Raw genomic sequence first — 1,153,433 nt, forward strand, 5'->3', positions numbered from 1 at the left:
TATCAGACACAGTTTCTGAGAACACTATAGCATTTGAATTCCGGCGAAGCGAATAACTTACCTCTGGTTTTGGCTAACAGCTTCGATCTAGATGGAAATTATATTCGGGTATAAGTGGAAATTTTTCTACTTTAACAAAAGAAAGCCAGAGTTAGTATTAATGTGAAGTGGATGTAGCAAGCGCATTTACGACATAACCTACGTTTCATTAACTTTCCATTTGTCCATAGTTTATGTGTACTGAGCTGATTCAGTCTACATAATGAAAGTTATTTGCTCTGACTCGATCGGTCGATCGTTCATGAGCATTAAACTCCTTGCCTGCATTTTACTCAAATCTGATTGTACTGTGCTCTGATATAAAAAGGTTGGACTGAAATTACTGTTGCGAGCGGCGTGTCTTAGTGCACACATTGACACAGAGACAAAACCAACTGGCGTTCACTGTGCAGGAAATTAAATCAAAACTCTTACTTAGAAAACGCTACCAAAATGAAACTGTGCGCTACCCAGAACAAATTGAAACACTGAAATAACGTAGCATGACAATGGAACACACACTCTTCATTGGCCCATTAAAAATCTGAACTACAAAGGAAATGATTAGAATTTGCGCAAAGGAAACGTGAGATGAGAAACGGAAGAACCAACAAAATACGAAAAGAATCTGACGTGAAAAAGTGCAGCATAACCAGCAGCAATAGCACAGCGCGAAGAAACCGCTTCAGTTAAAATATGCTGAAGTAAAACTAAAATACCGGGAGAAAGATTGGAATTATTTTCTCATACAAAAAACTTCCTACTCGAAAAAAAAGTATCAATTCGTTCATTATAATGACCATGTGGTATTTTAAACTCTTATTACACAAGAACGTTAACTCACAGAAAACTAAAAACTAAACTGAAATGATATAAACTGAGGTTGGGAGGTGGACTGTTATGTTGCAAGAATCGCTAGCAAAAATTATTACCTTAAAAACGTATCAATAATGCAAATCCATTCTCTGTGTTGCATAAATGCTGCATCTGTAAGTCCTTCCAGTTTACTCAACGTCCAACAATCGATTACTCTCCGCTCTGCAAATGAGCCAAAGATATATAAGTTCAAAGATACTACAGTTATGTTTAGGATCAAAGTCTTCATTTACCTTTCACAAATATTCGACGCACGAATAGCATCCTTACGATATTCATAACTGTAAAAACAACCACAATATTGTATGAGCGTGCATATAAAAGACATACCCTTGTGAAACTGGGTGGTTCTTTGGAAAATAGAAATTTTGAAGTCCTATGCGGCAGTCAACAATTACCATAATTTCCTGTCTTCATTATGTAGACGATATAGTCTTGTGAAGTCCCATAAATCGTTTCAGACACCCTGTATAAGGATGGACATTTATTTGATGATAGTCTCAGAATGAGTGGAAATTTCATGTTACGAGGGCAAAGCAGTCGCGTGTGACATCTGTGGAACTGTCGACTTACTGCAGCGACAGTAGTATCTTTGAACTTATGTATCTTTGGCTCATTTGCAGAGGATCAAAGTCTTCATTTACCTTTCACAAATATTCGACGCACGAATAGCATCCTTACGATATTCATTTTTGCAATCACTGTATTCAATGCTGCTTTTTGCGACGTCATAGTTTATCCAACTTGGTGTGGAGGCACATGGAGTCTTCCACAAACCTTTAGAAGATAAAAAAATCACATACCGTTGACTCATCTACATTTACATATATACTCCATATGGCGGAGGGCACTATTCGCGCCAAAGTCATATTCCCCCCTCCCTCTCCCCCCATCCCCCAAGATCACATTTAGGAATTTAGTGAGCAGCCCCTTCCGTTTAGCGCGTCGTCTATCTGCAAGTGTGTCCCACTTCAAGATTTCTATGAGATTTGTAACGCTCTCGCTTTGGCTAAGTGTACCAGTCACGAAACTTGCCGCTCTTCTTTGTACCTTCTCAATCTCTTGTAGCAGACCCAACCGGTAAGGGTCCCATACAGACGAACAATACTCTAAGACTGGACGAACTAAAGTAGTGTAAGCAATTTCCTTTGTTGAAAGACCGCATCGCTTCAGGATTCTACCAATAAACCGCAATCTAGAGTTTGCCTCACCCGTTACTTGTGCAATCTGATCGTTCCATTTGAGATCATTTCAAATAGTCACACCCAGATATTTGACGGATGTTATCGCTTCCCAAGACTGGAAATTTATTTTGTACTCGTACATTAATGGGGGTTTTCGCTTTGTTATGCGCAAGAGGTTACACTTACTAATATTAAGAGATAACTGCCAGTCATTAACCCACGCATTTATTTATTTTCTGCAAATCCTCTGCGAAAGAGGAAGATGGAGGACGGGGTACAATCAAGAGCTGTACGCTACGTACTGTACAAAGATACACCAATTAGAAGAACAGCGAAATCAGCCATTGGGGTCGGGGGAGGGGAGGGGTGGCAGTGGCACGGATGAGTGATAAAAAAAGTCCCTAAAATGATATTAAATGTGAATCCAAGTGATCAAAGAGAGATCGGGTTGGACAGAGAGCTAAATGGATAGTTGGAGCCATGGAGAACCTGCAGAAAATGTACTGTAGCGGATGGAAAGCTCTAGCGCTGGATCGTGACAACTAGCGAAGAAGAAAAAGAAGAAGTGAGGCCAAGCTCCCTTGGAGACCAGTGGTGCAATGCGACATTTGTGGCACTGAGGGAGGCTGCGCATTGGTGTACTCGCATTAGGGAGAACGACGATTCAAATAACTGTCCGGCCATCCAGATTTAGATTTTCAGTGATTTACCTAAATTGTTCCAGGCGAGTGCCAAGACGGTTTCTTTGACAGGACATGGCCGATTTCCTTCCCCGTCGTTGAAAATATTCCGAGCGTGTGCTCCATCTGTAATGTCCTCACCCGCATCTCGTGGTCGTGCGGTAGCGTTCTCGCTTCCCACGCGCGGGTTCCCGGGTTCGATTCCTGGCGGGGTCAGGGATTTTCTCTGCCTCGTGATGGCTGGGTGTTGTGTGCTGTCCTTAGGTTAGTTAGGTTTAAGTAGTTCTAAGTTCTAGGGGACTGATGACCATAGCTGTTAAGTCCCATAGTGCTCAGAGCCATTTTTTTGTAATGTCCTCGAAGTTGACGGACTTGACCGGAAACACGCACCACGCTTCTAGTGTACCTGCACCTGTTGAAACAGAGAAGTAGAAATGCGTTTGTATTTATCACCATCTCAACGATCAAGTGAACCAGCTGTACCACAGAGGCCCCTTACCAGCAAACAGGAGTTGAGCAAGGTTCGACTACAGCCTTCTGCATTGACCTATGACATCATATTGCGAGTAAAGAGGGTAGTTTACACGAGTTACTAAGAAAGCTACGCCAGCCGGAGTGGCCGAGCGGTTCTAGGCGCTACAGTCTGGAACCGCGTGACCGCTACGGTCGCAGGTTCGAAACCTGCCTCGGGCATGAATGTGTGTGCTGTCCTTAGGTTAGTTAGGTTTAAGTAGTTCTAAGTTCTAGGGGACTGATGAATTCAGTAGTTAAGTCCCATAGTGCTCAGAGCCATTTGAACCACTTTTAAGACAGCTACAGACAACATACAATAACAAGCCGATGACATTCTTCAATATGGCGACCATAAGATAGACGGTTACGATAAAAATAAAAAACAAAAAATTGTTTCAGTCAGCTAATAAAATAAAATTAACGGGACACCGACAGGAACGAGGGGCTTTCGGGGGCAACAAACTAGAAAAAAGTAAAAGCAACCGAAAAATTGTAAAATAACACATACAAATTCCTCTAGCGTAAACCGAACGAAAATACACTGAAAACACAAAACTGCAATAGAATAATTCGCTTGACCTCAAACGAAGACACCGATGCCAGACACACCACCACATAACAACGACATAATTGAAAAATAACGAGCCGCGCGGGGTGGCCAAGCGGTTAGAGGCACCTTGTCACTGATTGCGCGGCCCCTCCCGCCGGAGGTTCGGGTCCTCCCTCGGGCATGGGTGCGTGTGTTGTTCTTAGCGCAAGTTAGTTTCAGTAGTGTGTAAGTCTAGGGACCGATAACCTCAGCAGTTTGGTCCGATAGGAATTCACACATTTTTGAGAAATAACATACAAACATTCCTCCACAATAAACGAAAAGAAAATATACAAAATACTTAATTGGGATCGCAGCGTGCACAGGATATGTGTAGCCCAAACAGAGACAGATACACGACACACTCCTGAAAACAGTCACATAATCGATAAATGGAATATACGAATTCCTATAACATAAACAGAACAAACAAAAACACACAACAAAAGAATACATTGCCCGTTGTAGCCTGTTTTGTGCTTTATTAACATCTTGCGATTAGCTAGCTTCTGCTATGAGCCATTATCAAGCACATTTGCTATGTCATGTATTATATATCGTGCTCATCGAATTCTTTTATGTCACATACATAGAACCGGAAGCTGTACTCCACTGTAACATGCTGCAGCCTGCCAACTCACTCCCGAAATTAAATAATAGCAAGATTTTATTAAAGTACAATACAGCCAACAACAGACAATGTGTTCTAATATTAAACACTTGGAGACTGTGGATCCCCACAAAATCTTGACCTATATAGTTGACCTATATACCAAACACATCCCAACAAAATAACTATTTAATCGAAAAATAGCACTTACTTAATCCTCCAGAATAAACTAAGTAAACTGGATCGCACTACAAACAAAATTTAAAAGATCTAACACCGCAAAAATAAATAACCAATAAATACCAAAGACTTGATCTCATTCAACCAAATCTTTACTTCAAATCACAAAAAAAGAACATCCACCACAAGAATGAGCCACCGCTAAGAATAACGCGACCTCTGTAACAACATTTGGTTTCATATATGCGGCGTCTCAACAACATCACATTCGAAAATAGCAGTCAGATATTACAGTCTAACAATTAAAATTATAAGTGAAATTAATACTCCTTTCACTTACAACAATTTGAGTTCTGCACTTAGGTTGCCGGCTAACATCACCAACAACAAACTTGCTGCATTACAAAAACAGCCAAGTAACTGTAACAATCAACATGATACTTATATCACTAATCATTTCGCTCACAACAATTTCACTTGTGCTCCTTAGTTAATGGCTAACCCCAACCTCGAAATATATATATATATATATATATATATATATATATATATATAAATTTTTCACAAATATTCATGTTTCTTTATATATATGTATTCACAAATACACTCCTGGAAATTGAAATAAGAACACCGTGAATTCATTGTCCCAGGAAGGGGAAACTTTATTGGCACATTCCGGGGGTCAGATACATCACATGATCACACTGACAGAACCACAGGCACATAGACACAGGCTACAGAGCATGCACAATGTCGGCACTAGTACAGTGTATATCCACCTTTCGCAGCAATGCAGGCTGCTATTCTCCCATGGAGACGATCGTAGAGATGCTGGATGTAGTCCTGTGGAACGGCTTGCCATGCCATTTCCACCTGGCCCCTCAGTTGGACCAGCGTTCGTGCTGGACGTGCAGACCGCGTGAGACGACGCTTCATCCAGTCCCAAACATGCTCAATGGGGGACAGATCCGGAGATCTTGCTGACCAGGGTAGCTGACTTACACCTTCTAGAGCACGTTGGGTGGCACGGGATACATGCGGACGTGCATTGTCCTGTTGGATCAGCAAGTTCCCTTGCCGGTCTAGGAATGGTAGAACGATGGGTTCGATGACGGTTTGGATGTACCGTGCACTATTCAGTGTCCCCTCGACGATCACCAGTGGTGTACGGCCAGTGTAGGAGATCGCTCCCCACACCATGATGCCGGGTGTTGGCCCTGTGTGCCTCGGTCGTATGCAGTCCTGATTGTGGCGCTCACCTGCACGGCGCCAAACACGCATACGACCATCATTGGCACCAAGGCAGAAGCGACTCTCATCGCTGAAGACGACACGTCTCCATTCGTCCCTCCACTCACGCCTGTCGCGACACCACTGGAGGCGGGCTGCACGATGTTGGGGCGTGAGCGGAAGACGGCCTAACGGTGTGCGGGACCGTAGCCCAGCTTCATGGAGACGGTTGCGAATGGTCCTCGCCGATACCCCAGGAGCAACAGTGTCCCTAATTTGCTGGGAAGTGGCGGTGCGGTCCCCTACGGCACTGCGTAGGATCCTACGGTCTTGGCGTGCATCCGTGCGTCGCTGCGGTCCGGTCCCAGGTCGACGGGCACCTGCACCTTCCGCCGACCACTGGCGACAACATCGATGTACTGTGGAGACCTCACGCCCCACGTGTTGAGCAATTCGGCGGTACGTCCACCCGGCCTCCCGCATGCCCACTATACGCCCTCGCTCAAAGTCCGTCAACTGCACATACGGTTCACGTCCACGCTGTCGCGGCATGCTACCAGTGTTAAAGACTGCGATGGAGCTCCGTATGCCACGGCAAACTGGCTGACACTGACGGCGGCGGTGCACAAATGCTGCGCAGCTAGCGCCATTCGACCGCCAACACCGCGGTTCCTGGTGTGTCCGCTGTGCCGTGCGTGTGATCATTGCTTGTACAGCCCACTCGCAGTGTCCAGAGCAAGTATGGTGGGTCTGACACACCAGTGTCAATGTGTTCTTTTTTCTATTTCCAGGAGTGTATTTATCTGTTTCTTTCTTTTTTGGAACAAGGTTAGGATTAGGTGTTAACTGAGGAGCACAAGTGAAAGTGTTGTTAGCGAAATGATTAGTGATTATAATTATCATATTGATTGTTCCAATTATTTGGCTCTTTTTGTAACGTGGTAATATATATATATATATATATATCGCTACTAATTTCTCTATCGACAATTTAAGTGTGCACTTAGGTTTCACCCAAGCCATTATAGATTAGAATAGCAGCTAAAACAACCAAGATAACGTTTAATAAAAGACGCTTACAGTCTTCGCAACGTAAACTCAAGATATCATGTGTCAAAAGAGATGGTTGGAACTGGACCGTGCGCTTGACCGCAGCAAACGCATGAGCCCGCAACTTGCAACTGGCGCCAAGATAGACTCTCAGGTTCGGTGTGTAACTTACAACTCATCCCAAGTTTCTACGTTCATTCACTTAGAAAATTTAATCTTGTGAAATGGGATGAACTGTCTTGAAACACCCATCATCTCACCTGTTCAGCACAACACTAATCACAAATATGTAACGTTTAACTAGTTTGGGATGACACAACACTTACCCTAGCTTATAGGCACCGTTCCACTAAATGTTCCACACACACGGCGACATTTATATTCCCACAAGTAGATGTACTCAAATCTCTGCTACATTTAATGCATTTAGTGCATTATTGTTTGGTTAGCGATAGGCCTGTTCTGGCTGTAGCGTCATTTTCTGACAGCCTGTGAATAATATATAGCTTCATTAACCTTACTTCTATTCTTATGTAATACTGTTGACAACACTGGGTGATTATATAATTGTACTTATGGCTGGCTGCTTTTGAAGTCATTAAAACATCGGTTGATGCTATCACTGTACCATGATTTGATTGTTATATCTTATAGGCGCTGTGATTGTATCATTACGGCAGCTATACTGCCATATCTCGATCGTTAGCGTTGTAGGCGACAATTTTTGTTGGCACTGGCTTTTTGGTCTGTTTATCAGTTTTGTACTTTTGACAGTTTTGCTTGACAGAACATCAGCGATGTTATATGTTAACAACCTTCTTTTAATTTATTACTCTATAAGTTTGTACATGGGAAAATCCTGACATTATGACCACTGCCCACCGAGACGATGGATCTCTCCTGGTAGCGTTGCAAGCATGTAATGCGGTAATAAAAATATGTAAGGGTAGCAGGACGGGTCACCCAAGCGAAGTTGGAAAATCCATTGAGATAAACGACTTTGACAAAGGGCAGATTATTATTACGTACAGCTTGTGAACAAGTGTCTCGATAACGGCGAAGCTGGCCGAATATTGACGTGCTACTGTCGGAGCATCTTCAGAAAGACGTAGCAGGACAGTGAAACTACTACTAGGGTTAAATGGTTGGACGTCCACGACTCTTCACAGAACGTGGGGTTCGCAGGCTTGTATGATATGTAAAGTAGGACAGATGGTGATCTGTGGTATCTGTGCAGAAAGCGCACATGATGGTGCAAGCACCAGTGTTTCGGAGCGTACTGTCCATCGTACACTGTTGAACATGGAATTCTGCCGCAGACCACCCGCACGTGTTCACATGATGATCCAGTGACATCGTCTGTTACGATTGCAATGGGCACGGGACCATGGGGATTCGACCGTCGATCAATGGAAACGTGCCGCCTCTTCGGATAAGTCGCACTTTTGGTACACTAAGTAGCTGGTCGTCTCGACAAACGCCGTCAACGGCGGCTCGAAGCGTGCAGCGCGCCACAGACGAAGGCTGGTGGGAACAGTGTTGTGCTATGGGAGACATTCTCTTGCGTTTGCATGAGACCTGTGGTAGTAATCGAAGACACGGTGACTGCTGCGAACCACCTGCTTCCCTTTGAAACTTCTCCTTTGAACGTAAAGAATGACTGTGCTGATAAACTTCTACGTTATTTGATACTGAAACAGCTGAGCAAAACTAAACGTACTCAGACATTTCTCTCTTTACTTATTCTGATCGTCACTAAACTGACATACAATATTTTTAGGGCAACGCAGTCTGACTTTCAATAATCCCTTCAATAGAATGGCCCTGACTAACCACAACCTATACCTTTCATGAATCACTTACCTCACAATAATCTTCGTTACTCGAACTACTGCAATACAGCGAGCACCAATATTGCCAGCTAAATAAAACATTCTAACTACTGAATGTACTAACCACTGATAGGCCTAGTTAGCAAATGAAAGATTTTGATAGAGAACAAACAATGTATTTACCTTAGTAATGTTCAAAAGTCATCATATATCAGATCTTGACATCCAGTCTTACAAATTTCCTTTTTCTGTCGGACACACGTCCAGATCGTCCGCTCATAAAAACCTCTCGAAACTCTGGCATCTCTCTCCCCACGTCCACCACTGTTGGCGGCTCACCTGCAACTGCCCAACGCTAAGCGCTGTTCGCATCCAACTGCCCAACGCCACACTAGCGAATATTTCAACAATGAATCCAACCAGCCACAGATTGCACACAGCGCAGTCAGCGATTTTCATACAGAGCACTACGTGGCGTTACCAACATAAAAACCTAAACAGCCAACTTACACCTTCATGCTTTATGTCTTCCGCGACGGCAATGTCATCTTTCCACAGTATAATTATCCATATCTCGGAGCCGGAACCGCGCTACAGTGGTTTGAGGAACATTATAGTGAATTCACGTTGATGCGTCGGTGACCAAATTCTCCATATATAACTCTATGCAAACCATCTGGATCGATATCGGGCACCATCACCGCTTACGCAAATCAGCGGCCCGCTATTTACGCGAATTACATGACTTGGGCCTAGACATCTAATGCTACATACCTTCAGAAACCTACCAACAAAGTGTCAGATTTCGTTCCAAAGACGGACAAACAAGCTATTAAGGAGTGGTCGTAACTTTTTGGCTCATCAACGTATGTATGAGTGATTTGATCTTTACTTTTAATTTTATATTTGCTTGCAAAATCTGGTAAAATGCTGTCGCTTTGTATGTTTCTCCGTTATCTATATTTTGAGTTGACAACAAAATTTTCAATATAGAGTTTGTATTTGAGATCATCTTGTTCGTTTAGTATGCCATCTGTTTAGTTATATACGTGCATAGAAATTTCTATTTCTTCCAAAATATTCATTTTAGAACCTTCGGTATTTGTAATATTTACATTGCTCGTTCAGTCTGGTGTACTTGGTGGTTTTCTGTTTTCATGTGACTGAAGAAAGTGGATGGCTTCGTATTGCCAGTTTTGATGTGTTTTCGATATCTAATTCCCAAATTTCTTTCTGTTTGTTCTACATAAAATTTATCGCAAACTTGACACTTGATTTTATATATGCCTGAATTTGTGTCGACTGGTAATTTTGTTTTCTATGAGTGAATTTACGTTTCTGGATTATGTATGTTTCGAGAATTTAATCTTACTCTTGAACTTTTAAGTAAATCATTTAATGTGTTGTACATATTTCCTAAGTATGTTGCAGGTAAGCATAAGATTTCCTGTTTTACTGACGATTCCTTTAGTAGTTTTTGTATTTACTGATGTCGGTGTGTGCTGGTTGGTTGCGTATTTTATAGAGCTGAATGACTGTCAATAGTCATACACAAGAATAGAAACAAAGGTTGACGAAATTACATACTATTTACAGGAAGCTAGAAATTGGCGTTACAGCCGAAACAAATCTATTGCAAACCAAACAATAAATCACTAAATACTTTAAACACAGCAGCAATTTGGATTTCTCTACTTGTAGTGTCTCTGCAAGACATATAACACTTCGAGCCCTTAAGGACACAAATTATTTTATATTCCCGTTGATATACTTATAAGGCCATCAAGAAACTGTCATTGTTGCCAGCCGAAAAGTGTTAAAAAATAACGCCTATTAACTGACGTCTTGTCCAACAGGGAACGACAGTAAGCAGGTAACTAAATGGCTGCATTACTCCTAGATTTTGCTTTTATGAACCTACTGTGAAAACACACATGAAACCTCGGTTCCAGCACCGAATTCAGCTGCTTGGGACACGACTGTAAAGACGGAGTAATAGTATTCTTCCCAATAGAGACCAAACAATAAAGATGTCAGAAATAATTCGTCGGGATGCATATTTCAGTGGTAATGACTTCTTGAACTGACTAGTAGACAAAAAAGGCACATTTTTACAGACTTCCAAAGCTTCCCAGCAGTTAGGCGAGCCGGCTCCGACTGAGTCTGACAAATGACCGGTCCGGAAGTGTGGCGTGTCGAATGCAGATATATGAGACACGGGCCGATTTGTAGGTTGCTCGTCTGGCTCCCATCGGATGATTCATTTGTGTTCTAGCTGCCGTAAGAGCGGCGCGGCAGCCGCACGCACGCTGCCCGCTACTGTTGGCACATTCTCAGGCACCCAGTGCCGTTCCAGGGCATTAGTGAGGGGAACGGGAGATCTCTCGGTAGGCTATAGCGAAAAATCGTTGTTCACCCGGTAAAGCTCAGCACTTTTTCCCGTACTCTGGCTTGCTGACGAAAATAAAGCGATTAACGTGTTTGCGGATTGACTTTGCTGTTTCAGAAAATCCACTGGTACGTACCTTTCGTAGCAACAGCAAGAACGACGGCCGTGTTCGCCATTTATTTGCGAAATAAACTTCCGGCAGACACAGTCAGCAGAAACTGTTTGAAAAAAACAGATACTTCCTCTTCAGCTAGGACTGCTCTAGTGCTTTTCGCGCATTTTGATGAATGCGATTTCATGGTTTGTACTACCAACTCCTTTATATCTCAAAAAACACGTATGTCTAGATAAATTGCATAAGCCACCGTACGATGCTCCTGGAGATACCTTATAGCACTACTATAGTTCAGAGTCAAAAAAGATGGTGGTCAAGTTTAGGCTTGTACTAAGCATGTGTGTCATGCAGACAATGAGCGTTCAGTAGTGTTCTGAGCGCTCTCTTGCAATGTCGTAGAAAATGCGAGCACTGGAAAATGGAAATGAGCGTATGCCGTCAGTGGCCGGGAGTTCCCAGGCAGGAAGTTCGGACGCCAAGCGCAAGTCTTATTGTGTGCGACGCCACATTGGGCGACTTGCACGTCGACCATAGGGATGAAATGATGATGAGGACAGCAAAACACCCAGTCCCTGAGGGGAGAAAATCTACCACCCCATCCGGGAATCAAATCCGGGGCCCACATGCGTGGCAGTCCAACGCGCTGACCGTTCAGTTATTGGGGCGGACAACGTGAGCATTAAACGAGGTCGTAGCAAGTTATTTAGCACTATCCTGAATAGATGTGCATATTAAAATTTGGTTTCCAGGATTGCAGGCGCGCCGGCCCCGGACCGAATCCGCCCAATAAGTATCATTATGCTAGTCAACCCATGTGTGGTCTTTAGACGGTTTCACACATCCCACTAAGCGAATACCAGACTCATACGCAAGTCCCGCCTCACTTAAACGATTCGAGAACAAAAAAATGGTTCAAATGGCTCTGAGCACTATGGGACTTAACATCTATGGTCATCAGTCCCCTAGAACTTAGAACTACCTAACTAACCTAAGGACGTCACACAACACCCAGTCATCATGAGGCAGAGAAAATCCCTGACCCCGCCGGGAATCGAACCCGGGAACCCGGGCGTGGGAAGCGAGAACGCTAGATTCGCGAACACTTAGAAGACTTTTTCTCACGTTCACATGAATACCATTACATGCAGACTGTTGGTGTACACATATTCTTTCCCGGGTGACAACAGGGTGCCCATAGGAAAGGAATCCGACCATCCCTTGAACAGACCATGCCAAATCTGTTAATAACGGCGTTGTACCGAGGCTTAATGCCTGCAGTGTCAACAACCAATATCACATCAGCGCTTCAGAGATACTTATCGAACAGGGGGGAGTTTTCCAGAAGACAGACGGCCATGCTCTGGCCGTACACCAGGAGGCGAAGCAAGCCCTGCTTGAGGCCAGGGGTGCACAATTCTATTCTCTTCTACAAGACACGTGATAGAAAATAGTTCGGCTGCATCCTAGTCCTGAGTGATACTTAGGGCAGTGACAGAGCCAGAGCGAATTTCCCTGGACAGGCGCCAGTTCTGCAAATAATCCATCAACTAGCATTCCCATTCGAGAGCTGCTTTCATGGCGTTGCTGCCATTCTCGTCTCACTTCGCGACCTAGTAACTATCAGCTATCGCCTTCTTGCTGAAGAAGATAGGGACTCTATTGTCGCAGCAGACTTGCGGACTAGTAAGTTTATTCTTGTTTACTGTTTAACTTTAAAATGGCTACACTGTGGACTTAAACATTTTTGCTCCCTATGGGACTTAGACTTTTGTTAAGTGTGTGTTTAATGATCTTAGACTCAGTGACAATCTAATCGCCCTTCACCCACAAAAGTATTTTTGTTCTGTTTCAAGAAGTGACTTATTTTATGTTTTCTTTGAATCCACGTCAGAGTATACGTGCGAATAATCTTTGATAAATAAACTTGTTCAGTCATTGTTATCTGGATATTTTTTGCGCAAAAGCAGCAAGATATTTAGCGGATTTCGACTGTATTTGTTGTGCGTTGTAATCCCTGACGGATGTAGTAAGCGAGAAATCCTACATAATTTGCAGGCTACTCGCTTTCTTCATGTGCAAAAGACTTGTATGTGCATACCGCAATTGTCGCTTAGAAATGGCAACACTGAACTCGCCATCCGTCCCTCGACCTGCATGAGTTGCCATCACTTGTGAATCGGTCTACCGCCATTACCTTCCTGTTCCCCTCGAAAGTGGAGCGAGGGACTACCTGTATGTTTCCATACGAAGCCTAATTCATCTAAATTTGCCTTTGTGGTACTTACAGAAGATGTATGTTCGTGGGGGTACAATCAGTCGCATACATGCAGTTCAGAACTTGTAAGGGGTGTTCCAAGAGTATATGTCTAACATACGATGACAAGAAGATAGAAGAAGTGGACTGTTTAAATTCTTGGGATTACAGCTTGATAATAAATTCAACTGGGAGGAACACGCCAAAGAACTGCTGAAGCGTCTTAACAAATCTTTGTTTGCAATGCGAATTTTGTCAGACATAGGGGATATAAAAATGAAAAAGCTGGCATACTATGCTTACTTTCATTCCATAATGTCATATGGGATTATTTTTGGGGTAATTCATCAAGCCAAGCTAAAGTTTTCCGGGCACAAAAACGTGCCGTGAGAGTTATATGTGGTGTGAACTCAAGAACATCCTGCAGAAGCCTGTTTAGAAAACTAGGGATACTAACTACTGCTTCCCAATATATTTATTCCTTAATGAAATTTGTCATTAAAAATATATCACTTTTTCAAACCAACAGCTCAATTCATGGAATCAATACTAGAAATAAGAATAATCTTCACAAGGATTTAAAGTCACTTAGTCTTGTACAAAAAGGTGTGCATTATTCAGGAACACACATTTTCAATAACTTGCCAGCAGCCATAAAAAGCTTAACAACCAATGAAATTCAGTTTAAGAGAAGCCTAAAGGATTTATTGGTGGCCAACTCCTTCTACTCCACTGATAAATTTCTTAGTAAAACCAACTGATTTGTATATAAGTACAACATAACTTCTGCACAATTTCAGTGCAGTAATGTGTTCATTGAAAATTTGTGTGTCTGTGTGTGTGTGTGTGTATGTGTTAGTATAATCTAACTTCTGCACCATTTCAGTGCAGTAATGTGTTCATTGTAAATAAGTATTACAGTAGTTGTATTACCTTATAAATAAATAAAAAACTTTTTTATTTTAAATTCAGTGCATTAGTATTTGTAAAATGACTCTTAGTGTTCATTAAAAAATGACGATCATTCCAATTGGGACCTGTGGAATGGTACCTTAGCTTATTTGTTTTAGTTGTAAATATTTGTCATGTATTGTTGTTTTTCTGACATGTTCCACATCCTGGAGGACCTCTTCACTATGGATCAATTGGAATGAAAGTAAATCTAATCTAATCTAATCTAAACTATTTCAATACTGTTTCCCAAAATCACGTCTTTTTTCCTCCAGGGATTCGCACTTGAGCTGATGGAGCATTTGTTCACGGAGCATTTCCGAAGTGCTCCTGTGCTGATTGAACCTACCGGTTAAAAATGCAGCAACATCTCTCTGAATTGTTTCAATGTCTTTCTGTAATTCGATCTGGTGGGTATCTCAAACACTCGAACAGTATTGAAGAACGGGTTGCAGAAGTGATCTATACGCAGTCTCCTTTACTGATTAGCTAGTATCAAGAATTCTCCCAACAAACGAATGTCGACCATTCGGTGTCCCTACTACCATCCTTACGTGTTCGTGCCATTTCATATTGCCTTGCAGCGTTACACCTAGGTGCTCAATCGACGTGACTATGTCAAGCAGTACGCCACTAATATTGTATTCGACCGTTACAGGATTGACTTTCCTACCAATCTGAATTGAATTACATTTTTTATTTGCTAACCTTCTTCGCTAGGACTTTTCACTGAGAACGTCTATGTCCAGACATTATTTGTTAACCGAGAAAATACAGTGCGAAAACTATCATGTAAAAAATTCGGTGAAGTTAATTCAGCAATTAATATGGGATAACATTTAGATTCTATGCTATCGAGATTGTCCTTGCTATCAATAGTTGTGGTAAAAAACGAATGTGTCTCCTTCTTGAAGAATAAACTGAAACATCTAGTAAGTGATACAATTCTCTCTCTCTTTCCAAGCATTTATCCCGACTGGCAGGCGCTGCTGTTATGGTTAACTGGATTTGGCGTGTTAATTTTAACGGGTGGCAGGATGCCCTTCCTTTTTCCCCCACGTACTCCCACAGGACGGAATGTGTATGCCCCAACTGTCTGCGTCTACTGTAATCCATGGAAGAGAGCGAACATGCTTTAAATGTCTGCGAGTCGTGCAACTGAGGCGGAACATGGGGACCAGCCCGTTATTCACTCAGCGGGATGTGGAAAACCGCCTAGAAACTACATCCAGGCTGGCTGGAAAATTGGCCCTCGTCATTAGTCCGCTGGGCGGATTCGCTCTGGGGGCCGGCTCGTTTACCCAAGTCCAGGAAGCAGAACGATAGCTGGCGGGCTAGTAAGTGATACAATTAAAAGACTTAATTTTCATGAGAAGCGGAAAAAGGTCTACCCATATTAACTGCAAATTTTGAGCAACTCATCACTGAATACAATTTCACATACACTAAGCTTTCATATTTTGTTTGGAAAATATCAGGTCGGAATCGAATTAAAAAAAAAATAGTTCGTTTCATATAGTTTTGAGATGGTTTTAAGGAATTTTCTCTTGGCTGTAAAGCAATCTTGGAACTGCAAAAACCCACACACAAATATTCTCAACTGGGCACTCTCTACCGTCTCCGCAGCTAACTGGCTGTAAAGTCGCTGACCGTCCATATGTAGAGAAGAGCCTGCTCTACTTAAGAATGAAAAGTTATTACAACAAACATTATGTTGATATGTAACCCTTGAGGACCCAGCACAATTTCAAGGTGATTAGCAAATGATAACGTCCAAGACCACGCTTTAGAAACTTAATATCGAGATGCTAGAGCGATGTTGCGGATAACAACTATACATGAGACATTGAAAAAAGAAATATGTACACAACATTGAAATATACATTTTTTATTTATCATAGTCCATTTTCTTGATTACATCAATGGACCATTACATACAGGATTAAATTTGCGCGAATGCTCAAGATAAACTACTTACTTTCCTATTCCATTTTTTCTGGCCTGAACATGAATTAACATAGTCTATAATAATAATTTTCCTTATCATATTTCTATCTACTGCTATCACTCTAACATTTAGACTGTTACCTATCGCTATCTTATGCCATTTCTGTCTACCCTCAGTCGGATGTACATTTATTGCAACAGAAAGACAGCCATGGGTTTTGTTTCTTCATATTATCTTGACTAATTTACAGTTATCATTATACCTTCTGTTATTACTACAGATATAACACCTTATACAACACTTACAATAACAACAATATAGCTATTAGAATTGCAAAAAAACCATAGTCGCTAATGCTACTACAACTATCCACTTTTTGATTTAATTACTTATTCTTCCTTTTTCAGCAGAACACGCAAACAGATATTTTTTTTACTTGAATATTGGACAGTATTATTCTAGAAATTAATTAAAAATAATACCAATTCTCTGTTTTACCAAGGCTCTCAGGAGGTTTAATTTTGGTAAGGCAAATGCAGGAATTGGAAATCCCCTCCCATTACTCCCCAGTTGGGAGAGCCCACTGCCACGCTAGTAGCTTTCCTGTTATTTGGCTGCAAGGAACGTTGGTTCTAAAGTGAAACTGATCTCCGACATCCCACTCTACCGCTTGGGGCAGAGAACAAAAAATAAAATGATGGCCGTCGATGTCATCGAACCCTGCACGTGTCGAACAAGACGGTATTTGGAGGGCCTATTATTCCAGAATTAAATTAAAAATTGTTCTGCCCCTCCAATAGTTCTAGCCAAGGTTTTCGGGAGACTTGCCTTGATTTGTTGGAACTGAAAATCCTCTCGCAAAGATTTGCAGCTGGGACCCCCTCTGCACCACTGCAGCTCGCCTGGTATTCAGCTGAACGGGCCCTGACTGTACAGTGGATCAGAAATTGAACGGAGAACAGAGAATGCCAAGTATAGAAAAGAAGAAAGTATTACATTCACTTGTTTTTAATTTCTGCCTAGGGACCATAGGTAACATCGTCCCTGAAATAAATTAAGAATCTTGCCAACACTCCATGTCCACCCAACGCTTTATAGAGCTTTTCTAAGATTATCAGCTCTGTCCCAGAACTGGAAATCAGCTACCGTTTCCGTTTGGGAGACTACCATGTACTAATGAGTGCATACGGTAATAAAATATGCAAGAGCGCCTACTATACATACTCTGCTTCTAATCTACATTACTCTGCCTCTCACGCACACTGACAGACGCACATACACTAGTGAGCAAAACAATGCATCGTTGACGGACGTGATCGTTTTAGTGGTCCAGTTGCATGGGCGAACTGACTTCCGAATTTCTGAACACGGTCAACATGGCCGGCATGGAAGGACGTTACAGAGCATGCATTGTCGTCCGTGGTGACCGCACATCCTATCAAGAACCATCTCCTGTCTTTTTCAATGTCCAGAGGACCATAATGAACCACACTGACTCCACTGCAATTACTGTCTTTGTATAAAAGTGTCATTTCTGTATGTGTCAGTGCGTTGTTCTTTCGATTTCCTTCTGTTCTATATTGTAGCAATTCTTTCTATGTATTTTCCATGTTTCCTCGAGGTATGGTACCTAGCAGTAACACATATTGCGAAAGTTGCTTTCGTCCTTAAGATTTAAACACCACAGTGGTATATTTCATAGGCATTCGAATTCAATATTTCAAATATTCGAATATTTCAAAGGCCAGAAAAGATCAAACCTGGACATCATGTGGGTTGTTGTGGGTTTCCGTTGATTATAATGAAAATTCTGCGAATGAAAAATTCATCGTAAATGTGTATGCGTCGTTTGCACTTCGCTGTAAAATATTCACCTCCATAATCGGCTCGAATCTTCAACAAGGGATCAAAAGTAATAAGTTCAACACTAAATCATTTACAGTCGGTGCCTAATGGTTACAAAAATTCTGGTAGATAAACTTAACAGAAAAATAAATGCACATAAGACGTAGCAAGCAAACCAAAGCATGCCAAAACATACACAAAGCCCGCTGACAACTCAGATAAAAACTCTGGGACAAATAAAGCATGCACACCGTTGTGTATCTCGATCGATGCGAGAACCAGGACAACCTTAGCGAGGTGCGACAGCGTGCAGGTAAGCATATCTGGGTTCAACAATGAGTTTTACGGTATCTTATTCTTGAGTGCGCATCAGCGTCGAAGTCGCTAAAAAGGATTCTACAGTTACAGGCGGTTGTCAGAAGTCGGTTGCAGGAGGCAGTCCAATGGTAATAGAGTATTGCATTGAGTTTTACGATCGCGAGTCGGACGAAGTTTGATAATAATGCTAAGCAGTAATTCGCAAATAGAACTGTCATCCGAGAGTGAAGCATCCATGGAAGTTGTATTCGAATACTGGAGCACAATTTTGTTACTACAAGTTAATTAAATTTTTCCAAAGGATACAATAAACTAATAGCGACTTTCGGTCCATCCCCACATAACCAATCTTCAAAAGGTGGTAACTAACAAACAACCAGTAATCGACACGGAGGACAGTAATTGTCTCCGAACTAAGCCAGAAGGTAATTGCCGAGCGCAATCACAAGAAAACGGTGTACAGTGATCGACCACAACAGATTGACATGCAATACAGGTAAAACATTCAAAAAACAAGAGATAAACATCGCCTAAAGACTGAATGATTCAATAAAGATTCACATCCTAGAACTAAAACCATAACTCGACACACCAATGGTCTTGTAACTGCTAACTCAGTAACAGGAACTGGGACAAAAATCTGCATCTGGATGACTGTCGGGACGTTTGACACAAGATATAAAGAACATAACAGGGCATGCAAGTACAGTACAAACCACCCAACATTTGCGGGCTACTTTAAATGTGGAATATCATATGCCAGGCACCATAGAAAGAATCTGAGAATATTAAAACTCATTAAAACAGATGTATCTTCACTTTTCAAGAAAAGTACCTCATACACTAAGCAATAACACAGAAGAAGTTGTCATATCATGTAATTACTAATATACCCAAGAACTGCTATCTCAGACCATTATGGTCAAGTACTTGAAATATCCGGAATAATGTTAACTGTGAAAAAATTCGGCTAGAATTTTGACAGTTAAAACCAGAAACTGTGAACAGACTACAAACGTTACTAAAGGGGAAAATTGGAAGATAGCACACTCCATAAATAATGTTCAGGAGAGATGGAAGTATTTTTGCTCAACAGTGCGCCGCTAGATAAATATTGTTTCCCCCATTGTATTCACAAGTCTATTTATGGGAGTTACTAAGAAATGGATCACCTCAGACATTATAAAATGAACGGAAATATCTAAAAATGGTAGATGAAAAACGCTGGGTAAACAAAACTACGGCTAACATTGACACATATAAGGACAAGAAGAGAGCCTAAAGTGGAATTGTAAGAGAAACTAAATCCAAATTTTACCATAATGAAATTTCAACTTATAAATTTTTTCCAAGACTGCATGGTCAGACAAGTGATTTGTGAGGGAAGATAGCAATAACATAATTCTAGAGAAAGATGACATGGAATGTAAAGAACCAAATGATGTCAGCAATATTTTAATCCACATTTTTTTGAAGTAGCGGAAAAACTTATAAAGGATAGCAGCAGGTCCCAAAATTATAGTAATATGTATAACACATCCAATTTTACAGAATGTATTTTTCTGATGCCAACAAGTGAATCAGATATAGCTAAAACAATAAACATTCTACGGTTCCCAAACACGGAAGGTCTTAATGGGATACCTACCTCTGTAGTGAAGTACAGTTCTCAGTGGTTAGTGAGACCTCTGACTGATTTAATAAACTCAGCCATGGAAAATGAGATGTTTCCTAAATGTCTGAAAAAGAGTAAGATTGTGCCCATTAATAAAGGTGGTGACAAGAAAAATCCAGCAAACTATATGTCAGTTACTATCACGTCCGTCTTATTCGAAATTGTGGAAACAGTCTTGAAAGATAGAATGTTAAATTTTATAGAGAAAAATAATATACAAAATGAGGCGCAGTAATGCTTTACAAAACGTAGATTTACCATCTCAGTTACACCTAAGTTTCTAGTCGATGTTACAGGAGCATTACATCAACAAAGAAAAGTCTGTGGTATTTTCCTTAACCTCTCAATGGCATTTGAGTGTGTGTGTCACTGCAAACCAGTTCACAAGCTGAACTATTATGGTGTCATGGATAAGGAAGCTGACACCAAAAAAATCATTTGTGAAAAAAAGAGAGTAATATGTAGAAGTAAAACAAGTGGCGCTATTGTAAAGATACATTATAATTTTCAGGCAGGTAAATTTGGTACACCTCAGGGATCACTTCTGGGTTCCATTGTTTTCATTCTGTACTTAAATAATATGTAATCAGTAGTAGATGACGATGCAGCAATGTTTGCAGGTGACACTTCACTCACAATAAGAAGTGACTCAGCAAAAGAATTGGAATCAAGTGCTTCTGCAAATCTGAGTGAGGCTTACAAATATTTCAGTGAAAACAACATGTTTGTAAATGCGAATAAGTCAACATACAGTATATACAACTACAAGTAAATAAAACTGCAAAGACTGACATTATTTCCATTGAATTGGGTAATGCAGCTCTCATAGAAGTAAGGAATTGCAAATGATTGCGTCTCATCACTGATAAGAGTTTGACATGGGAGAACCAAACCAGAAAAGTATGTTATAAGCACCAACATACTGGAAGCACCAACATATTCTTAATGAGGAAGATATCTAGGACAGTAAACACAGATGCACTATTAACTATGTACTATAGTCTAGTCTATTCCCAATTATCATACTGCATTGTAATCTTGGGAAATGAATATCTATAGGTTAGTGAAGCTTCAGAAAAAAGGCTATTAGATGCGTTGCAGACCTGGAGCCAAGACAATTCAACAGAAATAAATTCAGGGAGCTGAATATCATGACAGTTCCTTCACTATATATATTTGAAACAATTATGCATGTTAAGGCAAGTAATAAAATCCAGCTGAATAGAGAGATACACAATTACAATACGAGAATGTCATCTATACAGGCAGTGGCTCAAGTTATCCGAAAAATATCCTGTAACTGCTAGGAGCATTTTACACAATGAATTTTCACCGAGGATAAAAACATTGAAAAGTCTTCTGTTTCCAGAAACAAATCAGAAGGTTGGTTAGTCTCCTCGGCCCTATATAGTTTAAATACATACCTAGAAGCTAAACAGGTGGACGATATTGTTCAAGGAGGCACGCTATCATAAAATGTGTATCCATAAATCAGTAAGCACAAATATAAAATACATGTACTGTCTTATTATATGAGAATGATTCTGCCACTGCCTGCCCTTTTTTGTTTGTTTCATGTGCCTACAAAGACGTGTTGTTACAAAATGAGGCTACCAGAGTATAAGATGGCAGAAATTACTCAGTGCATGGAGAACCCTACTGAAGTGCGATGGTGAAGTGTAATACTATGAAAATGTGAAGATGAGCATGTGGTTATCAGCTTATCATCAAACTGTTAATATTCATGTTCTCATCTCTTTACGTCACGTTAAAGACTCCCCCTTTTTTTAGTATTCAGATATTTATCACAGAGTAATAACTTACATTTTGGTAAATTATGTATGTCTGTCTCATTTGATCATTTCTCTCTGTCTCTGTCTCTTTCTATCTCTCTTCCATCTCTACCTGTTCGCTATCTTCTCCACCTCATTATCATGTCTCTATCCTTTCCCCTACTTTTAACTCAGGGTTTACTATCTTTCGTCATTTTTACCCCCCCCCCCATCTCCCCCTGTCACGTACACTCCATTTACATCTATTTCTCCATTTCACCTATATATTAAATAAATACATGTTAACGTAATTGAAATGATATACCATGTGATAAACGGCATCTGAAGTGAAAACTGTTAGATCAAGTAAAATTTAAAACAAGCAGTTGAGTTGACAACTATGCCTTTTCCTACCCTTATCCTGTGTCTTCACAGAGACGAAATGTTTATCTGGATTTGGCACTGTTAGTGGTAGAGGGTGGTCGAATGTACTTTCTGTCGCCTCACTCTGTTTACGTATGTAACTCATACATACTCATTAATTCACCTACATATTAAACAGATACATATCAACACAATTAAAATCACATTATAGCATATGGAATACGATAGCTGAAGAGAAAACTTTTAGATCATGTGAAAACCATAACTGAAGTTTAAGTTTACAACACTCCTTTTTCCTAGTCTTGTCCCATGTCTTCACAGATATGTTTCTCTGGATTTGGCAGTGTTAGTGCTAGAGGTTGACCGGATACGCTTTTTGTGACAACGTTTTTGAAATGTTTGCGAACAGATAATGTGAGGCGTTGTTAAGTCGCTCCCTCACCCCCTCCCTCGAAAGACAAAGGTCCAGAGTTCGAGTCTCGGACGGGCACACAGTTTTAAACTGCCAGGAAGTTTCATAAGCGCACCCTCCGCTGCAGAGTGAAAATCTCATTCTGGAAACATCCCCCAGGCTGTGGCTAAACCATGTCTCCGCAGTATCCTTTCTTTCAGGAGTGCTAGTTCTGCAAGGTTCGCAGGAGAGCTTCTGTAAAGTTTGGAAGATAGGAGACGAGATACTGGCAGAGGTAAAGCTGTGAGGACCAGGCCTGAGTCGTGTTTCGGTAGCTCAGATGGTTGCCGGCACGGTAGCTAAGCGTGTTCGGTCGGAGAGCTGGTTCGCCTCTGTAATAAAAAAACTGAGTGGAACGATCAACAAAAGAACTTGAACGGATATCGTGTGGCGTCCGCAACGACCAAACACAACGATAAAAAAAAAAAAATGGTAGAGCACTTGCCCGCGAAAGGCAAAGGTCCCGAGTCCGAGTCTCGGTCGGGCACACAGTTTTAATCTGCCAGGAAGTTTCATATCAGCGCACACTCCACTGCAGAGTGAAAATCTCGTTCTGAAGTACATTCGTGTCTATTAAAAAAAAAAAAGACCGTGAACAAATAGAGACAAGAAGTTCATATTCACAGTACGTGTATATCAGTAGCATGTATTGCAGAAATGATTAGCAATTCAATCACATCGGATCAGCTTGTGTCCTGTTGCCCGGTCCCTGATAACTTGTTCCGTGTTTGACGGCATCGACGCATATGATACGCGAATGGCGTTCTGAGGTATAGCCATGCATGCTGCATTCATTTGGTTCTAAAGCCCATCTGTGGTGGTTGGCATTGGGTCACAGCACGTCACCCGTCGTTTCACAATATCCCACACATTTTCTATTGGTAACAAGTCTGGTCATCTGGAGGGCCAGGGCAAAAGAATGACATCCTCTGATACGACGAAGGCACGTATTCGTGCAGCAACATGTGATAGTGCATTGTGTTGCTGAAGAATGGATTCTGGGGAGTTGTGCGGAAAGGATATTGCTGGGGGTCGGAGGATGTCATTCACATAAGTCACACTCGTGACAGTGCTCTGGAGATGCACCAACTGTGATATGTGGCTGTCCTGACCCGACTTGAGTCGGCGGTGTAAGTCTTGTGCGAATGCAATCACTGTGATGCCGCTCTCCCTGTCTGTAGCGAAACAAATTGCGGCCATCATTTTCAAACAAACACGACCTGGATTCGTCCGAAAACACTATCTGATGCTACTCCTGTCCCCAGTGACATCGTTTCTTACAGCATTGTCACCTACCATGTTTTTGCACGTTCTTGAAAGGTAGGCGGAGAAGTGGACGGCGTGCACCTAACCCACGTCGTAATAGACAGCAACAGACTGTCACTCCTGATAATGTAAGATGTGTTACATTGTTCCTCTGTTGCGCCAGAACCGAGGAGGACGTAGATCTGTCCTGAAGGGCCATACAGATGCGGTGTCGACTGTGTCGGGGGGTGGTCAGGGTGGTTCGACCTGACCCATCTCATCATATTCTACTGCCTTCCGCGAAGCATTCTGCACACAACCGTTGCACTGCCGAAACACTTCGTCCCACATGAGCGGCAGTTTCGCGGATGGATACTTCAAATTCTCTCACGCCAAATAATGCTCCCGCTTCCAAACTAATTGATTTGACGGTACGCTTCGCGCATACGTCTGCGAGACATCCTGCACGTCTGCTCAAGTCAGTGATCCATTACCTTCTGTTTATAGCGACAATGAGAACCGCAGGCACATTTTACCGGTATGTGGTGTTGCGCCGCGATTTGATGTTGACCTTGAACCCACTGGCCGACATGCCTCAAATACTAATCATTTCTGCAGAACATAATAATGTACACGTCCTGTGAATATGTACGTCCTTTCTCTAGTCGCTCAAAGTGTTCTGTCTTTTTTTCTGAAGTTGAATGCACTTTTTTGTAGTTCCACATACGGATTATAGGCACAGGATGTACCAAAGTCCTTGGAACAAACGCCTTGGGTTGACAAAACGCTTCATGGGGAACAATTTTTTTTAGAGACAACTGTTCGCTGACGCTTCCCGTCGACGCTCTTCGTCTTTTTAGAGAATTCTCAGCTCTCTTAGAAAGAGATTTTGTCAGATTGGCAGGGTCCTCTTTCAAATGTGCTGCATACTATAAAGGGCCATCAAAAAATTTCCATTCATAGGCTGTACGGTCCAGAATCGGTATGGCAGTCTGGCACAATCGCCGTGAGCGCTGAACAATCATCCAGTCGGAACACTATGTTGAAGATACGCATCTGGTAAAACACGGTGTCCTGCTGTGTGAAGAAGTCAGTAATTGCCTACTGCACAGCCTCGTCCGACAGGAATCTTCGACCTTTCAAAGCCTTTTGTAAGCGATCGAAGTCGTGGTAATCACATGGGGAGAGATCAAGACTATAGGGCGGGTGCTCGAGTGTCTCCCACATAACTTGGCCTAAATTCTGCTTTACGACATTTGCGATATGGATACGTACTTTATGTAGAAACATCAGCACTCCTTTTCGCACCATTCCAGAATGGTGGATTTCAACTGAAGTGCCTCCTATACATGTTCTTCATTTTCCAACGTATATCTACCAGCTTTTGTCCTTAGACAGCCAAGAAAGGAATAACACCCCGTTGGGCCTGTTTGATCCCGTTTGATAATAACGTCGACATAGTTCACGTTTTCGCATTATCGCACGCACGTCGTAAAAACAAGAATGTCAAAAAAAAAACAAAAAAAAGGTTAAAATGGCTCTGAGCACTACGGGACGTAACTTCTGAGGTCATCAGTCTCCTAGAACTTAGAACTACTTAAACCCAACTAACCTAAGGGCATCACACACATCCATGCCCGAGGCAGGATTCGAACCTGCTGCCGTAGCGGTCGTGCGGTTCCAGACTGTAGCGCTTAGAACCGCTCGGCCACTTCGGCCAGCACACGAATGTCACCTACTTTCTTGCCTACATGTCGGTGCTTACATACCCGCACCGAAGTCGCACTACATTGCATACACGCTGCAGCAACACCCTGTAATGAGAAGTTTCCGATCGTCTCTTGTAACTACCCAATTAAACTGACAGAGTGATTTTCGACAACGAAAACCTAGGGGTGAGTGTCTGTGAGCGGGGAAAGGCATTTTAGAAGTGAATCATGAAGTTTCATTTTGCTCGGTGTAACTCATATCACGTGCATCTGGTGACTGGATTACGGGCAAAACACACTGCCTTCGCACGCCACAGAGTGGCTACGCCCTGCCGTCCCTCAGGGGCATAACCAGTAATAAAAGACTCCTAGCTTCACCAGGAAGCATCAGCGAAAATTTGCTGTCTCACAAAAGTTGTTCCCCATGAGGTCCTCTATCGCTTCTACAAAATGTTCAAATGTGTGTGAAACCTTATGGGACTTAACTGCTAAGGTCATCAGTCCCTAAGCTTACACACTACTTAACCTAAATTATCCTAAGGACAAACACACACACCAATTCCCGAGGGAGGACTCGACCCTCCGCCGGGACCAGCGGCACAGTCCATGACTGCAGCGCCCTAGACCGCTCAGCTAATCCCGCGCGGCTATCGCTTTTACACTTCTGTTGCAAAGACTTTGAGACGCTGTTATATTTACGATGAAACGTCAAACAGTAAGTTATGCTTACTAATTATGGCAGGCCAAGTACCTTTTCTTGAATGATACACTACACTTCAAAGTCATACAGGTACATGACACTACTTTTCAATGTATTCACCAAGTCTCTCTGCAAAACGATCGGAACGTTCTGTAACCGTTCAATCAATCGCCGCTAAATATCCACTCTTTGGGTACGAAGCCAGTGCGTGATGGTACTAATGATTGGAAAAAATCTCTTTGCCCATCAGGCGCTCTACTGGGATATTGTTCTCTATTATGTAGATCGATGGCCGTGCTTTCCTATCACAAGCCCCCACAAGCGTCCGGCCTTGGTCAAACGGTATGCACTGTTTCACTACCGCTGGACGCGATATTGTATTTAGTCAGTATAGTGACAGGATTTCACTGAGAATCTGTGTCCAATTTAGACGTTTTGCTCACAAGTATCACAGTGTCACACATGCTTAACTTTCATTTCCAGTCATGGTGCCGTTTCACTCCCACACTGTGACACAACTATGATCGCTACCGCAGCAGAATTGCGTCTGCATAAAACCCACAACATGTACACTCTTCTGACAATGCACCACTCCCGTTGCGCAAGCGGTCTTAGCGTGGGGAGACACGTACAAATACCTACAAAATTTTAGATCGTTTAGAGGAGACAAAAAGAAACACTCTTTTATGCGACAAAAAGCTACAGATGCACTTTTTCCACTGTAGGGTTCCTCAAGGTTTTGACACTAGTGATGTGCAGAGACGGTGTCAAAAGTACCCTGGAGCAAAGAGTACAGTCTAAAAGCCTTATAGGACGTTTAGCGGAGAAACGGTGCTCCCGTGTCTGTGATACACATACACATTAAAATTTTATTATCGCTTCCAAACAGTCACGATAACGTGAGTAAATTCTGAACAACATTTGTGACCAGTAATAAGTCTGACGTTCACATTCTGAGAATTCAACTATGTCAAGAGTAGTATTGATTTCCAAATTCTTCCACAACACTATTACGTGCAAAATTTGTACAGAATTCGCTAATTGCTCAAATGGTATTAGGTTTTTCTTGGCGAAGGTACACGGAAATAAGAGTGTGACAGATTTTATCAAACGACTCGTATATAGATAGTGTAACGCCTGTAGCCAGAAGATGGCATGACAGATTGTTTGAAGTTGAGCAACACACAACAGTAGCGTATTGCAAAACGCAGTCACAGCAAAGTTATCAAGCAGCATACCGGCTCATACTTTGGCTCAAACGTGATAATACGCTATAAAGTGATTAAATGCTTACCAAAACGGACAATATTAAATATATGAGTGACTCAGTATGTTTAGCAGACATCTGAATAATCTTTTCCATTTCTTTCTTTTTCTTGCTTTCCTTTCCTTTCGTTATCGTAAATCACTATCCGTCACAGAACGGCCGCAGCTGGTAGCAGGGCAGTTTACACGCAAGATTAATAGTCTTTGCATAACGTGGTAACACACCCAATTAATCATGAGATCAGGATCAGCGCTAACGGAACAGGTACATGATGCCAGAGTTAATGGGAATTGCACGGTAACTTCATGATACTGAGTACACTATATTGTTTTAACTGTCATACATTTACGAAATGGTGGAAACTATCGACTGTCTCACAAACAACAAAATGTTTCAGAAGGACAGATGCGCTTTCGCGATAAATACAAGCAAATGGAGTCATACTGCACTGTTGTTTTTGAGACCCGCACTGATAATGAGTTCAAAAGTCTTATCAAAATAGGATTTTCTTATTTTCTGCCTCAGTGCTCAATTGCTCTTTTCCATACGGTGTGTGAAAACAGTATCTCAAGAGCATCTATGGAGTATAGGCCATAGTAATGTGTGTCTTTATAGCGCGCTGTCGAGTTTGTGTTTTGTGATAATGAGATGGTATAGCCGAGTACTGGAACGTAGCCTACTCCCCTTTAATAGCAGCAGTGGTACTGCCGAGTTTAAGGTCCCCAACCGACGGACGAACTACCATCAACAATATAAAATGTAATTGCTTCATGAGACATGGCGGAAATGTTTGGGCGTTATTACTTTGTTCACGGCCGTAAGCCAATTTGTAAACACACTCGGTGGCGTCCACTTCTTGCTGCCGAAGCCAGACTGCAGCTCAGTTTGTACTGTATTGTATTGTGTGGAACTGGGGACCTGGAAACGACTGAGAGGCTCCCTCGCCGCCAGAGCCCGCAGTGGTACACAATCCCACAACAGGCTACAGCAGTCCAGTCAACCCACCGCGGCCCCACACCGAACCCAGGGTTATTGTGCAGGTCGGCCCCCAGTGGACCCTCCTAACCTCATGTGGTAGAGTAATTATGGTGTACGCATACGTGGAGAAAGTGTTTGCGCAGCAATCGCCGACATAGTGTAACTGAAGCGGAATAAGGGGAACCAGCCCGCATTCGCTGAGGCAGATGGAAAACCGCCTTCAAAACCATCCACAGACTGGCAGGCACACCGGACCTCGACACTAATCCGCTAATCCGCCGGGCGGATTCGTGCCGGGGACCGGCATGTCTTCCCGCCCGGAAAGCAGTGCGTTAGCAGCTCACTTACTTGTCTTTCCTGCTAACACTCGTCCAGCGGCCGGACTCGTCTCCTGGATAGTGAACAGTTCAAAGAATCACCGCTGCTCAAGTGACCCTTGACACCACCATAAAATGATAATAAAATGTTAGTAATTTACCTCCCTTCGTTTATCCCTTTACATAGCAGAGTTGTCATTTTTATATATTTGCTTAAAGCTCGGTCCATGGTTTATTGTCTTTTGTTAATCATTTTCTGTGGTTTTATAAAGTTTAACGCACACCTCCGCTTTAACTGTCGCAGAATTTATTATATTTTGTATGTACACTAGCGCTCCAACGTTGTACATAGGCGTGGTCAGTGCCCTTCGTGTCATGAGTTTGGTGGCTAACGTTTCTCGTACATACTAGGTGCGATGTGAAATTTGACATTTAACTGTTCGTCACTCATTGCACGTATCATATACTTTCAGCGATCTCACTCAGTTGTACTGACTCTGTAGCAAAGGTGTGTTGTGGGTCTTAAGCTTAACTATCTCACATCTTTTTTAACAAACGTGCTTTATTTCTGCTGTTCAATCTTTGTACTTTGGTTTTAATATACTTGGCTCACATACGTATTTTTTGCCAATCCTTTCTAAGACACTACCGTCCGATTGTTATTTTGTAGTTGGGTTAGCAACGATTGTCCACCCCGATAGCTTAGTGGCCAGCGCGGTGATCTGTCACTGTAAGAGGCCCGTGTTCGATTCCTGACTGGGTCGGAGATTTTCTCCGCTCAGGGACTGGGCGTTGCGTTGTCCTCATTATCATTTCATCATCACCAGTCGAAGGCAACGGAAACCACAACTAGAATCACTTACCTAGACGCTCATGCGGTGGACTCTCTGACGAGGCTTCCCCCATGACAAGACCAGCCTTAAGGCAGAACACGAAGTTTTAGCAAATGATTTCAGCCTATTTCACTTCTAAAGATGACAGTTTAAACTGTCGAAGGCGGTAAAGTGAACCAGATAAAAGTTTTCTTGTGAAGATGACGACTGATTTATTTTTTTATTTTTTTGTTTGGACTTAATTTCAGGACGCTGTCCCAAAGTCTGGTGAACAGAAACTTCACGCCACCACCTCTCCTCCACTTGCAGTCCAAATATGGTGGTGAAAATATCTTTTTGCCACCATGATTAGCACCGGAGTCGTGTGCTACCGCACAAATATGTGTTAAGAACTTCAGCTGTAGAGCCGTGACACAAATACAAAAATGCGTAATAGCAAGACAGAAGTACAAAGATGGAAGTATATTTCCACAGCAGCATCAACAAATTGTGGTCTCGAGACGCTGTAGTCACCTTTGTACAATGCGATCTACATCGTGCAGAGAGTGTCGGACCAAACAGTCTTCCATTATGTGGATGGTGGTCTTTGCAGTGCCGTAATCATGTGTTAGGTATGACTCGAACAGAAGTAAGGCAGTCTCTCCTCTCCTGGGGCCTGTCTCGAAGTCATTGAGCCAAACTACAACTTCCTACATACTAAGGAACCTGATAGTCTACACAGTGGGTTTCCACCAGTAAGTAGGCTAATATCTCTTCAGCTGTCCGTAAAAGAGTTCTTTCACTTTTCCTTCAAGTATAAATTATTGAAAATCAGTTCTTCTGCCTCAAAATACAGTGGACATCTTGATTTCAGGCGACGTTTGGGCACTTCATGTAGAGATTAAGCCGACGGGAAGATTTGCGTTAACTTTGGTGGGCCTGTTTGACCTTCAGACAGCAATCATCCTGCGGTTTGATGCAGGTGTAATATTAATTGTCCTTAATAGAGCGAACAAAAAATGGTTCAAATGGCTCTGAGCACTATGGGACTTAACGTCTGAGGTCATCAGTTCCCTAGAACTTAGAACTACTTAAACCTAACTAACCTAAGGACAGCACACACATCCATGCCCGAGGCAGGATTCGAACCTGCGACCGTAGCGGTCGCGCGGTTCCAGACTGAAGCGCCTAGAACCGCTCGGCTACAACGGCCGGCAATAGAGGGAACAGCTGTGCATCGACCTCTGCACACGGGCACAATATTCTAAAATTGGGAACAAGAGGTCCAGAGTCACAGCAAACAACCCCAGCGTCTTCCAGCCAGCTTTTTCTTCGAGACTATTTTTTCACCCTTGAAGCATAGTGTATTTAGAACGTTAACGTTTACAATAACTGCAACGTAACTTTGATTTTAACTGAATTTAACGGAACTATTTGGAACCTGTAGCTAAAGGTCTAAGTAGAGTTTTCAATGGGAAACAAGGAACGTAGCAAGTGTAATTTTCAAGGTATTGATAAATTTGATTGAGTTTATCTGTTAGTCCTCTTTCGATATCTCAAACTGCGACTCAGCTAGCTAAGGGCCATATCATGAGCATACTGCAGCTTCCAACATTTAGTGATTGTTATATCGGAAATACACTCCTGGAAATTGAAATAAGAACACCGTGAATTCATTGTCCCAGGAAGGGGAAACTTTATTGACACATTCCTGGGGTCAGATACATCACATGATCACACTGACAGAACCACAGGCACATAGACACAGGCAACAGAGCATGCACAATGTCGGCACTAGTACAGTGTATATCCAGCTTTCGCAGCAATGCAGGCTGCTATTCTCCCATGGAGACGATCGTAGAGATGCTGGATGTAGTCCTGTGGAACGGCTTGCCATGCCATTTCCACCTGGCGCCTCAGTTGGACCAGCGTTCGTGCTGGACGTGCAGACCGCGTGAGACGACGCGTCATCCAGTCCCAAACATGCTCAATGGGGGACAGATCCGGAGATCTTGCTGGCCATGGTAGTTGACTTACACCTTCTAGAGCACGTTGGATGGTACGGGATACATGCGGACGTGCATTGTCCTGTTGGAACAGCAAGTTCCCTTGCCGGTCTAGGAATGGTAGAACGATGGGTTCGATGACGGTTTGGATGTACCGTGCACTATTCAGTGTCCCCTCGACGATCACCAGTGGTGTACGGCCAGTGTAGGAGATCGCTCCCCACACCATGATGCCGGGTGTTGGCCCTGTGTGCCTCGGTCGTATGCAGTCCTGATTGTGGCGCTCACCTGCACGGCGCCAAACACGCATACGACCATCATTGGCACCAAGGCAGAAGCGACTCTCATCGCTGAAGACGACACGTCTCCATTCGTCCCTCCATTCACGCCTGTCGCGACACCACTGGAGGCGGGCTGCACGATGTTGGGGCGTGAGCGGAAGACGGACTAACGGTGTGCGGGACCGTAGCCCAGCGTCATGGAGACGGTTGCGAATGGTCCTCGCCGATACCCCAGGAGCAACAGTGTCCCTAATTTGCTGGGAAGTGGCGGTGCGGTCCCCTACGGCACTGCGTAGGATCCTACGGTCTTGGCATGCATCCGTGCGTCGCTGCGGTCCGGTCCCAGGTCGACGGGCACGTGCACCTTCCGCCGACCACTGGCGACAACATCGATGTACTGTGGAGACCTCACGCCCCACGTGTTGAGCAATTCGGCGGTACGTCCACCCGGCCTCCCGCATGCCCACTATACGCCCTCGCTCAAAGTCCGTCAACTGCGCATACGATTCACGTCCACGCTGTCGCGGCATGCTACCAGTGTTAAAGACTGCGATGGAGCTCCAGATGCCACGGCAAACTGGCTGACACTGACGGCGGCGGTGCACAAATGCTGCGCAGCTAGCGCCATTCGACGGCCAACACCGCGGTTCCTGGTGTGTCCGCTGTGCCGTGCGTATGATCATTGCTTGTACAGCCCTCTCGCAGTGTCCGGAGCAAGTATGGTGGGTCTGACACACCGGTGTCAATGTGTTCTTTTTTCCATTTCCAGGAGTGTATTTAAATCAAAAAGATAATACAGTGGTACAGGTCAGTGAAGTACGCCATTTTCAGTGTTCTGCAATGGATTTTCTTGTCTTCAATATAAACTACGAATTTTTCGATTCAGGATCATTTTACTACGAGGCCTGTTTCGTCGTTGGAAAGGGATTGTCTCAAACAACATTAGAAGCAGACCTACCGATAGTCTTGTAGGAAAACATATACGTTGAGGTGACAAAAGTAATGGGACACCTCCTAATATCGAGTCGGACCTCCTTTTGAGCGGCTTAGTGCGGCAGCTAGACGTGCCATGTACTCAAAATGTCATTCGATGTCCCATGCAGAAACATTGAGCCATGCTTTCTCTATAACCATCTATAATTGCGAAAGTGTTGCCGGCGCAGGATTTTATGAACGAGCTGACCTCTCGATTATGTCCGATAAATGTTAGAGGGGATTCATGTCGGGTGATCTGCGTCGCCTAACCATTCTCTCGAATTGTTCAGAATGTTCTTCAGACCAACCACAAACAGCTGTGGCTGGTGACATAGCGTACTGGCATCCACAAAAATTCCACCATTGTTTGGGAACATGATGTCCCTGAATGGCTGCAAATGGCCTCGAAGTAAACGAAAATAACCATTTACAGTCAATGACCGCTTTAGCTGGACCAGAGTACCAGTCTATTCCGTGTAAATACTAGTACAGTCCACACCATTAAGGAGGCATCACCAGCTTGCACCATGCCTTCTTGACAACGTGGGTCCATGGCTTCATGGGGCCTGGACCACACTCGAACGCTACCATAAGCTCTTACCAACTGCATTCGGGAATCATCTGACGAAGCCGCGGTTTTCAATTCGTCTATAGTCCAATCGACACGGCCTCGCGCCCAAGAGGGGCGATGTCCTTTTTGCAAAGGCACTCGCGTAGGCCGGCTGCCGCCATAGCCCATTAACGCCAAATTTCGCCACACTGTCCTAACGGATACCTTCGCCGTACGTTCCACATTGATTACTGCGATTACTTAACGAAGTGTTGGTTGTCTATTAGCACTGACAACTTGACGCCAACACCGCCACTCTCGGTCGTTAAGTGAAGGCAGTCGGCCACTGCATTGTCCACGGTGAGAGGTAATGCCTGAAGTTTGGTATTCTCGGCACACTATTGACACTGCGGATCTCGGAATACTGAAATCCCTAACGATTTCCGAAGTGGAATGTCCCATTTGCCCGGCTCCAACATTTTTTAAAGAGTAAAGCCCCTGATCGCACATCTAAACACATATTCCTTCAACAAAACTACTATTACAATCCTTCTTCCTTAACACGTACCGGTACTTCTCATTCGTTTATTTTCAGACGAATTTGCTCCGTCAGAAGGTGGTGTTATTACAATGAAAGGTTAATGATGATACGGTTTTTCGTGTATTGGCTTTCCCAGTACCAGCTTCTTTATTAGCTTAACACGTCCATTTCTTTTCCACATTCTCCCACATATTTCTGACTTCTTGATTCCATAAGGATCTGTTGCAAGTCTGTTCGTAACTAGGAAAATGATATACGGAAATTACACAGTGAATAAGACGAACACCACTAGTCTTTAATACCAAGAAAACATAGAAGTTAATGCTGCTGCTCTTCATGTTACAGCTGCGAATCAGCTTTTCTACCAGCCTACAGGGCGTTTCAAACATTTTGTTTCAAATAGAAACAGGTAATAGAGGCTCCACAATAGATTATGTTGATACAGAGAACCAATGGCTGGAAATGCTTATTTATTGTGTGATGGAAGAAACAGCGTACACCGCATGACAACAACGTAACTCATTGTAATAGCTCAAAGTGACGAACGATAGTCTAAGTGCATGCATGGTTACGCCATATGAAGTTTTGACGCACTCTCCTCAGTCTCAAAGATCCCTGGTGTCTGTTGTGCCAGGAGATAGGCAGCTTGGATCATAGCAGGTAGGTCTTCATGAGTTTATCTGGGGGTTTCATACATTAAAGTCTTGACGTAACCCCAGAGGAAAATGTCCTCAGTTGCGAGATCCAGCGATCGCGCTGGCCACGGGACAGGACCTCCACTTCCAGTCCAACGATTAGGGTACGTGTTGCTCAGGCGCTCGCAGACGTTAACATCGAAATGGACCAATGCACTGTCGTGTTGTAACAACATATTTCGCGGATAGCAAGGGATACAATCTCTACGAACTGTGTCAGCACATTCCGCTAGAACACCAGATAACGTCGACCAGCGAAACGGTGAGGCAACAATGTCTCCCCATACGTTGACGGAGGATCATTGTTGGTGGCCACCGTGGGGATTATCCTCATTGTTAACATGCCAGTCATGGCTGTCGAAAACACCTTAAAGGGTGAATGAAACTTCATCTGCGAACAAAACAAACTATACGAAGTTCGGCACTAAATCACTGTGTTGGATAAGTCATTGACAGAAGGGAATGCTTGGTTCAAAACTTGTTGGTCCCAGTGCATGAACACGTTGTTCATGGTACTGCCATTGAGATACATGCACTGAGACTGTCGTTCGTCACTTTGAACAATTTCTATGAGCTATGTTGTTGTCATGCAGTGTACGCTGTGTATGTCCTTAACAAAACAGATATGCATTTCCGACCATTGGTTCCCTATCTCAGTATAATCGGTTGTGGACCCACTATACAACAGTTTGACCCAACAACTTCATCAGCAGACTTACTGACAAGTTACGATGATATTGTCATACCGCAAGGCCCAGTAACGTATTCTGTTGATATTTAAGTGAAATGAATTTACTACCTCATGCGCACTGGTACGTGATGATCTTCAAGTAACACAAAAAACAACGAAATAATAAAAAATTTCCTTCTAAGACTATCCTGCTATATTTGCATTCACTTACACACAACTCCTCTTATTTACTGCACGTACTGACAGACACGATAGAAATACTAAAGCAAGCCAATAAATGGCAACAGACTATCTACATACTTAACCTGCACTTTCATGGAGCTTTACGTTAACTGCCCAGTCCTGCGGAGCACCTAGGGCACGTCCTTCCTCTGAGATCACATCCAAGAGTGATATCTTGCGCAGGGGTTTATAATACTGGCGTTCATATTGCAATCTACCGTCCGATTTTCAATTGAGCCAATGGACGTCCTCCAGTTCCCCCACCACACATCAGACCACCCTCCCTTTGCGTACAAACACACAGTATATATATAGCATGGCGGGTTACATAAAATCCATTAGTAGGGGCAGTTGTGTTAGTGATTCATATTCTCTCTCTCACTATGTGCAAACTATCAACCAGTTAGTCCTACAGAAAAGAATTAACAGGACCTTTTTGTAGGAAACTTAATGACCTAAATTTTGTGCTAGGATACATTTTAGCTAGAGATCTCACTTTTCGAATTATTGAAGAAAAATGAACAAAAGTGACCTACAAACGTGTTTTTTTAATAACTCGAAAACCGTGGCCTCTAGAGAAAACGCATCCCAGAACAAAATTTAACTACATTAAATTTCCAAGAAGTAGGTGAGGTGTATTTTTTTTCTCAAGTGCTAATATTTTTCACGTAGTGAGAAAGACAGTATTAAAATTTCATATGTGGTTCTTGAAGGCATTGTGAGTTGCATAAAACCCATACGTAGGGCAGTTGAATAACTGTATATGGTATGACTGTTTTTTTAAACTTATTACTTCTCATAAAACTCACTGCGCTAGTAATTCGTAACTTAGAACGCACTGTTTTGCGCCGTAGCATCTTCCCCCAGCACCTTACAAAACGTACACGTATTCTTGCTCTTTACTCACTAATTCTATACTCAGCATGTCCATGTCCGCCCCCGATAGCTAAGTGGTCAGCGCGACACAATGTCAATCCTAAGTGCGAGGGTTCGATTCCCGGCTGGGTCGGAGATTTTCTCCGCTCAGGGACTGGGTGCTGTGTTGTCCTAATCATCATCATTTCATCCCCCTCGACGCGCAAGTCGCCGGAGTGGCGTCAAATCGAAAGAGTTGCACCTGGGGAACGGTCTACCCGACGGGAGGCCCTAGTTACAGGACACTTTCATTTAGCATATCGATAACTACAATATTACGCTAGATATGTTGGAGATACGAAATGAAACACAGTGAAGTGGAATTATTGAATACTTCAAGCAAGAAACACATTTTCTAGAACTGGCTAAACATAGCATAATTATCTGTATTTCTTTTGGACATTGAGAAAATTGCAATCGACAGTACGTCATAGAAACAATGCTGCTCTTACATTTGCCGAAATATAATCAAAGTTATCATGTGAGTAATTTACTTTACGCACGTATGTACATGGGCGAAAAGAAAAGTCAGTCTGCAGAATTCATGGTTGCTATGATAGAGAGGAATCGATTCCTTTCAATAAAATTATTGAATATATTTCGTTCACGTGATCTCACCAAGAAACATACATTTGAACAACGCAACAGAAAGCTAAAAAGAAGATTTAAAGAGGTACCGTGACGATAAGCTTATGGCTTTATAAAGTGCACTTTAATTGGTATGTTGGTATGGAATAAAAAAATAAAATTAAAAAAATACGATTTGGAAGTTGTCGTTGAATATGGGACACGATATTGTGCAATATTTCACAGTAATGATCCCTTATCAGAGATTATATGCACTGTACACCCTTCCACATTCTTGTAAACTTCTTGTGTACCCCATATGTAATATGGTACCGGATACTACACATAAAACTACAAATACATAATAGTAAAAGATACCAGAACAATTACAAATACAAAGATAGTGATTTAGTCGTTAAACGGATAGATTATAGAATTCAAATAATTTTTGTGTTGTTTTCTTTCTTGCAGGCGCGAGACGTAACGTGAGAAATTGTGTCGTACCATGTTTCTTTGTATCTGATTTACTGTGCGCTACTGAAAATTTTCGACGATTTGAATACTGCGCTCAAACAAACAATAGAAGAAATTTCGGCCGCTAGGCGCCTACAGTTGGGTATTTCAACTGGCAGCCGCAAGTGGGTCATTGTGTGTGCTTGGATGCGAACATTGTTGTTCATTTATTTACATCGTGTTCTACTGTTCCTATGAATTTCTCAACTGCTTACTTATGGAATGTGCATAAAGTTTTGATTTAAGCTGCACAAAAATGCATATGAAATGAAACGAATGCTAAGGGTGACTTCTGATGTGCAAGCCTTGGGCCAAGCAAGAACATCTGAGTGGTTTCAGCGATAGATAGATGGCGGGATACCTGTGAAGGATGCACCTGCACCAACCCCTATCATTCAGAACTGTGGAACGATCTCGAATCTGCGTGAAATGATGATGTTTATGAAATTCTTGGAATTTCACACGGGCGACGTCAACACACTGCAACTGATGAACTGAACTAGAGAGGAATTGCAGCGCAGTACTTTCCTCGACTTTTGAATTCCGACCAACGAGATCATCAGGTGTACATTAAACTTTTGACAGCAGTTCTAGAAGATCCAATTTCCTGTCCGGGGACTTAGCTACCGAAGAATCATAGATGTATGGTTATGACTCTGAAACAAAACAGCTCATTCTTCGCACTGGAAGACACCATCCCTCCGCGGCCCTGAAAAGCGCGCCAGGTTTGCTGCAACATCAAGACAGTGCTACCAACGTTTTGACATTTATGGGATTCCCCATAATGAATTTCTTCCACCTGGTCAGGAAATCGTAGGGAAGTTCGACTGCAGTTTTTTGCGGTGATTGAGGGTAAGTGCTGGACGCAAACGCTCCAAGACGTGGAAGAACCATTGCTCGATGTGCCATGAAAATGCACCTGCACGCATCTCGTTCATTGTGGGAAATTCCTGGCAAAAAACAACATTACTATGAAATGACAACCTCTAGCTGCTTACTGGCGTTGACATACGTCAACGGGGACCAGATGAAAATGTGTGCCCGCACCGGGACTCGAACCCGGGATCTCCCGCTTACATGGCAGACGCTCTATCCATCTGAGCCACCGAGGACACAGACCACAATGCGACTGCAGGGATTTATCTCTGGCACGCCTCCCGCGAGACCCACATTCTCAACTTACTGGCCCGCACTACATTCGTAGTGCCCCTGCCTATTATACTCATTACTCGCGGCCCGTTGCCGAATCCCGTAAGAGTTCGGGCACTGTTTTGTGCATCCGCACAGAAGAAGAAGATTGTCAAATTGCTGGTGAGCCTAAACTATATATATACGAAGATGGTACCTGTTCTTTCAGACATGCCCGAAAGAGCAGGTACCATCTTCGTATATAAAAAACAAGATGACAACTGTCCCCCCATTCGTCTGATCTAATCCCTTATAATTCCTTACTTTTCCAGAAACTGAAGCTGAAGTTGAAAGGTAGGCGTTTTGTCTCCATAAAAGACATTCAGCGGAATCATAACTTGTTTTTAACATGTTTCAGTTAGCCATACTTGCAGCACTGCTCCCAACAATGCGCAAATCGCTGGAAGGTTGTACAGAAGCACGAGCGGAGTACTATGAAGGTGGAGATGGAAATTAAGATGCAAGTAAGTTTTCTGATGTATATGGTGTTATTACCATAGATTGTGAGGAGCGCTTCGTATCTCTCGAGCGCCACGTCTGAACGTCCTTCAATGTATTTGCCGATGGTTAGATATCTGTAATATAAGTAGAAAAACTGAGAATAGTTCACAGATAAAAAAAATACGTTGAAATTAACGTAGGAGATAGCGCAGTGATATTTCTGGGCCTCGTGACCTGCAAGGCACTGTGACTTTGGCGTATGTGCCTTGGACTCCTCTTTTCGTCCGATGGCCATAATGTCAGGTTCTACTTTGCATAGCAGACATATGATTTAGAACGACGTATATTACGCAGCTGTACCGTAAAATTACAGAGCTGTCAACGGTGAAGTCAAAATGACTTCGGGAATGTCGAAAGCATATCGATAATGACAGGACGAAAGACGGGGTACCAACCGGCAGGCGAAGGTCTCCTAACGGTGAATTTCAGGTACCTTCTATTTTTCTGAGTACAGCGCGCCACACCATTATCACGTCAGGTGACTTTTCCGATCACAGCACGCTTTGTCGGCTCTGACGTATTGTCAGTACACTTTGAAAAGAAACATTCAATTTGTACCTTTTTCTCGTTTTCTTTACTACTAGCGGCAGGGATCTACAGTGCAGACAGAATACGACAATGTGAAATGACGAAAATAGAAGTGTATTTCACCGCGTATTTTGGCAGCTTATACCGCTTGATTCTTAAGTTTTAGTATTATCTTCGCATACATGTGCAACAGGAATTTCTTACGAGCGGTATTCCTTACATATTTAAGTGATGTTCAGTAATATTTCATGTTTACATCCGTTACTACGGTTTTTCCATCTCATACTTACTGCAATTTATCAATGCTTTTAGTGAGATGAGTTTCGGTGTTATTTGAAAAACATATTCAGTGGTCTTTCTGGAAATATGGTAGAGCAGAGAGGTGTACCTAGAGGATAGTGTACCTATCAACACATGACGTTTCTTGGTCGGTACTTCAGACTAATGACCTATTTTAGATTTACATAAAAGAATGCGTGCTAGAAACAGCCATAAGAAGTCTCCACCATTTTCCATAGACTTAATTGTGATAATGCACGAGATTTCGTTTTGTGCAGCGCTGAAAATATTTCGAGTTCTACATATTTAAATGCTACATAATATATTTGGAATATGTTGCTAATCCTTCAGCTATGGATTTATATGCTAAGTAAAGTTTTACGTATTTCTAAAACTAGTTAAGGCATGTAAATAAGTAACGGGTCAAGCGCCAAAAAATGAAAATTTGAGTTATTGGTGAAATTTTGATATAAACTCCAAGGTAAATAACGTAATACTGACGAAAGCAACAGAACAGTGGGAAACAGTGTTTACAGTTGTCACAAGATGGCACTCGTGTCTAACACCAACACTGATGTTCAGATAATGAGTCATGTGCCAACTCTCTGCTTCCTATTAGTGCCTTGATGCACACTTGCGTGAGTTGGTGACAGTGGAAGTGTACCTGTGGTTTGTTTGCAAGAAAAAGACACTGCTGAGTTGATTGTTACTGACACACAATACACAGCTTTGCAAAGTGGAAAGGGAAATTGCACCAAAAGGGACTAAGATAGGTGAATGTGGCCCTCAAAGTGAAAGAAAAAAACTCGCAGCGAAGGAAAGGAATATACTCCAGCTAAAGAGGGTCCCAAGAACGAGGTAGGACTTGGCTGTCGTTTTATTTATTATAATACTTGGAATCAATGTAACTAAGCATCAAGTATTTTAATGCGTTTAATTTATAATTCAAACAATTTCGTATCGACAGAATTCATCGTTCTGATTGTGAAGCTATAATTGTTTGCATGGAATCATTTACTTGGCTGCAAAGACCTAGATATGTTAGTTTTAAAATGTTGTTGCACTGAAGAGCCAAAGAAACTGGTACACCTGCCTAATATCGTGTAGGGCCATCGCGAGCACGCAGAAGTGCCACAATACGACGTAGCATGGACTCGTCTAGTGTCTGAAGAAGTGCTGGAGGGAGTTGGCACCATGCATCCTGTAGGGCTGTCCATAAACCCGTAAGAGTACGAAGTGGTGAAGATCCCTTCTAAACAGCACGTTGCAAGGCATCCCAGATGTGCTCGATAATGTTCATGTCTGGGGAATTTGGTGGCCAGCGGAAGTGTTTAAACGCAGAAGAGTGTTCCTCGAGATAATCTGGAGCAATTTTGGGTGTCGCATAGTCCTGCCGGAATTGCGTAAGTCCGTCGGGATACACAATGGACATGAATGGCTGCAGATAATCAGACAGGATGCTTACGTACGTGTCACCTGTCAGAGTCGTACCTAGACGTATCATGGGTCCCATATCGCTTCAACTGCATACACTCCACACTGTTATAGTCCCCAGCTGACATGCAGGTTTCATAGATTCATGAGGTTTTCTCCATACCCGTACACGTCCACCCGCTCGATACAATTTCAAACGAGACTCGTCTGACAAGGCAACATGTATGCAGTCATCAACAGTCCAGTGTCGGTGTTGACGGGCCCAGGCGAGACGTAAAGCTTTGGGCCGTGCAGTCATCAAGGGTACACGAGTGGCCTTCCACTCCGACAGCTCATATCAATGATGTTTCGTTGAATGGTTCGCACGCTCACACTTGTTGATGGCCCAGCACTGACATCTGCAGCAGTTTGCGGAAGGGTTGCACCTCTGTCACGTTGAACGATTCTCTTCAGTCGTCATTGGTTCCCTTCTTGCAGGATCTTTTTCCGGCCGCAGCGATGTCGGAGATCTGATGTTTTAGAGGATTCCTGATATTCACGGTGCACCCATGAAAAATGTTCGTACGTGGAAATCCCTACTTCATCGCTACCTCGGTGGTGCTGCGTGCCATCGCTCGTGTGCCGACTATAACACCACGTTCAAACTCACTTAAATATTGAAAACCTGCCATTGTAGCAGCAGTAACCGATCTAAGAACTGCGTCACACACTTGTTGTCTTACATAGTCGTTGCGACCGCAGCGCTGTATTCTGCCTGTTTAGATATCTCTGTATATGAATACGCATGCCTATACCAGTTTCCTTGGCGCTTCAGTGTATATTGTTTCACTCTTTCATGTTTCCTGTAAATGTCACTTAAAAAAAAAGGTTCAAATGGCTCTGAGTACTATGGGACTTAACTTCTGTGGTCATCAGGCCCCTAGAACTTAGAACTACTTAAACCTAACTAACCTAAGGACATCACACACATCCATGCCCGAGGCAGGATTCGAACCTACGACTGTAGCGGTCGCGCGGTTCCAGACTGTAGCGCCAAGAACCGCTTGGTCACTCCGGCCGGCATGTCACTTTAAATGCATGCAAGTTTCATATGATCAGAAACTGAAGTTGTATAGTGATTTCTACTCGGTAAAAGATACTGTTGAGCAAAATGCCTTTCCAATGTTTCGTGTACATGCTTGCAAAGTGAAGTGGCGAACATCAAAAGTAAGTAATGATAGTAACGAATTTGCTCAGCTGTCTACTAAGCAAGGTGCTGAACAACCTGTAATACCAAAGAAGAATGAAGTACTTATGTGCTACGTATTTCCCTATGGTACAGGAGGCGTAATAGGTGTATGTATTTCTGAAGGCCTCAGTTTGACCAACAGAACAGTGGATACACTAACACAGTTGAGGCAGAGTGGTGAGACTTTTTGTGAAGAAAAGCCAGAAAATAAGACAAGCACCGGAAATATATATAAGGGAACTGATATAACGGAACTGATTGAGTTGATTGTTGCTCATAATAACGCCATAGTAATGCAAGGATGCCATTATTCGAGGGGAAAAGTGAAGACCTGACTGTTTTTCGTTTATTCAAGGAATTTCAAAAGCTACGTGAAGACACTAAAATCACATACTGGTTCTATGCTAAAGTCTTTAAAAACAAATTCACCGAACTTAAATTTCGTCGTTTGTTATGTGACACGTACTCCGTATGTAATCTTCTTAAAACCAAATTGTGGTGTGATCCGTATAATTAAGGCAATAAACTGCAGATAGAAATCCATGACAGAAAAGCAAAGAATGCTATGGGTTCCATGGAAGCTGACATAAACCAGAGTTAAGGGCATAACTCGGAAGTATGTGCAGCTGTAATGGATTTACAAAAAGTGATTACACTTCCTCCGTTGAAGCACCGTTCTCAGATTACGGTTTTTGCCTTCATGTTAGCGATAACCAAACCGGTCACATGTTTCTCTGACATGAGGCCACATGTGGCAGGGATGGGGGTGAAACTGCTTCCTGTGTGCACAAAGCCTTTACATCCGAACTTACTTGTAAAAAGACACTAATAATGAGGAGTGACAACGGCTGTGGGCAGAAAAGAAATAAGATATGAAGTTTCTGAGGGTTTACCGAACAGCAAAGGGTTACTTTACGGCAATAGAACACAAGTTTTTGGTGACAAGACTCTTGTTTATGTCTTGCAATCGTGATTTTGTTCACCCTGAGAAATGAAAGATGCTAACTGTGTGAAGTTCGCCTCGTTACTGAAGCTACGCACACATCACCATTCAAAGTAACTGTTCTGAAAGAAACACATTTTTATGACTCAGTCAGCTGCTGAAAAATACATGAATTTCACAGATGTGCATATTTCAAAAGCACAGTGGATCAGACTTACTGCTGAACGGCTAGAAGTACTGCAAGTTCGATCTACTCTTAATGCAATTGAAGAGTTGAAGGAACATTACGTTTGCCCGCCCCGCCAGCCGAGCGGTCTAACGCGCTGCTTCCCGAACGGGAAGGCGTGCCGGTCCCGCAAGAATCCGCCCGGCGTAGTAGTGTCGAGGTTCGGTGTGCCAGCCAGACTGTGGATGGTTTTTATGGCTATTTCCATCTACCTCGGCGAATTCGGGCTGTTTCCTATTATTCCGCCTCAGCTACACTGTGTCGGCGATTCCTGTGCAATCACTGTCTCCACGCACGTGTACAAAATAGGTCTGAGCACTATGGGACTTAACTTCTAAGGTCATCAGTCCCCTAGAACTTAGAACTACTTAAACCTAACTAATCTAAGGACATCACACACATCCATGCCCGAGGCAGGATTCGAACCTGCAACCGCAGCGGTAGTGCGGTTCCAGACTGTAGCGCCTAGAACCGCTCGGCCACCCCGGCCGGCCGTACGCGTACACCGTAGTTACTCTACCACGCAAACATGTGGGGTACACTCATCTGGTATGAGACGTTCCCGGGGGAGGGGGGTGGGTTCACTGGGTGCCGAACCGCACAATAACCCTGGGTTCGCTGTGGGGCGGTGGTGAGGTGGGTGGACTGCTATGGCGGTTGTGCAGTTGTGTACCACTGAGGGCTACGGCGGGACGAAGCCTCTCCGTCCTTTCTAGGTCCGCACTTTAATACACAATACACAACATTTTGTTTTGAAGAGGAACGTGATGCCTTCTGATCATCATCAGGAAGAGCTGGAAACATTACACTACGCATCTATTTTGTCTGAAGAAAAGAGAAGGGATATAGCTAAAATTATTCCAGTTGTGAAAGAGGAGAGTAATTAGTTTTACGAGAATCTTGTGAAATGAGCAAAAATGGGTGTCTTGGCATTTGTATCGTTATTTATGTTAAAACCATTATGCACGAAACGTTTCATTCTCTTCAGATTTTGCACTATTTTTTTCTTAAACCTACTAACGTAGAACAAAAGTACATACATAAAATGAAACCTTTATAATTTTTGTATTTGTGTGGTGATCCCCAACATTTATACAGATTTTGTGTAAGTGCTCTACGTATTTCACTGATTACCTCTAAATCAATTTTTTGGTGCTTGACCCACTTCTTACTTACATGCCACAGTTATACTACGTGTGGACAGTTAAGCCTACTTCGTCGGTCGTGTACTATCTTCTACTTTAAAACAAAAGGAACTGTTTTACAATGGAACATGTGATATTACCAAATTAGATTAATTTTGTTAGTGTGTTAACAGTTTTACCTTTTTTTGAAAATTGAAATCTGTGTTAATTTCCAGTGCTTGCTAACACTTCTGTTAATCTGAGTTCACTTGCTGATTATTGGTGTGTTGTAGAGTACAACGTAGTAGACAAACGAGTAAATACTGCGCAGAAGAGTTTTTCTCTGCTGAAACACTTTTAAATTTCAATAGAATGTTTGTTCTTAGGTACATAACCATGTTGTAACTTGAAACATGTTTTCACATTTGAAATAAACCTTAATTTCCCGGAGTAATTTTTGTAATTTCAGAAAAAGACTGCAGGAAATAAAAAATGAATACCATCATTTAAAAATGATGTAGTAAATATATTACCCTTGTATTAAAGAGCTGGCTAGAGGCAAAATCTGGAAAGTGTTTTAAGATACAATACTCGTCCTTGTACAAAATATGTTTATACATCTTGCTTTTTGTAGACTACAAATTAATTTTGTTTATAAATTTTGCAGACGAATTACTTACGGTGGTTTACTTCCTCATGTTAACAGGTTCTGAACTACACTGCTTTCCTCCTTGTTGTTAGCGGAGCTTGAAGCCAAATAAAACTTAACCTGCGCGTTCAGTTTCCGCGACCATTTTTTGCTTTCATAAACCTGCTTTTCGTTTTTCTGGATTCACGTGTGTTTTTCACTTTAGTTATCTTTTGTAAACGTCAACGAAAGTTGTCTACATAGTAACACAACTGTACTTTTACCTTTTCCGCACTCAGAAAAGTGTTTTTGCTTGCTCATTTGGTTTCCAAGCAGGTAGTGAGTATTTCCAGCCATGTGAACACATTTTTCTGCAGTTTGGTGTTCATATATATATATATATATATATATATATATATATATATATATATATATATATATATATATATATATATATAAAGGAGAGGGAGAGACAGATAGAAAATTCAGGAGGACGTGGTAAAAGAGTATTATTGTGTGTGAGTGGAACAGTGTACGAGTATATTGCGAAAGATGTGTTAGCTGTACACCAGAGATGTGACTGGATCGGAGAGGCGAGGACCCGAGAGTATTCACAAGTTTGCCAATACAACAGGTGAAATAACAGTACAGTTTCTAATTTTTGCGAAGTTTACTGAAGTAAAGTCGAAAAATCGTGGAAGGTGAATGTACAGCCATGTTGTTTGAACTTACAGATCGGCTAGCAGTGAGAGAAAAATCAGTAGACCGCGGAACATGTAAACAAGAGGAAAAAAACAGCTTAAGTAAACTGTACGCCAAATTTATAAAGAAGAACTGTTTCTAATCTGTAAATGACATAGGCCTATGTAGAAATATGTAAGAGGCAGTCAAACGAAAACGAGGCATATGGAAAAACGGTAAGCTGTTAATTACTTCAGAAGTAATCGCCATAACTATGAACACATTAATTACCCTGTGAGACAAGACAGTCAGTGCCTTGACGGAAAAATATTTTGGTCGCCTAAGGAACCGCAATCGTCCCTAGCAAATCGACGCCTAGGTCTTCAAAAATACGGAATTCGCATGACGATACATCGAGACTGTATGGAAGATGTCTGAGGGCTCCACGGCAAAAATTCTTGAGCTAGCCCGAAACAACCTTGGCAACATGCGTAGTAAGCGTTGTGGAGTTTCTAGGTCGGCCTTATTCCCGCTGACAGTACCGGGAAGCGTTACACTGGCACTGCAGTTTTAATGGCCATCACTGTTGATACTATAATCCTTTATTCATTTTAATTGAAAATAGGGCGTTGCCATTGCAAACTGTGTGGTATAGTCGAAATCTTCCTTTATATGTTAAAAGAAGTCAGTGTCGATAGTAGCTGTTAGCACAAATACCGATCAAGAAAAACATGTGGCCGGACATTTGTTCTTCTGATAGCGCGGGTCTGAGGCGGAGAGGCTGCAGGCAATTCGAGACAACCCAGCTCCCTGTGTCCCTCTGTGCCTCCAGCGGGCGGACAGCTCAAAGGAAGTGCGGCGGTCCAGAGCAAAGATCTCGGTCGGACGTGCGCCGCCGGCCGCTTTGAGCACAGCTAGATACGCCTAGCCGCAGGCGGGCCGCCGGGGGATGGAGGCGCCGCTTGTACAATGTACAGGGCCGACTGCAGGACACAGCGCTCTGCCTTGGGAGGACAGGGCGCGTGTTGTTCCGAAGGAACCACGAACGCAACTTCACACACGAGACGTGTTTTAGTACAGAACAGTACCGAACATCAAACCTAACGTCAGAGGCATCAAAAATTCTCGTAAGGCTAATTTCGATTACAGTGGAAAAGAAGGTCGGTGATGTGCTGAGTGAGTGTTTCGTATTCAAGATGTCATGCAGCCATCATATAGTTCACGAAGAACATTTTTATTCGTACTCATAATGACAAGGCTGCTTTATATATAAGAAACGAATGGCACAAGAGACAAATAGTTTGAAAATTGTTCAAAAGGTGTCGTTGTGTGTGTCAGAATACGTAAATGAGAACACCTGTCATGCATACGACCCACTGAAGTTCGTATAAATACGCCGGCTACGCAGCTTTTCCTCACCCTTCAACGGTCCCAACGCACCCTCCAAACCCACATTGACTAGCTCACCACTTGGTGTAACCAGTGGTTCCTTCGTCTCAACCCCTCCAAAACCGAGGCAATCACCATAGGCCACACCACCCGCTCCTTCCGTTTCCATGATTTCTACCTCACCATTTATGGTCATCCCATCCAGCCCACCCCCACCTTGAGATACCTTGGCCTCACCCTCTACCGTCGCCTCACCTGGAACCCTCACCTCCTGACCATCTAGCAGAAAGCCCATTCCTGCCTCTGCCTCCTGAAACTCCTGTCTGGCCAGACATAGGGATTGCATCCTTCCACCATCCTCCACATCTAAAATCCCTCATCCGTCCTATCCTGTGCTATACCAGCGTTGCCTGGATCTCCACACCCACCTGCTTTTACAAGGCCCTCCAAATCCTTGAACACCATGCGCTCTGCCTTGCCTTCCATATCCACCTTCCTTCCCCCACATAGCTCCTCTATGACCTCATCCCCTTCCCCCACCTCCTCCTTTTCCTCATACATCTCCACATCCTTTACACTGTCTGCAGGCTTGATTCCCCCACCCCCTGGTTTTCTTCTTCCTATCCACCTCCCTCCTCTGTCGCTGTGTCCCTCCCATTTTCCACCCCTACACCTTCCATCTCCTTCATCAGGCCAATTTCAGCACCTCCCCCTCCCAGATGTTGAACTTCACTGTGACATCTACCCTTCCTTCCAACTGTAACCTGGCTTTGTTCCCCTCCCTCTGCAGGATCCCCATTTTCCTCTTCCCTCCTTCCCTACCTGAGTCCCTGTAGCCCCTCCTCGACTGCTTCCCTCCCACGTTCTTCACTCCCCGACCCTCTTCAGCGCACCCCCCGCCTGTCTCCCCCATCTCCTCCCCTCCCTCCCTTCTTCCCTTCTCCTCTCCTCTCTCCCCTCCCTTCATTCTTCCCTCCCCCATTTCCTCCTTTCCTTGTTCCCTCCTCCATCTGTATGCCCCTGGGAGATCCTCTCTGTTTGCTCATAGTAATCACTGTACTACATCACTATTGTTTTTGGTACTGTTCTCCTGTGCGTCAAGAGCTGTGGATTTTTTTGTGTTTTGGATTTGTACATAGTGTTATTATAAGGCATTTTTATGTGCTACGCCGTCCTTCGATACGTTTATGATCCAGTGTGTGGTTTTGTTTTGTGTGTGCCACTTTTCTACTGTTTTTATCTCAATTTTACAGTTGCCTCCATTTTCTTCTGTTGTGTTCCATGATGTCCCCCCCTTTTTTTGTATCGATGTATGCCATATTCTCTTCTTTATGTTATTTTAAATGTCTTCTAGTGCATGATTAAAGTCTTTCAGCTGGAGAGCAGCTCATATGCTGCTGCCAGCACGCCCCAGATGGGGCATTGAAATACAATAAAGGAAAAAAAGTCATTTTCCTCCTTTCGCGTCTGCAACGTTCGCCATGACTGTCTCAATGCAGCATCACGCTCTGCTTGAAAAGCTGTATTACAAGAACGATCACTGTGCACAAGTCGTTCTGCAGCAGTTCCGGACACTGCTCCAATGACTGTCGAGGCTCTGGAGAAAATGATTCGGAAATTCGAAAAGACGGGTTCTCTTTGTGTGCAACCTGGTAGAGCGAGGAAACGAATTGATTCGACGTCAGTGGAAGCAGTGGACACAGCAATGCAGGAGGAGACGAGTAGTGGTGTGCAAATGTGTAGTGCACGGAGAATTGCTCGACCATTGGACATACCCGTGAGCATGGTGCGTAAAATCCTACGAAACATCCTTCTTTGCTATCCATTCAAAATTATCCATGTGCCCGAGTTGTCTCCTGTTGACCTGCCAGCAAAAGAGACCTTTGATTTAGAATTTCTTGCTCGCATGGAAGTGGACAATGATTGGCTGTAGAAGATTTCCATCTGACAGGATATGTCAATACACAAAATTGCCGAATATGGGCAACAGAAAATCCACACACAAATCAACCAGTACCACTTCATCCTGAAAATGTCACTGTGTGGTGCGGCTTTACGGCATCATTTATCATAGGGCCATATTTTTTTTGAAGAGACGGGTGTTTCTAGTGCTGTTATCTGCGCCGTCACTGGTAAGCGCTATGTCTTTTGCGCAACCATGTCATTCGAGCCCGCCAACAGCGTGGTTGTGTGGAAGCGATCATTTTTATGCAAGATGACGCACCTCCGCACATTGCAAATCCAGCTGCTGAAGCGCCATTTTGAAAATGCTAGAATTATCAGCCGCCAATTCCCTACAGCCTGGCCGTCCCGATCATCTGATCTTAATCCATGTGATTTCTGGCTGTGGGACTATCTGAAAGATGTGTTCAGTGTTTCGATTGCAAACTTAGCTGCATTGAAGGCACGATTGCGCAACACATTCTGAACGTGATCCCAGAAATACTTCGATCAGTTGTGGAACATGCTGTTTCTCGATTTCAACTTTTTGCAGAAAACGGTGGACACCCTATTGAATTTTTTTTTTGTGCCAATCACACCGAAGTTAATAATCCGATTTTATTTTGATTCATGCTTTTTATGCAGTTTTTGGCCGAAGGACAATTAGAAACCGATTTTTCCTATCCGCTATGATATGACCTTCCCGTGGTGGGTTGGCTTACGTAAGTAACAGTATCACACCTGTACACCCATGAACACTGAGTAGTACAGATCGTTTAACGTGAAACGTACACCTTAGGCATTGTTGTATGATTCATTTGTCATTTGTAGTCGACCACTGTTAAATTATGAAGCTTATAGCGCCATCTATTGATACATTTTGAAATTACTTATTTTTCTTCTGCACTACGTTTCCCACCTTCTCCGATAATATTCCGTTGCAATCTGACGTCATTCTGACCTAATTTCTAAAGTGGTTTGGAAGTTTAATTATAATCACTCTGTATTTTCTTCCTGTTGGTTGTCTAAATAACCCAGTTAGTTCACTAAAATTAACATAAATCCGCGAAAAATATTTATCTTTTGACAGGACCTTATGTAATCCCCAAATTCGTAATAATTTATGTCATCCTTAATTTTTGTTTCAAAATGTGAAATACGTTTTGAGATAAAGAGCTTTGACACACTTTTTGTGAACCGGGCGGATACTCATTTCAATTCTTCCAACAAATTGTTTTTAATACACGTTATTGTTGCCGTATGGTCTACAATAGCTTAGAAGTATTTCATATTGTTGTAAGAACTGGTATAATAACGGCACCGTCAGTCTGATTTACTGTGCCAACATGGATAGACGTTTTCTAAGCGATGAACAATTAGGATTCCGAATGAGTCATATGAAGAAACAGTAGGTGATCCTGTCAATGATTCAGATTTTCAAGATTCTGTTGACAGTTCAAGTGATGATGATAATATATCAGCTGGAAGCGAGGAGAGTGGTTTTATTGAAGCAGATGAAGGAAACTAATGTAGTTGGGAATGTTTATAAGTCGCGTAATGGTACAGAGTGGTCTACAAATCCCCCAGCTCCGTCAAAGGCAAGGGGAGCATAATAAATATATTATATGTAACTGAATTTTACGAGTATATCACTATTATTATAGGTCTGCGTCGTAAGGAAGTGAAGGAAGTGTCTAACTCGGTAGATTATCAGCACTGTGGTCTTGGATTCGAAACTCGATTCGCCCAAACCTGATTTTTGTGGCAGGGAAGGGAAGGCTGATTGTCTACAAAGATGAAAACCTTGATCTTCCATAATCTCTTGGGTCTTCTATGCAATATATCTTTACTTTTTACTTAATTGCAGGTTTACTTTTCTTGTGTTTCTTTGCAGTTTATCTTACTGATTTGCGGTTAGTTCTCAGCTAGTTCATTTTTTTCCATTTCTTTATCGCTGGAAACATTATTCGTCCTGCTCCAGGACCTACCCGGTTTGCTCTTCAACGAATTAACGAAACGAAAGTATCCTCATTTTCACTGTTTATAACTGAAGAAATGTTGACATTGATTTTGAATTAAGCCAACAGAGAACTGACCAGAATATCCCAAGCCAACGATGAGACATTCACATCTATTACAAATTAGGAACTGAAGGCTTATTTGGGACTTTTTATATTGGCTGGTGTGTAAAGATCTGCTGGAGAATCTATTGAAGAGCTATGGGACAACGTGAATGGCTCTGAGCACTATGGGACTTAACTTCTGAGGTCATCAGTCCCTTAGAACTTAGAACTACTTAAACCTAACTAACCTAAGGACATCACACACATCTATGCCCGAGGCAGGATTCGAATCTGCGACCTTAGTGGTCGCGCGATTCCAGACTGTAGAGCCTAGAACCGCTCGGCCACCCCGGCCGTCACAACATGAATGGTCGACCAGTTTCTCGTGCAACGATGTCACTTAAGCATTTCCCTACAATCAGCAGATTTCTCAGATTTGACAACAAACATTACCGACCAGCCAGGCGACGCCATGATAAACCGGCTGCTAGCAGAACTGTCTTTGAAATGTTTGTGGAACAATTTCCTAAAATGTTCGTTCCTTACGAAAATGTCACAGTGGACGAGTAACTGATTCCATTCAGATGAAGATGACCCCCTTCCGTCAGCACATGCTTTCAAAACCGAGGGGAAAATATGGATTAAATTATGGTCGTTATCTGATGTGAAAACAGCATATGTCTGTGCAGCGGAAGTGTATACAGGAAAGCCGGAAAATGATCCACGAGAAACAAATCAAGGCAGAAATGTATTGAGGCTTGTGGAGAGTAGTGAGAAAACTGGGCAGAACATTACCACCGATGATTTCTTAACGGATTACACCCTGGCCAAAGAACTTCTAAAGGAAAATATAACGTTAGTTGAAACTCTCAGAAAGAACAAAGCCGAGATTCTGAAGGAAATGCTGGCAAACATTAGCATACCAGTGTCTTCAACCATCTTTGGAGTTCAGAGGGATATAATGCTGGTTTCGTACGTGCCAAAAAAGAATAAAGCAGTAGTATCACTCTCTACGATGCACCATGACGGTAGCTTGTCTTCAAAAGAGTGTAAGAAGTCTGAAGTAATTTACACTACAACAAAACCATAGGAGGAGTTGACACAACAGATAAACTTGCCAGCAATTATTCCTATAAAAGGTGTACTAAGAGGTGGGCTGTTTGATTGTTCTATAACATGCTAGACATTGGTGCAATAAATGCTTATGTGTCGCAGGTAAACACTTATCCTGGCTACAACCAAAACAAATTATACAAATTATACAAAAGACGGCTGTTTCTAAGAGAACTTTGATATGGGCTAATAAAACCAATTCGGGAGGAAAGAATGACTAAAAATATTCCTAACAAAATCAAAGTAAGTTTGGAAAATATTGCTGCAATAAGTTCAGGAGCACAGAAGAGGGGCCGGCGCAAAGAGTGTGGACCGAAGAGAGATCGAAATACTGACAAAAAGTGTGACAGTTGTCAATCACTCCTCTGCCAAGAGCATGCAAATTTGTACTGCAGTAATTGCGTAAGCTAATAACATACCCGTAGAAATTGAGTTAAATACAGTTCCTCAAAATCAAATACCACAATTAAATTTAAATTTTAAATTAATTATTATGTATAGTGACAGTTAAAATTTGAGTTATGACATGTGCTTGTATGCAAAAACCATGATACGCACACTATTTTCAAGTACTATGTAAGAACCTTTGTTTCTCAAACTAAAATCTTGTGAAGCATTTTTTGTACAAATATGTTCAATAAGTGTTAAGAAATTCAAATTTATTTTTTTCTATATAAAAAATTAAATACAAAATATATTTTGAAGAATCATCTAAGAATACATAATTTTTTTTAAAGTTGCGAGTCTAACAGACCCATTCACAATATGTGTGTTCCTGTTTGAAACACAATAGGAAGTATATACACTCCTGGAAATGGAAAAAAGAACACATTGACACCGGTGTGTCAGACCCACCATACTTGCTCCGGACACTGCGAGAGGGCTGTACAAGCAATGATCACACGCACGGCACAGCGGACACACCAGGAACCGCGGTGTTGGCCGTCGAATGGCGCTAGCTGCGCAGCATTTGTGCACCGCCGCCGTCAGTGTCAGCCAGTTTGCCGTGGCATACGGAGCTCCATCGCAGTCTTTAACACTGGTAGCATGCCGCGACAGCGTGGACGTGAACCGTATGTGCAGGTGACGGACTTTGAGCGAGGGCGTATAGCGGGCATGCGGGAGGCCGGCTGGACGTCCCGCCGAATTGCTCAACACGTGGGGCGTGAGGTCTCCACAGTACATCGATGTTGTCGCCAGTGGTCAGCGGAAGGTGCACGTGCCCGTCGACCTGGGACCGGACCGCAGCGACGCACGGATGCACGCCAAGACCGTAGGATCCTACGCAGTGCCGTAGGGGACCGCACCGCCACTTCCCAGAAAATTAGGGACACTGTTGCTCCTGGGATATCGGCGAGGACCATTCGCAACCGTCCCCATGAAGCTGGGCTACGGTCCCGCAAACCGTTAGGCAGTCTTCCGCTCACGCCCCAACATCGTGCAGCCCGCCTCCAGTGGTGTCGCGACAGGCGTGAATGGAGGGACGAATGTAGACGTGTCATCTTCAGCGATGAGAGTCGCTTCTGCCTTGGTGCCAATGATGGTCGTATGCGTGTTTGGCGCTGTGCAGGTGAGCGCCACAATCAGGACTGCATTCGACCGAGGCACACAGGGCCAACACCCGGCATCATGGTGTGGGGAGCGATCTCCTACACTGGCCGTACAGCACTGGCGATCGTCGAGGGGACACTGAATAGTGCACGGTACATCCAAACCGTCATCGAACCCATCGTTCTACCATTCCTAGACCGGCAAGGGAACGTGCTGTTCCAACAGGACAATGCACGCCCGCATGTATCCCGTGCCACCCAACGTGCTCTAGGAGGTGTAAGTCAACTACCCTGGCCAGCAAGATCTCCGGATCTGTCCCCCATTGAGCATGTTTGGGACTGGATGAAGCGTCGTCTCACGCGGTCTGCACGTCCAGCACGAACGCTGGTCCAACTGAGGCGCCAGGTGGAAATGGCATGGCAAGCCGTTCCACAGGACTACATCCAGCATCTCTACGATCGTCTCCATGGGAGAATAGCAGCCTGCATTGCTGCGAAAGGTGGATATACACTGTACTAGTGCCGACATTGTGCATGCTCTGTTGCCTGTGTCTATATGCCTGTGGTTCTGTCAGTGTGATCATGTGATGTATCTGACCCCAGGAATGTGTCAATAAAGTTTCCCCTTCCTGGGACAATGAATTCACGGTGTTCTTATTTCAATTTCCAGGAGTGTATATATTTTACACTGACGGAAATTACAAACGCAACACTAAGAAGGAGGTGTGCGGCACAAACGAAAGTTGATGGACATGTTTATACATGTGAAAGATGACGTCTGTTCAAATTTCACGCCATCACGTAAGACTGGCACTAGTAGCACCACTATGAGAATGCAAAGTAGGTTTGCTTTAAATACACGCTGTAACGATCGTGAGCATTAGGTACCTTTGAGACTGGACGTGGTGAGTTGATGTTAGTCAAGAATACCTTAAAGGCGACAAAGACACCATGATCAACACGTCACTGACTTTGGACGAGGTCGGGTAAGAGAACTACGAGAAAGGGTGGATGTTCCTTCTGCAAAGTTTAGCCACTGTACCCATAAATAATTGCTGTCAGCAGTGGTCACAAGATTATACGATCGCAAGAATACCAGGCTCCGGACGGCTAGGTGGCACAACAGAGGGGGAAGAGCATCGTGTTCAGCATATTGGCTCTGGAGCATCATACTGCATCTGCAGCAGAAATTTTAACATCAGTTCTTTGTTCAGTGTCGACATGTTGCCTCGGCCTGATCGATCACCAGATCTGTCTCGAGTCGAGCACAGAAGCACATTATCAGACGACAATTCCAGCATCATCCCAAACAGCATTAATCGTCCCTGTATCGACCAACCAGGTGCAACACACATGGAACTGCAGCCCACAAAACACAATGCATGCACGTTTGCATGCTTGCATTCAGGATTTTGGTGGTTATACTGTTAATTAATGCACCAGCATTTCACATTCACAACATCTTATCTTGAGCTTGCATTACCTGTTATGTTAAAATGTTAATCACTTAAATATGTTACCTAAACAAATCTATTCTCAAAATTTTATTACCCTACATTATTAATTATGTTTTGGTGTTGCGATTTTCTTTCCGTCAATGTACATTTCGTAATTTCACGGATCGTTGCCGATCACATCCTGATCATCAGCTGTTTTATATAAATATTTTATTTTAAGCTTTGATAGAAATTTTTTCATAATTCCAATTGAATTTATATACTTTCTAGCACCCTGTCAATAATTAAAAAATAAGACAAACAGTGCTTTCAAATGTCACAGATATTCTAAATAACAATCTGCCGAATTTGCAGTCATAAGAGAATGTATAGTTGGGCCTGCAGCGCGAATCACGTCGTAATATGACATTTTCAATTGAATCTTCCAATTTAGCTACAACAGTTTTATTATATTTCGTACCTGAAAATGGCAACACCGCCGAAATAAGCGTGTTGTACTAAATATAATAAAACTATTAGCAGTTAACTTGGAAAATTCAGTTTAAAATGTCATAATACGATATGTTTGAAAGTATATAAATTCAACGGAACATCTTATAAAGAACTACGAAGGCTTAAAAGTGAAATATAAGACTGCTAAAGATAAGATATACTCAATGTCCATCTGGTAAATTATAAAAAATATAAAAAACAAAAAGTCTTGTCATTATATATACAAATTAAATATATTTCATCAATATTGATTGGAGATCGGTTTAGATTCCGAAGGGGATTACAAACAAGTGTGGCCATTTTGAAAATGAGGATTCTTAACGAAATGCTTTTACAGAAAAATGAACCAACGCCTGTTCCCGTTGCAGACCTGGAAAAGGTATTCTGTAACATTGTCCGACAGGAAATGTTCAGAATGTTTTTAAACAAAGATGTATCATCCACCTCTGATGTGACAATATGAGGAACAGTGCAATGGGCTGTCATGTTTTGTACATGTTGACTAATAAGGAACAGTGTAAGCTAATCGACGCATGTATGCATTCCGCATGCAGCAAGCGATAATCATTACGTACTTGACGTCAAGCAACTTCCGTCAACATTATATAATGATATAAGTGTCCTGAAGATCGTAACTTGACCGAAACCACTTGTCGATAAATACACTGCCTTAGAAGAGATGAGAAGCACACAGAAGGAGCGAAGAAAACGAAATTATACTTCACCAGTTGAGAGGATATGTCACATTATTTCAATGATCACAAAATCAATTGTACTTAACAAAGAACTTGACATTATAAGACAACTTATTATTATTAAATGGCACCTATTCTGGCCTCGACGCAAGCACTAATTCCATTATAAGGGTGTTAAAAAGCCATTATATCATCTCTCAGGCAGGCTGACCCATCATTGTTGTTGCTGGTCCTTGGTATCCTGGAAACTGGCACTGGGACACAGTTGATGTTCGACATGATCCCATACAGTTCTATTGGAGACAGATCTTGGGATCTTGCTGACCGATGGAGATCCTCAACATCACGCAGTCGGTTCAAACAGTAGAGAGACATGTGAGGGTCAGCTTCGTCCTGTTGAAAAACGGCACCACGATTTTGACGCATGGTAGCTAACACTTGACGACACGGGTTGTCCGTAATGTACGACCGTGCTTCAGAGTTTCCTCACTCACCAGCGGCATGACCTTGCTGACCGATGAAGAACCTCAACGGAATCTAGTCAGTTCAAACAGATGCGTGTCATGTGAGGATTTCCTTCGTCCTGTTGAAAAAAGGCACCAGGATATTGACGCATGGGAGCTAACACTCGAGGACGCTGGATGTCTATAATATACCACTGTTCTTCAGAGTTCCCTCAATCACTACCAGCAGTGACCTGAAGTTAGATTCGCCAGCTTCACTCACCATGACGACAGATTTAACACCACTGAGCCTCTCCAAAATAATGGAACAATCGGACCTGGACCTCTACCCAGGTCGTCACTGTAGTCGCTGGCGATGCTCATCCGGGGTACTGCACAACTGCGGTTCATCACTGAACTCATTGCGAAGCCACTAGTCAGCAAGCCATGCTTTCCGGTCACCAACTCAAACGCAACCACTTGTGTTCTGATATTAATGGCAGCCTATGTCCGGGAGGATAATGCCCTACTCTGGCTGCTGCTAGACTCCAACCAGCTGTGAAAGATGATGCAGGATGTTGCAGGGAGTCTATTATTTGTACTCGGATGGCAGACGCAGATATGAGGGGCGACAGTGTGCTTGGTGTACAATACAGAGAGTATGCCCGACCTCATGTTCCCATGCATCCAACATCAGGACATTGTCATCCAGACTGCCCCACAAATCTGGATTTTTTACGATTTTACCAGTTAGCCAAATGGAGACCCCCAATAAAGTCGCTTTCGTACTGTGTCATGTGCTTATAACACTGTCCGCAACTACTAATAGGTATCTCCGTGTCCTTTTGACAATGTTGACTGGAATACTCTCTTTCAAATTCTGAAGGTGGCAGCGGTAAAATATAGAGAGCGAACGGCTATTTACAATTCGTATAGAAACCAAATGGCAGTTATAAGAGTTGAGGGGCATGAAAGGGAAGCAGTGGTTGGGAAGGGAGTGAGACAGGGTTGTAGCCTGTCCCGATGTTATTCAATATGTATATTGAGCAGGCAGTGAAGGAAACAAAACAAAAATTCGGAGTAGGTATTAAAATCCATGCAGAAGAAACAAAAATTTTGAAGTTCGCCGATGACATTGTAATTCTGTCAGAGACAGCAAAGGACTTGGAAGAGCAGTTGAACGGAATGGATGGTGTCTTGAAGGAAGGATATAAGATGAACATCAACAAAAGCAAAACGAGTATAATGGAATGTAGTCGAATTAAGTCGGGTGATGCTGAGGGTATTAGATTAGGAAATGAGACACTTAAAGTAGTAAAGGAGTTTTGCTATTTGGGGAGCAAAATAACTGATGATGGTAGAAGTAGAGAGGATATAAAATGTAGACTGGCAATGGGAAGGAAAGCTTTTCTGAAGAAGAGAAATTTGTTAACATCGAGTATAGATTTAAGTGTCAGGAAGTCGTTTCTGAAAGTATTTGTATGGAGTGTAGCCATGTATGGAAGTGAAACGTGGACGATAAATAGTTTAGACAAGAAGAGAATAGAAACTTTCGAAATGTAGTGCTACAGAATAATGTTGAAGATTAGATGGGTAGATCACATAACTAATGAGGAAGTGTAATAGGATTGAGGAGAAGAGAAGCTTGTGGCACAACTTGACTAGAAGAAGGGATCGGTTGGTAGGACATGTTCTGAGGCATCAAGGGATCACCAATTTAGTATTGGAGGGCAGCGTGGAGGGTAAAAATCGTAGAGGGAGACCAAGATATGAATACACCAAGCAGATTCAGAAGGATTTAGGTTGCAGTAGGTACTGGGAGATGAAGAAGCTAGCACAGGATAGAGTAGCATGGAGAGCTGCATCAAACCAGTCTCAGGACTGAAGACCACAACAACAACAACACTTTCCTTACGCAGTTAGTTGTTTTCTCTGTCACCAACATCTCCCCAACTACAAAAGAGTGCCCTCAATAATTTACAAAAATCCGAGCCGTTTTGAAGTCGGAATATAAAGAAGGTAGAAACATAAGGGTTGATCCTCCCGTAGACGACTAGATCATTGAAGGTAAAAACCTTTAGAGAGGGTCATACGTATAAATTATTAGTAAAGATATAACAAGGAGAGTAAGGTCTGACAACCGGAAAGAAACAAAAACCGGAACTATTTCCGAGGAACATAAGCGCGTGACTTCAGTGACCGTGATCTGTGTCCTTGCGCTGTGATCACTATCGGTCGATTAACTATCGCTGGACCAAATGTTTATTACAGACGTATTTTTGCGCCGTGTGCTTGCTAAACGTTTTCCTTAATGACTGTCAGAATCTCACATAATCTTACATTCGTTCTTTCCACTACTCTAATATTTCTTCTTATTCTTCATATTATGAAGGTTGAGGAGGAACCCCGCTGTTATTGCCTTTCAGTGGAGAGCAGTAATACGTGTACAATATAACCGACCAAACGCTGCCTCTGATCTGATCGATATTGGTTATATTTATCGCAATTTAATTTCTGGTATGGTCTAAGAGAGATGCTACCCAACAACTGTAACATTATGCTTACATTTTCCAAGTCCTGCTTCGAAATTAACTTGAATGGCTTCTGTTAATATAGTTTAAATTTGGTAAGTCATCTTATCGATAAGCATCTGACTATACGTAAGCATGTTTTGGCAGATACCAATGCATAACATAATTTAGTCACAGATACAGTTACTCAAAGAGCGACCGAATGCCGCACCACCTGAAAAGCAAAAAATACCGTAAGAGTTCGGTAGGCGCAGTTTCGTCGTTCGGCAGCGTGACTTACCTTAGTTTCTCAAAATTAACTAACATAAAACAGTTACTCCTCACAGACATCTTACTAAGGCAGAAATAAGTTAAAATCCGCTCTAGTATTAATCAAAAATTGTTTGTATATTATTACTTCAAGAGGCATGAGTTGGGAACATTGGTCTCACCAAAGTAAAGAAAATGGAAAGTTCTAATAAACTTATGATCTGTTAGAATACTTATTATAAAAGATCCTCGCATAGTGTAGCATCTGCTACACTTAATACAGTAACATTTGGCTCGATTCCTGAATCTGAAATATTAACGAAACACAGAAGTTTTTCACATGTGTTTAGTGAATCAAAACAGTGACTTACAAACTACCGATCGTGGTCTAAATGTGGGAAGCAAACGTAGTCGAAATGCTGTATACTGAGTTCAGCCTAATCGCCACTGTACTGCACGGTTCATCAGAAAACTTAATCAGTCACACTGCCTCTAGATACACACCAAGCCGTAAGAAAAGAGTAACACCGTAACTCGAATCGCTGAGCAACATGAAATGGAGAGGAGCGACATGTGCTTGTCAAAAGCAAATCAAATATGTTGCTCGCTCTCTCAGAATTAATAATACACCACTTCCAGTGCCAGTTCCTTCTGCTGAGTGGCAACAGTATTATCAGACCACAGCTTGTCTGATGTAAACAACTTTCAAATACCCTCTTCCGGTTCACCGTTGCTTCCCCGCATAAACTCGCAACGACATGCACATACGTTGTAAGGGGTTCACCACCCTGCTGGAGCAAATGTAATCTCGATTTGTTGCTCACGTGCTAGAACGACAATTCACAGGCGGTGCCTGAGACATAAAATATCTTTGCCGCTGTCAAAAGAGAGCTGCAGTAGAGTCGCAGGTCAGAGCAGTCTCTGCTGTACTTGCAGTCGCTCGCTGCTACGGAGTACTTGTAGTCTGTCACTGGTAATGCGCAGTTTACGCTTAGTAGTTGTTAAAGTCTCAGTGCAGAACCAATTGTAAAATTTTATCATGTGGAACTAAATGAGAATTGTGATCAGCTGCAGAGCTAAATGATATCATGGAATGAGATTATGACGGACAAATGAATAAGTGTTTAATATAATGAAAAATCAAGTGTAATTAAGTCAGCCATCTATTGTAAGGTAAATTTTATTATTTTTATTGGCATGCGCGTGGTTAGGTCACTTGTCTGGGATGTTAATATGAATTTGTTTTATCTTTTCTTTTGTGATTCGTCAGCACCAGTTGAGCCTAATTTGTAATATATTCAATTTTCCCATGTAATGGATTGTAGATCTTTATCAATAACGTGAAAAAATTTCAGAATATAATTGTTTTTACCAGTCAATTATAAAAGTATAAATTCCACTCAAGTCATTGCCAGTGCCGATCGCGTCATTTATCTAAATTAAAATATTCCAGAATTTTTGTCAGATCATAGTTATGTGTTCTTTAGTAATCAGACAACCAACTGTGCTGCTGTGTCACTAAGTAAAGTCAGCATTTCTAGTAATTCAAATCTCAGACAAATGTTATCCAGTATTAGTAGATAGGTCAGTATTGCACTAAGCTGTGCGATTTATGAGCAGGTATATAGACAGCGTTATCTGGCGACACCATCACGAGGTAACAATTTTTCAGTTTATTTCTAATGGACAGATTCAGATTGATTTCACAGGGCCATGGCGTAGCGATGCTTGAGTCCAAATTTATCAGTTTTCATGAGTTAAGATTTATCAGTTTTCATACGTCAGAATTTAATTATCCAAATTTATTTTTTTTTTATTTTCTGTTCAGGAAGGTTACACATCATTATTTTATATATCTTTTTATTTATACCGGAAGGTTACAACGTGAAACCACTCACTGCTGACTAACTCAAAATAACGTGCACTATACTACATGGCAAGCGCACTTAAGAATGTCGACGTCTGATCACTTCAGTACAACTCCCCACTCAGAACTGCCTCCTTATCACCGCATCGTCCTTGTTCATTCAAATTCAACTCCAAAGATGACAACTGAAAAACAACTACTTTCCATGTAGCAGAGCGATATTAGAGTCTACCAAAGTGTCATCAGAAAATATAGCAAAGAGCTCTCCTGTAACTGATACAAAAAAATTCGTTTTCGAAATGAAGGGTGGCTGAATCATCAGCCGCATTTCAAACTCGTACAGAAGACACATACATTGTGAGACATAACAATACTTTCATCTGCTTAACAGCATGCGTATCCACTTTTGGAATGCAATATAGCCGCGATTATGTGTGTAATGCATTCAACGAGTCCTTGAAAAACTTCGGCGATGTGTGGCTCCAGAGGTTTACACTCATGTCACAAGATTTCCGTAAATTACGAGCCAGTGATCTATGGACGCGGGGCAGACGCTTGATAGCATCCGTGGTGTATTCTGATCGGTTTAAATCAAGTGAATATGCTGTCCAGGCATCGCTGTCATGTTTCTCAACACACTGTAGCAAGATTTTGGCTTTCTGACAGGAACTGTTATGCTGCTGGGGATTCAATCGATGCAGGCTATTTTGTATGAGTGTTATGTGCTAATTCAAAAAATTTTCAAATGGGTGTGAAATCTTATGCGACTTAACTGCTAAGGTCATCAGTCCCTAACCTTACACACTACTTGACCTAAATTATCCTAAGGACAAATACACACACCCATGCCAGAGGGAGGACTCGAACTCCGCCAGGGCCAGCCGCACTGTCCATGACTGCAGCACCTTAGACCACTCCGCTAATGCCATGCTGCCTATGTGCTAATTACCTTCGAAGTGTAGTGTTGCGGAATAGTAAAGAGTTGGAAACGTGGAATATTGTCAAAGTTTCGCTGCCTATGCTGAGAGCCAGAGGCAGTAGGTTAGCCAAGAGGTAAGAGGGTTGCACATGTATCGGTATATGTCATCACACAAGGGCAGTGGCTTGGTTACACACAACAGGCGAGAGAGAATTGCTTAGCACGCGGGTTTGTGTTAGACGGAAACTTTCGTAGAGTGTAATACAGAGGTATAGCGCCAGCTATACTGCATTTCACAACTTCGCGTAAGTCTGCCGTAGCAACACATAACTCTGTCACAAGAACACCTAAGGGGCGAGTACGGCAGATGAATCAGCAGTATAAGTGGAACGAATGAGATAATTACAAACGAGCATGACGTCAGGACGTCGCTCGTGCTTCCTTTAAACACGCCAGCTTTGGTAGCAACAAGGCACTCGCAGTTAGATTTGCAGTTAGATGTGTACTGGGACGCTGTGTAGCGCTCAGCTCGGTGATCGACACGTCAATCTTTATTAAGGAGATGTTACAGTAAGGATGGCCCAAGTACACGTTTTCAGAAGTAGTTAATATTGTAGAAAACCATGTTACTGTTCCAATTAACAAAATACAAATTACATTGTTTTGGAGAAATAATATTTCTTTATGTACTTTAAGTGATAAGATTTTTTCAAATGTTGTAAAACATATTTAAATTATGCTAAGTGATTTTTCTTTATGGAAATTGTATAATTATCTTTTGAATGCAAAGGAAGTGTATTTTCAAGCATATGCACAACAATTTGATTCATATTATTTCAATGAAAAACAATCTTTAGATATAATTAAACATTTCTTAGAATATCAATTTGGTGGTGACTGGGATATTATTTACGACTTTATCTGTACATTGTATAATGTATTAAACTAAACAAATGGAAAACGAAATTGTATTCAGCTAATAGGGCCACCAAATAGTTTTAAATCTACATTTGCTCGTGTAATAACAAGTGCTATGATAAATACAGGATGGTGTAATAAAAATAATAAACATTTTACGTTTGGGTTGATGGAATGTGCTAATAAACGTTTAATATGTATGGATGATCCCAATTTTGATCCAGGATCATATGAACAATTAAAATGTATTTTTAGTGGTGATCCTACTAATATTCAAATAAAGTTTGAAGGAGATTTTACTCTTGATAAAACTCCTGTATTTGTATGTTCTAATATCGAATATTTCAAAGGGGATGTATGGGAACAAAGGATTTGTAAATATTATTGGACTACATGGGATATAAAATTAGAAAAACAATTAAATCCATTTTCTTTGTACAATTTGTTTATTGAATATAAACTGTTACAAAAATAATACATATTGTTTTATCGTAAATCCTCAACATCCTTTTCATCTAAAATAGGTGATCTACTATGATCACGATTCCTACCTTTTTTTCTTTATTTTTTGGTACATTTAAATTACTAGAAACACGTGCAGAAGATCAAGGTAATATATCAGTGCTATACATTGCATAAGAATCAAAACAAACACCTCTAAAATCATCTATAAATGATTTAGTAGAAAAAGTCATCCTCATTTCGTCAGTATGACTTAATGTACGTGTTTGAGAATGATATGTTTCATAATTAGTACCTATAGTAATTCTAGTTGTCATCTGAATTACCATTTTAGCATTTACAAATGAATTTCCTTCTGTAGGAGTATTATTTGGTACAGGATTAATACCTAAACTGAAACTAGGTATTTGAAGTGCTTGACGAATTTCATTTAATTTACCTATTTCCTGATCTTTTTCAATACACTGGTCATACATAAATAATGTTATATTATTAGATATTGGTTTTAATTTTTCATTTTCTTCTTACATTGCAAAACCAGATGGACTTACATTTTCCATTACAGTTGAAAAAGCAGGTCTATTCCTTGAACCTAACATATATGCATCATCTGCTAAACCAATACCATGAGCACACTGTGCTGTTTTGATTATACCTATTTGTGGCTTGTAATTCCATGAAAAAATTTCTGAATTATCAACTGCACGACTTGCTGTACCTTGTGAATATATTTTACTTAATAATACTGGTCCTCTTACTTCATTTTGTATACTCCACATATTCTTTTTTCCTGAACCATTATTATCAAATCATAATTAGGCCAATTACGTACTACTTTTGTACAAGAAGGATAATCGTTATATCCATCTCCCCACATAATTTTTGATACATCTTTATTTCCCTTAATACCACTAATTAACATTGTATTAATAGATGTGCTACTTATTTTAACTATTTCATGAGCAACAGCTAAATTTCCACCTTTATTATAAATAATAAATGGTACATGTGTTATAGATCCCAATCCACTTAATGTACTACTTGTGGAAAATGAAGCTTCTAATCCAACAGGAATTAAATCAATAGATATAGATTTAACATAACAATAATCAGGCAAACTATGAAATTGAGCTTTAGATAAAAATTGACTTAATTGATTAGAATGTCATTGAGCTGCAGATGTTACATAACGTTTACCATAAATATTACCTTGAGCATCTTTAATATCTTGCCAGCTATGTCCATAGCCCCATACTTGGAAGTATTAATAAAATGTATATCACCATTTTTAATAGCATCTACACTTTTCCCCTTAAAAAACTTTGATGACTGATCCACACTATAGTACCACCATCAGTACCACTGTCACTATTTAGAGAACGAATTTGTGCAGAATATTCTTCAGCCATTTCTATTTCGTTACCTAAAGTTTCTTCACGTGGTTGCTTATGTTCTGCTGAATCAGGCCAAAGAGCTTCTTCAGCTTTCCGTTTTATTTCAAAATGTTTATCTGTTTCCTCAATAGGTGGAGTGTTTAACTCGCTACTATCAGACCCTTCTTGAATATTCGTCGTTTAAATTAGAAAACAAATCAACAATGGCGCCAAGCACCTCATCCGTATGAGTAGCAGCACGTGTCGCAGATGTAGCTGCTCTTGAAGCATTAATTCTTCTTATTGCAGCCTACGGTAAAGAACGAGTTGCACCTCTCTTTTTGTCCTTCCATGTTTTCGACTTAGGCATTATGTTCCCATTGTCACTGCAATACAGCTGAACATCTGCCGTGTAATGCAGTCCTTTTATACCTATATCTGTTTGGATAGCCTTGACTGATCACTTGCCAACAGCAACCCACGACCCCCCCCACCTCCCCCCCCCCCCTGTGGTTTCTGACGTCAGCAAGTGCGCTTTGAGCGTTCTTCGAACACTTGCTGACGTCAGAAACCGCAGGGGAGGGGGGGGGGGGTGGCGGGTGCTACCAGTGTTATACAGTACACCCGTATCCAATTATGCACTTGGGAAGTGGATGCAAGTGCAGACTCAGGAAGTGTTGTTAGTGTCAAGACAGAGGAGTGCTCATGTGGTAATGTCTACAGAAGATTTGACAGACTGTTTCAGTGGAAGTGTTTTTATTTGTCCAGCTAAGGATGTGCCAACCCACAATCATTCGTGTGAGATCCAGTTGTTCTTCGGGAATATGGGAACCTTAGAATGCGAAAAGAAGGTGTTACTTCCGGGACCGAAATTTCAGAAAGTTGGGGAACATTGGATTTACACTGTGTTCGAACTAGAGCCCGTCGTTGCCACTTGTTACAGAAATGGTAGATTGACAGATATATCAAAGCTTGAATATCAAGGCAGTGGGTTATTGATTAATGGCACTGGATGTGAAATAGTGGGGAAGCATTTTCACCTACCAGCTACTTTCACAGGTACAACAATGATTAACGTGACACAGCCTATCTTGTATTATTTAGAGGAACCACCACACATATTGCCTCGCCAGAACCTAACGTTTATTAACGAGTCCTTGGATCCCACATTGCTAAAATCTTTAGATAGCCTGATTATCTCAGAAAAAGAGCAGATCTCAGTTAATAAACAACTGCAGCACGTGCAGCAATATCGGGAGAAACGTAAGCAAAGCACAATTATATTTGGTGTCAACGACAAGCATAATCTTAGTTCTAGTGTTTAATCTGCAACTTACTTTTGTAGACAGATAAAGATGTCTCGTTCTGAAATAACAACCGTACATCAAATACCTATGGGATGGATCAGGAATAGTGGAACATAATATAAATAGATAACCAATGATAAGATTGGAATCAGTATTAAGTGTAAATAGATTATTAGCAGATAAGAAAAGTTTGACAGTGTTGAAGGAGTAGTTGTAAGATACCTGTAGAGTATAAGGAAATATGGTGTGCACAACCAGTAAGTACAGAATTGTAAAATTCAGGACGAATTTTCTTAAAGGAGGGGGATGTGTAGTGTTGCGGAATAGTAAAGAGTTGGAAACGTGGAATATTGTCAAAGTTTCGCTGCCTATGCTGAGAGCCAGAGGCAGTAGGTTAGCCAAGAGGTAAGAGGGTTGCACATGTATCGGTATATGTCATCACACAAGGGCAGTGGCTTGGTTACACACAACAGGCGAGAGAGAATTGCTTAGCACGCGGGTTTGTGTTAGACGGAAACTTTCGTAGAGTGTAATACAGAGGTATAGCGCCAGCTATACTGCATTTCACAACTTCGCGTAAGTCTGCCATAACAACACTTAACTCTGTCACAAGAACACCTAAGGGGCGAGTACGACAGATAAATCAGCAGCATAAGTGGAACGAATGCCTTCATTACAAACGAGCATGACGTCAGGACGTCGCTCGTGCTTCCTTTAAATACGCCAGTTGTGACAGCAACAAGACACTCGCAGTTAGATGTGTACTGGGACGCTGTGTAGCGCTCAGCTCGGTGATCGACATGTTATCTTTATTAAGGAGATGTTGCAGTAAGGGCGGCCCATCCAGCAGCAGACGTGAGGGGACAGTACCAGTTCTGGTCCTCTCTGCTGCTGCTGTCAATCATCAACCCAGGATTAGCAGACATCGCGGCAGACTCGCTCGCTGCCAGTGCTGACCACATCAGTGATCCATCGTCGAGATCGTGCGGGGCCTAGGCCCTGTGCATCCGCCGACTCAACCGGGTGAGCCGACGACACTGGGGGACTGCAGCCCGTTCTGCCCGTCCACCGTGGGCGAGCCACCGGGAGGAGCAGGGAAGAAGATGGGATGGGATAGAGTACACTCCGCACTATGAGAACGCCTCTCATGCCGACAGCGCCGGGACTCCAACCCGGAGCCTCCTACGCGCAGCAGCCTGCTGTCCGCCACCAAGCCGGCCAGCCAACCGGGTGCCGTGAGCCATGCGATGCTGAAGTAAGGGCGTTCCACCGCTACGTCACAGCACGCGGCGCTGCGCTAGCAAGACTGATGCGGCCCAGAGCTGGTGTCATCACTCCGAGTCAGCGAGGACTTGGGGAAGGTCGCTGATATCACCAAGCTCAGCCAGCCTGTGTCACGTTGGTCACATTGTACTCAGCAGGAATAAAGGTGTCATGAATTAATAATGTTTCTTTGGCGTTTCTGACGCGTCCACAGTCATTTCCTAGCATCCTGACAACTGAAGAGGTCACCGCTTGGTTTCCAGTCCACCGTGGGCGACCGGGACCACAGTGGCGCCTACAGAAGAATGAAAGGATGCAAGTCGTTCTAAATGGTTCAGATGGCTCTGAGCACTATGGGACTTAACTTCTGAGGTCATCAGTCCCCTAGAACTTAGAACTACTTAAACCTAACTAACCTAAGGACATCACGCACATCATGCCTGAGGCAGGATTCGAACCTGCGACCGTAGCGGTCGTGTGGTTCCAGACTGTAGCGCCTAGAACCGCTCGGCCACTTCGGCTGGCGGATGCAAGTCGTCCGCAGTAATGAGCACTTAGCCCACAGCTGCCGATTACTATCACAGGATCCATGGAAGCCCAGTTGAATAACACTGCCTCAAACGGACAGTATTCATGGCCCAGGGCCTCACTCGAGGAGTCGTTCGCCTGGACGACAGCATATCCCGAGACAAACATCGACCCTTGTAGCAAGAAATGTCGTTCATCTAACCAGGCTGCAGGTTTCTTTTGATCCAAGGCCCAGTCTTGATATTTCCGTTTGCTACTGCATTTGCAGTAGACGATGTCGTGGGTTGAGTAGGGAAATTCGTAGAGGTCGTCTACTGCAGTCGCACGCTTTGGTAATGTGCGCTGGACGGTGTGCTCCGAAACGCTTGTGCCTGCTCCCGCATTGTAGCTGTCAGATCTGCCACAGATGCCGCCTATCCTGTTTTACGAGGTGGTCAAACCTCCGACCTCCACGTTCTACGATGAGGCGTGAAAGTCCATGTTGTCGCCTACTTGAGGTTTTACCGTACTTCAAGCATTTTCCATAGATACAGACGACTGTATAACGCGAACAGCCTACCAACTTCGCCGTTTCCGAGATGCTCGTTCCCAGGTGCCAGTCCATAACAATCTATCCTTTGTCAAAGTCACTTACGTCCATTTGTGATTATAATGATTTCTCATTCGTCTCTTCTCCGCTTACATGCTTTTCTTAGTTCTTTACGCGCCCACGTTGCCACCAGGCGGCATTAAGTCTCTCGGCGGACATTGATCATAATGGTTTGGTTCATCGCCTCCACGGGTATAGTGTCTTCGAACTTCTGAGTCGAGCTTCAGACTTAGTACAGTGTAGCCGGCCGGGATAATGTAGGTGTCTTTTGTATGAGTATTCTGTATCAGGTGCTTTTGAAGACATTGTGAGAAAGCTGAGAAACGCTTCCAGTCTTGTTCGCCTGCATACCGACAGCTGAATTGGCCAAATCTACAGTGAGTCGAAAGCTTGACTCCTATTACCTATACTCCACCAGAGAAAGTCTATAGACTCAGTATTGTCAAAATCGAAAAGAGGATACGTCAATAATTGGTACCAAAACACTTTTCCTGGTGGCCATGTTAACTGCATCAAAGGTGAAAAAAAAAACACCCTTTAATATGCCACCACAAATACTTGTCGTATATGTGAAGAGTATCTAGCGAAGTTATCTCGTCGCTTATAACATGTCTAGGTGAAATAGAGTTAATTGTTGGATGTTTTTACCGGCCACCCGATTCCGTTGTGACGGTTTCTGAGTCATTGACAGAAAATGTATTGTCAGGTTTAAGGGAACACCCATATCAAGCAATATTAGTTTTAGGCGATTTTAACCTACCGAGTACCGACTGCGACATCCATGAATTTATCACAAGGGATACAGAGAATCTTTCGAAGTTCTGTTGAACACCCCACGTAATGGAAATATTTTAGATCTTGTAGCTATAAACAGTTGTGACCTAATCGGCGACGTCAGAATGGAGACAGGGATTAGTGACCATGATGTCATCATAGCGAGTTAAGTTGGTAAAATTAAAAACCTGTCAAGAAGGCCAGGACAGTATTTTTGCTACAAAGAGCAGGTAGGCAGTGTTTAACGTCCCATTTGCACAACAAAATTGACATCATTAACTCAATATGATAAATAAACGTCGTGTGACTAGGGCCCCCTGTCGGGTAGACCGTTCGGTGGGTGCAAGTCTTTCGATTTCACGCCACCTCGGCGGCCTGCGCGTCGATGGGGATGAAATGAGGATGATTAGGATAACACAACACCCAGGCCCTGAGTGGAGAAAATCTTCGACTCAGGCGAGAATCGAACACGGGCCCTTAGGATCGACACACTGTCGAGCTGACCACTCGGCTACCGGAGGCGGACAGTTCAATACGATGAACATAGGCGAATTTTGGGCCAAGTGATTGCAAATCACACTCTGGGTAAGTAGGTGCCGAGTTACTTAGATTAAGAGCAGATAACTCCCATCGTGGTTAACAACAGAATTCAAAAACTGCTGAAAAAGCAAAGGTTGTTGTACTGCTGGATCAAAAGAGAACAAGAAAATGATGACAGGCAAAAGTCAGTAGAAATTCGTGCGTCTGTGGAAAGATCTAAGCGCCAAGTTTACAGCAACCACCACCGTCATACCTCAGCACTAGATCTTGCCGAGAAACCGAGAAAATTTAGGTCCTACGTAAAAATCGGTATGTAGGTCTGCGGCTTCAGAATGAGATTTTCGCTCTGCAGCGGAGTGTGTGCTGATACGAAACTTCCTGGCAGATTAAAATTGTGTGCCAGACCGAGACTCGAACTCGGGACCTTTGACTTTTCGCGGGCAAGTGCTTTACCGTCTTTTTTTTTTTTTTTTTTTTTCTCAGCCCTCTGACCGAACACGCTGAACTACCGTGCCGGCTAAATGTAGGAGACGAGGTACTGGCAGAAGTAAAGCTGTAAGGAGGAGGCGGGAGTCATGCTTGGGTAGCACCTCAAATGAGAGTGTCTGTACGTTTCAACATCGCAGGAATGACAGCTGCGTGCAGCAGGCTGGGTCACGGCAGATCTGACAGTCCTGAGCGATCTTGTTGCAGTAGTGACAGACGCCACGCTTTTGTACATTGCCAGATATCTGCAGACATTCTGCATGCATTATGAACATCTGCGATGCTCTGGTTTCCCGCCAAAAGAAACTCAATGACAGCTCCCTGAATCTAACGCTCCTCCGCTGCAGACGCCAGTTTGAGAGCTACTCAAAGCGCCGCCATCTATTGGAACTTCATGAAACTATAGGGGCTGAAGCGTGAATATTCCACCATGTCCCACAACAAATTACGTAGTTTTCCAGCCGAAACTAGACGAGAAAAAAATACGTGTGGAATTACTTACTGATCGCATCTAGTAATATATAAGGAAGCTATTCTTTATGCTATACGGAAAACATTGAGTTTTGAGAAAATTTCTGTTCCTTAACAACTATTAAAGTTATCGACTTAAAACTCGAGTTACGATCTAGTATTTTTATTTGACATCGTTGAATAAACATTGAATCCACGGCAACTCCAGCGACGCGTTCTGAGCCTGATTGCGGCAAAGAAGAGCCAGGATTGGCGCCAGACCTGTACGTGACTCAACACCACCCTCCCTACAAACTCCTCCAAGTTGTGGTCGTCCTTCCATCGTCTTACTGGTTCCCATTCCGCACCCTATTACCCCTTTCTCCGTAGCGACCGCCCCTTAACAATAACCTCAGTAACGCCAACCACTTTGCTTTCCACCTTTCTGAAGTCTTCTCCATCCCTGATGATCCCCACTTTGATTATCCCCTTTTCCCCATCATCATGGAACGTGCCGATGCCTCGGTCGCTTCACTCACTCCCAGTCTCCAGTACTTGGGGCAGTTACCACCCTCTGACAACAATATTCGAATCACAGCACATGTCACTAAACTTATCCTCCAGTCAAAATGCAACACCGTCCCTGGTCACGTCTGTGTGACTTACCACCACCTCGAAGAATGCTCCATCTCCTTCTTTACCGTCCTTGCTGCCTTGTACAACGTCATTCTCTCCACCAGCTTTTGCCCTGACGTATGGAAGACTTCCTGCGTCCTTCTGTTCCTCAAACCCAACAAACTCCCTTCCGCTGCCTCTTCCTATTGTCCCATCTGCCTCGCCTCCATCTTCAGTAAGGTCTTTCAATCCATCCTCTCCCATCGTATCCATCACAACCTTAATCAACACCACCTCCTCCTTACCCAGTGTGGCTTCCGACCCTCCTTCCCTGCTGAAGACCACCTCCTTCACCTCATCCACCTTCTCTCCCTCCAGCTTAACTCCTGTTGCTCCCTCATTTATGTTTCCCTTGACCTCCAGAATGCTTATGACCATGTATGGCATCCCAGTCTCCTCTTTTAACTTCAAACCTACGCCCTCACTATCAATTTTTTCCATCTGGTCGCTTCCTTTCTCTCACACCGTCCTTCCTATGTCACCCTTCACAATACCAACTACCATATCTTTTATCCCCCTGCCACTGTCCTCTCCACTCTCCTCTATCTCTTGTACACTGCCAGTATGCCCAAGGCACCCCCACCTGTACACCCCCTCCAGTATGCTGATGACACAGCCTTTGTGACTCTCTGTACTACCCTTCAACAGTCCCAACACATCCTCCAAACCCAGCTTGACCAGTTCACCACTTGGTGCAACCAGTGGTTCATTCATCTCAATCCCTCCAAGACCCAGGCAATCATCAAAGGTCGCACCACATACTCCTTCCATCTCCATGATTTCTACCTAACCATTTATGGTCGTTCCATCCAACTCACCTGCACCTTGCCCTCACCCTTGATCGCCACGTCACCTGGACCCCTCATCTCCTGACTATCCAGCAGAAAGCCCATAACCACCTATGCCTCCTGAAACTCCTGTCCAGCTGGACATGGGGATGATATCCTTCCACCATGCTCCACATCTACAACTCCCTCATATGTCCTGTCCTCTGTTATGGCAGCGTTGCCTGGATCTCTGCTCCTCCCCCCCCCCCCCACTTTTATAAGACCATCCAAATCCTTGAACGAACTCCACATGCTGTGCCTTGCCTTGCATATATCCGCCTTCCATCCCCCATATGGCTGCTATATGACCTCATCCCCTTTCCCCACCTCCTCCTTTCCCTCCAACATATCTGCATCCTTTACACTGTCTGCAGTCTTGATCCACCCACCCCACTGTGTCCTTCTTCCTCTCCACCCCTCCCCTCACCTGTTGCTGCACCTCTATCACTGTATCCCCCCCTCTCTCCACCTCCACACCCATCATCTTCTTCATCAGGGCAATTTAGAGCACCACAACCGCCCCCCCCCCTGGATGATGAACTTCACTGTGATGTCCACCCTTCCTACAAACTGTAGCCTGGCCTTGTCCCCCTCCCTTCCCAGGGCACACCCCGTTCCCCTCCCCTATTCACTTTCTTCCCCCCCCCCCCCCATTGAGTCTCTGGACTCCCACCTTGGCTGTTTTCGTCTCCTGTCCTCCCCTCCCCAGCTCCCTTTGACATGCCCCCACCTTGTCTCCCCTTCTCTCCCACCCTCTCTAGCACCAATCCTCCCCCCTTTCTTCCCTTCTCCCTCGCATCCCTACCCCTGCAGATGCTCCTAGTTTGTTTCTTCATCGTCAGTGTGCTATGTCAGTGTTCTGTTCAGTGCCAATCTACAGTGATGCCAAGTGCTGTGGTTTTAATCATGTGCTTGACTTTATACTCCATCCGTACTTTGCTGTGTGTGTTTTTTTGTGTAATATACTATTTCAGATTTTTATCTCCATTTTTAGTCACCCCTCTTAGTACGCCCTCTCCCATAATGTTCTTCCTCTTTTTATCAATGTTCCGCCATATTTTCTCCTTTATGTTGTTCTAAATATCTTCCTGTTATGTACTTACTGTCTCTTGGCTAAAGAGCGGCACCTATGCTACTACCAGCCCACCCTGAATGTGAAAATGAAATTCAATAAAGAAGAAAGAAAGAATAAACTTTGAATATAATCGGTGTGCTGAAACAGGCAGATGTTAAATGACGTTTTTTTGCATGATCAGCGATTCAATGTGCGCACACACAGATGCACGCCAGTTCGGGTATGTTTAGCAAAGGAACAGTTGCCTCAAGGACACCTGCAAAGCAACCACACGAGCATTTAATACTGGCTTTTAAAGAGTGATTACATTTTGCTATGCCACGCCTTCGCAACCTATGCCTATACCATCAGACTCAACACAGAGAGTAGTGTGTCATTCCTCACAACGCCTTTCTGTTATACCATCTAGCCGGCCGATGTGGCCCAGCGGTTCTAGGCGCTTCAGTAGGGAACCGCGCGATTGCTACGGTCGCAGGTTTGAATCCTCCCTCGGGCAAGGATGTGAGGGATGTTCTTAGTTTAGTTAGGTTTAAGTAGTTCTAAGTTCTAGGGGACTGATGACCTCTGATGTTAAGTCCCATTGTGCCCAGAGCCATTTTGTCTACTATCTCATGAAAAGTAACCGGCATCGTGTGTGTAATTGGGAGCTGACCGCTAGATGTCAGAAGAGGCGGACCCAACAGCAGGAAAAGAGGCGCAGACTATTTCTTTTCAGTAGGAAATCAGCAACAGCAGAGCGGATCGTCAGGAGAGCAACCACACTTCGAACGTGGGCTATTCATTGTATGTCACCTGAGAAACAGATCCATCAGAGACATGTCGACCATTTTGAACTTGGACATGCAACTATTGAGCAGAAAAGTTTGTGAATAACCACAGCTAAACCAAACCAGCAAGACCTCCCATACTGAAAGACAGAGACCGTCAAGCATTGTGGGGGATGGTAAAAGATCGTGTGAAAGCAGCGGAAGGAATCACTCATGAGTTTCAAAGAGCTATCAGCAGTCCATATGCCACAATGATCGTCCGCATAGAAAAAGAACGGAATACGATGATAGAGAAGCTCTTCATACGGTAGATAATCGACGCTTGAGATGTTACAAAGAGCGATGCCACTGGACTATCGGTGATTATAAACGAGTGATTTGAAGTAATGAATCACACTGTACCCTGTGGCAATCCACCGTCGGTAGGATTGCCCGCAGCTCGTGGCCTAGTGGCTAGCTTTGCTGCCTCTGGATCACAGAGACCCGGGTTCGATTCCCGGCCGGGTTGAGGATTTCCTCTGCCCAGGGACTGGGTGTCTGTGTTATCGTCATCATATCATTATCATCATTCGTGACAGTAGCTAGATTGGATTGAGTAAAAACTGGACTGTTAATAATTGGGACTTTGTACGGGCACTGACGACCACGCAGTTGAGCGCCCCACAAACCTAACATCATCATCATCGTCATCGTCGGAAGGATTTGAGTTTGGCGATGCCTGGAGTAAGTTACTTGCCATCATATGTAGTACCAACAATGAAGCACAGAGGATATGGTGTTACAGTAGGGTATATTTTTGTGTTTAGAGTGGGGTCCTCTTACTGTGCTTAAGGAAACCCTCAATGAGGAAGGATAACAATACATTTCAGCGAATTGTGTATTGCGTACAATACAGGAATAGTTCGGAGACTATTATTGTTTTTAGCACCATAACAGTGCACCCTGGCATGAAGCAGCATCTGTGAGGCAAATATTTGTGGACATTAACATCTTGAAACAGACTGGTCTGCCCAGAGTCCCGATATGAATCCAATGGAATACCTCTGGGATGAAAGACAACGTTCACTAAGATCCCGACCAGGCGCTCAACTTCACTACCGTCTCTAGTTTGTGCTATTGAAGAAGAATTGCCTGCCATTCCTCCACAGACATTTGATGCCTAATTGAAAATGTCCCCAGCATAGTTCAAGCCGCTCGTTGGTTGATTCAGGGAAGGGGACCAAACGGCGAGGTCATCGGTCCCATCCCATCATATTAAGGGAGGTTGGGGATGGAAGTCGGCCTTTCAGAGGAACCATCACTGCATTTGTCTCAAGTGATTTAGGGAAATCACGGGAAATCTGAATCAGAATTATCGAACGCGGATTTGAACCGTTGTCTTCCGGAATGTGAATCCAGTGTGCTAACCATTGCACCACCTCTCTCTGTGGTTCAAGCCGTCATAAAAGCGAAGGACTGACACATACCCTATTAATGTCCACTGACAGGTTTCCGGTACTTGTGATGAGATAAGCTATTTGTTTTGCTGTTGAGATTTTGTCATGTATTGAGTCAAACTGGGATAATAGGACAATATCTCTCAAAGCAACATTTGTGGCGCAACATGGAAAGCGAGAATAGCGACCCAACAGTTCCATAATCGTCACAATCACTCATTGCTGTAGCATTTTTAAGAGAGCTGGGCAAGAGCCGTAATGGTAATGGGCCAGCCCCCGACTAGTATTCAGGTGATTCACTATCCTCCGTTGCAAAATGTGTGGGGAGAGGTAGAATGCACCAAGACTTGCACTACAGTCGCTTTGATGTAACTACCAGGTATTGATCCTTCAGTGATGAAGCTGTATCTAGATCCCACGCACTTCTCCTTAGTGAAAATGGCTCTATAACTTAGCGCTACATCAGTAGAAAATGTACAGATTTACTAGCAGCGATTGAACGGGGACAGCCTGGAAGATGCCAGAAAACGTCTTCCAACGTGCATCGCACCATTAATCTGTACAGCTGTTAACGGGTCAGGTGCTACCTCAACGTAGCTGGATTGTGTCAGTTGGAAACCAAATGGCATTACAGCAAGTGTCAATGATAATTGTTCAACGAGTAAAACAATCCCCTTAGTAATTCTCGATGAACCTAGGGCTTCCTGCATGCATGTGCTACTACACGCAGGCACCTATGCACTAACACCTGCACCATGATGTGCGGTAAAGAGCAGCGGGCCGTTTCCTTCCTTCGGCGAAATAACTACAAGGAGATTACATTTTGACTTCACCATTTCACAAATAACACTACTGGCCATTAAAATTGCTACATCCGACAGGAAGAAGATGCTGTGATATGCAAATGATTAGCTTTTCAGAGCATTCACTCAAGGTTTGCGACGGTGGCGACACCTACAGCGTGCTGACATGAGGAAAGTTTCCAACTTATTTCTCATACACAAGCAGCAGTTGACTGGCGTTGCCTGGTGGAACGTTGTTGTGAAGACTCGTGTAAGGAGGAGAAATGCGTGCCACCACGTTTCCGACTTTCATATAAGTTGGATTGTAGCCTATCGCGATTGCGGTTTATCGTATCGCAAAACTATTGCTCGCGTTGGTCGACATCCAATGACTGTTAGCATAATATGGAATCGGTGGGTTCAGGAGGGTAATACGGAACACCGTGCTCGATCCCAACGGCCTCGTATCACTAGCAGTCGAGATGACAGGCATCTTATCCGCATGGCTGTAACGGATCGTGCAGCCACGTCTCAATCCCTGAGTCAACAGAAGGGGACGTTTGCAAGACAACAACCATGTGCACGAACAGTTCGACGACGTCTGCAGCAGCATGGACTATCAACTCGGAGGCCATGGCTGCGGTTACCCTTGACGCTGCATCACAGACAGGAGCGCCTGCGATGGTGTACTCAACGACGAACCTGGATGCACGAATGGCAAAATGTCATTTTTTCGGATGAATCCAGGTTCTGTTTACAGCATCATGATGGTCGCATCCGTGTTTGGCGACATCACAGTGAACGCACATTGGAAGCGTGTATTCGTCATCGTCGTACTGGCGTATCACCCGGCGTGATGGTTGGGGTGCCATTGTTTACACGTCTCGGTCACCTCTTGTTCGCATTGACGGCACTTTGAACAGTGGACGTTACATTTCAGATGTGTTATGATCCGTGGCCCTACCCTTCATTCGATCCCTGCGAAACCCTACCTTTTGGCAGGATAATGCACGAGCGCATGTTGCAGGTCCTGTACGGGCCTTTGTGGATACAAAAAATGTTCGACTGCTGCCCTGGCCAGCATATTCTCCAGATCTCTCACCAACTGAAAACGTCTAGTCAATGGTGGCCGAGCAACTGGCTCGTCACAATACGCCAGTCACTACTCTTGATGATCTGATGTATCGTGTTGAAGGTGCATGGGCAGCTGTACCTGTACACGCCATCCAAGCTCTGTTTTTCTCAATGCCCAGGCGTATCAAGGCCATTATTACGGCCAGAAGTGGTTGTTCTGGGTACTGATTTCTCATGATCTACGCACCCAATTTGAGTGAAAATGTAATCACATGTCAGTTCTAGTATAATATATTTGTCAAATGAATATCCGTTTCTCATCTGCATTTCTTCTTGGTGTAGCAATTTTAATGGCTAGTAGTGTATGAGGAATAAATCTATTAAGAGAAGCATAGATGCAAATATGCCTTCAACGTTTTTCACAAAGTTTAAGTACATTTATCAATTATATCATGTTCGTTCCAAAGATGTACTGTCGTAAAAAGAAGTATCCTAAAGAAGTTGGCCATTTTACCTGGACTGCTATAATGTGAAAACTACTGCTAGAGCCTATTAGGAAGCTTTTAAAACTGATTTCTATGCTTTCTCACCAAAGATGAATGCGTTCTTTCGTGAGTTCCTACTGTAATGTACATTTGTGGATACAGGCAGTAACTTCTTACCTGAACGCTCCCAGGCACCATAAACGTGTGTCGAAGTAACCAGTCTGTTCAGTAATTACCCTCCACAGGGGTCACAGTTTCATAGTCATAATTATACCAGTTCAATATTACTACTGCTGTTTCCAATAATAGCCACTAACTCCGTAGTCCATCATATATATATATCTGTCCGTAATTTATGCTGTTTCTATTTTAATGACTAGGTCGTCTGGAATGTCCACTAATTTAACTGTAAATACCTGTCAGGAGTATCGCTTACGTTACCTTCACTGTAAAACTGCTTGCCTCACCACAGTTGCAGATACCGTGGGAGAGTCAGGTGTACGACGACGACATAGCAACAAGTATAAAAGAGCTTTCGCAGGTGAAAGAGGAAGAAATATTTCTCTTAAACAACGCAGTAGTGTTTAATGGTATTTGAGACGAAGTGTGCTACACGGGAACGTTGAACATACAGTAAACAGAACGCTGTCACACAGCCCACAATGATTTGGGAAGCAGTCAGTGAAGGCGTCAAATAACCGCTCACTTCATTAATCTATTACAACGATATTGGTCTCTTTCTGTTCTGGCGTGAAGTCGAGTGCCGGCAAGCCAGTCGAAAACGTTAGAGCAGAGAGGACTGTGAAAGACGTCAGCCAATAGCACACTGACCGACCCTCTCTAGGACGATAACGCGACAACAGCGGCCTCTAGGCGAAGAGAGCATAAGTTCCGCTCCAGAGTGGTCGCGGCCAGTTGTACAGAAGCGTCAAAACCAGCGACATGGATGGAAGCACCCACAGATTTACTTCACTTGTACTGGAATCGTTATACTGAAAGACACTGATTATATTGGATGTCGCCCTTTGCTTGCGACACATCTGTATTCCTCAAAGTCAAGTACTGCCATTTATTTTCTGTAATAAAACGCTTTCATACGATTTGCTTGAATTTCTATCTAGCGATCCGAGAAGCAGATTTCCTAGACACCCCATATTCGACGAGTAGGCAGGATTCAATACTTTCCGTGGCAGTATCCGGGTTGCAGGTTAACTTGGGAGTGCGTAATAGTTCCTTTTGCTGGCAAAACCGTCAGGGAAATGTGACCGAATGGCCTCTCAACGAAGTGACAGAATTCCGAGCCACGCTAATTCTTTTCAAGGTGCCTAGGCTTTAATAATTTTAATCCTTCCACGTCATGCGAAAATGTCTATGGAGTCTTTCATGTGGAATGTTCTGTGAATTTGTGACATGTCGGAGAGTATATTTTCTTCTGAAATTGGGAATAATGAGTAGCACTTGGTCATTAGTGAGCAATCTAACGAGTCCTTTGGTTCACCAACTTATGTGAAACAAGGCCTAGAGAAGTGTATTGTCGACGATAAAAGGATGCTCTTTCAGAATGTGTAAGGACTTCTTGTTGCTTTCAGTGGACTCTGAACAATTTTCATTTAGTTAATTAAGGGAGAAAGAGCCCTGTTCATCGTTTAAATGCGTAGCTAGCACTTCAATTTGATGAGGCAACTGTTTATTCTTTGAGGGTACCTATTGAATGTTTCCACTGCAGTGGAGGATTTCATTCTAAACACGTTCTTATTGTGTAATTCGGGGGAATGAAAAATTTTGAGACATATGTTTCAGTATTAATCGTGACTCGTTGTGGCTGTGGATTTGGTTTAGCTGTCACTCACGTAATTTTCTGTTTACATTATTTGCATTGAATCTCAGAATATAAGTTTATTACGGAAACTTTATTTCGACTATGAGAAATCCCTTTGCCCCTGAGTTTTTGCTCAGGTGTGTGTCACATGTTTGCTGTAAACAGCTTTTCCAAAGTATGACCACTAACTAGAAAATATTATCCACCAGGTCTTTTCTTTCAGTCTAATGCTCCAGCAGAAGACACGCTAACAGCAGTATTTTAAGTAAGTGGAACATTATATTCTTCTTACTCATGAGTTTATAATGTTTCATAAATGGTGAGGTATGGAACAAACAAAAGCGAAAAGGGGGATAGTTTCAAGGAGTCAGACGTGTTATCCAGCATTTATTTTTGTTAAAGAATGGTGGAATATACTTCGTGGTTTTAGCCATAGTCGTTACTGGTGGGGCATGATCATCAGCTATTTCTTCTTTGAGCAGGACTGCACATTCCGTTGCGCTCATGTCTTTGTTGCATTATTGTTACGATTTCAGTTTATGTAGTGGATACTGTTTGTGTTCAGGTTGGAGATATTTTAGTCACACGCAACGCGAAACAATTATTTTCCACTATTAACATAAATTTTTCAATATATGTGATGATTATTTGATCCAGAATCAAGACATGACAGCGCCATAACGATTTTGGCTACGAAGATAACTGAAGAATAAGTACGATTACCACACCGTCTAGAAGGAGAGTCTTGAGTCAGGATGAAAGCGGGCATATCGACGCGGCAGCAAGTACCGGCGAGCTGCTCTTCAGAGGGCTGCTATGTACACGGACCTGAGAGTCACTTCTGGAGAACGAGTTGTTCACTCAGAGGTAACTCGCGCGTTCATACCTCAAGAGAACACACAATGACGCCCATTCTCAGACAGATGTTGAGTCGTATGTAGGCAAAGCGACTTCGAATACAGGCCTTTAGCCTTCTACTAACAAGTTTCGCGTAGAATTTTAACGCATATAAATTTGTTCAACTCAGCACGTATCAGGCGGCTACTCGCGACAGATAAGCAACGGGTTATTGAATACGGGGTAACACGTGACGCATTTACTCGCAACAGACAAGAAGCGGGTTGTTGATTCACATCTGACAAGTGAAGGGCAGCATGACGAGGAAAGAGTCACTTAATCACAGGCCGTAGCTGATAGAACATTCATTACAATACGGACGGGAATCGATTTTTGAGGACCTTAGAGAGTCATTAGAATGTTCACGTCACACTCACAGGTCGTGCATCATCTGACGTGTGCAGAATTGCATACCCGAATTAAAAGATAGGCGAATGATCTCAGTATCCATTACGGTCACGTGAATTATCCGTAGTTGGCAGAATAACTTTTAACAATGAAGCTGGGTTGGAGCCTATGGAATCAGGAAAGTTACGGACCATCTACAGACATCATTCTGTACGTAGCCACAACTGTTGTGGGTAACAATTATCCACTAGTGGGTATCAACAGAAGCCGGCCAGGGTGGCGGGCGGTTCTAGGCGGTACAGTCTGGAACTGCGCGGCCGCTACGGTCGCAGGTTCGAATCCTGCCTCGGGCATGGATGTGTGTTATGTCCTTAGGTTAGTTAGGTTTAAGTAGTTCTAAGTTCTAGGGGACTGATGACCTGAGAAGTTAAGTCCCATAGTGCTCAGAGCCATTTGAACCATTTCATCAATAGAACCGCCGAGATGTTGAGGTACGTTGGCTAGATTCCGGCTGAGATTCTATGCTATGTGCTACGCTTTGAAACCGTAAATAATGAATCCTGTATTATTTCGTACGATAGACATAACAGACTACAACTCCACGCATTTGTCTCCGGTAACTGATACTGATCACGGAAGTTGGACCCCCCTCTATAACCCAGTATGATTCTCTATGCAGTACATGTTGTTTATTGTCATACAATATCTGCTAACTGATCACAGAATTTGGCCCAAGTGCTCTTCCTTCTCCTTTCAGACTTTCTACTAATACGCCGGTTGTGATTACAGTATACCATTCCCTCTCACCTTCATCTTACATCCGACAACAAGATAGGAGTACGCTGCCTTCCAAGTCCCTAATGTTAATAGTGAGACGTGTCAACGTTCGTCCACTGGACGTAGGTCCAAGGCAGGTAAAACATTTAGTGCGATTACGAGCATAAAGTTTGCGGGATACGACAGTTCGCGGAGTTGGGTCAGTGTTTGGACTGCGTGAGTCGCTATGAACAGTTCACATGATGTACTTACTACTTTAAACAGTTTTAATTCTTATCGTTAGTAACTTTGTTTGTTTACTTCGTTGTTCCTGTTCTTCCAGGTAAATGTGTGGGGTGAAACCCCAACACATACACATGAAAGAACAGAAAAATGGAGTAAACAACGACAGGAAAACATGAGTAACGACAAGAACCAGAATTGTTTATAGCAGTATATAAATCACACTTACTAATCAGGATTATAGCAAACAGAACTGTAAGAGAGAAAAAGAAATTGTTGCAGTGACCACTGAAGATGCTTTAGAATAAAGCGAAACGTGTCTGATCTTAAGACTTTCATTACAGTTGAAAAAAAGGTAGTAATTAACCTATACTACTTCTGTATCTGCAAGTGCGAAAAAAGAGGCCGAAAAAGCAAGAAAGACAGCATGTAAGTTCTATACTGAACTGACGTTTCGAGTGACATCTCACGGCACTGATGGGGGCACATCGTGATGTAAGAGACATGTTTACAACCAGTGCAAATTTTGTATGCGACTCATGGGTGTATATGTGTCTGAGTGACTCAATATGTATCAGAGGCTGGCTGAAGTGGCACAAATAAAATAACGAATGATGTACATGTTTAGTTCGTGTTACAGCACTACTCCCCTGAAGCTTAGTACGCACTGTGATGCGTTATTGAGGCTCATTGCCCTAATGCTTTTCTGTGTACTCTTGATGGAAGACTTCTCCGTTGCGCCACCAAAAGAATCGTCTCCACATCTAGGTTTGATTCAAAAGAACGTCCTGTATGTAAACTGTTGTGTTGGCAGAAGAGCCAGCACCGTGTTATGAATGGAGGCCGACATGCACGCGTTTTAGCTCACGCAGGCTGGCGTGAAGAGGGAAGAACTGACGCGTGAGATGTGGAACATGACAAGGAATGAGAATTCAGAAAGCGGACGTAATTAGTTTGATACTTAACTTTAATCCATTAATGATGAACGTCGCTCTTGACGGTACATGATTCACAATAGTATTTGTTCAGAATACATTCTTGGAGAATATGGCCCTTGCTAGGTCGTAGAAAACGACGTAGCTGAAGGCTATGCTAAACTGTCGTCTCTGCAAATGAGAGCGTATGTAGACAGTGAACCATCGCCAGCAAAGTCGGCTGTACAACTGGGGCGAGTGCTAGGGAGTCTCTCTAGACTAGACCTGCCGTGTGGCGGCGCTCGGTCTGCAATCACTGATAGTGGCGACACGCGGGTCCGACGTATACCAACAGACCGCGGCCGATTTAAAGGCTACCACCTAGCAAGTGTGGTGTCTGGCGGTGACACCACATAAACTAAACATAGTTGCTGAAGTAGTTTTTGCCGAAAAAGTTTTACTTGTAGCTTAAGAAATAAAACACTGTGTATTTTGGATACAGGTGTTTTTTCGCTATGTAATTGCTCTCGAATGATTCCACCGATACAGTTCGTTAAAAATATTTGATTATTGGAAATTGGAAGTCTTACATGACAACTTGATGATGACGTGGTTATCTTTTCGTTATTTGTCATATTTATTACGATACTTTGAAGTTGAATAACTCACTGCACGTCGTTCGAAGAATTTGCAGTGAATTAACATTGCGAATTGCGGTTGTTAATCTCAGGGAAGCAGAAATTTACGTCATATTTCGAAATTCGTATCTCCACGTCACTTAGAGGTGAATGCTCGGTTAAAAGACAAAGTGAAAGAAAGTGACCCAGCTAGGAGTTGATCTCATACGTTTCGAATTCCTGCCATGCTTCGACTTCCTGCCACAAAACTATACCTCTGTTTTTTCTTTTTTTCACTAGGGCTATGTCTCATATTGTTTTGTTTTTGTGTTGTTATTACGTTACAATAGTGGAAAGAATGGAGACAGTCAGCTTCAGGCTGGGTGGTGACAAAATGGGCGGGGGTCAAACAATCCCAAGAGCTGGGTGCGATGTCTCCCTCTGCCCCCCTTCCCCGTCCCTTCCCCCCACCTGTCACTGTGTTGGTCCCTTAAATGGACATGTTACTAGGTTGGCTCTTATTTTATTTTTTATTTGTGGTACATTTTATTTTCTTCACTTTTTATTTTTTTATGAAAATAAAACTTGGGACATGGAAATTGCACAATTCCTGGACTAAAAAAAAAAAACAAAGTTTCTGTCTAGGGAGAACACGGTGAGACAAGGCTCCAGAAAAAGGGGAAAAACAAGTAAAGCTATTCTATGCCTTGACGGTTAAAGACAAGGTGCAACATACTCGTATTTGAAAATAAAGCTCGATAACGTGGAAACCTCTGCCACTTCCAATGAGCGTTCACCATATATTGGCGCAACACACGGGTATCGTGATCGATGTCACAGCCGACTATCTAGTGGGCGTAGTGCCCGAGAAATCTTACAATCTAACTAGTCCGGGCACACAAAAAGTTCAATCTAGAACGCAGCTTCAGGTAATCAGGTAAGGAAAGTCAGTTGTCGGCGAATCCAGTGCCAATGGTCTCGTCCGCAAGACACAAGCCCGTGTGGTAATGTATCAGGTCGATAACACGTGTCGCAGGTACCAGTCAGACTAAGTCTAATGCGACGTTGGTTGTTCGGCCTCAGATTGTAAATGACCCTATACCACAATGAGGCGACTGCCATCAGGGAGGGGGGATATAGGAAGACATACGTGAAAACACACGGTTTTGCAGGATAACAATTGCGCGGCCATTTCAGCGGGGGAGAGGGGTGGTTGCACTGCCGAACGAGAAAGTAAAAAACTGATGGTAAGATGTATCACTGATCAAATTTCGGCTCCCAGAAAACGTATTATTACATGAAATTCACATGCCGGAATTTAGAGTTGATCCGGCCAACATTCGCAGGGGAGTCAGACAGGCCGGTCGAAGACAAATAAGAGAGACGTAATGGAATGAGTAGCTCGAGTACATGTTAAAACGTAGGCTGTATAAACGATATTGAGGCCTTCACTTTGATAATGAGAAGTCCCAAACCTCTAGATCAAAAAACGAATATTCCAAAGGAAACGGCCGGATAGTTCCATCAATTTGCGCACCATCATCGTGGGGAACGGGAATCTTTGTGCAACATATTTCACTTTGTTGAAAATGCAAGAATCTAAGATCCGTACTTTGTGAAGATGGCTAAGGAAACGGCGTTCGTGTTCACGAAATGACCCTTGAATTCGATCTGTAACCTCCAGCCAGTTGAGTGCAGCCATTTTCATCGGGCAACGATCCACGGAAATCTCCAACGATTTAAAGGTAACGACCACCATTGTTCATGGAATGACAACTTGTTGATAACCCCACAGTGGTAACAGGGTACACTCCCGTTCACTAATTCAGGCCCCAGAGAGAAAATGAAAGGTATCCAGTATGTAGCTGGACAAAGATATCTCATCGATATGACGTAGCAATACCATAATATCATCCGCGTACACTAGAAATGAGAAGTTTTCTTCCATTACCTTCCAGCCACATAACTGAGCAGCATTACGGAGAATCAGCGGTTCAAGGGAATAGACAAAAAGCGACATGGAGAGCGGGCTGCTCTGCGTAAGCCCCATCGGGTGATAATCTGGGGTGTAAGTTGTTCGTTTAATACCAGTAAGAAGATTGATTGGTTAGTACCTGACACGCAGTAAGACTGAGAGCGGTCGCCTTGAGCAAGTGCATCAAGAAACTGTAATTGGCTTGAACAAATACCTTATTAAAATCAATAAAAAGTAAGGCTGCAGCAACAGAAGCCGCTGCAGCCACCGAGAGTATGTCCCGCTACTCGACTGCAGGTATCAGGATCGTACGTTCAGGCATACAGCTTTGTTGAACACAAAGAACTTTTTGTAGAAACGTCGATAAACAGCTATTAACTGCCCCAGATGTAATCGAAATTAAGTAGTGTGACTGGGCGGAATTTATCAATGTCTAGACGTCCGGTTGTCTTCAGAATTCGAAAGATTTTATCAGCCTTGAAAGCTTCAGGAAACACACCACCCCAGTGATTTAATGGTATATTCCATAAGAGGCAAAAAATGTACATCGAGTTTCTTAGAAATACCGTCCAGTCACGACGATTTTTGTGATAATAAACTAACAACTAGGCGAATCACCTCGAGTAAAGTCACTTAGAAATTCATCATTTAATGCAGGAATATCCACACAATCCAGGAGAGGAGTTAACGTACCATTGATAGTCGTGTCAGTAGCACGGACACCATAAAGGTCAGGAAATGTCACTTCGGGACGTCATTACGTGACCACTGGGTGTGAGTGAGGAACACGATACATGCTCTTTTTTCGAAACATCCACAAACGGTTAAGATGACATAAGGAGGTAAATTCATCCCGTAGTAGTAAACAGGATTTTGATAGCATCCCGAGTCCTTCCATATGGTGTCTCCCTAAGTGCAGAAGCTTAGCCTTGACAGGCAACTTTGAACAGCGAACGTTACATTTCAGAAGTGTTACGATACGTGGCTCTACCCTTCATTCGATCCCTGCGAAACCCTACATTTCAGCAGGATAATGCACGACCGCATGTTGCAGGTCCTGTAAGGGACTTTCTGGATACAGAAAATGTTCGACTGCTGCCCTGGCCAGCACATTCTCCAGATCTCTGGCCAATTGAAAACGTCTGGTCAATGGTGGCCGAGCAACTGGCTCGTCAGAATACGCCCGTCACTACTCTTGATGAACTGTGGTATCGTGTTGAAGCTGCATGGGCAGCTGTACCTGTACACGCCATCCAAGCTCAGGCGAATCAAGGCCATTATTACGGGAAGAGGTGGTTGTTCTGGGTAATGATTTCTCAGGATCTATGCACCCAAATTGCGTGAAAATGTAATCACATATCAGTTCTAGTATAATGTATTTGTCCAATGAATACCCGTTAATCACCTGCATTTCTTCTTGGTGTAGCAATTTTAATGGCCAGTAGTGTATAAAGCGCGCACGATCTGTGGAAGGGTCGGATCCTGAAGGAGCACAGAGAAGAAAGAAAAGTCACAAAAAGTACAGCCTGTCCCTTCGGCTATTATCAAGAACTTGAAAATATGTCAGTGGTGTTCCCCTCTGTAAAATAAGACAGTACCAGTAGATAGATATTTTCGGAGCCACATTAAAGAATGTGTAATAGCCAGGAATAGAAAAACGATCAAATAACACTTCTTTCAAAAATATCACGCCTGCACTTAATCGTAAATAAATTGTCGCAGCACCGAAAGTCTAACCTCGGAAGTAATTCTACTCACATCTAAGGTAAGGAAGGTACAGGCATTAGTTATTCAACTGATTACTTGCAAGTGACTTTGAAAGTCCACGGCAGAGTCAACGGATGAATCTGAATGTGAAGAATTGGATCCTTCTCTTTCATCCTCTTTCTGGTCTTTTTTTTTTCGCGATGCCTAACGCTCAGTTTGGAAACGCTGTTTGTTGATGATTTGTGAGAAGCTGACTGCCATATGGGGCAACTTGCGGGAATCCTGCGGAAATTCAGTATCAGGTGTAGAGGACACACACCACAAGTGGGCGGTGCGGCTCATGAGAATCAACGGAAACTAAAACTGACGGAAAGTCTTTTACCGTCACCATGTGTCCCACTGACACACTTGTGCCGATCTGGTTCTTATGAGGAACGCCGTGCAGCATACTTTCCCCATCCAGCGACTCAAAAGATTCAGGAATGCCCGGCTGCCAGTCGATATAGTACGTCTTAAGTAATAGAACCCAGTACGTTGTCCTCGGTGGTGAGTGTTCATCGGAGGTGAGGGTATCATCTGGAGTGCCGCAGGGAAGTGTGGTAGATCAGCTGTTGTTTTCTATCTACATAAATGATCTTTTGGATAGGGTGGATAGCAATGTGCGACTGTTTGCTGATGATGCTGTGGTGTAAGGGAAGGCGTCGTCGTTGAGTGACTGTAGGAGGATACAAGATGACTTGCTCAGGATTTGTGATTGGTGCAAAGAATGGCAGCTAATTCTAAATATAGATAAATGTAAATTAATGCAGATTAATAGGAAAAATAATCCTGTAATGTTTGAATACTCCATTAGTTGTGTAGCGCTTGACACAGTAACGTCGATTAAATATTTGGGCGTAACATTGCAGAGCGATATGAAGTGGGACAAGCATGTAATGACAGTTGTGGGGAAGGCGGATAGTCGTCTTCGGTTAATTGATATAATTTTGGGAAGATGTGGGTCATCTGTAAAGAAGACCGCTTATAAAACACTAATACGACCTATTATTGAGTACTTCTCGAGGGTTTGGGATCCCTATCAGGTCGGATTGAGGGAGGACATAGGAGCAATTCAGAGGCGGGCTGCTAGATTTGTTACTGGTAGGTTTGATCATCACGCGAGTGTTACGGAAATGCTTCAGGAACTCGGGTGGGTGTCTCTAGAGAAAAGGAGGCGTTCTTTTCGTGAATCGCTACTGAGTAAATTTAGAGAACCACCGTTTGAGGCTGACTGCAGTACAATTTTACTGCCGCCAACTTAAATTTCGCGTCAAGACCACAAAAATAAGATAAGAGAGATTAGGGCTCGTACAAAGGTAAATAGGCGGTCATTTTTCCCTCGTTCTGTTTGGGAGTGGAACAGGGAGAAAAGATGCTAGTTGTGGTACGAGGTACCCTCCGCCACACACCGTATGGTGGATTTCGGAGTATGTATGTAGATGTAGATGTAGAAGACGTCTATCCTCATTTGACTCCGAAGAGGCAGTTTCGTCTCGGAATACACGTCAGAGGAGGCACTGGGCGCTTTAGAATCTTGAACAGCAGCTGACACATTATCATCCGGTTTGAACTCGGAGCGGAAGAGGCCTCCTCCACTGGAATATTTTCAGCAGAGCGGAGAAGGGTTGAGGAATCATCTGACTCCTAATCATCTTGTGTCTGTCTACGCTTGTTTTGAAATGGAGGTGGCGGCGGCACGGAAGCTGCAGTGGCGAAGTTCTTATGCGAGGCTAACGGCGAAAGTGCACTAGGACCGTCAAGCAATGGGTCGCGTTGCCCCTCAGAAACTTGGTTAAGTACAATGCCTGCCACTTGGGGAACCATGACTGCTAAATTAGCCTTTAACGATGTTCCTAAGTGGATTACAAGACCGTGACACTAAGCTGGTTATTTGTGAGGAGGTGTCCGCTCTAGTTATATATCAAACAAGTCCCTTCTGGTCGTGTGTGAATTTTATGTACCCAGTAACCACACAACTCCAAATGAGAGGATATAATCGATTTGAGCACTAAGTCCATGGATCGAACACCACTCTAAACTTGTAAACGATGATGAGCGGACCAACATTTCCGTCGCATATTCCGTGTGTCCCCAGACGGAGCGCGTGCCGGAGTGGCCGAGCCGTTCTAGGCGCTACAGTCTGGAACCGCGCGACCGCTTCGGTCGCAGGTTCGAATGCTGCCTCGGGCATGTATGTGTGTGATGTCCTTAGGTTAGTTAGGTTTAAATAGTTCTAAGTTCTAGCGGACTGATGACCTCAGAAGTTAAGTCCCATATTGCTCAGAGCCATTTTAACCATTTGAACCCAGACGGAGCAGGACGATTTGAGTAAACTGTCATCAACTTCGGGCGGAAGGTTGAACACTCTAACATTCGTTAACATGCGTTCGTCAAAACAATCATAGTATTAGAACTATCACGATGTGTGAAGAGAATTTATTGTCCGCGCCACAAAAGAAGCCTGTCAACCTGAAGCGGATCTAGAAACTTAACATACTCGTAAAACACATACCATTCAGATTCGAAGTAAGATATGTGAACCTGTTCTGAAGTTTGTGTCTACAAGCCAATCATGATTATCCAACGAACTTAGCTGCGTGTGCCACGTGGACTTATCAAAACTAAAACTGATGGTACCTGTACGTGAAGTGTTCCTGGAAGCCATGGACGACATCACGGTGCAAGACAATGCTGCGTCAAAACTGAATCACAAACACGAAACGCCGAGAGATGAACCACTAGGCGACGCACACTAGGACTCACACGACACTAAAGACAAAAAACAAGGAAGCTCTCGCAGCAGTACGATAGAGACAGCAACGGACAAGACCAACTCGCCTGACGAGCGAAGATGGCGTGAAATAGACCATCACGCCACATAAGAATTTGGTCCCACTTGCTGCGTTTTCGAGGCACTGCTGCTCTCTCGAGTTACGGCGACAGTTCGCCAGATGGCAACGGCATCGTTTTCACTTCTTAACTTTAATTCATCATAACTCAGACAATCCGTAAAAAATGTTCATAGATTATATACAGAAACCTTCCTCGTGAATCAGTATACCCGTTAGTCAAAACGGAATCAGAGCCCTTACGGCAGTTTCTGAGACTAGGCTACATATACAGACGCACGCGAGCAAGCGACTTTTAGAAGACGCAAGCGTAATGTTAAATGACGTTGTGAACTGAGATTGTTCAACTACAAAAACCACCAAGAAACACAATGATTAGAAAACATACGAACAAACGGCTGTGAATACCTCATCTCTTTAGCTTCTCTTGTGACTTACATGTAGCTCACCACCATCTGTTTTTTGTTCATACTACTACCCAAGTGTTTTGAACTACCAGTAATTGTACTGTGCTGACATATTAGCATGTCGCAATAGACATCAAGCGAGGGAAAATTGTTGGTACATGCTAAGTTTGAAATGCTGTGATTTTTCGTTCGTAAGGTCACTCCAGCCTTCCTTCCTCAATCCCAAATGTAGTTGACATATGTTGAGCAACTGTACCAAGACTCATGACAGACTCATAAAGGTCACGGAAAATTTTGGATCGGTAAGTGCAAGAAGTCTAACATTCTGTGTGGTGTCTGTTTGTTCTAAGTCGTGTCTCCCTACCACTTTCGCGCAACGACCCTCTGACTAGTTTCAACCTGGGATCCGTTGCTGGTAAGGAGACGCCAGACCACACATGACATCTATAGTTCATGAGGCTAGCGATGATATAATCAAATACTTTATGATTTCAGCGTCAGCTCCACTGCACTCCCTGTAAAAGAATCTTAATACTAACTAAATTTAATGGAAGGGGTTCAAGGCTTTCCTATTTTTAGTTAGCTGGTAAAATAACGTCGAAAAAGCAGTTAAGGTTACCATTGGAATTTTTATTCTACTCACAAAACATTGTTTATAAATTGCGCTTTGATGAAAGAAAACATTTTAATACAAGATGATAAAAACCAACTGCGTTCAACAAAAATGTGAACGAATATTCCCTGAATGGGTTTCCAAGTTCTATAATTGATCGAAGGATGACCTATGCCATATCACATCTATAATCTAGGTTTAAAATAAGTTTCATAAAAGAGAAAACTATCAAAAATGGTCTACGGTGACCCTCAATTATCCTTAACTACTTGTTTAACTTGTCGAAAATTACAGTGGCTGATATGGCTACTCAATAATTATATAACAGAAAAATCATCGCGTTTGTGATTTTTACTTCAAGTAGCAAATGTGATTACCACGAAGTTTAATTGACGATCGACAATAGTATTACATAAAAAGGGGATGTAACAGATGAGACTTCTGCAGTTCTGAGTGAAGCCTCATGCGCTCTTATGCGGCATCGCATGTGTTCATTACCCTGTCGGTGGTTAGGCAGTGTCAGGTGCGGCTGGCGGCGCAGCTCCACACACCTCGCCATCTTGGTGGCAACTCTCTCGTACTTATCCTTACTACTGTTTACCAAAGTTGGTTTAAGAAAAAGGTATCTGGCTGACCAATCAGCGTCTCAATGTTAACCTTAAGCTCCACCTACAAAACTTCTGTCTATCCAATGAGAAATGTTATACTTTTCGTGGTGGGGCAATATTTATAATATTTGCTATGTAACAGAGACGCGTATAGTCTCACGCTAAAACTTGCAGCTGGTGTGGACCTTTTAGTGTTATCGTAAGATCTATACTGTTCTTCTGGAGGGCTCTATCATTTAACATGGGCTGGGGGATGGACCTCTTGGCGGTCGGCCGGCGATGCGGGTGTCCCATTGTCCCGCTATTATCGTAGGGCCTTCTAGCCTGCACGGCTCTGCTCTCGGCTTCTGTTCTCGTTTCTCCCCTCGAAACTGCGTCTGTTCCACGGTGGGAAGGTATGACATGCATTTAGACGTTCTTGTGTTAGTCTGTGGTATTCCATTTGCTCACTCGTTGATCGTATTACTTTGGTTAATTTAATGTCAGGATTTATTCGGAGCTATGTGACATATTGCCGGATTTGCTATCATGTCAGGGTTTTCATGGAAGGTGTTGGATTTTCCTGGCACCTTACAGAAGTTAAGTGTGACAACAGTGATTGATGTGTCAGTCTCTGATGGGCCAATCGTTCAATATGCGTCTACATAACACAGTGCAGAAATCAAAGGAAATGTTGAAGTGGTGCAAGGATTCCAACAACTTGACTGCAGACGTCGACTACTCACCTTGTCTACGGATCAACTGGAATGCATATTATCGACAGGCCTGTCGTGTTAGCGCTGTGACCTATCGTAGGATATGTTTAGGTCCGCATAACAACATGGAAAGCGTTCAATTCAGTCAGTCTTCATCAAACTGTGAACACTTATGGAAGTTTATAATGGAATTTGGCGTTAAATCGAGTTCCTATAACCATACTGAAAGAGAGGCAGCTGGAAAGGCGTATGGAAACAGTTCACTCAATAATACAGGCGTCATTCCTAACAGTTGGTTGCATTTTCCAAATTCATAACAATGCCATTCAGGCAGTTGGAATACTTTCCCATGTTAACAAGAGCAGACGAAACTTGTCTTCCAACGCCTTCAAATTTATGTTGGGAGAGAGAGAGCCACTTCGTCGGTATAAATAAATGAGGTGCAAGCCTTGTTAGGTGGTTGGTCGTTGGTGCTCAAATTGAACAGAGTGCGAGCAGGAACGCTTCCTCGAGGAAGAACAGTTTTTATTTTGCGACACTGATTTTTGGTGTTTTTGATACTAACATAGAATCTTCCGCTTATGGGTAGCTCTGCAGTGATCTTCAAGAGCCGTAATCTATGGTTGTGTTGTATACCTTTGGGAGACTTTTTGCGTTGTTTACCATCTTGTAGGGTGCACTCGGATCAACAAACGAAACATTGGTGACAAGATCTATCTCTAAACCGTCCTCGATATACTGAGTGAGATTCTGTACCTGCCCTGTGCAAGACCGCCAATGTTCGAAGCCCGCTTCTTCTCTAATGAGTTTATCTTCCATAAGTGGGGTGAGCCGGGCTATGAGAACTCGTCCAGATAGCATGAAAGGTTGGCAGATTATAGATATTGTCAGAAAATTTTTCGGGACGTCTGGTGATTTGCCGGGTTAGATCAGAACGACAACATGAGCTTGTCTCCAGAGCTTCGGAATGTTGGACGTTCCCAGGCTGTTGTTGAACATTTCATGGAGCCAGTTAGTACCTCTTTCGCAAAGGTGTTGTAGCAGTTCTATATGTCTATTCCAACAGCTTTGCCATCTTCCAGACGTCGGATACCTTTAGTGATTTCTTCCACTGTGATGAGGTGACTAATGCTGTCAGTTTACATCGCGTATTACGTAATTAATAGTCTTCAGACGCTTGCTGCTGCACTTCCCATTAAGTAAAAATTGATAGGTGATTTAATTTGCAGGACGTTGCAAAATCGTACAGGTTCGTGACGGTCGTCAGATACTTTCTTTATTGTGGACCAGGCCTTCTCTGCATTAGTGTCTCACCCAACTCCCCTGCTACGCCGGAGAGAGGATCTTCTTCAAAGGTACGACAATATTCGGGATATAGCTGTCAAATGGTTCAAATGGCTCTGAGCACTATGGGACTTAACATCTGAGTTCATCAGTCCCCTAGAACTTAGAACTACTTAAACCTAACTAACCTAAAGACATCACACACATCCATGTCCGAGGCAGGATTCGAACCTGCGACCGTAGCCGTCACGCGGTAGCAGACTGAAGCGCCTAGAACCGCTCGGCCTCACCGACCGGTCATATAGCTGTCCATCATCATCTTGTACCCCCCTTTTGTAGCTGGTTCAGCAGCTCTTTGGGATGCTCTGACACGCAACTTTAAGCAGGAGCTTGATGAATGCATCATAGTTCTTTGGATTGGCGTCTATTTCCGATACTTTGTCCTCATCCACTTCGCCTTTTTAAAGTTCAGTCTGCACCTAAACTGTGCGACTTGAGGATGTGAAACTTTTTGTATGGTACCGGTACACACAACTCTTCTGTGTTGTGAAGAGGGTATTGCCTGACGAGCCTGCTTCTTTATTACTTGACTGATGTCACAGCTGACAAAGAGGAGATCAGGGTTGTAACTCTTCATCCGTCGACAACAAGAGAAAGTCTCTGGCTGCTTTGGACCATGGATGAGTTTGAGTTGCTGTTACTCTGTCCAAAATTCAGCTTTAAGTCCATCGTTCTTACGCGCACTATAGCCCCAGTCAATTTGGTGGCTGTTGAAATCGCCGGCAAATGATTCTGTTTTTTCTGGTTGTGATGATTTCTTGGGGGTCGGACAACAAATTTAGCGGCAGGGGGTTTGTAGGCAAAAGTTGCAGTGTACGTGTCGAGTTCTACGGAAACTTTCGATGAAGCCACCATCTGTTAGAAAAATTGAAAGGGTAGAGTACCGCTCGACATTGAAAATAGGTACAACATTCTTCGTTATTCTTGACAGTACAACATATTTTTTCTAATAATAACTCAATTTCAGTTAATACGGCGAAGCCGGATACCAGTGTGGGAAAGAATGACAATTTATTTATTTAATTGATCACATGTGCACTCCCACAAAATAAATCCCTACATCCAGTTTGGTGAGATCTGTGAAATGAATGAATGTATGGTCGCCTGCTAACTGCAGATAGTGAATGTGAATATATGATCATCTTTGAGACGATCTTTTGGTCACCTTCGATGGAACCAAAGAGATGAAATTTACCTGAGCTTTGAGCGCCTGAAATGTGGCTGACCAATGGGTCGCATGGTCTTCCCCCACCTCGACAGAGGTGCGAGATGACCTGAAGAACGGTCATGTTTCAGCACTCTGCCGCTGTTGGTAAGACCTGTCTTAGGTGTGCTCCGTAAAGACAAAAGAGTAAAGACATGGTATGCATGTGAAATACTTAAGAGTAGTTTGGAATAATAATTTCTCTATTTCAGGAACTTTTGTGGGGAGAATTAAATGTCAGGCAGGTAATATTAAGGGGATCGTAGTAATCCTCGGAAGTGACCAACGGTCACAATGAAACCACGTGTAGCAATAAGTTGAAATATTTCCGAGTGCTTAAGTTAAGCTGAATTACTAGCGTGTGTACTATAAGTTGGAAATATTTAAGAAATGGCGTGTGCAGGACTTGAAATTAGAGACGATTACTTCCACGTGGTGAGTACTGTGTGAGTCTCACTCTGTGTATGAGACAAAGGTGGTTGAGGACTCGCGTGTGTGATGAATATGTTCTTAATATTACTTTTCGTGTTATGTTTCCGTGTGAAGCTTGATTCAAACTATAATACTCTCAGAGAGAAGCAAGGTGAGTCAGCCGTCTATCCAGCAACGCCACTTGGCTTGCATTGCACAGGAAGACGTGCATATATCTTCCAGAGTTCATAGTAGGAAAAAAAATTACGAAGTGGGGCAGTGTCGTGTGAAACTGGGATAAATACTAATTGAAGTGGGAAAGCTGAAAATGATGTGATTATAACGTTGTGACTATTCTTTGTATTGCATGTTGCCAGTGTGATGTACACTCCTGGAAATGGAAAAAAGAACACATTGACACCGGTGTGTCAGACCCACCATACTTGCTCCGGACACTCCGAGAGGGCTGTACAAGCAATGATCACACGCACGGCACAGCGGACTCACCAGGAACCGCGGTGTTGGCCGTCGAATGGCGCTAGCTGCGCAGCATTTGTGCACCGCCGCCGTCAGTGTCAGCCAGTTTGCCGTGGCATACGGAGCTCCATCGCAGTCTTTAACACTGGTAGCATGCCGCGACAGCGTGGACGTGAACCGTATGTGCAGTTGACGGACTTTGAACGAGGGCGTATAGTGGGCATGCGGGAGGCCGGGTGGACGTACCGCCGAATTGCTCAACACGTGGGGCGTGAGGTCTCCACAGTACATCGATGTTGTCGCCAGTGGTCGGCGGAAGGTGCACGTGCCCGTCGACCTGGGACCGGACCGCAGCGACGCACGGATGCACGCCAAGACCGTAGGATCCTACGCAGTGCCGTAGGGGACCGCACCGCCACTTCCCAGCAAATTAGGGACACTGTTGCTCCTGGGGTATCGGCGAGGACCATTCGCAACCGTCTCCATGAAGCTGGGCTACGGTCCCGCACACCGTTAGGCCGTCTTCCGCTCACGCCCCAACATCGTGCAGCCCGCCTCCAGTGGTGTCGCGACAGGCGTGAATGGAGGGACGAATGGAGACGTGTCGTCTTCAGCGATGAGAGTCGCTTCTGCCTTGGTGCCAATGATGGTCGTAAGCGTGTTTGGCGCCGTGCAGGTGAGCGCCACAATCAGGACTGCATACGACCGAGGCACACAGGGCCAACACCCGGCATCATGGTGTGGGGAGCGATCTCCTACACTGGCCGTACACCACTGGTGATCGTCGAGGGGACACTGAATAGTGCACGGTACATCCAAACCGTCATCGAACCCATCGTTCTACCATTCCTAGACCGGCAAGGGAACTTGCTGTTCCAACAGGACAATGCACGTCCGCATGTATCCCGTGCCACCCAACGTGCTCTAGAAGGTGATAGTCAACTACCCTGGCCAGCAAGATCTCCGGATCTGTCCCCCATTGAGCATGTTTGGGACTGGATGTAGCGTTGTCTCACGCGGTCTGCACGTCCAGCACGAACGCTGGTCCAACTGAGGCGCCAGGTGGAAATGGCATGGCAAGCCGTTCCACAGGACTACATCCAGCATCTCTACGATCGTCTCCATGGGAGAATAGCAGCCTGCATTGCTGCGAAAGGTGGATATACACTGTACTAGTGCCGACATTGTGCATGCTCTGTTGCCTGTGTCTATGTGCCTGTGGTTCTGTCAGTGTGATCATGTGATGTATCTGACCCCAGGAATGTGTCAATAAAGTTTCCCCTTCCTGGGACAATGAATTCACGGTGTTCTTATTTCAATTTCCAGAAGTGTATTTCATGAAATTTAAGTATGTGTGGTTGGCATGGGAGAGTAACAAGATAGTTTCAGAGGCAGTGGGTTATGCATGTTCCTTTTTGTACCGCTCGGTCTGGAGGAAATTTTAGTAATGATGGGTGTGAGAGTCGAAGTGTGAGATATAGAAAAAGATCCACCATCCTATCCAGAAAGTGCACTGTAGCGTTAAATAATTACGAGAGCATAAGATAGAGAGTCACCAATTTAAATCCTTGCCCACTGGGCGTAATTTCTCATGTGTTATTGTTGTGGGTTATAGAATTTGTGTGTTTAGGTTATAGAATTTATCGGAATAAATAAGAAAGTGAAAAGAAAAAGATTGGTGACCTTTTCCCTCGAATATTATGTTGTCATGATACCCAGAATTTATAATGTGTGCGCCATTCATATTCAGTGCGATGGCCACGTGTTGATCAAAGCCGTTAAATAAGAAAGAAAATGTGGTATTGCCAGTGCGTAGTGAACAGTCAGAGTTGTGTAAATTACTAATAGTCAGATGTGCGTTTCCGTTGCGTAATATTCAAAGAGGAGAATAACTTGTAACTTAATTGTGAGTACTAGAGTTCATGTTACTCGATAAATAAGAATGAGTCCACTCGCCTGGCAGACCACTCATCTTGCAGGCCTGACTGCTTGATGCCACAGTATGAGCAAGGCATGTGGGTGCCTCTCAAAATTACTAGGCTCGGTTTGCAGAACATTACACTTCCATACTTTGAGTTATGTCTCTCTATAACTAGTCTCATGCCATCAACTCTTGAGACGCAGTCGTTCGTACCACGGTTGGTTTTTCGCATGCAGAAAATATCACCATGATGTTTTTGACTTAGGTCAGGTAGTAAAACAGTTGGTTGTTGAGAGTTCTTCGATGTTAATCGACATTGATCTTTAAGGATGGCCTTGAAAAGGAACTATTACGTAAATCCTTAGTTGTCACTTTGGCGAAAGGTCTCACCAGAACAACGGCACTGTTACCTGGGACGTACGGTGATCTTGTCCCCCACTTCTTTTTTTTTTCATTGTAGCACTGGGACTAAATTCGACAAGCATCTGTACTTTCACATTCCAGTAGCGTAGTTTTCGTGCTTATAAAATGGTTGATACTGAGCGTTCTGGTATTACACATAGTTCAGTTATTTTCTTACATAAATAGTATTCACTTCGAATGTGTTCTAAAATTTTAGTCAACCACACCAGTTTTTTGACATTAGTATTTCAATGTAATTTTGTCCCACAACAATAAATTGCTCACCAATATACACCTATCATTAATAAAATCAGGAATGATGAACGTAGTAAACCTTGACCGCAAGTCATTTAGCAGGGTTACAGAAATAATAGCCAGTTATCTGCGGACTGAAAAAAGGCCCCATGCTGACTTGTAAGTTCACACGTTTGATGTCCTTACGCTACCATCCGGCTACTCCATCGACGACAACCATTGCCACGACCGCGCACTTGTTACGGTTTATTGTACTGCTTGGATTCTCGCTTTTTGTTCGCCGACGAAAACACCTGCACTTGGTTATGTGCAGTGGACTCGAAGTCAATGTCAAGCATTATTGCGCATAGTGTTCAATTAACGACACGTTGTATCATGTCTCCTCACCCGTCTCCTGGATATCGGAAAGTCAGTGTGGAGTCCACCATGGCGAACAGGATGAGCACAAAGGTGAGGCCAGGAAATAATTCGTTACAAGAAGTGTATATTAAGCCCTTGAAGAGAGAGAAAAATTTGTGTAGTATTTGTTGACTTCATATGCAGAAAGCAAGTGAAAAAAAAACTTAAGGAAAAACTAAGTTAAAACAACATATGTACAGAAATCGTAAGTGCAATACTGCAATGGAACAAAATAAGGATCTCAGATAATCTCTCACAATCAGGGCTGATACTCCAAAGAGACGGAGCACTTCAGGGAGACCCACTGATTGCTCTGTTATTTATCCTTGCAGCGGAAGAAATTATAAACATTCCTCAGAAGAAAGGTGTGATCTCAAATGTAAATGCAGACGACACTATAATAAGCTCAAAGGATATTGCAAAGCTATGAGAAACAAAAACCATATGGCCGATTGGCGCGTCGAACAAAATTTCGCAACAAATGTAGCAGAAACAGAAATGATGGTGCCCAGAAATTGAGGAAGAGCGGCTGCATCGGCTGAGATCTTCATATGGGAGAGAAAACTGAAAATCGTACCACACTTAAAGTACCTATGGGTCACAATACAAACAAGTGCAAAATGTTTTGCAGAACAAGTAACAGAGAAAGCAATGCAAGCAATAACGGATATTCATTAAATAGAACACATTATGTCCCTCAACCTAGGGACAGCAGTGTCAATATTCAGAACCAAAATATCTCCAATACTGACGCACGGCATAGAAAATTTCGGACCACATCCCACAGTGAAAAATCTAACAACACTAGAAAGTGTAAAGGCGACCTTCATAAAGAAAGCTATCGGATTGTCCAAAAAAACATGATGCAGGCCCGAAAACCTTCTTGCGAGGGAATCCTTTCTCACTGAAGTCCTACGGACAAACCTGATGCTATCCAACACCAGCGCTTCTGAATGCCTACTAAAAACATGGAAGAGAGAAAAGGGAAGACATTCCTCCAGAATTTGACAACACAGGATTGACCGAACATGGACAAAGGAAACCTTCGAGATGAGACACGTGATCACTAGAATAGCCGTCCATGGTTTCCACCACCTTACGTGCAACAACACGTCATATAATGAAAGAAACGCAATGTGTGAGTGTAAGCTGTGTCACTGAATATGTAAATGTTAGCACACAGAATTCCGTCTCGATAGCTGATTGGTCAGCGCGGCAGAATGCCATGCGAGGAACCCAGGTTCGATTGCCAGCTGGGTCGGAGACTTTCTCAGCTCGGAGACTGCGTTTTGTGTTGTCTTCATCAAATCATCGTCATCGAAACGGAAGCCGCCGACGTGGCTTTAACTAAAAAGAGCTGTACCAGCCGACCGGTCCACCAGACGGGAGACTCTAGCCACACGACATTTTATTTCATCATACGGAACTCTATAGCAAAAGGACGCGGTCAATAAGTGGCTGTCCTAATAGGTAAAATTTCTAACTTCATGTGTTATTGTAATTGTACACTTTTATTTTCTTTATTGTTATTTTAAACACCTTGTAAAAAGGTGGGCTGTCAGTAGCATAGTACGCTGCTCTTCAGCCGCGAGTGGTATAATATATGACATAAAGGAGGTACAGATAATACAATAAAAATGGCGGGCAAAAACAGTAGACACGAAAAACAATATACATGAAGCCGTTCACGCTGGACAAGAAAAAACACTAAAACCTGTTGACACGGCGCACAAAACACGGACGACTGCGACGGCACAGGTGAACAGTGGTGGCGTGACGACGAAAGAACACTAAACACAAAACGAAGGCACACACACGAGACACTGATGGCGATGATCTCCGGCGCGCGAATGTCCACTGAGCGTGTACGAGTCCGGGGACCTGCCAAGGGATGAGGAGGGAGATGGGAGAGGGAGAGGGGAGAGCAGAGATGCCAAGGGCAGGGGAGATAGGGGGCAGGAAGGAAGGGAGAAAGGGGGAGGGTAAGTCTGGGGGAAGAGGTCTGGAGGAGGGGGGGATGGGGGGAAAAGGAGAGAGAAGGGAGAAAGGGAGGGTGCCCAAAGGAAAAAACAAAAAATGGTTCAAATGGCTCTGAGCACTATGGGACTTAACTGCTGTGGTCATCAGTCCCCTAGAACTTAGAACTACTTAAACCTAACTAACCTAAGGACATCACAAACACCCATGCCCGAGGCAGGATTCGAACCTGCGACCGCAGTGGTCACACGGTTCCAGACTGTAGTGCCTAGAACCGCTCGGCCACTACGGCTGGCCAGGAAAAAACACAGGAAGTGGGAGGGGAGGATCAAAGTTGATAGGAGTGGTAGGTGGAGGGGAGGAGGGCATCATCAGGGAGGGGGAGATGGCGGAAGCCACCATGGGAGAGGGTAAGGAGGGTGGAGAGATGGAGACCGGGTGGGACGTGGGAATACAGGCGCGGCAGCGTGTGGGGGTGGGAGAGGATGGGTGAGACAAGCGGGTGAGGAGGATCGAGTTTATGGGAGGTGTAGAGGATCCGTATCCATCCGAGGAAAAGGAGGAGGTGTGGGAACGGACTTAGGTCGTACAGGATCCGCGTGGGGGAGGGGAGACAGATGCGATAGGCGAGGCAGAAAGCATGGCGTTCAAGGATCTGAAGGGATTTATAAAAGGCAGGGGGGGGGGGGGGCGGAGATCCAGAGATAGGGCGGATGAGGGATTTATAGGTGTGGAGTATGGTGGAGGGGTCCAGACCCCATGTACGGCCGGAAAGGAGCTTGAGGAGACGGAGCGTACCTTGGCTTGGATTGTCCAGAGATGGGGGGTCCAGGAGAGGTGACGGTCGAGGGTGACGCCAAGGTACTTACGGGCGGGGGTGAGGGCGATAGGACGGCTATAGATGGTTAGATAGAAATCGAGGAGGCGGAAGGAAGGGGTGGTTTTGCCTACAATGATCGCCTGTGTTTTGGCGGGATTGATCTTGAGCAACCACTGGTTGCAACAAGCGGTGAATCGATCAAGATGGGATTGGAGAAGGTGTTGGGAACGCTGCAGGATGCGGGCAAGGGCAAGGAAGGCGGTGTCATCGGCAAACTGGAGAAGGTGGACGGGGGGGTGACGGCGGCGGCACGTCCGCCGTATACAAAAGGTGCAGAAGGGGGGAGAGGACGGAGCCTTGGGGCACACCGGCGGAGGGAAAAAAGGTGTAGGAATCCGTGTTATGGTTGGTGACGTAGTAAGGACGGTGGGAGAGAAAGGAGCCGATCTGACGGACGTAGTAAATGGGAAGGGCGAATATAATTGTGCATCTGAGTAAATGCAATATATGAATTATTACAAGAAGATCCCCGTCAAGAATATCTCACAGACGTTTGTCTGCAGGAAGGAGTTGGGCGTGCGGTGAGCTCGGAACATGCAGCAGCCTGTGCCCTCCACATCTCCAGAAGTCGCGGTAACAGAGGCAGCCGGAAGTGACGTACAGCGCTGGTTGCGGCGCTCTCGTTACGCCTCGCGCCTGCAGCGGCCCGCCTCGGCGGCTCCCAGAATTATGAGCCCGCAGTAACGACCTGTCATCGCGTCGCCTGCGACGGTTGCGCCTTGACACTCGCAGTACCGCGCCGCGCCACGCCCCCTCGTTACCGCCTTTCGAGGGCCGTGCGTCGTCCTCAGAGTACGAAGAAATCGGACTTGCTGAACAACTCCCACCACCCGTATCTCAGCATAATGAGAAATGTTCATCAGGTCTCCGCGGCGCAAGTACGTGAGTCGCGGGCCCTTACTCGACCTTTCCAGGACTCCCATTCCTCTTCAGCACACTTCCCAGTGCCTGGTCACTCGGCTCTTAATTACTTCACTTTGAGCCCCGTCCCTTTTGATCATCGAAAACGTTTAACGTACGATTCACTTCCGTCGGTTTAGGTACATCCGCTACAGGAGAGGAAAAAATGATTCATTTACAACATTATAATTCGTTATAGTAATACTCTAAAAAAAAAAACCTGAATGAACTACACTACTGGCCATTAAAATTGCTACGCCAAGAAGAAATGTAGATGATTAACGGGTATTCATTGGACAAATATATTATACTAGAACTGACAAGCCTGGAACCGCGCGACTGCGACGGTCGCAGGTTCGAATCCTGCCTCGGGCATGGATGTGTGTGATGTCCTTAGGTTAGTTAGGTTTAAGTAGTTCTAAGTTCTAGGGGACTGATGACCTCAGATGTTAAGTCCCATAGTGCTCAGAGCCATTTGAACCATTTGAACCAAGAACTGACATGTGATTACATTTTCACGCAATTTGGGTGCATAGATCCTGAGAAATCAGTACCCAGAACAACCACCTCTGGCCGTAATAACGGCCTTGATACGCCTGGGCATTGAGTCAAATAGAGCTTGGATGGCGTGCACAGGTACAGCTGCCCATGCACCTTCAACACGATACCACAGTTCATCAAGAGTAGTGACTGGCGTATTGTGAAGAGCCAGTTGGTGAGAGATCTGGAGAATGTGCTGAGCAGAGCAGCAGTCGAACATTTTCGGTATCCAGAACGACCCGTACAGGACCTGCAACATGCGGGCGTGCATTATCCTGCTGATGAAGGGTAGAGCCACGGGTCGTAACATATCTGAAATCTAAAGTACACTGTTCAAAGTGCTGTTAATGTGAACAAGAGGTGACCGAGACGCGTAACCAGTGCCAGCCCATACCATCACGCGCAGTGATACGCCAGTGTGGCGATAACGAACACACGCTCCCAATGTGCGTTCACCGCGATGCGACCATCGTGATGCTGTAAACAGAACCTGGATTCATCCAAAAAATGACGTTTTGCCATTCGTGCACCCAGGTTCGTCGTTGAGTACACGATCTCAGGAGCTCCTGTCTGTGATGCAGCGTCAAGGGTAACCGCAGCAATGGTCTCCGAGCTGATAGTCCATGCTGCTGCAAACGTCGTCGAACTGTTCGTGCAGATGGTTTTTGTCTTGCAAACGTCCCCATCAGTTGACTCAGGGATCGAGACGTGGCTGCACGATCCGTTACAGCCATGCGGGTAAGATGCCTGTCATCTCGACTGCTAGTGATACGAGGCCGTTGGAAACCAGCACGGCGTTCCGTATTACCCTCCTGAACCCAGCTATTGCATTTTGTGCTGACAGTCATTGGATCTCGACCAACGTGAGCAGCAATGTCGCGATACGATAAACCGCAATCGATATAGGCTACAATCTATCAAAGTCAGAAACGTGATGGAAAGCATTTCTCCTCCTTACAAGAGGCATCACGCGTGGTGCGATCAAGACTGAATTTTAAAAAGAAAAAAATTTTAACACATGTTTTAAATCAGCATTTCACTATGTCAAAGGATAACATAAATATGCCTAGCCAGGCAAAGGGAGATCACAGAAGAAAATTGGCGATCTTGACCTAGGATTTTTATCCACACGTTTTAAAACAACAGATTGCGTATCTCCTGCTTAACCATGTCAAAAAATAATGTAAATATAGGATGAACATCAACAAAAGCAAAACGAGGATAACGGAATTAATTAAATCATGTGATGTTGAGGGAATTAGATTCGGAAACGAGTCACTTAAAGTAGTAGATGGCTTGAGCTATTTGGGGAGTAAAATAACTGATGGTGGTCGAAGTAGAACGGATATAAAATGTAAACTGGGAATGGCAAAGAAAGCGTTTTTGAAGAAGAGAAATTTGTAAACATCGAGTTTAGATTTAAGTGTCAGGAAGTCTTTTCTGAAAGTATCTTTATGGAGTGTAGTCTTGTATGGAAGTGAAACATGGGCGATAATTAGTTTAGACAAGAAGAGAATAGAAGCTTTTGAAATGTGGTGCTACAGAAGAATGCTAAAGATTAGGTGGGTAGATCACATAACTAATGAGGAGGTACTGAATAGAACTGGGGAGAAGAATTTGTGGCACAATTTGACTAGAAGAAGGGATCGGTTGTTAGGACATGTTCTGCGGCGTCAAAGGATCACCAATTTAGTATTGTAGGGCATCGTAGAGGGTAAAAATCGTTGAGGGAGACCAAGAGATGAATACACTAAGCAGATTCAAAAGGATTTAAGTTGCAATAGTGACTTGGAGATGAAGAAGCTTGCGCGGATAGGATAGCATGGAGGGCTGCATCAAATGGTTCAAATGGTTCTGAGCACTATGCGACTTAACTGCTGAGGTCATTAGTCGCCTAGAACTTAGAACTAATTAAACCTAACTAACCTAAGGACATCACACACATCCATGCCTGAGGCAGGATTCGAACCTGCGACCGTAGCGGTCATGCGGGTCCAGACTGAAGCGTCGAAACCGCAAGGCCACACCGGCCGGCAGGAGGGCTGCATCAAACCAGTCTCTGGACAGAAGACCACAACAGCATATCGAGAGAATGTTTCGTAAATATAGCTAGTTACGCGAAGGGAGATTATAAAGGAAAATTCCTACTAGCTGGACAGCTGGCAGCATTTAGAAAAGCAGAAGTGATTTCTTTTAGTTATTTCGTATGGGTTTTTCGCAACCACCCGCCACAGTTCTCGACTATCTCTATCCGTCAATACATGTGGTTTGCATGGACTTGCTTTATCTGTGGCTGTTTCTTTGTGTTTCCACTTTACAAACGCATCACCAGCAGTACACCTCGGCAGTCTCGGAAAAGCTGAAAACTGGTGAATTTATTAATGAGATGACTTCCAAATGACTAGTCCATATTCGAAGTCATTTAGATTTCCTGGCGCACCCATTATGCTGTTACTGCTGCTGTTGTGAAAACAAAATACTCCTCTCCTCCTTTTACACTGACTGGTCCGCCTGTCATGAAATGTAGTAGTCACTTCCACATTATATAGGGGCTTCCGGATACTTTTGTTCAGGTAGTGTGTACGTTTGTCTCTCTCTCTCTGTCTCTCTTGCCCTTCCTCCTTCCCTTCCTTTCCCCACCCCTTCCCTTTCTCACTCTTTCTCTCTCTCTCTCTCTCTCTCTCTCTCTCTCTCTCTCTGTGTGTGTGTGTGTGTGTGTGTGTGTGTGTGTGTGTGTAGCCGGCCGGAGTGGCAGATCGGTTCTAGGCGCTACAGTCTGGAGCCGCCCGACCGCTACGATCACAGGTTCGAATCCTGCCTCGGGCGTGGATGTGTGTGACGTCCTTAGGTTAGTTAGGTTTAAGTAGTCTAGTTTCTAGGGGACTGATGACCTCAGCAGTTAAGTCCCATAGTGCCCAGAGCCATTTTTGAGTGTATGTACGCCTGCCTACATGCATCTCACCGGCCGTTCTTCCTTTCTCCATCGACCTGCGCCCCGCAGCCCCTGCTGTAGCAGCTCTTGCAGCTAAATATGACCTCCTGCGGGAGTATGCACCACGCACACTATCCCCGAGTGAGAAGCCTATTGAACTACTTACATTTCCGTTAAATTTTATCTTTTTCGCACTTTTACCCTTTGACTGCCATCGGGACATGTGTGTGTCACGATAGGTTATCAGAGAACCAACTCGAATTTATTAAATGTTTTGCCACGTTTCAGTGTCCCACTGGTAAAGTGAGGTCCTTATGATAGTTGGTAGAATTCTTATAATTGCGGATTGCATCTGACGGTTGTGCTGTCCTCAAGTTTCAGTGTTAACCCTCGTCTCCGAAGTGTAACAACGCATTATTCGCACTTGCAGGTACGCAGCCCAATTACCAGCTGCGCAAAGCTAGCGGTCTTCGCGCCTTCCCGGACACACCGTGTCAACGACTTGCATCCACCAGTTTACACTTGCCACATCACATACGAAAAACATATTGATCACCTGAAGTGTGAATTACAAAGTTAGAGATCATCTGTCCACTTATGTGCGTCTGTTTTCAGTGTGTCATGTAGTTTTCTGCAGTCGTCTTCTGAAACGCCGAAGCTACTTATAAATAATCTGTATGTCCTACCCCATCACCCAACCCCCTTTGAAAGCGAAACTTAGAGAAATAGTCTTTTCATATTATTACTGCTGAGTAAGACAGTAATGAAAATAACCATACATTAATGTTTTTGAGATAAAACTGGTAGTCAGAGGATTGTCATTTGTCTATATTGTTGTGAGTTTTGTTCATTTATGAAAATTAAGCGTGTGCTGCAGAGGAGGAGTTAGAGAGGATCTTTGAAACATATTGGATTGTGGAAGTAGACGTGTCCTTTCAAAAGGACCATCACGACATTTGCTTGTGTCAGTTTACTGAAACCAGGGAAATCTGAATCAGAGCGTCTGGGTGTTGTTCTGAATCGTCTTCTTCCCGATGGCGAATCCAGTGCCGTACCGAGACGCTACCTCGCTCATTGTATAGTGTGTGTATGACATCAAAAAGTACATCTCTCTTGCTTGAACATTACGATGTAGTCTTGTTTATTCATAATGTTTATAAGCAGCCAGTGAGTAAATATGTATGTATTTACTGTTTCTAGCTGGCGGATGTAATAGCAAAAATATTCTGTTTGCAGGTGGAAGCATCTCAGCTAAATTCTAAGTAAAAGAATGAACAAACGAGGTATATTAAACTAGTAAGACTAACAGTGAGTCAGGAGACCAGTGACTATCTGACGGATATTTGGTAAACAAGTATTTGTAAAGATTGTCCTGTCATATGGCAAAAACACAGAAGTGTCTCTTACAAAATTCTATCAGTTTGCAAAACTTGCCGTTCTTTACTGCTTTTTGTCACGAATCAGCATTTTATAAGAGTTACACAGATGCAGAGACGCCTGTATCTGAAGAATAGATGAGAGGGTACGTTGCCACTAAGAAAGTAACGGAACTAGGAATACGAGGATCTGCTTTATTTTAGACCCATCAAAACGAGATCTCAGCTGTCAAGTCTTGCACGCCCTCTAACAACGGAGCGCCATTTTTTCTGAAATATCTTCAGGCACTGTGATTTAAAGCAGATGTATTAAAAGCCAGTGGTAAGTCGTTAATATCACGTGTACTACTTCCTCATCATGCGACATTTTCAGCTTGTTATAGTCTCAAGACGAGAAACTGTCTCACACTCAGCACACCCTTTGATACCCGCTATTTACTTTTTCAACCACCCTGCGACACCCTTAGAGAGGTGTACTTTAAATTTAATGTAGGCAATATAGAATCGCCGAAATTTTCGCAGTGAAATTGTCTTACAGCTATCATAAGAGCAAGTGTAGCTTAGAATATGACACTACGAATGAAGAGGAAAACAGCACTAACGAAATGGTACTTTCCAGAATATAACACGTTTGTATTCTTTAGGAGAAGCGTTGAAATTTCTTCTGGACGTCCTAGTTTAGATTTTCAGTGGTTTCCTTACACACTTGAGGTGAACGCTGCAGAGGTAGATTCGCAGTCCTCTCCTCTGAGTTAGTGCTATGTTTCAGGACAGCATAATGCCCTCATGGATACTCCGCAAGCTACCGTCACTGCATGGTGCGTGACAGAGGGTGTCTTACACAGCTATCAGTCACTTTCTTCCCTGTTCCACTCGCAAACAGAGCGAGAAATAACGACTTCCTATACGCCTGCATAAAAGCCCAATTTTCTTTTATCTCAACTTCTTGGTCCTAACGCGAAACGCACTTGGGCGGCAGCAGAATCGTTCTGCAGTCAGCTTCTAAAGTCGGTTCTCTAAATTTTGTCAATAGCGTTCCGCGAAAAGAACATCGCCTTCACTCCCGGGATTCCCACTGGCGTTTACGAAGCATCTCCGTAATACTCGCACGTTGATCGAAGTACCGGGATAAATCTAGCAGCCCGCTTCTGAATTACTTCGATGCCTCGCTTTAATCAGACGAGGTGAGGACCCCAAACATGCGAGTAGTACTCAAAAATTGGTCACACTAGTGTTCTACTTTGTTTTCTTTACTGGTCAACCACACGTTCCTTAAATTCTTCCAATAAACCGAAGTCGACCATTCGCCTTTTCTACTACCATCATTTGCTTGCTCGTTCCATTTCGTATTGCTTTGCAACCTTATGGCCAGATATATGATCGGTGTGACTATCAAGCAATACATTACTGACGCTGTATTCGAACATCACGGGATTGTTTTCCTATATGGAAGTCTGTATGACGATCAAAGGCCGGTATATTATACGATCCTCGTACGTGAATGATTTCTTAAATGGGAGATTTAAAACTTAACCCTATTAATTTCAACTGAACAGCCTCTCGATGAATTTCTTCCTATATCATTAAAAATTTTCCGGGATCTTCATTATTTCACATGCTCACTAGTGGTTTTTCGATTCGAATAAGTATCGACATGAATGTAATCCAAACAGTCTTTCGTCGTTGTAGGCTAATTACCCCGAGATATGAGGAATCCATACTATACTAATTCAGAATGGTTCAAACACAAATTTCTGTCCCTCTGCCAAATGTATGGGAGTAATAAGGAGAAGGAAGTCTAAACTCTGCTGGGAATCCATCCATAACTCAGTCCCCTACAAAAATTCGAAAAACTCTTCCTCATTGACCGAATAAAAACGTGTACAACGCTTGTACTTGTAGTTATTCATTACAGCGACGAAATCTTGCAAGGTCTTTTCCGAAATAGTTCACGATCTTAGGAACTGACGATGAAAGCTTGTGCACGATGTAGTGTTCAACAATTTGATCATATTTCGCCAACTGAGGCACAGTTATCGATGCTTCAAGCGGACACTCTCAGGTATTTCCACATAATGAGTCTCCTCTGTTTTACCATTATATACTCTCTCGCATTTCTCCTCTACATTACCACTCTTTCTGCACAAAACAGCAAAACACACTCGTTTCCATCAGGGAAAAGTCCATTCCGTCCCCCTCCATCGCTCAGCTGCCTTCCAATGTCTTCTGGAGTGATCTGCGCAACTGTATCAGTTAACTGAATAAGATCTCCACAAGCAAAGGCAGTTATTGGCATTCATGTACTAAGACAACAATAATAGCCGATATTATCTTTTACATAGCCAATACCCCATTACGACTAAGTATCGTCCTTTCCTCGCCAGACCATTTGCCACTTCCTACTCCTTCTGAGTCTGCTATGTGAGAATGTATCACTTTTGTACACCTATAAACACATTTCGCGTCTGCTAGAATCACTCTTGTTATTTTTTTATGGCAGCAGTAATAATAATACTGGTTACTATAACAGTAGGAATACAGATAATATTGACGCTATTAATTCATAGTCAGAACTGTTATTCACACTGTATATCTACATCTACATACATATTCCGCATGCTGCCATACGGTGCATTGAAGAGCGTACCTAGTACTATTACTGGTCTACATATACATCTATAATCCGCAAGACACCTTACGGTGTGTGGTGAAGGGTACTTTGTGTATAACTGTCACTTCCCCCCTCTTCTTGTTCCAGTGGCGTATGTTTCGCTGGATAAATGATTGCTGGTAAGCCTCCGCGTGGCCTTGAATCTCTCTGATTTCATCTTCATTGTCTTTTTGAGAGATGTATATAGGAGGAACCAATATACTGGTGACTCTTCTAGGAATGTATGCTCTCAGAACCTTCACAGCAGACCATAACGAGATGCAGGACACCTATTTTGCAGCGGCTGTCACTGAAATTGGCTAAGCATCTCCATGACACTTTCGCGTTCACTAAATGAACCTGTAACGAAACGTGCTGCTCTTCTTTGGATCTTCTCTGTTCTCTCTATCAGTTCTATCTGGTACGGATCCCATACTGACGAGCAATATTCAAGTTTTGGTCGAACGAGTATTTTGTGAGCTACTTCATTTATTATACAATTTTGACGTCGTCAGCGTGGGGTAGATCTCTTTATTACCCATGAAAACCATGAATTGCATGTTGTACCAGCGAGACCTTCAGAGGTGGAGGTCCAGGTATCTGTACACACCAGTACCTCTAATACCCAACAGCAAGTCCTCTTGCATTGACGCATGCCTGTATTCGTCGTGGTATACTATCCACATGTTCATCAAGGCACTGTTGGTCCAGATTGTCCTCAACGACGATTCGTCGTAGATCCCGCAGAGTATTTGGTGAGTCATGTCGTCCATATACAGTCCTTTTCAATTTATCCCAGGCATGTTCGATAGGTTTCATGTCAGGACAACATGCTGGCCACTCTAGTCAAGCGATGTCGATATCCCCAAGGTAGTCATTCACAAGATGTGCACGATAGGGGCGCGAATTGTCTTTCATGAAGACGAATGCCTCGCCAAAATGCTGCCGATATGATTGTGCTGTCGGTCGGAGAATGGCATTCACATATCGTACAGCTGTTACGGCGCCTTCCATGACTACCAGCAGCATACGTCTGCACCACTTAATGCCACCCCAAAACAGCAGGGAACCTCCACCTTGCTGCACTCGCTGGACAGTGTGTCTAAGACGTTCAGCCTGACCGGGTTGCTTCCAAACACGTTTCCGACGATTGCCTGGTTAAAGGCATACGCGACTCTCATCGGTAAAGAGAACGTGATGCCAATCCTGAGCGGTCCATTCGGCATGTTGTTGGGCCCATCTGCATGTTGTCGTGGGTGCAAAGATGGACCTCGCCTTGGACGTCGGAAGTGAAGTTTCGCATCATGCAGCCTATTGTGCACAGTTTGAGTCGTAACACGACGTCCTGTGGCTGCACCAAAAGCATTATTCAACATCGTGGTGTTGCTGTCGGGGTTCCTCCCAGCCATAATCCGTAGGTAGCGGTCATCCACTACAGTAGTAGCTCTTGGGCGGCTTGAGAGGGGCATGTCATCTACAGTTTCTGTCTGTCTGTATCTCCTCCCTGTCCGAACAACATCACTATGGTTCACTCCGAGACACCTGGACACTTTCCTTGTTGAGAGCCCTTCCTGGTACAGAGTAACAATGCGGATGCGATCGAACCGCGGTATTGACCGTCTAAGCATGGCTGAACTAGAGACAACACGAGCCGTGTACCTCCTTCGTGGTGGAATGACTGGAACTGATCGGCTGTCGGACCCCTTCCGTCTACTAGGTGCTGCTCATGTATGGTTGTTTACATCTGTGGGCGGGTTTAGTGACATCTCTGAACAGTTAAAGGGACCATGTCTGTGATACAATATCCACAGTCAATGTCTATCTTCTGGAGTTGCGGTAACCGGGGTGATGCAAAAGTTTTTTGATGTGTGTATACGTACCGGCTTCGGAAGTTCCCTGTTGTCGTCTTCGGATCTGGAAAAGATGGGAGCGAAAATACTAGGAAACGGCAACTAACATGACAGCATACATAATTACAATCAAGGTTTACAATACATGATAAAAAAGATATCGATGTTTACATCAATACACAATCTTCCTATTCAGTACACTAGTTGATGCTACACAGTGTATGTTCATTTTTGTATCGTGAAATGTAGTAGAAGACGCCGTGTGAGTTGTAAAATAACAGCTACGTACACACATGCACTCATTCATCACCACTTGACACCTGACAGATACCAGCATAAACATTCTTAATCACGCATAAGTATATCAGATGGCGCGGTGGTAGGAAGGATCGATACTATCATCTCACATTAGATTAAAGCATTGGATCTAGCATTCCATATAATTACAAATGTCTAAATTATTTTCATGACACATTGGCCAAATCATTATTCTACAGCTTTTTTTTTTTAAAAAAAAAGTCTGTAAAATCACGTGCATCATTCATAAAATGTAATTTGTTCATAAACCTTTTATACCATTTTAGATTTAAAACAAAAATACTTCATAAAAAGTATTAAAACTTCTTCACCGAATTTTTCTCTATTCCAAATCACAACCAAAACGACAACCTGTAAACACTTAGATGCTCTCTATGTTCATCTAATGGTATCATACGTAGACAGATTTTAATATATCCAGAAATAGCTCGATTTTTACAGGCACAAAGATGAGATTACAGTAATAATACAGTCAGAACGCATATCATTAATGGAGGTATTTAATGTTTGCGCTCTTGTTATCAATTACGATTTTTGCATGAGATTATCTACGACAACACGTGTCTGGATGTCTGGTTGAAACCTCGTCACTCACCGAACACCTATGTGCAATCTGATCACCTGACATCTGAGTGAACAATCTTCGAATGTTTAACGCAGCCAGTTACTGCGTAAAGGATTGCAGTCGCTCTTGAAATGAGCCCATTTTCTAGCACCATCAGCTCATTTCTACTTATACTTGCGATATAACAAATATATTCACGTGATACTCACCCACTGTAAAAAAATTGCACCATGTAACAGAATATGGCCAGTTTGCAGATCTTCATAATTTTAAAAACGTTTTTACGAGGAATTCTTACGGCAAATTTTCATACAGAATTATATTATACGCCAATTTTCATAAATAACTTTTTCCTAAAGTATTTCTAAAAAATTTCTGACAGTTTTTCATATTAAGTTACATACGACAAACCTAAAACTTTTCCCAAAAGATCCTATTATGTCTTACAATGCCAAATGTGTGTTAATTTTATTAGATCCATAAATACCCTAAATCAAAGTTGCAATTAATAACTTATGATATTTTTCATTTGAAAGTATAAAGTTCATCTATTTCAAATTGAGTTATTTTGCACGAGATTGTATGCTCATTACCCGATGACTACGCAATTTCGTCACCCGGTGACTAGATTAAATCTCTTCCACATTTGACATATGAGTGTACAATTAACGTACCACATGCGACTGCTATTTCTCCTAACTGAAACGGTGAACTATGTATTTAGAAAAACTTTCTCTTTTTATAAGATGTAATATATAAATGAACTTATTTGCAACCACACGTTGTACAGCCCCTAGATGCACTCACGTTATCCAACGTCTCAGTAAAAATTCGTCACCCGACGTCTATGTTAAATCTCTTGCATTATTTGCAATGGTCATTGTGCAATTATACCCCCCTTGGATTACAAATGCTCGTAAAATAACCTGTGCTCTAATGTTGCTAATCGTTCATAGATCCCTGTATGTAATACATCTACTATATTCATAGGTGTTCTCCTAGGTGACCAGTATCAATGTGCTATTGTGCGTATCTAATAATACGATCAGAATTAATTATATTCCATCCATAATTACTCGGAATTAGAGGCAAAAATTACACACATATGACAACGTGGTGCCATAAATAATATTTAAAAATTTTGTTAGCAAATATGCTGTTCTTGTACGAGCTTATTTACAATAAGTCATTCGACGTCCAGGTGAAATTTCATTACCCGACGTCTGCTTGTAATCTCGTCACCTGACGTACACGTGAATTCTCTCCCTTTGACGTGTAATGTACTATTCTATCATATGGAAGCGTTATAGCTCTTATTGAACACATGATCTGTCAAATATTTATTTGCTTTTTAAAAAAAAAAAAAAAAGACGGAAGACATAAACGTGCTGACTTCGGCCTATGACAATGCGTCGTACGATGTCTTGGTGAAATTTCGGCACCCGACATCCCTATACATACCTATACAACGTCGTCTCCCGATTTCTAAGAAGAATGCCTTCCATATATTTCATGAATTTTTCACATGATTTTACTGACGTTTTTCTTAAAATTGTAGGATACTGACTTGCCAAATACCTCATGACAATAATTTAGGTATATGTAATTATTTGGAGTAGTAGACCCGTGCCTTAATCTGATGTGAGATGATAATGTCGATTCGTACCACCACTGTGACATCTGATGTACTTGAATATCACTAAGAATGTTTATGCTGGGATCTGTCAGCTGTATGGTGTGTCATCTCTAAAGTGTTGTTGAATGAGAGCACTTGTCAGCGTCGCAATAACATGTGTGTACATGGGTGTTATTTTAAAACTGATATGACGACTTCTAGTATTGTTGTCGATGCCAACATGGACACACATTTTAGAGCACCACTTACTACACTGAAGGAGAAGATTCTGTAATGATGTAAAGACAGGTATGCCGTTATTCCACATATAGCAAATTTTGGATATATTTATGTATGCTGTTATGGTAATTACTGTATCCTAGCATTTTCAGCCTCATCTTTTGCAAATTCGAAATCGGCAACAGAGAACTGCCGAAACCGGTAATTATATGAATGAATGATTTTAGCGATCTTGGCAGCTGAAAATTTATTCAGTATTCAGCATAATTTATTCAGTATTCACTTTCCTTTAGATAGTCTACGTTTCCTTTCTCCCAATGAATCTCAGTCAGGTGCCTGCCTTACTCGTCATTAATTTTATTTTGTCGTTCCACTTCAAATCGCTCCGTATGCGTACTATAATCTTACCCTTACACACATCACTATTAAAATCCTATTCTTTTCACAAATTTTGATAGCTTCGAGAGGCGTAAGATATAGAAAAGAATAACTTTTTACTTGTCTGCATTATCTCGTTGTTGTTGCCGACGACTCAAAGTCAGATAGATTATATAATGGTAAGACAGAGATTTAGGAACCAGGTTTTAAATTGTAAGACATTACAGATGTGGACTCTGACCACAATCTATTGGTTATGACCTGTAGATTAAAATTGAAGAAATTGCAAAAAGGTGGGAATTTAAGGAGATGGGACCTGGATAAACTGAAAGAACCAGAGGTGGTACAGAGTTTCAGGGAGAGCATAAGGGAACAATTGACAGGAATGGGGGAAAGAAATACAGTAGAAGAAGAATGGGTAGCTTTGAGGGATGAAGTAGTGAAGGCAGCAGAGGATCAAGTAGGTAAAAACACGAGGGCTAGTAGAAATCCTTGGGTAACAGAAGAAATATTGAATTTAATTGATGAAAGGAGAAAATATAAAAATGCAGTAAATGAAGCAGGCAAAAAGGAATACAAACGTCTCAAAAATGAGATCGACAGGAAGTGCAGAATGGCTAAGCAGGGATGGCTAGAGGACAAATGTAAGGATGTAGAGGCTTATCTCACTAGGGGGAAGATAGATACTGCCTACAGGAAAATTAAAGAGACCTTTGGAGATAAGAGAACCACTTGTATGAACATCAAGAGCTCAGATGGAAACCCAGTTCTAAGCAAAGAAGGGAAAGCAGAAAGGTGGAAGGAGTATATAGAGGGTCTATACAAGGGCGATGTACTTGAGGACAATATTATGGAAATGGAAGAGGATGTAGATGAAGATGAAATGGGAGATACGATACTGCGTGAAGAGTTTGACAGAGCACTGAAAGACCTGAGTAGAAACAAGGCCCCCGGAGTAGACAAAATTCCAGTAGAACTACTGACGGCCTTGGGAGAGCCAGTCCTGACAAAACTCTACCATCTGGTGAGCAAGATGTATGAAACAGGCGAAATACCCTCAGACTTCAAGAAGAATATAATAATTCCAATCCCAAAGAAAGCAGGTGTTGACAGATGTGAAAATTACCGAACTATCAGTTTAATAAGCCACAGCTGCAAAATACTAACACGAATTCTTTACAGACGAATGGAAAAACTAGTAGAAGCCGACCTCGGGGAAGATCAGTTTGGATTCCGTAGAAATACTGGAACACGTGAGGCAATACTGACCTTACGACTTATCTTAGAAGAAAGATTAAGGAAAGGCAAACCTACGTTTCTAGCATTTGTAGACTTAGAGAAAGCTTTTGACAATGTTGACTGGAATACTCTCTTTCAAATTCTAAAGGTGGCAGGGGTAAAATACAGGGAGCGAAAGGCTATTTACAATTTGTACAGAAACCAGATGGCAGTTATAAGAGTCGAGGGACATGAAAGGGAAGCAGTGGTTGGGAAGGGAATAAGACAGGGTTGTAGCCTCTCCCCGATGTTATTCAATCTGTATATTGAGGAAGCAGTAAGGGAAACAAAAGAAAAATTTGGAGTAGGTATTAAAATCCATGGAGAAGAAATAAAAACTTTGTGGTTCGCCGATGACATTGTAATTCTGTCAGAGACAGCAAAGGACTTGAAAGAGCAGTTGAACGGAATGGATGGTGTCTTGAAGGGAGGATATAAGATGAACTTCAACAAAAGCAAAACGAGGATAATGGAATGTAGTCGAATTAAGTCGGCTGATGCTGAGGGAATCAGATTAGGAAATGAGTCACTTAAAGTAGTAAAGGAGTTTTGCTATTTGGGGAGCAAAATAACTGATGATGGTCGAAGTAGAGAGGATATAAAATGTAGACTGGCAATGGCAAGGAAAGCATTTCTGAAGAAGAGAAATTTGTTAACATCGAGTATAGATTTAAGTGTCAGGAAGTCATTTCTGAAAGTATTTGTATGGAGTGTAGCCATGTATGGAAGTGAAACATGGACGGTAAATAGTTTGGACAAGAAGAGAATAGAAGCTTTTGAAATGTGGTGCTACAGAAGAATGCTGAAGATTAGATGGGTAGATCAGATAACTAATGAGGAAGTATTGAATAGGATTGGGGAGAAGAGAAGTTTGTGGCACAACTTGACCAGAAGAAGAGATCGGTTGGTAGGACATGTTCTGAGGCATCAAGGGATCACCAATTTAGTATTGGAAGGCAGCGTGGAGGGTAAAAATCGTAGGGGGAGACCAAGAGATGAATACACCAGCAGATTCAGAAGGATGTAGGTTGCAGTAGGTACTGGGAGATGAAGAAGCTTGCACAGGATAGAGTAGCATGGAGAGCTGCATCAAACCAGTCTCAGGACTGAAGACAACAACAACAACAAGCATTAACTTACATTTTCCACCTTTTGTGGTAGCTGAACTCATCTCAACAAGTAGAAATTCTATCCATATCATCTTGTATTCTCCTACAATCAATCAACTAAGACACTTTTCCTTACATACGGCATCATGTGCAAAGAACTGTACATTTCTGTTCACTCTATGCCACGGATTCTTGATGTATGAAAATAATAAGAGCAGTACTATGAAAGTTTCGTAAATCACTCCTGACTGTGCCCTTGTCTCTGATAACAATGTCATTAGATACGTTCTAATCTTGCTGAAAATCACATTAATTCTATTACTATCATTATGTTACTGTTTATCATTCTATTACTATCATTATATTACTGTTTATCATATAAAAAGTACTATGATTTTAAGGAATTAAGCTGTAAAAAGTCCTGTTTGTGTAAAACGCTGGTCCGGTGTAAGGTAGGAACTACCAGGTAAGTGAAGTAAATGAAATACGTACTGTGCCAATATTGACAACGATTCTCAAACCAATTTCCTGCATATAAAAATAATTTAGTGGCCCTCGTCATGATTAGAACAAGCTGCGACTCAGTGGCAAAATGCAGAAACGGCTGATGGGATGGTGACATGACGAAGTAGAGTAAGTTGTAAACACCAGCGTATCTGTAACTTACATTCAGAGACAGAACAATTGGGGAGTGGCTGTGAAGCGTGTGACAGGAAAGGAGGGGTAGCGATGAAAATGACAGGAGGAAAGACAATGAAGTAATAAATAAAAGTAAGCCGCTAAGACGCGTGAGCGTTTCTTATTAAACGCTTTCATTGCAGAAGGCTGCATGCAAGGACAATGCAGCGTTGTACCATCATTTACGGTATTTGTCGAACCCTTTTTGTATCTGTCACATTAGTTTTAGAAACGTCTTCATAAGGATCAAGTCAGCCATGTTTCACAGGCTTAAGACGAACCTTAATGCTGTTCCCACAGGGAGGCACATCGGAACGCTACATTCCGTTGCAGGTGGCCTTGTCCGGAAGTAATTTGCTTACCCCAAGAAAGCCGTTGAGAGAATCACTTTGCTACCGAACGTTTTCGCCTGTTATGTGCTTCATGATGTGTATCATTAAATTCCGAGAAAGATGAGGAGTGGATAAAAGTTCTCAAAAGAATAAGGCGTGGGGATTATGTCTATTAACTAATAAAGAATGGGTGTTCGCACTTACCGCTTCTCAGGTCTGCAACAGGACGCAGAACCTCTCAGCATTATGTGTCCAAAGCCAAGATCAATTCATAATTTTCTCATTGGCACATTGAAAATTCGGTTTCATCAGAATTTCTGCCGAAATCGATATTCGGCTCTCCAATCTATTCAAGTGCGTGATTCCTCCGATTACTTTGTGTTCCCTTACCGGCGAGAAAACGAAGCCAACGTCCTTAGACTGAATGCTATCGATTTAAAATACGACGAAGAAAGTTAATGTGAACTTGCATTTTTTCTTATTCACCAAGGAGAAAGAAACGTAGAACAAAGGGAAAACGGTATTTACTGGATGTTATAACTTTCAGTACTAACACGTGACATGATAAAGTTGTTTTTCAGTCCATACGGATAGTTTTTCAGCTTTTCCGCCAACTCTGAAGATTGGAGTGCGCTCCTGTAACTATGAAGAGTAAATAAACTCGTTGTCTGTGGGTACAAATTAAAATCACTATATGGTGCATGAAGTGAAAGAAATCTTTTTGGTTTACAAAATTGTTAAGGCTTTCGTGGCCACTTGTTGACAAACTGCCTATTGGCTTCTGTCTCGGGTTCTTCGGCCGACGTTCATATAATGATTTTTCTGACGTTTCGCCAGCACGAGTGGCTGGCATTGTCAAAGCTTCACCCTCCACTGCCGGTGGTGAACTGGAGCCGAGCTCGCGTCCGCAGACTATATGTACCTGGCGCGCCAACGTCCGAGGGCTTCTCCGCTGTCATTTCCGGTGCGGTTCTCCTCTTGCTACCTGCGACGGTCGTTCGCTGCAGTACGGGAAGCCAGGATCCGTTTACCTTAAGGTTTTCCTCTTTCACGTGTTTTTGTATTTCTGCAGCTTTTCTGAACAAGCGCGTGTGATAGTGCTTCTCTACAGCCAGAACTTCCGTGTCGGCGAATTTTATTACGTGGTCGGTCTCATTCAGTGCGTGCCCTGCCACGGCCGATTTCTCCACCTGCCCCAACCTGCAATGTCGCTTATGCTCTTTGATCCTGGTGTTAATGGATCGTCCAGTCATTCCGACATAAACTTTTCCGCATGTGCATGGTATACGGTATATTCCCGACATTGCAAGTGGCTTTCTTTTCTCCTTCGCCGATCTAAGGCACTCTTTGATCTTCCTTGTCGGTTTGAAAATCGTCTTTACGCCATGTTTGCGCAATATACGGCCGATTCTGTCCGTCACTCTGGGAATGTATGGCAGAAACGCCGTACCCGACATTTCTTTTCCTGGTTCCTTCTTGTTAAACTTTTGTCTTTAATGAAAATCTAATAAAATTCACATCAGAAACCATTTACAAACAATTTCCTCGAAACATACCGTTTTTAAATTACAAAAAGTAAGCTATATATCATAGAATTGCACTGAACCAATAATACAACCATCATACAATATACTAAATTAAACAAAACTACTAAGAAATGTTTTAGAGAGGTTATGAGAAGAAACCCTGACAATTCTGTAAGAGAGACAAATAGAAAAAATGTAGCAGTGTTAAAGGAACAAAAAATAAACTTATCTTGTTTTGGAAAATGCATTTCATCATTTAAGCTGATTGATGGCATAGTAACTAACAATAAAGTGTAAATTGTCCAAGCGTTCGAAGATTTCTTTAAATGTTTGTGTAGTTCAAGACACGACTCTGCAACACAGATGATTAACTACGAAAATGGTGAAATTTCAGAAATGTAATATGATGTTTACAAATACATTCGAGGCATGATGAGCGGAGGGACTTCAGGAGATAAAAAAAAACTTGAAGATGACAATATTTCATTATTAATGGTTAAAATTTGAAGAAAAATTATACAAAATGCAATCTCAGAGTAGTTTACTGATTTTCTGTGGATGATGACTGTTTCCAAAAAGCGGAAAATTTCTGTAACTCTTTTCTTATAAAGAAGGGCAGACTTAAATAGCTGTATAACAATCACTTTACTGTCGTAAGAAACGAGGCATTCACTCAAACTATCACGAATCGCAAAGAAAGAAGCGTTACAATTTAATAAGGTCTATTATCAAGCTGGGCTAGTAGGTAGACATAGAAAACTAAACCATTTGTAAATCAAAATTATGAACGGAGCATTAAATATGTGTCCCTGATTCACAGGTTTTGGGAACCCTTTTGGCTCGATTTCAACCATATCTGTACAAACAGCCCTTGAGAAAAGAGGTATTAGTTCAACCCGAGCTGAAATACATACATCAGTACCACAGCTTACATCAGGCTTCGTCAAACTAATGTGAAATGCATAACTCGGGACCTTTGCCTTTCCGAGTTCGAGTCTCGGTCCGGCACACAGTTTTAATCTGCGAGAAAGTTTAATCTGTTCTGCTATCTGTTTGTGTCTCTTAAAACACTTCTGGACAATCAATATTTTTTTTAACTGTTCAGTTTCATTTTTACTTCCTCTAGTGTTGATGATAAAACATTTTTCTTTGTTTGTTGTCCGAATCTCCAGTCAATGTAATGTCATCTGCAAATCCTATTCTAGGGATTTCTTATATCTGATTTTGGTATTGTGAGGGCACATGTCGTTCTCTTTTGTCTATTGAATGGATATGGGTTCTTTGATTGGACAGTTCAATAAATCAATTTGGCCCTACAATATTCTATACAAGTAAATTATCAAACGTCAGATCATTGGTTAAGAAATGCATTTGACTACTAAATCAAACAATGATCACAATAAGCTCGGTTTATTATTTGCACGTAATCAACTTGCACGAGAGACGAATTTAACGAGAACTGAATCAATAAATTAATTACTTAGAGAACTTGGATGAAGAATCTCGAATGGTAATTTATAGTTAAGTTGTATCTGAACAAAACATAGACGTATGCGGTAGTCATATCATGATTACTGTACATTAGTACATAGAGATCGAAAATACTACATAATAATATGTCTATGGATCTATTGCTGGAGTTGAAAGCATGTTGAACTTCTAACTGAAAGTATGAAATGAAGATTTCAATTACTGAACATCGATACGGAGACTTCGCCTTTCCTTACGGTTCGCTTCACTGTTGCAGCTGTGTCTCACGGTACTTGGAATCTGCAAGTAGTGGCAGCAGTAGCTGCTTAATCAGTCAATGGCTCGGTACCAACAGCTCATCTGTCTCTGCCTGTACTGAAGATCAATCTCTTTTGGATGAGATCCTCTCGCCCTGGACGAGCTGAAGACTAGCTGGAGTCTTGAAGTGAAGAAGTGACTATCCGCAGCGCGCTTCTGACATGAAAATCTCTGAGGTCTATTTATGCATTATTTTGATTGGCGGAGTGAGTGCTGACCAGCGAGATTTTGTCTTACAAGTCATTGGGCTCCCTTCCCTACTCGGATTCGAAGTTGTTAACCCAGATAAAAAACTTGTTGTTTTTGGGACTCCAAAATGTATGATTAACGCAGAACCTCTGCCTTCCTTTGTGCATTCGCCAATATGGTTAGAGCTCTGGACTTTCTTCTCCGGCTCCTAGATTATTTGTACGAACCAGTATAAGCTTTGCTTACATTTCTTTAAACATTCATTCGGTTTGGTGTCCCCAGGTGCGAGGCCGTCAAACATTACCGTGGTAAACGTTATCGAAGGCTTTCTTACAGAACCTAAAGAAGATCTGATCAGGACAATCATTGGCGAAACAGCGACCGAAAATATGTGTAGCAAAGCAAAATGAGAAAGACACTACTCCGTTTTCAGATGTTTCTTTTCACAGGAAAATCTAGGGGTAAAAGTACCACTGACGCTGATACCGATGAGAAAAGCCTAGACTGAACAAAGCTCCATCGCTCGATGGAATCCGTATCAGATTCAATATAGAATTTGTGGTTGAATTAGCCTCTCTTTTAACCATGATTTACCATAGATCCTTCGAACAAAAAGAGTGCCGAGTAGTGGGAAGAAAACACAGGCCACACCCGTCTACAAGAAGTGATCCACAGCACTACCATCCAATATTTCCAATATCTTTCACGTCCATTTGTCGTAGAATTTCTGAATATATTCTGAGCTTAAACATTGTGAGATATTTCGAGCAGCATGACCTCTTCCATACCAACCAGCATGGATTCCGAAAACATCGATCATGTGAAATCCAACTCGCATTTTCCCACGTGACATACTAAAAGCTTTAGATCAAGGCAATCAGGTAGATGCAGTATTTCTCGATTTACCAAAAGCATTTCACTCAATATCACATCCACTCTCATTATTAAATGTACAGTCGCAAAGGGGGGCCAAGCCAAATTTGTGACTGGAATAAGAACTTCTTCGTAGGAAGGATGTCGCATATTATTTGGGACGGAGAGCCATCTACTGATAAAAGCAACTGTGAATATGCCCCAGGGAAGTGTAATGGGGCATTTTCTTTTCACGTTGAACATTTATAGTCTTCATACAATATTAATGGTAGCCTCAGGATTTATTCGGGTGACGCAATTATCTCTAATGAAGTGCTATCTGAAAAAAATCTGCTCAAATATTTAGCCGGATCTTGATAATACTTCAGAATGTTTCAAATATTGGAAACCTGCTGTAAGTGTTTAGAAATGTTAAACTGTGACTTTGCAAAACAAAAAAACTTAGTACCCTAAGACTACAGCATCAATGAATCACAACTGCAATCGGTAAACTCACACAAACATCTCGGTGTAGTTCTTTGTAAGGAGATGAAATTGAAAGATCACATAAGCTCAGTCGTAGAAAAAACTTGAGGCACACTTCAGTTAAGTTACAGGATACTAGGGAAATACAAGCAATCTATACTCCTGGAAATTGAAATAAGAACACCGTGAATTCATTGTCCCAGGAAGGGGAAACTTTATTGACACATTCTACATCTACATTTATACTCCGCAAGCCACCCAACGGTGTGTGGCGGAGGGCACTTTACGTGCCACTGTCATTACCTCCCTTTCCTGTTCCAGTCGCGTATGGTTCGCGGGAAGAACGACTGTCTGAAAGCCTCTGTGCGAGCTCTAATCTCTCTAATTTTACATTCGTGATCTCCTCGGGAGGTGTAAGTAGGGGGAAGCAATATATTCGATACCTCATCCAGAAACGCACCCTCTCGAAACCTGGCGAGCAAGCTACACCGCGATGCAGAGCGCCTCTCTTGCAGAGTCTGCCACTTGAGTTTCTTAAACATCTCCGTAACGCTATCACGGTTACCAAATAACCCTGTGACGAAACGCGCCGCTCTTCTTTGGATCTTCTCTATCTCCTCCGTCAACCCGATCTGGTACGGATCCCACACTGATGAGCAATACTCAAGTATAGGTCGAACGAGTGTTTTGTAAGCCACCTCCTTTGTTGATGGACTACATTTTCTAAGGACTCACCCAATGAATCTTAAGCTGGCACCCTCCTTACCAACAATTAATTTTATATGATCATTCCACTTCAAATCGTTCCGCACGCATACTCCCAGATATTTTACAGAAGTAACTGCTACCAGTGTTTGTTCCGCTATCATATAATCATACAATAAAGGATCCTTCTTTCTATGTATTCGCAATACATTACATTTGTCTATGTTAAGGGTCAGTTGCCACTCCCTGCACCAAGTGCCTATCCGCTGCATATCTTCCTGCATTTCGCTACAATTTTCTAATGCTGCAACTTCTCTGTATACTACAGCATCATCCGCGAAAAGCCGCATGGAACTTCCGACACTATCTACTAGGTCATTTGTATATATTTGGAAAAGCAATGGTCCCATAACACTCCCCTGTGGCACGCCAGAGGTTTCTTTAATGTCTGTAGACGTCTCTCCGTTGATAACAACATGCTGTGTTCTGTTTGCTAAAAACTCTTCAATCCAGCCACACAGCTGGTCTGATATTCCGTAGGCTCTTACTTTGTTTATCAGGCGACAGTGCCGAACTGTATCGAACGCCTTCCGGAAGTCAAGAAAAATAGCATCTACCTGGGAGCCTGTATCTAATATTTTCTGGGTTTCATGAACAAATAAAGCGAGTTGGATCTCTCACGATAGCTGTTTCCGGAATCCATGTTGATTCCTACATAGTAGATTCTGGGTTTCCAAAAACGACATGATACTCGAGCAAAAAACATGTTCTAAAATTCTACAACAGATCGACGTCAGAGATATAGGTCTATAGTTTTGGGCATCTGCTCGACGACCCTTCTTGAAGACTGGGACTACCTGCGCTCTTTTCCAATCATTTGGAACCTTCCGTTCCTCTAGAGACTTGCGGTACACGGCTGTTAGAAGGGGGGCAAGTTCTTTCGCGTCCTCTGTGTAGAATCGAATTGGTATCCCGTCAGGTCCAGTGGACTTTCCTCTGTTGAGTGATTCCAGTTGCTTTTCTATTCCTTGGACACTTATTTCGATGTCAGCCATTCTTTCGTTGGTGCGAGGATTTAGAGAAGGAACTGCAGTGCGGTCTTCCTCTGTGAAACAGCTTTGGAAAAAGGTGTTTAGTATTTCAGCTTTACGCTTGTCATCCTCTGTTTCAATGCCATCATCATCCCGGAGTGTCTGGACATGATGTTTCGAGCCACTTACTGATTTAACGTAAGACCACAACTTCCTAGGATTTTCTGTCAAGTCGGTACCTAGTCATTTACTTTCGAATTCACTGAACGCTTCACGCATAGCCCTCCTTACGCTAACTTTGACATCGTTTAGCTTCTGTTTGTCTGAGAGGTTTTGGCTGCGTTTAAACTTGGAGTGAAGCTCTCTTTGCTTTCGCAGTAGTTTCCTAACTTTGTTGTTGTACCACGGTGGGTTTTTCCCGTCCCTCACAGTTTTACTCGGCACGTACCTGTCTAAAACGCATTTTACGATTGCCTTGAACTTTTTCCATAAACACTCAACATTGTCAGTGTCGGAACAGAAATTTTCGTTTTGATCTGTTAGGTAGTCTGAAATCTGCCTTCTATTACTCTTGCTAAACAGATAAACCTTCCTCCCTTTTTTTATATTCCTATTAACTTCCATATTCAGGGATGCTGCAACGGCCTTATGATCACTGATTCCCTGTTCTGCACTTACAGAGTTGAAAGGTTCGGGTCTGTTTGTTATCAGTAGGTCCAAGATGTTATCTCCACGAGTCGGTTCTCTGTTTAATTGTTCGAGGTAATTTTCGGATAGTGCACTCAGTATAATGTCACTCGATGCTCTGTACCTACCACCCGTCCTAAACATCTGAGTGTCCCAGTCTATATCTGGTAAATTGAAATCTCCACCTAAGACTATAACATGCTGAGAAAATTTATGTGAAATGTATTCCAAATTTTCTCTCAGTTGTTCTGCCACTAATGCTGCTGAGTCGGGGGGTCGGTAAAAGGAGCCAATTATTAACCTAGCTCGGTTGTTGAGTGTAACCTCCACCCATAATAATTCACAGGAACTATCCACTTCTACTTCACTACAGGATAAACTACTACTAACAGCGACGAACACTCCACCACCGGTTGCATGCAATCTATCCTTTCTAAACACCGTCTGTGCCTTTGTAAAAATTTCGGCAGAATTTATCTCTGGCTTCAGCCAGCTTTCTGTACCTATAACGATTTCAGCTTCGGTGCTTTCTATCAGCGCTTGAAGTTCCGGTACTTTACCAACGCAGCTTCGACAGTTTACAATTACAATACCGATTGCTGCTTGGTCCCCGCATGTCCTGACTTTGCCCCGCACCCGTTGAGGCTGTTGCCCTTTCTGCACTTGCCCGAGGCCATCTAACCTAAAAAACCACCCAGCCCACGCCACACAACCCCTGCTACCCGTGTAGCCGCTTGTTGCGTGTAGTGGACTCCTGACCTATCCAGCGGAACCCGAAACCCCACCACCCTATGGCGCAAGTCGAGGAATCTGCAGCCCACACGGTCGCAGAACCGTCTCAGCCTCTGATTCAGACCCTCCACTCGGCTCTGTACCAAAGGTCCGCAGTCAGTCCTGTCGACGATGCTGCAGATGGTGAGCTCTGCTTTCATCCCGCTAGCGAGACTGGCAGTCTTCACCAAATCAGATAGCCGCCGGAAGCCAGAGAGGATTTCCTCCGATCCATAGCGACACACATCATTGGTGCCGACATGAGCGACCACCTGCAGATGGGTGCACCCTGTACCCTTCATGGCATCCGGAAGGACCCTTTCCACATCTGGAATGACTCTCCCCGGTATGCACGCGGAGTGCACTTTGGTTTTCTTCCCCTCTCTTGCTGCCATATCCCTAAGGGGCCCCATTACGCGCCTGACGTTGGAGCTCCCAATTACCAGTAAGCCCACCCTCTGCGACTGCCCGGATCTTGCAGACTGAGGGGCAACCTCTGGAACAGGACAAGCAGCCATGTCAGGCCGAAGATCAGTATCAGCCTGAGACAGAGTCTGAAACCGGTTCGTCAGACAAACTGGAGAGGCCTTCCGTTCAGCCCTCCGGAATGTCTTTCGCCCCCTGCCACACCTTGAAACGACCTCCCACTCTACCACAGGTGAGGGATCAGCCTCAATGCGGGCAGTATCCCGGGCAACCACAGTCGTAGCCCGATCGGGGGATGCGTGGAACGAGCTGGCCGTCCCCGACAAACCCCCATCCGGACCCCCACAGTGATGCCCATTGGCAACAGCCTCAAGCTGTGTGACCGAAGCCAACACTGCCTGAAGCTGGGAGCGAAGGGATGCCAACTCAGCCTGCATCCGAACACAGCAGTTGCAGTCCCTATCCATGCTAAAAACTGTTGTGCAAAGAACGTCTGAACTAATCTACAGAGAGCGCAAACAAAACGACACAAAATTGAAACGGTTATTAAAATACAAGATTGCCTGGTGTCAGATACATCACATGATCACACTGACAGAACCACAGGCACATAGACACAGGCAACAGAGCATGCACAATGTCGGCACTAGTATAGTGTATATCCACCTTTCGCAGCAATGCAGGCTGCTATTCTCCCATGGAGACGATCGTAGAGATGCTGGATGTAGTCCTGTGGAACGGCTTGCCATGCCATTTCCACCTGGCGCCTCAGTTGGACAAGCGTTCGTGCTGGACGTGCAGACCGCGTGAGACGACGCTTCATCCAGTCCCAAACATGCTCAATGGGGGACAGATCCGGAGATCTTGCTGGCAAGGGTAGTTGACTTACACCTTCTAGAGCACGTTGGGTGGCACGGGATACATGCGGACGTGCAGTGTCCTGTTGGAACAGCAAGTTCCCTTGCCGGTCTAGGAATGGTAGAACGATGGGTTCGATGACGGTTTGGATGTACCGTGCACTATTCAGTGTCCCCTCGACGATCACCAGTGGTGTACAGCCAGTGTAGGAGATTGCTCCCCACACCATGATGCCGGGTGTTAGCCCTGTGTGCCTCGGTCGTATGCAGTCCTGATTGTGGCGCTCACCTGCATGGCGCCAAACACGCATACGACCATCATTGGCACCAAGGCAGAAGCGACTCTCATCGCTGAAGACGACACGTCTCCATTCGTCCCTCCATTCACGCCTGTCGCGACACCACTGGAGGCGGGCTGCACGATGTTGGGGCGTGAGCGGAAGACGGCCTAACGGTGTGCGGACCGTAGCCCAGCTTCATGGAGACGGTTGCGAATGGTCCTCGCCGATACCCCAGGAGCAACAGTGTCCCTAATTTGCTGGGAAGTGGCGGTGCGGTCCCCTACGGCACTGCGTAGGATCCTACGGTCTTGGCGTGCATCCGTGCGTCGCTGCGGTCCGGTCCCAGGTCGACGGGCACGTGCACCTTCCGCCGACCACTGGCGACAACATCGATGTACTGTGGAGACCTCACGCCCCACGTGTTGAGCAATTCGGCGGTACGTCCACCCGGCCTCCCGCATGCCCACTATACGCCCTCGCTCAAAGTCCGTCAACTGCACATACGGTTCACGTCCACGCTGTCGCGGCATGCTACCAGTGTTAAAGACTGCGATGGAGCTCCGTATGCCACGGCAAACTGGCTGACACTGACGGCGGCGGTGCACAAATGCTGCGCAGCTAGCGCCATTCGACGGCCAACACCGCGGTTCCTGGTGTGTCCGCTGTGCCGTGCGTGTGATCATTGCTTGTACAGCCCTCTCGCAGTGTCCGGAGCAAGTATGGTGGGTCTGACACACCGGTGTCAATGTGTTCTTTTTTCCATTTCCAGGAGTGTATTAAGCGGGTTGTTACAACGCTTACGACACATTAGAACGACCCATCGTAGAATACTTCTCAAGTGTGTGGGACCCATACCAAATACGACTAATAAGGGATACTGAACATTTAAGGAGGAGGTCACCACGAACAGTCACAGGTTTGTCTAACATATGGGACAGAGTCACAGAGAAGCTGAAAAAAATAAACTGGCAAACACTTGAAAACAGACGAAAACTCTTTCGCGAAAGCTCACTTCTAAAGTTTCAGGAGCAACTTTAAATGATGAATCTAGGAATGTACTGTGATCCTTTATGTATTATTCTCGTAGCGATCGTGAGGGTAAGATTAGATTAACTACTCCTAGGTGACAAAAGTCGTCGGACACCTCCTAATATCGTGTGGGAGCTCCTTTTGCTTGACGTAGTGTGGCAACTCGAGGTGGCATGGTCTCAACAAGTCGTTGGAAGGCCCCTAAAGAAATATTAAGCCATGCTTCCACTATAGCCGACTGGAAGTGGGAAGTGTTGCCGGTGCAGCATTTTTGCACGAACTGACTTGTCAGTTGCGTCGCACAAAGGTTTGATGGGATTCATGTCGGGCGATCTGGGCTGCTGAAACATTGCCTCGAATTGTCCAGAATGTTCTCCAAACCAATCGCTAACAGTGGTGGACTCATGACATGGATTCCAAGTAGCCGAAAATATCCATTTCCAGTCAGTTATCGGTTCAGCTGGGCCAGAAGGCCTATTTCATTCCATGTAAATACAGCTCACACTATTATTGAGCCACCATCAGCTTGCACAAAGCCTTGTTGGCAACTTGGGTCCAAGTCTTGGTTGTGTCTGCGCCACACTCGAACCCTGCCATCAGCTCTTACCAACTGAAATTGTGTTCATCTGACTAGGCCAGGATTTTGCAGTCGGCTAGGGTCCAACCGATACGGTCAAGAGCTCAGTAGAGTTGTTGCAGTCGGTGTTTTACTAGCAAAGGCACTCGCGTCAGTTGTCTGCTGCCATAACCGATTAACGGCAGACATCGCCGCACTATTCTAACAGATACGTTCGTTGTTCGACCTATATAGATTTCTGTAGTTCTTTAACGCAGAGTTGCTTGTCTGTTAGCACTGACAGCTCTACGCAAACGTCGCTGCCTCCGGTCGTTAAATGAAGCCTTCGGCCACTGCGTTGTCCTCGGTGAGAGGCAATGACTGAAATTTGATATTCTCGGCACACTCTTGGCACTGTGGATCGTGGAATTTTGAATTCACTGACGATTTCCGAAATCGACTGCTCATGTGTCTTGTTCCAACAACCATTCCGCGTTCAAAGTGTGTATAATTCACGTCGTGCGCTCATAATCAAGCCGGGACCGTTTTCACATAAATCACCTGAGTACAAATGGCAGTTTCACCACAGCACTGCCCTTTCAGACCTTGTGTACACGATACCATCACCATCAGTGGGTTTGAGTGTCCCGATTCCATGATTCTTGTCACCTCAGTGCACCTCGTGCACATAAATTTTTAAACAGCCATTCTTCCCGTACTCCATTCTTGAATGCAACGGGAAGCAGCCCAAATAAATAGTAAAATGGGAAGTCACTTCCGACATGCACTTCACCGCGGTTTGCTGAGTATGGATGTAGATATAAATGTAGAAACGCGGTCAGCATTATTAAATTGCCCGGCATGGCTGTTATAAATCAAGAAATACCGTCTCGCAGCGAGTAGAAAAATGGCACTAGGAGTGTTATTGACCGGATCGTATGCTCGATAAATAATCCGAAAAACAGCGATCGCGACAGGCATTAGCAACGCTCTAACGCGCCCAGTCCGGCAATAGTCTCTTACCTGAATATTTCCGTGTGAAGTTTTTAAGTCATATTTCTCACTTTGATACATTTCAAACTAAATTCAGATAGCGCACGAAATGAAACCAAATGATAAATGGGCTCACCTAGAAATTTCACGGCACTGTGAGAGGCGTTTTGAGCGATTCTTGCAAACGCTTGTGCAATGAACCACATTTCCCCACATCTTGGTACCCAAGTAAAACCTAACTGTCCATATAAGAGTGGCAGACAATTCCGATACACGGACAAACCAGTGTTTGTATCTACGACACTCGCTTGAAACATAATGTTTTTGTTTAAACGGGTTCCACTTTTGTGTGAAGAACAACCATAACTGTACTGATAATTACAATACTTCAGCGTATTTAAATCAAATGTTCTGTTGAGTCGTAGTTTCGATCTAATTACTGGTATGTAATGTGAATTTTGCTTGACCTATTTCTAGGTTGGGTAATTTCATGGCTTGTCCATCACTCAGCAGGATTTCCATATCTGACAACTACTTGTACTTGCTTTTCCAGCTGTAGACCCTTAAATGTAACATTCTAAGCAAGAAAATCGAGGACCGTCTAAAATCTAAGCAAGCATATTACTACTCACGTGCCAGATTTGTGTAATTATTGATTGCAAGGTCATAGAATTTTTCCACTGCATTTTTTACTAATGTGTTCGTTGAAGCAGAGGACATACAAGTCAATTAATTCTAAGGAAGAGAATTTCATTAAGTGTAGAGCCTCTTATCTATTCTATTGTCCTTACAATTCACATTCTCACTAGATTTTAAATCAGTCTAATTCCACTGATTCACCCTGTGTTTGCAGATTTATGAAAGCTCCAAGTTTCCATTGGATAGTGGCCGTGAAGTTGCTGAAATCCTTCTCATTTGACAGAGGTTGGTCACGGTTTAGTTTGTCGACTAAGCCAACATTCATGGAACTCACAGTGCGAACTATAGGGACAGAAAATGGGAAGGACTATATGATTTCTCTCCGTAATTTGTCTAAAATTTTTATGAACAGATTCGTCCCAATGCGCCCAGCAGATTTCCGCTACATGACTACTTTCGCAAACGGTGTTACTGACCCATATACTAGAAAACACATGTCGTCAAAAAAACCTAAACAAAAACGATGATTTGATGTCTGGAATAAGATTTCAGATATATTCGACCATGTTCAGCACACAGCTTTATGGTACAACAGTTTTCACTACTATATACAGGGCCATTAAGGTGCTGAACATGGAATGTGCTGCAAACGCGGTTGTACATTTGCCTGTTCATTCTTTCGTAATTCTAAGAACAAACTGTAAACACATTTACAGAATATGCTCTAATTTTCTACTGTACATGATGCAGCAAAAGTTGCTCCACGGCCAACGGCTTCTAGAAACGTGACGTAGGCTGACTTCAAGTGTACCTCTCCTTGCAAACACAGCTGCACACGCGAAGCACAAAGCTAACATCCTACACTGCGTCGTTACATGGTTCTTGATGGAGCTGTTCTCTACTTCTTTAACTCTGACAATCATTAAAATGATACCTACCTTTCCCAATGTAACGAGATTAAATAACAGGCAATATGATTCGTTTTACAACCTTCTGCCATAGCACCCTCGGCGTACGTTGAAACGTTAAGACAAAAAGGTTGTGAGAAGCGGTTGACTCAAAATTCATCAGAGAAGTTTGATTCCACTGAGATCCAATGAACACACATAATCACAGAAGACATAAAAATAAGTGCAAAGCTAGAATCGCTTACTTGTAAGAAAATAAGGTAGTTATTAAAGCAACCTAAACGTGCTTCCATGGACCCAACACACCTAAAATTAAATTTTGTCGCTAAACAAACAGCTACCTCTTTTATACCTTTATAGCCCACTAAAGATGAATGTTACAGTTAAGTGAACCACGTATGTTTAAAAACTGTGATAAAAATTCAGTTTCAAGGGAGGGGTAATAGTTATTCCTATCTACAAAATAAACAGCAACAATTTACCGTGTTCATTATATCCTACAGTGTCATGTTTGGACTGAATGGAAAATGGAAATTTGTGGTAAGGACTATGGGACCAAACTGCTGAGATCATTTGTCCCTAGGCTTACGCACTACTTAATCTAACTGACTTACGCTAAGGAGAACACACTCCCATGCCCGAGGGAGAACTCGAACCTTCGACAGGGGAACGGGGGGGGGGGGGGGGAAGATTTGGGAAAAGTAAAATTACATGAAGCGAACTGTCACGTTGGAGCAGGCACTTTAATATTTACAGACACAATCCATTTTGTTTCCTCTTTAAAAATTCTTTCACCAAAACTTCAGTTTTTAGAGTCCAAAAGCCATTCATCAGTGTGGTTGCCGGTTGGTGGTACCTCTAGTGAGACTTTATGCATCCTGATGGTCAGACGACAAACAAAACCCTTAGGCAATTGGACGAGCCCAGAATCTCTTGAAAATATGTTCTGCGATCGTCGGAAATTTTTCCTGAAAGTCAAACTAACCCCTTTTTAGGAGGGAATGTACTGTTTAGTGTTTGTATTCTAAGACAGTAAATGTTTCTTACCTAAGACCAAAACGTTCTCTCGTGACCAAAATTTTAATTTCTTGGAATCTGCCTTTCAACAGATCATCAATGAAGTGGTTCTATTTGATGGTACTCCTGGTGGCCTGGTCATAGGAGAACAATGACGACAAAGAAAACCCTACGAATCTGATCAGGTCCAGAAACTCTAGAAAAAGTGTTTGCGTGTATAGAAAAACTTTTGCAAGCGTTAGACAGTAATCATCTTAGGAGAAAATATGGTCTGCTGTTGGTATTCTGGTTCTGCCTGTGAGTAAACTGGACTCCTGTAAAAAAAATCTGTTCGACACCTCCTGCTGGTCTCAATGCCCATTTATTAAACTGTTTGTCCACTTCCATGAGTAGATTCACTTTGATGAAATTTATCGCAGCATGAGGATACAGAATTTTTTTTTTGCCTCCGATACTATTCTCTTTCTTTTTTTCCACTCATCAGTCTCCTGACTGATATGACACCTCACGAATTCCTCTCCCACTTCATCCTCTACATTTCAGAGTAGCACTTGTACACTACGTCTTCAATTATTTGCTGTATGTATTCACATCTCTGTCTTCCCTACAGCTCAATACAGTACCATGCAAGTTATTTCCTGATGCCTTAACACGTATCCTATCAAGCTGCCACTTCTTCTTGTCAGTTTTTTTCCTTATGCTTCTTTCTTCGCCGATTCCACAGAGAACCTCCTAGTATTATCAGTCATCTTGATTTTCAGCATTCTTCTGTAGCACTACATCTCAGACGCTTTGATTATATTCTGTTCCGGTTTCCCACTGTCCATGATTCACTACAGTATCTTGCAATGCCGTGCTCCAGATGTACACACTCAGAAATTTCTTTCTCAAATTAAGGTCTATGTTTAATACCAACAGACTTATCTCGGTCAGGAATGTCCTCTGTGAGAGTGCTAGTCCTTATATCCTCCTCGCTTCAACTGTCATGGATTATTTTGCTTCATCTACTTAGTGACCGCAAATTTTAGTATTAAGGTTCTCGCTGTTCTCATTTCTACTGTTTCTAGTTACTTTTGTTTTTCTCCGGTTTACGATCAGTCCATATTCTCTACGCATTCTTCTTCTCTATTACTGAGGACAGCAATGTCATCAGCGAATCTTATCACTGTTATATTTCACCCTGAATTTAATCCCTCCCTCAACCTTTCTCTTATTTCCGCCATGGGTTCTTCGATTGTATGGATTGAATAATAGGGCGAAAGCCTGAATCCGTGCCTTACACACGTTTTACTCCGAGCACTTCGTTCTTGGTCTTCCAGTCTTATTGTTCCCTCTTGGTTCTTATACATATCGTGTAATTCCAGTCTTTTCCTGTAATTCGCCCCCATTCTTCTCAGAATTTCGGACATCTTGCACCATTTCACCCTGTTTAGCGCCTTTTCTAAATCGGCATATATCAAGAGCGTATCTTGGTTTTTTATTCAGTCTTGCTTCATAAGAACTGCCTCCCTGCTCCCTTTACCTTTCCTAAAGCCAAACTGATCGTCATCTAACAGAGCCTCAGTTTTTCTTTTCCATTCTTTCGTGTATTATTGTTCTCAGGAGACAGGGCACGTGAGATGTTAAGCTGAATGTGGGATGGTCTACGCACTTTCTGTCCTTGCTCTCTTCGGAATGTGTGGATAACATTTCTCTGAAAGTCTTACGGTGTGTCGCCAGTCTCAAAGATTCTACACACCATCCTGAATAGTCGTTTGGTTGCTGTTTCCTCCCCATGATTGTAGAAATTCCGATGGAATGCTACCTATCCCTTTTGCCTTATTAAATTTCAGGTTTTCCAGAGCCCTTTTAAATTCTGACTATAATTCTGGATATGTCTTCCTTGTCGACTGAAGTTTCTTCTTCTGTCAAGTCTTCAGACAAGTTCTCCCTCTCATAGATGCCTTCAATGTACTCTTTACAGCTGTCCGCTCTTTTCTCTGCGTTTAACGGCGCAATACCCACTGCTCCCCTTAATGTCAGTACCTTTGCTTTTAATTTCACGCAAAGTCATTTTGATTTTTCTACACGCTGAGGCAATCCTTCCGCACATTATTTCTTTATTGCTTTCCTCACTTTTTCCCTCAGTGATTTCGCCTCGGCTGCCCTGCATTTCCTATTATTTCATTCGTAAGTCATTTATATTGCAGTATCCCCGTCTTTCCCTGTACGTTACTCCACTTCCTCTTTCATCGACCAGCTGAAGTATTTATTCTGTTTCTTCGTAGTTATCTTTCTCGTGCCTATGTCTGACTATCCAACATTTGTAACTGACGTTTTTAGAGATGTCTACTCCTCTGCAACAGAAATGAGTGCTGTGATATTCCTTATCGGAGTACCCACGTCCTTAGCGAACTTCTAACGCGTATCGTTATTCCACAGTACATCAATATCCCACTTCCTTCCACACCTATTCTTCATTACGATTCTCTTAAGCTACAGTGTACTTTTAACTATTACTAAATTATCATCCGAATTCTTATCTATTCCTGGGTACGCCTTCCACTGTAATAACTCATCTCAGAATCTGTGCCTGACCATAATGTAATCTAACTGAAATCTCCCTATATCTCCCCGTCTTTCCATGTATACATCTCTTGTGATTCTTGAACAGACTATTCGCTGTCACCATCTGAAAATTATTACAGAACTGAATTAGTCTTTCTTCCTTCTCATTCGTAGCACCAAGCCCATATTCTCCTGTGGCCCTTTCTTCTACTCCTTCCCCTACAACTACATTCCAGTCCCCCATGACTAACAGACTTTCATCTCCGATTACGTACTGAATTATTCGTTCAACATCCTCATATACTTTCTACATCTCTTCATATTTAGCTAGCGGCGTCAGCATATATGCCTGAACTATAGTTATCGATGTTGTTTGTTGTCGATTCTGATGAGAAAAACCCTATCACTGAACTGTTCACAGTAACACACTCTCTGCCCGACCTTTCGATTCATAACGAATTCTACTTCCGCTACTCCATTTTCTGCTGCAGTTCACAATACCTTGTATTTGTTTTACCAGAAATTCTTACTTTCTTTCCATTTGTCTTCACTGAAACCCACTATATCTGAGCATTTAGATTCCCCTTCCCAAATTCTCTAGCTTTCTTATTTCGTTAAGACTTCTGATACTCAATTCATTGGTTATTCCACATTTTCGTCATAGTCACCTCACGCGCAGCAGCCCCTAATCCCATTACTGATTACATATACTAAAAACGAATAAGCATTTTGTATTGTTTCAAAGTGTACTTTGAATAGTAGATTCTCTATGCAGTGGGCTTGGTAAGTCAGTTAAAACGTCAGGGAAAGGCACCACCAATGGGACCGTGCCTAGTAAAACTGTTGCGTTCAAAAGTTCCTGAAATCCTTATCTTATTTACTATTTAGTTCGAAATCTACGTACACGGAATTTCTATGTTCGTGCATGTCTGTATGGCTCTGAGCACTATGGGACTTAACATCTGAGGTCATCAGTCCCCTAGAACTTAGAACTACTTAAACCTAACTAACCTAAGGACATCACACACATCCATGCCCGAGGCAGGATTCGAACCTGCGGCCGTAGCGGTCGCGCGGTTCCAGACTGAAGCGCTTAGAACCGCTCGGCCACTCCGGCCGGCTGCATGTGTGTATGTGTGTGTGTGTGTGTGTGTGTGTGAAAAACAGTGAGAGGGAAAGAGAGGAGGAAGCAAGGGTGAGACAGAGCGAGGAGATCCTAAGAGGTAAAGAAAGAAAAAGGAAGAGACACAACGAGGAGAGAGCTAGAACGAGAGGGAAGAAACTAGAATGATAGTAAGAGGGAAAGGAGGGAGGAGGTATGGTTAAGCACGAAGGAACACGAGAGGATGATACAGAAAGAGAGATTTTTTTCCAAAATGGGAGAAGCTTATGCTGACAGAGCAAGGATTTAATATCGTGGAGACGCTGAGTTAATTACGATATGCAAGGCCAGCTCTGACAGAACAAGGAAGAGAAACAAAACCGTCTGTGCTCTTAAAGGAATCCTCCCGGCGCTCAACGTGCTAAGCGAAAAGAGCGAAAAACTAAATGAGAATGTTCAGGCGAGGATTTCAACTCAGATCTCATTTCATGTGGATATAATGTCTTACTGACTCCGCTACTTCTCACTAAAGTCTGTATGATTCGAGGAAGGAATCGGAGTGCTCAATAGTTATTTTAAGTGATATACATCTAGAGAAGGATCCCTTACATGTCTCCTAATAGCTTCAGTACCTTCAGATGTGAAGTTTAGCGAAACCCAGTAATAATTCTTCATCTCTGCTGGTGTCCTTCATAAAACAGGTAGAAAATTAGAATATTTTCAGTTGCAAACACGCGATTTTGTTTACTCATTTTTCATTTGAATGGAATGAACGTAATCGACATTATAGTGGCGTTTACTTTGTGGGTAGCGTGAGAACAAAATCGTACAAAGCTGTCATTGTGCTATGCCCGGTTATTCGTTGCGGAAGCTTTGTGAAGCTTTACAAAAGCGAAAATTCATTTTTCTTAAAAGCGCGTATCCGTCCCTCGGACATGAAACTTGTCGTGTCGATCGCATCCAATTAATTGCAGCGTGGAGGGGTCCAGCGGCAAAACCTCATCTCGTTTTGAAACGGTGTCAGCTGGCGCCAGAAATCCGAGCCCAGTGGCCGGTCGAATACCTAGTTATAACGTGTCGCAAAGCGCGCTCTTCATTTCCGCTCTTCGGGCGACATATTTCCTGGCAGCAAATTCCGTGTGTTCCGCGGTGCGACACAGTGGCGCAGCGAAAACAGCGCGCCGGCAGCATTCGGACGCTTCTCTCCCATTACAATTCAGCCAGTACCGCTGGCTTTCTTTCCTATTTCAATCCGCATCGCATTCCGCCCCGGCCGCGCGGCCAGAGGGAAAGCAATCCGGTTGTAACTGCCCGTGCGCCAGCCGCCAGGAGTCGGTTAACGCGGTCTGTTTACTGGCGCCTGTCGCAGCACTGCGAGCGTTCGCTGCAGCTCTCTGCGGGCACGCCCGTGGCATACCGGGACCGCGCAAACGTAGGACTCCGCCGTGTAGCGCTGCAGATATTTCATCGGTTTGCTGCAAGTTAACTCTGTTTTATATTCGTAGAAACTATCAGCGATGTCTTCGTGCCATCTCACCATGCACGTGTCCCAGTGTTGTAGAGTTTTTAAAACTTATTTAATTTCATTTTACCTTTGCGTGACGCTGGTTAGCTATGACAATGAGTATTCACATTCTCTTAAGATCGTGTGCTTTACCCAGTTAATATATGGCCGAATATGCAAGTGGAATACTTTACTGCTTTCAATAATTTTGATACAGTTTTCTCGTTGACATAAATACGAATTGTTATTGTAATTAAAGTATATTTTAATACCTGAAGGAGATCTGTTGTTTGACCAAAGTGGTAGCTTTAATACGAGGGGTATGTTAGTAGTATTTCTGTGATCTTCATCCGAAACATTTCTTTGATGCAGCTCACCACGCTATCGTACTCTGTGCAACCCTCTTTATATCTGCATAGCCGCGCGGGCTAGCCGTGCGGTCTCCGGCGTCTCATCACGGTTCGCGCGACTGCCCCCGTCGGAGGTTCGAGTCCTCCATCGGGAATAGTTGTATGTGTTGTCCTTAGCGTAAGTTAGCCTGGGGACCGATGTCCTCAGCAGTTTGATCTCATAGTCCTTATCACAAATTGCCAATCTCTGCAGAACTACCGCAACCTGCACCCATGTGAAACTGTGCACTGTATTCAGGTACGCACCTGTATGCAAATACACACTTCCCTCCAATACCAAATCGACAACTCTTTGATACCTTTGGATGTGTCGTGCCAACCGAACCCTTCTTTTAATAAAATTGTACCATAAATCACTGCTTCGGCTGTTGTTCAGTGATATTTCCGGTGTCTCGTTACAGGGAAATTGGGAAATTGAAGAGTTTTTTTTCTTTTTATTATTACAAAAACAGCCCTTGACCATTGCCTGTAATTTTTCAGGAGAGTGTAAAGTCTTCCAGCGACTCACAGATTTCAGATACTTAAACTATCTTAGTTTCCATCTTAACAAAATCACCAAAGATATATTTTAACCTATGAATAGATTTATTCCTGTTTGGTTATGATAAAGATATAGTGTAGTAAACACGACTGATGAAGGACAGGGCAGATTGCGTAAGAGACACATGCAGCTTAAGTTCTTTTTCGACTGAGAAAACAAGAAATCATATTATTTAATATAATTTCTTCTTTTCTTAGTAAAAAAAGAAAGGAACTGTATTATTTAATATAATTTCTTCTTTTCTTAGTCAAAAATGAACTTTTGTTGCGGACGAAACAAGAAACATATGCCTTCAGAACTTCACTTTCCCCGGCTGTATACAAGACCAGTTCATATCAATGTTGGAAAAATGAATGTTTTGTGAAGTTTGTATCCTACTCCTTCCAAAGTCGTGTTCACTACAACATAGCAGGGCGGGATTAGCCGAGCGGTCTAGGGCGCTGTAGTCATGGACTGTGCGGCTGGTCCCGGTGGAGGTTCGAGCCCTCCCTCGGGCATGGGTGTGTGTGTGCTTGTCCTTAGGATAATTTAGTTTAAGTAGTGTGTAAGCTTAGGGACTGATGACCTTAGCAGTTAAGTCCCGTAAGATTTCACACACATTTGAACATTTGAAGAATATATCTTAGTTACTACAGTATATCTTACTTACTAGCTCTAGTTATGCTAAGTTTTAGTGTTACAACGTAAGTGATTTACGTAATAACTCTCTTTCTCTTAATCCTTAATGTTAAAACTGACTGAGCAATGCTAAAACAAGAAAATTTGCTCTCTTTCCCTTTTTTCCAGTCTTTAGTTCAAAATGGTTCAAATGGCTCTGAGCACTATGGGACTTAACAGCTGTGGTCATCAGTCCCCTAGAACTTAGAACTACTTAAACCTAACTAACCTAAGGACATCACACACATCCATGCCCGAGGCAGGATTCGAACCTGCGACCGTAGCAGTCGCGCGGTTCCGGACTGAGCGCCTGAACCGCTAGACCACCGCGGCCGGCCCAGTCTTTAGTTCATGACTCTTCACCACTGCTGTTATGTAACTCATAAGTGTGAACTTTGCCCACGTTACTTTTCCTAAAAGAGTTAAGAAAAGTTCGTCCCTTCTCCGTCAATTCAGGATACAACCTTCACAAATCATTCATTTTTCCAACATTGATATGAATTGGTCTTGTAAACAGCAGGGGAAAATGAGGTTCTGAAGGCATATGTTTCTTCTTTCGTGTGATGCATGGCTTTCATGATCCGGTAAAGTGTCTCGCACAGTCACGAATGGATGTTGCATTTCCACTCTGTACATTCTTAGCTTCTTCAGCTGAAGAAGTGGCTGCGGAGTTTCCAGAAAGTAAGGATCCACAGGTTCCTTTAGGTTGAAAATATTTTCTTGATCAAAATTTCAAACCTTAAATAGGCACGTTTTTTTTCGACATTACGACATTCCTCAGCTCTGGAGTTTTTTACTGTCCTCACCGTTTTCTTTTAGAGGTGAATGCGAACTCCTGATCATTGGGAAGGTAGATACAGGAACTTAATCATGACATAGTCCTTATTCTCGTCAGGACACACATCCGACATCAAAATGTTCAAATGTTCAAATGTGTGTGAGTTCCTAAGGGACCAAACTGCTTATGACATCGGTCCCTAGAATTACACACTACTTAAAATAACTTATGCTAAGAACAACACACACACCCTGACATCAAAACCAGAACCTCTCTCTTGTTTTCCATATTCCTAATTTAATGTAGAGAGATGCGCTGTCGTCTTGGAAATTGTGTGTACCTAAAACAAAATGCTATTGCTGTAGTGCGTAAGGTACCGGTATCTGGTTTGTGAGTAGATGTAGTATATATAAATGTTGCACACAATCAAACAAAATTACAGATAATTTTCCATTACGAGCGTGTTCTTTCAGTTTCCTTGCCTTTCCCGAAACACTTCGGCTTTTCCGGGTCCGGGGAGTCTTGCTCTCACTGGCTGCTTTGTCAACAGACGATGACTGAATTTGACCTTTAGAATGTCAAAAAGTGTACGTGCGTCAGACCTAGATATTCCGAATTTAATTTTAAACTTTTGATAAAAAACAATCCAACTGGACTTGTATGGAACATCTGTCTGATACATCTCAAGGAACACTGTATGTACTGTACTAATATTCAATGTTTCTGGTAAGTATTTGCGGTTTGGATTATCTCTGACTGAGTAATGAGACGTTTTTGGTGTAAATGACTTAGTATATTCAACAACCAAATTCTCTATCGTTTCAGGACACTTTCGTGGTCTGTTACCATATTTCTATATTGGATGTACCTCAAACGTGGGATTGCAATCCCACGAAAATCTAACAGGCATTTCGACGTGTGGGTACACCTGTGGCACTGTCATTTTCATTAGCCTGTAGAAGAATGGTGATAAGTCGCTGAATTTCCGTTTCCGTTTTCCTTCATTCCTCTCCTACGTTGTACAGAGAAATTCGTATTTAAATGGGATAAATAAGAGTCCTGGATATTTTTACTAAACAGCTTGTAGAACTCCATGAAAATGTAATGTAATAAAACCAACAATGGAAATGAATAACTCTTGAAATGCAAGCAGTCTTCTTACTTATAATGTTAGCCAACATCCCCCCCCCCCCTCCAAAAAAAAAGGAACAACCATGAACAAGGGACATTCTTGTAGAAAAAGAATGGAAAAGGGCTGTTTTTGAGGAAATTTGAATTATTTGGACACTTTTGTTTTGTAACTTGAGCTTGCTTTGCGAAACTTGTACCATAGGTAGGTAGGTCATGATTCCAACGATAGATGTCGATGTCTCAGTTTCTATAAATTTTGGACGGGGCTCTTTTTGCGGGGAACCCTTGTAAGTAGGCTGTTTAGGTTTTTTATATTGGTAACGCCACGTAGCGCTCTGATGAAAATCACTGGCTGTGCTGTGTGCAGTCAGTGGCTGGTTAGCATTGTTGTCTGCCATTGTAGTGTTGGGCAGCTGGATGTTAACGGCGCGTAGCGTTGCGCAGTTGGAGGTGAGACGCCAGCAGTAGTGGATGTGGGGAGAGAGATGGCGGAGTTTTGAAATTTGTAATACTGGATATTAGGAACTGCTATATATATTATGATTATTAAGGTAAATACATTGTTTGTTATCTATTAAAATCTTTCATTTGCTAACTATGCGTATCAGTAGTTAGTGCCTTCCATAGTTTGAATCTTTTATTTAGCTGGCAGTAGTGGCGCTCGCTGTATTGCAGTAGTTCGAGTAAGGAAGATTTTTGGGGAGGTAAGTGATTTGTGAAACGTATAGGTTAATGTTAGTCAGGGCCATTCTTTTGTAGGGATTTTTGAAAGTCAGATTGCGTTGCGCTAAAAATATTGTGTGTCAGTTTAAGCACAGTCATGTATAATTGTTCAAAGGCGACGTTTCACCCCCTAAATTGAATTTCTTACCCATATTTATCTTTGTATCTGTACTGCACCGAAAATATCACCACAGAACAGTAAATATGGACGATATGCGCTGGATGTTTGGAAACAGATTTAATAGATTCATTCACGTTATTGTCCCACTTTACTAATAGTTCAAAAGTTCAAATGTGTGTAAATACCCAAGGGACCAAATTGAGGTCATTGGCCCCTAGACTTAGACATTACTTGAACTTATTTGTGCTAAGAACAACACACACACACATGCCCGAGGGATGGCTCGAACATCCGGCAGGATGGTCCGCGCAATCAGTTACATGGCGAAGCAAACCACGCGGTCTATCCGCGCAGCTTGCTATTCGTCCTGAAGCTTGCATTCAATATATTCAGAAATGCGCGGTTGTGTCTCGCGTTTGTTTTTTGAAAGATTTTCATATGCGCGTTAACAGTGATGCACTGTCTCGCCAAATGTTCACGAAATGAAAATCAGAGAAACTGGATTTCGTACGTAGCTTTACCGACAATCATTCATGAATGGTACTGGGATGGAGGGTAAACAACAGTGGTAGGAGAAGTATTCTCAACCGCAAACCGTAACGTAGCTTGCGGAGTACAGATGTAGATGTACGAGTACAAAAAATGTGTGTGAAATCTTATAGGACTTAACTGCTAAGGTCGTCAGTCCCTAAGCTTACACACTACTGAAGCTAAATTATCCTAAGGGCAAACACACACACGCCCATGCCCGAGGGAGGACTCGAACCTCCGCTAGGACCAGCCGCTCAGTCCATGACTACAGCGCCCTAGACCGCTCGGCTAATCCCGAGTAGATAGATGTGTTTCGCGATGAAGAAATGGTCGGTTCAAATGGTTCAAATGGCTCTGAGCACTATGGGAATTGAGGTCATCAGTCCTCTAGAACTTAGAACTACTTAAAACTAAATAACCTAAGGACATCACACACATCCATGCCCTAGGCAGGATTCGAACCTGCGACCTTAGCAGTCGCGTGGTTCCAGACTGAAGCGCCTAGAACCGCTCGGCCGCAACAGCCGGCAAGAAATGGTCGTTATTCACCTCGAGTATGGGTTCGCTGATGACATTGCTATCCTGAGTGAAAGTAAGGAGCATTACATAATCTGCTGAAGGGAATGTACAATCTAATGAGTACAGAGTATGGATTGAGATAACTCGATAGAAGACGAAAGTAATGAGAAGTAGCAGAAATGAGAACAGCGAGAAACTTAACATCAGGACATATGGTCACGAAGTATATGAAGTTAAGGAATTCTGCTACCTAGGCAGCAAAATGACCAGAGAAGGAGGACATCAAAAGCAGACTAGCAGTGGCAAAAGGCTCATTTCTCACCAAGAGAAGTCTAGTAGTATCAAACAGAGGCCTAAATTTGAGGAAGAAATTTCTGAGACTGTACGTCTGGAGCACAGGATTGTATGGCAGTTAAACATAGACTGTGGGAAAACTGGAACAGAAGAGAATCGAAGCATTGAAGATGTAGTGCTACAGACGAATGTTGAAAATCAGGTGGACTGATAAGGCAAGGAATAAGGAGGTTGTATGCAGAATCGGAGAGGAAAGGAATATGTGGAAAACACTGACAAGGAGAAGGGACAGGATGATAGGACATTTATTAAGAGATCAGGGAATGACGTCTATGGTACTAGAGGGAGCTGTAGAGGGCAAAAGCTGTAGAGGTAGGCACAGGGACGGCAACCTCCTAATGGTATCTTAGCATACCAGGGTTGCAGCATTACTCTGTGTTCTGTGTTGTACGTTATGATGAACGGATATCATGGGCTTTTTCTACAATGTGGAGAGTACGTTTCACAAAAATGAAGGTAAATCGTGTAACGAACCGAATAAGACGTAATTGTACTGATAATCTATACCTAGTCACTGGAGGCCAAGGGTCCCTCACCAAAATACTCAGAAAATATCTGTGAACAACCTCCAAAAATTTGTCGGTGGATTTTCGGTCACTTTTTATTCACACGTAGGCCCACGGGGTGTCTCATTTATCTTGACGACATGAAATAACGTTTTGTCGAGAGGCAAAATAAAAAATTTACCAAACAAATTTTTCGAGAATGAAATTTTCACTCTGCATCAGTCTGTGCGCTGATATCAAACTATTCTGCCGTGGTTTTCAGTATATCCATTGTGGATTGATTAGCTAGGTATGTTCAACTTATGTGTAACTGTTAACCCATGTTAAAATTATGTTTCCACTATAAAAACACTCCTGGAGCTAGCAAAATTTACTGAAAAATAATATCTGTACTAGTAACATTTGTACTGTAATACAATATATCTCCTACCAAAGACTGTGACGTAGTAAAAGTCCCGAGTTGGAGTCTCATCCGCACACAGTTTTAATCTGCAGGTAGTTTAAAACAAGTGCTGTTTAGTTAACATCAACCAGAGCGATTTCCTTTCTTATAACATCGTTCGTTATGTCGATATGAACAGCAGTACGACCTTTTTAAGTAGCGCCGTGAATTTTTATTCACTAATCAACTTCCTCTTCTCAGCACCAGTTCAAAAACGTATCACAGAGTGTCATTCACGTAATCAAAGCTCTATTAAACACATAACACAATACTAATTTTGACTCTCCTGTACTCCTCTACTACACTAATGTATAGCCTTCAAAGTTAACATCTTACAATCTCCTTTACTAGGATACGCTTATAACCGGGCTAATGTAACGCCTGTACTTGCTGGAGTTGTCTGTAATCATAGTAATACACAAGGAAAATGCACAGCAGTTATTGCTGTTCTGCTAACTTACATTCTCCATAGATGAATAGAATCTCTGCCTTCCCTTCCTTAGTGCACACTGTAATTTCAAAACCTTCAAATGACGACGGTTGAGTGAATGACCAGTGTGTGTTGTCCATGTGTTTCCATTCGTTTCGTGTCGGCTCCAGCAAACGGACGCTTTACATTACACCGGGGAGCAGCATTGTATGCAGTAGCGGAGAGTCAATTTTGTGTCATGTTTTAAATGACGTCATGTTTACGTCGAAAAGTCTTGGGAAGAAGAGGCGAATTATTGGATAAAAATGTGTTGGGCTATTTAATAAACATGTAATGTTGGTTATATTTCGAAACGAATAACGTTAAAGTAAGGCAGTCAGGCGTTAAACCCCCCACCCCCCCACCCCTAAAATTCCACCGCCTACAAAATGGTAGCTAAGCAACATGTGCTTGATACACTTCTATTTAATTTTTCTTCTGGATAAAAGGTTATTTGGGATGGTCAAAAATAATGGGACAAAGCTTTCGATGGTGCTCAGTCAAAGTCATACAATATTTTTTGAAAGACCACGCTACCATTTGACTCAATATTTCTGTATTTTCCTTCCGTACAACCTAGACATCGGCTTTCATGCCATTATCGAGTACAATGTTCGTAGCACATTAACATCATTCTTATGTGTACTGTGTAAGATGACAAATACGCAGTTCAAAACATTTGCTTAACATTGGTGTAAGTGGTACAAAATTAATGTCTTTTGTGCTCGATAATTGCGTGAGAGCCGAAATGTAGATCGTCCAGAAGAAAATTCAGTAATACACAGTCAAATGGCGGTGTGGTCACTCATAAAGAAAAAAAGATTAATAACATTATCGCTGTTTGTGCCTTACGGATTATGCTACAAAGTAATTTCGGCTACAGTGAATCCATTAAACAGGTTCACAGTCGAGCGAAAAAAGCAGCGCGATAGCGAAACGTGTAGTGCAGATCTCGTTTGATAATAAGAAGTGACTGGTGCAGAACGCAAAGTGCCGGTTTAATGAAAAAGTGTATCGTGTTCTGGCATAACGATGATGAGGTCGGGCTGAAAATGATTGATAAATAAGTTGGTTGCTACGTAATTCGCGTGCTGGCGCGCAACGCCGTGATTGATCGGCGGCGGGAACACACAGACGCACACACACAGGCACGCAAGCACGCGGCCGCGGCGGCGGCGGCCCCGAGTCCGGAGTTCCCAGCGTCAGCAGTGAGCACCGCCTGTGAGGTCTGCATTCCTCTGGCAGGCGGCCTGGGCGGACGCGCGCTGGCGCGAGCCGCCGACCAACCAGATCCCGGCCCGGCGAGCCGCTGACCTTCGCCACCTGCTGCCGAGCCTGCTAGCAGCTGCCCGGCCGGAGATGCCAGCTCTCTGCTGCAATAGCGTCCGCGCCTGGACAGTCGGCGCCGCTAACGACGGGTCCCGAGCCGCGCCCGCACAGGTGCGCGCGCCTTCATCACGCTGGTACAAGAGATACCCGAACAGCTCAACAGCTCACCGACACTGAAGCAAGCACAGCCGAAGCCGTACTTCAGCTGGAGTAGCGGTTGTGCCCAGACGGAATTTCCATCTGCATCTACATGACTACTCTGCAATTCAGAATAACTGAGGCGTCAATAGTCATGGAATACAGATGTGCTCACATACAGATTTCGGTGGAACCGCGTACACAAGCTACAAAAGGGCAGAGCACGACGGAGCTGTCATTTGTACACGGGCGATTCATGTGTAAACCTTTCCTACGTGATTACAGGACTTAACAGACTTTCAACGCGAAATGCTAATTGCAGCTAAACGTACGGGACATTTAATTTCGGATATCGGTAGGGTAGATCACATAACTAATGAGGAGGTATTGAATAGAACTGGGGAGAAGAGGAGATTGTGGCACAACTTGACTAGAAGAAGGGATCGGTTGGTAGGACGTGTTGTGAGGCATCAAGGGATCACCAATTTAGTACTGGAGGGCAGCGTGGAGGGTAAAAATCGTAGAGGGAGACCGAGAGATGAATACACTTAGCAGATTCAGAAGGATGTAGGTTCCAGTAGATACTGGGAGATGAAGAAGCTTGCACGGGATGGAGTAGCATGGAGAGCTGCATCGAACCAGTCCCAGGACTAGAAGACCACAACAACAACATCGTTACGGAATTCAATATTCCAGCACCGACGGTGTCAACAGTGTGCTGAGAATACCAGATTTCGGGTATTATCTCACCATGGGCAACGCAATGGCCGACGGCCTTCACTTAACGACCGAGAGCAGTGGCGTACGTCTAAGGTAACAGAAAGGCAACACCGCGTGAAATAACCGCAGGAATCAATGTGGGAGGTACGACGAAAGTATACGGTAGCCGAGCGGTTCTAGGCGCTTCAGTCTGGAACCGCGCGACCGCTGCGGTCGCAGGTTCGAATCCTGCCTCGGGCATGGATGTGTGTGGTGTCTTTAGGTTAGTTTGGTTTAAGTAGTTCTAAGTTCTAGGGGACTGATGACCTCAGATGTTAAGTCCCATAGTGCTCAGAGCCATTTGAACCATTTTTTTGAAAGTATACGTTAGGACAGTGCGGCGAAAGCTGGCGTTAATGGGTTACAATAGCAAACGACCGATGCAAATGGCTTTGCTAACAGTACGACATCGCCTACAGCGCATCTCCTGTGCTCATGGCTATATCGGGTGGATCCTAGACAAATGGAGAACTGTGGCCTGGACAGCCGAATCCCAGCTTCAGATGCTAAGAGCTGGTGTTAGGTTTCGAATGTGTCGCGGGCCCCACGGGGCCATCGATCCAGATTGTCAACGAGGCACTATACAAGCTCCGTAATAGTGTGGGCTGTGTTTAAATGGAATTTACTAGGTCCTCTGGTCCAGTTAAACCGATCATTGATTGGAAGTGGTTATAGACGGTTACCTGGAGACCGTTTGCAGCGGTTCGACGATGGAAATTTTGTGGATTACAATTCACCATGTCTCTAGATCACAGTTGTTGGCGATTGATTTGAAGAACGTTCTGGACAATTCTAGCGGACGATTTGGCCACCGAGATCGATCGCCATGAATCCCATCGAACATTTCCGGGACGTAATAGAGAGGTCAGTTCGTGCACAAAATCCTGCACCAGCAACATATTCGCAATTATGCGCCGTTATAGAGGCAGCGTGACTCAGTATTTCTCCAGTGGATTTCTAACGACTTGTTGGTTCCACGTCACGTCGAGATGCTGCACTAGGCCGGGCAATAGGGTGTCCGACACGATATTAGGAAGTACCTCACGACTTTTGTCACCTCACGGTAAAGTCTCAGGCAGAGGGTTCATGGAACCATCTTCAAGCTATTGCTCTACCATTTCACTCTCGATCAGTGCGCTGGAAGAACGAACAGTTAACTCTTGCCGCGCAACCTGTGGTTTTTCTTATTTATTACGACGGTGTAATAATGTAGGAGGGCACCAAGAAAATAGGGCATCAAATAGTTGCCGTTCAAAATCCATACAGTCCGGAATAGGTACGCCAATCACAAAAAATTGCCGTGAGGGTTGGGTTAATCATCCGACCGTCGCACTAGTTTGAAGATACTAGTTTGGCAAAACACAGTATCCTGCTGAATCAAGACAGTCAGTAACTGCCTGCTCCACGCCCTCGTCCGGTAGGTGTCTTCCACACTTCAACGCCCTTTTTAATGGATTTAATGCTTAATAATAGCATGGGGAGAGATCAGTACTACAGGACAGATGCTCGAGCGTCTCCTGCTTGAGATAGCCATGAACCTGGCCTCCTAGATCGGTCGGAATCTCACGTCAAATCGCGATAAGCACCGAACGTGGTGTACCATTCTACAATTGTTGTTTTCGACAGACATACTGCCCCATACACACTCTTTATTGTCCGATGGATGTCTACCGGTTTGTCCTTCGGCAACCAAGAAAAGAATAATAGCACACTGGTCCTGTGGGGGAGGCGTTTGGCAATAACGTCGCCATAGTTCACGTTTCTGCATTTACTGCGCACATACTTCTGAAAGACACCAATGTCACACTAATCCTTGGCCTACATGCCGATCAGCATCAGAGTCGCAAAATGTTGCACACACGCTGCGGGAACGCCCTCAAACGGAAACTTTTGATTAGCCCTTATATTTTCACAGTCGGAGGAAAAAGTTTGTGATTGAAATTTCGTGAGAAGATCTCAAAAATAAATAAATAAATAAATTGATTGCCACACCAACTCACGTGTCATATCTGTGGCACTCTCTCCCCTAGTTCGCAATAATACAAAATATTTTGAACCTTCTTTGAAGTTTTTCGATGTCCTCCGTCAATCCTATCTGATACAGATCCCATTCCGCGCAACAATACTCCAGAAGAGGATCGATAACCTAGTGGAGGTAGTCCCTTCATTAGACCTGTTGTGTCAATGAAGCGCAATCTTTGGCTAGCTTTCTCCACCACTTAATCTCTGTGATCGTTCCGCTTTAAGTTGGACATAATTGTAATCCCTAACTATCTAGCTGAATTCACAGCCTTAGGAACTGTGATTTATCGCGCAACAGAAATTTAGCGGATTCCTTTTAGTATTCAGCTGAATTCACTGCCTTAAGAATTGTGTATTTTATTGCTTAACAGAAATTAAGCGAATTTCTTTCACTACTCATGTAGATGACTTCACATTTTCATTATTTAAGACTCAATTAACACTTTGCTCATCATATAGATATCTTGTCTAAATCACTTTGCAGTGGTTTTGATCTTGTCATGACTTTAAGAAACGGTACATTGCAGCGTCATCTGCGAACAATCTAAGAGGGCTGCGCAGACTGTCTCCTAAATCGTTCATAAAGATTGGGAATAGTATAGGGTCTATAACATTTGCTTATGGAAGGTCAGATATAACTTCTGTTTTCTCGAAGACTGTCGGTTACTACAAACTGTTAGGCTTCTGGCACGAAATTACGAATCCAGTTGTAACGCCGGAAATGCATACCCTCCTATTTCCATCTATTGTACTATAATTTTTTTTTTCCTTATTTTGTTACCTGAAGATATAACATTTCTGTGTCTTTATATATTGTAATTGTTTTACTATTTGTATATATATTTATGCATTTATGTCGATGTATAATTGGTTGTTTTGTAAATATTATTTGTATTTTTACGCTGGGTCTTGCCTAGGGAAAACTATGCTATCGAACGAATACATCGATAGGTCGTGTGGAGAACCAAAGTGTTTAGGATCTTTGGTAGTGTTAACTCTGTCGCGTGGAGCGCGGGCAGAGGGAGAGTCTGGCTTGGGTGGTGCAGTGGAGCAGGTGTGTTGTGTGAAGCTCCCGCGAGTTGCCGCGCTTTTGGGGTTGGGCAGCATGTAATTGCGCTCGACTTGCGATGATAGTTTCTGACATGGTGTCGCGGACGGGAAGCATTAGCTGGCGCACATCAAGAGCCCGTTTCGTCTGGTGACCGTGTCGAGAAGAAGGCGCGCCAACATCCAGCTTCTGCAACAGCAACGGCCGACAATGAGTGACTGTCGCCACCTCCTCTATCGACGGCTTCAAACCTTCAATCAACCAACAAGGAAGACTGGAAGCACGTAAAGTTTTAGAACTGTATGGCAGACCTCAGCTTTTCAAACTTTTAAAATTGTTGCATCACAAAATTACAGCCACTTAGCATGAACGTTTGTTGCTCATTGTCCCAATTGCATTACCAAGCAGGGTCCCTTCCTTTTCCGGAATGAACCCGAGCGTCGTTCAAATTCATTCGATTTCACTGCTTTAATTTCAAAGTTCAGTTAAGGTATTCATAGCTGGCTACAATATTTAGATTACACAAGCACAAATTAAGAGTGCGAGTTTTGTTACCGTATTTTAGCTTACCTGTGACTGCAGCTCAGCTTGGTATGTACTAAATTTTACTACTGTTAATTGTTCAGAATCATTTAATTCAGGTTCAAAGTTAAATCTCTTATTTCTAAATTGCGTAGATTCAAGTAGCTTTTGAAATGATTGTTGAGATAGTCCAAGACTAACCGTATTTTACTGAATTTCGATGTGTTTCATAAAGAACGCTCACTATTAACTTGAGTCACTAAATTAACATTCGATTTTCCGGTTTTATTAATTCTTTTGCTAAATTAAGTCAGAGTGTAGCGAAATTTATTACTTCTGACAAACTTTCAGTTTTCACACTACACGTGTCAACCTTCAGTTGCCACACTTCTAGTGCTAATTATATGTGTAATAACCTTTCTTTTTCAGTTACTATAGTAATAGTCCTTAGGACTGGCGACCGTAATTTCCCCCAAATCTCAAATATCTAATCGCCGCTAGTTAATTGTTAACGTAAGGGCCGCACATTTACTTTCTTTGTTAACTTTACCCCTTTTCAAAATTAATTTCCACCAGTTTCATTGGCATTTTTCCTTTCATTTAGATGTAACCCTTTCCTCCCTCTTTACGGATAAATTAACTTCGGTGACGATTGCTTTTCCCAAATTTCCATTAGGTACACACGGTTTAATTTTTCACTGTCATTAAGGTCGATAAGTGAGGGGGAGGTTACACGGTCAGACAGCTAGACGATACACCATAGCTGATTTGACGTCAGTTGTGAGGAACGGTCTCAAAAGCCTTCTGGAAATCTAGGAATATGGAATCAGTTTGAGATCTCCTATCGATAGCACTCATTACTTCGCGTGAATAGAGAATTACTTGCATATCACGAGGACGAAGTTCTCTGAATCCGTCCTGACTGTTGGTCAATATATTGATTTATTAGGATGATTTTGGATCGCGTAACCACAACGTTTCGGTTCCGGTGGTGAGCAGACAAGATAGTAACGTACACATTCCAAACACTGTTAGTGCGTATTACTATGAGAAGGACATGTGTATGTATTCACCTTCTAGAGCACTGAGGATGCCTGAGAAATTGGAGACAGTTCTTTCCCTTTGCAGATTTGTAAATATTAAGTATGTGCCACTTAAGACTTCATACATTAATGATCAAGGATCTGCTCTCTGAGAAATAACTGAACAGGAATGTTTTCTTTCTCTTGTTACGCCGTTATATTTAGTGGGTTTTCGATTTTTGTACTTATTACGCAGATGAATAGGCCTAAGTTGTTGTAGACTTTAATCTTCCTTTTTCCTACCTAAATTTCACCTCAGATTTATCATCTACTCGTAATTATCCTCATCGTGTAGGGTACCAAGTCACTAGTTCTTAATTAGATACATGCGATATTTCGTCGCTTTGTTTGCTGGCATTCGGTCGTCCACAACGGTTAGCTTTTGTCGTCCCTGCATACGTGTGGATAATACAAATTACTGTGTGCAATTCGTCCTTTGATTCAGTAGTTTAGCTAGTTAATTACGTTTGCCTTGTATCCATTGTCACTACTCAGTCATGTGAGACAATTCCGTTTGTTTTGTTCTGTTCCACTCATTTTGTAATTAGCCACCGCGCATGTCAGGGGAGTGGCTGTAATTGAAGTATGTAGCTGCTGACCTTCTGATCCATTTCACATATTCTAACGCGATGACCTCTGGCCCACGCGTCAGTTCAAGAGGTAAGGGTATCCCCCGCTGATAAACTCTCAGCTATCACATATGGCGTGCGGTGTTGCTTGCGCAGCGCCGGCGGTGTTTCTGCCTGCTGCTATCGCCCGAGAGCGATCCGGTTTCATCGGGCTCAGCGCCTTGAAGCGCTCTCAGTTGACGAAGCCGCTTACGCTGATGGTGGCAAAGTTAACGCCGTTTCAAACAGCCGGAGCCCCCAACAACGAAAGCTGCCGACGCCTGTCACGAGGACAACCGCTGACAGATAGAGCTATTTCTCAGCCGCAGGCTTATGCCAGCGTTTCTATTCTACGCTCACTGTCGGATAAGTAATATGGATCGCACGACACAGCTATAGCCCTAATATCATCCTTCTGGAGCTCTGACAGCGCGACGAAAGCGAGGAAAAGACATGAGAGAAAGGGCCTTGGTCCGATTTACATATTTTAGCCTGCGACTCACTGTGACGTGTACGGCAACAGGATGTTTTTATAATGTGATCTTCTACCGGGCTCGTCCCTCCCCTCCCTCTCCTAGACCAAGTGTATTCAAATTCCCAGGTTCCTTAATAATATCTCAAAATTATCTTTACTGGCATCAGCTAGTTATTGTACAATGTAATGCGGGACTTACTTAAAAATGGTATGCTATTTATAGTCTGTCACTATGAGTTCTCCTTCAGTTAGTGGGTTGGTGGGAGGGGGGAGGGCAGGGGGAATGAGACGTTGTACATTTACTGCTCACAATATTTGCCTGCTTCTCTGATTCTTTACTTACCCATGCCGTGGAGGCGAAAGAATAATTTTACCATTCATCCCAAGTGTTAGTTCCCCAAACTTTAACAACAGCAAGTATCACCTTTCCTCAAGTGATTCTAATGTAAGATCTTATCGTGAAAATCTAAAACATAATGAACAGAGAAAAGTCATCACGAAATAAATACAAAATTGAAATGGGATAACATTGCATACACTAGTTTTGTGGACTGCAATGACTAGAGATAAAAAAGGTAATTTCATAGTGGAAGGTAAGGAAAAAAAATGGGAACCACGCTTGGAGAATAATCTGTCAGAAATCATACTTGAAAATTCCAGGTGGTGTGCAAGCTGCAGTTATTTCATCGAACTCTCTCTTACTTCCTACCTCTCGATTTCGTAGACTACTTATTTACACGAATAAAGGAATACAAATTATTACAGAAAGTGCTCGCAGTCATCCTCATTTACATACTCGTGCTTAAAAATGTTTATATTTCCGACTTGAAAGGAGGAAAGCTTTCCAAACTCCGTAGTTTCCAATGAAACGAGTATTCTGTTTCTTGAAGGACGTCATCTTCACACCAGTGACTGTTATAAGTTTTTATTACACTGTTGCAATTTCGGCCTTAGGCCATTATCAAGTGCTGCTGGAAAATACAGAACGTTTAATAAATTACTTTACAGATTCATTATGTATCTCGACGTTGTGCCGATAACACAAGACATTTTAAACACGTAGCCATGTTACATATTATGGCTTTAAGCCATGTCAACGTAATGTAAGCTGACACATTTGTATGTCTTTTTTTTTCATTATTGAGTTTCGATTTCCCATCCGGGGCGGGCTGACAGCAGCATATGTGCTGCTCTTCAGCCTTTACAAAACGTAGGCCGGCAGCGGCCTATCCTCGCCGCTCTTCCGCCACAGAAAAAGGCATACAAGAAACATGAAGACATAAAAACAGATGTACATGTAGGATAACAACAGGAGACAGACAAATCAAAAAGAAATGAAGTCGTTCACGGAAGGCACTGGTCGCACAGGGAAGTTTAGGACCGTGCACAAACGTAGACAGACGGTTGAACACGTGAACGTAGGAGCACTGACGAAGAAACACCGTTGCACTAAGACGAAGAGAAACACTAATACAATGATGATGATCTTCGGCGCACTATAAACACACTGTTGCACGAAAAAAAAGAGGGGGCCTGCCACAGGGAAATACGGGAGGGTAGGGGGGGGAGGGATGCCCGATGGAGAGAAGATTAGAGAGAGTGGGTATGGGGGGTATGGGGGGGGGGGTTGTGGAAGCGCTGATAGGGGGGAGGAGAGGGAGAGAGGAGGGAGGAAGTGAGGAGGGAGAGAAGGGAAAGAGTTTGCCCTGGAGGAAAAACACAGTAAGAGGAAGGGGAGGATTAAATCTGGTAGGAGGGGTAGACGGAGGGGACGAGGGCATCATCCGGCAGGAGAAGTTGGCAAAAGCCACCTTGGGCAAGAGTATAGAGTGTGGTAAGATGGAGAGCAGGTGGAATGCAGGTGTATAGGCACAGCATCGGATGGGGGTGGGAAAGGAATGGAGAGACAAGCAGGTAAGGGGGATCAAGTTTATGGGAGGTGTGATGGATCCGTATCCATTCAAGGAAGAGGAGGAGGTGTGGGAAAGGAATCAAGTTGTAGAGGATCCGCGTGGGGGATGGGAGGCGGATCCAATAGGCGAGGCGGAGTGCATGGTGTTCTAGGATTTGAAGCGACCTGTAGAAGGTAGGAGGGAAGGGCATAACAGAGATGGGGCAAATGAGAGATTTATAGGTGTGAAGGATTATGGAGGGATCCAGAGCCCATGTGTGGCCAGAAAGGAGCTTAAGGAGGTGGAGTCGGGAGTGTACCTCGGCTTGGATCATCCATAGATGGGGTTCCAGTAGAGGTGACAGTGAAGGGTGATGCCAAGGTACTTGTGGCTGGGTGTGAGGTTGATAGGAGTAACTTTGACTCTGCATTATGGTATAATATGCAACCAGGCGCTTTTTGATTCTGATGCGATTCATCATATCACTAATTAGATTTTGAGCCACCGCAATCTGATGATCCGATGGAAGTATTATTAGAACACTGTATTCTGCAGCATGTGCAGCTAGAGGTTTGGGTCATAGCGACTGCACTGCCCCCTGGTATCCATGACAAATTCATTCTGATGATGTACATTTTGTCAGCTTACAGAAACACACACACATACACACCACGGCACTTACGTGCACTTGATTTCGCTGTTGCAGTTAGTCATCTAAAGTGGATATAATGAATTGTGTTATTTTGTTCAAACATAACACTACAGAAACCTTGAAGAGAGGCTACAGCCACCTGACTTATGAGGTAAGCATGTAACGACCTTTGCCGATATTACTAGATATGCGAACCAGAGGTGGTCGTGACATCTCATACCATCACGCCAGGTGCGAGCGCACATGTCGATGACAAAATTCAATCTGTCCAAGATTTTCGCTTCAGAAACTTCCCCCACAGATACGTCCACGGTCACTTAAGTATATGCTAGGTACGACGCGCAGATGTGCTGCGTTCGGTGGCGCCACCACTAACACATTCTCCTCACGGAACCTTACAGAACCTTGTAGACACACCTCGGACAGACTTCTAAACTCATTCACAGTTGTGAATACAACTGAGATATTTCGTATTATAGTGTTAATAACGTATTTATTAGTTAAACAAACAAATTAATTTGTCTTTATTTAAGGGAGACTCCACCCTAAAACTTCAATATTTTTCAATAAAATTTAAAATATTTGGTGTGTTTATCCTTAGTTCCAAAATCGATTTGGCTGTATTCAAATTACAAGTACGTCTAAGAAATACCGTCTTTGAAATATGGACTGCCTGAGGGGCCGTGGCACTCTGATTGCTGCCAAAGTGATCGAAGTAGCACCTGTCCATCAGAGACTTGCATCTGATGCAGTACTGACAATACGTACTAATGACAAGACATAACTTCCAAATGAAAGTGTGCGCAGTGTCATTTGGTCCAAGTGTCACCGCACCCTTCCAATAAAAACACACAAACAAACTTTTGGGTCTTGCAAAAGACTGAAGAATGCGGGAGACCCGACACTCCTTTATCTTTCTCCCAGAAGGATATCTGCTTATCTAGAAATCAACAACGAATCGAGCGGTCCACACGATGCTGCCTGGAGAAGGCTATCCTTATCTGGAAATTACCACAAGAAGAAGCCTTTCGGGAGCAGGAGGGGATAAAATATGGTGCTAGTGAATTTTAATTGGCATGTGTCATGTACATTCATTCATTTTTTAATAAAATTTTGAAAGCTATTTTCCCATAAGTTTGTTTTTCTAAGTTTAAAGCTAAGTTTTTATCCTAAATGTTAACCAGTCTCAATGAAACTTTCGCAGAAACGGTTTTGAGGTTCTTGCGTTGATCTACCCATTAATGTGATGGGATATGTAGTTTATTTTACTATCCTATTTCTGTGCCAACAGTTAAAGGAACTTTGAGTTTCAAGAATAAAAGAGAATGCTGAAAGTAAGTTAACAGTATTTCTCATTAAATCAACGCATTGAACTATTGAATAATGTCTTTTGAATGTGCCGAAAAATCTAGAATGTGAAAATTGGTGTCTGAATTCGAAAGTTGGTTTTCAAAACTACCATTAAAATCATATTAACAGTTCAAAAACCAGTTAAGTTCTGGTCTTCAAAAATTGGGTACTGTTACATCTTTTCGTGATAAATATTATTTTAAATTTCGGTTCAAATCGGCAAAGCAGAACAAGATTCAAAATTTGGGGTAGAGTACCCCTTAGAAGCATAAAGTTTAATGGGACATGCAACATAAAGGCGCAGTCTTTGCAGAACCTTCAGATGACTAGTCCCTCCAAAAACACTTGTTTTCTGATGGTCGGAAAGGAAGATTCTGCACTATTTGAAAATGATTTATTTACAGTAACTCAGCGTTGCAGCGCGAGGGACCATCGTCTTAATGTGCGCTCCTTTGCGGAAGTTCGTTTTTCATGATTTCAAACTGTTGACGCGCGCATTGTCGCTTGGACGGTATTGTTTGTTTTCACTGTTACTGTTTTCATATGTTGGTAACATGTCTACCTGAAGGACTTCTACTGCTTCTTTACTGTAACGTAGTTTCTGCGACCAAATTTTTCTCTCTTTATTAGTCTCATAACTACGGTACACCCAAATCAAATCGGGAAGTTCGAGTCTTCGAAGACTGAAGAGATTTCTCATCCCTTTTATAAACCGAATCAGTAAAGTGTATTGACGTCATAAGAGCATCAGCCATTAAAAATAAATCGGCGCGTTTACAAGTATTTATCCATTTTCGTTTCGCATCATTGTTCGTAGCAAATAAAATAAACTTCGTCCGTAACTTTTTCGTTGTGTGCAGTGGTTTGCACTACTCAGGATCGTGCAGCGAACAATTCAAAATATGCTCTCATAACCCCTCTAAAGAGCTGTAACGTCGTTTCTCCATACTCTTTAATTATTAGTGCGTAAATCCAGAACTGAATGGAGAAAGACGACGAAAAAAGGCCTCCTACATATTTTAGAACGAACTGTCTGTAGCCGCGAGTGGCGGAATAACGGGAGTGCATCTTCGTCTGATAAGATACCTTCCTGCTCCTTCAGTACACTCGTCGTCGATCCATACGGCATCCACTTGTTAAAACCTACCTGGCCTTATTTGGTATGCATTCATTCTGACTCTGGGGTGGCGTAGTTACTCCTGCCAAAAAACAACTCGGACAGACGTTTGTATATCACCAAATAAGTAACACACTATATTATCGTGATCCTGTGTCGCTCTATAACGCTAGTGTACAGTAGAAACAATACAAACACAAAGGTAAAAGCGCCACGCACCAGGATTCATGGAGGCTGTGCCGCAGCCACTAATACCTATTAACATTAATCTCTCGTAAATTCGCCTTTCTAGCGATCCCCATCTGATATTACAGATACCACGTAATAATACTGATTCCACAAGGGACTTATACGTGGAACACCTGGAAATTTGTGAACCTGATGGGCAGCGAAACAAGCTATATGCTCCAAGACTGTAAAATCTGACACCCACAATCACGTCCAGGAGGTCGTCAGGGGCTATTTAACACAACACTGATAATTCAGACACCTACCAATATGAAAGTTAGAGATGACGAAATACCGCAATCTGTCCTTTGTTCATATGACCCAATTATGTCTCAAACTGTAGTTGTTGTGACAGTCCATAAAATAATTTGTAAACGTTAATCAGAGTCACTTCCTACGTGACTGCACATATTTCCACTTTGTGAAATCAGATAAAGTACCAAAAACTTATTTCGCCACTGAGGTGGAGATGCGATCAGTTACGGGCCTGCCCTCAGTCAACACCTATCGCGTTCTGCCTAAAACAACGGTCTATGACCTCTGTTTATTGCTTTGTAGCCGATTGTGATGTCAGACTCTTCCATTTTCTTGATATACACAATTTTGATATTATTATGCTTCAGACTGGTTCCTCCAGCGCCAAACCTGTAGTATGATGGTTTGAAATTACGATAGTGCCGTTTCCTGCATGGTTTATTATAGCTTCTCCGTCCTTCCAGGCTTCAAATGAGCCCAAAAGACTATTGCTAATGGGTATCTGCCCACTAAAACTGCGTATTACTTATAGATCTTTTCGGTATTGTTCTTTCGCCAAGCCTTCAGTCTCTTCCAAACGCTTCACTTGTTCCCCACCATGGATGGCTTGTGTATTTTACCGGGTGCTCTGCGGCCCCAACACGGACACAGCCGTCGCGCACTCAGGTGAATCCGGATACAAATATCCGATTAAGACGCGGTTTGAATCAGTCCATTGTAAATTAAGCAGAGCACATACTGAGAAGGTGTCATCGCAAATTATTGTTTGCTGTACTTACTCGATTACATAACCTTAGTGTTAGGAAGTGCGCGTAAGCATATCACTGCCAAGTCTTACACCAATAACTGCCACTTAACTCTGCACTTACACGTCAATCACGGAAGATACTCTCATACACGATTTTCACAAACAGTCTGAAAAGCTAGTAACGGTGTTACAAGGTAGATTGTGCTGAGAAGAAACTGTTAAGAGAAAATTCGGTATTTAGCGCTGTTTCTGGGTTAATTAGCATTGACATTAGCTAATCAGGCCGTTGCGCGCACTAATTAAACCGGACCGCCAGAGACGGGTCGCCAAACGTGCTCTTTGTTTGGTTTCCTAAATCCGAACTAGAGAGCGATACAAAAATTGGAGATGTTACAGTAGTAAGGATCGAACCCGAACCAAAGGCCGAGCAATCTCGTGCGCTGTCATCCACGTTATGAGAAACACTGACACTAATTGTACCTTGAGGGCTACTTTAACTTGCGCGCAACGACCTGACTGGGTAACTTCAAAGATAATTAACTCGGAAACAGCATAATGCATCGAATATTTTTCTTAAAAGGACTCTCTCAGCACATACTATCCTAAAACATCCTCAAAAGCTTTCCAGACTGCATGTAGAGAAGTCGCAACGATAGAAAATTGTAGTGAAATGCAAAAAGACTTGCTAATGATCGAAGCTTGGTTCCTAGATTGACAGCTGTCCCCAAATGAAAGTAACGTATTGTACATAATTGCTGAACTGTTAGAGGCAGCATTCACACCCCTTAAACAACCTTATATTTACTCAACAATGCTATGACATCACAATAAAATAGGGCGACGGTGGTCTACTGAGCAGTGATAGAGTCGGCTGTGATCTCAGAGCCGTCACTTGCTACTACACGTAGATCCACGGTCCGTACTGTTTACTCTTGTAACCGTGGATTAGTCCACGTTGATGCCGTATACAGAACCCAGATCGCCTGGAAAGACGACTTGCTGCCACTCCTGTGTCCAACGTTGTAGACGGGTGCACATCCGTCGTTGCGTCGCTGTCTGCTGCCGCATCAAAGGAAACAACAACAGCAATCGACATACCGATAGTCTGTGGAACTGTAGATGTCATCGCGCTTTCCGTGTAGATATCTGCATTGTTTTCCTGATGCAATGTTTGTTGCATGTGGTGCCATAGTGCACCACCAAGCGAACAATAAGTATATTTTCTTGGGCGCTAGTCGTCGGGGTTACTGAAATCATGCGTGGCGCTGAGTACAGCCTATCTGAACCCACTGGCTTGGTGTTTTCCTGAAAGTAATGGAATTCGGAACAAGGCGAGCAGCAGTATCACCCAGTAATAAACTCGAGTCTCTATAGACCTCGATCCTGACGCTGTCGAATTCCGAGAAGTGCTGATAGATGTTTGACCTTTTTAGGCAAAGTACAACACTAGCTTCTCACAGACTGAAATTAAAATGCTGTTTCTGAATTACAAGGCCATTGCGCAGTCCTTCCTTCGGTATAGAATGTAGCTGGTGTTACTCCTGTGTGCTTTCTGTCTTTCCAGTGAAGCAGTGTTAATACTTACTTAAAAAACTGACGCACCACGAATGAATTATCAGAAAATTTGATTATTTATTCAAGAGAAAGAGCTTCACAAACCAAGCATGTCAATAAAACGCTGGTCCACCTCCAGTCCTTATGGAAGCAGTCATTCGTCTTGGTATTGACTGACAGAGTTGTTGTATGCATTCCAGAGAGACATTGTGCCAAATTCTGTCCAATTGGAGCCTTAGATCGTCAAAATCCTGAGAAGGGTAGAGAGCCCTGCCCATACCAAACGTTCTGTCTGGAATCTCATTGACTGGAGTAGAACTGTCTTCAGCGGTGCGTCCCTCTTCGAACAGATCCGCGATGACCAGCGAAGACGTGGTGGGAGAAGCCCCGAAGAGCGGTGGGAGATCAACCTGACTGTCGCTCGCCGTAAAGGCCGACAACAAGGTACGATATAGCACTGATGACATGCAGCCGCCTAGAACGGAATTATAATGATCCGAAAGAACAGACACCATATCCATATAAGTATATAGTTCTGGCAATACCGGCCAGGACCTTTCTTCTTCGGGGGGATGAACACATATTACCCGAACTCTTACGGGAATTGGTAAGAATGACTTCCACGAGTAATGAGTGTGTTGGGTAGGCACACTATGAATGTAGTGTGTGGACATACAAGGTGAGAATGTGGGTCTCGCTGGCGACGTGCGCGAGATAGTCCCTCCACTCGCACTATCTTCTGTATTCGTTTCGAATGGGGGTTGGCAAAGGACGTTTGGTATTTGGTGCGTCAGATATTGAATTTTCTCACACGCAAGACTCCCGACAGGATAACTACCCGATCACTTCTCTTCCCCGATGAGATGTATTTCCCAAGAGCAAAAAAGAACTCTGTGACGTGGATTAGCGGCCCCGCTGTTCACTACCTGTTCGGTAATGGCGAAAAAACGATACCAGATTTTTGGTATTACCTCAACGAACGACATTGTGCGATCGTCAAGAACCCTAAATACAGACAATATTTTTCTAATTTTCTTTGGAGCGCTTTCCATAATCCGCCTCGCAGCTGGATTATCGATGACATGAGAAGATAACCACCGCACCTCTTTCCAGTTTTTCTTTTTTGTGAGATTGAACAAACAACGGAAACTAAACAGCAACGAGACGACAGTCATCGAAAAATTCGCATCGGGCTATAGTATGGAGGGTCCTTACGTCGTAACGGGACGACTTTCTATTATTCTAGTTATGCATCCGATGAGGAACGGCTTTCCTTTACCCAATTGTAGAAAAAAATAAAATAAAAAAATAAAAATATAAAAAAAGAAATAAAACAAACCTTCCATACTCCTTTTTCATTTCTCCTCATTAAAAAAAGTGGTAATAGTGGTGAATTCTAAACTTACAGTCGCATGTTCGCGTCCAACTGTATTTTTCTTTTTTGTTACTTTTCGGCCCCCAAAAAAAGTAAAAAATAAAAATAAATGATAAAAAGAAGAAGAAAGAGATAAGAAACAAAGAAAAAAAGATGGGTAGAGTGTCTGCCACGTGAGCAGGAGATCCCGGGTTCGAGTCCCGGTCGGGGCACACATTTTTACCTGTCGCTTTGATATATATCAACGCTCCTTCTAACAAGGAGCGATGGTTCGGGGTGCAACTTAATTTCGTAGCTTTGGTTGTCATCTGCACCACCGCTACGAGAAAGAGCTGGCTCCACGATATTCAATGCCCCGTTTTGTTACCCTTCATGACAAGCATCCTAGGCTTACGTTTCACCGAGATAATGTCCGCCCGCACACGGTGAGAGTTTCTACTGCTTGTATCGATGCCTGCCAAACACTATCTTGGTCTGCAGGGTCACCGGATCTTTCCTTAATTCAAACTGTTTGGAGCACTATGTGCAGGGGCCTCCAACCAGTTAAGGATTTTGTCGATCTAACTCGCCATTTGGACAGAATTTGGCACGATATCTATAAGGAGGAACCTAACAACTCTATCAATCAATAGCAAGCGGAATATCTGTTTGCGCGATGGTCAGAGGTGAACCAACGCGTTATTGACGTGCTCAATTTGTGAAGCTCTTTGTCTAGAGCAAATCATTAATTTTTTCTTAAATTCCAATCATTTGTTTGACTGCACAGTTATATCACATATACCGATTTCCGCCCCATTCACATAATTCCTTAGCGGTGTGTCGTTTCTTTTCGTTTTCGTCTTCCGTTTTTTTTTTTTTTTTTTTAAGTGTATTCATTCCAGTAGAGTTTGTTGCATGTCGTCTTCACGGTGTTGCGGTTTTAATGATAAGTTTTAATGATAAGTGGAGTACACAGTAACTTATATATCGTTGGTTACTGATGCCATGAGGTACTTGTCTGCCACTGTGGTACGACTGGAGCGGCATCGTTACGTAACCGGGTCGGGATGAGCGGACCGCAGGTGTCCGCCCGGCGGCTGGCTTATTGCCGCTGTTCGTTATTACCCGTGAGCCCGCGCCGCCCCTCACGCTTAGGGGAGGCGGTGCCTTCTTTTCTTTTTCCTCTCCCGTGCCCTGTCGAGCGTCTGGCGGTGGCACCGCCTCCCAGCTGACGCTGCCTAACCTGCGCGTTAGAGCCAAAGGTCAGCGCCGGCTTACACGCTCCCTACGCCACATTTACATCTCTGTCCAGTAAATCACTATATTAGTTCGCGGCAACCGGAGCGTGTAATGCAGCCTGTCACCTTTGTCTCTAGTAGATGACTACATGCTGAGTAACAGTCCGGTCGTATTTACACTGCTCAGAGCGATTATGTTATCTAACGAAACGTCACGTACTAAAGATAGGAACCATATAAGAGAAAAATATATATAGAGGGGTCCAAAAAATCTAGCCACTGTTTAAAAGTCCATAACTGGCAAACTAATAGACGGAGTTGTCTCATTTCTGGTGAAAGTGTAGCTTAAAGTCCAACTTAAAGATATCACTGTAGGTGTTCGAAATGGTCACCATTAAAATCCACACACGATGCCGCCGAAATGCAGCACGAGCTATTGACTGCAGCGTGTTCAGTTGGGTATTTACACATGAATGTACGATGGATTCTTGAAGTTCATCCAGTGTTCGTAGCTTTTGTCGATAAACGACGTCCTTTAGTGTTCCACACGGGTAAAAGTCCAGAGGAGTTAGGGGTGGGGAACGTGGTGGATAGCCGGCCGGAGTGGCCGAGCGGTTAAAAGCGCTACAGTCTGGAACCGCACGACCACTACGGTCGCAGGTTCGAATCCTGCCTCGGACATGGATGTGTGTGATGTCCTTAGGTTAGTTAGGTTTAAGTAGTTCTCAGTTCTAGGGGACTTATGACCACAGCAGTTGAGTCCCATAGTGCTCAGAGCCATTTGAACCATTTGAACGTGGTGGATACTCCACAGCACCTCTACGGCCTATCCATCTTCCACCGGCACAGTTACCGTTGAGGTGTACCTTTAGAAACTCCAGACATGCATTTTACCTGCCATCCGAGACTTGTATGGAGGCGCAAGAGTTTACTTTCAACAATATGGTGCCCTAGCCCACTACCAAAATCGTTTTACGGCGTATCTGGACGAAAAACTACCAGGAAGATGGATAGGCCGTAGAGGTGCTGTGGAGTATCCACCACGTTCCCCAGACCTAGCTCCTCTGGACTTTTACCTGTGGGGAACACTAAAGGACGTCGTTTATCGACAAAAGCCACGCACATTGGACGAACTTCGAGAATCCATCGTACATTCACGTGCAAATATCCAACTGAACACGTTGCAGTCAGTAGTTCGTGCTTCACTTCGACGGCAACGTTTGTATGTGGATGTTAATGGTGACCATTTCGAACACCTACAGTGATATCCTTAAGTTGGACTTTAAGCTACACTTTCACCAAAAATGAGACAACTCCGTCTATTAGTTTGCAAGTTGACTTTTAAACAGTGGATAAATTTTTTTGGACCCCTGTGTATTACTGGTGCCTATTTCTTAGATTGAACAATGTATGTAACCGTTATCTCACTGAAAAAAATGCTGTTCCTGTACTCAATGAAATCCAATCACCAACAGGATTCTTCATTAGACCTACAGTTCACTGCAACGTGAAATGAGCTAGTTTCAGGGTACTGGAGACCCCACTGCCCAACACAACCTACTGAAATTTTTCGTGCACGCCAGTCACAATGTATTGATTCTACCCTTGGTGTTGGAAACATAATTCTCGACCTTTCAAGAGATATCCAATTCTATTCGAAGATGAGTACATTGTAGCCCGATTTACATAAGCTGAAATCTGACGTTTAACTTCTAAATATGCGTTTTTATTACCGCGGCGGTTACTGTCCGCAGGCAGCTCGATAACGCTCCACTTTTGACAGGGATAGAAAATCGCTTTAAAGTCTGTATCTTCCACAAATACCACGTAGATGTCTGAAGTTCAGAGACGTCCAATGTCTATAGCATTGCTCCACAGTTAGCTCTACAGCTATCGGTGAGCTGTAGAAGCGGGTGTGTACTGATTGACACCCTTGGATACTCACAAATGCGCTCCATATCGGTTCCACGAATGCTAAGAATACACAATTTAAAGAGACGCTGTTTCATATGAACTCTCAGAATAGATTGAGGACAATGGAGAGGCTTTTCTGTCATGGATCGCTACAGATGAAGAATCCTGGGTGCGTCACATTGAGCAGGAAATAAAAAGGCTGCCACAATCCCTAAAAAAGAACACTCTCAAGGCCGCTTCCTCTGCTGACAGCATCATAATGGCAAATCTTTTTGGATGGTACCATTCTCGTGGATATGTTGACAAAAAGGCTGATTTTTAATTCAGAGCCATACGTGATGAATGAAAGAATTATTCAAGCATCGCTTCCATCGTGTTAGGACTGACAAGATTCAGAAAAAATATCTTGCTCCACTGTAACAATACATGTCCCACACAAGCCTCAGAACTCGGGAACACTTCTCCCACCAACTGAGCTCGACATCACTGCTTTATCCATCAAATACCCCGGGCCCGTAACGATCGCTGTTCCATCTGTTTTTGCTATTTAAGGATTTTCTACGTGAAACAGACATTCAGGATGATAAGAGGTTAATTCATGAAGTGAAAACATAGCTACTAGCACAGGACAAAAGCTTTTACAAATAGAGAATGTATGATCTTACGTAAGGCCATAGAACGGGATGAAGACTATACAAAAAAACAGTGCATGTACAACAAATGTTGACTGATAGTATCACCAAAATCAAACTCTTAGGACTAAATATTTTCTGAGAAAAAAAGTTATGAGGCATTGTTTATCGTACTACCCTTGTGTTAGTATTCCCTTCATAGGTAACAATGCAGAATTACGACGAGAAAAAGATATCAGGCGTACCGATCATCGCTCTACTTACGAATTTTCGCGAGTATAAGAGGAAGAAGGCGTGCAGTCAAGACGGCGGAAAGGCATCATCGGTTTCTTTCGAAAGCATACAGGCGATTCTTTTCCCATCCTTCTCTGTTCGCCTCTAATAACCTCATAGATTTCAGTTAAATTACATCACCATCAGACAGAGATTACGAAATCAAATACTGCATTGGAAGGAGCAGATATAGACTGAGACCGCAATGTACGAGTAGTAGTAATGAAGGGTAGCCTGATGTTTAAGAAAGTATCCGGGTTAATTATCCGCAAAGATGTGTGATATGGAAGTGTTAAGGAGGGAAGAGAGCTCTCCTAAGCTATAGAAGCTGCGATAAGCAATAGCGATAAGCAGTAGGCATTTCACTTGAAGAGGATTGGACCTCCATAAAAAGATCAGCCACAGAAGCTGGAAAGAAAAATATAGATACAAAGAAGGTAAAACTGAAGAAACCATGGGCCACGTAAGAAATACTTCAGTTCATCGCTGAAAGAAGGAAATACAGAGATGTTCAGGGAAATACAATTCAGTTACGAGTGAAATAAATGGGAAGTGCAGGAAAGCTAAGGCAAAATGGTTACATGAAAAATCTGAAGAAATATAAAAATACATGATTGTCGGAAGGACTGACACAGCATATAGAAAAGTCAAAATAACTTTCGGAGGAATTAAAGTAGAGGTGGTAACGTTAAGAGTGCTGTACGAATTACACCGCTAATACAATGAAGGTCTTTATGAGGGGAAGACTTGTCTTGTGACGCGATAGAAGAAGAGGATTTCGATACAGAAGAGATAGGAGATCCAGTATTAGAATCAGAACTTAAAAGAGCTTAGGAAGACTCAAGAAGGAATAGATAATATTCCACTAGAGACGTGGCAACAAAAAAACTCTTCACGCTGGTGTGTAGAATTTATGAGTGCCTATATACAATCTGACGTTCGGAAAAACATCATCCACACAATTCCGAAGATTGTAAGAACCAACAAGTATAAGAATTATCGCACTATCAGCTTAACAGCTAATGCCTCCAAGTTTCTGACAAGAACATTGTACAGAAGAATGGAAAAGAAAATTGAGAATATATTACAGGACGATGAATTTGGATTCAGAGAAGGTAAAGGCGCCCGGGGTGACAGCGTGGTTTGAGGCGCCATGTCACGGATAGTGCGGCCCCTCCCGCCGGAGGTTCCAGTCCTTCCTCGGGCATAGGTGTGTGTGTTGTTCTTAGCATAAGTTACATTAAGTAGTGTGTAAGTATAGGGACCGATGACCTCATCAGTTTGTCCCTTAGGAATTCACACACATACACACATTTTGAAAGTAAAGGCACCAGAGAGTCAATTCTGGCGATAAGGTTTAGGATTTGTTGACTTGGAAACAGCGATCAACAATGTCAAATGTTGCAAGATGTTTGAAATTCTGAGAAAAATTGGGGTAAGCTGTAGGGAAAGACGAATAATATACGATATGTACAAGAGCCAAAAGGGAACAAAAAAAGAGAAGACCAAGAATGAAGTGCTTAGATTAAAATGGGTGTAAGACATGGATTTAGTCTTTCGCCCCCACTGTTCAGCCAATACACCAAAGAAGCATTCACGGAAAAGAAAGTGAGATTCGAGAGTGCGCTTAAAATACAAAGTGAATGGATATCAATGGTAAGATTGGCTGATGAAATTGCTATCCTCAGAGAAAATGAAGAATAATTACATGATCTGCTGAATGGAATGAACAGTCTAATGAATATAGAATATGGATTGAGAGTAAATCGAAGAAAGGCGGAAGTAATGGAAAGTAGCAGAAATGAGAATAGCGTGAAACTTAATATCAGGATTGGTGATCATGAAGCAGGTTAAGTTAAGGAACCGTACTAGTTTGGTATAAAAATAACCCATGACGGGTAGGGCGACATAAAACCAGTCTAGCACTGGCAAAAAGGGGATTTCTGGCCAATAGACTGTAATTTGAGGAAGAAATTTGTGAGAACGTACGTTTGGAGCACAGCATGGCAGGAATGTGAAACGGGGACTGTGAAAAAGCTGCAGCAGAGGTGAATCGAAGCATATGAGATGTGGTGCTACAGGAGAATGTTGAAAATTAAGTGGACTGATAAGGTGAGGAGTGATGAGATAATCCACAGAATCGGCGAGGAAAGGAATGTATGGAAAACACAAAAAGAAGGGACAGTATGGTATATCGTCTAAGACATCAGGGAACAACTTCCATCGCACTAGAGGAACGGTAAAGGGTAAAAGCTGTAAAGATAGAGAGACTGGATACATCAAGCAAATATCTGAGGACGTTGGTTGCATGTGCTACTCGGAGGTGAAGAGGTAAGACAGATGACCCTCAAGCCAAGCAATATCACTGCGTATTGAACACAGACGAAGCTGCTTATACCTTCCATTCCTTGATATCCGACCTTATATAGTACCCACTTACTACAGTACCATACAGTATTTAGTGAATGGTTTTGCTTAGTCATTATATCTAACCTCATGGTTACGACACGTTTTCGTGGGTATTCGTGTGACACCTCCACTCAAAAATGTAAAATGAATGTTGTACAATTGTCTGATGTCATGGTGTTTTTTCGGAACTGAAAAGAAGACGGAACCCAGTGCTTATACACACTTTAGCTCTCTCTAATACCATCGTGTTTCCCAAACTTAAGCTTACAATGTAGGGCGGGTCACTAACCATGACGACACATGCACTTAGTTGATGAGACACTGCAGTGTGAGCTTTAGAATTTAATTTTGCGCCTTAGAATTCGATGCTCAGGAAAAATCCTTGTACGCCACCATCTCTTCTCCTTACTCCCGCGAAGCATCTGTGTTACGACTGAATTGCAGCTCTGAGTGGCGCAACGGTTAAGACACCGGGTTTTGTTTCGGAGTACCGACGTTAAAAAAATGGTTCAAATGGCTCTGAGCACTATGGGACTTAATTTCTAAAGTCATCAGTCCCCTAGAACTTAGAACTACTTAAACCTAACTAACCGGAGGACATCACACACATCCATGTCCGAGGCAGGATTCGAACCTGCGACCGTAGCGGTCTCGCGGTTCGAGACTGTAGCGCCTAGAACCGCTCGACCACCCCGCCCGGCTACTGACGTTAAACATTGCATGTGACTATCCTCATTTCGATTTTCCGTGGTTTCTCTGAATTGAATTCGATTAGTGAGAGGATGGATCCTGTAAGAAGGACGCAGTTGGTTTCCTTCCCTGTCTTCCACCAGGCAGAACTCATGTTCTGTCACTAATGTCCTCGCCGTCAAAGTGACTAAAACCGCTCTCTATCACCATCCGGGTTACCAGCGTACTAACTCGCCTACGCATGTTAGTTAAGCGCCCTTAGTAAAGTAACTCCGCTGTCACAGCCATTGTCAGCTTTCCAGACTTTTGAGCCGCTACTTCTCCTTCAAGTGGCTCCTCAGTTGTTCTCATGAGGCTGAGGGAACACCGTTCCAGCCCTCGAATCAATGAAAATCCTTTCCATACCGGAAATCAAACCCGTGTCCTCTGCGTGACAGTTCTACACGTTGACCGCTCAGCTACGAAGGGAGATCGCTTGAGTCCAGTTGTTGTTGTTGTGGTCTTCAGTCCTAAGACTGGTTTGATGCAGCTCTCCATGCTACTCTATCCTGTGCAAGCTTCTTCATCTCCCAGTACTTAACTGCAACCTACAGCCTTTGCATCTGCTTAGTGTATTCATCTCTTGGTCTCCCTCTACGATTTTTACTCTCCACGCTGCCCTCCAATGCTAAATTTGTGATCACTTGATGCCTCAGAACATGCCCTACCAACCGCTCACTTCTTCTTGTCAAGTTGTGCCACAAACTCCACTTCTCCTCTATTCTATTCAATACCTCCTCATTAGTTACGTGATCTACCCATCTAATCTTCAGCATTCTTGTGTAGCACCACATTTCGAAAGCTTCTATTTTCTTTGTGTCCAAACTATTTATCGTCCATGTTTCACTTCCACACATGGCTACACTCCATACAAATACTTTCAGAAACGTCTTCCTGACACTTAAATCTATATTCGATGTTAACAAATTTCTCTTCTTCAGAAAGGCTTTCCTTGCCATTGTCAGTCTACATTTTATATCCTCTCTACTTCGACCATCATCAGTTATTTTGCTCCCCAAATAGCAAAACTCCTTTACTACTTTAAGTGTCTCATTTCCTAATCTAATTCCCTCAGCATCACCCGACTTAATTCGATTACATTCCCTGATCCTCGCTTTGCTTTTGTTGATGTTCATCTTATATCCTCGTTTCAAGACACTGTCCATTCCGAGTCCAGTACCCGAGGCATATTTCACCTATGTTTGTTGAATCAAAATTTTTGTGGAGTGCTATTAATAGTTGAATTCCTTTTACTACTGAAGACGCCAGGGGTATGGGTGGCTGGAGTGGGGGCTGTAGGGTGGGACACAGGGCAGCTGAAGGCTGCAGAAAGACACTGCTGCAATTTCTAAACATTTTATTTTCCTTTCCATCAGGCGGTAGAGGTGTCAGTCGTCCCGCTCACGTCGTATTTCGCTCACTCGGCCATTTGGTCGTTCAGCTTTCTGAGGATGCAGCCTCGTTACCCGTAGACCAGCCACGACGAGGCATGCAGTGGAGTCTTCGATGACGGCAGCGCGCTGACTTCCGTGACAATTAGCTCTTGGCCACATCGACCCGCTTCGTGCGATGACGGATGGACGGATGTCCTCTGCAGCAGCCGAGATGCGACCCTCTGCCTCCGTGCTGCTGGAAGGTCTGGCCCGGCACGGCCGACTGCCAGTTGCCTCCGAGTCTCTTGCGAACTCAGAGGGTCGAACCGTGGCCAAACCACAGAGTGGAACAATGGTTCTCCGTCGGAAGCTTCATGTGGCCACCCTTGTAGCGTAGCACGATTATCCAAGAGAGCTGTGGCACTAAAGACACAGGTATTACTTGAGGACCCCCTGTTTATACTTGGCAGTGCGCGTATGTTTTGTCAATGCGTCTCTTCGAGTCACGTACTGACATACATTAGGTTAGCGTCAGTGCGTTGGTTTCGATGGCGGTTTGCGACAATAGTTGCTCGCAAACCCACTGCACGTCGTTTCGGTATCTCTTACGCCCACGTCGGCCCGACATACTTTGCTACTTCACGATGCACAAAGTTATTACTAACGAGACTTTGGTGTACGGCTGCAATCCACGAACCGCCCGGGATTAGCCGATAGGTCTAAGGGTGCTACAGTCATGGACTGTGCGGCTGATCGCGGCGGAGGTTCGAGTCCTCCCTCGGGTATGGGTGTGCGTGTCTGTCCTTAGGATAATGTAGGTTAAGTAGTGTGTAAGCTTAGGGACTGATGACCTTAGCAGTTATGTCCCGTAAGATTTCACACACATTTGAACTTAACAATTCACTGCCGCTGCACTGCTGAATTTGGAAACACACTGCCTATCCTAATACTGCGTTCTGACCGTGCTTTGAGTAATGACTTATTAGGCACGAAAGACTCTCTGGAAAGAAAATGCGTTAGTGGTAAAACCAGTATGGACTCAAATGCCAAGAAGCAAATGATGCTAAATGGAAGGAAATTACATTCTTATTGACAGGGCACTGTAATCTTACCCTCCCACACATCACCATTAAAATTCTCTTAGTCTCTTCATTATTTTCAAAAGCTTAGAGAGCCGTAAGATATACAAAAGAAAAACTTTTTACTTATGTTCCTTACCTCGTTGTTGTTGGCTCCACTTTTTGTGTCTAGGGGTACATTCTTGCGGCTGAAATTTTGATTTAACGTTGTGGGTTGCTGATGACTAAATAACTGATGAAGATTAGCCTGTATATTTCTTGAACTTTTCTCTTTGTCGGATTATTAAATACCACACTGTTTTTACAATTTCAACTTCTATCGCACCGCAAATTACATTGTTATTATCAATCGCAAAAGGATGTCTGTTTCCATCAGAGGCTTGCCCACTACTACTTACATTCTGCGGAACTCACAATGTTCCAAAGATGGTTCAAATGGCTCTGAGCACTATGGGACTTAACATCTATGATCATCAGTCCCCTAGAACTTAGAACTACTTACACCTAACTAACCTAAGGACATCACACAACACCCAGTCATCACAAGGCAGAGAAAATCCCTGACCCCGCCAGGAATCGAACCCGGAAACCCGGGCGCGGGAAGCGAGAACGCTACCGCGCGACCACGAGCTGCGGACTATTCCAAATAGTTTACAAAGCAAAAGAGTTTACATATCTTCTTGACAAATGAAAAATCATCACCACAATATAACATTATTTTATAAATGAATCCAGAAACAAAATTTAATAATTCGCGTTAGATTGGGCAATTAGTAATATGAATTTTAAGTATGCCAGAAATTTCGTAAGTTCAGACATTTCTAAAACAAGAGTAATTTTAACCATAAGTACAAATCGATTGTAACAAACTATTATTTTTAATACATTTCAGCCTAAAACGTATAGTACATCGTACACAAAATCATATGAATTCTTTTAGTGAAACAGCTAATTTTAACCTATACAAGAATCGATAGTATAAGTGGTATCGGTTATTTGTATAAAAAAGGGTAGTGTTAGAGGAGGGTGTCCCGCTACAACACGCAGGAACAAATTAAGATCGTCAGCTAAACTTTCAGCTAATGATATTGGTTATTTTATGGTAACATATTGAAAACCTGTTTTAACATATGAACTTGATGTTAGACGCTACATTCCCCCAACAGTGCTTGGCACTGGGATCCCAGCTCCTGTTTTGCTAATGCTGACAAGGGTTGCCTAAATCTTGGATCAACATGTGATTCTATTCCTTGATAAAAGTTCCCTTCATAAATAAGGAATTTGCAGTTGAAATCCTATTGTTCGTATGGAGAAACAGTTTTACCAATGATGTGAATTACGTTTCTAAGGAAGTACGTGGACAAAGATTCATAAGCGTCGGATCAGTCCGCTCTCATGCCTAGGTGCAACGACATGCTTCTGAGGAGACGTTAAGCTTCAAACTCGACCAGTACCATTATTTTCGGGCAAAAGAAAAAGAACTGTCTTCAGTCGTTCAAAGAAACGCGGGACCATCTTTAAAAAGATGAAATTTAATGAGCCCCACGGTACCGTCTGTGAATGAATCTCGTTCGCAGAAAATCTCGGGCTTTAATTAGAACGAAAATTATTCGTCAGTCTGCTCTGAGATGCGTAAACTTAAAAATTCCTTCCATGTCTTTGAACTGACGCTTAAAGTGGTGGAGAGTAAGGAGGATACCCACTCTCTCTTCCAATCGTAGACTTTATTTGCACAAAAGTCGCCCTCGAAGGGATGCTCTTGATATTTTGCAGATGACAAGGATCGATTTTTCAACTCTAATAAACTGTTTTAAGGTAAAAAGACGTATCGTGGAGCGTAATTAAGCAGAGCCATTCTGGTGACCGCGTTGCAAGTAACTTCAATAAATTCTTAGAAGTATCTTGAGGAAATATTTTTAAAAATTAGAATTTAGTAGCTGTAAACTGCAAGATTCAACATAGAAGGGTGACGTGATTTACCGCGGGAGGAAATTTAGTGAGACTAACGCCGCGTCGCCAGTCTGAAGTAATTATCGAACAATGATGTGACTTTGCAACGAAATTGTTAAGGAGATGACGGGATATACAGGGTGGTCCTTTGATCGTGACCGGGCCAAATATCTCACGGAAGAAGCATCATACGAAAAAACTACAAAGAACGAAACTTGTCTACCTTGAAGGGGGAAACCAGATGGCGCTGTGGTTGGTCCGCTATATGGCGCGGCCATGGGTCAAACGGATATAAACTGACTTTTTTTTATTACATATTCGTGTAGTACGTAAATAAATATGAATGTTTTAGTTGGAACACTTTTTTCGCTTTTTGATAGATGACGCTGTAATAGTTACAAACATATGGCTCACAATTTTAGACGAACAGTTGGTAACAGGTAGGTTTTTTAAATTAAAATACAGATCGTAGGTACGTTTGAACATTTTATTTCGGTTGTTCCAATGTCATACATGTACCTTTGTGAACTTATCATTTCTGAGAACGTATGCTGTTGCAGCGTGATTACCTGTAAATACCACATTACTGCAATAAATGCTCAAAATGATGTCCGTCAACCTCAATGCATTTGGCAATACGTGTAACGACATTCCTCTCAACAGCGAGTTGTTCGCCTTCCCTAATGTTCGCACATGCATTGATTATGCGCTAACGCATGTTGTCAGGCGTTGTCGGTGGATCACGGTAGCAAATATCCTTCAACTTTCCAAACAGAAAGAAATCCGGGAACGTCATCTCCGGTGAAAGTGCGGGCCATGGTATGGTGCTTCGACGACCAATCAACCGGTCATGAAATATGCTATTCAATACCGCTTCAGCCGCACGCAAGCTATGTGCCGGACATCCATCATGTTGGAAGTACATCGCCATTCTGCCATGCAGTGAAACATCTTGGAGTAACATCGGTATAACCTTACGCAGGAAATCAGCAAACATTGCACCATTTAGATTGCCATAGATAAAATGGGGGACAATTATCGTTCCTCCCAGAATGCCACACCATACATTAACCCGCCAAGGTTATCGCAGCCATCGTGTATTTTCCGTTGCCCAATAGTGCATAGTATGCCGGTTTACGTTACCGCTGTTGGTGGATGACGCTTCGTCGCTAAATAGAACGCGTGCAAAAAATCTGTCATCGTCCCGTAATTTCTCTTGTGCCCAGTGTCAGAACTGTGCACGACATTCAGAGTCGTCGCCATGCAATTCCTGGTGCATAGTAATATGGTACTGGAGCGATCGATGTTGATGTAGCATTCTTAACACCGACGTTTTTGAGATTCCCGATACTCGCGCAATTTGTCTGCTACTGATGTGCGGATTAGCCGCGACAGCAGATAAAACACCTACTTGGCCATCATCATTTGTTGCAGGTCGTGGTTGACGTTTCACATGTGGCTGAACACTTCCTGTTTCCTTAAATAACTTTACTATCCGGCGAACGATCCGGATACCGAGCAGCATACATAGCACACGCCCGTTGGGTATTTTGATCACAATAGCCATACATAAATACGATATCGATCTTTTCCGCAATTGGTAAACGGTCCATTTTAACACGGGTAAAGTATCACGAAGCAAATACCGTCCGCACTGGCGAAATGTTGTGTGATACCACGTACTTATACGTTTGTGACTATTACAGCGCCATCTATCACAAAGCGAAAAAGTGGTTCCACTAAAACATTCATATTTCTTTACGTACTACACGAATATGTAATAAAAGAAACGGGGGTTCCTTTGAGAAAAACGCAGTTGATATCCGTTTCACCTATGGCAGCGCCATCTAGCGGGCTCAACCATAGCGTCATCTGGTTTCCCCCTTCAAGCGAGACAAGTTTCGTTCTTTGTAGTTTTTTCGTCTAATGCTTATTTCGTGAGATATTTGGCCCGGTCACTATCAATGGATCACCCTGTATGTAATAGTGTGGTTGTAATTAAGCTTTCGGTATCTGAGTGGACCTGGACCCCACGACAAACGATTGACCACAGAACAATGAAACTTTGTGGGAACGTTTGGCGAAGACATGCGCAAAAGAAATAACGAATGAACTATTGAAAGAAACAGATTTCAATTTCCACGGGAGAGGGTAACACGTGTTAACTGCTTACCGTGCTTAAGTTTCGGATTACAAACGTTGCTCTCTGTAACGACCACCTGCACTTATGACAGCCTGGAAGCGCAGTGGACATTGCTCTGCTGCTCTATGAAACAACGGTGCACCATGGAATGTTCAGCTCGGGCACTGCTTGAAGATCACAAGTTGCGTGCAGCATTCTCAACCAAGGCAACAGCAACTTCTACAAAAATTTGTGGCCACTCCAAGACACAGTTCCCAAATCGCTATTTAATTCAGACTTGGGAGTAATGTTCTTCAACCCTGGTGTGGAAAGAGGACGTCTCGCATTCGTTTAATGCGTCGACACTCACAAAGAGTCACAACACTATTGCTACTGTTTTGATAAAACAGCTTTACGCGTAAAGCCCTGCTCACCTTGTCCCGACTCATGCTGACTGTATTCAACTTTAATGAACACTGATGCTAGTGCATCAGTCCTAAGACGCTGGGATCGGTGCATAACGGTAAGTCATGCCATTAACGCTACTAACTATGCAAATCCTGCAACATACGGTCTAAGCACCATTCCTATAAATTTGGGTAATCATAAGGTAAAGAGTTCTCCGTCTACACTAGCTCAAGAAGCGAAAGCTTAATTACAGCAACCTTATACAAAAGAAAACTTCATACCCCACGCCCATCCGATAGAGCATCATGTAAAAATTTAAATTAAATAGCTTAAAAACTTTTCGAGATTCTTGGAAACCCTTCCGTCATTATCTGCTGAACCGAAGGTACTGTTTCATAAACGACGACATACTGTTTGTGGACTGTTGTCGAAATCTTTTACTTCAGGGTCGCCATGAGTGATATTCTCGCGTGATGATTCACCGTGAAGTGTGTCAATGTATATTCTTTACCGTAAGGAGAACGCTGCCATCGTGTCCAACCGTAGTCACATATTTATCGTCATAAGCATAATAAAGAGAATCCTCGTATAATCATTGGCTAGGAAACACTGATGATGCAGGCTTTCCAAGCACTGAAAGCAGAAGAATTATATCTAAGAAGTATGTACTACAGTACGTTGGTAGTGAGGTACAGGTGCAGCAAAAATTGTGATAATTTGTGCCCATATTGATGTGTACTGTGGTGACACAATTATTGTGCTGAACACTTCGCAACGCTACGTGCTGTAAGAAGGAAATGCGTCTCAGTCAGTATGACGTACAGGGAGTAGGAGGGTTGGGCTGAGCTGTGAGTGATCAATACTCTTCAAAATTTTCGTTTAATAACCTACCAGAAAAATAATTTTACAATCTGCACTATGTGGCAATATAAGATAAACATTCTGCAACAGACTAATAGATTCTCAATCAGGCCAACGTGTCAAGTAGGGAGAGTTTAACTATAGCCACCCGGTACACTAAATAACTAGCACGTCATACTCAGAAACAGGAGTAACTCTACATCAAAACTTACCATGGATGCAACAATCGTTACAGTCTCTAGCACTGACTACAAGCATGTATGTGCACAGAATTAACTCTCCTCTCACCTGTGAGCGTCCTGCCGATAGTATCGGTGAGATAGTTAACAACTTGCATCGAGAGTTTTGGGAAGCCTTCTATGACAAGGCACTCATGAAGCCCAAGACGCTGCCGCAAGGTGTGCCTTCCAGAAACCGACAAGACGCAGCTCCGTAGATAAAGGAGCCGGGCGTGGCGTAATTCCACTGCTCGACAAGCATACTCTTTTTACCGGCCGCCGAACATACAATGAAGTGACAGAAGTCATGAGATAGCGAAACGCACTCATACAGATCGCGGTAGTATCGCGTGCACTAGGTATAAATGGCCAGTGCATTGGCAGACTGTCATTTATACTCAGGTGATTCATGTGAAAAGATTTCCGACGTGATTTTGGCCGCACGACGGGATTTAATAGAGTCTGAATCCGGAATGGTAGCTGGAGCTAGACGCATGGAACATTCCATTTCAGAAATCGTTAGGGCATTCAATGTTGCGAGTTCCACAGTGTCAAGAGCTTGCCGAGATTACCAAATTTCAGGCATTACCAAGGACAACGGAGTGGCCGATGGTATTCACCTATCGACCGAGAGCGGAGGCGTTTGCATAGTGTAGCCTGTGCTAACAGACAAGCAATACTACGTGAAATAACCGCAGACATCAATGTGGGACGTACGACGAACGTATCTATTAGGACAGTGTGGCGAAATGTGGCGTTAATGGGCTGTGGCAGCAGACAACCGATGCGAAAGCCTTTGCTCACAACATGACATCGGCTGCAGCCCCTCTCCTGCGCTCGAGACCTCATCATTTGGCCCGTATATGACTGGAAAACCGTGGCCCAGTCATACGTGTCGCGGTTTCAGTTGGTAAGTGCTGGCGGAAGGGTCTGAGTATGGCGCAGACCACACTAAGCCATGGACTCAAGTTGTCAACAAGGCACTGTGAAAGCTGTTGGTGGCTCCATAATGGTGTGGGTTTTGTTTACAGGGAGTGGACTGGATCCTCTACTCCAACTGAACCGATCATTGGCTGTAAATGGTCATGTTCGGCTGTTTGAACACCATTTGTAGCCAATTGGCGATAGAATTTTTATGGATCACAGAGCGCCAGGTACTGGGCCACAATTCTTATCGGCTGGTTTGAAGAGCATTCTGGACAGTTCCAGCGAATAATCTGGCCACCCGGATCACCCGACATGAATGCCATCGAACATTTATGGAACTTAATTGAGTTCGTGCATAAAATCCTGCACCGGCGCCAATTATTTAGTTATTTGTTAGTTGCTTATTTAGCCTGCACACATTAAGGACCTCTTACATCTGACCGGGAACAACAGATACGAAAGATTTCGCAAAAAACTTCACAGTAATAATGGTTATAATAATATTAACAATGATAATACCAATAGTTGATAATAATAATAATAATAATAATAATAATAATAATAACAATAAAACGATAATAATGATAATGATAATAATAGTGAACTGCATAAGGAATTGTGTAAATTATCTTAGTACATTTGAGTTTGTGATTAGAGTTATCAGGAGTGAAAGGAACATATATGAATAAGAAGACTGTGATGACAGTGGCAGTAGAAGAGAGGAAACAATAAAATACAAGTAGAGGGCTGTGATCTCTAATGACAAGAGGAGGGTGGGGGGGGGGGGATAGTTACGTGGTGGAAGGGATTTGTGAAATTAAACTGTGGATCTGAGTACTGGATAGACGGCTATTGTGATAGGAGGTAGGCCATAGCTGTCTTTTAAAGCTAGGAAGGGATTTGGTTTCTCTGATATTTTGTGGAAGATTGTTCCAGTGTCGTGTTCCTGATACGGAGAACAATTTAGAGAATATGGCAGTGTTATGTGCTGGTACAAAGAGGAGTTTACTGTCTTGATATTGGGTATTCCAGCTGCGCTGTTCAGATAGTAGTGTAAAAGTTGACGATAAGTAAGAGGGAGTGCAGTGATTGAGAAGACGATAGAGCAAGCATAGTGTATGATAATCTCAACGCTTATTGGCACGTAACCATGATAACTGCTTGTAGGCAGGAGTGATATGATCGAAAAAGCGAATGTCACAAATGTATCGTGCACAAGCATTCATCGCCAGTTCCAATCTAAGTGAGTTTTCGTATGAAAGCCGCTGAAGAACAGTATCACCATAGCCAAGTATGGGGAGTATAAGTGACTCTTTTTAAGCTCGCAAGTAAAAACTTTTTTGTGAATCTTTAAGTTTTCGCGGCGCAAAGACTGCTCCATTAAGTTTCGGGAATGCAGCCGCATGAATTCTGCTTCTTCTTCTAATATTTCGGCTGTATACCTTTCAGCCATCTTCAGAGAGAGCCGTACGACTGACGCTCCAGCGCTCGCTCCATCCTTTTAAACTCGCGGACCGCGCCACTGCGCATGCGGCCACAGATAAACAAGGCGCCAGTGATGTTGATCGGCGGCAAAGACGTACAATATGCATGAGTTACGTCTGTGGCTGCGCAATCGATCCATGCTGGGAGGTCGATGTATTACTGGGAGCTGAACTGTAGCGACGTCTTTGTGAGTTCAATATTGAAAGTGCCGGATTCCATGATTTATCTAATGTGAAACCGCTGTCTCTATTAATTAGATTGTTCGTTAAGCGGATTTCAATGGCCTCTTTTACTACGGAGTCCCAGAAAGATGAAACAGAAGTCAGAATTTCGACATTTTCATATACCATAGAGTGACCAGAATCAATACAATGCTCTGCCACAGCCGATTTACTGGGTTGTAAGAGCCGAGTGTACCTGCGATGTTCCGTACACCTCTCTTGGACTGTACGATTCGTTTGTCCGATATATGAGAGGCCACATTCATATGGTATCTTATAAACTCCAGGTTTGCGGAGTAGTAAGTCATCTTTAACGGAACCCAGGAGTGCAGCCGTCTTCGCCGGTGGACGAAAAATCACTTTTACTTTATGTTTAGTGAGGATCCGTCCTATTTTGGATGAAAGGCTTCCCACATACGGCAGGAAAGCCATGGATTTAAATGTTTCCTCGTCATCTTCTTCCTTCTCCCAACTATGATTGTGCCAAACACCTGGCGTCACTATTGAGGCCGCTTGTGGGAAAATGTGATCATCATATAAGGAACTCTGCAGATTTCATTGGCAAATTAAAATCTTTGAAACTGAACACCTCCGATCTATTAGTTAGTTTTGATGTAGTGTCGCTATTTACTAAGGTACCTCTCTCTGAATCTTTAGATCTCATTGGAAAAAGTTTTGATAAGGAGATTTTAGCTTTGTTTCACCATGTGATGACCTCCACATACTTTTTATTTAATAACGACTTTTTTGAACAGACTGACGGTGTCGCCATGGGTAGTCCTTTGTCACCCTTGGTGGCCAATTTATTTATGGAGGACTTTGAGGAGAAGGCCCTGGAGTCTGCTAGTTTGAAGCCTACAGTTTTTTGGAGGTATGTTGATGATACCTTCGTAGTGTGGCCCCATGGCGAGGACAAATTGCAGGACTTTTTAAACCATCTGAATTCCATCCATGGACAAATCCAGTTTACAATGGAAGTGGAAAAGGAGGGATGTCTTCCATTTTTGGATGTCTTGGTTCGGCGTAAAGAAGATGGCACTTTGGGTCATGCAGTATATCGGAAACCGACCCATACGGACTTATATTTACATGCAAATAGTTGTCACCATCCTTCGCAGACGAGTAGTGTTCTAAGAACTTTGGTACACCGAGCACACGTCATATCTGATGAAAGTAGTTTAAAAGACGAACTTTTACATCTGAAGAGAGTTTTTGAGGACAACGGGTATTCTCCACAACAGATACGTAAGGCACTACAAATAAAACCTAAGGTGTCCGTAAGGAATGCAGAAGATGACGAGGAAACATTTAAATCCATGGCTTTCCTGCCGTATGTGGGAAGCCTTTCATCCAAAATAGGACGGATCCTCACTAAACATAAAGTAAAAGTGATTTTTCGTCCACCGGCGAAGACGGCTGCACTCCTGGGTTCCGTTAAAGATGACTTACTACTCCGCAAACCTGGAGTTTATAAGATACCATATGAATGTGGCCTCTCATATATCGGACAAACGAATCGTACAGTCCAAGAGAGGTGTACGGAACATCGCAGGTACACTCGGCTCTTACAACCCAGTAAATCGGCTGTGGCAGAGCATTGTATTGATTCTGGTCACTCTATGGTATATGAAAATGTCGAAATTCTGACTTCTGTTTCATCTTTCTGGGACTCCGTAGTAAAAGAGGCCATTGAAATCCGCTTAACGAACAATCTAATTAATAGAGACAGCGGTTTCACATTAGATAAATCATGGAATCCGGCACTTTCAATATTGAACTCACAAAGACGTCGCTACAGTTCAGCTCCCAGTAATACATCGACCTCCCAGCATGGATCGATTGCGCAGCCACAGACGTAACTCATGCATATTGTACGTCTTTGCCGCCGATCAACATCACTGGCGCCTTGTTTATCTGTGGCCGCATGCGCAGTGGCGCGGTCCGCGAGTTTAAAAGGATGGAGCGAGCGCTGGAGCGTCAGTCGTACGGCTCTCTCTGAAGATGGCTGAAAGGTATACAGCCGAAATATTAGAAGAAGAAGCAGAATTCATGCGGCTGCATTCCCGAAACTTAATGGAGCAAAAACTTTTTTATATTTCTGTAGTTAGTGATGTGACGCTGACACCTTCTTGCAGACTGCAATGGTGTTCATTTCAGTCTAGATGATGGTCCAGAAGTACTCCCAACTTCTTTTCAGAAGAAGAAACAGTCATTTCTGTGCCCTTTAGGATTAATAGCGGGAGAAATTCTCTGGTTTGAGGGATAATGAGTCTTTTATGAGCAACTAAGATTGCTTGTGTTTTTGATGGGGTAAGTTTCAAACTTAATTTCTGCGCCCAGTCTGACAAGGCAAGTAAATCACCAAACACATGCTGGATGGCTGTGCACAAGTTTGCATTTAGATATAACTGGAGATCATCAGCGTATAAGTGATATTTACAGTTGGAGAGAAGAGTTCAAATGGTTCAAATGGCTCTGAGCAATTTGGGACTTAACTGCTGTGGTCATCAGTCCCCTAGAACTTAGAACTACTTAAACCTAACTAACCTAAGGACATCACACACATCCATGCCCGAGGCAGGATTCGAACCTGCGACCGTAGCAGTCCCGCGGTTCCGGAGAGAACAGTTGGGACGTCATTAACATACAGGGTGTTACAAAAAGGTACGGCCAAACATTCAGGAAACATTCCTCACACACAAAGAAAGAAAATATGTTATGTGGACATGTGTCCGGAAACGCTTACTTTCCATGTTAGAGCTCATTTTATTATTTCTCTTCAAATGACATTAATCATGGAATGGAAACACACAGCAACAGAACGTACCAGCGTGACTTCAAACACTTTCTTACAGGAAATATTCAAAATGTCCTCCCTTAGCGAGGATACATGCATCCACCCTCCGTCGCACGAAATCCCTGATACGCTGATGCAGCCCTGGAGAATGGCGTATTGTATCACAGCCGTCCACAATACGAGCACGAAGAGTCTCTACATTTGGTACCGGGGTTGCGTAGACAAGAGCTTTCAAATGCCCCCATAAATGAAAGTCAAGAGGGTTGAGGTCAGGAGAGTGTGGAGGCCATGGAATTGGTCCGCCTCTACCAATCCATCGGTCACCGAATCTGTTGTTGAGAAGCGTACGAACACTTCGACTGAAATGTGCAGGAGCTCCATCGTGCATGAACCACATGTTGTGTCGTACTTGTAAAGGCACATGTTCTAGCAGCACAGGTAGAGTATCCCGTATGAAATCATGATAACGTGCTCCATTGAGCGTAGGTGGAAGAACATAGGGCTCAATCAAGATGTGCTTGATGCTAGTACTGTAGAGCAATGAGTCGGATGTCAACACAAGCACCGAAGTCAACATTACCTTCCTTCAATTGGGCCAACAGGCGGTGAATCGAGAAAGTACAGTACATACTGACGAAACTAAAATAAGCTGTAACATGGAAATTAAGCTTTTCCGGACGCATGTCCACAGAACATTTTTCTTTATTTGTGTGTGAGGAATGTTTCCTGAAAGTTTGGCCGTACCTTTTTGTAACACCCTGTATAATGAGAGTAGTAGCGGGCCCAGTACTGATCCTCAAGGGATTCCTAATACTAGATAACTCAGATATGACCTTTTAGTTCCAGTAATTACACAACGCTGGCGTGATGTAAGTTATGAACGGAACCATTGTACAGTTTTTAAAGAAAAATTTAGGCTTCTGAGTTTAGCAAGTAAAATGTCAAAGTCCACTGTGTCGAATGCTTTGGTGAAATCTAAACAGCACATAATAGTCGCCTGCTGTTTGTCCATGGCCAGTTTTAAATCGTCACTGACTTTTACAGTATACGGGTAGTCGTCATGCTGCAATTTTCCCGGAAACCAGATTGGTATTCTTCTAAGTTTGTGTGATGTTAAATAATTATGGATGGCTGTAGAAGGAGCATGGCTTAATATTTCTGTAGGGGACTTCCAGCGACTTGTTGAGTACATGTCACGTCGAGCTGCTGCACCATGCCGGGCAAAAGTAGGCCCGACGCGATGTTAGGAGATATCCCAAGACATTTTCACCTCAGTGTACAACAGCTACCCAGACTTCTGTCAAATCCATTCTGCTCGATGTTACTTCCCGCCTTCCTCTGATGTGCAGTCCTCTCCGGCCCTCAGCGCAGCCCCTGTCTTTGGCTCCACAGAGCGCTGTTGTACATTGCTGCACCAAGAAGAAATGCAGATGATAACACGGGTATTCATTGGACAAATATATTATAGTAGAACTTACAGGTGATTACATTTTCACTCAATTTGGGTGCATAGATCCTGAGAAATCAGTACCCAGAACAACCACCTCTGGCCGTAATAATGGCCTTGATACGCCTGGGCATTGAGTCAAGCAGAGCTTGGATGGCATGTACAGGTACAGCTGCCCATGCACCTTCAACACGATACCACAGTTCATCAAGAGTAGTGACGCGTATTGTGAACAGCCAGTTGCTCGGCCACCACTGACCAGACGTTTTCAGTTGGTGAGAGATATGGAGAATGTGCTGGCCAGAGCAGCAGTCGAACATTTTCTGTTCCAGAAAGGCCCGTACAGGACCTGCAATATGCGGTCGTGCATTATCCTGCTGAAATGTAGGGTTTCGTATGGATCGAATGAAGGGTAGATCCACGGGGCGTAACACATCTGAAATGTAACGTCCACTGTTCAAAGTGCCGTCAATGTGAACAAGAGGTAACCGAGACGTGTAACCAATGGCACCCCATACCATCACGCCGGGTGATACGCCAGTATGGCGATGACGAATACGCGCTTCCAAAGTGCGTTCACCGTGATGTCGCCAAACACGGATGCAACTATCATTATGCTGTAAACAGAACTTGGATTCATCCGAAAAAATGACGTTTTGACATTCGTGCACCCAGGTTCGTCGTTGGGTACACCATCGCGGGCGCTCCTGTCAGTGATGTAGCGTCAAGGGTAACCGCAGCCATGGTCTCCGAGCTCATAGCCCATGTTGCTCCAAACGTTGTCGAACTGTTCGTGCATATGGTTGTTGTCTTGCAAACGTCCCCATCTGTTGACTCAGGGATCGAGACGTGGCTGCACGATCCATTACAGCCATGCGGATAAGATGCCTGTCATCTCGACTGCTAGTGATACGACGCCGTTGGGATCCAGCACGGCGTTCCGTATTACCATCCTGAACCCACCGATTCCATATTCTGCTAACAGTCATTGAATCTCGACCAACGCGAGCAGCATGTCGCGATACGATAAACCGCAATCGCAATAGGCTACAATCCGACCTTTATCAAAGTCGGAAACGTGATAGTACGCATTTCTCCTCCTTACACGAGTTATCACAACAACGTTTCACCAGGCAACGCCGGTCAGCTGGTGTTTGTGTATGAGAAATCGGCTGGAAACTTTCCTCATGTCAGCACGTTGTAGGTGTCGCCACCGGCGCCAACCTAGTGTGAATGCTCTGAGAAGCTAATCATTTGCATATCACAGCGTCTTCTTCCTGTCGATTATGGTTCGCGTCTGTAGCACGTCATCTTCGTGGTGTAGCAATTTTAATGGCCAGTAGTGTATATCGCTCCCGCTGTCAGCCACCGCCGTCGCGTTGCAGTGCTGTCTCCACCATGGCTCGGGTCACGGCGTGGTGACAGCACGATAACTAATACACTCATATTTTCGAGAACGTGTCTCTCTGGAGGAGAGCGGTTTATTTATTACTTAAAAATGAACATGAATAGTCACAACAGCAATCAACTATTATTTTTTATACGATGTTGTCGGTTTCGGTTTGTTCTAGTGACTTGATGGTAGATCGTGTGTCTGAACGGAGCAGGCTATAAACCTCTAAGAACCCCAACTGGTCAGTTAGCGTTCGTAGAGGCGTGCCTGCTCCGTTCACAGCTACCAACTATACCATCATGCAACAATGTCTGCAGACGGTCTGAAACAGACCGAAAACGGTAACCTCATATAAAAAAAGTTTATTGCGGTTGTGGCTGTTCGTATTCAAAGTAATACACAGATGACACACGGGATCATTCGCGTTAACAGGATGCTGTGCTTTGGATGGATGAGCAAGTCCGCAAGGGCAGCGTAGTGCAAACAGTGGAACAGTGCAGGTTATGGAAATGAGAAACGAAGCGACATGCTGTTCGAATGCTGTCAAGCAAATAGCAGTGGCCGTGAGGAGACCTGCACCCATCGGAAACATTATCCAACATAGAGAAACAACGTAGTGGGACATTCAAAGAAATTTCGAGCTTACAGCCGATTGTCTTTCACAATACTGCACAATATTTCGACTGTGCATCTGCTAGTCACCCTCAGGTGCACTATCGAAGACTGATGAAGACTTCCCCAGTCTCGTAACTTATTAACATCAAGTATGTGTTCGGCTTGCTGACAAGAATAGTATACAGAAGAATGGAAAAGAAAATTGAGGATGTGTTAATGACGATCAGTTTGGCTTTAGGAAAGGCAAAGGCACCAGAGAGGCAGTTCTGACGTTGCGGATGATAATAGAACCGAGACTAAAGAAAAATCAAGACACGTTCATAGGATCTGTCCACCTGCAAAAGGCGTTCGACAATGTAAAATAGCGCAAGATCTTCGAAATACTGAGAAAAATAGGGGTAAGCTATAGCGAGAGACAAGTAATATACAATATGTACAAGAGACAAGAGGAAATATTAAGAGTGGACGACCAAGAACGAAGTGCTCGGATCAAAAAGGGTATAAGGCATGGACGCAGTCTTTCGCCCCCTAGTGTTCGATCTGTGCATCGAAGAGCAATGACGAAAATAAAAGAAAGATTCAGAAATGGAATTAAATTTCAAAGTGATAAGATTTGATGACGACATTATTATTCTGAGTGAAAGTGAAGAAGAATTACATGATATGCTGAATGGAGATATGACTGAGAGCAAATCGAAGAAAGACGAAACTAATGAAAGTAGCAGAAATGAGAACAGCGAGAAGCTTATCAGGATTGATGCTCGCGAAGTAGATGAAGTAAAGGAATTCTGCTACACAGGCAGTAAGATAACCAATGAAGGACGGAGCAAGGAGGACATCAAAAGCAGACTAACACTGGCAAGAAGCGTATTCCTGGCCAAGGGACGTCTGCTAGTATCAAACATACCCCTTAATTTGAGGAAGAAATTTCTGAGAATGTACGTCTAGCTACAGCATTATATGTCATTGAAAAATGGACTTAGGGAAAACTGGAACAGAAGATATCGAAGCATTTCACATGTGGTGCGACATACGAATGTTGACAATTAGGTGGACTGATAAGGTAAGGAATGAGGACGTTTTGCGCAGAATCGGAGAGGAAACGAGTATGTGGGAAACACTGACAAGGAGAACGGACAGGATGGTAGGACATATGTTAAGACATCAGGGCATCACATGCATGGTACCGGAGGGAGCTCCAGAGAGCAAAAGCTGTAGAGGAAGACAGAGATTGGAATACTGAGGACGTAGGTAGCAAGTGCTACTTTGAGATGAAGACTTTGCCAGAGGTAAGGAATTCGTGGCCGGCCGCATCAAAGCGTTAAAAAAAAATTTTCGGCAGATGTCGTAAGGTCATGCTGATGGTGAAATATCGTGCAGTGAAGTACAACCGGCCACAATATTTCTCTGAATATTAATTTCGCCGTGTAAATTTTAAAACTGACATTTTTTACGAAATTTACAGCTACCTTCCCGCGTTGACTGTTCCCTATATAAGAACACTATATGTGAAAGAATTTGTGTTACAACGCATTGATAAAGGTCCAGGTATGACTACATGACTCATCATTAGAAGTGAACCACAAAGTAGGATAAGCGTGTGAAAGCATATGGACAGTGTTTTGTCCAAAGGATCTATGTTGAGATTCACCTTATTTGAATTTGCAGAACAACGTGTGCCAAACGTACATCTTATAGTTCTGTGCATATAACTTATTTTTTCTAACTAAACTTTAAACATAATTAATTCACAACTAGTTTCGTTAAAATATGGAACCTACTGTTATCTTATATTGGTAACCTCGTGCTGAGAATCGTTTAAGTAAACCGAGTAGAAACTTTCATGTTTTTTTTATTAACCAGTTTCCATTATCCTTTGTGGCACGGCAGACACAAAGAATGAAGGGTCTCCATGACACATTTAGAGTCCTGGAGCCTTTTTCTCAAGTTTCTAGACGGAGGTGTAGTAGCTGTAAATGAAAATATTGCGTGCTTTATCTGACAGGACACCCTCAGGAAACGACGAGGTCACCGTTTGTCTCGAAATAGTTCCATCTCTCCTTATTAAGCCTTATTAAGATACAGACGTTAGGCAAAACGAAATCTTAGCCCTCCAAAGATTCCCCCCCCCCCCCCACCGCCCCCCCTAATAAAACACTTTATAAATAGTATTAAATATGCAGAAAAACAGACCACAAAAGAATGTGAACGTGACAAACGGCCAGGAAGGGATGTCGCCCTACAGATGTGCCGAGCACGGTTAACAGCTGCCACCTGGGCCAGCAGAGTACCTCATTACTAAAGGCTGAGAAACTGCTTGTACGCTCGTTTTCCGTACCGATCGTGTTATCCGCATTTTCGCAACGACCGACTGGCTAGGATCAAGGGTCTTGAATTGCGTGGGTATGTGGATGCATTCTTGTAAACGCCGCTCCTTCTTCTTTGATGTTTAACCCTCAGGTTGCTTTGGAGCCCTACGCCATTCTTCTGTCCTCCTCTTCATTTTCGTATGTGTAGAACACCATACACCACCCATGTTTCGTTGCATGTATGACATCTTCGACCTCCCTGTCGATTATAGTCGTCGTTGTTCAGAATTCAGCCGCGCTCAGACCCTGTACTGTGCCCTTTACACGCGGTATCAGGCAGAGTACGCTCAACTAAACTACGTCACACAGACGCGAGATTTCTATGCATTACGCTGTCGACTTGAGTAATCGCCGAGGAGATGCAACGAATAGCAGAGGGAATCATGTCAGGAGCAAATAAAAACAGCAACTCGAACGTCAGTTCGACGAGGTTATAATTCATTGTCTTCTTCCAACCTCTGAACTGACCTCCACAGCCATTTTTAGGGAGACTCGCAGTTTAACGTGGGCTCCTAACCGTCGTTCAGCATGGCATTTTTCACTGTAACAAGTATTGCCAAGTTACAGTGGAAAACCCTGCAAATGGCTGTTTTACAGGTTCAAATACCGGTCCGACCATCCTGGTTTGGGTGTTAAAGTAACACCACCAGGTATGAAAGCAAAGCGTAAAAGTACTTTCTTCCTCGTTGCTAGTGAATTCCTGACCTGTGACAGGCTGCAACAATCTGCCGTGCTTTCCGCACCTGCAGGTAGACGATGCGCATCCGTTATCCTTTTAGCCTCGCGACTGTGGAGCGGAAAGAACACTGTGTAACTGTAGTGTATCAGCTTCTCTGTATTGTATGCGAATATCACGAAGAGCTCCATTGTATCCAAATCTCTCTGACTGATGTCACTCTCTCTGTTGTGAGCGTATGTGCCAATGTCTTATTAAAGTGTTCTGTAAAGTTATTTGTGTATGCCATGAAGTTTTCTTTCTGTGGGCGATGAAATTACCTCTGATACTAGTATGGACTGGAAAACTTTTACACGATCAGAGATCATCACATAGTGCTCTGCGATCCAGAATGATCTCTTCTACAAGGAACTTCGCAGCTTCTGGAGATTCGACATTCGGCACAGCTTTGTTATCAAGATAGCAGGTTGAAATAGTCATGGCAGACTATTATCCATTGATTCGTATATGTTGACTTCGGGAACGTGCCTAAGAGATCGATTCCAATTCAGTGGAATAGAGCTGTTGTTATCTGGTTGGTACCAGATTCTCCAGGAGTAACTGCTGCACTTTGTTCTGTCGTTGGTATTCCGTACAATTGATAATATTCTTCTCGGGTACGCAGCCGGATCACAACGTCTCCATGACACAATATTCCCGCGGTCCAACTGGCCGCCATCTTCAGGTGAGAGTGCTGGTGCACGATCTCGCCGGAACTGACTTCCCAACGCAAGCGGCAGCCCCTATACAGGGTGTTAAAAAAAGGTACGGCCAAACTTTCAGGAAACATTCCTGACACACCAAGAAAGAAAATATGTTACGTGGACATGTGTCCGGAAACGCTTAGTTTCCATGTTAGAGCTCATTTTATTACGAGGGCAGTTCAATAAGTAATGCAACACATTTTTTTTCTGAAACAGGGATTGTTTTATTCAGCATTGAAATAAACCAGGTTATTCCCCAATCTTTTAGCTACACAACACTATTTTTCAACTTAATCTCCATTCAATGCTACGGCCTTGCGCCACCTTGAAATGAGGGCCTGTATGCCTGCACGGTTTCATTCCACTGGTCGATGTCGGAGCCAACGTCGTACTGCATCAATAACGTCTTCATTATCCGCGTAGTGCCTCCCACGGATTGCGTCCTTCATTGGGCCAAACATATGGAAATCCGACGGTGCGAGATCGGGGCTGTAGGGTGCATGAGGAAGAACAGTCCACTGAAGTTTTGTGAGCTCCTCTCGGGTGCGAAGACTTGTGTGAGGTCTTGCGTTGTCATGAAGAAGGAGAAGTTCGGGAACAAATCTTTGAATATCCCAACTGGTGAACAATTGTGACAGCACTACCAACAGAGATGTCAAGTTGAGCACTGAGTTGTTTGATGGTGATCCGTCGATTATCTCGAACGAGTGTGTTCGCACGCTCCGCCATTGCAGGAGTCACAGCTGTGCACGGCCGGCCCGCACGCGGGAGATCAGACAGTCTTGCTTGACCTTGCGGCGATGATGACACACACTTTGCCCAACGACTCGCCATGCTTTTGTCCACTGCCAGATCACCGTAGACATTCTGCAAGCGCCTATGAATATCTGAGATGCCCTGGGTTTCCGCCAAAAGAAACTCGATCACTGCTCGTTGTTTGCAACGCACATCCGTTACAGACGCCATTTTAACAGCTCCGTACAGCGCTGCCACCTGTCGGAAGTCAATGAAACTATACGAGACGAAGCGGGAATGTTTGAAAATATTCCACAAGAAATTACCGGTTTTTTCAACCAAAATTGGCCGAGAAAAAAAATGTGTTGCATTACTTATTGAACTGCCCTCGTACTTCTCTTCAAATCACATTAATCATGGAATGGAAACACACAGCAATAGAACGCACCAGCGTGACTTCAAAATGTCCTCCGTTAGCGAGGATACGTGCATCCACCCTCCGTCGCATGGAATCCCTGATGCGCTGATGCAGCCCTGGAGAATGGCGTATTGTATCACAGCCGTCCACAATTCGAGCACGAAGAGTCTCTACATTTGGTACCGGGGTTGCGTAGACAAGAGCTTTCAAATGCCCCCATAAATGAAATTCAAGAGGGTTGAGATCAGGAGAGCGTGGAGGCCATGGAATTGGTCCGCCTCTACCAATCCATCGGTCACCGAATCTATTGTTGAGAAGCGTACGAACACTTCGACTGAAATGTACAGGAGCTCCATCGTGCATGAACCACATGTTGTGTCGTACTTGAAAAAGCACATGTTCTAGCAGCACAGGTAGAGTATCCCGTATGAAATCATGCTAACGTGCTCCCTTGAGCGTAGGTGGAAGAACATGGGGCCCAATCAAGACATCACCAACAATGACTGCCCAATGAGTCGCATGTCAACACAAGCACCGAAGTCAACATTACCTTCCTTCAATTGGGCCAACTGGCGGTGAATCGAGGAAGTACAGTACATACTGACGAAAGTAAAATGAGCTCTAATATGGAAATTAAGCGTTTCCGGACACATGTCTACATAACACCTTTTCTTTATTTGTGTGTGGGGAATGTTTCCTGAAAGTTTGGCCGTACCTTTTTGTAACACCCTGTATAGGCCGCAGAAGACCCACAACGCGTGCGCGAGAAGGTGCCGTAACTGCCCTCTAGCGCAGTAGACATACCGCGCCGCCAGTGGTGGAAACAGGCGAAATCGAGATATCGCTGTCAAAAATTAAAAAAATTATATTCCGACGATTGAAACACAGACCGTTGTTTTTTAAGTCTTACTTAAAAGATAACCCTTGTCTCTATTAATAAGATTGTCAGATAAACGAATCTCTATGGATTCTTTTAAAACACAGTCCCAATAACGAGATGCAGGGGCAATCATTTGTGTCTCGTCATATAGCATTCTGTGTCCCTCTGTGAGACAGTGCTCCACCACTGCAGTTTTCTCAGGTTGAAGCAGCCGTGTGTGCCGCTGATGCTCAACACATCGGTCCTGAATGGTCCGGATTGTCTGACCAATATAAGCCTTCCCACAGTGACAAGGGATCTTGTACACAACGGGCTTCCTCAAACCCAAGTCATCCTTAACAGAGCCAAGGAGCGCTCTAATCTTGGCTGGCGGACGAAAAATACTTTTGATATGATATATTTTCAGAATCCTTCCTATCTTCGAGGAAATTCTCCCAGCAAAAGGCAGAAAAGCCACGGATTTGCAGGTATCTTCTGGTGGTTCAGGCGAAGGTCCAAACTGGAAAGCACGACGGATCTGTTTATCTGTATAACCATTCTGCTTGAACACAATTTTAAGATGGTCCAATTCTTGTGTCAAGCTTTCTCCATCTGAAATGGCATAAGCTCTTCTCGCCAACGTCCGCAGGACCCCCGTACGCTGGAACGATGGATGACAGCTAGAAGCATGTAGGTAACGGTCCGTGTGCGTAGGCTTTCGATAAACACTGTATCCCAGTGTCCCATCATCCTTTCTGTACACCAGAACATCCAAAAACGGAAGCTTTCCATCACTTTCCACCTCCATGGTAAACTTGATGCTAGGATGCAGGGAATTAAAATGATCTAGGACATGGCGCTGAAGAAGGCGTCCTTAAAACGAACCTGTTTCTGGAGGTACGTTGACGATACGTTTATGGTGTGGCCTCATGGGAGAGAAGCTCCTGACCGCCTCCTAGATCATCCGCCAGCCTAGATTAGAGCGCTCCTTGGCTCTGTTACGGATGACTTGGGTTTGAGGAAGCCCGGTGTGTACAAGATCCCTTGTCACTGTGGGAAGGCTTATATTGGTCAGACAATCCGGACCATTCAGGACCGATGTGTTGAGCATCAGCGGCACACACGGCTGCTTCAACCTGAGAAAACTGCAGTGGCGGAGCACTGTCTCACCCAGGGACACAGAATGCTATATGACGAGACACAAATGGTTGCCCCTGCATCTCGCTATTGGGACTGTGTTTTAAAATAATCCATAGAGATTCATTTATCTGACAATCTTATTAATAGAGACAAGGGTTATCTTTTAAGTAAGACTTGGGACCCGATGTTATCTGCCGGCCGCGGTTGTCTAGCGGTTCTGGCGCTGCAGTCCGGAACCGCGGGACTGCTACGGTCGCAGGTTCGAATCCTGCCTCGGGAATGGATGTGAGTGATGTCCTTAGGTTAGTTAGGTTTAATTAATTCTAAGTTGTAGGCGACTGATGACCTCAAAAGTTAAGTCGCATAGTGCTCAGAGTCATTTGAACCAAACCGCAAGGTCCATAATTCCATTCACCGCTAACTACCGGAAGAATTAATTCAATATAAATCTTAGAATTAAAAGAATCTAATGGAAATCCTCTACGTTCTATTGCGCATCCATTGGAAATAATCAGTTAATTAGACCTACCACATCTTGGAATCAAGTTTACTGAGTGAAAATAAATCAAAAATGAGGCTCTCTATACCCTGATGCGTTTTACTCCTCTTCAACACCCTCTATTACCTCCTGCCACTTGGGGCCGACGGTCATGGCAGCTATCTCTTGTATATTAGGTCAAACAATCCTGGCTGCAAAATATTCTGTACCTCTATGCGCACTACCTGACATACATTGTAGCGCCAAAGAAATTGCTACAAGCATGCGTAGTCAAATACAGAGAAGAATACTGCGCTGCTGTCCGCAACGCCTGCATAAGACAAGTGTCTGGCGCATTTTCGGTGACTACCACTGCAATGGCAAGTTATCATTGTTTAAGAGAGTTTGAACGTGGTATAATAGTCGCCGCACGAGCGATGGGACACAGAATCTCCGAGGTGGCGATGAAGTGGGGATTTTCCCGCACGACAATTTCACGAATGTACCGTGAATATCAGGTGTCGAGTAAAACATCAAATCTCCGACATCGTTGCGGCCGGAAAAAGATCCTGCAAGAACCGGACCAACGATGACTGAAGAGAATCGTTTAGCGTGACAGAAGTGCAACCCTTCCGAAAATAGATGCAGATTTCAATGCTGGACCATCAACAAGTGTCAGCGTGCGAACCATCAAAGAAACATAATCGATATGGGCTTTCGGAGCCGAAGGCCCACGCCTGTACCCTTGATGCCTGCACGGCACAAAGCTTTATGCCTAGGCTGGGCCCGTCAATACCGACATTTGACTGTTGATGACTGGAAACGTGTTACCTGGTCAGACGAGTCTCGTTTAAAATTGTATGGAGCGGATGGACGAGTACGGGTACGGAAAGCCTCATAAATCCTTGAGACCTGCATGTCAGCAAGGGACTGTTCAAGCTGGTGGAGGCTCTGTAATGATGGAGCGTATGCAGTTGGAGTGATATGGAACACCTGATACATCCAGATACGATTCAGACAGGTGACACGTACCCAAGCATCCTGTCTGATCACCTCCATCCATTCACATCCATTGTGCATTCCGACGGACTTGAGCGACTCCAGCAGGACAATAAGACACCCCACACATCCAGAATTGCTACAGATTGGCTCTGGTAACACTCCACTGAGTTTAAACACTTCCACTGGTCTCCACACTCCGCAGACGAGAGCATTATTTAGCATATCTGGATGCCTTGCAACGTCCTATTCAGAATAGATCTACAATCTACATCCATACTCTGCAAGCCACCTGACGGTGTGTGGCGGAGGGTACCTTGAGTATCTCTATCGGTTCTCCCTTCTATTCCAGTCTCGTATTGTTCGTGGAAAGAAGGATTGTCGGTATGCCTCTGTGTGGGCTCTAATCTCTCTGATTTTATCCTCATGGTCTCTTCGCGAGATATACGTAGGAGGGAGCAATATACTGCTTGACTCTTCGGTGAAGGTATGTTCTCGAAACTTTGACAAAAGCCCGTACCGAGCTGCTGAGCGTCTCTCCTGCAGAGTCTTCCACTGGAGTTTATCTATCATCTCCGTAACGCTTTCGCGATTACTAAATGATCCTGTAACGAAGCGCGCTGCTCTCCGTTGGATCTTCTCTATATCTTCTATCAACCCTATCTGGTACGGATCCCACACTGCTGAGCAGTATTCAAGCAGTGGGCGAACAAGCGTACTGTAACCTACTTCCTTTGTTTTCGAATTGCATTTCCTTAGGATTCTTCCAATGAATCTCAGTCTGGCATCTGCTTTACCGACGATCAACATTATATGATCATTCCATTTTAAATCACTCCTAATGCGTACTCCCAGATAATTTATGGTATTAACTGCTTCCAGTTGCTGACCTGCTATTTTGTAGCTAAATGATAAAGGATCTATCTTTCTGTGTATTCGCAGCACATTACACTTGTCTACATTGAGATTCAATTGCCATTCCCTGCACCATGCGTTAATTCGCTGCAGATCCTCCTGCATTTCAGTACAATTTTCCATTGTTAAAACTTCTCGATACACCATAGCATCATCTGCAAAAAGCCTCAGTGAACTTCCGATGTCATCCACCAGGTCATTTATGTATATTGTGAATAGCAACGGTCCTATGACACTCCCCTGCGGCACACCTGAAATCACTCTTACTTCGGAGGACTTCTCTCCATTGAGAATGACTTGTTGCGTCCTGTTATCTACGAACTCCTCAATCCAATCACACAATTGGTCTGATGGTCTCTAGCCCCTCATATTCTTACGGATTTATGGGCAGGCCTACAGGATTCACGGTGTCAGTTTCCTGCAGCACTACTTCAGACATTAGTTGAGTCCATGCCACGTCGTGTCACGGCACTTTTGCGGGTGCCCTACACGATAATAGGCAGGTGCACAAGTTTCTGTGGCTCTTCAGTGTATAAGACGCTTGAGTCTGTGGTTGTGGTATCATGTATCGATATCCCCCACGGTCTTCATAGCAAGGAATTGCAAGTTTCCTTGAGGTGCCGATAGCGGTGTTGTGGAATCTGGCGGACCCAATGGAGCATGCTTGCTGGGCCACGCTTCTGATGGCTCGGTACCTCGTGGGTCCTCTGCCGCCGCAGTGTAGGAGGGCTGGCGTCCGCCACTCAGCCCACTCACTCTTGGAGCACGTCACTACGCGGAACTATGCAGACACCGCCTGGTCAGGGCTCCATCTCCATCGTGTATGCTTCAGTACGGAGTAATTCTTCCTTGTGAACGCTCTGATAGTTGGACTCTGTTTCTTGCTGCTTAGTTGTAATGAGTCAGCTTACGTTTAGAGAAATGCAAGTTAAGCAAATATTCTGTTTATTGTGTTAATTTATCACTGATACTCCTGTCCAATTTTCCTTCACCGATAATTGCCAAACCACTCTTTAGCGCACCTACCCTTACTGTTGTGTACGAAGATGTACATAATAGTGGCGGTCAAATTGTATGGAGCGGATGGACGAGTACGGGTACGGAGACAGCCTCATGAATCCACGGGCCCTGTATCTCAGGAGGGGACTGTTCAAGCTGGTGGAGGCTCTGTAATGGTCTGCTGGCGTGTCGGTCATATTTTATTCAATCGATTATTTTTCCTGTTTCATTTCCTCGACGCAATGACACCCCTAGGTGGATTCCTTATTTGGGATATCCTTTGTCATAAGAGCATGTAACATGTCTTTTGCAACTCTTTTCATCAGGTGAGAAATTTTGTCACATTTGGATTCGCAATTCTTTTTGTAGGACTGTGTCGTTTCCCCATAAGGTTGAGTTCTTTTCTTCAATTGTTCTTCCACTAAGCTGACTTGCTGCTGGTTGTTGCGAAATTTTCTCATTTGCGGGTGGATATTATCCCAGCTATTGAGACTCTCCCGTTGTTGTCGAACCACTGCTGGGCTGTGCCATCCAAATAGATGTAAATATTTGCCAAAGACATCACGTCATCCCACCTGTTGTATTTGGCGACTCAGTCAAACCTTTCCAACCATTTTTTCTCATCCTGACCAGCATCTCTGTGGAACACTGATGCATGTGAGATATGCAGGTGACTTACTACTGGCTTGGAATGCAATAGTTTCCTGTGAGGACCTTTGGAACTATGTACTGCTAGTATTTCAGTTTTTGCTCGTGCAGGAAACGGCTGCATTACCTATTTGGGGCCAAGGTGACGTAAATGTTTTGACGTACCTGCGCCTAGACCAAACGATGTCACGTGGGAACCACACTCAAGTTTAGATCCGACATCGTGTTCGTTAATGATATTCAACAGTTGGTAGTGAAAACACATTCATCACGAACAACAGCGCACATTCAAAACACAACTGACCTCCTGCACAGAGTGTGCAGCTATTTATACAAATACTAGGAGCATAAGATGAATTAAGAGTCTTTGATACATGATAAACGCTAAAAAAATTCCTGATGAGCAGGTTTGAAATAGGAACCCGCAGAACCCCAACCAGCGACGCTACTTAGTATACTACAACGAATGCACTGCAGCTGGCTGCAATATTCCTGCAGGGTAGTGGAAAACCTTACAGTTCACACCACAAAATCCTCGAGAAATATTTGGATTTTTGACTGACTTGTACAGCCCCGTGATTGCTCAGCCACAGAGCCTGGTTGAGATGTCATTGGAGGACGTACAACAGTCTGTAGCTAACAATCTTCTGGACCGTTGCAATACGTAATATGGGCTGGCAATATTATATTTGGAGGCTATTTGCCTCCATGCCTCAAAGTATGACACATTTCTCGCTTATATTGTTGACGTGCACCAGTTCATAATGAAATAGAAGTTTAATCATTTAATACCCGTTACGTGATGAACACCTCCACAAAGGTTTACAAATATAGGAATGATTCATTACTGGGTAACACTTTCCATTTAGATCAGTGTACATATTTTCCTAATTTAGCACTAGAAGGCTCTTGCACAAACACGCAGGAAGTATTTATACACGAACTGATCTCCTGTTGTACAGCAACGCAAAATCCAGTTAGCATGAAACCAAGCTGGGCTGGTGCGTATCCGAATGCGTTTCGCGTGCTTCTCGCCATGTGCGTAGGCCCTGGGAACACTTGCCGCTGGCGCTCGGGTTTCCATTAGCAGATACGAATCTGGCACTTGTATCTACAGTGGCGTTAGTTACGACTCCGCATTATTAGCCCCGCGATATTAATGGATTCGTTTAGGCGTACGCTGGGCCGGACCTATCGGCAGTGGGCGCATCGCGGCGCTGAATAATTGGCGGGCTTGCCGCGTGATTACAAGCGGGCCTCCATCTCTCCCTGGGGCTACTATATTATTAAAAATAATAACGATGATCCCTGGGCGGCTGCCCGCGCCAATTCACGGCTGCAACGCGGGTATCCCCTGGTAATTTCAGAATCACGCCATAACCGTTAAGCTCCAAAGGAAACCGACTCTGGGTGCCGAAAGCATCATCCTTTTGTATGCGGCAATACTAAACGAAGTTGCCTGTCTACGCTAATAAACACAGTAATCTACACTCCTGGCCGTTAAAATTAAAATACCATGAAGAAAGGAAGCAAGAAATATCAAACTGGCGTCAAGTGTACTGCACGCTTGAATATGCAAAAGATTAGCATTTCAGCGCCAACGTACAAGGTGAATAAGTCCATCCACATTCTCTATATACGGAAAGATTACACAGTGGGTTTATATTCAAAAGTAGCTCTCCAAGGTTGTGTTGATTCTTTGTGGGAATATCGCGTTATGCCTCGTATTAGAAGGGTAAAATGGTTCAAATGGCTCTGAGCACTATGGGACTTAACATCTGAGGTCATCAGTCCCCTAGAACTTAGAACTACTGACACCTAACTAACCTAAGTACATCACACACATCCATGCCCAAGGCAGGATTCGAACCTGCGAACGTAGCGTCCATGCCCAAGGCAGGATTCGAACCTGCGAACGTAGCGGTCTCGCGGTTCCAGACTGAAGCGCCTAGAACCGCTCCGCCACACCGGCCGGCATTAGAAGGAAAGTTCTTAGCCAGCACATCTAGGATTTCGTCAGCTATAGGACTGTGCTCTGTCGGGACTATAATTCAAACTTTCATGATACTATAGCGTCGCCAATAATTTTTCGGCAGCACAGTCACGGCAGTTACGGAAGTCAAACCAAACTGACGGGTGCCAAGGAATTAGCATGGCAGCTGCCGAGAAGGAATTTTTAAGCATCGCGAGACTGACTAGACCAAGCGTCGCAATCCTGGTAGCGCAGCGGTACAATGGGGCTCTTGCAAGACGACCCAAGCAGTTTCATTATCGCCCTTACACAGAGTTGTTGTCCCGAGATTGCCACGAAAGAGCTCATCGGCTCAACAAGCGGGGCGCTAACCAATATAAGTAACGCCAATTTTAGCAGAGATATCAGCAGTCCGGCAGCACCAACCACGACAAGACAGCTATGCTAGGCGACGGAGCTATAAAGGTCACCAAGCAGTCAGTGCCGGTGTGGGCCTCTGACTTTACTGCAGCATCTTCTAGCACTAATTCCACCTTCGCAGAATTCGGTGCTTCGAACTTGTGGGCCACTCCAGGCGCACACCAGCAGCAAACCTAGGCAGGGGAGCCACTGACCTTCCTACGCTGGTACAGTGTTGGCACAACTCACGCGCAGGAGCTTGATCCACTAGAGGAGGCCATCATCCTCCTCTGCAAGTCTCCCGGAAATCGTCCTCTGGCGTCTCCTAAGACGAGGGACGCTGCGCTAGCTGTGGCATGCTTTGCTTAGTGGGCACCCATGTTCGGCATTCCAGGGAGCAAACGGTATAACCAGCCACTGGCTCCCAGCTGGCCACTTCAGCATATCGTTCGCTGGCCTCTACATGCGCTGAGAAGGGGCATGATCGCCTCGCCGAAACAGTACAATAGCTGGATGTTCTGAAAAACTACAGAAGATACACGTCTGGGACATGTTTTATTAGATTCACCAGATCAATAACAACAAAATAAATGGAAATCGCGCTTTACTTTAACCTCGTACAGTTTTGCCATGGCTTCATATTAGCGAAGTTGCTAAATTGCAGGTAAAATCTTTTATTAGCAGTAACAAAACCTTTTCGGACTCGTATTTTTTTATATTAAACTTTTTTCCTTTATTTTTGCTTGTAGAATAACATATTAAAATATTTTCGTATCTTCGTGAATCGCCCTGCGTATTTTCTATTAATGAAATCAAGGGTAAAGTGGCACTAAATATGCCAATATTCTTGTGCAGTTTGAAGCAGACGACGTGCTGTTATCTAAAACATCTATGTAACGAAAAATGTTAGCCAACTGAAGATGGGCATGGTAGCTCGAAACCAGTTACCGCAGTAAAATAAAACATTCAAAAATTATCTGTATCCGGTAGCGTCATTCATCAACTACAATTAAGATTGCCACGTTGCTACATATTTCTCATCCTTTTCTATGCAGCTGAGTCCTGGACTATAACCAAGACGACGGGCACGCGACTCGAGACATATGAGATGTGTCTGTACAGGAGAATGCTAAAAACGCCATTGGTAGATAAAATTAGTAACGGCGACCTTTTCCTCAAAATGAGGAAAGAAAAAATGCCCTGAACACAATAACATGCAAAAAACTACACTATTTCGCCTATGTAATGTGGAATGGAAAGAGGTATAAGTTGCTGCAGAAAATACTTCAAGGAAAGACGCCAGGTAAGAGAGGACTACGGACAAGAAGAATCTTTTGCCTCGGAAACAAAGACATGGACTCGAGCAAAGTTCTTTTTCGGACTAGCAGAAGTGCTATAGCTGTGAAAGTCACCAACTTCCGGAACGGATAGGCTGTAGAAGAAGAAAAGGTTGGAAGGCTTACGCGAAACGGGTCATGACACCCCTAAAAATTTGTCCATTTGGCCAAATCGGACCATCTGAAAATATTACTGTCCATCTATGTAGTTTTGAACAGTTAACCAGTTTTGTCTTTTTGGAGATTTCATCAGAGATTGGAAGGAACCGGCACGAGATTGTATAGTGACTGTTTGCGACTTACTTTTTCCAAAAAAAATGGTTCAAATGGCTCTGAGTACTATGGGACTCAACTTCTGAGGTCATTAGTCCCCTAGAACTTAGAACTAGTTAAACCTAACTAACCTAAGGACATCACAAACATCCATGCCTGAGGCAGGATTCGAACCTGCGACCGTAGCGGTCTTGCGGTTCCAGACTGCAGCGCCTTTAACCGCACGGCCACTTCGGCCGGCTTTACTTTTTCTAGTTCAGTGACCGGATCTCGCCATCATTCAGTATGCGACTGGTTTGTTAAAAGGTATTTATAATATTTGCTTGAACAGTGATAATTTCTGCTCTATCTCGCGAGTTCGAACGACACCGATGACCCTTATTAAGATATTTGCACAGATTTGTCAGTGCCTAAAATTGCCCCGCTCCCTGATAAACCAGCTTTTTTATACGTCGTACTATTATCGCTCAATAAGCACTGCTGGGAGAGAGTCGATACATTTAGCGAACCCGCGAGAGACTTCGCAAGAATTCGTGGCCGCGCCGAGAAGAACCAAAAGAACATTTCGTAGCGTTGCTAACGGTCCCGTCATGCTCTTTGGCAACGGATGAATACGTTGCACGAGTTCGTGCAGGGTAAGTGCCATTAATTCACATCGTCCGGGAAGCTCAAAGAAAAGATGGTCTGCGACCTCTTGTTCTTCAGGAGACAAAAAGGAGCTTCCCGCAAGTTCTGCCTGTACAGATATTTTCGAAAACAACCGTGGTTGAATTTCAACCTGGCTATTACAGGAGGCAGAATGTGCATAGTATTTTGTAGGTTGTGGAACTACTGAAGGAACTTTGCATAGTTTCAGCTGCCTTGGGGCCCATAGTCGAGACAAATTTTGTGAATAGTGACAGTTTGCTGCACTAGCTATCACTGATTAGGTTAACACCACTATTGCGAAGTTCCGGATATGTGACCATTTTCAATAGGTTGTGTAGTAAAAAACTATAAACCATTAAATACATTTACTTAGGTTACAGTCGAATTGTTCTTTGAGTCATACAGCAGTAAAACATATCAAGCTGCCCGGACAATTTCAGACATGAGGCTAGTGATAACTTCACTTTAAACTTAAACATAGGCAAAGTCTCACAGATAAACAAAAATGAAAGTAATCCAAAATTAGCGTAAGGAAGTTTATGTATGAAGTGTTCAACGAATACGTAAGTAAAATTCTAGCTACCAACTTGACAGAAATTATAAGAAGTTCGATCAGTAAACGGATCGAAGCCTTCCGTCCAGACACTATGTAACAACAATGGCTCTCAAACTGAAAATGACACAGAAAGGCCGAAATACTAAACGTCTTTCTCCGAAACTGTTTAACAGAGGAAAACCACGCTGTAGTCTCTTCTTTAAATCGTCGCACTAACGACAAAATAACAGACATCGAAACAAATATCTAAGGGATAGAAAAGCAACTGAAGTCTTTGAACAGAGGAAAGGCCAATGGACTTGATGGGATACCAATACAATTTTACACACAGTATGCGAATGGACTTGACCCTGTTCTAGCAGCAGTGTGTCGGAAAGTCTCTTGAATAACGACGTGTTGCTAATGATAGGAAAAAAAACACAGGCCACATGCGTTTTCAAGAAGGATCGTCGAGCGTACACGCAAAACTATAGGCCTATATCTCTGACGTCAGACTTTAGTAGACTTTTGGAATATATTTTCTGCTGGTGTATTATGACATTTCTCGAGACGGAAAATCACCTCTATAAGAATCAAAACGCGTTCCAAAAACAACGATCGTGTGAAAGCCAGCTCGCTCTGTTCGTCCAAGAGACTCAGGAAGGAGCAGATACAGGCACGAAGGTAGATATCGTGCTCCTTGACTTCTGAAAGGCGTTCGATACAGCTCCGCACTACCGCCAAATGAAAAAAAAAAAAGATCGTATGGAATATCAGACCAAATGTGAGACTGGATTGAAGAGTTTCTGCCGGCCGTTGTGGCCGAGCGGTTCTAGACGCTTCGGTACGGAACCGCGCTGCTGCTACGGTCGCAGATTCGAATCCTGCCTCAGGCATGGATGTGTGACATGTCCTTAGGTTAGTTAGGATTAAGTAGTTCTAACAAGGGAACCTCCCCATCGCACCCCCCTCAGATTTAGTTATAAGTTGGCACAGTGGATAGGCCTTGAAAAACTGAACACAGATCAATCGAGAAAACAGGAAGAAGTTGTGTGGAACTATGAAAAAATAAGCAAAATATACAAACTGAGTAGTCCAAAAGATAGGCAACATCAAGGATAATTTAAGTTCAGGGGCGCCGTGGTCCCGTGGTTAGCGTGGGCAACTGCGGAACGAGAGGTCCTCTGTTCAAGTCTCCCCTCCAGCGAAAAGTTTTTATTTATTTTGGCAAAGTTATGATCTGTCCATTCGTTCATTGACGTCTCTTTTCACTGTGATAAGTTTAGTGTCAGTGTTTTGCGAGCGCACCGCAAAACCGTGCGATTAGTAGACGAAAGGACGTGCCTCTCCAATGGGAACCGAAAACATTTGATCGCAAGGTCATAGGTCAACCGATTCCTCCACAGGAAAACACGTCTGATATATTCTATACGACACTGGTGACGGCATGTGCGTCACATGACAGGAATATGTTGTCGACCCACCTAACTTGTACACTTGGCGAATGGGTAAAAACATTCTTCTACGTTGCCCGATTTAGGTTTTCTTGTGGATGTGATAATTACTCCCAAAAAAGTGATGAAAACATAAGAATTTGTCACATAAACTGCAACAAATGAATCCAACAGTTTCGCAGTCGCTCACTTTTCCCTGTGCTCTGTCAAAACATATGTTTCAAATTTTTCCGTGTGTAGGCCGTCAAATCCTGCCTATGTCCAAGCAAATCCGAACATGTCCTGGAATTTTGGAGAGCGAAGTTGATTATGTGTGAGTGCCTGAACGTTGATAATTGTCTGAAAATAAAAAAATAAAGTTTTCGCTCGAAGGGAGACTTGAACCTAAGACCTCTCGTTCCGCAGCTGTTCGCGCTAACCACGGGACCACGGCGCTCCTGAGTTCAATTAATCGTTGATGTTGCATATCTTGCACATCTACTACTCGGTTTGTATATTTTGCTTATTTTTTCATAGTTCCACACAACTTCTTCCGGTTTTCTCGATTGATCTGTGTTCAGTTTTTCAAGACCTATCCACTGTGCCAACTTATAACTAAATCTGAGGGGGTTGCGATGGGGAGGTTCGCTTGTAAGTTCTAGGGGACTGATGACCTCAGATGATAGTGCTCAGAGCCATTTGAACCATTTGAAGAGTTTGTAGCAAACATAACATGTCATGCCAATCTAAACAGAAAGAAGTCTCCAGCGTAAAAATAACTTCGTGTGTGCCCCTAGGGAGGGTCGTAGGACCACATATTTCACAATATACAGGGTGAATCACCTAAAACTTGCACCGGAAACATTGCGGAAATGGAAAGTGCTATTGATGTGCAGTTTTTACAGAATGCATTGCTAGTCATGAGCTCGTATTGTTATTCAATAAACAGATTGTAATAAAACTTAGAAAGTGTTTTTTTTTTGCGAACACACCCTTTCAAAATGGAACAATGTCTATTAAAATTAACAGACTAAAAGTAGGGTAAACTATAGTGCTAGTGGTGTTCGTTTAGGACTCTAGTGTCCGTCATCAATCAGATATCATATTTTGACAAGTATCCACTCCGTCACTTGTACAATGCCTTTGGTAGCACACAATAACGAACAACACAAGTGCATTCACTAGTTATGTGGATTCAGACCAGTAACGAGAAAGCTGACCATCACACGATGTGTTCAAAATGAGCACCAGCATCGGCAATACACGCTTCCATTCAGGTATGTAACGACTGCTGCACATGTTCTAGCATTTCAGACGAGATGTCCTAGCAGGTTGCAAGAATACTCCGTTGCATATCAGACAATGAGCTTCCAGCCGAAAACGTGTCTGAAGATATCCCAGACAGCGGTGAAATATCAACCCGATTGTCGATGACCATACGACCCGACAATCAGGAGTGAAGGTTTGGGATGCCATTTTTTTTTAATACCAGGACTTCTTTTGTTGCCATTCACGGCACCCTCGAAGCACAGCGGCACCTCGACGATGTTCAAAGCCCCGTTTTGTTGCCCTTCAGGACAAAGCAATCTGGGCTTACATTTCAGCAAGATAATGCCCGCTCGCACACGGCGATAGTTTCTACTACTTTTCTTATGATTTGTCAGACCTTTCCTTGTCCAGCAAAGGTCGGCAGATCTCTCCGCAATTGAGGGCCCTCCAACCAGCTCGGGATTTTGACGATCTATAGCGCCAATTGGACAGAATTTAGCACGATATCCCTCACCAGGACATCCAACAACTCTGTCAATAAATATCAAGCCGAATAAATTCTTGCACAACGGCCAGAGGTGGACCACCGCGTTATTGGCTTTCTCAGTTTGTGAAGCTCTTATTCGTGAACGAATCATTCTATTTTTCTGAAACTGTAATCGTTTGTTTTTCTATAAATGTGCATCACATCAACAGGTTTCCGTCTCATGCGGATTATTCCTTCATGGTGAGTCTTTTTTCTGTCTTATCGTACGTGTAAATTACCTATCAGATAAAGTTGAAAGAAAGTTCCATGATGCTTTCCGAGGATGATACTGTCCTATGTAGAGAAGTCGCGACGCTAGGAAAGTGTGGCGAAATCCAGGAAGATCCGCATAGGTGCGACGCTTAGTGCTGGGTAACAAATAGGATATGGACAGAAAGACCCTTTATTGTATGATTACAAAATCACTGGAAGTAATTACTTGCATAAAATATCTAGAATTGAGGCTGCGGAGTGAAACGACCACATAAAATTGTGTATGCTACACATGCTGTGCTGTGCGACGATCGGTATGACTGCAAATGAACACACTTCGTAGGCCGCGATCGCAGTGTTGACACTTCTATTTACCCAAGATGACCGTTTTCAACAGTCTTATGCTGCCATTATCTCATCTGATGTTGGCCAGACGGAGAGAACATTTTTTTACCTGCTTCAGAGAACTACAATTCTATAGAACAGAACTGCCTTTGAGGACCATCTTCGCACATCTAAGCGTAGAGTAGTAGACATAGCCGAAGTATGATAAATCTTCATAAAAATGTAAAAAGCTTAATATTCTGCGAAACATACAAATTTTCAGAAATAAAAAGATATACCCAGATCCCCTTCTGAATGATCAGTAAGAGTCAGCTGACAATAATTTTTGAAGCATCTCTGATGTTGTCCTGTAAGGTTAGGTAGCCCAGAGGAAGAGATTGCAGGATACTAAGTTGGTTTGTTAATAAATAAAGTATGTATGTATTGACATGTATACCTTGTAGTAAAACAGCTTGTAGGTACTATGCCAGTACCCCAAACCTGATACGTAGCGTATTCCACATGTAATAGTCATACTGTATGAGGAATAGACACTTTGTGTCCAACACTGAGCGGGTATCTCATATGGCAGTGATTTTGTATTTCAGCATCTGCTGCATTAATTTTAAGTCTTGTGATTATATACCCTTAGGGGTTGCAGATATAGCATATTCCGTCTCATCCCTTAGCCATAATACTAACTGTGAGCCTCGGACTCAGCCCAGCTATTTGATTCTCGTAATTGCATACAGTTTCACATCACATCAGTATACCATCACCTTGACCTTTCAGGTAACATATCACCCTCAAATGCCAAGATGAATTTATCTTTTGGTCCCCTATACAGGGTGTTACAAAAAGGTACGGCCAAACTTTCAGGAAGCATTCCTCACACACAAATAAAGAAAATATGTTATGTGGACATGTGTCTGGAAACGCTTAATTTCCATGTTAGAGCTCATTTTAGTTTCGTCGTTCCAACGTGATCAAATTGTAAATTTTCACAATCAACATGTGTGGGCTGACGAGAATCCGCACGCAATTGTGCAATCACGTCATCAACACAGATTTTCTGTGAAAGTTTGGGCAGGCATTGTTGGTGATGTCTTGATTGGGCCCCATGTTCTTCCACCTACGCTCAATCGAGCACGTTATCACGATTTCATACGGGATACTCTAGCTGTGCTGCTAGAACATGTGCCTTTACAAGTACGACACAACATGTGGTTCATGCACGATGGAGCTCCTGCACATTTCAGCCGAAGTGTTCGTACGCTTCTCAACAACAGATTCGGTGACCGATGGGTTGGTAGAGGCGGACCAATTCCATGGCCTCCACGCTCTCCTGACCTCAACCCTCTTGACTTTCATTTATGGGGGCATTTGAAAGCTCTCGTCTACGCAACCCTGGTACCAAATGTAGAGACTCTTCATGCTCGTATTGTGGACGGCTGTGATACAATACGCTATTCTCCAGGGCTGCATCAGCGTATCAGGGATTCCATGCGACGGAGGGTGGATGCACGTATCCTCGCTAACGGGGGTCATTTTGAACATTTCCTGTAACAAAGAGTTTGAAGTCATGCTGGTACGTTCTGTTGCTGTGTGTTTCCATTCCATCATTAATGTGATTTCAAGAGAAGTAATAAAATGCGCTCTAACATGGAAAGTAAGCGTTTCCGGACACATGTCCACATAACATATTTTCTTTCTTTGTGTGTGAGGAATGTTTCCTGAAAGTTTGGCCGTACCTTTTTGTAACACCCTGTATATGCTCTGGGTGAAGAGAACATCCCGCCATTCTAAATTGGAGCGTAACTCGTCGTCGGACTGCAAGAGAAAGTCACAATGGAAAATAATATCCTGGACCATGTTGAGGCTCTTATGGGAAGTGACGGAAATGGAAATATCACCCGGCTTGTCACAGACGAGAAACGTCTGCGATTGGGCTGAGGATCCTGTCTGAATCAATACAGGCCCATTTTTCATTTTGGACGGCATAGTCTGTGACCTGGTACCAAGGAAGGCAGGATTGGGTTACGATTGTGAACGGGACCATAATCAAATGCTGTTGATTAGTTTATTTTTGAATCATGTACACTTTATTTGGAAGCAACAATAATAAAAGGTGACAATAAATTAAGAAGTGTTCCACGGTTGAAGGCCTTAATGACAACAAATTGAAAACTATTTCTCGACTAAAGGCCCCAATAGCGACATTTTAAAACTGTTTCACGGCTGAATGCCTGAATAGAAATCTTAAGAACAAGTTAAACTACTCCAACTTGAAGTTACAGTTATTAAAATATTGCCTGCCGTTGTGGCCGAGCGGTTCTAGGCGCTTCAGTCTGGAGCCGCGCGACCTCTACGGTCGCAGGTTCGAATCCTGCCTCGGGCATGGATGTGTGTGATGCCCTTAGGTTAGTTAGGTTTAAGTAGTTCTAAGTTTTAGGGGACTGATGATCTGAGATGTTAAGTTCCATAGTGCTCAGAGCCATTTGAACCATTTTTATTAAAATATTTTTAACGAACTATTATCACAAGGTCCCTGCTAGAATACAATTGTCTAGTTAAAATTTTTAAGACAAGTAACACCCACGGCTGAAGGACTTAATGACAACAAATTCAAACTATTTCTCGGGTGAAGGCCCCAATATTAATAATTTAGAAACTGTTCCACGGCTGAAGGCCTGAATAGCAATCTTTTAAGAACCAGTTAACTTCTTCAACTTGCAGTTACAGTTATCAAATACTTTTTAAAAGGACAATCAAAAAATTTCACTCCTAGAATACAACTGTGTAATTAAAATTTTAAGACAAGTAATACTCACGGCTGAAGGCCTGAACGACAAGTAACTGAAACCACTTATTGGCTGAAGGCTCCAGTAGTAATAATGTAGAAACTGTTTCATGGCTTAACGCCTAACTAGCAATTGTCTAAGAACCAGTTAAACATCTTCAAATTTGAAACTACAATTATTAACTTAAAAAAAAGAAAACAATCATCAAATCTCACCAAACCAAGGAGGGGGGGGGGGGGGGCGCAAACGTTGCTCCAAGGATCGACCTGGGAAGGTCCCTCGAAACTTAGCAAGCGATGACACATGAAAAACAATCATTTGCCGAATCTACCTAATGTCTGATGACCAATGCAACGATGGAATAACACACCCAAGTCGGAACCGGCGGTCAGCACTACGTCTTCAGACTCCAGTGTTTAGAGCATCCGGAAGCAGAAAGGAACCACTACTACCACAGTAGGAAAAAAAAGAAAAACCATACCACCCTGCCCACAAATCAAGGAAGCTGTCAAACTACATGCCTTACCGGACAGCAGTGGCAAGGTGAGGAAAAGTACACTGTCGTAACATACATTATGCTCCAGGGCAGGTAACTGGGGCGTTAGCGGTCACTAGGCAGGAAAAATACCACTGGTTGAACTTCACATATAATAGCATATAGAATGCAACAATTAGTAATAAGAAGTGGAGGAAAGCTAATTAGGTTCACCTTCCCCGAACGCTCCACTCGCTGCTCTTCGTCTCAGCGACACTGAGAGCAGCAACACGCAAGCAAATAGCGGGGTCTCACAATAGTGAAGGTTTCATTCTTGAATTAAGGTCCACTCAACTTAAACTTCCTGAGTCCGGTTGACAACGAGGTTGTACCCCTCGCAACTACAACCCCATCTGGCAGTGCATGCGTGCCTCCAGTGGTCCCTGGCTGCTCGTCTGTCCTCAACCGAACTGCCGACTCACACCACCTGGAAACACCACAAAGTTGCCCCAAAGATGGTACCACAGTTACTAGATATCAATAACCACCACTGCTGCCACTAGCGGACAGACAACGCTTGCAAACGGAGTTGCGCCAACGAACACAAGAAGAAGACGACAACCGTAACTAAACGATGCCAACCTAGCAACAGCACCAACGCGAGCCGCATCACGGCCCATAGTCATTTCCCCAAACTTGTCCTCCAGGTTTTCAACAAAAAATAGAGGTTTTGTTGCCAGAAAGGAGTCCCCATCTGTCCTGCTGCAGATTAAATACCTTGGGGTGTAAGGCTCATTCTTTTCCACAGTGCTACATACTTCGCATTGTGTAGCTAGGGAGCTGAACGATTTAGGGTCATATTTCTCAGCATTATAGCCAACCACGCTATTCTTAGACATTGCTGGCGTCATTCGGTCACCACCAAGAGATGACGTGATCCGCTTCATCGCGGATCCTCCGCCCTGATGCCACCCATTCCAATCAGGGCTCTGCCCATGGGCGCCACCCAGCCACAGGAAAGGCCACCTGGCACGATCACGATAGCCATTACCGGGAGTCCTGATCTACTCCTTGGCATATGTTGGGAGTTTGCAGCTCAGGCATCAGCAGTGTGATTCCTGTGTTGGGGCTACACCAAGTTGTTACACGACGGCCCCCCACAACAGATTGGCCACCAAGCTGGATATTGGATTCAGAGTAAGAGGACAGTGGACAATGGAAGAAACAGATGTACCCCAGAAGGTGTCCTCGCTGAAATAGCTCAACTGCAAGTGTAGTTGCACAGCCATAACAATAAGAATTTCAGAAGGTCTAATGGTAGTATGGATATATGGTGCACCATATAAGGCTTCCTTCCCAAATGGTTTGCACTTCTGTAGAATTTTGAAAGTAAGGGGTCAAACCCCTAGAAGGGGAGCATAACCTATCAGGCCGAAAAGTAAGGAGATTCCCTTTTTTCGCCTCGTGTGACAGGCAGGAATACCTCGGGCCTCTTCTAATCCCCAAACCCGCAGGGGCTAAGCAGTGAATAGCGGTGCACTGAAAGAAAGGAGGATTTTTCACAGTGCCAGATATAACAATTAGGGATGCAACCTAGCCATAGATATAAAATTACTACGGGCTTATATTCCGTGTAAAATATGTAGTAATTACATACTGGGTGCTTATTAACAGTGAGAAAACAACAGAAACAATAAAAAATTTTAATAATCCTGTATCTTTAATTAAGAAAATAACGTGACATAAAAAGAAAATCACACTGATGCGAGCATGAATACTAAACCGGCCAGATCTGAAGGGTTCGACGAAGTATCACGCATGGAAGTAGGGGAAAAAGTGCGCGAAAAGCACGCTGCGCTTAACTTAATTCAAAAGTCATCTAAACCAGATACGGATGCAAGCCTTACTGTGAGCGAGGTGTCTACTTCAGACTCAGTCGAAATTATATATACCATAAAATATGTTGTAGATGATTAGAACAAAATTAAAAGTATGAATGGCTCGTAAAGGTGCATACAGTGCGCAGAGGATGTCTGAAATCCACGCTGTGTAACTGCTGTAAATGGTGCCACCACTCCCGAACAGTTCTGTGTCTGCGAATGAGGTGGAGATTTTAGCATTCCCTGAGGAGCAAGGCCTCGCTGACGCCTCAGCTGCAATGGAAATGGATACAAATACTCAACCGGTGGCAGCAGGTGATTCTGAGGCATAAACTGTCTCCTTGTTCACTTCATGCCTTTCCAGACTTAAGAAAGCGTCACCCCCAGCGGAACTGCAGCGGTGTTTTTCCCCCTCCCCCCCCCCCTCCACACCTGGCTGGTTTATGACAACTTGTAAGCATTAGACCTGCCTTCAGGAAACTTGGTTACCAGCAATGCGGACACCTGGCCTCCATAGCTATTGGGGTATTCCAAAAATCATATTTACTGTACAGGATGTCAGGTTCAGTCTGTATGTATTTCCTTACCCTTGTATATAGCGCCCCTGTGCCCCTTCAAACACATTTAGAAGCCATGGCTGTCAGAGTGAGGAAAACGCAGGAAATTATCATCTGCAACTTCTACCTTCCTCCAGATGGTGAAATACCATGCCCTGTATTGGCTGCGCTAATTTCCCAACTCCCCCAATTTTTTTACTTCTTCGTGATTTTAAAACTCATAACCCTTTGTGCGGTGGAATCAACATTACTGGACTGGTAAAGATATCGAGAATCTATTAACTCGTCAAGTGGCCCCCCTCATTTCAGTGGGGTGCATGGCACCCACTCAGCCACACATATCTGCATCTACAGTCGTGGCGCTCTACCGCCCATCCACTGGAGAGCTCACGACGACTTGTGTAACAGTGACCACTTTCCGTTCTTCCTGTCCCTCCCTCAGCATCACTCACCTTGACTTGTGCCCAGATGGGGTCTTACCAAGGTTGACTGGGACACTTTCACCTCCACTACTACTGTTGAGTCTCCATTTGCATTGCAAAATTGATGAGGCGATCCAGACCATTGATGCCGCAGCTGAATTGGCAATTCCTTCTTCCTCAGGTTGCCTCAAGCAAAGGACAGTGCCTTGGTGGTCGCCAGAAATAACTGCAGCCATTAGAGACTGCAGGCGTGCCCTCCAACATCATAAGCAGCGCCCTTACCTGGAGCATCTCATTGCCTCCAACTGGCTCCATGCCTGGGTTCATCGACCCATCACATGACGGAAGCAAGAGTGTTGGAAACAATACATCTTCACCATTGGAACAAGAACCTCTCCTTCCCAGGTTTGCACCAAGCTCAGACGCTTTTATGCATATCAGACCCCTACAGGTATACCAGTAATTTCCACAAATGGAGCTGTATATACTGACCCAGACGTAATCACAGAGCGTCTTGACGACCATTATGCTCACATCTCTGCTTCTGTGAATTACTGCCCCGTCTTTCGTCTTTTAAAACAGTGGGTGGAACGACAACACCTATCTTTTTTTTCCACACCACACTGAGCTGTATAATGCTCCATTCAGTGAGTGAGGATTTCTCAGTGCCCTTGCCGATTGTCCTGACACATCCCATGGCCCAGACGACATCCGTCACCAGGTGACTAAATATCTGTCAGCGGATTACCAGCGTCACCTCCTTGCCACCTTAAAGTGCACGTGGAGCGACGGAGAATTACTGTCACCTTGGCGAGAAAGTGTAATTGTTCCAGAGCTAAAACGTGGTAAGAACCGGCTAGATGTGGATAGCTATCGTCCTATCAGCCTCACCAACGTTCTGTGCGACCAGCTTGAATGTATGGTTTTCCAGCGGTTGAGTTGGCTCCTTGAGTGTTGGAGCCTTCTGGCTCCGACCCAAGGCGGTTTTCGGCAAGGTCGCTCCACAATGGACAACTTAGTATACCTGTATACCTGGAGTGTGCCATAGGAACGGTCTTTTCCCGCAATCAACACCTTAATGCCGTCTTTTTTGACCTGAAGAAAGCCTACAATACCACTTGGAGACACCACATCCTTGCAAATCTGCATGAGTGGGATCTCCAGGGCCAACTCCTGATTTTTATATGGGACTTTCTGTCGAACCACATATTCATAGTTCGAATCAGTGCTTCGCACGGTTCGTCCCATATCCAAGAGAATGGGGTCCTGCAGGGCTCTGTACTGAGTATCGCACTCTTTTTAGCAGCAGCTCTGGGATCCTCAGTATCCTCCTTCCTATACGCTGACGATTTTTTTTATTTCCTTTGCTCCTCTTCTATTTAGATGGCTGAACTTTGACTGCAGGGAGCGATTCGAAAGGCGCAGTAATGGTTCCTTTACCCATGGCTTTCAGTTTTCAGCACTCAAGACTTGCGTCATGCACTTCTTTCGTCATCGTAATGTCCACTCGCATTCAGAGCTTTTACCTCAGTGGCCAACTGCTTAATTTAGTCGAGACTTATTATTTATTACGACTAGACTTCGACGCCCTCTTAACTTGGCTTCCCTGTATTCGTCAGGTTAAGGAAAAGTGCTGGTGGCATCTTAGTCATACTGACTGGGGTGCAGTTCATACTACACTGTTGCAGCTGCACAAAGCCCTTGTGCAGCCCCATATTGCCTATGGGAGCCTAGCATATCGTTCAGCAACGCCCTCAGAATTTTGTGTGCTTGCGACTGGGGCTTTCCAAATGAGCCCAGTCAACAGTCTCCTCATGGAAGTAGGGATTCCTCCACTGCAGATCAGGTGACAACAAGTGCTTGTAAATTATACAGCACACATTTACAGTTTGCCTCAACATCCCAATTACCTTCTCCTTTTCCTTAACATGTTGATCCATCTCCTGCAACAGCGGCCCAAATAGGGATTCCAGTTGCACTCCATGTCCAGTTCCTTCTCACTGAATTTGAGCCTTTCCCTCAACCATCTTTCCTGCTGGTCCACTCACGTACACCTCCATGGTCTATGCCTCGGCCACAGTATTCTCTAGACCTATTGCAAGACCCAAAAGGCTCAATTCCACTTGAGGTCCTCCACCGGCAATTTTCGGACAGTTCCAGGACCCATAAATAGTCTACAACGATGAATCAATGGTCAAGTTGGCTTCGCTTAGGCCCACTGTCGACATACTTATCAGCACTCCCTGCCAGATGGCTGCAGTGTTCGATTGCAGAGTTGGTAACCATCTCTCGCTCTCTTGGGCATATCTACTCCTGCATAGGTGAGTCCTTCGTCGTCTGTAGTGACTCCTTAAACAGCCTACAAGCTTCTGGCCAGGCAATGAGCTCGCTGACAGGCTGGCCAAACAGGCTACCAGTAAATCGACCCTAGAGATCGACACACCAGAGACTGATATCCATCAGAATTACGCCATGAAGTTTTTGGGATCTGGGACACTGAATGGCACACCCTCAGTACACCAAGTAAAATACGTGTTATCAAGGAGCCAACAAACGTGTGGAGGTCATCTATGCGAGCCACTCACAGGCATTCTGTTGTCCTTTGCCAGCTCCGCACGCTCCGCTGACTCACGGTCACCTCTCCTACATTGCGAGGACCCATCTCGGTGTCACTGTAGTTCCCACTTGACTGTCGCCCACATCTTGTTAGACTGCCTACTTTAGCCACCTTGAGGCGGACTGTAACCTTCCTGCCACACTGTCTATGGAGACAATGCCTCAACGGCTGATCTAGTTTTGCATTTTCTTCAAGAGGGAAGTTTTTATCAGTCTAAGGGTGGGCGTCTGGCCTTCTCTCCCACGCTCACACCTTCCCTCTTTTTTAACTCTTCCTCGTTACTGTTTGTCCTCCTTGATATTCGTCTTTTACCTTTTTGTGTTTCTCTAGCTTTGTGTTTTTCGGCTGGAGATTTTAGTTTGTTGCAGAGTGGCTGGATCATCCTTTTTTATTCTTGCGACTAGCCTGCTCAGACCGTTTGCTATATTATTTTACTATCTTTCACCGCTTATTTTCCTGTTAGTTCACGGTTTCCTCTTTTCGTTTGTTTCTTTCGTTGGATGAGGAAAAAGGGGACTGATGACCTTGTAGTTTACTTTCCAAACCAACAAACCTATTCATTGTTTGTAACCACAGCAAGTGATCATATAGCAAGTACTACACAAGCCATCCACCGGCGAGATGGGTTCCTTCGCAGCTGGTCTGCCGACTCTACAGTTAAAATTCCATCGGCAGCGTGGGGCTGTAAGGCAAGCTTGTGTGATTTATGTTTACCGCCACCATGCACGGGGAATACGAGGATTTTATCACCTGTGTGCATTTTATCATCTATGTGCATTTTACCAACTGGATTTTTATCAGGACATGTATATGTGCGGTGTACCTTGCATACATGGAACTTTGTACATTTCATATTATCCGTGATACGAATTGTAGTCTCCCTCCACCCCCCCCCCTATTATTGTCTTTATGTTTGCTCCTTAGATCAGATGATGACAACAGCATAAGGCTGTTGTAACTGGTACCTTGAAAAAATAAAAATGTCTACAATGCGATTGCGGCGTACATACTGCGTTCATTTTCTCATAAAATTAATCACGAGTAAGGCAGATGCCGGTTGGAGATTTATTTTTGAAGAGCCATCACGAAAACAGTCCACCAACAAAGAAGGTAGCTTACAAAACATTCGTTCGATCAGTACTTGAATATTGATCGTCAATATAGGATCCGTACCAGATAGAACTAATTGAGGAAATAGAGAAGATGGGAAAAGGAGCATCTCGTTTCGCTATAGGTTCACTCAGTAAGCGCGAAAGAGCCACAGAAGTGCTCAGTCAGCTCCAGTGGCAGTCGTTCCGCATCACGTTATGGTCCACTGCTAAATTTCTGAGAACGTACGTTCCGAGAAGAATCAATCAATATCTTGCTTCCTCCAACGTATATCTCATGAAAAGAGCATGAAGATAAAACTAGGTAGGTTTGAGTCCACACGAAGGCCTACCAGCAAACGTTCTTCCCGAGAACCATACGCGACTGGAACAGGAAAAGGGGTAAGTAATACCGATACCCAAACTAACTTTCGCCACACACCCTAAGGCGGCTTGCGGAGAGTAGATGTAGATTATGTGTAGCAACTCCTCGCGACCAGCCAAATGAAAACTGGTAGAGAGGTCAAAGTGCAAATTAGTGGTGCGTGCGAAGCACAACGATATTTTAGTCCAAGCAATTACGCTTAGTGTGGCAAATCATCATTCAGAAAAAATGTCGCATAGTTTATGGTACCCTCTAATACACTCCTGGAAATGGAAAAAAGAACACACTGACACCGGTGTGTCAGACCCACCATACTTGCTACGGACACTGCGAGAGGGCTGTACAAGCAATGATCACACGCACGGCACAGCGGACACACCAGGAACCGCGGTGTTGGCCGTCGAATGGCGCTAGCTGCGCAGCATTTGTTCACCGCCGCCGTCAGTGTCAGCCAGTTTGCCGTGGCATACGGAGCTCCATCGCAGTCTTTAACACTGGTAGCATGCCGCGACAGCGTGGACGTGAACCGTATGTGCAGTTGACGGACTTTGAGCGAGGGCGTATAGTGGGCATTCGGGAGGCCGGGTGGACGTACCGCCGAATTGCTCAACACGTGGGGCGTGAGGTCTCCACAGTACATCGATGTTGTCGCCAGTGGTCGGCGGAAGGTGCACGTGCCCGTCGACCTGGGACCGGACCGCAGCGACGCACGGATGCACGCCAAGACCGTAGGATCCTACGCAGTGCCGTAGGGGACCGCACCGCCACTTCCCAGCAAATTAGGGACACTGTTGCTCCTGGGGTATCGGCGAGGACCATTCGCAACCATCTCCATGAAGCTGGGCTACGGTCCCGCACACCTTTAGGCCGTCTTCCGCTCACGCCCCAACATCGTGCAGCCCGCCTCCAGTGGTGTCGCGACAGGCGTGAATGGAGGGACGAATGGAGACGTGTCGTCTTCAGCGATGAGAGTCGCTTCTGCCTTGGTGCCAATGATGGTCGTATGCGTGTTTGGCGCCGTGCAGGTGAGCGCCACAATCAGGACTGCATACTACCGAGGCACACAGGGCCAACACCCGGCATCATGGTGTGGGGAGCGATCTCCTACACTGGCCGTACACCACTGGTGATCGTCGAGGGGACACTGAATAGTGCACGGTACATCCAAACCGTCATCGAACCCATCGTTCTACCATTCCTAGACCGGCAAGGGAACTTGCTGTTCCAACAGGACAATGCACGTCCGCATGTATCCCGTGCCACCCAACGCGCTCTAGAAGGTGTAAGTCAACTACCCTGGCCAGCAAGATCTCCGGATCTGTCCCCCATTGAGCATGTTTGGGACTGGATGAAGCGTCGTCTCACGCGGTCTGCACGTCCAGCACGAACGCTGGTCCAACTGAGGCGCCAGGTGGAAATGGCATGGCAAGCCGTTCCACAGGACTACATCCAGCATCTCTACGATCGTCTCCATGGGAGAATAGCAGCCTGCATTGCTGCGAAAGGTGGATATACACTGTACTAGTGCCGACATTGTGCATGCTCTGTTGCCTATGTCTATGTGCCTGTGGTTCTGTCAGTGTGATCATGTGATGTATCTGACCCCAGGAATGTGTCAATAAAGTTTCCCCTTCCTGGGACAATGAATTCACGGTGTTCTTATTTCAATTTCCAGGAGTGTATGTTCCTAACTTCGTTGCCAGTCTTCTATGACGCCTCTAAATAGTACACGATTCGAACGGTACGTGGAATCTCAGAAATGAGGTTGGGTGGAAATGATTGGAAAGACAATAAATTGCGAAGCTTCTGTGATACTGAATTAGCAATTTCTGTTATCCAAGGACTGGAGGGCATGGTGGACGTTAGTAAGCGGTTATCCTGAAGCGCCAAAGGCCACTACCGTCTGGTCCGGTGGTTGGGTCAAGGGCCTGATAGAAACAAGGCCTAAAGTAATAGATAAATAACCTGTCCTGCGTATTAAAATGAGGTTGCGGGTCCTTATTATAACAGTTTGAGACAGACATTAAAGAAGCCAATACCGGTAATATGTTTTCTTTTTCATTGTTTCGTGTTTTGAAAATTTCGTGTTGTGTTTTAGCGTTTTGTATGTTGTACCGTACATATGTCAACAAAATTACAATATGTCCTTTCCAGCTTCATAGAAATTACAATTTGGTGTGGGTATTAAATTTATCAGCATGTCTCGCAGATCCCGTCTACGACAGCAGGGAACATTCTTCTTCTACTAAGAGGAAAATTAATCAACAACTGAAATTACTTTTCCTCTGGTGCATTTTCTTTTTTAATTTTAAGTGAGAAAATCGTAAACTAAACACAATATTAATTGGTACCTTCGACATAATATGCTTTATTAAGTGTTCTGTTTACAAACAGATCAAGGTAAAAACCGAGTGTGGATATTCTAGAGAAACTTAATACTTACTCTGCAACTTCTCTTCCATTGCCTTCTCTTCAGTCCTTGATCATAAAGAAGAAACAACAGCGCAAATTAGCTAATGATATAGGGAGACCAGTTCAGCTCTGCGATACAATGAAGTATCTAAAATGAAATGTCAGTCTGGACTCGAGGCATAGCCCCCCTAAAGTTATTTACTGCTTTAGCAACAGCCTCCATCAAATCTTCTATGTAAACTAATGAGAGATTAATAAAACATATTACTAGATGAATGTGGAGTCAGTTCGTACATAGAACAATTTTATAAACTTAATAGCTTAACACTTTCTTAGCATAAATATGAAGAATTTGAACACTGTCTCTCTTAAAATTAACCCCAAATTAAAAAAAAAAAAAAACATTCATATGACATGTCACATCAGGTAGGAATAAAAATGTATGTTAGCATTAAAGCTCCTCCAAACAGATTGAAACGTAATCAAGAATTTTGAGAATTTTGTGTGGTGTTTTAACTCTTTGTATGTTGTACCTTGCGTACGCAACTAAAGCTATGTTATATGCTCTTCAACTACACAGGAATCACAATCTCGTGTGGGTATTACTTCTACCAGTTGATTTTGTAGTTTGAAGGCATTAACGTATTATACCGTTCCGCTTGAGTCATAGAACAATGAGTGATGTACGAGCTGTTATACAGCCCAATGACAAGTGTCTTAACAAATAATTTCCTTGTGAAATAGCATTAGGAATTCTGTTGTCACACCATAGTAGTCACAGTGGCGAAAGGGAATCAAAGTGACTGTGAGCTGTCCATTTTTTTAAAAAGCTGTTTTATTCGTTCGTAGCTTCTTCCTGAAATTGTAACGCTATGCTGCCGCAACCGTATCGTTCTAGCCTCTCCTTCGTCACACTTTCAAAGCGGGACTACGTATCACACGTAACGATAGTACATGCTCATGATCGTTACTACGTTACGGAACAGTCAGTCAATGCCAAGTGAGAAGGATGATATTATTTTATTTCAGAAACACTGCACTGAACGTGCTTCTCCGAATTATCTGTCAAGATATGGTCATTGTACTACACACCATGTGCTTTTCGTTTCCCGCCTGGTAGTTTTCGATCACGTAAACTTCCATCAGACATGTATGCAGTATATTCTGGAGCGTCTCTTCTGTTTCTCTATTAATAGCTATACATTTAGTGTCGTTTCAGATGATACAGATTATGTGGCCAATTCAGTTAGTGTTGAATCTAATCTCAGGACTGAAAGTATAAAATATTTTTCATTTATGTCATGCCTGTAGTTATTATTTAAAATAACGATTTTAAAATTACCGGTAATTATTTTGCCCTCTGAACTTCTTCCATTCCATCTAGGTGTTCATTTTTTCACAATGACTGTATAAACTGACAGTTATAGCATTTTGTAGAAACGCTCAGATGGTACAAATAATTATTCTGCAATGAAATGACGTATGTAAATAGACTCCTGGAAATTGAAATAAGAACACCGTGAATTCATTGTCCCAGGAAGGGGAAACTTTATTGACACATTCCTGGGGTCAGATACATCACATGATCACACTGACAGAACCACAGGCACATAGACATAGGCAACAGAGCATGCACAATGTCGGCACTAGTACAGTGTATATCCACCTTTCGCAGCAATGCAGGCTGCTATTCTCCCATGGAGACGATCGTAGAGATGCTGGATGTAGTCCTGTGGAACGGCTTGCCATGCCATTTCCACCTGGCGCCTCAGTTGGACTAGCGTTCGTGCTGGACGTGCAGACCGCGTGAGACGACGCTTCATCCAGTCCCAAACATGCTCAATGGGGGACAGATCCGGAGATCTTGCTGGCCAGGGTAGTTGACTTACACCTTCTAGAGCACGTTGGGTGGCACGGGATACATGCGGACGTGCATTGTCCTGTTGGAACAGCAAGTTCCCTTGCCGGTCTAGGAATGGTAGAACGATGGGTTCGATGACGGTTTGGATGTACCGTGCACTATTCAGTGTCCCCTCGACGATCACCAGTGGTGTACGGCCAGTGTAGGAGATCGCTCCCCACACCATGATGCCGGGTGTTGGCCCTGTGTGCCTCGGTCGTATGCAGTCCTGATTGTGGCGCTCACCTGCACGGCGCCAAACACGCATACGACCATCATTGGCACCAAGGCAGAAGCGACTCTCATCGCTGAAGACGACACGTCTCCATTCGTCCCTCCATTCACGCCTGTCGCGACACCACTGGAGGCGGGCTGCACGATGTTGGGGCGTGAGCGGAAGACGGCCTACCGGTGTGCGGGACCGTATCCCAGCTTCATGGAGACGGTTGCGAATGGTCCTCGCCGATACCCCAGGAGCAACAGTGTCCCTAATTTGCTGGGAAGTGGCGGTGCGGTCCCCTACGGCACTGCGTAGGATCCTACGGTCTTGGCGTGCATCCGTGCGTCGCTGCGGTCCGGTCCCAGGTCGACGGGCACGTGCACCTTCCGCCGACCACTGGCGACAACATCGATGTACTGTGGAGACCTCACGCCCCACGTGCTGAGCAATTCGGCGGTACGTCCACCCGGCCTCCCGCATGCCCACTATACGCCCTCGCTCAAAGTCCGTCAACTGCACATACGGTTCACGTCCACGCTGTCGCGGCATGCTACCGGTGTTAAAGACTGCGATGGAGCTCCGTATGCCACGGCAAACTGGCTGACACTGACGGCGGCGGTGAACAAATGCTGCGCAGCTAGCGCCATTCGACGGCCAACACCGCGGTTCCTGGTGTGTCCGCTGTGCCGTGCGTGTGATCATTGCTTGTACAGCCCTCTCGCAGTGTCCGGAGCAAGTATGGTGGGTCTGACACACCGGTGTCAATGTGTTCTTTTTTCCATTTCCAGGAGTGTATATCAACATTTTATCCATTCGATATGGTACCTAGGTATCTGTGTCTAACGTTTAAGAACTACTTCTTTGGAATTTCTTTACGCGTTCAGGTTTTATTTCAGAGCGATACGTACAAGACAGGTATAGGTGATCAACATAAAGAAATAGGAATGGAGTTTTCTTTCGAAGCAATGTAGCTGAGAAAGGTAAAGATCAGCTACTTCTGACACTTACTGAATGTTAGACAAGTCTCTGCGTTGCGCTGTGTTTATTTACTGACGAAGAAAAGACATTTTGGAGCTACAATATTATACTTCTCTGAACAAGTACATTTCCCTCGAGTAGCAGCCAGCTGTATCACGCACTCGTCACTCACAACTTGTTCAAGCAGACGAGCACAGTGAAGATAATGGAGATATTTATAATTTTTTTAAGTTTGTCGAAAAACAACAGAGAGACTTATAAAACCAATTTGTTACTGTGCAATAATGAATAATTGCCATTTTATTATTATTTACCACTTACGTTTTATGAATATGTACTTTTATTAACTGTGTGTGTATGTTCTTGAATCTTACTCGAATAGGTGAAAAATACCTTTTTATCTTAAGAGTAAATCAAAACCGAAATTAGGAGAGTGTTCATGATGTGTTTGAAACCTGGTAGTCAAGGGAAGGCAGGATTCGGTTACGATTGTGGATGAGGCGGTAATCAATTACTATTGGCTGCCCTTTAAAGTGACACACAATTTATTTTAAACCAGTAACTCCAGACTCAACAATAAATAAAAATACCACACATTATTAAAGAAGGAATAAAACTGTGTAAATAATAGTGTTTTCAGTGAGTTACGATTTAGCAAATCGCCATTAAATACAGATACAGCAGATAATGTTTTAAAAGCAAGCCACTATGATCTGGGCAGAAGGCCTTACACGCCAGGAACGGCAATAAATTAAGAATTGTTTAAAACTCGCAGCAACTTACAAATTACAGGAATTGAAATATTAAAGGCAAGTCGCTACAACCAAAGCAGAAGGCATCAGACGCCTGGAATGGCAGTAAATAAAGTTTTAAGGCTTACTGCTAAAATATAAATACCAAATTAGAATTTTTAAGACTGAAGGCCTTACACGCCAAGAACGGCAACAATATAAAAAAAATAGAAACCTGCTGTAAAACAGCAAACATAGTAGCAATGGTTAATTAAAAAACAAGCAACTGATCACCAAACGGGTGAAATAAAATGATGATAAACTTTGAATTACAGCCCTTAACATCCACTGAACACTACACTATTAACGAGACATATATAACCTTTAATGTAGGTATTACAAGGTTTGTAATAGATAATACAATAATAAAACACAAGGACCAGTACATACGTTTCTTAAAGGGTACTGAGGCAGAATATACCCGCAGAAGGCGTGGACTGAAGGAGCGTTACACTGAACTACTGGCCATCAGACCTCCTTTTAGAACACACATGTCTTACAAGAATCAAGGGGCCACAGTCGGTGCTCCAGGAATCGACCCCTGAGAAGGTCCGGCAACAACCACTTACGCGAGCGATGAGACAGGCAGCCAAGAGTTGCATTCACTTCACAAGACGGTAACTCAGACTAGTGGCAGTCTAACGAATGGCTAATAATAATCTTGGTGAAGCTACCCGACGTCGATTAAACCAAATACAACGATGAAACAATACGCCACTACGTCCGCATAATATTTTGTTTAGAGCGCCCGGAACGAGAAAGGAGCCACTATCACCAGAGTAGAAGAATCACCAACCAGCCTACAATCAAGAAAGCTACACGCCTGCCGGACAGCAGAAGCAAGGCGAGGAAACGTACACTGCCGTTACATACACCAACCACCAGGGCAGGTAACTGGGGGTTAGCGGCCACCAGGAAAGAAAAATTACCGCTGATTGAACTTAACAAATTGTAACAAGTTGAACGCAGTAAATAGTAATAAGAAGTCGAGTAAAGGTAATATGATCAGACTTCCCCAAGCACTCCACTCGCTGCTCTTCTCGCCGGCGACACTATGAGCAGCAAAACAAACCCAAGTCACTGGAGAATCGCGAGATATCACAATGGTGGAGGTTTCTCTACTTGGATTGAAATGCACTCATCTCAAAGCTTGGTGGATCCGGCTTACGACAAGGTCGTGCACCATCGTGACCACAGCCCTTCCATCTGGCAATCCATGCTTGCCACCACTGGTCCCCGCGTGTTTTGGCACTGCGTGGACCTGGCTCCTCCTGAGTCCCCAACCGAACTGGCCCACTCACACGACCCGGAGAAACTAAACGTCGCCCCAAAGATAGGGTAACAGTTACTGCAGTTACTACCGCCGCTGCCAGAATGTTGAATGAGAGGATGCAAACGTGCTTGGATTGTGTTGTGCAGGTGCCAGGTGTCGATTTGTGGAATGCAGCTAGCGGACAGGCAACGCTTGCGAAACCGAGTGGCGCCAGTCAACACGAGATGACAAACAACCGGAACCATGCCAACTAAACGATACCGTCTGGCCTCGAACAGAGGGCGGAAACCTACAAACAGTACCAACGCGAGCCGCAGCACGGCTCAATGTTATTTACTGGAGTTTTAACTTTGAGGGCAAATTTTTCTAAAACTATTTCTTGGAAATTACACTACTAATATCCTGATAGCCAATATGTATGTAGGCTGTTTATGTTTTATTTATGTAAGTAGGCTGTTTATGTTTTCTTATTGGCAACGTTACGTAGCGCTCTGTATGAAAATCACTGGCTGTGCTGTGTGCAGTCTGTGGCTAGTTTGCATTGTTGTCTGCCATTGTAGTGTTGGGCAGCGGCAGCGGATGTGAACAGCGCGTAGCGTTGCGCAGTTGGAGGTGAGCCGCCAGCAGTGGTGGATGTGGGGAGAGAGATGGCGGAGTTTTGTAATTTATCATGAACTACTATATATATATTATGACTATTAAGGTAAATACATTATTTGTTCTCTATTAATATCTTTCATTTGTTAACTATCCCTATCAGTAGTTAGTGCCTTCTGTAGTTTGAATCTTTTATTTAGCTGGCAGTAGTGGCGCTCGCTGTATTGCAGTAGTTCGAGTAACGAAGATTTTTGTGAGGTAAGTGATTTGTGAAAGGTATAGGTTAAAGTTAGTCAGGGCCATTGTTTTGTAGGGATTATTGAAAGTCAGATTGCGTTGCGCTAAATAATATTGTGTGTCAGATTAAGCTCAGTCCTGTACAATTGTTCTAAGGGGACGTTACAAATAGAAATTAAGACTCTTGAGAAATCCTGCTAGTAATGTATTGCGGGCATCGAACCATAAACTGACACAAACGGATCACACCGAGGTGAATGAACATTGCACAAAATTGTGGATTATTGAATGTCAACCGACCACATGGATTTCGGAAACGTACCAGTCACAAAGAGAAAATTTTTCAACTCCGCCGATTGTTTCGAAACAGCGGATTCCACTAGAGGAGCATAACACTCAGAAATATTTAAAGTTTATCAACATCAACATCGTACACGTCACCGCCGAGAAAATGCAGCATCTCTTCAAATTTCGCCACTCTTTTTTTGTTAACAGCATCAAGGCGGATTATCTTATTCTTTAGACCTTTAAAATTACTGAAGAAATAATTTTCCAGAAATGTGTCAAGCTAGTTTTCTCATATCAATAGTTGTTGTGCAATATTTGTATATTGCATTCCATTTTCTACACCAGTTCCGGCAAGTACTTGAAGAAGACAATTTCATTGGAACAGTTACGAGATGAAAGAAAAGGAAAATTTGCGTTCTACACTCCTGGAAATTGAAATAAGAACACCGTGAATTCATTGTCCCAGGAAGGGGAAACGTTACTGACACATTCCTGGGGTCAGATACATCACATGATCACACTGACAGAACCACAGGCACATAGACACAGGCAACAGAGCATGCACAATGTCGGCACTAGTACAGTGTATATCCACCTTTCGCAGCAATGCAGGCTGCTATTCTCCCATGGAGACGATCGTAGAGATGCTGGATGTAGTCCTGTGGAACGGCTTGCCATGCCATTTCCACCTGGCGCCTCAGTTGGACCAGCGTTCGTGCTGGACGTGCAGACCGCGTGAGACGACGCTTCATCCAGTCCCAAACATGCTCAATGGGGGACAGATCCGGAGATCTTGCTGGCCAGGGTAGTTGACTTACACCTTCTAGAGCACGTTGGGTGGCACGGGATACATGCGGACGTGCATTGTCCTGTTGGAACAGCAAGTTCCCTTGCCGGTCTAGGAATGGTAGAACGATGGGTTCGATGACGGTTTGGATGTACCGTGCACTATTCAGTGTCCCCTCGACGATCACCAGTGGTGTACGGCCAGTGTAGGAGATCGCTCCCCACACCATGATGCTGGGTGTTGGCCCTGTGTGCCTCGGTAGTATGCAGTCCTGATTGTGGCGCTCACCTGCACGGCGCCAAACACGCATACGACCATCATTGGTACCAAGGCAGAAGCGACTCTCATCGCTGAAGACGACACGTCTCCATTCGTCCCTCCATTCACGCCTGTCGCGACACCACTGGAGGCGGGCTGCACGATGTTGGGGCATGAGCGGAAGACGGCCTACCGGTGTGCGGGACCGTATCCCAGCTTCATGGAGACGGTTGCGAATGGTCCTCGCCGATACCCCAGGAGCAATGTGTTTTCTTTTTTCCATTTCCAGGAGTGTATTTCCTTCAACGTCAAGATGAGAGGGGGCTGTTATAATTAGGCGAGGACGTGGAGAGTGAACTGCGCCGACAAAATCCCACAGGTTGTGAGAGGTGGCATGAGCCCCCTCTCATATTTCTATCTTACGATTATCCTCTCTAATTGCATGCAGTGAAAAGTCGCTATTCCTTCACACGCGGACTTCCCACGCAGCGTCTCTCGTCACCCAGGTGGTCCGGTGACAGGCGGGCTCTGCTGGTCTGGAAAGGGTTAAGCCGACGGGTGTGAGGAAGTCGAGTGAATGCTTTGCAGACGCCGACATTGTCAAAAGACACGCCCGGAGGGGTCTGAAGTAGCGGCTGGGCTAGAGGTTCCGTTACTTCGCAGAAACTTAGGGAAAACACTTTCTGGCGGGCTACCAGCGATGTGTGGGAATGACTTGTGTACCCAGGCAGTTGTGGCGGGAAAATTACCGCGCTTTCTGCAAAATAGTAACTGTGATTGGCTTGCTCAGGGCATAGCTCTGCGACGTAGCAAAATCAGCGCAGAAATTGGCGCCAAGAATCTCCATTGGTGGAATGGTAGTGCTCCGGCAATAGAGAATTTTCCGCCGGTTTTCGAGTTGCTGATTGGAACGTTTAACCACGGCCACTGTCGTGGGGGCGGGAGTGTTGTGTGTTCGGCCTGTACGGGTGCTCTAGGTAGTCGGCTCTCGCCTTTCGGTCGAGGACGACGAAGCAACCAGCCATCGCCTCCGGTATGCCAAATCGTGTTCTTGCAGTTAAGAAGACAGATTGGTGAGGTATGTCCGCAGCACCGGCAGACAGGGATTTTCCTAGGTGATAATCAGAGCTCAGCAGAGCGCGCCTGTTCGTCTTTTTCTAACTTCGTTCTGTCTTGGGTAGCAGCAATTAGTGTTGGGTTGGCTATGTGTTTTATCTTAAGATTTGAGTTGCAAGGAATTGGCTCCACATACCACTTCGTCATAATCCTCAAAATCTAGTTTAGGGACAACTTCACATTCACAGCGTTTGTTTGAGTATCCAATTTGAGCCAATTTGATGTATTGTAAATGTTTCATGTGTTTTTGTTTATTATTTTGTGTTTAGTCTTAATAAATCATATTGTTATTTTGGACAGAACTTTCATTCTGTTAATCGGTAGAGCAACCCTATCATTCCTCACTATGTTAATGAAACCTTCGTTTATTTAACTTATTTATCAAATTAAATTATTGCAGGTGCCAAACTCTCTTCTACTCCACTGGCAGGTTTGATTAGAGTCAGTTCGCATATTTTTTTTAATCCTTGTGCAACAGCAAAAGTCGGAGTTAGAATAGGGGGGGCTTAGAGCATCATTTACATATGTAGATTCTAGAATACACTACTAGCCCCAGAACCTCGCAGTTGTTCAGGGATACTTTATGATTGTGAGGGGCCGTAGTCCGGCAAGTACTTGAAGAAGACAAATTCATTGGAACAGTTACGAGATGAAAGAAAAGGAAAATTTGCGTTCTATTTCCTTCATCGTCGAGATGAGAGGAGGCTGTTATAATTAGGCAAGGACGTGGAGAGTGAACTGCGCCGACAAAATCCCACAGGTTGTTCAGGGATACTTTATGATTGTGAGGGGCCGTAGTCCCTGGTGGCTATTTCCTCAGTAGTAATTTATTCATTATTTACTCGGTTTGTTGCTTCTGTTACCTTTATTTTTATGAAAATATTTTCATAACAGTGAAAAAGCATAAACATGGAATCACTAAGCCTTCAACATATATAATAGAACAATCCTTAGAAGTAACACGTGTGATCATTGGGCTGAAGTTTGAAATACGTATTACCGTTATCAGTAACTATTACCGTGAGTCAGTGGAACGAGTTACTTTCCAAACTAAACACGCAGTGCCTACAGTCGTCATTCACACTGTTATGCAAATTTACTACCGGAAAAACCTGCGAAAACAAAAAATAATTAATATAGAGTAATGAAATTTCGGGAATACATTTGTGTCAGTAACATATTTAAGTGATTAACTTTGCAAGATTACAGGTTAATCTATGCGCAAGATAAGTCATTGCGAATGTGAAATACTGGTACACTAATAACCAGTGAAACCGCCAGAGCCGGCCGGGCTGGCCGAGCGGTTCTAGACGCTACAGTCTGGAACCGCGCGACCACTACGGTCACAGGTTCGAATCCTGCCTCGGGCATGGATGTATGTGATGTCCTTAGGTTAGTTAGGTTTAAGTAGTTCTAAGTTCTGAGGGGCTGATGAGCTCAGAAGTTAAGTCCCATAGTGATCAGAGCCATTTGAACCATTTGAACCAAATTGCCAGAATGTTGAATGAGAGGATGCAAACGTGCTTGGATTGTGTTGTGCAGGTGCCAGGTGTCGATTTGTGGAATGCAGTTCCATGGCTGTTGAAGTTGGTCGGTGTATACATGGACTGTTATGCTATTTGTGGATGACGCTCGAGTTGTCGTCCCATGATGACCCATGTATACAACAGCGCTATGTGCGCGAGCTTTATCCTGTTGGAAAATACCCCCTAGAATGCTGTTCATGAATGTCAGTACAACATGTCGAATCACCAGATTGCAGTACAAATTTTCAGTCGGAGTGAGTGGGGTAACCAAGACAGTACTCCTGTTTTCGTGTGAAATCACACCCCTGACTATAACTCCAACTGTAGATCCAGTGTGTCTAGCACGCAGACATGTTGGTTGCACGCCCTCAGCTGTCCTCCTTATAACCGACACACGGCCATCTCTGACACCGAGGCAGAACCAGCTTCCATCGGAAACAAAAAACCAGACCTCCACACTGGCCTCGAATGAGCTCTCGCATAACGCCTCTGAAGTCGCAAATGGCAATGGTTTGGAATCAGTGGAATGCACGCTACAGGGTATCTGTCTCGAGGCTATTCTTGAAGTAAACGATTTGTAACAGCAAATTGTGTCTCTGTGGTGCCAACTGCAGCTGCAGTGATGCGCCAGAGCTACAAGCGGGACACGATGGTCTTCCCTCTCGGTTAGTGCCACGTGGCCCTCCGGAGTCCGGTTTTCTTGTGACCGTACATTCTCACGTCCATCGCTGCCAGCAGCCACGCGCAGTGGCCACATTATTGCCAAGCCTCTCTGCAGCATCGCATAAGGAACATCCGCATTCTCGTTGCCCTATTACACGACCTAATTCAAACTCAGTTATGTGCTGACAATGGCGTATTTGTTGCTTTAAAGGTATTCTTGACTAATACCAACTCATCACATCTATTCTCAAAGCTAACTAACGCTCACGATAGTTACAGTGTATATTTAAAGCAAACCTGATTTGCATTCTCTTAGTGTCGCTCCTAACGCTACTCTTATGCGACTGGCGCAAAACTTGAATAGACAACATCTTTCCGATGTAGAAACACGTCTACCAACTTTCGTTCATTTCACACAGCTGCTTCTTGGTGCTCCGTTATTTTTCGGGACAATACAGGTATAAAAATATTTTAGGTTAAGAAATCATATGAAATGACTCACCGGACAACCACGGGTCCCTTGTAACGAAATACTCATAAAACACCCCCGAACCATTTTGGAAATTTTATGAGTGTTGTTTGGGTTCACCTTATACAAGGAAGCATTCCCTCACCTCGCTTTACGGAAAACAGATAATCGTTTCTTTTCATCAGCGAAATAAATATTTCGTGATATAAATTTGTCACTTTTTTATCGGGACGTTCTCCCGATGCAGATAATATCCTCTGACGCTATCGTTCAAGAACTACTACTCCACTTGTTTGGAATTTCTGTACGTGTTTGGGTGATTTTATTTCAAAGCGATACGTAAAAGAAAGCTGTGGGCGATCAAAGTAAACGCATATTTCGCGACCATTTTGTTTATCGTGGAACTTCGAAAGGAATGCAGAAGGCCTCTAAAGCATAGGGTGTGTCCTGTCTGTGTGATCTTCCGCACGGTTAACCTTTCGCTGTGTGCAGGCTTACGGGAAAAGCAACGAGCGACTTTTCGTCGTCATGACTGAAGCTTTGCCCTGCGTAAGTTGATGTACGTGATCTGACTTCGCATCAACGGCAGGACGATACGTTTACCTACCCTCCGAAGATCCGACGTTGAGACTCTGCGGAAAAGAAACACGTAAAGAGTCAATTGTGAACTACTGTTTCTACAGATTTGCCTCATGTACGTTTGTAATGGTTTCACTAGTGTCTTATCCTATTACTGCCACCTGTGTGTGTGTGTGTGTGTGTGTGTGTGTGTGTGTGTGTGTGAGTGGGTGGGTGGGTATGTTTGTGTGCGTTATTTCGAGATGGCAGCCTTCGTAGTTAACTTGAACAGCGAGAGAAATACAGATTTGAATTTCAGCGACTTTTTTTTCTTTTTTTCTTGAGAGACAGTGCTGATGACCTGATCTTTTATTTTCATCGTGTCCACCTGGTCGTTTTCTTTTCTGCGTACGATGTACACTCGATGAAAACGAAGGTATACTACTTTCCAAGATCTGTGAACTGGTACATAATTACAGTGTTATAGAAAGGTCCAGTTGCACACTCTTGCACAATGTAGAAACTTTTAAGTGTTCATATCTTTTTCATAATACAACCAGTAAACGTTTTCAGACTTATCTTCATACGGGAAGTGACAATAATCCTTAGGAATCCTTCCTTCATAAGGAAGAAAAGGAAGATTACCATTTGACATCTCGTTCACGAAGAGATCATTATATAAGGAGAAAGTTGGGGACGTAAACCAGCCGTGTCTTTTTAAAATGGACACTTCTAGCATTTCCCTTAAGCTACATTGGGAAATCATAAAAATTTAGTGATTAAAAAACCCAGTTACATTTGCAGAGAAGGTGGCTGTATGACGTTGCACCTCCTGTGGCCTGGATACAAGCACTGATACTTTTGGGAAGAGCGTTACAAAGCAATTGTATCCACTCCTGAGTAAATCTGATCCAAAAATGTTGTAAATGGTCTTTGATATTCCGGATGCTGGCACAGGGATGGAATAGGCGTCATAGCTGGTACCACACACGTTCTGTCGAGTTGCGATCTGCGGATCTCCATGTGCATGGATGTTCCTAAACACAATGCAGACAGTTCATAGAGACACGTACCATGTGTGATCGACCATTGTCCTATTGAAAAATAGCAGCATAATACTCTCGCGTGAGAAATAACACATGAGAGTACCCTCAGTCACTACCGATCTTCACCTGAAGTCCTACCTGAAGGCTCCCCAGACACCAGCGCTGTGCCTCTCCAGAAAATGTCACCACCGTGCGAGAAGAGTATGGTCATCTGGCGTAGTGCAGAACAGCGGTTCACTGCTGAACATAATGCGACGCCGTTTATCAGGAACCCATGCTTCCCCATCACAGCAACACTGCAAAAACAGCCATTTATGTTGTGGCCTGCATGTGGGACGGTAGTTCAGTAGTACGGTTGCTGCTAGACGCCGGCCGTGGTGGCTGAGCGGTTCTAGGCGCTCAGTCCGGAACCGAGCGACTGCTACGGTCGCAGATTTGAATCCTGCCTCGGGCATGGATGTGTGTGATGTCCTTAGGTTAGTTAGGTTTAAGTAGTTCTAAGTTCTAGAGGACTGATGACCATAGATGTTATGTCCCATAGTGCTCAGAGCCATTTGAACCGTTTTTTGCTGCTAGACTCCAACCAATTGTACAGGGTAACACAGTATGTTTGAGTGAGTCCATTACTTGTGGGACCTTCCATCAGCCAGGCCCGACTTGTCGCCAAATACCGCTGCTTGTGACACCACTAAGAAAATGGATGAGGTTTATGAAGATAAGCTCTTGCAACAACAAGCACAACACCAGTCAACGTCGGCAATATCTCGAGCCTGTCCGCATGGAATGCAAATTTTGACAACTTAGATTTAATCCTAAACATAAGTAGTTTAGACAGAAAATACAACCTCGTGACAACTAGCGCGTGGTTATAAGGTCGACGCATCCGAAGAGTCGTTCTGCGCGCTTTCCGACAACGGAGCAGACAAACAGAATCACCCCGAGAACAGAAAATCTGTCAACTGCTGCAGAACCGCTTGATGATCTAACGCGTCAAGTGTACATGAGAAGACCCGAAAACCTTGACATACATAAAATAGACTCATGGGAGAGCTCATTCCGACTTCCCACAAACAGGTTCAAGATGATATGTGCACGTGAGATATCCTTGACAGTTATGCAGCTTAATGCTGTGTACAGCATCCTGGTTTCTGCGGAGCTCCAAAAACTCATTGACTAGCTAAGAATAGACATCATATGTTTACAAGAGCCGTCCATCGAAGGTGAAAATCTAACTAATCTACCAACAAGGGAAATAACGGCTAAAGGAAACACAGAGGACAAGGCGGCTATAGCTATTCTGAATCCCGAATGGGCAATTGTGAAGTTCATCCATCTATGAACCGGAGGCATCCGGGCCAGATGGAATGCATCTGGGATTGCCACAGATCGTCCCATTTTTGACTGAGGTATTAAATGAGCCCTAAGGATGGACAAAGTATCAATAGTCCACAATACAGTCAGTATAATAATAACCAAAACGTCCGTGGACAAGTACCCATCATATTCAATCAGACAAACCAATCTGTCTAATAAACACACTAGCTAAAGTGCAGGAGAGGTTCCTGTGTGACCGCCTGTAGGCACACAGAGCCCTTATTGAACTACGAATTCATATCATTTCGGCTCCCAGGAAGGGAAATCAATCGATGATGGTATGAACAGAGCACTCAAAATAGTATCAGGAACCACAAATAAATATGCAACTGCGATAGCCATAGACATTTCAGGCGCCTTTGACAATCTCTGGCGTCCTGTAATGTTTTCCATGTTCAAAGAACACGTCGCCCATGAGGCCCTTTACCACAGTTTCAGAGTCAATAGGATGACGCCCTGGCAATCGCAAAGTTGTTAAGAAAATAACCAAAGGCTGTCAGCAAGGATCGATCTGTGGGCCCACTTTCTTATGTACCTCGATTGAACCCCTAATTCATACAGTGGAAGGAGATGAAAAAGTGGATGGGGTAGTTGTATACGCAGATGACGTATTAGTTGTAATATCAGCTCACAACAAGGACCATCTAGAAGAGAAACCAAGTAGAACACTTCATACAATTACACAGTGGTGCAACACGAACAAGTTAACTATCGCCCACAATAAAACTACATACACTCTAATGGAAAGATCACTGGAAATAAATACTTGAACTCAACTTGGACCACGTTCATTAAACGCACAATAGTAACGAGATATTAAGGCGTACATCTTCCCGTAACATAAACGATTGGAGCAGGTAAAATACTAAACAAACTGGCAGAATAAACTCAGTCAGAGATTATTAAACTCACTGATACGAACGTATCACCGTGCGCTCTTCGAATGAGCTTTGAGCTTTCCTGTGCGTCCACGGGTACATCGTCTAAAACTCGGTATGAACAAAATAGCTGTCAGGCGAGGGTAGAGGAGTGTGCTACGAAGACTATCTGGGTCGTTTGGTGTCACATCAGTGGAAGCACTGTATGTAGTGCTAGGAATATATCCAACGATATTAAGATCTGATATCATGCATAATCATACTGGATGAAACTGGGGAGACCTGACAGGACTGAACAAATCACTGGAGCCGGCCGCCGTGGCCGAGCGGTTCTAGGGGCTTCAGTCCTGAACCACGCTGCTGCTACGCTCGCAGGTTCGAATCCTGCCTCGGGCATGGATGTGTGTGATGTCCTTAGGTTCGTTAGGTTTAAGTAGTTCTAAGTCTAGGGAACTGATGACCTTAGATGTTAAGTTCCATACTGCTTAGAGCCATTTCAACTATTTTTGAAATCACTGGAGTACCGATTCACGACAAGCACCAATGTAACCTCTGGCTGGGGGAGACCTGGCAACAAGCAATGGAGATTGGTGATAAGGAGCGGCTTGTATACAAGATGGCCCCCGAGGAGGTCACCGGTAGTTTCTTCGTCCTCTAAAAGAACTTATTTAAGAGGAAATAGTGTCAAATTTAATTTGTTTGTTTCGTATATTTGCTGTATTGTCAGTTCTTGTCACACAACTGAATATTAGCGCCCCAGCAGAGCTTGTTCTTGAAAAAAATTCGAGTTATCTGATGTCCCGATAATCGCGACATAACCCGAAATTTTGCTTGATATCAACACAAAAAATTCTATTCAGGTTATCTTAATAGTGCAAAATTCATTAAATAAAGAAAGCTACTACTTTCATCAGTGTATATTGTCGCAATAAAAGTGTAATGAAACGTTTCGAAATCGTATTCAACTAACACGTTTCCTATTGTTTACTAGTTAGATAGACGCGATCTAGGCCTAAATTTTCCGATTCATAAACGTTTAAAAATCAGACGAAATACGCTTGATAACGTAAACTCTCTAAAAGCAAAGTAATTACTAATTCATTCTTCTGTCATTGTATCTCTACATCAGTACAAAAACTACAACAACCCCATATAAGACCATTGTGTCGCTTTTTCCTTTTTTTGTTTAAACGCAGCCAATCTAGCGTCCTTGACAAATTTCAAACATTCATTAAACTTAATTATTCTTTCGAAACTGACTATATGTGAGAAATGTGGGAGCTGTTATAGGGCAGTGAGTAGAATGATTTGTTGCCAGTCTTGTAGGAAATATTTTCACTGAGGGGGGTGGGGGGAGATGGAGTGGGGAGAATGTTGGGAGAACAGAAGAGGCTCTCTTCTGGAACTGCAGAGTATGCAGTAGGAATATTTTGATTGGTGTTTTGGATGAAGCATGGAAGGAACTGATAAGCTTCAGGGGAGATAGGCGGGAGGAGGGTGTTTGGGAACTGGTAGCTGGTAGAAGGATAGGAAGAAAAGCGAACTGACAATCATCAACACCAGGTAGAAAGAGGAGCAGGAAATGTGCACCACACTTCAACCGAGGCCAAGAAGCCTAGGAATGTACAAACTGTCAGGAAGAAGAAAGTGCTGCTGCTAGGTAGTAGCAATGTGCGAGGTGTAGGCCCTTAGTTGCAGGAAAGTTAAGGGTCAATGTACCTGGCCACCAGTATCTTCAAGCCAAATGCATGGCTGTAATGTGATAGAAGACCTAGGGTCTTATTGTAAGGACTTTACAAAAGAGGTCCATTTAGTGATAGTGGGTGGGGTGGGGAACATTTTGGACAGGGATGGGGCATATGACGTAGGCTGTGACCTGGACAAGATAGCTTCCGTGACTCATGGCACCAACGTACACTTTGTTGAGCCGTTCCGGCGTCATGATTGACCACACCTTGATGGAGCAGTGAGGCGAATCAATGTGGAGTTGGGGTTGACTCTGAGGGCAGCCAACTTTGCTCATATTTCTCTGTTGCTCCTCAGGACTATCAACAGATGGGACTACACTAGGCATGGGCTACACCTAAACAGTTCTGGGAAGGGAAGATTCGTACAGCTGATTCATGAAAGTGTAGGGGGTGGATCTCGGGCCACACATGGTCAAACACCTGTTGTCATGGGTAAGAAATGTAAGCCTTTTTTAGGATAAATCCAGACAACATATTCCCCTGCCTGAAGAGTATCTCCAGAAGTTTAAAAAATACTGAATTAATCACTCACAAGACCGATTATAACACTCTAAATATGACACATACCAGATGTCACAAAGAAAGACAAGCAATTGGACAGACGTAACAATCCTCCATCAAAACATGCAATCAATAAAAAATAAAATACTACTATTACAAGTTGAGCTCAAATCTTTGAACTGCACAGTAGTTTGTGTTACTGAGCACTGGTGCAGAGACACAGAAATCCAACATGTAGTATTATCATTGTATGAAAAGGCAAAGCCTTACTGCAGAAGTGCTTCAAGAGGTGGAGGATCATGGATTTATATCAGAAAAGGAATACATTTCAAATCAAGACATGACCTCAGTACAGTAAGTGAAGACGCTTTGAAACACCAGCTATTGACATCACCAAGAAATTAATGATTTTCTGTGTGTGTATAGATAACCCAGTGGTAGTGTGGACAATTTTCTCAATAAATTAACAGAAGTTCTATCTAAAGTCTCAGGTACAAAGGTGAACATAATTCTGTGTGGGGACAGTAACATCAACACTAATATCATAAACTGAACCAGCAGCATCCTCATAAATATCCTTCAAAGTTTTGGCATGTCCCTATTGGTCAATAGTGCAACAGGGATTCCTACAATGACTGCATCAGTAATTGACCATGTGTCCACAAATATGAACAGGGAAAACTGTGATGTAGCTGTAAAAGATCTCGGACTATCAAACCATCTCTCTCAAATAACAATAGTAAAATCAGGCATCGTATCATTCCTAAACTACAAGCCTACAAACTACATCCATCAGAAATCAAAATATAAGATTTTTCAAAAGAACTAGCAACACAAAGCTGGTATTAGGTGTGTAAGGTGTCAGGCAAATCCAACACCTTCCATGAAAACCCTGACATGATAAGCAAATCCAGTAGTATGTCACATAGCTCCGAATAAATCGTGACATTAAATTAACCAAAGTAATACGAGTAACGAGTGAGCAAATGGAATACCACAGACTAACACAAGAATGCCAAATGCATGTCATACCTTCCCACCGTGAGACAGACGCAGTTCCGAGGGGAGAAACGAGAACAGAAGCCGAGAACAGAACCGTGTTAAGCTAAAAGGGCCACCCCCGATAAGGGACGGACACCCACGTCGCCAGCTAAACGCTAGGACCACACCCCAGCCGCAAGTTTTAGTGTGAGACTTTTTCGCGTCTCTGTTACGTCAGGACCACGCCCCAGCCCATGTTAAAAGATAGAGCCCTCCAGAAGAACAGTATAGATCTTACGATAACATTAAAAGGACTACACCAGCTGCAAGTTTTAGCGTGAGACTTTTTCGCGTCTCTGTTACGTTGCAAACTTTAAAAACATTGCCCCACCACGAAAAGTATAACGTTTCTCATTGGATAGACAGAATTTTAGTAGGCGGAGCTTAAGGTTAACATTCAGACCCTGACTGGTCAGATGAAAACACAGCCAGATAGTTTTTTTAAACCAACTTCGGTAAATTGTAGTAAGGAGAAGTTAGGAGAGAGTTGCTTCTGAGATGGCGAGGTGAGCGGAGCTGTGCTGCCTGCCGCCCCCTGACGAACACCGACAAGGTAATGAACGCACGCGATGCCGCATAACAGCGCACAAAGCTTCACTCAGAACTGCAGAAGTCTCATCTGTTACACCCTTTTTGCGTAATACTAGTGTCGATCGTCAATTAAAGCTCATGGTGTTCACATTTGCCACTTGAAGTAAAAATCTGAAACGCGATGATTTTTCTGTTATATAGTTATTGAGAAGCCACATCAGCCACTGTAATTTACGACAAGTTAGATAAGTAATTAAAGATAATTGAGGGTCACTGTAGACCATTTTGATAGTTTTCTCTTTTGTGAAACATAATTTAAACCTAGTTTATAGATGTGATATGGCATAGGTCATCCTTCGATCCATTGTAGAACTTGGAAACCCATTCAGAGAATATTCGTTCACATTTTTGTTGAACGCAGTTGGTTTTTAGCATCCTGTATTAAAACATTTCCTTTTATCAATAGTGCAATTTATAAACAATGTTTTGTGAGTAGAATAAAATTTTCAACTGTTTTTTGGACTTTATTTTACCAGCTAACTTAAAATAGGAAAGCCTTGAACCCCTTCCACTAAATTTAGTTAGTATTAAGATTCTTTTACAGGGAGTGCAGTGGAGCTGACGCTGAAATCATTAAGTATTTGGTTATATCATCGCTAGTCTCACTGAACTCTTCTGAATTCTACATGTCATGTGTGGTCTGGCGTCTCCTTACCAGCAACAGGTCCCAGGTTCAAACTAGTGAATTCCCAAAAAAATACGCTCAGAGCGTCGTTGCGCGAAAGTGGTAGGGAGATACGATATATAACAAACAGACACCACACAGAATGTTAGAAGTGTATAAGGAAACCAATGTGAATATGAAATTTTCTAAATTCTCCACATTATTTAAATTCCACTTTGAAGAAGCATTTCGAAAAGTATGCTTGACTGTATTAACATCTCACAAAAACAAATGAATAACAGCAGGTATTAAGAAGTCCTCCCAAACACTTAAATAGCTCAGTTCCATGAAAAAGTCGCAATGATCCAGAATTCTTAAATTTCTGTCATAGATACAATAAGATCTATAGGAAGCTGCTGATTACTGCAAAAAGTCACTAAATGACAAAATAATATATAATTCAGAGAATAGAAGCAAAACAGCCTGGGATGTTATAAGTCAAGGAAACGGCTAGAGGCAAACAAATGCAGAATAACATACTGCTAAGGGAGGCAGATAAGATCATAAATAATCCACAACACTTAGAAAACTACGTAAACGAGCATTTTTCAAGTACTGCAGAGAAGTAATAGGAAAAATTCCCCAAAACAAATATAACACCTGTAAATAATGGTGCACTAAATACAATGATGTTACTTCCAACCACAGAGGATGAAATCAATGAAACTGTTCAAAAACTAAAAAAAAAAGTCAGTAGGCTTAGATGAAGTACCAATGTGTGTACTGAAACAATGCATAGATATTGTAGAAGACCCCTTAACAAATATAATAAGTGAATCCTTCACATCAGGTACCTTTCCAGAGCAGTTAAAACAGGCAAGAGCTGTACCTTTGCTTAAGAAAGGTAATGCAGAAGACATACAAAATTACTGGCCCATTTCCCTGCTGTCACCATTCTCAAAAATAATAGAAGCAATTATGAAAGACTGATTAATGAATTACCTGAATAAATACAATCTTTTAAACTAATCACAGTTTGATTTTCGAAGTGGCAAAAATACGGATGCAGCCATAGCAGAATTCACAAAAGTTGTACTTGATGCTCTTGACAGAGGTGGGTGTGTCACAGGCATATTTTTAGACCTTTCTAAGGTCTTTGATGCAGTCGATCACAAGATTCTGTTTAATAAATTAGAAGCATTATGAATAAGAGGCGTAGCTAGTGACTGGTTTTTAACATACCTACAGATAGGGTACAAAGATTAGAGATAACACATACTTCAGATACATCCAAACATTTAGTAAAACACTTATCTGAACCAAAAAACATTAATATAGAGGTTCTGCAAGGTAGCATACTAGGACCAATAACGTTTCAGATATACATCAATAACTTTCCCAGTAGTGTTACTCATGGTTAAAAAATTCTCTTCGCTGATGACAGCAATATTATAATCACTGAGGAACCAAGAGAACTCCTTGCAGAGAAAGCAAATGAAACTCTCATGGAGGTTTACGATTGGTCAATAAGCAATAATGTGACATTGAACATAAAGAAAACTAATGCCATGAATTTCAGTTTGGTGAGGGAAACATTGTCATTTTAAATTAAATATAGGTGGCACCTGTACAGACTGTGTAACAAATTCAAAATTCCAGGGTATGAATATTGATTCTCAGTTGAAGTGGGGTGAACACACCAAAGTACTTCCAAACAGAATGTCATCAGCATGTTATGCCCTTAGAATCCTGTCATCAGTGTGTAACATGCAGTGTATTTCAGTTACATCCCGTTCGTATGTGCGCTCAGTTCTTAGCTATGGCATTCCTTTTTGGGGAACAAATGCACAAAGTATGAACACAATTTTCAAACTCCAGAAAATAGCCACCATAAGAATAATAACCAAAAATAATAGTTGAGCTCATTGTAAAGATCTGTTCAAAACACAGGATTTTAACTGCTCTGTGTGAATACATTTAGCAGGCAGTTGTACACGTCAAAAATAACATTGGTAATAAACAGCTCTGTCCATGACCGTGGAACAAGAGCTAGACTCAACTTACATTCATCAAGAAAAAATAAACATAAAACACAAAACAGCATTTCCGACCAAGAAATGAAATTGTACCATAAATTACCAAAAGAGAAATTGCAAAAATAAACTTATTTAAAAAAGGCAGCTAACAAGTACATTGTTATGCAATATATTTTATACATTGAAGGATTACTGAGAGAAAACAGCTACTACTACTACTACAACTACTACTGTTTCTACTACTACTACCTTTACTACTACTACTACTATGGCTACCTCTGATATATTCCCTGCCATTCAGGGGTGGCTGAAGTTGAGCTACGCCAATCCCAGCAATGGAACGGTTGATTTTTCGACCGGACACCCCCTCATCCAATGCACATACACCCGCGGAACTTAGCGACGACTCGAACTGTAAATAAGGCGCAACTGGAGCCCCAGAACGCACCGGCCTGTCGTGTAGGCTGTCGAGTAACTTACGGCAAACAGGACAACACAGAAACGCAGTAACACTGGGGACACCACATACAATATAGTGCATAAGTAAGACGCATGGAACACGCTCAACACTTCAGCAGATACAATCTCTTCAGCACTCCACGGTATCTAAATAGATGTGCACACCACTGACTACCAAATATTCAACACTGGGACAAATTCCACTTGGTAGACAAACAAGGACGAAAAGTGAATGCACGGAAATAAGTACTCAGAAGGAACACAACCAACACAAGCAAATACAGACTGAAAGCTGTAACGTGGCCATTTTTCTCTGAAACTGGTCACTGTCATATTTCAGAGGGTAGTATCTAAATTCTCTTGATCAAGTAGTCATTCAGTTACACTGCTCGATAATTACTTGGCATCACAAAGCAAACAGAGCTCAGATATAGTAAACGACTAGAAAATAAACCTAATAATAGCCTAAAACATATAGATAGCTGTAAAGAGTAGATCTGCACCGCAAGGCTTCACTTAAACCTTTCCTCAGATAAACAGATTTGTGATAACTACAATAGCACACACACCAAACACGCATGGCACATAAAACAGCCAAACCAAGCGTAATTTAAAATTAAACGTGGGGACTATGACAATAAAATGGTAAAGGCGTACGGATGACAGTGGTTCGATGGATCATACCGAGACTTCTCCGGACGCCTAAGGAAGTGGAACAAGCCTTTCCTCTTTACTCTGTCGTGTCATCTTTTCGTTTTCTTCTTAAAATTTAGACCTGTAATTTCCTTTTTCACAGCTACGAGTATTTTATGTTCAACAAATATAAAAGCTGCATTACACAAGCAAAAAATAAGAAAATAAAGAAAATCCAAATGGTCCGTCTCTACGTGGCAGGGACGGGCAACTGCGTACGTTGTTGGTGTTTCGGTAAGCCCTCTGCACAGTACCAGACGCAGCGGTTAGAGACCCCATCGGAAGGCAACAAGAAGTCAGGCAGCGGGCAAGGAAAAATACAGCAGAACAAAGAAAAGTCCATCACTTGTTCTCGGTTAGCAGGTGCAGAAGTGAAGGGGTTACGGTATGCTTGGTTCGCATTACGCCGATCTTCCGCCGTGGTGGGTGGTGCTGTGGTTAGCACAGTGCACTCAGTTTCGGGAGGACGACGGTTCAAAGCTGCGTCCTGCCATTATGATTTTAATTTCCCGTGATTTCCATAAATGGCTTCAGGCAAAAGCCGGAATGGTTCCTGTGAAGGGAACGGTCTACTTCCTTCCCCATCCTTTACTAATCCGATGGGACCGATGACCTCGCTATTTGGTTCCTTCGCACCAACCAACCAAACAATCAGTCATCCTCGTGGTGATCAGACGTGGTTGACTGGAAACTTGATGACGAATGTGTCTACTACGATACTTTCCCACACAGTTCAACATCAGACTCTTTCCACGTCTGAGTGCCCCACAAATCTGGATAAGACACTATTGGACAAGTAGATCAAATGGAGACCCACAAGGAGGCCCCTTCCCAACTCTGACGTGTGTTATTCACAGTGATACTCAACATCCAATCTTATTCACACCCTTTATATACCCAATGCACGAAACACTAAAACGAGCAACACTAATGCACTTTGGTAGCCGTTCTACTCGTCAAAGAGAATTGCAGCTCTAATTATTTTCACATCCAGTGACAGTTTGTACGTGTACAAAGCTACATAGGCATCCGATCATGTCTTCTAGCTGTTTAATCTTTCTGTGAGGCTGTGTGTATCTTATTCTCATCCATCGTCTGACAAGACTGGCGGTCTCACCTAAATCCTAAAGAAATGTTACCGGTTTCAGCTAAAGCTTAATTTCCAGCTAGCGCTTACAATCACAAACCATTTTGCGTTCATTTCACTAATCAAGTTCACCTCCACCTTCAATTTTTTGTGTATCATTCTGCCTTCGGTATCGTCAACATTAGCAGTTATTTGTCATGCACTGGTGGATCAAGATGTTCTCCAAACTGCGGCCTTCAGCAATAAGGATCCACGTTACTTCTACTTTTTTTCTGAAGTCATCCACCATGTTCGATTAGATTGTCTTCTCGTTTTTTCTTGTCACTTAGTATCATACCAAATACTTGTTTCGTCTATCGATCACCTACTCACCTGGTTATACGTCCTCTCTATTGCCAATTCATTTTTATTATTCTCTTCCACTGCAGTGTATGCCTTAACTGGCTGTGTTGGGAAAAGAATAATAACGAAAAATCAGGATAACTTCCAAGCATATGTGGACGTGGGTAAAGAGTTCGATAATATAAGATGGAAGAAGATGTTCTTAATCCTAAATTGCGCTAAAATGGGAGACAGGCAAGTAATTTGCAACATCTACAAAAAAAAAAGAAAAAAACTAGTGGCAGTAATAAAAGTGGATGAAAGTCCAGGTCGTGTTAGAAGTGTGATGGCATGGTTCCAGTTTAAACTTGTCAGCTGAAGAAACGATGAAGAAGGTGAAAAAAAAATTTCGGAACAAGAATAAAATGGGAAAAGGAACAGATTCCGAATGAAAGGCTTCAGACATAATATAATCCTTGTGTCTGAAAGTAAGGAAGACCTACAAAATGTGTTGAATGGAAAGAACAGCATACTTCGTACAAAACATAGGTTAACGGTAATGAAAGCTAAGACGATGGTCATTTTGATTAGTAGAAATTAGAACTGAGACTTGCTCGACATCAAAATAGGGAATGACTCCAGTGTAGGAGAAGTGGAGGAATTCCACAAATTTATTGGACAAATACGACGAATGATAGGCATTAGTTCTTCTATGGAACCTCAAAGACAAAGTAGTCCCACACTCAGTGAATGAGCATAGGGAAGCACATACAAGACTACTGCATCGCCGTTCTAGGGAATCCTTGTGCATGTTGTTTACCGTTGCCTTCCTCCGATCTCGTACGAAGCGTCAAGTGCGAATCTGTGTCATGTGGACAACTGTGACGAGAGCTTGTACAGTGTGGTGCTATTTTTATGTTGTGCGATGAGGAGATAAGGGCGAGGGGTGAAGCCTGGTGCCAGTAGATAGCTTATTCCACTAGAATAGCATCAAGCGGGCCAATGAGCTTGATGTCCCCATGCAAAGGACGGGTCACCATTAAGCCCTCACTTCATGAGATGCTGCTTAGAGGTTTTGAATTAATCCAGGACACTGGCACCAAGACTGTTGGTCGACAAATTTACACCAAAACCCCTCCTTCCCTTACTGGCAAAATACTTGGGTGAAGATTTTACGTCATTAGGATTCGAACCTGCTTACCTCCTAGTCGAGCACCACCACATAGGCATGCAATAGGGACCTCAGCTATTATTTTCTTATAGATTTTTTAATTTTTTTATTTTATACAAAAAGTGACCTAGAGGCTTCACAGGCGGGTCTCTGCTGCATGTATGAATACCTAATTTCAGGCTGGTATTGACAAAAATTTCAGCATAAGATAAGGAAGTACGGAGGCAAGGATCATGATGGCTTTAAAAAACGGAGCATCAACTGCTTTCACATTTTCAAGCCTTCATTTAGATTTCAAGAAATTTTTCGTCTGCATCTATATCATGGATTTAATACAGTTACACATTACACAAAGAGCTAAATTTTCTCATAATTCCCTTCCGTTACTTCTGGAGACCACACAGTATTTAAAATATGGAATAAAACAGAATCCAAACTTCAGTTAAGTCGTAATGCTATATCACGAGAATTCATTACGTTAAGGGCTGATGCTTGACCCGTTGAGAACAAAAGAAGAACCAGCGCAGAAATATGGACTGGGGGATGATGGGGAAAGAAATATACTGTATGCGTCAAGTATTTTGGAGAAATCACAGAAAACCTGAATCTCGATGGCCAGATGGGGATTTGAGCTGGCTTCCTGCCAACTGTGATTCCAATTTCTTGTCGACTGCATCACTCTGCACAGTTTCTCAAAACTATGATTTATACCTGAGTCTTTGGAAGTCACATAAAATTAATCAGCCACTTCTTCTTGTTATTATCACTATTTTAACATTATGGCACTTGACTTATTGTCTGTCACCTTCTTGCTTCCCAGTGTAGTGCTAGTAAGTCTAATTACAGTTAGTTAATTTTGTTCACTCTTTTTAAATGTTCTTTGTTCACAGTCGAACCGATCTTGTGACACAACGCATATTCTGCAGACAGCAGGGTGGAGATCTTATGCAGCGGTTGGCCAAACAATGACATTCTGTAGTCAAACGGAATGTGGCTATGTGACAGCATGGTTTTTCGGAAACACTCTCGCAACATATACAAATCAGTAATCAAACTTCCATTTATTTGGTATGCTTAATTTACATCTATAAAATTTATATACCACAGTACTAATGATTGTCAGTAAATAATTGATGCAGTCTTTCTGTTCTCTTACATTTAATTCAAATTTTAATGCGATCTAGCAGAGGGAAATGTTGAAAGTACCTTGAGGCGATGAGCAGGGATGTGCCCTGGCTAAATCCGTAAGTGAGTCACAAGCCACTGTCAAGTTCTGGGAAAGGCCGTCAGAGGTGATCCGAGGGGTCACTGGCCACCAGACAGAGGCTGTTCCTGGGCAGAGGCGCTACAGGAAGTTGGGCTGTTGTGTAGAAACGCAGTTAACATCCTCCGTAGAGAAACTCCTGGTGAAAACGTTTTACGAGCAGGCAATGGCGTAAGAACTCTCCCTCTTTAGCTGGAACTCACTTTCGTACATGAGATGTCAAAAGCTGGCCTTCCCCAAAAGCACAGAAAACTAACGATAAGTGTCTGGAATTGTGGGAGAGCGCTAAACACCCTGAATTCGCAGAAAAACAATGTTTTTTTGTGTGAAACCTGCAACTATTACGAAACATAAGCAAACTATAAGTTAAAAGGAGTCACCAGATGGTGAAGAGGCAGAGAACCTCACCGGATGAAGAAAGCTATGGAGAGAGAGTGACGCGGCTTTTTTCGCTAGAGTATGGTAGGATACAAGCAATTAGTTAACCAGTCATGGGAAGGAGACTAGGAGTTTTCTTTTGCGAACAGTTTGATTGGTCAGCACTCGGAAGATTCGGAGCTGAGCCACTCAAATACTGTGAGAGACGCAAAACGCGGCGATGCTAAGTTTTCTCTTACTTCACATTCGACTGGAAATCAAATGGGGAAGTAGAGTTCTGAGATGAAGACCAGGAGACGGAGCCTCCACCGTCCAACTTTTATGCTGAGAGCTGCCGCAGAGCCTCCAGGCTTAGAAATATTTCAGGCTAATTTGGATTTAGCTGCTGTCGAATGTCATTGGTTCCATCAATGATCGATTCTGCAGCTACATTAACGATCACCTGCAATACTATGGTGAGATCATGCCACTGCTGTGAGATGAGGCATAGGATCAGAATCACTTTTTCATAATCCTATTGTTTCAAGCGTGAAGCTTGCATTTTGTCAGTAATGAACAGTTTGCTTTCAACTTCGTCCACAGGGGAGACGCTTTTCCTTTTTGTAGTATATGTTACTCCCATTCGCCTTACAATTCTAGGCATTGCACCGTTGTAAGTAAATTTCTTGCGAGATTATTGGCGTTCCTCCCCGGCCCCTGTGTCATATCTGCCAGGGATATTAGAGCTACGAGGGTTGTCCAGAAAGTAAGTTCCGATCGCTAGCGAAATGGACACTACAGTGAAAACCCAATGAAGCTTTGCTCACATGTGTTGGGTAGTGTCTCTAGCATGGCTGTCGATCGCTTCAAGACGCTCTTTTCAGTTGTGAGCGCACTTTGAGCGAGTAAAGGTGCCTAGAACAACGATGTATCTTGCCAAGTAGGAAATCCGCTGAGAGGCTTCGCCTTAAAGAATGCAGTCCACCCAACACAACTGCCATGCACTTCCTTCTTCGTGGCTATTCTTAGCCGCACTCCGCAGGGCAGTGAAGTCTCTCCTGCATACGAAGACAACACTTGGGTGCAGGCTACGCGCTATAGGCCAGCGTAGAGAATTATCAGAAAGCACAGGCGGCTGCCTTCTATGGTGTTGGAAATTTGGTATAACGCTGCAACAAATGTCGAAGTCGGAGTGGCGCCTATGTAGAGAAGTATCTGGAAAGTGTAACTAACTCTTGCAAATAAAATGTATCTGATTTTCACTGTGGTTTCCATTTAGTGCACGATCGGTTGTCATTCACTTCTTTTATGTCTGTGATTTATCTTGTTAATGTTGCCACAGGTTGCCAGTATTTAATATTCATTTTACTATAATAAACCAAAGCAATTATAACTATTGTTTCGTTTAATATTCGAAAGTGCCCCAACCTAAATTTTGGAGAGCACATTTTCTTACGTTTTATCGATAGCTACCAGAATTCAAATCATTAACCTGGAGCGTCAGACCCCCTTTGAGTAGAGAAAAGAATAAAGTATAAAACGACCTTTCATAGCTACCGCTTCTCTTCTTGGCTCATCAGGCACCACTCATTCTTTCATGAGGGTTTCCTAGGTCTTTCCCTCAATTAAAATTTTGTTGGATCGTTTTAATTTCTCTTTAAACGTGTTGTCAATCCATGTTTTACTGAAAAATACGTGTTAGTCTCTCCAGCATTTTTAATTCCGTGCTCTTTTTGGCCAGAAAATATGCTTTTGTCGTCGTTGTCTTAACTACAGTTAGATGGTATTAACTGAGCTGTAATTGTCTTGTTCTTCTGTTGTATGGATTTTACTACTTTTTGGACTTGTTCATATTGAATGATTTAAGGATATTGTGTATTGATAACTGCCAATATTTCTGCTCTGAAATCATAAAACAGGACTGCTTTGTCGAGCATGTGTAAATAGACTTTTGGTGGATTTATTGACATTCTGATAGCTTCGGCTACACTTTCCAAATTTTAATGGTGTGGCCCTAAAGTTTAACAGAAAGAAAAAAATTTGCCATGTATTCCTACGCCGACGTTTCATTCTTTTCCCATTAATGAGTCATCCCATCTCAAGATTACCTCAGATTTATTGTTTACAATGCTGTAGCTCCAATTATTAATTTAAGTATTTCTTTTTTTTCAGAATTATTCATTACGTCTGGTTTGTATTGTAAGTGAGGAAGCATAATTGTAGAAAGTAGAAGAAATAAAGTATTTAGTATCAACTTTCCGCAGCTCACACTGCGATCTTACGGCTTCTAATTTTAGATTGAGGTAATCTACATCTACATTTATACTCCGCAAGCCACCCAACGGTGTGTGGCGGAGGGCACTTCACGTGCCACTGTCATTACCTCCATTTCCGGTTCCAGTCGCGTATGGTTCGCGGGAAGAGCGACTGCCGGAAAGCCTCCGTGCGCGCTCGAATCTCTCTAATTTTACATTTGTGATCTCCTCGGGAGGTATAAGTAGGGGGAAGCAATATATTCGATACCTCATGCAGAAATGCACCCTCTCTAAACCTGGACAGCAAGATACACCGCGATGCAGAGCGCCTCTCTTGCAGAGTCTGCCACTTGAGTTTGCTAAACATCTCCGTAACGCTATCACGCTTACCAAATAACCCTGTGACGAAACGCGCCGCTTTTCTTTGGATCTTCTCTATCCCCTCCGTCAAACCGACCTGGTACGGATGCCACACTGATGAGCAATGCTCAAGTATAGGTCGAACGAGTGTTTTGTAAGCCACCTCCTTTGTTGATGAACTACATTTCCTAAGGACTCTCCCAATGAATCTCAACCTGGCACCCGACTTACCGACAATTAATTTTATATGACACTCCACATCAAATCGTTCCGCACGCATACTCCCAGATATTTTACAGAAGTAACTGCTACCAGTGTTTGTTCCGCTATCATATAATCGTACAGTACATACCCCCCCCCTACCCATGAACCATGGACCTTGACATTGGTGGGGAGGCTTGCGTGCCTCAGCGATACAGATAGCGGTATAGCCGTACCGTACGTACAACCACAACGGAGGGGTATCTGTTAAGAGGCCAGACAAACGTGTGGTTCCTGAAGAGGGGCAGCAGCCTTTTCAGTAGTTGCAAGGGCAACAGTCTGGATGATTGACTGATCTGGCCTTGTAACAATAACCAAAACGGCCTTGCTGTGCTGGTACTGCGAGCGGCTGAAAGCAAGGGGAAACTACGGGCGTAATTTTTCCCGAGGGCATGCAGCTTTACTGTATGATTAAATGATGATGGCGTACTTTTGGGTAAAATATTCCTGGGGTAAAATAGTCCCCCATTCGGATCTCCGGGCGGGGACTACTCAAGAGGATGTCGTTATCAGGAGAAAGAAAACTGACGTTCTACGCATCGGAGCGTGGAATGTCAGATCCCTTAATCGGGCAGGTAGGTTAGAAAATTTAAAAAGGGAAATGGATAGGTTTAAGTTAGATATAGTAGGAATTAGTGAAGTTTGGTGGCAGGAGAAACAAGACTTCTGGTCACGTGACTACAGGGTTATAAGCACAAAGTCAAACAGGGGTAATGCAGGAGTAGGTTTAATAATGAATGGGAAAATAGGAATGTGGGTAAGCTACTACAAACAGCATAGTGAACGCATTATTGTGGCCAAGATAGATACGAAGCCCACACCTACTACAGTAGTACAAGTTTATATGCCAACTAGCTCTGCAGATGACGAAGAAATTGAAGAAATGTATGATGAAATAAAAGAAATTATTCAGATAGTGAAGGGAGACGAAAATTTAATAGTCATGGGTGACTGGAATTCGAGTGTAGGAAAAGGGAGAGAAGGAAACGTAGTAGGTGAATATGGACTGGGGCTAAGAAATGAGAGAGGAAGCCGCCTGGTAGAATTTTGCACAGAGCACAACTTAATCATAGCTAACACTTGGTTTAAGAATCATGATAGAAGGTTGTATACATGGAAGAACCCTGGAGATACTAAAAGGTATCAGATAGATTATATAATGGTAAGACAGAGATTTAGGAACCAGGTTTTAAATTGTAAGACATTTCCAAGGGCAGATGTGGACTCTGACCACAATCTATTGGATATGACCTGTAGATTGAAACTGAAGAAACTGCAAAAAGGTGGGAATTTAAGGAGATGGGACCTGGATAAACTGAAAGAACCAGAGGTTGTACAGAGTTTCAGGGAGAGCATAAGGGAACAATTGACAGGAATGGGGGTAAGAAATACAGTAGAAGAAGAATGGGTAGCTTTGAGGGATGAAGTAGTGAAGGCAGCAGAGGATCAAGTAGGTAAAAACACGAGGGCTAGTAGAAATCCTTGTGTAACAGAAGAAATATTGAATTTAATTGATGAAAGGAGAAAATATAAAAATGCAGTAAATGAAGCAGGCAAAAAGGAATACAAACGTCTCAAAAATAAGATCGACAGGAAGTGCAAAATGGCTAAGCAGGGATGGCTAGAGGACAAATGTAAGGATGTAGAGGCTTATCTCACTAGGGGTAAGATAGATACTGCCTACAGGAAAATTAAAGAGACCTTTGGAGATAAGAGAACCACTTGTATGAACATCAAGAGCTCAGATGGAAACCCAGTTCTAAGCAAAGAAGGGAAAGCAGAAAGGTGAAAGGAGCATATAGAGGGTCTATACAAGGGCGATGCACTTGAGGACAATATTATGGAAATGGAAGAGGATGTAGATGAAGATGAAATGTGAGATACGATACTGCGTGAAGAGTTTGACAGAGCCCTGAAAGACCTGAGTCGAAACAAGGCCCCCGGAGTAGACAACATACCATTGGAACTACTGACGGCCTTGGGAGTGCCAGTCCTGACAAAACTCTACCATCTGGTGAGCAAGATATATGAAACAGGCGAAATACCCTCAGACTTCAAGAAGAATATAATAATTCCAATCCCAAAGAAAGCAGGTGTTGACAGATGTGAAAATTACCGAACAATCAGTTTAATAAGCCACAGCTGCAAAATACTAACACAAATTCTTTACAGACGAATGGAAAAACTAGTAGAAGCCGACCTCGGGGAAGATCAGTTTGGATTCCGTAGAAATACTGGAACACGTTAGGCAATACTGACCTTACGACTTATCTTAGAAGAAAGATTAAGGAAAGGCAAACCTACGTTTCTAGCATTTGTAGACTTAGAGAAAGCTTTTGACAATGTTGACTGGAATACTCTCTTTCAAATTCTAAAGGTGGCAGGGGTAAAATACAGGGAGCGAAAGGCTATTTACAATTTGTACAGAAACCAGATGGCAGTTATAAGAGTCGAGGGACATGAAAGGGAAGCAGTGATTGGGAAGGGAGTAAGACAGGGTTGTAGCCTCTCTCCGATGTTATTCAATCTGTATATTCAGCAAGCAGTAAAGGAAACAAAAGGAAAATTCGGAGTGGGTATTAAAATCCATGGAGAAGAAATAAAAACTTTGAGGTTCGCCGATGACATTGTAATTCTGTCAGAGACAGCAAAGAAGTTGGAAGAGCAGTTGAACGGAATGGATGGTGTCTTGAAGGGAGGATATAAGATGAACATCAACAAAAGCAAAACGAGGATAATGGAATGTAGTCGAATTAAGTCGGGTGATGTTGAGGGTATTAGATTAGGAAATGAGACACTTAAAGTAGTAAAGGAGTTTTGCTATTTGGGGAACAAAATAACTGATGATGGTCGAAGTAGAGAGGATATAAAATGTAGACTGGCAATGGCAAGGAAAGCGTTTCTGAAGAAGAGAAATTTGTTAACATCGAGTATAGATTTAAGTGTCAGGAAGTCATTTCTGAAAGTATTTGTATGGTGTGTAGCCATGTATGGAAGTGAAACATGGACGGTAAATAGTTTGGACAAGAAGAGAATAGAAGCTTTCGAAATGTGGCGCTACAGAAGAATGCTGAAGATTAGATGGGTAGATCACATAACTAATCAGGAAGTATTGAACAGGATTGGGGAGAAGAGAAGTTTGTGGCACAACTAGACCAGAAGAAGGGATCGGTTGGTAGGACATGTTCTGAGGCATCAAGGGATCACCAATTTAGTATTGGAGGGCAGCGTGGAGAGTAAAAATCGTAGGGGGAGACCAAGAGATGAATACACTAAGCAGATTCAGAAGGATTTAGGTTGCAGTAGGTACGGGGAGATGAAGAAACTTGTACAGGATAGAGTAGCATGGAGAGCTGCATTAAACCAGTCTCAGGACTGAAGACCACAACAACAACAACAAAGGATTGTTCTTTCTATGTATTCGCAATACGTTACATTTGTCTATGTGAAGGGTCAGTTGGCACTCCCAGCCTATCCGCTGCAGATCTTCCTGCATTTCGCTACAATTTTCTAATGCTGCAACTACTCTGTATACTACAGCACCATCCCCGAAGAGCCGCATGGAACTTCCGACACTATCTACTAGGTCATTTATGTATATTGTGAAAAGAATCTGTGTTTTCAAGTGTCTGTTCACAGAATATGTTCAAGACGCATATCAATACATGTATATCTAGAGTTAAAACAGTTGTCCATTCGGATCTGTGGAAGATAAGTCAACAAAGAGCAATTCCTTTTTTTGCGCCATCATGGGTGTAACCACTTAGCTGCTCAGTACTCAAACGATAGTTATTGCGCAAGACAATCAGACTACTTTACCGTCACGCATTGTGAATACTTGTGTGGGCGGATTACTTGTCACGATCCCAAGAATACCAGCACTTTGCCGTGGCGTGAGAAACAGACCACAAACTCGGCGACGGCTTCGCAGAGTCACAGTGGCGGCTGCTGCGCAACGGAGTTCCTCCATTTACTTGAGTACACAATGAACACTCGGGGAGAAACAGCAGCTCTCGTCACGTCAAGATACCGCTGAAAGCGCAGCTGCTACAATGAACAGTTGATGGAGCACTACCAGCTCAATGTCTCTCGTACAGAACAGCCCTCTTGTTCGCGCCGTCTCCAGCCGTGTCTTGCTGCCGAATAACTGCTACAGTCGCCTAGCTGCTCAAGTGCGGAACCCGCCTTTCATTAATTTCTCCTAAGGACCGCACACCTGCTTCCCAGACACTTCCGTCAACGCCTCACACTGACGACCGACAACCTGTTTCGCGTGAGAGAACTCGTCTTCAGTGCGATGTGTATGCCTTTCTCTCTCTCTCTATCCCTCCCTCTCTCTCTATCTTCACTCACTGAACTTCCGTCCGTAATTGTGGCAGGCTGAAATCTGTGTCAGATATACATCCCTTAACGCTTCCAGTTACTAAGACATCTGCTTGAGCACCCCGGAATAAAAATTAGTCGTTCCGAGAGACATCAGATACATCAATCTGATACCACGAGACACATTAACAGTGGCCTCAGTTCAGTGAGAAACAGAATGCATGGCTTACATCATGGTCATATCTAGATGTAATCACTCACTGATGATTACATTCCGTAGAACTGCCAAACTGTGGGGATGCTGCTTGTTCTGTTTCACACACTGTTACAAATAGTTTTGTACATTTTTTGTGGACTCAGGATCGGTTGATTTGGCGGGCCAGTCAGATGCCATTGGATACCTGATTACGTCACACCAGGAACGTATGCTGCAGATCTGTAAACAAGAACGGTGCCATTTTAGAACACAGGAGTGTCCGCAGCATACTCATCATGAACATGTAGAAGGGAGGGCGACTCTCAGTTACCCAGATTGCCGAACTAAATATTCTTGTTCATGAACGAAATTTTTTGATCTGCAACAGTGTGTCTGCTGATTCGAAACTTACTGGCAGAATACACTGATCACCGGACAGCGTTCGAATCGCGCTCCGCCACACGGTTCCATCCTGGTTCATGTTCACAACAATCTGAATGAGAAGGCTCAAATCATGGTACGAAAAGTACTCCAAAACTTCACAGAACTACCTTGACTCTGTACTGCTCCCTCTACACATAGCGGATTGTCGTGTTTCCTCGGACTCCGGACTACCTACACGTGCTTTAAATAACAGTTTAGCCAAATTGCCCACGTTTTAGTATCGGTGCAGAATATTCACTCCACGTCTCTCTGTTGTCTTCTGGAACTCCATTCCCGTCATTCAGTACAAACAGATACTACTCCAGTCAACGAAAAGCAGCATTGAAGGAACACCAGCTAATACCTAGCAAAATCAGGCCGCACAACTCGAGTTTGGTGACAGTACTTAAGAAGGTATCGGTCTTCCCGAGTTCTAAACATTTGCTTAAAAAGGTTTAAAGTTCAATTAACTCTGCTATGTTGCCTATCCCACAAATCAAATGGCTATCAAGTCCTGTAACAATAGCGGAAACTGCTATCAATGTATATTCAAAATGGTTCAAATGGCTCTGAGCGCTATGGGACTTAACATCTGAGATCATCAGTCCCCTAGAACTTAGAATTACTTAAACCTAAATAACCGAATGACGTCACACACATCCATGCCCGAGGCAGGATTCGAACCTGCGACCGTAGCGGTTGCGCGGTTCCAGAATGAAGCGCCTAGAACCGCTCTGGCACACCGGCTGACAATGTAAATTCACTTTAATAACTTCAACTTTTATAGTCCTGTCTTCCTCAGTTGCGTGTAATATTACGGTATATTAATAATTTTTACTTATGGACCGTCTGACAGCAACTGAATAAAACACAATTTTAGTGCCATACGCGTTTCGCCTTTATTTTCTGGAAGGCATCATCAGTGGCAGGTTGCGTGGACAATTTCCTACATATTACGCTCCTGTTGCATTTTTGGTGTTCTTCTTCTTCTTATGAACGCCAATCTGCGGTTTTTTTCCCCATTCCACAACACTATGCACTGAACGCTTGTTTTAAAGCAATGTTTTGGTTTCTGTTCTAGAAACTCATTAGACTTTCTTTTATTTCCATCATTGCTTCCTCGATGTACAGATTGAAGAGTAGGGGCGAAAGGCTACAGCCTTGTCTTACACCCTTCTCAATACGAGCACTTCGTTCTTGATCGTACACTCTTATCATTCCCTCTTGGTTGTTGTACATATTGTATATGACCCGTCTCTCCCTATAGCTTACCCCTACTTTTTTCAGAATCTCGAACAGCTTGCACCATTTTATATTGTGGACGCTTTTTCCAGGTCGACAAATCCTATGAAAGTGTCTTGACTTTTCTTTAGCCTTGCTTCCATTATTAGCCGTAACGTCAGAATTGTCTCTCTCGTCCCTTTACTTTTCCTAAAGCCAAACTGATCGTCACCTAGCGCATTCTCAGTTTTCTTTTCCATTCTTCTGTATATTATTGTTGTAAGCAACTTCGATGCATGAGCTGTTAAGCTGATTGTGCGATAATTCTCGCACTTGTCAGCTCTTGCCGTCTTCGGAATTGTGTGGATGATGCTTTTCCGAAAGTCAGATGGTATATCGCCAGACTCATATATTCTACACACCAACGTGAACAGTCGTTTTGATGCCACTTCCCCCAATGATTTTGGAAATTCTGATGGAATGTTATCTATTCCTTCTGCCTTATTTGACCGTAAGTCCTCCAAAGCTCTTTTAAATTCCGATTCTAATACTGGATACCCTATCTCTTCTAAATCGACTCCTGTTTCTTCTTCTATCACATCAGACAAATCGTCACCCTCATAGAGGCTTTCAATGTATTCTTTCCACCTGTCTGCTCTCTCCTCTGCATTTAACAGTGGAATTCCCGTTGCACTCCTAATGTTACCAGCGTTGCCTTTAATGTCACCAAAGGTTGTTTTGACTTTCCTGTATGCTGAGTCTGTCCTTCCGACAATCATATCTTTTTCGATGTCTTCACATTTTTCCTGCAGCCATTTCGTCTTAGCTTTCCTGCACTTCCTATTTATTTCATTCCTCAGCGACTTGTATTTCTGTATTCCTGATTTTCCCGGAACATGTTTGTACTTCCTCCTTTCATCCCTCAACTGAAGTATTTCTTCTGTTACCCATGGTTTCTTCGCAGCTACCTTCTTTGTATCTATGTTTTCCTTCCCAACTTCTAGCCAACTGCTAGCCATAATGTTCCGTAAAATTTACGTAGCACTCCACGCGGAGTTGTTAATCGACCAGAAATTTCACTCGAAAATAACTTCCAAACTGTTCTTCATTAAAATTCCGAAACTTGACCAACTTTTGTCGCTACACTTCTGCTGTAAAATAACAGAAAGGATGCGTACGTTTCTGCATCGTAGCCGAAATTTGCGAAGCGCTGCTCCACATCCACTAACTTCTACGACGACTACCGAGCGACTCCCAGACTCACTAATTTGAAGCACAAAGCCATTCCCTAACCGAGGGAAATGCCTAATTCTCACAGGCTGATAATCTCAACGCCCAATAAGAAAGGCTTCTGTCCTCTAATACCAATGGTAGCCCTCACCGGGCCAACGGGATCACAGAAAAGAAAGACGAAGGATAATATAAATTTACAAAACCAAATTAAAACAAAAACATAAGTAAATGCCGGAATTGTCCTCAGAAACAAAATATTAAACTATTTGGCTCCAAACTTTTATTTTGGCTGCTTTTATATAATACCATTCAAAAAGGATATATGTAACACGTGACTCACGATTCCACAAGGTTTACCCACGCATACTTCTATATAATGTCCGGTAAAATAAAGATTCACGCTTCACGTATGCCCTCTACACATTCCTTCGACATTTATTTCCACAACACTCACACAACAAAACTAACTAACAAAACAATTCTGAAATAATTAGTTTTACGTCAGCAAGCTATTCTAGTCAAAATAAAAGAATCCTGTAGAAGAAGCTTCTACAAACTGAAATTGTAAGCACAATATCAGAAGAGGTTGTAGATAATTATAATCCGAAACTCACTTTCGTGTTACAAGGAGAGTTGTGGTTTTTCAGTGAACTTTTAGAACATTAAAAATATCGTAGTTAAGGGTGTGAAATTGTAAGCACAGTACCAGAAGAGGTCGTAAATAATTGTAATCCCTAACTCAGTTTCGTGTTACAAGGAGAGTTATAGTTTTTCAGTGAACTTTTAGAATCATTGAAATTATCGTGGTTAAGGGTGTGAAATTTAAACTGTACAGGTTAATTGGCAACGCAATTGCCAAGAATTAATAACAGACATTAAGAAAAAAAGTGACTTAGGACGAACGAATTATCTGAATGCCACGGAAATAGATAAATGTGATATGCATGTATAGGCAAACAAACGATTACAATTTCAGAAAAACTGGTTCAAGGGAAAAAGTTCCACAAACTGAGAAAGCTAATAACGACTTGGTCCACCCCTGGCCCCTATGCCAACTTGGCTTGATGTTGGCTGATAGAGTTGTTTTATGTCCTCATGAGGGACATCGTTCCGTATTCTTCCCAATCGACGCTTCAGATCGTCAAAAGCCCGCACTGGTTTGAGGCCGCTGTCAGTAATACTGAACGCGTTCTCAATTGGCGAGACATCTTGAAACCGTACAGTTCAAGGTAGGGTTTGACAAGAGTGAAGACATTCAGAAGAAACTCTAGCGTGTGCGGATGGGCCGTATCTTGCTGAAATATAAGCGCAGGATGGTGTGTAACGCAGTGACTTCGTCAAACAAAAAACACATTTGATGAGACTATAGCGTCTGTCCAAAGGAGTCCTCACCACAAATGAAGAGAGAGTAATAAAATTAATTCTTCAATACTGATCACAGATTCTAGCTCCAAAGAAAATTACGAGTAAACTGACACCTAACTCAGAGCAGTCGATTAATTAAATAACAATTCATCAAATTTAATTACTGAATTGGAACAACTAATTAATTTTCCTAAGTCCACAGACACAACCGAGGTATTGTCTACATACAGGACCATCGGTTGGAGGGGGCAGGGCAGATGTAACGTTCCCCGTTCAATTAATATCGAAAACGCCCAGGATCGTGAAATCTACCTTGGTTTTCTGGCCATTATTTCTAATCATCGTTGAAGCCACGGGATGGCGGAAGCAAAAGCAGTTCTCCCGCGTTCTGAAAGTTAGTGTCAGTTCAGGTCACCCAACTTGAGGGCCTGAACTCGGCCACTCCAGGTGGCCAGAACATCACCAACGGTTCCACCTCTCACTCCTGTTAGGCTGGCTGGAAGGACCTTTTCGTGTCCCGCAGAGATACGCCGTAGCTCATTGAATGTATCTTTAAACAACCTAGCTAACAGCTCTGCAGCCCACTCCGTTGCAGTCTCTTCAGGTGTTCAGAGAGCAGCAATTACCGCCATTTAGTGGTTAATGGTCCCTATTACTTTGAGAACAGATTAGGTTAGTCATCCGCGAACCCTCGTGATGTTTAGAGTTACTAGGCACATCGCAGTTACAGTGGTTGCGACTGTACTACCGCTATGTTTGCTCTTCAAGATACTGACGCTGCAGCCGATATGTAGCGTGGTAAGCTGTTTTGGCAGACTCCTGTTAGTGTTATCGTAAGCGTGACCCATAGTTAATTTCTTCTCTTACACTGATACCCGCTATTTCATTGCTGTGCTTACTCTGGGGACGGGTCTTGATTCTGAAGATGATTATGCTATGTGAATTTGTGTACTTTAACTTGCCCTACATCTACATCTACATGGTTACTCTGCAATTCACACTTAAGTGCCTGGCAGAGGTTTCATCAGACCATTTTCATACTACTTCTCTACCATTCTACTCTCGAATGGCGCGTGGGAAAAAGGAACACCTGAATCTTTCCGTTCGAGCTCTGATTTCTCTTATTTTATTATGATGATCATTTCTCCCTACGTAGATGGGTGTCAACAAAATATTTTCACATTCGGAAGAGAAAGTTGGTGAATGAAATTTCGTAAATAGATCTCGCCGCAAAGTAAACCGCCTTTGTTTCGTTGCCTACCACCCCAACTTGCGTATCATATCAGTGACACTCTTACCCGTATTGCGTAATAACACGAAACGAGCTGCCCTTCTTTGCACTTTTTCGATGTCTTCCGTCAATCCTACCTGGTAAGGATCCCATACCGCGCAGCAATATTCCAGCAGAGGACAAACAAGTGTAATGTAGGCTGTCACTTTAGTGGGTTTGTCGCATCTTCTAAGTGTTCTGCCAACAAAGAGCAGTCTTTGTTTCGTCTTCCCCACAATATTATCTATGTGGTCTGCCGGCCGGTGTGGCCGAGCGGTTCTAGGCGCTTCAGTCTGGAACCGCGCGACCGCTACCGTCGCAGGTTCGAATCCTGCCTTGGGCATGGATGTGTGTGATGTCCTTAGGTTAGTTAGGTTTAAGTAGGTCTAAGTTCTAGGGGACTGATGACCTCAGATGTTAAGTCCCATAGTGCTCAGAGACATTTGAACCTATGTGGTCTTTCCAATTTAAGTTGGTCGTAATTGTAATTCGTGGGTGTTTAGTCGAACTGACAGCCCTTAGATTTGTGTGATTTATCGTATACCCAAAATTTATCGGATTTCTTTTAGTACCCATGTGGATGACCTTGCACTTTTCTTTGTTTAGTGCCAATTGCCACTTTTCGCTCCATACAGAAATTCTCTCTAGATCATTTTGTAATTGGAATTGATCGTCTGATAATTGTACTAGACAGTAAATTACAGCGTCATCTGCAAACAGTCTAAGGGGGCTGCTCAGATTATCACCTAGATGATTTACGTAAATCAGGAACAGCAGAGGGCCTATGACACTACCTTGTGGAACACCAGATATCACTTCTGTTCTACTCGATTTAGCGTCTAATTTATTTATTCATATTATATGTTCCTCCATATCATCAAGTCTACCGCTCGCCTAGCGGCTACATTCTGTGAGTGACAGTCTATGGGAATTTGCGGCAGGGCTGCCTCTCATTTGTGTGTTCATAACTGATTATATGTTCCTTCACATAATCAGTACTGCAGCTTCCCTACTGCCCCTTTTGCAAATAACAATGTTAGTCGGTGTTCCTTTGCTAATCTGCTACAGCTACATCCACCAACAGTAAAATCCTATGGGCTTACTATGAAGGGCAACGACACAGGACGCAGAATGTCGTCGGCATACCGCTGTGTTTTAAGCGTTCTGCGGATGACAACCAGGTGGGATTCCTTTCTGAAAAGAAATGGCACCTCGGACCATCAGTCCTGGTTTCATGCAGTATGGTGGGTGACAGTAATGTTGGTGTCACACCAGTGTCCGGTGCGTCAGCTGACATGTCTTCGAAGGTTGTAGGAGCTCACTTGGAATTCGGACTTATCACTGAAGGCAATTCTGTTCCAGGCCGAAGACGTGCGTCGAGACGCCACGGTCAGCGGTGGGATACCAACCGGACTCTCGTCCGCCACACTGCCCGACAACCAGGAGTGATAATCTGGGGTGCCATTTCTTTTCAGAGCAGTGTCCCACCTGGTTGTCATCCGTGGCACCCTTACCTCGCTTTGTTGCACTTCATGGAAAGCCATCCTGGGCTTACATTTCATCAGGATAATGCCCATCAAATGGTCAGGGTTTACACTGCTTGTCTTCGTGCTTAACAAAACCTAATTTGGCAAGCAAGGTCGCCGGATTTCTCGCCAACTGAGAACGCTTGCAGCATTATTGGCAGCACCCTCCAACCAGCGGGGGATTTTGACGATCTAATGAGCTAATTGCCGGCCGGAGTGGCCGAGCGGTTCTAGGCGCTTCAGTCTGGAACCGCAAGACCGCTACTGTCGCAGCTTCGAATCCTGCGTCGCGTATGGATGTGCGTGATGTCCTTAGGATAGTTAGGTTTAAGTAGTTCTACGTTGTAGGGGACTGATGGCTTCAGAAGTTAAGACCTCAGAAGGCTCATTTTTTTATGAGCTAATGGGGCAGAATTTGGCACGGTATCTCTCAGGAGAGCAACTAGCAACTCTGTCAATAAGCGTCACGCGGTATAACTGCTTGCCTAAGGGCCAGAGATTGACAAACGCTTTACTGACTTGTTCAATTTGTCAAGCTCTTTCTCCTGGACAAATAATCTATTGTTTTCTGAAATTGTAATCGTTTGTTTGTCTGCACAAGTAGATTATATCTAACGATTTCCGTCCCATTTGGACAATTCCTTCGTGATGCGGTGCCGTTTTTATGCCTTGGAGGGTACTCGTTTAGGTTCGTAGGCAATATGGAGAGTTATCAAAAACAAATTCATAACACACTTAGTTGAATGTAAAATTAAGTTTTAGTTTCCGGGAATTAATAACAATTTGATGGCACATTAGGCTGACCCAGTGCCCTGTCGCACAGCTGCATATCTGCCTCGAGCAAAAGAACAAAGCTACCTTCTGGCTACAAGAAAACACACGTCCTAAGGTCGTGTACATCACTGCAAGTAAAAATAACACACAGGAGTGTGCTACGTTACAGGGTCACACAGCACGTCCGCCGTCAGCTACCGTCCAATTTCTGTGTTTTATGGGCCACTTAAAAGCAGTAGATTTACGTGCCGCTGAGAGAAATGTCCTCTTTTATGATGCTCGACTCTAAATGACCATTGCATGCAGTTCCCCTCGCAGTGTCCTCTTGAAAACTGCATTCACGGCATTCACTGACAGGAGCAGCTACTGTCGCGTTTGAAACCGATTGTCATTGACAAGGCGTTACAATTATCTCGGCCACGTGGGGTAGCCGCGTCTAAGGCGTCTTGTCGGTCCGCGACCCCCTCCTCCCCCCCCCCCCCCCCCCCCCCCCACGGTCTCCACCGTCGGAGGTTCGAGTCCTCCCTCGGGCATGTGTGTGTGTATTGTGCACAGCGTAAGTTAGTTTAAGTGGATTACGTAATTTGTAAGCTTAGGGACCAATGACATAAGCAGTTTCACAAAGTTTTTACACTTATCTCCGGTTGCTATCAGTTAGGATCTCTTGCGGTCATTGTTCTTAGGTATTTTACATGACTGACAGCGATAAACCATTCTCTCTCTCTCTCTCTCATACACACACACACACACACTTCACTATCACGGCTTACGTCAGCGGCGAAGTTCTACGCCAGAGCGAGCAGTGCGCTCTTTGTAGGAAGCGACTAATATTTTGACGGTGTGCTTACCTATGTGAAACTAATTTCGAGGTGCAATGTATTCGAAAAAAGTTTTAATGGCATTAGTGTAGGAAACTGTTATTAATATGTTATAAGATGAGATACACTATGTGATCATAAGTATCCGGACACTCCCAAAAACATACGTTTTTCAAAAATGGTTCAAATAGCTCTGAGCACTATGGGGCTTAACATCTGAAGTAATCAGTCCAATAGGACTTAGAACTACTTAAACCTAACTAACCTAAGGACATCACACACATCCATGCGCGAGGCAGGATTCGAACCTGCGACCATAGCGGTCGCGCGGTTTCCGACTGAAGCGCCTAAAACTGCTCGGCCACATCGGGCGGCTACGGTTTTCACATTAGGTGCTTTGTGCTGCTACCTACTGCCAAGTAGTCCACATCAGCGACCTCAGTAGTCATTAGACAACGTGAGAGAGCGGAATGAGATGCCCCACGGAACTCACGGACTTCAAACGTGGCCAGGTGACTGGGTGTCACTTGTGTCATACGTCTGTATGCAAGGTTTCCGCACTCCTAAATATCCCTAAGTCTACCGTTTACGATATGACAGTGAAGTGGAAACGTGAAGGGACACGTACAGCACAAAGTGTACAGGCCGACCTCGTCTTGTGACTGACAGACTGCCGACAGTTGAAGAGGGTCGTAATTTGTAGTAGGCACACATCTATCCAGACCATCACACAGGAATTCCAAACTGCTTTAGGATCCATTGCAAATAGTATGACAGGCGAGAGGTGAGAAAACTTGGATTTCATGGTCGAGCGGCTGCTCATAAGCCACACATCATGCCGGTAAATGCCAAATGCTGCCTCGCTTGGTATAACAAATGTGAACATTGGACGATTGAACAGTGGAAAAACGTTGTGTGGAGTGACGAATCACGGTACACAATGTGGCGATCCAGTGGCGGACTTTGGTATGGCGAATGCTCAGTGAACGTCATCTGCCAGTGGGCGTAGTGGCAACAGTAAAATTCGGAGCCGGTGGTGTTACGGTGTGGTTTTTCGTGGAGGGAGCTTGCACCTCTTGTTGTTTTGCATGGCACTATCACAGCACAGGCCTACATTGATGTTTTAAACACTTCTTGCTTCCCACTGTTGAAGAACAATTCGGGGATGACGACTGCATCTTTCAACATGATCGAGCATTTTGTACGGTGGCGTGGTCTCCTGACCTTCATTTCTTACATATTCCGACTCCACCATCGTATTCTGCATATCAAGACGTTTCATTCAAGCCCAAACTCGATTGGGTAGAGTCAATTTTACACTTTTCCATTTAATCGATATGCAAATCCAATAAATAAGTCGCAAGTGTGCACCGAGTTTAAGAAGTGCAGGCTGGTGTACAAAAACATTCAAGACACGACGGCCACAGGAGTTTTTGTTCGGCGGAGGCAACCAGCCTGCTGGAAGGTCTGTAGGAGGATGAGTTAGCACGCAGCTGCGCCAGCCGGCCAACCGCCCACGGACTAAAACAGTTTTTTCCAGAGAAAAGGGATAATGGCCTGCATGTTCACCTTAAAAGCAAAATCCGCTGTATTGTTTGTGAGAGCCCCCAGCCCCTGCATTTTTTGACAGACCTAGTGCGCAGTTTCAGAGTTCTCACAAATGGACAGTAAACGCCTAACGCAGATGCTATATATTTTCAGATTGTTCGTCTTAGCCATTCTCCCGTTTGTAAGAGTAGCACTGATTGTTGGACTATTTCTGATGCAATGAGCCAGAGGAGTGAGGGAAAGACAGTGGATGATATACCCTCTCGCTTTTTGCGTGGATGGAAGTCATTCTGGTGACGCTCTTATAGCGGGAACACACAGCGGGATGGAGTGCGCTCGTGTGTGTACGCAGAGAGTGAGGAACAGTCTCTACTCAGTAGCCGGCCGTTGTGGCCGTGCGGTTCTAGGCGCTTCAGTCTGGAACCGCGTGACCGCTACGGTCGCAGGTTCGAATCCTGCTTCGGGCATGGATGTGTGTAATGTCCTTAGGTTGGTTAGGTTTAATTAGTTCTAAGTTCTAGGCGACTGATGACCTCAGAAGTTAAGTCGCATAGTGCTCAGAGCCACTTGAACCATTTTTCTACTCAGTACTGCACTGAGAGAGCACCTCTGTTGCTGGCGAATCGGAGTGATACTCTATAGTCGACCGGTGTGGCCGAGCGGTTCTAGGCGCTTCAGTCTGGAACTGTGCGACCTCTACGGTTGTAGGTTCGATGCCTTGGGCATAGATGTGTGTGATGTCCTTAGGTTAGTTAGGTTTATGTAGTTCTAAGTTCTAGGGGACTGATGACCTCAGATGTTAAGTCCCATAGTGCTCAGAGCCATTTGAACCATTTGATACTCTATATTGAATTGCTCGCGATTAAGTGTTTGTTCACTGTGTTGGCCACGACACTTCATGTGCGGCGTGAACACAGACAGAGTATTAGTTAGCTCCTCCGAGCGAACATTGAGTGGCATCACGGTGGACTGGTTACCTGATCGGTGTACCACGCCAATAGTTAGACTAGGGGAAGATAGGTGTCCTTGACTTCATCAGACGTAGTGAGAGTTCGATTGGCGAAGGTTAAACCAGATAGGGAGAGATAGTTTTGTGATTTTTCAGCCCGAACGACGCAGACAGCAGTCGTCACAGCTCACGGTATTGTGCGCTACAGCGTAGGCGAGCCCCATCTTTCCTTCATTAGAAATAACATACTTCTTTCACGTCAGTCCATTACATTTCTCACGTGAGAGCCTCGACTGTACTTCAATTGAATCGGATAATTATTCAAGTTGAGTAGGCACGGCTCTCATCCATTCTGCCGAGTAAATAACATTCTTAAAAAAAAGGGGTAAAAGATCTTTCCCACACTTTGTATATAACTGTCATTAACAGGATTCCTATCCATAAGAGGTAACCTCCTATTCCGAAAAGAACCCGGAAATTTGTGTATCGCTTTACAAATAAGAGTTTTATAAGATTTTTCTTAAAGTTTGCAATAAATAATATTTTATGTTGATTTAATAACTAGCAATACTCCAGTACCCAACTATCCCGCTAGTTACTTAAGACATTAGAATATTTTTATGTCTTTTCCTTACAGCGGACGACTCCAGAAGATATTTATTGCTGAAAGTTTTACAGGCATTTCATTTTGATACGTTAGGAGCATCTGTCTAATTTCTGTAATAGTGTGGGGTGGAAATTGCTTCTTGCAGGAGCGAAAGGGTACTTGTCAGATCAATCCGTTGCGCAACTCGTCAACATAACACTCACAAAAAAATGGCTCTGAGCACTATGGGACGTAACATCTGAGGTCATCAGTCCCCTAGAACTTAGAACCACTTAAACCTAACTAACCTAAGGACATCACACACATCCATGCCCGAGGCAGGATCATAATACCCACACACTGACAACCTGTTCATAATGCACGGTCTGTGGCGAAGCGGCTACATGATAATAACATCCCTGTAATGGACTGGCCTGCACAGAGTCCTGACCTGAAACCTATAGAACACCTTTGAGATGGTTTGGAACGCCGTCTTCCTGCCAGGCCTCACCGACCGACATCGATACCTCTCCTTAGTGCAGCACTCCGTGAAGAATGGGCTGCCATTTTCCAAGTAACCTTCCAGCACCTGAATGAACGTATGCCTGCGAGAGTGGAAACTGTCATCAAGGCTAAGGGTGGGCCAAGACCATACTGAATTCCAGCATTACCGATGGAGGGCGCCACGAATTTGTAGTCATTTTCAGCCAGGTGTCCGGATAGTCACATAGTGTACAAAGCACTGTGCAAACAGTTTGTTTGACCAGTCACTTCTCAGTTTTGGAATCAATATTTTGCTGAAGTCAAGTCAATCTTAAGATCATGAACGAGTTTAATGTTTCACGTGTTAACTTTGTGAGGTCGGTGCCGGTATGCCATAGCAGAGCAGTTCTGCATCAGTCAGTATTTTAGGACCGAGTACTCGCCTTAATAACGAAGGATCTAAAAAGCATTTTAATGAATAGGTTAAAATAAATTATATCTGTACTAAAGATTAAAGAGAAGTCGTGAATGATAAACCATGGTGAGGAGTTACCATTAAATAAAGTTTCTCATTACGCCAAAATTTCTTCATTTAATGTAGAAATAGCAACTTTCTCAATAAATACCAGACATGATATGACAAATAACCTACATGAAAGAACTATCTAAAACAACAAGGCTATAATACACTTAATTGTATTGCAAAGAAATTATGTATGTACCAAAAAACTATAAAGCGTTGCTGAAATACGTAATGTCAAACTAATGTGGATTATCTTTCGTCTACTTAGTGAATTAAACCAATTTATTGGCACTGAATATATTTGACAGGCGTTTAGTCGCCAAGTGCGGTATCTGCAAATGATGACGTTTCTACATTGGAGGTCCGCGATATCCCAAAACATTCAGCACCAGAGTCATCTATAATGCCTATATCCATATTTTACGAGCCATATTTATCTATATTCATAGTCTGCCCACGCTATTACCATTTTAGGTGGCCAATAGTGTACCCTCATGCATTCGTTCACTGACCTCTCCAACATGACGATGCCCTTGCCGATGCATCAAACACTACGTGCCTTTAATATGGAGCATCCGGGAACTCTAAATTGAAGTAGTACTAGCCGTTACTCTATCGCGGGCAGTTTCTGTGTTTGTTATGTGACATGTTAATGTGTCCCACTCTGCGCCGTGCATTCCCATTTCCTGGTCGTTTAGCAGCAGCTCTGATAGGAATATGTTCGTATCATATTATACAGAAACAACTTCAGGGGTAACACCGCTGTAACGGCGTAAACAAAAGTGTTTCCTTGAAAGAGAAACATTACTTGCGCTAGTTATCGAGCCTATATTTCAGTACGTTAGAAAAGAATTTTGTTGAAAAATATTCCAGAATGGCGACACTGCAGCAATTCCCCCGAGGCATGTTGAATTTGAGGCGATCTGTGGCACGCATTATAACAAGTGCCAATTTGAATCTGTAAAAAAGAAAAAAGGCCGTTCAATCTAAATGAATGTGGCTAGTAAACCACATACGGGATTTTAGAAATATTGAATTTTATGTGATTGGCGAATGTTTGAATGACGTAGTTCAGTTTTCACCAAAGAAGGACAGTAGTTTGTTAATAAATATTGTTTAAAATAACTAATCGAAAATCCCTTACGTGGTTCAATTTGAAATTTCATTACAACGTTGTGGTTACATTTTCAGTGTTAAAGATTAAGAATTGTAGGAGTCATGCTGTGTGCTTTTTTTGAAACGTCATATTCGGAGAAAAGAACATTTGAAGTTTTGAAATATAGGAATGAACAAATGAAAAATTTTGCTTTTAAAAAAACTCTTGCCATTAATCTACCACCTCAGGACTGGACCGTCGTACTGCTCCAATTGCTATCGAAATCATATTCACTTGTTGTCATAGAACGATTGAAATATAGGCGATGGCTGTCCCATGAACGCACAAAACTTTACAATTCTGTTTAGCCCTACTCCAAGCAGACGTATTGCTAGGCCGATTTGACGGTTGATTTCATATGCGTTCCATATAAACGTAGTACTAGGTATAACAACCCCCGGGCGGTTTGGACAAGAAATAATTATTGTGGAGGCTAAGACTTGCGGACGTCGTTCTTGCAACATGATGTCTGCATTGCTCATTTTACATTTCACGTACTGATCAATAACAGAGAAAACGACAAGAAAATGTTTAATCCTCTAGCCCAATCCGTAATTCACATCGAACTCCTAGTCTTTCAATTTCTTAGCAGAAGCACTCACTGCTTTCGAATTGCTTTCAGCCTTCCATCTATACTTCGAACGCTTTGACGACATATTGCTTCGACTTCGCATTGGATAGGACGTTTTAATACCTTTTCTGTCCGAGCATACTTTCTTACCACTCATTCTTATTTGAGAGGCAAAACTGTTTGCAACACGCTCACAAATACACTGGCCCATGCAATTGCTAGACCACGAAGATAACGTGCTACAGACGCGAAATTTAACCGACAGGAAGAAGATGCTGTGATATGCAAATGATTAGCTTTTCAGACCATTCACACAAGGTTTGCGCCGGTGGCGACACCTACAACGTGCTGACATGAGGAAAGTTTCCAACCGATTTCTCATACACAAACAGCAGTTGACCGGCGTTGCCTGGTGAAACGTTGCTGTGATGCCTCGTGTAAGGAGGAGAAATGCGTACCATCACGTTTCCGACTTTGATAAAGGCCGGATTGTGGCCTGTCGCGCTTGCGGTTTATCGTATCGCGACATTGCTGCTCGCATTGCTCGAGATCCAATGAATGTTAGCAGAATATGGAATCGGTGGATTCAGGAGGATAATACGGAACGCCGTGCTGGATCCCAACGGCCTCGTATCTCTAACAGTCGAGATGACTGGCATCTTATCCGCATGGCTGTAACTGATCGTGCAGCCACGTCTCGATCCCTGAGTCAACAGATGGGGACCTATGAAAGACAACATCCATCTACACGAACAGTTCGACGACGTTTGCGGCAGCATGGACTATCAGCTCGGAGACCATGGCTGCGGTTACCTTTGACGCTGCATCACCGACAGGACCGCCTGCGATGGTGCACTCAACGACGAACCTGTGTGCCGAATGGCAAAACGTCATTTTTTCGGACGAATCCAGGTTCTGTTTACAGCATCATGATGGTCGCATCCGTGTTTGGCGACATCGCGGTGAACGCACATTGGAAGCGTGTATTCGTCATCGCCATACTGGCGTATCACCCGACGTGATGGTATGGGGTGCCATTGGTTACTCGCTCACCTCTTGTTCGCACTGACGGCACTTTGAACAGTGGACGTTACATTTCGGATGTGTTACGACCAGTGGCTCTACCCTTCATTCGATCCCTGCGAAACCCTACATTTCATCAGGATAATGCACGACCACATGTTGCAGGTCCTGTACGGGCCTTTCTGAATACAGAAAATGTTCGACTGCTGCCCTGGCCAGCACATTCTCCAGATCTCTCACCAATTGAAAACGTCTGGTCAATGGTGGCCGAGCAACTAGCTCGTCACAATACGCCAGTCACTACTCTTTATGAACTGTGGTATCGTGTTGGAGCTGCATGGGCAGCTGTACCTCTACACGCCATCCAAGCTCTGTTTGAGTCAATGCCGGGGCGTATCAAGGCCGTTATTATGGCCAGATGTGGATGTTCTGGGTATTGATTTCTCAGGATCTATGCACCCAATTTGCGTGGAAATGTAATCACATGTCAATTCCAGTATAATATATTTGTCCAATGAATACCCGTTTATCATCTGCATTTCTTCTTGGTGTAGCAATTTTAATGGCCACTAGTATAAAATATAAAAAGTCAATAACGTAAACAAAAATCAAGATTCGAAGCGCAAGAGTTGCCTTCTTCACACAAGTACCGACGATTGATGACGCCAAGCTAACGCATTATTGTTTTGAAATGCTTCTAACTACACCCAGAGATGGCGCAGGTAGACCGTTTCGGGCTATTCGAGACGCTGAAGGAGGAGCTCAGAAATCCATAAAGATTATTTTTTCCAGTGATTAGGCTTTTTGCCTCATATTTTAGAAGATTCAGAGCATCTTGTAAGGCAACAAAAACGAATTTTTGGAAATTTTACATTGGCGTTACCCTTAACAAGGACGTCTTACATGCAACCTCGATGTAACATCTTCACATATTTCAAACATGCGTTGTTTCTTCACCTGCAAGACATAACTTCGCTTCTTAGCATTATAGCGCATAAGATGTGAGACCATAGTTTGCAAAATGTGGCACATAGAGCTCTGGGTGAAATACACCTTAGCATTTCCCTAATGCAACTGGCTGGTTGCAATATTTTCTGCCCGAAGTTTAATCAACAATCGCAGAAATCAGCTACTGTTACAGTGGGTAAAGTGACTGTAACAGTTAAAGTTTTGTCTTAATAAATCGAAGAAAATTATCATATGTATGAAGTTATTAAGTAAACTGAAGAATATAGATGCTAAACGTCAGGAACACTGTTGCTGGTAAAATGTCACCAACCTTCCCATGTTTTATCGTAAAAGAAAATCGACGTATTTTTCAATCATTTTTTTCTGTACTCCCTCCTTTTTCTGCATGTATTGTCGTCCCCAGCAAACGGAAAATGTAATGCGGGATGCAGACCGCCATGCGCAGAAGGACTAAGTTGTTTCATCCTACTATTAATCCGGCAGGTGCAGTCTCCTCTTTCGTGGAGTTCTGACTGTAGCACTCAAGGGAACGTCCCGGAAAGGTTGATGTGCCTCATCTTACTGTGTGTTTGTCTGATATGGTCTTCTCTTTCACGAAGGTCTGAATGTAGCACACCAGGTCACGTCTCAGAAAGAGTAATGTCTCTCATCTTAATGTCTTTTTGTCTGGTGTGGTCGTCTCTTTCATGAAGTTCTGATCGTAGCACTCCAGAGACACGACCCACGACCATACTTTGCGAGGGTTCTCGTGGTCCCTGGAATCGCATCTCCATGACATTCCGTACACGCCCCCGATGCAACCAGTCAGAAGCTCGTTATGCTCTGAAGTTCTCAGGTTGCATCTTCGTATTGTTGCTGTTCTATTCTTATTTCAGTATCTAACTGTTTCATCATCTGTTTCATCTTTCCACGGTCTTATTCGTGTCACTGTGATCACCTTCTACAAGATGGCTCTGTGGATCTCAGCATTGGTTGCTCCAATTATTACTTCCTCCTGGTAGATTTCTAATTCCTTCAAGAAAACCGTTCTTCAAGCTCAGAGGACAAATCGGTATCCCCTCTTAAAAGAAGACATTGGTCTCTCTGGAGTCCAGTAAATGTCGTAGAACCGGTGCCATACATTCATGTTGGTACGCCAGCTAAACCCGCTGGGCAGAACAGATAATAGGATTGTGGAAAGGGTCAAATACGTTGAGGTCAGTTTCTCCTTCTAATTGTAATTTAATAACTTTTACAACCAAAGCGGCACATAGCCGGACCTTTACCGAATGCAACTCTTTCACGGCTGAAGTCCTCCAAACAAGAAATCTTAACAAACAACAAGACGAAAATCCAATTAAGATAGCAATAAAATAATTTTAAAAATGCAGCAACATATGCAAAGTGCAATACAAATGGCTAAGGGCCACAATTAAATTTCAAAATTTTAGAATATATTACCATAGACGTTTAAAGGCAGAAGGCCAGAAAGTTTAACAACAATAAATCTTAAAAATCAACAAGATTAAAAATGCAGTTAAAGAGGCAAATCAAATCAATAAAAAAGCGTATCACGGCTACGTGGAAAGCCTTAAGGCTAAGCAGATAGAACATACATATGCAAGGTGCAATACCAATGGTTGAAGGCCACAATTAAGTTTAAAAATTTTAAAATATATTAGCATAATCTTTTAAAGTCAGAAGGCCACAATGTTTAAGATTGGAAGATAAATTTAAAATTTAATTTTGCAATTTTTAAGAAAATAAAAAATAACCATAAGCCTTGAATTTAAAGTAGCTGACAACAGATAGTTAAACACCGGTGGCACTCAAGCCCCCAGGGAGGTCGGTCTGCCCTCGTTCACTTAGGCGAGACAAGTGGTGAGCCCAACTATACTTGATCCGTCGGAAACCAACCAGGGGACAGCCACGGAAAGACCGACACAACGACTTGCTCCCCGTTAATCAGTACATGAGAACTCAAACAGGAAAGGTTACAAACGTGATAATCCACAATGGTGTATGTATTAGCTGTCAAAATTACACACCATGTTGGACAGCGACAACAGTGAGGAAAGGACGCTGCCTGAAATTACGTTACTGGCAAGGGCAGGTAACCAGAACACTAACGACCACTAGGCAGGAAATTCCGGTGGTACACTTGAACTTCACTCAAAAGAACACTGCCTAAATTTATATCAGTGCCCAGGGCAGGTAACTAGAACACTAACGGCCACAAGACAGAAAATTCCACTGGTGCACTCAAATTGAAGTCAACCAAAATAGTTAATTGCACCGCATGGCAGCTAAATTTTAGCAGTAGAAACCCGCGATGTTGCTCACAGGAAAACCTTCCTAACACCGAAACGAATCACCACAACATGAACAGACGTGGCTTGGGTAGTTGAAACCACTACTCAACTTTGACGTCCTGGGTCGGTGAACCACGAAGCTCGTAGCGATCGGACTGCTCCACACACGCTCCGACACTGCGCAAGGGCTGCCAGCGGCCCCAGCCGACTGCACTGCGCGGAGATAACTTCCCTCGTCCGCAACAACCGACCGTCTGCCTGCTGGTCCTTCCGCGACTGCTGCTCCGTTGCGACTGCACTGCTGGTGCGTGTCCGACTCACTTCCAGACACCCGATGGTGGAAATACTGGCTCGGACCCACCCATGCAGAGGAAACACTCCTACTGGCCAAGTGACATCCCTGGACCAGTTCCACAAGATGGTAATTGAAGGGGCCAAGAAGCGCTCAGAGAACCAGTTACACGTCGCCCGATGAGACGACCGACCTCTCAGATCCATTATGCCAACATTTAAAATAACTTGTCGAAGGAAATCACGCTAACTACACACACAATCTGACAAACACTTGCACGTAGACCATAACGATAGCAACACTAATTGAGCACACACGAAGACAAATCGGGAGTAGATGCACACACACACACAGCCGACTCATGCAATATCGGCGAGCCAAAACGCGTCGTCCGGTGGGACGACCGACCGACGATCCACCAAGACCATGGGCCGGCTCATGTGATGCGTGGCGACAATGGTCGGGCAAGCCATGTCAACGCAGACCTCACTGCTGCTCCAACCCGACTGCACTAGTGCCTCATTGCAACTCCCCGACCAGCAGGTCCGGACTGCACTCCAGACATGTTCCAACTGACTGGCAGGCCCCGAACTCACAACCCGAACTCCCGACCTGAACTGACTTACGACAGACAACGACCAGGAAGTAATAGCAGTCGAGCAAAGATACTACTAGAGGGGATGTATCGATACGCGTTGCTAGCGCCGGTCATGGTCAAGCAAAGCAGCAACTCAGTGACAGTAGTAATTTAAATTAACGTAGTGAGGTTCAAAAATGGTTCAAATGGCTCTGAGCACTATGGGACTTAGCATCTGAGGTCATCAGTCCCCTAGAACTTAGAACTACTTAAACCTAACTAACATAAGGACATCACACACATCCATGTCCGAGGCAGGATTCGAACCTACGACCGTAGCGGTCGCGCGGCTCCAGACTGAAGCGCCTAGAACCACTCGGCCACCACAGCGGCCGTAATGAGGGGGAAGTACGTTAAAAACATGGTGTAAATACATGATGGCGAGAACACGAGCCACTCACGGCTCACATATGACCATCTAGTGTTGACGTAAGTAGTGTCCAGTGTGTCTACAAGATATGGAGTACCACTCACAAATATAACACAAGAACAGTGGACGGAAAAGGATACTTAATTGCAGCGACCTCACAACCTGTCAATGACAGTCGCTTTTATATCTGATAAGAATTGCTTCTTTAAATGAGTGCTGTTCCATTTCAACCAGTACATAAACTAACATTTTTAAGAGACCAGTATGCAATGGATATTTGGTGTCGAGTACCTCGCAAAAGGGCATTGCTTACAGCAGACCATGAAGTTGCGCCGTCGTGCCAAGCAACACAGATAATAATGAACGGTAGTTGACAGCAATCTTGTAGTGTGCTCCTCCTAGCCGTATACTGCCTCTTTTCAAATGATGCAGTGGGTAACCCGACGGCTCAAGGCGCATAGAAGCTGCAGTTCAGGTCGCAGGTGATCAACTAATATTTCGTGGGGTGTTGTTCGTAGAATGACTTGGGCACATTCGTCTTCGGTAGCCATGTTATGCCCTTTCGACTACGTCTTTACTGTGAGTATGGATTTCAAAGACTTAGACCATACGAGACCTAACTCGTACTTTTCTCACATAACATCCTGAAAGCCACGGATCAAGGTAGTCAGATAGATGCAATATTTCTCGACTTACGAAAACATTTAACTCAGTACCACGCGTATGTTTACTATCAAAAGTACGAGCGTATGAAGTATCAGATGAAATTTGTGACTGGATTGAGGATTTCTTGACAAGGGGATCGCAGCATGCTGTCTTGGATGGAGAGTCATTGATGGACGTAGAAGTAACTTCGGGTATACCCCCGGGGAAATGTGATGAGTACCTTGTCGTTCATGCTGTATAGTAATAACCTTGCTAACAGTATTAATAGTAATTTCAGACTTTTCGCAGATGATGCAGTTAGCTACAACGAAGTATAGTCTGAACCAGACTGCACGCATGTCCTATCAGACATTGATAACATTTCAATGTGATGCAAAGATCGGCAGCTTGATTTAAACGTTCATAAATGTAAAATTGTTTACTTCACAGTATTGAAAACGTAGTAGCCTATTCAGTCACAGTTGGAATAGGTAAACCAGTGCAGATACCTGAGTACAACACTCAACAGGGACACGAAATGGAGCTATCACATAGGCAAAGTCGTGGGTAAAGTAGGTTACAATCAGTCTGCAAAGGAGATTGCTTATAAATCACTCGGGCAACCCATCCTAGAATACTGCTCAAGTGTGTGGGGCCCGCACCACATAGGACTAACAGGGGATACTGAACTTATACAGAGAAAGCTAGTACGAATGGCCCCAGGTTTGTTTGACCTGCGGGAAAGTGCAACAGAGATGTTGAAAGAACTGAACTGGCAGACTCTTGGAGATAGGAAGAAATCTTCTCGAGAAAGTCTACCTCCAAAATTTCAAGAACCAGCTATAAATGGTGATAACAGGAACGTGCAAAGTGCGTTCAAAAAGTTGTGCGCAGTCGCCTCTAATTTTTGTATTTTTTGCAGGAGGAGAATGAAATTTTTGTGAACATCCTTGGAACATTTACTGATAAGTTGGTGTATAAAAGTATTTTCTTTTATTTAGAGGTGAGCCGTAATGGACCGTGAAGTAAATGTCAGGTTGCAACAACGGTCGGTGACGGTGTTCCTCTTCAAGACCGGCGATGGCTCTGCCACAACGATTCACAGGAAGTTACTCCTTGTTTATGGGGAGGACACAGTGGATCGCTGCAGTATCCAGCGGTGGTTGCAGAGGTTTAAAGAAGGTGATTTCTCTCTACTGGACAATCCACGAAGCGGTAGACCACCGACGGCAGTGAGTGATGTGAATAAGGAGACCATTGAACAAATCATCAAAAATGACAGTTTGTCACGACGCGACAGCTTGCTGAAATGACTCGTTTGTCACTGGCTAGTGTGGTGTCACTGGTGCAATCACCAGGGTACAGAAAAATCTGTACACGTTGGGTTCCTAGATTATTGACAAGAGAAATGGCTGGCTCTGAGCACTATGGGACTTAACATCTGTGGTCATCAGCCCCCTAGAACTTAGAACTACTTAAACCTAACTAACCTAAGGACATCACACACATCCATGCCCGAGGCAGGATTCGAACCTGCGACCGTAGCAGTCGCGCGGTTCCGGACTGAGCGCCTAGAACCGCTAGACCACCGCGGCCGGCCAAGAGAAATGAAAACGATGAGGAAGAATGTGTGCAAGGGTCTTATGAAAACCTTTACTAAAGAGTGGAAACAGTGTTTTGACGGCGTCATTACCCAGGATGAAACATGGTTCTTTTTGTCCGAATCTCAGAGCAAAACCCAATCTATGGAGTGACGTCATCCGGGTTCCCCTCGGAAGAAGAAACTAAGACTTTCACGAACAGCAGGCCGAAAGACGATGACCTCCTTCTTCTGGGATCAGTGTGGTGTCATTTTCTTTGACTTTTTGGAACCTGGCTTCACAATTAACCGGGCCCGTTACTTTTTGTCATTGGACAAGCTGCGACGTGCCATCAAGACCCACAGACCACAATTTCAGTGTCATCTCATCAGACGGCACCATGACGATGCCAAACACCATATAGCCCTTATGACGCAGTAGAAAATCAGGAAAATGGGTTAGAAAATTGTCCCTCATCCTCCCTACATTCCGGACGTGGCTCAGTCTGATTTTTACCTTTTTGGTCGTCTGAAGGCCCACATGCACGGTAAAACGTTTGATAGTGAGAAAGACCTTATTTCCTGTGTCAAGCGATGGTGTAAAGGTCAATCGCCAGAATTTTACCAAAGTGCATTTACATCATGGAAAGAACGTTGGGCCACATGCGTCACAGCTGATGGACGCTACATTGAGTAGGCTCAATGTACAGCTAAATTTTCCAAGTATGTTCACAAAAAAATTCATTCTCCTCCTGCAAAAAATAAAAAAATAGAGACTTTTTGAATGCCCTCTGTACTTCAACCCTTTACGTATGGCTCCCATAATGATCGTGAGAACAAGATTAGATTAATTACAGCACACACGGAGGCATTTGAACAATCATACTTCCAGCTCTCCACACGTGAAGGGAACGGGAAGAAACAGTAATAACTGGTACAGACTGACGTGCTCTCTGCTATGCACTTCACGGTGGTTCATATAGTTTGGTTGTAGATGCTGATGTAGCTGAGTATGCTGTGGGTATTCACGCTTTCCAAAATGATAACAGTTGTGTCCACATGGTTGCACTGATACTTTCCTGGTTTGACAGACACTTAAGACGCATCTCGACACCTCGACTGGCCTGCCATGCCATCCGACATTAACCTCACAGGAAACGTCTGGTACTGCTTGTAACAGCAAGTAAAACGTAGCAGTCAACATCCCCAGGCTTTGGTACTTCTACGAGATCTAATCACGAATGACCGACTTCTTCTGTAGGCTATTAACATACTTCAAAAGCTTGTGGACACTTTTCCTCGCCGAATTTAGTCCATCATCGAGACCAGAGGTGGCGTTACACCGTCTTTTTGTGATATACACTCCTGGAAATGGAAAAAAGAACACATTGACACCGGTGTGTCAGACCCACCATACTTGCTCCGGACACTGCGAGAGGGCTGTACAAGCAATGATCACACGCACGGCACAGCGGACACACGAGGAACCGCGGTGTTGGCCGTCGAATGGCGCTAGCTGCGCAGCATTTGTGCACCGCCGCCGTCAGTGTCAGCCAGTTTGCCGTGGCATACGGAGCTCCATCGCAGTCTTTAACACTGGTAGCATGCCGCGACAGCGTGGACGTGAACCGTATGTGCAGTTGACGGACTTTGAGCGAGGGCGTATAGTGGGCATGCGGGAGGCCGGGTGGACGTACCGCCGAATTGCTCAAAACGTGGGGCGTGAGGTCTCCACAGTACATAGATGTTGTCGCCAGTGGTCGGCGGAAGGTGCACGTGCCCGTCGACCTGGGACCGGACCGCAGCGACGTACGGATGCACGCCAAGATCGTAGAATCCTACGCAGTGCCGTAGGGGACCGCACCGCCACTTCCCAGCAAATTAGGGACACTGTTGCTCCTGGGGTATCGGCGAGGACCATTCGCAACCGTCTCCATGAAGCTGGGCTACGGTCCCGCACACCGTTAGGCCGTCTTCCGCTCACGCCCCAACATCGTGCAGCCCGCCTCCAGTGGTGTCGCGACAGGCGTGAATGGAGGGACGAATGGAGACGTGTCGTCTTGAGCGATGAGAGTCGCTTCTGCCTTGGTGCCAATGATGGTCGTATGCGTGTTTGGCGCCGTGCAGGTGAGCGCCACAATCAGGACTGCATACGACCGAGGCACACAGGGCCAACACCCGGCATCATGGTGTGGGGAGCGATCTCCTACACTGGCCGTACACCACTGGTGATCGTCGAGGGGACACTGAATAGTGCACGGTACATCCAAACCGTCATCTTACCCACCGTTCTACCATTCCTAGACTGGCAAGAGAACTTGCTGTTCCAATAGGACAATGCACGTCCGCATGTATCCCGTGCCACCCAACGTGCTCTAGAAGGTGTAAGTCAACTACCCTGGCCAGCAAGATCTCCGGATCTGTCCCCCATTGAGCATGTTTGGGACTGGATGAAGCGTCGTCTCACGCGGTCTGCACGTCCAGCACGAACGCTGGTCCAACTGAGGCGCCAGGTGGAAACGGCATGGCAAGCCGTTCCACAGGACTACATCCAGCATCTCTACGATCGTCTCCATGGGAGAATAGCAGCCTGCATTGCTGCGAAAGGTGGATATACACTGTACTAGTGCCGACATTGTGCATGCTCTGTTGCCTGTGTCTATGTGCCTGTGGTTCTGTCAGTGTGATCATGTGATGTATCTGACCCCAGGAATGTGTCAATAAAGTTTCCTCTTCCTGGGACAATGAATTCACGGTGTTCTTATTTCAATTTCCAGGAGTGTATGTCCTGAGAGGGTGAGTAACTTTGTTTGTATGGTATATTTACTTCGTTAAGTTTGTGACATAGATTTTTATTGTCTTAATATTATCGAGAAATCAACCACACTGGAAGCTACGTCTGCTCCTGCTTCCACATTCGCGTTCATATGTGAGGGCGGGGCTAGTAAATATGGACCAATAAAACATTCACTAACTGCACTCTAACAAGTTCACCATTACAAGGTTCAAACATACATATTTTGCAAACTTCGTAATTAGAATAATTAAAAAAATACTCCACTCAAACCGAAAAATCATAGACCAAGCGACTTTACAATAGTAAAGTATCGTGCATAAATATTCCTCCCTAACAAACCAGAATAAGTTGGAATAGACTAAGTGGTAGTGAAGACTAAGGGATAGTGAAGTACAATTTCTTCTAGGCGCGCAGTCCGGAACCGCGGGACTGCTACGGTCGCAGGTTCGAATCCTGCCTCGGTCATGGATGTGTGTGATGTCCTTAGGTTAGTTAGGTTTAAGTAGTTCTAAGTTCTAGGGGACTGATGACCCCAGAAGTTAAGTCCCATAGTGCTCAGAGCCATTTGAAGTACAATATCGAAGCGGCGATCGGTAAAAACAGCCAGCTAGGGCAATGGGACATGGAGCCCTTTCAGCACGTGTGATGCAGCAGTAGGAAATCCAACCCGTTTCCATGCGTGAATATTCAGCCAATACCTTACACCAGACACCATAGGACTAGGACATAGAAAAAAACGCTCAAAACAGTAAGTAGCGTACACCCAAAGACAAGCTAGAAAAATATTTAATGTAGAAAATCGTAAATATAATAAGTGCAATAGGAAATGTACATCGTGACAGAGACTTTCGCTGATGGTTCCTCTGAGTTGTAAGGTAAGTCACGAGGCGAGGAATTCCACCAGGCAGGGAAATACTCTATCCGATCGAAATTATCCGGATATCTCTCAGCGGACGTTAATATGAAATGTGTCCACTCTTTGCCTTTAGAATAGCTTGAACACTGGTGGAGACAGTTTTAATTACGTTAAGTGTCTGTGGAGGACTGGCAGCTCATTCTTTGTGAAGAGCTGAAAGCAGAGGACGTAATGATGTTGGACGCTTGAGACTGGATCGAAGACGACGTTGTAACTCATTTGATGGGTGTTTCATAGGGTTCAGGTTATCTGGGAAGGTCACTCCATTTCAGGAATGTTACTATAAAAAAACCATTACCTTGCAGATGCTGCTTTATGACAGGATGCATATTCATGCTGGTACAAACAGTCATAGTCGTCCAGCTGTTCCTTTACTGTACGCAATACAAAATGCTGTGAAATGTGTTCATATTCTTCCGCATATACAGTTTTATGGAGCTCAACAAAAGGATATAACCTCTCTTGGAATAATTTAGTGTAAAACTTAAGTGCTGTGCAGAGTGACCGTGCGGTTAGAGGCGCCATGTCTCTGACTGCGCCCCCCCCCCCCCCCCCCCGTCGGAGGTTCGAGTCCTCCCTCGGGCATGGGTGTGTGTGTTGTTCTTAGCATAGGTTAGTTTAAGCAGTGTGTAAGTTTAGGGACCGATAACCTCAGCAGTTTGGTCCCTTAGAAATTCACGCACACAGAATGTAGGTGAATTCTGTTATAATTTGACGTAAAATACAGAGACGCGGGACACATGAATCTTTTCGGACTTGGAAAATGGAATACAAGTCGCATCTCTGATGCGACCAAACCAAAGAACACTTAAATAAAATTGTTCCTTTAGTAATGTAGAGACTATGATCTTCTTTGTGATCATTCTGGTATGTGTCTTATCGTTGCGCGAACTGTAATATCTGGATGCTCTTATTTTACTCGGCTGATAAAAGATCTGTACTGCTGTAAATAATGTGTTTGTTATCTTTAAAACATAACTTATGTCTGCTAAAGTGAAATGTGATTATATTTTTGTTAAAATTAACATCCTGTCTCTGAGTATTGGCATAATGAATTTGAGACGGAGATTTTCATCGTTGGCAGCCATTAATGGATAATTAATTTGTTTAAATACGGCCGCAGTGGCGAACTTTTTCAGAAAAAAAACTGCGCGTTTACTGCCGACGAGCTATGACACAAGTACCACTACTAAGATTTTCTGTAATTTCAGCCAATTTTCGGTGCACCAGACTGCAGACTGCCGAGTAGGTTCCAACATTGACGCAGCTAACACTTTTATCTTCTGGCAAAAGTATTAAATGTTCTCTTTAGGTGCAAGCAAAAGCTACATTGCATCGGCAATTTTCGCTATAAATAATACAAAATCATGCTCTTGAGTGAAAAAATTGCTCTTATGTAAAGAGAGCAACGCCTCACTTAGATCATTGCTAGCCATTCTATAGGAAATCCTTCCTAATGTGAGACTAAAAATATTACGTTACAAATTCATATAACAGTGCTGTAATTTTGTCTTTCGTATAACTACGAGGGCATAAACTGTCAGCATTTCGTATATAAAAGGCCGCAACTGCAAATAGCGTTAAACTACACGATGAGTATCATTTCGTACTATTACATTAGTAGAACCCTTTTTAGAGTTACGGGGATTACGCCCCAAACACAAAAAACGCCCCTATAGCATAGGAGCAAATCCCCTGTGCTTCACTGTTGGCAGTAGGCATGATGGCAAATAACGTTCTCCAGGCGTTCCCAAGTCCAAAACGTTGAATCGGTTTGCCACAGGCTATAGCAAGATCCATAACTCTAAATCACTCATTTCCAGTGATCCATTGTCCGGTGGCAATGCTCTTTGCACGACCTCAAGCGTCGCTTAGCACTGACCACGAAAATGTGTTGCTGACGAAAAGCTGTATTAACGCCATGAGCACAGTCATTGTGCTAGTTGGACTGCTCACAGCACTTTGGAACTCACTGACTACCATCACTGATTTCGAGAAATTTTTTACAGCCACTTTTCACAATGCTTAACGAAACCTGCCCGTCACTTCAAGACATCTGCTTTGTCATGCTTTTGCTGTGATTGTTCTTTCGTGTTTCCATTTCACAACCACAACGCAAACAGTGACTTTGAAGCCTTAGAATGGTAGAAACGTCCGTGATGGATTTGTAACTCACATGATATTCTACAGGGTGGTCCATTGATCGTGACCGGGCCAAATATCTCACGAAAGAAGCGTCAAACGAGAAAACTACAAAGAACGAAACTTAACTAGCTTGAAGGGGGAAACCAGATGACGCTATGGTTGGCCCGCTAGATGGCGCTGCCATAGGTCAAACGGATATCAACTGCGTTTTTTTAAAATATGAACTCCCATTTATATTACATATTCGTGTAGTACGTAAAGATATATGAATGCTTTAGTTGGACCACTTTTTCGTTTTGTGATAGATGTTGCTATAATAGTCACAAACATATGTCTCACAATTTTAGACGAACAGTTGGTAACATGTAGGTTTTTTAAATTAAAGTACAGAACGCAGGTACGTTTGAACATTTTATTTCGGTTGTTCCAGTGTGATACATGTACCTTTGTTAAGTTATCATTTCTGAGAACGCATGCTGTTAAGGCGTGATTACCTGCAAATACCACATTAGTGGAATAAATGCTCAAAATAATGTCCGTCAACCTCAATGCGTTTAGCAATATGTGTAACAACATTCCTCTCAAAAGCGAGTAGTTCGCCTTTCGTAATGTTCGAACATGCATTGACAATGCGCTGACGCATGTTGTCAGGCGTTGTCGGTGGATCACCATAGCTAATATCCTTCAACTTTCCCCACAGAAAGAGATCCGGGGACCTCAGATCCGGTGAACGTGCGGGCCACCTACTTGGGCATTATCATTTGTTGCAGGTGTTGGTTGACGTTTCACATGTGGCTGAACACTTCCTGTTTCCTTAAATAACGTAACTAACCGGCGAACGGTCCGGACACTTAGATGGTGTCGTCCAGGATACCGAGCAGCATACATAGCACACGCCCGTTGGGCATTTTGCTCACAATACCGGTACATCAACACGATATCGACCTTTTCCGCAATTGGTAAACGGTCCATTTTAACAGGGGTAATGTATCACGAATCAAATGTCGTCCGCACTGACGGAAAGTTGCGTGACACCACGTACTTATACGTTTGTGACTATTACAGCGCTATCTGTCACAAAGCAAAAAAAGTGGTCCAAATAAAACATTCATATTTCTTTACGTACTACACGAATATTTAATAAAAATGGGGGTTCCTATTTAAAAACTGCAGTTGGTATCCATTTGCCATATGGCAGCGGCATCTAGCGGGCCAACCATAGCGCCATCTGGTTTCCCCCTTCAAGATAGACAAGTTTATTCGTTATAGTTTTTTAGTTTGATGCTTATTTCGTGAGATATTTGGCCCGGTCACGATCAATGGACCACCCTGTATAAATAACTCACGTCACAAGTCACTGAGCCGTTCTGAGCGACCAATTCTGCTGTTACTGCTTATGTACTGACAACACAATACTCTCCGTGTCCTTTTATACTGGCGAATGCGCCTCCAGTGACATCCAGTGGTCAGTTCCGCATTATATGAGCGTGTCCGGATCCTTTTGGCTAGGTAGTGGCAACTGAGGTGACAAAAAGTCATGGGATAACGATACGGACATACATAGATGGCGGTATTACCAGGTGTAAAAGGGCAGTGCATTGGCAGAGCTGTGATTCATGTGAAAATGTTTCCGCCGTGATTATGGTGGCATGCGGATGTGAACAGACTTTGAAAGCGGAATGGTAGCTGGAGCTAGCCGGATTCCATTTCAGAAGTCGTTAGACAATTCAGTATTCCAAGACCCACAGCACCAAGAGTGTGCCGAGAATACGGAATTTCAAGTATTACCTCTCACCAAGGACAATGCAATAGCCGACGGCCTGCACTCAAGGGCCGAGAGCAGCGGCGTTTGGGCAGTGCTAACAGACAAGCAAGGCAGAGTGAAATAACGGCAGAAATCAATGTGGGACGTACGACGAACGTATCTGTTAGGACAATGTGGAGGAATTTGTCGTTAATGGGCTGTGGCAGTTGGCGACCGACGCGAGTGCCTTTGGAATAACACGACAATACCTGTGACCCATCTCCTGGGCTCGTGACCATATCTATTGGATCCTACACGATTAAAACAGAGGCCAGGTCGGGTGAGTCTCAACTTCAGTTGGTAATAGCTGATGGTAGCGTTAGAGTGTGGCGCAGACCCTACGAAGCCATAAGACCAAGTTGTCAACAAGGCACTGTGGAAGTTGGCGGTAGCTCCATAATGTTATGGGCTGTATGTACATGGAATGGACTAGGTTCTCTGGATGTTCGAAGACTTGTAGACTACTTGCAACCATTTTTGGGGTCGCACGCCCAAATAACAATGGAATTTCTATGGATGGCAAAGCGCCATTTCACCGGGCCACAATTTTTCGCGATTGGTTTGAAGAACATTCTGGAGGATTCGTGTGAATGATTTGGCTGCCCAGACAGCCCGACATGTTTCTCGCCGAACATTTATAGGATATAATCGGAGCGAAAGCCTATTTACAATTTGCACAGAAACCAGATGGCAGTCATAAGAGTCGAGGAGCATAAAAGGGGACAGTGGTTGGGAAGGGAGTGAGACAGGGTTGTAGCCTCTCCCCGATGCTATTCAATCTGTATATTGAGCAAGCAGTAAAGGAAACGAAAGAAAAATCCGGAGTAGGTATTAAAATCCATGGAGAAGAAATAAAAACTTTGAGGTTAACCGATGACATTGTAATTCTGTCAGAGACAACAAAACGACCTGGAAGAGCAGCTGAACGGAATGGACAGTGTCTTGAAAGGAGGATATAAGACGAACATCAACAAAAGCAAAACGAGGATAATGGAATGCAGTCGAATTAAATCGGGTGATGCTGAGGGAATTAGATTAGGAAATGAGACACATAAAGTAGTAAATGAGTTTTGCTATTTGGGGAGCAAAATAACTGATGACGGTCGAAGTAGAGAGGATATAAAATGTAGACTAGCAATGGCAAGGAAAGTGTTTCTGAAGAAGAGAAATTTGTTAACATAGAGTATATTTTTAAGTGTCAGGAAGTCTTTTCTGAAAGTATTTGTATGGAGTGTAGCCATGTATGGAAGTGAAACGTCGACGATAAATAGTTTAGACAAAAAGAGAATAGAAATGTGGTATTACAGAAGGATGCTGAAGATTAGATGGGTGGATCAGATAACTAATGAGGAGGAATTGAATAGAATTGGGGAGAGGAGAAATTTGTGGCAGAACTTGACTAGAAGAAGGGATCGGTTGGTAGGACATATTATGAGGTATAAAGGGATCACGATTTTAGTATTGCAGGGCAGCACAGAGGGTAAAAATCGCAAAGAGAGACCCCGAGATGAATACACTAAACAGATTCAGAAGAATGTAGGTTGCAGTAGGTACTGGGAGATGAAGAAGCTTGCACAGGATAGAGTAGCATCAAACCAGTCTCTGGACTGAAGACCACAACAACAACAATCGAGAGGTTACTTCGTGTACAAAATCCTGCACCGGCAGCACCTTAGTAATTATGGACTGCTACAGAGGCACCATGCCTCATTGTTTCTGCTGGGGACTTCCAACGACTTGTTGAGTCGATGTCACATCGAGCTACAGCAAGCACTACGCAGGGCAAAACCTGGTGGACACGATATTAGGGGGTTCCCATGATTCTTATCACATCACTGTATAATGAAAGCTAAGAATACAAAAAAAAGGAACAAATCAACGGGCATTAGACTGCCAGAAACGAAAATAAAAGATGCCACAACGGAGTGAAATTTCTTAACGCGGGCCGAAAAGTACGGCGCTGCCGTAAACAGCCGCCATCCCATATGAAGAAGTAGCACTTAAAAAAAAAAAAAAAAAAAAAAAAAAAACACAAAGATCCTAGACAACAGTACGAAGCGTCAGCAAATTGGCATTCATAACGCGCGAGCAGTATCGGCTCTGAGTAGTCAGAGAGGACCGGTACGAGCGAAGAGCGGTATCGCGCTGGCGGAGTGGGCGGCGCGGTGGGAGCAACGGCCTGCGCGTGGCTGCAGCGGCAGCATCAGAAGCAGAAGAGGGGGTGAGGAGGGGGAGGAGGGGGAGGAGGCGCGGCCGGCGGGCATGCAGCCCAGGCCAGCTCCGGCAGCCAGCGGCCACCTGCCGGCGCGCGCCGCGCAGAGCTGGGAGTGCGCGGGGCCGTTCCCACGCCGCGCCGACTGCCTGCTTGCCGGGCTGGACACCGGTACCCGGCAACTGCGTCGCTACTAGCAATGGGGCGGCATTGCCAACACGGGACGAGCCAACTAACGTTGACGTGCAAGGGGACCTCACGCGGGGCAGTGCCGTCGGACTACGTGACGCGCTGCTTAATGTTATTAGAGCTCTCCAGCGGCCGTTATCGGCTTTATTCGATCCACAAACCACACAGTCCCTATACGAAAATGGACACGCTTATAACAGGTGCGAAGAAAATTCTGGACTCGTCGCAGTCTTGAACAGTAAATTGCTGGTAGAGGGACAGTAATTAATGCTGTGCAACGATTGATATATACTAGTTGAACTTTCTCGGTAACTCAGTTGCATTTTCACCTTACTTTCGGTTGTTAATTGAATTTAGTTAAGGTGTAGGGTCTAATATTAGTTTCCACATTCTTAATATCCTATTCTCGATGTTGCACTGACTACCAACACTCTGAAATAACATACATCATCATATAGAATTCAAGATCGAGATCCGTATCGTTACTTCATTTGAATTAACGAGGAGATTCTTTTCGAAGCTGCTCACAGTCTTTGAAAAATATATTTACCAGCAAGACACAAACATGAACCAGTCCATAAAACCAGATATAAATACATATACACTACTGGCCGTTAAAATGGCTACGCCACGAAGAAGACGTGCTACAGGCGTGAAATTTAACCGACAGGAAGAAGATGCTGTAATATGCAAATGATTAGCTTTTCAGAGCATTCACACAAGGTTGGCGCCGGCAACGACACCTACGCCGTGCTGACGTCAGGAAAGTTTCCAACCGATTTCTCATACACAAACAGCAGTTGACCGGCGTTGCCTGGTGAAACGTTGCTGTGATGCCTCGTGTAAGGAGGAGAAATGCGTACCATCACGTTTCCGACTTTGATAAAGGTCGGATTGTAGCCTATGGCGATTGCGGTTTACCGTATCGCGACATTTCTCCTCGCGTTGGTCGAGATCCAATGACGGTTAGCAGAATATGGAATCTCTGGGGTCAAGAGGGTAATACGACACGCCATGATGTATCGCAACGGCTTCGTATCACTAGCAGTCGAGATGACGGGCATCTTATCTGCATGGCTGTAACGGATCGTGCAGCCACGTCTCGATCCCTGAGTCAACAGATGGGGACATTTGTAAGACAACATCCACCTGCACGAACAGTTCGACGACGTTTGCAGCAGCATGGACTATCAGCTCGGAGACCATGGCTGCGGTTACCTTTGACGCTGCATCACAGACAGGAGCGCCTGCGATGGTGTACTCAACGACGAACCTGGGTGCACGAATGGCAAAACGTCAGTTTTTCGGACGAATCCAGGTTCTGTTTACAGCATCACGATGGTCGCATCCGTGTTTCGCAACTTCGTGGTCAACGCACATAGGAAGCGTGTATTCGTCATCGCCATACTGGCGTATCACCCAGCGTGATGGTATGGGGTGCCATTGGTTACACGTCACGGTCACCTCTTTGCTCGCATTGACGGCACTTTGAACAGTGGACGTTACATTTCAGGTGTGTAACGACCCGTGTCTCCACCCTTCATTCGATCCCTGCGAAACCCTACATTTCAGCAGGATAATGCACGACAGCATGTTGCAGGTCCTGTACGGGCCTTTCTGGATACAGAAAATGTTCGACTGCTGCCCTGGCCAGCACATTCTCCAGTCTCTCACCAATTGAAAACGTCTCGTCAATGGTGGCTGAGGAACTGGCTCGTCACAATACGCCAGTCACTACTCTTGATGAACTGTGGTATCGTGTTGAAGCTGCATGGGCAGCTGTACCTGTACGCGCCAACCAAGCTCTGTTTGACTCAATGCCCAGGCGGATCAAGGCCGTTATTGCGGCCAGAGGTGGTTGTTCTAGGTACTAATTTCTCAGGATCTATGTACCCAAATTGCGTGAAAATGTTATCACATGTCAGTTCTAGTATAATACATTTGTCCAATGAATACCCGTTTATCAACTGCATTTCTTCGTGGTGTAGCAATTTTAATGGTCAGTAGTGTATTTTACAGAAGTCTCGTAGCAGCAAAAACTTCCAGTGTGTTATTTGCGTTTAATTTCAGACGTTGACTGGCCGTCGCGTTAAGACTTACGGTCACTGGCGAAACATTACAGTCGTTGGCCCTTGCAACAAAAATTGCAGCAAATTCATAATTTATAATAAATAACATCGACTTTGAGATAATTCTTCTATTAATGAATAAAAAAGCACTCACAATCTTTTATGTGAGGAGGACGATGCAAACCTGCTAGCTCTGTCTTCAAAGTCCACTGCTTACGATGCTATCAATTGCGTTACAAGTACAACATAGTTGTTGTGTCTCCGTGTATGATATATACTATCCAAAACCTCTATCTAAAACTCATTATTTGATATTTAATATGCAAACTATATCAGAAACACGAGCTTTTGATAGATCATCATCGTGTCGTAGCATTGAAACCATATACTTTCGTAGCACACAAGTTATAACATTAAAAACATCAACTACAGGAACTCTTTACCTACCGATATGTAGTTTCCTGTCATTTTACTTTAACAAATCGTAGCTAAAATGACGCGTTTCCGGGAGATCCTCAATTTGCTGAAGCTTCGAAGCAGCTTATATTCGTACCACATACTTTTTGATTGGAAAATCCACCAAATACGGTCTGTAACGTCATACAATACGGCAGCACCTATGTAACATAATAGGATGTCGCACCTCATGGGCGACATTCGTCTCCAAAACGCAAAAATCTGACATCCCCGATTCTGTATTTCACGCTCCAGAATGTAGTGGAACGCGGAATTCCACACTGCGGCGTCGATAGATCCTCGTCCGCATGCGTTTCCACATTCCGTGAGAGAACGCTTTATGTCGTTCTCACACGGAACGTGAAAGTGAACGTGGACGTTTCGTGGCGTCGTAATGTGGAATTTCACGTTGCGGAGCGTTCAAGCGTGAAACGCAGAATCAGATACGACACGGATTTGCTTCGTAGATAGTAACTTGGCCCATGAGATGCAACATCAAGTTCCACGTAGCAAACAGAACTTAGGCTACCACATATTCGATTACGTCGTTCGCAGATGAAGGCTGTGTTTGGTGGTTTTTGTATTACGTGTTGAAAGTATGCGCTTTTACAAAGCACCGGAGCATTGAGGTCCTCTCGAAAATGCTTCGGTTTTGGTATGATCTGTAATAATAAAATGACGGGGAACACCTTACCAGTGGGAAAGCCTTTTCGTATTCGGTGCATTTCGTGTTATAGCTTACCTGCCACGAAAGTATGCCGTTTCCAAGAACCGGCGCATTCACAATTTAACAATAACGCATCGTTCTTGGTATCATGTGTTACAATCAAACGTCAACGAGATATAACCCTTCAAGACATTGGTCAGCCGGTGTGGCCGAACGGTTATAGGCGCTTCAGTCTGGAACCGCGCGACCGCTACGGTCGCAGGTTCGAATCCTGCCTCGGGCATGGATGAGTGATGTCCGTAGGTTGGTTAGGTTTAAGTAGTTCTAAGTTCTAGGAGAATAATGACCGCAGATGTTCAGTCCCATAGTGCTCAGAGCCATTTGAACCATTTGAACCAATAGGTTCTGCTCCAGACATCCCCACACAGAACACGTAATTACCTGCTGCGCTACAACTGCAGTCTCCGCGAAGTTTGACTCAGGATTGCACTACAGCTCGAAAGCTTTTCCCAATTCAATAACAAACCGTGGGAACTTGATGTACGCCATAGAACATGGAGTACACTCAACAGGATTCGAACCAACCAAGGGAGATGCGGCGACCTACTATGTAGATAAGTGAAGATTACCACTGCAGAATACACCACTGTCTTTCCAAGACAGGCAGTCAACCTTCATGCCCTCGAAACTCGTCGTATTTCTTCGATACTCAACAGACGTGATAAATTATATCAATAAAATGTCTGTAAATTTTGTAACCTTTTATTTCTATTTCTTAAGTAATGTGTAATTGGCATACGTTTAACAATAATAATAATTCTTAAAAACAAAACTGTCTTCTTTTTAAAAAAATGTGGTCTGTCCTTCACTGAGCGGAACCATTGAGTACCGTGACAAACAACGAATGGCAGACTTTTTTTAAGCGTGGCTCTGAGCACTATGGGACTTAATATCTGAGGTCATCAGTCCCCTAGAACTTAGAACTACTTAAACCTAACTAACCTAAGGAGATCACCCACATCTATCCCCGAGGCAGGATTCGAACCTGCGACCGTAGCGGTCGCGCGGCTCCAGACTGTAGCGCCTAGAACCGCTCGGCCACAACGGCCGGCAACGAAGTGTATATAGGCGCAGACTGCAAACCGATAGGTAACCAGCACTCACAGACCGAGGCCCTGAAGCAGTTTCTTTTCTACGAACTGACTAATTTTCCACACTATAAGCGGTGTTTGATGTCTGAGACAAAAGGACCTACCCCAATGGTGATGAAAAGAGGCAGTGCAATTTTCTCATTTTTAATTTAAATTGTAAATGCTGCTTATTTTTACTTTAAATGCAATCATGATCACCGATTTAAATAGAATGGATAAAAATGAGCTTCAGACCAACAGGGCGTTGTTGGTTAACGGCGCCTAGTATCAATGACCGCGTATGTAGTTAATGTTCACACAAAAGAAATTACTTTGAAAAAATTAATCGGACTTTGAATCAAGATGTAGGTTCAATTTTTTAGTAATAAACTGACGAAAAAATCGCAACACAAAAAAATAATTCATGTAGAGTAATGAAATTTCATGAATACAGTCGTCTGGGCAACACATTTAAGTGATTAACATTGCAAGAGCACAGGTTAATATAAGCGCAAGATAAGTAATTGAAAATGTGTAATGCTGGTACTTTAATGATTGGTACAATTGCCAGAATGGTGAATGAAAGTATGAAAACGTACATGCACTGTGTTGTACAGGTGCTGGATGCCAGTTGTGGGCTGGAGTTCCATGCCTGAAGCACTTGGTCGGTCAATACAGGGTCGATTAATATAGTTCGATGACATTGAAGTGTCGTCCGATGATGTCACATATGTGCTCGACTGGCGACAGATTTGTTGATAGAGCAGGCCAAGGCAATATGTCGACACCCTATAGAGCAGGTTGGGTTAAAACATCGGTATAATGGCGTGCGTTATCTTGTTGGAAGATGACCACTGTTACGCTGTTCGTGAATGGCAGCACAGCAGGTCGAATCACCAGTTTGATGTGCACATTTCCAGTCAGCGTGCGAGGGATAACCACGAGGGTGCTACTACTGTCATACGAAATCACACCCCAGACCATAACTCCAGATGTAGGTCCAGTACGCCTAGCACGCAAACAGATGGGTTGCAGAACCACAACTGGACTCCTAACACTCTGCCATCACTGGCCGCGAGGCAGAACCAGAAAAAGCAACAGACCTCCACTCTGCCCTCCAATGAGCTCTCACTTGACTCTATTGAAGTCGCAGATACGAGGGCTATTTGGAAAGTAAGGAACGATAGGTCGCGAAATGCAAACCACAGTGAAAATCAAATTTTTTTTTTTTTTCAACAGTTAGCTTCAACTTCCAACTACTTATCTCCATGGTCGCCTATCCGACTTAGACGTTTGTCGTAGCGTTGTACCAACTTTCCAATACCCTCGTTACAGAAGACAGCCGCCAGTGATTTCCGCCAATTCTCTACGCTGGCCTACAGCTCGTTGCCTGTGCGAAAAAGTTGTCTTCATAGCCAGTGGTCCATGTGAGCAGATGAAACTCAGAGGGAGACAATTACGGGCTGTATTGTGGTTTTCAATAGGAAAATTGAAAACTATGCAGGAGCATTTTCATTGTTCCTGCAGAATGCGGCTGAGAATTGTCTTGAAGAAGAAAACGCACGACAGTTATGTAATGCAGGCTCTCGTACTCGGCGGGAGACACAATTGTTCCAGGTATCTTTATGTGCTCAGAACTAAAAAGAACGACGTAACAAGATTGACGGGCATAATAGAGACACTGCTCAACATACCTGTGCAAAACTTCACCGGATTTTCACAGTGGTTTCCACTTAGCGACCGATCGTTCCTTACTTTCCGAATAACCCTCGTAGCAGTGGTTTGGCGTCTGGCTCGGAGCGGTCCTTGAAAAAACCAATTTGTAGCAGTTCACTGTGTCACTGCGGTGTCAACTATTGCCAGATTGCTTTCGGAGATGAAGTACGATCCGTCAGAGATATACGTCAAACACGATGGTCTTCCCTCTCGTTAGTGTCACGCGGTCATTATGAGACCGATTTCCTTGCGACCTTACATTCTCGTTACCACCGCTGCCAACAATCAAATACAGTGGCTACATTCCTGCCAAGTGTTTCTGCAGTATCGCAGAAGGAATACCCGCCTTCTTGTAGCTCTATTACATGACCTCGTTCAAACTCTGTGAGGTGTTGATAAAGGCGTGTTTGTCCCGTTAAAGGCATTGTAGACTAACATCAATCCACCACGTCCAGTCTAAAGGTAACTAAAGCTCTCGACCGTAAAGCGTGTAATTAAAGCAAACGTGATTTCCATCCTCATAGTGGGGCTACTAGCGTCACTCTTAAGCGACTGACGTATAATTTAATGAGACATCATCGTTCAGACGTAGAAAAACGCCTCCCAACTTTCGTTTATGTCGTGCAACTCCTTCTAGGTCTTATGCTTTTTTTCCGTCACTGTATAATAGCTAATAATAGACCGCTAATGGTGCTCGATCACTGCGTCACCCCACAAGTCACTTCCACCTCAATTTAAATCACCTGAAATTTATTGCATAAAACAAGAGCACTGACATACTCATTTCTGATTTACTATGGCCCCAGTTAGACAGTAAAGCTTTATTACTTCTGCAATTAAGGCTTGTCGTTTTACAAATTGAAAGCAAGTTTGAAATATACTGCTCCAGTTATTTTGACAACATTGACACACCAAGTACAGTTACATCCGTATTTGCTGATGCCAGAAGAAGAATGCAGAACGATTATAACTGTCAGAGAACAAATATTGTGTTACAGATATCAGTTTTATCCAGACGTCGCTTTTCCATAAATGGAACCAAAACAAATAGCTTTTACTGTTCATTTAATGCAGTTATGATAAACTCGCAAACATATTATCTGAAATACTTACGAACTTACTTACTGCTTATACCGGACTCGAGAGTCCATTACCACAGCAACGTATTTTCGCCATCTGTCCCTGTCTTGGGCTATTTCCTTCCATTCACCTTCAATACCTAGGCTCCTCAAATCAGCCTTCCTCCCATCTACGCCTCGGTCTCCCCACAGGACGTTTTCCCTCTAAGTGCCCTACCAGTACTCTGCGCGCTGCCCTGCCCTCACCCATTCGAGCTACGTGACCCGCCCATTGCAGCCTACGTGATTTAATAATACTGATTATGTCAGGGCTTGAATAGAGTTCGTGAACCTCTTCGTTACGCAGTTTTCGCCACTCTCCGCTAATGTCATCCCTTTTTGCTCCTAAAATTTTCCTCAAAATTTTGTTTTCAAATACTCGAAACGGCTTTTCATTTTGCACAGTGAAAGTCTCACACCCATACAGCATAACTGGTAGAATAATAGTTTTGTATATTCTAATCTTTAAATTCCTAGACAATATCCGTGATGAAAGTAATCTATTCAATGAGAAGTAGCACGCATTTTCCGCCCGTAATCTCTTCTTCAGTTCGGATTCAATCTCATTTCTCGAAGCGATGTCCACGCCTAGATACTTAAATGTGTTCACTTTTTCAAACTGCATGTCTCCAACTCTTAACATTTCCTGATCTACTGCTGTTGGCATTCTAGTAGTAACCAGGTATTTACTTTTCGCTTCACTTATCCTTAGACCTACATCTTCACTAGCCTTGATTAACGCATTCGCATTTGCTGTTACAGATTCTTTCCTATCGCTAATGATGTTTAGATCATCTGCATACCCTAATATCTTAATATTTCCATTTAACTTCACACCCTCTGAATTATCTGCTGCCATTCGTCAATATATTCTAGGACTAAATTAAAAAGTAGCGGAGACAGGGCATCTCCATGCTTAAGTCCGTTCTTTATTACAAATTCTTCTGACTCCAATTTCCCCACGCGTACTCTACCTTTTGTGTTTTTCAAACTCGCTTCTAGAAGTCTAACATACTTCTTTGGTATTCCAAGTTCCAAAAGAATTCTGTACAATTTTGACTATCTATGAAAAGATTATGAACTGGTTTATTGTATTCCCATTTCTTTTCCAAAATTTGACTCAGGGTGAATATTTGGTCTATAGTTCATCTGTTCCTCCGAAAGCCGGCTTGGTAATCCCCCACAATTTCATCTGCGTATGGTGTAAGCCTGCTTAGCAGAATATTCGAGGAAATTTTGGAACATACTGGTAATAGCGATATCCCTCTATAATTACTACTATCCATTTTATCACCTTTCTTGAAAATTTGGATCAGAATCAACTCCTGCCACTCTTCAGGTATCATCTCTGAGTTACATACTTTAGTTATCACTTTGTGAACTACTTCCACCAATTTCTGTCCCCCATTTTTAACAAATTCTGCAGTTATGCAATCTGATACTGGTGCTCTATGGTTTTTCAATTTGTTGATTGCATCTGTTTACTTCCTTTAACGTTGGCTCAGGTATCTGGGGTTCTGCTGTATGTATTTCGTACGCCTGCTCATTTCTTGTTGCCTGGTGTACATTTAATAGATGCTCAAAATACGCCCCCCATTTACTTAATATAGCACTGAAGTCTGTCAGTACTCCCCCAGCATCCCCTCGAAATGCATTTGTCCTAGCCTTGAAGCACTTCCTATACCTATTTATGTCTAGGTAAAGTTCCCTAATGTTTTTTGTTTTACTGTTTGTTTCCATTTTTGTAATTTGATTGTTCAAATAATCCCTCTTCTTCGCCCGTAGCCTATGACCAACTTTCCTTCTCAAGTTCAAGAACTCCTCTCGTTTTCTATCTCCCATTCTATCCCAATCTAATCGCACTTTTCTCCTTTTCTCTACCAATTTCTAGCATTCCTCATCAAACCTTGGTTTCCTTATGTTCTTCTTAATTGTACCTATTGTGACCTTCGCTGCCTCTTTGATATTATTCCTCACAGTGATCCACTGTTTATTTACATCCTCGTCTTGATCTTCGCGTGTCCTGAGAGCATCAAACCTATTTGAAATTTCTATCACGTACCTTCTTCTAAAGTTTTCATCCTTTAGCTTGTCAGTGTCGAACCTAACGAGTTCTGCATTGTGACACCTTGATGTTGCTGTAGATAGCCGTTGGTGAGCTTTGGCCAATACAAGAAAATAATCAGAATCGCAGTCTGCTCCCCTGAGGAGTCCTAACATTTTCTATACTAGTGTGCCATCTCCGATCTACAAGAAAATGATCAATTTGGTTTAACTGAAATAGTATTAGTAATTTCCATGTGGCAGTCCGCAAACAGGAATATTACTTGACATTGTTATTATCAAGTTCCTTCATGACTATTCCATCAAGCGCAAAGGTTCAGCCTCACGAATTTATCAAAAGATATGTTGTATATCTACTTCACAAGATAAAGGCAGTTTTCATTAGTGTAACCTGACTTCCACCATACGACCACACGTTATTCATTTGAACCGTTACCAAAACTTTGGAAGTGTTCAGCAAATATTAGTCACTTAGGTATTGTAATTGATCACATAGCTTTCTTGATGAAAGAAGTACTTAATTGAACTGTACTCGTTGTCATTAGATTATCGTTGTGCGAAACGGACGTTATTATTTGAGTCTTCCGGTGGCATGGTATTCACCTAATTAATTAGTTACAGATATGATCAAGTTTATGCTAGGTAATTAAACATCTTAACATATTATTAAAGTCTGGATTATTATACGTGCTGAGGATCATGTTCCTCGTGTTTACCCCCTAATACAGATGAAATCCACGGGAAACCTGAGCTAAGAACTAGGACGGTGCTTCAGACTTAAACGTCATTCATTATTCTATGCAGCATAGATCAGAAGATAAATGCCACACAAAGTTGAAACTTGCCTTACGTAAATTACAAATGAATTTAAGAAACCTGAAGTACCAGTACAAGTACATCGCTTTTAGAAAAAGTTCATATGCCACAAACAAGATTTCAACAACAGTACAGAGATTCTGGCGAATATAGCATCCCAGAAATTTCAAGTTCTAACTAAATGCAGCAACCACACAGTTGTGCTCAACAATTTTTGTCTGAGAACGAATAACCAAATCCTATAGCAAAAGCAGCATGTGAGACACAGAATGTAAAAGGAAAATTTTCTTTTCGTTTATGGAAGCTGACGATTTCAGATTTTTCAAGAATCATGCACATTTGTTATCATATGCATGTTTTAAAATTCTGGGTCATTGTATGCAAAGAGGATTTGTAGTGGACAGTGATTCGTACTTAAACCTGCTACGTAATCACCCTCCCTCTACAATAAAGAGTAAACGACGAGGACTTTTGATTTTAGGTGTTTGTTACAACCCTACAATGCTGGTCCCTATACTGTCCGTTCCACCGCTGCAATATAGGATATGAAATTTGAACTTCTCGAACACCTATTATACTTACCAGATCTTGTCCAGAGTTACATATATTAGGACAGCTCAAAGAAGTGCTCCGAGGTAAGCATTTCACAAGTGATGACGAGGTAGCAGCCGCGGTTCACGAGTGGCTGTATTCTCATTTCCATGAAGCGTTGGAAGGCGTGTGTTACACATCATAGGGATTACATCTAAAAAAGATATGCATGTAGTTTTCTTATTTTTTTTACTAATAAATAACTAGCTGGATACCCCGCTTCGCTCGATGAGTTAATATGAGATTAGTGGTAGCTGGAAGAAAAGGATAAACATTAAAGTAGAAAAGGTAGAAAAGTTTTATTGAAAACATTTTCTAAATATTTACAATACTTTTTAAAGTATAAAGGTAAAATTTTTTATTCAAAACATATTCTAACTATTTACAATTCTTGTTCATAAACAACATTTTTCATTTTATTATGAGGAGTAGATACACTATGTGATCAAAAGCGTCCGGGCACCCGTAGAACCGTACGTTTTTCAAATTAGGCGCGTTGTGCTGCCACGTGCTGCCACGTACTCCATATCAGTGAACTCAGTCGTCACTAGACATCGTGAGAGAGCAGAATGGGGCGCTCCGCGGAACTCGAGGACTTCGAACGTGGTCAGATGACTGTGTGTCACTTGTGTCATATGTCTGCACTCGAGATTTCCACACTCCAGAACATACCTAGGTCCTCTGTTTTCGATGTGATAGTGAAGTTCATTCCGTCCAGATGCTCTTGAGACTTTACGTATCGTGACTTGTTCTCCGACTACATTCAACTTAATTGTAGGGCGGAATAGACAATATGCAATTCATCCTCCGCCTACAAGTGTGGCTGCAATGTCGAATAATGAAAGTGTAAGTGCGATGTGTTGTTTAGCCCGTATTCCCACCAGTAATAGATTTATTAGAAAGGTTTTCCCGGTGCCACCTGTCCGTATCTTAGTTGTTCATTGATGTCTGTCCACGACGAGCTGCATGTGAATATTATGAAGAGGTAAGATCGTACGTTTTTTTTTTTTTTTATGTAGGTGTTGGTACCTTGAGTGTCTTCGTGCATGTATCTCGGACTTCCTACGTATGATGAGGGCAAAATTGACATTGTTCCAATGTCGTCAATGTTTCCGTCATTTATGATTGCGTCCGTGCGTATTTTCTTCTGATTCAGTCTTACGTAAAGCATCAGTTACACTTCTATTTTTGCATAACAAAAATATAGATATGTATCGGCGATATTTCTTTTCCCTAAATATCGATATCGAAATGGCAATATCGGGTGGCGATATTTTAATTTTATATTATACTATTTTCAGAATTTTCGGTAAACATTTGAAATAGTTCTTTTGAAATTGTAGTAGAACATTATTTTACTTTTAGTGTTTGAAGGAGTCCTGCTATTTTTTAGCTTTCTTCAAATCCAGTCTTCCTCTTTGACCGTGTGAAGCAAGTATAGGTGCCACAAAGAAGAAGTCCGCTTGCACATGTGGGTGGAGATACGAATGGAATAACAAGGCATCCGATATTAAGATATGGCATACCAGATGCGTTAAAAAACTTCTTACCGCAAATACTGTGCTATTTCTACTCATCGACATTTTTCAAAAACAGTTGCTGAAAATTATGAATAAAAATCTAAATGACAAAATTGGTCTTTGCGGTGGGCGGAGATTTATGAAGGGTAATCGGGATTCGGTGCTACTAGCACAAAATGGAACGTATAACTTCACCACGCAGTTTTGATACTACAACTGCTAGTTCCCTGGCGTGTGCAGAAATGAAAAAACAGGGAAGTCGAATGAAGTGTTCCGGACAAATCCGATAGGTGACAAAACCGAACGGCGGTTCCATCGGACTCATTGTGCCACTTACATGTGGTAACCACTGTTAGCAAAGTGGTTATCGCCAAGCGCGAAAGTACATCCTTTTTCTTTCAGTTCTCACTCTGACAGATGAAGAGAAGAAACTACCGATATCAGTACAATCATAGAACGTAAGCTTTCACGACTGTTACTGACATCACTTAAAACTACAGGGCTTAAAGGCGTGGTCGATGTATAAAAATTTCCCCTAACGTTCCCTCTCCGACTGCGGGACACATCGTCAGAGGTAAAGTGGCGAACAGCAACCAGAACTCGAAGAGCACCGAATATATGGGCATTGTGGAGGGCACCTCAGTCCATCACAAGACATCGGCTACGAGATTATCTGTGGTAATCCCAACACTCTCAATTGAAATAAATCGATCGTCGTTCTCACATTGCAATGTTGAGATCCAGATTTTATCTCATTTTCCACATGGCTGGTTATTTACTGGCAACTTGCAACTCCCGTTGTTCAAAGTTGTCCATAAATAAATTGGCTACAGCCCGAGTAAGAGGTCTCCCCACAGTCACCCCGTCAATCTGTTCATAAAAATCATTATTGTATTGAAAATAGGTCGTGGTGGGGCAGATAAGACAATGTTTAAGATAGGCAAAATATATACGATATTCTTTGGCTACACCGGGTGTATGTAAAATTCCTTGTGGTTGTGGAGTGGTTTATATTACTACCACGAAAAGAAGTCTTCACATCCTTCTGGTTGAACACAAGAGGAGTTGCCGCCTGGGACATAGGACGAATCGGCCACAGTGGAAGAGCTTTACCAATATGGTGATCACGAAATAAAATTGAATGAGACGAGCTATTTCGAAAATAATACACTCCTGGAAATTGAAATAAGAACACCGTGAATTCATTGTCCCAGGAAGGGGAATCTTTATTCACACATTCCTGGGGTCAGATACATCACATGATCACACTGACAGAACCACAGGCACACAGACACAGGCAACAGAGCATGCACAATGTCGGCACTAGTACAGTGTATATCCACCTTTCGCAAAAATGCAGGCTGCTATTCTCCCATGGAGACGATCGTAGAGATGCTGGATGTAGTCCTGTGGAACGGCTTGCCATGCCATTTCCACCTGGCGCCTCAGTTGGACCAGCGTTCGTGCTGGACGTGCAGACCGCGTGAGACGACGCTTCATCCAGTCCCAAACATGCTCAATGGGGGACAGATCCGGAGATCTTGCTGGCCAGGGTAGTTGACTTACACCTTCTAGAGCACGTTGGGTGGCACGGGATACATGCGGACGCGCATTGTCCTGTTGAAACAGCAAGTTCCCTTGCCGGTCTAGGAATGGTAGAACGATGGGTTCGATGACGGTTTGGATGTACCGTGCACTATTCAGTGTCCCCTCGACGATCACCAGTGGTGTACGGCCAGTGTAGGAGATCGCTCCCCACACCATGATGCCGGGTGTTGGCCCTGTGTGCCTCGGTCGTATGCAGTCCTGATTGTGGCGCTCACCTGCACGGCGCCAAACACGCATACGACCATCATTGGCACCAAGGCAGAAGCGACTCTCATCGCTGAAGACGACACGTCTCCATTCGTCCCTCCATTCACGCCTGTCGCGACACCACTGGAGGCGGGCTGCACGATGTTGGGGCGTGAGCGGAAGACGGCCTAACGGTGTGCGGGACCGTAGCCCAGCTTCATGGAGACGGTTGCGAATGGTCCTCGCCGATACCCCAGGAGCAACAGTGTCCCTAATTTGCTGGGAAGTGGCGGTGCGGTCCCCTACGGCACTGCGTAGGAACCTACGGTCTTGGCGTGCATCCATGCGTCGCTGCGGTCCGGTCCCAGGTCGACGGGCACGTGCACCTTCCGCCGACCACTGGTGACAACATCGATGTACTGTGGAGACCTCACGCCCCACGTGTTGAGCAATTCGGCGGTACGTCCACCCGGCCTCCCGCATGCCCACTATACGCCCTCGCTCAAAGTCCGTCAACTGCACATACGGTTCACGTCCACGCTGTCGCGGCATGCTACCAGTGTTAAAGACTGCGATGGAGCTCCGTATGCCACGGCAAACTGGCTGACACTGACGGCGGCGGTGCACAAATGCTGCGCAGCTAGCGCCATTCGACGGCCAACACCGCGGTTCCTGGTGTGTCCGCTGTGCCGTGCGTGTGATCATTGCTTGTACAGCCCTCTCGCAGTGTCCGGAGCAAGTATGGTGGGTCTGACACACCGGTGTCAATGTGTTCTTTTTTCCATTTCCAGGAGTGTACATTATCGTGGGCGTATGTATACAGGGTGAGTCACCTAACACTACCGCTGGATATATTTCGTAAACCACATCAAATACTGACGAATCGATTCCACAAACCGAACGTGAGGAGAGGGGCTAGTGTAATTGGTTAATACAAACCATACAAAAATGCACGGAAGTATGTTTTTTAACACAAACATACGTTTTTTTAAATGGAACCCCGTTAGTTTTGTTAGCACATCTGAACATATCAACAAATACGTAATCGGTTCCATTTGTTGCATTGTAAAATGTTAATTACATCCGGAGATATTGTAACCTAAAGTTGACACTTGAGTACCACTCCTCCGCTGTTCGATCGTGTGTATGGGAGAGTACCGAATTACGTAGGGATTCAAAGGGAACGGCGATGGACCTTAGGTACAGAAGAGACTGGAACAGCACATTACGTCCACATGCTAACACCTTTTTATTGGTCTTTTTCACTGACGCACATGTACATTCCCATGAGGGGTGAGGTACACGTACACACGTGGTTTCCGTTTTCAATTACGGAGTGGAATAGAGTGTGTCCCGACATGTCAGGCCAATGGATGTTCAATGTTGTGGCCATCATTTGTTGCACACAATTGCAATCTCTGGCGTAATGAATGTCGTACACGCCGCAGTATATCTGGTATAATGTCGCCGCAGGCTGCCACAATACGTTGTTTCATATCCTCTGGGGTTGTAGGCACATCACGGTACACATTCTCCTTTAACGTACCCCACAGAAAGAAGTCCAGAGGTGTAAGATCAGGAGAACGGGCTGGCCAATTTATGCGTCCTCCACGTCCTATGAAACGCCCGTCAAACATTCTGTCAAGGGTCAGCCTAGTGTTAATTGCGGAATGTGCAGGTGCGCCATCATGCTGATACCACATACGTCGACGCGTTTCCAGTGGGACATTTTCGAGCAACGTTGGTAGATCATTCTGTAGAAACGCGATGTATGTTGCAGCTGTTTGGGCCCCTGCAATGAAGTGAGGACCAATGAGGTGGTCGCCAATGATTCCGCACCATAAATTTACAGTCCATGGTCGCTGTCGCTCTACCTGTCTGGGCCAGCGAGGATTGTCCACGGACCAGTAATGCATGTTCCGTAGATTCACTGCCCCGTGGTTTGTGAAACCCGCTTCATCGGTAAACAGGTAGAACTGCAACGCATTCTCTGTTAATGCCCATTGACAGAATTGCACTCGATGGTTAAAGTCATCACCATGTAATTGCTGATGTAGCGACACATGAAACGGGTGAAAGCGGTGACGATGCAGTATGCGCATGACACTACTTTGATTCAGTCCACCGGCTCTCGCAATGTCCCGTGTACTCATGTGTGGGTTCATGGCAACAGCAGCTAACACACCAACTACACCCGCTTCTCCTGTGACGGGCGTGTTACGGACCCGTTTGCGTGCTACGACCATACCTGTTGCATACAGTTGGCGGTAGATGTTTTGCAATGTGCGGCACGTCGGATGCTCTCTGTCCGGGTACCGTTCTGCATACACCCTGCAGGCTTCAGCTGCATTTCGTCGACACTCTCCATAGATGAGTATCATCTCCGCCTTTTCAGAGTTCGAACACACCATGGTCACAGTTCCTACAACACTACACTATCACAGACGTCTGGTAACACGGTGTACTACAGTTGGTCTGCGTGCGGAGACGAATGCAGAATAACAATAACAGCAAGCGCTACATGCGGACACTGCGACAGCTAGACCAAACCACAACAGTGCACCGCAGCCACACTCGTAAACACGGTCCTCATCGTAAACATATCCCTGCAGATGCTGCTCGCCGACCGTGGCCCGTGTTTGTTACAACACGCGACTGAACGTCGGAGGTTTCAAGCGTCAACTTTAGGTTACAATATCTCCGGATGTAATTAACATTTTACAATGCAACAAACGGCACTGATTACGTATTTGTTTATATGTTCAGATGTGCTAACAAAACTAACGTGGTTCCATTTGAAAAAACGTAGGTTTGTGTTAAAAAACATACTTCCGTGCACTTTTGAATGGTTTGTATTAAACAATTACACTAGCCCCTCTCCTCACGTTCGGTCTATGGAATCGGTTCGTCAGTATTTGATGTGGTTTACGAAATATCTCCAGCGGTAACGTTAGGTGACTCAACCTGTATAGAAGCTATTGAGATTTATAAACACCGTAATGATTTTATCAGAAAGGAGGAAGATACGATTTGGATTTCAAAATTGCAACGTAAGAATGAAGATCGATTACCTTCAGTCTAAAAATAAGCTGCCGACGTCACGTTTGGAATGTTGTGCCCTCTGCATTGCCCATGTATTCGGTATTCCTGCACGTTCTGATGGGATTTCCGCACTTCACCTCTGGCAAGGTCTCCCGCAGTCAGAGAAGAAACGTTGGAGAAAGGTTTATACATCGATCATGGTTTTGATATCAATACAAGTTTGTCTACGATTATGACAGCCAATTTTGAACTCAAACAGTAACATTACGACTGACTGTTGGTGCACCCCAATAGATCTTGTTGCGACTATGCGAAGAAAATGCATTATGGTTGTAGGAACGATGAAGAAAAATAAAAAGGAAATTCTTACATAGATCGTCCAATTGCGCCTTCACTCATCGGGTTCACAAAAGAAGCATCTGTTGTCAGATATATACGGAAAAAGATAAGTGTGTCATAGCCGTGTCTTTGATGCATCACGATAACACCGCGGAGAAGTTCACGACCAAGCCCGAAATCATAACGGCACAAAAGCGGTCGTCGATGCCGTCGGTCGTTGATGCCTTTGGCCGAATGTGCTCAGTGTATTTAAGCAGTAGTGGAGCACGTCCTTGGCCCGGGCCTAATCTGTATAGATTGTTGGACATCAGTGCACTGAATGTTTACATCATCCAGCAGAGTCATGAAAGAACTTCTAATGTGACACGTATGATGTTCTTGAAATACCTTGCTAAGTCTTTACGGGAACCATACATGAAACTGAGATGCTACTATTAGAGACTGCCCGCGCAATTCCGAATGAGCATGGCAGCAGCACTCACAATACCATAGGCCTGGGGAGACCGTAAAATTGGATAGGTATAATAGGAAGCGATGCTCATTTTGTTGGGCCGGGAAGAGAACAAAGACTGTCCATTTATGCACTAAGCGTCAGCAGCCCATATGTATGAGCATTTTGTGCCTGTAATTGGGGAATTGCTAGTTTATTTTTAGAAATATGCTATATTTTTTGATAATTTACAGTCACGGCACGCTTTTATTATTTAGGAGACCAAATATCGGTTTGATAAATTCGTTTATTTTGCATTTTCTTTACATTTTTGTACTTCACAACTTTTCAGTTTATGTAAATAACGACTAATATTGTAAGTGTCTTTTGGATACAAAATTGTAAGTTCCTACTGTAGATTTTGATAAATATGTATTATTTATAAAATAAAATATTAATTTAAATATCCTGGAAAATCTCGGTAATTTGCTTTTATGACAGTTTCAAAATACACCAGACCAATGGACCCATGGCTATAGAAATGTAAGTATTTTTTATCACTATAGCTAAAGGTTGAGGACCTGCGTCTAAGCGTTCCCTTAGGAACTAGTGGTCACGTGAAACCGCAACAATTCGTGGTAATGTACGAGTAATTATCAAACCTGTGACAATTCAACGTGAGAGACAATTCACTGTGTATAATATGTGCTTCATATTATATAGTTTTCTCACGAAATAGTTCCCTCTCCGCAACGATGTTAGCATTCTGCAGAACATGTTTTCGTATTCACAGAAACATCGTAAAGATGCGTTTCCGGCTCGTATTTGGTTTTATTCCGGATGGAAATGTGGTGAGCATTAATTACTGAGCTGCCCTTAGGACACGCAATAGTTATCCTTCCGTAATTAGAGAGCATGGTATTGGCACTGTTACCGTAATTACATCATCATTAACATATACAGTGCAGCTAGATGTAGTTACCATCCATGTGTTCTGTAGTAGGAGTGAAGAAAAAGAGAGCAAAATGGTTTTGTAATATGTGGCTGATCACTTTAGGGTCGCTTCAAGTACATACAAATATTTCCCTCTCAAAAATCTTAAAAATGTGCGATAAAATGTGTATTGCATTATTTGGAGATCGACATTCATCCGCGTTGGGATGAGGTACACTCAAATTAAAGTGGCTATTACAGGTGTTGTTCATATTTCCATAGCACGTTCTAATGTATCAGTTTCCTAGAGGGATCAAACACTATTTCAGAATTTTGAAGTCTGAAGCCTATGTTAAAAAAAGCGTTGCAAATAGTTCATCCTACGTCAGGATAATAATTGGATACCAACTGGATAACCGCTGGTTCTCAAAATGTATCGGTCTTTCTAAATACTTTGCGATAGCGAGAGTGATAACTGCACGGCATATCTTTTGCCGTATTTAAAGTGCAGACAGCAAAGTTTTTGCACACGTAGCTTATTATTAAAACTCGTGCAACCTTTGTAAGAGGCGTCACTGAAAAAAAAAAAAAATCACATGGCGGGAAGAAACGCATATTGGGATGCATAATTGAATTATACGTAATACGAGAAACATTTACGCTGATAAATTCGCAGTTTACCACCCTTAAAGCTCCCACCCTTATTAGAAAAAAATAGTTCAGATATTGCCTTTAAATATGATACTGATTTCCACCGTTGCAACTGAGCGATAAGCGGGGGATCCGAGTTCAGTTCTCGGTATTATCGGGTTTTCTCGTAGTGGGAGGACCGAAAAGTGGTGCGCTATGAACGCAGATGAGGAACTCTGTGTACGAGAAGAAGCTGTTCCAAGGTTCTGAAAGCTGACGATGGCTGGGTGCATTGAATGTTGACCTTCTAACAACACTACCACAACAAAGCTCAAAATTTTAATAACGATTGTGGTGTTGCTCACGCTGCTAAATACTGCATTTTCGGGCAACAACTAAGTTTTGTGGCAGGTGTCATTAGAGCACAGTTAATAAAGTTATTTCATGTAATAATCAAAAAACTAGGCACTCATCTTTTTGTTCAAAAATGGTTCAAATGGCTCTGAGCACTATGGGACTTAACATCTGAGGTCATCAGTCCCCTAGAACTTAGAACTACTTAAACCTAACTAACCTAAGGGCATCACACACATCCATGCCCGAGGCAGGATTCGAACCTGCGACCGTAGCGGTCGCGCGATTCCAGACTTGAAGCGCATCTTTTTGTGTTTCCCACGCTGGTCTCATATTATCATGGCTCAATCGTTGAAAATCTAGGTGGTTATGATTTCAAGCTCGGATGCAAAGAGGCCTCGGTTTTATCCTGCTATATTCAAAAGTTTTGTAGAGGCGCTTCACAAAACATTCTTCAAGATTACACTTTTGCTGGACACTGGTGATGTAAAAAAATAATCAGCACTCCGAATTTAAGTTACACTTCTTTTTAATCGCAATATCACGTAAACACAAAACATCACTTCACAATACAAAACATACTTGAAAACATCTTCCTCACAGTCACTGTTAAAGTTCACATTTTATAAGCTGACTACGTCAAGCGTCTTTCGAACATGACTTCCAAGACTTGGCCTTTTTTAAGGTCCGAGTCTCTAACAAGTTAACAACTAACTAACTATCGCTTACGCACCCAAAAATCAGAGTTACAAGTACGTCAAAGATTATAGTGACAAAAGAAAGAATACACATAAGAATAACATCATTGCAATATAAACATATCGATGTATCACAAATGAAATCAAGTCTGAATTTTGTCTCAGAAATATGTTAACTACTTCACAGAAACACAGTAGAATATTACTGGTATCGAGAGGTTCAGACGAGGTGCCGTAATGGTTACGTAATTCAAGTACCATTACAACCCGTGCTGCCTCATACTGCATCCAATAGAAGCCTTTAACAGAGAACGACACCGCGGCCGGTCAGGATCGCTTGGTTCTCATGGTCTAATCGCATACTTCCTGATCGCAGAGTTCCGTTTATTTTAAAAATAAAAGACGTGTAACTATAGAAGGTAATCTGAACATTAAGTTGTTCGCAAACGAGATAGTAACGATAACGATATGTAATAAAAGTAATGCTAGGTATTTTGTTCATAATTTATGCATGAGTCGAGCGCACACAACTCTCACTTATGGCGTAAAATGGGCGGGCTCGGGACGAAACGTTGCAACGGGACCCTGTTCTACTGTCAGCTTATAAAGAAACCGGTTACCAGATATCAGTTTTTTCTGTCTGTGACATCGTTAATATGCAGGCTTAAATAGCTCAATTATCTCGTGCCTTCTCGAGGATTAATGAAATAATAAACGACTTCAAATCAATTGTGAAAGGAGGCAGAAATTCTCATGGTTCTTTTTTCACGCTGCTATAAAAAAAAGGGAGAAAACGTCCCACTATAATTTGTCATATTCAAGCAATTTTTCGTCTTAACAGCTCTCAAAATGTACAAAATGTTGCAAAAGAACTGACAGAATAATATGGTCTTTTAACTTCCCCTTCCACCTACTTCTTTTTTTTCTTCTTTCTCAGTGTCTCCTACATTTCAATTACGTCTTGTCTCGTCGTATTTTGATTAGCGCTGCAGACTTTAGATCACGGGGCTCCGGGTTCGATTCCTGGGCGGGGCGCGGATTTTATCGACTCGGGAGTATGTATGTTTTGTCTTCATCATAATTTCTTCACCCTCCACGCGCAACTCGTCGAAGTGGCGTCAAATAAAACGGCTTGTACCAGACGGTCGATCTCCGCCGTTTAGGTCTTTCGTCCAAATAGGTCAGACAAACATTTCTTTTTTTCTCTCTCAGCTATTCATCAGTTATATACCTACACGAGTAGCACAAGCACCTTACGGTTGGTGAAGGATGGTACTTCATGCCCACTATCATTTCTTTCTTTTCCGGATAGTTAACGCTTGTAACTGTTCCCACTGACTGGTCGCCAACAGCGTAATCAAACAATAATGTATCTATCCGCTTACTATGTTTTTAACGTCAGACTTTCGACAGGTTTGATGCTGTTCTCCATCCCTTAGTTTGTGCTAATCTTTTCAGCTATACATAACTGCTACACCCAACACGCTCTGCATCAACTTGTTTTGCACTGTACTACGACCGAATTTCTACGATGTGAAATTGTTCCTTCAGTTCTTTTACAGCTAGCAAATTAAATCATATTTGCATGTTTATTGTTTAGCGTAAGAAAATTTTTTTGGAAATTTGTGGTAAGGTCTTATGGGACCAAACTGCTGAGGTCATCGGTCCCTAAGCCTACACACTACTTAATCTAACTTAAACTAACTTACGGTATGGACAACACACACACCCATGCCTAAGGGAGGACTCGCATCTCCAATAGGGGGAGCCGCACGGACTGTGACAAGGCGCCTTAGATCGCGCAGCTACCCCGCGCGGCCAGCGTAAGAACTATTAATGTCTGTGCCATATAAATGTCAATTTTTGTGCTTTGTATTTATTCAACAATAAGTGAACAATCAATCAGGCTACATGCGGACACACAGAACCAGAAGAAATGAAAACAATGTTCTTAAAAAAATCATTCGCATGTTTTCTGCGAATGGTCTCACCAGCAATTTTTTTTTAAAAAAGAAAAAAAATATAAAAGACACCGCATATTCAGTTCTGTACATCTGGAGGTACTACACCAATGATAAGTGTAATATTTGGTGGGGATATAATAAATGGGAGGAAACTTCAACATTCTTAGGTGTCCATTTTGTGAGAATTTAAACTAAAATAAAAATAATTTGGAACTCCTAAAACAACTTAATCAGCGACATTTACACTTAGAGTCATTTCAAATCATGGGAAGAGACTTTTCAGTAAGATGACATATTTTGCATATTTCTGTTCAGTAATGTCGTACGGAATAATTTTCTGAGTTAACTTGAATCCAAGAAATAAAGTCTTCATTGTTGAAAAACGTACTTTAAGAATAGTATGTGGTGTTCACCGACGATCATATTGTATACATCTAATTAAGCTGTTGGGTATTCCGTCTACTGCTTCGCAGTATATCTATTCCCTATCAAGTTTGTCATAAAAAATCCACTACAGTTCAAAAGGAACAATGATGAACATAGTTGCAATACCAGAAGGAAAAATGATATTCATTGCTCCTCGTTAAGGCTGTCCTTAGCACAGAAAGGGGTGGACAATGCTGCAACAAAAATTTTTGATCACTTACCCAGTTATATAAAATGTCTGACAACAGCAAATTAAAATTTGAAAACAATCTGAAAATGTTTCTCCTTGACAACTCCCCCTATTCTATAGAAGATTTTCTGTTATTGTAATGTGTAAAAGTTAGTGGGCAGGAATTACTAACTCACATCTGTACATCTTTTTAAAAATGTTCAGTATGTAGCCGTATTTACAAATTAACTGCAATGTCAATGTAAAATGACTCGTTCTACATCATTACAATTTATCTTGAAAAGTGATCTGTTGAACCTGACACTAACTAGCTGTAAAGGAAATGTTAGTGAGAGACTCTGTGACATGCAATATTCATTCTTGAGCAGTGATTCCAAGAGACCTTGTGTTAACATATGTTTGCACTTGAAAATATGGTTACCACAGCATGCCAGTAATGTGCTTTGTTTAACCTGAAACATGGCGGTGAGCCCTCGTCGAGTGCGTGACACTTTCATGGTGGTGTTTTATCGGAAAATGACTTAATTACGGATGGAACCCACAACTAGTCGTTTTGAGATGTAAATTATTCTTTGTTCACTTCGCTTTTTCCGTTCCGACTATTAGGATACAAACTTAGTACCAACTGCATATCCTTAATTAATAATGATAGACACTTGGCGACCAGTGGCACTACTTCAGAGCTTTCAATACTCATGCCTTTTTTGCTCCCTCGACATTCTGTCACCAAAGTTACATTTCTCAATACCTTTCACGCACTCTATAGTCATCCATCGTCGATACCTTCACAGCTACCACCTTACACACACAGACTTGACGTCCCTTTTGCAGTGTGTCTCTCCCGTTGTGGCACTCTATGATCACGTGAGTAGCACACAAGGGGTTGACTGCAACGAAACATGTGCCTTTCACGTGATCAACAGAGACGTATAATATTCTTGTGGACAGTGTCTTTCTTTTACGATAATTTTATAAACAAACAACTACATAAAAGGAGAACTGAGTTCACGGGCAAATGTACATACGTATATACATATAAAGAATTTTAATCCTATGGGGGGGTGACATCAGCTGTCTCCGAAGACATGGTGACCTTACAGTATATCTCATTCTCGGACTGCACCCACATCTTTCGTCGTGTACTGCTCCTCCTGCGCCATGTGAACTACAACTAGATGCCGCAGCGAATGTCCCATCTGCCTGTCCCTTCTTCTAGTAAAGGACTCCATTATAATTATTTCCTCATGTGTTCTCTTTAATATTTCTTCGTTTCGTACTCTATCTCTCCACTTCCTAATGTTCTTCGATAGCATCACATTTTAAGTGCCTTCACTTTCTGGCTCTAAGCGTTTCTAATGGCCCGCTTTTCATTTCCATTGATTGCTGTGTGCTAGATGTTCTTCAACCTTTCCATATTAATCCTTGTACGTATATTCCATCATGAGATTTGTTGTTTACAATATTTATTTTCAATATTTATACATTCAGAACAAAGAGCAGAATTCATTCAGTGACTCTATACACTTGGATAACACTACCTTAAGCGCTGCACAGAAGTGTGTGCGTGCGTTATTCAGCAGACTTCAATAGGTTTAGAGCAGAACTGAAAAGAATGAGTTGTAAACCCCAGTATTTAAATTAAAGTGTACAGATTTCCTTCTGACACACTATTTCTATTCTCTACAGGAATGATTTGAAGTCTTTGGGAACTTTTGTCTGTAGTGTGTTATTTAGCCACATACTCTGTCACAATGTTTTTTTTATAATTCTTCCATTCCTTTGTTTATACTCTTTGTTATCAACATTTTGTAAATTAAATATTAACTCATTTCATTGCTAAATAGCGCTGGCTCGCTTGGTCCCATAGAACCTGAGAGACATATATGTAAATAATATATGGTACGGTACGGTACAGCTCTTTTACTGAAGAAACCTTTCTTTACCAGCGGCACTCTACTTGTGGTACCTTCTTTGCTTTGCCCATCCAGTGTAATCTTACAACATAGGTAGGCGAATTCTTCCAGTTCTTCCATAGCAGTATCCTTCTAAATTTTAATCTTACACAAATTGTCATTCTCCATTCTAATACTCTTCATCGCATTCGTATTTGCTTTTCCCAGCCTTAAGAAACACTATTTTCTAAACAAATCTGTACAGTCAGTTCCCTTCAACAGGTCTTCTCAGTTTTGTACCCTTACGTCCTAAAGGGCTATGTCGTCTGCGAGACTTAATACTGACATCTGTTCCATCCTGAAATTTTGTAACTCTTCTGAAATTTTCTTCATTTCCGTCTTTTGCTTCTTCAGTGCACTAGTTGAACATCAGTGATACGTTCCAGCCCTAACCCTAAACCATTCTTAAAAGGAATGTGTCTTTCTAATTGTCTCCTTTTATTATTCAAACTTGGGTTTTGTAAGTGTTCTACAGCAGTATTTATTATCCTTTCTCGATAAGAGTGACCAACAATTTCCCACGGTGGCTAGGGATTTTATATATTACTTGTGTCATCCTTAGGTCGTCTTTAACGAAACCCAACTTCATTTGCTCTCGCGCCGACGGAAGGAAGGCATTTTATTTGATGTTTCTTGAATAGCATGCTGATCTTAATGGACACACCACTAACACAAAGTAGGAAAACCATCCTCGTAGAGTTCTTCTTTTCGTCTGGTTGCTCTTGGTGTTCAGTGCGTGCTGGTTCAAATACTTTGTGTCTCTTCTTTCTGAGTACTGGTCCACGACACATACACAATGGAGGTGGCTAAGTTGTGCGGGGAAGCATACTGAGCAGTAGTTTGTTATTCACCCTCCAAGAGGGCGCCTTGAGCATAGCTACCAGGGCAGTCCAGCGGTTGTGGAGCAGAAGTCGGCGTCCTTTGATGTTTGATTCCTGGGAAACGATCTCCGCTCTCTCTCAAGTGACTTATTCCTGACTGAGCGTGAACCTACATGTAAAAACACACAGAGGGAGGCTTCCATCCCTCCTGACAATACCGCATTCGTATTGGCTAATGGTGAAGAAGTGAATGTATATAAACCCTACCCCTCCAGTCTCATTCTCATGCTGCTATTGTCTGCAGTTGTATTAGTTTCATCATGTTTAGCTATTTCTGTTACGATTCTGGTAAGACGAAGTGTTTTTCGAGCACCAGCAGCAGCACCACCACCTGCAGTGCCAAAGTCCTGCGACAATGACTACACGAAAGACATAGTCGACGCAAAATACGAAGTACCAGTGTCTGTGTTGAACACCTCATTAATCTTAAATGTGCAATAAGCAATCACATCTCTATTATTAAAACTCTCCACACACAGTCTATCTTTAACATCTCCACAACATATTGAGCAACGTCATTCTTAGTAACTGTAAAGTAGCATGAATACAGGTGGGCATTGCAAAACGACTTGGGCAGCTATATTGTTTGCAGGAACCGCTGCAACTGTTTTTATTTTACACATCTAGTTCGTTAGGTCCTAACTGAGCAAATCTCCAAAGTCATCGAATGTGTCAGTACATGAAATTACAACAGAAAAGTGTTAACAGATAAAATAAAACGTTTATGAATCCTAGAAACATGTCATGCTATAAGTTTACGTAAACACAATCAGCAATATAACACAGAAACCTGCTTAATTTTTCAAGGAACTCCTCCACAAAATAGAAGGAGTGATCCATATTGTCGTCTACAGCTTTGCAAGGTGTAAGGTGTGAGCATAGACTCCTCCTTCCTGGGATGCTCTCAGTGTGAGGTACATCTTGGCCGCTCTGTGAGACGCATTCCACCAGCACCCGCTCGCCCACCACTCCCTAGTTTTACTAGGAGCGGCAGCTAGATTTCGAAGCAGGAAGGTGTGGCTGATAGGGCTCCAGCCTTGGCCTGCAGGAGGTTGCGACTGAACCTAAGGGACAACGGGATATTTAAGTAATGTACCTATATAAGACAGTATCAGTCGTCAGGCAGCTGAACAACTCACAGAGGATGTCGCTTTTTTTTCAGGAGTCAATGCTCACGCCTTACACCAGGGCTTCACAACATACTTGCTCGCGGAGCAAGATGTGAGCAGCAAGGCGCGAGCACGGAGCAGCGCGAGGACGCTACCCCCACTACCGGACCAGAGCGGAGAGTGGGGAAAGTCACGTGGGCCACACAACAGCTGCCGCCAGTCAATGTAAATCCGCGGCCACCTACAGGTATATTACTCACGAATTATTACTGCGACAAATGAAACAAATAAAGGAGAATGTACACATGCCACATAATTTTATTAGCTTAGTGTATGCCTCTACATTCGCATTAATTTGTGAACTGTTACACAATAAAAGGTGTCACTGAAGTGTGAGATTCTCGGTTATCTTGTACTTTTTGCCCGTTACAATTGCGTCTATGTTCGGTGTAATTGTTCTTGTGCATTTTAGGCGCAGCGTGCAGTTTAAATTTCGATCAAACAATGCGTTTCTCAGGCGCGTCTTGCTACATTTCATTGCAGAGAACAGTTGTTCACAAACATACGTGGAACCGAACACTGATATTAATGTAGCCGCCAGTTTGTGCAAACGAGGAAATCTATCCTGAGGGAAGTGTCTGTAGAATTCCAAAATGTTTTTCTTGTTCTGAAATTTGTCTCTGTATTCTCTGTCACACTGCAGGTCAATAATTTCTTGCTGCAGCTCAGGACGAATCTCTTAAATATTCGCTGAATATGGAAAGAACAGATCAAAATCACTGTCTAGTGCTGTCAGATCTTGAAAGCGCTGATCAACTAAACTATGTGAATAACGTTCACAGTCTTTGTGAACATCTTGCATGGATGATAATTTAGGAAAATGAGCTAGGTTTCCTGTTTCCAGCTGACTCGCCCAAAGTGTCAATTTCATTTTAAATGCTCGTATTCGATCTATGAAATGAGTAATTAGCAGATCTTTACCTTGTAGTGAAATGTTCAAAGCATTCAGATGGCTAGTTAAATCTGCTAAGAACGCGAGATCACATTCAAACGTGCGCGCGCATTTCCCCTCCCACCCCTCCCTCCCTACTCCGCGACCTTGCACCTGCTCGCGAGCACGTGCCTGAGCAGACGCGAGTACTCGCGCTCAAAACCGGCCAGTTGTTAAGCCCTGCCTTACACTTTGCAAAGCTGTAGATAATACTACAGTGGTTACTGCGAACAATGTAGCTTTCCAAGTTCTCCTGCAGGGCCCATGTGTGTTCGTGGGATGTGTACTGAACTTTACGGTTACCAATAATGATGTGTCCCAGCGTGGTAATGGTTGGATTACCGCAGCTGTAGTACATTGAGGTGATCTTAGACATAAGCTTATTTGGTGAGTATTAATAGCAGGGATGTGATTACTTATCGCGCATTTCAAATTAACGACGTGTTCAACAGAGAAATTGGTACTTTATATTTTTCGTCTACAATGTCCTTGGTAGTTAGGAGTGTAACCACTGTAATATTATCTACAGCTTTCCAAACTCTAACACGTGAGGATCGACTCCTCCTGCGGCATGCTCTGTGAGTCGTTCAGTGCTGTTGCATGTGCAACTTCTCGAGGGCTCATGCTGTCTTTACAGATACATTACTTAAATAGCCCGTTATCGCTTATCTTCAACCACAACTTCCTGCATGCCAAGGCCACAGATTGGATTTTTTGGTGCATAGTTCCGTAAAATAATTTTCGTAGAATGGGTTCATTGTGTTCAGATTTTGTTATTGTAGCACCTGTTCAGATTTAGGCTTCATAGCATCAGATTGGATTTCGTAGTGCATATTTTGATAAAAAAAAGTTCCGTAGTATCAAATCACTATGTGTTAGGGTTTCGTAGGTTTCGTAGCATTTGTTCAGATTTCACTGCTGATTTTTTTTTCTTTTTTGTTTTTTCGACAAACATTTACCAAATCATGGATCGGATGGAAGCTGAGAGGCAGTGGTAACAGCAGCAGCATCTACGTAGTAAGTATACATATTTTCTTCTTCGTGGTACAGATATACGTAATATATTGCTGTTAGACTTATTCTGTTCAAAGAGTTTCATTGTGAATGTAATTTGATGTTGTCTGGTGCATATGTTTGTTCTTATTGTAGATAACCACCCACTTCACAGCTGTCATGTAAGTGTATATTGTAAACAGTTCTTTGTAGTTGCGCGCACGCTCGCAGGCGCACGCGCGCGCGTGTGTGTGTGTATGTATGTATGTATGTGTGTGTGTGTGTTTGTGTGTGTGTGTGTGTGTGTGTGTGTCTGCGTGTGGGTACTTCTTTAATACTAAATAAATATGTAGCAGTTTAGGTGATTTCGGAGATCTCAATCAATTGATCCACTGCGATTCAAGCAGGAATATGCCTCAGTGGGTGGAGGGAAATGGAGAGGGAGCTGCGTCCTCACTTGGAGAGGCCAAATGACCTGAGCGATACGTCATGGAGACACAGCGATGTAGATAATTTGTATGTGTATTCAATATACTTACAACAAATAATCAATGTACTTTCTTTCCTTGCAGTAACAGGTGACATCTGGAACGATATGCTTCTTTCCCGCTATTCTTTATCTACAGTACCACCACCCATGCGGTATGCAGTGGCGCGGGTACTGTGAGTGGTGAAGAACTATGTAGAAGAGGGCCTGTGTGATACGCTCTGCCATTTCAGACGCCAGTTTTCACTGCATGGGAAGCCACTGTCTTGCAAGCAGCCACTGCTCGCGCTCCCCAACAGCTGTGCTCTGGCCTCCATGGTTAGCTCTCTCTCTCTCTCAGGGAACCGAATTAGGGTTGTGGGACCAGCAACAATCACTGCAGGCACAGTGACAGCCAGGCTGCTCACGCTGTGGCGACGCACTATCTCCTCCTCCCCCACACTTATACCGAAAGCACGAAGTTCGTGCTCCTCCCTTAGCCTCCATGCAACAATCAGTAGCAGCGTCATCGTCATCAACTAGTTGTAGTTATAGTAATAGTAGTAATAATCCTGTAACGAATGGATATTCCCCGCCCCCCCCCCTCCACTCGCCGTTTTAGTGCACGACATTAGTTTAGTAACACCACATCGCAATTTGAATACTCAGCGAGTGCAGTCGCCTTTGAGGAGTGAATCTTGTTCACTAGGCTCGAGAATTCAGCAGGTGGATACCGAGACCCTGTAAGGTTTCTCAAAGTATGGCTTCCTGTTCTTGAAGCAGATCTCCTCAAGGTTGTTAATGATCCACGGTATCCCGCTATTAAATGAAATGCTGTGCTGTACATCGAATTGTGCCCTCCCCCCCTCCCCAACCCAAACAGGCCTCTGGCATTGAAGAAGCAAGCCTTAACTTCCTTTGGGGGCAAAATGTCACGATATCATAGAGGACAACAATCAACGAATGGTTTCGCAAGTCCACCTAGAGTGCTATACTGGACCAGATTTCCGAGATGGAATTTAGAGGGTCAGCTAAAGTACTCAGCCGCTTACTACACCTCGACATCCGTACACAGTAAATGGAGGGTCCAGCTGTATCGAGATTCCTAAGGATGTAGCTGATAAGAAGGCATGTGTTAATGTCAAAAATAAAATCGACCAGGCTTGTTTTGCATGGTCAAGTCTGGCTTGTGAAACAAATTACAACTATTGGGATCATCCACTGCATACATCTCGATATAGCATAGGTACTGATGTTCTATTGTGTTATAATTTTGTTGGTATTGAATTCCCTGTCAAAAGTAGGGACATACATAATTTGAGGTGCACAATTCCGGAATATCAGTTCATATTTATGTCTTGGAGAAATGCAAGTCAGAGGAGCAGATAAAGCATATAGTTCTTGCTATTCTCAGATGATGAAAAAAAGAAGAAACCCAGTTCTACATCTACATCTACATCCATACTCCGCAAGCCACCTGACGGTGTGTGCGGAGGGTACCCTGAGTACCTCTATCGATTCTCCCTTCTATTCCAGTCTCGTATTGTTCGTGGAAAGAAAGATTGTCGGTATGCTTCTGTGTGGGCTCTAATCTTTCTGATTTTATCCTCATGGTCTCTTCGCGAGATATACGTAGGGGGGAGGGTGAAGGTATGTTCTCGAAACTTCAACAAAAGCCCGTACCGAACTACTGAGCGTCTCTCTAGCAGAATCTTCCACTGGAGTTTATCCATAATCTCCGTAACGCTTTCGCGATTACTAAATGAACCTCTAACGAATCGCGCTGCTCTCCGTTGGATCTTCTCTATCTCTTCTATCAACCCTATCTGGTACGGATCCCACACCGGTGAGCAGTATTCAAGCAGTGGGCGAACAGGTGTACTGTAACCTACTTCCTTTGTTTTCGGATTGCATTTCCTTAGGATTCTTCCTATGAATCTCAGTTTGGCATCTGATTTAGCGACGATTAATTTTATATGGTCATTCCATTTTAAATCACTCCAATACCTACACCCAGATAATTTACGGAATTAACTGCTTCCAGCTGCTGACCTTTATATATTATAGCTAAATGATAAAGGATCTTTCTTTCTACGTATTCGCAGCACATTACACTTGTCTACATTGAGATTCAATTGCCATTTCCTGCACCATGCGTCAATTCGTTGCAGATCTTCCTGCATTTCAGTACAATTTTCCATTGTGACAACCTCTCGATATACCACTGCATCATCCGCAAAAAGCCTCGGTGAACTTCCGATGTTATCCACAAGGTCATTTATATATATTGTGAATACTAACGGTCCTACGACACTCCCCTACGGAACACCTGAAATCACTCTTACTTCGGAAGACTTCTCTCCATTGAGAATGACATGCTGCATTCTGCTATCTAGGAACTCTTCAATGCAATTACGCAATTGGTCTGATAGTCCATGTGCTCTTACTTTGTTCATTAAACGTCTGTGGGGAACTGTATCAAACGCCTTGCGGAAGTCAAGAAACACGGCATCTACCTGGGAACCCGTGTCTATGCCTCTCTGAGTCTCGTGGACGAATTGCGCGAGCTGGGTTTCACACGATCGTCTTTTTCGAAGCCCACACTTATTCCTACAGAGTAGATTTCTAGTCTCCAGAAAAGTCATTATACTCGAATATAATACGTGTTCCAAATTTTTACAACTGATTGACGTTAAAGGTATAGGTCTATAGTTCTGCACATTTGTTCGACGTCCCTTCTTGAAAACGGGGATGACGTGTGTCCTTTTCCAATCTTTTGGAACGCTACGCTTATCTAGAGACCTACAGTACACCGCTGCAAGAAGGGTGGCAGGTTCCTTCGCGTACCCTGTGTAAAATCGAACTGGTATCCCATCAGGCCTTTCCTCTTTCGAGCGACTTTAATTGTTTTTCCATCTCTCTGTCATCTATTTCGATATCTACCATTTTGTCATCTGTGCGACAATCTAGAGAAGGAACTACAGTGCAGTCTTACACTGTGAAACAACTTTGGAAAAAGAGATTTAGTATTTCGGCCTTTAGTCTGTCATCCTCTGTTTCAGTACCATTTTGGTCACAGAGTGTCTGGACCCTTTTTTTTTTTTTTTTTTTGATCCACCTACCGCTTTGACATAAGACCAAAATTTCTTAGGATTTTCTGCCAAGTCAGTACATAGAACTTTACTTTCGAACAGTTATCGTTATGTTTGAATCAAGGACTTGTCCCATCTCATAAACAGCATATTTGCTTAAGGTGCGTCGTCGCTGTTTCCTGACACAAGTTATTACTAAAACATCTAGTAGATTGCGCTCTCAAGGCTCCTGTACATGTTATTATGTGTACTGTGAAAAACAAATTCATGAAGTTTAAGAATGCTCACCATCAGGTGAAACGCCGATTTTGGATAACTCCTTGATCCTGTGATCCGCTGTGAAGGTGACCATACAGCCTGACATACTACCTTCATAAGAAAACACTTACCGTATGTGACAACATACCAACTTGCATCATCTATGACTTGAGTCTTAACTGATACAAATGTTAATATGGAGATAATCCTGCGCTTTGGCTTCTCACTGAGCTTGAAAATCTTCCATGGGAGTTTGTTAAGCTTTACAGTTACAACGTTCCCATCACCAAATCGATGGAGAATGAATATCTGTACAATAATGCAGCTGACTGCTGTTATTTGTGGTCTGGAACTCGATAGAAAAGCGGAAACACCTTGTAGGGACCAGTGTCATCTTACAGGGAAGTTCTGTGGCGAAGCTCACTATATACGCAACTTCAAGTAACAATTACTGCGTCATATACCCATTTCTCTCATAATATAAGCGGGTATGACGCTTACTGTTTTGTTGAGCACTTGGCTGACTTCGGCTGGGAGAAAAATCAGGTCAGTGTCCTGACTGAGACTGTTGAGAAATATATTTCATTCTCCAAACAAATGTCACCAAGAATTACACGAAGAATTACACTCTGCTTCTTCGACTTATACTGTTCTATGCTGGCACCGTTCTAGAAACTTGTTGAAACTCTGTCTCAGAAGGTTATGCAAATGAACCAAGCTGATTTTCAACTAGTGATTGTGAATGGAGGTTTTCCATACGAGTATGTGGATACTATGGCAAAACTCAAAGAAACTAGGCTACCCAATGTAACTGCATTCTCCAGCAAACTTACGGGCGATGCCATAACGGATGAAAAGTATGAGCATTTGTGAATGACTGGCAGAAATTCAACATCTCTACTTTAGGAGGGTATGCACAGCTTTACATGGACACAGACATGCGCTTGCTCATGAATGTTTTCGAGAAATTCCGGAGTTTATGCATGACCACCTATACTCTGGACCCCGCCTTTTATTACACAGCACCTGGGTTCCCTTGGGACGCTGTGCTCAAGAAAGGAAAGCACAGCATTGAACTATTGACCGATGCTGACATGCTTCTTTTCTTTGAACAAGGGATCCTTGGGGGACTTTGTCAATGTGTCCATAGGAACGCCAGTGGGTGAGAGGTTCAATGCATGTTTTGATTCGAATTACATCATGTACATGGATGTCAACAACTTATTCAGGCACTACATGCATTAGAGTTTCGATGGATGCCCGAAGTAGAATGTAAGGTTCGGTTCGGTTGTTTAAGGGTGGAGATCAAACAGCGAGGTCATCGGTCACATCGGATTAGGGAAGGAAGTCGGCCGTGCTCTTTGAAAGGAACCATCCCGGCATTTGCCTGGAGCGATTTAGGAAATCACGGAAAACCTAAATCAGGATGGCTGGACGCGGGATTGAACCGTCGTCCTTCCGAATGCGAGTCCGGTGTGCTAGCCACTGCGCCACCTCGGTCGGTAGAATATAAGGGATTACGTGGAAAACTGAGGGTACCATGGTTGGTTCTAATTTGAGGTACGTAGTGGAAAATTTCAAATGGATCCAAGCGCTATGGGACTTAACACACGAGGTCATCAATCCCCTAGACTTATAACTACTTAAATAACCTAAGGACATGCCACACATCCATGCCCGAGGCAGGATTCGAACCTGCTTCCATAGCAGCAACATGGTTCTGGACTGAAGTGCCTAGAACCACTTGGTATGTAGTGGAGGCAGAACTCACATGCCCTATTAGTTTGCATGATGCACATTTCGATTTTAATACTGCGCTCGGAGTAACTAATTCAGAAAAAAGGTTCCACCCCAAAACTGATGACAATGCTGGGGGTTAAGCAGAGATACATTATTCACTATCATAATCTCTAGTGATGTCTCAGATTGCCGACAAGGCCAGTTGGAATCATCTGGGCTATATTCATCAAGCAATCCCCCTGGTTGAAGGAGTATATTGATTTGAATACGACACTGAGGGCTTCCATGAAGTGTGACATTGAGAAAGATTTCTTAAATTAATGACTAATTCATTTGTCAGTAAAACAATGGAGAATTTGAGGAAACATCATGAAATTTTGATTAGAACCGAATGGGATGGGCGTTATGACATAATAAAATGCATCACCTGACCAAATTTCAAATGGGTCACAATTATTCTTCGTATTGACTTTGTTGCTGTGGAGATGGCGAAGGTTGCAGTAGAGCTCACGACACCTTCTATGTGGGGATGTGCATACTAGACCTATCCAAACTCCGCATGTACCGTTTTCATTATGAGTTTACTGATACTCATTTCCTGATCCTAAGTTACTTTATGTGGATACAGACAGCTTCATCTACTGGATGAAGAAATGCAATCTGTATGAAGAAGTGAGTGACATGGTGAAGGATTCAACACATAACCACACACGACCGATAATCCTTATGGTATTGTTCCACAGAACAACGATGTTATTTGCTCAGTGAAGAACAAGGCAAATGGGTCACCAATTGTGTAGTTCGTAGTTCTGTGAGAAAATATGTATGTGTATTGTACGTTGGAAGGTGTCGCACAGGAGTAGACTAAGCGTGTGTGTCATGTGGCATCAAGAGCACTCTCTATCAAACACTATTTGCAGTGTCTGTACACCAGTGTTCGCAGTGATCCAAGCAGCATATGGTGCAGCAGACTAGTATTCGATTGATAGACACAAGGTGTAATCTGTGCTGCAATCTTAAGTTTCCCTTATCGCCTCATGACAGTTGTGATTGTGATGACGGGTTTGAAACTCTCTGTAGTCACACTATCCACTTGTTGAGAGAGAGAGAGAGAGGGGGGGGGGGCACTGATTGAGTGAGAGCAAGAGAATAGAGAATGAGACTGGGTGTGAATGTTACAGAACAGTGTGACCCTTTTATCATAGTGTAAGTAACTGTATGTGTGTGTGTGGTAAATATTTCTTTATTTATGCACACCATGTGTGTGAGGAACATGTACTGTATACACTTCTAAAATTGAATGTATCTATATATGTATATATATCTTCTAAAAAACTGTACTTGCAAAAAGAAAATCTCCGTACCACATGTGTAGACAAAAAAGGTACATCAGAAATACATTTATGCTCACCTTGCACATATTTTTTAAGTTTCACCTGATTCTAGCCATCCAAGTCGGATTAGTTTTTAAGGGTATATGTAAAAATATATATATTTCACAGTCCATCAGAACTGTTGTTGTATAACAACCATGTAACTGCTACTACATATTTGGGGTGTTGTAGTGTAAGAATAAAAGTATCTCTGCATTAATTTTTACCATAGATTTATGTATCTGTAGGTTGTAAATATTTCAACCAATGATTTTTTTTGTTACTGTGTAAAAAAATCTCTGTACTGAATATTGCAACCAAATTGTAGTGCAAGAACGAAATTGTATCTCAAGAATGAAATTGTATCTGTGAGAACTGAATAAATGATAAATTTCGTTAGCATACGTCTTTGTTGTTATTATTTACAGGAAACCTATCCCACTTGTATACTTAAAGAAAAGACCTAGACGTCTTCAGCGGAGGTTATAATAGACCACGTTTGTCTGCTTGCTGTCGGGAGCACTGGGTACTTGAAAACCTCCCATGAATGGAAAGATAACTTCAGGAATCTACCGGCATTCAGAACTTTTAAAAGCTTCAAACGGTGCTCATCTGATGCAGTAATGTGTGGTATTTTCCATTCTATTTTACTTCTGGTGATCTCGTTCTCCTCTTAAGCTCTTTAATGTATCAGTAGTTATGCGTTGCGCTCAGTACCAGAATAAGTTCCTGTCTAGCATTCAGAACAGTTCGCTGCATGTCCCCAAAGTATCCCATAATCAGTTTTAAAGGTATACATGCAGTTAATCTCTTGTAATCTTCCACTGCTCTATCCACTGGCTCATCTATAAACCATCCAGCATTTTCTAAATCATTCAGATCGGAGGAAGAAGTAGAGACATACGTTTTAAGAGTTGATGTCATGTCTACAATGTGTGTACTGTCAATCTCGGCCTGTGTTCATATCGTATCTCATGAAACAGTAATATTAAAGCATTACGTGTAAGGTTCGATGCTACAAGGGACAGCACCATCCGTAAGCTGAGTAGGTTTGTAATGGTTGAGTGTTGCATATAAATGGATTGACCACCCGACCTCGCCATGAGCGTCACGCCTTCGCACTTGGAGGTCCTTCGTTGGTTGATGCAGTGTTCTGCAGGGCACAGTTCATCACATTCCAGCTCTGCACTTTAACACTTCTCGCTGCATTTTAAATCTCTTACACAACACACCCGTCACTATCCATTGATGCTTCTACAGGGTGTTTCAAAAATGACCGGTATATTTGAAACGGTAATAAAAACTAAACGAGCAGCGATAGAAATACACCGTTTGTTGCAATATGCTTGGGACAACAGTACATTTTCAGGCAGACAAACTTTCGAAATTACAGTAGTTACAATTGTCAACAACAGATGGCGCTGCTGTCTGGGAAACTCTATAGTACGATATTTTCCACATATCCACCATGCGTAGCATTAATATGGCGTAGTCTCTGAATGAAATCACCCGAAACCTTTGACTACGTGTCTGGCGGAATGGCTTCACATGCAGATGAGATGTACTGCTTCAGCCGTTCAATTGTTTCTGGATTCTGGCGGTACACCTGGTCTTTCAAGTGTCCCCACAGAAAGAAGTCACAGGGGTTCATGTCTGGCGAATAGGGAGGCCAATCCACGCCGCCTCCTGTATGTTTCGGATAGCCCAAAGCAATCACACGATCATCGAAATATTCATTCAGGAAATTAAAGACGTCGGCCGTGCGATGTGGCCGGGCACCATCTTGCATAAACCACGAGGTGTTCGCAATGTCATCTAAGGCAGTTTGTACCGCCACAAATTCACGAAGAATGTCCAGATAGCGTGATGCAGTAATCGTTTCGGATCTGAAAAATGGGCCAATGATTCCTTTGGAAGAAATGGCGGCCCAGACCAGTACTTTTTGAGGATGCAGGGACGATGGGACTGCAACATGGGGCTTTTCGGTTCCCCATATGCGCCAGTTCTGTTTATTGACGAAGCCGTCCAGGTAAAAATAAGCTTCGTCAGTAAACCAAATGCTGCCCACATGCATATCGCCGTCATCAATCCTGTGCACTATATCGTTAGCGAATGTCTCTCATGCAGCAATGGTAGCGGCGCTGAGGGGTTGCCGTGTTTGAATTTTGTATGGATAGAGGTGTAAACTCTGGCGCATGAGACGATACGTGGACGTTGGCGTCATTTGGACCGCAGCTGCAACACGGCGAAAGGAAACCCGAGGCCGCTGTTGGATCACCTGCTGCACTAGCTGCGCGTTGCCCTCTGTGGTTGCCGTACGCGGTCGCCCTACCTTTCCAGCACGTTCATCTGTCACGTTCCCAGTCCGTTGAAATTTTTCAAACAGATCCTTTATTATATCGCTTTTCGGTCCTTTGGTTACATTAAACCTCCGTTGAAAACTTCGTCTTGTTGCAACAACATTGTGTTCCAGGCAGTGGAATTCCAACACCAGAAAAATCCTCTGTTCTAAGGAATAAACCATGTTGTCCACAGCACACTTGCACGTTGTGAACAGCACACGCTTACAGCAGAAAGACGACGTACAGAATGGCGCACCCACAGACTGCGTTGTCTTCTATATCTTTCACATCACTTGCAGCGCCATCTGTTGTTGAAAATTGTAACTACTGTAATTTCGAAAGTTTGTCCGCCTGAAAATGTACTGTTGTCCCAAGCATATTGCAACAAACGGTGTATTTCTATCGCTGCTCGTTTAGTTTTTATTGCCGTTTCAAATATACTGGTCATTTTTGAAACACCCTGTATTTCAGTATTTAAGCGCTTTGAACTGCTAGCTGAAAGTTGAAATGAAAAGCAATAGAACACTGGGAGAAATCAGTAGCTTCATTTCCATCACATCAACACTCTGTCCTTGGAGTAACACTGGAATGTTCTGGGATGGTGTGTACGTTGGAGACGAGTACTTAGCTGCACCATGTGGTGTAGTGCATCCAGCACAGTTCTTATGAGAGATGCTGTCTGCCTGGGTGTCTTCATTACACAAATCAATAAGCGGATTAGATAACAGCAACTTATTGTCTAGCTCCAGCATGCTCGTTGGTTAGGTGCACTGCAGGATCCCCCAGTGCTGCTGCTGACCACATAACTCTGGAGTATGCTGCAAGTCCTGACAAGCCAGTGGTGGCTGTTGGTGGTCCACACATGCTGGAGGTTGCTGCCAGTCCACAGTGTGTTAGAGGCTATGTGTTGTAATAGTAGTAAAGACATGTAATGAGTACTTACTTTTATGCTTATTCTGCATTGAGGAGGCAGATGAGGATCTCAGCTGCTGTTGATGTTTGAAGGTTCTTCTACTGACTGATTGCAACTGAGTGTGTGCCCATCTTATATCCACCGAAGCCACAATTATGTGATTCGATTTAGTGTTCCCGCTTTCCTATTGGCTCCTGACAATTTTCGTGTGTGAGAGGGTGTGAATACTGTGTTCGTATTGACTCCTGAGGGAAGTGGTTGGAGAAGGAAAACTATTTCAAGCGCCCTCTGTGGCATTTTTGTGATCCATCTCAGTCAGAACACCTCGTGTTCATTCTGTCTTGGGTCGTGGGGCAGGACAAAGTTGTCTCCTGCGTTGTAGGCCAGCCCAGTGCGGGCATCTATGCCGACCTGCCAGCACAGGAATACACAAGCCAGCCAGTGTTGCTGCAGCTTCTGGCATGTCTGCCCTGTAGTCGCTGTGAAGACGCAATCAGAATTTTTTTTGGTAGATATTGGTTGTACTGATGGAGGAAGATGCATGTGTAATTGTGGGCCAGTGTATACAAGATCTCTGATATATGACGAGTGTTTTTCCGGCAGATTGCAACATTCCGCACAGTTAATGAATTTGATGAGATATTTTCTGCCGAATGTGCAAGACATTAATCAAAAGTGCCTCAGTATTTCCAGAGAACTGATGGGTTGTGGAATCGATGCAGTAAGGATTTTGACCTAACTGCACCAGCATCCACCAGCAGGTGAGGTAATGTTATAAGAGTGGAGGCACCACAACTGAGCTATTTTCCTCCAGGGAGGAGCCTTGTCTCCCACAAACTGATTAAATAAAGAATATACATCAGTATATTACTGACATTGATGTGAATTTCATGTTGTGAGAACCATCATCTCCATAACAGACTGAGTCTTCTTTGCACCCATATCCAGGTGGTATGAAGGAAGGAGGAGGAGGGAGATGGGGTTGGGGGTTTCTCAGAAGGACAGGATGGATTATCCCTAGTGGGTCATAAACCACTTAGCAGAACAACAGGTTAAATGATGTGTGGGTCAAGGAGGGGTGAGGCTTACATGAAAACAACTTAGCAGAACAACAGGTTAAGGTCGTAAATTAATCAGCTGTCACCATTTAATTAATTTGCATATCAACACGAGATCAAAAGTGGCACAGGATAGGCTTTGCCCAACTAGCTGTAAGATCAGAGCTAAACCAGCAGTCTCTGAGGAGAGACATGTTGTCTGCTGTAGTCGGTATCGTCTAAGAACTTAATTTTGGACACGCGATTGAGAAATAGTCAGACAGTAATTATGCAAAGAAGGAGTGCATTATTTGGTTCATTTCTGTGAAAGTGAGAATAAATGGAAATAATCTGTAATTAAAAAAGTGGACTAAGATTGTTCAGCTCTCGTATTCTGATAATAAAAAGCGAGTGGCATCCCGTTTAACGGAACCAATTCGAAATTAATTATTTATACAATACTAGTTCTCTGCTTAAAGTTTATTACAGCATCAAGATAATAGACTCACGACTTACATGCTGTTTTTTTGCACAGTGGACAACAATTATAGAAGATTGCAGGTTGGTGAACATTACTGAGAACTTACACGTTTCACTCAGGGCAGTGATACCTCGCATGTACTGCAGTCTTAGTACAAATGAGATCAGTGACAAGTCATTTGTGGTAACACACAGGAGGTACGAAAGAAGGAAATTTTCGAGGGAATGGATTTATTTTACCCACATAAATACCTCTTACGATCTTTATCTCCATCTGTTTCACTAGGCATGAATGATTTGCGGAGCATAGATGAAAGTATAGGTATATCCACAGATATTGAAACAGGAAGAAATATTGATTTTTCCAATGCAATATTCCAGTTTTCACATACAAGAATGAGGAAAAAGAGATTTAAGTAAGACACAAAGTCAGTCACCAAGCACATTATTTCATTTGCAGTTTACATCAATACTTGCATGTTCGTCACCACGTATGTCTTTGAAATTGTCTTTTCGCTAATGATCTCATTCGCTATACTGCATTAGATATTATTTCACTTTTTGTAAGTTTATTGTTTTTTGCAATTAACTTAATTGTTATATTTTTATTCTGAATATAATATGACATCTTACTAGAAAACTGCAGATTATCATATGAAACAGTTTGATTTTATGTTGAAAATTAACAAAAAGTATTACAATAACCTTTTAATGCCTAGACCGCATTTACGCGAGAGTTTCGGCTGTAAGTAACAACCATCTTCAGACCTTTAAATAAGTAAAGTAAAACAAAATAGCATTAGGAAAGTAATATTCAAGGGGAAAATGATTTAAGAAAGTACAAAATACAAAAGAGAAACCTACTATGCTGGTAAAAAACAAATACTGAATTTGGGGACCAGCCCAGCATTTACCTAAAGAGTGTGGGAAGCCGCCTAAAAACCACACTCAGGCGGACCGGTGGAACAAGCCACAGTTGTTATTCCGCTGCATGGATTCCTTCCGGGTCTGGCTGACCCCTCAGTCTCACAAGCTACCGACCTACGCATTGATCTATGCGATCGGTTATGTTGTGGATACACATTTCGGGTCGTCAGTGCAGTGACTTCCATTGCCTTTAGCATAATCATAGCGTTGATCGTTCTTGATTCTTCCGACTTTCAGGGGCAATTTCACATCCCAATGACAAGACGGTGTGCCGAACCATCTGTTCACGCCTTCCCTTCTTTGACAAGACCGTTGGCCGAGTGAGGATGACTTCCATTACCAGAAGTCTTCACCGACGCTACCCCTAGACCAGAGCGAGATGAAACCATCCTAAAATACCCCCTTGACGTTCACCTGAAGTTTCTTTCACTTCTGAAGAGTTGTTGTTGTTGTTCTTGTTATTGTTATTGTTATTGTGGTCTTACAGTCGGAACACATGTTTGATGCAACTCTCCTTGCTACTCTATCCTGTGCAAGTCTCTTCATCTCCAATAACTACTGCAACTTACATCCTTCAGAATCTGCTTACTGTGTTCATTTCTTGGCCTCCCCATACGATCTTTATCCCCCACACTTCATTACAATACTGAATTGGAGCTTCCTTGATGTCACAGAATGTGTGCTATCAACTGGCCCTTCTTCTATTCAGTTTGTGCCACAAACTTCTTTTGACACCTGTTGTATTCAGTATCTCCTCATTAGTTACGCGAACTATCCTTTTAATCTTCAGAATTTTTCTACAGCATCACTTTTCAAAATCTTCTATTCTCTTCTTGTCTAAACTTTTGCTGTCCATGTTTCACTTTCATATATGGCTAAATTCTATACAAATACTTTCATAAAAGACTTCCTAACACTTAAATCTATATTCGATGTTATGTGTCCTTTCTTCAGAAATGCTTTTCTTGCCATTTCCAACCTACATTTTATATCCTCTCCACATAGGTCATTATCAGTTACATTGCTGTCCAAATAGCAACCCTCATCCACTACCTTAAGTGTCTCGTTTCCTAATTCTCCTCAGCATGACCTGATTATTCGACTGGATTCGATAATCCTTGTTTTGTTTTTGTCGATGTACATCTTCTATGAGCCTTTCAAGACACTGTCCACTCCGTTCCGCTGCCTTTCCAAGTTCTTTGGTGTCTCTGACATAACTATAATGTCATTGGCAAACATCAAAGCTTTTTCTAAAATTTCTTGTCTCTGCACCTTAATTCCTACTCTAAATTTTTCTTTTGTTTCCTTTACTGCTTGTTCAATGTACAGATCAAATAACATCAGCGATAGATTGCAATCTGTATCACTCCATTATCAGTCACTGAATCTCTTTTATGCCCTTCGACTCTTGTAAGTGCCATCTGGTTTCTGCACAAGTTATAGTCTTTCGGTAACTCTATTTCATCCCTCCTACCTCCTGAAGAGTGTGTGCCGTTAATAACGGCGTGGTGATATCGTCAGAATTATGGATTTTGGAACTATAACTAACGTCTGAATTAGCACATGTCATCACCAATATTGTGCTAGCACAATGTTGCTGATCTCTGTTATTTTTGTGTTTTTAAACTGCTTAAGGGAATATAGAATGCGTAAGTGTCGTGTCTTGTCCTAATCTCATTGTTGTTATTGTACTGAGCATTTCTTAAAAACACAACACAAATCGCAGTCAGATATTTTATTATTATTATTCACGTTTGGGCCCTACTGGACCACGCGAAGTACAATCACGAGGCATTCTGTTATTTTCTTTTAGACTTTCTCTCTGCCCAAATTGTTTTCATTCTCTCGGAATGAGCTCTTTTCCTTTCATCAGACCATGTGGTTCCAGTTTTCTTTGGTTTTTCAGCTTGACCAACTACCCAGTCATGAATTTTTTGCCTAAATAATTTTCTGTCTTGAATTTCATCTTGTTTTATATCTGCCTCTTTCATGTCCTCTTTTATAGCAGCAATCCATTTTATTGTCTCAAATTTAGCTTTACTTCGATTTTCGTAGAATTCCACTACTTGTTCCGTTAGTCTGGTAGCATCCATTCTTTTACTATGCCCATAAAATTTTAATCTGCGTTTTTTCATATCCGAATATATGCTGGTGTATTGTTGAATTTCACTATTTGCTCTTAGCCTGTATGTTCCTTCTTCAGTACATTTTGGACCTAGAATTTTTCTGATTACTTTTCTTTCTCTTTTTTGGATTTCTTGAATGTCCTTTTTTCTGTTTAAAATTAGCGTTTCAGCCCCATAAAGGCACTCTGGTTTTATGACCGTGTTGTAATGTCTCAATTTAGAGTACCTCGAGAGACATTTTTTGTTGTAGATGTCTTTTGTAAGTCTAAAAGCTGTCTCCATCTTTTGACAACGAATTTCATTTCCAATTTTTTCTAGACCAGTCTCTGAGATTGTTTCACCTAAATATTTGAATTGCGAAACTCTTTTGATTTTTCCATACTTAGTTTCCAAAAGTTTGGGTGCCAGTTTGTTGCTAGTCATATACTGTGTTTTTTCAAATGAGATTTGGAGACCTACTCTTTCTGCTGTTTCTTTAAGAATTTCTATTTGTTTCTGAGCAATTGGGATGTCCTGCGTTAGAATAACCAAGTCGTCTGCAAAGGCCAAACAGTCTATTCGAATATTTGTTCGTCCTAATTTCACTGGTTGGTCAATTTTGAACTCCAATTTTCGTTCGCGCCACTCTTGTATTACTTTTTCTAGAACGCAGTTAAATAGCAACGGAGAGAGTCCATCACCTTGCCTCACGCCTGTTTTTATTTCAAAGGGTTCTGAAATTTCTCCTCTGAACTTTACTTTTGATTTTGTACCAGTTAGCGTGTCTCTGATAATTGCCGTGGTTTTAGGATCCAGGCCTTGTTCTTTCACAATTTGGAAAAGAGATTCACGATCCACTGAGTCATAAGCCTTTCTAAAATCTACAAAGGTACAAACTAGTTTTTTATTGTAAATTTTTTGATGTCTGAGAATTAGTTTGAGGACTAAAATCTGTTCTGGGCAAGATCTATTTGGCCTGAAACCTGCTTGATATTCGCCAATTTTCCATTCAAGTTGTTGTTGTGCTCGGTTCAGAAGACATTGAGAGAGGATTTTGTATGTGACTGGAAGAAGAGAAATTCCTCTGTAATTATTAACATCAGTTTTGTCTCCCTTCTTATGAAGTGGGTGAATCAAGGCGGCTTTCCATTCATCAGGAATTTTTTCAGTTTGCCAAATGTTTTGCATGATTGAAGTAATTTCTTTAACGGTTTTTGGACCAGCTGCCTTTAAAAGTTCTGCAACAATTCCATCTTCACCAGATGCTTTGTTGTTTTTCAACCTATGAATTTCTTTAATGATTTCCTCTTCATTTGGTGCAAGTGAAACTGGATTGCATTGTTGGGGAATTTTTGGTGGAAATCTTTCTGTGGGCTCGGGGCAATTTAGAAGATTCTTAAAATATTTAGAAAGTTCTTTGCAATTTTCTTGGTTGTTAAAAGCTACTGTCCATTTTCCTTCTTGAAGCAAAGATTCTGGGGTTGGTACCCCTTTATTTTGGTTTTAAAAGTTTTATAAAAATTTCTGGTATTGTATTTCTGAAAATCTTCTTAAATTTCTAGGAGTTGACTATTCTCATATTGTCTTTTTGTTTGTCTAATTAGTTTTGAAGTGTCTTTTCTAGTTGTCAGGAATGTATCATATGTGTCTTTTATTTATATATTGAAATTAATTGTCAATGGTGTGAGTACACGAGTTTTATCTCCCAATCGATCTTCTTGATTCGCAAAGCTGCGCGTGCGAATATCATTGAAAATATTTGGAATTAATGCTGCTTAGCTGGTTTAGACATACCAGTTTTTTGTCATACTCTGCCGCTCTTATACTGTAATCCTTGCATGTCGTGATACGAAAAGCTTTCAACCTTGTATTCTTTTAATGGTAAGAGTGAATTGCGGAAATATTTTCTCGCCTGTGCTAGCAAAAAGCACCTTCGGCAACACTTTACAGAAACTTATTGCCTTCACAATATCTAACCCACCGTTCCACGCAGTTCAGTGTTCCATATGTAGAAAATCAGGCGAAAATGTGACCGAGGACTGGAGACGATGGGAATGTTTCATAAATGCAAATTTCGCTTTTAATGTTACCCATTCCATCTCTTCCCTGTTGTCTCATCCCACTCCGTTCCGGAGGACTGCTTGGTGTGTCATTTGAGATGAATTACACTGTTCCGTTATCGGAAAGTTTAGCATAACTCCGCTGGAACTTTACCATTTGCATATTGCTGACATATACGGTCGCTGCAATCGTAACACACACTCCTACATGACGTGATGCCCTCATGTAACTTGTATGAATGAGCAGAAACAGTGTGTGTGCGCGCGCCATACAGGGATACAGAGTAAACACGCGTAATACGGACACCACGCACAAACAGGCATTAAATGAATAATCAACAGTTCCGACAAACTGGGCAGAACCGGAACAAAAACACACGCGTTCCGCTGCAGCATGCACCCAGAATTAACGATGTAAATGGGAAAATCAGGTGCCGAAATTCCATGCGAGCGTTGTTGCCAGAAGATACTGCCAAACTATTAACTATGCGGAAGACACTTTTCGTTGCTGATCAAGACAAAACTTTAGGATATCGTTGGACATGACGTGTAATTCTCAGGATCAGATGAAAATTACATATTTTACTTTCAGAAAGGCCTCTAATGGCATTTTTATACACTGACAGAAACTGATTGTGGTACAAAGCGAAGCACGTATAGTTATCAAACTTAGTGGAGATCTTCATCACACAAAGGGTATTAAATGATCAAACTTTCATTCCATTCGGAAGAGATGTCCCCCTCCACAGGCACAAATTACTTGGTCGCAAATAGCGTCCAGCGGCATCTTGACAAATTTATAGCCCTCTCTGAAACACATGTTGTGTCAGTTCTTGAGGATTGCTGGCTGGACGTTGTCTTCCCATCTTATCCCAAACGTGCTTTATGGGTCACAAATGGGGGGGGGGGGGAAGGGTTTAGGCAGACCAGTCAAGGATCCATATACTGGTTAAGGCGTTTGTGGTATTAACTGCAGTATGGAGTCCTGCCATACTCTCCTGGAATATACCACTCAGTATACTGATAAAGAATGGGCTTGGTAGTCTGATGATAAAAGCGCGACCCTGGAGACCGTAAGGTTGTTGGATCGAATTCTGGTCATGTGAGGGCAGTAAAATGAAAACCGAACACCCATCACAATGGGACCATGGAATGGTTCATTCAAAATTAATCACTAGACGTGTTAAGACATTTACCTCACTTGAACATGAAAAGGTCAATTCCTGTTTCGTTGAAGGCTGTTGGCCATGCGTCACAAATGGGGGGCGGGGGGAGGGTGTCTAGGCAGACCAGTCAAGGATCCATATACTGGCAACTACTAGCACTGCTTGTCTCTCTGGCCTGGGAAACTACATGTTGACATTGGGATAGGAGTGCATGGGATGTATGAGTGTTCCAGCGATCTCTGACATCTAGCCATGACAACTACTTCTATTACAGTTCAGGTGAAACTGACACCCACGCATGTCTTCCTTCAGGTCGCCAAAGACAACAAAATCACACGGTGAAAGATCCTGGCTGTACCAAGAATTTAACAGTGTTTCCCAACCAAGTAGCTTCATCCTATTGGCAGAGTGGAGATGGGTGTTATCCTGTTGCATGATAACTCCGCACCCATACTGCCAATCGGACTACGGCTACACCTTAGCCATTTGGTCGGGAAGCACTGTGACATCCTCCATACAGCCCCCCATACGGCATGGTTGGACGTCGGTTTCCGTCAGATGAGGAAGTGCAAGAGTGGGTGTAGTTGTAAATATATATGCTGCAGGAGCAAGTCCTGGTAGATGGGTCTTCTGGATAACTGAATAGGAATCTAGCACTCAGTGCGATCTCTGCCATCACGTGTTGTGAGTATTCTCTGATTTTATTGTGGATGTTTGAGAAGATTCAATATGAGTCCCTGATGTTGACATTGTACGTATTAGTAACATCAAAAATTCAACCACTCTGGTCATCCCCAGGTGTCATCCATGGCTGTATGGTTCTCTCCAGTGAGCTGAGTATGACTGCTGACCGGCCACGATCGCTGAGACGTCCGTTCCATGGACTACTAGCACTGCTTGTCTCTCTGGCCTGGGAAACTACATGTTGACATTGGGACAGGAGTGCATGTATGCAGCGTATGATTGTTTCAGCGATCTCTGACATCTAGCCATGACAACTACTTCTATTACAGATTGGACCATGGTATAAGTGTGTTGTGTTTAGTGCTTCTCAGTACATCACAGTGGATTCTATCTTGCTGGGGTATTTGCTGTCATTGTTGCTGTGTCTGTCCTACTACGCAGTAGGTCCTTCCTCCCCCTTCTGAATGTGGTGGAGAGAACCAATTTAGGAATTCTGTAGTATTTTGAAATACAAATCACAATGTCAAATTCCCAATTGATCAATGAATCTGTTGTAAGACGTCATGGTCTCCTGACCATCATTACTCACATATTCTGCCCTCACAATCATATTCCGCACATCAAGACGCTTCATTCGAACCCAAACTCGATAAGATGAAGTCAATGTTGTATGAATTCATGTAAACAATACGCAAATAACAAGTGCGCACTGGGGTTGAGATATTTGAGGCTGGCATACACACACACATTCAAGACATGACAGCCACAAGAGCTTTTAGTTCAGGAGAGGCGGACTGCATGCCCAGAGGCCGGTCCCTTCAGAGGACGATTCAGCCTATCTACATCAGATGGCGACCGCCCATGGAGTGGACAGCGTTTGCCGGAGTGAAAGGGGAGAACGACCCTGTGTTCGGCTTAAAAGCAAATTCCGCTACATTGTGTCATTTTATTTGTAGTTCACTGTTGCTATTTGAGTTTATATATAGCCATTATGTCATTTGATGGTTATGTTATGTTATGTTATGTTAACTGGGGACCTAGAAATGATGGAGAGGCTCCGTCCCTGTCGCAGCCGCAGTGGTCCGCATTTTTTACAAACATAACATGCAGTTTCAGAGTTATTCACAGTCAGACGGCAAACGCCAAACACCGATGCTACAGATTTCCGGATTGGTCGCATCATTGGAAACATCATTCTCCTGTTTTAGAAGAGCAATGCTGATTGATCCCAGTGGCTAGTTAATTTATCAACGAAACTGGTGGAATGGGAGTGGGCTATTCGAATAACTCAGGCCTGAAAGTGTGTCTGTATCTGCGAGGGTGGGGGGGGGGTAGGAGCTATGGAGGTTTCCTGGGGAATGTGGGAGGGGAGGGGGAAGGGTGTAGGGATTTCTCAGAAGGACAGAGTATCCCCTGGGAGTCATAAATCAATCCACCAGGGTTTCGCAAGCCACTTAGCAGAACAATAGGTTAAGAGGGAAGGGAGGTCATCCTAAATCAATCAGCTGTCCTAATTTCATTGATTTGCCTATCAATTTGGTATCAAAAGAGGCAGAGAACAATAGGTGAAGGACTTGACAATCAAAAGAGAATAATAGGTTAAGGGCTGAAATAGAGCAGTACAAAAGGTTTGGCTCTCAAAGTTGCATTTCCATGATGTAGGCAACCCAAACTAACAAAATGACCCAATGCCCCCTTTGCCCCACTACTGGTGCAACTTCATACTAATAAGAGAGGTGGACTCTGCCAAATTCTTAGTAAATTTAACTCAATTTTGTGGTTACCAAAACAACATCAGTAACCTCTCAAACTCTGAAGTTTGATTTCGTTTCCTTCTCCCATTCTGGGTGCTTCACTTTCTTTGTCAGGCAGTGTAGTGGTTACATAAACGTTATGCTGATAGTTTCTGTTATAAATTAATGGCCCCACCTTCGCCAACCTTGATTATGTTATATGAGTTCAATGAAACTTTTCATTTAAAAAATAGGTACTTGAAGGTTCTGAGCTCGTATCGTGTGAGCCTGCCGTTTTTGTTGCAACACTATAATGCCTGTCCGATTAACCGATGGTCAATATTCCTTAATAAGAAATGCCACGTAACAGTAAAACATGACGGCCATGTTAAAAATCTCAGCGAGTATGGGGATGTTAGGAAAGAGGTTCTGGCAGAAGTGTATATGTAAGGATGCGTTAGGAAAGAAAGATATTTCAGTCAGTAAGAGCACTGCCTTCTAAGTGTAAGGTTTTGGATTCGAGTTCCTGTCTGGCACATCCCTTAAATTTGCCTAAGAGTTTCAAATGGTTAGCATTTCGCGAAATGACACCTCCTTTATGTATCCTATTAATGTGCTGGTTGAAACTGTATGTTACACGGTATTGTTTTGCGAGGTACCGGGGGCTAGCAGTGTATTTAACACTAAATTCTTCTACAATCTACACATGTAAGTGATGCTCTAAGCCCCCCCCCCCCTATTCTAATTCCGACTTTTGCTGCTGCACATGGATTAAAAAGATACGCGAACTGACTGTAACAAACCCTGCAAGTGGACTAGAAAAAGAGTTTGGCACCTGCAATAATTTAATTTGATAAATAAGTTAAATACACGAAGGTTTCATTAACATAGTGAGGAATGATAGGGTTGGTCTACCGATTAACAGAATGAAAGTTCTGTCCAAAATAACAATATGATTTATTAAGACTAAACACAAAATAATAAACAAAAACACATGAAACATTTACAATACATCAAATTGGCTCAAATTGGATACTCAAACAAACGCTGTGAATGTGAAGTTGTTCCTAAACTAGATTGTGAGGATTATGATGAAGTGGTATGTGGAGCCAATTCCTTGCAACTCAAATCTTAAGAGAAAACACATAGCCAACCCAACATTAATTGCTGCTACCCAAGACAGAACAAAGTTAGAAAAAGACAAACAGGCGCGCTCTGCTGAGCTCTGATTATCACCTAGGAAAATCCCTCTCTGCCGGTGCTACGGACATACCGTACGAATCTGTCTTCTTAACTGCAAGAACACGATTTGGCGTACCAGAGGCGATGGCTGGTTGCTTCGACGTCCTCGACCGAAAGGCGAGAGCCGACTACCCCGAGCACCCGTACAGGCCGAACACACAACATTCCCGCCCCCACGACAGAGGCCGTGGTTAAACGTTCCAATCAGCAACTCGAAAACCAGCGGAAAATTCCACTCTATTGCCGGAGCACTACCATTCCACCAATGGAGATTCTTGGCGTCAATTTCTGCGCTGATTTTGCTACGTCATGGAGCTATGCCTCTGAGCAAGCCAATCACAGTTACTATTTGGCAGAAAGCGCGGGAATTTTCCCGCCACAACTGCCTGGGTACACAAGTCCTTCCACGCCTCGCTGGTAGCCCGCCAGAAAGTGTTTTTGCTAAGTTTCTGCGAAGTAACGGAACCTCTAGCCCAGCCGCTACTTCAGACCCCTCCGGGTGTGTCTTTTGACAATGTCGGCGTCTGCAAAGCATTCACTCGACTTCCTCACACCCGTCAGCTTAATCCTTTCCAGATCAGCAGAGCCCGCCTGTCACCGGACCACCCGGGTAACGAGAGACGCTGCATGGGAAGTCCGCGTGTGAAGGAATAGCGACTTTTCACTGCATGCAATTAGAGAGGAAATTCGTAAGATAGAAAATGAGAGGGGGCTCATGCCACCTCCCAGTTTTATCAGTGATTGACCCATGTGTAATCTTTAGATTCGTTTCCTTGAGACATCAATATTCGGCTCGTGCATAAGTTAGAAGAATTTTTGTTTTGCATGTTGGTATTTCGACTGATATATTTCGGTTGCTATGGATTAATTTATCGACTGTCATTTTATTTGTAGTTCACTGTTGCTATTTGAGTTTACATATAGCCATTATGTCATTTGAGGGTTATGTTATGTTATGTTATGTTAACTGGGACCTAGAAATGACGGAGAGGCTGTGTCCCTGTCGCAGCCGCAGTGGTCCGTAACCCCACGACGACTATCGCAGTCCACTTCACCCCTCCGCTACCCCACACCGCCAGGGTTATTGTGCGGTTCGGCCACCGGTGGACCCCCTGGTAATGTCTCACACCAGACAAGTGTAACCCCTATATTTGCGTGGTAGAGTAATGGTCGTGTACATGTACGTGGAGAACTTGTTTGCGCAGCAATCACCGACATAGTGTAGCTGAGGCGGAATAAGGGTGACCAGCCAGCATTCGCCGAGGCAGATGGAAAACCGCCTAAAAACCATCCACAGACTGGCTAGCTCACCGGACCTCGACATAGATCCGCCGGGCGGATTCGTGCCAGGGACCGGCGCTCCTTCCCGCCCAGAAAGCAGTGCGTTACCACAAGGCCAACCGGGCGGGCTCATTTGAGGGTAGTGAATGGAGCTGTGGACGGGAACATTTCCATTTGAGTTCAGTAGAGGGGTGACAGCAACTTAGGCTGCCAGAAAAACTTGCACCGAGTATGGGGATAATACAACTGGACAGATCACAAGAAGAAAATGGTTATCTCGTTTGGAAAAGGGGATCGTCTTGACACTAACTCTCCACGTTCAGAAAGACTTTTGGAGTTTGATTAAGAACATTTAAACCCATTGATCCACAATGATCCACGTCAGTGTCTCAGTAACTGGCAAATGTGATGAACTATGGTGATTCTACCATTGTGCGACATTTGCGTACAGTGCGGAACGTTCAAAAATCGAGTGTTTGTGTACCGCAAGCTCTAAGTCAAACTCATGAAAATCAGCGGATGGCCATATGTGCGTCTTCCTTGCTCGTTATCGACTGGCTCATGATCATTGGTTCAAATGGCTCTGAGCACTATGCGACTTCTGAGGTCATCAGTCGCCTAGAACTTAGAACTAATTAAACCTAAGTAACCTAAGGACATCACACACATCCATGCCCGAGGCAGGATGTGTACCTGCGACTGTAGCGGTCGCTCGGCTCCAGACTGTAGCGCTTAGAACCGCACGGTCACTCCGGCCGGCAAATGACCATTCCTATCGTGCATCGGTATTGGTCAGAGAAATGGTGTCTTTGTGGTAACATAAGGAAAAAAAGGAATGGTCCAGCCCAAACAAAGCAGCAACTCCCCGTACAAAAGGCTTGTTCGCATCCACAAAAGATGATGTTATGCATCTGGTGGAATAGCTATGGTGTGGTGTACTACGAATTGCTCCCCGCGGTGCAACCATTTCAAGAACAGTGACTGGGAAGACTCCGTAAGAGATGCTACTTCAGGACAACGAAAGCCTGCAATCTGCTAAATTGGGGTTGGGAAGTCATTCCATACCCATATTATCCACCTGATCTTGCCCCCAGATTTTCAGCTTTTGAGAATATATTATTGATGACAGTAGTGTCTGTTACGGAAAAACGCTACGAACTTGTGCACCAATCGAATAAATGGACGGAGAGTTTTGGAGAAAATGAGCTATGTGGGTGCCACTGCAGACTCACCACCACGTTTTACAGGCTTTTTTATTCGCTTGTAGTCGTTCGAGCTGGGCCACTTCGGCTGAGACTTGCGGGACAGAGCCGGCGCTCACGCACTTTCCATAATCTGTTCTGGTTGCGTGTGACGGCATTTGACCGGACTGGCCGCTCGTTAGCGGGACCACTGCGAGGCGGGGCGCGTGCATGCCGTGCCAGGCTTCTCTGCTGCCGCCGCCGCCGCTGCTGGGCCGGTTTATTTGTGCGGCCCGGCCTCTGGAAGAAGTGCGGCTCCCGCACAATGGAGCGGCGGCGAGCACCTGCCGCCCCGGGCCAACAGGTAGGAACAACCGACTCCTCGTTCCTCTGCGCCGCCACCTGCGCGGGCAGCGGTTCCCACCGACATCTCCGGCATTCCGCTCTCTGACCGGACTTCCCGAAGGGTCGGGTCAGCTTTAAGGTAGTGCATTTCTTTCACTAACGTGGAGAAAGGAGGGCGTTCTAATTGTAACAGACGGATGTGGAACAGACACTTGTATTGCTAAATCATCTGATCAGAAGTATCCGGACGCCCCTATATAATGCAGAATAGACCACCAAATGTCTCGAGAGGCAACCTGCTGTTAAGAAAGTAGGCGTGGAGTATTAGTCGGAAAAGCGAAAGAAACTGTTACAGCTGCCTAATATCTTATAGGACTCCCGCCAGCGCGCGAAAATGCCACAACACGACCTGGCGTGGACTCGATTTATGTCTGAAGTAGTGCTGGAAGGGACTGACATCATGACTCCTGCAGGCTGTCCATACATCCGTAAGAGTACAAGGATCACTTCCAAAGAGCATGTTGCAAAGCATTCCAGATTTGCTGAATAATGTTCATGTCTGGGGAGTTGGTGGCCAGCGGAGGTAATTAAACTCATGAGTGGTCCTGGAGCCATTCTGTAGCAATTCTGGACGTGTCGGATGTCGCACTGTCCAATTGGAATTGCCCAAGTCCGTCGGAATGCACAATCGGCATGAATGGATGCAGGTGATCAGACATGATTCTTACGTACGTGTCACCTGTCAGACTCGTATCTATACGTATCAGGGGTTCCATATCACTCCAACCGCACACGTCTCATACAATTACAGAGCCTCCGCTACTGACATGCAGGGTCCATGAGTTTATCTCCATACCTGTACATGCCCATCCGCTCGACAAAATTTGAAGCGAGACTCGTCCGACCAGACAACATTTTTCCAGACATCGAAAGTCCAATGTTGGTGCTGACGGGCCCAGGTGAGGCTTAAAGCTTTGTGTCGTACAGTCACCAAGAGTTCACGGGTGGGGCCTTCGCTCCGAAAGCCCTAATCGATGATGTTTCGTTGAATGGTTCGCACGCTTACACTTGTTCATGGCCCAGCATTGAAATCTGCAGCAAACTGCGGAAGGTTTGCACTTCTGTCACGATGAACCATTCTATTCAGTCGCCGTTGGTCGAGTTCTCCCACATCTTTTTCCGGCCGCAGCGATGTCGGACATTTGATGTTTTACCGGATTCATCATATTGACGGCACACTCGTGAAATGGTCGTACGGAAAATCCTCACTTCAGCGCTACCTCGGAGATGCTGCGTCGCATCGCTCGTGCGCCGATTGTTGCACCACATTCAGACTAACTTAAATCTTGATAACCCGCCATTGTAGCAGCAGTAACCGAACTAACAACTGCGCCAAACCTATTATTTTGCTGAACAATAATGGAAAATTTGGTGCAACAGAGAAATTAATTTCCGAAATTTATACCCTTTGTATTACCCAATTGCAAGTGTGATGACCTGTATGTCTCTAGCTCCAAATATTTCTTTTTTTTATTAATCGGATGGAACAACTGCCGCTTCAAAATCATCACTTGCAGTTTTCACTCGACTCCCAACAAGTACTATTGTCTGAGTATGACGGTTTCGTTGAGGGATATTGCGGAAATGCAGTCTACAGCAGGAAGCACAGAAAGAAGATAAGGGTTTAACACCCAGTCAACACAGATGTCATTAAAGGCAGAGCACACGCTCAGAATGATTCAAGGATGGGGAAGGAAACCAACCGTCCCATTTCTACGGAACCAGCCCAGCATTTTCTTGCACCGATTTACGAAAATCATGGAAGAACTAATTCTGCACCAACAGCCGTCCTCCCGAACCTGAAGCAGTAAACACTAGCGCGACCTGTACGAGATTATTGCTGTAGTTGTGTGGTCCACACCAAATATGACAATCTGCTGATATTGAACATATACAAATGGGTACAGGTTTATTTGACCCATTGGTGAACGGCACGGGAATTCTGTCGAACCAAAACTGTGTTTGCGCGGAAGTTAGGTTTCAAGCTACTGTGAAGGAATCTCGGAATATACACCATCTGATCAAAAGACTCCCTATGTAACGAGGAAGAGAGCACTAAATCTCAAGGGAGGCAGGCCCACCAGTATAAGACGAGTCCGGGAGTATTGTGTAGTCGGGAGAGAAACACTAACAGTAAAATGGGTCTGTCAGGAGAGATCAGTAACTTCGAACTTAGAGCAGTCATTGGAAGTCACCAAAAAAATACATAGTGGACATTTCAACCTCTCCAAAGCTGCCCTCATCGACTGCTGGTGATGTGATTGTGAAGTGGAAACGCGAAGGAACAACCACAGCTAAAGAAAGATCATGCAGACGTGATGTAGTGATACATTATGGGATCAGAAGTACCGAGACACCCCTAAAAGCATACGTTTTTTATATTAGGTGCATTGTGCTGCAACCTACTGTCAGGTACTCCATATTAGCGACATCAGTAGTCATTAGACATCGTGAGAGAGCAGAATGGGGCGCTCCGCGAACTCACGGACTTCTGACGTGGTCAGGTATTGGGTGTCACTTGTGTCATACGTACGCGAGATTTTCACACTCCTAAACATCCTTAGGACCACTGCGATAGTGAAGTGGAAACGTGAAGGAACACGTACAGAGACTACCGACAGTTGAGGAGGGACGTAATGTGTAATAGGCAGACATATATCCAGACCATCACACAGGAATTCCAAACTGAATCAGGATCCACTGCAAGTACTATGACAGTTGGACGGGAGGTGAGAAAACTTGGATTTCATAGTCGAGCGACTGCTCATAAACCACATATCACGCAGGTAAATAGCAAACAACGCCTCGCTTAGTCGAGAAGTGTAAACATTGGACGATTGTACAGTGGAAAAACATTGTGTGGAGTGATGAATCACCGTACACAATGTGGCGATCCGATGGCAGGGTGTGGATATGGCGGATTCCCAGTGAACGTCATCTATCAGCGTGTGTAGTGAAAACAGTAGAATTAGGAGGCGGTGGTGCTATGGCGTGGTCGTGTTTTTCATGCTCCCCTTGTCGTTTTGCGTGGCACTATCATAGCACAGACCTACATTAATGCTTTAAGGACCTTCTTGCTTCCCACTGTTGAAGAGCAATTCGGGGACTGGGTTGCATCTTTCAACACGGTCCAGCACCTGTTCATAATGCACTGCCTGTGGCGGATCGGTTAGGCGACAATAACATCCCTGTAATGGTGTGGCCTGCACAGAGTCCTGACCTGAATAATATAGAACACCTCTGGGGTATTTTGGAACGCCGACTTCGTGCCAGGCCCGACCGACCGACATCGATTCCTCTCCTCAGTGCAGCACTCAGTGAAGAACGGGCTGCAATTCCCCGAGAAACTTTCCAGTGCCTGATTGAACGCATGACTGCGAGAGTGGAAGCTGTCATCAAGGCTAAGGGTGGGCCAACACTATATTGAATTCCAGCATTACCGATGGAGGGCGCCACGAACTTGTTTTTCGGCCAGGTGTCCGGGTACTCTTGACCACATAGTGTGCATAGCGACCGTACAATATTGAGGGTGGTTGTAAAAAAAATCACATGAAATCAGCGGAAGGAATCACTCTTGAGCTGCAAAACGCAAGCAGCACTTCAATATGACAATAGCTGTGCGTAGGGAGTTAGAAAGAATAGGGTACAATGGTCGAACAGCTGCTCATGAGGCACACATTTCTGAAGTCAATGCTAAGCGACGCTTGAGGTAGTGTAAAGATCGACACCACTGGATAGTGGATGACTGGAAACGGCCGATATGGAGTGAACGTGTGGAGATTAGGATTTGCTTTTGGTGAATGTCAACAGTGAAGCGCAGAGTAGTCGGTGTTGTGGTATGAGGGTATTTTTCGTGGTTAGGTTGTGATCTTAGGGTGTGACCGTTATTGCGCTTAAGAAAACTCTAAGTGCGGTAGGATATGAATAAATTTTACAGCGACGATGTGTAGCGTGTGCAGCAGAGGCACGGCTCAGAGACAATGACTGTGTCAGCGATACAATACACCTTGTCATAAAGCAGGATCTGTGAGGCAAAGGCTTGTCGACAACAACATCCCTCAAATGGACTGGCTTGTAAAGAGTCCCGGCGTGAACGCAATGAATTAGAACGTCGACGTCGCTCCAGATCCCATTATCACTACCTTCTCTGCTTTCGGCTGTTTAGTTCAAATGGCTGTAAGCACTATGGGACTTAACATCTGAGGTCATCAGTCTCCTAGAACCTTAAACCTAACTGACCTAAGGACATCACACACATTCATGCCCGAGGCAGGATTCTAACCTGCGACCGAAGCAACAGCGAGGTTCTGCACTGAAGCGCCTAGAACCGCTCAGGGCTGTTTAGTCAGAACGGGTTGATGACTGGACACATGTTGCCTGGTCGGACGATTCTCTTTTCGAATTGTATCGGGCGGATGGACGTGCACGTGTATGGAGACAGCCTCAGAATCCTTCGATCCTGCATGTCAGCAGGGGACTGTTAAGCTAGTCGAGACCCTGTGATGGTGTGGTGCGTGTGCAGTTGGAGTGATATGGGATCCCCGATGCATCTAGATACGACTCTGACGGCTGATGTAAGGGTCCTGTCTGATCACCTGCATCCATTAACGTCGATTCTGCATTCTGACGGACATGGGGAATTCCAGCAGGACAATGCGACACCCCGGACTTCCAGAACAGCTGCAGAGTGGCTCCAGGAACAGTTTAAACTTTTCCGCTGGCCACCAAACTCCCCAGATATGAACATTATTGAACATATCTGGGATGTCTTGCAACGTGCTGCTCAGAAGCAGTCTCCACCCCCTTGTATTCTTACGGATTTATGGACAGTCCTGCAGGATTTATGGTGTCAATTCCCTCCAGCACTACTTCGCTCATTTGTCGAGGCCACGCCACGTTGTGTTCCGGCACTTCTTCGTGCTCGCGGTGGTCCTATACGATATTAGGCAGCTGTACCAGTTTCTTTGGCTGTTCCACTGTATATCTGTACTCTGCGATGTTTACATCGTGATGTAAGTAGGCCTGATCCTTTTTTGCATTCTTTGTACTATGTCGCATGCCTCAGCAAGAACACCACGTAATGTTTCTGAACATTTTATGTGCATAGTAACTGCTGAGCCGTTCTGTATCCTCGATATCGCAGTAGTTAGCACTATCTGATGTTGTCTGAATCAAGTGAAACACATCATAGGTAAGTAAATAACAATTACATCCTTGTAACCTTGACCGTTTCGTTCTTAAATGGTAATGAAATGCCGGCCGGGGTGGCCGAGCGGTTCTAGGCGCTACAGTCTGGAACCGCGCGACCGCTACGGTCGCAGGTTCGAATCCTGCCTTGGGCATGGATGTATGTGATGTCCTTAGGTTAGTTAGGTTTAAGTAGTTCTAAGCTCTAGGGGATTGATGACCTCAGATGTTAAGTCCCATAGTGCTCAGAGCCATTTGAACCATTTTTTTGGTAATGAAATGGAGTCAAATTAAATGAGACATTGCTAAGGGAATTATATTACGAAATGATACACTAGAAGCAGTAGATAAGTATACTACATGTGCAGCAAAATAGCTTAGGACGTCGACGAGATATAATATTACGAGTTGGCAATAACACGAAAAGCATTAGTGAAAAAGAGTAATTTGTTAGCATCTAATATTTATGTGTTCGGAAGTCTTTTGTGAAGGTATTCTTCTTGAGTGAACCGTGGACGATAATCAGTTCAGACAAGAAGAGGACAGAAGCTTTTGAAATGTGGCAATATAGAAGAACACTGAAGATTAGATGGGTAGATCGAATAACAAATAGAAAATGGGGAAAAAGAAATTTATGACACAATTTGATTACAAGAAAGAATCATTGGATAGAACACATTCTGAGACATCAAGGAATTGTCACTTTGGTAACGGGAGGCAGTGTGTGTCAGGGGGGGGGGTTAAATTGATAGTGCGAGACCAAGGCTTCGGTACAGTAAGCAGTTAGAAATGGACGTACTGTACGATGCAGTAGTTGTCAGATGCGTGCACAGGAGAGACTAACACGGAGTGCTGCATTAAACCAGTCTTGTAACTGAAGACAACAGCAACAGCAAGATGACATAACTGCACAGCAATACAATCGGAGATGCTGTATGCCGCAGGATGCCTTTCTATGAATAGTAAAAGGTCTGACCTAGAAATTAGCAATAAGAGAAAAACAGATCTGTAGATTACCATGGGGTTGAGAATCCCCTACCACATTTGTTCATCCAGATTGTGGTAGGGAATTGATGACATGTGTCAATAAATCTCGAACTACTTGAACATTTTCATAGGATTAACTGTCTAGAACAAAACGCGGAGCACCGAAGTGCAACAAGCAGAAAAGAAAAAAAAAAGAATGAAAAATTCCTTCAGCGTAACAAAACAAGAATAATATGGCAGAATAATCACATATGTACCTCACTTATCTGGATGTGATCACACTAACTAACAATAATTGTAGTTCGCACTGCGGAAAGAAGGCGCCGCGTAATCACTGGTGCAGTCTGGAGTGTTTCGCACCGTAGCTGTTCTCAAACCGGCTCTCCTGAGTAGCGCAGAACCTTGTATTTCACGTTTCAGCGAGTTAACTACCATCGAACGGTGCCAGAACATAACGCTGCACGTACACATTACAGGTCAAAGCTGTCTAGCTACACGGTCTGGTAAGAATTGCAGAAATAGGGGTTACTGTTCTACGTTGACGCTGTGCGTGCGCAATGCTTCTTTGCGCTGTAATAAAAACTAAGCCTTTCTCCCGCCAATAACTCTACACAGGATGATTCCGTGATAATAAGACAAACTTTCAGGGATGATAGAGAAGGGTAAATTTTCAATTTGAGGTAAGGGACCGAGTTGAAAATTATAAGGACAAATCTTTCTGTTGTATCTAACAGTGGAACTCTTTGCTACAAGCTCCTTACTGTTCGTATTTTGGGCAGAAGCAAAAAAAATTTTCCAATAAGCATGGGCTCCAAAGTGCATACCTTAAAAGCTATGAGCACTTCTTCAGCAGAAGTACTCGTAGCTCTTAAGGTATGCACTTTGGAGCCCATGTCTACTGGACAATTTTTTCTGGTTTTAGCCCATACTGCCTCTGTCCAACATATCGACAGCTAGGAGCTTGTTGCAAAAGAGTTGCACTGTTTGAGGTGTCATAACGATTTGCGCTTGTAATTTTCGACTCGGTCGTTTCCGGACCAGGATCCCTTGCCTCAAATTGTTACATTCACCCTTCCATCATCCCTGAGGGTTGTAACATCATCACGGAATCAGCCCCTGTAGGGTGTGTGAGCGAGCTGCTGCAGAGTCTTGTTCTCCCCAAGCACTAAACCGTTTCTAACTACAGGACTACCTTATTTTCAAGGAGTTACTTAACTGTTTTCTCCGCTTTACAACTGAAGGCGAACAGAACACGTATCACCAATACAATGCAGAAACGTGAAGTCTTAAGTAACAAAAAATGAGGTTCAGTTCTCGAAAAATATCGTGCTTTCCACAATAACCATGAATTGATTAAAAACATTACTGTAAGAGGAATGTTAATTCTCCGTGAAAAATGATCCGGAGTTCCGCAGACGTTGGGCGACAATATAGAAAGACGGCCATAAAACATAGCTAAAACTTTGCAACATTTTTACATTCTAAAATGTCTGTGGTACTAGTCCATGGAAAAATACCATACCGGTGTATTATATGACGATAACGAGGTGAGGTGAGTAATGAACCATTGTCTTTACTTGCGCTATGATCGAAGATCAAGTCAGAAAAAAGGATTTTACATTATGAGCAAGATAGTCTAATGAAATTTTCATGCGATTAAGATAAATGAATGCATCCACAATCTGAATGAAATGATGGAATTTATAGTCTACTTTGGAGATTAGCCAATATTAGAAAACCGAGCAGTCTATGTATGAAACGAATAGGTAAGTCAACGTTGTAGAAGGGCATAGTAAAATTTTACTCTGTCTCCAAAATCGGCAAGAACAGTGCCAGGTAACCGATGACTGTAACAAACTGAGAAGATAAAAAGTCTTACCTCCAGGTTCAGCAAATAATCATACCCATAGATAGCGGCAATAATTATTTCGTACATTACCGTCTTGACAGTGGGCATCTTGTTGAAGCACAGATTGCTCCTTAAGACAGATATGGACATCCATCCACATAAACCATGCAACGATGCAGTATTTCCTTGGCAGAATGGGAGCCTGTAGAAAAAACCAATACGAATATTCATATCATTGTGGCTTTACTCCTTACATGGAAGAAACGGAAAGAGGTATAAGGTTTAACAGGCAGCCAGCATGAGGTCATTAGTTTCAAAGCATAAACTCTAATTGGGGGATGAACTGTAAAGGAAATCTGTTATATGTTTTCAAATAGCGATCGCGCCATTTCCTTATACTACTTAAGGAAAACAAGTGCAGCATAAATCTTGATGGCCGGATGGGGATTGGAATCGTCGCCATAGCAAACGCGAGCTCATTGTGCTAACCATTGCGCTATTCTGTTCATACGAGGCAGTCCGTAAGCCTCTGTGTATGCAGTCTGCATATAAAATCTATAAATTACTCAAAAGCGATGGAAATCGGTAGATGTGATACACGTGTACAAACAAATGATTACAATTTCAGGAAAATTAGACGATTTATTTCAAAGAAAGAGCTTCACAAATTGAGCGAGTCAAAAACGTGTTGGTCCACTTCTGACCCTTATGTAGGCAGTTATTCGGATTGGCAGTGATTGACAGAGTTGTTGGGTTTCCTACCGAGGGACATAATGCTAAATTCTGTCCAACTGGTGAGTTAGATCGTCAGAAACCCTGGCTGGGAGGAGGACCCCGCACCAAACATTCTCAATTGGGAAGATATCTGGTGAACATGGCAAGGGTTTGGCAAGTGCGAAGCAAACAATAGAAACTTTCGCAGTGTGCGAGCGTGCATTATTTGGCTGAGATGTAAGCCCAGGATCGTTAACCATTAAGGACAACAAAAGGGGGCGTAGAATTGTCGACGTGCCACTGTGCTGGAAGGGAGCCACGGATAACAATCATAGGGGTCCTGCTATGAAATGAAGGGGCGCCACAACCATGACTCGTAGTTGTCGGGCCGTATGGCAGGTGATGCTCGGGCCGGTATGCCACCCATGTCCGGGCGTCTCGAGATGCTTCTTCGCGCGTCGTCGGTGGTCATTTCGAAGCGGGAGTCGTCCCTGAAGACAATTCTACACCAGTCAATGAAATTAGTGGCCCCGATGACCAACGAAGACGTGTCTAGTGACACCCAAAACAGTCGTGTGATACCAACCGATTGTCACCCGCCACATGGTACGAAAATCAGAAGTGATGGTCTGAGCAGCCATTTCATTTTATAGCACGATTTCTTTGGTTGTCATCCGCGGCATGCTTACAGCACAGAGGTACTTCGACGAGACGATACTTTACGCCCCGTTTTGTCGCCCTATTTAGCAAGTCATCCTGTGCTAATATTTCAACGAGATAATGCCCTCCCGCACAATTCGAAAGTTTTTACTGCTTGTCTTCGTTCTTGCCAAATCCTGCCTTGGCCAGCATGGTTGCTTGATCTCTCTCCAGTTGAGTATGTTCGGAGCATTACGGGCAGCTCGCAATTTTGACGATCTAAGGCACCAATTGGACAGAATTTGGCACTATATTCCTCAGGAACACATCAAACATATCCTATGTCTATCTTTTTAACGAAGGTTGCGGGACTCGGCTGTTCGGTAGAGGATGTCAAATTAAACACCTTTCAGCCGTCAATTTTCAACCTAATTTTATTGGGCAACCAATTTCAGCGTTTTACTACGCCTGGTTCAGGCCCATTATAGACGTGTAGAAAAAATCTACCTCGCTTGTGATCAAAGCAGGGCCAGCAATACTGGTATTAGTAGATATTTGTTACAGTGATCACTTACAACATCACCTGCCGACTCACAGTCGACAGGTGATGGTTGAAAAAATGGTTCAAATGGTTCTAAGCACTATTGGACATAATATCTGAGGTCATCAGTCCCCTAGAATTACACTACTGGCCATTAAAATTGCTACACCAAGAAGAAATGCAGATGGTAAACGGCTATTCATTGGACAAATATATTATACTAGAACTGACATGTGATTACATTTTCACGCAATTTGGGTGCATAGATCCTGAGAAATCAGTACCCAGAACAACCACCTCTGGCCGTAATAACGGCCTTGATACTCCTTGGCATTGAGTCAAACAGAGCTTGGATGGCATGTACAGGTACAGCTGCCCATGCAGCTTCAACACGATACCACAGTTCATCAGGAGTAGTGACTGGCTTATTGTGACACGCCAGTTGCTCGGCCACCATTGACCAGACGTTTTCAGTTGGTGAGACATCTGGAGAATGTGCTGGCCAGGGCTGCAGTCGAACATTTACTGTATCCTGAAAGGCCCGTACAGGTCCTGCAACATGCGGTCGTGCATTATCTTGCTGAAATGTAGGGTTTCGTAGGGATCGAATGAAGGGTAGTGCCACGGGTCGTAACACATCTGAAATGTAACGTCCACTGTTCAAAGTGCCGTCAATGCAAACAAGAGGTGACCGAGACGTGTAACCAGTGGCACCCCATACCAACACGCCAGGTAATACGCCAGTATGGCGATGACGAATACACGCTTCCAATGTGCGTTCACCGCGATGTCTCCAAACACGGATACGACCATCATGATGCTGTAAGCAGAACATGGATTCATCCGAAAAACTGACGTTTTGCCATTCGTGCACCCAGGTTCCTCGTTGAGTACACCATCGCAGGCGCTCCTGTCTCTGATGCAGCTTCAAGGGTAACCGCAGCTATGGTCTCCGAGCTCATAGTCCATGCTCTGCAAACGTCATCGAACTGTTAGTGCAGATGGTTGTTGTCTTGCAAACGTCCCCATCTGTTGACTCAGGGATCGAGACGTGGCTGCACAATCCGTTACAGCCATGCAGATAAGATGCCTGTCATGTCCACTGCTAGAGATACGAGGCCGTTGGAATCCAGCACGGCGTTCCGTATTACCCTCCTGAACCCGCCGATTCCATATTCTGCTAACAGTCATTGGATCTCGAGTAACGCGAGCAGCAACGTCGCGATACGATAAACCGCAATCGCGATAGGCTACAAAGTCAGAAACGTGATGGTAGCCATTTCTCCCCTTACACGAGGCATCACAAAAACGTTTCATCAGGCAACGCCGGTCAACTGTTGTTTGTGTATGAGAAATCAGTTGGAAACTTTCTTCATGTCAGCGCGTTGTAGGTGTCACCACCGGCGCCAACCTTGTCTGAGTGCTCTGAAAAGCTAATCATTTTCATATCACAGCATCTTCTTCCTGTCGGTTAAATTTCGCGTCTGTAGCACGTCATCTTCGTGGTGTAGTAATTTTAATGGCCAGTAGTGTAGAACTACTTAAACCTAACTAAGGACATCACACATATCCATGTCCGAGGCAGGATTCGAACCTGTGACCGTAGCCGCAGCGCGGTTCCGGACTGAAGCGCCTAGAACCACTCGGCCACAGCGACCGGGATGATGATTGAAGTGGTCACTGTAACAAATATCTAAAAAAAGGTCTGTTTGGCACATTGAAGTATGCACTCTACAAGAAGCATGACTTGTATGACTGGGAAGTTACTGATGCAACAAAATGTTGGCTGCGACGTCAATCAGTGGACTGGTACCATGCGAGATTACATGTCTTCCCCGTAAAGTGACGTCGCTTTGAACGGAAATTATGTTGAAAAACAGGGTTTTATAGCCAAAACAGTGGGGAATAATATGGTGCATTTGAATCCTGAATAAAACCAACCTGCTTCAGAAAAATGTGTGTTTCATTACTTATCGGACACCCCTCGTACTTTTAATTTCTGTCAGTGTATTTCCATGTCGTAACTACAAACGATTCCACAATGACAACTTTCAACGAATTTCATCGCAAACTGAAGTTACAGTGCCACGGACGAACAGACCCCAAAATTAATCACCGCTGGAAGATCTGGAAGCCAGAGATAAATGGATTAATCGCGGGATTCACGGAATAATTAAGTAAAAAGGCCGCTAACACTAGTTTGAGTAGCAGATTTAAAACTGGGCGAGCCGACAGATTTACGAACGAACTGGCGATGAGGCAGTGCTTAATGAACCGTGACGGTAATGGAACACTGAGCGGCATGGCGTAGGGGTGGGAAACAGGGCCCCCCATTAGGCGTGCTAATTATACACGCCGGCCCAGGCGGCAAAAATTGCGGCAGACGAAACGGAAATCGTTCGGAGACCACTGCCTGATATAAGGTGCGATGGGCGAGTTAATGGCATATTTCTAACTGATACAGAATCTCGACCCGATGAACACGCTACCTCTTACCGGATTATTGCTGTACGCATTCTTGTCGGACGTAATTAAGCAATACCTTTTAGCTTTTGCATGTAATTTAAGCAATGACCTGGTGTTGCTATCTGTGCAGTAAAGCTGAAGATTAGAGGGCAAAGATGGCGACTGGGTCATTAAAGGAGAACTCGTAGCCGTATTTGGCACTGCACGGAACATGTGCTGGAATTCTTTTCGTGCTACTTTTATTCCTCCAATTTGCAGTTCATTCTTAAACAAGAGCACAACTATCTTCCAACGGAAGCCGCTGACACATTACGTGTGCGTCTAGAATGAAATTTGGAAACGTCTATTGAATAATCATTGCCGACACTATTCGATGTTCTATACAATGAATATAGCGTACGTGCGTAGAAAGCAATCAACTAACTTTGTCACACCTGTCCATCTGTAATTAAGTCTTCCAGACAAAAACCATTGCCTGTGTTTGTGGGTACAATGCCAATGCAACATCGCCCACTTATGTTTATTGCTGGGCACAAGACCGTTAACCTGTTAATCGCTAGTTAACGAAGTTATCTTTTCTAGAAACGATTTAACTTTTAACTTAACTTTTTTTTAAACGTTAAGGCAGTCTTTAACTTATGTTAACTTTTTTGAATCCTTTAAGCGTTATTTAGGTACCTACTGCTTATGACAAAAAAGACGTCGCACCGCCCGCGGAAATCATGTTCTTATAAGTTCGTGTCGTGTAGGTGTGTGGATTTGCCGGGGTTCGTACGATTGATGTAAACAATCGACTGCGAATGAGAATAACTACGTGTTGGCTGTTGTTATTTGTTACTGACTTCACGTTAGGTACTACTTTTCGTTAGCGGATTGAATGTGAAAACTAAATCATGGAACCCGATTCCAGCTCTACAACGATGAAAATATGTGGCTGCATTTAAATTATTACATTAATTTTGTATCCAGACTGGGAGAACAAATACTTTTCGATTGTAAACTTTGCTTGCCTAAAAAGTCGACAATTAGGGGTCACACTATGAGCTTTAACAATCTGAAACAAAACATACGGAGTGCATATGAATCGTGGTATGTACAGATTAGAGAAACAGTGGAGGCAGGGTCCAGTGGAGCAAACAAAAAATAAAAAAATAAACAGTCATGGGCAGTCAGTACTGCCGTCTTAAGTGGCGTAGATAAAACGTTTGGACCTCTAATAGAGGACGAACAATGCCAACATGCCGCGGCTATTAATGGCTGGAGATGTATGACAACATCGAGCGGAAGTAGTAAGAAAACGAATTGAAGAAATTGTAGAAGATACTTTGAGGTACGAAACCATAGAAACTTCAAAGCACAGAGATACTTTAAGCGGCGGTGGAGGAAGCAGCAACACTGAGTCTAAAGGGAAGCTTAGTAGTAACCCGTGAGTAAAAAGTAAAGCCCGGTCTAGTCAACATGTGACCGGACAGGAACTCAAAACGCTCATCCAACGATGCGGTATTTCTTGGGAAACAGGTTTTACTAAATTTATTTGCTAAATATGATACCCCTATACCCTCGAGTGCTGCAGTCGAACGACTTTTTCCTGTGGGGAAAAAACATTTTGCCTCTTAAACGAGCCTTGCCCTCGGCTGAAAACTGTAACATGTCCATGTTAATGAAGGTAAATATCATTGTTATGTCTGATACTGTCTAATGATCCTGTATTTTGATTCTTCCTTGATTTAACGCTGATAACTAAATAATGATTTAAAAAAGCAAAATCTGCGACCGGTCATTTTCATGAAAGTTATAGTTTATAAAATGAAGGAGGGAAAAAGGAAAACAATGCGAATCATCCTTCCGGGTCGCGTAATGTGATCCAGTGAATAATGTACGGTCTGTCAAATAATGAAGATGCTGGAAGCCTCGTTCTACATCCTACGAGCACACATACAGTACTGAACGTCGGAGCACATAAGGCCTGTGGCAAGTGTGCCTTGATCACGGTAATGGCATTCGTTCACAGTGAGTTATGAAGCGGTATTTTCAAGACTATTATTTACAAACTTTTAATAATAACTCACCACATCGTGCTGAAACGAAAAGTCTAGAAAATGTCCGTTATTTAAAGCAAGCGTTCTCTCGTAAAAATGTGTCAAAGTTCTACAGGCAATAGACCACTCCATTCGCACCATCAACAGAACAGGCTCTGCTAACGGTATACTACACCTTCCACATCGCTGGCAACGGGTTCTACACAAAGGTGGTGACTACTTTGAAGGACAATAACAGGTGCAAACATGTAACTCTCTTGTATCGGTTGTGAATAAATAGTTGCCACTATTTAAGTTCCAACCCTCGTAGGTACAGATGCGTATAGATTTACATATACATTCATGGGCTGTCTTGTAGAGCCGATACAGACGCACACAAAATAAAGCATTGATTACGCTTAACTATATACCTCATATACTGAGGCGCTAGAGGTCCGACATAAGCAAAACATAAGATTGCCAGGACTTGCATACTAATATTAAAGCATGAGAACTACTGAAATAATTATTTGGATTATTATTATGGAATACTGAGTAAGCTGACGGTGCTATTTTCGGGTCATCAGCGTTTCTCTGCTGGTACAAGGCAACACTAACGGGGAATTTTTTTTTTGGTCATCAGTCTACTGACTGGTTTGATGCGGCCCGCCACGAATTCCTTTCCTGTGCTAACCTCTTCATCTCAGAGTAGCACTTGCAACCTACATCCTCAATTATTTGCTTGACGTATTCCAGTCTCTGTCTTCCTCTACGTTTTTGCCCTCTACAGCTCCCTCTAGTACCATGGAAGTCATTCCCTCATGTCTTAGCAGATGTCCTATCATCCAGTCCCTTCTCCTTATCAGTGTTTTCCACATATTCCTTTCCTCTCCGATTCTGCGTAGAACCTCCTCATTCCTTACCTTATCAGTCCACCTTATTTTCAACATTAGTCTATAGCACCACATCTCAAATGCTTCGATTCTCTTCTGTTCCGGTTTTCCCACAGTCCATGTTTCACTACCATACACTGCTGTGCTCCAGACGTACATCCTCAGAAATTTCTTCCTCAAATTAAGGCCGGTATTTGATATTAGTAGACTTCTCTTGGCCAGAAATGCCTTTTTTGCCATAGCGAGTCTGCTTTTGATGTCCTCCTTGCTCCTTCCGTCATTGGTTATTTTACTGCCTAGGTAGCAGAATTCTTTAACGTCATTGACTTCGTGACCATCAATCCTGATGCCAAGTTTCTCGCTGTTCTCATTTCTACTACTTCTCATTACCTTCGTCTTTCTCCGATTTACTCTCAAACCATACTGTTTACTCATTAGACTGTTCATTCCGTTCAGCAGATCATTTAATTCATCTTTACTTTCACTCAGGATAGCAATGTCATCAGCGAATCGTATCATTGATATCCTTTCACCTTGTATTTTAATTCCACTCGTGAACCTTTCTTTTATTTCCATCATTGCTTCCTCGATGTACAGATTGAAGAGTAGGGGCGAAAGGCTACAGCCTTGTCTTACACCCTTCTTAATACGAGCACTTCGTTCTTGATCGTCCACTCTTATTATTCCCTCTTGGTTGTTGTACATATTGTATATGACCCGTCTCTCCCTATAGCTTGCCCCTTAGGCAACACGAATTTTGCTACACATTATTAAGCAAGAATCTTAAGGCATCGGAATACACTTGGGTTTTAGTAATCGGTTCATCACTTAGGGGACGCTTCTTTGTACCTTTTGCATGTTTTATAATCTCCATTTCCTCGTGGATAGGTCGTTAGTGGCATTCTATGAAGTCTCCTCGTCGATTCGTCTTACTGTCTTGCTTCCATGCAGTTGACTTGCACGTACGCACCACTTCACTGCCATGACTTACGTCAGTGGTGGAGGGTCACATAATCACCTGGCACCAGTTTTTCGCCATCTACAACGTTCCTGACAGACCAATGTGCTCCATTAGCAGGATGACTAATATTTTGCCCTGTGAAAATTTACTTGTCAGTTAGTCTTATAAAGTACTCCAATGACAGCTTAAAAAGAACTGATGCTATTCCATCACTCTTTCCTAAGCATGCCACATCTTGGAAACTTGGAATAAATTAAAATGTGGTTTACCCCCTGAAACCAGGTTTTACATCACAATCGTCTGGTGATAGCCTCACTATACACTAGAAAGAGTAATATGTCAAAACTGGTTACAACGTCATGCATAATTGGCGTTTATTACTGTGTATAAATCTATTACATAATACTGTTCATCTTGAAATTTGTAAACAATCCCTCTTCATTCGAGAAACATCAACCATGACTGAACCATTATAATAGAATTTTAAAGTAGCAATTTCATCTACAACAATCCTTCATTTATACCTCCTAGTCATTGTCTTTCGCCGGCCGGGGTGGCCGAGCGGTTCTAGGCGCTACAGTCTGGAACCGCGAGACCGCTACGGTCGCAGGTTCGAATCCTGCCTCGGGCATGGATGTGTGTTATGTCCTTAGGTTAGTTAGGTTTAATTAGTTCCAAGTTATAGGGGACTGATGACCTTAGAAGTTAAGTCCCATAGTGCTCAGAGCCATTTGAACCATTGTCTTTCCTATGCCAGTTGTTCAGATACAAACAACCTCGTCTTCTACCTTCCAGACTTTACTGGCAGAAGTAAAGCTGTGAGAACGGGGCGTGAGTCGTGCTTGGGTAGCTCAGATGGTCGCCGGCACGGTAGCTCAGCGTGTTCGGTCAGAGGGTTAGCTGCCCTCTGTAATAAAAAAAACTGAGTTAATGGATCAACGACGAACTGAAACGGGTGTCTTGCGACGTCCGCCCCGAGCAGATACAACGAACAAACACGAACAAAATGAAGTCAATTAAAAAAAAAATGATGGTAGAGCACTTGCCCGCTAAAGGCAAAGGTCCCGAGTTCGAGTCTCGGTCCGGCACACAATTTTAGTCTGCCAGGAAGTTTCATATCAGCTCACACTCCGCTGCACAGTGAAAATCTCATTCTGAAGTGCTACTGTTATTGTATTTAGTTCTGGCCTTCTGTAGACCACGTAGTACTTGACTCCAACAAGCTTTCCTCTTGGCTCTATGGAACTTTTTCAATTTTTGACCCCACTTCACTCCAGTTACCGAATGCACATTTCCTGCTGTTAGTGACTGGAGAGAATCTGATGTTCTGATTATCATTCTGTAACGATGTTTTTTATGAATTCTAGTTCTTCCCTAACTTGTTTTATTCACTTGTTGCTATCCCTCTAGAGACAATGCTGCAGATCCGTGACTTGAGTCTCCAACTGTCCATCATGATTACGTACAACATACAAGATAGCGTCCAAGATGTGCTCCATATGTATGGGTCCTTGTGTATTATCCTGTAGACACCATCTTCTTCTATAGGACTCGTGATTTTTCTCAGAATATTTGTGCCCTTTGTACTGGCTTCCTGGGTTGTCTATTTCTGATCATGTCCAGGCTCTCTCAGGTATACAGTACTGAAGATATCACTACGTCGTATATTTAAAGTAATCAGAAGTTATTAGCAAGTTGTAAATAACTGTTTCATGCGCGTTATCCTCCCAAAGCTTAGGGAAATAAGCGGTCTTCCGGTTTTTCAGTGTGTTCACCTGGCAAGTCTTAGTTGATCGTCTGTCTGACATATCTTGGATCGAATGTCTATCCTGAAAGCACAACTACGTGTTAACACAAAGAAAAAAGCGTCTTGTGGACCATATCGGGGAGAATCTGTTCTTCGCGTTTTCATGTTGGGTTCCAGAGACAGATGTGAGGAAACAGACTAGTATTCAGGAAAACGGGAGGAGAAGACTGCCTAAAAATCAGACCTAGACTCCTCAGTGACGTACCAATGCATAAACACTACTCGAATTAAGTTCATCTTCTGTTTAGCAGGCTAACGCTGTGTGCGTCACCGCAATAGTATTTTTGGAAACGAGTGATAATTGTTATTAATGATGGTTAGTATTCGTTTTGTATGGACGGGAATTTAAAGCAAAATTGATGGTCCATTTTTTGCATGGCGTTTCCCGTAACGCACAATGTTATAAACTCACTACGGAAGCTATTTTAAATACTCACGTTCAGACAATATCTTGTTATTACAAAGTTACTTAGAACGCAGGAATATAAAGAAACAACAACGAGTAAATGTTAGCGTGAAAACAAGGGACAGAAAATGAAGCAATCGTTTGCGTGTGTGCTCTGAGGTCACGCAGCTGCTCCAAGGAACGTTGATTTTCTTTGCTAGACGGTTACCTATATAATCACTGGTGTCTCACACACATGCTAGTAAAATATGATCAGCATATTTTTGATGGAAGTAAAGCATTTTCCTGCTTGTTGTTGTTGTAACCGTTAGGGGTGTAGTACTAGCTCAGATGGACAAAGGTAGGGAATGGAGTCCTCCGATGCCTTCCAGCAGCAATCACCCCTGAAGTGGATTAGGGACCTGACAGGAAGCCTAAATCAGGATATGAGGACGGTGATTTGAACTCCGAATACGAGATATTGACTTCCACGCTTTCTACGATACATGTGGTTACTTACGAAGGAACAGCCGGCCGGTGTGGTCGAGCGGTTCTAGGCGCTTCAGTCTGGAACCACGAGACCGCTACTGGCTTTGAGCACTATGGGACTTAACTGCCATGGTCATCAGTCCCCTAGAACTTAGAACTACTTAAACCTAACTAACCTAAGGACATCAAACACATCCATGCCCGAGGCAGGATTCGAACCTGCGACCGTAGCGGTCGCGCAGCTCCAGACTGTAGCTCCTAGAACTTCTCGGCCACAACTATAACAGGCCGGTGACAGAAATTCTCAGGTAACTTAAATGGGACTCCGTGGAAGAGAGATGATGTAATTCTCGTCAAACTCTGTTGGGCAAATCCAGAGAACCAGTATTTGAAGAATACAGCGCAATCACTGTGTGTAGAAATCATAAGAATAAAACACGAGTGATCGGGGCAACCTCATGTGCATGTAGACACTTCTTTTTCCCTCACTCTGTTGCTCAGTACGTCAATGGACGGCCCTCCGCCGTGCACTGTGCAACGGCTTACGGAGAAGATATGTAGATTTAGAGGCGACTGTACGGCGCGGTACAGCGTGAACAGCTCTCTGTACGTCACCCTAAATATTCATCTCGCAACACTGTGGCCTTCTTAAAATTCAAACAGTAAACATCGAGGGCGAAAGCCGTGTTAGTAATATTACTGCCGTGCGCCTGGAGCCGTCGCCGGCACTACCTGTGTTCGGTCAGCCGGTCGGTGGTCTATTACAGGAGAGCGACGGCAAAAAAGAAACGGTGGAGGTGGGGCAGGAGGAAGCGGCCGTTGCTGGCGCTGCGGCTGCAGCCACCGCGAGGTGGGAGCGCAGGGCCCGAGGCTGCGCGCGGCAAGGCAACGCCGGTGCTCCGCCGAGGTCGGCGTCGACGTTTTGTGGGAGCGAGCCGCTGGGCAGCGGCGGGCGGCGGGAGCAAGAGGCGAGAGCCAAGGAATGAGGACGCGCAGCCACCTGCCGATACGCCGCCGCGCGGCCCAGGACCGGTTCCGCGCGCTCGGCCTTCTCCGGCCATCTCCGGGCGCTCTCGGGCACGCGAACAGCCACGCGAGCGCCTGCCATTGTTAGCGGCTGCTGGGCGCCGAGCGCGGCCGACCTCTGCAGAGGTCATCCGCACCGCGGCGGGCCACTACTGGCTGCAGACGCCGCATCTGCGCACCGCCGCCCCGGGCCGTTCCGGGAGCGGTATCTACCGCGAGATGTCTTCAGCTCTGCTTACTCCTTGCTACAGATGGAACTTGGTGTCTTCTCACCGTGCACAGTGATTCATTAAATTGGCACGACAATTTCTGCATTTTCCTTTCTTAATCCCTATTGACAAACTATAGTCTGATTAAAATTCTTGATGCTTGACACTTCACGCGCTGGAGCTGATTTCTTCCAGAGCGCTCAACGTCACACCCAAACGGTCCGATTTTCTGTCTTGATGCGTTTCGATGCCCAATACTGCGTCTGGCCCTTTTAGTCTGTATTTAATTACACGTAATAACTACAAACACACACACACACACACACACACACACATGCACACGCACGCACGCACATACACACACACATACACAGTGTTGTTGTGGGTGGCCGAGCGGTTCTATGCGCTTCAGTCCGGAACCGCGTGACTGCTACTGTCCCAGGTTCGAATCCTGCCTCGAGCATGGATGAGTGTGATGTCCTTAGGTTAGTTAGGTTTAAAAAACAGTTCAGATGGCTCTGAGCACTATGCAACTTAACTTCTGAGGTCATCAGTCACCTCGAACTTAGAACTAATGAAACCTAACTAACCTAAGGACATCACACACATCCATGCCCGAGGCCGGATTTGAACCTGCGACCGTAGCGGCCTCTCGGTTGCAGACTGTAGCGCCCAGAACCGCACGGCCACTCCGGCCGGCTTAGATAGGTTTAAATAGTTCTAAGTTCTAGGGGACTGATGACAGATGCAAGTCCCGTAGTGCTCAGAGCCATTTTTGTTGTTGTTGTTGTTGTGGTCTTCAGTCCTAAGGCTTGTTACATGCAGCTCTCCTTCGTACTCTGTCCTGTGCAAGCCTCTCCATCTCCGAATTTCTATACGACTTTTACCCATCACACTTCCCTCCACTACTAAACCGGTGATCCCTTGATGTCTCAGAATGTGTCCTGTCAACCTATCAATTCCCTTACCCTGTTGGCCACAAATTTCTTTTTTCCCCATTTCTATTCAGTACATCGTCATTTGTTACGTCATATACCCATATAATCTTCTAGGCGCTTCAGTCTGGAACCGCGCGACCCCAAAGATCGCAAATTCGAATCCTGCCTCGGACATGGATGTGTGTGATGTCCTTAGGGTAGTTAGGTTTAAGTAGTTCTAAGTTCTAAGGGACTGCTGACCTCAGATGTTAAGTCCCATGGTGCTGAGAGCCATTTTTGAACCATGTAATCTTCAGCATTTTTCTGTAGTACCACATTTCAAAAGCTTCTATTCTTTTTTATGTAGACCGTTTATCGTTTACGCTTCACTTCCGTACATGGCTACATTTCATACAAATACTTTCAGAAACGACTATATATTCTATTAACAAATTTGTCTTCTTCGGAAAAGATTTTCTTGCCATTATCGTCTTCTCTGCTTCCGGCATCACCAGTTATATTGATATTCTAATAACAGAACTCATCTGCTACTTTCAGTACCTCATTTCGTAATCTAATTATCTCATCATCACCTAATCTAATTCGACAACATTCCATTATCCTCGTTTTGCTTTTGTTGTCGTTCATCTTACATCGTCTTTTCAAGAGACTGTTCATTCCGTCCAACTGCTCTTCGCAGTCCTTTGCTGTCATCGGCTAACTTCTAGGCTTTTATTTCTTCTCCCTGAACTTTAATTTCTACTCCAAATATTTCTTTGGTTTCCATTACTGCTTCCTCATCGTAAGATTGAACAACATCGGGGATAGGCTACAACCCTATCTCACTCCCTTCTCAATTACCATTGCCTGTTCATGCCCTTTGACTCTTATGTCTGCCGTCTGGTTTCTATGCAAGTTGTAAATAGCCTTTCGCTCCTTGCGTTTCACCTCTGCTACCTTCAGAATTTCAAAGAGAGAATTCCAGCCCACATTGTCAAAATCATGCTAACGAATTAAACACATTTCACCAACAGCACTAACCAAAGGCAGCTGAATCCTTCCGCACAAGGCGCGATGCAGCATTGCATATACGGTTATTTCAGTCACAGAGATCAGTTTGCCTTAGATAAGCTCCGCACGACACTGCGTGGAGGCGAGTTTTTGCAGGCTGCAGTTCATCGTTGCTACTAGGTGAACAGAATTACAAATGTAACACTGCACTACAGTGTATTGGAGTAGCGCAGTGATTAGTGTCTGAAAGTGTTGTGAAGACGGACGTAGGTTCGAATTTTGTCAAATGCATCGATGTTTTCTTTCATTTCTAAATATAATCGAGTCAATTTTATTATTATTTTTATTCAGTTAATTGTTTTAAATGTAATTTGTTTTGTTTCTAATACTTTGCCGAGTATTTTCATCATCGTATTTACTTTTTTATTTCGTGTTTTTTTTCCAGTCGTTCTTTTTGCGTTTAGAATCTGCCTCTGTCGCCTATAATCTGCATTTAAGTGCCAACCAGGACTGCTCATCAGTTGATAACGGGGCAGCTCACGTAGTCAGTGTGAGGATAGTTCCAAGTAACCAATGACACCAAGAAATCACAGTGTGCGTTTAGCGGTGAAACTGATATTTTTGTGTCTTGGGTTTGCTCGTAGACGTTATCTGTAATCGCCGTGATCGAAGCGACCGTGATTCTAGTTCTACCGCAGACTGTTGACCGCCGATTTCTCAGATACATTGCACATCACGAGGTTGTAGTCAGATTAGCACATGAGTTTAAATTCAAGGCTACAAAATGTATCATCTGGCGTAGTTCAGTCATTGGACACTTAAAATCAGTTGTTGACAGCGCATCTGCATTTCTGTCATACTTTGCGGAGGCAGCTTCCAACATTGCTCCGCGTTACACAGTAACAGCATTTGTGAAGGGACTCGCTGTGTTTGTGTGTCGCCTCTAACCAAGCGGTAGCCTTCAGCGGATGTGGCAACAACGTAGCGGCAAGCGACAGGCGTCAACTGTCAAGGAGTTTTCATCGGACCGTAGATTCACTTTACAACTTCCTCTATAACTGTTGCTTCTCGCAAGAATTATCCTCTTCCCAGCACTTATGCTGCAAACGCCAGTCGTTCGAAACCCAACTCGCGTTTGTTTCTCATGGATGGAGATTTATAACTCAGTCTCCTCATTTACATAGACACGATTCATTCTTCTGATTTCCCTTACCTTTTCTTTGTATTTCTTACGCGATATATATGTCGATAGCAGTAGGACCGTTCTGCAGTCTGTCGAAAATGCCCGTCCTCTAAACTTTCTCAGTCGTATAGCTCAAAAAGAAATTCCTCCCAAGCATTGTTATTTCAGTTCAGGAAGAACTTCCCTAATCCAAACTGGTGGGGACCCCAAATACTCGAGCAGCACTCAAGATTGAATCACACAATTGTTCTGTTCGCTGTCTCCATTATAGATGAGTAAACATACACAGAATTACACCAATAAATCGAAGTCGACGATTCGTCTTCATTGCAACAGATCATACGTGCTCGTTCGATTTCATACAATATTGAGCTTGTATATTTAATTGAAGTGACTGTCTCACACAGCACGCCACTAATACTGAATTCCAATATTAAAAGAATTTTTTTTTCATCTCATTTTGTTTAATCTACATTTTTGTGCATTTAAGACAAGTTGCCACTCAAAACGCCAAATAGAAATTCTATCAATGACTTTCTGTATCCTTCTACATTCACATAAAGATGGCCCTGTCCCGTACACTACACAGACTGCTACTCACCCTATCTGTCAGATGATGTGTCTATATAGAGAACAATGGAGGGCCTGTCGCACTTCACCGGCGAACCCTTAACGATTCCTTTGTCTCCGATGAGCACTCGCCGTCTAGGACAACGTGCGAAGTTCTGTAACGTAAAAAAATCTTCGAGCCAGAACCTATTCCGCATACTCGGACACCTCTACAGTGTGGCACTGCTTCAGACGCTTTCTGGATCAAAGCAGGAAGAGAGATGCAGTATTTCTTGACTCCCGGAAAGCATTTGCCTCGTTACCACAAAAAATTTTATTATTAAAAGTACTTGATATCTTAAATGGACAATATTCGATAGAGATAGAAGTAACTTGAGGTGTGCCACATGGATTTCATTTGGGTCCCTTCATATTCATCTAGTATATTAACGAGGTGCTTAATGAACTGAGAAATTTTACAGATGGTGGAGTTACCAACTATTCAGTTAGATCTAGATGAAATTTGAGAGTGGTTCAAAGATTAACAACTTGCTTTACGTGTTCAGCAATGCATAACTGTATACTTAACAAAATGCACGAAACACAGATTCCTAGTATAAGAAAAAGATAGACATCGTTTGAGTCGTGATTTAAGTTTATTCAGATTACTTTCGTCACACATCACCTTCTGATTCTAATTTAATTACTGTGAATCGTAGGTCCTCTGCAAGAAGATTCAGTTACAACTTCACAGAGTCTGGAGTTTGATACCTTATTCTAGTCTTACTGTTAATGATTAACTCTGTGGGAGAGGGTAAAACAGGGCGCCTACATTAGCCTAGTCATCTCTAATAGATGTAAGAGGGTCTGACGCTTAGTTTTCCTTTCCGACGGACGAATCACTGTCATCAGAGACACATACACTGTTCTGTTAGAGTTGTGGAAAAAGCCGGAAGTCTAAACGATCCGACTTGTTGGTTAGAACTCCAGCTCTTGAATTTAACAGTATGACGTGGCAATTTATCCGGAAGAAGGTAAATCAATTTGACTCCGGTCACAGTAGCCTACGCTCTTACGGAGATTTCGTCCGTTCCCACAAGGGCATGACCAGTTCCGTGTTTCTTCGTGGTTCATTTGAATGGTCGTTGTTTTCCACATCGATGGTACTTTTGCTGTTACGTAAAACTGTAGCTTTTTTCCTTTCGCACTTATCTGGTGATATAGTGAAATCGGCATTCCATCATAATTTGTTCAAAAAGCCCAATATTTGAAATTATGCAACTGCCACGGTATGAAGTAATGGAGATTTCTAATTTGAAAATTTAATTTCCGTTTAACCTCTCACCACAGACGCTAAACACCAATGATAATGCTTTTGCAAAACCGTCTTTGAATAGTGCACTGATGTGTTGCACTAGTTTTACATCGACTGTTTTCAAGTAGACTTATGTCACCAAATCATATCAGTGGTCTTCTCCCTTGCTCTGCAACGACGAGAGTAAACACCACTACGTTGGCTGTGAATTCGGAAAAGGAGGTTGTGGGATAAAAACTGTCGTTCTTGTTTCAAGAAACTGAATAATCTCTTTGCCTCGATTGATTGCACTGTTGTGAAACAAAAGCTTTCGAGTGGTGCCATTCGGATCAAGGGTACGTGAAGGAACGTGCCCCCCTTCCTGCAGCGGTGTACCGTAGGTCTCTAGAAGAGCGTAACGTTCCAGAGGATTGGAAAAGGGCCCCGTTTTCAAGAAGGGACGTCGAACAGATGTGCAGAACTATCGATCTATATCTCTAACGTCGATCAGTTGTAGAATTTTGGAACACGTATTATTTTCGAGTATAATGGCTTTTCTGGAAACTAGAAATCTACTCTGTAGGAATCAGCATGGATTTCGAAAAAGACGATCGTGTGAAACCCAGCTCGCGCTATTCGTCCACGAGACTCAGAGGGCCATAGACACGGGTTCCCAGGTAGATGCCGTGTTTCTTGACTTCCGCAAGGCATTCGATACAGTTCCCCTCAGTCGTTTAATGAACAAAGTAAGAGCATATGGACTATCAGACCAATTGTGTGATTGGATTGAAGGGTTCCTAGATAACAGAACGCAGCATGTTATTCTCAATGGAGAGAAGTCTTCCGAAGTTTGCATTTGTGCCGCAGGGGAGTGTCGTAGGACCGTTTCTATTCACAATATACATAAATGACCTTGTGGATGACATCGGAAGTTCACTGAGGCTTTTTGCGGATGATGCTGTGGTATATCGAGAGGTTGTCGCAATGGAAAATTGTACTGAAATGCAGGAGGATCTGCAACGAACTGACGCATGGTGCAAGGAATGGCAATTGAATCTCAAGGTAGACAAGTGTAATGTGCTGCGAATACATAGAAAGAAAGATCACATATCATTTAGCTACAATATAGCAGGTCAGCAACTGGAAGCAGTTAATTCCATAAATTATCTGTGAGTACGCATTAGGAGCGATTTAAAATGGAATGATCATATAAAGTTGATCGTCGGTAAAGCAGATGCCAGACTGAGATTCATTGGAAGAATCCTAAGGAAATGCAGTCCGAAAACAGAGGAAGTAGGTTACAGTACACTTGTTTGCCCACTGCTTGAATACCGCTCAGCTGTGTGGGATCCGTACCAGATACGGTTGATAGAAGAGATAGAGAAGATCCAACGGAGAGCAGCGCGCTTCGTTACAGGATCATTTAGTGATCGCGAAAGCGTTACTGAGATGATGGCTAAACTCCAGTGGAAGACTCTGCAGGAGGACGCCCAGTAGCTGGGTACGGGCTTTTGTTGAAGTTCCGAAAACATACCTTCACCGAGGAGTCAAGCAGTATATTGCTCCCCTCTACGTATATCTCGCGAAGAGACCATGAGGATAAAATCGGAGAGATCAGAGCCCACACAGAGGCATACCGACAGTCTTTCTTTCCACGAACAATACGAGACTGGAGTAGAAGGGAGAACCGATAGAAGTACTCAAGGTATCCTCCGCCACACACCGTCAGTTGGCTTGCGGAGTATAGAAGTAGATGTAGATCCTTGTTGGGTACGTAAGCAGATGATGCCTCGCGCTTGCGACCCTTGACACGGGGTGATGGGGCTGGCTCCGGTGCACACAAGGGGCCGGGGGCAGGCGGTCAGCGGCTGGACGGACGAGCGTCACGTCTCGGCAGTGGCCCCTGGAGCAGGCAGTAACGAGATGAGCCCGGCAGCCGGGCCGCCTAAGTAATCTCGCATTCAATTGCTGCGCAGGGATCCGCCAGCCGCGCTGTCTTGTCCAATTAGAGCGGCGATCCGGCCGTCTGGAGTAGGCCCCAGCCATCTCCCTGCTGTCTCTGGTGGCGCTCGTCCCTGAGCGGACGCTCCCTTCGATTCTTTCGGTGCTCCTCTGTCGATTCGTGTGCTTTCCAAGCGAATCGCGGATAAGTACCCTCTGCCGATCTACTTGTTCCTCTAAAATGACTATCTTAGCTTAAAATAAGAGACCTGGAAATACAAGAGCTTTCCAAAAATTCGAATGTTCATTTCGCACGTCAAAAGAAAGAAAGGGGTGTAGCAGGTAACTGATTAGAGATAGCTTCATGATTTTTACGGTTTCCGTAAACTGGAATTTTCTGATGGACTAAAACTGAGTGTTCAGTCTGGAACCTCGCGACCGCTACTGTCACAGGTTCGAATCCTGCCTCGGGAATGGATGTGTGTGGTGTCCTTATATCAGTTAGGTTTAAGTAGTTCTACGTTCTAGGGGTCCGATGACCTCCGATGTTAAGTCACATAGTACTCAGAGCCATTTGAACTAAAACTGTGTGCTGTGATTGACGGCTGTAGGAGCCGACTTTCGTTACTGATTCATTCATATTAATGGATATCAATATACACTGAAGTGCCAAAGGAACTAGTGTAGTGCGTATTCAGATACAGAGATACACTCCTGGAAATGGAAAAAAGAACACATTGACACCGGTGTGTCAGACCCACCATACTTGCTCCGGACACTGCGAGAGGGCTGTACAAGCAATGATCACACGCACGGCACAGCGGACACACCAGGAACCGCGGTGTTGGCCGTCGAATGGCGCTAGCTGCGCAGCATTTGTGCACCGCCGCCGTCAGTGTCAGCCAGTTTGCCATGGCATACGGAGCTCCATCGCTGTCTTTAACACTGGTAGCATGCCGCGACTGCGTGGACGTGAACCGTATGTGCAGTTGACGGACTTTGAGCGAGGGCGTATAGTGGGCATGCGGGAGGCCGGGTGGACGTACCGCCGAATTGCTCAACACGTGGGGCGTGAGGTCTCCACAGTACATCGATGTTGTCGCCAGTGGTCGGCGGAAGGTGCACGTGCCCGTCGACCTGGGACCGGACCGCAGCGACGCACGGATGCACGCCAAGACCGTAGGATCCTACGCAGTGCCGTAGGGGACCGCACCGCCACTTCCCAGCAAATTAGGGACACTGTTGCTCCTGGGGTATCGGCGAGGACCATTCGCAACCGTCTCCATGAAGCTGGGCTACGGTCCCGCACACCGTTAGGCCGTCTTCCGCTCACGCCCCAACATCGTGCAGCCCGCCTCCAGTGGTGTCGCGACAGGCGTGAATGGAGGGACAAATGGCGACGTGTCGTCTTCAGCGATGAGAGTCGCTTCTGCCTTGGTGCCAATGATGGTCGTATGCGTGTTTGGCGCCGTGCAGGTGAGCGCCACAATCAGGACTGCATACGACCGAGGCACACAGGGCCAACACCCGGCATCATGGTGTGGGGAGCGATCTCCTACACTGGCCGTACACCACTGGTGATCGTCGAGGGGACACTGAACAGTGCACGGTACATCCAAACCGTCATTGAACCCATCGTTCTACCATTCCTAGACCGGCAAGGGAACTTGCTGTTCCAACAGGACAATGCACGTCCGCATGTATCCCGTGCCACCCAACGTGCTCTAGAAGGTGTAAGTCAACTACCCTGGCCAGCAAGATCTCCGGATCTGTCCCCCGTTGAGCATGTTTGGGACTGGATGAAGCGTCGTCTCACGCGGTCTGCACGTCCAGCACGAACGCTGGTCCAACTGAGGCGCCAGGTGGAAATGGCATGGCAAGCCGTTCCACAGGACTACATCCAGCATCTCTACGATCGTCTCCATGGGAGAATAGCAGCCTGCATTGCTGCGAAAGGTGGATATACACTGTACTACTGCCGACATTGGGCATGCTCTGTTGCCTGTGTCTATGTGCCTGTGGTTCTGTCAGTGTGATCATGTGATGTATCTGACCCCAGGAATGTGTCAATAAAGTTTCCCCTTCCTGGGACAATGAATTCACGGTGTTCTTATTTCAATTTCCAGGAGTGTATTTAAACAGGCAGACTATGGCCCTGCGGTCGGCAACGCCTATGTAAGACAACAGTTATCTGGTGCAGTTGTTTGATCGGTTATTGTCCACAGCTCGTGGTCTGATGGCTAGCGTTGCTGCCTCTAGATCACGGGATCCCGGGTTCGATTCCCGGCCGGCTTGGGAATTTTCTCTGTCCGGGGACTGGGTGTTTATGTTGTTCTCATCATTTCATTATTATCGTCATTCGTGATAGTGGCTAGACTGCACTGTGTAAAAAAGTTGGATTGTGTAAAAATTGGGACTTCGTAGGGGTGTTGATGACCGTGGCTGCTACAGTGGCGGGTTATCAAGATTTAAGTGAGTTTGAACGTTATGTTACAGTCGGCGCACGAGTGATGGGACACAGCATCTCCGAGGGGATTTTCCTGTACGACCATTTCTTGAGTGTACCGTGAGTATGAAGAATCCGGCTGAAAAACAGACCTCCGACATCTCTGCGGCCGCAAAAGGATCCTGCAAGAACGTGACTAACGACGACTGAAGAGAATCATTCAATGTTTCACAAATTACTGCAGATTCAATCCTGGGCTATTAATATGTGTCAGCGTGTGAACCATTCAACGAAACATCGCCGATATGGGCTTTCGGAGATTGTCATTTTTTATTGGTACTTCGCTCTTTTTGTTTGAGCTTGGATGTTGTCATTTGTAGATCATGAGTGAAGCTGTGGGCGATAGAAAATGGAGCACCAAGTAGAGAAATCAGAACGTTTTGGCCATATTCTTCTGTTTGAGTTTCATAGATGGATGACAGCTGCGGAGATACACAGAAACAGTGGCACCTTGTATGGGGATAATGCCACTGGACAGTGAACGGTAAAAAAAAAAAAAAATACAGAATTCTCGTTTATTAAGCATCGTTTTGACGTTAGTCACTCTCCACATCCAGGAAGACTTTCGGTGTTTGATGCAGATCGTTTAAACACATTAATCCGCAATGTTTCACGTCAGTGTACTCAATACCTGGAAAATGTGATGAATGATTATCCCACTATCGTGCGACATCTGCATGCGATGAGGAAATTTTAAAAATTGAGTGTAAGAGTACCACATGCTTTAAGCCAAAATCATAAAAATCACAGGTGACCATAGATACATCTTTTCTTGCTCGTCATCAATTGATTTATGAACAACCTATCCCTTATCGTTACTGATGAAGAGAAATGGTTCTTTATGCTAACATAATGAAAAAAAAGTTATAGTTGAGCCCAAAAAAGGCAGCAACTCCCCGGACAAAGACTTCTACGCACCCACTAAAGATAATGTTATGCGTCTGGTGGAACAGCTACGTGTAGTGTACTATGAATTGCTTCCCTGACCGGTAACCATCGCTGTTGACAATCCTTATCAAGAACTGAGAGGTCTTGCAGACGCATTCCTATATCAACGACGAGGAAGACTGTGTAAAGTGATGCTACTTCACGATAACGGTCGCCCGCATTCTGGTAGAATGACAGAAAATATGTAGGATTTGGACTGGGAAGCCATTCCGCATCCACCTTGTTCACCTGATCTGGCGCCCCCGATTTTCACCTATCCGGCTCTATATCGAACATCGTTGACGGAACTTCTTCTCCGGATGAAAATGCGCTCCTAACACAGCTCGATCAGTTGTTTGCTCCATACTGTGTGATTTCTACAGTGGCGAAATGGAAAAGTTACCCCAATGACAGCAGACTGTTGTGAACAGAGGATATGTTACTGGTGAGTAAAGTCTCTGTTACGTGTAGACAGTTAGTTAGGTAGTTACTTTCATGTTCCGTGGATCAATGTGCACGATAAATCGTCATAATGTGGAACGAGCCATTTTACATTCATATTGCAAATTAATTTGTACACCTATTTATACTCTAAACATCACTACATAATTTTTTCCCTGAAATGAAAACAAGATATACAGATTGAGTTAGCAATTCCTGCCGGCCGGTGTGGCCAAGCGGTTCTAGGCGCTTCAGTCGCAGGTTCGAATCCTGCCTCGGGCATGGATGTGTATGATGTCCTTAGGTTAGTTAAAGTAGTTCTAAGTTCTAGGGGACTGATGACCTCAGATTTTAAGTCCCATGGTGCTCAGAGCCATTTGAATCATTTTTTTAGCAATTTCTACCCACCACCTTTTATACATTACAAACACAGAAATTATTTTACGGAACAGAAGGAGTTGTCAAGGAGAAACTTTTTCAATTTATTTTCAAATTTTTCCTTGCTGTCTGTTAGACATTTTATGTCACTGGGTAAGTGATCAAAAATTTTTGTTGCAGCGTTGTGCACCCCTTTCTGTGCTAAAGACAACTTCAATGTTGAGTAATGAACGTCATCTTTTCTTCTAGTACTGCAATTATGTACCTCATTGTTCCTTTTGAGCTGTAGTGGATTATTTACAACAAACTTCATGAGGGAATAAATATACTGTTAAGCAGTAGTCAGAATGCCCAACTCCTTAAACAGATGTCTACAAGATGATCGTGGGTGAGCACTACATATTATCCCCACAACCTGTTTTTAGGCAATTAAGACCTTCTTTCTTAAAGAAGAGTTACCCCCAGAACATTATTCCACATGGCATTACTGAATGAAAATAAGCCAAATATGTCAACAAACTGATTTCACTCTCCCCAAATTTTGCTATGATCCTAAGTGCAAATGTGGCTGAATTAAGTTGTTTTAGGAGTTCCAAAATGTGTTTTTCCAATTTAAATTCTCATCAATATGGACACCTAAGAATTTTGAAGTTTCCACCTTATGTATTATTTCATAACCATGTGCTACACTTATCACTGGTGCGGTATCCCTAGATGGGCAGAACTGAATATGGTGTGTCTTTGTGAAATCCAGGGTGAAACCATTCGCAGAAAACCAATGAATCATAGTTTTGAGAACTTTCCTCGCCATTTCTTCCACGTCTGTATGTATACTGGAAGTGATTACAACACTGGTGTCATCTGCAAAAAGAACTAATTCTCAGAAAGCCGATGCGTGACTTCTCCCCAGTCAGAATTATATCCCTGGATTCTGTTGGTTGAATTACTACTATGTGCAACTTTCTGCATTCTTTTGGTTAGATATGACATTGGTTGGCTATACCATCAAACTCATAAAATTTCAAGTTATCTAGGAGTATACTATGATTCACACAATCAAATGCATTGGATAGGTCACTGAAAATACCTATCGGTGCTATTTTGTTATTTAATGCTTCTAATATCTGGTGTGTAAACATGTAAATGGCATTTTCAGAAGAGCAACCCTTCTGAAACCCAAACTGTGATTTGCTGAAAATATTATTGTCGCCATGGTGAGATACTATTCTATAACACATCAGCTGCTCAAAAATTTTGGGAAGTGATGTCACCAGTGAAATAGGTCGGTAGTTACTGATGTCTCTTTTATCACCTTTCTTAAAGAGAGGTCTGACAACGGCATATTTTAGTCTCTCTGGAAAATGCCTTGCGTTAGTGATGCATTACATATTTTGGACAATACCAGGCTTCTTATATGGGACCAAATCTTTGGCACTCTGTTGAAAACGCCATCAAAACCAGGAGAGCTTTTATTCTTGAGAGAATCTACGACTCTCTTAATTTCAGAAGTAGAAGTCGGTGGTACATTCATAAGATGTAATTTTATGAGAGTTATTTCTTCAACATATTGCTGTGATCTTTCTCTTGAACTGTTGGCTCCTATGCTTTCTATTACGGTTAAGAAATGAGTATTAAATACATTTGCTACTTGTGAATTGTCATTTATAACTGAACCATTCAATTCAATAGTAATGTTATCCTCTTCTGTGGTTGGTTGTCCTCTCTCTTGCTTCAGTATACTCCATATTGCCTTAATTCTGTCGTTAGATGTACTGATTTCTGACATTATATGCATGTTTTTTGATTTTTTAATAACCTTTCTTAGTTATTTTGAGTACTTTTTTGTAATGCGCAGCTACTGCAGGGTGTCTACTTGTTCTTGCCACAAGATACATTTCCCTTCCCTTTCACAAGATACTTTAATCCCCTTAATGATTCATGGTTCTTTACGTGGCTATTTTTAATGTCCCTTCTGATTAGCTTATGTGGAGAGCTATTTCCAAACACTGATATGAATTTATCATGGAGTATTTTTGGTAAACTACTATTAAAAACATTTATCCTGTAGTCATTAATGATTCTAATTGACTTCCACTGAGGTGTATCTACACTGTAAGGCATTCTGTCATTTATCCTGACTAACTGTGCATCATGATCAGAGAGAGCGTTTGTTACTGGGTAAACGGTTATTTTCTTGCTCTGTACCTCATCAAATAAAACATTATCAATTAGGGACCTTCTGTCTTTATCCACCTGTGTTGGAAAGTTAACTACTGAGAGCAAACTGTGGGATCCAAATAAGGTTTCCAGATCATTTTTCCTATCAGAATCCTTTAGAAAATCTTCATGGAAGTTACCACAGACTATTAACTGCTTGTTGATGTATGTGAGACAGCAAAGTAAGGAATATAGGTTCCTCATAAATAATTCAAAATTTCCCAGTGGGGATCTATATACTGTTACAACTAAAAGTGAACTGTTTTTCAGCATTACTTCACAAGCACACCCTTCTACGTGCTGATCACTGCAAAATGTACTTGTGTCAATGCCATGAACTTGTGTTCTGTCTAAATATATACAACAGCTCCTCCTTTTCCCATATTAGTTCTCCAGGAGTAACCTGCTGGACTATATTTATATGTAATTTATATAACCCTGTGGCTATGTGGTGTTACGACCGGCGCAAGATGTCTATCTTCTCCTCTAAATATTGCAAGCATACAATAAGCTCTTCTACCTTATAACTCAATCCTTTAATATTTTGGGGAAATAAGCTAAATTTACTTTTCTGTGCATTCTTGAGGGGCTCTTCTGTTATAGCGACTTCTTTCAAAACAGGGTGCCTGAAGTTTGATTCTAGCCTATTAAAGGTGCCCCTCTGACAGCAGTAACCACAGGCATCTGGCATTTTGTGATGGTGACCCCCTGTACATTTCCTGCAAGAAGTTCAGCCAACCTATCATTCCCTCTCCTAATCAGGTGCAGGCCATGATTAATATAAACTCAACTCCCAATTGTAGCACTGGGCACATCGCTCATATGAGAATTCATTTCAGTCAGCAGTAACCTGCTCAACTCAGAGTTAACACGGCTCACAGCAGTATTAACCAAGGGCTGGTGATGGCGCTGCAGGACCTCCATGAAACACATCTGTGTGTGTAGCTGCTACTCCTGTTTTGTCCAGGTCACACCTAATGCTGTAATTACAGTTCTTAGTCAGGCTATTTCCTGCTCCACTTACTATAATGACCTGATCCTCTTTGCCAAAACCTTTGCACATTTTTCCTATGTCCTCTGTCACCTGGCCAAGGCTAGCACTTTATTTCACAATACTTGTGACTTGGTAGCCTGCTTCTAATTTTCCTGCACCATCTGGCCTACACCCCTACCATGGCTACTACCTAGCAGCAAGAATCTTTTCTTCTTACTCTCTTTTGGTACCGATCTACACTAAGTTTCTTGCCTATAAGCCTGCTGCATCGTACAGTAACTTACAGCTGTGTGAGGCTCTTCTCCTCTTGCTTCAGGTAACAAGCCAAATTTATTCGATGTCGTTAGCTCCAATGTAGAAGACGTTGAAGAGATGTTTCCCTTTCGCCAATTGCTTGTTACCTTTACCCAGTTCCCAGGGCCTTTTTCCCACTTCAATCTATCTAGTTCGAATTTCGCGTGATCTCATTCAGCCTTAAGGGCACAAATCTTTGCCTCCTGTTTAGCGCTTCTCTTGTCTTTTTTGCAGAGCTTCCAGTTCCATGGGAGAGCCTCATTGAGTTCTCCATTCAGTTCCCCACTACAATCACCCCAGTGAAATTCCATGCCACGGTCTACACATACCACCTACGGCAACATCCACACTTATCACGCATTGCAAGACAGATTACACGCTTAAAAACATAATTAAATCACTTAACACGCTTCAAATTACACTCAAGTTCGTTGCTTATGAGCAGCAAAAATTGGGCCTACCGTTTAGCGCTTCAGGTGCTTTATAAAACGCAAAAAGTTATTTATTTTCGCTTACAACACGAACTTAGCATTCACTTAAATTCAGTATTGTTAAATAACGTAATCACAACTAAACGAGCTTTACTATACGCACACTGTATGTAAACAAAAGATTAGTTAGACATTTCTAGACAAAATGAATTTGTACTGTTTACGCTACGAGACAAAGGAAAACAGATAACTGCGTCTACACTATATGAACATTTCTGTTATTTCTGAGTTGGACTAACAACAAAAACTGTACTTTACTGAAACAATCCGGTACCTGACAGTACACGATAATGTAAACAAAACTTACCCCGAAGTTCTCGTCTATGAAATGTTTTATTTTTCCTAAAAATACGCAACTAAAAATGAAACCTTCAGTAGATGGCTTACAATAGGTGCTAATTTACTTATTTATGATAGAATAGTGCCTTAATTAATAGTTATTACACAAAAAACACTTATCTTTACGCCAGCTCTGAATGTGCACAACTCGTCAACCAAAGATTTTAGTTAGTAGACTTACGGAAAACGCTACGAACTTACGCACCAGTCTAATATTATCAATAGGGGACTATTCTCTGCGTCGTGTTTAATGATTTCTTGTTCATTCCAAGTGGGTTGTTGTTCCCAGTACTAAATTTTGTAAATTAATGAAATCCGTTAGTCAAGAGTCATTCTATCTGAGGTCACCTCCTTACCTCCTCCAAAAAGTATCTCCTCATGAAGAGTAACAGAAACACTTGACATAAGCAATCAAAACGTGCAAGATGATCTTAAATTTAAATAATCCAAATCACCTCCATGAGTACTCACGTTCGATAAAAGGGAATGTTTCTGTTGCGCATAATCCAAATTAGGGACTCTTTCTCACTTCAAATCCTGATCGACCGGCAACGACATCCACAAAACTGACGTGCAGCTGGACCGAGATTCGAAACCACAACATCGCCTTCCGCAGTTAATTCACTTACCGCGTCGGTACGAGCATAGATACTTAATCTGTCAGCAAGTTTCAAAATAATAAGCGCTCCGTGCAGAGTGAAAAATTCCTGCTGGATATTCATAAACTCTACGCTCGTAAAATAAGAAGATACAGGGGATGTAAAGGATGATTATGATAATAATGATGATGTTGGCGGTAAGGATGATGGCGAGGAATATCCACGAATATGTGGATAAAAGGATATCGTACGAGAAAAAGGTAGAATGAATGCTACAATCCAAACATGCCTCGTACCAAGTGCAAGAGGCACGTGTGGATTTTGGCATTCATTCTGAAGGCATCTATAAAGCATTTTGAAACCTGGCAGTCAAGGAAGGCAGGAATCGGTTATGATTGTGAACGGGGCCACAATCAGTTACTATTGGTTGGCTTTTCTTTTAATCACACACAATTTATTTAAAATCAACAACAAATTAAAATAATGGCAATAAATTAAGAATTGTTTCACGGCTGAAGACCTTAAACGCCAAGAATGGCGATTATTAAAACAAATTTAGCAGACATACATAAAATACAAACACAGCAAACAATGTTTTGAAAACAAGCCAATAAGGTCGAAATTAGAATTTTAAGGCAAGTAACCTCAGTCACGGATGAAGGCCTTTAGCGCCAAGAAAGGCAATCTTAAAAAAAAAAAAAAATTAACAACATACACTAAAACAGCAAATATAATAACAAAAGTTAATTCAAAAGGAGAAGCAACTAATCAACAAAGGTGAAACAAATGATGGTATCTTGGTAATGCAATAATAAAATAATAACAATAACATAACACAAGACCCAGTCACATATGGGTGCTCTAGGAATCGGCCTCTGAGTAGGTCAGGCCAAAAACATTTTCGCGAGCGATGAGAAAGAAAGCCAAGAGTTGCATTCACACCACAAGATGGGAACTCAGACTAGTGGCAGTCTAACAAGTGACTAATGATAATCTTGGTGAGGATACCTGACGTCCAATAAACCAAATGCAAAGATGTAAAAATAGGCCATAGCCGGAACCGGCGGTCTGGACTCCGCCCGCAGAATACTGTGCTTAGAGTGCCCAGAACAAGAAACGTGTCACTACCACCAAGGTAGAAGAATCGCCAACCAACCTACAATCAAGAAAGCTGTCAAACTTACACGCCTCACCGGACAGCGGCGGCAAGGCGAGGAAAAGTACACTGCCGTTACGTACACTAACCCCCAGACAGGTAGCTGGGGCGTTAGCGGCCACCAGTCATATTTTTTTGTCGATTGCAATGAATACTCCCGCTCCTACGGTGTCCAGCCAGTCTGATTTCATCCAGTTAGGGTTTCCGGGTGTAATTTGAGCGCGACAGGTTTCCTGGAGGGTGAAAAATCATAGGTTTTTTCACGTATGCTGTTAAAATATTAGACGTAAAGAGTCTTTAGATTTTGCTCGATCTGAATTCACTCTCTGTGTGTCATCCGCCGAGTGTTCATCACAGAAGCTAATACTATCTCCTAACCTAAAAAAGTGTAACTAACAAGCACCTGTTACCCGAATAGTTCCTTCCTCTGCGTAGTGCACCCCTGACCCGTCAAGAGGAATTCTACAATTCCCTATCCTGTAGCGACGGTCCAGAAAGCCGCTGTCAAGACCCTCATAGAACCGAGGGAGACTCTGATTGGGACCCCCCTACTGGGGCCAAGACCAAAGGACGCCGAACAGTTCAGGGTACAATATTGTAAACTGTAATTTCTTCTTTCGCAAATTCTTAGGCTGACCGCAGCTGCTGACAGCAAGAAACCGGCACGGTTCACAGGCCAACGACAGAATCGACAAACCAAGGAACAGGACAGAAGCAAGACCGGAAGGGAAAAAAACTGCAGAAATACTAATTATTATAATACTCAAAATGATAGTATCTGACTTTCCCGATTGGGAGCTCAGATGACTGAAAGAAGGACACTCCCCCCATTACCCGCTCACACAGTATAAATCGGCAGACTTGTCTTCACGTGGTAGTGTTAAGATAGTGCTGATAAATTGAGCGTCCACTTATATTTCGTACAGGTGAGTTACGACGCTGTCAATGTTGCGAGACTTTGTTACGCTTGTAGTTCTTAAACGAATTACAGGATAAACTAAGTTTTAAAATTTTCTGACCACTACCTCAAAAATGAGGTGTTTTTCCGGATTACTGTATCGTACAAGTTAGTCCGAAACATGCAGTATGCACTAATGTAAACAAATTATTCTTATATTAAAATTTTTTAAATTTCTATTGTTACTAGTAATATAATAGAATAAAACTGATGGTGACAGCAAATTATGTTTCAGTTTGAATGGGGGCGGGGGAAAGTAAGGCCCTGCGTTCACGTCCAAGACCCATCCCCGGATCAGCGCTCGAGCTTTGAACGTAGAAATGTCCTTAGCGAGAAGCCAGTCTGTGCAGAACTGTAACCAGCGACGTGCCACAGCCGTAAAAAAGGACCTGCTTCCTTAATGGTAGCCGGTAATTTGCCTTGTGCCAGATGTTCCGTCCTGCGGTAATAATCATAAACATGACTGCCTATCCCTTTCACGGCAAATAAATCTATTTTAATAGTCCGCTTGTCCACAAAACATTTTCCTCAGATCTTCCTACCTCCTTTTTTTTATTTTTTTTCGGTTTCAAAAGCACAAACTCTGGCCTTTTTCTACATTTTTTTTTCAATGAAATCTGCAGCAAGTCTTTCGCTGAACTCTTTAACGGAGGCAAGCAAGCCAACTCTAAATTTTCCTTTGTCGAAGTGCGCACGTAACGCACAAACTATTTCTCTTGGCAAATATTGTGTGACAATCCATTGGCAAACAGAGCAACCTCATATTTTTCGCTGAATAAAATTTGACGAAATTGCTTCTGAAATTCTTCAGCAACAAACAACAAAAATCAAACAACTGTTAATAACAGATACGTTACTAACGCCGTAATGTACGAAATGAAAACGAACAGAATATCAACTCACATCGAACGATCGCGTAGGGCAGCCAGCTACCTGAGACTGATGCACACTCCGAGATACAAGTATTGTAATGCAGATGGTGCGGGTTAAGGTCGGGCAACCACAGTTGGTTGGTGTTGTGTGCTGTAAACTACGCCCAGGGAAAGTCGAGAAAAGGTCCACCAATCCCAGTGTCAGAATTTCTCATCTAGCTCGGCAGATAGAGTAGCTGAGGGCTTCTATGTGGTGGGTTAACTTCAAAATGACTTCTGATGAAGAGGACTGAAGATGCTTGAACAATAACTGTAGTGCCAAAGATTTTACAGTCTGACGTGATCATAATTTCTCCTTTGTCTCCGCCTGAGTGAGAGTCTTACGTATTTCCAAGCTGGTGTCTTCTGGATACCTACATTTGAATTAAGTATCATGAAATCCCTGCTCTTAAGAAATCCTTGGCCATATGTAGAATTCTGTTTTGAATTTCGCCAAATACTGTATGTCGTAGTTTTTTACATGATGTTTTTTTATATTAGTATGAACATCATTATCAGTAGTTTGGGAAGAAAACAAAATTCCAGAAGATTGGATTGAAGGAGACATCATCCCTCTGTTCAAAAAGGGCAATCGACGAAAATTTGGAAATTACAGAGTCATCACGCTGTTGTCGTACACCCTGAAGCTGTTGGGAAAGATCATAAAAATGAGAATTAGATTGCTAGTAGAACCTTCGCTTAAGGAAGAACAACATGGATTCAGGAAAGACTGAGGTACTATATGGATCTTATTTTCCCAGTAAGAATGCTGACAGAAAAGCACTAGGCATATGGAAGAAATGTTGTGATTTTATTTGTGGACATTGAAAAACCGTATCATAGTGGTCCTCGAAACGAGATATGGGAATGTTTGTAGGACTTAAATGTGCTAAAGTAGCCAATTTGTGAAGTCAAGATGCTGTGAAGTATTACAGCTGAGTCCAGATAGGCAACGGATGACCAGAATGGTTTGAAACAGAGAGAAGTGTCCAACTAGGAAGTCACCACTCCTGTTTTTTATAGTAATGGACAAGAGTATAAAATCCATCAAGGAAATAGACAGCTAATGAAATGCCCTGGTTTTTGGCTGATGATTTGATAGTATGAGGACAGACAGGAGCTGAAGCACAGAAGAAACTTAATGATTGGAACAACACATTAAAAAATTTCGGACCAAAAAAATAAAAATAAAACAAAGACAATAGAAATGACCATCAGCAGGCAAGGAGCAACCTCAAATGTAATTCTAGAAAGAGTCAGGTACCTGGGAATCATGATCTCGGAAGACAACACCAATAAGCTGGAAACAGTCAGCAGGACACAGAAAGTATCCAATTTTTATATTCAAATAAGAAATCTTCTCTGGGATGAGAAAATATCACGAAAAGCATGTACCACAAGTATTTCATACCATTCCCAACACAGGGTTTAGAAGCACGTATCCTACTAAATGAAGACCTTTCAGGCAACAGAAATGCGATTCATTAGAACCATCAACGGAAAAACCAGAAAGGACAAAATCAGGAATGAGGTGAATAGAAACGTAGTTGGTATTGAGGTTCGTGTTACCAGTGTCGTAAAGAAACGCAGGCTTCAATGGTAAGGGCACATAATGAGAACGAACAGCCAAAGACCTGCCAAAAGGTATTCCAACCTGAAACTCGTGCGAAGAACACCAGGGGGAAGACCAAGAAAACGCTGGGTAGAGACTGTAAGATCAGATGTGGAGAAGAATGGACACAAATGGGAAGCTGTTCTGAAAGAGAAGATCTATGAAGACCGAAGGAGATGCGAGCGTTTGTACACCACACCCGGGAAACTGGTGCTGGAAAACGAAGATATATGATGTATGAGTAAACTTCGTAGCGGTCACATGGATTACCGCAAATGTTCATTGGCACTTAGTGGATATCACGGAATCTCTTCTGACAGTGCTCTGGCCTGCTGGTAGAAGACGCCAGAATAGACACCGGAGGAATTTTTTCAGTCTGCACTCAGTATGGAATCCAAGTAAAAGAGCTAATAGCTTTGCGTGTGATATTGAAATAAAAGGAGAAAGCAGAAAAAGGAGTCTACTTACATCCTGTTATTGCTGAACATGACAAGAACCGGTTATTTCATACACTGTACAATGATTTAAGAAACTGCGGTGTTAAATTGTTCTATTTTTTTGAGAATGGCAGTACCTTGATCCTATGTTAGTGCAGATTTCCCGAGACAACGTGAAGAAAAATGACACTGTTTTAAGGAAAGTCATATCGCCAGAATAAAAGATTTTCGTGACCTTAAGGTAACTACCTGCCTAATCAGTTGGTAACTACTGGTTGATTGCAGTGATATTTACAGTTTTGGTTTAAAAGTAACGTACGCAAAGAAGCAATACTTCAGTTTTTATTTGAGAAGCGTTTTATTGTAAAGTCAGATTCAAATTACAGATATTTTTGGACAAAAATAAGTAACCAGCCAAATTTTTTTATGTATTCTATGTCCTAAAATAAATCTACTGAAACTGACTTATCTGACCCGTAGGCAGCAGTAGCTGCACGAGGAGCTCTAGATTTGGTATTTAGATCTGGATGTAGCTTTTGAGTTAAACTTCCATGTCTTGTTGGATAGTAATTTGTTTCGTCTGTGTTATGAAAATCTTGAGGTTGGAGTGGAGCGTCAGATACAGGTCATGAGGAAATTGGGATCGATAATTTCCATGTTCTCAAACCAGTCAGTGTCCTGAAAGTGCGTTGTTATGAGGGGCGTTCAATAAATAATGCAACATATTTTTTCTAGCAGGTTGATTTTTTCTGCCAGGTTGGTTTTTATTCAGCATTTCAATACACCGTATTTGGCTGCAAGATCCTATTTTTCAACATAATCTCTCTGCTACGGCATCACGCCACCTTACCGAGAGGACGTATACGAGTATGTCCGCATGGTATCACTCTACTGGTCGGCGTAGAAGTAAACGTCTTGCTGTATCAATAACATCCCTATCATTGGTTCAAAATGGCTCTGAGCACAATGGGACTTAACTTCTGAGGTCATCAGTCCCCTAGACCTTAGAACTACTTAAACCTAACTAACCTAAGGACATCACACACATCCATGCCTGAGGCAGGATTCGAACCTGCGACCGTAGTGGTCGCGCGTTTCCAGACTGTAGCGCCTAGAACCGCTCGGTCACCCCGGCCGGCCATCCATATCATTTACATACTGCTTCCCGCGGAGTGCAATCTTTCTTGGGCCAAACAGATGGAAATCGGAAGGTTCGAGTTCCGGGCTGTAGGGTGGATGAGGAAGAACAGTACAGTTAGGCTTTGTGAGCTCCACCCGGGTCCGCAGACTTAAGCAAGGAGAAAAATTCGCTTGCATCTTTGTGGCGACGAACACTCTGACGCGTTTTGTTAGTTTCGTGAGGATAGCACAAAAAATTTCAGAATTAACTCTTGCACCATGAAGGAGGACATCAGAATAACTCCATCAGAGCCCCAGAAGGCCGTCGGTATGACTCCACTGGGAGAGGTGCGACTTTCAACTCTTTCTTCAGAGGAAAGGAGGTTTGGTGCGACTTCATGGACCACCATCTTGTTTGCGGTTCGAAGTGATGAAATTTTTTATCGCCTGCGACGAAGTTCGACAAAAAATTATCACGATCAGCCTCGTAAAGCGCAAACAATTCCACACAGATGGTCTTTCGTTGCTCTTTATGGTGTTATGGTGTTCTGTTAGGTGGCGAGGAAACCAGTTGGCACACACCTTTGAATTTCCAACTGGTGGACGAGTGTGTCACCACTGCCAGTAGAGACGCCCAGTTGAGAAGCGAGTTGTTTGATTTGGACCCATAGAACACCTCGAATGAAGGTGTCTGCACGTTCCAACACTGCAGAAGTCAGAACTTTGTGCGGCCGCAGAGCACGTGGGAGGTCAGACACAGGTTTCGTGATCTTGTTGCGATGAGCACAGGCTCCTCTCCAAACTTTTGTTGATGGCCATTTCGCCGGAGAAACAGGCAAGCGACTATGAATATTTGCAGTGCTCAATGACAGCCGTCTGCTTGGTACGCATCTCCGTTGCAGACGCGGTTTTAAAGGTTATGTATAGTGCCACCACCTACCGAAGGGTCATAAGATTATAGGAGCTGAAGCGGGAGTATTGACGATGTCACACAAGAAATTCCTCATTTTTCAACCGAAACTGGCCGAGGAAAAATGTGTTGCATTACTTATTGAATGCCCCTCGCATAAGTAGTCTGAATGTGATTGTAACGACGATGGACGTATTCTTCGATCTGGGCTTCGCTCATGATGCTTAGGATATCCAAAACGGGTTTCCTTTTCATTAGTTCACGGTTTGAATGGACCTAAGACGAAATGTCCTAAGTTGTTGATCTCATCTCAAAATCACAGATAAAAATTTAGATATCGGATCCATCCATAGTGCAGATAGGGAAGTCGAACTACGTACGGGTGAGCAGCATGTAGCACGTGGCAGCTCTGCTTCTGTACTGCTGTAGGACCAACACTATGCTGCCATATATTCTACAGACAGCGCTGCCCGGTTAGCAGACTTGCTGGCAGTACTCCACTTCGGTAGCTTTGCTGACCACACTGCCACACTACGAGAGGTTCCATTGCGTCCCATGCGTTGTGTCTGGTGTCTCTGGCAGTAGAGCTGCCGTAGGATACCACTGTGGTAGGACCCTTAGAGTCGTACTACTCGTGACTGCCGGAGTGTTAATCTACAATGGTGGTCGAGAACTTCTGGAGTGCATCTAGACCATGACTCATAGGGAATGTTTCCAATGAACAGGAACTCTCAGGGTGCAGGTAAGCCGTGACGTAGAGAGCTGGTAGTTTTGAGAAATATGGGGCTAAAATTTCACTGAGCGCGGTTTTCAGGTATCTTAGCCGCTATCGCTGTAGGTCTCGTGGGATTGGATGAATGAATGCTGTGCCACCCATGGCAACCGCACACCGCACATCACTACTGCCTTGAGAGCTGTGAATCTTAAAGTAATCTTGAACAGGTTATGGTCCCAACAAGGGAACGGCCTTGCCGCAGTGGATACACGGGTTCCCGTCAGGTCACCGAAGTTAAGCGCTGTCGCGCGTGGCCGGCACTTGGATGGGTGACCATCTGGCTCGCCATGAGCTGCTGCCATTTTTTGGGGTGCACTCAGCCTCGTGATGCCAACTGAGGAACTACTCGACCGAATAGTAGCTGCTCCGGTCAAAGGAAACCATCATAACGACCGGGAATGTGGTGTGCTGACCACACACCCCTCCTATCCGCATCCTCAGTGAGGATGACACGGCGGTCGGATGGTCCCGATGGGCCACTTGTGACCTGAAGACGGAGTGCTATGATCCCAACAGCTCCTCCCACGGACACTGCAGTATGCTCCGCCACTGTGCAGCCTGTTGCAACAGGTGACGCCTGTGTAAGACTACCTGTGGGAAAGGCCACTCAGCTGCCTCTCAGTAACCGTCCTGTTCGCGTCCCGTAAAGCGTGCCAAAATGTGATACTAATCGCAATAGAGTGAACATAAAGCATAAAATTTCGGTCGTGTCGGATCGGGAACTGTCACTGTTCTTATGTCTTCACATTATCTGCCAAAAATAAACTTGAATACGCGTAAAGACAGTGGAACCAATACACGTACCATGTGCTGAAAATACAAAGTTTGCCTCTACACATGCCACGGAATCGTAAGGGGCAGATAACTTGCGAAACTGACCACTGCTGGAGCCAGTTGTTCGACGAGCACGGCGCAGCGGACACACTGGAGTGCGCGGGCGAAAATAAAAGCAGGCCTCTGGGGGCTCTGGTGTCACGGCTGGCGAGCCGAGGCGACAAAGGAAAGAATCGCGCGCCTGAAATTCCTCGCTCGCCGGAACAACGCCTTCCCAGAATCCGGGAGGGGGGTGTCTGCCACGGCCGCTGTGAGGGAATCCCTGTTAACCACTCTCTGCGGCACAAAGGGATGGCCAGCCAATTCGAGGTCCACTTTTGCTCAAATCCGCTGGGTAATGCAAGTTTTCTTTTGCCGTTGCTCGAAGCTTCGTTCGGTACTCATGGATCTAACTGCATACCTATACTGTCTCATCATTTACAGACGTTTCTGTGACTTTCTGAAATGGAATTTTCCATGTATGTGGGAGAAGTGTTGCAATATAAATAAACATTATTTTTGGGCTGTGTTAACGTTTCTACTACAGTAGAGGTTTTAGGCACCCACGAGCAGTTATGGCAACGAAGAAGAAGCCAATTTAAACTGATTTTTTCCTTTTTCTTCAATTAATATTGTTTACAAATCGTTGAACATAAATTTTGGAAAGACTAGCGAAGTTTAAAACTCACTGAAGAAGCAACCAACGCCATATTCCAGAAGGTTGTCATGGCCTATCAGCTTCCCAGGAACACACAAAAAAGAAGAAGAATGGAGAATGGCTTTCCAGTAATGCAAGAATCAGCACTATGAAACAGTAATAAAACTGCAAGTGCTCTATGCATCAGATGCATTGCCATACTTAAAGTAGGAGAAATATAAAATAGCGTAGGAAAAAGAAAGGAGAAATATTCTAAGAATTCTGAGACCCACCACAAATTAAAGTGCAACTAAAAATTATGAAGCAATAAAGTACGCCATCAAAAAGCTTACCAAGTCTCAGACACAATGCGCAGAAGACGAATCAGTATCGTTGGACATGTGATAAGAATGGAGGACAATAGCTTAACGAAAATAGTTTTCCAATGTTGCAATAGCGAAAAGAGACAAAAATCAATGGATCAAAGCTACTCAAAAAGACTTAGAAGAGCTGAGCATATCTGAAGAAGATATTCAAAAGAGAAAGATTCAGAACCAAAATAAAAAAAAGAAACACTCAAGGTTTATCAAGGAAAAGAGATGAAACAGAGGAAGGATCTTCATCTAGGAAAAAGAACAGCAGCAGAACAAGATGGAGGAAACCACTGCGAAGATAAGAACAGAGACTTTCCTGTATGTTTTTTTTTATGTGGTCCACGATTGAACGGATTCTTCAAAAGCTAACGCGTGAGTGTTTTCGGCAATCGGTGAGTAGCTGCCGGGAGTTAAGTGAGAAAGCGTGTCACGAGAGCATGTAGAGAAAATACAAAGAAAAATAAAAGCATGTTCAATGTTCTGATTATTAAAAGTGTGATAAATGTCGATGGAAGGCAAGAAGGAGAGGGAGCGCGATGAAAAGAAGCATATTAATACATGAATTTGGAGGACGAGTAGCGAGATGTCATTGAAGAAGTAACATTCGGAAACGTAGTGGCGCAAGTGTTTAAGATTGCCAATTGCGCGCACGATAACAAACGATAACAACCATAACGCGTTTTGATATAAGCTGAATAATTTTCAAGTGGAATACCCCAAACTTGCCATCGTAAAAATAATTTTATAAAGACAGTGCCAAATGTGACTGCAGACCGAAGTACTGTTAGTTTGAAATTGTTGCCTTATAAACAATGACTATAATTACTAGTGACGGTGATGAGTTATTATTAATTGTAACCCAAGACATTATATTATCCATAAAATTACAACTAACAATGCCTCAAACAGTAGTGAAAGATCTAAGTAAGGACATGGCATTGGTAATGGAGAACATTCCGTTGTACACCATTATACAACTTCTTCACCCCCATGTAAAGAAACTACGTTTGACTTTTATTAAATTTGGGAGCGCTCAATAAACATTGGAAATATAGAGAGAGGGGGAGACCCGTTGCAATATAAATAAACATTATTTTCGGGATGTGTTAATGTTTATACTACAACGAAGAATGAGGATTTAAATCCCCTAGTTTTGGCAGCGAAGAAGAAGCCGATTTAATACGCATAATATTAGGTAAAGGTGTCCTCCCCTTGTAGGTTAGTTTAAAACCAGTAGTGTTCTACTAGAAATTGTCCCATTGAAGGTTGTACAGTGCTGCCGCTGCTGATTAAGGATCTGAAGAGACTAACGATCTAGGATAATTAGTCTCTTATCACCCCCTTCCCCCATCCGAAGGACGGAATCTGTTTAACTTATCTGTCTGCGTCTAGAATATGTTGTAGTGTGAGAGTATATGTGAGGCGGTACGTGGGTATCAGCCCGTTATTCAGCTAGTGGGATGTGGGAAACCACCTAAAATTCAAAACTAGGCTGGCTGACCCAATAATCTTCTTTCGATCTGGGTCAGGTTATTTTTTAAATTGATTTGATATAAATAAATTTTCAAGTTAAATCAAATAAAATCACTATCATTACGTTTGAAGGACGTGTACTCATCTTTTATTTACTGACTTCAGCCTGTTTTTATTAAAGAAGACGTGCTCCCAGCATTATTTTGTAATTTGTTACAATATGGTGATTTTAAATTTATCATTTCGTGGGGAGCCAATATTTTTTTTTTAATTTATGGCCAACTTTGAGCCTGACAACATGTTAAATGTTCTGTAATATATGTTAATGACATAAAATCAAATACCTGAAAATGGCAAAAAGGCCGAAACATCGATTGTACTTGAATTCTTATGATTTCGTAGAGCTTTTAGATGATGATCAGTTTCGCTTTAGGAAAAATAAGCATCAGAAAGGCAGTCCTGACGTTGTGCTTTATTATGGGAGCAAAACTGAAGAAAAACCAAGTCACATTCATAGGATTTGTTGATCTGGAGAGAGTCTTCGCCAATTTAAAATGGTGCAATACCTTCTCAACTCTGAGAGTACCCTTTAGGGAATGAGGGTAATATACAGTATGTACAAAAACCAAGAGGTAACAACAAGACCGGAAGACTAATAAAGTAGTGCTCGCTTTAAAAAGAGGGCAAGACAAACTTTGTTCCCTATGGTTCAATCCATACATCGAAGAAACAATGACAGAAACAAAAGAAAGATTCAAGACTGCAGTTGAAATTCAAGGTGATAGAATATCAGTTATAAGATGCGCTGATGACCTTGCTATCCTCAGTGAACAGGAAAAAGAATGATATTATCTGCTTAGGGGAATGAAAAGCCTAATGGGAACAGAATATGAACTGAGAGTAAATTGAACAAAGACGAAAGTAATGAAAAGTAGCAGAAATGAGAATAGTGAGCAGCATACCATCAAAACCAGTGATCACGAAAGAGGCAAAGTTAAGAAATCCTGCTACCCTGAAAGAAAAATAACCCATGTCGGACGAAGCAAAAGGGCATAAAAAGCAGACTAGCGGAGACAAAGAGGGCATTCTTGTCCAAAAGACGTCTACTGGTATGAAACATAGGCCTTAATGTGAGGAAGAAATTTCTGATAATGTATGTTTGGAGCACAGTATTGTGTGGTAATGAATCATAGCCAGTAGAAAAACGTGATAGAAAAGAATCGAGCAGTTGAGATGTGGTACTACAGATGAATATTGATAAATGGATTGATAACGTAAGGAATGAGGAGGTACTCCACAGAATCGGCGAGGAAAGAAATATATGGAAAACGCTGAGAAGAAGAAGCTACAGGTTGGTAGGACATCTGTTAAGACATCAGGGAATGACTTCCCAAGTTTTAGAGAGAGCTATAGAGGGTAAAAACTGTAGAATATGACAGAGATTGGAATAAATATAGCAAGTAATTAAGGACGTAGGTTGCAAGTGCTACTCTGAGACGAAGAGGTTAGCACAGGAGAGGAATTCGTGCTGGGCCGCATCAAACCATTCAGAAAACTGATCAAAAAAAGAAATCCGACCAATAATCGTACTCTGTCTCTACTGGAACCGTCGTTGAATGGGCGTTGAATTGTAATCTTCCTTTCTGTGGTTACGCAGACTTTATGGACGTTTTGCTTCTAAAATGTGTAAGACAACAATCTTTGCAATAAGACAAATTGCCTCCGCAGTGAAGATCGCTTACTCACACCTGTGCGGTGGCACCCAGTTCGGAGTTACCAGGTTCAAATCCTGGTGATACGAAAATATACTCATGTTCAGAGAAGACAGAACATTTTGAACGATTGGAGATAGGACGTTCATATTCACAGGGCATGCACATTAGTATGTTACAGAAATGATTTGCATTTCAGTCACCTCGGCTCAGCGTGTATTCTGTTACTTAGTAGGCACAGGGTCCTCCATAGACCCTAATAACTTGTGGCATGCGTGATGGCATCGACGCGTATAAGGCACGAATGGTGTCCTGTGGTATAGCCATCCATGCTGCATTCACCTGGTTCCAAACCTCATCTGTGGTCATTGTCATTGGGTAACAGCGCCAAATCCCACACATTTTCGACTGGAGACAAGTGTGGTGATCTGCCGGGGCAGGTCAAAAGGCTGACATCTTGTGGCATCAAGAAGGCACGTGTTCGTGCAGGAACACGTGTTTGTACACGGGTTTGCTGAAAAAATGGCGTCTGGGGTGTTGTGCAGAAACGGATGTGGATACGGGTCGCAGGATGTTATTCACGTTGGTCACACTGGTCACAGTGCCCTGGACACGCACCAACTGCGGTTTGTCGTTGAACCCAATAGTACCCCACACCATAAGGCCTCGAGTTTCCTTTGCGAATGCAGTCACTGTGACGCCGCTACCCCTGTTTGCGGGGAAACAAAATCCGTCCGTCAGTTTCAAACAAACAGAACCCGGATTCGTCCGAATTCACTATCTGATGCCATTCCTGTCCCAACTGACTCATTTACACACAGCCGGCGTCCAGCATGTTTGTGCACTTTCGTCAAAGGTAGGTGGAGAACGTAACCCATGACGCAATAAACGGCGGTGGACTGTCATTCCTGGCAGTGTGCGGTGTGTTACGTTGTTCCTCTGTTGCGCCAGAGCCGAGGAGGATGCAAATATCTCCTGCAATGCCATTAGGATCAGGTGTCGATCTTATTAGGGGATGGTCCGGATGGTGCGATCTGAACCATCTCGTCGTGTTCTACGGCCTTCCGTGAACCATTCTTCACACGCCCGTTACACTGCCGAAATACTTTGTCCCACAAGAGCAGCAGTTTCCCGGGTGAATGCATCACATTCACCCATTCCAAAATGCGCCCTCCTTTAGACTCACTGATTTGACAGTACGGTTCGCGCATATGTCTGCGAAGCATCCTGCACGTCAGTTCAAGTGACAGATCCATTACCTTCGGTTTAGAACGACAATGGTAGTCGCTGGCACATTTTACCGGTGGGTGGCTTTGCACCGTGACACTGATGTTGACGTTGAACCCGCTGCCAGACATCGTTAAAACGCTAATCATTTCTTCATAACTTACTGTTTCCTGTGAATATGAACGTCCTATCTCTAGTCGTTCAAGCTGTTCTGTTTATCCTGAACGAGTGTGTATGCAGAGTCAGTATTTTACCGGCAACCCAGAGCTAAATTTCATGACGACCGTAGTACTTCATCGTCCTGGATTAAATTCCTAACCTCTGCGATATGTCTCATGAAGTGGGGGCAAGTGACATAGTTAATGGTGAACGATCCGTCAGATGGTGCATTAAGCTCGGCGGCCTCTTAATTGCTACTCTAAAGGAGTGGCTTTGTCTCAGCAGTAGGTCTCACGTTGTCCCGGTTTCTCTTATAAAATAACTCTGACATATCACGAGGAAGCAAAGAAACGGTTCCAGTTAGGCGGGTGTGTCCACTTTTTGCAATAAAATAACAGGTTGCAAAGCACTGCTCTAAAACAAGCTCTGCATTTACACTGAAGAACAGCGCCAAAAATGAAACGAAAATTGTACGGCTGGGTGGATAGGTAATTACGGAGCGCTATGAGAAACACGCTTAATGTGGGTGCACACTTTACGAGGAAGAGGAGTGTGCAGTGAGAAATTTGTACTACCACGGATTTTACGAAGTACATACATACATACAGCAGGCAAGGAAGCGATAAGGCGGCGGTCCAACATTACACCTCTCCGCTGACATAATATTTTTACAGGAGATAGTCACGAGAATTACAGGAGACATTCAGCGCCCTAAAGACTAAAAAACTGGAAGTACAATGAGGCCAGCGCCGTTTCTCAGCGTGTGAGACGCATTTCGTATGGTACGGAGGGGGGTGGCAGCGGCAGCGGTAACTAGGGGCCTTAAGTTGCAGAAGGAAACGCCGGGACAGCGTGAGATTAACGCCGGGTCGTAACTACGGGCCGCACGCCGCGGAGGCTGCTACAAAACGCCAAGTGGGTCAGCCGAAGTCCTCCGACGCCGCAGTCGGGACGTCGTCATTAAGGACTCGTCCGACTCCCCACCTGCCTGGCGCCGATGCCGGCAGGGTTAATGAGTTGCTGAGCTGACGCAAGGCGCGTAACTGCGACTAATTGTCGCCGGCTCTTGCTCGCCAGTTCACTGCCGAGTCGTCAGCCGATTTCACGCCCTCCTGCGTCTCCAGCATCTGCGGACAGCAGCCACTGCGACGAGACTTTACGCATAAAGTTCTCACAGTGTCTTTCAGCGGCTGCACGAGATGTAAGCGCCATGTCTTTCACGACAGATTCGTTATGTAAGCTGTTGTCAGTGCATTTGTCGCGTTAATTCTCTCGGAAAATCCGAATTTTGGAGAGTAACCACCATTGTCTTCCTAAGGCGAGCAACATACTGCGAAGAGGTTATGGAATCATGCTGCAGTAGTGTGAACTGTGGCTAGAGAGTACATTGCCAACAACGACGAACTGCCACTCCAACTTCTTTTTGTCACAAATACCTCTCCTGTGCCAGCCTCTTCATCTCAGAGTAGTATGTTCCCAGAGTAGTATATTCCCCGATGTCTGTTTGCCTTTCTTCACCGAGTCTACAGAGAACTGCACTTCTAATCAGCCTACGTAATTTTCAAAATCCTTCTGTGGTATCACATCTCAAACACTTAGATTTTCTACTTTTACAGTTATCTTCTTGACCATGAATCACTTCCATACAATGCTGTGCTCCAAAACTGCGGGTGATGTTTAGCAAGTAAGTTCCGATCGATCGCGAAATGCAAGCGACAGAGAAAATTAAATGAAGTACTGCACAGATGTGTTTGGCAATGTCTCTAGTATGCCCATCAATAGCATGTCGCTCTTTGCAATTCGCCGGCCGCTGTGGCCGAGCGGTTCTAGGCGCTTCAGTCCGGAGCCGTGCTGCTGCTGTGGTCGCAGGTCCGAATCCTGCCTCGGGCATGGATGTGTGTGATGTCCTTAGGTTAGTTAGGTTTCAGTAGTTCTAAGTCTAGGGGACTGATGACCTTAGATGTTAAGTCCCTTACTGCTCAGAGCATTTGCAATTCTGAGCGCCCATTCAGCACGTAAAGATACCTAGGAAATAGGGTACCTGCCAAGAGAGTTAACCTGATTTCATGCAAGACCACCAACGTAACTATCATACTGTAGTGGCACTACCATTTGGGATGGGAAAAGTCAGTTTTGGTGCAATATTTCTGTGAGCACAAGTTACAGCCATGCATGGGCGTGTTTACAGTGAGTTACGCTCACCAGCAGTTGCAAAGTAAAATAGAGGCCACAGGGGCGTAGAACCGCCGGAAAAAAGTACACGCAGCGGTTTGCATGGCGCACGGCTCATGCAGAAGTGGCCCACTGGGCGACCTAAGTGTTATGCGTACGTGACGAAGAGTGGCGCGTTTAGCAAAACAGAGGCACACAACCGCATATAAATAGGTGCTGGTTCACTAACAAAGCATGGCACTAACAAAGTGTGGCAGCTCTCCTGGACGTGGGGGCATGTCACATCACCGGCTACACACAGCAGCAGATGGGGTGCCAGAATTCCAATCCAATGCTAGTTCGAGCCTCTGAGGCCGACGCGGGGTCTGTAGCCAGCCAGTGGTGGGCCACTCTATGGCTCGCTACTGCGGGCAGTCGACTTGACTCCCAGCAGACGCCAGAGACATCCAGGGCGAGGGCCGCAGATTCAGCTGCCAGATTGCATGACTCAAGACATGCTGGCGAGGATGCAGGGCATGGGCCACCTAGCAGTTGTCAGTGGGTGGCGCTGGGGCAGTGCTGGACGAAGGCTGCTGAGTCAGTTGCTGGCGCAGCCCTGACGTCGTCATATCACCACGGTCGTACAAGGCCGACACATTAGCAGAGCACTTGATGGGTCGCTGAGGTGGCGTCCTCAGGATTGCGGGACCCGGTGACGCAGACCGAGGGGAATGCTGCCCTGAAGTTGGAAAATAAGTCACATGGAAAGCTCAGACGAGTCTTAATGCTGTGCCTTCTACCTCTTCCCACTACAATACATTTCCTTCTTTGTCACAATTCTCAGCCGCACACTGCAGGAGCATTGAGCACGCTCCTGCAGCGTTTTTGATGTGAAGTGTTTGATCACCCACCTTAGAACACGAACTTGGCTCCCTCTGATTTTCATCTGTGCTCAAATGGACCGTTGGCTATGAAGACAACATTTCGGCACAGACAACGAGCTGCCAACCAGCATAGAGAATTGGTGGAAGGCACATGCAGCTGCCTTGTATGACGAGTATATTGGAAAGTTTTTACAACGAACGACAAATGTCTAAGTCGGTGCAGTAACTATGTAAAGAAGTAGCTGGAAAGTGTTTAACTATCCCAAATAAAACATTTCTGATTTTCATTGTAGTTTCCATTTCCACACCAATCGGAACTTACTTTCCACACAAACCTCGTACAGTCTCAAAGATTTCTTCCTCGAACTACGGCCAAGATCTGATGTTAGTAGGCTCATTTTTTGTTAGGAATTCCCTATTTGCCTCTTTCAGTCCGCTTTTTTTGTCCTCCTTGCTTCGTGTATGAAGTACGGTTTCGATACCAAGGTAGCAGAACTTCTTCACTTCATCTTCTTCGTGGACCCTAAATTTGATGTTAAATTTATCGCTAATCTCATTTTTGCTACCTTTTGTTTAGTCTCCATCCATATAGACTCTGCTCATGAGACAGTTCATTTCATTTAACAGGTCCCGCTATTCTTTTCACTGTCACTGCGGATTATAACGTCTTTTGCATATCTTTTCATTGATATCCTTTCACCCTAAACTTTAATCTTACTTCTGAAGCGTTCTTTTACTGCCGTCATTGCTTCATCGATGTATCAATCGAACAGTAGGAGCGGAAGATTGCATTTATGACTTAGACCCCTTTTAATCAAAGTAATTTTTGTTGTTTTTGGATTATTATTTGTTTACTCTTCGTTCTGTGGGGCCTGGTCGTCTAGTTGTAAAGACGTACCTGGAAACCGAAAAGTCGCGGCAACGGAAATTTTCACTCTTCTTTTAATCTAGTCTACACATACTCAACGATGTGAAAATCACCAGCAACAACACGTGGTCCAGATTACACCTTAAAATACGTCTTCTTTCCCCCGTTGGGTACGTTACGGACAAGCAAGACGCCGAAGACATGCAGTCGGCCATTCAGCTACAGGCAGTTGATGTGACTGTTATTGGTACCATTATTACATTATTTGTTCTTGTGGCTAGTATGTGTTACTCGTCCTTCCATATGGCTGAAATCTATTTTTCTGAGACTTTTAAACATCTTGAATCATTTTACACTGTCTAATACGTTTCCTAGTTCGGCAAATTGAACAGATGTTTTTCGAATTTTTAAAGTCTCGTTTCCTTTTGCATGCGCAACGTCAGAACTGCCTCTGTGCAACCTTTACATTTCCTAACGTAAAACTGATCGTCATCTAACAGATCCTTAGTTTTCACACAATGGAAGTTCCAGGTAGGAATATCAACAGTATAGGAACTCTTCTAAATGGTTCAAATGGCTCTGAGCACTATGAGACTTAACTTCTAAGGTCATCAGTCTCCTAGAAGTTAGAACTACTTAAACTTAACTAACCTAAGGACATCACACACATCCATGCCCGAGGCAGGATTCGAACCTGTGACCACAGCGGTCGCGCAGTTCCAGACTGTAGCGCCTAGAACCGCTCGGCCACTCCGGCAGGCGAACTCTTCTAAAGAAGACAAATTTGTTAACATCGAGTATAGATTTAAGTGTCAGTAAGTCTTTCCTCAAAGTATTTGTATAGAGTGTAGCCATGTATGGAAGTGAAACATGGACGATAAATAATTTAGACAAGAAGAGAATAGGGCCTTTCAAAATGTGATGCTACAGAAGAATGCTGAAGATTAAATGGATAGATCACGTAAATAATGAGGAGGCACTGAATAGAACTGGGGAGAAGAGGATTTTGTGGCACAACTTGACTAGAAAAAGAGATCGGTTGGTAGGACATGTTCTAAGGCATCAAGGGATCACCAATTTAGTATTGGAGGGTAGCGTGGTGGGTAAAAATCTCAGAGGGAGACCAAGTGATTAATACTCTAAGCAGATTCAGAAGGATGTAGGTTGCAGAAGGTACTTGGAGATGAAGAAGCTTGCACAGGATAGGGTAGCATGGAGAGCTTCATCAAACCAGTCTCTGGACTGAAGACCACTAAAGCACGGGAAAAGGTGGATTGCTGCTTACCCTAAAGAAGACACGTCAAGTTGCAGACAGGCAAATTGAAAGACACCTTCGTGGTTGAAGATCCTTAGTTTTCCACCACCAAGTATAATATGGGGCATACTCCTGTGCAATCTCTCGTGTTCAAATGGCTGCTTGGTGTGAATTCCGTTACTGTCACATATTCCAATTTCCATTACTTATTTAATGACTGACTCGAGACAACTTCTAGTGCGCCCAAAATTCATGTTTGCTTATCAAGATTTGGTACTGATTCGTAAGATGGGTTTTGCTACTGCCACATTTACAGATAGTTACAATATTCCATGTGAATGCGACAATAGCTGCTTGGGCTGTTTATTTGAGTCGTTTCCCATAGATGTACGGAACATCAACGGCACATCAAGCAGAGTAATCTAGAAAAATCTTGTTTTCCCAACACACTCCTACCAGCTAGCAAAATCTGAGCAGCAAGGACAGTGAAACAAGCGACTGCTTTCGGTTTATTACTTTATATGTGAAAATAATTTTTTATAGACATTGTTCCATTTTTTCTGTAAGTAACAAGTAACGTTGCGAGTTGTAGAAAGTAAAAAGCTCTAATAAATACCTAGTAACCCATAAAACAGTAATAGTTTTGTATAATTCTGGTGTTGCACAATTACGTATATCTACAATTTTTTCAACCGTTTCCATCTCTCTGACGTTCCCTCCCTTGTCTTCCCCTCTGGTTTTTCTCTGGCAGGCACGATATGATCTCTAGATTATTTTGGCTTTTCGTTAGAAAAAATATTAATGGATTAGATTTTTTCTACTCGTACTTCCATCTAGAAGTCCCCATACTCTATATTTTCGCTGTCAACGAAAGTTCCGTGATGAAAAATTCGTGGAAGCTGAGGTAGACAGCTGGCTATGAATAAGATGGTTATTTGTCACTATAAAACATTGGAAGGTAAACGGTCTAGTAGTCCGCAAGCGCTACTGTTATTCTTGTCACTTGTAAAGTACATCTCCCGTTTTACTTCAAGAACCACACTCACATTCTTTTCATGAAAAGAAGTATTTTTTGTTTAAATAACACAACTTTAATAAATGTAGTTTACATGAGAGCAAAATGTGATTAGGATTTTATTCTTCGGTTCAGTTCAACTGAAGTTTTTACTGTGATACCAAACAACCTAACCCGCTCTTGATTAAACTGCAGTGTTCTTAGTATCCAGTTCTCTATCTTCGGACTATTAACAGTTTAATGAATAATCCCAGAATGATAAAACTCCGTCCGAACAGGCCTTCAAAGGCCCAACGGAACCGATCGACCGCACATCACTGGCGGAGGCGGAGGGGCATGTCGTCAGCACACCGCTATCCCAGCCGTTTTCAGTTTTCGTGACCGGAGCCGCTATTTCGCAGGTCCTCAGTTTGCCTCACAAGGGCTGCGTGCAGCCCGCTTGCCAACAGTGCTCGGGAGACTGGACGGTCACCCATCCAAGTGCCGGCCCAGCCCGACAGCGCTTAACTTCGGTGATGTGACGGGAAGCGGCAAGGCTGTTGGCTACCAGAACCATAGAAAAATATAATTAAAAAATCCAACGTTGTTGGACAGGTGATAGGAATAATCTATAGTGTTATTTTATCCACTCTGGATATTGTTGAACCCTATGGCTTTTATTAGTTGAATATTGTTAAAGCAGATTGCAGCCAGCCAAAAATACCTCCCAGAAGCTTTATATTATTATCAACCCCAGATTCAACTGGTTACGGTTGTTAATGATGGTGTCAGAATCATCTGCAGCACGTCGTTTGTTTCTGTGATTTGCTCTTGTCCTTATGCATTACTGGGACGACGCATAAAGTTTTTAAATGTTAGCAGAACGCAAATACTATACAACAAACTCCGGGACACAACCATTTCACAATATTTTTCACGGCAGTTCGGCAGTTGCAAATTTAGCCTTGTGGCTCACGCGTCGTGATTTTGTATACAGGCGAGGATTATACACCACGCAACAAATAGAAGCAAATTCAGGTCGTCGGGTGTACATGCTACTCTATAAAGAGGCTGCCACAGGAGAGGAATTCGTGGCGAGTCCCATCAAACCAGACCGATGTCCCAGAAAACTTGATTGCGTAATATGTGCTTTGTGTTTACATACATTTTGTGCTCTCACCCAGAAATGCCTAAGGACAAAAAGCTATAAAACACTAGAACAAATGCAAGCGCCCAAAACTCATTCACTTTATATATCTTAAATGCATATTCAATGGAATATTTTTCTACGTAATGCAAATCATCCAAACAGCATACAATGTTGCGCTAGCTACTTACATAGTGTTTCGCCGTACACGAGCGGACGACATGCTGTTAATCATCCCAACACTGCACTAAAACATAGATAGCCACTACGTGAAACCAGTTGTGGAAGTAAAATAAAACTTCTCAAAAGTATCTTTCGCTAGATATCATGTCCTTCAACAATCCTTATAACGTCCAGTATTTGCAAATTGTAATGTGGTATTCTCATGATAAAACTGCTAGTTTTTCTCATAAATCTCCATACAGATTTTACTATCCAAGTATGAATACTAAACATACGGTAGGTGCTTATTGAGTTTCAAAGTAAATCGTAAGCTGGAGTGTGGTGGAAGCTCTTATGTCATAAATGAATTGGTTTGAAATCGTAGTTTTAGGCAACTTCATTTTATATTGGTGTTGTGGGTAGAACAGAACGAATGCCCCAAGAAAGATCAACGTGGCCGCTTTTCCAAACATGTTAATAAAGTAATAACAATTTATCCTGCTCTGCGGCAGGAAAACGATGTGAATGAAGTCAATGGCGTTTCTTGGTGCTGCAGAATATGTGAAGTGCACGAATGGAAGCGAAGTTTTCTTTACCTGGGAAATGAATGAAACAAACTCGGTCACAGTGTACGGCACGTTACAAAAAGCAGTGTTGCCAGTGAAGCCTTTCAGCCGGAAGTGAGCTTGACGTAACGGTCCACGTATTTTGCTGACGCATTGGAACGGAGAGAGAAATCCCGAACGCTGGTAGCCCCTGACTACCAGGCTGCCCGCTCGACGCATGGGCCAGCACGCCAGATCTGGAGCGACGCAAAGGTCAGCAGCGGCGGTGCGCCGTAATTATTATTCTGTTCCATCGGTCATGTGCTTGATCGGGATGTTAAACTCTGCGTTAATTACTTTAATGAATGTTCCAGCCTGATCATTACGACCGCCCTCACTCTGCTAAACCGTCACTGCATAACGAAGGACTTAATGATTTGGAGATTACAAAACTCGTCATTGCAGTGGATCATAATTGTGTCTGGCGAGTATCGCAACACTGCGAGGTCAGTGTATTTCCCGATATACTGTCCATTAGACGGCCTAACATACCATTTGTCCATTTTATGAGAGTGTTATCCAGTGTCATTCCTTCGACGAATCTAGTAATGAAGGTCAACAAACATCGTCAAATTCCCTAAAGGATTTTTGCGTGTTAACATAGAGTTAGAATGGAACTCAAATCGAAATCTCTGTCTTTGCTGTTATATTTATATTTCCACTGTTGTTTTACTTGTGACGAAGTAATGCAGAGTTATGGGTAACGTCTTTTAATTGGAATGCGAAACAGTTCGAGATGATACAGCAAGGCCGGACAGCTCCTATTCCAAATATTGTTTCATCGTAGTCCTTTCGGAGACGGTTGATTTACATCGGACAGCATATTGTATCGGACAAGAACTGTTTGAGCGGAAACAACAGGTATACTGTAACTAATCATTGTTTGTTTATCTCCACAACACGTTTCTAAGGTTTAAACCGCATCGTCAGATGGATTTATATGGATTATACTGTATGTATGTATTGTGTCACGATTGTGTAGGCACGTGTGGCACTGTCTATTAGACAGTATCTCAGGTTACTCCAAATTCGTCAGACAGCACATACTTGTCATAATAAGCCAAATAAAACTACCTCATGAGGGAAGTTTAAATCTTTGGAACACTTGATTAAATAAACGGACAGTGACTGTCTACAGTAAACATGTTGTTTCATTCAGTATGAATGACAGTCACAGCTGCCCGCATCTCGTGGTCGTGCGGTAGCGTTCTCATTTCCCACGCCCTGGTTCGATTCCCGGCGGGGTCAGGGATTTTCTCTGCCTCGTGATGGCTGGGTGTCGTGTGCTGTCCTTAGGTTAGTTAGGTTTAAGTAGTTCTGAGTTCTAGGGGACTGATGAGCATAGATGTTAAGTCCCATAGTGCTCAGAGCCATTTTTTGACAGTCACAGCAAAGCCTAGGAAAAAATTTTCGCATTTCAGAGACAGTTTCTAAACTACGAGTATAGAACCTGTCGCGACAGTGCAATGGGAACTATGGAAGAACAATATCAATAACGCGATTTTTAATCAGAACTAGAGTGCTTTACTCAGAGGCAATAGTTACCTATTTCAAGTAAGTTTTACTGCGAATGAACTTGCTTTTGGACAGTTGTATTTTTTCTGGATCTAAGTAATACTTCCTATAGTTGCATCTGTAGGTACAACTGGTATTACCCCCAATACTGTAGGCTGTGACAATGTCGAGCTCAAGTAATAACAATAAGAATGATAAACGTCACAGTTGCTCGTTAGAGTTGTGCCAGACAAAGCAAAACTAACAATATAAAATTTAAAATTCTTACAGTTTTATTCCTTTAACAGGCAAATATGGAGAAGTCATGACACAAATAGAATGATATTAACATTAGGGAAGCCATAGAAAAATGAAATGACTCTCAAAGAAGCGACTGAGATTTATTCAGTTCCAAGTACATTATATGATAAACTTACAGCTTTACGCGAAAAAGGAAGATGTTTAAGAAATAAGACATTTTTGTCCTGAGAAAATTTAGTGATGAATAGGAAATAATACTATACGATTAATGAAACCTTTCAAGATGACTGAATTCAATAAAACGTTTCTGAGGTTTGACCCTGTGACACTTATGCCCATGCAGAGCTGAACAGTCTTTACTATACGAGTGGTAAGCTCTACACTAAAGGTTAAAGTAATATTTTGTTTCAGGACTGTTCTGTCCACAACTTTAACTTAATAACTTTATCATGAAATTTTGTTTCTTTAAGTCAACTTTCTCCCGACTTAGAAATAAAATATATAACTTGTTCTTACTTCACTTTTATGTTCATAACGACTGACGGTTCAATTAAAATTTTTTTGTAAAAAATTACTTTTTACACGTCAGAATTTCGTATCTGAACCAACTCCCCAAATGTTCTAAAGACCATTATGCAAATGTGTAAGAATATAAAAAAATCGAATTTTGTAATTCTGTTATGAAGCGTATCATAGCATTGTTTAGGGTGGGCAATGTTGCAGTGGAGACTTCAGGAGAAGCTACACTGAAGCGCCAAAGAAACTAGTATAGGCACGCTTATTCAAATACAGAGATATATAAACAGGCAGAATACGGCGCTGCGGTCGGCAACGTCTACATAAGACAACAAGTGTCCGGCGCAGTTGCGAGATCGGTTACTGCTGCTACAAAGGAAGATTATCAAGATATAAGGGAGTTATAACATGGTGTTCTAGTCGGTGCACGAGCGATGGGACACAGCATCTCCAAGGCAGCGATGAAGTGGGGACTTTCCCGTACAGCCATTTCACGAGTGTACCGTGAATATCAGAAATCCGGTGAAACATCAAATCTCCGACATCGCTGTGGTCGGAAAAAGATCCTTGTTCAATGGTTCAAATGGCTCTGAGCACTATGGGACTCAACTTCTCAGGTCATTAGTCCCCTAGAACTTAGAACTAGTTAAACCAAACTAACCTAAGGACATCACACACATCCATGCCCGAGGCAGGATTCGAACCTGCGACCGTAGCGGTCTCACGGTTCCAGACTGCAGTGCCTAGAACCGCACGGCCACTTCGGCCGGCAAAAAGATCCTGCATGAACGGAACCAACGACCACTGAAGAGAATCGTTCAACATGACAGAAGCGCAAACCTTCCGCAGATTGCAGAAAATTTCAATGTTGGGCCATCAAAAAATGTCAGCGTCCGAACCATTCAACAAAACATAATCGATATGGCTTTTGGGAGCCGAGGGCTCACTCGTGTACCCTTGATGACTGCACGACACAAAGCTTTACGCGTCGTCTGGGACCGTCAACACGGAAACATGTAGTGGCTCCAGGAACACTCGTCTGAATTTAAACACTTCCGCTGGCCACCAGTCTGCCCAGACGTGAACGTTTTTGAGCATATCTGGGTTGCCTTGCAACGCGGTATTCAGACGAGATTTGTACCCCCTCTTTGTTATACGGATTTATAGACTACCCTGCAGGATTCATGGTGTCAGTTCCCTCAGGTAGTACGTCAAACATTAGTCGAGTCCATGTCACGTCGTGTTGTGGCATCTCTGCGTGCTCGCAGGGACCCTGCACGATGTTAGGCAAGTGTACCAGTTTCTTTGGCTCTTCAGTGTATAATTTCGAAGTAGTTTAGGTGTCAGATATCATCCGAATTTCCCCTTCTCCGATAGGATGCTTTAGTTCAGCGTACACTTCGCTGTATCGAGGAGGAGGCAGTGCCGATTGCCGGCCTCTGTGGCCGAGCGGTTCTAGGCGCTTCAGTCCGGAACCGCGCTGCTGCTAGACGGACGGTGTGGCCGAGCGGTTCTAGGCGCCGCAGTCTGGAACCGCGAGACCGCTACGGTCGCAGGTTCGAATCCCGCCTCGGGCATGGATGTGTGTGATGTCCTTATGTTAGTTAGGTTTAAGTAGTTCTGAGTCTAGGCAACTGATGACCTCAGATGTCAAGTCCCATAGTGCTTAGAGCCATTTGAACAATATTCAGTGCCGATTACTGCCATTCGATTTCAGCTGCTTCCATCAGTCACCTCATAGAGAGTCGTTTTAGAGAGCGCATAAACTTCTGTTACATGCAAAAGTAAAAGTAACGTATTATTTAATAAACAGAGCTGCCTGTGTCAAAATTATTATTCGAGCCCACTTACAGACCATCAGAGAAAAGGTGGACGAACATGTGGAGTTCTTTCTGTAAACAAGTCGTGTAGGAGTTGAGACCGGCACGTCATTGTTCTCGCCAGGCTGCATAAATGCCTACACAAAGCGTGAAAAATCACTGATTATGCTTTTGGAACTAAAAGCGAAAACAGCTACAAAATTCTAATGATGAATTTGAAACAAGTTTCTATCAAAACTTTAACAAAATTGGCAAAAATCATTCATACTATAAATTATATACAGCACACAAACGCTTGTAATATTGTTTGGGAAAACATATCTTGTCTCCAGAATGAGGAGACGAGGTACTGGCAAAAGTAAAGCTGTGAGTACCGGACGTGAGTCGTGCTTCGGTAGCTCAGATGGTAGAGCACTTGCCCGCGAAAGGCAAAGGTCCCGAGTTCGAGTCTCGGTCTGGCACACAGTTTTAATCTGCCAGGAAGTTTCATATCTTGTCTCTTAGACGACGCACGATTTTGTGCAAAGGCAATTTAAACTCCTGCCATATTACATTACCCAGTTGTTCAGAGGCCAGCCTAACGATTTAGTGTGTAAAATTCGATAGTCTCCACGTGCCGAAGCTGTACGTAAGAGTATGTTTATCCTGCAACCTCTGTGCTGGAGCATTACAACTGGAAGCTGGCACATCGCCGTGCAGTTATTTATATCGGTAGCTGATTGCGTTATTTTCAGTGGTGTGAAGTAGGCAGTGGTGTGACGGCAGTAATACTGGTTCGTTCGCGCCACAAATGTGGTTACCGGGAGATAACGTGTGCAACCTTTGAATACAGAACGTGGGTGGTGGAGATACTTCCACCAGTTCCAACGATAGTTCGAAAATAATGCAGTACAGTCTTTCAGTCAGTGAAGAACCACGTAACAAATTTTTCATTTTTTATTATTGTGGCAGAAACAGAGAACATTATTGATATAATTTCTGTGGTCGAGCTATTGGTAGGACTACTCAGTCTGCAGAAACATTTCGTCAGGTTTTACCCACATATACTTCATGTGCTGTATCTCGGAACGGTAGATTTTCGTCGTGTTATTTCACAGGATAGGAACAAAAAGTTTCGTGGAACAGAGAAACTAATTTCCAAAAATTGTTACCCCATACATTACCCAACAAGAAGATATTGTGATGATTTGTAAGCCTCTGGTCGCAAACGGCTGTGCTTTGAAAATCGATTGAAACGATTTCCTCTTCAAAATCATCACTTGTAGTTTTCTCTCGGCTCATGACAAATACTAATGTCTAAGTATGGCGGTTTCATTGGCAGACTACTCCAAAAATGCACTCAGTCTGCAGTAAGTTAGGAAGGAACGAAAATCATGGTTTAGCATACCGTCGACAGAGAGATGATTAGAGATGGAGCACAAGCTCGAAATGGTTTAAGGATGCCCGTTCAAAGGATCATCCAAGAATCTGTCTGGTGCGATGTAGGGAAATGACGGGGAACCTAACTCTGAATTGTCAGACGCGAATTTGAAGCCATCCTCCAGAATGCGAGTCAGTCTATTAAGGACATTGCTTCTTAACCATTTGTGCGACTCGCTCCAGAATATTGCTCTGCTGTGTGGGGTCCGTACTAGATGATCTGCAAATTCTGAACAAATATGAAAAAGGATGCCTTGAATGGTTACTAGTTTATTTGACACACTGTTGAGCGCCACGGTAATTCTGAGAAAACTTAAATGTGCTGTGCTTGAAGATAATGCCAACTTTCCCGCTAAAGTCTTCTTGCAAGGTTTCACGATCAAAAGATTCCCTGTGTAGTGCGGGAGTGACCAGTAGATGTCACGGGAGGTGGACCCGTCAGTACAAAACTGGGCGGGGACTATCGTGCTGTCAATAGAGAAGCGCTAGCGGCAAAATGGGTCGTTGAGGAGAGCTTAGTGACTTCGAAGCTGGACTAGTCACTGGATGTCACCTGAGTATCAGGGATATTTCAACCCTCCCAAAGCTGCCCAAGTTGATTGTTGGAAACGTGACTGCAAAGTAGAGACGCAAAAGCACAACCAAGGGTAAACCAAGACCAGGCAGAACCGAAGTACTAACGGATAGGCATTTCGGAGGGTAGTTTAAAATATGGCATGAAATCAGCGGAAGTCCAGCGGCAGTCCAACTAGCATAATTGCGCACAGTGAGTTGAAAATGGTAGAGAATAATGGTAGAGCAGCTCCTCATAAGGCATATATTCCTGTAGTTAGTCAAAAGCGGCGTTTGAGGTGGTGTAAACAGCGACGCCATTGGACAGCGGATAACTGGAAACGAATGATTTGAAGCGATGCGTCACGCTATACACAACGGCAATCAAACGGAAGGGTTTGGGTTTGGCGAATACCTGGAATAGTTTACCTGCCGTCATGTGCGGTGCCAACATTGAAGTATGGAGGAGGTTGTGCCGTCGTATAGGGGTCTTTATCGTAGTTAGGGTGTAGTCCTGTTATTGCACTTAATAAAACTCTAAATTGGAAGGAAATAAACGCAATTTGCAGTATTGTGCATTGCATATAGTAGAGGAAAAGTTCGAAGACGACTGTTCGTATCTGCATGATGCTTGCACTCTGTCACTAAGCAGAATGTGTCAGACAGTGGTTTGTGGATAAAAGCTCTCCTGAAAGGGACTGGCCTGCCCAGACTCTCCACTGAACCCAATGAAACACCTTTGAGATGAGGTACAACGCCGACTTCGCTCCAGACCCCAACATCCACCTTAAAAAAATGGTTCAGATGGCTCTGAGCACTGTGGGACTCAACATCTAAGGTCATCAGTCACCTAGAACTTAGAACTACTTAAACCTAACTAACCTAAGGACATTACAAACATCCAGGCGCGAGGCAGGATTCGAACCTGCGACCGTAGAGACCGCGCGGTTCCAGACTGTAGCGCCTAGAGCCACTCGGCCACACCGGCCGGCATCCACCTTCACTACCTTCTCTGGTTTCTGCCCTTTCGGAAGAATGGGCTACCATTCCTCCACAGACATTCAGACAGCTCACTGAAAGAGTCCCGAGCAAAGTGCAAGCCGTCGTAGAGACGATGGCTGGACACACCCCATGTTACTGTTCGCCAGTAAGTGTCTGGATGCTTTTGATCGATCAGTCTCCTACGTGCTGTTGCTGTTCGGATCGCGAAGAAAAAATTAGTGTAACTTCAGCATGTGCAGTGGCATTTAAGCAGTCTGTTTTACCGTGCTCTATACGTGAACTGAACTGCAAAAAATTATAATATGTGCTAAATGGGAAGTGCCCTCTGTCACGCACTTCACAGTGACTTGCAATACATATCGCCTGGCGGAGATCATCATACGGAGTGGAAGGAGCAGTGACGCTGTAGGCTAAATGCGTCAGTAAGAATCATTGCACTTGTATCACTATCGCTGGTGCATTTCGAAGATATGCGAGCAAAGAGTCTGCGGCATAAACGTTTTCGAACAATAGGAAGCACTGGCAATTGAGCCAAAAAAAAAAAAATTGGCGCATTGTTACACGACTAATCTGCAAAAGTTAGCATCTGAATTGAGTTTTGGTCGCGTAAAACCACAGCTGCGCCGAAGGAAACAGCCAGTTGGAGGATTAGTATGAAGAAGCAAAACAGAGAATTAGGTGTTGCCGATTTTAAAGTAACACGAGTGCTTTATCTCCGAATAACTGCACTTGATTTTATTTCACTATTCTTTTGTGATTTATAAGTGCTTGTGCACGAAGGGCTAAAAGCAGAAAACCGTATGATGACAGCTTGACTCCCAAATCGCGTAGCGGCGAATAACATTCCTCACATTTGTGTTTTGTTTGCAAAGAAAAGCCGCGCGTGATTAGCCGAGCGGCATAAGGCGTTGCAGTCGTGGACTGTGCGGCTGATCCCGGCGAAGGTTCGAGTTCTCCCTCGGGCATGGGTGTGTGTGTGTGTTCGTCCTTAGGATAATTTAGGTTAATTAGTGTGTAAGCTTAGGGACTGATGACCTTAGCAGTTAAGTCCCATAAGATTTCACACCCCTTTGAACATTTTTTTTAGCAAAGGAAAGATAACGATTAAAATATTTAACTTGTATAGCCAACTCGCCGCCCAGAATCATTCATTTAGGAATCCGTACTGCCAGGACACACAGATTCCTCTAGAACTGCCGAACTAACACCTAAGACCTGATCACTCAGCTTCCGCGCCATCTCTATTTTCAGGGTACTCTCACTCTACCATGTAAACTACAAATTTAACAACATGGGACACTTTTTAATTTTAAACAAATGGTCACGGAAACTGAGAAGAGCGCACGAAGGAGTTATATGCAGATAATACACGAGTAATTAATTAAATTACAAAACCTATATGCCTACTTCCTTCAAACACATACAGAAATATTTCCAGCTACGTACGAGATATTCTCCTTCTCATATCCTTATCGCATATCTACACGGGTTGGCATGTTAATGTGGACGTAGCAATGTTAGTGGCAGAGGGCGGCCAGATGCCCTTATTGTCACTGCCCCCACCTCTTCCACCCCTTCAGAGCCCCCACCGAGGACGGAAACTGTTTATTCTACACCTTCTGCCTACTCCACGTTAAAGTGTCGGTTCATTTTAGAAATGTTAGCGAATCGTGTTTGGTGAAAAGTTCCTATGGGACGAAACTGCTGATGTCATCGGTCCTTAGGCTTGTACACAACTTAATATAACTTAAACCAACTTTATCCTACGAACAACGCACACACATGCCCGAGGGAGGACTCGAACTTCCGACAGGGGGAGCCGCGCTAACCGTGGCAAGGAGCCCGAAACCGCGTAGCTACCCCGCGCGGTTAGCGAATCGTGTAACCGATGCGGGATGTGGGAACCAGCTCGCCATTGTTCACCTAGTTGCATGTGGGAAGTTACTTGAAGACAACATCCAGGATGGCCCAGACACCGGTCCTCGCCGTTAATCTCCTAGGTGAACTCGAACCGGGACCGGCGCGCCTCCCCGTTTTCCGGAATCGGTGTCGTAACACGCGAAGCTTTACAGGCCGGTCGAAGTACATACGACACATTTAGACTGGCATATTCATTTGGATTAAACTCTTCATGGTACTGCCATCACATTTTTCACTAGAGGCACCCGGTTCAAATGAATCAGTGTTTATTAATCACCAGCGTAATTACTTAAATATTCACCAAATCGAACTACACATGCTACATATCAAAGTGAAAACATAACAATCTGGCTATCAGATGCTGGTTAATATACTGTGAGTCTGGCACGGATGTGCACATTTTACATTAACTGATCAGGCTATGACACTGATTATAAAACTGCCACGGGTCTGAGTTGTTCAGTGGTGTTAGGTAACACCTTCTGCTCTTCAAATGTGCTGCTGTTCAAACGTGTCTGAATTCCTAAGGGGCCAAACTGGTTAGGTAATCGTTCCACAGACTTACACACTACTAAAAACTAAGTTATGCTAAGAACAACACACACACCCATACCCGAGGGAGGATTAGAACCTTCGGCGGGAGGGGCCGCGCTGTCCATGACATGGCGCCTCAAACTGAGCGAGGTGGTGCAGTGGCTAGCACACTGGACTCGCATTGGGGAGGACGACGGTTAAATCCCGCGTCCGGCCATCCTGATTTAGGTTTCCCGTGATTTCCCTAAATCGCTCCAGGCAGATGTGGGGATGGATCCTTTGCAAGCGCACGGCCGACTTCCTTCCCTAATCCGATGAGACCGATGACCTTGCTGTTTGGTCTCTTCCCCCAAACAATCCAGCCCAAACCGCGCGGCTGCCTTCTACTGTTCTCTGATATACTGTGTGTGTGTGTGTGTGTGTGTGTGTGTGTGTGTGTGTGCGTGTGTGTGTATCTGAACGCATTAAACAGCCATTAATTTTTAAGTATTTGACAGTAACGTACACTTCCATAAACGTTTTCTACGGTATAACAACAATGTTAGATGAATTCCTCTCAATGTCGTAATTGTGAGTCTGGAAATTCGTGTCCTTGGCAGATACCTTCAGTTAGTGGTGGTCGTGCTCAAACAGGGATCCTTCTCATTCCACACGTGTTTGTTCCTTCCACTACACAAAACATTTCTTCGTGTTGTCTCCCGTTAAGCTGCACAAGAGTTCTGGCCTGTTTTCCTTTCGACGTAGCTCACGACGACTCTTTAAGAAATTTTTCATCTACTCTCGTTGAGTAAATTGATTTAGATTAGACTTGTCGCTGCCTAGACATGTTAAGAAACGAGAGACATTCCTATATTAGCACGTCACACAGAAAGTTCGTTCATAAACAATTGTTCAGAAAAGCCTAAGAACAAACGTAAAGTCATTTCTGGACGTAAAGAAGCTTCTCTCGAAATCCAGCACGTGCTCCTGTAAAGCATATAGTGTAAAACATAGCTTACTTCATTCATACGCGGTATGTTGCAGACCGTACATGCAGGTGAATAATGAGGTTTCGTCTTCCCAGATTTCCAAAAGGCGTTCGACCAGGATCTAAGAATCGTTAATTCGGAGTATCTTCACAGATGTGTGAATAACTCGGCGAAAATTTGAATAAAAGAACCCCTTAGAGAATGCTGGAATGAGAATGTCAACAGAAAGGAAAGTATAATAGAACATTTATTGTTCCCAATACATACCCTGCTTCAGAAGCAACAGTACATATTTTACGAGGTGCTAGTACAAAATTAATCGAATAAAACATTCCCTGTAATATGTGTCCGTTTTTTATTAGTTACAGAGACGTGGCCCAAACAAGTATTCACAGAAGATGTCAAGCAAAGACAAACGATATAGGTCAAAGTTGGTTTTCATGAATTTCATCTCTGATTTCAATGTACTTCCGAATTCTCTTGAGAACATGTTTTGTGGCTCCTCTGAGGTCGTCTTGGTGTTCTTCTATGAGGATAGCAGTATTCATAGTCGAACAATCAAGTCGTCCCTTATGTCTACTTTTTCTTTGTAGACTTCATCTTTCAGCTATACCCACAGGCAAAAAGCTAAAAACATGCGTTTCGGTGACTTGGGTGAGAATAAAATTGATCATTTCTACCGATCCATGTTCCGGGAAGTGTGATATTAGGTGATGTGTTAGCTGATTACTAGAATGTGCAGGAGCCCCGCCACGCTGCAACACATACTCACTCTTCCAAAGGAAAGCCTTAAAGTAACGCTGGAATCTCGTTTTCAATAAAGTCTAGATAACAGGACGCTATAATACGATGCAGTAAAATAAAAGGCCCGATCAGATGTTTATCTTTCATGTCACACCACACATTGACAGAGAAGCGATGTTAAAAATGTGCGTCCGGAAAGACAGGAGGGTTTCCGTAAGACGTCCGATGTGCTTTACGTTTGTCATTGATACGGTCGGGAATGAGGGGGGGCTTCATCAGTGAACGGTATTGATGGGATTACTCGGATATTTCCAATTAGTCAACGACAAAATTTCAATCGCCTACCTTCATCTCCTTCTCGCAACCAATGAAAAGGATCGAGGACGTGCATACGTAACGTCCACCGTATTCTTGTACGTGGAACATCGATACGTTTAGAAATTCTGCATGTGCTTCTTGAAGGAGTACGATTTACCAGCAGAATAACGTCTTCTATTTCATCAGAACCGTGTTCATTTGCACTTTCATATGAAGTACGACTGCTAGGCACAGCTCCAGTCTCATGGGATTAGGTAGAAACAGAAGTAAACACTCTTAAATCCGGTACTCTGATGTTGAAATAGTCTACCCTACTTCATTAAAGCAGATTTACAACTACAAAACCCGTACATAAATCAATATCGCTACACTTGGTACCTGTAAGCATGTACGGAATTTTTAATTGATACAATAGGACTGACCTCCAAATCGCCATGACAGTTGAGAAAGTCAGTTATAAAAATTCAAGCCCGTCTTCATACCTTGAAATTCAAAACAAAAATTCCAGTTGATAAATCAACCCATAACAGCAAGAGTACAAAAACGAGAAATGGAAACCGTTACCTGTAACCAGGTGTCTGTGGAACTAATAAGAATTGGACACATGTTTATTTGGAATGTTTAATTCGTACTATACTACCACGTTCTAAAGCATTTTCAGTTCCTCCTGAATCAACCTCTATATTAATGATTTATCAAATAGGATAAGCAGCACTTTAAGAGACGTCGCTGACAGTGCTCTTGTGTACAGAGAAGTGACAACTTTGGACTATAGTAAGGAAATTCAAAAAGATCGGCAGAAATGTAGTTAAAAGCAGGATAACGCCCAAAACATAGCAAAAGAATCCTCTTGTATCCGACTACAAGTGAACGTCTTGGACGCGTTGTATTGCGTAAGTAAACTCTAAGGGAAAGAAAACGACGCATTACGAATGAATTATCCGAATGGGACCGAAATCGGTAGATGTGATTTACATGTACAGACAAACAAATAATTTCACTTTAAAAAAATCGATGGTATATTCAAGAGAAAGAGGTTCACAAACTGAGCAACTCAATAACGCGTTGGTCGACCTCTGGCCCTTATGCAATCAGTTTTCCGGTTTGCCATTGATTGGTAGAGTTGTTGGATATCCTCCTTAGTGATACAGCGGAAGATTCTGTCCAAGTGGAGTGGTAGACCGTCAAAATCCCGACCTGGTTAGAGGGCCCTACCCAAAATGCTCCAAACGTTCTCAGTTGGGGTGAGACCCAGCGATCTTGCTGGCCAAGATAGGGTTTGGCAAGTACGAAGACAAGCATTATCGTGCTCAGATTAGGACTAAGATGGCTTGCCATGAAGAGTATAGAATATCGTAGATGTACTGCTGTACTTAAAGGTGAGGCCTGCTGTGAAAAGAAATGGCGTCCTAGACCGTCACTTCTGGTTGTAGGTCTCTATGGGGGGCGATAGTCAGCTTGGTATTCCTGCACTGTCCGGGGGGTCTACAGACACATCTTCGGTAAGGAACCTCATTAATTGTCTTCAGTGATGAGTCGTGATTGGAACTGAGCCCCGAAGATCAGCGAAGTCGGGCCTGGAGACACCCCAGAGAGACAGACATCACTGTCGCCCACCCTACGGCCCTACAACCGGGAGTATTGGTCTGGTGTGCCAATTGTTTCCATAGTTGGACGCCTTTGGTTGTCTTCCGCAGAACTGTAAGATAGGCGATGTATAGTATACGATATACGATACTCAACATGCATGGGCAGATACTTGAAATTTAAAAGGAAACGACAGAAAAGGTACACAGTCGCGCGATTGCAAAACATATCGAAAACGACATATATCTTGAAGTACCACTTTCCGATCTCTTCAGCGATTAGTATCGTACTATCTTTGAGCCGTGAACATAAAGGAAAGAAGAAAATTCTGTACTTCCTTTAATTAATTTACTGAAAGCTCATCAGTGCATCTGAAATTATTCTATTGCCGCATACAGAAAGACAGATATGACGTGTGCCGCACGAAGGAAAATCGCATAAGAAATAAAAGACACATGTAGATGCAGTGTTTATTTATTTATCTATTACATAAAACACTAATAAGCAATCAGATTGTTACGTTATTAACTCGTAAATATTTTGAAACTAGGACACAAGTAATTAAATTGTAATTCAGAAATTAATTGTAACTCAATTTGACAGAATTAATCCGACTATGCGAATTTTCGTCCACTCTGTTCATGTAGATTTTGTTTCAGATATAGAGGTGTCTCGTTTCTTTATTATTCAGGTAGTTGCTATAACGATTCTTTGATGAAAATGATCGCGAAGTGAGATGCAAAGTGGCGTTGACCTTATTTAATGAATTTAACTGGATCTAGACTATCATTTAGTAGTGAAATATGAATTTTAAACACTGAAAAGTAGATGGGTAGCAATTACTCGATGTGGTCTAGTACTGTGGTGAAGCACTGTTCTATTGTGTAACACAGCAAACGTTTTTGCGGTTTATCCTTAACAAAAAGTAGCCGCATACCAAGTCCTGTATCTAAGAAACAAAGGCAGGTTTTCACTGACATAGTCCCACAGCTTTCAAAAATGGCTCTGAGCACTATGGGACTTAACATCTGAGGTCATCAGTCCCCTAGAATTTGGAACTACCTAAACCTAACTTACCTAAGGACATCACATACATCCACGCTCGAGGCAGGATTCGAACCTGCGACCGTAGCGGTCACGCGGTTACAGACTGAAGCACCTAGAACCGCTCGCCCACACCACCCGGACCACAAGTTTCAGATCATCATCACTGTGCTATGTAACCTGCTAAACAGTGATTTATCATTTACTACACTGCTCGGAAAGAAATAAGCCGATTTTAAATTTGGTGATGCAATGAGGTACTTAGATTGATGACAACAGGTCTAAACATATCCTCAACTAGTCTTATAAACTGGTGCTGCACTACATTGATATTGCTCGCCTGTGTGATCCGCCGTTATCTGAATTGAAATTAAAGCAAATTAAAAGAATAATATTTTATTCGGAAGATGCGAGACTGCACCACTTCAACTGCATCATGCCTTGCAAATGTCTTTTACCTGCATTCGTCGACCTTCCTTCAATAAATTCCGCACCAATCAAGCGTCGAGTTTTCCAAATCCTTTTGTTTGCAACACAGGTGCCCATTTTTTTTCTCCCCTAGTTTTGAAAGTACTGCGTGCACGCGTACATAATTCGCGACGTAATTCTAAGACGGCACAAAAGAAGCTGCACATCTTCCCAGAAGCCACAATGCGCTTTGTACCTGAAACAATAATGTGACGGTAATGCGATTTTAGCCTTACTCAAAAGAGCACGTCGGCTGAAAATAACCCGAGAACTGTTCTTCGACATAATTACGCTTTAAATTTGAGCTTTTTTGTGTATGCAGAGATAAGGAGATGAAGAATCGCGAGCGCTTTGTAGCTCAGAATACAAAGGCCCAGATGCTTACCGCCGCGCCGCCGCCGGCAACCGCCCTAATTGATACCGTGGCTCGGCGTGGCCCCAGCACGCAATGCTAGGATCTACAGCCACCTGAAGCGGGGCGCCGCGCAAACGGAAGCTAGCGTCTGCCGGAAGTCGAAAACGCATTAGGGAGCTACCTCACCGCTCCCTTCCGGCATTGCAGTCAAACCCAAATAAAGGATGCGACTACATAATGACTCACAAATTCGCGTCTACTTAAGAACTCTGCAAACCAGCTTGCGGTGTCTGCTGGAGGGTGTTTCAGGTAACACTTCTCCCTTCCCCTGGCTGAATGGTGCGAGAGAGCAACCACTATCGGTATCCCACCGAATGTCTCTAACTTCTCTGCTTTTCCCATCGTGAACATTTCACGAGAGAGGTGTAGGAGGAGTTCTTTCTTTCTTTCTTTCGTTCGCTTACGCCATAGTCCCGCAGCGAGCGCAGGATCGGCGTGGTTAGAACGGACTTGGCAAGGTTAGTTGCAAGGGTGGCCGGATGCCCTTCCTGCCGCCACCCCGTACTCCCAGGGATGGAATCAGTGTACCCCAGCTGTCTGCATCTAGTGTAAATCGTGAAATAGTGCGAACGTGTTTCAAATGTCGGCGACGCGTGTAACTGAGGCGGTTCGTGGGGACCAGACCGGTATTCACCTAGCGGGATGTGGAAAACCGCCTAAAACCTCATCCAGGCTGGCCGGCACACCGGCCCTCGTCGTTAATCCGCCGGGCGGATTCGATTCGGGGCCAGCGCGCCTACCTGAGTCCAGGAAGCAGCGCGTTAGCGCTCTCGGCTGCCCTGACCGGTGGATATAGGAGCAGTCAATAAGTTTAAAAGATATTTTATTTATTGTTATTTCATTCCCATCGCCCCATACTGGTGGGGATGGAATGTCAGCGGTACAATTCTCCGCTCTTCATCCAAGCGAATGAAAAAGAAAGTTACAAGAAAAGATAAAAAAAAAAGCTGGCCGCGGTGGTCTAGCGGTTCTGGAGCTGCAGTCCGGAACCGCGGGACTGCTCCAGTCGCAGGTTCGAATCCTGCCTCGGGCATGGATGTGTGTGATGTCCTTAGGTTAGTTAGGTTTAAGTAGTTCTAAGTTCTAGGGGACTGATGACCTCAGAAGTTAAGTCTCATAGTGCTCAGAGCCATTTGAACCATTTGATTTTCCTGATCTTTGACTTCAGAGATTTGATTTCTATCTGTTCGATTCGCTTCGCAGCCTCACTCATTTTTTCCTGCGTTTGTCGAACTATTTTTTTGCCTTGTTTTTGAAGAGTTGTAAGTCCCTTTTTTGTCTTACACACCTCAGTTCTTGCCAGTTTGACTAGTTCTTTGGTCAGTGATGAATCCTTTCGTGCTACTTGCGCTACGAATCGCGCTGTTTTGCCTTCACGCTTCGCCTGGTCCGCGCCCTCACGTATTTCTGCTATCATTTTCTTGACATTCTCTAGCTCTTCTTGGATTCGTGCTATCTCTTTCTTGAGCCCATCTGTACATTCTGTGACCGTTCTTATGATTAATTTGTGTCTTTCCTCCTCTTCCTCCAGTCTCTTTTTCTCTGCCTCTTGCCTCTTCCTTTCTGTCTCTTGCCTCTTACTCTCTGTCTCTTGTCTGTTCCTTTCTGCCTCTTGCATGAACTGCTTGAAAGTCTCAAACTGAGATCCAACGCTAACACCTTCCGGTCTAGATGGACGAGATTCTATCCTTCTGTGATGTTTCGTTCTTGATTCTGGTCTGCCAGTCTCACTGATGGTGCGTCTCATACCAGTAGCGCCTACATTTCGTTGTGCGGCGGTCTCCCATTCACTTTCATCACCTGACTGAGACATGCCGTCATACTCTGTAGGTTCTTCGTTCGACATTTGTGCCCGGGCTCCAACCGCATTTACTTGAGAATCCCGTGTAATATCTGCCTAGTCACTGCTAATAATCTGACGTGGATCCATGGTTAACAAAACACAAACGTGCCTTCCTTCTTGTAAGCATGCATTCTAAATCTGACCCAAAGGTATTTAAACACATTTCTATGCCACACCGATTCTACTCTAAATTACGCACCCGTGAGCTTCTGATTCTTAGTTCCCGACGACTGATTCAAATAACAGAACACTTGTCTATACTCACAAACGAAAATCTCAATCCTAATAAATCAGCACAACGACGTTCGCCGTCAGAAATAAAGAATCAAGTGACACAGATGTCACAACCACAACATGAAAATACACACTCACAATAATAAATATTAGTACTATGTCTAGGCTCCAGTAATGCGAAACTATTCTACCCAGTGCGCCACATTAAACACTGGGAACAGAAACTTCACTACGCAACACTGTCTACGATCTGACGGCCACAGAAGGTGCCATCAATCCGAGATTCTGGCAGCGGACGCCACAATGAAAGTTAAGCCGTGAGGCTGAGTATATAAATGATTGAGAATGTATGCTAAATTTAATTTTCTAACAACATTTATTTTTCCAAAACAACGAAAGACATAAATTACGCTAAACAAGTTTTGATTGAGTGCTATAAACAACTAACAGGTTGTTTAAGACCACAACGGACAAGGATCCTGGGTGGCAGCAGTGAGTCAAGTAGTCTGGCCCTAAAAATGTGAATAACGCAATCTGAATTGATCTGACGCTGAGCAGACTTTGATTGTTCAAATCTACGGAAGTTTCTATACATAGGTGCAGCTGAGAGAAAGTGGCGATTGAGATCTGTACACTCTGACAAGGCCAGTGTGACAGTACGTTACCCTGTTTGCTTCTTGCAGCGATATAACTTGCAGCTGGCGAGATGGCTGCGACGAAGGTGAGACGTGGGGCGGCACCTGTGAATCGATCGAGGCCACGAAAGAAATGCAAAAATTTCACGGTCTAGCGATGGGACAGTCGGACTGCGATTTACTCTCTATCAGAGCTCTGTAATCACGTTAGATTACAGTGTGTGACACACCCGTTCGCTGGTCATACCAAAGACCAATTTGCCTCACTTATTCGACAGACCACGCAAGGATACCAAACAGCAAGACTGGTATACCAAAAACAAATAAGTGTGCCCTCGGCAAACGATTACTCCGAGACTTTTAAAGTCACACTGTCGGTGCAGTAAGAACTTCACCACAGGCTCCCCAGTCTAAACTACACGCAAGTGAAGTTAGTCTCAGGACAGGTCTCAAGCACCAACCACACATGCCAGAGCATCGACCAGAAGTGTTTCCTATCAGGCCAAAGTCCAGCACCCAACTACTTCGCACTTCTTCAGAAAAAAAATCCGTTTTCCCGCAAAGTGCACGAACGACAGAGCCTTCACGCTGTCTTGAGCCAATCATAGGGCTCTAGAGGCGCTAAATCTCCCCTCCCACACGACACCACAAACTCCTGTCGAGCCAGTGCAAGAGTTAAGAAACCTGTGTCTCTGCAAAGAAAAGAAACCGTCAATTACTGGATTTTTTAAGTTTTCGCACAGGGAGAAGATGTTTTTCTCCGAAGTCGCGTCACTTCCACTGGCAGCAAGCGAACAGCTACAGTCTTAAAGATCCTTATCTAAATCGCCTGTGCCTTGGAGCTTGTTAATACAAGCTATGAGGTGTAGTAAACATTGTATCTCTAAACGTTTCTCAGACACCAGAGTTTGTTACACAGCCGAGGCGGCCGCTGGAAGTGGGTCACAGGACTTTTTGCAGTATCAATGAACACGAAAACTTGTCATTTTTTACTATGTGTGGCTCCGAACAGAGTGCCCAGTTTACGACTCCACCGTGCAGACGTGTCCCTTCAGTCCGTTGCCCCCAGCCCAGCCTTCAGTTGGCGTCAATGCAGGTAAATTGGCATTGTTCTGCTGGAGACCTGTCTCAACAAGGGGCTGCTCTCTCTGCCCTGTACGGCTTTAGGCCTGTCTGGCAAGATTTACTGAGGGATGGGCTCACCGTCAATTGCTTCCAACTCCCAAAATGCCATTTCTATGAGCGAAGAACCATAAAAATACCTCATGCTTTTAGCCCCTACCAGTCTCCATCAACATCTCCTCAGGCCATTAACTTTCTAGAGTCTTGCTCAAGCCGGCCGGAGTGGCCGAGCGGTTCTAGGCGCTACAGTCTGGAACCGCGCGACCGCTGCGGTCGCAGGTTCGAATCCTGCCTCGGGCATGGATGTGTGTGATGTCCTTAGGTTAGTTAGGTTTAAGTAGTTCTAAGTTCTAAGGGACTGATGACCAATGAAGTTAAGTCCCATAGTGCTCAGAGCCATTTGAGCCAGTCTTGCTCAAGGTGCGTCAGATCGTAACAAAATCTTTCATAATTTTCTGTATACGAAAAATAGGTGAGAGAGTTACTTGTCCTCTCTCACAGATGAGGTTTTGATTGTGTTGGTGAAAGCTACAACGCAGAGGTAAGATCCAAACATACTTTATGGGAAATAAAAATGAGTACTATGAATCTATAATTCAACTCTGAAGGAGTCGTTCACACGAATTTAGAGGTTGTAGCCTGTTTATGGTCATAATCCAAGTTTTATGCTCATCAGCATAGACAGTCTTCAGTAAAAATTTCTGTATCTTTTGTTTCCTAGCTACAAAGCAGGCCTGCAGTCATGCACAGAAACGACCATTGAGGCCGGAGCTACAGTCTTGGGATTTATTCATGTATTCCAGCTATGGACTGAGGGCATCAGAAATAAACTACTTCTGCAGAAAGAAAAAACATTGTGAACACTGGCGATGCATAATTATCTCTAGAAAATATCGATGTATAACAGCGTCAGGTAACAGCCAGCCATAATAAGAAGGATGCTTCCAGTCAAATGTTTGTCTGAAAGAAGTAACTAACAGTTGTACGGTTTCTATAAAAATACAGTGTGTATGTGTGAATACCGAATATTTTCTTTTCCAAAACTTTTACCTCGTATAACGTATACTTTAGATATCGTATTCAACTACTGAGTGATACTGACTGTTGGCTGGCCCTGTGCTGTGCATATGGACAGTGTCGCGGAACAAAACTTTTAACTTAATGAAATGCAGAATTAGAAAAATTTAAAATTGATCTAATTAACTGTGAACAGAAACTAATTGTATACTCAATGAAATCTATGTCACTGAAACTCGATGCAGAAGTACATTATGAAAGTTGCCTGATATGAAGTGCAATGTTAGACCTGAAATAACCGCAAATATAAATTACTGCTCTGCTCAGAATAAAGAAACTGCATGAAAGTTAGTTAGTTATGTGTTTCACTGGCCAGTCTCACTGTTTGCTCAAAATTAATCTGCTCGAATAGCACAATACTTGATAATTCTGAATACGTACTATTTCCTCATAAGAATGCAAGGGGAGATCTGCGATGAAATAAAAGTAACTCACCTCTTTCCCAGCATGCTATTCTGTGTCTGATGTACCGACGTTCTCGAAAGAAAACAAAAATCAGATGCAGCAGCTAAAGAAAAATCAGCTACATTTTTCCCTTATCAGAAACCATCTTTTACATTAATACAAAGAATGAAATAGCTCTATAAACAGGTCGTCATCTTCATAATAAAGTATTCCAGGTAGTTTCTCCCAGATTCACAAATAACAGGTTTCATTCTCTGAAAAACTCAAACTGCTCGCTACTATGCCTGAAGTGAGAATGCCCAGCGCTGCACAACAGACTGACTAGCAAGAGAACCACAGATAAAACTGAGACAAGGATCTTATTCGCTACTCGTGCAATGCGCTCATTATGTTGGTTCCTGTGCAGTGAAGGGGAACTATTTACAATAGCAGAAAACGTATGAAAACACGCACTCTCTTCCCTACTGAAACTCTACGAACATCTTCAGGAGACCTAGACATCCCGTAACATCATTGTTTCTCCATTATTCCCCAGTACTGAGAATGTCTACAAAAACATATACCCCTTCTCTCTGCACCTTCACTCACCTTATGTCCGTCCTATCCTAGGGAAATTTCGAAAGGCATCCTTTTCCCAACCCAGAAATGCTGACTGAAATTAGCCTGTCCTACCAATCATAACATTATCACCCATATCTTCGAATTAAATTACGATCAGAATACATCTTCCAGCCTCCTGGCTACCAGAATCACAGCTTTGCTACTTCCTTAACCAATTCCGACTTAATGATTAGACAGTTCCCAGACCAATATTATCTTCCCCTGTCCCATCCGTTTTGATCCGTCCATATTGCGCCTTACCCTTCCACCCCATCTTACTGGAAGCTGATATCCATAGAACTATCGGGAGTATCATTATGTCCATCACAGCACCAGCCACACTACCGCCATTATGTGATTATCCTAATTTCATGAACAGAAATCATCTTTCAGAGCATTCATTCATGTAATTCCACTAATTCTAACCGCAAAAATCTATTCAACGCCATTAGGCTGAAGAGCACCAATATGGCTTCCCCTTGAAGTAGTAGCCTTCCTCCTGAAGTAGTGGGATGAAAAGAACAATGAATAAAAGAAATAAAACGAGCGTTAGGCACTTCACGACTCGTTCTTACACGCCCTATCCGCTTCAAGCACTGTACCTCGTAGCAACTAGCAAGGAAGGTGGAGAAGTGGTTAGCTCACTGGACTCACATTCGGGAAGACGATGGTTCAAAACCGCATCTGCCCATCCTGATTTAGGTTGTCCGTGATTTTCCTAAATTGCTTCAGCAAATGTCAGGATCGCTCGTTTGAAGGGACATGGCCGTTATCTACCCCCATTTCTCTCCTTTCCGAGATAGTGATCTGTCTGTAATGACCTCAGTTTCGATAGGTCGTTAAACCGTAATGTGCTTTCCTTCCTTCCTTCCTTCGCAGCTGCAGTTGCTGTGAGCTGGGCATTGCCTTTAGATTTGAATTTCAGACTCTGCTGGCAACTGCAACTATGAGTGCCTGTGCCTTGCTACTGCTCTTTGAGTGCGTTTATGAGGATCTTACATCGTCCCATATACTTCCCATTCTTTGTGACAACTGGTCGTAAATTTATCGACTCGCTTCATTCATGAGTCTATAATACTTTAATGTAACTACTGCTGGATTATTCGAGTCCAGCTTTCCAGGATAATAGCTGCCTTCTGACAACGAATTCAGAAGGAGGGTTGTTGCTGCTTGACTCGAGAGCTTAACGAGGCAGTTGAGACAGGGCTAGTAGGGCACTGGAGGTAGGATGATGTGCGTACCGGCATTGCTCAGAGGTACGGCCTAATTTGTTCAATAAATAATGTGAGATTCCCGTATGCTTTAAGATACCAGTGTAAAACGATTAACGTCGTACGGTGGGATGAGGAATACTGCTAATACCGGGTGCATGATGTAATGATTAATGAACCGCACAGTTTGTGATCCGCTAACAACCCCTGTTCTTAATCGAACCGCGTCATTATCCGCTTCCTCAAAAAACTATCAACAAATGAAATAATTTTATCATTAACTTCTTAGAGTAGAGAAAGGCAGTTTAGTTGTAATATATTCAGGTGAAGAAAGTCGTGGGATACCTCCTGCTTGTCTGTTATCAGTGACAACTCTATGCAAACGCCGGTGTTCTTGGTCGTGAAGTGAAGGCTGCCAGCCACTGCATTGTCCCTGGTGACAGGTAACTGAGCCGCGTTTGTGCCGTTGACAGGTTGGCGTCGTGTACTCGGATTGTGATCTCACGTTGTCTTAGTGCGTTCACTGGCACCACTACGTTGGCTCGCTTTGTCTCTCCGTGAGTGGCAGCAGCGGCGTTTATCGATAGCGAGTACTGTGTGCTATCTTTGGAGCCACCTCTAGTACTTACGGGTCGTTGTGTGTCGGAGATCAGTTGGGACGGAGCAGCAGTGAGGTCCGACAGCGCCAGTGCTCGCCGAGGGAGTTGGCGATATATGCACTGCCCGATGCAAGGATGTGGTCGCTAGAGTGCACGACCACGTCGAGGTCCGGATTCAGCGAGTTTAAGTTGAATGGATCATTATATTCGAGTAGTGCAACTTTCGCTTGTGTGTGTGTCCGTCCGTCGAAGTGATCTCATGCCATCAAGCTGTCAGTTGGCGGTTTTATACTCCGACGTTTCCCTTGCCTGACTTGATTGGCTACGACCGATGGTTGGACGTTCGGTCGGTCGTCTCAGTGGAAGACGTGTATCTGGTCGTTCGACCGTTTTGTGTTCTTAGCGTTCATGTTTACGTACAATTCGTCTTGTTGCTGTATAGTAACTGTTTTAGTATTGTTTGAGTAGTGTGTGGAATTGTCTTTTGCGGTTCCGTGTGCATCTAGTCAGATTTTGAATAGGTAGTTTGGTCTTAACCCTGTCTGCGTACTAGGATTTGGTGGAGCCAACTTGTGTAATTAAATGCTTCTCATTTGACGATGTTAAGTTATTCTATCCTGGTATTGGGTATCGCATCTTAGGTGGATTTTGCGAGTGTGCTGGTCAGCGTTTAAGCTGTCCCTAGTTTTAGTTGCCATCCTGTTAAGTGAGCATCACTCTTGGCTGGCTGTCTCACCGCTTACGCAGCTGTAGGGCCTTTTTTTTCTCAGGTCGATCCTTGGAGCACTGTCTGTGGATCACACCATTCTTTATTTGCTTTGATTGTGTCAATTGATTAAAATAACATTTTGTTTAAATTATTCCGATTTCTTGTGGCTTTCATCCGACAAATAATTTGAATTCTTCTTAATAAGGCCTTCAGCCGTCAGTGTAGCATGTTTTACAGTCAATTTTTTAAAAAATGATTGTATTTTAAGAAATTGTTTCCTTAAATAAAGGGTATATACACTCTTGACGCTGAGGATCTCGGAATATTGAATTCCCTAACGATTTCCGAAATGGGATGTCCCATGAGTCTAGCTCCAACTACCATTCTGCGTTCGAAGTCTGTTGATTCCTGTCGCGCGGCCATAACCACGTCGGAAATCTTTTACGTGGATCATGTCAGTACAAATGACAGCCCGTCAAAGCACAGCCATTTTATACCTTGTGTGCACGATACTGAATACGTACATCTACATCTACATCTACATGATTACTCTGCAGTTCACATGTAAGTGCTTGGTAGAGGGTTCATCGAACCACAATCATACTATATCTCTACCATTCCACTCCCGAACAGCGCGCGGGAAAAATGAACACCTAAACTTTTCTGTTCGAGCTCTGATTTCTCTTATTTTATTTTGATGATCATTCCTACCTATGTAGGTTGGGCTCAACAAAATATTTTCACATTCGGAAGAGAAAGTTGGTGACTGAAATTTCGTAAATAGATCTCGCCGCGACAAAAAAAGTCTTTGCTTCAATGACTTCCATCCCAACTCGCGTATCATATCTGCCACACTCTCTCCCGTATAACGTGATAATACAAAACAAGCTGCCCTTTTTTGCACGCTTTCGATGTCCTCCGTCAATCCCACTTGGTAAGGATCCTATACCGCGCAGCAATATTCTAACAGAGGACGAACGAGTGTAGTGTAAGCTGTCTCTTTAGTGGACTTGTTGCTTCTTCTAAGTGTCCTGCCAATGAAACGCAACTTTTGGTTCCCCTTCCCCACAATATTATCTATGTGGTCTTTCCAACTGAAGTTGGTCGTAATTTTAACACCCAGGTACCTAGTTGAATTGACAGCCTTGAGAATTGTACTATTTATCGAGTGATCGAATTCCAACGGATTTCTTTTGGAACTCATGTGGATCACCCCACACTTTTCGTTATTTAGCGTCAACTGCCACCTGCCACATCATACAGCAATCTTTTCTAAATCACTTTGCAACTGATACTGGTCTTCGGATGACCTTAATAGACGGCAAACTACAGCATCATCTGCGAACAACCTAAGAGAACTGCTCAGATTGTCACCCAGGTCATTTATATAGATCAGGAACAACAGAGGACCCAGGACGCTTCCCTGGGGAACACCTGATATCACTTCAGTTTTACTCGATGATTTTCCGTCTATTACTAAGAACTGCGACCTTCCTGACAGGAAATCACGAATCCAGTCGCACAACTGAGACGATACCCCATAGGCCCGCAGCTTGATTAGAAGTCGCTTGTGAGGAACGGTGTCAAAAGCTTTCCGGAAATCTAGAAATACGGAATCAACTTGAGATCCCCTGTCGATAGCGGCCATTACTTCGAGCGAATAAAGAGCTAGCTGCGTTGCACAAGAACGATGTTTTCTGAAACCATGCTGATTACGTATCAATAGATCGTTCCCTTCGAGGCGATTCATAATGTTTGAATATAGTATATGCTCCAAACCCTACTGCAAACCGACGTCAATGATATAGGTCTGTAGTTCGATGGATTACTCCTCCCACCCTTCTTAAACATTGGTGCGACCTGCGCAATTTTCCAATCTGTAGGTACAGATCTATCGGTGAGCGAGCGGTTGTATATGATTGCTAAGTAGGGAGCTATTGTATCGGCGTAATCTGAAAGGAACCTAATCGGTATAAAATCAGGACCTGAAGACTTGCCCGTATCAAGCGATTTGAGTTGCTTCGCAACCCCTAAGGTATCTACTTCTAAGAAACTCATGCTAGCAGCTGTTCGTGTTTCAAATTCTGGAATATTCCATTCGTCTTCCTTGGTGAAGGAATTTCGGAAAACTGCGTTCAATAACTCCGCTTTAGCGGCACAGTCGTCGGTAACAGTACCATCGGCACTGCGAAGCGAAGGTATTGACTGCGTCTTGCCGCTTGTGTACTTTACATACGTCCAGAATTTCTTCGGATTTTCTACCAAATTTCGAGACAATGTTTCGTTGTGGAACCTATTAAAGGCATCTCGCATTGAAGTCCGTGCCAAATTTCGCGCGTCAGTAAATTTTAGCCAATCTTCGGGATTTCGCGTTCTTCTGAACTTCGCATGCTTTTTCCGTTGCCTCTGCAACAGCGTTCGGACCTGTTTTGTGTACGATGGGGGATCAGTTCCATCTCTTACGAATTTATTAGGTATGAATCTCTCAATTGCTGTTGCTACTATATCTTTGAATTTGAGCCACATATCGTCTACGTTTGTATAATCAGTTCGGAAGTAATGGAGATTGTCTCTTAGGAAGGCTTCTAGTGACACTTTATCCGCCTTTTTAAATAAAATTATTTTGCGTTTGTTTCTGGTGGATTTGGAAGAAACGGTATTGAGCCTAGCTACAACGACCTTGTGATCACTAATCCCTGTATCAGTCATGATGCTCTCTATTAGCTCTGGATTGTTTGTGGCTAAGAGGTCAATTGTGTTTTCGCAACCATTTACAATTCTCGTGGGTTCGTGGACTAACTGCTCGAAACAATTTTCGGAAAGCATTTAGGACAATCTCGGAAGATGTTTTCTGCCTACCACCGGTTTTGAACAAGTATTTTTGCCAAATGTCGAGGGAAGGTTGAAATCCCCACCAACTATAACCGTATGAGTGGGGTATTTATTTGTTACGAGACTCAAATTTTCTCTGATCTGTTCAGCAACTATATCATCGGTTTCTGGGGACCGTTAGAAGGAGCCAATTATTAACTTAGTTCGGCTGTTAAGTATAACCTCCACCCATACCAATTCGCACGGAGTATCTACTTCGACTTCACTACAAGATAAAACACTACTGACAGACACAAACACTCCACCACTAATTCTGCCTAATCTTTCCTGAACACCATCTAAGAATTCGTAAAAATTTCTGCAGAACTTATTTCAGGCTTTAGCCAGCTTTCTGTACCTATAACGATTTCAGCTTCTGTGCTTTCTATTAGCGTTTGAAGCTCAGGGACTTTCCCAGCACAACTACAACAATTTACAACTACAATTCCGACTGTTCCTTGATCCAAGCACGTCCTGTATTTGCCATGCACCCTTTGAGATTGCAGCCCACCCCGTACTTTCCCGAGGCCTTCTAACCTAAAAAACCGTCCAGTCCACGCCACACAGCCTCCGCTACCCGTGTAGCCGCCAGCTGAGTGTATTGAACTCCTGACCTATTCAGCGGAACCCGAAACCCCACCACCCTATGGCGCAAGTCAAGGAATCTGCAGCTATTCCATGAATTCTCTCACCTTGGTGTACAGCACACCTAGCAGACGTGTTATATTTTGAAATGTGCCATACGGCTTCATACACTCAGTGAATTACTACGTTTTACAAATGTGCGTTTGTTTACATAATACTGTCAACGTGTGTAAAGAAATTTGTAGCTTCTGCATAATTATAGTGATTTTACTTTTACATTTTGTTTAGAATTAAGTTTATTGTTAGTTGAGTGTTTAGCGAAATTATCAAAGAGATTGTATGTAGTGTATCTAATGTCATGATTGTGGTATATGACTTTATGAACTGTAATCTGAAAGGAAGCAAATACTAGCTATTACATTAGTTTAATACAAGTACAAAAAACTATCATCTATAATGCTTTTACTAAATGTCGCTGATAGTCATTCACAAGTCATAATAACTGTTATAACATAGGAAATGCATACGTAAACATTTTCATGGGTTCTAAGATGAAGGATTCCCTAATTAGCACCCCCTCTCTGTCTTTGATAAGTACAGGATCATGTAAGAACGTGCTGTTGTGTTTTTATTGATACTCCCAGTTACAACCCCTCCACACAGTTCTGTGTACTCTTAGCTGTAATGATACTTGTAAGATTTTATACAACTGACAATATTTTATATAGTCCCTACAGCTACTATTATCTGTTACTATTTTATGTTACTACTATGCTATATTTAAATGTAAGTATGTTAACTTTTGAATACTTCACTAAAATCTGTAGGTACTTGACGAATGTAATGTAAATGATCCGATGTATACATTGTGTCTCGTAGTTATCTGTCTTGAAAGCAATTTTACTCACATAAAATAAACTTAAAAAAGATTCAGCTGTAAGGAAATTGCCTTTAATTGAAATAAATTAATAACAGCCGAAAGTCCTATATTATGCAGTGTGTAGTCGACACCTCAGAAATTTTGTTGAATGGTTCTATGTATTCGATTCACTTGAAACTGCCCTGAATTCAGTTATTTACTGTATATCCTATCATGTGTGATGAACATAATTGAGAAGCCTACTAAATCTCCAGTAATTATAAAGTGTCAATTACGCTGCTTCATAGTTCTGATTGTAATAGTAAAACTGCTACTTTGAATGAATTTATTAACAACTTGGAACTTTTAGGGCGTTTGACCATGAACTGCTTTTACTGTGTATTTAAATTTTCTGTATAAATGATCAAAACAGTACCTTCAGCACAGGCAATGTATGTATTGCTTCTGCTTACTAAAAACTCAGAAAAACGTTTATTAACTAGGTTTAAAAACAAATTTTATCTTTTCAGTGCAAAATTTCTAACATATTTCTAGTAAAAGTAAAACTCTAAGGTGGATTTCGTAACAGTAGGTATTGGTCTCCGCTAAGCCTGTGTATGGTGTACTGCTGTAAGAATTGTGTGTTCAATAAAAGAGTAGCAAGTAAGAAATCAAGCGCTCCAATTAACAGCCTGAGGTTCAGTGTAGTTGTACTAGAAGTAGTTTTACTTGATTTGTGGGTCAGTTCTACAAGTATATTGGATGTGTCATGATATTGAAATTTAAATAAAGACAACAAGAATAACATAATTCACATTACAGAAGTCTAGTTTGACAATGGCAGAACAGGTATTCGGCGTGGCTTTATAATAAGAAACCATCTCCGCATTTGCATGAAGTAATTTAGGGAAACCACAGAAAGACTGGAGCCTCCACCCTCCTGAATACAAGGTCAGTCTGTTTCAAACAGTACTACCTGTTACAGCATAAAAGCAAGCACCAGCATGCCAGTCGGGAACGATAGAGCAGAGAGGGCTGTGAATAAGACGTCAGCCAATTGCAGGCTGATCGACCCCTCTCCAGGACTACAACGCGACAATAGCGGCCTCTAGCGAAGAGGACATAAGCGCCGCGCCTGACTGCTCGTGGCCTAGTCGAAGACTAGCGACCTGAATAGAAGTGTCATAGCTCACTGCTTTCCTCGTTCATTGTATGTAGCTCAAACTTCGAATTGTTATACTGAAGAACTTTGATTATTTTGCATGTCGCCCTTTGCTTGCGACACATCTATGTAATTTTGAAAGTTAAGTGTTGTCATTTACTTTCCGTAATAAAACTCTTTAATACGATTTGCTTCAATTGTTGTCTAGTGGTCCAAGAAAGCAGGTTTTATAGCCACCCCATATATGACAACTAGGCAGGATTCAACATTTGGCGACGAGTATGAAGAACCCAGTGCCTGGCTGCCTCGGATTTTCTTCTTTTTATTGGCGCCTTAATTCTACTTTGTCTTTTTCGATGCAGGGTGTGTTTACTTATTTTAACAGTATTTCTTACAGTGTTTTCGCAATTCAGTGTTTTCAGGTGCGCGTTGCAGAAATTTTGCATTCGCATAATCCAAAATGAACAACTCACCTCGGCCACCCCCTGCTCAGGTGCCTCAGCTACAAGTGATAGATGCAACGCAGCTCACACAGATGTTTCAGTTTTAGACCCAGCAAACTGCAGCTCCTGACGACTCAAACTACCAATACAGTGCAAAATACGTGCAGATCTATGAGGTTAACAGTAAATATTGAAACCAATATCTATCAGTCGTAATTATCATTTATTGAAATTTGAACTGTATTATAAGTAAAAATTTAAGACACAAAAAAATAAACTTCAAGCACGAAACCGAAATCATTACAAATGCGTGCCAACTTCTTCTCCTCAATAGGACTTTTAAAAATGTGGATATGGTGTGTGTGTTGATGTGTTTGACTGTAGTTAAGTGTAATCACAGTGCATAAAGAAGAAGTAGTGATGGAAAAGACTAATGAAAAGACTATCTTAGAAATGGTCAGAAAGTTGTAACATTTCTCGCTGTTAACGGCATTAGTGTAAACTAAATCGTTCGACATTACAGTCAGAGACCGCATTTATAATCCACTGAACAAGCAAACAATTAACCATCATATGCGAATAACTCCAGGAAATGATGAGCGATAAGATCGAAAACCATTGATATCTCGACAAGTAACAGTTACTTTCTTTTCGGGGCCTTATCCAGTTCGTGCCTTGAAAATGACAGGGGTTTACATGAAGAAAAACCGGACTTTTGACGAATTTATCCAGCTGCATTCAGCTTAGCTTTTCCTTGGGCAATATGTTGAACATTATAGACTGCATAATTCAAAGGATACAAAATACTAATCAAAATGGCTAGGAAGTTCTCATTATTATTTACTCAACTGATATGTTGTTCGCGGCTCGTGGTCTTGCGATAGCGTTCTGGTCCCCGCGCACGGGGTGCCGGGTTCGATTCCCGGCGGGGTCAGGGATTTTCTCTGCCTCGAGATAACTGGGAGTTGTGTGTCTTTCATCATTTCATCTTCGTTCACACAAAAGTCGCCGTAGTGGCGTTAAAGAACTTGTGGAGCGGCGGCCGAACCGCCCCGCGAGGGATCTCCCGGTCACCAATGCCATACTCTCATTATTAACTGATATGTTGATTAACATATTTTTTAAACCACGAGTCTTCAAAATTAAGAAATATTATTACTTTGTTCCAAAGTCTGCATCACAATACCACTGTCACTTCTAACTGAATACGTTTCCGATCAATCAGATTGTAAATTTACGATGATAGGTTCAATGCTTATTTGCATTATCTCTTCCCTGTCAAATTATTCTGTGTGAAGCTTTCCAGCATGCCTCGCAGACTGTGCTCACGCTAAAGGTGGGATGTTGCCTATTGCCTCATGCACAAGCGATTCAGTGAATGTTAGCTTGAATGTTTTTTTTTTCTCCCACTTCGCGTTATCTTTTGCCGAAATTAATTCAATAGGGCTAAACTGACAGTGACACGTGGGCATACGCAAAACTGAGTGATCGCATACACGTGCTAGGAAGTCAAGTTCGTATATTCTGTCACGTGATTTGTACAAATTAACGAACTGCAGGAGATCAGCACTAGTCTGGTTTATACCGCGCTTAATATTTTTATTTCGAAGCCAGGGAAAAATATTCGCTTTTCTGGTATTTATAATTGGTGTTTTCTCTGTAATAGTTGAATTATAACTGGCAATGACCGACTTCGAATCGAGGTATGACAAGAATTGTGAATCACGTCACGAAACTGACAGCATTTATCGCTGAATGGTAGTCACTGCTGTTTTTCTTACACGTAAATACAAGTTTACACTCAGAAAGAAAACCCGAAGAAGAGTCAGCATGCAGAATAATTATCCGAGAACCTATTCCTATGAGGCCGACCGCGGTGGTCTCGCGGTTCTAGGCGCGCAGTCCGGAACCGCGCGACTGCTACGGTCGCAGGTTCGAATCCTGCCTCGGGCATGGATGTGTGTGATGTCCTTAGGTTAGTTAGATTTAAGTAGTTCTAAGTTCTAGGGGACTGATGACCACAGCTGTTAAGTCCCATAGTGCTCAGAGCCATTTGAACCTATTCCTATGAAAACTTTAAAACCGAAAGTACCATCATACATTTTCTAGCAGATTTTCCTGGAATGATTCCACTTTAACAATGTTTCATCAAGGAAATACACTGTTGAAGTACCTCGTTCTCTTGTATTGTGAATCTTTATATCGGATGTAATTCGTACTGCATCCATGTCACTTCTTTGAACTAGAAACTCTCTACTTAACATATCAGAAGCCAACGTCTTTTAAAATTTTTTTCATAATTTTCTCCTGCTTAACTGTAACACATTTTTGTGATGTCTGGTATTCATCATTCACATGGAGCATTTTAAAACATCGTTGTTAAAACTATGCATTTGTGTTAAAGGTTCCCTGCTATTTCGATGCGTTCCAGCCAACACGAAATCAACATTTTCTACTGTTCCTACAGCTCTGACACTTTTGTTTGCAATTCTCTTCTTAGTTATCTTGCCAGTACCACATGGTTCTGGAGTTCGTTCTTGCGTCTTCAAATGTCAACAGTAGGAGACCAGCTATGAAATTCACATTTGAAAAAGTTATAAATGCGGTAAATAATACCCCTCACCTGCTTGTGAGACACTTCACACTTATTGCCATCACCTGCCCTTTTTTTTTAATAGCACTTAAACATTTACAGATACACATTCACACGTATACTGCTACAAGAAAAAAAATAGAAAAAAAGAAATGACAGTTGAGTGAATAGTACGGTTGTCGTGAAGTATGGCAACAGTGCAGCGTGTAGGAGCAAGACTCTCGCTTTCTAGCTGTAACTCGCTGCTAGCCACTCGGAAAGAGAATGAATATTATTGGCTGCCAATGGCTAGTGGAGGGGGATGCACAGAACTGCTGAAAACTGGGCCACGTTTCAATGTGACTTTGGATCAGTATGATTCAGGTGCAGTGTCGGCTGATAAATTTGAGCACCATCAATTTGTCGGGTTGAGTCGTCCATTGCTTGCGACTGGCCCATTAGGCAGAAACAGCCCATATGTGCCATGCCGCATTAACAGTTCTCTAAACAGGCAAACAGAATTAAGTCACGCCCTTGCTGCTATTCATGGCACAAACGCCGAGACTGCCCGTCCCGACAAGCACAGTGTTACGCTTGTGGATAGAAAAGTGCCTGCGGGGTGGCCGAGCGGTTCTAGGCGCTACAGTATGGAACCGCGCGACCGCAACGGTCGCAGATTCGAATCCTGACTCGGGCATGGATGTGTGTGATGTCCTTAGCTTAGTTAGGTTTAAGTAGTTCTAAATTCTAGGGGACTGATGACCTCAGAAATTAAGTCCCATAGTGCTCAGAACCATTTTTTTTATAGAATGGTCACGTCCAGTCCACACGTTTGCAACGGAACAAACGTACGTGTGCAGAAAATCAGCTCGCTCTGCGACAAAAACTCTCTGCTGGAACTAAGTCGCTATCACCATGGCAATGTGTACACATAGACTTCGTGGAACCTTTTTGGAACACTCATTGGTTGATTGTGGTAGACTCTTATAGCAAGTTTCCTTTAGCTGTGCCAATAAACTCCCCACTCTCACACAGCACAATTCATGTGTTGTCCTCTATTGTTTGCCTCGAAGGTTTGCCGGAGTCATAGTGTCGGACAACAGCTCTCAGCTCACGTCAAATGAATTTGAAACATTCTGTGAACACAATGGCATACAGCATCTAACGAGTGCACTGGTACATCCACAGTTAAACAACGATGTGGGCCGTTGTGTCAGAGCCTTCAAGTAGCCGATGGTCAAACGTCGCAGTGCACACACTAGGAATCAAGCATTGCAAATGTTTCTCGCCTCCTATCATACGCATCCACGAGATGTACCATCGCCGGCGGAATTGCTTCACGGCCGCCGTCACAGGACACTGCTCCGCCTGCTCCACCCTCCTCAGCCTCTGGCGCCGACGGAAGGCCGCGAGTATCGTCTCACGCCACATGGTATTATGTTCCTCAGGTTTTTGGAAGCAGCAGATGGTGGGCGCGAGGCAAGATCCTTCGCCGACTTGGCGCATGCATGTATATCATTTCAGGCCCCGACAGGATTGCAGCGCTTACATCACAATCAAATTCGCCACTGTCATGTGCAGTGCTATTTACATAAAACAGTATACAGTTTACATGTGTTTTATGTAAATACCACTGGTTTTCCTACTCACCTTTCACTGTTTATAGACAATGAAGTCATCCCTTACATATGTCTGATTGGCAATGCATTTTTCCCTTCCTGTTAGTTAAATTGTGCACACAACGAAGTGTTTACGGTATCGTTATTCGCTTGTAACACAACTTTATTACGGTTTCATGCCTGTATTATTATCTCTAAGAGTCACGGTTTGTCACTTAGACTTATATATACCCCCACTTTATTCAAATGTCTGGTATTGATCTGTAATGGAAATAACTGTGTATATGTAACGTCATTTATACTTGTTTATACCATGTAAATTTCTAAAGTGAAGGTAAATTGCATCTTAATGAAAATGAAAGAAATGTAACTACTTTTAATGAAATCATCCTTTATATAATGTCTTTATAATATAATTAATTTTTAAAATAGCACATAGACTACTGATGTCTCACATTGTTTTGTGTGTTGCTGTTGTTGTGGTCTTCAGTCCTGAGACTGGTTTGATGCAGCTCTCCATGCTACTCTATCCTGTGCAAGCCTCTTGATCTCCCAGTACCTACTGCAGCCTACATCCTTCTGAATCTGCTTAGTGTATTCATCTCTTGGTCTCCCTCTACGATTTTTACCCTCCACGCTGCCCTCCAATGCTAAATTGGTGATCCCTTGATGCCTCAGAACATGTTCTACCAACCGGTCCCTTCTTCTTGTCAAGTTGTGCCACAAACTCCTCCCCAATTGTATTCAATACGTCCACATTAGTTATGTGATCTACCCATCTAATCTTCCGTAGCACCACATTTCAAAAGCTTCTATTCTCTTCTTGTCAAAACTATTTGTCGTCCATGTTTCACTTCAATACATGGCTACACTCCGTACAAATACTTTCAGAAACGACTTCCTGACACTTAAATCTATACTCGATGTTAACAAATTTCTCTTCCTCAGAAACGCTTTCCTTGCCATTGCTAGTCTACATTTTATATCCTCTCTACTTCGACAATCATCAGTTATTTTGCTCCCCAAATAGCAATACTCATTTACTACTGTAAGTGTCTCATTTCCTAATCTAATTCCCTCAGCATCATCCGACTTAATTCGACTACATTCCATGATCCTCGCTTTGCTTTTGTTGATGTTCATCTTATATCCTCCTTTCAAGACACTGTCCATTCCGTTCAACTGCTCTTCCAAGCCCGTTGCTGTCTCTGACAGAATGACAATGTCATCGGCGAATCTCAAAGTTTTTATTTCTTCTCCATGGATTTTAATATCTACGCCGAACTTTTCTTTTGTTTCCTTTACTGCTTGCTCAATGTACAGATTCAATAACATCGGGGAGAGGCTACAACCCTGTCTCACTCCCTTCCCAACCACTGCTTCCCTTTCATGCCCCTCCACTCTTACAACTGCCATCTGGTTTCTGTTCAAATTGTAAATAGCCTTTCGCTCCGTGTATTTTACCCATGCCACCTTCAGAATTTAAAGAGATTATTCCAGTGAACATTGTCGAAAGCTTTCTCAAAGTCTACAAATGCTAGAAACGTAGGTTTGCCTTTTCTAAGATAAGTCGTAGGGTCAGTATTGCCTCACGTGTTCCAACATTTCTACGGAATCCAAACTGATCTTCTCCGAGGTCGGCTTTCACTTTCAATAAAAGAAAAGGCTGTAGAGGTGGCTCAGTATTTCTGCAGCAGAATTCCAGCGATTTGTTGAGTTCAGGAATCGTCGAGTTGCTGCACTACGCCCTGCGAAAGGAGGTCCGACGCCATATTACGAGGTATCCCACGACTTCTGTCACCTCAGTATGCAGTATAGTAGGAAGAATATATGAATGATCCATAAATAATATACGACTGAATTGATATGCTGGATGCAAGTACACAGGAAGTGAAATTTGGCACACAGGTGTCACCTCTGATAGCAATGAAGGTTCTAACCCTGTTGTACACCGATCCGAACTCATTTTCGATGATACACGGTCCAGGAACGTTAACGTGACCACCTGTGAACAGCCTGACTAATCACGTTTTTGTAGCATGGACGAGCAGGAAGAGAGTCAATGGACAGTACTGACAGGGGTATGGAGTCATGCTGATTGCAACGCCTTCGCCAGCTGCGGAGGACCCATAGTGTAAACAGTCCGATCGAGGTGGGTTCACATATTCTCGATTGGTTCTAAATATGTGTCATGTAGTGGCCAGGGGGGTAAGGCAAACTCATTCTGGTGCTCTTCGATCCATACTATGTGACACGTTGCGTTTTCCTCCAGGTAGGTGCCATCATGCAGAGGAAAAACCAATCTGCATGTAGAGATGGACGGGGTTGCCAGTGACTGTCGTATACTTGCGTTAATCCACTGTGCCTTACAGGATGACGAGATCGCCCAAGGAATGACACGCAAACATTCCTGAGACCATAATGCTCCCGTGGCTGGCCCGCGCCCTCTCCTTTATGCGTTTCATGCCATACACGCCAATGGACATCTGACCAATGGAGGGTGAAACGTTATTCATCTTAAAAGACCGTCTAGCCCCACTCACTGGAAGTCCAATTGCGGTAATGCGGCAAAAATTCCAGTCTTCGTAGCCATTGAACAGAAGTCAGCATGAGTGCATGAACGAAGCGCCTGCTGCAGAGGCCCATACGCAGCAACGTTCACTGAACAGTCACTGTGGAGACCCTTGACGTTCATCTGGCAGGTCCGTTGTACAACAGCTGCACTATTGTTCGCCTGTGCACATCTCCGCAGCCGTAGTTTACCGCTGTCATCTATGGCTCGTGTTGCACAAAAGTCGGCTCTGTGTCAGTTTTTGATAGTGTCATTTTGCGATCCACAGTATACTTTAACTACGGCAACGCGCGAACGGTTTACAAATTAAGCCGTTTCAGAAATGCTTGGTCCGAGAGCCAATGATCCTACCCTTTCGGACATCAGATAAATCGCTCCATTTCCTTATTAAGGCAACGACTACACTGTTTCTCGGGTCCCCTCTGCTGTCACCTGCCGTCTGTGAGTGGTTACTGCACGTTGACGTCGAACGGCACGTGTATGTTGTTCCAAGCTGTTCTACTCTCTGCCAGAGTTCGTCGGTCATAGTGGACGGTGAAAGGTGGCCTGCCAGTCTCTCGGCGAACCATGACCAAACGTTTCAACTGAGTCACAAAAGTGGAGAATGTGCTGGCCATTGCAACAGTTGAACACCCTCTGTATCAAGGTATTCCAAATTAGCGACTGTGTGAACCAGAGAATCTTATGTTGCGCACACGACGGCATCGCATATCGTCACGCCAGGTGCTGGGCTCTTATGACGATGAATGTAATATGTCAACCATCGTTCTTGTCGGAGACTCCACACACGGGTACCCATACATTTATCACGATGCTGTATGCAGAATCGGGACTCGTCTGAAAAGCAAATCTTGTGTCCAGCGTTGTCACAGGGTGAACCACTGTTTGTGCGTCTCTCTCTGCAGACGTATCAAGTGAAGCGGCAACAATGATTGCAGTATTAACAATCTATGATGTTCCGGACTTCGTCACACTGTCCGTGTAGATATCTACTTGCTTTGCTGCAAACAATCCCATTCACATTCAAGATACGTTACATGGCTAACGATCCCGAAAATATGTCTCGGGTGCTAGTCGCTTAGGGTCACTGTGATCCTGCATGACGACATGTCCTTCCTGGATTCGATACTCTATTCTTATGTCAGTAATAGGATCCCGAACTATGCGAGCAGCAATATCGCCTAACGATAAAACTGCTGCCTCAGTAGCGCACAATCTATAACACGATCTTCTCACGACCAAACAAACTCAAACGACATTTCTGAGTAATAAAACATTTGGATACTCTTTCCTTAGACAGAATATTGCACAGCTCCTGTTTCAGGATTCTAGGAGTTGTAAAAGTGAGTTAACAGGTAAGTTTTGACAAGTAAGCCACGTTCGGGGATGCACCGTTTGGATTTAAGACAGGCTTGAAGTTCAGATCCTTTCAAATGTCCCACTTAAGAGTACGAACACAGCGGAGACGATGAATTCTGAACTGCATGATCCATACGAGCCCATGGTATGCTAAAAGTTTCGAGTAATCGGCGCCATGTTCTTTTATAAGTGACGGAGAACGCCATCTTCGATGTCAGCGCGTCCCTGGAGAACCATAGGTGCGAACGTACCAGTTCCTGAAATCTTTGCTGTAGTCGAACGAAATGACAACTGATTTCATATGCCCAACGGGGGCGGACGATGGTGCCCTATTCTCAGTTTGTATAAGGAGCGTGAAGCAGGACATTTGAAAGTGATTCGATTTTCAGATTTATTTTATATTCAAACGGTACACTTCCAGACATGGGTCCCTTATCGAAACTCTGTCTACGAGAACGTGCCGAAAAGTAATGCTTCCGAATCATTTACGTGATAATTCTACAACTTTTTAAATAAAACAGACGTTATTAACATTCTACATCTTTGTCCTTCATGTCTACGTATTTGCAACCCTCTGGCGCTAGAGTGATTCGAATTCTATTGTAAAAATGGCTGCGTGTAGTGTAGCTATGTTGGTAAGCGAGAAACAGCGTGCTGTAATCGACTTCCGAATTCGAAGAATTCTTTCATCGATCTTCCTCCGTACAGTCTCGACATGGCCCCATCCGATTTTCGTCTGTTTCCAAAACTTAAAGAACACCTTTGAGAACTTCACTTTTATAGTGGTGCAGTGGTGCAAGCAGAGGTGATGATGTGGCTCCGTGACCAAAGACAAACATACTAATTGATGGCAACAAACTGATCTCTCGTTGGGAGAAATGTGTTGTCGCCAGCTATATTGAAGAACAAATTCGTAGACATGAAGAATAAAGATGTATAACGTTCATAACGTTTGTTTTGTTTAAAAAACTATAAGGGTTTTCACACAAAAAATTCACAGGCATTACTTTTCAGAACGCTCTCGTACAACCTCTAGAAGACTGTAACAGGAATCGTCGAACACACAGTATACGGATTGTAAATGTCCGTATACAAATTGTAAATGCGATTTATTTGTAGCACACTTAACGTATATTTTACGTTTTTTGCTTGACTTCTAGAGGATGTTGTAATTTTAGTGGAAAGCAGTGTATAACTCTTTTATCAGCATTTTTAAAGGAATGATACTATAGTGCATTGCAGGAACAAAACTGATGCATTTTTCAAGCTACGCACACGGAGAGGTTGGCGCTACTAATCATACTACCGGCGTTGATACTAATCTCGAAACTGTGATGATCCATCAGCACGTATTCCCACATCATCGAAAATGTTGCCTTGTACGTAGTCACAGTCCCAAATCTGCCTTTTAAAAAAAATGGTTCAAATGGCTCTGAGCCCTATGGGACTTAACAGCTGTGGTCATCAGTCCCCTAGAGCTTAGAACTACTTAAACCTAACTAACCTAAGGACATCACACACATCCATGCCCGAGGCAGGATTCGAACCTGCGACCGTAGCAGTCGCGCGTTTCCGGACTGCGCGCCTAGATCCGCGAGACCACCGCGGCCGGCTCTGCCTTTTCAGAGCAGGCTGATGAAATTTACTATCTTACCTACCAGAGTGAGCATTTCTGTTTTGCGGAGCTTCAATATAGCCATTTCACGAATAGTAACGGAAATTACGCAATTTTTCAACAGAATCCCGACGTGTCACAGTTGTTTGCATTTACCTCCTTTTCTCTAAAATGCTGCCTCTTTACCGACCAATTTCTAGCCATGCTGTCGACTCGTAAGACGACTTCATCAGCATTATTCTGGCATACATTTATGAGCAGGCCTTTGAGCAAACTCCTGGACGTCATTATGTCAGTTCCTTAAAGAGTGGTAGTATATCGCCCGGGAAAGAGCAGTGCTTCGGCGGAGAAACGATCCTATTAAAATAAGACTGCTCGGAGATTATAATATGAGATTCACTGCGCGAGGGGGCAGTCAGTGCGAGGAGCAAAAAAAAGAGACTAACGCAAACTGGTGCGCCTGAGTCATTAGCGCGTGGCCCACTACGTTAAGCTCAATGATAAACTGGAACAGCTGCGGGCCGCTTCGGCGTGTGTAATTTGCGAGAGCTGTAATTAGTAATGGGAACATTTTGGTTGCGGATACTACACCAGCGCAGTGGACTGCAATTCCGGCCGGCTCGTGTTATTTAGGCCCCTCAATGGACAGTGACGTGATCGGGAAAAGCGCTGTATATGCCAGTGAACACGTTCCAATCTTAAATGTCGAGTGAAGAACGGTTCCAGCAACCGAAAAACTAACCTAGCGAGTAAATCTTTTGTTTTTCCTTCTTTTGATCGAAGCCCATGTGATTCATCCCGCTGTCGCTTAAGATGCACATCTATATATAATCCGGCAGTCCTTAAGAGCATTTTAGTAGTGCGTCTGGGTACATAAGAGCGCCAGATTCAACGTCACTGTGTAACTCAGTGGTATAACCTGATACACCACACGCGCTCCGGTGCATTTGCCTGCGGTACATCCAAAACCACAATTCAATCTGATAACGTGTCACGTGTCCCCACCAAACTCACCCAGGAAACTCAGTCAATTTTGTGACGCAAAAATGGCGGTAAAATGAAGTTTGTAACGTACCTACAACAATGAAAGCCTATGTTCGTTTGTGAAAGTGGACTCGGTAAGCAACATGAGTTATCAATAATCGGAATCTAACTTGCATGACACTGTGTGCGTGTAGTATGAGTGGCAGTTTTACTCTCTTTTAAGCCCTCAACAGATCGTTACATGAAAAACGTAGAACTAACATTTCAATAAGGTATGTGACTGTGTATTTGAGTAAGAATTTACAAGTGATACAGAATCAGGCTTATGCAACGGAATTTACTGGATTAGCGAACATGACATGTTGTGGTGCGACAGTGCCTCTGTTTTGGCGCTAAGTTTTGGACTCACGTCTTTAGATGACTGTGTTTTTCTAGGTGCTTTACAGCAATTCGCAGCAGCAGCAGCGGCTAAAGCTCATTGTTACTGTGAATGAATTTAATGAAAAGGAGTTTGCTTGGATTCTGTCAATTACTAAAAAATTAGTAAGAAGGGATTTCATAAATTAACTCTATTTAAAAACTTCAGAAATCATCATGACCAAAAATAGTTTGACGGGTATTAGTAATGGTGAAATGCCTGAAAATGACCTTATAAGTATCAAAAATGGCTGAGTGCCAGATTAACAAATTAATCGAATTTCAAAGTTATATTAACATTTAATAACCACAATATATTTATGAATTAGATGTGGAGAATAACTATTATAATTATTTGGAGGATAAGGAGGCTTCTTTAACTGAGGAGCAAAACATAGGATTATTGCAAACTCGGACTAACAAACACGAGCCAACCCTGCAATTGCGCTTTACGAATTTTACCTTGAATTCCATCTTCAAGTGTAGTTAAGCCATCTCAAGCTCTCCTGGCCATATAAATGAAATCAAAACTTGAGTGTGGTAAGATCTGCCATCACCGACGTGAGGACAGCGTGACACGTCTACTGTCCCCGAGCTCTCGACCAACACTACTGAAATTTTGCTCTCGCAAACAGACCTCGTCTCACAACAAGGCTTGGAATCGAGCTCACATGTTTTGCCCTGAGATTGCTACTATCTATTATCTGACTGCTTATTTAATTCCATAGAGAATCGAAGAATTTCACACAATGCAAAGAATTACCTTAAGTTGGCTATATTGTTTCCGATACTCAGTGTAATATTTAACCAATGTAGTGGAGGGTTCTGACACACTACTTACAAGGTCACCATACACAGTGCCGATCCTGGCCCAGACAATGGTCGAAGACAAGGTCACCCTTCTGTTCCAACCTCCCATTCTTACTCTCCCTCTAGGCCAATAGGACGACTTAAATCATCTCACCCTCACTCCTTTTACTACTATACCAGTTGTGTGAGTTTCGTCGTGCAAAGCCAATACGCTGTAGTGTTAGGATTATAAGTATCTTGAAGAGCCAGCAGGGATCATCCATTGCCTCTGGACAGAACATAAAGAATATGAAGACTATCACATTCGAAAGTAAGTAATAGTTCATCCATCTTTGTCATTATTAATCAATTATGAATATTCTATGTACTATTTTCCTTTTTCCACAAATGGTTATTTATTAACATTCTGTACCCTTCCATTGTCCCTAGCCGGCCGGTGTGGCCGTGCGGTTCTAGGCGCTTCAGTCTGGAACCGCGTGACCACTACGGTCGCAGGTTCGAATCCTGCCTCGGGAATGGAGGTGTGTGATGTCCTTAGGTTAGTTAGGTTTAAGTAGTTCTAAGTTCTAGTGGACTGATGACCTCAGATGTTAAGTCCCATAGTGCTCAGAGCCATTTGAACCAAGAGTGGGCGGTTCAAATCCTGCCTCGGGCATGGATGTTTGTGATGTCCTTAGGTTAGTTAGGTTTAAGTAGTTCTAAGTTCTGGGGGACTGATGACCACAGATGTTAAGTCCCATAGTGCTCAGAGCCATTTGAACCCATGGTCTAGGCCTTGGCGTTGTGGGATGCCTAACTATCCAGTGATCCAGATGACATGGCAGGGAAGTCTTGCTTGCTGCCAAGTAAGAGGAGAAGAGGGACAGTCTATTATTCAGTGACAACGGAGGCAGTGACGAAGGCCATCAACACATTAGAATCAGGGGAACAGACGTCCGGCGAAATGCACTTTGCCTCTGTCTTATACCAAGCAGCAAAATGTTCAGCGTCGTGGTATGCGTCTTCTGCCCCTTCCGCCGTATTGATGGTCTTCATCACCACCTTCATTGTCGTTGAAAATCCTACATTGCAGACTATTTCGCATACCTACTCCTCTTACAAGGCAGCAAGCTACACTTTCGTACCTTGTTGTCTAGGTCACTTGCTAGTGAGGTACCTCACCACGTCAATGCCAAAACCATGGGAGGACACAGAACGTTAATAAATAAAAGACTGTATGTGGAAAAAGAAAAATCTTAAGTATTTGCAGAAAGCGCACATTCATAAGCATATTCATAGACGGTTAACAGTGAGAAAGATGGGTAGACCACTATTTACATTCCAATGTGACAAGCTCCTTATTCTCTTTGTTTTGTTCAGAGGAGATGGCTGATTTCTGCTGGTTCTTCATGCTGGTGATGATCCTTCCACTACAGAGTAAAGACATCGAATGGCAACAACTGGAATAGTAGTAGAAGGGAAGAGTGGGCGGGCCGGCCGTGTGGCCGAGCGGTTCTAGGCGCTTCAGTCTGGAACCGCGCGACTACTACGGTCGCAGGTTCGAATCCTACCTCGGGCATGGAGGTGTGTTATGTCCTTAGGTTAGTTAGGTTTAAGTAGTTCTAAGTTCTAGTGGACTGATGACCTCAGATGTTAAGTCACATAGTGCTAAGAGACATTTCAACCAAGAGTGGGCGGTATTTTATTTACGTCCTCATACTGACAAGGAGTGTGACGAGTGGGGAGGGGGAGAGTAACCTTGTCTTCGATCACTGTCTGAGCTAGAACCACCACAGTAGAGGGGCGACACTGTGACCTTCAGTGTGTAACACATAGTTGCCCCATTGGTGCAGACAGGGTATCAGGTTGATACGATGACCTTGAATCTGGCGCCAATATGTACCCTGACTCATTACTCATATTTTACGACGTTTTCAGTCATATATTTTTACAATTTTCGCGGTCTCACATCTTAGGAGTACTTGAGTTAGCTATCGTGGGGACCTGAGCTGAGGCTGACATTACTTCCACTTACTGGCGTAAAATAGCTTCTGCTCCTGGCCGGCCTCTCTTGGTCAGCTCTTGTTTTTTCGACCCCAGTGGTAATAGGTTTCGAGGCCCGAGGAAATCTTTCATTTTCTGTGCTCAAATCAGGCCTTAAAATCTGCTTGTAGATTAGGATGTTGGATCACGAAAGGTTAAGGGAAGAAAACCCTGAAGGAAAAATCAGTGCATTCCTGTGTCTTTCAGGATTAATGGTGCAAGCTCCCAAGCTTTGGTGAAAGCAGTGAACGTAGGGAAAGAAAAATCTTGAAAACAAACCCATCGACATCCAGTCCAATGACCTACTGGAGATGTAAGGGCCCCTGCGCACTAGTAACTTTAATAGCTAGCAACATCGTACTTCATGTGGTTGCCCACCACTGCGCAAAGGCGACTAAATAGTTGTCTCTCTGCGCAGTCTCCAATGGATTTCGTGAAAGCTGCTTGTGTTTGTCCGCTCTTTCTGAGGCGTCGAAAAAATTAGCAAAGGAAGAAGTCTTGGGTCCACCCAATAATTGGTTCCAGACTTGTTGATGGGCAGTTTCATAAGAAATTTGATAGACTGAAAGAAAACCCAAATAAGTTCAATTTTTCAATTAATTTAGAATGCGAGCATAAAGCTTTGATGAACTACTGGTAATTCTTGGACCTCGTATAACTTACCTAAACACGTCATTTCGACAGGCTGTACCACTTCAAGAAAGATTGGCATTGACTCTAAGGTAAAGAAAATATTTAATGTCACTAAAATTAAAATTATCCATTAGAAAATTACTGGAGAGACTACATTTTCATTGCAGTTTGAAAATTTAATTTGAAAGGAAAAGGTAATGTTCTAAACGTATTATTTGCAAGGAAAAAAAAAAGTAATGGAAAAAGGTAAAATCGCATTTAAAAGTTTTCTCAGTTGTTATCTCGACAAGTAATGAAATTTATTTAAGTTCAAAACAGAGGACATGTCAGACGTGTTTTCCATGCATTTGAGTACTGATTTAAATTGGTGACATCACCACTTCCAGTTAAAGACCTGGTGCAAATCTTGAAAATAACTCTGCAGTTGTCATTTCAGAAGTAGCCTGTTGAAATACATTTTGGCTGTGGGTTGCCAGGTGCGGTGTGTGCATTTCATTTTGGCTCCCAGACAGTCGGACTTGCATCATAACATGCATTATTTTTGGCCGTGCATAAAATTTTTGGTCATCGTTATCTTTCTTAAATACGGGGAGCAGTGAAGGCAGAAAATATTTGTCTTCGTCTATTTCTCTTTCTTCGTCCTCCTGTTGAAGAATTTGTAGCAGGGACTCTTCGTAGCTTTAGTTTTTTTTTCTTGACTTGGAACTAGGTCTGTGGAAACAAACGGTATTAGCCGGTAGAAGGTTGGTCGAAAGCCCTACGTCAGTATCATCACATTCACTTTCGTTGAAATCAAAGTTATTTGGTTCGAGGTTGCTAGATTTTTTTCTGCCTTCAACGGTCTCTCAGAAATAACAACTGGTCAAGGTAAAAATAATTGCACCTGTTCTTAGCATGAGTCCACCGCTATATCGCTCCTGTCTGGAGCCTGTGTATCGGGAGAATGACTCATGTGTACTCAGTGACAGATGATCTGAAGCGGGTTCAGTCGACTACATAGTTCTAATTTTCATCCACCGCAGCGGACAGAGACATTAAAAAAACAGGTCAAGAGAATGCTTTTGTGAATTGTTCTGTTTATTTCTCGAAAGCTTGTTTGTTTATTTATGTTTGTACTGTTTTGTACATGTTTTTAGTAGTGTCAATGATGAGTGAACGTGGTATAAAGTAAATATGTAGATCATTGTTGATTTGACAAATGCTGTACGAATTTTGTATCATAATATGTTAAGTAAGTTTATGGTAAAAGGAAAGCTATTTCGAGTGCAAATGAAAATAGTTAATAACGTAAAGTATAAATAAAATATCAGAATATTAAATATTTGTTTCGGAAAAAAAGTACAGTTGTAAGTGTGTTATTTGTTGATTGGTTAGTTATGAAAAGCGCTGATTAATGCGGGAGAATAATGTTTTTCTATTGGCCTTAAAGAAAACTGATAAATCAGAACAAAGTATTCTTCGCGCGTCTTTTCTCTTGGAGATAGAGAATACTTATAGCAGTCGAAGTAGTCGGTGCCCAGCCTTTCAATGGTACGGTCGTGTGTAGTATGAGCTCCGAAAGAGGTTACAGTTTGTCGGTTTTAGTTGTACTATGTGCCTCGAAAGCGCTTTAAAGTGAAGGCATATTTATTCCGATGTGTTTTTTTAGAAACTACAGATTTTTAAGTAATTTTGTCTATGAGAAAAGACAGTCATTCCGCGTTGCTTATTGAGCAGGTCGGTGACCAAAACCTTCAGTGCATTAGACACCGATAAACTTAATAGTGTGGCGAGCATTTCCGTTTAAGAAGAACCCGTGTTTAGTTGCTGTTCAGATTTGGGGAAATACGTTACCATTAACCTGCTAACGTGAATGAAAGGGTTTGTGCATGGCTGTGTTAGGATTAGCACAGTCTTCACAGGGAACTTGTAATTCTTAACTTCAGAATATACCGAAGTTTTGCCAGATTTTCCACCTTTCATTCAAAATTAAGACCTCTTCCCGATTTTTAGAATAGTTATGTTGTATGCAGCCTGGTGCGTGTCGCAGTACGGTAGGTTTCTGGTCGGCTTTCCTAGCGGGTGTCTGCTGCGACGAGTTCACTGATGGGTCCTGGGTAGGTCGTGGTTTAATCCCAGAAAGGAAACGCGCCACAGCACATGGTGCATCTGGACCGGGAAAATAGTTGAAGAGCCGTAGTACATTGAATCCATGGTTGAGAGACATTTTGTGGAAGACTGTATAGTGAACGATAATGAAAAACTTAGTAAATCGGTACACGCGGAATTTTCAACGGAACCCGTTTCAAGTCGCCGGAGAGGCTTACAAGAAAGTAGAACATGTTAAACAATCGCAAAAACAACGAGGGCGCATAGCGGTATCAACGAGCAGCAGTACGTCAGGGCAGCGATGCCAAAATACACAATGAGCGGGCACCCTGAAACTTGTACGGCAGACGATGGAGGTCGGACTCGCAGTTTCAACACGCTGAGGCTGCAGCATTTAACGAAAGATAAGTTAAGTTTTCGGCCATTAAGACCTTTGTCAGCAGTAGACACACATACACACGCGCACACGCAGACACAAACGCGCGCACACACACACACACACACACACACACACACTGAAGCCAACGCAACTGTGTGTGTGTGTGTGTGTGTGTGTGTGTGTGTGCGTGTGTGTGTCTACTGCTGACAAATGTTACATTCCATCCTGGATTTTCCAGTGTATTATAAGTTAAGTTTGTTACATTTGTTGAGTTTGTGCGCTGAAACACTGAGTAACGTGGAAAGTAATAAAGATTTTGTAAATACGATAAAAGAGGAAGGGCTCATTCAGTATACGTGCTTCACAAACTAGCACGCCTGAACAGAGAGGAGGAGTAGATGTTAAAGTAAAACAGAAGGTTTTTGATGATATTTCTTTGTTATTTACGGATAGTGGAGTAGAAACTGGTTCAAGTATGTTACTTAATGTAACTAGTGGTGATAACGTCGATCCTGAAATTGACATTCGGGATGAAATCTTTAAAACCAATTGTATGATCACAATGTTGGTAGTGTTACTGAATCAAAGGTGTCCAATGCGGAACCAAATCTGGTACAGTACCGGTGGGACGAGGTAAACGGGAAACAGTAATGCAGAAAATAGAACCTGGAAGTATGCAAGAGATGTATGCAGCATTAATGGGTTCTATAAAAGATGGAAACAAACAGCATGCTAATATGGCTGAAACAATTGGTCACAAAATCAGTAAGCTTGATGAAAAAATCAAAAAGCAAACTAGTGATTTTAATGAAAAAATTGAAAAGCAAACGAGTGATTTTAATGGAAATCTTGAAAAGCAGACTGCGGTTTTAAAAGAAATATGGAAAATTGATTTGAAGCGGTTAGAAATTAAAATGGATGGGAAAACCTTTCAAATTGAGAGTAACTACTAACTATCTTCTAAAACTGTAAAAAGTGAATTAACAGATGCCTTGAAAAAAGTTGTTATTGGAGGCAAACAAAGGGTAGATTTGATAAAAGAAAGTGTGCAGAAAGTAGAGGTCAAAATAGCACCGGGGTAAATGGTCACAAATTGTTAGGCAATAAAATCAGCTCTGAATATGCCAAAATTATGAATGAAGCAAAAAGTGTGTCTGACCGAGTGGGTGTGTATGAAGAAAATGTTCTTCAGGTAACTAACCAGGTAGAAGAGGTTGAAAATAAGTTGCATGAACATAGCAGTAGTTTATGAGAAGTTGAAACTAACCTCAGACATGGAACTAACAGTAATGGGTGTATTTTTGTAACAGAATCGTCTGAAATATCATACGTCGCTAACAGGCAGTTTTTACGTTTTGATCCAACATGAAATGTACATCCAAAAGCATTTTGGAATGACTTTGAAGGCGTTCTACATATTTGTGGTCAGACAGACAAAAAATACGGCTCATTACGTCTAAATTCTTGGGAGAGGCTAGAATTTGGAGGATTATCGATACTGAACAGTACGATACTCTAGATAAATTTAAAGAGGCGTATTTCAAAGAATATTGGGGCAAGCAGAAACAAATGGAGTTCCTAAATAGCTTCTGGCTGCGAAAATGTTTAAGCTCTGAAAGGAAAGTGAAAGAAAAGTTTACGTTAAGGTGGATGACAAATTTGTCATATTTAAACAATAAAGTCGAGCCAGAAGAAATTGTTATGGGCCTGGAAGGTAAACTGCCATGAATTGACGAAATAAAATTATTGCAGCCCCGAGGGATGACGTTCATAAATTCATTAGTTATCTGGAGAGAGTTGAGAAGTTGTTACATGAGGAGGAGCATGCAAATCGTAATGTCAGATCACTAAATAATGCGGAACCACTTCAGACTGTAAACGTTAACAGAATTGGCGTGTACCGTGGAAACAGCAGGAACAGAGGTGGCGCTATCCATCAAACGATAGGCGAAATAATGGGGAGCAGGTGCACAATTATCAATCGTATTCTCCAGTGCAAGACGATGATGTTGTGGCGAGGGGACAGCAAATGGGAGTAAACATAATAAATGGTACAGAATCCCAGAATCCGTTAAACTAAATGCCTCTGTGAAAGGGCTAGAGGGTACAAGATGGGAAGCAGTAATTTGAACGTGCTAGAAAAACCATTTGTACGTATTAGAACTAAACAGACAGGGATTATAAGTGAGGAGCAGAAGCAGGTAGTAACAACAGACGAAACGAGCTACATAAAAATCTGTTCATTAAACAGAGGTTTAGGGGAGTTTTTGGACAGACATAAACAAAATAAGCACTGTTTTTCAGACGAAATAAGTGACGTATTAGCGGAAAATGTGACAGAATCTGATTACCAGAATGTCTTTAGCAGCCAAGTTGAAGTCGAGTCATGTTCTGGGGAAGAAGACAGTACAGAAGCTGCAGAATTAGAGGAGATTAGTGATTTCAGTATAGAAGAAATACTAGCGACTATAGATGACGACATTCGTGAGGCTACAAAGGAGAGGCAGGAAAATGGTGACCAAAATTGGGGTCAGCCAACTAATTGTGAAAAAAAGGAAGAGAGAGAGGAAGAGAGAATGGTGAAACGCCGGAACAATTTTTTGAGCTGTCATTAGTGGATAGAATAGTTAGTGTGGAGGAGAGAAGTGATGTGGGTAATTCTGCAAAAATCTGTGTAATTTCTGGAAACAGGGAAGGTTTCGAAACAAGGAAGACTGTGAACGATTTGTTGGAGGAAGCTTCTGACTCTAGCAATGAAAGAAAGGTGTTGAGTCAGCCAGTAATTAGTCTGCAAGTGTGTAACGAAGAATTAGTGTTCAGCAGATAGTGGCAATGATTTATGTGCTGTGAGTGAAAGTTGGTTAGAATCGTCGCCAAATAGAAATTAACTTGTAATAACGCCAGTAATGAGGGTGCAGATAATTGTAGCTACAGGAAAAGTTAAAAAACCATGTTAAATACGAAGTTCTGTTGCCAGTGAAAATAAATGGTGTGCAAGTACTACATAACATCGTTATACTGCCTGATCTATGTATAAAAATGCTAATTGGCGTAGATTTCTTTAACCAGTACAAAGGGAGATTAAATTGTAATGAAAATGCATAACTTTTAAAATAAATGGGAAAGATGTGGTTGTACCATTTTTCGAAAAAATAATTTGACCAAAGAAGAAGTAACCAGTACACCAATTAGGTATTATAGAAGGATGGAAGATCTAGAGGGCTACTATGAGTATGGGGATGACGTGGCGGTGGACCCTAAGGAAATCAAGATGGTACAAGAACAAATAGGGAGGCCTCAGAGGATGTTGCAACCTATGCAGTACTAGGTGTTTGACTAGCACCAGGTGCTCGAGTTATTGACTATGCTACTTCAGTTTCTTTTCGTGTTGTCAATCTTCCTCTTCTGTCATTCTGAACTGAATCTATCATCTTTAATTTTCTCCTCTATCAGTGAAGGTAAAGTTTTCGAGAGCCTCAGAGGGCGTTATAGTTACTTATGATGAAATTGGTTTTATCGTCTTTATGTTTCTTCTCTATCAGTGTAGGTAAAGTTTTTGAGAGCCTCAGAGGGCGTTACAGTGTTTTATGACGAAATACGTTTTATGGTGAGAGAAATGGGGGTCAATTTGTAATGGAGAGAAGTGACGGCATAAGTATGTTAATGTAGGGAAATGAAAGTAACCGTATGCGGCAAATGCAGTTAATAATGGAAATTTTGATGATGAACACTAAAGTCTTGTGGTCAGATGATGAAAAGGGATATACAGTGGCCACACAGGTAAAGGAAGTTCAACAAATATGACCAAAAATATACCTGAATAAAGCTGAAGAACATTCATTATGAAGGGAATATGAGTGAATATGGACATTATATATATGCACACAAGTTTTGGGTCAACGATCTGCTTAGTATGCCACGTGGAATTACTGTCTTTTCTAATACACAAAATTACTTAAAACTGCGTACTTTCTAAGAAACACATCAGAATAAATATGCCTTCACTTTAAAGCACTTTTGAGGCATGTAGCACAACTAAAACCGGCAAACTATAACTTAGTTCAGAGCTCATACTACACATGATCGAACCATTGAACGGCTGGGCTCCGACTCAGACTGCCGTAAGCATTCCCTACCTACCAGAGAAAAGATGCGCGAAGAATACTTTGTTCTGATTGGTCAGTTTTCCTTAAGGCTAACAGAAAAATATTATTCTCCCGCGTTAGTCCGCGCTTTTCATGACTAACCAATCAACAGATAACACACTTGCGAAGTGTACTTTCTTTCTATACAAATATTTAACATTCTGACATTTTATTTATACTTTACGTTATTAATTATTTTCATATGCACTCGAATTAGCTTTCCTTTTACCATAAACTTACTTAACATATGATACAAAATTTCCCGTCGTCTGCATTCACATTGTCTTAAGAATTTCTCACCCTAGTTCATACAGCGTAGCTGTTCAGATTTCAGGAAATACGTTAACATAAATGTGCTAAAGTGAATGAAAGGGTTTGTGCATGACTGTGGATTAGCAAGGGATTGGCAGGGAACTTGTAATTCTAAACTTCAGAATATACCGAAGTTTTTCCAGTATTTCCATCATTCATTCAAAATTAAGACCTTTTCCCATTTTTAGAATAGTTACGTTGTATGCAGCTCAGTGCGAATCGCAGTACGGTAGGTTTCTGCTCGGCTTTCCTACCAGCAATCTGCTGTGACAAGTTCACAGGTAGGTCCTGGTTGAATCCCAGAAAGGAACCACGCCTCTTCAAGAACCTGATTCTGACGGTATATTTTTTGAGCATCATTTTTCCTTTTGAAACATGTTCTTAAGTTCTTCCATTCTTTTCTTATTTATTTTTTCTGCGTCCCTGACCTATAAATAAGAATTATTTGCTACCTTATTTGTATTGTGTATTGCTGCTAACTTATTGTGTACGGTATTCTAACTTATTGTGTACTGTATTTGTTTCAGGTATTTGGCAACTGGTAACAGCTTTGTATCCCTATATTGCGAATATTTATTAGGAGAAACGATAATTAGCGAAATTGTCAGAGATACGTGTGACGCAATTTGGGAATGATTGCTGACGGATTATGTGCCACGTCTGAATGAAGTCTGTTGATTAATGATTTCTAAAAGACAAACTATCCAAATTGTCTCGGAACAGTGGATGGAAAGTACACTCCTGGAAATTGAAATAAGAACACCGTGAATTCATTGTCCCAGGAAGGGGAAACTTTATTGACACATTCCTGGGGTCAGATACATCACATGATCACACTGACAGAACCACAGGCACGTAGACACAGGCAACAGAGCATGCACAATGTCGGCACTAGTACAGTGTATATCCACCTTTCGCAGCAATGCAGGCTGCTATTCTCCCATGGAGACGATCGTAGAGATGCTGGATGTAGTCCTGTGGAACGGCTTGCCATGCCATTTCCACCTGGCGCCTCAGGTGGACCAGCGTTCGTGCTGGACGTGCAGACCGCGTGAGACGACGCTTCATCCAGTCCCAAACATGCTCAATGGGGGACAGATCCGGAGATCTTGCTGGCCAGGGTAGTTGACTTACACCTTCTAGAGCACGTTGGGTTGCACGGGATACATGCGGACGTGCATTGTCCTGTTGGAACAGCAAGTTCCCTTGCCGGTCTAGGAATGGTAGAACGATGGGTTCGATGACGGTTTGGATGTACAGTGCACTATTCAGTGTCCCCTCGACGATCACCAGTGGTGTACGGCCAGTGTAGGAGATCGCTCCCCACACCATGATGCCGGGTGTTGGCCCTGTGTGCCTCGGTCGTATGCAGTCCTGATTGTGGAGCTCACCTGCACGGCGCCAAACACGCATACGACCATCATTGGCACCAAGGCAGAAGCGACTCTCATCGATGAAGACGACACGTCTCCATTCGTCCCTCCATTCACGCCTGTCGCGACACCACTGGAGGCGGGCTGCACGATGTTGCGGCGTGAGCGGAAGACGGCCTAACGGTGTGCGGGACCGTAGCCCAGCTTCATGGAGACGGTTGCGAATGGTCCTCGCCGATACCCCAGGAGCAACAGTGTCCCTAATTTGCTGGGAAGTGGCGGTGCGGTCCCCTACGGCACTGCGTAGGATCCTACGGTCTTGGCGTGCATCCGTGCGTCGCTGCGGTCCGGTCCCAGGTCGACGGGCACGTGCACCTTCCGCCGACCACTGGCGACAACATCGATGTACTGTGGAGACCTCACTCCCCACGTGTTGAGCAATTCGGCGGCACGTCCACCCGGCCTCCCGCATGCCCACTATACGCCCTCGCTCAAAGTCCGTCATCTGCACATACGGACCACGTCCACGCTGTCGCGGCATGCTACCAGTGTTAAAGACTACGATGGAGCTCCGTATGCCACGACAAACTGGCTGACACTGACGGCGGCGGTGCACAAATGCTGCGCAGCTAACGCCATTCGACGGCCAACACCGCGGTTCCTGGTGTGTCCGCTGTGCCGTGCGTGTGATCATTGCTTGTACAGCCCTCTCGCAGTGTCCGGAGCAAGTATGGTGGGTCTGACACACCGGTGTCAATGTGTTCTTTTTTCCATTTCCAGGAGTGTATATCAGAAAAAAGAAACCTAATTGAAGTGGCTCTGAGTTTTTCAGTTTTTTTCTACTGCACTTCTAGCAATAGCATATTCCAATTGTAATTTCATTTATGTAGAAGTAGGGGCTTTGGGCTCTTCAAGCGATTCACATATTTTCAAAAATCTTCTTTTTCATAGTTACTAAAAAGAAATTAATTAAATGTTACTGAACCTACACATCTTCTCAGTTATGAAAATCGAAGAGCAGTGCCATTTGTACTTGTAGGGGATGAGGTCTTGGCCTACCAGAGCATGAATTGAGACCTCATTCTAACAACAATCAGTCAATGAAACAACAAATATTTAGCTGTAGACTAACAAGAGCATGGAGAGTGGTAGAAAGCTCATTTGGTATTTTCGCAAACAAATGGTGCATCTTCCATAAGCCACTTGACACAAATGTCAGATTTTCTGACAATATCACAAAAGCATGTTGCATTCTTCATAATCATATTATAAGACGGTATTCGTTTCGAGGACACATGGCGTGAATGTCCATTGGAAGACACTGAAAAAATCTAGACGAGGGGTAACAAGCAAGGAACTACAATCAGGGATGATTTCGCAAATTACTTCATTTTACCTCATGGTTGTGTTCCGCGGCAACATAATAAAATTTCAGTGTGTTGTTAATAATGTAAAATCTCGTAATGCGAATGCTCGAAGACGAATCGCGACTGTTGTTGTTGTGGTTTGATGCACCTCTCAATGCTATTCTGTCTTGTGCATGCCTCTTCGAGTAACAACTGCAATCTGCGTCGTTCGGAATCTGCTTACTGTATCCATCTCTTAGTCTCTCTCTATGATTTTCACCCCCACATTTCACTCCATTAGTAAACTGGTGTCCCTTGATGTCTCAGAATGGGTCCGATCAACCTATCCCTTCTCTTCGTCAAGTTGTGCCACAAATTTCTGTTCTCCCCAATTCTATTGAGTATACCCTCATTAGTTAGGTGATCCAGCAATCTAACTTCAGCATTCTTTTGTAGCACAACATTTCAAAACTTCTATTCTCTTCTTGTTTAAACTGTTCATTGTCCATTTTCACATTCGCACATGGGCACGGTCGATACAAATACCCTCAGGAAAGACTTCCTGACGCTTAAATCTGTACTCGATGTTAACAAATTTCTCTTCTTAAAAAAGGCTTTTCTCGCCATTGCCAGTCTACGTTTTATATCCTTTCTACTTCGACCATCATCAGTTACTTTGCTCCCGAAATACACTCCTGGAAATGGAAAAAAGAACACATTGACACCGGTGTGTCAGACCCACCATACTTGCTCCGGACACTGCGAGAGGGCTGTACAAGCAATGATCACACGCACGGCACAGCGGACACACCAGGAACCGCGGTGTTGGCCGTCGAATGGCGTTAGCTGCGCAGCATTTGTGCACCGCCGCCGTCAGTGTCAGCCAGTTTGCCGTGGCTTACAGAGCTCCATCACAGTCTTTAACACTGGTAGCATGCCGCGACAGCGTGGACGTGAACCGTATGTGCAGTTGACGGACTTTGAGCGAGGGCGTATAGTGGGCATGCAGGAGGCCGGGTGGACGTACCGCCGAATTGCTCAAAACGTGGGGCGTGAGGTCTCCACAGTACATCGATGTTGTCGCCAGTGGTCGGCGGAAGGTGCACGTGCCCGTCGACCTGGGACCGGACCGCAGCGACGCACGGATGCACGCCAAGACCGTAGGATCCTACGCAGTGCCGTAGGGGACCGCACCGCCACTTCCCAGCAAATTAGGGACACTGTTGCTCCTGGGGTATCGGCGAGGACCATTCGCAACCGTCTCCATGAAGCTGGGCTACGGTCCCGCACACCGTTAGGCCGTCTTCCGCTCACGCCCCAACATCGTGCAGCCCGCCTCCAGTGGTGTCGCGACAGGCGTGAATGGAGGGACGAATGGAGACGTGTCGTCTTCAGCGATGAGAGTCGCTTCTGCCTTGGTGCCAATGATGGTCGTATGCGTGTTTGGCGCCGTGCAGGTGAGCTCCACAATCAGGACTGCATACGACCGAGGCACACAGGGCCAACACCCGGCATCATGGTGTGGGGAGCGATCTCCTACACTGGCCGTACACCACTGGTGATCGTCGAGGGGACACTGAATAGTGCACGGTACATCCAAACCGTCATCGAACCCATCGTTCTACCATTCCTAGACCGGCAAGGGAACTTGATGTTCCAACAGGACAATGCACGTCCGCATGTATCCCGTGCCACCCAACGTGCTCTAGAAGGTGTAAGTCAACTACCCTGGCCAGCAAGATCTCCGGATCTGTCCCCCATTGAGCATGTTTGGGACTGGATGAAGCGTCGTCTCACGCGGTCTGCACGTCCAGCACGAACGCTGGTCCATCTGAGGCGCCAGGTGGAAATGGCATGGCAAGCCGTTCCACAGGACTACATCCAGCATCTCTACGATCTTCTCCATGGGAGAATAGCAGCCTGCATTGCTGCGAAAGGTGGATATACACTGTACTAGTGCCGACATTGTGCATGCTCTGTTGCCTGTGTCTATGTGCCTGTGGTTCTGTCAGTGTGATCATGTGATGTATCTGACCCCAGGAATGTGTCAATAAAGTTTCCCCTTCCTGGGACAATGAATTCACGGTGTTCTTATTTCAATTTCCAGGAGTGTAGTAAAATTCATCTACTACTTTAAGTGTCTCATTTCGTAATCTAATTCATTAATTCGGCCACATTCCATTATCTTCGGCTTGCTTTTGCTGATGCTCATCTTATATCCTCTTTTCGAGACACTGTCCATTCCGTTCAACTTGCTCTTGCAAGTCCTTTGCAGTCTGATAGCAATCCAGTGTCATCGGCAAACCTCAAAGTCTTTATTTCTTTTCCATGGACCTTAATTCATAATCCAAATTTTTGTTTTGTTTCCCTTACTACTTGTTCGGTATACACACTGAATAACATCGGGGATAAGCTACAATCATGTCTCACTCCCTTCTCAACCACTACTTACCTTTCATGTCCCTCGACTATGGCATTTGTACCATCTGGTTTCTGTACAAATTGTAAATAATCTCTCTCTCCCGTCCACCATTCGAACTTGAAAGAGAGAATTCAACTCAACTTCGCCAAATACTTTCTCTTAGTCTGGAAATGCTATAAACGTAGGTATTCCATTTCCTTAACCTATCTTCTATAGAAGTCGTAGGGTTAGTATTGCCTCACGTGTTCCTACATTTTTCCGAAATCCGAAGTGATCCTCCCCGAGGTCGGCTTCTGCCAGTTTTTCTATTCTTCTCTAAAGAATTCGTGTTAGTATTTGCAACCGTGATTTAGTAAATTAATAGGTTATTTTCACACCTCCCAGCACCTGCTTTCTTTGGAGTTGTTATTATTATATTCCTCTTGAAGTCAGAGGGTATTTCGACTCTCTCATACATCCTGCTCACTAGATGGAAGAGTTTTGTCATGGCTGGCTCTCCAAAGGCTATCAGTAGTTCTGACAGAATATTATTTACTCCCTGGGCCTTGTTTCGACTTAGGTCTTCCTTGCTCTGTCAGATTCTCCACGCAGTACCATATCTACCATCTCATCTTCATCTACGTCCCCTTCCATGTCCATAATAATACCCTCAAGTACATTTCCCTTGTACAGACCCTCTACATACTTTTTCCATCTTTCTGCTCGCTCTTCTTTAATTAGGATTGGTTTATCCACCTGAGCTCTTGATATTCATACAGGTGGTTCTCTTTCCTTCAGAGGTCTCTTTAATTTCCCTGTGAGCGGCCTCTGGATTTCCCCTAGTGATATATGCTTCTTAATCTCTACATTTATCCTCTAGCCATTTTTGCTCAGCTATTTTGCACTGGCAATAAGGACTATTTAGTTTATTATAACTCTCCTTATCTGTTGCTCATTAACACTAATAAGTGAATGCAAAATGAAAGATCTGAATGCACATTACAGTTTTTTGAAAAACAGAAATATCCACCTACCTTTTTGAGTCTTTTCCTTGTCCCCTAGTTCTATCCAGTTTTATATAAACTCTTCGGACACCTCCGACCAAAACGTTTTTTACGAAATTTTACCTGCATTTTCCTTGAGACGCGTTTTATATTATGCTGTCCACTTCTCAACAGCTAAAATAAATTATTAGCGTCTGCCGGCATTGCTTAACTGCGAACTGTACTGTATAAACTTCCGAAGATGCGTTCCGAACAAGGGTCGGTAAGCAGCTGAGTAGTTCACAGTGCTCGGGGCCAGGTGGATACCATCGTAGTTCATTCCTGCCGGTGACAATTTACTCACCCTCGCAACAGGTCAGTGCGCAATTATTTAGTTGCAGTGACTAAAAGTTGCCAGTGCACGAGACCGCATACAATACCGCGTGTTTCATTTCAACTTTTTAAAAGCAACGGAATAGGAGCTTTGGCAAAGTTGCCAGTGCTCGGGGGCCCTAACTTCATAGCTCAGAGTACCAGTACTGAGCTCCGGAGTGGAAGACAAGGCTAGGAACAGGTCTAAGAGATGGAAAATTAAAAATATTCTGAGAACTGGAAAACGGAACATAAAACAATTGTTTAATAGCAAAGAACGAGAGCAGGAATAAAGGACAGCCAACCATTTGCAAAAAATAGTGTTTTTAAAATAATCTTGACCATGGTTGCGACAGGTCTAAATCCATTTTCTTCAGAAGGACAGACAACTCCACGTCAGCAATTCACTCAGTAAAAGCCGTTGCCGGTAAATGTCTTGTGGAGAAAGCTTTTACTGAGTGAACTATTAATGTAAAGTTGTGTGTGTTTCTGAAGAAGACAGGTTTTGATCCGTCGAAACCGTGGTCAAGATTATTTGAAAACTACCGTTTTTGGCAGCTTCTTGGCAGTCCTTTATTCTTGCTGTTCTGTGACAGTTGGTGTAGTGCAGGCATGTTCAAAATGTTGGAGATCAAGAGATTATAGAAGAACTTAAACATCATGAAATCTCAGTCTGAAGTACCCAAGAGAAAAATAAGAAAGGCAATGAGCAAAAGCAAAATGACCTGTACCTATTCATTTTTAGCAGAGTTGAGAAGGAAACGATAGCTAAAACAGGAGTAGGGATATTTATATACAAGAAACACAAATACCTTATTGAGGAGTGCCAATACATTTCTGAGAGAATAATTTTAATAAAACTGACTCATCACAGACTGAACATGATCTCCCTGTACAGCCCAGAAGATTAGAAAACTAGTACAGAAAGAGAGGCCTTCTGTGAACAGTAACAGTGCCACTTTAGGGAGTGATCACAGCCTACTTATGGCAAAAATTTGATTGCGTATAGGAAGGAACAACACTTCTATAGAACCAACCTTGAAAGAAGAAAAATTTAGTATAGAGTCCTTATGGACTGAATCTACAAAAATTTTTATCAGAAAGGATTATCAGAGAAAATAAAAGAGGAAGCCATTAACGCAGAGGATAACGTACAACAGGTTTTGGAGAAAATAAAAGAAAGTATTGAAGCAGCAGCTCAAGAAGCACTACGTACACTACAAGGCAAGAGAGAAAAACAAGCAGAACGTCATGATTTTGCAAAACAGGTTAAAGAAATATTTTTTGAAAAAAAGAGGTCTGCTTGCTAGAAATATAGAACACTCAAAACACATGAGTCTTATGAAGATCACAAAAGAACTCGTAATGAGACGAAATCACTAGTGAATCCTTTTAGACAGGAACTTAGACAAACCTTTTGTAAAAATTTAGAACATAACTGCTACGGGCTACACAAACAAATGTGGAAAACGATATGACAGCAGACGAAAGAATGAAATGAAATTTTGAAAGTGAACGACATAAATCTGGAATCATTGTTAAATATTTAAGAGAGAAGTATAAAGGTAAAAAATCACCAGAAAACAATGAAAGATCAGAGTTCAATATACAAGTAAAAGCCGATGTAACTGTTTCACATGCAGAAGAAGAAGAAGCTGCAAGCCTGCTAAGAAAGAGGAAGTCTGCAAGGAAAGACAGGATCCTCAATGAACTACTGAAGTTTGAAGGATATCCATCAACTGAACAGCTACCCAAGGAGGCTAACAATGTTTTAACTGGCAATAAAATTTCTAGCCGAATGGAGAACAAGTATTACAGTTCACAAGTGCTAAAAAAGAGGTGAGAAAGACCCGTCGAACTACAGAGAGATAAATTCACTGCGCTCACTTCTTAGACTAATAACAAAATAACAGGAAATAAAGCACAAACCATTACAGCCCTTGCGGAGAACAGTATCGTTTTAGATCCGGTAGACAATGCACAAGTGCAGTATTCATTCTTAGTCCGGTTGTAGAGAAGTCCACTCAATATAACAGACCATCTTATCTCTGTTTTATTGATTTACAGAAGATTATCAGTAGGATTAAACTAACAGATCCGGTAAACCTGCTCTAAAATTTGGGAATTCTTTCCAACTTAATAAAAAGAATTGAAGACATTTATTCCGACAATTAGGTTCAGACGAAAAGCGGTTCCAAGGTAACTAGCTCCATAGCAGTTAACAGTGGTATTAGGCAATGTGACTTTTTGAGCCCGCTACATTTTAATATAGTCATGGACGAGGTGATAAAGAAGGTATTGCCTGGTAGTGGTTATTGAACGGGGGACGAAGAAATAAAATCATCTGTTATGCTGACAATGCAGTACCGCTGGCAAACAGTGAAGATAATCTGCAGAAACTTTCATATACATTTTACGTGGCAGCCAAAAAACTCAATTTGGTCATATCCACTCAAATAAACAAATCTATGACCACATCCACGGAACTAACTAGAGACAAAATGGAGATAGATGCAAAAATTATTCAACGGGTAATGAGTTTTAAATATATTGGCACTGAAATGTCTAGCAGTGGAAACGTCAAAAAGGAAATTAGAGAACAAGTAGCAAACGGCATTAAAGTGGCGGGATGATTAAATGATACTACTTAGAAAAATAAGTATAAAGGAAAAGATGTAAAGGCAAGAAGAATGCATAAAACAATAGTCAGAACTACGACATAGAAAAGAGTCGAGGCATAAAAGCAAAGGCTTTTGGAACCCACGTAACTGGAAATTCTGCTGACTATTTCAGTGAACACACTGAAAGATACAGGGAGAATTTAAAGCATTAGAAAAGGATGTAAAGTGGACGCCATTAATGGGTGGGTGCCTAAGGGAAAGTATGAATAGAAAGAACATATAGACAGGATGGATGAATGGAAGATTGTGAAAATCGTAAGAAAGAAGTTACCAGCTGGTAAAAGAAATACTGGACGTCCAAGGAAAAGATGGAGCTAGAACTCAGAGCAGCCTGAGGTGTACTGAAGGAAACAGGCTTTAGCGTAGGAAGAGAGGAACAAGAAGAAAAGAAACAAGAAGATATATTTTAACAAGTTTGAGCAAATGCTAACACCAGAACCACATTGAAAGGACATCAATTCACAATCGTACACAGAAACCTTAGGAGAGACCATGAACTGATGTCCTTTTTAAGCTTAATACTGCTCATGGCACATGTTGAAACACGTACGAGTATGTATCTTATCGTATACGTAAACAGAATCGATGATGATGGAACATCATTTCCAATAGCATTATTATCATCGCTGATTCATTTCCCTATTTAATGTCGTTCATCGACAAAAATCTCATCATAGTCCAAAAGTTTTCATTTTCTTCTTCTTTTTAAATTTCTGCTTAACACCTGGGCAACTATACGTAACATTTGGTGGGTTAGCAGAGATTATTACCTCTCTAAGATGGGAATTTAATATGTGCTGCATGGTTCTTGTTAAATGAAGATGTTCACATAAATTAGCTGGTAAAATTTAGAATGGTAGATTTTAAAGAGTAGTCGGTCTTGAGCTGTGTTGGAAGAATGTCTAATCAGAAAGGTATGAAGAAACGTGTCTGCTATAACGTACTTAAACCATTTACGACGGGAGTCATGAGGTCGAGTTATTACCTCAAGAAACTAAAATTATACAACTGGCTTTTGGTTTGCTTGCAGGTAAGTGCCTGTCATCCGTTTATGTGTTGAAATTCGCTCGCCGCATTTCCATAGCAAGAAGCATCTAGGGAAGCGAAACCAGTTGGGTGCAGCCAACTGATACAGTTGAGTGTCGTGTGGTACTCGTTTTCTACATTTTAAGCGTAACAGCACTACAACAATCAATGCCAGTCGGTGGCAGTGTACAGTAACAATGCAGCATCATATGAGACAGCTGGCGTATACGCTTCGAAAGTGGTGAAACGTCTACACCTATACTTCGCAAAACACTTTATGGTGAGTGGCGCAAAATCTTTGTGTGTCGCTGTCACTCCCAGCCCCATCTTCTTCCAGTCACGAATGGTTGGCAGGAGCAACGATTGTTCGTAAGCCTCTGACTGCGTGGCCGTACCCATGTGAGTTGGGCAGGAGGCAGCTGCCTCCCCCCCCCCCCCCCTCTCGACACACACACTTCCATCTCACCATCTCCCTCCGCCTCTTGATTTTGTATTCCTACGTGCCTACTGTTGTCGATTAAAGCTATGTTACAGTTACATTACAACTTACTTGTATGCATTATGCGTTAACTTTTGAAAAAATCGCGCTGCACGCCCGGTCCAGTTCCATTCTTGTAACACGCAAGCACGGTAAACAAGAGCAACGCTCGCCAGCCACTGTCGCGCTTCGTGCCGACGACGACGGACTAAGATTAACGAATCTGGCCGAGCTACTAGATTTCTTGGCTATGAATGGGACTGCGAGATTCTAAACGGCGGGTTTGGGAGTGAATTGCGATTGGCTTGAGGTCATTTGACATGCTATTGTTTTTTGTGAGCGATGAAAAATATTCATTCAGCGTCCATATCAAACTAAATTAAAAAATCCAGTTGGCATTATGTTGTCAAAAGTGCATTATGTTCAAGAATAATAAAGAGTGTCACATTGAATAACAATGGACACTAGTAATTTTTGTTAGTATTTTTTATTATTAATTTTAATATCTTATTTGTAAACGGAAATAATGCTTTTCGTATCTAAGTGTGGCTTAGAAAGCTACCTAACACTATGAAAGTTTTGGTCATGGTACCGATTTATGCAACTAGAACTGATTTTACCAACGTAAAATATTTGCAGTTTCTCTATAGTCTGGCTAACGAAAGCTCAACCTTGCGTTTTGGCGAACAACACCACACAATTCTGATGTCAACTTTTAATACCAAACTGTGTATGTTAGTAGACTTTATGTTCTTGATACTTGATGTGATAAAATTTCACTGTCCATCTGCCATTTTCCATAATAATCTTAGATTATTTTCACTTTGATACGTATTCAAAAGTATTTCATGACTTTAGTTAGAAACGCGCCCGGGGAAAATGTAGTGTAAAGTTCTGCACCAGTACAACCGCCCCCCCCCCCTCCCGCAAAACCCTGCGCACCTCGTTTTTCTGCGGTGGTTTCTCTTCTCTCGATGCACTTCCTGCTTCGATGAGGGTGCGGAGCCACTCACACAAAAAATGCAAATTTAGTCTAGTAGAATTCAGTATATTTTGTTCAACACACACACACGGGGTTGGGTTGCGCTATTCGCAGTTAATATTATTCCACAGCTGATGCATCCCAATCGCGCAATCCATTGTGATTTTACTAAGTTGTTGTTGAAGTAATATTATCCAATTCAAACACGTGCAACAGAGAACACACATGAAATTCACTCTTCAAAATGTACTTTATAAGTCAACGAAAACCATAGTTCTTCCTGTCAATACTAAACTATTCCTTCATTCATTACACGAGCATGCGAATGACCGAATCGCGACGCGGGTGTTTCAAAAGATCGGTGTGCGATATCCGAAACAATATAGTACCTACACTCGTGATATTCACAGAGTCCAACCATACATGTTTCACTCACTTGGAGCTTGTAATTAGAATAAATTCAGTCCACGTGACATTCCCGTAACCGTCCCGATGCCGTTGGTTATTGACCTCCCGGCACGACGCAAGTGATCGAAAACCGTCACCTTTTAAATAAACATTAATATTAAGCTGTGAACACTGATATGAAATTTATACAACCTGCATGCCAAACATTTTTAATTACATCACAGCAACTTGAGAAATGCGTGGTGCAGCCACGACATCAACACTACACGATACCCGGGTCCCACAGTAACTTAGCTATGTCACTACTCCATTGCTCCATCAACGTCATGCAAATATTGTTTTCGAGGTCTGGAAGAAAATTACGAGAAACAAGTAGAGAAGTCCAACCGGCAGCCAGGATGAGGACGGATGTAAGCGTGCGTAATGCTCCGTCCTTCGGGTACTGCCACAGTTAAATGATGACTACATAGCCATACCATGACACGTAGACAAAGCATCAAGAAATATAATATCACGGTGCACCCAAAAGAAATCAAATACATGCACAAACCCATCTACAAGCTGTTACAAAGGACATAATTGCATTAAAAATAGAAACAGCCGAGTACAATATTATTTAGGTTCCTGGAAAAGAAAATACAGAAGCATAAACGCAACGCGAGGCGTAGTCACTTTGTACAGTGTTGACGCTAGAGTAAAAGAAAAGTTATGCATCTACACATCAGCGCTTGGCCAGCTACAGAAGAAAACTTTTACTACTCACAGCGCTGTACCACTGGGTCGTTCGCTACAGAGAAATGAGATGAGGGGTTGATGCACCACAGTGCAGCCACCTTGCAGATGTAAACTATGCTGCCGCTGTCACAGCATGCAGCATTCAACGCTCAGTCAGCAGGTTGCCATCTTCGCCTCGTGCTAAGCTGTCCATGGCGTACATGAAACTAGCGTGTCAGTGTCCTATCAGTTCTCACCCACTCTTAACCTACTCGTCATACATGTGGCTTATGCCTGCGGATGGTAGCTCTAGCACCATATTCAACTAATATTAAACAAGAAAGCATGAACTTAGGTAATAGCAGAAACTTTAAGTGTGCCTGTGCACGTTGCATAAATTGTGAACATCAGAATTATACCTTTTTATGTCAAAACAGAATATCAGTTAATATACATTTGAGAAAACTTTCCAATTACCAACATATTATGAACCTTGATAATAAAATTAAAACATCAAACATCCGTCTCTTTCACAGAAAAAATACACACATCGAGCAAGCATCATTAAATAATCACTATACATACAGAATACCAGATTACTCAGAATGCTAAGCTATTCCGTATCACTCACAATAACACTCCAGCTGAGCGTCCTCACACATCTCTAAAAACACAAAGGAAATCTCACTAAACTGTTCACATAATAATCAATAAACTTGTACTTACTAATGAGAGCCTGTCAATGTCCATAAGTAGCCAACTACAGACTTACACGCATTCCAGAACAATCCTCAACATTTTCTGGATCTCCTGACCCACTGCTTCACGTTTTAGGTGCTGCATCGATGGGCATACGAAAAATGGTTAGCTGTCTTTGGCACCCATCGCTCATTCGAGAAAACCTGCTGATGTCTTTTCAGGATCTCTAATAGACCTTTTATCTCCACGTGGTACTACTGTTCTACGTACTGGAGTTTCTGGTCAACATCGAGTTCAAGATCTGCTGTGTCAACCTTGCCTTACCATCTCCACTGCTACCTACATAATGCTGCCGAATCTGCCTTCGTAGTACTCTGTGGAGCGAATTGCAGATCAGTTGAACAACATAACTCAGTCTTTTCTAGCTCTTCACTAACATTGATTCTTCCTTTAAAGTCGAGAACCGCTTTCTTTCCTTCCTTTCGCGCTTCTACACAACCTCTCTTAAAATTCTAGCGAGCTTTCTGCTCCATTATCCAGTCAACACAAAAAATTATGACCAAAGCAAGCCTGGGTAGCACAACTGCCGATAAATCATAATCTTCACTTTTAAGCCTCGAGGTGACTAATATTTGCTACTAATTATTTTGCTTTTTTCATACTCCACGCACTGGAAAATTTTATATATCTCTTCCCTGCTCTACCCAATACGTACATAGTTTTTGGCATAGAGCATTGACTTGGCTTCCTGAGTCGATCAAAGCAACTGTCTAGGCGTCACAAATATCTGCTTCTACTACAGACTGTATAATTTCATAGGGCTCATTATAATTCTCCCACATCAAATCATATCATACCTGTCATGCCTCCTATCTTGCATACTGGCATGACTGCTGGCCCTATGTTACGTGTACCTGTACTTCCATTACTCCGCAACACATCTTGATCTTTGCCTACATTTTGTCACCTATCATCCGACTCGACTTCCTGAATTGTTATGTGCTCCATGTTGTGGTAGGCGTAACCACCACATTGTTTTCGTTAGGTTCTGCTAACTCAAAAACTGTGTTCAAATCCTCTGTCATCTTCTCGATTCCAGCGTTAATCATCACACCCTCTACCATTGTGCGATTGTGTACAGGTATTCCACTGATCATTACATGATACTCATGTATCCTGTTCGCCTTCTCCCGTTCCTCGTTGTTCATATAACACATTTAGTTCTCCCACAGCTGATTTCATCTATTCTACATCATCCTTGGGGATCGCCAGTAGGTTTTCTTCAACTGCCATCGGTAGCTTATATAAGATTACTGACACCGTTGCCGCTGTCCTCCCTAAAGACGAGAACGAGGATTTGGTATTTAACGATCCTGGTATTCCCGTGGCGGTTCCTCTTCTCTACTTTACTAGTATTATTAATTGTTATTGTCATTATCTAACAGGGTGCGGAGACACTCACACAAACAATGCCAACTTAGTCTGATAGAATTTAGCATCTTCTGTTAAACACACACGCGGGATTGTGCTGCAGTGTTTGACATTAACATTATTCCACAATTGACGTAGTTGGTATTTGCATTCCAAGCGCGTAATACATTGTGACATACTAAAGATATTGTTGAAGTAATATTATCCAATTCATCTATATGCAACACGGAACACACGTGAAATTCACTGTTCAAAATGTACTTTATGAGCCAACGAAAACCACAGTGCTTCCAGTCGTTACCTATCTATTCCTTCGTTTATTTCACGAGCGTGTGCGTGACCGAATCCTGACGCTGTTGTTTCAAGACGTCGGTGTGCGATATCCGAAACGATAAAGTACCACGCTCGTGATACTCAGACAGTCAAACCATACACGTTTCTTGCACCTGGAACTATTAATCAGAGTCAGTCCAGTCCACGTTACGTTCCCATAACCGTCCCTGTATGGTTGGTTATTGACCTCCCGTCACGACACCCGAGATCGGAAACGGTCACCTTTTAATAAACATTAATATTAAGCTGTGAACACTGATATGAAATGGGTATAACCTGCGTGCCAGACATTTTTAATTACATCGCAATAACTTGAGAAATGCTTGGTGCAGCTGCGGCATCAACACTACACGATACCCGTGTCCCACAGTAACTTAGCTATGACACAATTCTTGCACTCTACATTTGTCAGAGGGGCGACTATCGATAGGTCAGAGATACAGCAGTACGATTACACGTTGGTATTATATGTATTAATAGGTGCTAACAAAAGTTGTGTAGTGCGTAAATATAGTCAGTTTATTGGTTTTTAATAAAATCGTGGCCTACTTATTACGTATCTACTAGTACAGGGGTCGAACAAACAAAGTCTCCTTTTTGAAGTCGGTTAAAAACAATGATAACTGGAAATGTGAAAACAAATTGCATTATCAATTAAGCCTGCTTTCGGTTGGGCAGACTATAATTCAAACATGACTGAGCCGTGGTAAAAATTGCTGTTTTGAAGTGCGCGCCGCAGCGCGTAGTGTGAAGCAGTCGTCCTCCACTTCTGGTGGTGGCGCCGCTGTGGCAATCGCAGCTTTGGTGTCTCCGTCTGGTGGGAAAGGGGAAACGTTGCCTGTTCACGTGCATTTAAGGGGCGCTATGAGCTCGCCAGTTAGTCAGTCAGGGTCAGTCTCTCGTCCCCAGCTTGCTAGCCTGTCTCTCGTCCGCATTTGTTAGGCAGTTAATGTCTATCGAACGGAGTGCTAGTATGTCTGTCGTTCGGATCAACCTTTAAAGCCAGCAAAATGAGAGTCTTTCCACTCCGCCAGTAAGATAACTCAGCGAGTGGTCGCCCGGTCGGGGCTTAGTTCCTGCATCTGAATCTGCGCGTTAGGCCGACAGTCTGCTCGAGTTTGCTAAGGCAATGGTCATTGGCGGTTGGATCGATCGGTTGGTCGGTCGCGCACTGAGACACAAGATGACATGTCCATCTTGAGCGTTGGCGCATGTGAGATCGCCATGTGAGTCCAGTGGGCCGCGGCGTATAGCAAGGGGTAGTGGCTTCGCGGTCGACACGAGAGCAACAGGAGTCAACCCACGACATCAGTCTGGCCGGTGCGAACTGCGACGCCGTGAGACGGGAGTTCGACGCGCCTTCCTGCGACCGTTGAAGCAGCTGGCAGCGGGCGGTTCGGGAGAGCGATTTGGGGGTGCTTCGCCAGGTCTTCTCGAGAAATCTCAGTGTATTAGAAGTTAAATTATTTGTGATATGTTGTTTGATTTACTCTTGTTAAATTCTACTTGTTTTCTTGGTGAGATCACCAGCCGTTTTGCTTTGAGGTCGTCCCACCATTCTTCTCCGTTGGCCCATCCGCGGGAAGGTGGTTGTTTATAAATTGGGTTATCCGTTCTTCCCTTGTGGAGTAGGGGCGGGTTAGAGCAACCTGCGGTTCGGGTTGTTCTGTAATCTTCCTATCAATCTACCGTACGTTAGTAGCTGCCTCTGTGATGTTTGTCGGATTTGGCGTGTTAACGAATTTATTGCTTGGAGTGTAACGGCCTAATACCTGAAATATGTTTTGATCTTTGGAAACTTTGATATTATTGCCTATGATCTGCGTACTGCAGAGCATCTTAACTATTGTTTGGCCAACCTTGTAGAATTTTATATAAGATTGCATTTCATGGGCTTTTATTTAAATGATCATTTTAGTATATAAAGTTGCCATCCTTTCACCGTAAGACTTTTCTTAGAAGTTAAAATCAAGTTGCACCTTCGGTGGCAAGGTTAATATTTTGATTGTTAGTGTTTTGTACCGTATCCATGCCTCCTACAGGGGAGGGGGGGGTGCATAGTTTGTGTGTTTATGTAAATTGTTAAAACTCTTAGTTTAAAGTTATCTTGAGTGTTGCACATTTGCACCAGTGCACTATTTCAGAGGCTGTTGTGAGCGGTCGTAACTACGGCCATATCAAAAGGGAGCGGCAAGGTTCGCTGCCCGAAAGCTCATACAGTCAAAACTTGTTTCTTTCTGCCTCTGAATAAATTGTAACTTTGTTATTTAAAGGGTGCTATCTGATTATAATTTTAAATCTGCTTCCTTTAAAAAATGCTTTTAGGCACTTAAAGTGAATAAAATTCCCATTTGTTAAAAGGAATTTGGTTATGATTTCATCAGTTACTCCCTGGCAACTACATCCATCCTTAGATAGTGTGATTAAATGTTAATGTTCTTGATGAATCGCTAGTAAATAAAATAAATTCTTAAGAATATTCTTTGAAAATAAATCACGGTTCAATGATTTTAGGCTTGTTTCCTTATTTTTGCAGCCGAAAATCCAAAAAAGGGGAAATAACTTGTAAGGTGAGTAATTAAAGTGACAGTAAATCTAGTGAGGTAGATCCAGCACCAGTAACTAAGTGTTATTGTGATCATCCAAGTGACAATAAAATATTGCATAGCTCACTGATGAACCCACTAGAATGATCGGAATCGAAATCCATAAATTCTTGTAATATTAGTGACAAGGTAGCTTCCGAATCTCAGCCATCTGAGTCTGCAGCCATTCTGGAAGGACATCACTCTCATGGAACTGATAGCAGGAGGCAGTGGCCCTTCGGGGCCGCCAGCATTGCCACCCGCGCCGCCCCCGCCAGTCAGCCGGCACACAATTCGTTCGTTTCTTTCGTTAGTCGACTCGACTGAATAGAAATATCGAGCAGCTGTACTTTTCCTGTGTAGCACGGGCGTCTGCGTCAACATATTTTTTACGTTTCTATCTGGCAAAAACATAACTAACACATACCTACGAGAAAAACATGGTTCAAATGCCTCTGAGCACTACGGGACTTAACAACTGTGGTCATCAGTCCCCTAGAACTTAGAACTACTTAAACCTAACTAACCTAAGGACATCACACACATCCATGTCCGAGGCAGGATTCGAGCCTGCGACCGTAACGGTCGCGTGGTTCCAGATTGAAGCGCCTAGAACCACTCGTCCACACCGGCCGGCGCTTACTAGAAAAGTCGCGGCCATTCTAGTGATCCCGATACGTTATTCTGTCTGGCATCTGTTCGAGAAAAGTCGCGAATATTCTACCGTTTTCATGTAAAGAGAACCTTCGATACGTGCGTTATAAATAGGACTATTCGCCGAATAGGAAGCTAGTTTACATTCAGAATCAGAAATATTAATGTAGCTCAAGATATCTTTAGCGCCCCTTCCTTGATGTTTCTCTGTATACGTCACTGTCGGGAGGTGGGTTGGACCACCTTTTGTAACGATTACCGGAGACCGAATGGAAATGTTAAAGCGTTGCTGGGTACCTTCAGAAAATTACGATTTTTCTGGTGATGCTAAGCATTTTAAATGAAAATTTAATCACAGTTGGTTTGAAATGTACAAGCCTTGACTTTCTTACTCAAACAGACTGAAAGATGCGTTTTGTTTGTTTTGGGTTTCCGTTTCTGCCCAAACTTGTACGTGGTGTATAGGGATCTGTAATTGTCCGACCATTCACCAAGTATAATGATATACACAATTATCCTAAAGCAAGTGCAGATAGTCAAAGGCTCAGAGAGTTGTGTGCCCCTGCCAACTTTTTGGCAACGCAAAATGGAAATGTATAAGTTGATACGCAAACAGGCCACGCAGAAATTTTTGATGATGGTAGAATTGCATTACAATCTGTAGTGAGTACAATTACTTTTTTCGGAACTCACGATTTTCCATTGAGAGGATATTAAATTTAACGAAGAATTGAAATAGGGCACATATTGAGCAAACACTTACGAAACGGACGTACATGGTCAGTATTCGTCTGCAAAAATACAAGACGAGGTTTTAAACTTTTGGGGTGCTCTAATGAGAGAAAAATTGGTCGATAACGTCAAAGCCGCAAGTGCCTACAGCATTTTGGTTGATGAATCAGCTGATATACCAGGAAAGGAGCAACTATGAATGGGTCTTAGATATTAAGATGGAAGGGAAAAGAAATTAAGAAAAAATTTATGGGCTTCTTCGAGTTAGAACAAATTGATGCAAAAACGATCTCTGCTGAAAGTAATGGATTCATCACTGCATTAAATATTAATGTTAAAAAATGCGTGGGACTGCGGGCTACGACGAATATGTTACGATGGCGGGAAAAGATGGCGGTGTCCAAAAAGTATTGAGAGAAATATATAAAAAGGGTTTATATTTTCACCGTGTCTGCCAAAAAGTAACCCTTGTGGTAAACGACTTAAATAATATTCTTCAGATCCGAAACTACTTTGGAACTGTAAAAGATACGGTAATCTTTTTCAGGAAATCAGTTTTGCATCAAAAACAACCATCGAAAATACCATTAATGTTTGCAACAACGTGGTCTCATAAATAAAAAAACTTTTCCGTATTTAAAACGCATAATGTGGAAATTATGGAAGGTTTGGAAAAGCTTTCTCAGGAAGGGAATTCTGAGACAAGAGGCTTTCCAGTTGTTATCCGCAGTTGGGAAACAACATTCATACTGACTGTGTGTATTATAGACAAGTATAATTTCCTGCTGCAAGAGGTCGGTCTAAAACCCCGTACGTAATTAGGTGTGCAGAGTGCATCCAAACTACAGCCGCAGAACAGAGACGTTCTGCCGAAGAAGGGAGTGATGAATTACTAAAACCAGCTAAAGATATTGCTAAGTATTTGAACCTAGAGCTGCAGCTTCCATGGAAAGAAAGCTGCCAACTGGTTCGTTAAGCGAGTTTTTTCGTCTTGAGTATTTTCGTCGCTCGCTATGCGTACCCTATTTCGATTCGTTATCATCTCCATTAGAGACGACGTTCGGCGAAGACCAATCACCAGCGTTTGCTTGTTCATTGTTACACCCTGTTCACATAATAAAAATTACAGCTCCAAAATTAAAAACAAAATGTATGGAAGAAGTATCCAAATTTCATGCATTAGAAGGGATCACATAAGAAGCCCAACAATGTCACAATTTTGGATAAACAAGCAGGGGACCTGGAAACTTCGGAGATAAAAGAATCAGTCCAACAAGCAGCATCTTTTTATCCAAAGGTGAAAACAGCCCTAGACATTTTAGTGGAAATGCCTTATTCCACTGTTAAAATTATTGAAAGATCTTCCAGTCAGACGCGTAAAAACATGGCTAAGATCAAAGATGATCAAAGGCAGGTTAAATAGGCTGCGTATGTACAGTGGACATAAAAAAAACTGTAAATAGTATTGCTAATTCTTTCATGGGAGACGTCATAAACCGTTTTGCTGAAGATCCTCGAATATTAATCAAGCAATTTAAATCAAATAAATGCATTTTTACATTTACGATTATTTGTTAGATTACCTATAAAGGAATATATCCTGCGGGTGTTTCCCCTACACACGACATGCATCTAATGTTTGGTGTAAGTGTCTTCGTCCAGTGTGCAGGAAAAAACAAACCCCCACCGCTCGAACAAAAGCAAGGTACGGCCATGTCCGATTGAGCTCGAATGTGTCTGATTTTTCCCTCTTTACCTTTTAGCGAGAGTATACGTAAAAGGAAACAATATATTGGTTGACTCTACTAGGAAGATACACTGTCGGAAATTTTACAGTGAACCACAACGTGATGCTCGACACTTTTCTTCTATCATCTAATACTGGAGTTGGAAGAGCATTTTGCATGACACGCTTGCTAAATGAACCTTTAACGACACGTTCTGAACGTCTGTGGATCTTTTCTGTTTTCTTTATCAACGGTATCTTGTATGGATCCCAGAATGACAAGGAATATCTGAGTATTCATCGGTCGAGAGTTGTGTAAGCTCATTTATTTATTTAGAAAGTGAAGCAGAAAGTGCTAACTGGTACTCAAATTAAAAGGATGTTGACTTTTAGCTTATTAATTATCTTTGGTTTACGTTAAAATTTCAATGGAAAGATATACACGACTTAATTTTCATTCCTTTTTCTATGCTGAACAGGCTGTAGTAAACTTTCTTAATATTTCCACAAATCTTCTAGAGAGTATGAGAAAATCTCCAAGCAGCCGCAGCTTCCGGTACATGAGGATATACACATCTGCTATCACAATAAACAGACTCTGCTCCAGACATCCCCACACAGGACACCTAATTACCTGCTGGGCCACAACTGCAATCTCCGCGAAGCTTGACTCAGGATTGCACCACAGCTCCAAAGCTTTCCCCAGTTCAATAACAAACTGTGGGAACACGATATACGCGGTAGAACATGGAGTACACTCAACTGGATCCCGATCAACCACAGGAGATGCGGCGACGTACTCTGCATGTAACTGAAGATTAACACTGCATAATACACCACTCTCTTTCCAAGATAGGCAGTCAAACTTGATTCTCTCGAAACGCATCGTATTTCTTGGGTACTACAGCAGATGTGATCAATTATGTCAATATAATGTGTGTAAATTTTGTAACCTTTTATTTATATTTCTTAAGTGATATGTAATTGACATACGATTTACAATAATAATAATTTTTAAAAACTAAACTGCCTTTTTTTTAAAAAAAGTTACTGGTCTGTCCTTTACTGCGCGGAACCCTTGAGTACCGAGACAAACAACGAATGGCAGACTTTTCTTAAGCGTGTAACCTCGGAAAGTGTATGCTGTCTTCAGTAACACATGCGTCTTCTCCATAATCGACGACAGAGTGGATGATGGAATTCTGAAACTTTTGTTCAGAAATTCCCATTACTAACTTCTAGCACTTGTAGAGGGAAGGGCGTTCACAATATTTTGAACAGGAACCCACATCCGAAAACCTACCGTTTCCGTTCTACGACGGTTTCAGTTCAGATGTTTAAATCATTTACTTCTACTTGACGAACTGAATTAGGTTTGACGCAGTATAAATATTACCTAAAAATTTGAAAGGAAATATAACGAAGCATCCATTAATTGTATATGTGTATTTGTTTGTGGTAATACTTAGACATTATATTTTACATTATTCCAAAACAAACAAGAACTCAGCATAGTGTACGTACAAAACAGTACTGATTCATTAAAACAGCGGTTTGTTGTGGCGACCACCAACGTTGTTACACACAATGTACTTTATTAAACATTTTACGGAACACAGTGTCCATTCCATCTAGTGCCACTTTAATTTCTAGAGATGCGACCAGTATATATGCCAGCAGACCTTCCTCTGTTTCTACAGGAATCTCGTAAATTAAACTTTGCGTACGACCCGCATCATCCTGTCTTCTACACTACCGTCCATTAAAATTGCTACACCAAGACACATGATGAACGGGTATTCATTGGACATATATGTTATACTAGAACTGACATGTGATTACATTTTCACGCAATTTGGGTCCATAGATCCAGGAGAAATCAGTACCCAGAACAACCACCTCTGGCCTTGGTACTCCTGGGCATTGAGTCAAACAGAGCTTGGATGGCGTATACAGGTACAGCTGCCCATGCGGCTTCAACACGATACCACAGTTCATCAAGAGTAGTGACTGGCCTATTGTGACGAGCCAGTTGCTCGGCCATCATTGACCAGACGTTTTCAATTGGTGAGAGATGTGGAGAATGTGCTGGCCAAGGCAGCAGTCGAACATTTTCTGTATCCAGAAAGCCCCGTACAGGACCTGCAACATGCGGTCGGGCATTATCCTACTGAAATGTGGGGTTTCGCAGGGATCGGATGAAGGGTAGAGCCACTGGTCGTAACATATCTGAAATGTAACGTCCACTGTTCAAAGTGCCGTCAATGCGAACAACAGGTGACCCAGTTGTGTAACCAATGGCACCCCATACCATCACGCCGGGTGATACGCCAGTATGGTGATGAATACACGCTTCCAATGTGCGTTCACCGCGATGTAGCCAAACACAGACGCGACCATCATGATGCTGTAAATAGAACCTGGATTAATCCGAAAAAATATCGTTTTGCTATTCGTGCACCCAGGTTCGTCGTTGACTACACCATCATAGGCGCTCTTGTCTGTGATGCAGCGTCAAGGGTAACCGCAGCCGTGGTCTCCGAGCTGATAGTCCATGCTGCTGCAAACGTCGTCGAACTATTCGTGCAGATGGTTGTTGTCTTGCAAACGTCCCCATCTGCTGACTCAGGGATCGAGACGTGGCTACACGATCCGTTACCGCCATGCGGATAAGGTGCCTGTCATCTCGACTGCTAGTGATTCGGGGCCGTTGGGATCCAGCACGGCGTTCCGTATTACCCTCCTGAACCCACCGATTCCATATTCTGCTACCAGTCATTGGATCTCGACCAACGCGAGCAGCAATGTCGCGATACGATAAACCGCAATCGCGATAGGCTACAATCCGACCTTTATCAAAATCGGAAACGTGATGGTACGCATATCTTTTCCTTACACGAGGCATCACAACAACGTTTCACCAAGCAACGCCGGTCAACTGTAGTTTGTGTATGAGAAATCGGTTGGAAACTTTTCGCATGTCAGCACGTTGTAGGTGTCGCCACCGGCGCTAACATTGTGTTAATGGTCTGATAAGTTAATCATTTGCATATCATAGCATCTTCTTCCTGTCGGTTAAATATCGTGTCTGTAGCACGTCATCTTCGTAGTGTAGCAATTTTAATGGCCAGTAGTGTATACTGCATATCAGGACAAGCAACTCGAGGGACTTTGCTCTTTCCTTAATCAGACGTGGTAGCGTTAAACATCAACAGTGACACCGTCCATGGGCTCCTGTTCAAAGTATTGTATACTCACTCCCCTCTACAAGTCCTAGAAGTTTGTAATGGGAATTTGCAAACACCATGTATAATATTCATTCCACAGACTCATGAACATGCTTCTTTTTTTGCGAAAGCTAAGCAAATGTACGTGTTTCTAGTCACTTTCGAAAACTGATTTATATACTGTACTAAACTATGTATTCGTGTGAAAAAAGGACTTTTATGAAGAGTTCAGATACAAAAGAACTGTCTGAGCAATTGACAAAACTATTCAAATTGCCCAGCGTAAGGCAGCTGCTGATTTCGAACTGTAAAGCATTTGTGGGGCGGTCTGCCACGACAATCGCTTCGATTTATCGAGGGTACTGGATTTCTTCGATACATCAAGGGCCTTTTTTGTCAGGGGATGCGACAACAAGAGGAACGATCAAAAAATTCTGTTTTTCTAATTCCGAATTAACAAGCATCGATGACTGCACGTGCAAGGGCCACTTAATATAATCCCGTCCAACAGCCTTCCACTTCCACAGCAGCCATGCGGGACTGCTGATGGAAGCTGAGGTATTAAGATTGTAAGTAGGCTGTTTATATTTTCTTATTGGCAACTATGTAAGTAGGCTGTTTATATTTTCTTATTGGCAACTATGTAAGTAGGCTGTTTATATTTTCTTATTGGCAACGTTACGTAGCGCTCTGTATGAAAATCACTGGCTGTGCTGTGTGCAGTCTGTGGCTAGTTTGCATTGTTGTCTGCCATTGTAGTGTTGGGCAGCGGCAGCTGGATGTGAACAGCGCGTAGCGTTGCGCAGTTGGAGGTGAGCCGCCAGTAGTGGTGGATGTGAGGAGTGAGATGGCGGAGTTTTGTAATTTGTCATGAACTGCTATATATATTATGACTGTTAAGGTAAATACATTGTTTGTTCTCTATTAACATCTTTCAATTGCTAACTATCCCTATCAGTAGTTAGTGCCTTCCGTAGTTTGAATCTGTTATTTAACTGGCAGTAGTGGCGCTCGCTGTATTGCAGTAGTTCGAGTAATGGAGATTTTTGGTGAGGTAAGTGATTTGTGAAAGGTATAGATTAATGTTAGTCAGAGCCATTCTTTTGCAGGGATTTTTGAAAGTCAGATTGCGTTGCGCTAAAAATATTGTGTGTCAGTTTAAGCACAGTCATGTATAATTTGTTCTAAGGGGACATTTCATATGGCGACCCTGCCTGCTGTAATCTGTAACACCTGAGGGTATAATTACAATAATCCTCAGGGGGGTACACGCTTACTTTGTGTACCATGTGTTTGGCAAGCACAAGGAGCCCTAGCTAATATGGTATTTGCTTACACAACTTTACACATCGGTACCATATTTCTCTAACACACAAATTACACAGCTATCTGATCATTTAACTGAGAGATAAACTTATTTTTTACTACATCAGTGACACATGTTTACTCAATTACACCATTGGATAACTTCACACTTACGAAATTGTATTTTGTCTGTACTTTGTGAACTGTTCATATTTTTTTTGGACCCATTGTGATAATTTGAGAGTTTTGAATGATATATTTGGTATTGGATCATGATTTTTAAAGTACGTTTGAGGCAGATGACACTTCTGACATGAGCAGAGAATTTTTTTAGGCTTTGAAATTATTGGAGGAAGCTACGACGATTTTGAGAGTTGACTGAGGTGTTATGATGTTATTATTACGATGACTATGTGTATTATGCTGTTGTGGTATGTTTATGATCAATAAGCTGATGCTGTATGAGATATTTGATTATGCTACGTATGTTATGATGAAATATTGAAGAAGTGTCAACGAATAAGGTAAGGAATAATGAGTAGTGGTTAGGGACTCTGGTTTGTGAATAAGGATGTTGGAAACCAAGAATCGTACTTTAAGAGTTATGAAATGTATGTAAATGCGTGAATGTATTACAATGCCGACGAAAATTTCTACAGATTTGTAACCCAAATTCTTGACCTGTGAAATATTTTTATATGAGACTGTCACTGTAGCAAACTGGTGTCGTAAATATTTCGGTAAGAAAGCCAAGTGACCTTGACGTAATGCGTCTTGAGCAGCCAGCTGTGCGTCGCCTGGAAAAAAGCCATTAGTGCCTTTCAGAATCACAGGTAGAAAAAAAAAAAGGGAGGCCATTCTCCTTGCTATTGACATTTCGTTGTTGAAAGCATACTGTGGAGCTCATAATTTATGATATTTACTGAAATGCCTAATGAAACGATGAGAAACATTTCACGGCTATTGTCTTGCTAGTTGAGAAAAATGCCATATGGCTTGCTTTATGTATTTATTTACACATTTTGTTTAATATCTAGTTTCTAGCTGCCCTGCAGCATTGGTTAAAATAGAATTTTATAGATGTACTAATATAAATATTTTCTGTCTACAGATCCAGTGAATACTAATTTTGTAATACATTTCCCAAAAATGGGGGAGCACAAAGACATTTCCCTTCACAGGAACTGCATACATAATTTTCTTTTCAACTACTTGGTAATTTTTTTTTGGTAGAGTAAGTTTTTGTGATGCATCACTCTAGTGTTAAGATGTGACATAAGTATTAAACATGGCCATTTTTAGTGTAATATTTTTTTTTGCTTGAGCTATGTCATGTTTAGATATAAGTTAATACTTCTGCTGCTGCTGTTTGCCAGGCATAGTGCTACTAAATTTCACTTTGTATTACTCTGTTAAGCTAGTTTTACTACTGATTTATTTTTCTTGTTGCTGCACATTGGCTCATATTAGTTGTAATGTTGCATTGCTTGGTAATTTAGATTTACTGTAGCTTGCTTTGCAATTTTCCATTTTTTTTGCATTGCTGTTTGTGTTAATTTGTTATGTGCTGCTGCATTGCCTCGTCCCTTGGCATATATATATCTGAGCTCAGTAGATTTAAGTTAGCTTAAGAGGGGGTAGACTATATAAGAAACTAACTATGATGAATTTATCAGAAATGCATTGAGAAGCTATCAGAAAATGGTTTGGAAAAAAAAGGATACTGTACAATGGAGAAAAACTATTTTTGACAGAGGATGTGAACAGAATACAGAATGCAGGCTTAGATAGGACTTTTGGGAATAATGATGAACGAAGGGAGATCACCATGCAAAATACTGCAATAAAACAAACCCTGTCCTTTCCTTTTGTGTCATCCCTCTATATGTTTGTGTACCCTTGTGTATTTGTGTTTTTCCTGTCTTTATGTGTTTAGCTGATGAGAGCTATGTTGTAGACATTTTCTAATACTCTGTTATTTACTTTGTAAAGATGTTTAGACATTATTTATACTGTTTGGTTGCTCACATGTGAAGGTGATGTTTCAAACGTTCTTCTGATCTTTTATGTATTTACTTATGTCATAATTCCTACAACACTGATATATATGTTTATTTCTATTCTGTTGTAAAGCCTGTACTACAAATGTTATCTGTATTGTTATGTTTTTTAATGATGTATTTTGTACCTTTGTAATGGTATTCTCATGTTATAATATTGTAATTGACACCAGTTCATCAAATTAAGTAACGTGTAAGCATTCATTTCACTGCACACATTTCTGTTGGTCATAGTAATGCGCAATATGTAAGAAGTTGGGACTGTTAGTGTTTGCACGTGTGTTACAAATTCAGCAAGGGACTGGATAACAGCATTGCTGGTTCTAAGGACAATTCCAAAAACTTCGTGAGTGTACAAGTGGTGGTTTATGGACTTGCTATATTGTCTGCAAGACTTCTAAGGACAATTCGAAAAAGTTTGTGCGTGCAAAAGTGGTGGTTTATGGACTTGCTATCTTCTCTGCAAGACTCTTCGATGGTGATTGTGCACCTGCACAGTCGCAGCAGATGGCTGCTGGCCATCTCTTCAAGGACTACAGTGGGTCTACACCTTTGATGACTCACCAGTACCATTATTTCTACGAGGACTGCAGTGGGTCTGCACCTCTGGTGGCCCACCAATACCACAATCTCTACCAGGACTACAGTGGGTCTGCTCTGTGATGACCTACCTACCAATATTCTTCAAAACGTCGAATGACTCTGCTGTGGGTTTGCTCTGTTGTGGCCCATTACCTGTCAGCATGTCAAGAGTCAGCACTGTCTTTCAGTTGGAAGGACAACACTACTTCTTCAAGACTGCATGGAAATCCACTACTTCTGTGTGCAATTTTTTTTACTAATGAGACTTCGTGAAAAAAAACTGTAATTACTATTATGATGAATGATCAGGACTGTCTTTATGGACTGTGAGAAAATTTTAGCTTTTGACCAACATTGTATTAATAAGTGTGTGCATTTGATATCTTTCTTACTGTAATTATGAAAAAAATTTTCAAATCTGTATTGGCCACTGCCCAAAAAAATTTGTAAAATTTTTTTTTGGGGAGCATGGGGGCTATGTAAGTAGGCTGTTTATATTTTCTTATTGGCAACTATGTAAGTAGGCTGTTTATATTTTCTTATTGGCAACTATGTAAGTAGGCTGTTTATATTTTCTTATTGGCAACGTTACGTAGCGCTCTGTATGAAAATCACTGGCTGTGCTGTGTGCAGTCTGTGGCTAGTTTGCATTGTTGTCTGCCATTGTAGTGTTGGGCAGCGGCAGCTGGATGTGAACAGCGCGTAGCGTTGCGCAGTTGGAGGTGAGCCGCCAGCAGTGGTGGATGTGAGGAGAGAGATGGCGGAGTTTTGTAATTTGTCATGAACTGCTATATATATTATGACTGTTAAGGTAAATACATTGTTTGTTCTCTATTAACATCTTTCAATTGCTAACTATCCCTATCAGTAGTTAATGCCTTCCGTAGTTTGAATCTGTTATTTAGCTGGCAGTAGTGGCGCTCGCTGTATTGCAGTAGTTCGAGTAACGGAGATTTTTGGTGAGGTAAGTGATTTGTGAAAGGTATAGATTAATGTTAGTCAGGGCCATTCTTTTGCAGGGATTTTTGAAAGTCAGATTGCGTTGCGCTAAAAATATTGTGTGTCAGTTTAAGCACAGTCATGTATAATTTGTTCTAAGGGGACGTTTCAAGATGTTGACGTTCCTCTCGTCTGGCGGCAGGTGGGAGCGGACTTGCGTGTATGAGGGGGGGGGGGAGGGGGGAGGTGGTTATGTAGGTTTGGGGGGAGGGGCGGGGACTATGTTTGCCAGCCAGGCTGTGCGCGGCGTCATCCCGCCAGCGCGCTGATCCGGGAGAGTCAACAGGCCGGTGGGCCTACTGAACCCACGGGAAAACTTTCGCCCGGTAGGCAAACACCAGCGGCAGCACCACAATTATTGATTGGCGTGCGGGCTGCGTGACGCGGCGTCCAGTGCCGGATTGCTCCCTGAGTTGCGGTCGCGGTACACACAGACACCTGGCCCCGTTGTCCTGTCGTGGCGCCTCTGTGAGGCTTCTGCGATGGAGGTCAGAACCGCGAGCCCCACCAGTGAAATCACCCAGTTGTCCTGTGTGAGGTTGAGAAAAACATTTCGGACACAGCTCCACTGAGAATCGACACGGAAAGCACTCAGGGACGTAAATAAAACAACCCCTTCCCTTAGGACGTTGATTCCCAAACATTACGCTGTCGAAAACGAAAGTTCACAGTGCGAAGAGTAACAGTACTTCTTTCGTGACAACATTCGACATTGTTCACACTTCCTGGTCGAATCGACTCTATTCTAAGAACATTGTAGAGCTGCAATCCCATTGAACGTGACGTGATCACTTTGGTACATAGTGCGACTGCCGTGTTTTGTTCCAGTATATGCGGTGGAACAGCTAGGAATGATTCCAAAGCATTCGACGTTATCTGAAGCAACAAAGGACGTTTATGTGTTTTCAACCCCCCTGTTTCACACTGTCTTGTGCCATGTTCACGGAGGCATGCAACATTCACAAGTGTGTGAATAAAACGGCAAAAGGTCCCTCCCCCCCTTCAGTTCGGCAACACCCTCAGTGCCAACCACACGCCCTTGGTGAGCAAGTTAAAAATGTACCTATCACACACTTCGACAACCAGACAGCTGAACGGTGCCTTACTGCTGCTCTACCGCCTGGGGGCAGGCAAGCCCTCGACACCCCTTAAGAGTTATTGCCTGTCCTCAGGCACTAGAGTAGCCTGAGGCACTGCTCAGAATCCCTCTGTGATCACGCCAAAGGAAGGCGCGAAACAGGAGGGTTGAAAAAGCACAAACACCTTTGCTGCTTCAGATCATGTCATATATCGTGAATGCTTTTGAATGGTCCCTAGTGGTACTATCCGTATACCGGAGCAAAAAATTGTGGTTGCACTAATACCAAAGGGATAAGATCACTTTCAGTGGGGTCACAGCTCTAGGATGTTCTTAGAGTAGTGTTGGTTTGTCCAAAGGGTGTCAGCAGCGTCTAACGTTTCAAGGATGTCGTAATGTTTCTCATCGCACTGTGAACTGACGTTTTCTATCGCGAAATGTGTGGGAATAAATGTTCCAAGGGAAGGGATAGTTTCATTGATCCCTTTTATGTCATCCCCTGACATCTTTTCGTTTGGTTTCTGCCTGACGATGTGGCTGAAATCTTGTCTCGGTTCTGACCTCCATGGAAGAGGCGTCAAAAGAAAAGGTGAAATGTGGGTAAGAGGAGGTTGACGACCTTCCAATCGTGTGAGCCGTCCGTGAAGCCGTTGGGCAGAGCTGTGGAGAAATTTGATACCATTGTGACGTCATTAACCCATCTTACACCTCATATGAACTTCTGAGCCGTGGTCTCTTCTTTTATTCTCACGATACGTCATCTTGCGTTTGAATCGTCATCCAGCCAGAATGACGTCGTAGGACGCTACTCTTTTGTACTACTACAGAGGAAGTTTTCAGGTATCTTTCAGTCAGATTTCAAAGTTATGCTTCGCAGTGGGGCACAATTACAGGACTTCGTAAAAGTGACAACATTTTTAGTGGTGTATATAGACGTCTGGCCATTAAAATCGCAACACCGTGAAGACTAGCAACTAACGAAATTTTCACTTATTGTCCATATACAATGTAGTACGAAGTGGAAGGAAGAACTGCGATACCGTTCAGGTGACAGTCTGGTTTTGTAGTGGGTCACATACAGACGAAGGTGCTAGAGCCGTGGTAAAGGACTAGAAAACACAGTCCCTCCAGGGAAGCTGGCTACGGTTTTCCAAGCGGAGAAACGTACTAGTCTCTAGCAGAACATGCGCGGAGGAGAACCTACGTAACTGTTACAATGATCATGGCCATGACATTCATTCAGACGGAGTAGCAGTTCTGAAATTTCTATCTATCCCTGCAACCTGAGGAAAGATCCTTGTAGAATGCCATGCAACCGTTGTTAGGCTAGAGGACTATACGAAGGGAGTTCAATAAGTAGTGTGACTTTTCTTTCCTCATCCAAGGTCGGATGAAAAAGTGCGGAATTTGTTGTGGGTGATCGTGATATGTTCCCGCTTTAGCCTCTGTTTTCTCATGATGTTCTGATAGCTGCCAGCGCTATATGTACCCTTCAGAACCGCGTCTACAAACGGACGCGCGATCCAAGCACAGTTTCCTTTTGTCGGAAAACCAGAGCATCGCAGATATTCATAGGCGCTTTCAGAATATCTACGGAGACCTGACAGTGAACAAAAGGACGGTGAGTCGTTCGCCATCATCGCTGAAAGGTCGCGCAGACCTGTCCGACCTCCCGCGTGCCAGCCGGCCACTCACTGCTGTTAACTCCTGCAGTATCGGAACGTGCGAAAACTCTCATTCATCACCACAGAAATGCAAACGAACTTCTTGTCCATGACAACGCAAGGCCTCACGTAAGTCTGCGCATCCGAAAGGTGCTCGCAAAACTTCATTGGACTCTTCTTCATTATCCACCCTACAGAACGGATCTCGTACCTTGCGATATCTATCTAATTCGCCCAGCGAAGGGTGCACTTGGTGGGAAGCAGTACGTGGACGATGGGAGGTTATTGATGTAGCAAGATGTTGGCTCCACCGTCGGCCAGTAGAGTGGTACCATGCGGGCGTACAGATCCTCCCACTAAGCTAGCGTAAGGCCGTCACACTGAACGTAGGTTATGTTGAAAAATAGGGTTTTATAGCCAAAAGAGTGGGGAATAATATGATACATTGCTATCTTGAATAAAACCCACCTGTTTTCAGAAAAAAGTGTTCCATTATCTATTGAATGCCACTGCTAGTAAGATGTTGCTCGTCCCTGTTTCCTGTGGTTGTGCTGATTTGCTGATTATTCGCATATCCTAGCACGCATTGCATTCCTTGCGAATTTATTGTTCCTTGCTTGTCACCACCATGGCTGGAACTTTAATGACCAGCAGTGTATGTCCAAAAGTGGTTGACTGAAAGTAAGAAGCTGATCAATGTGCAACCTGCACGCTTATCTAGACAGTCTGGACTCACATAGGTAGTGACTGAATGGCACAGCGGAAGTGACTGAAGATTCATCCTTAAAAAACTCGTTATTGTCTTGAGAGCTGTAACCCAAAAACAGTGGAAAACTTGCAGCTTTATGTCAGTGGTTCGCGTCATCTGTAACGTCAGCTGTGGAAGAACACGACGACTTACTTTGGTCTGATGTGACACGGTTTATTCATATGTGAATGTGACTTTGGTCTGATGAGACACGCCTGATTCATATGTGAGTGTCTTTGGCCTACGGACAATCCACATGAGCCGGACGAGCCCTTTAGGCACACACGACAAGCTGGTGTCTAGAGCACAATGCCACATAGGTCAACCTCACGGTACAATGAATAGTTTGCGCTTCGTAGAGACGGTGTAACAGTTTATAAATGCTAGACTTGAGGACCGCCTACAGCACAGTGTCCCAAAAGGAGAATATCACAGCTCATACAACCAGCAACACCATGACCTTCTTGGGTCGGTTTATACATGGGCAAGTGATTTTGACAGGGTTGGGTTCCTGCTGTCTCCAAATTTATGCTGACTGTTTGACTTTCTATGGTGGGTACACCTTAAATATACTGCTTACAAATCTCACCCCACAACTGTTCAGACAATCCGCACGCTCCTTTTTTACTCTTTTTCATTAGGCGACAGTGCGGAACTGCAGAAAACTCCTTCTGGATGTCATCTGAAATTAATCACCAAGATTACCATTCACGTTTCATGCCCTGTTATTTCATTCCCTGTTACAAATACAGGCTTTTTCTGAACTATGTATTTTGATGCTAACCATCCGCTCAACCGTGGCTCGAACAGAAAAAGGAAGAGCATTTCTCATAAGACTGTACGTATCTCTGATGAAGCTTAGGATTATGTTTACATGCTGCACTGGATTAATATTGCTTAGATCGATAACGCGCTGAGGGTGGCACGATTCACTGCATGTGTCAACATTAATATGGAATCAGGAACGTGATTGCTTTCAAATTTTAAACGTAGGTAAGCAATCCGTATATTGGCAATCCAGTGTTGAGATGACATACAAACGCAGAAGCGTAATTAATGTTTTTGTCCTGTTACATGAGATCAATTGTGAAGACTCTTTGTTAATGGGAAGTTAATGTTTCACGACCGATGGGTATTAACTTCGGGAGAAACTAGTATTAATACGTTCGTGTTGTTTGCAGCACTGCTACTTGTCAATTAATGTCATCAGGCCATTGGAGTACAAGTGTGTATAATTCCTTTCGCCGTTTGTCTTGAGACGAGCACAATTTTTTTTTCAACAGGTATCCGATCCAGGAATAGCGAACTACAATAGTATTTCTATGTCGCTAGCCAATAAAATTACAACACCAGGAGGGATATCGAAAGAAATTTGATTAATTATACGTATACAGTATAATAGGAACACTACTTGAGCTTTCACCTCTGTCAGAAACAATGGTTCTAACATGACTTTGCATCGAGTTATCCTGAGCTCGGATGACATACACAGGTACGTCTTTGCAAGCTGCATCAGCTCAGCGGCACTGCTGATCAGTCTTAGCTGCTGGAGAGTGCTGGCCTGCCATTCTTTCGGGAACCTGGGATAAGTTGTTTTTAATGCTGAGAGTTCAGGAGAACGAGCTGCGCAGTGCAACAGTCTAACAGAATCTGTGTTTAGGTAGGTCTGGACAGCATGGTACACATGCCGTTAACTATTAAGAAACGGCTGCCATTTAAATTACATGCTATGCGATCCACAGATCATTCTGTAGTGTCCCAGTTGGTTGGTTGATTGATTTGGAGTAGGGGACCAAACAGTCAAGCCATTGGACCCATCGGATTAGGGAAGGATCGCGAAGGAAGTCGGCCGTGCACTTTCAAACGAACCATTCCGGAATTTGCCTGAAGCGATTAAGGGAAATCACTGAAAACCTAAATCAGGATGGCCGGACGCGGGTTTGAACCATCGTCCTCCCGAATGTGAGTCTACTGTGTCCAGATTGGTACTGCAAACCATCACCCCCCTGTGCTGGGTCCGTGTGACAATGAATACGATTGGCTGCTCTGAGCCTCTGCACACGGGTTCCTCGTCGTGGTCCTGCACGCAGAAGCGTCGTCTGAAAAGAAAACCTGGTGCCACTCCTGTGTCCGTTCTGACAGTCTGTGGCGCTCCAGACGTCGTTGCGCTATCCGTCTCTATATTTGTTTTCCTGGTGGCCGAGCTACCAATACGAATGTCCTCTCGGGCGCTAATCGGGTGTGGCCGTTGAAGCTCTGAATACGACTCTCTAAGCCCTTCGGTTGCACATTTGCCTGACAGCCTTGTGATACCGACCAACGCGAGCAGCAATACAACGGAACCATCCTGTCGCTGTCGAATTTCGACATGTGCTGTTAGACGTTTCTCTTTTACTATGGTCACGAAAAATGACTTTTTCTCACAAACAAGCAACATTCAAACGCTGTTTGTGAATGAGGAACCCGTTGCGTAATCTTTTCTTATAAACTTAATGTAGATAGCATTACTGTTACCTGCTTTGTAGCCGGCCGCGGTGGTCTCACGGTTCTAGGCGCTCAGTCCGGAACCGCGCGACTGCTACGGTCGCAGGTTCGAATCCTGCCTCGGGCATGGATGTGTGTGATGTCCTTAGGTTAGTTAGGTTTAAGTAGTTCTAAGTTCTAGGGGACTGATGACCAGAGGTGTTATGTCCCATAGTGCTCAGAGCCATTTGAACCATTTGAACCTGCTTTGTACGGTTGCGCAGGAACGTCATCTGCATATCCAAAATTGTATTACACACCATGAGAGTTTGACTCTGATGCATGACGCCTTCGTGGCGTCGCAGTTTTTGCGGCCAGCAGTATAGCAGCGTGAATGTTTCCGGCTGACCACCGTGCCACACTTCGCTCTGCTGGAGAGGTAAATCTCTGCCACCACCCAGAACAGCGCTTCTTCTGGGACGGGTACCCCAGTTCCAGTATTATACTACAACAAGCTGAAGGCACATAAACTGCAGTCCCTTCGAAATAGCTGAGCGTTTGGTTTTCCAATACGACTGAGCACTTTACGGGTTGGATGCCAAAAACGGATAATAAATCACAGGTAGAATAGCACAATTACCTGTATAAAATGGTTCAAATGGCTCTGAGCACTATGGGACTCAACATCTTAGGTCATAAGTCCCCTAGAACTTAGAACTACTTAAACCTAAATAACCTAAGGACATCACACACACCCATGCCCGAGGCAGGAATCGAACCTGCGACTTACCTGTATAATGATAGGGAATCTGTACTTAGTTTTTTTTTGCGTTTCAAAGCAGTATAACATTTGTAACACATTGCATAAGCAATAAACTTATGGAAAGAAGTAGGAAAATATTTTATTCGACGATGTGCTATTTTCAGGAGGAAAAAGAAGAAAAAAGTTGTGCGTGTTTATCGACAACAGGTTATGTAGAACATCAGGGTGCTGCTGCAGTCTTTCTATTTTACAAAATAGATTGAGTTTCGGGCATTTAACACTGCTGACGATAAATCGTTGGTCGCGTGAGTATTAGGTGAGCTTCTGGTTGCTGTTCTATAATTGTGCACTACGTATCAGCATCCAGTTTCACTCTTAACTGATCTCTCCTTGAAAACAGCATTCACATGCGATGTATTTTTGTTAACGAGAGATGAACACGTCGGTGAAGTGGTGTCCTGAGTTAGTGTTAGAATGCTAACGTTTTCGAAAGTGCACTTCAGTTATTTACAGACGACGACAAACTGCACTTCCTCTGTCAAACATGACAACAATCATAGTTCGTAAGTCCACATTACACAGACTGTGACTTTCAGTTTATAATTTGACTGTGTGCAGGCTGACGTTACGAAACCAAGTGATATAAAGATGGCGCAGTCATAATGGAATCCTTAAGCTTTTATCTAATTTTGCAGGTATGTGATTAATGGTTCAAAATGGTTCAAATGGCTCTGAGCACTATGCGACTTAACTTCTGAGGTCATCAGTCGCCTAGAACTTAGAACTAATTAAACCTAACTAACCTAAGGAAATCACACACATCCATGCCCGAGGCAGGATTCGAACCTGCGACCGTAGCGGCCGCTCGGCTCCAGACTGTAGCGCCTAGAACCACTCGGCCACTCCAGCCGGCCTATGTGATTAATGACCTCACCAGTGTCATTCATACTGAAGCTTCTTGTTCATGATAATTAACGCACTCGTTTCAGAAAGGCTTCCATTAAAGTTTCGGTTGGCGCCCTAAAACTTCTATGTAAGCTCCCAGACGCAACGGGGCACTTGGTATTAATATTCCCGCTCATTGTCTGAGGCTGCGACAATGCTATTACAGCGGCAGAATGCACTCTGCCCACGCGTGCGGACAATTCTGGCGTTCGAGCTCGGTCCTTAGAAAATCCTTTCATAATAGAGAGCTTAGCTTCTTGCAGAAACATCTTTAAGTTTGTTCAAGCAGCTCTTTCCGGCAGCTACGCGCATGCGCAGAGCGAAAGGTGCGTTCGAGCCGGGTACTGTACCGTTTGATACGAGGCTGGAAGATGGTCAAACATTGGTCACGCGTGATTTTAAGCCAACAAGAAGCGTCCAGAAGAAATTGTTCCAGTCTCTACAAATACCAAGGCCGCTCATGCGCAATGCTTTATGTATACAGTCAGGGAGCACACCCTACAAACTTTTATGACAATGAGATGTTAGGCGAATTTAAATAAGTCCACATAGCAGGTTAGGTTAAAGTAATAGGTTATTAGTACAGTAACTTGTTTTAATTTTCTGATTTTATTTTATTTTAGTGTTATTATCAGAGAAAGCATTAATCGTCTTGCGGAAAGTTATTCTTGTCGACTTGCTACATTAGACTGAATGGTATGAATCTGCTTTTTTCCCTTGCTTGGATCCAAAGCCACAATTTGAGCAACGAACATTGACTATTCTTTGCCGCTAAGGCTGTCAATTGATCTCAAACAAATTCTTTCAAGCCACGTTATTGTCTAGTTTCATGTGCTCACTCAATTTCAAGGACTATTTCCATTTACTCGTACATATTACCTTAACAGAAATCTAATCATGACGGAACACTCGAAGAAAATTGGCAACCCAAAAACCACACTGAAAACCAGATGCTTGCTTGAGAATATGGACTTACGAAAGCACGCTGTAACCCGAATTACGCTTTTTAGTGTCATTTACTGAATTCCGAAGTTCTAATAGTATTCTCTCGCGTTTTATTTCTTGTTGTTAATGTACTAATTTTTGCTGTTATATATACAAACATTAGCTAGTATATGTTTACCTGAATGTGAATAAGAAGTCGAAATTGTTCAGTCATGTGGAATAAAACATTTCGTTCACAAGACATATTTCGACACGTGTGTTTCATCTTCTCTAGGTCCGACGTCGTTTCCTAATAAGCATCGTTTACAGCCCAGATTTACAGCATGTTATTCTTTGGTAAATTGTGAATTGGCGACATGTAGTCTTTTATTGTTATAACACATTTTCCATGCGTAACCTGTAAGACGGATTTTGTTAACAACTTTTTAAAACTGTTATCGAATTTACTATTACCTTCTTTCCGTTAATACGCACTAATAAAAGAACTAAATAACTTTAGATCATACATTCTAAGGGTGTTTTCCTGCTGTTGTTGCTACTCTATAAAGTTGAGTGGCATCCTATCCGAATGCTAAAAATTTAATGAGGTATCAGACTAATTTCAACTTGAAACTATGCATAAACATGTTTTTGAAATTGAACATCTAAAGACAAGAATCGAGAATGGTGTGATAACTGATATTTCTGTCATACACTGAAGCGGCAAAGGAACTTGTGTAGGCATGTGTATTCAAATACGGAGATACGTAAACAGGCAGAATACGACGCTGCGCTCGGTAACGCCCATATAAGACAACAAGTGTCTGGCGCAGTTGCTAGATTGGTTACTGGTGCTACAGTGGCAGGTTATCAAGATTTAAGTGCGTTTGAAAGTGGTGTTATAGTCGGTGCACGAGCGATGGGACACACCGTCTCCGAGCTAACGATAAAGTGGGGATTTTCCGACACGACCATTTCAAATCTCCAACATTGTTGCGGCTGAAAAAAGATCCTGCAAGAACGGGACCAACGACGACTGAAGAGAATCGTTCAACGTGACAGAAGTGCGGCCCTTCCGAAAATTGCTGCAGATTTCAATGCTGGGACGTCAACAGTCGTCGGCGTGCTAACCATTCAACGAAATATCATCGATACGGGGTATCGGATCCGAAGGCCCACCCGTGTACCCTTGATGACGCACTACACACAGCTTTTCGCCTCTTCTGGGCCCCTCAACACAGACATTGGACTGTTGATGACTGAAAACATCTTGTCTGGTCGGACGAGTCTTATTTCAAATTGTATCGAGCCGGATGGACATGTACGTGTATGGAGACAACCTCATGAATCCATTGACCCTGAATGTCAGCAGGTGACTGTTGAAGATGATGGAGGCTCTAAATGGTGTGGGGCGCGTGCAGTTGGAGTGATATGGGATCCCTTATATGTCTGATAGATGACACGTACATAAGTATCCTGTCTGACCATCTGCTTATATTCATGTATACTGTGCATTCCGACGGATTTGGGCAATTCCAGCAGGACAATGCAACCGTTCACACATCCAGAATTGCTACAGAGTGACTTTTCTGAGTTTAAACCCTTTCGCTGCCAACCAAACTCCCCAGACATGAACATTATTGAGCTCATCTGGGATGTCTTGCAACGTGCTGTTCAGAACAGCTCTCCTGCCTCTGTTACTCTTACGGATTTATGGATAGCTCTGCAAGATTCATGGTGTCAGTTCCCTCCAGGACTACTCAGACATTAGTCGACTGCATAGCATGTCGGGTTGCGGCACTTCTGAGTGCTCGCGGGGGCCCTACACTATATTAGGCAGGTGTACCAGTTCCTCTTCAGTGTATATCCCATGCACGATTCTGGTCTTATACTTAGTACGTAGATATATCTAAAATTTTAACTTGAGAAAAAAAGAATGTTACATAAATGCGAAACACAGCAGAAGTACAGAGACTTTTCACAACTTTTCACACTGTGCTGCGTCTGGTTTAATAGTAGAGTACATGATCTGGTTCCTCGCCCCATCTAGCTCAACATCGTTCTCGCTTAGAAAAGAGCCATGAGAGTGGTGAACAGTGTAAAGCCAACAGACACATGTAGAAGAACACTCTTGTAATATGTACATATTTCACATCTTAATAGGGTCTGCTTACTGAGAACATCAAATTTTGTTTGGAACTAATAGCAAAAATCGGAAGCCCATGGTAAAGTAAAAAATATAAAATGTTTCTAGGTGTTCATGCGTTAGAAACTCTTCTTTGCCTTTATAACAACAGCTCTTTTCACTAAGGGGTTCAAATATACAACTTGCTAAAACAATGAAAATACATTGTCTTTTCCATGTTAATTGATATTCTAGAAGTCTTATTGTTTAATAATTATTTCTAATAGAAACCTTTAAGAAAATTACAACATATAAATATAGTACAGGCAGATGCGAGAATTAAAGAGGTAAGCAATAATGCAAAACCTGTGTACTTATCTTCTACGCACACTATCTGTGAATATGTCAATAATGCTTTCTATTTCGTAGTGACGTGAGTGTGAGTGTTTTTTGCGACGAGAGAGGGATTGGAATACTGGAATGTGAAACTGTAGCAACAAATTGTTGCCATTTATCACTGCTTGTAAATATACGAGGAGCGTTCAATAACTAATGCAACCATCATTTTTTCTCGACCAGTTTCAGTTGAAAAAATGTGAAAGTTGCTGTGGGAAATTTTGAAACAATCTTGCTTCAAACCCTATAGTTTCATGAAGCTCCGGTAAATGGCAGCGCTATACGTAACCTTGAAACTGGAGTCTGTACCAGACGTTCGTTCCAAGCAAAGAGCGGCCACTGAGTTTCTTTTGAAAGAATACCAGAGCATCGCAGATGTTTATAGGCGAGTGCAGAACGTCTACGGAGACCTAGCAATGGACAAAACCATGGTGAATTGTTGGGCGAGGCGTGTGTCACCATCGCAACGAGATCGTGCAAACCTCTCAGATCTCCCGCGTGCTGGCCGGTCGTACACAGACGTGATTTGTCTAACGTTTGAACGTATGGACAATCTTATTCGAGGTGATCGACAGATCACAGTCAAATATTTCGCTGCACAATTGGATGTCTGTTTGCAGTGCTGACACAGTCGCCCACCAGGTGGGGTACCCAAAGGTGTGTGCCCGCTGAGTTTCTCGCGGCCTAACAGCAGAAAACAAGAAGGAACGAAGGCCCATGTGTGTGGAATTCCTTGCGCTTTACGAGGCTGATCATGACAATCTTTTCTCGAACATCATCGCAAGCGGTGAAACATCGGTTCATTACCTGTAATCGGAAACGACATGGCAGTCCATGGAGGGGAGCAACACCTCCTCGCGTCCGAAGAAATAGTTCAAAATCGCACCTCACACGTTGAAGCTATAGCGACTGTCTTCCGGGACTCTGAGTGGGTTATTCTGCTTGATGTCCTCCTTCAAGGTGCAACGCTCAATTTGGAAGTGTACTGTGGTACCCTCGGGAAACTGAAGAAATGGCTTCAGCGTGTTCATCGCCACAAAACTGCAAACCAACTTCTCGTTCTCCATGACGACGGAAGGCCTCAAACAAGACTATGCACCCGAGAGAAGCTCACGAAATTTCACTGCACTGTTCTTCCTCGTCCCCCCTACAGCCCAAATCTCTCACCATGTGTTTAGGTCAATGAAGGATGCACTCCGCGGGAAGCAATAGGTCGGAGATGGGGAGGTTATTGATGCAGCCAGACATTGGCTCTGACGTCGACCAGTAGAGTGGTACCATGCTGGCATGCAGGCCTCCCAGAAAGATCGCGTAAGGCCATCGAATTGCACGGAGATTGTGTTGAAAATAGGGTTTGGTAGCCAAACGGCTGGGTAATAATTTAGTGTATTGGAATCATGAATAAAACCAACCTGATGTCAGAAAAACGTGCATTACTTATGAAACATCCCCTGTATAAAATATTGTTGGATACAAGTATCTACGAATTTTCTTCACACCAAGACATTGTCACTTATCATGACATCTGTCGTATTATAAAGATGTAGTGTATGCATAAGGCTATGCATATCTTTTCAGGAAATGATACAGAGAATCAGGAGTGCCGGTCGGAGTGGCCGTGCGGTTCTAGGCGCTACAGTCTGGAGCCGAGCGACCGCTACGGTCGCAGGTTCGAATCCTGCCTCGGGCATGGATGTGTGTGATGTCCTTAGGTTAGGTAGGTTTAATGAGTTCTAGGTTCTAGACGACTGATGACCTCAGAAGTTAAGTTGCATAGTGCTCAGAACCATTTGAACCATTTGAACCAGAATCAGAAGCGAAATAATGATGTAGGATAAATGCGTTTAAATACATTTACAGTATCGTAAAGCCGTCTTGATGTATTTTCTTTATGTTGAACTAAGCGCTCATTGTCTGCGGGGCTTTGAGCTATCGCCGCTAACGGTGCGTGGCGCTGTGGCGCGCACTGACAGCCGTTCCCCAGAAACCGTGGACGGTTCCTGAAGAGGAGGAGAGTTCTTCTAGTGTCGCCGAAAAGAGTAGATGGGGCAGTCAACTGGTATCACCTGCCACGTTTACAAAGAGGTATAATTTTGCGATTGGTTACTGATGTGAGGCGTAGCATACGCACTGACGTGACAGAACTCATCAGATAGCGATATACGCATTTAGAGATTATGGTAGCATCGCCTACGCTAGGTATAAAAGGGCAGTGCAATGGCGGGGCCGTTTTTTGTACTCAGGTAATTAATGCGAAACGGTCTCCGACGTGATTATGGCGGCACGACTGGAATTACCAGACTCTGAACACGAAACGGTAGATGGAGCTAGAAGCATGAGACACTGAAGTTCGGAAATCGTTAAGGAATTCAATATATTGAGATTCACAGTGTCAAGCATGTGCCGAGAATACCACATTTCAGACAACGCAATATCCGACGGCTTTCACTTAACAGCCGACAGCAGAAGCGTTTGCGTGGAGTCTTCAGTGCTCGCAGACAAGCAACACCTCGTGAAATAACTCCAGAAATCAATGTGGAACGAAGAACGAACGTATCCGTTAGAACAGTGCGGCGAAATTTAGAATTAATGGGTTATGGCAGCAGATGATTGACGCGAGAGTCTTTGCTAACAGCAAGGCATCGTCTTCAGCGCCTCTCCTGGGCTTGTGACCATATCGGTTGGACCCTAAACAGCTGGAAAATCGCGGCATGGTCGGTGAGTCCCGATTTCAGTTCTAAGAGCTGATGGTAAGGTTTGAGTGTGGCGTAACCCCCAAGAAGCCATGGACCCAATATGTCAACAAGGCACGTTGTAACCTGGTGATGCGTCCATAATGATGTAGCTTCGTTTACATGGAATGGACTATGTCTATGGTCCTGATGAACTGCTTATTGACTGTAAATGGTTATGTTCGGTTACTTTGAGAGGTGGCATGCCTTTAGATGCACACAGTGACTTGCCGCCTCTCATATTTATATCTTACTCTGAGTAATTTGATTTGGGGAAGTATGGCCGAGTATTGTCATTACAACGCTAGTATTGAGAACTCAGAAGATATGAATATTTTCCTCTCTAATTGCATGTGGTGAAAAGTTGCTATTGCTTCACACGCGGACTTCCCACGCAGCATCTCTGTTCACCTGGGTGATCCGGTGACAGGCGGGTTCTGCTGATCTTGAAAGGGTTATGTCGACGGGTGTGAGGCATGCTTTCCAGACGCCGACATTGTCATAAGAGTGGGGGCGACACGCCCACAGGGGCCTGAAGGAGCGGCTGGGGCTAGAGATTCCGTTACTTCGCAGAAACTTAGTGAAAATACTTTCTGATGAGCGACCAGCGAGGCGTGTGAATGACTTGTGTACCCAGGCACTCTTGGCGGGAAAATTCCCGCGTTTTCTGCAAAATTATAACTGTGATTGGCTTGCTCAGGGGATAGCTCCGTGACGTAGCAAAATCGGCGCAGAAATTGGCGCCAAGTATCTCCATTGGTGGAATAGTAGTGATTTGGCAATCGAGTGGAGTTTTCCGCCGGTTTTCGAGTTGCTGATTGGAAGTTTAACCACGGCCACTGTCGTAGGGGTGGGAATGTTCTGTGTTCAGCTTGTACGGGTGCTCTTGAGGGAGTCGAGTCTCGCCTTTCGGTCGGTGTAGCTTACAAAATTGAGCTCTCGCTGCCTTCCTTCCGTATACTTTAATTTAATTGTTACTGTTTGACGAAGTTGCTGAAGTTTCAACTTCAACATAACTTTCCGAGTACAGTTGGCAATTGAGCGTTCTGCGTACAAGCGGCCTATTTTGTCCGTCTTGAACAGTTTTGACTAAAGTTGACTGTATCGGAGTTACTGTGTGACTTCGCCTGTTAAAGTCAATCACTGTACCGTCAGTGATTGTGTAGCAAGCCTTCTTCGTCTCCCTCAGAGGCGCATTTGTCTTGCTAGGAAGTCTTTAGTATGGAGCAACCAGACATGGATAATTTGTTTCGGGCTATACTCGCGACATTATCATCATCACTACGGGACGTCCAAGCAACCAGCCATCGCCTCCGGTATTCCAGATCGTGTCCTTGCGTTTAAGAAGACAGCTTGGTAATGTATGTCCACAGCACCAGCAGATTAGGGAATTTAGCTATGTAACAATCAGAGCTCAGCAGAGCGCGCCTGTTCCCGTCTTTTCTAACGCGATTCTGTCTTGGGTGTTCATTGTCTGAGTTCTCACTACAGTAGCAGCACTTAATGTTGGGTTGACTGGGTGTTTCTCTTAAGATTTGAGTTGCATGGAATTGGCTCCACGTACCACTTGGTCATAAAAAATGACACAATCTAGTTTATGGACAACTTCACCTTCACAGCATTTATTTGAGTATACAATATGACGTATTGTAAATGTTTCATGTGTTTTGTTTATTATTTTGAGTTTAGTCATAATAAATCAAATTATTATTTTGGACAGAACTTTCATTCTGTTGATCGGCAGAGCAACCCTTTCATTTCTCACTACGTTAATGAAACTTTCCTTTATCAAATTAATTTCTATCAAATTAAATTACTGCAGGTGCCAAACTCTTTTCTACTCCACTTGCAGGGTCGATTACAGTCAGTTCGCGTTTCTTCTTAATCCATGTGCAACAGCAAAAGTCGGAGTTAGAAAAGGGGGGGGCTTAAAGCATCATTTCCATATGAAGTTTCTAGAATAATTTAGTGTTAAATACACTGCTAGCTCCGGCATCTCGCAACTTGTTCCCAAACAGCGATGGAATTTTTGTAGATAACAATGCGCGATGTCGCTGGGCCACCATTGTTCGCGACTGGTTTGAAGTACAGTCTGGACATTTCGAGAGAATCATTTGGCCACCCAGATCGCCAGACATGAATCCAATCGAACATCTATTGGACGTAATGGGGAGGTCACTTCGTGCGTCAAATCTGACACCAGCAACACTTTCGCAGTTATCGACGGCTTTAGAGGCAGCCTGGATCAGTATTTCTGCAGAGGACTTCCAACAACTTGTTGGGTCCATGCCACGTATAATTTCTACACTACGCCGGGCAGAAGAAGGTCCGCCGACACTATATTAGGAGGTATCCTATGACTTTTTTACCTCAATGTATATATGTGGGTATGACTGTTTGCCTGTGTCCTTTAAGTGGAAGAGTGCACTGGAGTACTCTGAATCTAGGCTATTGGTGCTTGATATTGTGGCCTGTTGCTGGTTGCAGACTACAGGGAAGTCATATGCCTTAAGTTAAGTCAGCAACTAGTTTACTGCTCGAGTCTATGTTACAAAATGACTAGGTAAGCTCTATGAGAAGACGGTCAATGTGTGCATGAGAAACTTTCCGGAGCACAGTAATATCACGTCGTGGGAAATCGAGATTTGCTTGATGGTGTTAAATCCACAATTACGTGTGTTTGATGTTTCGACCATTTACCTTTACTGTCGCATACAAACGACCTGGAAGCTCATACTCTAATGGAGTCGCGCACTATCTACTAGTGGCTGACACCGTTGAATTGCGGGCATGGAGATTAGAGCTTCATAGAATTTCTCCATTACGGTCGTTGTGATTTCTGTGCAGACTGTGGATTGAGGAAGAGGTATTCTTCATGTCATACAGGGGAAAGTTATATTTGATTTGGTTGTTTGTTATTTGAAAAACTAGCAATGTAGTGAGGGCAGTCACACCAACGTTGGCTAAACAGTTGTTCTGCCAAGTGTGTCTCCATCCATTGTTTGGGCGAGAACGGTTGTGAAAGGTACGTCTGAGGGACTTGAAATGAGTTAGATTTTGTTTTATGTATTAGTATGTTACTTTGTTGGCTAGATTCTGCTTTATCTAATGTCATCGGTCATGAGAATTCCTGAGGGAGTGGTTGCACACCCGCAGGTGGAAAATGTGTTTGTGGTTTATCTGACTGTGATTGCTTGGTCTGTTGTATCCATTTCGAGCGCGGTGTAGCAGCGGCTCTCCCCGTCGGAGGTGTAGGTCCCCTCTCGGGAATCGGTGTGAATGTCGTCCTTACTATCAGTTAGTTGTAGTCAGATTAAGTAATGTGTAATCTTAGGGACCGATGACCTCAGTGATTTGGTCCCATAGAACCTAACACAAATTTACACCAATCCATTTCGTTTTTCGTGGAGATTTCATAAACCTGTAACGGTTGTTTATTACGCCCCGCCTTCATTGTTTAGCGCGGTACATTCGCCTTGTTTACTTCCAACGGGATCTTGAGGATATGTGCCTAGTAAAAACTGTTTATCACAGGCAAATCTCATTAGCACGCTGACAGCTGCCTAGTTTCAATTTAAAGTTGTAATGTAAGAACTGATTGACACACGCTATTTTCTCCATTGGGAGAGAGGGGCTGCAGTGCGGGAAGAGAGAGGCTCTCCTCACAGTTACCTAAGGTACATTTAGTATCGCGGGTAGCACCGCCTCAGAATACATGAGTTAGTGTCTGCCGGATAGCTTAAGTAACACTTAGTATTAATGGCCGTTGCCTTCCACTTAGCGGTACTATATGATAAGTTTGGAATCAAATAATGTGCACTAGTTGTTTAAGACTGGAGTTACGGGAGAGTTACTGTCAGCGATCTAACCAACCTTGTTATTGATGTCTTGACCAGTCGTTACTCGGTTGAAAATATTTTTAGAGATTGAAAATGGTTCATGGTGTGGGTTCCTGTAGTCATGTCCTAGTTCATGAACCACGGGCAACGTATGAGTGGCCAAGTAAGTGGTCCCGACAGTCGGGATACCAGTTACTTTGGAATAAGGCTGGGCATCTCGGACATATTCTGAGTCATGGTCACCTTTGTGCTCATACGGCAAAGACTACCAAATCCACCGGTTAGTCCCTCAGCCGTTAGGGGTAAAACCCAATGGGACTCGGGGCAAGAAAGGCTAGCAACCTGCTTCCCTGGTACTTTAAATATGATGCTGGCAACAATCAGAGCAAAATGCCTCGGACCTTTGGAGGTGACGGAGTCCCACCTCTAACTGACAAACCAGGGACTCCTAAGATACGACTTGGCAAACAATTGGTAATGAGATGGGGCGCTATTAATATCAGTGGGGGCTACTCTGGGAAGAAGGTAGAGCTGGCAGAGGCTGCAAGTAAGATGGGGCTGGACGTTTTAGCTGTTAGTGACATTCGGGTAAGGGGTAAGAAAGAAGAGGAAGTGGGAGAATACAAGGTCTACCTGTCAGGAGTCAAAGCAGGAATAGCAAAATGGGGTGTAGGGCTTTACATCAGGAAAGAAATGGAACCCAGCGTAGTTGCAATAAGGTATGTAAACGAACGACTGATGTGGATAGATTTGACAATGTCTAGCAAGAAAATTAGGATTGTGTCAGTATATTCGCATTGTGAAGGGGCAGATCAAGATAAGATGGATAGTTTTTATGAGGCACTCAGTGATGTAGTTGTTAGAGTAAAGGACAAGGACAGTGTTCTGCTCATGGGTGATTTTAACGCCAGGATTGGAAATCGAACAGAAGGGTATGAAAAGGTTATGGGTAAATTTGGAGAGGATATGGAGGCCAACAGGAACGGGAAACAACTCTTGGATTTCTGTGCCAGTATGGGCTTAGTAATCACAAACTCCTTTTTTAAACATAAGAACATCCACCGGTATACTTGGGAAGGCAGGGGAACCAGATCTGTCATTGACTATATAATAACAGATCAGGAATTCAGGAAGGCTGTGAGGGACACACGTGTATTCAGGGGATTCTTTGATGACACTGATCATTATTTAATCTGCAGTGAAATTGGGATTGTGAGGCCGAAAGTGCAGGAGGTCAGGTCCATATGTAGGAGGATAAGAGTGGAGAAACTTCAGGATAAGGAAATCAGGCACAAGTACATAACAGCGATCTCAGAAAGGTACCAGTTAGTTGAATGTAGGCAATTACAGTCATTGGAAAAGGAATGGACAAGGTACAGGGACACAGTACTAGAAGTGGCTAAAGAATGTCTTGGAACAGTAGTGTGTAAAAGTAGGATGAAGCAAACAGCTTGGTGGAATGATACAGTCAAGGCAGCCTGTAAAAGGAAAAAGAAGGCGTATCAAAAATGGCTACATACCAGAACCCAGGTAGACAGAGAAAGTTATGTTGAAGAAAGAAACAAAGCCAAACAGAAAATTGCAGCATCCAAGAAGAAATCGTGGGAAGACTTTGGAAACAGGTTGGAGACTATGGGTCACGCTGCTGGAAAACCATTCTGGAGTGTAATTAGCAGTCTTCAAAAGGGAGTTAAGAAGGAAATGACAAGTATTTTGGACAGGTCAGGAAAACTTATGGTGAATCCTGTGGATGCCTTGGGCAGATGGAGAGAATATTTTGAAGAGTTGCTCAATGTATGTGAAAATGCGATCAGTAATGTTTCAGATTTCGAGGTAGAATGGGATAGGAATGATGATGGAAATAGGATCACATTTGAGGAAGTGAAAAAAATGGTCAATAGATTGCAGTGCAATAAAGCGGCTGGGGTGGATGAAATTAAGTCGGAACTCATCAAATACAGTGGAATGTCAGGTCTTAAATGGCTACACAGGATAATTGAAATGGCCTGGGAGTCGGGACAGGTTCCATCAGACTGGACAAAAGCAGTAATCACACCAATCTTTAAACATGGAAACAGAAAAGATTGTAACAACTACAGAGGTATCTCTTTAATCAGCGTTGTGGCTAAAATCTTCTCAGGTGTTGTTGAAATGAAAGTGCGAGTATTAGTTGAGGACCAATTGGATGAAAATTAGTGTGGGGTCAGGCCTCTTAGAGGTTGTCAGGACCAGATCTTTAGCTTACGGCAAATAATGGAGAAGTGTTATGAGTGGAACAGGGATTTGTATCTATGCTTTATAGATCTAGAAAAGGCATATGACCAGGTTCCTAGGAGGAAGTTATTGTCTGTTCTACAAGATTATGGAATAGGAGGCAAACTTTTGTAAGCAATTAAAGGTCTTTACATGGATAGTCAGGCAGCAGTTAGAGTTGACGGTAAATTGAGTTCATGGTTCAGAGTAATTTCAGGGGTAAGACAAGGCTGCAACCTGTCTCCACTGTTGTTCATATTATTTATGGATCATATGTTGAAAACAATAGACTGGCTGGGTGAGATTAAGATATGTGAACACAAAATAAGCAGTCTTGCATATGCGGATGACTTAGTTGTAATGGCAGATTCGATTGAAAGCTTGGAAAGTAATATTTCAGAGCTAGATCAGAAATGTAAGGACTATGGTATGAAGATAGCATCTCCAAAACGAAAGTAATGTCAGTGGGAAAGAAATATAAACGGATTAAGTGCCAAATAGAAGCAACAAAGTTAGAACAGGTGGACGGTTTCAAGTACTTACGATGCATATTCTCACAGGATGGCAACATAGTGAAAGAAATGGAAGCAAGGTGTAGCAAAGCTAATGCAGTGAGCGCTCAGCTACGATCTACTCTCTTCTGCAAGAAGGAAGTCAGTACCAAGAATAAGTTATCTGTGCACAGTTCAATCTTTCCACCAACTTTGTTGTATGGGAGCGAAAGCTGGGTGGATTCAGGTTACCTTATCAACAAGGTTGAGGTTACGGATATGAAAGTAGCTAGGATAATTGCAGGTACTAGTAGATGGGAACAATGGCAGGAGGGTGTCCACAATGAGGAAATCAAAGAAAAACTGGGAATGAACTCTATAGATGTAGCAGTCAGGGCGAACAGGCTTAGATGGTGGGGTCATGTTACACGCATGGGGGAAGCAAGGTTACCCAAGAGACTCATGGATTCAGCAGTAGAGGGTAGGAGGAGTCGGGGCAGACCGAGGAGAAGGTACCTGGATTCGGTTAAGAATGATTTTGAAGTAATAGGTTTAACATCAGAAGAGGCACCAATGTTAGCACTGAATAGGGGATCATGGAGGAACTGTATAATGGGGGCTATGCTCCAGACTGAACGCTGAAAGGCATAATCAGTCTTAAATGATGATGATGATGATGATGATGATGAAAATTCTTAATTACAACTTTAAGGATTACTTCCATCAGAGATTTAAGTTCTGTTACTGAAGGCAATTGTTTTTTGGTGTTTTATTGAAATGTGCTTGTGTTAAAGGATACTGAAGAGTTTTAATTAACTTTTTAAATCGTTACAGTCCATGGACAATTGTGGTGCCACTGAATGTTAAAAAATTTCATCTGCCAAATATCCAACCTCGCCCTAAAGAGTATGTCAGAATGTGCTACATTATTTATACACTCCTCTGTTTCAGGATAAATTGTTTGTCGTGTCTATTGCAGTCCGTCGGCAGCCATTCTACAGATGCACTGCCGCTGTTCCAGCGATCAGAATGCGGACATGTCAAAGGCACGAGCAGACTTATTTTCTATTAAGGATTTAAATAAAAGAATTTCAAATCACGTTATTGGCACACTGTAGCCATTTGCTAACTGTTACGTACGCAAACCCGTAGGATTCGTGCCTTACAGATTTACGAGGCTGTCAAATGGTTCAAATGGCTCTGAGCACTATGGGACTTAACATCTGTGGTCATCAGTCCCCTAGAACTTAGAAATACGTAAACCTAACTAACCTAAGGACATCACACACATCCATGCCCGAGGCAGGATACGAACCTGCGACCGTAGCGGTCACGCGGTTCCAGACTGTAGCGCCTAGAACCGCACGGCCACACCGGCCGACTACGAATTATCGGGAACGATAAACTTAGCTTGCGATTCTCAGCAAAATGACAACGCATTTGGGGAAGCAAGCGTCAGCCTGCAGAGTATTCAGAATAAAAGAGTGCTTAGATAGGACGCTGACAAAGCGGAAGGAATAATGGTTCAAATGACGCTAAGCGGTATGGGACTTAACATCGAAGGCCATCAGTCCCCTAGACTTAGAACTACTTAAACCTGACTAAGGACATCACACACATCCATGCCCGAGATAGGATACGAACCTGCGACCATAGCGGTCACACGGTTCCGGACTGGAGCGCCTAGAACCTTCTCTGCCACAGCGGCCGGGAAGCGGAAGGAGCTAGCCACCGTCTTTCAGGGGTGAAGCTGAGCAGTATTTCCCCTCCGGCTGGGCTCCGGCAGCAGCTGGTAAACAGTCAGTATAAATGAAATCATTGCCACCCAATGGTTGCACCTAGTCACTACAGCCTTTTGTCGCTTTCGGGGTGGGAGTGCTGCTGTCGAAGTAGTGGCCAATAAAGTCTCATAAATAACCCACCAAATCAGACTTTCATTCTCAGATGTTATCAGATGCTCACCAAACATCATCTGTACAGTACCATACCAGGGCGTGTACGTAATGCCTAATTTCACTGTCTTTGATAACTGTTAACTTCGAGGCGAAGAGAACTGCAGTCTTGTGGAGCACTGAGCCACGTTTCAAGGACTTCGTCTCCAGTAGCTACAGGCATCCCCTTGAACTGGAGACCGTACGCAGATAAGTTGGTGCAGTCGCACTTCTGGGTCACCTGCCAGATGAACATCTGCTACTTCGACCGCCTCCCTACTAGGCCGCTGTTAGAGCCCGGACTACAAACCACCCAGCCTCACTCATGCTGTTCACCAATTCCAGTGGGCCCTGTTATTACTGGCCAATGTCCAGTGCAGTCACATGTCTTCGACTTGGGCCATGCTAGATATTACAGTTTAGCTACAGTCATTCCTGACGTGATACACCTCTGGCCTGAGGCTGCCAGCCTGCCAGGAGCTGCGCCTGCCACACATCGACGACAGCACGCGGCACCGTCGGCCTCCGGCGGCCATGCTGACGTTGTCGGCCGTCGCTGCTAACGCTCGCCGCCTTCCGGGCCGGCAGTTGCTGACACTGGCGCTCTGCCTGTCTGCTGGCATCTACACTACTGGCCATTAAAATTGCTACAGCAAGCAGAAATGCAGATGATAAACGGGTATTCATTGGACAAATATATTATACTAGAACTGACATGTGATTACATTTTCACTCAATTTGGGTGCATAGATCCTGAGAAATCAGACCCAGAACAACCACTCCTGGCCGTAATAATGGCCTTGAAACGCCAGGGCATTGAGTCAAACAGAGCTAGGATGGCGTCTACACGTACAATTGCCTATGCAGCTTCAACACGATACCACAGTTCATCAAGAGTAGTGACTGGCGTATTTTGACGAGCCAGTTGCTCGGCCACCATTGACCAGACGTTTTCAATTGGTGAGAGATCTGGAGAATGTGCTGGCCAGGGCAACAGTCGAACATTTTCTGTATCCAGAAAGGCCCGTACAGGACCTGCAACATGCGGTCGTGCATTATCCTGCTGAAATGTAGGGTTTCGCAGGGATCGAATGCAGGGTGGAGCCACGGGTCGTAACACATCTGAAATGTAACGTCCACTGTTCAAAGTGCCGTCAATGCCAACAACAGGTGACCGAGACGTGTAACCAATGGCACCCCATATCATGATGCCGGGTGATACGCCAGTATGGCGATGACGAATACACGCTTCCAATGTGCGTTCACCGCGAGGTCGCCAAACACGGATGTGACCATCATTATGCTGTAAACAGAACCTGGCTTTATCCGAAAAAATGACGTTTTGCCATTCGTGCACCCAGGTTCGTCGTTGAGTACACCATCGCAGGCGCTCCTGTCTGTGTTGCAGCGTAAAGGGTAACTGCAGCCATGGTCTCCGAGCTGATAGTCCATACTGCTGCAGACGTCGTCGAACTGCTCGTGCAGATGGTTGTTGTCTTGCAAACGTCCCCATCTGTTGACTCAGGGATCGAGACGTGGCTGCACGATCCGTTACAGCCATGCGGATAAGATACCTGTCTTCTCGACTGCTAGTGATACGGGGCCGTTGGGATCCAGCACGGCGTTCCGTGTTACCCTCCTGAACCCACCGATTCCATATTCTGCTAACAGTCATTGGATCTCGACAAACGCAAGCGGCTATGTCGCGATACGATAAACCGAAATCGCGATAGGCTACAATCCGACTTTCATCAAAGTCGGAACCGTGGTGGTACGCATTTCTCCTCCTTACACGAGGCATCACAACAACGTTTCACCAGTCAACGCCGGTCAACTGCTGTTTGTGTATGAGAAATCGGTTGGAAACATTTTCAAGTCAGCACGAGCACGTTGTAGGTGTCGCCTCCGGCGCCAACCTTGTGTGAATGCTCTGAAAAGCTAATCATTTGCGTATCACGGCATCTTCTTCCTGACGGTTAAATTTCGCGTCTGTAGCACGTCATCTTTGTGGCGTAGCCTCGTAATGGTCAGTAGTGTACGTCACTGGACAGCAATAAGTCTCCCGTCTGCTGCAGTCACGTCTCTGTACCCAAATGAATAAAAAATTACTGTAATCAGAGATGATTCGCTAACGGTTCACCATGCTATTCCAGTCATCACCACCTCCACAATTCACGCCCAGGCGAGGAAGCGATGCCCCTTCCTGACAAACGGCCGACTCATGTGGCGTCCCGGGTCAGGTCCCAGCCTCAACAGATTTTTGATCTGGAGATGTAAACAGATATAGAAAGTAATAAAGGTAAAACAACCCGATTGTGATAGACTTTTATTATGTCAGTGCGTCTGACACGGTATTTTCTTAAAACTCGAATTATAATACGTAAACTGTCAAGTATGGCACATCAGCTTCTGAGTGGTGGAATACATCATGGCGCTAAAAGATATTTTGTGTTGATATCTAGTGCTACAAGTGAGCAATCGACGAATATGCGTTCAAACAGTGGAAAATCGCTAATAGCTTGAATCTGTTCATCACTCGTGCATGTTCAGTAGACTCTGCAAATTGTTAGCGATCACTGCCGGTGAAAGAAAAACCAGTTACAAGGATTGTTGTCAGAGCCATTAGTACCATTGAAATGATTTAGGAACGAAACGCTATTAGCATGAGATACATAATGCGTTGCTGTCACGATTTATTCTATACAAAAATAATGTGAAGTACATTGTAAGCAAACATCCAGTTGGCAGAAAGGTAGTACTTCAAAATACATTGGTACATACGCTGACGAACATGGTCAGTATTATAGCAGGAAATAAGAATCCGATAGTTATCAAATTTTGTGCACATGTTCATCACACAACGGGTTACTTATTCAGTCTGAACCCACATTCCATTCGGAGCTGATGTTCATGATCAGCATCAGTATGGGATGTTAATACCCCCCTTCCCACCCCTCACCCCACGCCCCTAGCCACGAATACATTCTTGTATTCGTCGCGGCATGGGAGCAAACAGTTATCAAATCTCATCTTGCGGACTTTTTTTCAATACCTGAAATACAAGCTGTGACAGTTCATGCTGGAGATTGGTATGAAAGTATACGTCTTCCCATCGCGTACCAAACATGCAGTGACCTTTCACCAGGTACTCTGTTGATATGTTGACGTCGATGTCACTGCCACAAAAAGAAGCGAAACTCATTTCTGAACGGCACAACGTGCTATTACATGTCCCAGTTGACGCTGTCTCTTCACGAAACACGTCTGTGGTACGGCGTCAGTACATCGCAACTAGCTTCCAGTTCCTAACAGTTCGTGGTGGCACTGTAATCTCTGCCTGGATTTCTAGAATTGTCATTCATCAATTCGTCAGAGACAGTAGCACAACCGTACAATCTTCTCGTGGTGTACTCTTTCTGGAACGGCCCATCCCTAATATTCTTCCAAAACTGCCATCCTTAGTACGTCTCGGAACCACCATTCTACAGCCATTGCGTTAAAGTGTCTGTGTGATCAATCGGCATGAGCTTCCACGTCCCTCATGCCAGCAATTCGGCCAACCTCAAAGTCGGAAAGATGGTGATAATTTCTAGTTGTACCTCTACTTGGCACGCTGTGTTGCAATCTACATCTGAAACGTATCAGTATCATCAGCACACCAAATAGCTGTCATGTACTCATGCCATTGTACATATGTAGGAATGACTTTTTCTATACTAAATATACTTTATAAAAAAAAGTTCAAATGTGTGTCAAATCTTATGGGACTTAACTGCTAAGGTTATCAGTCCCTAAGCTTACACACTACTTAACCTAAATTATCCTAAGAACAAACACACACACCCATGCCCGAGGGAGGACTCGAACCTCCTCCGGGACCAGCCGCACAGTCCATGACTGCAGCGCCTGAGACAGCTCGGCTAATCCCGCGTGGCATACTTTATCCTAGGGCACGTTTTCCAGGAGAACACAATAATATGCCCTATAGGGAACTGCAATCATTAGTTTATTTTTGATTTGTCCTGACTCATTCGTGGCATTCCTTCCGAAGCACAAGAAGTCGTAAGGTTGCAGTGATTGTAAGGTACCTTCCTCATTCGATCAAGTGGCTTTTATACCCAATTACCTCTCGCGTTTGCACAATTAAGGTAATGAGGAAGTCCTAACTAAACGACTTTTGTTTCTTTTTATAGCTGTATTATTGTAGATGTGGGCGCGACTGCTGTTTGATGGAAAGGTTTCAGTGCGGATGAACGACCAACGTCCGAACTCCTACAGGAATTAGAAATCCGCGAAGAGGGGTTAATGAGCGGCGATCATTACAGTGCAACGACCGGGAAGCTGAGAATCTGGGTCTGCATCCCCGGTGCTGCGCAAATTTTAAACTCTCGCCGTTGCATTGCTGTAATGCCCTGTGTGGCTGGAAGTCATTATAGCCCTCCTATCTCTACCCCAACCTATTTCCTTTCCATTCCTTTCACCTCAATTATTCATAATATCAGAGATTTCGCTGCCAACTTCGCTTTTCTGTAGTAATTTATGGTGCTTGTATTATAGTTCTAAAAGGGACGAAATCACCGGCGTTTCCTTCTACAAAAACACGATGACTAGTTTCGGAGATATTTCGAACTTATAATTTATCTGTTTGGTGCATTAAACAGATCGTCCAAATAACGAAATACGTAACGTCGGATAATAAGGAAACAGAGTTGCACCGCTGCGATTCCGGTGTAAAAGGATTACAGACGAAATGTAGCTTTCATTCTGTCTCTGTCGGAACTCGTGTTAAGTGCTGGTTAGAACGAAAAGATAAATATCTTTGGAAAACCAACAGAAGCTAGATGTGTTACTTCCATGTGGATCATGTAGAAGAAATGCGAGGAGAACAGCTGAGTTGCATGCCCAAAGGCTTCTCGACACGAAGTTCCAACAATACAGCGAATAAGCTAAATATTGATTTTGGAAGGTCACTGGAATACTACGCATACGACAAGGAGAAATACTGCAACGAGCCGAGAGGACGAAATATCGAGTAGACGTTCTGGTGGCTGCTGCTCATAATCCACGTTTTGACTCCAGAGATACTGCGAGTGCCTCTGGAATAAGTCAGGCCAGCGTTATTCGGATTTTGTTCGTCAACACCTTCCATACGTATCATGTATTACTTTACCAGCAGATTGACTAGCGGGACTGCAGAAGACTTGTCGAATTTTCGGTTCTGATACGATGTCAGGGCATTAGATTCTATGATTAAAGTATTCTTTGCCGAGAAGCTACCTCTACAAATTCTTGAAAGTAGAATGTATGAAATAACCTGTATATTATTCGGCTGCTGAGAATCTACATTGGTTCAGGCAGGTTAACCATCCGATGCTGTGAAACACGACGTTTACAATCAGCGAACATCTTTAGTTCTGACTTATGGCAGTAAGAGCAAGACTTCTAAAACGAAATACATTTAAAACATGAGAGTTTCTCTGCGATCAACGGACAGATGTCGAGAGTCACGAAGACAGACGTGACAGGAAATAAATCGAGCAGAGAACAGTCTGTAATGGGAAACTTAATTATTCCTATGGACAAAAGAAGTTATTTGCTGGACTCCAAGATAACAGAAAGGACTGACAAACTGACCGGTAGAAAGTGGGCAAAGTCGTATGTTACGAAAGTCGGTCAAAATTTGTAAGTCGATGAACACAGTAGTCCGCTACTTTATATGGCTTTTTAAATTAACAGAACTATTGGCATCCATGACAAAGAATAACATTTGGTAATGTGTGATTATCAAATCTATTGAATTATTTAAGCGAGCAGGGAATTAAGCAAAAACTTTTAGCGACGCAGTGAGGTCATTATGCGAAAGAAATGAATGACCTTGAAATTTAGACATCTAGGTTTGAGTCTCACCCTATTACACTTTTAACAGTGTACGGGTTATGAAACCTATGAAGATTCCAAATTATTCATCGCAGTGAGTGATAATCCGGATGACTCAAAAAAAAAATAAAGAAAGAAAGAGAAACGATATTGATGCTTGTTTTGTATTGCATCTCGCCACAGTCATATTACTTACTGAAAGTCCATTTTTACTTTGATATTCACCTCCACGAGGGTCAGATTTATAAGAGTTGTTCAAATTTCGTTTGATATTTTTGCTTTTATTAATATATAGTGACCAACACGAAGAGTTCAAATTACATGCGGAATAGAAACTCCGACTCGAATCTTATTTCTTTTGTGTGCAACACTCTTATCTGAGTTCAGAGGCAAAGCACTCACCATAAAAGCCAATTATTTAGTTTCTAACTTCGTTTTTGTACAGAGTTTTAAACTTAAGGAAAGGTTGACATTATCAAAAAAGAGTAAAAGCTCCAGTCGTGAGTTGACTGTGGAATCGTAATGTTCATTGAGTAATAAATAGATCAAATGATCCCATGATCCCATGACTTTGTATTAGGTACTTCACCTTATGTACACTAATCTACGTTTGCAGTGGATTAACATTATTTACCATTGTGAAACGGTGGATAGGCTTCCCCATCTACGCACAATTTGCAATACTTCCCCAGCCTTCTTTCAGGTGGAAAATTCATAGTCCTTCGATATGGATGCTACACTACTGGCCATTAAAATTACTACACAACCACGAAGATGTCGTGCTACAGACGCGAAATTTAACCGACAGGAAGAAGATGCTGTGATATACAAATGATTAGCTTTTCAGAGCATTCACACGAGGTTGGCGCCGGTGGCTACACCTACAACGTGCTGACATGAGGGGAGTTTAGAACAGATTTCTCATACACAAACAGCAATTGACCGGCGTTGACTGGTGAAAGGTTGTTGTGATGCCTCGTGTAAGGAGGAGAAATGCGTACCATCACGTTTCGGACTTTGATAAAGGTCGGATTGTAACCTATCGCGATTGCGGTTTATCGTATAGCGACATTGCTGCTCGCATTGGTCGAGATCCAATGACTTAGCAGAATACAAATACAAATACAAATATGGAATCGGTGGGTTCAGGATGGTAATATGGAACGCCGTGCTGGATCCCAACGGCCTTTTATCACTAGCAGTCGGGATGACAGGCACTTCATCCGCATGGCTGTAACGTCTCGGTCCCTGAGTCAACAGATGGGGCATTTGCAAGACAATAACCATCGGCACGAACAGTTCGACGACGTTTGCAGCAGCATGGACTATCAGCTCGGAGACCATGGCTGTGGTTACACTTGACGCTGCATCACAGACAGGAGCGCCTGTGATGGCGCACTCAACGACGAACCTGGGTGCACGAATGGCAAAACGTCATTTTTCGGATGAATCCAGGTTCTGTTTACAGCATCATGATGGTCGCATCCGTGTTTGTCGACATCGCGGTGAACGCACATTGGAAGTGTGTATTCGTCGTCGCCATACTGGCGTATCACCCGGCGTGATGGTATGGGCTGCCATTGGGTACACGTCTCGGTCACCTCTTTTTCGCAATACGGCACTTTGAACAGTGGACGTTACATTTCAGATGTGTTACGACACGTGGATCTACCCTTCATTCGATCCCTGGGAACCCTACATTTCAGCAGGATTATGCACGACCGCATGTTGCAGGTCCTGCACGGGCCTTTCTGGATACAAAAAATGTTCGACTGCTGCCCTGGCCAGCACATTCTCCAGATCTCTCACCAATTGAAAAAGTGTGGCCAACGGTGGCCGAGCAACTGGCTCGTCACAATACGACAGTCATTACTCTTGATGAACTCTGGTATCGTGTTGAAGCTGCATGGGCAGTTGTACCTGTACACGCCGTCCAAGCTCTGTTTGATTCAATGCCCAGGCGTATCAAGGCCGTTATTACGGCCAGAGGTGGTTGTTCTGGGTACTGATGTCTCAGGATCTATGCACCCAAACTGCGTGAAAATGTAATCACATGTCAGTTCTAGTATAATATATTTTTCCAATGAATACCCGTTTATCATCTGTATTTCATCTTGGTGTAGCAATTTTAGTGGCGAGTAGTGTATATTTCTCGGCATGTTCTTCTGTTCTGGAGTTGGAAAAATTAAGGAATATGTCTAGAGATTTATAACAGCGAGTCTCACAAAGTAGTTCATAAAAAGGTATATTATGTGCCATAAAAGGGGCGACAATGAAAGAAAGAAGAACAATTTAATGTTGCATCATGAAATAACAAGAACCGCAATATAAGATTATACTAATCCTGTTCAGTTTGCAAGAAAGTCTCATACTGAGGATCCCAAGATCGGTACTCGAACGACAGTTGGTATAAGAAACCTTCTGATAAAATCCTTGTTTCTGTGGAAGATGTTAAGTTATTTCATTGTTTGTATTCCACGTTAAATTGTATTTCACGTTAAGACTGACACGGCTTTGAGGTCCGGTGTCTCACACTGGCAAGACACTGTGATGTGTAAGTAAGGAACAATTGACAAACGTTTCTGATTTTGAGTAATAACGATTAGGTTTAAACACTCAATGATTTCCAACTATTTCTATAATAACAATGTGAAAGAATGACATTTGTCACATAGCTAAGAGAATATTCGTTGTAAAAATCAATTTAAATGTGGTCTGCTTTAAACACGTTTTATGTTACTGACACATATGTAAACTATCTTTAAATAAGACAGTAGGCGCCAAACAACACCGCAGAACAATATTTGCAGTTCGTCTACATTCTCTGTGTGTTTGTACGACTATGTTGTAATAATTTGTCTCTTTCTTTAAACGACACTAAAGTTGTGTAGAGGATTAGTAATTTTTTGTTTCTTTCGGCTGTAGAGAAAGTAGCTCGCCTGTTAGACAGTAGGACACTGCTTATGAACTGCTAGAAGCTTATCGTTGTGGGGAGGCAAGTGCATGCAGAACCACTGGCTGATAAAACTATCGGGGGCGCTTTTATTCAGAGAAATCCTCGGAGCTGCAATGCGTTAGTTGTCTGGCATTTGAATAGCTTCTGTCTGAAGCCCATTCTCTCTGCCGGACTTACCCCGCCTGAACATAATACTCGAGGATCACAATGGCTTCCCTAGGTTGCCTGGAGCCCTACGTGAATATCTGTTTCACTACGAAATGCAACACACTCTCATTACAACAGCACAACAGCAACAACTGTAATATTTGTCAAATTCACTCTTTGTCTGAGGCTAATATCCTGTTTCCTATTACTACAAGTTGTTGCCCACATACGAATTTTATGTTGTTGTGTTCCGAGAATATAGCTGAATGGGACTCTTAAAATTATACACGTTAAACGAGAAACAGGTAATACTACTCATATGTTCTGAACCGTTTCTGCTAGCTGATTCCATGAAATCTGCTTCACCCTATACTTTAAACGCCTGACTTCTATTAACAGACAGCTTGAAATTTATACGACGGCGTTCGCGCTAACATATCCAGAAGCTACAAATCGTGGAAACTTCCTCGTGTTCTTAGGTAAAAACGGAGCATACAGAACGTCTTTTACTTCCTATTATTTCAGTTCTCTCACAAAAATATTTGACGATTTCTCGACCACAGGAAACATGTGATAGGGCTCTGTTAATGAGGTAGGATAACAGATCATAGGAGGCCCCCTTCAAATACATTATCACTGCAGACAATTACATCAAACGTTAATACACAGCTGTCTATTTATGTAAATAGCAGAACTTAATAAATTGCTCAGAAAAAGTCATTTACCATTCTTTAGACCTCAGTAAACTGCTACTCGCATCAACTTGGGTAAAGTAGATAAACATGAACTTGCACGACTCGGCTTCAGGGCGCAGTACAATCTTTCAGCGTTCCCCTCAGGATTATTTCAAGGTTAGGCAATGTGGGCACTGCCACTTTACGGTAAGAACGTTTGTCAGGACATAGATTTCCTCAACGAATTGGCTAACACCACGGCAACTTCATTCGGATCATTCAATGTCTGTCGTGAAACACAAAAAACTTAAGATCTTCGCCACAGTGGTCGCGTACGGTCAACAACTCCGCTTGATGATCTCTAACATAATTATTGTGGCTCGTCGATAACTTATAATGAAACTGTGTGCTTCATTATTCGATTCAACTGGGAATGCTGTGTCAGTCCAGACCTCCTCCATACGATCAGCTTAGCCCCCAGGGATCCATTAAGGGCAACAGTGCGAATCGTGGTGCTCAAAAAATGCGGAGACGGCCAGATACCAATGCACGTCTCTCATGCTGTTCAAGAGGTTCATTATCCCCGTCCCCCCTTCCACAACCACTTCACTTGCCCCCCTCCCCGCAGCTAAGTTGACAGCCTGGGCAGTGGTGAAGCGAGCACGACCCGTCTCTTGGCTGTTTATCGAGACCGCGTTGGCAGCTTATCGTCTCCGCCTTGATGCGTATCAGTCTGTCCTGTCATGGTCGGACCTCTGCACAAAGTCTGCCTCTTGGAGGCTTTGATTGGTTCTGGAAGAGACGTCGCGGCCTGGCAGCAGCAAATCCAGGAGTTCTACATCATTACTCTCCAGGAACGCACTTCAGTACCGTTTTCGCCCTAGCGTAAGGCGACGGTGAATTATGCCAAGACACAGCTCACTGCCATTCTCAACGCTACACAACAGGTTAGCGCAGGAGTCTGCGAACCACATCATAGCGGAATGGCACCACCCTCGGAGGACTTCGATTAGTGTTCTTAAGACTGATAACGGACAGCGTTCAGATGCTCTGTGGGATATAGGGTCTGCCCTCCATGTACATTATGTTGTGCAGTACTATGCACAACATCACCACCTTGCAACATTACGGCGGTCTCCCAATCCCCCCTTTGGCGTGGTTGCTGGGGATGCAACGATGGATCTGCTATGGGACTTAACATCTGTGGTCATCAGTTCCCTAGAACTTAGAACTACTTAAACCTAACTAACCTAAGGACATCACACACATCCATGGCCGAGGCAGGATTCGAACCTGCGACCATAGCGGTCACGTGGTTCCAGACTGAAGCGCCTAGGACCGCACGGCCACACCGGCCGGCCTCCAACTAGAGTTTTATCAGCCATTTCATCCCCTAATGGCGCTGGCGAGGACGGAAATTTGACGAGACCTCATTTGCCTATCACCCAGATCCCCGATGGCTTCCTTGGTGGTCCCATCCGCAAGCCTCGTGGTACACAACAGATATACAGTTACCGTCCCTTGACGTTGCTCAATGACACCCGCACTACCCTCTGTTGCTATGGAGACATAATCGCTCATGCTCAAGCCCATCGTGTGCCTAGGCCTTTGGCCACACTTGACTTCATTCAGGCTTTCTGTCAGGCCGATCACGACTACCTCGAAGGAGTGGTCTGCAATATGGGATACTCTGATACTACTGTCGACATCGTAATGGGTCTTCTTAATGGAGCGACATCCCATGTACTTTGCAATGGCTGTCTCACTCCTTCCATCTTCTTGACGTGTCATTCGGTGTGCCAAGGCTTTCTGCCACCTGCACTGTTCTCCACTGTTGTGTATGCTTCTGCCATGGAAACATCGCTCTGCAGCCTCAATGAACCGTAGGCTGGGATGGTTTCTGGTGGCCACGTTGCAAGACTACATAGGTCTTGAGGTCTGACTTGAAAGACTGCAGGCGACTGTAAATTTACACCCTGATAGCATTCGCTTTAACTTGTAAGCACTCCAATTGTTAGGCAGCAGTAGCCGACCGAGACAGACGCAGCAACAGGGAAGTAACCGCTTTTGTGTCATTTACGAGTTCCTAACCAGGAACGAATTTTATTGTATCATCTGTGTGCTTTAATAGTTTAGTTTCTTGAGTTTCTGCATGCAACTTTAATATCTAATAGCCACAGTTGTCGCGTTTTCGTTTGCGTCGGAAAGTAAACCGATTTTGTGACATATTACAAGTTCCTGGTCAGAAGCAAATTATTTAGTTTCCCCTGAGTGTTTCGGTAGGTAGGTTTTCTAATATCTGCGTGTTACTAGACACAGTTCGTGCGTTTCCGTCAGGGTCTAGAGTAGAGCTGAGCATCACATGCCGATAGTCCGTTTATCTGTAGAGTTTAGTTTTTCACGATCTGTAGTATTGTCAGGGACTGCGATTGTTGTGTGCGGATGCAAGTCGAGTTGGTGGCACTTCGCTCTCAGCTTCAGGCTGGGATGGCTTCGGTTAGACAGCTTGAGGCTGCGGTGGCCATCCCAGTTACTTCTCGCACTGAGGCTGATCCTTCGCCTGTGGTCGAGTGGGAGGTCGCCCTGGGGCGAAGAAGGCGGCGAGAGACTTCAGGCGGCCGCACGTGAGGCCTCCCCGGTTTGTCTGACAAACACGTTCCAGGTGTTGTCTGTGGCTGACACTGTAGCTGAGCCACATGCTGTCACCTGATCTGTTTCAGAGGAAACCACCCAGACTGCAAGATCCAGGCAATCGCAGAAGGCAGGATTATTGGTAGTTGGGAGCTCCATCGTTAGGCGCGTTATGGGGCCCCTTAGGGACTTGGCTGACAAGAAGGGTAAGAAAACCAATGTGCACTCCATGTGCATACCGGGTGGAGTCATTTCAGATGTGGAAAGGGTCGTCCCGGATGCCATGAAGAGCATAGGGTGCAGCCAACTGTAGGTGGTTGCTCAAGTCAGTACCAATGATGTGTGTCACTTCGGATCAGAAGAGATTGGTTTCGAGCGCCTAACAGAAGTGGTAAAGGCTGCCAGTCTTACTTGCAAGATGAAAGGAGAGCTGACCATTTGCAGCATAGTCGACAGGACCGATTGCGGACCTCTGGTACAGAGCCGAGTGGAGGGTCTGAATCAGAGGCTCAGACTATTCTGCGACCGTGTAGGCTGCAGATTCCTCGACTTGCGCCAAAGGGTGGTTGGGTTTCGGGTTCCGCTGAATAGCACAGGTGTCCACTATACGCAGGAGGCGGCTACACGGGTAGCACGGGCTGTGTGGCGTGAACTGGGCGGTTTTATAGGATGAAGGGTCTCGGGAAAACACGAGGAGGGCTTCAGTCACAAAGGGTGCAGGCTGAACACAGTAAGAACTTAGATACAGGAACCATTGGTGTGACAATTGTAAATTGTCGCAGCTGTGTTGGGAAAGTACCAGTGCTCCAAGCGTTAATAGAAAGCACTGATGCTCAAATCGTTATAGGTACTGAAAGCTGGCTAAAGCCGGATAGAAGCTCAGTCGAAATTTTTGCGAAGAACCAAACGGTGCTCCGAAAAGATAGGCTAAACACGGTTGGCGGTGTCGTGTTTGTTGCTGTTAGAGGTAGTTTAACTTGTCGCGAAATTGAAGTTGATACTTCCTGTGGGTTAGTATGGCCAGAGGTCATTCTTGACAACCAGAATAAAATAATAATTGGATCCTTTTACCGACCTCCCAATTCAGATGATACAGTTGCTGAAAGGTTCAAAGGAAACTTGAGTTTTATTTCAAACACGTATCCGACTCATATGATAATAGTTGGTGGCGACTTTAATTTACCCTCGATATGTTGGCGAAAATACATGTTTAATTCCGGAGGTACGCATAAAATGTCATCCGAAATTGTGCTAAACGCATTCACCGAAAATTATTTCGAGCAGTTAGTTCATGAGCCCATGCGAATAGTAAACGGTTGTGAAAACACACTTGACCTTTTAGCAACAAATAATCCTGAGTTAACAACAAGCATCAAAACCCATTCTGACATTAGTGTTCACAGAGTTGCAGTAGCGACATTGAATACTATAATCCTTAAATCCTCGAAAAATAAGCGAAAAGTATAGCAATTCAAAAAAGGCAAATAAAAGTTCACTTGACGCCTTCCTAAAAGACAATCTCAACTCATTCCAAATTAATAATATAAGTGTAGCCCACATGTGGCGTACATTCAGAGAAATAGTATCGGCAGCAATTCAGAGATTTATACCAAATAAATTAACAAAGTAGGGAGCTGATCCTCCTTGGTACACAAATCGAGTTAGAACACTGTTGCAGAAACAACGAAACAAACATGCCATATTTAAACGGACGCAAAATCCCCAAGACTGGTGATCTACAGAAGATCGAAAGTAAGCGCTGACTTCAATGGGAGATGCTTATAACAGTTTCCACAACGAAACTATGTCTCGAAACCTGGCAGAAAATCCAAAGAGATTCTCGTCGTATGTGAAGTATGTTAGCGGCAAGAAACAATCAATGTCTTCTCTGCGCGATAGCAATGGAGATAGTAACAGAGACAGTGCTGCCAAAGCAGAGTTACTAAACACAGTCTTCTGAAACTCCTTCACAAAAGAAGACGAAGTAAATATTCCAGAATTAGAATCGAGAACATCTGCCAACATAAGTAACGTAGAAGCAAAAATCTTCGGACTAGTGAAGCAAATTAAATCACTTAATAAAAGCAAGTCTTCTGGTCCAGACTGTATACCAATTAGGTCCATTTCGGAGTATGCTGATGCCTTAGCTCCATAATTAACAATCATATACAACCGTTCGCTCGACGAATGATCCGTACCCAAAGACTGGAAAGTAGCACAGGTCACACAAATATTCAAGAAAGGTATTAGGAGTAATCCTCTAAATTACAGGGCCATGTCGTTAACGTCGATATGCAGCAGGATCTTAGAACAAGCAGGATCTTAGAATATACACTCCTGGAAATTGAAATAAGAACACCTTGAATTCATTGTCCCAGGAAGGGGAAACTTTATTGTCACATTCCTGGGGTCAGATACATCACATGATCACACTGACAGAACCACAGGCACATAGACACAGGCAACAGAGCATGCACAATGTCGGCACTAGTACAGTGTATATCCACCTTTCGCAGCAATGCAGGCTGCTATTCTCCCATGGAGACGATCGTAGAGATGCTGGATGTAGTCCTGTGGAACGGCTTGCCATGCCATTTCCACCTGGCGCCTCAGTTGGACCAGCGTTCGTGCTGGACGTGCAGACCGCGTGAGACGACGCTTCATCCAGTCCCAAACATGCTCAATGGGGGACAGATCCGGAGATCTTGCTGGCCAGGGTAGTTGACTTACACCTTCTAGAGCACGTTGGATGGTACGGGATACATGCGGACGTGCATTGTCCTGTTGGAACAGCAAGTTCCCTTGCCGGTCTAGGAATGGTAGAACGATGGGTTCGATGACGGTTTGGATGTACCGTGCATTATTCAGTGTCCCCTCGACGATCACCAGTGGTGTACGGCCAGTGTAGGAGATCGCTCCCCTCACCATGATGCCGGGTGTTGGCCCTGTGTGCCTCGGTCGTATGCAGTCCTGATTGTGGCGCTCACCTGCACGGCGCCAAACACGCATACGACCATCATTGGCACCAAGGCAGAAGCGACTCTCATCGCTGAAGACGACACGTCTCCATTCGTCCCTCCATTCACGCCTGTCGCGACACCACTGGAGGCGGGCTGCACGATGTTGGGGCGTGAGCGGAAGACGGCCTAACGGTGTGCGGGACCGTAGCCCAGCTTCATGGAGACGGTTGCGAATGGTCCTCGCCGATACCCCAGGAGCAACAGTGTCCCTAATTTGCTGGGAAGTGGCGGTGCGGTCCCCTACGGCACTGCGTAGGATCCTACGGTCTTGGCGTGCATCCGTGCGTCGCTGCGGTCCGGTCCCAGGTCGACGGGCACGTGCACCTTCCGCCGACCACTGGCGACAACATCGATGTACTGTGGAGACCTCACGCCCCACGTGTTGAGCAATTCGGCGGTACGTCCACCCGGCCTCCCGCATGCCCACTATACGCCCTCGCTCAAAGTCCGTCAACTGCACATACGGTTCACGTCCACGCTGTCGCGGCATGTTACCAGTGTTAAAGACTGCGATGGAGCTCCGTATGCCACGGCAAACTGGCTGACACTGACGGCGGCGGTGCACAAATGCTGCGCAGCTAGCGCCATTCGACGGCCAACACCGCGGTTCCTGGTGTGTCCGCTGTGCCGTGCGTGTGTGATCATTGCTTGTACAGCCCTCTCGCAGTGTCCGGAGCAAGTATGGTGGGTCTGACACACCGGTGTCAATGTGTTCTTTTTTCCATTTCCAGGAGTGTATATTGTGTTCGAACATTATGAATTACCTAGAAGAAAACGATCTATTGATACACAGTCAACATGGGTTTAGAGAACATAGTTCCTGTGAAACACAATTAGCTCTTTATTCACATGAAGTGTTGAGTACCATCGACAAGGGATTTCAGATCGATTCCGTATTTCTGGATTACCGGAAGTATTTTGACACTCTGCCACACAAGCGGCTCGTAGTGAAATTGCTTGCTTATGGAATATGGTCTCAATTATGTGACTGGATTTGTGATTTCTTCTGAGAGAGGTCACAGTTCGTAGTAATTGACGGAAAGTCATCGAGTAACACAAAAGTGATTTCAGGCGTTCCCCAAGGTAGTGTTATAGACCCTTTTGCTGCTCCTTATTTTGGAGAGAATCTGAGCAGCCGTCTTCGGCTGTATGCAGATGACGCTGTCGTTTATCGACAAATAAAGTCATCAGCTGATCAAAAAAAAAAAAAAAAACTGAAAATGATTTAGAAAAGATATCTGAGTGGTGTGAAAAGTGCAGGTGACCCCAAATAACAAAAGTGTGAGGTCATCCACATGAGAGCTTAAAGGAACTCGTTAAACTTCGGTTACACGATAAATCAGTCTAATCTAAAAGCCATAAATTCAACTAAATACCTTGGTATTACAATTACGAACAACTTAAATTGGAAAGAACACATAGAAAATGTTGTGGGGAAGGCTAACCAAAGACTGCGTTTCATTGGCAGGACACTTAGAAAATGTAACAGACCTACTTAGGAGACTGCCTACACTAAGCTTTCCTTCCTCTTTTCGAATACTGCTGCGTGGTGTGGGATCCTTACCAGACAGGACGGACGGAGTACATCGAAAAAGTTCAAAGAGAGGCAGCACATTTTGTATTATCGCGAAATATGGGAGAGAGTGTCACAGAAATGATACAGGATTTGGGCTGGAAACCATTAAAAGGAAGACGTTCTTCGTAGCGAGGGAATCTTCTGACGAAATTCCAGTCACCCGATCTATATAGGGAGGAACGATCACCACGATAAAATAAGGGAAATAAGAGCTCTTACGGAAAGATACAGATGTTCATTCTTTTCGGGTACTATACGAGATTGGAATAATAGAGAATTGTGGAGGCACTTGAATGTGACTTGCAGAGTATTCATGTAGATGTAGATGTAGATGTACCCGGCCATGCATCTGCTAAATTGATTCTGCCATCGGACAGTGGCTGTTATTGCTAGCCTAGATTGGAGGATTTCTCTGTCACCAGAATTTCAAATAAAACTTGAATACTGAGAAAAATTAATGTCATTATGGCAGTCAATTAGTGATAGGTGAGTAATAGATCAACATGAGATATATCTTCTGTAAAAATGGCGAGAGTTTATTAATAATAAAATAGGGCAAACAACACAAGTTAAGCGAGATGAGAAATAAATCATCAACTGTTGACAGCACAAATAGAAGGAACAAATAATTGCCACTCTACTGGGTGGCGTTTGGTTAGCAAAGACTGAGGTTTACCTGTTTAATCTTGTTACCCTGGCTCAAAACATGGATAACGCAATCTGAAATTATCTAACTCTGAAAAGACTTTGATAGATTTATTCTACACATAGGTTACACTACGTTGGTGCAGCTGAGAACAAGTGGCTAGATTGTGATTCTGTTGCCCTAACAATTTGGAGCAGCAATTCTTTACCCATTTCTCGATGCATAGCTCTGGCTAACGTGACTGTCGTGGCAAAAGCATCTGCAGAGTGGCGATGTGTGGCCCCTGTAATTCATTATCGCGGGCAGGCGATGTGTCAGATGGCTCGTAATTGCTCTCTAACAAAGCCCTGAAATCCCTTCAGATTCCAGCGTGTGACACCTCTGTTCGCCAGTCATCATATGGAGCAATTTGACTCACTTATACAGCAGCGCGCATAAGGACATCAAATGCCAAGGTTCAAGGCCTGATAGGAATCGGTCTAAGGCGCTGCAGTCATGGACTGTGCGCCTGGTCCCGGCGGAGGTTCGAGTCCTCCCTCGGGCATGGGTGTGTGTGTGCTTGTCCTTAGGATAATTTAGTTTAAGTAGTGTGTAAGCTTAGGGACTGATGACCTTAGCAGTTAAGTCCCATAAGATTTGACACACATTTTTTTCCGATACGAATAAGATTGTCTTTGGCACAGCGAGTTGTTTGAGACGGTTGTCGTCCAAACCGTTATTACAGCTAAGACTTCACCACAGGCTCCCCAGTCAAGGTCAGTGCCAGTGTAAAGTCACTCTCCAGCCGAGTGTCCCAAGTGCAAACTCACTCACAACCAGAATCTCCTCTCCAGACCGGAGTCGGAACCAGACGTCTTTTGTTCCACTTGTCACTTTTCCGTCAGGACTCAGTAAACCTCGAAAAGTGCATCAACGCAACCACCCCCACACTGTCTCTCGGCAATCGCAAGGCTCCACAGGCGCCACGTCTCCCCTCTACCTCATCTTGTCAACCTCTGGACCAACCGTAACCAAAGTTAATAATACTCTTTTTCTTGCTGTAGAAGCAGCCAAGCACTGACTCTTAAATTTCCGCACAGGGGGAAAAAGATGTTACACTCCTGTATTGTATTTTTGACTGCAACTTTGGCGGACGTGTTTTGAGAGTTTTCGTTTAGGGCTGAAGTGAACAACACATTTATCACAAAGACCGCTACTTCGACAGGCCGAACGTTACGGCACGTCCGATCAGAGGCCTCGGCTACCTTAAGAGAAGTACTTTTGTGTCCAACATAGATCATTTCCGAGCCGCCATGTATGTTGCGTTCCATCCCAAAACTCTTCCGAAGGCCGGAGGCTTCCCAAAACCTCGGCAGGCAGAGTAGCGACACCACCCGATGCCTCTGTCTACAGTGTCGGGTCCAAAGCGAACATGAAAACTCACGGATTTTTATGGACAGCAGCTGTTTACATAATTCAATGCCTTGGGTGGGCGACTTACTTTCTCTCCTGCGCCCCTGTTCCTGCCGTGGCCAGAAATGCGTAACAGATAGATCCAGGTAGGCAGTTTTCCTCCTGTTCGGCCAAAAGCATTGTCTACACACCAGTGCGAGAAATTTTTGGGACCAGCATTCTGTTCCTCGTAAACGCTTTGAGATGCTCCTCTTCCTAACAGCTGCGTGTTGCTTCCAAGCCCCGAATGTCCACTGCAAGATTTAGTGTTAAATAACCAAACCACCTGCTTGTTCTCAGCCCCAGAATGTGCTATTCGAAGGAGACCTATCATAAAGATTCTTCTTGCATTAACAGTGTAAATGCTCCCATCAGCACCTGCTCATTCTGATGATTTTCTGTCGCCTCACAGAAAATGATATCTGTGGTGCAAAAACAACGTTAAAGTGTAGCCTTGAATATGAAAATATGTGAGGGAGTGACTTGTCCTCTCTCAGTGCCTTTTGCCGCACTACTTATGTTGACAATCTCGTTCTCGTTCTTCTTAGCAGAACTTAGGTCAGGGAGTCCTTGGCAAGGGTTACCATCTACCAAAGTTTCTGGTAGCTGCCTTAACGTCGACAGATCGAGCGCTACGTCTATAGGTGGCTTCCTGAGGACAGTACTCCTCCAATGCTTCTACTACGCGATGGCCGGGCTGGATAGCCGAATGGTCTAAGGCGTCTTGCACGGTTCGCACGGCTCCCCCCCTCAGAGGTTTTATAACACTCCCCGTCTGCTATAGGCGCGCCCTTAACCTTCCTGCCCCGTAGTTCACGTCTTTCCTTCTCGAATCTAATATTTGGCATCTTTTCTTTGGGCCCAAAACCGGTTTCCGCGTGAATCCGGCCCGTAACACACGCGGTCTTTAGTTTTCCATTTCGTCTCTAGTTTGGGAATTTCGTGCTATGTATCCTCTGCCGCGCGTCGTATAATCTCCTCTACCTCTCGCACGACCTCTTTGAATCGTGTTTACACGAAATCTATCGTTTTCCTGTCGTTCAGCTTGGTCATTACTTTCTCGCGAATAATGATTGTTATTATGGGGACGGTACTCGCGATTTCTTCGCCAGTGATCTTCATCCTCTACCCTTTCCAAGAACGCAGAAAAACTACTGTGTGTACTCCCAACATATCGTTTCGAATCCTCAGGCAGTTTCTGCCAAAGAACCCAAACGATCTCAGCTTCAGTTCTTCTAGCCTTCAAATGTATCAGTTTTCTATACCATGATTCGCAGAATTCTTTCATGGTCTGCCTACCCCTGATGTCATACAACCTGGCCATTAAAAACTCACGCCACAACTGGTCTTGTTTTTGTTCTGACCAGTATTCGTCAATAAATTTTTGTTTGAAGGTTTCAAAAGACATCTGGTTAGTATCAAGATTCAACCCCCACCTTTTTGCTTCTCCCGTTAATGCACTGATTACAACATTAATTTTTTCCTGATCAGACAAATATTCAGGAAAATTTCTTTCGAAGTTCTTTACAAAGTCTAGAGGGTGCCATCCGTTATGCCTCTTTGCAGGGTCGAATTTCTCTTCGCCCTCTAATATTTTACTGAGAGGCATTCTTTCAGTAAAATGTGTAGGTCCGGTTTGTATTTTCCTTTCCAAGTCATACACTTTGCCTTGGATTTGTGAAGTGTTATGTTCACACTTCTTTTCGCAAGTAAGAATCTGTTTGGTTAGAGCTCTGCTTGTTTCTGTTACAGATTGTTTAATCTGTGCAAATTCCGCGTTACATTCGGTTTGTATTTCGGATTTAATACCGAATACCTTTTCGTCAACCTTAGTACAGACTAAGGGTTCAATTTGATCTTGAATTTTAATTACTTCAGAGTCAAATCTTTCGTTAATGTCATCAATTTGTCCTTGTACATTGGCAATATTGCCATTGATGGCAGTAATTTCGCTTTTAATACTTTTGATTTCATTACTCACTGTTCCTACCTTTGAGTTGACTTCTTCAATTTGTTTACTAAGTCTGGTACCCTGCTCTTGCATTTGTTTACTAATATCATTACCTAGTGCTGCGTTTTGTGCTGCAATTTGTGCAGACAACATTTTTAACAATTCTATCATATCTGAATTCTTTTCAGTTTTTTGTTCTGCTACATTTTCGTGTTCAAGTTCTACTTTCCTTTCGGTTTTTGGTGATTCAAACATATCCCTCGATTCATCAGCATAGCCACTGTCTTCGACAACATCGCCTTAGTACGCGCTACACACATAGCTTCGATCTGTTTATTAACGTCTGCGTGATAACGTACGTAATTTAACTCGCGCGTCATGCCATCTGTTGGTGTGCTGCCTGAACTGCTCTCGGTTGCATTCTGCTCTCGCGTGTCTACACTTATTTCTGATTTCCTGTCCATTTTAGCTATTATTAAGTACTGATACCTTTTATTTTTAATTTAAACTGAACTTTCACTACTAGTTCTGTCAAGTTATGTACAGGTTCGTGCCGCTGGACGTTTTATGTTCACTCAATGTTTGTAAAATGCTAACTACTTATAATTTTTTCCGTCTGTAGGTGCAAACTGAACAACGTCCTGTCACGCGGCGCCACGTATAACACTCCCCGTCTGCTAACTACTGTACCATAACCTCAATGCCGGAAGCAGGTTGTAACATAAACCAATTTTGTAAAAGTAACTATGGCACAAAGCGACAGAGCAGTGTTACCCTCTGAGAGGAATTTTGTTGAGTTGACCGTATTGTTCCTAATGGAAGTGGCTTATCGGAAATGAAAGTCAGAATTACATTAATATTGGAAGAGTGACAAACAAAATTTTGTCTAGCTATACTGTTTATAGAATAAGGGAAACGGTCGCCAGCCTAATTAGGCAAGAGAAAGATTAACATTCTCGTTTCTGAAAGTAGGTATAAGTAACTATAATGGACAACACGACAGACACAACCTAGACTTAGCAACACGCGAGTGCAATGAACTCTTAACACACATATGTTTTAAGATTGAAGCTAACAGTTAGAGCAGCAGGAATTATTTTCAAAATTATAACAGGTACAGAAAAACACTATCACTTTCAGGGTTTACACAAACTGAGTGGTCTTTATACTGTTAATATGCACACAAGAGAGACAAACACTTGGCATACATGAGAATGTAACGTTTCACAACTGCAGCTTTCTCACTTTTACTACAACGAAACACAATGTTGACAAAATTGCAAGAAACTGACTCTCCTTTTTAGAATTTACTACAGACAACAACGTGATCATTTACTTTATAAGACTCAGCCTAAAGTTTGAAGTTGGTAACAGCACTTTAAATAACAGTTTCAATAGGAAAATTATTATTGGACAAATAACATTTGCTTTAACTCACTCTGTTACCACATTAGCTTTAACTATCTTTTTAATAAGTTCAAGAGGCATTATTTAACAAAGCTCTAGGCTTCAACGTACTTTCAGTAAGGATACTCGGTAATCACTTTACTTCAAACGGAGAGGACCCTGAGAGGTGTTATGATGAGGAGTAAAATCAAGGTAGGTAAATAAATTCCGATATGAATTACCTTATATTTCAGCACACTAACAAATCCATTAGGCTGATCCTTCACTGTACATCAATATAGTATTACGTTACAGTGATTGCGCAATGTGGTGGCTACTGCATGTTGGTAGGTGGAATTGCAGGTAGAATTGCTGGACTCTGTCATTTCTTGGTGGCGAAGATAAATACAACTTCCAGAATAGTTCCAGCTATTTGTCCACCCATCCGAGGCATTGGAAAGAAGCAGGAAAAGCCTCTCTCTGAATCATCACAATATGCACCTTTATACTAGCAGTGCACAGACTCGTAGCTCCTTTCCGACTGCTGGCTCGTCTCCGACTGACTATCAGTTCCACCTTTTCCACCTATGCCAACCACAATTTGCGCACGCTACAGATTTCCGTTCCTGAGGGGAACCACTACACCTTTTATATACAGAATAACTAAGAGCCCTAAGTGAGGATCAGCAATTTACATAATAACAAATAAATACATTAAATAAAACAGAACATTTTCACATATTGACACTTCAACAAAAATTTATTCACACAAAATTACAATTACACATAATAAGTTCTGTTCCCTCCAAATGGGACAAAGAATATAAATTGCAGATACACTACTTTGCATAGAATCAAATCATGACATCAAAGGTTTGACAAAGAAAAGAGTACACAATTTTATGTTATTGATTCAATCACACTTACAGAAAATCAACAACGTAATATTAAATATAGCAAAATGAATCCATACAGCATAAGAGCTGTGGTGTTACAGTTTGAGTCCTCCATCGGACATGGGTGTGTGTATGTTGTCCTTAGCGTAAATTAGTTTAAGTTACATTAAGTAGTGTGTAAGCTTAGGCACCGATGACCTCAGCAGTTTGGTCCCATAAGACCTTTCCACAATTTACTACGCAATGCCTCGGACTCGACTTAATTGGTGATCTGAGGCGCACGATTCACCCCAACTGCCGGCGCCTACTGTCCCAATTATGAACTGGGCTGTTAGCTCACCGTTTATAAACCCTCGATTTTTTGCAACGGAGATAATAAGTTAACGTATCACCCATGTAACACGACACTCCGTATTCCGCCTCCATAGTCAGGACATGCTAGTGGCGTTGGGTTCGTACGTTTGCATGGCTTGCTCATCATGATTCGGCGTGAGATTCTAACCTTCCCACTGTGCAAGGGCGGTTTAGGCCTGTATCACGTCCCTAACAGAGTCTAAACCCTTTTCGTCAGCTGTCAGATGGTGCTGTGGCATGAGCGTTCCTAGAGCCTCACCAGGCTGTTGCTGGAGACCCTTGCTACAGCTGTCTTTCAGGCCCTACCTAGCTTTCAGACGTCACACTGCCCTTCTTTTTCTTCTGATTTTTTCCCCTCAAAGACGATCTATGGATTTTTTCAACAGAACAAAACACAGCGTGTGGTCGAGGGAAAGCATCCACACGTCGCCTGGAATGCGGTATGTCGACTGGTGTACGCTACTTATTTTGCCACTGACGTTCAGGGCAAGTGGTACCTTATGGTCAATGGGAAACATCTATACCGGTGACGCTTTCACGGGAATCACCCTGCAGAAACCTGTTGCCTGTGCTGCTCTAGACATTTACGAGCATCTCTAGGTGTGTTTAGAGGGAATATCTTCGAAACCATGAGATACAAAAATATGTAAAAACATAAAATTTAAAACGTTACTAATGTTCTTAAAAACTGTATAATCAACTTTTGTAATACTCTGGAATTTTGTAAAATGCCCTACTACCATTAATTAAAGTTACAAACTCGTAACTCTGGCCACAACATAAATTAAATGTTCTTTTATTCCAGTTTTTGATCACAATATAAAGTCTTTCGACGATGACCGGTTTCAAACAGTAATGACCATATTCAGATCTACGATACAAAAAATATATACACCTAGTGGGCAGTCTATCTTTCAAAACTATACAGCATTTCGTATCACGATGTACTCTCATACAAACTTGGAAATGTACAGATAAAATAAGGTAAAGCGTACCTGTTCTATACGATATCCTCATATGATAAAGCCGTAATGGCATCGTCAAAACATATAAATACACTCAGCAAAGCATCGTCACGTAGAACTAAAATATGGTGTAAAATAGGCCACATCGTCCACACAGTCATTTTGCAATAGGCATTACTGTACAAAACATACTGAAGTGCAGTAGCTACCAGAAATGTGTTTGCCTATATGCTTCATTGATGTCGCTGCTGTAGGTGTAGATGTATTCTTAATTTACGTAAGCACCATAATCTGCTAAAAATAAGTTAGGTAAACTGCATGTAACGGACTTAAAATTTGATCACTATTATACAAACCAATTGTGATAAAATAAAAGACGAATACAGTTAACCATATAAAATTATTAAAAGGAAATATATAAAGATAATACGTCTGACACTTTTGCGGTTAATTTACGGTCAAAAATAAAATATACGTAATACACTGCCTATAGCAACCTATAAATCACCTATGACAGATAAACGTCAATATGACAAAATAACTGAAGAAAAGACAGATCAATGATCAACATCCTCTGTTGGTTCGGCCTTCAGGATGATACGTAGGCTTGCAGCGATCGCAAGAATTTAAGGGGAGACGGAAGATAAGTGGACTTCCAAAATTCGAGTTTTAGATTTTAGCATATTCGAAATGCCTGGTCTTTCCTGCGTGAAACTGTTCTTCTTTTATATAAATACGACAATTTTTTCGTGAGATATGATGGTTTTTCTGACGCTCTGTGCAATCTGGCATTTAAATACCACGCTTACCATTTTTCGCCATGCAGAGATAATGCACAGTATTCTTTTACTTCTTGTATATTGTTTCGTGCTTCTATTGTTTTATCGCTTCAATGTTTCCTACCCTGTATCTACTATTCATACTCGTTTTTCCGATCGTATTTATTATTATTTTCGAGCATTGATGGTTGTACTTGGTGAAATTTGTTGTGAGTGAAGTACGTGTTAATTTGTATTTTCTTCGATTCCGCGTGTGTTCATAAAAATGTCGCGAATAAAGAAATTCTCGCCTAAATTAAAATTCAGAGGGAATAAATACGTAAAGGTAAATGAGGTTAGTCAGTCAAAGGACCCAAGGATGTTAGACATAAAGAAAATCAGCACATCAAGAAAGAAACTGCAGTGTCTTCAAGGCATTTCCTCCCAGGCAGCTTGTCGAGATAAACATTCGTCTGGAAATACTATGCTGCACCTTAGTATGTTCTGTGATTTCATATCCAAAAATACTGTGTGCAGAATATGTTGTGACGACGTATCTTCGGGTGAGAATCGGCGTCTTCGTAAAGGGATTGTGTCAAACCTGACATTGAGTTGTACAAAATGTGGTGCAGTTTCTATAACAATGACAAAAAATGGCAAATAATGATTTATATGAGAACAAAGTAAGACTAGTTTATGGTCTCAGTTCTATTGGTAAAGGAGTGGAGACAGGCAAACTCTTATGTGTATTACTTAAAATTCCATATCGTCCTGCAAAATTTATGACGTACAATAATGTTATTGGTACTGCTGTTGCTGAAGTTTGTAATATTTCAGTGAAGGAAGCAGCCGAAGAAGCACTCAAGGAAAGTGATGACAGTAAAAGTGGTGATATTTGTGCATGTTTTGATGGCAGCTGGCAGAAACGTGAACACACTTCACTAAATGGTGTCGTTACAGCTACATCATTTGATACTGGTAAGGAAATTGAAGCAGAGATTCTAAGCAAGTGCTATAAAACCTGCGGCAGTGGAACTGAGAAAAAGCAGAAACATAACTGTCAGATGAACTATACTAGTCCAAGTGGAGGGATGGAAGTAGCATGAGTTCTCAGGAATTTTAATCGTTCAGTGGCAAACACAGGTGTCAGATACAAACAGTATTTAGGGACGGTGACAGCAAGGTTTATGACCGGGTATGTGCAGAACAAACCTATGGTCCTAATGTCACAATTTCTAAATTAGAGTGCATTGGGCATGTCCAGAAGAGAATGGCGTTCAGGTTGAGAAAATTATTGAAAGAAAAGTAAAAAACAGTATTGGAAGATTTCAACAAATGTTGAAATAGATAGATTACAGAATTATTATGGCTTGGCCATAGGAAGAAAATATGAAAAAAGCTGTATGGGCTATCTTTTTCTATAAGCTTTCCACAAATGAAAATCCAGTGCACAGTCTTTGCCCGAATGATCCTGACACTTGGTGCAAGTACAGGAGAAGTGCTAGATATGACCGCAAACATTCCTTACCTGCATCAGTAATGAACAAAATTAAATTCATATTTAGAGACCTTTATAAAGATACCTTGTTGAAGAAATTTCTTCATGGGAAAACCCAAAATTTAAATGAATTTGCGAATTCTGTCATTTGGAACCGGTTACCGAAAACTGTATTTGTTCAGCTTACAACCCTCACATTTGCTATTTTATGCTTCAATGATGGTGTAATTAGAAAATTAGATGTGTTTTAATTATTGGGCATAAAATCTAGTGGAAATACAGCAAACTCCTTGGTGCAAATAGGTAGAGAGATATTGCTAATTTAAAATGCACAAAAGAAGTCAGACAGAAAAGAAGAGGGCCAAGAGAAGAAAAGAAGATCAGTATGATTCAGTTGATGCTTAGTATGGTGCAGGAAAATATTATTGGTAAGTAATTCTCATCAATAACTATACTAGAATTGCCATATTAAACTTTAAATGGATTTTCTCACAACCACTTTTTTTTAATTTTAGGTACAATTATTTGATAAAGTAATGGGGTTAGAAACATGAAATTTGGTCAATTTGTACTGGAGATGGTAATACAGGGTGTATACGGCCCGGGACATCCGGGAGATTCGGGAAAAAACCGGGAATTTTTTCATCCGGGACAAATCCGGGAAAAACCCGGGAATTTTTTAGAATTCCGGGATTTTTCATTGTTTTAGATTTCAGTTAAAGTTTTATATGTTTGACGTGTAAGATCTGATACGCTGACAAAGAACTTTAGTCCACTAATGCTGAATAATACTCCAGCAATGAAACATAAATCAGAGAGTAACACCAAAATAAAAGTTTAGTTGCATAGAAAATGGGTAATTTACACAATGCACAGACCAGTTTGCCGACACCGAAAAGTGTCAAAGGCTTTAGGTCGAAGATTATGCAGTGCGTCCGTAATAACTAACGTGCATTCGATGTGCGTGACGTCTCAATTGTTTACATTCCTAACAGATCACCAGAAAATATTACGAATAGTGGCTTGAGATGCGTTACTTTCAAAGTAAATTTCCACGCAAGATGATTTATGTTACGTGTGAGAATGTGCAGTGAATTGCTTAAATCACAGGGCGTTATAACTCTCATTCAAAACGTTAACACTTTGAGGATCAGCCAATTGAGAAATGTCGAGCCCATAAGTTAAGTCATTTATGCCAGTATTTAAAATTTTACCGGCACATTTGTATTTGATATGACTCAACGTGTAACTCACGCTAAAAAAAGACCGAGATTCAAGTTAGTTTCCATATTTAATGTTGTTCTTTCATAGATAAAAAATTATGCAATCGATGGTAAAAGTGTAATTGACCTTCAAAAAAATGTGCATAATGTGTTACTGAGCAATGTCACAAGTGTCTTCATGCCAGAACACTTCGACTTTTCTACGCAACTGCTAATCATTTTGGCACGATTTTAATTGCCAAATTAGAGCCTGTTAGTAGGCCTACGGACTTCCTATCACTGTAGGACTAATAACAGTGGATGCCAATGAACGATGCCATTCTCGTTCGGACATACACATCTACTTACGAGTTAACAGGTGTAGAAACGCACTTTGCTGAGTTGAGCGGGCTCGGCCTACCTTCGTAACGTACGCGCCGCGGCCTGTCTTTCTCGTAGGCCTCGTGCTCTAACTGCCGTCATTTGCTAGCGAGATCACGTGACATGAGCTATGATTGGATGACAAAAGTGCATCGCTCCACGCAATCTCTATTTTATAGTTTCGGAAGCTTCCGTGCTGTAATTTGTGGAATTTGTGTATATACTTTCGCAATACGAAAATAAACTCTGTGTACATTGTCTCGCATCAAACAACTTCCCAAACGCATTGTTTTTCCTGGATTTCGTTTCCTAGAGTGCTGGGACGTCCTCCGCCGGTATAAGCCCTTTACGATTCAAAGGACTGATAGGTTTTACAGCTCCGAGGGAATGTATACTGATACTTAACACGGATGTATTTTCACCCTCTTTATACGTAATTTCATCCGGGAGAAATTGTGTTTTTAACCGGGAAATCCGGGAAAAATCCGGGAATATTTTTTTCTTGTCCACGTAGACACCCTGTAATAAGTTATTACAAGTAAATTGAGAACCACCAAACAATCAGAAACTGCTTTATAATAATTAATGTACAGAAAAAGTTAAATCTTGCTAGTGAAAGAATACTATTTTTTTTTCAAAACCATAAGAGGTATTATGTTCATTTTACTTGTAAATTGAGGCACATATGTAATATAAATATGCAGTAAAATTTCATTGTTTTATCACTTATAGTTCTAATGAAAAGTGTACCTGTTCAAAGGGTAAAACAGCATTGGCAGAATAAGGATAAAAATTGCCTTCTGTCTCCCCTTAATCACTACATCGTGATATGTTTGCCACAGAAAAGGTTTATACAACATACTAACAGTCAATAAATAAAATTATATAATCTGTCACTACAGTCCATGAGTAGGTAGGATATAATCAATTACAGGATTAGAGCGACGAATGTGTGGAAGTAAGGTATATGCATACTGTTCTCGACATAAGTCAGCCATAAGGCTAGTGATAAACAAGCAAGATACTAAGATGTTATTGGGCATTCGAGGGTTTGATCCCCTCGGTTCCAAGTCGAGAAATTACTGTGCCTGGGCTACACTCAGGGTGTAATAGTCAATTTGGAAGAGCCTGTTTGTCTGTCTGTCGGCCGCTGTCGTCGTTTCGTCAGTCTGCACGCCGCCACCGCCGTCGCCACCGCCGCTGCCGCCGCCATTTTAGTTCCTTTCGCATTTCGGCGACTCCTGTCGTCGGTGGACGCCACCTTCAATCCCTCTAGTCTGCCCCAACGCCCTAGTCATGCGCCAACCCTTATCGCCGTGATCACAAAACTCAGCCCTGATGTCACAGAGGCGGTGGTGTTGGCGAAACTGAACGCCCACCCACCCCTGGAAATCCACTCGGCCCACTGTATTTACAACTCCTCTGGCCCTACCTTCTTCATGCGTATTTTTATTGAGTCCGCGTCCTCCATCAAATACATCCTAACATAGGGAGCCCTGATTTTCAACCGCTACCACACCGTTGACCCGGCCCATTCCCCTCCCCAATCCTACTGCTGCCAGCGGTGTCTCCTGCACAATGACCACCTTACCCAAAACTGCAAGAAGCCCCAACCTGCGCCCTTTGTAAGGCCACCCACTTCCTTAAACATTGTCCTAACCTCGTCATTCCCCCTTCCTGCAACACCTGCAACGAACCCCACCCCACATACTCCTCTTCAGGTCCCAAGCAAAACCCCTCCCACCAATCCTGAGATCATTGTCCCCATTCGCCTCATCAACCCGCCCGTCCATCCCAACAATTCCCTCCGCCCTCCCCCTTCAGCTGGAGACATGATCTGATTCCTAACCATTGTCCTGCTGAACATCCACCCCTTCCAGCGCCCCAACACCCTCCAGCATATTTCTCTCGCTCTCTTTTCCATTTAAATACCTATGCCACCTACTCCCACAACCAGGCCCAACTAGACACTCTCGATTAAGCCCTTCTCTGCTCGCCACACTTTCTTCCTCCCTCCCACCTCCTGTCACATCATTAGTATCATCTCATCTACCTCAACATTCACTCTCTCTTTGCCAACAAATACCTCATCATGCATACCCTATCCCAGCACCTGGTTGATTCATTCATCATTAATGAAACCTTCCTCCAACTTCACCATGTTGTCTGCACCTCTCCATATCTCCTTCAATGCTCTGACAGTCCCCTTCCCCTCGCCCAAGGTGGGGTCGCTATTGGCCACCTGTCTGGCCACAATCACTACTCAATGACCCGACTGAACACCTTCTCCTCAGAATCTTTTTTCCCCACCCTCACCATCACCTGTGGCACTATCTATATTCACCCCAAGGCTCCTCTCCACTCTCCCCATTCCCCATGTTGACTGTACCTTCTCCACCTATGTGATTGCCGCCGACCTCAACATCCTTAGCCATGACCCTGCTACTCTTTGAGAGTTCCTTGCCACCCTCCATGGTGACCTTGTTCCTGTCCCACAACACACCCATCCTAAAAGTAACTCCACCCCAGATTTTATCTTTGCTTCCCCCAACTTCCTTGGTCATATTTCCGTAGACATCTTGATCCCACTGCTAGTGACCATTTCCCCATACTTCTCACTGTCTCGTCCATGGCCCCCCTGCAGCCCCCCGCCCATCTGCCCCTCCAAAGTCCATCCATGACTACTGCCGCACCTACAGGGATGCCTACCAGGAATCCATTGCCTCACAAGTCACAAGCCACACCCCCACTTTTCACCATCCTGCTATCACCCATGCCTCTTCCTTCCTTCAGAAGACCATCACTGACGCTGTGGATGCCCATGTCCCTACCAAACTCATCCAACAACCTCACTGCCCTAGACTTTCTCCACAGGCCGCCCTCTTCTTCATGAATCCTGCAGGCTGTACAGCTCCTTCTTACACACCTGTGACCAGGATACACTCATCTGCAACCAGCAATTACAGTGACACATCCGGATCCTCCTTACAACAAAGAAACGCTGGGACTGGCGCCAGACATGCACACACCTCAACTCCACCCTCCCTGTCAACTCCTCCAAGCATTGGTCAGCCTTCCACCACCTTACTGGTAGCCATCCCACCCAGCATTAAGCTATTCTCCATGACAATCGCCCCTTCCCTGACAACTTCAGTAAGGCTAACCATTTTGCTTCCCGCCTTTCCAAGGTCTTCTCCACTCCTGATGATCTCCATTTTGATTACTCCCTCTTCCCCACCATCCTTGACCACACTGATACCTCTGTTTCACCGCTTGCCCCTAGTTTCTAGTACCTGGATATCAACACTCCCATCACCACACATGACATCACACTTGTCCTCCACTTCAAACGCAACACTACCCCTGGTCATGGTGGCGTCACTTACTGCCACCTCAAGAAATTCCTCCCTGTCCTTCCTGGCTGTCCTTGCTACCCTGTACAATGTCCGCCTCTCCACTGGCTTTTATGCCGACCTGTGGAAGACTTCCCGTGTCCTGCTGTTCCCTAAACCCAACAAACCAACCTCTGACACCTCTTCCTGTCATCCCATTTGCTTCACCACTGTGTTCAGTAATGTCTTTGAGACCATCCTCTCCCACTGTATTCACCGCCACCTTAACCAGCACTGCCACCATAACCAGCACCACCTCTTTCCCCTTACCCAGTGTGGCTCCTGGTGTTCCTACTCAATTGATGACCAGCTCCTTAACCTTATCAATATTATTTTCCTCCAACTTAACTCCTGTCATACCGCTATATTTGTTTCTCTTGGCCTCCAGAACACCTATGAACGTGTTATGCATCTCAGGCTCCTCTTCAAACTCCAGACCTATGCTTTCCCTATCAATTTCGTCTGTCTCGTTGCTTCCTTCCTCTCCCATCATTCCTCCTGTGTCACTATACACAATTCCAACTCCTGTACTTGCTATCCCTCTGGCAGCATGCCCCAAGGCTCTGTCCTTTCCCCTCTCCTCTATCTCCTGTACACTGCTGATATCCAAAACCTCCTCTGCCTTTTCATCTACTCCAATTTGGTGATGACACCCCATTCCTAGCTCTTTATATCACCCCTTCAGCAGACCTAACGTACCCTCCACACCTACCTTAACCAGTTCACGACTTGGTGCAACCAGTGGTTCCTTCGTAACAACCCCTCCAAGACCCAGGTGATCATCTTAGGATGCACCACCTGCTCCTTCCTTCTCCATGATTCCTATCTAACCATTTATGGCTGTCCTATCCAACTCACCCATCCTCAAATCCCTTGGCCTCACCCTCAACCGCCATCTCAAAAAAATGGTTGGTTCAAATGGCTCTGAGCACTATGGGACTTAACATCTATGGTCATCAGTCCCCTAGAACTTAGAACTACTTAAACCTAACTAACCTAAGGACATCACACAACACCCAGTCATCACGAGACTGCCACCTCACCTGGACTCCCCATCTCATTACAATGCAGCACAAAGCCCACAACAGACTCTGCCTCCTGAAACTCCTGTCCAGCCAGACATTGGGACTGCATCCTTCTACGATCCTTGACACCTACAAATCCCTCATCCGCCCCATCCTTTTTTATGCCAGTGTCACTTGGATTTCCGCCCCCCCCCGTTCTATAAAGCCCTCTAAATCCTAGAACACCATGTGCTCCACCTCAGCTTCCATATCTGCCTTCCATTCCACACGCACATTGTCTATGACCTCATCCTCTTCAACCACCTTCTCCTTTTCCTTGAATACATCTGCATCCTGTATATTGTCCTCCAAATAGATCATCCCCCATTCCCTGGTGCCCCCTTCCTCTGCATCCCCAGTCTGTTGCTATTCCTTTACCATTGTGTCCCACCCTCTCTCCATCTCCACACCCTCCACCACGTTTCCCAATGCAACTTCCGGCACCTACCCCTCCCAGATGATGAGCTTCGCCCTGACGTCTATCCCTCCTACCAACTCTATCTTCCTCCTGCTTCCTCCTCAGGGCTCCCTCTCCTCCCCTTTCCTTCTCCTGAGCAGTTTCCTCTCTCCTACACCCCCTCCCTCTCCTGTGCTCCCCTTCAGTGTCTCTGCCCTCCTTCCTGCCTTGTCTTCCCTCTTCATCTCCCACCCTGTCCGTCTCCTGCCTCTTGGTGCGCCTCCTGCTCTCTTTATTTCCTCTTCCTCTCAACCTCACAGCCCCCCCCCCCAGCCCCCTCCCACCACACCTTCCTCGCCTCTCTTTCCTCTTTTTCCCTTCTCTCCAGTCTCCAGTCGCTCGGCAGGTCCCTACCAGTGGTTTTTTTATTCTTCAAGTGTGCTCTGTTGTTTCCAGTGTCTTGCTCTGTGTGATTTTTATCCTGTGGGCAACTTTTAACTTGTGTTTGCCTCCAGTTGTTTTTAAGCGCACTTTGATTTGCCAGCTGTGTTGTTTTTACTTTATGTCGACTTTTTAACTATGCCCCAGCGCATGTCCCCATTTTAGCGTATATTTTAACTCCCATCATCTATATTTACTGCGTTTTTTATGTCCCCCTTTCTATCCCCCATTTTTATGTTATCACCTTCTGTGTTTTTGTAAAGCCAATTGGCTGAAGAGTGGTGGACTGTGTCGCTGCCAGCCCGCCCCTGCCAATATGGGGCAGGGGAATGAAATTACAATAAAGAAAAAAATGTTATTATTGTAGTATGTGAGACCTGGTGGTCAAGGAAGGCAGGGTTTGATTACGATTGTGGACAGGGCTATAATCAGTTACTATTGGCTCTCTTTTGCAATTACACACATTTATTTTTAAATGATAATTCCAGACTCAGCAATAAATAAAGATATCACACATTATTAATGAAAGGATAAAGAACTGTGTAGTTAATAGTGCCTTCATTGTATTACAGTTTACCAAATGAGCATAAAATCCAGACACAGCAAATAATGTTTTAAAAACAAGCCAATGTGATCCCAATTAGAACTTTAAGGCAAGTAACCACAGTCATGGCTGAAGGCCTTTGACGCCAGGAATGGCAATTATAAAAAATAAATTAACAAGCGCAATGTAAAACAGCAGTGCAATAGCAAGGGTTAATTTAAAAAGACAGGCAACTGATCACCAAACAGGTGAGACAAAATGATGGTAAACTTGGTAGCACAACCATTTAACCTGCTGTAACGCCAAGAATGGCAATTATATAAAATATTTTAGAAAAATACAATAAAACAGCAAATAAAATAATAAAACATAAGAGCCAGTCACAGACGGTGCATCAGGAATCGACCTCTGAGTATGTCTGGCTAGCGATGAGATAGGCAGCCAAGATTTGCATTCACTTCACAAGGTGGTCACTCGGATTAGTGGCAGTCTAACGAATGACTAATGATAATCTTGCTGAGGCTACCTGATGTCCAATGAACCAAATGCAAAGATGTAAAAATACGCCAAAGCCGGAACCGGGGCTCCGGACTCCACCAACAGAATACTGTGCTTAGAGCACCCAGAAGGAGAAAGGAATCACTACCAGCAGAGTAGAAGAATCGCCAAACAACTTACAATCAAGAAAGCTTTCAGAACTGCTCGCCTCATCGGACAGCAGCAGCAAGGGGGGAAATATACACTGCCGTTACATTCACTAACTCCCAGGGCAAGTAACTTGGATGTTAGCGGCCACGAGGCAGGAAAAATGCCACTGGTTGAACTTAACAAATAGTAACACACTGAACGCAATAATTAGTAATTAGAAGTCCAGGAAAGCTAATCAGATCCGCCTTCCTCAAACACTCTACTCACTGCTCTTCACCTCGGAAACACTACGAGCAGCACCACACACCCAAGTCACTGGAGAATCGCGAGATGTCACAATGGTGGAGGTTACTCTACTTGAATCCAAAAGCACTCAACTTAAAGCTTGCGGGATCCGGCTTACGACGAGGTTGTGCACCCTCGTGACCACAAGCCTTCGATCCGGCAGTCCATGCGTGCCGCCAGAGGTCCTGGCGTGTTCTGGCACTGTGCAGACCTGGCTCCTCCTGAGTCCCCAACCGAACTGCCCACTCACGCGACCCGGAAGAACAACGACGCCGCCCCAAAGATAGCGCCACAATTACTACATGTCGATAACCGCCGCTGCTGCCACTAGCAGAGAGGCAACGCTTCCGAAACCAAGTGGCGCCATTCAACACGACAAGAAGACAAACAAGCGCAACAATGCCAACTAAACGATACCGTCTGGCCTCCAACAGAGGATGGAAACCCACAAACAGCACCAACGCGAGCCACAGCACGGCTCAGTATGTAGGCGTTGGGCACAAAATCGCTTTGTCCATTCTATGTGATGATGCTTTGCTGAGAGTATTTATATGTTTTGACGATGCCATTATTATATTAGGACATGGTGTAGAACAGGTACGCTTTGCCTTGTTTCATCTGTACATTTCCAAGTTTGTATGATATGAAATGCTGTGTTGTTTCGAAAGATAGACTGCCAGATAGGTGTATATATTTTTTTATACTGTAGATCTAAACATGGTCATTACTGACTGAAACCATTCATTGCCGAAGGCCATTATATTATGATCAAAGTCTGAAATAAAAAAACATTTGATAGTAGCTTGATCACTGTTCATACTCGCGACTGCGTCACAGCTGGTGACAACACAAATTAAAGTAGGCTTCACGCCACATAGTGTATTTTGTTACGTTAATGTAATAATTAACTCAATATTATGATACTAAATCATAATACTAATGGTGATTTGTAAACAAATGCTTAAATTGTAACGTTTTTTACACAATGCACATAAACTGATCGAAATTTCTTCACGTAATACACGCAATGGACAACACAATATAAAACAAAATTCATCAGGATTCTCAAACTGAGGCGCGCGTTTCTCTAACTATCCTCTTCTGTACCAGATATATTTCAGTACATTGGAAAAACTCAACGAGGAGAACAGATTATGACCAGTGATTACGACTTGATTATGTTGTTTCTCAAGTGGAAATTGAGGTCACAATCTATCATCACAACTAGAATTGAAAACCATATCACAAAGTTCTTCCAATATCGGAAGTCATATAGACTACGTCCAATGGCTGTACGTGTCCCGTTGAGAATTTTGGGATTACCAGATGAACAAGCTCCTTATCCTCAATTTTGGGATTACCAGATGAACAAGCTCCTTATCCTCAGGTGCTCAGAATGGTTCTTTCACGATGACCAGTTGAGGAGACCAACAATAAAACAGATTTTTTCCCGCATTGGGGAAACTTCTGTGAAATACTTTTTCACGTAGTCAATCGTTAGTTTAAATAACTTTGCTGCTTTTCCGAGTTGGAGCTCCGAAAATATATTCTCTAATCCTCGGTCGAAAGTTTCAAAGATGTTCAAATGTGTGTGAAATCTTATGGGACTTAACTGCTAAGGTCATCAGTCCCTAAGCTTACACACTACTTAACCTAAATTACAATTACACACACCCATGCCCGAGGGAGGACTCGAACCTCCGCCGGGACCAGCCGCACAGTCCATGACTGCAGCGCCTGAGACCGCGCGGCTAATCCCGCGCGACTCGAAAGTTTCCATGTGAAATCAGTTTGCAATGTGCAGAGATTGTAGGCTGAATCGTGAAAGTAAACGTCTCTTCGTAACACAACTCTGCAGGCTCTCATGAAGAGGACAACAGTCTACGTACGTCTTACGTACCGTCAGCAGACGTCAGTGTATTGTTGTGATACGGTCGAGTAGGTACTCTTCGGCGCTCTGCTCGCAGGGAACAGTCGCTGTGACAAGTTCTTGACGACACGACGACGGAGATTTCAGAGCTTGTTTCGTAGATAAATAGCTGCTTCTAAAGACTTCGTCGCAGCCATGAGACGTGCGGGCTGCGCTCAGTAATCGACCCAGGTTCGCCAACTAGCAGCTCATATGGTACAGGTCTGTACACCATAGACAGATCTTTACACAATAGGCAGCGTCGCGAGTCCGACTGAGAGCTGCGCGTATTCCCGTCTTCTCATTGGAGCCTCTCGCTATGTAAGCCGGCTCCGACAGCTCTGCAGCAGTCTCGACCGCCGCTTACTGCTACTACACTGAAGAGCGGATACCTGGAATACCTGCGTAATATCGTGTAGGGCCCCTGCGAGCACGCAGAAGTGCCGCAACACGACGTGGCGTGGACTCGACTAATGTATGAAGTAATGCTATAGTGAATTAACACCAAGAATCCTGCACGGCTGTCGTAAATCCATGAGAGTACGAGAGGGTGCAGATCTCTTCTGAACAGCACGTTGCAAGCCATCCAAGATCAATAATAGTCATTTCTGGGGAGCATGGTGGCTAGCGGAAGCGTTTAACTGAGAAGAGTGTTCTTGGATCCACTACGTAGATATTCTGGACGTGTGGGCTGTCGCATTGACCTGCTGTAATTGCCCGTCTGACTGTACAATGGACAAGAATGGATGAGGTGATCAGACAGGATCCTTACATTCGCGTCACATGTCAGAGTAGAATCTAGACGTATCAGGCGTCCATATCACTCCAACTGCACACGACCCACACAATTACAAAGCCTCCGTCCGCCTTCGTAGCGTAGCGGTAGCGTTACCGCCTACCACGCAAGGGGGCCCGGATTCGATTCCCGGACAGGGATTGGGTGTTGTGTGTCTTTCATCATCATTGGCACGCAAGTCGCCGAAGTGGCGTCAACTAAAAAGAATTGCACTACGGCGACTGAACCCCGAAGGGGATATCCCAGCCAATAAATGTCATACGATCATTTCATTTTCTAGAGAGCCTCCACCAGCTTGAACAGTTCCCTGCTGACAAGCAGGGTCCATTCATTAATGAGGTTGTTTCCATACCCGTACATGTCCACCTGCTCTATAGAATTTGAAACGAGACTCGTCCGACCAGGCAACATGTTTCCAGTCATCAACAGTCCAATGTCGCGCTTGACGGGCCCAGGCCAGGCGTAAAGCTTTGTGTTGTGCAGTAATCAAGAGTACACGAGTGGGCCATCAGCTCCGAAAGCCCATATCTATGACGTTTCGTTGAATGGCTCGCACTCTGACACTTGTTTACGACCCAGTATTAAAATCTGGAGCAATTTGTGGAAGGGTTGCACTTTTGTCACATTGAACGATTGTCTTCGGTCGTCATTGGTCCCGTTCTTGAAGTATCTTATTCCGACCGCAACGATGTCGAAGATTTAAGGTTTTACCGGATTCCTGACATTCTCGGTACACTCGTGAAATGATCGTATGGAAAAATCCCCAGTTTATCGCTTCCGTCTATAACACCTCGTTCAAACTCACTTAAACCTTGATAACCTGCAACTGTAGCAGCAGAAACCGATCTAACGATTGCGCCAAACACTTGTCTTGTATAGGCGTTGCCGACTGCACTGCCGTATTCTGAATGTTTACATATCTCTGTATTTGAATAAGATTGGCTGTACCAGTTTCTTTGGCGCTTCAGTGTACTATGGAACTGTACATCGCTGCACTATTTTTGGACCACGCTTCACTCTCAATATCTCTCTCACGGGAAGATCTTTGGATTACTACGCATCGCATTGCTTTCTGGACGACTCTTCAGATTGTTATTTGGACAGTGTACACTTGCATATCCACCATACTTGTGTTACTAAATAAACCTATTGCCGACATTGTATCGTGTATAAAATACGTCAGTTTACAAATGAATAGGATGCCAACCATCAACCCAGTTAATCATTCCTGGTGGATAGAATACCCTGAGATTTCCTTTAATTGACAGGAAGTGAAACTGAAGTACAGTATTGTATCATTGATCAGTAACAGCTCGGATAGACGGTCGACTGCTATGGAACACTGTAATGTACTATGTTCTGATGGATCAGTGCTGCACGATGTACCAGAGATTGAAGATGATCGTGTGCGTCGAAACCACGTGAGGAGTCCTTCATCCCAAGCCAAGTCCTTTCTTCAGAAACCGTATTAAATTTTAAATATATGAAATCTGTAGTTGAATGTTGGAAAATCGGAAAAAACGGAAAAAGATGTCTTTACTATTTACAGGATAAGTAAAATCACAGTATCTACTAAAACTTATTTTCTGTCTTGTGGTAGACACCTCCATCTGTAATGGATGATAACTGGCAAAACGAATTCGAAAATAAACTAAATATAAAAAGAAGATGAAGTGATTTCCACAACTAGGTTCTCTTTTTATTCCGAATACTTATTTCTTTAACAGGCGGCGACTTTACGGCTGAATTCAACAGGAACGTTTTCTTACAAGGAAACTCCCCACCGCACCCCCCTCCCCACCAACCCTTAGATTTATTGGTAGGATGGCCCAGTGGACAGCACATCGAAAACTGAACACAGATCAAGCATGAAAACAGGAATAAGGTGCACTGAACTGTGAAAAAAGAAACAAAATAGAAACAGTGTGCGGTCCAAGCTGAAGATGTGCAACATCAAGCACAATGGAATAGCCAAGGCGTCGTGTGTATGTGGACACGGTGTTGGACTAAAAAACGGGAGATACTTGTTTAAATCTCCCTCATGCGAAAACAGTAATTTTTTCCACAAAATGATGAACTGCCCGCAGTAACTGACGTGTTTGTTCGCTATATTCACATTTGTGTCTGTGCCGTGGTGTAATGTCCGTTTGCAAATGGTTCAAATGGCTCTGAGCACTATGGGACTTAACATCTGAGGTCATCAGTCCCCTAGACTTAGAACTACTTAAACCTAACTAACTTAAGGACATCACATACATCCATGCCCGAGGTACGATTCGAACCTGCTCTCTGTTTGCAACTGCGAGGTGTAAGGGAGGGCCTATAATGAAAGCTGATTCCGAGATCTTGTGAGTTTTCACCGATACTCGACACTGGGATCCTGCAGTGGTGAGCCTCCAGTTGTACGTACCTCCTGTTTGTTCTACACAAGTACCCCATGTTATGAGCCTTGCGTTCCGTTTTGGAAGTTTTAACTCTTGAATTTCTTTATTGTAATGTATTAAACTTTCGTTTTTCTGTGAAAAGTCTGTGTAGCATCTCCCCTGCTCTACTGTTCATCACATTTACATGCGACGGTAATATATTCTTGTTGTGGGTTGGCAGGAGAACCAACACCGTGATATTAGAGGAAGCCGAAAGGCACGCGTTTTAGCTCACGCAGGCTGGCGTGAGGTCTGGAACAGGACAAGGAATTTAGACTTTCGAAAAAACGGACGTAGCTGGTGGAATACTTAACTTTAATCCATTAATGATGAGCGTCGCTCTTCACTGTACATGACTCAGTATCAATAGTAACTGGTAATGGTGCTTTGCTAGGTCGTAGCAAATGACGTAGCTGAAGGCTATGCTAACTATCGTCTCGGCAAATGAGAGCGTATTTTGTCAGTGAACCATCGCTAGCAAAGTCGGTTGTACAACTGGGGCGAGTGCTAGGAACTGTCTCTAGACCTGCCGTGTGGCGGCGCTCGGTCTGCAATCACTGATAGTGGCGACAAGCGGGTCCGACGTATACTAACGGACCGCGGCCGATTTAAAGGCTACCACCTAGCAAGTGTGGTGTCTGGCGGTGACACCACAATTCTCACCACATGATACATGTTCTTCAACCAATATAGAAGGAGAACAGGCACTTCAGTGACCGGATGGAAAGTTGATAATATTGTGAAGAAAATGTGGCGGAAGAGGGATATGAACACCTATCTCACATGTTGTAGTCCAACACCACGCCTCATAACCATGATGCTGTGGCTCTGCCAAGTTGCTCGATATTGCACTTCTCGAACCTGGACCGTTAACTGTTTCTATTTTGCTCCTTTTTCCGGAGTTTAGCACACTTTCTTCTTGTTTTGATGCTTGATCTGTGTTCAGTTTTTGACAATCTAGTCACGGCCATCTCACCATTAAATCCGATGGGGTTGCGACTGGGAATTGCCCTTGTTAGCTACACAGCTTTTTTCTTCTGTCAAGGATCACATGTAAAATAACCGGTTTTAGTGTGATACATGTCAGTATGTTACACAGTCAAATTATCTGAAGCCATTTATCCTACAATTATGATACACAAATTTTAATTCGGTAATGGAATGCACAGATACAAGCACACACACATACATACACACGCACACACACACACACACACACACACACACACACACACACACACATACACGCACACATACTAAGTTGCTTGGTTTCTTGGACAGTGTTTTATTAACTGTTCTACAGTTGGATCTGTTATATGTTGTAGTGCTGATACGGCATCAGGCTATTTGGAGACAACATTCCCGGACAACTTACTGCCGAGGTACACGTTTCAGTGAATTAATTTCCATAAGCGTGTGCCTATGTGACAGATTATGTGTTGAAGACCGCTACATTGATATAAAGTCCGCTCAGCGTTCATGAACACTCTATCCAAATTTTCCTGTAGTTAGTCATTAAGAATCTATTCTGTTGGCGTTCTGGTTCACATTAAGCGGTATTAATCGTAAAATAAATGCTTCGCGTTCGTATTCGCGCCAACGGAGCAACACTCCGACTCGTCCATATTCACTACATGAGTCGATCTCGCATAGTAATTGCCTATCCGCCTTTTCTGCAGTTGCCAAATGGGTACCCCACCCCCAGCTGCTGGGGCGTCTCCACGCTTCCCATGATCTTTGGTACAGCAGAGAAGGATAAGGTTAAGATTCGATACATGTAGTGATCTCGAAGTTTGCACCCTTACAGCACACACACACACACACACACACACACACACACACACACATATATATATATATATATATATATATATATATATATATATATATAACGCATACATGGGTGGAATGACATAAAAGCAAATATACTATTAGGAAGCATCCACATACTAGTATTAAACTGATATGAATATCTATTGGGTGAAAAGAGCTGAATGAAAAACTGGAAAGTAGAAGAAAATGTTAAGAAACTTCATGGCAGCTTAAAACTGTATGCCGTACCGGGGCTCGAAACCGGGACCTTTGCTTTTCGCGAGCACGTACCCGGCCAACTTAGCTAGCCGAACAGTACCTCATCCCCTACCTACGTTGATTATAGATTAGGATGTTTATGGAACACTCGTTGTTCTGTGGTGACCGTGTGTGCTATAATGACTCTATAAAGCGATGGTGCCAAATTGTATTCCTATGGTACATTGTTAATCGGCGTCAGAATGAGAGTGTGTTAAATACATGCACAGGATCTAGGTAAATACCAACAAACGCATTACTTCAGACGTGTTTGATTGGAAACGCCCGTTACGAACCGGTGATGTATAATGGACGAGACTGAAGCAAGTAGCTGACGTTGAGTGAAAAGCTGAGTGCAAATCTGTGGAAAACACTCTCGTGACTGCGGGCTCAGGGACGGCAGAGAGCTATTGTGCGTCTTTCTTTCAATAGATTCTGTTAATTGCTACCCCTGACGAGTTCCGTTGCGAGGGATTTTGGAGATCGGATGCGCTTTTTTTTCGAAACGTGCGTCGAGCGTTGGCTTGCGTCAGATAAAACTTTAACAAGCTGCCCATTGTGCAGGTCATGTAGGCTGCTTATTGGGCGGCCGAATTTGTTTTTAAAGCCGCGCGACTGATGGCACACAGCAGATTGGCGCGTGAAAGGCGCGCAAATTGGCCGTCCGGCCTCTTTGTGGACCGAGGGTCCGATAGGCATCTGCCCTCGCCGAGCGGCGCCGTGCCGCGGCGTGGCATGGCGGAACGCAGCCACGCGGGCGCACGGCCGCCCGTCTGCTGTGTACGTCACAGCGACAAACGGTGTGTGTTTCCATTTAGGGGTCCTTGAACAGCCCTGCTGGTCGCTCTAGCAAATGAAGCCAATGAAACAAGCACGCGTGCCGTGCCGTGTGAACGCGGATCAAAAGCAGACAGCCACCGTTCGTTCTTCGCGTAATGCAGAGTAATTACACGTCACCAGACGACTTAAGCTATATTTTTAACGACGGCGAACATGAAGTCACGGTCTAATGGCAATACTGATGAGAAAAATTTCAAATTTTTACATCGACATGAGAAATTTGGAGGGGTTGTTTCTTGGTAGTGAGGACCTAGCACTTTATATTGGATGGACGGTCACTGACGGCCGCGCGGGATTAGCCGAGCGGTCTGGGGCGCTGCAGTCATGAACTGTGTGGCTGGTCCCGGCGGATGTTCGAGTCCTCCCTCGGGCATGGGTGTGTGTGTTTGTCCTTAGGATAATTTAGGTTAAGTGGTGTGTAACCTTAAGGACTGATGACCTTAGCAGTTAAGTCCCATAAGATTTCACACACATTTGAACATTTGAGAGTCACTGACAGATGTACAAGTAACATAAGGCGAATCTCAGGGAAGTGTGTTAGGAACATGGCTGTTCATCTTGTATACAGCGTGTTTTCGTAAGAGCGTTCAGAAATTCAACAGAACGTAGAGGATGCTGCACTGAACCATTTGAGGTAGGGAACATGGGGTCGGAAGAATCAGATTAAGCAGATAATAGCTATAAAATCACATTTCAGTGAACGTTTTTAATTTACGTCAGTTACAGTTAAATACAATCATTGACTCAATGAACGTACTTTTTGTACTGCATCTTCCAAAATGTGCTGAAACTGACGACCATCAACCTCAATGCGAGCGTGACATCAGCAAACAAAATTCTGACGCACTCTGACAAACATCCCTGGTGTGCTTTGAATCACAACACAAGCAGCCACAATCCCGCCTACTAATACCCTTGGTCTAGGAGCAGCGTCTTTGACTGGTACTTAGAACATTCTCGGTCCTGGGCTCGAAATCCGCCAAGGCTTAAATTTTGGTTCAGAACCACTGTTGGCGGACGAAGACTTCCGGCATAAGAAGTCACCCTCATTCTGCCAACGGCCTTGTCAAAGGGGGTGGAGGAGCGGACAGAGGTTCGGCCCACATTCCTTATGGTGGGAAATTGCCCCTTAACACCGAAGAATCAGCAATGATCAACGGCATGAGGATACAGAAGGCAATGGAAGGCACTGCATTAAAGACACATAACGTTCATTCACAGGACCTGTAATGGAAAAAAAGCCATGATGATCTATCCATTGACTAAAGATTCCGGAATAGTCCTCGATTCGGATCTCCGGGAGGGGATTGTCAAGGGGGAGGTGACAATGAGAAAAAGATTGAACAATCAACGAGTCGAGGCGAGGAATGTCAGAAACTTGAATGTGAAAGGGAAGCTAGAAACCGCACGACCGCTACGGTCGCAGGTTCGAATCCTGCCTCGGGCATGGATGTGTGTGATGTCCTTAAGTTAGTTAGGTTTAAGTAGTTCTAAGTTCTAGGGGACTTATGACCACATCAGTTGAATCCCATAGTGCTCAGAGCTATTTGAACCATTTTTTGAAGCTAGAAAATCTGAAAACGGAGATGCTAAGGCTCGATCTAGATATAGTAGTGATCAGTAGAAATAAGGATTTCTGGTCACATGAATATAGGGTAATATCTACAGCAGCAAAGATGGTACAACGGGATTAGTATTGGATAGAATAGAAACGTAGGACAAAGAATGTGTTACAGTGAACTGTTAACTGATATGGTTGTTTCTGTCAGAGTCCACAGCCAGCCAACACCGACAACTATCGTTCAGGTATATATACAGACCTCACAAGCCGAAGATGAAGAGACACAAAAAGTATGTGAGGATGTTGAAAGGATTATTCAATACATGCAGGGAGATGAAAATCTAATAGTGATGGGGGACTGGAATGTAGTTGTAGGGTAAGGAGCAGAAGATAAGGTTATAGGTGAACATGGGCTTGGGACAAGGAATGAGAGAGGAGACAAACTAATTGAGTCCTGCAATAAATTTCAGCTAGTAATAGCGAATAGTCTGATCAAGAATCAAAAGAGTTGGAGGTATACTTGGAAAAGACCGTGTGATATGAAAAGATTTCAGTTAGATTACATTATGACCAGACAGAGATTCAGAAATCATATACTGGACTGTAAGGCGTACCCAGCAGCAGATATAGACTCAGATCATAAAGTAATAGTGATTAAGAGTAGGCTGAAGTTCAAGAGACTAGTTAGGATGAATCAATACGCAAAGAAGTGGGATACAGAAATACTAAGGGATGACGAGACATGCTTGAAGTTCTCTGAGGCTGTGGATACAACAATAAGGGATAGCTCGGTATAGCTGAAAAGGAATGAAATCTCTAAAAAGAGCAATCTCAGATTTCGAAAGAAAAATATAGGTACAAACACGGTAACTGCGAAGAAACCATGGGTAAAAGAAGAAATACTTTAGTTGATCGATGAAAGAAGCAAGTACCGAAATGTTTAGGGAAATTCTGAAATACGGAAATACAAGTCGCTAAGGAATGAAATAAATAGCAAGTGCAGGAAAGCTAAGACGAAATCGGTGCATGAAAAATGTGAAGAAATCTAAAAAGAAATGACTGTCGGAAGAACGACTCAGCACACAGGAAAGTCAAAACAAACTTAGTGACATTAAAAGCAAGGGTGGTAACATGAAGAATGCAACGATAATTCCACTATTAAATGCAGAGGAGAGAGTAGATAGGATGAAAGAGAACACTGAAGGCCTTTGTGAGGGGGGAGATTTGTATGAAGTGATAAAAGAAGCAACAGGTTTCGATTTAGAAGAGATAGGGGATTCACTATTTGAATCTGAATTTAAGAGAGCTTTGGAGGACTTAAAATAAGATAAGGTAGAAGGGATAGAATATATTCCATCAGAACTTCTAAAATCACAGGGAGAAGTGGCAACAAAACGACTATTCACTATGGTGTGTAGAATGTATTAGTCAGACGATATTGCATCTGACTTTCGGATAAATATCATCCACAGAACCCCGAATACTGCAAGAGCTAACAAGTGTGACAATTATAACAGCTCACGTGTCCAAGTTGCTGACAAGAATAATGTGCAGAAGAATGGAAAAGAAAACTGAGGATGTGCTAGATGACGACCAGTTTAGTGTTAGAAAAGGTAAAGGCACCAGAGAGTCAATTCGCGGTTGGTAATGGAATCAAGACTAAAGAAAAATCAAGACACGTTCACCGAATTTTTCGACCTGGAAAAAGTGTTCGACATTGTAAAATGGTGCAAGATGTTCGAAATTCTGAGAAAAATAGGGGTAGGCTATACAGAGAGACGGGTAACGTACAATATGTACAGGAGCCACGTGGGAATGATAAGAATGGGCGACCAAGAACGAAGTGCTCGGATTAAAAAGGGTGTAGGACAAGGATGTAATCTTTTCCCTCTACTATTCAATCTGTACATAGAAGAAACAATGATGGAAAATGAAAAAAAAAAAGGTTCAGGAGTGGAATTAAAATCAAGGTGAAAGGATATCAGTGATATGATTTGCTGGTGACATTGCTATCCTGAGTGAAAATGAAGAAGAGTAAATAGAGAAAAGACGAAAGTAATGAGAAGTAACAGAAATGAGAACAGCGAGAAACTTAACATGAGGATTCATGGTCAAAAAGTAGATGAAGTTATGGAATTCTCTTAGCTAGGCAATAAAATAGCTAATGACGGACAGAGAAAGCTGACTAGCACTGGCGAAAAGGCACAACTGGCCAAGAGAAGACTACTAGTATCAAAAATAATCCTTAATTTGAAGAAGAAATTTCTGAGAATGTACGTTTGGAGTACAGCACTGTATGGTAGTGAAATATGGACCGTGGGAAAACCGGAACAGAAGAGAATCGAAGAATTTTAGATGTGACACTATCGGTGGCTGTCGGAAATTAGGTGAAATGATGCGGTAAAGAATGAGGAGATTCTTTGCAGAATCGTAGAGGAAAGGAATATGTGGAAAACACTGACAAGGAGAAGGGACAGGATGGTAGGACATTTGTCAAAACATCAGAGACTGTCTTCCACGGTACTCGAGTAGGTGTAGAGGACAAAACTGTAGAGGAAGACAGAGGCTGGAACACATTCAGCTAATAACTGGGGATGTGGGTTGCGAGTGCTACTCTGAGATGAAGGGGTTGCACATAACAGGAATTCGTGGCAGGCCGCAAAAAGACCCAAAAAGAAATACTCCATCACCTTATCCACTGGGGTCTCATACACAAGTGACTTTAGATATACCCATAGGATATATTTAAGCGCCTTCCGGTCACGTGACCTCGCAGGCCATGGAGTAAGACCTCCCCTTCCAATCCAACGTCCAGTAAATACAGCATTGAGATGTTTGCGGATATCCACACTGAAGTGAGTCGGTGCACTGTCATGTTGTATCCACATCCTCTCAGAACAACCAAAGGTACGTTTACCAACAACCCAGGTAGAACTCTTTGCACGAACCTCAAGTGCAGGAGGTCGTTCAGACATCCAGGTGGAAGGTATGGCCCAATGAGATTGTCGCTACAATGCCGGCCCTGATATTCGAAGCAATTGATGGTGCAACTCTAATACAGCGTGAAGGTTTTCCTCATCACACACATGACCATTCCTGCTGCTCGAAATACCATCACGATCAGATGAGGTGTCGCCAATAAACAGCACGATCTGGAGGAAATATGGTCGATAAATGCTTTGTTGGAGGAACCACTGGAACATTGCGACGCTTGGTGCAGAGTCAGTCACAAGCATAGCATTGACTCGTCATGGGTGATATTGGTGTAATTGTTGTTCTTGGAGTCCTCGCCGCACGCTAGTATGTGTAGTGCCCATTTCACATAAAATACAACGACTACTTGTTGTGGTGTTCACTGTTCCAGGATCCCCTCTTCAAAATAGGGTGTGTGAATGATCCTCATGTTGCCATCTACCTTGTTACTTCTTTCCAATCAACCAGTCTCCCGCATTCGTCGATCGACAGAAACAAACATTCGTCGTGACGGATGATGCCCGTCAGGAAATCGTTCCCTGTATGGCCTTTAAGCAGCGAGAGGGTTGCAACGTACTTGCCATACACAAGGTGCATGTCAGTGAGTTCTGCGAAACTGTACCGGTACTGCTGCATCGTATTGTACTGTACGGCTCTGAATAACACTGGGTAATGAATAGGTCTGTTGTTGATTCATAGCACGTTATATCATGGGACAATGTAAATACGATACAAGAGAGCCACCTTATGGACAAGTAAAGTAAACAGAACCTGCATCATGACTTCCTAGTAATCAAATTAGTCCTCCTTGTTTCCTTACAGGAAATTAAGGATGTACACATATCAAAAAAGTTTTGCATCATTCGGATACGAGAGTTCGAGAACCTGTACAGAGAATTGGAGTAGAGGTCAACATAAACATCATTTCCGCCCTTTTTATTGATCATGAAAACCACACATTGCATGTTGTACCACCATACAGCGAGACCTTCAGAGATGGTGCTCCAGATTGCTATACACACCTGTTCCTCTAATACCCAGTAGCTCGTCCTCTTGCACTGATGCATGCCTGTATTCGTCGTGGCATACTATCCACAGGTTCATCAAAGCACTGTTGGTCCAGATTGTCCCTCAACGGCGATTCGGGGTAGATCCCTCAGAGTGGATGATGCGTCACGTCGTCCATAATCAGTCCTTCAATCTATCCCTGGCATGTTCGATAAGTTTCATGTCTGGAGAACATTATGGCCACTCTAGTCGAGCGATGTCGTTATCCCGAAGGAAGTCATTCACAAGATGTGCACGATGGGGGTGTGAATTATCGACCATAAAACGAATGCCTCGCCAATATGCTACCGATATGGTTGCACTATCGGTCGGAGGATGGCATTCAAGTACCGTACAGCCGTTACGGCATCTTCCATGACCACCAGCGGCGTACGTCGGCCCCACATAATGCCACCCCAAAACAGCAGGGAAACTCCTCCTCGCTGCGCTCCCTTGACAGTGTGTCCATGGCGTTCAGCCTGGATGAGATGCCTCGAAACACGTCTGCGACGATTGTCTGGTTGAAGGCATATGTGACACTCATCGGTGAAGAGAACGTGATGCCAATCCCGAGCGGTCCATTCAGCATGTAGTTGGGCCCATCGTATCGCGCTGCATGGTGTCGTGGTTGCAGACATGGACCTCGCCATGGATATCTTGTCGATCTCATTTTTGAGACATTTGTATTCCCTTTTGCCTGCTTCATTTACTGCGTTTTTATAAATTCTCCTTTCATCAATTAAATTCAATATTTCTTCTGTTACCCAAGGATTTCTACTAGCCCTCGTCCTTTTACCTACTTGATCCTCTGCTGCCTTCACTACTTCATCCCTCAGAGCTACCCATTCTTCTTCTACCGTATTTCTTTCCTCCATTCCTGTCAATTGTTTCCTTATGCTCTCCCTGAAACTCTGTACAACCTCTGGTTTAGTCAGTTTATCCAGGTCCCATCTCCTTAAATGCCCACCTTTTTGCAGTTTCTGCAGTACATAACCAATAGATTGTGGTCAGAGTCCACATCTGCCCCTGGAAATGTCTTACAATTTAAAGCTGGTTCCTAAATCTCTGTCTTACCATTATATAATCTATCTGATACCTTCTAGTATCTCCAGGCTTCTTCCATGTATACAACCTTCTTTTATGATTCTTGAACCAAGTGTTAGCTATGATTAAGTTATGCTCTGTGCAAAATTCTACCAGACGGCTTCCTCTTTCATTTCTCTCCCCCAATCCATATTCACCCACTATGTTTCCTTCTCTCCCTTTTCCTACCCTCGAATTCCAGTCACCCTTGACTATTAAATTTTCGTCTCCCTTCACTACCTAAATAATTTCTTTCATCTCATTACACATTTCATCAATTTCTTCATCATCTGCAGAGCTAGTTGGCGTATAAACTTGTACTACTGTAGCAGGCATGGGCTTCGTGTCTATCTTGGCCACTATAATGCGTTCACTATGCTGTTGGTAGTAGCTTACCCGCACTCCTATTTTTTTTATTCATTATTAAACCTACTCGTGCATTACCCCTATCTGATTTTGTATTTATAATCCTGTATTCACCTGACCAAAAGTCTTGTTCTTCCTGCCACCGAACTTCACTAATTCCCACTATATCTAACTTCAACCTATCCATTTCCCTTTTTAAATTTTCTAACCTACCTGCCCGATTAAGGGATCTTACATTCCAGGCTCCGATCCGTAGAACGCCAGTTTTCTTTCTCCTGATAACGACGTCCTCTTGAGTAGTCCCCGCACGGAGATCCGAATGGGGGACTATTTTACCTCCGCAATATTTTACCCAAGAGGACGCTATCATCATTTACCCATACAGTAAAGCTGCATGCCCTCGGGAAAAATTACAGCTGTAGTTTCCCCTTGGTTTCAGCCGTTCGCAGTACCAGCACAGCAAGGCCGTTTTGGTTAGTGTTACAAGGCCAGATCAGTCAATCTTCCAGACTGTTGCCCCTGCAACTACTGAACAGGCTGCTGCCCCTCTTCAGGAACCACACGTCTGTCTGGCCTCTCAACAGATACCCCTCCGTTGTGGTTGTACCTATGGTACGGCCATCTGTATCGCTGAGACACGCAAGCCTCCCCACCAACGGCAAGGTCCATGGTTCATGGGGGGCTAAGGTAGAATATTCAAAATTTCTAGGTGTATGCATTGATGAGGGGTTGAACTGGTGAAAACACTCTGAGGAACTGCTGAAACGTTTGAGTTTAGCTACTTATGCTATTATGGTCATTGCAAATTTTTGCGATATACATCTGAGTAAGTTAGCTTACCATGCCTATTTTCATTCTCTGCTTTCGTACGGCATCATATTCTGGGGTAACTCATCATTGAGTAAAAGAGTGTTCATTGTACAAAAGCGTGTAATCAGAATAATTGCTGGAGCTCATCCAAGATCATCCTGCAGACACTTATTTAAAGAGCTAGAAATCTTCACTGTAGCCTCACAATATATATATTCACTTATGAAATTTGTATTAACAATCCGAACGAATTCAAAAGTAATAGCAATGTGCATGGCTACAACACTAGGAGAAGGATGATCTTCACTACTCAAGGTTAATTCTAACTTTGGCTCAGAAGGGGGTAAATTATGCTGCCCCAAAGTCTTTGGTCACTTACCTAATAGCATCAAAAGTCTGACAGATAGCAATATAGCATTTAAAAGGAAATTAAAAGACTTTCTTAATGGCAACTCTTTCTACTCATTAGATGAATTTTTGGATATAGTAAGTGGGTAATTTCCCAACCTCCACAAAAAAAATTATTGAGTGTCATGTAATATTTTATCTAATGTAATAACTTGTATAGACACCTTTTATTAACCTGACACGTTCCACATCATTACGAAGTGTCGTATTCATGATCTATGGAACAAGTACTAATCTAATCTAATTCATTCTGTATTGGAGGGAGAACAATTCATACTATTACATTTTAAACCTGCTTCCAGCAACATTTTAAAGCAAGCTTCCAAGTTCTGCCAGTTTACAACCATTGACTACTGTGTGATCTAAGTGATTAGCACACGATTCCACTTTGGATGCCAGCTATTCGAAGAATAGTTGAAAAATAGTGGGCTACGAAATGGCAAGCGCGGAAATTGAAATAAACTCTGATGGGTGTTGACTACAAAAAATGTGAATATGCCTCGCTCAAGTCACGTTTGGAGAAAAATGACCTTGTACGTCAGTTCATCTGGACGAGCCAACTGAAAAGAATAAGTTGCTTGGAAGTCCACAGAAAGTCTGTGACAACCTGACAGTTTCCTGAGAACTACCAAACACGACACCCTCTGGTTTGCGGATACAGACTTCAGCACACCACTATCCTGCCGTGGTTGTAATTCTTGGGCTACTGTGTCCCATAAAGTGCGAGGGACAGAGCAAGCACCAAAAATGTAGGTTGTACATTTTCTTTTAATGTAACATGGATTTCGAACCTCAACTCTTTTCCTAAACTTTCTCAAACGGAGAATTGTACTTGTCACACAAAGCATTAACGCTGACAAGTGGCACAGTTGAATTAACTTGCAACGTAGTTCCGTGAATGGTGAAACCAAACAAATCAAAACTGCTCATGCCAAAAATATTCGTGCTGTCACGTGAACAAAAGGCAGGAAAAAGATGGCCGGCCGGGTTGGCCGAGCGGTGCTAGGCGCTACTGTCTGGAACCGCGCGACCGCTACGGTCGCAGGTTCGAATCCTGCCTCGGACATGGATGTGTGTGATGTGCTTAGGTTAGTTAGGTATAAGCAGTGGTTAGTTCTAGGGGACTGATGACCTCAGAGGTTAAGTCACATAGTGCTCAGAGCCATTTGAACCATTTTTGAACAGGAAAAAGATGTAGTTTCTTAGTGTCACAAAAAGTAGCAGGCAAACTACACACTCTTACACAGGCATATCTTGTCCATCAAATGCTGTCACTGTGGCAAGTGGCTGCTGTAGCGACGGGCTACGTAATCGTCCGTAGGTTGCACGATTCAGCCGCATAACGGAAGCACCGGTGTCTAACTGGAATTTGACATTGTGATTGGCCACTCTTAAATGGACACACAATTTATTTGCCTGCCGTTTAACTTCTGAGGAACTGCTTTTGCAGCAAACGGGTAGAGCCACTGAAAGGCAGAACCAATGTTTACTTCCTATGGGAGAGAGTTCAGTTTAGGAATTTTCCTGTTCCCGGAAGACTGCATACACGCTGTCTGTACACGGTCTCGCTTTCAACAGGAAAAACAAGTCGCGTCGCGACAAGGACAGAATACACTTTCGCGCGCACTACGTCGCCTGGCTCTTAACGCGAAATGCGCGACTTGCTGGTACACATCTGAGACTCTGGCCTACGACTATTCTATGCGTAGAAGGCGGTGCTTTGGGGAAGGGAGGGGGCGGCGGGAGAGGTTAGAATTTTCTTATTTTGCACAATTGAAATTGCCGAAGCTTGCATCGAACATCAGGGAATAGTTTCACTGTTACCCTACACTTTTCCGCACCTACTGTGGAAAAAAAACGAAAAATGCGTTCGTTGCCTGTGATATTATAGGCGCGGACATGTGGGTAAGCTGAGCCAAGTATTCCACCCAGTCTTCCTATTTACCACTCTTTGCTCTGAATTCCGGTGCAGGGACCACATGACGCACTGACTGTATTGACACTGGGAGTGGCTGTTGCTGTGGCGTGGCAGCGAGCAGCATTGCTCCTTGCAGCGTTTGTAGCATCTGCTCTGTTCCGTTGGCCCTGCGACTGAACATCGAAGACAAATCGCCACAAGAGCCGGGAGAGACATGTTACACACCGTATACTCTAGCGCACAAAATAGAAAAACAATTGACAGCATTGCTCGTCGCCACTGTCGTAGATGAATTGTGTTCTGAACAGGTGTAATTAACATGATTATCGCACACGAAAAATGGTAAGAATTGATGTATATTTACCGTCAAAATGAGCATTCGTTTTTTATTGTTAAGTGTCTTCTTTGCTGTGATTGTGGGTCAGAGTGTAGGTACGTGTGTATATATTAATAGAATCAATCTAACACTTGTGATGAAATAAACTGCCATTGGTGCACAACTCGAAATACTGTTCTGTAGAAACTCTTTCTCGTAGCACTGGTTGCTCGATAGGAACTCTTTCTCGTACTAGTGTTCAAAGACGCAGTTCACAAACATAAGGAGAGACTTGCCATTTAGGGTGAAGAGTCTAACTGGTTATCTCTAACTCTGTTGTCGTTGGACGCAACACTCCTTTTCGCTGCTTGATGTAGTCTAGGTTTTGAGTGGATCGTAGTCTAACGTAGAACTGAATTCGTGTGTATGTCTGTCTATTTCAAGATATGCCACCGACGGTTACGCAGAGAACTTCAGTGGGCGTGCCTTGCTACTTCCGTCTCATTGGTGTGACCAGCGATGCTCCTATAGCAAAGAGCATTTTTGTCGTGTTGCTAGCTGGCGCCAGCGCTACGCCTATCTACTACACCATAGAAACAATTTGTTGGGATATGAAATGGAACGCTCACATAGCCTTAGCTGTAAATAAAGCAGGTGACAGGATTCTATTTCTCCATAGGATGCTAGGAAAATGCTCACGTTACAAAGCAGACTGGTTAAAAAACACTCGTGCGACCCATCCTAGGCTGTGTAACGTGAAAGTGCCGTACCAAATAGGACTATTCAGTGATATTCAACTTGCGCAAAGAAAGACAGCATGAATCGACACAGGTTTGTTTGGCCCATGGCAGAGTGTCCTGGACCCGCTGAAAAAAACTAGACTTTTAGACGCTTGAAGATAGACACAAACTATTTCGTGAAAGCCTAGTTACAAAACTTCAAGGGCTAGATTTAAGTGAGGAATTTAGAAACATACTGCAGTACCTTATGGATTACTGTGCCCACTGCACACACTGTTGGAATGGGAAGAAGCCGTAATAAACAGTACATGGTAAGCACCGTCTGCCATGCACTTCACAGTGGATGTAGATTTAGAAGCATTCTACGAGACTTGGTAAATAACCCGGCAGTTTCCGTGCTCGTAGTCTTACTGTCGGAAAATCTCTGCTTGGACGCGTGGCTTGACAGTCTCAGTGGGTCTGTAAACGATTCTAAATTCTGTGTGAATATGACTCCAAGGCAGTGGACTTGGTCCTTAATAAAACACAACACAGGAAAATGGTGCACAGCGAGTATTATGGCGAAGTGGATGGCCAAGTGTAAGAAGTGTTTGGTGCAGGCAATGAGACTCTGATACTTCCATTCATCCGCTTCGTAGGTGGCCGCAGAAGTGCTCACACATTTTCGAATACTATTTGGGTTGGCCTCATCTTGTTTCAAATCTATACTCTACTTACTACGCCTTCTCACGTTTCACGCGGCTCCCCCCGTCGGAAGTTCGTCCTCCCTGGATGTTTTGTGTTGTCCTTAGTGTAAGTAAGTTTAAGTTAGACTAAGTAGTGTGTAAGATTACGGACCATTGACCTCAGCAGTTTGGTCCCATAGAATCTTTCCAAATACCACCACTTACTCTCCACAATTTGAGTTACGGCATTTAACGTAAGTGCTAACACGTCAGCGCATACATGTTATGCTGAACGTCTGTCACTTAGGCAGTTAGCCAACACATTCATACATTAGTTTTCTCAGAATTACTGCGTTCTACATGGTTAACTAAAATAGAACGTGTAGCCACGTGTCACATGGTAAGAGATTTGTGTTCGATAAAAAATGTCTGCAAAAATTATGTTTCAACAAAACATCACTTTTTCAACAAAACATGCATAATATGTTATCAAGAATAACTGAAAATACTTATAATTTAAAAATATTTGAGTCAAAGTTATGGTTTTCAAGCGCAATTAATATGTCAAGTCACTGGACTCGCATTCAGGAGGACGACGGTTCAATCCCGCGTCCGGCCATCCTGATTTAGGTTTTCCGTGATTTCCCTAAATCGCTCCAGGCAAATGCCGGGATGGTTCCTTTGAAAGAGCACGGCCGACTCCCTTCTCCGTCCTTCCCTAATCCGATGAGACCGATGACCTCGCTGTTTGCTCTCATACCCCAAACAATCCAATCCAATCCAAATATGTCAAGTCAAAGTAAATGCGCACTGACGAGCCAGAGTACAATGATCACATGCTTAATACCGTCTTGGTTCATCCTAGAAACGCAACACAGCGGGGGTTTTCCATGGCACAGATTCGCCAACTCTGTGATAGTTCTCTGGAGTCATGTGGCATCAGATGCCTACGCACAGGTTTTGCAGTTTCCATAAACTGACGACAGGTGGTCTGTGAGCGACGGACTGGTGCCTCAGAAATCCCTGAAGTGCTCCATCGGATTCAGATCAGACGAATTTGGTGGTCAAGACATAAACATGAGCTGTCTAACATACTCCTCATACCATGTACAGTTATTCTTCTGAACCGTGCCATCGCTGTCAGGGAAGACATCAGACAAGAAGGTGGTCTGTAGTAATGTTCACATAGATCACTGCTGTCGTGGTGTTTTCGAACGCTACCACAAGTCCCATGGAAGTCGAGGCAAATGTCCCCCACAGTACCATACTGCCACATCTGCCTGTGTCAGTGGTAGGGTGCAGGCTTCGAGAAGCCCTTTGCATGGAAGATCGGGTATCCGGATACGAACTTAGCCTCATACAACAAGCAACGTGATTCATCTTAAGCATTGATACAATGCTGACGACCTTGTGCCCATAGCCTACCGCGGTCGTGGCCACATCAGAGTGTTTCATGTTTGGTCCTCCCTACAATGCACGTTCTCTTTAGTGTCACCCTGCTGTAGGTGTTCCCTACGCCGGCCGCGCCGACTATGACTTTTTCTTGTGGCGGTATCCATCCCCTTGTGGTCCAATTCTCAGTCTTCCACCAACGATACGCGTTTCTGCACTGCTCCAGGTATTTCCTATTCCATCCGCGCTCGCAGCGGCTGTCCCCCACAGTGCGGTCAGTGTCTTGGTGTTCTGTATTCGGCCCACGGTTATGAGCCGTGCTCACTGCAATCTCGTGCTGGTGTTGGAGTTCTGTATTGCGCCTGTGTCCGCTGCAGCAGCCTCTCTCGGCGAAGACCGCCGTCTGGTGTTCCACATTAGGTACGCTGCCGTGAGGCACAATCCCTGAGGTCTCAGGTTGCTGATGTTACTGTATAGATCGTCCGCGCCCGCTGTCACCGTCTTCTGAGGCGGTAGCGATAGCCTGATGCTCCGTATGTGGTCTGACTCTGTGATTTACACTTCCAGTTGTCCAAGGTTCGCTACTAGAAATGGAAACTTTTTTCCGGTGTTCCTTAGCAGTTCTAATGCTGGAGTGTACGCAGTGTTGAGTTGGTATACTGCTACCAAGTTGATTAGGTTTTCCATCATTTTGATTTCAATTGATTTATTGATGACATTATCCCAGAACCTCGGGGTTTGGGCCAGGGTCCCGTTTTATCACGATCATATTACGCTCCAGGTTCTGATGTTGCTGAATTTGTGGACTGTTCTCGCCTAGTACGTCTTTGATGTTCCTTACATCTTATGTCCATTGCACAAATGGTCTGACCAATATAAGACATAAAGCATTCACAAGGTATATTGTAAATACCTGCTTACCTGAACCTCAGATCATCCTTGGCCGTTCCAAAGAGAGCTCTGATTTTGTTGAGCAGGTATGACACACGGCTGATTTCGTATTTCTTCAGGGTTCTGCTGATATTAGCATGGAGAGGTCTTGATTATCGGAAAAAGCTCCTTCTTCTTCCTCTTTCAGTGCATCAAGTTGTCTTGTAGGATGTAACGCTATGCCTATGTCCTTGGTCAAATGCCATTGTCAGTGAACACTCGTTTAAGATGTTACAATTATGTTGACAACCTTTAAAACAGTCGTAAAGTGTGGTGGCTTGGTCTAAAAGTGTTCTAAGCACTCCGTTCTTCCTTTGCTGGGCCATGGAAGCTGCCAGCTTGTAGGTATAAGTGGATGTGTGTCTGTTTTCGTTACACACTGTGACACAAGGTGTCGTCTGCTTTCCTTTTCACCGGGTCATCCAGGAACATACTTGCATATGTTGTATAGTCAAACAAAATAACATATAGAAGAATGGAAAAGAAAATTGAGGATGTATTAGATGACAGTAAGTTTGGTTTCAGGAAAGGTAAAGAGACAGTTTCGACTTTCCGCTTGATAATGGAAGTACAACTGAAGGAAAATCGTGATACAATTATAAGATTTGTCGATCTAGGAAGAGCGTTCGACAATGTGACATGGAGTAAGTCGTTCGACATTCTGAAAAAGTAGGAGTAAGCTCTAGGGAAAGACGGGTAACATAATTTGTACAAGAATAGAAAGGAAACAAAGAGACTGGAAGGCTAAGAACGAAGAGCTTTATTAAAAAGGGTGTAAAACAGAGATACAGCCTTACGCTCTCACTGTTCAATTTACACATCGAAGAAGCAATGACGGAAATAAAAGTAAGGTTCAGGAGTGGGATTAAAATTCAAGATGAAAAGATATCAATGATAAGATTCGCTGATGACATTATTATCCTCAGTGAAAGTGACGAAGAATTAAGGATCGGTTGAATGGAATGAACAAACTAATAAATATAGAATTCGAATAAAATCGAGAACAGTTGCCAACATGAGTAACGTAGAAGTAAATATCCTCGGGTTAGTGAAGAAACTTAAATCACTTAATAAAAGCAAGTCTTCTGGTCCAGGCTGTACACCAATTAGGTTCCATTCGGAGTATGCTGATGCATTAGCTAAATACTTAACAATCATATACAACCGTTCGTTCGACGAAAGATCCGTACCCATAGACTGGAAAGTTGCACAGATCACACCAATATTCAAGAAAGGTAGTAAGAGTAATCCACTAAATTACAGGCCCATATCGTTAATGTCGATGTACAGCAGGATTTTAGAACATATATTGTGTTCGAACATCATGAATTAACTCGAAGGAAATGGTCTATTGACACACAATCAACATGGGCTTAGAAAACATCGTTCGTGTTGAGTGCTATTGACAAGGGATTTCAGATCGATTCCGTATTTCTGGATTTCCGGAAGGCTTTTGACACTGTACCACACAAGCGGCTCGTAGTGGAATTGCATGCTTATGGAATATCGTCTCAGTTATGTGACTGGATTTGTGATTTCCTGTCAGAGAGGTCACAGTTCGTAGTAATTGACGGAAGGTCATCGATTAAAACAGAAGTAATTTCTGGCGTTCCCCAAGGTAGTGTTATAGGCCCTTTCCTATTCCTTATCTATATAAACGATTTGGGACACAATCTGAGCAGCCGTCTCCGGTTGTTTGTAGATGACGCTGTCCTTTATCGACTAACAAAATCATCAGAAGATCAAAGCAAACTGAAAAACGATTTAGAAGAAATATGGGAATGGTGCGATTAGTGGCAGTTGACCTTAAATAACAAAAGTGTGAGGTCATCCACATGAGTGCTAAAAGGAACTCGTTAAACTTCGGTTACAAGATAAATCAGTCTAATCTAAAAGCCGTAAATTCAGTTAAAAGCCTAGGTATTACAATTACGAACAACTTAAATTGGAAGGAACACATAGAAAATGTTGTGGGGAAGACTAACCAAAGACTGCGTTTTATTGGCAGGACACTTAGATAATGTAACGGATCTACTAAGGAGACTGCCCACACTACGCTTGTCCGTCCTCTTTTAGAATACTGCTGCGCGGTGTGGGATCCTTACCAGATAGGACTGACGGAGTACATCGAAAAAGTTAAAGAAAGGCAGCACGTTTTATATTATCGCGAAATATGGGACAGAGTGTCACAGAAATGATACAGGATTTAGGAAGGACATCATTAAAAGAAAGGCGTTTGCGTTGCGACGGAATATTCCCACGAAATTCCAATCACCAACTTTCTGCTCTGAATGCGGTAATATCTTGTTGACACCGACTTACATACGAACGATCACCAAGGTAAAATAAGGGAAATCTGAGCTCGTACGGAAAGATATAGGTGTTCATTCTTTCCACGCGCTATATGAGATTGGAATAATAGAGAATTGTGAATGTAGTTCTTCTGTGAACCCTCTGCCACGCACTTAAATGTGATTTGCAGAGTATCCATGTAGATGTAGATGTAGATGTAGATTGAGAGTACATCGGAAAAAGATGAAACTAATGAAAAGTGACAGTATGAGAATAGAGAGAAAGTACACACAAAAATTGGTGGTCAGGAAACAGACGAAGTTAAGGAATTCTGCTACCTTAGAAGTAAAATAACCCACGACGGTCGAAGTACGGAGGATATAAGAAACAGACTTACACAAGAAAAGAGGGCATTCCTGGCTGAGAGAAGTCTACAGATATAACACAGACCTTAATTGCGGGAAGAAATTTCTAAGAATGTACGTCTGGCATGCTAATGAATGAAGGTCATTGGTAAATCCGGAACATAAGAGAAGTGAAATATCTGAGCCGCGGTGCTGCAGCAGAATGTAGAGAATCGAGTGCACTGATGAGGTACTAAATTATGTTCTCTACAGATTCGGTGAAGAAAGGAACATTAGAAAACAGTGCCAAGAAGAAGGGCAGGATGACAGGTCACGTGCTCTGGGGGAAGACAGAGATTGGAGTAATTGAAAACGAAGCGGCGCTTGTGAGGAATTTGTGACAGGCCGCATAAAACCAGTCAGAAGCCTGATGACTCAAAAGAAGACCTAGATAATGACTGTTTGACGTTGCGGTTGTTAATGAAAGCAAGTCTGAAGAAAAATCAAGACACGTTCACAGGACTTGTCGGTCTAGAAAGAGTGTTCGAAAAAAAATGGTTCAAATGGCTCTGAGCACTATGGGACTTAACTGCTGAGGTCATCAGACCCCTAGAACTACTTAAGCCTAACTAACCTAAGAACATCACACACATCCATGCCCGAGGCAGGATTCAAACCTGTGACCGTAGTGGTCGCTCGGTTCCGGACTTTAGCGCTTAGAACCGCTCGGCCACAACGGCCGGCGAAAAGTGTTCGACAATGTAAAATGTACAAGAGCCAAGAGAGAAAAAATTGCTCTGAGCATTATGGGACTTAACAGCTGTGGTCATCAGTCCCCTAGAACTTAGAACTACTTAAACCTAACTAACCTAAGGACATCACACACATCCATGCCCGAGGCAGGATTCGAACCTGCGACCGTAGCAGTCGCGAGCCAAGAGAGAATAATAAGTGTGGACGACCAAGAGCGAAGTGCTCGGATTAAAAGGGGTCCAAGACAAGGATGCAGTCTTTTGCCCCTAGTGTTCAATTTGTACGTCTAAGATGGAAATTAAAGAAAGGTTCAGGAGTGGGATTAAAATTCTAGGTGAAAGGATATCAAAGATACGTTTCGCCGATGATATTCTACCTTGAGTCAAAGTGAAGACAAATTACATGATCTGCTGAGTGGAATTAACAATCTAATGAGTACAGAATATGGACTCAGAGTAAATTGAAGAAAGACGAAAGTAATCACAAGTAGTAGAAATGAGAACAGTGAAAACTTAACATCAGGACTGACTGTCACGAAGTATAAAAGTTAAGGAATTCTGATACCTAGGCAGCAAAATAACCAATGACGGACGGGGCACGAATAGTATCAAAAGCAGATTAGCGCTGGCGAGAAGAACATTTCTGGGCAGTAGAAGTCTACTGGCATCAAACATGGGTTTTCCTTTGACGAAGAAATTTCTGAGAATGTACGTTTGGAGCACAGCATCGTGTGGTAGCGAAACAGGGAATCTGGGGATATCGGAACAAAAGAGAATCAAAACATTTGAGATGTGGTGCTACAGACGAATGTTGAAAATTAGATAGATTTGGAAGGTAAGGATCGAGGAGGTTCTACGCAGAATCGGAAAGGAATATGTGGAAAACACTGGTAAGGAGAAGGGACAGTATGGTAGGACAACTGTTAACACGTCAGGGAATAAATTACGTTGTACTAGAGGGAGTTGTCGAGGACATAAACTGTAGAGGAAGACAGAGATTTAAATACGTCCAGCAAATAATTGAGGACGTGGTTTGCAAATGTGCAGGTCGTATTGTTATCGTTGTTGTGGTCTTCAGTCCGAAGATTTGTTTGCTCCAGTTCTCCAAGCTGGTCTAATCTGTGCAAGACTCTTCATCTCTGCTGAAATCCATGTTAACCTATTTACGGTACTCTAGTTTTAGTCTCCCTGTACAATATTTACCCACCACATTTCTGTCTATTATCAAATTGGCTATTACTTGATGTCTATGGATGTGTGATATGACTCGATGATTAAAATTTCTTTTCTCCCCATTTCTAACCAGTACCTCTCCATTAGTTACTTGATCTACTCATCTAATCTTCAGTGTTCTTCCGTAGTCCACATTTCAAAAACTTATATTATCATCTTGTATGAATTGCTTATCATTTCCGTACAAACAGACAGCATTTTAATACTAGAAATTTCTCTTATTGTTGGTATGGGTTACTGATTTCGAAGGTACCCTGTTATTTTGTGATAAGATGTCTGCCCAACAATAACAGTGGTAGATAAATAAATAAAACAATATATCAGTGCTAACGTGAGCATCGTACCACCACGAAGTTCACACCTGCTCTGCGTCATTGTAAATTTTCGGCGTGATGCGCACATGGTAAAGCAATTCGACAGAAGCCACATATCATATTGACAAATGTCAAGCGCTTCATCACGTTTCTTATTGATCGATACAATACGACTGTTTGACAGTGACAATACGTTTCATTCAGTGATGAATCGTAACATACAGCATGTTATTCTGAGGGGAGAGTGAAGAATCGAAAAACGTCTGCTGAATGCCGTCCACTGACCTGCTTTAGTCGGTAGTCGTTTTTTAGCGAAGTCGTTTTGTAATCAGTATTAAAATGAAGTGTATGTTCTTTGTTTTGTCTCTCTCTGAGACTTGCGACGAAAGCATATTACCTCTGGTGGTTTCTGTGCGCTCCCAGCCAATGAGATATCTTTCGGTTAGTTGAGCCATGCTCACTTATAAGATCTTAACGCAGTTTTTCTGGGAGTAGTGTGACGTGTACACGTCGGTCTGCGGCGGTATCAGCTGTTGGGAGGTTTGGTGAGAACGTTCCATTTGTTGAAAGTGATTGCTAATAGGCAAGGTGTTGCACTCAGTTCATTCTTGTAGTACGCAGTCACAAAGTTAACTTCGCGTGGCAAACTTCATACGATTTGCAAAGGTGAGCTTTTCGTCAGGCAGGATGTTACGAAAGTTCTCGTGAGCTCGAAGCTACTTAAAGACTCAAGCTCTGGTCAATCGTCCCGAAGTATTTTGCATTCAGTTTTGAACCTTATCTCCTGCAGTTAAGGTTGTTCCGTACTTCGCTTGATATATTGCACATAAATCTGAAACTGTGTGATTACCGAAATTCTCGATTTACGTTCCACGAGTACCCCGGAAGCTAAGTGACCCTCGCCCCTTGCTTACTTAATTTTAAATCAAAATACGTCATTTAATTCAATCTGCTGTTGATAATTTATAGTCTCCTAAGTTATTTATTGAATATTCACGTATACGTCTGGTATAGCTTATGTCGTACGCCGTCTTGCCCACACAGGGTAAAAGAAACACCGTTTTAAGCATTAATGATTGCAAATATTTGCATGAGATGAAGTAATTCGGATCTCACGTCATTTACCCCTATTAAATCTTATAAATATCCTCTTTCTCCCGACACAGATGTTCAGAAATGAAGGTAAAGTTTTTTCGTCAATTGCTGAATGCAGCCTATCGGTACCAGATTTTCTTTGGTGTGTGTTCATGTTTCACGAAATAACTTGCACACCACATTGAATTGATGTGTTCAGTATCCTGTAATACACCTTACAGATTCAGTTTTTTCGAACCATGTCATTAATATAACAACTTGCAGAAAAATTGTCATCAGTTACTTATTTCTATTCATAATAACAGTAAAAAAAACAGAGTCCAAGTTCCCCATTGCACTACTATTAATTGGTCACTATTTCACTCATGTAATACGATCTTATGAGCGATTTTTTTACAGTTGTTGATGTTCAATTGTATAAGCTATGCCTACCTTGGCTGCGCGATTTTTAGTAACTGCGGGTTACTGATTTAACGTCTTGCTCTTTATCAATGTGGAATTGCATTACGAAATTGCTTATTGGGGTATCTGTTTGTAACATGGTATAGTTCCCCTAGATCAGGGCTTTGAGGTACTCTGAATCTTCCGATCAGAAATTACTTAATAGTTCCTTCAGCTAAAGTTACATCGTTCCATCGTTCGCCAAATTCGACTTTACAAATTGTCGATGCCTGCCTTGATTTTGAACTATGATTCTTCTAACTACTTCAGCGATTACGGTTGCAACTTTTTTCAGTTAGCCTAATATTTTATTTCGTCAGTGTTCGACGAATTCACTTAGTTACAAGCTGTGCTATTAACTGAGAAGACATCACACCGCTTTCTTTTGTGATGAATTTGGACTTATCTAATATGAGGAATGCAGCGTGGCTACAGTTAAACTTCCGCATTTTAGCCATTGTAGACGGAAAACAATTTACCATTTGGGTACCTAACTTTATTGGAATGATGTTCAGATTGTACGCTGCTGAATTTTCATTGTTAGTAGTGTTAGTGTCATGATCCGGTGTTAGGCATCGGTATTGATACGGCGACGTAGGGCAGAGGTGCTGTCGTCAGTGTGCATTGCAGTTGCAGACAGTCAATGTGGGACCTGCACAAGGTGAGCTGGGCTCTACTCGTAAAGCTGCGTTATCAAGACCACAACAGTGATGCTGCTGCTCTTCGTGGGTATCGACGCATTAAAGAGGTCCTCTCTCTGCACCGATGTTGAAGAACATGGTTCGGAAATTCAAATTAACTGGAGATTTGTGTTCCTTATTTGCTCCTAGTGGAGGCAGAGCAAAATTGTGCCAAAAATTGTTGAATAAGTTACTGTTTACATGGCTGCGAATGCTGGAAGCAACGTGCGATATTCAAGCAACGCACGAGCTGAACATTCAATGGTCCACCGTCCGAAAAATGCAGCGAAAAATTTTGAAACGGTACCCACGCTATTGTGCATGCGGATGATCGACACACGGAGCAACGTTTCTAACCTAGACCATAAATATGGTGTGCAATTAACAAAACGTGAAAATTAAAAGTGTTCCTTTCAATGGTTTACTCGTGAGTGCTCGTCTGCATGTCCTCACAAATGTTCCCTCGAAGTTTCATTGTCCTGCGGTCACTCGTTTCTTATGGAGATCCACCCCAAGTTCCTAAAGTTCAATTACAACCAACATGTATTATTGGACAATTTTTGACTTTTTTGAATGCCTCTCAAGATTCGAAAGTTTATTTATAACCAACTTGTATTGTTTAACAATTTATGCCGTTTTTGAATGAACAACTAAAGGTTTTCTTTTGTGGGAACTCGAGTAATGAGAGGAGAGAATTTTAGTACTTGTGTGAACAATTAATTAATCTTGAATCAGGTAACCTTACCTGTGATTATTTTGTTTTGGAAGACACGTCCTTTGGTGGACCTTTTGAACGACTAAGAAACTATTTTACACTGGGAGCTACACTTGTAGGTATATTTTCTTTCATTTATATGTTGAAATTATAATCAAACCTTGTGCTAAATGATAAGCTGTGCAAGTATTCCAGCGCTTTCTGTGGATGAAAGGGTTTTGATAATCTGCTGTAAGATTTCCTGAGATTGAAAGGTTGAACTGGTGAGCAGTTTATTGCAGTTTGTATTTCATTTGAACCATTTGTTATTTTCTAGTGCTTATCTTGAACATAATTTTGATATTTTGTCCTGTAGCTGTTTAGATTATTTAAGAATATTATTGCTCTGTTGTGTTAGATTTGAAGCTGAGAGGGAATTTCTTTCGCTTGATGCTATAGGAAGATTGGTGTTATCTGGAACTATAGTGAGGAAGTCTGGTTTAAATTATGATGGGATATTGTTAGCAGAAGCCTTAGAGGTTTTGTGAGTTAATGGACAGTTTAAGAACTTGTAGTAATCAAGACTTCATTGAAATTTTATGATACAGTAAGAATGTTTTCCTTTTGTGAAACCTGATGCTTGTGGCTTGTTTTCTGATGGAGGGAAATTAATGTCAGGCTATCACACAGTAGAGGTAACATGATGATCTTTTGATTTCATGCAGACGTAGTCAGTTCTTGTGTTTTTTTTAATATTTTGGAGTATGGTGATGTGTTTGCATCAAAGTCTTTATTCTTTTAGAGTTTAATATTTTTGCTATAAGTATTTGTATATAGTAGTTTGGGATATTCCTTTCAAAGTGTTGTTACTTGTTCACTAGAATTAGATTTAATGAGTGGTGCTATCCTCGCTACTGATTCGCACAGTCTATTGATCAGGCGAAATCGGCAGATGTATTCAGTACACCCCACTAAATGGTTGATCATCATGAAGATAATCAAAGATCTGTCATCTCCAGACAGAACAAACTAGCTCACTCACTCAATTTTAAGTATTAATCAATATAAATGTTTATCATTATTATTGTTATTACTATTATTCGTTGTGTGTATATGTGTATGTGTTTACACGATTTTCCTTTATTACCTCTCCCTCAGTACAACAGTTCTCTGATCCATTGTAGCAGAAATGAACTTAGCACAAATGCAGAATTCCGGATGCGGTCAGTGCAGGACACAGAACTGTTTCCAGACTTGGAGTTTGTTATATGTATATATCCAATATCGACATCGATCGCTGAGTCACGAGCTTCGCATAATCCACCTAGTAAATTGGAGCAAAAGTCAGAATATATTGTTATAGGACTCACAGCTGAGTGAGAGTTTATTATAGTGGTAATTTCTTTAAATCGACGATTTAGTGACTTGAAAGTACTGGTATCAGACTATAAACTGTACTAATTATTTTAGAATTCAGCACAAATAATAGCAATGTTCCACTCTCAAACACTTACTGGATTGCAATTAAGTATGTGTTAGGGACTACCCAAGAATAGTGGAAATACGCAACAACGAGAATGCAACGCAGTGCACTCACTTTCAGGGATCTATATTCATAGATGTCAAATCCGTTAGTTGAGTTATCCAGTCCCTTTGGACAAGCATCTGGGGTGGCTTCCTTAGGTGTATGGATTTTACGGAAAAATCTGGCATGCTGTTACAACGCTTACCCGTCAGAAAATTTTAGAAGATGTCTTGCTACGAATTTCGATGCGTGTAGTGTTTCAGAGCCAAAGAAACTGGTACACCTGCCTGATACCGTGTAGAGCCTCCGCGAGCACGAAGAAGTGCCGCGACACGACCTGGCATGGACTTGACTAATGTCTGAAGTAGTGCTGGAGGGAACTAACACCATGCGTCCTGCAGGGCTGTCCATAAATCCGTAAGAGTACGAGTTGATGGAGATCTCTTCTGAACAGCACGTTGCAAGGGATTCCAGATATGCTCAATAATGTTCATGTCTGAGGAGTTTGGTGGCCAACGGAAGTGTTCAAACTCAGAAGAGTGTTCCGGAAGCCTCTCTTTAGCAATTCTGGAAGTATGCGGTGTCGCATTGTCCTGCTGGAATTTCCCAAGTCCGTCGGATGTACAGTGGACATGAGTGGATACAGGTAATCAGACAGGATTCTTATGTACGTGTCACCTGTCAGAGTCGTATCTAGACGTATCAGGGGTCCCATATCACTCCAACTGCACACGCACCATACAATTACAGTGCCTCCACCAGATTGAACAGTCCCCTGTTGACATGCAGCGTCCATGAAATCATTACGTTTTCTCCATACCGGTTCAAGTTCATCCGCTCGATATAATTTGAATTGAGACTCGTCCGACCAATCAACATGTTTCCAGCCTTCAACAGTCCAGTGTCGGTGTTGACGGGCTCAGGAGAGGCTTAAGACTTTGTGTTGGGCGGTAACGAGTGGGCCTTCTGCTCCGAAAGCCCATATTGATCATGTTTCGTTGAATGGTTCGCACGCTGACTCTTGTTGATGGCCCAACTTTCAAATCTGCAGCAATTTGCGGTCTGGTTGCACTTCTGTCACACTGAACGATTCTTTTCAGTTGTTGTTGGTCCCTTTCTTGCAGGATCTTTTTTCGGCCGCAGCAATGTCGGAGATTTGATGTTTTACCGGATTTCTGATATTCACGGTACACTCATGAACTGTCGTACGGGAAAATCCCCACTTCATCACGACCTCGGAGATGCTGTGTCCCATCGCTCGGGCGTCGACTGTAGCACAACGTTCAAACTCGCTTACATTTCATAATCTGCCATTGTAGCAGCAGTAACCGATCTAACAACTGCATCAGACTGTCGTTGTCTTATATAGGCGTTTTCGGTCGCAGCGCCGTATTCTGCCGTTTACATATCTCTGTATTTGAACACGCTTGCCGATACTACTTTCGTTGGCGCTGCAGTGTATGTGATACGTGAGCATCACCGTCTGACGTTCGTGCAGACTTACGCAAATAAGTGTACTTACTTGCATATCCTACTGTATTATAAAGTGACAACAAATAATTATCTCTCTCCCTCTTACATATGAACAAAAAATATGCAAGAATTCTAGCTAAGATTTAAAAAAAAATTGCCCATGCACAGGAGACTTATAGATCTAGCAGAACAGGTCCTGATGTGAGGTATCATGGCCATATAGTTCAATTATTACTATGTGGAAGAGACTTATCAAATTTCTACACGAGATGATACTTAACAGTTCATCTGGGGCAATGTTAGAGAGAGTGAGAGACTTTGCAGTTCACGTATTTCTCAGCTTTTGTTGGACTTAATAGTACATCGTTAGAAGGGAGAAAAAGCGTGTCGGATGTGATGGCTGAAAAATTAAAGTATTAATAGGCGAACCACACAAGTTGTCTTTAAGGGTACACCATTTCTCTGTAGAGTCTTACCGACTGATATCGACAGAAATTCTATGATTTCGAAGTTAAAATTTACTTATGTCTTGTATGTATGGGGTTTAGTTTGTAAGTCCTCTGTTTCTTCTTTCGGTTGAAAACGAAATGAAATGTCGTGTGGCTAGGGCCCCCCGTCGCTTGCTGCAGGTCTTTCGATTTGACGCCACTTCGGCGACTTGCGCGTCGATGGGGATGAAATGACGATAATTAGGACAACACAACACCCAGTCCCTGAGCGGAGAAAATCTACGACCCAGCTGGGAATCGAACCTGGGACCTTAGGATTGACATTCCGTCACGCTGACCACTCAGGTACCGGGGCCGGACTTCTTTCGGATGATCTGCATCCTTATGTTCGCATACCTTTTCCTGAATCCTTATCCCTCGCTTTCATTTCTGCTAGCCATGCATTTTCCGAACGCAGTGTAGTCGTCGTCAGCATTAAGGTGGTCTTGGGTGTGTTCGTGTCAGTGCTATTTTCTGTTTACAGGAAAGATGACTGCAATTCAACGTATTGTCTGCATCCATATAATCGAAGACAAAATGCTAGCTTACACTGTCAAGGATGTAAGTCTATGGTAACCTTCTTGAGGGAGCCACATAGACAGAGCTATCAATTTCGTCTGATCTGAATGTATCCGGGACGCTGTTGGACGTCTGTAATTTGCAGTATTCACCCAAATGATTTATAAATATTCTGGAAACCAGCAAGAACGCTAAATACAGGCTTTGCTGGCAACACACTGTACATAAGAGGACATTAGCTTTTTCCAGTGTATGACAATACTCAGCTACTAACGAGAGTCTATGCCCTTCCAGACACAGACGATGTCTACACAACCATATCCGCCCATGTGAAACGTGACTTTATCTTTCGAAATCTCACACACCGCTAGTCTCTCTGGTGTTCTGACTTCTCATAGCTACGACACTGAAAAGCTCTAAATTCGGCAAGTGATGAAAAATCTCTAAGTCTAAGTACTGTCGTACATACTCTTAATGTTTCATAACGTGGTAATCTTCTATAATTTCCCCAAGTTCGTGCGACTTGTAACCTTTGGCGGTGAAAGTCCTCCACCCTTTTTGAGGGTTCCACAGCTGCATTCGTCAAAAATTACGTAGAAGTCCTGTAGAGACATTTGCTGTCATATGCATAACGTGAAATACATAACGAAGCAGGAACGCTTAGACATTAATGTTCTGTGATACTGTTACGACCACCTGTCATTTTCTGTGTTTAAACATCCGGTTCTTCAATGTACACGTCACAGGTAGAGGAGCCTGTCTGATGCTAAAACCGCTGAAACAGGTATAATGTCCATTGATTTTGGTACAATATTCGGTGATTGCAGCATAAAATTGACGGATAATTTCCATCACTTACTGTAAACGCTATATCTCATGCGGTAGCAAATTTAAATAACCGCCCCTATTGCTGTGTTACTGCGACGGAAAACATTCCGCGGATCAGTAGTACTGGACTGCCATCAGACAGTGCTGTGTGTTCTCTCCAGGTCGGCAACGAGCGATCGTGTGATTGGGCGGACAGCGGCTGCAGCATTGCGTAACACTGACTAGAGCATCTGACTCATACCTATGGAATGTGATTACGAACGGACCGCATGCTCTTAGCTGCCACTGGACCGCTATGCTCAGTATCCTTTCACTAGGTAGCAATGCGCTCTGTTGCTGATGATAGCTGAGATTGTTCATCGTGAAATATCTTGCGCAAACAAATTACTGAGTGCAGCTCTCATAATGATTTCATTGTTTTAGACATCTGTATTTCTACCGTTATTGACTGTCACATACCGCCGGTCGTGGTGGCCGTGCGGTGATAGGCACTTCAGTCCGGAACCACGTGACTGCTACGGTCGCAGGTTCGAATCCTGCCTCGGGCATGGATGTGTGTGATCTCCTTAGGTTAGTTTGGTTTAAGTAGTTCCAAGTTCTAGGGGACTGATGACCTCAGATGTTGAGTCCCATAGTGCTCAGAGCCATTTGAACCATTTTGTGACATATCGACTTTTCACTTTATATAAACGAGTTTTTTTCTCAAACATTATGTGTACATGTGGATGCACACACTGTTCAGCCAGAACATTATTATACCTGACAGCCGGATGTCTAATTTTGGCAAGGATAACAGCGGCGACGCGTCTTGGCATGGAAGCGTAGGTATCTGGCCGCAGTTGGCACCACATCTGAAAACACAAGTCCCCAAATTCCCGTAAATTCTCGGGGATGGCAGTGATGAGCTTTGGCTCCATGTTCAATCACATCCCAAATGTGTACGATAGGATTCAGGTCTGGCGAGTTGTGAGGTCGGCACATCATATGGAACTCGCCACTATGTTCCTCATACCACTCCTGGCTTTGTTGAAAAATGCCACTGCCATCGGGAAACAAGATCGTCCTGAAGAAGTGTATATGGTCTGCAACCAGTGTACGATATTCCTTGGTCGTCATGGAGGCCCATGTTTATTTTCCCCAGAGCATAATGGACCGTCGTTAGCCTGTCTCCATCCCGCAGTACAGGCGTCAAGGAGCTGTTCCCCTGGAAGACGACGAATTCACACACTCCCATTAACACGATGAAGAAGGTATCGGGATTTATCAGACCATGCAACGCTCTGCCACTGCGCTAACATCCACTGCCGATGGTCACATTCCTATTTCAGTCACAGTTGCCGATGTCGTGCTGTTAACTTGGGCACACGCATGGTTCGTCGGTTGTGAAGGCCCATCGTCAGGTATAAAACTATCGGTTCAGACACACTTTCACTCTGCCCAGCATTAAAGTATGATGTTGGTTGCACTCCAGTTGGCTGCCTGTCTTATTTTACTTGTCTGTCCAGCCTACGACATTCGAAATCTGTAATGTGGGGTGGCTGCCCAATCCCACGATGTCTGGACGTGGTTTTACTTTCGTTTCGCCACGTGTTGAAGACACTACGGCACTTCTCGAATAGTCGAAAATTGTGCAGTTTCCAAAATGCTCATGTCGAGCCTTCGGGCCATGACAGTCTCCCCTCGTTCAAAGTCATGTAGGTCGAGCGTCATCCCCATTTTATACATGGACAGCACGCTCACTGATATAACATGCACCATGAGTGTGTCCGAATAGCAGTCATTCCTCGCCAGGGGACTCTGCTATTGCCTGGGCGTATTTTAGTGAGAGTACGTCGGTGTTGATAATGTTCTGGCTGGTCAATGTACAATCTACAAATACACTCCTGGAAATTGAAATAAGAACACCGTGAATTCATTGTCCCAGGAAGGGGAAACTTTATTGACACATTCCTGGGGTCAGATACATCACATGATCACACTGACAGAACCACAGGCGCATAGACACAGGCAACAGAGCATGCACAATGTCGGCACTAGTACAGTGTATATCCACCTTTCGCAGCAATGCAGGCTGCTGTTCTCCCATGGAGACGATCGTAGAGATGCTGGATGTAGTCCTGTGGAACGGCTTGCCATGCCATTTCCACCTGGCGACTTAGTTGGACCAGCGTTCGTGCTGGACGTGCAGACCGCGTGAGACGACGCTTCATCCAGTCCCAAACATGCTCAATGGGGGACAGATCCGGTGATATTGCTGGCCAGGGTAGTTGACTTACACCTTCTAGAGCACGTTGGGTGGCACGGGATACATGCGTACGTGCATTGTCCTGTTGGAACAGCAAGTTCCCTTGCCGGTCTAGGAATGGTAGAACGATGGGTTCGATGACGGTTTGGATGTACCGTGCACTATTCAGTGTCCCCTCGACGATCACCAGTGGTGTACGGCCAGTGTAGGAGATCGCTCCCCACACCATGATGCCGGGTGTTGGCCCTGTGTGCCTCGGTCGTATGCAGTCCTGATTGTGGCGCTCACCTGCACGGCGCCAAACACGCATACGACCATCATTGGCACCAAGGCAGAAGCGACTCTCATCGCTGAAGACGACACGTCTCCATTCGTCCCTCCATTCACGCCTGTCGCGACACCACTGGAGGCGGGCTGCACGATGTTGGGGCGTGAGCGGAAGACGGCCTAACGGTGTGCGGGACTGTAGCCCAGCTTCATGGAGACGGTTGCGAATGGTCCTCGCCGATACCCCAGGAGCAACAGTGTCCCTAATTTGCTGGGAAGTGGCGGTGCGGTCCCCTACGGCACTGCGTAGGATCCTACGGTCTTGGCGTGCATCCGTGCGTCGCTGCGGTCCGGTCCCAGGTCGACGGGCACGTGCACCTTCCGCCGACCACTGGCGACAACATCGATGTACTGTGGAGACCTCACGCCCCACGTGTTGAGCAATTCGGCGGTACGTCCACCCGGCCTCCCGCATGCCCACTATATGCCCTCGCTCAAAGTCCGTCAACTGCACATACGGTTCACGTCCACGCTGTCGCGGCATGCTACCAGTGTTAAAGACTGCGATGGAGCTCCGTATGCCACGGCATACTGGCTGACACTGACGGCGGCGGTGCACAAATGCTGCGCAGCTAGCGCCATTCGACGGCCAACACCGCGGTTCCTGGTGTGTCCGCTGTGCCGTGCGTGTGATCATTGCTTGTACAGCCCTCTCGCAGTGTCCGGAGCAAGTATGGTGGGTCTGACACACCGGTGTCAATGTGTTCTTTTTTCCATTTCCAGGAGTGTATTTGAACGAATTAACATGGGATGGCTACAGGTAAAGCTGCTATCTTACACGTTAATTTGTCGAGGCGAATTTTACAAGCACAGATATGAACCAGTATCTTTTTTCTTTCCTGTTTTTTTTTGTTGGATTCTGAGCCATAACACAAGTTCTTAATGTAGTTGGAGTGAGCATCTTGCAATTTTTTGAATTTACTACCAAGCCAGTTCAATTAATGCGACGCTGTAGAACGTATTCTGATTTTTTTAAGTGTAAGGCAATTGGACTTGGGGAAATTCGATTTTTATAAATTTCGCATCATTTTAAACTTAGGACACGTTGGCTTTTGGGTTCTAAGCTTTTGGGTCCTAAACTTGGTGTGTTGGTGGGGGCTGGGCAGGGATATGAGGTGGTGGTAGAGGAGGAGGACGAGTAACAGTAGGACGACAACGACGACGACGACGACGACGACGACGACACCTGGGTTAGGTACACCTGCCACCACCCTCCTCCCCCCACCCCCCCTACCACCCTATTGGTGTGGGCCTTTGATGTGTTGTGGGCTGCTGGCTCTGTCCTGCCGGACTGATCCTTGCACAGAAGCCTGCTGCACGTATTGGGGCAGTGCAAAATCCATGAATTTTGCTATCGTGGAAACGACCGCCTGGCGCAGTATTTGTTTAAATAAACGCACATTTGTTCACATCGTATCTAAGCAGACCCGGCAGCTGTTCAAACATTAGTTATGACCATAGTGCAACTGTCATGTAAGGCAATAGATGCGGGAGAAAATTTACGACTTTTCAATTTTCATCCAGTTTATATTTAGGACAGGATACTAAACTTAGAACATTTTCTGCCATTTTTCACAGGTTGACTATTTTCAGTTTCCTGTCAATTGTGGATTTTCCCCGCCATTTGATACATAGGGCAATTGCAGGGGAAGGGGGGCGAGATCTTGGAACGTTGCTTGACATCATAGGTGAGGAGGAGGAGGGGAACACTGGCAACAATACAAACTGGGTTCGTACCAGCACAGCCGCACTAGAGCTGTACTTTTATGTCGTAGCTGACAAAAACTGAAGATTCCTACCACGATCTAGTGGCATGTAGAAACCAACATCCAACCTAAGGCCGAAATCACATTAGAAAGCGAGCGCTAGGACTACATATAATTTGACCTCTAATCAGTACCGATGAACCAACCCAAATATGTCAAACTACAACACACAATCACAGAGATATCATAGCCAAATCTAACGTCGAAAAAGTGCGGTAACAGTTGTAATAGATAATCAACGCACTGCAACTTCAATTGTAATGGGTCATCTGCCGAGCCATCCACCAGACCAGAAATCTATTTCCTAGAGGGCTAATAACCATCAAGGTGACACGTGTTTCCCGTGACGCCTATAGTTGCGGCATTAAAAAACCTAACTTAGCACCTTACAGATAATATCGTAGTCTGCAGGCCGCTGTGGCCGAGCGGTTCTAGGCGCTTCAGTCCGGAACCGTGCTACTGCTACGGTCGCAAGTTCGAATCCTGCCTCGGACATGGATGTGTGTGCCGTCCTTAGATTAGTTACGTTTAAGTAGTTCTAAGTCTAGGAGGCTGATGACCTCAGATGTTAAGTCCCATAGTGCTTAGAACCATTTGAAAATCGTTGCCACACTCTGAGTGTATCTCCATAACTGTGGAATGGTGGAATATTAGGCAAACCATATTTTAGCCAATTGCAATTCCAGTGATATGAGATGTAAAGACATGAGTTGTCTGAATAATAATGTAACAATATTATGTGAAAGAAAGTTGCTACTTACCATATAGAGGAGATGCTGAGCCGCAGATAGGCACAACAAAAAGACTCTCACAATTGAAGCTTTCGGCCATAAGCCTTCGTGAACAATACACACACACAGACACACACACACACACACATGTAAACGCAACTCACACACACGACTGCAGTCTCAGGCAACTGAAACCACACTGCCACTCTGCCACTCAGCATCTCCGTTATATGGTGAGTAACAGTTTTCCTTCTCATAGTATTTTTACTTTCAGCATTATTTTACATATTTGATTAAATGCTGTTGAATTTGGGGGAGGGGGTGGAGGTAATCTGGACATCCAACCAAATGAAAGATCGCAGGCGTAGCTTGTGGTTAATAATACACATGATAGTAACGTTCCAATGGTACCTGATCAGACATACGTATTACCTGCAGTCAGATGCATGCACCTACTTGCAAAGGTGTTAGATACTACGCTTTAAATTCTTTCCTCTCTTCTGTTAAAAACATACTCTAGGTAATATATTTTACATTTTGTAATCTACATTTATGCCCTTCAAGCTGCCTTCCTGTTTCTGATGCATGGTACCTCTTCCGTTCCCTGCACCATTTGCGCGTCATGGGTCGGTGGAAAGATTGATACTAATCTTCCATATAACTTCTGAATTTTCCAATTTTCTTGTTGTCGCCATGTCACTAGATGTATTTGGGAGAAACTGATATGTTCGCCAACTTTTTGCGGAACGTACACTCTGCACATTTCAACAGTTACGTTCTATGTGATGCACACCACTGGAGTTCATTGGACACGTTCGTAACGCTCTCGCGCTTACTGATCCACACAGTGACTGAACGTGTTGCTCCTCACTAGACCTCTGGCGCTTCTATTAATCGAACTTAGTAAGTGTTCGTGACTTTTAAGCAAATACTTAAAAAAGGATAAAGAAGCGTTTTGTAAGTCACATCTTTCGTGGATGAATTACATGACTGACTTCTGTAAAACTTTTTATCCCTTTAGCTTAAATCCTATTTACTAAACCCTTCCTACTTTCTTTTACCTCTGTTTTCCTTTATGATCTTTTGTCCTGTTAACATACTTTCAGTCTCTTACTAAACAGCTTCGCAAGGTCAGATTTTTCTTTCATATAAAAGTGAATGTTACAGTCCCAAACCGTCCACTGGAATTAAAATGTCTGTCAAAAGTGCATATAGTAAACACCTGTCGACATTCTCTCCAGGCTGCAAAAAGAAATGACTGATCATTGACTGCGTCCCAGTAGAACTGGAAGGAGGTGGAGTTTCACAAAATTGTTAGAAACACCACCACGGTGTGTCTGTGACATGGACGAAGGTCGGAACTGCTAAAACAATTATACACCATTAGCCACTTTGTCCCAGGGACCAGACATAAGTGGCAATATACTACTTATTTTACATGTGTTCTACATGTTGCAATTATCGTTGTAGTCTACGACGTCGATCCATTACCTTCAGCAAGGTCTTTCTTATTAATTATTGGTCATTTCCATTACAAATTATGCGTCTTTAAAATTATTCCAAGTTTATCACGTACAGGTCAAACTATTAGGCTTTCGTACATCATTCCGCGCGACGCTGATTTTTGTTCGCAGAGCGCCCATGCGGTGCAATAACTTACAACGGCTTACAATGAGTTGTGCGAGTCGTAGTACCAGCGAGATGTGTAAATGCTTTCAATAACTGAGTGTGTTTTCATATTTAGTTTCTTACGTAAGTACCGACTTTGGCTGATTTGGTTTGGAGATCAGCGTATGTGCCAACAACTGGTTACTTTATCTGCAGCGCTCTTTTATCCAGTGCATAAATATTGTGTGAATTCTGGGTGCCTCCAATTTTCGCAAACCGTTCCTTACTTCACTATTTAAAGCTGTAAGATGTAGTTATTGATTGATTATTCTGTATTTAATTGTGGAGTCGTAAAATTATACTTAGAGCCATTCACCTGATGGGTTTCCTTCCAGATTTTCAAATATTGTCGAAACACTCAACTCCAAAAAAGGAAGGAAGGCTGGGGTCAATGGCTCGCCAACAAAGAGCTCAACAGAGATGGAGTACAGCTCCTGTTGAACGAGGATGTGAAAGGGAACTGGCTGAATAGTTTTCAAAGAACATAACGTGAATCACTTTTATCGAAATTTATTACACAATGAAATTGCTAAAATTAATTGTTTACGCATATTTTGACCATTATCAGTAGAATGACATTGACTTCGTGCTTCAGTTTGTAAGTGTCTCTCCTAATTAATGGCACATCGGTGTTGTTTTCATCATAATATCTTTATTATAATACTTTATACTATCTTAGCGCCCACTGCTTCGCTCGGGTAGACTGCACAGTCTGCATTGATTTTTTTGTTTTGTTTTGGTTTTCTTTAATTGAATTTGTATGTTGTTATGCTCATTGCACAAATGTAAATCTACACACTTTGCAGCAGTCTAGTCTACGCAGGCTAAGCTGCAGGCAGGTGCTATGGCCTCGAGCAGCAGTTTTGCACCTATTACTGAATACTCTCATATCAGGCAGATACTTCTTTACATGGAATCACATTCAAACATGATATGCATTTTGTCACCACTAATTATTAGTTGGCCTAGTAATTATGGCCGGTAGTGTTGATAGCGTTGGTAGGGAAAGAAACATAAATGAATGTGAAAATGTTAAATTGGGAGCCAACGACTTCTCTTTGTTTTTCGTTTGTTTGGCTGTTTGTTTCGCACATTATTACAATCGCCCATCAACAAGCGTTAGTCCAGTGTGTATATAATATCGTTACAGAATATATATTGCATTTTATAAGTAATAAAAATTATCTGATAGCGTGACTTCTGCGCTTATATGCAACCAAAGCAACTAGTTTTGATGCAACTGCAGTTTATATGTACAAATATATATATATATATATATATATATATATATATATATATATATATATATATATATATATATATAAACTACTTTTCTTATTTTATAATCAGCATATCATTCTTGATCATCATCAAAAGCAACAGTTTCCTTTTATTACTGATAAACGAGAAGTTGTTAGGAATAACAGACACATGTTTTACACTAGTTCGACGAAGTATTGAAGCGATGTTTAATATATTTTTGTTTTGTGTTTTTTTATAATGTTAACTTATTTTTGAGGAAGTTGCGTTTTCTAGCGCAATATGATATATCTGTATTTTTTTATTTATTTTTACTACAACATCCCAATGTTTCGCGTTACAGATTAGTAATTTTCGAATAAAACCGGAATTAAACATGGAAAATTTAAATTTTGCTATAAATATTGTCTACTCGTATTTTTTACTAACAAAGAAAAGGACAACTATGTGGCACAAAATTGTTCCGTATGGTACCTGGACTTTTGTACATTCTCACTCAGTTTCTAGATAGTTCACCGCATCCGCCTTTTAGGGGAGCCAAAGAAGCTGGTAATGTCGTGAAGGGCTCCCGGAAGCACGCAGAAGTGCCTCAACACGACGTGGCATGGACTCAACTAATGTCTGAAGTATTGCTGGAGGGAACTGACACCATGAATCTTGCAGGGCTGTCCATAAATCCGTAATAATACGAGACGGTGGAGATCTCTTCTGAACAGCACGTCACAAGGCATTCCAGACATGTTAAATGAAGTTCGCGTCTAGGGAGTTTGATGGCCAGCGTAAGTGTTGAAACTCAGAAGAGTGTTCCTGAGCCACTCTGTAGCAGTTCTGGACGTGTGGGGTCTCGCATTGTCTGGTGAAATTGCCCAAGTCCGCCGGAATGCACGAAGTAAATGAATGGATGCAGGTGATCAGACAGGACGCTTAAGTTCGTGTCACCTGCCAGAATCGTATCTAGACGTATCAGGGGTCCCATATCACTCCAACTGCACACGCCTGATACTGATACAGAGCCTCCACCAGCTTGAACGGACCGCTGCTGACATGCAGGGTCCATGGATTCATGAGATTTTCTCCATGACCGTACACGCCCATCCGCTCGATACAATCTGAAGTGAGACTCGTCCGACCAGGTAACATGTTTCCAGTCATCAACAGTCCAATGTCGGTGTTGACGGGCCCAGGCGAGGTTCAAAAATGGTTCAAATGGCTCTGAGCACTATGGGACTCAACTGCTGAGGTCATTAGTCCCCTCGAACTTAGAACTAGTTAAACCTAACTAACCTAAGGACATCACAAACATCCATGCCCAAGACAGGATTCGAACCTGCGACCGTAGCGGTCTTACGGTTCCAGACTGCAGCTCCTTTAACCGCACGGCCACTTCGGCCGGCTCCCAGGCGAGGCGTAAAGCTTTGTGTCATGCAGTCATCAGGGGTACACGAGTGGTCCTTCGTCCCCCAAATCGCATATCGATGATGTATCGTTGAATGGTTCGCACACTGACATTTGTTGATGGTACAGCACTGAAATCTCCAGCAATTTGCGGAAGGATTGCATATCTGTCCCGTTGAACGATTCTCTTCAGTCGTCGTTGGTCCTGCTTTTGCAGAATCTTCGATGTCGGAGATTTGATGTTTTCTCGGATGCCTGGTAGTCACAGTACACTCAGAAATGGTCGTACGGGAATATCCCCACCTCATCGCTACCTCAGAGATGCTGTGTCCATCGCTAGTGCTCCGACTATAACACCACGTTCAATCTCACTTAAATCTTGACAACCTGTCATTGCAGCAGAAATAACCAATCTAACAACTGCGCCAGACACTTGCTGTCTTATATAGGCGTTGTCGACAGCAGCGTCATATTCTGCTTCTTTACATGTATCTGTAGTTGAATACTTATGCCTGTACCAGTTTTTTTGGCGCTTCACTGTAGTAATACACTGACCGCATATGTGAAGAAAGCGATCGTTATGAGGTAACGCCTGATAGGTATGCCACACACCTAACGTACAGTTATCGTAGGCATGACCTTAACTGACCACATCAGAAAACGTTTTGGTCACCCCGCCTGAATATGACGTTGACTGTGTGTATTGTAGCACAGACACAGGCCCTTTGACTGTACAGAGATGTCACTAAAACGGCCGAAAGATGTAAACAACCAAGCATGAGTAGCGCCTATTAGATGGAGGGGTTCCGACAACCGATCAGTTCCGGTCATTCCACCAGGAAGGAGGTACACGGCTCGTTTGTCTGTAGTTCAGCCATGCCTAGTCGGTCAATACCGTGGTTCGATTGCGTGCGCATTGTTACTTTGTGCCTGGAAAGACTCTCAACAAGGTCAGTGTCCAAGCGTCTCGGAGTGAACCGAACAGATGTTGTTCGGACATGGAGGAGATACAGAGAGACAGGAACTGTCGATGACATGCCTCGCTCAGGCCGCCCTAGGACTACTATTGCTGCGGATGACCGTTACCCACGGATTATGTCTCGGAGGAACCCTGACAGCAATGCCACCATGTTGAATAATGCTTTTCGTGCAGCCACAGGATGTCGTGTTACCACTCAAACTGTGCGCAATAGGCTGCATGATGCGCAATTTCACATCCGACGTCCATGGCGAGTTCCATGTCTGCAACCACGACACATGCAGCTCGGTATTGATGGTTCCAACAACATGCCAAATGAATCACTTAGGATTGGCATCACGTTCTCTTCACCGATGAGTGTCGCATATGCCTTGAACCAGACAATCGTCGGAGACGTGTTTGGAGGCAACCCGGCCATTCTGAACGCCTTAGACACACTGTTCAGCGACTGCAGCAAGGTGGAGGTTCCCGGCTGTTTTGGGGTGGCATTATGTTAGGCCCTCGTACGTCGGCGGTGGTCATGGAATGCGCCGTATTGGCTGTACGATACGTGAATGCCGTCCTCCGACCGATTGTATAACCATATCGGCAGCATATTGGCGAGGCATTCGTCTTTATGGACGACAATTCACGCCTCTGTGGTGCACATCTTGTGAATTACTTCCTTCAGGAGAACGACATCGCTCGACTAGAGTGGCCAGCATGTTCTCCAGACATGATCCCTATCGAATATGCCTGGGATATATTGAAAAGGGCTGTTTGTGGACGACATGTCCCATCAACGACTCTGAGGGATCTACCCCGAATCGCCGTAGAGGAGTGTCACAATCTGGACCAACAGTGCCTTGATGAACTTGTGGATAGTACGCCACGACGAATACAGGAATGCATCATGCAAGAGGACGTGCTACTGGGTATTAGAGGCACCAGTGTGTACAGCAATCTGGACAACCACTCTGAAGGTCTCGCTGTGTGGTGGTACAACATGCAATGTGTGGTTTTCATGAACAATAAAAAGTGCGGAGATGATATTTGTGTTGATCTCTATTCCAATTTTCTGTACAGGTTCCGTAACTCTCGGAACCGAGGTGAGGCAAAACTTTTTTTGAAGTGTGTATTAGAATAACTACCGTAGTCTAAGGTAGCCTACAACTCTAATTATGCCTAATGAGAATTAATGTTTCTTTTATCTGTGCAGTTGTGGCAAAGGTGATTTATTGTGGTGACTGTTAAATTACTTTCAATAATTTACCCGACAAATTGCAATATATCCTGAAATTTTTACGCTAATTAATGCCGTAGAAGCATGGACTCCGTAGAAGGTACTTCTGACTTAAAAACTATTCTGGTAGATAGAGTGTAAGGTTTTTGTTCATCTGGCTTTTGAGTTCTTGTGTTGATATTTCCACAAAGACTTTCATCCCCTACCACTTATTTCTGTGCTTCTAACCGAGAATTCGCATAGCAGTTTTCCTATATTTAGCTATAAAAATGTTTTAGTACAACGAAATACTTCCATTAAAATTTTCATCCTCTATTTTACTCCCTTAGAGTCTGAATTTCGAAAGACACTGAAACAAGTATTTTCTTTTTTCTAACTGCGAAGCAATACATAAATTTTCGTAAACTTATTTGAAAATGCTTTCATAATAAAAATTTTCATAATGCTTTTCATCCCACATTTCACCCAGTTGACGTTTGAAATTCCGAAAAATCTGCAACACGTAATTTCATAGAAATAGATTTAAGAATGCTTTAGTAGTTCTGTAATAACATTTTATTAAATAAAAAGTTTTCACCCACTATTCACCCCCTAAGAGACTGAATTTCCAAAAATTGCTGAAACTTGAACTTTTTATTTCTGACAGAGACATAAAATGCCAATTTTCGTGGTTCTATCTTCAAAATTGCCTTAATAGTGGTCAAACGCTTTTCATCCCCTATTTCACGCCATGGCTCTACCCTCAGTGGTTTGGGCTGCGAAATGATGAGTCAGTGAATCGGTCAGCACATTTCCTTTTATATATAGAGATTAGGATAGTTGTGTTGCCTATACCGAACATTGCGCGTTGCGAAATAAGACGTGCGTAGTGCATTTGTATGTTATGCAGCGTCCAATCAAAACACGACACAGTTTATCTCAGTCACTCACCTTGCGACAGCGCAGAGGCTGCAACCACTCACTGTCAACACTGCAGACCGTATGTGAAAGTGTTAAATACATATCCACCAAGGTGGTTTTGAAATAACACCACAAACTCAGAAGTGATGTGGCATTTATTCTGAAAATCCTTCAATAAAATAACCGACTGCACCACACTTTCAAAAACGGTTATTTACACGTGTGTGGCCAGAGCTAATTGTTGAGTGTTTATTATTGTATGAGTAAGTACAGAATATTTTGCGACCTAATACTGCGGCAAAGTTTATAATTAATTACCTCGTACTGTTAGTAAACACATTCATAAATAGTTTCGTAATGGTGCTGAAGTTTCTCAGTGGTACGTGGTCCCCGAAATTCGCTGACTGCCTCAAGCCTGTACTGATGGGAATGACCAGTTCTGGCGTCAATGTCTCAAATCAAATTACAGACGCTAATGACTTATGTGGATGTGCTGGATAACGTGGGATGACAATAAGTTCACACATTTGTTGCACTGTATGGGAACTACTCGATGCCAGATACGAAAGGTCGAAGTGGTGTGTGAAAGCCGTTGGCTCCATCAAGGATGAACAAGTGGGTTTCACCCGCGGAAAACATCATGATCAGCATTTTCTGAGATACAGGCGCTATTCTTCTTATTGATGGACTGGGTGGGCAATAACGGCCAGATACTGAAAAAGACTTTTAAAAAACGGCAGAAATCTTGCATTAATAGATTGTTGTCTGAAAACGTGAAAAGAGGTCATAATTTTCCTTCAGAGAATAATGAAATTGGTGAATGGCTCAAGTTCATTTTTAGTAAACAACACGACACGTCAGTTTAACATCTTGTAAGATATACTAATGTTCCATAAACAGTTTGTTCTGTCTATGTTTTGTTAATTATTTTTACCAAGTCATTTGTATTAATTACATGTTTCGATCGGTACGTGAATGTTTTTGTGAATCCTTTCCGTGTATTAATGACGATAATTCAAGAACATCTCATAAACTGTCATTTTATCTACATATTTTGTTCTTTTGGGAATTATCTCTGATGCAATTGTAACTAAACTTATTGTTTACTGACATATTTGATTATAATAAACGATATATATATCACAAACTAAATTCTTTTGTTCCTGTTTAAATGTTGACTTAATAACTACTGGAATAACTTTAATGGAAGCTCTTTGGTAAAAAGTCGGTTGACGGCAACTATAATTATTTAGTTGTAAGTTAGACTTCGTGTCTTTTGGGTGTGTCATAACGTGAAAGAGTGCAAAACAACGAATGTAGTCTGCAAAATTGAAATTAACGGCCAGTGAAATGTCGCGTAATAATGTGTATGTAATTAATCGGAAATCAAATACCCTTTTTGCAAGCAGGAATCATCAAATAGATCACTGTGCAAACAACAAGAGCGCCCACTGATGGACTATCAACAGGAGACAAGTGTAGTGGATGTACAGTAGGCCTACATTTACTATAAAATCGATTTCATTACTTAGACAATCTAACTTTTCTTCTTATTTGATCTCAAGCTGTGAGAAAATGTAATGTATACGAAGTCACATCAGATCTGTGACTGCGAAGTAAATATTCAAATAGTTTTTCAACTTAATAAAGAAATGTGAAGTTAGAATTACAAATGCACCTACGCAAAACGGTGATTTATCAATGAGAAATCGGTGGAATCTGACTTACGCAGTGCTGGAACACCCACCCGCTTTGCTAAAGAGCTCCAAGCATATATTGCACTTCTGTTATGATTTTGATCAGTTTGGGTAATTTGGATCGGATACCGTTTTGAACACAGGAAATCTCTGCGTACACAGCTGAGTAATGGAAGTAGAAATCTTACTGAGTTCTCATTGAAGTTCAGTAGAACTCATTTCCACCCGTGAATGGGGAAATGAGACTTTTGTCTCACATGCCGCCGGCACGGTAGCTCAGCGTGTTCGGTCAGAGAGCTGGTTCGCCTCTGTAATAAAAAAAAAACTGAGTGGAAAGATCAACAAACGAACTTGAACGGATGTCATGTGGCGTCCGCAACCACCAAACAACAACGCCTCGAAAGGTCATTTTAAGCTTAGCTCGTGCTCGCATTGTCACTTTACCGCTAAAAGGGTTGTCTGCTAGTCAAATTTGACATCGACTTTCCAACGACGTCAATGGAACATTTAGTAGCTACCGTGAGACACTAAACATCGAATATCTGCTTTGTAGTAGCCACCGGCAGTTAACAACTACTGATGGTCGCTAAGTACAAGTTATCCCTAGGTGAATGCAAAAGCACGACGTGTTCCAGTTTCGGATGACACTGGGAGAACTCTGTCGATTCATGCTGTACGCAACCGTATCCACACAATCAATAAGGCAATTTCACTTCTAGGTAACCATTTCGCACAACAGCGAAACATCTGCCAGCGCGTGGTTTGTGAAGCAAATGCGCAGTGGAGTGCCTGAAACAGAACGTGGATCACTGGGAATACGTCCTATTCACCAACGAGTGCACGATTTTGTGACATCTAATGACCGTCGTGGAAAAGCATGGAGGAGGTCAGATATAGGAGCAACTGTCAGGCAGGTAGCCCCATTGGTTTAACAAGAAGCTGAAACAGTTAAGTTTCGGGCCAGTACCTCTTACGGATGTCCGACACTCCTCATCGGTATAAAGTGTAATTTGAGGGCTGTATAGTAACGGATCAAGATAGTTCAACGTATTATTCAGTGCTTAGTCAACATTTCGACGCTGGGTTCATGTTTCAAGCGCTGTACTTGTGAGCAACTGCTTCCAAGAGCAGGAATTAACCAGGTAGAATCGCAATCGATGCCTGCTAACACACAACTGAACATGCTTGGGACCAATTGAAACTTAAAGTGGTTCTACGAACGGACCCTCAGCACACACTGGTTTACCGGAAAGGGACACGTCATTAAACGCATTCTCTTTTTCTTAATAGCATTACTGACCAATAAAACACAGGTAGTTCAAAATTTGTGCAAGAAGTTAGGGATATTAGTGAAATCAGTCAGATATTTGTTATATTGTGATGTTGAAAACAATATCTGTAAATGTATGAAAACAGAACCGTGTTTAACAGACGTACCATTTTCTTTGGTGCCATTGTCTGCATAGCTTGGATGAAGAGTCAGGCTATATATAACATTTAGAGAAGTATCTTACGTCTCAGATTTCCTCTTCAGCAGCTAATCTGTGAAAATTACAAATAATTTATTGTGTCACAAGAAATACGGCAAAAAATTAGGTCAAGAATCGCACATAGCATCATGGTCTAAAACTTTCAGAAAATTGGAGGTACAAATTTTGGTGAATTTGACTGAAGTCATCTATGACAAAACCATACCTGAACGTTAAAAATTCAGGGTTTCGTCAAACTTATTATCTTACTACTGTACAGGTTTACAGGACTTCTGATGCATTTCCTATTGGCAACTTCTTTCCTTATCCTCCATCCTCTCTATTTTATTTCTATTTATATTATTTATTTATGTTTTATTTTTGTTTATCCTGGCCTTGAAAGCACATTTGCGTTCACGATAACATTTCCGTTTTTCTCGCTGTTCACGATACCACTAAGCTCTGTCCTTATTACATTCAGAGCGAGAAAGTTTACGTTTAAAACGAACTGCCTCTACACAAAATTTCTATAGCGGCGTGTTGAATCAAATGCTGTGTATTATTCGCTATCACTTTGAAATGATTGGTGTTAAATTTCTTTACTCTCAGCCCTTTTAACGTAGTGAATAGATACACTGAAATAGAACAACGCAGCGTTAACTATGAAGCAAGCGCGTTTCAAATTCTGAAAGAAGAAATCAACAAATATTTCTTAAGATCTTTGGCAGTAGATTAACCACAATCTTATAGATATGAGTGACCTCTGGTTCCGGTACTCACAGACATCTAGAATAGACCTGTGCTTAAAATATGTAGCTAACGGCTGACAAAAGTAAGTAAAACAGGAATATGTCAAGCATACTGACACAATTCTGTATGACAGACGGGCGTTGAACTTGTGAATGCCATTAGCAAAGAAGTGCATTCTCTAGCAGACAATCTACAAGGAGGGCAAAAATATGCAAACACCGCGAGAATCGTATGCTTGAGCGCAAGTGTAGATTCTAGTCAAACCTGCAGACTGCGCTGCTGTGTTTGTCCACGAACGGCACCTATGCTATGTTCTAAACACGTTGCAAGGATCATTCGTGGCCATAACAGTGCTCACTGTACCTGTCATTGCATTGTGTCGTAACTAAGTGCATTCCAAGGTGGGCAAATTGTTGGCTCTCGTACGGTGGCTGCTTCCGTTACCAAAGTGTTGGGTGCTTCACGTGGCACCGTATCGAAGATTTGTACCGCATGCATGGGAAGTGGCTAAACATCGTCTGTTAATTCACGATGCGTACGAAAGAGTCTGTTGAGTGATCGTGACACACAGACACAGAGAACGACTGTGACGAAAAATGAGAGGACGACAGCTGCAGTAGTCATTGAATAACTGAATATCACGCTGAAGAATCCTGTCAGCACCAAAACAATACAAAGGGAACTGCAGGGCGAGATGTAAGTCCAAAACCACTCACCAGTCATGCAAATGCCCGTAGAAGGAAAATGTAATGTCGAAGCCGTGAAACCTGGAATACAAAGCAACGGAAGAAAGTCATTCGGTCGGAAGGGTCTTGTTTCACATAGTGAGGATTCCGTGACGATTTGGGCATCCATATTGTGGTATTACCGTGAGACGAATGAGTACTCTTGAATGTCGCCTTACTGCCAAGGATCATGGGATGAATTTGGCTGATCGAGTCCATACGGTGGTATGATGTTTGTTCCCCTATGTTGACGCTGCGTAGCAGGAGGTCAGGGCCTCTCTTCACACAGTTCGTACGTTCCAGGACTGGTTGTACGAACACGAGGATGAAATGTCCCGTCTGGCCTGGCCACCACAGCCACCAGATGTCAACATTATTGAACCTTTGGGGTCTACTTACCTCAACTTGCTACTGTTTTATGGGGTAATGGGATAAGATTACCTTGGAAACCATACAGGACCTGTATTTATCCATTCCGAAAAGACTGGGACTGTTCGAATGCCAATGGGTTTTGCTCACTTTGTTAGGCATCGTAATGTGTTGTGTTTTTGGTATTTCCATATTTATGTCCACCTCCTGTACGTCTGTTATTATTTTGTTTTAATTTCACAGTAAAATTGGGTATCTTATTCTTTATTCTCGGCATTCTGTGAATCTAAGTTCAAAGATATTCGCAGATACGCAGTTGGATGACACTGTCCTTTTAACAGTTTACACTTGGCAAACTTATCCCCCATGGATATAATACTGAAGAAGAAATGTGTGCCTGTAAAGAGTTTTGACTCCTATGACGGGGTTATGACGATTGCACATGGGTGTTTTGCAGAACTTATAGAACCTAATTTTACGGATGGAATCGGCTTGGAGAGATACAGTGAAAAACGCAGAGCGATTTAAAAAATGATAATAGGTTGAAAGGCACTTTGTAGGCGTTTTATTGAATGCACAGCAGCAAACAAAAAATTTTTGTTCATTATTCAGCATTTGATGTCGGTTTGTACTGGACCATCTTCAGGCTATCTGTATTTCAAACGAAACAACATCATAGAAAAAGCATCTACTAAGAGATAAATGCGTGCAAACAAAATGCAGAAATCGTGATCAGCTCAGCATCACACAAAACTTATCTTTACATTGTGATCACCTCCTGGTACACAAAACATGCCAAGAGTCATATCTAATTAAATATAATGAGTACAGCAGATTCACTACGGTATTGGATTATGAGACCAGTTAAAATAATAAAATTACATAGAAATCTCCCCTATTCCACCTGTAGTCACAAAAGAAGAGCTCATGTTACTTGTTTGCTAATCCACTGCGTCCTTTGAGTAAAATTTGATTAGCGGACAGGTCACATGTAATCCTATTTCGTGACTAAATGCAGAATAGGAAAGACTACTACGTAATGTTATTTTTCATTGTAGGGCATGGTGGTCCACAAGAGCATGAGTTTAGCCTGAGTGGAGGCCGCGGGATCGACTACCAAGTGGACCACGGGAATTTTCATTCTGCCTTTAGGCTTCACCTCTCAACGATAACAGGGGTTGCCAGAAACGGCAAGTTCAAAATGGTTCAAATGGCTCTGAGCACTATGCGACTTAACTTCTGAGGTCATCAGTCGCCTAGAACTTAGAACTAATTAAACCTAACTAACCTAAGGACATCACACACATCCATGCCCGTGGCAGGATTCGAACCTGCGACCGTAGCGGTCGCTCGGTTCCAGACTGCAGCGCCTAGAACCGCACGGCCACTCCGGCCGGCAAACGGCAAGTGCTACGGACTCCACGTAATCAATTTGCCGTGACTGCATAACCAGGTGGATTTGGGGAAACACAAGTCGCCGATTTCCCGTCCGGTTGAAAGACTTGCACCTGGATAGAGAGCAACACGCAGTTTTCACCTTCATCGATGCATCATGCTGATGATGTCATGAATGTGCTATAAGCACAGATTTCTAATGTTTATGGGAATTGAATATATGTGCCAATCCCCGTCTCCCTCCTTTCTCTGTCCATCTCATCCGCCCCCTCTTTTTGTCCACCTCCTCCTCCTCCCCCTCTCTCTGTCCATCTCCTTCCCCCCCTCTCTATTCATCACTTCCTCCCATCTCCATTTTCCATTCCCCACTACCTCTCCCCCCTCCCCTCTGTCTAGCACATCATTCCCCTTTCTGCATCCATATTGTCCTTCCCTCTCTCTCTATCCATCTCTTCCTCCACTCTCTCTCTCTCTCTCTCCCCATCTCTGTCCATCATCTCATACTACCTGTCCCTGTGAATCTTCTCCTGTCCCCCACACTATCTCCGCCTGCCCTCACTCATGGTCCATTTCCTGCTTTCCACTTTCTATGTCCATTTCCTCCCACCCCTCTGTCCTTCTCGTCTTACCCTCTCCCTAACATTGGACCGTGTAAACTACTATTCAAATTCTGTGGTAATATCCTGATTATAACCGGAGAAACCACAAGTAAAACTTTCCTCTTTGCTAAAAACATTTCACAGGTTAAAAATCAATAAAACCGACAGTTCCTTACTTGAAAGGGAAGAGAAAGGGTCCCATGAACATGCGTCCAGAAATGCAGCGTTGCCACGGTAGATAGAGCTGACCACGTCCCGTTTGTTTATTATCTGTTGCAGGCTGTGTGACTGGAACAGCCTACTCTAAGCAATAGAACGGTCCGGTATTCATGTCGGAAAAAAAGTCCAGACGTTCTCGTGTACACCCAAGCAGATGGAAACTGTCGAGAGGCAGAACACAGTCCTCCACATCTGGTGTAGGCACAGTCTGCTGGCTTCCTGCTCGTTCGTCTGTCTGAAAGGAACCATGATCACACTATAGGCCAAAGAGGGCTTGAAATACTGTGAGGGTACCTGTTCTGATATAGCTGTGTTGCCTCTCAACCGTTTCCATCAGCTCAGCCGTACACAAACACCATTCGAGTTGTTTCCGACATGGATACCGAACCATTCTACTGCATACAGTACGCTGCGTCAGTCACATGGCCAGCGCCGCACAAACAGCACACAGCACGTGGTCAGAGGAACTGTCATTCGACTGCGCCATCCACCGCGGCAATGATGCATTTCCGGACACGTGTGTATACGAACTTTTTGCTCAATTTCCAGTCAGGAATTTGTTCCTGCAATTTGTCGGTTTTACTAATGATCACCCTGTATGTTGGCAAACGTTTGTTACAGTAAGACATAACTTTTGAGGTACATTGAAGTAATAACGTTTCCCTTTCGTATATTACATACTTGTCTATACCGGGTGATCAAAAAATCAGTATAAATTTGAAAACTGAATAAATCACGGAATAATGTAAATAGAGGTACAAATTGACACACACGCTTGGAATGACATGGGGTTTAATGAGAACCAGAAAATACAAAAGTTCAAAAAATGTCCGACAGATGGCGCTTCATCTGATCAGAATAGCATTATTAGCGTAACAAAGTGAGACAAAGCAAAGATGATGTTCTTTACAGGAAATGCTCAATATGTCCACCATCATTCGTCAGCAATAGCTGTAGTCGAGGAATAATGTTGTGAACAGAACTGTAAAGCATGTCCGATGTTGTGGTGAGGCATTGGCGTCGGATGTTGTCTTTCAGCATCCCTAGAGATGTCGGTCGATCACAATACACTTGCGACTTCAGGTGACCCCAAAGCCAATAATCACACGGACTGAGGTCTGGGGACCTGGGAGGCCAAGCATGACGAAAGTGGCGGCTGAGCACACGATCATCACCAAACGACGCGCGCAAGAGATCTTTCACGCGTCTAGCAATATGGGGTGGTTCTAATAAAACCACATGTCATTCCAAGCATGTGTGTCAATTTTTACCTCTCTATCTACATTTTCCGTGGTTTACAAAGTTTTCAAATTTATACTGACTTTTTGATCACCCGGTATATCATACAGATTTTTAAAAAAATGATATAGAAAAAACCGTATTGGAACGCAACATTGCGGCAAAATATCAACGCAGTCGTAGAAGAGGTTTCGGAGGTTTAAGATTTTGAACATATAAAAATTTAAATTTTATTTATAAAGATGTAAATGTTCCTTTGTACAAAGTGGTAAATCTTCGAAATATCTTCACGGAATGCTTTGAAATTGTGACACGAAGTTGCGTTGGAATACGCATATGTTTTTATGTACTTACTGAAGCGCCATATTGTGCATTTAAATCTCATGTTCTTCGTTCCGAAAGTTTTTCAGCGATTTATTTGGAATTGGAATTTTGGCACAACATTGCATTCGAATACGCTTGTGGTTTCATTATATATATATATGTGTGTGTGTGTGTTTTTGTCTGAGTATGTGTGAGTAAGTGTGTAATATTTGTTCTGTTAGATAAGTACAAACACGTTCGTATTGTAATGCAACATTGTGTCAAAATTTCAAAGCTGTTGGTGAAGAACTTTCGAAGATATACGAATGTGAACAAATCAACATTTTCATTTTCATTTGTTTAGGTTACTAAAACTTTGTGTGTATGTACTTTCTGCAGTGTTATTTCCTTTGTAATGCAGGTAGTCTGACGATGGTGCAAGACAGACCTTCATTGGTTGATAAATAATAACAAATAAAACAAATGTAGCTGTTGGGCTTTAAATGAGCCGGCCGATGTGCGGTTCTAGGCGCTTCAGTCTGGAACCGCGTGACCGCTACGGTCGCGGGTTCGAATCCTGCCTCGGGCATGGATGTGTGTGATGTCCTTAGGTTAGTTAGGTTTAAGTAGTTCTAAGTTCTAGGCGACTGACGACTTCAGAAGTTAAGTCGCATAGTGCTCAGAGCCATTTTGAACTTTAAATGAGCTTACTCAAATATCTTACTGCTGTCAACGACCGATTGCGCAAAAATATTAGAAGCACTTTGGCGTATAATAACTATATTTCATTGTCAAGCGGAGATATGATCATTTAGGTCCCGTAGATACACGAAAGGGCCCTCCATGCTTATCTACACACACACACACACACACAGAGAGAGAGAGAGAGAGAGAGACGCTCCCGCTTCCACGGGAGCAAATCAGCGGAACGTTTCTAATTTGCCTGAACGACCGAGCAGGTGCGCGCTTCCCCAGACGCTAGGCGCTGCCTCCGCCGGCCGTTGCCAAGAGACGGCTGACCCTAGTGGACGGCAGTGGCGGCGTTAATGTTACGGCCGAACGAGCCAAGTTGGCGCCGATCCGCCAAGTCGTGAGCACCGAGCAGGGCCCGGAGCCCCGGCCCGCTCCGACACGGCTTCTGCAATGGGCGGCCCGAAGCCACACTGTTGATCACCGGCCGACCGCCCCCTGCCCTGCCCTACTTCCTTGCTACCTGTCGCTCTGGCCCTCGCAGCTGCTCAGGCCGCTCTCGGGCAGCGTCCGTCTCTAGTACGGGGTTCCACGCTGGCTACAAGAATAACTCTTCCGAATCTCAGTTGATTCAAGTATTTATTGTAGCTCACTTGCACGACTCAAAGGAGCGCACTTCCTTTTCAACTCTCTTCTCCGTTAAGACTAGTGAGTTACGTCATAAAATTAGAATAATAAAATCACCATTCAGGAGGTTGGCCTCGAAACGGAAACACCCTTTACGTCAATGAATGCACAAAACTGGAACGCTGCAATAGCGTCACCGAACCGTTGTGTTTATACGAGGCTGGAGTACTGATTTCAAACTAAAGGGAATCCGGCCTGAAGGGTGCGCTCTTTAGCACCTCGCTTCCGTGTTTTGGGGACGCGTGCCGGACGCACATCGAATGCACACGGTGAATTGTGTCATCCAGCCTGATATTATTTCTGCTCGGTCTGCCCGTATCTGAATACGTGAATAATGGGCTGGTACCCACATTCCATTTCAGTTAAACAGGGTTTTGCAAACATTTCGAATATGGGCGCACACTGTGACATGGATACTTATAGGCGCAGACAGATGGGAATGCTAAAATTCCGCTCTGGGTGGGAAAGGTTTGGTGACAGGGAGCGCATCTGGCCACCCTCTACCAATAAGGTTGAAAAAAAATGAGAAAGTTAACATGGCGACCCCGAGACGATACGAGATAAATGCCACGCTTCAGAAGAAAAATGAAAAGAAAGAAAGACTTTTAAGAAAATTGTTGAGTGCTATTGACAAGGCATTTCAGATCGATTCCGTATTTCTGGATTTCCGGAAGGCTTTTGACACTATACCACACAAGCGACTCGTAGTGAAATTGCGTGCTTATGGATATCGTCTGAGTTATGTGACTGGATTTGTGATTTCCTCTCAGAGAGGTCATAGTTCGTAGTAATAGACGGAAAGTCGTCGAGAAAAACAGAAGTGATTTCTGGCGTTCCCCAAAGTAGTGTTATAGGCCCTTTGCTGTTCCTTATCTATATAAACGATTTGCGAGACAATCTGAGCAGGCGTCTTCGGTTGTTTGCAGATGATGCTGTCGCTTATCGACTAATGAAGTCATCACAAGATCAAAACGAACTGCAAAACGATTTAGAAAAAATATGTGAATGGTGCGGACAGTGTGAGGTCATCCACATGAGGGCTAAAAGGAATTCGTTAAACTTCGGTTACACGATAAATCAGTCTAATCTAAATGCCGTAAATTCAACTAAATACCTAGGTATTACAATTACGGACAACTTAAATTGGAAGGAACACATAGAAAATGTCGTTGGGAAGGCTGACCGATGACTGCGTTTTATTGGCAGGACACAGACCTACTAAGGAGACTACGCTTGTCCTCTTTTAGAATACTGCTGCGCGGTGTGGGATCCAGATCGGACTGACGGAGTACCTCGAAAAAGTTCACAGAAATGCAGCAAGTTTTGTATTCTCGCGAAATATTGGAGAGAGAGTCACAGAAATGATACAAGATTTGGGCTGGAAATCATTAAAAGAAAGGCGTTTTTCGTTGTGACCGAATCTTCGCACAATATTCCAATCACCAACTTTCTTCTCCGAATGCGAAAATATTTTGTTGACACCGGTCTAGATAGGGAGGAACAATCACCACCATAAAATAAGGGAAATCAGAGCTCGTACGGAAAGATATAGGTGTTCATTCTTTCCGCGCGCTATACGACATTGGAATAATAGAGAATTGTGAAGGTGGTTCGATGAACCCTCTGCCAGGCACTTGAATGGAATTTGCAGAGTATCCATGTAGATGTAGACGTATAAATCAAACAGAGAGAATGAAAAGTGTTCTGGAAGATTTTAGATCAAAATTACATTGAAGAAGGAACGTATAAACTAAGGGTAAATACTGAAATTGAAAAACATCCGAACATTTAATCAGATGTAAGTAAAAGAAAGAAACGCAAGCTAAAATTCTCTGGGTGTATTGAACTTAGTTGCGTACGCCCCAAATTGGTCAGACGAACTGTATACCCATGTCATAGGAACCCTAGATTATTTGCTGAAGAAATTGCCTGAGTATAGAATATTTTATTCGTATAATGAAATTGAACATTCATGTAACAAACGCATTTAGTTTCACCTCTCTCGTGCACTGTTTGAATCAATATTAGTACATTAATGCTTCCACAATTCCAGACAAGGAAAAAACTACCATGCAAGCATTTTAAAGATGATGAAACTGGAAAATAGACCTCATCTAAAGATTTTACTTGCAGTTTACTTACATGAAAACGCCATTCCTTTAATTAAATACCCAAATTACTCAGTTTTAACACTGTATGAAGAAAAAGACATAGGAGACAGTCTTGCAGCTGTATTGAATTTATAAAATTTATTCGAAGTTCCGGTATCTTTCTGACATTAGCTGAATTCGGTATGAAGATCAAAATCCTGAATTTGCACTTGTCGCGAGTGGTCGCCTTAACCACCGAGCAATTATACAGGACCGATTGGACATCCGGATTCAAGCTTCGGTCCAGTACAAGTTTTCATGTGCCGCTAACAGGTAATATCTTGATACCGAATGCAGCTAATGTCAGGAAGATTCCGCAATTTCGAATAAATTTCGTAAGTTTAGTGCAGCTGCAAGACCGTCACCAGTGTCTGTTTCTTCAGACATTATTAAAAAATTAGCATTACAGATCTTGACAGGTAAAATGACGATTATAATACGAACGTTGGATACTTATGTCTCCTTGAAATCCTGTGGCGGGAATCCAAGTAAAGTTACGAGCGATGGTATCGTAGACAGTATGACATATGTAAATTTGGATCGGTGTTGGAAGTGTGTTCGGACAGCGGAAGTGTTTAAGGCGACCGCTCTCAAGAAGCGGGAGATATTAGTTAAGGTCCCGGTCTGACACAGATTTTTATATGCCACCAATAGATAATATATTATATCGCACCCAGCTAATGTCAGGAAGATTCCGCGATTGCGAATAAATTTTATAACATTACAAAAACATTTTTAGTTTCTCAGTTTTCATAAATCCATTCATTCATTATTTCCACACTCTCGATACAACTTACACTCAGTTGAAGTCAGTTCGACTTGTTGAACTTACTACATTTGAATGATGTTTTCCTGTTCTTTGAATAAGGACATATACCTCTTGCGCTTTGAAGTCGCAACATGCGAAGTCCGGGGAGTATCCACAACTAGAGGTTTTTGATGAACATGAAATATTCTTCTCTTCAAACATACTTACATATCTGAAGATGAAGACTTTCTTTTCCACGAATGGTCTGCAAAGAGCTAGAGGGAGATTTTTCAGAAACATCACATTGATACCTGCCTGATCATTACGGAGAACCACAACTGATCAAAGGTATCACTTCCTCCTTTGTTTAAGGTATAATTTCTTCATCAGTAGTGATGTCTTTGTGCATGGTCGACAAAAGAACTACCTTATTATTTCTTGGTGTATAAGATAGGGGGTCTTCCTCTGATCGAAACTATAAAGACTTGTTCCCTCGTATTTTCTAGAAACAAATGAACGTAATGTTTCGCGATTGTTCTTTCTGAGAGTGCCCAAGTTCGTTAATCTGAAAGACACATGCATATTAATACACTCGTGAACCGGTTTTCCATGGTCAGATTTCACTCTGTAAGTTCAGAAAGCTTTCTTACGTGGTATTCCAACACAGATTCAGTGTTTCTTCCTGTACTGTAGCAGTATACACTTCATCATTTGTCATACAATACTGGCATCATTTATCACTACAGTTATTTGGTTTCTGTAGCATATACGAGATCCTGAAAACGCAATGGCCCTGGAAATTAACAAGCTGCTAATGTAGCTGCTCGGCAAACAGCTGACTGTATAATATCTTGTAGGTAGTTGCAAGTGTATTCTACACGTCTCTAGGATCTAGTTCGCGCTTTTCTGCTTTTGTACTTTTATCACAGAATTTAGGCAAATTGAGAGAACTTTGAAGCACATTAGACTATCTGTTGCAGGAAATAATGCGATCCCTATCTTATCAGTCGACAAATTTTCTAAATTTAGCTAACTCTATTGAGTAATCCTTCAGTGCAGTATAAGATAATGACAGCAAATACGTCGTCCTGAATCGCCACATGAGAAAAGCTCTGATCAGAACAAAGTAAACTCGTACCCGTACTATTATGATTGGCATGACATTTTTCCTACAATATGCCGGGTTGTCAGTTAATTCTCATTATTCGAATTGCCTTTAAAAGCTGGGACATGGACTACAATGCTATCGAAAACTGTCCGGCCTTTTCTATCAGGAACAGCCGTCGTCCAACATTGACCATTCTTACTGCGGACGACTGTATTTACATCATCGCTTTCTCAAGATTTGGCAGACTGACAGGTTTCGGCATTGTTGAGAACTACTGGAGGTACGTGAGCTTCAGAATCACTTTCATCTAGAAAGCCACTTACGTCACTTTCACAACTACTTCTCCCTGTAACATAAGTTGTTAGTGAAACATCATTTCTGCTTGCCATTTTCACATAAATGTACTTCACACTAAATGACAGAACAGTTACACAATTTGTACTCCAGGGTCACAGTGATCCTTCAGAAGATATTTCTGAGAAAGGAATTAAACTACAGCGTCGCACAACTTCGAACTTTCGTCCTCTGCTACGTTTCACTCAATACTGAATTTACGTTGATGGTAGCGGCTGTACAAGTACTACGGCACATGTACAGTAATAAACAAAAAATTCAAGGGTCAGACTAACCCTGTTGTATTCTGTTAGGGTTAAAGGAATGGAACCAACCAAGTTTACTAGACAGGTTGTGGAGAACTACGAAAATTGCAGTAAAGCTAAAACTGAAATAGTAGGATGGATCAATGCAGTGAAAGTAGTCGTGAAGGAAGCAGCAACCACACAGCTTCATATACCAGACAGAGAAACGTTCAGGCAGAAAATCCAAGATTCGACACTTAGCCTGGCGGAAAAACCAAAGAAGACCGGGACAACTTGGTCTGATGAGCGGGAAAGAGCGCATTCTGAGAGAATGAAACGAATATCCGCCCAGGAAAAGTTAAAACAGAACTCTAAAAACGACCTTTCTTGTACATCGCGTGGTCGAGTAGGGTCCAAACTTGAATAATTTAATAAAATCACAAAAGATTTTTCTGATGAACGGCCGTGCCCTTTTAAAGAAACCAGCCCGACAATATTTTCCATTTCACATCATTTATTAGTATTACTCTTAAAAATTTAAGCAATGTGTCATGAACCAGGATGTTCATTACCAATTAGAATAAGATCAGAAAAGAGACACAAGTAAAATTGCATATAAATCATTCTGTTCGGCTCCGGAAACCGAGTTCCATCTTATAAGAATGAGTCGAATGTACAGGCAACTGAAATGAAGTTCTTCTGGCGAAGTAAAGGCTACACTAGAATAGATCCATTCAGATACAGATACGTATATTTTAACTAATAAAATGAAGCAAAGTGGTGAAAAATGTGAAAGTCACTTGCAAAAAATGGATGGCTACTGAAACTAATATGTTATATAACCAAAAGGCTGAGGAAATATGAGAACATCCCACGAAAGAGGGAAAGAAATGTGAAGCGGTAATAGATAACTGCATAAACCTTTTTTGCTCTAGAAATTAAAGTGTTAACTTACTGAACTAACTTACGCAGAGAAAGTTATACCAAAAGGTTCCTTTTAGTGCTTAATTATCCACGAGGTCCCATCGCCAGAGCTGGGCATAACAACATTTGCAGTTTAACAACATTTGATAGAACGTTTTAAAGCGGCAGAAGCGTTTGTTGAAGTGCCGGCCTTTCATCTGATACTGTCCAAAGGCAACCAATGTCCTAAGTACTTTGTCATCTTGATGGGACGCGCTATCTGAGCCCAACGACCAAAGAAATTCTCATATCTCTTCTCTTTTTTCGTCACTCAGTTATCGCTTTACCATTGTAATTTATCCTAGTTATTTAGCTTTATTTCTCTCTTGCTTTCATCCTTTTATTCCTCTGTCTCAACCGCTTCCTCCGTCCCCTCGTTCCCACTGCTGTCACAGCCCACAGTCCAAATCTCTCTTTAATATCCCATTATTATTGTAGCATTACTACCATAGGAGTTATTACCTTTCCTCCACCCAAATCTTACCACTGCCTCATGCAATCCACACACTGCTGTTAAGCAACTGTCATTATTATTATTACTATTCTTTTCCTTAATGTTAACACTAATAACTTGTAAATGTATTTTGATTTCGTGGTCAATCAGTACCTAGTGTCGTACCTTATTTTAACAAAATCTAAGTAATAAATGAATTAAGGCATTACAAGACTGATGTGATTTTATTATAGTAATAACGAAGACGGCTGTGGCTAATGGTGACCACATCGGCACATTTGCTCCTGAACGCACCGTAAGAAATGCTCTATGAAATTCAGAGAACAAGTAATTAACTTACATTACTGTTATTTTATGTCAGAATTCCCATCCTGCCGGTTCCAAACTAAAACCATATTATTTTATAACCAGCAAAAGGAAAGAATTAATGGTTATCTGCATTAAAATCAAATGCAATTCCTAGGCCATAGAGATTAAGTAGCGCTGTCTTAACATGTCACTGAATGAATTAGTGTATTTTGGAAAACGCAAAGCTAGTACTCCTCATCGTGTGCGTACCAGCAATGAAAATGTTTTACCCTCTTGTGAATATAATTAATATATTATCAAAAGCTTTTCATGTGAATATGGAGTTAATGGTTTCGATGCTGGCTTTAGTTTCCGCAGGAAGGTTCTCGCTGGGAGTATTACGTGCCACAGGTGTCATTATCAACTTCTTCTCCCATCCAATGATGCAAGTGTTCGTCATAATTGAAATAATAAACCTAACCTATATGCTGTCCTTAGCACTGATGCTTAAATAGCAGCATGAAAATATGTTGTTAGTTTCAGTATAAGGAAGACCATAATAAAAGTTCACCATCAACATAAATATTAATTCAGTGTTACAGTATTAACAACCAAAGGAGCATTATCGGTGGAGGCCGTTCCCAAACAGTCACGTTACACTAGAAATTTGGTTAGTATTAACGTGAGGAAGATAGAAACAGCCAGCCATATACAGAAACACCGTATTTACTCCGACAGATCCTGCAGGTAATACTACCAAAATATTTTCAAGATCCTGTATTGGCTTTGTAGAAATCATCGGGAACTATGGTTTAAAAACCTAGTGAATTACAGTGCACCACTTGAGAGGCTGAAATATACATGTATCCTGTTATAAAAGTAGGGTTAAAAAAGTAACTTTTAACGACTGAAACATTCCAGTTTTTCCTACTTTTTCAAATTTTTTATGAAAAAAATATACTGTAATAGAATAAAGACCAACGTACACTCCTGGAAATGGAAAAAAGAACACATTGACACCGGTGTGTCAGACCCACCATACTTGCTCCGGACACTGCGAGAGGGGTGTACAAGCAATGATCACACGCACGGCACAGCGGACACACCAGGAACAGCGGTGTTGGCCGTCGAAAGGCGCTAGCTGCGCAGCATTTGTGCACCGCCGCCGTCAGTGTCAGCCAGTTTGCCGTGGCATACGGAGCTCCATCGCAGTCTTTAACACTGGTAGCATGCCGCGACAGCGTGGACGTGAACCGTATGTGCAGTTGACGGACTTTGAGCGAGGGCGTATAGTGGGCATGCGGGAGGCCGGGTGGACGTACCGCCGAATTGCTCAACACGTGGGGCGTGAGGTCTCCACAGTACATCGATGTTGTCGCCAGTGGTCGGCGGAAGGTGCACGTGCCCGTCGAACTGGGACCGGACCGCAGCGACGCACGGATGCACGCCAAGACCGTAGGATCCTACGCAGTGCCGTAGGGGACCGCACCGCCACTTCCCAGCAAATTAGGGACACTGTTGCTCCTGGGGTATCGGCGAGGACCATTCGCAACCGTCTCCATGAAGCTGGGCTACGGTCCCGCACACCGTTAGGCCGTCTTCCGCTCACGCCCCAACATCGTGCAGCCCGCCTCCAGTGGTGTCGCGACAGGCGTGAATGGAGGGACGAATGGAGACGTGTCGTCTTCAGCGATGAGAGTCGCTTCTGCCTTGGTGCCAATGATGGTCGTATGCGTGCAGGTGAGCGCCACAATCAGGACTGCATACGACCGAGGCACACAGGGCCAACACCCGGCATCATGGTGTGGGGAGCGATCTCCTACACTGGCCGTACACCACTGGGGATCGTCGAGGGGACACTGAATAGTGCACGGTACATCCAAACCGTCATCGCACCCCTCGTTCTACCATTCCTAGACCGGCAAGGGAACTTGCTGTTCCAACAGGAAAATGCACGTCCGCATGTATCCCGTGCCACCCAACGTGCTCTAGAAGGTGTAAGTCAACTACCCTGGCCAGCAAGATCTCCGGATCTGTCCCCCATTGAGCATGTTTGGGACTGGATGAAGCGTCGTCTCACGCGGTCTGCACGTCCAGCACGAACGCTGGTCCAACTGAGGCGCCAGGTGGAAATGGCATGGCAAGCCGTTCCACAGGACTACATCCAGCATCTCTACGATCGTCTCCATGGGAGAATAGCAGCCTGCATTGCTGCGAAAGGTGGATATACACTGTACTAGTACCGACATTGTGCATGCTCTGTTGCCTGTGTCTATGTGCCTGTGGTTCTGTCAGTGTGATCATGTGATGTATCTGACCCCAGGAATGTGTCAATAAAGTTTCCCCTTCCTGGGACAATGAATTCACGGTGTTCTTATTTCAATTTCCAGGAGTGTATTTGTCATCACTTTAATATGAAGTCTCAGTTTACTTTTTCCCAGTTCCTTCGTCATTGAATTATTTCAATGCCCAATTGCGGTTGACGTCGATACGTATCTCGAAAGTTTGAATTTTATCAGGCCGTACAGTGCTCTGACAGCGAAACGTACAATAGCTTACCGCAACAGTCCTTGGAATGGAGATCAGATGATTTTCGAGCACGTACATGTTTGTAAACATTAGTCAGCTATTTAGCCGCCAGTATGCAGAGTGCCTCAACACATAATTTTTGAATTGGACTCTGTATGTCGAAGGAAGGTTAACAGTGTTTCGTTCCACTATTAACAATGTAGTATGTTTTACTACTTGAAAACAGTGACTTATGATAGATTTGACACAACAATTTGATGCCTACATGTAAGTTATGTCTTGTAATACCTGATGATAGTCTGAGGACTGAAACTGGGTGTAATAAAAAACTACTTCTTATCAACTCTTGATGGTGAACTATGGCCTTTCCCAAATACACACAAACTGTGGGGCACCAGCTTCACAAAATCTGTGTAAATAGGGATATTGTACTGGCTTCAGCTAGTTTGCAGTGTTGTATCCGAATCATGTTATAGAATTTGTGACAGTATGTCTACTACCACTGTTCTGTTGGTAGATAAAACTGTTTTTGTCGACATCTGTACCCCACAAGCCACCATATGATGGCTAAGACCAAGTCATGTATTACTATCTATAATCCAAAACTAGTTTCTCGTACTCGGGTACATTTTTCCATTGGTATTTCAATATATTCTGTTGCCCATTGTTCCATCAATGACAGGCATGTTTCCAATTCCAACCAAATTTATTACGAACTGACTCACCTCAATGTATGCTTCTAATTACTCTACATGTTTAGATGCAGGTGTAACGTTAGAAAATGAAGAAAAACAGCTAAATAAATAGTATCATTGTTTCTGAACGCTGTCCTAAATAGGTTTAGTTCTACGTCCTACACATTTGTGAGTAAACTGTTGTTTCTGTATTAGCTTGGAGCAGATATTCCGGCAGATTATCCGAGAATGCGCCAGTCTGTAGTCCAATATCAGTATGCTAACTGACTCACATGAATGCAAGTTTAGCGAGGGTAATAGGCGCGTATGAGACCACGGCAGAGGCAGCTAGTAGATGTTGTTGTTGTTGTGGTCTTCAGTCCTGAGACTGGTTTGATGCAGCTCTCCATGCTACTCTATCCTGTGCAAGCTTCTTCATCTCCCAGTATCTACTGCAACCTACATCCTTCTGAATCTGCTTAGTGTATTCATCTCTTGGTCTCCCTCTACGATTTTTACCCTCCACACTGCCCTCCAATGCTAAATTTGTGATCCCTTGATGCCTCAAAACATGTCCTACCAACCGATCCCTTCTTCTAGTCAAGTTGTGCCACAAACTTCTCTTCTCCTCAATCCTATTCAATACCTCCTCATTAGTTACGTGATCTACCCACCTTATCTTCAGCATTCTTCTGTAGCACCACATTTCGAAAGCTTCTATTCTCTTCTTGTCCAAACTAGTTATCGTCCATGTTTCACTTCCATACATGGCTACACTCCATACAAATACTTTCAGAAACGACTTCCTGACACTTAAATCTATACTCGATGTTAACAAATTCCTCTTCTTGAGAAACGCTTTCCTTGCCATTGCCAGTCTACATTTTATATCCTCTCTACTGCGACCATCATCGGTTATTTTACTCCCTAAATAGCAAAACTCCTTTACCACTTTAAGTGTCTCATTTCCTAATCTAATACCCTCAGCATCACCCGACATAATTTGACTACATTCCATTATCCTCGTTTTGCTTTTGTTGATGTTCATCTTATATCCTCCTTTCAAGACACTGTCCATTCCGTTCAACTGCTCTTCCAAGTCCTTTGCTGTCTCTGACAGAATTACAATGTCATCGGCGAACCTCAAAGTTTTTACTTCTTCTCCATGAATTTTAATACCTACTCCGAATTTTTCTTTTGTTTCCTTTACTGCTTGCTCAATATACAGATTGAATAACATCGGGGAGAGGCTACAACCCTGTCTTACTCCTTTCCCAACCACTGCTTCCCTTTCATGCCCCTCGACTCTTATAACTGCCATCTGGTTTCTGTACAAACTGTAAATAGCCTTTCGCTCCCTGTATTTTACCCCTGCCACCTTCAGAATTTGAAAGAGAGTATTCCAGTTAACATTGTCAAAAGCCTTCTCTAAGTCTACAAATGCTAGAAACGTAGGTTTGCCTTTTCTTAATCTTTCTTCTAAGATAAGTCGTAAGGTCAGTATTGCCTCACGTGTTCCAACATTTCTACGGAATCCAAACTGATCTTCCCCGAGGTCGGCTTCTACCAGTTTTTCCAGTCGTCTGTAAAGAATTCGCGTTAGTATTTTGCAGCTGTGACTTATTAAACTGATAGTTCGGTAATTTTCACATCTGTCAACACCTGCTTTCTTTGGGATTGGAATTATTATATTCTTCTTGAAGTCTGAGGGTATTTCGCCTGTCTCATACATCGTGCTCACTAGATGGTAGAGTTTTGTCATGACTGGCTCTCCCGAGGCCATCAGTAGTTCAAATGGAATGTTGTCTACTCCCGGGGCCTTGTTTCGACTCAGGTCTTTCAGTGCTCTGTCAAACTCTTCACGCAGTATCTTATCTCCCATTTCGTTTTCATCTACATCCTCTTCCATTTCCATAATATTGTCCTCAAGTACATCGCCCTTGTATAAACCCTCTATATACTCCTTCCACCTTTCTGCCTTCCCTTCTTTGCTTAGAATTGGGTTGCCATCTGAGCTCTTGATATTCATACAAGTGGTTCTCTTCTCTCCAAAGGTCTCTCTAATTTTCCTGTAGGCAGTATCTATCTTACCCCTAGTGAGACAAGCCTCTACATCCTTACATTTGTCCTCTAGCCATCCCTGCTTAGCCATTTTGCACTTCCTGTCGATATCATTTTTGAGACGTCTGTATTCCTTTTTGCCTGCTTCATTTACTGCATTTTTGTATTTTCTCCTTTCATCAATTAAATTCAATATTTCTTCTGTTACCGAAGGATTTCAATTAGCCCTCGTCTTTTTACCTACTTGATCCTCTGCTGCCTTCACTACTTCATCCCTCAGAGCTACCCATTCTTCTTCTACTGTATTTCTTTCCCCCATTCCTGTCAATTGTTCCCTTATGCTCTCCCTGAAACTCTCTACAACCTCTGGTTCTTTCAGTTTATCCAGGTCCCATCTCCTTAAATTCCCACCTTTTTGCAGTTTCTTCAGTTTCAATCTGCAGTTCATAACCAATAGATTGTGGTCAGAATCCACATCTGCCCCAGGAAATGTCTTACAATTTAAAACCTGGTTCCTAAATCTCTGTCTTACCATTATATAATCTATCTGATACCTACTAGTATCTCCAGGATTCTTCCAGGTATACAACCTTCTTTTATGATTCTTGAACCAAGTGTTGGCTATGATTAAGTTATGCTCTGTGCAAAATTCTACAAGGCGGCTTCCTCTTTCATTCCTTCCCCCCAATCCATATTCACCTACTATGTTTCCTTCTCTCCCTTTTCCTACTGACGAATTCCAGTCACCCATGACTATTAAATTTTCGTCTCCTTTCACTACCTGAATAATTTCTTTTATCTCGTCATACATTTCATCTATTTCTTCATCATCTGCAGAGGTAGTTGGCATATAAACTTGTACTACTGTAGTAGGCATGGGCTTTGTGTCTATCTTGGCCACAATAATGCGTTCACTATGCTGTTTGTAGTAGCTAACCCGCACTCCTATTTTTTTATTCATTATTAAACCTACTCCTGCATTACCCCTATTTGATTTTGTATTTATAACCCTGTAATCACCTGACCAAAAGTCTTGTTCCTCCTGCCACCGAACTTCACTAATTCCCACTATATCTAACTTTAACCTATCCATTTCCCTTTTTAAATTTTCTAACCTACCTGCCCGATTAAGGGATCTGACATTCCACGCTCCGATCCGTAGAACGCCAGTTTTCTTTATCCTGATAACGACGTCCTCCTGAGTAGTCCCCGCCCGGAGATCCGAATGGGGGACTATTTTACCTCCGGAATATTTTACCCAAGAGGAAGCCATCATCATTTAATCATACAGTAGAGCTGCATGTCCTCGGGAAAAATTACGGCTGTAGTTTCCCCTTGCTTTCAGCCGTTCGCAGTACCAGCACAGCAAGGCCGTTTTGGTTAATGTTACAAGGCCAGATCAGTCAATCATCCAGACTGTTGCCCCTGCAACTACTGAAAAGGCTGCTGCCCCTCTTCAGGAACCACATGTTTGTCTGGCCTCTCAACAGATACCCCTCCGTTGTGGTTGCACCTACGGTACGGCCATCTGTATCGCTGAGGCACGCAAGCCTCCCCACCAGCGGCAAAGTCCATGGTTCATAGCTAGTAGATACGCGGCTTAATTCGATAGCTCCGCTCCTAAGTAGTAATACTTATATAAACAGTACGTTGATTTGCATACTCGATCGAGAGATGGCGGTAAAGTTCAAGATTTCTCTTGATGCGTTACAAGATTCTCGGGAATCTGGCTTTATTCCTGTAGACTCCGGTATGATACAAGTTTCCGTCATTACCTACAGGATATGGACAAAAATATGGAAGCACGGCGAGAAATGCATGATTGAACATAAATTCTGATGCTAGCCGAGCCTGGAGTTTCCACTGTTGTATTTGATCACGAACGGCTCTTGTGTAATGGCCTCAATATGTTTCAAGTGTCAGTCGTGATCAGATCTGTGTTCTGTGTAGCTATGGGTGCGTTATGTCGGAGATAGGTGAGTTCGAACGTGAACAGATGATTGTCGCTCCTAAGATGGGTGCTTTCGTAACCATAGCAGCCGTATCAAAGATTTACGCCGCATACAGGAAGAGCGGAAAACATCATCCGCTAACTCAAAACGCAGACGAAAGTGTATGTTGAGGGATCATGACAGACGGAGATTGAAGAGGATTTTGACGAAAAATTTGATGACGTTAGCGGCAATAAAGCCACTGCGCAACTGAACGTCGCACTTAATAATTATGGCAGCACCAAAACAACACGAAGATAGCTCTATAACCGCAGGGCGATCTGGACTTTCGAAACTACACATCAGTGATGCAAATGGCCGTAACAAGAATACGTGGTGCCGAAGCCATAAAATGTAGAGTATGAAGCAATGGAAGAAAGTCATTTGAACGGACGCGTCTTGTTTTACACCGTTTCCAGTTTCTGGCCGAGTTTACGTCGCAAAAGTGAAACATGACGTTGCCTCAGTGATGATTTGCGCAGCCATATCGTGGTATTCCATGGGCCCCGTGCTTACTTTGTAAGGATTATGTGACCATTTTGGCTGATCAACTCCATCCCATGGTACAATGTTGGGTCCCGAATGGTGACACTGTTTTCCAACACGAAAGGGTCCCCGTTCATACAACTAGCCTCGTCTAGGAGTAGTTTCGTGATTACTTGGATAAATTGTAGAATGTCCCCTGAGCACCACAGTCACCATATTTCAATATTATAGACCCCTTGCGGACTATTTTGGAGAGAAGGGCGTCTTGGTTGCTGTGCACCTGCATTATAGTTACCTGCCAGTAGTACGCAGAGAGAATGGTCTAAGATCCCCTTGTAAACCACACAGGATCTGAATTTATGTAATCCGAAACGACTGGAAGCTAATATGAATGCCAACGTGTTTCCGACGCCATATTAGGCATAGTAATGTGTTTCCATATTTTGTCCAAACGCTATAGAACATCACAGAATCGACTTGCCTGCAACCTCGACACATGGGGAGCACACACACTGGCGACAAACGCTGGCTTTCCCAGCAAGCCAGTATCAGACTGTTTCATTTGTTAGATAGCTGCAAGCAGAGGAGACCAGAGTGTTTGAAATGTTGACCATCTCGTCATGGTGGTCACTGGCACATCCGTCCCTTTCCCATCACTGCAATTTTTCAAGTAAAATGACTCGAGATTTTTGCATAATCTCCTCGGTCTTTAAAGAATGTTCTCAACTGTTAGTGAATATTTTTTTAAATTCTGTGATATTTTTTAATGTCCTAGAATACTATTTGGAAAGGGCATACGTCGCATGTATCCGCACTCCGGCAAAATTGTCATAACCGTTGAGTTGTGCAAAGTAGCAAATACTGAGTACCGAATTATCGGAACAGCGTATCCACTAACAGAGAGAAATTATTTAAGCAACTGTTAGGTGGGCGAACAATTTTAGCAGAAGACATGACATAGTCGAACAAACGGAGCGGTGAATAGAGCGTGTGATACCAGAGGAAGGAAAGAAAAACTTGAATCTGTTGATATAATGATGAACCAAGACGAAATCGTTAACTTCCCGACGCAATCCCTAAATTCGCTGAATGTTCCCAGCATGGCTTATTGGAAAACCTTCTTGACACCAAAGTAGTGGGAATACTAACCGGAAAAGGAAAAGGCAAGTCATTATTCATGCTACAAATTGCAATCATTTGAACTAATTTACCATTCTACTTTCCCGTAAGATTAGCGTACTGACTCTCTATCAATAAGGCACGATGAGAAACGTTGTTGTGTGGGGGAGAAAATTTGAAAGAAACTTATTTCCTGCACGGACGACTCGACGTAGCATGTTCACGTGTTGGACAACCACAAAACTTATTCACCTTTGCACCGGAAAGCAAAACACTACATGAGGTTTATAAGAATATTGCTTAAATAAGTTAGATGCAATGGAAATGAGATGATTAAGTGCACATTTTTCCCAATTCAGAAAACAAACGGAAAAAAGATCAAGCGATGCTGTTATTGTAAACTATGTATTAAACATATTTCTGTTTTTATACCGGTGCTGGAACTGATGACAGTGAGTATTGGGTCTTAAATACTTGAAGAGATACGAACGCTATCAAATAGTGGTTCCCAATTGTCCTGGTAACGTCAGGCATTTAGCACGACAGAAAGTTTTTTCCTCGTAAACTATCACTGTTTCGGCCGTTGTAGGTCAGAATTACGTCTCTGCAAGTATTTGCGTGACGGAAGAGCCGTGGCCCTGAAAACTTGCGTGTTTTTCTTTTATATGTATTCAGGCCTTGCTCGCCACTGCTCCACATTTAAAATCAGGTTTGGCTTTTTTGTTCACTTCTCGGGATCCACGGTTTTATTTTTCTGTCGCTGAGTATTCGTGTGTTGCTCAAGATTCTCCTGCGTCACCGCTGGCTGCGCTTCTAAGCGACGCCGTTAGGTAGTAATGTTACTTATTGGGAGCAGCCATGGGCAAGGTAATTTGCTGCAGTTAGTTCCGATCGTGGAACTACCTGTAGTTATGCAGGCCACACCTCACGTGTGACGGCTGCCCTACATAAACAACAATCGCTGCCACGGCGTTCGGCAGACAAGTTTTTGCAAGGCCAACGCTAATGAGTCGGTGTGTAAATATAATCTGCTAACGTGTGTCGGTAAAGAGACAAAGTAATTTAATTTTATCCTTTTTTACGGTTCCGTACTTCAGTCGGTAAAAATAGAACGCTTGTAAGACCGCTTCGTTGCCCGTATGTTACGATCGCTTTTTCTGAGCAACGGTTAGAGGTAACCAGTTGAACTTTTTAACAAATACTAAGGTCTAATATCCCTTGGCGGTATTACAAATTTAAGCTTATAAGTCAGTGCAGTCAAAATATACGGCCATTTATGTAACTTATTTTTATACTCCCAAGGTAACTCATCAAAACGTATGGGGTATTTCCCATTGACCTAGAGTCATGAAATTTGGCAAGAAGCTAGTTTCAATCTACCCAAAAACGAAAAAAAAATCTGAAAATTGTTAATCTGTAACTATATCACAGATAATATTTTTTCACCATTTGTTGCTCATCTGTCTGTTTGTCCGTCATTTACTCTCATGAGTGGATGTAGGTATCAAAGCTCTACAATTTCTTAGAAATGTAAAATTCTAGGTTTCTAAGTGAACGCAATAAAAAATACGGCCCTCTAATAAGACTCCTTTTTCTCAGGAACGGTTAAAGGTGCCACGTTGAAATTTACGTCACAAACTGAAGTCTACACTTCCCTGGCGGTGCAAAACATTACAGCTTCTAAGTCAAAGCCATCAGAAGATACAGTCGTTTATGTAAATTATTTTGATCCTCGCAAACTCATGCATCAAAACCTATAGATGAACTATCTATGTACATAATTAAATTTGTACGGGACCTTTAGAGCCCGAATCCTGCTCGCACTTGTCCGGTTTTTTTCTCCCCTCTGGATAAGGAGTGTAAAGGATTTGATAACGATCTGTCAGCTTGACCCACAATATTCAGTAATGCTAACTGCATTCTCTTATGACCTGGTAAAACTACAGTTGACCGGTCATAACTGTAGGTTCTTTGTTGCTCTGGGAGGTGGTCGATCGGAACTACAACATATGAAATAATAGTTCACTTTATTACAAGAATAATAAAAATATGTAGTTAACTTTATACAATCCATTGCCACAGGAATGTGCCGAATATTTACAACCATCTTTGAATATTAAAGCATCATTTCATGCACACATTTACTAGATTCTTCTTTCGATGTACGAAGTTACCAGTGCTCAAAAGTACATTTCCATCTAAGACATGAGTAACACGTGAGTCATAAGTCATGTTGTCTGTTGATTGGAGGTCATCCAATGGAGCACATTTTTCCTCTGTTCGGCTACATATCGGCCTCGGTGAGGAGCTAGGAGCGAGGATGTGGCTCCATCAGCGCCTCCCATTCCTCAGTGTCGATTCCGCCCAGACATTGCTAACTTCTGTAGTATCGATGCTAGTTGCCGGCTTTGGTATGACACCGCGATCTTTGGACGCTACCATACATTATTTTATACACAAAACGTTCCAATACATCATGCCTACCATTATCGAGGAAAACCCATTCAAGAACGTAACAAATTTTCGCAAGGTGAATATAAACGAGTTAATCTAGGTTTGCCGCATTTAAAAGACTAATGAATATTATTGTGCTACTTGACATCAACATTTTGCTGCATAAAGCGCCAACTAATTCAAAACAGTTGGCTCGTTCTGCCACAATCTTCCATCATGGGTGTGCTTATTGTGCTCTGCTGATTGTGAAAACCAACGACCTATTCGTCATTTGGCCATTAAATGCGTTAACTAGGTTGCTCGTTATTCACACGCTATTTGGTAACTGAGATATGCGATGTGTAAACTGTGAGAGTAAAGTTGCGCATCGGTATACATCGAAGTGGGACACTGAGTGCAGTCTTTCGGAGCGTGATATCTCTCCCTACTCTAGTTGTTCGGTGTATGCAAGCTATCCGCGATAGATATTTTCTCAAACAATGGGGATGTAATGCTACTACGCGCTGTAGACGACTCAGCTGTTTATTATCTTCTAACTCTGTATCCACATATAAACTTCACTAGCAACATGTGGTACATGCTGGAGGCCATCTTGTGCCACTTCTAGTCGTTCTCTTTCCTGTTACACTTGGCCGACAGGTTCTAGGCGCCACAGTCTCGAGCCGCGCGACCGTTACGTTCGCAGTTCGAATCCTGCCTCGGGCATAGATGCGTGTGATGTCCTTAGGTTAGGTTTAAGTAGTTCTAAGTTCTAGGGGACTGATGCCCTTAGAAGTTAAGTCCCATAGTGCTCAGAGCCATTTGAACCTGTTACACTCGCAAATGGAGCAAGGGAAAATGACTGTGTACAAGCATCCGTATGAGCCCTTATTTCCCTTATTTTATCTTCGCTGTCTTGTTGTACTTACGCGAGATGAATATTTGTGCATGAGATCGATCTGCAGTCTGTCACAAAAGCCAGCTCTCAAAGCTTTCTCAGCAGAGTTTCACGAAAAGAACGTCATTTCCCCTGCAGGAATTCCCATTCCAGTGACACTCGCATCTTGATCGAATTTACCGGCAACAAATCTAGCACACACATCTGATCCCAAACACTCGAGCTGTACTTCATAATACGTCGCACTAGTGTTATTTAATTGGTCTCCTTCGTTGATGAGCTACACTTTACCATTCTCCCAGCAGAGGGAAGTTGACCATATGCTCGTTCCATTCCATGTCCCTTTGCCATATTGTGCTTGGATATTTAACAGACTTGAATGTGTCAAGTAGTACAGAACTAAAAAGGTATTCGAATATTATAGGGTCGTTTCTCCTGCTCATCTGCATTAACTACACTGATTCCTAATTTCGAGCATGGTGCCATTGATAACACCAAATATAAATTTTATCCAACTCACCCTAAATCCTACTACAGACATTTTCCCCTTCACAATAGCGTCAGCAGCAAACAGTCGCAAGCTGCTGTTCACGCAATGCATCAGATCGCTTATGTACGCAGAGAACAACAGCGGTCCTATCACACTTCCCTCGGGAATACCTGACGATATTCTTGTCTCTGACCAACACTCGCCGTCCAGGACAGAATGTTGGGTTCTGTTACTGAAAATTCTTCGAGCTGCCCACACATCTGAAAACCTATTCCGTATGCTGGAACTTCCACCATACGGAAGTTTATTCGGCGGTCATATGGTGGTGTGGCTGTACGACTCTTGTGCGTGAATACTTTGCACTGTGCCAGAATTACCACCTATGACTTCACGTAACTAGCCCTCTTACTAGCAGACACAAGAGAAAAAATTTCGAAAAAAAATTTTGATTAGTCTTAAGAATTATGATTTTAACGTGAAGGAACGCAGCGGCAGTACTCTCGCTGTACAGTTCAGGTTCTGGAGAATTGCAACTAAACACACAAACGGCAGGTATTTGATTAGATTGTTGTCCATGTAGTTTTTAAGTACCTTTCCGTTACGTGTTATTATTATGTTAAGGTCAATAGCAGTGACTTTTAATAGGTAGTTCCTCCTATAACGATGTCAAAATATTAACGGAAAAATAAAATTGCGTATCGTGTACTGTCAACTAATACCAAAGATTAAATACCACAAATTGATAGAAATTAATCTGAAATTATTTTGTTTCAATATGTATGTATGAGGTAGACCTCTAGAACTGTTCCTATAACAGAAATAATTTATTTTTCTTTCTAGTAAACTTTTAGAGTAGCCAAGAATCCTTACTACCAATACACACTCAACTCAGACTGCTCTTTAACGTAAGTCACAGAACTTAAATGCACTTCTTCCATATTTATCTGTTAGTAAAATCACAGTAAAGGTTGATTTATTTTGCTACCTTTTTACTTATGCGTACTACTTTCACCAAGATTTCCAGATATGTTTCAAATGTAAATCAGCGATATATTTTGAATCTACGGCAACGTCCGTCAATAATATGTCATGTTACGAGCTTCCAACTTCCAACTTTAAAACTAAAATAAGCCAATGTTTCGTATTTTCTGTACTTTTAAATACATAATTCACGCTTACATCCTTTTAAACACAAACTATAGCCTAATTATTTTATTATGACTTTATCAGTTAAATGATCTTGAAGTGAAAAGTCTTAACTCGTAAGTACTTTCGATTACCTATCTTGCGTTCATTTTTCACTCAATTTCTTTGACTCTGACAGCTGTTTTCGGCTTGTTAATATACCATAGTTGAAGATCTCGCTTTTTTATACCATAATGAATGATTTCCCAGAATAGCGATTATTTAGTAAATTCGGACTAAATGAGATTGTGGCGCTAGGTTTGGACTTTTAAACAAAGTAACAATTTATTTCCTTCTCTTCGATAACTAGGTACAAAGTAACAAACGCCAACGAGTGATCGAGTGAGAAACAAAACTAAATTTCCCCTCTAAGCGAAATTAAGTAATTAAAAATTATCCTTAGTGCTGCCACAACTTTTAACTCAATTTAAAACACTTGCAAAATCCTCAGCCACTTCAGGTGTTAACGATCCGCGATCCCACAAACGAAACCTCAGTGAAAATGTCATTTGGCAATATTAACTACAGGAATAATGATGGTAGTGAATTGCGCTCAAATACGGTTCAGCTAGTCCGAATCAGTACGAAACGCTACTATCGCACCTGAGGGCGGTAAACTTCATCAAAATTTAAAAAAAAGAAGAGAAGAGAAAAAGAAAGCCACCGGTCAGGGCGCTCCGGTAACACTTTTCAAATCTATACAATAATCAATAACTCCACTCGACAATAAAATAATTCAGTATACGCAAAATCCTACTCACATGTCACCTCAAATACCAAATCCATCCAATAAATTCATGGCAGTTACTCTACGCCCCAGATAGCGCCTTCTTCAACTTTTACAATTAATTACAACACCCATTTTATAGGCGCGCTATAGATACACAATAACGGGAACCCCGGCTCAAATATCTTGGAGTCTGATCGCTGAAGTCAAACAATACCTCTTCGATTCGCGATTCACAATCCTCAGAAAACTCGTAACCTCGTTACAAGTACAAAAATTAAACCCACACTCAGGTGACTGATTAATGTTTCAGTGTGATAATTCTTCAAAATAAGTAAAGGAGACTAATGAGCTCAAATTATTTCTAGTTTTGGATATCCAGCTCTATGCCCTTTTCTGAATCTTTCACCGAATTACAGACACTTTCGGTCGTACTTCTAAGATTGCGGAAACTTCCCACCTCCACAATAAATCGATACAACCGTCAGATCAATTAATAACTAACCACATCAACTAAAGTTAGCCAACAAACAGCAGCCAAACATCCGGACTTTCCGACCCTCTACACACCATCTTAGTTCCTCTAAAGTGTCTCTCACTGCTCCTCGTTAGCAACCCCTCTTTCCTCGGGGTATAAAACCATAGCTGAGCCATTTCGTTGACAAAAGTACGGCGCCACCATCATTCCTTAACAATTTTCAGTGAGAAACATAATAAAGCCGTTGGTCGTTCTTCTAGCGGCTAGCTAGTGTGCAAAGGTCGCTTGCTTCAGCGCTCTGCGATTGTCTATGGGCTGACGGATGATCTTTGCACCACCTCCCAAAGATGCTGCGCAAGGTACTCGACTATCTGGACAAACTCACAAGACATACATTACATACAGTTTTTATATGCTCCTTTTCCCATATTTTATTTGTCTTGTGCTGTTTAAATAGAATAAAACGAACATTAAGAAGTTAGATAGCCAAAAGGTGCTATATCATTCTGTCACAGCACAATTCTTTTAGCGTGAATTTTGAAACTTCATTCCCTTTGGTGTCTTCTATTGCTACACCAATCTGGTATGCGAGTGACTGAATAGAAGAGTTCGACTCGCTTAGTGATTTTACGTAGGACGTGACTGTTGCCATGTTCAACAATATTTGTGCCACACTTTTATTTTAGCATCAAGTTTATTCAAAAATTAAGAGCGGCTGCTCATTTGTTGATGACAGATAATTCAAGATATTAGTTAGCGGCTCGGGGCGCCGGCTCCTCATGCGATGTGAAATCTTGGTCTGATGATGGTTATTATAACCGAAAACGGTTACCACGAGTAGAACGGAAATAAATTACGATTAGGACAGTTAACTTTTATTTTATAGCAAAATGTGTAGTGTGTGTAGGAACACAATTGGTACTACTGAACACAACGATTGTAGCTAACAATGAAATAGCCGGCCGCGGTGGTCTAGCGGTTCTAGGCGCGCAGTCCGGAACCACGCGACTGCTACGGTCGCAGGTTCGAATCCTGCCTCGGGCATGGATGTGTGTGACGTCCTTAGGTTAGTTAGGTTTAAGTAGTTCTAAGTTCTAGGAGACTGATGACCTCAGATGTTAAGTCCCATAGTGCTCAGAGCCATTTTTGAACAATAAAATGAAGTAAGATTTGCCGCAAGCTCATGTACACAGTAATCCACTAATTACGTTGAACGAACCTGATACAGGAAATATTCTAATCTTTGATTTTAGTGATCAATAGACTAGGCATCGGGGAACTGCTCTCTTTAACCAACCGGTAATCGAATCGTGATCCTTAACGTCGTTTGAAAAAGTTATTACCAGTTAAACAACCTGGGCACGTCGCAACTGCTCGCCTCAAAGCTTCACACATATTTCGCAATTTACTAGAGCTCAGCTATAGTCCAGGTCAGACAGCGTTTATGTGAGACAGTGTTTTGAACATGAACCTGCAGCTAAAACGAGCAGTCACCTTGAGAACTGCATTACAACTTATGTTACTTCCAAAGATTTTCCGACAGTACGCTCAGAATGTTGTCCAGTGAGATATATGGAAGTAGCATCACAGGGCAAAGTATTTGATGGAGAACCTAGGAATACCCTTGTATTAGAGATGAAATGGTTGAAAATGCACTAACGAGAAATGAACCTTCCAAATCCGTTCCGAAATAATGAAGCTGCAATACAATGTGTGTTCTGTCAACGTTCCACCTCTGATGATTGGAATATTACATACGTTCAGAGAGGTGAAAGCTATATGCTCCACACGAAATTCAGTGCACACCTGCTGTGTGGCTGTTGAGAGAAAGTAAAAGGCGTCAGTGGTGCGTGTTGAGCTGCGGTTCCGCCTCAGATTAGGAAAAAAAAAGGCTTCGACGGGTGAGAGCGCCTAGGTATTGCAGTTGAAATCTTCTCAGAAGCAGGAGAGGAAGGAAGATTAGTATCTAACGCCGTTGAGATGCTTATTGGGGACAGAGCACAAGGTGCTATTAGGAAATACTTGGAAATAAACTGGCTGTGTGTTATTCGAACGAACCATCTTGAAATTTGCCTTAAATGATTTTGGGAAACCAGGGAATACTTAAATCCGGACCAGGTGAAGATTGAAACCCTAGCCTTGGGAAAACGATCCCATTATTTTAACGCGGCATCATCAAGAGTTCTATCACAGCAGTTTGGATACATACATTCAAGGTCTTGAAGATGAATATCAACAAAAGTAAAATAAGGTTAATGAAATGGCAGGCGAGTTACATCTGGTGATGCTGACGGAATTAGATTAGGAAATATGACACTAAACGTAGTCGACGTAGTGTGATATTTGTTTGGTAACATAAATGACTGTGGCTAAAGTAGGCAGGATGTAAAATGCAGACTGACAATAGCACGAAAATAATTTTTGAACAACACGAAGTTGTTAACATCTAACATAAATTTAAGTGCTAGGAAGTTTTCCCTGAGGAATTTTTCCTGGTGTATAGTCCTGTACGGAATTTAAAGGTCGACGAAAAACAGCTCACAGCTGAGAGAAGAAGAGAAGCTTTTGATATGTGGCGCTGCAGAAGAATGCTTTAGATTGGATGGATAGATACAATAACTAATGAAGAAGTAATGAACTGAACTGTGGAAAAAAGAAATTTGTGGCTCAATTTGAGTAAAAGAAGGGCTCGGTTAATGGGACATATCATTAGGCATCAAGGAATCACCAGTCAGTAATGGAATGTAAAAAATGTAGAGGTACACAAACGCTTGAATTCAGTAAGCGTGCACAAATGAATGTAGGTTGCAAATGTTATGCAGAGACGGAGAGGTTCGCATAGGACAGACTGGCGTGAAGAGCTGTATTCAGTCAGTAGTCTGACGAAAGACCACAACAAAATTGTATATCTTAGGAAAGTCGTGTCCCTTTAACTGGCGGAGATGAAAGCAGCTCAGTCCAACACGGTTTACGATATGCGATTTGTCGAAATCGAAATGTCTTGCAAAACTTCTCTCAGATTTCTTCAGCGCTTCAAATGATCCTTTTTGCACAAACCATGTGGAGTAAGAAGAGTAAAATAGTACTGCAATCATCCAGATTTTGTAGTATATGACGAAAATAAACTTGAAATGTAGTTTTCCATGAGGTTTGGTAGTACCTCCAAGTAAATGCCAACATTTCTATTATACTGCTGTCTCATGCTATCTTCCGACTGGTCAAGTAGTCATGTCATTTTGGTTTTTGTATGTAATCGCTGTGCACATCAGAGGGAGAACAAGTTACGTTACTGTTAAACAATCTTTGGCCTTGTCATCGCTCAGTCTTTCCCTTCGTCCAGTCTGATACATTCTTAGTTGAAGTGTGGTGGGTGATGGAGGTATTTAGTAGTGCTGTGAGGACTTGTGATTTTATCTGTTAGATGAAGAAAGGGCAGCAAGAATGAATATCATGTACACATTGAAAGGTGAAAGGAATACAAGTTTTTAATAGTGTTCTTATTTTTTTGAATGGTAGAAGTCTGACGTAAGACTGCAGCACCGTGCAGCTAGGAATGATTATTGTCAGTTAGTTAATTTGCACAGACCTCAGAGAAAGATCACGCCACTTCCCTAAATCATGGATTAGCATATCAATTGATTAAGCCGTTTGATTTGTACAGAAATTATCTGTCAGCTTTGTACTTTTTTTAAAAAAAACAATCGTTGTTCACCTTGTCAAGTCTAGTATTGTCAGACCCATGTTATGTGTGAAGATCATGCGAAGTTTCACTCTGTCTTTTTGAATATATGTTTCATTCTAAATTCCATTAATTGCCTTGGAATATCATTTCATAGAAATAGTTGCTCTCCCTATTCCATCGTTAATCATTATGCATTACCACTTGTAACAATTTGGATATGAATTCAGAAACAAAACTCTAGCTTAGCTTCTGCCTGCTTGCTGCTTACTGTTGTGCTTTCGAAAAATCTGCATCAATGTTGTCAGGACGCGAGGTTAGTGGAAATTTTGATTAGGGCCAGATAACTGTTTTACTTCTTTGCGCATTTAATACATTCAGATCAGGCTGCTTTCAGATCAGTTACAATTCAGTTCATATTAGGCTCTTTAAAGTTGGGCAAAATTTCAGACAGTAACAAAAAATAGTGGGGAGGTTACAAATAAGACACCAAATAACTTATATTAGGTGTGAAAGAGCTTTTGTGTAGCTCATGACGAAAGCTAAAGTCTCCAAAATCTATCATACTGTTTAATCACAACTACGGAATCTGTTTACGGTGAATTCGTCCTGTGAACAAACGTATAGTACTTAGTCATACAACATGGAGTAGCTAGTCAACTGAACTGTGTTTTTCAAATGTAGGTAATGACTTATTATATGAATTAGAAATGTTGTTTATCCGTGTCCTCAAAACAGACTTTATGCAGTATCTGATGCATGTTCTTCATGACACTCTGTCTTGAGGTGAAGACTAAGACAGTGTGAAAGGGTGGTATTTTTTTGGCCAGGAGGTAGGCAGTTCGTAAGGTGACAGGGGGAAAGTATTTTCAACACAAGTATTTTGTAAGTAGGCTGTTTATGTTTTCTTATTGGCAACGTTACGTAGCGCTCTGTATGAAAATCACTGGCTGTGCTGTGTGCAGTCTGTGGCTAGTTTGCATTGTTGTCTGCCATTGTAGTGTTGGGCAGCGGCAGCTGGATGTGAACAGCGCGTAGCGTTGCGCAGTTGGAGGTGAGCCGCCAGCAGTGGTGGATGTGGGAAATGAGATGGCGGATTTTTGAGTACAGAATGGATGTCATGAACTGCTATATATATGATGACTGTTAAGGTAAATACATTGTTTGTTCTCTATTAAAATCTTTCATTTGCTAACTATGCCTGTCAGTAGTTAGTGCCTTCTGAAGTTTGAATCTTTTATTTAGCTGGCAGTAGTGGCGCTCGCTGTATTGCAGTAGTTCGAGTAACGAAGATTTTTGTGAGGTAAGTGATTTGTGAAAGGTATAGGTTAATGTTAGTCAGGGCCATTCTTTTGTAGGGACTATTGAAAGTCAGATTGCGTTGCGCTAAAAATGTAGTGTGTCAGTTTAAGCACAGTCATGTATAATTGTTCTAAGGGGACGTTTCAATTTTAACAAAAATAGAGGAAATACGGCGTCGTGCAGTTCTCCGTCACCGAGTCTGTGACGACAATATTATTTAAACATGGGGACCTCAGAGTCTATTATGTAATGAGACTGTACGACACTTTTCATTGCAGTTTACACCCTGGATGTGGCGTTCAAGTTCTGCAGCCTTCTTGGAGTGATTAGAGTGTTTTGTAATTTGGATCCCTTCTAAAATTTTGTCCTTCATTCAGTTGACTAAAATACTTCAGTATTAGGCAGCTATTGTTTTACAAATGTTTAATGTGAACGAGAAGAATTGTGAAGTTAAATCAACTCCGCGTGTTCGGCTCGTGGCCACTGGTTTCCAACGACCTGTCTCGTTATTCCTGCATCTACTTCTAGTGGTTTGCTGTTTCATCCATGGTCACCAAAGTGAATACCAAATTATGTACAATTCTTTCTAAGATGACTTAAAAACACTCACATGTACGTTTCCGAATACGACTTTGGTCAGAAATCAACTAATGTACCATCTACTAAGTAATCGACTTTCCAATCGTCTCTTCTTCGTATAAAACTTAAAGATCTCGTTAATCTGATGTGCCTATAGTGTTGAAAATATAGCATAGATTTAATCGCTGACTGTCTGACACCACATTGCCCACTTTCGCTATTTTCATCTGTGCATTCAGTTTTGGGTGGTCTTCATGGCTCATACGAGTTGGAAAACATGTATGAGTTGGAGGGATCTATAACTTGTCATTATGTTGAGTCAGACTATTAAAACCTCCACCTTCTGGGACACTTCTGTCGTCTACTAAGTCAAAGTCAAGAGTGAAATTGTGTCCCGTGGTTGCTAGTAGCTTGATGTCCTTATTGTACTCACTCAACTGCTTGGTTTCGAAATGGGTTAATAGCCGATCGCCAAATACCCATCACAAGCCAGGCCTCTTTCTCTTGCTTTAATACAGTAACACCTTATTATTTTTAACTCATTGTAATATGAGTCCTATATTTTTTTACTTTTTTATTATATCAGATTGTTTACTTTGCTATTTACATCTAATTTTAAGATTTTTGTCTCCGCGCCATCGTTTGTCTCATGGTTACACTCCTTGCTTTAACATCTCCATCCTTTCGAGGGTTAGTTTGCGGCTTTTTCGAGAAAGAAAACCACACCTTTGAAATGGGTTACCCTGTCGTTGCTCGAAAATTGGCACCATAACTGGTGCAGTGCACCAAACATACACTGAAGCGCCAAAGAAACCGGTATAGGCACGCGTATTCAAATACAGAGGTATGTAAACAGGCAGAATACGCCGCTGCGATCGGCAATACCTCATAAGACGACAAGTGTCTGGTGCAGTTGTTAGATCGGTCACTGCTGCTACAATACCAGATTATCGAGGTTTAAGTGAGTTTGACGCACGAGTTGCGGGACACAGCATCTACGAGGTAACCCTAAGTGGGGATTTTCCGTACGATCATTTCACGAGTGTAATGTGAGTATCAGGAATTTGGTGAAACATCGACTCTCTAACATCGCTGCGGCCAGAAAAAGATGCTGAAAGAACGGGACCAACGACGACTGAAGAGTATCGTTCAACGTGAAAGAAGTGCAAACCTTTCCCAGATTGCTGCAGATTTCAATGCCAGGCCATCAACAAATGTCAGCCTGCGAACCATTCAAAGAAACATCATCGATATGGGCTTTCGGAGTCGAAGGCTCACTCGTGTACCATTGATGATTGCACGACATGAAGCTTTAGCCGTGCCTGAGCCCATCAACAGCGACATTGGACTCTTGATAACTGGAAACACGTTGCCTGGTCGGACGAGACTCGTTTCAAACTGTATCGAGCGGATGGATGAGTACGGGTATGGAGTTAACCTCATGAACTCATGGACCCCGCGTATCAGCAGTGGACTTTTCAAGCTTGTGGAGGCTCTATAATGGTGTGGGTCGTGTGCAGTTGGAGTGATATGGAACCCCTGGTACGTCTAGATACGACTCTGACAGGTGACACGAACGTAAGCTTCCTGTCTGATCACATGAGTTCATTCATGTGCGTTGTGCATTCCGACAGACTTGGACAGTTCCAGCAGGACATTGCGACACCCAACATGTCCAGAATAGCTTCATAGCGGCTCCAGAAACTATCTCCTGAGTTTGAACACTTCCGCTGGCCACCATGCTCCCCACATATGAACAGCATTTAGCATATGATTCAAATGGCTCTGAGCACTATGGGACTTAACATCTGTGGTCATCAGTCCCCTAGAACTTAGAACTACTTAAACCTAACTAACCTAAGGACATCACAAACATCCATGCCCCAGGCAGGATTCGAACCTGCGACCGTAGCAGTCGCGCGGTTCCGGATTGAGCGCCTAGAACCACTAGACCATCGCGGCCGGCTGCATTGAGCATATCTGGGATGCCTCGCAACGTGGTGTTTAGAAGAGATCTCTACCCCCTCCTACTCTTACCGATTTATGGACAGCCCTGCTGGTGTCATGGTGTCAATTCCCTCCAGCACGGCTTCAGACATCAGTCGAGTCCACGCCCCATTTTGTTGCAGCACTTCTGGGTGCTCGCGGGGGCCCTACACGATGTTAGGCAGGTGTACCAGTTTCTTTGGATCTTCAGTGTGTACGCAAAGTTATGCAGAAGCATTGGCCACAGACTACTGTGGGTGTTATTCTTTGCGAAATGTTACATAGCCACGGCAGTGTTGAGATGTGGGCCAGCCTGGTACTGCGTAGAAATAATTAATGCTGCAATACTCAAGCAGCAAGATGTCACACGTCTTCCCATACCCGTGGCCACTGAACTCTTCATTGTACCAAAAGGTGGAGCACAGGTCAAACATGGGCAGCTCTGACCTTTATACAGACCCGAGTAATTTGTATTAAAATCACTTCTGTCAGCATCACAGCTCTGCCCCCATGAGGACGTGTTAGCTGGCCACACTATGGGATGCAGGTCGAGGACGACAGTTCACATTTGAGCCTGCCCTGAAGCTATTGAATCCAGGAGCCAGCGCTATAGCCGGCCAACGCCAGCCCAGGAAAGCACGTCCCAATCACCAGAATAGGGGCTGTGGGTCACTATCCACTACTTCACTGGTTCACCACCTTCCGACAACACAAGGAAGCTGAGCGAGGAGCGTGCCTCTGCAGCACCAGGGCCTTGTTGTTCAGCACGGAGAAGTGCCGCCGGTGGAGAAGTTAGCATCAAGAAGGCCACAGGTGTCTGACGCTGCACTCATCAGAAATCCTGGGTGTCAACAATATCCGAGGTAGCGGAATTCCTCGGTCAAGTCGCCGCCAAGCTGTACTACTCTGCGGAAAGAGAAATAACAAAGATCAATGACCATTTGCTGATCTGAAATGTATGGGGTTGGAATTTTGAAAGGCAAAAGACTGAAGGGCAAGGTTAGCAAGGTTGAATATGTTAATATGTTAGTGGAACAATAAGAAAGAGTTATCATCCAGCTCTATATGCCAACAAGTAATCATTCAGATGAACAAGTAGAACAATACTACGAGACGATAGAATACTTAGCACAGATAGAGGAAAAAGAAATACATGTATTGTTATAATAGGTGATTGGAATGCGGTAGTTGGTGAAGGATCAGAAGGAAAAGCACCGGGAGAATTTGGACTGGGAGAAAGAAATGAGAGAGGGCAAAGATTGTTGGAATACTCCCATGAAAATTTCGTGGTAGTTGGAAATACTCTATTAGATAACCACGAAAGACGACGGTATACGTGGATATCTCGATTTGACAACAAAAGATACAAAATTGATTACATACTGATACAACAAAGATACCGAATTGCCTAAAGAATGTCCAAATCTATCCAGGGGCAGATATTTATTCGGATCATATATTAGTAGTAGCTGAGGTTCTAGTTAAATTGATAAGAACCTGGAAAGGACAGAAGAGAGAGCACATTAACGTTGAGAAATTGAAACACAAAGGCAGTTGTGAAAAATTAGAGTATGTATATTGTGAAATCATGATGCAAGGACAGGAATGTACAGAGGGAAGATGGGAATGTTTTAAAAATGGCATCAAAAAGGCAGCTAAGGAAACGCTTGGAGTCAAGGAGAGGAAAAAAGTAAAGAAAGAATGGATAACACCAGATATGATAACCAAGATGGATGATCGCAGGAAATGGAAAACTTTAAACACAGAAGAAGGAAGCGTAACTACAGGATGTTAAATAATGAATTAAGAAGGGAGACAGAAAAAGCAAAGGAGAAGTAGCTGGCAGAAAAGTGTATTTCCAGTAGTGTATATTATGATTTTTCAACACTATTAAGGTAAATACATTGTTTCTTCTCTATCAAAATCTTTCATTTGCTAACTATGCCTATCAGTAGTTAGTGCCTTCCGTAGTTTGAATCTTTTATTTAGCTGGCAATAGTGGCGCTCGCTGTATTGCAGTAGTTCGAGTAACGAAGATTTTTGTGAGGTAAGTGATTTGTGAAAGGTATAGGTTAATGTTAGTCAGGGCCATTCCTTTGTAGGGATTTTTGAAAGTCAGATTGCGTTGCGCTAAAAATATTGTGTGTCAGTTTAAGTACAGTCTTGTATAATTGTTCTAAGGGGATGTTTCAAATGGACTAAAGGAAGTAGAGGCAGCGGACGGTAAAATGGTGAGCGAACCCCAAGAAATAATGAGAAGATGGGAACAATACATAGAACGGCTATACGCTGCAGACAACCGACCAAGTAAATAAGACTTTGGGATAGAAGAAGAAGAAGATAAAGTTGCAGATGGTGACAAAGGAAATGGAATACTGACTAGTGAGACTGAAGAATCTATGAAGGAGATGAAAAATGGAAAAGCAATGGGAATTGATGAGATTCCTGCGGAACTGTTAAAGTCATTGGAGAAAGAAGGGAAAGGGAGTTGATGGAACTGTGTAATAAAATATACATGTCAGGAAAATGGCCAAAGGACTTTACAGAAAATAAAAAGAACAGCAAAAGGTGTGAGAAACATAGAACGGTGAGCCTGATGTCACATGCAGTCAAAGTCTTGCTGAAAAAAAATGGTTCAAATGGCTCTGAGCACTATGGGACTCAACTGCTGTGGTCATAAGTCCCCTAGAACTTAGAACTACTTAAACCTAACTAACCTAAGGACATCACACACATCCATGCCCGAGGCAGGATCCGAACCTGCGACCGTAGTGGTCGTGCCATTCCAGACTGTAGCGCCTGTAATCGCTCGGCCACTCCGGCCGGCAAAGTCTTGCTGAGGACGCTCAATAGAAGGCTATATGGAAAGCTGAATTGCGTAATAGGAAATGAACAATTTGGTTTCAGACGAAGAACTAGAGATGTCATTGGGCTACTGAGAGTGATAGGGGAGAGGTACATGGAGATGAAACGGAAGGTGTACATTGTGTTCATTGATCTTGGAAAAGCTTTTGACTGTGTCAGATGGGACAAATTGATGGAAATCCTAAGGAAATATGGAGCTGACTGGTGGGATAGACGGCTAATTAGAAATTTATATTGGAACCAGAGTGCAAGAGTAAGAATAGGGGGCATGATGAGTGAAGAAACAGAACTGGGAAGAGGTGTAAGACAAGATTGTTGTTTATCACCGACACTGTTCAATATATATCTGGAGGAAATTATTAGTGAAAGTTTTGATGGAAGGAGAGGAGCTTGTGTAGGGGGTGGGAGAGTGGAGTGTATAAGATTTGCAGACGACGTGGTTGTGATGACCGAGAGTGCAACAGAGATGGAACAAATGTTAGATGATCTCAACACAAAATGAGAAGAATATGAAATGAAGATCAACAAGAAGAAACGAAAAACATGGTGATTGGAGGAAAGGGGAGAAAATACCGTATGAAAATAGGGGGAGGGGAAATGAATAACTTCAATTACTTGGGAAGTGTAATAATGGTTGATATGTATTGCTCAACAGAAATTAGGAAAAGAATTGCAATGAAAAAAGAAGGATTCAAGAGGAAACATAAATTACTTTGTGGACCCCTAAACAAAGATCTGAGGAAAAGACTTATCAAATGTTACATCTGGAGCGTTGCACTATATGATGCAGAGACCTGGACATTGAGGAAGGAAGATGAAAGAAGGCGCTAGAGATGTGGATATGGAGAAGAATGGAAAAAGTGAAATGGGAAGACCGAGTAAGGAATGAAGAAGTATTAAGAAGAGTTGGAGAAGAGAGAAACATTCTGAAAGTTATCAGAAAGAGAAAACGGAACTGGATTGGACACTGTTTGAGGAGGGACTGTTTATTGCAGGAAGGAATACAAGGAATGGTGGAGGGAAAAGAGGGGAGAAGAGAAAGGAGGTCTCAAATACTGGACAATATAAAAGGAGACAAATATTCAGATATGAAAAGACTGGCTACGGGCAGACAAAAGTGGAAGAGGCTGTCGTAAGGCAGAGTACCATACTACTACTCTCTGGCGCCACCAGGTGTCCGGACAGTGACACCTACAGGGTGTTTCAAAAATGACCGGTATATTTGAAACGGCAATAAAAACTAAACGAGCAGCGATAGAAATACACCGTTTGTTGCAATATGCTTGGGAAAACAGTACATTTTCAGGCAGACAAACTTTAGAAATTACGGTAGTTACAATTTTCAACAACAGATGGCGCTGCGGTCTGGGAAACTCTATAGTACGATATTTTCCACACATCCACCATGTGTAGCAATAATATGGCGTAGTCTCTGAATGAAATTACCGGAAACCTTTGACAACGTGTCTGGCGGAATGGCTTCACATGCAGATGAGATGTACTGCTTCAGCTGTTCAATTGTTTCTGGATTCTGGCGGTACACCTGGTCTTTCAAGTGTCCCCACAGAAAGAAGTCACAGGTGTACATGTCTGGCGAATAGGGACGCCAATCCACGCCGCCTCCTGTATGTTTCGGATAGCCGAAAGCTATCACACGATCATCGAAATATTCATTCAGGAAATTAAAGACGTCGGCCGTGCGATGTGGCTGGGCACCATCTTGCATAAGCCACGAGGTGTTCGCAGTGTCGTCTAAGGCAGTTTGTACCGCCACAAATTCACGAAGAATGTCCAGATAGCGTGATGCAGTAATCGTTTCGGATCTAAAAAATGGGCCAATGATTCCTTTGGAAGAAATGGCGGCCCAGACCAGTACTTTTTGAGGATGCAGGGACGATGGGACTGCAACATGGGGCTTTTCGGTTCCCCATATGCGCCAGTTCTATTTATTGACGAAGTCGTCCAGGTAAAAATAAGCTTCGTCAGTAAACCAAATGCTGCCCACATGCATATCGCCGTCATCAATCCTGTGCACTATATCGTTAGCGAATGTCTCTCGTGCAGCAATGGTAGCGGCGCTGAGGGGTTGCTGCGTTTGAATTTTGTATGGATAGAGGTGTAAACTCTGGCGCATGAGACGATACGTGGACGTTGGCGTCATTTGGACCGCAGCTGCAACACGGCGAACAGAAACCCGAGGCCGCTGTTGGATCACCTGCTGCACTAGCTGCGCGTTGCTCTCTGTGGTTGCCGTACGCGGTCGCCCTACCTTTCCAGCACGTTCATCCGTCACGTTCCCAGTCCGTTGAAATTTTTCAAACAGATCCTTTATTGTATCGCTTTTCGGTCCTTTGGTTACATTAAACCTCCGTTGAAAACTTCGTCTTGTTGCAACAACACTGTGTTCTAGGCGGTGGAATTCCAACACCAGAAAAATCCTCTGTTCTAAGGAATAAACCATGTTGTCTACAGCACACTTGCACGTTGTGAACAGCACACGCTTACAGCAGAAAGACGACGTACAGAATGACACACCCACAGACTGCGTTGTCTTCTATATCTTTCACATCACTTGCAGCGCCATCTGTTGTTGAAAATTGTAACTACTGTAATTTCGAAAGTTTGTCCGCCTGAAAATTTACTGTTGTCCCAAGCATATTGCAACAAACGGTGTATTTCTATCGCTGCTCGTTTAGTTTTTATTGCCGTTTCAAATATACCGGTCATTTTTGAAACACCCTGTTGATACCAACACCCCACGGTGGCGTCTCCAATCTGGCTTCGTCTTTGCAGTGCGGCGTCCAAACCAACAGTTATCGTGTGGTAGATCAAGAAATTAAATTGTTTATTGTGAATAGCGTATGTGCCATGCAGAGAAAGCATGACTACCATTTTGTTTTGTTAAGAGTAAGGAATCTGTGGATGTATCAGGCTTTTGCAGTAAACAGGAGTCGTTAGAAACTGTCTTATGTACGCTATGTAACATGATGGGTCACTCAGCAATGCATACAGTGTTGATCGCAATGGTATGTTCCATATGCAGGCGATATGAGCACATGGCTAAACAGTGGCAGGAGTCTAAGCGGTTAAGGATTAGTCATAAGAATTAAGTTGGTTTGTTTTTTTCTGTTGTACTGATGCTCCAAAATGATTTAGGATAAAGGCAAAGATACGGCAGAGTGAGAGACGCAAGGAGTGTCGGATCCAGCAGTAGCATGTATATTGTTGGAAAAAATAGCATAATTAACAGCAGAATATATTAGGAAACATGGTCTATTAGAAATGCAGTCGCCACAGCGATCTGTCGCCAATGGGCCTAGTTGCTCCTTTTTCTGATAAATCGACTGAGGAAGTGCAATCATTTGTTAGTGATCTTAAGAACTACGTAGGAATGGAACGTGGGACCGATGTGGAGTTTATAATGGCGAAATTAAGCTCAACAAGAGAAGGAAAAGCTTATGTAGGAGGTACGGGAGCTTTTAAGGTGGCAGAAACAGTTGAGTAGTAGGAGAAGTGGTTGGTACGAAGGTATAGAAAGTAAACAGTGCCAGACATTTCCGACAGTTGTCAGATATGCTAGTGAGGAGCCATGGAGAGGCAGAAGAAGAATTTGCGCATAGAGTAAGACATATCAATGATTGTACGTATGAGTAGGAGCGGGACGGAGTAGTGAACAGACTAATATTACGGGAGGCCGACTGAAGGCCGCGTTACGTATTGTTATGGGGGCTGCCTTCATAAATGTCAAAAGAGCATGGATAAGAGTTTTGGTCGATATGCACGAATCTGTTGGTTTGGCAATAGAATGCGAGGACGTTGATGTGTCGACCGTATCATAAGGCAAATGGGTAGTATTTTCAGTTAATACAAGGAGTTGTGGATGTGGGGCAGACTGGACGTCTGCAAAGGTAATGTCGCCAACCACGAAACAATGGAACAGAAATCAGTATAATAGTAGCAGCAATTTCAGGGGTGGTGGACCGGGGAAAACAGGCCTTAAATATTAGAGGGAGCCTGAAATCCACTTACGGACATTCCCGGAAGCATATGCAGAGGTGGACTAGGCGTTGGAAGCAGTAGTAGAAGAAAAGAATTGCGCGATGTTGTTGGACGTGGGGAAGCATGTGTCCGTTACAGTAGGGATTTGGTGAAGCAGAAACACTGGAACCCACCAGGGTATAGGCTGTGTGCAGTGTGCATAGTGTAGTCAGCCATTGTGGTCAGTGGACACTGATTGTTGTTGGGTGTGGTACAGCTCAGACAATGTATAGGAATTACGCCGCACATAAATGAGGGCTGTGACATGATTGTGGGATTGGATTTCTTGTCTCAGCCTTGCGCCAAAACTGACCGTTGGCAACACATAGTGGAGCTCGACAGAATGATGTTTCTGTTAGGTGAAGCTGTTGCCAAAATATTATTGGACTGTTGTGAGGAGAGTCTGTCACTTGTGAGAAACCAATTAAACAATGAACTGAGAACGGCTCAAGAGTGCTAGGAAATCGCTTTGTATTAATGTTGAGACCACTTTAGCTACGGGAATGTTGTGTATGATGAAACTGTTTATAGGATGTGGCAGGTCTGTTTGTGAAAAGAAGTGTTGTATGCATGGTAGAGGTGAATGCGGAAAAAGTGGTATCTATAATCGTAGATAATTTAGCGCCAAGGAATTGAGGTTAACGAAGATTTTGTTAATCTCTAGTGTGGATATTCTGCATGAGGAGCAGTGCGGCATGAGGGGTTTCGGCCATGGGGAATCTCGAGATGCCACTGAAACTGCGTTATAAGGAAAGGTGAAACATGTGAATGGGAATGGTAAGAAGCAGTTGGAGGAGTTACAGCTAGAGTTTAAAGATTTGTTTCTCCAAAGGTCATTCAGATTATTCAACACCGGATACTGACAGGGGATGAATCACCAGTGTACCCCAAACCACATAGAGTACTAAGGTACTTGCAGCCGATTCTGGAGGAGTTAGTTAATCTCCAGCTGAGGGATGGAGTTATTGAGGTAAGTAATAATCCGTGGGGTTTAGGAATTGTCATCGTGCTGTGGGTGGATCATGAAAATATAGGTTTTGTTATAATTATCAACCTCTGAATGATAAGATTGTAACAGATGCTACCCTTTCCCAAATATTACGGACGCCACAGACTGTGTGGCCAAGTACAAATATTTTATGATAATGGACTTGAGAAGGAAATACCATTGGCTGAAGGTGGTCCCAGAAGACCGGCCAATGATAGCATTTTCTATATCGTGAGGATATTACCAGTTTAGGAGGATTCCTTTTGGATTGACAGACACACCAGAAACATTTCACAGACTGTCGGCTGGTGTTCTAAGAAGTTTAAGACCATGCTAGAACCTTGTACATATGGACGATATAATCGTGTTTATGAGTGACGGAGAGCCTAAGGGAGGTAACCTTGGGGATGAGGATAGCAAATTTAACGTTGAGTACGCGGAAAAGTAATTTTGTGTTAGAAGAGGAGGCATATCTTGGCCACACAGTGAAGACGGTGTTCACGTGGACCAGAGGCTAAGGAATGCCGCGTGTGGATTTCCTGTATGAAGAAACTGCAATCGTTCGTTGGAGTCGCGAATTACTCTAGGAAGTTTGTGAAACGATTTGCAGATATCACCAGATCGTCGATGCAATACTGAAGAAACGTTCGAAGGTTGTGTGGCCTGGGGATTACCAATATGCGTTTGAGAAACTGAAAGAAGTTTTGACAGTAAGTCCAGTTTTCGTGCCACCTAATTTCTAAAAGGAGTTTATTCTTTCATGTGCTGCGTCCAACGATGCACTAGTGTGTGTACTGAGTCAATAATATGAATGCATGGAACATCCTGCAGGCTATGAATTGAGTCAGATGTATTCACAGGAAAATAATTAATATATGACAAAAAAGAAATGTTGAATATTATTTATGGAGTGACGTACTCCAAGTGTTACGTATATAGGAGAAATTTTCGAGGAACAGTGGATCATACAGCGTTGGAACTGTTCGATGGGTGATACGGTTGAGTCAGTTCTAAGCATGGAAATGAGGATGGGTTAAGTAGAAAAGCGGCGGATTTGTAAATAGGAGGCAATGAACTTAATAAGTGAAACGAATGGACGACGAATATAAATAGTTTTATAAGTAATCACAGTTTAGTGTACATAATGGACTGTTGTGCAGAGAAACTAAGTTGCGGCGATGAGTTGTGAGGCAAAGTAATTGAAGTGTATTAAAGGAGATAGATAATCATGAGTTAGTGGGTTCAGAGGGGACGAGTGTAGATCTACCAACAGAAGAGCAGTAGATAGATACTAGTGGAAGAATAAAAGGTAAATGGGTATGGGATCTTGTACCGTAAGAAGGGCAGATTTGTGTCGTAAGAAAGTACTATTACAGAGATGAACTGAGGTATTTCAGCCACTTTGGATCGATGTCTTAGGTCCTTTCTGCAAAACACCTGCAAAAAAAAGTATGCGCTCATAATTATACAATATATTTCGTGGTAAATAGAAATGGTCGCTTAGCCAACAAGTAGTGCAACTGTTAATGGTTGGACACTGCGGTTTGGAGCACCGGAGACGATAGTAACTGATCAGAGAAACTGTAACGTCTAGAGAAACAAAAACAATATATTATGTAGTAATTAGAGAATTAGATGTATCATATTGTGTCATTGCATAAAATTATGTATTTTTTTTTATTATTTATTTTTGAAAACGTCTGCGTCGGCGAGTAATAAAACCGACACAGAAGATAAATGTTAAACAGAGATAAAAGAAATGAACTAGTATATAATACGTGATGTAGATTAATGTCTTTGTCTTCTTAGTTTGGAAGTTGCGCGAGTAAGATCTCCTGTTGTTGTCGTAGAGAACGCGAATGTAGCACTCTTTTGTCGAAACTAAGCATTTGACGCCATTATGTCTGAATTCACAAAGGTCTGTAATCACTGAGATATTTAAAGGTTTTAATAGAGTTGTTTAAATGAAAACTTGTATCATTTATTGTTAAGCTTGCTTGCATATTATCCCATCCTGTTGAAACATTTTTCAGTTATATAAATATTATCTGTGGTGCTGAGCTGCGTGGAGAACGAAAAGCCGCTGCCGCGGCGTATTTAAACGACTTACGATATAGTCGAGCATACCGCAAGGAAGCGGTAAAATAATAGTAAAATAATATTATTTCTTTTAGCTCCCAGACTGGCAGTGAAGATCAGCGGATTTTATGATGTGTTGCAGATTGACGCGGGCTGCTGATAGGATATAATTTACAGTGCAAATAATCTAATGTACCTTCAGAATCTGATAGGAATCTTGCTGTGCTCCGTTCTGATCTGGCAAACTTTATAGTGACAACGTATTTTTTAATGAGAGTCTCATGTTCTTGGGCTAGTCGTGGTGTGAAATAGCATTTTAACGAGAAATAAAATCCACTGCGAACTTGTGTTTTTGAACGATCATACGGACTGTAACATTAGTGTTCATAACAAAGTAATTTCAACTTTTACTCATTATGAAGTAGGGAAGATATATTGATTTCTAGCATGAGTTGCAGTTACTAAAAATCGTTCCTTAAATTGTAGGCCAGATCCAGAACAATCAACCTTCCATATATACATTTTATTCCGCTAAAAGGTAATGATGATAATGAAAAGCAAAGCACAGCATTGATAAAAGTATTTCACGTAACTCTTTCCGTAAATGTGTTGTTACAAAGAGAATAAAGAAACCAAAGAGCAACAATTTTACAATTCGCGGGAGAGAGAACTATTACGCGAAACTGTCGCCCAAAAACGCGGGGCCCGAATTTGCAGTGGCCACAAATATAAAATTTTATGTATTTTTCTTTCAGTGTTGATTGTTATGTATGTATAGATATATATGTATTTAGTGATGAATGTATGTATGTATATCATGATCAATGCTATGTATTAATGAATGTGTAAACACTCTTTCATGACAAAACGTACTACTGCAAACGAGTCTGAGAAGACGATCCTGATAGTACTGAGAAGCTGTAATGACTACGTAATCCGGGGGCAGCCGAACCCCGAGATAAGATAAACTAAAGGTAAGACTACAGTGTAGTTGTCCTGTTTGTAGAAGTCGAGCTCCAGTGAAGTGATCTCATTTCGCTAGTGGTGTGCATATTGTACGTAGTTTGATGTTAGTGTTTGTGACAGGACAAAGTTGATGGTAGATAGTAATTTTTAGTGTGCAGTTAGTGTAGATAAATTAACGTATTTTGTGTGCAAGGGGCAAAACTGTCAGACTTTGTGTTTTAGTAAGCAATTTAGGAATATGGTTAAGTTGCGTAGTCAACGTCCGAGCAATATGGATACTGAGGAACGACAATTAGTTAGTGCAGGAAATGTGGAACCGGGTACCTCAAGTAGTACGAGTACTCTCTTTGAGGATATAACATGTGAGAATGTGGGGGCAGGGGCACAGGAAGTGGTGCCACCGCCCACTAGTCCTCAAGGGGATGTAGAGAAAGAAGTTGTACCACCACCAGAAAAGCAGGAACCAGAGAGTGGTAATCTGCCTGGTGGGTATTCACTTCAGGCTATCTTAGAGCGCGTGCTGGATTACCAGGCAAAGTTTGCGCAACAACAAGCTGAAAAGGACGAAAAAATTGAAACCTTTATTGAACAGCAAGTCGAGCGAGACCGCCAGCAAGCTGAGCGAGATCGTAGGCTAGCAGAAAATTTACTTGCCCAGCAAGCTGAGCGAGATCGCCAGTTAACAGAAAGTTTCCTTGCCCAGCAAGCTGAGCGAGATCGCCGGCAAGCTGAGCGGGACCAGCAACTTGTGCAATCGTTAGAAAACATGAAAAAAGAGATTGCAGATATGAAACAGAATTATGAGTTGATACCTAAGGCCGTGCAGGAGCTGACTGAACAGGTCAACAACCTGCAAGTAGCAAACACTAACAGGGTAGACGAAATAGGTGTATTAGCCAATCGAGTAGAAAAGCTAGAAATAGATTCCACGCAGCTTGTAGAGCAGAAGTGGAACGAACAAGCAACTAAAATTGAAACAGAATTCAGCTCGTGGCTAGAAGTGAAGGAGTGTGAGATTGACAAGAACATTAATTCCAAAGTGCAAGCAGCCATAGCAAATAGAGATCCCGAAACGTTCAGTACCGCAGTAAACAGTCAGGTACAGAACGACGTGCAAAGCATCAAACAAATACTCAGTGAGGATATTCCGCAGTGGCAAGTGAATATGAACAAACGGATATCCGACCTGGAGAAGGGTTTAGCACAAAGCAGAAAGCATTTGGAACAGGAACCTCTGTCGCCAACAGCCCACGGTTTTGGCAACGCACAAACTTATACGCGATACAACAATGAGGAATCTGTAGTCGATAATGCGAAGAGCTGTAGCTTCGGTTCGGAGCACACAGCATATGTCCCAGGGGCACAACCATGTAGTTCAAAAATATTAGTGGAAGAAAGTTTAATCAAAAATAGACAATTTCAAACGTTTACTACTGAACGGAAATCAGTACACCCAGTAGTATTCATAAAAAGCTTTAAAAATATCTTGCCCAGTGTGTGGAATGAAACACAGAAAATTCAATACGTAATGTCGTACATTCAAGGTGATGCAGCGTTGTGGGCTACAGAAGTAGCAGACAGCTGCATGACATATGAACAGTTCGAAAGGGCATTTCTATCGAAATATTGGTCGCCTTGTATACAAGAGCGGCTAAGAAAAGAAGTATATAATCCCGAACCGTACTCACCTCGTCTGGGGAATTTGAGACGGTATTTTGAAAAATATATAAACAAAACACGCTACTGGGACGAACCTATATCACCAAGAGACATAATAAGACTACTAAAATCACATTTACCCATTCATATCAAAGAGAAATTAATACACGTACCAGAAAGCGATATGGAAAACTTCCTGTCTGTTCTAGATTCTATAGACTTGATACAGGAAGACGCAAAATCAGCGTGTGATCACTCGCGGAATAATGGGTCAGGATGTAAACATGACAGAAATAGTAGTGCACAGAACCACAACCATGGAAATAGTGGGGGTGGTAACAAGCGGCAAGAACATTCGCAAAATGGTAGTAATGGTAGAGGCCAGAACGGGTATGGACAAACAACTTATAACAAAAAGCGTCGATTTGACGACCGGTACGAATCCGGAATGTCAGGGACCAACCGCTGGAAAAATGCGCGAGGTCAGTGGCAGAGCAATTATAGTGATAGTAATCGAAATTGGCAGCAAAATCAGCGAAGAAGCCCAGAGCGACAGGGTAATGACCGGTATGACAACAATAGACCACCACCGCAAAACGCGCCTATTGCGCAGCCGTGGCGGCCGACAAATCAGAGTGTACATATAGTGGAGGTCGCGGACAATAGCCGTCCAAGTACTTCACAAGTAACTAATCCAACAAACTAGAATCGGCCTCGATATGCTCTCCATCGATGGCCGAGGGATGGAGTGAGAGCAACACGAGTGATAATAATATACCTGGGATACGTATGCTGCGATACAACGATGGTGTCAGTATGGATAGAGATCTACTGAACGAACCGCACGAATGTAAGAAAGATAATAACGAAAATGTGCAAGCTATTATCGAAGCGAAAATTAATGATGTTGCAGTGAATATAATCATCGACACAGGTGCCTCAGTAAGTGTAATGAGTATGGAGTTATTTAAGGCACTGGGAAAAGGACATAGCATTCCGACTTTCCCGGTTAATAATTGTAAGGTGTCTGGAGCCATTAGTGCACAGAGCCAATCAGTAAAGTACCAGGTGCAGGTGGAGATTTGTAAGGAGGGCGAAGCCATAGTGAGCTCGTTCCTCGTTGTTAAAGGATTGAAGGTGGCCTGCATTCTGGGAGTAGATTTTCTCCGTGAGAGGGACGCATTGATCGACCTCTCCTTGGGGAAATTAAGCACAGTTAATAGGGGTAGAAGGATTGAGTTATCTATGATGAAATCGAAGGAGGTACTTGTGCCGTGTTGTAATCGAATCAATATCAAAGGTAGGAACCCTTGGGTACTACACCTTGATGATTTTTCACATGCAGCAGACCTCTATTATCCGAATTTAGAGGATCGAAATTTTGAAATAAATGTTAAGGCATTTCAAACCAAAGTGCAGGAATCTGAAGGGTTAAGCGATACACAAAAGCAACAGTTGACGCAGCTGCTATCGGAATACACTATGGTATTTACCGACCGACCAGGAATAGTCAAAGGGTACCACTATCACATAGAGGTGATGCCCCATAAAACATACTGTCGCGCAACTTACTCCATCCCTTGGTCGAGGAGGGAATTGGTAGCTAAAGAGATTCGGAAGATGTTAGAGTGGGATATCATTGAGCCCTCCTTCTCTCCATATAGTAGTCCTCTTGTAGCAGTGGCGAAAGCCAATGGAAAAATCAGGCTAGTGTTAGATGCGAGGGACATTAACAAAATTATCATACCTGTCCGGACTCGCCCTGAGAATTTAGATGAGCAGATACAAAAATTTCATGGGGTACAGTACTTGACCTCGGTCGATCTTAAAAGTTCATATTGGCAAATTCCCCTTACACCGGAATCCAGGAAGTACACAGCTTTCATATTCGGAGGGCGAAGTTACCAATTCAAGGTACTTCCCTTCGGATTGAATGTGAGTGCCGGAGTGTTTATTACTGCACTAGACACGGTATTGGGTCCAGACTTATTAGAAAAAATCACTGTATATGTTGATGATCTGGTAATCGCTACTGCTACTTGGGACGAACATATGGAATTGTTGCGTAGAGTACTAGAGAGATTTAAGCAAGCAGGTGTGACAGCAAACCTAGAAAAGTCAAAATTTGGACGAAATAAAATTAAATTTTTAGGCCATCTTATTACACCACTTGGTATCCGCCCAGACAACAAAAAATTAGAGGCGATCCGAGAATTTCCAAGCCCCCGCACTAAGAGACAATTGAAAGCGTTCCTTGGGCTCACGTCTTTTTTCAGAAGGTTCGTGCCCAATCAGTTGTTAAATGACGCGTCACTACTAAATCTACTACGAAAAAATGTGCAGTGGGTTTGGACTGACAAATGTCAACAAGCTTTCGAAGCGATTAAAACCGCCCTACTGAATGCAAATATTTTGCAACACCCAGATCTGTCAAAAGATTTTTGTCTTGCGACGGATTCATGTTCCTATGGCCTGGGAGCGTGCTTATTTCAGTGGGGGGAAGGAAACGACCCGACAACAATAAAGATTATCGGCTTCGCCAGTAGGACTTTAACTAGCTGCGAGAGAGCCTACTCGGCAACCGAACTGGAAGCACTTGCAGTAGTCTGGGCTGTAAAAAAGTTTAATTATTATCTACAAGGGAAGGAGATTAGAGTGTATAGCGACCACCAGGCGTTAAGTTTTTTGATGTCATGCAAACTATTCCATACCAGACTGAGGAGATGGATGCTTGTCTTACAAGAATACCGGATAAAGATTATGTACATAAAAGGCCAAGATAATGTGATAGCGGATGCTCTGTCGCGACTGCCGGTAGGATTACCGGATTTAGCAGAATTGTTAGAGCAATCCGCGGAGTATAAAGTGTTGTTAGTGCGTGACAATACTTACATGAAGGATTTTTTATATATATGTAAAAACATGTTCGAATTACAAAGGGCAGATCCGATGTGGAAAAAAATCATTAATAATATTGAAGAGGGTGTTAACAATAGAGATGAGCAAGGTTTTAAAATTGTGAACCATATTTTGTATCATAAACTTAGTACGAAAGAAGACTGCTGGGCAGTATGTATACCTAACCAGTCGGTAAAAGTTATGATATGGCACACGCACTTGGCATGGGGCCATGCAGGGATTGGAAGGTGTGCAGAGATCATGGCGAGATACTGCTACTTTCCCAGTATGAAACACCAGATTCAGGCAACAGTTAGAACTTGCGTGATATGTCAAAAAGCAAAACATTATAATAGATCCACTAAGTTTGAACTACATCCCATAGTTCCACTCAGGCCGCTTCAAATAGTATCTGTGGATGTAGCCGGTCCTTATCCCATGGCCAGAGGAGGTATGAAGTATATACTGGCCATGTACGATATTTTTTCCAAATACTTGGCAATTTATTGCATAAAATCAGCTACTGCCAAAACCATGGTCAGGCGGATCAATCAAGAATACTTGCCTCAAGTGGGAAAACCCGAAGCCATAACGACTGATAATGCTTCTTATTTCACGGGTCGAACTTGGAAAAATTACCTACGGGAACAAAATATACAGCATATTCTGGTATCCCGGTTCCATCCAGAAGCAAGTCTAGTTGAAAGAATATTCAGAGAATTGAATAAGTTCCTTAGAATCTACATAGGGAACCGACATACAAAATGGCCAGGGCTAGTACCAAAATTTGTAGAAATACACAATTTAACACCCCATTCAAGTACAGGCTATCCACCGGTAGAGATATTGAATGGATTTAATGAGACACCGAATGAATGGCTCACGCCTTTGCCGAGACTACCAGTCAAGGCAGAAACAAGGGAGGAAAAGATGAAAGAGATATGGAACAGACTAACCAGCTGTGCGGCAAAGAGGAAAAGGAAGTACGACCGAGGTGTAACTAACGAACAGAAATATAATGTAGGAGATCTAGTACTTATTCGTAACCACCCTAAATCCTCAGCCACCTTAAAACAGAATAGTAAGTGGCAATTGCTATATTCAGGGCCCTTTGAAGTAATAAGCGTGCCACACGAATGTAGCTATTTGTTAGCACATCCCCATACGGGGAAGATCAAAGGATTATATCCACGTAAAGATGTGAAGTTATTTATTCAGTGACATATCACATATAAAGAGTAATAGTTGTAAGAAGATTTTAAGTGGGTTTTAGAATATAAGTATGTTAGTATTATGAAAGAAATTTGTGTGTAATGAAACTTGGAGGAAGTGGATTCAGAAAGTAGGCAATAGCTTACACAGGAAAGATTTTGCTTAAGGACAATTAGAGCCATTTAAAATATTATATGCTCATTAAACAACGAACAATCTTCTTGTTGATAAAGTGAGGATTAATTTCTTGAATCATTATACAAAGGATGAATTTCTTGAACCATTTTTTATGTGTAGTATGTAAGTGCAATTATTGATGCAATCTAATATAGTAAGGTAACTGTTGTAATTGTATTAGAATAAGGAACCCTGAGAGAGAGAGTCTTGACTAGCCAAACATGGACTTTGTAATATGCAACAATTATGTGATGTTTGCTGCCAGTAGTGATTTGAGAACGACACTGGAGCATAAGCTAATCAAAAAACAAGCCGGTTCCGTGGAAACTCCGCTTTGTATATAACAATGCTTCAATTGAAGCCTGTGTACTTGGTACACGCCCTTGAATATTCATTACGCGATACGCGAATTAGGTCAACCAATGTGGAACCTACACTGTAGTCATATAGGAAAAATCATTAAAAATAATGCTAGTGCTAAATGAAGTATTTATTGAGCAATATGCCCAAGTCAAGCTGTCATGCACATGGTAAAATCTGTTTGATAGATGGGTGATAACCAGGCAAGCTACACTGATAAGAAAATTAAAAAATTTTGCAAAAGGGCTATATACGCCTAGTAACAATAAGAAAAGTGGGTGTGATAAGGTAAAAACAAATAGACGCCATGTAGATGAGAGTGAGTATGCGAAGAACAGTTAAAAGGTACTAAAAAATAAACTGTGCATATAAATAATGAAGGAAGGGACGCAATATTGTGTGTAGCAGGGACAGAAAATGACTGTTGTATCTGCACCAATATATACGTCGATAAGTCTAGTGTTGAGTGACAGACTGTCCTAGTGCAGTGCTCAACGAACAATAGACAGTGTATAAAAACAGTAGTTATTGATCCGTTCGGAGTCGATTTAAACGAACATCGCTCGACGGGGACATTTAGTATGTGTGTTACGAAACATTTTCACGTGTTGAAAGACGCTCTGGCAGTGTACCAACCGTGGAGTGAGTGAAAATGTGTAGTACAATGTGCGTGTGACGAACCTTGAATACCAGTGTCACAATGCCACAAGAAACCTGTTATCACGCCAAACCATCCTGTGCATACCAGTGAAGCGACGGCTTACTGAACAATAAACGCTTTTAACAAGTTGCATCTTCTTCCACAGCTAGTAATCTGTGTCCTTAAAGACAGTACACCGATGTGGAATGTTTGTTTCATGCGCTACGACGGGGAGCCATGCGGAGAAGCCGAGACGAGTGCCGTGTCGCCAGCCAGCTGGTCGCGGTAAACCACTGCCACTCGCCGACATCGGCGAATGGTTCAGCGCGGTTCGTGACTGCTTGGGCGCCACGTCAGCACGACGTCGCTGTTACTGAGAGCCGGTCATCGAACCCAGCGGCCGTCGGCACGCGGCGTTCCAGACGACGCTACTCAACAATTGCTTCGCGCCGCCAGCTCCGTACAACATTGTTGTCATTCAAATGAACTATCAAATATGTGTTTAATGCACTATCATGAATAGGGTTTAGTGGACACTAAATGACGTGACAAACAGTTTTTTTTTTGAGTTATTCAATACGGACTCAAAGTATTCATTGGTTCAGTGATATATGGATATAATATGTTTTCGTCATGTTAATGAAGTATACTCGCACGAATGCTAGAAATTTTAAACCAATTGTCGCGAGCAAATGCAAGGACGATTCAGGATACTACTGTAAAAATGTGTAATAAGTGACTTTCATTACAATCCAAAACACAAATATTATATGGGTAACAAAGAGACTAAAAGTTTAACATGATCTCACAAATAGCCTTTGTTATATGTGAACATTGGATAGAGTCTGAACTTTTTGTGATCAAACTGGGTATTAAAACAAACCAGGCGAGATGACCATGGCTCCGGCGCAGTTTTCCCAGGTTTTCTGATTGCACGTAGCCCGAATGGGGGAGCCAAATAAATGTAATGACCCTGGGACTAGGTTGACGGTCACCTCGCAAAGTGTAAGAACAGTATAAAAAGTGTAATTAAACCTACAGTGTAAAAGAACTAAGAAGTGTATGGTGAATGTTCCAACCAAGGTAACAGACAATAACCAAACAGACGTTAGTGGCAGCATATTGCCGAACATTTCCAACGTTAGTCAATTGCTGCCAGGGGGCATTGTAACGTCTAGAGAAACAAAAACAATATATTATGTAGTAATTAGAGAATTAGATGTATCATATTGTGTCATTGCATAAAATTATGTATTTTTTTTATTATTTATTTTTGAAAACGTCTGCGTCGGCGAGTAATAAAACCGACACAGAAGATAAATGTTAAACAGAGATAAAAGAAATGAACTAGTATATAATACGTGATGTAGATTAATGTCTTTGTCTTCTTAGTTTGGAAGTTGCGCGAGTAAGATCTCCTGTTGTTGTCGTAGAGAACGCGAATGTAGCACTCTTTTGTCGAAACTAAGCATTTGACGCCATTATGTCTGAATTCACAAAGGTCTGTAATCACTGAGATATTTAAAGGTTTTAATAGAGTTGTTTAAATGAAAACTTGTATCATTTATTGTTAAGCTTGCTTGCATATTATCCCATCCTGTTGAAACATTTTTCAGTTATATAAATATTATCTGTGGTGCTGAGCTGCGTGGAGAACGAAAAGCCGCTGCCGCGGCGTATTTAAACGACTTACGATATAGTCGAGCATACCGCAAGGAAGCGGTAAAATAATAGTAAAATAATATTATTTCTTTTAGCTCCCAGACTGGCAGTGAAGATCAGCGGATTTTATGATGTGTTGCAGATTGACGCGGGCTGCTGATAGGATATAATTTACAGTGCAAATAATCTAATGTACCTTCAGAATCTGATAGGAATCTTGCTGTGCTCCGTTCTGATCTGGCAAACTTTATAGTGACAACGTATTTTTTAATGAGAGTCTCATGTTCTTGGGCTAGTCGTGGTGTGAAATAGCATTTTAACGAGAAATAAAATCCACTGCGAACTTGTGTTTTTGAACGATCATACGGACTGTAACATTAGTGTTCATAACAAAGTAATTTCAACTTTTACTCATTATGAAGTAGGGAAGATATATTGATTTCTAGCATGAGTTGCAGTTACTAAAAATCGTTCCTTAAATTGTAGGCCAGATCCAGAACAATCAACCTTCCATATATACATTTTATTCCGCTAAAAGGTAATGATGATAATGAAAAGCAAAGCACAGCATTGATAAAAGTATTTCACGTAACTCTTTCCGTAAATGTGTTGTTACAAAGAGAATAAAGAAACCAAAGAGCAACAATTTTACAATTCGCGAGAGAGAGAACTATTACGCGAAAAAACCAACCTTATGTTGAATTTGCGACCAACAACAAACAATTCAAAACACAACTAGAAGGAATAGTCAATATTCAGGAATATGACAGGAACGATCATTGGGAGCAAAAAGTCTCGTACTTCATTATCTTCGTTACTACGAAAGAAATCTCTTGCACTGCAAGCTGTTTGATTCCATATTTTTTGAGGATATAGTGTGGATCGTAAACAACAAAAGAAAAGAACTAGTAAACATGGGCTCTAAAATACATACTTCTACAACAGCTGTAGGCAGTCGTTCAGTAGAAGAAATGTATTGATCAAATACATTTGATGACTGATGTTCCTGAGACATACTGAGTCTCACCTTTATCTGTGATAATGGTGTAAGTCAAAGCAATGAATTAAATTTTAGTAGAGGAATAGCAATGGGCTGAGGCGTGAGTAGGATTTTGTCGCGGGGAGGAAAACGTTGCATGGTATTCCTTGCAGCTGGCATAGCTGCAATGCCAATTTGGCGTAATGGCTAGCACCTGTGCCTTGTAAACGGGAAATGTGTATTAAAATGCTGGCCATGTTTACAGTTTTTTTTTTCGAAAGATCTTTTCTGCCATATTTCTGAATATTAACCATGCCTCTTGGGACACCGTGTATTGCGAGCAGTATTATACTAATTACGAAAAACCGTAAAACTGCACAACGAGCTAGTATAAAGATACACACACACACACACACACACACACACACACACACACACTCACAGCCGGTAAGAGTGGCCGAGCGGTTCTAGGCGCTACAGTCTGGAGCCGCGTGACCGCTACGGTCGCAGGTTCGAATCCTGCCTCGGGCGTGGATGTGTGTGGTGTCCTTAGCATAGTTAGGTTTAAGTAGTTCTAAGTTCTAGGGGACTGATGACCCCCATAGTGCTCAGAGCCATTTGAAGCCACACACACACACACACACACACACACACACACACACACACATAAAGAGAGAGATAGAGAGAGAGAGAGAGAGAGAGAGAGAGAGAGAGAGGGAGGGAGGAATTAGCTACATAGACTTTCCGTGGTATATTGGGGCTGCTCTGGCAAATGTAGAGTGAAGAAGAAGAAACTTAGAGCCGCGCTGTAGCGGTAGACAGGTTTGCTCTGCGGGTTGCAGCAAGAGACGGCCGCCTCGACGTCAGCCGAAGATGGCGCTATCCCCAAAGCTGATCCGGGGATTGGCTCAGCGATAAACCTCGAGCGTCCGCGGCGCTTAGCTGAGAGCGGAGTCAACGTCGGGGCAAGCGGCGAGTTTGAGCAACAAATACGGTACGCCGCCCGCCGCCTATCGCGTTTCACGTGATTACCGAAGTTTCCCCGTAATTAATTCGATGCAATTACCGAGAGGGCCCGCAGTGCTCGGAGATTACCACCGGGGCCCAAGGAGCGTGGGCGCGGAGTACAGCAGTAGGCGCGGCGCGTTCTGCCGGAGGCTGTTACCGGGGTAACGCCGCCACTGTGCCTGTCAGTCAATCGCTGAGGCCACCGCAGAGGGCCCAATAGAAAGCACGCCACCAGCGGCTGCGCTGTCACGCAGTCGCGCGAGCGAAATCGAGTGAAAGCTGCGGTGGTAGCGGTGTATACAGTGGCACGCAGCCACACTGCGCCCGTTATTGCGCCTCTTCGCGGAGTGGCTGTTGCCGTATTACATGGTACACGTACCCAATATGAGGTACGTACCGCAGATGGTTATGGCGGCTATAAACAGCACCACCTACATTCGTGCCGCGATACAGCATCAGAACAAACGTCGCTGCTAACAACACAGTGGAAATAACCAGGAGAAACCGCGAGAATATCAAACTTTCTTCTATGGTAGATGAATCAAACAACGACTCTTGGACCATTCTCCGCGCTCGAATATCACGAAGGAAAAATGCACACCTAATTCCTTCCATGCGACCTCCGTTTCTCCATTACTTTTTCTTACGACAGTCATTTCTCCATATGTAGGTGGGAGTCAAGAATATATTTTTAGATTTGGGGGGAACCATAGTGATTGGAATTTCGTGAAAAGTACTCGCAACAACGAAATATGCCTTTATTTGAGTGACTGCTACCAGAACTTGCTTATCCCATCCGTAACACTGGCTCCCCCGTTTCGCGATGAAACAAAATGAGCTTCCGTTCTCTGCACTTTTTCGATGCCCCAGTAGAGTTATATAAGTAGTAAGGACCCCCGCATCGCGATAAAAGGAAAACATTCCAGAAGACGACAGAAAAGCATAGTGCATGTATCTTTAGTAAGTTTTTGCATCTTCTACGTGTTCTACTAATAAAACATACTCCTTGTTTCACGTTTCCCACAAAAATTTAATGTGTGATCATGTAAGTTTATGTTGTTCGTAACTGTTATCCCTATATATTTAGATGAATCGACAACCTTTAAATTTTTTGTGATTCATGTTGTAACTGAATTTTAGCGGAAACTTTTTAGTAGCCCTGAGCAGGCTCACATTTCTAATGCTTAGGGGCAAATGCCAGGTTTCACATCAAGCACATACACTGATGGAAAAAAATAACAACACCAAAAAATAATTAATGTGGAGTAATGAAATCTACCATAATTAAGACTTATAGAATCTAATCATACTCGAGCACTACAGGGATTATTCTTTACAGTATTATTAGGATAATATTTCACAATACTTCAAGCATATGAATACTGAGAAGCATCTTTCACTATTGCACACGCAGTATGTGGATCAACATACTGTGTTGCAACTGGACTAAAATTGCAAGATAGTAGGTTAATACAAGCGTGGGATAAGCCATGGTAAATGTGGAATCAGTGTAGCCGCAAGACTGTTAAATGTAAACATGCAGACGTTTACAGGTGCCAGATGTCAGTATTGAGAAAGGAGTTCCATGCCCGTTGCACTTGATCGGCCAATACGGGGACGGTTAAAGCCAATTTTGGCTGACGCTGGAGTAGTCATCCGATGATGTCCCATACGTGCTCGAATGGAGACAGATTTTGTGATCGAGCAGGCCACGGAATCATATCGACGCTCTGTATACCATCTTGGGTTACAACAGCGGTATGTGGGCGAGTGTTATCCTGTTGGAAAACAACCCCTAGAATGTTGTGTATGAATGGCAGAACAACAGGTCGAATCAACAGAATGGGGTACAAATTTACATTCAGGATGCGTAGGATAACCATGAGAGTGCTCCTCCTGTCATATGAAATCGTATCCCGGACCATAACTCCCCATAACTCCTCGTGCAGATCCACAGTACCTAGCACGATGAAAGGCTTATTGTAGGCCCTCAGTTGGCTTCCTTCTAACCAACACGCGGCCATCACTGGCACAGATGTAGGAGCAGCTTTCATCAGAAAACACGAAAGACTTTCACTCCGCCGCTCCAATGACTGGAGTCGCAAATGGCGGCGCTCATCGGTCAGTGGAATGCAAGCTACAGAGCGACTGGCTCGGAGCTGTCCTCGAAACAACCGATTTAGAACAGTTTGTTGTGGCTCTGTGGCGCCATCTGCTGCTAATATTGCTTCCTTCTCTTCCCTCTGGGTTGTTCTCTTTGGGCACCCTGAACGCGCTCTTATTGCGACTGTACGTCCTCCTCACCACGGATACTAGTAATCATCCAGAGTGGCTTCATTTCTGTGAAGTCTTTCTGCAGCACCGCATAAGAACATCCATATTTTCGTAGCAGTACTACTTGCGTCGTTCAAACTCAGTGAGGCGTTGATAATGGCGTCTTTGTCGCCTTAAAGGCGTTCTTCACTGACATCAACTCACCTCGTCCAATATCAAAGGCAACTAACGCTATTGTTACAGTGTGTATTTAAATCAAACCTGATTTGCATCCTGATAGTGTCGCTGCTAGGGCCACTCTTAAGCTACTGATGAGAAATGTGAATAGACGCCATCTTTCAGATTCAGGAACACACCCACCGACTTTTGTTTTATCGCACAACTCGTTCTTGGTGAGTTTTTTTCCGTCAGTGTATATTGCCAAAAACATTTTTCAATTAGATTCGTCTTCTGATGGCTTTACTCGACGGTTCGTGACAGCATGATCAGCAAACAATTAAAGTGGGTTTCTTAGATTGCCTGCAGAATCGTTGTTGTACGTTAGGAACAGCGGAGAGCAAATAACACCCAGACATTATTAGATAACTTCCCATCAATTACCACGAACTATGACCTTTCCGACAGCAAACCACTAATCCACTCGCATCACTGATGCGAAACTCCATAAGCACGCAGTTGCGAGTAGATTACAGCCACTCGGGTGGAATGACGTCAGAAGCTTCCTGGAAATCTAGAAATAAGAAATCAGTTTGAGGTCCTTTTCTATTTTGAAGATTCTTTGTCATGCACACGTGTTTCTCTCTCTCTCTCTCTCTCTGAGTGTGTGTGTGTGTGTGTGTGTGTGTGTGTGTGTGTGTGTCTGTGCGTGTGTGAGATCATTCTTGACTTCTATAAAAGTCAAATTCTTCCTACGTCTACAATCCACATTCACTGAACTGGTAGTGAGGGTAGTCTAACGTTTCCTTTGCCCATATTCTGTAATTCTACCTATTGACATGTCTTTGGAAATGGAAATGTGCTTTATCTGTCCACAGAATGTTCCCTGGCCATTCATTGACAACTTTCATGCAAGCAAGGAATTCCAGAGCGAACGTTTGTCTTGCTGGCAAGTCAACAGAAAGTTTCCCCTGAATGTGAGTGATTTTGTTTGGATAGCAATGCGGGAAGTTTCGTAGGATTTTATGCACTGCGATCGTGGCAAAAGTTCGCAAAATTCCCCGTGCACTGCATTTCGCCACAACACCGCTCGACCCCTCCTGTAGTGCTGTGGCCACGTCTCCGACAGACATCAAGCTAACTGGTCTCCTCCCTCTACCGCACTGCGCTTCAAAATCCCTCGTCTTTTTGAATTTTGTAATCACTTTTTCCAGACCCATAGCAGACATTGGGCCAATGTCTTTCTTCGTACGGTGGCCTTGAGTGTCCGGAGTTTCTGCAGGGTACTGTCGCACAGTCACTGTTCTTGTAGAACAGCTTTACGAGCAACGCGCTATCCTTTATGGAGACGGTCAGGTTCTACATCTACATTTACATCTACATTTATACTCCGCAAGCCACCCAACGGTGTGTGGCGGAGGGCACTTTACGTGCCACTGTCATTATCTCCCTTTCCTGTTCCAGTCGCGTATGGTTCGCGGGAAGAACGACTGTCTGAAAGCCTCTGTGCGCGCTCTAATCTCTCTAATTTTACATTCGTGATCTCCTCGGGAGGTATAAGTAGGGGGAAGCAATATATTCGATACCTCATCCAGAAACGCACCCTCTCGAAACCTGGCGAGCAAGCTACACCGCGATGCAGAGCGCCTCTCTTGCAGAGTCTGCCACTTGAGTTTGTTAAACATCTCCGTAACGCTATCACGGTTACCAAATAACCCTGTGACGAAACGCGCCGCTCTTCTTTGGATCTTCTCTATCTCCTCCGTCAACCCGATCTGGTACGGATCCCACACTGATGAGCAATACTCAAGTATAGGTCGAACGAGTGTTTTGTAAGCCACCTCCTTTGTTGATGGACTACATTTTCTAAGGACTCTCCCAATGAATCTCAACCTGGTACCCGCCTTACCAACAATTAATTTTATATGATCATTCCACTTCAAATCGTTCCGCACGCATACTCCCAGATATTTTACAGAAGTAACTGCTACCAGTGTTTGTTCCGCTATCATATAATCATACAATAAAGGATCCTTCTTTCTATGTATTCGCAATACATTACATTTGTCTATGTTAAGGGTCAGTTGCCACTCCCTGCACCAAGTGCCTATCCGCTGCAGATCTTCCTGCATTTCGCTACAATTTTCTAATGCTGCAACTTCTCTGTATACTACAGCATCATCCGCGAAAAGCCGCATGGAACTTCCGACACTATCTACTAGGTCATTTATATATATTGTGAAAAGCAATGGTCCCATAACACTCCCCTGTGGCACGCCAGAGGTTACTCGGGCGCAAACTGAGGAGCAGCCGTATACCGCGCGCCTGTTGGTGTGCGTGCTCTAACGCGCCATCTATTGGTAAACTTTTCGTTAATTTCTTTCTGTTCCATGACGTTCCTCCATGAGTCAGTAAGTGTTGTTCAAATCCAACGTAATTCTGAGCAGTACTTCTATTTCTACAGCGTTTCTGATCTGGAACCTTAATTATGAACACCTTTATTAGTGTGACGAGAGTTACACACGCTACCTTCTTTGTGGGTGAACTACACTTCTGAGGAATCTTCCAATGAATCTCAAACTAGCATGTGCCTTACCTACGATTAGCTTTATGTGATGGTCCACTTAAAATTGCTCCGTACACATATTTCTAGATATTTGATTGACATGACTGCTTTCAGCGATTGTTCTCCAATCTTATAATGCCAACAATGCGTCTTTCTGCACATTTGTTGAGGGCCAATTTCCGTACTCTGTGCCACGATTTGAGCTCCTACAGGTCTTCTTGCATTTCTGTACAATTTTGCAGCGTAACGATGCCTATTTGTACAACACCATCATCCGCGAGTAGCCTCATGGAACTTCAGACGTTATCCATGAGATCATTTACCACGTGTATATAAGTTGTGAGAAATGATGCCCCTGTAATACTGCCTCGGGGGTATGCCTGATGTTACTTTCACATTAGAAGATTTTACACCATGAACTGGATTTCACACGACCGTTGTTGCGGAACTCCTTTTATTCCGCTGCTGGAGATGTTCCATCTCGAGAAATATCATAAGTATAAACCGTGTTCCGAAATTCGACAACTAACCGACGTCAAAGATATAGATCTACATCTTTGAGCGTCTGTTCGACGTCTCTTCTTGATAACGGCAATTATCTGCGCTTTTTTTCCATCGTAAGGAACGCTTTGCTGCTCCGGCGAGCTGCGGTATACTGTTGCTGTGGAGCTAGTTCTTTCCACATCTACGTCTACATATATACTCTGCTAGTCAACAAGCGGTATGTGGCGGAGGGCACAATTCGCGCACTAAAGGCATATTCTCCCCCCCCCCCCCCCCCTCCATTCCAACCGCGGATCGCACGAGGGTAAAACGACTGTCTGAACGCGTCAGTACGAGCTCTAATTTCCCTTATATTTCAATGGTGATCATTGCGCGATTTGAAAGTTGGTGGTAATAATATATGCTCTACTTCCTCGGCGAAGATCGGATTTCGGAATTTAGTGAGCAGCCCCTTCCGTTTAGCGCACCGTCTATCTGCAAGTGTGTCCCAATTCAAACTTTGTATGCGTACTCTGTGCAGAATCGTATTCGTATCTCCTCAGGACCAGTAGCCTTTCCGCAGTTGAGTGATTTCAGTTCATGTTCTACACTATGGCCACTTATTTCGATATCTATAATTTTGATGTGCGTGCGTTAGTTTAAAGACGAAACTGCAGTATGATCTCTCTCGGTGAAACAGCTTTGGAAAAAGGCGTCTAATATTTCGTCCTTGTCTCTGTCATTCTCCGTTTCGATGCCATTATGGTCACAGAGTGATTTAACGTAAGATCATAATGTGTTAGGATATTCTGTTAATACTTGCATTACAATGGAATCTATCAATAGCGACCGAGCGAGGATGCGCTTTGGTCAGCACATTGGAGTCGCATTCGCGAATACGACGGTTCTAACACGAATGATTTCCCTAAAATCACTTCAAGCGAATTCCGGGTGGGTTCCTTTGAAAGGGCATGGCCGACCCCCTTCTCCATCCTTTCCTAATCCGATGGGACCGATGACCTCTTTATATGGACTCTTTCTCACAATCAACCAACCATCAATAGACGTAAACTCTTGGCTCTCGTTGTTTAAGATGGGGATAGTGTGTATGTTCTATGAGTACTTTTTACTTTGTAACTACGACACGTACAGTTCACGGTCAAGTTGGGTGCTAACTAATGAATCTAACGCCATCTCCTCCGATTCTGTTGTGCAAGTAACTTCGACGACAAACTTAGCCAACTTTCTTTAGTTTGAACGATTCAATTCCTCGAAACTTTCTATCTGCTGAGATACATTTGTTACAGAGACAATGATGTCTGTTGCGGAACATACTGATGAGACAAACCCATTACACTGAGGCAACAAAAGACTTGGGATACCCCCAAATATCGTGTCGGACCTACTACTGCCCGGGCTAGTGCAGCAGTGCAACGTGGCATGGTCTCCACAAGTCGTTGGAAGTCCTCTGCAGAAATATTGAGCCATTCTGCCTCTATAGCCGTCCTGAATTCCGAAAGTTTTTCAGTGCCGGATTTTCTGTATGATCTGTCCTCTTGGTTATGTTTGATAAATGTTCGATGAGATTCATGTCGAGCTATCTGGGTGGGCAAACCATTCGCTCAAACTGGCCAGAATGTTCTTCAAATCAATCCAGACCAACTGTGGCCCGGTGGCATGGCGCACTGTTATTCATAAAAATTCCATCATTGTTTGGGAATATGCAGTCCATGAATGCCTGTATATGGTCTGCAAGTAGCCGAACATAACCATTTCCAGGCAATGATCGGTTCAGTTGGACCAAGTGGCCCAGCCCATTCAATTTAAACACAGCCCTTACCATAATGGAGCCAACTCCAGCTTGTAAAGCTCCTTGTTGATGACTTGGGTCCATGGCTTCATGAGGTGTGCAATACTCGAACGCCAGTTCAGGTCTTATAAACTGAAATCAGGAAACATCTGACCAGGCCACGGTTTTCCAGTCGCCTAGGTTCCAAGCGATATGGTCACGAAGCCAAGAGAGACTCTGCATGGTGATGTCATGGTGTTAGCAAAGCACTCGCGTTTCTCTTCTTCTGCTATAGCTCTCTAACACCAATTTTCCCCACACAGTCCTAACGGATATGTTCGTCGTACCTTTCACATGAATTTTGCGGTTATTTCATGCAGTGTTGTTCTTCTGTTAACTCTAACACATCTATGGAAACGCTGCTGCTCTCAATCGTTAAGTGAAAGCCATCGGCCATTGCGTTGTCCATCGTGATAAGTAATGCTTCAAATGTGGTATTCTCGGCACGCTGTTGATACTGTGCATGTTGGAATACAGAATTTCTTAACGATTTCCGAAATGGAATGTCCCATGCATCTGGCTCCAACTATAATTCCGTGTTAGAAGTCTGTTAACTTCCGTCTTGCGCCCATGATCAAGTCGGAAACCTTTTCATATAAGTCACCTGGGTATAAATGGCAGCTCCGCCAACGCACTGCCCTTTTATACCTTGCGTACGGGATACTACGGTCATCTGTATATGTGCATATCGCTATCCCATGGCGTCATCTCAGCATCCCAGTGTGCTACAATCTGCTTAATAGCGCTTTGTTCCACGTTTGGAAATCGTTCTACGTGGTACAGGTTTGACATGTCCTTGATGGATTTATAGACGTATTTGGTACCATACGTCTACACACAGTTTGTGTATTACAGGCCGGTGGGTTGTGAGTGCGGAGTTGGTGCCCTATAGCGTTCTGGACGTTTTCCATTGCGTTCAGATCAGGCGAATGTAGCTCTATTCTGGCCTTGTAATATGGATAGATATCCTGCTGGAAGATTCCATCGCCATTGGGGAGGACATCAAGCAGAGAGGAATCCGGGTGGTCCGCAATAATTTTCACTAAGTCCACAGCTGTCGTGATGCCAGTTACTACCAAAGGTCCCCTGAAAACCCAAGTGAATGTCCCCCATAGCATGCGGCCTGTTTCCGTGAAGAGACACATGCTTCGACCAACTTTTCGCCTCGATGGTAGCATATCCGGACACGACCAGCGATATGATTTAATCAGAAACGCAATTCATCAGACTGGGCTTACCATTTCCATTGGCCCACAGTTCAAACTCGAAGATCCTCGACAACTGCAGTCTTAGTTCACAATGTTGTTGGGTCAACACGGGAACACACACGTGTTGTCTCTTGGGAAGCCCTCGGTTCAACACTGTGTGCTATACGGTGTGCTCCAAAACACTTACGCCTGACCAGCATTCTGCACTGTTGTCAGATCTGCCACAAAATGAACTAAAATGATCGTATGGCATTTACTGCACGGCTTATCCCCTTCGGGATTCTACCACCGTATTGCAAGTGTTTTTAGTTGATGCCACTTCGGCGACTTGTGCGTTAATGATGATGAAAGATACATAACACCCAGTCCGCTGCCGGAAATCGAACCCAGGCCCCCTTGCGTGGTAGGCGGTAACGCTACCGCTACGCTGCGGAGGCGAACAGATCTACCACAGATTACCAACTATCGTGTTCTGCAGAGTGGGCAAGCTTTCAGCCTCCACATTCTGTGAAGAGCACGATGGTCCAGCTCGTAGTCGCTTACTCGTGGTTTCACCACCCATTAGCCACAGTCCATAGATGCACCACAATCTCAATCAAGCACACACATCGCTAACTGCGCCGAATACACTCAACAGCATTCCGAAAGCTCATTGTTTATGTTCCTTTCCGACTATGTTCGAAATTCGTGTTAAAATCGTTGCAGCTGGTGCAACCACAAATTTCAACAAGTTTGCATGCATAATATATTGTTGCATGAAAGGCCTGCAGTGCGTTATTATCTCTTTGTAAATGACACGGATCTCTTTGCATATGATACAGATCAGGTACCTTAAGCATACTCTTACATATATCTTCGAGATACACTAAGAAACACAAGACACTGCCATTATGTTTGCACTAGAAGTGGTGCTGGAAGAATTGTAATGTGACACTATGTTATGGATGATGATGTGTTATTATCATGCCATAGGACGTAACTGAATTATAGTATGCAAAGTATGCTAACAATATGTTCTGCAGGTCAACATAATGAGCGTGTACAAAACAGGTGGAACTGAAATTTTTGAATGACTGTTCCACATGATGGCGCCACTTCAGTTCACTACCCATGGCCAGAAACTTCTCACATCTCTAGTCATCGAGTGTATACGCACTGGACTCTTCTTCTGAAGTCTGCACAACATTTTTATCTTTTCAGAATTTCATAGTATGTTTCTTTAAGGTTCGATTGTTAATGCCTTTCCACAGCAATCACAAAAGCTCCCCATACTTTGCACCAGGTAATGAAACAAGGCTTATAGTAATGCCACCCACTGCTCGACAAGCGTTTTCTCGGTGTTGGAAGTGGACTATGTTGGAGCTGTTAATACGGCCTAGTGTGTTCCACGCAAATTCACCGAATTCAAATCCAGTTTCAGACGTATGATGTCCTAGTGGAGGTAATCATTCGCCAGGTCAGTCCCGCATGATTGGAAATTATCATTCTTTAGTCAGAACTTTGGTCCGTCTGCACCATGAAAATCGCCCACATGGCGTTGCAGGCAGAAGAAATTAACACATAGATTTCCGATGAAACCCCCGTTCTGGTAGGAATGGCAAACAACTTGAAAGGGCAACTGAACGGAAAGGACAGCTTCTCGGAAGAAGGTCATCAGACGAACAGTAAGAAACCTGATTACAAGAGTAATGGAAGGTAGTCGAGTGGAATCACTACTGACAGTAGTAGACGAATTTAGCTTTTCGAGCAGCAATATAAGCAATGAGGAACGAAGACTGACAATAGCAAGGAAAGTATTTGTAGAAAAGAGAAATTTGCTAACCAATATATAAATTTAAATGCTAGGATTTTTTCCTTGAAGGTATTTATCTAGAGTGTGGGAAACAGTTCAGACAAGAAGTGAAGAGAAAATATTGAAATATGATGCTGTAAGAAAATGATGACAGCTAGAAACGTAGATCGTACAAGGTATGAAGAGGTAATGAGTGGTACTGGGGAGCAAAGAAATTTATGGCACTACTGGACAAAAGGCAAAGGTCGGTATTTTGCTAGTAGCACGTCTTTAGACAATTAACGCAAAATAACGATGCAGGCGATGCGTTGTAGCTTTGCGCGTACTTCCTCTGAATGTTTCCTCTTTTTTTTAACTTTTGAATGGGCTCCAGCACCACTCAAGCACTGGCGAACATGTTGTTGGAGCTTTTGGGACGTTGTTCTGTACACAGTAAGGGTGAGTCGTAGTGAGAGGCGTGAAGAAACGCCCAGCTGGATTACACTACACCCTTTGTAAAATTTCTAGTGCTGATATCAACACTGGTCGACAGCGAATCGACGGAATGTGTTACTTGTGAGATACCTCACATCGAGAAAGTGCGTGTTCCCATTATTTTTTGTTTGCTTCCGTCTTCAGTCATGCATTGCTTTAACAAGGACAGCAGTTCCCGCATGGACTTTTATTAGGCCGTGAGGCATGCAGTGAATTTTGTCGCTGCTACTTGAACAGCAGCAGAAATCGCTGCTTGTAACAAAGTACTCGCTGTTACTGACTCGACTAGCATCGATTAAAATCTAGCTACGGCTGAGTTTGAGCGTGTTCAATCCCAGTAGCCGCGCGTTGCGGTCATGTGACCTAGTCATCGCTACAGAGCGCTTTTGTCGCTCGTCTGGTGGCTCAAATCGCTGGTCGCTCTCTTGTTATCAGACTTAGCGGGCTAGTTTTTTCTTTGATTTTTTTGTGGTACTTTGTCGCCATAATGGAAAAGTGGAAGGAAATGTGTGCTAGTGATCTGGCAAGGACGTGTTGAAATTTTTTGAAGTTTATCGAAAATATACAAATAACGACGACAACGTGAATAAGAATGATTAACAAAATAGTTGTGGAAGATTGCTTGTAGAACTGAATAAAATTACTTCTGAAAAACATCTGATAAAGAAGTAACAATAAAGATAGATACAGAAAACAATTAAAGAAGGTGAAGAACTCCTTGAAAAGTGGCAAAGGAGCTTGAGACGGCTATAAACCTAAGTTGCTTTTTTTCAAAGAAGTGGATTCCTTATTTGAGGAGTGCCGTGAGTGATCGTCAATCGATCTCATTAGTTGGGGAGTAACTAATTCAAGTAATTAATGAAACTTTCTTTCACTGATCCGTTGAATATTATTGTGCACAAGTGTATGTTCTCTTGTTGCACGTTAAAAGTCGTTTCTTTTCTCAATATACCGCAGAGTTTAGAATGATTCATCTCATTAACAATCTAGTGCACTTGAAATTGCGACAGTTGAACTAACAACTGAGTGAAAGTCAGGTGAATAGTTTATGAAATAGACCATTCTTACTATAAAAAATGAACGTGAAACTTCTTCTTCACTAATATAGTTCTCGTTGCACCAGCTATCGATGGCCGTCAGTAATTACATTATGGCACTGAAGAAACCTATAGTCGCTTGAATATCGCAGTAGATATGGAAATTAATCATATGGCAAAACACTCTCGTCTTTTGGTGATATCATTCGTCAAAATATTGTTTCGATATCTCAAACCGTTTAAGAGATACGAGGAATTTGTATTTCGTTCTGTTTCTTTTTCTTTTTTTTTTTTTTTCTTTCACTGTCGCACGAGTTCGTGACGAAGTGCTTTACATATAATCCGTTTTCTAAAGACTGGAAACATACAGCGATATCTTTCCAAGTTTAAAGGATGATTCAATGTGTTATCTACATTTAATACGAAGCAGCATGTAACCTAACATGCACCAAACACAAATTCATATCGATACCAGTTTTTCACTGAAAACTAAGAAGTTCTTGCAGTAGTTTACCTACTATCGAAAGATGATAATAATAATAATAATAATAATAACGAAATGATAGGCAGTTCATCATGAAGCTGACAAATTAAACTATAAGATATGGGAGAATGAGAATTTATTACAGAATAGTATCTTTAAGACTATTTGAGAAAGATCGCGCATCGGCCGACTTACTGTTCACGTATACAACGGAAGCTGCCAGGTTCCGCGTCGAGTACGCCTGTTATTATACTGCTGACGCGCCCAGCACACACTGGCGACTACGCTTCCCACCACTGGCTCCGTACTGAATTGTCAAAACTCGCGATTTATTTTAAATGAACTATAAATATACTCGTATTTATTTACCACGGTGGTTATTTCGGCCTGTTATTCCATTCTCAAGCTTAGTATGAACTGCATCAGTGCATATTATTCCTTTTAAGGGGCTCCGGAATGCCCTATACTTGCAATGTTAAAATAACGCTTATAAATTACGTCTTTCCTCACAAAGTAGGGGTAGGAAGTTGAACTTTTTACAGATTATTTATTGGAATATGGGCTACAACTTGTAACGTCCCCTTTAGAACAATTTATACAAGACTGTGCTTAAACTGACACACAATATTTTTAGCGCAACGCATTCTGACTTTCAATAATCCCTACAAAACAATGGCCCTGACTAACATTAACCTATACCTTTCACAAATCACTTACCTCACAAAAATCTTCGTTACTCGAACTACTGCAATACAGCGAGTGCCACTACTGCCAGCTAAATAAAAGATTCAAACTACGGAAGGCACTAACTACTGATAGGGATAGTTAGAAAATGAAAGATATTAATAGAGAACAAAAAATGTATTTACCTTAATAGTCATAATATATATATAGCAGTTCATGACAAATTACAAAACTCCGTCATCTCTCTCCCCACATCCACCACTGCTGGCGGCTCACCTCTAACTGCGCAACGCTACGCGCTGTTCACATCCAGCTGCCGCTGCCCAACACTACAATGGCAACAACAATCCAAACTAGCCACAGACTGCACACAGCACAGCCAGTGATTTTCGTACAGAGCGCTACGTAACGTTGCCAATAAGAAAACATAAACAGCCTACTTACATAGCCCCCATGCTCCCCACAAAAAATTTTACAAAATATTTTTGGGCAGTGGCCAATAATGATTTGAAAAAAATTTTTATAATTACAATAACAAAGATATCAAATGCACACACTTATTTATACAATGTTGGTCAAAAGCTAAAAATTTCTCACAGTCCATAAAGACAGTCCTGATTGTTCATCACAGTAAAATTTCAATGTTTTTTTTTTTTTTCTAAGTCTGAGCAGTAAAAGACAATGCACACAGAAGTAGTGGATTTCCATGCGGTCTTGAAGAAGTAGTGTTGTCCTTCCAACTGAAAGACAGTGCTGACTCTTGACATGCTGACAGATAATGGGCCACAATAGAGCAAACCCACAGCAGAGTCATTCGACGTTTTGAAGAAGATTAGTAGGTAGGTCATCACAGAGCAGACCCACTGTAGTCCTGGTAGAGATTACGGTATTGGTGGGCCACAAAAGATGCAGACCCACTGTAGTCCTTGTAGAGATGGCCAGCAGCCATCTGTTGTGACTGTGCAGGTGCACAATCACCATTCAAGAGTCTTGCGGATAATAGAGCAAGTCCATAACCACCACTTGCGCACTCACAAAGTTTTTGGAATTGTCCTTAGAACCAGCAATGCTGTTATCCAGTCGCTTGCTGAATTATTAACACACGTGCAAACACTAACAGTCCCTACTTCTCACATATTGTCCATATACTATGACCAACAGAAACGTGTGCAGTGAAATGAATGCTTACAAGTTAATAATATCATGAACTGGTGACAATTACAATTTTATAACATGAGAATACAATTACAAAGATACAGAAAACATCATTAAAGAACATAACAATACAGATAACATTTGTAGTAAAACAGGCTTTACAACAGAATAGAAATAAACATATACATCAGTGTTACAGGAATTATGAGATAAGTAGATACATAAACGATCAGAATAACTTGCGAAACATCAACTTCACATATGAGCAACAAAACAGAACAGATAAATAATGTCTAAGCATATTAACAAGGTAAATAAGATATTATTAATGCCAATTATATTCGAGGATAACAGTATTCCTCATCATAGTGAATGTAGCTTAGTATTAGAAGAAGAAAAAATTCTATGAAACTACACAGAGACAGGAAGAAAACAAATACACAAGGGTACACAAACACATAGTGGGATAACACAAAAGGAAAGGACAGGGTTTGTTTTACTGCAGTATTTTGCATGGAGATCTCCCTTCGTTCATCATTATTCCCAAAAGTCCTATCTAAGCCTGCTTTCTGTATTCTGTTCACATCCTCTGTCAAAAATAGTTTTTCTCCACTGTACAGTATCCTTTTTTTTTGCCCAAACCATTTTCATATAGCTTCTCAATACATTTCTTCCAAGTCATCATAGTTAGTTTCTTATATAGTCTACCCCTCTTAAGCTAACTTAAATCTACTGAGCTCAGATATATATACCAAAAGACGAGGCAATGCAGCATCACATAAAACAATTAATATAAACAGCAATGAAAAAAAACGCAGATTTGCGAAGCAAGCAGCATTAAGAAATTAGCAAAGCAATTGTAATATTACAACTAATCTAAGGCAATGTGCAGCAAACAATAAAAATAAATCATTAGTAAAACTGGCTTAACAGAATAATACAAAGTCAAATTCAATAACACTATGCCTGGCAAACAGCAGCAACTTATACCTAAACATGTCATAGCTCAAGCAGAAAAAAATATTACAATAAAAACAACAATGCAGATAAGGGAAATGTATATTCACATTTTATTGTCTATGTAATGAAAGTGGTGCACCAGAACAACTTATTGTAAAAAGAAATATTACCATGTACTTGAAAAGAATATTATGTATGCAGTTACTGTTACTAGTCCCTTCTTATAGTTCTTTCCATTCCAAGAGCTCCTTCTTCGAAGAATGTGGATCATAAAATAATTATTTAATAGATCTGTTGACAGAAAGTGTTCACATTAGCAAATGCATTTAATTTTATTTTATGAAAACAATGCTGCAAGACAGCTGGAAACCAGATATCAAATGAAATAAGCAACTATGTACAAAGTAAAGCATAAGAACATCATTCAGTAGTCATGAGGCATTTCATAAGTTAGTAGAAAAATCTCTCAACTACAGAGACAGTAGTCATAATCAGGTGTATAGACATAAAAATATTTCTCGTCATTTCATTAGGCATTTTAGTAAATATCATAAATTACGAGCTCCACAGTATGCTTTCAACAAGGAAATGTCAATAGCGAGGACAATGGCCTCCCCTTTCTTTCTTTCTACCTGTGCTTCTGACGAGGCACTCACTAATGACTTGTTCTCCTGGCGTCTGACACAGCTGCGTGCCCACGACGCATTACGTGCAGGTGGTCATTTAACTTTCTTACGGAAATATTTATGACAGCAGTTTCTGCTACAGTGACAGTCTCATATAAAAATATTTCACAGGTCAAGAATTTGCGTTGCAAATGTGGAGAAGCAAAATCTTACAGCATAATACACATCGTCGTCGTAAAAATATCATAACATCTCAGTCAATTCTCAAAATCGTCTTGCCAATAAGAAAACATAAACAGCCTACTTACAAACTTAACACAGGGATTTTACAAAATTTTAGTTCAGTTATTAAAGATGATTTTTTTTCAATTGTAATGAAAATTCACAACATTTTTTTGCAATTTTTTATTTATATATTCAAAAATATACAGTTTTTTGGAAAAAGGCTGTGTTAAATTATGCAGAAGGTACTGTGTAACATTTACTGAAAGTTTGAAACAAATATGTTTGGAAGATCCTTAGAAAACATGTAATTAGTATGAGAAAATAAAAGTTTTGGGAATCGAGCGACAAAGATTGGATTAACTTTTTAGTGCATTACAGGTCCATAGGATGGATTATCTTCATCCTCTGCAAACTCCTCCTCCAGCTTCCTCTTGTTCCTCCTCCTGTTTACTCTTGCTTGTATTTCTAGACTCTTTACAGCCCTGTCTGCAGCCCAAAGGCGTTCCTTGTCTAAAGCAAGCATCGCTCGTACCATGTTAGAACCTATCTTCATTCCCATATTTCTAAATACCTTGCACCTTAAATGTTGCCATCATTGAAAGTCGCAACAGCAACCTTACTTTTACTCATTATTATACTTCAACAAAACAGAGACTCAAGAAACAGAATTAATTACGAATATTTTCGAGATAACGACAGAGTAAATAAACATGAAACAATCGACAATCACACCAGCGATATATATTGAACCATCACAGGTTAGCCACAACACATACTTTATCTCACATCAATAAAATGTACCTGATGAACACGGACGTTAATAATAACACCATTTGACAGCAGTTTAACAGCGCCACAGTGGGTCACGCCCATGTAGAACACATTTCAAAAAAAATTTAAAAATAGTTGTAGTCTTCGGAATTGAATAAATTATATATCTATTAAAAGGTAATAGTCTGCAGATTCAGAAAACGCAAAAAAGTAAAAATTGAACTTTTCATGATTTTGAGCCTTTCCGGAGCCCCTTAGGAAGATGCTGATCTTGTGTCGACCATGTTTACATAACGTGTGTATAATAAGGTAGGTGTCTGCGTCACTTATACCGTGCGTTTCACATTCTTTGCATCAAATATATAAGGGTGACGGAGCACGCTATGGGGAACAACTTTTGTTACGACAAAATGTTCGTCGACGCTACCAAGCGACTTTAGTTATTTTCCTATTGCATTCGCTGGCGCTGAAACGACGAGATTTCAGGCCCTACTAACGAGGTGTACTGCATGTACAGTCATGCTCATAAATGAAGGATAGTTGCAGAATGTGGTGCCACACAACGTAGCACTACACAAAACTGGCGCTAATAGCATAAGCACATAGGGAACACACACGACACTGATCTGTAAGTCCATGGTATTGGTGACAAGCTGACCAAACCGTCCCGAAACACATGTGCTACAAAACTCCACTGTTTCCTGTGCATGTACCCCGACATCAATATGGGATATGGTCAGCATGCACACGTACACAGGCCGCCCAACGGGTTGGCAGTTTCTGGATCGGGTGGTCAAGCAGCTGCTGGGGTATAGCCTCCCATTCTTACACCAGTGCCTGTCGGAGCTCCTGAAGTGTCGTAGGGGTTTGAAGACGTGCAGCGATACGTCGACCGAGAGCATCCCAGACGTGCTCGATGGGGTTTATGTCTGGAGAACAGGCAGGCCACTCTATTCGCCTGATATCTTCTGTTTCAAGGCACTCCTCCACGATGTCAGCTCGGTGGGGTCGTGCGTTATCATCCATCAGGACGAAGGTGGGACCCACTGCACCCTTTAAAAGGCGGACATACTGGTGCAAAATCACGTCCCGATACACCTAACCTGTTACAGTTCCACTGTCAAATACATGCAGGGGTGTACGTGCACCAATCATAATCCCACCCCACACCATTTATTTATTTATTTACATGTCAAGTTCCGTAGGACCAAATTGAGGAGCAAATCTCCAAGGTCATGGAACGTGTCAGTACATGAACTTACAACATAAAAGTAATAACAGATAAAAATAAATGTTCATGAACCTGAAAGAAAATCAGTCCATAAGTTTAAGCATACGCTATCAGCATTACAATGAGAATCAGCTTAATTTTTCAAGGAACTCCTCGACAGACTAGAAGGAGTGACCCATGAGGAAACTCTTCAGTTTAGATTTGAAGGCGCGTGGATTACTGCTAAGATTTTTGAATTCGAGTGGCAGCTTATTGAAAATGGATGCAGCAGTATACTGCACACCTTTTTGCACAAGAGTTAAGGAAGTCCGATCCAAATGGAGGTTTGATTTCTGCCGAGTATTAACCGAGTGAAAGCTGCTTGTTGTTGCAAATAATCTAATATTGGTAACAAGAAACGACAGTAAGGAATATACATATTGAGAGGCCAATGTCAAAATACCCAGACTCGTGAACAGAGGTCGACAAGAGGCTCGTGAACTCACACCACTTATTGCCCGAACTGCCCGTTTCTGAGCCAAAAATGTCCTTCTAGAATGGGAAGAGTTACCCCAAAACATAATACCATACGACATAAGTGAATGAAAATAAGCAAAGTAGACTAATTTACATGTCGAAGAATCACTCACTTTCGATACCGTTCGAATAGTGAAAATGGCAGTATTAAGTCTTTGAACAAGATCCTGAACGTGGGCTTTCCACGACAGCTTACTATCTATCTGAACACCTAGGAATTTGAACTGTTCAGTTTCACTAATCATATGCCCGTTCTGTGAGATTAAAACGTCAGGTTTTGTTGAATTGTGTGTTAGAAACTGTAAAAACTGAGTCTTACTGTGATTTAACGTTAGTTTATTTTCTACAAGCCATGAACTGAGGTCATGTACTGCTCTACTTGAAACCAAGTAAATGTTGCACACAACATCCTTTACTAACAAGCTAGTGTCATCAGCAAACAGAAATATTTTAGAGTTACCCATAATACTAGAGGGCATATCATTTATATAAATAAGGAACAGGAGCGGTCCCAACACTGATCCCTGGGGCACCCCCCACTATACAGTACCCCACTCAGATCCCACATCACAAGCGCAGGTCAAATGCACCGCATGGCCATACCCCGAGGTGATTTAAACCCGCAAACCGCCTACCAGAGCGTTGTTTCACCATGTATCAGTATTATCCTTAATTTATGAGCATGAGTGTAACTACTACTTACCCAATAAATTGAAGGAGTAATTCTGAACAAGAAAATTTGAGAATGAGTGCCTGAAACAGCGGAAAGATATTTGAGAGACGAAGAATTTGCTTGGTCTGCCCTCTTCCACACGGGGCAGATGACTGGATTGTGGGCAACACACGCTGCATGCGAATGATGCAGTTGTCTATACCCTGCCGCCAGTCAGGAGCATAACCAATAATACGTGAAACGATGCCAACTCTCGCCGGGCAACGTCAGAAAACATTCTGTTTCTAAGAAAAATTGTTGCCCATGGCGTGATATGGCACCATATAAACTAGATGCAAAGATTCTGAAGCACCCTGTATAAAGGAACAATAAACACTGCCGCACTTCACTGTGGCTGTCACTCGAGAATGGCATAATTGGCCGAAACAGCGGTCTTGGTGAATAAATACTTTTACACTGTCGGGTCACATTAATGAAACCACCTTTTAAAAGCCTGAAAACCACCTTTTGCAGCGCATTCTTTCAGGAAGAGTGTCACTGAGGTTCTGGGAGATAGCAACGGGGAGGTGGAGCCACGCCGACTCCAGTAACGTGGTCAGGTATGCTAGCTTTCACGGTTGAAGATTCATGGCAGCAAAAACCGGATTGAGGTGGTACCACATATTCTGTATTGCGTTTTAATCTGAGGGGTGTGTGGCTAGGGGAGTACGGTAAACTCATCGTGATGTTCTCGAAGCAAGCACGTGTACTACAAGCTGTGTGACACATTGCAGTTCCCTGCTGTTAGATGCCATCATGTCGAGGAGAAGAATGTGCGTTTAGGAGCGGACATGCTCCACTAAGATAGATGCGTACTTATCTTGATTAACTGTGCCTTCCAGAATAACGAGAAGATCCAGGGAATGCCACGGAAACATCCCCCACACCATTAAGATCCTTCCTCCAACCTGAACCCTTCCAGCTATTGTTGTAGGGCCATATACGCCAACAGCCATCTGCCGGATTGAGTATAAAACGTGATTCGTCTGAATAGGCTACATGTCACCACTCAGTGGCCGTCTAATGGTGTTCAAATTCCAGCCGTCGTCGCCGATTAACAGCAGTATGCGTGGGTGGATGAGCCGGGTGATTAGTCACGCAGCAACGTTCGGTGAAGACTCGTTGAGGAGACACTGTTGGTAGCCCCTTGCTTCATCTGGGAGGTCAGATACTCAACAGTTGTACGTCTATTCGCTTGTATACACCTGCGCAGCCGTCGTTCACCCCTGTCATCTACTGCACGTGGTACACCACAGATGTCTGGACGACGCTTTTGGATGGCACCATTTTACCGTGTAGGGTATACTTAATAACCACGAAGGCACGCAGTTGAGATCGATACTTCGTCGGACTATGAAACAGTCTGTATTAGGATGTTTTTATAGACCACCAGCATCCGCAACAAACGTCGCAGAACGTTTCAGGAAAAGTCTTGAGTACATAGGAAGTAAACACCCAAATTATCCATTAGTTATAGGTGGAGAGTTTAATCTAGCATCCACTGACTGGGAAAATTACACGTTTATCACAGGGGGCAGAAGCAAAGATTCGTGTGACGTTATTCTAGGACCGCCCTCAACATACAACCTTGAGCAATTGGTTAGAAAACCAACTCGTGATGGGAACAAATGGCTCTGAGCGCTATGGGACTTAACATCTCAGGTCATCAGTCCCCTAGAACTTAGAACTACTTGAACCTAACTAACCTAAGGACATCACACATATCCATGCCCGAGGCAGGAGTCGAACCTGCGACCGTAGCGGTCGCGCGGTTCCAGACTGAAGCGCCTAGAACCGCTCGACCACCAGCGGCCGGCGCGAGATGGGAACATATTAGATATCTTGGCGACAAACGGACCTGATCTTTTGAGGAAGTTAATCTAGAAGAAGGTATTAGCGACCATAACGTCGTTGTGGCTTCTATGTCAGTGGAAGTTACAAAAAAAAAAACAAAAAAACAAAAAAAAACAAAAAAACGGTGTAGAGTTTTCTTGTTTGGGAAAGCAAATAAAAGTGTCATTAATGAATATCTTCATAGTCAGCTCCAAGCATTCAGCGCGGGACAAAAAGATATTGAGCATGTTTGGTCGGAATTTAAAGATATTGTCCACCATGTGCTAGAGAAGTATGTGCCTAGCAAAAGTATAGGGGAGGGAAAGAATCCACCTTGGTACAACAAACATATTAGGAAGTTGCTGAGAAAGCAGAGAATATTGCACAGACGTTTTAAACGTAGTCACTGCTCCGCTGACAAACAGAAATTATGCAAAATGGAAACAGTTGTCAGGAGGACAATGAGAGACTCTTTTAACGAATTTGAAAGCAATATTTTTATCTGCAGATTCCAAAAATAACTCCAAAAAATTTTGGTCGTACGTAAAATCTATGAACGCTACAAATAATTCAATACCTTCTCTTGCTGACAGTACGGTTAATGTAACTGATGATGATAAACAGAAGGCCGAAATTCTAAACCTAGCTTTCAAAAACTCGTTTACGATGAAGGACTGCAGTACCATTCCCCCTTTCAATTATCGAACAAACGAAAGGATGGCTGATAGAGTGTTTAGTGTATCTGGGTTTGTAAAACAGTTAAGATCCTCAGACGCCAGAAGGGCATCTGGCCCAGACGGTATCCCCGTAAGATTTTATGTTGTCTATGCTACAAATATAGCACCATTCATATCCGTCATACATCAGAGATCACTGGAACGGCGGAATGTTCCACGGGACTGGAAGAAGGCCCAGGTCCTAGCAATCTATAAAAAGGGTGGAAAATCGGATGCACATAATTACCGGCCAATTTCACTGACATCGATTTGTTGTAGAATCATGGAACATATTTTGTGTTAAGACATAATGACCTTTCTAGACTCTGAGCAGCTCATCTGCAGAAACCAAGAAACCAGCACGGTTTTAGAAAACTGCGGTCATGCGAGACACAGCTGGCCCTCTTTGTGCATGATATACAACAGGCCCTAGATACCGACTTCCAGGCTGATGCCGTATTTCTCGATTTTCGAAAGGCGTTCGACTCAGTTCCGCACTGTCGCTTGCTACAAAAAGTGCGTGCTTACGGTCTATCCAATGACATATGCTGTTGGAGATAAAGTTTTCTAACAAACAGGGAGCAGTATTTGGTGCTGAACGGGGTAACTTCAACAGAAACGAGAGTAACTTCAGGTGTGCCCCAGGGCTGCTTAATAGGTCCTCTGCTTTTTCGATTTACATAAACGATCTGGTTGATGCTATTAACAGCGGCCTTAGACGGTTTGCAGATGATGCTGTAGTCTACAGGAAAGTATTATCACGCGAAAGTTGTGAACAAATCAATGAGGATTTGCAGAAAATAAATCCGTGGTGTAATGACTGGCAGTTATCTCTCAATATTAGTAAGTGTAACCTACCGCGTATAACAAGGCAGCACAAAATAAATGATCAATCTTTGGAAGCGGTAACACCAGTCAAGTATCTGGGTTGACTATTCTAAATGATCTCAAACGGAATGATGAGATTACACAAGCGTTCTCGCTTCCCGCGCCCGAGTTCCCGGGTTCGATTCCCGGCGGGGTCAGGGATTTTCTCTGCCTCGTGATGACTGGGTGTTGTGTGATGTCCTTAGGTTAGTTAGGTTTAAATAGTTCTAAATTCTAGGGGACTGATGACCATAGATGTTAAGTCCCATAGTGCTCAGTGCCATTTTTGAGATTACACAAGTAACGAGTAAAGTGAACTCTAGATTGCGGTGTATTGGTGGAATCCTGAAGCGATGCAGTCCTTCAACAAAGGAAATAGCTTACAATACGTTAGTTCGTCTTGTCTTAGAGTATTGTTCGTCTATATGGGACCCTTACCAGTTGCGTCTGCTTCAAGAGATTGAGAAGGTCCAAAGAAGAGCGGCAAGATTCGTGACTCGTACATTTAGCCAGCGCGAGAGCGTTACAGATAGACACCGCGCTAAACGGAAGGGGCTGCTCACTAAATTCCGTAATCGAATCTTCATCGAGGATGTAGAGCATATATTATTACCACCATTTTTAAAATCGCTTAATGATCATCATTCAAAGATAAGGGAAATAGGAGCTCGTACTGAAGCGTTCAGACAGTCGTTTGCCCCTCGCGCGATCCGCTAGTGGAACAGGGGGGGGGGATATAACTTTGGCGCGAATTGTGCCCTCCGCCACACACCGTTTGGTGGCTAGCGGAGTATATATATAGATGTAGATCAGTTTACGAACTTAGCCGTTTCGGAAATGTTTCCATCCTTGGCCCGAAAGCCAATGGTTATGCCATTTTGAACGTCAGACAATTCGCTCAGTTTCCGTTTTACGACCACGATTCCATAGTTTTTCACGTCCAAACCGAAACACTTTACATTTCCTCCACTGCTAGTGGGCCATCTGTGAGAATTACTGCACGTTGACGTGGAACATAGTCAGTGGTAAAATTAATGTGACCGGATCGTGTAATAACAAAAGAGGCGGAAATGTTGTCTTTTATAAAATGCCAAAGGTTTGCTGATACACCCTGTAATGGTTTGCTACACGACGTAATTTACATATTCAGGACATTTATACATCTTGTAGTAACTTAAAATCCAGTTGGCAGTACCTATGACGATTAAACATTTATTTCGAATCATATCCGCTCTATTTTGTGGCTCGTGTAAAACATCGCGTGGACAGTTGTATGTGTAGAAATAACAACCTTGCCTACGGGCATAGTGAACTACTACTCGTATAAGTGGGTAATTGGCTGTATATATACTCCGTTATGGAAAACAGATCAGACAATTTGAATTGGATTGTGGGTTAATTATTGTTCATACGTATTCCCTCTTGGGGCCGGAAAGCGGCAGCACTGTGTTTGCTGTACCAATTTACGGACAGCCTGTAGACTAGCAACATTACTGTGGTCCTCAGTTTTACACAACCAATGGCGCGCTGCACCCTAGCCCGCACAGTGGCAACAGTAGGGCTTAGCCACACGGTAAAAGAAAAACAGAATAATGGGTTTCCTTATAAAATAACTTTTGTAGTTTCCAGTCACAATTTTACTTTGTAAATTTCCAGCACGTCGTGTTCCGAAGAATTACTTCTATTTGGAAGTATGTATTTCAGTGTACTATAACACATACACGTGATGTTTCCCAGGTCTGTGGTACTGCATTATTTTGTTGCATTTTTGTAATGTGTAAGCCTAAATAAATGCAATTTTATAATCAGTGATGGATCATTATATACAGTCAATGGTGAAATTGGAAAAATTATTTACAATTTTCTTGCAGTCTGCTTACGCAGAAACGTATTCTGCATAAAACCATAAGTAAAAGTTTTTTTTTCTAAATTCGTCATTAACAACGTATAAAGATGGATCGTTAACTATAAAACTGAATCAGAATAACGCAGCAATTCACCAGTGGAAAACAGCAGGCTTAAATGATATAACTCTCGAACAAATGCACTTGGAAACAGGAATCGTTTCCAGAAACTCATCGTACAAAAAATTAATGACTTATGATTGTGAAAGTCAGCAGAAAGAATTATTTTATGTACAAACTCAATCCTTTATAGTCCCAAGCTGCCACCAACCATTTGTAATGGATAAAATAAAAATTTGACAGAAACTGGCTATTTCCTTAAGAACTCGTTTTTGCCTAGTACGTGTCATCTTGCCATACTTCAGCTCACACAACATCGTCATCATACAAAATTTTATTTTGAATCTCTAACATTGTTTTAATTAATGGTCATGGTGTAGCTTCAAAAGACCATCACATTCTCTTCTGGCAGATCTTTTCTGTGTGCAGTTCCAAAATGCGAAAATTTGCTTTGCTTCCGCAACATAAAATTCGCATTATTTAAGAAGCTTTCAGCTACCGTATGGAGAGCGAGTTAAAACAGTTTGCACAGCTACAGGGTCTCCTATATGCAGAGCGAATTAAAACAATTTGCAGCACCAGTAGTTTCATCCGCTCTCCAACCGCAACAGGTATTATTGTTTTTAATATCCAGTCATTACCAGACACACAAACTGCTATGAGAGAGAATAAAGCGCACCGCAGATCGAAGTTTACCATACGTGCAAACACTGCACTATTACACTCTCTAATTTGCTCTCGCTGACAGTAAGACAGAATCTGTGTTTTTTGAACACGTTCCTATCCTGAGCATAACTGACAGACACTAATACATTTAATTCTTCATCCATCTGAAAGCAGCTGCATAAAATGTCCCAGTGATGTCTGAGGTCCCTTAAGTTAACGATTTATGACAATTATGCGCAGCATTCGGCAGTGATAGCCAGATTTTATGTAAAATTATGTCACCGATATGTATTGTGATCTTACTTCATAGACACAAAGGTTCTCCTGCATTTTTATGAGCATTGTTTTTGAAATTGTTCATCAACATTACATACGACTACCAGACTATTTATGTCGTGACTTAAGCACAGTTCGGTGAGGATTTAGTATAATGTTGTTATCTGTGTGAGTTGCACTTGTATTCGTTAACATGCTGTAACTTTAGCCTAATTTTCTGTTTCGTTTAACTCCAAATAGCCCAAACATGTTCTAAAAAAGAAACAGGTCATAACACAATAACTGTGTAATAATACAACTTAGGTAGTTTTCATTAATAACTAACCTTAATGTCAGCTGTGGTTGTGAACATGATCAAGATCAACCCCTTTGTTTCGCACATAACGTGATCTTCTACTATGGTAATAGAGTTGGGTGTCGATGATCGTTTAGCGCCCTAAAACAATAATCATCATTATCTTCCTCTAATACAGTTAACCCCTCAATACCTGAACAAACTTATTCTTGGAAGGAAAAAAAAATAAAATAAAAATTACGTTCCTCTAGAAGTATCAGATTCGCATAGAATCTACACCTGCCGGCACTGGTGCTCGGAAACGGTTACCCTTCCATTTTTAAGAATCTCATTAGTATGATGAAACATCGAAACATCCGGTATTAAAGGGTAAATTATTTAGAATTTATTGTGCTCGCATACGCCATATGCAGAAGTACTAAACATGTTTTAAGTGTTTCCACAAAACAAAATAAAAAAATTTAGTCGGTGTTCTAGGACTTGGATAGTTTTGAGAGATAGTGATTCACTGTAACACAAGTAGGCATAGATACGCACCTATAATGTAATGCGAACAGTAGACGTGGTCTGGTGTTTCCTAGAACGTTTACGAGGTTCTTGACAGCAGCGAAACTCTCTACACAGACCGTACGTAGGCATAAAATTTTACGCGAGTGAATCAGATGCTGAAAGATGATACATTCAGAAGATACACTCTACTAAAAATTAAGCAGCTGAACGTACAGTCTCCTATTTCTCGTGAATTCACGGTTGTTCATGGCGTATTTGAGAAGCCATTAAATATTGCGCATGCAGCCATGAAATGTCCATTCCCTCCAGTTCCGTTTCGGTTGCATATCTTCTGTCATCATCAGACTGAACCAAAATATTGACATCACGCTATTTTTTAAAATTATTTGTTGTCATTTACATTTTGTTACTAGGGCGGATTCACGGTGGCCACTCTACAGTCATTGCTTTACAAAATTTTACAGTTTTTACATAAAAGTTTCAGTAGATAAAATAGGTGATGAGGCTTATGACAAGATGACGGTCATATGATGTAATTCCCTTTATTACAAATCGTGTTATATACAAACGTAATTCTGTTTCACGAATATAATCCGGGACTATATTTTGCGATTACTAACAGTCAGTTTTGTAGTACGTGTACTCGTTTCAAATCTGATTTTTTTACGAAAGCACACAAAGAAACAGGCCAAGTCCTTTTACTGAATCATACTCACTAGTTCAGTCTTCCAACATTCAAATAGTTTGGTTTCCTGATTCTACTTGGTACCTTTTGAAGTTCACTTACTATCATGCACTTTATGGTGCAACATTTGAACTCCATCTACATTCTCTACCTTCCTTTATCATGATTTGTATGTGTGTGTGTGTGTTTCGATGTCTTTTTTTCCCTACCATATGTAACAGTCTACAGAATAAAGTACAAATCAAAATATTCTTAAAAAGTTCGTAGGTATAATTTTTTTCGTATAATTATTATTTTAAACATCTTTCCATTCCATAGGCCACAATGACATTCTCCACTGATCGTGCAACAAACGTACTGAAACATGTTTGCGCCCAAAGAAATAGCAGTTGTTGTATCTTAGGCAGACCTGAATTCCCACGACTGACAGTTAAGTTTAACTGAAATTATTTATTTCAGTTTTTTGAACATTGAAATTTTTGGCTGTTGGAATTTTTATGAATTGTTCTTTTTTGCTTGAAATATTCAACTCTGATACAGTGTCAGTGTTGTTCTATGTACTATTTTGTTGTTGGGAAAAGAGTCAGGAAATGAATACATTCACTGATTCTGATTAAAACAGTTATTGGTGAAAGCTTCGGAAAGTCGGAGGTATTGTGAACAGAGATGGTGGGTTGTCTAAGTATTTAAGTATTACTACATAACTTCCACTAGCATTCGCACTACTTCTGCATTAGAGGCCTCGTTTTCAAACATCGAATTATTGTCTATCCACGGTCTAGAGATAGCCAGCACGGTAGCTCAGCGCGTTCGGTCAGAGGGTTAACTGCCCTCTGTAATAAAAAAACTGTGTTAATTTATCAACGATGAACTTGAAGAAGTGTCATAGGACGTCCACCCCGAACAAATACAACCATGAATTACGAACAAAAATGTGACAAAAGAAAGAGGTAGCGTCTTTGATTGGAAATTAAAACATTCTCGGTCCCCTGTTCGAACCCCGCCACTGATTAAATTTTGAATAAAATCATCACCAATGGCGGCCGACTACTTCCGGCATAAGAAATCATCCTCATTCAGGGAACAGCGTTGTCAAAGACGGCGGATGAGCGGTTGGACGTTTTGGGCACTCTCTTACCCTTGAGGTTGGAAACTGCCCCTAAAGGCGGAGGAATGAACAATGATGAACGGCATGAGGATGCAAAATCCAATGTAAACAAGTATGTTAAAGACGCAACATGTATCCACATGACATGTGCCTGCAACTGAAAAAGTATCATGATGATCTCTCCATTGGCAAAAGATTCCGAAACAGTCCTCGATTTGGGTCTCTGGGAGGGTACTACGAAGGGAGAGGTGACCAAGAGAACGAGATGGGATAAACGATGAAAGGATGACGGGGCGTGGAATGCCAGAAGTTTGAACGTCGTAGGGAAAGTAGAAAACCTGAAAAGGGAAATATTAAGGCTCAGCCTACATGAAGGGGGGTCTGTGAATTGAAATGGAAGGAAGACAAGGATTTCTGGCCAGATGGATATAGCGTAATATCAACATCTGTAAAAAAAAAAATGGTATAATGGGAGGAGGATTCGTTACGAATAGGAAGGTAGGTTCGAGAGTGAGTTACTGTAAGCAGTTCAGTGATAGGGTTGTTCTATACATCTACATCTACATCTACATTCATACTCCGCAAGTCACCCAACGGTGTGTGGCGGAGGGCACTTTACGTGCCACTCTCATTACCTCCCTTTCCTGTTCCAGTCGCACGTGGTTCGTGGGAAGAACGACTGCCGGAAAGCCTCCGTGCGCGCTCGAATCTCTCTAATTTTACATTCGTGATCTCCTCGGGAGGTATAAGTAAGGGGAAATAATATATTCGATACCTCATCCAGAAACGCACCCTCTCGAAACCTGGACAGCAAGCTGCACCCCGACGCAGAGCGCCTCTCTTGCAGAATCTGCCACTTGAGTTTGCTAAATATCTCCGTAACGATATCACCCTTACCAAATAACCCTGTGACGAAACGCGCAGCTTTTCTTTGGACCTTCCCTACCTCCTCTGTCAACCCGACCTGGTACGGATCCCACACCGACGAGCAATACTCAAGTATAGGTCGAACGAGTGTTTTGTAAGCCACCTCCTTTGTTGATGGACTACATTTCCTAAGGACTCTCCCAATGAATCTCAACCTGGCACCCGCCTTACCAACAATTAATTTTATATGTTCATCCCACTTCAAATCATTCCGTACGCATACTCCCATATATTTTACAGAACTAACTGCTACCAGTGTTTGTTCCGCTACCATATAATCATACAATCAGGGATCCTTCTTTCTATGTATTCGCAGTGCATTACATTTGTCTATGTTAAGGGACAGTTGCCACTCCCTGCACCAAGTGCCTATCCGCTGCAGATATTCCTGCATTTCGCAGTAATTTTCTAATGCTGCAACTTCTCTGTATTCTACAGCATCATCCATGAAAAGCCGCATGGAACTTCTGACACTATCTACTAGGTCATATATATATATATATATATATATATATATATATATATATATAATGAAAAGCAATGGTCCCATATCACTCCCCTGTGGCACACCAGAGGTTACTTTAACGTCTGTAGACGTCTCTTCATTGAGAACAACATGCTGTGTTCTGTGCAGAACTATATCTAACGACTTCCGGAGGTCAAGGAAGGAGGAGAGGAGAATTTAGTGTTTAACGTCCCGCGACAACGAGGTCATTAGAGACGGAGTGCAAGCTCGGGTTAGGGAAGGATGGGGAAGGAAATCGGCTGTGCCCTTTCAAAGGATCCATCCCGGCATTTGCCTGAAGCGATTTAGGGAAATCACGGAAAACCTAAATCAGGATGGCCGGAGACGGGATTGAACCGTCGTCCTCTCGAATGCGAGTCCAGTGTACTAACCACTGCGCCACCTCGCTCGGTGGAGGTCAAGGAAAACTGCATCTGCCTGGGTGCCTGTATCTAACATTTTCTGGGTCTCATGAACAAATAAAGCGTGTTGGGTCTCACACGATCGCTGTTTCCGGAATCCATGTTGACTCCTACAGAGTAGATTCTGGGTTTCCAGAAATGACATGATACGCGAACAAAAACATGTTCTAAAATTCTACAACAGATCGATGTCAGAGATATAGGCCTATATTTTTGCGCATCTGCTCGACGACCCTTCTTGAAAACTGGAACTACCTGTGCTCTTTTCCAGAAGGGGGGCAAGTTCTTTAGTATCCCGTCAGGTCCAGTGGACTTTCCTCTGTTGAGTGATTTCAGTTGCTTTTCTATTCCTTGGACACTTATTTCGATGTCAACAATTTTTTCGTTCGTGCGAGGATTTAGAGAAGGAACTGCAGTGCGGTATTCGTCTGTGAAACAGCTTTGGAAAAAGGTGTTTAGTATTTCAGCTTTACGCGTGTCATCCTCTGTTTCAATGCCAGTATCATCTCAGAGTGTCTGGATATGCTGTTTCGATCCACTTACTGATTTAACGTAAGACCAGAACTTCCTAGGATTTTCTGTCAAGTCGGTACATAGAATTTTACTTTCGAATTCACTGAACGCTTTACGCATAGCCCTCCTTACACTAACTTTGTCATCGTTTAGCTTCTGTATGTCTGAGAGGTTTTGGCTGCGTTTAAACTTGCAGTGAAGCTCTCTTTGCTTTCGCAGTAGTTTCCTAACTTTGTTGTTGACCACGGTGGGTTTTTCCTGTCCCTCACAGTTTTACTCGGCACGTACATGTCTAAAACGCATTTTACGATTGCCTTGAACATTTTCCATAAACACTCAACATTGTCAGTGTCGGAACAGAAATTTTCATTTTGATCTGTTATGTAGTCCGAAATCTGCCTCCTATTACTCTTGCTAAACAGATAAACCTTCCCCCCTTTTTTATATTCCTATTTACTTCCATATTCAGGGATCCTGCAACAGCCTTACGATCACTGATTCCCTGTTCTGCGCTTACAGAGTCGAAAAGTTCGGTTCTGTTTGTTATCAGTAGGTCCAAGACGTTATCTCCACGAGTCGGTCCTCTGTTTAATTGCTCGAGGTAATTTTCGGATAGTGCACTCAGTATAATGTCACTCAATGCTCTATCCCTACCACCCGTCCTAAACATCTGAGTGTCCCAGTCTATATCTGGTAAATTGAAATCTCCGCCTAATGCTGAGGAAATTTATGTGAGATGTATTCCAGATTTTTTCTCAGTTGTTCTGCCACTAAGCTGCTGAGTCGGCAGGTCATAAAAGGAGCGAATTATTAACCTAGCTCCGTTGTTGAGTATAACCTCCACCCATAATAATTCACAGGAACTATACACTTCTATTTCACTCTAGGATAAGGTACTACTAACAGCGACAAACACGTCACCACCTGTTGCATGCAATCTATAATTTATAAACACCACCTGTGCCTTTCTAAAAATCTCGGCAGAATTTATCTCTGGCTTTAGCCAGCTTTCCGTACCTATAACGATTTCAGCTTTGGTGCTTTATATCACTGCTTGAAGTTCCGATACTTTACCAACGCAGCTTCGACAGTTTACAGTTACAATACGGATTGCTGCTTGGTCCCCGCATGTCCTGACTTTGCCCCGCACCCTTAGAGGCTGTTGCCCTTTCTGTACTTGCCCGAGGCCATGTAACCTGAAAAAATCGCCCAGTCCACGCCACACAACCCCTGCTACCCGTGTAGCCGCCTGCTGTGTGTAGTGGACTCCTGAACTATCCAGCGGAACCCGAAACCCCATCACCCTATGGCGAGGAATCTGCAGCAGAACCGTCTCAGCCTCTAATTCAGATCCTCCACTCGGCTTTGTACCAAAGGTCCGCAATCAGTCCTGTCGAAGATGCTGCAGACGGTGAGCTCTGTTTTCATCCCGCTGGCGAGACTGGCAGTCTTCACCAAATCAGATAGCCACCGGAAGCCAGAGAGAATTTCCTCTGATCCATAGCGACACACATCATTGGTACCAACATGAGCGACCACCTGCAGATCGGAATCGACAACAAACCAACATCAACAACAATAGTTCAGGTATAAACGCCAACGTCGAAAGTCGAATATGAAGAGATATAGAAAATATACGAGGATATTGAGCGAGCATTTAAGTACGTAAGGGGAGATGAAAGTCTAGGAAGCAGTTGTAGGGGAAGTAGCAGAAGAAGGGGTTACGGGAGAATGTGGGCTTCTAGGTAGAAACGAAAGAGGAGTAAGACTAACAAAATGTGGAGGTATACTTAGAAAAGTCTGGGAGGTAAGAAAAGATTGCAGCTTTATAGCGGTTAGGCAGAGATTCCGAAATCAGGTTTTAGGTTGTAAGACGTACTCAGGAGCAGATGTAGACTCAGATCACAATTTAGTAACGACGAAGAGTAGGCTGAGGTTTAAGAGACTAATCAGAAAGTATTAGAGCGCAGAGAGGTGGGGTCAGAAGTACTAAGAAATGAAGTGATACGTTTGCAGTTCTTTGAGACTATAGACACTGCAGTACTGAATAGGTCAATAGACAGTTGATTTGAAGAGGAATTGACATCTCTAAAGAGGGCAATCACAGAAGTTGTAAAGAGAACCGTAGGTACAAGGAAGGCAACTGCGAAGAAACTATGGGTAACAGATGAAGTAGTTCAACTCATCGATGAGAGAAGGAAGTACAAAAAATTGCAGGTAAATTCAGGAGTACATAAACACTAGTCACTTACGAACGAAATAAATAGGAAGTGCAGGGAAGCTAATGAAAATGGTCTGCATGAAAAACGTAAAGGAATCGAAAAAGATACTATTATCGGAAAGAGAGACTCGGCACACAGGAAAGTCAAAACAACCTTAGGTGAAACTAAAAGCAAGTGCGGTAACATTAGAAGTTCGATAGGAATTCCACTGCTACATGCAGAGGAGAGAGCGGATAGGCGGAAAGAGTAAACTGAATACCTCTACGAGGGGGAGGACTTGTGTGGCGACAGGATGCAAGAAGAAACAGAAATGGACAGGCAAGAGATAGTGGAACCAGCATGAATATCAGAATTTAATAAAGGTTTGGAAGACTTAGAATCAAATAAGGCAGATGATATAGGTAACATTCCCTCGGAATTCCTAAAGTAATTGGGGGAAGTAGTAACAAAACGACTACTCTCGTTGGTGTGTGAATGTATGAGACTAACGACTTATGAGTACCATCAGAATTTCGGAAAATCATCATCCACACAGTTAGAAAGATACCAAGAGCCGACAATTATCGCACAATGCGCTTACCAATTTGTGCATCCAAGTTTCTGACAAGAATAATATACACTCCTGGAAATGGAAAAAAGAACACATTGACACCGGTGTGTCAGACCCACCATACTTGCTCCGGACACTGCGAGAGGGCTGTACAAGCAATGATCACACGCACGGCACAGCGGACACACCAGGAACCGCGGTGTTGGCCGTCGAATGGCGCTAGCTGCGCAGCATTTGTGCACCGCCGCCGTCAGTGTCAGCCAGTTTGCCGTGGCATACGGAGCTCCATCGCAGTCTTTAACACTGGTAGCATGCCGCGACAGCGTGGACGTGAACCGTATGTGCAGTTGACGGACTTTGAGCGAGGGCGTATAGTGGGCATACGGGAGGCCGGGTGGACGTACCGCCGAATTGCTCAACACGTGGGGCGTGCGGTCTCCACAGTACATCGATGTTGTCGCCAGTGGTCGGCGGAAGGTGCACGTGCCCGTCGACCTGGGACCGGACCGCAGCGACGCACGGATGCACGCCAAGACCGTAGGATCCTACGCAGTGCCGTAGGGGACCGCACCGCCACTTCCCAGCAAATTAGGGACACTGTTGCTCCTGGGGTATCGGCGAGGACCATTTGCAACCGTCTCCATGAAGCTGGGCTACGGTCCCGCACACCGTTAGGCCGTCTTCCGCTCACGCCCCAACATCGTGCAGCCCGCCTCCAGTGGTGTCGCGACAGGCGTGAATGGAGGGACGAATGGAGACGTGTCGTCTTCAGCGATGAGAGTCGCTTCTGCCTTGGTGCCAATGATGGTCGTATGCGTGTTTGGCGCCGTGAAGGTGAGCGCCACAATCAGGACTGCATACGACCGAGGCACACAGGGCCAACACCCGGCATCATGGTGTGGGGAGCGATCTCCTACACTGGCCGTACACCACTGGTGATCGTCGAGGGGACACTGAATAGTGCACGGTACATCCAAACCGTCATCGAACCCATCGTTCTACCATTCCTAGACCGGCAAGGGAACTTGCTGTTCCAACAGGACAATGCACGTCCGCATGTATCCCGTGCCACCCAACGTGCTCTAGAAGGTGTAAGTCAACTACCCTGGCCAGCAAGATCTCCGGATCTGTCTCCCATTGAGCATGTTTGGGACTGGATGAAGCGTCGTCTCACGCGGTCTGCACGTCCAGCACGAACGCTGGTCCAACTGAGGCGCCAGGTGGAAATGGCATGGCAAGCCGTTCCACAGGACTACATCCAGCATCTCTACGATCGTCTCCATGGGAGAATAGCAGCCTGCATTGCTGCGAAAGGTGGATATACACTGTACTAGTGCCGACATTGTGCATGCTCTGTTGCCTGTGTCTATGTGCCTTTGGTTCTGTCAGTGTGATCATGTGATGTATGTGACTCCAGGAATGTGTCAATAACGTTTCCCCTTCCTGGGACAATGAATTCACGGTGTTCTTATTTCAATTTCCAGGAGTGTACAAAAGAATAGAAAAGAAATGTGAGGTTCTGGTAGATGAAGATCAGTTTCGATTTGGGAAGGTAATAGCGCCAGATAGGTAGTTCTGATGTTGAGGTTAATAATGGATGCAATGCTGTAGAAAAATAAAGATACGTTCATAGAATTTGTGGAAAAAGCGTTCGACGGTATCAAATGGTGCCATCCATTCAAAATTCTGAGAAAAGTGGGTGTAAGATATAGGAAAAGGCCGGTAATATACAAAATGTACAAGGATCACGAGGGAACAGTAAGAATGGAAGACCAAGGATGAAATGCCTGGATTAAAAGGGAGGTAATATAGGTATGTAGTTTTTCATCCCTATTGTTCATTTCACACATCAAAGAAGCAGTGATAGAGATAAAAGGAAGGTTCAAGAGTAGGATTAAAATTCAAAGTGTAATGATATCAATGATAAAATTCGCTGATGGAATTGCTGTTCTCAGTGAAAGTGAAGGGCTGCTTGATGTGCTCAAGGAAATGAACATTATAATGAGTACAGAATATAGACTGAGAGTAAATTGAAGGAAGACGAAAGTAATGAGAAGTAGCAGGAATGAGAACAGTAAGAAACTTAAGATCACAAATTTAGACGAAGTTAAGGAATTCTGATACCTAAGCAGCAAAATGACCTATGACGGACGGAGCAAGGAAAAGGCAAAAAGCACACTAGGACTGGCGAAAAGGACATTCCTGGCCATGAGAAGTCTGCTACTATGGAACAACGGTTTTAACTTGAAGAAGAACTTTCTGAGAATGTATGTTTAGTGCACAGAATTGTATGGTAGCGTGACATGGATTGTGAGAACACCAAGACAGAAGAGAATTGCTGCCTTTGAAACGTCGTTCCACAGAAGAATGTCGAAAAGTAGGTGGACTTATGAGGTAAGAATTACGAAGGTTCCCCATAGAATCGGCGAGCAAAGGAACATGCAGTAAACACTGACAAGAAGCAGGGACAGAATGATAGGACATCTGTTAAGGCATCAGGTAATAACTTCTATGGTCCTAGAGGGTCTTACAGAGAATAGAAACAGTAGAGGATGAAAGAGAATGGAACACATCAAGCAAATAACTGAGCAATTGCTATAGTGAGAATATATATATATATATATATATATATATATATATATATATAGAGAGAGAGAGAGAGAGAGAGAGAGAGAGAGAGAGAGAGGCGTGTTTTAAGATGCATCTGAACTGTGTACCAGTTGCTCAGTGTTTATCATAATCACTACCCAACTGGTTGATCAAAACTGCTGCACTACAGGCTCGCCAGCCATAAAATTATTCAAGTATTTCGACGTTCTCCTGAAATATGGAAATATTGACTTTCGTTCCTGTTTGCTACCACAGAGTTTCATTCCATTTTGGTTTTTGTTCCCCCAGGGTGGGACTTGAGCTAGTGTTGACGAAGAAACATTTCTCCTATGGGTACCCAACTTTATAATAATGATGCACAGACTGTGCGCTGCAGGATTTGCGTTGTTGGTAGCGTTACTGCCATGAATAGCCGTTAACAGCCGGTGTTGGAGCGGTTACATAGGGCTGAAGCACAAGCATCAGTGTGCATTGCAGTTGCAGTCAGTCAGCGTGGATCGGGACAAGGTGGGTACGGTTTTACTCTTAAAGTTATTTCATCAGAATAACATCAATATTGTTGCTGCTCTTCGCGAGTATCGACGCATTAAAGGAATACAGAGATCTTCCCTTTGTGCACTGGTGTTGAAGAACATGATTCCGAAGTTCGAATTATATGTCGATTTGGGAATTGCTCTTGGGAGAGGCTGGCTACTAATTGCGCGAAAAATTGTTGAAGAAGCTGCTGTTGCCATGGCTGAGAATACTGGACGCAATGTGCGATTTTCAAACTGTTCACGAGCTGTGTCATAACTCATCATTCCATGCTTCAGGTTTGGAAAAGTGCTGTGAACAGTTGTGAAATGGTATCCCTAATATGGTTCCAGTCTGTCGTGGATACAGATGGTCGTCACATTCGGTATATTCAGATGGAACACAAGCCAGATGCGTTATTATCAAATGTTACCCCACATGTGGAAAATAAAATGAGATTTCTTTCATTGGTTTATTCACTATTTGTCTTCTGCATGTAAATAAGAACGTTTTCACAAATTTTAATTGTACTACGATCACTCGCTTTTGATGGAGGTCCTCTCAAGCAGCGAAAGTTTAGTGACGAAATCACTTTGTGCATTAATTAGAAGGAGGCTGTTTTGATATTTTTTTGTATTTACTTTTTCGATCAGATTTCGTAATTTCGGGACCGATTAGCTCATGTTCGTCTACTACGTGTACAAGACCATGACAAGAAACACAACTTATCTGTTGTATAATAACTGGAGTGAAAACGATAACAATAATCAAATTAACCATGAATTTTAACTTTGGTGGGGAAGCTTGAGTGACTCAGTGATACAGATAGCCGTACCGCAGGCGCGACAACAACGGAGGGGTATCTGTTGAGAGGCCAGAAAAACCTGTGGTTCCTGAAGAGCGACAGCAGCTTTTTCAGTAGTTACAGGTCTGTACGATTGACTGATCTGACCTTGTAACATCAACCAAAACGGGCTTTCTGTGCTTGTACTGTGAACGGCTGAAAGCAGGGGGAAACTACAGATGTAGTTTTCCCAAGGGCATGCAGCTTTACTGTGTGGTTAAATGATGATGGTGTCTTCTTGGATAAAATATTCCAGAGTTAAAATTTTTCATGCAAAGTAGTTATCAATTTGCTTTCATTCGTCCTTGGCACAATGTTTCCTTCAGGAGATAATGGAAAGTCTTTATGTAAATCATGTAATTCTTTTGGATATTCTAGATCTACTTTGAATACGTATCCATCTCAACAAGTGTTCGACATCTCACAGATTTTTGTGCAATCATAATTATTTGGTTCATCCGATTCAGATCCTCCATATTGTAAAAATGGACTCATAGCATAACCATACAGATTGTTTGCATCTAAATATGCTAAATAATTTGATATATTTTTATCATCAAAATCTTTCAAATATTTATTATTTGCTTTTGCATATCTCTTGCAACAGTGTGATATTCCTCCTCTTATTCCTTTTTAAACCATCAGAATCATATGATAATCATGGATCAAATCAATTAGTTGTGCAGTCATTTTTAACATTGCATCCCAAAATAAACCTGGTGTTGTAAAATACCAAGATGGATCTAAATCAGATGCTTCTATATAAGTTGTTCTACAATTTTCAGACACATCAGCCAACAACAAAACATCAGTTTTTAGATGTAAATCGTGATATTAACAAAGGTTTTTCATATTAAATTTTTCCCAAACCATTTTTGCATGTTCATAATCTTCATCACTTATGCCAAATTCATTCATTTTATTGTAAAATTCTTCTTTTGGTAGTAATTGCGTTTCTTCAAATTTGTTCCAAGAATCCATGTAATCATATAGGTACACACCTTTTCTGATCACTAGATTAAGTAATTCTGTTGAGAAAAGTTTGCAAATGTTTATCAATCGATTCTTTCCAAATTTGATGAAAGTTTGTCAGGTGATGAAGCCATAAATTTAAATGTGTCAACAAATCACATTTTCATTTTTTTTTACTCTTGCCAAAACCAATGTATCTAATTTCATTGTGTGGAATTAGTACTATCTCTTTATTATCGTAACCAACTTCTGTCATGAAGAGATGAGAATCATATCCAGATAAATTATGTAAATAAATAGACACAAAATCAGGATGCTTTAGCTTCAAATTACAATTATTGCACAATGGAGGAATGTATTTCCAGTTAGATGATCATGATGATGAACTTTTCTCTCATCTCTTGTATAATGACATCTATATTGTGCACAAACTTTCGATTTGTTGTATCTTGCTGGTTGTTCAGGTGTAAGTGGTTTCATTTCTTCAGTTTCATTATAATTTTTTCAAATATCTTTAACCTCTTGCTTCAAACATTCTATAAATTTTTATGACGATTTTGTCCTCTATGAACAACAGGATTTTTATAATTTCCATGTATGTACTTGATGTAGTAGCAAAATCCGCTTGGTTCATGTTTTTGATATTTCATTGTATATGATTTAACTGGATTTGGTTGACAGTTGTTCATCTTCAAAAGTAAACTTTCAAAATCAACATAACTTACAAATGGAACTTTCTGTGTGTATTGATAATTTGTGGAAAATGCACATGTTCCTTTCATTAGTATTTCAACTTTTAATGGCTTCTTAGTCAAACAATTTGAAGTGTGACTGCTACAAGTTTGAATCCTGTCTTGGGCGTGGATTTGTGTGATGTCCATAGGTTAGTTAGGTTTAAGTAGATCTAGGTTCTAGGGGACTGATGACCTCAGATGTTAAGATCCATTGTGCTCAGAGTCATTTGAACCATTTTGATGTGAGATTATCTAATTTTTCATTACTGGTGACATGGAGTAAACATAAATCACAAATAAATTATGCTGCAGTATGTTTGGTGATTTGACTCAATATAAGCTGAGATAAATTTTTTACAGCTTAATAGTGTGAAATACCTTCTTTTTTGAAATAATTGAGATTTACTTGTTTTTCTCTCTTACTTTTCTTAATATTTAATGGATGCACTTGACATTCTCCATCAAATGAATAGACATTGACGGATACATTAATTCTTCTCTCTATTTTTTGAATATGATCAATCACTACAGGAAACTCAATATTTTCAAGTTTCTGATCAAGATCAAGACAACATTTTTGTATTTTGTTACTCTATCTGAATGTGTATGTACAGGAGGTGATTTTATAGTCCACAGAAAACTATTTTAACATCATTTTTTACATTGATGCAAGCTTTTCTGTTCTTTTTTTTATTTCTGCAGGTAGCTCATTGTAAGATGATCCTCTCAGTGTAACATATTTGTTAATTGCTAGTCATAAACTGTATAGATTTCAGTTCAGGAAGTCGTTTTTGTATGGAGTGTAGCCATGTATGGAAGTGAAACATGGATGATAAATAGTTTGGACAAGAAGAGAATAGAAGCTTTCGAAATGAGGTGCTACAGAAGAATGCTGAAGATTAGATGGGAAGATCACATAACTAATGAGGAAGTACTGAAGTACGGATTGGGGAGAAGTGAAGTTTGTGGCACAACTTGACTAGAAGAAGGGATCGGTTGGTAGGACATTTTCTGAGGTATCAAGGGATCACCAATTTGGTATTGGAGGGCAACATGGAGGGTAAAATCGTAGAGGGAGACCAAGAGATGAATACACCAAACAGATACAGAAGGATGTAGGTTGCAGTAGGTACTGGAAGATGAAGAAGCTTGCACAGGATAGAGTAGCATGGAGAGCTGCATCAAACCAGTCTCAGGACTGAAGACCACAACAACAACAACGATGGATGCAAGAAGGAAGTACAACAACAACAACAACAAACCAGTAATACTATATAATGTCCATCCTGATCCTTGTGCTTAAAAATTAGATATTTTCAGTAAAATCTCTCAACCCATGCTCGAATTTTTTACTAAAATCGTTCTCTGTCAAAATGGTATAGTATTGTGTTTATTGTCAAAATTCTTGAACTTTATCATTTGTCTGTACTTTATAGTTACAAAATTAATTGAAATTTATCTTCAAGCAACGATGTGTTTTCAAACTGTCTTGCACAATTTTTAGAATTGTCGTCTTCACTGCAGACAAGAAATGATTAGGTTCAAGTGACTCTATTCAATTTCAAAATCTATAGTTTGTAATCTGTTTGCAAATGTTTTATTAACAACATGACATTTGATTGTTTTTCTGTCTCTTAGTTTCTCAAATAAATCAGTATAAAAGGTAAATAGTACTTATTTGTTGGTTCTCGTCTTCTGTTTCGAAAACACATCTGTAGAAAATGGAAATAATCTTTTCAGTGATTTATCTTCTTTAATTTTGTCAAAACGTGTGTAGAAAATGGATATATTCTTCTTAATGATTTATCTTCTTTAGCTTGGGAAACATAATCATTTTCAATTTTATGATAGCATAGTTGTTTCCAAAGATTGTCCATCACATTTGGTACAGAATTTAAAAAATAATTGTAATTAAATCAGCTTTTCTTAAATTATTATATTCTCATAAATCATGTCTTTTGCAAAATTCACGAATTTGAGCAACAGTAAATTGCTCCATTTGTTCACGAATTTGAGCAGCTGTGTATCATTCCAGTTTGCTCTTCTAATTATATGAAAAAAAATCATTACATTTAAAAAATATTTTTTTCACAAATCGATGGAAAGGATAATTATTTAATTAATGGATAAGGATAATTACTTTATAGATGGATAAGAATTATTATTTAATAGGTAGTTATTCATAAATAATAATAATTTAATAGATAATAAGTATGAAGTTAAAGATGCTTCTGCTGCTTTAGCTCTCTTATTCTTAATGTAATCTAAAGTACACTTCTTACATTTAGTGTTATAGCTATCTTTATGTGAAGGATTTATATAAAAACATCTTAAAGCTTTAATCTTTTGACAACATTTACATTTCTTTGTAGATATCAAAGCACAATCAGTGACAGCTTCTTCGTTATTCACTGATGATAATATTCCCGAATGTTTTTCACCCAGAATTCGTTGTAAATGTAGTTGGTAATAATATTTAGCAACACTTTTACATGATACACAAGGAATTCGACTTTCATTGTAACTTCTTATATTATATTTATTTATACATATTCTACACATAGCTCTATAACCATCTTTTATATATTTTTGTAAAGTAAAATTAACAATTGACTTCTCTGTATTACAATTTTTGCAAAATTTGGATTTGACACTAGACTCTTGTTGCACCTGCTCCATTTGTATAGAAAAAATATTAGACTTGTGAAAAAGTGATTTTTTATAATTTTTACAATTTAATATATATAATCACCCAAAACCTAGAAATATCATCACCATTGTATTGTGCTTCTTCATAAGCATTCATCAAAGCTTAACTATTTTATCTTTCTATGGTTCTTTCTTTTTAATAATGGTTCTACAAAGTGGACAATTTTCTTTTTCCTTTAACCACTTCTCAATACAATCTTTACAAAAAAATATGATTGGAGCTTGTTTTGACAAACTGATGATTATTTTCTTTGCTTAAACAAATTTGACAATCCATGTCTTCAGATTGTTCAATTAGTTCATAGGTTTCTTTTCTTTAGTTTGCAAATCGTTTAGATTCTCCACTTATAAGAAATAATTCTTATTAGATATTTAAAAAATAAAAAGAGCAAATTCCATCAATGACTTCTTTAGTTATAAGTTCAAAATTACCAGCTGCAAAACTATTTAAAAAATTTGAGTTAGAAAGATATCTTGAATACAGACTGCAAATTTGATCTACTAATTTATTTTTATAAAACTTACATACAACAATAAGCAAGTTTTTGTGATTATTCACGAAAAAAATAATTCTTGGTTTAGGGCAAAAATGTAGCTGAAATAGTAGAATATAAAGATACAAAACAAGCAATTAGAAAAAGGTGTGGATGTAGATGACACTAAAATATTTGAAAATTTACAGTAGTTTTCACAAACACCATTTAAAGGCAACGAATAATTTTCAATTTTCATCAGTGAATGTGCTCTGTATTCCATATTTCTAAAATGTAAAAGGGGTGAAGCTAACCAATTTAAAAAATGGTCACTCATGAAGTTTTACCTTCAATTAGAAAACATGGAGAATATAAAATTAAAACTTTTTTACAAAGATCGAATGAAACACCAAGGTTATTGTATATAAAAACTACAAGTGTTGAATAATTTAAACACAAAAATAATTCAATTGAAAGATGATAGAATTAACATATAAATTGATGAAATTCAAAATTTGAGAGGAACAGTTGATACTGCATAAGAAATAATAAATAAAAGGAATGAAAATATAAATAGTTTATTACAACATGTTGTTCCTGAAACAGTTAATAAAAATTTAAACCTAACAATCGTTCTTTTAAAATTATTCGATGATGTGATTAGAACTCAGAGGAAAAATGTACAGAGACAGCTATATAAAATTGAAGATCGATAGCCTAATTGTGAAAAACTGTTAACATTGAAATACAGTCTCAATTCAATCAATTTATGCCAAAGAATGAAAGCAAACTTAGCCATTGTTTGCTCTTAGAATGAATAACATCTTCAATTTCAAAAACTACTGTTGACCAATTACCTTTATATCCTTTGTCAAAAATACCTTGAAATCTACTAATTCTCACTTTATCACCTTTTTTAAATTAAGTTTTTCATTAGATACAATGATACCTATTTTTAAAGTTTTCTCACTAACTTCTATAGACTTCGTTTTTATAGTTGAATGTTTTGTGTTATTGTATTCATTAATTAGATTTGTAACTAAATTGAACCATTTATATTTTTCTTGAAGAGCAACTATCATCCACATCTTTTCCTTAAGTATTCTGTTAAATTAACTGACAACAGATGCATTTAATAATGGAGAAGTTGAATAATGATTGATGTTGCCTTTTTTCATAAATTCTTGAAAATATTTGTCATAGAATTCTTTTCCATTACCTGTCTGTAAATAATTGCCTTTATAACTATGAAATTTTTTGAATGCATCAACCATACTGCTAATGTTTTATCTTTAACAGGAACACCATATTCAAATTTTTTTCTTTAACAGGAACACCACATGAGAATTTTGAAAAGACATCAAGTATTGTCAATAAATATTTGCATCCGCAATTTATTTTTGAAATTCCTTCCAAATTACATGAATCCATTTGAACTAGATCAGCTTGAAATAAATCATATATACCAAAAGAGACAACATGTCTTCATTTGAAATTTTGTCTCATTTTTTATGTAATTCATTAAATATTTCTTCACAAATATTATTCAGACCTTCACCACTTACAAAAATTTTTGAACGATTTTGCTCTTTTTAGATTTACAATTTGTACAAGGACATTCAATTCTTTGTCTTCCATTTTTTGTTGTTACTCTGTGTGGATTATGTGTTTCAGTAAATTTTTTGCACTTCAGATAATAAATGTGCATGTTTTTAAGAAGCAAATGCAAAGTGTGATTACTCATTTATATAGATTCAAAAGTTAGAAAGAGATTTTATTATTGTTCCATTCTATCATCATTTTTTAATTCAAATAGCAATTCCATCATAACGAAATAGCAATTCACCAAATATAATTAACTTAACATTTACAGGAACAGTATTAACAGAATCTGTCAATCTGACAGAAAATTTGATTTGTGTGCCTCTATGAATTGATTATTATTTATTACATATGGCTTGTAACACACACTTACTGTAATATCAAAATCTTCAAATTTTGTCTCTATTTATGTTCTTAACAACAGCAATAGTTCCTTTAAGCATGAAATCATATTCGAAATTGAGCATTTTTTGCTCGTGTAAGTCATAATAGTAAATTCAATTATGTGTTTATCATATACTTTATCTTTGACATTATTTATCTCTTTATGGTTGTGGGCCATATATTTTACATTACCTGCAAAAAGTATTTGTATTTCTTTTTTGCTAAAGTAATTATTGAATTGCCTCATAATGATTCTTAAATTTTGTTTAAAACTTTCATTATTCTGCTTTATTTGTTCATCAAAGTCTTTTGTTGCCATATAATTACTTAATTGTGTTGTGCTTTCAGACTTTGTAACATCATATGATAACTCATTACGAAATAATGTTTGTTCACAGCATCTTTTGCATCAATTAGAACACTTATATTAGCAAGTATTCTACTTCTAAAGCCAATATAAACTTGAGTACTTTAAAAATAGCTTTAAATTCTTTCTGAAAATGTTTAATTCCATTGGGTATCTTTGAGTCTATTGATGATTGAAATTGCTTAATCATGTTTTCTTCTTTTAGATCAATGTCACTTTCGATTTTTGTAGACCGAATGCAGTCACACTAAGCACTTCAGTTTGTTTAGTTGTATGTATCTTATTTCCAAAAATGTCAAAAATGTCTATTTTTTAAATCTACAATATCAAGAAAATTATATTTCTCACATAACAATTTTAAAACAAATAGACACAAATGACCACAAATTACCCCATCAAAATTTTGTATTCTTTCAGTATTGCAGTATTTTCCCTATTAATTGACTAGTATACCACCAAATTAATCGAAAACAAATTTTTATCTATATTTTTATAGTAACAAATCCAATGAGTACCCACATGTTCAGATGTACCTAAATTTACTATTCCACATTCAATTTTTGATGATGGTTTATTAGGTAATTCATCAAGCATGTATACACCACGAATGTGTTCAATTTCAAATTGTTTAGCAAGGTTTTCTATATCAAAATGAGATAAAGGGCTATAAAATTTTTCAGTAAACTTTTCGAGATTTTTTTGCTTTGTTTAGTCCAACAACAACTTTTTTCTCCATTGCTATTAATGTCTTTTCTGTTCTTCTAATTCTCTATGATTATTCTTTTTGATTAATACTACATTTGCAATTGCTGCAGATCCTCCAGCTAGTGAACCAATTGTGGATAGATATGGTAATGCACCTATTAATAATGGAAGAAATCCACACTCCTGTTGTGTTAATCCCTTTCCTTCTTTCTTTTTTGTCAGATATTCAATAATTTTTTTCACAACAAGAATAGATAATGTAACAATTAAATTTCCCCCAACTTTCTTCTTTTTCCTTGTTTTGAACATCAGTTAAAAATGTTTCAATTGCATTTAATTGTTCATCATACAACTATAATTTAACTGATTTTGGTTTAGTCTTCCCTCTAGGTACCAAAGTATATTCAATCGTAAAGTTAATCATTTATATAGAAAAAAATTATAAAAAAATTTATAATCTCCAGCCATTTTCATCAAGATCTAAACCTATACCTAATTTGGATTTCCATACATTATTCCTCTAACGGCTGTAGCTGCAACTTTTTATCCAAATGAAGCAACCTTTGCATGCATTCTTTCTTTTGCAGCTAATTGAAGTTGTTTATCTGCTTCATATATTTTCTAAATCTTTATCATTTCTGTATGCAATGTCATGTTGTTTACAAGCTCTATGTAATGGGTTCTTTCCTTCATCTCCTCTAGCTAATCTTTGTTCTAATTTCGTTCATGAACCACATAATCGATAACCAGGAAGATGTGTTTCAAATTGTAATTTGTTAATCTAAATCTTTTCCATTTTTATCACTGTGGAATTCGTTTTGGATTATCGATTATGAAATCACTAAAGTTATTTCTTAACATCTGTTCTATGCTAACTTTTTCATTGGGATACTTTTTTTCCTGGTAGTTCTTCGCCAAGAATGACTGCTAATCTACCAATGAATTGTTGAACATCATTCATCCAAACATATTCAATTGGTTTTTCTGTATATTTTTTAACTAAACCTTCAACTCTTTTTTCAGGTGAGCTACAATATGAATCATATATACTTTGTCTTCTTAAGTTTGGAAACTTGTCATCAACAATTAGTTTTATCAAATAACTATGTCTATTGCCTCTACTTGATCTAATTTTATTTGGATTGTTATCAGAATACAATGCTACTGAATTGTGTAATATATCTACATTATTTGATAGAGATACACCATCAAACCTTTCATTGATAACATGTATAATAATTTGTTTTTCAGTTAAAAGTCTCATTAATCCATCAGTTCCTTCACATGTCTTTTCACCAATTTTCAGTTTATCTCCACCCAATTAAACAGGTAAATTACCAGCACATTTAAAAATGCCAACAGGTTTCAATACAAAAACTATCTTCACTATGATTAAGAAATTTTAACATTCTTTCACTAACATATTTTATCTCTTTAGATTCATTCTGTGTCTGAGATTCTTTCTCTTCTTGGTATTTATTCAATAGATCCTGAATTTCTGATTCACTTAATGTGTAATTATACTTTCCAGGAAAATCATCAGACCAATGTTTTAGTGGTTTAATTGGAGCTACAATTCCAAAATCTTCTGTATGATGACCATATGGATTCTTTTGTTTTCCAACTTCTCTATTTTCTTCAGTCACTTTTAAAACATCATCACCTAAACCTTCAATTCCTTGTTTTACTTTTTGATACCATCAATAACATTTCCCTAGGTGATCATAAGAAGTTAAATAAAATGAGTTAGTTAACAAAGGTAAATTATATTAAAAATTTTACTTTTTTACTTTTCGAAAATACTCCAAAAGGAAATGTAAACAAGAAGTTAACAATTCTGTTACTCTTTCTAGTTATTTATTCATTTATATAATTAAAAATTTTCAGTAAGTATTCTATGTTGTGCATCAAATGTAAGATTCTTCTTACCATACATAACTACAGAGGCAAGTGTACCATTCAGAATCTTGTCATTAAAAGTTGCACAAAATTTCATAGTTGTTTTCTTTATAGTTACAGCATTTTTTCTAAAAGTCATATTGATCACATAAACTGGATAATTCGTTATGAAACTAAATGGGCTAATATCAGTATCTGATTTTAATAAAGTAATTCGTTTAAAATCAAGAAATACATCGAATACTTTGAGAACATTTTTGGTAGATTGATATTCCACATTCCCTGTGGAAAAATTTCGTTTCTGCCATTTTTCAAATATAGATTCTGTAGGTTAACATGATCGAATAATGACGAATCAACTAATTTACTATTTTTACGATTTGTCTGAAATTTTACGATTTGTCTGAAATGCAACAAAAACGAAATACTGCATATCAAATTCTGTTGAGTTATAGTAATTTGTGGTTTTGAGTTCAAAGCTATTCTTGCCACATAATCCAGCAACTTCTTCAGTTTCAAGTTTATAAAAAGAGATCGGAATTTCAGGATTTTTCAGAATATTTTCTCGTTGTTCAAGTTCGTGATGTGGTTCATATTTAACAACAGGAACACAAATCTCCATAGATTCTACAACAATTTTTCCTTCTTTTGGAAGGGTATCTTTTATTTCAATTCCAGCATCATATTTATCAGACAGTCAAAGAATTGCATTTCCACAAGTTGAACTATGTTTAAAAATTAGAGTTAAATCTCCTTTCCTCATAATTTCCTTGTAATCTGTAAAAAATCCACCGAGCATTGACAATGGATTAAGTACTTCATTTCTCTTAATATTTATTTTTGCATTGTCAAGAATATGTCCATATAAGCTAATTATGTCAACAACAGATGAAGTAAGATGTAATAAAACAAATGAAGAAATAAAAAAAATTTCAACTCTAGATAAGTAATTTTTTTCTTTCTTTATTGTTATGAAGTCAGACAATTTTGCTTCAAAATTATCGATTAACTTCTTGTTTGATTTTCCATCATAAGTTGGATAATCTGTACCATCATTTCCAATAAACTAAAATTCATGTTCAAATGTGCTTGATTTGGATGAAGCCAACCATCTCCAATATTTAATTCAGTTTCTCCGCCTTTGTTAGGGGGCATTTAAATTATATTTACTTTTCTTATTCACAGGGATTGAAAAAAATTGATAACTCTCAATTTTATTCAATATTTATTAAGGAAAAATTTATTAAGACATTTCTAAAATAATTGTTACAGTAGCACCATTAAAGTCAATTAAATTATCATTTTCATCAGTTACACTAGTTTCTAAGTCTTGAATTAGATCAAAAATAGGAATATTTACAGGATAATTTGGTTCATGACTTATTGGTCCACAAAATTCTGCAGTAGGTTTGAATGAAGCAGTGATAATAGTTTCTCTGTGAAAATGATCACTATGCTTTTTAAACATTCCATCAGCAAGATTGCAGTTTATATTGATTAATTCGAATGGAATAATCTTAGGAACATCTTTAGTGATAACTTTTTCTTTAGCTTCAACAACTTGATTACTAAAACCAAGCAAACTTCCAATACTATCTGCTATATCCATATACAATTTTACATCACTTTCGATAACAATTCTGTTTAGAATTTCATCTGCTTTAATGTGAATATTTGGCTTCTTTGAATAAATAATTTTTATTAAATTTTTCAAACTATACTGCCCTACAGGAATTTCTATTGTTTCTCCCTCACAATAAAGTTTATTATTTATCGATGTAATATTTGGAGTTAAAATAGTTTACTAAAAACCATCTAGTGAAACAATAATATAACTATCTCATATTGGAACAGTTAATTGTTTTCTCAGAACAGATGATTTATCACTCAGTTGAAATAACATACTCATCTACTACTGAAAAACCTATTAATAAATGAGCAAAACAGATTGGGAACCAGAAATAAGACTTCCAGAGAAGAAGTTGAAAACAAACATGCTAAACTTTTACCTAATTCTATTCTTTGTGCAATAATTGGACCAAGTGGATGTGGAAAAACAACATTAATGATTGATAATCAGATTTTAGCTCCAGGATGGCTGAATGGGAATAAAATTAATCATTTGTATGGTAATTCAAAAGTTTATTTCAACCAAAATACTTGGAATTTATGAAAGATTGCAAAATAATTGACGATAAAATTAATGTAAGAATTGTTAGTTTTATTGAAAATAAAAAAGAAATCATTCCATTAGATGAATGTGAAGAAAATTCTGTTGTTGTATTTGATGACTTTATCCTTGAAAATCGAGATGTCATAAGAGATAATTCTATTAGAGGTAGACATAAGAGAGTAGACTATTTTTACTTAGCTCAAAGGTACTCAAAAATACCAAAACAGTTAGTCAGAGACTATCTAAATTTTTTAAATATCTTTAGGCAAGATGATACAAATTTAAACCATATTTAGCATGAGTTTGTTGGAAGAGATTTAAAGTTTGATAATTTTAAAGAAATGTGTAAAAAATGTTGGAATGATAAGTTCAGGTTCTTTACAACAGACATGACTAGAAAACCAAATGAAGGTAAGTTCAGAAATAAAATACATTTCTTAACAATGTAAATATTGAACATAATCATCAAACATAAACAATAAACACAAACAATAGACATAAAGATTAAACATAAACATTAACATTAAACATAAACATAATTATTGTTTTTTCTTCATTTAAATGTTTGAAAGAACCATTCAAGTTTTTTCTTATGATCATAGTGTAAATGAAATGATGAACTTAGAAATCGTTTGATTATCAAGTGGAATGACCTAAATCTTTAAAATCGAAAGAGTTAATCAAAAAACGAGGTATTTAGCTAAAGCTGAAAATCAGTGTGATTTAAAAAGACAGATTTAAAAAAATCAGTCGTTTAGAAATTGTGGTATTGAGCTAGTGGTTGCTCTAGTTGTCTACAACATAAAAGTACATCTACTCTTAAAAGAAATGTAATCTTAAAGTGCACAATACTCGCTATATGTTAATTACATAGAACTATTAAATTCGTCGCTTACTATGCTGCATAACAGTTGGCTAACCTGAAATGTGCTCTTGATATGAACCAGATGGCGCAGAATGGGAAAGTGTCCTGTTCTATCTCTTCATTTTTTGATGCAAATAGATTTCAAATTATGTACTTCTTCTCTTCTTCCCTTGCTTTTTCAAAAGGTGTGAACTTAAATTTGAAAGACTGTTAGAGAGTGGGTATTAAATCAATGGAAACGGCAATTTCAGTCTTTTTATCTTCTGGAATGGGACTTGGAAAAGCATGTAAGGAGTTTAATGCTCCCAAATCAGTGTTGGAAAGATACCTTTGTAAAGCTAAGAATAATTCCAGCTACAGAACTGACAAATCAGACTGGATACATAAAACTATGTTCAAAAAATGACATGGTGGTAGACTACCTCAGGTCAGCAGAGAGAAGACTGTTTAGCCCAACGATGAAACATCTCATTGTCAGATCATTAACTTATCACCTAGCAAAAGTAAATTGCCTACCACAGAGATCTGACAAAGAATCTTGTTTAGCTTGGCAGCTTGCTGGCCCATGTAGGGTTCGGCAAGCACTAAGACAAGCAGTAGAAATTCTCGCTGTGTGCTAGCGGGCATTATCTTGCTGAAACGTAATCCCAGGATGGATCGCCACGTAGGGAACAAAAGTGGGTGTAGAATATTGTAGACATACTGCTGTACTGAAGTGTGTAGCGGATGACAATAGGAGGGATCGTGCTATGGTTGTCGTGCCGTATGACGATCGATAGTCAGGTTAGTGTCCCATTGCCGTTGTGAGCGTTACAGACACATCATCGCTGCTCATCGAGGCTCAGTTCGAAATGGAACTCATCACTGAAAACAACTCTGCTGCAGTCAATGAGATTCCAGGTCGAAGACGTACCTGGAAACACTCCAGACAGTGGCAGGATACCTATCCGTCCATCGCCCACCATCTGGTATGACAACCTGGAGTAATAGTGTGAGGTGCCATTTCATTTCATATTAGGAACCTTCTGGTTGTCATCCATGTCACCCTTACAGTACAGCTCTACGTCGACGATATTTTAGGCCCTACATCATTCCCTGCGTGGCAAGACATCTCGGCCTTAAATTTCAGCAAGATAATGCCCGATCGCACACACGAGAGTTTCTGCTGCTTGCCTTCGTGTATGTCAAATCCTCCCTTGGTGAGCAAGGCCGCCGTATCTCCTCCAACTGATACTCTTGGAGTATTATGGTCAGGGCCCTACAACCAAGTCGGGATAGTGACGATATAACGCACCAGTTGGACAGAATTTGCAACGATATCGCTCAGGGGGACATACAATAATTCTATCAATCAATACCAAGCCGAATAACTGCCTCCGTCAGGTGCAGAGGTGGACCAACACGCTATCAACTTGTTCACTTTGTGAAGCTCTTTCTTTTGAATAAACCATCGATTTGTTTCTGCGGTTGTAATCATATGTCTGCCTGTAAATGTACGTCAAATCTGCCGATCTCTGTCCCATGACAATCGGAGATCTTCAATATTAGTTCCTTTTAGACCTTCCGGCAACTCTGATTCACTGCCTTCAGTTCTCTATTTCCCTCAGACTCTCTCGAGGAACGTTGTGCAGCCTCTCCTCGTCATCCCCGTGTCTCTCTGACACGACGTGACGCTAAAGGCGTGTTGCCTTCTCATTGGCTTTAAATAACACTCGACCTTAGCCATTTTCCACAGGCTGAATAGAGGGGGAGAGGAATCTTCCCAAAGACCGTGTTTCTAGACTGTTATTGGCTTTCGAAGGCGTATAGGTTCGGTTTCCATGATACCTCTCTCTGTCGTCTTCTAGCCATGTGCTGGCTGTTATTTTGGAAAACTTTCCATTCTCTTGTTTTCATCTAGACGTGTATTGAGTATACTTGCCAAGGATACAATGTAATTGTGCTATGTACAGATCGCATCCTGGCGCCAGCTGTGTACTCGCCGTCGAATGGCGCCTGCCATCCTGCCGATTCCCACTACCGTACTGAATCTGACCTTCTTTACAAAACTTAGCCCTATTTCTCTGTGGATACAAGAACATTCGACAAGGATTTATAAAATGGTGCGGGCTGTTATGCCGTGGTTGAATGGACGTCACATTTAAACACAGTCCCAATCAGCGGAGGACACTTTAAAGGGTCTCGTAACTTCTTTGAGTGTTTGACTCACACCTTGGCTCACTACTGACTGCAGCAAAATTCCGTTTATGCATGTTTCCGCCCAGTGGCTTTGTCTCACATGTTTTGAATACCCAAGCACAATTGGCAGTTGTCGACTGCCGTCGTCCGCTGATGCTGTCCTCATATGGTGGAGGATTGGTACACATCTTCTTCAGCACCAGAGTTCAGTTCTCATTCGATTTCCCGCCCTCCTCCTTCCCACTGAATTTCCTGGGGTGTTTTACAATCTCTGTGACCTCTCTGTATAGCCTTTCGTGATATCTTCTTCTAGCTGCCAGGTAGATTTAAATATGAAATCAATTCAATCACGGCATAATAGCCCAGAACATTTTGTGAATTGTGACATTTCTCGTGGTACAAGTTTACATTTTACAACATTCGACTATGTCTTCTGGGTGATTCACTTTCTTGTCAGGCAGTGTAATATAGAAATTTTGGTGGTTATTATTTTCCTCTAAAATAAAAAATTAAAATATTGTTTAGTAATAAATATAATTGTATACGAGGTTTTGTAGTATTAGGAAATATCCTCTTTTATTTTTCCACCAATGACATGCTACTTGTTTGATATTAATGAGGCTCACCCCACTAACTCTTCGTGTGTTGTGTAGAACTCAAAGGCGTACAACTGTGTACCTTTCACCAGTGTTATTCAATATTTGTTAACTTACAACGAACTTTTATTATGTCAAATATAGCAGAACCGTTTCAGTCTGTTCCTCCTAAATCTTTAATTGCTTAAATTTATTCACAACAAAAGCTCTGGCAACTTTGCCTAGAATGCAAGGGCTATTCGGAAAGTAAGTTCCTATCAGTCGCGAAATGGAAACCTATGTAGAGATCCAGTGAAGTTTTGCGTGGATGTATTGGGTAATGTCTCTAGTATGCCCGTCGATCGCGACACGTTGCTATTTTCAATACTGAGCACACAGTGAGCACGTAAAGGTACCTAGAAGAAAGTGCCTCCCACGAAGTGTGAGGGCGCTGGTGAGAGATTTCGCCTGATGTTGTGCAGCCCTCATAACATAACTGTCATGAATTTTATTCTTCATGACAGTTTTCGGCCACACTCTGCAGGGGAAATAAAGTTGCTCTTGCAGCGTTTTCGATTTGAAGTGTCTGATCACCCACAATACAGCCTGTAATTGTCTCGTCCTGAGTTTCATCTCTGTTCACATGAACCGCTGGCTACGAATGAAAGATTTTGGCACAGAAAACAAGCTGAAGATGAGCGTAGAGAATTGGCGGAAAGCACTAGTGGCTGCTTCTTATGACGAGGGTATTGGAACGTTGGTCCAACGCTACAACAAGTGCCTATGTGCAGCGGCGACTATGTAGAGAAATAACTGTAAAGTGTACCTAATGGTTGAAAATGAAACAGATTTGATTTCCAAAGTGGTTTCCATTTTGAAGCCGATAGGAACTTACTTTCCGAATAGCCCTCGTATTTTGGACTTCAGTTTCAGATTGCTACAGCTACGCAAAAGTGTGGTCTAGTCTAAACTGTGAGACAATACTCATCCTAAGTGGTATCCATGACAATGAAGTGCTGCCGAATTCAAACAGCAGCCAGTCAGGGTCGTTTCTAGCAGCTGCGCAAACACGCCGTGGAGACCAGTACAAGAGACTGGCGCCAACCTTTGAGCAACAGAGCGCACTTAATGGTGCGCCAGAGACCGCTGCGATGTTCCTGGTGTTCTTGTATCAGAGGAAGCACGGGGGAGGGGGGGAGGAGCACTGGGATGTTGAGGAGGGCGGGGGGGGGGGGGGGTAGCTCGGCCAGTCGTTACTCGCGCCGAGGGCGCTGACACGCTTCATTACGGCAGCGGGGTGCGCTGCGCACAATTAACGCATCGCCGTCCACTCAGATCGACCGTCGCTCCTGATACTGGTTCTGCTACCCTACTTGATGAAACACAGACAACTTGGCGAGCCGTCGGCAAATTGCTCTCTGCGTGTCGAGAGGCGAATTACTCGGGCATAAACAGATGTCTAGCAGATCTGCGAGGCGACAGAAGTAGGTGGCACGTTCCAACGTTCGGTATTCCTGTTGTTTCTCTTACACCGTTCATTCAAAAAGTTCCTACACTGATTTTCTCCCTGGTGTAAAAGTGATTTAGCGCTATAAATATTGAGACTGCTTGAACTAACAACTGTCGACAACAGATTTCCGTTCGACCAGTCAGTTGTGAGGCTGCAGCACCTTCTGCAGATCAACTGTTCAAGTCATTCTCCAGAATGATAAAAGAAGAGAAAAGTGTGTACAAAGATAGTCATCACCACTTTCACTTCCAAACAAAAACTACGACGCGTAGACGCCTTCTGTGACTTGATTGAAATCGAAAGACTTCCACCAGACGAACGGTCTACCCAACGGAGGCCCTCGTCACACGACATTTCATTTCATTGAAATGCAAAAAGCGGATGACTCGTTTCGGAAAAAGTCATCACGGATGAGAGGACTTGGTGTTACCAAAAAGAACCTACCAAAATACGACGAAGTCCAGTAACTCACATGAAGGGCCAATGCTTTGATGACATAGCTTACATTCAACGTGAGGAGCGAGTTAAACAACACCCCAAAGAATGATTCTTCTGACAGTTTCACGTGGTTGTATAAAAGTTCTCTGCATCGTACTCAAGTAGTGGAAGACTATGTAGAACACCTGGAGCATTAAAACCACCTTCTGAATTTTTTCTGTTTTCATTAATACAGTCTCGAAACTTTTTCGACTTACGAGGGTACATCCGATGATTTTGTCTGAGGAGAACAAGGAGCAAAGGAAGGAAGATTAAGGTGCAATTTGAAATGAGACTCGAGTTTTCTTTGACACTTTCAACAACTGTATCATCTGAGAGGGGTGTTATAGAAGGACCCAATTACATATTGATTCCGATTATCAAGTATAACCTATGCCTATACTAATTCACAGGAACTATCAGCTTCAGTTTCACTACAAGATGAACTTCTAAACGTAAGAAATACGACACCACTAACCGTATTTAATCTATCATTTCGGTACAAAGATAGGTCCTTACGGCTGAACTTGTCTCTGAGTTTAGCCACCTTTCACTACCTAAGATGGATGGGCTCCAATGCTTTCTATTAGTGCTTGGAGCTTTGATTCTTTCCTAACTCAGCTACAATTTACTACTATAATACCTATGGTCCTTAGGTCTATCCTCATCCTATGATAGGTACGTTTCCTTTGAGATGGAAGTCCTTTTTGTATTTTCCAAAGGCCCTTCAACCTAAAAAACCACCCAGAGTCCTCCACTGCCATCCATATACCAGCATTCTTTGCGTAACGGACTCCTGACCCATTAAGAAACACCAGAAAACCCCACCACACTATTGCGCAATTGAAGAAACCTGCAGCCACAGGGTACAGGGTCGCAGAACCGTCTGAGCCTGTAATTCAGACCCTCCACTTGGCTCTATACGAAAGATCTGCAGTTGATCCTGTCCACGCTGCTGCAGATGGTGAGTTTTGCTTTCATCTCGAAAGTAACCCTGGAAATATTTACCACTTCAGATAGTCGTGGAAACCAGGGAAAATCCTTTCCGATCTAAAGAAACACATCTTGACCACCTGCAACTGGTTGCATCCTGGGCTCTTCAAGGCGTCAGGAAGGACCTGTACCTCGTCTGGAATGACTTTCCCTTGGATGCACTCAGTGCACAAACTGTTCTTGCAGCCATATCCCCAAGAAGCTGCGCACATCCTGCCTCGGGCATGGATGTGTGTGATGTCCTTAGGTTAGTTAGGTTTAAGTAGTTCTACGTTCTAGGGGACTAATGACCTCAGCAGTTAAGACCCATAGTACTCAGAGCCATTTGAACCTAAGAAGCTCCGTTACACGTCTAACGTTTGAGCTCCCAACCGCCGGTAAACTCACCATCTGTGAATGCTCGCATCTTCCAGGCCAAGAAGCTTCTCTCAGAAACAGGGCTAGTGGCTGCATCTGGCTCAGAATCTTGATCAGCCCCAGATAGCGCCTAAGTCATACGAACCTCTTTCGGTCGGTTCCCTTGAAAGTCTTCTGCTACCTGCCACAGCCTGAAACAACTTCCCAAACAACGATGAAAGTGAGGTCAGAATTAGTCTGAGCAGTAACTGGGCCAGTTACAGAAGATCGATCGTGGGACAACTGGGACGTGCTGGATTCCTCTTGTATCTCGACATACGTCCCCACGCCCCCCGCCCCTCCCACAGTAAAGCCTAACGGTAACACTCTCAACCTGTGTGACCAATGGCAGCACCACCTGGAGCTGTGAGCGAAGGAGTACCAGCTTGCACTCGTACACAGCCATCACAATCCCTATCCATACTAAAGATGGCGGAACTCTATACTACACATTTACTGAAACTACCCAGTCCATATGAAGACTATTACACCCTTCTGAAGCCTAGCACCCAACATTAAAATTTAGAAGCAGACGTTTCCTTTCCTGTGATCGATAATAAGGTACGCAGAGGGGAGGCAAACTGAGATTAGCTCGGCCATGAATCAATCTCGTGAGGTAGCACTTAGAAACCTGCTCTGTGTTGTAGGTCAAAATTATGATTTCCTTCCCAGTTTACTTGTTCTAAATAAACAATGTAAACTTTACAGAAAGACATTTTTCGTATTAGTAAACAAAACTAAGTCGAAAATGGAATAATTAGGTTCCTAGCCATCATGGAGATCTTGACCGGACTGTGTCTTAGCTCCGACTATTTCACTGGGCGTGCTAGAAAGTTTACTATGTTACATCAGACTATTTCTAACCTTCTGGTATATTCTTGAATGACTCAGAATCATAATAAATTTAGCAAAATTTGAAGTTTTTTCCATTGTAATGTAGCAGACCAGTTCCACGGTGTGCGATGGAGAATTGGGAGAACATGACTGCTGTCTCAACCAATCGTTGTGAATTCGATCTGTGAGGTGAGGCAAATAGAAACCTGACGGAGGTGGGGGTGGCTGCAGCGAGATAGGCACCTGAGAGTAAAAGTCTTTATTATTACATCAAGCTGAAGCGGACACAGGGACAAGCCCTCGTCTGGTAGGAGCAGCCTAATGTCGATCTACTTACTGTACCTACTGTGTTTTTGGACCCGGTGCAGTGGAGTGGACTGTCGCTGATGGCCTCATACACTGTTGATGCTTCGTGCAGACGAATCTCTGCGGTGGCCGCCTGCCGGTGGGTACCAACGACTGTGTGGGCTGGAAGCCGCATATACTATGAGCAGTAGCACCTAGCGAAGACTCGTCGTGTTCAAGGAGCTCATGGATAGACCGGTTGCATCAAACATCGGACTTCACAGGCGGTGCCTGGCTAGAGCCTTGGTGATATTATCTTATCAAATACACAGGTCCGTTTTGCTTTCCTGTGCAACTCTTCACTGCGGATTGGTTACCGAGGCTTCCTATTTTAGTGTCATTGCTTCGAGCTGTTCTGGCGCGGCCTGAGTGGCCGTGCGGTTCTAGGCGCTACAGTCTGGAACCGAGCGACCGCTACGGTCGCAGGTTCGAATCCTGCCTCGGGCATGAATGTGTGTGATGTCCTTAGGTTAGTTAGGTTTAATTGGTTCTGAGTTCTAAGCGACTGATGACCCCAGAAGTTAAGTCACATAGTGCTCGGAGCCATTTGAACCATTTTTTGTTCTGGTGTCTGGTGGCGTTGGCATGAACAGTCGTTTCACGGAATACTACATCGGCGTCTAGTTTCAGAAGTCTTGCCACACGTTAACCAAAGGCCACGAATAGGAGAAGAGATAATGTGTCATCAGCCATGTGTCTCGGGGGGGTGACTGTATCACTGTGCCCTAAAATTCCATTGCGTCGCGTTATGCCATCCACTCCACAATAGTAATAATGTGACAGTTGTGGCTAATGACAGAGACACCCCTGACATTTCCGAGCATCTATGGTTACGATTCTCATCTAACATCGTGTACTGACGGTAGTTGTGGGAAGGCTATACTTTTTAAAAAAAGACATTGAGGTAGATGAAGAGACTTACCTACAATTGGGTAGGGGTCTTGCTGCACCTTCCATTGTGTCAGAATCATCAGTGTTTACACTCTTAGTCGTACTGTCTAAGGCACCTTGCCAAGTTTCGCGCAGTTCTCCCCGTCGCAGGCTCGAGTCCTCCCTTGGGCATGTGTGTGTGTGTGTGTTGTCGTTAGGATAAGTTAGTCTATGTTAGATTAAGTAGTGTGTAAGCCTATGGACCGATGACCTCAGCAGTTTGGTCCCATAGAACTTACCACAAATTTTTTTGTGTACACTCTCTCTGACACGGCCAAGCGACGGAAACGGTAGCGATTGTACTCACAAGAGGTGGGCCCTTTGTTTGTGTGCTTTTATGACTATATTATTTTTGGTGGCAACTTCAGTTACTTGTTATCCAAGAAGGACTAACATCCCCATTTTAGCTCATGCCAGGAACTCAAACTGCTAGTGCACGAACTGGACCTCGCCAATACTTGGGTTCGCGCACATAGATTGGCATGGATATAAGAATATCATCAGCTATTCAGCGAGTCGTCGTGACCGTGTCTGCTTTTCCGAAGAACTCATAACTGCCACGCTACGCTTGACGCTTAGTTGTGGCCTACGGTCTTCTCCGACCATATCGCCTAGACTTGCAATCTTTCGCTCCGGCGACTGAAGGTGTGGTGCACTCGAGGCCTGTGGAAGCTGAACGTTATCCATCTCAGGGATACAGAATGCCAGAATGCAGGCAGGTCACAGAGACGACGTGGAACAACTATGTGAGGCGCCTACCAGCGTATCCTTCAACACTCCGGTGGTGGCTCGACTGCACCAAGCCTGCTTTACGCCACTCAATGAAGGTCTGCGGCCGCGACAAAATGTTGTGGCAACGACAGGCCATGGAATATTATTTCACAATCCTCCGCGAACTCGTAGGCCGTGGCCTCTCTGTTGAACGGATTAAGGCTAAAATAACTTCGATTACGCGTCACCACCTAGAGGACACAATAGTGCGTGAAAGATGTCAAGACTTGATACGAGGAGAACTCCTGTCCTTACGTCGTATTATCCGAGAGAAGCAGCGGTGTTGGAAAACGCTGGTCCACGGCCTCGACATGCCAGATGGTCACCGACTGACGTCCCAGAAAGATATCGCAGGCGCCTTTGTGAACCACTACAGACGGTTCTATGCGGCAGAGGAACAGGACACCATAGCAATGAATGATGTCCTCCACTCGTTGACAGGAACTCTTCACTGGACTACTGCGGAGATTCTCACAGCGCCGATTCGGCCTGATGACGTCACTGATGCTCTTCCTAAGGAAGCGGCAAACAAAGCCCAGGTTCTGATGACTTTCGGATGGAGTTTTACAGCGAATCCCACAAAGTCATTACTTCAGGCTGGACTGCGATGTATCAAGAAATGATGAACCCTGACATTCTCCTTCCAGCTGAATTCGTATAAGATCTGCTTATTTCGGTCCCCAAGCCGTTCTAAAGTGAAAGAGTTGGAAATTATCGGCCGTTCATCACGTTAAATTGTGACTTTAAGATTTTTATCCGTTTTCTTCCCTCCTGTCTTCCGCGCGTCCTACCCCATGTCATCTCTATGGATCAAATCTGCGTTGATGGTGACAGTAACATTCAGACGGCGCCCAGCGTTTATCATGATACCATAGCTCTGGCAGCGATACGCCGCATTCAAGGTACCTTGGAGACGGTGGACTTTACCCACGCCTTTGATGGAGTGAATCATGACTTTCTAAATAAAGTGCTGCGGCTGATGACCTCCCCCTGCACATTTATACACATCGTCTTGCGGCTTCTCCGAGGTGCCAGGTTGCGAGTACTAGTCAATGTCCGTGCGGAAAGGCCCTGTTACTATTGTGTGATTGGTCCTCCAGGGATGTCCGCTGTCGATGCTTCTTTATACCGTCTCCCTGTTACACGGTTTGTGGAGCCGGCTGACTGGGATCATAATTAGAGGGCTTTCATCTTTCGTGCGTACGCAGCTGACCTGGTGCTCTTGGTTCCATCAGGGGATGAAGTGCGAGAGGCACTGGAATGGATAAACCAATATGGGACTTCAACGGGAATCCATGTGAATCTGTCGAAGTGCGGGGCTACGTTCGTTCGTAGAGCTCTTCCAGCGTGGAGTGTGGCCCCACTGCTGCTACTGGACAAGCTCAAATGTTAGAGTTCACTTTCATGCGTGACATACAGCAAATGGCCTCGCTGAACTGTAAACGCCTCCTTTAAGTGTTCCGCACAAACGTCTGTAGCAACCCCTGTGATCATCAGACATGATACAACGGGTGGAGTTTTTTAACAGTCATCTATTTTCATGACTAACCCATTTTCATGACTAACCGATACCAAAGGCAATAGAACACAGACTGCAGGCGGCGTTTGGCTTCTTTGCAAGTGCGGAGCTTATCATCAGAGTCCGCAACGACACGCTAACTCTTCCTCCTCGAGACAGTGGGTTCTGTCTTGTCAAATTCCATGCAACAGCAGCTGACCTTTATGTAAGAACGATGGTTAAATCGTGGACCCACCACCGACAAGGATTAACGGGGAGCCTGACTGATGAACTGGATCCTGCTTCACGAGTGGTGTCTGTTACAGTAGCACATATCTCTGCCTCCCTCTCTCATGTCAGGACCGTTTTCATCGAATATAGTTATGTCTATATCGACTTATCTAGTACTAGGAACCCCATGGCACGTGATATCTATCGTCTAATGATGAGAGATCATACTAGAAATGTGGTGGAAAGCTGATATTCTACGATCGCGTAACCTGTGGTCTGGCTGTCTGTGCACTATGTCCTCCTAGATATGAACCCACGTGCTACCTGAATCTACTCGTCAATGGAAAATATGACACAACTACATCTACGTGCCAATAACGTGACAGGTTCGCCGTTTCTCTCCTATTGTCACGCACTTGACACGGATGATGTTTGGATCTGCTGCGTAGATGTGGCATGCTGCTTTTCTTCTACGTACAGTTCCCTGTGCCATTGCACCGAAGTCATTTCTGTTCCTTGATGAAACCTATTTCTCACGTATGAAGACTAAAGTCGTAAATTGGATAAAAGGCCTATCGGTCTTTTACTTGATTCATGAAGGTGGTGATTTTTGGACAATCCGGCAAGATAGCTTTACTTTCATATGCACAATTAGAGATACCATCAATATTATGCTAACTTTTTGCTAGATTCTTCTGCAGCTGGGGTGTCGTGGGTATGAGAAGGTGATTTCAGTGTGAGTGTGTAATACTATGACTCGCACAAGTGACCGACAAAGCGAAATTTTTTTCGAGAAGACGTGTCCGGAACATGGCTGATTCACTTGGGATTCTGAGTACATCTATCCACAAGTTGCCGGCGCGCGGATCCATTTTGTTTATTTTGCTGGGAGGGCGTTTTTACTTCTATTTAGGTTGTGTTTGTCACTGATTATAGTTGCACATCGTAGTCTTTCGCCTGGAGGGCCTGCTATTTGATCTTACTTTTTCGTTACTCAGGTGACGATCGCATATAATGTAAGAAGCTATTGAAGGTTTCCCCTACGCATTTCTTTTCGTGAAAATAAAAAATTCAACCCAGAAAATGTAGATTTTAAGGGTATATACAAACGAGGCAATTATTTAACGAAAGTGCGGAGGTCAGACAAAAATATGGTAACACCTCGAGAAATGTGTGCTTGAGCATAAATGCAGATTCTAGACAAGCCTGCGGGTAGCGCTGTTGTATTTAATGACGTACGGGTCCCTGTTATTAATACGCTGCAGATGTCATGAGTGGTCAGAATAGTGTTCTGTGTAGTTGTGAGTGCATTATATAGGAGCTGAGTGAATACTAAAGTGAGGAAATTGTTGGTGCCCGTTTGGTGGGTGTTTCCTTAACAATGAGACCCGAAGCGCTTCTCGTTTCAAGAGGCACCATGTCGAAGATTTATACCGTGTTTGGTGAAAGCGGAAGAAGCAGCAGCGGCTAAGTCGCAACGTAGACAAAAATTAGTGATGCGTGATGGTGACAGACGGTCGCTGAAGAGAATTGTGAAGAAAGGTTTAAAAAGTCACTGCAGAACTGAATCTCGCACTCGCGAATCCTATCACGTCGAAACAACATAAAAGGAGTTCCATAAGCAGAGGATTGCAGAGGGAGCTAGGATTCCAAAACCACTCGTCGCTGATGGAAACGCACGCAACGCGAAGACGTTGTGCCGAAGGCATGAAGTACTGAGTATGGAGCAATGGGAGAAAGTCATATGTTAGGATGAATCTTGTCGCACACTGTTTCCAGCTTAGGATCTAGTTTACGTCCTTAAGAGTGAAACATGGCGGGTGCTCAATGATGATCTGGGCAGCCATATTGTAGTATTACAAGGGCCCCATCAGTACTCTTCAAGGTCGTATTACTACCAAGGATTATGTGTCCATTTTGGCTAACCAGGTCCATTCCATTGTAAAACGTACATTCCCCAGTGATCAGGACAGAGATTCAATTCACACAGTTCGCATTGTCCAATACTACACTCCTGGAAATGGAAAAAAGAACACATTGACACCGGTGTGTCAGACCCACCATACTTGCTCCGGACACTGCGAGAGGGCTGTACAAGCAATGATCACACGCACGGCACAGCGGACACACCAGGAACCGCGGTGTTGGCCGTCGAATGGCGCTAGCTGCGCAGCATTTGTGCACCGCCGCCGTCAGTGTCAGCCAGTTTGCCGTGGCATACGGAGCTCCATCGCAGTCTTTAACACTGGTAGCATGCCGCGACAGCGTGGACGTGAACCGTATGTGCAGTTGACAGACTTTGAGCGAGGGCGTATAGTGGGCATGCGGGAGGCCGGGTGGACGTACCGCCGAATTACCCAACACGTGGGGCGTGAGGTCTCCACAGTACATCGATGTTGTCGCCAGTGGTCGGCGGAAGGTGCACGTGCCCGTCGACCTGGGACCGGACCGCAGCGACGCACGGATGCACGCCAAGACCGTAGGATCCTACGCAGTGCCGTAGGGGACCGCACCGCCACTTCCCAGCAAATTAGGGACACTGTTGCTCCTGGGGTATCGGCGAGGACCATTCGCAACCGTCTCCATGAAGCTGGGCTACGGTCCCGCACACCGTTAGGCCGTCTTCCGCTCACGCCCCAACATCGTGCAGCCCGCCTCCAGTGGTGTCGCGACAGGCGTGAATGGAGGGACGAATGGAGACGTGTCGTCTTCAGCGATGAGAGTCGCTTCTGCCTTGGTGCCAATGATGGTCGTATGCGTGTTTGGCGCCGTGCAGGTGAGCGCCACAATCAGGACTGCATACGACCGAGGCACACAGGGCCAACACCCGGCATCATGGTGTGAGGAGCGATCTCCTACACTGGCCGTACACCACTGGTGATCGTCGAGGGGACACTGAATAGTGCACGGTACATCCAAACCGTCATCGAACCCATCGTTCTACCATTCCTAGATCGGCAAGGGAACTTGCTGTTCCAACAGGACAATGCACGTCCGCATGTATCCCGTGCCACCCAACGTGCTCTAGAAGGTGTAAGTCAACTACCCTGGCCAGCAAGATCTCCGGATCTGTCCCCCATTGAGCATGTTTGGGACTGGATGAAGCGTCGTCTCACGCGGTCTGCACGTCCAGCACGAACGCTGGTCCAACTGAGGCGCCAGGTGGAAATGGCATGGCAAGCCGTTCCACAGGACTACATCCAGCATCTCTACGATCGTCTCCATGGGAGAATAGCAGCCTGCATTGCTGCGAAAGGTGGATATACACTGTACTAGTGCCGACATTGTGCATGCTCTGTTGCCTGTGTCTATGTGCCTGTGGTTTTGTCAGTGTGATCATGTGATGTATCTGACCCCAGGAATGTGTCAATAAAGTTTCCCCTTCCTGGGACAATGAATTCACGGTGTTCTTATTTCAATTTCCAGGAGTGTAGTTTTGTGAAAACGAGGATGAATTGTCGCATCTCCCCTGACCACTATGGTCCCCGGGCAATAGTTGTTGTCTACTTTGGAGAGGAGGAAGCGTAATCGCTATCCACCTATGTCATCGCTACCTACAATTGCCACTATTTTGAAAAATTAATGGTGTAAGATTCCCTTGAAAACCATGCACAATCGTTATTTACGCATTCAAAGTCGACTGTAAGGTGTTTTGAATGCCGATTGTGATCCTACACCGTTTTATTGATGTAATGTGCTGTACTCCTGGTGTTTGCATGTTTTTGCCCATCCTGTGTGCATCGGGAAATAGCAAATGATGTTGCAGGAATGAAGAAAGTAGCAGCGACAGGTGCCAACTGTACCATGAGCAGCTGTTACAAAGAAGACACTAATCTCAGGTAAACGGTAATATTATTATGTTGAAATATGCTGTGTTAAAGTACTTGAAAATGTTTTTGGAAATATATGCATAACAGTACTTTGGTTTGAGAAAAATACTGAAAACAGCAAGAATTTTAAGAACACAAAACAAAACTTAAGTTGGTTACGTATCACTTTTTGTCAGTTAACATGGTAGCTGTCACAGTAGTTAACATTGGAAACGAAAGAAAAAAGGCATTTGAAAATTTATTTCATTGTTCCTACAGTTCAAGTGATATTAAAGGCATTGCAGGAGTAATACCCGATAAGGGATGTAACATCATTTAAGGTACCACCTAAAGAAATGCGGTTGGAGCTGACAACGTTCAAAAGATATTGTTATATAGACTTAGAAAAAGCAAACAAACATATAAGATGCAAAATATTTGTTTCTATTTGGTGTTCTTACAATCTACGGACAAGTACGTAGCGTGTAGGAGAACTACCTTGGAAGATTAAGGGTAAGTAGGGGAGTAGCAGAACTGTAGCTCTCACTGCGTTTGCAAGACAGACTTTTCATTAGCACATATATGAACAATGCCCTTTGAAATGAAGGTCTTCGAAGAAAAATTCATTAGTAATGGAGTACAAGCTCGAATTCGACAAAGATGAGGCAGAATACTGGCAGTGTCAATAAATATCATTCCAGTTTTCACCTGATGTGATTTCCCTAAATCTCAAAACTGGAGAAAACTCTTAATTTAATAGCCGATAGTGGATTTAAAGCCAACCTCCCGCTTCCCATTACTTTCAAATTTAAGTCTAGTATCTTGTTTACCATGACAATTCATATGGTGCTAAACTCAAGTTTCCATGAAATGGCCGGTACACGGCTAGTAATGTGGAAGTTCCATTGATGCTAGACATAGAACGTGTCCTTGGTGATATTTGTTGTATGAACATTAGGCTGTGGGCTAAGGCACGCTTCTGTATGTAACGTTCAACTCCCAGAACTAGACACATTATCAGCATCATTGCAGTGTTAAAATATTCAGGCAATCCTAACAGAAAAGAAGAACTGAAAACAGAGAACTTGAGAGCCACAGTGCTAAATACAGCACATACCACCAACTGTTCCCCACTACAAGCTCCATTACCCACATCTGCAAGACTCCACATAAGCAGCGGATTGATGGCGTCTAGACCCGACCGTTGCATGATTACATATATAGAGTTCGCTCTGTGGCCTTGCTTTAGTCTGACAATACTTTGCCCTTATAGCCACTGATGACGTCTCCAGCATTTGGAGGCGAAACGTCAACACAAAAACATCCCTTAGACCGCCTCCTAGAGCCCACACACCAAAAATCACGAAGGATGTGAACACCATCTGTGGAGATCATAAATTCATTACAAAAGAAGGTGATTACTCGTATTTGAAAGATTTACCGTCGAACAAGATAGTGCAAAATGAGAGTAGATATGTGATAAGACAACATAGACACAAAGTTTTCTGTTGATCGCATCTGCTCGTACTCCAGTTTCAAAGTTACAATCGATACAAGAGGTATTACGGTCGTTAGATCATATATTCTTCACCTTGTAGAATTTCTTCAGTGTGGAATTCAAATCCATGTCATCCCGTCCTTTCCGAAGATGAGTAAACGAAGAATTTGGAACACATTAACGCTGAGACTTCTGATGCGAACAAGAGACTGCCACAACGTACAGATCACAGATTTACATCAAACTTTGTACAGTGTTATTAGTGCATTAGGATAACATAATTTGCACGTAGTAATGCATACTACTTAGGAGATATGGAGAAAACCACAAGAAAACTTACACGCGTCAGTGCTGTACTTTTATGAATTTCCTATGATATTTGGCTGTTTACTAATTTATATTACTACAACAAATAATATGCGGCATTTATTTATGTAGATAAGTTTAAAAATTTATCAAGCGCCTTCAAACTTGTTCATATTTAATTGACAGTGAACGAGAAATAGGTTCTCGTGATGATTCAGTCATACATCGCCAATTTTCGGTGACGATATTTACGAAAATGTTGCATATTGTAGTGCATTTCACTATTGAATGATGTTATTTACTCCTTTATTTATTAATGTTCAACTTGGGCTTTCCAGGCCGGTCCCTCGTCTTTAAAACCCTTATCTGCAGATCGAAGAGCTCAGGTGCAAAGCAGTTTTCGGTATCTCGCTCGATTGCAGGTATAAAGGATTTCGGAAATCACCACAGGCATAGATCCCCCCCCCACCCCCCTCTACCCCTACCCAATAAACCAAGGACCTTGCGGTTGGGTAGGGGTGGGGGGGCTTCCGTGCCTCAACAGCACAGATAGCCGTACCGTAGGTGCAACCACAACGGAGGGGTATTCGTTGAGAGGCCAGACAAACGTGTGGTTCCTAAAGAGGGACAGCAGTCTTTTCAGTAGTTGCATGGGCAACAGTCTGTATGACTGACTAATCCGGCTTTGTAACATCAACCAAAACGGCCTTGCTGTGCTAGTACGGGGAATGGCTGAAGGCAAAGGGAAACTACAGCCGTAATTTTCCCCGAGAGCATGCAGCTCTACTGTCTGGATAAATGACGATGGCATCCTCTTGGATAAAATATTCCGGATGTAAAATAGTCCCCCATTCGGACCTCCGGGCGGGGACTACTCAGAACGATGTCGCTATCAGAAGAAGCAAAACTGCCGTTCTGCAGATCGGAGCGTGGAATGTCAGATCCCTTAATCTGGCAGGTAGGTTAGAAAATTAAAAAAAAGGAAATGAAAGTTAGCAGTTCGGTGGGAGGAGGAACAGGACTTCTGGTCAGGTGGATACAGGATTATAAATATAAAATCAAATAGGGGTAATGCAGGAGTTATTTAAGTAATGAAGAAAAAAATAGGAACACGCATAAGCTTCTATGAACAGCATAATGAACTCGTTGTTGTAGCGAAGACAGACATGAAGCCAACATCCAGCACAGTAGCCATGCATATTAGTGAAACGTGGATAATAAACAATTTAGACAGGAAGAGAATAGAAGCTTTTGAAATGTAGTGCTATAGAAGAATGCTGAAAACTACGTGGGTAGATCACTTTACTATTAAGGAGATACTGAATAAAACTGGTGAGAAAAGAAAGTTGTGGCACAACCTGACTAGAAGAAGGGATCGGTTGGTAGGACACGTTGTGAGACCTCAAGGGATCATCAATTTAGTACTGGAGATAAGCGCGGGGGCTAAAAATCGTAGGGAGAGACTAAGAGATGAGTACAGTAAGCAGATTCGGAAGGATGCAGGTTGCAGTAGCTACTCGGAGATGAAGAGGCTTGCACAGGATAGAGTACAATGGAGAACAGCATCAAACCAGTCTTTGGATTGAAGACCACAACAACATCAAGAACTACTACTACTACTACTGCTACAACTACATACATTTTCAGGCCAAACTGTGTTCGTTTAATCGTGTACGTATCGATAATTACAAATATAATAGTTATTGTGACAATAAAAATTAGGAGACAATTAAATAACATTGGAAACCCAGTGAAAGTTCATGGAAGTCGTGTGTCTTTTCATCATGTGCCTTTCAAAGTAATATGTACGAAATAATATGACGGGGGTTGAAAAAATATAAATTTAAAAAAAAGATGAGTGAGACTCGAGCCAATGATTCAACAGGTATGGAGCTTGAACACTAACCACATGATCGTGACTAGCTCGCAACGCTTCAGTACACCACTGACCAATAGAATTTCTCTTACGTTTTTTCTTGAAATGACCTACGTAGAATACATTAGTACTTGCATGTTATGTTTCCCTAATGGGCTATTAAGAGTGCAAAGTTTCAAGAAAATCCATGATCCGAATGTCGTGGCTCCTCCTTGTTAGAAATTGATAAAAATGATAAAATTCACTTTTAGGTCATGTTTATTGCCTATTCAGGCCATTTATCTCGCTACCTGTACATAAAGAATGCAAAGTAATGAAATACATTAAACGCTAATTAAGAATCAACGTACGTGCGATTTAAAAAGGTTTTGTAAAAGTTTTATAATCAGTATAAAATATTAGCCTATTAAACAATTTACAATAATTGGAAAGAAGGAAAAAAATTATGTGATTTTTTTGCCTTCCTGTGCAAAAGAAGAAGACAAGCAGCGATGGGAACGGTCATTTATTCACCGACGTAAATCTCAGGGCAAAGGCCTGAAACGAACCTGTGCGTTAAGCCATTCAAATATTTACTAGCGCTGACTAATTTAAAGCAATCAAGGGATGGAGAGTGCTTAGCAGCGGTTCAACGGCCACGGACGCGGCGCCCGTGCGCTGGCCAGACTAAGTCACTACAAAATGCAGATAGCGGGGCGTGCTGTTGAATTAATTGAATTTATAGTGCTGCGTTTCCATGTAAATTGAGTTCGAACCAGGGGTTAAATTTGTCCCAGATTTGGGCAGTATTGTCGCTGATGCGTACCGCAGCCAAGCGCAGGCAGGGGCATATAAACATCGTTGTAGCCGCCTCCTTCAGCTTCGCACCTCGGCAGCCGACGGAATTTGATATGGCTGATTGATAATCACGTGTCAGCAGCTCATAGAGCGTGAAATGACACCGTAAATTCCTGATAATAATACACATACAACTCATACATTATTCTCGGGCATAATGGCTATGTTTGTGAACTATGACTGTGTGGGATAATGACTTATTTGTAATTTCTGCTACCAGTCACTTTTTTATTTTATGTTTTATGTTTAATCTAACACAATACAACGCTTTTCGGACATGTTTTGTTAATCTTCATGCATTTAACATACATACATACAGAGAAATTTTACTTTAAAATAAACCGTCTTAAACTAGATCACTCTAGAACTTTTTGTCCATTGTTTGTTACTGTAGCGGTTTGTGTGGCATTTTGGGGTAGAGGAGGGGGCAGTGGATGACCAGAAATCGAAGTCAGTGACGTCTTCTGCTGGTTTTCTTCCTTGTGTATGACTATGTATGGTATCACAACCTGTATAGGATGCAGATAGTTTTGCATCAGTTGTGTGTTACGAAAATAGCGTGAAAGGCTTTTATAAGACATTTGATCACTTATGATTTCATCACCTTGCAGCTTCACTTGCATCACTGGCGTAATGGCGGAGCTGTTGACTATTATTAGACTATTGCACATTGTATTTTGTCACTGATTTCCAACGCAATTCGCTGCACAGTGACAAAATACAGTGACAAAGAGTTCTAGATTAATCTAGTTTAAGACGAGAATGAGATTTTCACTCTGCAGCGGAGTTTGCGCTGTTATGAAACTTCCTGACAGATTAAAACTGTGTGCCGGTCCGAGACTCGAACTCGGGACCTTTGCCTTTCGCGGGCAAGTGCTCTACCAAGCACGACTCACGCCCCGTCCTCACAGCTTTACTTCTGCCAGTACCTCGTCTCCTACCTTCCAAACTTTACAGAAGCTCTCCTGCGATCCAAGGTTTGGAAGGTAGGAGACGAGGTACTGGCAGAAGTAAAGCTGTGAGGACGGGGCGTGAGTCGTGCTTGGTAGAGCACTTGCCCGCGAAAGGCAAAGGTCCCGAGTTCGAGTCTCGGCCCGGCACACAGCTTTAATCTGCCAGGAAGTTTCATAGTTTAAGACGGTTTAAAATGGCTCTGAGCACTATGGGACTTAACATCTGTGGTCATCAGTCCCCTAGAACTTAGAACTACTTAAACCTAACTAACCTAAGGACGTCACACACATCCATGCCCGAGGCAGGATTCGAACCTGCGACCGTATAAGACGGTTTATTTTAAGTAACATTCCTCTATATGTATGTATAAACGCCCGAAGATGGACAGAACATGTTCGAAACGCGCTGTATTAGATTAAACATAAAACAAAAAATAAAAAAGTGACTGGTAAGAGAAATTACAAATAAAAATTAACACATAAATATTGAAGACATTCATGCGCAACCCAATTTCCTTTCTTTTGTTTGTCAATATCTGAAACTTTGTAGTATCTCAATACACACGTCAATGGTCTGTGTATATAGCAAGTAGTGCCACCTGTCAGTGGCATGTTGCGAGGATAACTATTTGGCTAAATGCTTTTATTTTGTGAAAACATGTGGCATAGCACATGCGAGATGGTGATGCTCTGAGATTATGGTAAAATATGTTTTGCTGGGATAGACTATTTAACATAAAATCGCCACAAAGAGGATGAGAGAGAGAGAGAGAGGAGAAAGTTGTGATTCACATTTAAACAACGCGTCCACACGACCAATAAACTATCTGTAGTGCAGCTCTCAGGAATTTCCAAAACTTATTTTTTATTTCATCAGTTATAAGTGACTTAAGAAAAGTTCCCTTCTTTTTACTCATTTTTAAAACTATCATAACAAAATAAATAAATTAGTTAGTACATCTAAATCTAAAGATAACCATCCTTCAGTAAAGCTATTTGTCAAAAACGCTAATTTTAATTTGGTTCACGAATTCTCCCAACCAATATTTAATACATAGAAGACATTATAGTCACGTCATAAAATTTTAATAGCTGTGCAGTATATTTTAATGTTGCTCTGAGTGCTGTTTTTGTACATGATTAAAAATACGTTTCATACGTGTCCGCTTGTGGATGCTTTTCTAGTTGTTGTTGTGGTCTTCAGTCCAGAGACATGTTTGATACATCTCTCCATGCTACTCTATCCTGTGCAAGTTTCTTCATCTCCGAATAACTACTGCGACTTATATTCTTCCGAATCTGCTTAGCGTATTCATCTCTTGGTCTCCCTCTACGTATGTGAGCCTTGCAGTTATTGTATGACAAAATTATTATTACTTCTGTAACTACGATTTCAAATTTTTGTGCATGAAATTGAAGTGCACATACTTTGTATGCTTATAAAAGTTCCATTATAACATGTTGGTGGAGGTCCGATATGCTCAAGGCCATTACTTCATATTCGGGAAGTTATTTAAGAAATAAATCCAGGACAACAGCTAATTTGGTCCTGAGCATTGCTTTATAATAGTACATCGATAAATTGGAATGGTTGAAGCAGCAGCGCGATAGCTAGGGGGAAAGACCAAATAATAAATAATAACGAAAGATTAAAACTAAAGGGCTCTGTTTGAATAGAAAATTGTGACTAGGTATATTACGAAGTGAGGCTGCTGGTGCTTACAGACGTAAAAAAGGAACAGGTGAGTCACTATTTTGATGAAAGTACATTGAAAATTCCAGGAACTGATTAAAAGTGTCACTGAAGGCAAAAATAGAATCTGGAACGAGTCCAATCAGTAAAATCAGTGAATTTATGAAAGTAATCTAGACAGTGAACTAGATGCACAAAAGTTGAACGATGTGAACAAAGTGTTAAACTGTAAGACAAATGCACGAAGTGAGCACATCCAGTCATTTAGGAATAATGTAAAATATCTGATTAACAGTAAGATTGGAGTTAGATGTGACGAGATGTTTACGTTGAATGAAAGTACGAAAAATATGGTGAAAAAAATGGACTCATTAAAGGACAAAGTCGATCTTGAAATAAAGTGAACAACTTAAAACCAACTAAGCCGAGGTTTTCACTGTGCTTGATCAATAAATAAATAAACTTCAGGAACAGATTGAGCTAGTGTGATGTATTTGCAAGAAGAAAATTGAGGAATCAGAGCAACAGGACAATGAAAACTTGGTCAACAAAGTGTCAGGAGAGAAAGCAGTTGTATTTGTAAGTAAATTGCTGGAGAATTCATCAACCTACAATGGGTTCTGAACTGAATGTCCAATTGATAGAGAAACTGAAATCCTTTATTTTCAGAAATTCAGAAAAAGCAGAAATTTAAGAAAACTTTCGTCAAGTGGGGGCATGCCATGAGAATATAGGAATCGATACTGAAAAGTGTGAACCCTAAGGAAACTTTCAACCCGTAATTTTAGCGGATTCATGTAAGAAGAGGATTCTGCTAGCACTTCGTGAAGTTGACAAAACCAGAATTTCAGAACACAGGCGACCAGACATGTTGTAAGATGTAACAATCTGAAGAATTCTAAGAAACCTTTTCAGAATAATTCTGTTCATAAAGTAGACAGAGGGAACTGTATAATGAATTTTGGGATGCATGACCGCGTAGAGCTTGGGTGAAAGGAAGATGAAAGTATGTGGTGAAGAGCTATACAGAAAATTAGAGTATTTTAACATACCAGTTTCTGAGGAACATTTGTTAACGACTATACGCAGAAAATAGCCAAGGAATGCAAGAAGATAGGTCAGTGTGAGTGACTGTAACTTGGAAAGCTTCTTCAGAAACTTTGGGAGACGCAGATAGCTGGAATCGGGGTGGCACTATAAATGTTCATGGTGATTCTGGGTAGCATAACCAAATGAACTGAAACTAAGAATATGGGACACGAATGACAGGATTAGATAGTGAAGCGAGAGGAGGAAGAGGCATGAGGCCCCAAAAGGGAATAAATACACAGTTTCAAGACATACGCAATGAAGAAAACTCTAGGCTGCAACAGGGAGGGTCCTAACTAGCGCAGGTTGTCAACACAGTTACGATGGTGAGAGGTACAGGCAGTTAATTGGAGACAACAAAACTGTCCACTCAGAAAACAGATACATGGGAAACAGTAGAAGCAAGGATTAAGGTTGTCAAGTTTAATACAGTAGTAAGAAGAATGGGTAGTGTAAAGAACAAAGAAGTTGTAGTTTGAATAAGGTTCAATCTCTGTAAAGCGATGGCAAGAATAGAAAAACAAACAGGTTCTAGAATGTTGACAGATGTTGCTAATTTAATGAGAGGGGTAATAAGGAGAATAGATTGGTCTATGACACTAGATAGATTGAGTGTAAAGGTGCAATGACTTGGAATCTAGATAAATACTGACAATGATGTAAATGTTTATGGAACTGGTGAAAATATTTCCTGTTATGAGAGGATGTTTAATGACTGTGTGGAATATTTAGAAGAAAGGGGGGGGGGGAGAAGCAAAAAGGAGATTTGAAAGATATGTAGTGTATAATAACAAACAAAGAGAAGGAAATAAAACAGAGTCTAACAGTGAGATTAAAATTCATGTTGCAATAGGGAAGAACTGGGAGATAATGATTACGAGGAAGTTGGGGAAGGCCATCAAGCAGGAGGTCACGGTGGCAATGGTGAAGGGAATGAAGGAAGAGTATGGTCAATAAAGAAATGGTTCAAGTTACTAATAAAATCAATCGCTTCTGTATTAGAAAGAGAGCAGATCACATGGGAGTAAGAAATTATCAACACAAAGAGAAGCCCCTGCTTGAGGCCACACGGAATACTTCAGTGGGAAAGTGAGATTAATTGCTTTTGCAATACTTAAACGACCTCTAATAACACCACCCAAGTGAAGGACCAGAACCAACAACCAACTAGGGTAGTAAAGACAGACACCGTTTACTGCTGTGAAAGGCTTAAGGTTATACATTTTTCGTAACATTGCAGTCCTGGTCAGCTTCATACACACAGAGGTATAAACTCATACGGAGACTAACAGCTTAAATACAGAAAGTGAGCCGCTTTAACTTGTATAAGATATATCAGGTAATAACTCCACTAAAGTTCAAAATTTTCTGAAAGCCCCTAAACATGGAATGCAAATAACGACCACTGAAAGGTTTGATAGAGGAAAACAATCAAAACAAGATTAATACTACAACAGAGTTCATCACCATCTGGATACTACAGTGACTGCCCCACCTAACAACTTCGAAGACCAATGATCCCCAGAAAAACCTAAACTGCAAACCCACTGAAGTACAACCAACTACTCAAACTCAGTGATAAAACCATAAATATGAGCACCAACATCTAACGACATACTATAAAAATTTCAGAACTGAACTTATTCTATTCTCGATGCCCAGCAATATAACCACGAGCAATGTCACCCTATTTCTATTTATTAATGTATGATTTAAGGAATTAGTTGCAACTAAAGGTAAGCCCCTTCAACAGATATACTTAAACAAGAATTAACCCATTCCTCATGAATATTACTAACACTGGCAGGCATGTATGAAGAAAAATGAAAATAATATATCATCAACACATGAGATGTAACAGGTGTCACGCTAATTGGTGCAGCACATAAATATTTAATGAGGAGTTAGAGCCAGGCTAACAACAACTTACAAATATCATACGAATTCCTGTCAAGGAAAAGTATGTAGGTACATAATATCGCCAAGACTGATAAATTCGTAGTCCCCGCTTGTACTACCTTAACAACAGCTAACACCAGCAGAAAAACAACATCAATGAACTTGGAAACCTCGATCGCTGGACGCTAATCAAGGTAATCGGCAGTCTCTAACTATGTATTCCTTCAAAGAACGCCGACAAAAGAACAACAGGTCTTCAAAATTAACACTGTATCACACCATAGCTGATGGCAAATAAAAACTTAGGCAAAAACTTATGGCAAATTAGAGCCCATGGAGAAGGAATAAGGAAGAAGAGGGGATGAACCAAAACAAACAGAATATAAAAATAAGTTCCAGATGAATAAAAGTACCATTGAGTAAATCAGTAGTTTGGACATCTTGGACAACTGAAAAGTTTTTGTTAAGAAACGAAAATAAAGGAGAATATTGTAAGGAAAGGTGACCTATAATAATGACCACGCAGATTTGCTGGACAATGCGAGTGAAATCAGAACACTGTTGGAAGCATTGTGGAAACAGTTAAAGAAAAGTTTTAAAATGGTATAGATGTCTGAATCAGCAGAAAGGATGGTCAGTGCCACATGAAAACTGAGTAAGGTAATAATAAGACGAGTTTACTTCACATTTGAGATTCAGAGATGAAAGTAGTGCGATTTTTTAGTTATATGTGATTCATATTTAAATATAATTTTCAGAATGGACTTACTAATAAATTCCATGTAAAATATGATTGCAGAAAGGGGATAATTGCATATTTGGAAAATGGGGTGAAGTATTAACAAGGTTGAGTGAACAAGTGATGAATTTCCATCACCAAATAGGACTTTTGAGAGTAGCTATGATGCTCCTAGGTACCTATAGTGATATTTGTTATTAGAAAATATGAAAACTGTAGAGACTCAAAAGCCAAGAAGTAGATATTTCTCGGGGAAATTAGATGAAATTCGAGGTATCAGAGAAATTATATGTCAGAGTATTTTCTAATGAAGCCAGGAAGTGGTAAATTTTGTATGTAAATTGTACTCAAAGCATAATACTCCTTGTTTGTAAGACTTTGCCTGGTACGTTCGGCTAGAAATAAGGCTGTGGCAGGAGAGTTGGCTCATATGTAACAGTAGGGTATTGATGTAAGAATTAATGGTTAATTTAAAAAATACTTTGTAGTTGTAAGTAAGAAGACTGCAGGTATACAGTTGGTAACAGACATTAGGAAGTTGAACACTGTAGTACAGAAGGAATGCAAAAACCACCAATCGTAAAAGTTCTAATACAAAGTTTTAAATGTGTTAAATGTATATAATATCTTGACCTAATTGGAGGTTACAGGCAAACAGCATTGCCTAATAAAGACATAAATTTACTGCATTTTTCCTTGCAGGAAAAAACTGACAGTACTGTTTTGTCCCTTTAGGGCTAAAAACATCAATGTCAGATTACATAACAGTATGGGATTTTTTTCTGAGAATGTAGTCTAAATAAAATGAGCGTATATGTTGATATTTTAGTGACAACCAACGATTGGGAGACTCATTATACATTTTAAAATCAAGAACTTGTGGCATTTAAAAAAGTGGGGTCACTTAAAAATTGTAAAACACAAAATTTGTGAGGGCAGAGCTAAAATTCCTGTGATACATTGGCACAACTGAAGGAGTTGGAAAGGACCGAGCAAAGATAATGGCCACTAAGAAATTCTCTGCTTCAAAAGCTCAAAGAACAACTGAAAGCCTTTCTTGAACTTACTGACTTTTCTAGAAAATTTGCTTCACACTAATGATTTAATAATAATAATTTAATAAACTGTTAACTGAGAACAAGACTTAAGTTAGAAATCTAGAATATCAAGAGAGTTCTGAGACATTGAAAGCAGACTTGAGTTAGTATAGAGTTGTAAATCACTCTGCTTTTAACCAACCATTCTGAATCAGCGCTGTAAAGGGAGTTCCAAGATGCTGGAAGCTGCCTTGAGTTAGGCTATGTATTCAAACAACCTTGATTTTGAACCTAACTTTTGTTTGGGCACTGACAGCAGTGCATATTGGATTGGATGTCTGCTCTTCCAACAGACGGAGACAGGCCTAAACAATAGCATTTACCAGTAGGATGTTAACTAAACGTGAAAATTATAGTATTTCGGAAAAAGAGACACAAGCTACAGTATGGGGGTTCAGAACACTCCATAATTTTCTTTGGAGGCGTAGGGTAATTATTTTTACAGTTCATAAGGCTAGCACTTTTGAAACTTCCTGGAAGATTAAAACTGTGTGCCCAACCGAGGCTCGAACTCGGGACCTTTGCCTTTCGCGGGCTGAGCTACCGAAGCACGACTCACGCCCGGTACCCACAGCTTTACTTCTACCAGGTAGGAGACGAGATACTGGCAGAAGTAAAGCTGTGAGTCCAGGTGGTGACCAATGGTATCAATGCAGTGCTGTGATCTTCTTGTCATGGATTGAGTGGCATTCCTTATCACGTCGGCACTTATCGAAGCACATGCTCTGACAGTTCTCTCTCACATATCTTCAGGTGAAGTTGGAACCTCTTTATAAATAATGTCTTTTACTAATCCCCCCAAGAAAAAATCCAGAGGCGTCAAGTCTGGCGAACGAGCCTGTCACGACACGTCTCCTCCACGTCCAATCCAACCATTTGGGAATTGTCTGGAATTGTCTAGCCATCAGCGAAACATGTGTCGGACACCCATCGTGTTGATACCACGTTCTGTTTCTTGTTCATAATGGTATTTCGTCCGATAACGGACCTAATGTTTCTTGCAGGAATGTGGTGTACTTCATACCATGAAGATTTCTTTCGATGAAATAGGGACTTATAATTCTGTCCTCCAGAATCCCACGTAATACATTCACCGACCACGGTTTTTGGTATGCAGCTTGCCGCACCCAACGTGGAGTTTCAGTTTCCCAATAATGCATCTTATGGAAATTAACATTTCCATGGTTCGTAAATGTAGCTTCGTCAGCAAATAAAATAAAATTAATAAATGTGTCATCCCTCTAAAGCTGAAGTTGAGCCCATCGGCAGAATTCAATGCGACGCATACAATCAGTACCAGTTAATTCTTAGTGGAGACTGATATGTTAAGGATGATATTTATGGTGATGCAGAACACGAACAACGCTACTCCATCTCATGCCACATTCCCCTGAGATTTGACACGAACTAACGCAAGGATCTCGAACCACAGAGGCAAGAGTACCATCTCCTGCTTCCTCGTTAGTAACTTTCCTTTGCCGGATATGTTTCCGATGCGTTTAAGATCCAGTTCTCGATTTATCATGCACATATTTAAATGTACGACGTGTAGGGTGAGTACGTTGAGGATATCTTTCAGTGTATAAGTCTCTAGCTATTACTGAATTTCGTTGGCATTTTCCATAAAAGAGAAGCATATCGACTTGTTCTTCGAAGGAATATGTCAGTCACATTCGCTTGATTCAACGATAGTAGTCTTACCGTTCCTGTTAGTGTTGTATTGAGAAACCGTCGAATGGTATTTTCATATCAAAATGGTTCAAATGGCCCTGAGCACTATGGGACTCAACTGCTGTGGTCATAAGTCCCCTAGAACTTAGAACTACTTAAACCTAACTAACCTAAGGACAGCACACAACACCCAGCCATCACGAGGCTGAGAAAATCCCTGACCCCGCCGGGAATCGAACCCGGGAACCTGGGCGTGGGAAGCGAGAACGCTACCGCACGACCACGAGATGCGGCCGTTTTCATATCAATGGCACGTTAGTTGGGTACGCTGTATTCGGTGAATATATATTTGCACGATATACGAGAGAGCATTGTCACAGCAAGTGCCAAAGTGATAAGGAATACCACTCAATTCATGATAAGAAGACTGCAGCACTGTATTGATACCAACGGTCATCACTTCGAACACCTTCTGTAAATGGACGATCATGCAAACTTTTACACCTTCGTTGACCTTCAAGACCTTATTATTACACATCATTGGATTCGTCTCGATAGCCGCTATCAGAAAATAAGTACCAAATTATAGAATTCCATCTACAAAAAAAAAGTTGACCTTCATATCTCTGAAGCGACCTCACCTAGGAACAAAAAACCAACGTCATATTATGGCACCCGTTGTCCTATGTAACATTTGTCCCACAAACATTTCAGCTCCTATCATACTTCCGGAGTTATTCTAGGTGGCAATAGTTAGTGACTCACCATGTAGTACCTAAGTACTACTGTGTGTTTGAAGGAATTGTAAATGAGAGAGAGGTAGGCTATCTGGACGTGGGCTGGGTTCTCTGTCGAAGATACGGATACGGACAGCAGCAGCTTCAGGTCCTGCTGAAGATACAACTCTTTGTTACTTCTTAACTAATTTTTACAGTTCAGACATACTTCTGATTGTGCTCCATTCGTTGGCGCGGTCCGGAGTTCCCTCGTCATATTACAGCATCGTAACTGCCGACGTTGCGCATAGTAGCCGGCGTGAACACGCTGCGTGGTAGTCAGAGCTCTGCACTGGCGACTCTGGTAAGCGAGGTGAGGTGAGAGGGCAGGATGTGACCGCGCTGCGGTCACAGGCAGCCACCAGGTCTTCTCTAAAGTGGAACGTCACGTCATTCCAGTGGTATGGCGATGGCGTTTCCTGAAGTCAAACTCTGGACCGACGGTTAGGAGCAGGGGCGGTCGGATGGCGCGGTATTGTCTGCCGGGCATGGGCGGACAGGGCACAGGTACCTTCTTCGTGGTCTGGTGGCAGCAGAGTTCACAACGGCAATGCCTGGCTGTCACGTGACAGGTGCCGTGCTTGGCACTGCAATGCTGAACACTATACACTGGGCTGGAATCAGCGTTTAAGTGCTGGTTCCGAGCGCTGAATTCGTTGAAGGGCTGCGTTTGTGGGCCCCTACGAACCACCTGGAACAGGGCTATGACTAGCGTACGTCGTAATCATCAACGACGTGGAAGTCGATCGGGATGGAGTGGCTTCTCGAAGGCTGGACCCAGGGCATTGATACACTGGACGGTGTCATGGAAGTCTTGCTACTGCTGAGGGGTGTCGGTCAAGCAGGTATGAAGGCCGTGGCCTGTGGCCTGATTTCAGCGCTCATGTACAGACGATACCGGAGCCTATCGTGCAGTTCAGTGACCTGCATCTGCAGTTTGATTGTGGCCACATTGCAGTTCTGGGATCTGACATTTGCTAAAAGTTTTCCTATAGTTTTATCCCGTTAGAGAATCGTGTTTAGGTGAAAACAGGAAAATTCAGGTCAGTAAAAAAGTGTGAGAACATTATATCCATGTGCTCAGTGACTGTATTCATTTTATTCATGGACACAGGATCTGAAAAGTGAATGGTAAAGCTAATGGAAGTTGTTACTTTCAACAACAAAGTGGAAAAATTCAGGAATGTATAAAAAACAGTGGCAAGCTTCAAAAGCCAAAACCTTCAAATATATTAGATGGTAGTCTTTAAGAAAATCCGTTGGTAAGGGAGTAAGAGGGTAAATGGTTGATGTTTATTCTGAGGAAGTAGGTAACTAGTGCTCTAGGGGTAGGGTCTTTGGTTAGTGATGAAAACCTCTTCGGTCCCGAGTTTGGAACCCAACACCGCTTAAATTTTGATTAATAATCAGCGTTGTCGGCCGAAGGCTTCCGGCGCAAGAAGTCACCTTCAATCTGCTACCGGCCTTGTCAAAGAGGGTGGAGTTGCGGCCAGAGCTTCAAGCCACTCTCTTCTCATTGGGGTGGAAGATTCAGCTATTATCAACGGCATGAGGATGCACAAGGCAATGGAAACTACTGAACTAAAGACACATAATGTGCATCCACAGGAAATGTGGCTTGTAATTGAAAAAAGTGTCATGATGATCTCTCCATTGGCAAAAAATTCCGGAATAGCCCCCATTCGGATCTTCGGGAGAGCCTGCCAAGTGGGAGGGGACCATGAGAAAAAGATTCATTAACAAACGAGGGAGGCGTGGAATGTCAGAAGCTTGAATATGTTAGGGAAGCTAGAAAATGTGGAAACAGAAACGCGAAGGCACAATCTAGATATAGCAAGTGAAGTGAAATGGAAGGAAGATAAAGATTTCTCATCCGATTAATATAGAGTATATCAACAGCAGCCGAAAATGGAATAACGGGCGCAGAATTCGTTATGAACAGAAAAGTAGGTCAGAGAGAGACTTATCGTGAACAGTTCAGTGGCTATTCTTATCAGACTCGACATGAAACCGACACCGACAAGGATAGTTCGTGTATACATGCCGACGTCGCAATCTGAAGATGAGGAGATGGAGAAAGTATATGAGGATAGTGAAAGGGTAATAAAGTATGGTAAAGAGAGATGAAAATCTAATGTTCGTGGGGGACTAGAATTCAGTTGTAGGGAAAAGCGTAGAAGAAAAGGTTACATGAGAACATGTACTTGGAACAGGGAATAAGAGGGGAGAATGAGTAAGTGAGTTCTGTAATAAATTTCAGATAGTAATAGCGAACACTCTACTCAAGAATCGCAAGAGGAGGAGGTATACTCGGAAAGAGTCGGGTGATACGGGAGGACATCATGGTTCGACAGAGATTCCGAAATCAGATACTGGATTGTAAGGCTTTACCTACGTGCAGATATAGACTCAGACCACAATGTAGTAGTGATGAAGAGCAGGCTGAAGTTTAAGAGATTATTCAGAAAGAATCAATATGCAAAGAAGTGGGATACGGAAGTATTATGGAATGACGAGATACGCATGAATTTTTCTATGGCTATAGAGACAGCAATAAGGAACAGCTCAGTAGGTAGTTCCGCTGAAGAGGAATGGACATCTCTAAACAGGGCAAGCACAGAAGCTGAGACGGCCGGTGTGGCCGAGCGGTTCTAGGCGCTACAGTCTGGAGCCGCGCGACCGCTACGCTCGCAGGTTCGAATCCTGCCTCGGGCATGGATGTGTGTGATGTCCTTACGTTAGTTAGGTTTAAGTAGTTCAAAGTTCTAGGGGACTAATGACCTCAGAAGTAAAGTCCCATAGTGCTCAGAGCCATTTGAACCATTTTTGAACACAAGCTGAAAAAAAACATAGGTGCAAAGAAGATAACTGCGAAGAAACCATGGATAACAGAAGAAATACTTCAGGTGATGGATGCAAGAAAGCTTTTGACAATGTTAACTGGAATACTCTCTTTCAAATTCTGAAGGTGGCAGGGGAAAAATACAGGGAGCGAATGGCTATTTACAATTTATACAGAAACCAGACGGCAGTTATAAGAGTCGAGGGACATGAAAGGGAAGCAGTGATTGGGAAGGGAGTGAGACAGGGTTGCAGCCTCTCCCCGATGTTATTCAATCTGTATATTGAGCAAGCAGTGAAGGAAACAAAAGAAAAATTCGGAGTAGGTATTAAAATCCATGGAGAAGAAATAAAAACTTTGAGGTTCGCCGATGACATTGTAATTCTGTCACAGACAGCAAAGGATTTGGAAGAGCAGTCGAACGGAATGGGTAGTGTCTTGAAAGGAGGATATAAGATGAACATCCAAAAAAGCAAAACGAGGATAATGGAATGCAGTCGAATTAAGTCGGGTGATGCTGAGGGAATTAGATTAGGAAATGAGACACTTAAAGTAGTAGAGGAGTTTTGCTATTTGGGGAGCAAAATAACTGATGATGGTCGAAGTAGAGAGGATATAAAATGTAGACTGGCAATGGCAAGGAAAGTGTTTCTGAAGATGAGAAATTTGTTAACATCGAGTATAGATTTAAATGTCAGGAAGTCGTTTCTGAAAGTATTTGTATGAAGTGTAGCCATGTATGAAAGTGAAACATGGACGATAAATAGTTTGGACAAGAAGAGAATAGAAGCTTTTGAAATGTGGTGCTACAGAAGAGTGCTGAAGATTGGATGGGTGGATCACATAACTAATGAGGAGGTATTGAAGAGGATTGGGGAGAAGAGAAATTTGTGGCACAACTTGACAAGAAGAAGGGATCGGTTGGTAGGACATGTTCTGAGGCATCAAGGGATCTTCAATTTAGTATTGGAAGGCAGCGTGGAGGGTAAAAATCGTAGAGGGAGACCAAGAGATGAATACACTAAGCGGATTCAGAAGGATGTGGGTTGCAGTAGTTACTGGGAGATGAAGAAGCTTGCACAGGATAGAGTAGCATGGAGAGCTGCATCAAACCAGTCTCAGGAATGAAGACAGCAACAACAACAACGATGGATGCAAGAAGGAAGTACAAAAATGTTCAAGGAAATTCAGGAATCCAGAAATACAAGTTGCTGAGGAATGAAATAAACAGGAAATCCTGGGACGCTAAGACGAAATTTCCGCATGAGAAACGAGAAGACATCGAAAAAGAAATGATTGTTGGGAGGACTGAATCAGCGTATAGGAAAGTCAACAGAACTCTCCGTTAAATTAAAAGCAATAGCGGTAACATTAAGAGTGCAACGGGAATTCCTCTGTTAAATGCAAAGGAGAAAGGGGATAGGAGAAAATAGTACACTGAAGGCCTCTATGAGAAGGAAGATTTGTCTGATGTGATAGAAGAAGCAGGAGTCGATTTAAAAGACATAGGGGAGTCAGTATTAGAATCAGAATTTAAGAGAGCTTTGGAGGACTTAAGGCAGATGAGATAGTTAACATTCCATCAGAAATTCTAAAATCATTGAGGGGAAGTGGCAACGAAACGATTATTAACGTTGGTTTGTGGAATGTATGATTCTAGAGTCATACTATCTGGCTTCCGGAAAAATATCATCCACGCAATTCCGAAGACTGCAAGAGTTGACAAGCACGAGAACTGTCGCATAATCAGCTTAACAGATCATGCATCCAACTTGCTAACAAGAATAATACGGAGAAAAATGGGAAAGAAAACTGACGATAAATTTGGCTTTAGGAGAGATAAAAGCACCAGAGGCAATTCTGGCGTAGCAGTTAATAACGGAAGTAAGGTTACAGATAAAATAATGCACGTACGTAGAATTTGTCGATCTGGAAAAAGCTATAGGGAGAGATGGGTAATATACAATATGTACAAGAGCCAAGAGGGAATAATAAGAGTAGACGACCAAGAGCGAAATGGTCGGATTAAGAAGGGCCTAAGACAGGGATGAAGCCTTTCCCCAATCTGTAGATCGAAGAAGTAATGATCAAAATAGAAAAATGGTTCAGGAGTGGGATTGAAATTCATGGTGAAAGAGGATCAATGGTAAGATTTGCTGATGACATTGCTATCCTGAGTGAAATTGAAAAAGAACTACTTGATCTGCTGGATGGAATGGACAGTCTAATGAGTACAGAATGTGGACTGAGAGTAAATCGAAGAAAGATGAAAGTAATGAGAACTAGCAGGAATGCGAACAGCAAGAAACTTAACATCAAGATTCATGGTCACAAAGTAGATGAAGTTAACGAATTGTACTACTTAGGCAGCAAAATATCCAATGAAGCACAGAGCAAGGAGGACGTCAAAAGCAGACTAGCACTGGCAAAACGGGAATTCCTGGCCAACAGAAATCTGCTTGTATCAAACATAGGCCTTAATTTGAGGAATAAATTTCTGAGTATATACGTTTGGAGCACAGTTTTTTTTGGTAGTGAAACATGGACTGTGGGAAAACTCGGCGCAAGAGAATCGTAGCATTTGAGATGTGGGGCTACAGACGAATGTTGAAAATGATGTGAACTGATAATGTAAGGAATGAGGAGGTTTTGCACAGAATCGGAGAGGAAAGTAATATGTGGAAAACATTGACACTGAGAAGGGACAGAATGATAGAATGTCTGTTAAGACATCTGGGAACGACTTCCACGGTAGTAGATCGAGCTGTAGAGGGCAGAAACTGTAGAGGAAGACAGAGATCGAAATACATACAGGGAAAAATTGAGGACGTAGGTTGCAAGTGCTACTTGAGATGAAGTGGTGGGCCATATCAAACCAGACAGAAAACTGATGACTATTAAAAAATATAAATCTAAGGTTATCTTGTAACATAACAGATCTCAGTTTGCGTCTAAACGCTGAAAAAAGAAATAATAATTTTGGGCCATTTATGTAAAGGACTCCAGATGTGTACTGGTCTATTGAAACAACAGAGCAGTGGGTTCACACCTGATGAAATTATGACGACGAACAGAGAATTTTACTGAAGAAATCATTGAGTTTACATCAAAACAGGACATGAGTATGAGGAAAAGAGAAAAATGGCATAGAGTTGTATGGGAAAACAAATCATAATGGGGAAAAAAAGAGATACAGTATTAAAGTTCAGAGATGCCAAGATCAACATAAGTAACGATGTTCCGGTAAAATCCCATGAAAAATCTAAACAGAAAACATGAAAGTTTTCTGGGTATGGTACCACGTTATATTGTATGTTAGTAGACCCAGAAGAGGTCAGCTGCAACCGTGGCTGAAACGTTGGTATTCTCCAGCAGTAGTTTTATACAATATGACGAGGTAATGTACCCAGAAAACTTTTATGTCGACTGACTCTGGCCGTTACTAAACAGGTAAGTTCCAAAATTTCCAACTTATTTCAGATATAACATGAACAATTGAAAGTAACTGGCATACCGCTTACTAATGCCTAGTTCTTCCTTTTTCCTCAATCTGGAGAAAAAGTTCAGTGTAAGAAGCATTGTGGATATAAAATTATGAATTCGTAGAGCTCACTGAAGTAACTGACCTCAGAAGAGTTAAAAATTGTTTGTGAATCATGTGCCTTGTAAGCAGAGAGCTCTGAACCATGAGATAATGTTTTTCATTTTCATTTTAGTGTGACGCATTTTTCTTCAATATCCTATCTATGTATGAACATTATCTTTTATTGTGAATTCTGTCTCTCTTGTAAATAAATCTTAATGATAAAATAATATTTGATTTGTTAGGATGATGAGTTTTTTTGATTTTGTTAATTACTACTAGAGTATGATGGAGGTTGTTTATGTCTTTCATTTTCAATATGATGCAAATTTTATATATATATTTTAAAATGTTAGTTGTGTTTACTTTGTTTATGCACTTCGGAGTACTCATTATAATTACACATGATAATGTTTACTTACATAGACAGTTAATGATTAATAAATGGAGTCAGTGATTTAAAAATGACATAAAGGATTAAGAAATGATATCAATGAACTAACTGCAGATGTTAACGCATTTATTGAAATTTTTAGCTGATAGCACAATTTTGTCGAATATACAGTAAGCATCGGATAGGCCTAATAAAAGTATTCATTGCACATAAATTAGTTATATCTTTGTTTAATTGTTAATTTTTACTATCGTTATTTAGAAGTTACTATAATCCTCATGCGAATTATAAAATGAAAATGGGAAAAAGTAACTTTTTTGTAGAAGCATGTTGCTTGTTGTTAGGTATGTTTATGAAAAAATCACTGTATGTGATGCATGTAGGACTGTGGTAATACTGTATCAATGTAAATGCTCCTTGCTTTCTGAAACTATTTTACCAAGAAACGCTATTTCTTATAATAAATTTATGTCGTGCCTGAATGGTTAATTATTGTATAAATCTAGGGATAAGTGGGAATGTTGTTATTAGTGAGAAATGGTACTAGTTGAACAATTTGTAATATCGTAAAACTGCCAATGAAAGTGAGTTAAAAGACTTTGATGTTGATTACTATATAATGGCTACTCAAACGACAATAAAAAAGTGCCAAAACTGTAACTGACAAAGATTTACATGGAATTGTGATGTACAGTTTGTATTAATTGGGACTTGTAGTAATTTCTTTCAGTAGGAATGTTGTGTTATTTGCTATCTTTTTCTTTCAGAAGGAATGGTGTGTTATTTGCTTTCTTTGTCATGTAAATGACAATATGCACTCAAGGCCAAAGCAGCAGGGAGAAAGAATAAAGACACCCTGGGAGGCCACTGGCTTGAGGCATGCTCCATTATGAGGATGCATGTAAGAGCGACGATGAGCTTGTGCTGCGTGTCGACAAGTAACACATTTCCTAAAAGTCGTTTATGATGTTCAAACATAAAAGGATCTTGGTTATCACTACAGGAAAGTGGCTGAAGCTATCTACTGTGAGATATAACAAAAGGGGCTGATGAAGGATGGTGGAAGCAGTAGCAAATGGCATAAACTAAAATACATTTTCTGTTTCAAGAACTTACAAACAAAATTTTGATGAAGGTTTCTCGGGTCTCCAGCCGGGTGGTAGCGTTGATATCTCGCGACATTTCGGGAAGTGTCATACTACCCATCTTCTGGCGAAGTGCCGAGATTCGCGGAGAGCGGGCTATTTATATGCGCGGTCACCCCCCTCCACTAGACCTCGGGTGGCTGCGGTGGACCAGCGGCGTGCGCACGGCGGTGGGGATGGTGGTCGCCCCCGGCGGCCGCGTTCGGTTCTCGGTGTAAGCATTCTGTTTGCGTCCGTGGCGGAGGACACTGACGGGCGTGCTCCCGACGGATTGCCGCTATCGCCGGGTTCCATGCTGCGCTGAGTTGGAATCCCTCGTCTCTGTTGACCAGATTCTCGTGAATCCTTATTTCTATGGATTCTTTGATCACGCTTTCCCAAAAGCCAGATGCTTGGCACAGTACCTTCGGGCCTTCGGGTTTTCGAAGTTGAAGGTGTGTTCTTCATTGATGCTGTGTTCCGCTATGGCTGATTTTTCTGTGTGGCCCAGTCGCACACATCTGATTTGTTCTATGCAGCGTTTAGATATGCAGCGCTGTGTTTGCCCAATGTATTGCTTTCCGCATTCCCATGGTATACTGTATACTCCTGGCGTGTTGAGGTTCAGCACGTCTTTGGCAGAACCTGGGAGCTCCCTCGTCTTCGGTGGTGGTCGGAGAATGGTTTTGATCTTCTATTTTCCCAGAAGTCGTGCAATTTAGGCCGAGAGCGGACCCACGTACGGAAGGAAAGCGAGTCGTTTATCTTCTTCTTCTCCTTCATTATTTTTTTTCTGGGGTTCTCACTGCTTCTTTCTTTCTTTTAAGCGCCCTGTTAATCTGCGTTCTACTGTAGCCATTTTGTTGGAGGACTTCTCTCAGGTGTTGCAGCTCGTATGGTAGGCTGTCTTTGTCGCAGACGGTGCGCGCCCTATGTACCAGGGTGGTCAGTACTGTTTGTCTTTGTGCTGGATGGTGGCAGCTTGTTGCATGAAGGTATAGATCCGTATGTGTCTTCTTCCTATGTACTGCATAGCCTAGTGATCCATCTGCCTTCCTCTTAATTAAAATATCAAGGAAGGGGAGGCATCCATTTTCTTCTATTTCCATTGTAAATTTTATGTTCGGATGGATGCTGTTGAGGTGTTCAAGAAACTCATCTAGTGCCTGTTTGCCATGTCTCCACACGACAAAAGTGTCGTCGACATAGCGGAAGAAGTGCTTCGGTTTCTGTCTGGCAGTTTGAAGGGCCACCTCCTCGAAATGTTCCATATAGAGGTTTGCAATCGCAGGAGCCAATGGGGAGCCCATCGCCACACCGTCGATCTGCTCGAAGAATTCTCCGTTGCACTGAAAGTACGTGGTTGTTAGTGCGTGTTCGAAGAGGCTGACTGTTTGTGGTTCAAAGTGCTGGGTTAAGAGTGCCAAGGAGTCTTGAAGAGGCACTTTCGTGAAAATCGACGTCATGGCGAAGCTCACGAGTAGGTCCTCCCTTTGCAGTCGCATGTCCCTGAGTATTTTTACGAATTCGGCTGAGTTTTTCACATGATGGCTGCAGTGTCCCACAAGGGGCTTGAGCAGTGTCGCTAGGTATTTAGCAAGTTCGTAACTGTGAGAGTTGATGGAGTCCACAATCGGTCTCAGAGGTACCCCTTCCTTATGGATCTTGGGGAGTCCATAGAGGCGTGGTATCGCTGGAGCTCTGGGGTACAGTCGCTTCTTCATTTGCTCTGGTAAGTCCGATTTCTTCAGCAGAGCTATCGTCTTTCTACTCATCGTCGGGGTTGGTTCCTTCTTCAGCCTCTTGTAGGCCTCGTCTTGTAGCAGAAGGCTTATTTTCTGTCTGTACTCGGCAGTACTTAACAGCACTGTTGCGTTCCCTTTGTCCGCTAGTAGGATCGTTATATCAGGGTCATCTCTAAGGCACCGGAGAGCTGCTCGTTCTTCCGCAGATATGTTATTTTTAGGCAATCGAGATCTGAAATTATTCTGCAAGTTTCCCGTCTTACTTCCACGGCTTCCTCCTTTGGGAGCCCTCGTACTACTTCTTCCACGCCACTGATAATGTCTCGTTTCGGGATTGTTCTGGGGACGGGGGCGAAATTCAGTACTTCTTTTGAGGACTGCGATTGTGGCAGCGTCCAGTTCTTTTCCAGTCAAATTGACCACGGCTCTGGTATCATTCATCTCCTTTTTTTTTTTTTTGTCGTCTGAGTCCCGACTAATCTGCCGAATTTTCCGAGTTGTTTAGATGTAGAGCCCCGTTTTTGCGCCTCACTGTTGGAGTAAGTGCTGCAGTCGACCCATTCACACAGATAGGCTGGTAATGTCCCTGCCAGTTGTAGGTGGCATGTGAGGAGGGTGTGCTCATTCCTATCTAGCTCCTTCCGAGTGAAATGAATGCGCTCCCTTACTGAGGCCATGCCTGCTCTTCGTAATATCCGGTCGGTCTTCTCAGATTTTACTGGATGTCGAATCACCGCGAACCTTGGTAAGATGTTCTCGTCTCGACAGCGTTGTAGGAAAGCCAGTGTGCTGAGAAGTTTCGCTTTCCTGGTGCGTTCTTTCTGTAGCCGTTTGAAGCTGCAGACTATTTCCTCGTATATCTGACTGTAGGCTTTGCTGGCGTAAACTACTGATGAAGGTTTCTCGGATCTCCAGCCGGGTAGTAGCGTTGATATCTCGCGACGTTTCGGGAAGTGTCATACTACCCATCTTCTGGCGAAGTGTCGAGATTCGCGGAGAGCGGGCTATTTATATGCGCGGTCACCCCCCTCCAATAGACCTCGGGTGGCTGCGATGGACCAGCGGCGTGCACGGGGTGGTGGGGATGGTGGTCGCCCCCGGCGGCCGCGTTCGGTTCTCGGTGTAAGCATTCTGTTTGCGTCCGCGGCGGAGGACATTGACGGGCGTGCTCCCGACGTATTGCCGCTTTCGCCGGGTTCCATGCTGCGCTGAGTTGGTATCCCTCGTCTCTGTTGACCAGATTCTCGTGAATCCTTATTTCTATGGATTCTTTGATCACGCTTTCCCAAAAGCCAGATGCTCGACACAGTACCTTCGTGTTTTCGAAGTTGAAGGTGTGTTAAGAGGAAGTCAGATGGATCACTAGGCCATGCAGTACATAGGAAGAAGACACATACGGATCTATACCTTCATGCAACAAGCTGCCACCATCCAGCACAAAGACAAACAGTACTGACCACCCTGGTACATAGGGCGCCCGCCGTCTGCGACAAAGACAGCCTACCATACGAGCTGCAACACCTGAGAGAAGTCTTCCAACACAATGGCTACAGTAGAACGCAGATTAACAGGGCGCTTAAAAGAAAGAAAGAAGCAGTAAGAACCCCAGAAAAAAATAATGAAGGAGAAGAAGAAGAAGATAAACGACTCGCTTTCCTTCCGTACGTGGGTCCGCTCTCGGCCAAAATTGCACGACTTCTGGGAAAATACAAGATCAAAACCATTCTCCGACCACCACCGAAGACGAGGGAGCTCCTAGGTTCTGCCAAAGACGCGCTGAACCTCAACACACCAGGAGTATACAGTATACCATGGGAATGCGGAAAGCAATACATTGGGCAAACACAGCGCTGCATATCTAAACGCTGCAAAGAACATATCAGATGTGTGCGACTAGGCCACACAGAAAAATCAGCCATAGCGGAACACAGCATCAATGAAGAACACACCTTCAACTTCGAAAACCCGAAGGCCCGAAGGTACTGTGCCAAGCATCTGGCTTTTGGGAAAGCGTGATCAAAGAATCCATAGAAATAAGGATTCACGAGAATCTGGTCAACAGAGACGAGGGATTCCAACTCAGCGCAGCATGGAACCCGGCGATAGCGGCAATCCGTCGGGAGCACGCCCGTCAATGTCCTCCGCCGCGGACGCAAACAGAATGCTTACACCGAGAACCGAACGCGGCCGCCGGGGGCGACCACCATCCCCACCGCCGCGCAGACGCCGCTGGTCCACCGCGGCCACCCGAGGTCTAGTAGAGGTTTTTTTTTAAAATAAAGGTGGAGCCCCTCCAGGCCCACACCGGCATGATGGCCAACACAAAAGGTCTACTGCCATCTCTGCATAAGGGTTAGTATTCACTAAAGTGGGGTGTCGCAGGATGTGGGTACTGCGATATTTGCGTACGTCTTGTTAGGATTAACCATTAATACGCGTTCATCTGGAGATAGATTGGTCGAAATCTGACTAAGGGTAGCAGTTTGAAGGGCAGAGGAAAAAAAGTGCCAAGGCAAAAGCCAAGGGAAAAAAAAACCCTGCGAAAGTTAGGTCGGGTGGTAAGAGCAGTAGCGGTTGTCCTGCTGCCTGCGATAGGTTGTGCAAGGATAGGCTTTGTTAGTAGTGGGTATCATGCATGTCGATACCTTGACGTTGTGCGTTTGTGCTGCTCGGCGCCTGGTGCTGGGTGCTGGTACAGAGTCGTCGTTCAGCGTCAGCAACCTGCAACAGTTAGGTTTGTTATCGATCTTGTGTCCGATAGGTCATACCGGAAGCACAGTGTGAGGTAATGTTGGCAGATTGTTTGTGGGTCTGTGGGCGAGCTCGTCGGTGTCCCTGCTGTGGCCTGTTGGTCGGCTCTAATAGCAGCTGGTACTTGCCAGTCATTGTTGCTGAAATGCAGGGGCTTACCGACGTTTGTCGCTGTTTGCGTATGTTAGTTTACCATAGGTGGCTATGCCCTAGCTAGCAGTGTCTTTGGCCGCTTGTGCCGTCTAGTGGAGGGGGGTGACCGCGCATATAAGTAGCCCGCTCTCCGCGAATCTCGACACTTCGCCATAAGATGGGTAGTATGACACTTCCCGAAACGTCGCGAGATATCAACGCTACCACCCGGCTGGAGATCCGAGAAACCTTCATCAATAGTTTACGCCGGGAAAGCCTACAGTCACACAAACAAAATTTTGTGTATCAACAAGATTATTGTCACAAATCGTATTATTCTAGCTTGTCATTTGGGCACCATTCTAGACATACATCATAAACACGTGAGGCAGTGTATCCCACATGCAAACATCTCATAATACTGCAAGCACATCAAAGCTGAATGAATCATTACAATCCTGTTAACTACAAGGATTCAATCTTTGCTACATAAAAATCACATGAGACAATATATCACGTTACTCATCACAGCATCATGGTGGTACTAGTACCTAAAACACATAAGGCAACACAACCCATTAACCAACAGTAAACTAGTACACCAAAACTGCATCAGGTAACTGGGCCATCAAACCATTATCCTGCGAGTACATCAAAACCACATTAGGTATTGTATCCCACATGCCAACAGGGCTCCATTCTGTAAGTACAACAAAACCACGTGAGGCAATGTATCCTTCTTGCCAACAAGGCTAACCTTTATGTTTCTATCAAAAACATTGCATCCGTTTCCTAACAGGAAACCATTCTACAAGTACATCAACAGCACATCAGACAATTCGTCTTGCTTTCAAACATGGAACAGTTCTTCTATTACAGGGAAACCATGCAAATCTTTGCATGCAGCATGCAAAAAAGGCACCCAAGCACCTGTGCACGACTACATGAAAACTAGATGTGCCATCTCATCCAGTTTGGAAATAGGATCCAGTTCCACATGTATTTCAAATTCACACATGGAATTGCACCCCGTTTGTCAAAGGGGCACCTCTCCACGATTCCATCAAATACAAATGAAGCACTGCATCCTTCTTCCTAATAAGAGTAAAATTAGGAAAACATGAAAACTGCAAGTGGCGTTGCATATTGCCAGCAGGTCATCACTCTACAAATACAGTATGTGGTACTGCATTCCGCTTTCTGAAAGAGCATCACTACGAGTGTATCAAAACGACATCAGTCAATGAACCCTGCTTACTAGTAGGGCACATTTCCAGCAAGATGTTGAAATATCACATACGATACTACATCCCACTTGCAATTAGGAGACCTCTTTATGAATACACCATATACACTAGGTTTTGCTTCCTCCTTGTCAGCCAGTTGCCAATACACAAAAACATGAAAACTGCCAGAGACTATGTATAGTTCTAGTCAACGGAGCACTGTTCAACACCTACATCAGAACCGCACATGGCAATGCATTCCACTTGCCAAAAGGCCACTGTTCTATTTTACATCAAAACAACATGAGGCATTGGATCTCACTTGCCACCAGGCCACTGTCCCATTATTCTATCAAAACCACATGAGGCATTGAATCCAGCTTGGTGACAGGACGTTAGGACGTTGTTCTAGCGGCAGACCAAATCTACATAAAGCAACTCATTCTGGTTGCCAACAGGGCGCGTCTCTATGAATATGTGAAAACAACAACAGGTATTTAATACCACCTGCTTTTACATGAAAACCACATTGCATCCCTCTTGCTGACAGGGCCCTGTTCTATCAGTGATCAAAGCCATACAATGCAATGCGTCCCACTTGCCAACAGAGCATCACTTTACAAATACGTGGAAACAACATAACGCATTACATCCCACTTGCCAGCAGACTACTTTCTACTTTTTTTTTCAAAATCACATGAGGCATTGCATCCCTACGTACATCTACATACATACTCGGCAATTCACCATACGTTGAGCGGCGAAGTGTATCTCGTACCACAACTAGCATCTTCTCTCCCTGTTCTACTCCCAAACACAACGAGGGAAAAATGCCTCTGAACGAGCCCTAATCTCTCTTATCTTATCTTTGTGGTCTTTCCGCGAAATATAAGTTGGCGGCAGTAAAATTGTACTGCAGTCAGCGTCAAATGCTGGTTCTCTAAATTTCCTCAGTAGCGATTGACGAAAAGGACGCCTCCTTTCCTCCAGAGACTCCGACCCGAGTTCCTGAAGCATTTCCGTAACACTCGCGTGATGATCAAACCTACCAGTAACAAATATAGCAGCCCGCCTCTGAGTTGCTTCTATGTCCTCCCTCAATCCGATCTGATAGGGATCCCAAACGCTCGAGCAGTACTCAAGAATAGGTCGTATTAGTGTTTTATAAGCGGTCTCCTTTCCAGATAAACCATATCTTCCCAAAATTCTACCAATTAACCTAAGACGACTATCCGCCTCCCCCACAACTGCCATTACATGCTTGTCCCACTTCATATCCCTCTGCAATGTTACGCCTCAATATTTAATCGACGTGACTGTGTCAAGCAATACGCTATTAATGGAGTATTCAGACATTACGGGATTCTTTTTCGTATTCATATGCATTAATTTACATTTATCTATATTTAGAGTTAGCTGCCATTCTTTACACGAATCACAAATCCTGTCCAAGTCATCTTGTATCCTCCTACGGTCACTCAGCGAAGACAGGTTCGCCGGCCGCGGTGGTCTAGCGGTTCTTGGCGCTCAGTCCGGAACCGCGCGACTGCTACCGTCGCAGGTTCGAATCCTGCCTCGGGCATGGATGTGTGTGTTGTCCTTAGGTTAGTTAGGTTTAAGTAGTTCTAAGTTATAGGGGACTGATGACCACAGATGTTAAGTCCCATAGTACTCAGAGCCATTTTTGAAGACAGGTTCCCGTACACCACAGCATCATCAGCAAACAGCCGCACATTGCTATCCACCCTATCAAAAAGATCATTTATGTAGATCGAAAACAACAGCGGACCTACCACACTTCCCTGGGGCACTCCAGATGGTACCCTCACCTCCGAAAAACACTCACCGTGGAGGACAACGTACTGGGTTCTATTACTTAAGAAGTCTTCGAGCCACTCACATATTTGGGAACCAATCCCATATGCTCGTACCTTAGTTATGAGTCTGCAGTGGGGCACAGAGTCAAACATTTTTCGGAAGTCAAGGAACATGGCATCCGTCTGATACCCTCCATCCCTGGTTCGCAAGATGTCATATGAAAAAAGGGCGAGTTGCGTTTCGCAGGAGCGATGCTTTCTAAAGCCGTGCTGATGCATGCTGATGCATGGACAGAAACTTCTCTGTCTCAAGGAAATTCATTATATTCGAACTGAGAATATGTTCGAGAATCCGGCAATAAAGCGATGTTAAGGATATTGGTCTGTAATCTCAACTTGCTGACAGGGCACTGTTGCAAATTTTGGTGATAAACATATCAGTAAATTAGCCTACTATGCCTATTTTCATTCACTGCCTTCATATGGCATCATATTTTGGGGGATTTCGTTATTAAGAGAGAAAGTATTCATTGCACAAAAGCCTGTAATCACAATAACAGCTGAAGCCCAACTAAGATAATCTTGCAGACATTTATCTAAGGAACTCGGGATGTTCACAGTGCCTTCGCAATACATATATTCACTTACGATATTTGTCATTAATAAACCACCCCAATTCAAAAGTAACAGCGAAGTGCATAGGTAAAATACTAGAAGATAGGATGATCTTCACTATTATGGATTAAATCACACTTTGGCACAGAAAGGGGTGAATTACGCTGCCACAAAAATCTTCGGTCATTTGCCAAATAGCACTAAAAGTCTGACAGATAGCTAACTAAGATTTAAAAGCAAATTAAAGGAATTTCTGAATGACAACTACTTCTACTGAATAGATTAATCTTTAGATATGAAGAGGTAACTGTAAAATAGTAATAATAATAATAATTATTATTATTATAATAAAGTATTTTGTGTAAAGAAAACTTATGTTAAAGTGAGACATTCCATATCATTACGAAATGTCGTATTCATAATCTATGGTACAAGAATTAATATATGGATGTAGGAGTATGTATGTATGTGCATAACAAGAACATACTATGACGCAGTGCTGCACTTGAGATAATTCCTCGTGATCTGAACATCGAAGGATTGACGTCAGTGCTATTAATGGAAACATTAATGTGACTTCTGTTTCGTAGACTTATCCTGTCTTGACGGCTTAAGAAAGTTTTTCTGAATTTAGTGATATCAGTAGTCGAGTGTGACCAGCATCCTGTCACCACCCATTCACCCCCACCTATCTCCACCTCTACCCTGAGACGGAATTTTGTGTACCACATCAGTCTGCGTCTAGTGTTATAACATATGAAATTGTGAGAACGTTTTCTAAATGGTGTAACTGAGGTCGCACGTGGGGATCCGCCTAAAAACCACATCTAGGTTGGCCGTCACACCGGCCCCCATCGTTAATCCGACGGGTGGATTCGATCTGCGGCCAGTGAATCCAGGAAGTACGTTCTAACTCGCGTGGCTACAAGAGCAGGCACAAAAATGCATTACTTAAGAAATAATAATTAATAATTGAGATACTTGTCTGCATACGTAAATTTCTATCGGTTCTCTTAAGTCAATATAAAGCCATCCTGAAGAGACTGACTACACTAATAGCACATTTATGCAAATCTACATCTACGTTTACATTTATACTCCGCAATCCACCCAACGGTGTGTGGCGGAGGGCACTTTACGTGCCACTGTCATTACCTCCCTTTCCTGTTCCAGTCGCGTATGGTTCGCGGGAGGAACGACTGCCGGAAAGCCCCCGTTCGCGCTCGAATCTCTCTAATTTTACATTCGTGATCTCCTCGGGAGGTATAAGTAGGGGGAAGCAATATATTCGGGACCTCATCCAGAAATGCACCCTCTCGAAACCTGGACAGCAAGCTACACCGCGATGCAGAGCGCCTCTCTTGCAGAGTCTGCCACCTGAGTTTGCTAAACATCTCCGTAATGCTATCACGCTTACTAAATAACCCTGTGACGAAACGCGCCACTCTTCTTTGGATCTTCTCTGTCTCATCTGTCAACCCGACCTGGTACGGATGCCACACTGATGAGCAATAAAGTATAGGCCGAACGAGTGTTTTGTAAGCCACCTCCTTTGTTGATGGACTACATTGTCTAATGACTCTCCCAATGAATCTCATCCTGGCACCCGCCTTACCAACAATTAATTTTATATGATCATTCCACTTCAAATCGTTCCGTACGCATACTCCCAGATATTTTACAGAAGTGACTGCTACCTGTGTTTGTTATGGAAATAAAACAATCTAGAGGTAACGGTGAAAGTAGAAAATGTAATATGTACGAAGCGGAAAGCTTGGACCACGAAAGTCAGAGATAAGAAACTTCCCAGATAGGCAACGTTACGGATATCTGGACAATAATTTGATATTTGTGGACTCTGGATTGAGACGTGAATACTATAGGGACAACGAATAAAAAAATCTCCACATGCCAAAAAGCAACGTTATATGTTTCAATTCCCACGGTAATGCTTCATGCGTTAGTGAATCTTCTTTCTTTACAGCACACTTAATTCGGTTACTATCAGTGGATTGTTCTGACTAGCTTTTGGAGTAATCTACCAAAAATTCGTTTTCTCGACACCGGAGCTGAAATTGCCTCTGTATCCAGTCACAGATATAGTTACTTCAAGAAGAAAAACCTGAACTCCACCTCTACCAACATAGTTGCTAAAATTTACGTTTCAGTGACGAAACTAGTGGTTTGTCGAAAGTGAAGTGTACAGTGATGTCAATGAGTAGGCAGCCATTTATGAAACCAGTTTCGCAATGATCATTACAAGAAACGAGTTTTGTAGCTCGGTAACTCCATGTTATCTAAGCTTAATGTAGTGATGGTAAAGGGTGCAAGTAAACTATACTATCGGCACATAATCATGTCGTATCAGTTTAATGTCCTCATCCAGCGAGCAGGTCATCGTATTACAATAACACATTCCACGAAGAGCTTTGTATTTAACGTAGGTCATTGGTATACACTGGCACGGTATACTATCATGCCTCCTACTTCTGACCGCCAAAATCCGGCAGGATTTCTGACCAGCTACCATCGTATGAAGGGTCATCGCAGTAGCGAGCGTTAGCCACAGAGGCGGAGCTTTGGAGATATCATTCATCCCGTCAGAGTGGACCATTCAACAAAATCATGTTTGCTAACAATTAAACAGCACCAGATAGAAAAATGCATATCTGTGCTTATTAGTGGAGTATATGCGCTAACAAGGGGTGCGTGGGTGGCGTGCTGCAGATGGGATACGTGGGATGCACAAGTGCATTTTAAGCTGGTGCTGAGAGTAACAAAGTACGTGCCGGGGCGGGCGCTATTAGCCGCCGTAATGAGCCGCCAGGAAGCGCAGCGCACCGTTCAGTGGTGCTGTGATGGCGGCCGCTGGCCACCGGCGCATAAAGCCGCACCACCCACGCAGGGCGGCGGCAGTGACACCGGTCCGTAGCAGGCCCGTCAGGCGGGATACACAGATACACACTGCAGTCTCATTCGGCGCTCATATTTTACTCTTCTCATTTTTACATTCGATGTCACTTTGTCTCCACCTCCTCTATTGTTCCTACAAACGACGGTGAACACCTTTAATTAAAATGTAATGAACTGTCAAAGTGCTCCGATTGATATGTCTCTTCAGCTGCCCCTCGGTGCCAAGTACGCACAAAATTCTAATTAACGTTGACGAATATTAGGTAGAACTTAATTTCCTCGAGGCTACCGTCCATGAAGTCGGACGAGACTTTCATTACAAAAACAGTAACTTGTCGGAAGTAATGTAAATGAAACTGCTCTGATGAGATGGAGGATCACGGACATACTTTCTAATTCCGTTCTAGCATAGCACTTGCAACATAATTACACACAGTGCTGCATTCATTTTCACGCAAAAGGCATAGCTTAAGTTACTAGCAGGTCGTTTATGTTTTACATCGACATGCAATACGTTTCTCTCAATTTTTCATAGCTACTCGATTGAAAAACTTACAACTTCTGGAAAATTAGATGGCAGTTCTGCATAAATAACGCCGGACGCGGTGGCCGAGCGGTTCTAGGCGCTTCAGTCCGGAACCACAGGACTGCTACGGTCGCAGGTTCGAATCCTGCCTCGGGCATGGATGTGTGTGATGTCCTTAGGTTAGTTAGGTTTAATTAGATCTAAGTTCTAGGGGACTGATGACTTCAGATGTTAAGTCCCATAGTACTCAGAGCCAATTTTTTGCATCAATAATGAGTTAAAGGAATTAATAATAATAAAAGAATATACCGCAATAAGCTTGTAAATATCGCATTACTGGGCTTGATCAATATATGTGTTTAAAGTTTTGGTATTATTTGTGGATGAGCTATCCATTCTATACAGTATGGGGAGTTCACATCCTTGAATTTTCAACTACATTATCATTACTGTCATTTTATTAATAATAGAAGAAATGATAACTTGTCACTTTGGCTAATACGAAGTAATTAAAATACAAATATTTTTCTTAAATTTCTTAAGAGAATGCTGGAAATAACGCCACCCAAGTAAAAATTAACTTTGTACGTTTAATGTTGTCTATATTCACACTATGTGATTGTACCAAGAGAAATAATAATTCATTTGAAACAAATTAATATAATAGTTATGAGTGAGAGGTAGCTATGCAAAAGATTTAAATGATTTAAAACAGTCATAAGTTCGACAGCCGCAAATGTGAGCACTCTCCATATGTAACGTTTTACGACGCAGTCCTGGACTCTGTACAGGCAAGACTCTTAGATCACGCCTGTTGTGTAAAGAATAAGATTATGTGAAGCAAACAATGCTGAATGTTGTGGGAACTGTTTCAAGAAGGCTTAATATCACCCAAACAAGGAAACGTCAAGACATTATAACGTTAGAACCTAATGGACCTTTTGCAACAAGGAGGCATTCCGTAGAACAAGGAAATAGCGTCAACAACGTGTGCAGAGGGAACAACCAGATATTACAGGTGAGTAGAAGAATTATCGGCTATCTTCGTTAAGGACATCATCTTCTCTAATTATCCTTCATTTTGAAAAAATCAACTTCATGTTGCCACAATAGGATATTGTGACAATTCAAACCGCTCCGTAACAAGACTGAACAAGTACTGACAATTTTTCTATACAACGTACATGTGTAATCTTTCATCTTCGACAGCTGAGTCGTGAGTGCAGTGTAATCAGTTTACAGCCACGTGAAGCTGTCTTAAACGACGTTTACTACAGTAATCTTCTCGTGTTTAGGCGACTTGAAGCCCCACAGACAATCGCTGTATATCGCAAGTTATCTTCCAGGATTGCAGTCAGAATGTGTATTGAACTCAATCTCACAACGGTGGAAACGCAGTCAAGCTTTTAGTTTTTCAGTTAGTAGCTGTTACGTGTTCTTAAATACACAAATTGTGAACTGGAGCCTGCGTAGTCAGAAAACGTTACATTTTCTAGTTTTTTTCGAAGGTAATTAATTGTATTTAAGCAGATTTCATGGTTTTCAATTGTAACTGCATTTTCTCAAGAGTGCTGCACAAGTTATGATTGTATATATCTATTAACTTCACTCACTCCAATCCATGAAGCCCACATAAAAAAAAACAACAACAAAAAAACATGGGAATGTAGAGCTCCGGCCGGAGTGGCCGAGCGGTTCTGGGCGCTATAGTCTGGAACCGTGCGACCGCTACGGTCGCAGGTTCGAATCCTGCCTCGGGAATGGATGTATTTGATGTCCTTAGGTTAGTTAGGTTTAAGTAGTTCTAAGTTCTAGGAGACTGATGACCTCAGAAGTTAAGTCCCATAGTGCTCAGAGCCATTTGAATGTAGAGCCTTTTGGTTTTCGTTACAAGACCTTCGGCTGACGTTTCGCAGCCAAATGTAGCTGGTGAAAAGGCAGGAAAAGCACTAAATAAACTTCGGCCAAAGATCCTGAGACGAAAATGAACAGGGTATATCTCAATAAGTAGCCATTATACTGGAACACTTAGGAAATGTCATTCTTAAGTAAAGCTTCAAAAACTTTTAATGGTCATGGTTTATGAACACTGTTTTGAATATGGCAGTATTATGATCTCTCTCGCATTTTCATGAACATAGATTTAAAGTGATTTAACGGCAGTCAATGACAGCACCGTGAAACAAATTTGGGTAATAACCAGTTCCTGTTCAAAACTAACAACTAATTATCAATAAGGGTAACAAATAACGATGTTTTAATAGCAATATACCATTATCATTGTCATCATTATCATCAACGTTTCCGCTTACAGATTTCATAACATGTTGCCACCTCTAATGGCCAGCGGTTCTAGTGTTTTCGCTTTATACCACAGAACCATCGACTTTACATGCACTTGATTTGCAAAGAGTTGATAACAGTAGCCCCATCTGCACATTTTTTGTTTACACTGACTCAACCAAAATGTTAAGCACACAGAAGGGGAGGTGAAAATACAGTTAAAATCACCGGTTGAGGGGGTAAATAGCTGTGTAATGTTATTTCGGTGATTACAAAAATCTACTCATAATCAGAAAGTACTTGGTAATATAAGCCCGCGTATCAGTATGACGTTGCGCACTGTCTGCCCTGGATGCGTGCACTGATACGGTCAGGAAGGGTGTCATAATGCCTTTAGCCATTATATCTTCCGAGGCATACTGGCCCAGAGCTTTTTCAACCGGTTTTTGATATCGTGGATACTGGCAGTGGGACAGAGCCCACTTCCGAGATGGACCTACTCATGTACCATCGGGGACAGAGGCTCAACGCGAGTAATTTACGAGTAATATCCCGTTGAAAAAGTAGCACCAAGAACTGTCGCCTGAGAGTTGGCGCCTAAGGATGCAGTACATCTGTGACGTACCGTTATGACATCAGAGCTACCTCAGTCACCACTGCCATGACCTTACGTCATACACGATGGTTCTCGACGCCCTGAGTAACACCGCAGTTATTCTCCAAAACATTCAAAGAATGGGACCTCTTTTCATACCTCCGCCATATTTCTAGACGATGGTCATGTCCGGTAATGGGACGGTAACACCGATGTCCAGCTGCTTCGAGTCTTCAACCAATGGTTCGGGATGACACAGAATGTTGCATGGAATCCATTACTCGTTCTCGGATGGCAGGCACAGATGTGAGCGAACTGCGACGTTCTAGGTGAACAATACGGCGGTCCTCTCTTGTCGTGGTCGTAAGAAACCTTGACGATGGCATACTCTCCCTAAATTCCCCATGCAGTCAAACATGGGGCCATTGTCATACTCAAATGCCGCAAACATTTGGATACTGAACAATTCGATCAGTTGCCCCTAAGAAGGCACACAATGATGCCCCATTAAAGTATCTTATGTGCTGATAAATCTGTATCACACGAGTACGCGGCGTTCAGTGTCCTTGACAGTCATTACCAAGTTTGTGACGTGTACACACTACTCGTACAACTTACCATGGTCAGACGTGATCGTTCGGAACCTTGACAATGGCATACCCTTCCTAAAGTCACCATGCAGTCAAACATCAGGCCACGGTCGTACCCGAATGGTGCAAATATTTGGATACTGAACATGTGATTTGAGACTTTCTCGGCGTATTCCATTCGTGAAATCTTCTCGGGTGATCAGCCGAGTAAAGGCGTCGTCTTCTCGCAACGTTTCGAAGGGTTTCGTACCCATCATCTTCAAGCGAAGATGATGGGTACGAAACCCTTCGAAACGTTGCGAGAAGACGACGCCTTTACTCGGCTGATCACCCGAGAAGATTTCACGAATGGATATTGAACAATTCGATCAGTTGCCCCTAAGAAGGCACACAAAGATGCTCCATTTAAAATATGTCATTACTGATAAATCTGTCTCTCACGAATACGTGGCATTCAGTGTCCTTCACAGTCAGTACCCAACATCTGACGCTGTACACACTACTTAAACAACTTACCAGGCCTGGTAACAACACTAAACACGAACAACCTAATGCATTCTCGTTTTCGTTCTACCTGTCGCAGGTAAATACAGCTCTAATCACTTACATACCCACTGACAGCATGTACGTGTATGAAGTTGCCTGGCATCCGCCCATGCCTTTTTCGTGCTTCACTTGTTTTGTGAGATAATACTTACACACAGCACTACTTTAGTTGACACTACGTTGTGTAGGTTGAAGGTCCGAAGTCAATTTTATGTGTGTGGTCATCTACTGGAAGGAAAGGGCACAGTAACGAAAGTTGTTGTTAGAAAGTTAGGCCTCTCTGAAAGTATTTATCTTTTTTCATCATTTAAACAAAATAGTGGCAGCCCGCGGTACTTGTCGTGGTACACTTTATTTAAGTCACAATCATTAGTAAAAACGGGATACCTGTTTCCTTTGGTTTCAGTTTACGTCGTCCAGCGAATAGATAGCGTATTCTGTTCAACCTTGTTTGCTTATAGTAACATACTGCAGATATTTCGTTTTGAAATGAAATTGAACTTCAGTTGATAGTTCGATTTTACTTGACCATTATTACTTTCACAAATGTTTAAAGCAAGAACGTCTTTTCCTGTCACATTCTTTCAGAATTATATACTGCTTAAGCAAGCAGAATGCAAATGGCTGTTAAGATATTTAACTCGTCTCCCGAACGAGCGAAAAGGAACTGCCAAACTTTTACAAACTTTCGAATAACTCTGAAGGGAAATATCCCCACTCAGCCGTTAGTTGTTGATAATTGACCTCCTGCAGCCGAGGCATTACAAATCGATACATAGAAAAATCTGCAGCAAGTCACCAAATTACACAACTGCCATAAAAGGCGTATTTGGTATGGTTTGAAGAACTGCGTGCGAGTTCTCTGACGCTCATTTGAGGCAGCAGTTGGGTGCATTTAAATCTCCATTACGTTATGCGAGCGTCTAATTATTTTAACATTTGATATGCATTAACATCCATTTGTAGAAGGAACTCCTGGGAAAGTGTGAACTGAAGAGTCCCGTGTCAACGAAAATGTATTCAAGTCTTAAAATTCAACACGCACTTCACTCTCCACTTAAAGTGTTCATGTGTCACATTATATACTCGGTTTGTATTCTCCACCTCCGGTTTTATGGCTAACTAGAGACTACCGTTACCCAAGATCATTATTATTATTATCTGAGAACGGTAATTATTACATCTGTGAACAGGGAACTACTTTTCTTGAGTCATCAGTTCTCTGATTGATTTGATGCGAATTCCTCTCCTGTGCCAACCTCTTCTTCTCAGAGTTGCAATTGCAGCCTACACATTCAATTATTCGCTGTATGTATTACAATCTCTGTCTTCCTTTACTGTTTTCACCCTCTTCAGTTCCTTCTGCTACCATGGGAGCTATTCCCTGACGTCTTAACACATGTCCTACCCTCCTGTCTTTTTCTCCTCTCAGTGTTTTCCACACATTTCGTTCCTCACAAATTATGTGGAGAAGTTCCTCATTCCTTACTTCATCAGTGCCCCTAATTATCTACGTTCTTCTGTAGCACCACGTCTCAAATGCTTCAGTTATGCTCTGTTCTAGTTTTCTTACGGTCCATGTCTCATTACCATACAATTCTGTGCTCCAAACGTACATTCTCTGAAATTTCATCCTCAAATTAAGACCTACGTTTGATACTAGAAGACTCCCCTTGACCAGGAACTCCCTTTTCGCTAGTTCTTGTCAGGTTTTTATGTCTTTCTTGCTCCACCCGTCATCGGTTATTTTGCTACCTAGGTAGCAGAATTCTTAACTTCATCTACTTCGTGACCATAAATCTGTCCTCATTTTTATTACTTCTCATTACGTTCACCTTTTTTGTATTCTGTACTCATTGGACTGTTCATTCCAACAATACATTCTGTAATTCTTTTTTACTTTTACTGAGGATAGTAATCTCATCAGCGAATCTTATTATTGATATTCCTTCATTTTGAATTTCAGTTCCATCCAACCTTTCTTTTATTTCCGCCATCGTTTCTTCGATATACAGATAGAAGATTAGAGGCGAACGACTGCATCCCTGTCTTACATCCTTTTTCATCCGAGCGCTTCGTTCTTGGTCTTCCGCTCTGATTGTTCCTGTTTTTCCTTGTACCAGTGTATCACCGGTCTTTCCCAGCGGTCTACTTCCATTTTTTTCAGAACTTCGTACATATTTCAATATTTTACATTGTCGGACGCTTTTTCTAGATCGATGAATGTTATGAACGTGTCTGGATTTTTGTTCAGTCCTTCTTCCATTGTTAACTGCAACGTCGGAACTGCTCTGTAGCGCCCTTAGCTTTCCTAAAGCCAAACGAATCATTATCTAACAGTTCCTCAATTATATTTTCCATTCTTCTGTATATTATTCTTGTCAGCAATATGGATGAAAGAGCTGTTAAGCTGGTTGTGTGGTAAGTCTCGCACTTATCGGCTCTTGCAATCTTCGGAATTGCGTGGGTGATATTTCTCCGAAAGTCAGTCTGATGGCATTTCGTCAGTCTCATACATTTTACACACTCATGTGAATAGTTATTTTGTTGCTTCTCCCACCAATTATTTTTCTGCTTTATTTGATCTAAAGTCTTCCAATGATCCTTTAAATTATGATTCTAATCTTGGATCCCCTATCTGTTCCATATCGACTCTTGTTTCTTCTTTTATCACGTCATCAGACAAGTCCACATCCTCTTGGAGGTCTTCAATGAACTCTTTCTACCAATCCGCTCACTTCTCTGCGTTTAACAGTGGAATTCCCATTGCACTCTTAATGTTAACAGCCCTTGCTTCTAATTTCACCAGAGGTTGGTTTTGAGTTTCCTATATCCTAAGTCAGTCTTTCTGACAATCATTTATTTTTTGATTTATCCCATTTTTCTTGCAAACATTTCGAATTAGCTTCCTAGGACGTCCTGTTTATTTCATTCCGAAGTGACATTATTTCTGTATTCCTGTATTGCCCTGAACATTTTTGTGCATCTTCCTCTCGTCGATGAACTGAAATATTTCTTTTGTTACCCATGGCTTCTACGCAGTTACCTTCCTCGAAACTATGTTTTCCTTCGCAGCGTCAGTTGCTGAGTTATCCACTATCGCAGTATCTATAGCGTCAGAGAACTTCAAGTGCATCTCTTCATTCCTTAGTATTTCCGTATCCCGCTTCTTTTTCTAACGATTCCGTCAATACCACAATATTATCTACGAATTCCTAAAAATCAACCCGTTTTGCATCCCTATCGTATACCGTCCACTCGTTTCATTTCTCGTCGTCGTTCCCTAATAATTTTGTAAAGGACACACTTAATGAGCAATACGAGATCCCGTCTCTCTGTCAGGCTACGATTTTGATCTCTAAGGGCTCTGTAAGCTTTCTTCTTAACTTGATCTTGTATGTCGTGATGCGTAAGATCTGTTTTTTCAGTTCATTGAATTTTCCATTCAGATTCATCTCCGAAATTTGGACGAGGTTGGTTTATCTGCGGATTCATATGCTTTCTTGAAGTCCTACAAATGTGAGAACGAAAGTACTGATCCACGTTTTTGATACGCCATTACATGTATCATATTCAGGGCTTATTATGCGTAGATCTGTTCTTTCTGTAGCCTCCTTTTTGTTTACCAGTTTGTGGATTTAGTTGCTTTTCCACTATGTTCAACAATGCTTTTGACAATGTCTTGTAAGTCACAGGTACGTATTAACAATATTCCTCTGTAGTTCCCATGTTCTGACTTACGTCATTTTTTTGTGTATAAGATGTATCAGTGCCGAAACCACCCAACTGGAAGCTTCTCCTCTTCCCAAATTTTACTTATTCTGTCATTTCCAAGATCGCCTTCCCATTGGCATACTTCAAGAGTTTTGCAATTACCCTATATTCCCCATGAACTTTATATTTTTGCAAGATATTTATGATGCACCTAATATCTGTACACTTGGTAGGTCTAAGATGCATTTGATTCTTTCTCATCATACACTCCTGGAAATGGAAAAAAGAACACATTGACACCGGTGTGTCAAACCCACCATACTTGCTCCGGACACTGCGAGAGGGCTGTACAAGCAATGATCACACGCACGGCACAGCGGACACACCAGGAACCGCGGTGTTGGCCGTCGCGGTGGCTGCGCAGCATTTGTGCACCGCCGCCGTCAGTGTCAGCCAGTTTGCCGTGGCATACGGAGCTCCATCGCAGTCTTTAACACTGGTAGCATGCCGCGACAGCGTGGACGTGAACCGTATGTGCAGTTGACGGACTTTGAGCGAGGGCGTATAGTGGGCATGCGGGAGGCCAGGTGGACGTACCGCCGAATTGCTCAACACGTGGGGCGTGAGGTCTCCACAGTACATCGATGTTGTCGCCAGTGGTCGGCGGAAGGTGCACGTGCCCGTCGACCTGGGACCGGACCGCAGCGACGCACGGATGCACGCCAAGACCGTAGGATCCTACGCAGTGCCGTAGGGGACCGCACCGCCACTTCCCAGCAAATTAGGGACACTGTTGCTCCTGGGGTATCGGCGAGGACCATTCGCAACCGTCTCCATGAAGCTGGGCTACGGTCCCGCACACCGTTAGGCCGTCTTCCGCTCACGCCCCAACATCGTGCAGCCCGCCTCCAGTGGTGTCGCGACAGGCGTGAATGGAGGGACGAATGGAGACGTGTCGTCTTCAGCGATGAGAGTCGCTTCTGCCTTGGTGCCAATGATGGTCGTATGCGTGTTTGGCGCCGTGCAGGTGAGCGCCACAATCAGGACTGCATACGACCGAGGCACACAGGGCCAACACCCGGCATCATGGTGTGGGGAGCGATCTCCTACACTGGCCGTACACCACTGGTGATCGTGGGGGGGGGACACTGAATAGTGCACGGTACATCCAAACCGTCATCGAACCCATCGTTCTACCATTCCTAGACCGGCAAGGGAACTTGCTGTTCCAACAGGACAATGCACGTCCGCATGTATCCCGTGCCACCCAACGTGCTCTAGAAGGTGTAAGTCAACTACCCTGGCCAGCAAGATCTCCGGATCTGTCCCCCATTGAGCATGTTTGGGACTGGATGAAGCGTCGTCTCACGCGGTCTGCACGTCCAGCACGAACGCTGGTCCAACTGAGGCGCCAGGTGGAAATGGCATGGCAAGCCGTTCCACAGGACTACATCCAGCATCTCTACGATCGTCTCCATGGGAGAATAGCAGCCTGCATTGCTGCGAAAGGTGGATATACACTGTACTAGTGCCGACATTGTGCATGCTCTGTTGCCTGTGTCTATGTGCCTGTGGTTCTGTCAGTGTGATCATGTGATGTATCTGACCCCAGGAATGTGTCAATAAAGTTTCCCCTTCCTGGGACAATGAATTCACGGTGTTCTTATTTCAATTTCCAGGAGTGTAGTTGAATGCCTCAGATGTCACGTCACAGTATAGGTGATCTTAAATGTAATAGGCCAAGATCTGACTGTACAGCAAATCAACATAAACTGCCGTTCCTCCTTTGTTATTCAGGTTCGACTCTAATGACCATGTTGTAGATGGGACTTTAAATCCCGATCTTCTCTCCTTTTCTTCGTTTCCCTTCTATTTCTTAATACTGATCTTTGGCGATCACATCTACTTAAGTTGTTCTTGCGGGTTCTATAAAAATCTCGCGTATTACGCTGCGTTCTTTAGCCTTATAACGTACGTTTAGATTTACTTACAAATTTTAATCTATCAGATACCGCCACTCGTTCGTCTGTACTGGATCTGTTTTGCATGTGTATTATATTATGTATGTGTATTATATTAAAATATTCCTTCTTCATTTATACAGTATAAGCAACTGACAATTTCTATATATCTGCTGCCTAAAGACCAGCGGTTTCTAAGTCTTACACAACCGCATTTAAGTCTAATGGAAGATGTAACATTGATGTACTGTATAGTCATCAGTATACTAACGTAGATTGAATTAGTGCATTGATTATGAGGTTCTGTATCTTTTGCGACTTGCTAGTGGTCGATTGTGAAAAAGTCATTCCATAACCGCAACGACAGGCATAATCAAAATTCCATGTTTCTCTTCTTTGTTCATTTGATGATAAAGTTGGTGAATATCATTTAGGTTACTAGATAAGGCTGATAAGTTCAGAAACTTTTTATCTAATCTGTTTCCTTTCTTGTGAAGTAAATGATTTTATGCACTGTTCCTTTTTGGGTAAATGCCTTCCTCTTCAAACATTCCGCGTATAGTGTTGCAAGTCCCCTAGCATTACTTATTCTCTAGATATACATAATTCTATTGAGACACCGTTAACTCCACACGGTGTTCCTTTCTTCGTATCTCTAATAGATTCAACACCACATGACCTGTATAGATATTTGCTCCACATTTGTTATTTAATATTACGTTTGAATTCTACCACGGGCAGCATTTTATTGGATGTGGCGTAGACGATATGATTGTGTATGCAGGAACACAATACCTCATTACTGATAAAAGACACTTACGAGCCTGGAAGTTATATGAATGGCACTCTGCTGGGACACAAGGAGCCCACTATAAGAGCTTATATAGCATATCCCCAAACATTAGGAATAGGCTCAAATTCGACTTCGTCTGTACTCGAGGTATGAGGCACCTATGAACTGTTCTGGTCCATATCCTAAACACCTGCGTAGCGTGGGACGTAGTAACACTTCAGTCTGTGAATGTGGAAAGTTCTGTGGATCATGTCATCTTCAGCCGCCCCTATTTCCAGGAGAGAGAGGATGCAGACGATCAGACTGCGATCTGCAAACAATTGTAATTGCCAAATGATTGCAGATGTAATATCTAAACGGCAACAGTTGAACTGTCAGTCTATAGGATTAAGAGTACACTCAGAATATCAAAATAACTTCAACAGATCACAATAAGTGTTTATATATATATATATATATACATACATACATATACATACATATATATATATATATATATATATATATATATATATATATATATATATATATATATATATAAGTATGAGAGGCTTTAAAATATGTACGCATATAAATAAAATGCAGTGGCCACTCACCCGCATATATGTTGTTAGATGACCCATGGATTGTATTTGTGAGGATTGGAATGTAACGTCGGGATGACCGTAGATTTGTTTAATTTACTTCTTTCTTCCGTCCCTTGCCCGTAGCGCAGGAACAGCTTGTTGGAGGTGTCCAGTTGCTTCTGATGCGAGTCAACAGGAATCTGGCATTGGTGACAGTGAAAAGAGCGGGGCAAAGCATGATGTCTCTCGAATGCCACTGTCAGTGACATCTCCGGCTGTGATTATGATAGCCTGGCAGCGGAGGCGACCGTGACCTCCCTACAGCAAGTATGCGATTCTCTGCTCGAGCAGTGGCTGCTCTCGTGACTCAGGACAGGCTGCCCGTCCTGCGGTAGAACATCGGACCCCATACTGCATTCTGGGATGTGTCACAGGCTCGCGGTGTAGGCTGTGATAATGAGACTAAAATATTTTAGTACAGGAATAACTGAGTGCTTATACGCTCCAGACTATGTTCGTTTGGGGTACTCTAAACATTTCTGTGGTGGCAAGTAAGGATAGGCTTTTGACCTTCCATTAGCGTATTTGCTGCGTGGGCCTTTGCTATACTACACACATCTGACTCTGCTCCACAATGCATGTTGGTTATGTATTGCTTTGCAGCACGTAACAGTCTTGCCTTCCTGTGGCTCTCTCTGTCGCAAATCACTTTCTCTCCGGCGTACTTTTTGACTGAATACGGTCGATATGCTACATTTCCTTCTTTTTTATCAAGACCCGCTCCCTCGGGTCGACCAAACTAGATTATCCTTTACGTTATAGTTTTTGGTGCTCAGCTCCTCTAGCGATGTTTTGCCTCTTATGCATTATTCTAACAATTAGTTTCCTTGATCGTATCACTTTATCTAACACATTTCTACAGGGCCCCTTGCTCTACTCCTTAACTTAAACACCATACAACTTATTTCATTACTAGGCTTCTTGCACAATAACTTCTAATTCTCTATTCCTAACGAACTCTCTATTCCAAACTTAGAAGCTAAAGTCAATAGGTTACCCTTAGTACAACTCACTTGTGCGTTCATCTTCCTTATGCTGCTTTTATGGGTATCCAGTCCACTGTAATCTGAACAACGGCTTGGTCTGAACTTTGTGTTGAGTCTCGTCTTCTATGTACCAAAACAAGGACTACACTCAACAGAACAAGCATCGCTGCAGTGGCTAGTTTGGCACCAGTCCAATATTGGTTTTCCGATCTAAATTTACATACTGCACTAAGGTTTCCTGGGAGACTCATCCCTCCTACTGCTTCGGAAGCGTTTTTTATAGACTGCTGATTTAAGCTGTTTAGATTTGCGGCAGGTAGCATTTCATTTGGCACCTCTGGGCAACAGAAACGAGGTTGTAAAATATTTATGTGACTTACCCTGAAATCGTAGCGGGCAGCCGGAAAGTAGGCCCCATTATCTCGCGCACTATTCCATTTAATAGCAAACCACTCCGGTTTAATGCTAGTCTCTTTGCTGATGTAAGCTTCTCCTCCTCAAAACAGCTAGCCGCTACTATATTCTTGTTCTTAATTATATTATCTTACGTCCTTTTGTCCCGTTAGCAATTTCACTGCGCAGGAATACTGCCCCTCTCCTATTACCATATTCAGACAGAGTGTAATTTTGCCTAAGTAGCATTTTTGGAACTTGCTTCTTCCCTTTCTACATATATTTCCTTGTCTTTTGCGATTAATAATAGTCACTGCGTTTTTACTCTTACAAATTTATTCCGTATCCATCCTTATCAAGATACACGTGAACTATGTATCACTTTTAACGCGCTTGATCCCTGATAATGATAGAGAAACGGAAATATAAACATACGCTCCATCAGTTCTCATCGATACTGTGGCTACGTTGAAATTAAAAGGTAAGTTTTTGTAATGGGGTTCTAAAATCAATCCAAACTCAGGCGGTAGTTCCATATGTACTTTCCTTAGACCCTCTAAATACTGCTATGGCGATGGCAAGTTAATACTTAGCTAACCTCTTATAGCCTGCTGCATGCCCTCCTGTATTTCTGTTACTTTTTCTAGTGCTTTCCAAACACTGTCTTCTACGGACTGTAACCATTTTGTCATCACTACTTCCCTATGTAAGACTTCTATTTCGGTTTGCAGTTTCCTCATGTTTTGATTAACTGCCTCTTCCGTAGCTCTGGCATACCGCATGGCTTCTCAGTCAATTGTCGTAGTAGTCGTGTGTTATGCAATACGTCCTTCTCTAAACTTGCAATCTGCATAGTGTGTCAATCATTGACTACTTTGTCCCCTGTTGCCCAATGCTTAGCCTCTTCTACAAATCGTTCACCCTTCGAATGTCTTCCTCAACAGCAGTACCAAATATTGTTTTCATAAGCCGACCTCCAGCGTCGATCTAACCCATCTTCCTTCGCGTATGTGGTATAATCCCAACACCTGTGTCATGTCCCTCCTTCAGTTCTCTTATGCTCCATGTACTCTCTCACATACCCCGGCACTTCCTTTGAGTATCATGTGCCTTTCCGTTTCCTGATAGAATTCGTCGAATGCTTTTTCCAATCTTATCTCGTTACGCATCTCGCACGCACTGAATACCACCTGCATCACCCAGCGATGACTGGTGATCACTACGTCTTCCTGCCTGGCGAACAGCACTCCCCGTTTCAAGTACTGGTTCAGTAACACTACCACCTCGATGAAGATCAGTAGTTCAGCTATGAACCACATCATCTCGCCTTCTCTGCACCTCACATACGGGCAGGAATACCTGTCACTTTCCTCCTCTAATTAATTGCTGCTCTACAGCTGCTTGTACTAATTATATTAGATCTACATCTAACCTAAGAAAATAGTGCATTACTATCTTCTAGGCCTTAATCCATGCGGGTTCCTCGTTACCCTTTCATTCACAACCTCTTATTTATCTTCCTACACCTTTCTCCTCACACTCCCTTTCTGGTCATCCCTGGAATAACTTAAGCACTCGCTTAAAAAGCCTTCAACTGCCCTGCATGCACGGTTGTCATTCTCGTCGGTAGTTGAATCTTGACATTTATTGGCGACGTAGTCGCTACCGCTTAGTACGGCCACTCATACTTTTCAGAAAACTTCTTTGTCTTTCCCTTCGGTCTTTACGAAGCTGATGGCATAGCCCACTGACCAACCTTATACTACTACATTCTTGCCATTCGGACCACGGCTTCTTCCTATCTCTCCAGTGTTCGTGTCTTTGCCCTCCGTAATCACTCTGTCAAATTCCTTAACGGACTCTCCAGTCTTACCTTTCTTTGTTTCCAATATGTCGAACAGCGACGGCATTTTACGACCGTGTACTACTTCATGTGCTGATAGTCCTGTAGTTGTATGGTGTTTTGAGTTGTAGGTGGAGATGATATACTTCCAATAGACATCCCGGTTGACATGATGTAAGTCAATGTAGAGTCCAAGCATCTTCACGATTGTCCTATGCATTCTTTTACTTCTTCCATTGGCTTGCTGATGAAGAGGACTCATCTGTAACTTCTTCACATTCAGTAAACTTACGCAATTCCATGGACAGATCTGACATGAAGTTCGTTCCCTGGTCTATTAATACAGGCACTCGAGACTTCGGTAACCAATTATTCGCAAGTGCTTGTCCCAGTGTTATTGCCAGCTGGTTAGGCATCACGACGACTTCTACGCGTCTTGAAAAAATGATCTATGATTATGAGTACATACTTACTCCCTGCATATGTTTTATTCAATGGACCTAAAACATATATCCTCAGAAATTCGAAGGGCGCTAATGCTTCAGGTAACCTCTGCAACTACACTCATGTTCGACACAAATCCACTCTCTGTGGGCAGTGTAGCAAATTCCGCACATACTGATTTACGTCCGTCTACCTGTTCCTTCACCAATACGTTTCTGCTACTCTTCTGTTAGTATATCTGCAACCTCCATGACCCACTACTATGTGGTCATTAGCTTCTTGTAGCGCCCTATCCCTCCGCTTCGCTGGTACCTGCATATATAACTGTAAATGCTTAAAATATTGCTCACATTTGTCATCCGCTCTCTATGCAGTTTTCCATTCGTTATGCTCACTACCCCCAATCTGTAATACTGCTATTTTTCTACTTAAGCGATCCGCATTTCCGGACTTCTTCTCTGGTTTATGTATGACTTCGAAATAAAATTCACTTAGTCTTATTGTCCAGTGCATTAACCTACTAGAAGGATCCTTTAACCCCACCAATTATTTTAATGTCACATGATCTGTTATTACTCTAAACGTTTTACTGTACAGATAACATCTGAAATATGTGAATCCATAAATAAGGCTTAACATCTTTCTCGGTTGTGGAATAAGTTCTTTCTGCAGAATTTAGTTGTCTTGATGTGCAAGTTAATGGATGTTGTACGCCTTCTACCTCTTTTGAAAACACACAGCCATGTGCGTGGTGTGATGCTTCATATGATGAAGCAAATTCTCTATTAAAATCTGGAAATACCAATATGGGACTCAATTTTAAAGCTTCTTTTAGCTCTTCAAAAGCATACTGGCAGTCTTCTAATCACAGAAATTTAGTATACTGGCAATATCCGCAAATCCTTTTACGAAACGGTGGTAACAGTTCGCGACTCCTAAGAACGATTGCAACTTATTTACAGATTCTGGTACGGGAAATTACGTACACTCCTAATTAATCTCGGGTCTGTCTTAATCCCATCTTTACGTATGAAATGACCTACGTATGCTATCTCTTCCATCACAATATTACACTTTTCTGAAGTCAATGTTAACTTCGCTGCTTTTAACGTTAGGAATACTTCCCTTAATCTCTGCATATGCTGTTCCATGCACTCCCATAGACGATTATACCATCGAGATACATTTAGCGCTGCCGTGGTTTTAAACCTCTGGGTACTCTGTCCAACAATCATTCAATCATATCCAGTGCATTTTTAATCCGAATTACATTCTTCTGCATTGGTGGTGTCCCCAGGGTGCCGAAAACGCTGTTTTGTGTGGATTCTGCAGTGCTATCTCTATCTGGTGATAACCACTCTTCAAACCCGATGTTGAAAAATGTTTGCGTTGCCCTAAATGGTAAAAGGTTTCTGTGATGTTTAGGAAAGGGTAAGGAACCATTATGGTTTTGCATTTAGATGTCTCTAATCACAACAAAAGCTAAATGTTCGTGTTTCATCCATTTCTTTTTTTTTTCTTTTTTGTCTTTTTTTGGCTCAGCGACAATTGCTGCCCTCATGCTCTACTACTTTCTTCAGTTATTCTATAATTTAACTGTTGATTGATAAATTCCTCCAAAATCTGCTGTAGGTATTTTGTGTGGTTTGCGGTAGAGTGGTGATTCACTTCCCGTTGTATGTGGTGTTGCGTTATGTGCATAGCTGGTAAAGGCACTTTTGGAAAAAATTAATGCTTAAATCGCAAAAGTAATTTTTCCATCCGTTCCGTAGCTGACACCTTTCCTGTCCCATTCTTCTTCATCCAGGATATTCTTATTAGTGATTAACAATCCATTTGTTAATCCTATGTCCTCTACGCTAAAATTATCTATAAAAGCAAGTACCTTCTTCATCCAGGATATCCTTATTAGTGATTAACAATCCCTTTGTTAATCCTATGTCCTCTACGCTAAAATTATCTATAAAAGCAGGTACCTCCTTTTCACACATTATTTCTGGTAATCTTGCAATATCTCTTTTACCTAAGCCACCGACGTGATGTAATACTTCATTCTCTTCTAACCGCTCCAGCACACAAAAAATTCCTACCGGCAAACTAGACTCAACACTGACCCAAAGTGGTTTCCCGGTACTTTTAGGTAAACAATCGCGCGAATCAAGTCTCAGTGTGATCGCAGTTTCATCGGCTAGTCTTTTCCGTCTGCCCTCACGACATCGCTACACTGACAATGGCTTCATCTAACTGAAACATTTTTCCGTCAACTTCCACTCTACGCTGCCTAAGATCTATTATGACACAATACTGAGATAAGTAGTCTAGTTCTGGTATCATATGGTAGCCCTCACTTACGTGTGGCACCATATCTACACATTGTTTAAATTGAACCGTATCTAGTCAAAAGTCTATGTCCACCGATCCTAATGATGTAACATCTCTATTCTTCACTCTGGGCAATCTGTACTGCGCTGGGTCCCATTGCTTACGTTTCACCAGATCACTACTTACTGGCAACCAACATACGCGCCCCTGTGTCCAAAATATCCCGCATCCGTTTTTTCCTACCATTCCACTTATCGCACAATCCACCTCTGTATCCGATTTAGCAGCATCCAGTCTTAATGGGAATGGCCAGAGATGGACCTAGGGTTCCCATTGGTGTAACACCACATTCTTCTCCGGTCCTCTGCTTCTAAAACTGTTACTTTCTCTTACTTTATGCACATCACCCTGTGGCTGGCCACACAGATTTCTTATATGCCCCATTCGTCCACACCTGAAACAAATGGTTCAAATGGCTCTGAGCACTATGGGACTTAACATCTGAAGTCATTAGGCCCCTAGAACTTAGAACTACTTAAACCTAGCTAGCCCAAGGACTTCACACACATAAATGCGTGAGGCAGGATTCGAACCTGCCACCATAGCAGTCGCGCTGTTCCCGACTGAAGCGCCTAGAACCGCTCCGAACACCTGAAACATATTAGTTGCAAACACTGACGGTGTACCCTGCATTCGAGTCAACAAGTCGATCTCCTCGCACTCTGTAGCTAACCGCACTGCAGTGCGCAAATCCGTCTGATGCCCTGTCCATACATGTCTTGATGTTTCCGCATGCAACCCTTTTAAAGAAGCATCGAGCACCCTCTGCTCAGCTTCTTTATTCTACAAGTAAAACTAAAGAAAAAAGTTCACATAAACATAGGTCCGCAAGGGTTTAGTTACCGAGTTGCGGCTAATAAAATATTTTGCTTGGAGTTCAGCAACTTCACTAACATGAAGCCATCTCAATACTGTACGAGGTTAAAGTAAAGCACGATTTCCATTTATTTTGTTGTTATTGGTCTGGTGAATCTAATAAAACATTTCCAGACGTGTATCTGCAGTAGTTTTCCAGAACATCCAAATTAAGAATAACCCTGTGAAACTGAAGCGAAAAAAAAAATCTGTTCATACATGTGCAGCTAAACGCATTGAACTCGGTGGAGACATTTTTGAACATTTATTGTGAAATTGTATGTACACTGTACAACTTCCTTAACACTGAGCTTTGTTTTTTCGGTTTAACATGAGTTCACGTGTACTCTGGTATTAAGGGGAAATAGAACGGAATGTTTTTTCCACATTTTCGGATTTTTATGTAATTATAAAATTTGCAATTTTCCGAATAAAATTATATATATATATATATATATATATATATATATATATATATATATATATATATATATATATATATATATATAACTTATAAAGAAGGCAGTGGATCAGTGGATTGCTGTGTTATAAAGGTTAAATTACGTGATTACGTGTTTGTATTGGTAGCACTGTCAAAAACAGGATCGTATCGTCGTTTCATAATACACTCCTGGAAATTGAAATAAGAACACCGTGAATTCGTTGTCCTAGGAAGGGGAAACTTTATTGACACATTCCTAGGGTCAGATACATCACATGATCACACTGATAGAACCACAGGCACATAGACACAGGCAACAGAGCATGCACAATGTCGGCACTAGTACAGTGTATATCCAACTTTCGCAGCAATGCAGGCTGCTATTCTCCCATGGAGACGATCGTAGAGATGCTGGATGTAGTCCTGTGGAACGGCTTGCCATGCCATTTCCACCTGGCGCCTCAGTTGGACCAGCGTTCGTGCTGGACGTGCAGACCGCGTGAGACGACGCTTCATCCAGTCCCAAACATGCTCAATGGGGGACAGATCCGGAGATCTTGCTGGCCAGGGTAGTTGACTTACACCTTCTAGAGCACGTTGGTTGGCACGGGATACATGCGGACGTGCATTGTCCTGTTGGAACAGCAAGTTCCCTTGCCGGTCTAGGAATGGTAGAACGATGGGTTCGATGACGGTTTGGATGTACCGTGCACTATTCAGTGTCCCCTCGACGATCACCAGTGGTGTACGGCCAGTGTAGGAGATCGCTCCCCACACCATGATGCCGGGTGTTGGCCCTGTGTGCCCCGGTCGTATGCAGTCCTGATTGTGGCGCTCACCTGCACGGCGCCAAACACGCATACGACCATCATTGGCACCAAGGCAGAAGCGACTCTCATCGCTGAAGACGACACGTCTCCATTCGTCCCTCCATTCACGCCTGTCGCGACACCACTGGAGGCGGGCTGCACGATGTTGGGGCGTGAGCGGAAGACGGCCTAACGGTGTGCGGGACCGTAGCCCAGCTTCATGGAGACGGTTGCGAATGGTCCTCGCCGATACCCCAGGAGCAACAGTGTCCCTAATTTGCTGGGAAGTGGCGGTGCGGTCCCCTACGGCACTGCGTAGGATCCTACGGTCTTGGCGTGCATCCGTGCGTCGCTGCGGTCCGGTCCCAGGTCGACGGGCACTTGCACCTTCCGCCGACCACTGGCGACAACATCGATGTACTGTGGAGACCTCACGCCCCACGTGTTGAGCAATTCGGCGGTACGTCCACCCGGCCTCCCGCATGCCCACTATACGCCCTCGCTCAAAGTCCGTCAACTGCACATACGGTTCACGTCCACGCTGTCGCGGCATGCTACCAGTGTTAAAGACTGCGATGGAGCTCCGTATGCCACGGCAAACTGGCTGAAACTGACGGCGGCGGTGCACAAATGCTGCGCAGCTAGCGCCATTCGACGGCCAACACCGCGGTTCCTGGTGTGTCCGCTGTGCCGTGCGTGTGATCATTGCTTGTACAGCCCTCTCGCAGTGTCCGGAGCAAGTATGGTGGGTCTGACACACCGGTGTCAATGTGTTCTTATTTCCATTTCCAGGAGTGTATATACATGTGTTTTCTGAGAGACAAGCAAACTTTCTGATGGTAAAACCATAATAGGCAGGCTGACAGTCAAAATGATTGATGAACTACGGCAGTATTATGGGATGGCCATTCCAAATAATACTGAGGATCTGTTGAAAATGAAGCAGGGAGTATGGGCTACCTTCTTCCACTGACTGTCAACTGATGAAAAACCAGTACAACACCTTTGCTCTCCTGGACCTGATTCATGGTGACATTACCTCAATGCCCAGTACTCAAACAGTTTGTACAGCCGTAAACATTCCATCCCAGCAGCGGTCATGGATATCACAAAACCTAGTTACAGAGACTTGGCAAAACCTGAATTACTGAAGAGGTGTCTGCATGGTCACACTCAAAATCCCCTTGAGTCGTTCAATAATCGTATATGGACTCGCTTACCACAAAATGTTTTTGTTGGAATGAAGACACTAAAGTAGGGGGTCAGTGATGCTGTTATTGCTTTTAATGATGGAAAAATTGGTAGGGTGAAAGTGCTACAGCATTTGGGAATTAATGGTGGAGCAAACTGCGTCAGAGAACTATAACGGATGGTCAAGGTTCGCACTGATAAAGCAGAGCATGCAGCATAGCTGGCCATTAAGGAGTCCAGAAAGAAGAAAAGATGAAAAAACTTGGAAAAAGATCAGGTATGGTGTAAGGTGCTTCTGAGTGATTAAAAATAAAAAATTAAGCTTGTATTAAGTGAGTTACAGTCTTATGAAACTTTAGATGCCATTCCTGAAAATTTACATTTTCTGTTGCGTTTTCCCATAAATCTCAGAAACCACTTCGAGTAGAGTATTCAGATTTTCAAGGAGTAATAACATACATATCCTGAACTAAAAGAAGAACATAATGTTATGTATAATTAAAATTATTTAGGATAACGTACAGAAAAGTACACAACATTTTAACCGTGTAGTTAAAAAATTATGTATCCAAAAGCGGTGGCTGAAATGCAATTATTGTAGTTCAATAGACTCAGAACATACAGATTAATGTCCTGTAAAAGTTTCATGTCAATGGCTACAGTGGTTCCTGAAATACAGGGATGCCAATTCACTAAATTTAACATTGTCGGGTACGGCGTTCCAACTTCCCTTAATAAAAGCAGATTATCTGAATCATTCATACAGTTTCACTTATGTTATTACCATCATTTTTCCAAAATTAAATTCTTTACAACGTCTGTTGAGAACTTTGTGCATTTATTTTGAATTTAAAAAACAAATTTGGCCAAGTAGTTAATAAATTAAAAATTTTACGAAATTACTTTCATGCTTCTCTTGATGTTATGAAAACTAACGCAGATAAACGTCTGGGACATGTTTCATTAGATTCACCAGATCAATAACAACAAAATAAATGGAAATATTGCTTTACTTTAACCTCGTAGAGTTTTGCGATGACTTTATGATAGCGAAGTTGCTAAATTTCAGGTAAAATCTTTAATTAGCCGTAACTCCGTAACTAAACATTTGCTGACCTATATTTATATGAACTTTTTTATTTAGTTTTACTTGTAGAATTATATATTAAAATATTTGCGTATCTTCATGAATCACCCTGTAGATTGAATAGTAGGGGGCCAAAGATGTCCTTAAATCACTTATAATCCAGGACTTCGCTCCTGGTCTCCGAGGCTTATTCTTCCCTTTTGGTTCTTACACATATTGCGTGTTGCTAGTCTTTCCTATAGCTTAATCCTACTTTTTCTCAGAATTTTGAACACCCTGCACTATTTTACTTTGTCTAATGCTCTTTCTAGGTCGACCGATTCTATGAACGTGTCTTAATTTTTCTTCAGTCTTGCTTCCATTCTTAAGAGCAATGTCAGGTCTGCCTCTCTACTGCCTTTACCTTTCTTAAGCCCAAACTGATGTCATCTAACAGGTCCTCAGTTTTACTTTCCATTTCCCTGTATATTATTCTTATAAGCAACTTGGATGTATGAGCTATTAAACTTATGTGCGCTAATTCTCGCACTTACCTACCATTGCTCTCTTCGGAATTATGTAAATGATGAATTTCGGAAAGTCTTATGGTATGTCGCCAGTCCATAGATTCTATGTACCAACTTCAATAGTCGTTTGGTTGCAATATCCCACAATCTCCTTAGAAATTTCGATGGAATATTATATACCCACTCAGCCTAATTTGATCGAAGTCTTCGAAAACTAAATTCTGATTCTAATACTGGATGCTCTCTGTCATCCCTATCGACTCAGATTTCATCTTTTAATACGTCATTCGCTCAACATTTTTGTATTTATTTCTTTCGTCTAACTGTTGAAGTATTTCTTCTGTTACTCAAGGCTTCTACGCAGTTACTTTCCTTGTACCTGTGTTTGTCTGTCCAACATCTCTAACTGGCCTTTGTAGATGTGTCCATTTTTCTTTAACTGAACTGCGTACAGTGGTATTCCGTATCACAGTATCAACTTCTTCAACGAACTTCAAGCGTGTGTCATTATTCCTCAGTGTCCACTCCCTTAGCCGAGTGGTCAGTGCTTCTGGGTTGAAATGCAGCGGAATCGATTGACGGGCGGATTGGAGATTTTCTTCACTCTGTGACCGGGTGTAGTATTGTCCTCATAAGCATTTCGCCATCGTCAACACGCTAGTCACTCAATGTGATGTCGACTTAAAAGACTTGCAACTCGCAGACTGAGCTTCACCAGTTGGGGCCTCCAGACCATTAATGTCATACGATCGTTTAATTTTCATTTCATTCCTCAGTGCTTCAGTATCGCACGTCTTCCAGATAATTCTCTTAAACTAGAGTCTGTTCTTCACCATTAATAAATTGTGATCGGAAACAATATCTGCAACTGGGTACGCTCTTCAATACAATACCTGTTTTCGGAATCTCTGTCTGATCATTCCAGCTGGAACCTATGGTGTCTCCTGGCCTTTTCCAAGTATAGCTCCTCCTCTCGTGATTCCTGGACAGAGTATTCAGTATTACTATTCCTCCTCTCTCATTCCTACTGCCAAGCCCATACTGTCTTTCTACTGCTCCTTCTCCTGCAACCGCATTCCAATCTCCCAAGATTATTAGATTTTATCTCCCTCTACGCACTGAATTACCCGTTCTGTATCCTCATACATTTTCTCTATCTCTTCATCATGTACTTGCGATGTCGGCACGTATACCTGAACTATTGTCGTAGGTGTTGGCTTGCTTTCGATTCCGATGAGACCAACCCAGCCGTTCAACTGTTCACTGTAAGTCATTATCCTTCATACCCTCCTATTCATAGCGAATCCAATTCCCGTTATACCATTTTCTGCTACTGCTCTTGATGTTACTCTATATTCACCTGACTGGAAATCCTTATCCGCTTGCTATTTCTCTTCACTGATCTCGACTATATCTACCGTGAGCCTTTGCATATTTCTGTCAAGATTTCCTAGCTTCCCTACTACCTTCAATTTTGTAACATTGCATGCTCTGACTCGTAGAAAGTTGCCCTTCGTTGGTTATTCCATCTTTTTCTCATGGCCACCTCTCCATTGGCAGTCCGCTCCCGGAGGTCCGAACTGCAAACTAGACCAGAATCTTATGCCAATGGAGAGATAATCATGAATTTTTTTCCATTGCCTCCTGCATCCTCAAGTAGTTGATCACTGCTAATTCATCCGCTTTTTAAGAGCACTCTCCCATCAAAAGAGCTAGAGAGTGCTCTGATCCTCCATCCCCATTGACAAGGCCGTGGGTAGAACGAGACTTCTTACACTAGAAATCTTCTGCCGCCATTGCTGGCGGTTTTTATTCAAAATTTAAACAGTGGCTCTATTCGAAACCGCGATCCAGGACGTTTTGCTTAACAGTCAAATACTCCAATAGCAGAACGCTGCGTTCAGCACCTTCCAAACTAGATACCCGATTGAGGGATCCAAAATTTCACGCTCAGATCCGTCACTATTGTTTTTCCTGGTGACGACATCCTACTGAGCAGTCCCTGCCCGGATTTCTTAACGACAGGCTGCTTTATCTCCGGAATATTTTGTCTAAGGAGATTTCGTCATCATTTAACCATACAATAGATGTGTATGCTCTCTGTAAAAAACAATGGCTTTCAGCCGTCAGCAGTACCAGTACAGCAAGGTCGTATTGGATAACGTTACAATGCTAGATCAGTCAGTCATTCGGGCTGTTTTCCGTTGAAACATTGAAAATTCTTAATTTCAAGTTTCTGCTACCAGTCACTTTTTATTTTATGCTTAATCTAACATAACGCAACGAGTTTCGAACGTGTTCTGTTCATCTTCAGGCGTTTACACATATATACATACATACATACATAAAGAAATGTTACTTACAAATAAACACTCTTAAACTATGATTAAACTAGAACACTTTGTCCATTGTTTTTACTGTAGCTGCTGGTGTGGCATTTGGGGGAAGGAAGGGGGTAGTGTATGGCTAGAAATCGGAATCAGTGATGTCTTCTGCTGGTTTTGTTCTTTGTGGTTGACTGTATATACCACAGCCCGTATAGGATGCAGATAGATTTGCATCAGTTATGTATTACGAAAATAGTGTGAAAGAAAACCAGCAGAAGACATCACTGATTCCGATTTCTAACCATACACTGCTCCCCTCCTTCCCCCTAAATGCCATACCAGCAGCTACAGTAAAAACAATGGGCAAAGTGTTCTAAATTAATCTAGTTTAAGGCTGTTTATTTTTAAGTAGCATTTCTCTATGTATGTAGGGTATGTATATATGTATAAACACCTGAAGATGAACAGAACATGTTCGAAACGCGTTGCGTTCTGTTAGACTAAGCTTAAAATAAAAAGTGACTGGTAGCAGAAAGTTGAAATAAATAATTATCCCACACAATCGCGGTTCACAAACATAGCCATTGTGGCTGAAAATAATTGAAAATACTGCTACACCTAGTCAGAAACAATGTTTTCTGCCCTTCTCATAGTTAAGCCTTCGTTATGTTTACACCTGTGGTCCGGCTACTTCTATCGTTGAGGCACGCAATCCACTCCACATCGGCAAGGTGGATGGTTCATAAGGGTTCATCAGTATGTTGGCACTTGATGTGTTTAGCCCGATTTCATAGCAAGTTCGACGAGTCTGTATATTAAAGGTTTAAAGTGGCTACTTTGTATGCCGGTGTTGTTTGGCGTATGTGCACTGGGTCTTGTAGCTGTTCTTAGGATTCTTTCCTGTGCTGGATGATCTTTCTGTTTGATCTGCGTTATTAACCAACCAGGTGCTGCATACTCGAGAATTCATCTAATGAAAGTCATATATATGATTTAACATTTCGCTTGAAGTGCAATAAATGCGTTGTTTAGTCAATTTTAAGAGCCTTCTTTTTCTGTGAAGTTTCCTCTTCGAGTTTTCCACGGTGGTGTGGTGTCATAATCAGTCCGATATATTTAGTTTTATTTTTTGAGATTATTTCCTGTCCCCGAAGTGTACCTTTTCGTGTTCTGGTGTTTGTCTTTTTATTTCTTGTCCAGTTTTTATGTCTGAAGATATTAGCTGAGTTTTGTGGGCCACAGGCTCAGATAGTTTTTTAGTTGCTGTTGTATTGTATGTTCATCTGTCTTATGCCTTCTGATGTCATTCCGTGACATAGTATACAATCTAACCTGCGAATAATGCTAAATGTTCCTTCTACTAGCTGTATAGTAATGGAGACAGGATGGCTTGCTCCAACTTCTGGGATGAAAATCGCAGAATAATTATGACCTATTCTTGCGTTTTGTGTACCGCTCAATTAAGGTTGGCTCGCTGTTTGATAGTACCATGTGTTAAACCGGCGCGCGGTTTCGTGTGTGATTCACTTCCCAGTGCTGCAAGCACGTAGAATACTAGCAGGTCCTATACTTGATGATACTAAGCTAACAAAAGGGAGGCTACTAATCTGTAATTTAGGCTCCAATAAAGGGTTGTGAAACACACAACTTCAGAAGGAAAGCGATCTGTCTCCGCGATTGATGGCAGATTATGAATATTTTAGCACGTAGACGCTCCTGACATCAAGATGTAAATCTCTTTGACGAGCACTGAGCGCCGCCGGGTCAGCTGGCGCTTCCCGGGAAATCACAGAGGCTGGCGGAGTGAGGAGCTGGCCGCAGCAGGGACCCGGCCGCTCGCCGAATATGCAGATGAACGCGACATCGATTCTCGTTAGCAGCGCGAGCAGCGATCGCGGCATAAAATAGTTAGCGGCCGCCATCAAAGCACATAATGCGTCACATTAGGCGGCCCCTCCAGGCCACGCTAAAAATTGGACGGTGGCCGCGCGCTCCGGCCGCCTTGTCAAGAATTCATGGCGTATGAGCGCCGGCCGCCGGCGGCGAACACCTGCTGTTGCGTCCTAAATATTCACCTGCAGTCTCGTCTCTCGCTACCCCACAGATTTACATCAAAGCCATGCATTACCCACATTTTTATCTTCTTTTTTTTTACGTGCTACGTCTTTCGCCCACGCTGTGAGCCATAAAATGAGGAACGAACCATAAAATAAAAGAGCTTAGCGGAAATCGAAAGTAGAGACTTCGTCTTGAACATTAGTAGCTGTAGTATACAGGTTACGAATATTTTTAGTACCAATACCATGTGCTAACTAAAATTTCTGAGAATTTGAATATTGTGTTTGAAACGTTATTATTTAACATCTGCTTTGTTTAACCTTTAAATCTAAGGGGAGTGGAAGGGCTGACCCATTAAGGAATACGTTTCAATTCCAATGTGTTTATTAACTACCAAAAACAATCTCGCATAAAAATTGACAGACGCCACTCAGGCAAGATTGTTTACGAAACACTCATTCAATAAAATCATATGCAAGTTAATAAATCATTAGCCAACGATCTTCCATAAACATTGAGAAACGCTATTAAGACTGACTTTTAACCATAAGTTTAACAAAACAACTCTAGTTAAGATACGTTATTTAAGACCCTTTCAATTCCAATACTTTAACATTACATGTAAAATAACAGTGGACACACAGCCTCAATTTTAACACGAATGCTTAGAAAATATTTATTAAAACGTAAATTGGGCAATCTTGCAAATTACTAGACTAGAGAACTTTGCAGAGCGAACCACGAAATTATTCAAATGCCCATTGAATTGTAAGATGTGCTTTTAGGGCATAGAAAGTTACAACTTCGTAGAATCATAAATGTGTAACAACACAAGTAAGGCCCAAGCTTGTAAGGCCGAAGTTTAACCGCGAACGGTGGAGCCGACTAAAGGAAGTAATACTTAACTTCGACCCAAGACGTGGTTCCGTTTGCAAACCCACATCGAGTAGACCACCGAAATGTGAACCCAGCAAACGCTACCGAAGAGGAACACATAATCTCAGGCGAAGTCCACCGTCCGTAAGCCAAACTTGTGATCTAAAGGGAAGCTCTGCGCTTCGGTTGTCCACTGCCTCGGCTCACTGAAACACAGACCACACCCGACAACATGAGGTAAAAAAAACTTTTCTTACCTTTAACCTTCATGATTGACTAGTAAATTAACACTATAAAATCAAGGCTAAACAATGACTAATTTCACTCGCAAGTCCTTTCTTTAAGTGAAACAGTACCTGATAAACAACCGCTAAAATTGGGACATGAACTGGCTAACGAGAACTGACACTCGATAGGACTTAATGACACACATGTTGGCCACCTTAAGTGAGCCTGCGAAGTTCAACACGGTAAACTTTAGAAATAAAAACTCTGATTGCCCACAGAGGACTTACTGACATGGATTAACCAATATCGTAAGCCATTTAAATACTAGCTAATAATAGCTAATGAACTAAACTTCTGCAAGTACATCAATATTATACGGAAGCAGAGCACAGGCTTAGTAAAAGGCATCAAATGAAATCGGACTCGCATAACATCAAACAGGCAGCAACGTCTTACTATACCAAGAGCGATCACAATCACAGTTAACTAAGCGCTCTTAGTAATTAGAGTACTTAACTGGGTGTGTTGATGCAGGGGCGATTTTGTGAAGATGTCAGAGCATAACTTCGCAAGGCCTCAACAGCGTATCCCTCCAAGGAAGCGGGCACATCCGTAACTCACGAGGTCACCGGAGAATGGACAGTGCCCGCCAAATCCCGCCGCCTCCAGTATAACCACGTAATAACTGCAGCCCGGCCTTACGTACGTCGTCTTCGCTTCTGCCCGCCACCCAATCGCCGACTCGCCTTCCGTTCACAAAGCGCTGTTCCCCTTACTCGCGGTCGGCACTCGCTTACATCCCGAGCCTGCCCAAGCCCCAAGACAAACCTTCGTACTAGGAAATCGAGCGTACTCATGTCAGAGATACTACTGGCCCGCCCGCCACGGCTTAGTGTCGAAAGGTGCCGCTCGTCCTGTCTTTCAACTACCTGTATGACCGTTGTTGCTAATTTCTATACACGGGATTCTACTATGCATGCGAATTTCGAAACGACTGATTGAAAGAACAAAGGATCTGTATTAAGATCTGTTTTAAGCTCCTCAAAATTGCAGCTGAAACCTACATGTCCGAAGGAATGGACAGTGTGCATTCATTTACTTGATTAGCCCCGATGGGCAACGAATCCACCACCTTCGGTGTGGATGCGTAAATACGTTCGAACCCTGTAAGTAGCGAGCATGAAGGACATGGCCGGGGACTGCTAATACGTGGTGCTAGGTGGCATGTGCGTCGGTCGAAAGGCGTACCGAGATAGTCCACGCAAGTGCGATAAACTCTGTGTCCGGTTGACTCAGTGGTTAACGCAACTCCCTATACATGTTCACCCGTCGCCGCTCGGTGGAGCTGACATCCTTTCGTTTCCACCCCCTCTACCTTAAATTTATATACACTCCTGGAAATGGAAAAAAGAACACATTGACACCGGTGTGTCAGACCCACCATACTTGCTCCGGACACTGCGAGAGGGCTGTACAAGCAATGATCACACGCACGGCACAGCGGACACACCAGGAACCGCGGTGTTGGCCGTCGAATGGCGCTACCTGCGCAGCATTTGTGCACCGCCGCCGTCCGTGTCAGCCAGTTTGCCGTGGCATACGGAGCTCCATCGCAGTCTTTAACACTGGTAGCATGCCGCGACAGCGTGGACGTGAACCGTATGTGCAGTTGACGGACTTTGAGCGAGGGCGTATAGTGGGCATGCGGGAGGCCGGGTGGACGTACCGCCGAATTGCTCAACACGTGGGGCGTGAGGTCTCCACAGTACATCGATGTTGTCGCCAGTGGTCGGCGGAAGGTGCACGTGCCCGTCGACCTGGGACCGGACCGCAGCGACGCACGGATGCACGCCAAGACCGTAGGATCCTACGCAGTGCCGTAGGGGAGCGCACCGCCACTTCCCAGCAAATTAGGGACACTGTTGCTCCTGGGGTATCGGCGAGGACCATTCGCAACCGTCTCCATGAAGCTGGGCTACGGTCCCGCACACCGTTAGGCCGTCTTCCGCTCACGCCCCAACATCGTGCAGCCCGCCTCCAGTGGTGTCGCGACAGGCGTGAATGGAGGGACGAATGGAGACGTGTCGTCTTCAGCGATGAGAGTCGCTTCTGCCTTGGTGCCAATGATGGTCGTATGCGTGTTTGGCGCCGTGCAGGTGAGCGCCACAATCAGGACTGCATACGACCGAGGCACACAGGGCCAACACCCGGCATCATGGTGTGGGGAGCGATCTCCTACACTGGCCATACACCACTGGTGATCGTCGAGGGGACACTGAATAGTGCACGGTACATCCAAACCGTCATCGAACCCATCGTTCTACCATTCCTAGACCGGCAAGGGAACTTGCTGTTCCAACAGGACAATGCACGTCCGCATGTATCCCGTGCCACCCAACGTGCTCTAGAAGGTGTAAGTCAACTACCCTGGCCAGCAGGATCTCCGGATCTGTCCCCCATTGAGCATGTTTGGGACAGGATGAAGCGTCGTCTCACACGATCTGCACGTCCAGCACGAACGCTGGTCCAAGTGAGGCACCAGGTGGAAATGGCATGGCAAGCCGTTCCACAGGACTACATCCAGCATCTCTACGATCGTCTCCATGGGAGAATAGCAGCCTGCATTGCTGCGAAAGGTGGATATACACTGTACTAGTGCCAACATTGTGCATGCTCTGTTGCCTGTGTCTATGTGCCTGTGGTTCTGTCAGTGTGATCATGTGATGTATCTGACCCCAGGAATGTGTCAATAAAGTTTCCCCTTCCTGGGACAATGAATTCACGGTGTTCTTATTTCAATTTCCAGGAGTGTATAAAAAAGATTTGAGTTGTTTAGCCCTTTGAGTCAGAATTATATAAAAAATTATTTTTAAAATTTTTCATTAAATTAAGCAACAAATACTAGATAAAACTGGTAAAAGGTAAACAATCAGTTGTTTGAAGGAGGTAGCTTCACTCTGGCACCACTGTGACATACAACTTCCAACCACCCAACATTCCATTATCTTACGTTTCGCTTTGGAGCCTCTGTGACATGGAGTTTGTAACCATTCATCATTTCACAATCTCACATCTCGAAACTTCCGTTAACGCATAACTCATAAAATAAATTTTGGTCGTAAGTAACAAGCAAAAATTGGTCTAAATTTTGAAAAAAAGTTATATCAGAAATTCATACTGACTCAGTTGTTTCATGCGAAACCGTTAATAAAACTACATTACAGTAACTTACAGTGCTTACTTTCACTGTTAATGATCTCTTCAGTACGATCACTACAAATAAACCACATGTCACAGTCTTCTGCAATCATGCACCACAGCCTCCGCTCTGAGTGTTGCTTTGCACGCTATAACTGTAGCACTACATGTCTCTGCCTTGCAATAGTGACGGTGGTTTCATGCGAAAGGCACTTGCACTTTAAAAATAGTAAAATGGTTGTGTCAAATAGGTACCACTGGTACCAAAAGGCTTAAGGGATATAAATAAAGCCGAGAATCTATGGAGGATGACAGATACGTGGACCGACCGCCATTATGCACAACTCTGGAAATGATCTCGAAAGTGCGCGAAGCGAACCACAAAGACAGAAGGCATACAATACATGATGCTCGTGAAATCGCTGCAGTTTCACACTGTACATTTTAACGTATTCTAGGATATGAATTGAACATGACACGAACTGCGGCTAAGTTAGTTCCTCATGTTGTTTTACGTCGACTGACGTGAGCATCAGGTTAAGATGTGCACTGCACTATAAACAACACCTCCAAATGATCCAAATTCCCTGTCAGTGGTCATAGCTACCATGGGTTTATCGTTATGACTCCGAAACCAAACAGCAATTATCGTAGTGGAAGACATCATTCTCTCCGCGGCACAAAAGAGTGTGCCAATTTCGCACCAAAATCAAATCAATGTTAATATTTTTTTCCTATAATAAATTATGAGATGGCCTTACACCGAAAATTAATTATTTAGAAAGAAGTGATATTTTTCAATATGCGTGAGAGTGTCAGGGAAAAGTGAAATAAACTGCTGGAGAAGACATTACGAGGCACATTTTGAGCACCAGGAAGAGCCTTATATGAAACAATTCAGAGCCTACGCAAAATGAGTCAAGATATAATCTACATGATTACTCTGCAATTCACACTTAAGTGCCTGGGAGAGGGTTCATCGAACCATTTTCATACTAATTCTCTATCATTCCATTCTCGAATGGCGCGTGGGAAAGAGGAACACCTAAATCTTTCCGTTCGAGCTCTGATTTCTCTTATTTTATTATAATGATCGTTTCTCCCTACGTAGATGGGTGTCAACAAAATATTTTCGCATTCGGATCGGAAAGTTGGTGATTTATATTTTGTAAATAGATCACGCCGCAAAGAAAACCGCCTTTGCTTCAGTGACTGACACCCCAATTCGCGTATCATATCAGTAACATTCTCACCCCTATTGTGCGATAACACGAAACGAGCTGCCCTTCTTTGCGCTTTTTCGATGTCCTCCGTCAATCCTACCTGGTAAGGACCAACACCGCGCAGCAATATTCCAGGAGAGGACGGACAAGTGTAATGTAGGCTGTCTCTTTAATGGGTTTGTCGTATCTTCTAAGTGTTCTCCCAACAAAACGCAGTCTTTGTTTCGCCTTCTCCACAAAATTATCTATGTGGCCTTTCCAATTTAAGTTGTTCGTAATTGTAATTCCTAGGTATTTAGTCCAATTGACAGATTTGTGTGATTTATCGTAAACCCTAAATTTATCGGATTTCTTTTAGTATCCATGTAGATGACCTCGCACTTTTCTTTGTTTAGTGCCAATTGCCACTTTTCGCACCATACAGAAATTCTCTCTAGATCATTTTGTAATTGGAATTGATCGTCTGATGATTTTACTAGACGGTAAGTTACAGCGTCATCTGCAAACAATCTAAGGGGACTGCTCAGATTATCACCTAGATCATTTATGTAAATCAGGAACAGCAGAGGGCCTATGACACTACCTTGCGGAACGCCAGATATCACTTCCGTTCTACTCGATGATTTACCGTCTGTCACTATGAACTGTGCCCTCTCTGAGAGGAAATACCTTTTGCTCAAGCGTAGATCTCGCACTATGGCCGTACTGACAAAATTAGAGAAGCTCTCTGCGAGACTCTTGCCATCCGCGAATGGTGCAGAAAGGAGAGGAATGCTAATTGTACCCCCCGCCACACACCGTAAGGTAGTCTGAGGAGTATAAACGTTAAGGCAAATATCCGGTAACGTGTGCAAAGTGTACAGTTAGCAATTCGTGTCGCGACTGTAAACAAAGCTTGTCATTAGTTTTGTGGAACTCATTGTGGACGGTAAAATTATATGTCTTATTATTTTTAGAACTGGTGTCGGGGGAAGCTCTTTCACCAGGTACAGTTAAGTAAGACGTTTATCTGACCTCATCAAAAAATTAAAAAAAAATGTATTACAAGGTCAAATTGTACAGAAATAACCAACAACATTGCGAGATAATTAGTGTACAAATTATGTTAAATGAAGCTTCTCAGACTTTAAAGTTCCCTTTTTGTCTGCTTTTTGTTCAGTCTCAGATCGCAGTTGCAGTCTCTACGCTAACTAGTCGGGTCATTGGGACTGTTAAAGGCAGTGACAATTCTATGTCAGCAGTGACGTAGTGTGGAAAAACACATGTATTCGACGGCTACTGGGGCTGTGACTGTGGAAGAAGTTTATGTTGCACCGCTGTGTAATCTGTCGTCATCATGACGATCTACAATTTCAACAGTTCCTTCCACGAGTGATACTGTACTGCTAGAGGCTGCACTATACGGCGACATCTACATCGGTATGTCTACTCTGTAGTTCACACTTGTGCCCGTCAGAAGGTTCATCGAACCACTCCCAGTCCATTTCTCTACCATACCACTTCCGAATACCGTTCCGGAAAAACGAACAAATAAATATTTTCTTGCGAGCTATAATTTCTCTTATTTTGATAGATGATCAGTTCTTTCTGTTTAGCTTTCATCAATAAAATATTTTCACTTTAAGGCAAGAAATTTGGTGACCTAAATTTGGCGAGAAGAGATCGCCGCAGCGAAAAACGGCTTTGTTTTAATGGTTTCCAATTCAACTCGTGTGCCGTATTTGTGAAGTTCTTTCTCCTATTTCGCAATAACACGAAACGAGCTGCCTGTGTACGAATTTTTTCGATGTCCTCCGTGAATTCTGCTTGGGAAGGTTCCCATACTACACAGCAACGTTCCCGAAAAGGACGGACAAGCATAACACAGTCTCTTTAGCAGATCTGTTGCATTTTTTGTGTTCTGCCACTAAAATGTAGTGTTTTATTCGCCTTTCCAACAACGTTTTCTTCGTTTCATAGTAAGTTGATAGTAACTTTAATAGCTAAGTATTTAGATGAAATAACAATCTTTAGACTCCTATGATTTATCGCATAACCAAAAATTAACAGATTCCTTGTAGTACTCATGTGGATGACTTCACATTTTTCATAATTTAGAGTCGACTACACAGATACTTTACCTAAATCATTTTGCAATTGATTTTGATCTTCCCATGACTTTACTACACGGCAAATAACTTCATCATCTGCAAGGTATCTAAGAGAGTTCCTGAGATTGTCTCCTAAGGCATTTATGTAGAATGGGCTTTCTTGGGAAGCACTTCGTCTTCTTCGGTAAAGTAATTTCGAAAAGAGTAACAAGTTTGTTTGTGTGACCATCCTCCGCAGCAAGCATATAAATACTTGTTTTGCAAATCAAACGGAAAAGAGTATTCAGTAACCCTGCTTTAATGACACTATCATCGGCAGCATTACCATTGCTGTCGTTGCAGCATTACAAGGCTTTGCGTATTTTCATTATGCGGCTACAGTGAGTACCTGGAAAGTCTTTTCTATCGACATCAATATCCATACTCTGCACACAATCGTGAATTGCATGGCAGATGGTTCTTTACATCGTAGCACATTTTAGGGCTTATTTCCTTTCCATTCAAGTATGGAGTGTCGAAGAATGACTGCATAAACACTTCTGTGCATGTTGTAATTAATCAAATATTGTCTTTGATCCCTGGGGAATCGATACGTAGAAGGTTGAAGTATGTTCTTAGATTCATTACCTGAAGTTGATTCTCGAAACTTATTAAGTAGGTTTTCAGGGGATAGTTTGTGTCTGTCTTCAAATGTCTGCTAGTTCAGTTCTTTTAGTACCTTCGTGACACTCTTCCATCGGTCAAACGAACTCGTGACAGTTCGCGCTGCCCATCTTTGCATACTTCCAATGTCCGCTCTAAGTCTCTTTTGGTGCCGTGAATAAAATTCCACAATGGGTCGCACGAGTCCTCTGTGAACAAGCTCCTTTCCAGATTGACTGCACTTCCTCAGTATTCTAAAACTGAGCCGAAGTTCTGCCATCAGCTTTATCAATGACTGAGCTTATGTATTAAGATACATTGAGGAGTTTTCACATCGATGATAATTTATTCCCGATAACTGCTAAAATTTTAGCAGCATCTCTTCCATTAACAGTCGCCGGCTAAGAACTGACTATAAGCGAACTCTGATTGAGAATCTGTTGGTAACTGTCAGGAGACGGCGGTCCTGTTATACTTAAAATGAACAATCGATCATTATGTACCGTTCTAGTCAGCTACTTTTCCGTCTGTTCTGTGGCGTGCTCACTATCGAGCCGAATAAGGCAACGAAGACAATGTTGGCCATCTGATACACGAGGCTCCTTGATAGTGACTAGTGTATTTGTAGCTCACCACTTATTTCTATAAGTTTGCCATCCCCTTCCAAGTCCCCTCCTCCCCGTCTCTCTCTCTCTCTCTCTGTCTCTCCACCTACCTTTTTTTCTCTCTCTCCATCTCTACTCAACTGCGCTGAATGCTTCCCCGCTGCTTTGTTCGAGTGACAGGCTAGCCCGATATGGAATATTGCTCTCCTTTCTGAAGTTCTCTCGAACAGTCTATTAAACCGAAAGATTCGTCGCCTTCCCAGGAAATGGAAATTCTCCGCCGTTCAGGCGTGCCTACCAGAAATACCAGCGCGATGGAAAATAGGAGAGTACTTTCGTTCTGACCGTCCACTGCAATATTAACAGAATACGTTATGGTACATTCCGCGGGTCCACACACCGGTGGTACTGCCGTAAAGCTTCAGAGAACGGGAGTGCAGGAAATTACCTGCCGTTGGACATGCAGCATACCAAAGAATCTGGAATGAAAGAGGTTTCTAGCGTATAGGTAGGAATGACGCAGCCATTTTCTTCATTTACAAAGAAATAGGTTACACGAATGTTGGTTGTTTTCCATTTCGAGAGACGTCACGCATTATTAGCATTTCTTAAACGTTGGAATGAAATTTTCAGTTGCTTAACAGTTGTTACGAAATCAAAGAAGTGACGCTGCTGCTTTCATCCTTATACTTTTTACACTTGCAGCATTATGTAACGTGGCCTCGCTATGTTGGTGCTGCAGACGTTTGAAATCAATGAGAAACTACAGCCGTTATTTTTCTCGACAACATGCAATTCTACTATGTCGTTTAATGATGATATCATGCTGTAAAATATTCAAAAGGAGGTAAGATAGTATTATACTTGGGTCTCCAGGTGGTGATAACTCAGGGGGATGTCACAAAAAACAAGTCTGGCATTTTGCATGTCGGAACATACAACACTTGATTTCTATATCAAGTATGTAGATTAGAAAATTTGGAAAGAAAAGTTGTTAGGCCGAAGTTATATAGCGGGAATTAGTGATAGTAAGCAGGCTCCAAGGTAATCTCTGTCGTAATAGTTATGAAGAGACATGCCCAGAATAGGCATGACCCAGCAGAATAGACCCAGCATCAGACCAGTCTTCGAAGTGCAGTTCAAATGGCTCTAAGCACTAAAAGACTTAACATCTAAGGTCATCAGTCCCCTAGAATTAGAGCTACTTAAACCTAACTAACCTAACGACATCACACACATCCATGCCTGAGGCAGGAATGGAACGTGCGACCGTGGCAGCAGCGCGGTTCCGAACTGAAGCGCCTAGAACCGCTCGGCCACACCTGGCGGCTTTCGAAGTACAGTCCACACCAACAACGTAGACCATGACAACTTCTTGATGATGTAATGATATCTTTCTTGTCTATTTACCAAGTACTTTAGACGTTGCTTTCGTGCCGTGTTGGGTTGATAACTTTAGTACAAACGTAGAAACGAACGTTAACTGAAAATAATAAAAAGATGTACTCAAATGCTCCATGTATAAATGAAATTACATAAGGTAAATAAACAGTTTCGCCTTGTAGTTGATTACATTGACTGTCCTATATACAGGGTTAACAACGAAACAACTTGCGTTCGATACTTCTTAAACTATTAAAATAGTGGTGCACCTGTACATGACAACATTGTGAAATACTCTTGTGTCTGTACCTAAAAAATATTAAAATAAACGAACGTAAGTCAGTCACTCTATCTTAAAGGTGGTATGTCAGTTTTATTGAGCATCAAACTTTTACTTGAGATAATATAAGGAGCTATAAAAAGGTTTTTGTTTGCGGGTTTTACTGCCTCGTTTATGGAATTCAGTGCGATTCGGATTCTGGTGTGTAAGTATCGACTTGTAGAGGAGGGGTTAACTTGGCGTTCAAAAGGAAACTTTTTGATAATTCCTTATAATAGGAAAGAAAAATTGAAGATACAGATGAAGATGAAATCTTTTTTTAACGCTGTCACATTTAACTACATGCGCTAATAAACTGACACACGACGTAATGGTCTTTTTTTATGTTGCTTAGTATAAACTAACGCGCCGGCCGATGTGGACGAGCGGTTCTAGGCACTTCAGTCCGGAACCGCGCTGCTGCTACGGTCGCAGGTTCGAATCCTGCCTCGGGCATGGATGTGTGTGATGTCTTTAGGTTAGTTAAGTCCCATAGTGCTCAGAGCCATTTGAACCATGTTTTGTTGTCGGTGCTAAGTTAAGCTTCGGCCTCGGTGGACAGTGAGGTGCGGAGAAAGCAGGAAAAAGAATTTTGTCCCCATGTTGATGAGAGACTTAAGAGGGTAAATGTTATCTGATGGCGCGGGCAGACAATCAGCGGCTGTGGTGTAAATTACTCACGGACAAGGTTATGTAAAACATATCATAGAGTTGTTCTTGTTCAACCACATTCGTGAGGTTATTTATTTTTCGCTTGACACATGGAACACGAGTTGTTGCTGTAGTCTTACCGCCGTTAAATCACTAATAGTTTGCAGCAGTCAAAATAGAAAGACAGCGCCACAAAATGTACAAATAAGTAGAGAGCCGCAGTTAGCACTTGCAACTTAATATACATCGTAGCACTTCTCGTTGCTGGCAAACTTTGCTATCTGACGCTCACTGCAGTCATTGAAAGTAGTCAACAGGCATAATTTAATAGCGTGCTCATTACAACTAATAATTGCCGTATTTTGACGTGAGCGACTGTAAACACAAGTAAAAAAAAAAAGACAAAAAGAAGAAAACCTTCATGGCTCTGGGAGAGGGGAGGGGGTTGGACTCCAAGTCCTTGGGAGCCCCCATCCCCCACACTACTGTCAAACTTCTTCCCTGTTTATTGACACTTTTCGGATGTGAAATGAACCCTTGTTGAGCTTTTCCCTAATCCCATAATGTTCCATGTATTGTACGTTGCGCAGAATCCAATTGTTTTGTTAAATCAAAGAAAATACTTGCTGTCTTCAACCTATCATTGAGCCTTGCTACTGCCTCCCACTCTCGTGGAGAATGGAGTCATCGGAGGAGATAATCTCACGTCTGTCAGCAATCGTTGTAATACGCCATTCCTATTCCAAGAAGACTGGGTTTCCGCTCCGCAGCATCAGACCAGACAGTGCTGAGTGGCGGGCGGGCGTCACTCAAAGAGGGACTACGCGGCGGGTACAGGACGGGGCGTCCGCGTCTTCAACGGAGGCGGCCGCGGAGATGCCTCATTAGGAGCAGCCAACGGGCCAGACCACGTCGCCGGAACACTCTACCGCAACAAGTTCCGGGCAGGAGAAGCGCCGCCAGGCACGCAGGACATCTGAGGGAGGCAGCAGAGGCCGCGAGGAGAGTGTGAGGCTTGACGGCGCTCAGCGAATGCCACGTTTTCAACTGGACACTGTGTCTACGTCCGATAGAGATGGACTTCTTTTGAATACATTAACGTCTATGCCCCGAAAATTAAAAAAATTGACTGAAGGAGGGTACTTCTGGTACCAGTGCCGTTCCCGTCCTTGCTTATTCCATTCAAAGATGGCGCCTTGGACGAATGATGTCGGTAAAGCTCCTATGACATTTAATTTCTCTAACTGTCTCGCCGTTACCTTTTCGCGAGACGAATTTGAAGAGACGTTTCTCCCGGAATTGCAATACTAAATGTCTTGAGAATGTACAACGTCTTTCTTGCAGCGTCTGCAACTGTGGTTTGTTGGGCACCTCCTTAACGCCCTCGTGGCTACTAAATTGTTATATTAACCAAATGCCCTTGGTATCGGACACCAATATGTAGTAGATGTAGATACCCGTACCACCGAAAGTACTTTCTCTTATGAGGTTCCTTGCTTGCGCACAACAACCATACAGCCTTGTCAAAGGGCCAAATTATGTTGGACAACAGCTACTGCAAAATAATGTGAACGCAGATTAGCAACGTCTTACGATCAATAAAAACATTACGTTACTGTAGTATGAAGATGGTGCACAGCCGGCCGCGGTGGTCTAGTGGTTCTAGGCGCGCAGTCCGGAACCGCGGGACTGCTACGGTCGCAGGTTCGAATCCTGCCTCGGGCATGGATGTGTGTGATGTCCTTAGGTTAGTTAGGTTTAAGTAGTTCTAAGTTCTAGGGGACTGATGACCACAGAAGTTAAGTCCCATAGTGCTCAGAGCCATTTGAACCATATTTGATGGTGCACATCACTAGTTCAGTGTCTAATTGTACTGATCTGTCCTAAATCCACTGAACGATAACTACGACCACTTGTACAGTGTCTAGTTGTCTTCTTCTAGGCAGCGACTGTAGATGAGTCCTGATGCTGCCCTGATGTACTGTGCGCAACGCACTGAGTGGTTCTGTGTGTCGGTTGATATCCCCATTTGTCGGATGGATATCCGATTGCAAACTATTTCGTACTGCAATATGATTTTCCTACAGCTAATTTTATGTTGTCATTTCACTTTAACTCGCTCTGGACGGTTACTATTTCCTGAGATTTGTCGACAAAAGCGCAGTCTAATAGTAGTGCATCTCTTTGAGAATTTATTCCCAGTACGCTACATTTATTTACGTTAAGTACTACGTCTCCATTGCTCGTTGTCAAATATGTGGTGTCTAGGAAGCCTGCTTTCTCGGTTCGCTACACAAACATTCAAACACATCTTATTAATGTGTTCTTTTACAATAAGAATAGATACAATACGTAACTTTGCGATTACACCGATGTGTCGCAAGGAAAGGGCGACACGGAAAATAGTTAATCTTCTTCAGTATAATCAATTCCAAGTCCGTCCTACATAGAGTCTACAAGGGAAGTAAATAGAGTTGACGCTGCTATTGAACTGGACGTCACCAGTCGGTTGCGGTACTTTTGTCCTCTTCACACAGGGGCAGCTGCTTTCGCGTTGTATTACTGGAGAGGGATCGGTCAGCGTGTGATTGGTTGTCGTCTTCTCACAGCCATCTCTTCTCTATCATTTGCGACTGGCGTGCCGGCGCTTGACTTTACGCTGTACCATTAAGCATCAACTACCAATCCAATCGTCTACCCTGTGCAGTTCTTCCTACAATTCGCTGCAGCCTTCTGGCATGACCATCCTCCTTGAATCTTGCGCAGGAAAGAAGGAGAATTAGAGTTTAGCGTCGAATCGTCTGTGAACAGTCCCATGAAACTTATGACGTTATCCACGAGAGTCTATCGATATACATCGAAGAGCTAAAACATTATGATCACCTTTTTAAAGGCATTTTGGTCCACGTTTCAAACAAAGTACAGCAACGATTCTGCGTGGCAGGAATTCTACAAATCCTTGATATGTTTCCAGAAGTATGTGGCCCAAGATGTTTACTCACAGATCACTAAATTCCCGCAAATTATCGGACTATGGTTTGTGGGCACGCAGCAGACGCCCGATATTTATTCCACTGGGTACAGGTAAGGAACATTTGCTGGCTACGCATTCTGAGCTCACTATCACGCTCCTCAAACTACTGAAGGATGATTCTGGCCTTGTGTCGCGGAGAGTTATCCTGCTGGAAGATACCATTGCTATCACAGAAGCCTTCAACCATGAAGGGAGGCAGATGGTCCGCAATAAAGTTCAGTGATGTTATGATGTATTCGATTACTACGATAGATCCCGTAGAAACCCAGGTCAACGTACCCCAAAGCATAATTCTGCACTCGCTGGACAGCATCTATGGAGTGGTGCACGCTTCATCAGCCATTCGTATGGATGACGACCTGGTGTAACACATCGACAGGCGACACGTTTCTATTGATCCACGACGGAAACTCAGAGATGCCTTGCCCACTGCAGTAGTAACATGCAGGGGTCGTGTGATGGTAGCTCCATGTTTAACAATGGCCTTTGAACTTGCTCCGGAACACTCGTACTCTGTCGTCAGATCTGCCACACATCGCTGCCTGTTCTGGATTTCACAGTGGGGGATCCTCCAACCTCAACGTTTTGCGATGGGACGTGGTCGTGGACGTGGAGGTGGACATCCAGTATCATATGGCAAACGCGTTATTCCACCATCCTTCAGCCCCTTTCCATAATTGCTCACGACAGTCGCACGCCAACAGGCGACCAGCTTCGCCCTTTCAGAGATTCTCGTTTCCAGCCGCAGCGCCACAACAATGTGCCCTATGTCAAAACCGCTTATGTATGTGTATTTCAGCATTTGCGCCCAGTATCTTCGCTATAATGACTGCTCATTCGTCTCTCTTCCGCTTATACTTCTCCTTTACAGTGTCAAGTACAACACCACCAGGAGGCACTCAATATCGCGGTGGGCAGTGGTCATAATGTTTCGGCTCATCAGAGTATACCCGGTCGCCCACGTAAGCCATCCCCTGTAGTTTTATATAACCCACATACGTTAGTGCAAGAAGGGTTGCCTCGTCACTGCTGTCCAAAGGGGAAGTGCAAGTACAAGTGGTCCACCGAGCTGTACCACCATCTGCGTGCGTTTTCCTTCTGGTTCCGTTCTGATACGGTCACTTGGTCATCTGTTTGCAATTAGAGTCAGGTCTTACAGTCAGACAGGTAACAACTGCAATGTACTACAGCGAAGACTACACCGATGTTATACTGATCTGTAGGGAGACGCACTGCAATGGGCCTGGGTCTCGAATGTTGCATTCACAACGTCTACCAAAGCGACGTCCACATTCTGCGTATTGTTTAGACGTACAAAGATGCGTTTAAGAACCGAGGGAGCTTTCCAGGTAAAACGTGTTGAGGAGAGACCAATCCGCGACGTACCCCAGGTTGCCTGGAACGTTGTTATAATTATAATAGTAATACTATTCGCCCAGTAATACTTAATTCTCATCGCAGTTAGAACAAAGAAGAGCTGCAGTGAACATGGGGATATCGTGGTCTTCTGTATAAAGGATTCTAGAGGAACAAAAGCGGCATCTTTTTAAGATGCACGTACACCATCAGCTATATGAAAACGACTTCCTAAATGGGGTAGCGTTCTGTAGGTGTCTCGTAAATAAAGTAGTCGTAAATCAAGATTTCATCAGACAGATTCTATGAGAGATGAATGCTATTTCTTCAGTGACGCCACTGTCAATAGACATAATCTACATTGCTGGACTGCTCCAAATCCTCGCTGGTTACGACCAGCGTACTGGGGTGTTAATGTATGGTGCCGCGTTCTGGGAGACCTCATCAATGCACCAGTTTATTTGGTTTCCAGACTAACTGATCGGATGTATTTGCAATCCTTACAGAGTAATCCGAAGCTTGGGCCTCTCCTAGAAGACATCCCACTTCAGTTAGTTGTGAGACACTGGTTTCAGTAATCCTATTGTTGTCGAGTGTTTAGGGAATATCTCGACAATTTGTGCACCGAGTGGTGGATAGGTCGTGGTGGTGGCATTCGACGGCCAGCGAGATCGCGTGATTTAAGGACCTTTGATTTTTTTCTGATGGGGTTGTATCGAAGCCAAGGTATACGAAACGGAATCGGAAAATCCAGATGTCATGCTTACGCTTCAGTATCTGCAGAAATGTTAAGTGTCCATGCTAATACCGAGAAGCGCATACATCAATGGGCCAACAGGGCAGACATGCTTTTGAAGATTTGTGTTTTGAATAATGCAGTTATAAAGACCTGTCAGTCTATATCATAGTTATAAAAGAACATTTTTTATGGTATTCATTATACTGCAATCAAAGATACGTAGCATTTATGTAACACTGCCAATTGTGAAGCACGAATTGGTGCATTATGTGTTGTAAATAAATTAGATGTCGTATTTTGATATACCTTGAAACAGATCATTAATATGCTTTGGTCGTTGTGAGTATTGTTTCGGTCAAGGACAATCACTCTTCTACACAGTCACTTTTCTCGAGCCCACGAATCGAACCCGGCATCCCTCCAACCGTAAACAAGTTTTCCAGCGAGGAGCTATAGGATCAGTTACAGCTGTAAAGCCGCGCGGGTTTAGCTGAGCGGTCTGGGCGTTGCAGTCATGGACTGTGTGGCTGGTCCCGGCGGAGGTTCGAGTCCTCCCTCGGGCATGGGTGAGTGTGTTCGTCCTTAGGATAATTTAGGTTAAGTAGTGTTAAGCTTAGGGACTGATGAACTTAGCAGTTAAGTCCCATAAGATTTCACACATTTTTGAACAGCTGTAAATTGTTTGTTTTCAAGCCCTGGTATTGCGTTTAGCAGGGTCTCCTCTTTGTTGGTGTGGAGTCCCCTTAAGATTCTACTTAGACAAACCTTTGGCGTCTGTGGTATCCGGGATCAACTGACGTCAACAGAGGATGGCGTTCGTGGACCACCAGGTGTATGCTGGCCGCTGTGTCTGAGCGGTTCTAGGCGCTTCAGTTTGGAACCGCGCGACCGCTACGGTCGCAAGTTCGAATTCTGCCTCGGGCATGGATGTCTGTGATGTCCTTTGGTTAGTTAGGTTTACGTAGTTCTAAGTATAGGGGACTGATGACCTCCGATGTTAAGCCCCACAGTGCTCAGAGCCATTTGAACCATTTTTTGAAGCACCTGCTGTATGCTTATATAGTGTGCCTCTTGTAAGAGTCATCAGGGGCATTTGCTCAAGTGTCTCAGCAGATATTTCCAATTTCGGTATTTTAATGTACAAATCGAATCACCATAAACTGAACTGACCCAAACAAACACTGTTCATAATACGTTTCATGCTAAACCAAGTTTCAACGGAAAACGTCGGTCTGTTTCCCAGTACAAACAAAATTATTTTTAAAGTGGGATTTTACATGCCCATTCCATAGAGCGGCCCGAGATTAATCTAGTGCGACATTAGGTTTAGCAACATGTATTAACAAGGACAATAAAACACGTGGGATAACTAGTGCTCCAGCAAAGAGTGAGTAGCGCTGCTGCACGGCGGTAGCAGACAGTGCGGAGGAGGGCGGCACAAGAGAAGAGGCAAGTTGCGCAAAGGCAGCTGCTTCAGTACAGGATATTCTTTGTGTTTTACAGGCGGTATTAACAAATATCGACAAAAAGAATATCGCTCCATGCTAATCTCGAACCGCTATACCGAATGGGAATTCAAAAGTGCTCTTAAAAACAATTTTGTTTGTATCGGGAAGCAGACCAACGTTTTGCGTTGTCACTGGGTGTAGCATGAAATATGTTTTGAGCAATAGTTGTGTGGGATGATTCCAGCTACACATGCAAAACCGAAACTGAAAACACTTCAGATTTTTCAAAAATACCGACGCAATTAAAACACAGATTCATTAAGTTTTTGTGTGTAGTTACACACACAAGTAATCTTGTATCCCACGACCCAATTTCTAAAGATACATTTGCGTTCTAACCCATTAGCGCCAACGCCCCCAGTTAGAGGAAAGTTCCTTTCCATTGTTGAATCCTGCGACAGTTAACGCCGCTTAATTAATGCTTGCGTTCATTGTTGCCCCCACAGTTCATTTACAACTTAAGTCCAAGTTTCTTAGTCCATTTTTAGGTATATTTAAGTCAACATTAGTGAATTTTTCCTGTACACATTACTTGCTTTCTGATTTTCTAGAAATCTTCAGAAAAGGTTAAGTAAATTGGGTTACTTAATATTTAAATGTTAAAAGCCTATGTATGCCATCTGTATAAAATAACTGCTGAAAACTAATAATGTCGTACTAAAAATTAAAGTAGAAATGGTGTCCTATAAATATGACGCTGGGCTGTTATAATATCGACGCTCAGTTTTCTTTTCTTTCACGAATTCTAATATGTATCGACAGAAAAGATTCAAATACATGTTTTCTGAGGAGACAGAGTCAGATATGGTTGCATTACCAACTGATGTCGATGAACTAACAAATGAGGAGAATTTCAATGATGATGAAACAGGGTTTCCTATGGTGCTGGATAGTCCAGGGGCAGTAGAAATCAACGTGCCAGAGGACGAAGATGTTCCAGGCTATTCCACAGCATCCTCATCTAGTTCCAAGGAAACTGGAATTCAGTCCAAACCGCAGAATTGTTGCTCTAAAAAGAGAAAGATTGAATGTTATCTAAGACAGACCCTAATTAAAGTTTCGGCAATGTAGGTAGTCTGGCATAAACTAACCGTGAAAATGTTGTGAACGCTCTACAAGGTTATATGTCACTGGACATGTTTGAGGCGTTGCTTACTTTTACTAAATAGTATTATGGCAGAAAATGTGAAGTATGCAAAGCAGTGGAAAAACAATCCACATTATTCTGCCTCAGCAGACGAACTGAAAATTTTATTGGTTTTCTTAATTTTATCTGAATACAACACATTGCTCAGTCAGAGATTTATTGATCTGAAGATGATGATCTCATGGTGCACCCTGTAGAAAGTGCTGTACCACGTAGTAAATACTTTGAACTGAAAGCAGTGCTTCATTGTATAGAAAATAATGAACAAATGGTAACAAAATTGATCGAGGATTCACGGTCATTTGTTGTCACTATGAATAACAACTTCCAGAAGTAAGGAGTTTTCGAGCGAAACCTCTCAACTAGTGAAATGATGGTCGTCATTTTTTGAAGCAATTTCTAAAAGGAAGCCCGTTAGGTTTCGTTATAAATTTTGGGCATCGTGCACATGTGGTGGCTATTGCTATAATTTTGATCTGTGCTGTGGGAACACTGTCTCTCAAGATTTTCAACCTTAGGGAAATCGAGTTGCGAAAAAAAATGCTACAGTGTTTTTGACCTGAACAGCCGTCTCATATGTTTTGATGACTTTTTTAGTTCATATTATGTGTTTGTAGAACTCATAGAGATTAGGTTCCGTGCAACGGCTACAATAAGACAAAAAGAGGGTGGCTCACTGCCCTATCGAAGCAGCTGAAATCTTTGCAAAGAAAGATAGAGGATTTTGTGATTCCCAGATCCACATTTCGGCACAACCAATCAGATCAGCATGTTAAAGTGGAATGACAACTCCTGTTTTTCAACTGCAACAAGTTTTCATGTAATTGAACCTCTTGTTTCAGTTTCTAGACGACAAAATGGTCAAAATGATAATAAGCTCGTCAAACAGCCTTACCTTGTGACACAAAACAACAACTATATGGGTAGTGTGTACCAGCATGACTTGTTTCTTGAGTAACATATGATTGCAATTCGTGGGAAAAAATGGTATTTGCCAATTTACAACAGAATTGTTGGCATGGCAGTGGCAAACGCATACGTACTCTACGACAATGTATCTCAGGAGGTAACAGCATCAAGGATGTTTGAAGACACATTGCCACCTCATTTCTGAAAATCGGGCAGAATGTAAAAAGAAGCATTGACAGGCCAGTACTATTGAAGACAACTACGAAGAATGTTCTGGATACTGTGCGGTTGGACGGGAGAGGTCACGATACTGGAAAAACAGAAAAGCAGAGAAGATGCCAATACCAAGATTGTTCGGGGAAGCCTCTAACACTTTGTAGAAAATGTGATGTAACTTGACGCACACCATGTTTTCCAAAATTTAATAACTAACACGACTTCCCAAGTAAGGGGTTTGATTGTAACTGTACCATCTAATTAGCTACTATTTTCTATAAATACATGTTTTCTAACATGTAGATCAATAATAATTAGATTCAACATTTTTAGTAAATGTGACTCATTGGTCCTGTAGCTTCTAATCACGAACTTCCGTAGATAGTCACAATTCCCTTTGCTCACCGAGTGTATGACTGATGGACTCAATTTAGAGGTAAATGACAGACTTCCATTAATTATTTCTCATTATCTTTCAAGAGTACTGAATTTATTTTGTAATTTGAGCTTTTATATAAATCCTTCCCACTTTCGAATTTGGTGTTTCGTTTCTAATTTATCTCGTTAAAATTAAAGTGAAACAAAAATTGTAAAGGAGAAAAGAAAGCTGAAGAAAGGTTGTTTTATTTATAGGACACCGCAAGCGCTCCACGTTCTATTTATAGGAAGTGTTTATTGTTACTTCTGTGAGACGGAATGAATTTTAACTTCAGTTACATGTTATTTTAGACCTTTCAAATATTTACTTAAATTTTTTTTAAAGAACTTCGCATTAAAAAGAATTGTGTATGCTAATGGGTTAATGTCTTTAAGCATTGGATTGTAATGTAATTTAATAAAAATCGTATGTATATGCTAGAAATTAATAAAAATAATAAAAATAATATAGCCATAATTATTATTTGAATATTAATATTAGTAATTGCTTCTTTGCCAGAGAGGCTAGATGTACGAATTATCAGTTAATTATATATTGTGTTTGAAATTAGTTTTCTTGTGTGAATGACAGTTAACTCCCTAAGCACTATGACTAGACACTGTGAATATGCTTTGATAGCTTTTAATAAAGTGACGTCAAAACAAAAGAGAAATAACTCTAATAATACTATGATTACAGTTCTGTTAGATAATTATGCTCACTGTCTCTCAATGATTAATAACGCAACATTACTATTAGCCCAACGCTGGTCAGCAGTCAGCATACTCGCTCAGTACTCAGGGTGGTTACGGGATTATAAATAATTATTTGTCTCTCTCTTGCCTTATCACAGATATTCCTCAATATGTACCAAAAGTATAGTTAAAACTCATGTTCTTACAGCACCAGCTAATATTTCGTGGGTCAGTTCAATGTGAAGTAATAAGACCCGTAATTCCTGATCGTGGTTTCGTCTCGAATACCAATATAAGATAACAAGCACAATATTTTGCAGATGAAATGTTATACTAAAACTTGAATCCTGTGACCAGGCCTGTCTGCATGGGATGTTGTCTCGCAACTTTGAGAAAATCTGAAAGTCGAATATATTGAATTATTCGTAGCCGCCGCCTAGCTCATGGAATCTGAAAGAAAGTTTAGTGTCCTAAACGGCGGCACACCTCGAAGATGAGCTAAAATAAAATTACTAACTAGTTTGAAGTATGGCTCCTAACTATGGTCAATGTACCGTTAAGGCCACGTCTACCTAGGACAAGCAAGGTTTAGGTTTACACATAATTATGTACCATTCACAAGTTTGAAGTCTTGAAGAATTATATTTTATTTTCGTTTACAACTTACACAGTCTGTTACAGGAAGATGAACCTCATACAATCCTTATTTCCCCTTCCAGTCCAGTCACAGAATCTCAAATTTCCATGGAATATTCATCAAGACATGCATTGCAACATAATGCATTTGTTTACTCTTTAGCATACATCGCCAGCTATTGATACAATAATTATAAATAAATGGCATTTCCAAACTTCAAATTCCTGAATGCCCCAGGAGATACAGTACAGGATGCAGTTATTAGCTGTTAGGTGCAATACATGCAAACCACCCTGATGGCTGTGTGTGTTAGGGCGTCGCTTCCGGGACAAGGAGGTGTGTCAGGTCCAGATCGAATCGTCCAGCGAATTAACTACGAGGTATTCCTGCTAGCCAGCCTGGATCTGGTTATTAAGCGAATTTCTATATCCTGTTAGGTGAATAACGGGTGGGTACCCACGTCACGCCTCGTTTACGCTATTCGCAAAAATTTCGAAATCTTTCGCTCACTTCCACACGAATAACAACACACGCAGACGTTAGGGCATACATATTCCGTCCCGGGGATACCGGAAAGGAACCATATCGGAGCATGCTTTGAATTAACCGTGCCAAATCCTTAAATAACAATGTTGATGCTACGTCGATGCAGAATAAAGGTACAATCAAAAGAAGCAGAAATTTGATGTATGTAACGAGGATGAGCTCTAGTCCATAAGTCTAAAAAGTAATGTTAGACGGAGGTGGTTTGGTAAGTTATATTCATTACCGATTTAGGCGAAGTGTGATTTAATGCTATGCAGGCCATACTTCAAGCCAAAGCCAACTGCCAAATGATATTGTACGCTTTGAAGACCTATTCGATTTTTTCCCTACAGTAAATTTCCTTGTTTTATGATGCATGCTCACTATAAACAAATCTGTGGATCGTCTGCTGTAGTCGGCACATTGATGTAAATTGGACACAATGAAACAACCATCTCTTCAACACGGTAAACTGTTTTTTGACGGGGTATCTGAGTGATAGATACCTGATCCGGTAAACACCAGACCACCCGTCGTCTTGAGGTAGCGTCTTTGACTGCTAATCAAAACATCCTTGGTCTCTGTTTCGAACCCAGTTTGTTCTTAAATTCACAGTAAAAATCATCAGGAATGGTGATCGAAGACTTCCATTATAAGAAGTCATCCTCGTTCTGCCAACTGTCTTGTCAAAGAGGGCGGAGAAGCGGACAGAGGTTCTGGGGTACTCTCTTGCCCTTCGGGAAGGAAAACGCCACTAAAAGGCGAAGAATCAGCAATTACCAATAGCATGAGGATGCAGAAGGCAATGGAAACCACAGCATTAAAGACACATAGTGTGTATCCACAGTCTATGTGGTCAGTACTACAAGCAGTGTCATGTTGATCCCTCCATTGGCAAAAGAACGCGGACGAGATCGAAAATCTGCAAAAGAAGAGGTGAACGTGAGAAAAAGACTGAATAACCAACGAAAGGGCAACGTTCTATGAATTGAGGTGCGGAATATCAGAAGTTTGAACGTGTAGGAAGACAGACTTAGAAAAAAAATTCTAAGGATCGGTTTTGATATAGTGGATGTCAGTGAATTGAAATGGAAAGAAGACAAGAATTTGTGGTCAGACGAGTGTAGGTTAATATCAACAGCAGCACAAAATGTTATGACAGGACTTGGATTCGGTATGAATAGGAAAGCAGAGCAGATAGTGAGTTACCGCGATCAATTCAGTGATAGAATTTTTCTCATCAGGACCGACAGCAAATCAATACCGAGAACAGTAGTTCAGGGATACATGACAATGTCAATAGCAGAAGATGAGGAGCTAGAGCACATATATGCGGACATTGAACGGGTAGTACAGTATGTAAAAGAAGACAAAAAATTATTGTAATGGGAGACTGGAATGCGGTTGTAATGGAAGGAATAGAAGAAACATTTACGGGAGAATATGGGCTTCGCAGTAAGAATGAGAGTGGAGAAAGGCTAATTGAGTTCTGCAACAGATTCAGTTAGTAATACCGAATGCACTATTCAAGAATCACAAGATGGGGAGTCTTACTTGGAAAAGAATACAAGACGCGGGAGATTCCAGTTGGATTGCACCATGGTCAGACAGATTCCGAAATCTTATATTGGACTGTAAGATATACCTAGGTGGACATATAGACTCAACTCAGATCACAATTTAGTATCGATGAAGAGTAGATTGAAGTTTAAGAGAATCCTCACGATAAATCAATGTGGAAGGAAGTGGGACAGTGAAGTAGTGAGAAATGACGAGACAAATTTGAAGTTCGCTAAGGCCAATGGCGTTGCCACAGTGGTATCACCGTCTCTCGTCAGATCATCAAAGTTAAATGCTATCGCGCTTCGTTAGCACTTGTAACGGTCACAGTGTAGGTCTTCAGAGTATCGTTGGCTAGCGGTGTGCACTTGCCCCTTGTGAGACCAATTGAGGAGCTACTTGATTCAGAAGTAGCGGCACCGGCCACGAAAACTGACGACGGTCGGGAGAGCGGTGCGCTGAACTCATTCCCCTCCGTATTGGTATCCGGTGACGCCTGGTGGCTGAGGGTGTCACGGTGGCTGGTCGGAACAGTTGGGAGTTGTCTGTTTGTTCAAGGATTTCAACACAGTATTAAGAAACGCCAGAGTAAGTCTCTCATTTGAAGAGGAGTGGACTTCTCTAAAGAAGACACTCACAGATGTTGGACAGATAACCATAAGTAACTGCGAAGAAATCTTGGGTAACAGATGCAAAACATCAGATGATCAACGAGTGAGGGAAATACAAAAACGCTCAGGGAAAGAAAGGAATATATCAAAACAAATAATTTAGGAGCGGCAAAAAAAGCAAGGATCCTAGGGGAAATGGCTGCAGGAAAAGTGCGAAAAAATTGAAAACGGAATGATCGTCGGGAGGACTACTGAAAACTCAGAACAATCTTCGGCAAACACTGGTAGCAGTTACTTCTGTAAAATATCTGGGAGTATGCGTGCGGAACGATTTGAAGTGGAATGATCATATAAAATTAATTGTTGGTAAGGCGGGTACCAGGTTGAGATTCATTGGGAGAGTCCTTAGAAAATGTAGTCCATCAGCAAAGGAGGTGGCTTACAAAACACTCGTTCGACCTATACTTGAGTATTGCTCATCAGTGTGGGATCCGTACCAGATCGGGTTGACGGAGGAGATAGAGAAGATCCAAAGAAGAGCGGCGCGTTTCGTCACAGGGTTATTTGGTAACCGTGATAGCGTTACGGAGATGTTTAACAAACTCAGGAGGCAGACTCTGCAAGAGAGGCGCTCTGCATAGCGGTGTAGCTTGCTCGCCACGTTTCGAGAGGGTGCGTTTCTGGATGAGGTATCGAATATATTGCTTCCCCCTACTTACACCTCCCGAGCAGATCACGAATGTAAAATTAGAGAGATTAGAGCGCGCACGGAGGCTTTCAGACAGTCGTTCTTCCCGCGAACCATACGCGACTGGAACAGGAAAGGGAGGTAATGACAGTGGCACGTAAAGTGCCCTCCACCACACACCGTTGGGTGGCTTGCGGAGCATAAATGTAGATGTAGATGAATATTTGAAGCAAGGATGACACTATTAAAACTGCAATGGAAAGCACATCCGTGAAAAGAGTACACTGAAGGTCTTTGAGAATGAGGACTTGTCTAATGACGTATTACAAGAAGAAATTTGAGTAGATAGGTGATCAAGTGTAAGAGCCAAAATTTAAAAGAGCTCTGGAACACTTGAGATCACGCAAGGGAAACGGGACCGATAACATTCCATCAGTAATCACTGGCGGAAGGGCGGGGAGGGGGGGGGGGGGGAGTGACAACCAAACGACTATCTAGAGACCAGGGGCCCACCTTTAGGCTTTCTGAAAATTATCGCCCACACAGCATTGTATGATAGTGAATCATGGGCAGTGAGAAAACCGGAACAGAAGCGAATCGAAGCTTTTGACATGTGGTGCTGCAGAAGAACGTTGAAAATCAGATGAACTGATAAGATAAGATACGAAGAGGTTCTCCGCAGAATCTGGGAAGTGAGGTACACATGGAAAACACTGACGAGAGGAAGGACAGCATGACATGGCATGGTTTAAGGCATCAGGTAGTATCCTCCACGGTAGTAAAGGAAACTGTAGAGTGTAAGAACTGTATGGGAAGGGAGAGATTTCAGTACATCCAACAAATGATTTAGGGCGTGGGGTACGAGTGCTATTCTTGAGACGAAGAGATTAGCGTACGAGAGGAATTCGTGACAGGTCGTATGAAATCAGTCAGAACACTGATGACAAAAAAGAAGAAAAGCATGAGGTCCCAAATGACTTTTGCCATATATCCTTCACGTCCAATGTAAACCGCTCCTCTCTGTCACCCCCCAAATCAGCCTTCCCTTCCCCATCCCCACTCCCTCCTCTTTCACCTTTCCCTAGTCTTTCCTTCTAAAAAACCGGGTGAGTTGGTGCAGTGGTTAGCACAACGGGTTCGCATTCGGGAGGGCGACGGTTCAAACCAGCGTCCGGCCATCTTGATTTAGGATATCTGTGATTTCGCTAAATCACTTCAGGCAAATGCCTGAATGGTTCCTTCGAAAGGACAAGGTCGATTTCCTTCCCCAACCCTCCCTAATCCGACGGGACCGACGATCCCGCTGTTTGGTCCCGCCTCGTAAACCAAATAACCAACCTTCTCAAAAGCATGGCCCGTCCTGCATCCCTGATACATTTTCGTGCCGCTCTTATATTACACTCGTCGCTACGTTTCACTCTATCTGACTCATCGGATCCTTATATCCAACAAACCGACAAAATCAGTCGACCTTCCCTCTCCCAGTTTTGTCCTTTCCTAGTTCAAATCCACAATGTTCAGTGCACTATAAACCACTTTATGTATTTACATTACTTGTAATATCTTCACCGCCTCATCACCTTAAAAAGGACAACTATGACTGTTACAACTTAAAATATCTTTCCGTTTTCATCGTCTTAAACATGAAATACGGCATACACAAACTGTACAGAATCAAACCTCCTTTGACAACAGTCCTAATCCTGGTAACGGGAATTCTTTACACTTGGCGGTTCAAATACGCGGGATCGGATACAGTATCGTCGCATAGGCATCGGTCTCACTGAAATTACGAGTTATAGATCTGGTATTTTCGGTTTTTGTAAATCGATATGAACGTACTAGGAAACAGTTATTCTTTTGTGGGAAAAATTTCAGAGTTTCTCTTCTCATCAGAGGTCACTAGTTTGTACAGAAAGCTAAGAGAATATTTTCGTTTTTCTAGAGCTAGTGGACAATAAAATCCTGCTTAAGATTGAATTTGAAACATTTGGTATAATTATGGCAAACATTTAAGAGTTTAGTTCAAAGTATAGACACATTAAAAATCACGCTGAAGGGAAACAACGAGGGCAGGTAACCTACTTTATTCAAAATGTTCAAATGTGTGTTAAATCGTATGGGACTTAACTGCTAAGGTCATCAGTCCCTAAGCTTACACACTACTTAACCTAAATTATCCTAAGGACAAACACACACACACACACCCATGCCCGAGGGAGGACTCGAACTTCCACTGGGACCAGCCCTACTTTGTTCATACAATTAATAATTCATTGTCTCTAGATCGCCTAATCAGTACAAGTATTCACATTATCGGCTTTAGCATATTATTATCATCTTCAGATGTAATAATTAATCCTCAAACAGTTTCCCTGCTTGTATAAACTCTAGTTATGTGTACACTGAGCAGCATAAAAACGGCATAAAGTATATGAATAACATGTGCATCATAGCAATATAATGTCACATGATGTACTCGTATATTTTATTGACATATTTTATACAGTTTTCATGATGTTCAGTATATACATGACTATAGTTATAATGATGGAGCTGTTTCTGCATTAAATTTCAAATCTGAAATTGGTAATATTATGTTAAAACCTTCAATGTGAACAAATGTACTAATCCTCTGGTGATCCACTGTGGACGCGGGGCAGCGGCTAGTCAGATATTTAACAAGGAAAATCGCCAAATAGCCTTGCATTTTGATAAGCTATTTTATTTTATTTTCACAATCAGTTTCGCCAATTCAGTATGCCGTCTTCAGGCCCCAAAGCCACCTCAAGTAAAGTGCATCGTTATTGGCATACTGGAGCCATCAGTATTTAAAGGTCGTGAAGCACTTGAAATACGAATTCACTTCACCCAGCTACTGATGGCTCCCGTATGCCAATATCGATACGCTTGAGAGTATATACATGAAGTGCATTTGGGGCCTGAAGATGGTGTATTGAGCTGCCCAAACTGGTGGTGAAAATAAAATAAATAACTTCTCAAATTGCACGGGTGTTTGGCGATTTCCTTTGTTAAATACTGTACTAATTATTCGAACGTAACGTAATAAATTATTATACAAACATTTATAAAGTTGCACAGTTTCATTTGATACCACGTCAATTCTTCATCAACCTCGGTTTAATGGTATAACTCCAAGAATGTCGCAGTGGCAACTCTTCAGAAAGAGAGAAGAGAAATGGACAAAGAGGACTTCACAGCAGCTCACGTACCCGGACAAACGACCACTTCTGAAACTACCCCAGTGTTCACACTCATATCTTGTCAAAAGTCTGTTCAATGTATCCCACGAAGTTTTCTCTTAGGTAAAGTCAGTGCACGGATCAACCCACTTGATACAGTCCTATGTCGTCATCAACAACGAATGGAAACGTCAACTCGCAAATGGCCGATACTGAAATAAATAATTCCAGTATTTATGTATTGAAACCATTCAAATACTTTATGTCGAACTTTGTATTGAACACCACGTATTTCACGAGTTCCTCTTCCACGCTGCTAAGGCCGCTGTCATCTGACTGAATGAGAAATGTTTCAAAGTGCCACGATAGAAACATTCTAAGCACTCTTAAGAGCTACGGACAGTGTCTGATCTGCTATTACATCTCTGACTTAGCTGTACAGTGGTGTGATGTTCGGTTCATATGTCACGAAACGCGAAGCCTAGAGTGAACTTCTGCAGCACTATGCTAATGCGGCATTAAATTCGTTTCAATTACATGTCTGTCCACAAATGTTAGTATACCGAAACAGAGAAATGCCACTGTACTTCGCACATCCTGTGTATATGTGTTGGATAAAGACTACTTTGGAAGTGCTGCAGTGGGACACAATTTGTGTAATTACCTGAGCTCCTAGTTAAGCTGCGAGACTTTGCCTGTTGTAAATTAACAGGAGCTCACCATCTAGTTTTCGCCCCACTCAGCAGTGACTGCACAACGCCTGTTAGCACTACTGCGGCCACTGTTAATTACAATCTGTCGCACAGTTTCACTGAAACACTCTGAAATGTCGGAAATAGCACAGCGGATGCACATCTGCTGCTAGAATCGATTTCCTCTATGCAGGGAATAGCGTGAGGTGTAAATAAATGTATTCAATAAACAGTAATGGAAACTAGTTCCGCGAGTGGTGGCAAATGTTTTATGTTATGAGTTTTTCAGGAGTAACCCCCCTAATAACAACTACCATGTACGCAATGAAAACAGTACAAACAGCATCAGTAAACTAAAACGTATACGGTATACATAATGTGGTTCGTACAGTGAACACACCGGACAAACAAGATAAATACAGGCACTCCAACTCATATAGAAGTGTTGGATGAAACTTTACACCATGTTAGTGCAATGTGGAATATAATTACAATTTTAACTTTTTAATTAAGTGACGCTAATGTTTGTGGCAGCTAGATGGAAAGAGGTTGCGTCCATTTAATGCAAGAATAAACTGTTTAGTAAAATTCACTCGTAAAATGAGTACTTGCTATTCCCACATGCAAAAAATAAAGTAACTGGAGGTAGCCAATAATTAAAAACAATATTACAAAATATGCACAATGTAAATCAAAACTGATGCTTTTCATCCCAACTCACATATATTCAAGCAGTTGGCGACAAGAAATTAAGTATAAATAATAGCCTATTTTTTTAATATCAACAGTTATTCATTGGGTTCAGGTGACAACAAAGATTATCACAGCACAATGTACAGCAACTTTACCATTACATACTGGGGCTAGCAGCAAGAAATCTAGAAATTAAAAGCGTAATGTGATTTTAGTCGCTTTGCTAACGAGCCAAATACCTGGAAAGTCTACAAATCAGATACAAATGTTATAAACAGTGACGTAACTAAGAAATGGGCAAAAAGAGCAGTGGAGAATTAAATATATTAAATGGCGAACAGAAAAACTAATACTCCTGAAGGGTGGGGTGGGGTGCTTTGCGATTGAAGAACAACTCAGTTGTCATGAGTACAGTTTCTCTAACTTGTAGCGAGTCTCCTGGGAGATAATACCCCGTCAGCCCAATATGTTTCGTGACTGGATTAATAGAAATCAGAGAAAAATTAAGATGGTACTTCAAATGCTTCAAGTGTTCTACAGGAACCGATTCTACACTTTGTCGTTCTGGGGACCGTTCGTATTGATAGCACCATGTCTTGTCGCCCACGATAATTCTTTTCCAGAAATGAATGGTCCGCGCTTTTCCTTTTAATCGAGTCGCGGCAGACGTTCACGCATCGTTATTATTTGCTCTGGAGTCAAGGTTTGAGGAACAAATTTTTAAGCCCTTTTCTCTTCTTCAAAATATTCTTTATAATTATTGATACGAGTGGAGACGCCATTCTATCTGTAGTTTTATGGGCGCGACGGCTGTTTGATAAACAAGTTTCAGTGCGGGTGTGCAACCAACGTCCAAACTTCTTCAGCAATCAGAAATCTGCTAGTAGGGGACTAAGAGGCGGAAGTCGTTGCGGTACGGCGAGCGGGAAATTGGGACTTTGGGTCTGACCGAAAGCGTCTCCGGATGGTCGAGGCCATTAAGGCAATCGTTCTAGACAAGCGGAGCATCCGTCTTCGAGTTCTGGTCCGACACAAGTTTTCAACTCTCGCCGTTACATTAGCACAATGCCCTATCTCTTTCCCATCCCGTCTCCTTTCCATTCCTTTCACCCCAAAATATTCATGCATTCTGCGGAATAACATGAAACGTTGATTTAGAGATGTTCAGTTGGTTGCTCTATTGAGATTTGTGACACAACTTGACACACTACGGTCGCACGTCCACTACTTAACATTGCCTGCTCACAACTGACTGGTAGAATGTACATCTGTTGCCTACCGTTTTTAGCCCAATATGATACCGCAGTTACTGGTTTGAAGTCGCTTGTACGCCAAGAATAAAAACAGTCTCGGAACCTTTTGGACGGAAAACGTATAATCCGCAGCACTGAATGTTCATTTTGGCAAAAGGTTTCCTGCAAATGAGCGGTCAGTGTGGTATTATTGTAAAATTTTTGTGATAGAAAGCCTGGTTTAAGAAAAGTTATGTGTAGGCAACTTGCGTTCATGTAAACTGAACTCGTGACTATCTGCACATCGAATGAACGAGTTTTTCAAATCGGTAGCCACAAATGAAAGACGCAGACGAAATTAAATTGTATGGCCTTCTTTTGCTCAAATTTTCCGGTAGGCCACTGATACGAACTAATTGTCCAGTCATTTCTCAAAGCTCGCGGTTTTTCCTGATAAATTCTTAGCAACACCCGGTCAATACATTAGACTTCAGTTCATAAACTCGCTAAAAATTTGAAAAGAACCGCTAACGGAGTTTCGGGGATTTTGAAGTGATCTGGGAATTTACGGAAAGCCGACTTCTTGCATACCGCGTTTCATCCTACGTAAAACGTCCAGGAATGTTTTCCTAATATCGAGATCGCTCTGAGGATGCACCTTACATTTATGATCCCAGAGAGCAGTGCACCAACCTTCATTATTTGTCTGCACCGTGTCAAAAGCTTTCTGGAAATATAGAAATGTGGAATCTGCCTGTTGCTCCTGATCCATGATTTGCAGGGTATCATGTGAGAAAAGGGGTGATTTGTGGACAGGAGCATTTACTATAAAATTCACGTTTATATGATATTCATAGATTCACATATATAACAATCCAGCGTATTTCTTACATTAAAACTCATCAGTGAGAGAATTGTATCATAAAACTATTTGTAATGTAAAATGCAACAGCAGATTCGTCGTTGCAAACCTTGTTCCGTTACTGCAACGAAACATATTTCTTGTACCGAGCACACTCTCTGTCATCTAACGTTCGTGTTTAGTGTCGATCACATTAATTGCACAAACATTACTGGTTTTCACTTACATAATAAATGGCTTATCAGATAAAATATCATAACATTATTTATAATATAGAATGCATCTCTAGTCTCAATGTTCAGACTTAGTTTCATCACTACAACAACAACAAAAATTATTGTGCTCATGTACTTCACGCTATGTCGGTTACACAGTGCCAATGTTCAGTGCTGATAGTATTCAATGGACAAATACTTCATCTGACCACAACGTAACATTCGTAAGGTCTCATTAGACAATTCACACCTGTAATCCTAATGTATGTAATATTTGTTTGTATAATCTAAATTTATCTCATCCTTAAAATATAGTACTATCCATGCATCACATAGCCATATTAGAATTTATTCTACATAGTCTTACTTTCTATTTTGGACCTTAAAATTAGTTTCATCGGCCTCTGTAGCCTATCGTCTTTTTACTACTCTAACGTCTTTGAAACCATTGTTTTTGTTCTCAAGTCAAGCTGAACCAGGGTTTGTAAATGTTAAGCGTGTGTGCTGCCATAAATCATAGGATGGAGTGTTTCATCATCATCATCATCATCATCATCATCATCATCATCATCATCATTTAAGACCGATTATGCCTTTCAGCGTTCAGTCTGGAGCATAGCCCCCCTTATAAAATTCCTCCATGATCCCCTGTTCAGTGGTAACATTGGTGCCTCTTCTGATGTTAAACCTATTACTTCAAAATCATTCTTAACCGAATCCAGGTACCTTCTCCTTGGTCTGCCCCGACTCCTCCTACCCTCTACTGCTGAACCCATGAGTCTCTTGGGTAACCTTGCTTCTCCCATGCGTGTAACATGACCCCACCATCTACACCTGTTCGCCCTGACTGCTACATCTATAGAGTTCATTCCCAGTTTTTCTTTGATTTCCTCATTATGGACACCCTCCTGCCAATGTTCCCATCTAATAGTACCTGCAATCATCCTAGCTACTTTCATATCCGGAACCTCAACCTTGTTGATAAGGTAACCTGAATCCACCCAGCTTTCGCTCCCATACAACAAAGTTGGTCGAAAGATTGAACGGTGCACAGATAGCTTAGTCTTGGTACTGACTTCCTTCTTGCAGAAGAGAGTAGATCGTAGCTGAGCGCTCACTGCATTAGCTTTGCTACACCTCGCTTCCAGTTCTTTCACTATGTTGCCATCCTGTGAGAATATGCATCCTAAGTACTTGAAACCGTCCACCTGTTCTAACTTTGTTCCTCCTATTTGGCACTCAATCCGTTTATATTTCTTTCCCACTGACATTACTTTCGTTTTGGAGATGCTAATCTTCATACCATAGTCCTTACATTTCTGATCTAGCTCTGAAATATTACTTTGCAAACTTTCAATCGAATCTGCCATCAAAACTAAGTCATCCGCATATGCAAGACTGCTTATTTTGTGTTCACATATCTTAATCTCACCCAGCCAGTCTATTGTTTTCAACATACGATCCATAAATAGTATGAACAACAGTGGAGACAGGTTGCAGCCTTGTCTTACCCCTGAAACTACTCTGAACCATGAACTCAATTTACCGTCAACTCTAACTGCTGCCTGACTATCCATGTAAAGACCTTTAATTGCTTGCAAAAGTTTGCCTCCTATTCCATTATCTCGTAGAACAGACAATAACTTCCTCCTAGGAACCTGGTCATATGCCTTTTCTAGATCTATAAAGCATAGATACAATTCCCTGTTCCACTCATAACACTTCTCCATTATTTGCCGTAAGCTAAAGATCTGGTCCTGACAACCTGTAACCCTGATGCAACCAACACTGATTTTCATCCAATTGGTCCTCAACTAATACTCAAACTTTCCTTTCAACAATACTTGAGAAGATTTTACCCACAACGCTGATTAAAGAGATACCTCTGTAGTTGATACAATCTTTTCTGTTTCCATGCTTAAAGATTGGTGTGATTACTGCTTTTGTCCAGTTTGATGGAACCTGTCCCGACTTCCATGCCATTTCAGTTATCCTGTGTAGCCATTTAAGACCTGACATTCCACTGTATTTGATGAGTTCCGACTTAATTTCATCCACCCCAGCTGCTTTATTGAACTGCAATCTATTGACCATTTTCTCCACTTCCTCAAATGTGATCCTATTTCCATCATCATTCCTATCCCATTCTACCTCGAAATCTGAAACATTACTGATCGTATTTTCACCTACATTGAGCAACTCTTCAAAATATTTCCTCCATCTGCCCAAGGCATCCACAGGATTCACCAGCAGTTTTCCTGACCTGTCCAAAATACTTGTCATTTCCTTCTTACCTCCCTTTCGAAGACTGCTAATTACACTCCAGAATGGTTTTCCAGCAGCTTGACCCATAGTCTCCAACCTGTTTCCAAAGTCTTCCCAAGATTTCTTCTTGGATGCTGCAATTATCTGTTTGGCTTTGCTTCTTTCTTCAACATAACTTTCTCTGTCTACCTGAGTATGTAGCCATTTTTGATACGCCTTCTTTTTCCTTTTACAGGCTGCCTTGACTGTGTCATTCCACCAAGCTGTTTGCTTCATCCTACTTTTACACACTACTGTTCCAAGACATTCTTGAGCCACTTCTAGTACTGTGTCCCTGTACCTTGTCCATTCCTTTTCCAATGACTGTAATTGACTACATTCAACTAACTGGTACCTTTCTGAGATCGCTGTTATGTACTTGTGCCTGATTTCCTTATCCTGAAGTTTCTCCACTCTTATCCTCCTACATATGGACCTGACCTCCTGCACTTTCGACCTCACAATCCCAATTTCACTGCAGATTAAATAATGATGAGTGTCATCAAAGAATCCCCTGAATACACGTGTGTCCCTCACAGCCTTCCTGAATTCCTGATCTGTTATTATATTGTCAATGACAGATCTGGTTCCCCTGCTTTCCCAAGTATACCTGTGAATGTTCTTAATGTTTAAAAAAGGACTTTGTGATTACTAAGCCCATACTGGCACAGAAATCCAAGAGTTGTTTCCCGTTCCTGTTGGCCTCCATATCCTCTCCAAATTTACCCATAACCTTTTCATACCCTTCTGTTCGATTTCCAATCCTGGCGTTAAAATCACCCATGAGCAGAACACTGTCCTTGTCCTTTACTCTAACAACTACATCACTGAGTGCCTCATAAAAACTATCCATCTTATCTTGTTCTGTCCCTTCACATTGCGAATATACTGACACAATCCTAATTTTCTTGCTAGACACTGTCAAATCTATCCACATCAGTCGTTCGTTTACATACCTTATTGCAACTACGCTGGGTTCCCTTTCTTTCCTGATTAAAGCCCTACACTCAATTGTGCTATTACTGGGTGTTTCATCAGTTTCCAGAAAATTTAATAGCACTCACTTAGTGCATGCGTCAAAAGATAGGACGTTTAAAATGTAACATAAATACACGACGCATTATACATACAGAAATATACACCACGTACGTTTTTGCCACTTTTCGTGTATTATTACCTTTAAAGACATTTCATGAATGTTTCTGCAAAAGTCAAAAAACTTTTCTTCGTAAATTTACCAAATTTAAAAACGAAAGCACAAAATGTATAACCACTACAAAATGAGGCCCTTGCTGGGAAAGGAAAATCTGTAACTTCCATCTGAAAATGGACTTGTAGTAAATCCGAAACCGGTTTTGACTTAAATAGACTGTTTCTGAACCGTACTTGTCGCTGGTTGCTGTTTTAAATCACAAACCTTATAATTGTACAACAGCTACGGATCTCATAATGTCTACTTTTCCACCTATCTCCAGCAAACTACTTTTTCGATTAATATCGTATTGTTGTTTAGTTAGCTTGTACTTTCAGTTTCCCCAAACAAAACTTTGGTTATAAAACATTATGTCTGGCACCTCCCATCCATCATCAAATTCAAATGTATACTTTTAACATTTCTCGTAATACTTTTTCCAGTGGAATTCCATTTACGTCAGCATGCTTCATTGTTAGTGTAGTTCTCCATTCGGGATGCGGTGCGAGGAAACAGCTCCACAACCAAAAAATTGCCAGAAAGTCGATCTACCGCGTATGATCGGACTGCCCCGATTCGGCTGAGACAAACACGCCTCTTCCGCTGCGCTTCGTTTAATTATTCTTCTTTCATACGATTTCTGGATTATATCAGAACTCTTTTACACCACGAAACACCAGCCCGATGTTTAAGAAATTTTTGGAGATTTCCATTTACGCAACGGGTGTTAAATGATTAATTCCATTTTAAATTCATCGCCATTGTTAATATCACTATGAGGTGTGATATCAAATATCTTTTGATAAAACCACAAAGGTGAGCTCTTGTGCCTTATTGAATACTCCTTAACGGACGTGATAATAATAAAGTCAAGTGATATCCGTTTCTATGAACTCCTGTTTAATAATTCCTAGTTTTTCAGTGAAAAGTTTTGCGGAATCGTGCCAGCTACTTTGAGTGAACAGTAAAAGAACTACTTATTTTAATTGTGCTCACAAAAAAGTAAAGTCTTCGGAACATTAACATTTGTAGACCCTTTATACGATCCTGATCTTTCTTCAACGAAGTTGTAATTATTTCGTGCATGAAAAAGCCCGCGTTAGACTGTTTAATGCTTCCCTTTCTGGCAGCGCCATGGTACAGATGTGAGTGTCCTCGTTATAACGTTATAACAATAGTAATTGGACCATTATGTATCAAACTTGGTTTTATTTTGTAAAACGAATACCATTTTAGTTCTCCTGCTTTAATTCTATGATGCAAGTAATTTCTGGTCGTTTGTATTATGTTGGGAGCTACTTCCCTGGTGGCGCAACGAACGAGCGCTGTTAGCTCTCTACTGTTAGTTATTTTATTATTACGAGGGGCGTTCAGCAAGTATTACTACACATTTTGCTCCTCTACCGACTTCGGTTGAAAAAATGCGGAATTTGTTGTGCGACATAATGAAATATTCCCGCTTCAGCCTGTAGCGTTTGATGAAGTTCCGATAAGTGGTGGCGCTATACGCTGCAATCAAAGTGGCGTCTGTAACGGATTTGCGTTCCAAGCAGAGGTTTACATTAAGTTTCTGCCTTTTTTTTTGGAGAGGGGAGGAGGGCGAGATTTATAGGCGTTTGCAGAATGTCTACGGAGAACCAGCAGTGAACAAAAGCGTGGTGAGTCGTTGGGCGAGGCGTCTGTCACCATAGTAGCATGACTGCACATACCTGTCCGATATCCCGCGTGCTGGACGACCACCAACAGCTGAGACTCCTGTAGTGGCTTCGTCGCTATAAAAATGCAAACGAACTTCTCCGTTTTCATGACCACGCAAGACCTCACACAAGTCTACGCACACGAGATGAGCTCACAAAACTTCACTGGAGTGTTCCTCCGCATCCACTATATAGCCAGGATCTTGCACCTTACGCATCCCATCTTCTTGGCCCAAGCCGGCCGCTGTAGCCGAGTGGTTCTAGGCGCTTCAGTCCGGAACCATGCGACTGCTACGGTCGCAGGTTCGAATCCTGCCTCGGCTATGGATGTGTGTGATGTCCTTAGGTACGTTAGGTTTAAGTAGTTCTAAGTTATAGGGGACCGAAGACCTCAGCTGTTAAGTCCTAAAGTGCTCAGAGCCATTTGAACCATTTTTTGTTTAGCCCAGTGAAGGATTCACCGAGAGGGAAGAAGTACCTGGGTGATGGGGAGGGTATTGAAACAGAAAGACATTCGTTCTGACGTCAACCAGGTGGCGTACGTCCGTCGGTTTGAACGGACAATATGTCGAAAAATAGGGTTTTGTAGCCAGAAGAGTGAGGAATAATGTGTTGTATTGGAATCCTGAATAAAACAAACCAAATATATGTATCGAGCGTCTCTTGCAGAAAGTCGAATCTGCGTCCTACGTTAAAGTCCAATTATTTTTTTTTTCAAAATAAACTCTTGAATATTAATTGCACACATAGTCATTCCACACCACGTGCCCTGTTAGGCAACAATGACCATTTTGGCCTGAATTCAATTTTCTTTCCAGTTAATGAAGCCAATGTACTTCCTCTTATTAAAAGTAAAAAAAATAATCAGTATGTACAACATTTTTAACGGGACATGACAGTAATTGCACTTACCCTTATTTTTACCACCTTTGAAGTGAATGATGCCTTAGAGGAAAGTTAATCAAATAATACGACATGCGCGACTTCAGTGACCGCCACTGGTATGAATTTACTGTTGTATTAACGGCAGCGTAGAAACAAACGGCTTCCAAATGCCAGCTTCAGGAGTTTTTATCTTATGCAAGAAACACATGTTCTGTCTCTTCATGAAGACTGCGGAGGGGAGCTCGGTATGAAAGTATAGGTCTTCACGACAAATCTCAGACGTGCTAGGAGTGACAAATCAGGGACTGTGTAGACCAATCAAAAATCCGTGTTTTCCTCAATAGGTTTCTGGTGTCAGCTGCACTGTGGGGTCCTGCAGTATCCTGTTGGAATATGTCATTTGCTTCTAAGGTCACGTAGGTTGTGACAACAAGATTTACCATTTTTGCCACTTACAGACAAGCATTCATTTATCATTCAGCAGTTACCGAATACTTACTTCCGTACATTCTGTGTTAGCCTTTTCTGACGACACTTTCCCTGCAGTCTCTCCATGGCTCGACCAACAATTCTTCTGGTGGACTGACGGCTAGGGGAAAGCTTTAGAATTCAGCTGTCCACCAGTCTAAAAATGTATTTTCCTAATATTTCTTGTTTCCAGAAATTCTGATTGGTCCGCAATATCTGCATCAGGCTGTCTGTGCCAGGGAAGCCAGTGCTAGATGGGGACTAAACATCATTCGTGTTCTGAACTTTCTCTTTATTTTAACAGGATACACTAAGTTAGATTATTAAACATCTATTGGAAAAACGCCTCCAGTTTTATTGACCAGTAAGAAACAGAATAATTTACAATCATAAAACTGTATCCGTCTGATTAATAACATACTGGTTAAATAATGATGAAAACTGTAACAGTACAATATAACTGTTAAATTTTCTTCCCGAAAGAAATTTTGAGATTTACAATACAAAATAAAAGTGTACTCCCCAAATAAGCTACATATAAGAAAACTGCTATGCGGCCAGATAGCGGAGGTGCGCAAGGCACTCAAAAGAAATAACCAGACAAAACTGGTGTTAAATATTACGTCTCGAATGGTACAAATAGTCAGTGAGAACCTACATGAAACTGACAGATCTTGAATCTCCTAGTGTTTGGTACGATCAAAAAGCAACAGTGCATGCAAGGAGAAAGATTCATAAGCATTTAGTTGGCCGAGTCTAACATGCATGAACATATTTAAGTAACTGAATTCAGTAATTACTCAGTTGACAAATTAGCCAGTTAACACTTCAAGAATTTACATGAGCCCTGACGCCGGCTACGAGCGCTTTTCGCTTTCTGTGCTACAAGATAAGTAATTTAGCTAGTAATTAATAGTTTTTGCTGTATATTCTATAGTATTTACATGCATTAGTGTCAGATAGACGTGATAAATTGAAGATTTCTGTTTTTATTTGGGTCTGAATAAAATAAGCGAAGTTTCTGTTTAGGACAGTTTCGCTTGTACGCAAACGTTTGTTTACATTTTTAACTGACGTTAAATACGCGGGATTATCAATTAATTCAGTGCACAATACTCAGTATTTGCGATTATTAGTGTCATTTAGACTCGATACACTGAAGGTAGCAGTTTTTATACGTTTTATTAGGTTATTTTTCGCGTGTACGTAAACGTTTGTTTAAATTATAAATACGAGGGTTAATCAGTTTAAGTTAGTGTACAATACTCAAGACTGACGTTTATTAGTGTCATTAGACTCTATACTTCGAAGGTAGCAGTTTTTATACCTTCCCACCTCGCCGTCTACTTAAATTCCTTAGCTTGTTGTGGGCTTTAGTGATCGTGTATTGTAAGCCCATCGGTTCCTATAAAGTAGATTTCGTATTTGTGCTTTACATTCTGAACTCTTATTGTTACCTAAAGGTTTTGTTTTGTACCTGCATCTGTCAGTGTACAATACTCAGTATTTACGTTTATTTGTGTCATTTAGACTCGGTACATTTAAGTTAGCAGTTTTTACAGTTTTATTAGGTCACTTTCGCGTGTACGAAAACGCTTGTTTAAGTTACAAATACGTGGGATAATGAATAGGTGAAGCTTACCGTAGGTCACTGATTAATTCGTTAATAATATCCACTAGATAGCACCTAGCAGTTTACTGTAGGCCACTGTCTTATTCTTTAGTATTCACTAAATAGCCCCTAGCAGCAAAATAAGCACCAGATCTAGCTTCTACCATGAATTTTTATTTTCGTTATTGAGTGTCTTTTCTGCCAAGTAGAGTGTAGCTGTTAACCTTGTGTGACAGTAGGTTACCTTAAGTTTTTTGTAGTAAATCATTTATTAGCTAGATGGATAGGGACTGTGTCTGTTGTGTGCGGATGCAGGAGGAGTTAGCCACAGTCCAAACGCATCTGGAAGCTTTGTTGGCCAACGTCAACAGGCTCCAGAGTGCCACCTTGAGGTGCGGTGGGGATAGGGTGCCTGGGGCAGCCTCCCACCTCAGTGTGGGTGGCGGATTGTGTGGAGGTCTCGAGCCTGAAGGCGAAGGCTGCAAGAGGGACGCAGGCTCCTGCCAAATCCCATGCACTTTGCTAATAGATTCAGTGTGCTATCTGATACTGGGGGGGGGGGGGGGGAGGGAGGCTGAGCCGGATAAGAATGTACCTTCTGCCAGGATAGTGGCCGCTCCTTCAGAAAGGTCCGGATCGGGACGTGGGGGTCGGGGTTTGTTAGTTATTCGGGGCTCCAATGTTAGGCGGGTCATGGAGCCCCTCAGGAACATAGCGGCTAGGACGGGGAAGAAGTCCAACGTTCACTCGGTGTGCTTGCCGGGGGGGCCTTGTCCGGGATGTGCAAGAGGCTCTTCCGGCGGCTATCGAGCGTGCGAGGTGCAGCCAGCTGCAGATTGTTGAACATGTCGGCTCCAACGATGCCTGTCATCGGGGTCCCGAGGAAATTCTTGGGTCGTTTCGACGGCTGGCTAAATTAGCGAAGGCGGCCTCCATCTCTCGAGGAGTGGGAGCCAAGCTGACGATCTGCAGCATCGTACCCAGGGTGGATCGCGGTCCTCTGCTTTGGAGTCGAGAGGAGAATCTAAACCAGAGACTACGTCGACTCTGTGACGAAAATAGTTGTAGATTCCTCGACCTACGCTATGGGTTGGAAGGTTGTAGGACGCCCCTCGATGGATCAGGGGTGCACTACACACAGCAAGCAGCTACATAGGTAGCACAGTACTTGTGGCGTGCACATGGTTTTTTTTTAGATTAGGTTTCTCCCCATGGGACACAAACCGCTGGCCTGAAAAATTACCAGTTCATGTCACTGATGTGGGTATGCCAACTGTAGAAGTTGTTAGTTCGCCTAAAGAAGGTCATTCCAAAGGATTTGAACATGCTTAATCTCACGTTAGTAGATTGTCGAAGTGTCTGTAGCAAGATCCCCAAAACAAACAGCGGCAATGCCAGTATTATGTTAGGTACCGAAAGCTGGTTGAAACCAGACATAAAAAGCAGTGATATTTTGAACACGGATTGGACAATGTTTAGGAAGGATAGGACTGATGCTATGGGAAGGGGTGTGTTCATTGCAATTAAAAGCTGTTTAAACGCAGATGAGATCGATATTGGGTCGGACTGTGAGGTAATCTGAATAAAGCTGTCAATCAGACAAGGATTGACCATTGTATTAAGATGTTCTTATAGATCACCAGCATCCGCAACGAACGTCGCAGAACATTTCGTGGAAAGTCTTGAGAACATAGGAAATAAATATCCAAATTATCCATTAGTTATAGGTTGAGACTTTAATCTGGCATCCACTGACTGGGAAAAGTACACGTTTATCACAGGGGGCAGCAGCAAAGAGTCGTGTGAAGTTATTCTAGGAGCTCTCTCAACCTACAACCTTGAGCAATTGGTTAGAAAACCAACTGGCGATGGGAACATATGAGATATCTTGGTTACAAACGGACCTGATCTTTTTGAGGAAGTTAATCTATAAGAAGGTATTAGCGACCACAATGTCGTTGTGGCTTGTATGTCAGTTACAAAACAACCAAAGAAACAGCGTAGAGTTTCCTTGTTTGGGAAATCAAATAAAAGTGTCATTAATGAATATCTTCATAGTCAGCTCCAAGCATTCACCACGAGACACAAAGTTGTTGAGCATCTTTGGTCGAAATTTATAGGTACTGTCCACCTTGTGTTAAAGAAGTATGTGCCTAGCAAAAATATAGGGGAGGAAATGTATCCACCTTGGTAAAACAAACATATTAGGAAGTTGCTGAGAAAGAAGAGAATTTTGCACAGTCGTTTTAAACGTAGTCACTGCCCCGTTGACAAACAGAAATTATGCGAAATGAAAGCAGCTGTAGAAGGACAAAGAGAGATTCTTTTAACAAATTTGAAAGCAGATTCTAAAAATAACCCCAAAAAATTTTGGTCGTACGTAAAATCTATGAACGCTACAAATAATTCAACACCTTCTCTTGGTGACAGTACAGGTAATGTAACTGATGATGATAAGCAGAAGGCCGAAATTCTAAACCTAGATTTCAAAAACTCGTTTACGGAAGAGGACTGCAGCACCATTCCCCGTTTCAACTACCGAACAAACGCAAGGATGGCTGACATAGTGTTTAGGATATCTGGGATTGTAAAACAGTTAAGATCCTTAGACGCCAGGAAGCCATCTGGCCCAGACGGTATCCCCGTAAGATTTTATGTTGACTATGCTACAAATATAGCACCATTCTTATCCATCATCTATCAGAGATCATTGGAACAGCGGGAAGTTTCACGGGACTGGAAGAAGGCAAAGGTCATAGAAATGTAGGGTAGAAAATCGGGTGCACATAATTACCGGCCAATTTCACTGACATCGGTTTGTTGTAGAATCATGGAACATGTTTTTTGTTCAGACGTAATGACCTTTCTAGACTCTGAGAAGCTCATCTGCAGAAACCAGCACGGTTTTAGGAAACAGTGGTCATGCGAGACACAGCTGGCCCTCTTTGTGCATGATGTATAACAGGCTCTAGATACCGGCTCCCAGGCTGATGCCATATTTCTCGACTTCCGAAAGGCGTTTGACTCAGTTCCGCACTGACGCTTGCTACAAAAAATGCGCGCTTGCCGTCTATCCGATGACATATGCGGTTGGATAGAAAGTTTTCTAACAGACAGGGAGCAGAATGTCGTCCTGACGGGGTGACTTCAACAGAAACAAGCGTAACTTCAGGTGTGCCCGAGGGCAGCGTAATAAGTCCTCTGCTTTTTACGATTTACATAAACGATCTGGTTGATGGTACTGACAGCGGCCTTAGACTGTTTGCCGATGATGCTGTAGTCTACAGGAAAGTAGTATCACACGAAAGTTGTGAACAAATCAATGAGGATTTGCAGAAAATAAATGCGTGGCCTAATGACTGGCAGTTATTTCTCAATATTAGTAAGTGTAACCTACTGCGTATAACAAGGCGAAAATCCCCATTAATGTACAAAAAAAAGCCCACTCTTTGGAAGCGGTAACATCCGTCAAGTATCTGGGTGTGACTATTCGAAATGATCTCAAATGGAATGATCAGATTACAAAAGTAACGGGTAAGGAAAACTCTAGATTGCAGTTTATTGGTAGAATCCTGAAGCGATGCAGTCCTTCAACAAAGGAAATAGCTTACAATACGTTAGTTGGTTGGTTCAAATGGCTCTGAGCACTATGGGACTTAACATATGTGGTCATCAGTCCCCTAGAACTTAGAACTACTTAAACCTAATTAACCTAAGGACATCACACACATCCATGCCCGAGGCAGGATTCGAACCTGCGACCGTAGCATTCTCGCGGTTCCGGACTGAGAGCCTAGAACCGCTAGACCACCGCGGCCGGCAATACGTTAGTTCGTCCAGTCTGAGCCGCAAGATTCATGAGTGGTACCTTTAGCCATCGCGAGACAGTTACAAATCTCATAGAAAGTTTCAAGTGGAACACACTTGCAGATAGACGGCGCGATAAACGGAAGAGACTGCTCACTAAATTCCGAAATCCGATCTTCACCGAGGATGTAGAGCACATATTATGACCACCAACTTTCAAATCGCGCAGTGATCACCATTCAAAGATAAGGCAAATTAGAGCTTGTACTGAGGCGTTCAGACAGTCATTTTTCCCTCGCGCTATCGGCGAGTGGAACAGAGGGGGGAAATATAACTTTGGCGCGGATTGCGCCCTCCGACACACACCGCTTGGTGGCTAGCGGAGTATATATATATATATAGATATTAAAACAAAAAGATCAAAACAACCGCTGCAGTAGGCGCGCTATGTTCAAGACACAAATAAATATATTGACGTGTTATACAACCCTATCTTGGCAAAGCGTACTGGATTCTGAAGGTTAAGTGGTGAAGGACCCAACTGCACCCGGCTGGCCGTTCGCTCGTGCGCGGACTTGGCTCTGCTTTCGGAAGCTGCACCTACTCTGTCAACCAGACGGACTTCACTCAAGGGCAACATAAAGACACAAATGGTAGCCTAATTAACAGAGAAACAGAGAATGCAGAACAGGAATTAGGCCAAGCCTCTACTATAGATCGCACGACAGTCAAAATTACATCAAGAAAAACAAGTAAATAATTTTTAATGAGCTAAGGGAATCTAAACGCAGTTCCTAGTACAGTTACCGACCTGGTCGCTCGACTGCTAACCACAATTTGTATCAAATTCGCGCCACGTGGTCAAGGGATAAGAAAGTAACCGCCACGCTGAGTGGAACGCTAAACCTCAAGTTAACGCGTTCGGTTGGTTAACAAACACCTGACTAACAGCAAATAGAGCACGTACAAGATAGTAGCTTCAAACAGAAAATAAAATCGTCACAGAGACATATTTGACTGTTAAGATTAAAAGGCCCCACCCTTACAAACAATAAAAAAACACAGTCAAACTGGGTAATATAAACACCCAATAAGACAATAGGTGAAATTGTGCGCTGCGCTCCAGTAATAGTACACCCACGACATGAAACATGAAATGAACTCACTTAATACATAAATGCGCGCCTACGTAACTCCGACGCCTTACAGAAAATAAAAAAGGTTGGAACATTAACTAAAGAAACAAATTCAGTAGGTTTATAGGGGTGCACACACCACTTTCCTGCCTAGAAACACAAGCAGGTTTAATAACCGGAAGCCTAGTATAAAGGATGATTATAATTAAACTTTCAAAACGCGGTAGAAATAACACCACTGGTGAGATGACATCAATTTGCAACGGAATATTGTCGGAGAATGAGCAAAACGTATAGCAGAAGAAAAAAATAGTGTGAAAATTGATCAAGAGATGGCGCTGTATGTGTCAGAATACCAAAATGAAAACAGCTGTCATGCGCACGACCTATTAAAGTTGGTAGAAACGCGCCGGGTACACGCCTTTTCCTCCTATGGCGTCTGCGACATTCATCTGACTGTCTCAATGCCAGATCGCGCTCTCCTTGTAAAGCTGTATTACAAGAATGATGGCTGTGCACACGTCACTCTGCAGAAGTTCCGGACACTGAAGGAATTGAAAAAAGGCGTTTGTCCGATGACTGCCGTGGGTCTGAAGAAAATGATTCGGAAATTCGAAAAGACGGGTTTGGTGTGCAACTTGGTAGAGGGAGGAAACGAAATGATTCGACATCAGTGGAAGCAGTGGCCAGCGGCCACAGCAATGCAGGAGGAGACGAGTGGTGGGTGGTGTGCAAACGTGGAGCGCACGGAGAATTGCCCAATCATTGGACATAGGCGTGAGCACGGTGCGTAAAATCCGACGGAACATCCTTCTTTGGTATGGATTCAAAATTTACCATGTAAACGAGTTGCTTCCTGTTGACCTGCCAGGAAGAGAGACCTTGCTTTAGAATTTCTTGCTCGCATGGAAGTGGACAATGATTGGCTGTGGAAAATTTTGTGGACAGACGAAGCCCACTTACATCTGACAGGATATGTCAATACACAGAATTGTCGAATATGGGCAACGGAAAATCCACACAAAAACCAACCAGTATCACTTCATCCTGAAAAGGTCACTGTGTGGTGCGGCTTTACGACATTATTTATGTAAGGGCCATATTTTTGGAAGAAACAGGCGCTTCCGGACCTGTTACCTGTACCATCACTGGCAAGCGCTATGAGTGTCTTTTGCGTAACCACGTCATTCCATCTCTCCAACAGCGTGGATGTGTACATGGGATTATTTTTATGCAATATGGCGCACCTCCGCACGTTGCAAATCCAGTTAAGCAGGTGCTGAAGCGCAATTTCGGAAATGCTAGAATTATCAACCGCCATTTTCCTACACCCTGGCCGTCCCGGTGACCTGATCTTAATTCGTGTGACTTCTTGCTGCGGGGCTATCTCAAAGATGTTATGTTTAGTGTTCCGATTGCAAACTTAGCTGCATTGAAGGCACGCATTATGCAACACATTCTGAACGTGATCTCAGAAACACTTGGATCAGTTGTGGAACATGATGTTTCGTGATTTCAATTTGATGCAGAAAACGGTGGACAGCATACTGAACATGTCTTGCGCCAGTAACACGGAAATTGATAATCAGATTTGATTTTGATTGATGCTTTTTATGCGGGTTTTGGTCCCAGAACAATTGGAAACCGATGTGACTGATGCTTTTTACGCGGGTTTGGCCTCAGGACAATTAAAAATCGATATTTCCCGTCCCACGTGATATGACCTTGCTGTGGTGGATGGACTTACGTATCTAGCAGTATCACACCTGTACACCTATGCACACTGAGTAGTACAGTTTGCTGAACGTCAGACGTACACCTTAAGCATTGCTGTATGATCAATTTGTCATTTGTAGTCGATCACTATTAAATTATGATGCTTACAGCGCCATCTATTATTACATTTTGTAGCTATTTATTTTTCTTCTGCCATACGTTTTCCACCTTCTCCGATAATATTCAGTTGTAATTTGGCGTCATTCGGACCAGTGATGTTATTGTACAGCGTTTTGAAAGTTTACCTTTAGTTATAATCACCCTGTAGAACTCGCGTGAACCTCGAACTGACAACCAGAAAACAACTGAACGAAACAGCACAGTGTTGGTACAGGAATGGCAATTATAGCTATGGTTACTGGCGATGCTCGGCTCACTCCCATCCGATGAACCAAATCGGAAACTCACCACACATATCCGTACAACGATCAAGGAAGGGCAGCGTGGAGCTGATGCGCAACTTGAACACAGCGGCAGTCCGCCGTCCGTCTCTAGGTGCGGTCGGTGGCCGAAGCACACAACACGCTCCTTCCCTCGTCCAGAGATTTGGAGTCGGTCCCAACCGAGGTAATAGCGATGCACCTGAGTGTCGCTTCCTGTTGTTGTTGCCAAGCTCAGACCGTGTGACTGTTAACCGCCGAACTTTTACTAGCTATCAGTTGTCGGCACATCACTCGCCTCGCCTCCAGGCTCCAGGTCGGCTGCCTCACACCAAGCGACCTGTTTATCTTCCCAGTCACACTACCACTGCCCTATCACCTCCGATCTCTGCTCAGACTTTGCCCTGCTAAGACAAAGATGTTCTACTAGGGTCAGTGGCATGACCTATAGATCGCGCAACGATTCACTAATATTCAAGGGAATATGTTCATTTGCGCGGTATTTCTGTATTCAATTTTTTTTGTAGGACATCCCTTTAACGACCCGAGGAACAACATTTTATATGACTTATTTCGTTTCGTTAATTTGTTTTATTCTCCCATGTCTCGATTTCCTAGATCGATATTAGCACAGCCATAGTTGTTACGCCTGCCACAGACGGCCCCTGCCCTGTGAGACAGACTACACTCAAGACACCCCTGTGTACCATATAACATACACACGCACTTGCAGGCGCAACCAAGAGGAAAACAATTTTTCAAAACAAACAGAACTTGCTAGAGACTAATGCGAACCTTTTTCTGCAGAGGTCGCCTCACAGATACAGGGAAAGTTGGAGTATTCCGCCGGCCTCCGCCAGCTTTATAAGGCTAGCACAGCAGCAGCAGCAGCAGTATACCGAGTTAGTATTCGCTGCTCGACTCGCTGCGACACATTGCTACTGTCACCGCGCACGTCACGCTATGGCTGTACAGCAGTTTGCCGCCGCACTCGAAGTTCTCCTCCATGCGTTGGGGTTCACCGGCCGCCGCCCACGTCCGCCACAGCGCAGGCGCACGCAGCAGCATCGGATGGGCCTCCAGTGCTACAATTGCCAGCAACTGGGGCATGCCGCGCGGGAGTGCACGAACGCCGTCGCGTGCTTAAAGTGCGCGGCGGCTCACGACACTCGCCGCTGTACGAAACCTCGTGGTATGGCCAGCCGCTGCGTGAACTGTGGCGGGTCGCACGCCGCAAATTCGCGTAGCTGCGGCTACCTTCGGGAGTTTCGCCGTCTGTCCGCCGCACCACGTCCTGCGGCGGCGTCCAACGCCACGTCGGCCGCCCCGCCCCCCAGCTCCGGCGTGGGGTGCGAGCCGCGCCGTCTTGAAGCCGCTACCGACCACGCTATGGCCGGCTTCCAAGCCGCCTTTGCGGCCGAACGGGCCGCGCTGCAAGAAGAACTCACGGCCGTCCATCGCCAGCTCCAGCAGCTGCGCGATGAGCTGCGAACCATCAAGAAGATGTCGGCGGTTTCCGCCGCCACCCCCCCCCCCCTGTGCCTCGGCCGGCGGGGGTCGATGCGGCCACGCCGGCAACCGCCGCCCCGTCCCCTGCCGCGACGCAAGTGGTTGCGCCTATGGACACCGACGATGTGCCGCCGCCGCCGTCCCACTCTGTTACGACGTCTGCCGGCCACCGTGCTGCGACACCGAACGACTCCTCCCCTGTGGAGCAATCGCTCATCAAGAGGCTGCAGCGCCCCAAGAAGACGTCGGCGGTTCCCGCTGCCGCCCCCGCCGTGAGTCGTCCGGTGAGGGTCGACGCGACGACGCAGACAACCGCCGCTCCCCCTCCCGCAGCAATGCAGGAGGTGGCGCCCATGGAAGTAGAGGATGTGCCGCCGGGACTGCCCCCCACCAGGGTGGCAGCCGCCAGGAAGAGCACCAAGGCGCCTCCCGACTGCACGCCAGCCGGGAAGCCAAGGCAGAAGAGGAGGGTTAGCCTCCCATTCCCCGACGCGAACAACGTCCAGGTCATCCTTAAGGACGTCGCCGCGGCTCTGAAGCACGGGTCCTACCAATATTCCGACCAGCCATATCCCTTCACGCCGCCAGACCAGCCCGTACCTCCCCTCCCCCATCGACCGCTCCACCTTCGAACGTATAAATACCGCGACGCGTTATTGGAAGCGCTCACGAGGAAAGAAATAGCCGCTATCAACTCACATCCCATTTTCACGCAGTCTCAATGGGACGATTTAGTCGATATCATCGACGTATGGGCCAAGGAAGAGTACCGGTCTGGCAGGAAGAAGATCCCTCCTGAAGAACAGGAAGCCATGGCAGGATTTGTATAAACAGCGACGGTTCCATAACGAAAATTGTGCGCGGCCATTACCATTGACGCAAAACCCACCGGCCACTCACTTAGGCCGTTCGTTTTCCACTTCTCTCACTGTCCCTCTCACTATCCTTTCATCTTTCTTTTATTTAAAAAAAAAAAAAAAAAAACCAGCACAAGTCAAGCAGAAGAAACACCCGCCATGTTATCCCGTAGCATCACCCCGCCATTTCAGAAGGAGAAGCGCGTAAGCGCTAGAACTTCGTTTCCGGAAGAGGGTCTATCCCTCAGCAATGTGCGAAGTGAAGTGAAGCAGCAGCAGTACAGCCAGTTCCTCGCCGAGCAAGGACCAGCACCGACGGACCTCACCGACGCTCTTGATGAATGGTCGTCTACAAGTTATTTGTTTTTGTGTGTATACAGTGATTGTTCGAGAAGTGTAGTTTGGTTTCAATAAACTACATTATACTGAGTGGTCTACAATACTGAGTATTCATTAATAGTCTTATAAATATGAGTTGAGTCTCTTCTCATGCTTACAAGAAATAAAACTTACAACATGGCAACAGAATACTCAGTTAGAGTCAACATAATAATAGGCGATCACCGAACAGAACAAATTTGCAACTTCACCTATCTTGGTTGTCGCTCTCTTTTTGGCGATGAAAGCGAAGTGAAGATAAGCATAAGCAATTTAGATGTATGTGAACAACCATTACCAAATCTACGAAGTAGCAGTATACTGCAGAAATAAAATAGGTCTGGAGCTTGTATTGTAATTGAAATAGAGGCTGTATGAACATAGGCTTCCACTGTCACAGTCAATAAAACTTTCTGGGTTTGAGACCGCATTGTCAATAAGGAAGACTACCGACGTTTTGTTTTTGTTTAAGTAAAGAAAACCACCGTGAAGAAGGTCGCTTGCAACAGTGACCGAAACGTCAGTAGTTTTACTTATCGACAATGCTATCAAACACCGAGAAAATTTTTTATAGATTGTAAATTGCTGTAGCTTCGTCAAAAGTTACATTGAGAAGTATCTATTTTTTATTTCTTAATTTTGACTAGTTTTGGACACCTGTGTCCATTTTTAAATCATCGGAGCTGTAAATGTGACAAATACAGGCAGTAGACTTTCAATGCAGAGTGTTAGTTGGATCAAGATCCACAGACCATTCCATTTCGGAAATGGTTAGCGAATTTAATACCAGGCCGCAGTTTTCTAGTCATCTAGGGGCCACCCGATATTGTCATGAGTCCGGGAGAGGTACTGCTGACCATGTCGTGCTGGTAGCGAAGGCATTCACGTCTTTGTCTGCTGCCATAGCCTATTAACACCGAATTTCTCCGCACTATCGTAATTTCCGCGGTTATTTCATACAGTGTTGCTTATCTGTTAGCATTGACAACTATACTCAAACGCCGCTGTTCTCGGTCTTTGAGTGATGACCGTCGGCCACTGCTCTGTCCGTAATGCCTGAAATTTTGTATGCTCGTTAGATGACTAGAAAACTGCGGCCTGGTCAGCTGAGTCGCAGTTCTAGTTGGTAAGAGCAGACGATAGGGTTCGAGTGTCGCACGGACCCCACGAAGCCATGTGCGCAAGTTGTCAGCAAGGTCCTATACAAGCTGGCGGTGGCGCCATAATGGTGTTGGCTGCGGTTATATGGAATGGAGAGTGTCCTCTGGTCCAGTTGAACAGACAATTCACTGGAAATGTTTATGTTCGAGCACTTGGAGACCATTTGCAGCTATTCATTGACTACCATACCGTGCGATTGATCAATGGAAGATACAACCAACTAACTAACTAACTAACTCATAACCCCAAACACGTCAGCAGAACATCCTGGACTATTTGAGAGAATGTTTCGGCCATCCAGAACGCCCGACGTGCACCCTATCAAACATTTATGGGACGTAATCGAGAGGTCAATACGTGCACAAACACTTGCTCTGGCGAAACTTTCGCAATTAGGGATGGCTATGGCCGTAGGATGGGCCAATATTTCTGCCTGGGACTTGCAACGACTTGAGTCCACGTCACGTCGAGAAGCTGCACTACACCAGGCTAAAGGATGGCTGATACGATATTATGAGGTATCCCCTCATCAGTGAAAACCGCCACATAGAAACCTCACGATAGATAATAACTGTATACATGTCATCACTCATAGTTACGTGGTGCAAGGTTCTTTTTCTGTGCTTTGCTCCTCCTCAGTATGTCATTACAAAATGCTATGAAGGTAATTTTTTTTCTTTACTTATAACATGAATATGCTGCTTGGAATTACGAGGGCAGTTTCTTTTTCAGCCTCCGATAGGCTATAAATAAAAGACAAGTTCACAGGAAACAATTATTTCATTACCAAAATTTTTCTACACTTATGTTTACTTTTCACCGTAACCACCATAAAGACTGAGACATTTATCGCACCTGTGGACAAGCTTTGCAATACCCTATTCAAAAAATGTTGCTGCCAATGAAGTCAAATGAGCATTGACGCTGTTTTGAAGATCTTCATTGGTTTGAAAATACTGCCCTCCTAGCCACGTGCTCAGTTCAGGGAAAAGGTGAAAGTCGGTGGGTCAGGACTGTATGGTGGATGATCGAAAATGCGCCATTGAAATTGTTCAAGGAGCCGCTGGGTTGTGCCAGCAGTATGTGGACGAGCGTTGTCATGGATCAACAGAATTCCTAAAGTCAGCATTCCTTTTACTTTGTTTTGAATGGCTGTCCAGAAACGTCATCAGTTTCACAATCAGCAGCTGAATTGATAGCGGTTCCCGGGTGCATAAACTCTACAAGCAACACACCTTTCTGGTCTCAAAACACAGTAGCCATAGCCTTTCTGTTGCTGAATGTCTGTTCGAATGTTTTTGGCTAGTTTGGTGAATCTGGATGCATCCATTGTTGTGATTGTCGTTTTGTTGCCGGTATGGCGTATTGGATCCAAGTTTCATCTCCATTGATTTGAAAAAGTTGTCTTCTTCATTGTGATAACGGTCAAGGAAATTCAAAGCTGACGCCATTCGGTGACTTTTGTGGGCGTCTGTGAACGTTTTTGGAATCTACGGAGCACAAAGTTTTTTGTAACCTAAATGTTCAGTAACGATAGAGTTTACGACAGATCTTGAAATTTCCGGAATTTCGATAGACAAAGCAGTTATGGTGAACCTACGATTTTCTCTAACCATTCTGTCAACTCGTTCAACAAGGTCGGCTGTAACGACAGACATGCGTCCTTGGCCCCCTTCATCATGCACGTCATGTCGGCCACCTGTAAACTTTCGGCACCATTCACACACACCACAATCAATCATGAAGTTATCAACGTACACTCGGTACATTCTCCAATGAATTTCTGCAGCACTATCCCCTTCTGCTTGCAGAAACCGAATTACACTTTGTAATTCACACTTGGCAGGAGCAACAACGATGGCAGCCATGTTTACGTGGCTGTAGAGCAACTCAGACTGATGCCTTGAGGTCGGCAAAGGTGGAGTGTGTAGTGCGAGAGTTGCGCAGTAGTCTACAGCGCATGTACAGTTTCTGCCCCTCACGTAGCTTCTGTACTTAGCGAACGGAGTTTGAAAAAAAAGAAAAAGGACCTCGTAAAATTGAGCCATGGACTCAAAGAAATAGCATGTCTTCCAATATTTTGACAGTGATGTCAAAAAATTAGTATAAAATAGGTAGCATTAAGAGGCAAAAATTGTACTGGGTGTTACAAAATGCTTATTTGCGAGTTAGTAACTGCATGGAACTATGTTTACCACAAGAAACGAAAGAGGTGTTTTTCACTCGTAACTAACAGCAAGAATATTTTTTTTAAATTCGTGCTTCTTTTGTAAACGGTAAGACCTGTGGTCTGAAGTACATTTCATGTAAACTGTAAAGCGAGTGACACACAAGCAGATCTTACACTTGGGGTCTCTGCTTAACGATAGATATTAATGCCTATAATGATACTGATTTCACCCGAATGGCCAGATATTTTCACAGCGAATTTTCTGTTGCACGATGTTAGGCCGAATTTTTTCGGCACAGTCTAAATAATTTGAAGCAGCGATTTACTTCATTGTGGGATGGAGAACTAAGCAGTTGACGATGTCTCTATGGAAGGAGGTTTAGTTGCCATTAGCATGGAATGTATGTTAATTGTAGTCCTGATTATGCAGTATGCAGTGTTTGATCGTGCTGTAGGGAGACGTTGTCTACGTGGACTTGCATACATGTGGAGTAGTGCAATAAGCTCGATCACTCCCTCGCTGTACACGCTGCATTCTGATGAGACTCCCTTCGCATTAATTTTCACGTGTATTCTGTGATGTGTAACGAATTTTTATTTTCGCTGTGTATGGTACACACTACTAACCAGGCAACACTCTGCAACTAATAGACTAGGTGGTCATCAGAATTAATTATGTAGTCTGTGCTTAAGTCAGTGCCGGGAAGCTCACTATCATTTTCACAGACATTGTTTTAGAGAATGCTGTTACAAATCATTTCAAGATGCCTCATCTACAATGTGGCGACGGAATTTTTGTACGTGTGCAAGAAATTGGTAGATTAGCCTCTTCAGATCTCATAGTTTTAGAAAAGATTACAAAAACTCTAACATCTAGCCACATGCAACATTCCAAGAACTGTCACAGTTTATAGAAAATGAAAAGTAGTGGTATTGGGAGTCTGATGGCACGAAACTGAGAAATAATAACGCGAAATAGAATCCGAAGTACTCCAACGAATGATAAACTTTTACTCCTGATGACAGCAAAGTAGCAGCCAACGTAAGGTATTACCTACTGAATAGCCTCCTAATAAAAGTAGAATTCAGTCCTGTAGACGATACAGATATTCGTATAACGTCAACATCATATATTAAGTCTATTCTTTGCAGTTTGAACATTCATGTGGACGTATAACAACTATTTTAAAAGAAAGCACCTCAAGATGTAAACAGGGATTGCGAACTCTAATTCTGTCTTGGTATTAGTGGTAGTAAAATCACCGACAAGAGTTCACAAGGACAACAGTGAAATAACCTTCAATATGCAATGTCTAAAAAGTAAAACATAAAATAAAGAGTAAAGCTACACACCTCAGACAAAACAAGTACGCTTTTATCATACTGTGTTCAGTCTGTTCCGTTTGTGTATAGCACACCACGTAAAAAAGTGTGTCACTGATACTTTATGGTGTTGCTCAAGATGCTGACCACCATGACCACGGCACAGTGTACAGCAACGCACCGTCGACTGTCTTACTCGCTCTAGAATTCCCGTAGTGGCGTACTACGTCCGTGGCTGTGATACTCCTAACAGGTAGATCCGTGTGATTAAAGACCAGAGTATCTGTAACTACGCTCATCAAATGCGCCAGAAGAAACTGTCCAATGGTGTCATGTCTGGTGACAGAGCTGATCAAGGAACAAGAAGCACTACTACCGATCCAGCGCCACAGAAACTATACTTCAATGTGGTTCCTAAAATAGAGTGCAATGTGTGCGACTAACTTAAGCTGATGAATTCTCAGTGAATTTTAGGAACTGTGGGAAAAATATTGATGGAACGTTCCATACGATGGGCGACCAATAAGTAATGGAAGCAGGGTGCTGTTATTTAGGATTCCATTACACCATATTATTCCCTACTCTTTTCGCTACAAAACCTTATTTTTGAACATAATCTCCGGTCAGTGCGAATGCCTTACGCCATGTCACTGGGGCCGGCCGGAGTGGACGAGCGGTTCTAGACGCTACAGTCTGAAACCGCGCGACCGCTACGGTCGCAGGTTCGAATCCTGCCTCGGGCATGGATGTGTGTGCTGTTCTTAGGTTAGTTAGGTTTAAGTAGTTGCAAGTTCTAGGGGACTGATGATCTCAGCAGTTAAGTCCCATAGTGCTCAGATCCATTTGAATCATTTGAACCATGTCACTGGAAGGGCCTTCATGCCCGCATGCTACCACTCTACTGGTCGATGTCGCAGCCAACGTCTTGCTGCATCAATAACCTCCCGTCACGCACATACTGCTCCCCGTGAAGTGCATGCTTCACTGAGCCAAACAGATAGAAGTCAGAAAATCCAGAGTGTAGGATAGATGTTAAAGAACAAATCGGAAATTTGTGGTAAGTTCCTATGGGACCAAACTGCTAAGGTCATCGGTCCCTAGGCTTACACACTACTTAATCTAACTTAAACTAACTTAGGATAAGGACAACACACACACCCATGTCCGATGGAGGACTCGAACCTCCGACAGGGGTAGCTGCGCGAACCGTGGCAAGGCACCTGAGACCGGACGGCTACCCCGCTCGGCTGTTGAAGAACAGTTCAGTGAAATTTCGTGAGCTCTTCTCGGGAGCACAGACATACGTGAGGCTTTAATTTTTCATGGAAAAGGAGAAGTTTGTTTGCACTTTTGGGCGACGAAGACGCTGAAGTCGTTTCTCCAGTTTCCTGAGGATAGCACACTACTCTCCCGAGTCGATCGTTGCACTATGAGGGATGGCATCACAGAGAATAACCCTTTCACAGTCCCAGAAGACCGTCACCATGACTTTACTGGCTGAGCGTGTGGCTTTCAACTTTTTGTTTGGAGATAAGGTGGTGTGGCGCCATTCCATAGTTCGCGTTTTCTTTCCTATTCGAAGTGATGAACCAATGTTTCATCAGCTGTGACGATATTTGATAAAAATTGTCACGATCAGCTTTGTGATTCGCAAGCATTTGCGCTCAGACGTTCCTTTGATGCTCTTTGTGGTCTTCTGTTAAGCTGCGAGGAACCCAGTGGACACAAGCGTTTGAGTCACCCAACTGGTGGACAAGCGTGTCACCATTACCAACAGAGACGAACAGCTGAGCAGCGAGATATTTTATCACCTGTTGATCACTTCGAATGGGGGTGCTGCCACCTCTTGGAACTTCGTAAAACTATTGGGGCTGAAGCGGGAATATTCCTCAATGTCCCACAGTATATTCCGCATTTTCTCATCTGAAACTGGCCGAGAAGAAACTATGTTGCATTGTACATCTACATACTCAGGACTACTCTGAAATTCACGCTCAGGTGTCTGTCATAGCGTTCTTAGAACCACCTTCAGACTATTTCTCGATCGCTCCAATCTCTTACAGATCGTGTGAATAATGGACACTTAAATCTTTCTGTTCGGACTCTTATTGCCTTTATTTCATTACGATGACCATTTCTCTCTACTTAGGTTGGTGACAATAAAATATTTTCGCTGTCCTCCGTCGATCCTAACTGGTAAGGATCCCATACTACGCAGCAGTAGCGAGGAAGAACAAACGTAGTATAGACAGTCTTTTTAGTACATACGTTGCATGTTCTGAGAGTTCTGCGTTTGGAACGTAGTTTTTAGTTTGTCTTCCCCACAACGTTATCTACGTGTTCATTCAAATTTAAGTTGCTCATAATTGTTATTACTAACTACTTAGCTGAACCGAAAGCCTTTAAATTTGTGTGATTTCTACATCTACATCTACACCTACATACATATTCCGCAAAGCCACTGTAAGGTGCGTAGCGGAGGTTACCCTGCACCATTACTAGTTGTTACTTTCTCTTTTCCACTCCCAGACAGAGTGACGAATAACAACTATCTATATGCTTCCATGTGAACCCTAATTTCTCATATCTTCAGGGTCCTTATTCTGAATGTGTGATGGTGGAAATAGCATCGTTCTGCAGTCAACTTCAAATATTAGTTCTGTAAACGCCCTCCAGGGATTCCCATATGAGTTTCCGAAGCATCCTCGTAACACTTGCGTGTTGTTCGAACTTACCGCTAGCAATTCTAGCAGTCTGCCTCTCAATTGCTTCGATGTCTTCCCGTAATCCGACCTGGTGCGTATCTCAAACGCTTGAGCAGTACTCAAGAATAGGCCGCACGAGCACCCTATATGCCGTTCTGCTTTACAGATGAGCTACACTTTAATAAAATTCTCCCTATAAACCGAAGTCGACAATTCGCCTTCGCAACCGCAATCCTCACGTGCTCGTTCTATTTCATATCGCTTTTGCAACGTTGTACTCAGGTATTTAAACAACTTAGTTATGTCAAGCAGGACACTACCAATGCTGTATCCGAAATTTACGGCTTTATTTCTGCTACTCATACGCATTAAGTTACTTTATCGTGTAGCCAAAATTTAATGGATTTCTTTCAGTACTCGTGTGGATGACCGCACTCCTTTCCTTATTCAGAGACAACTGCCACTTTTTGCACCATACAGATATCGTGTTTAAATGATTTTGCAATTGGTTTTGATCTTCCAGTGAGTTTACCTGACGGTATATGACAGGATTCTCTACACACATGCAAAGAGGCTGCTCAGATTACCTCATAAGTCGTTTGTATAGATTAGGAGCAGCAGATGACCTATAACACTTCCTTGGAGAACGCCAGAAAAAAATGGTTCAAATGGCTCTGAGCACTATGCGACTTAACTTCCGAGGTCATCAGTCACCTATAACTTAGAACTAATTAAACCTAACTAACCTAAGGACATCACACATATCCATGCCCGAGGCAGAATTCGAACCTGCGACCGTAGCGGTCGCGCGGTTCCGGACTGTAGCGCCTAGAACCGAGAACGCCAGATCTCACTTCTGTTTTACGCTATGGCTTTCCGTCATTTAATACGAACAGTGACATTTCTGACAAGAAATTGTGAATCTAGTTGCACAGACAAAGAGATAACCATATACGCGCAATTTCATTAGAAGTCTCTTGTAAGGAATGGTATCAAAATTTTCTGAAAATCTAAAAATATGGAATCTGTCTGAGACCCCTTGTCAATAGCACTGATTACGTCCTGTGGAAAAACAGGTAGTTCTGCTTCACAAGAGCGATATTTTCTGAATCCGGGCTGACTATTCGTCAAAAGATTGTTCCCTTCGTGGTAATCCATAATGGTCGAACACGGTATTTTTACAAAATTCTACTGCAATTCGACGTCAGTGATGTTTGTGTGGAATTTCCTTTTCTTGAGTATTATTGTGACCTGTGCAACTTTCCAACCAACGTTTGTATATGACTACTTAGTATGGGACTATTTTATCAGCGCCGGCCGTGGTGGCCGAGTACTAGGCGCTACAGTCTGGAACCGCGCGACCGCTACGGTCGAAGGTTCGAATCCTGCCTCGGGCATGGATGTGTTTGATGTCCTTAGGTTAGTTAGGTTTAAGTAGTTGTAAGTTCTAGGGGACTGATGACCTCAGAAGCTAAGTCCCATAGTGCTCAGAGCCATTTTTGTATAAGCATACGACTCCGTTCAGCTGCCTAGGAAGTAGGTAAGCTCAAATCACGAGATCGTTGACAATACCAGCCTATAAGTAGTCAGCGAATCTCTATTGATGGGATGGACACACCAGTGCGTGTGGTTTTTCATCATCCCATACATGGCTATTCGTAATGTTGAACAAGCCTTCTCTTGTAAACATGGCCTCGTCTGTAAACAGCATGGAGACAGGAAAACTGTGGTTTTCTGTACGTTGCTGTAGCAACCAGCTTGTAAACACCACAAGAAATGGGAAGTCTGCTGGCTTCAATGATTGCACATTCTATGGATGATACAGGTACAATCGTAGTTGATATAAGACTCTCAAAACAGTAGATTCGCTTGTGTTCAGAGAAGTATAAGAGGCAGAACTGCCACCACACGGGTATAACACTTTCCTTTCCATGGCGGGAATTTCAGCGTACCTCACACAACCATTATCTTCCATTCTAACTCGTAACGATCTAGTTTCTCGTAGGCGCCTATGTATAGATGCGAAAAGCTGCAACGTGGTGGCCCTCTGTGTGGGAAAACTCAGCGTAGCGTCGTGTGTCACCCTTCCACTGCGTTCAGTGAACTCACACATGAGATACAAATCGGCCAACTCTTCGTCTGCGAACCGTCCATACTACTTCTGTATATCCGTGCTAACCTGCGAGTAACACTGCCGGAAAACAAAGTCTTAGACAGAACTAAGCAGCAGTAGTGGGCAAAGAGGTAAGGGGAGCATGACTATTGTCAAAGAGGTACCGAAGGCGAATAGAAACAAGACACACCGCGGAAACCTTCGATATTTGCACTATTGTGCACTATTTTCAGTGCAATAGAGATACGAAGCTGATTGGGGCAAGAAACTGAACGAAATAAAATAACTCTCTAATGAGTCGCTGGAGCCTGTGAATTCCCAATACCAAAATACTCAGAAGGTATCACTTAACGACCTCTGAAAGGTCGTCGGTGGAATTCTCCTTCACCCCATACAGGGTGAGTCACCTAACATTACCGCTGCATATATTTCGTAAACCACATCAAATACTGACGAATCGATTCCACAGGCCGAACATGAGGAGAGGGGCTGGTGTAATTGGTTAATACAAACCATAAAAAAATGCACGGAAGTATGTTTTTTAACACAAACCTACGTTTCTTTAAATGGAACCATGTTAGTTTGGTTAGCACATCTGAACATATAAACAACTACGTAATCAGTGCCGTTTGTTGCATTGTAAAATGTTTATTACATCCGGAGATATTGTAATCTAAAGTTGACGCTTGAGTACCACTCCTCCGCTGTTCGATCGAGTGTATCGGAGAGCACCGAATTACGTAGTGATCCAAAGGGAACGGTGATGGACCTTAGGTACAGAAGAGACTGGAACAGCACATTACGTCCACATGCTAACTCCTTTTTATTGGTCTTTTTCACTGACGCACATGTACATTACCATGAGGGGTGAGGTACACGTACACACGTGGTTTCCGTTTTCAATTACGGAGTGGAATAGAGTGTGCCCCGACATGTCAGGCCAATAGATGTTCAATGTGGTGGCCATCATTTGCTGCACACAATTGCAATCTCTGGCGTAATGAATGTCGTACATGCCGCAGTACATCTGGTGTAATGTCGCCGCAGGCTGCCACAATACGTTGTTTCATATCCTCTGGGCTTGCAGGCACATCACGGTAGACATTCTCCTTTAACGTACCCCGCAGAAAGAAGTCCAGAGGTGTAAGATCAGGAGAAGGGGCTGGCCAATTTATGCGTCCTACACGTCCTATGAAACGTCCGTCGAACATCCTGTCAAGGGTCAGCCTAGTGTTAATTGCGGAATGTGCAGGTGCACGATCATGCTGATACCACATACGTCGACGCGTTTCCAGTGGGACATTTTCGAGCAACGTTAGCAGATCATTCTGTCGAAACGCGATGTATGTTGCAGCTGTTTGGGCCCCTGCAATGAAGTGAGGACCAATGAGGTGGTCGCCAATGATTCCGCACCATTCATTTACAGTCCACGGTCGCTGTCGCTCTACCTGTCTGAGCCAACGAAGATTGTCCACTGACCAGAAATGCATGTTCCGTAGATTCACTGCCCCGTGGTTTGTGAAACCCGCTTCATCGGTAAACAGGTAGAACTGCAACGCATTCTCTGTTAATGCCCATTGACAGAATTGCACTCGATGATTAAAGTCATCACCATGTAATTGCTGATGTAGCGACACATGAAACGGGTGAAAGCGGTGACGATGCAGTATGCGCATGACACTACTTTGACTCAGTCCACCGGCTCTCGCAATGTCCCGTGTACTCACGTGTGGGTTCATGGCAACAGCAGCTAACACACCAACTGCACCCGCTTCGACTGTGACGGGCCTGTTACGGACCCGTTTGCGTGCTACGACCATACCTGTTGCATACAGTTGGCGGTAGATGTTTTGCAATGTGCGGCACGTTAGATGCTCTCTGTCCGGGTACCGTTCTGCATACACCCTGCAGGCTTCAGCTGCATTTCGTCGACACTCGCCATAGATGAGTATCATCTCCGCGTTTTCAGAGTTCGAATACACCATGGTCACAGTTCCTACAACACTACACTATCACAGACGTCTGCTAAAACGGTGTACTACAGTTGGTCTGCATGCGGAGACGAATGCAGAATAACAATAGCAGCAAGCGCTACATGCGGACACTGTCAGAACAAACAGAAATTTAACAAAGGCGGCAGAAAATTAGTATATGTTAATATCCATTTTGCATACGCTACACACAGTAAACTAAGGAATGACACAAACAGTTATGGAGCTGAAACTATGCGGATGGAAACAAACTGATGAAGACTGTAACATGTCAGCAAAGTAGCAGTTGCAACAATATGTAAGTATGAGTGCGTAGAGAGTCGATGAGGAGCTGACGTTAGGCTATTGAATTGTGTTCGAAAGCTTTCGGAAATTTAGATCATACCACATATTCTGACAGATATAACTCATACATTCGCGAGAGAGTTGAAGGGTCAGTTTTATTCCAGAAATTGTGACTACCACCGGTCTACATATAGAAACAAATGAGACTCGCAGACAACTTTGCTGAAGCACCCTCTAGCATATCAGCAGAGGCCATTTACGTTGATTTAGAATTCATACGAATCGGATCTGCTAGTTAATTTCCATTCTCTCTTATACCCTGATTTTCATTTAATGTTTATTGCCGCCCACCATTAATCTGGAATTTGTAAAATTTTGGCATTTATATCATTTAGTCAATAACTCTACAATGGCCAATACAAATGTGCAAGCTTAGTGGAGCTTTTAAGAGGAAGGGAGCTCTCTGTAGCTACAAGGACTTTTACTACTCAAATACACGACTTGTACGGCAGTGTTGTAGAATCTTGAAACAAACGGAGAGAGGAAAGTAGTTTTCGAAGGCAGCAGTGTCTATACAAGGGTTACATCCAGTTGACTAATATATCGAAGAAAAAGATTTCTAATAATAGCGAGTAAACATAATCTTATCTTACACTCATCAATGCAGGCGTGTGCGTGCCACGCATTTAATAAAACTTCAGGTGTCAAAGAACACTGCACCACTTTGCCTGAAACTTTGTGAATAGATAATAATTATATTCTGTGGTAGGTTCAGAGCTCTCTCAGTTTTGCTTCTGTTCACAAAACATGTACTTCTCCGAGAAAAGATTGGTTAATTTCGTTATGCTCATCAACACAATATTTATTCATCCATAAATTATACATGGACGATAAATAGTTTAGACAAGAAGAGAATAGAAGCTTTCGAAAAGTGGTGCTACAGAAGAATGCTGAAGATTAGATGAGTAGATCACGTAACTAATGAGGAGGTATTGGTTCAAATGGCTCTGAGCACTATGGGACTTAACAGCTGAGGTCATCAGTCTCCTAGAACTTAGAACTACTGAAACCTAACCAACCTAAGAACATCACACACATCCATGCCCGAGGCAGGATTCGAACCTGAGACCGTAGCGGTTGCGCGGTTCCAGACTGAAGCGCCTAGAACCGCTCGGCCACCACGGTCGGCGCTGAGGTATTGAATAGAATTGGAGAGAAGAGGAGTTTGTGGCACAACTTGACTAGAAGAAGGGATCGGTTGGTAGGACATGTTCCGAGACATCAAAGGATCACCAATTTAGTACTGGAGGGCAGGGTGGAGGGTAAAAATCGTAGAGGGAGACCAAGAGATGAATACGCTAAGCAGATTCAGAAGTATGTATGCTGCAGTAGGTACTGGGAGATGAAGAAGCTTGCACGGGATAGAGTTGCATGGAGAGCTGCATCAAACCAATCTCAGGACTGAAGAACACAACAACAACAACAACAAGTTATACGTGCTGATCGAAACTGATTTTCATTTACTCCTCACTACACGAAGATCTAATAGGGGCCGTATGTTGTAGCACTGGTAAAATAGAAACCAGTCTGTTTCAGGTTAATTTAGGATCTTAGATCGTATGTACGGTACTCTTATATACACGGAGGTGAAAAAAGTTATGGGATATTCCCTAACGTCGTATCGGACCTCCTCTGACCCGGCATAGTGCAGCAGCTCGACGTGGCCTGGACCCAACAAGTCATTGGAAGTCCCCTGCAGAAATAATGAAGCACGCGGAAGTGTTGCTTGTGGAGGATTTTGTGCACGAACTTACCTCTCGATGATATCCCGTAAATGTTCGACGGGATAGACGTCGGGTGATCGGGATGGCCAAATCATTCGCTCGATTTGTGCAGAATGTTTTCCAAACCAATGGAAAACAATTGTGGCCTCGTGACATGGTGCATCGTCAGCCATAAAAATTCCATCGTTATTTGCTGCAAATGGTCTTCAAGTAACCGAACGCAAACATTTCCAGTCAACGATTTGTTCAATTGGAGCAAAGACCCCAGTCAACTCCGTGTAAACGCAGCCCACACCATTACGAAGTCGCCACCAGCTTGCACAGTCCCTCGTTGAGGATCTGGCTCCATGGCTTCGTCGTATCTGTGCCATACTCGAAGCCCACCATCAGCTCCTAACAACGAAAATCAAGACTCGTCTGACCAGGCCACGATTCTCCAGTGGCCCAAGTTCCAATCGATATAGACACGAGTGCAGGAGAGGCACTGCATGCGACGTCGTCAGTCGTCTGCTGTCACAGTCCATTAACGCCAAATTTCGCCGCAGTATCCTAAATGATACGTTCGTCGTATGTCCCACATTGATTTTTGCGGTTATTTTACATAGTGCTAGTTGTCTGTTACCACTGACAACTCTACGCAAACTCCACTGTTCTCTGTCGTTCAGTGCATGCTGTTGATCACCGCGTTGTCCATGATGAGAGGTAACGCCTGAAATTTGGTATTTTTGGCACACTCTTGACATTTTGTATCTCGGAATATTGGATTCCCTGACGACTTCCGCAACGGGATGCCCCATGCGTCTAGCTCCGACTACAACTCCGCGTTCATAGTCTTTTAGTTACCGTCGTGCGGCCATAACAACGCCGGAAATCTTATAGGACTCAAAGGAGTACAGGTGGCAGCTCCGCCAATCACTGCCCCTTCGTACTTTGTGTACGCGATACTACCACCTTCTGTTCATGTGCTTATCGCTATCCCATGACTTTGTCGCCTCATTGTATAGTATCGCAGACTCATTTTCTCCGCACTAAGAACATCAGAAATACCGAATAGGAGGAAAACAGAATGGGCTATTGGAACTAATACAGTGGTGAGAACATCTGATTAAGTAGGGAAGTTAACCGTTTTATTAAAAGACACCAGTCTCATTTCATTTTCGCCATAAATTTCATTCAGAAGCGTCAAATGAGACAGTATTGACATTCTAAGGTAAACTTGTGAGATCCGGAAAGAAATTAGATAGGCCAAACAAATTCAGCGTGTAGAGTTAGGTTCTATTCATCGTGCGGTAGTAAATTGCAAATTTGATATCACACAATTGCAAAAAAGCGCTCCTCAGTACATAATCTCTTGTTTATATCACTTATAGCTACATTACTCATTTTTACTAAAGGATTATAGGTAAATTAGGATAAACAGCAGAAATATCAACTTCCAGTACACATTGCTCTCTTACCAAAGAAAATATACCACGAATCAGCAATATATGAAATTCAACAACGACACAAAATAATACTGTATATAAACCAATGTTTCGACACAATTGGAGCAAAAGGAATGCAAACAGTCTTTGTCGATAAATTCCATGAAATTACCAGAAACGATACTTCATTACCCTTAAAATTATGGGAATCAGGTTTCCCGGGAGCCTGTTGAAGCTCTTTCAAACTTTATGAATAAAAGATAATGCCATCGATCCATCAGGAGTAACTACATTATTTATGTAGGTAGATCCAAATGCACTAATATCTGTCTTCAGACATCATTCTGCTGAAGTTGATGTGAACTGCAAAAATCCTATACATAGGCAATGGGTTGAGCTCCAGCACATTTGCCCCATTCTTGGTATATAAAGAGTATGTTTAAAATCTAATGAATAACTAAAAAATGGTTCAAATGGCTCGGAGCACTATGGGACTTAACTACTGAGGTCATCAGTCCCCTAGAACTTAGAACTACTTAAACCTAACTAACCTAAGGACATCACACACATCCATGCCCGAGGCAGGATTCGAACCTGCGACCGTAGCGGTCACGCGGTTCCAAAGTGACGCGCTTAGAACCGTGCGGCCACACCGGCCGACTAATGAATAACTCTCATAATTTGTAAAACGATATACCGAGTGCACCGATGCAGGAAATTCTTCTAATTCATTGAGGTATTACCACATAAATTGGCGTTTATTGTCTTTGGTTATGTGAAGTGGAAAATGGATAAATAAATCAACTACTCTCTTGGCTCTGCTGACTGCAATATCCTGGTTATACGAAAAAGAAAGCAAAATGTACTGTACATGCTACAAAGATAACATACTTTTGTTGCGTTACTGATCGGCAGCTTTACGTGTTACTGTACTTCTCTACAGTACACTTTCAAAATGACAGTACAATAGTGATATTCGTTCTGACTCGCGCTAAATTGCTACCAAACATTTGCTAATTTTTGTGTTTTGTTCCCGATTCATAATGTGGATCCACACTGCAGCGCCAAAGAAACTGGTAAGGCACGCGTATTCCAGTACAGAGTTGTGTAAACCCAGGCAGAATACGGCGCTGCGGTCATAACTCCTATATAAGACAACAGGTGTCTGATGCAGTTGTTAAATAGGTTACTGCTGCTACAATGGCAGGTTATGAAGGTTTAAATAAATTTGAACGTGGTGTTACAGTCGGTGGACGAATGATGAGACAGCATCTCCGAGGTAGCGATGAAGTGGAGATTTTGCCGTACGACCATTTCACTAGTGTACTGTGAATATCACGAATCCGGTAAAACATCAAATTTCCCGCATCGCTGCAACTGGAGAAAGATCCTGAAAGAACGGGACCAACGACGACTGAAGAGAATCGTTCACCATGACAGAAGTGCAACCCTACAGCGAACCGCTTCTGATTTCAGTGCTAGTTCACCAAGTGTCAGCGTGCGATCCATTCAACGAAATACCATTGATATGGGCTTTTGGAGCCGAAGGCACACTCGTGTACATTTGATGACTGCACGACACAAAGCTTTACGCCTCGCCTGGGCCTATCAACACCGACGTTGGACTGTTGATGACTGGACACATGTTGCCTGGTCGGACGGGTATCGTTTCGAATTGTATCTAGCGGCTGCACGTGTACGGATGTGAAGACAACCTCATGAATCCATGGGCCCTGCATATCAGTAGAGAATGTTCAAGCTGGTGGCGGCTCAGTAAAGGTGTGTGGCGTGTGCAGTTGGATTGATATGGGACCCCTGATACGTGTAGATACGACTCTGACGGGTGACACATACGTAAGCATCCTGTGTGATCACTTGGATCCATTCATGTCCATTGTGCATTCCGTAGGACTTCGGAAATTCCAGAAGGGCAATGCGACATCTCACACGTCCAGGATTGCTGCAGAGTGGCTTCAGGCACACTCTTCTGAATTGAAAAACTCCCTTTGGGCACCAAACTCACCAGACATGAACATTATTGAGCATATGTGGGATGCTTTGCAACGCGCTGTTCAGAACAGATCTCCACCCCCTCGTACTCCAACGGATTTATTGACTGCCCTGCAGGATTCATGGTGCCAGTTGCCTCCAACACTACTTCAGACATTAGTCGAGTCCATGCCACGTCGTGTTGAGGCACTTCCGCTTGCTCTAGTATATACTACACAATATTAAGCAGTTGTAACATTTTCTTTGGCTCTTCATTGTAGGAGTACTATGTCCACTACAGAGAGGGGGTTGGTGGTGGTTTTACATACCATATATCACTTCAGGTGATGAATTTCAAATTCGTTGCTTTGACTGCTAGTTCGTTTCCAGAGGCAGAATCAAAAATAATTAACTTAAATGCTTCTCGTTCAAGCTTTACATTTGTTTCACTTCCTCTGTGGTTGTGTTCGAGCAAGACAGATGAGACAGATTACTTCCTTTATATCGACAGTGGGTTTGCCGCCACACGAAGAGAAGTTCAAAATTATTTAAACTTTGGATTAATTTCTGGGTTGTCTTTTTCTGAATTTCGGTGTCGCGAACTGTGCTAGAACGTGCTTTTATTTGTTTCCAGTTTTTCCTCCACCGTCCCATGTAGGGAGCGTTATATGGTTTTACTCAGAGTGTGAAAATGTTACATTTAATCTTCATCAAAATCAGCTCTTTAATACGTTTTACTCTATATTTTACTCATCAGGCCGACCATATCAAAATACTAAAAAAAAAATCGTTGCCTCCCTCCCACAATTAATGCTGCTCCTCTGTAGGAATATAAAGGAGCCTTCATGATCCACATCAAAAACACAGTGCATTTGAAAGACGATTAGTACTCAGCTGTTGATGGCAATGTACAAAGAGATTGCTAGTGGCGCAGTGTTTGCTGTAGTTGCCTTTCTTTCAAAAGGCGAGTTCGCATCAATAGCAATTCTATAAAAGCTGCAATATAATGATGCATGAGTGGTATTATCTATTTAGAATAGTGTTAGCTATGTGACAGTTTTTGGTTATTGCATCAGTGTCTGAAATTAAATAGCCATATTATCATAAGAACTGAAGCTGTAACAGACGGTTATAAGAAATGCAGTCGGAATACACTCTGGTATAACTGCGTGGCTGCGCACCACCCAGTACACAAGGTCCACTGAATAAATAAACGGAAAAGTTGTATAAAAATTCAAAACTTTGCCAAAGTTTCTGCTTCTTTGTTATTTTTTTATATGGTGTACTTGAACAATTATCAGCTGGGCCCGGCGTGCCTGCCTGGTGGACTCAATGCTGAGAATCAATGAAAAAAGTTGGCCGCGCCCTTGCAGATTTGCACCAACGCGGAGCAGCGGGGTATCGTTAGATTTCTGTTAGTAGAAGGGTTAAAACCAATCGAAATTCACCGTCGGATGTCAGTGTAATATGGTGAAAGTTGTCGAAGTCGAATACAAATGTATGGGTGGGCAGATAAGTTCAGATGGAGTTTAACAAGTGTTGAATATTCGCCACGTCCAGGACGCTCTGTCTGTGCATTCACGGAGAACAACATTGCTATAGTTTATGGCTTGTCACGGGAAAACAGACGTATTACACTGAGTGATATTGTAGGAATGATGAACATTAGTGTCGGATCAGCCAACCACACTGTCATATTGTTTATGTTCAAGAAACCGTGTGCGAGGTGGCTTCCAAAAATCTGATATCAGAAATGAAAGAAAGGCACAGAAATGAAAGCGAGGTTCATGGATACGTGTCCGGAGCTTTTACGACAGTTAGAGGCTGAAAGGGAGGCATTTCCTCATTCTGTTGTAATAGCATGTCAAACTTGGGTGTATTTTTAACCCACTGAAGAAATCTCTTAGTGGCTCAAGGCTCGCTGATGATAAGGAAGTCCAGGCAGCTCTGCATAATCGGTTACATACATGCCCCCAACAATTCTTTGCACGTGGAATTGAGAAAATGTTCAGCGCTACCATAAGTGCATAAAACTTGAGGGGGATTAAGTTGAAAAATAAATAAGCGTTGTATTTCATTCTCGAAGTAGGTTCTCTATTAAAAAATTTAGAGTTTTCATTGACTGACGCTTGTTCAGTGATTGTTGTTGTTGTTGTTGTGGTCTTCAGTCCTGAGACTGGTTTGATGCAGCTCTCCATGCTATTCTATCCCGTGCAAGATTCTTCATCTCCCAGTACCTACTGCAGCCTACATCCTTCTGAATCTGCTTAGTGTATTCATCTCTTGGTTTCCCCCTACGATTTTTACCCTCCACGCTGCCCTCCAATACTAAATTGGTCATCCCTTGATGCCTCAGAACATGTTCTACCAACCGATCCCTTCTTCTGGTCAAGTTGTGCCACAAACTTCTCTTCTCCCCAATCCTATTCAATACTTCCTCATTAGTTATGTGGTCTACCCATCTAATCTTCAGCATTCTTCTGTAGCACCACATTTCGAAAGCTTCTATTCTCTTCTTGTCCAAACTATTTACCGTCCATGTTTCACTTCCATACATGGCTACACTCCATACAAATACTTTCAGGAACGACTTCCTGACACTTAAATCTATACTCGATGTTAGCAAATTTCTCTTCTTCAGAAACTCTTTGCTTGCCATTGCCAGTCTACATTTCATATCCTCTCTACTTCGACCATCATCAGTTATTTTGCTCCCCAAATAGCAAAACTCCATTACTACTTTAAGTGTCTCATTTCCTAATCTAATACCCTCAACATCACCCGACTTAATTCAACTACATTCCATTATCCTCGTTTTGCTTTTGTTGATGTTCATCTTATATCCTCCCTTCAAGACACCATCCATTCCGTTCAACTGCTATTCCAAGTCCTTTGCTGTCTCTGACAGAATTACAATGTTATCGGCAAACCTCAAGGTTTTTATTTCTTCTCCATGGATTTTAATACCTACTCCGAATTTTTCTTTTGCTTCCTTTACTGCTTGCTCAATATACGGATTGAATAACATCGGGGAGAGGCTACAACCCTGTCTTACTCCCTTCCCAACCACTGCTTCCCTTTCATGTCCCTCGACTCTTATAACTGCCATCTGGTTTCTGTACAAATTGTAAATAGCCTTTCGCTCCGTGTATTTTACCCCTGCCACCTTTAGAATTTGAAAGAGAGTATTCCAGTCAACATTGTCAAAAGCTGTCTCTAAGTCTACAAATGCTAGAAACGTAGGTTTCCCTTTCCTTAATCCTTCTACTAAGATAAGTCGTAAGGTCAGTATTGCCTCACGTATTCCAACATTTCTACGGAATCCAAACTGATCATCCCCGAGTTCAGCTTCTACCAGTTTTTCCATTCGTCTGTAAAGAATTCGTGATAGTATTTTGCAGCTGTGGCTTATTAAACTGAGTGTTCGGTAATTTTCACATCTGTCAACACCTGCTTTCTTTGGGATTGGAATTTTTATATTCTTCTTGAAGTCTGAGGGTATTTCGCCTGTTTCATACATCTTGCTCACCAGATGGTAGAGTTTTGTCAGGACCGGCTCTCCCAAGGCCGTCAGTAGTTCCAATGGAACGTTGTCTACTCCGGGGGCCTTGTTTCGACTCAGGTCTTTCAGTGCTCTGTCAAACTCTTCACGCAGTATCGTATCTCCCATTTCATCTTCATCTACATCCTCTTCCATTTCCATAATATTGTCCTCAAGTACATCACCCTTGTATAGACCCTCTATATACTCCTTCTACATTTCTGCTTTCCCTTCTTTGCTTAGAACTGGGTTTCCATCTGAGCTCTTGATGTTCATACAAGTGGTTCTCTTATCTCCAAAGGTCTCTTTAATTTTCCTGTAGGCAGTATCTATTTTACCCCTAGTGAGATAAGCCTCTACATCCTTACATTTGTCCTCTAGCCATCCCTGCTTAGCCATTTTGCACTTCCTGTCGATCTCATTTTTGAGACGTTTGTATTCCTTTTTGCCTGCTTCATTTACTGCATTTTTATATTTTCTCCTTTCATCAATTAAATTCAATATTTCTTCTGTTACCCAAGGATTTCTACTAGCCCTCGTCTTTTTACCTACTTGATCCTCTGCTGCGTTCACTACTTCATCCCTCAAAGCTACCCATTCTTCTTCTACTGTATTTCTTTCCCCCGTTCCTGTCAATTGTTCCCTTATGCTCTCCCTGAAACTCTGTACAACCTCTGGTTCTTTCAGTTTATCCAGGTCCCATCTCCTTAAATTCCGACCTTTTTGCAGTTTCTTCAGTTTTAATCTACAGGTCATAACCAATAGATTGTGGTCAGAGTCCACATCTGCCCCTGGAAATGTCTTACAATTTAAAACTTGGTTCCTAAATCTCTGTTTTACCATTATATAATCTATCTGATACCTTTTAGTATCTCCAGGATTCTTCCATGTATACAACCTTCTATCATGATTCTTAAACCAAGTGTTAGCTATGATTAAGTTGTGCTCTGTGCAAAATTCTACCAGGCGGCTTCCTCTTTCATTTCTTAGCCCCAATCCATATTCACCTACTATGTTTCCTTCTCTCCCTTTTCCTACACTCGAATTCCAGTCACCCATGACTATTAAATTTTCGTCTCCCTTCACTATCTGAATAATTTCTTTTATTTCATCATACATTTCTTCAATTTCTTCGTCATCTGCAGAGCTAGTTGGCATATAAACTTGTACTACTGTAGTAGGTGTGGGCTTCGTATCTGTCTTGGCCACAATAATGCGTTCACTATGCTGTTTGTAGTAGCTTACCCGCATTCCTATTTTCCTATTCATTATTAAACCTATTCCTGCATTACCCCTATTTGACTTTGTGTTTATAACCCTGTAGTCACCTGACCAGAAGTCTTGTTCCTCCTGCCACCGAACTTCACTAATTCCCACTATATCTAACTTTAACCTATCCATTTCCCTTTTTAAATTTTCTAACCTACCTGTCCGATTAAGGGATCTGACATTCCACGCTCCGATCCGTAGAACGTCAGTTTTCTTTCTCCTGATAACGACATCCTCTTGAGTAGTCCCCGCCCGGAGATCCGAATGGGGAACTATTTTACCTCCGGAATATTTTACCCAAGAGGACGCCATCATCATTTAATCATACAGTAAAGCTGCATGCCCTCGGGAAAAATTACGGCCGTAGTTTCCTCTTGCTTTCAGCCGTTCGCAGTACCAGCACAGCAAGGCCGTTTTGGTTACTGTTACAAGGCCTGATCAGTCAATCATCCAGACTGTTGCCCCTGCAACTACTGAAAAGGCTGCTACCCCTCTTCAGGAACCACACGTTTGTCTGGTCTCTCAACAGATACCACTCCGTTGTGGTTGTACCTACGGTACGGCTATCTGTATCGCTGAGGCACGCAAGCCTCCCCACCAACGGCAAGGTCCATGGTTCATGGGGGGGGGTTCAGTGATTATGGGAATAAAACAAAGATTCGGAGAAGTTTCATATGAATCATCATCAACAACGCACGATATTATATCCATAAATTCTAGACCAACTTTTGTTGAGATCTGGTATGTAAAATGAAACATTAAGAAGGCGAGGAAAGTGCGCAGTTAGCTTACATTGAGTTTTCGGGGATGTGAAAATCTGTACTCGTGCAGAGTAAAGTAGTCGTGTAGTGTGAAGCAGTAATAAACTTGTTGCAGTTGTGATTCACTGTCATAAAGAATTATTTTGAGGGACATCATCTTTACGCCAGTGACTGTTATAAGTTTTTATTACACTATAGCAATTTCAGCCTTTGGCCATTATCAAGTGCTGATACTATGACTTTAAGCCATGTCAACGTAATGTAAGCTGACACATTTGTATGTCATTGTCAGTACCGTTAAAACCACTTGTGACACTCGCACTGTGTAACAACGTCACGAGTGTACTTAACAGTATTGACAACGACATACAGATGTGTCAGCTTACATTACGTTGACATGGCTTAAAGCCATTCTATCAGCACTTGATAATGGCCTAGGGCTGAAATTGCAACAGTGTAATAAAAACTTATAACAGTCACTGGTGTAAAGATGATGTCCTTGAAGCAGTAATGGTGTCAGTGAAAACTAAAATAGAAAAACCTACATCCAAATTATTCAGGAGCTGGTTTCGAAGTAGATCTTAACCTGTCATTAGAAAAAACACCAAAGTGAACATGGTGGGAACCGTGTTATTTGAAAACAGGTAATTGTAGTCACAGAATGAAACTTATTTGACTATGAATCATCTCGACAATTTAACAAAATAAATTACTCTTAAAGATGATGGAGGGTGACCGTAGCCATCTATAAATACTTGCTAGAAACTTGATTTTATTCCCAAGACGCATTTGGTTCCATTATACAGATATTCTGATGATTATATTACTTTGTTGTAATACGGTTTCAGAACTGTCACCAGATGCCAAGACAAATGCAGTCTCCTGCATTTGGGCATAGTGCAGTGATACTGGTGGCGGAAATAAAACTGGTCATCTTAAAAGAAGTTGTGACTGGTTGTGATCTCCCACAGCAATGTTTCATAAAATTCAAGAAGATCCGTCATAGTTAAAATAATTTTACTCCATGATTCCATTTGAACAGAAAATTGTAATTAGGCTATGGTCAAAAGTGAATCTAGAGAATGGGCTTCCAGTCCAATTTACCCAACGTTTCAACCTAGCAAGCTAACGTCACGAAGATGTTCGGGCTCACACGTGGTTCCTCTTCGTCGAAATGTCTTAGAGCAAAGTCGTCTAGGGGTTGAACCGCACGTGTCGCATTACACCCCTTAAATTAGACACTTGTGACTCTTTGGTTAAATTGTCTGGCTGATGGTAACTTTGCGAATTACAAGGTTAACATAATATATAGTAACGGAGATAATATTATTGAGAACGTAATTAACGTCCCATTAATGATGTAGGCCCCACAATTGCGATTTGGATAAAATAATATTTACTCAGAAAGCAAACTAATAGTGAAAGTGGTCGTATTTATAATTACTGTTACACTCGAACGCATATACATTTGACACAGTTCGATCTTATCACAATCTCATCGTGAATTAAAAGTCCAACACTCCACCTCGCTAACCACGCGAAAAGAATTCATGCCAGGCACGCGGCTGCTCACCGCTCAGAGGCTAAGTCCCGCGATACCACACAACGAGAAATCTTCTAAGTCGTTTCACTCCCTAGCTACCTAAAGACCGACTGCCCACTTTCACGTCTCAATCCGAACTGTCCCTCTGCCCGTCTGTGCAGTTCCCTTACTTGAAGCCGTCCATCTGATTGGCTACAGCTTATTCTACATTATTTTACATTTTAACATATTTAAATAATCAAAGCTTGACCACTTCCACGTTCTAAATAAAGTAACAATAATATCCGTTACCTAATAAACCTATACAATTTCCTTCTTGACTTTGAATGTCACGACCAGTAGCCTTGCACCTATCTGCTTTCTGATAAATAAATAAAGAACAAAAGTAACTTTACCACAATTATTATATTACCTAATGATTCAAGAAGGGGTCATGCTGTCATCGTTCAATGTGTTTTGTGTGGAGGAAATGATGATCTGATGCTTAACTGAAAATACTGATAGTGTAAATTAACTATATCTTTTAAACAAATAAAGTTACAGGGTTGATATTTACAACGTTTGTCGTTTGTAATGATGCGCTTCTATGTGAAATGTCGGTCGTTAAGATCGACTAAAGCGTTCATATTTTAGCATTCAGGTGTTTGTTACAAAACTTGTTTTTTCACTTTAACAGTAAATCATTGGCTGTTATTGATATGATCGGTATTCAAGTTTTATTGAGATCACCAAGAAATAATATGGAGGATGGCAGATTAAAATTACTGTGGCTTCTTTCCCTACACTATTATAGGATTAAATAATTTTCATATACGTTTCCCTTTATGGACGATCTTAGATCCGCCATATTTAACATTGCTACGTCTCTTTTACTGGGTTTCCCTATAACGTAGGTTTTCGTCTGTCTCACTCGCACACTACAGCGCTTAGGCTTCAATAGACAATAGACGCCTGAGAGTTTACCCATCTCGTGGTGAATCTGCACCCTTTGTGGACGCGGTCCTGGACGCCGGGGTTCGATTCGCGATTCATGTAGGCTGGCTCATTCGACCATATTTTTAAATGAGAGCGCAGTGCTCGTTAACTCACAACGTCTACCACCTACAGTGCCGTAATGGTATTACAATGCAGTTTACGCACAGCGGCACTTCCGGTGGGCTGGAACTAAATGCACGTTATCCTGGTCAGTGGAAAAACAGAGATTTAACAACAAACACTTTATCCTCGCCTGACGTAATCCTATTGGAATTCTTTCTCTCAGCGTATGTGAAGTTTACAATTTATGCAAGGCCTCTTGCAAGCGTGAGGTCTCACAAACTAAAATACCAAATAAATTAGAAAAAAAAACTACAGGAATCGCCGCAACAGCAACGCAACAAATGACAAGTGTACACTCCAAATGACGTACTTATTATTAGGAACGTAAGCATATCTCAGCTTAGGAACCAACAAGTTTTTCGTTTTATTTCATGTGAGGCTTCCGACCACTACATACTGCCCACTGTTTTTGATATCCGCTGTTGTACGAGCTGTTATTTTCCCACACTTCCATTACGACTCTCTACTACGACAGTATCAGTAGGAGGAGAAACGGTCCGCAAGTAAATTTTTGTTGTCTTTCCTTACTAACTATTTGATTTCAAGATATTCGTGATCTATGACTAACTTTCTGTATTTTATTTCCAGAGGGTGTATCAATAGTCAACATTCCTATGCCTCCGAACTGACAAACGTTGCAGACCATGTGACGGTGCGCCACACAGGACGAGAATAGTGCTGTCGGTTCGTAAATATGAATCCTAATGGGAGAGGAAACTTAAAAAAATAAATGAAAACATAAATTTTAAAGGCCGATAAACGTGAACGAAAGATTTAGATAAATCACAGTAAATCCAATTAAACTGTACATAATACGGACGCAGGCAATTGGTTATTCAATTTGGATTTTTACCTAGCATGAATGAAACATGTGGAGCGAATTCGTAATTGGCTACGCGAAGCTATGTGATAAAAATTACGCAATAATTGACAAATACTTTCCGTATAATCTCCTGAATTTTTAAATTTAATCTAAATCAGTTTTATAAAGCAAAGCAAATAATATAAAAAGAACTTACACTGATCAGACAGAACAATATGACCACCGACCTACTTTCGATATAAACCCGTCTAGGCGATAGCGGCGTCATCAGGCGTGGAAAGACTACTAATCAGATACACGGACGGTGTACGCTCTATTCGTGTGTTGAATGAGGAACTCACGCGATCTACCTGAGCTTTCCCAAGGGCAGATTGTGATGGCCCGCAGGCTCGACACGAGCATTTTGGGAACTGCTCGGCTTATCGGCTGTTTGAGGACACGTGGCGAAACCAACATGACAGTACGTCGAGATGTGATATTGGGCTGTCACTCCTGGTTATAGATGTCAGATATCGTAGGCTGGGCAGACTGGTAAAACAGGATGTGTGTTGAACAGTGTCGGAACTAACGTCAGACTTTAATGCTCGGCAGAGAAGAAGTGTGTCTGAACACACGGTGCTTCGAATGCTCTGTAGTGTCGCGGAATAGTAAAGAGTTGGAAACGTGGAATATTGTCAAAGTTTCGTTGCCTATGCCGAGAGCCAGAGGCAGTAGGTTAAGCAAGAGGTAAGAGGATAGCACATATATCGGAATGTGTCGTCACGCAGGGGCAATGGCCTGGTTACACACAACAGGCGAGAGAGAATTGCTTAGCACGCGGTTTTGTGTTAGACGGAGACTTTCGTAGAGTGTACGACAGAGGTATAGCGTCAGCTGTACTGCATTTCACAACTTCGCGTACGTCTGCTACAACAACATGTAACTCTGTAGCAAGAAAGCCTAGCGGGTGAGAACGACAGATGAATCAGCAGTATAAGTGGAACGAATGCGTTCATTACAAACGAGCATGACGTCAGGACGTCGCTCGTGCTTCCTTTAAATGCACCAGCTTTGATAGGAACAAGGCACTCGCAGTTAGACTCGCAGTTAGATGTGTACTGGGTTGTTGCGTAGCGCTCAGCTCGGTGATCGACATGTTAATCTTTATTAAGGAGATTTTGCAGTAAGGGCGGCCCATCCAGCAGCAGACGTGGGGGGACAGTACCAGCTCTAGTCCTCTCTGCTGCCACTGTCAATCATCAACCCAGGATTAGCAGACATCGCGGCAGACTCGCTCGTCGCCAATGCTGACCACGTCAGTGAGCCGTCGTCGAGATCGTGCGGGGCCTAGACCCTGTGCATCCGCCGTCACAACCGGGTGAGCCGATGATGCTGGGGGACTGCAGCCCGTTCCGCCTGTCCACCACAGACGAGCCACAAGGAGGAGCAGAGAAGAAGACGGGGTGGGATAGAGTACACTCCGCACTACGAGAACGCCTCTCGTGCCGACAGCGCCGGGACTCCAACCCGGAGCCTCCTACGTGCAGCAGCTTGCTGTACGCAGCCGAGCCGGCCGGTCAGCCGGGCGCCACCAGCCATGCGCGGCCGAAGTACGAAGTAAGGACATTCCTTCACTACGTCACAGCACGCGGCACTGTGCTAGCAACTGTGCGGCCCGCAGCTGGTGTCATCGATACGAGTCAGCGAGGACTCGGGGAAGGTCGTTGATATCACCAAGCTCAGCCACCCTGTATTAAGCAGGCCACATTGTACTCGGCAGGAATAAACGTGTTATAAATTAATAATGTTTCTTTGGCGTTTCTGATGCATCCACAGTCATTTCCTAGCATCCTGGCAACTGGAGAGGTCACTGCTCGGCCTCCAGTCCACCGTAGGCGACCAGGACCACCAGGGCGCCTAAAGCTCTTAACAATGGTCCTCCGCAGCCAGCGGCTCATGCGTGCATCAATCTTAACGCCACGACATCGGTAACTACGACTGAGATGGGCACGTGACCATCGGCACTGGATGTTGGTGCAGTGGTTGAGCGTTGCAATGTGTGAGGAACCCTGATACCTTCTGCATCATGAAGATGGTAGGGTGCAATCCGTCGTGTTCCAGTGGAACAATTCCTTGGAATCTGTACTGCAAGACGAAGACAAGCTGGCAGCGGCTCCATTAGGCTCTGGGGAACATTCATGTGGCATTCCGTGGGTCCAGTGGAGCTCGTGCAAGGCAACATGTCAGCCAAGGAGTATCGTACACTGGTTGCAGACAATGTACACCCCTTTATGAGGCTCATGTTTCCCAATGTCAGTAGCATTTTTCAGGAAGATAGTGCACCACGTCACAAGTCAAGGAGTGTGATGGAGTGGTTCGAGGAACACAGTGGCAAGTTCCAGTTGATGTGCTGCCCCCCCCCCCCCCCCCAACTCACCAGTTCTGAACATGATCGAACACATCTTGGATGTGATTGAACATAGCGTTGAAGTTCATTTCCTTCCTCTCTGGAATTTACGGGGATTAGATGACCTGTCTGTGCAGATGTGGTGCCGACTTCCTCCAGCGACCTACCAACGCCTCACTGCTTCCATGCCACGGCACATCGACGCTGTTATCCGTGCCAAAGGTGGACATACCGGCTGTTAGGTGAGTGGTCATTATGATCTGGCTGATCAGAGTAAGTCTATGGAATCCACATTTACGACCCTGGTTTTTGGTTCCACTTGTAAGACTATTGGATCACTTTTCTTTTAAGTAAAAACCTCACTATTCTGAAGGTCTATAATACGAATAATACAGCACAGGATAATAAGAAACTACTCTCACAAGGCACATGCACAAGGTCACAATAAAAACACTAAATAACTTACGCAGAATTACTTTAAATGCCAGTATTAAATTATGGGCGTCGCGCTGCAGAAATGTGAACTGCAATTACTATTAGCTCTGACTAAAAATCATAGTTAGTCATGCAATTATTCAGCATCTTAAGTAACTGTTTGATCTTGAAGCTACATTATGTTATAATTAATTGATGTGTACCTCGTGTTTATGATATTGTTTTCATAATCAACAAATACACGACACTCAGAGTTGAATACGAAAGAGTTTTAGGACTGCAGTGTAGATAAAAGTGACGTATGTCGAAAATAACATTACAAAGGAAGTAGAGTTACACAAAACAGATTTAAGCTGTTACACCTTTAACAAAAAATAAAAAAAAGGCTCTGAGCAGCAATGGTCATCAGTCCCCTAGAACGCAGAACTACTTAAACCTAACTAACCTAAGGACATCACACACATCCATGCCCGAGGCAGGATTCGAACCTGCGACCATAGCGGTCGCCCGGCTCCAGACTGTAGCGCTTAGAACCGCACGGCCACTCCGGCCCTTAAGGAATAGTTAATCAGGTAGACAGGCATGGAGAGATGCACCGAGCACGTCTACAGTATATTTGTCACAACACTCCGTGGCGTCAAGCATTTAAAATGTAGTTTCGTTTCTTTACATCAAAACTTGGAACTTACGTATTTTTTTTAAAGAATTTTGATACCTAACAACTCGGTGTTTATTATATCTGAGGACGATCATTAAATGTGATTGAAACTAGTTTACAAGTGTGAGTGTTTGCAGCTGAGACTGTTATAGTACATAATTTCCAAAGTTTCGTCCATAATAGTTTTTTTTAAATTACAGAGCAACATTTACACCCACAGTTATTTGCTGGATGATGGAGCAAGTGTAATTTGATATGAATTGTTAATACTCTCGGCAGATGTTTTAAGCTTTTCCCTTTTAATATCTATACGTAATTAATCCAGTGTCATGTGAATTTCACTTTTGTGTGGGAGACTGCCGATACTGAACGTTTAATTTTAAAATATGCACAGTACCTGGAAAAAAGTCATCAACTTAATGGGTATTCCCTTAAAAGGCGTCTGGTTGTTCATTCTAAGTAGTTAAAGGATACGTTGGATTAATTAATATTTGCCACAAACAACAGAATATCACTGACGATTGTAAAAATTAATTACATGTCAAAGACACACCTAAATATGAATTAACATCTTCAAAGAACATGAGGAATGGATATGGTACATTGGTGGCTGTGTCACAGAGAAAGATATCAATTTAAATGACATCAGCAAAAATCTCCGTGATCTGACGAGTCAAAGACAATGGTTCTGATTATGCTGTTCTACAGAAATGTTAGCTGGGCTTGCATGAGGCGAAATTTTCTCTGCTTGGCAACGGATAAGCAATCAGGAATCAGTCGTCCACTCATGAGCAAAGAGAATCGCTGGTGGAATTAATGGAATGAAGCTAAGTGAAACCTGCCCTTCCGTGATTCCGTAAGGCCTGACAAATTCAGCTCGGACTTAACATCCTATTTAGCGGTGACACGCTTGCCAAATCTAACTGTCGCCATCGTACAGTGATGGCAGCGATAGCATCCGTCGGTACCTGCTCCCAGAGACTCAGAGTCTGCGACACTCGGGACGGGCCGCCAGGACTGTGGTCTGCTGGCGCCAGCGCTCCTTCCGCCCTACTCGCAGTTCAACGCCAGAATCGTTTTCGTAAATCCCACCTCTGTTTCGCTTATCCTCTCCTAAGAAGAAACACATAGCTTCGTCGAATCAAAATGTTGCCACCACTGGTAGGCCAGTGAATCGAATGAAACGAGAAGTTTCTATTCCTTTCCACGTGACATTAAATGAGTGAACATTCAGATTTTGCCTTTCGTGAGCCGAAAAATTTGTTACTTACCGAACTACGTGGTGCCAGTCTGTCGCGACAACAACTGTTTTATGACCAGAGAAAGGCGACACCCAGTGATGTCTCTGCGGACAGCCGTTGCGTGTGGAGACTTGGATGGAGTCTAGACGGCGGGCGTCAGGGTGACACTTTGATGAACAACTGGGTTAGAATAGTTTTATCCGTAGAATGGGAGCCTCGTTTCCTACTCTTCAGATCAGCGCCTGGCCAAGCAGGCACGTCGCGCCGGCTGTTTAACGGAAACAACCCCTAAATTTGTAACTGACTTGTTATCGAGCAGACAAAATGGGAAGATGTGTCCCACAATAGCGTCTACGGAACCCAACTTTTGTGAATGGTGTCAAAAGGAGGCCCCAGAATGTTTTAGAATGCGGCCAAACAAAACTTTAACAAGAGGGTGAGAAGCTATTTACTTTTTGAACGAGTAAAATTACTCACCCGTTGCTTGAGAGAGAATATCTAACAACACGGAAACTGGTATGTTGTAACGGGTTATTCAACGATCTCGTGCAACTGTTTATGACAAATATTCTCAATCTTTCTCAATCAGAGTAGACTAAGAAGAATAATATGAAACCTGTGAGTTAACTGACAGAGTCTAATTGACCGACTTATTTTTCAACATCTCTGATTAAAGGAAAGAGCATCCTCCTGGGTATACACATACTTCATCTTCCTCCAATCTCCATCACGTTTTGCTGTACGGTGCAGCATGTAATGTGGCTAGTCCATTTAACTAATACCGCAGACTCATATCTTACCAGTCGCATGTCGCAATCTACGTTGGATCAGTCCGCACTAATCAGAGAGAGAGAGAGAGAGAGAGAGAGAGAGAGAGAGAGAGAGAGAGCGGGTGATGTAAGCCAAGAAACGAGGAGAATCGCGTTCTGGAATACCACCGCTACTCAAGAGATATTTTTAAGTCTGGGACAATATCCTGCATGGCTGAGGAACAGGTGGGAAAGGATATTCGAGGCCTAGACTGGAATAGCCAGCATGATATTACTGAGATTAAGTTGGTATTGGACAGACAGGAGCTTAATAAGTGTATTACCTGTAAGCAGACAGCTGAGGAATGCGTCAATAGCCTCCTACACAAGGAGTGGAAGGAGACGAATATTGATGAGCGTAGGGAAACACTTCTCAGCAAATAATGGTGATGCTGCGTTATGGACAGAGAATGCATTTCGAAACTTATAGAGATTATTGCCTGTGCTGGAACTGTTTGTATTTTTTGAAATTGCCAGTCAATCAACAATCCTATTCTACTACACCAGACTGAATGAACCAGAGGTGCTTGCCGTGGTTTATGGGGCTCGACTGAGGACGCTTGAAATGGGCCTTGTTCACCTTTTCGAACGCCTGTGTATATATATTCACCTTGCTGCGTGCCCTAGTCCACCATATACCACTCGAAATTTACGGGGAACTGTCCTACAGCCGCTGCCAGAAGAACAACCTTCTACCGATCGCCAAGTGTAACTGCTGAGGAACTTGTACACACACACACACACACACACAAACACTACATACAAGGTAATAAGGGATAAAACAGCGTACTATCATTGAAGTATGAAGTTTTCACTCTACAGCGAAGTGTGCGCTGATATGAAACTTCCTGGAAGATTAAAACTGTGTGCCGGACCGAGACTCGAACTCGGGACCTTTACCTTTCGCGGGCAAGTGCTCTACCATCTGAGCTACCCAAGCACGACTCACGCCCGGTACTCACAGCTTTACTTCTGCCAGTACCTCGTCTACTACCTTCCAAACTTCACAGAAGCTCTCCTGCGAACCTAGCAGAACTAGCATTCCTGGAGCAAAGGGTATTGCGGAGACATGGCTTAGCCACAGCCTGGGGGATGTTTCTAGATGAAATTTTCATATTGTCATATTGTTGTTCAGCATTGCCTCAACTAAGAATCTCAAATTTGTGGCGCTCCTTTAAAAAAAAGTTGATTGTGAAGTACAATATTTGAACTTGTAATGTCGTGAACATTTTTACAATTGTTCGAATTCTTTGGGGGAAATTAGCCATTTCTCATTTGTTATTATCTAATTAAATAAATAAACTAAAATTGTGGGAAAGGATAAATGATTTCTTAACAGGGGCTTAGCATTTCACGAAGAGCTCCAATCCTTGTCCTATTCCAGAGGATTTCACATAGATAGTTGTATAATCATTCCTAAAGATTTATTTTATTTATTTATTTACTTAGACTGATCTCATTAGCATCATCAGGCCCACTCTTATATTGCACCTGGGTTTCACACAAGCAGTATCTATTTTACATCATAGTTATCTAAGAAATAATGGTTTTATCACTGCAAATAATATTAAAATATTTGAATGTCTATAGTGACAATATGATCATGTAATACTAACTATGAAGTAATTACATCAATACTTGCAGTACTTGTACTACGGCTGCTGCTGCCACTAGCAGTTGTAATAGTAGTAGTAATAATAACAATAACATTAACAATAACGACAGTGGCAGATATAAAAAGATCTTATAGATGTACAAAACAGCTGTTTCCTAATACAGCGAGTTCTAGGGAATGGAAATTTAAGGAGGCTGCACCAGCTAAGGATACTGAGAAATATCTGCTTGAAAAGAAGGATATACAAGGTTAAAGAGCGTACATAGGGACAATGGTAATCATTATTGTTGGTTTAGTAGGTATGCCACTAACTGTATTCATAAGCTTCAGTACACTAATATCTGCGGGAGGTTATCACAGAGTCGAGTTCCTGCTACTGAGAAGGAGATCGAGAAATCGGATCAACGACAGAGTGGCACACAAGGGATTTCGCTCTGATTTAAACGGATGTCTCAAGTAAATGTGCTCCAATGGATGTCGTATTCAATAGCTGTTGCAAAATGAAGAGAGTACGATAGCATGTTACCTGCGTCAAACTAGCCTTCTGGCAGATGACTACGACAACAATAGCAACAAGAAGAGTAACAACAAAAACAACTTATTCGGAAATGAATATTTGACAGCCAATGTTTACATCATTTCCGTTACCACAACTAGTTTCGACTTTAAGGCATCATTATCAACTGCTCACTACCGTAGACACTCAACAGTTGTAAGGTGGCCACGATCAATGGAAATGAATGCTAATTCTACGTGTGATAAATAAATTATTATTATTATTTATTTACATGTGGTACGAGCCTGCATATGACTCCCAACGAAGTACGCTTACGGTTTAATTTCAGTGCCCATGTTTAATTTCGGTATTTATTTCCTTCTTTTGTAACGCTTTACAATTGTCAAAGCTGTATGATAATGAACTTTTTATAAAGAGGCCTTAGGCTCGAAACTTATTGTGACGAAAGAAGTGAGGTTAGTTGTTTCTATGGAAGACTTGTGAACTTTACAGATGAAGCACCACAGGTAGCGTATCATTTCGTTCAAAAGATACGTGCATCCTCGTAACCGGACGTCCGTCGCCCTGGTGGCAACATTTGACGATGCTCGCTACTGATGAATGAAACCAGGCAAATAAATCCAATTATACGTGAACTGTGGCGGTATGTCTGTACATTAATTACAAAGGCCTCTGAGTTTCCCGCAGGCACTGCCTGCGTTTGTTGAAATCATTACCCTCAGTTGCGGACCCACTATGAGATTCCCTTGAAAGTCGACATCTTCACTTAACAAAGAGTCATAATGAAAATGATGATTATTTGCTTATAAAATATATCTCTTCTCCTATACAAATTTTCGAAATATATAATCGTACATTATTTGTCCAAGTCAAACTTTTTCACCTTCTTTTATTAAATTCCTCCAATTACTGTAGACTCCCTTCTCAGCATTTGTAATACTGACTTTCAAATTAATTTTTGTTTCCTACTCTTGTGTTAGTATTTGCTTCAAAGTATTTTTACTGTTTTTCAATGTTTAAGCTGCCTTACACAAAAATTTCTTTGAATAATGTGACCGCATTGTCACTGAGTAAAATCATCCGACGTTTCGGTCACTATTGCAAATGGCCTTCCTCACAGTGTTTTTGCAGTTAGGAAAAACACCCTGAGAAGTACATTTGCAGTAGTGGCCGAAACGTCGGACAGGTTGACAATGCGGTCACTAACACAGAAGAATTTTGTTGGTTAAGACAGCGGCCGCGGAAGCCTACACTTAAAGAAATTTCTTTTTTCGTCATTTATACTGTTACCTGGCTTCTACATGGTTTTTCGTAGGAACAGAGTACGCTAAGGTGCTCCTTGGCACCATTACGACTTTGGCAGCCCATTCAGCACCTGCTGCGGCATAAGGATCTCTGCTGTTGAACTACATCTGCCTCACGCCGTCCAAATATAAAAATAAAAAATGAATGTCTGAATATATACAAGATATCATCTACACATAAATAACATCATTGTCATCTAATTTAACCCCATTTAAATCATAGAATTATAGCTCTACAAATTTTACCCAACCTAGTTCCTCTACAGACAATGAAGTTATTTAAAATTTCTCGGCTCTAAAGTTTATGGGAAACATTCGGGGTTTAATTCAACTGAAATCTGTACTCTCAGTCCTTGAAATAAAGCAAAAGATCTCGAGCAGCACCAACAGCGCTCCCCCAGCATGGATTCATTGAAGGCATTTATTTCTTATTCTTCTTTCTTCAGTTGTTAGACATCTGGCTATTAAGTCCTCTTGTTCAGCGTCTCTATAACTGTGGCTAGTCTCCATTTGGTCTCTCTCCCCCTTACTTGATCTGTATACTGATCGTTTCCTTGTTGGTTAATGTACCACTATTAATTCTGGCATTTTAGTTTCAGTCTTTCTCGTGACATGACCTCTCAGTTTATAATTACAGAAAAAGTATGTAACACCCTCAGGGACTATGTCCAGTAGCACCAGGTGATGACCTGATCATACTGAGGGGCTCCAGTGTTAGTGTTCATCTGTCCCGGTCATCGACGATAAGGTGGCGCTCAGGAATCTTGTCTGTGAGACCTCCATTTTGACTCTGCAGGCAGTAACTGCGCTGATTTTAGAAGTGAAAAAAGTGTCTACATCCATTCTAGGTTATAACAGTTCCTCACCAATAAGTACGTACTCCCGCTGAACAACTTCAACTATTTAAATTAGAGGACATTGAGGGCCTGTGAGAAGATGGATTGACGTATCGACAGGTTGCTGGATGTATTGGGCACAGTGTGTCGGTGGTGCGTCTTTGCTTTCAGCAGTGGTCTGGGAAACATCTCCACACCTGGAGATTAGATTCTGTAAGTCTACATCCATTCTAGGTTATAACAGTTCCTCACCAATAAGTACGTACTCCCGCTGAACAACTTCAACTATTTAAATTAGAGGACATTGAGGGCCTCTGAGAAGATGGATTGACGTATCGACAGGTTGCTGGATGTATTGGGCACAGTGTGTCGGTGGTGCGTCTTTGCTTTCAGCAGTGGTCTGGGAAACATCTCCACACCTGGAGATTAGATTCTGTAAGTCTACGTAGTTCCGACGCATCTCGAGACTGATGCATTGTATGAACATTGGCGTCCGACCGAACATAATCCAGATAAGAAATCTTGCCACATGTTGCACTTGCTGTGTGACCAAGGACCATTTGGAACCGTCTGTTTGCGGCAGGACTGGTATCACATAGTCCTCTGGCCAAGCTACCTCTGAAACCACGACACCGCCAAGTGTGGCTACTCTCCTGTAGTGAAAGAGTTGACTGGAGAGTGGTATGGCGCTCTGTTGTCTTCAGTGGTGAGAGTAGGGTTCTTTCTGTGTGCGAGTAATGGAGGCACATGTGTACGACATAGGCCTGGTGCGACTCTTATTACGCAGTACATTCACCCACTACATTCACCCACAAAACACAGATCCCATACCTGGCTTCATCATGTGGGGTTCAATCAGAAACAGCTTTTGGTCACATTTGGTGTTTCTACAAGGTAGAGTGACCAATATTGGTTACACTGCGCAGGTTGTTATCCCAGTGCTACCGCCTGCTTTTTCAGCAAAACAGTGCACGTCTACATGCGGCAGCTGCAGCGCAACACGCTCTTCGTAGCGTACAACAACTGTCCTGGTCAGCAAGATGAGCAGATCTTTGGAAAAGTAAACACACATGGGACATGGTGAAGCAGGACACTACTCTTTCTCCACGACCTGCAAGAACCATTGCCGTATTGCAACAAAGGGAGCAAGGTTCTTAAGATAACCTATCGCAAGATACAATTTCGCACCTTTATGATCGTTTGCATGCACTGCTGCCAGAGGGGGTACACTGCGATTCATTGGGCATCTATCACTGTGAAATATATGTTTCTTTTTGTCCGAATTTGTTATCATATGCTCCTACAATGATATACTAACTGGCACATCACTTTTCCTTCAGGATGCGGAATTTTTTTCTGGCGGTGTTCTTCTATACACATTAATCTATTCATTTATACTTTTAAGTCAGCTCAGCTATCGCAAAAAATGGTTCAAATGGCTCTGAGCACTATGGGACTCAACTGCTGTGGTCATCAGTCCCCTAGAACTTAGAACTACTTAAACCTAACTAACCTAAGAACATCACACACATCCATGCCCGAGGCAGGATTCGAACCTGCGACCGTAGCAGTCGTACGGTTCCGGACTGCGCGCCTGGAACCGCGAGACCACCGCGGCCGGCTCAGCTATCGCATCGTGAGGAAGAGGAAGAGGGGGAAACTGCAAACGCGCTACATTTAAATGACAATGAAGTCGCATTGCCTACGACTTAGTATCATAGTATCATATTTCACATTTCTCAACATTATAGATCACAAACATAACAAATCATTTTATTATTCATGGTGCGGTGGAGACATAATACAAGTTTTACCTGGTACAAACTATCAGCATACAGACAGACGCAGGCCATGTTACAGACTCCCAAATTCAGGTTGCCATGCAATCAGGACTTATTAACTTTCATAATCAAAAACAGATCTTCCACACACATACCTCGTATGTTGATCGAAATATTGTAACATAATTATGGTGACATGAAAACGATGACCGAGGAAAACAATTTAGGTGCCATGGAGAATAATAACGTAAAAGAATTTGTGTTTAAAATGGTATCTACACTGCAGATCAGTCAGTTACAACCACACATGTCCGTGGGCACTTTAAGCTAAAACGGCCAACGGTCTCGAAAGCATTTGGAAAACAGTTGTAAAATAGGCCGTGCCCTCAACACGTTACGAAAACTATCCGTTTAAGGCCAGAGTGAATTCTATAAACCTCGCGTTTTCTTTAACGCCAGTATGCATAGGCGGATAGGGAAATTGACGGTGGTTTTTACCAGAATCTTTCCATTCCACAATGTGATTTTCTTTCTAAATGCATCTTCATCATATCATAAATTAGTTGTTTCTTGCCTTGCACTGTCATAATATGGACAGCGTGCTGTCAAGTCTATTAAAAACGTTATGTCTGAAATCCTTGCGGATGTTCTAATTTTCGTCCCTGCGCTCCTTTCTCTTTCATAAATTCCACAGTAGCGGGTTTTAAATCGAGAAATCGTTCCAGGCATGCCCCTTGGCTATTCTAACATCTTCGCAGTATTATATATAGAATGTAGAGCCCCAAACACTTGTTTCAATTCCATCGAAAATACTTGTAACTGCATACGCCTTCAGAAGTTTTACCATATGTGCCACCATTTTCTTCAAGTACTTCTTGAAGCACAGAACAATGAATCCCGTCTAGCGATCATTGTAATCTTCTGCTCTTTCATCGTCAACTAAATCTTTAAAATCTTTCTTCATGGTGCTGTGACGTGGTTTCATAGCAAATTTACAGTACCTGTCGATTATGCGACTACATAATAGATGTCGCGAATCTTCATCCGTTTGTTCTGTCATTCCCATCCCGTTTTCAAGGAGTGTTTTGATAGAAAGCTATACTTTGTAAAATTTGAAATTTTCCCGGCGAATCAACTGTTCAAAAAGATTTCGGGCTTGCAGCCGGTCGTCGGAAACTTCATTGCACGATACTTCGGCTGGACAACTGCCAGCCATCTTCCGGTGAGCCGAACGATGACTGACGAAGACGTTCACCGCTCCGTCTTATATAGTGCGCTGATAGTACTGCCGCGCATGCGTTGCATTCGCGGAGACAAAAGGGACACACCGCCCAGCGACAGCGCCCCCGCTGCTGGAACTGCAATACTCAGCTGTCTCTTTCTGTTCGAATAGTAATTGTACCTCTGAACGTATTTCATACCACGAACGAGTAACAAAGGGTAAACAGCAACGCCGGCTGCTGTGACTGAGCTGTTCTAGGCGCTTCCGTCAGGAACCGCGTTGCTGCTACGGTCGCTGGCTCGAATCTTGCCTTGGGCACGGTTGTGTGTTGGGTTTAAGCAGTTCTAAGTCTAGGGGACTGATGATCTCAGATGTAAAGTCCTACAGTGCTGAGAGCCATTTGAACCATTTGAACAGCAACGATTCTACCGAACTGAAGAGATTGGTGCCGACCGAAAAATGCTGCACCGCAATGCTAAGTGAAATGTCGCGCAGTAATGTGGCACAGCAATGCCAAGTGAAATGTCGCGCAGTAATGACTACTTCAGGGAAGGAACGAGCAAAGCTTGGCCCACCCGCGGCTTGGATAACCACCCCGCAGGCCGTATGGCACGCTGTGGCCGGCGCTGTTCTAAATACTACTCTTGGTCTGACAGTTGTGTTTACACTTAGGTGACAAAAGTCATGGATGCTTCCTAATATCGTCTCGGACTTCATTTTGAAGGCAAAGTGCAGCTACTGGACGTGGCATGGACTCAACTAGTCATTGGAAGTTCCCTGCAGAAATTTTGAACTGTGCTGATTCTACAGCCATCCATAATTGCGAAAGTGTTGCTGACGAAGGATGTGCCCCAAATGACCTCTGAATATGTCCCATAAATGTTCGATGGGATTCATGTCGGGCGATCTGGTGGCCAGATCATTCGCTCGAACTGTCCAAAATGTTCTTCAAACCAATGGGGAACATTTGCGGCCAGAGGGTAAGGAAAAATTCGATCTTTGTTTGGGAACATGACGTCAATGAATGGCTGCAAATGATCTCCAAGTAGCCGAACATCCAAAGGAGCCAGCCCATTCCATGTAAAGAAAGACAAAACCGTTATGAAGGCACCACCAGTTTGCACAGTGCCTTGTTGACAACCTAATTCTATGGCTTCTTGGGGTCTGCGCCACAGTCGAAACCTACCGTCAGCTCTTATCAACTGAAAACTAGATTCGTCTGACAAGTCCACGGTTTTACACTCGTCTAGGGTCAGATTTCCCCGCGCTGTCCTAACGGATACATTCGTCGTACGTCAAACGTTGATTTCTGCGGTTTTTCACTCAGGCCGTGTTGCTTGTCTTTTAGCATTGCCAACTCCAGGCAAACGCCGTTGTTCTCGGTCGTTAAGTGGAGCCCATCGGTCATTGTGTTCCCATCGGTCACTGTGTTGTCCGTGATGAGAGGTAACGTCTGAAATTTGTATTCTCGGCACAGTCTTGACACTGTGGATCTCCGAAAATTCGATTCCTTAACGATTTCCGATTTGGAACTTCCCATGCATCTACCTCCCACTACTATTCCACGTTCATGTCTGATAATTCCTGACGTCCGGCCGTAATTACGTGGGAAACCTTTCCACATGAATCACCTGAGTTGATATGACAGTTCCGCCAATACACTGCCCTTTTATACCTTGTGTACGCAATATTACTGCCATCTGTGTACACTGATCAGCCAGAATATGATGAACACCCAGCTACTAACCGGAATGTCGACATGTGGCACGGACAACTGCAGCCACGGGTCCTGGCAGGTAAGTAATGAGGCCTTGGTAGGTAGGTGGAGGAAGATTTCACCACATCTGCACACATAAAAGTCACCTAATTCCCCTAAATTCCGAGGAGGGCAGCGATGCGCTCTGACGTCACGTGCAATCATATCCCAGATGTGTTCGATCGGGTTCAGATCTGACGAGCTAGGGGGGGAGGGAGGGGGGGACAGCGAACCAATTGGAATTCGCCACTGTGCTCCTCGAAATACTCCATCACACTCCTGACCTTCTGCCATGGTGCAGTATCTTGCTGGAGAATGCCACTGCGTCTAACAATATGATCGTTATGAAGGATTATACGTGTTCTGCAACCACTGTACGTTATTTCTTGGTTGTCACGGTGCCTTGCACGAGCTTCGCTGGACCCGTGGATGCTCACGTGAAAGTTCCCCAAAGCGTAATTGAGCTGTCGCCACCTTGTCTTCGTCCCGCCGTACATGTACTGAGGATTTGTTCCCGTGGAAGACGACGGGTTCACGTTCTACCATCGGCTTTATGAAGAGGCTGTCGTGATTCATCAGATCATAGAACGTTCTTGCACTGCGCCAATGTCCAGTACCGATGGTAACGTGCCTATTTCAACTGTGTGAACATTGAGGCATGCATGGGTTGTCGGCTGCTGAAGTCCATCGTTAGCAGTGTCCGTTCGACTGTATGTTCAGACAAACTTGTTCACTGCCCAGCATTAAAGTCTGATGTTACTTTCCTCACAGTTAACTGCGAGTCCTGTTTTACCAATCTGCCCCGCCTACGAGCGTCCGACATCTGTAATAAGGGGTGCCCGCCCACTCCCACGACGTTTTGACGTGGTTGCACCATGGTTTCGCCTCGTGCTGAAGATACCATAGCTCCTCTCGAACACCCGACAAGTCGTGGAATTTCCGAAATGTTCGTGCCACAATCTTCTTCGTTCATAATCAGATAGATCGCGTACCTTTACCATTCTTCGCACGGCCAGCATTCTCACTGGTTCTACATGCACCACGCGTCTCACTGACTGGCCGTAATTCCTCGCCATATGACGCTGCTGTCGCCTGGACGAGTTTATATCGACATTAGGTCGGTAGTCATAATGTTCTGGTTGATTCAGGGGAGAGCGGACCAAACAGCGAAGTCATCGGTCCCTTCGGATCAGCAAAGGATGGGGAAGGAAGTCGGTCATGACCTTTCAAAGGAACCATCCCGCAACTTGACTGAAGCGATATAGGGAAGTAACAGAAAACCTAAATCAGGATTTGAACCGTCGTCCTCCAGAATGCGAGTTCAGTGTGCTAACCACTACGGCACCTCGCTCAGTCATGATTTTCTAGCTGATCTCCATTTACATCTACATCTACGTGATTACTCTGCTATTGACAATAAAGTGCGTGGCAGAGGGTTCCATGAACCACCTTCAAGCTGTCTCTCTACCGTTCCACTCTCTAACGGCACACGGAAAAAACGAGAACTTAAATTTATCAGTGCGAAACCTGATTTCTCTTATTTTGTCGCGATTATCATTTCTCCCTATGTAGGTGGTTGCCACAGAATATTTTCGCAATCGAAGGAGAAAACTGGTGATTGAAATTTCATGAGAAGATCATGTCGCAACGAAAAACGCCCGTGTTTTAATGATTGCCACTCCAATTCACGTGTCATGTCTGTGACAGTAGCTCCCCTATTTCGCGATAATACAAAACGAGCTGCCCTTCTTTGAACTTTTTCGATGTCATCCGTCAGCCCCACCTGATGCGGATCCCACACCGCACAGCAATACTCCAGAATAAGGAACCAAAATGGATAACAATAAACCCGGAATAGACTGAGATGTACTCGCCATAACGCCGGGTGCGGAACCGGCCAGTCGCTTCACGACTGGAACCCGCCGCACTGCTCGACCAGCCCAGCGGGGGCATCACCTCCCAGGCAATGACAACTGCACTCTACTCAAGAAGTAGAACTTCAGAGTAGTAGTCACGTCATTCTCAGTGGAGAGAAGTCTTCCGAAGTAAGAGTGATTTCAGGTGTGCCGCACGGGAGTGTCGTAGGACCGGTGCTATTCACAATATACGTAAATGACCTTGTGGATGACATAGGAAGTTCTCTGAGCTTTTTGCGGATGATGCTGTGACATATCGAGAGGTTGTAGCACTGGAAAATTGTACTGAAATGCAGGAGGATCTGCAGCGAATTGACGCATGGTGCAGGGAACGGAAATTGAATCTCAATGTAGACAAATGTAATGTGCTGCGAATACATAGAAAGAAAGGTCCCATATCATTTAGCTACAATATAGCAGGTCAGAAACTGGAAGCAGTTAATTCCATAAATTATGTGGGAATACGCATTAGGGGTGATTTAAAATGGAATGATCATATAAAGTTGATCGTCGGTAAAGCCGATGCCAGACTGAGATTCATCGGAAGAATCCTAAGGAAATGCAATCCGAAAACAAAGAAAGTAGGTTACAGTACGCTTGTTCGCCCACTGCTTGAATACTGCTCAGCAGTGTGGGCTCCGTACCAGATAGGGTTGATAGAAGAGGTAGAGAAGATCCAAAGGAGAGCAGCGCGCTTCGTTACAGGATCATTTAGTAATCGCGAAAGCGTTGCGGAGATGATGGATAAACTCCAGTGGAAGACTCTGCAGGAGAGACGCTCAGTACCTCAGTACGGGCTTTTGTTGAAGTTTCGAGAACATACCTTCACCGAGGAGTCAAGTAGTATATTGCTCCCTCCTACGTATATCTCGCGAAGAGACCATGAGGATAAAATCAGAGAGATTAGAGCCCACACAGAGGCATACCGACAATCCTTCTTTCCACGAAAAATACGAGACTGGAATAGAAGAGAGAACCGATAGACGTACTCAAGGTACCCTCCGCCACACACGCCGTCAGGTGGCTTGCGGAGTATGGATGTAGATGTAGATGTAGTTGTAGTAGATTAGAACACTAACCAATACTAACAAGTAGGGACTGCAGCGACAAAACAGACTTGGCCAGCCCAGTGCCAGGGGTACGCTCACATGTGTTTAGCTCAGTGAGCAGGCCACAAATAGTAGGTTTTTTTATACATCAACTGGCACACCTGTAATCGCTGCAGAACAGATCAGTTATAAATAGGATAGCTAACAAATACATAGATTAACCTTGCTCGTAGTAAAGCCAGTTGTAGAAAATGTAATTGTAACAACAATGTTGAACTTCTAGTATAATACACTCCTGGAAATTGAAATACGAACACCGTGAATTCATTGTCCCAGGAAGGGGAAACTTTATTGACACATTCCTGGGGTCAGATACATCACATGATTACACTGACAGAACCACAGGCACATAGACACAGGCAACAGAGCATGCACAATGTCAGCACTAGTACAGTGTACATCCACCTTTCGCAGCAATGCAGGCTGCTATTCTCCCATGGAGACGATCGTAGAGATGCTGGATGTAGTCCTGTGGAACGGCTTGCCATGCCATTTCCACCTGGCGCCTCAGTTGGACCAGCGTTAGTGCTGGACGTGCAGACCGCGTGAGACGACGCTTCATCCAGTCCCAAACATGCTCAATGGGGGACAGATCCGGAGATCTTGCTGGCCAGGGTAGTAGACTTACACCTTCTAGAGCACGTTGGGTGGCACGGGATACATGCGGACGTGCATTGTCCTGTTGGAACAGCAAGTTCCCTTGCCGGTCTAGGAATGGTAGAACGATGGGTTCGATGACGGTTTGGATGTACCGTGCACTATTCAGTGTCCCCTCGACGATCACCAGTGGTGTACGGCCAGTGTAGGAGATCGCTCCCCACACCATGATGCCGGGTGTTGGCCCTGTGTGCCTCGGTCGTATGCAGTCCTGATTGTGGCGCTCACCTGCACGGCGCCAAACACGCATACGACCATCATTGGCACCAAGGCAGAAGCGACTCTCATCGCTGAAGACGACACGTCTCCATTCGTCCCTCCATTCACGCCTGTCGCGACACCACTGGAGGCGGGCTGCACGATGTTGGGGCGTGAGCGGAAGACGGCCTAACAGTGTGCGGAACCGTAGCCCAGCTTCATGGAGACGGTTGCGAATGGTCCTTGCCGATACCCCAGGAGCAACAGTGTCCCTAATTTGCTGGGAAGTGGCGGTGCGGTCCCCTACGGTACTGCGTAGGATCCTACGGTCTTGGCGTGCATCCGTGCGTCGCTGCGGTCCGGTCCCAGGTCGACGGGCACGTGCACCTTCCGCCGACCACTGGCGACAACATCGATGTACTGTGGAGACCTCACGCCCCACGTGTTGAGCAATTCGGCGGTACGTCCACCCGGCCTCCCGCATGCCCACTATACGCCCTCGCTCAAAGTCCGTCAACTGCACATACGGTTCACGTCCACGCTGTCGCGGCATGCTACCAGTGTTAAAGACTGCGATGGAGCTCCGTATGCCACGGCAAACTGGCTGACACTGACGGCGGCGGTGCACAAATGCTGCGCAGCTAGCGCCATTCGACGGCCAACACCGCGGTTCCTGGTGTGTCCGCTGTGCCGTGCGTGTGATCATTGCTTGTACAGCCCTCTCGCAGTGTCCGGAGCAAGTATGGTGGGTCTGACACACCGGTGTCAATGTGTTCTTTTTTCCATTTCCAGGAGTGTATGTAGACCCACTAATTATTAAAGTGGTGGGTTGCTTTGTATCTTCATATTGTATTGACTGTATTGTGTTAATAATGATTTTAAAAAAGTACTCCAGAGTAGGGCGGACAAGCGTGGTGTAAGCTGCCTCTTTAGTAGACCTGTTGCACTTTCTAAGTGAATGTGCATATGGCCGTCCCATGATTTTTGTCACCTGAGTGTATTTCTGTGTGGTGCAAGTTGCATAACCGTTACAGGTAGCTCGGAGAGCGGGCTCGGTGCTCTGAGGCTGCCGCCAGCCGCGACGACGCGGTTTCGGGGACCCGCGCGGGGCGGCGCCCGGCGTAGGCGTCGCGTCGGCACGTGAGAGCGGGTGCGCCGCCCGCTAATCCCGGGCCGTGTTGCGGCCGGTGGCTGGCTGTCGCTAATTTACCGCCGTTAATGAGATCCTCTGTGGGCACCGCCACCGCCGCCGCCGCCGCCGCCGCTGCCGTTGCCGCCGCCTCTTCGCAGCCCCCGCTGCCGTAGGGGAGGCCAGCCAGCGCGGCCGGGGAAATTTGCTGGCCAGGGCACGGACCCTCGTTTTATTAAAGCCTTTAATTCCGAGGAAACCGTACATCTCGACGCAGCGCCGCCCCTGCCCGGGCCGCTAGCCGCCTACCTGGCCCGCCGGCTCCCTTTGTGCGGCCTGTTATCGCTCCCGTGAGCAGAGCTTTGCCGAGCAGCCGGCCCGCCAATGTCCGCCACGCTGCTAAAGGTCATTCCGTTTCTCTTTCAGCGGTAACTACGCTGCTTCCGTCGCGTCCCCGTCTCTCGGAATGTGTGCGACGTCTCCGAGGCATATTTAATTTAAAACGAGGAGACTTCTGAGGCGGCTGAGGTAACTTCAGTGGCAAATGTTAGGCGGACGTCTTGACGAGGAAAAATGTGAGACAAGCGACGTAAAAGGAAAACAAACACTGGATCGCACGTTGAGCAAACTAGAGAACATGCTACAAAAGCTCACCGTAATCGAAAATAGATCTGCAGTTTTGCCAGAATTTCTTTTTTCCATTTGTTAATATACAGAGCGGTTATACAATTAAACTTTTGCTATTTCAGAGGATCCCCATGAGAAACGAGTGATCTTAGGACAACGAAACTTTGTGGAAACAATTGTTATGACATGTTGTTGTTGTTGTTGTGGTCTTCAGTCCTGACACTGGTTTGATGCAGCTCTCCATGCCACTCTATCCCGTGCAAGCTTCTTCATCTCCCAGTATAAGCTGCAGCCTACATCCTTCTGAATCTGTTTAGTGTATTCATCTCTTGGTCTCCCTCTACGATTTTTACCCTCCACGCTGCCCTCCAATACTAAATTTGTGATCCCTTGATGCCTCAAAACATGTCCTACCAACCGATCCCTTCTTCTAGTCACGTTGTGCCACAAACTCCTCTTCTCACCAATACTATTCAATACATCCTCATTAGTTATGTGATCTACCCATCTAATCTTCAGCATTCTTCTGTAGCAACACATTTCGAAACCTTCTATTCTCTTCTTCTCTAAACTATTTACCGTCCACGTTTCACTTCCATACATGGCTACACTCCATACAAATACTTTCAGAAACGACTTCCTGACACATGCATCTATACTCGATGTTAACAAATTTCTCTTCTTCAGAAACGCTTTGCTTGCCATTGCCAGTCTACATTTCATATCCTCTCTACTTCGACCATCATCAATTATTTTGCTCCCCTGATAGGAAAACTCCTTTACTACTTTATGTGTCTCATTTCCTAATCTCATTCCCTCAGCATCACCCGACTTAATTCGACTACATTCCATCATCCTCGTTTTGCTTTTTTTGATGTTTATCTTATACCCTCCTTTCAAGACACTGTCCATTCCGTTCAACTGCTCTTCCAAGTCCTTTGCTGTCTCTGACAGAATTACAATGTCATCGGCGAACCTCATAGTTTTTATTTCTTCCCCATGGATTTTAATACATACTCCGAACTTTTCTTTTATTTCCTTTACTGCTTGCTCAATATACAGATTGAATAGCATCGGGGAGAGGCTACAATCCTGTCTCACTCCCTTCCCAACTACTGATTCCCTTTCATGTTCCTCGACTCTTGTAACTGTCATCTGGTTTCTGTACAAATTGTAAATAGCCTTTGGCTCCCTGTATTTTACCCCTGCCACCTTCAGAATTTGAAAGAGAGTATTCCAGTCAACATTGTCAAAAGCTTTCTCTAAGTCTACAAATGCTAGAAACGTAGGTTTGCCTTTCCTTAATCTTTCTTCTAAGATAAGTCGTAGGGTCAGTATTGCCTCATGTGTTCCAACACTTCTACGGAATCCAAACTGATCTTCCCCGAGGTCGGCTTCTACCAGTTTTTCCATTCGTCTGTAAAGAATTCGCGTTAGTATTTTGCAGCTGAGACTAATGTTATGTCATGGAAAAAAGAAATAACGAAAAAACAATTGAAAGAAACCCATTTTAATTTTCACACCAAATGGTAACGTTTCCTCATTGCGTTCCACGTTTACGTTACAAGTTACAAACGTTGCTCAATGTGGTGGCCACCTGCAGCCACGACAGACTGGAATCGCGCTACACATACCATTTTAGAATTTTTCGCTGCACGTTTCGAAATGTGGACCTTTCAATTAGCATTCTCCGCCACTGCAATAGTAAGTTCTTTAGCAATTGGTGGCGCAACTGGCCGTCTGCCTCCACTAGGAGCAATTCCCAAATCGTTAGTTAATTCTAATTTCCAAACCATGTCCCTCAACCACAGTGCGGAAAGGGGACCTCTACGTATCCCTTAAATGCTCCATTCTCGGGAATAGCAGCTACACTGTTGCTGTTGTTTTCGTAAAACAGCTTTACGAGTAAAGCTCTGGTCACCTTGATCATACCAGTGTTCAGAAATAGTGAACACTGATGCTCGTATCTCATCCCTACATCATCGTGCCACGGCCGGCGCCTAACGGCAAGTCATGATACTGTGACAACCAACAACGCAAATCCTGCAGCGCACAGTATGAACATCATTCCTATAAAGTTGGCTACCCATAATGTAAATAGTTTTCCGTCTACACTGGCCCAAGTAGCGAAAGTTTAGTTATAAGCACCCTGTAGTTTAATAAAAATTTCAATATGTTGTGAATATAGCAAGTAAAGGCTGTTACTAATTTACCCCAAACATCTACTGTAGCACAAAAGTGTTTCCCTGCTACAGTTCCTTATAGGTGGCTAATTGCACACTTGTTAATTAAACACTTGTTTGACAGGCCATCACTGTAACGGAACTGTGGAAACACATAGAGAAATATCCAATAATTCTAGGGCTATTCAGAAAGTAGGGGACGCTTCCGTCTGACGTCTTTAGACGCACGCCGGTCGCGTACATTTTGGTATGTGCGTGCTCAGCAGTTCAGTCGGCATCCATTCGTGACGGGGGGAACATCTCTGCGCGTATGATTTTTTCGATATTAGAATCTGAAATGTGCGCTGCAATCTAAAATCCCTCCGGTTGTGAGGTACAGTCTGTGGTACGGTTCTTGATGGGAAAAAACCTAAAACCCATAGAAATTCATGATGAACTGAGCGAAGTGTACGGAAACAACGTAAAGAGTGAATGTTCCGTCCGGAAATGGTGCATTCGGTTTAAAACTGGCTGAGCCAACGTTCATGATGAAGAGAAGAGTGGACACACGAGGATTGTGACTGATGATCATGTCGCTAAAGTTGATGAAACGATTCGTGAAATCCGTCGCTTCACTAGAATAGAGCTTTCTCTTTCTTTTCCACAAGTTTTACGGACTTCGTTGTTTGAAACTGTCACTGAAAAGCTAAGTTACCATAAGTCTCAGGCGCAGAATTTTACGACGAAGGTCTTTCAAAGCTTGTCCACCGCTATGATAAGCACCTCAATATGTTTGGTGACTATGTGTAAAAGTGGTGTCAGTCGCTCTTTCTGATGTACACTCCTGGAAATGGGAAAAAGAAGACATTGACAACGGTGTGTCAGACCCACCATACTTGCTCCGGACACTGCGAGAGGGCTGTACAAGCAATGATCACACGCACGGCACAGCGGACACACCAGGAACCGCGGTGTTGGCCGTCGAATGGCGCTAGCTGCGCAGCATTTGTGCACTGCCGCCGTCAGTGTCAGCCAGTTTGCCGTGGCATACGGAGCTCCATCGCAGTCTTTAACACTGGTAGCATGCCGCGACAGCGTGGACGTGAACCGTATGTGCAGCTGACGGACTTTGAGCGAGGGCGTATAGTGGGCATGCGGGAGGCCGGGTGGACGTACCGCCGAATTGCTCAACACGTGGGGCGTGAGGTCTCCACAGTACATCGATGTTGTCGCCAGTGGTCGGCGGAAGGTGCACGTGCCCGTCGACCTGGGACCGGACCGCAGCGACGCACGGATGCACGCCAAGACCGTAGGATCCTACGCAGTGCCGTAGGGGACCGCACCGCCACTTCCCAGCAAATTAGGGACACTGTTGCTCCTGGGGTATCGGCGAGGACCATTCGCAACCGTCTCCATGAAGCTGGGCTACGGTCCCGCACACCGTTAGGCCGTCTTCCGCTCACGCCCCAACATCGTGCAGCCCGCCTCCAGTGGTGTCGCGGCAGGCGTGAATGGAGGGACGAATGGAGACGTGTCGTCTTCAGCGATGAGAGTCGCTTCTGCCTTGGTGCCAATGATGGTCGTATGCGTGTTTGGCGCCGTGCAGGTGAGCGCCACAATCAGGACTGCATACGACCGAGGCACACAGGGCCAACACCCGGCATCATGGTGTGGGGAGCGATCTCCTACACTGGCCGTACACCACTGGTGATCGTCGAGGGGACACTGAATAGTGCACGGTACATCCAAAACGTCATCGAACCCATCGTTCTACCATTCCTAGACCGGCAAGGGAACTTGCTGTTCCAACAGGACAATGCACGTCCGCATGTATCCCGTGCCACCCAACGTGCTCTAGAAGGTGTAAGTCAACTACCCAGGCCAGCAAGATCTCCGGATCTGTCCCCCATTGAGCATGTTTGGGACTGGATGAAGCGTCGTCTCACGCGGTCTGCACGTCCAGCGCTAACGCTGGTCCAACTGAGGCGCCATGTGGAAATGTCATGGCAAGCCGTTCCACAGGACTACATCCAGCATCTCTACGATCGTCTCCATGGGAGAATAGCAGCCTGCATTGCTGCGAAAGGTGGATATACACTGTACTAGTGCCGACATTGTGCATGCTCTGTTGCCTGTGTCTATGTGCTTGTGGTTCTGTCAGTGTGATCATGTGATGTATCTGACCCCAGGAATGTGTCAATAAAGTTTCCCCTTCCTGGGACAATGAATTCACGGTGTTCTTATTTCAATTTCCAGGAGTGTATATAATAAAATGTATTTCTTATACTTAGTTTTTTTATGCCAATACGTTCCCTACTTTCTGAATAACCCTCGTACTTATTACGATTATATTACAAGATAGTAATTAACTTTGGTACAGTTTGATGTGTGGCACTTGATGTCCTAACCCAATACTGTGGTATCTGAATAGCTTTGCTGTCTCTTGGCAGCCTATGATATAGTCACTATAACTGATAGCAGCGATTTAAAGACACTCTTTATGCTCCAATTACTCCCCTGAACAGAGATTGCTAAGTCGAATGGCAGCCTTCAGAGTACTGTACTGAGCATGCACTGAACTTAACGCTGGTTCAAAACCAGCGGAAGGCTTTACATGTCCGCCAGTACAAGAGGGAAGCAATGTAGCATGTGGTTGACAGTGGCAGCTGTCCACACTGCCGGCGTATGTATACGATGCGCTGAAGTAGGAAGACGTCTGTGTATGTAACAGCCAGCTGGAGGGTGCTGCATGGAACTGAGAGTCGCCAAGCCAGTGATAGTGGCTGTGTGGTGGAGGACTCTGGCGGCATATGCTGTGCACCGTTGCTCTGATAAAGCAACACAAGACACTGATGTGGCAAAAGTCATGGGGTAGCGATATATACATGCAAGGACAGTGGTCGTATCGCGTACATAAGGCATAAAAGGGCAGTGCACCAGCAAAGCTGTCATTTGTCCTAAGAGTTTCATGTTAAAAGGTTTTCCAAGTGATTATGGCCCCACGACAGAAATTAACAGACTTTGAACACGTAATGGTAGTGGGAACTAAAGGCATGGGAAATTCCATTTCGGCAATCGTTAGGGAATTCAGTATTCCGAGATTCACAGGGCAAGCAGTGAGCCGAGAATACATAACTTCAGGCCCTACGTCTCACAACGGACAGCACATTGGCCGACGGCCTCAGTTAACGACCGAGAGCAGCGGCGTTTGCCTATGGTTGTCAGTGCTAATAGGCAAACAACACTTCATGAAGTAACCGCCGAACTTATCCATTAGGACAGTGAGACGAAATTTGGCATTAATGGTCTATGTCAGAACACGACTGACGCGAGAGCATTTCCTAACTGCGCGACATCACCTGCAGCTCCCCTCCTTGGTTCGTGGCTATACCGGTTGGACCCTAGACGACAATGAAACCGTATCCTGGGTAGATGAGTCCCAATTTCAGTTAGTGGGAGCTGATGAAAGGGGTTCGAGTGTGATGCAGATCTAAGTTGTCAATCAGCACTGTGCAAGCTGATGGCAGCTCCATAATGTAGTGGGCTGCGTTTGTATGGAATGGATTGGGTCTTCTGGTCCAACTGAAACGATCATTAACTGGAAATGAATATTTTCGGTTACATGGGGGTCATTTGCAGCAAATCAAAGACATCTTGCTCCCAAACGCTGATTGAATTTCTATGGATGAAAATGCGCCGTGTCACTGGACCACAATTGTTCGCAATTGGTTTGAAAAACATTCTGAACAGTTGGAGCAGATGATATGGCCACCCAGATCGTCAAACACGATCCCCATCGAGCCTTTATTGGACATAACTGAGAGATCAGTTCGTGCTCGACATCCTGCAACCTGATTATGGACGGCTACGAAGGTAGCATGGCTCACTATTGCTGCGGGGGCTTCCTACGACGTGTTCAGTCCATGCCACGTCGAGTTGCTGCACTAAGCTTCGTAAAACATGGTCCAACACGACATGAGGAGGTATCTCATGACTTTTGTCATTTCAGTGTATATTACATTGGGCGATCCACCTAACGTTCATACCTCAGGCATCTTCAGATACGCCATTCAAATTGAAAGCACTGACATGAAATTCATAGAATCGTTGAGGATGAATTGAATTGAATATAATGACATGAATTATTCCGGTAAAGAGAAACCAGAGAATCCTGAACTCCAGTGCGATAAATATTTTGGCTAAGAAAGAAATATTTGAGTCTGACCGAGCTTGAATCACCGTTTCCCAACTTTTCACGAGAAGTCATTTTAATATTAGATGGCTTAAGCATGCCTTCACTTCCTTTATTCATTCCATTTCACCCAATCAGGATTAGAAATATTGATCTCTCCACAATTTTAGTTAGTCATGACACAATTATCTTAACATAATTTTAGACATAAAAATGTATCTTTACATAGACAGAAAATCTCAATAAACTCAAACTAATGGCTGAACATTTTTTGTCGCGGAGACAAAGATATCAACCCATTTTTGTCCTATGTTCTTCAAAGCGAAATATCCTATCTTTGGTTGCAAAGCAGTAGTCCTTAACAAGAGAAATTCAGTGGCGCAAACATTTTCATAATTATGCTAAGAAATTTTCAGCTATGAAAAGCGTTTATTGTTAGGACTTCTTGTTGTTCAGCTATAAGCTTTTCCTTCACCGACATGGAAGGTACTTGAACAATTTTCTGTTTCCCTTCGCAACGTTTGAATACAGTTCAGTGAAATCAATGTCTACGTAGATCAAGAGCGTTTGGAATTATCCCGAAATTTATACAGATTATACAGCGAAGCTGTTGAACATTTCCTATTGATCGTGTAGCCTGTGATGCTTACATTAATTTAGTTGAAAAATTCCATTTGTGCGGTACAACACGCCAAATGATAAGGAATAACGTCCTAAATCACTCGAGATGCTGGAGCGCCGACGTTCTTAGCTCTCTTGGCCGTTACTGTTGCAGTGACAGTTCCTGAGGAAGTAGTCTATTTGTGTTTCAGCTAAAACCCTTCTATTTCTTCTTCAAAGATAATATTAAATATTTAAAACTAGTTTCAGGGCGATTTTGAGGCACTGGGTAACGTGCTGATGAAATAAATACACGATTATGTAACTTACGTACCTCGTTGCTTCTTCTGTGGTGTAAATATTGCAGACTAGTAAATACCACCCTGTAATCAAAGTTTTTCTGTATCAGTTTGAAGTACGAGTACAAGCTTAAATCGCTTAGATAATACCTGAATTCATAATTCGGCTGCACTTTCCTTTTAAACTTGTCGGCAACTCTTAAGTTCCCACTTCTGCGTACAGCTGCGTATAATGGGTCACTGTATTAAGGCGCTCACATAGGCGGTAACGCTATTTGTATTTGTTATTTATCTTCCGCAACTAATAAAATAATCTTCAGTCTTTATAAATTTGTCACAGGATCGAAGTCCAAAAGACAAGTGTAATGACTTCTTGTCGTAAAATTCTTATACATCAACATCTACATTTACATACATACTCTGGAAGCTACCGTATAGTGCATAGTGGAGGGTAAAACGTCCCAGTACTAGTCATTTCCTGTCCTGTTCCACTCGCAAATAGAGCGAGAGAAAATAGTTTATAAGCCTTCATAAAAGCCGTAATTTTCCTCATCTTGTCTTCACGGTCCTTTCGCGAAATGAACATTGGTAACAGAAGAATAGTTCTGCAGTCAGTCTCAAGTGCCGGTTCTTTAAATTTCTTCAATAATACCTCGCAAAAAGGAAGTTGTCTTCCCTCCGCCGATTCCCATTTAAGTTCACGATGCGTGTCCGCAAAACTTGCACGCTGATTGAACCACGAGGAATAAATCTAGTAGCACGCCCCTGAAATGGTTCAATGTCTTCCTTTATTCCCACCTGGTGTGGATTCCAAACACTTGAGGAGTATTCAAGAGTGGGTCGCACTAGTGTTCTGCAGGCGGTCTCTTTTACAGATGTTCCACAAATTTATTTAAATTCTCCCAGTAACCCGAAGTGGTGCATTCATCTTGCCTAATATCAACACGTAGTGTTCATTCCGTTTCATATCGCTTCCATTTCATTAATCACAATGCTAGTATCTAGCAGCACAATACTAATGCTGTATTCGAACTTTAAGCATTGTTTCTACTACTCGTCTTTATTAATTTACATTTTCTAAGTTTAGAACAAGCTACTATTCATCACACCAACTAGACATTTGGTCTAAGTTATTTTGTATGCTCCTACAAAAACTTTAAGACGACACCTTCCCGTACACCGGTCATCAGCAAACAGCCGCAGATTGCTGCTCACCCTGTCCGTCAGATCACTTACTTATATAGAGAATGAGAGTGATTCTAACAAACTTCCCTGCGAACCCCCTGACGGTACCCTTGACTCTGATGAACACCCACAATCGAGGACGGCGTACTGAGTTCTAATGCTTAAGAATTTTGGAGCTACTCACACGTCTGGGAACCAGCTCCATATGCTGGTACCACCGTTAACAGTCTGAAGTAGGGCACCGGGCAAACGCCTTGCGGAAGTCTAGGAATATGGAACCTACCTGTCAACTTTCATCTCCGGCTGCAGGGTATCTTGTGAGAAAAGGGCAAACTGAGTTTTCCACGAGCGATGCCTCCTAAATCCGTGCTGATTTGTGGACATTTTCTGTCTCAAGGAAATTTATTACGTTCGAAATCATAACGCGTCCAAAAATTCTGCGGCATGCCGATGTTAAGGATGAAACGTCCCCTTAGAAAAATTGTATATGACTGTGCTTAAACTGACACACAATATTTTTAGCGCAACGCAATCTGACTTTCAAAAATCCCTACAAAAGAATGGCCCTCGCTAACATTAACTTGTACCTTTCACAAATCACTTACCTCACCAAAAAATCTTCGTTACTCGAACTACTGCAATACAGCGAGCGCCACTACTGGCAGCTAAATAAAAGATTCAAACTACGGAAGGCACTAACTACTGATAGGCATGGTTAGCAAATGAAAGATTTTAATGGAGAACAAACAATGTATTTACCTTAATAGTGTTGAAAAATCATAATATACATAGCAGTTCATGACATCCAGTCTTACAAATTTCAAAACTCCGCCATTTCTCTCCCCACATCCACCACTGCTGGCCGCTCACCTCCTACTGCGCAACGCTACGCGTTGTTCATATCCAGCTGCCCAACACTACAATGGCAGACAACAATGCAAACTAGCCACAGATTGCACACAGCACAGCCAGTGATTTTCATACAGAGCGCTACGTAACGTTGCCAATAAGAAAACATAAACAGCCTACTTACATAGCCCCCATACTCCCCACAAAAAATTTTACAAATTGTTTTGGGCAGTGGCCAATAATGATTTGATAAAAATTTTCATAATTACAATAACAAAGATATCAAATGCACACACTTATTGATACAATGTTGGTCAAAAGCTAAAATTTTCTCACAGTCCATAAAGACAGTCCTGATCATTCATCAATGCAAACTAGCCACAGACTGCACACAACACAGCCAGTGATTTTCATACAGAGCGCTACGTAACGTTGCCAATAAGAAAACATAAACAGCCTTCTTACAAGGATATTGGTCGGTAATTACTCCTGGCATTTTTTTTACATTTTTTGTGTAAAGGAGACGCCAGAATTTCTTTCCAGTTGTTTGAGACTTCGCGCTGATCGAGAGATCCGCGTTAAATGTAAGCAAAGTAAGTGGTCAATGTCGTAGAGTAATCTCCGTAAAACCAAACTTGGATTCCATCTAGACCTGGCGACGTATTTTGTTTCCATTCCTTGAATTGCCTCTCTATGTCACTGATGTCTGCCGCTCGAGGTACACGCGTGGTCTCGGGCGCCTTGTTACGGTCCGCGCCTCTCCCCTCGTCGGAGGTTCGAGTGCTCCGTCGGGCATGGGGGTGTGTGTGTTATCCTTAGCGTACGTTAGTTTAAGTTAGATTAGGTAGTATGTAAGCCTAGGAACCGATGACCTGAGCAGTTTGGTCCCATAAGCACTTACCACAAATTTCCAAATTTCAGTGATGCCTGCTACCATGCCCTATATGTTGGAGTTTGGGCGATAGTCAAACGGCGGTATGTTCGTACTGTCTTGTTGCGTGGATAATATCTAAAAAATCGTTCTTTTTCTGGTTGAATAACGAGTAAACTGTTTCAGTTATTCAGCCTTTAATTTGGAATTGTTTTAACGGAAGAATCCATAAATAAAAATCATTCATTATATTCACCTTCAGTCGTAATTTTCAGTTCGATCTTCCTTCGTTCCAGATTCGTTTTTCATACCACGGTCGCGACGTGAGAAGGTTCACTGGGTAGCAATACCGAAAATTTTTGTTGTCGTTAAAGTATGTGGCTTTTAAGTATATCCAGTATTATTATTGTTATTATTATTATTATTATTATTATTATTTTCTTCAGTATCAACAGGGTTAAATAACGGTGTGGATTTATTAAACGTATACAACCTACTGCATGAGTGGACAGTTCACCGTCAAAATCCGTACTAAAACAAACTCCAAGCTTTTTTTCCTAATCTGAGTTTTTACGTATTGTAGTGTCGCTGCCTAGTTTTTATTGAACTCGTGGAAATTTGTGAGGAGGCTGCCTCGAAGTGTTGCAGTGTCAACAGCAGGCAAGTGCACTGTGGCGGTATGTGGGTCGGAAGTAACGCACGCGAAGGGAGTGCAAGACGGGCCAACTGTCCTTGGCAAGAATTGTGCCGTAATAGCCGTAGCAGGCAGGGTGATGTCACTACAACAGGGGAAGAATTACACTACATGGATGGGAGCAGGATAATACTGAAATAAATGCACCTCAGAGCTGCATCAATAGGTATGAATTTTGAGACGGATTCATTCGGAGTACAGCACGACCACCACGACGCAGCTGGGTAAGAACGATGCAATGGCGAGACCAGAGACACAAAGCATTAACGGTGAGGAAACTACGCAATATTTAGTTAATGAGATAGCGCAGTTAAGGTCAGAGAATATATCAGTGAATAGCAAGCGGTTAGAGGAGGATAAGTAGTTGGGGTTGCTGAAATCGCAGAATCTAGGGGCAGAGACAGGTAGAGTGAATCTTGTTTCTCCATTTTCTGGTAGCTCGTCCTAGGATGTGTTATCATTTGTGGAAGATCTTTAGTCATCGGCTGAAGTAGGGGTTGGTTGTAAAGCAGTTGTTGCAAAGAGCAATATTGCGCCTGTCAGGGGAAGCGAGTCATTGGTACGACGCACACGGGACAAGGCGGATATTTCTGAACAACTCAGGAACGGATTAGTACAGGCATACAGGAAGCACATGAACAACTGAGTATAATTTCTAAGAGGCCTAATGAAGCCAATGAGGCTTTTGCGGACAGGATTAGAAATCGTAACGTGCATACACATGAGATGGCATAGAGTGATGAGCAAACAAGATGATGCTACAGGAAACCGAGCACTCGATGCTCTCCTCCTGAGAGGTTTAACACCAAAAATGTTTACGAGGCTGTGCGCTGCTGCGCCTGGCCATCTGTATGGGCCGTTTAGGCTAGCAATGGAATTCAAGGAGATTGATTGTGAATTTAAGTACAAAGTAATCCAGAAACCACGGAAGAAACACAGAAACTAAGCAGAAAGGTAGCGGTGATACAAAGACTAGATCAAGACTTTGCTGAGTTTCAAACATCACATAGCGCTGATGTGGAATGTCAGCATTACACTAAGCAGCAGAATTTCAACATGTATGAGCTGTTATTGTTTGGGGCCATGGGTCGTTATACCAGCGAGGCTAAGCGAAGAGATACTAAGAGAAATGCATTGTCACGTTTTGTCTGGCTTTGGAGCGAGCAGAGCAATGAATATGGCTCGGGTGGTGGAGAAACAGTGGACGAGAGGAAGGAAAAGCGATATTAACCAGTACGTCAGTGTGCGCAGTGTGCAGATTTGAGTCGGAAACAAGTACTACTGTAGAGTATGCCAGAATCGAAGGAATCTTTTCGTTCTATTGGCGTGGATGTGTGTGGACTCCGGAATTGAACTCCAGCAGGCAATCGTTTTGTACTGACTGTAATAGATAGACTTTCTTGTTACATGGAGATTTTGCCGATGTTTGACTAGCAAGCAAGTGTTGATGGATAGACAGGTGCTAAAATTTGCGTTGCCAGAAACAATAATAACGGATCAAGGGACGAACTACATGTAAGACCAGATGAGGAAAATGTGTTGTTGAGAATGAAAAAGTTAAAAACTAGTCCACTTCATCGGCAACCAAACAAAAAACCAGTTCATCAGACGCTTGGGAGTATGCTTAGTTATTTTATTAATACCCACCATACGGATTGGGACAAGCGTTTATTTTTCGCGGTGAGTGCTTATAATACGAAGGTGCACAGCAGCACCAAGCTGTCGTCATTTGAGATGGTGTATGGTTAGGAGACGCCGTCACCATTGGATATGATTAAGCAGGACTGGAGAGTCAGTCAAATAATTTGCAAGAACGGTGAGAGCGGTTTGGTAGAATATGCAACAAGCGAACACCAAGACACTGGAAAGGCAAGAGGAGGCAGTGAACCACATGGTAAATGTAACTCATTACAAAGTCGACCAGTGCGTGACGATGTTGAGTACATATCTATAAAGGTAATACAAAGGAGTTTGAGATATTGTACAAGGACCTGTACCAAATGATAGAAGCCATGTCACCTGTGAATGTGAAGCAGTAGTTGCCAACGAGATCAATGACTGTACATGTTGGATATTTACAACCATTCAAGGGTGCGCTAGAAGGGATTCCAAGGGGAATTTTAGTGAGACCAAGGAATGAAACAAAAAAAAAGCAGTGGAAGATTGAGAAACAGGAGAATGTGGTCCGTGTACCTCTTACACCGTATGCATTAAGGCAAAGAATATAGGCAATATGCTTTTGTTTTGTTATGCTTCTTGTGATTTTGATTATTTTCTGTATTTATGTGTGTTGTGTAGGTTATTCAAGTAATTTTGGGTAGGATCGAATGTTATCTTAGGTGCTGTTAATAAAAGTCAGCTTCTGGGGTTATTGGAGGTGATAGTGGTCTGTGTCCTAGGTCGCAATTCGGATAAGGTCGACCAAGCTGAAAGGAAATGATGTAATCAACATCATTATTCCAGTGAACAGGTCTACATTGGATGCACTCGATGTACAACGATATAAAAGTGGTTGCAAGTTGCTATGAACCGGGGAAGCTCATGGGAGCAACACACTTCGACTTAGGAGGCAGTGGGCTGTTGATTAATGGGACCTTGTGTGAAATTTCAGGACCAACGTTTCATTTACCAGCTGAAATTGAAACGTCCCCTTAGAAAAATTATGAATGACTGTGCTAGTAAACTTCTACGTTATTTGATTTTCAAACAGCTGAGCAAAACTCAACATACTCAAACAGTTTTCTCTTTACTTATTCTGATCATCACTAAACTAACACACAATATTTTTAGCGCAGCGCAGTCTGACTATCAATAATCCGTTCAAAAGAATGGCCCTGACTAACAATAACCTATACCTTTCATGAATCACTTACCTCACAAAAATCTTCGTTACTGGCACTACTGCAATACAGCGAGCGCCAGTACTTCCAGCGTTATAAAAGATTCTAACTACTGAAGGCACTAACTACTGACAGGCATAGTTAGCAAATGAAAGATTTTGATAGAGAACAAACAATGTATTTATCTTAATAATGTTCAAAAGTCAATTTACTTTTTCTGGCGGACACACGTCCAGATCGTCCACTTATAGTAACCTCTCAAAAATCTGGCATCTCTCTCTCTCCACATCCATCACTGCTGGCGGCTCACCTCCAACTACACAACGCTACGCACTGTTCACATCCTACTGCCCAACTCTACAATAACGAATATTCCAACAATGCCAACCAGCAACAGACTGCACACAGCAAAGTCAGTGATTTTCATACAGAGCGCTATGTGGCGTTACCAACATAAAAAACTAAACAGCCTACTTACAAAATGACACGAGTTACTCCCTTAAATATAACGCTGCCACAACTGTATTGACCACAGGAGCCCTTAGAGATGTTGCCTAAACAAAACCTTACCTTCTTGAATGATATCTGGGAACTAAGCGTTGTTCATTCTCTAAATCAGGTGACATCCTCTCAGGAGGGCAGATCACTCTGGAGCAAGTAATGCAGCACTTTGAGCAGCGTCAGGATGGTAGATGTCAGGTAACTACGATCACAGTTAATGACTCTGATCTTCCTCTGCATAGCTTTTAGTTAACTAAGACGATGAGCCGTTCAGAAACCTGAGCTGTGGGTTGTTCAGGTTCCAGTGGACTGGATTCCCTGAGCGAGAGATGGAGAGTGAATTCTTAGAGCGTAAGAAGCAGGTAAAGTGACTGTAAAATTTAGTGTAATAAGTGTATAGTGTTGGGAACTGCCGCTCTAGTATTATCTTGGGATATGTTTTTTATTTTATAGATCAAGTGTGGGCGTAGTCGCGGTGGAGAACCCGCTCGACCGGTACATTTCCCTCTGTGGAGGGGGCACTGTAGTGTTGCCGCCTCATTTTTAGTGGAACTTGTAGGCATCTGTAAGAAATCCCCACGAAGTGTTGCAAATATCAACCAAGGGTCGGTAAGTGCAGTGTAGCGAGAGGTGGACAAGAATAACACATATTCAGAAGAATCGCAAATTGCGCTAGCTACACTTGGCGAAACATACGTTGCGCAGCGGCAATAGCTGAAGCGGAAGTGGAGACGAAATTACACCAGGTCAAGATCATGTTATGAGCTGCGTGACTGGTGGCTCGGTAATAGTGCAACAAATATGCCTCAGTCGTATGAATAGGTGGCAATTTTGAGTCAGAGTCACCTGGAGTCCAGCAGCACCACCACATTCGGCGGTCCACACTACACGACGAGACGGCTGAGCACCACCAGGTGCAGTCTTGGTTTCGAAGAAGGTTGGGTCAGCACTGAGTCACAGCGCCACCATCCTGCCACCACCAGACTCCTGGCAGGAGACAGCGAGTTGTGTCCTGTACACGGCAGTCTCCTCCCACCCCCACAGTGGCCTGAGACACCCGATCGGCTACTCTGTAGTGCAATGCCTTAGCAGCCGAAGTAGGAGGGCATCACTCACGTCAGTACTATAGCCTACTGTCAGAGGCCGCCGGCTATTGCCCTGTCCGAGGTCAGCAACGCAGGGTGCCTCCACGTACGTCACTTCGCCTGGGAGGAAGCCAGCTGACTGCAGGGCCAGCCAGGGTCGCCGGAGACGAGCCTTTCTGCCTGACATTGCCAACGACGTCATATGTATATGGTGTTAAATAAAACATTTCTCTGGAGCACCAATGTGGAAAGCTCTCAAAATGTGTGTGAAATCTTATGGGACTTAACTGCTAAGGTCATCAGTCCCTAAGCTTACACACTACTTAACCTAAATTATCCTAAGGACAAACACACACACCCATGCCCGAGGGAGGACTCGAACCTCCGCCGGGACCAGCCTGGAAAGCTCTCCTTACGAGTTGGAATCTCTGTGTAGTACTTGCTGGGATGTTAATGCCTCTGCTGCCTAAGGAGTACCTCAAACAGACAATAACCCCACACAAAGAAACTGTATGTATTGATACACATTGCTGTATGCAAAACATAGGGCTATGCACAATAATATTAATAAACTGCCTGATTGCTCATTAAGATGAAAAGCTTACGGTAATCTTTGAGTTTCTGATTTTTAAAAGAGAAAATTCCTCATTTTATTTGCATAAAATTCTTCACAATCACAAACTCCGTTTTGTTTTCGTAAATGAAGCTAATTTACGAGTCATGCTAAAATACGGGGTGATGATTATTGAACTATACGAAATAAAATCGTCGTAACTCCTGATCGGTTTACGTTAGGAGGTTCAAACTGTACTATTGGCCGCTGGACATGGAGGGAATTAGAAAACGCTTGCATTGTTTGGTATAGCGACGAAACCAACTTTCATTTGTAAGCGTTCGTCAATACGCAAAATTGGCGCATTTGGTGACTGAGAATCCGCATTTCACTATCGTGAGGTCTCTTCACTGGCAACGGGTCATTTTGTGGTATGCAATGTCCAGTCGCGAAGTAATCGGTGCGATATTCTTTGATGGCACGGTGACAAGCGAACGGTACGTCAAGGTTTTTAGAACATGATTTCATCAACATTACTCCAAAGTTACTCCGATTTCGGCAAGATGTGGTTCATGCAAGACGGAGATCGACTCCATTGAAGCAGTAGAGTGTTTCATGTCCACAAGAAGCACTTTGGGGACCGCATTCTGGCTCTGGGTTGCCCAGAGGCTACTGACGTGGGCCTCGATTGGCCACCATATTCTCCGGATCTGAACACATGCGACTCCTTTTAGTAGGGCTATATTTAAGACAAGGTGTACAGTAATATCCCCAAAACCATCGCTTACATGTTGAATAAAATGTGTGAACGTTGTAGTTTGCAACTTATTTACGTTTCTTTTTCATATAAATAGTTGTCAAACTGTAAATCGTGCCTTCTGCATAATTTCAAGGTAATCCGATAATATCTTAGGTTTTTAGTAATAAATTACTGGTAGTACTGGCATAGACTCTTAATAGATTTGTTTGCAGACTAGCCAGTTGTAGTTCAGAAGTTCTGAGAGGAGGCTCCCCGTCCGCAATGAGAACTGGCATTTGAAGCTGACTGCCGAAGGTTTCTACTGCAGCCAACATAAACTGCGAGTAAGGACCACAAAGGTAAGATATGAAAAGTTAGGGCTCATACGTAGGAATATAGACAGTGGTTTTTCCCTTGCACTATTTGCGAGTGGGACAGGAAAAGAGATGACAAGTAGTGGTACAGGGTACCCTCCGCCATGCACCGTACGATGACTTCCGAGTGCCTATGTAGGTGTAGATGTGGACTTCCATTGTCCCCTCATACAGCCCGCTGTCTGCGCAGCTAGGTGCGATGTAATTTTGTACACACTCTGCTTAGTGCTAGTCATGCGAAGACGCAGTGGGTCACTAGTTTAAAATAAAAACAAAAGCAGGTTAGATGCTCATTGAATAAGTAAGGTTAGAGTTCCTGCGGAACTGCCTGCTAATATTTTAGCCCAAAATATAAGGGAATTATTAAGAAAGGTTTCTGTCTTTGTTGTACATATTCGAAGAAATATTAAAAAGAATTTAATAAATGAGGTGAGCGAAGAAGAACGTGGCCTCTGGCTTGGAAGGTAGATGTCATATTTTATGCAAGGCAGTTGCAGGGACGCCGCTATGGGTATGGGAGAGAATTGCTGATTGTCTTCCTGGATTTAGGGGAAGAAGCGTACGACACTGTATCCAGAATTAACGTTTGGGAGGCACTAAAAATGGGAGAAGCAGAGAAACAGACTTTGCTGAGGCCAAAATAATTATACCTGGGACGTATAATTTCTGCGAGAGCGGGAAGAAAGAGAACAGAACGGCTGACATGAAGAAGCTGTCGGAAACATGGAGGTGACTTTCTCCGTTAATTTTCATGCTTGTGGTGAGTGATCTGATGACACATGTGGCAAGAGACATAGGAGACAGGATGACAGCAATGTAGTTTTCTAATGTGACTGTCTGAGAGAACAATAGAGACAAAGCACAGAAGCAATTAGACATTTGGGAAGCAGTTGTAATGGAGTGTAGCATAAAATTTAACGCAGAGAAATGTGACGTGGTGGTACCAGCGGAGAAAAAGGAGAGACCGGTAGGAAACATGGACTGGGTGTTGAGCAGCTGATAATGGCAGAAACATGGGGAGTTAAAAATAGGAAAATGGGAGAAATGAGAAAGAAACAGTGAATGTGGAAAGGAAGTTAATAACTTTATTACAAGTTCGAAAGGAATCATATGGAACAAAGAAGTCCCCCGGTAACTAAGAAGCTGATATAATGAACGTATTACATACCAGTTTTATTGTGTGATGCGGAAATATGGGTTACAGCAGGAAAGGGAAAAAAGTAGAGGGCGGACAAGTGAAATAAAGTTTCTGAAAAGTCAGATAAGGAATTTTAAAAAAAATGGAAAAGATGGGAAATGCAAATGATAGGTGGATGACACATGAGGAACTCCCATAAAACAAGACTAAAGAAAATGTATAGATTAAAATGGTACAGGAATGTGAAGTGAATGAATGAAACGAAGATGCCAGGAAAGATGCGCGAGATGGAGATTAGAGAGGGGGCGGAGGGCAACTTATCAAGGGGGAGGCGGAAGAATGATTACATTAAACGAATGACAGAAAGCAGCTGGAGGAGAGGAGACGATTGGACCACCTGGTGGAAAAGAGCTGGTACGAGGGTCGACGAAGATGGAGATATTTTCTTTAAGCAGACCCTTTCAGTGGTGGAAAATTGTACAAGATGCTGTTTGAATGAGATTTCCGCCATATAATTGTACAACTACTTTATTTTATATTATTATCATGATTTCGGCCTTAAGCCATTATCAAGTACAATTATGCTAGGTATAATTAGTCTTTACATGAAGTCATTGTCAAGAGCTCTTGATTGGGTGCCCTAACGTGTACATAAGTACAAAGTCACCGTAATTTATGGCAAATACGTGGCTAACACGTTTTCCAACGATAAGATAAAAGAGCCACAGAATGGTTGTAATTTCCATAGTATATTTTCAGCCCATATTCACTGCACGTGTAACTATAACATTGGTAAGTTTCTTTAGTTTACGTCTATGGTCACAATCTTTTTTGTTTAACAGATTACCGGTTTCGGTTTTTAATGACCATCATCAGATCTGTTTCATAAAAACAAAGTCCTAATGTACTGTAGCCATAATAGCATCGTCAAATGTTAAATGCGGAATCAGCACCAGCATCGTTAAATAGCACATTGATGTTCATTCCTTAGCTCAGTTGTCTTTCGGTTGGGAAAAATGTTTGATAGCTATTTGCCATACATTTCGGTGTTCTTGTAGTTATCTACGCCCTGAGACACGCAGTTCATTAAATCTTGACGCTGACTTCGCTGAACAAAGTCTACTTATACTCGACATTGCTGTACTTGATAATGGCTTAAGGCCGAAATCAAATGGCGAAAATTTCGTTCCAGAATTATTATAGGAGTGTGGCCGAAAAATATGAAAAGATTATATATGAGATACTATGACAAAAGAAAGTTACACAAACTTGTTACATGAATCTCAGCTCTTGGAATTTGATTAAAATATCGTTTTTGTATGATGAAGTCGTAAGAGTTCTCTAATTGGACGTTACCTCGTTCAATGACCGCTACAGATTTTTTTTCTCGTCAACTTCGCGTTATAATGAGCTTCTGGAGCGTCAGATTTGAGACCAGTACACGAAAACGCCATGTGACATTTCATGGCACTAACATCCACCGATTACTGGAAGCAGACAAAGGAGCAAGTAACAAAAATTTTAGAAAATTCTCGCGAGGCGAAAAAAGGCTGTATGTTTTCATAAATGTCCCGTCGAGCAAGGGTGTGAAGACGAAAAAGGACAGGCGAAAATTGATTCCGCTCAAACGACCACAGAAGTGGCGCCTAGCGGCCTGAAGTTGAACAATACGCCGTCCTGCATAAGCGAGAGCTTTTGTTTCAGTTACAACTTTGGCGTCGAATGTAACGAATGTGAATAACGCCGACCCTGGCCAGGAAGGCCTTTGTTCTTAGGCAGAGGCGGGGCGCGGCCGAGCGCCGGAAGCTAGGCAGCAAGGAACACACAGGCGCCGAGCCCTGCCCAGGGCAATTGAAAAACTGCGCGGCAGCGGCCGGCGCGTGGGGGCGGAAAATCATTCTCCCTGCAACTCCTCCACCAACTCCGAAACATTTTCATGCATGGCGAGCGGGCTCTAAATTTTTTTGCTACAGCGAGATACAGTGACACACACTACTTGTTCAACGAGTAAGCGGCTCTTTCCACCCGCTTGGCTCCAGCACCCTTTCAGAAAATCTAACAGTATTTTTCCGTCGTACATTATCCTACGACGACAATCCATTTTAGTCACATACCAGTAGAGCGCTGATTTATTTTAAAAATCGAACTCCGTATGTAAAGCAGCTTCGAACATCTGCATACTTTACAGCTACATTACATGATTAATCTGCAATTCACACTTAAGTGCCTGGCAGAAGGTTCATCGAAGTATCTTCAAGCTGTTTCTCGTCTCGAAAGGCGCGCGGGAAAAATGAAAACTTAAATCTTTCCGTGCAGGCTCTGATTTCTCTTATTTTATCATGATGATTGTTTCTACCTCTGTAGGTGGGCGCCAACAAAATATTTTCACACATTCAGGACGAAGTTGGTGATTGAAATCTCATAACAAAATCCCGCCGCAACGAAATGTCTCTGTTTGAATGATTTCCATCCCAATTCAAGTACCATATCCATTGCGGTTTCTCCCCTATTTCGCGACAGAATGAAACGAGCTGCCCTTCTTTGATCTTTTTCGATACCCTTCGTCGATACTGCCCGATGCGGATCTCACAACGCACAGCGGTACTCCAGAAGAGGACGTACAAGCGTAGTATAAACAGTCTGTTTAGTAGACCTGTTGCATTTTCACAGTGTTCTGCCAATATATGGTTGTCTTTGATTTGCTTTACCCACAACATTATCTATTTCATCGTTCCAACTTAAGTAACTTGTAATTGCAATCCCTAAATATTTAGTTGAATTTACAGCCTTTAGATTTATGTGATTAACGTATAACCGAAATTTAGCGGATCGTTTTTGGTACTCACATGAATGACTTCACAATTTTCAATATTTAGTCAATTGCCACTTTTTGCATCATACAGATACCTTGTCTAAATCGTTTTGAAACCTATTTTGATCGTCTAATGACTTTATAAGACTGTAAATGACGGCATGATCTGCAAACAATCAGACAGGGCTGCTTAGATTATCTCCTAAATCGTCTGCATAGATAAGGGACAGTAGAGGTCTACTATAACACTCGCTTGGTAAATGTCATATATTGGTTCTGGTTTACTCGATGACCTTCCGTCAGTTACTACGAACTGTGATACTTCTGAGAGGAAACCACTAATCCATTCACACAACTGAGACGATACCGCGTAGGCACGCAGTTTGATTGGGAATCGCTTGTGAGGAACAGTGTGAAAAGTCTTCTGGAAGTCTATAAATATGGAATCAGTTTGACGTCCCCTGTCACTATCACTCATTACTTCGTGAAAATAAAGAGCTAGTAGTGTTTCACAAGAACGATATTTTCTGAATCCGAATTGGCTGTTTGCCTACAAGTAGTTGTCTTGGAGATAACTCATAAAGTTTAAACACAGTATACGTTGCAAAATCCTACTGTAAATCTACGTTAGTGATGTTGGTCTGTAATTCAGCGGATTACTGTCATTTCCCTTTTTGAGTATTGTTGTGACTTGTGCAGCTTAGGTACTGATCTTTCAACGAGGAATCGATTGTACATGATTGCTAATTATGGAGCTACTGTAGCGACATACTCTGAAAGGAACCTGACTGTTATACAATTGGGACCTGAGGCATCGTCTTTATTAGGTGGTTTAAGCTGCCTCGCTACACCAAGGATATCTACTTCTAAGTTACTCGGATTGGCAGTTATTCTTGGTTCGAATTCTGGAATATTTACTTCGTTTTCTTTGGTGAAGGAATCTGGGAATCCTGTGTTTAGCAAATCTGCTTTAGTGACACTGTCATCGGTTGCAGCACCATTTTTGTCGCGCAAAATGAGTTAATTTGTTAAGTGTTTGACGTTAGGCACGTAAGCTAGAGGAAGGTTAGCAAAATGTTTATATTATGTTTAAAGTTTGTTGTAAGTCTCTAAATGCTCCCAGTATGAAGCAGTGGATGAGTATAGGCTGGGTAATTTGGGCTCCGTTTTAAGCAAAAGCTACTAAGTCACGTATCTTTTTGTCTATGTCATGATATCGTATGAACAATTTGTCGAGTAGTGATGGAATTTTGCAGTGACATTCACTGGTATACGTGGATGATACCTGCAAAATGTGTTGCGAATATAATTAATTCTAAAGGAGCAATAAATTACAAAGTCAAACCTGACACTGAAATTTTACAGCATGAACTGCGAACATGTAGGAAACGATAAACATTTTTTCCTTTCATTAGTTCGGGAGGTGTGTGCGTGGTTGGGGGGGGGGGGGGCTTGTCAACGAGTAAATGTTTCGTAAAGGTTTTAAATTATGTGTAAATTGTGTCGGAAAGTGCTAAGCACTGTGACAACCCTTTTTCTCGTAAATTAATTGAGAAACCGACGGCTCCACAGACGGAACGACGGGACGTAATAAGAAAATCATGTAAACGTAATCTGTGATTCTTCAAATGGGAGCTAATGTCTATTGAAACAAATGATTCGAGTTTCTTTAGCGAGGGATCATGTGTCACTCACTCTCTTTTTATTTAGTTTCCAATGTATAAGTACGCTTTCATAGAAGGTGTGATATTTTTAATGTCTGCATATTTTATGTTAAATGCCTACAGCAAATAACGTGTTTCTGACTAAGGAAATAAACTAGACTAGCCATATTTAGGCTATATCTGAACTTCTGCAGGGGTTTGCCGCATGTAAGTTGGCACCCAGTATGATTTTAGACGTTGCATGTCAGCAACTTCAGTGACTCGTTATTGAAAACTAGTCTTTAAAAAGTCCAGATCGCTTTTAATTTGTACTGGCTGTCCAGTTTCCAATAGCTCGCATTAAACTACTTGTTGGAAAAGAAGAATAAAATGGCTCATAAAAATACACTGAAATTGACCATACGCTGCAGAATAAAAAGGCGTACATGCAAAGGTCAACTGCCATTACTGACATACGAGTTTCCTATTGTTTTACGATTTGTCATTTTCATAGTTAAAAAATGGTTGCACAGAAATACACCGTGTCGTTTGCACGAACGAGACCGTGAAAAACAGTAAGTTTCAAGTAATGTTTCTGGTTGTCAGACTTTTTAAGGTTTTGGTAAGGTCATAACGCAATAATATTGCTACGAAACGCTTTGTTCAGATTTTAGTAACCATACGCACATCAAAAATGTTTTCAAATCTGGATTTGCGTAATAAAACCTGTAAAAAATAGGACGACAGATTGCTGCGATCCATCATTTACAAAGCTATGAAAAAAAGTTTTGCATCACCTCGGTTTCGAGTGTTCCGGAACCTGTACAGAAAATTGGAATAGAGATCAACATAAATACCATTTCCTCCATTTTTATTGCTAATGAAAACCACACATTGCATGTTCTACCATCATACAGCGAGACCTTCAGAGGTGGTGGTCCAGACAGGTGTACACATCGGTACCTCTAATACCCAGTAGTACGTCCTCTTGCATTGATGCATTCCTGTATTCGTCGTGGCATACTATCGACAAGCTCATCAAGGCACTTTTGGTCCAAATTGACCTATTCCTCAATGGCGATTCGGCATAGAGTGGTTGGTGGGTCACGTCGTCCATAAACAGGCCTTTTCAATCTATCCCAGGCACGTTAGATAGGTTTCATGTCTGGAGAACATGCTGGCCACTCTAGTCGAGCGATGTCGTTATCCTGAAGGAAGTCATTCACAAGATGCGCACGATGGGGTGCGAATTGTCGTACATGGAGACAATAAATCGCCAAAATGCTGCCGATATGGTTTCACTATCGGTGAGAGGGTGGCATTCACGTATTGTACAGCCATTACAGCGCCTTCCATGACCACCAGCGTCGTACGTCTGCCTCACATAACGCCACCCCAAAACAGCAGGGAAACTCCTCCTTGCTGCACTCGCTGAACAGTGTGTCTAAGGTGTTCAGCCTGGCCGGGTTGCCTCCCAACACATATCCGACGATTGTCTGCTTGAAGCCATAAGCGACACTCTTCGGTTAACAGAGCGTGATGCCAATCCTGAGCGGTCCATTCGGCATGTTGTTGGGCCCATTTGTACCTCGCTGCATGGTATCGTGGTTGCAAAGATAGTCCTCGTCATTGATGTCGGGAGTTAAGTTGAGGATCATGCAGCCAATTGTGAGCAGTTTGAGTCGTAACACGACGTCCTGTGGCTGCACGAAAAGCATTATTCAACACTGTTGTGTTGCTGCCAGGTTTCCTCCGAGCCATAATCCGTAGGTAGTGGTCACCCACGGCATTATTAGCCCTTGGGTGGCCTGTACGAGGCATGTCAACGATTTTTCCTCTCTCTCTATATCTCCTCCATTTCCGAACAACATCGCTTTGGTTCACTGCAAGACGCCTGGACACTTCCTTTGCTGAGAGCCCTTCCCGGCAAAACAATGCGGACGCGATCGAACCGCGGTATTAACCCTCTAGGCATGGCTGAACCACAGAAATTCCTGGTGGAATGACTGGAACTGATCGGCTGTCGGATCCTTTCCGTCTGGTAGGTGCTTCTGGTGCACGGTTGTTTACATCTTTGGGCGAGTTTAGTGACATCTCTGAACAGTCAAAGGGACTATGTCTATGTCTTCAGGAGTTTTGAGAACCGGGGTGATGCAACACTTTTTTTATGTGTGTGTTTACAAAATACTGTTTCCAATTGGTTTGCAGATATTCGTCATGATATTGCTTCGTTAGCGACAGGTTTTATGAAGGTCGATAAAAATCAGTTGTCATTGACGCTGTGCGTAAAATGATAGAAGTACCTACCATATGACTGAACGTAGTACAGAGGCATATTAAGGCATATCGGAGAGTACAGCACAAACGACCTGTACCCGTTAGATCCCGCGCAAGATCTCTGAAGTTCAAAACCCGCTCGTGTTAAGCGACGTAAAAAGAAGTAAAAGAAAAAATCACCAAATGAAATTAAAAAATCCAATTATAAAACTTTTACATGAGATAAAATTAATAATCGTATCAGGATGCAGACGGATCACCTGTGCCGCGTCGTTGGAAGAAGTAAAACAATGATCAGAACTATTCTATTTATTACTGAAAATACGAGTCGTTGTGGCTTCTTCTGGTTCGACTGGTGGCTAAGATGTCCGGAGAAGAGTCCGCTGAATCCCATAGCGTACTCACGACTACCGACGAAGCCGCATCAGGTCGGAGTGGGAGTCGATGACACCCTGATGATACGATTTTGTCGTCCGGTGAGGAGGTACGCACGTCCTGTCGGTAGTTATGTTAGTTCGAAGTGGAAGTCACCATAACGTGTGTGTTTTGGCTCACACGATGTTTCGGAGATAATTCTCACATCACTGCCTGAATGTTCCCTGAGGTGGACCGCGATGGCTGATGCCGTATAGAAGTGCTCGATGATTTGGAAATTTGGAAATTTATGGTAAGTTCCCATGGAACCAAACTGCTGAGGTCATCGGTCTCTAGGCTTACATACTACTTAATCTAACTTCAACTAACTTACGCTAAGGACAACACACACACCTATGTCAGAAGGAGGAATAGACCTCCGACGGGAGGAGTCGCGCGAACCATGGCAAGGAGACCAAGACCGCGCGGCCACAAGGATTACAAGCAAAATCGTGAAGCATTACAAATTTAAAGAAGTACAGAATTGTCGGTAGAGCACTTTCGCTTGAAAGGTAAAGGTGCCAAGTTTGGGTGTCGATCCGGAACACAATTTTAATCTGGCAAAAGGTTTCTTATTTTGTCTATAGACGATATAGCAAGATTAGTTAGTTATAAATATTGAACCTCTCTGGTTTTAAAATAGTTAAAACGTTGTTCAAATTAAAGGATTTCGTCAGAAGGCCGTACAGTCCAGAAACGGCAAGCCAATCACAAAAAATCTGCCTGAGCATTAAGCCAGTTATCCCACCGATGCAGCAGATTGATGATACCCGTTTGGTATAACAAGGTGTCCTGCTGCTTGTGGATGTATATAACTGCCTGCTGCACCTCCTCATCCAACAGGAATCGTCGTGCCTTAAACGAGGAAGTGCCTGGGTCTGTGAAGCAGGACTTTTCTAGAATGCATAATCCAACAAAGCAAATGGGAAAGGTTACAATTCCTTGACAATAACTTTTCGTCATAAAAGTCGATATACAGGGTACGGATAAGGAGGATTGCTTCACAGAATGATGTCAAGGAATAAATACAAAATTATCACCTTCCGAAAGTAATCATCTTCTTTCACCACGTCATGAGAAATTTTATTTCGTGACTTGCAATTAGGTAGGATGCTTCTCTTATTGGAAGAAACGATATTCAGCTAATCTTTTATACGTGCAGTGGGGAGAACAAATTTTGAAATGTAAATATCTGAGATATAGATATAATTTATCAAAACAGCAGCACAACGACGACGCGAAAATCGTACGAAAACTAAATTTTCATGAATTAATTTGTTCTCCTTATGAAGGATATGACATGTTCTTATTAATTTTATGTGTTACATCTAAGCTTTTGTTGAGGTTGAGTGGAATTGAAAGAAGGAATTCCCAACAGTGGTTCATTACAGGTCAACAGCCTTGCCGCTGTGGTAAAACCGTGGCCCGTCATATCACCGAAGTTAAATACTGCTGGGCTTGACTTAGTACTTGTGTGGGTCACCGATTGAGTCTGCCAAGCGCTGTTGACAAACGGAGTGACCTCAGTGCTTCTGAGGCCAATTGAGGAACTACACTCCTGGAAATTGAAATAAGAACACCGTGAATTCATTGTCCCAGGAAGGGGAAACTTTATTGACACTTTCCTGGGGTCAGATACATCACATGATCACACTGACAGAACCACAGGCACATAGACACAGGCAACAGAGCATGCACAATGTCGGCACTAGTACAGTGTATATCCACCTTTCGCAGCAATGCAGGCTGCTATTCTCCCATAGAGACGATCGTAGAGATGCTGGATGTAGTCCTGTGGAACGGCTTGCCATGCCATTTCCACCTGGCGCCTCAGTTGGACCAGCGTTCGTGCTGGACGTGCAGACCGCGTGAGACGACGCTTCATCCAGTCCCAAACATGCTCAATGGGGGACAGATCCGGAGATCTTGCTGGCCAGGGTAGTTGACTTACACCTTCTAGAGCACGTTGGGTGGCACGGGATACATGCGGACGTGCATTGTCCTGTTGGAACAGCAAGTTCCCTTGCCGGTCTAGGAATGGTAGAACGATGGGTTCGATGACGGTTTGGATGTACCGTGCACTATTCAGTGTCCCCTCGACGATCACCAGTGGTGTACGGCCAGTGTAGGAGATCGCTCCCCACACCATGATGCCGGGTGTTGGCCCTGTGTGCCTCGGTCGTATGCAGTCCTGATTATGGCGCTCACCTGCACGGCGCCAAACACGCATACGACCATCATTGGCACCAAGGCAGAAGCGACTCTCATCGCTGAAGACGACACGTCTCCATTCGTCCCTCCATTCACGCCTGTCGCGACACCACTGGAGGCGGGCTGCACGATGTTGGGGCGTGAGCGGAAGACGGCCTAACGGTGTGCGGGACCGTAGCCCAGCTTCATGGAGACGGTTGCGAATGGTCCTCGCCGATACCCCAGGAGCAACAGTGTCCCTAATTTGCTGGGAAGTGGCGGTGCGGTCCCCTACGGCACTGCGTAGGATCCTACGGTCTTGGCGTGCATCCGTGCGTCGCTGCGGTCCGGTCCCAGGTCGACGGGCACGTGCACCTTCCGCCGACCACTGGCGACAACATCGATGTACTGTGGAGACCTCACGCCCCACGTGTTGAGCAATTCGGCGGAACGTCCACCCGGCCTCCCGCATACCCACTATACGCCCTCGCTCAAAGTCCGTCAACTGCACATATGGTTCACGTCCACGCTGTCGCGGCATGCTACCAGTGTTAAAGACTGCGATGGAGCTCCGTATGCCACGGCAAACTGGCTGACACTGACGGCGGCGGTGCACAAATGCTGCGCAGCTAGCGCCATTCGACGGCCAACACCGCGGTTCTGGTGTGTCCGCTGTGCCGTGCGTGTGATCATTGCTTGTACAGCCCTCTCGCAGTGTCCGGAGCAAGTATGGTGGGTCTGACACACCGGTGTCAATGTGTTCTTTTTTCCATTTCCAGGAGTGTACTTGGTTGAGAAATAGCGGCCCGGTCACGAAAACTGACGGCCGTGAGAGCAGTGTGCTTACCACATGCCGCTTCACATCTGCATCCAGTGAAGCCTATCGGCAGAGGATGAGACGGCGGTCGGATGATACCGCTGGACCTTAAGGGGCCTGTTCGGAAGGAATTTAGTTTAGTTTCTTTGAGTTTTACTTTATCAGAGCAAGTCTCAGTATGAATTACAACCGCAACATGATTAGCCTATTAAAATTTTAACATTAAACACTGAAGAGCCAAAGAAACTGGTACTCCTGCCTAATATCGTGTAGGGCTCCCGGGACCTAACAGAAGTGCTGCAACACGACGTGGCATGGATTCGACTTATGTCTGAAGTAGTGCTGGAGGAAACTGACATTGTGAATCCTGCAGGGCTGTCCACAAAGCTGTAAGAATGCGAGGGGGTGGAGATCTCTTCTGAACAGCACGTTGCAAGCCATCTCAAATACGCTCAATGATGTGCATGTCTGGGAAGTTTGGTGGCCAGCGGAAGTGTTTAAATTCGGAAGAGTGTTCCAGGACCCACTCTGTAGTAATTCTGGACGTGTGGGGTGTCGCATTGTCCTGCTGGAACTGCCCAAGTCAGTCGGAATGCACAATGGACATGAATGGATGCAGGTGATCAGACAGCATGCTTACGTACGTGTAACCAGTCAATGTCGTATCTTGACGTATCAGGGGTCCCATATCACTCTATCTGCACACACCCCACACCATTACAGAACTTCCACCAGCCTGAAGATTCCCCGCTGACATACATAGTTCATGGATTCGTGAGGTTATCTCCGTACTCGTATACGTCCATCCGCAAGATACATTTTGAAACGAGACTCATCCGACCAGGCAACATGTATCCAGTCGTCAACAGTACAATATCGATATTCACAGGCCTACACGTGGCGTAAAGCTTTGCGTTGTCAAGTCATCAAGGGTACACGAATGGGCCTTCGGCTCCGAAAGTCCATAGCGATGATGTTTCGTTGAATGGTTGTTGATGGCCCAGCAGTGAAATCTGCAGAGATTTGCGGAAGGGTTGCACTTGTGTCACGTTGAACGATTCCGTTTATTTGTCATTAGTCGCGTTCTTGCAGAATGTTTTACCGGCCGCAGCAATCTTGGAGTTTTGATGTGTAACCGGTTTCCTAATATTCACGGTACACTCATGAAATGGTCGTACGGGAAAATTCGGGCTTCATCGCTACCTCGGAGATGGTGTGTCCTAACGCTCGTGCGCCTACTATAACGCAACGTTCAAACTCAAATCTTGGTAACCTGCCACTGTAGCAGCAGTAACCGATGTAACAACTGTGCCAGACACTTGTTGTCTGAAATAGGCGTTACCGACCGCGGTGCCGTATTCTGCCTGTTTACATACCTCTATATTTGAATACGCATGCCTATACCAGTTTATTTGGTGCGTCAGTGTATGATCTTGAACATTTATTTTAGCTGTGAAGTTCTCAGTAGGGAATCGAGTAGGAAAAAGCAGAAAGTGACAGAGCCTGACTCTTCCTACTAGAAAAGTACGTTAATGGTTACAAAAAAATTTGGGAGAGTTAATATGAAGACACCTCTGCGCATAGATAAACCGAGAGGTATTTCGCTATAGGGAAGTCAAAATAGCAAAGGAGAATCCCTTCGGCCCGTTAGATAAATCACTGGAGCATTCATGACGCGATCTGTACCTTATTACAGCGCAAATGATGTGTTCCGCAGTCGCGAATAACTACTGTTCAATTAAGCAATAATGAAGCTAACCACTCGCCACGTGGTTCTAAGTTCAGGAACATAGCATCCAGATCAAGCCGCACAAAAATTGACGGCTCTAAAAATACTAGCTTCACTCTCGAAATATAAAATTGGCTGAAGGCGCAACAAATGTAGGAAAAGTAGAAATCAGATGAATTTACATAACGTGGTTATCAAGTGTCTCGTCACGTGGTATTAAGGTCAGTAACAAAGCAACAAGAACGCGCGTCTCACGGAAATTAATTGTTCTAAAAATATTCGCGTCACTCGCGAAATACTGAGTCGAATATTATACTCGCTGAAGGCGAAACAAATGCAAGAAAAGCGGATGCATTTGGGTAGTTATCAGTTATCTCTATGTGCATGAAAGCTAACTAAGGGACAAAAGCTCAAAAGCTAGGTGCAGGGTCCAACACAGCTCAACGTGCATTGAACCTCACACCCAAAAGAATAGGTAGGAGAACAAGATCGAGCTATAGGAGAACGAGAAAACGGTGATGCTTTCAAATTTTCTGAATTCCTCAGTGCAAGCATATCGCTACTTAGTCTAAACCTGTATCCACGAGGTACACATACTTACCCAACGTCTGCAGGAACACAACTCATCTATCTAAATCAACCTCTCGAAATGCGACTTCGTGGGGGCGGAAAAGTGGCGCTCACCAAACTGCCGCTTGAACTACCCGGTGTTCTGGAAAGTAGCCCGAATGCAGCAGGATGGTTCGTGATTCGCCAAAATTTAGGCACGGGGACCTCTTTGCGTCACCAAACATGCAGGAGATCAAGGACTCGAAGGTTGGTACTGCTGTTTGGAAGAATACATAAAGGGGCTTCTTTGGCCCCTGCAAGGCATTCAAACGAACAATCCATGTTTTCAGGCTAAACAGTCTAGGCGGGAAAAGGACTGCATTACGGCTGCTTGAGAGAGACTTCAGTTTTTAGAAAAATAAAACAGAAATAGCTTGCTCCCATCCTCTTTCAAGGGACAGTGTGGTTTTAGGTGTAGAAGATTAACGACGAGAAGAGCTTGACATTTCTAGATCAAAACTGATAAAGATACCGTTGCAGGATTAAATATCATAAACAAATGACAGGAGTACAAAATAATGCACGTCCTTCATTATACTGCCGTGTGAAAGCAGATTTTCACAGGAACTCAGTTTTTAATAGGATTATGAGGACCAAGAGAATTTGATAATTATTGTAGAGCATACTGGGGAATGGTGGCCTTGGCATTAGCCGAGAGGGCTCTTATTATTATTTTTTGTCTCTGTTCTGTTTTGTTTTAGTTCTCTTTTGTATCAAACTAAGCACAATTTCACAGAACGTACATGATGCTTATATCAGCAGCTATTAACAAAAACATATAAAATGACAAACAAAATACTCGCGCACTGGGTTCTGAGCGATCATAATCGGTATCAACATCTAAGGCACATAAAGCATACAGCCATTCATTATATTACTACTAATAATAATTATGTTAAAGGAAATGTCGTGTGACTAGGGCCTCCCATCGGGTAGACCGTTCGCCGGGTGCAAGTCTTTCGATTTGACGCCACTGCAGCGTCTTGCGCGTCGATGGGGATGAAATGATGATGATTAGGACAACACAACACCCAGTCCCTGAGTGGAGAAAATCTCCGACCCAGCCGGGAACTGAGCCCGGGCCCTTAGGATTGACATTCTGTCAAAATTTGTATTGAGTGTGTAAGTACAACGACAGCAAAAAAGTAGCTTTGACATTCGACTTTGCAATATACATCAGGTACACTAAACTCATTGTTAAAATGTAAATTATAGACATGTGAGCAAGTGACGCATTGTTGTGTGAGTTACTGTTAAACGTGTACGAAATTACATGCAATGATCAATAATACAGGGTGTAGATAAATCTCTTTGGGAGATTATGTACGGTAGTTTCTTTGGCCCCTGAAAGACATTGAAATGAACAAGTCATTCTTTCAAGCCAGATTGTCTAGGCAGACTGTATTATGTCTACTTAAAAGAGACTTCAGTTTCTGAGGAAATAAAACAGAATTGGCTTGCTTCCATCCTCTTTCAATTATCAGGGTTGTTTTAGGTATAGGAAATTAAGGACCAGAGTGTAATAACATTGCCGGATTAAAAATGAGAAAGATACCACTGCAAGGTTAAATATTATAAAAAATGTGAAAGGAGTGCGAAATAACGCACGTCTTTCATCCCTCAAGGCCTTCCTTTAATGGGACCGAAGAGATGACAGTCTCATGGGGAGAGTTGAGGACTGCAGAGCGGGCCTGATGTGTCTCCCAGTTGAGTTGACGTAACTTCGGCGTTATGACATTTGCCATATTGGGACTTGCGTTTTCATTAAAACGCATCACCCCTTGTCGCGGTTTTCCAGGGCGTTTCACGCTAACTGCACACCGTAATGTCTCAAGTGTTCATTCTTCGGTCTTCGACGGATGTTTGCCGGTGTTTGTTCTGTGGCAGCCATTAAAAGAATAACAGTACGTGCGTCCTGAGTGTATTTGGTAATAACATCGCCACAGTTCATGTTTCCACATTTACCGCACGCACGTCGGAAAGACACGAATGCTGCCCTAACCCCTTTCCTAAACATCGGTGCTTATATACCAGCATCGGAGTCGCGCTACGACGCATGTACAGTGTAGGAACGCCCCCAAACGAAAGCTTCTTGGTCGCCCCTCACAGGTTATAGGAGCTTTAAAGTTAAATATATAACAATAATGCTGCTGTGTTAGGGAGGGAGTGAGAGGGCGAGGTTGAGAGAGTGAGACGCTTGTCCGTTCTCTTTTAGAATACTGTTGCGCGGTGTGGGATCCTTCCCTGATAGGACTGATGCACTATATTGAAAAAGTTCAAAGAAGGGCAGCACGTTTCGTATTATCACGAAATAGGGGAGGGAGTGTCACTGAAACGATACAGGATTTTGAGTGTGCGTGATTAAAACAAAGGCGTTTGTCGTTACGACGGAATCTTCTCACGAAATTCCAATCATCAACTTTCTCCTCTGAATGCGAAAATATTTTGTTGACACCGACAGACATAGGGAGAATTGATGATCATCATAAAATAAGTGAAATCAGAGCTCGTACGGAAATATGTAAGTGTCCGTTCTTTTCGCGCGCTATACGAGATTGGAATAATAGAGAATTGTGCATGTGGTTCGATGAACCCTCTACCAGGCACATAAATGTGATTTGCAGAGTATCCATGTAGATGTATATGGAGAATGCGAAATGAGAGAGAGAGAGAGAGAGCGAATAGTCCGATTTTTCAAATGACCAAGCATTAAATAACAGCCAGATGATGGACGTGCGACACATGCGAGGCTTCATCAAGCTGTGTAACATATTCTAACACAGCGTGGAGCTGAGAGCGAAGTGTCACCAACTCGACTCGGCTCCTCCCAGAGCAGTCACAGTCCATATCCGTGATAATACCGTGAAAAACTACATTACACATACAAAAAATGGACTACGGACCCATGCTGCGGAACTCTACTGCACTCACCGATGAAGGGAGACTAAGTAATTCGCTCCTTGTTAGGAACTCGTAAAATGTGTCAGAATCGGTTATTTCCCTGTTGCTGCTGTTTATCGACGGACGCGTGCTGCCTTTTTATAATAAAATCCATTACTTGTTGCCAATTACACTAGTAAAAGCCTCCTGAAACACAAAGAAATAATTATATGTCTATAAGTTGTGCTCTCAGCGCTTAATCATAAACTTTTATAACTAAAAAAAGTAGCTACGTGGATGTATCTGTCTTATTTCGTTTGTATGTGGGATTTTGATTTATCTTGTGAATCATATACACCCAGAAAATTCTAAAGTTAAATATTATTAACTTCTAAGTCCTCTCCATTCTCGGACTGTAGCTTTTCGTAAATCAGAATGCTCCTCTCTCCGTTCAACTTGGCTCTTCCATCTCCAGTCTCATGGAAACTTCAATACGTTCACTCTTCCCGACCTAGAAATCCGTCCTGATACCTATTCATCCTAAAATCTATAGCGCTACTTCCCGTAGCTTTTCCTTAGACCCAGGCACCAGGTCCTCCATCGGCATCCTGGCTGCCACAAATCCTTCTGCCCTCCTTCCCGTTCCATCCTCGATCTGCCCACCAGGATTCCCCACCCGCATCATTCTCAGTCCTTGCTACGAGATACTGCGATTCATCTGCCTGCATCACCCCTCATGTCCCCATCCACATTTTTGATCTTCACATCATTTACTGAAGAGCTGACCTCAAAAAACTCGCTATATGACAACACAGTCATCCATCTCTTTGTATCGTCAAGGTGTAGATTCACCTTCTGTGACTATGCATTTACGCCAGCTGCTTGCAACACATGAAAATCTGTGCCAGAGACTCCTTCTCACACCTTAACCATACACGTCAATAATGTTTCAGCCCCGAAACTTTCCCAGATATTTCAGTACTTTGACTTTTTTTTTTTTATTTTCACTTAAGTGCCTGAGAAATTTGTGTGTAGAGTATGTGGGATTTTGATTTATCTTGTAATCATATACACCCAGAAAATGCTGTTGACTGATAAACTGCTCCAATGCTGTGGTGAGCTTCGCTCTCAATTACATTTATTGAACTACGGTTCTGTATATATATGTACCTCATTGCATCCTTTTGTAGTTTCCACTTTATACACGTAGTTTTATTTATAAAATGATAATTCAGTTCACATTTTTATAAGAGGATCTGCTTTACAGTTAGTGAAATGGCGAGTTCCTTGTGACTCGCCAACAATGTGAACAAATATTTGAAATAAATGGTGTAGCTGCGTCGTAGGTTACACTAAGAAGTTTATGTATTTTTTATTTTATTTTAGTTTTTTAATTTCTTTATGCTGACTATTTTCGAACATCTGTGTCCATTTTCAAACCATCCAGATCCATCGCTGAGTCGGCCTTAGTGTCTCTTTGATTATCACTACAGGGGCAGTTTTGTACATAGAGTATCGCTTGTATTGTCGCACTTACGATATGGATTGTTTGAAAATGGACACAGGCATCAGAAACTAGTCACCATCAAGAAATTAAAAAAAAAATATTCCCTACGCAACTTATGACGGAGCTACAACCATTTATTCCCAGTATAAAAAAAGTTGCGGGCGTGTTTATCACTAGCAGCATGCAGCAAGTTCGTCAAACAAATAAATCGTTCTCCGGACCTATGCTTGTTCACTGGCCTTCGTTCGATAGAGAGGACAGTGGTAAGGCGTAGCACACTGTTCTCAGCACTAAGCGTATCTTTGGTGGCAGTTCCCGAATATGACTGCCCTTGCGGCGTATATCAGAGTAAAGAAATAGCTTGGTTTTGGGACGCAGATGTGCAAAGGCTAACATCACTGCAGCGGAACTGCGACGTATCACAATTCATGAAGTAGCCAACTGTGTACAGAAGGGCCCTGCAGTCCGGAGTGTTAATAAACATTCACAACGCGAACTGCGATTAATCTCTCGAAATGGCAGTGGCAGCCAACTAATTCAGAAAGATTGCCAGAAAAGAGACGACAAAAGGGAATGCGTTTCATTTACCGTTGGCGCATAATGGCTGTACCGTAGCGCACCTGAGACCCACTGTTAGGAACAGCGCTATACCGAGAATCACATTACCTCCACACAGGGATTTGAAAATCTGCGTGTCAGAACGATGTAAAATAAAACGATCGTAAGGTATTAATCTTGGCTTTCTAACCTGATTTTGTAACTGCGTGACGTTATAAATGAAAGTTTTGGGCCCTCCAGTGTAGGCAATAAGACGGGAGAAAATTAGAAATTTATTCAGATGCTTTTATTTTGATTGAAATACGTTCCCCATTATTAATTACACTGATAAAATTCGCGTTTGACAACGGAAACAGGAAGAAAGGAAGATTGTGTGTGTGTGAATTCGTAAGTGACCAAACTGCTGAGGTCATCGGTCCCTAGACTTACACACTACTTTAACTTATACTAGCTTATACTAAGAACAACACACACACACACACACACACACACACACACACACACACACACACACACACACACACACACACATGCCCGAGGGAAGACTCGAACCTTCGGCGGGAGCGGCCGCGCAATCCGTGGCATTGCGCCTCAAACCGCGCGGCCACTCCGCGCGGCAAAGGAAGATTATGTATCTACATACATACTCCGCAAACCACTGTACATAGTTAGGCGGAGGGTACACTGTGCCACTACTAGCCATTTCCTTTCCTGCTACACTTGCAAACAGGGAATTGAAAAAATAACTACCTATATGCCTCCGTAGAGCCCTAATTTCTCTTATCTTGTCTTCGCGGTGCATGCACGAAATTTACGTTGGCGGCAGTAGAATCTTTCTGCAGTGAGCTTCAAATGTCGGTTCTCTAAATTTTCTCAGTAGTGTTCTTCAAAAGGAATCTCGCCTTCCCTCCACTGATTCCCATTTGAGTTTCCAAAGCATCACCGTAATAGTTGCAGGGTGTTCGAAACTACCGGTAACGAATTTAGCAGGCCGCCTCTGAATTACCTCGATGTCTTTCTTTAATTCTACCTGGTGCGGATCCCAAACATTCGAGCAGTATTCAGCAATGGGTCGCACTAGTGTCCTAAAGACGGTCTCCTTTATAGGTGAATCACACTTTCCTACAGTACTCCCAATAAACCGAAGTCAACCGTTCGCTTTCCCTACTACTGCCCGTTTTATTTTATACTTCTTGGCAACATTACACCTAGATATTTAATCGAAGTGACTGTGTCAAGCAGCACACCACTAATGCTGTATTCGAACATGAAGAATTTATTTTTCCTGCTCATCTGCGTTAAGTTACATTTTTCTACATTTACAGCTAGCTGTCATTCATCAAACCAACCAGAAATGTTGTGAATGTCATCTTACATGACCATACAGTCACTCAACTACACCTTACCACACACCACAGAGTCATCAGTAGGCAGTCGCGGATTGCTGCGCACTCAGTCCGCCAGATAATGTATGTATATAGAAAATAACAGCGGTCCTGTGACGCTTTCTGGGGTATTCCTGGCGATACCCTCGTCTCTGATGAACACTCGCCGTCGAGGACAACGTACTGGGTTCTGTTTCTTAAGAAGTGTTCGAGCCATTCACATATCCGGAAACCTATTCCCTACGTTCCTTCGTTAACAGTCTACAGTGGGGCACCATGTCGAATGCTTTTCATCAATCTAGGAATTTTGAACCTGTCTGTTGCCATTCATCCACAGTTCGCGAGATATCGTATGAGAAAGGGGCAAGCTGTGTTTCGCACGAGCTATGTTTTTTAAAACCGTCCTGGTTTGTGGACCGAAGCTCCTCAGCTCAAAAAACTTTGTTATATTCGAACTGAGAATGTGATCAAAAATTCTGCAGCAAACCGATATTAAGAATATTTCTCGGTAAATTACGTGTCAAATATCGGTATAAGACAAGGTCATCAGTCACGGAGTTAAAGATGGGATAAGACAAGAGTAGGTGAAAATACTGACCATGGTATTTACGAGGGGAGCGACCACACATTTGCTTTGTGTAATTTCGGTAACAATGGCAAACTCAGATCTTAATGTCACAGACGTGGAACTGACACCGCACACCTTGAATGCGAGTACATGGCCTTAAGGAGTCCATGGTCTTACCAGCGGCGCTACCCGTCTCGGTGTTTCATAACAGAAGGCGGCTGTACTGCTTACCATTTAACGGTTATTAAGATGTAAACGTTGATAAATGATCTTGGTAATGGATAGGTGCGCGAAACATTTCAGCTACGCAATTGAACATACTGTTATAATGTCTACTACTAGCACCCACCTCCCGTTGTCAGGACGAAATACAAAATGAAATTTCTGACAACACCACTAGGATGAAGGCAGAATTGGTCGCGAGTCAGTATTATTTACCAGATACTCTACGAATTGCTCAGCCGCCTATTCGGGAAGGATTTTGCCCCTCAGGTCACAATGGGCCCCTTCCACGCGATCTACGAAAGTTGTGTCATACGTTTATCTGTCGAGCGCATGTGACTGTAACTGTTGCGTGTGTTATAAGCCGTCGGGTTTGAGTTGCTTGGTGGTGAAAGAAGGGATTGGCTAAAACCCCTTGCCGGCCTATCACTTACTTCTCTCGAATGGCACCAAGGGGACCACCAGTATTAATATTTCCATCCGGTGGTCGAATCCCCATCAACAGTGTCACGTGTCCGCAGTCTAGCTGACAAGGCGAGAAGGTCTGGTATTTTACCCATGGCACTGGCGCAAACTCTGGTGACCTGTAACTGCACGCCACCATCTATTCTCCTTCATGACGACCGAGTGGTGAAAATCATTTCAACCAGAAGAATTCGAAGATTACTATGTTTATCTCCTATAATTCTTGGACAGTCACGTAATTTCCAGTTTTAAGGTATTTCTGAAAATAAATGATAAAAAGAGTGAGTGAAAGAAAACATCTCTATCTCACTCCATCACACTCAATATTCACTTCCCGATAGAAAGCCTGCAAACAGGAAGCAGCAGTTTTCAGCAGCGTTCTGTTAGTGGGAAAATCAACCAGCGACGAAAATGACTGTTGCTACTCCTGAGTCTGAATGGATGGAAACCAAGGCTGTTGAAACAATTTTGTAGAGCCGTTTGGAACTTAAGAAAACGAGGAATCAGCCAGAATGCCCCACTACCCCCGCAACGGAGACAACTTATATGCTCTCTAGGGCCCATACGGTGCTTCAGAGAGTTTAGCTTTCTTGAAGTTTTTATTTAGTGTTCCTTAGCGATCAAAAAGCCGTACAAGTCACAGAATTGTATTTCTTGTTGTCTCGCAGTTTCATACAAATTTTTAAATGACTCCATACTCGTCGCTCACTGTACGATATCCGTTGTAGTAATTTCGACCTTTTCGTTGTTTTCAGGTGATTATAGGAGCTGAAAACGTAGAAGTAGTCAACATTAATAAAACCATTGAAATATTGTGGGCGTCAACAGCTCATGTCACCATTTTGTGACATACACCAACGCTGTGTGCTTACTGCACATATCAGCCACGCCTGTTTTGACCTCTACGGTTTCCGTTATTAACATGTGCAGAAAGAATGAACTTTGTTTCATGTAATTTTATCACATCCGTCACATAACGATGGTGTGCATGTCAAAGACTGACAAGAGGCGTAGAAACTCCAGTATAGAAACTTGAAATGTGGAATTTTTATGTGTGTTCGACTTACTGACTTTGAGATGCTATACTGCTTTGTCTCCCTAGAGGTTATCGGTGTGTCTTGCTAGAAACCAGCTGGAAGCGTTGTATTGAGGTGAACGTTTGCGAGCTCACTGGTCGAATCTCGGAATCTTTCTGAATGCATTTACGTAGCTGCGTTACGTCAATCATTGACTCTGAAGCTCTGTCAATTTTAACCCTGTCTCGCCGGTAAAATTGAATATGTCAGTTTTTGCAAGTGTTGCAGTATAGACAATTGGTGAGAATCTACCAATAAAAATTTAGTAATTAAACGTCGTAGAAATTCGTTGGAAACTTTTCTCGCGTACCAAGAACGCGTGATTTTCGGCCGTGAGTGAACTTCGCAAGAAGTCACGGTGCCACGATCGCTGAAGCGACGAGGTGAAGGAATGTTTTACTCTGAAATAAAAGAAGATTACTCTCTTCTTACTACGGATAAAAAATTCACAAATACCTGCAACACAACTTTACATCCATTTTTCAATGGCTGTGAAGGAAATAGTGAAAAGGAACTAAACAGAAGAATTTTCGACGAGCTTTCCTCCTTGCTTTCCAGACGAGTTTCGCAAAGAAAAGCGTTAACTGCAGTGGGCTGTCACGATGTGTTCTCTTGCGAAAAAAGTCAGGATTATTACGTAAATAGAAGTTAAGAATAGGGGATCCTGTAAATGAAATAGCATTGCTGTTGTGACCTACATGAACAGATGTTCTTGGAACTTAGCTGTAATTTCTAGTTGTTGTACTCCAAATTTGTTTCTTTCATCTCACGGAGCTAAAACTGCACTCTTGTTTCTTTCTCATTATTCAGTGCAACGAATGGCCTGGTTGTGAAAACAGTGAAAGAATTTAATTTAAATGTCTTCGTAACGCTCTATCCCCAGGCGACCCCCTGGGCAGTATGTGACACAATCCATTACTGTTGCTCTGGAGGGCCAGATTCGCTATTAAACAAACTTAACCTGCTTCTGATGGTTGTTAAAGGTAACATGTTTTAATTACCATTAAAGCTCTTGTTAAAGCCCTTAACAGATACGATTTGCCGTGTTTATTTTAGTATTTTATGTCAATTGACAACTACCAACGCATAACATCAACTGGCAAATATTTTCCTTGATTTAATTTAATTTTAACATCTGATTCTCGTTTTCTGACAGCCACAGCGCTATATTTACCGACGTTTGGAGCGAGTGTCCAGCTGTTTGATCAGTGTGTGTGTGTGCGTGCGCGAGCGCGCGCTCCTGCGTGTGTGTGCGTGTGTGTGTGTCTGCGTTTTACACTTATTTCTGTTGGTGATATACTTTTCTTTTTTAACCAGTCTTGTTCAAATAGCTTTCTTGTTCAATTTCCAGATTCTTGGCGAGGGCTTAGAACTGATCATCAGACTATTCAATGTATTCCTAATAGTTTAGTTGGCTTGTCGCTTTTCACCTATGTGGAAGTGTGCAGGATTGTTTAAATCCGTCTGAGTACTGTCTGTTCCCACACTCCCAGTTCTAGACGCTCAAGGAATAATCTAATTCCGATCCAGGTGAAGCTACCCACAACAGGGGCCTAACATTTAAATCTTTAGAATATGCGCAACAGAATTGTCAAACTGAAATGTTCAATTAATGTACCACGTATCTGCATGTGGCTGAGAGGAGGACAGCGACTGCTCATCATGATCGGTTTCGTACAAATTTAAGCTATATTCCAGAGCAGAAATGAAAGTCACAGGAGTGGAAGCTCCAGATGACCAAAAATAGCATTTTTAGCACGAATAGGGCGAGGCATGAGGCATATATGTCAGCATAGGTTCATGGCAATCGTAGGTGCAGCGGAAAGAGTACAATACGCTAATCTGAAGGTCGTGCGGTCGAGTTTCCATGGGGAAATACTTTTTATTTTCTGTTTTCACGTTAATGACAAAGCAAAAAAACCGTAATGAAGTTCAACATACTGTACTTTTTAATATTATCGTAAAAAGCGTGAAAAGAAATGGTAATGAAAATTTGGGATTCCAAATAAATTTCTAGGAAGGGATTTTAAAGTGCACACGAGAACTTCCGATATAAAATAAGATGCTTTTATTATTTTAACGTTGACGACACGATTTACGTGTGGTAAACCAAGGAGGAAATCAATATGTTTCTCTCCATGTAGCACATATTATAAACGTAGCAATTTTGATAATTACATGTTAGTTTTAAAGTATCTGTAGAAAATATCACAGATTTACATTTCAAGTTCTCTTCCACTGCACTACACGGAAACCATCATTTCGCGAAATATTGTCGACGATTCCTCATGATGTACAATCAAATGTATTTTGATGCATTTTTCGCTGGATGCGATTTCTTTTGCCTCCTCGTTGAAATAAAGCAGTTTTGAGGCTTTTTAACCAAACTCTTTACCTAACGGAAAAAATTCTTAGAAATTTATTTGTAATCTCAAATTTTCCTTTGATTTTCCGTTCCATGTCTTTTATATAAAGGTTAATAAATACAATATACTGAGCATTATTTAGGCTTAATTTCAGTGTGTGTACGTAAAAACCGAAAATAAAATAAAAAAGCTTTCCGCATAGGGACTCTCCCCCACGACCCTCATATTAGCGTTCTGTATTCTTTCCGCCGCTCCAATCGCTGTCTTGAAACTGCATTAACAAAAATAGCTCATGGGGTGTCCGACGCCCATCAAAAATGTTCTTCTTTCTAAACCCTCCGTCATCTGGAGCTCCCACTTCCGTCACTTTCATTTCCATCCGAGCACTGCGTATGCCATAAATTTTGGCGAAATCTGTGGTGACGAGTAGTCTCAGTGCCTTTGCGACTGTTAAAATCACTTGATCCCTACGTGAACCTCAGACTGTCTACAATTTTCAAGGAAAAAAAAATGTTCTGTACTGTTTCACGTAATTATTTTCTGCGTATAATTGAATGTTACATTGATTATTACTAACTATTTTCCCATCTATCCTTTAACTATACAAACCTCAACAGAACACTCTGGCCTCCTGGCGCAACATAGTGCATTACATCAGTCATCCAGTTATTGGAAGACTGGAGGATTTTTACACTTTTGTATCTTGACGAGCAGCAGCTGTATTCCGACGCTCTATGGCTGCCGCAGTGCTGTCGCCCAGCTGTTATCGCAAGCGTAATCTCGTGCATGTACTTCATTCCCCAGCACTTTCGTCTAATGCGTGGCTTCATAACAGTTGTTTTGTAAAACATGTTTCATTCCACACTTGTGACTGTGTCTAGTCCCCGGCAATGTTTTTGTCACATTCTCCTAGCTTTCATCACTTATTAGAGATGTCAAACTGACGTAGGAGCAGTTCACATAAGCATACTCCTGCAAGCTTTAATTATTTGTACCTTTGTAGTCAGAAAATTTTTTAAATGCTGTTTCTATGAAGGTACAGGTAACTTTTCCAGTTTTTCTTATTTCTTTTCTTGCGGCTATTTCTTTGTCTTACGTTACTATACCTTTGCGTGGTGAGAATACGAATCAAGTCGTGGAGTCACAGATCTGTCTACTGGTTTCTTCACCTAGGCGACAGTGGCTTACCATACCTGTACTTGCTGTTGTTTTTGTTGTGGTCCTCAGTCCAGAGACTTGTTTGATACAACTCTCCGTTCTACTGTATCCTGTGCAAGCTTCTTCATCTCCCAGTACCTACTGCAGCCTACATCCTTCTGAATCTGCTTAGTGTATTCCTCTCCTGGTCTCCCTCTACGATTTTTACACTCTACGCTGCCCTCCAATACTAAATTGGTGATCCCTTGATGCCTCAGAACATGTCCTACCAACCGATCTCTTCCTCTAGTCAAGTTGTGCCACAAACTTTTCTTCTCCCTAATTATATTCAGTACCTACTCATTAGTTATGTGATCTAGCCATCTAAACTTCAGCATTCTTCTGTAGCACCACATTTCGAAAGCTTCTATTCTCTTCTTGTCCAAACTATTTATCGTCAACTTTTCACTTCCACACATGGCCACACTCCATACAAATACTTTCAGAAACGACTTCCTGACACTTAAATCAATACTCGATGTTAACAAATTTCTCTTCTTCAGAAATGCTTTCCTTGCCATTGCCAGTCTACATTTTCTAACCTCTCTGCTTCGACCATCATCAGTTATTTTGCTCCCCAAATAGCAAAACTCATCTACTACTTTAAGTGTCTCATTTTCTAATCCTATTCCCTCAGCATCACCCGACTTAATTCGACTACATTCCATTATCCTCGTTTTGCTTTTGTTGATGTTCATCTTATATCCTCCTTTCAAGACACAGTCAATTTCGTCCAATTGATGTACTTATCTAGGAGAAATAGCTCTCTCTCTTTTCATTATAAATCTTCCTCACCTATTTATCTACTTTTGGGGTTTGATATTCCCTACGTTTTGTAATGCTGTGCTGAAGACACATTGAGTCAAACAATTTCTCCCTTTTTAGGACACTCTTAAAACTCGTAATTTTATTTGGGCCAGGAAATCATATTCGGATGCTGAAGTTGATCCTAATGTTTACCTCGCTTTAGTTGTGTTGAGTGATCTTCGTTTCTAGATGGCAGAATTATTTTATTTGGCCCACAGAGTCTTCTCCAGTTTCAATACTCATCAAGTCATGCATCTTTCCATAACTCTGTAACATGTTGGTTTTTAATTGTTGGCCGGCTTGTGTGGCCGAGCGGTTAAAGGCGCTACAGTCTGGAACCGCACGGCCGCTACGGTCGCAGGTTCGAATCCTGCCTCGGGCATTGATGTGTGTGATGTCCTTAGGTTAGTTAGGTTTAAGTAGTTCTAAGTTTCAGGGGACTTATGACCACAGCAGTTGAGTCCCATAGTGCTCAGAGCCATTTGAACCATTTTTTTTTTAATTGTTCGTCTCTAAACGGACAACACTAATGTCCAAGAAATGAAAACATTTATTTACATTATACACAGGATCGTATAGTTAGGCATAACTTTTGGTTCACCGTGTCTCTCTTCCACAATGTCTCCGAAATATTTCTGTCTGCATGGTCGTTGAAAATTCATAACAACGTATCATGCTCGACGTCGTCTCAGTGCGAGTCTTCAGAGATCTGGGAATGTACTCGGTGTGATGTCTCCTAAAAACACTCGAAGACGGATAAATTTGCATGCACTGAGGAGAACCGAAGGCGGTGGACTCTGGTGACGCACGAAACACCACCAACAGGAATACAGCGAGCGTGCAGACAGCGGGGCGTGAGGAGGCGCCTGCTGCCGCCGCGTTGGAATGACGCGCTCTCTGAGGAGGTGTGTGAGGCGCAAAGCGTTCCGTGTGCGCTCGAAACTGACACCAAAGATACCGCTGGAAGTATCTTTTACCATGCACTTAACAAAGGTTTGGAGTCTATAGATGTAGACTGAGCTCTGTGCCAAATAGGTTGTTCAGTTCATTTAAGATCTCTTTTAAGCAATCCTTACCTTTCCCTTGAAGAGGCGTGCGAAATTTAACATTGATATCCAGCTGCTTTAAACTTTAATTTATGTTCCAAGTATGCCTTTTATGACTGTCTATGCCCCTTCGACGCACAATTTAAGCATTGGTGATAACAACAGCCTTCTTATGCCCTTTGCAAGAGGTAGTTGTCCCCCAGCGTTTACCGGGTTGGGAAAGTGAGTTTAGATACCATTTTTGTTAATGTACCAAGTATTACTTTGGCTCAAATCGTAGTGTCTTCCTTTCAGCTTTCAATATGTCTGCGAATGCTGTCAACTATAGCGATAATACAACTGAAAAAAAAGGAAGTCGTTGCTCATCTACCTGTAGAAATATTCGTGTGAAACTGCCTTTTGAACGGAAACTGACACTCGTATACTAACAATAAAGAAATAAGCCTGTTTCTTGATTTAAAAAATTGCAAACAACAGACGAGTATTCGACAATACAGCTGTGAGTGGGCAGTGTTAAATAGAGGATGTGCGACCGTTTTGTGTCGACATTGTTGCTTCACACACAGCAATGTAACAACGAACCGAACGTCTCCCAATCAAGTTTTCAACACATTCTCCAGAATGTTTTGAAGGAGAGAAAAGAGTTCGGAAAGTTTGTTCCGCACACCTCGACTCCCGAACGAAAAGCGACGAGGAATGGATGCTGGCTGCGACTTGACTGAGATGAAAAATGTGGACAATTCGTTCTTGGGAAAAAATTATCTCTCTATACGAGACTTGGGTTATCAGTAAGGACCTATCACAAAACGACAAAGTCCAAAATGGCTCTCTGTTGGTTCTCCAAGACCGAGAAGTGTGAGCTGAATAACTGTTCGAAGAAGCACTTCGGCAACTCCACATGGTTGTATGAACGTTCTGTGAGTTGTATTCAAGCGGGGGAAGGCTTTGCAGATCACCTGAAGTGTTAAAACCGCATCATCTTAACTTTCCTCTATTTTTCATTAATCCAGTCTCGAAATTTTCTGGACTGACAGGGCAACTTAAGTAGTCCTCATTAGATATAACCGCAGCTCAGAAGAGTACGAATAATGTCACTACCAAAATCCTCAACCTTATATTAATGATATTAAACGCCACATGGAGCTAAATTAGCAACAACGTAAATAAAATCGCGTACTTCATAAAAGACAGTTAATTGACGTAGGAAAGGATAAACAGAAAGAATAAAGTGGAAATTTTTAATGCGATACTGCAGAATATAATTAAATGTTAAATATACAGGTAAGTTGCAAGAAGACATAGGAGTAAAATGAGCAGGTTTGGAAGGAAGCATTTGCTAAGTTCTTACTAGAAGAGCCGGCATGCTAGTGGAGCATTTCCTTCAATAACCAGCAATATTGGTTTGAATCAAGGTCTAGCTGCGTACTGGAAAATTATTGGTCCAGACAAGGTTAGAACATGTAAAATAAAAGCAGTAGCAGTGCCGAATGCATGAGAAGACTGAAGATGGATAGTGTCATCAAAACGATAACCACAGGCGACGGAAACTACTAATTTGCTACTTTTCAATACTCCAGTCATGTTGGAATGTGATGAACATGAATTACATGAATGCATCAAAGCTGAATCGTTCATTGTTAACGCTGTATTTCCTACGAAGGACTAATGACGGGCGCCAGTGAACTACAGTAACATTTCAGACGGATACAGTGGTAAGTGAAGAAATTTTCGAAATTTGGGTGATGGAAGACAATTGGGAGCCCCTGAACGGAAGAAGGAGCATACACTCACTAATCAGAAAGTAATTACATCAGAACTGGAAGGATTAGTGTAAGAGAAAATTTCAAAGGTAAACACACATTGGAATAAATATCAAACGTTACTGAGCACGTTGTTGGCGGGCAGAGTTCGAGAAAACAAAAGGAAGAACTGGTGAACGCCATCAAACAATCCGAAAGACTAGCGATCATAAAAAATGCTAGTAGTCGTGCGTCACGCCGTACATAGTTTCGAGCAAGCAAAAGAGACAATGGCGGTCGTGCAGTCAGCTCCTCAGAATGGCTGCACACCACTTTTTTCTCAGCGTAACCTGCAACCGACAATACATTTTCCCCACCACAACATAAAACCAGGTTTGAGTGCCGAACAGACGCTCACATTCCAACTGACCTTATGAAGTTGAATCATTTTGGTATCTTCATAAAATACATCCATGAGTCCCTCATCATTAGCATAATTAACGTTTTGAATGAGAGAGACCTGAAAGAAATTGTCAGCATAAAGCCGAAACTGGCTGAAAATGATGTACCAACTATCTTTATGTGTATGCCATCCAGCTTTTCGAATTATGCTGTCTGTTAATGAGAGAGACAATCTTGCGAAAACGACCCAAAATAGTGCAGTAATATATATGTTAAGATGAATTCATTGGCGTGCCAGAAGGACAGTATTGCAGTATTAGAAAACGGAAAATTGTATAGTAACAAGTAGATGAGACAAAGGATGGTGATAGACAGCATGTGCGTCATCTGGAAGTAGACAGCGGAACTCAGTGTGCAATTATCATCATAACGGTGATATGTCAAAAAATGTAAATGTAAATACAGACGATAACATTGATACAATGTTTTAACATTAAACAAACAAACAAAAATAAACTGAACTCAATAAACACTTTAGGCTGATGGTCGCCAAACTGTACCCAGCGACTAGCGTGCAGCCCGAATCAAGTATTCATGCAGCCCTATATTATAACAATATGCATCTAGCAGCTAATGGCCGAATCGAGAAACGTCTACCAACGTTAAGAGCTTCTTAAAGAGTGTAGTTATCCAGCCCCAATAACAAACAAAAATATTGATAGATACAGAATTACTTTATGGTGTGCTTAATTTTAATTGATGCTGATGAATTCGGCCACGGGCTTGTGTAATTAAAGTGGGCTACTCATCCCATGGATAGAGGAGTAAGTGGTGCTGCCACTGAAGGATTAGAGGACGTGAGAAGTAGTCCAGTACTGTCAACTTACGAGCGTGAGCGACTCGTACCGATAAGCTCCTACGGAACAAATTTGGACACAGAAGTGGCACGGATTCGCGAATGCTCGTCTTAGAGATGGTCATCTTTAAAACCGACATTTATTCGTAGCAAGGAACATCAAATTAATTTGGGACGTAGTTCTATAATACAGTGAGCAAAAGAAAAATGGCATTCAAAATACACTGAAGAGACAAAGAAACTGGTACACCTGCCCAATATCGTGTAGGGTCTTCGTGAGCACGCAGAAACGCCGAAACACGACGTGGCATGGACTAGATTAATGTCTGAAATAGTGTTGGAGGTAACTGATGCCATGAATCTTGCACAGTTGTCCTTTAATCCGTAAAGTACCCGAGGTTGGAGATCACTTCTGAGCAACACGTTGCAAGGTATTCCACATATGCTCAATAATGTTCATGCCTGGGGAGTTTGGTGGCCAGCGGAAGTGTTTAAACTGAGAAGGGTGTTCCTGGAACCACTCTGTAGCAATTCTGGACGTGTGGGGTGTCGCATTGTCCTGCTGGAATTGCCCAAGTCCGTCGGAATGCACAATGGACATGAATGGCTGCAGGTGATAAGACACGATGATTACGTACGTGTCACCTGTCAGAATCGTATCTAGACGTATCAGGGGCCCCATATCACTCCAACTGCACACGCAACCCACCATTACAGAGCCTCCACCAGCTTGAACAGTCCCCTGCTGACATGCAGGGTCCATGGATTCATGACGTTGTCTCTGTACCCATACACGTCCATCCGCTCGATACAATTTGAAACGAGACTCGTACGAAACGACAACATGTTACAAGTCATCATCAGTCCAATGTCGGTGTTGACGGACCCAAGTGAGGCGAAAAGCTTTGTATCCTGCAGTCATCAAGGTTATACGAGTGGGCCTTCGGCTCCGAAAGCCCATATCGATGATGCTTCGCTGAATGGTTCGCACGCTGACACTTGTTGATGGCCCAGCACTGAAATCTACTGCAATTTGCGGAAGGGTTGGACTTCTGTCACGTTGAACTATTCTCTTCAGTTGGCCCCAGCGACGTCATAGATTTGATATTTTACCGGGTTCTTGATATTCGTGGCACGCTCGTGAAATGGTCGTACGGGAATATCCCCACTTCATCGCTACCTCGGAGATGCTGTGTCCCATCGCTCATGCGCCGACAATAACACCACGTTCAAAATCACTTTCATCTTGATAACCTACCGTTGTAGCAGTAGTAACCGACCCAACAACTGCGCCAGACCCTTGTTGTCTTACATAGGCGTTGCAGACCGCAGCACCGTAATATGCCTGTTTACATATCTCTGTATTCGAATACGCATGCCTATATTAGTTTCTTTGGCGCTCCAGTGCATTTAGTAAGAATTTTCGATGGTGTCTCATACTGCATATAGTCAATCAGGGTAACTTCTTACCAGTCACGATATCTTTACACCATTTGCTACTCTTGTTTCAAATCGCTGTTGTTCCACTTCCGTGCATTATTTTGTACAAAAAGTAACAGTTTTAATATCTCGTGATGTCTAGTTCATATTTTAATTGTCTTTCCGCCTTCCAACAAACTGTTAGGCTTATGATTATTTTTTGATTATGATGGCTGTGAAGAGAACTTCTGGTGGCAGTGACTGAAATTGTGCAATGCCTGGTCGATACGATGATGATGAGGTCCAATACTCCGAGGAGCGTAGGGGATGTTGCGGGTGACCCGCACCGCTGTGCAAGGCAAGTTGCTAGTGGAGGTGGTTTGCCATTGTCTTCCTCCGACCGTAATGGGGATGAATGATGATGATGAAGACGACACAACAACACCCAGTTACCTCGAGGCAGGAAAAATCCGTGACTCCGCCGGGAGTCGGACCCGGGACCCCGCGCGGGGGAAGCGAGAACGCTACCGCAAGACCACGAGCTGCGGACTAGTCGATACGAGTATCTCTTTATTTCAATGTAAACATATAGTACTGAATTAAGATTTGGTTTTTGCTTCTTATCATTAGGTTTCTGACAGGTGTAAAGTTGCTCAGGGCAATAGACCTAGGAAAAATGTTCTTACTTCTGGTAGTTTTCAAGCAGTTTTGGTACAAACTTCACCGCAATTCTTCTTATGTTCTGTCCCTCCGACGTGCTCCTGTCACATGTGCTTCAACTTATTCCCTAAATATTTCAGAGCTCTTTGACTGCCTGTGCACGGTACTTCAGTGTACTTGATGGTTCAGATGGCTCTGAGCACTATGGGAGTTAACTGCTGAGGTCATCAGCCCCCTAGAACTTAGAACTACTTAAACCTAAATAACCTAAGGACATCACATACACCCATGCCCGAGGCAGGATTCGAACCTGCGACCGTAGCGGTCGCGCGGTTCCAGACTGTAGGGCCTAGAACCGCTCGGCCACTCCGGCCGGCACTTCAGTGTACTCGCTACCATTTGCGTCAAAATTCAAACTACGGGGACGTCTATGGTACAACGATAAAGTCTCCCGCCCTGGTGTATGTCGCAGTCGCGGCGTTCGCGCGCCGCTGCTGATGGACTGGACGAAAGCAGACGGCGCATCGGATTTTTCTCACGCGCTTCTTGCGGCTCGGCGCGGCACTGACCCAGAGTCGCGGACGGCTGCGGCCGCGGGCGTCGTGAGGCGGCATCGGCCACGCTGCCCTCCGCTTTCTGCTCGCCCGCTCGAGCGCACATCCGCCTACTGCCTCCGTTGTCTGCCGCTCGCGCGTTCAGTGCGCACGTACGCGCCGTCCAGGATCGGAACAGGCAGTGATTTTTTTCACGCTAGTGCACCGGACTGGCGAATTCAGGTAAGGCGAACGGCATCTGACAAGGGATCTACACTCAATTTGTCACACTGCAACGGAGATAGCTTCAAATAGTACACACTGATAAAAAAAAAATCGCAACATCAAGAAGGAGTTGTGTGGCATAAAATAAAGTTGGTAGGCGCGTTTCTACAGTTTCGCACCAGTCGCAAAAGAGGGGCGCTGGTAGCGCCTCTATGAGGACGCAAATCTGGTTTGCTTTAAAAACACGCTGTAACGGTCTTGAGCGTTGGTTTTTTCTGAGATTGGACGCGTTGAGTTAATGTTAGTCAAGATGCTTTTAAGGCGACAAAGACATCATCATCAGTAACTCATTGAGTTTGAACGTGGTCGTGTAAAAGGGCTGTGAGAAGTTGGATATTCCTTATGCGATATTGTAGAAAGATTTGGCAGACAATCTGAGAATATGAATGGTACGAAAAGTAGCAGTTGACGCTAAATAACGAAAAGTGTGAGGTCATCCACATGAGTGCTAAAAGGAACGCGTTAAACTTCGGTTACACGATAATCAGTCTAATCTAAAAGCCTAAATTCAACTAAATACCTATGAATTACAGTTACGAACAATTTAAATTGGAAGGAACACATAGAAAATATTGTGGGGAAGGCGAACCAAAGACTGCGTTTCATTGGCAGGACACTTGAAAATGTAACAGACCTACTAAGGAGACTGCCTACACTACGCTTGTCCGTCCTCTTTTAGAATACTGCTGCGCGGTGTGGGATCCTTACTAGATAGGACTGACGGAGTACATCGAAAAAGTTTATAGAAAGGCAGCACGTTTTGTATTATCGCGAAATATGGGAGAGGGTGTCACAGAAATGATATAGGATTTGGGATGGACATCATAAAAAGAAAGGCGTTTTTCGTTGCGACGGAATCTTCTCACGAAATTCCAATCACCAACTTTCTTCTCCGAATGCGATAATATTTTGTTGAGACCGACGTACATAGGGAGGAACGATGACAAAGATAAAATAAGAGAAATCAGAGCTCGTACGGAAAGATATAGGTGTTCATTCTTCTCGCGCGCTATACGAGATTGGAATAATAGAGAAATGTGGTTCGATGAACGCTCTGCCAGGCACTTAAATGTCATTTGCAGAGTATCCATGTAGATGTAGACTGACAGTATTGTAGCCACTGTACACGACTGGTGGCAACGATGGTCACGAGAACGTACTGTTGGAAGATCAGGCCCCTGACGGCCACGTAGCCCTACCGAGAGGGAAGACCATCGTGTTCGGCGTATGGCTTGGCGCATGTACTGCATCTGCAGTAGCAATTTGAGCAGCAGTTGGCACCACTGACACAAGGAACTGTTACAATTCGGGTCACTTCAAGGACATCTCAGAGCCAGATCCCTTGTAGCGTGCATTGTTAATATGTTCAAATGTGTGTGAAATCTTATGGGACTTAACTGCTAAGGTCATCAGTCCCTAAGCTTACACACTAGTTAACCTAAATCATCCTAAGGACAAACACACACACACCCATGCCCGAGGGAGGACTCGAACCTCCGCCGGGACCAGCCGCACAGTCCATGACTGCAGCGCCCTAGACCGCTCGGCTAACCCCACGCTGCTAGCGTGCATTCCACTGACCCCAAACCACCAACATTTTCGACTTCGGTGGTGTCAAGCGAGAGCTCAGTGAAGCACAAGGTGGAGGTCTGTTGTATTTTCTGGTTCCACGTCGGTGCCACTAATGGCCTCGTGTTGGTTAGATGAGGGCAGTTTACGGCGTGCAGCCAACCTGTCTGGGTGCTAGACACACTGTATCTACAGCTGGAATTTTGACCTGGTGTAAAAACTTCATATGGCAGCAGGAGCACTATCGCGGTTATCCTACGCACTCTGACAGAAAATACGTACTGCATTCTGGTTATTCGACCTGTTGTACTGCCATTCATGAACAGCATTCCGGGAGGGGAGGGGGGGGGGGAGGATCTCCGAAAGGACAGCGCTCGCCCACATACCGCTGTTATAACCCAAAATGTTTTGCAGAGTGTGGAGATGTTGGCCTGCTCGATCAACAGATCTGTCTCCAATCGAGCACGTGTGAGACATCATCGTCCGACAACTCCAGCTTTGTTTGCAGGCTTGCTTTCAACATTCGGGCGGGGACACCGGTTATTCATGTATTAGCATTTCACATTTTCAATGGCTTACCTCGCACTCATATCAACCTTCGACCTTGCCAAGTTAATCATTTAAATATGTTACTAGACAAATGTGTTCCTAAAATTTCATTATTACATATTAATTAATTTTAGTTGTTGCGATTTCTTCCGTCACAGTATAACGCTGATGACCATACGCTTTGGGACCACCACGTTAATAGCACGTAGGACCATCACCGGAACGCAGTACAGCAGCGGTTCAGGGTGACATCAGTTCGACAAGTCATTCATAGGTTTTCAGAGAAGAATTGGCACCCGATAACGTCCAAGATGTCTTCCACCGGGTTAGTTGTGGGACATCGTGGTATATTCCTTCACCAGTCCCTTTTAGTTTCATGAAGTTCCGATAGGTAACCCTCAAAATGGCGTTCTAACCAAGAGAGATCATTGAGTGCCTTCTGGCGGAAAACCATCGCAGATATTCATAGGCGTTTGATGGACAAATCACAATCAAACACGTCCCTGCATAGCTAACACATCTCTGCATACCTGGACGTCTCTGTTAGTACTGCCGACACACTCGTCCACCAGTTGGGGTACTGAAAGGAGTGTTATCCTGGGTTCCTCACCGTCTAACAGAAGACCGTAAAGACAAACGAATGACCATCCGTGTGGCACTGATTGCACGCTACGAGGCTGAGGACAATTCTTTTCTTTTTCGTACTCTGGGCCGGCCGTGGTCGCCGAGCGGTTCTAGGCGCTTCAGTACGGAACCGCGCGACTGCTACGGTCGCAGGTTCGAATCCTGCCTCGGGCATGGATGTGTATGATGTCCTTAGGTTAGTTAGGTTTAAGTAGTTCTAAGTTCTAGGGGACTGATTACCTCATATGTTAAGTCCCATAGTGCTCAGAGCCATTTGAACAATTTTGTCGTACACTGTCGCAGGCGATGAAACGGGTTCATCACTTCGAACTGCAAAAACAAACGGCAATCCATGGAGTGGCGCCAAGCCACCTCTCCTCCGAAGAAAAAGTCTAATGCCGCACCCTCAGCCAGTAAAACCTTAGTGACGGTATTTTGGGACTCTCTTTGTTGTTCTTCCTCATGGTGGTATGATGAAATCTCAAGTGTATTGTGCTGCCCTCAGGAAATGGAAGAAACGACTTCAACGCTTTCGTCCACACAATAGTGCAAACGAACTTCTCATTTTTCATGGTAAAGTAAGGGCAGACACAAGTCTGCGCACCCGAGAGGAGCTCACAGAACTTCACTGGACTTCTCTTCCTCATCCGTCCTACAACCCGCTTCTTGCACCTTTCTATCTGTTTGACCCAAAGAAAGATGAACTCAGCGAGAACGTGTACTTGGGTGATGGGGAGGTTATTGATGCAGCTAGACCTTGGCTCTTACGTCGACCAGCAGAGAGGTACCGTGCTCGCATACAGACCCTCCTGGCAAGGTGGCGTAATGCCGTCCCATTGAGGAGTAGCCGTGCGGTCTGAGGCGTCTTTTCATGGGCCGCGTGGCTTCGCCGTCGGAGGTTCGAGTCCTCCCTCGGGCGTGGGTGTGTGTGTCGTCCTCAGCGTGAGTTAGTTTAAGATAGATTAAGTAGTGTGTAGGCTTAAGGACCGATGACCTCAGCAGTTTGGTCCCATAAGACCTTACCACAAATTTTACGACTTTCTTGAAAAGTACGGTTTTGTAGCCTTTGAACGCAGACTGTAGCTGTTACAGCTACTACGCAAGGCTGTCTTCATCAGACACAACATGAGCCAAGTGCACCAACATTCGAAGTACCCCCATAGTTAATGATGGGTGATGGCAGGCAGACGTCTGGAAATGCAAGCCTGATACGTGTAAGCTCGTGCATACAAAAAGTTTTCTGGCGATAAGTGGATGATACTTTTGTAGTGCGGCCCCACGGTGAAGAAGAACTGTGCTGCTTTCTGCATCATCTGAATTGTGCGCACGATAATTTGAGGTGGAGAAGGGCGGCTGTCTGCCATTTCCTGGATGTCTTTGACAATCGTAAAGTGAATGGATTATTCGGGCATTCCGTTTACCGTAAGCCCATACGTATCTGACTTGAGTTTGCAGGCGTCTAGCTCCCGCCACCCATAACAGACTATGGGCGTCCTTCGAACATTGGTACACTGGGCACATGTTGTGTCCGATGAAGACAGCCATGCATAGGAGCTGGAACACCTACAGTCTGTGTTCAAAGATAATGGATATTCTTCACGTCAGATAACCACAGCTTTAATGAAGAAGAAATGTGACCAACCACAAGATGAAGAGAAGAAGAAGCGGTTCAAGTTCAGTGCGTTAGTTCCGCGAGTTCGCAGTATTTTGGCGAAATTACGCAATGTCTTAAGGGAACATGATGCCAAAGAAAACTTCCTACTACCTACAAAGATTTGTGTTCTTCTCGATTCGGTGAAGGACAATCTGGGGCTGTAGGAAGCTGGAATCTACAGAACACCTTGCCAATGTGGTAATGCCCACATTGATCAGACAACGCACACTGTGCGCGAAACATGTGTTGAGCATTATTGCCTCACACGTCTTCCGCGGGTCGTTAGTCAGTCATAGCCGAGCAATGTATATCCACAGGGAATTCCCTCGATTATTTTGCTACGGAAATCTTGCCGTCGACGAGATCCTTCTGGGAGCAATTTTTAAGGAATCTGTGGAAACACGTTTGGTGGGAGATCTTATTAATCGTGATGGTGGATTTCAAGTGAATAAGGCAAGGGACCCATTCTTTCTTCAATTTCTTGAGTAATAAATCATTTTGTGACTACTGACACGTCTAGTGAAAGCATTATTAATTTGGACATCTAAGTTTTAACTCCGCAAGTACTGATTCCGGCAGGGAGATTGCATGTAGTATCACCATTATGCAAGCGACTGTGCACCACAGAAGGAGCAGTATTCGAAGAGGGCGCCTAACTCGACAGTCTCTCATGTAGCTGCTGCCTTTGTGCATACGCCCCCGCGCCAATTCTTGGTATAAAGTTAAAGACGTGAATTATCAATCTGCAGAGTTAAACACTCGTCAACACTCATCTCAAGATGGTTGAATGGTTACCAGGCGAAATATTGTGGCAAGCAGTCGACGTAATCCGGTTGCAGTCCCGAAACTTTATGGAATAGTTTACAATTCGTTCGAAGGAACTGTACCAACTCGCTGAACTTAGCATATCCACCATTTGTAGTTTAAGTGCATCGACTGATAAATTAGGATGCGTCGTACAGCGTTTTAGCAGCACTAACGTTGAGAAAGTTTTTGTGATTCTGTGTTTCTTGCATAAACTTTGGAAGATGAACAGGTAGACAACTGAGAGAGTCGATTGTGATATCCTCGCTAATAATAGGATTGGATTATTGGGTTTAACGTGCTGTATCTCAAGAAAGATCACAACAATCGCTATCTCGGGATGACATCTTGCGGTGTCAGTTGTTTAGCCGTATAAGTGTCGTTAGTGAACAATATTTCGACAATACGACTCGTCTTCATCCGGTGTTACCTGAGACTGCTAGTCATGCGGATCGGATTCAGTATTTGTTTCTACTGTCATCCCTTCCCATGGTCGGCTCCAGGCGTTCCATCTGCGATCCATTCTTACTAGAATCCCCCTGAGACGTTCCGTTTTCGGTCCAGTGCGCCTGGCAGCGAACTGGCCTTCCGTTTGCGGCTCATTGCACCTAACAGCAATCTGGCTCTCTGTTCGCGGCGCAGCGCACCTGATGCTCTATCCGGAGTTCGTTCCCCGTGTTCACATTCTCCGTTCTTCTGTTTTTCGAGTTATGCTGCTACAGTCTCTGCGTTTTTAGCAACTCCTGTGCAGGATCCGAAGCTTTTCTGATTTGGCACCCAGTGTTAGGACTCATTAGGTTTCCCGCCAGACTTATCTATACTGTCTCTCTTAAAACACAGTCTGTACCGAAACCCTTGTATTTTTTTCATAAATCATGTTGTGATTAAGTTCCATGCAGTGCTCTGTAATGGCTGATTTAATTGCTTGTCTCAGTAGATTGTGTTTTTGTCACCTGATATCCATTGTCCTAGATTCTGACGCATGTACGACGTCTTACTTTGCCAAGGTATATTATACGTTCCTGGTTTCCGTAAACCTAGGTCATCTTTGACATTTCCCACTGGCCTTCGTATTTTTGGAGGTGGGCAGAACACACACTCCTTGAGAATCCTGTTGATCTTGGCAGATATCCCGCATAGGGTTGGTAAGCCACAGCCTTTACCTCGTCTTGCTCTTCTCTGTTGTGTGGCGGGCTGGTTTACTGCGTGGGACTCTGTTTGACGTTATGCCCATTCTTGCAGGATACTGAGCATAGATGCCCTGAATCCGTTCTTCTGTACTGGGTGATGAGCATCTGCTAACTTGCAGTTATAACTCCATGTTTATTGGGTATGCGTTACACACAGTGGCCAAACGACTCATTTGCTTTTCTTTTGACCAGCACATCCAGAAATGAGAACTGACCATCCTTCTCCAGTTCCATGGTGAACTTTACATTTAGGTGGCTTGTCTTAACTGAGTCTTATTTAGGTGGCTTGTCTTAACTGAGTCTTGACATCTAAAGGTATCAACAGATCACTGGGGAAGTCTGAAGAATTACTGTTTCGGGATTTTACAGTGCTGCCCCCAAGAAATACATCTTACATGACACATATACACCCAGAACGTACTTGTTACACTGCTCAACTGCTTATCATGATAATGTCGTCTGATATGATTTATTATATTAGCTGTGGACGTGTTAAATAATTTCGAGTGGGTGAACAGACATCGCAAGAAAATGTGACTGACAAAACCTCCTTTTGTCGCCAGAGAGAATTATTCAGAGCATTCAGGATACCGTTCAACTAATGAAATATCAGGAGAAGGAACAGTAACTTTGTAGGGGACCAGGTTATACGATGCTTTATAGCAATGCTGCAACCGACGTAAGCAGCAAGGCAGTTTTGCATCCTCAGTACTGTGATATGCGAGACAGTAGTGGTTGTCCTGCACGATGTTACGTCACTGTCGAGTAGGTGGAATCGTTACAGATGGTAAAAGAAACGCTAGAACAGGATACGCACAAATTACTGTTTATATAGCCCACTACTCGTCCGTGCGGAGTCTCTCGCCAGAAAGGTAACCACTACGAACTGGGTGTTAAGAGGGTACTTACCATTACACCAGATATAATGCTGTCTCATCACATTTGGTCTCAAACCATGTTCCAAGTTTCTTCATAAATGGATGCAACGATATTAGACGATAGTTTTGTGGACCACTTCTGCTAAACTTGTTGTAGACGGTCGTTTTCTTTGGCAGGGCTGTCATCGGGACATGCGGAATTGTTGCATTTCAGCCAGTTTAGCTAGTTCTCAAAGCCACAGGTTTTAATATCTGTAGATGGAAATAAATGACTGCATAACGGCTCAGGATGTGACGTTGACCGTTAACACTGTGTCTCCAAATATGGGAACAATATCCTAAACTACATGATATTTACGGTTCACCACTTTTGTTACGAGTTGTTTTATATGGTGACGGGAGACCTGCTATCGATTTTCTAAGATGCACTGTCCAGAATGTACCTTATACACGGTCAGAATTGGATGAATTATAGTCCCTGAAATATTATTTGGGAGCGGGGAGGGAACATGGTAAATTTTAACACGAGGCATAGCAGGAAATGGAGTAATAAGGAGTTTTTAGTAAAAGGTAAAGCTTTTATACTGAGCCCAATGTCATTTCATTGCACCCTACCTCCAGTACATTTCCACGTAATTTCTGTGACGTTATAAGCATTTGTTACCATATGGGAGCCGTTTACGTGCGTCACCTTTCAAGAATGTTCCTGTAAACGAAGGTAAACATCCTTCCACCGCTTCTTTCTTCTCGTAACATTGAAAAGACAGGCCTCCAGGTGAAGAAAACAATTAAAGTTCCTGAGAAGTAACAGGAAATCGTCGCAGTGTTTATTACCTAATGATATGTCTTATTCCTTTTTGGTTCTGTATGGCAGTCAGGTCATCCCAAGCTCTCTACTTCATAAAACTTCTGGGCCTATCGTCTGACTATTCGACCAGGCACTATATTGTCACTTGATACATCTCTTAGTTGAAGATGAACACCAGTTGTTCGTTCATTGCATTCTGCAAATGAATAACATACAAGATATCACAGTTGGTCGACAGATGAATTGGCTTGAACATTCTGAACGTATCCAGAACTTCTGTGATAATTTCTAAGCCATCCACTTCTGATGGAGGCATGCTAATGCCTGATAGAAAGAGGCGACAACATTTACGTTCACGACAAAACATCGCAATAGTGGCGATATTTGATTACGTTAATAAATGTCTGGGTTGGTCTAAAGAGTGATCACAGACGTTAAATTCAGGAGTTTGCTGTACTTGTCTGTATAGTTCATAAATGGTGGTTGGGATGTCAGTTGGTTTCTGATTGGATATCAGTGCCGAATTTCATTGTCTCCTTCTCACACATCAACTTGAGTATTTTAGTTGCCTCGTAACTTTGTGTATCGTTTCAAGGACTTCAAAAAGTGTACCAACGTAGTAAACTTGCACCATAACACTGAGAATTGTAAAGGAAAGTTTTCCTATTCGCATGAACTGCATTCTGCATACGAATAAATTGCTCATTTAAATCTCCAGGTAATATCGTAATAGAATACGCGAGGAAAATGTTGTTACTTGGAATCATCTGTCAACCACGACAACAAAATAACGGCCGGTGGCCACGTTGGCACAATTACAAACGTAGACTGCTATAATCTACGTACCGTTGACTTTCCGCATTTCATAAGAAGGAAGGAGAGGGGAGTGGTATTAGGCGATAATCTGCAATTGCAGCTACAAGGAGCAAATATTGTTTGTGCGCCGTTCTGCCACTCAATGCCTTAACCATGCAGTGGGCGACTGTCCTCATTCTTTCCATTGTCTGCATTCAGAGCAGGACTTTTTGAAATTGCAGATAATGATAGAAAATCACCTTATTACTTGATACTTTCTGAGAAAAAGCTTCTTCCCTCCAAGTAATAATTTATAGGCCACCACTAGATAACACAACAGGCAGTGAAACCAGCTATTTGAATGCTTAGTTCATCACGAAAGAAGTTGCCTCATTGGTGAAAGAAATGATAGTATTCTAATAAAGCCCTCAATTGTATAGCGTACTACAGGTCTGTTCGGCTCTTCACAAAACTTCCTAGTTGATAAACTAATTCATGTTTATTTCATCCATTGTGGTTGAACGGCACCGCAGCTGTTTTCACAAATTACACTGTAGGAAATACTGCAACCAGTGGCAAGTGTGGCTGGTTGCTGTAATTCATGCTTATTTCCTTCCATGATAATAAATCCATCTTTATGAAACATGCTATCTGTGTCAATGAGAGCTTCAATATCTATAGTATCCACACTTTTATTAGGAATCCAGTACAATCCCCTTCATGACGCCCCATATAGTTGTCTCACTGGGCCTGCATTTATTTCTCAAATTAGCAAAGTTCTGTGCATAGTGCATGTATTACCTATCTTTTTGCCATAAGAATGAAAGGAACAGTTTAGTTCTGAGCAATGAGCAAGCACTGTGTCTGACTGGAAATATCACCCGGAACTTCCAAAACCATGATTTGGGAAACAATTACTAGCACATGTAGCTACGTACAAACGCTTCACAACATCGTTCATATTACAATACATGATCACAATGTAATATTTTTATAAGAAAACTATGATCCAAGACAGTGATTATTTGTTATTCTCCTAAGCTCAATATGCCACTCGTCGTGAAGGATTACTGACTCAATTTTTCAGACAGCCTGAAGGGAGGACATTAAGACGGGAATGGGGAGTAGTTGCATGTTGATGAGCCAAAAATTAGTTTCATCAATAGACTGGGTAGAACGTAAGGAGCATAGAGGCATGTTCGTTGTCCAGGAGTCGCCAGTGGGTGTCCATAGTGTGTACAGCGATTAACTATTTTTGATATTACAACCCGTTTTGTTCAAACTGCGTATGATCAAAAGATCATTGTACAATAGAGACCAACAGAATCACGCAGTGAAGCTGTTAAGTAACTGACCTCGCGTTCGGGAGGGCGGAGTCTACTCTCTCAAGCAATTCTGGTTTATGTTTTCCGTGGTTTTCCTAAACCCTGTCCGGTAACTGCCAGGATGGTTCCTCCAGCAAGGCCATGGACGAACCACGTGTCCTATCCCTGTAAAACATTCTTAAATGTTCTATGTGCATATATATTTTCGAACTATCTGTTTCGCTGCAATATGATAACAAATCTTATAGCATTGTGGGATGATCCTTGAATGAAAAAATGAATAGACAGTAGCAGGATATCCACAGAGTCCTTTACAATGGCTACTAGCGAAACGAGTATTACATCTGCCTTCTTTTCTTTCTTCAAACGGCACTTCCACAAGCCATCAATGCAGTCCTACGACCAGTGGTAACACCTGAAATGGCGACCTCTCATTTCCCATCATTTGTAAGGCCCTCAGTATTACTAGCATCACAAAGATCTGGACAGTAATATGAACGAACGCCGTCCAAAGCAACAGCAAACACGACTCTCTTTCTCGACAACTACAACAACTGCATCATGTCATCACGTTTCAAGGATCAACTCAAAGTTTTAAAATTCTTAAAAGATAATCCAGTGACAGGCTGAAACTTACGGCTTTGTTGAGACAACGAACAACAGCAGTGTAATATATAAACTTTCCTTACTTCTCATCATATAGTATTTTATGAAAAGTTACCGCAATTTCTTGGTCTGTGAATTGAAAAATCCAATATTTTCATCGACCCTTTAGTGCACACATTCTTCACACTGCATAGATATGTTGACGATTAAAGTAGGCTTGGAGTGTGCTGTTATTATTTACTAAAACCCGTCGTGCGTTGAACACGATTAATTTCTGTGACCTTTAATGTTTTCGCAGCATAATAACTTGTGACCATCTTCTCGGGTTTGCAGCAGTCAATATGGCACAATATTTTTGCGTTCCACCTGATCATCATTTCCAGGGACAGCTGATGCTACTCTGCAGCCGGCCCCTCTATGTAGGCCGGCAGGAGGTGGACAGTGCATACGCCACGTGCCGCGAGTGCTGTCTCCAATGCAAAAGACAGTAGCAGCGTCGCCAGTGTTGAAATCAAACAAAAGCAAGGTGTCGCTGTCGTAAATAATCGTCAAAATCCCCTGCCGATTGACGGCAGGCCAGAGTAGGGTCGCGTGACATGCGCTGAAGATGGCCATTGTCTCTACTAAAAAGATCACCAGATGTTTTGAGAAAGCAATAACGGTAACGAGAAGCGGCAGCAACCACCTGTATCTTGTTAGGTTTCACTGCTTGTCCCTCGGCTGAACGATGCTCCACCACCGTGGATTTTTTAGTGGGCTGTTATAGATAACTGTCCTCAGCAATACACATTGGTTTGGCTGTGGTGTCACCGCCAGACACCACACTTGCTGGGTGGTAGCTTTAAATCGGCCGCGGTCCATTAGTACATGTCGGACCCGAGTGTCGCCACTGTCAGTAATTGCAGACCGAGCGCCACCACACGGCAGGTCTAGAGAGACGGACTAGGACTCGTTCCCAGTTGTACGACGACTTTGCTAGCGACTACACTGACGAAGCCTTTCTCTCATTAGCCGAGATATAGTTAGAATAGCCTTCAGCTAAGTCCATGGTTACGACCTAGCAAGGCGCCATTAACCATTTATAGACAGAGTCTCACTTGTATCATCCAGAATGCTGTATACAAATGATGGATTAAAGTTAAGTATTACAGCAGCTACGTACTTTTCTTTATAGCATTCATTACCTATCCTGTTCCAGACCTCACGCCCGTCTGCGTTAGATTATAGCGTGCATTTCGGCCTCCCCTATCTACAAGGTATTGGCACATCTGCCAACACACCATTGGCTGTGTATGCTTTGTGAAATTGGCATTGCTTCGTCCAAACAGCGAGTTTCCTGAACTCCAGATCATCATTAACAGAACCCTAGAGGGCATTAATCTTGGTTGACGGACGAAGCTCAGGGATCGTGTTAAAATTTCGTATAAACCTCCCTGTGTTAGCAGAAACGCTCTCGACATATTACAGAAAGAAATGTCATGTAGATTCATCATACAGTACCTCCATAATAGTCCGAACTCCGAGGCACGATGAATTTCCTCCGAGAAGCTCTGAATCTCGGATACAGTTCAGAGTAACATCAGTTAATGAGGCTCAGTAACAAAGCGTTTCGCCAGAAGATGACGGCCAAGTACACCGCCAACATAATGAGTCAAACTGACTTCAAGATATGGTTGCAAATCCTAGAAGAGGATTAGAAGATTAATCTCTGCCTTTAGTTTATGTGAGCACCGTGCTCAGTGAAGGGTCATGACGTAAAAATCCTGAAAATCAGTGGGCCGCATAATAATGTTATGAGGAAAAGAGTATGTAGGCGAGGATCAATTACCACATACCACTTTAGCAAACGTGATAGCCCGAAGATGTCGGACGTCATTGATACAGAAGTATTCCTACAGCGAACAGCTCTGTGTGCATCTTCAAAAGGAAGACAACTTTGGAAGAAGTTCGAATCCTGGAAGTAGAAGAATCATGATCTGTCAGTCAGCTGTGGTCGCTAAACCCAGTGGCCTTTTGGTACCTTTTGAGATTCAGATTGAAGCATCTTCTGTTCCCATGAATTCCTCTGTCATTCTTACTTCTACCGTTGGAGGGAGTGCAGTCATCAACATACTCGACTTAAATTTTGGAGGAATCCGGCCATCAAATTAAGTTACTCCTTGGCCATTCTAAATTATTTAAGAATAACGCAGTGACGGTATATCTGAAAAGGGAATTACCAATTTTCTTCATTGAAATTCCCTAGTTGATTTAGTTACGGGGGTTCTTCGTAGACACTGAGTGAATCAGACTAACAGCTCTTCCAGCCAAGTCTTTATGTCGGCAACGCTTCTGCTTTAGTTGAGCGCTGTATCTAATTTCTGTGTTTCAACTGATAAGCACACTGGACAAAAATTTAGTTAGCCACAGGAGGCATCTGGCAAATACGTCTATCTTTGATAATGGCCTCTAATGGGCGACAGAGTGAGTCAGAGGTATCTTCACACATGCCGTATCTAGTTGAAGCCAATCACTGATCCCTATACAGATACAAAATAGTGAGTTGTTGATTGCAACGTTTTACTCGCTGTTACAAGTAGTCCAGGCAATTTCTGTTGGATTTTGCAGGATAATCTAGATGCGGCTTGCCCCAGAGTGTTCATCAGATCAAGAACGTATTCATGTAGCCCTATGAATACAGCTATTATGATCTCAATTTCGCTCATGCAAATCGATGTTCCTTTGAAAATCTCCAGTTGTTTAAATAATGAGGCGCTGCACCAGTTTATACATGGTATGCACGAAACATATACCAATTCTCGAAACGCGCCATGGTATGCACGAAAAAAAAAAATTATACAGTGTCTTACCTGAATTACCTTGCCGGACGATGTGGATGAGCGGTTCTAGGCGCTACAGTCTGAAACCGCGCGACCGCTACGGTCGCAGGTTCGAATCCTGCCTCTGGCATGCATGTGTGTGATGTCCTTAGGTTATTTAGGTTTAAGTAGTTCTAAGTTCTAGGGGACTGATGACCTCAGCAGTTAAGTGCCATAGTGCACAGAGCCATTTGAACTATAAATTACGTTCTGATATTACAGCGCTGATTCCGTTCATCTGACTGGCGGACATACACACGACTTCACTGCCGTGACTTACAGCGAATGAACATGTACTCCTGCATGCCCATACTATTTGGTAGGTCTTATCAATCAGAGTCACCAGTGATATACAAAGATTGTAAACTCCGTACCAATTTTTCCCGTATCTGGACCACTCTCTGTAGCCAGCTAGAAATTTCGCACGTGTATGGTGGTAGCACATGATTCTGTAACTGCTATAGTAACGGAATTATAACGGGCGATCAAAAAGTTTCTGCTCGAAGGCCGTACACACCAGAATCGTTATGACAGTCACGCAAAATCGCCTCGAACATTGAGGCAATCATCGCACCAACGCAGTAGGTTGAAGACAGGCGTTTGGTAAAACACCGTGTCCTACTGTTTGAAAACGTCCGTAACTGCCTGCTGCACATACTCGTCCGACAGAATCGTCGATCCTTAAAGGCCTTTTTCAAGGGATCGAAGGCGTGGTAATAGCATAGGTAGAGATCAGGACTATAGGGCGTAAGCTGGAGCCCGAAATGCATGAGGCTGGCCTGCCATTTAGAGCGACGTCTTGTGGCGAACTACGACGAGCACGGAACTTGGTGCACCATTCCGCAACAAAGGTTTACGACAGACCTGTCGCTCCATACACGCTTTTCATTCTCCGACGGATCTCTACCGGTGTTTATCCTTTGGCAGCCAAGAAAAGAATACTATCGCGTTGGTCCCATTTGGAAATATTTCGATAAAAACGTTGCCATAATTAACGTTTCAGAATTTACCGCAAACACGTCGCAAAGACACAATTGCCACACTAAGTCGTTCCCTTCATATCGGTCCGTACATACCCGCATCAGAGTCGCACTCTGTTACATATATGCCGCAGCAGCCCTTCAAACGTAACCTTTTTGATCGCCCCTTACGGCGGCAGCGTGACACAATAGTTTCCAGCAGAATAATCTCGTAAGCAGCCTCTGTGTGTGAGTTTGGAAACGTATACTACTGCAGCGGCGATCCACTCAAACATAGCCGGATCGAATCCTGGTTGAAGACAAAACAGTATTCGTTGCAAAGGAGAGCAGAGCACAAGTAGGGGTCCCTGGTCACTAAATTGTGTGTCAATATTCGGTTTTACATCGCAGATCATCCCGTAGTGTTCTTTTATATAGAAAAGATGTAACATCGGAAAACTGTACCAAACGCATGGAAAACTGTGGAGGATAAACGTTTGGTGCTATTGACCCACGTCATAATTAAATTAACAAATGGCGGATAATCAGGTGGAAAGTTTCATTAATGTTCGATTACACTAGAAATAATCACAACCGTGATGCACGTAGAAGTATGCGCCCAGAGGCATTTAAAGTGGAATAACCACACGGACGTAGTTGCAAAAAAATACCTGAACCCGGGTCAAGTTCCATTTTATGAATTCCTGAGGAAATGTCGGAAACGTAGATTACAAAACCCTGGTTCTATCACATAGAATTAATACAGGAGACAGAAATAATCCCTACCGTTTCGACACTGGTTCGTTTAAAAAGCGCGAGAGTTGCGGAGATTCACAATAAACTCTGAGAGCTTACATTACAAACAGAGTTAGAGAACACATTACTTCCTCTCACATACATCACGCGGAATGCACATGAAAGGAAAATCATAGAAGATAAGAGTTCATCCGCTGGCTGGGCGACAGTTTTTTTTTTTCATCCTGCAATCCATTCGCGAAGGGAACACGGATGGGAGAAAATGACGGTAGCAACAGAACTAAACTCCGCCACGTACGGAAAGGCGGCTTGCAGAATGTTCATGGAGATGTTTCGCCGATCGGATAGGGACATAAAGTTTAGTTGCCCTCACAGTATAACTTTAGACGTGTGTGCTACGTAGATCCACCGTGCTATACCCTTATCCCCCTCCTCCTCGGGCCCCATTGTGACAAAAAGATAAACAGAAATCTAAGTGAGATGGCTAAACACCCCCAGGGGACGACTCAATACGCAGTGCAATACGATATTTAAATTTAGCTGCGCCGGAAAAATCTCACTCAGTACGAATGTTGCAACACGAACTGATTTTTTGGAACAGATCGAAAGACTGCTAACAGTTAGCAGTTTATAGGAGAATGCTGTTTACAATGTCATGAGGTATGGCAAAACGCATACAATTCCTTTGAAAAATAAAGTACTAACCATTTCTAACTATTATTCTTCAAGGAGAGTCACCACTGCACAGAAAACTAAGCCATATGATATGCTTCACCCCTGGATTTGTTGCCCACAGATTTAAATATAGCATAGTGCGATGAGCCTTGCCATAGGCTTGCCGATTATAGCGCTATCACGAACTGAGACAAAAAATTCTGCCCTTGTGAACATTCATGATACCTGATCCAAAACAGATTACAAGTTAGTTCGGTTATGTCAGACATTACGTATTTTACGAAACACTGCTAGCTGTCCTCTGCAACATGCAACGTCTTAGACGAAGCCACTTACTTGTAATGAAGTAGCTGCAATCTGTAGCTTGCACTTCGCGCAATCTGCTGCCGTACCATCAGTTACAAGATCTCAGAGCTCACCCACGTCCTCCATTACAGCTGATCCGTTGCTAGGCAATGGGCTCAACACTGGCTCCAAAGATAAACAGTACACAGCAGAACACTTTCAAATAAATTCGCTGCTGCAATTTCACACATTGAATCAGTCCGTTTGAAACAGAATCAGAATTCAGTAGAGACGATTGCAACGTCTTAGACGAAGCCACTTACTTGTAATGAAGTAGCTGCAATCTGTAGCTTGCACTTCGCGCAATCTGCTGCCGTACCATCAGTTACAAGATCTCAGAGCTCACCCACGTCCTCCATTACAGCTGATCCGTTGCTAGGCAATGGGCTCAACACTGGCTCCAAAGATAAACAGTACACAGCAGAACACTTTCAAATAAATTCGCTGCTGCAATTTCACACATTGAATCAGTCCGTTTGAAACAGAATCAGAATTCAGTAGAGACGATTGCAACGTCTTAGACGAAGCCACTTACTTGTAATGAAGTAGCTGCAATCTGTAGCTTGCACTTCGCGCAATCTGCTGCCGTACCATCAGTTACAAGATCTCAGAGCTCACCCACGTCCTCCATTACAGCTGATCCGTTGCTAGGCAATGGGCTCAACACTGGCTCCAAAGATAAACAGTACACAGCAGAACACTTTCAAATAACTTCGCTGCTGCAATTTCACACATTGAATCAGTCCGTTTGAAACAGAATCAGAATTCAGTAGAGACGATACACCACGACAGCACTAAAGTAACTTGAAGAACCATCAGCCATGTGATATTAGTCGAAACGAAGGAGGTGTGATTAAGGACAAAAAGCCCCACTGATAATGTCTGGGAATCAGAGTGGGAAATTAAATTACCCCGTATTGTAGTGCTTGGTCAATGAAAATAATTGGTCCTCAAATGTAACAATATAGACACTGTTGTCCCAGACGATCGATTGCGTGACATTCAAAATGGTATATCATAGTATGGAAAGTTCAGTTTATATTTCTTCGTGTATGCAAAAAAAATAAGAAAATCTGTGGAATATATGTGTAATCTATAACTTCTGGTAGGGAGTATGGGGTTAAGAGAGGAACGTTTCAGAAACCATTTACTTATAGGTAAAACAAAGTTTCATGTAGCTGACATTCGCTTAGATTCGAAGGAAGTTAAAAAAAAAAAAAACGCAAGTAACGTCTGACTCGTGTATCATACATTACGACCGCACACATGCAATAGTCAGCATGTGTAATGAAGATGTTCGATGATCATAACTTTATCGAACTATTATCTCAGATATTGCCTTGTGTATTCACTTTCTTCTTCGTCAGAGTTTCATTTATTGATCACAGGTTCAAATTTTCAAAATGAATACCTGGGTACATTTGTATTCAAAAGCTTAATTCCATTGTATTACACATGGAGCACACAGTAAGAATGATTCAATTCCACAATACTTATTAATTACATTCTTTGCAAACTCAAACGAAAAAATCTCTCCCTTTCCAAACGGCACACGACGAAAAAATAAAATGTAGCGGCAAACCATTATCAGTACCATCACAACAAGTACTAAATGATGTGATGATGGGGTTCAGCATTCCCACGTATTCTGTCTCTTTGTTGGTTCTTCCTTCACTCTACTGCCTTTGACTTGTATCCGTATTGACAGAGAGCTACGGTTGAGTTCCTTTCTTCTTTTGACACTACTCCACTTCTGCTGCGTTATTATCTAGCCCAGCAATAATAATGTGCGATGACACAGTGGATTAAATTTCTAAATAACCCATTGTTCGCTACGGTTAATAGTCGCGTGGGCTATTCAGTGAACTTCAAAGTTATGTGCACAGTTGCTTGAGATTGAACACGGGTACCAGGAACTTTACGCCATTGTCTCTCCTCCTCTTCGCGGACAAATATTGGTGGTCAAAATTTTTCCACCTCCATCACTGAAACCAGTTGTCACGCAGTCGGAGCTGCACAGTACGAGTGGGCGTTAATAACTTCGCTACAGAACAGGGTTGCACTTGTGATACAGTATGATGAAAGATCTCAATAGCCAGAAATCCGAAATCTAGCCAGATTCACTTTGTGAATCATAGTATCCTCATCGCATGGGCTTAGACACGGTATTTCATAAAATACACACACACACACACACACACACACACACACACACACATACACGAACAATTGCCCAATAATAAAAAACATGATACGTTACGACTATAGTTAAACTGTGTTCGGAATACTCGTGGCTATCGCGCAGTTACTGACACTCAGGAGCAGGCAAACACTGAACACTTCGTATTGGCCTATAAAGCCGTCTAGGTCGCTTAATATGCGTCTTTATTTATTACGTCGTTTGGGCTACTGTCTCATCGCATCAGCACTTAAAACTTTACAACGGGTTCAATATCACTAGAACCAGTAAATGCTGACAATGATATTGTTTTACACGCTCTAGGTTCTTTTCTGATAATGACAGTAGCCGAAATTGTGTGATAAAAATGACATACACTTTTCAGTCACATTAATGTGACCACCTGCCAAAATACGAATAACTACATTTTGCAGCCTAGTCCGCCGCGATACGTGCAGGAAGAGAGTCAACGAGTTTCTGGAAGCTATCAACAGGGATGTGGAGGCATGTCGACGCCCGTGCCGTGTCCACCTGCGCCAAGTTTCTTCACTTGAGAATCGATGGTGCGAACAGCCCGATCGATGTGGTCCCACAGATTTTCAGTTGGGTTTAAGGCCTGGAAGTTTGGTGGTCAGCGCAATACGGTAAACTCATACTGGCGATTTTCTAAACACGGACGTGTACTGCGTGACAGGTTGCATTGTCTTGATGGTACATACCATTGCGCAGAAAAAACAAATTGCATATACGGGTGGACCTGGTCCCCATGGATAAAGCGTACTTGCGTTGATCTAGTGTGTCTTCCAGGATGACTAGGTCTCGCAGGTAATGCCACGAAAACATTCTCCAGGCCATAACGCTTCCTCCTCTGACCTGGAACCTTCCGACGATTGTTTGAAGATGTTTTTCTCCAGTCCGCTGGATGCGTCACCACTCTGTGGACGTCCAGTTGCAGTATTGGCGTACAAATTCTAGCCTTCGCCGCCGACGAACGGCGATCGACATGGGTGGACGAACCAGGAGCCTAATGTGGAGGCCCATAGTAGCAACGTTCGCTGAATGATCTTTGAGGAGACACGTGAGTGGCCCCTTGGTTTATTTAGGCCGTCAGTTGCTCAACAGCTGCACATCTATTCGCCCGCACAAATATCCGGAGCCGTAGTTCACCGCTGTCATCTATCTTCATGTTGCACCACAGTTGCCTCGGCACCTGTTTGGAGCAGCGCCGTTTTGCCATATACGGTATACTTTAACCACGATGTCACGCGAACAGTTTACTAACTTAGCCGTTTCGTAAATGCTTCCAGCTTTGGCCCGAAAGCCAATGTTCATGCCGTTGTGAACGTCAGATAAATCACTCCGTTTCCGCATTACGACAAGAAGTACACCGTTTCCTGAGCCCGCCGAACACGCTTCATATAGCCCACTCTGCTAGGCCTGCCGTCTGCGGACTATAAGTGATTATTGCACATTGATGTCGAAACCAGGCGGTGGTTACATTAATGTGACAGGACCAGGTATATTAAGCGATCAAGATGGTCTGATTGAAAAAATATTCACAACGATGCGGGATCACAGAAGAAATTTATTTCCTTTGTTATTAAATACTGAGTGCGTATCATTGCGCGCGCTGTGATTGATACCGCTCAGTTATGAGCACGGGTGTGGAAGAGACTAAGTACGAAAAAAAATGCAACAGTACTATGACCTGTGGCATGTTGCTTGCATCTGCCTGTAGGTAGCTAAATGACGGAAACTGCAGGACACAGTGAAATTGCACATCAAGCTATCGTCAAAAATTGGATGGTAAGACATACTTTACAGATCTGAACTGTGATTGGTGCACTGACAGTAGGTAAAAATGATCAAGACACGCACGGATTTGAAGTGGCAGGCATATAATTGTATACTCATGACTCAGTTTGACATTTTTCCTGCTATTGTGTATATCCCGAAAGAAATTATTTTGCTTGAGTTCTTTCCACTATATGAAGGATATATATATCAAATTTCGGACTTCGTCATATATGAATGTCGTTCATATTTCGGACGGAACTCTAAAATTAAGGCCGAAACGATTTTAGTACAAAATAACGGGACAGCTATGAATATTATTTAACAGTGAAGGAGTTACTTCTTTCTCATTGAAGGGATAAATGTGTCGCTGATATTACTCTCAGCAATAATGGGTCGTCATCTCGCGTGCCTGCGAGGAGACACCTGAAAAACACAAAAATTACACTTCGTTTACTGTGCCCCACTGCTACACAGAACAAAATGAAGCGAGTTGTAGAAGATGCGCTTACTGTGTTGCCAGCCGAATTGCCACTCTTGGACGACCATTTTCTAAAGAAAATGCCCTTAAAAGGAAACACATAGACACGGCGCACTACGAAGAAATTATCAGAGTGGGATGGAAATCGGTAGATATGATGTACACGTGTAGACAAACAAATTATTACAATTTCCAAAAAGGTAAATAGAAGTAATCCACTGAATTACAGGCCCATATCACTAACGTCGATTTGCAGTAGGGTTTTGGAACATATACAGTGTTAGAATATTATTGATTACCTCGAAGAAAACGATTTATTGAGACGTAGACAGCGCTGATTAGCGAAACGTTCTTGAGAAACACAACTAACTCTTTATACTCATGAGCTAATGAGTGCTAATCGACAGGGGATGTCAAATTGATTCCATTTATTTCTGATTTCCAGAAGGTTTTCGACACATTTCACCACAAGCGTCTTCTAACCAAACTGCGTGCCTATGGAATATCGCCTCAGTTGTGCTATTGGATTCATGATTTCCTCTCAGAAAGATCACTGTTCGTAGTAACAGACGGAAAGTCATCGAGTAAAACAGAAGTAATATCCGGCCTTCCACAAGTAAATGTTATAGTCCCTCTCTTGTTCCTGATCTATATTAACGACATAGGAGACAATCTGAGTAGATCTCTTAGATTATTTGTAGATGATGATATCGTTTATCGTCTAGTGAAGTACCGTCTTGTAAAGTCATCATATGACCAAAACGAATTGCAAAATGATTTAGATAGGATATCTGCGTGGTGCGAAATGTGGCAGTTGACCCTAAATAAAGAAAAGTTGAAGTTATTCACATGAGTACTAAAAGAAACCCTCTGGATTTCTATTACGCGATGAGTCACACAAATCTGAAGGCTGTAAATTTAACTAAATACTTAGGAATTACAATTACAAATACCCTTAATTGGAACGATCACATAGATAATGTTGTGGGTAGAGCAAATCAAAGACTGCGATTCATTGTCAGAACACTTGGAAGGTGCCACAGATCTAATAAACAGACTGCTTACACTACATTTGTTCGCCCTGTTCTGGAGTATTTCTGTGCGGTGTGAGATCCGCATCAGGTGGGAGTGACTGATGAGATCGAAAAAGTTCAAAGAAGTGCGGCTCGTTTTGTATTATCGTGAAGTAGAGGAGAAACTGCCACAGACATTATACGTGAATTGCAGTGGCAATCATTAAAACAAAGGAGTTTTTCGCTGCGATGGGATCTACTCATGAATTTTCAATCACCAGTTTTCTCCTCCGATTGCGAAAACGTTCTGTTGGCATACGTAGGAAGAAATGATGATAACGATAAACTGACAGAAATAAGGGCTTGTACAGAAAAATTTAAGCTCTCGTTTTTCCCGGGCGCCGTTCGTGAGTGGAACGGTGGAGAGACAGTTTGTAGGTGGTTTATTGAAGCCTCTTCTCTATTGCGAATAGCAGATTAATAACGTAGATGTAGATGTAAATTTATTCAAGAGAAAGAGCTCCACAAATTGAGAAAATCTATAACGCGATGTTCCACCTCTGGCTTTTATACAACTTTTATTCGGCTTGGTATTGATTGACACAACTCTTGGATATCCACTGATGAATATCGTACCAAATTCTGTCCAACGGCCCAAGTGCGTTAGACCGTCAAAATCACGAAATTTCGTCCAGACGAAGGTTCAAATGGTTGAAATGGCTCTGAGCACTATGGGACTTAATATCTGAGGCCATCAGTCCCCTAGAACTTAGAACTACTTAAACCTAACTAACCTAAGGTCATCACACACATCCATGCCCGAGGCAGGATTCGAACCTGCGACCGTAGCGGTCTCGCGGTTCCAGACTGAAGCGCCTACAACCGCTCGGTCACATTGGCCGGCCCGGTCGAAGGCAATTTGGAAAAGATCTGGCTACCTTTCTGGCAAAGGTAAGACGTGGCAAGCACGAAGACCAGCAGTAAAACTCTCGAGGTTTGCGGGTGGGCATTATCCTGCCGAAATGTAAGACCAGGATGGCTTACCATAAAGGACATCAAAATAGGGCATAAAACATCTTCGACATACCGCTGTACTGCAAGAGTGCCGCGAATGAGACCAAAGGGATCCTGCTGTTAAATCAAATGCCACCCCAGTACATGACTCCTAGATGTGGGGCCGTACGGCTGGCGACAGTCAGGCTGGTAACTCACAGCTGTCTGGGTCATCTCCAGACACGTCTTCGGCCTGGAAGCTGATTGACTGGAGTACGATGGAGTACAATTGTCTTGATTCCCACTTCCAGTTGAGTCCCAATGTCCAGCGAAGATGTGTCCAGAGACGCCCAGCACAGTGACACATGGAAGACGTGAGAAACACTGTTTTATGAACCTCAGCAACAGTGTAATGAAAGAAAGCGTAAAAAAGCAACAGGCGATGTAGCAGAGTCCAACACAAGCGATTTAACAACGCTACTAGTTACAACAATATTGAAGGGACGATAAAACTGAGTTCTCTCTGTCTAACTTCAACTCCTTTCATTCAGATTTATAATAAAATACTGTTCTCTCTTCTTTTTAAACGACTTCTAGTAGGTCTTCCTTCAACAAAACGTCTTTAAAAGCGATACTTCTTGATTTTAGCCAGGTAAATCTTGCTTATTGGAACTCACATTAGGAACTCTTTCTTTTTGACGTAACTGTCACTGCACGTTGTCAGGGACAATAATTGCAATTTCCTGAAGCCGAGGAAGTGCATCTTGAAACAATTTGTCTACCGCATCGGCGCACATTTCCCCGTAATAATCTCTACTCTTCTTGGATTCAAAAATCTACAAACAATCTTCGTCGAAACCTGATTTGCTCCCAATGCATGTGATACTCAGGATTTCTGCTTTACCCAGTGGTCCCTGGTTTGGGGTGGATCATCTGGACAGAAATGCTTATTTAGAGGATTTTATGGTGTTATGTATTCAGACGTAACACTTGGTATGTCCTGACTCAACCGTGGCTCGTCCAAATAGTAAATAGATCTTCCTTCGTCTCTCAAAAATTTTATGCTTTGTGGATGATGCCATCTCCATAAAATGTTGCCATCACTGTATATTAGCATGCTATCACAGTCACGCTGGATATATTTAAAATTCATTTCTTTAAATAAGAAGTAAAATTTAATTCTCCGAAAATTTCCCAAATTTGGATCTTCGTTCACGGCAGCAAGCACTTCTTCAATTGTTGACAATTCGTTACGAAAAAAAATTCGTTTATTTTTCTTCGTATCACATTTCTATCGAAGTCATCACCACTTTCGAAAAGTTTCCGTCGTGGTTTTTCTTTCTTAGGTGACTTCAAAAAGTGTGTAGCCTTGCACTCACGTAGCACACGATACGCTGAAGAACGAGCAACACCTGTAGATCCACATGTTTTCAGAACAATGTCGATCATTGACTGCTCTGGATACTACAGCTGCATATCATACACATTAAGAACCGTGCCCGTCTCTGAAGAACTTAATGATTTTTTTCTTTGGTCGCTTTTTGGGTGGACTCAGAACTGAAATATCAACTTGCGTAGCTGTATCGGTGGACGATGATATAATGAGTTTATTGGTACGTGATACTAATGTATAAAAAGAGAATAGCTGTTGGGTTGACACACAAACAGGAAAAGATGAATGTGGTTACAAACACAGATAATAATCATAAACTGGTCTTTCAGACGCGATGAACTTTACTGTCAGATTCTGAGGTCACACTCCACTTACACCTGCAACGGATGCAGCCCCACTGAGCGAGCGCTCCCTGTATTGGAATGTAGGCATAAAGACGATGCGTAACACGCCCTTTCGATTCCGAAATGGCCATAGCCCTTTTGATGCTCGTAATTTGTTACACTTCTTTTTGTTTCGCTGGGGGAAAGTGAATAATGTCGTTACATTAACAAGCGCTTTGTTCTCGACTTTTATGCGAACCCAAATCTCGTCACCAGAGACAGACAATGCGGTTCACAAACTCATCACTATGCTTGTCGAGTGAGAAAAGTCTGTGCATCTGCCATACCCTCTTTCTGTGTTCATGTGTCAAAATTCGAGGACCGCATGTGTCACTCATTTTTCTGTAGCCCAAATCACCATCTACAATCTTATAAAGAAGTATAGTGACTTTTCATGAAAGCACGGGTTCACTCCCTCAACAGTGAAACATCTATCATACCAAAGTATTTCCTCGTATGATTGCAGTCACAACTGAAGTTCGGTCTGATCCTTCATCATCACGAATATTCGTTTCGCACGCGATCAAATTTGAAGCTTCATGCATCACCTGAATGAAATTTTCATCCTGAGGCAAAGTGGGAGCTGATATGAAACTTCCTGGCAGATTAAAATTGTGTGTCGGTTAGAGTTTCGAACTCAGGACGCTTCTCGAATCTCGGTCCGGTACATAGTTTTAATCTCCATGGAAATTTCGTATCAGAGCACACTCTGCTGTAGAGGGAAAAATTTAATTCCGGAAACTTCCCCCAGGTTGTGGCTAAGCCATGCCACCGTAAATCCAGCCGGCTGGAGTGGTCGAGCGGTTCTAGGCGCTACAGTCTGGAACCACGCTACCGCTACGGTCGCAGGTTCGAATCCTGCCTCGGGCATGGATATGTGTGATGTCCTTACGCTAGTTGGGTTTTAGTAGTTCTAAGTTCTAGGGGACTGATGACATCAGAAGTTAAGTCCCATAGTGCTCAGAGCCATTTGAACCATTTTTGAACCACCGTAATATCCTTTCTACTAGGCGTGCTATTCTTGCGAGTTGCTCAGGAGAGCCTCTGTGAAGTTCGAAAGGTAGGAGAGAAATAGCGGCAAAAGTAAGGCTGTAAGGGGTACCGTGAATCGTGCTTCCGTGGGTCAATCGGTAGAGCACTAGGTAAACATCCAAGTTCGAGTCCCGGTCCGGCAAGCAGTTTTAATCTGCCAGGGAGATTCATTGACCACATTTCCATAAATTTCGGTTATCTGTCGGTAAATCTGTATGTGATCGACTTTCCTTGCAGTCGGAAACCTCACTGGACTACGAAACTCACATTTGACGGGATCGTATATTTTGGCACAGATTTTAAAATAATAGAAATAAACAGTAATCGATAGTTGGCGATTGCTCATTGGCACCAGCGATTATATAGGTCAGTGACAGTGCGGCGGGAGTGGGGGCACAAGTGCGGAACTTGTCAGATAAAAAACATTCTTCTTTAATTCCTAATTCCGCACTAAAATATTGACAGTCTAACTGAAGTTGCAGCATACGCAAGGTCGTCAGAAACAGTCTGAAAAGCTCGTAAAGGCGTTACAGGGTAAGCTGGCCTGGGAAATAATTCTTACAAAAACTTCGATACGTTGCACCGTTTCCGAGTTAATTAGCATTGATGTTAGCCAATCAAGCCACTGAGCGCGTAAATCCAAGTGTCGTCTACCTATTCCCATAATTTTCACTAGCTCTTCTGGAAGATGAACTTTTTTAAAAAAAAAAAGAAGTAAGCCACTGTTGACGATCGTGTACAGTTTTTGCCACCGTCTATTCGTGTTTGTAAATATGGCTACGTATGCATTATGAGCGCATTATGAGCGTCAGAAAACAGTAAAATAATTATTACCGTGTATCATGCATTTTGTTCTTCTGTATCCCTCGTCAGTCTCTCGGTTTTGAAATATGTAAGATATCCTCAATATGATGGGATAAATCTGTTAAAGTAAGTGAAAGGCACGATTTTTTAGTAGCGTAAAATGCATTTATGAAAAGATACTCATGACATAAGAAGCAAAAGTCTACACCACAGGTGAGGCAACAGTTCAAATACGATACAGCTAGAACGGAACCATAAAATTAAATGATAACCCTATGTGGGCGCCACAGTTAGTTACGTCAGACTGCTAGCGACAAAAACCAAACTTAAATAGAAATAAGAATAATTATCCCGCAGCGTGACTATAGTTTCTCCGTCAGTGGCAATGAAACAGAAGTTGATCTCTGTGATCGATCAGTAACATCTTAAAATATCAACTGCTGGTGCCAGCGCAACAGAACGTAATAATACAGTCTTAAAATAATAATAATAATAATAATAATAATAATAATAATAATACGCTCCACGAAAAGATTATCCGAACTGGATGGAAATCGGTAGACGCGAACTTGTTGGCCAAGGAAGGGTCTGACCAGCACCAAGACAAGCATTATAAACACTCGTCGTGTGTGGGCAGACATTATCTTACTGGATGTAAGGCCAGCATGGCCTGCCATGAAAGGCAAGAAAACGGGGCGAAGAATATCGTCGACGTTCAGGCGTGGAGTAGGGGTGATGTGGGTGACAACCAAAGGGATTCTGCCACGAAAAGATATGGCGCCTAGACCATCACTCCTGGTTGTCGGACTGTATGTACCCACCACTACCACCACTACCTGAGGCGTCTCCTGACCCGTCTTCGCTGATCACGATGTTCAGTTCGAACCGGAAGTCATCACCGATTACAATTCTCTTCCATCCAATGAGATTCCAGGCGGAAGACGTGGCTGGAGAGGCACTGGACATCGGTAGGGTACCAACCTGACCGTAGTGGCCCATATGGCCCGGCAACCAGGGGAGCCACGTCTTTTCAGAGGAGGACTCCTTCGATTGTATACAGCGGCACCCTTACACTACACCGAAACGTCGACGATATTCTACTCTCCGTTTTGTTGCCCTTCCAGGCAAGTTATACAGGGGTTCTATATCAACGAGATAACATACGCCCCCCCCCCCCCAACCCCACACGGCAAGAGTTTCTACTGCTTTTCTGAGTGCTTGCCAAACCGAACCTTGTCCAGCAAGGTCGATGGACCTCTCTTATATAGGGAACATCTGGAGCATTGTGGGCAGGGCTCTCCAACCATCTCGGGATTTTGACGATCCAGTGCGCCAACTGGACAGATTTTATCACTTTATCTCTCAGAAGGACTTCCCATAGCTCTGCCATTCACTACATGAGAGAGTAACTGATTGTATAAGGACCAGAGATGGACCAACGCGTTACTGACTTGTTCAATTTGTGAAGCAATTTTTCTCGAATAAATCATCCAGCTTTTCTGAATTTGTAACATTTGTTTGTCTGTACATCTACATCACACTTATCGATTCCCATCCCCTTCGGATAATTTATTCGTAGTGTGTCACTTGTTCCTGTTGTTTTAGGGTGTAGAATGAACTCATGTCGTTCCATAAGTATGAAAATGAAATATCCGATAGCTGCGTAAATCTAACTTAAGTTATCAGTTAGTGCTTACAATAGGTCAAGTTACCAGACGCAAAAATATAGATCAAAACATCCAAGCTATAGAGAAAGAGTCTAATCACCGTTGAATCATATCCTGCTGAAACAAAACATGTGGCTGTAGACGACTATCCTGGTGAAACCGTCTGTAAAGAAGAGCTAAATTAGCTTCATTGACTCTAGGCCTATCGTTTCATTGCTAAACGATATCATTTGATGACAAATGGAAAACAAGTGCTCGGCGATGCCTTGTTTTCTCGATAGTTACATTCCCTCACTTCTCCGCCGGCAAGTAGCTCTAGACGTGGAGGCGTGGAATTCTGGCGCCCAAGGACGGCAGTCTTATTTCAGCCAAGTGAAAGTGGATTAGCCGGGGAGCATCGCTTGACGGGCTAATTATTTGGCTAAATGAGGCGACGTAACGGCATCCTGTGTCGCCCAATTTCATTCATTAGCGGCAACGAAAGCCCTTTCTCTTGCGAGACGGTATGCGTCTGAGTAGGGCTTTGAGGAACCGAAACAAAACTGTGACAGCTCAGTGTACTTCTACTCAGGTATTACCTAAATGAGGGTCAAAGAAGTGCCCGTTATTGCATTGTCAGATTACTGTCGTCCTAACAAAGATATTAATTTAGACACAACTTCTCTTTATCTCCCAATGTATTTCGATCCCATTTGACTTCCACCATTCCAAGAATAATCACCTGTGTTATTCAGTCTCCCTCCCTCTCTTACTCTTATTCTCTCTCTCTCTCTCTCTCTCTCCCCTCCATCTGTCTCTCTCTTCCTCCCTCCTCCACGCTCTCTCTCTCTTTCTGAAAACACTGCGTAGTCTTCAGGAGTACTCTTGATGCATAAATGCACCGTTGCCCCTGAATAACTCCTACCAAACCTGAGATGAAAAACCATCCCAATTATAAGAGCAGCGCTGGTAAGACGAGGATGGTGTTGCTAAAACTCTATAGGTGTAGTTTACGGAACGCATTGGCACGTTACAACGGATGATTTGTGAGATGTATTTGCTAAGATAAGAAATTCTAACTTTAACGAAAGGTAGGAGGCACAGATTTTAACGTGCCTGCGATGTCTTAAGCCTTTAGAGATTGAGCACTAACACGAATGGGGCAAGGGATACACTGAGGAGTCGGCCACGACTTCGTTGCACGATTTACTCACAAAAGTGAATCATGAAAACGCGGGAAACTTAAATCGGGGCGTGTGACCGCAGGTCTGAAACTCCTCCATTCGAACGTGTACTATGTGTTAATCACTTTCCTGTTTCAGTTTATTTTTATTAACTTAGTTTTACTTTTGTAACCTGCAGACTAAATACTACTGCAGATGATACATTATACAAAATCTACCATTCTCTCGTCAATGTTATTCAGCTTATAAATAAAATAGATGATTAAAACATTGGATGGCGGACTAAAAAACAAAAATGACAAATGAATAAAACTAGATAAGGACCATTATATGAAAACATTAACGTATGCTGACGACCAGGCAGTTCAGAAGAATTACAGTGAAACATTTTTAAATTAGACTACATCAAATAAAATTATGATTTCAAAATATATGTAGGACAGACTAAAATAATGTCACTACGAGGAAAAAATTAGGTATAATTAAAAATATTGATATAAAACAAAATAATCGAGCAATTTAGTCATTTTAACTATCTTGGCTGCGAGATTTCTTTTGCTAAAGAATAAGACTGCAAAATTTCAGTATGTCTTTGGAACAATAAAAAGGACTGTGTGCCCGACCGAGACTCGAACTCGGGACCTTTGCCTTTCGCGGGCAAGTGCTCTCCCATCTGAGCTACCGAAGTACGACTCAGGCCCGGTCCCCACAGCTTCACTTCTGCCAGTATCTCGTCTCCTATCTTCCAAACTTTACAGAAGCTCTCCTGCGAACCTTGCAGAACTAGCACTCCTGAAAGAAAGGATACTGCGGAGACATGGCTTAGCCACAGCCTGGGAGATGTTTCCAGAATGAAATTTTTACTCTGCAGCGGAGTGTGCGCTGATATGAAACTTCCTGGCAGATTAAAACTGTGTGCCCGACCGAGACTCGAACTCGGGACCTTTGCCTTTCGCGGGCAAGTGCTCTCCCATCTGAGCTACCGAAGTACGACTCAGGCCCGGTCCCCACAGCTTCACTTCTGCCAGTATCTCGTCTCCTAACTTCCAAACTTTACAGAAGCTCTCCTGCGAACCTTGCAGAACTAGCACTCCTGAAAGAAAGGATACTGCGGAGACATGGCTTAGCCACAGCCTGGGGGTTGTTTCCAGAATGAAATTTTCACTCTGCAGCGGAGTGTGCGCTGATATGAAACTTCCTGGCAGATTAAAACTGTGTGGCCGACCGAGACCTGAACTCGGGACCTTTGCCTTTCGCGGGCATGTGCTCTCCCATCTGAGCTACCGAAGTACGACTCAGGCCCGGTCCCCACAGCTTCACTTCTGCCAGTATCTCGTCTCCTAACTTCCAAACTTTACAGAAGCTCTCCTGCGAACCTTGTAGAACTAGCACTCCTGAAAGAAAGGATACTGCGGAGACATGGCTTAGCCACAGCCTGGGGGTTGTTTCCAGAATGAAATTTTCACTCTGCAGCGGAGTGTGCGCTGATATGAAACTTCCTGGCAGATTAAAACTGTGTGGCCGACCGAGACTTGAACTCGGGACCTTTGCCTTTCGCGGGCATGTGCTCTCCCATCTGAGCTACCGAAGTACGACTCAGGCCCGGTCCCCACAGCTTCACTTCTGCCAGTATCTCGTCTCCTAACTTCCAAACTTTACAGAAGCTCTCCTGCGAACCTTGTAGAACTAGCACTCCTGAAAGAAAGGATACTGCGGAGACATGGCTTAGCCACAGCCTGGGGGTTGTTTCCAGAATGAAATTTTCACTCTGCAGCGGAGTGTGCGCTGATATGAAACTTCCTGGCAGATTAAAACTGTGTGGCCGACCGAGACTTGAACTCGGGACCTTTGCCTTTCGCGGGCATGTGCTCTCCCATCTGAGCTACCGAAGTACGACTCACGCCCGGTCCCCACAGAAGTTTCATATTAGCGCACACTCCGCTGCAGAGTGAAAATTTCGTTCTGGAAACATCCCCCAGGCTGTGGCTAAGCCATGTCTCCGCAGTATCCTTTCCTTCAGGAGTGCTAGTTCTGCAATGTTCGCAGGAGAGCTTCTGTAAAGTTTGGAAGTTAGGAGACGAGATACTGGCAGAAGTGAAGCTGTGGGGACCGGGCGTGAGTCGTACTTCGGTGGCTCAGATGGGAGAGCACTTGCCCCCGAAAGGCAAAGGTCCCGAGTTCGAGTCTCGGTCGGGCACACAGTTTTAATCTGCCAGGAAGTTTCATATCAGCGCACACTCCGCTGCAGAGTGAAAATTTCATTCCAATAAAAAGGACATTAAACAACAAGTTAGCTAAAGAAACAAAGTCGGTTTTATACAAAACATTAGCCGTTCAATGCTACTTTACGAATATCAGGACTGAACAGCAAAGAAGGAAGGCATAAATCGAACGGTGACGTCAGAAATGAAATTCCTCAGATAACTTACGGGGTGTAAACTGAAACATGGATTAAGAAACGAATATATTAGAAATAGAATTAAACTATTTCTAGTAGTAGTTATTGTTGTTGCAGTTGTTGTAGTTGTTGTTGTGGTCTTTAGTAGGAAGACTGTTTTGATGCAGCACTCCCTGCTACCTGATCCTGTGCAACCCTCGTCATCCCCGAATGATTACTGCAACCTACATCCATTCGTACCTGCTAACTGTATTCCTTTCTCGGTCACCTCTACAATTTTTACAATTTTTTACCTTCCCTCCCTACACGTCCCGCCAGTACTACATTGTTGATTCCTTGATATCTCAGAATGTGTCCTATCCAACGACCTCTCCTTTTAGTCATGTTACGCCAAAATTTCTTTTCTCTCCAATTCTATTCAGCAATTTCTCATCAGTTACGCGACCTTCACGTGTAATCTTCGGCATTCTCCTATAGCACCACATTTCAAAGCCTTCTGTTCTCTTCGTGTCTGTATATAGTAATCGTACAATGTTATACTCCTGACAAATACCTGCACCAAAGACTTACTAACACTCAAATTTATATGTAATGTTAACAAATTTCTCAGTTTCAGAAACGCTTTTTTACCACCATTGTTCTACTTTTTTTTGCAGTCTTTTTTTTATATGGTCTCTACTTTGGCCATCATCAGTTATTTTGCTACCCAAATAGGAAAACTCATTAACTATTCTTAGAATGTCATTTCCTAATGTGATTCCCTCAGCATCGTCTGATTTAATTCGACTACATCCCATTATCCTTGTTTTGCTGTTGTTGATTTTCATCTTGAATCCTTCTTTCAAGACACTGTTCATACAATCCAGCTGTTATTCCGAGTCCTCTGCTGTCTCTGACAGAATTCCAATGTCATCGGAAACTTCGAAGATCTTGTTTCTTCTCCTTGAACTTCAATCCATTTTTCCAAATTTTTCTCTGTTTTACTTTTTGATCAATGTGGCGATTGAATAACGTCGGGAAAAGACTACAACTCTGGCTCACTCACTTCTTAACCACTGCTTCTCTTCATATCCTTCGACTCTTACAACTGCAATATGATTTATTTACAGAGTTGTACATAACTTCTCGTTCCTTGTGTTTTACTCCCCCCCCCCCCCCCCCCCCACTCCCCAGAATTCCAAGAGCGTTTGCTATTCATCACTGTAAGCGTTATCTCTGTATCTACAAATGCTATAAAGGGGCCCAGGGGCGGTTTGCCTTTCATTAGTCTATCAACTAAGGGAACTCGTATGACCAGTAATGTCTCGCGTATTCTTACGGATCCGTGAGCCCAAATTGCACTTCCATTAGGGCGGCTTCTATCCTTTTTTCCATTCTTCTGTAAGTAATTCGCGTCAGTATTTGCAACCATTACTTATAAAACTGATAGTATGATGATATTCACATCTATCAGCAACTGCCTTCTGTGAAATATTAATGAGAACTATCACTTTTTTCTTGAAGCGTAACGGTAGTTTTGTCATGTCAGGTTCTTCCACAGATATCAATAATTCCGAGGGAATGCTTATTCCAAGGACCACATTTTGATTTAGGTCTTTCAGTTTCTGTAGTAACAGAAAAAAACGACACATCTAAACAGAAACGCAAGGAACATGTAAACAGAATACAACAAGACAGATAACCTAAAATAGTTTCTCAGCATGTACCTAAAGGATGAGGGTCGTAGCTCGGCCAAGAAAACAACGGATCGAGGAAGATGAAGGCGAAACAAATATGTTTAGCATTTAACTTCTAATTAAATCTGCATTTATCTACATAGTCACTTTGCATATCGTATGATGTTTTCGGTTTGACAGCACACGAGATCTAATTTTCTTGTTTAATTTTAAATCTGTGTGGGTATATGGTTAGATCAGGATAATTTACTATTGTGAAATAAAGCGTTCTGTGTTAGATGCTTCGTCCTCTTCTTTTCCTTCACATCTAGATATAGCTCACAAAGTCACTTGCCAGTCCGTGGAACGTCTTTTTTTTTTTTTTTTTTTTTTTTTTTTATCTGTTGTTCATCCAGATATCCAATTCTGTTCCTTATTATGCGCCTGTGATCTCGTCCACACAGCCTCGTTTTCTTTACAGACCCAGCTTGCTGCTTCAAGTCCTTTTATTTTTACATTTATTAGACGAAGTCCCAGGACTGATAGCAGGGCTCCTGAAAGCATTTTTTTTTCAGGAATCACCAATTCTCACAAGCACCCGTCCCTGCCTTCTCTGCAGGGTTTGAGAGCCGTTATTTTTTGAAGTTTGTCACCACACACTTTTATCAAACCTACAAAAACACTTATCATCCTTTTATGCTACTGTCTTACCAACTGGCAACGGCCTTACCACGTTGAATTCACCGCTTTTCGTTCGATCACCAAAGATAAGTAACGTTGGAATCGGTTCGTACTTGGATGGAACATGGCACCCAACTGAAAACCTTGCAGCAAGCCATTGAACCAAAATTTATTGAGTGCGGTGCTGGCATCGGACTTATCTCTTTTGAACAAACGTTTGTTAGGTGCGCTCTGAAGTAACTTCTCTGGTGGTTGCCCACCCATTGATACTAATGTTTGGGTCTCAAATTCTCGACAACTTTCCTTTTAGCAGCAAGTAGACTGTCTTATTCTCTGCTGCTCTGAGTTTCCTGGTTTAGCGTCACCTTTGTACCACAGTAATATCTCTACTGCATTTTTGTTGCTGTATACTATCCCGCAACAACGATAATTAGGTTATTTGTATAGCTGACGACTCCTTGCACGACCATATTGTCCTGCAGCATATCGAGTAATGGCTCTGTGACTACATTCCAAAATGTTAGCTTACGCAAAGATCCTTTTTCTCAGGCTTCAAAGATAGATACAGGCAGCCTGGAACTTTATGATCTGTAAATCCTTAGGCGAAATCACAACACAAACTACATACTGACGGTCCCCGTTGTTCACGACACTTGAAAGGTGTCCATGTTGGGGTGTTTGCTGCTGTTTCTGTTTTGTAAAATATTTGTATCAAAATATGTATATTTTTCCCTTCTACCGATCGCTATTTTTTAATTCAAAACGACAAGTTTCGGACAACATCACATTTTATATTTGTTAAGAAAACAAATAAATTACAATATGCTTCGAATTCTCTTCCCACATAGTTTACAAAATTTTTATTCACTTTACAAAAGAATGGTTCAAATAGCTCTAAGCACTATGGGGCTTAACATCTGAGGTCATCAATCCCCTAGACTTAGAACTAATTAAACTTAACTAACATAAGGACAGCACACATCCATGCCCGAGGTAGGATTCGAACCTGCGACCGTAACAGCAGCGCGGTTCCGAACCGAAGCGCCTAGAACCACTCGGGCACTGCGGCCGGCCAATCACTTTACAATACAAAAGTTGTATAACATTTTCATAATTCGTAACTGGAGATTTTCCCCCCATGAACCATGGACCTTGCCGCTGGTGGGGAGGCTTGCGTGCCTCAGCGATACAGATGGCCGTACCGTAGGTGCAACCACAACGGAGGGGTATCTGTTGAGAGGCCAGACAAACATGTGGTTCCTGAAGAGGGGCAGCAGCCTTTTCAGTAGTTGCAGGGGCAACAGTCTGGATGATTGACTGATCTGGCCTTGTAACATTAACCAAAACGGCCTTGCTGTGCTGGTACTGCGAACGGCTGAAAGCAAGGGGAAACTACAGCCGTAATTTTTCCCGAGGACATGCAGCTCTACTGTATGATTAAATGATGATGGCGTCCTCTTGGGTAAAATATTCCGGAGGTAAAATAGTCCCCCATTCGGATCTCCGGGCGGGGACTACTCAGGAGGACGTCGTTATCAGGAGAAAGAAAACTGGCGTTCTACGGATCGGAGCGTGGAATGTTAGATCCCTTAATCGGGCAGGTAGGTTAGAAAATTTAAAAAGGGAAATGGATAGGTTAAAGTTAGATATAGTGGGAATTAGTGAAGTTCGGTGGCAGGAGGAACAAGACTTTTGGTCGGGTGATTACAGGGTTATAAATACAAAATCAAATAGGGGTAATGCAGGAGTAGGTTTAATAATGAATAAAAAAATAGGAGTGCGGGTTAGCTACTACAAACAGCATAGTGAACGCATTATTGTGGCCAAGATAGACACAAAGCCCATGCCTACTACAGTAGTACAAGTTTATATGCCAACTACCTCTGCAGATGATGAAGAAATAGATGAAATGTATGACGAGATAAAAGAAATTATTCAGGTAGTGAAAGGAGACGAAAATTTAATAGTCATGGGTGACTGGAATTCGAGTGTAGGAAAAGGGAGAGAAGGAAACATAGTAGGTGATTATGGATTGAGGGAAAGGAATGAAAGAGGAAGCCGCCTTGTAGAATTTTGCACAGAGCATAACTTAATCATAGCCAACACTTGGTTCAAGAATCATAAAAGAAGGTTGTATACCTGGAAGAATCCTGGAGATACTAGTAGGTATCAGATAGATTATATAATGGTAAGACAGAGATTTAGGAACCAGGTTTTAAATTGTAAGACGTTTCCTGGGGCAGATGTGGATTCTGACCACAATCTATTGGTTATGAACTGCAGATTGAAACTGAAGAAACTGCAAAAAGGTGGGAATTTAAGGAGATGGGACCTGGATAAACTGAAAGAACCAGAGGTTGTAGAGAGTTTCAGGGAGAGCATAAGGGAACAATTGACAGGAATGGGGGAAAGAAATACAGTAGAAGAAGAATGGGTAGCTCTGAGGGATGAAGTAGTGAAGGCAGCAGAGGATCAAGTAGGTATAAAGACGAGGGCTAATAGAAATCCTTGGGTAACAGAAGAAATATTGAATTTAATTGATGAAAGGAGAAAATACAAAAATGCAGTAAATGAAGCAGGCAAAAAGGAATACAGACGTCTCAAAAATGATATCGACAGGAAGTGCAAAATGGCTAAGCAGGGATGGCTAGAGGACAAATGTAAGGATGTAGAGGCTTATCTCACTAGGGGTAAGATAGATACTGCCTACAGGAAAATTAAAGAGACCTTTGGAGAGAAGAGAACCACTTGTATGAATATCAAGAGCTCAGATGGCAACCCAGTTCTAAGCAAAGAAGGGAAGGCAGAAAGGTGGAAGGAGTATATAGAGGGTTTATACAAGGGCGATGTACTTGAGGACAATATTATGGAAATGGAAGAGGATGTAGATGAAGACGAAATGGGTGATAAGATACTGCGTGAAGAATTTGACAGAGCACTGAAAGACCTGAGTCGAAACAAGGCCCCGGGAGTAGACAACATTCCATTTGAACTACTGATGGCCTCGGGAGAGCCAGTCATGACAAAACTCTACCATCTGGTGAGCACGATGTATGAGACAGGCGAAATACCCTCAGACTTCAAGAAGAATATAATAATTCCAATCCCAAAGAAAGCAGGTGTTGACAGATGTGAAAATTACCGAACTATCAGTTTAATAAGTCACAGCTGCAAAATACTAACGCGAATTCTTTACAGACGAATGGAAAAATTGGTAGAAGCCGACCTCGGGGAAGATCAGTTTGGATTCCGTAGAAATGTTGGAACACGTGAGGCAATACTGACCTTACGACTTATCTTGGAAGAAAGATTAAGAAAAGGCAAACCTACGTTTCTAGCATTTGTAGACTTAGAGAAAGCTTTTGACAATGTTAACTGGAATACTCTCTTTCAAATTCTGAAGGTGGCAGGGGTAAAATACAGGGAACGAAAGGCTATTTACAGTTTGTACAGAAACCAGATGGCAGTTATAAGAGTCGAGGGGCATGAAAGGGAAGCAGTGGTTGGGAAAGGAGTAAGACAGGGTTGTAGCCTCTCCCCGATGTTATTCAATCTGTATATTGAGCAAGCAGTAAAGGAAACAAAAGAAAAATTCGGAGTAGGTATTAAAATTCATGGAGAAGAAGTAAAAACTTTGAGGTTCGCCGATGACATTGTAATTCTGTCAGAGACAGCAAAGGACTTGGAAGAGCAGTTGAACGGAATGGACAGTGTCTTGAAAGGAGGATATAAGATGAACATCAACAAAAGCAAAACGAGGATAATGGAATGTAGTCAAATTAAGTCGGGTGATGCTGAGGGAATTAGATTAGGAAATGAGACACTTAAAGTAGTAAAGGAGTTTTGCTATTTAGGGAGTAAAATAACCGATGATGGTCGAAGTAGAGAGGATATAAAATGTAGACTGGCAATGGCAAGGAAAGCGTTTCTCAAGAAGAGGAATTTGTTAACATCGAGTATAGATTTAAGTGTCAGGAAGTCGTTTCTGAAAGTATTTGTATGGAGTGTAGCCATGTATGGAAGTGAAACATGGACGATAACTAGTTTGGACAAGAAGAGAATAGAAGCTTTCGAAATGTGGTGCTACAGAAGAATGCTGAAGATAAGGTGGGTAGATCACGTAACTAATGAGGAGGTATTGAATAGGATTGGGGAGAAGAGAAGTTTGTGGCACAACTTGACTAGAAGAAGGGATCGGTTGGTAGGACATGTTTTGAGGCATCAAGGGATCACAAATTTAGCATTGGAGGGCAGTGTGGAGGGTAAAAATCGTAGAGGGAGACCAAGAGATGAATACACTAAGCAGATTCAGAAGGATGTAGGTTGCAGTAGATACTGGGAGATGAAGAAGCTTGCACAGGATAGAGTAGCATGGAGAGCTGCATCAAACCAGTCTCAGGACTGAAGACCACAACAACAACAACAACTGGAGATTAATCTTTCGAAGGAGACTTCCAGGCCACTGCAATATGTTAAAACCACAGACGCATAATGGTCGCTTTATATAGAATCTGGCTGGTGCAGACATCTGCATACTAACGGATTTAAAATGCAATACTGAAATAATTCATGTGTAAAAAACTTTCGTACACATTATACTGGCTGTCCCAGGACGAATAATAAGTATGCAAGCATATGGGAGGAACATTCATTTGAAACAAAAATGTTCATATCAACATATATCCTACAGCAAATGATTTCCAAGACTGAACACATTTGCCTGCAGGGTGGCCGAGCGGTTCTATGCGCTACAGTCTGGAACTGCGCGACCGCTACGGTCGCAGGTTCGAATCCTGCCTCGGGCATGGATGTTTCTGATGTCCTTAGGTTAGTTAGGTTTAAGTAGTTCTAAGTTCTAGGGGACTGATGACCTCGGCAGTTAAATCCCATAGTGCTCGGAGCCATTTGAACCATTATTTGAACACATTTCATGTACGTCTGCTTTTTGGCTAGCGGCGCAGAAGTAAGTGTCTTAACCAACATATTTGACACATTTTTTTCCCCAGCCCAACTGCCCTCTTCGCTTTAAATCTCTTTGGTCAGGATGTCTTTCTGCCACAAACAAGGCAGTTGAACTCGCGTTATATATGGTGCGTTGTTATGAAGCAGTGCGATTAACTGAAAGTGCTTAAGAGAGAAGCATCTGTTAACTGTGTTTGTACACGCACTGACTAAAATGCCAGACCTCTACACTAATTCCGCTCGAAGTGACCGCGTGGTTTGAGGCGCAATGTCACGGATTGCGCGGCCCCTCCCGCTGAAGGTTCGAGTCCTCCCTCGGGAATGGGTGTGTACGTTAAGTAAGTTAATATAATTTAGGTCGTGTGTAAGTCTAGGGACCGGTAACCTCAGTAGTTTGGTCCCTTAGGAATTCACGCATATTTGAACATTTTTTATACACGAATGAAGAATAGGCAGATATGATGTGTGCTTACGGATTCTGCGATTATGGCGTCCCTGCTGCTGTCGAAGAATGCCGTCGACGCTTTCAGACACGCCTGATTCCTGGTCCTAGAGTGTTTACGTGGCATTTCAGCACCTTGCGTGTTACAGGTATTCTTCCAAGTTCCCATTTGCCTTCTGAACGTATGACTCAACAAACCTGTGCATGAACGGTAAAACATCGTTGAATTTATTCAGCAGACGGCGGCTTTCTGTACTTACCAGTGTCCCACCAATAAGTGTATGACGACTATTACACGAGGAAAACGTGTACACATTTCACATACACTCCTGGAAATTGAAATAAGAACACCGTGAATTCATTGTCCCAGGAAGGCGAAACTTTATTGACACATTCCTGGGGTCAGATACATCACATGATCACACTGACAGAACCACAGGCACATAGACACAGGCAACAGAGCATGCACAATGTCGGCACTAGTACAGTGTACATCCACCTTTCGCAGCAATGCAGGCTGCTATTCTCCCATGGAGACGATCGTAGAGATGCTGGATGTAGTCCTGTGGAACGGCTTGCCATGCCATTTCCACCTGGCGCCTCAGTTGGACCAGCGTTCGTGCTGGACGTGCAGACCGCGTGAGACGACGCTTCATCCAGTCCCAAACATGCTCAATGGGGGACAGATCCGGAGATCTTGCTGGCCAGGGTAGTTGACTTACACCTTCTAGAGCACGTTGGGTGGCACGGGATACATGCGGACGTGCATTGTCCTGTTGGAACAGCAAGTTCCCTTGCCGGTCTAGGAATGGTAGAACGATGGGTTCGATGATGTACCGTGCACTATTCAGTGTCCCCTCGACGATCACCAGTGGTGTACGGCCAGTGTAGGAGATCGCTCCCCACACCATGATGCCGGGTGTTGGCCCTGTGTGCCTCGGTCGTATGCAGTCCTGATTGTGGCGCTCACCTGCACGGCGCCAAACACGCATACGACCATCATTGGCACCAAGGCAGAAGCGACTCTCATCGCTGAAGACGACACGTCTCCATTCGTCCCTCCATTCACGCCTGTCGCGACACCACTGGAGGCGGGCTGCACGATGTTGGGGCGTGAGCGGAAGACGGCCTAACGGTGTGCGGGACCGTAGCCCAGCTTCATCGAGACGGTTGCGAATGGTCCTCGCCGGTACCCCAGGAGCAACAGTGTCCCTAATTTGCTGGGAAGTGGCGGTGCGGTCCCCTACGGCACTGCGTAGGATGCTACGGTCTTGGCGTGCATCCGTGCGTCGCTGCGGTCCGGTCCCAGGTCGACGGGCACGTGCACCTTCCGCCGACCACTGGCGACAACATCGATGTACTGTGGAGACCTCACGCCCCACGTGTTGAGCAATTCGGCGGTACGTCCACCCGGCCTCCCGCATGCCCACTATACGCCCTCGCTCAAAGTCCGTCAACTGCACATACGGTTCACGTCCACGCTGTCGCGGCATGCTACCAGTGTTAAAGACTGCGATGGAGCTCCGTATGCCACGGCAAACTGGCTGACACTGACGGCGGCGGTGCACAAATGCTGCGCAGCTAGCGCCATTCGACGGCCAACACCGCGGTTCCTGGTGTGTCCGCTGTGCCGTGCGTGTGATCATTGCTTGTACAGCCCTCTCGCAGTGTCCGGAGCAAGAATGGTGGGTCTGACACACCGGTGTCAATGTGTTCTTTTTTCCATTTCCAGGAGTGTATTAGGGTGACCATAATCTGTACGTTGGCGAAAGTGACACACGACTTGAATTTTGTCAGTGGTTAACACTTACGATGATGGTCTTGTACGTAGCTACCATTACCCGTGGACTTGCTAATATATGTACTTTTTGGAAGTTCAAATACAGGGTGGAGCAGAGGAAACGCATGTTTTTCATTATTGAAGACTGGGACACGGTTTGATAAAAATAATAAAAACAACCATTAAGTGATGGATTTTGTAATGCAGTTTTGAAATGTACTTACTTTAATCAGGTTCGAAAAATAATGGCTTGGAGATGACGTCTTTCTTGCGGGATATAAATTTGGATCCTCTCCCGAAAGTTATGCAGGGTTCTCTCCAACATTTCATTCGTCACGGCTTCAATTTCCTGACGAATGGGATTCTTCAGGTCATCGGTTGTGCGAGGCTTGTTCATGTAGGCTTTTGATATTAAATATCCCCACAAAAAGAAGTCGCATATCGACAAATCGGGTGAGCGAGAGGGCCAGTAAACATCACCAAAGGCTCAAAGGCTCTGAGCGCTATGGGACTTAACTGCTGTGGTCATCAGTCCCCTACAACTTAGAACTACTTAAACCTGACTAACCTAAGGACATCACACACATCCATGCCCGAGGCAGGATTCGAGCCTGCGACCCTAGCGGTCGCGCGGTTTCAGACTGTAGCGCCTAGAATCGCTCGGCCACAAACATCACCATGTCTCGAAAAAAACATGTCCAGGGAACATTTGTCGAACCACTTCCATGGATGCTCTCGCCATGTGACTTGTGGCACAGTCCTGCTGAAACCATATTTCTCTCATGTTCACTTGACACCTTTCAAGTTCTGGACGAAGAAAGTTGTTTAACATTTTAACGTAGCACGCAGATGTCACAGTAACTGCATTTCCTTCCTCTACAAAAAAAAAAAAAAAAAAAAAAAAAAAAAAAAAAAAAAGGTCTAACAATCCCCATCTTTGAAATGGAGCACCACACTGTTACTTTTGAACCATTGAGAGGTCTTTAGTATAAATCATGTGGGTTCTCCGGAGCCCAATACCGACAATTTTGAACATTGACGTAACCGTCTACATGAAAATGTGCTTCATCACTCATGAAGACTGTAGCATCTGGATCTTACGTAAAAATTTCGTCCATTACGCAACAAAACTCTCTGTGCTGCACAAAATCCTCTTCACTAAGCTGCTGGACGATCATTATCTTGTACGGGTGAAACTTAAAATCATCATGTAAGATGCGATGAAGTGAACGATGTGACATACCCAGCGCTACAGCCTATCGTCCATCAGGCACTGCACCTCGACGTCCAACCCTAAAATTTTGACTGTGACTACGAAATCATTGTTTCTAAAGTACTGCTCGAGAAAGAACACACGATGCTGTACGCTCCAACGCTCCATAGTGACTGAAACTGCATTGTATGAGTAGTCTGCCAACATTCATTCAAGGTAAATAACCCCTCTCGTCGCAGCATACTAACGGTCCAAGAAACATGCTTTTCGTCTGCTCCACCCTGCCTGTAGCTGAAATTTCAAAACATTTTTAGGGTTATTGGAGTTCTTGCTTTAAGTATACGTATTTTGGCATAGTTAGTGTTAAATCTTATTCCACAGATGAAATTTCGATTGAACGGTAGTCATCGCAAAAAAAAAAGAAAAAAAACAATTGGAAAGGAGTTATGGCATTCAGTTACATAAGCCAGTAAGGAAAGAAGTGATCTTTCCGTTTAAATTTATTTTAAGCCGATTTAAATCTGAAGAAACACACGAAACACAAGAACAAAGTAAACTTTAGCGTTCCTTGTGGAGTAGAGTGTGACACAAATCGACAGATGAAGAGTTACAAGTCCAACATTACTATCACTGGAAACATATTCTCGGATTGATTTCCTGATTTACCTGGAGGAAAATCTTTCATAACAATACTATCTCCGAAAATAGTAAGATAAACGCGTAATATGAGTCGTCTTCAAATATTTTGTTCTCTTCATCTGGACTTTTCTCCTTTTCACTTCATATTTTGAACATAAGTTCATTAAACAAGCTCGTGAAACTTGTGAAACAGAGAGAACTTGAACGTCGGATAACGCCCCGGAAACAAGAGATGATAACAAAACAAGGTTTCAAAAACGACGATTTTTTCCAATGATACAGCTGTTACCATCTAGCAGAAACTACGAAGGCTGCTGACCTAGTAGATGTTTGAACGAGCCCTAAATATACGTCTGAAACCACGGAAAATAATCATAACTGCCGTGGCGTAATATCAGGTCCGTCGCACATTCCGATTTCCCACAACAGCGGTAACATTACGTCAGCTGCACGCTAATTGTTAAAACGACAATCGTTATTTTCTTCGCTTAATACTATCCACCGATGAATCTGTGTTGGCACTGAACAGAATCAACAACACAAGTAATAATCATCGACGGTCGCAGAAAAATTCAGTCGTTATAATATAATGGACACCAGTTTCCAGCCTCGTTTGTCCATCAGTGTTTGATGCGGAATGATCGGTGACATGCTGATAGGTCCAGTCACTGTAGAAGAGCGAATGACGGGACAGAACTACTTGAATTTTTGGAGAACTCAATGTTGAACACCTTGAGGATGTTCCTTCGGCCATGCCGACTGCAGTGTACTTCCAGCATGACGAAGTCCCTCCAAAATTTAGCAGATATGTAAGAGAACATCTCAACCGCATTTATCCCAGTCGCTGAATAGGTAGTCGTAGTGCAAGTAGGTGGCCAGCGAGATCGCAAGAACTTAGGCCACTGGATTCTTGTTGATAATCTGTATGCAGTCTGAAGCGCACAAGGGCAAGGTGATTACGAGTGTTGAACTGCTTGGTCGCATCATAGACGCTGCTGCCCTCGTTCGGGAATATGTAGAGCCAAGCAGCACAACACGTTCTCGCAGGAGTGCAAAAATGCACTGAAGTTAACGCTGGGATATTTAAACATTCATTTTTAACTGCACGTCAGCTGTAATGTGAAGTTTTAGAGTATGCTTAGAAGCAACTACGCTAAAAATATGTTGTTTTCTTTTCAATTGGTACTTTATAAAACGCATCTCATAACGTTCAATAACTGTTGTACATGTGTAAACCTGACAATGTATTGAATAATACGAAAAGCAAATAACAATGTATATTAAATTTGTTATGCCCCTTTCCGTTTCACTTCCTGCAGCACGGGACAACAGTGAATACCCAGCGTTACACGAAAACCTCGACCAACTTCCGTCAAAGCGATCAAATAAAAACGACCAGGCAATCCCACCCGTGGGGTCATTCTGCTCCACGATAATACAAAGCTTCATACGGCCAACACAGTCGCGTGCACACCTGCATAAATTCAGATGGGAGGTTCTCGGCCACCCTCCATACATTCCGGAGCTCTCTCCCTGTGATTACGCCATTTTTGGTCCTCTTAAAAAGGCTCTGAGGGGCAAACGATTCACCCCGGACCACGAAGTCCAGCTATATCTGCAGAACTGGTTAACATCGCAGCCCTGGGAATTTTATGAGACAGCCATTCACCGCCTTGTGTCACAGTGCGACAGACAGGGTCTTCTAACATACAGGTACTAGTTTCTGTAATTATGTCTCCGGCTCGTTTCTTTTTGAACACCCCTTATAAAACACTGACGTGGAAGACTTAGCTTCTAAAACATTTTGAAATTCAAACAATTACATATTTTAAAACTTCTTAAAACATTAATATAACCTACGAACTGCAGGATTGATTCCTGACTGGAAAAGGTCCTGTGAACTTGTGTCCGGAAATGCATCGTTGTCACGGTGGATAGCATTGACGAATGAAAGTTCCTCTGGCCATGTGCCGTGTGTTCCTTGTGTGTTACAGGCTGTATGATTGACGCAGGGTACTATAAGTGGCACAATGGTCAGGTATTCACGTCGGGAACAAGCCGAGACTGTGTTTGTGTACGATCAAGCAGATGGAAACGGTCGAGACGCTTCACGGCTATACCAAAAAAACTATCCTCACAGATACCAACCACATCACACAACTTTTCAAACCCTTTTCGGGCCTCGGTCCTTTCAGAGAAATGAATGTACAGGGAGGCGACGTCCTGTGTGTACACCAGATCTGGAGGACCGGGTTCTACAGGATATTAAGATGAACCATAATACAAGCTCCAGGAAGTGGCTCGCCAACATGGTGTAGGCCAAAATGAGGCAGTTCACGATAGGACGTGTGAACACGTATGGATTGCATCCCATAAAGGCCGATTTGAATGTCTGTTGAGACATTGATGCGATGCAGCTCTCTAATTTGTTCCGGGACGATTTGCTGTTGTTGCACGCACCGTCGATTTCCGGTCACATCTTCATAGGAACTTTTTTCCTCCATTTCTAGTCAGGAATCCGTTCCTGCAGTTTGTCTGTTTTGTTAATGTTCACCTTGCATTAATTATTTCAGTGTCGTATTTTAATCCGTGTAGAGAAAATTCTTTCGCGCTACAAGTGTTATGCACCTATTTTTGGCCTACACCATGTTGGCGAGCCACTTCCTGGAGCTTGTATTATGGTTCATCTTAATATCCTGTAGAACCCGGTCCTCCAGATCTGGTGTACACACAGGACGTCGCCTCCCTGTACATTCATTTCTCTGAAAGGACCGAGGCCCGAAAAGGGTTTGAAAAGTTGTGTGATGTGGTTGGTATCTGTGAGGATAGTTTTTTTGGTATAGCCGTGAAGCGTCTCGACCGTTTCCATCTGCTTGATCGTACACAAACACAGTCTCGGCTTGTTCCCGACGTGAATACCTGACCATTGTGCCACTTATAGTACCCTGCGTCAATCATACAGCCTGTAACACACAAGGAACACACGGCACATGGCCAGAGGAACTTTCATTCGTCAATGGTATCCACCGTGACAACGATGCATTTCCGGACACAAGTTCACAGGACCTTTTCCAGTCAGGAATCAATCCTGCAGTTCGTAGGTTATATTAATGTTCTCTCTGTACATAAAACTTTTCAAGGTATGATACACTAGACGTTAATAAGCATTTTCTAGCTTTACAAACATATTAAGCACTCCAACATTTGCCCTTTATTCCGATATGCGACAGCAACGTTTTTGGAAAGCATGTGGGAAGTGTTCCGACACATGCCCACTGCATGTCACAGTGACATACTTCTTTTATCTTTAGACCCTTTAATTTTAGCACTGGTATTGGAAAATTTGTTTTCGGTATTGTCAAACATGCGCGTGACATCTTATGTCCTACTTCCATTTGCTGTTGCTACTTGGTTTACAACTCTCGTATCAGAACGAAGGGCAAGTGTAGTGTAGGTTAACGCATAAACCCAGAATGACGAAAAATGAAAAATGATAAATATAATAATTCCGAGAAGTGCAAGATTAAATGTGCAGAATGTCATAAATATTACTGTATAGACGGTAGACTGGACAAAGATGTCCTGTATAAGGCACTTTGTGCCGCAGCAGTCGAACAGCATTTGGCACGCCCCTCAAAAGCTGCAAACACCAAATTCGTACAACAGGTGATCAGATAGACATCACTTGGTTGCTGAATACAGGGACGTTTAATGCTGTTTGTGAATGATGCGTGAGTTGTCGCCCGATGATATCCCATACACGCTCGAAAGGAGACAGATATTATGGTCGTGCAGGCCAAGCCAACGTGTCAACACTCTGACGAGCACATTGGATTACAACAACAGTAGTGGTGTGTCAGCTTGCGTTATCCTGTAGTGTTGTTCATGAATGAACAACAGTTCGAATCGTCAGATTAACGTACAAATTCGTAGTAACTCTACACCATAACTCTAGCTGTAGTCCAGCGTATCTAGCACATAGACAAGTCAGTTGCCGGCCCTCAACAGGCTTCCTTCTAACAAACAAAGCGTCACCACTGGCACCGAGACCGACGCAGCTTTCATCATCAGAAAACACAATAGACCTCCACCCTGACCTCCAGTGACGTCTCACTTCGCACCACTGAAGTCGCAAATGGCGGTGGTTTGTGGACAGTGGAATGCACGCTACAGGGATCCTTCCTTGAAGTAACCGATTTTTAACGGTTGTGTCACTGCGTGCCAATTGCTGCTTAAATTGCTGCTGCACGTGCAGTAGCCTACGGTCTGCTAGAGCCGTACGTCGAACGCCGTTGTCTTCCTTTTCGGGAGTACTACGTGGCCGTCCGGAGCCCTGTCTTCTTGCGTTGCGACCGTACATTCTTGTAACCATCCCTGCAAGCAGTCACGTGCGGTGGCTACATTCCTACCAAGCCTTTCTGCAGTATCGCAGAAGGAACGTCCAACTTCTCGTAGCCCTATCGAGGCCCACGAGAACGACAGGCCGCGGCGCCTACGTTACGAGGGTAATCCTGGGCTCGCTCACTCGCTCAGGTCAGCAGACAAAATGCGCTTCTAAACCTGTTAACTCGCAGCTGGGCGTGTAAGTACTAACGAGAATTGCATCTTCCACTGATATCTCTACTATTATGAAGTCTTGCTGATTAACAGTACTACAGCAAAATTTAATTTAAGATCAATACTCGATATACACTCCTGGAAATAGAAATAAGAACACCGTGAATTCATTGTCCCAGGAAGGGGAAACTTTATTGACACATTCCTGGGGTCAGATACATCACATGATCACACTGACAGAACCACAGGCACATAGACACAGGCAACAGAGCATGCACAATGTCGGCACTAGTACAGTGTATATCCACCTTTCGCAGCAATGCAGGCTGCTATTCTCCCATGGAGACGATCGTAGAGATGCTGGATGTAGTCCTGTGGAACGGCTTGCCATGCCATTTCCACCTGGCGCCTCAGTTGGACCAGCGTTCGTGCTGGACGTGCAGACCGCGTGAGACGACGCGTCATCCAGTCCCAAACATGCTCAATGGGGGACAGATCCGGAGATCTTGCTGGCCAGGGTAGTTGACTTACACCTTCTAGAGCACGTTGGGTGGCACGGGATACATGCGGACGTGCATTGTCCTGTTGGAACAGCAAGTTCCCTTGACGGTCTAGGAATGGTAGAACGATGGGTTCGATGACGGTTTGGATGTACCGTGCACTATTCAGTGTCCCCTCGACGATCACCAGTGGTATACGGCCAGTGTAGGAGATCGCTCCCCACACCATGATGCCGGGTGTTGGCCCTGTGTGCCTCGGTCGTATGCAGTCCTGATTGTGGCGCTCACCTGCACGGCGCCAAACACGCATACGACCATCATTGGCACCAAGGCAGAAGCGACTCTCATTGCTGAAGACGACACGTCTCCATTCGTCCCTCCATTCACGCCCGTCGCGACACCACTGGAGGCGGGCTGCACGTTGTTGGGGCGTGAGCGGAAGACGGCCTAACGGTGTGCGGGACCGTAGCCCAGCTTCATGGAGACGGTTGCGAATGGTCCTCGCCGATACCCCAGGAGCAACAGTGTCCCTAATTTGCTGGGAAGTGGCGGTGCGGTCCCCTACGGCACTGCGTAGGATCCTACGGTCTTGGCGTGCATCCGTGCGTCGCTGCGGTCCGGTCCCAGGTCGACGGGCACGTGCACCTTCCGCCGACCACTGGCGACAACGTCGATGTACTGTGGAGACCTCACGCCCCACGTGTTGAGCAATTCGGCGGTACGTCCACCCGGCCTCCCGCATGCCCACTATACGCCCTCGCTCGAAGTCCGTCAACTGCACATACGGTTCACGTCCACGCTGTCGCGGCATGCTACCAGTGTTAAAGACTGCGATGGAGCTCCGTATGCCACGGCAAACTGGCTGACACTGACGGCGGCGGTGCACAAATGCTGCGCAGCTAGCGCCATTCGACGGCCAACACCGCGGTTCCTGGTGTGTCCGCTGTGCCGTGCGTGTGATCATTGCTTGTACAGCCCTCTCGCAGTGTCCGGAGCAAGTATGGTGGGTCTGACACACCGGTGTCAATGTGTTCTTTTTTCCGTTTCCAGGAGTGTATATCGTGTAACGGCGTGTTTATAACATCTAGTCTCTTCTGCTTAAGAGTACTCATTACATGCTGGAAGTGGTGCCTTATGCAGCTGATAATCATTTTAGCATGATTTTATTTTATTGTATGCCAGTACAGCCGTAACAAATTATAAGTAGGCCCATCATTATAGGACTAATAACAGTAAGATTCCATAATAGCTGATTCCAGTAGAAATTCACTTTTCGTTTGTACAGACTCGCCTAGTTACGAGTTAACAGGTGTTGAGACGTAGATGGTCTGCTGACTTGAGCGCAGGACAACCTTCGTGACGTATGCGCTGCGGCCTGTCTTTCTTGTCGGCCTCGAGCCCTATTAAACGTCGTCATTCAAACTCAGTGAGCTGTTAATAATGGCGTCTTTGGCGCCTTCAGTGCAATCCCACACCAACATCATCTCACCACTTCCAGTCCCAGAGGAAACGAACACTCACGACCACTGTAGCGTGTATTTAAAACAGACCTGATTTGCATCTTTATAGTGGCTTTACTACTGCCACTCTTCCACGACTGGGGCAAAACCTGAACAGGCGTCATGTTTCAGGTGTAGAAATACACCTACCAACTTCTGTTTATGTCGCAAGACTCCGACTTGGTGTTGCAATTTTTGTTCCTAGGTGTGTCTTACTGTAAGATTGTGTTTGTCCATCTGGTTTGTTTTAGAAGTGTAGTTTCACTGTACAGTTTTCTAAAGGTAATTGTATTCTAAGAAATATAATAAAACGATATTTTCGTGTGTGCTACTTGGATTATTTACAGGAAACAAAGAAACTTACTTCGGTCAGAATATGGGTACGAAACATTTTTGTAATGAAGAGCTCAACTGATATCTGATTCCGGTGACTGCACGGAATCAGAGGGTCTAAACAAGTAAGTAAAGTGAAATTAGTGGCTGTCGTGGCGCGAGCCGGTCTTGTCGGTGTGGAATGTCGGCCGCCGGACGCAGGGTGGCGGCTACGTGCCGGACGCCGCTCAGCAGCCAGGCCTCCCCCTGGAGTGTGTGGAGTCCGCCAACGAGCGCTGGCGGCCGGACTTTGATGTCGACGACCGCCGGAGTCCGCCGGCCCCGGGGGCGAAAAGTTTTTAATTGTCAGGTGGCGGGGCTGCGCCGACTGTCACCAACCTCGCTCCAGCTGCAGCTCCAGCTCTCGCTCCAGCCGCCCTGTCCCCGGCGCGTCCCATTGTCCAGCATTTAATTACACGACGGCAGCGGCGACGGCTCAAGAACGATTAACGACAAAGCTGTACAGCGGGCACCGCCCCGCCCCGCAAGTCTGGCCAATATCTTTTTTCTTTTTGTTTTTTACTGCCGCCGTGAATAGGGAAAAAATTTCTCGCAGTACAGCTAGAAATGCTTTGTTTGGTGCGTGCCGACGACGCAGGAGAGCGCAGTAATGAACGTGCAAAACGGGCACTTTTTAATATTCACCGGAGCACGAGGAATTCCACACGTTTCACAGCACCCTCGCTTTTTCTTCGAAGGCGAAAGAATTTTTTTTTTTTAAAGAAACGCTACTCACCGAGCACGTCTACGCAACGCTGTTTCACCCTATTATTCTAATCTTACGTCAGGTCACAGAGTGAATTATTCAATGAGAAGTTGAGTGGGATAACGAGCCGTGACTACCACTAAGTAGCTCTCACTCTTTCTGTTAAACTCTTTGCTGGTGCAGCTCCTACGTTAACCAATGTGAACTGCGATACTGCCTGCTAATACACGAAATTTTAAAAATGCGACGTGCACACACGTCAGTAGAGTTAGTTGTACTGGTTTCTACGCAGAGGTGACAAAAGTCGTGGTATAACGATTCAATGTAAATTTGATAAAAGATTACTAAAAGTTTTTTATTAAGCAAATCCTTAGAAAATTAATGCGTCAGATATCAGTTGTATCGAGATGTTAAGAAAAAGGTTTTAATCTTTAATAGTGGCAACTATTTATTTACGGTTCGTACAAAATAGATATGTGTTTCAAAGTTTTACTGACCTTCGAAGTAGTCAGCAGCATAGCGTATAACCAGTAGCCAGCGATGTGGGAGACGTAGGATACTCTTAGCAGTGCCAGAAAGTGCGAGTGTCGCGGTCTATTGCCCGACGAATTTGTAGCAGTTCTGAAGCAAATGCTGTCAAGAGTTTCCTTCAGTTTAGAAATCGAGTTGAACCCATGAGGGCTTAAATCAGGGGAGTGCAGTAGGTGGTATAGCACTTAGCATCCCCATTAGTCAAACAAATCAGTAACAGAATGAGATTTTCACTCTGCAGCGGAGTGTGCGCTGATATGAAACTTCCTGGCAGATTAAAACTGTGTGCCCGACCGAGACTCGAACTCGGGACCTTTGCCTTTCGCGGGCAAGTGCTCTACCATCTGAGCTACCGGTAGCTCAGATGGTAGAGCACTTGCCCGCGAAAGGCAAAGGTCCCGAGTTCGAGTCTCGGTCGGGCACACAGTTTTAATCTGCCAGGAAGTTTCAAATCAGTAACAGCTTGCACTGTACGTCCTCGAGCATTTCCCTGCAAAATGATGGTCAGGTCCTGCAGAAAGTGTCGTCACTTCTGTCTCTATGCTGTTCATTTTTGGAACAGAAGCTACGACCGGCTTAGAGAAAGAAGTGACGACACTTTCTGCAGGACCTGACCATCATTTTGCAGGACAATGCTCAACCACGTACAGTGCAAACTGTTACTGATTTGTTTGACTGATGGTGCTGCTAAGTGCTATACCACCTACTATACTCACCGACTTTAGCCATCGTACGTTCAACTCGATTTCTAAACTGAAGGAAACACTCCACGGCTGCTCGAACTGTCAACACAACTGGCACTGCTAAGAGTATCCTACGACTTCCACATCGCTGGCAACGGGTTATACACAATACTGGTGAATACTTTGAAGGTCAGTAAAAATTTAAAAGACGTATCTACTTTGTACGAGCTTTAAATAAATAGTTCCAAATGGCTCTAAGCACTATGGGACTTAACATTTGAGGTCATCACTCCCCTAGTCTTAGAACTACTTAAACTAACTAAACTAAGGACACCAAACACATCCATGCCCGAGGCAGGATTCGAACCTGCGACCGTAGCAGGTGCGCGGTTCCGGACTGAAGCGCCTAGAACTGCTCAGCCACGGCATTTAAGTCCCAAACCTCGTACTTTCGCTCCCACGAAATTATCAGAAAGTTAGATAACACATGACTTGTGTGCTTTAATAATTTATAGACACACTTAGCAGTCAGTGGGTTTGGTTGCAATGGGATGGTGATATTCACATACACAGATGGCGGTGATATTGCATACACGAGGTATAAAAGAGCTCGGCATTGGGAGAACTGTCCTTTGGACTTGGGTGATGCATGTGAAACGGTTTCCGATGCGATTATGGTTACACGGGGAGTTAATAGACTTTGAATTTGGAGATAGACGCATGAGACATTCCATTTCGGAAATCATTAGGGAATTCAGTATTCTGAGATCCACATTGTCTAGAGTGTGCCGAGAATACCAGATTTCAAAAAATACCTCTCATCACGAACAACGCAGTGGCCGACCGCTATCACTTTAGGAACGGTTTTTGCGTACTGTTGTCAGAGCTAACAGACAATCAACACAGCGTGAAATACCTGCACCTTAGGTAGTGCGCTGAAATTTGGTGATAATAGGCTATGAGAGAGTACGACCGATGAGAGTGCCTTTCTCAAACAACTCGAAATCACCTGCAGCGCTTCTACTGGGCTCCGTTGGACCCCAGACAACTGGAAAACCGTGGCCTGGTCAGATAAGTCCTAATTTCAGTTGGTAAGACTGATGGTAGGGGTCGAGTGTGGCGCATGAAGCCATGAACCCAAGTTGTCATCAAAGCTCTGTGCATGCTGGCGGTGGCCCCATAATGACGTAGGCTGTGTTTACATGGAATAGACTCTGTCCTCTGGTCAAACTGAGACGATAATTGCCTGGAAATGGTTATGTTGGGTTACATGGAGATCATTTGTAGCCATCTGCGGATTTCAGTTTTTGTGGTTGATAATGATCCATCTCGCTGGGCTACAACAGTTCGTGATAGGTTTCAAGAACATTCTGAACAATTCGAGAGAAAGATTTCGCCACCCGGATCACCCGACATGAATCCCAGCAAACATTTATGCGAGATAATCAAGAGATCGGTTGGTGCACAAAATCCTGCGGCGGCAACACTTTCGCAATGTGGAAGGCTGTATAGACAGAATGCCTCAATACTTCTGCACGGGACTTCCAACAATTTGTCGAGTCCGTTGTCACGTAGAGTTAGTGCACTACAGCGGACAAAACGAGATCCGACACGATATTATGAGGTACTCCATGACTTTTTTCACCTCAGTGCAGTACATCTAGGACATTTGTAATCAAAAGTACAACGGCTGAGGATACCCTTTAACAACACGTGGAAGGGACTAGCATTCCAACGCAACTTCATCCATCTCTCACTTCCAGGCAACAAAGTCTGCCACGATATTTATCTAAAGTATCAAATGTAGCTGTTCCTCACCAGTCCCATGCTACATCAGGGGTCCCTTACCAATGTTTCCTCTTCCTTCTCACTCCTCCATATTTCTCTTGCCTTGTCCTCTTGGTACTACGGTCCTACACACACAAGAGATTCTGCCCCCCCCCCTCCCCCCCATTCTGTCTTCCCACTTCATGTGAATCGGCACTACCCAATAGACCCTTATATTTATATCAATATCCTTTAACCCTACCGTTCCCGCTGCTCAGAATGGTTTTCTCCCAAGTGTATGCCCTACAACGTTTTAGTAAAAGTGCAGTACTCCTTTTTAAATAACTTCACAGTCTCTGCAAGGTGTTCATATATTTACTTTAGAACTTTTATTAGCTTTAGTCTTTTGATTTTAATTTAAAAATCAGTTAATGTTATGTAAATTTCAAAAATTCATGTTTCTTGTAGTTTAAAAGCATTTGTACTATTTTTCAATTTTTAGTCATATTTGTTTCACTTTTACGTGTAATTTAAAGCTGTTGACTAAAGAGCGAAATGTTTTACTACTGACAACCCCGCCCCCCCTCCTGGCCATATGGGGTGACCGGGACGAAACTAGATCAAAGGGGAAAAGGAGACTAATTTCGCATAATGTGTGTCGCCGATCATTTACAAATGGCAGCAGTTGTGCAAGAGTGCAATAAATGAAGTAAAATTGAAAGTAATAGGTGGAAAGCAGTCATTTAAACAATTCGTCACAGTTTTGAACTCAAGTTAAATGAAAATCATCGATGAACTGTCACCTATGAGGTCTACACTGAAATGGTGATAACTTAGTTGATAAGAGATACATATCATTTAAAGTTCGCACATGGAGTGACGCTTCTTCTGCAGTGTTTTCTTGTAGTGATGATACAGGCTTTTGGAGATGTTGGATAAGGGGCAATGCAACAGAAGCAGGACAACTTTAATCCGAAAACGACTGAGTCAAAAGCTATAATCGAAAATACGTTAATTTCAAATTTACGGCTAATATACTGACGGTGACAAAAAATCCATGTAGAAACGATTTTGTAATCGTTTTATTTGTCCGCGTAAATCACAGAGAGTGCTACAGACACAACTATAGATTTCGTGTGCTGGCCAAATTGCTATTAACGCTGAAATTGGCCCTAGTTTGACTTACAATAGTTCATGATAGTTCATAAACTGCTAAAGGCACCCTAATTATGGCAGAACAGCGGTGAAATACAAAAACGCGTATTTTTGTATCTGTTTATAATCAGAAGGCATTCTTCACAGTAGCATGTTACGACTAATGGTGTTCTCATCTGCATCAATGGCTTTCCAACAGTGTTAGCCATACTGAACAGCTCTGTACGTGACAGGTCAGTACATGACCACCACGGAACAGGATCTAGTCTGAACACATTCACTCGTAATGAATTCAAAATAGCATTTTCTAACAAAGAAAAAGTAGTACAATAAATTTCCTATATAGATTAAAGGACTTACTAAAGCGAAGTTACTTAAAATGGCTGTTAAAGAGAGCCTGTTAAGCAGTATATCTTAGAGAGTGAAAAGTTAGACGCGTAAAGTACATTAAAACACATGTGTCATTTGACAAAACACTTTCGCACAGCAATATAATTTTGTTCTGGAAAGACTTATACGAAATCTCTGCAATGGATAACAGGCCGTATCTTGTTTCTGAAGTCAACATCGCACTCATTACGGAGGGATCATGCTCAGATTTTAGATATCGTGGTACACAAAACAGAACCAATACGTCATTGTCATGGTTGTCAAGTCAGCCGATTGTCTTGGTATTGTGTGCATAGAGACTGAGGTTGAAAAATGAATGAACAGTGTAGCAATAGCTTCTTACAGTATGAAATAATGTGTGTACAGTGACTGTAGTATGTGCGGTGACTGGTGCTGAGATATGAACGAACTGTGTCGCATTAGATTGTTACGTTACAAAATAACTTCATCGTAAGAATATATAAACAAGACAGTATTGTACACTAGGGATAAACGGAATAAGGTTGCATTGTTTTAAACAGACTGGCCATGTATTCAGAAGGATGAAGGTTCTAGCCGCCAACCATCCATCTTCTTTCCTTTTTCCAAGATACCTTCAGATTATTTCTGGAAAATGCTGGAGCAATTCTAAACCAATAATCCCGCCCACGACTCCTTAAAGAATCGAACTCCCATGTATGAAACAGCATCAGATTCTGGATGAGTACAGCCTGGGCAACTTGCTATCCTTTTTAAGAAAAGCTATGATTCCAGCCATCTCTATGTTTAATTTGTCATATCTCCAGAAATATGTGCCATATAATGGTATGGTTACACCGGTGTATTCAGTGGATATTTTCAGCAAAATATGTTGCCAATAGAGTTAGTAATAAAGCAGTAATAAATTAAAAGGTCACGCCTGATGCTGAAGATTTACTGCATGAAAAATGAATATGTAACGAGCGATAAACCTTTTTCTTTTCATCATTTCGTGTGGCTGTCAGAGAGAAAAAGTTTCGAAAGGGTTTAAAATTATTTCTGAAGTTTGTTGGAAGTCGTTAAGTGCTTTCGTTCTCATGTACTGGATGAATATAACCTAGGTTTCTAACTTGAATACTTGCCTTATTGTGTTCTACATTTAACTTTAGATTACAGTGCTTAACAAGTAGATTATGATAGCATTTATATTTTTAAATTCGGTTAATAATTACATGAAATACTGAAAATTAAATTTTCCTTGTCCTTGAAAGACATGAGATAGGTCACCTGAAATTGGGATTCGGTGATTATTTTAGGCATTTAATAAAAATAAAATTTTTATTTCTACTATCATTACCTTTGTGTCAATATTCGATAAGCATTAAGCCAAATACGTGAGAGCTTTCAAGTTTCGAGATCTGTAGCTCGAGGCCTGTACGCCAACACACTGCAGGTGGGTCTCCCACGTAACCAGCATATGAAACGCCAACGTTCGCATTAGGCTAGAGAACACAAAATTTTAACATACGAACGACAAAATTATGCAGGCGAATCCTACAGTCGAATTCTAATTTTCTCCCGTCAACATTCCTAATGAAGTTTATTGTTTTCTTTTGAACTTCACAAAATATTACTTCTATTTGATAAATTTATTTTTGGCGATAGCTAGCCATACTATAGCACCTGGAGACACGATCGTAATACTGTGGGGTCCCTCAAAACATTGGAACACATGGAAAAAGTGTGAGAATGGTACGGAAGGAATGAATGTGGAAAATAGTGTACTGGTATAAGGAAGAACGAGAAATATTACGGTAAGATTAGCAAACGAGATGGAAAGAAGAAAACACAAATAGAAAGGACGCCAAACGCGTAGATAGTCTACAATCTGACAGAGATACGTTGGACAGAAAAGAAACTCCTGAGATACGCCAAGAGGGAAGCTACACCGAAGATAAAAGATGAAGATAATCAGTTCAAAAAAAATGTTCAAATGTGTGTCAAATCTTATGGGACTTAACTGCTATGGTCATCAGTCCCTAAGCTTATACACTACTTAACCAAAATTATCCTAAGGACAAACACACGCACCCATGCCCGAGGGAGGACTCGAACCTCCGGCGGGACCAGCCACACAGTCCATGATTACAGCGCCTTAGACTCACGCGCGGCAAAGATAATCAGTTCTTGAATACAGAGTGGTTTTGAATAAGATACAGGTTACAGAGTAATTCCTACCACATTCATCTGGCTAAAACATAAAAAGTAGTAGAGAATGTTTTATTGTTGTGCAGAGGTACATTGAAAGTGCTGGAAGCATCCGATTTGGTATTGCAGTTGTGGAATAATGAAACATATTTGAAATGTGAGAGTGAGGTAATGAGGACAATAGCTATTAAGAAACCGATGAAGTAAACAGACCGTGTGAAAGTCATGGGGCCTACACAATTGTATACAGCCTGAGTGTAGACAGGACCGGTATGATCAGACAACCGAAAGTGGCACATACATATACGGAAGCGTTCATCGCTGTCTCGAATCGTATTTTCACTATTTGTACCATGTTGAACTACGTCACAGTAGTAAATACCCGGCAGAAGTAAATACTGAACTAGTTTATATTCCTAAACGAAAATTAGAGGTTTATAAATCAATAACTTCACAAAAAATCTATTTTTTCCAAAAAGTTTCAGTGAAAACAGAAAATCCATGCGTCAGTTTGTACGCAAATCAGTGTCATTGACCAGTGCCAGTAACATGATGTGTCAGACGTTGGTTGGTTGGTTGATTTGGGTAGGGGACAAAACTGCGAGGTCATCGGTCCCATCGGGCTAGGGAAGGATGGTGAGGGAACTCGGCTGTGCTCTTTCAAAGGCACCATCCCGGCATTTGCCTGAAGCGAATTAGGAAAACAGTGGAAAACCTATATCAGGATTGCCGGACTCGTGTTTGAACCGTCGTCTTCCCGAATGCAAATCCAGTGTGCTAACCACTGCGCCACCTCCCTCGGTGCGTCAGAAGTAATGTTATATTCTTCTTGTGTTTTTGAGTATCAGACATATCGATCGGATAGTTCTGAAGTTTTAAGAGGATTTGATCCAGTTACAATATGTCGTAGTGGAACACTGACGACAAACGTTGGACAAAATGGGAAAAAGCTCTGCAGTGGAGTTTCTAATGTAGTTCTTCCGCCTTTCCCAAAAGCTGCATGGGTACTTGTTAACACATCGCCAGGTCTGCAGTATTTCTCCGACCTAGGCAAGCTGCCCTAGTGCTTTATGTCCAACTGGCATGAGAAACTTGAGAAATTTTATAAAATTTATAAGAGGAGTGCTGTTTCGTAGAAAAAATGCAGACAAAAAGGTGTGGCAGCTGTGTTGGCGTAAAGAGCATACGCAGTCACTCATAAATTACATACATTTGAGTCATTGCCACAATGGTGCACAGAAATGCTTAGAGGTGTTGAAAGATTACGTCTTATTTAGTAATATGGATAGTAGACTTAGAAAACAGCTGGATGCATGTGACAAGCGCCAAGAAGTTAAGCACAGTATTATTACCAGTCAAGGTGAGATGTAAAACATGCTGCCTCAGGCTGTAGGAAAATTATTTGCAGTTGATGTATTCAGTCCGTTACCAGCTAGTAGGGGTGGGCAGGAATACGTTTTACTTGCAGTGGATGCTTTTTCCATGCATGTAAAACTGCACAGAATGGAAAGAGCTACTAGTAAAACTTGGAAACGAAAACTGGAGGTGATTACGTCAATAAACTCGGGAGGTCGAAGGCACTGCTTTCAGATAACGGCTCACAATTTATTTTCAAACTATTGGAGGATTTTATGCAGTAAGCAGGCGTAAAGCGTATAAGAACTCCAGTTTACCACACGGCAGGTAATCCGGCCGAACGCTATATGCGGGAGCTCGGACGATTATGCCGAACATATTGCAGTCACAAGCATACATCATGGGCTGACAACATTACCTTATTCGAGAATGTGATGAATAGCGTTCGAAGCATAGCGACAGGATTTCCACCTGCTAAATAAAAAAGCAGCAAACCTGGTGCCTTTATTACGCACCAGGAACGGCTGTAGTTAGCGGCAGAGCAAATGGTTAAGGTAGCTGCACTCATAAAACGCAGGCAAAACACTAGATGTAAGCCTGTTGAGTACAAGGTGAATGACCTAATTCTCTTCAAAACCAAGGTGCGTTCAAGTGACATAGTTGAGGAAATTAAAAAGCTGTTTGAATTGTACCATGGACCGTCTGTTGTATCAATCTGCCATTACCCAAATATCGGTTAGAGTATCTCATGTCGAGGAAGCCACTGGGACTCAGGTGACTGAAATGTGTCTGCACAAACAGTCTGTGTAAAGAGAATACCTATTTTTGTAAGATACGTTACAGCTACATTTTGAGGGCAACGAAGTGTTTACATCCTGTGTAGAGACGTAAGATTTTTGGAGCGGTAATTTTGAGGTGGGGATATATCATTTTTCTGTTAGATGTAAGAGTTTACGGGGGGGGGGGGGGGGGAGAAGATGACTCAGGGTAAATATGTGCAGTTAGTTTTAAATTCTGTGAATGAGTTAAAATGAGTAGCAGACGACACAGTGGGGGAGAATCGCGTTTTTATAAGGGGCTATAGCTATATTAAAGCTTCGCAATTAATAATTAGCTGATTTGAACTTGACAAGAAGAGTATTAATTGAAAAGGAAGATGCGATTGTGTTTAGAATTTTTACACGTGTGTAGAAGTTTTGCTTTCGACACACGCACACACACACACACACACACACACACACACACACAAACACCAAATAATTCTTGGTGGGGGGGGGGGGGGACCCAGCTGGCGGCCACATTTTCAGCAATTAATGACGAGCAGAGTAACTTAATTATACCTTCAAGTCGCTGTTATGACATTATAGGAGTGGTATTTCTATGTAGGTTTCTATGTAGGTTAACTTTTTGGTTTGAGTTTCTGTAAACAAATGGGGTATGTTGGCTGTGTGTACAGCGTTGATTAATACGTTGTGAATTAGTATGTTTTTTTTTCAATTTTATGGTAATGCGCTTAAATTAAGACGTTAATTAACAGCAATGTGTTTGAATAATGATATTTGAAACAAACAGCTGTATTGTAATCCAGTGTCCTTTATTCAAAGCATGCTACCAGTTTCGACGCCAGAAAGGATCATCTTCAGGCTCCAAGCCTAGTCTTACGAACCAGAATGGCAAAGTCCAACGGAGTCTGCAACTGGAAGCAATACAACTTAATTAATCGTGTGCACTAGCATGTACAAACAGCTAAGTCGAGTGCAGTGGGGCCAAAATCAACTGCACCAATGCTGGGCTAGTAACTGCTACGGAATCCACTTGATTATGGCAACGCTACACTCGTCATAGTTGGTTACACACGCTGGGGTACATGCTTAATAAATCGCTTGGAGACCCCGTTGGACTTTAAAGCTGCGGTTCGTACTTTGATAGCGATTACGATTGGGACCTGAAGACGATGATTGTTGTCCTCGAAACTGGTAGCATGTTTTGAATAAAGGAGTTGGATTACAACACAGCTGTTGGTTTTAGGTACCATTATTCAAGTGTTTCAAGTGCGACTGCTTTTCCAGTGTCGTGATGGATTGCCAGAGACTTGTCTCAGAGTAGTGCAGTCACAGTGACTTGGGCGTTTCTGTTTTTGAATGGAAGAAGTTTTTGTGACAGAAATGAAATTATGTACTCAGCATGATTTCATTGCTAGCAGTAGGTTCTGTTTATTTGTGTCACTTCCCGCCCTGAAATTTGGTGTTGATTGTGACAAGTCTGAATGGCAGAGGAGGTGGGTTTTGATCCGATCTGGCTCTCAGACAGTCACAGAAAGTCCAGTGGGTGACTTTTGTTTCTTGCCAGTGTCATGTCAGTTGGGTGGCAAGTGAGCTTGAAATGGCGTCTGTGACTACAGCTACATCATTGTAAAGAGCCTGGGTGGCACAGGAAAAGACGACGAAACGTGTAGTGACTTAGTGTCTGTGATTGGTAATATACAGGCAGAAGTGTATCGTAAAAAACTGTGAATTTGTTTACAGTTGAAACGAATTGGAGTAAAAGAGACTACACGGTAGTGAACTTTATTTTTTTTTTTTCAATAGTGGAACTGTGTCCACGGGAATTTTAATTACAGTTGCTTCTTGTTTATTGTGTTTACCAGAAAAAAACTATACTTCACATACATACAGACAAACGCTAGTTTACAGTCATTGGTTTTCAGGATTTATTTAATTATTAGGTTTTGTTTACATATCTGTACTTGTTTTTTACGCACAGTAATACTGATATTTAAATAGTGGTTAGGATAGGCCTAGGGTAGTTAGTGCTGCCGAATATGTTAGTTTTCAGTTTATTTTAAGTTGTCTATAATTAATGAGTCGTACATTTACGATGAGGACTTGCTGCTATACTTGGTGCCTACTGCGACACTCTTCACTGTGTGAGTGGAGTAGTAATTGGGGTTATTGTGACGGTACATCCGTCAGACATTCCCGTTATAAACTTTGAGAGCGGACGCGGGATAGCGCGCAGCGTTGTACTCTGTATGACAGCTGTCGCCTCGTGAGCTGGCTTTGACAGAAGTAAGGGTGGGAGCAAGTCACGTGGTGGCAAAGCGTAGCCCCCACAGCAGGCAATAGCTTTGTAGTTCGTCCGCTAGATGTCGGCGTCCTTTGAGCTCTGCTATTGGAGCAATCACCGTGTATGAGAAATTCTGTTGCTTAGCAGACTACATAACTCACTCTGAAAGCACTTGGCCGGCTTTCCCAGCGCTGGAATGTCGCTGGGGAGAAAAATGGTGGAAAGCACCCAAATAACAGACTACAAGAACTTGTTAAACACTGGAAATCAGGTATATTCTAATAAAATGTGAAAGCAGTAAGATACAGGCGGGCCAGTACCACAGAAATGGAGGCAAAATTTGAAGCGAGTGCGAGGGTATAAGTGTGCCCTGAGTACGATGATCGTTCTCAATTTAATGTAAGGTTAACAGCTTTTAAACTGTATGAAATTTTAAAAAAATTTAACTCGGTGACAACTAAACCGATTTTCATTAACGAAGTATCAATGGATTGGGCTCTATGAGACCTATCAAAGAATTATACTAAAATTGTGCTAAACACCACCGAAGTATACGCTGGAATGTATATTCTGTGCTGAAACATCAGAAGATTTCGCCACAAAATTAATATCGTAAAACAGGCTAGTAGCGTTAAAGAATAACAGTCGTTATGGATCTTGAAAGTTGAAACACTTTTATTGGCTGAGATCCAGCAACCGTACGATATCCACATCGGTTGCAAAAATGGTTCAAATGGCTCTGAGCACTATGGGACTTAACTTCTGGGGTCATCAGTCCCCTAGAACTTGGAACTACATAAACCTACCTAACCTAAGGACATCACACACATCCACGCCCGAGGCAGGAGTCGAACCTGCGACCGTAGCTGTCGCGCGGTTCCAGACTGTAGCGCCTAGAACCGCTCGGCCACCCCGGCAGGCAAATAGGTTGCACAAAACTTTTTTTGCCAAATTTATCATGATACCGACTGCAGTAAGGCAATCTTTTACCCATGGTGTGATTACATGTAATCCACATAATTTTTATTCCGATGAAGATTGCTTTACTGCAGACGGTACCATGGACAATTTGACAAAAACATTTGTGTAACCGATGTGGTTATATATATATATATATATATATATATATCTTGTAATTAAATCGTATCGTTAGGAAAGTAGAAATAGGCTTATGATGTAATAGTTTATACTCGAATTTATTAACAGTAATGTCATCAAAAGTAGAGTTTTTATGTTGGAAGCATAATTAGTGTGGACACAACTAATTTCAGCATGGAAAATCTGAAAAAATTTTTGAAGTTAATTTCAAATATAATACTTCTACGTGTCAAGACATTTATATTTTTACATGAACAGGAAGCAAATATGCTTGATTTATGTGACCTATTGAGGTTCGGGCACGCTGGTTCGAGCAGTCTCTGTGTGAGGTGGATGGGCGGCGAGTTGATCGCTTCGTGGCAGTTTTGAAATTTTTCTACGTGTCTAGTTGTGGACTTAGAAAATTTTGATGCGTGTCGTCAGTGATCATTTCGTAAAATTTTCGAGCTTGCACTTATAGTATTTCTTTCGTCAGAGGAATATTCTGAACTCTGAAATTTTACCGCAGATCTAGAGATTTCGGAGCTAAATGTCCTTTTTGCAGTAATTTGATTTAATTATCAAGTGATATTGAACTTAGCACTTTATTAAGTATCGGAATAATTCATGCCAGTAGCTGCGGATACACGATTGATACAAGTAAGAATTTTAATTTGAATCAGAAACAAGTTGAACTTAGAATTTTTCGAGGCTTTTGGAGTGAGTGAGGACCCAGCTAAGTTAATGCCTGGTTAAGTAAGTTCTCGAGTAGAATAAAAATTCATCTTTGGAAGTTCATTGAACTTGTTGCTGTGGGTCATAAAGACAAAGAATCTAAAAACTTCGTGGTAATCAAACACCTATGAGTTCAGAACTTTATACCTGGCTGAATTTTTGATTAGCAACTGTAATTTTATATTGCATAATTACGGCAAATGCGACTAGTGAATGGTTGCTCCCTAGAAGTTTATGCAGCCAGACTTCAGAAAAATACAGCCTTACACTGTGGTCCGTGATGGTGTGCTCCTAATTAAAACTTTAATGAGTAGATGATTTGGACAGTAGTTCTGGAGTCCAGAAATGTTTCAGTGATCCATTGGCCATAGACTTTTAAGTGACATTCGTTCACTTCTGCACTTCAATGTTAGGTTTACATTTTCAAGTTAGCTAGTTCGCATAAGAAACAATGGGCAGTGCAATATTGTCGCATGTTCATGCACATTCTTCTTATTACACTTTTCTTTTTTCTGACTGATTTTCACATGGTCGTCTTAAAGTTTTTTCATGACCGGTATTCTGCAGTGTCTGAAAGTTGTACTGGTGATGTGTCATTTGAATCTCTACCCGCACTAGTTGATAAATTTGCCTTTTTCGTTGTCAGGTCATCAACTTTTTCTTTAATTGCGCTTAAATTTTCTTTTTGTTGATCAAAATTTAATGTCGAAGTTTGTACTTGTTCGCTAATTTCTTTTACTGTTGCCTATCTTTTTTCTTTTATCTGTGTAACTATCCCACTCGGAACTACAGTGTTGACTTTGAGTTAACAACTCATTGTCATAACGCTAGTTTGTTTCCATGTTTTCATGTTCTGTTTCAAGGTCACGTAACCTAGTTGGAAAACTGCTAATGATTGCTTGAAGGCCTTTTTTAATTTCTTCCCTAATCTCAACTGAGAGAATATGCATTTTCAGTTTTATTTATTATTGTGATTTTATGTTCTGTTACTGTGATTTGTCGATTTTGTTACTCATTTTGTCGTGTGTTTCTTTAAGCATCTGACTGACTGATTCTAAAAAAATTAGTCGTATTCGCGGAGTGTGGCTCTACATTACTGTTCACTGAAGATGGCACGGGTTACGCTCGTTCAAAAGATATTGACGCAAAACCTGATTCCGATGTGTTTGTTACCACTTGTTGTAAAATTTCGTAAGTCTGTGACGAGTTACTGCCTACCGATTCTTCTTTAGAATTATCATTTTCACTACACACAGTTTATGCTGTGTCATAAGTTGTCACTAAGTTGGCTGGTAATTGCGAATTTGCGATATTTTCTGCGGTGTCGTGTAAATTGCTGTCTGGCGCTAATTGCACGAAGCGGTGCGTTTCATCCTGAGCTGAATCATTATTTTGAACATTCTCTGTTGTCTTGTGCTACTACGAAATTTCGTTTTGCCATACGTTTTGCCAAACATGATGAAATTTTATCACGCGAAAAACAAGTTACTATACGGTGACTAAAGTAAAAAAAAAATAATTCTTTTTACTACAATGCTTACAAATCCTCATCAACAAATGAAGTATTCAAAGAACCTGTATTATAATCATTTCCGTCTGTGTAACAAAGTTTTCAATAATCGTCACAGTTCTTTTCACAGAAATTTCACAATTTACACACAAAAATTTTAAAGGTATTACTATGGCTGAAAATGAAGTACAACATTAATAAGGATAGTCACAACGATATTATTGTCTTCGGGAAATTCAGCGCACCTGACTTCGTATTTTTGAAATGTCCAGTGAACTATCCTAGGCAGAAAGGTCGACAAGTGTGACTTAACCGTTTGTCTGCTTCTATTTGAGTGAACCTTCCGAAAACGGTGTACTAAAACTTGTCAAAAATGAGAACCAAAAAAACTAAGTCCTCTCTTCTCTCTTAAACTCGTGTACTATGCAAAACTCTGATTATATTGAATTTTACAAATGCTTAATACGATATGCTCAGCACTGCGTTTAAAAATTGAAGCTAGCTGTTTCTATTTTCCAAAAAGAGTTACCCTGAATGCAGCCTGAATAATAAAATAATTGTGCAACTGAACTTAAACAGAAATTACTTACCCTAATCTGTATTTGCACTTACCTCGAATCTTGGCAAGCATTTTCCCATTTTTCTCGAAAGCAGCGCACAGCATACAACGGCAACACAACGTTAAAAACTATAACTGAAAAATCCATACCACAAAGTACAATGTGTGTACGTATGTAATAAACTGAATGAGGGATGGGAATTTAACTGCTTATGACAAAATTCGCTTGACACTCTACATTGGACAATAATGATTTAAATATCAACTGAATTTTCACAATGGTATTTACGTAACACGACTTTAAGAAATAACTTTAACCAAGGGGAATCTCGCCTTCCTATCAGAGTAATCCATATGATAGTCTTATCATCGGAGCTTCGTTAATACAATCTCAATAACACAAGACGATGCTTGCGTGCTTACCTCGATCTCTCAACATTACAGGAAATCTCACAAATTACCTTCCTTAGTTTCTCTCTCCATAATTGTATCAAAAACATTGATGCTCCAGTTCCATCAGTCCCATATCACACTTATGAAGAAAATTTTCTGGCCATTCTTCAAAAAACATGTGCTACTCAACACTGCTCAACTTAGAATGCTTGTAACATTGCTAGCAAGCTCAGACAGAGACAGTAGAACAACACAGATATGTTGTAGCAATAGTCGAAGATTACTCTGTTACATAATTTTGCTCTGTTTGACCTATGCATATCGATATTTACGTAAGAAACAGAATTTACAGAGGAATTCAAATAATAGCGTAGAGCACAATCTGACGATGACTCTCAACCAAAGATAACATGCTGTATCTATCCTAACAAGTCACAGATTTTGTTTGATGCCGTCTGTGATCCTGTTTTCATAAATAAGAGTCGGTGTGGTATTGAGTCAGACTGTTTTGGGCAGTCAAGAAATACTAAACCCGAATTATTGCTTTTTTTCGTGAATTTCAGAATATCGTCTGAGGAAAGTGAGAGTTGTGTTTCGCACGATCGATGTTTCTTGACATGTAGGGGATCATTCTGTTCGAGACCTTTAGTTACGTCGGTGCTCAGAATATGTTCCATGATTCTACAACAGGTAGACACCAGGTATATTGGACAGCAGCGTTGTGGATCACTTCGTCTACACTTCTTTTAGGCGGATGTACCTCTGCTTCCATCGAACTACAAGGTACAGTTTGCTGTGGGTGTGAGGGGAATATGCAATCCTCTCATCCTGCTCTGGCTTATCTCCTTGGGTTATTGGCATTCATTGACTGATAACGCAGTAGAATACCTCCTAAAAGTTTTCAGTGTCTCACCAAATTCACGCTAAGAAGGTCGTCGTCCAATCAGAGCGAAAAGGGGTGTTACACAGTACGACATAGATTTCTTTCATTCGGTTAATCATGAGTGATGGTCTCATAGAGTCCCTCAAAGGGTGTCCCTGCCTACTGTACTGGCTGAAGTTTCATACAGTTAAGCATGGACTAATATACAGTATTACCTGGGGTAATATCTTCAGAATAACAACAGCCATGTATGAGCTGCAGACTTGAGCGGTTATTCAGCTACAAAACTTTCCTTTCTTTGATTATAGGGTATTAAACACGAAAACATGTACTGCAGCTCTTGCAAGTGACTGTAATATGGTTCCTACTTTCATTTCTAAGTTTACCCTATGTGATTCGAGAGTAAGACTTCTCTAACGACCCTCTCTGTCAGTACACCTGTTTCCAGCGAGTAGCCAGTTAACACGTCGAAAACAGTGGAATATAGACTATGATGAGACTTTATAGTGTGAATTTAAATATATCAGACTCTAGGGTGATAAAATACAGACGGAGCGAAAAGGCGAGGCAGTTGGCGAGTTTCAGTGCAAAGAGCCAAGTTTTTGACGATCCGAGCAGAGAGTCGTCTGGAGACTTACGGAAACTGCGCCCACTCCGGCAGAGTGCCCTGGAACGGAAATTAGGCGTACGACTTCTCTGCTCATTAAACAGAGTCTCCAGAGCGTCTTATCGGCCAAAGACGAAAGGCGCTCGACTTAGCGCCAGAGAACTTCAAACGAAGCTTTTAAACGTATAGCTCTAAACAGGTAAGCTTCACAGTGAATCTCTGTCTACCTATCGTACTGAGAAGAGCGAAGTCGATTTCCTCTCTCTTATTGGTCTAAAATAAATACAGATTTAAATTTGTCTACCCATTATGTCAGAAATAACTGATCGAATAAACTACAACAGAAAACTCTCCCTCTCCAGACGCAAATCTTCGTCGACATTCGTACACCGCAAGCCACCTTACAGGGCGTGGCAGAGGGTACTTCTGGAATCACTGTCATTTTCCCTCTTCCCTGTTCCATTCACTAGCGGGGAGTGGGTAAAATAACCGATAAAGTTCCTTATAACATTTAATTTCCCTTATTTTCTCGTAGTGATCATTTCGCAGAAATGTGTGTGGAAGAAATATATTGCCCGATCCTTCCTGGAATTCACGCTCTCGTAATTTCTTCAGTATACCTCTTCGTTATGCACAACACTTCTGCTGTAACGTCTACCACTGTAGTTTGAGTATCTCTGTAACGTTCTCGCACCGAGTGAACGATTCTGTGACGAAATGTGCTGCTCTTTTTTGGATCTTGCTCTTCTAATTCTACATGCCGAGGGTCCCAGACTGATGAACAGTACTGAAGAATCGGCTGAACAACTGTTTTTGAGTTATTTCTTTTGTGGACGAATCATACATTTATTTAATGTTCTCCCACTGAATCTCACACAGGAATCTACATTTCCTTTAGTTTGTTTAATGAGATCATTCCACTTTACGTCGATCCCAATCGATGACCTACGTATTTTGCGGTAGTTACTCTTCCACTGATCTGTCATTAATAATGTAATCGAACAGTAGTGGATCTCTTCCCTTATCCTCTTCGTAAAGGACTGTTTAATGTGTGCAATGGAAGCTAATTTTATTAACAAACTTCAACAGTTTTTCAGAGATGTTGACTGAGTGATCTGATCCGCTGGTGGGCACGACATTCCATATTAGCTCAAGGAGTAACGAGCCATTGTTATATCGGGCACCCACCTAACTGTGTAAAGGTATTTTAGGAGACACGATCCAATATGTGTCGTGGCGACGTCACGACAATGTGGGGTTCTCAACGCTCAATGAAGAAGTCCACTAAATATTACAAAGCACTCTAGCAGATACGCTAATAGTGTGACGGTAAGGGTAGTAAATTTCTACCCTATGACCTTGGATAGGCCAACAAGGCTCGACCAGTAGCCATGTCATCTTGTTTCAGTGGTGTCATCGGATGCGGTCAGCACACCGCTCTTCCGATCGTTGTGGGGTTTCTTGACTTTGTAACCGCAGCTAATCGATCAAGTAGCTCCTCAGTTGGCCTCACAAGATTGAGGGTCCTCCCCCTCCGACCCCCCTCCCCAAACCCGTACCAGTCCTCTCAACAAAGAACAATCCTTGTCAGTACTAGCAATCGAACCTGTTTCCCCCGCATGGCAGTCAGCCGCGCTGACCGTTCTGTTCTGGTGGTGAATACCGGAGTGAGGGATATTCCCTTATTCGCACGGCAAGTAGTTGGGTTGTTTTAATTGCAGTCACGTGCGTAAACTGTGTCTGAGTCAGTGGGTGACGGCAGACTACCATCGGCCAACCTTATCGGAAACGTGCTGCCTGTGTGGCAAGTCTGGGTATTCAGCAGTGATGTAGTCTCCTACGTGTATCTACATGTATGGGCACAGTACGCTGCACAACAGGAGTCGGGCGTGTTTCACGGAAATGGCAGAAATCAGGCTGCAAAATATCATTGACTTACAAATAGGGATTTTCCACTGTTCAGGGAATACGAGAGTTACTGAACTGGGAAACATGGAAAAATAATTATTCTAAAGAAGTATGTCAGACAGAGGACGAGTTAACACAATTGTTACTTAACCCAAAAGGGATTTGTTCTTCCGTAACATTTAAATGGTATTGCTCCAAACTCGATGACTTTCTTTTTCTAAACTTTCTAAGTATCTTAAACCCCAAACTAAAAAAGAGGATAATTTTCTCCCCCTTGCTAAAACTTAATTCTTTAGACTTGAGTTCCTCGAGTCGGTATGACCCGGTGGGTTTAAAAATTCACAGGGTGCACAAACATAGTCAAGTTTTGTTTCTTAATGCCTGAGATACAGTATATCCATAACGGATTTTTATGACGAAGTAAATACCTGATTAATTATTGTTGAAATGTGTGAACATTACGTAACAGTGAAAGTCGCTGATTCCGTTCGAATTATTATAGCGCATTATCGCTAGTAGTTATATTTTGTCAACTGTTGCTGTGCAGACGCAGTTCATGTATCTATCTCAGTATTTTTGTGTGGCTGGCATAACGAAATGAGTTCTTTCATATCAGCAATTGGAAGCATTCATCTGACAGTGAGGAGAATAATTCTAAAGAAAAAAGCGCATCACTGATGAAAATATTCGTGCATCACCTGATTCAGATACTGATGCCTCAAATGACACTGTGCAAGCTGTTCAACGGAGTCAGTCTAAAGGCAAACAAGTCACATGCAGCTTAGAATCTTTTCCACGAACTGGAAGAGCATCTAGTGCAAGCAACATAAAACTGACTCTTGGTCCGACAAGAGTGCAAGACACGCTATCGCCAGTATTTGATATAAAATCTTTTTCTCAGGTTATGGTGGCCGATAATATTCAGAGTATTGTGGTGGAAATTACTAACATTTAGGGTCGAAGAGGTTATGGGGACAGCTGGGAAGCGTCAGATGGAATTACACTTTAAGCCTGCACTGGGCTGTTAGTACTGGCTGGTGTGTACAAATCATATGGTGAATCAGGGATCCAGAAACAGGGAGAGCCATCTCTCCTGGCGTAATGTTGCTGAAAAAGTTTCGTCACATCTCACTTATGTTAAATATCCGTTACAAGTGTGATCGAACAGCACGAAGAGTAAATGACAAGTTGAAATTTATAAGAAGTCTGTGGGATAAGTGATTGGAAATACCTTCAAAACTATTATAGCTGACATAAATGTAACCGTGGATGACCAGTTGATGATTTTTCGAGGACGTTGACCATTCAAACAACATATACTGATCAAACCCGCAAAATATGTTGACATTGTGAAACAGTCATACATGCTATGTTTTGAAGACTCAAATCTATACAGGAAAATTACTTGGACAAGTACCTGAGAAAAATCAACTTATGCGAGCTGTCATGGATCTCACACATGAGCTAAAAGGACAAAATGTCACATGTGACAACGTCTTCACATCACGTGCATTAGACCAAGGTATTTTCAAAAAACATCTTACAATCCTGGGAATGGTGACAAAAATTAAGCCTGAACTCCGTAATGATACGAGGGTCGTTCACTAGGTAATGCAGCACTTTTTTTTTTCTCAGAACATATTTATTGTTAAGAGTCAAAATTTGGTGACAATATACATCAACAAGTCTTCTCCATTTCCAATTTTTCTACGTAGTCTCCATCCCGTTCTAGGTCGTACGCCAACGTTGTGGAAGAGCATGTATTACCTTCTGGTAAAAGCTCTTGCCCTGTAGGCGTAGCCATGTTTTCACTGGATTACTGATACTCTCGTCATCTTCAAAGTGTGTTCCCCATATAGAATCTATAAGCGGCCCAAAGAGATGGAAGTCAGAGGATGCCAGGTCTGGACTGTTGGGTGGATGAGGCAATGATGTCCAACACAATTTGGCGATGTAATTCCGGTTTCTCAGACTTGTGTGTGGGCGTGCATTATTGTGTTGGAGCCAGATTTATACTGGATTCTTGTCCGTTCGAACACGTCGGAAACGTTTTTTGAGTTTATTCAAAGTCTTCAAATACGCTGAATTGATGGTTGAGCCTCTTGGCATCACATCCAACAGAATGACGCCATCACAATACCAGAAGACTGTCACCATGACTTTTCCGGTAGAGGGGGTTGTCTTGAACTTGTTCTTTTGTAATGAATGAGGATGATGCCACTCCATGGACTGCCTTTTTGTTTCCGGCGCAAAGTGGAGCACTCATCCTTTTCTTCCCCATAACGATCCGTGCCAGTAAGGTCTCTCTGTCGGTCTCAAAACGCTCCAACAATTCAGATGAATCGGCCTTTATGTGAATCTTGTGGTCTGTTGTCAGTATTCGTGGAACCCATCGTGAGCACCTCTTTGAATATCCGAGAGTCTCAATCATTGCAGAGGCATTTACAATGCTGACCAACAACTGTAGAGCCAATTGTCGAGTTGTGATGCGCCGGCTGGCACGAATAATTACATCCGCACGATTCAGCATGTCTGGTGCAGTGGCTGTGACAGGACGTCCCGAGCGTGGCTGATCATGGAGCTCTGTTTCTATATTGCCTGAGGCTGTAACTTTCTTTACCCAAGTTCCAACTCCTTTCAACTGCAGAATCGCCATACACTGCGCACAAACGTTTGTGGATGTTCACCACTGCTTCTTTTTCTACACACAAGGATTCAATAACAACACGCTGCTTGTAACGTGAGTCGTATGTAGACGCCATTTTCACGCTGTTCTACGGGTCTACCACCTGCCAGAACGGTTCGAAACTTCACCGGCGCACGGAAGAAACATCAAATGTGAAGCACCAACAAGGACGTTTGTCTATGTATATTAATAGCTTTTTTTTTTAAATGTGGGGCATTACTTATTGAACGACACTCGTATATCAAGCAAAGAAGACGTTCACACTGATAAGTTCCTTTTACCAAGGATACCATGGTCCATGTTACGTTCCAAGGAAGAACAAACAGGTTGGCCTGATGAGCACAGTGTATAACAGTGAAAATAAGTAACAGTGAATACCAGAAATCAAAAATGATATTGCACTACAATGCAAGTAAGGGAGCAGTTGGCACATTGGATCAGCTTATTGGCACCTAAACATGCAACAGAAAACCAACGATCATTTTCGACAATGTTATTGATACTTCTGCCTGTTATGCTTTTGTGTTCCGTAGAGAAAAAATACAGGATGGAAAAAAGACTTCTTCACAAAAGAAGAATACTGCTCTACTGCTCTATTAATTGGGAAGACTCTTAGTCACTACATGATACCACTAAGTGAACAGTCAGCCGTCATTATTAGAAGAATACAACCAGGAAGTCCATCAACACCAAGCTCCAGCGTTGGCAACCAAAACTGCAGACATGCCAGATGCAAATTCTGTCCATCAGGTTGTGACAATAAGACATCATTGATGCGTTCAAATTGTAACAAACATGTTTGCAAGGCTCACGGTAGATACCACGGCCAAAATGTGGAATTATAAGTAAAACTCTGTTGTAATTCTTTCGATCATTGACAGTTTATAGGCTAAGTAAAATTCTATTGCGCAGCAGCTCATTGAAGGCCACAGCTTACATTGTTGTTGAAAATTTTGGCATGAAATGTCATAAAATTTGTTTATAATGTAGCAAATAGACCTACACCTAACATTAAAATAATATTAACAATTTATAGTCATCATGCTCTTTGAATACCATAGTGAGTCATTATGACCCTAAGGAGCATATGTGTATATCTTTCTTAAGGAAGGCGGCAGGGTTAATAAACATGAAGAAGAAGCTTTATTATTATCAGACTTAATTAATTTAGAGGTTAACGTTTAAATTTCACAACCAGATGACAGCAATCGGTGTCACTCCATGTGAGCCTTTCGCACCATCTTCAAACCGCGGAGCGGGCAGTTCTCCACAACATTTACTATTTCCTTTTAGACTGCACCACAGTAAAATGCGGCACTATGACAATAACCTCACATTTCTTGGAGCTAGTAGCTGGGAATGTCGTGGACGTGTAAATTAAGCAGAACGAGAGCCAGGAGTATCTTCAGACCAGCCATGTTTCAGAGGTCTTCGAATACTAGCTTTTCTATTCGCAACTACTGAAAGCTTTGGATCAGAGAAAATTTTAAATAAACTTGCTAGCCTCTGGCTTGAAATTACGTCTTCGAATTTGAGCATCAACCCTTCTTTCCATACTGCATAGTAAATGGCCGTTGGACTGACGAAAGCTCCAGCCGATTTGAGATCTCTCTAAAGACCAGAGTCATTCATTGGTATGATTGTTAGTACTGAAGCGGTACTGTCAGTATGCTCAATTTAAGCCCTGCTGTCTAATATCATGAGAGGATCACTGTTTCGATCATCGGAGTACTGTGTAGCACAAGGAGAGGCTACTCGGTTTAATTTTCGCATACCATGGCCATTAGATCTGAGAATGACTACAACTGTGTTTTATTTTCATTTGTTACACTTCCCACATCCCCTCATTTCCCCTCTATGAGAGTATGAGTGGGTTAAGTGTGAATTTTTTGCTAAAAGAAATAGGAGGACAAAGCTACTCAAAGAGGTTTACAGAGATCTTCACATAGTACTGATGGTTTAGAGGGTGTCAGATTGTTCTGGTCATAGGAGACGTTGGACTTGGGTGCACCATATTTAGGCACTGTTTGGCAGGAGGACACTGAGTGAGGACGTCTCTCTGACAGATGTGCTGGTACGGTGAGAGAAATGGATATAAAATACGTCGTATAATCGTAGATCCTGCTCGAAATGTGTAGTTTAAAGTCTGTATGGATAGGGAAATGTTAGAAGTAGTGGTAATTCTCGTAATTTTGTCAAATTACATGTAAATGATTATAATAAATGAGGTCTAACGAGAACCTGGTGTTGGGCATCAGCTTAGAACCCCTGTCTGTGAAAAGTATTAGCTGAAATCGGCTCAATTGGGGGAATGTACGATACAGTGAATTTCCGTGTACGGATTTTGTGAATTTTATTTAATTTTAACGGTTATTTCTTTGTGTCTTGGTGCTGAGCACATGTGCACGCCAAAGCTGTAAGAGATCCTTAAACAACTGGAATTCAAAGTTTCGCGAGCGTTTGTCGATGTTTCGTGACTGCTGTAAATAATAGGTTGTTTAGGATGCTTTATGGCATCATTTGTGGTATTTCTTTGTGAGTTGGTGACGAACACAAGTTCGCGCCAATTGAGCAAGCGAGGTTTAACCTTCAGAAATTTATGTTATTCTACAGTTTTATCATTCTTGAGTATTAACTATATGGGGTGCAGACTGACTTAAAGTAGTTATTCTATGATATTTTGTGTATTAAGTGTCGTTTTCTTTGTGCTTTGTCTGTGACCACATGTTTGGAGCCAATTATCGGAAGGAGTACCTAGCCATTAGTAGTCAGGGTCTGGTGTCTATTTTCTTAACGTTAAAAAATTGCCAACGGGAAAAAAAGCCCATTGAGCGTGGCTTTATTAATTTATAATTATTATTTTAGTTGACTTCTTTATGACTGATGGTGGAGCCATACTACGTACCAAGTGTGAATATAAATCCTTTGTACATCTTTGAGAGGCTTAAGAATGTGATAAATTGAAATGTTAGAACTACTGTATTTGGCTATGAAATTATCTTTGTGTGAGGTTCAAATGGTTCAAATGGCTCTGAGCACTATGCGACTTAACTTCTGAGGTCATCAGTCGCCTGGAACTTAGAACTAATTAAACCTAACTTACCTAAGGACATCACACACATCCATACCCGAGGCAGGATTCGAACCTGCGACCGCTTTGTGTGAGGAATTTGAGCAATTTTAAGTGCAAAATATTGCATACAGCCGATCAGTGATCGGATAAAGATTTTAGTGGGCTCGGGCACTTAACTGAAGGATACTAATTATGTCCGATCGTTCGTGTGCGAGCAATACGTCGCCAGCCTCGCCTAATTTTGCCTGATAACATATGGAGAAAACAGCATAAAAGATTAAATGACAATATAATAACTTTAATTAACAACGGAACCAACACAACAGATATATTTAAATAACCTTTATTGTACAAATATTGTTACAGCTGCGACGCTTACATCCGCTCACCTCGAGCTTCGGACGACAAAAGCTGAAGGTACAAGAAGAATATCGAAGAACAGCGCTCTTTCATTCTCAATGGCTTTGCATTAACCACTTCTAAAACTTCTGGAAGTTTCTGTATGTTAAATGAAATCTTCGAACATAATCAGAATCATACCTTCTTTAATACGTTTGTTTGCAAAGCCATCTTCCGTAGCAGCTATTAAAATCAGTTACTTTTGTTTTTCCCGTTTGAAAAATATGCACAGAAACACCGTAAGTACTTTGCACTCCAACTTTATAAACAAAACGGTGTTTTTAACCTAAACAACCACAAATGTACAACATGCTTGCCCGATTTCGAGAAAAATCACGAAAATGCATTATTAAAAAAAAAGTGCGAAACACCTCTGGTGTGAAATTCTCTTTAATTAAATTGCAGTATGCTTAAAACGGGAAAAACAGTAATAACTGGTCGTAGCTTCTTTTACAGTTAAAGTATGGTATTCCTTTTTTTACACATAATTACGTTACCAACCATGAGAATCAAAATTAGAACAATAAAAATAATGTAACGATATGACCCCTCCCATCCTTTCTTTATTTGAAAGATAATCGATACAGAAGCTGTTGAGTGTGATAAAGGTCTTGTTAGACACCAGTCAGTTCACAGCTTCTGCAGCCCCATGCTTATCTCTCTTAGGCTTTGGTTGGCTATCACTCCCGATAGTACACTAATACAGTGCAGTAGTTATAAGTGTTCAGCATATATTTTCACGTACCATGTAAATGCGATGTTGTTTGCTGATAAGAAATCACATGGGATAAAACCTTCCTGCTACCTTATTGTGTCACGCAGTTTTATCATATCCATAAGAGACCAAAAGTAATCCCAACTGGGAATTAGTACTGGTAAATACGCAGATTTATGTGAATCAGAAAGCGTAACTGAATCTGATAAAGAAATTGCTTTAGGTGTAATAAAATTTTTGTGTGGCTAAATAATCTACCGTTGCTATTGAAATATAACCGCTTCTTCCCAGTAAATGCATAAATTTTCAGTAATCAGTAACTGTTGAGGGATGTGAATAAATGAACACATTTAAATGAATCTAATTGACAGTAATAATGGGACATGAGTTGTTAGCGGTTACCTAGTAGACATGAATAATCCGCTACACCCTACGTACTGATCCTTCAGGGAGCTTTATCCGTTGCGTATTTTATTAATTGATGTTATGGAACTCATTTTGTATCAGTAATTAATTAGTTCAAACTGGGTTAATTTTAATAAAATACCCTGGTATCAAGTAATAGAAGTTAACAATAATCAGAAATTAACGCTTGCAGCACTTGGACACGGAAAATCCCATTTTTTTATAAAGGCGCCCTGCTCAGATGGGTAATGATCAAAAGCGAAGGATTAAGTGATCAAGACTAGCAGAAAGCAGAGCATATTTATACTAAAAATCAAATTTTAGAAACACACGACAGAGAGCGAAAGAATTCAATTGTCTATGAACCACGACTAAATAAAGTGGCCAAAGAAAGGGAGACATTAGAACTTAAACGGTAGTATAAATGGCGAGAACGATTTTGGGAGTGTGAGTCTGGAGGGCAGCACCATATGGAAGTGAAACATGGAAGAAATTGGAAACATCAGAGATGTGGTGCTTTCCACTGGAAAATGGTCAGTCTTTGTGCTTTTAGATACATAGGTCACACTTAAAACCTTTCCAAGTTTCAGCGTCGACACCAGCACAGAGCTCATAACACCAGCGAAAGCAACTGATGCACTTAATCCAGGCATGTGTCTTCATAGGTACCAGTTGACCACAGTTGGTCTCAGTATTTGTGCTCCTCATCCTCTTCTTATTCAGATGATGAGCCTTTCAACATCGTTTCATGATTATTCGCACTATGATCCTGCTACAAAACGTGGCTCTCTTGTTCTTTCTTACGAACAGCTTCCTTTTGGTAGCCCAAGATGTTGAAGCTCTATCAAATGCATCAAATGACATTCCTGGAGTAGAGTTTTTTGGAAGTTGTGTCATCCCTGTAGTCTCCTAAGCCGTTGTAAAAGGAGGTAACGTCAGAACTACTGCTTTCCTTCTCTTGGTGTTGCTTTTGATGGTGGAAGTACAGGAGGTGATCTTATTTCAAAAGCAGAAACCGCTGTTTCTTACATTCCATTAACTGCAGTCAACTATGGACCTACTGTGCAGGGAGCTGAGGATAAAGATTCACAGATATAGAAACCAGGGTGTTACAAGCATAAATCGGGGTAATTTAGAGAGAACTATCTGCTTCCAAAACGTTAACCTCTTATACAACCCCTTGTAATACAACCGCCTATAAGATTTTACCGTGTCTCTCTCTTCTGGTGCTTCGAAAAACAAATAACATCCACGCGCCAACACAGAGCATATAACATATACACATATCGCTCCATTGGAACATGTGACCAGTGGCCAAAGTCGCTTGCTCAAACCTGTGTGAATTTTCATCGTCTGTACTGGAGGAAGACCAACTCAACAGACTATCAATCAGAATAGAGGATTCTTGTATTTTTCGTTCATAAGCAGTTCAATATATTCTTTCTTCAGCTGTAACACATCCAAGCAATATACGACTAAAGCTTTGTACAAAGCCATACGCTTCGTTTTTCTACCATGACGTCGAGGTCTTTGTCAGGTACTAAACCGACATCAACATGTTGCTATCCATTGGCTCTCACAGAAAGATGAACATCGCATGATGTAAACCATGAAAGATCCAACAACACACATGTTGGTAGAAATAAAACACAGAGGCGATGTTTGGCAGTGAGAAAAATGTGGAAGACATCGCAACCAAAAGAGTGAAACAGTTTGCGGCATTGTACAACGTTTCCAATAGCTATCTAAAGGTGATAACTTATACAGTTAATCTCATATTCCACAGCGACGGGGTAGCAGATGTCTCGGTGTTCTATCTCAAAGAGCAAATGTTTCCTGATTTTGCAGTCATGTACATAATTACTTTTCCAGTGTTGACCACGGCTGGAAGGTGCTGATTAAAAAAAAAATAAAAAAATAAAAATAAAAAAGATGGCTCTGAGCACTATGGGACTCAACAGCTGAGGTCATCAGTCCCCTAGAACTTAGAACTACTTAAACCTAACTAACCTAAGGACATCACACACATCCATGCCCGAGGCAGGATTCGAACCTGCGCCCGTATCGGTCGCGTGGTGCCAGATTGAAGCGCCTAGAACCGCTCGGCCACTTCGGCCGGCGCTGATAACAACATGCGTGAGGTACTAGAAATAAAAAGGGGTACTGTTATCTTATTGACGAAAAGAAAAAGAAACATACGGAGGGCATCGTAATATATGGAAATAGGACAAGTCTGTAACTGAGGAATGCTTCTGAACAACTGTCTGAAGGTGATGACCTCTACATTTAATACTATGTTCCTCAGTGACAAGTAGCAGATATCCAGTGTTCCGCCAAGGCTCTCTCCATTTCAACCACGTGGCGTCAGTCAGTCATGACGTGGTAATCAACAGCATACCGGTGGACGGATGCAACGAGAAAGACACCGTTGATATGGGACGATGTGCTGTAATACGCACTACAGTTGACAGCTCGATAAATTTTAGCAATTTTACCAGTTGTTCCGTAATTTCAGAGATAGTCTGTGACACAGCAGAATACTTCCCCAATTCTGAATCATTGCTAAATTACCCGTCCACTACTTTTCAGGCACCATACACTAGATTTCGAATGCAAATAGATGTCTGTGCAGTATGTCCATTTGTCCATATACACCAAAGTATACCAGACAGCAGCCTATACTGATAGAATTACGTTATCTACATATTTAGAGTGCATCGATCATTGTGCAGAATTCAAGATTATGAAGAGGCATATTTCCCTGTGTGGATGGGCATCACAGAGTATTCTCACATTCGTAGGGAAAAGTCAGAGATTGACGAATCCATCTCACATTGTCTGTGTCCAATCATCCCCGAAACACCAATCTTACCCACGGCATCCATCAAAATGCACAAGAGCTCTACAGACGTCTGTGTGTCGAGGTGGATAGCACCTCTCATCGGCGTAAAGTAGAAATGAGAGCGTTGCGGTGATACAACAGACGATCAACAAGTAACGTGTGATTTATACATGATGAAGCTTCAGACAGATGGAGTATGGAACATTTCACGTAAATCAACTGTGTTATCAATTCTCAAGCATTATTCCACTGTCTGGAGTCAGTACCAAGAAGTTACCGGCATGAGAAAAACGATTGTAGAGCATAAACACACACTTCTATGGTTCCACATCTACATCTACATTTATACTCCGCAAGCCACCCAACGGTGTGTGGCGGAGGGCACTTTACGTGCCACTGTCATTACCTTCCTTTCCTGTTCCAGTCGCGTATGGTTCGCGGGAAGAACGACTGTCTGAAAGCCTCTGTGCGCGCTCTAATCTCTCTAATTTTACATTCTTTATCTCCTCGGGAGGTATAAGTAGGGGGAAGCAATATATTCGATACCTCATCCAGAAACGCACCCTCTCGAAACCTGGCGAGCAAGATACACCGCGATGCAGAGCGCCTCTCTTGCAGAGTCTGCCACTTGAGTTTGTTAAACATCTCCGTAACGCTATCACGGTTACCAAATAACCCTGTGACGAAACGCGCCGCTCTTCTTGGATCTTCTCTATCTCCTCCGTCAACCCGATCTGGTACGGATCCCACACTGATGATCAATACTCAAGTATAGGTCGAACGAGTGTTTTGTAAGCCACCTCCATTGTTGATGGACTACATTTTCTAAGGACTCTCCCAATGAATCTCAACCTGGTACCCGCATTACCAACAATTAATTTTATACACTCCTGGAAATGGAAAAAAGAACACATTGACACCGGTGTGTCAGACCCACCATACTTGCTCCGGACACTGCGAGAGGGCTGTACAAGCAATGATCACACGCACGGCACAGCGGACACACCAGGAACCGCGGTGTTGGCCGTCGAATGGCGCTAGCTGCGCAGCATTTGTGCACCGCCGCCGTCAGTGTCAGCCAGTTAACCGTGGCATACGGAGCTCCATCGCAGTCTTTAACACTGATAGCATGCCGCGACAGCGTGGACGTGAACCGTATGTGCAGTTGACGGACTTTGAGCGAGGGCGTATAGTGGGCATGCGGGAGGCCGGGTGGACGTACCGCCGAATTGCTCAACACGTGGGGCGTGAGGTCTCCACAGTACATCGATGTTGTCGCCAGTGGTCGGCGGAAGGTGCACGTGACCGTCGACCTGAGACCGGACCGCAGCGACGCACGGATGCACGCCAAGACCGTAGGATCCTACGCAGTGCCATAGGGGACCGCACCGCCACTTCCCAGCAAATTAGGGACACTGTTGCTCCTGGGGTATGGGCGAGGACCATTCGCAACCGTCTCCATGAAGCTGGGCTACGGTCCCGCACACCGTTAGGCCGTCTTCCGCTCACGCCCCAACATCGTGCAGCCCGCCTCCAGTGGTGTCGCGACAGGCGTGAATGGAGGGACGAATGGAGACGTGTCGTCTTCAGCGATGAGAGTCGCTTCTGCCTTGGTGCCAATGATGGTCGTATGCGTGTTTGGCGCCATGCAGGTGAGCGCCACAATCAGGACTGCATACGATCGAGGCACACAGGGCCAACACCCGGCATCATGGTGTGGAGAGCGATCTCCTACACTGGCCGTACACCACTGGTGATCGTCGAGGGGACACTGAATAGTGCACGGTACATCCAAACCGTCATCGAACCCATCGTTCTACCATTCCTAGACCGGCAAGGGAACTTGCTGTTCCAACAGGACAATGCACGTCCGCATGTATCCCGTGCCACCCAACGTGCTCTAGAAGGTGTAAGTCAACTACCCTGGCCAGCAAGATCTCCGGGTCCCCCATTGAGCATGTTTGGGACTGGATGAAGCGTCGTCTCACGCGGTCTGCACGTCCAGCACGAACGCTGGTCCAACTGAGGCGCCAGGTGGAAATGGCATGGCAAGCCGTTCCACAGGACTACATCCAGCATCTCTACGATCGTCTCCATGGGAGAATAGCAGCCTGCATTGCTGCGAAAGGTGGATATAAACTGTACTAGTGCCGACATTGTGCATGCTCTGTTGCCTGTGTGTATGTGCCTGTGGTTCTGTCAGTGTGATAATGTGATGTATCTGACCCCAGGAATGTGTCAATAAAGTTTCCCCTTCCTGGGACAATGAATTCACGGTGTTCTTATTTCAATTTCCAGGAGTGTATGATCATTCCACTTCAAATCGTTCCGCACGCATACTCCCAGATATTTTACAGAAGTAACTGCTACCAGTGTTTGTTCCGCTATGATATAATCATACAATAAAGGATCCTTCTTTCTATGTATTCGCAATACATTACATTTGTCTATGTTACGGGTCAGTTGCCACTCCCTGCACCAAGTGCCTATCCGCTGCAGATCTTCCTGCATTTCGCTACAATTTTCTAATGCTGCAACTTCTCTCTATACTACAGCATCATCCGCGAAAAGCCGCATGGAACTTCCGACACTATCTACTAGTTCATTTATATATATTGTGAAAAGCAATGGTCCCATAACACTCCCCTGTGGCACACCAGAGGTTACTTTAACGTCTGTAGACGTCTCGCCGTTGATAACAACATGCTGTGTTCTGTTTGCTAAAAGCTCTTCAATCCAGCCACACAGCTGGTCTGATATTCCGTAGGCTCTTACTTTGTTTATCAGGCGACAGTGCGGAACTGTATCGAACGCCTTCCGGAAGTCAAGAAAAATAGCATCTACTTGGGAGCCTGTATCTAATATTTTCTGGTTCTCATGAACAAATAAAGCGAGTTGGGTCTCACACGATCGCTGTTTCCGGAATCCATGTTGATTCCTACGTAGTAGATTCTGAGTTTCCAAAAACGACATGATACTCGAGCAAAAAAACATGTTCTAAAATTCTACAACAGATCGACGTCAGAGATATAGGTCTATAGTTTTGCGCATCTGCTCGACGACACTTCTTGAAGACTGGGACTACCTGTGCTCTTTTCCAATCATTTGGAACCTTCCGTTCCTCTAGAGACTTGCGGTACACGGCTGTGTGAAGGGGGGAAAGTTCTTTCACGTACTCTGTGTAGAATCGAATTGGTATCCCGTCAGGTCCAGTGGACTTTCCTCTGTTGAGTGATTCCAGTTGCTTTTCTATTCCTTGGACACTTATTTCGATGTCAGCCATTTTTCGTTTGTGCGAGGATTTAGAGAAGGAACTGCAGTGCGGTCTTCCTCTGTAAAACAGCTTTGGAAAAAGGTGTTTAGTATTTCAGCTTTACGCTTGTCATCCTCTGTTTCAATGCCATCATCATCCCGGAGTGTCTGGACATGCTGTTTCGAGGCACTTACTGATTTAACGTAAGACCAGAACTTCGTAGGATTTTCTGTCAAGTCGGTACCTAGTATTTTACTTTCGAATTCACTGAACGCTTCACGCATAGCCCTCCTTACGCTAACTTTGACATCGTTTAGCTTCTGTTTGTCTGAGAGGTTTTGGCTGCGTTTAAACTTGGAGTGAAGCTCTCTTTGCTTTCGCAGTAGTTTCCTAATTTTGTTGTTGTACCACGGTGGGTTTTTCCTGTCCCTCACAGTTTTACTCGGCACGTACCTGTCTAAAACGCATTTTACGATTGCCTTGAACTTTTTCCATAAACACTCAACATAGTCAGTGTCGGAACAGAAATTTTCGTTTTGATCTGTTAGGTAGTCTGAAATCTGCGTTCTATTACTCTTGCTAAACAGATAAACCTTCCTCCCTTTTTTTATATTCCTATTAACTTCCATATTCAGGGATGCTGCAACGGCCTTATGATCACTGATTCCCTGTTCTGCACTTACAGAGTCGAAAAATTCGGGTCTGTTTGTTATCAGTAGGTCCAAGATGTTATCTCCACGAGTCGGTTCTCTGTTTAATTGCTCGAGGTAATTTTCGGATAGTGCACTCAGTATAATGTCACTCGATGCTCTGTCCCTACCACCCGTCCTAAACATCTGAGTGTCCCAGTCTATATCTGGTAAATTGAAATCTCCACCTAAGACTATAACATGCTGAGAAAATTTATGTGAAATGTGTTCCAAATTTTCTCTCAGTTGTTCTGCCACTAATGCTGCTGAGTCGGGGGGTCGGTAAAAGGAGCCAATTATTAACCTAGCTCGGTTGCTATATTGTTAAAGCCATATTGTTTCTGAAGTATTAACCGTGCGGAATGCAATGCTCTTAATACTCAAATGGATTTGAAACATCAGACATATAACCACACCACAAATTTCCTACCTCAGTCATTACAGTGACAAACTTTAAAATGATACAACTACTTTCTTCTACAACATTATGGTGTCCTAGGAAGGCATCGTCAGTATATATATACCGCGCGAGATGCTTATAAGCCAACTAGAACGAAATCTGGAGACTACTATTCGCTCTCTTAGGAAATTAATGTATTTTATGTCTTTTTAACTCGGAAATGTACGAGTACGCACACTTAATCACACTTCCTGCATCAGTTGTGCATATTATTAGTAGTGGTAGTGGTTTTGACGGTGCGGCTTTGACTTACTATAAAATAGAGCGAGGAGAAATTGACATTAATATTTTCGATAGCTGATACATTGAGGTACCACCCACACCCTGCTGCACGAGAATGCACACGAAGAAGCAGCTACTTCTTACAAGGGAATAAGCAATAGCCAGAGGAGATGTAACAGTCTAACTGATGTTTACAGTAGCATCACCACAGCTCTGGTGGTATTCCTGTTGCACAAAGAAGTCCTGGTTTGATGTTTGGTAGTTTTGCTCAAGTGTAGGATAATTTAGCAATTTCCTCCTAACACCACATCTCTTGAATACATCATCCTCACACTATTAAAGGTGATATATGTGGCGTAGGTCTTCTCTCGTACAGAACACTTTAGTGAATGTCTTAATTCCGATAAACGCAATGATTCTTCTCCTTAATGCTTAAAGTATAACATTGCTTGTGAGGATCAGCCGCAGTTCGGTAACATCTATATTCGACTGCATGTGTGAGAACGTAGTTATGATTGGGATACATATTTTTGCCTGCTTTAATACAGCGCAACTGTGTAATATATACGTCACCGTTGGTGAAGCATGTGTTTGTTGCAGAATGGCTGGGTCATCCTCTTTTCTTGTGATCAGCGAGCCCAGACCATCTGCTCTACGGTTTTTATACCTTCTTCTACTTTTCCTTACCGTGTATGTTTTCCCCGTTTTTTGTTCGTACCATTCGTTTTCTTTTTAGGTGTGGTTCCCAATTTCTTTTCCCCTTTTTACTTTCCCAAACGTACTTTTGGAGTTTTTTTACCCTGATCCTTGTTTGCGTCAGGAACAAGAGACTGAAGACCCTGCAGTCTGGTGCCTTTATCTCACAAACCAACCAACTGATGACGCGAAATAAATAGAAATGTAACTATGACAGTAAAAATTTAATCTCCTTTTCCGAATTGTTTCTTTGTTTCTGTGCAGATCTTCACTTCTTCTCTTCGTCCAGTTGTCATCTTCATTCTTCTGCTGTCCTAAAATTTTTGTATTTTTCTTTCTTTCTTTTCCCGTTCTTCTTGTTCATCTCTTTTATTCAGCGTTAGGTATTCAGATCCGTATTGTCCTTCCGGTTTAATTACTGTTGCCTAATATTTATTTTTTGCCTGGAATGAGACTGATCTTTTCTTGTATGGGTTTGCGTGAGTTTGTATGCTAATTCCATTTTCTTTGATCTTACTTTATTTCTGGAGTCATCTAATCCATTTGATTTTATCGATTCTTCCAAATACTTAAACTTGTCAATTATTTTGAAGTTTCCGTGTTGTGTTTGAATATATGTTTTTCTGTCATGTTTATGTTCAATGAACTCGTTTCCTCATACGATATTTGTAATCCGGTTTTAGCTGCAATTCTGTAAAGTGTTTCTATTATTACCTTTGCATCTGTATGTGGTTAGAAGTTACTGCTATATTGTCAACAAAGGAGACGTTTCACCTCAGATCTTTCTCTTTCTTGTCCTATATGCATTCCTTCGATGTTTTTCTCACGTAGTTCCTTATCCCACTCTCGCATGACTTTGTGGAAGATCATACTGAAGATAAGCAGTGAAAGCTCATCGCTCTGCCGAAAACCTGTACTAGTTCTGAAGGGTTGGTAAACTTCTTCTAGAAATTAAATTTTTTATGTTGTGTCCGCGAGTGTCTGTCCGATTAATTATCTGGTGGTTTTGTCGATACCTGTTTCTTCAGCGTTTGGAATATAGTATGCCTCCAGAATCGTAAGCGTTTTTGAAATCAGTGAATGTAACGACTGCGTGTAGGTTCCGCATTGATCTGATCATGAGCATATTTTCCAAGTCAAAATTTTGCTCTTGGCATGATCTGTTTTTTTCTGAAGCCCTCTTGTGGCCAGCTGGGGTGGCCGAGCGGCTCTAGGCGCTTCAGTCTGGAACCGCGGGACCGCTACGGTCGCAAGTTCGAATCCTGCCTCGGGCATGGATGAGTGTGATGTCCTTAAAGTTGTTGGGGACTGATGACCTCAGATGTTGAGTCCCATAGTGCTCACAGCCATTTGAACCCTCTTGGTGTTCTCCAACTGTTATTCGCCAGTTGCGTGTTCTGCTTGGTCTTCTGCCTCGTTCAGAACAGCTTTTGATATTGTTTTGTAGCTGGCTGGAAGTAGAGATATGCCTCCGTAATTATTGGTGTCTGTCTTGTCTCCCTTCTTGTGTAGCGGATGGATTACGGCTTGCTTCCAATCATCTAGTATTCTTCCTTTCTCCCAGGAATGTTTAATAACCTCTTAAATGGCTGCATCTGCCCGGTTTCCCTTCTGTTTCCACATCTTAAGCTAATATCCCGTCTTCACCCGGAAGTATGTTTGTTTTTCAGTTGACCAACGTTTTGTTCATTGAGGCTGTCTGAAAATTAATCGTTGTGTTGCTTTCTCGCTGTTTAGAAAACTTTCGTTGTATTTTGCTAGTATATCACACGTGTCTTTCTCGTGGTAATCAGTTTGCCTGTTGAGTCTTTGAAGTGAAGACCCACCGACTTGTACCCTTTTATCACTTCTTCGAAAACTTTATAGAAGTCGCTAGTGTTGTTCTGTCGGAAACTTCTACGTGTTTTCTCTAGTACTTTTTGTTATATTTCAGTTTCTCCGTTCGAATATTTTTATGTCTGTTTTATGATCTCAGTCAATGTATTTCAGCTCCTTTCCTTTTTGCAGTATTTCCAGTTTTTCCAAACTGTTAGTCTACATACTATCACATCTGCACATACCTTATCCCACTATCTATATTCCCTTCTTCGTGACTGTTCTAGTTTTTTGCCGTTTCTGTCGTTGCTTCTCTAATCTCATCCCAATTTTTCCTCTTTGTGTGAAGCATTTTAACGAGTTAGTTCCTAGTGTGACAGAAATTTTGTGTCAATTACATGGACTATTTTATTTTTATTTTTTTTCTACAAATGCGGCTTTGATTCAGTTAAAAAGTGGTCCAAGTCCATACCTAACTCACTTCTGACACGTACGTTCGTGATATTTGTATATTTTTGTTTGGTTATTGCCACACGATCCAGTTGGAGTGAGGCTAAATTTGGATTAGGAGAAGAACAGTTCTTCTTTCTCCCGGGTAATTTTCTGAAAAAGATTTGCTGCTTTACGTGACAGTCACCTTAACCACTTGGGCTATTCGAGCAGACTTCCCGGACCGACACACAACCCCGTATGTCACTGTGTGTCCACATCCTACACTCGCACAGTTGCCTTGATTCCTGTAGAGAGAGAAACTTTCTTATTAACGTCGCGGCTTGTTTGGGTATGTAACACTATTTTGCAGCGTCTGTGTTTTAGGGTGTACTACTAGGTGTCCTTCAAACAGGCATGCAGAGCACGCCGTAAAACACGAACTTTGCAAAATACCCAGTAATTGTATAAATTCCCATACATCGTATAGGCGGCATAGTTCCCGCTGATGATGCGCAGTTCCTATACCACTGCAAAGTGAATTAAGTATCCTGAAGAAACTTTTTGGTAAGGGTGTAACTTGTCCTCGTGATTTAGTATCAAGTGTGTTACAGCAGGACGTGGGCTTAACGTGGGTGGGTCGGATAGCTGCACGGCATGAATGGCACCGGCTGGAACAAACTGTCGCCACGTTCTGACTAGGCGATAAGCCCGCCAAGATTAATGTGAGGACCCGTGCTGCCGGACTGCCTGTTGACAAGCAGTTGTCGTAAGCCGGCCTGTCCTGTCCTCTCGGTTCGAGGCGGGATTCCAAGCGTCGTCACGCGAGCACCACCTGTCCATGCCGGCCCCTAATTTAGCGCCCGCCGTGTGTCCCTGAATGGTAGCTCTGCTCTGCGAATGCGACAGAATGTTCTCCAACTGTCAGATAACGCATTATACATTTAGCTGACTCTGAATAACAGGAATGAGGTACGAACGTAATGCAGCTCGAGTACAGAAGTTGTAGTTTAGAGGGAGTAAAGGGTCAGCGTTCCGTCAATGTCGAGATTACCAGAGAAGGTACACGAGCACTGCTAAACAAGTTTTGGAGACGAAATCGTTTGCCCTCTTGTTGAGGAAAACATCACAAAATTTGCCTCATGTGACCTTCGGACAAGAGGGGAACTATCTCTGCTATTGGATGGCTGGATCTGAGTGTCCTCCCAAATTTCGCGGTCTGTCATTTATAAAGTGACAGTAGCTTGTTGTGTAACATCCATTTACTAATACACTGCTGGAAAAAAAAAATAGTTCAGCTGGAAAGACGATTTCGATCTTCATCTGATGATGTGATGATATGCTATCTGGGGTATAGTAGATATACTGATAATCGTTTCAACGTCGTCCGCCAACAGAGAGCGTAGAACCTCACCTGTTTATACCCTTTAACAGGGAATTCTCACAGAAAACTCAGTGTGGTGCAAACGTGAGAAGCAAGCAGGAAACCATGGAGACGCACTCGTGCTTCCTACAGCCAACTGAACGAAATGGGACAGACTGTGGCCTTTCGAGTGGTAGGATGGTCCTTTCGGAGAACTGTCTCGCAAATTGGACGTGCTACGACAGCTGCGCGACGATCCCGGTATCGCTTTAACATTCTCACACGCGTAGACGAGGTCCTGGACGTCGACGCCGCTCAGACAGCCGCCGAATCGTCGTACTGTAAGGATAGTAGTGGCAGATCTAGCTACCACAACACAGATAAGAGGACTTGTGCCCCCAGGTCTATCAGCATCAACTGTTGCGAATCGGTTATTAGCAGTAGAACTGCAGGCACGCACACCTCTAGCCCATCTCCCATTCACGCCACAGCATCCACACGCAGGGCTCGACTGGTGCCGCCAGGGGCTCACTTGGAATTTGGGATGGTGCGCCATGACTTCAAGTCTGAAAGCAGAGTTTGCCTGTACGCATGTGATGGTTGCATGCACGCGACCTAGACCTGTTGAGCGTTGTCACGTAGAATGAATTCGTCCTCCACACACTGGCTCTATCCCAGGCCTTATGGTCTGGAGTGCGATAATGTACAGCTCTCGTTCACCTTTGGTGTTTCTGAAGGGGACGCTAACCAGTGCTCGATACGAGAAAAATGTTACACCTGATCTTCCGTGCCGGCCGGAGTGGCCGAGCGGTTCTAGGCGCTACAGTCTAAAACCGCGCGACCGCTGCGGTAGCAGGTTCGCATCCCGCCTCTGGCATGGATGTGTGTGATGTCCTTAGGTTAGTTAGGTTTAAGTACGAGGTGCATTCAAGTTCTAAGGCCTCTGATTTTTTTTCTAATTAACTACTCACCCGAAATCGATGAAACTGGCGCTACTTCTCGACGTAATCGCCCTGCAGACGTACACATTTTTCACAACGCTGACGCCATGATTCCATGGCAACGGCGAAGGATTCTTTAGGAGTCTGTTTTGACCACTGGAAAATCGCTGAGGCAATAGCAGCATGGCTGGTGAATGTGCGGCCACGGAGAGTGTCTTTCGTTGTTGGAAAAAGCCAAAAGTCACTAGGAGCCAGGTCAGGTGAGTAGGGAGCATGAGGAATCACTTCAAAGTTGTTATCACGAAGAGACTGTTGCGTAACGTTAGCTCGATGTGCGGGTGCGTTGTCTTGGTGAAACAGCACACGCGCAGCCCTTCCCGGACGATTTTGTTGCAGTGCAGAAAGGAATTTGTTCTTCAAAACATTTTCGTAGGATGCACCTTTTACCGTAGTGCCCTTTGGAACGCAATGGGTAAGGATACGCCCTCGCTGTCCCAGAACATGGAAACCATCATTTTTTCAGCACTGGCGGTTACCCGAAATTTTTTTGGTGGCGGTGAATCTGTGTGCTTCCATTGAGCTGACTGGCGCTTTGTTTCTGGATTGAAAAATTGCATCCACGTCTCATCCATTGTCACAACCGACGAAAAGAAAGTCCCATTCGTGCTGCCGTTGCGCGTCAACATTGCTTGGCAACGTGCCACGCGGGCAGCCGTGCGGTCGTCCGTCAGCATTCGTGGCACCCACCTGGATGACACTTTTCGCATTTTCAGGTCGTCATGCAGGATTGTGTGCACAGAACCCACAGAAATGCCAACTCTGGAGGCGATCTGTTCAACAGTCATTCGGCGATCCCCCAAAACGATTCTCTCCACTTTCTCCATCATGTCGCCAGACCGGCTTGTGCGAGCCCGAGGTTGTTTCGGTTTGTTGTCACACGATGTTCTGCCTTCATTAAACTGTCGCACCCACGAACGCACTTTCGACACATCCATAACTCCATCACCATATGTCTCCTTCAACTGTCGATGAATTTCAATTGGTTTCACACCACGCAAATTCAGAAAACGAATGATTGCACGCTGTTCAAGTAAGGAAAACGTCGCCATTTTAAGTATTTAAAACAGTTCTCATTCTCGCCGCAGGCGGTAAAATTCCATCTGCCATGCGGTGCTGCCATCTTTGGGACGTATTGACAATGAACTTGGCCTCATTTTAAAACAATGCGCATGTTTCTATCTCTTTCCAGTCCGGAGAAAAAAAATCGGAGGCCTTAGAACTTGAATGCACCTCGTAGTTCTAAGTCTAGGGGACTGATGAAATCTGATGTTAAGTCCCATGGTGCTCCGAGCCATTTGTTCTTTCGTCATTCTTGAAACAGGAAAGTGATGTGTTGTTCCAACGGGATAATGCTTCTTCCACACACTGCCTGTTAAATTCAACGAGCTGTGTAAGGCGTGCAGCAACTTCGCTGGCCAGCATTAGCTCCAAACCTGCCTCCAGTGGAGCACATGTGGGATATGATGGGACGAGAAGTGACTCGTACAGCTCGTCACTTAGCAGCTATAACTTAACCAAGTATTTGCCATCTTTACGATCGACAGGATGCCAAAGTAAGCAGCTGCATTGCCACCAAGGAAGGCTACACCGTGTACCAATATGCGTGTTTCAGCATTGGTCGATACGTGGTACCTCAGAAACGCTTGTGCTAGTGATCTGTAAATATTCAATAATTCAAAAACAGTCTTAATCACATTTATTATTATTATTATACCGCTAACTGGTTTCAACCCGACGTAGGGATCATCTTCTGGGCGTTTACACCATTGGTCGACTGCTGGTGGTGTCACTCCTGTGTACATAATGGACTGGAGTGACACCACCAACAGTCGACCAATGGTGTAAACGCCCAGACGATGACCCCTACGTCGGGTTGAAACCGGTTGGTGGTATAATAATAATAATAAAAGCGATTAAGACTGTTTTTGAACTATTGATTAATCATAACTGTGCGGCTGGTCCCGGCGGAGGTTCGAGTCCTCCCTCGGGCATGGTTGTGTGTTTTTGTCCTTAGGATACTTTAGGTTAAGTAGTGTGTAAACTTAGGGACTGCTCCCTCCAGCCTGCGTGTTTCGAGCCACCGTTCACCTCGATGACGGCATTTGTGGAGACGGCCATCGACCTAATATAGCAAAAATGTTATTCACCCGAAAAACCGATGCGTTTCCATTGATCAACGGTCGAATCCCGATAGTTCCGTACTCACTGCAGTCGTAAATGGCGATGCTGTTGGGTCAACATGTCACCAATCTGGGGTGGTCTGCTGCGGAGCTTCATGTTCAACAAGGTACGATGAACGGCGTGCTCCAAAAGACTTGTGCGTGCACGGCCACTGCCCTCTTTTCGGCAGAGGTGCCACAGATCACAATTTATCCTATTTTGCAGAGCATTCGAGCCTCCGAATCCCACGTTCTGTGAAGAGTCGTCGACGTCCACCCATTTAGCGAATAGTGGTAGCTTCACTGTCCTACCTTTTTCAGTAGATGTTTACAACATTAGCACTTGAACATTCGACCAGCTTCGCCGTTTTGGAGATACTCGTTCACAGGCTCTACTTAATCATAATCTGCCCTTTGTCAAAGTCGCTTATGTCAATGGATTTCATTTTCAGCCTATCCCTTCGCTAGGGTGATCCCCCGTCCGTGTCTTACATACTTTGTTGCCGCTTCATGTGCCCGCAACGCCAGCAGGCGGAATCCACCGTCGCGACGGGCAGTGGTCACAATGTTTTGGCTTTTAAGTGTATACGAGTGCGTGCTGAAAAGTAATGCCTTCGAAATTTTTATGTGGAAACTCTTAAAGCTTTTTAAATAAAACAAATTTCATTGGCGTACATGTTTATTATTCATCCTCTACACAGCCCCGACTGGGCCCTATGCTATTTTCACCTGTTTCCAAAACTTAAATAAAACCTTCGATGAATTCACTTTGATAATGATGAAGCACGGCAAGCAGAAGGGAGGTAATGGCTCCGCCAACAACATCAAAGATTCCACGATGGTGGCATCAACAAACTGATTTCTTGTTGGGAGAAGTGTGTTGGTCACCAGGGTGACTGTGATGAGAAATAAATATGTAGACCCGAAGAATTAAGATGTAGAATGTTAATAACGTCTGTTTTATTTAAAAGCTTTAAGAGTGTTCACACTGAAAATTAGGAGGCATTACTTTTCAGCACGACATTGTAGAATGTATAAACTTGATGTTCATGCTCATGGGAAAGGGAACATTAAGATTCACGTCATCATCTCTCCACATATGCACATTCTTCGTCTTACATTCTATTACTGACGCCGTTATATTTGTCAGGAAGAGCCTTCTATCGGCGTTACCCAAGCCACTCGACAGAAGTGGTATCCTAGATGAAATAGTACAGCTTCCGAGACGCTGTGATTCAATCACAGAGAAGCAGGGATGGTATATTGAAAACGAAAACATGTAAGTAAAATCAAGTACTGTGTGTTATTTATAGAATGTTCCTAGTGCTTGGACATGGTAAGTCTCAGTAAATAACTTACAGAACGATAATTAGAAAACGTATTAAAAAGGGAATGATAAAAGCTCTGCGACATCATGGTAACAAAGTTTCCTATCAGTATCAAGACTAGTGAAACATTATATGCTCACCAAATCTTTTGGCTCTTGGTTGTGTAAGGGAGCGACCACACATTGGTACACGTTGTTCCACTTATGAAAAATCCCCTTTGGAAAATTTATAAATAACAGTCCTGGTAAACCTCTTATGTTATTTGATTTTCAAACAGCTGAGCAAAACTGAACGTAGTCAGACATTTCTCTCTTTACTTATTCTGATCAACAGTAAACTGACACGCAATATTTTTAGCGCAACGCAATCTCACTTTCAATAATCCCTACAAAAGAATTGCCCTGACTAACAATAACCTATACTTTTCACGAATCATTTACCTCACAAAAACCTTTGTTACTGGAACTACTGCAATACAGCGAGCGCCAATACTACCAGCTAAATAAAAGAAAAATGGTTCAAATGGCTCTGAGCACTATGGGGCTTAACATCTTTGGTCATCAGTCCCCTAGAACTTAGAACTACTTAAACCTAACTAACCTACGGACACCACAGAACACCCAGTCATCACGAGGCAGAGAAAATCCCTGACCCCGCCGGGAATCGAACCCGGGAACCCGGGCGTGAGAAGCGAGATCGCTACCGCACGACCACGGGCTGCGGACTAAATAAAAGATTCTAACTACGGAAGGCACTAACTACTGATAAGCATAGTTAGCAAATGAAAGAGTTTAATTGAGAACAAACAATTTATTTACCTTAATAATGTTCAAATGTCATAATATATACTGTATATCCAGTCTTACAAACTTCCTTTTTTCTGGCGGACACACGTCTAGATCGTCCGCTCTCAAAATTGTGCCATGTCTCTCCCCACATTCACCACTGCTGGCGGCTCACCTCCAACTGCGCAACGCTATGCGCTGTTCACATCCAACTGCCCAACACCACAATAGCGAATATTCCAACAATGCAAACCAGCCACAAACATAAAAACCTAAACAGCCTACTTACACACTCATGTTGCAAGTTTCTGTTTTTAACACCACAAATAATCAAAATGTAGGAACTGTGCAATCAGTAACTCTAGGCACGGAATTTATTTGATGTTCCTTTAAATTACAAAATTAGGCAATTTGTATCTGTAGTCCGTCGCTCAGAGTGGGAATATGAGTGTCTAACACAGCTTAAGAATACACGAGAGCCAGGTTACACTCAGATTTAAGCTGCAATTTCTTACCAAATACTTCCCCAAATTACTGCACCGTAAATCTGAAGGCAATCGTCAACTAACCAGTAAAATTCATTATTCCAGCTGTTCACAGTAAATCTCTTAAGTTCAATGTTACTGCACAAAAAATCTACTAAGTCCGAAACTTGCGCTTCCACACTGCGTAACACAACGTGTATGCAGGCGAGTTACTCAGCCGTCTGTAAGTGGTATGAGGTGAGGTGAGGTGCTTATAGGCCGGGCGCTGGTAGACCTCCCCAGCGCCACCACAGCGCTGCGGCCGGTCCATCCGCAGCGAACGTTGCTCCAAGTGCCGGTACAAAGACGTGACACGAAGTGGGTAAACCCCAAATCTGGGAATTTGGACTGCGGCTGGTCGCTTAGAAGAACGCACAATGCACCAACAATGATGGACTCAGACAATTTGAATGATGGCTAAGTTGTAGCTCTCAGACATTCGGCTATAAATAACAGTCATATAATTAAGCAAATGTGAAAATATTTACGATATCAGAAAAATGAGGAGCATCCAGTGACAAAACAATATCTTCAATATCTTCAAAACTACAAAAGTTAATATTTTGCAGTATAAATATTTTCACAATGAACCTCTGAACTGTCGAAGTTTAAACGCTCTATCTGATTTCAGCGAACGATATCTCAGATTATAGCGTTACACTATAGCTATTACCCCTGAAAGCGATGTATCTCTATCTGTTGCATTTCACGATATTACGTTTCTTATATTTTCCACTATGCAAATGTCTGTCAAAACATTGCATTCTCCACATTAACGGAGCAAATGAATGCAGCATATTTTTCATACATGTGTAGTTATTTAATGACTATGTTACTATTTTATTTAACTATAGATTAAATTGCTAACACAAAATACTGACAATTTAAGAAGAGCTCAATCTCATGTGTTAGCTGACACCACTGTTGTAAAGAGTGCTAAAAGACGCTTGTATCAAGCAGGCCTAAATAACTGTTTAAACAATATTTAATGACAGTGTGTTGTATCTAATGTGAGAGCACTTGCACAAGAATGATGACTTATTCAGTTATGAACAATTTTTTATATTTACTGTGAATCATCTGAGTGTGACCGAATGATAGTAATATTTTGTTTCTTAAACATTGTTTCAATATATCCGTTTAGCGCAGGAAGCTATCAAGTTGACTCAGATCATGTCTGTAGAAGTTAAGAACGTTGTATTTTTGGTGGGAACGGCTTTCCGCCAATGGGAAAGCAGACAATGGCGGAACACCACTGGACAAAAGTAGAGAGATTACACTTTTCAGAGGAGTGCGTTCAAGGGAACATTTTGATGTTTGTTCTGAAAGAAGTCAGACCTGCCTCTGGTAATGTGCGTGATTCGGTCGTAGAGGCGACAGAGTCTGGGCAGTGGATGGCCACTACAATGCTCTAAATTTTTCCGATTGCATTACGGACAGACTATGAGTTTCTACTTGTCATCTTCTCTGTGTTAATTTGTCAGCCATCATCCTGGAATCTGAATTATTTTGGGGTAGTGAATATTTCGTGTACTGTGATCGAGAAATGGACATGGTTTTTATGTGTCTAGGGTTACTATTTTGTTCAGAGAATTTGCTACCATTTTCGTAACACTCACAACGCACCTTTACTGTATTTAATAAGGTTATTTTCTGACTGTGTTTTAACTGGATATCGTGCGACCACTTTCTTTTTATTTGGGCTTGTACTTTCTCGAATAAACTTTATTCATCATACATTGAAGCGCCAAAGAAACTGGTATAGGCATGCGTATTGAAATACAGAGATATGTGAACAGGCAGAATAGGGCGCTGCAGTCGGAAACGCCTGTATAAGACACAACAAGTGGCTGTGGCAATTGTTAGATCGGTTACTGGTGCTACAATGGCTGGTTATCAAGATTTGAGTGAGTCTGAACGTGGTGTTACACTTGGCACGCGAGCGATGGGACGCACCATCTCCCAGGTAGCAGTGAAGTGGAGATTTTCCCGTATGACCATCATTTATCAATATCAAGAACCCGGTGAAACATCAAATCTCCGATATCACTGCGGCCGGAAAAAATCTTGCAAGAACGGGTCCAACGACGACTGACGAGAATCTTTCTACGTGTCAGAAGTGCAGATTTCAATGGTGGGCAATCAACAAGTGTCAGTGAGCGAACCATTCAACGAAACGTCATCAATATGGGCTTTCGGATCCGAAGGCCCATTCGTAAACCGTTGATGACTGCACGACACGAAGCCTTACGCCTCACTTGGGCCCATCAAGCGGACATTGGACTATGGATCACTGGAAACATGTTGTCTGGTCGTACGAGTCTCATTTCAAATTGCATCGAGCTGATGGACGTGTACGGGTATGGAGACAACCTCGTGAATCCATGGGCCCTGCATGTCAACGGGGAACTGTTCAAGCTGGTGGAGGCTGTATAATGGTGTGGGGCGTGTGCAGTTGAAGTGAAATGGGACCCCTGATACGTCTAGGTACGACTCTGACAGGTGACATGTATGCAAGTATCTTGTTTGATCACCTGCATCCATTCATGTCCATTCCGCATTCCGACGGACGTGGGCAATTCCAGCAGGACAATGCGACAGCCAAAGCGTCCAGAATTGCTACATAGTGGCTCCAGGAACAGTCTTCTGAGTTTAAACACTTCCGCTGTCCGCCAAACTCCCAAGACATGAACATTATTGAGCATATCTGGGATTCCCGGCAAAGTTCTGTTCAGAAGAGATATCCACTCCCTCGTGCTCTTACGGATTTATGGACAGTCCTGCAGGATTCATGGTGTCAGTTCCCTCCAGCACTACTTCAGACGTTAGTTGAGTCCATGCCACGTTGTGATGTGGCACTTTGCGTGCTCGCGGGGGCCCTACTCGATATTTGGTAAGTGTACCATTTCTTTGGCTTTTCATTGTATAAGATCCTGTTGTTGTTAGTTTACTCTAAAATCAATTACTTAACTACAGTTACAATTATTTCAAAGAAACATTTGAATTTTATACATTGACAAAACATTTTATACGTCGTTCACTGCCGCATGAAGCACGTCATCGAATGACATCTTCATTATAATTATGACCTTTATTTGACTAGGTATTCAGGCAAAAGTTATTGCGTTCTCTTTACTTTTGTCGTGGCTCGATCATAAATCTAAGTCCAATGATGCTTTTGGTCATAAAATACTGTCTATAGTGTACAAAGCATCATGACTTTTCATTGACTGGATGGTACTGTGGGTACTGTTGATACTGGTATGGCGTCAGTCTCTGGCAGCACCCAGCAGCAGCCGTCAGGTATAATCTTGCACGCGACACTTCTGGGAATTCCACCTCAAGCGCTGGCGCCCTCTGTCAGGCTTGTCTCTCAACTCATTGTCCCTGGCGAGCGATATCGACATCTGCTGCTTCCCCGATGCATTAGTCAGCCATTCCCACCCTCGCCCACGCTCGCCTGTCACTAATTCGGGACATGTACCGTTGTGTTATGTCGCAACATCACAAAATTGTGAGAGAGCGCACAAGTAAATAAAACAACACAAAGTAAAGTTCTCAACTGCTGCAAGTAACCCCTGCACAGAACAGATGGAGTGTGCTACAAGAAAATCCTTCAATTTGGATTTGATTATTTTGTGTTTATCGTTCAGTTTTTGCAGTTCTTTTGGTAGCCTATTTAAAATCAACCCTGCTCAATAGTGCAAACCTTTCTGTACAGCACTTTATTCGAGGGCATATCGTTTTCTGTGTAGTGACGAATGAATGTTGAGCTTTTCCTGAATGGATCAAGACTGTCAACAATTCGTCTGAAAATGGTTAACAACATATCGAAGCGTGTATTGAGTACTATTTTTGTCTTATCACAGGGATAGCAGACCCATAATTCCATGACATCTGAAGAGAGTCGTACAGGAAGTTTGCGAACTGATACATTATGACTGACCGCTCCTGATCTAAGATTATCCTTGATGAGCACACACCTATGCGCCAAAATGTAGCACCATTGGAGACTTCTTTTCAGTCATCAGTTTCTGACTGGTTTGATGCGGTCCGCCACGATTTCCTCTTCCGTGCCAACCTCTCCACCTTACAGTAGCATTTGCAACCTACATCTTGAGTTATTTACTGGATGAATTCCAATCTCTGTCTTCTTCTACAGCTTTTACCGTCTACAGCTCCCTCTAGTACCATGGGATTTATTTTCTGATCTTTTAACACATGTTCTATCATCCTGTACCTTCTATTCAGTGTTTTCTATATCTTTCTTACCTCTCCGATTCTGTACAGAACCTCCTCATCCCTAAACTCATCATTCAACCTGATTTTCAATTTTCGTTCGTAGCACTACATCTCAAGTGCTCAGTGTCCTCTGGTACCATTTTCCCACAGTTCATATTTTACTACCATTAAATGCTGTGCTCCAAACGTACATTCTCAGAAATTTTTTCCTCAACTTAAGACCAATATTTGATATTAGTAGACTTGTCTTGGCCACGAGTGCCCTTTCTGATAGTGCTAGTCTGCTTTTGATGTCCTTTGTTCCGTCCGTCATGGGTTATTTTGCTGTCTAGGTCGCAAAATTCCGCAACTTTGTCTACTTCGTGACCATGGGTGCTGATGGTAAGTTGCTCGTTGTTGTCATTTCTGCTGCTTCTCATTATTTTCACCTTTCTTCGATTTACTCGCAGTCCAGATGCTGTACTCAGTACACCATTCTATTCAGCAGATCCTTTAATTCTTCACTGACAGTGAAGGTAGTAATGTCGTCAACGAATCTTATCATTGGTATCCTTTCTCCTTGAATTTTAAATGCTGTCTTGAACTTTTCCATCATTTCAACCTTTGCTTCTTCGATGTATAGATTGAGCAAGAGGGGCGATAGACTACATCTCTGTTTGAAAACATTTTTAATCTGAGCACTTCGTTCTTTGTCTTCCACTCTTATTGTACCCTCTTGGTTCGTCTACATCTACTGCTACATCTACATCTGCATGGCCACTCTGCGAATCATACTTGAATGCCTGGCGGAGGGTTCTTGTACAAGATGTATATTACCTATCTGTCTTTATAGCTTACTCTATTTTCCTTGGAATTCGAATATCGTCTACCATTTGATACTGTCAAACGCATTTTCCAGGTCGACAAATCGTATGAAGGTCTGTTGACTTTTCTTTAGTCTTACTTCCATTATCAGCTGCAACGTCCGAATTTCCTGTCGGGTGCCTTTACCTTTCCTAAAGCTAAACTGATAGCCATCACACCTCAATTTTCGTTTCCATTCTTCTGTATATTATTCTTGTCAGCAACTTGGATGCATGAGTTATTAAGCCGATAGTGCGATAATTCTCACACTTGTCAGCTCTTGCGGTCTTCGGAATTGTGTTGATTACAGTTTTCCGAAAATCAGAAGGTATATTGCCAGACTCATACATTCTGCAGAGCAACGTGAAAAGTCGTTTTGTTACTACTTCTCTCAATGATTTTAGAAATTCTGATGCAATGTTAACTAACCCTTCTGCCTTATTTGGTCATAAATCCTCCAAAGCATTTTAAATTCTAACACTGGATCCCCAACCTCTTCTAAATCGACTGCTGTTTCTTCTTCTATCACATCAGACAAATCTTCCCCATCGTAGAGACTTTAAATGTATTATTTCCACCTACCCGCTATCTCCTCTGCATTTAACAGTGGAATTTCCGTTGAACTGTTAATGTTATCACCTTAACTTTTAATGTCACCGAAGGCTGTTTTGACAATCACTTGTTTTTCGATTTCTTCACGTTTTTCATGCAGCTATTTCGTCTTAACTTCCCTGCATTTCTTTTTTTTTTTTTTTTGTACTTCCACCTTTCATCGATCAGCTGAAGTATTTCTTCTGTTACCAATTGTTTCTTCACAGTTACCTTCTTTATACTTATGTTTGTCTTTCCAACTTCTGTATGCCCTTTTTAGAGATGTTCATTCCTCTTTAACTGAACTGCCTACTCAGCTATTCCTTATTGCTGTATCTATACCCGTAGAGAACTTCAAGTGTATCTTACTATTCCTTAGTACTTCCATATCTCACTTCTTTGCGCATTGATTCTTCCTGACTGTTTATCTTCAGCCTACTCTCCATCACTACTAAATTGTGATCTGAGTCTATATCTGCTCCTGGGTATTTCTTACAATCCAGTATCTGACTTCGGATATAATCTAACTGAAGTCTTCTTGTATCTCCCGGCCTTTTCTATGTATTCATCATCCTCTTGTGATTCTTGAACAGAGTATTCGCTATTACTATCTGAAATTTATTGCAGAACTCAGTTAATCTTTCTGCTCTCTTATTCCTGGTACCAAGCCCATATTCTCTCGTAACCTTTTCTTCTACTCCTATCCCTACAGCAAGAGTCTAGTCCCCCGTCACTATTAGATATTCTTCTCCCTTTACTTACTGAATTATCCGTTCAATATGCTGATATACTTTCTCTGCCTCTTCTTCTTCTGTTGCGACGACGACATATATACCTCAAATATTGTTATCTGTGTTGGATTTTTATCGATTCTGATGGGTACAACCCTATCACTGAATGGTTTACAGTAGTACATTCTCTGCTCTACCGTCCTATTCATAAGAGATCTACTCCCTTTATACCGTCTCCTACTGCTGTTGAGTTTACCCTATACTCATCTGACCAGAAATCCTCATCTTCTTTCCCTTTCAGTTACTCATCCCCACTATATCTAGATTGAGCCTCTGCATTTCTATTTTCAGATTTTAGAGTTCCCCTATCACGTTCATGCTTCCGACATTCCACGCCCAGACTTGTAGAACGTTATCCTTTCGTTGGTTATCAAATCATTTTCTCTTGGTCACCTACCTCTTGGTAGTACCCTCCCGGAGAACCGAATGGGGGGGGGGGGGGGGGGGACTATTACGGAACCTTTTGCCATTGGAGAGATTATCATGACACTTTTTCAGTTTTAGGTCACATGTCCTCTAGATGCACATTATGTGTCTTTAATGCAGTGGTTCCCATTGCCTTCTGTATCCTCATGCCCTTGTTCGTTGGTGATTCTTCCGCCTTACGGACAGTTCCCTACATTAAGGACAAGAGAGTGCCTTGAACCTGTCTCTGCTCCTTCGCCTTCTTTGACGAGGCTGTTGGCAGAATGGGGGTGACTTCTTATGCCGGAAGTCTTCGGCCACCAATGTTGATAATTTTTATTTAAAATTTAAGCCGGTGACGGCTTTCGAACCTTGGATTGAGGACGTTTAGATTACTAAGAAGCTACCCCTAGATCACGGGTGAGTTCACAATAGGCAATAATAAACTGATATTAAGCAAAGTAAACAATGCTTCGGCAGGTAGTTCTCTTTGTCTCAGTACCATGGAGTTACACTGATAGAAAGAAAATTGCAACAATAAATAATAATTAATGTAGAGTAATGAAATTCCTATGTTTGTCTATGAAGCATATTTAAGTGATTAACGTTGCAAGGCCAAAGGTTAACGTAAGCGCGAGATAAGCCATTGCAAATGTGAAAAGCTGGTACATTAACGAGTTGTAACCTCCAGAATGTTGAATACTAGTACGCAAAGAAAATTTGGAAATTTCTGGTAAGGATTATGGGACCAAACTGCTGAAGTCATCGGTCCATAGGCTTACGCACTACTTAATCTAACTTAAACTAACTTACGCTAAGGACAACACACATACCCATGCCCGAGGGAGGACTCGAACCTCCAACATGGGGAGCCACGCGAACCGTGACAAGGCGCCCAGACCGCACGGCTACTCCGCGCGGCAGTGTGCAAAGGTGCATGCATTATGTTGTACAGGTGCCGGATGTCAGTTCGTGGGACGGAGTTCCATGCTTGTTGCACTTGGTCGGTCAATACAGTTTCGGTTAATGATTGTTATGGATGATGTCCCACATGTGCTCGGTTAGAGACAGATATTGTTATCGAGCGGTCCTATGCAACATGTCGACACGCTCTAGAGCATGCTGGGTTGCAAACGCCGTATTTAGGAAGATGTTATCCTGTTAGAAAATACTTCCTGTAATGCTGTTCATGAGAGGCAGCACAACAGGTCAACTCACCAGACGGACGTACAAATCTGCAGTCAGGGTGGGTTGGGTAATAACAAGAGCGTTCCTGCTGTAATACGAACTCAAGGTGTACGTCCGGTGTGTCCAGTACGCAGACGGGTTGGTTGCAGGCCCTCAACTGGTGTCCTTCCAACTAACGAACGGCCATCACTGGCACCGAGACGGAACCAGATTTCATCACAAAACAGAACAACCCTCCACTCTACCCCCGCCCCCCTCCCAATGAGCTCTCGCTTGACACTACTGAAGTCCCTAATGGCGGTGATTTGGCGTCAGTAGAATGCATGCTACAGGATGTATGACTCGGAAGTGCCCTTTAATTAACTGATTTGTAATAGTTTATCGTGTGACTGTGGTGCCAACTGCTGCTCAAATTGCCGCTGCAGATGAAGGACGATGCGCCAGAGCCATACGCCGCTGCCAGCAGTGATGCACAGAGGATACATTGCTGCCAAGTCTTTCTGCAATATAGCAGAAGGAACGTTCAGATTCTCGTAGACCTGTCAGCCGCCGTCGTTTAAACTCACTGACGATATTGGCTTGAAACTTCCTGGCAGATTAAAACTGTGTGCCCGACCGAGACTCGAACTCGGGACCTTTGCCTTTCGCGGGCAAGTGCTCTACCACTTGCCCGCGAAAGGCAAAGGTCCCGAGTTCGAGTCTCGGTCGGGCACACAGTTTTAATCTGCCAGGAAGTTTCATATCAGCGCACACTCCGCTGCAGAGTGAAAATCTCATTCTGGATATTGGCTTGTTTGTCACTTTAAAGACATTCTTGACCAACATCAACTCACCACGTCCAGTCTCAATGGTAACTAACGCTCAGGACCCTTACACCGTGTATTTAAAGCAAACCTGATTAGCATCCTCATAATGGCGCTACCAATGCAAGGTCAAGCGACTGGTGTGAAATTTGAATAGACGTCATCTTTCGGATGTAGAAACACACCTACAAATTTTCGTTTGTGTCACACAGCTCGTTCTTGGTGACTTAATTTTTTTTTTTCTGCCTGTGCACTTTCGCACCACACTCTCTGCAGATGGTCAGCAACATTTTCAGATTGTATCGTGTACTGTTATTTTTCGTAACACATTAGATCATTTTCAGTTGTTAAGGTTTGTATTTCAGTGAACTGCACTCTAAGCTCTTAAGTCAGTTTTCTCTGCCTGACTTTATGATTGTTTTCTTCTAAACATCAAGTCCTCACGAAAGAGTTTGAACTGATATCTAAGCGGGACAAAGACTGCACGTGTCACTTTGCAAGTGCTACAGGTTACCCCTCCTCCGTCTATTCCCAAAGGCAAAACTGTTTTGCCTCGTTTTGACTCTCATATACAGGATGACCCAAAAGGCCGATAACATTTCCAAATTCACTAATTCACAAGTAATGTAGGTAGGGAAATAAAACTTGACACGTATACCTGAATTGACAAGGGGTTTTATTGAAACCAAAAACGAGTGAAAAAAGGGGCCAAATAATGGCGAAAGTACCCATCTACAACACTCTCTCCTACTGTAGCGAAGTAATTCGATCTCTATGCTGGTGTGTAATACGCATAAAATTTAGTAATGATGAAGAGCTGACTGAGGTTTAAAAGAATTTTACGGAATCTGTGAAGCTCTGGCAAATTAGTAATTCATGCTCCGTTCTGAAAATAAGTTTTCAACGAAGTGCCATATCCCTACGTTAATTTACTTAGTTAAAATGATGTATTGTTTCTGTATACTTGGTGATGATCTTAGTCAGTACCTCTTACTTTACAGAGAGTAAGTTGATAAATCTATAGTTTTTCTGTGCCTCATGCCTCATCTGATCCACTATTGTGACGCATAACAGTTGTGACACCGTTCAAGTTTTACGGAACTGTCTTAATTTATGGTACTCTGTCCGATCACCTTACTGGTTTTGTCAGAGTGTAAGAAGAGTTTTACGTGTATGTTGTAGTAAGTGGTTTAGCAGATATTAAAAATATAAAGAGAAAGTTGGAACCCAAAGTCAACGCGGAAGAAACTGATGATGGATATTATCGTTGGACAGTGCACTAAGTATGCCAAGACGTATGACGCCGCTGTCGTTAACCTGAAGAGTGGTGTGATGCAGTTATTCACGCTAGTCAGTCCTTTGCAAGCCTCTTCATTTCTACATAACTACTGCAAGCCACGTCATTTATTTATTTTCTTGGTCTTCCTCAGCAATTTTTTCCACCACGCTACCTTTCGCTACCAAAATGACGACTTCTTGATGCCTCAGGATGTGTTTCTCACGTTCCATTCAGTATCTAGACATTTGTCACTCGATCTATCCACCTAACCCTTGCCGTTCTTCTACGATACCACATTTCAAAAGCTTATATTCTCTTTTTGTCTGAACTGCTTATAGTCCACATTTCACTTTGCGTATATGGCTACACTCAAGACAAATATGTACAGAAAAGACTTCCTAAGTCCTCAATCTAAATTCGATTCTAACAAATACCTCTTCTTCAGAAGTGCCTTCGTTGGTGTAGTTCGTTTTCATTTTCTATTTTCTCTACTTCGGCTATCATCAGTTACTTTTCAACGCGGAAGAAACTGATGATTGATATTATCGTTGGACAGTGCGCTAAGTATACCAAGACGTATGGCGCCGTTGTCGTTAGTCTGAAGAGTGGTGTGATACAGTTATTCACGCTAGTCAGTCTTTTGCAAGCCTCTTCATTTCTACATAACTACTGCAAGCCACATGATTTATTTATTTTCTTGGTCTTCCTCAGCAATTTTTGTCACCACACTCTCTTTCGCTACCAAACTGTCGACTGCTTGATGCCTCAGGATGTGTTTCTCAAGCTCCATTCAGTACCTAGTCATTAGTCACTCTGTCTACCCACATAACCCTTGCCGTTCTTCTGCGGTACCACATTTCAAAAGTTTCTATTCCCTTTTTGTCTGAACTGCTTATAGTCCACATTTCACTTTGCGTATATGGCTACACTCAAGAGAAATATTTACAGAAAAGCCTTCCTAAGTTCTGAATCTAAATTCGATGATAACAAATTCGTCTTCTTCAGGAGTAGTTTGTTTTCATTTTTTATTTTATCTACTTCGGCTATCATCAGTTACTTTACTGTCCAAATAGCATAGATTCTTTACTACTTTCAGAGTCTCAGTTCCTAATCTCAGTCTCTCAGAATCGCCCGATTCATGTCGGCCACATTGCACTACCCTTGTTTTACGCTGTCGCTGTTCATCTTACAACCTGTTTTCGAGGCACTCTCCAACTGCTCTTCCCAGTGCTTTACCGCCTCTGGCAATTAAAATGTCATCAGGTAACTGCAAAGATTTTGTTTCTTCTCCCTGAACTTTAATTCCGTTTCCCTACTTCTCCTTCGTTTCCATTACTGCCTGCTCGTTGTACAGACTGAATAACATCGAAGATAGACTACAAACCGGACCCACTCCCTCCTCAGCTATTGCTTCAGTTTCATGTGATTCGACTGTTAGGACTTCAATCTGGTATCTACATAAATTGTGAATAAGTTCTGGCTCCCCCCTACTTTCAAAATTTCAGTGTGTCCTGTTCAAAATTTGCAAAATCTTTGTCTAAATTTGAGTCCTACCCTAGAGCCCAAATTTGCGACTTACAGTACGCGTAGAATTCTGTTGCAGTTGCTTGTGTGTTTGCGGCCGTGAACAGATCGCTTCTTTCGAGATATAATTTGGCCCCATGGCTCAAAGACATTCTGCCGGTGGCTGGCGAACGGTAACTATTTTCCGGCGACCGTTTGGATCCGAATTTCAGCTTCACAGCAGCGACAAAATCGGTGAGAAGAGACTGTTTCAGTTCTGTGCCGTAGCCAGCCTGAGGGATGCGTGCTCTCTGTCCAGATTTACGACCCTTGCCGCGCTGCCTGCGAAAAGCACCGAGCTGCCCCACCAACGACACACGCCGAAGCCGGTATGGCGCTCTATAAGAATAACCGCGCGTTTGTGGGATCGCAACAGATTTATACGTATATTTATCTCCAGTCTCCTCGCTCGCGTCTGCTCCACAAGGACGCTTCACTGCAAGTGCTTGGATCTTTTGCAACGAAATTTTTTTTCCCTCCGCTTCTGCTCTTCAGCAGCTGTTCGCTCTGTCTCACTTTTTCACCATAAATATTCAGAGAGTCACCACTGACTACTTGCGCGCCGGAGTGCTGTGAACAGGTAAAAGAGGGACCGTGTTACTGGTGGAGGGTTATTCCGCATCGTGAAATTTATACGGCTGACGCGTGGCGGATTGTAAGTTATAGCCGCAGCGACACGTGATACAATAAACGTGAAATATAAAGCATGTCGAAAGGCAGAATATGTCGGGGACCAAAAAAAAGGGGTAGTGCTTTTGTTGGCAATATTGTGTCACTACAGGTACCTCAAACTTCGCTCTCCGCCGAGTGATTTATTATGTGAGCAGGTAGGAAATAAGTAACGTCACGACTTCGATAAATTACCGCTAGCAGAAGGGCTAAAGCTTTGATCCCTGGCCGTGGAGTTGCTCGATAAATCACGGACGGGGCACTGGGCGCGGGCCGTCCTGTTTAGATTAGCTAATGCGCGCGCAGGCATTGATTCAGAAATATAGGTTGCGTGGACGGGCGGCAGGGGCGTTTCGAAAATGGCACGTTATTTTCGTTATTTGGAATGTCGTGTGATGACGGAAATAATAAAAAGTTATGGTCCATTAATCTGTTTAGCGTGCGGTCGCGAGAGCAGATGGGCACGCCCTTCCCCTTCCACAGTGCGCCAGACGGAACGCCTTGGAGCGCAGCGACACTTTCTGGGCTGCAAACCGACAGCGGCGAAAGTAGAGGAGAGATTTTGCGCAGTGCCGGCCGCAACGGAACCGCAAACCGCAGTCGATGGCTCTTAAATTAATACTGACGCCTGCCTGAAAACAAGTTGCTGCACCGGTTCGGAGCAGCGACACCGTGACAGAATTTAATACATAACCTGATATTTCTTCTCATTACAGGCTTGTTGTCACTGCTCTTGATTTCACCCTCTACTTTTCATTTTACTTTTTTTTTTAATGCCGCAGGATCTCTTAGCTAATCTGGGCTGAACATACTCTGTCCCTCCTTACGGTGTATCAGGAGAGGCACGTGTGTACATTGAAGACTTTTAGCGAACAACGGCCGGGGTGGCCAAGCGGTTCTAGACGCTACAGTCTGGTCTGGAACCGCGCGCCGCTACGGTCGTAGGTTAGAATCCTGCCTCGGGCATGGATGTGGGTGATGTCCTTAGGTTAGTTAGGTTTAAGTAGTTCTAAGTTCTAGGGGACTGATGACCTCAGCAGTTAAGTCACATAGTGCTCAGAGCTATTTTTTTTTTAGTGGACAGAGCTTTACTAAAGCAGTTTCCACGTGTATAGCCGAATGAGAGAGGAGATTGAATGCCACGAATGCTCACGGATTGGCCTGTACCAGTATATCACTGTCCATCTCTACACGTGATTCTGAAATGATCGCAATAAAAAGCTAGGTTCCATTTTAATGTGAATGTTTATTCCGGCTAACTATGCTCCGATGAACAAATGCGAGCTACACGAACCTAATTGGAGGCGCATAATAAGAGTTTCTTAATCTTAGAGCATATTGCGAAAAGCGCAGTCATTTTCAACTAATCAACACTACGGAATTCAGCTCGAGGTAGGTGCGAACGAAACAGAATTCGTTGCCAGACTGAAGTTTCCGGTTGACCGTGCATCCACACGACCAAATTTCCGCGAACATGCGACTGACTGACTCATGCCAGCCGAAGTCTCTTGCCAGCGTAGCATCCTTTGCGATTATACTTAAAGTGCAGTTACAGAGGTCCATTGACGGCTGTAATTACCATACAGTAGCGAAATTTGGTGTATATCCTAATGCTTTAATGTGGAACCAATTTAAGCTGAAAAAAGTTGCAGTTTTGGCCACCACGTGCCAATTTGGCGTTGTGAATACAAGAAAGACATAGAGAAATGTTTCCATATGAAATTGATTAGGAACGAGACGTTGGCACTGAAGGTGGAACAAGTGAGAAAGGCATTATTGTCATTTTGGCCCGCCCGGTTGGCCGTGCCGTCTAACGCACGGCTCTCCGGGCGGGAAGGAGCGCCTGGTCCCCGGCACGAATCCGCCCGGCGGACTTGAGTCGAGGTCCGGTGAACCTGCCAGCCTGTGGATGGTTTTTAGGCGGTTTTCCATCTGCCTCAGTGAATTTGGGCTGGTTCCCCTTATTCCGCCTCAGTTACACTATGTCGGCGATTGCTACGCAAACAAGTTCTCCATGTACGCGTACACCACCATTACTCTACCACGCAAACATAGAGGTTACACTCGTCTGGTGTTGTGAGACGTTCCCTGGGGGGCCCACCGGGGGCCGAACCGCACAGCAATCCTGGGTTCGGTGTGGGGCGGTGGAGGGTTGAAGTGGACTGCGGTAGTCGTCGTGGGGTTGTGGACCACTGCGGCTGCGGCGGGGACGGAGCCTCTCCGTCGTTTCTAGGTCCCCGGTTAACATACGATACAATACAATACAATGTCATTTTATTATGAACTGCCGCTTACACAGTTTGCTTAGTATGAGCACCAGAGACGTCAACGAGAACTGTCTAGCGCCACGTTTGCACCTGGCGGCCAAAATTATAACCACTTTTTCTAGCGTAAATCGGTCCCGCATTAACGCGTTAGCATATCTACAAACTTTCGCTGCGATACGTTAATTACGCCCGCACTGGACTTCCGCGAGTAGCTGCATTTTAATTATAACCACCCAGTATGTTACTGGCGCCTCGTTCACAAATGTTACGAACAGCCAGCGTTTGATAGCACGTCCAGAAGAATCCGAATCACTGGGTAACGGCGCAGTGATAAATTGCGTACCTGTAAAACTAGTCGATACGAATGGCACAAGGGTTTCAAAGTCTTTCACAGGTACACATGTAGATGATATCATGTAGATAATAAATGAACCAAAATAACAAACAATTTACAATGCGCACTATATCTCGAAATTCAGTTCACTATGAAATGGAATATTATACTATCTTGACATCCCAATCATAAAATGTATCACCAGACACTGCTTCAGTATACTCAGGAAAGATACAATTACAGATACGGCAGTACAAGAGCCATCAGACACACATGTACATCTACATTTACATTTGTACTCCACAAGCCAGCCAACGGTGTGTGGCGGAGGGCACTTTACGTGCCACTGTTATTACCTCCCTTTCCAGTTCCAGTCGCGTATGGTTCGCGGGAAGAACGACTGCCGGAAAGCCTCCGTGCGCGTTCGAATCTCTCTAATTTTACATTCATGATCTCCTCGGGAGGTATAAGTAGGGGGAAGCAATATATTCGCTACGTCATCCAGAAACGCACCCTCTCGAAACCTGGACAGCAAGCTACACCACGATGCAGAGCGCCTCTTTTGCAGAGTCTGCCACTTGAGTTTGCTAAACATCTCCGTAACGCTATCACGCTTACCAAATAACCCTGTGACGAAACGCGCCGCTCTTCTTTGGATCTTCTCTATCTCCTCTGTCAACCCGACCTGGTACGGGTCCCACACTGATGAGCAAAATTCAAGTATAGGTCGAACGAGTGTTTTGTAAGCCACCTCCTTTGTTGATGGACTACATTTTCTAAGGACTCTCCCAATGAATCTCAAACTCGCACCCGCCTTACCTACCATTAATTTTATATGATCATTCCACTTCAAATCATTCCGTACGCATATTCCCAGATATTTTACAGAAGTAACTGCTACCAGTGTCTTTTCCGCTATCATATAATCATACAATAAAGGATCCTTCTTTCTATGTATTCGAAATACATTTGTAAGTCTGTTTAGGCTCTTATATTGGTAACGCCGCCGCCACGTAGCGCTCTCTGTATGAAAATCACTGGCTGTGCTGTGTGCAGTCTGTGGCTAGTTTGCATTGTTGTCTGCCATTGTAGTGTTGGGCAGCTGGACGTGAACAGCGCGTAGCGTTGCGTAGTTGGAGGTGAGCCGCCAGCAGTGGTGGATGTGGGGAGAGAAATGGCGGAGTTTTGAAATTACATATATTATGACTTTTGATGACATTAAGGTAAATACATTGTTTGTTCTCTATTAAAATCTTTCATTTGCTAACTAAGCCCATCAGTAGTTAGTCCCTTCAGTAGTTTGAATCTTTTATTTAGCTGGCAGTAGTGGCGCTCGCTGTATTGCAGTAGTTCGAGTAACGGAGATTTTTGGTGAGGTAAGTTAACTGCATCGTTATGTACATGTTGATATGCTTCTTAATGACTGTTTGTCCAACAGACGATAAGAAATACCATCGCAAATTTCTAAGGCGTGTTATGAAATTCATGCTCTCAAAAAGTCTAGAGAATACGTAGAAGTACTACTGGGTATTTATGACAACACCTGACCCACATACAGATCAAATGGTGCAAAATGTTTTGGGTGAAGAACAAACGAGACTTCTTGTTCCCCATTATTCACTGTAGCTAGACGCACCTTCATGTGACTGCTCTCTTTTCAGTAAAGTCAAGGCATTTGGCGAACACATAAGACAGTCCAGGAAAATTGTATACAAATACTCCGTTATCCTTTTTAAGAGGTGAAGACGTGCAAGCTGTTTCTATCGGTAGGAACAATACCGGAATCAGACTGTGCGCTGCTAAAGGAACTAATCTGGAAGTTATATAAAGGCCATTAGGATCTTGGTAACCTATAGCAGTTATGATCAACATAGCTCTGGAGTATTTTCTTAGCAACTCGTAGCATGAAGCCGCATGGTCGTGCTACGAACATCATTGTGATTGACCAGACTCTAATAATACCTCTTTCTCTTTGTATTATTCTTTTAGCTCTTCGGTTATAGTTGCTAAGAATTGGAAGAGGGCTGAGGCAAGCGTTCGTCCCTTGCAGAATGGAACATCGATTGTGGTGGATGAGGTCAGCAAGGCGGCGTAAGAAGGCTGAGCTGAAAGAAGACAGGCTTGAGAGGGTCATATATCAGCTTGAAATATTCGTCGCGCTGCAGGTGCAGGGATGACGCAAGTAACAAAGTTAGGACAACTTCTGGATGTGAATAATGGGAAATTCTGACAGTTGAGTGCACCGAGGCGGCGGGCGGACTGAATATGTATTCCCTTAGAGCAAATGTTAATGTAACTGTCACTGCAAAATGCACTCGAGTTTAAACGGAATTTATCCGTCTCTGGATTTTCTGCAACACTAGGAATAAATTGATAATTCAGATAAAGATAATATTCGGGGAAGTTCGGCCGCCGAATGTAAGTCTTATTTCAGTCTACGCCTTATTGGAGACTTCCGTGCCAATGATGAGGATGATATGATGACGAGGAAAACACAACATCCAGTCCACGAGCGGAGCAAATCCCCATCCCGGCCGCGAATCGAACCCGGGCCCGCTGCATGATAGGCAAGGACATAACCACCCAGCTAATCAGGCGGACATACGCATACTGCGAGTGTAGTTCAGAGAATGAACTGCTGGTTAAGCTCACAATACAGAAAGTCTAGAAGTAAACATTATACATCTACGAAAAAGGACGAAATGGAGCTACGAACTAATCTGTTTAATGCAAGAGGAGGGAACTGAAAATAAGTACTAAGGAATATAGCTATGGATGATGAGGGACAGAAGAAATGTAAAGTTAACCTTAGCTTCGGACTGTTGACCGTCTTTCTCCCACGTCTACTAGATCACAGCCTTTTCGTTCGTAGGCCAAATATGCACAGCTTTACTTCCACCAGCGGCAAACGAGAAACAGGTAAAAAACGTATAAAAGGAGACAAGATTATTATTTAACAAGATTAGTGTCCTCCCAACATTTATCTAGAAGGGCCAATCATGATTAAGAAACAACGACTTACTTCAAAGACGGAAATGGATGTTAGTCGTGGTACCATAGACGAACAAATCAAACTGGTGAGGACAGCAGAAGAAAAATGGATATTGACTCTGCACAGCGAAAGTTAGAAAAACCAAAAGAAGTTGAAAGGAAACTTTCAAATGTTCTATTTAGGACAATCAATGGCGCGAACAACAGTAAGCCGAAAGTCAAAAACGCATCTGTGAAAACCAAAATAGAGTGATGGCGTTAATAGCAATAAACCAGTTGCCCAATACAGGCTGTGAAGAAAATGAAGTGAAAGAACATCTCAAAAATCTCAACGATTTACTGTCGTTATGATGATGTCTGGTTTCTGGGGAGCTCAACATCTTGGTCATCAACGACCGTACAAAGTTCTAATGTTTACACATGTAACGTGTCAGGCAAATCCAACACCTTCCATGAAAATCCTGACATGATAAGCAAATCCAGTAGTATGTCACATAGCTCCGAATAAATCGTGACATTAAATTAACCAAAGTAATACGAGTAACGAGTGAGCAAATGGAATACCACAGACTAACACAAGAATGCCTATATGCATGTCATACCTTCCCACCGTGAGACAGACGCAGTTCCGAGGGGAGAAACGAGAACAGAAGCCGAGAGCAGAACCGTGTTAAGCTAGAAGGCCCTACGATAAGGGAAGGACACCCACGACGCCAGCTAACCGAAAGGACCACCCCCCAGCCCATTTTAAAAGGTGGAGCCCTCTAGAAGGACAGTATAGATCTTACGATAACACTGAAAGGGCCACACCAGCTGCAAGTTTCAGCGTGAGACTTTTTCGCGTCTCTGTTACGTTGCAAACGTTAAAAACATTGCCCCACCACGAAAAGTATAACGTTTCTCATTGGATTGACAGAATTTTTGTAGGCGGAGCTTAAAGTTAACATTGAGACCCTGATTGGTCAGATGAAAACACAGCCAGACAGTTTTTTTTAAACCAACTTCGGTAAATGGTAGTAAGCAGAAGCTAGAAGAGAGTTGCGAGACGGCGAGATGTGAGGAGCTGCGCCGCCCTGACGCTGCCTAAACACCGACAAGATAATGAACGCACGCGATGCCGCATTTTTGAGCGCATAAGGCTTCACTCGGAACTGCAGAAGTCTTATCTGTTACATCCCATTTTTACGTAATACTAGTGTCGATCGTCAATTAAATCTCATGGTGTTCACGTTTGCCACTTGAAGTAAAAATCTGAAACACGATGATTTTTCTGTTATATAATTATTGAGAAGCCACATCAGCCACTGTAATTTACGACGAGTTAGATAAGCAATTAAAGATAATTGAGGGTCACTGTAGACCATTTTGATAGTTTTCTCTTTTGTGAAACTTAATTTAAACCTAGATTATAGATGTGATATGGCATAGGTCATCCTTCGATCCATTGTAGAACTTGGAAACCCATTCAGGGAATATTCGTTCACATTTTTGTTGAACGCAGTTGGTTTTTATCATGCTGTATTAAATCATTTCCTTTTATCAATAGTGCAATTTATGAACAATGTTTTGTGAGTAGAATAAAACTTCCAATGGTAAACTTAACTGCTTTTTCGACGTTATTTTACCAGTTAACTGAAAATAGAAAAGCCTTGAACCCCATCCACTAAATTTAGTTAGATTCTTTTACAGGGAGTGCAGTGGAGCTGACGCTGAAATCATTAAGTATTTGGTTATATCATCGCTAGTGTCACTGAACTCTTCTAAACTCTACATGTCATGTGTGGTCTGGCGTTTCCTTACCAGCAACAGGTCCCATGTTCAAACTAGTCAATTTCCTAAAAAACACGCTCAGAGCGTCGTTGGGCGAAAGTGGTAGGGAGACACGACTTAGAACAAACAGACACCACGCAGAATGTTAGACACAGTCCAATTTTTTTCAACAGACCAACGTAGCCAGAGTCACAAATGATGATGATGATGATGATGATGATGATGATGATGATGAAATGATAAGGATAACACAAACACCCAGTACGCCAATTTGCTGTCGTAGATAATGTGATGCTTTATAAGGAATATATCCAGTTTCGTTTCTATCTTGATGCAGCTTTCATAATAGTCTTTACTTCAAAGCCCAGTAATTTCAACAGCAGTTGTGATATATACACGAAATACAATGCAACATATATCCCATGAAGTAACAACACGTCTCAGACTTTCGGCAACTTGCGTTTATTTGTAAACTGGGTAAGAAAGTAGGAGTATTATCTCAAGGAATGTACCGTGACGCATATTTACAAACAAATTATAAATGAGTAAGAATTTTAATACGCCATCATCATTTAATCATACAGTAAAGCTGCATGCCCTCTGGTCGGGGACTACTCAGGAGGACGTCGTTATCAGGAGAAAGAAAACTGGCGTTCTACGGATCGGAGCGTGGAGTGTCAGATCCCTTAATCGGGCAGGTAGGTTAGAAAATTGAAAAAGGGAAATGGATAGGTTAAAGTTAGATATAGTTGGAATTAGTGAAGTTCGCTGGCGAGAGGAACAAGACTAGTGGTCAGGTGAATACAGGGTTATAAATAGAAAATCAAATAGGGGTAATGCTGGAGTAGGTTTAATAATGAATAAAGAATAGGAGTGTGTGTAAGCTACTACACACAGCATAGTGAACTCATTATTGTGGCCAAGATAGACACTAAGCCCACGCCTACCACAGTAGTAAAAGTTTATATGACAACTAGCTCCGCAGATGACGAAGAGATAGATGAAATGTATGATAAGATAAAAGATAGTGAAGGGAGGCGAAAATTCAATAGTCATGGGTGGCTGGAATTCGATAGTAGAAAAAGGAAGAGAAAGAAACGTACTAGGTGAATATGGAATGGGGCTAAGAAATGAATGAGGAAGCCGCCTGGTAGAATTTTCCACACAGCACAACCTAATGGTAACTAACACTTGGTTCAAGAAACATGTAACAAGGTTGTGTACATGGAAGAGGCCTGGAGATACTGGAAGGTTTCCGATAGATTATATAATGGTAAGACAGAGATTTATGAACCAGTTCTTAAATTGTAGGACATTTCCAGGATCAGATGTGGACTCTGACCACGATCTATTGGTTTTGAACTGTAGATTAAAACCGAAGATACTGCAAAAATGTGGGAATTTAAGGAGATGGGACCTGAATAAACTGACAGAACCAGAGGTTGTAGAGAGTTTCAGGGGGAGCATAAGGGAATGATTGACAGGAATGGGGGAAGAAACACACTATAAGAATAATGGGTAGCTTTGAGGCATGAAATAGTGAAGGCAGCAGAGTATCAGGTAGATAAAAAGACGAGGGCTAGTAGAAATGCTTGGGTAACAGAAGAAATATTGAATTTAATTGATGAAAGGAGAAAATATAAAAATGCAGTAAATGAAGCAGGCAAAAAGGAATACAAACGTCTCAAAAATGAGATCGACCGGAAGTGCAAAATGGCTAAGCAGGCATGGCTAGAGGACAAATGTAAGGATCTAGAGGCTTACCTCACTAGTGGTAAGATAGATACTGTCTACGGGAAAATTAAAGAGAACTTTGGAGAAAATAGAACCATTTGTGTGAATATCAACCCAGTTCTAAGCAAAGAAGGTAAAGCAGAAAGTTGGAAGGAGTATATACAGGGTCAACAAAAGGGAGATGAGGATGTAGATGAAGATGAAATGGGAGATATGATACTGAGTGTAGAGTTTGACAGAGCACTGAAAAACCTAAGTCGAAACAAGGTACCGGGAGTAGACAACATTCCATTAGAACTACTGACAGCCTTGGGAGAACCAGCCCTGTCAAAACTCTACCATCTGGTGACCAAGCTGTATGAGACAGGCGAAATACCCTCAGACTTCAAGATGAATATAATAATTCCAATTCCAAAGAAAGCATGTGTTGACAGATGTGAAAATTACCGAACTATCAGTTTAATAAATCACACATGCAAAATACTGACATGAAGTCTTTACAGTGCAATGGAAAAAGTGGTAGAAACCAACCTTGCGGAAGATCAGTTTGGATTCCGTAGAAATATTAGAACACACGAGGCAATACTGACCCTACGACTCGTCTTAGAAAATAGGTTAAGGAAAGAGAAACCTACGTTTCTAGCATTTGCAGATTTTGAGAAAGCTTTTGACAATGTTGACTGGAATACTCTCTTTCAAATTTTAAAGGTGGCAGGGGCAAAATTCAGGGAGCAAAAGGCTATTTACAATTTGTACAGAAACGAGATGGCAGTTATAATAATCGAGGGGCATGAAAGGGAAGCAGTGGTTGGGAAGGGAGTGAGACAGGGTTGTAGCCTACCACCGATGTTATTCAATCTGTATATTGAGCAAGCAGTAAAGGAAACAGACGAAAAATTCGGAGTAGGAATTAAAATCCATGGAGAAGAAATAAAATCGTTGAAGTTCGCCGATGCCATTGTAATTCTATCAGAGACAGCAAAGGACCTGGAAGAGCAGCTGAACAGAATGGACAGTGTCTTGAAAGGAGGATATAAGATAACATTAACAAAAGCAAAACGAGGATAATGGAATGTAGTCGAATTAAGTCGGGTGATGCTGAAGGAATTAGATTAGGAAATGAGGCTCTTAAAGTAGTAAATGAGTTTTGCTATTTGGGGAGCAAAATAACTGATGATGGTCGAAGTAGAGAGGATATAAAATGTAGACTGACAATGGCAAGGAAAGCTTTGCTGAAGAAGAGAAGTTTATTAACATCGAGTATAGATGAAAGTGTCTGGAAGTCGTATCTGAAAGTATTCGTATGGAGTATAGCCATGTATGGAAGTGAAACATGGACGATAAATAGTTTGTATAAGAAGAGAATAGAAGCTTTCGAAATGTGGCGCTACAGAAAAATGCTGAAGATTAGGTGGGTGTATCACATAACTAATGAGGAGGTATTGAACAGAGTTGGGGAGAAGAGAAATTTGTTGCACGACTTGACTAGAAGAAAGGGATCGGTTGGTAGGACATGTTCTGAGGCATCAAGGGATCACCAATTTAGTGTTGATGGGCAGCGTGTAGGGTAAAAATCGTAGGAGACCAAGAAATGAATACACTAAGCAGATTCAGAGGGATGTAGGTTGCTGCAGGTACTGGGAGATGAAGAAGCTTGCACAGGATAGAATAGTTGGAGAGCTGCATCAAACCAGTCTCTGAACTGAAGACCACAACTACAACAACAGGAACAACAACAACAAGAACAACAAGAATTTTAAACCGGAAGTACTAAAATGCACTTTCTTTTGCGCGATTCAGCGTCATCAGTACGTCACGCAGCTCCCCCACACCATTACTACTGCTTATGATTAGAGCACGGGTTCCTATGTAATATGAAGATGAAAAATACGTACATATTTATGTAATGAAAATTGGCGCAGTATGTAAGAAAATGTCATAACATGAATATGTTTAACATAAAACAACGATTTGAGGAAAGGTCAACTTCTCAATTACACCATAGCCTACTTATTACAGAATTTAACGGTACACATACACGAAAAGTCATTAGGACTATACACCTTACATTGCTTAATTTTTTAGTTTGAAAGTTTATATTGCGTAACTAAAGCAAAATTATTTTCGGTTATATTTGTTTACTGAAATGTCAACCTTCATTTAAATTACTGTGGTACCCAAACTTACTTTTTATTTTGAGGAGCAACGGAAACCACATACTTTTCCAAACTTTCATCTGTCATTGAACGTCGCCAATCAGAAAGATTTTTGTTTGTTTTAGAGTACAACGATCTCTCCATATAGCAGGACATTGAAGGCGCGAATATTAGGAGATGAAATATTCCTGGAGAATGTCGGCTGGAGCATCTTCTTCTCCCTCACTGAGAATATTGCAGAGTATTCAAGAGTCAAGTAGGCTGGATTTCTTGCCAAAACAACGTCAAATGTATTCACTACGCTCTGCCCAATATCACCTCTAATGTTAGTCAGCTTGCATTTGACATTCTTAACAATGTCTAACGATTTCTGCAAAGGCTGCACGATATATTCTAATTCTTTACTGCTGCAGGAAAGGAAGCCAAAGTTGTTACGCATGTAGGCCAGAGCGTTTTCGATTTTAGGTTCAATGAAAGATTTTAGTACCTACCGTACTGAAACTGATGGGTCTTCCGAAGCTGAACCAGTCACAGATTTCAAAGGTCGAAGATGTTCATCATGAAAACCAACAGTTTCAGTTCACAGCGTTAGGACAGGTTTGTCAACAGTTCTCTACAAAGTGACACACCATGTAGGGTTTAGAAGAACACTTTCTTGTTGTATGAAATTAGTTAATTTACTTCTGGTTAGCTGCCGTGCTCTTCTTCGGCGATACGTTGCCGTTTATATGCCAGAGAAGTGAACAGGATTATATGCGGATAGAATAAGCGATGGGCAGATGCCACCTACAACTTGTAGAGCAGCAGCTTCCGAATACACAACAACTTTTCTTCCTGGATTCTCCAATTCGTAGAACTTTAAGATCGTCATTCATAAAACGATCTAATGTTGCATGATTTGTCTGTTCTAATTCTTTGCAGGAAATCAGTGCTTGCTTTGAGGGTTCTTCTCTACCGCGTTTGACAACAAAGAGGTTGCCAGTGAAATGTACACTTACACCTGTTGTTGCGTCGATGGCTGACGGTATGTGATATTACTTACACAGCACCGCACACTTTTCAGAGCTTCCTGATACAAAAATTTTAATAGCTTTTCCTTAACGGCGATTCATTAGAAATGTGATACTCGTTCTACTTTTGTAGAAACGCGAGATATTCACGCATTTGAAATTTGTACCATGGAATGTTCGCAGCAACCATAGCAGAACACATATTATGGAAAAATTCATTTCAGGGTTTGGGAATCTTTACCATCTGCGTCATCAACATTTGCTTCTTAGAAGATTATACTGCCTTTTTCTGCGTGTTCGTATCACTACGTATATGTCGCTGAAGTTGAGACTTACGGAGCACCATATCTACTTACTGCACTCTCGACATAGAACAGTCTTCCCTCATTAGTGAAAATAGTGAAAGCGCCTTCCATTGTAATTCAGTATCTTAATTTAGATGATAATTTTGATACAGATAAATGCATCATGAACACGAACAGTCGTGTACTCTTAAGAAGCACTATGTAGCAAATTTTTTGTTAATTTACACACTTCCCTGTTCCGAATCGGTAGAAGTCGCTAGTAATCGTACAACTTAGGGTCGTTACTGTTTCTTTGGTCCCACAGCCAGCACACTACAGCACACAGAGTTCGATCCAACACAAAGTGCGCTGATAACCTCGCTGTAGAGCGCCACACACACACACACACACACATTGCAATTCAAAGTGCAGTTTATTCATAATCCAACAGAAACTGCAGTTATCCACTTTTATTACTTTATAAAGTGGTTTTTAAACATAATTTACTTCATGTCTTTCCCTTTCACGGTGGGTTTGATTCGTATGATTTGTTAGGGAGCGGCCTATTGAGGATAAGAAGGGATATAAAAAATAATATTAAGTTTATGTAGTTTGAAGTTAATACATGTAAAGATATGTAACAATACGTGGCCAACGGTCTTGCCACAATGATAGCACCAGTTCCCGTCAGATCAGATCACCCAAGTTAAGTGTTGTCGAGCCTGGCTCGCACATGGATGCGTGGCCCGTCCGGATCTGCCGAGAACTGTTAGCAGGCGGGGTGCACTCAGTCATTGTGATTCCAGTTGAGCTATTTGATTGAGATCACTGGTCACGAAAAGTAGCCACGGCTGGGAAATACACAAAGCTGGCAACGTAATTTGTGAACATTTACATCTTCCACGTGCATTGGAGCATAAAAAAATATGCAATTACAGAAATGTCAGGTCTCTACCTATCAATGTAACGCCATTGCAGTGCCCCTCACGTAGCTAAACAACCAACTGGTCAGAAGTGGCTGTATGAGGTTAGCGTTTCTTAGTGTCTTTTCAAACAACACGACCTTGGTCTGCAAATGGTTGCCTCCCTCATTCAAAGCTCAGAGCAGAGAAGAGCTACCAGACAGCCAGAGTCCCACCTGGCCGCTACAAAGCAAACACGGTCTGTGCTGGCGCAATACGCAGCCCGCTCACGAACTCGCCACGGCTCAGAGGTAATGAGAACAAAAGAGGAATTTGCATAGCAGCGCTGCCGCTGACATCTCGCCCCGCTCACAGCGCCAGCGCAGCACGTCTAGTCGTTTGTGGGCAAACAACTTACTTAACCCCACGGTCCAGGCTTCAAAGCCACCAAGTAATGTGGACCTCTTGCGTCACGTACGTCGTGGGGGTAATCAGTGATTTTACTATTACGAAAAACTGCTGCGAAAGCCGACTACATCATTTCTTCACCCCTCAGTTCGCAATTTCTTTTTTGTCAAGATAACAGACATTGGAATCTATTACGCATAAGGGTTCAAAAGTGTTACGAAATTATGTCGTATAATTTGATTCCAAATTATTCGAAAATTATGCAACTATTTTAGAACCGAGCACGTTTTCGCAGAGTGGACTTCATCGAGTTTTGAACATGAACTCATTTTCAGAAGCCCGATTGCCTTCCGAACTTTCAGCACAGGAAAACATACTGACAGAAAACAAAAATCGCAACACCAAGAAGGAGTTGTGTGATACAAACGAAAGTATGTAGGTGTGTTTCTAAGATCTGAAAGAGGATGTAAATAGCAATTTCGAGCCAGTCGCATAAGGGTGGCGCTAGTAATGCTACTGTGTGAATGCAAATCAGCTTTGCTTTCAATACACGCTCTAACGACACGAGCAGTAAGTACCTTTAAGATTGGACGTGGTGAGTTGATGTTAGTCAAGAATGCCTTTACGGAGACAAGAATGCCATTATCAACACCTCACTGAGTCTGAACGAGTTCCTCTAATAGGCCTACGAGTAGGTGGATGCCCTTCTACGATATTGCAGAGCGAATTGGCAGGAATGCAGCCACCATGCATGACTGCTGGTAGCGATGGTCACGAAAATTTACGGTCGCAAGGAGATTGGGCTCCTGACGGCGCCGTGGAGCAACCGAGAAGGAAAGCAATCGTGCAAAGCGTATGCCTCTGTCACATCACACTGCATCTACAGCAGCAGTTAGAGCAGCAGATGGCACCCCACTGACGCAACCAACTGTCACACATCAGTTACTCCAACGACAGCTCTCAGCCCTGTAGTGTGCGTTCCACTAACCCCAAACCATTCCCATTAGCGACTTCAATTGCGTCAAGCGAGAGCTCATAAGAGGGTAGGGTGGATGCCTGCTGCGTTCCATGACGAAAGCTGGTTCTGCGGCGGTGACAGTGAGGGCCATGTGTTGGTTAGAAGGAAGCCAGTTGAGGACCTGCACCTAACCTGTCTGCGTGGTTGACACACTGGACCACTCCTGCAGTTATGAGTATCGGACCAATGTTCATTTCAGCACAGTTTTTAGAGCCAATTACCTGCATCAGAGGTAAGCATACATTCAGGGCAAACCTATTGTTGTCCTCTGATTGAGAGGTTCTTAACCTATCGTTCTGCTAATAAGGTTAAGACACCCTGGGTTAATCCGTCCTTTTGATTGGCAGGTCATGAGCCCCTGGGGACACTCCTTCTTTTTGACTGACTAGGCCTTAACCTACTTTTCCTCCACCCCTCAGGAAGCTTCCCCTGCCAGTACAAGAACGCTTTTGATATCAGTTCGATTGACTAATTAATTAAATCGACAAACTAATTAAACAACCCTCTGGGAAAGTGCCCAGCCGGCGCTCTCCCCTATCCACCCTTTGAGGTCTCCCTCGCGTGTCTATTGTCAAGAAACTGCAACGATGCTTAAAACTTCCCAATGTCCTCACTACAGATCACGTTGCTAAACACCGCCGACCACGGATCACATATTGGCATCCGCTGATCTTGAGGCCACCAAAGCATCAAATGCGGCATTTTATTGATTGGAAAATTCCAGACTCTCTTCTTGTCTCTGTCTTTCGCAAGAGGCCACTCCCTGACTGTCTTTGTGAATCAACGTCCAGAAAAATGTAGACAGAGGTATGCATCTCCCCTCAGAATACAGTGTTCCTATTGGCTAACGCTGGAAGCAAAGGGAGAGCTGACACAATTATGGTATCAAAAATAGAGTGAAATAAGCCATTTGCACTACCCTTCCAAATTATAAGTATAACAGTTTACAACAGTCAAATAGACAGCTTAGAACACTCACTTCCACATTACAATGATCCTTCTTCGTAATGAAACATTTTTCAAAGATCTGAGTCTCATACACAAACATTATGCAAATCAAGTAATGAAATTGCCACCACAAATAGTTCTCAGCGCTAAATATATCAGAGAACTCGTATGCACCAACGTTTAAGAGCACAAAAACCTTTCTCCATCACAACGTTCCGTTAAACATAACTAGTGAAAAAAAAATTCTACAGGTCACACAAACTGGCGATCGCGCGGCGGGCATTGTCCGGCGTCTACAGCGTAGCACCCGTCCACACCGACTCGGAGAAAGACCCATACCCAAACGAATTCGTGCGCTGAACACAACTATCGGAAACGCGATGGGGTTTTGAAAAGTACTCTAGGATTCCTAAATAGATTATCTCCCCTACATTCTGAAGGAGAGGAAGGTTCTACTGCGTGACAGAACAGAGAAACAGCAAATGTGACTGCAAGACAGAGTCCATAGCGATGAATTGAGAAGTACTAAACACGACATACTTAAACAGCAATCCACTCGGTAGTAATAAGCTGTCCACAGCCAAATATCACAGATCGCTATCAAGCGGGATGTGGCGTCGCGATTGGGTTTTTAAAGCGCTATATAACGCTATAGCTGCTTCTCTCCACTACATTCGGAAGAAGGAGAAGAAGGCTACTGCATGATAGGGTACGGACAACAGCAGATACCACTGCCAGACAGAGTCCACCTCAATGTATTGAGAAGTGATAAACACGACACATTGAAAACACCATCCAGTCCATAGTAACAAGTTGTTATGGCTAGATATCAGAGGTCAGTGTAAATTTCCGACGCGGACCCATTCGCAGTCGTACACGCGCGTGTATGCCAGACTGCACCACACCCGGCCACGGATGGCATCTGGGGATGACTGGAGTGGTAGGAATTCGGATGTTGTCAAAATGTCCACTGCAAATGTCCATCATTTTGAATTTTCTCTCACGTCACACACACACATGTCCGCTTCTGCCGCGCTCACCCAGCACACTGGTCACTTCCCCATCCCTTGCCGCTGAGGGCAAGATCAGGCAGGTAGGCACGTCTTTGTACAAGTCAAAGGCCGATCTGACCGTTACTTACAGTTGCCGACTCTTCGTGACCGCACTTGCAGGCAGCAACGGTGCACTCCAAAACTCCAAAACAAGCGACTGCAGCTTGGGCGTTTGCATTACTTCTAAGCAATTCCACCCTGATGCAGACCACTGTCTATAAAAAATCTACTTTACCTAATCTGCGTCATCGATGTTGTTGACCATACACCTCGAATTTCTCACGCGAAACGTAGATTCGTCTCGTTTATGAGAGTTATTTTTGAAGATATTAGAAATCGGACTAAACACTCATTTTCACATCGCTAAAGTGTCGTTACTTGTTGTGGAAATTCCTTACATCACAACGGCGTGGGCTCTATTCCCTCTAAGTATTCGTTGCTCAGGTAGAAAAAAAAACTTTCCTTACCTGTCACATCATGCGTACAGGGCTAGAATATTAAAGTCAGCTTTGACTTTTGATGGAGTACTAACATCTACCACTGTCACAGGACGCCTCCCCATTTTCGAACTCTCTCTTAGCCAACCAAATGTCTCGCCGCATACGAAGTGTCTTGAAGTAACAGCACTGACAATTTGTGATTATAAGTTATATACTACGTATCACTTTACAAATTCGGTAACATGGCGAATAATTTCTTTTTTCCTGTAGTCAGTTTACACTCACCAGGTAGTTCAAATGGGAATCCTTGGAGGAAAGAGGGTGTTCTTTTCGAGGATCTCAACTGAGAACCGACATATGAAGCTAACCACACAAGGATTCTATCACCAGCAACATACGTTACACGTAAGGACCGCGCTATTAAAAACACGATCACGACGATTATGTTACCGTCACCCTGCATAAAATGCTGTATCGGTTCTAAACACACACACACACACACACAGGAGTCGCTGATAGTGCAGCGATTTCTGGTATAAATGCTCCCGGCGATTTGAACTCAAGTCTCTCCATTCAACCGCATACTTGCATTGGCTTCTGTGGAGACGCCTTTTAACGATTACAGCCACTGGCGAATAATATTCGTGCCACCCTCATATCTCGAGATGAGTCACCTTTTTCGAACCTATCTGCTACAGCAAAACTCCAGTGGAGTTTTCCACAATTCCTCTGCAACTTGCAACTGTGCCTTGGTCTCTGCCTTGGTGTCCCTGCAGCTTCTTCTATGCCATCGTCCCAATTTAAGTCGGAAAATTGGGAATTTGTGGTAAAGGCTTATGGGACCAAACTGCTGAGGTCATCGGTCCCTAAGCTTACGCACTATTTAATCTAACTTATACTAACTTAAGCTAAGGACAACACACATACTCATGCCCAAGGGAGGATTCGAACCTCTGATGGGGGAAGCCGCCCGGATTGTGACAACACGCCTCAGACATCGCGGCTACCCCGTGCGGCTTTAAGTCGGAAAAGAGCGAAGTTGGAGAGCACTATATCTACCACTTTCTGTAACCTGTGTAGAAACAGATTGAGTTAATTAATAACACAGGACCATGTTTTGACCAGTCAGTACAAATGGAAACATGTTTTTGTAGATCCACCAACCGCTTACGATGTGGAAGGTCAGAGCCAAATGAAGCCTGCTCCTGCAACACGAGGCAGTATATAGGACAGTACCAACATTTACAGTGATGTTTCTTATCGGGAATATTAGGAAGAGTCCATATCATATAGTACATCAGTCCGAAGTAGATGTGCGTCCCTCAGAGTCCATTTACATCTATCACCCAAACATTCTATCATCGTTATTCTATGCCATCCAACAGAAAACTATAAACTATAAAAGCTCACTAACTTCATCTGACAAAAAACTCAATAAGACTTATACTGCATCTCCCTCTTGGGATATATCGCAAACAAATATCTTCCGCGTACCGAAATGGAGCATATGTTGTGATCCCGTTAAATATACAAGTACTGATCCATTAGAGCAGGTGGTAAGTGATCGAAGTCGCTTGCACAGGTCTGTGTAAAGTTTCATCACCTGTACTGTAGGAGAAGAACCATATCCCACAGACTATACTATCAGTCACAAGGAAGGGTCCATGTGTCCCTGTGTCATTGTCTGAAACATTTTTTTCTGTTGTAACACGCTTTGTACATTGCGATACATACTGTTTTTTCCGACATGGGTTCGATGTCTGTGTCAGGTTCTAAACTGACATTGACACATTTGATCTGTTGTGAAACACAGACACTGGATTGTTTTAAATAAAAGTCAGCCATAACATATGGAAATTGGAAGAGATTTGCTGCGTTGTGGAGTGTTTCCAAACTGCTGTTCAAAGGTGATTGACGGCCTTTACATTTAAACTCATCTTACACAGTTATGCAATAGCTGATCGCCCAGTGTTCCATTTCGTTTGATTCCTCGTATTGCAGTGATGTGTGCAATCACTGTTATGGTAATAGCCATCCCAGGTAGATGCTGCCCCAACTACAATTTTTTTTTTCCATCTCAAACAAGCGATCTTAGTCAATCATTATTTAGAAAAGACACCGTCGATGTACTGTATTAATGTCCACAGCTCCTGGTCGTGCGGTAGCGTTCTCGCTTCTCACGCCCGGGTTCCCGGGTTCGATTCCCGGCGGGGTCAGGGATTTTCTCCGCCTCGTGATGACTGGGTGTTGTGTGATGTCCTTAGGTTAGTTAGGTTTAAGTATTTCTAAGTTCTAGGGGACTGATGACCATAGATGTCAAGTCCCATAGTGCTCAGAGCCATTTTTTACTGTAGTAATAAGCATCACAGTTGACAGTGTAATCAATTTTAGAAATTTTACCTTAATTTCAACAAAAACCAATGACGTGGCAGCATGTTTCCCAATTTCTGTATCATCGCTAAACTGCACTTCGTCTTCTTTATGAGTACCACTGCGAATGTAGATAGATGATTGTGCAGTGTGTACATTCATTGTTAATTCTCGAAGGTATACATCAAAGTATACCAGACAGTGATAAACATATTTGTAGCATTTCGAACATAGTGCACAATTTACGATCTTTCTCTATGCGGTTCGGAGTCACAGTTCATTCTCATATTCTTAGGATAAAGTTAGAGACCCAAAGATTTCTTCACATTGTCTTTGACAAACCATCCCTGCAGGACTGTCACTGATTTAACCTGCAGCTGATCGCTACAACCAATGTCTTGTGAAGGAATAGAGCGAGCCGAGTCCGTAAGTATTGTTCCGCACACATCCAAGAGCCCAAGATTTCTCCAGCTGTGCGAATGTCGAGGATGTTAGCACACCTTGTCAGTGTATTGCAGTAGATACGACAGTGATGTCATGTAATGGCAGTGGTTAAGAAGAAGAAGAAGAAACAGGTGGTTTCTGTGCGTGACAAAACTCCAGACGGACAGAGTTCGAAGCATTTTACCTAAAACAACACCGTTATCAATTCTAAAGTATTGTTCCAGCGTCTTGGATAGTACTAAGAAGGTATTGGTAAGAGAGAACATAAATACAAGCGCTCCTAAGGCTACACGGTTTTGCACTTAAAAGAGGCTACAACGTTAGAGTGGTGCGGTTTCCGACCTATTAGTCATGTGGAGTGCAGCGCTCTTAATATTCCAGTGTAAGAAATAAATTTTCAGCGCTTGGCATACATTCTCCTTGTAGGTTTCTCTACAATAAACTATGGTGACAAACTGTTGTTGTTATTGTGGTCTTCAGTCCTGAGACTGGTTTGATGCAGCTCTCCATGCTACTCTATCCTGTGTAAGCTTCGTCATCTCCCAGTACCTACTGCAGCCTACATCCCTCTGAATCTGCTTAGTGTATTCATCTATTGGTCTCCCTCTACGATTTTTACCCTCCACGCTGCCCTTAAATTGGTGATACCTTGATTCGTCACAACATGTCCTACGAACCGATCCCTTTCTTCTAATTAAGTCGTGCCACAAATTTCTATTCTCCGCAATTCTGTTCAATACCTCCTCATTAGTTATGTGATCTACCCATCTAATATTCAGCATTTTTCTGTAGCGCCACACTTCGAAAACTTCTATTCTCTTCTTATCCAAATTGTTTATCGTCCATGTTTCACTTCCATAGATGGCCACACTCCATACAAATACTTCCAGAAACGACTTCCTGACACTTGCATCTATACTCGATGTTAATAAACCTCTCTCCTTCAGAAACGCTTTCCTTGCCATTGCCAGTCCACATTTTATATCCTCTCTACTTCGACCATCATCAGTTAATTTGCTCCCCAAATAGCAAAACTCCTTTACTACTTTAAGTGTCTGATTTCCTAATGTAATTCCCTCAACATCACCTGACTTAATTCGACTACATTCCATTATCCTCGTTTTGCTTTTGTTGATATTCATCTTATATCCTCCTTTCAAGACACTATATATTCCGTTCAGCTGATCCTCCAAGTCCTTTCCTGTCTCTGACAGAATTACGATGTCATCGGCGAACCTCAAAGTTTTTATTTCTTCTCAAAGGATTTTAATACCTACACCGAATTTTTCTTTCGTTTCCTTCACTGCTTGCTCAATATACAGATTGAATGACATCGGAAATAAGCTACAACCCTGTCTCACTCCCTTCCCAAACACTGCTTCCCTTTCATGTCCCTCGACTCTTACAACTGTCATCAGGTTTCTGCAAAAATTGTAAATAGCCTCTCGCTCCCTGTATTTTACCCCTGCCACCTTCAGAATTTGAAAGAAAGTATTCCAGGCAACATTGTCAAAAGCTTTCTTCAAGTCTACAAATGATAGAAACGTAGGTTTGCCTTTCCTTAACCTACCTTCTAAGAGACAAACCGGACCACTCTAACGTTCCAACATTGCAACGGAATCCAAACTGATCTTCCCCGAGGTCGGTTTCTACTAGTTTTTCCATTCGTGTGTAAAGAGTTCGCGTTAGTATTTTGCAGCAGTGACTTATTAAACTGTTAGTTCGGTAATTTTCACATCTGTCGACACCTGCTTTCTTTGGGATTCGAATTATTATATTATTCTTGAAGTCTGAGGGTATTTCACCTGTCTCATACATCTTGCTCACCAGATGGTAGAGTTTTGTCAGGGCTGGCTCTCCCAAGGCTGTCAGTAGTTCTAATGGAATGTTGTCGACACATGGGGCCTAGTTTCGACTTAGATCTTTCAGTGCTGTGTCAAACTCTTCACACAGTATCATATCTCCCATTTCATCTTCATCTACATCCTCTTCAATTTCCATATTATCCTCAAATACAATGCCCTTGAATAGACCCTCTATATACTCCTCCAACTTTCTGCTTTCCCTTCTTTTCTTAGAACTGGGTTTCCATCTGAGCTCCTGATATGCATACAAGTGGTTCTCTTTTGTACAAAGGTCTCTTTAATTTTCCTGTAGGCAGTATCTATCTTACCACTAGTGAGGTAAGCCTGTACATCCTTACATTTGTCCTGTAGCCATGCCTGCTTAGCCATTTTGCACTTCCTGTCGATCTCATTTTTGAGACGTTTGTATTCCATTTTGCCTGCTTCATTTGCTGCATTTTTATATTTTCTCCTTTTATCAATTAAATTCAGTATTTCTTCTGTTACCCAAGGATTTCTACTAGCCCTCGTCTTTTTACCTACTTCATCCTCTACTGCCTTCACTACTTCATCCCTCAAAGCTACCCATTCTTCTTCTACTGTATTTCTTTCCCCCATTCCTGTCAATTGTTCCCTTATGCTCTCCCTGAAACTCTGTACAAACTCTTGTTTAGTCAGTTTATCCAAGTCCCATCTCCTTAAATTCCCACCTTTTTGCAGTTTTTTCAGTTTTAATCTACAGTTCATAACCAACAGATTGAGATCAGAGTCCACTTCTGCTTCTTACAATTTAAAACCTGGTTCCTAAATCTCTGTCTTACCATTATATAATCTATCTGATACCTTCTAGTATCTCCGTGCTTCTTCTATGTTTACAACCTTCTTTTACGATTCTTGAACCAAGTGTTAGCTATGATTAAGTTGTGCTCTGTGCAAAATTCTACCAGGCGGCTTTCTCTTTCATTTCTTAGCCCAAATTCATATTCACCTACTACATTTCCTTCTCTTGCATTTCCTACTGCCGAATTCCAGTCACCCATGACTATTAATTTTTCGTTTCCGTTCAGTATCTGAATAATTTACTTTATTTCATCATACATTTCTTCGATTTCTTCGTCATCTGCAGAGCTAGGTGGCATATAATCTTGTACTACTGTGGTAGGCGTGGGCTTAGTGTCTATCTTGGCCACAATAATGCGTTCACTATGCTGTTTGTGGTACTTTACCCGCCCTCCTACTTTTTTATTCATTATTTAACCTACTCCTGCATTACCCCTATTTGATTTTGTATTTATAACCCTGTATTCGCCTGACCAAAAGTCTTGTACCTCCTGCCACTGAACTTCACAAATTCCCACTATATCTAACTTTATCCTATCCATTTCCCTTTTTAAATTATCTAACCTACCTGCCCGATTAAGGGATCTGACATTCCACGCTCCGATCCGTAGAACGTCAGTTCTCTTCCTCCTGATAACGACATCTTCTTGAGTAATCCCTGCCCGGAGATCCGAATGGGGGCTATTTTACCTCCGGAATATTTTACACAAGAGGATGCCATCATCATTTAACCACACAGTAAAGTTGCATGCTCTCGGGAAAAATTACGGCTGTAGTTTCTCCTTGCTTTCAGCCGTTCGCAGTACCAGCACAGCAAGACCGTTTTGGCTGATGTTACAAGTCCAGATCAGTCAATCATCCAGATTGTTGCCCCTGCAACTACTGATAAGGCTGCTGCCCCTCTTCAGGAACCACACGTTTGTCTGGCCTCTCAACAGATACCCCTCCGTTGTGGTTGCACCTACGGTACGGCTATCCGTATCGCTGAGGCACGCAAGCTTTCCAGGTGTGTATAGCGTTCACTGCTCTCATTTCGTCACGGTTCAGAGATTTTACTACGCTCGTATCAGTTCTATATAAAATGATCACTTGTAATAGACAAGACATCGTACAAAGAAAGGGAGTAACGCATAGCAGTGGTGTTTGACACGTGAAATCACACATCATGTCGTCACTAACTTCGTAAACAGGACATCTCTCAAACAAGAGCTTGCAGTACCTCACAAACAGCTGTCGCTAACTTAGGATCACCGTGCTTATGAAACTAAAGTCAACGCGCGTGTGTCACTATTACCTCGTCAGACATACAGCAGAATGTTGCCTCGAAGAAGAAAACGACTGTTTCCCTAGTTCCTGGGGCTTCCAGGTCAACGTTTTCTCGTATCCTCTTGCTGTTGCATACTCGTTCCCACATACAAGAATTGTTCTGCACCAAGCAGACGACATGCAAGTAATCCCTCAATTTAACCGCATTTCGACGTATTTTCCCTCAATTTACACGTATCTTCCGTCATTTTTCGTAATTTTATCAATTCTATGTCACTTCTACCCATGCGATCGTGATGTCACTTCTCATTCCGTATTCTAAAATTGCTTGTATTACAGTTGCCAACAGTTAGCGTAAATGCACTATTTTTCTTGTCGGGTGACATAGTATAGCACTGTACTCGAATGCATCCAGTCACTTCTAACCACATACTCTACAGTTGCAGTGCATTTACTCTGTCTTCTATATATCTGTATCCATGCATGGGTTATGAATGGCTCCAATGACCAAAAGTAAACCCGAGTTAGCATTTGACTGTGGATTCGCTGCACGTAATATCCGGAGCGATTTGGGATGCAGATCCACAATATACCAAGTCCGAGTTAGCAGTCAAGCGTGGATCTTCCACACATTATATTCTGAACGATCATCAGAAGCGGATCCACAATATTGCACATCTTGGATAGGGCTTGAATGTGGACCAACAATGTGATCCATCTGGAGATACGTTCTATGTTCGAAGTTGGACCAACGGGAAGATGAGGTCACTGGAGTTTTTCGTGACACAAGCACGCAGTGGCCACTTACATGACTGCAATAAGAGGAATCAATCAAAATGGAACATAAAGCCATCAGCTATTCTATAACTGTGGAAGATACGTTTGAATACATAGGTCATCAGTCATCTTGGAACAACACTTTGGAAACGCTCCACAACGGCGAAAATCTCTTCTATTTTACATATGTCGTAACACATGGAACCCATGGCGGAAAAAGCAATTGTACAAAGCGTGTTACAACTGAAAAAAATGTTTCAGACAACGACACAGGGACACATGGACCCTTCCTTGTGACTAATAGTATAATCTGTTGGATATGGTTCTCCTCCTACATTACAGGCGATGAAATTTTACACTGATCTGTGAAAACGACTTTGATCACTGGCCACTTTCTCCCATGCATCAATACCTGTATAGTCAGATGAAGTTAATCACCATATATGCTCTATGCTGGTACACAGACAGTGTTTGTTTTCGATATATGGCAAGAGATAGCTGTGCTATAAAACATCTCGAGTTCTCTGTCGTTGAAGTTAGTGGAGCTTCTATAGTTCATAAGTTTTCTCTGTTGGATGGTGTAGAATAATGGTGATATAATGTTTGGGTGATATATACGAATGGAGTCTGAGGGATGCAGATCTGCTTCAGACTGCAGTGCCTGTATGATGTGGATTGTTCCTAATTTTCCCGATAAGAAACACCACCGTAACTGTTCATACTTTAAACTACTTCATGATGCAGGAGCAGGTTTCGTTTGACGCTGGCATTACGCATTGTGAATGGTTGGCAGAGCTATGACGACATGTTCGCAGTTCTAACAAGAGGTCAAAACACAGTCCTGTCGCATTTATCAGCTCAATTTTATTTCTACACGGGTTGCAGAAGTTGGTAGACACAGCGCTCTCTGACTTCTGCTCAGTTCCGACTTAAATTGGGGTAATGACATGGACGAAGCTCCTGGGAAACTGGGGCAGAGCGCGAGGAACAGTTACAAGATGCAGAGGAATTGTGTAAAACTGCATTGGAGTTATGCTGTAGCAGACAGATTCGAAAAAGGTGCCTCGTTTCGAGTCCTCTGTCGGAAGAAGTTAGCGGAGTTTTTATAGAAACCAACGCAAGTATGTGGCTGAATGGAGAGACTTGATTCCAAATCGCTGAGAGTATTTCTACCAGAAAGCGTTATACTATCGGAGAGCCTTGTGTGTGCCTGTGGAACCAATACCACTTTTTATGCAGGGTGGCAGTAAGATAATCGTTGTAATCGTGATTTTAACAACGCGGTCCTTATGTGTAATGTATGTTGCGGTTGTAGAATCCTGGTGTAGTCAGCTTCAAATGTCAGTCCTCAGTGGAGTACCTTGAAGAAAACATCCTCTTCCCTTCAGGGATTCTCATTTGAACTACTTGTTGAGCGTAATCCAACTACTGGAAAAGAGAAACTTCTCGCCATGCGAAGTCACACTCAAGATCAATTTAATTAATTATCCTAACAATTTGATATCAGGGATATATCACCTTGTGGGTGTAGGCGATGGCTAGAGCACCATGGATATGATTCTTCACTTGGCTTTTTTTCATTGTGGAGATATCTTTTAACGATACTTCAATCGCCCACCTAATGTACGTGTACCAAATAAGGCTTACCTAACGTTAGGAATTTCGTATTCAGTATGTGTGAGTGGTAAGATTCTGATATTGTACGTGCAACATTCTAAAACTATATTCAGTTCAAAAATAAATGAAGATTAAAGTTTATTTAATTAATATCATCACTTTAAAGAAAATGTTTAACTCTTGCAAGTGGTCCTTGTCAAGAGACCTTGTTCCTAATTTGTCCCGTAGCCACATCTTGTTCATATTAACTTTCTGGGGCATGTAAATGACAGTAAAAATGTTTGAATACACTGCAAGAGTTGTAATGTAATTTTATTTTAGAAATAAGTATAATGAGATGATATAGACTTTTTTAATTACTTGTATTTACGAACGCTTCATACAGAATGGTTGGTACTTACTGCTTATTACCTCTCCAGATTATTAAATTTAGTCAGCAATCAAAATTGGTCTGACAGCAGCAGGTTTCCTTATCGTAATAGGAACAATAATTCTATTCACTACATTTTCAATGAACACATGAATAATGATTCATGAAACTAGTTTGGCTCATTTAAATCATTTTTTACAGATGGAGCACAGGAAATTTCGCACTTTGTATTTTGGTGTCAATCCTACACGATCTTCATGCACATATTTCATACATTTTTTGCAAATCCTTATGTGGACATGTCCGAAAGAATAGACACCATATCGATATAAGTATATAGTTCTGGCAATACTGACCATGGCCTTCTTCTTCTGTGCGGATGTACACATATTTCCCGAACTCTTACGGGACTTGGTAAGAATGTCTTCACGAGTCATCAGTGTGTTGGGGTGGGACACTACGAATGTAGTGTGTGGACACAAGGTGAGAATGTGGGTCTCGCGGTATTAATACAATTCTAATTTTTTGCAAAGTCTCATGTCAAATATCCTGTCTTCACAGCACATGTGACAAAACCAGCCAACCTCTTGCAACATTTTCTTAGAGGCAGAGCTGCTGCTTGCTTCAGCGGAGTCTTTATTTTTGTATTTTTTCTTGTGAATATTCTTTACTGACAATGAAATTTTTTTGCGGCGTGTATCTTCCTTAGGCTCAGTGCTATCATTGGTACCATTTTTCTTTTGATTCTGTGTGAACAGTGCCTTACATACGACTTGCGCCTTGTAATTTAATGCCTTCTTCCGTGTTGTTTGGTTTTCTTTTTCTTCAGCTTCGGGGTTGGAAAAATTTCCTTGAAAGAACAATCGAGATCTTCAGCTGCGTCACTATCTTCAAGGATGAAGTCACTTGAACTATCCTTTACTGTATATGCCTCGCTTTCTGATGAACTGGAATAAATGGACTGGAGTCTCTTTTTTCGGGAAATCTTTGGTACTGATTGAGTCTCTTGCCGTTTCCCTGTGTCAGGGGCAATTGTCATGTCCTCTTCTGGGTCAGAACGCTATGATAGACGAGAGGGAGCAATTGCATTATCTGGAATAGCTTCTGGGTCAAAAGGATATATCCATGTGGCAAGGCACCCAGACATGACATTTATTGGGGATGCTGCTTTTGAACACGCCTTACTGAAGATTTTTCCAAACACACGTCTATTAATTGCTCTTTCTTCTTCCTTTTCATGCGTAGACCAATAAAGCTGAACTTCGTCATCCCAGTAAGACTCAAACGGCTTGAATACTGATTTACCCATGGGTTGCAGCTCATGTGGCAAGCAGTAAAGCCTGATGTTGTGCTCTTCAGCAACGTCGCAAATTTCGGAGTCCATATGTGACGAAGCTCCATCAAACATCAAAATAACGTTTTTTGCAGGCTTGCATTTGGCAAAATGATGTATCCATTTGATGAATATCACAGTATTCATTCAGCCCTTATCCGTCATTTCTATTGCTGTCCCAGGTGCCAAATAGTCTTCCCATTCTGGCTTGCGCTGCTTTTCTTTGAAAAGTACCACAGGAGTAATAACCTGTCAAGCTGCAATCCCACATGAGACAATGGTAACATTTCCTCCATGTTCTGGGGCAAGTGAAAGCGTTTCTCACCTTCCTTCGCTAAAACTTCAGGAGACTTGTGGAGTGAGAGGCGACATCTCTTTTCGTTCCTATTGTAGATAAGGTGGGGTTTGTCAAATAACTCCAATTCGGACAAGACAGTTTTCAGTTTCTTAAAATGATCATTAACAATAATCTTGAATGAGATTTTCACTCTGCAGCGGAGTGTACGCTGATATGAAACTTCCTGGCAGATTAACACTGTGTGCCCGACCGAGACTCGAACTCGGGACCTTTGCCTTTCGCGGGCAAGTGCTCTACCACACACCTTTTTACGTCGGCGCTGGCCGTCTACATGCGGATGGGAGCGCTGCGTGTGGACTTCAGGACAGGAGTGCGCAGGCTGTGCTAGTGTTCTACTGTCAAAACATCTAGTCATGACAACTATTGCTACAGACTGGATCATGGTTTAAGTGTGTCGTGTTTAGCCCTTCTCAGTACATCGCAGTGGAATCTGGCTTGCAATGATATTTGCTGTTGTCTGTATTCTATCACGTAGTAGAATCTTCCTCCCTTCTTCCGAATGTAGCGGAGAGAATGAATTTAGGAGTTGTGTAGAGCTTTAAAAACCCAGTCGCGACGACAGATTCCGGATTGATAGCGATCTCTGACATTTTGCCATGGACAGCTTATTGCTACCGACTGGATTGTGGTTTGAGTACATCTTGTTTAGCGCTTCTCAATACATCGCAAAGAACACTGTCTTGCAATGATATTTGCTGTTTTTTCTATTCTATCACACAGTAGAACCTTCCTCCCACCTTCCAAATATAGTGCAGAAAACCAGTTTAGGAATCCTATTGTTCTTTTCAAAACCCCATCTCGTTTCTGATAGTTGTATTGCGCGCACGCATGCGTTGGAATATGGGTGCGGACGTGGGCTACGCTCTAGAGCGGAAACAACGCGCGCCGCGCGATCGCTAGTTTGTGTGATCGGTAGAATTTTTTTTATTTTTTTTTTTTTTAGCAGGTATGTTTAGCGGAACGATATGATGGAGGAGGGTTTTTGTGCTCGCAAACGGTGGTGCATACAAGTTCTCTGATATATTTAGCACTATGATATATTTCTGGTGGAAATTTCATTTAATTGATTTTCATAATGTTTGTGGGTATGATACTCATGCGCTGAAAAAAGTTTCATTACGAAGAAGGACCATTGTAAGGTGGTAGTGAGTGTTTTAAGCGATCCATTTGACTGCTGTAAATTGTTTAACAATTAATTTGAAAGGGTAGTGCGAATATCTTATTTCACTCTATTTATAATATCTAACTTGTCTCAGCTCTCACTTTGTCTCCAGCATTAGCCAATAGGAAAACTGTATTCTGTGGAGAGACGTAAAACTCCGTCTTCATCTATCGGGACGTTGGTTTACACAGCGAGGGTCTGGCCTCTTGAGAAAGGCAGAGACAGGAAGCGAGAGTGGAATTTTCCAATCAACAGAAAGCCGCCACTTGAGGCTGTCTTTGGTGGCCGTGATATCAGAGGAGGTCAATATACTGTCTGTGGTCGGTGGTGTTTAGTAACGTGATCTGTAGTGGGGACACTGGCTAGTTTTGACCTCTGTTGCCGGCCGGTGTGTCCGTGCGGTTCTACGCGCTACAGTCTGGAACCGAGCGACCGCTACGGTCGCAGGTTCGAACCCTGCCTAGGGTATGGATCTGTGTGATGTCCTTAGGTTAGTTAGGTTTAATTAGTTCTAAGTTCTAGGCGACTGATGACCTCAGAAGTTAAGCCGCATAGTGCTCAGAGCCATTTGAACCATTTGACCTCTCTTGCGTTGCCTTGTCGATAGAGACATGAGTGGGAGACCACAACTAGGGGAGGGCGAGGGCTGTGGGCTTTCCAAAAAAAAGAGGGTTGATTTAATTAACTTGTCAATTTAATTAATTAGTCAGTCAAATTAATACAATAAGTGAGCTTATATTGGCGAGGTGGAGTTTCTTGAGGGATGGGGGTGGAGGGGGAGGAGGAGGATGAGAAGGTGTGAGGGAACAATTGGTTAAGGACCTGTCAGTCAAAAGGAAGAATTATCACCAAGGGATCATGACCTGTCAATCAAAAGGATGGTTTATCCCAGGGTCTTAATCCTATCAATAGAACAATAGGTTAAGGACCTGTCAATCAAAGGACAACAACGGGTTTGCCGCTGAACGTGTTTGCCCCTGATGTAGTCAACCCACACCAACAAACTGTACTGAAATGAACTTTACCTCACTACTGCTATGGTCTTGGGTGCGATTTCGTGTGATAGCAGGACCAATCTTGTGGTAATGTGACGAAACCTGACTGCAAATCTGAACGTCAATCTGGTGATTCGACCTGTTGCGCTGCCATTCGTGAGCAGCATTTCTGGGGGTGTTTTCCAACAGGATAATACTCTCCAACATATCGCAGTTGCAACTCAACATGCTGTACGGGGTGCTGACACGTTATCTTGGACTCTGTGAACTCCGATCGACCGCGTATGATACATCGTCGGACGACAACCTTAGCTTATTCCACAACCAACATGTATGTTTGTTTCCATGCAATATTCTGTCAGTTATACCAGTTATTAATGCAGAATCATTTCAGTTTTCAATTGGCTTTTCCCACTTTTACATTAACGTGCGATTTCGCCACATTGATCCATTGAACATGTTACCCAACAAATGCATTCCCGAAATTTTGTTAGTCTACATTAATCTTCTTTTGGTGTTGCGATTCTATTTCCGTCAGTTTATACGTATGGTGTGGTGTTAAGAAGTGCTTATGTCCAAAAATAGACATGATGCGCTCTGGTATAGATAATGATAAGACACATTAAGAAAATTTTACAGGAGAGACATATGAAAATAAAAAAAAAATCATAAATCAGGTGATGGACATAATACGTATATTTAGGTTATTGTAATGTGGTTGATGTATTAAGGTACTCTTGTGACATGAAATAGAACGTTTTTTACTACTACACTTAGGGAAAGTGGATATTAACTACAAAAATAACATATAATTTTGTTTCTTGTCGTTGTATGTCAACAAAGTTTCAGTGCCCACATTTGGCTTCACTAATGACAATTCACGTTGCTGTCAGCGTAATCTAAGGTACTGTCATCAAAAAATTCAGGTTCATCGACCTGCCCTGTTGCTTCGTACTGAGTAATGGACAGATAATATCCATGATGCATCACAGGAATATAAGGAAGCAGATCTATGACGTCTTACAGTATCTTCGGTTATATAGAAATAGGCCAACAAAGCATATTGATGTTAAGGGTGTAATCAGTTATGTCTGTGTAGGTCGGTCACACTTCTATACATCAATTTCAGGGCATTCTGCGTGAATAGCGTGATTCAAGAAAAGTGAAGTATGATTTGAGGTCAAAAATTTGAACACTGTAGTTGATGAAAGTAATTATAATGTCCATCTATTGCCACATTTCCTTTTGTTATGTTTGAAGTTAGGTCTTCCTCTCTATAGAAGAAAAATATTTAAAAATTGCTTATAGCATGAACCTACGAAGCTACATTGAACACTACACCAGTTTAGCAGCTAGATAAGGGCAAGTCACAGTAGCCCTTACAGCACGAACTTAATGATGCCAATCACAACTACAACAATTATTATGGTTAATGGGCTCCAGATAAATATGCTCTAAATTGCCCCGTAGTTCATGGTTCCATTCAGACCAGTATTATTTATGACCGCTTCATATAACTTACCGTCATAGTAAGAATAGAGGTGTAAAACTACCACTGGCTACTGTAGAATGTCTAAGTAAGCGAAGACTACAGTAGCTTTCCTAGTAGCTTTGGTCAATTAAGATCGCAACCGCGTTACCTGTACGTTATGTGTGCTGCATGTCTCTTGGGCATTAAGCAAAACAACTTTCCAACTTATCAGTTTTAACGGGGAAGTGTTGCGTTTGACCATGATGAAGAACGTTCTATTGAGTACAAAATAACAAAAGTAATTGAAAAGATTTTTATGTTTATGCTTGTAAACTGAACTTACATCAAAAGTAACTGTTTTAGTTACATAAAAGTGCAGAAGTTACAAGGGCAGTATTTTTACTTACAAATGCAATTTGTATTTTATAAGGATATAAGATACACAATGGACTAACGCTGATCAATGTGTGGTCTAATTATGTGAAAGACAAACGACCGGAGCCGGCCGGTGTGGCCGTGCGGTTCTAGGCGCTTCAGTCTGGAACCGCGTGACCGCTACGGTTGCAGGTTCGAATCCTGCCTCGGGCATGGATGTGTGTGATGTCGTTAGGTTAGTTAGGTTTAAGTAGTTCTAAGTTCTAGGGGACTGATGACCACATATGTTAAGTCCCGTAGTGCTTAGAGCCATTTGAACCATTTCAACAAACGACCGGACAAACAAACTACAGCTCCTCTCTCACACATTCGTTTATGTTTCTTTTCCTATTAATGCTACCAATACTGGTGGTAATCCTATCATTTACTACGCCACTTATGTGCTGTATCAAAACTACCGAACCGTAGTTTTGGTAGAGCGTAACTCTGGATAAGACACATAATCGCATTCTGTAAATGGCATGCCACATAGTTGCAATTTTTTTGTTGCTTACCTCTGATGATGATGCAGTGTTACACTGATTTGGCTGATAATGCACATCTGCAACCCTATCATCACAAGAAGATTCACTCTCAAAGCAATGAGCTTCCGTAGTGTTTCCATTACGCATTTATGATCTCAACAGCTCACTTTGTGTCCTCTGCAAGACACCATGGTGTTGTGGTTTATCACACTAAAGCACATAATAACGTTTCCTGTTTGAGTGCAATACGTAACAACAGAGTATGTGCTGACATCTTTTGGTTTCTTCAAATAGTATTCCATCAGTGGTTTGCCACCCTCCAGCAGATGCTAAAAGTGCACAGATTTCAACAATTCTGTTTGTGTTGCATACCATTACTTGCCTCAGAGCGCCTAATGTCCTGTTACTATTTTAGAACTATGATGAAGTTAAACACTACAAGTGGGATCAGTTTCATTGAGTGTCAGATTTACTTTTTCTTAACGGCAACTAGCTTTGAGCATGAGCTCACTTTCAGAAGCCTGATGAATTTCTCGAATTCTCAGCACAGAAAATTTACGTATGTATGCTACGGTGTGAAGATGTGCTTATATCCAAAACCACACTTGTGGAAAATGAAAAATCAACTTACGTGAAGTGTGAGAGAGATTACAGATTAGTATAAGAAACTTATATTACTAAATAGAATAGATTTACAAATATATGATAATTCAAACAAAATAAAACGTATTTTAGTGCTCCTTAAACAATCTTTTTCAACCACTCTAGCACTCAGTGTTACTGAAAGGCTTCGAGAGAGTAAAATCAGTAAGTTGACATACTTCACTTATCTACATACAGTAATGTCCTACGGAGTTCTGTTCTAGTGCAATTCATTTTTCAAATGTTCAAATGTGTGTGAAATGTTATGGGACTTAACTGCTAAGGTCATCAGTCCCTACGCTTACACACTACTTAACCTAAATTATCCTAAGGACAAACACACACACTCATGCCCGAGGGAGGACTCGAACCTCTGCCGGGACCAGCCGCACAGTGCATGACTGCAGCGCCTTAGGCCGCTCGGCTAATCCCGCTAGGCTAATTCTTTTTTAAGAAATACAATTTTCATTACACAAAATGATGCTATAAGAATAGGATGTTGTACTAGGGCTCGATCATTTTTTAACCAACTGCTTCAATACTCCAAGTGTCTAGTGGGACAATACGAAAATCAGAATGTTACAGTCGTGCTTTTGGGACGGTTTTGTGTATATCTGTTTAGCGTGTGACGTGTGCAGCGTTCGTACTTGCCTGAGATTCGTACAGCAACTTTATTAACGGCTTCTCTGTTTCCATTGGTCATTTTTGCCTGAAAATGTGGTTTTCTAGAAACTGCAATCAGAAAAAAATAAATTTTTATACAGTCGACAGCAATTCATGTTTAATGACTGGTTAAGGACTTAAGTATTTTAACTACTGCACAGCAACGCACATGTCCTCACTTCAAACTGTTTTTAACTAATCTATTAGACGTCATAATGAGTAATGACGTTCATAATTACAGTATTAGTTGACATTCACTACACATAATTAAAAATGAGTTTAGCTCGAAAGAGAAGGGCAAGGCTGCTACAGTATCTTAGTGATATTAAATGCCTGAGAGATGGCATATTTGTATGTTAAAATAAGTTGAAAGAGTATCTTCTGGACAATCATTACTTGTTCGAAGATGAATGGTTATTAGAAACTTATTGTTTATTTAGTGTGAAGTTATTACTTACTCACTTGACGTGTATGTGAGAGAGAGAAAGGGGCAGCCATATTTAAATAATAATTAAGTTTACGTTTTTTAAGTTGACACAAAACTGAATTCTTATCGATGTATCGCTAAATGTTAAATAGTAACAATCGTTTTTAATCGGTACATTTATTACCAATTGCTGTGCATAGGGTTTTGCGGTCGGTGTCGGTGTCATTAAAATCTTTCTGGGTGCATTGCAACGTTATCTTACTAAATGCTCAATATGGTTAAATACTAAAATCACCGAAGTTTCTTTAGGCCGTGTTGTGGAGATCTTCCTCAGGGCATAGACCAATTTAGCTGAGGTATAGGTGCTTCAGTGTGTTGATTGTCGACCGGTATCAGAAGACCTTCACAATTTGACCACATGGAGAAGAAGAGAGAAAAAAAGTGTTGTTGCTGCGATCTATAGTCGGAAGACAGGTTTGATGCAGATCTGCACACTGCCCTATCCTGTAAAAGCTTCACAATCTCCGAATAACTACCGTAACATACACTCGTTTCAACATGACTACTGTATCCATCTCTTCGTCTCTCCCAAATACAAAATCGACGATTCCTTATGTCCAAGAAAGTAAAAATTAAAGAACAGCTTCAAATAAGCAAGATCGCTATTGTATAGCGTTTATTGTGTTGATCAGATTCAGCAAACTACGTCGCCATAATCAGATCTGTAAAGCATAGATCAACAGATTCAGGCAAACTGGGACTAGATATAAAGGGGGTAATATAATTTTACATAAACATGGGCTATAGCATGGCATATAACATACCTTCCGCAGTGCATTTCACTCAGTCTCGATCAGATGCATATTATACGATGTCATGCCACAGAACGAGACTTCAAGAACACGAGAACAATAGTATGTCAGCAAGTCAAGAATAAAATAACTATCACATTAAACTGCGTACATATTGCACTGATTATACAAGCTCATGTTCGTACATTAGCAGATTGAAGACTGAGATTCTCAAGTAAACATCATAGACGCTACAACTAGCCATCCTGTTGCAGTGTAATAATAGTTACAAACAAAAATGCATCATTTCATATAAAGTATAAATGCAAACCAACGATCTAAGAACGTTACACTGCAGACAAACAACCAATAATCCGAATCAGAGTAAGTCACACTTATTTTGTCATAATAATTTTAAATCTACATAAATAAAATATTAAACGACTTTAAACATCTTAACAGGAATCACAACACCTTCGGTATATCGTTTAATACACATATAACGAAACCAGTCATATGACATGTTCGTTTTATCAACACATATACTACAAACATATGCATGTCACAATACGCAGGCATCATAAAGCCTCGACAACCATATGCTGTTGTTCGATACTACCACAAACACTTCATTACAGTAGAGCAATCACACATGGAAAAGGCTTTCGACCGTCTATGGCACAACGACCTCATTCGCAAACTCAGTGACGCGCGATTCCCCGACGGGCTGGTGCGTCTAATACACTCATACCTCGACGGACAGGAGTTTCAACACTGACGTACGGGGAAAACAATCAACACAACACGTTATACACGCGGGAGTACCCCAGGGAAGCATCCTAGGGCCCCTACTGTTTAACCTCTACATAAACGATCTCCCAACCACACAAAACACAACGACGGCAATCTACGCGGATGACACAGCCATCCTCGCGCAAGATCAAACATTACGTCACGCTTACAGACTGCACTCAGAGTGGCTGAGCCTTGGTTGGAGAAATGGCGTGTTACAGTAAACGTCGACAAGTGCGAAGCCGTTCTGTTCACTAGAAGACCGAAGCAACTGCGCAAACACCGACACTGCAGACCAATAACTCTACATGCACGCCCAATACGTTTCCGTGAGAAAGTCAAATACCTCGGTGTCTGACTGGACCGGAAATTACTCTGGGGGGTCCACATTCAACACATGACCAACCGAGCTAGCGCGAGGCTCAAACAGCTCTACCCTATGCTCAACAGGCGTAGCACACTGAGCAGAAGGCGGTCGAGGTCCACGTACATGACACTTATTCGACCCCTAATGACGTACGCAGCTCCTGTCTGGGGATACGCTGCGCCTACACGCCTGCACCGTCTGCAGCTCATACAAAACAAAGTACTCAAAATCATAAGGAATGCTCCACGATACACACGCATCGCGGACCTTCACCGGGAATACCGACTTGAGACTCTCACGGAGGTAATCCACTAACTCACCACAAGACTATACAGAAACTCCAGACATTCGCAGAACCCGTTTATTCTGAATCTGGGGAACTACGACCACAACTGTAGATGGAAACATAAAAGACCAAAAGACATACTTGTAAGGACCTAACATCTATGGCCAAGCACACGCAAACACAACGGTACAGGTGAGCCCCTGTTAATCAGACGCCATTACTGGCTATCCAGCTGGAATACACTGCCGAATAACTGGCACCACGCAGGGAAGCCGTACCGTACACTGCATGCAGACAAGCTCCACACATCCCCCACACAGTGAGATGATCTGTGGCCGATCTCCCACTACTATATAACGATCTTGATTGTTCCAGGAGTGTAGCGGCTACAGCAACTGGGATACATCGCTATCGCTTGCCACGGTAATGATGCATGATACCCATACTAACAAATCCAACCTTGCATGAACTATCGCAGCTAGTAAGCCACTACTGCTCTTACTACCCATCCCACTGTCGCAGAGGATTTTTTTTCCCACGGCACGAGCCTTGGCACTTTTTCCCATTGCTCTTCAAATCGCTACCCTCACTCTCGTTTCGTCCACTATCTATCACCGGATGGACCGTGTTACTGCGTAGTCTTACCCAGACGCACGGATAACATCACAGCCCAGTATCCTGTGATCCACTTACTAGATAACTAACATGTTGACGGAGGTGACAGTAGAACTTTTCGTTTGGTCACCACGTTGGTGCGGGCGTGGAGGGGCCCCATCTCTTTAAAAACCCAACAAAATAACTAAACTGACTTTATACAAATTGCGATATTTACGCAATATTTACTCACCGTATGGTGGATTGCGGAGTATGTATGTAGATGTAGATACTAGCTTGGTGCTCAAGGTGTTGGTTTGAAAGTAACTGATGGATTTGGATTGTTTGGGGGGAAGAGACCAAACAGTGAGGTCATCGGTCTCATCGGATTAGGGAAGGACGGGGAAGGAAGTCGGCCGTGCCCTTTCAAAGGAACCAACCCGGCATTTGCCTGGAGTGATTTAGGGAAATCACGGAAAACCTAAATCAGGATGGCCGGACGCGGGATTGAACCGTCGTCCCCCGAATGCGAGTCCAGTGAAGAAACTGATGAAAATACCATAATAATAAATAGTGTAACCATGAAACTTGCTATGTAATATAATAAAAATTAACTTGTTGTATAATACAATCACTTATTCTACTCATTAAAACTATGAATAAATCGTTAATGACATAATAGCTACATAAATAGGGCTATGAAGCTTGCTATACACAATTCTACATCTACATCTACATCCATACTGCGCAAGCCACCTGATGGTGTGTGGTGGAGGGTATCTTGAGTACCACTATCGGTCCTCCCTTCTGTTCCAGTCTCGCATTGTTCGTGGAAAGAAGGATTGTCGGTATGCCTCTGTGTGGGCTCTAATCTCTCTGATTTTATCCTCATGGTCTCTTCGCGAGATATACGTAGGAGGGAGCAATATACTGCTTGACTCCTCAGTGAAGGTATGTTCTCGAAACTTCAACAAAAGCCCGTACAGAGCTACTGAGCGTCTCTCCTGCAGAGTCTTCCACTGGAGTTTATCTATCATCTCCGTAACGCTTTCGCGATTACTAAATGATCCTGTAACGAAGCGCGCTGCTCTCCGTTGGATCTTCTCTATCTCTTCTATCAACCGTATCTGGTACGGATCCCACACTGCTGACGAGTATTCAAGTATTGGTCGAACAAGCGTACTGTAACCTAGTTCCTTTGTTTTCACACTATATTAAGCCATCAACTTGTAGCTCAAGGCTTAGGCACTAGCACAGTGCTTGAGATCTACCAGGTATAGAATGGGATAGTCACACAATCAGAACTGGAGCCAGGGACAGAGACTCTTGTGACATTATCCTGACTGCCTTGTCCGAGAATTACTTCGAGCAGATAGTTAGAGAACCAACTCGTGAAGCTAACGTTTTAGACCTCATAGCAACAAATAGACCGGAACTTTTCGACTCCGTGAATGTAGAAGAGGGTATCAGTGATCATAAGTCAGTGGTTGCATCAATGACTACAAGTGTAATAAGAAATGCCAAGAAAGGAAGGAAAATATATTTGCTTAACAAGAGTGATAGGGCACAAATCGCAGAATATCTGAGTGACCACCATCAAACGTTCATTTCTGAGGAAGAGGATGTGGAACAAAAATGGAAAAAATTCAGAAACATCGTCCAGTACGCCTTAGATAAGTTCGTACCGACTAAGGTCCAAAGCGAGGGGAAAGATCCACCGTGGTATAACAATCATGTACGAAAGGTACTACGGAAACAAAGAAAGCTTCATCATAGGTTTAAGAGTAGTCGAATCATAGCTGATAAGGAAAAGCTGAACGAAGCGAAAAAGAGCGTAAAGAGAGCAATGAGAGAAGCATTCAACGAATTCGAACATAAAACATTGGCAAACAATCTAAACAAGAACCCTAAAAAGTTTTGGTCATATGTAAAATCGGTAAGCGGATCTAAATCCCCTATTCAGTCACTCGTTGTCCACGATGGCACCGAAACAGAGGACGACCGAAGAAAGGCAGAAATACTGAATTCAGTGTTCCGAAACTGTTTCACTGCGGAAAATCGTAACACGGTCCCTGACTTCAGCCGTCGCACGGACGCCAAAATGGAAAATATTGAAATAAACGATATCGGAATTGAAAAACAACTGCTATCACTTAGTAGCGGAAAAGCATCCGGACCAGACGAGATACCCTTAAGATTCTACAGTGATTATGCTAAAGAACTTGCCCCCTTTCTATCAGCAATTTATCGTAGATCGCTGGAAGAACGTAAAGTACCTAGCGACTGGAAGAAAGCGCAGGTCGTTCCCATTTTCAAGAAGGGTCATAAATCAGATGCGAATAATTATAGGCCTATTTCGCTTACGTCAATCTGTTGTAGAATAATGGAACATGTTTTGTGTTCTCGTATTATGACGTTCTTAGATAATACAAATCTCCTTCATCATAACCAACATGGATTCCGCAAACAGAGATCATGTGAAACTCAGCTCGCCCTATTTGCCCAAGAAATTCACAGTGCCGTAGACACTGGCGAGCAGATTGATGCCGTATTCCTGGACTTCAGGAAGGCATTTGATACGGTTCCGCACTTACGTTTAGTGAAAAAAATACGAGCTTACGGAATATCGGACCAGGTTTGTGATTGGATTCAGGATTTCCTAGAAGAAAGAACACAACATGTCATTCTTAACGGTTCAAAATCTGCAGATGTAGAGGTAATTTCGGGAGTACCGCAAGGAAGCGTGATAGGACCTTTATTGTTTACAATATACATAAATGACTTAGTTGACAACATCGGTAGCTCCGTGAGGCTATTTGCAGATGACACGGTTGTCTACAAGAAAGTAGCAACATCAGAAGACTCGTACGTACTCCAGGAAGACCTGCAGAGGATTAATGCATGGTGCGACAGCTGGCAGCTTTCCCTAAACGTAGATAAATGTAATATAATGCGCATACATAGGGGCAGAAATCCATTCCAGTACGATTATGCCATAGGTGGTAAATCATTGGAAGCGGTAACGACCGTAAAATACTTAGGAGTTACTATCCGGAGCGATCTGAAGTGGAATGATCACATAAAACAAATAGTGGGAAAAGCAGGCGCCAGGTTGAGATTCATAGGAAGAATTCTAAGAAAATGTGACTCATCGACGAAAGAAGTAGCTTACAAAACGCTTGTTCGTCCGATTCTTGAGTATTGCTCATCAGTATGGGACCCTTACCAGGTTGGATTAATAGAAGAGATAGACATGATCCAGCGAAAAGCAGCGCGATTCGTCATGGGGACATTTAGTCAGCGCGAGAGCGTTACGGAGATGCTGAACAAGCTCCAGTGGCGGACACTTCAAGAAAGGCGTTACGCAATACGGAGAGGTTTATTATCGAAATTACGAGAGAGCACATTCCGGGAAGAGATGGGCAACATATTACTACCGCCCACATATATCTCGCGTAATGATCACAACGAAAAGATCCGAGAAATTAGAGCAAATACGGAGACTTACAAGCAGTCGTTCTTCCCACGCACAATTCGTGAATGGAACAGGGAAGGGGGGATCAGATAGTGGTACAATAAGTACCCTCCGCCACACACCGTAAGGTGGCTCGAGGAGTATAGATGTAGATGTAGATGTAGATGAGATCTCAGTATGAAATAGGAACATAGCATAGTATAGGTCTGCATTATCTCTGATTTTTACCGGCGAGTGCCGCTCGCCCCTCTGGCTCTCGGGAGTACGCGGCCGAGCGTCCTCTTCCGCCGGCTGTGGGCAGCCGATCGCCAGCGCGCGGCCGGGTGCGCCAAACGCTCGGCCGGTCGCCAGTGACCGGTCGACTCAGTGCCAGCGAGCGGCGCTTCGTCACACTCCTTGAGATCAGGGGCCACCGCTTCTCATTAACCACTCACTTATTTCTTTTACAAATGTCTTTCGTTGTTTACTACCAGTTCTATGACCTAAATAATACACTTGTATATGTTACATTTGATGTTTGTTAATATGTTGCAGACTACTGGAGTATCGCCTTTGAGACTATCATGTGTTCCAGTAATTGTAACGTTAAAAACTGTAATGTCTGTATTTAGTATTTTGTTCCGTTCGGTAGACAAACGGGAATACAGTAGCCTAATCATGGACTATGTGTAGCCTATCTCCAAACTCGGCCACTTATACGTTGTACTAATATTGAATGCAGCATCGGGAAGGAATGACGGAATTAAAAGTTACACTCACGAAATTTTGTTGCACAAACGTTAATTTATGAACAAATTATTACCTGTAAATAACGTTACAAGTGAATCATTACAATACAATTCGTTTTTCGTCATTGGTGCTCCCTGATACACAGGCGTCATTTGTGTTCCTGGAGCTATTACTACAGCTGGCGATTTGAACGTCTTCCTGTGAAGTCAATGAAAGTGGAATCATACACTTATAGAGTTTGAGGAATGTTTCCTTCCTTGTGATTACGTGGTATGTTGTGAATACTTACGTAATTGTGATGGATCAATAAGAGCTCATCCAACTTGTCTGATACCAGGCACGATCTTTTGCTGGACAACAGGTGACCGGCCTGGCTAAAATTTCTCTCGCTGGCAGCACTAGTGGCAGGAATACAGAGAACTCTTCTGGCTTCTACCGACAGCCTTGCAAATAACCCCGCGTGCGTTTTCCACCACTGAAAAATTTGTCCTTCACCACAGCTACAGTCGGATTTGGAGAGCGAAAGGTACCTGTCGAGTTCATTGGTAGTAACTGTGTGTCCATCTTCGTCGACCGCTTCCGAACTCCAGTCCACCCTGAACTTTTTCATGGAAAGAACTTGGTCACTGTTTGCTTGAATGGACTCTAAACATGAATGAAAACATCCGTAAGATATTCCTGTCACCTTCAAATATGTATACACCGTAGTTAGAATTACTGGTTACTAAGCGACTATATTTACGGTGACATTTTATATATATCGCACAAATTACATCAAAACGCGTTGTAGAATGTTTAAGCTGCGAAACCTTTCCCAAATATCACATTGTAGACGTAATAAATGTTGATCTAACGAAAGATGGCAGATTAGACAAACAAACATTCGTTTACTAATTGGTTTCAGTGAATGAACCTTACCATTTACGGGCAGTTCCGAGTACAATTGTCGAACGTCAGCATACGCAGCTTGCTTTTCGTCTGCTGTGAGTTTCTTCAAATGACGCCGTGATGGCCATAGAACCGTGGCAACGTAATGGATAGCCTCAATTTTGCACTTCACTGTGATGAAGTATGCTGCTCTCCTTTTATTTTCGCCATGAACTGAAAAGGAAACTCAATATACATAACTGCACTCTGATAATTCAACAGTTGTATAAAGGATCGTAACCTACAGAAAGTGTTCTTACCTCGTTGTCACTGTCTATTGGTTCACAATGATGTAAGAGTCTCTTGTACTACGGCAGCACACGTTCCAGCGTTGTTACCTTTGCAGTTTCGAAATCCAAACTCGCTTCTTTAAAGAGGGTTAGAAAAGCGACAACGTCTTTTACCCACCCTTCTTGGAAGGTTTCTAAGAGTGTCGATTGCCCCCGGGATTCTAGTAGATCTCGAATATCGTCGATTTCACTTATGACGGAATTGAGCATTAACAGTATACTGTTCCAGCGAGTTACAGCCTTCTTGCTTCACAGAGTGCCGGAGACGCCCCGAGTGACCAGATCTCTTCAAATAGCCTACTATAGCTCTAGCTGATAGTAGACACAACAGGATTTCAGGGGCTTCGTCTTCTAAAAACGTCTCTTGAAATGTGTGACGAAGCGCAGTCATCAAGCAGTGATCAAAGCAAGGCCAACGGTCGTAAGATTCAAGTGCCTTCTTCATATTAGCTCCTTGGTCGGTGACAAAGTAACATTTCGTAAGATCATTCTTGTTAATTCCTAACTCAAGCATCCGCTCTTCGATTTCGTGCCGTATGTTCTCTCCTGTACTAGGTACGTCCGGAACCTCGGTTGTTATCAAAATAAGCGTTTCGAGCTGCTACTCATCATTGATGTAATGCGACGTCACAGTCAAAAAAATTCTCTTCTTGTAGTTATCAGACCACAGATCAGCGTCTAAAGCGCACATTTTGTTCTTTAAGGCACACAGTAGCTTGGGCACCATTGTCACCCGTATTTTGTCTGCCTTTTCTTCAATATGCCGCGATACAGTGGTAGGGTGCGGAAGAAGATCTTCTGTACTGACTTTGCCGTAAGTGGCGCAAACATTGAAGAGCTCCTGCGAATAATTCTTGAAACCAATCTTACTACAAGTATTTAACGGTAGCAAATCTATCCCACTTACATCGACCAACCTATCAACAACAACTTTCTTTATGCTACTTGGTACTGCAAGTGGCCGGTGGACTTCTGCTTCGCATTTACTTTTGCAATGCCGAATCATACCTGTTGTGCTTGACTGGTACGAAAGTATGGTATCGCACGTGGTACATTGCATGAAACCAGCAGAAGCCTGCGTGACAGGATCCACTACAAGAGCAAACGATTTCCAAGCTTCACTTTTCGCCTCCTCTTCCGACATGTCTTTCTTCTTCAGGACTAATGAGCCGCTCCTAATTCTCTCCATAATACTTCTCTTCGTTTCATGAATGTAACGTTTACGACCTATACTTGGTTTATCCATAACGCTGTCTGCGCTGCTCAAAGGCAGGTCGTCAACTGTGTTTACACACGGTTTCTAACGATATTCGGCACTGTAGAGCGCGCGGCGGTTGTACAGTCACCGGCCGAGATTGTGAGTACGCTCGAGCGCCCGGCAGTGCTCGACAGTCCAACCGATAACCGAGAGGTGGAGGGCAACCAGCCACATGGTGCATTAGACGGCCACAGCCGTATCACAGCGTGGGCCTTTCCCAGCCGTCGAGCAGCGGCACGAAATGGGAAGTGCTCGAGCGATTGCTTTCATCGAAATGCAGAGCTCTGTAGCATAGTCCTAAAAAATTGTCATGTCGTAATGTTTAATATTTCTATCCTTTTTGTAAATTATGTTCGAGGTCAAAGTCTTAATATGAATACCGTTCATCGAAGACGGAATTCAATGTCTTTCCAGTGTGGGCTTTCCGCAATTCCAATGTATGAATGAATGGGAACCAATATCGAAGACCAAGAAGGCCTCAACTTCTGTGAAATTGTAGAAACACATAATCTTGACAAAGTAAATTTTATGAAAACGAATCACAAAAGGTCTTCAAAAATAGTAAAAAAAATTCTATTAGACTCTAACTGATCATTCAATAAATTATTCGGAGACCATTTCCTATAACTGCAAACTTGTAGTTTTTCTAAGTTATCTAATCTTTCCCCTTTGGAAACATTATGTGAGACATGCGAGACTGTCACGTTACGACGAATATCAGTAACGCGGCGCTTTTCTGTCTCTAAGATGATCTCAGAAAGTGGTTTTATTAAAGCTACCTATCTGTTCCTTAAATTTGGTAGAAAATTACATAAGTGTCTCTCCCACATAAAAACCGTACTCGCCACAATTTCATTTGTAAACGCTCGTTCTGCTTTATCTGTCATCACTCATCTCAGTTTCGTGTCTGAACTTAGACTTTAGTGTATAAGAAGTTTTAAATGCAGGAATTACATTTGATTTCTGAAAGTGTCGCTCAGTTTGGTCCGCCATCTTCCTTCTATTATGTCATGAGAATGTATTGTAATTTAGGTTTTACTTTCTTGCATTGACCTGAAGTAACACCATCCTTCTTGTCTTTTTAGTTCTCCATAAAGGTTTTCCTTTAAGCCCTGAGAATATCCATTAGCTTCAGCGATATGTTTTAATGTTGCCAAATCCTGTTCTACACTTGAGGCATCCGGTGTTAACCTTAACATTTTGTATAACATTGTATTCAAATAATATATGCAGTTGATCAGATTCAATGAAACGTACTGCAGAAGGTATATTGTATGCCGTGGTGTAGTCCATGTTTATCTAAAATTGTATTAGGCCCCTAAACATACGACGCCAGTCTGCTTGAGAATGTTGATCCATGCTTTACGGATCTGATGAAGGTAACCGGTTATCACAATAAACGCTGTACAGTAGCGATTTTGGCTGTTCGAAGTTGTCCTTCTGTTTCTACATCAACCTATATCGCCCCATAACTTGGTAATGTCAAGAATGTATAATCCTTGAATGTGTTCTACGAACCGGGCCCTTCTTTTCGCCAAGCTGTGCGCCCCAAATCAAATTCTACTCAATATCTTCTCATTATTTAAGCGATCAGCGTATCTAATCTTCAGCATCTTCAGTAGCACCAAATTTCAAAAGCTCCTACTATTTTCTTGTCAGAATTCCTAATAGTATACGTTTCACTTCCATAGAAGTCTGCACTCGAGACAAAAAACAACAGAAAAGACTTCCATATACTTAAATTTATATTCTATGTTTACAAATTTCTCTTCTTCAAAAACACTTTCTTGCTATTGCCAGTGAACATTTTACAGCTTCTCTACTTCGCCGTCATCGGTTATTTTGGTGGCAAAACACAAAATTCATCTACTTCTTTTAGTGTCTCCTTTCCTAATGTAATTCCTATAGCGTCGCCTGTCGAGTTAGACTACATTCCGTTATCTTTGTTTTTGCGTTTCTCGATGTTCATTTTTTATCCTTATTCCAAGAAACTGTCTACTCCGTTCAGCTGCCCTTCCGAGGCCTTTTCTGTCATTGACAGAATTGTACAAACAGCATAAAAACAGAATTGAAAGAGTTGTATAAAACCTGTCGTGTCAACGGATACGACATTAAAAAAATAAGTAGGGCGACGACGTTCAGTAGAAAGCTGGACACAGACAATGAAATAAAACAACAAGTCCCGATGGACCACTTATCTAACGTCATAGACGTCAACGGTGGAGTGGACGATGCGCTTAGCTGAGAAGGCTTCAAACCAGTTATCCGGAGTGGCGGCAGGTCTCTTAATTTGACAGGCTTAACTAAGTATTTAGTAAATGCTGTCAACATGTCATGTGTAAACAAGGTATACTGCAGACGCAAAAGAGAAGACAGCTCCTGTCTCTAAAGCAAGCGTTAACTAAATTCACGACAAGTTCATCGACCTAGAAAAAGCAGTCAATGTAAAATGCTGCAAGACGTTCGAAATTCGGAGGGAAATAATTGTAAACTACGGGAAATGCGGATAATATAGAATATGTAAAAGAACCAAGAGGAAGAAATATAGTGTACAATACTGAGAACAATGTGCTCGGATTAGAAAAGAGTATTGGTGCAGTATTTTTCCCTGTTTAATCCCTACATGGGAGAAGCAACGACGAAAATACACTACTGGTCATTAAAATTGCTACACCAAGAAGAAATGCAAATGATAAACGGGTATTCATTGGACAAATATATTATACTAGAACTGACAAGTGATTATATTTTCACGCAATTTGGGTGCATAGATCCTGAGAAATCAGTACCTATAACAACCACCTCTGGCCGTAATAACGGCCTTGATACGCCTGGGCATTGAGTCAAACAGAGCTTTGATGGCGTGTACAGGTACAGCTGACCATGCAGCTTCAACATGATACCACAGTTCATCAAGAGTAGTGACTGGCGTATTGTGACGAGCCAGTTGCTCGCCCACCATTGACCAGACGTTTTCAGTTTGGTGAGAGTTCTGGAGGATGATCTGGCCAGGGCAGCAGTCGGACATTTTCTGTATCCAGAAAGGTCCGTACAGGACCTGCAACATTCAGTCGTGCATTATCCTCCTGAAATGTTGGGATTCGCAAGGGACGAGAGAAGGGTAGAGCCACGGGTCGTAACACATCTGAAATGTAACGTCCACTGTTCAAAGTGCCGTCGATGCGAACAAGAGGTACCGAGACGTGTAACCAGTGGCACCCCATAACATCACGCCGGGTGGTACGCCAGTATGGAGACGACCAAGACACGCGTCCAGTGTGCGTTCACCGCGATGTCGCCAAACACGGATGCGACCACCATGATGCTGTAAACGGAACCTGGATTCATCCGAAAAATGACGTTTTGCCATTCGTGCACCCAGGTTCGTCGTTGAGTACACCATCGCAGGCGCTCCTGTCTGTGATGCAGCGTCAAGGGTAACCGCAGCAATGGTCCCCGATCTGATAGTCCATACTGCTGCAAGCGCCGTCGAACTGTTCGTCCAGATGGTTGTTGTCTTTCAAACGTCCCCATCTGTTGACTCAGGGATCGAGACGTGGCTAGACGATCCGTTACAGCCTTGCGGATAAGATGCCTGTCGTCTTGACTGCTAGTGATACGAGGCCGTTGGGATCCAGCACGGCCTTCCGTATTACCCTCCAGAACCCACCGATTCCATATTCTGCTAACAGTCATTGGATCTTGATCAAAACGAGCAGCAATGTCGCGATAAACCGCAATCGCAATAGGCTACAATCCGACCTTTATCAAAGTCGGAGAAGTGATGGTACGCATTTCTCCTCCTTACACGAAGCATCACAACAACGTTTCACCATACAACGCCGGTCAACTGCTGTTTGTGTATGAGAAATCTGGCCGGCCGTGCTGGCCAAGCGGTTTTAGGCGCTACAGTCTGGAACCGCGTGCAGGTTCGAATCCTGCCACGGGCATGGATATGTGTGATGTCCTTAGGTTAGTTAGGTTTAAGTAGTTCTAAGTTCCAGGGGACTGATGACCTTAGAAGTTAATTCCCATAGTGCTCAGAGCCATTCGAACAATTTCTTTTGAGAAATCGGTTGGAAACTTTCCTCGTGGTCAGCACGTTGTACGTGTCGCCACCGGCGACAACCTTGTATGTATGCTTTGAAAAGCTAATCATTTGCGTATCACAGCATCTTCTTCCTGTAGATTAAATTTCACGTCTGTAGCGCGTCATATTCGTGGTGTAGCAATTTTAATGGCCAGTAGTGTAAAAGAAGAATGATTCAAAAGCCTGATTAAAATTGAGGGTAAAAGGATATTAGTATATTTATATCCTCGGTTAAGGAGAAGAATTTAGAGCTGTTGAATGGAACGAACACTGTAATGAGCATCAGTGATAAGATTGGCTGGGATATTTATATCCTCGGTTAAGAAGAAGAAGAATTGTTGGTGCTGTTGAATGGTATTAACACTGTAATGAGCAAATGCTATGGATTGAGAGCATATCGAAGATAAACGAAAGGAATGAAGACTAGCAGAAAGGAGATTAGCGATCAAGAGTAAAGACTACGAAGAAGACGAAATGAAGAAATTCTGCTACCTTACAATCAAAATAACACGTGACAGACGAAGCACTGATGACATATAATGCAATCTAGAACAGGCAAAGAAGGCATTTATGGCCAAAACAAAACTGCTGTCATCAAACATCGGCCTCCATTTGAGGAGAACGTTTCTGAAAATATACATTTGGATTACAGCATTATGTGCAAGTACATAATGGGCTCTGAGAAAACCGGAAACGAAAAGAACTGAAGGTGCAGTGCTGTAGAAGGATGTTGAAAATTCTTCGGATTGATATTAAAAATGAACGGATTCTCCGAAAAAGCGTTGAGGAGAGGAACATATGGAACAACTGGCAGGGATAGGATAATAGGACGTGTGTTAAGTCATCAAAGGGCAACTTTCATGGTAATAGATGTTAATGTGCAGGGTAAAAACCGTAGAGGAAGACAGAGAGATTGCAATACGTCCAGCAAATAAGCGAGGACATAGGGTGTAAGAGAAACTCTGAGATGAAGAGGCTGGCGAAGGGGAAAATTAGTGGCGTCAGCGTCAGACCAGTCAGAAGAACGATGATATAAGAAAAGGTGTCCTCACCTCGACCGTTCTTAACACTCTAGAACTTCCAAAGGCATGGTCCTCACTCATCCAGCCACGTGCAGTATAACCTACAGTTCGACGTGGACGCCTAAGACGATGCAGCTCATATCAACAAACCATTACTAGAGGTGAAAGAAACAATACGTGAACGAAAAAGACTTAGGATTGGACATCGAATCAGCTATAGTATTAATTATCCACTACACCATTGATACACGTTTGTCATAGTGTACCATTATGAAAAGGAATGGCGACCTATTGTATTTATTTTTATGTATTTATTTAACCTGATTTGATTAGACACCTCAGGCTCCCTCTTCCATAGGCCCAGGGTTTCACACATACGGTACCTTTCTTTGCATAATAATTTATTAAAATTAACGATTTTAGTTTGAGAAATAGTATTAAAATTATATGAGTGTCTGAAATGGCATTATAAGTAAATAATACTGACAGAACTACTGATGGCCCTGGGAGAACCAGCCACGGCAATGCTCTTCCACCTGGTGAACAAGATGAATGAGACAGGCGAAGTACCCTCAGACTTCAAGCAAAATATAAATCCAATTCCAAAGAAAGCAAGTGCTGGCAGGTGTAAATACTACCGAACAATGAGTTAAATAAGTCATGGTTGCAAAATACTAACATAAATTCTTTACAGAAGAATGGAAAGACTGGTAGAAGCCGACTTCAGAGGAAGATCAGTTCGGATTCCGGAGAGATGTAGGAACACACGAGACAATACTGACCCTATGACTTCTCATACAAAATAGGATAAGGAAAGGCAAATCTACGTTTATAGCATTTGTAGACTTACAGAAGGCTTTTGACCACGTTGAGTGGAATACTCTCTTTGAAATTCTGAGGGTAGCAGGGGTCAAATATAGGGAGCAAAGGACTATTTGCAACTTTTACGGAAACTAGGTGGCAGCTATAAGAGTCGAGGAGCGGGAAAGGGAGGCAGCGGTTGAGAAGGGAGTGAGACAGGGTTGTAGCCTATTATATAAGTTATTCAGTTTGTACACTCAAAAAGCAGTCATCCGGAAACCAAATAAAAATTTGGGATTGGAATTAAAGTTCAGGGAAAATAAATATAAACTTTGATGTTTTCCAGTGAAATTGTGATTCTGTCAGAGACAGAAAAGTACTTGGAACAGCAGTTAAACGGAATGGAAAGCGTCTTGAAAGGAGGATCTAAGATGAACATCAACAGAAGCAAAATTAGGATAATGGAAAATAGTGGAATTAAATTAGGTGATGCTAAGGGAATTAGTAGATGAGTTTTGATATTTGGGCATCAAAGTAACTGATGAGGGTCGATGTAGAATGGTTCAAATGGCTCTGAGCACTATGGGACTTAACTTCTTAGGTCATCAGTCCCCTAGAACTTAGAACTACTTAAACCTAACTAACCTAAGGACATCACACACATCCATGCCTGATGCAGGATTCGAACCTGCGACCGTAGCGGTCGCGCGGTTCCAGACTGTAGCGCCTAGAACCACTCGGCCACGCTGGCCGGTGGTCGATGTAGAGAGGATATACAGTGTAGACTGGAAGTGACAATAAAAGCGGTTCTGAAAAAGAGAAATTTGTTGACATCGAATATAGATACAAGTATTGGGAAGTCTTTTCTGGAGGTATATATCCGGAGTGTAGCCATGTATAGAAGTGAAATATGGACGATAAGAGGTTAGACAAGAAGAGAACAGAAGCTTTTCAATAGCAGTGCTACAGAAGAAATATTAGGTGGGTAGAACACGTAATTAATGAGGAGGTACTCAGTAGAATTGGGGAGCAAAGAAATTTGTGGAACAACCTGACTAGAAGAAGGTATCAGCTGGTAGGTCACATTCTGAGACATCAAGGGATCGTCAATTTGGTACTCGAGAGAAGTGTGTAGAGGGTACAAATCGTAGAGGGATATCAAGAGATAAATGCAGTAAGCAGATTCAGAAGGATGTACAGAGGATAGGCAAAATAATGTGAACACCTTTACTTACTTAGGAATGGGTTATTAATAAGGGGCAGGACCCCCATTTGCCCATAATACAGCTTCGATTCCTCTTGCAATACTGGCATGTAATGATTGTATAGTCTCCAGTGGAATGTTATGCCACTCTTCGATCACAACCTTTTCTAACTCCTGTAGTGCCGAGAGAGGTGGAAATCTGCTCCAGAGTCTGCTCTCCAATACCGCCCACAAGGGTTCGATAATCTTCTAACTCGGGGACTTAGCTGGGCAGGGAAGACGCTGTGGTTCAGGTACATGCTTCAGCCTATCCTGGCTGTGCGAATTGGTGCATTGTCGTCCTGAAATATGGCATCATTTTTGGGGAACAACATTTGAATCATGGGGTGCACCTGATCACCAAAGATGTTCGCATAATCGCTGGTTGTGACAGGGCCTTTACAGTAATGATGGGATTAGCAGAATACCATGATATGGCTGCCCACACCGCCACACTTTCATCTCCATGCTTAATCGTTGGAATCAAGCAATCAGGATTGTAGGCTTCTTTTGATGTCCTTCAGACGTAAACCCGGCCTGATGTTAGAAATAACGAAAAACCTTGACTCGTCGGACTATATAACGTGTTTCCATTGATCAGACGTGCAGGATTTGTACTCCTGACCTCATATTTTACACTTCTTTGCATTGGTTTCCCTCGTTAACGCTTTCGGTATCGAAGCTCGTTCATGAATATTCGCTTTATGGAGTTCTCGGCGGACATTGTCGATAGATATTGGGTCTCGATGATGGCTATTGAGTTCTACAGTCTCTTTATCCGCCGTAGTTTTGTGTTGTTTTGACACAACTTGTGTTATAGTAAGACGATCTCTGTCATTTGGTTTTGATTTGGGTCCATTATTACTTTTACACGATGATGTATTTCCATGTTTCGTAAAGGCTGTCATGACTGTTGAAACAGTTGCTTTTGAAACAATCAGTAAGTTTTCTGTCTTGATTACTGATGCTTCAGCTAATCGGACCCCCACATTCTGCCGACTTTGGAACTCTGATATATCTTTCATTACACGTTGACCTCGGCCTCTTAATGCAGATACGAAGTGTGCATTACCCGTAAACAACCTGCACTGATGCCTTGTCCATACTGAACATGCACAGTCCAGCGCGACATGTGCCTTACCTGCGTCAGACACAACCAGCCTATTATACCACTGTTCTCATTAATTTATGTCTCCTGTATGTTGCAGCAGTTACGAAAAGTTGAAGAGGCTTGCACAGGATAGAGTAGCGTGGAGAGCTACATTAAACCACTCGTTGCACTGAAGGCAGCAACAACATGACCTTAACTTTATTAACATTGGCAGTACTTTTACTACTTCAGCTGCTGCCGCTAATAGTGATGTTAGTAATCATAATAATAACGATAATAATAATGAAAATAACAATGATAACGACAGTGAAATGAATTTATAGGTTTACAATATAGATGTTTTCTGCTATAGCGAGTTTAATCATCTTATCGAATGTCCTATTCTAGAATATCACGCAGTACAAACTGGTCGCTACGTGCCTTCTTGAAACATGCTAGATCTTGTGTTTCACATTGGTATATAAGATGACAACAGTTATCATATTGCGAATAACATGTACACAACAATTATTTACATATCATCACGAAAATGGTTTTACCCATATAGAAGAAAGATGCGAATGAAGATTAAATTTCCACCGAAATTTTTGCACTGCAGATATTAGTAGTAGGGAGATGGGGGTACTGGGACACTTTTGATCTCAAATTGATATGAAAACTAATTTTTGTTGTTGTTGTGGTCTTCAGTCCAGAGACTGGTTTGATGTAGCTCTCCATGCTACTCTATCCTGTGCAAGCTTCTTCATCTCCCAGCACTTATTTCAACCTACATCCTTCTGAATCTGTTTGGTGTATTCATCTCTTGGTCTCCCTCTACGATTTTTACCCTCCACGCTGCCCTCCAATACTAAATTGGTGATCCTTTGATGCCTCAGAATATGCACTACCAACCAATCCCTTCTTCTTGTCAAGTTGTGCCACAAATTTCTCTTCTCTCCAATTCTGTTCAATACCTCCTCATTAGATATGTGATCTACCCATCTAATCTTCAGCATTATTCTGTAGCACCAAATTTCGAAAGCTTCTATTCTCTTCTTGTCTAAACTATTTATCGTCCACGTTTCAATTGAATTCATGGCTACACTCCATACAAATACTTTCAGAAACGACTCCCTGACACTTAAAGCTATACTCGATGTTAACAAATTTCTCTTCTTCAAAAACGGTTTCCTTGCCATTGCCAGTCTACATTTTATATCCTCTCTACTTCGACCATCATCAGTTATTTTGCTCCCAAACAGCAAAAATCATTTACTACTTTAAGCCTCTCATTTCCTAATCTAATTCCTGCAGCATCACCCGATTTAATTCAACTACATTCTATTATTCTCGTTTTGCTTTTGTTAATGTTCATCTTATATCCTCCTTTCAAGACACTGTCCATTTCGTTCAGCTGCTCTTCCAGGTCCTTTGCTGTCTCTGACAGACTTACAATGTCATCGATAGACCTCAAAGTTTTTATTTGTTCTCCATGGATTTTAATTCCAACTCCGAATTTTTCTTTTGTTTCCTTCACTGCTTGCTCAATATACAGACTGAATAACATCGGGGATAGGCTACAATCCTGTCTCACTCCCTTCCCAACCACTGCTTCCCTTTCATGCCCCTCGACTCTTGTAACTGCCATCTTGTTTCTGTACAAATTGTAAATAGCCTTTCGCTCCCTGTATTTTACCCCTGCCACGTTCAGAATTTGAAAGAGAGTATTCCAGTCAACACTGTCAAAAGCTTTCTCTAAGTCTACAAATGCTAGAAACGTAGGTTTGCCTTTCCTTAATCTATTTTCTAAGATAAGTCGTAGGGTCAGTATTGCCTCACGTGTTCCAACATTTCGACGGAATCCAAACTGATCTTTCCCGAGGTCGGCTTCTATTAGATTTCCCATTCGTCTGTAAAGAATTCATGTTAGTATTTTGCAGCCATAGCTTATTAAACTGATAGTTCGGTAATTTTCTCATCTGTCAACACCTGCTTTCTTTGGGAATGGAATTATTAAATTCTTCTTGAAGTATGAGGGTATTTCACCTGCTCATACATCTTGCTCACTAGATGGTAGAGTTTGGTTAAGCCTGTCTCTCCCAAGGCTGCTATTAGTTCTAATGGGATGTTGTCTACTCCCAGGGCTTTGTTTCGACTTAGGTCTTTCAATAATCTGTCAAACGCTTTACGCAATATCGCATCTCCTATTTCATCTTCATCTACATTCTCTTCCATTTCTATAAAATGTCCTCAAGAACATCGCTCTTATATAGACATTCTGTATACTCCTTCCACCTTTCTGCTTTCCCTTCTTTGCTTATTACTGGATTTCCATATGAGCTCTTGATATTCATACAAGTCGTTCTCTTTTCTCCTAAGATCTCTTTAATTTTCCTGTAGGCAGTATCTATCTTACCCCCAGTTATATGCGCCTCTACATCCTTACATTTGTCCTCCAGCCATCCTTGCTTAGCCATTTTGCACTTACTGTCGATCTCATTTCTGAGACGTTTGTATTCCTTTTTGCCTGCTTCATTTACTACATTTTGTATTTTTTTCTTTCATCAATTAAATTCTGTTACTCAAGGATTTCTATTAGCGCTCGGCTTCTTACCTACGTGATCCTCTGCTGCCTTCACTATTTCATCACTCAAAGCTACCCATTCTACTTCTGCTTTATTTCTTTCCCCCCGTCTTGTCAGTCGTTCCCTAATGCTCTCCCTGAAGCTCTCTACAACCTGTGGTTCTGTATGGTTATCCAGGTCCCATCTCCTCAATTTACCACCTTTTTGCAGTTTTTTCAGTTATTATCTAGAGTTCATAACCAATAGATTGTGGTCAGAGTCCACATCTGCCCCTCGAAATGTCTTACAATTTAAAACCTGGTTCCTGAAGCTCTGCCTTACCATTATATAATCTATCTGATACCTTCCAGTATCTCCAGGCTTCTTCTATGTATACAACTTTCTTTCATAATTCTTGAACCAAGTGTTACCTATGATTAAGTTATGCTCTGTGCAAAATTCTACCAGGCGGCTTCCTCTTTCATTCCTTACTCCCATTCTATATTCACTTACTACGTTTCCTTCTCTTCTTTTTCCTACTGTAGAGCTCCAGTCACCCATGACTATTAAATTTTCGTCTCCATTCACTATATGAATAATTTCTTTTACCTCATCATACATTTCATCAATCTCTTCGTCATCTGCGGAGCTAGTTGCCATATAAACTTGTAGTACTGTGGTAGGCAGTGGCTTCGTATCTATCTTGGCCACAATAATGCGTTCACTATGCTGTTTGTAGTAGCTTATCCCCATTCCTATTTTTTAATTCATTATTAAACCTACTCCTGCATTACCCCTATTTGATTTTGTATTTATAACCCTGTATTCGCCTGACCAAAAGTATTGTTCCTCCTGCCACCGAACTTCACTAATTCCCACAATATCTAACTCTAACCTATCCATTTCCCTTTCTAAATTTTCTAACCTTCCTGCCCGATTAAGGGATCTGACGTTCCACGCTCCGATCGGTAGAACGCCAGTTTTCTTTCTCCTGTTAACAACGTCCTCCTAAGTAGTCCCCGCCCGGAGATCTAAACGGGTGACTATTTTATCTCTGGAATATTTTACCCAAGAGGACACCATCATCATTTGTTTATACACTAAAGCTGCATGCCCTCGGGAAAAATTACGGCTTTAGTTTCCCCTTGCTTTCAGCCGTTCGCAGTACCAGCACAGCAAGGCCGTTTTGGCTGATGTTACAAGTCCAGATCAGTCAATCATCCAGATTGTTGCCCCTGCAACTACTGAAAAGGCTGCTGCCCCTCTTCAGGAACCTCACGTTTGTCTGGCCTCTCAACAGATACCCCTCCGTTGTGGTTGCACCTACGGTACGGCTATCTGTATCGCTGAGGCACGCTAACCTCCCCACCAACGGCAAGGTCCATAGTTCATTGGGGGGAAAAACTAACTTTATCAATTAATTACCTCAAACTGCGGCGAACCCCACCCCCCAGATGATCTCATGCGTTTTCCTCAGCCTGCACGTAGGTCCCCTGACTCTTCTGCCCTCCACACCTCTCTCCCTCCCCTCCCCTCCCCCATGTAGAATGTAGGCGATGATTTCGAATTTTTGCTGGAATTTCGAATTTTGGCAGGAATTTAAAAGATAATGTGAACGGCAATTTTTGGCGTGGATTTCGAATTCTGGATGGAATTTCGAATTTTGGCAGGAATTTCGAATTTTATTGGGAATTTCTTTGTCCCAGGTCTGTACTGATTTCATTTCTGGTACCCAATCTGTGCTCCTTCTGGACAGGAAGCCTATGTTCACCTCCCAAAACATGGAAACTGCCCAGATGCGCCGGCTTAGGTGGCCGAGCGGTTCTAGGCGCTGCAGTCTGGAACCGCAAGACCGCTACGGTCGCAGGTTCGAATCCTGCCTCGGGCATGGATGTTTGTGATGTCCTTAGGTTAGTTAGGTTTAACTAGTTCTAAGTTCTAGGGGACTAATGACCTCAGCAGTTGAGTCCCATAGTGCTCAGAGCCATTTGAACCAGTTTTCCAGTTTTTGGACTGATGACCTCAGAAGTTAAGTCCCATAGTGCTCAGAGCCGTTAGAACCACTTGAACCCAGATGGGGAAGAGGGAGGTCAGGTTAGTGCACTTTATTTATTTTGATTGGGAACTCAAGTAACGATCAGTCCTAATTATGTAGTTAACCATTTCAGGTTGGTCCTAATTACACAACTAATATGCAAAGCGCTACACAAGGACTGCTTAAAATTGCAATACGGCTCAGAAATTGACGATGCCATACAACTGGTATTAACCTGCTGGGAAACAAAAATGACAATACCACTTCACACTTGTGGCAGGCAAACTAAAACTGTACCCTTCACGTATAAGCTGGTGCAGGAAAAAGGCTGGGATGTAAGGTACTACATTTCTTTTGGTGGGAAATACATTAAACCGGCCAGATGTTGGTGTTGGACAAAGAGGTTTATAATAAGTGTATTACCTGCTTGTTACAGTTCAGTCATTCAGTCATTCAGCTGGTGACAGAGTACCTCTTATTTCCATCATACCTCACAGTGGCCACTTCCAACATTGCCCCGAATTACACACAAACAGCATTTGTAAATAGAACCACCAAGTTCGTATATGATATAAACCAAGTGGTAACTGGCAGCCAATGTTCCAACAGTGTAGCAGCAAGTGGCAAATGTTAACTATCAAGCACTTTTAATCCAACTGTAGCATATACAAGGGCACTGCGACGACGTGTGGAGCAGTGCTACAACTGGTAGAGCTTCCCTTTATGTAGCAACTGAAAAAGGTGTGCCAGCAATGGTGCATTCAAGGACATCACGCCATCATTTCAGATGAGCCCTGGTTTTGTATATAGCATTATATAGTCAATATAACTGACTATGGAGGCTCCTAGGAAACCAAAAGTTAAACGATTGCATGTCATCGTCAAATGAGGCCAGCACTAAGCGTGATGGCATGGGGTGCCACATGGCATACAACGCGATGATCTCTGGCTAGCATAGACTAGTTTGAACAGCAGCCGAAGTATTTCTGACTTATTAAGGTCAGTTGATATGTTATATCTTTGAGGTCTCATATCATTATCGTTCAGCAAACCAGCAACCCGCATTTACTTGAAATGCATGACCTGTGTATGGACATCTAATGTAACGTACCTCTACAAACTTACCAACAATATGTGGGATCTCTGATTGTTGTGATGTATTTCTTTCAAAAACTGGGAAACTAACTATAAAGCAGGTGGTCATAATGTTTCGGCTCACCATTGTGTCTGTGTATTCTTCTTATTGCACTGTATACGTACAAAAAGTAAAACTTCATTATTTGCTAAAGTTCCTGATGTTCCTGTTTTACTGGCCAGCATTGTATGTATTATTGGCAGTTTTGTATTTGAATTCAAGTCTTGTGATATTCTTTCTGTTGGAACAGATTACCTTACTAATAGTTGGCTGCTTTGGTAACCTCACATACGTGTCTTCAAACATGATAGAAAGTAGTGCATCTGTGACTGATTTTTTGTGAGTTCATTACTGTCATAGATGGCGGGCATGCTGGTTATTGGAAGGTCAAATGTTTGGTGAGTAATAAAGAATCTCAGGGGAAATGTTACGCTTTTTATGTGAGATGTGAAAAGAGGATTGCTGGTGGCCGTTGAATGCCACGAGTGCATCCGGTATCAAATTGCAGCTCGAGTCGTAACGAATGACGCACGCCTCCTACTACCTTAACCATTCTTGGTTCGTTTAGGCGACTGGCGGAATTAACGTAGACAGCTAGCCTCACATGCTGGGAGGAAGCGTGGTTCGCTGACGACTCAGAGACGGTATCGGATCGGTTTCTTGCCCTGTTATTGTGTAGAGAATTTTAGGGCTCCCCTCAGAGGTCACATGTGCACTACACGCAGCAAGAGGCTAATTGGGTAGCAGAATTCGTGTAGAGTATACATCTATTTTTTATGTTCGAGGGATCCCTCCACCGTCTCAGTGACGTATGTGCCATAATCTGAGACAGAACCAGATTACATGAATACAAGATGAGAATATTCGTTCTTACAAATCGACAAAGGAAAAATGATAACGTGGTGTAGCAAGAGTGCACATTGTAAGGTCACAGTATTAGTATCACTTATTAATGATAATAATGCCCATGTAGAACAACGAACAAAAAGCTGGCTGAAACCAGAAGGCTATAGCAGTGCAGTCTCAAATTCAAGTAAAAAAAATTACAAGAACAGGCTAGAGTCAATGATGGTGGCTTACTGACTGAAGGAAAGAACTCGGTAATGTCTAGCAGTGTTGATACAGATTCCAAATGTCACGTTACCTGGCCTCGTCTGATGCTTTTGTAGACTACGTACCTCAGGAAGCGTAATGGCAGGACAGATCACAGAAAACTAGAAGAATGTCACAGATAGGTTTCTAGAATATTCTATTGTAATTGGCGAAGACTCGCGTAGGATTTGCAAGAGACTATTCTGGAAGTCGTTTCTGAAAATTAATTAGAGCAGTTAGTTAATAGAAACGGCTCGTGAAACGGCATCTTATAATGCCTAGAATTAACAGACACGCACTTTTCTAATCAGTTAATGTTAAGGACTGAATCAGTGATCATAATGCTGTTATACCGTTGATTACTTGAGGAGTTAAAAGGAATATTAAGAAAAGAAAGGACATTTTTACTTAGCAAATACGGGAGGAAAAAGGTCTTAGGTAATTTCAACACTCAACATCAAACGTTTATATCTGAAGATAAAGAAGTAGACTAACAGTGGATTGATTTCGAAAATACTGTGCAATATGATGTGTGATTGAAAACATTTAAAAATTGATCCTCCACTGCTTACATGTTTGGCGGGCAGGTACCCGGAGGGTGGGGAGTGAGTCATTGCCTTGTACTTGAGCGCCATCTGCTGGTAAAGACTATTCACTGTTATCAGAGAGGCAGAAAATAAAATGGCGCAGCCCATTAACAAATGGTTCAAATGGCTCTGAGCACTACGGGACTTAGCTTCTGAGGTCATCAGTCCCCTACAACTTAGAACTACTTAAACGTAACTAACCTAAGAACATCATACACATCCATGACCGAGGCAGGATTCGAACCTGCGACCGTAGCGGTCGCGCGGTCGCGCGGTTCCAGACTGTAGCGCCTAGAACCGTTCTGCCACTTCGGGCGGCCCCATTAATAAAGTGGAGTTGTTCTTGCAGTCTTTAGTCTGAAGACTGGTTTCACGCACCTCTCCACACTACTCTAACTTGTGCTAGTCCCTTCATCTCCAAATAACTAATGCAAGCTACAGCCATTTGTATCTGCATACTATACTTATGTTTTACTCTTCCCTCTACAATTTTGACCTCCCCCACTTCCTCCATTATCAATCTGATGATTCCTTAATGACTCAGAACATGTCTTATCAAAGAATCCCTTCTTTTAGTCAAGTTTTGCATTAAATTTACTTTTCTCCAATTCTATTCAGTATCTCCTCATTAGTTACTCGATCTACCCACACAACCCCAACATTCTTCGATAGAACATTTCAAAATCCTCTGTTCTCTTGTATGGAGTGCTTATCGTCCATCTCTCACTTCTGTACAAGCTTACTTTCACAAAAGAAAACATAAATTTCTGTTAAGAAATTCCGCTTTTTCAAAACTGGTTTTCATGCTGTTGCCAGATCACATTTTATATCGTCTCCAATCATCAGCTACTTTGATACCCAAATAACAAAACTCATCTAGTATTTCGAGTCTCATTTCCTAACCTACTTCAGTACTGTCGAATTTAATACGACCAGACTCCATTACTCTGGTTTTACATTTGTTGATGTTCGTCTTATGACGTGTTTTCAAGACACTAGTATTTCAACAGTTATTTGCTGTCCTAGAGAAAATTTCAATGTCATCGGCAACCCACGAAGTTTGTATTTCCTCTCCCTGAACTTCAAATCATCCTTCATTTTGATTTCTTTTACTGTTTATCTAATACAGAGATTGAATAACATCGTGAATAGGTTACAGCCGTGTGTAACTTCCTTCGCAACCTCTTCTTCTTTTTCATGACTTTCTACACTTATAACTGTAGTCTGGTTTCAGTATAAGTTGAAAACATTCTTTCGCTTCCTCTGTTTTATCCTTGCTACTTTCAGAATCTGAAAGAGTCTGTTCCAGTCAAACCTTTTATCTACACCTACAAAAGGTATGAACGTGGGTTTGGCTTTCTTCAGTCTGTCTCCTATAATAAGTCATAGGATCGGCTCCGACATTTCGCTGAAACCCTTAACTGAAGGTCCACGAGGCCGGTTTCTATCAGTTTTTCCATCCTTCGGTAAATAATTTATGTTAGTGTTCTGTAAACTTGACTTACGACGAATTGATGGTTCGCTAATATTCATACTTAACAGCATACACCTCCTTTGGAACTGAGATTATTACATTCTGCTTGAAGTGGGGTATCGTGTGGTAATACGTTTTCTGAATTTGTATCGAATAACGCTGCGAAAATCCGTGTTGATTTATTGGGAGTGTGTAGCAACAGAGCACAGGGGTTAGATGGCGTAGACGGTTCCATTGTGCTCAGACAAGTGTGAATGACGAAGGAAGATCACTTCTCTGAAGAGAATCGTGAATCGCCACAGAAGTTGAAGCCGTGGTGCCTCAACACCAGCGTGTCCCAATCGAAGCGATAGTGAAATAAGCAAAAACCCATTACGGATCAAATTTCATCTTGCACGACATTTTGAGCATGATGAGGTCGTCACCGACTGGGTTCTTGGACTGCTCACACACTCTCCAAACGCCCGCCGAGCGAAGGATGGAATGAAAATGTTTCTGCTGTGTCAGGCCAACCTAGATGAGTTCTTTAGCCGCCTTATTATCATAGACGAATGCTATTATACGAAACAAAGTAGCAGTGCAAGCAGTGACAACATGTGCGTTCACACACGCTGAAAAAGGTGAAAACCAAATTGTCCCCGGAGAAAATAATGCTGTGAGCTTTTTCAGATGATGGTTCAGATGGCTCTGAGCACTATGGGACTTAACTTCTGAGGTCATCAGTCCCGTAGAACTCAGAACTACTTAAACCTAACTAACCTAAGGACATCACACACATCCATGCCCGAGGCAGGATTCTAACCTGCGACCGTAGCGGTCGCGCGGTTCCAGTCTGAAGCGCCGAGAACCGCTCGGCCACCCCGGCCGACCGAGCTTTTTCAACTCATGAAAAAGAAGAAGAGGTTGCGAAGGAAGTTATACACGGCTGTAACAAACTGTCGCAAGACCATACTACTGAAATCACCTCAAATGTTTATAAGTGGTTGTTCCGGCGAAGCTTTGCATGGTAGTGTTTTTGCTGCACGACAACGACCCAGCTCAGTGTGCACAGGATATAGTCTCACATGCTGCTTCTTTGTGTTATCAAATGTCACCTCATCTCCAACACTCCCCTGAAATGATACCCAGTGTCTTGTTCCTCCTTTTTACAATGAAGAAATCATTGCCTGGCAGGCAGTTCCAGAATGACAAATAGGTGAGTTTCGAGCTGGAACGTTTCCCGAGCAACCAAAATGCAGACTGCTATAATTAAGGTACCTGCGAAATCATCCATCATTGGGAAAAATGCGTCGCATTCAAGGATGAATAGGCCGCGCGGAGTGGCCGTGCGGTTTTAGGCAACACGTCACGGACTGCGCGGCCCCTCCCAGACGAGGTTTGAGTCCTCCCTCAGGCATGGGTGTGTGTGTTGTTCTTAGCAGAGGTTAGTTTAGGTTAGTTTAAGTAGTGTGAAAGTCTAGGGACCAATGACCTAAGCAGTTTGGTCCCTTAGGAATTCACACACATCAGAACTTTTTTTTTGTTTTTTGTTTTTGTTTTCAAGGATGAATACGAGTATGTAGAGGAGGACCAACAAGGACCACTGCCAAGTCTCATGGTCACGACTTGTTTTCAAGATGATAAACCTCATGACTACTCTTCGTAAGACTATCTGTACATACGAGGGGCATTCAATAAGTAACACAACATATTTCTTTTCTGAAAACCGGTTGGTTTTATTCGGGATTCCAGTACACCACATTATTTCCCTCCCTTTTGGCTGGTAAATCCCATTTTCAACATAAATTCCGTTCAATGCGATGGCTCTTGCACCGCCTTAGTAGCAAGGCCTTTATGCCCACATGGTATCAATCTACTGGCCGATGTTGGAGCTAACGTCTTGCTGCAGCAGTAACCTCCACACGGCCAAAGTAGTGCATCCCGCGGAGTGCATCCTTCCTTTGGCCAAACAGACGGAAGTCAGAAGATTCAGGATCCGGGCTGTATGGAGGACGAGGAAAAACAGTTCAATGAAGTTTTGTGTCTCCTCTCGGTTGCGCAGACTAGTGTGAGGCTTTGCATGGTCATGGTGAAAGAGAAGTTCGTTAGCGTTTTTCTGGCTGAACACGCTAAAGTCCAACATTGAAGAAGTCACAGCGGTGTGCAACCGGCCGGCATGTGGAAGATCGAGCAGGTTTGTGCGATCTTGATGAGGTGATGAGAGACGCTTCGCCAACGACTCACCATGCTTTTGTTCACTGCCAGGTCTCTACAGACATTCTGCAAGAACCTACGACTATCTGTGATTCTCTGGTTTTACGCCAAAATAAGCTCACTGCCAGCTCTCTACTTCGAATGGATAGATGCCAGATGCCATTTTGGAGATTATGTATAGTGCCGTCGCCTGTCGGAATTTCATGAAACTACAGAGGAAGATGGGAGAGTATTCCACGATGTCCACTAATAATTACGCATGTTTTCAACCGAAATTTGGCTAGGAAAAGAAGTTCAGTTACTTATTGAACGCCGCTCGTAGATTAAATAGCTCTGAGCACTATGGGACTTAACTTCTAAGGTCATCAGTCCCCTAGAACTTAGAACTACTTAAACCTAACTAACCTAAGGACATCACACACATCCATGCCCGAGGCAGGATTCGAACCTGCAACCGTAGCGGCCGCGCGGTTCCAGATTGTAGCGCCTTTAACCGCTTGGCCACCACGACCGGCCTCGTAGATCACTAGAAAAGTTCTGAATGCAGAAGGGGAGTATTCAGAACTAAATGTGGCGTATCGTTATATGAGTGTCGTATGGAAATTGTTTGTGGGCAGTTCGCAAACATTTTTATTGTACCTAGCTGTAAGATTTGAGCACATTTTTCCTTCACGTCGTTCCGGCTTGCCCTGTCGAGCGACTTGAGAGCGTTCCTTCTGTCCCCCTGTATAAATCTGTTATTTTTCTCCTGGCGCTGCGGTTGACCCGCAAGGCGGCGGAGGCGACTGAAAGCTGAGCGGGAGATCCGCAGTTGTTTACCAGCGTCTCTGATGGATGGCGGCATCCGCCCGTGTTCCCACGGGATGGCGCGGCGCCACCGGACAACCGGCGTATACGACGCCGACTTGAGCGCCTCTCCTGACACCTTTACCCGGTAACTGTCAAGACTGCATTCTGCGCAAAAATCGATTACTCAAAAGTTGTTCTTCCTCCTCTTGTTTTGATTGAATTTTCTCAGTTTCTTAAGTTAGAGGGAGCTATCTCGTTTACTTGCTAAAAACATTTTAAAGTCAAGATCGCTTAAATATTTCTTTATTTAAAACAACCGGATTCGACAGACTTTGTTGTGAACTTCAGGTCTTAGCAAATCCTTTTGTTAAGCATCGCGTTCACTATAAGTTGGACCTCATGCCAAGATGCCATATGAATAAGAAACAATGCAGTACAAAAGGTTTGTCACAACTAAAGTTTTTAAAAATGAAGTACCTTCTGCAGATGGCCATGTCCATATGTATACCGCTCACAGACGACTGTTACGTCACAAAAACAGAGTACACAGTGACACATCTATTTACATTAGCTGGAAATATTCTAAACATTGAAAAACTACCTTAACGGCGTATTAGGTACTACTGATAGACATATTCCGAGCATTACAAATTTAAGGTAGATTTTCAAAGTTTAGAATACGTCCAGCTTATTTAAACAGATGTGCTACTGTGTACTCAGCTTTTGTGAGGTAACAATCATCTCTGAGCAGTATATACACTGAAGCGCCAAAGAAACTAGTATAGGTATGCTTATTCAAATACAGAGGTATGTAAACAGGCATAATACGGCACTGCAGCCGGAAACGCCTATGTAAGATAAGTGTCTGGCACAGTTATCAGATCGGTTACTGCTGCTACAATGGCAAGTTATCAAGATTTAAATGAGTTTGAGAGTGGTGTTACAGTCGGTGCACGAGCAATGGAACACGACCTCTTCAAGGTAGCGATGAAGTGGCGACTTTTCCGTACGACTATTTCACGAATGTACCGTGAATACCAAGAATCCAGTAAAACATCAGATCTCCGACATCGTTGCGGCTGGAAAAAGATCCTGCAAGAACGGGACCTACGACGACTGAACAGAATCGTTCAGCGTGACAGAAGTGCATCCTTTCCGCAGATAGCTGCAGATTTCAATGCTGGGCCATCAACAAGTGCCAATGTGCTAACCATTCAACGAAACATCATCGATATGAGCTTTTGGAGCCGAAAGCCCCTTTTGTACCCTCGATGACTGCACTAAACAAAGCTTTACGCTCGCCTGGGCCTGTCAACACTGATATTGGACTGTTGATGACTGGAAACATGTTGCCTGGTCGGACAAGTGTCGCTTCAAATTGTATGAAGCAGATGGACGTATACGGTTATGGAGACAACCACATTAATCCATGGACCCTGCATATCGGCAGGGGACGGTTCAAGCTGGCGGAGGCTCTGTAATTGTGTGGAGCACGTGCAGTTGGAGTGATATGGGACTCCTGATAAAATGAGATACGGCTCCCACAGGTGACACGTACATAAGTATCCTGTCTGATCACCTGCATCCATTCACGTCCTTTGTGCATTCCTACGGACTTGGGCATTTCCAGCAGAACATTGCTACTCTCCACACGTTCAGAACTCCCTTCTGAGTTTAAACACTTCCGTTGGGCACCAAACTCCCCAGATATTAACATTATTGAGCATATCTTGGATGTCTTGCAATGCGCACTTCAGAAGACATCTCCACCCCCTCGCACTCTTACGGATTTAGGGACAGCCGTGCTTGATTCGTGGTGTGAATTCCCTGCAGCACTACTTCAGACAGTAGTTGAGTCCATGCCACATCGTATTGAGGCACTTCTACGTGCTTGCGGGGGCCCTACACGATATTAGGCAGGAGTACCAGTTTCTTTGGCTCTTCAGTGTATACAGGGTGAGTCACCCAACGTTACCGCTGGATATATTTCGTAAAACACATCAAATACTGACGAACCGATTCCACAGACCGAACGTGAGGAGAGGGGCTAGTGTAATTGGTTAATACAAACCATACAAAAATGCACGGAAGTATGTTTTTTAACACAAACCTACGTTTTTTAAAATGGGACCACGTTAGTTTTGTTAGCACATCTGAACATTTAAACAAATACGTGATAAGTGCCGTTTGTTGCATTGTAAAATGTTAATTACATCCGGAGATATTGTAACCTAAAGTTGACGCTTGAGTAACACTCCTCCGCTGTTCGATCGTGTGTATCGTGGAGCACCGAATTACATAGGGATCCAAAGGGAACGGTGATGGACCTTAGGTACAGATGACAGTGGAACAGCACATTACGTCCACGTGCTAACACCTTTTTATTGGTCTTTTTCACTGACGCACATGTACATTACCATGAGGGGTGAGGTACACGTACACACGTGGTTTCCGTTTTCAATTACGGAGTGGAATAGAGTGTGTCCCGACGAGTCAGGCCAATAGATGTTCAATGTGGTGGCCATCATGTACCGTGTGTACCGTGATGTGCCTACAACCCCAGAGGATATGAAATAACGTATTGTGGCAGCCTGCGGCGGCATTACGCCAGATGTACTGCGGCGTGCACGACATTCATTACGCCAGAGATTGCAATTGTGTGCAGTAAATGATGGCCACCACATTGAAAATCTATTGCCCTGACATGTCGGGACACACCCTATTCCACTCCGTAATTGAAAACGGAAACCACGTGTATACGTGTACCTCACCCCTCATGGTAATGTACATGTGCGTCAGTGAAAAAGACCAATAAAAAGGTGCTAGCATGTGGACGTAATGTGCTGTTCCAGTCTCTTCTGTACCTAAGGTCCATCACCGTTCCCTTTGGATCCTACGTAATTCGGTGCTCCACGATACACACGATCGAACAGCGGAGGAGTGGTACTCAAGCGTCAACTTTAGGTTACAATATCTCCGGATGCAAATAACATTTTACAATGCAACAAACGGCACTGATTACGTATTTGTTTATATGATTAGATGTGCTAACAAAACTAACGTGGTTCCATTTTAAAAAACGTAGGTTTGTGTTAAAAAACATACTTCCGTGCATTTTTGTATGGTTTGTTTTAACCAATTACACTAGCCCCTCTCCTCACGTTCGGTCTGTGGAATTGATTCGTCAGTATTTGATGTGGTTTACGAAATATAGCCAGCGGTAATGTTAGGTGACTCACCCTGTATAGACATGGCCATTTGGACAAGATGTCTTAAGTTTTTAAATACTTTAGTTGTGCCAAACATTTTATAACGTGCTGTTTTTTATCCACCTGGCAACTTGGAGTAGGGTCCAGCTTAAAATGATTTCATAACAAAACATTCTTTAAAGCCTGAGGATGACGGGAAAGTCTGTCGAAACAGATTGTTTTAAATAAAGAAATGTTCCTTCGATCTTATTTTCTTTTGCTTTCTTTTTCATTGGGTCACTTTCTTGATATATCACATGAAAACTGCTTTCGCCAAACCGCTAAGCCAAGGCTTTTTTTTTTAAGTAAAGCTTTGGTTGCTTTAAAATTCTCATGAAGGAACGGTCCTAAAAGCCCAATACTTATTGAAGACCTAACATTCTGAATGCGCTAATAACTTTTTTTTCTTCAAAATTCATTTTAATCGCCCTAAAAGCGCTACTTCCATGCCAATATACCACATTAAATGAGCTTCATGATATGACTAGTGTAACATGCCTATAACAGTGACAAATAGAAGGTTCTGGTGATAGCTCCATGGCATAGCCAGTGTTGAAGTGCATCAGTTTAACGCGCGAACGTCATAGTTGCCGTACTGTTTATCATGTTGTGAAAGTGACACTTGTACGTTTAACAGCAAAAAAGTCGACCACTGCTGAATGCAACCAACTTAACGTAGCTTTGTGGCGGTTCCTCTAAATGCCAAAACCCTGTGGGCTACAGTCATTTGATACACACAATGGTTACCGTAAGAGACCAATAGAGAACACTGCTCATTTTGGCAGTCAACACAGATCTAAACTAACAAAAATATTACAAAACACGTCATTAAATGTGAGGCAGTCCCTAGCGTTTGTAAATTAAACTTCATTACAATTAGTGATATTTCAGAAGTCTTATCACGCCCATTGCCGGCCGGGGTGGCCGAGCGGTTCTAGGCGCTACAGTCTGGAACTGCGCGACCGCTACGGCCGCAGGTTCGAATCATGCGTCGGGCATGGATGTGTGTGATTTCCTTAGGTTAGTTAGGTTTAAGTAGTTCTAAGTTCTAGGGGACTGATGACCTAAGAAGTTAAGTCCCATAGTGCTCAGAGCCATTTGAATCATTTGAACCACGCCCAGTAAATAACATGACGAGTTTCTGTTCGTGATCTGCATTTGAGCCCATTGTTAACCGATCAAAGCTTGCATGTCTGATCGAGATTCGTATAGGCATAACGAGACGCAAAATATATAAGTTTTACCTGCATTACTTTACAAGGCCGAACGCCCAAACCTGAAAATAATCGAGTTAAGTTTAAGACTGCCTTTGTATCCCCATGAAGCTTAAAATGCCCCTGAGAAGTAACCACGAAAGGTAGGTAATAAAGTGCAATACACAAGTGTGAAACACCACGAAGTAAAGTTGTGGTGATAAACGGAAAGTAGAACCTAGTGTCTATATGAGCTGTTATCTAAGAAAAATCGGGTGACAGATATTAAATACGTTCAGCAATACCGTGTTATTGGTACCTGAAACGACGATACAGATCATTTTTGCCTTGCAGGGATCCGAACCTGCTGACCTTTCGCTATTGTTTTATAGCTATGAATAGATGTGAAATATTTATTGTTTTTTCACCAGTAGAGAGATGTGCACATGTTCGCCTAGAGGTAACACAATGAATATTTATGTGCTGGAGGGACTCTAAACCTGATTATACTGTCATTGTTGACCCCACATGAAGAGGTGACAACTATTAAATTCCTTTTCACCGGCAGTTAGGATCACGCTGTTCGTAGAAACCTGGAGCAGTTTGGCATCGTAAGGAAACAACGAAATGATGGGTCGGTGTCATTTCGAATGGTTCAAATCCTGAGAAAAATGGGAATCGGAGCTAGAATACCAGTCCAATACCAATATTTTCAATTTTCAAGGTCACTTAAATAAGAAATGAAGGTCCTATGAATTTTCATGATGATTGGTTCGTGAACTAAGATAACATTACTAGTGTAAGGAAGCTTAATTGTGCCAGATTTTCTGCAAGCAGCGACTTCCGCCTCTGGCAGCCAAAACTAGTCCAACTCCGTTCCTGTCAGTAGCGAATGGACATGTATAATGTAGATCTAGAACCACGACACAGTCCTGCGTGGAATATATTGTTGACATTCTCTCTGATATTTGGAAGTGAAGAGGTTATGTTTGTGGCTGTTAAGAACTGGTACCTCCAGTGGGAATCGAACCCGAATCTTAGCCATTACAAGCTAGCCTCAGTCCAACCAGCCATCGAATTTCACATATGTTAGCATTATGTTTTTTTCATAACGGGGTATGCAGACATTGCGCCAGAAAACGTCCTATGATCTTACGTGACGATTGGTTCGTGAATTAAAATAACATTACTATTATAAGAAAACTTACTAGAGACAGAGTTTCTGAAACAGGGACTTCGTCTGAAAGCCGATTCTAATCCAACTCTGTACCAGTCAGTAGCGAATGGACATGTTTAATGTTAATTTGGAACTATGGTACAGTCCTGTGTTCTTTACTTTGTGTTACTGCAGGTAAAGAGGGCATGTTTATGGCTGTTATAAACTAGTACCCCCAGCAGGAATCGAACCCACACCTTGGACATTACAGGCTAGCCTCATTGCAACTAACCACTGAATTTCAAATGGGTTGCATCATGTTTTTGTCATAATGGTGTACGCAGCACACGGTTCGAGAAAAGATGATTTATACTTGTTGTTGTGAATAACATATTTGTGGTCTAGTAGTTAATATCAGGCAGTGCTAACACAAAGCCATGATATTATACCAATCCTTTTCCCTTCTTTTTCAAACCGTATTCCATCTGTCTGCTAAGACAGATGGTCAGAGACAGTTTCGTTCATTATCAACAAGTCAGTAGTAAAACTTCCTGGCAGATTAAAACTGTGCAGTTTTAATCTGCCAGGAAGTTTCATATCAGCGCACATTCCGCTGCAGAGTGAAAATCTCATTCTGGAAGTCAGTAGTAGACAAATCTTGCAGAAACTTGTTTGTGAAAGGGTTAGTGGGTGTCTGTCATGGAAGGACTAATTCCAGCGCCATCAGCCAGCAGGCGCTAGATACATACTGGTATCAGTCGAAGTGATGGCGACGCAACGGGAATAGAGCCTATGATCTCCACTGGATTTTTCTGCCATTGAATCAGCACGTATAACATTATGTAAAGTAGCGTATGATATAATACTATGTTTCAGCATGCTCCGTGCCTACTTTGTATTGCATGTTACTGTAACCGTATCTAACTATGATCTTATTTTGTTCAAGTTTATAGTACAGCTCGTTCCATGACAACTTGACTATTTATCAATTTTGACTTTATGAGGAGCGTCGTTTATACATCACAAAACGGAGTCTAAAACGGAGTAAAGTCTAACACTTGTGACATTATGTTTCGTTTACGTTTAATAAAAGCGTGAAAGCAGTGGAGGCAGCTCGAAACACCTGTGCGCTGTATGGAGTAAGAGCTGTCGAGAAAGTCAAGTTGTATCGCATCCAATACGATCATTTTGAGATAAATTCATAACCACATTCACAAAGACAAACAGGCATTGATGAAGGACGTTTCTGAGATTTACTACTATGGTCAATGACAGTGTATCCAATAATTGGCAAGAGCGACAACCAATTCACCTTCGGGCAACATTTCTCTTCAGAAGTCATATTGAGGTTAAAAGGAAGGAGGATTATAATACAAAGTCTCACTGGAAACGAGGTTAAACGTGAGGAAGAGTCTCGAACTGGAAAAGATGGGGAAGGATGTCAGCTGTGCCCTTTCAAAGAATTGATCCTGGCATTTGCTATAACAGATTTAAGAAGGTTACTGTAGACGTAAATGAGAGCGACCTGATGGTGATTTGAAGTATCGTATGGTACCTTCATAAGGAGAAAATTGTGGGTAAGCCATAACAAAAAAAAAAAAAAAAAATGGCTCTGAGCACTATGGGACTTAACGGCTATGGTCATCAGTCCCCTAGAACTTAGAACTACTTAAACCTAACTAACCTAAGGACAGCACACAACACCCAGCCATCACGAGGCAGAGAAAATCCCTGACCCTGCCGGGAATCGAACCCGGGAACCCGGGCGTGGGAAGCGAGAACGCTACTGCACGACCACGAGATGCGGGCTAAGCCATAACAAATATTATCTCAAACGATGGCCTGTATACATCCACAAAATGTATTTTTATTGATATACATCTGGTGGCACAAAGAAAGTGTTTTGCGTTACGAAATGCTTCACGGGGATGTGGCCTTAGCAGCTGATGTCTGTTGCCAGCAAATCAGATGCCTTACAGCTGCAGACCACCGAATGCGACCTGGGAGACAGCGCCAAGGAATTTGGTTGGCAAAAACTCCTACCGTACGCCTTCTAATATGATAGCCGCATGTGTTTACCTTTCTCACCCCTTACCGATCAACCACCAAGAAAGCTAATTTTTGTTTTTTTTTTTGTTTTTGTTTTTGTTTCTTTCGTTTTGGCGATTGCGCTTTAAACGTGGCTTAACTCAGAATCAACAAGTCGCTACACGTATGGGATCGAAAGACTACCTGTGAATCATCGGATGGTTTTCAGTAATAATGTTGAATATATTGTTGACAATTTCTCTGATATTCGTGTCCATTTTGTTCGATAATCTAACCTGAAAAGCTATTAATAAGCACTACACTAATACAAGTGGTGTCTCATCATAATACCATACAACAAATGGCTATCTTAATTAAACACGAAATCTTTTGTCATATTCAGGAAACTTTACCGGACTACAACATAAATACGACACTGTGGCTGTGAGAGTGGTTGCTGAATGAAACACAGTTAACAGAGTATTCTGTGATATGATTTCATTGACAGATTTGTGGTTTTCCATTGCAGTTCTGCAGTATTTTATGTTCCTTACCTCTAGATCTACTAGTTACTGAAGGTAGTGAGGGGAACTTGGTGACTGAAATTTCATGAGACGATTGTGCTGCAACGAAAAACGCCTTTGTTTTAATTATGTCCATCCCAAATCTTGTATCATGTCAGTGATACGCTCACTACTATTTTTCGGTGGTACAAAACGCGCTGCTCTTCTTTGCTTTGAAATGTCTCTATGCACTCCGTTAATCCTATCTGGCAAGGACCCCACACCGTGCAGCAGTACTCCAAAACAGGACGGAAAACTGTAGCGAACGCTGTCTCTTTAGTAGATCGGTTGCATCTTCTAAGTTTTATGCCAATAAAACGCAGTCTTTGGTTCGTCTTCCCCACAACTTTTTCTATGTATTCCTTCTATGTTAAGTTGTTCGTAATTGTAATTCCTAGGCATTTAATTGAATTTACAACCTTCAGATTTCACTGATTTATCGTATAACCGAAGTTTAACGGATTCCTTTTACCACTCATGTGGTTGACCCCAATTGTCACTTTCCCCATCATACTTCGAAATCGTTTTGTAATTTGTTTTGATCTTTTGATGACTTTGCTAGACAATAAGTGACGACATCATCTGCAAACGACCGAAGACGGCTGCTCAGATTGCTCCCGATGTCGTTTATATAGATGAGGAGAGTAGAGGGCCTGTAACACTACCTTGGAGCACGCCAGAAATCGATGACTTTCTGTCAGTTACTACGAACTGTAACCTTTCTGATAGGTAATCAGAAATCCAGTCACAAAACTGAGACGATATGCCATAATCACGCAATTTGATTACAAGCAGCTTGTAAGGTACACTCTCAAAAGCCTCCTGGAAATCTAGAAGTACGGAATCAATTTGAAATCCCTTGTCAAACACTCAACACTCATGTGAGTAAAGAGCTAGTTGTGTTTCACAAGAACGACGTTTTTTAAATCCGTGTTGACTTTGTGTCAATAGACCGTTCCCTTCGAGATGATTCATAATGTCCGAACATAATACATGTTCCGGAATCCTGCTGAATATCGACATTAATGATACGAGTATGGACCTCTAATTTACTGGATTACTCGTACTATCTAACTTGAATACTGTTGTGACCTGTGAAACTTTCCAGTCTTTGCGTACGGATTTTTCGTCGAACGAGCTGTTGTATATGATTATTACGGTGGAGCTATTGCATCAGAATACTCAGAAAGGAACCTAACTGGTACACAGTATGGCCCGGAAGACTTGCTTTTATTAAGTGATATAAGTTGCTTCTTTACTCCAATGATATTTACTTCGAAGTTACTCATGTTGGCAGCTGTTCTTGATTCGAATTCGGGAATATTTACTTGGTCTTCTTTGGTGAAGGTATTTAGAAATGCGATGAAAGACGTGATAGTTGACCCTAAACAACATAATGTGTATTTCACGTGATTAATAAGAAGATTTCGTCAGTCTTCGAGAAGTCGGTAAGGAAATAAATTGGAGGGTTGTAGGTCTAACGAATATCCTAAGGACTACAAACATAAACAACGTAATTGGGAAACATGACTTGTTGTTGGGAAGGTGAAACACATCTTGAGTCATTGACTCAAACGTTATAAGCCCCCAGAAGTGTACTAAGGAAACTGCTAGCACTACGTTGTTCGACCTCTTCTGGAATGCTGCTGAGGACTGTGGGATCATTACCTGACGGGTACAGTTACACGATAAATAACACAATCTGATGGCTGTCAATTCAACGGAATACATGGGGATAACAATTACGAACAACTTAAACTGGGACAGTCACAAATAATTCTGAGTGGAAAGCGAACCAAAGACTGCGATTTCTTTACCGAACACTTAGGAGATGCAACAGATCTGCAAAAGGGATTGCCTACACAGTGTTTGTCCGTCTTCTGTGAGGCTTCGAGAGTACTGCTGTGCGGTATTGGATCCTTACCAGATAGGATTGACGGAAGACATCGAAAAAGTTTAAAGAAGGGCAACACGTTATATATTATCGCAAAATAGGTGAACGAGTGTGACGGATATGATACGCGGGTTCGGGTGGAAATAATTTAAACAAAGGCGTTCTGCGCTGCGGTGAAATCTTTTCACGAAATTTCAATTATATAAAAATATTTTGTTGACGCCCACTTGTATTGGGGGATAAGATCATCCTAATAAACTGTAGAGAAATAATGTGAAAGTAGTTCGATGAAACCTCTGCCAGGAACTTAAGTGTGAAGTAGTCATGTAGATGCAGATGTGGATTCGCATAATCGAAAATCTATTGAGTTTGCGTCGTTGAGGGAACGAAGCTGCGAATTTCGACCACAATTTTATGATGTGAAAACTGTACTGACTTGATGTGTAAGTTTTACTTTTTTGGGACATATGAAGATTTTTACAAGATCGCTATGTTGCACACATTAGTTTCGTTGCAGTGCCGATTCAACAGTTCGATGCTGCTTATGAAGGTACAGTTCGAGTTAATTTAAAACAGGGGTGTCTGCAACTGTTTATACAACCGCCAACAGAGGAGCAACGAAATATGAGTTAGGTAAACGTGCAACATTGGCATATTTCGAATACAAACTCACATTAAGGATATTGGCCGTCTGTTCTAGAACATCGCGAATGATATTCATATATTACATGAAATAGATAAGGAGATAAGTCATGGTCTTCTACAAAGAAGTAGAAACTTTTATTCACGGCACTGTACGTGATAACAAGTTCCTCAATGACAGATTAGAAAGTGATAATGAAAATTTCTTCAAATGTTCTACACTGTACTTAGTTAATTTGATAATATCAAAGGTGTATACATTTTCTTTTATGTACTATTTTAGCAACTGAAATAAGTTTTATCTTTGAATTTAAGAAACTTTGGAATCCAGCCCGCTGTATTAGAAAGTGTGAAGCAATCTTGTTGTCTCTGTTATTCTGCTCTGTGTGTAAGGTAAGGATGTATTCAGGAAAAATGTGAGTAAATATGTCACTGATAGTATTTAAACATAGACATACATAACAGTACACGTTAAAATAAATAAATATTTCCAGAAAGGAACAAATAGCATGTTAGGTTTGGTGTACATTTATTAGGAGGATGCATCCACATCCATTACTGAAGTTAAAAATCTGCAACTTCGAAACTGACCATTAACGCTAAATAAAGTACTGATTCTAACTGAATAGGTTGATGAAAATGATATCTTCCTTTAGATTTATGAAGGCTGTGGTACCTAATCAGAAGAAATCAAAACGCTATAACTCTACAAAATCTTGATCCAGAATGTTCAGTGTGTGTTGCGTCAAACTCCTCTCAATCTCGCACTGATGAATAACAGGCAAGGGGTGTGAGTGAGCGTGCATCATTTGAACAGACGGGGACGGATGGGCAATTTTAGACGATAAGGATTTTTGATAATTTATGGTGCAGATTTTGTTACTAATTTCTGCTGGCAAATTTCAGTTACGTCTGAAAAATTTGAGAAGGGAAGTACACAGTATATAAAATGTCAAGTAGCAATAGCAGGAAAAGCGTTTCTCAATAAGAGAAAGGTATAATTTAAGGATTAGGGCGCCTGTTGTGTAAAAATTTGTCTGAAATGTAATATTGTACGGAAGCGAAACGAGGACGATAAATTTGTCCCAGTATTCTGAAATGCGGTACCATAAAAGAATACTGAAAATTAGGCAACTATTAAAGAAATAGTTAAACGAATTAGAATAAAAAGAAATTTGTGGCACAACTCGATGGAAAGAAGGCATTGTTTTGTAGGACACATCCTGAGACATCAAGGAACGGTCAGTTTGATAGAGACTGAGGCTTCACTATAGCAGAGCGTAAACAATTTGAAACTGATGTAGATTGCAGAAATCATGCGAAGGTGAAGAGGTTTGCAGAGAACTAAGTATCCTGGAGAGCAGCATCGGCCCTGAAGATAACAAAAAAGAATAACAGTAATAATAATAACAATAATAACATAGTTCATAAGTTAGCAGAGAGACATGATAGCATATTTATGATTCTGAGTTGACACACGGGAATCGGCAAAGTCAAGAATGGAATTTACATCGGCCCCTAACACTTGCGTGGTTCTACAGCTGCCCAAAATAGAGATAGGTAAACCAAAAGCGTTTTCCTTTTTCATCTCTCCCAGGAAGCTATTTTGCAACATATAGGTGGTCAGATAGTCAACGCTAGCGACACGTCGAAGACGTTACAGTTTTGAGCGATTCCTTGGAAAAATGAGATGAAAGACAGCAACGAATTTCTTGTGTCTGTAAGTCTTAATTGCTATCGAATATATGACCACTAATTAGCATTACTCGCTATAACATTGTTTGTATTATTTTCTGGATACGGACATACACTGGTGGGCCAAAAATATTATGCCCAACTGCTTAATAGTGTGATGATGCACCTCTGGAACATAATAAAGCAGCGGTTCTGTCTATGATGGATTTCGTTGGTAATTTTCCGGAGGCATGTGTCATCAGAAGTCTACCCTCAGATCACGCAGTTTTTGTAAAGTGAGGGAGGTTGGCTGGCGCGCATAGAGTCCCATATGTGTTCTATTGGATTCAGATGAGGCGATGCAGTTGGTTCGCAATACTTTTCACATAGTTTAGAGCTATCATGATACATCCAGGTACTACAACAGGTTCTGTGGAAGCCAAGGTGAATGACTCGTATACCATAATATTGCTCCCACTGGCTTGCTTACGTGGCGCCGTGCACATTCCAAAGCCGTTCAGCTTCCATCGACGGGGTGTATCAAGAAAGGTGATTCGTCCGACCAGGTGACAAGTTTACCTTGACCCATGGCCCAATTCCTATGATCCAGCGCCCACTGCAGACGTACTTAACGATGTCTTCGGGTCAAAATGGGAGCACGTAGTTCGACATGTTCAACAATGTGCGCTGAATGTTGTACTTTGAATACTTGTGTCTGCATCACCATTGTACTCCGTCGTCAGTTATATCACTGATCTCTCTTGCACACGAGCATGACTCCGTTGTCTACGTTTTGCTTTGATGCATGGATTGTCGAACAACTTGTCGCCTGTTCGTAGTTTCACCGTCCTTCAACCGCTTTCCAAAGACGCTTGGGCAACACACGAACAGTCGACCGACTTCGTCGTTTCTGAGATGACCGTTTCCGGTCGCTGCACCATATCAGTCTGTTCTTTGTCAAAGTCACTTACCTCAGTGGTTTTCCCTGTTCGCGGTCCATATCGTGGCTAGAATAATTTCCAATTAATCTCTGCTCCGCTTATACATTGTGGTCAGAAACAGTCTGAAAAGCTTGCAAGGGAGTTTCAGGGTAGGTTAAACTGAGAACAACTGTTAAAGAAAAAATTCGATACGTTGAGCTGTATCGGAGTCAATTAGCATTCAAGCTAGGCAATAAGGGCAGTGCGTGCAAAAATTCAAGCGGTCCGGCAGAGCGGTGTTGGCAAACGTGTTCTTCCTTTGGTTTCCCAAAACCGAACAAGAAGGCGATACGAAAGCTTGACATGGCACGGTTACAAGGATCGAATCCGAGCCAAAGGCAGAGCAGTCTCGTGAGCTGTCACCTACGTCATGAGGACAAGTGACACTAATTGTATCTGGCAGCCGCCTGAATTTGCGCAACGGCCTGGTTGGCTAACTTCAACATAATTGAATCGGAAATGGCGTAACGTATCGAATTTGTTTCTTAACAGTTACTGCTTAGCACAACCTACCCTGCAAAAAACACCCTTGCAAGCTTTTCAGACTGTTTCTGATCATCCTGCGTACTTTCCTTACTGGACAATTCCCCACACGACAAGGTGACATTTAGTTTCAAGGTAGCAGTGGTCCCAATATTTTGAAATCACACATCAACTGGCAGAGGCACGTAGTAAAGGACTGTGGCTTGGATAACCTACATTTACTTCAAACAAACCAATTACGGCATTACTTGCACCACCTCGACTGACTTCGCACGTTCATTCTTTTGACTGGTTGATTGCAAGGAGCGGCACCACAGTGAAAATCCGGTATTACAGAGATCCGACAGATTTCTCTGTATACCTGTATACCTGAGCTAGTACGGAATTTCTGTGCAATAGCTGACGAGAATAATTGGCCTCTGATTCGTACCGTACACGGGTCGGCGAGATGACTCAGTATCGTTTCCGACGCTATTAATAGCCAAGTACCGTCAAGGTTAATATGGATCCTGAAAACACTTTGGTCCACAACAAATATAGAGCTGCCAATTGTCTTGCTGCAGTGGTAACATCGGTTACTGTCAGATCACCGAAGTTAAGGGCTGGGCTAGCTCTTGGATGGGTGACCATCCAGTCTGCCGAGCGCTGTTGGCAGCTCAGCCCTTGTGAGGCAAACTGAGGAACTGCTTGATTGAAAAGTAGTGGCTCTGGTCTCGTAAACTGACGTACGGCCGGGAGAGCGGTGTGCTGACCACATGCCCCTCCATATCCGCATTTAATGACGCCTGTGGGCTGAGAATGACACGGCGGCCGGTCGGTATCGTTGGGTCTTCCAAGGCCGGTTGGACGGAGAGAGAGAGAGAAAGAGAGAGAAATATAGAACTGAGCAGACCACTGTCAGCGATTGTACAGCTTGTAACAGGCTAGTTTAACTCGCCCTGTTATTTAATGCGAGTTCATTAAATACCGATGCAGCCTGTAGACAAGAAGGCGCGAAGTTGGCGTCAGCAGAGCGTTCTCAGCGGCCCACAGAGCACAAGAAAGCCATATTGCGTGAATCATGCACTCCTGATGACCTGCCGCGAGAACAGTCGTTGCCGAGTAAAGAAAATCTATTGGGCAAGCTACAGATTGAGAGCGTACGAGAGGCGCAATGTCTTATTTTGATGTGAAACGTGCTGCTTCCGTCATACAGGACAAATGGAAAAACTTTTGCCGTAAGCTTAAATTTTAGGCTTTTTCTAAAGGTTATTTGGAAAATAAATAACAAATTACTGTCTTAACGGTTATGCAGGAACAGTTACAAATAATTCCAACCATTCCAGCTGTGGAGCGTACACGACGATAATCGAGACCAACATTCGAAGATGTTAGACGAGTCGCGGTGATTTAAGATCACGTATGAGGTGATACACAAAATTTCAATGAATATCTGCGAAAAATCAGAAAATTTTCTTATAGTTTTAATTTCCATTTCGCCTTAAATGTAGTCCCATCGTTCTTGTACGCAACGCTTCCAACGATTTTTCTTTTGTTGAGGTCAGTCTGTTCGCAGAATCGCGTTCAGTATTAGTTGCCCATCCCCTTGAATCTTTCCCGTGAAATTTCAAGGGCCCAGATCAGGCGAGTCAGTTGAGTAGAGGTCTTTTCACGTTCATTACTTTCTTGTAATATGGGTCCACAGCTTCTACAGGCTTTTTTTAAATGATACATTTGCTTTTAGATGTCATTGTTTTTATTTTATTATTGCAGTTTCGGCATGTGGGACTTTTCCAAGAATGTAAAAAGTATGATACAACGTATTGAGAACAATGTAATATGAAAGTAACAGTACGTACAGCCAGTTTTGTAGATTGCGTACATTCATATGCTCACAAGATTTTTGACATGCAGGTTGATAGGGGGCAGAGATGACATCGAAATATGAATGTACATCGGAGAGTAACACATTATCCATCATGACACTTTACTTTAAGCACTGTAATTTTGAGTGGATTAATTCCATCATGACAGTTTCACACTTTTAAAGTGTGCACCTATAATACATTATAGTAAATCTCCAAACCAATTCAGAAATATTTACTTCTGTTGTCCGTTTGTTCATAAGGTTATAAAGAGAGCCATAAAAAATGAATTACACTACTTTACCGTATAATGGTGACACATCAGACAGAAGAGTCAATAATTTTCGTAACAATAAGAGACCTATACGAATCGGGTTCCGCACGTCCAACAAACACGAACAGTAGCCTCGCATTCTACCCGCAAAACAAAATTATTTACACAATCAGGAATTTATAAGACCAAATGTGATTAATGTGAAAGTTTCTCGTATTTGGGACAAACGGTTAAATGACTCTCCACCAGATTTATAGAGTGCACAAACATAACTGAGAACTGTAACTCGCATTCAGTGCACATCTACGACCCTAGAATCATAATACTAGCAGCATCGAGGAATCTTTAAAATTACTTCATAGACTAGAAGAAAGCAGATTAATGGATGCTCCAGAAGACACTGAGATTTACAGTGCCTTCAAAGAACAACCAAGATGCATTCTTAGTGAACAAACTTTCTGTATTGTTTTAGGCATTTACTCTAATGGATTACAAGTGCACACGTTAGACGTGCAAATCTTTGGTAATATACATAATCCACTCAAAATTACGATACATAAAACAGAGTGTCATGACTGTTTGCTCTTTGATGTGCGTACATATTACGTAGTTGTCTCTGCCCATTGTCAATTTGTATGTCAAAAACATTGAAAGTAGCCTCTTTGAATGTTAACAAACTGAAAAATTGGTTGCATATACTGTTAATCTCAAATTACATTGTCCTCAGTGCGTTGTATTATGCTTTGTACATGTTTGGAAATGTCACAAATGCTAAAATTGCAAAAGTGAAATGGAACAGTAACAACTAAAAGCAAATACGACTTCATTAAAAAAAATCATATTGTTTCTTGCCAGGAATGCCCACACTGTCATGACACTGAAACTAGTCTTTGTTTTCTCATCTACGGGGTCGTTCGTGCCTAATGCCTCTTCTCAGCCTCCTCAAAATATCGCAGTATATCTTTCCGTTAGTGAATATCACATTGGATCCTCCCATCTTACCATATCGACACAATCTGAATGGATTTTCTTCAAAGCTGTTCACTTGTTGGTATTATGAGCTATACATGTGATTGGTTGCCGGAACAAGTGGCTTCTTTTTTCCGAGGGTTGGTATAATGAGACCGTTTCCGCCTCCCTCGCACTGACACTTAGTTTAAATACGACGTGCATTCAAGTTCTAAGACCTTTGATTTTTTTCTAATTAACTACTCACCCGAAATCGATGAAACTGGCGTTACTTCTCGACGTAATCGCCCTGCAGACGTACACATTTTTCACAACACTGACGCCATGATTCCATGGCAGCGGCGAAGGCTTCTTTAGGAGTCTGTTTTGACCACTGGAAAATCGCTGAGGCAATAGCAGCACGGCTGGTGAATGTGCGGCCACGGAGAGTGTCTTTCATTGTTGGAAAAAGCCAAAAGTCACTAGGAGCCAGGTCACGTGAGTAGGGAGCATGAGGAATCACTTCAAAGTTGTTATCACGAAGAAACTGTTGCGTAACGTTAGCTCGATGTGCGGGTGCGTTGTCTTGGTGAAACAGCACACGCGCAGCCCTTCCCGGACGTTTTTGTTGCAGTGCAGGAAGGAATTTGTTCTTCAAAACATTTTCGTAGGATGCACCTGTTACCGTAGTGTGCTTTGGAAAGTAATGGGTAAGGATTACGCCCTCGCTGTCCCAGAACATGGACACCATCATTTTTTCAGCACTGGCGGTTACCCGAAATTTTTTTGGTGGCGATGAATCTGTGTGCTTCCATTGAGCTGACTGGCGCTTTGTTTCTGGATTGAAAAATGGCATCCATGTCTCATCCATTGTCACAACCGACGAAAAGGAAGTCTCGTTCATGCTGTCGTTGCACGTCAACATTGGTTGGCAACATGCCACACGGGCAGCCATGTGGTCGTCAGTCAGCATTCGTGGCACCCACCTGGATGACACTTTTCGCATTTTCAGGTTGTCATGCAGGATTGTGTGCAAAGAACCCACAGAAATGCCAACTCTGTAGGCGATCTGTTCAACAGTCATTCGGCAATCCCCCAAAACAATTCTCTGCACTTTCTCGATCATGTCGTCAGACCGGCTTGTGCGAGCCCGAGGTTGTTTCGGTTTGTTGTCACACGATGTTCTGGCTTCATTGAACTGTCGCACCCACGAACGCACTTTCGACACACCCATAACTCCATCACCACATGTCTCCTTCAACTGTCGATGAATTTCAATTGGTTTCACACCACGCTAATTCAGAAAACGAATGACTGCACTCTGTTCAAGTAAGGAAAACGTCGCCTTTTTAAGTACTTAAAACAGTTGTCATTCTCGCCTCTGGCGGTAAAATTCCATCTGCCGTACGGTGCTGCCATCTCTGGGACGTATTGACAATGAACGCGGCCTCATTTTATAACAATGCGCATGTTTCTATCTCTTTCCAGTCCGGAGAAAAAAAATCGGAGGCCTTAGAACTTGAATGCACCTCGTATAGCATTCGTATCATCTGTGTCTTGCTAGGAGACAGCAGACATAGTAAAGCTGTTAATGACACACATATGAAATTGATCGACATGGATGAAAATACGATTCTCGCATTTATAGTTCGCCAGCATTTGACTGTAGATTCAAATTATAGTTTTTGTGTCTAATAAATGAATGGAAAAGCCAAATGAGGGAAAAGTGACAGCTGATTTTTCAGTTCTGATCGTCTGTCTGCGATCTAGGGACGTCATTAGAATTCGCGGGTTCTGTCATTAACTCGCCGAGCTACATCTATATCTGCACGACTGCTCTCCAACTCTTTCTGGAGTGCATGGCAGACAGTTCATCGAATCACTCCGGAAAGCAAAGACGTGTTGTCAAATTGGCTCTAAGCACTGCGGGACTCAACACCTGAGGTCATCAGCCCCTTAGACTTAGAACTACTTAAACCTAACTAACCTAAGGACATCACAAACATCCATGGCCGAGGCAGGATTCGAACCTGCGACCGTAGAAGCAGTGCGGGACGTGTTGTCGACGCAGTCTGAGAACGTGATGGCTTGCTGATACAAATGTTTTTAGAAATCTGCTGTTAGTGTTTCGTGAGTAACATATTAGTCTGAGTGCCATTTGAATATTAGAATGTTGTACACAGGGGTGAGCGCTAACCCTACGAACAAAATTTCCTGAGAGTTTTTCTGTAAGACCACCAACAACAATATAATGGTCACTGTAGAAGATGAGTTCAACCTTACTAATGCAAGAGCCCAAGACTGAACTAGATAACGAAATAATAATGTGCCATGTATCACCCGGAAACCACCAGGATTTGACTGTCCACTCAAAACTTGGTCAGTGCTAAACAGGATTAAAATCCAACATGGCAGATGCTCGTTCATTTTACACAAATGTGAAAAAGACAATACCCACTTTGTGACTGCGGAAACAGCAGACCATCAGACACATCACAGAAGATGATCACGAAGACCATCACAGAAGATCATACGTTGGTAGATCAGATGACGTCCTGCTGCCTACTCCGATGTCTTGAGGTTACATAAACGCTCTAGATGTTTGTTAATAAGGTTTTATATTTAAACAGGATGCTATGTACTCCGGGTTTTTATTTTCAGTATGTCAAAAAACTAAACGATAAATAAATAAGTAGTCCATGATCTCCGGTGATACGTTACAGTGTAATAATGATATTAATGTTTATTGTTTATCACTTCAGTTGCCTTTAGTTGTGTGAAAATACATTCAAAACAGTGAAAACGCCGGTAGTACGGTATCACTAAAATATACAACACAAAATACAGAATAATGCAGCAGTCCTTGGATAGCGCTGTGGTGCGGCTAACGCCGCAGCGAAATCAGCTCAGTATAGCGTCGTCGGGCTGCTCTTCCTCTCAGGTGGAGAAGGAGATTAGTGTTTATCGTCCTGTCGATAACGAGGTTATTAGACACCGATTACAAGCTCGGATTAGGGAAGCATGGAGAAGGAATGTGGCCATGTGGCCGTGCTCCTTAGAAGGAATCCTCTCGGCATTTGCCTAGAGCGATTTAGGGAACTCACGGAAAACCCAAATCAGGATGGCCGGACGCGGGTTTGAGCCATCGTCCTCCAGAACGCGAGTACTGCATGCTAACCATTGCACTACTCTGCTCGATGTTCCATTCATTGAAACCACAATAAGGTACCTATCGGACTACTTTTTATAAGAAAACTATCCATACTGGGTTTATTACTGTTTTATATGCAACTACCACTGGTGGTAAAACAAACCCGAGACAGAACCGAACTTAAATGAATGCAAATACGGGTCCGAAAGGAGAAGTGTATATTACAGTTATCAACAGGAAATATCGTGAATGAATGGAATTAATGTCTTTACAGACTAGACACACTACGGGTGCAATCGAGATCTGCAATATACACTACTGGCCATTAAAATTGATACACCAAGAAGAAATGCAGATGATAAACTGGTATTCATTGGACAAATATATTATACTAAAACTGACATGTGATTACATTTTCACGCAATTTGGGTGCATAGATCCTGGGAAATCAGTACCCAGAACAACCACCTCTGGTCGTAATAACGGCCTTGATATGCCTGGGCATTGAGTCAAACAGAGCTTGGATGGCGGGTACAGGTACAGCTGCCCATGGAGCTTCAAGACAATACCAATCAAGAGTAGTGACTGGCGTATTGTGACGAACCAGTTGCTCAGTCATCATTGACAAGACTTTTTCAATTCGTGAGAGATCTGGAGAATGTGCTATCCAGGGCAGCAGTCGAACATTTTCTGTATCCAGAAAGGACGGTACAGGACCAGCAACATGCGGTCGTGCATTATCCTGCTGAAATGTAGGATTTCGCAGGGATCGAATGAAGGGTAGAGACACGGCTCGTAACACATCTGAAATGTAACGTCCACTGTTCAAAGTGCCGTCAATGCGAACAAGAGGTGACCGAGACGTGTAACCAATGGCACCCCATACCATCACGAAGGATGATACGCCAGTATTGCGATAACGAACACACGCCTCCAACGTGCGTTCACCGCGATGTCGCCAAACACGGATGCGACCATCATGATGCTGTAAACGAACATGGATTCATCCGAAAAAATGACATTTTGCCATTCGTGCACTCAGGTTCGTCGTTGACTACACCATCGCAGGCGCTCCTGTCTGTGAGCAGCGTCAAGGGTAACCACAGCCATGGTCTCCGAGCTGGTAGTCCATGCTGCTGCAAACGTCGTCGAACTGTTCGTGTAGATGGTTGTTGTCTTGCAAACGTCCCCATCTGTTGACTCAGGAATCGAGACTTGGCGCCGGCCGGAGTGGCCGAGCGGTTCTAGGCGCTACAGTCTGGAACCGCGCGACTGCTACGGTTGCTGGTTCGAATCCTGCCTCGGGCATGGATGTGTGTGTTGTCCTTAGATTAGTTAGGTTTAAGTAGTTCTAAGTTCTAGGGGACTGATGACCACAGCATTTAAGTCCCATAGTGCTCAGAGCCATTTGAACCATTTGAATTTGAGACGTCCCCATCTGTTGACTCAGGGATCGAGACGTGGTTGCACGATCCGTTACAGATATGCGGATAAGATGCCTGTCATCTCGACTGCTAGTGATACGAGGCCGTTGGGATCCAGCACGGGGTTCCGTATTACCCTCCTGAACCCACCGATTCCATATTCTGCTAACAGTCATTGGATCAACGAGAGCAGCAATGTCGTCATATGATAAACCGCAATCGCGATAGGCTACAATCCGAACTTTATCAAAGTCGGAAACGTGATGGTACGCATTTTTCCTCCTTACACGAGGCATCACAACAACGTTTCACCAGGCAACGCCGGTCAACTGCTGTTTGTGTATGAGAAATCGGTTGGACAGTTTCCTCATGTCAGCACGTTGTAGGTGTCGCCACCGGCGCCAACCTTGTGTGAATGCTCTGAAAAGCTAATCATTTGCATATCACAGCATCTTTTTCCTGTCGGTTAAATTTCGCATCTGTGGCACCTCATCTTCGTGGTTTACCAATTTTAATGGCCAGTAGTTTACATTTATCGCACAATTAACTATTTTTTACCTAGTAGTCCTAAAATGATGAACATTTTACAATAACTTAAAATGCTCCTTATAGCAAGAGAATACTGTTTACAGCGAGGAAAATCTAATAATGTGTCACAAAGAAAATTAATCAATATGTGAGCGCAAAATGAGGACGCTAAACGGAAGCAACAGCTCATTCTCGTTACAGAAAGATATATCCCTTGCGTGACGTGGTTGCCGGTTGCCGTTAGCAACTGACATATTGCGGTTGTAAATAATCGACGTATCCCTCATGCCGTGAAGGTGCGAAATTTCAGGTATGCAATTTGACCGTAAGAATTACTCGTTTAGCTATGAGGCTCCAATATTGGACGAATGATGTACTCATGCTTTATGTGATTTGGGTGATACGTACGGGTTAGAAGACTATTTGCTGTTTTTGTGGGAAATAGAGCATAACTCGCTAAGTGCGTGGGAGCTGCATGTGAAGAGTATTTGTCTCGCCCGTCGGCGCGCAGGCTTCTCGAAGTTAAACTTATTAAGTAGCAGCCTTCGCGATCGTTAATTTTTGAAGGACGAGATAATAATAATATAAAACCTGAGACTTAGCTTCATGTCCTCGTTCAAACAGAAGATCAAAGAAAAGTGGTCAGAAGAATGGCGCATAACGCAGATCGGTCAGCCATGCTCAGATCGACTTGATGCCCAGCCACTTACAGCCACTATGGCACTAAGTCGTGGCACGTCTGTGAGTACATTTCGCACACTGTACATCCACAAAACACCTATCAATTTACTTATCCTTTTTTCTACACCCTACAACACACTCAGCAGAATCGCATTATTTGGTATCCTTCCTGTTAAATGAATTTTAATAACCAGCTGTGTATCTGGTGAACCTGATACGACTGGTTTCAAATGCTGTATCTCAATTTTTTGGCAGTTCTAAAAAGAAGCGCAGCAAGATCTTCAAGGAGCCTATTGCTAAAGGAATGGTTCTTCCCCCATAAACTGAGTGCGCCGGCCGGGGTGGCCAAGCGGTTAAAGGCGCTACAGTCTGGAACCGCGCGGCCGCTACGGTCGCAGGTTCGAATCCTGCCTCGGGCATGGATGTGTGTGATGTCCTTAGGTTAGTTAGGTTTAAGTAGTTCTAAGTTCTAGGGGACTGATGATCTTAGAAGTTAAGTCCCATAGTGCTCAGAGCCATTTGAACCATAAACTGAGTGCAATGAGTTTATTTGTCCGATGAAAATAAGTTTTGGCACACACTTCCTTCTATTTGTGCTTTTCCACTAAGTATTAATAGCATTCTGCTTGCAAAGAGTTCTCGGGCTTCCAGCTTCTTCTGGCGAAGATGACGAGTATGTCACTCGTCGGAACGTCGCAGTTTGAAGACACCGCCACCCGGCTGGAAGCCCGAGAACTCTTCGCCAGCTTTATACGCCGGGAAAGCATAAATTCGCAGCATTCTGCTTATTTATGTGGTCATATGCTAACTCATAGCACTAAATTATCAGACAATAACACAAAAAGAGGCTGTCAGTGTAGTTTTGGACTCTACTTTATAGAACTGCCTCGCATTACAGGAACGTGTCTCCACAGCCCACTGGCGGCTGTTGCTTGGTGAAGCATCTGGGCAGGCCCCTCTGTGGACGCACGTCACACTCCTGGTCAGTTTCGACGAGCCGCTGCGTGCACATTCGCCTCAAGTGTTTGCCGACCGCAGGAAGTTGCCTGCCGCTCCGTTCCGGCGTACTTTAATTAATTGGCAGGCTGGTGGAACAGCATTAACAGCCGCTTCCCTCCCATGCATGTTAACCAGCGCGCCAGGAATGTAGCGCTCTAAACTGTGTCAGGCGACACCGACGCCGCGATTAATGTGGGCTGTCAGTCTGCTGTAACTGCAGTGGATTATGTACAAAAAACACTAGAAAAATTATGACGGTATCCGTCACTTAAGTAAAGGATTATAACAAGGTAGTCCAATATTAACTACTCTTATTAATAAATATTAAAAACTGGAAGTAATATGTACAAGTATATATGGAAATATCAAAAAAGAGCAACTTAGAGACCATGCTATACGGGGACGTTGATGTAATACTTCAGTAAAAGTAAGACAGCTTGCAATATGTACTTCAGTACTTGAATCACCTGTGTAAACAATGGTGTAATAAAACACATGTGGGCTAGAATTATATCCGTAAAGACACTGTGGACGGCGATATATGGACTCTATAAAAACAGATTATCTTGGGGGAGCCAAACTCTTTATTTCTTTGGGAAATAGAGTAGCCCTCTATGAAAGCCACGTTTCGATAGATTTGGTACAATACTTAAAAAAACTAGTGAATGATAGAACTACCGTTATTATTGGCAGGGGAAGCAATATAAATGAATGTGTAAGGGAGAAAGTGGGAGCCGACGACTTCTATTGTTTCTTTTTTTTCACTTCATTAGAACTGCACATCATTCACTGTTAGTCCGCTATGTTCTTACACAATACAAACGTCATTTTAGAAGTAATAAAAGTTTGTTATCACGTAACTTCTTCGTTTTTATTTAACAAAAGCTTTCGATGCAAGTACAGGTTACATGCACAAGCATAAAATATCTGTATAATTCTCATTTGTTATTTTGTACTCAGTGGAACCTTGCTCATCATGATCAAAGACAGCAATTTCTGGTTATTGTTGATAAATGAGAAACTTGTTTATCAATAATAGAAACATATTTTAAGTAAGCTGGACGAACTTTGAAGCGTTTTTCAGATTTATTTAAATGTTATCTTTTTTGAGGAAACTGAGTTTCTTACCTGTATGATAGATCCGTATTTTTTTTATTTTTACTGCAACATCCCTGTTTTACATTGCAAATCAACAATTTTCTAAATCTGAGTTAAACAATGCCACTTTCAATTTTGCTGTAAACACTATTTATTTTTAGGTAACAGACAGGAGGACAGCTATGTAGAACAGAAACGTTTCGTACGTTTCGTGGTCCTCTCGTACATCCTCCATCAATTCCTAGACGGTTCAGAGCTTTCGACTTCTTTTCCAATCTAATAAGATTACTGATCGCATACGTAAACAAAGCAATCAATATGAGGTAAAGTTCGATAGGTATGTAACACACCTGATGCACAGGTAATGCAGATAAGATCTTAACTGATCCCATGCTACTAGGAGAGCTACCGTATTTTACACTTACATATGACGGTCTACGGTAGCTGTACATCTCTATTTACAATACATGTCGCTTGCAGGCAGATGACATCCTGTTGCGAGCTACGGAAGTAGCAATTTCCACTTAGGTCAATAGCAATAGCAACAAGGAGGTAAGTTTTGGCTAGCGACCGCCAGAGATCGGAGGCCAGTGCAAGGAAATTGGAAATTTGTGGTTAGTTCCAGTGGGACCAAACTGCTGAGGTCATCGGTCCCTAGGATTGCACACTACTTAATCTAACCTAAACTAACTTACGATAGGACAACACACATACCCATGCCCGAGGGAGGTCTCGAACCTCCGACGGGGGGGGGGAGCTGCGCGAACCGTGGGAAGGCGCTCAAGACCGAGCAGCCACCCACCACGGCGCAGTCCGCCGCTCGTGGTCTCGCGGTAGCGTTCTCGCTTCCCGAGCACGGGGTCCCGGGTTCGATTCCCGGCGGGGTCAGGGATTTTCACCTGCCTCGAGATGACTGGGTGTTTGTGTTGTCCTCATCATTTCATCATCATCCAGGAAAGTGGCGAAATTGGACTGAGCAAAGATTCGGTAATTGTACGGGCGCTGATAACCACGCAGTTGAGCGCCCCACAAACCAAACATCATCATCATCACCACGGCGCAAGTACAGGGAAAGAATATATACCGAGAATTGCAGCGTATCCTACCACGATACTTTGGAAACGTCGTAATCCACGTCCATGCTTCTGCAATACAGACAGTAGGGTTTAAATAGTACGTCACAAAACAAGCGAATCGCCCGCAAGCGCCTCTGGCGCTTGTTTAAATGATCAGAGTTGTAATTCTATATGACATGCAGAACAATTAGTAGAGAGCATGTTTGTTATTGTTGCTGGCCAGATAGGCTATACAAGGGACATGGAACATGTAAGATGCTGACTTTTTCGCTCTGAAGGGCATGGAGACGCCCCATACTACTTTGAGGCACCGTTATCAGCTCCTAAAAGAGTTCTAAAGTGGCCTCATTGTGGCTCTCAATTTGGCAGGCGTACTCGTCGTCAGATTTCCCTACGAGCAAGCGTGACCACGACGAGGGACGACCGAATCATTGTCCAGCAACCATATCGTAACACCTTCGTCACCCTACTATTATTATTGGATTCCTTGCAACATTCTGTGTTACCCAGAACCGTTAGTCGGAGACTTTTAACAGTCGGCTTTGAGAATTACCGTTAAATGCACAGGCTGCTGTTAACATAACACAAACGATTACAGAGCGAGGTGGCACCATGGTTAGTACACGGAACTCGCATTCTGGAGGACGGCGGCTCAAGCCTGCCTCTGGCCATCCCGATTTAGGTTTTCCGTGACTTCCCTAAATCGCTTCAGGCAAATGCCGGGATGGTTCCTCTGAGAGGGCTCGGCCGATTACCTTCCCCATCCTTCCCTAATCCGAGTTGGTTCTCTGTCTCTGGTGACCTCGTTGTCGGTAAACGCTAATCTCCTCCTCCTCCTTCTCCTCCACAAACAGTCGCGTTTGGAGTGCTACCGTCACTGTGAACCTCGGACCGGCAATGAATAGCATCGCATTGTGTTCAGCGATGAATTTCTGTCCTGCAGTACTCCGAAAAACTGTCGCCAGTCTCGCGATGAAATGGGAAGAGGTCCCATCCTTCCAGTGTAATGTTTCGGAAAGGAACAGTTATTTTGCTCTTGCCGTCATGGCTGGTGGTGTCTGAGAGAACTCTAATGACACAGCGGTACGCAACAGACGTTCTGCTCCCTCGTGTTTTACCAGTCATATGACAGTATCGTGGTGCCATTTTTCAGCAGGACAATGCTTGCCCACACAAGATACGTGTGTCTGTAAACTGGGTGAGTTTTGAGTTACCCCCACAGCCATCTAGATCCCCATATCTGCCACAGACAGTATATGTGTGGGTTCAGCTCAGGCGTACACTCCACCCTAGTGCCAATACCCGGTTTGTCAAGTACCAGTTAGAATCGTTATGGGACAACTACTCTCAGGAGAGGATGAAACGGCTTTATGACACTGTTAGCAACCGAATCAGTGCATGCGTCCAAGCCAGAAGGGGTTGAACACCATACAGGCAAGTGGGCTTATATTTCCAAGTTGTCTGTAAATTTGATTCGCTTTTGTAATAACGTCTCACAACCTCTCATCCTGTGAAGTTTCGTTTCGTTTCCTCCTCTTCGGCGTGCTTCATTCTTTTGTCAGGTAGTGTATTTTCTCAACTTTTTTAAAAAATCAGTGGTAAACATTTACATCATTTTAGAAAGGACAATATTTCATCCGTGATGGTGACCTCTGTGACTGCTGAAATTATTTTATAAAACTGTTTCATTGGACAGTCCACTCAGATATAATTTCAATGAGAAACTATCAGCTCCAGCCGTCCACAGGCACATTCAGACAGAACAAGGAGGCAGTACTTCACTAACAAGCACGCTGAGGAAACCACATTGTTAACATAATTGATTGACACTCATTTGTTATTCGCCACGTGGTTTTCTCAGCGTGCTTGGTGGTGAAGTACTGCTTCCCCTTGTAATTTTGGCCTTCATACTGAAATTATTTGCTATGGATCTCGATAATAAACATTTTTTTTAAGTTCTCATGTTTCGAGTGTGTTGTGACGGTACAATAGACTGTTTTTAACAATCAATTGGTCACTCGATTGTTTTTCCTTCAGTCGGTTTTTCAGTCGACTGATACAACCGAATGAAGTTAGTCTCTGCGGCCATGTCAGCTGTATGAATGTTTTCATTTCCTCGCCATGTTTGAGTGATTTTACTTACATCTGTTTCAGTCTTCTCGGTTACAGATGAACCATGACTGGGGTTAACGACATTTTTGAGACAAATGAAGTATCTTATTTCAAGGTGATTTGAATGAAAAGTGAACTCCTAAAAATAAAGTATACTCAAAATGTATGTATTTACCTACTGAAATACGAATTTTCGTACTTGTGGCATCAAATATCAATTTTTTGTTGGTTTTAAAGGTTTAATATCTGCGGCTGCATTGTATATTTGTGCGTATACAAATGAATAATCACATTGCAACACGTTTTATTAGGTCATGTACTTGTCTTTTTCTTTTTTTTGTAAAAATTTTGCAGTTAATTTTGAACTAGCTTCCCAGATAAGCTAGAGACTTGAAACTATCAGCATAGCTTTGGGTGGATGACACTGTAATATAACTCGTATTCGAGTCTGCTGTGTGGCGGAGGATGCTTTGGTTATCGGTCTGTCAGTCTGTCTGTTCGGTACAAATTTTGCAGTTGATTTTAAGCTAACTTCCCGATAAGCTCTAGACTTGGAACTTTCAGATTAGTATGTGACGAAGAGTAGGTACTTGGTGTACCAGTGCTATTCTCTCTTTTATTGCTCCAGTCGCGCATATTTCACAGTTAAGAACGATCGCTGCTAAGTTTCCCTATGAGCTCGATTCTCTCTAATTTTTACGTTTGCGGTCTTTTCGCGAGATATGCCTGTGAGTAAGCTATATTGGTTCACTCAGTTCAAGGGAAACTTAAATAAACCTGAAGTTTACCACATGTCTCTGTTGTAATCGCATCAAAATGTTTTAAATTAGTTGAAAAGTTTCACACCCACAAGACTAAAAAGCAGAAAATAACAATTTGTATAGAGAAAATTTTAACATAAAACGATTTTAAAACGGATTAGTAAGTCTTAAACAATCTGTCCTAGCCCCATATAGATACCTAACGTCATACAGACAGTCCTGAAAATATGTGCTTGTGAATTTTTAATAGCTGTAAAACTGAAAACGTCGCGGGCAAGTATGTGGCTGGTGACGTAATTTTCTGTACAAACTATTTACCTTCCACATAAATAAGTGGCTGAATATTTAAATGATTTTGCATCTGTGGACATCATCATACATTGCCTATAAAAAGGGATTCAAATTGTCACTAATAAGAGGCAAGATTCGTTTCTTCTTCATATACCATTAATGAAACCATTCCGTTAATCTTTGCCTCCACAATTAGGGCTGCAATACCTCCGGATTTCCCCGGATTGGTCGTAATTTTGTGGGCGTCCAGAAACGTTCTGTAGGTTTTTTTATACAACTATCCGGGGTAAGCCTGGACCGTTTTTCGTGTTTGTGAAAATTCGACTGACTGGAAATAGGCTGTAATAAACCACAGATAAAATTCATTAAAGGAGGAACGGACCATTGATAGTTTCTTCGTTTTGGTCTGTTAGAAACGCAGCGGAAAGCACTCTTACATGGTCTGCTACATGCAAACTGATCCAAAATGATCTTTACAACTTTGATCAGTTTGTTTCAGAAATCGGAATGGGTACAATCTTCACATACACCTAGAGCTGATTTTGTCTCTTATTTTCCCATGTTAGCTACTGTCTGGTCACCCTCTAGCAGTTGGCACAATGTGTGGAATGGTTGTTGCAGACCAGATCTGACGCCCAGAGCCTGCAGAACTCCATTATATTTTTTTCTTCGGGCGGGACTTGCACGAAAGTGAGCTCGCATCAGAGCAGCAATAGCACACTTTAATGAGGAGATCCTAGACCAGACATAGAATTGGAATATAGATTAGATAACCTGTGTGCCACAGACAGTGCTCACATTTGATGTAACCATCCATCTTTTCGTCCCCTCTTTTCTCTTGACAGTCACGATTTTCCTAACTCTGTCCCCAATTTTTTCGAAAGTAATTCGGGACACCTATTTGTTCTGGATTTAAGAACTATGAAACGATTTATCCCGAATTATATGTTCATGTCATCTGTATCGGTATGATACTACTGAAAGGGTACTTTTCCAGATGAGTAATGTATGGAACAGTGACATATATCAGAGTGAATTATGATGAAAATTGAGGTGAATGTTTTCATAACGCTGTTGAAGAATACAGACATGCTGAAGAAAATTTACAGCACTGATGAATGCTGGTGTGTCCGCTCGTACTCCTTCTGCTTAGACGGTACTAATAAAACACAAATTAATGTCCTTTTTGAAACTAATTGAAGTGACAGTTTGCATTTATTATATTCAATTAAGACTTTTTTGCAATATCATAATCTTTTAATGTGACCCGAATATAGCTCTAGAAAATGTGGTCGCCTTAAAAGAGATTGAATTCTTGTCAAGCGGCTACTTATACCCGTATTTCCCATACTTCTTCATTGAGACGATGAGAAGCTGCCGACAATGAGAAGCCGCCGACTATTGGCGGTCGCACACACAGCAATGCCGCTCCGCCCGCCGGACGACCGAATACTTTAAATGTCACTTGCCTTCTACTCACTGAGCTGTATAAAACTGATTTCAATTACGTTCGTATTCCTTGCTGCAAATTAGTTCTAAGTATGAACATGAAGGTCTCTAAAATGTGCTTTCATAAGTTCTTGTCAATCTGATATGTAATTCTGCTATTCGGATAAATGCGTGCGCCCGCTGGCGTTGTCGCCACTGAAACACAAACGAGAAAACATTCATTCTCTCATGGCACCGCTCCCCGCCACTGACCAACTTATTGTCTACAGACTTTTTGTGCCTGGGAAAATAATCTGATTTCACCCAGACGTCCGCGGTTTTTAAAGTTTTTGTGTGGGGTCGGCAATTTATGCGATTGCAGGCCTACCCCAGCGATACGTCAGGTTAATAGTTATTCGTTAAGGGTACCTGGAACAATTTAATCCACAACAGTACATGAATCAGTTTTAAATGATGAAAAGAAAAATTACACCATTCAGTACGTAATTAAATGATCGTGTACACTGCTTATTTTTACTTTGGCGTACCCCTGAGATACGTCTTCACTTAGGACCATACTCTGTCAGTATAATGTAGCACTGCTTTAGTTCAACTAAGCAAGTAATTGCAGGCTGGTTTCACTCAGAAGAATGAATCAATAGGTCGCTCATCAAAAACACTACACAGTAGTTTCAGTTAAAAGAGTGAACACATGTTTCAACCGACAGTGAAACTGTAAGTAGTCTGTTTAGGTTTTTTATTGATAACGCCACGTAGCGCTCTGTATGAAAATCACTGGCTGTGCTGTGTGCAGTCTGTGGCTGGTTCGCATTGTTGTTTGCTATTGTAGTGTCGGGCAGCTGGATGTCAACAGCGCGTAGCGTTGCGCAGTTGCAGTTGAGCCGCCAGCAGTGGTGGATGTGGGGAGAGAGATGGCGGAATTTTGAGAGCGGATGACCTGGACGCGTGTCCATCAGAGACAGTAAATTTGTAAAACTGGATGTCATGAGCTGATATATATATATATATATATATATATATATATATATATATATATATATATAATGACTTTTCAACACTATTAAGGTAAATACATTGTTTGTTCTCTATCAAAATCTTTCATTCGCTAACTATGCCTATCAGTAGTTAGTGCCTTCAGTAGTTTGAATCTTTTATTTAGCTGGCAGTAGTGGCGCTCGCTGTATTGCAGTAGTTTGAGTAACGAAGATTTTTGTGAGGTAAGTGATTCATGAAAGGTATAGGTTATTGTAAGTCAGGGTTGGTTGGTTTGGGGAAGGAGACCAGACAGCGTGGACATCGGTCTCATCGGATTAGGGAAGGATGGGGAAGGAAGTCGGCCGTGCCCTTTCAGAGGAACCATCCCGGCATTTGCCTGGAGTGATTTCGGGAAATCACGGAAAACCTAAATCAGGATGGCCGGACGCGGGATTGAACCGTCGTCCTTCCGAATGCGAGTCCAGTGTCCAACCACTGCGCCACCTCGCTCGGTTGTAAGTCAGGACCATTCTTTTGTAGGGATTATTGAAAGTCAGATTGCGTTGCGCTAAAAGCACTGTGTGTCAGTTTAAGCACAGTCGTGTGTAATTTTTCTAAGGGGACGTTTCAAAACTACTGATCGTTTTCACTTGAAAAGAAACAATAAATAATTCAGTCAATATGCGAAGCTACAACGGTGTCAAATCTTCTCATTCGATTGCTACCTCTGACTGCTTTCACTCGGAAAAAGTAGATCAATAATAATTCAACCGACACGTAAAGCTACAACCGACTGACACGATTGTTTTCATTCTGTTGTTCCCACAGACAAAGAACGATTGTTTTCATGTGGTTGCTCCCACAGACTGGTTTCACTGAAACAGTGAATGAAAAATTCAAAAATGCCAGAATGAGATTTTCACTCTGCAGCGGAGTGTGCGCTGATATCAAAGTTCCTAACAGTTTTAAAACTGTGTGCCGGACCGAGACTCGAACTCAGGACCTTTGTCTTTCAATTCAAAAATGGTTCAAATGGCTCTAAGGATTATGGGACTTAACATCTGAGGTCATCAGTCCCCAAGACTTAGAACTACTTAAACGTAACTAACCTAAAGACATCACACACATCCATGCCCGAGGCAGGATTCGAACCTGCGACCGTAGCAGCAGTGCGGTTCTGGACTGAAGCGCGTGGAACTGCTCGGCCACAGTGGCCGGCTATGAATAATTCAACCGATACATGTAACTACAACCGAATGAGTTGTTTGTTTTCCAACAACCGAATAAATCGATTGTGTTCACTGGGTTGTTCCTATCACTATTACTGCCGGACATATCAGCAGATATACAGACTACATACTACCACTCCTGTGTGGTGTATTCTGGAAAACAACTGTATCTTCTATATTTTCCTGTCCTGACCTGTTTTTCCAGGGTCGACATGTTATTCTGGATTTGGCAATGTTAGAGATAGAGGATGGCCGGTTGTCATTTGCATCGCCACCACTTCATCACATCTGGCAGCTTCTATTGTTAACGTCTGTGAAAGGGTGAGACTTTTTCTAAATGCTTGCGAATCGTGCAAATGAAGCGGAGGCCCAGCAAGGTATTAGCCAAGGCAGATGCGGCAAACAGCATAAAGATCACATCCTAGCTGTCGGCACACCGTCTCTCGGTGTTAGTCGACGAGGATATTTGATTCGGGGCCGGCACATCTTCCCGAATCCCGGAAGCGGTGTGATAACGCACGTCGCCATTGAGACGGGTGCGTTGCATAGCAATTTTTTGACCGAAAATGCGTTACAATCTAATGCTGCTTTCAATAAAACGGCGTCTTTCAAAATGCACAGTTTCGTGACTTTTCCCAGATATCAATAGATCTGATAGTAAGGCAGCACGCAGCCTTCTATTGGCTGCATAAACAGAACATTGCCAAAGTGCAAAATATTATGGGAACTCCTCTGAGAAGTGTTAAAGCTGTTAAAGAAAAAATGCTTGACATTTGGCAGGACGAATGGGATGGGTCTAGTACGGGCCATAGAATCCATAGATTTCTACCCACGGTAAGGGAAAGGCTACAGAACAAGGTAATGAAGCCCTCGCAGCGCCTAGTTCACTTCCTTGCAGATCATGGTCCCTATCCCTATCCCACGTATCTGCATAGAATAGGGAAAAGGCCAACACCAGAGTGTGATTGTGGTGCCCACGAGGGATCACCTGAACATACAGTGTTCGAGTGTCCAATATACGAACAGGCTGTCTCAGTTGAGAGACAGATTCTACAAACAAGGAATGTTAATGAAATATTGACGAATGGCGAATTGTTCAACAACTTCGCAAACTTGGTAAACAAAATCTCAAGGGAGTCTCAGCGAGCCTATCTTGGGAGAGGCTAAAAGCGCTTAAGATCTACTGCGCAAATGTAAATATGTAAATATAATGTTTGTTTATGTCTCTAACTTGTAGTAGCTTGTAGTTGTAGTTAGTTCAATATGGTGGTGGAGGGAATAAAAGAGTGGTAGAAATGTAGTGGTTTCTTGTAGTAGTAGCGGCCCGCCTCCACGTGGATAGGGACGGGAAACTCTCTGGGAGGATTCCAGGGAGGCTAAGAGACCGTTATTTGATACATAATCTTATTTTGTTTATTTGTTGGAAAGTGTGCTCACATTAATAAACCACTTTTGTAAAACTTATAGCAGAGTTTAATGTTAATACACCCACTCAAAAGTGTTAAAAAGTGGGTTTACGTATGTATCAATAAAGTTGGAAAAAAAAACAGTTGTTCCCAGATATATCGGTATCGGTTTATTGAGTGACGAATACCGTGTTACGTATTGAGTCATTCCATTTCTACAAATGGGTGACTATGTCGGCTTCTCGGTATAAGGGACGAAAATAGAAAAATAAACAGCACTGGTGTACTTTTGTTACACAGCACCGCGCCACGGAATAGGAAGAAAACGGTCTACAGTGTTACATTGAACGGAGGCAAGCAGTCAGGAGAATTTAATTAAAACTAGAGAACTGCCGGCAGGCGAAGGCTTCATGGACGTTGGGGGAAGTGGCAGGCGGGCAGTGCGCGGTTAGCAACAATGAGGTAGGGTAGGGGGTGGGAAAGAGAAGGAGAAAAATGACAATGGTGCTGCGAGGAGCCGCCCCTCGTTTCCTCGCATTTGCGAGAGTTTCGCCCGTTGAATTTCTAACGCCGTCGTAGTCTGACCAGAGGTATTTGAAAATTAACATTGTGCACGTTTTGGCGCCTCGGGAGAGCGCCAGGGCGCTTGTTGACAAGGGAGCAAACGCGTCACAGCCTGCACCGTCTTCAGTGTGTGAATGGGAGACGAGAGGAGGGAATGCAGCTCAAATTTAGGCGCTTGTGCAGGGAATGCGTGAATGTCGGAGGCGGCAGAGCGGGTTCCGTGCGATTTCTCTTCTCATTCCGAGTCGCGGCACATCCCTCGCTTTCCCGGGGACAGGTGCAGACGTTTGTACCTGAGCCGCCTGCATCCTGAATGCAGAGGGGGGAGGGTGGGGGGGAGGATGGAGGGACCTGCGGGAGCAGAGCAAAGAGCGGGAAGGGGAGAGAAAGTTCGGAGCCCGGGGTCTTAACGATCGGCTGTGACCCTAATCACCATCATCGGCGGGAGATTGTCGGGGATCGAAAGAGGGCAGGTGGGACTACTGTATCATTATCCAGCGACAGGAACTGGGGACGGGGGTGGGGGTGGGGGTGGGGGGAGTCGAGGACTGCAGCAGCCGATGTGAGATTATTTCCGGAGGTTATTGAGTCTCTCCTAGAGGCTTTGGGAGAGGGCGTCCAGCCAGACTGCGCAGTATAGAACCTTTGCGGCAGTCGGGAGAGTATTTTGACTGAGGCGGACTGATGGTGCTGAGGGGGGTAGGGAGGGAGGGGCGAGGGATGGGGTTGGCCCTGCTGGCATCCAACACATGTATGACGTAATAAGGACGGCCTGCCCTGCGACCGCGGATGATGCCTCGTTACGGAGCCTTACCCGCCCACTTACAGTCGGGCGAGCTCCGAACTGGAGATGACAAATCAGACTGCTGCTGGGGAAATGGGAAAATCACCGCACGGGACTGGCTACCTGCTCCGCTGGTAACGGAAACGCGGGAGCTGCGCGCCGCGGGCGCCTATTGTGCGGAGCCAATTAAAAACGAGTGCCGGAGGAGGATGCGCGCTTTGTTACGGAGCGGGAGACGTGTGGCCCGGCCGGCAGCTAGTCCCAGTCCGCCGCGTGTGTTGGCGCCGGGGGAGGCGCGCCGCCCGCGCTAACGAGTGAGCCCGCCTGGACGTGATCTGCGCTGCTCGCTAAACTAGCGGCCATTGTCTGCGGGCTCACACGGGAAATGCCCGTATAAATGCGGAAAGCGAGGTCCGCGTAGCGGAAGGCGGCAGTGGAACGTGGGGAGGGCGGCGCGCGATTTCCGTGCCTCGAGCCGGTCGAGCGTCCTGTGCCGCGCACGGCAGCTTTGTTACGTTAACGTACTCTGGCCGAGAATTCCCCTGTCTCTCTCAGTGCTGCAACCGAATGATAACAAACACGCCCAAGCACACGTACGTTAAAATATGACTTAGGACTTGCAGTACTTTCACAATTACTCGGTTTCGATGCCAATGGGTCGTCACCAGTAATAAAAATCCGGTACCTCGTTGCGGAAGTAGTACGACATGGCCTGATCTAGCACTCATTGTGGTCATCTCCAGTTGGTTTTAAGTGACCACAGTGACGGTTTGATTACACATTTATGTGTTACTTTCGTAAAAAAGGAATCGCATTCTTATTTCTGTTGACGGCTTACTGGAATCTCTGTCGGTCCGGTTAAAATAGCATTGTTATTGCCCCTTGAGGTATTAATTCAAATCGGAAGTAGAATGATGCTATAAAAATACTTGCTGCATCATGGGATAGGAGAAACAAGTGGGCGGAAATATTTTTATTATTTTTTTAAAAATGAACACAACAATATTTCATTGTTAACCGGTAAAAAAATGGAAATGTCGTGTGGCTAGGGTCTCCCGTCGGGTAGACCGTTCGCCTGGTGCAGGTCTTTCGATTTGACGCCACTTCGGCGACCTGCGCGTCGATGGGGATGAAATGATGATGATTAGGACAACACAACACCCAGTCCCTGAGCGGAGAAAATCTCCGACCCAGCCAGGAATCGAACCCGGGCCCTTAGGATTGACAGTCTGTCACGCTGACCACTCAGCTACCGGGGCGGACATTGTTAACCGGTTTCGGCTTATCTATAAGCCAGCTTCAGATTTTTTTTTTTTTTCGCTGTGACTCGTGCTGGCGGCTCCCAGGATTTTTCGTTTGAAAATCTCTTGTATTTAGTGAGTTTACGTGCCGCCACACACCATCACAACCCAGGGCACGGAGTATTGGGATGTCCAGTGTAGATGCGCGGAGGGACAGAAGAATCGGTTAACAACAGGCGCGGCGGTGACAACCAGCCGCAGTTTCCTGAACAGTGAAGATTAAAAATGAACTGCGTCACATCAGTCGTTGTTTAGTGCTGTTTCTGGACCCATACAGAGTTCATTATGGCCCAAGGGCAGGTTAATAGAACTTAATATTAAATGAATTCCTTTCAAATGTACAGGGGTTGAACAAAAATATGGAAACACCGCGAGAACTTTACTTCGTTTCCCTTAGCTTCCCTCAGGTCTTGTTTACGAGAAATGGAGTACCTGTGATCGTGTATTGATAAGAATGATGGAGAATCCGATAGACGGTAGGTTAGACCAATAAGAACTTCCCGAGGAAGGAATTGAGAGATGAAGCATTAAGTAAAGGGAAGTTTCAGACAGAAGTCGTGGAATGACTTTACAAAGTCCAGCCATCTTGAGCTAGTACACAGCTGTGTGATAATACATGACATTATTTCAGAAAGAGAGAAAACTTTTCAACGGTAAACCCTCTCAGGAGAACGTAATTACACTTTGCATATGTTGTAAAAGATCTGCACAGACACAATTACAGCCTGGTACCTACCATAAGATTGGATCCATGTTTCTACAGATGAGGTTGCAATAGAAAGAGGTGAAAACACATTCGTAGAGGTAATTAGTAAACTCCTTTCCTTCTGTCTAATGGCGTAGCGATCATAATTGGCGCCTGGGGCATAACATTTGATTGGGGCTCCTCCCCATCTGACGCCCTGCCACACTTCCCCCGACCCCGGCTTCTAGGCGCCAAGGGTACGAGACCACACTTTATTGGCTCCCTCCCCCCTCCAGAGACATATTCACTTATTTACTTATTTACACGTCAAGTTCCGTAGGACCGAATTGAGAATCAAATCTCAAAGGTCATGGAACGTGTCAGTACATGAAATTACAGCATTAAAGTAATAACAGATAAAAATACAATGTTTATGAACCCGAAAAAAGCCAAGCCATAGGCTTAACTAAACGCAATCAACAATACAACAAGAATCAGCTTAATTTTTCAAGAAAGTCCTCGACAGAATATAACGGACACTGATAACCTTGCAGTTGAGCTCTCCACAAACCAAACTTCATCGCCGCGCGGGGTTAGCCGAGCGACCTAAGGCGAGGTTCGAGTCCTCCCTCGGGCATGAGTGTATGTGCCTGTCCTTAGGATAATTTAGGTTAAGTAGTGAGTAAGCTTAGGGACTGATGACCTTAGCAGCTAAGTCCCATAAGATTCCACATACATTTCATTTCAAACTTCATAGACAGAATAGAAGGAGTGACCCATGAGTAAACTCTTCAGTTTCGATTTGAAAGCGCATGGGTCACTGCTAAGATTTTTGAATTCTAAGAATAGCTTATTGAAAATGGATGCAACAGTATACTACACACCTTTTCGCTCAAGAGTAAAGGAAATGCGATTCAAATGTAGGTTTGATTTCTGCCGAGTATTAACTGAGTGAACGCTGCTTATTCTTGGGAATAAGCTAATATTGTTAACAAGAAATGACAGTAAGGAGAGGCCAGTGTCAAAATACCCACACTCGTGAACAGGGTTCGAGAACTTACACCACTTATTGCCGGAAACGCCTGTTTCTGAGCCGAAAATATCTTTTAGAATGGGAAGAGTTACCCCTAAATATAATACCACACACATAAGCGAATGAAAATAAGCAAAGCAGACAATTTTCGTGTCGAATAGTGAATTGTTGAATTTTGTATTAGAAACCGTATGTATATAATAATATAATATACATAATTTATCAAATGATAATATATTTTATAAAATTGTTTTTCTAACAATATAGCATAAAAAGATTAGAGAAATACTTGACGTACTTTTAAATGGTGCTCAAAATCACGTGTAGCAAATATATTTCATGCTTTCTGAACAAAACTTGACGTTTAAAAATGTTGAAAAACGGTCAATGTTTAGTGAAATGATTTGTGTAAAAGTAATAAATAAAGCAACATTCGACGTGCCTTTGAATGACGCTCGAAATCACGTACACCTGATTTTCTCTAGTACTTTTTAAAATTTTAAGATTCTAAGTTTAACACTGAACTTTAAATTCTCAATCTACACGTCATTTGCTACACATTATTTCGAGTATCATTCAAAGGTGTGTCAATTTCTTACCTTATCTTTTTAATCGCTTATTTTTAGACAAATCATTTCATAAAACATTTGACCTTGCCTTTGAAATTCTTGTATGCTCTTTCATTATCATAAATTCAAAGACAGGGTTGTATCCATTGATCACAATTGCAATCACTAGTAAGTTAAGCATGAGAAGTTACTAGACGATCCATGATTGTTTCTCACTATTTTCATAGATTATATACATGAGGTAATTTCGCATACTTCGTTTTCTGCATGTGACGCTTGGATGTAATACAGATCTCATGTTGTTGCTGTTTATTCAGACTGTTTTCATTTGTGCTTCTATGCTAGTGGACGTATAATTTTAATTTACAAGATGTTCAGTCAACATTGATTTACTTACAGCATCCAGTGTCCACTACCTATCCATTTTAAAATTCTCGCAGGTTGGATGTACTAGCTCTTGTAGCTCTGATACTATGCCTGATGTGTTCCTCCTTCCACTAGTTTATCTGCATTTTATTTTTTTGAGGGCTTATAAAGGGTGTTTCAAATAGATACGCCAGATTTCACAAGGCTATATCTTGTACATGATTACAGATGGAAACATGAAGTAAATTTTAGCTTACGCCTAGGACAGCAAACTTTTAATTTCAAAACAACCATCCGATTTCTACAAGGCTATATACCGTGACAACCTTCCGATTTCTACAAGGGTATGCCGGCCGTTGTGGCCGATCGGTTCTAGGCGCTTCATTCCGGAACCGCGCGACCGCTACGGTCGCAGGTTCGAATCCTGCCTCGGGCATGGATGTGTGTGATGTCTTTAGGTTAGTTAGATTTAAGTAGTTCTAAGTTCTAGGGGACGGATGATCTCGGATGTTAAGTCCCATAGTGCTCAGAGCCATTTCAACCATTTTACAAGGGTATGTATTTCAAATAAATGACATACATCTTTATTGTGTATTTTACAGTGTCATATAGAATCAAAATTTTCATTTGCCGTTCGCAAATGTTCAACGTACTCTCGACTGTATGCACCACTAACGTGCAGATGATAGACTTGTCCCATACTTTCTGGAGCATTTCTGGAGTTACTGCACTCACTGGTATTAGTACGAGGCGTCACGGTTCACACAAAGCTGTTGGCAGGAGGGGCTAATAGATTGTTTCACAAACACGATTACAAGAAATAGAAACATCGCATCTACTAACATATCAGGTGGATTTGAAGACCAAAGGTGCACTATGAGGAACCCACAACCGTTATAACCGATTCATCTCTGAGGTACCTCTTTGTGAAGAAGTGTTCTTACCTGCAGGTGCTAGTACGGCGTTGATCTTTCTCGCTGAAAAATGACATTACCGTCATGATTTCACAATTGTATAAAAGGACGGATCTCCAAGATATCTATGTTCTTATAGCTTAGGCAACGAGCAAGCGGCTTAGCTACACCAGGGAGACCCCTGCCGACAAAAAAATGGGAATGCAAGACAAAGGTTTCGTTTAAATGCATAAGTTAAAATTTGCCGTAGGTTTCTATTTTCAGACAAGTAGAAGATGCAGCCTTGTGAAATCATAAGAATCTTCTTGAAACGTCAAGTATCTCTGTAGTCTTTTTGCTCCATAAATTCTGTGGAGAGCTTGATTTTACTAATATTCATGACGCTCTTGGTTTTAATTAGTGCTCATACTTCATTTTCAAATACGTTTGCATTCGTGAATTTTGTACTCCACCTCCTCCTCCTCAGTCCTCTCTCAGTTTGTTTCCTGATCCCTCTCCATCACTCTCTGCCCACCTCCTCAGCCCATTTCTCCCTGTCAATCTTCTCCTCCCCCCTCTATCCATCTCCACACACCCCTTCTCTATTTTTATTTTCTCCTCACTCCCCTCTCTCCCTGTCTTCTATGGCACCCTGTGTTTACTCAAACAAACATGCAGATGGCAGGTGGTTATTAATTCACAGTATTTGTTTCCAGACGATATAACGTGTGTACATGTTTAGTTGAGAACGATTCAGTAGTTTAGGAGGAGATGTGGAACATACACACTTACATCTATTTTAATAATATATGTAGATCCAATCTGTGTACTATAGGTTAATCAGTTTGACTGTACTTATATGTGCTTTTGATGACCTCTGTTTTTTACTATAATCGTTGTGTAGTATATGGGATGTTAATTACTCTGTGCAGGAAGTGAATCAGTTTTCACTATTTATGTTTGACTGAGTGATCCGAGTTTACATTCACATCTACTGCTGTAGATTTTCTGTATACAGAGATTGTGCTTACGATTTTTCTTTCTTTCGTTACGATGATGTCTAGGGGATGGATCTTATTTCGTAAATCTTTCACTGGCGTAAAATTCACATGTGTCACAAACAGGAAAAATTTCCTTAAACGAAAAAATTCGGATTTATTGCAGACTAAAAGACAATTAACGACTATTTCTACTGCTGACTGCCCTGATCAATAATTCCAGTCTGTCAGGGATTGAAGTCTACAGAAGTTCAAGGAATAGAAGCATCGTGTGGAGGAAAACAAGAAACAGATACAGACGATCGGGTGGTCGAACAATATCACACATATGTTTCCTTTTAATTTACGGTGGAAAACGACGATATTTCCACAACGAAGCTTGCTTGAAACCACGCCTTATAATACAGCAGCACATTAGCCGGCTCGGGACCTCACCGCACGTAATTACCTGGTTTTAAACCCCCAGTTACAGCCTGAGTTAGTAACCATAAATGTGACACGCGAGAGCCTCGAGAACGCGCCAATTCGGCGCGTATGAAGTGAAACTCCGTGTAGTCAGGGGGGGGGGGGAGGGGGAGGGGCGCAGCGGTGCAGCGGCGGCCTAATGCGCTGTGTCCACGCGGCTGATTTAGCCGGGCACTTAATGCTGATTTGCAGCTGCCGCTGACAGCCAAAATACATACAGACGCGCCGGCAAACATTGACCCGCCGGACAGAGGTAATTAGCAGACGGGGCTTCGTTTAAACGATCATCAGGAGGGCCCAGAGTTCAGGATTTCGCGCGGGATCAGTCAAATTACCGAGATGGAGTCTGTCCGCCAGTGCGCTGCGTGTCAACGCGGGGCGCGACTTGACACAAGACCGTGCCCCACGAAACTTCCAGAAAATTAATTCTGCAGGATTATTGTTGTACTTCCACGCGTTCAACAGAGTTGTTGTTTCCGTTTTATGCTCAGTATTTCGACGACGGACCCAACAGCCATTTTCAAACGCTGCAAATTTTGCTGTTACGTGCTGGAGACCAAGGAGTGAGTACACATGATACCACCACTACCTGTAACTGAAGAAGACGACTGGTTCTGTAATAAAAATATTCCATGGACTGGAAACAACGTGGCTGAGCAACCGGAAGTACAACGTAAGTCAATCCCGCACAGAAAACCTGAGAAGGTCAGTAGGATAACCATTGCCGTGGGAATACACCAGGCGACAGAAGTCATGGGATAGTGCTATGCACCCGTACAGACAGCGGTAGTATCGCATACAGAAGGTATAATATAAGCAGTGCATTCGTGGAGCTGTCATTTCTACTCAGATGACACACGCGAAAATGTTTTCGACGTGATTAATAGCTGCACGAAGGGAATGAACAGCCTCTGAACACAGAATGTTAGTTAGAGCTAGACGCATGGGACAGTCCTTTTCCAAAATTGTTAGAGAATTTAGTATTCCGAAATCCATAGTGTCAAGAATGTGCCGAGAATATCAAATTTTCAGGCATTACCTCTCACGACGGACAACACAGTGGACGACGGCCTTCACTTAACGACCTAGAGCAGCGACGTTTACATAGAGTAGTCAGTGCCAACAGACAACAAACACTACGTGACATAAACGCAGAATCAACGTGCGACTTACGAGGAACGTATCCGTTAGGACAGGGCGGCGTAATCTGGAGTTAACGGGTTGTGGCAGCACACGACCGATGCGAGTGCATTTACTACCAGCACGACATCGCCTGCAGCGCCTCTCCTGGGTTCGTGACCATACCTGTTGGACTCTAGAGAACTGAAAAACCATGATCTGATCAGATGAGTCTCAATTTCAGTTGGTAAGAGGTTACGTTAGGTTTCGAGTGTGTTGCAGACCCCACGAAGATATGGACGCAAATTGTCAACAAGGCACTGTGCAAGCTGATGGTGGCTCCATAAAGGTGTGGGCTGTGTTTACATGGAATGGTCTGGGCCCCTGGATCTTCAGCCACATGGAGACCATTTGCAACTGTTCATGGACTTCATGTTCCCAAACAGCGATGGAATTTTTATGAGTGACAATGCCACATTTTAGAAGACATTTTAGAAGGCATATTCTGAGGCATCAAAGGATGACCAATTTAGTATTGGAGGGCAGCGTGGTGGGTAAAAGTCGTAGAGGGAGACCAAGAGATGAATACACTAAACAGATTCAGAAGGATATAGGTTGCAGTAGGTACTGGAGATGAACAAGCTTGCACGGGATAGAGTAACATGGAGAGCTGCACCAAACCAGTCTGTGGACTGAAGACCACAGCAACAACAACCATCAGTTCTTTGTATAATTAAGTGATGCTAACTTCGTTTCATTTGAAATAAAGGATTTTAGTCACCGAGAGTGTTTGTTAATTTGACAAGAAAGGAGTCCATAATTAGTCGCCAGAAGTACCTAGTGTGTTACTAGTGCTTTAATAAAGAGTTACACCGAATAAATTCAGCAATTACTAACAACACATCAGAAATAACCAACGGCTGACATCACAGTTTAGAACACAGTGTAGAACCTACAACATTTGTTGCAATGCTTTCTTCAAAATTAATGAATAGTTTTTCCATCGCGTTACTATTGAACACCAAAACAATCACTTAACGGAAAAAATTAACGACTGGTAACCAGGACGGCGATGCTCACCCAGGTTTCCTACAACATGTATATTTAGAACAAGGTAAGTGCTTACCAATAATCAAATTCTTACTTCGTCTTTCAACATTAGTGAAGTAACTGCATTCTCACACTTAGAGGCCCATTCGAAGCTGGCCGCGTTCCACTCGCCATCGCCAATAACTTGTGCCAGCAGCACCACCTGGTGCGATGCCTTCAATAGGGAACTAACAGTAACTACATTTGTCAAAAACCATCATCAACTATTCGAACTGCCGCGTGGAGTGGCCGGGCGGTTTGAGGCGCCATGTCACGGATAGCGCGGCCCCTCCCGTCGGGGGTTCGAGTCCCCACTCGGGCATGCGTGTGTGTGTTGCTCATAGCCTAATATAGTTTACGTTAGTTTCAGTAGTGTGTAAGTCTAGGGACCGATGACTTCGGCAGTTTGGTCTCTTAGGAATTCATAGATATTTAAACACTTTTACTATTAGAACGAAGCCAAAGTATCACAGGCCGAGTGCAAACAAGGAGAGACTGTGAACTTTTACCGACACTTACAGTAGTGAGTCCACGGAGAACATAACAGAGCTTCATGTCGTCCCCTCTCCGGAACGCCAGCGACAGGTCCACTTAAATTCAAACATCGATGCACATAGCCCCATTTTGTGTGAGTGCTATTTCATAAAATTTACAGACTTTCGCAGCTGTCAGTGTTCGTCATCTACGGAATAGTCTTTGTATTGAAGACTGACTGAACTGCAAACCATTATATCTGTATAGTCTCTTGGCGGCTCCACCTCTACTCCCATCTGGGAAGAGCACGCGCTCCAAGCCCTTGCACTGAGAGTACCTCACTCACCAAGGCGCTGCTCTGACTATCTTCCATAGCGGCAGCAGATTCGGCTTTTGAACTGTATGCGCCAGAGCTCCACTAGTAAATAAGGAACCGAAACTAGCGAGAGATATCGAACAAAGATTACTACAAACACTAAAGCAAAGTTATCACACCACGGCTCAGATACAATGTCCAATCTCGATGATCCGTGCCCACTGTAATAGTAACAGATGATGTCGTAGGATCCACATAGGTACATGTAAGGGTCGTCTGCCGTGGAGCACCATCTTGAACAATGTGCGCTCTACGGTGTGACCAGTAACACTTGTTCTTGCACCAACATACCTGCTTTACACAACCAGCAAGCCTCCAACCTTCATAGTCTGTGATGGTGCAACACGTAGTTGCCTACTTGTGGTATCATGGTCTGTCAACCAAGCGCACCCTCTACAACAGTCTGTCACTGGTCAAAGTCGCTTCTGTAAGTAGATTTCACTATACAGTCCGTATCGTTGCTAGTATGACCCAACTTTCCTCTCTACTCCGTTTACATACTTTCCCGGCTTCGCCACATGTCCGCATCGTCACAAGGTAGCATTGTATCTCGCAGTGGGAAGTGATTGTTAAGAATTCCTCGAGCCATTTCCAGGGGTGCATCTAATTGCAATATACCTAAACCATTTAGCCGGAAAAGGGTACGCATGCTGCTTCTCCACAAGACAAGTTCAATGTTTATCCATTGACAGTAGTAAACCCAGGAGGAAAGACATGGCTTTGTCACATGCAGAATCCCGCTACGTTTTCAGGGTCAACTGTGCAGGCGCAACTTTTTGCGAAGAAAAGGGTGGTCAAAATTATCTGTGATGTCACGTTATTGGCAGGACGCTTAGAAGATGCAACAGGTCTCGAAAGTGAAAATATTTTATTGTCACCAAAAATACGAAGGAATGATCATCACAAAAAAATAAAATAAATAGAGAAAGTTTTAAGGGTTCATTTCTCTCACGCACTGTTAGAGAGTGCAACGGTAGAGAAATAGTCTGAATTTGTTTCGAAGAACCCTCTGCTAGCCACTTAAGTGTGAATTGCAGAGTAGTCGCGTAGATGTATGCGAACTTCATGCAGGCCGTTGTTGAAGAGTATCGGAATTAGATCTCTTCAATTCCTGCACATATTTCCATATGATTTTAATGAATTATTAAGAACCAATGGTAAGGAATTGCAGCCTTCTGCCACTGAACGGAAGACAGGAACACGATTTCCGGCCTAGCTAAAAAATTTAGTAATAAATACCACAATTACTAATAAAGGTAATGGCTTTAACGTGGTACACTCCCTTTGTTCAGTACAGTGGTTTCTCGCAGTAGTTTGTAGTCTTTCACTGTAATGTGTCATTTACTTGCATGTACAAGTGTAGATATTGAATCTCTGTGCTTTTCATTTCTTTCAGTTTTTTTTATGAGCATTTTGCTAATTACCAAGTGACTCGTTCCATTACCGAGTAGTATGAGCTCAAATGGCCCCACTGCACCAGGGAAAGGCGATTGTGAAAGCGATAAACAACTTACATAAATGTTTGATACAGCACTGAATGCAGTATATAATCAGTTGTTATTCCCGCCAAACACTGATAGTTCATGACGTTCGCGCTAAGTGGCGTGAGTCTTTGGTAGATGTGTTTAACAAACTGCAGACTGAAGATGATTTTCTTAATAAAATCGTGCTAGCTATGAAGCAATCTTTCGTATCTGCAGTAATTTTAATCGGCCACAAGCAGCGACCACGGATAAACAAGCAGTTGCCACCATACATCAAAACTTGCTGCATAGGACTTGGCAGCAAACTGATTACATGTGGGACATTTATGAGGCACAAATGAAGAAATCACCTTACTTAAGCGACAATAATAAACAGCAGACTGGTATGACCCGGAACTTGGCAACTTGCATCTCGCAAATTGTGAAGCTGGTCGTCTGCTGGCTTGCTGCTCTGTTGCTGTAGTACAAAGAGAGCGATTGAAGGACATTGAAATCACGAGTAGGTGACAGGGTGTTGGAAGCCAGCCCCTAACCACAGAGGTCGGAAGTTACACGCTCTGCAAAGAAGAGTAGGCGGCAGTCGTGGCAGATCTGCCGACAGGGACCAAAGCAGATTCAGGCATAAGGATTTCGGAGCATGCCGTTGTGTCGGCTACTGTAAGAGTCGGCTGCCGCGCGGAGGGGCCACGCGGTTAGAGGCGCCATGTCACGGATTGCACGGCCCCTCCCACCGGAGGTTCGAGTCCTCCCTCGGGGGAGTGTGTGTGTTGTTCTTAGCATAAGTTAGTTTAAATAGTATGTAAGTCTAGGGAGCGATGATCTCAACAGTTTCGTCCTTTAGGAACTTATACACATTTGAACATTTAAAGAGTCACCTCCGACATAAACAAGGAAGGAGAGAGGTTGTGACGGCCGGTGGCAGAAATCCAAACTGATCTGTGCATACACTTACGAATTAATAGAATGTTTTTTTTTTCTAAATAGGAAAGAAACATAACTTCTCGTTGAGGTGGCTTGATGTACTTCCTGTGCCTCCTACATGCAATTACATTTTCTCCGTATTACTACTCTCTGGATGCAGGCTAAGTGTCATCTTCCTAATACTCAGTACTGATGGCCACGAAGACTGGAACCGAATTGGGCCGATCAGTGATGGGCGGCTCGTTAAGTCAGCGTTGAGAGGGGACAACGAACTTTGTCTTCCTGGAGGTGTGGCGCTGCCCGCTCTTTCCACTGGGCGCGTGTCAGCGCCTTCTTGATGCCACTTCACGGCGCAGCGCTGGTCGGTGTGCAGTCGATGCTTTAAAACTGCACACATTTTTCAACATCGGGCTTCGCAGCAGACGACCACTACGTGGTCCCATGCTCACCCAACGACACTGTCAGTTATGACTGAAGTGGGCAAGGGACCAGTGAGATTGAACAGTGGATCAATGCAAACGTGCCGCCTCGCCGGATGAAGAACGTATCTGCTTATACCAGTTCAATGGACCGAGTCCGAATACGTCGTCATCGAGGCGAACGGTTGCTCGAAGCACGAGTCATGCTATGGAGGCAGACGGGTGGGTGGCAGTGTTACGCTACGGGAGGCATTCATTTGAGCTGGTCGCGCTGTAGCTTTTGGAAACTTGTGGTAAGTTCCTATGGGACCAAACTCCTGAGGTCATCGGTCCCTAGGCTTACACACTAATTAATCTACCTTAAACTAACTTACACTAAGGGAAACACATACACCCATGCCCGAGGGAGGACTCGAACCTCCGACGGGGGAAGCCGCGCGAATCGTGGCAAGACGCCTGAGACCGCACGGCTACCTCGCGTGGCGCGCCGTAGCTATCAGAGGGACTGGTAAATATGTGAACGTTACTGCGGACCATTTGCATCCTTTCATGTTTGATCCATCCTAATAGCGATAGCGTCTTCCAGTAGGATAAGTGCCCGAGACACAACGTCAGGAAAATGGTTTGTAAATCATGGAAGTTAACAAGACATGTTGATCTCTTGACTACCAAATTTGCCTGATCAGATACCGATTTAATACATCTGGCGTGCCACTGTGTGTCAGCTACGCGCCCACACACCGACCTGTAATTTACGGGACTGGTGTGACCTGAACGTAGAAATTTGATAACACGTACCTCTGGAAACCTACCAAAGACTTAAATAATCTATGATGCTCACGATCGCTGCTATATTGTATTGTAAAGGAGTAACAACAAGCTATTATACAAGTGGTAATAATCTTTTGGTTCACCAGCGTACTAGTACCATAAAGTTGTCGCCATTCAGCTGAGAGTGAAGGAGTACATCCTAGCTTGGTTCACAGGGAGCTTGTACTCCTAGACCTGAAAGTTTGTCATCTGAGTCAGTCCACATCCAAGTTACCTCTGGCCAGAACGGCCATGCTGAAAGACAGATCAGATGCACGTTGCGCTACCAGACAACCGTGGATCGGTTGAGTTAGGAAACTTGCGAGACGGCACGTAAGTGTACGGCGTTTCTGCCTTACGCAAATAGCATTTCTTACAGTATTGGTCGTATTCTGCGGAAACGTTATGTGATCTGTGTTTTTCGACCACTGTCTAATAATAGGGCCCCTTCAGTATATGTGAAGGATAATCTTGATTTGCGTAAGGCGGATGTCAGCTGCATCTCTTATAGTCATGCCAAGTTTTACATTCATAAGACCATCAGACTGTGGAGGACCAGTGTGTACAGCATACATACACATTTACGATAGCCACACAGAACTGCTACTGCAGAGAACTGCCTTCGTACTGGTCGTCCTATGGAATATAAATACACACGGACCCTGGCGTGCACTAACAGTTGTCAGGGTAGTGTTATAAAGAAGGCAATGGTGATTAAATTAGCAAATGATCTCATAAATAGAGACCGAGATATTTGCTTAAATTCGGTGTGGAACACAGCTTTCTCCTTAGGCAAACAACAGAGAGACAGATTTGATGCTGCTTTCTCACTCGTTGCCAATTAAATTTAACTATCGATATCTTCTGACGTTTGTCATCTCTCGTTTCGTGGTTGCACTATTTGTTTACGAAGTAATATATATATACATATATATATATATATATATATATGGTTAGGCTAGGTTAGGTTAGTAACCTAATATACACTCCTGGAAATTGAAATAAGAACACCGTGAATTCATTGTCCCAGGAAGGGGAAACTTTATTGACACATTCCTGGGGTCAGATACATCACATGATCACACTGACAGAACCACAGGCACATAGACACAGGCAACAGAGCATGCACAATGTCGGCACTAGTACAGTGTATATCCACCTTTCGCAGCAATGCAGGCTGGTATTCTCCCATGGAGACGATCGTAGAGATGCTGGATGTAGTCCTGTGGAACGGCTTGCCATGCCATTTCCACCTGGCGCCTCAGTTGGACCAGCGTTCGTGCTGGACGTGCAGACCGCGTGAGACGACGCTTCATCCAGTCCCAAACATGCTCAATGGGGGACAGATCCGGAGATCTTGCTGGCCAGGGTAGTTGACTTACACCTTCTAGAGCACGTTGGGTGGCACGGGATACATGCGGACGTGCATTTTCCTGTTGGAACAGCAAGTTCCCTTGCCGGTCTAGGAATGGTAGAACGATGGGTTCGATGACGGTTTGGATGTACCGTGCACTATTCAGTGTCCCCTCGACGATCACCAGTGGTGTACGCCAGTGTAGGAGATCGCTCCCCACACCATGATGCCGGGTGTTGGCCCTGTATGCCTCGGTCGTATGAAGTCCTGATTGTGGCGCTCACCTGCACGGCGCCAAACACGCATACGACCATCATTGGCACCAAGGCAGAAGCGACTCTCATCGCTGAAGACGACACGTCTCCATTCGCCCCTCCATTCACGCCTGTCGCGACACCACTGGAGGCGGGCTGCACGATGTTGGGGCGTGAGCGGAAGACGGCCTAACGGTGTGCGGGACCGTAGCCCAGCTTCATGGAGACGGTTGCGAATGGTCCTCGCCGATACCCCAGGAGCAACAGTGTCCCTAATTTGCTGGGAAGTGGCGGTGCGGTCCCCTACGGCACTGCGTAGGATCCTACGGTCTTGGCGTGCATCCGTGCTTCGCTGCGGTCCGGTCCCAGGTCGACGGGCACGTGCACCTTCCGCCGACCACTGGCGACAACATCGATGTACTGTGGAGACCTCACGCCCCACGTGTTGAGCAATTCGGCGGTACGTCCACCCGGCCTCCCGCATGCCCACTGTATGCCCTCGTTCAAAGTCCGTCAACTGCACATACGGTTCACGTCCACGCTGTCGCGGCATGCAACCAGTGTTAAAGACTGCGATGGAGCTCCGTATGCCACGGCAAACTGGCTGACACTGACGGCGGCGGTGCACAAATGCTGCGCAGCTAGCGCCATTCGACGGCCAACACCGCGGTTCCTGGTGTGTCCGCTGTGCCGTGCGTGTGATCATTGCTTGTACAGCCCTCTCGCAGTGTCCGGAGCAAGTATGGTGGGTCTGACACACCGGTGTCAATGTGTTCTTTTTTCCATTTCCAGGAGTGTATATATATATATATATATATACAGGGTGAGTCACCTAACATTAACGCTGGATATATTTCGTAAACAACATCAAATACTGACGAATCGATTCCACAGAACGAACGTGAGGAGAGGAGAGGGGCTAGTGTAACTGGTTAATACAAACTATACAAAAATGCACGGAAGTATGGTTTTTAACACAAACCTACGTTTTTTTAAATGGAATCATGTTAGTTTTGTTAACACATCTGAACATATAAACAAATACGTAATCAGTGCCGTGTTAAAAAACATACTTCCGTGCATTTTTGTATGGTTTGTATTAAACAACTCCTCACGTTCGGTCTGTGGAATCGGTTCGTCAATATTTGATGTGGTTTACGAAATATATCCAGCGGTAACGTTAGGTGACTCACCATGTATATATATATATATATATATATATATATATATATATATATATATATATATATATATGTTTGTGTGTGTGTGTGTGTGTGTGTGTGTGTCAGGTGATGGGGATGTTTCGTCTTGGCCGGCGTAGCCCAGCCTACCGAGAGTTTACAGTTTCTAGCACAATGCTCTCTCGTTGCATTAGCACATTGGAAGTGACGCCTTTCGAAACATTGGTGGTTCGGCTCTATTCCTATAAGTCGTTTGAACATTTAGCTTGAACATTTCGTTTTCTGGGAGGAACTAAGTTTCTGCCTTTCCTTATACTTTCGGCCGTTGACAAATGTAATTTAGTTTCTCACACCAGTTGTTTAAATAATGGTGTTCAGATGACTGTAATCAAATAACTCCGCCGAAACTCATATGGTGGTCTGGACATCATACATCTTGTTATTCCATTGGTCTTAAGAAAAAATCGCAATAAACTGATACTGTTCTCACAGATACTGTTATTCCACTCGTCTTAAGAAAACTAGCAACTTTTCGAATAGAATTAAGTGGGGTCTTATTAAAAAAAATTACTTCTAAGTTCCTGCAATACAGGAGTGAGATATATGCCACACCACCTTAAATAGATATAAAAGTCATTCCATTCTCGAACAGCATGTGGGAAAAATGAGCAATGCTAGGTGTCTGGATACTCGTACTTTTGATCAGACATTTCATATGTGTATACCACACAGCGCACTAGGGGGTTACAAGTACGTGAATGGGCAGTGTTCATGTGGGGGTGAGATATACTCTTGAAAAGTATTTGGGACGGATGCGCAGTGTACTATGTCGCAAGGAGATGCTGTTGTATGAAACAATGGTGTCCTTTGGATGCTATATTAAGCAATGTATAATTAAAAGTGCTGCAGCAAGGCATATTTGAGTGCTATTAATCTGCCTTGACCTACAAAAATGGCTCTGAGCACTATGGAACTTAACATCGGAGATTATCAGTCCCCTAGAACTTGGAACTACTTAAACCTAACTAACCTAAGTACATGACATCCATGCCCGAGGCAGGATTCGAACCTGCTATCGTAGCAGTCATGCGGTTCCAGACTGCAGCGCCTAGAACCGCTCGGTCACCACGGCCGTCTCCTCGACCTACATTTTCGCCATTAAAAACCTATAGTCTTTTTGATATACAGCAAATTTCGTACTCCTAATTCCGAAATCCATTTTGCGTATTGCCGTAAGCACTTCTTCACCAGTAATTGTTACATCACAATTAGGCAATCGTCCAACAGCGTACACATCCTGCATATGGTGGACAGTACTTGTTACCAGGAAACTTCACACAGTACGCTGGTAGTCTTAAAAGCCGAATAATTACACCATCAAGCACACTTACGGATTATAAGGGGTCAGTGAATAATGTGGATCGAATTGGGAAGCTGAAACATTTTTTAATGGTTTTAATGTATGGAAAGGTAGTATCGTACAGCAATACGTTAACTAATGCCCCTATACAATACACAGCGACTATCTAACTGTGTAGATGGCGTCTGTATTACACATCCGATGTCATATAGTACTGAGCTGACATGGATACCTTATTGGTGGACTGCGCCTTGTGTGCTGAAGTACTAGCAGTTCTTCCTTTTTTAATATCTCTGTTAATGCATTTTGATTAAAAGATTATCAACCAACACTAATTCCGAATTGCTCTGTCAAATAGCCAACACTCTCTCTCTCTCTGACTGCTACAATATTGGAACTTAAAAGAGTTAACAGCGTTGTACACTGGGAGTAATCTGAATTTGATTTCATCTGCATGTACGTTGATGTGCGTCAGTACTGAAATGCCGTTCTAGTTATTATTGTGACATTTACCATATTATTAATGTGACAGCTACCATAATCGCAGTAATACAGGGTAGCACAAAATAAGGGGAATGTTTGAAATGAGTAGCGGTAGCCATGGGCAGGTGGCAGCACTGCATGTTGGTGACAGCGAGTAAACAATCCGCCATACTAGTAGTCATGGATCAGTGGAACGGACAACAGCGCGCGTTAGTCATGAAAATGTTCTACAAAAACAATGATTTTATGGTAGTGGGGCAGAGGCAGTTTGGCCGTTTTTATAATTTAAGACGTCATGATGCCGTTCCGTCAAAACAGGCGATAAAGTGTTGAATTAATGACTTTGAAAATACTGGATCTGCCCACAAGAAGAAACCAACAGAACGACCAAGAAGTGTGCGTTCTCCAGCGAACATTGATAAACGCGAGTTTGTCTTATGGAGCCCACGGCGTTCAATTCGTAAGCAAAAATCATTGGTTGGTATGTCCCGGGATCGCAGAACTTTTCATCTTGATTTAAGATTTCATCCGTACAAACTACAGATGATGCAACAACTGAAGGACAACGATTAGCAGCTACGATTAGGATTCTGTCAACAAATGGTAACAAAAGTAAAAAATGACGATGAACTTCTAAGCAAGTTGCGGATATCAGGTGAGGCACATTTTCATCTCTCAGATTATGTGAATAAACAGTATTACCTTTATTAGGTAAATACAAATCCTAATGACATTCATGGGCGCCCTTTACACGCTAGTAAAGTGACAGTATGGTGTGGTGTTTGATCACATGGCATTATCGGACAGTATTTTTTCGCAAACAAACAGGGAAGCACAATAACTATCAGTGCCGATCGTTACGTGGAGATGTTATGAACTTTCGTTACACCTGCATTGAACAACTTTCCAAACGTTCAAGAAGCCTGGTTTTAACAGGACGGAGTGACGTCACACAGGCCACGATAATCAATGGCATATGTGCGAGAACTGTTTGGCGACCGTGTGACCTCACGATTCGGTAACATTCCGTGTCCCCCTAGATCGCCAGACTTATACGTTTGTGATTTTTTCTTGTAGAGATACCTCAAGAGAAAAGTTTACACGACTCGACCAAGAACCCTGGATGAGTTAAAACAGAGAGTTCTAGATGAAATTCACAGTATCCGAGCTGAGATGTTGAAGCGGTCAATGAGGAACCTCAACAGCAGATTTCACGAATGTATTCGCACAGGAGGACGCCATCTAATGGACGTAATTTTAAAAAAAATGATAAATTCCATCAATGTTCCGTAAGTGGCAAAGTTGTAACGTTTCAATTACTATGAATGCAATTTCTTTCCTTCATCACTTCTAGTTTTATTGGATTGCGGAAATGTTCCCGTTTTTTCTGTTTCATCCTGTACATTGCTTAGTATTTTTTTACCCACTATACAGCCAAAACCGTAAAAAGTACTTTATATACGATGACCTTTTGGATGGTGATATTGCAAAATAGCGTAATGTGGATAGTTGCACCTTCGATTCATAGAGTTAAGTGCAAATTTGATGTTGAAGTTCATCTTTACGAAACACACCATCATGGTAAAAATAACATTTCTCCTACAGGAGACAATAATGTCTGACAGCTTTAGGAGTACTGGGAAGCATTTCAGTGAGATATAAGAATCCTATCAGAGTAAAAAAAGGTCTTCATGCAGTTGTGGATCGAGGAAGGAGTCGAGAGTACTAGTTGTAATATACAATTTTGTTTAAACAATGAGTAGATATCCTCTTTGTGTTCACAGGAGAACCTGATGGTGTACGTGGTGTGATGCAGTATTGGCGTGCTGTCGACAATCATAAATTTTAGTATATGTGTAGTACAGCCGAGTTAAAAGTAGTTTCTATACTGGTCTCGGTATGGAAAAATATCTCAGGGAGATAGAATGTTAAAAACGTCTCATTCCTGCAAATGTAACAGTTTCAATGTTCTTAGAGCTCAAGACGGCCTACATGGGATGTCCACGGCAGTGGCTCCCTGTGCACATCTTCACCTCCGCTGAATGCTTCACATATAGACAAGCAGCGGCCAGCCGAACTAACAGTCTACTTATTGAGGCAGCTGCTGCCGTTCTTGGAGGGTGAGGACCTTAATTCTGTCATTTCAGATGAGGTCGCTGCTTTTAGCCGGTACCCAGTAGCGTCTCATCCCCAGGCACGAAGCAAAAGCTGTCGTGAATAGCTTTTTTTTTATGTAAGGGGCAAAGCCATGTGACGTCACTGTTTACATGAGGACAAGAGTGGACGTTTTGAGCTGAAACTGGAACACCTCCACTATTTATACTGTTAAGTCAAAAGAAAAGGTAAGGAAGGAAGATTGGAGTTTAATGTCCTGTTATAGACGACGTCATCAGAGATCGAGCACAAACTCAGATTATGGCAGTACGGGGAAGGAAAGGGTCATTTTCAACAATACCTTCCTACCAGTTTATTTAAGAGATTTCAACCATGGAAATCTACATACAAATGGCAAGTAGGGTATTTGAACCTCCGTTCTCCCGAATGTGAATTTTTGGGGGGGAACGTTCATAAAATTGACCGAGAATCTCAATTTTCAATTTATTTTTTATTTATTAGTAAAACTCATGGGCAATAGTTTCCCATGTTTCAAAGGTGAAATTTCTTTCGAAGTGCCTGAAATATAATTAAATGTGTGACGCGACCTTCCTGCAACATTCACCTTTTTTGAAGCAATACTTCCATACTAGCTCGGTGAAGAACGTTTCCGTGGATTACTTTGAAGCATACGTGTGTGGGATACATTTAGAAGGCTGTGATATATACGAGTCTTTGGTTTTATAGATCATCTGTGACTCTTTTCCGTATCTTGTCAGCTACAGGAATGGTGGAAAGTTGGAAGATGAAAAGAGCATTGGTGGACGCAACATACAAAGAAGATGATAGACACTCTTCAGGTGTATTACGGTAAGGCTATCAGACAGAATGTATCCAGTGTAAGTGGCATGAAAAGTGCAGTGAGGACTACACATTTCGACATGGTATTAACACACCAATAACCCTTCGATCATCTGTGCCACACAAGCTTGTGTAAATATCTACATGCACAGAGGGACAGCAAGCCTGCATTCACAAGGAGAGGCCCCTGTGTAGTATCCCGGATGTCTTTAAGCCCACTTACAGGTTCCTGGCCGTTCCTGAACTTCTAAAAAAAAGTATGTTGATGGAAAAATCTATGATCCAAATGAGTCTCTAAACCTACTACTATGGAAACGATGCCTCAAAAAACTTTTTCATCTGCTAAAGTTTCCATAATTGCAACTTACAATGCAGTTCTTGTATCTAATCATGGGAGTGTAGAAGAGATGGAGGTATTAGAGAGAATTGGCTTTAAGACAGGAAATTTCATTCAAGACAGCTTGAGAAAAATAGATTTACGACGCTTCTCTGCAAATGAAAAGGCAGCTGAAGACCTCGTAAAGGAAAATAGACGGAAAAAAAACAGAAGAGAAGCCTTGAAGGGTACGAGTACCTTGAGTACAAATCCGGAGCCCTCTGAAGAGGGCAATACGTTGAAATTTAAATTGCATTTTCCGAAAATTGTGTTTTCTAAAGTTTATGTACCTTTTTCTCAGAATCTATGAATGCTCGAATTATGGAATTTTGTACAGTTATTTTTATCTACCTAATAAATATTTTCTCAAGAGTAAATCTTTGATTTCTATGTAAGCTGAGATGTGAGGCAAAATGCTTAGAATTTTGCATGAAATTTCTGTTATACTTACAGAATTACTATTGGAAAATATTAAAATTCTCCTGTTGGATATATTCAAAACACCTCAGGAGACAAGATTAGTATATGCAAAGAGATTCAACAAAAAACATATTCTAGAAATCTCTTGGATAGTTTCTAAGAACAAGGTACGTGCATTATTTTCTGAAAGTAAAATTTTTAAATTCCATAGAAATATTACACACATATAATCTGAGAAACTTAACAGTAAATCTGTTCACTTCATGTAAAAAGTACATGAAAATTTCATTACCGTATCTTTAAAATTGTGGATTTGGTGCATCTTTTAAATAGTGTGTGTTACTCATAAATGTCTCCCGTTAACGAATGCTTCACCATGAAGTCAAGGTAATAAGCATTTGGTCTGGCGGTGAAAGAGTGTTTCCAAGCCAAGATGCACTTTTTTTTCGGGATAGTCTCCCTTTAGGTCTCCACACTTAGTCCTACTTCGAGACAATCGGGGACAAACGTGCCGACAGGTCTCATAGCATGAGACACATTAAGCTCCCCCTGACCCCAGAAGACGAATGAGATCCACACAGTTGGAAAATTAACTGACATTTAATAGAGCTTAAGGCATATTCTCCATTTCTTGTGTGATATCAATACGGTAATAGTAGTTAAGTTCTTCTCTTAGCAACCTGTAGTAATCCTGGCAAGTTTCAAACGAAATTGTTCAGGGTATCTTTGCTTCTGTGTTAGCATACACAGTTCATTGACCAGAGAAGTTTGCAGATGTGTAGAAGCCTTTTCTTCCCAAGTTACCAGTAATAAGCTAACGGTATAATAAGAGCATTGCCCAATGGGCAGAGTATACTTGCTCTTTGGCGATACTTGAGGGTGGACTCAGCTGCTGCAGGTCTGCACAGGTAAGCTTTGGTCCGACATGAGGAACTGGTATTTCTCCTCTATATAGGTATCTAAATGCTGCGTACTGCTTAAAATATCAAAGATTATCGATTTCATATACACGCCCTTTCAATTTTGTAACTTGATGTCGTTTTTTTTTTTTTTCTTTGTGCACTGAACGATGAGGCTGCAAGCCAACCTATTCCTGTTGTAATACCGCTAAATATTTCGAAACTGTTTTCATTCATTATTGAAAACATCAGTGCGGTGTTTTTCTTAGCGATTTCATATGTATTACGACTTAATTAACTAAATTTGCGTCATTTGCTTTTTAATTTCGGACCACGTGGCTGCAGATCAGCCTATTTACGTCGTAAACCTAATAAACGTTACTTTGTAGCTTTCTTTAGTGATTCAGATAGATTATGGTTTAATTAAGTGAATTTATGTGGTTTTTCCTTCTATACTGAACCATGTGGACGACGTATCGTTGGGCTGCATGAGCTTACGATGTAGATTTCGTAACACATGTGTGTGCAATACGTTCTGTGTCGTGTGCTTCCATGTTACTCAACAGCAAACTACCGGTCGTTTCGCCAAGCTATTTCACTTCATTAACACTTACAGCCGACTACCACAAATAATTTTCTTTGTACGTCTTTAGTTTGTGTTCTGTTATTATGGGAAGTACTACGGACTCTTCACCTATATTTTTATTACTGACAGCGTGTTTCCTTTCGTATAAATGTATATTACGCCACTGAATTTACGTTTCTGAAGTATTTTATCATAAATTTAAGATATTTGACTCGAGTTCCTCATACAATAAATTTCATAAAACCTCATTAATCAGCAACCAGTATCTAGACAACCCTACCGACGAGAATTAATTATAACTGAATTGCTAGCTTGCCGTTCCTACTTCCCAGGACAACGATTTCTAAAATTTTCGTGTGCCCTCTTACATAGAATGGAGACTCTTGTAGGATTTTGCTATAACGAACGACATAAAGAGTAAAGTCTTTGCAACGTTTTGCCATCGAGTATATTCCATCACCGAAGCGTGATTTTGGAAGGATAACAGAATGAAAGGGTAGAGCGGTCATAATCTCCTCACTGGTCTCAGGACGCTTGTTAGTCACAAATTTATTTACAAGATGTTAGTCAGTAAGATTTTAAACCTGCTGGAAGTAGAGAACCGTAGACGAGTGGAAGAAATGATTGATTGTGCAACACAGTAAAGAGTACAACATGGATCGAGATGGACAAGGAAGTGCTTCTATGGCAGGTCTCAGTAAAGATGAAAATTTAGTATACAAAGAAAGTGAGGATGTCCTCCTGAGATGGGAAGACTATTTAAAAGATCACAAACCAACAACTCTGGAACTTGACTCCTTGAATGATAATGAGAAAGGACCAGAAATGTTAATGGAAGACGTAATGAGTGCAAGGGCTGCAATGAAAAATTGGACAGATGTTGGTACAGATGCGTTAAAGGATAAATTTTAAAATACTGGAACCAAGACCGAGTAAACAAAGTACTGAGGATATGTAACAAAATACAAAGTGTGTGACAGCAGTGAACGGTTAGAGGACTTTCTGGCAATGATAGCCATTCCAAAACCCAAGAAACAGGAAACCAAAAAATGCACTGAGCACAACACAATTAACCTCACTTCACACGCAATCACGGTTATGTTAAGAATCATTAATAAAAGAGGAACAATTTAGCTTTGGACGGAACAAAGACACAAGAGACGCAGTTGGCCTGTTGCAGGTTTAAGCAGAGAAGATTGTTAGAAAGGAAAACATACGAGGGCTATCTGGAAAGTAAGTTCCGATCGATAGCGAAATGGAAGCCACAGTGGAAATCCGATGTTTTGCCCAGATGTACTGAGCAATGTCCCTAGCAGGCTCGTCGATAGCCTCACGTTGCTCTTTTCAGTTCTGACGGCACAGTGAACTCGTAAAGATGCCCAGAAAATAGTGCTCCCTATATGTGTGGGTGTCTGCCGAGAGAGTTCGCCTGGTTTCAAACAGCCTACATGACGTAACTGTCACGCAGTCCGTCCTTCAAGAGAGTTCTAGGATCATTCTGCAGGGGCAACGAAGACGTTCCTGCAGCGTCTTTGGCTGCTCATTATACAGCTTGGAAATGGTTCCCTTCCTTCTGAGTTTCATCTCTGCTCACGTGAACCGCTGGATGTGAAGACAACATTTTGGATCAGACAATGGGCTGCAGTCCAGTGTAGAGAACTGGCGGAATGCTCATGCGCCTACCTTCTATGACGAGGGCACTGAAAAAATTGGCACAACGCTACGAAAGGTCTACATCGGAAAGGCGACTATGTAGACAGGTAGCTGGAAGATGTAGCTACCTGTTGCAAATAGAATATTTTTGACTTTCACAGTGGTTTCCATTTCGCAGCCGATCGGAACTTACTTTCGTATATGTTTTTTTTATATCTAGAAAAATCTTGTAAGATAAAGCTGGTCTCCTACAGTTTACAGTCTGTACTTAAAAAACACGAATCACCGCTGCTCTCCAGATGAAAAGTGCATAAAAACTGCAAGAAGAAGAATTTGATGTTCGATGTTTCTAGACGACACTATCCTTCTAGCAACAAATGAAAAAGAATCACTGGATGTAGTGGATGCTATTGAAGCGTAGGAAAAAGTTATGAAATGAAAAGCAATACAAAGAGAAAAAAATGTAATGGCACTAAAACGAAACAAAAGGGTAAAGATAATGCCGAATATAGAAATATTATAACATGTTGAAGCCTTAAATAACTATGAAGCAGCAGAGAAAGGGACTATAAGAGCAGCACAGACATTAAAAGCAGGATATCAATGATAAAAGAGGCAATTTTTAAGAAAAGGAGAGTTTTTTGCTGCTGTATAGCCAAAAATTTGAGGAAGAGAATAATAAAATATTTTACATTGAGTGTCTTATGTTGTGATGAAACGTGGACAATGAGAAAGATAGATAGAACAAGGCTGGAGGCTTTTGAGACAAAGACGTAAGGGAGGATGAAAGACTATGTTGAATTAATAGAGTGAAAACTGAGGAGGTACTGAGAAGAAAAGGAGACCGAATACAATTATTGAGTGTAATAAATAAAAAGCGAAAGAAATTTGAAAAAACATTTTTGGAAATTTGTGGTAACGATTATGGGAGCAAAAGAAACTTGACTCGACATATATGGGAGAGGAGAGGATGTCAGGGAAGAAGAGATTTCAGATCCTAGATGACGTCCCGGAATGCAACAATAGATAGCAGGAAATGGAGACTCGATGGACCTGCTAACATAACAGACCAATAAAATGCAGTCTCAAAAGCAGAGTGTCCACAATAACGCTGCAGTATGTGGGACCAACAAGAAACTGCGAGACCAGCGTACAATACAAGTACAACAAGGAATGGCGGCACGAATGCTCACAGGTTTCTTTGACTCACGGAAGGGCGTCACTTACAGAGGTTGGACAAAAATTTGGAAACACAGCGACAAATGCATGCTTGAATATAAATGCAGTTGCTAGCGTAGCCTGAAGGTTGTGCTGTTGTATTTCACCGTCAAACGGTATCCGTGCAATGTCCTCAACACGTTCGAGGTGTCCCGTGCGATTCTGAGTGCGTTATGTCGTAGCTAAGTGAAGTCTAACGTGGGGAAATTGTTGACACTCGTACGGTTGATGCTTCCGCAACCAACGTACCCGAAGTGTTCGGTATTTCAAGAGATACGGTACCCAAGGGGTATATGGCACACAGGGAAAGTGGAGGAACATAATCCACTGCGGATGAAATTGTGTGTTGAGTGATAGTGGAAGACGATTGTGACGAAAAATAAGAGCATGACAGCTGCTAGAGGCACTGCAGAACTAACTGTCGCACTCCGGTAGTTTGTCGGCACCAAAATAGTACGAAGGGAGCTCCATAAGCAGCGAATTTAAGGGCGAGCTGGAATTCCAGAACCATTCGTCTGTGATGTAAATACCCATAACAGTAAAATGTGGCGCCGAAGCCGTAAAACATGGATTATGCTGCAAAGGAAGAAAGTAATTTTCCACGATGACTCTTGTTTCACAGAGTTTCCAACATCTGGCAGAGTTTATGACCCAAAAGCGAAACCCGGGGGGTTCGGTGATGTTTCGGGCAGTTATATCGTGGTACTTCATGTGCCCCATGGTTATTCAGCAAGGCTGCACTACCGCCAAGGATTGTGCGACCATTTTCGCTGATCCGGTCTATCCAAAGGTATTTTTTTCCCAATGGTGATGCTGTGCTCAAAGACGACACCGCATCCGCTCACACAGTTCGCATCGTTCACGACTGGTTTAGTGAGCACCGATCGGCCCCGACCACTAGAGGCACCCGATCTCAATATTACTACACCTTTGGAGAGAAGGGTGTGTGCTTGCTGTCTGCTTTCATCACCGTTATATGAGCTTGCCACTGAATGGTAGGAAGAACGGTTTAAGATTTCCTTGAGAATCGTACAGGAGTCATATTTATCCGATCTGATACTACTGGAAGCTGTCTGAATGCCGACGTTTTTCCCAGGCCGTGTCCAAATGGTTCAAATGGCTCTGAGCACTATGGGACTTAACGTCTAAGGTCATCAGTCCCCTAGAACTTAGAACTACTTAAACCTAACTAACCTAAGGACATCACACACATCCATGCCCGAGGCAGGTTTCGAACCTGCGACTGTAGTGGTGGCGCGGTTCCAGACTGAAGCGCCTAGAACCGCTCGGCCACACCCACACCGTGTTAGGCATGGTAATGTGATGTGGTTTTGTTGTTCCGTAATTTTGTCCAAATCCTTTAAATACTGAACAATGTCGCCCTGCAGACTCTTGGAGACAGACATATACCCTCTCTTGGAGGCCTGCGTAGAATGTTTCAAGATACAGTATTGGGAATTTATTAATATAATGCAGCCCTCTAGGTGGCGACTCCGTAGTGACGTTGTGAACGAGGTTAGACTAATTACAGCAATTTAAGCAGCTATTTTCTTTTGTACGCAGATGGTACAGGAAGAAACCCCACCATGCAGTACCATGCATAGTATCCACAACCAGGTACTTCATTGTGGTCTTCTGCAGAGTATGAATGTAGATACAGGGCTCCTGCAGATCAGATACAACAGGCTTCCTTCTACAGTTTTGCTTTTTTTCTTTCGTTTAAGATTTTGTAAGGTGGCTTATTCACGTAGCTCAGACGTATATGTTTTATCCATATTTTTTTGCTCTAACAGTAATACCCAGGTCTATTAACATAATGAATGGGTAACTGAGATATCCTTTTCATAACTCATATTGCTACTTGGAGAATGCGTATGTAATTGAACATACTGCTTACGTTTAAGCTAGCATTTGAATTAACTATTCATTGAGGCCTGTTACAAAGGCGGTTGGTTTATGCCCCAATTCCCACCCACAAAATAAACAAAATGTCTCACCATGCTGCTCCTCTGTCGAAATTTTGAAATTTCATTGGGGAGACGGTTACAATTTAGGCAAAACTCGGCTAGAGATTGGATGGCGCTCGGAATCGTTACCATCATTGGTGGATGGATTGGACCTTTTCCAAAACTTGAGACACAGAGAGAGAGAGAGACAGAGAGAGAGAGAGAGAGAGAGAAGTTTCTATTGAGATACACTTTGCCTCCTACTTGTATGGACGATGGTCTTGCTGACATACTAGCGGCCGCGCCCGCGAAGGTAGGACTAGTACGCTATTCAAATGTGTGTGAATTCCTAAGGGACCAAACTGCTAACGTCATCGATCCCTAGACTTACACACTACTTTAACTTATGCTAAGAACAACACATACACCCATGCCCGAAGGAGGACTCGAACCTCAGGGCGGGAAGGACCGCGCAGTCCATGCATGGTGCCTCAAACCCCACGAGGCACACAACGGACGTGCACGCAGGCGACTGCTATTTGGTGAGATTCGACCAGCAATGCTTTTCCGTGGAATTGTTCAAGGAGCGCGGTATTTGTTGACTTTGGTTGTTTCGCTAATTGACGACCGCAGCTAGTTGCTTGATGTGCGGGATGAACTTTGCATCTGTGAATCGTGCTTGTTCTTCAGAGTTCACTTTCCATTATCACATTCTGATATGCTCTTGCTCAACCACTGGCAATATACATATGCGATTCTAAAATTGGTACCTAGATTGTATGGAAACGCAAACTCTACTTTTGCATTCATTGATATCTTGTTGAAAGTTTTCCACTTGAATATTTGTTAAGGGAAATAATTGGCGTCTTTTATAAGCATGCATTTTCATTTTATAGATGCCTCACATAAGTGAATTATGCTGTCGTATGGTGCTTGAACTCCGAAGTTCATGCGTTGCTATTAACTTTTAAGGTTGAGACTACCCCTGTTAAAATGACTTAATGACTTAGTAAGGCGTTAACCGTTGTGCGACTGTTTCATTACCTTTTAAAAGTAAATTCACATGATTGCGTAGGGAGCTTCATTCCATTTTCCAGAGTCGGGGACTTCAATTTTGCATCTCAGTGGTATGCAGTACTTCGACCACAACCACCCCACCTTACAATTTGATAAGGTAGACAAAATTCCTCATAAACTTTTAAAATAGTCTGTCCACAAATACTCTTTGTAAAAAGTTCCGTTCATTTCTGCGGCGTGGTCTTCTTATCATTTGGTACATGTGCTGCTTATTTCGCACAAACTCTCTCATTCGTGCTTTCAGTTTTGTGACATCTTTCAGCTGATACTATGTAAAACACAAAGCTGTCCAAAATCTGAACATTAGTTCCGTCACTGCTGTCTTTACCAGGCCTGTCCGTATTCAAAGTGTCATGCTATTGCCTCCTTCGACCTTTGATCTGCCACTCATAGCGAGAACTACAATTTATAGTGATCTTCGAACCGTGGCGCAACTCAGCATTTTTCACCTACACATATCATTCTACAGGAGCAAGAGGAGCCTACAACCGATTTAGGATCGAACTCAGGTAGTGCACCTTCAATAAAAACATATCCACTTATGAATTCAGTATTTAAAAAAAATGAAGCACAACACTCTATGTAAATACGTCATTGAAATGCTTGAATTTCTTTTGGCTATAACTAGGGTGTGGTGGCTCAGTTTTCCATACAGGCTGAGGGGAGGACACGGAGACGTGCATACCAACTTAGTTCACCGTACTGATCGAAAGGAGTGTAAGGGACATAGCAGCATATACGTTCCCTGGAGTCATCAGGTGTGCTGTGATAGTTTCGAAAATTGCAAACGAACAGTACAAAACACTTTTTTATGTTATAGGCTATTTTGTACACCGTATATAATCAGTATGAATCAACGGATCGATGCAGCGCAACTCCAAGACACTTGTAACTGCTTTTTTTAAATTACGAGTATTATGTTTGTTGTTGTTGTGTGTAAAGTGATTTCCTGACCTTAAAATTTCATGTGTGCTTGTGTTGTAACGTGAACCTGAAAAATACAAACGGTGTACTTACGTAAAGGCTATCTCACAAAAAAAATCATCCAATCCATTTTAAACTGCATAACTGTACTCCAATTAACTTTTACTAGACATGATTAGAAAACGTAAAACTGTATACTAAATAAGCTATTCTGTTAAATCCTGTACCATGCATCGCAATGAATAGTACTACGATGTATGATACCACAGTCCTTGCCTGACACTTCCAACAAACAAAACTAACAAAATAAAAATTCTGCATAAAACTACAAAATCGAATTTAAAGTTCAAAATATTTCTGTGAAAACGCCCTGTTAATTGATGTACACAAACTAAGTAAAATAATTGATACACACAAGCATATGTAACACTGCACTGTAAGAATAAGATTGTCTGAAATGAGCTTTAATTAAACTGACACTGATGATGATTTTGAAATGCAACGCTTGATTGTAAACGATCGTATTTTGTCGTGACTGCAATGTTAAACTAGTTCTAACAAATTCTGATGACTCTCCTTGCGATAACA

This window comes from Schistocerca cancellata, chromosome 5 (genome assembly GCF_023864275.1).
Source record: "Schistocerca cancellata isolate TAMUIC-IGC-003103 chromosome 5, iqSchCanc2.1, whole genome shotgun sequence".
NCBI classification, from domain to species: Eukaryota; Metazoa; Arthropoda; class Insecta; order Orthoptera; family Acrididae; genus Schistocerca; species Schistocerca cancellata.